Consider the following 1,055,220-nt stretch of genomic DNA (forward strand, 5'->3'; position numbering starts at 1 on the left):
ATTAAACTCAAATTATACCCACCCTGCCAGAGATTGCAACTGCAGAGATACTGCATGCTGATACCCCATCTCTGTCTATGCTACAAGGCATATGTGATATTTGACCACATTTTACATGCAGTGTGTCACACAGAATCCCAGAATCTTTTGAGTTGAAAGGGACCCATAAGGATTGTCAAGCCCAACTCCCTGCTCCTTGCAGGACTACCTGGAAATAAACTATATGACTGAGAGCAATGTCCAGATATTCTCTGAACTCTGACAAGCTTAGTGCCATCACCACTTCTCTGGGAAGCCTGTTCCAGTGACCAAGCACCCTCTCAGTGGAGAACCTTTTCCTAACTGAAGTCCAGTCTGAACTTCCCCTGACACAGCCTCATTCTATTCCATAAGGCACTCCTTTGAAAGTCACTATCACACTGAAAAATGTTTTTCCCATTTTATTAAGTTGTAGCCCTTGGCCTGGGCAAGAGGAAAGGTCAATCTATACAACATATAGAAAAGCATGTGGCTGTCTGACAAAATCTCCAAATCCAGTGTTTTTCTAGAGACTACTGTCCACATACTTCATCTTACTCTGTGAGTAATCACCTATTTAAATTGTAGAGATAATACAAAATTAGTGAAGTTTCATAGGATGTATTTGTACTGTTTTATATCATGTGTGTTGATACCTCAAAACTTACTTGCTTTTACAGAAACAATATTTTTTGCACTGCTGTTAATTTGCCAATAGCTACTCATACATTAAAAGAGTGCATTAAAAGTCACTATAAGGCACGTAGGAAAACCTGAATACAAAAGGGTCACTTCATCCTGAATAGTAATAACAACAAACCATGGGAAATAACTCTGCAGTTTGTAGTCAGTGCTAAAGTATTGCAGAGGATGTAGTTTTCATTGCAGTACCATTAATGCTGCATAGCATATGACAGCTTTGCTATTTATGAAGTCACGTCTGCGCTGCTTCTGTAGCCTGACAGCCTATCTTCCTACCCCACACTGTCCTCTCATCACTGGGGGTATCCAAGTGCCAGTACTCTGAGCATATGATAACCTGACATCATCCCCATCTTTAAATCTTAGCCTGCAGCACCTGTTGGTCCATTTATAGTCACATCCCCCAAAATTAGCATAATTACAATATACTTTGAGACCTACTTGCTGTCTCGTGTATTAACACCTGAATATCATCAACAAAGTAAGAAAACAACCAGCTTCTCTCAGACAGATCTTCTCCCTCCTTCAACTCTGTTACCAAAGTGACATTTAGTCTGGAATGCATTCAGGCTGCTAGCAAACCTGTTAGGGAATTAATTATTGAACATCGCTCTTGTCCTAAATAACACTATAGGCTATGACATACACTTGGATTTTTGTTGCAGTGGCAAAGATAGCACATCAGTGAGCTCATCATCTTTCCAAGTTCTCTTCACCCCACACCCCACAGTAAAACACCAGCAGCATCCTGGTGAGATTAAATTCCAGCTGTACTCCTTGCCTTCCTCTGTTTTGCAGCCCCACAACTCACTCCCATGTTAAACACCATCACCACGCAGCGGAATCTGCTGATGCATCCTTCTACCCTTCATATTTTCTTGTTGTACCTTGAGTCATGCCAGGCTTGAGGGAACATTAGCTTTCAAACAGCTCTGCAGAAAGTCTCAGATTCCTTCTCTGTGGCCTAAAGCACCTTACAGAATACCTGAATAAAAAACTATTTTGTCTATTCAAGTTCTAAAATTTAGCCCATAATTTGGCACTTGTGAAGTAATCCTCCAGCAGATATGTACAACTCCAAGTTCCCTACTTTTAATTGATTTTATATTACTGCAGGCTAATAATCTCCATAGAACCTCTGAAAAACTCAAGTGAGGTTTTCATTTGAGCACTTTGTAAAAGTACTCGAGCAAGTACTTTTTGGGCTGTAGTGCTGATCCTGTCCAGCTCCATTCTTGTTCAGTTTATTCCCACTGCCTGTCAGCAGCACTGACACAGCCACACATGGCTGGTCAGACCTGGGGAAAATAACTGAGCAAAAATAAAAAGTTTTATCAGGATTAATTCTCTGAGCCAGTTCATTCTGCGTTCACACAACAGAAGGAGCTACTCCATCCACCACTGTTGCAGAGAGAAATGCTTGTGAGCTACAGTGTACACTCAAAGCAATCACAAATATGTTTTTCTGTTTGGCTAATGTAGTACTGAGAGTGATAGAAAATGTGAGAAACTATATTGTCCTTTTGCTCTGTAATCACAGTCCTCCTAAAGGATTTATGAGTCAAGATATAACTACAGACCAACAATTTTCAGACAGTTCTTCTTGCCCTGGGCATACAGCAGAAGAAATACGTATGCAGAGTGCCAGCAGGACAAGTTTATTGCATGTTTTTTAAGAGTTTGTTCAAAGATTCCCTCACCCAGTAGATTTTAAAGAGTACATTTTCAAATCATTGAATGATTTATATATTGCATGCATACTTATACATAGTGTGGGTCTGTGTATTTATTAAGCTATATGTGGGGTGTGTGTGCTTATTTTTATTTAAAGTTCTCCAAAATACAGTTACTCTCCCATAGTACTAAAATAAGCTTGTACAGAAGAGAGCATTGGGTAGGGTCCTCTAGAGAATTTCTTTACAAGAGCCGAATTACATATTTTGTATGCTGAGTTAAATTCAAGCACAGTATGGGTATGAGCTTTTTTTTTTACAAAATCATGGTGTAGTGACTTTTATGAAAACATTATTTTTGCCTTTATAAAGAAGCAGCAGCTTATATAATTATTTCGTGTGAGTTTGCGTGACTATATATATGAAACAAAAACATAGGTTAATTACTGTTGGAGGGCCTCTTTATCTTATCATTTTATTTTGCAGTGCCTCTTCAGTTTATCATTTTATTTTGCAGTTTATATTTTATTTCCTTAAGAGGGGCATTGAAGTTTGTGCCCCAAATAAATTCTTTATTTTAAAACTGATGAAATATTTAAGTGGCTGCTTAATATAATACAAGAACTAATAAGTGAAAGTGTTATGAACTGAAAAAATTATTATGGATAATCTGAAATATACACAAACTAAATCATTATCTTAGTTATCTTCCCTTGTTAGATGCATCACTGCATGCACAAAGTCATGTAGCTCAAATCAATGTGTTGACTTAAGCTATGCTCTGGGAAAAAATGGGAGTTTTGACTACATAGAAATATAATAAGAATTCCACAATGTGACCTATAGTTTTTACTGAAATAAATTAATGGATGGCATACAGATGCCAAGATTAAACAGAGTAATAACAAAACATTAGTAAGCACTTTTAGCATAATTAAATTTTTGATGTATTACAAATTTTAGTGCGTAATTATTTTTGAAGGAACTGGAGAGTAATACTGGATCACACCCTTACTCAATCTAGTTACTAAAGAATAAAGTGTGGTGATACTTTTAAATTCTATTGCAGAATAATGGTGTATTGTCCATCACAGATAATGATGGCAAGGTTTTTCTCATCTGATAATCACTCATAGTGATTACCTAATAAAAGGACAATCCTTGGTACTGCAAGAACCCCTGGTCAGTCCAGAATGTAAGCAAGCATTAAGATGTGCTATATAAAGCATCTCAGCTTGCAAGTGACCTTGAATCTGCTTCCTTATTGCTGGAGGTTGGGATTGTTCCATGGCTATGTTCCCAGTCTGCATCAAGAGGCTGCTCATAACATCAATCTTATACACGAGTCTTTAAAACTATTTTTGATGTTGGCCTTGAACAAGTCTAATAATTTCACTTAATCACCTCTGTTTCTACACAAAAACTGGAATCTAGGCTGACTTCTAATTTTTCATTCTTGTGAAATCCAGCCACTGGTTTTCTGTCTGCCATCAAATATCTGGAATCACAATTAGCTAAAATATGTCAGATGCCCTGTGACTCCCAGCCATCTTTATTGTATAGAAGTTCACTTTCAGCTGAGAGTAGAATAAATTTTGTTCGAGTGAGAGGTCAGTCCTTGGGAAGAAAAATGGGAAGTGTGTTCATTCGCATATTCACACATGCAAATTGAATGCATCCAATTTGCGTTATTTGTCTCCTAATGAGAATGACCTTTCCTGCTGATGGGAAAAAGCAATTGAAATTAGGCATGTGAAAGTCATGGAAAATACGAAATTCCAACTCTAACAAAACAGGTCATCTGCTTGATCCTGGAAGTTAAAAAATAGTCAATGTCATATCGAACCCCAAATCTGGGTGCTCTCTCATCTTTAGGACACCCAGATTAGGCTCAGTATCTGAATTTTGCTACTTAGATGTATCTCTAATAACACTTCTTGCCTAGCACAACTTCCTCTTCACCACCCTTTATGAAGAACATCTCAACTGTTCTGCCACCACTAATGTGGCTCAAGTTAACACCACAACATCTTTATAATTAATTTGCATAACAAAATATGAAGCTTTAAAATTCAAAGATCAAGTGACCTGCCCAAGGCTACAACGAGGATGTTACTACATCAGGACTGAAACTCAGTTACATCTGGTCTTTGGTCCTGTGTAGATCAAGTTTCTTTCAATACCAAAGTTGAAACAGAAAGAAGCCACGATCAATTTACCAAGAAAAGGAACATTAAGATCACATAGCCGGTGTTGTTCTCCTTCTGTGAATGCTGGAGAAGAAAACAAGTCTTGCATATGGGCAGCTCATCTGTAGACAGATATCATCATCACTACTAGTGCCTTGCATTAATATGCATTAACACTATTTTCTCCCCGAGAAAAAACAAAAGGGAAAAAATTACATATGGTCAAATTTCTGATATGCTTCTCTTCCTTTCAAGCTTCCTCTTTCATCTGCAGAGCTCAAAACCAGGCAGTAGTGTCACCACATAGGTAACAGGTCTTAGAATTGGAACCACTCATGTGCAGGACTCAGGACTAATTAAAGAGCTCAGAATTCAAACCAACATCTTGACATGCCTTAGAAGCATGGGCACAGTTATTTATTCTTGTTATTGTTGTTTCTTCTTCATTATGGTCCTGCCGGAGTCCCCCATCGGGGGGGATTTAAACACTAAATGAAAATATCACACCTGTAGTTAAGAATTTACAACTGCAATTATAAGATGAAGAATAAAACTGTCTCTTCAGTTGATTTCTGTAATCATAAAATTCTAAATGATACTAACATGTGCCTCATTTTAAGTGTGCGTTTTCCCATGATTTCTTAGAGGAATAGGATGCAGTAAGCTTAACACTGCCATTCTGGAAGTGCATCCAGACAAATGTGGGTTGTCCTAAAAAGAGATTTCTTACCTTTGCCACCAGTAAACAAGGAGGAAATTTCCACTGAAGAAAAAAAATTCAAGCTGTACAGACTCAGCCAGCTCCCTAAGCACACACATACAGTTGTGTAGGCTTTATTCTTAACATTAACTTACTTGTTAGCATGCTTTGCTTTTTAGAAAATTATTCAGGAGAGCGAAGAAGACAAGCCCTTTCATGACAAACAATGTAGTTACACAAAAAGGGGTTTTGTAATTGTTCCTGTTTTCACCCGTGTTTCAAAACCTTTTTCAGACTGGGCAACAGAAGGGCCAGCTGTAGCTGTTGAATAATGAATTTTCCTTTAAAACAGCATGGGAAATAACCCTGACACAGTAATTTCTGTAATCTGCTAATGCTGTAGTTTCATAACTGATTTTGGGTGATCTTGCTCTGCGCTGCAACTGGAAGACGTTCTCTTCCCTTTCCCACAGCTAGCTACCTCTTTGTGTAGTTGAATCAAAATTAAGCCAGTCCAATTTAAAAACTTTTTCGTTTCATTGTGATCAAATCTTGAATTTGATGCATTATGCCATGACTCCTGGTGTTAACATGGGGAAGTGCATTACCCGGACAAATTCGTGGCAGATTGACCTAAAGTAGCTGCAAAACGGCAGGTTTGAAAGATGGCAATCACTTGAAAGGGAAGTCATGAAGTGAAGGACTAGATTAGGGCGGTATCCAGTGTCAGATACTGCCAGACACAAACTGTGTAAACACTAGGTCACTTAAGGTCATTTGAGTATGGTTTTGTTTTGCTGCCATGACCTTTGCATGAGTCACCTAATGAGGTATCTCCAAGGCCATTGCCTGCAGCTAAGCCAGTCATGGACGGCAGCCTTTTCACCTTGGGTTAAGGGAGTCTAAGGCACTGATCATCTTGTCCTGAAGCAGAAGCCTAAGATGAATTAGATGAGGTTTTTTTCTCTAACAGTCATTATTTCTCTCTGTTTGACTATAAACAGAAATCAAGGTGACTGGCTCAGCTGTAGATGTCTGTCTAAACTGAGGGAGAAGAACCCTATGGTCTGTCAGGCTTAGATCAGTGTGGCTATTTCAAAGTACTTTGAGAGAAGGGTCAGTAACTAGAGACGGGGCGGGCACAGTCCACTGCTGCACTGCTGCACTCCGCTTATGGTCATGTAAGCAGAGCTCCAGATCAGGAACTGTACCTTAAATCAATACTATATTATACATAATAACATCATGCTTTATAAGAACAGGGATTAAAATATAGAATGGCAGCCCATGTGTATGAATTGATATCATTGTTTCAGTACAAGGTTGCTGACACCCTGGAGAGGCCTCCAAATGCTTCGTTTTATTTGGCTCAGACACACATCATATTTTGCATGTTTAGCAAAAGCCTCAGAAAAAATGCAGTAAGAATTTTGTTAACAGCTAGGAGCACCCCACTGAGCTAAAAAAGCAGCTGGAGATTGTCCCTGGAAATGATCACTTTACACCATGTACCAAAGAGACAGTGCCAGCAGGGGGATGAACAGCAGCACTGCACACTGCTACTGCTGCAACTGCTCCTGTGTCAGGGCCACATGTACTCTTGCCACTGTCCTCACTTTTATAAATAAATAAACGGGTAAAAAATGTTAAGTTTAAGGAATTTGTTTGTTGAATTCAAGCCTTCCCAAGTACTTATTCTGGAGTACTCCTAAGTATTCTTTTTCTAAAGTTTCCTTGTCAGTATTAAAGAAATAGCTGATAAAGACTGATCTTCTGGGAACAGAATTACAATTGGTATGTTAAAGCTAAGTAATTAACAACAAAGGAGAAAGAACAGAGAGAAAAGGATCCCTTGGTATGTATTTACAGGTTTTTGATGAAAACTGCCTTCTAAATGACAACACAAGTGTTCATTAGATAAGGTTGGTGTTTAGCACAAAGTCTCCCATAGAGACAATTCTTGGCACAGAAGCTTTGATTATATAAATTTTGTATGAAAAATGCAAAGTGCCATAATGTGGGACATTGACCAATGGTGTTATTCTGATTTACAACTGGGGTTTTTTTAAACTATGATGTGCACAAAACACTAATTTAAAATCTCATTTTAGTTGCAATTTACCTATTCCTTTTAATAGCAAAAAGTAATCTGATTGCATTTTTTCAGTCAACCTTGTGCCATGTATTAGATAATCTCCCTGTAGTTTAAAACTAAAAATGCTAATGGATTGGGGAAATGGATTTCTGCTTTCACTCACCATATCCGTCTTTTTTATGCTTGTCTTTCAGATCATTTATCTAAATAATAACCTTTACTACCCACTCCTTCCTTCCAATGAACTAAAAGATATTGATGATCAAAATCAGTGAATACGCATCTTCTCCCTACTCAAGTTTTGCCAGCTGAGGTTTCCACTTTTAGCTGCTGCTTTTTTGGAGGGGAGGGGGAGAACTACAGACATCCCCGTATGAAATACTCATGGTTACTTTCTAATTTGTCTCAATCAAGCAGCTTAAATTAGCTTAAAATAATGGTAGATCTCTTTTAAGGAGCATCACCAGTGAGCACTGACTGAAATGACATTGATTTCAGGGACTAAAAGACAGCAATTACATGAAAAACTCAGCAAACAGCTTTTGGTCAGCAAATCTGTTGGGGCAGCCACAGAGAAGAAGCAGGAATTACCCCTCAAGGGGAGGTGCTGTGGGTGAGAATGTCCTCAGCAGACAAACCTAGAGATACAGGAGGATATACTTGTGTGGCTTTAGTCTCAGAATGATGGAAAGAGACTCATTTTGTACAAAGGCAGCAGAGAGAAGATAAATGACCAGCCCAAGGTCAGGTACAAAGATGATGGAAATGTGGGAGAAAGTGCCAGAACAGATATTTTTCTAGATTCTTTGTGTAGTCAGTTTTCAGCATGCCTGGCTAAGCTGTCTACAGACCAAGAGTGCAGGAATTACTTAGCACATACACCCTGGGAAAAAAAAAAAAAAAACACCAAAACAAAAACAAACAAAGAACCCAAAACCAAGCAAACAAAAAAACCAACGAACCAACAACCAAAAAAGATTCTGAGCATCAGGGATGTATCTTTAAAACACCAAGGAAACCACTTTCTTCACCTGCCAATACCTTCTTCAATAGGTAGGGCTGAAACACATCTTAAGAGCCAGCAACTTTGTACTGCCTTGAGACTCTGGAAAATGTTTTCCAGAAGAAAATTGTCCTTCTGCAGACAATCTTTCCCAGCAGACCAAATTTCAGTTCTGCTGATCCCAGTGGTGACAGTATGACATGGGGAGAAGCAGTACCTCCAGTAGATGGATGCTGTGCTGGGTACTCATAGCAGAGCAACTTGCACTGTTCTGAGGCTCTCAGTGCTTGGAATAAATTCATTCTGGCAAGAAGCTTTTAGTCTGTAGAGTCAAAAAAGGCTTTGTATTTAAAGCCATGTTCTTACATTAATCGGGCTGTTTTCTCCATTGATGAGAACAAAGAGCAACCCTTTTGAGCTCAGTCTAAAAGTCTTTCTGGTGCTGCTTTGATATTTCCTGTAGTGATAAATATTCTCAATAGCTGCAAATTACAAAAGAGCCAGAATATACCTATGTGCATTATGTAGTCACAAAGGCACATTTTCATGGCATGTGGGAGGTGATCAGGAGACAATAGCAGAGAAGCAGCTAAAGGAATTGTATTCTGCTCATTCTGCTAAGGGTTGGGAAATAATAATCCATGAAAATAAAGTAATAGGAAAGGAAATCTGTTAACAAAGATTATCTCAGCAGGAAGGAACAATTCTATATGAACTTTCATTTCCAGTGAATCATGCCATTATGCTCAATTTCATTGCAAATGTGAAGCCTACCCTCATGGCTTGTTCTCTGATGTGGGATCACTGTCAAAACAAAGGACAATTACGAAATGTACCCTCAATTCCGAATTCCTGTTTGATAAGTAATGCTCACATGATGCAGAGATCTAAATGTGAAATCTGAGAAATGGAAACTGGATTTCCTCCCTTTTCTGGTATTTAGACAACACAGGAATGTTGGAAGAGACCTTGGCAGGAGTTTCTAATTTATTCACATTTTAGATCTTAAGAAGACTGTATTTACCAGGTACTTGAAGCCAAATTGATAAATGTAAAATAATAAGCCACAATATTCTGGGATAGGATCTGAAATATTTCTTGTAATGTATTTCTTTTGATATGGCATCACCAGATTTCAATGCTAGATTAGTCTATTAAGCAGATTGATATTTCTTTAAATATTACATTTTCTTGACTGTGATATTCATGTTTTGTCTGAAATATTGTTTTAATTCTTTGAAAGTATTTTTACTTCAAAACCAGGTAATAATATTTCTATCCATATATTTTTTGCAAAAGTAGCATGCCCATTTTCACCCAGTTTGAGATTATGGGGTTCAACAAAATACATGCTCTTCACATTTTGCTTTGTGACATGAATAATTGAAGAAGGCAAATATCAGCATTTTCTCTCTTTGAAGATACATGAAATTTCCCATTATTGGAAAGCTCTCTTGCCCTGAATAACAAATTACATGATGAGACACAAGGAAGATGCAAATCTTAAAGAGTTCTAAAAGCACCTAATATTTTCTTAAATTATATTCAGCTGTATTTAGCTTACATTCTGACATGCTGCTGGATTACTATTATCAATAAATCTTTAAATAGGATGCAAAATGCATGTGAGCTGTCTGTGCATGAATAAAGAGTGGCCCGGCAATAAATTACAACATAATATATAGTTTAAAATGTAGCAAAGCAATGCCTTGACAAATCAATGCAACATATTTTGTCAGTGAGGATGAAAGATTCATTATGCATCAGCCTAGAGAAAGCTGAATTTCTGAGGCATGGGTCATCTAGGACATATGATGTAATCAGAGAATATGGAAACATGCATAGAAAGACAAAAATAATCTTCTGGGTAATAAAGCCATATTAAATTTTCAGGTAAAATGTAAGTCCTATGCAGTACTTCATTGTCCAAAAGAGGTCAGGAGTACCATGACAAACAAACAGAAACCTGACTGTCGGGGTCCCTTCCCCCTGCCATGTAGCCCTGGGAGAGGGGCCCTGGGGGGACAGACACGGGGTTTCCCTGGTCCTGCTCAGCCTCGTTCCCCACTGGTTGTTTTGTGTTCCCCTGCCCAGCAAGGACCCTCGGGTCCCCTGATTGAGCAGTTCCTCGGCAGAGCCCCGGCCATGCGGCTGGAGAAATAAACATCTCTGAAACATCTACCAAGAATCCGTCCATAGATATTTCTTTTCCACGGGTCTCCTTGTCTGATACACGTGTTGCAGTATCCCCACTGTAACACCTGACTTCCTCTGGATTTGGTCCCCACAGCAGGTTCAAGACCAACCCTTTTTCTGAAACTGGGTCATGTGTCCTGGCTTTCATTTGTTTTTCTCATGTCTGCTAAGGCCTAAGCTCATCTTGAGGCTCTTTGTTCAGCCAAGAAATTCTTTCCTCCACCCAGTTTTCAATGAACCTTGGGAAAATTCAGTGTTTTGGGGAACTCCAGGCATCTGCCAGACAAGACTGGCACACACCCAGCAGGCTCCATAAGCCTAGAGCACAGCAGAGACTAAAAATAAGACTAACCGATTGGTTTTCCTGCTGACAGCAGCAAACTGCCATGGGACAATTAATTTCCCCTGATCACATAGATGACAGACAAGCTGTCACCAGCTGTGCAGAGCCAGGAAGATGTGTGCCTGTGGTAGGTACACAGATCCCAGCAGTGGCATCAACCTTGCCCTGCACACTGCTGAGGGTGGAAATGCCCCAAGAGAAGCTGGCAGCTGTCACAGAATCCCAGAATGGGTCGGGTTGGAAGAGACCTCAGTGGGTCATCTGGTCCAATCTTCCTGCTCAAGCAGGGTCATCCCAGAGTACATGGCACAGGATTGCATCCAGATGGTTCTGAAATACCTCCAGTAATGCAGACTCCACATCTTCTCCAGGCAATCTGCTCCAGTGCATGGTCACCCACACAACAAAGTTCTTCGTCATGTTTAGGTGGAGTTTCTGTGCATCAGTTTCTACCCACTGCCTCGTGTGCTAATGTTTGGTACCACTGAGAAGAGCCTGGTTCATCCTCTTGGCACCCTGCCATAGATATTTATTTACATTAATGATGTCCCCTCTCAGTCTTCTCTTCTAGAGGCTGAACAGGCCCTGCTCCCTCAGCCTGTTCTCATAAAACAGATGCTCCAGTCCCTCAATCCTCTTTGTACCCTCCACTGGACTTGCCCCAGGAGCTCCATGTCTCTCTTGTACTGAGGAGCCCAGAACTGCACACAGCACTCCAGCTGTGCGTCACAAAGGCTGAATAGAGAGGCAGGATCACCTCCCTGACCTGCTGGCAATGCTCTTCCGAATGCATTCAAGGATCCCAAGGCCTTCTTGGCCACAAGGACACACTGCTGACTCAGGGACTGCTTGTCATCCATCAGCACCCCCAAGTTCCTCTACAGAAGGACATGGCCGTGGATGTTGGCGCTGGCACACTCAGGAAGAGACACCTGAGCTTGGCAGGGTTGGAAGGGGCTTAAAATGCGGGTCTTGGCAGGTGGAGGAGAGGCCAGGGGCTGGTGTCCCTCGGCTCCTCAAGAGGCATCAGCAAGAGCCTCATGCCCCATGGGAGCCTTGTGATCACAGCCAGGGTGTGAAGGACAAATTGTTCCAGTCCCTGGCATAAGAAGACAGACAAGCCTTGCATTTTCTTTCTGGAGCATGTCCAGAAAGGGACAATGGAGGTGCTGAAGAGTCCGTAGCATGTCTTATAAGCAACAGATGAGGAAAACGGTGTTGTTTAGCCTGGAGGAGGCTCAGGGGAGACCTTACCACCCTCTACAACCTCCTGAAAGGAGGGTGTAGCCAGGTGGGGGTCGGGCTCTTCTCCCAGGTAGCAAGTGACAGGATGAGAGGACGCAGCCTCAAACTGCACCAGAGGATGTTCAGATTGGACATTAGGAGAAATTTCTTCACAGAAAGGGTGACTGGAATGGGCTGCCCAGGGAGGTGGTGGAATCCCGGTCCCTGGAGGTGTTTAAGAAAGGACTGTACGTGGCACTTAATGCCACGGTCTAGTTGCCGTGATGGTGTTCGGTCATAGGTTGGACTCCATGATTTAAGAGGTCTTTTCCAACCTAATTCATTCCGTTATTCCGTGATTCTAAAATACATACGCACAAACGACGGCATCTCTACGGACAGAGAGCCTTTGGCGCGGCGCTCAAGAACCCCGCCCCCTCAGAGCTGGAGCCGCCAGCGCCCAGCAGGGGGCGCTGTGCCCGCCATGGCGGCAGCGCGGCGGAAGCGGCCGCCCGGCCCCTCTCCAAGATGGCGGCGCCCAGGCGCGGTGTGGCCGCGGGCGGGATGAAGCGGGGGGCGGCCGCCCGCGCCCGCCGCGGTGGGAAACTGGATCGGCTGCGGCAGGCGGTGCAGGACTATGTGCAGGCGGCCGGAGGCCAGCCGCCGCTCGCCCTGCTGAAAGACTCGGGGAGGCAGAGCCGCAGGAGCCGCCGGGACGCCAGGAAGGAGAAGCGCAGGCTCAAGCGGAGCCGCCGCCGCCGACTCCAACGCGGGGAGCTGGTGGAGGTTCCCAGCGCCCCGGCCAAGCCCGCTCCGGCCAAGCCCGCTCCGGCCAAGCCCACCCCGGCCAAGCCCACCCCGGCCAAGCCCACCCCGGCCAAGCCCGCCCCGGCCAAGCCCGCTCCGGCCAAGCCCGCTCCCGCCGCTCGCCTCGGAGCCCCGGCTTCGCCCGCCGCTGGGAAGCAGCGGCCCAGGCCGGTGTCGGCACAGACATCGGCAGCCCTCGAGGCCCCCTCGGCCGCCGCAGCCACCTCGGCGCGGAAACGGGCCCTGCTGGAGGCCAACGAGGAGGAGGAGAAGGAGATCCGGCGGCTGGAGCGGCAGCTGGGGCTCGGGAAGCGGCGCAAGAATCAGGAAGGTTCCGCGGCCGAGCGGGTGCCGCAGAGCTTCCTGCGGGACGGGTTGGGATACGTGCTGGGAGCGCTGGGCACACGGGCCGGGCTCAGCCAGCTGTGCGAGAGCAGCGACGAGGAGGAGCAGGAGGAGACCCAGCCGGGGCCGCGGGAGCGCCCGCCAAGGAAGAAGGAGGATGGTGAGGACGAGGAGGATGGTGAGGACGAGGAGGATGGTGAGGACGAGGAGGATGATGAGGACGAGGAGGATGGTGAGGACGAGGAAGCTCAGGAAGACGCCTCGGACCCCTCCGAGGCGGATGACGTGGAAGGACATTGGGAGAGCGAGAGCTCGTCCCCCGAGGACGGCGGGGTGCCAGAGGCCAGCGAGCCCTCGAGCGAGGAGGAGGAGGAGGCAGAGGTAGGATGTTCTCCTCAGATAGCACAGACCTGCTTCCCAAAGCACGTCCCGCAACCTGAAGATAAAGCAGAGTTGCATCGCCGCTGTTAAGCCCGGGTGTTTGCTGTCCATTTGGGCCATGTGGAGTGTTGTCCTGGTTCAAAACAGCCGGGCCCAGCGACGGTGTTGACTTGAGGGGTCTGCCAGGTCCTAGGGACACTTGTTAGGCATAGAGGGGAGAGTTCCCGAGTCTTGCTGGTGGCAGGTAATACCCTCCAACACAAGGCGTGTGGGAGCTCTATATGTGTGAAATCTGCAAAAAAAAAGGAATTGCCCTGGCGTTTTGAGTGCAAGAATACGATTAACCCTTCCGTAAAGAGAGCTTGTGTTGAAATTAGCAGCGGTTACACACTGAAATGTTACTTTCTGAACGATCTCAGAGGTTCTGCCAGTATTAGGTCTTGTTGAATGGGTGGAGGAGAGGATGTCATACAGGTCATTTAGCCCTCATGGGCCTAAACTTAAAGTGTCGCTGATAAAACTTGAGTAAACCCAGGACCTAAGATGTCAGATTTTAATGACCATAACTTAAAGAAAATTTCATGTATAGGGAAGAGGGGCTTTGCTGCTGTCAAGTTTGTTTTAAAGGGTTACCTTTTTTGCCTGCTTCTTTTCTGCATGTTGTTCCTTTGACATTGATTATTACATGGTAAGATATATCCTTAACTAAAAGTTTGGTATTTTAATCTTAAATAGAGATGTATATTTGTGTTCAAGTATTTAAGATACTGGTCTCATCTGATACCTTGTTTCCTTCTTTTTCTGGTAAGAGTGATAATCACAGTGTTACAAAGTATGTTCCTCCTCAAATAAGGAAAGCTCAGGAGACAGTAGATGACAAGAAAAGAGAAGAATTGGGAAGACTGAAGAAAATGGTCAATGGCCTCATTAATAGGTAATGTAATAAGGAAAGTCATTAATCTTTCTAGATCAATGTGACAATGCTCATCATTCAAGCCCAGGTGGCAAAGATGTGACTTTTCTCTTCACAAGCTGATTTTAAGTTGGCAATCATGTCTACTATTGTTAAGAATAATTATCTTTATTGGTATAAATTCTTCAAAGTTAGTCATTATAGTGTTGAAAAATCTAGAAAATAAATTTAAGATTGGGCTGAATTCCACACAGCAGTTGCCTGCAAGTGCTAGTTATAATTACTAAGTGTCAGTTGGAGTATGCTTATAAAAAACCTCACAAGAAAACAAGTTTTGGGTTGTCTAAGGTTTTTTTGAATTAAATTTTTCCAACACTACAACTGAGAAGGAGCAACCCTTCATATATTGAAGTACTGAAGAATAGAAAAAGTAATTAACATTCATTTCAATTTTAGAGTGGTTTTTAAATAAGAAATCTATTGGCAATTTTCATCCATTACCTGTAAAACGCAGACTAGAGTTTGTTCAGTCAGAAATTTGATATACCGTATGGTTAAAGTATGAATTACTTTCATACTTAATTTCTTCAAAGACTGCGATGTGCCATAGTTAAAACTGCTAAAACCAGTCTGTTTTCTTGAGAAATTTGTTCAGTGTGACAGTAAGCAGATTGACAGTGCTTTGTAAATACTGCTGCTAATGTGTTTTTACAAGTAGTGGGTTTTTTTGTAAAAAATTACTTTTGTAATTAAATGCACTGTACTTTTTTAGTTTAGTAAACACAGGAAAAATACAAAAGGTCCCTTACAGTCATCTTGTCAATCTTCAATCTTTTCTTCTGAAGTCAAACTAGTTTCTCTAAAAAGAATAGTTGTTTGTTAGGTGAACTCAAAACTGTGTAAGGAGAAGAAAGAGTGAACACTGGAATTTGTTTCTCCATAGGCTGAGTGAACCAAATTTGTCCTCCATCAGTGGACAGATGGAAGAGCTCTACATGGCCAACAGCAGAAAGGACATGAATGACACTCTGACAGACATTCTCATAAATGCCTGTGTTACTGCAGTTGCCATGCCTGCAAGACTGATGATGGAGCACGTCCTTCTGGTTAGCATCCTTCATCATAATGTAGGAATTGAGGTAATTCTTGTGCTTGGGACAAACTTTGTATAATAATAGATACTGTAGAGTGTTTTCCTTGTTTTTTTGAATTGCCTTGTGATTTTTAATTGTGTGTCACTAACAAGCATCTTTAGTTGAGTTTCATCAGTGTTTTGTGGCTTATTTGCAAGGCTTCCACAGGTGAAAGGGTCTAAATCTGTTGCTTTATCTGATTTTATTTCCTCCATGAGTTACCACTGGTCAGTTATAAAACCATCATTTTTTCATCAAAATCTTTCTGCCCCCAGTAATCAAAAATTTTTAACCTTCAGCTTCTCTTCCCTTTAGTTGCACTAATCCATTTCTGTTCTCATGGATACATGAGGGTATTGTTTGAATCATGTGTATCCAGATAAGAAAAGTGTTACAATTACAGAAATCCTTTTACAGATTTTCTAAGCAAATCATGCAAATCATCAGTGGAATTAAGTAGTTATAACATGGAATAATAAAAACTTTAAAAAGCATGGCAATTTTTTGAGGAGATTTTGTGTTGTGTTTTTAAGCCTGATGAGTGAGATAAAATCTCTCACTTAAGCTGATGCTGAAGCTACTGATGTCAAAGGGAAGATTTTAGCTAATTTCAGTGAAATGTCTGTCAGGAAACAGTTTTTTCAGCAGTATGTTCCTGTTAGATTACTCTTTTTTTCCCCCCGCCACGTCTCAGTGCAAAAGATGTATTAATGCAAGTTTTTCAGTTTGTCATACAGTGGCCTGAATGCTGGCTCTGAAACCATATTAAATATCAGATGGATGCAATTACAGCAGCTTTCTCCGTGTAGCCTTGGCATTAAATGTTTTTTTTGTCCCTCTTTGTGCTTGAAAGGCAGTTCTGACTGCAAATATAATGTTTCTGTAAAATAAATATACAATGTGCATTACATGAACGAGTGATAGTACAGCTGCACTGAAGATTAGGTTGAGCAATGCAGGAGTTGGGCTCTGTTTATAAATTTGTGCAGCCACTGGATAGTTAACACTTAAGATGGTCAAGGCCTGTAAAGCAAGTCAGTACTGCTGCTGGGACTTCTGGTTTCCTTAAGAACAGCATATTTTAGCACAGTAATAATGGGTGAGAGGTTTATTTAGCAGCAGTGTATTCATTGTCTCCCTGTATTTTGGTAGGCTTTCTAATCCCAGCCTTTAGCATCAGTTCTCTCTTCAGAAGTAAATATATTCCAAAATTTCTTTTCCCAGCTGTACCACTGACAAACATTTAAGAATTATCCCCATTTCAAAAGCAGCTTAAGCTCATGCTCAACAACTGTGAAAACTTGGTATTTTGGGGATTTTTTTCACAATATTATTTTTTTATCCTCCTGTCAAGGATTTTGTTCTGGGGTGCCAAACTCAGCAATGATTTTGGTTTTTGACATGCTGCTTTTCCTGGATGAATGACTAGCAGTAACAGCATGCTAGCCTGACAGCTGGAAAGATGCTAATATGTGTCCATGAAAATTATGTAAATGTGTACTGTAGGTTCATAATGCTTGTTTTTCTTGCACAGGCTTTAAAAGGCAACTGGATGTCATATATGAGGTGTAAATGACATAGACTTCTACAAAAACGTCACACCTCTTAAATATTTGTGTATGTAAATGTCGAACATCCATATTGGTTAAGAGAAGCAACAGTATTTCTTTAAAATTAATAGTGGCAGAGACCCAAAAATGAATGTTTTACAGACATCTGTAAAATCTACTTACAGTTAATGGCTGGATTTTTTTTTTCTTTTTTTTTTCCCCTTAATGGAATTGTTGCCAGGTCGGTGCTCACTTTTTGGAAGCCGTGGTGAAGAAATTTGATGAACTCTGTAAAAGTGATGCTGAAGGGAAAGAATGTGAAAATCTGCTTGCCTTGATTGCTCATCTGTACAACTTCCATGTGGTTCATTGCCTGCTGATCTTTGATATTCTGAAAAAGCTTGTTAGTACTTTCACTGAAAAAGAGATTGAGCTGATTTTGTTTCTTCTGAAAAATGTGGGCTTTTCCTTAAGAAAAGATGATGCATTGGCTTTGAAGGAACTGATCACTGAAGCTCAGAGGAAAGCAAGCACAGCAGAGAAGAAATTCCAGGATCAGACTAGGGTATGTGTTTGTTTTAAAGATTTTATATTCTCAACAGACTGTAATAAGTACTTGGATACATAGTTTAATTTACAGAAACATTTTCTGCTACATTCTGTTTAGCTTATAAATTACTATTAGTGTGATATTGAGTTACTTGCATTCTTCTTGTTTGTCTTTCTCCGTTAGTTCTTAGTACACAGAGACCAAAATGCTTCTGATGGGTGAGACAGGACTGGTTTGTATCTTATGCAATGGACAGATTTTCTGTTTCATGATACTTTGTGCCCTTCAAAAAATGGTCACTGAGGCATGGTGTTTAGCAGATGAAGCTTGTACACAAATTAGTATAAAAGGGGTTAAAGTAAACTTGAACACAAATTAATATAATAGGGGTTAAAGTAAACATGTTGTATTTAAATTTTGATGTATATAGCCAGCTGAGCTGCTTATTCTCACAGAATAGTAATTTCAAGGTACGCTCTTCTACTTTATATAATAAACCCACAGCACATAATCTACAGAACTCTTTCTTTTCCCAATAGGTTCGTTTTATGCTGGAGACTATGCTGGCACTTAGGAACAATGACATGCGTAAGATTCCTGGTTATGATCCCGAACCAGTGGAAAGACTCCGCAAATTGCAGAGAGCGCTGGTGAGAACTTTCTTGGCAGGTGTAGCCTTGTTCTTCTTAATGCAGGAGTAATTATTTGTATTGGATGTCAGCTTTCCTGGGGGTTTTTTGTTTTCTTTGTTTTTTTTTTTTTTTTGACAGAGAGGGCGGTTTGTCTAGAACAACCCAGTATAAAAGGGGTGAAAGTAATTTATCAGTGCAGGATGTGCATATCAGAATAAGCTAGATAACCTAGTTCTGTAGGATTTCCTCTCTTAAATTTTTGTAGTCCTCCTGGTACACTTCTAGACTCTTTTGTTGAAAGTTTGTTCTTTGTTCACAGGGTTTAAAATTTTTATTTGAACTGTACAATACATAAGGCAGTTTGTTATCTTTGTATGTAATCACAAGTGTTCAAAAGGAAAATCATGACCAGATTGTAAGATGCTGCAATGTCAGCATCATCTGAATTCTAATCAAACTTCGTGATTGGAGGATGTCTACTTTTTAGATTTTTATCTCTTTTTTCAAATAAAAAACCCAAGAGCTTCTACATGTAGATTTATGCAACTTTATGCATTTAAAAAATTACAGCATGTGGAAAATTGAAAATTCTTTTTAGGTTGCTGATTGAAACAAAGGTTGGGGAGGAAACATGGGAAGACCTTTATGGAGATACGAACTTGTATGTTTAAAGTTTTTGTTTAAAAATCATTTTTAATAACTAAAGTATTTGTTGTTTTCTGTAAGAAAAGAAAAAAAGTTTCAAGTAAAAGCTTTTGTGTTGGTTTTTACTTTTGTTTTGTTATTCAAGATTCACAGCAGTGGTTCAGGAAAAGACACTCAGCTCCGTGTGTCCCTGGAGTCTCTCCTCAGTGCTGACCAGGTTGGTCGCTGGTGGATCGTAGGGTCATCCTGGAGTGGAGCACCAATGATCAGTGATACAAAAAGCCAGGCTCAGCAAAAGCTGCACGTAGGAAAGGTAAATCCAAATTTTAAGTCTAAGTGTTTGTGATCTGAAGATATTTGATACATGTCATTAAGTTCATTTCAGAGCCCACCAAAAAAACCTTCATGTGCCCTTGTAAGACCAAGATTTTGGACTTTAAGTTCTGCTCTTAGGTTTTTTTAAAACATTGTACTCATCTCCTTCAAAAGAGCTATTACTACAAATATGGCATAGCTTGTTTTTTCTTATCCTGTGGCATTGCTAAGGTGAAAGAAGAGACTTAACAATGGATTTGCTAGTAGGAATTCTGACAGGTTGTGGTGTCTGTCTGTGGCATATATCCAAGCTGATTCCAAAAGTAATGTGGTGAGATAGTCATGGTGAATTACTTACAATAGAAAAGCACATCTTAAAATTAATTGGCACAATTAAAGTAGATTAAAATGTATTTCCATAGTTGAAAAAGCTCCCGATGATGTCTGTGCCTCTGGACAAAAGCTCAGGACCTTTGGATTGGTGATTCATGGTTTACTGGAGAGCTTCATTGATGGTGTTATTTAAGGTATAGAAATAGCTTTTGTAAGGCAAACATAAATAAAATAGCATATAACTTTATTTTCAGGTGAGTTCAAAAATAATGGAACTTGCTCGTAAGCTGAGAATAAACACTGATATCAGGAGAAGTATTTTTTGTGTCTTGATGACAAGTGAAGACTTCATGGATGCCTTTGAAAAACTTCTGAAGTAAGTACAGACTAGCACAAAAGACATCCCAGAACTAAAAATATCATTAAATGGGTTTAAATACAGCATTTCTGGTCTGAGCTTAAATGCATTTAGTTGATAATACAATTAAAAGAAGTACATAGCCAGGAATCCACATAGAGTAAAAGAGTTGGAGAAGGGAACCAGAAACCTGGTATAAGGATTAATGTGGGCAGGCAGAACTGACTGGCAGTCAGAGAAAGGAGTAGCCCCTGTTCCTGTCACTCCTGGCTATAACTGTGATTTGCAGCATCTTTTGATGTAAGGAGCCTGTGTCTTTTTGCATTGCATCTGTGTATCCCAGCAGAGTGGATGAAAGGCTGCTGCAGGCTTGTTTCCTTACAGGGGCAGAGCAGAAGCCCCTCTAGAACATCTCGTGGTTTTGTTGCTGGATTGCTGTGATTTCTGTACTACTGCCACTTCTTTGACTTCTTGCCACCTTGTTAAGCCATCTCTGCCCATACTTTCATGACCTGGTAGTGTTCTAGTACCTCCCCTTCTCTCTTGCATAATTTATTAGCTTTGGGTTTGCTTCCCATTAAGACCAGTTTCCTTACCCCTTGACAAGCAGCTCTTCTGAAGAAGATGTGATCAGGAAAAAGCTCAAACTGAGGTATTCCTTGTGTTTGTCAGAATATTCATTGTAAGTCTGTAGTAACTGGGAGGGGAGAGATCAGGTCTGAACTTTTCTGTCACAGCCTTGTAGCTCAAGGGTATTGTCTTACCAGGATGGCATGCAATTATTTAATTTGCTTACCAAACCAAAACAGACTTTGTAATAAAGTCAACTAATATTTGATTAAATGCCACTTCTGCAAAACACAGCTTGGATTTAAGACTGTGATGGAGTCATTCCAATATCTTAATATGGCCTGTTCAATTAAAAGAAATTAGCTGCTGCTGCAGCTCTTGCCAAGACCTGGTAGCTCAATTTGCAAATTGGACTTGACTCTCATCTGTGCTATTTAAGCTGGTACACAAATCAGAATACATACAGGCTTGGCAGAAAATCTCTCTTCAGGCTCCCTGGTGTGTGTTGGTGCTGATGTTTATATGGCAAACTCAGGGAGAGGAATTCTTAAATCTGCCCACATCTGGCAGAGTATAATGGAAAGTACACAGAATTGTCAGTGAAGGAATTAACTTCAGTGTGAACATGTGTTCCTGAGTTTATAGGAATTTGTATTCATGTGTTTGATGTCAGTCTCATGAGGAAGAGCATATAAAGAAATATTTTAACTGCTCTTGTTGATTCATCTGCTGCTAGTTCTGTGGCAGAGTTGAGATGTGGTTAAAGGATAATTTAAACTATTTAAAATCCAGACTGCTGTATTTCTTCTAGTTCCTTTCCTCCTTACTGCAGATGAAAGTAATTAGTTTGAGGCCAGAGCAGCTCCCTGAAGTGGCTCAGTGATTGCAGAGGTGTCAGTGAAGAGACAAGGTGACAAAGAGGAGGGAGTGCAACTGGATCCTCTTCATCAGCTGAAAGGCCACACCTTCACAAACCAGTTTCACTCAGGAGAGAGAATGAATCCTGCTTAAGTTTGATGGAGAGGCAATTTTTGAAGTTATCTTGTAGAGATAAAGAATTTGAGAAACTTTCCATCTCAGAAAATACTGAGACACTCATAAAAGGCTCAGCTATCCTACTGGAGTGAGATGTATAACTAAGGATAACAAGTGTCTACCAAAGTGATTGTATCTACTAATATAATTTGTACTGACTTTTAAAAGGGGATTCAACAGTTGCTATTTTTAATCTAAAGGCAGTGGTAATCCTGGGCTTCAGCTGATGATAACTAACCTACTTGGAGGCAGGCTTCTGCTGGTGATAAATAACCTACTTCAGAGGCAGTTATCCCATTTACAGCAGGATCATGATACACAAGTCCATGGGAATACTGTAACTCATGAATAATTGAATCAGTGAGGTGGTTGCACATTCTTTATCAAAGAATATCAGGCTTATGAAATCTATACAGTTTTGTGGTGAAGCTCAGCAGTGAAAGATAGTCCAGACTGTTAAATTTTAGATGTTTAGGAATTCTAGTTCTGCGAAGAACAAATATATGTATATATATGTATTTATATCCAAGTGTTGTCACTTGGTTACGACTCTGGCAACATGAGTATTTCCTAAATAAGCAAGTCATGATAGGCGTGATGATCAACAAGTAAAAGGAGAGTGTGCTAAACTAGTGATTGCAGCGTAACTTCCCAAGTCATCTATTAAATGCAAATCTGATGGCTGAAAACCTATGTACTTGTGAAAAAACCTTTTGTTGCTCTGAAATCAGATGGAACTTGGCTGATGGGAGAGCAGATGGATTATGACACAGACACAGCACTTATAGTACTGACCCCTTTGGAAGTGCAGACTTCTGAATTTTCACTGCTCGTTAGCAATCAGCCTAGAAATCATCCCAGATTTTCCTACTGTAAAATTTTAAATTCTGGGGAGTTTGGGCTGAACAGCAGTGTTTTCTCTGTTCACCTGTTGTGTCTGTGGTCACATGCAATGCAGATGTCTGGAGGTGTGTACAAAGGAGGGATATTGGCATCAGGTGATGGCCAGCTACCCTACCGACAGTAGGGCAAGTTCCAATGGAGTCAGACTTGGTTAGAAAGTACTCTTGAGTTGTACTAATGCCCTGTGAAACTTGAACTTGAAGCAATGAGAAGAATTTTGTTTGATATTTTTCAGATTCTAATATGATGCATTTTTCATTTTAATTGGTTTTAATGCTGCCAAACACTTGGCAGCATTAGGAAGTTAAGTCATACTACCCACAGACAGGTACACTGTGAGTTAGTTACTGCTCCCTGCCAGAGTGTCTCAGCCCTCTTTTAGACTGGTCAGCTAGACTGGTTGGAGTGGGAAAGCTGCTCAGTCCTTGGCCTTCATACTGGGGCCTCCAACATAAGTACTTGTAGATCTTGTTTTCTTCAGGCTTTTTTAAGATGCTGTGAAATCACTGACTGTACTCTCTTAGGCTACTATCAAACAAAAATGAATTTCAAGTATCACGTAGCGTGGATTTGACCCAGAGATTAAAAAATTCATATCACCAAGTAAGAAAAACATCTTAGAATATTTTCTTATCTGTACTAAGTACCACACAAGTGAAGGGTCCTGGAAATGTTTCTCCAGAATAGGCTTACACTGATCCAAAGGCTGGATTTCCTCCCATGACCATAAGTACAAGCATGAGATAATCACAATGGGACCCTACAGTTCTTGTTTCACTTTTTAGCCTTTGTTTCACTGTTTAACCCTGGTAGTGGTAACCATGGGTGCAGTTCTACTGCTGGTACCTCTGTGCCCTCTCTTCTGTCCATGGAGAGCTACAAACATGGAGTGGGATACCTTTCCTTCCCTGGGCAATAATACTTTTATCATTCCACTTCTGTCTCTTTAGGTCTTGCCTTTGCATCTACTCCTTTAACATCCATAATGCTTCAGCATTTCCACAGTGCCATACCAGGATACTCATTTAGCCAACACTCTTAAAGGTTGGACACTACAAGTTTTAAAGACTTCATAGGTACTTTGTAACAAGTAAAATCTAATGTGATGTTTGGAGGGGTTTTAAAGTACTGCTCTCAGATGTTGACTGTAGCTCTTACTTTGTGTCACTAAGTTTTTCCTTACAAAATTATTCTCATTTTCTTGCTACATTTTAGGCTTGGACTGAAAGATCAGCAGGAGAGAGAAATAGTTCATGTCATCCTTTACTGCTGCTTACAGGAAAAGACATTCAACCCCTTCTATGCATTTTTGGCTAACAAGTTTTGTGGATATGAGAGACGATTTCAGGTAAAAACAATTCTGTTGCTTCATTGGTTTAGTGTCATAATTGTGGTTAGGAAGACATTACTGAATACCTGAGAATGGGTGCAGGCCTGTTAAGGTCTTGATCCCAGGAAAAATTCTGCTGGTATAGCTAAGCATTCAGTAAGGCATACTCATGGTCAGATCTGAATAGGAAATGAAATAACTACTGCTGAAGGTTTTCCTTCTTCTGTTTTATGCATTTTAAAATAATTGGAACAGTCTGATCAAGCATTTCTGTTAATTAACAGAGGGCTTATAAAGAATAGAAGGTCAAAAGGTTTGCTATATTGTTATTCATTTAAACAGGCACTTGATTTGCAGGATTATTTTTTTGCCTTTGACCCCCAGGTGACATTTCAGTTTAGTATTTGGGACAAAATCAGAGGTTTAGAAAACCTGTCAGCTGCTGCCATCTCCAACTTGGTGTCACTGCTGGCTCACTTAATAAGGACGAAATCACTGCCACTTTCAGTTCTCAAGGTAGGTGTGTTTTCTTTTCAAATCCTTCTGTTTTTCCTGCATTTGCTAGTTCTATGGAAGGTGTATTTTCTGTGTTACCTATCCGGTACTTTAGCTGATTATGCTAAGACAAACGTGTTTTAAAATTATGAAATTGTTCCAATTGATTATGTTTATGCTATCATTTTGGGAAAGGGGAATGTGCAGTGACCCAGGCATAGAGAAAGTCTACATTTCTTTATCTAGAGCAGTTGTAAGATTATTTCCTTTAGTGTATCCAGAGTTGGAACTGAGGCCCCTTTATTAACAGGCTTTGCCAGTGGATTTTGTGCTATGGTTTTTAGTTGATGTTGTTTTTATTAGACAAGAAAGTGCTGAGTAGATTTCTTGGATTTCAGAATGGGGAGTCCATATAATTCTATTAGAAGAATAACTGAATTATATTAAACAGGCAATTAAATGGATTGTCCCAGGTACTTACAAAGTATTTATCTAATTGAGAAATTACGTCTGGTATTCTGGTACAAGTAGATTTCTATTCCTTAGAAGGCTTTTTGCTTTCCTTATTGATTGGCTTTTGCAGGCAGCATTCTCAGGTAATTATTCTGTGCTAAACTCAAAGCTCAGTAGATGCAGAGGCCAGTTGGTGTGCTAAAAACTCTTCATTTAGGAGAAAAGACCGGCTGTTTGAAATACTTGAATTAATCTAATTCTCATTCTCTGTCTGCCAGGTAATTGAATTCAGTGAACTGGACAAACCCAAAGTCCGTTTCTTGCGACAGGTATTAAGCACACTGTTAACCAAAGCAGATGAGGAAGAACTTACTGACGTTTTTATGAGGTAAGTGATCACTGACACCTCCACAGAACCCTTGTTGAGTAGTAATTAACATAAGAAGTTTGCCAATTTTGTTTGGAATTACACTGTGCCTTTTCCACACATTAGCCCTCCATCCCTTAAAATGTGAGCTCTCCTGGCTGAGTGGGGGAAGTGTGTCATTTGTGTGTTGGTACAGGCTCTGACAGAGATGCAACTGTAAGAGGTGTTACACAAAATAAGGCTTCCAGATATTCAGTGTATCATTTTGGTCATAGGAGTTTCATGAGCCGAGTTCTGTAATTGCCTGTTTCCCTTATTGCTGTATTACCCGTGTGCAGTGGGATTTGCTCTGCCAGCAGTCATTGCTCAGAGGTATCATAAGAAGGAAAAATAAAGTGATACTAATGAGGCAAAGGTTTGGGGTATTTTTATAGGGGTTTTTTTCAACATTCTCTGAAAAATCCTTTTTTTGATATGGAACAGAGTTGTCTGGACAGTCTGGGAAATCTCCATCCTTAGAGACGCTTAGGACTTGAGTGGATAAGACTTGCAATGTCACATAAAGTTAGAAAAAATTAGTTGGTGATGTTTCAGCTGTCATGCAGCAACAAAAGGAAGCTTGAACACGGTGTTTGCTTTGGTTTTTGCTGTAATGTAATTGTTTACATAAAGTAAGTCTGAGGCTGCACTATTCCATTTTGTTGTTGAGGGCCAGTTGTATGTCAAGTGTTTGGGCAGTTTGCCAAACCAAGGTAGACTTGGTAATTTGAAAGCTTCTTCAATAAAACTTCTTTTATAGGTTGGCTTTTTTCTACAGCCCTTTTTGAAGAAGATGATAAAATTAATCAACTTCTGAAACGGCAGCAGACTAAATAATATTTTTGATCTGTATCTTTACAGGGTATCTGACAACCCCAAACTGGGAATGCTGCGGGAAGGGTTGAAACTCTTCCTTACCCACTTCTTACTGAAACATGCACAAGCCCAAAAGAGTGCTGAAGAAGCTAGCTTGTTAAAAGAGAGAGTGGAACTAGCAACCAAGGCTTTGGAGGCAAAAGAACCCAAACTGAAACTATAGTTCTGTTTTTTCTAATAAAACATACAGAAAAACCAAGCTGGGGTCTTTCAGACCTAAATAATTGAGAGTGAGGAGAGCTGTGTTACTCTAAAGGATCCATTTTTTAATATAAGCAGTTACTGTGCTCTACATGCTAGTTAGAGGTTTAAATTAAGGAGATACAAGGCCTTTTTGAAGAAAGGGAAAATGTAGTTTTGTCAAGTCCCTTTTTAGTACAAGTGCTTCATGCTGATGGTTGGTATCTGGAGAAGACAGTGGATTTCTCTTCTATGATACTCTGTCAGCAGCGGTGTTTTGCATTGCATATTCTAGCCTTTCATTTAAAATAATAAAAGAAACTGCCTTAGCTAAAGGCTTTTAATGAGGGATCATGGTACTCACCTGAAGAAAGGGGCCACTAGATGGCACAAGCACTGGTGAGTCGGTTTTGGGAAGAAATCAACTTTTTTCTTAAAGTGTTAGAAGTTATTCACTAATTCTGTGAATTGTTTCCCTGACTGTGGGTCAGGAAAAGATCTTCAGTTGGATTCAAAGCTGTAGCAAAGCAACTTGAAGATCTGTCTTTGCCCAATTATGTAGGGTTTAGAGATCACAGCATAGTTTTATGGCTTTTTTAGCCTGTTTTTCACAGCTTTAGAATTGGAGTTGCCGAATCACTTGTGTTAATCAGATTTTTCTAGACATAAACAATATCATCAATATGAGTCTTTTAAGGTGAGAATACCTCCCTTAAGAGTTTGCTCACATTTTTCATTTGGATGCTTAAAAAAAAATAGGCACATTTCTTTCTGTGACGCTCTTTTAATGGTTTGTTTCTTTTGTCGCCTCACCACTACACATTAAACTGCTGTTTTTCTAAATGCTTTGGTGTTTGTGTTAGCTTTACTCTGGCTGGCCTGGCAGGAAGGGAATGACCTTAAACTGGGTGGAGGGGGGAAGTGCTTTCTCATCTGCAATGTGCATCTGTGATCTACCTGTGTTGGAGTTGTCAGCCTTATTTCTGTAGCCAGGCTTGCTGTCTTAGGTTACAATGTAAGATGTAACCAAAAGTATGTATTCCATCACCATCTGTTGAAACCAGGTGGGGCAGTGTTCTTTGTCTCTTCCATGACACATCCCTGATAACTCCCTCTGGGGGATATCTTCTGTTAATGGGCCATCCAGCCTCACTGCATGACTTACAGAATTACATCATCCCACTGTGAGATGCCCCGCCCAGGGGGAGGAGCCGAGCATTCCTACCTGGCTATAATCTGAGGTTTGGAACACCACAGTCAGCCCTTACCTACTGGATTCCCAGAGGACAAGAACTACATAACCACGGCTGGACCTTCAGAGGAAGACCAGACCCTTCTACAGGATCCCTGCTTCAACAGAACCACATCTGTCACCCCAAGAGGAGTGCAGCCACCCCTTGATGGGACTGGTGCCACCACCCTGCCTGACAGGGTGTCAGGTTGTATCCTGACTCTGGCAGGTTAAGGCAGTGTTTCTGTATTATTGCCTTGTTATATATACTAGTAAAGAACTGTTATTCCTATTTCTCATATAATTGCCTGAAAGCCCCTTAATTTCAAAATTAGAATAATTCAGAGGGAAGGGGGTTACATTTTCCATTCCACGGGAGGCTCCTGCCTTCCTTAGCAGACACCTGTCTCCCAAACCAAGGCACTTGCATCTGATGTCCAATAGGCCATTTACTTATGGTGCCTCCCAGCTGCATTTGGTACCAATGGATCTGTCCTTGTTGGGAAAGTTTATTCTTTAATCAAATTGTTAAATGTAGTATACTCTGTTTGATCAGGTGTAGTGTTTTCAGGGGGAGAAGTGCTTCTCCCAGAAGCCAGGGAGCTGTTTTTTCTCACCTTTCCTCTGAGAGGATAGGGCAAGTTTTAGGGAAGAAGGTGTCCTGGGAGCAGAGAGACCCACTTTCAAAATCCTGGGTTATACTAGCAAGGTAACAACAGAAGAGATTACAATCAAAAGAGCAAAGCAAGATGCTTTTTTCATACCATTGGCATCTTTTAAGTGTACAAAACTGGAAAAAAATTATTATATTTTCTAAAATTCATACCAATTAAGAGAAGTGTGGGCAGCAGCAGAATTGATGCTATCTTGGCTACAAAAGTCACAGCTGCAGGGTGTGTGTGTAAACATCTTCCTTAACAACCAACCTTGCCAAACCTTGTTATTTAAGGTTTGGAGAAGGAGAAGATGTGTGCAAGCCCCTAGAAAGTGGCTACTGTGGAACACATGGGACTCAGTAAAAATTGCTCTCCTTGCACTGCAGCAGCCACTTAATTAGTTACCTTTTTTGCAGGAGCTTAGGTAGACCCAGCATGTCAATGTGTTGGTGGTTTAATAACACATAAATGGAAACACATTGCTCTAGCAGGGAGCCTGGGGCAACTTTGCTGCTGGAGATAAATTTTGAATCATCTTCCTTAGCCCAAGGTGCCCGGTTGCCTGTCCCTGCCTGGGGTGAGTGCTTAGCTTGGTGATGGGAGCAGACCAGCTTTGCTGCCGTGGCAGGATTGCCAAGTGTTTGATGGGTGTGAGTATTCACTTGCTGCAGCTGCCTGAGGTGGTGCAATGCAGGTGTTGCTGTGCAATTAGAGGGGATGGTTTTAACCTTACAGTCAAAAATTACAAGGTTTTTTTTTTTTTACACTGAGACTTGCATTAATTATTATTTCTCAGAAAGAACTTGTATGTTCTGTTCAAAATTAGTGTTATCAGAGCCATTGTTTCGTTTCTGAAGAAAACTGATTTTACCTGCCAGGGGCTTTTACATTCAGCAGATTTATGTATTTTAAAATTTTAAATTTTAAATTTAAATTTTAAAAAACAACCAAAAAAACCCTACTTTTCAAGGAAAGCAGCAGAAATACACTGCCAGCCCACAGTGCTGTAGTCATGTCAAGGATAGGTTTTGTGGTGATTCTGCACAAGTCCCATCCTGTCACTGTGATTTAGTGAGGAAATAACTGTCTGACAGAAATTTGACAATTCCAAGATAAATGTGAATTCCTGAGTTGTGGATCTTGCCCTATTTAACAACTTTTTCCATGGTCCTACTGGCCAGACTGCCACAGCTTGAGAGAGGTGGAAGGCCTGGCAGAGTCTGCTGTCAATGTACATATGCATCTGCAAGCTGTTGCTTCTGTGGTCTTTACATTCCAAGGCTATAAAGCACGTGTGAAAAGGAAAGCAGAGAGGATTTTGTACTTATTTATATGCGTATTTATACTAAAATTTATATGCATAATGTGTTTTATAGGTATTCTACAGGTATGCTTCTGTGTCTAAGCATATATTATACACGATGCATAATTTTTGCATGTATCACACTTTTAACCCTGGAGAAAAAACTTGTCCTAGCAGAGCTAGTCTCTCCTCCTTCTAGCAGGGCTGTAAGGTCTCTGTAAGAGCAGCAAGACCAAGTGCTGGCAGTCGCCTTCCTGCAGGACTGCACACTAAGCACTGCCTGCCAGCAGAGGTTGCTGGGGAACTTACACCTGGCTGGGACACATTTTGCTTTGTCTGCCTCGAGTAAGTGTTCAATAATATACACAAAATACAGCTCGTTGAGATTTCTTCCTGTTGAGTATTAGTCTGGCAACCTACGTTAAGCCCCTGTGAGAAATGGTCCCTGATCATTCTAATAACAGAGATGCCACTTAAAATGTCCCAAATTCTTCCATAAAGCAGATTTGGGAGAGTTGCTATTTAGTGAGAAGAAAAGGACTTTGGATTGGTAAAAATACAATATGCCAGAAAGCCAAGTGGCTGCGGTTGCACCACTGATCCTTACTCCCGCCAGGCCACTGGAAAACACCGTGTGATTTGCTTTAGATGCATTTAACAAAAAGCCGGATGTTTGATTTTTAGCTGTGTAGCAGAAAATTTCAATTCCCCCTTTAAACAGCATGATCCACTCCTAGCTATTATGGCAGCTTCAATTTTTGTTTTCTTTCAAGCTGGACAGCAATGTTTTAAACTTTCTCTGTTTTCTGTATCAAAATTAACAGGGCAGTGAAGTCTGGTTTTTAGCTTTGGCCAGAGTGTTATGCTGATAAATCATACAAAAGTCCTTTTGGCAGGGTTTTAACACCACACCTGAACGAGCCAAGTATCTGCAGGGCTTTTTTAACTTGACATTTTTCCATTGTCCTCCACACCGGGGATGAGGGGCTGATGTCAGGCGTGCTCCGAAGGTGCAGACGCAGCAGGGCTGCCCTGCCTGGTGCTAGCAAAGGTGTGCAACCCAATACTGTGCTCAGAGCACATCTGGGATCGTTTGGTTCCCATTGTTCTGCGGGTGAACTTTGCACATGAAAAGTTACAGCCCGGGAGCAGCTGGTGCATGACAGTGATTTCAGCTTAATAAATATGTGAGTGGCAACTCTAACACTCCAATTTTTGTTGCATTGATCGTAATTGCAGCTTAGTGCCCAGCTACATCCCATGTGTGTGAGTCAATATGTGATTTTTTTCCTGCAGTTGATAAAGCAATTTTGTTTTCAGGAGACAATTTGATCCGTAGGGTCGCGTTTAAAAGGCTGAGTGTACATTTTACCCAAGACTTTTTGGGTTGGACTGATTTCAGGGATTGTAGGTAGAGATATGACTCTTTTACCATATGACACTTTTTGTGATTTCATCTCCTGGAGGAACTTTCCTTCACCCTCCAGTAAAGCTTAGTTTAGCATGAGGCTTGCAGGCATAGACAGCACAGCTGCCCATATGAAACAGCTGTGCTATCCCCAAATTCTGGTGTGACCTCCAACCTTGCTTTAAAGCTAATTACAGTAGCCTTCCCCTAATTTAGATGCATGCACAATTCCCAATCGGATACCACGTGGTTTCCCTAATAACACTTTAAGGAAATGAATGAGCATCTATCAAAGATAAGCTTAGGAAGAGCCAGCTGGCACCAAAAATTCCTTAAAACTTGTGTCCTAGGACAAAACAGTTAACACACCAAAATTAGCTGACCTCATGTGAATGGAGTGGAATTCACTTCAAAGTGAACTAAAAATGACTGAGTAATGTAACTAGAATGAGAGGTACAGTGCAAAATTAAAACAGAGACCATTTTTGAATTGTTCCTTAATAGTCTTTTGTCAGTTACAATGAAATCGTTGTTTCATTTTCATAAGTGAAAGATTTCCAGGCATTGCACATTTTTCATTAGAAACTCCATTATGGACCTTTTATGGTTCAGATGGTAAGAGTACCCTGAAATCTCTCTTGGGTGCACAGGCCCACACAGCTCTGGTGTGGAATAGCAGGGAGTATTGTTGGGGGCACTGAAGCCACTGGGGAGCAACCAATGGTTACAGCCAGGGGACAGAACAATATGTTTTTCTAGTATAGAGACAATAACCCAAGAAATGCTTGGTGTCACCTTGGGGAAAAATGAGTCACCTTGATTGCATTTTCTAGGCTTGCATCTTTACAAAATTATCTTTCCTCCTCACCCAAGGCCTTAGATTCTGGATAGGATTTATTTTTCCGCACTCCATAGTTCAAATCACCCATAAAATATTGGCCAGATGGTATTTACTTTCCAAATTTCCTTACCTAAATGGTTTGAAACTATGTGTTGCTGCCTTGGGGATATTTGTTATGCCAGGGATAATGCAGGTACTGTGTGGGAGGGATGAGGAAGCAGTGCAGAATGGCAGGGACAGCACCTGGGTATCCTAAACCGTTCTTGTGACGATAAAAGCTGTGGAGGGACGCTCAAGGGAGCTCTTCACCAGCACTTCAGAGCTTGAGCAGAAGGCAATAGATCAGTTCAAAAGCTGCTTTGGGTTTTGAATCAGTACAAATCTGTTATCTCTGGTCTGAAATCTGTGTAAGAATCAGATCTGGAGACACCCTAGACCCATCTGTGCTTCTGGGCCACCCTGTTTTTGGGAAGCCTCATAACAGGTTTGTGAGTTTAAGGAGCCTTCAGACTGCTAAGAACTGGAGAAACAAACCTTTATTCCTGGCCAGGTTTTTGACACCCTCACATCAAGCTGAGAAACACTTTCCCTGAAATGGCCTCCTCCAGGGAGGAGCCTGGGCTACCCAAGGATGACGTGGAGCTGTCGGAGGCACAGGAGTAACAGGTTTTGCAGAAGAGCACAGAGACTTTTCAACATTACCCCATTATCATCTGCTACCAAAATCGACCCTCAAATCTAACCTGTAGATGTAATTATCAGTCCTAGAGATGAAGATTTGGAGAGATAAAGGACTGGGAGGTTTAGGTATCTTGCTGTCCGTAGCTGATGAAAGAGACTTCTTCCTCCATCCCCAAAGCCAGAGGAACCCATGAGGTTTTGGGTTACTGCAAGAGTGGCACATTTCAGAGGCACAGATAGGGCATCTCTCCTCTGCTAAAACCTCCATCATGGGCTCTCCATCACTTTGAAACCTGTGTTACACTGAGTGGAGTCTGATCATAGGCTGAGGAGTGAAAATGTGGATAAAATTTATAAGTTTTATTGCAACAAACCACACACTTAGATAGCTGTTATTCCATCTCCTCCACAGTCATTGACTGACTCATCAGAGGTTTCCAAGACACACAAAAAGGCAAAACAAGGTGTTAAGACCAGCCACTCATGAGGTGGAGGCTGAAGAAAGGTGAAGTAGCTTGCACACATTGTCTAAGCAAGTTATCTGCAGAGCAGAGCTGAATGTCCTGATGCTCTGAGCAGGAGCATAGAGGCAGCAGATCACTGCCTCACATCACCCAAATCTGCCTCTCCCAGCACCCCCAGCTCACCCTCACAATACCATGTGAATTGCTATTAAACAGCTTAAAAATCCTCAGGCTGTGGTGAACTAGGCCCTTCAGAAAAGCTGGGGGGCCAAGAGCATGGGAGGAATGAAGGGAGTGAAGAGATCCCTGAAGGAGAGTGAGAGCTGCAGCAGGAGCTGGGAGGGGAGAAGACAGCACAGACAGCAGGAACCACTAGCTGATGCTGCTGAAGTGTCATCTTAATTATCCCTGGCAAAAGAACAGTAATTAACATCGATGACTGTGGACAACCTTTATGTAATTACTCATTAACATTTCTAAAATTGCACCTAGCTGCTACAGCAATACTTGCTTTATAGATTCATCATGTTGAAGTCCAGAAAGAATCATTAGATGGTCTGTGCAGCCCCCAGCACACTGCCAGCCACTATTACACTGCAGAAATCAGCACCAGAGGCAGCTTGGCAGCTTCTGCTTGGTTCCCACATCCTTTCCAGAAAGGCCATCCAGGGATACCAAGCAATGGACAATCTGCCCCATCCCTTGAGGTGTTGTTCTAAATTGAGATCAGTCCCCTGCCTCAGCCTTACATCAAAATCCATGCTGGCTGCTCTTTTTTTTATTATAATTATTTATGGAAATGGTACCCAGAGCCAAGCAGGGCTGGATGGGGACAGGAATTCTCCGTCCCCATCTCCTCTGTGCGGGAAGAGAGGAGGCAGCCGAATCAGGAACTTCTGCATTGTGCAACCGTGCTCCCTCTTCAGACATGAGTCCCACCTGCCAAAAGGTACCATTGGCCAAGAACATTAACAGAAGTCCTATGAATAATAATTTAAAATAGTGGATTAATTAGAGGAAATTGTGATCTGCTTGCAAATATCCTGCAGGCAGTAAAATGGAGCTAAGCCTTGCAGATACAAAATTCATTGCAAGCCACTGCCTCTGCTGAGGTTTTACTAAAGGAAAAGGGCATTGTTCTTCTCCTTTACTCGTTTTAGAGACCAGTCCCTGTTAGACTAACTCAGCAAAATGTGGGTTTTTTCCAAAAGGAACCTGAAAACCAAATTTTTGTAGAAGCTTGTGATCAGAGAAAAAATACTCTGACCTCCTACATATTGCAGGTGATCCCATTTCCATGCAGGAACTTGCATTTCCACCTAGGACTTAATTAAGTAAAGTTCTTCTGTCCTCAGAGTAGGCAGAAGACAGTAAATATCCCCTGGGTCCACTGCCCTTGTAGAGAACTGTTTGGAAGAGATATTACACAACCCTCAAGGCAAGAAAAATGAAGCAAGAAGTCCCAGAAAAGACAAAGCCACCTTTTCTAATGCAGGACAACCCCAATCCACTGTTGCTATGATTCTGATGGCATGAGTATTGGTGAAAAATAAAAAATCTGTGTCACAGTGCTGAGTAATTCTCAGAGTAATGTGCAGTTGGTATTTAACTCTGGCCAGACCATTTTTTGGTCTGAACCGTTTTTGGGGGGCAGAAAGATTGTAATTTGGTCACTACACAACACCCAAGGGAGACTAAGGAGTTTGGGAGCTTCATCCCTTCTCATACTTGTCCTGGGTGTTATTCCTGGGATTCAAACAGCCTACCAAGAAGCTCCCTGCACATGACAGGAACAATGGCATGTTCCTGCTGAAGCACGGTGTGGTTATCCCGACACCCACAGCACACAAGGGGAAATTCGGGAAAGCAAGAAGAGAGTCTACGCTAGGACTCACTGTCCTGAGGCATCTCTGGTGTCACCTGGGAAGCCTTAGCGTAGCTCCCCTCGGCAGAGGAATCAGCAGTGTGCAGGAATCAGTCTAGAAGGATCCATGGGAGCGAGGTGGCTGCCGGCACTCACACGGGAGCAGCAGGCACACGGTGTGCAGCCCTCCCACGCATGTCCAGCCCCGCAGGCACGAGAAGGAGTGTGAGAGGAGGAGGAAGAACCGTGGGATGGGGTCTTACTGAGAGCCAGAGAAATCACTGAGAAATAGAACATCAATCTCTTGGTTTTGGATGAGTGTAACAGTTTGGACTTCAGCAATAATCAAAAGTCTTTCTGCTAGTGGAATATTTCATTCCGAGCAGTTTCACGGAGAGTTTGAGGAAGATTATATATTTATGGTTTCCCATTTGAAAGACTTTTAGCAGGTTTACCTCGAACATATGGATCCTGTTTTGGTTCTTTTGTCTTAGCACTTAATGCTTGTGAAATTGCCAGTTAATGACATCCATCCCTAAACCATGTTGCTTTTTAAAGTAAAATGTCTACCAAAGGTCCGTGTTCATACTTACCACTTCTCGAATACAGCAATGAAAATTTTAAGAGGTTTGTTACCTACTGTGTCTGGGGGAGGGAATCGGCCGAATAATGAAATTACAAACAGGGGGTTAGATTAAAGCCCTGCCTGTGCTGGGTCTTGAGGCAACGCAACCCCATCAACACCAGTGGGGCACCCCGGGGCTGGGTGTTGGGGGCACGCTGGGAGCGGGTGCAGGGAGGCCCCACACTCGCAGGAAGGTTGGTGTGGGGGGAGGTAGGCTGGGATCATGAGGCCCCTGGGGCAGGGTGAGGGGTGCCGGGGTCAGGGGGATCAGGCTGGATGCGGGGACACCCCGGAACTGCTGCGGGGGGACGCTGGTGCGGGCTCAGACCGAGAGCGCGTCCCCTCGGCCCCCAGCCGCTGGCCGAGCTGGCACGTGGGTGATAACGGGGCCCCTTTGATACCTCCCGGCTGGGCCCCCCCCGGCAGGGACCTCCCCCGCCCGGGGCGCTCGGGCAGCGGGCGCGGAGCCTCCCCGGGCCGGGCGCGGAGCGAAGCGCGGAGTGTGTGGCACACGTTACCGGCTCCGCTAATCACCCTGAGCCTTTGATTGCCCTGCACGTGGGGACGAGCCTCCGCACTTCAAAAGAGCGTGGGAAATCCTGATTAAAAGGCTTTTCTCCCCCGTTGGGACCGACACCTTCTTTGAAGCCCTTCCAAGCGACCATGCAAACGCACCCAGCGCCAAAGGACCGTATCTATATTTTTAAGTGACTTTCATTTCTCTTCCCCCCTCTTGCTCTCTTTCCCCCTCCTCTCCTTTCAGTTTTGGAAACACCTGGTAAGTTGTAAAATGATTTACGAAGTGAAAGTGTTAAATGAGGCCACCAGCTGTAAGACTGACAGAGCTTTATGAGTTTTATTAGGTGCCCTATTATGGAAAATAAACTTTAATCCGTCCATAAAAACAGAATCTGAAAAACATATTTGCCCTTGTAGTCTGGAACACTGAAGGTATTCTTGTGAGATGCTGGGCTTTAAAGAGATTAATTTTATTGAGACAGACACAATACACCGGTAGGACTTTGATACCGAGTCCGTGAATAGCTGCCTGTACCCGCTAGGCTGGTTTTCATGGGGCTGAGACGAGTTTGGACACACACCTCTTGGGCATACAGGATATTTCTGGCCCGGTGGGGCACGTCTGCCATCTTAATTAGTGGGTATTTAATTGGAAATTAATGACAGAAGGAGGATCTTTGGCGGGGGGGGGGGGGGGTGTTTCAGGTGTCTCTTAAATTATTGTTATTGTTATTAATGTTGTTGTTGTATACAGCATGCATTATATTTCATTTATTGGTAATTTTTTTAAGATAATGTGTCCTCCAGACTGATACGGTTTAGACATTTTAACGTCTAAAGAGGTAAATCCTGGTGACAGTGAGTAACTCGGACGTGTCTCCGGGATTAGGACAGAGGAGCCACTGCGGCCCTAGGCGGGTTTTGCGCGCTCCTGCACTGCCGTTCACCCACGAAGGTGCAGCCTCAGTCACAGAGATACTCATGCCTTTATTTTTCTATCGCCTTGAACTCTCCACAGCCTGTGCCCAAGAGAAAAATCGTTTACAAATTTAAATCAAAGCCCCCGATGCGATTGTTTCCGTGCAAGGGGGTAGGTATCGGTCAAATCCAAATCGAGATTATCCCAATCAAGTTTTTTGACATATGGGATCTGTTCAGATTGAGGACATATCGTGTTTTTTGGTGTGTCACCCCGGGGCAGTGGGTGTGCGGAGACGGTGAGCTAGTAATTACCCGCGTTATGCCTGGCTGCCGCCTCCGGCCGCCCCACCTGAAGCTCTTCGTGAGGCATAACATTTTCCTTCGTGAATCTCATCCCATAATCTCATGCATCCACCAGCCTGTGGTTCACGGGCAGATTTTTACAGAAGCTGTTAAGAGGGGCCACGCTGTGGCCTCATAGGAAAGGTTAAAGTAGAGTTTGTAGAAAATATCTTTACTAAAGTTATTATTATTATATTTTTATTTTTAAAGTGCACGGGAGCGGAAAAGCTCTGTGTTTCAGAGGTCCTCATCCTCCGGGGCTATGAGGGGGAGCGGTGCCCCACGAGCCAGTGACACTCGAGGTGCGGAGCGGCCCCGTAATTCATCCGCGGGGATGAATTGCCAGACGTTGCCCCGAGCTGGTGGGGATGAGCCAGTGATTATATTTAAATTCGCTATAATTGATTTGGGGAAGAGCTGCCGTGACAGGGATTAATTGATCTGCAAATTTATTGGTGAGATAAATCCCGCAGTTATCGGAAGCCCCGCGCTCCACTGCCGGAGGAGGAGGGAGCGGGGGGTCCTGTCCTCGGTACCGGGGAGGGCAGGGGAGTCGCTCGCTCCTTTGGAAGGCGAGCCGCCCCTGGAAAACGGCCCTGCTCCCTCCTTTCCTAGGCCCCAGCCCCGCGGGAGGGGATGGCCCCCGCCAGTCCCCGAGCTCCCGAAAGCTTCGCACGGCGGGAGTCGCCGCTGCCTCCCCGAAACGCGCCTGGGACACGCAGCTCTGGTGCCGGGGGCGGATTCTCCCCTGTGCTGAGGCTCTCCTCTCGGGAAGACACCGCGCCGGTATCAGACAGTACACGGCCGTGGCGGCACTGGGCTAAATTCGGGTCGGAAGTGGTTCCCCCCTTTCTCTCCCGAGCGCTTCCGCGCCTCCCAGAGCACCGGGAGGCCCCGAGCCCGGGAGCGGCGAGCATCCTCCCCTCACAGAGCGCTCATACACCTCCAGTAAAAAACGCCGTTTATTTTCCACCCCATCGCACGGGCCGGAGGACCTGGGGAATAATTTAGCATGCATAAGTAGAGGTAATTTTTTTTTTTATAAATACGATATACAAAAATAAAGACAGTATTGAGATTTCCAGCAGTTTTAACGTTCATGACATAAACAGTTTTCCCGATATATAAGTAAGAACAAAACATTTCCAATACTCAGCGAAAGGGACGCGCTTCCAGAGGGCAGGGATGGGGGGTGGGGGAGCTCAAGTTTTGTCTGTTTTTCAGTCAATAATAACACTGTATTCACGATAAATCCTCTTCCCCGCCCGGCATGCGGAGAATCCTCTTCTCCATCCCTCTCCAAGCAGGGAGAAATCAGAGCAAGGCGGGAGCGGGACCGGTGCCAACCAGGAGCGGCGGGACTCCCCCGCGGTGGGACAGCTGGAGGGAGCGGGGCGTGCGGGGGGGCTCACTGGGGCTGCGCCGGGGCTCCGTGCCGGCCCCGGGGCTGCGTGTCCTCCTCGTCCGCCTCGGAGCAGTCGGAGGAGTGGTACGGGCAGCATCTCCCGGCTGCCGCCGCCGCCTCCTCTTCCTCCTCCTCCTCTTCCTCGTCCTCAGGTTCGCTATCGGGCAGATCCCGCATCCTCCTCCCGCCGCTCTTCTCGGGGGCGGGCAGCAGCAGGTCCTCATCCCCCTTGTCGTCGCCGCCGCCCCCTTTCTGCTTCTCGGCCTCCTGTGCCGCCTGTTCCTTCGCCTTCTTGCTGCGCTTCCACTTCATGCGCCGGTTCTGGAACCAGATCTTCACCTGGGGGAGACGGGACACAAACACATCCCCTCATCCACCGCCCGCCAGGACAGCCACCGCCGCCCCCCCTCGCCGCGGGGCCGGGGCACTCACCTGTGTCTCGGTCAGCATGAGCGACGTGGCCACCTCGAAGCGCTTGGGCCGGGAGAGGTACTTGTTGAGCTTGAACTGGTGCTCCAGCTCCAGCAGCTGCTGGCTGGTGAAGGCCGTGCGGGGCCGGCGACACTTCCCCAGGAGGTTGGACTGGGCCTGGGCTAGGAAAGGAGAAGGGGGAGCGCGGAGGTGAGCGCGGAGCCGCCCTGCCGCGGCCGTGCGTCCGCAGGGAGGGCGGTGAGAAGCGGGGAGGCAGGAAAAGACTCTGCGTGTGAGACTGAAGCAAGGATGGACCATTATCCACCGGAGCACGGACCGAGGCAGGGATCTCCTCCAGCCTCCAGGCCCTCTGGCTCCGGGGTTTCTCTGCTTCCACAGTGTCAGGGGATCGCCCATGGGAAAAAAAAAAAAAAAAAAAAAAAAAAAAAAAAAAAAATTAAATCTCTTAAATAAAGGAAAATATGTCTCTTGATTTCCCAAGAGCCTAACAAACGCGAGACAATAAACCGAAGCCAGGGATCGCGGCGAAGGGGCACGGGGCTCTCCAGGGAGCAGCAATTTGCCCCATTTAATGTTTTAGTTAAACCTGCCGCTCTCCCAGCCCGCCCATATCCGTTTAATTAGCGGGATTGCAGGCGGGCACACCTCCGGCGGGCCGGAACCAGGACCGGGACCGAGACTGGGGCCCGCTCCGCGCTCTGCGAGCGCCGGGCACCAGCCGCTCCTCGATGAGTAAATCAGCAGCGAGGACTAGAAAACGGTCTTGGAAACGGGGGGGAAAAAAGGCGTGTTTTCCTCATTCAAAACATAATAATTACAACTAAGGATTTATTAGAGAGGGAAAAAAACTCCACCAAAACAAACCAAAAAAGACTCAGCCACGAGCAAGCGGGAACTGAGCCCCTTCGAAGGCCTCGATATCCCTGAGCATGCGATCCAGCAGCGGTACTGCCCATTTCTCAAAGTATTTTGATACTTTGACTTATTTGGTTTCGAAAATGATAAAAAAAAAAATCTGGGAAAGGGCGGCTCCTGCTCCCCGGCCGCGGTTGGAGACAGCTCGCTAAAGCAGCAGAAAGAAAGGGACAGTGTCCGCTCCCGGCCGCAGCGCCCGGGAGATTTTCTCACTGCGGTGTGATTTTCTGAGGCTCGTTTCGCTCGGTTATTTATTCCCCTCTGCCCCTTGTTTGAGAGGCAGGGCTCTGACAGCTCTCCTAATTATTTTTTCTTCCTGAATGTTCCAGTCTAAACAACCCCAATTCGAGGGAAAACAATGGACTTTTTTGTCTGCGAATGTGTGTGTAGAGCAGGAGAAGGGGAAAAAAAAAAAAAATCCCAATTCTTTTCCTGGCATGATTTTCGTAAAACTACACCTCCGGTATTGTTAAACCGGCCATTCCCACCGAGAGCTCACACCTCCGAAAATGATCTTTGCTTAAACCAGATGCACGCAAGTTCCCCATCGCCGCGAGGCCTAGAGCTCGGCACCGCGGTTTGCTGGGACTCCGGGGTTGCCTGGTTCCATTCAGCACTCCCAGCCTTTCCTGGGCCAAATATAAACCCTTCCGACTGTACTTCTTTCCTGCTCATTATCCCCCGGGGAACGCAGAACCCCAAGTTTTTGGCAGATCCCAGATCCTCCCTACATCCCTTTGCCTAGGAGACCTGACATCATTGTTATATGCCTATTCCCGATGCAGGAGAAATAAAATTAAGATCGGTGAGTGAGTGATGCGACCTGCCCCCTCGCTTTAGGAGGGTTACACTGAGACTGGGATTTTGGAGATTCCTGCCCCTGCTCTGTCCCCACCAACCCCCACGGCCCCTCCCCGGCCGGCTTTTGCCCTCCAGGAACGGCGAGAAAAGGCATTTGCAAAGGCAGGGAGCAATTTGTCACCTCCCCGTTTAACCTGCCGTGAGAGGCCGGACTGTCCGGGGCCCCTCAAGGGTCGGGAATGGAGAGGTGACCGCACATCCCCGTTTCCTATCGCGGAGCGCTGTTTATTTCTTTTAACATAATTTTTCAAAAAATAAAAGCGTCGCTTCCAGTTTAAGTCCGCAGCTTGTTTAGGCGGGGGCAGGAGGGGACTTCTACCCTCTCGGAAGGAAGCAGCTCCCGGTAGGCCCCTGCAGCGGGACAGGGGATGGAGGGGACGCGGCTGCCGTGAGGAGGGAGGCAAATACTCACAGTTGAAGTCGGGCATCTTGGGCAGGATCATGCCCGCCGTGGAGGCCCGCAGCCACTGGTCCAGCTGGAAGGTGCCGGCGCTGAGCTTGATGGGGTCGGCGGCGGGGTGGGAGGGGTGTGCTCCCTGCACCTGCGAGTAGGGGTAGGAGAGCGCCGGGTGCTGCCCACCCAGCGCCGAGTACCCGTACACCGGGTGCCCGTAGAGGGCCGCCTGCGCCGGCATGCCCGGCCCGCCGGGCGCCGCGGGGTGCAGTCCCAGGGCCATGCCGGCCGCGGAGGCGTGGTGGTGCGGGTGGGCGCCGGTGCCCGTCCCGGGCAGGAAGCCGGGCTTGGGGACCAGGGCGCAGTGGGCGGCCAGGAGGCGCGGCGGAGAGGGGCTGTCGGTGCGCAGGCAGTCGGCGGGGCCGCCGGCGGGGTGCTCGGAGGAGGATGAAGAGGACGAGGAAGAGGAGGATGAGGACGGAGGGCTGCCGCTCCCGCTGCTGCTACTACCGCTGCCACCCAGCGAGGTGACCAGGGCCAGCGGCGCGCTCTGCCCCGCCGCCGCCTTGGGGGGGTCGACAGCCAGCAGCGCGTCGATGCGGAAATTTTTGGATTTTTCCATGGGAGCGCCGGCGGGAGGCGGCTGGGGGCGGGGGACCGTGCGGCTGCCCCGGGCCGGCCGCGTCTCCCGGCGGCGGCGGGCGGCAGTGCGGCCGCGCTCCGCGGCGCGCCCCTTCAAGGGCCGCAGGCGGCTCCCATTGGCCCCGCGCCGCTGCGGCCTCGCCCGCCATTGGCCGCGCCGCCCACCCGTCACCGCCGAGCGCCCGCCCCCTCCTCACACCCGCGCTGCGGGCGGCGGCCCCGGGGGACAGCCCGGGACACCTGTGGGGACAGCCCGGGGGCGACCGGCTGCTCCCCGCGGATACAGCCCGCTCATCCGTGCGAGTGTGCGGCTCTCCGCCGGCCGCGCCGTGTGCCCAGTGACAGTTTTCCACCATTCCCGCACCCGGCAAATATTTGCCTTAAACGCGCCGCCGGCCGCTTTTTAACGAGTCGGAAAGAATAAACACCTGCGGGTCAGGGAGTCACCCTGCCACCAAATCCCGGGTCTGTCAACAGCGTTATTACACCTGCTTATCTAAGGCAAACAGCTTCGGACAGAAAAGGGAAAGAGCGGGGTGAGAGGTCCCTCCTTACCAGGGTCCCGTTTCTCCGGAGAGGCCATGGGGACCCCCGCCCCGGCCGTGTGAGCGAAAGGTCAGGCTGCGGCACGAAGCGCTGCCAAGGCAAACACATTCTCCTTTCAAAAGTTCTCCCCCGGGCAGAAGGGTCTCGGCTGCGGGAAATGCCCAAGTCGCGGCTCCGTCGCCCTGAGCCCCCCAGGAGGGGCCGCTCCGCACCCGGGGGGCGGCGGAGCTGTGCCCCAGGGGCGGCCGGGGCCACCACAACAAGGGTGCGCTGTGCCTCCCGGCCCATACCCCTGGGGTGGGAAACGTAAAAGCAACGAAAAGAGGAGAGGAAAAGGGGAAAAGAACGGCAGAAGGGAAAAAATGGAGAAGAGAAACGGATTCCAACACAGCCAACAAAATATCTGACAACTTTGGCCTTGTCTCCTTGCCGCTACTCCGTGGGAGGAAGGCCCACACCTCTGCGGGGTGTGCACACAGGCACGCATACGGACACGCACCCTTTGCTCAGTGCCCTCGTAATTCTCCTTTTCTTCTGCAGTTTTTCCCTCCCCTTGACCTCACTGGAGCTTCCGGACACACTCGCACGACAGACACACAGACACAAGCAGGACAGATATGTAGACACAATTCCAGCAGGCACACAGACGCATCTGTGCATAGGCCTGGCACGATGCACACGCGTGGCACAGCAGAGCCACACGCACACACACAGCACCCGCACACGGGCACCGGAGAGCGGATGCTCCCAAACAGCCGCTCCCGCCCGGGGAACCCCAACACGCACCGGGCACAGCCCGCACACGCCGCGGGGGCCGGGGTCGAGCCTCGCAGCCGCACAAGACCCCAGAGCCCCCTGCTTCCCGGGATGAAGAGGGGGACACCGAGTCGCAGGATCGTTTTCATGAGCCGCTTCGGTTTTGCCGGGGCTCCGAGGGGCTGGGGAGGCCCCAGGGAAACAACCCGGGATCGCGGCAGCCGCCCCGGGCATCCCAGTCAGCCCCACGTTTCCCATTGACCGTCACTTTTTGCCCCACGCACGGGCAGTCCCAGAGCAGCGAGTGGCCGGACCAGGGGCTTGTCCCTGTGACCGATCCCGGAGGAGGAGGAGGGTAGTGCACCCGCACCCGCCTCCTTCCCTGCGTCCCGGCCCCGCCAGGGATGAGGGCCACCCCCCTGCAATGTGTGGTGTCCAGCCCGCTGGACACGGGGACGCGGCTGTCACCGGCCGGGCGCCCCGGGCAAAGTCGGTGCCAGCTCCCGATGCCCGGGCCGGCGGCGCCGGGGCTGCGCGGGCGCGGGGCGGCTGCGGATTGTCCCGTACACAGGGGGACTGCTTTGGGTACAGCGTGCGGCCCCTTCTCGGGGCAGTTTTGGGAAGGAGGGACCGAGTCAGCAGGGAGCCATGGACGCAGGGCTGCGCTCAGGACACTGGTGGGGACGCGTGTCCGCTGTCGGAGGGATGCGCGGTTCGCAGCGGCCGGCGGTGGAGGGTGACCGGTGCCGTGAGCGCTTCTCCAGGTGGCGATGGTGCAGAAGGCGCGGGCGGCCGGTGGGGGACAAGGACCGGGGGCGGGGGACCAGGCGACTCCCGTCCATCACCGACCCCGGGGCGGGCTCAGGCCGGCCGCCCCGTCTGGACACCCCGCGCCTTAGCCCGGGTGCCGCATCTTTTGGCTGATGGATATTTAGTGCTTGGAGATTTCGATTTTCAGACTTTTCCCCTTTCTTCTCCTTTTTTTTTTTTTTTTTTTTAAACGAATACCATTTTAAAAAGTCTTTTCTTTTCTTTTCTTTTCTTTTCTTTTCTTTTCTTTTCTTTTCTTTTCTTTTCTTTTCTTTTCTTTTCTTTTCTTTTCTTTTCTTTTCTTTTCTTTTCTTTTCATCTCCCCGCTCTCTGTTTCCTTTTTTTCTTGTCTTTTTCTTTTTTGTTGTCATTTTTAAAGCCTTTTTTTCCTTCCCCCGCACCGTTCCGTCCCGTGTGTTTGTCCCCACAGGTGCCGCAGGGCATCCGGGCCTGCTGAACTCCCCGCGGCTCCCGCACCTGTGTTGATCCAGTATATTGCCCGGGAGCCAACAATGCGCGGTTATCTCGGCGGAGATAGCGCAAGGAGCGCGCTCCCCCGACACCTCCGGGTGGTCCCTTTCAGCAGAGACCCCGCTGCCCCGGCCGTGGGCAAACAGATGCCTATCTCGCCTTTTGAAAAGCCGGGGCGGTGCACGCAGTGGGCGGTGTGGGACACTGGGGTAAATCCCGGTGGGAACAGCGGAGCGCCCGGAGCCCTGCGATGGGGGTGTCCCTCATTTTTCCCAATTAACTCCCCCGGTAACCCCAAAGCCGTTGCAAACCGCAGGCGCGGGGCCAGCGTTATTGCCAAAAACACATATTACACTGCGACATTCTGTAAATGAGATAATGATACATAAACCTCCCTGATAAATGTGACATCCTCGGGATGTCTCCTCTAAATTAGTCGCTTGCATTGACTGCTAATAATGGTGAGTTTATGAAAGCAATTTCAGTGCAAAAAGCACAGGGTCTTCTCGGTCTAATCAGCTGCCTCTCCTAATGGATGAGGGGGTCAGGCGGAGAATTATTGACACTCTGCTGCCCTTAACCTGTTTCCCAATAAAGCTGATTAGTTTTTGTCAATTCATCAGCTAACCACTCTCGCCGGGACTGCATCAAAGCCTTATTTGCTCAGGGGAAATCAACAAGTCACAGATCAGATCCATTACGGAGCAGCCCCGGCTGCCGGCGGCTCCCGCGCCGGGGCCGTTCCTGGGCCGGGGGGCTGCCCCAGGCCATTCTGGGGGGAAATGAGCCCCGCCGGGTCCTCGGGCTGGGACGAACACCCTCAGGCACTTAGAAAATGCCTCTGCGTTATCAAACTTTTTCCTATTGCCTGGAAAATGAGTTGGGGATCCTGGGAGGGCTCTGGGCAGGTCCCAAAGGCGGCTGGGTCTCCACAAGCACCTTGCCCCTCCTGGGGTCTCGGAGGTGACCGCCTCCTCCCATCCCTCCAGGGGAAAGGGCTTTTCATGCACCCTAAGATGTCTGAGCTGGAGAGAGGGGCCGGTCTGCCAAAACCCTGCCTTCACCTCAGACCCCACATCTGGACAAAAAGCTGGCCCTGCGTTAGGCGGCCGGGATATTTTTTCTAGATGTTATTTGGTTGTTTTCTTTTTTTCTTCCCCACAAGCCATCTCCCAAAGTTTTGCCTGGATTGCTTTAGACTTTTTTTTTCAGATAATGTCAAACAAATATTTTAAATTTATTCCTGCTAGTGCTGCAATTCCTGCACCCGTCGCGGTTTGTCTGGAATAACAGACGCTGGACAGTTTTTGCTCATCCACAAGAAAACAACAAAAAGCCCACCCAGTGTGTGCTGTCCCTTTAAGCCCGACCGACAGCCTCTCAGTCCACCCCCCTTCAATTTAATTTCATTAAAACAGAGCATGAATATTTCTATTAAACCTAAAATGAAATATGAAGCCATTTAGACTCTGCCTGCACCAATCACCCAGATTTATGACTTTTATTCATCACATCAAGAGCTGGGAAAAATGAATTTTCTTCACCCAGGAAGGAAATAAAAACCCTGCCTTGGTCATTTCCAGAAAGCTGTTAATTTGCCCGTGTGGTAATTACTTTCACAATTAACTAAAATACAAATCAACCTGACAAATTGGGTTAGTTTATATATTAATTAGCCAGCTTAAATTTATTCATTATGAAAAGACAATTTAAGAGGACCTCGGGTGTCTGTTTTATCGCAATAAATTATTGTTAGGAAATGGGGGCTAATAAAACATCACCGCATTTGAGGGCACCGCGCGGGGCTTCCGCGGGCCGGAGCGCGGCTCTGCGCGGGAGCGGCGATGGGAGCGGCGGCCCGGAGGAGAGAGAGAGAGGGAGAGGGAGAGGGAGAGGGAGGGGGAGAGGGGCCGGGGCCGTGCCCCGCCTCCAGCTGTGCTGATTTAACACTCCGTCGATAGGATCATTCGATGCCTTTTAGCTTGTGATCTTTATAAATGTCCCGCTATTAAATTAGAAAATGATTCTCTCCTCGTTTAATTGTATTCTTTCGTTTCTTATTTCCAATTAATTAGTCCTATCGACGTTGCAATATTTTAAGTGACTGGAGTCCGTTTACAGTTTAAAATATATGGGTCAGCGCGTGCGATTTTAGACTAGGCAGAACTATATAATGTGGGTTTTAACTACTCTTCTCTCATACGTCTTAAACATCTGGCTGAATGCATCACTGGGAAACACCGCGCGTGTTTTACGCGCTGGGGAGCGGCCGCCCCGCGGCCCCTCCGCGCTCCGCATGCAGCCGCGGTGGCTGCGCCCAGCGCGAGTCTCTGAAAATCGCTTGCGCTGCTCCTTCCGCCGGCGCTGCGGGCAACCCGGGCCGTTCGGGGGGAAAGCTGAGGATTTGCTTTGTTTTGTTTTGTTTTCCAGTGCAGCTCCGGGGGCTGCAAAACGCCTTTGGGGCTCCCCCCGGCCCCCCTTCCCTGGCATCCCCCCCAGTGCTGGCAGCACAGGGGAAAGGGTTGAGGGGCTGCGCAGGGACGCCTCTTTTCCCTGCTGCCTGTCCCGTGCAGGAGACTGGGTTGCAAGCTAGAGAGGCCATTAAATATATATCAAATATATGTAGTGAGGTATTAAATAACCAGCCCTCTCCTGGCCGGGGTGATCTGCAGGGTCCCCCAAAGCACCGCCCAAGGGATGGAGGGGGATGTGTGTCCCCACTGTGTTGGAAGCAGATGGGCGGACCTGGTGCTCTTTCTCCTTCTCTGCTCCCCTCTCCTGTGTAGGAAGGACCCATGAGAGCTGCCCTAAAAGACAATCCAGGTTGGGCAGCATGTGTGATCTTGTTTAAGTCCTCTCGGGGGTCATCCTACCCCTGGCGCAGGCTCCCCGCCCTGAGCAGCCACAGACTATGCAGTCCCACCTTCTCCATGAGCTGGGCTGGCTCGGACCCTATGCTGTGAGACCTGGGGGGACCCCACGAGCCCATGGGGGCACCTGAAAATAGATAAAGCTGGTGAAGGAGCCCCCCAGGAGTAGGATGGCTCCAGGAAGGCGGCTGCCAGAATCACTGAGCAGGCAGGTGAGCATGGCTGGGCCGTGACAATGTGGGACTGTGGAGGACACACTTTGTTTCCTGCTCCCCTGTCCCCGTGGGGATCCCCCTTAGTGCACGTGGACATGAACACCCCTGGTCTCCTACTGCTACATCCCTCAGCTGATGCCTCCTCCCTGGTCCAGCCCATCCCGTCCTACCCTCCAGCACCTGAGGGCTTGGGGGCCACAGTGAGGCCTGTGTGTCTCTGACACCTTGTCTGTGTACAGTTACTGGGACATCCTGGGGCTTTCTGGGTGGTCCTTCAGTGATTTGTGCTTAAACTCCCATCACAGAGAAGTTGCTCCTCCACCCACATCTGGGGTGATGCCTGACCTCTCCCCGATAGCCTGGGCAACGAAAACCTGGGCACAGAGTCACACCTGTAGCAGGCAGAGCTGCACCTTGCTGTCCCCAGCTCTCCTCATGTCCCTGGTCCCTCAAGCAGGAATGTGCCAGGGTCCAGAGATCTTGGAGGCTGCCTTGAGTTTCCACATTCAGAGGGTTCCAGCCTCCATCTCCAGCCCTGCCTCCATGGGACCTTCTCTCCAACCAGGCAAATCTTCTTGTAATTATTTTAGAGGAATTATTTGGAGAAATAAGAGATCCATGTGGATGGAGGCTGGGATACCTGTCACCTCTCCAGGATACACACAAAGCCTTTCTTCACCTTCAGGCTGCTCAGCTCTGGGACTGTTTGGGCCTCCAGTGTGCATGTCAGAGGAACAACATAAATGCCAGGAAGGATAAAAGATGAATCATAAGGGCAGATTAATAATGTGACAAATACTATTGTTTCCTGGCCAGCGCTCCAAAGGTCCCACCCATTCACGGTGGGCTCAGAAAAGCACCCAATGTGGTAAAACCTAAATGTGAACTGCTCTCACTATTGATTGCATCAAATGTCATTGTAGTAACATCAATCACAGCAAGTTCCTCCTGCGATTTAGGAGATTGTAATATGTGGTTCCATAAGACTCTCATTGTGATTTAGCATTGATTAATGTTCGTTCATAAAATGATATAAAACTTACTTCTCTTCCATTGTAGAGCCCCAAACCGCATTCCAGCCAATATTTCAAAACCTTGTTAACGTAACTGCTAATTTCAGAGGGTGATGGGGATGGTTATGGTGTACATGGGCTTGTGCTGAGGGGTCTGCAGTGGGGGCAGGAAGAGGTTAGAGAAATTATTTCCAAAGCAGAAGATTGCTGTCCGGTTTAAATTATTTTAGGTGTTACATGGTCATTCTGCTGTGCCTTCAGATTCACATCAGAGCTCCTGAGGATTTAATTAGCACTTTGAAATGCCTGACTCTAAATGCTAAAATTATTTTGGTGATAAACCCCACAGTATTTTTACTGGTTTCTTCTTTTCTGCACAGCATTTGACCACCTTCCGCTCCCAGTGAACTGGCTGCTCTGAAGATATTCATAGATGCAGTTTGCTTTCACTGTATTTTCTGGAGGTAGGAGGCACTTCTTGGCACAGGGCCTAGTACAAAATAGCTCATGCTTTTTATTTCCTTTTCTCTTCATTTTTTTAAGACACATACCAGGGATTGTGATGGGCATGCATAATGGTGTGTGGCCCAGGAACCAGGCTCTTGCAAAAAAATAATCGAATTAGTGGAGTGGGGAGGAGACCGAGTGACTAGCAAAATGTTTAGAGAATTAAAAAAAAAAAAAAGCTGAACACTGACATCTGGATGAAAACCAATATGTAATAGGACGTTGAACATTTGGTGCGTTAATATAAATAATTTAGTTATAGATAATAGACAATAGAGAGTTCACAGGATTACTTGATGGGAAATATATTGATAATACAGTTTTTCTTTGCAAAATGTATGCAATGATTGCAGTTTTGGTTTGATAATAAAAGTAACTTTGAAGAATAATTTGATTCAAACCTCTGCTTTTTCTAATGGCATTCAGAATTATTAATATCTGTCTAGCCAGCTAAAGAGGTTTTTAAAAGAGTATGCTGGGGTGTTCTGCAATTAGAGTAGCCATCTGCCCTTTATTAAAACTCCATTAACCTTTACATTAAAATACATTTAAAATGCAGACACACTGAAAATATCAAACACAAATAAAATAGATAAATCTAAGTGGTTTCTTTTCTTAAGTGGCTTATTTGTGCAGAACCTGGCAACTTGTTGTGGTACCTATAATTTTCTGGGGATGGATAACAACCTAGAATAAATTTTCTCATGTTAAGGATAGGAAATAATTACAAGAAGGTAATGGAATTAATAACATCCCTGATGAAAATTTCTAGAGCATGATCTTGTTTATAGGAGGCTAGAAAATAGTTTAAAGTTCATATTATTAACTTCAAAATAAAATGCTTAATTTTAAGAGCAGAATTAAACTGCTTTGCTCACACAGCTGAGTACAGCGGAGCTATTTTTGTGGTAGAATGACTCATGCAAATAAAATTATTGAAAAATTTCTGAAACTATTCAGAGATATTGTCAGTGTGAAATCCAACAGAGCTCCTGTGGATGCTGTTGCATTGTTCATTGAGCCTCATACTGGTGTCTCTCTAAGGAGTGAGAGCGATGCTGTCTTTTCCCTGCCTGGATTATTATTACCATTAGCAGAGCTGCCGACTTCGTCTGTAAATACACATGCCTAAAATACCCCTTCCAAGACCTTCTTTGCAGTTGCTTCTGTTTTCACACACTTGATCAATGTGGGCTGAAATTCCTGAATATCTGAAATACCTGCCTACATTTTTTGAATTTTTTTTAAACAAAAAAATGTGTCAGCCATTTCTGAGACCCAGGTTAAGAAATAATCTCCTTGTTTCGGCCGGCTTAAAGTCTTCCCAGTGAGGGTGTTTGCACACCCGCTGAGCCCCGATTTACAGCCACGGCTGGCCGGGATCAGGCCCTCCTGGCACAGGGCACACCTCCTGTCATTGATCCCACAAACCCAGCCTTTGGCCAAATCATAAAACTTTCCAAAGTGGCTCCTCCGTGAGCTGCACATGCTGCTTAGCTGCATTTCCCAGGGACTGCCTTCACTCCTGGTCAGGGTCTGAGCAGGATTTCCCTCCCTGCCGCTGGTTCTTCTGCCTCCCATAGGCTGCAGCAGCCGGTGCAGGGGAATGAGGCGTCAGCGAGGGAAGGAGCCGGGGACGGCAGCAGCCGGGTGAGGGATGCTCCGAGCACTGTGGGTACCGCACCTGCAGGGCTGGCAGGGAAGTTCAGAGCTGGGTGTGCTGGGAGCGGGTGGGAGGACACCAGAGACAGAGATGCTGGGAGAAGAGAGGCTGGTGGGAGGTGAGGAGGGACGGGGAGGATGAGGATGGGGAAGGGTAGCGGGCAGTGAGAGGGAGCGCCTGCAGAGCACCAGGCAAAGAGGATATCAGCAAGAGGGAGAGGTCAGCGGTGGTCAGCGGTGGTCAGCGGTGGTCAGCGGTGGTCAGTGGTGGTCAGTGCCCTGTGCAATTGGCCACTGCTGCGCTCAGCAGCTGCTCACGGAGAAATTTCTGACAGTCCTGGGATTAAATAACCTCATTTTCATTGCAGAATCAACTTTGCAAAAATTTAATGTGGCAAACCATTTCAATCCACACGACAAGAAAATGCTTTTACTTGGCTTGACAGCGTATTCTCAAAGGTCTGTTTTCTCAGAAAGCTGTACAACATTTGCAGTTCATTTTTATTCAGAACAAACACAAATGTCAAAATTATAGAATTTCCCAAGAACCATAAATGCTGCTTCCTTTAAGGCTCTGGTCTTACTGATCCCTGGGTATCAGATGGTACAATTTAAGTTCAGATCCCAGTAATGCCCTTCTGATGAGAAAACAGTTGAGGAATTAAATAATATATTTTCATGGACTATCATGCTATTTTCTTAATGGTATTTTCAATCCACATCTCCCTGGATTGAAGAATCATCTTGGAAAAAAAAGCTCAGTTTTCAAACAGGTTTGTAGTTTTCTTAGCTGGGTTTATATGTAGTCCTTTTATTGACAGTACTTTCTGATTGATATTGTGTATAACATTCCTTAATGCATCAGTTGAATTAAGTATGCAGAAACATTTGGCCACCTGGACGTACTATTGACGAAATGACATTTTATTGACAAAATGACAATTTAATACTGAGCTCTCCTAAAGCTCTCTGCTGAACAGATTGGTTTGGCAAGTAGAAGAGGGGTCGTGGGCAACTTGGAAAATCCTTTTGTTCTCCCCAAAGTTTCTCAGTGGGCTATGAATACCTCAGGATTGCTACTGGAAGTTAGTACTGGGCTACTTTGTGCCCTCAAGCCCAGGTTGGATGGGGCCCTGGGCAACCTGATCTAGTGGGAGGAATCTCTGCCAACAGCGAGGGGGGGTGGAACTGGATGATCTTTAAGGTCCCTTCCAACCCAAAACAGTTCAATGATTCTGTGATTCCATGACTCTGACAATGGATAATACAAAGAAGAGAAGTTTCATCCACAGCTTCTGCTGGCTGAGCTCAATGTGGTTTTCTGAAATGCACCTGTGGGTCATGGCCCTGACATCTCCTTTTGGCAGGGGTCCTGCTCTGGCTTTGGACAGTTCAAATTATTTTGGTAAATGAGTGGAACTGTGGCCAGGTGACAAACATGGCTGTTAAGGGGAAAAAAGAGCTGCCTCCACCTGCATGGCTTGCAAAGAGCCTGGGTTTGCTGCCCTACCCACACCGAGAGAGAGTGCTCAAAATTTTCCCTTCTCACCACTCTGTGGACAGTATGATCTTGTTGTGTGGTCTCAAATGAGCTTTTGTTTAGCTTTTGCCATGTCTTTGAACCCCAGACTTTAAAAACCAAGACACACTTCAAAATGATAGATTTAAACTGGGATTTTCAAAAGCTTACAAGTGACTTTGGAACAGGAGTCCTATGAAATTGCTGTGGTCTTCCATCACTTGGGCACCTTTTAAAAAAAAAAAATCATGTTCTTTATTGGGACCTTAGTTTAACTTTCTTAAACAATTTGAGTGTAGAGGTGGTCCTGATGATGGAGAATAATATTGACTTTCTGTAGCTGATAGCAGAAACGTGAGTGGGCTGGGAGTTTTCCAGCCAGATGTTTTTCTTTTGGAAAATGCTGATTTATTAAAACTGAAACTTTTCATGGGAACATATCAGTACTGATTAAATTTTGTTGAGAGAGATTGCTAGGGCCTGAGCCAGGATCTCTGACTGTAACAAAAAATGAAATCCTTGAGTAGGGAACGGCCAGCAGGTCAGGGCAGCCATCTGGAGCCTGTCTAGGTCAGGTAGAGGAGCTGAAGGGCTGTGAAGGGCTTCCACATAACTGACAAAGCCCTTGGGCTATTGCTTACTCCAAGGATCATCTACTGTTTTTTCATAAAGCAAACTTAAAAACCTCTCCAGCTTATTGTTATATGGAACAGGAAGAGTATTTCTTACCCAGGTTGTTGTGAGAATTAAACGCTTGCAGTGTCTTTGAAAATCTGATCTATCACATTATTTGTATTGCATTATTAATACTAATTTAGAGAGGAAAGTGCACTGCAGGGTATGATCACCAGGAACACTTTGAAGAGATGGGTAAACGTCAAGTCCAAAGACTTAATCCTCTGGAAGCAAATTACTGGTAACTGCATTATGGTGAGTTAATATCAGTAAATGTTATTAGTGTGAGGATTTGTTCCCATGTCAAAATGATGTTAATACAATATTAGTGATGCAGGTCTTTGGTGTCAACATAAGAATATCAAATGCAAGTGGAGGAAAATTGCATTGGATTGTGAAGATGATGGCAAATCAATGACACAGAAAATCTATGGAGAGCAGTTCACAGTGACACAAGAAAGCAGTGTCTTCATAAATCAGTGCAGGCCAATTGGACACTGAAAGGAAATTTCCATGCAAGATTAAGTGGGCATAGTTTTCATGTCAGGACTACATGAAATAAGTGCTGAAAAATGAGGATGATACCGTGATACTGACATTTAGACCAACCAATGTCAACAGAAATTGCTCTCATGAACAGAAACCAGCAGGCTCCTCCAGTACAAACTCCGACAGCAGCAGGAGCAGCTACTGGGCTCCATCAGGCCTGGGAGCTCCTATAGTGGATCAATCCCTGCAGCATTTGGTGCTGAGCAAGCACAGACCTGCACAACCCCTCCTGGCCCAGAAAGCTGACACAGAGGTGGACAGCAGATGTCTGTAAAGGGGATGTGGCAAGGAGAGGCCAAAGAACTGAGGAAAGTGGGGGCAGCCTCTGCTTTGCTGAATTTTCTGTGTGCAAAGGAGAGAGGCGAAGGATGAGGAGGGTGATGCTCTGGGGACTCATAGGGTCACGGAGAAGAAGGGGAGGGGAAGGAGAACTGAAGGAGAACTAGAGTGGGAGTTGGAAAGCTGATGTAGATGGGAAGGAAAAGCTGATAGTGGAGTCACCCAACATCTTTTCTAACTAGATGTGTGTTTAAGAAGGTAATCAATGTGTTTGAGGGGGATGAGTTGATACGTCCCATAATCTTACCTCCTTGCAGTGTGAAATATTCTTGACTGTGTCCTGATGCAGCTGTCCATCCAACACTGCAGCCCAGCTGAGTAGCTCTGTCATGGGTCCACTCAGTCCAGCCCTAAGCCCAGCAAGGCATCACAATATGTGGAACTGGATAACAGGACCCACAGTTATCTACGAGGCAGCTCACACCTGACACGGGTACTGCAGGCACCTACCCTGGGAAGGGCAGGAACAAACCCTGCTCCAAACATTGCAGTTGTGTAAACACCTCATCGACATCGCAGGCTCAGCCCAGCTCATGCATGGTCCCAACTCCTAGCAGGCTCCCTGTGTTATCTTGGAGCTCTCTGCTGTGGGTGGAAGAGAGTCTGCAGTTTCTACATTTAGTGCACATTTACTGTACATTTACTGTACATTTATTACACATTTATTACACGTTTGTTTAGTTGAAGCCCAGTGAGCTGGGTCTCAGGGAATTCAGTGGGAATTTTGCCACCAGTTTGACAGCAAATAGGACCAGGCCCTGTGTCTGCAGAGCAGTGTAAGTGTCCTAATGTGCTTAAAGTGTTTATAAAATTACTTAAGTCAGACACATTTTTCAGTTCAGCCCATTAGCCTTTCACACGTGTTTGTGCAGAGCACAGTGCCCAGGCAGACTGGCGGCTTGTAAATGTTAAATCAGCATAAATATCACAGCCTCCACAAGGGCTATTCATGTGGCAACTCACAGCATGATTAACATAATGCAGGGAAAGAAAATATTGACATTTTATAAATCTGTATCTCTGTAATGCTGCATGAAAAGTGATATCTGCGATACTAATGGACACCTAATTAATGTTATTACAATACTTACAGCTCACTGAGAAGCTGGTGAAAGAGCCTGTAAAGGAGATAAGATTAAAAGAGGGAAGAGTAGTAGTAATTTCAGCCACATTTCTGGCAGCAAGCTCTAGTGCAGCTCTTGCTTTAACTCCTGCTACAGTCACTGCTGGCATTTATGGCTTTGTTGCTTCAGGGGCTGCTCCTGCCAGGATGTTGGGTGGTAAAGAGGAGTAGAGGGTGCTGAGCAAGAAAAGTCAGATTTGGGAATGAATCAGAGAGTTTTTGTTGCCCGTGACATTAGTGGTTGCTGCTCAGAGCTGTCTTGACAAAGCAGAGGGAGATGGAGAGGAATTCAATGACAGCGACTGTGACAGCAATGATACAGGAGGAAAAGGCAGAGTTCCTTCCTGGCATGGTCTGTTGCCAATGTGAGGTTCACAAGGTTTGGTGAGGTGTTTCGTAGTTAAATTTCTTAGCTGGCTTCCCAGACCTTGCCATTAACCAGGAGATTTGGTTCAACCACAGTGATAACAAACAGGTATTGGCTTAGCCTCATGCTGATCTAGGTGAGGAGCTGCTGAGTAGCATTTGAAGAAGCATTCCTGTAACTTGGAAATGTGTCACTCCCTGCCATCCTCAGGGGCTGAGCAGGGGCACCTTGGCGGGTCAGAAAGGCCCCAGCTGTGTGAACCTGGGCTCTGGGCAGGCAGGGAGGAGCTGGGGCTGGCACACCCCATCCACAGAGGAAATACTGTGGACTTACCAACATCGCAGGGCATTGTGGTGTGGTGAAGAGGAAACTGGAAAGATAACATTAAAAGCCATCCTTGGGCTAAACCACTGGCAGCAGTCAGAAAATGAAAGCTCAAGATGATGCTTTCCTCTAACAGGGCTGCTGGATTTGTAGTGACATTGGTTTGTCTCTGGGACATACAAACTTGCCTTCTTTTTTCTCTGCTGCTTGAAGGATGCAAATATTTCCTGGAAGCATAGCAGGTACGTTGATACTGACTGTATTCCAAAGAGGGTCTCCTTCCTCCAGCCTCTGGAAATGGGGGGCACTGGTTGAAATGCTGACCTTGCTGGAAAGCTCTGTCCTCCTGTGGTGAGGCTCTCGCTGCATTTTCCTGCCTGCACACACCAGCCAGAGTGCCACTGTCAAAAAGGACTCTGCCAGGCCATTGCAGGGGAATGCAAATAACATACAGCAATGCCAGAACTGCATCATGTCATTAAAGGCAAATCCTCAAGTGAAGTTACCTTGAGTGCACCAGGAATTCTTAGGAGGTAAGGAGTGATGTGTGATTTGTAGATACCTGCAGACACTAATCCCTCACTGCTTGCTTATCTCCAGCTCCAGGGGTGTTGATTTAGCTTCCACCACATTTGAGCAATTACTTTTAGTGGCTAGGACATCATTTGCATGTTGAATAGCCTAAACTCTTTAATACAAGACTGTTTGCCTTCAGAGGCATTTAGAATTTTCCTAAAAGATGGCAAAGAGCCACTATGCTATCTTGAATCACAGTCTAGTTCCAGAACAATCAACTCTAAGTTGTTTAAGAAGGCTGGGTACACTAAAGTGGCTGTAAATCAGCATAATGAAAACAACAGTAGATACAGAAATTCATTACATATCTGATACGCTGGGGGGTTATTTTTTTATTTGGTTCATTTTGCTCTATGATTGTTTTGCAGCATAAAATTCAGCCGATGGATGTGAACTTACAAACTGCTGCCACCTCTCTCACAGTAAACAGAAAGCATTAAAATAAATAAATAAATAAAATAAACACCTAAATGTTTTATTATAATAAAGTTACTTGAGGCCAAGAGTTCAATAAGGAGAATTTATAAACATATCATTTCAGATCTTGGAAGGATTTCAACATAATTTTCTTGTGGTATGGTAAGTGAGGTGAAATCCATCTACAAGTCTCTCTGGAGTAATAAATATATGGAAGTGTCTCTTTATATTTGCTATGAATTTACTGTAGCACAAAAATGCTCTAGACTATCCAAATCAAATATGCATGACTTTCGGGCAAGGAAGAAATTCTTGATGCACTATATTCTCATGTAAGTTAAATTCTATTTCTCCACAAAACACAAACCTTATTCTCTCTTAACTATTTTGGCTCCAGTGGTGCTACTCAGAGGGTAAGGTTTTGAAGAATCAGGCCCCAGGGCCCCAGCTTTCAGCAATATTTTTGAATATGTTTTCATCTAAGTTGACAGTGTAAATAAATTATAATAATTGAGACTTCATTTTATGTCCATTTGTAAATGAACATAGATTTTTCAATTTATCTAAGTAATTAACCTTTATCAGCACTGCTGGCTGTAATGCAATGACAATTTTATACACAAATAGACACAGGTGATTATCTGTGCATATTTTGGGCTTGGTAACCAAGCCTACTTTTGGGCAAATTCTCTGTTGTGTAGGTGAGTAAGGCTGAAGAGTCACCAACTGCAAAACTCCCCATCACTGTCAGCAGTTGCCTCTGCAGTGAGAGATGGGGCTGCTGAAGGGAACAACCTTGCTAGAGCAGGACAGTTTTTCATTCAGTGGCACTGCTGAGATTTTCACCTTTGCTGCCATTCACCACTGGAATTGAATTAACCTGTTTAACCAAACACAGGAGTTTGAAACCTTGCACAAGGAGTAGGAAAAAAAAAAAAAAAAAGGATTGCCATTCAAAGCTTCTGGTGAAGTTTTATTTAGCAGAGCTGTTAGTTAGTAGATGTTCTATATCCCTTGTCCCACTCCAACAGAAATACTGCCTCCTTTCCAGATATCTGGCTTTAGGCTCATTTCCTAGGGCCTCATTGTTCACTCCAAACAAATTTCCTCACTCGGGACAGACAGACAGTGCCTCTCCAGTCTCTGCTATATAATCTTTTTCTATCCCACCCATATGAAAAAAAGGGTCCAGAAAGGTATGAATTACCAAGGCCAGCCCTTTTCTTAAACCTGTAGTCAGAACTTTTTTAGCTGGCCCCTGAGAAGGGGATTTGCTTGCTGACATTCAGAATGGGAGCAAAACAAGCCCCACTTCCGATCTGCAGTTTTGAAATGACCTGGAGGCTTAACCAGGAGTTTGGATATCTTGTCTTTGAAAAGTTTAATGATTTGTTGCCTGTATGGTCTTTCAGATTCAACAAAACCACCTGCTCTGATTTAAAAAAAAAGTTTGGAAAAAGTTTAAATAACATTTAAGAGTAGCTCTAGTCTTTATACATCCAGAACCCTCCAGTACCAATACTGAACCATAGGGGAAACACAAATACATAGCATCAGATATATGTAGTTCTGGGATTTACACTTTTATTGAATGAAACCAAAGTCTTAAGAATAAACCTTCCACACACGGTATGCAGTAAAGTTGGAAGTGAAGGTGATTGACAGGTTCAAACTCTGATCATGGATGGGGCTGTGTAAGGAAAGTCAGTTCTCCTGCATGAGCAGCCTATAAAATGTGAAGGGATATATCCAGAAGCAGGGGGAGCTTGAAGTCTAATGCAGAAAAATAATTTTTAGTAGATCAGGCTAACAAAAGATCAATCAGAGATCAAGTAGATATTTTTGATCACACCCTGGGGGCTGAATCAAGGGCTTCTCAAGGTCTTTGACAATCCTATTTTCTAAGATCTGACAGCAGTTCCAGGCTGAACTGCTGAAAATCTGCTATGTAATATAATTGATTTTAAAATGTATATGAGTTATTCTGGCCAATCCAAGAGAGAGAAAATGTCCCTTCTGTCCTCCTGGCTTACAAATCATAAGCTCGACAATAAAATACAGATCATGACAGAATTGCTTTTCCCTATGTTTTAGAAATGAATGACTTTAAAACATTGGCAATCTTCTCTTGCCTACAAACTCTCAAAGCCATGTTTAAGCACATTAGGTTCTTTCCATTGTGCAAGGCAAGGTAAGCACTTAAATGTTTTGGGTTTTGGCAAGCAGGGGGAAAAAATCATCAAACCCTACTATTGAGAATGCAAGCAACACAGTCAGCAAATGTTGCAGTGAAAAGGAACTACTCCTCAAGAGGAGAAGCTGTGGCAGAAGAGCATCATTGAACTTACTCTGGGACCACAGGGATCAAGACAGTGGCTCTCTGCCAAACCCTTAAAAAGGCAGGAGCTGGAGAAGCTCTGATGTCCCATCAGGCCTTGAAATGAGAAGGATGGAAAGAAAGAGAAGGAAAAGTTGGCAATGACTGAAAGCACGCATGAAAGAAAAAAACTGTGAAAGCTTTGAAATCAAATACCTGGAGGATGATGGTTGCACAGGCCTGTTCACCAAGTCTAAAGGATGAAGTGAAAAAGCTCCAGTTGGTTGTGATTAACAGTGGAAGTTGCTGCTGTCAATGAGGAAAAGGAACCAGAGAACCTTTTTCTGGATCTCTGATCTCAACAACCAAACTTTTAATTTGCTCTTCAGGGACAGGATGGTGTGTGGCTTGTGTCTGTGGAGGAAGCCTGTTTTCTGCCCTTGTTCCCAGTCACCACACAATGGTCAACTTTTGCCAGTGGGAAACATCATTTTCTTTACCAAAAATTGCCTTTCCTGTGAATCATTACACTTCTCCTGCTCAAAGTTTTCACCCTGACTATCTATCAGCCATGTGGTACATGTCAGAGAGAGGAAATACTCCATGAAAAATTGCTTTATAATTTGTAAACATGAGCTGGAACTGCTGACCCAACTATGCAATGACAGCTCCCAGGTAATTTCTGAATGATCTTGCAAAAGAGTAAAACAGGAAACTAAATTTTTTCAGCAAGAGACTGCCTACAAATTCTTATTTCCCGTCTGCAGAAATACCCTCTGTAAGCACAGTGAATGTTACCTGTGACTGGGACTGTGGCAGGCAAATCTCATGGCTGCTCTGTGTCTCACTTGCCCTATCTGCAGATCAACAGCAACTTCATCATTTGAAGTGACTTGGATTAACTTTCATGCTTCAGTGTGTTTGGATGGAATCCCATTAATTTAACATGCCTAATTGTCCTCATGCTACCTCAGGAGACATTGCAGTTGCTTTACCAGGGATCTATGAACAGCAGTTGCCTCAGATATAAACACCAAGTCTTCTTCACAGACCTTGTCAACCAAACCCAGCAGCTGCCAGCACTTGCTTGGGTGAGAGACCTGGACCCTTTCACTTGTGGCAGGTGAGGCCTGAAATAGTTTTTTTGTTCCTCTTTCAGGCCAGAAATTCCAACCAGAAGTGAGGAAACATTTCTTCTAAACTGATGTGTTTCTGCCAAAAACTTTGCTAGCTGGAAAGGATTTAATTGAAAAATTCCGGTTTGTTCTGGCACATCCTGACACCAAACCCTCAGCAAGAATTGGGGCATGCACAGACCCAAACCAGAAGGTTACAGACTGGTGCAGTCCCAATGAATATAACCAATTCCCTTATATATTATATCCCTTTAGCTAGATAGTTAAATTCAGTTAACTGAGTATAGCTTAATCAGAGTCATTGAGCAAAAGCAGCAACATAACCTGTGCAAGAGTCAGGCGTTGTTCTTTTGTTCTGCTCACACTGCCTGGGGTAAAGCAGCCCTTTAGTCTTCCTGACAGGGTTAGAAATTAATATAAAGTGAAGACATATGGATTCATTCTCCTCCCAACTATTGTCAAGCAACCTGGGAGCAATTCCACTAAAAACAGTTGTTATGGTCTAAAGGTCAAAAGCTCAGGATTTTTATAAAATTTCTGGCAAAGAAAGTAATTCTTTTGTTCCTGGCTGCTTCTGATTTGCTGGTTGTCACTGTGGTGCCTACTCCAGTATCAGTGAATGGGTTTCTCTCTAGACATTTTCTCCATAAATTTCAGAATATCCTTGCTGGTTTATGTTTTTAATGTGAGCTGAATGTTTGGTAGCTGGAAAAAAAAAGTATCTGCTGCAGAAGAACGGTGAACAATTGCAACGGGAACATAAAATGGCCAGCTTGTGATTAAGGAAGTACCCATGTTCAACACTGGGAAATATCTGACTCTCACTGAGTTTTAATAAAAATCAGTCAGTCAAAAATGGTGACATCTGCAGGTGATCAGTGACTCCCATATCCCTGATGTAATCAAGTCCATGGCCTTTCTCTAGTGAGGAAATGGGGGTAACCATTGGACTTGGAAGTGTATTTGTGGATCTTAAAAGTTATGTAGAGGAGTGGTCACTGCTGCTTCTGAAGAGAAGTTATCCAAACCCTCCCACACAAAGGCCTTGATTCAAAGCCCAGTGAGTTGGACTGGGGATGTTTCTGTAGATTTCACTGGACTTGGCCCAGAGCTCAGAGCAGGCAGGATGTGCCCTTCTTTGGGCTCTGTTTCTGAAGTGCCCACCCATGGAAACTTCTTGGCACAGAGCTGAAATGGGCCTTTCCAAATGCTACCTGACCCTCTGGCTCACTCCAGGCCCTGTGCTCATCGTGGGCACTCCTACCCATCACCCTTCTGCTGGCTTCGGGGCACAAGTGGGAGAGGCAGAGGAGTGACGTGGATGGACGTTCCCCGTGTGAGCACCAGCCTTTGATCCCCGTTGTTTCACATGGAGATTCATTCACCTGCTGTTACATCTGTGTGTGAACAGGGACACTGCTTCCATGCTTCTTCTCCAGTCCTGGTGAAGTTCTCATAGGGTTTCTGGAAAAGCTAACAGCGAGAGGAAATGTTTCACTGCCCGAGCCTTATTCCTGTTTGTTAAAAACAGAGCCCAGGACTCCCTGCAGGGAAGAGAGCAAGCTTGCCTGGTGCCTAAGCTTTGGCCTGGACATTTGGCTAGGAAGAGCAAAAATGTTACAGCCCACCTGGCCAGCATCTATCCCAGGCTTGATTCTGTCAGAATTCAGTAAAGACAGTTACTAAGGCCAAGCCCAGGTGCATAGAAATATCTCTTAATGCTCTCAGACCTGGTCTTTACTTCAGGATACAGACACAGCTGTACTCCTGGGGACATCGTTCTGTGGGGTCTGGTTCAGTCCTGACATTAGGATGCCAAAAAATGAAACCCATGAGGTTTGCCCTCACCCTTCCAGTGTGATTTAGAGAAGTCAGGTGAACCTTGTTTCAACCTTGTTCTTGGGTTCTAAGTGGTTGTTTCATTTAGGACATTTGACTAAAAGCCCTTTTCATGGAACCAGTTTCTGCAGGAAAGATGCCAGCAATTAATGAAAGATGATAAAATAATAAAAGAAGTAATACATTAACTATATTATCCTTGCACATTTGGGCAGTCTTTTTCATTATATCCTCTTTATGGACATCCTCCAGCAACAATTGAAGAGCTTCTTTATTGCTGTTCTGTGACTGTTTTGGTTTCTAGACATTAAAAAGTTATTTAAATGCAAAAGTTCTCTTTTGCTCATCCATTTCCTACCAGTAGATTTGATTCAAATAACAGAAAACCCCTGCAATATGTTGCATTTATACAATTTCTGTGTCTGTAGGAATACTCATATCAAAAGGAATTTGGATCTTTGACTTTATTCTTTTTCTCTCTCCTTCCTCCAAACACAAAGAGATGCAAATATTCCTTATATACAGGTGTATACTCTTCTGGTTGAGTAGTACTGTGTAGCCACTTTGTTTTGATTACTGAGACAGGATTTTCTGAGCAGAGAAACCAGAGTGAGCCCACCAGCCCACAGGGCAGTGATTTCCCAGTACCTTGAAACAGCAACCTCTATCCCTCCTGGGCTAGGTGGGAATCACACTGGCAGTTCTAGGCAGATTCCTCTCACACAAATTCCAAGGTCCTGTAACTCATTTGGTGCTAATTCTTCCAACACCAACACAAACACTGGTTTGGAGGCACCATTCAAAGCTTGACTCTGCTTTTGTACAGAACAGAAATAGCTCTCCAGACAATTTTGACTGCTGGCATCAAAACAGGGCATCTGGTGGGAATGGCTGGTTTTGGAGCCCAGATTTAACAGGCAGGCTGGATTATTTTGAAACAAGAAAGGTAGGTATGGTGAAGCCCAATGAGAAAGCTGAAGGGGGATTGCCTGTTACTTTGTTCACTCATTCCACTTCCCCCAGATGCCTTCTGACAACTCCTTAAGAAAGGCAACAGCAGAACCAGGTCTGGCACGAGGTGATTCCTAGGCTGCCTATGAACCACAGCTCTGTTTGCTGCAGAGTAGGTTTATGTCTTACATAAAAATCAAATGCTGTATTTTTTTATTCTGCAATAACCCTGTGGCTACAGAGGCTGACAGAAACTGCCAAGGTTCTCAATGTTATTTTTATTTAGCCTATTTTTACCCACCTGCATTTCTTCCAAAGGACTTGTTGTTCTAGATCCATATATATATATTTAAATTCTCAACTATTAAATAGTAGTTTGCCATCCTGGAAAAAGAATGTCAATGAATTGTCAATTCTTTACGTTGAGTAATTGATAATTTGGCACATTTATCTCTAAATCAGCAGCAATAAATTCTATAATTTTTAATCGTGACCTAAAAGTACTAAACCACTTCTAAGTGCCACTGTTGCTGCTGTAAAATGACCGATTAAACTGCATTCATATCATAATCTTTGTTGCTCCTGAAAAGTCTAATTGAAGTCACATCAGTGACTCGGTGCCAAGAAAGGAAAGGACATTGCTTTTGCTTTCTCTCAGGAATTACTTGGATGGGAACACCTGACATTTCCCCCTGTCTGTACTGGACACTGGCCTCCAATTTTAATTATTGCTGCAATGCTATTTATTGTCTGCACTGAGTCTCAATGTCCTGGGTGTTTTACAAACCCAAGACAGGACAGTTCTAAGCCCAAGAGCTGAAGAAGGATATGGAGAAGTAGGAAAGCACAAAATGATGATGAAGCACCACAAGAAACACCAGTTCCAGAGTACCAGAACTTTTGCAAAGTTTTCATCAGGCATCAAAGCAAATGGGAGTTGTGAGGAGACATTTAATTTTATTTTGCAATTTATGCAATTATTTTCTAGCAATTCAACATCACAAGGACTCTAGGAGTCAGCTTTAGCCTGACCTTTGTATACATTCCTAGGAAAAGGGATAGAGCCTAAAATCCCACCATTATGGTGGATCATAAATCCTGGGGGCCACGGGCAGCTGGGATTAATGAACAGTTGAGTGGCCCAAGGATTAGGGTGACCGTGTCCAGTTTTCCTTTGTTCTCATGCCTTCTCCATGCTGAACACAGCTCAGCCTGACTGGCTAATCCAGCCCTCTTGTGCTATCATCATGTACAAACAGGATTTGTGAAGTGGTACTTTAACCTTGTGAAAACCAGAGTTTTCTGACAAAGAAGCAGAGCAGACCATCAGGATCCAGACAAGCTTTCTTTGAAGCTGGGGGAACTGGAGATGTTTTCTGACAGACAAAATACCTCCACCCTTCCTGTGTGAGTTATGCAAACTGCTGAGAAACCTGAGTGGCAACTTCAAGTTGTAAAAACCAAAAAAAAAGAAAGGAAAGGAACTAAAAAGAAGTAAAAATAATAAAGGACCCAAATCCTGCAGGATTAAGCTGAGGCCCAACTGCCCAACTTCTAAACTTTTGGGAACTAAGTCAGCATAAAACCCATCTAACAAAGTTACAATGCCTTCCATCCCAGATTCTTGGATTCTTGTTCTGGTTTATTCATTATCAGCCCAAGTTCTGTAGCTGCAGCTTTATTATCATTCTAATTCCACATATAGTTTGCAGGTGAAAAAATTTTGAAACTGTACCAGATGTGATCTGAGAGAAATAGAAAAAAAGAAGCCCAGACCACCATAATTCTGTAACTATTAATTTAGATTTTATAAACCTTAGCCTGCTTATTGCATTTGACAGCATTACATTGTAAGGGGCTCTATTGCCTCAAAGAGAGTCTCCAAACCTGAGAACCCCTATTTTATAAAAAAATTGGTTAAAGGAATCAAAAACAAATAGAAGAACACAAAACTTATCAGGACCCAGCATGAGCAACATCCTTTTGCCTCCTTACACCTTCCCATGATCCCAAGGACAACACAGGGAGCAGCTGAGTTCTGCAGGATTTTGGAGAGAGGTACTGGCGAGGCAGAATGAAATAGGGAGAGGAAGGCCACAGCTCTTAGCACAGGTTTCTCTCAGTAAATACAGGGAAAAAGCCCACGGGTGAAGATTAGCCATAGGTGCTTTTAAATAGAGGGGAGTGAGAATGCAGGGGATGGGGACATGAAGGACAGAGGGTTTCTCATCTCATGGACATCTGAGGTCTGAAAGGACAGAACACCTCCTCCCCATGCTGGGAAAAGCCCCACATTTTGCTGCTTCATGGTGTGGGTACTGAGTGGAACAAGTGGACAGGTGCAGTTTTGCTCCTGTGGGTGAGCACCGCAGAGGCAGAGGGCTGTGGGTGAACACTGGCATTCACTGCTGCTTTTCTATGGTTTTGAATCAGGGAGGAACACATTTAACACTGTTAAAAATTATTTTAGGTTTTGGGGGTTTTCTTAGGAAAGGGTTTTGGGGGGTTTCTCCTATATCAGCTTTGGTTGATTTTGCAGGGAATTTCCCAGCTATAATGCTAGTAAATGGTGGGCAATGACCGAGTGAATGGGGCAATGAGCTTAAGAGGAAATAGGGCAGTGAAGCCAGCCAATTTAATCTCCTCCATGTAAAATCTTGTAGATGAGAAGGAAACTCGGGCTGATGGCCATCTTTCATCAGACATTTCTGTCACTTGAAGTTTCCTCTATGAGGATTAGAAAGCATAAATGTAAGGAGTATTAATCACAACTGATTTGATTGTTAAAATGACTTCTGTAATTTCTTTAGGGCTTTCTCTGCTTTCAGAACACCCAATTACTCCATCTTGTGCTTTAAAAGCAACATGAGAATTTCTTTTAAGAACAGCTGAAGAGCACTGAGAGAATTTGTCTTGTTTCTTAAATAAAAGGTTTTTTCTACTTCATTATTGCCTTTAAATTAGCAGAGATTTTGTGCCTTAGTAATTTCTGTTTTTTCTAGATGGGGCTGGGTAGTTTGGAAAGTGTGTGCTGTGATTTCTCTGATCACAGGTGCCAGGGTGGGAGTAGTCTGTCTCCAAGAGAGAGAGCTGATGTTTTATATACCAAACACCAGCAACTGCAATGAAAGAATTGTGAAAACCAAACCCACCAGTCCCTGAAACCATCTGAGAGATCATCTCCACAGCTGCCAGCCTCTTATCTCTTTGTGATGTCCTGACTAACCAGCTGCAAGGCACCACGGATTGTTGACCCAGTCAGGAGATGGCTGAAGTAGTCTAAAAAAAAAAAGAAAGCATACCCCAAAAACATTTCTCATGAAGCCCAGACTGCATAAATGCCTCAGATTTCCTTCCTTGTCATGAAAAAGGGAAAAAAAGTATACAAGTTCAGTTTAAAAGAGAAAATTTCAGGAAATCTTCGTGTAAAGGGATAATTCCTGGCCCTTACTGAGACTGTTTCATCCCATTTCCTCTTTTTTTTCTCCATGTATGCCAGGTAATACATGATGTAATGCTCACAAGAGTGTTTTGTACAATAGTCAGATATCAAATACAGCTAAAATAGCTTAACTGGAACAAGCTACAATGGGACTATGTGAATATTTGGCACCAGCCCCTCTTCACTGTGGAGTGATTGTTCATGGGGAGAAGTGGGATTCCTGGTGGATTTTCTCAGATTTATTTACATGGAGTCAGATCCATTTCTCATGCTGCTTTGGCCTTCAAACCTGTGGCCGAGCACCTTCTCCGCAGCCCCAGAGATGCTTGATGAGGTTGGTGCATTGAAGTAGCAATGATGGGTTCAAAACCCTGTGGGAGAATCCCCCCCTGCACAGGAATGGAGGAAGATATTCCTCTGAGTCACTCAGAAAGATCTCTTGAAAGACCTTGCATGGCTTAAAAATTATAACAAAATCCATAAATGGTTGAGAGCTTCTGATTGCTAGAAAATGACCATGCTTGGTTGATTTGAATTTCAAGTTTTCTCTAGAGCCATGGGAGCTGTAATTTTCAAACCTGGGAATCATACAGAGCTACTTGCTCTAGGACAGGGCAGGGAGAGACAAAAAGGGCAAGTTTGAGACTCAGACTGCAGTGATAAGGCTGCAGCAGAGGGGCTTCTTTGGCCAAGAGTCTAAAACCCAGTGAAATGCTGAATCACTCAACTGGCAAAGTTGAAGTTACTCCTCTGATACAATCTGTTATCTCTGCTGCTCTCTGTGTGACTTGTCCTGGAAGAATACAGTTCATAGCTTATTCTTCACAAGTAATGAACACAAAACCAATTGTATGATGCAGTATTTGCCATGACAAAAACTTTATTACAAACTAATTTGGAAAGTAATTTGTTACAGATACATTTTGGGAAGCATTATATGGCAAGCTCTGGAATGTGAAACTGTGGTGACTCTATAAAAGCCAAAATGCACACATTAGTAAATCTTAAAATAGTTCCTGTCCTAGATTTTAGAATAACCTACAAATGGATCATTTTTCAACCTACAGACTTCAAAAATTACTTTTAGACAGATCCAAAGAAGAATTTTATTTGCCAATAAAATTTTCCAAAGGAGCTGCTTTAAAAATGGCTAGAACATAAAGTAATGGCTTCATCTAACATTTTCATCTAATGGTTTAGGTTTTCCTATGACTAAGAGTTTGGGACAGAGACATCTTATTATTCATATATTAGAAAACAATTTCATTCCTATTTTAAAAACAAATGTCCATATAAACCCAAGTGCTGGGCTGCCTTTTAAATATTTGTCATCAAATCCATTAATCCTCCAAACCCTGAGTCCATTTGTGATTAGATTGATCTGTCACATTAGACGGCATCCTTTCTAAAATGGTAATCAGTGGAACATTAAGTGACAACATCCACATGATGACCCGCAGATTGCAGAGGCAAGGCCCAGAAAGATATTAGTGAATGAACTTTCAATCTTTCTCCAAATTTATAAGATTTTTAAACTGCCAAAATTTAAAAATAGCATACTGCCATTGCCATGAACATAATTAAAAAGGAACAATAAATCCATGGAATTTGAGATGTTACATTAGCAGATTTGCACTACCAGAATGTACCTTCAGTCTTTGTTTTGCTACAGTCCAGTAGCCAGATTTCACAGTAGTAAATCTCTGAAATGTATTTTTGTACCTTTAACAGTCCTTTTCATAAGGAGGCCTCAGTACAGGGTAAACATGAACAAACCCTCATTTAAAAAAAATATTTTATTGACAAAACCATCTAAAGAAAAGAAAAATAAAAATAATAAGAAAATCCAAAAAAAAGAAAAAAAAGAAAAAAAGAAAGAAAAATAATGAAATCCCCAGAAGAAAATGTTGATTTTCTTATAGAAGCTGTTAGATAAATGCATTTGTAAATATTCAGCAAACTTACTGTAGGCAACCGCAGCTTTCTGTAGCACAAAAATAACTAAATTCCTGGTTTATGTGCACATATCAATGCAACCATCAATAGAGAAACATCTTGGTGGTTTCACATTAAATACTGATTCCAAAACTCCATTTGTAATCTTATCATAGAAAACAATTGTACAAGACAAATAATATGACAAGTCTTTGAATTTTTTTTCAGCACAAGAAGGCTATCAACTGTAAAGGAATGAAATTTGAATAGCTAAGTGAATTCATCCAGTTTTAATGTTAAATATTGAAGATGAACATTGTAGTTCTTTTGGACGATGAAAAATTGCACCATTTGCCAGCTCTGGTCTGATATCAGGAGGGGTCAATGTTCATAACTGCTATGAAATAATTTTATCTTAGTACTATCATCACTACAGAGGCAACAGAGTTTATTTTCCTGTAGGTTTTTTTTTCAGTTAACTTGAGTTATTCTGTGAGCTAACTTTCAAATTGTGTCCACATTGCTCTGCATTTATTCATTTGTCTGACAAAGACAAGTTTTATATTTCATGGCAGTGGTAAAAGTTTACCTGTTGAGCAACTTCATTCCTAGTGAACATGGAACCACTTTTCTTTTTGGACTCCTGGAGGATTTGTGAGAAGGCCCTGGCTGAACAGAGCTGGTCTGGGCTCACACTACCTTGTGACTGTGTAAGTACTGAGTGTGGACCAGGCTACTTCAGCCTCTTTACCCCAGTAGCTTCATCTACCTGAGTTCAAGACATTATCTCTCTAAATCAAAAGTTTCTGTGTGTGGATTTGACTATGACTAGAAACTACATTTCAATGATGACATCACCTAGCTTTGCTGTAAATACCAGCCACCTGTCTATTTTCATTTAATTCCAAAAGTGTTTGTCACTTGGTTGCCTGGATACCAATAATCAGAGCTTTTTTGAAGCCCTTTTTTCATTGGAAAACAATGAAATGCGAATTTCAGGAAGTCTCTAGATGATCTACAACAACCAAAATAACTTGAATTCTTGACATTTCTCCCTCTTGCCTTGTTTTTTCTTACCTCACACATTGCATGTTTCTACAGCCATACTTTTTGTTTCCATATAGCAGCATTTGCTCCTGCCCATTGTAGCAGTGCTGGTCACGGGTGAGCATTTCCTGATGACCCTCTGCACTTTGCTACAGTGATCTGCCCATCATATTTCATTATCAACTGCAGGGTGAAATACATTATATAGGCATTGTCTGCAGGAGACTCGCAAGGTTAATGCAAGTACAGCAATAACTGCTCTTTGAATATAATTAAACTTTGTATTCACTCAGCTATTTTTTTTCCTAGAGACCAGGGTTATGCTATGGAAAATGTTACTTGCCATCAGGCCTTGTTATTGGACTTCTTGAGATTAATGTTCTTAAAATCAAAATACAACCTACAGAAGATGTCATGTCTTGGAAAATTGTTGCCAGAGGTACTTTATTTAGTAAATCAGCAATCAGCAGTGACACATTGCTGTAGCATATCAAACACAGCAAAAGACTGCTCTGCAAAACTGTCATTTGAGCAGGAACAGTCTGAAACTAAGCCAAAAGTTTTTCTTGAGTTCAAAAGTTAAACATATCAATAAAATTTGGTTCCCTTGTCAGTTTTGCATACTAGATAGATAGTGTACAGTGCAGGGCCAAGAAATGCATATCGAAGGCTGTATAACTTTTTGCATCCCAGGCTGTTTTGTTTGCTTCTATGGCTCCTGAAGGAAGGAGCTTTACCTAGGAATTATGTCAGTTTGGTGCAGAGTTAGGAAGAAAAATCATCATGGCAGTTTCTAAAAATAACTTAATTACAGCTAACAACTAGCTAATATTCAAGATCTCAGTATTCTACCGCTGCAGTCAGGTAAGGAAATATCTGAAGATTATCTGTGGTGCAGTACCTGGTGACTCCCAACCACGTTAAACATACCATGTCACTGTAACTTAAGAATAAATAAAGTAGAGACAGGGGATTCAGCTGGCTGCCAAACAAATAGCAGTAAATAGCACACTCACCTGAAAATTATTAACACCAGTTGTAAGCAATAAGGAGATCTGATGCATGGACCAGTCTCCTTTTGCAACAAATTCATGACCTTTTATTCTCTGAAAGTTAACTTTTAAATATACTTTTCCCAGGAAGCCTTCCAAAGACAATCTACCCTGGAAACAAATCCAATTTAAAAAAGCTTCGCACAAACAAATGAAAACAGCAAGAGGAGTACAGTAATAGACTGCATTTAGCATGTATATTTTTACTTTATTTTTTTTTTTCTTTTTTTTTTTTTTTTTCAACTTTCTCTCTTGTTTAGGCTTTACGGTACTTTGGATGGTGAGAAAAAAAATCAAGGCCAAGTTGTCTGACACAGTCTGTCTGCTTTGCAACATTACATTTTCCTCAAGATCACTGTAATCAGAGTCTAGTGAAGAAAAACTTCAGTCAAGCAGAAATTATCTAAGCCAAGGGATTACCTGAGGTGTCCTCTAGCACCTGTCCAGTCTGGGGCTTGTCTTGTACAATATTTCTATCAATGATTGTGACACACAAATCAGGAATTTGCCAAAAGTAAAAAGTTGAGAGGTACTGTTGATACTGAAAGGAATCTGAATATCCAGGACAAAGAAAGTACTAAATAATCGAAAGTGCTGCAATACAAAAATTAGTCCAAATTTCATTGTGCAAAAGTTCTTGAAATTCTGCTTAAGGGGAGCCATCAGAGGGATTTCTGCTGTAAATTGAACTCACCAGCTGAGAATGTCTGAGGAAAAGGAAGATCAGGATATATCAGTGAATACCAGGACTATTAGGAGACAACAGTGTTATGCAGAGATGAGAAAAGTAAATGGAAACATTCACAGAAGTACTTCAAAGAGCAAAAGGAAAGTTTCATTTTGATAAGGGAGACCTGCAGTTTGTCACCCAGATCTGGCCAGATGTCTGACAAAAAGTGTGAAGAAGGGTTAGTGAGATGATGCCAGGAGTGGGGAGCTGGTCTTACAAGAAGACACAGTGTTTTAGAGGTGGCCTGAACAAGCCCAATTTTGACCACCTGCCAAACTGATCCTGCTCCCTAAACCCGCAGAAAACTCTTTGTATTTTCTGCTGGGTTATTTTATTGATTTAATCACCTATTTTATTTATATTGATTTAATCACCTAAATTGAAAGGGCATACAAGAGCCAGAACCAGTTGCACAGGAAATATACACATGGACAGGACAGAGAGGAGGAGGAGAAGGAGAAGAAAATCAGGGATCATCCTTTTTAATGGCAAGAGGCTGATAGATTGACTCAGCCTGTTTCTGGCAACCTCACCTAACTCAGCAGAGCAAAGCTCGCTCAGCCTAGAAAAACTTGATGGGGCAGAAAGAAGATTTTGTCTATCAACACCCAACCAGATAAGACAGAAGCCAACACTGTTGCAAGAATAAATGGATATAAACTGGCCATGAACAGAGCTGCAAGTTAGAAGAGTGGTTTTAGGCTCCATACCAGCTAGATCCTGCAGTTTCTAATGGAATTAGTCAGGAAAATGTGAAAGCCATAAACACTGAGGGACACCTAGTAAACACTCAAGTAAAAAACTTAGAACAGAGGGCATTACTTTTTCACCCACAGAGCATTTATAAGCATGCAGCAATAGGATTCTGCTGTTGCAGGATGTTAGAGCGGCCACAAGGATAAATTGGCTCAAACAGGGATTGGCCAAACTCCTGAAGAGAAAACCCATCGGTCTCTGCTTCAAACAGTCTAAGTGTTCCTAGGATGGAGCTCCATAAATTTGTGCAAAGGATTATATGTATGGAACATGTGGTAGCAGAGGACCAGAGTGCATGGTGCAGGATGCCTTTTCAAGTCCTAGATCCAAAGTGTATGGATCAGTGAAGAGGCAAATGAACCAAATTCCACGTCCTGTATTCCACAAAAGACCAAATGACCATTCTTATCTGGCCAAAATATTTCCTTGCTTAAGACTAGGGTACCAGATAGTGCCAAACAAGCACAGGTTGTAGGCAAGTTTTCCATTTCTCAGTTAAAAATATTTCACTTTTATTCTCCACTATCAATCACTTTGCTGTTATTGATTTCAAATGCTGTAGAGGCTAATTGGTAAGCATAGAAAATTGAATGGATGAAAGTGAGTATTTAATTAATACAAAATCCAGTTTTGTAGATCTTATATCCATTATTTAATTCAAATAACTTAATTTTCATATTACAGGTTTGTGTTCCAGAGATGCATAATACACAAGATTTAGCAAATGCTCATACCTCCGTTACAAAGTTCCACAAAATATTTTACTGTCAAGCCAAAATATTGAAAAAATATGAATGAGACCCCAATAATCAGGATACATAATTTAAAATATATTTTTAAAGGAATCAAGAAAATTCTGACTGCATTAAAGTCAATGACAAGCCTTTTGTAAAGTCAATGACGAAATCCATATGGGATTAGTTTTAATTGCCTTTTGTTTTTTATGAGCCTTCAGGACTCACCTACTTGCCATTTCCAGTCTCTGTAATCAGAAAATTAATTTTCCTCTTTAACTGACTGATGGAGTTTTCCCATAGTCTAATAAGTCCAGGAGTTGAGGCAATAAGAGAAAGACAAGTTACCATAAGGTTTGTGCTCTAATTAAGTGTCTCCAGTCAACTGGAGAACAAATTTTTCTTTTAAACTCATCCTGCAGGAAAAGCGTAGTGTCTCAAAGGGAGATTTGATGAATTGGACAGGAGGGCCCTGGAATTAAGGGCTGGAAGTGTGGTCCAGACAACCCTGAGAAGGTGGAAGGACCAAGCTGGGAGAGAGTGGGATGTAGATCCCAGCTGAGCTGTCCTTGCCTTTGCTCCTCAGGGGACAGGGGGGTTGAAGCAATGATGTCTACTTTTGGGACTGTCCACCTCCTTCCTTGTTGCTGCCACTTCTTCTGCCCTGCAGAGGCCAGAGCTGCTGGTCTTGTTCTGCAGATGGCACAGGCAGGGGTGCAGTGGGAGCAAAGCTGTCAGATTGTGATTGCATCTGTGCCTGGTGTCACTCCTGCCTGCTGGGTTGCACATGGGACAGAGGGAAGCAGAGGACTACCCTTGGAAAATGTTTAAGTTGAGGCCACTTACGCTCAGTTCAAGCTTGACACCTCAGACAATGGCAGTGGATTGATGTCATTTTACAGAAGATGGATTTATCTTCTGCTGATGTTCACTGACTTTATCTTTCAGCCTTGACTAACTTCATTCCTGGGAGCTGCTTCATACAGGAACATTGATAGTGGAGCAGTTGAACATCTTTCTTGAGGCTGGAAAAAAAGCATGGAAAATAGCTGGAAATATCTGCTTGGAAGATAAGAGCTTAGCCTAAGAAGAGAAAAAAAGACAAATCTGCAAGAAACAGAAATGACAGGAGGGGGCCAAGAGGAACAGAAATGTTTTAAACTAAAAATAAACCTCATTTCTGAAACTTAAATATATAAAGCTGTCTATTAAAAATACTACCAGATTACATCTCTACAGTGCCAAATAATTAATAACTTTTAATAACCCTAATAAATTTGGATTTCATCAAAATCTTGTTGCATATCATTGACTGTTTCAAGCAAGGACTATGAGTTCTTTAGGCAGACCAGCATCTGTGTTAAAATGTACACTGCTGACATCTTTCCCAGGTACATCAATTATAATTAAAGTGTAATAAGAATGCCAGGATGGACTTCTCAGGCACTTTCATGCAGGAGCCCTAGCATTTAAAATTAAATCCATTAATTGTAACTACTGTACGTTTGTGATCTCTCAGCGTACAAACTAATTCATTGCTTTTGCAGTCATGCCAGTCTTTGTTAATTAAGGTTTGTGATTTATTTAATTTGAGCAGGGATGTATCAGAGTGCCCCAAACTGGACTGATAAAAGTTCATTAGTTTGTACTGTTTAAGACAATTTGGAATCTGATAATGAAAAATGTTTCTAGGAGCCGGACAAAAATTGATTAGCAAAATGCTCTCTAATTGTTTAAAGGAAAGGTCTATATTTTCTTCAACACACCCATCTGAAAGTTCATATGTTAAGCTCTTCTCACTCTGAAGTGGCTCTGAAATATATTTGAAGATAAAAGCCTGATTTAAAATTATTGTTGGCATTGCTTAGGGGAGGAGGGAGCCACTGTACTGTCATCATCTGGAAGACTTTATTTCTTTCTTCTCTTTCCATACATAGCAGCCAACATCACAGTCTCAGAGCGAGAGTCAAATATTAACAAAAGTATTCCTCCAGAAAAGTATTAAGGTAGGAGTATCTCTGCGATGCAAATGTGGAAGAGAGCTGAAGAGTGTGGGACTGATATGACCAAGTCATGGCTTAGAGGAGACACTCCTTTGTCATCAGAAAGATCTCAGCAATAGAGCAATAATGCTGACCACAATAATCCTGATGAGACTGGTGAGTCTCATCGTGAAGTTGGGACTGGAAGAGTCACAACAGTGATCCCAGAAGGAACCCAGAGCAACCACATCAGGTGTCAGCAACCACACCATAGCCATTGGTTTGGTGAGCTGAGTCACAGAGTCAGAGAAGAGCTGAGGCTGGAAGGGACCTGTAGACAAAGCAGGACAACAGATTGCTGAGCACACTGTGCAGGGCAGGTTTGAATGTCCCCAAGGATGGGGGTTTCACAAGGCATCATTTCTCTGGGTCCCATCCAGAGTGTTTGACCACCACCAGCATGAAAAGTTTGTTCCTAATATCTAGTTGAAAATAATCTAATTTCCCTTGTTGCCACTTGTCTCGAAAGCTTCTTGATTGCAACCTATGTCCTCAAGAGGAGCTTGGTTCCATTAGACGGTGATAAACTGCAGGGAGGTCTTTCCCTTGGCTTCTGCTCTCAAGGCTGAACAAACCAAATTCTTTCAGCCTCTCTTTGTATCATACAGTCCCTCATTGTGTTGTTGGTCCTCTGATGGATTTCCTCCAGTATTTCAAAGTCTTTCCTGCCCTGAGGAGCCCAGAACTGCATGCAGCTCTCCAGATGCACTCTCAGAGGGAAGAGTCATTTCCATCAAGCTGCTGGCTATGCTCTAGTTAATACAACCTGGTACACTGTTGGGGTCCCTCCCCTGCCATGGAGCCCTGGGAGAGGGGCCCTGGGGGGGAGGCACGGGGTTTCCCTGCCCCTGGTCAGTCCCATTTCCCATTGGTTGGTTTGTGTTCCCCTGTGTGGCCAAGGACCCTCGGGTCCCGTGACCGGCGAGTTCCTGAGCTGAGCCCCGGCCATGCGGCTGGAGAAATAAACATCTCTGAAACATCTACCACGAATCTGTCCATATCTACTTCGGTTTCCACGGGACTCCTGGTTTGAAATATGCTTGTTGCAGTAATCCCCGCTGCAACAAACTGGTGGACGAATGCGGGCAGGATACCGATCCCTGAGGAAGATTCGTGAGTAAAATAACCACTCTAGACCTCTCTCTTCTCATCTTGGTTTGGATATTCTCTCTGGACTATGGAAGAATCGTGGGAAATGGGGCTCTCTGAGCCACAGAGAAAAATGTATCTAGAAGTAAAAGGAATCCTTGAACAACAAAACAAAAAAGTAATGCAACTGGGAGATCTAGAACACTTTTTCATCTGGCTTTTCAAAAGGTTCCCCTGTATTTCTCGAGACTTACTTTTTAATATCGAACCTCCTGTATCTTGTGAGGGGTGTTTCTGGGATGAGATCTGGGATAAAGTATGGGATCAAAGAGAAGCTTGCCGTGCATACCTTATAATCAGGGAAGCTCTTGAGGAGCATTTGAACGGTCCCATTACCCCTAAAGCAGAGGATCCTACTTATCCCATGGCTGAGGCCGCGCGGCCGCCATCCCGGGAGCACACGACTGCAGCCGTGCCGGCGGAGGTGCCTGCGCTGGATGCACCCGGCCCCCTCGGGAGCGCGCTCCTTATCACGGACCCCATCCCTGCCTCGGGGTCCCCGGCCACGCGGCCGCGAGTGAGGGAGCGATGCCGCAGGCGCCGCGGGTGCCGTGGGCCACGAGCAGCCAGGAACCGGCATCGGCGTGGCAGCCCGCTCTGAGCACACGGCTCGGAGAGCCCTGCGGAGGGAGAAGCGGCGCTTTCCACAGCGACACGAGAAGCCGCGCAGCGCAGCGCCGAGCCGGAACGGGGCCGCACCCAAAGCAGCGTGGAGTTGGCCGAGCAGAACCGCTCACAGGGCACGGAGCCAGCGGCGATGGCAACGCGGGGCCGTGCAGAGCCCAGACACGCGCCGGAGCAGCCACAGCATGGGGGCCCGGCCGAGACGTCGGAGCCGGCGAGGCAGCGGCCACGCGGGACCAGCAGCCACGACGAACACACAAGCACGTGATAGGAGGAGTTATAGCCACGAAAGTCACAGGAACTGTGAAATGGTACAATGTAAAAAACAACTATGGATTTATAACACGAGATGATACAGGCGAAGATTTATTCATCCACAGAACTGCCATTAAAAGGAATAACCCTAAAAATTACCTGCAAAGTGTAGGAGATGGGGAAGTTGTACAGTTTGATATAGTGCAAGGAAAGAAGGGTTTACAAGCAGCAAATGTTACTGGGCCTGGAGGTATTCCAGTCAAAGGCAGCCGTTATGCACAGAATTATAAACAATATCCATCCCAGCAATTTCCCTACCCACAGCCTACTTCCCCCTTTTACCCTATACCCAATATGAACCCCTTCCTAAGTTTGCCCTATCCCCAGTTTATTCCTAATCCGTTTTTCACCCCATGGCTTCCCTATACAATTCCATTTCCCTACAATTCCTCTCCGCTACCGAGGGGGGGATGAAAAGGGGGAGGCAAGAAATTAAACCCTCTCCTGCCTCAGTTTCCCCACAAAGCATGCCCAGAGAGTTCTGTCTCCCTTCTGTCAGCCCTAAGATGTTCCAGAGAATCTGTTTGGACATTTAAAGACTCAGGAGGGTGGCTTGTTTTGTCTTGAAACTGTTCTTGTTATGTTTATCCAGTTGTTTTCATTCTCCTTTTATTAAAATAAAACGGGTGAGATGTTGGGGTCCCTCCCCTGCCATGGAGCCCTGGGAGAGGGGCCCTGGGGGGGAGGCACGGGGTTTCCCTGCCCCTGGTCAGTCCCATTTCCCATTGGTTGGTTTGTGTTCCCCTGTGTGGCCAAGGACCCTCGGGTCCCGTGACCGGCGAGTTCCTGAGCTGAGCCCCGGCCATGCGGCTGGAGAAATAAACATCTCTGAAACATCTACCACGAATCTGTCCATATCTACTTCGGTTTCCACGGGACTCCTGGTTTGAAATATGCTTGTTGCAGTAATCCCCGCTGCAACAGTACACAGCTGGTTTTCTTTGCTGCAAGGGTACACTGGCCACTCATGTTCAACTTCTTGCCTAGGTGGAGCCCAGGCCTGTCTGTGCACAGCTGGCTTACTTAATTATTATACAGCAAGTTGATGGAAATGCTTGGCATTTAAACTACATCTCCCGAATCCTGGATGTGGCACCTTCATCTCTTCCTAATGGCATTCTGAAAATCAAAATTTACTGCAAGAGATCAAAAGAAAAATGTCATTTCTGTGTCTCTTTCTAGAGTAGATGTTAACTACAGTCTTTAGAATTGATAAAATGGGAATTATTCAACCGTCTCTGACACTTTTCTCAACATCCTTCTGTGACACTAATAATAATCATGAATAATTTTATTCCTCATTTGTCATTTAGGTCTTAAAATCTGTTTAGAAGTGTCTAAGCATCATTGCTCCTACTTTAAGGATGAAGGATCATTGTTTTCTTTATTGTTTTATTTTCTTTATTTGTCTTTATTTCTTTATTTTCTTTACTGGCTTTTCCTCAATCACATGGAGAGTGAATTCATCCCAGCTAACTTCAGCCTTGCACATGGCAAGTGCCCAAACTCATAATGAACTTTCAGTCAATCAGCACATCCAGTGACCTGAACCCATTATAAGGGAGGAGTTTAGAAGAGGAAGGAAGTGACTGTGTGGAGAGGTCTAGATGAAGAGGTTAGACCAGATGCCTAATATTTAGACAGCTAAAATTAGATTACACTGGTGTCACTTATAAAAAAATATAGGAGTAGGTAGGAGTAAAATTCAGGAACTTTATTCTGAGGCAGCATAAACTGTCTTTACTCCTACTGAATGCTGTGTAACCATGCCCATTTTTATCAATGGCAAATCTAAATGAATGGATCTGAGGATGCAAAATCTAAAATTAGAGAAGAACTTCTACAGCTCATATAGGACTAAACTAAAACACCCATGCAGAAAATTAATCTGAATAACTTGAATGATACACAGATGTAAAGCAGAACAACTTCTCAGGATCCCATGGCTAGCTGTAGTAAATTCTCCAAAGTAATTTTAAATATCAGAATACTTTTTGTTTCCTCTTAGTTATCTAAACTGATTTCTGTGGGTTTTTTCTTGCTTTCTCTTAACTATTTTCCACCAGATCATAATTTGTGTCCCTTAAATACTTTTCGAATGAGTCTTCAGAATATGAATTTACTGGCTGCCTTTAATTTCAATCTGCTTCCAGATTTTTAATCTGCTTCCAGATGACAGCCACTTCCACCTCATAAGAGCTGGTCAGTGAAAGCTTACTTTCTGAATGAGCAAGGTATTGACATGCATTTTCTTTTTTTTTTGCACCGTTACAAGAGCCCAGGCCTTGTACAACAAACAACCCATCTGAGTGTTCATATTTAATAAGCATAGTTTGGGGGTGTGCTGGGATCTTTGTAAGATGTTCAAGACTGTTAACATTTGTAATTATGAGTAATTTGTTATGAAGGACCTCTTTAAATTCTTTTGTGGATTCCTGCATGAAAACACATCCGTATACCCTTGTATCAGTACAAACACATCTAAGTATGCACGTGTGCATGTGCTTTTCTGGATCACAGGGAGCTCAGGTAACCTAATTCAAGGAAATAATCTGGTCTGTTTTTTCTCAAACCATGTGAAAGATTTGGCTTCAACATGGTTCTTGTTTACATGGGCACCAAGGGAGGGTGAAAATATTCCAACCAATTTAAATAGGAAATTAAACGGAACATGTTTTAACAACAGCTAGATGTGTACTGGCCCATAGCACACATGTTTCTCTCAAGATAAAATCAGCATGTTGGAATTTGCTTGGAATGGCAATTTTTATAATGCTTATGTTTAGGGAAAGCTTCCAGGTGTATCAAAGGTGACCCAAAGATAGCAAGGTAAATATGAAGTTATATTTGTGTTCACTTGAGGGTAATTATTCTTTAAAATTGGGCTTTCAATGACATGTAAGAATCCTGAATGCTCCATTCCTATTAAAATAAATAGTTCAGTTTTTAGGCAGACTTGAAAGAGATGGTTCTAATCCTTACTGTTTAGCTGAACATCTTTGCAGCAATAGAATTTGAATTAAGTATGTTTATATTTTTAAACTCCAGAATACAAAATAGGATTTATGGTTAACTAACATTTGCCAAATAACATAATCATGTCTCACAACTATAGCTATAAAACTATAGTAATCCCTTACCCCTAATGCTCCTCAGAAGACTGGATTCCAAAAATAAATCATCTTGCTCCATCAGAAGCTGTGAATCAAAAATCTAGGCACCTCTAGGGGGGAAATTTTGCTATGTAGATATTATAAAGGAGCTGAGACCATAGACTAATAACTTTTTCATCTTAGAAACTGTGGACATAACGTTCCTCATCTCTTCTGCTCAACATGCCTTTAGAGGAATAAGGTGTCAATACTGAGAAAGGTACCACTTGTCTGACTTTTGCATCCTTAAGAGCAGGGACGGCAGGCAACCAATAAATATTTGTAGATTTCTAATGGAAATCCCCAAAATCTCACTGAACCAAGCCAGCAAAACATGGAATGATGGCCCCAGATTGGAATCCAAATGCATCACTGTAGTTTGCTGATGTGATTTGCTCTGTAGTACAGGATGGAGTCTGTCCATTTTTCAAAACTGGGCCAAAGCCTTGAACAGTTGTTTAGGTAATGTAGATGAGGCTTTAGGTCTTAATAGTTCCTACAATTACTGCTGAATCTGGCCTTGGCTCAGGAATAAACTCCTTGTATTGAAAAGATTTACTACCCTAACTATATCTGTATCTCAATTTAATGAAAATGTTAAGGATAATTTGATGGTCTCTTGCCAGTGTAATTTTAAATAAAATGTCTTCATTCCTTGGCACTGTCTATTGGCACTCAGGTTTAACTAAAGGAAGTGCTTAAGTGAAGTGCTTTTTGCATTACAGTCTTGCCAGTATCTTCTCTGATAGAATAGATTTAATTTTCAGTGTTTTACCCAGAGTAAATAAATTAAAAAAAAAAAAAAAATTACCTCCCACCATCAGTCCATATGGTAGCAAACCTTACTAAAAGCATTACTAAAAATCAGATATTGGCCTATCACAGCATTTGGACTAATCTCAAGCCTCATCTCCTGTAAATTAAAGCATTTCTAACTTATTTACTGCTCATTTTTTATGCACTCTTGTAAAAAATCTTTTTGTACCTTGGGAAATAATGTAGTGCATAATGAGGCGCTGTCAGTGCATCTTAGATTTTCATCTAGTTCAGCAAGTCAGCAAAAAAGTTTAGGACACTTTATTATAATTGCATAGGGAATGGAAAGTAATGGTAAGGCGGTGACAATTTGGCCATCATACCCCACAGAACCGAGCAATTGCCAAATACAGTCTTGATTGCTTACCCTGTCTAAATCAGGAACGTGTGTACAGAATGAGGCCAGAAAGACAATGCATCAGAACTTAAATTGTTTGAGGATAGACTGAGAATAAAGATTGTAGATACAAAAACAGTGCTCATTCAAAGGGTAAAACACTGGTAATATTTATTTTCTTTCTAAAATTTAAGTGCCATTGATTTGTTTTAATATGTAGAAAGAGTATTTACAGAAATAAAAAAATCTGCCTGACAGAGGCAGAGTGTGCTGCTACTTACATTAAGGTACCAGTAGCTCATAACTTTAACAGTTCATAAGTCACCTCAGTAATGCTATCCTTGGCACCCAGCACAACAACTCAAGATCTTTGTCACTGTTGGGAAGGAATTATTCTTCTTGTTATTATTGCCCACCAAATCCTCATTCCTCTTTTTCTTCTGCTCAACAAGAAATATTCAGAAGTGTCAGCAAGAGACTTTTAGAAGATGGCTTTGCTCCGAGCCACTCACAGTGAGAAAGGAATATCTTACAGTGGCTATATGAGCACCATGGATTTTTTCCTATCGTTTGGTACCTAGAGGCAAGCACTGGAGACACTCTGTAGATAAGTTTCTCTGTAATGTGGATTGAATCACATATTTTCTACAACTGTGACTATCTTTGTGTTGCTGTTTTAATTTCTATGGCATGCATTTACAAGAAAAAGATGGTATTTGCACCCACTTGGAAAATTTGATTTCAGGGAGTGAAGAAAATGTGGAGTGATGACATCTTTTTAAGAGACTGCATCTGATAAACAACTGGACTTCTGCAGGCCACCTGTACCTGGGAGCAATGTGTACACATGCAAGCAGAGGCAAAAAAGTACAATCACAGGGCAGAGAACTGTGATTAGGATGATGCCTTAGGTTTTAACTTTTATATTTTTTAAATCCTGTACTGCTTAGTGTGTAATTCTGAAGTTTCTTGTAGCCTGTTAATTTCTGCTCTCTTGTGCTAGGTAGACATAACAAAGCTTCTCCGGGCCTGCTCTTCAAGGACACCCAGACCGTCCTAGGCCCAAAAAGTATAAACCAAAAGCCTTTGAGAGGGGGAAAAACTGAGGGGAATTACATCATTAAACTGAAGCTTTAATTGGAGAATTAACCCTGATGTGCAAATGAACCAAACCTATAAAAGTGTGAAGAACTCGTGAGCTGTCGTCCATCTCGGGATCCATCTTGGCAATGGCCTCTGGCCCTCAGGGGGTACCTTTGAAGACCTTTCAAATAAATACCTGCCTTATTCCCTTACTCCTGTCTAGTCTCTGTTTCTAGGAGGCCTCTCAAGGCATCAAGGAGAACACAAGAAGTCTTGTGGAATGTGTAATAAAGAGATGAGGAAGATGGGGAAGATTGCAGCTGGTGAGGCAGGTGGGTTAATATACATACAAAAGCAGTACTCCGACATCCTTGAGTTTGTCAGGGCCCAGGATTGCCCCGAACAGCTTCATCCGTGGCCCCCACTCACTCACCCCACTGCTCATTGGTCCATCTAAGCTCAGGTGTACCTGTCTCCAGCCCTGTCTCCTGGATGGAGCGTGGACGTACATCATAGCTCTATCTGCCCTCTGTGGACTCATCCCCTCACCCTGCCTGGGGCTGTCAGTGAATCCTGTGTAACCACTGCCAGGCTCTGCCCCTTCTCTCTGGATCCTGTGGGATTATGTTCTGACCTGCGAGGCCATGGCCTGTGCTGGGGTCATGCTGGGGGAATCCACTTTGCTTCCTTCATGGAACAACCTGTTCTTGCTGCTCCCTGAGAATATTAAACTAGTCATGGCCTTGAAGGGCACATGCAAATCATAGAACTACAGAACAGCTTGGATTGGAAGGGACCTTAAAGATCATCAACTTCCAACCCCCCTGCCATGGATAGAACACCTCCCACTAGACCAAGTTGCTCAGAGTCCCATCCAACCTGTCCCTGAACACTTCCAGGGATGGGGCATCCACAATTTCTCTGGGCAATCTGTTCCAGTGCCTCACCACTCTCACTGTAAATAATTTTTTTCTAGTATCTGATCTGAACCTACTCTCTTTTGGTTTAAAGCTATCTCCCTTTGTCCTGTTACTGCATTGCATTGTAAAAACTTTCTTTCCATCTTTCTTGCAGGTACTTCAGGTACTGGAAGGCCACAACGAAGTCACTCCAAAGCTTTCTCTTCTCCAGGCTGAACAACCCCAATTCTCCCAACCTTTCCTCATAGGAGAGGAGCTGCATCCCTCTAATCATCTTGGTGGCCTCCTCTGGACTCAATCCAACAGGCTGATGTCCTTCCTGTGCTGGGGACCCCAGAGATCACCAAGACTTCTCAGACATTCATTAGCTGGGCCTGTGTCATTTACCAACTACTTCTGCAGAAGGTAACAGCCAGGGTCAGCAGAAGAGCTTGTGTCCTGACACTGGAGCTAGAACATGTCAAATGTGTTTCAGTCAAAACCCTACTTCATAGAAACTCTGCTCTCTGTAGTTTCATGTTTCTTTAGCCTCTTACATGACGAGGGATTGCATTCCGAAGTTGTCTTTGCTACTGATAAAACATGGCACAAACTCAAGGCCTAATAGGTTGCTTCTGTGATAATGAAAACTAATTAATTAACCACCAGGGGCACCTAGACTAGTCCTTTTTTGTATGAGACTTAAAAAGTTTACCAAGGCTTAAGTCAAATTGAAATTAGTCTTGTCATATTTGAAGAAACTTAACTATCATTGCAATACAGAGTGGTGGGATATTTCATCAGCAATGCAATGTGTTGAAACTATGAACAAACATTTGATGTGGTATTTCACAATACCCTAAACCTCATCTGCATTTGTAAACAGTATTTAAGGAGACCAGGCTTGCTTATACTGAGACTATGTTATCTGGGGAAATGCCAGGCTAATGCTCACTCTTGCCAAGCACTCATTCCCTTATGAAAAGTCTGAAATTTTAAAATTTAGACTCTTCTGAATCATCCAAATCCAATGAAATCTCAACAAATATTTCATTTGCCAGTCAGCTTGACAACAGTTAAAGAGCATTGTGCTCTTGGTATGAACAGCTGCAAAGCTCATACGTCCTCTCCTGACGTGGGTGTTGGCCAGTTGTTTGTTGTCATAGGCTGATGTGAGAATTCACGAGTTAGAGCTCGTGAAATCAAATTTCCACTGAAGGGAATGAAAGCTGGATTTGGCCACCTATATTTATTTAACACTTTGAGCTGCAGACTGAAGAACTGCTTTTTGTTATTGCTGTTGTTTGTGCCACCTCTGTATCTGGAGGGATGCAGACACCGCACTGAAAAATGGAGAATGAGTTAAGAAACGTAAAGAGGCCTCAGGTGTCATTTCACCATTCGGGTCTGCTGCTTTTACATTACAGCCTTTTTCTCTTTGCTGCTTTTACATTACAGCCTTTTTCTCTTTTCACTCCTCATCAGCTGTTGGGGCCGCGTTCCTGTGCCAGCCCACCTCTATCATGGACCTTCTCGAGTGTATTTTCATGGCTGTGTGTCTTATCACGGCTACACTGAAGCCTGTACTGGTGTGTTCAGTCTTCTTCCTGACGAGGTCTTTGCAATGGAGCAATGTGCATCACATGTCCATCTCTTCCTGGAGAAGAGGAGGCTCAGGGATGACCTTACCGCTCCCTACATCTCGGTGAAAAGAGGGTGTAGCCAGGTGCGGGTCGGTTTCTTCTCCCAGTGACAGGACGAGAGGAACTGGCCTGAAGTTACACCAGAGGATGTTCAGGTTGACAACAGGAGGAATTTCTTCACAGGACAAGGCGAGTAAACATTGGAATAGGCTTCCCAGGGAGGTGGAGTCACCGTTCCTAGAGTTAAGTCGATGTTGCACTTAGTTGACGGAGGTGTTAGGTCTAAAGTTTGACTCTGTGATCTCAGAGGTCTTTTTCAGCCTAGTTTATTCTGTGATATGTTTATCCTGCTAAAAGTACGAATTATCTATATGTGTGTGTGTGTGTGCGCGCGTGTAACAAGTGTGTTCCCATAGTCCACTAACGCTGAGGAGGGCAGCCCTGTGCCAAAGCCCGGCTGGACCCTCAGCTCGGTTCTCGCCCTCAGCGCAGCCCGCCTGGGCAGGATGCGGCACCACAGCGCAGTCCAGCTCCGGCCGCCCCTGCACACCCGCAGGCAGCTCCCGGGGAGAGCGGAGCGGGAAAGTTTCCCGTGGAACACCCACAACCAGGACAGCCGGCGCCCCTGAGGGCCGGCGCGGCCCGGGGGCGGGGCGGCGGGCGCGGCCGTGTGTCGGGAGCGCGCCCGGCGGGCGGCGGGCGGACGCCATCTTCTCTGCGCGGCCGGCGGGAGCGCTCCCAGTGCCCCCTCCTCCGCTCCCTCCTCCTCTTTCTCCCTCCTCCCACTACGCTCCGCCGTCGCAGCCGGTCAGGAAGGGGGCGACCGGGATAGCGAAGGCCGCGGGGAAGGCGGGGGACGGGGGAGCAGCCTCGCGGGGGCGGGCGGGCCGCGGGGCGCCAGCCCGGGAGGTTCGTGCGGCCCCTCCGCTCGCCCTGCCGGCCGGCCGGGCCCCGCTCCCCATGGGATAAGCTGTAAACATGTTCAGCTTTGAAGGGGATTTCAAAACAAGGCCCAAGGTGTCCCTCGGAGGAGCGAGTAGGAAGGTAAGGAGCGGCGCCCGCCCGTCCCTGTGTCTGTGTCGGTTCCGCCGCCCCCCGCCCTGTTATCGGTGCTTTTACCGTCGGGCCTTCAGAAATGGGAGCAGCGATGACTAAGGTTTAACAGAGGGGGAAAACCCTCCCCTCCTGATGATGTGTTTATCTCCTCTCTCCCTGCCTCTCTCTTATTATTATTTTTGTATAATCAGGCCACACCATCCCAGGCTTGTAGTGTAGTAAGGATTGTGGGAAGCGAGGAAATATCTCCTTGGCTCGTCCCTCCCGCAGGCGATCGATCGATCCCGGGTGTCGTGGCTGGTGGCACCTCCCGAGCAGTCGCTCTCCAGATCTTCCAAGGGGGAAGGACTCGGAGACCTGCTGTCATTTCCCTCCAGAGGGAATGTCTGGCGTGGACCTGCTTCGCCGGAGGGATGTGGGACACACACAGCCTCACACAACCCGAATTGCTGGGGGAGGTTCATCCATGTGAGCCGGGACTGCCGGGTTGGTCTCTGTCAAGTTTAGGTTCAGTCAATTTGTGCGCAGGGTGAGTAGCAGTTAATAGTCAGCTGTACCAGACTATTTGATCTCCTTGAGTTTATTGATGGGAAAGAAGCAGAATGATTTATTCAGATCTTGCTGATTGGACAGGGTAAGCAAATGTTTAGTGGAGCACTGAAGGGCACAGGACTTCGGAAGAACGACAGAAAGGACTAAGTGCTTTTAGAAGTGGCCTGATCTGTAGGAGTTACTTTAATTCACCGTGAAAATACTGAGTCTCCCTGTTGTCATTGGAGATGGCTGTGTGGGAAGCTAATGAGTGTTTCCATTAGTATTTTTGAATTTTAATTGAGTAAAAAAAAAAAAAAGTCTTAAGTTTTTATTACTGTACACTAAAAGCAAGTTTGGTTCTTGGAAACTTTTAAGGTTTGGCAGTACAGTGAAGAAATGAGCAAAAATGCTGCAGTTTGTGATATTAAAAGCACAGTGAAGTTTGCATTTTGACGTATTGACTTAATATGAAGAGATTGTGTTCAGAACTGTGTTTAGATTATGCAGCTTTTCCTCTGAGTCATCTTCTGTTTATCTTACTACATTTCTATTCATTAGGCTACATAAACTGGCATTACATGAGTCAAAATGCCATAAATACTCCCCAGCTTAAGTAGGAATTGGCAGAACATGCCCTGGTCCTGAGCTGTACACTTCAGGTACTTAGCAACTTTTGACCCTGACTTGGTCATAGTGCTTCTTGCTGAACATGTTGCCTTCTACAGAAGTAAACAACTGTCATAACATATTCTTTTACACTTAGCAAATAATGAAAATGTATCAGAATTATGTCTATTTTAATTATATGGGACAAATTTATTAATGTTATGCAGGCATAAATTTCCAAGGGCAAATACTAGCATACAAAGGGCCGGAAGCTGAAATTGATGCATAACCTTCACTCTGTGCAGTAGAGGTTGTGTTTCATGATGAGATTGATACTGACTGGTGCACAGATTTCATGATTTTACCAAAGTGCTTGTGCTGCATCAGTGCAAATCAGTTACATGCAGCTTTGGGCATCACAGTTATATAGACATCCTAGAGTGTCCTTGAAATAGCTGCATATTTTCAGAAACTGTGTGTGGTACTGACGAAAGAATTTATTTAAACAGTACTAAAAATTACTTCTAAATGCAGTTTACCTGAACTTCTGTGGAAACATACAACAGAGATTGGTGTGGGAAATGTTTATGTGGGTTCCCTGAGTTTCTCATTATTTCACATCATAGGCTCCTTGGGATCATGTTTCTCATACCTATAGGCTTCATTTTTACAGAAGACTGAATTGTAAATCATTTCCTTTCAGCTTTTGGTACACATACTAAAAAACCTCATTTTTTGACAAATGCTCTTCCCCTTCCAAATGGTGTATTAATTTTAGAAAGATCCAGTGCTGTATCTCTGCCATGCTTGATGCCTTAGGATTTTATCTTTTATATTTTTCATATCCTGTAATGCTTTAGTGTGTAACTCTAAGAATCCATATAGCCTGTTAGTTACTGTTCTCCCATTCTGGTCAGACAAAACAAATCCTCTCTAGGCCTGAACTTCAAGGACACCTTACTGTCCCAGGCCCTGAAATATGTAAACAAAGCCTCTAAAGGGGGCAGCAGACTTGGGGTAATGACTTCATTACCTGAAATCGTAACTGGAGAATTAACCCTGATATGCAAATGGACCAAACTTGTAAAAGTATGAAAACCCTTGATCCAGTCGTCCATTTTGGGTATAGCCTTTCTGAAGGTTTTTGACTGCCCAAAGTGTACCTTGGAGGCCCTTCAATAAATACCTGCTTTTATCCTCTTAATTTTGTCTAGCCTCTGTTTTCAGGTAGCCCCATCAAGGCATCAGCTAGCTGTATACTTAGTGCTGCCTGCTGTAATTCCTTTGGTGGAAGAAGGCACAACTCAGAAATACTGGGGCTATGCAGGCTGCGTAGTGCTAAGGATAGCTCTGTACCCACTTTGGGGAAGTTCCCCAAACGTGGTTGCACCACTGCAGAACAATGGCAAAACCTCCCCGTATGGACACGGGGATGCCTGTTGGAGGAGCCATCCAGTGTTCAAGGTGCCAGCGGAGCCTGATGTGAGTACAGCTACACCAAAATAGTGATCAGCAGCACTGTTAGAAGTGTGGTTTTGCTGGTGGAGCTGCAGCTGCAAACAGTAAGTGTGTTGGTCATGGCTCACATGACACCTGTCTGGCACCGCGATGTGTGTCTGTAGTGTTCCGCTAGGCCTCACAAGGGGCTGATTTCATTAAGTTCTATCAGTAGAAGCACAATGATAGAAGTATAATTGGGGACTTGCGTAATTGTGGCAGTTAGGTACTGAATCTAGTGTGCCTTCTCGTCACTAGCTTGTATGGCATTTTTGAGTTACAAAAACAGAGAGCTTCAGGTCTGTTTTTGCATGGTTTGCATCTTATATTCAGGTGTGTTATGGTCTGAATTCTGGATGCTCTGGAGAGGCACTTCAATCCACCTGTATCTTTTGACAAAAAAAAAGTAGTTTTTAAGTATCACTTGTTTTTGTTCTAGTCCTGGGTTGCAATTTAATGTTCTCAAAATTACTGCCTCAGTGACTGATCCTTTCAGAATATTACTGTAATATTATAATATTGCATTGTACATAAGTGTAAAAATGTAGGTGGTACTGTCAGTGTCTGGACTTTTCTTTCCATACCTACTTTCAAGAATCTGCTGATTCATCTGGACTGTTTGAACTGTTGTGTATGTGTTTGAGGGTGTAGATACAGGGTTTTATTTACAATGTGATAAGCAAATTTTAGCGGGTTTTATTTATTTTTATTTTCAGGGTAGCTTATCGTCTCCTTTAAAACATGGTTCCTTACTTCATGAGGCTCTTAAAAAGAAATTCTCAAATTTAGTTTAATTGTAACTGGCAAACCATATTTTTGTGCTTCTGAAGTAAAGTAGCCTCCAAAAATGAATGCTGTTATTGGAGTTCAATACAGGAACGTCTTGAATTACTCATGGACATTTTGTACAGGGCAGTAATTGTTGTCTGAAAGGCTGGGGCTGCAGAGAGTCTGGTGTGTTAGACAGGAAATGCAGAGCTGTGCAGGAAGAGTTGGCTTGGGGTGCAGCTCAGATTGGCCTCACCCAACCCAACTGTGCAGGGGACTGAAGCAGATGGTCCTTCACCTGGGTGCTTCCCTGTGTCCCGTGCAGTGAACATATTTCTGCTAGGTGGAGTGTCACCAAGCCTTCTGGGGGCAGCTGGCAGCTTTCACTGATTTTAGCATGAAGTTGAACACAGCACAAAATTGGTTTAACCATGTCAGCCTGATTTGGGACAGTCAGGCATACTGTTACTTCATTAAATTCATTAGTATTAAGAAAAATCGGAGGTAGCAATGATTTAGTACATCCATGCAGGGGATCCCCAGGCCAGTGCTGAGAGGTACAAGGGGCTCTGTAGCTCCACATCGTTTAATTATGAATGAAGCCTTGGAAGTCTTAACAGGTAAAATAGTTAAAAGAATATTAAGTCAAATGTACAGTATCACTTGAGATATCTAAACTGTGCTTTTATAAATCCCAACAAAATAGAGTATTTTAAAATTATAACCTATTATGAGATGATTTTAAAAACCCGCTCCTTTTTCAGAATTTGTAGTAAAGATGGGTTAGCACTGTCATGAAAGTGAAAGTGAGAACAGCTTCATTGAGTTTGGGGTTCTTTTTGATCTTTAGCTTTTTTTGTGGAAGACATGAAAGCTTACTAATGAGCAAATACTGATGACTCCATCTGTATTTTAAAATGTCTCAGTAATTTAGTATGGACATTTTTAATAATCAGAGATCTTCAATTTACGAAGTTTGTTTATATTTTAATTAAGTAGTTACTGATGTACTTTCTTAAATTAGTAGCATGACATTAAACATCAGATTCTTGGATATATTTACCCCTGCTTTCAGCTGAAGTGCAGAGGTAGAACTCCAGAAGCACCTTGTTTGCTCTTTGTTGTCTGTGTTTTACACATGAAATAACTTCTTGTGGAATAAAAGTTATAGAAGCTGTAAGAAACTGTAAGATTGCCAGTGTATGGAGAGATCTGCCAAGGCTATCTTGACAGATGTCCGTAGAATATAAACATTGATGGGACAGTTTAAAAATGGTTTTGTTTCTCTCTTACTGATTGATTGAGGAAAATAGGTAAAAATTTTAGGAAGGAATAATTTCTCTGTTATTACAACTTATTTGAACCTACACCATGTGACAATGCAAGTGAAATGTTACTAAGGATTTATAGTACAGGTTTTCTAGATTAGAATTCTAAATTCAGTGTTTATTTTTGAATGGTGGGACGACATTGCAGTGCTTTGCTCCGTAAGACCTTTGTCCCATAAGGCACATGGCGTAGATCTGTGTGCAGGTACCTTCCTCATTCTGAGTCAGAGCTGTGTTTTAATCAGAATCTTGCAGTGTCACAGCCTGTCTTGAAATACTCTTGGAATTTCAGATCTGTGGCATGGAAGTATGAGGAGACCATCATGTTGTAAAATAATGACTGCCTGTTGGTAGGAAACTACATGGTTGATGCATACTAGATTCTTGGGCATTTTTTTCCTATTTCTGTAACATTTGAAATTCTCCTCATTTGAAAGCTAGCTGCAAAAGATGGAGTTGTAGTTAGCTGACAGCAGCAGTGATTATTCTGTTATTTTCACTTATGTGCTATTTTTTCAGATTCAGAACAAAAACTTCTGCTTTTATAAATACATTTTCCCCGCTCGTTCCTGAGAAAATGATGAATCATGGAATGGTTCGGGTTGGAAGGGATGTTAAAGATTACCTCCTTCTAACTGCCTTGCTGTGGGCAGGGATGCCTTCCCCTAGAAATCGCTCAACTACAGCTTTGTGTACAGTAAACCTCTTAAAAATCATAATAGGGGCAAACTAAGCATAAATGTAAAAGCAACTTTCTTGCATTTCATTTGGCCTCTAGAGCCTCTGATCAAATCCTTGTTCCACTGTGTGTAGCTTTATGGTACCGTGATAGAAGAGGTTCCAGATCCTCCCTACCTCCCACGGTAAATTTCGGCTAAAATGCTGAGGTGTTTTCTAGCAAGCACTGTGGCATTGGCTTTGGTGAGGCCAGGCTTTCCTGGGCCAAATGCCTCCTCCTGGGCATAGTTCAAACTACCTTCTGCAAGATGGTCTGCTCTACTTGTAAACATACTTCTGATTATTTGCATCATTATAAGGAAGAGTCACAAACTGGTTAAAAGCAGAATATTTCAAGCTGCTGAACATACTCAGACATGTTCAATGGAATTTAAGTTGTTGAGGTTCAGTTCAAGACATTGTAAGCCTTTAAAAATGCAAATTTCTTTTACTATTCATATTAAAAAAACCCGGTTAGAGTTCATCTTGTCTAAAATAATGTTGGAAAATAGAAACATTGTTGAGAAGGTGGGGGGCATCTCCCAGTGTTCACATTTGTTCTATAAAAATTCATGTTAGAAAATTTTCCATTTATTTGCTGGAGTTACTGAATACTTGTGTTGAAAGGAATTTTATTCTATAAATTGCTTAGGTCACTTCATTTGTTTTAGGAGTTGTTACTGATTTTTATGTGGTTCAAGTTAAATTCAGCTGTAAAGTCATGTTCCTCATTTTGAGGAAAGAAAAAAAGATTCAAGTTCCTGGATTTTATAGATGAACGCCATACAAGTTTTTATTATTGTCCACAAAAATTGAAAAGATCAAGTGCTGACTTGTTTTTTAAAGAAAATTTCATAAAAAGTCGTGCCTTGTACTTGGCATGACCTCTTGTAATGTGAAATACAAAGCATTCTCAGCTACTAGCCAAAATAAACCCTCTTTCTTTATAAATAAGCATCAAACATTTATTAATAATATTAATTTTTTGGCTTCAGTGTGTTATTATTAATTTTTAAAAAAACTGTAATCAGTGTTTAGCTAGTACCTGAAAATAATTATTCCATTTCATCTTTGCATCTGGCATATTCAGGTTTTAAATTTATTTGCTATAAGATGGCTTGATTAACATAGCTGTCCAGGAGTGTTCAATTTCAAATTTTAAGAGTCAACAGATATTAGAAGTGTTGAAAAGGATTTAGTTATGTATACATTTTGCTTTTCTGTATTTGCATTTTGAGCCAAGAGGGCTGAAAGTTTATTTCTCTGAAGACGAAGTGTTCAAATGCGGAAGGAAAAGAATAATAATTTCTACATTTGTGTACCTTATTCAGTCTTTGTCTAGGATATGTGAAAGCTAGGAGTTCTGCAAACATACTTTTGGAAGCAGAAAGTTTATTGCAACAAAACAAGGATAAGAAAACAATTTTAATTCAATTTTTTTTCATTATGGATTGAACTGGTGTTTTTGAAGCAGTGGCGTTGACATTATTCCACTGTCAGATGTGGCTGCTCTCATCAGCTGCTCCCTTACAGCAGTGGTGCCACTTGGAACTTTGCTGTGATGAATAGTACAGTACCTAGCAGTTTTATGCCCATGTACAAATTAGCATTTCAAATGTTACTCAACATTTCTTTGGTGGCAGTCACAAGTTTTCCTTTCTGTATGCTGTCCTCCATCTGTTTCCCTGTTTTCACCTCTTTCCTCCTTCTGTCTTACCCTTTGAGTCATCGTCTGTAATGTTGCATTGTGTTTTGCTGTCATACAAGCTTTCTCTGCTTTCTTGTTTCTTTGTGCAGTGCCTCACAGAAAACTTCTTAAGTTGGGTTTTGATGGTGCTGCAGCTCGCATGCTAGAGCAGGAGGTTGGTTGTGGTTTCTCTGTTGGAGAAAGCATGAGGCAGGAAGGGACTGCCAGATGTGTCCTATGTGGCATGAAAACTCACAGACAGTGTATTCCCTGTTCTGCACTTGGGAGGGCAAGCTCCTGAAGGAGGAAGACTACATCATAAAAAGTCTGAACTGTGTGATTCAGGGAATGGCTTTTCACTCCTTTTGAGTTAGGGTGGACAGAGCCATGTTCATGCTTCCGTCCCCCTACCTTGTCTGCCTGCCTACCTTGAGAGGCAGACTCGATACCTGATGTGTGCCTGTCTGGCAGGTGAAAAAAGACGGTGGCATGATCCCCACAGGATCAAGGCAAGGTGGGGAGTAGGAGTGAGCCAGGTGTGATCTTTGGGAGCTCCTGTCGGGCCGTCTACTGTGAGGAGCTCTGGCTGTCGGCAGCAGGAAGAGGTGCTGGAACAGTGGCTGTCGCTGGCAGCAGTCAGGAGAGTCTGGGTGGGAGTTGTCAAATGTGTGTTCCTTGAGTAACGCTGTTGTCATTCACAGCCAGCCACAGAACACTGAGTTTGGCTTCTTTTCACAGTGCTGGCTGTTAAGGGGCAATTCAGGGAGGATTTCAGAGGTGACTGCTGTTACGTCTCTTTAAGAAATGATTTTGTTAGAATGCCCTTTGTAGGTGAAGGTTATTTCATGGTTCTTTTCATCTCTTTCTTACTGCATGTTTGTTTTATTTTGCACATGTACTGTTACTTTTTAATTTCTGAAGAGACAGTATATTCCAGCTTGGTTTAATAATTCTTAAGGTGATTTTTTTTTTTTTTGAATTTAATTTAAATATGTTCTTTAGTCATAGTTATGATCTGTGTATATCTTGTGAACGTGAGTAACAGTATTATTTTTCCCATAATAATTCTTTAAAGGTGGGGTGTACTTACCTGAATATTTTATTGCCTTAGGACAGTTCTTCTGTTTTGTTTAATTTATACTTTAACAAGTTGGCGTTTTTCTTTACAAGTACTCAAAGCAAGTATGTGGCTGACTAAAAACCTAACTTTTGTTAAAGAGTGGATTGGTTTAAAGAGTGCTTGCCACAAAGAGACCCAGTTCCTCATCAGTGAAAAGCTGGTGATACACTAAGTGAGGATCCACTGCCCTGATGTATCTCCCGCTCTCTTCAAATGATTTTAAATGGTTTGTTTTTGATAAACCCTCTGGCCACTTACTTTGCTTTATCTACTGATCATTTGTATTTACGGTGTTTGTGGTTTTTCATACCATTCTCTTCTCTCACATAGCAATGTGTTTTTCCTTTTCTATATGTTCTGCTTTTTCTTTCAATTCTTTCGGAAGTGTAACAACAAATTAAAAAGCGTTGTTTCTAAGCAGAAATGCACTTTACATAGTGCTGCCTGCAGAATGATCACTTCTAAATAGGGACATTTCACCAGCTTCTTTAATGCATTAGGTATCAGCTGTTGAAAAAGTCCTGAAACTTTAAGCCATTTGTTGGTTATTAATTTAGTATCTTGTTTTGTCTTTGTGTGCGCATTTCTGTACTGCTTGAGTTGAGATATATCATCTGTATGTATGGATTTCCTTACTTTTGTTTATACTGTGTTTAACACATGGAACAAACCCTGTCTTTAGAGGGCAGTAGCTGTAGTTAGTGGTGTCTTTGGCCGTAAATGCTGTCTTTAGAGGAAAGATGGTTAACCTTCTTGTGGGATTTTTTTTATTTTTCACTCTCTTGGTGGTCTGTGTTAGAGTATTTTCTGTCCTAAAGAAACTAAGAGAATCATGACTTTGATTCCTCTGTATCATCAAAAAAGAAATGCAGAAGAGTTTTGCTCTCATTTTTTGTATCTGCTGATAGACATTGAAAGTATTCCAGCACAGTTGTTTCAGCTGTAGTTAAATATTCTATAAACATTTGTTTGCCAACTTTAAATTGATTTTTCTGTATCAAAATACAATAAATTTTTAGTTTGAGTGTTTTTTAATTTCTTAACTTCTCTAGGCTAATGGGGGGCATAGGAAAAAAATGAAGTTGTCATATGTGTTGTAGTGTCAGAAAATGAAAATAGTTTCCTTAAATCTGCTGTGTGTTTTAGGCTGAATTTGGGAAGGTGCCAGGGTGCTTTCATCTCCTGTTGCCTACAGTGGAAACTGAATACTGTGCATCAAATTTGAGTTATTTTGTATATTTCCTTGGAAATTGCCCAGAACCACCCAGTAAGAGACTCTTGCACATAGAGCTTTGTTTATATATTGTAGTCTATGAATACTCATATAAGATTGTGGTTTAAAAGCTAATGCATGGTTTTTCTGGTGTAATAATATTGGGTTTTGAGGCCTCATGAGTACTTCAGTATTCTTTTTTTTTTCCTCTATTGGTGAGATCACTGTCCTGAAAGTTTTGGTGTGTAGCCTTAATTTGGGTGAAGAGTTCAAAATTTCAAAAGAAAAAATTCCTGCCATTTATGCTATGTCTCTCTTGACATCTTTCCTGTACAAGTTTTGAGAAAAAGGATAAGTAAATATAAGAGCTTAATGCTTTTTTGTAAGTTAGACAAAAGCATGGGGCTTTGGAACAGGATGTGATTGCTCTGAATGTGCCACAGCTTGCTGTATGCACCTGGGCCAGGGATTTATGTACCCTGTAGGCAAGGAAAACACTCAGACTTCTGGTATGATCTGGTGTCTGGGACCTTATTGTGCTCCAGCTCTGCCATTTGTAAATGGGTGATGTTTGCTAGGGTAACTGGGATGCTGAGAACACAAACATGGACAGAGATCAGTAGAGTTTGCTGCTCTTTGCCTGTCTCTTTTCGTAGGGACGTAACTTCCTTCCATCACTGTTCTTTTGGGAGGGCTGCAAGTCCTGTGTTTGTGAATTCAGAAAATGATTAGCAGCTACTTTTCTCTGTTTTACATGTTATGCGTTCCAAGAAATCCCTAAAGTGAAGTCTGCATTAAATATCCTGAACACAGTTGAAGCACGTTTGAATGAAAATGCAGTAGTATCTTTATTTGTGTCTTGTAGGAAGAAAAGGCTTCTCTCCTTCATCGTACTCAGGAAGAAAGGAGAAAACGAGAGGTAAAGTAGCCTGTAAGCGTTTGCCTGCCCTCTGGATTTTTCTTTGGTCTAACATTTACAGTGTAAAGTACTTCTGCTGCAGTTGTACTTAGTTCTTTCAGTTTCAGTTTTTTCTTTAGTTTTCTTTCAGTTTGCAAGTTCTGTATAAAGTATGTTTTAATTGGCAAAACAGTTTGAGTGCTTTAAGATGTTTCTTACGAGTGCTTTTAATCTCAAAAGAAGATAAGCATGCACTGGGTGCAAAGGGAATTTTCCCTTTTATTTTGGTGTTTATTGGATCTAGTCTGAGAAAAGATAGGGATTTGGCTAGTAAATTGCAAATTTTACCTTGTCCGTAGTCTATTACTATGGGTTGGTCTCAGCAAACTTTTTTTTGCTCCTGGTTCTGCTATGGTTTCTTGGCTGACCTTTAGTACTTCACCTCCCCAGTGTGTGCCTCAGTTCTGTGAACATAAAATCAGAACAGTGATTCTTGAATGCTTTGAAAGGTGCTCAAGTGCTTTGAAATCACCTGATAATTAAGGAGCAGTGAGAAGCTGATGTGTGAAGCTTTAAGCAACCTTAATACTGGTTTATGATGAAGGCTTACTGCTCTGGATAATTCAGTCTGGAATAATGCAAAGGTGGAATAGGCATTGAAAGGAATTTGAGTGAATATGTTAATTTTGTCATTTTTCCCCCACCCGTCTGATACAAGTTGAAAACATTTTGGTGTTAAATACTGTTTAAAAAGTATAACTATTCAGGTTTCATGCTCAGGAAGAAAACAGCTCTTTGGCCCTTAAAGGTGTGTTTGACCCATGCTAGATTAAGCACAAGTTCTGCAGTGGCTCTTCTGTTTCTGTGGACAGTTACTGCTTTTTTTTCTTTCCAACCTGGGTGTGTAGTTATGGACCAGGTTCAAGTATGAAAGCACCAGGATTTCACCCATTAGTTCAGAAATCCCCGTTATGAATCAGATTTATGATCAGTGAGTATTGAGCAACATATGTAAAAATTCTTCTTTGTGGTTCATAAACTCACTCAGTTGCTTGGCTCTGTCCTTTGCAAAGCTGACGCAGAGCCATACACTCATCCCAGTGCATGTACACATGTGCACACAATGATTTGCTGTGGCATTGAGCACATTTTCACAAAATGAATGGCTCCTCTGAGAATAAAATCAGCTATGGCTTTTAAAAAACTGACTGTAGCAGAGTCTTAGCAGTGACCTCAGACTTAAAACCTTTGCAGTTACGGGTCTCTAATTGACAATTATGTGTTCTGAGATAAAACCAGTACCTAAAGAGAAGGAGAACTTATCTGTGTTTTAGTTGAGCCTTACATTATGCTGATGAGGAGACACCACCTCTCTGAAACTCTATCCTGATTGCACTTGTACTGTCGATACTTTGGAGAGAAAAATACCCTTTGGCCTATCAAAATTTTGATTTTGGTCCATCCTTTAGAGGTAATTAGAGTCTTCAAGAATCTGCTTATTCAGAGAAGTTGCTTTAAGAACCAGGGTTTTCCAAGAAAAATAAAATAGGCCTTGAATAGCAGTTTTGTCTGGTGATCTCTCTGGTTAGTTCAGGTTGTGAGGTTGTGTTTTTAAATTGGATGTGTCTTTATAGGACAATAAATTAGAAATCAAGATTTTGTGAATTGAAAGTTTATGTGAACTTTCCTATAAGTATTTAAATTAAATTAATGAAAACATTAGGTGTTTTGTTTTGCTTGGTGACTCTCAGAATTATAGTTTTGTTGTAGTTTAAGGATTGATTAGGTTGAAATTTCTCTTTTTAAAGCAGGCTTCTTGATCCTTGTACTTTTCCGTCAATCACTGCTCTGCAGCTCTAGGTTCATGCACAACTCTTTATTTCCCTCTTTTATTCCCTAAGAAACCATATGGACATTGTTAGAAACATAACTACAGTAGCTACTTCCCGTAGATATTTATTGTAATGGGATATGCTGAGGGTTTTGTCAGGGAACCCTCCAAGAGCTCTTTCCATAGCATCTCAAGCAAGCTGGTGTTCAGTTCTTCAGAGCCATTGTAAAGGATCTACCTACTGAGGAAGATGTCATAAAAGGACTCACTAGATATGTCTGGTTTGGAGAAGAGACTAAGAATTTTTATTAATTTCCATGTTGTGCTCCTGGGCCACAAAGAGCTTTAAGCCTAATTTTCCTTTTGACAGAAGTACTGTCTCCAAATAACTGATTTTTAAAAATTGTTGTCCCAAAATCTAAACTGTGGCAGCATCATAATGCTTTTGTATTATTTGAATGAAAACAAATAAGTGGGTCCTCAGTGTTTGCTGCTGTATGCAGAAAGAGGAATGATGTAATTGAATTTGGTGAATGCTTCAGCATTTTTCAACATAGTATTAAAACTTTGTCTAATAAAATGCATTAATAATAAAGTGATGCAAAGTAATAATGTTTATGTTGATTTCTGTAGTATTATATACTCACTGAGTATTAAAGATCCTTTTGCAATATCTGATCATAAATTTGTGCTTAAAACCAAAAAGCATTCTCACTGATTTATGTGTATTGGATTCAAGCATTAAAGTAATTTATTTTACTAATGATTATTGCTTAATTTTCATTAAAAACACATAAATTCATTAAAAACCCATAAAATTTTGAATACGAATACATTTAATAAAATGGTGGAAATTAAAGTCAGTCCTATGATGCTGATTTCAATTTTCTTGCTTTGTTTTACAGGAAGAAAGGCGGAGGCTGAAAAATGCAATAATAATCCAGTCGTTTGTAAGAGGGTACAGAGACAGAAAACACCAAGTCAGTACCTGTTTATTTAGTTAGAAAGATGCTAAACAATTTTGCAGAAAATGAGACTTTCTAGTCATAAATAATTTCATTGAAAAATCATTTTGAGTATTTAAGAAAGTGGAAGTTCTTTTTTCCCTCTTGGCATTTTCATTTCAAACTCAGTATTTTAGTAAACAGATCTATGTTCTGCAAAGCAGTGAGGTGACTGGACCTCAGTGGGATCACACAGTGGTTTTTTTAGCTGAAAAATTGTTTAAAAACCATTAGGTATTAAAAACTTTGACACACCAGTGGAGCTTTTAATTTTTTTTACAGTATGGCTAAGGTGGTAGTTTGAGTCAAAAAGTTGTTCTAAGTTGCTGTTGGGTAGATTCTTCTAAGAAAGAGCTTTGTTTAAATTTGTTAATTTGAGTAAACTAGACTAAAATGTTTGATGTGATATTCTTGATAAGCAACAGATTTGTTGAAACTGTACTTTCTGAGGTACAGAATGGAGTTACAGCTTCAACTATGATATCATGTGTATATTTTGATCTCTTGACAAATATATGTTGTATCTGTTTTACTACTTTGCAACCTTGCTGGATGAAAACTGAAATTTTGCACCTCTGTTTTAAATCATAACCATTACTGATATATTGATGCATGTTTTATTTTTAAGTACTCTATCCAAAGAAGTGAATTTGATCACTGTGCTAATTTGGCCCAGTCTGGAGGAACCTTCTCCACTGCTAATGGAGCAAATTTGACTCTTCTAGTTCGCCAGTTACTCTTCTTCTATAGACAGAATGAGGATTCAAAGCGTTTGGTGAGTACTGTTACTTACTTTGATCCATAGCACTTGCATTTCATGCACTTATAAAGTAGTCTTTCACTTGAAAGTGCACTTTTCAGTGTACTCTGCTGTTTTTCATTTAGTCACAATAACTAAAAATTAGATTTTACAAGTACGTGTGCCCACACACATACATAGTATGTGAAAGGAAGCCCTGAAAAATCCTACGTGTATTATTCACAGTAACATTCATAAAATAATACACTTCTATTAGAATTTTAATTTTTAGACAATATTTCTACTTGGCCTCCTGGTCATTCCCAAGGTGTTTGGGTGGTATTTTTTTTCTCACTGTTCAATATTGCTGGCATATCAATTGCAAAGTCACTGCCAGTTTCCCAAATGTGTGAGTAAGTGTGATTCATAGTGGCTGTTAATAATGGATGTTAAAGAATTATGGCTATTTAAAAACAAAAAATTACCAGATGGTGTAACTCTGTCTTAACTTTGAAAGTTTAGTACTAGTGCTTGTGTAGTTTATGTAGTGTGACAATTTTTTTTTTCTCAACTGAACATGATTCAGTCTGAGTTTGTGTTTTGTAAGTCCTCCAAAGGTTTCCACAGCAGCACTGAAATATTACTGAGTTGCCATAGATGATAGAACTTCTCATTATAACCTGTAAACTTTTGTGTATCTTGTTGCAGGTATGGATGTGTCAGAATTTAATTAAACAGAGTTCTCAGTTTGTCAAGCAATTGGATGGTCCAGACAGACTTACTTGCTTATTCCAAATAAAAAGACTGTTGGGGCTGTGTTGCAGGTAAGTTCTTTTTTTCTATGTAAAAAGTATTCAGAAATTATGTTGAGCACTTGTTTGTTTCTTTTTGCAGCAAGGGAAGTATTAAAAGTACATTTATTTTATGTAGAGGACTATTTATATTAAATATATGTAGGCTATGGTATAGGATACCTCTTCCTATGTACAACAGTGGAACGTTCTTAAGATCTGTTGACTTTCAAGTTCAACATGTGCTTAAGGGATGCTCTCCAGGATAGGCCTGAGTATGTTCTTAACTGGTTTTGTATAGTGACATCATTCGTAATATTTGTGGAAACCAGGTTTTCTTGGGAATTGATAGTGTTTAGATGTTGTTATCTGAAGTAGACTAATGTTCCAAGGATATGTTTTGGATAGATGTTGTTTCAAAACTAATATAATTTATTATGCCCTTCCTCACTCTTTATTTTGAATTTAAAGCATATTTAGCAGTTGCATTATTGGCTTCAGCATTAAATTTATTATTCGTAGTGGGAGGATCACAGGAAGGTAAATCTGTTAAGGTGACTTGAATATCTGGCAGCTATTGTTATTCTATTATTAGAAAACTTACTTGTTCTTATCAATAATAAGGATTTGTGACCCTCTGCAGAGCTTTAAAGCCAGATACTAGAGAGGACTTGAGTGGTGGGCTTTAAAGTCCTTGTGTGCAGTGGGACACAGCTGTGGTGTCGCTGCATTGAATTGTACATTCTCACTACAGTGGAAATTGTCTTTTTGTAAATGCAGCTCTTAATATGGATGGGGAAGAAAGCACATTGTTAGGGCAGGTCAGCCCGTACACATCTAGCACTAAAAAAATACTTTAAATTCTAAGCAGGCTCTTAATCATCATAATTTCTGTGGTTACTGGTAGCTGTTATATAAACAACTTGTTAAAATGATGGGAATGGTTGTATTTTTAATATTTCAGTTTGTAAATGAAGACATACTGTGTTAGTTATGCATATGGTGTTCCCTAGCACCTGTTCCCAGCCCATGTTGCTCTGGGGCTTTCATGGCTTCATTTTTAATATAGTTAGTGGTGCATGTTGGGAAAACATGTATTATTCTTTGCTTCTCTTCCAGTTTATGCAGTAGACCTCCAAATTTTCAAATCACTCAGAGCAAGAATTTAGTAGGAATTAAAGGTACAATGTCATATTCATAGATAACCCTAAAATCAGGAATTATTGTTACAAAGATGCCGTCAAAAAGATGTAGCTAAACCAGTGAGAGCACCTGGCAACCAAATAGATAGAAATAAGTTACTTTAAGGTGAATGTGTGGTGAAATAAGAGAAATATCATGTTAAGTAATTTTAATTTCATTTATAGGCTACTGCAGAATTGCAATGATGACAGTCTGAATGTTGCACTTCCTATGAGAATGCTTGAGGTATTTTCATCTGAGAATACGTATTTGCCTGTTTTACAAGATGTCAGCTATGTGACATCATTAATTGAACAAATTTTGCACTACATGGTTCAAAAAGGTGAGTAGCTAGGAACCATAAATTCTGGGAAATAATCAAAAAATTAAACAGCTGAAGCCCATATTGTTTAATCAGATTTTTGTCTTTACCACAGATGAATAAACTGCTGCATACACTAACCTATACATTAGATGGATATTGTGCTTGTAATGAGGTCATGGCTGGAGAAATTACTGCTTGATTTCTTTGGAAAATCTGTTATAAATTGAATATTCTACTAAATTACTGATACAGACTTGTAGCAGAGATTTTGAGAGTAGATGGATATTGCCTAACAAAAGTTGTATTCCAGTACCTGTTTGACACTCTCACGTGGACACACACACTGTGACAGATCTAAGCTTCAGTTGTGTAAAAGTTGGTCATTGTGTTGCAGTACTGTTCTCTGTAAATGTTAATATTCAGTATTATTCTAGATTGGCATTACCTTTTCATCCTGCCAACACTCAGACACCTTAGCAGAGATGGTGGCCTGGCTTTTATTTCTCTCCTCCTGTCATCAGCAAAACTGTTTGCTAAACTGCAGTCAGTGACACCTGTGCAAACATACCAAAAGTTAATGAATTGGGTAGTTAGCACCAAGATGATGTTTTGTTGCAAAGAAACTTCATTATTCTGGGAATGTCCAAAATAAATTATTTTGGCTTGTTGATATGGTGGCTTGAGTTAGCAAATCTTGCGGATCATGAGGAAAGACAAAACCATTTTGAAATAAATCTCTTGGATCCATCCTCTTTGGTATAAAATGCAGAAAGAGCATCTTCCAATCATTAGTTATTGGACTATTTCTATATATTTCTAATATATTCTAATATTTGAAGTACATTCAGTGGACTTGACTACCTAATCCTGTTTCTAAGGATTTGTTTTAACTACTGTATGTTGAAGTCACTATCAGAAAAAAATTTATTGTAGCACATTTATTTTACTTGCCTTGGCATAACAGAAACTGTATGTTTGTCTCATTGGTTTTTATATAATACATATGTCTTCCAAAATGCATGTTTTTGTTCTTTTATTATAGTATTCTGTCCTCAAAACTGATATATGAAAGTTTGAGATCATAGAATCATTAATTTTTTACTAAAATATAGCTTTCTGATTACTTATAATGAGAACAAAAAGAAGTGGTTTTGTGCAACTGCAAATGTTCTGTGTCCTAATAACTTTTGATGCTTAACTTGTAAAGAATCTCTTACCAGTTGCCATTAGTGTATGTTTTTGGATATAATTTGCCTTCCATTTGTGTCTGGTCAGCATTGCTAAGTCATTCCTTTATGGGGACTTCCACTGTGACAAGTTAGGTGGTCCCTGAGAAGGGTTCTTAGACTGGGATCTCAGTGATGTGACACTGTTTATGCATTTACAGTGTTCCTGTAATTGTGGAACTTGTGTCTTAGTTGGGAGTTCATTGAGCATGAAGGAAGTTGGTTAAGAATGAAATCACATGGTTCCATTTGTACTTCAGTGAGACATAAATAAATTACTTTCTATACATGTCTTTATGGCATGGGTGATAGTGCATTTTATTACTGTCTGGGAGAGCCCTGTTCTGGAAATAGTGATTGTATTCTTCAGCCTGCTAAGGCAAGATGGTCACAGAATTGGGACATTCTGCTGGCAGGACTCTTACCTGTATGATGCAGTCATATTTTGGAGTAGAGTGGAAAATTCTTCCTTTCTGGAAGAGTGAAAAGGACAACATGACTAGAGTCACTTAAAGGAAAACATGTTTTTCATAAGCCATTATTTAAAGAAATCAAATTATTCACTTCATCAGCAAGAGTTGATTGGTCTTTGAAAATCAAACTGACTCTGAATATGGTTATCTGTGAATGATTTTATAATGTGGTGTTTCCAAAGAGATTGCTGATAGCCTGCTAATTATGTGAATGTGACTTGAACTACTGTAAAATGTCTTCCTATGTCAAGCTTCATGTAATGAATTGTAAAGTATTTTTCAACTTAATTTAAATTGTTTTATATGGAAAAGAAAAAAAATACTGTGTTTAAAAGTGATTTTCTTCTTTTACTTGCAGGCTACTACAAGTCGCTTTATTTGTTAATTAACAATAAGCTTCCCTCGAGTATTGAGTATTCTGATGTTTCTCGTGTTCCTATTGCAAAAATACTTCTGGAGAATGTTCTGAAGCCATTGCACTTTACATATAGCTCCTGTCCAGAAGGTGCAAGGTAAATAAAGATAACTTAAAACATTTGAGTACTCATTTGCTGTAGTCAGAGGTGCAGTTTGTTGTTGTCTAGTGTCCAGCCATTCTTTCAGTGTAGTTCATTGATTTATTTGCAATAGTAATGATTTTTTGGTAACACTGTACATCACTGAAACAATGTAGTTTCAGGTGTCTTTAAGAAAAAGGCAATAAAATGCTGAATGCTGCAATAAACAGAGTACAGAGAATAGCAGGTGCCACAATACATAGGAATGAGGGTGTGGAAAATTTAGATGAGAGCAGAGATGTGGCTAAGGGTAGATGAAAAGAATTTTAGAGTTCAAAAGAACTTTGTGACAGATGAGCTGAGGTTTATGGAGAGAAATTACTAAGGCAGCTTACAAGCAGAAAGAGTCAGATATGTAGACAGAGGGAACATAAATCAAATTCTGGTTGTATCACATGCAGTAGTGTTTTGTGTTAAAATAGGGATTTGTGTAAAAAGACTAATTGAGTTTGTTAGATGTATTTTGTTCTTTGATATTATAAACAATGTATTTAACTTCAGAATAGTTTCCTCTGATTTAATGAAAAGTTTAAAGGATAAAATTGCATGTAAGATCATCAGGAAGAGGATTTAGTGTGAGAAGTTAATTTTTGAGAAGTCTGAGAAATTTGATGTACTAGGACAGGATTAATGGAGCATATCTTTGCAGTCCTCTTGATGGATGTATTCATACTTGCAAAATGATCTATTATTCCATTGGTATGATTGTGGGAAATTTTGCCTGTGTTCTCTATAGCAACAATTTTTCTTCATTTCAGGCAGCAGATTTTTGCCGCCTTCACAGAGGAGTTTCTGGCAGCACCTTTTACAGATCAGATATTCCATTTCATCATTCCAGCGCTTGCTGATGGGCAGACCATTTTCCCGTACGAACTCTTTCTGAATGCACTATTACTAGCAGAAAGTGGATGTTCAAGAAGAAGTGATCAAGCCCCATGCCTTTTCTACTTTGTGTTAACAGTAGGAGAAACATATTTGGGTGAGCAAGCTAAGTGGCCAATTCATTGTTTTTTTCATGTTGGAATTAATATGTTGAGTATTTCCACAGCATGGTTCATTGCCAAGTAAAAAGGACAGTTTGTGCATGCAAGTGTTGGAGAGATCTGTTTTATTACCTGTTCCTACCCTTAACATTATAAAAATGTGCTAATTTGATAAGATTTGGCGTAACTTGTTTTGGTCGGGTATTTCTGGTAAGATATATTTTATAGCACAGTGTGATCTTGCTGATGATCTTTTTGTTTCAATGTATGTGCTCTAGGATCCCTTTCAGAGGAAGGACTTCTTGTGTATTTGAGGGTACTCCAAACTTTTCTCTCTCAGCTGCCTGTGTCTGCTGCTGGTACAAATTGTCAAGATGCAAACAGTGATTCTGAAGATGAGGATGAAGAGATCAGTAAAATGACAACTACACCAGTAAGCAGTGCAGAATTTCTATGAATGGATTTGTATTATAGCAGCAGCAGCAAAGATAGGCAAAAACATGATCACTCCAAGTCCCATATTTTTCCGTAGATGTAGAAGGCAGCCTGTTTGCTTCTTGAAAGTAGGTGACTGTTCACTGCAAGCAAGTGGAACTGGTTGCTTAACATTAAAAACAAAGCCCTTACTATAATAAGAGATCCTAAACTACAGATAGCGTGTCTGTGTAAGGATAAAGCTTTTATTTTAAAAAAAAAGGCTTAAAATTACCTTTTTACATTTGTATTTTACTGAGACTTTATTACTCTCTCTATTCTGTAGGTCCATAGTTATGCTAGGAGATCGTGAAACATACTAGTACTCCAACTTAGTATTTTCATTTTTTTTTTGTCATGGAAATACTACAAGTTCAACAAGAGTCTCTACCCTGCAGAGTAGCTCTGTATATATCCACTAACTCAAAAGCCCTCAGAGTGAAACACCTGCTTTCTGTAATAATGTGTAGAGTGTTATAAATAGAACTTTTCACTATAGTTTAAACTTAGAATAAATCTGTGCTAACTCTAGCCTGTTGCTACACATATCAAGGCTTTGACTAACCAAAGTTGGACAGATATAAATTCAGCAGTTTCTTACTGGCCTTTATGTATCTTTCAGAAGACACAGCCATTCAAACGACTTAGTGTGCATGCTTTCCTTGTAGAATGTGTGAAATTTCATCATCTTTAGGGTTCATTTAAAAAAACCAAACTTGGGGCCATGCTGCCAGGGAGTACTTGGAGCATTTTACTTGCGTGTTTTTAGATGCTGTGTGTTACTGTCACACCAAAATCTTTACCAGGATAGTGTGAATAAAATACTTAATTTGCCAGACACACACGGTGTGCAATGTAAATATTGGCAGTTTCTACTTGTGGCTTAGAGATTGGTGTTACTTAAGAGGTGATTAGGTAAAAACAAAGCAGAAATTTCTGTTCACAGATAACTTAACTTACACTAATTCATAAACTAGAAAAAAAAACTGCTCTGAGGAGGCTTTATATAAATAATACTATTTATTGCGACACGCTTTTTTGTGTGTTTCTCCTATGATTTTTTTAATGTATGCCATATTTTCATGCGTGCCTGTCTTAAAAAAAAAAAAAGGTCAGTGGGTGGGGAAACCCCTCTTTCTTAAAAATTTGTAATTGGTTAACTTGTGTCCTTCAGTGAGCCTGACAGCTTTGCTCAGTTGGCGACAAAATAAAGATAGGAAATTAGGAAAAAAAAAGGTTGAGGTGGAGTCAGTTGTATGCTGAGGGAAAGTATTCCTCTTCACACACTGCTGGTACTACCCAGACGTGAACTGACCACCCTGAACTGTGTGGTCATTTGTTAACTCAAGAATTATGAATCTGAAAATACTGCTTGTAAAGGAATTTAGAGTCGACATTCATTTCTGGGTTTCATGTCCAATGCTGACTGATGTCAGTGGAGAAGAGATGATTATTCACATGTTTTATGCCAATAAGTGATTTTGTCTGTTGTATCCACGTGTTGCAGAACATGCTTACGTTAAAGGGAGTATTTCCACTGGCCTCAGTGAAGGATGGATACCACAGCCCAACAGTTACCTGCCTGGGGCTTTAAGTTGGCTCTTGGGTCTGATACTTTTAAGACTCGGATATGCATATGTGCTTCCATTTTATTTATTGTACAAGAGAACTTTATGTTCTAATTAAATATGGAAGTAATACAAAAAGGGATACTTAATCATTATAAATAATTAAAAGTAAACTTGCCTTTGATATGTTTGTAGGGTGATGGGAGAATATCAGTTCAGTACATAACTGAGGAGTGCCTAAAGAAATTGGACACAAAGCAGCAGACAAACACTCTACTGAACATGGTTTGGAGAGATTCAGCAAGTGAAGAGGTCTTTACCCTGATGGCATCAATCTGCCACACGCTAATGGTACAACACCGAATGATGGTGCCAAAAGTCAGGCAAGTAGAAATAATAGTCATCTTGAACTGTAGTACATCTAAAATTGTTAGATAGACCTGTTTTAAATACCATATGGAGTTTTTTCTGTGTTTTCTTTTACAATTGGCTGAAATAAATTAGATTTTCAGAATTTAAACAGTAATTCCAGGCAAACCAGAGTGGATTCTTTGTGTCTAGTTTTTCTTGTTCACTATGGCCTTCCAAGATTCGTGGAAGCATTTTTTCTTTTCCTTTGCTCAGAGGCAGTGTTGAGTGCCATTCCAGCACAAATTGGACTGCCTTGTTTTTGAAACAGTCAGTGCTATGGATTCCACAGTCTCTCTGGCTAGCTGAGCACTGAAACCAACTTGTTCACACCCTTCTTTAATATATGCCAAAATCTCATGCTACAAATCAAAATAATTCCTAACTATTGAAGATCGCTATTGTTTGGGGAGGGTTTGGCACCTGAGATGAAGATAAAGGACGTTTTCATTTGTGCAGAATTCTTTTGCAAACATTGCAAACCACAAATGTCAGAACAATGGGAGAAGATTTTTGACCTTTTTATTACCAGACTGAGACCCATAAGTATTAACGCTGTTCTGGTGCAAGTACCTATGTAGTTGCTGGTAGTAAAGTAGGTATTTAGGGAATGTTGTAAACATAATTCAAACTGCATTGTAAACAGTGATACAGAAAACTAATTAGGTGCTATCTTAGCCCAATGGTGTTTATAGCTGCTGGAGGAAGTAAGATGTCAGTGAAACTGTGATTGCTCGATTAGGGTAATTAGTTCTTTGTAGACTAATTGCATTAGAGCAGGATGTGAGACCTGAAGATCATAGCAGCAGTTGAATTAGTGTGCCAGCTTTATTGTTGCACGTAGTACATTGCCTTGGATAGTAATTACTGAGCTTAAATGCATCACTGCTTTGACTGGAGGTTTGCTGGTGAACTGCGTGGAAAAGGGTGTTTAATGAGTAAAGAAGTCACCGAACTTTAATTGTATGAGTATGGCATCTATTTCCTCTGAGAAGCTGTATTGGGTCTTTGCAATTATTTGTGATAACAACCTATTTACACACTGGATAAATTCAGGAGTTAAGGAAGTTCTACTCAGCATCTTCTATAGAAATTGTAACTTTTGAATAGCTCCAAAACAGCTGAATTTTAGAAGTAAGTAGTAGATACTAAGATTTCTGTCAGTGGTACCAGTGCAATTACTTTCATGGTCAAAATAAACTTAATTCACACAAATATTTGGTAAACTAAAGTAGGCGTTTAATTACTATTTCTGACTTAGAAGTCATCTGTAAGTGCTGAGTTTGCCAGGGATCATAATTTCAGCAGGTGTCAAATCTTTTGTCCTATTCTCAGTGCATTTTAGACCTGGCTTAGGTTACCAAGCAGCTGTTCTAAACATTATTTTTGAGTGTTTTTTGAAGGACAGATGATGCTTATTCATGGAATTTATAAAGAAAATGAAAAGACTTTTTGTCATTAAGTGTCATATTTTAAAATTGTCTGGTGACTTTTTTTAAAGCTCAAATAATTTTACCAAATTTAATGATAGTCTTTCGAAAATGCTAACACTTGCTTTGAAACTAACTTTTAAATTACTTAATATCCAGAGTGAAGCATATCTACTTAATTAAACTATGTAGAAATAGGTAAGCAGAAATAATTTATCTCAAATTATTTTTAATGTATTCTAAGAGCTTAATAGTGCTCTTTTATTTAGTGTTTGAAATCATACTTAGTCAAATGGTTTAAAAAGGAGTTGTTAAAAAGCTTAGTTTATTTAACAGCATATACAACTGTAATATAAAATAATGATAAATAAAAACATAGAAGCTTCAAATCTGAAAAATGGGATGCTAAATAGAGTAATAATGGAAAACAGATTTTCAATAACTGAAGAAAATTAGACCAAGATTAACACAGGCTTTAGAAGGGAGCAAATGACAAATATCTCAGTATTGTTGTAATAGTTCTGAGGTTTTTTTCCTTCTTGAACAAACATGAGAATTTCAGAATATAGAGTTGTATCACTGTCAAAGCTGAAAGTTTTTTTTTTTTCTTGAGGCTTCTCAGTACTTTTATAATTTGACTGATGATGATGATATTTTGTGGTGTTAGGAACATTGATGTTGCTGAATTAACTCAGTATTTTCTTTGGTTTTGCAACAAGACACCAAGGCCAAAGAACAAGATACCCAAAGTACAATATAATTTTGAAAGAAGCAAGCCTGTAAAGTTATTTTCTGATGCTCTGGACAGGATGGTGGGATCCAGACGTGGATAACTGAAAAAACAAATTGCTTTGGGTTAGTTATTAGGAATTTTGATGAACTCTGAATAATTCTGGAAGTATGCAGTCAAACCCAATTAAAGAAAATGGTCACAATACAAGAAAAACCTAACTGTAGCTTGTGTTCAGTAACAAGTATGACCGGATTAGAGGTGTAAAATAAAATCCTGATTGTAAAGAAGCCATTGGGAATTCCACTTGTTTTCAAAAGGAGGGGACTTTAATATTTTCACTATAAAGTTGATACATAATTATTGAATACAGTTGCTAAAAACAAAGAGGGAACTTGTCCCTTGGACTGTAGTTGTCATTATAGAGACTTGCAAGACTTTTTTTCATCAAAATGATACTTTGAATAAATAATAAGTTCTGTTTCTGTAAAATATTTCAGGGTGTAACTTAATACCTTAGACTTCATCTTTATGACAGCTGAATATTAAATACTGATGGAAGCTGTGCTTGTGCTGGGACGTCAGTCGCTGTCAGCCATCTGATCGGCGCCCCCGAGTTCACTCGTCTTGGGTTAACAGCTCCACAGTCACTGTTCATCACTGCTGTTTAATTACTGTAACACTGCTCATCTCAGCCTGTAGTTCAGAATGTTTGGCAAATGACAATCCAGTGTAATCTGAGCAGCCTGTCTTCATATGTGTGCTGAGATACCAGGCTTTACATGGGGCTGTTGGGGTAATTCTTCAGGGAGCATTCTAGCACTGCTGTGTTTCTCTTAAAACCAGAATCATTGTATTTGCAGTTTTAACCTTCTTTTTTTAAGCTTTGGTTCACATTCTTGGTCCAATACAAACAGAGGCAGAAGGATAAGGCAGCCTAAAGAGCAGGATAGTTCATTTACCAATGGCTCTGCTGCTGTCTCGTACCTGTGACACCTCACAGTTCTGAAGTGACAGAATTTGCTGCCCTGGCAGCAGTGACCTGTCTCAGGCTGTATGAGCTCCTCTCATTCTGCTGTATTCTCTTCATTAACTTAAATGGTCTCAGTGGGAAACTGGGCCCAATTTATGACCTCGACTGAAAATCTTGCCTTTAACTAATTAACTTGTAGTGGTGCCTCAGCTAAATTAAGCTTAATGGGTCATTTAATCTGTCCCATTGCACAGGAGGAATTTGACACTTTTTTTAAACCAGAGGTGCCCAAAATGCTGTTCTGTCAAGTAGACATAAATCATGTGGCCTTTGTGGACAATTAGATACCTAGAGAGAGAAACAAGGTCCTAAATAAATGATCGTTATGTACTTACTTTTGGGAACAGATAATTTAATTTGGTATGATTAAAATTGATACTTAACAGGAATCACTGAAGTGAATTTAACTCTTTCACAGCCTGCGGCTGAGGCAGTGTGTGTTGTTCCAGTTGAAAGGAGTTTATCCTTTCTGATGGCAGCGAAATGTTTTTCTTCCAAATGACTGTGCTAAATCTTAGTATTGGACTTTACAGAAAATCTGTTAATGAATCCATTACATAAAACATGTATAATGATCTCATAATAAAGAAGTTGGTGGCTTTCAGTGAGATTTTCAAGAAAATGCAAAACCTCCAGATAGGAGTTTAAACTTTACTGCTTGGTTTGTTTTTAGAGTAGTACAAATCTTGAAACCCCTGGGTTAGATTTTACAAGTTTACATAACAATCAAAATGTCTGATCTTTTTTATTTCTAGCTTTTTTTTGTGTGGATTTTTTTTTTTCTTTAAAGGAAAAAGTGGTCAAGACTGTATGGACACTGGAGCTTTATATTAGCTGATCTCTAAACTTTGTGGATTCTTAAGGCTTTTTCTTCAGGATGTGTAAGCCGTCCCTGTACTCTACTGCAGTTGATCAGGAATTCTTGTGCTGTGTCATTTTAATGTAGCTCTACCTGGAAAGGCTGTTTTTAAGCAGATGCACATCTTTTCTCTGCCAAGGAAAAAGACCAAATAAGGTAGATTTCGACCTATTTTAATTCTCAGACGGTTTTTTTTCCCTTAATTTTTTTTTTTTTTTGCTTTTTCACAGTCCTTTTTTCTGTCAATGTGAAGCCAAAAAGTTTGAAATTTTATTATGGCAAATTTTGTGTAGATACAACTTTTCAAAGCCATCCTTGCATTTTGTGGTGGGTTTCTTTTTTTGTATTTTTTGGTTACAGTTGTTACCTTCAGCTTTTAAAGCCAATTTCTGTCCTTGGAGTGGGAAGTTAGCAGGTTTTTTCTGCCGTCTTTACTTTTGCAATGGATTAAATTTCAGATGAATCTAATGATAAAAATCTCTTTTAATGCAAGGCCCAATTCACCATTCTGTGTTCACTTTGCAGTTCCATGTTTGTTTTCTGGTCACAGTATGGAAACTTTAGAATGGAAGCTTTAGAACTGACAAATTAATCTGCTTCATATTTACAGATATTTCATGTTAATGAAACAGGTTGTTGGTACCATCTTCTACCAAATGTGCATTTTTGTACTTAACCAGATTTTCAGGAAAGGGAAATGTGAAAGTTGAATGCATTCAGCATTTCTGGAACTGGGCCATGAAACAGACCACTTGCTACAATTGACTGCCTGAATCACGGATATGGAATAAAAATGGCTAAAACTTAGACAAAGGTTATTATTATAAGCTCTTAAGATTGGTCCTTTTTTCCCCCTTCACTATTGCTGAATATTGCTAGAGTGAAAAAATTAATTACATTATGATAGGTTCATTGTCCATAATGTTTGTTCATTTCTGTTCAAACTGTTACATAATTTCCAGGGATGATTGTAAAATTAACAAGTTTTTACTTGGAAGCTGCATGAGACCTGATGGCCCTGTGCCAAATTACTTTTCATTTTAAATATGAGGCTGAAAACTGAAGGTCACTGAGGAAATTTCTCAGTGTGGAAACCAAGACATCTGAGCTATCATTCAGATATTTAAACATTAAAATACAAATCCTTATTCTAAATTAGCTAGGTATAATAAGCCCTTCCTTACATGTTAATGTGTACTTTTTGCCAAATGTCAGAATAATGTGACTTTAGAAGGGAATAGAATTCTCATGTATCAAATTCAGGTTGAATTCTTTCAAAAAATACACATAATTAAATTAGAACTTAACGTAACGGTGAAGCTTATCTTGAACTGGCATTAGCTTCAGTTGCTTCAAATTTGACTTGAACTTGGTGATGTCCTCAACATGCAATTTCTTTGAAATAAATGAAACTCCCAACTCTTTTTAAAGGTACTGATCTATGCATTTAAAGTTCAAGGAGATGCTGCGAACTAGAGGTGGCATGTGTTTCATTTCCCGTTTTTCTGCATTTTTCTACTCTATTTCCAAAACTCCCATACCTGTGAAATGATCCTTTGTGCTTAGTGAGGAGTTCTGCCCTTCTCATGCTCTTTTATCCTGGCACAGATCCTTGGCTGTGCAGCTGGATCTGGTGGATGCAGGTGAGCTGGGAGCCCAAGGAAGGGACCAGCTGTGGGGTGAGGAGAGAGGCTGTGCTTGTGGGAAGGCAGCAGGAGGGGCAGTCAGTGAGCCAGGACCCAGGGGCTGTGGCCCTGTGCGCTGGTCTGTGGGATCCTGTGTAGTGTGGGAGTTTTTGTCTTTCAGTGAATCGCCACTTAAGCCATTCTCCAGTATTTTTAAGTCTTTATTGATATTTTACTTTTTTCCCTTAATGAAATGTGTGTTTCCTTTTGCCATGTGGCCAATTTTAATTTAACCATGTGGTCCACAGTAAATACTTTGTTTTCAGGCAGCAGCTAGTCTCCTCTCCCTGGTCCCATTTCCCAGCCTCCTATCTCTTGTATGCCTGGTCTTAGAGAATTTTGATGTTGCAAATATATTGACCACTGAGAGGTGTCGATCTCAGTATTTGTTTTACTTACTTCCTAACAGGAATTAGGAGACCTAGGAAAGTAGCATCTAAAAAAATTACCCAAATACTGTTCTTCAATACTTGAAAAATGTCTGTTCAGTCAGTGAAATCCTGTTTGGTTCCTAGAAGACATTGTTTCAAATGATTTTGTCTCATATGTTGTTTCTTGCAAGGGGAAGAAAATACACTGGGGGTGACTTTTTAGTTTCAAGAAGCTTTTTGTTTCTCATTTCTGTAGAATTTCTGAAAGACGCTGTAACCATGTCTGATATAATGTGGTTAAAGTCAGTCCTGTGTATAACTGACTTGTGAAATTACTTGAAATGACTTGTGAAATTACTTTCATAAATTAGTAAGAAATTTTCAAACAATAAACAATTTTCTGTCAGCAGATGGGTTAGTGTACATGTAGCTGTTCTGACATTGTTCCATTGATGTTGTTCTATTTCTCTCTGCCAAGCTGAGTATACCAGTAAAATTGGTATAGTTCTGACATATATAAAGGTATTTTAATCTACCTTTTGCAAAAAATTGCTATGTTTGTTACTGTCAGAAGAACCACAGAAGTGACCTGTTAACTAGTTTGGTATGATTTTCTATGTAGAATTTAAAAAGTCCCAGATGATTAGTTCAATGTCATGTTATTTTTATTAATATATGTTGAATTCTGAGAAAGACTGGAAATGTGGGTTTATATTGTATGGTTTGTTGTTGATTTAATGAAAACTGTAGTTTTTGGTGTTAGGTTTTAGTATGATTGGTTTTCACCTTTTGGGGCTTTCCCCAGAGTTGATCAGAATAAGACCTTTCATCTTGAAAAAGTAAATTTAAATTGTTAATTTCTGAGAAATGCTTGACAGAAAAGTTCTTACAGAAACACTTGTGTTTTGTGAATACAGTATTTTAGAAGCCACAATTTATTTGAACTTCTTCTTGCAGGCTTCTCTATAGTTTAGCCTTTAATGCCAGATTCCTGAGGCATCTTTGGTATTTGATATCTTCAATGACTACACGAATGATTACAGGGTATGTATTGTAGCATTTCTGGAACCGATTCTTTGTTAAAACAGAGCATATCTAGTGAAAACGGAATGGGACAGTTAGAGATATGGTTATTTACCTCCTATGATTTCATAAAACCGAGCAAAATCTTGGAAATTGGACAGTTGTAAATAAAGAAAATATTTACTTAAAATGAGTTGAATGTTTTGTAGTTCTTGGAGTGCTTACAAGAATCAGTGTAGCAAACACTGAAGCCCTAAGTTGTTCACCCCAAGTGTGTGTTTTATCTCACATACTTTAGCTAGTCCAGAAATAGGTGGTGGCAGAACCACTTTCCTGTGAGGAAAGGAGCTGAGGCACTGGACCTACAAATGTGTTCAGTGCTGACATGCAGAGAATTATTCTTTCTCCTTCGTGTCTCCAAAGTATCTGCAGTCCGGATTAGTTAATGCCCAAGTTTATTTGTCATGGAGCTACCTGTGACAAGAACTTGTGAAGAGTAACCTTATTTTGCAATAATTGGAATTAATAGTTATTTAACTGAAAACACCATTGTTACATTGCTGTTGGAACTATTACAGTATTGTTTTGCTAGAATGCTGAAGGTGGTACTTTTTCAAAGTATTTTATTAACCCTCTCTTTTACGTTGCATTTTATATTTTAAGGTCTATGGTGCCACTCCTTCAAGTGATTTCAAGAGGCTCTCCAATGTCTTTAGAGGACTCTAGCCGAATTATCCCTCTCTTCTACCTTTTCAGTTCTTTGTTTAGTCACTCACTTATTTCTATTCATGATAATGAATTCTTTGGTGACCCAATAGAAGGTGAGTTTGGAGCATACTAAATAGCAGTGCCTATTAAAATGTTTTTGTGTGAGGCTGGAGAGCTCCCTGGGCCATGATTTGCTGACATCTGGGAGGCAGGATCTTTGGGGCTGGCTTGCTGATGGTCCCCTGAGCACTCAGCTGTCAGCTGGCTCTTTTATGGTGATTACACTTAGAAAAAAGAGAGCAAAATGAATGGTCTTCACCTTGGGAACCCTAGCTTTACATAGGGTCTGATATGGAAGTTCTTAATCATGATAATTTTTGATGAGTTAGTGAACAGAGCAAACTTCTGGACTGAACCAGTAGTTTAATGTATAAATTTAACATAGCAGGAATCACAAAAGAGAACAAGAAGATACTGCAATTAAAATGTGACTGCAAACAATCCCGGGATTTGATCTCCTTCATGCATGTTTACTCATTCTCTTTTTAGGTTTTTTTTCTCTGCCTTTAGATTTTTTGTGTGAATATTAAAGTTTAATTAAATAAGTAGTTTCTTTAAATAATAAAATAATTAAGAAAAAGTAATTTAAGGAAACTTGTGTTTTGTGTAGTTGTAGGTCAAAGACAATCATCTATGATGCCTTTTACACTAGAAGAGCTTGTAATACTCTCACGCTGCCTTCGAGATGCATGTCTAGGAATCATAAAGTTGGCTTACCCAGAAACAAAACCAGAGGTTCGTGAGGAATATATTGCAGCATTTAGAAGTGTTGGAGTGACAAAAAACACAGAAATGCAGCAATGTATACAGACAGAACAGAAAAGGTGGATTCAGTTATTCAAGGTAAATTGTGTCAATTTTCAGAACATAGTTGAATAAAATTTTCGGGCTTCTGCTGAAGAGATGAGATTAGATACTTCCTTTCTCTAATTTTTTTTGCTGTTGCAACAAGGAATATGGATTTGAGAAGATTGTTGTTTGGCATATATGCTAAGCTTCACGTAACTAAGTTCTGATAACACTTTCTTTCCCTTCTGTCAACTCTTAATTTTCTTGCTTGTTTTGTTTGTAAGACAGTTGCTGTATAAAAACGGGGTTTAACTTGGACTCCCATTCAGCAAGGTGCTTAAGCATGTTGTCATAACTTTGTATAGGTGTGAAATTATAACAAAATCGAGTGATTACTCAGGTACTTCTGTATTAGAGACTTCACTATATTGGTACCATGCTGCATTGGTTTTGTTGGTATTCTCCTAAAATCTGTTGGTACTCCTCATTTTGGGTTTGCTGGAATACTAAAGGGAAAGTGACTCTGGCTTAGCAAATGTGAACTCAGTGTATGTTCTTTCTGGTTATCTACCAGTGTTTCTCTTCTGGTTTTATCCATGGCATCCTAGCTAAGACATGAGTTAAAAGAAGCTGAAAACGTTGGCAGGAAAAAAACCCTAATATAACTGTTGCTGAAAAAAAGGAGTGCTTGACTTGTCATGAAAATTCTGCAGCAAACACATCTAGTCAGCTAAAATTGCTCATTAAAGAAGTGGGAGCAGAAGAAATGCATTTTCCAAATTGAATGCTAGATTTACAGTCTGTTTAATACTGGCGACCTCTCGCACACTAATGTTCAGTTCGAGTCATCAGCTGTCCCTTCAGGTCTTTTATCACTGCTTTTGTCAAGCTATCTATTTAATTGAAAGAAGTTAATTGAATGAAAATGATCAACTAAGCTTGTATTAATATTGCTAATGGAACTTTCTTCTTGGCTATGTTTGGAGAAAGATGTCATGCTAGACTTTAGGAAAGGCCCATTAAGGCTTGCACTTAACCTGATGGGCTAATTAAGGAATGCTTATTCATTCTACAAGTCTAAGGTAGCCTTTATCCAGCCTATTCTGCATGGTTTTACAACACATTTCACTTATGAGCATAAGCATTAATAGCAGTGAGAGTAACTGATAATGTTTTGATTGCATTGAATACAGTCCTAATGCACCACTGAATTTGTAATTTGCACAGATTGATCTAATATATGTTTGCACAATGTAATTTAATTACTTGTCTTTAAATTGCCAAATAAACTTTTGATTTGAAGGTCACAAATGAAAACCCCAATATGTTTATTTTTCTAAGAGAGATGTCAGACCCAGGGATATTTTTATGTATGCAGTTCATATCATTCCGCTTCCTATTTGTTTGCTTTAGTTCGTTGTTCTTAATCAATCTTTGTGTAAGTTGGTGGATTTCAGGTGAATTTGATCATATTTTGCTGTCATTCAGAAAGTTGTGAAATCCCGAGTTACTGTGTCCCACTTCGACAGTCAGGAATTGAGCTTGTAGTGGGACTGCCTGAACTTGGTGTACTCCTATTTCCAGGAGCCAGGGTTGTCTTTCATTAGCTGAATTACAAATGTAAGTCTTGAGGGTATCTGGAAGGCTCTGGTTCTACCCAAGAAAGAATATAATAGCAAAGCTTCCCTTGTTTAATTCTTCAGAAACATGTTTCCATTGTTAGGGATAAAAATCGAACATGGCTAAAGTTAATGTCATCGAGAAGACTCCTGCGCGTAGCACTGAGTCTTTGCTGAGGGCAGCTTGACAATAGCTTCCTGCCAGTAAGCAGGCATCAGTACCTTCTTCCAAATCATTACAAAAAAGCTAAATTAGTTAATATAAAGTAAAGTAGAAAATGCTTTTTCTTTCCTTTGCACTACGTCAAATACATTTATCAAATATATGGGATTTATCTTTGCTAAAGCTTTTGCAAGCTACCTGCAGAAAAAAAGGCACATTCCTTCCTTATTATCTGTGCTTTTAATTTCTCTTTTTCCTTTCTTCTTTTAACTCCTCATTTTTTTTGTGTGTTTTCCCTGCCTTTAGTATCTAGTGAAATACGTATCTGTATATATGAAATGAGTGAAATACATACACACCCACGCAAATACAGGCTTCACTTCTGCAAGGTAATGGTAAATTTGGTAACAGTGAGGCTACTGACAACGATGTGCAGATTTGCTAACAGATTGGAGGTCTTTGGTAACATTTACATGTACAAATATTTTCATTCAACAGAATCCCCCATTTTTGGCTTGATAGAATGATGAGTAGTGTAGTCAACTGTTATAGATTCCATAGAAAATCTTAAGTTAAAAGTACTTGAAAATGGATTTTGTTAAACAGAATTACTTCACTATCTTGAGTTAATCCTATGAAATCAAGTTTCTAATTTTGCTGAATTTTAGTTTTAAATGCTGGTTGCACTGCACATTATTGGAAGGAAATCACCATTTTAATATTATTTATTGTAGTGCATCTTCCCTTTCGGTAGAATACATAGGAAAATTTTTACAAAGGAATGCTGAGTTGAGGTGTCAAGTGTTCTCAGTACCCATGCATTCTGTAGGAGAAACTCGAATTTCACCTAATCTGATTCAGCTTCCTTTAAGGTTTCTTTAGCTGCTTGTAAAATACTGTATTTACATAGTCTTCATGTGGATAGTCTTTTCTGATTTTATTTTCCTTTTTAAGAACATTTGCCTCACTTACAGTGGTAATGGGACCACAGAGCTTTAGTGACTCATGTAACCTGCACTGAATTTTATAAGGGAAAGGTGATGAAAATTCCTGTGTAATCAGACAGTTCCCTTAATAGCATTCTTTGTTCTGTCTTGAATAGAGACATTACCTTAAAAACTGGATGTTAAAAGCTCTTTTGTGTAGCATCTAGACACAGAATCCTTTACAAGGCCCATTAAACTTTGTTACTCCTGACACCTGTCTGTTAAGACTGTCTTTTAGCAAGATTATTTCAGAGGAGCTCTTGGTTTTCATTTTTTTCTTACTCATTTTTCAAGTGCTGTACTATTAAGTTGCAAAACAGATGGGTGTTCATTGTAGCAGTGATAATGTCTTTTTAGCCTAGTAATTTACTATTCTATTGATTCCACTTAATTATGTTTTGTGTAGTGGTGGGCAAACTTGATTCAGCTTTGGACAGAAGGCATGCAACCCAGTATGGCAGTTCTGCTTGAGGTGGAGAACTTGTTTGCTTGGTTTCTCTACTTATTTTTTTTCTGGATTGGAGGAAATTGCCAAGAAAAACACTAAAATTGCAAAGATACCCTAGTGACCGTGGTAACTATTTTTCTCAGCCTCTCAGTTTTGCTAGGAAGATAAAAGAACATTGTATACTTACAGAGTATACATTGTGTCTATACTTGGTTAGGTGTTATTTTCTTTAAATAAGTAGTTTAATGTTGATGATTTGTTTGGGTTACCTTGAAGTGGCATGCAGCACTTTAGGTGTGCGGTACTATTAAGTCCTGTGTAGTCCTGGTTCCTAGGTTTTGGATGGAGACTTTAATAATCCAGGTTTTTTGATGTCTTGCAAGTGAACCATGATTACTTAATTTCATTCTAAGGTATTTAAGTCTAATAGCAAGTTTTTGTGAGTTAAAAATAAACTTTAAGAAAGCTTTTGCTTTGTGAATTATGTAATTTCATTCACAGTGCTAAATGCATATTGAATGTATGTGTTTCTAACACCTAGGTCATCACAAACCTAGTGAAAATGTTGAAATCTAGAGATACAAGGAGAAATTTCTGCCCACCAAATCACTGGCTCTCAGAACAAGAAAACATTAAAGCAGATAAGGTAAGAGTCATGTTCTTTTCCATAAAGCCTTACAAGTGCCAAATTTTCAACGGTAAAGTTTTTGATTCCTGACAGTAGTAATGATGTTGATGTTGCACAGATTGTGTAGTTTAAAACTGGAATAATGTTGCTTTTCTCTGATGTAAAAGTCTTGCATCTGTTAAGAAACTTGTGTGTTAAACCACATCTCCAATCCATAAAGTCGAACTTGCTCTACAGTACAAGAGTGTAAATCATTGGCATTTATAGAAGAGGAGAATTGGAAATCTGTTAGCATTTAGTTGCATCTTCTCAAAGTAAAAATGCTGAATAAAAGAATTGCTCTATAGTAGGGAAAATTCTCTTCCAAAATAAAAGAAAATTCAGCAGCATTTTCTGTACTTACCTCACCTAGAAATTACTTTTTTTTCTAAGAGCTTTTGAAAAAATGACATTGATCTTAAAAAGTGTGTATGTGTGCGCAAAAGAAAAAGCTAATACGTACTGTGGACTAGATTTCTTTGACTCATGACACATGCTCAATACAAAATAAACAGAATACTTGACATCTCAAAATTCAAAGTCGGCTTCTGCAGTGTCCCAAATACCAGAACTGAATGTAACATTGTGTGGTATTTTTAAATGATACATGGGATTTGTATGGTATTGCTGTTAATTGTGCAGCTCTCCTGTAAGGCACAAGTGTAAGGAGGGATCATCAGAAATGAAGGCAAGGCATTCAGACACACTCCTGCATGTGACCTCTATATGTATTTGCTATGTAGTACTGAATTGTATGTGTAATTAGGTCCTGTTTAACTGTAAAATCCTGTTTATTTGTGAGGTCACACAGCTGTATGTGCCATCTGCCAGACACGTCTGGAGAGTCAGGAGGATGGGGAGAATAGGACCACTGCAATCTACTTTGGATGGTAAGACACTGACTATGCCATTTCAGCTTTGCTAAGTGAAAATAAGAGTTTGCCTTAATGGAAAGAAAATCTGTCTTTTCTACAACTCAGTTGAGTATTTTGTATTAAAGTCATGGTAGCCAAAAGCATGACAATCTTTCATAATTTTATTTCAGATATTTAAAAAATTGTGTACTTGTATGCATGTGTGTATATCTTTAAAATATTTAATGTTATTTAATTTAATAATTTCTTTGCCCAAGCTTCTGCTGGCATTGATGAGGGGAAATGATGAGGTGGAGAAATTATATGTTTTAAAAATAATGTATAAAAGGCAGTTGCGTAAGATAGAAAATGAATACAGTTGCAGAAGATGTAAAGCGTGATTTTGCTTTTACTGTATACTATAAAGAAACATTTTCATTATCTATTAAACTGTAACAAACAGGCTTTCCATTGATGCCTTGAGAGGCCTCCTAGAAACAGAGACTGGACAGGAGTAAGGGAATAAGGCAGGTATTTATTTGAAAGGCCTTCAAAGGTACCCCCTGAGGGCCAGAGGCCATTGCCAAGATGGATCCCGAGATGGACGACAGCTCACGAGTTCTTCACACTTTTATAGGTTTGGTTCATTTGCATATCAGGGTTAATTCTCCAATTAAAGCTTCAGTTTAATGATGTAATTCCCCTCAGTTTTTCCCCCTCTCCAAGGCTTTTGGTTTATACTTTTTGGGCCTAGGACAGTCTGGGTGTCCTTGAAGAGCAGGCCCGGAGAAGCTTTGTTATGTCTACCTAGCACGAGAGAGCAGAAATTAACAGGCTGCAAGAAACTTCAGAGTTACACACTAAGCAGTACAGGATTTGAAAAATATAAAAGTTAAAACCTAAGGCATCACCATGATAAATATTAATTCCTGTTTATAAATATTGTCTCTAATTAGATAAGGCAGAAACTTAAACCCCTGAATTACTCAAAATATCAGGATTTTATGGAACTTGCCGAGAAAGATTAGAGAATTGGACAAACTTAGCAATCAGGGTAAATTTACACTAGATTAGTTGTGCCAATATGCTTTCTCATGTAGGCAGTCTGCTTCTTCCAGCTTTTCATACCTTCTTAGCTTCACTATTCTTGAATTTTACCTTGCTGTGATCGGGTAGAATAATCATTAAATCAGTGACACTTGTGCAGAATTAATAATGAATTAAAAATGGGGCCTTTAAGTGGAAAAATGAATTTGTCTACAAGAGTCCATACTCTCTTTCAAGATGGTGCAGTCTGCTGGAGTTAGTTTAGCCAGATACAGTAGATCATATAGAGATTGTAGCCTTTGACTGCTGCTATAGAGTTGTACAGAATTCAGAGCTTTGTCTAGGGTTGAAACCTAAAGACTTCTAGTGATAACTTTTATTTGAGTAGCTATGATGGTAAAAGTTTATTTTGATTACCTTATAAGTGTAGTTGCCAGATAATAACTAGTTGGCCCAGTGTAAGTACTGCTGAGAATTTTTAATTATATATTTTCTCAGTTTAGTTTCTTTCTTTGGAAGTCACCTATTCTCCACATCAGCAATCCTTTTTTCTTCCTCTGACCTACATGACTCTCCACTGCTGTTTATGCTGTCTGGATGTTCTCCACTGTCAAACCTATTCCACATTTATCACTTCCACATTCTCCTGCTGCTGGTCTCCTTGCCCTCATACCTACAGTACCTTGAGCTCTCTGCCTGGTCTTCCTTTCCAAAATGCTCCCAGTTATATCCATTTCATTACTCCCCTGGTGTGGGCAGTTGGGGGATAAGGAATGCCTGTGCTGTGCTGTGGTGTGCTGATGTGAGCAGTTGTGTGCTCTCCTTCTCCTGGCTGGCTTCAGGTGAGCTGGCACACTGAGCACAGCTCTCCTGGCTGTTCCTGTATTCAGGTCACTAAAGGAATTTCTCCTCTCTGTCCAGTTGAAAATGTTCACAATACTTGGTGTTTTTGAATCTCCTCTTCTCTGTCAAAGTTAAAGTTCAGCTGATGAACTCAAGAGATGTGTTGGAGGTGAGATGGTGAGGAAAGATGACACAGTTGTGTTCACATAAACCTCGTTTTCATATGAAATCAGGATAAAATGAAAGTGCAGTCAACATGAATGTGTGAAAACAAGCAGGTAACCTTGTGCACATGACTTGTTTAATCCCTCTTTACTCCGTATGGGTTAAAGCCAATTAGCATGAAAGTACTGCTGAATCACATATGGTCATGTTTATTTGTGCTTTTTCATTTACTTAAATGGCAGACTTGTGAGTTCTAAATGCCCTCTATATTGATGACTCCATCCCATATTTCTCTTTAAAGAAAGAGGCTGTGATGGAGAAATGCAGATAAAATTGACTAATTGACTGAAATAATTGAACTGTCGAAGTCATGTAATAGTTTACCTTTGCTGTACATGCACTTTTTATTTAAAATGCTTTTAACTGTTAGCTTAATAGGCTTCATACATTGACTTTAATTAAAAACGTTTACTAAGTAAACTAAAGGTAATCACAAATAAGCATTTTGTCAGAAATTCCAAAAGCTTGCAATGTTGAAACCTGCCCCCAATGAATATATATCAAGAATAGTGATGTTTAGGGTCATATCCTATTAAATTGGTGCTTAAAATATTCCTACTTAAAGTGCTTTGAGGATTTAAAAAACAATCGAAAAAGACCATTGAAGTGTTCAGTCCAGCAAGATGCTTGTCACCATGGGTAGAAGCCAAAGAAAAAACCTTGAAACTGTCAGCAAAAACTTCCAGAGAGGGTATGACATGAAGCACTTACTTATTTTGTAATACATTCTATGAATAGTCCAGACTCTGCAGTCTTTTTTCAGAGAGGTGGTTATTTCATAAAATGGAACAGCCAAGGAACTGGAGATGTTGTTTCCTTGGTAGACTGAAGCCAGGTGGACCTTTGGCCGCAATGTCTCATCAGTGAGCAATGCTGCAATTAATTAATTTACAGTCAGATAGGTGCTCACCAGCTGAGTTTCCTCCCATGAAATTAGAGCAGGATTGTCATTTCTACTGTGCATCACCGAAAGTTGAGTTGTTTCCTAAAAATACCTTCTGTAGGTTCAAAGGAGCTGCACAGTAGTTTGGGAACTGTGTGAATGAGCCTCTCTGCTGTGGCTTCTTGAATTCTTCTCCAGTATTTTTGTCTTGAGTACATTATACAGGTTCTTGATGATGTTTTCACTGTTCCTGCAGTGACTGGGATTTAATGTGGTCACTGTGACTTTGCTGTTAGGAGAGAAAACTCATTGAAATGAATATTATCTTTCTGTTGGTTTCCTTAGATTTGGTTTCATTCTTAAGGTTTTTACCTAAAATGACTTGATTGAAGGTAGATGATGCAGTTGGAAGCACAATAACTGTATACTATTTTGATCATCAGGGGAATTCCTGTTAGGAATATTGTATATTCCTGCAGTGAAAGTTCTAAATTATCACAATTACTAATTGTCTTCTATCATGCATTTTTTCCTGATTCATAAGCTAAAATGTCAATAGGAAGATTTCTTTTCTGAATAAAATAGAGGTAAAAAAGTATGTATTTTCTAATGCATTCTGTTTTCGGTGTGTTTTCACTACTTAAATTTCAGTTTGCCTGTAAACTAATGTTTAAAGAAAGGTAAGGCTTTGAGTAAATATGTAGTAAATAAAACTATTTTAATGTATGTATTTCTATACAAAGTGAATTGAGTCACTTGATACAAAATAAACTGTTTAAAAAAAATGTTTTTTCCAAAATTTTTAAAATTATTATTTCTATTTTAAGTGGGTTTGGAACCAGCACCTCTTTCTGTATCTGAAGAACGACAACTTGCAATTCTGACAGAGCTACCTTTTGTAGTTCCTTTTGAAGAAAGAGTAAAGGTACCTACTTTCTAATTTAATATGCAATTGGTTTTTTAACCTTTTTGTTTTGAGTAAGCGTAAAAGGAACACTTATTGAAGTAGAAACTGGATCAATTCCCTGCAGAAGGATGTGGCAGTCTGCACTGTTTTTCTTCAGTACTCACGCAGCAACTGAACATTTGAAGTTAATGACTTCTCTCTTATTTTCCTGCTTATATTGCCCTTTATAATAATTGCATTAGAGTTAGAAACATTTATTCCGAGACAGATGAGAGCAGTTTGCAGACCTGGCTCAGTGATGGCTCTACATGATTGCACCCTCTTGTGGTGGCACAGCACCGGCCGGTTGTGTTCTGTACCTGAGTACAGGGTCACAGCTGGGGACTTGGGTGCACTGGGTGGATTTGCTCCAAATGAGATGATGGATGCCCATTTTGGGAAAATATCACTTAGAGATTAAGTTCCTGCTGAGTAGCTGAACTTTAATAGAGTGTGTAGCTTAAAACTTGTAAGACTCTTGTACTTGATTGGATTTGCTTTTTAATTTTTAAAAATTCTATAAATGTACTTGTTAATTCTGTTACCTATTTCAGTTTGCATCATAAATATTCTTAAAGTTTTTTTTCTGTTAAGCACGTGTTTTTTTAACTGGTTTAGTTTTCAACAGTACCAATTATTTAAAAACTGCTCCCTAAATTGTCTTGGAAATGTTAAGTTTTGAGACACCATCAAGGGAATGAAGAGTAATTCCATACGGAGAGTCAGTCTTTATTTGTCAGAACAGACAGGGACAGCTTTGGTAGAAAATGCATGTTTTTTTCTCAGGTTTCTGTGAAACAGTTGCTCCAACAAAACATCTTATTACTGTATGGCAATACCACACTAGGATTACAGGGAAATGATAAGAATTGACCTCAAGCAGGGATCTCTATGTCATGACTTAGTCACTGCTTTCCAACCTCTGGACTTCTTAAAGCTGTGTTGAGATACATAAATGTTATGTTTTTGGAATTCATAAAGCCTTGTTTGGTGCAGTTGGAATTCATAGAACCTTGTGTGCTTTTATCACAAAAACTGAAGTAACAATTGCATGAAAACTGGAGATAAGGATAAAGCTACAGACTGAACTCCTTTAGTTCAAAGAGGAGATCCTGTTACACTGTGTTTTGGAACAAGTGTGTATGGTCCTTTTTGTGTAATAGTGGGAGTCAGCATTCCTTTGGAGTCTCCCACTGCCTCTACAGAGCAACTTGCAATAAGGGAAGAAAATACCACAACCATAATAAGGTTTTTTTTTTTTTTCCTTTTGGTCAGTTGCTGTCTACTGCTCTGTAATTTAATATGGTAATGCAGCTCAGAGCTGCTTGTGCGTGTGGGTTGTTCCATATGCCCTTTCATTTTCTGACTTCCTCATGACATTTTTACCTTGAATTACCAGATAACAGGTACTCTTACAAGAAATTGAAGAGTCCAGTTCCATGGTAGGCTCATCAGCTTTCTGGCCCCAGGGATTGTTTTCCCCTTCAACCTTAAGGCACTTGGGGTGCACCTTTCAGTCTGTGGGAGGTAATGAATCCAGTTTGTAGGAAGTGCCTTGGTTTTCACCTCCTTAGGCCATACGTGGGGCAGCTTGCCTATGGTGGGTGATGCTGCTTCCCATGGTGTGTGCTTCAGTCAGCACTGCTTGTTTTTCTGTGTGTTAGTCTGAAGTCATTACAAACGCTTCAGCTGTGCATTAAGGTTCTCATTTTCAGGACTAACATGTACATGAACATTGGCTTATGCAGGGAGTCAGTAGCAAAAAGAGTTTTGCTATGAGATGTAATACCAGGTGCTTCTTTCCATCTGGAGTTGGGCAACAGTAATTAATAAACTGTATCTAGTCCTTTGTCAGGAAGGAGAGTGGTGGTGAACATATTCTCATGCTCTGTACATAAAAAAAAGGTGCCTGTGGCTACCTGTCGTGATGTTATGAAACTGTAGAAAAACTAAGGCCAGAAGGGACCTCTGGAGGTACTATAGTCCACATCTGTCCTCATAGAAGAATAACTTCAGACTTGGGCAGCATGCACAAGGACTTGTCCAGATGAGTTTTGACTATCTCCAAAGATGGAGATTTCACAAACTCTCATGTAACCTTTTCCAATACTTAATCACTCCTATTATGAACTTTTTTCTTTATGTCCATTCCTTGTTTCTCTTTCTGCAGCTTAGGACTGTTTTCTCTTCTTTTCCTCCTGTGTACCTTAGGAAAGATTCCTGCTTTGTCTATACTGTAATCTTCCTGGTTGGAAAGCATCTTCTCCACTAGGAACATTTGCCCATAAAAGCAGTAGATTTGAGACCTTACTCTAGCTTTGTCTGCTGTGGTCAGATTTCCTCTTCCGTGGTAAATTTGTTGTTTTTTAAAATTCCTGCAGACTCTTACTTAAAAACATGGTCTGACATATTTCTGGGAGATTATATCCCTTGGAAAATGTACTCGACTATTTATTAAATATGGGAATGGTGGCAAGAGAGAATATAGTAAACATACACTCCCTGGATTGAGGGAATTATTGTACATGAGGCAACCCGCTCCCATGCTACTTATCGGCATAGAAACACAGGTAGCTACAGTTGCTCTTCAGGTGAACAGGTTCCTCTTGTGAAGACTTGAAAAGGGATAATGAGAAGTTCAATTTGTACTTCACCTGGCAAATGTTTTTTTAATTGGTATGATGCTCTTTTTTTTAATATGGCAGTAATATCCATGATTTTATTTTATCTGACTTATTTGTTCACTTGTGCAAGGGGAACTGGTACCTCTTTTCTTATTAGTGAGAATGTTCCTGACCATTGCAAACAGCAACAAAAAATTATTTACCAGTATTGAGGATAACCTCTGTGTGTGCAAAATACTCACGGGACTTTTTTCCTTTATTTTTGAATACTTTGCATTTCAGAACTCTGAAAGTTAGGGAGAGGAAACTGGAATCACTGGCACAATGTCTGTAGATGTGCCTCTTTATGTAGAAAGAACTGTGGATGATACCTTAGCACAGAAAAGTTCTTTGTATTTCTGTCCCCCTCCTCCCCTTGCCTGGGTCATGGCTCTGTATTAAGTTTCTGCAGCTCTGTGAGAGAGAAGACAGATTACTTGAAAGTGAGTGCCAGAAGCAGCTCAAAGGACAGTAACAGTAGTGAATAACCATCTCTCATTGAATATTTAGATCTGCACAGTGACATGATTGCTCTTCTCACTCATTTTAACAGATTTTTCAAAGACTGATCTATGCTGATAAACAAGAAGTTCAAGGAGATGGGCCATTTTTGGATGGAATTAATGTCACTATCAGAAGAAATTATATTTATGAAGACGCTTATGATAAACTTTCTCCCGAGAATGGTAGGTTTACAGTTAAGCTGTCAGCTTGTTATAACACTTTTTTCTTACCATGGAGTTACATATTTGCTTATTTGACTGGTATGCTGTAGGTGTATCAGCTCGGAGATGTCAAAGTTCTTAGAAGTTAAATTTCCTTGTTTTTACGGAAGTAATTATCACCCATATTCTTTCTGATTATTGCAGTCTAAATAATCTCTTTACAACCTACTTTTACAGGGCTTTTCTTCCCATTTACTCATCTAAATAATTGTAATTTGTTTATTTTTCGATGTAGTTCATTAGATATTATCTGCTTTGGTAATCTTTGCCAACAAATACATATGGACTGAACAGGATTTGCTGAGTACAATGTGTCTGATAATAGTGCAGGGCTCTTTTTAATGATTGGATGTAGTACTGTAAATTTCGCTGCATTGAATTAAATCACATGTTTGTGTGAATCTGTGTGAATCTTGCACTCACAGTATTTTATATAAGCAATTTTCAAGTTATTCTTGGGTCTCTTTTAAATATTTTGTAGGATTTTTTTTCTTCCCCTACCTTTGATCTTTTCCACTCCTTTTTTTGATGACTCTTAAAACAAGACCTTTTCTACAAAGTGAATGTTTCACAAACTGAATATTCCAAAATTCAAGCCAGTCATAAGAGTTTTGCTACTGTTTACTAGGTCAATTTTTTTCTAGCATATATATAGTTTTGTGTGTAGGTACATGTGGTTTTATCCATACAAAACTGATGCAGACAGTTGCATTTGAGTTTGTCTCTCTCCTTTCTCTGCAGAGCCTGACCTAAAAAAGCGCATTCGTGTTCACTTGCTTAATGCACACGGTCTTGATGAAGCTGGTATTGATGGTGGTGGAATTTTCAGAGAATTTCTGAATGAACTTCTCAAATCAGGATTTAACCCTAACCAGGGGTTTTTTAAGACCACCAATGAGGGACTGCTTTACCCTAACCCTGCTGCACAGATGCTCGTTGGAGACTCATATGCACGACATTACTACTTCCTTGGAAGAATGCTTGGAAAGGTAAAAACAGTGTTGGGTAATAGAAAGCTATAGCAGTACTAAAATTATTCAGTTATGTTTTTTTCTAATTAGGAGGGGTTTTTCTAGGCTTAAGAGAAATAGCTTTCAGATGTTGGGTCTGAATGTTATTACTACAGATCAGCTAAATTTCTGGTTGATTTTAATAAATTGTACACTTGGGAAGTACAGGAAATTTTGCGATATCCTGACTGACAGTTGAGCAAAGTTTGCATGCTTGGTTCTGTGTATATCCTCGTGCTTAAGGTTAAGTTGGTTGAAGCCACTAGACCTGCTCTGCTTATTGTGATTTTCAACCTGGAGCTTTTTTGGAATATGACTGCAGTTAAATTTCCATCATTTGGAATACATGAAATGGATGTTTTAAACAGTTTCTAGTTGTAGGAGGTATACAATTCTGGCCAGCATGTAAAATTTACCATCAGCATTTACCATACTTAAGAGCCACGTGCAAATTAATTTTCACGTATTCTGTTTGGGGTTTTGTACATTTTACATATTTCTTGAGTTTTAGTGCTTGATAATTTGGTGATATGAATGTTCAAAGGCTAATAGATGCTTGTTGAGCTAGATGAAAAATGAAGGGGGAAGAAAAAAGAGAGAAACCATTACAAACATTAATTACATTCAATTTTCTTTTATGGTCAGGTTTAATACGGAGGCTATTTCATTCTGAGCGCTTGAAATAATTTTTATAAAGCTAATAATTGTGAAACAAAGTTTGGAATACAAATTCAATTTCAGAAAAAGAAAGTATTAATTGCTACGGAGCTGTCTAATACTGAAGGTATTTAAGATATAAAAGTCTCATTTAAGTGCCTGAAGTATTTTGGAGGCTAAAATCCTGCTGCCTTGCAGTGAGATTTGAAGTGCGGTTGGATGTCTTTGTAGTGTAGCTGGAAGTGGTTTCAAGGGATGTTGTTGGCAAACTTGAATTGTTGAAACAGTGCTGTGCTTGGGAGTTGCCAGTCAACTGATTTAGATAAAACTGCCTCATTGTAAGCAAATCTCCTGCTAATGGATCCTGGCTACTGCCATATCCAAACTTCTTAGGGAACGGAAATTACAAATCAGCCATTGCAATAAATAATCTTTGAGTGATGTTCTCACACTGAGTGGAGATGGATTCAGTACTAATACAATAGTTTGTAATTGTGTCTGATACTACATATCCAAGCTTCATTTTCTTTCTGCATGTATAGATTTTTGGAGTGGGAAAACAAATACTTGTGGTATTGTTAAGGAAGTTACTGCACCACAAAAATGTTTTGTGTATATCTTGGAAGGAGGCAGGGCTCAACTGTCAGGGGAAGTTTGAAACATTATTAAAAAAAAAGATTGTAATTTGGAGTCTTTAGTTTCCTCTGTCAAAACAACACATTGCCTTCTGTAATTGAATTTCAAATCTTAGCGTAGAAACAGAAGTTGCAAAATGTGTTCTATCTCACAGAGAGCTACAAGTGGAGTTTTACTTTTGTCTTTTTAAAATCAGAGAATTTACTATTTAACATTTTGAAAGCATAAAGTGTTTTTGTATTTGCAGTATGTTTAGATAAGGTAAGAATTGACGGTGCTACTTAATAATTACCCTTGCCCAGGTGCACAGACACATTTTTAGTAGCGTATTTAGAGACTTGATGAATTAAATAGAAAGATAAGGCACGACCATACTGTTCAAAACCTGCCAGTATTGTGATCTTGGTTAGGTTATTGAATACCCACTCATCCGTTTTCAAAAATGTGTCCATTTTATGCTTTGCACAGGGCTATTTGAGAGCAATAGTGGATTATTAAAAGCCCCTTTGCAAACAAAATAGATATAATGCAAAGGAAGCAATCACGCATCCACAGCAATTTCTTATTTGTGGAAACCAGTATGTAAAGAGTGCTGCCACCAAAAACTCTCACGTAAGAAGCTTCAATGTTATCAGAAAACAAATACATTAAAATATAATAATTTATAGAAATTCTCTGTCTCTTGGTAACCACTTCGTACTAATACCAAATGCATTTAACTTTCAGCACCATAAAGTTACACCTAATTCAGTTTTTCTTCTCATTAGGAAGTTTCTAACAGCTTGGCATCTTCTTTATTAATTGGTCAGTTCAGAACCAGAAACATCTGAAAATTTAAAGCTTATCTTGAAAAATGGTGTATCTGAAAATGTAAATAATTTTAATCCTGGATAAATTACTGACTTTCGGGTGTATTTTTCTAGTTAATGAAGAAATGAAAATGTGTACAAAATGCATAGCTTGTTCATTCAAGTTTTGTAGTCACTGGATGAGCAAAAGGTCTTGTAGAAATAATATTGTGTGATCATGTAATTGCATGTGTTGTCTGAAATCATCCTTTTAAAAAAAAGCAGAAATCAGTTTGCTTAAACAGCAGCTACTCAAACACTTCCAAAGTTTACATTTCTCAGCTGTCAGTGACTTTACTCCGAAATGTAAATATTACCTTAGCACTGGTGCCTTTTAAGCATTTTCCTTTCTCTTCCTTAGAAGTTAAAGCTCAGCTTGCCGGGCACACCCTTGGTAAGAGTTTGCCATTGCCGGAGGGGTTGGAAACTTGAACCTCTCGGTGTTGCCCACTGCATGCACGGCTGGGGTTCTCTGAGTCCCAGGCCTTGCTTGAGAGCCAGGGGTGTCCTGGGCTGTCAGGAACATTCAGGTAGAGGAGCTCTAACCCCAAATCCTCTTTGTTGTCCTCTCTGGAAAGTAAAGTCTTCTTGTCTCATGTGGTGTCCCGGAAGGATGGATGGTCTGGATGCTGTGATCTTTTGCTCTCTCAGTAGGTGGTTTTGGGCTGTGGGCAGGCACCTGGTTTGGTTCCACTTCCTTTCCACATGCAGTAATTGTTGTTCTGGCTGCACTAAAAGTCTCCCCACGTGCAGACTCTCCTGCTGCAGGTTTGGCAGTGTAGTGGAATTGACCCAGGAAAACACAAAAGGTACTTTTTTGACAGACTGCCAAGAAGCAACAAAGCAAGGAAATTTGGAAGCAACACCTGAGCATATTAAATGAGGATTTTCTCCATGCTGATTCTTGAGTGGTCTGCTCCAAACCTGAAAAGAGGGAAACACTGGTTAACCATTTCAGCAGAAACAGTGCTTGGTAGAACAGTGATGGAGAATTAAAATCTGAACTTCACCATGTTCTGGCCTAAACTCGGTCTAGTATATGCCGTATTTCTCCATTTCCCGTTTACATTTGCATTTATTCAATGATCTTACTGTGACAGATGTTGTGGGAAAGGACATTATTTGCATTTAGAATTCTTTGACATCAAGCTGCTAATTCTTAGGATAATTTACTTAAATTCCATGAAGTATCAGCATTAGTTTAAGAATATGGCAGGAAATCCATAGATAGATTAGTATGATAATTTTTATGGTTTCCTCTTCCCTTTTGACATAAACCTGCTAGTTCTTGCATTTATTTTGTTTTGCAGTGACTGTCTTTGCATGTTAAACAGAGTGACTCTGCCACTAGAGATTTTTGTATAGTACACTGTGTCTTTGAATTTACTGAGTTCTACCATCTCCACCTCTCTTATTCCAGAATATTAAATAGAACTTTGAGTCACACGTTCATGTTGCTGAAGAACATGTATTTTTGAAATATAGTATTAAGTCCCCTTTTCTAAGCAATAGAACCTGCAGTTCTTGGAAGACCCTAAGTTTTTCTGAAAAAAAGATTTAGATTTGTTTTGCCAAAAGCCAATTTTTGTCTTAAATGATTGGGAAAGCAATATGGAGAACAAAATGTCTTTTGAGATGTTTTGAACTGAGTCCTTCCTTTGTGGAACCAAATAAAGAACTTTGATAGAAGAAGCAGCAAGAATTGAGAAAAACTAATGTGTTCATTTTAAATTTTAGCATTATTTTAGTGGTGGATACAATCTAGGTTTAGTTCTTTGCTCGTTAATATTTAGTGGTATATAGGAGGTCAGTAATTTGCCTGGACTTGTGGATATGACACTGATGAAAGTCAAAGTTGTTTATTTTCTTATGAGTTTTTGTAGTTTACTGATTTAAGATCGAACAGACTGTTCTTTGCACATACCTAAATGTTGTTAAATATATATAATTGAAAAAAGTTATAAAATAAGTTCTTGTGTAAAAAGAATCTCTAGAAGAGTAATAGTAGATCAAATACAGATTTTATTACACTGCAAGTAAATGTGGGACCTAATTATTGATTAGGTTATTTTTCTGTATCTTAGAGAGTAGTGTGCCTTATGGTTACTGTTTGTAACTTTGAACAGAGCTGTGAGAGATCATTTTTTATGTGGGATATTGTGCCTGTCTGGAAGGTGCAATTCTGAGATGAGCAGTGTCTGTAGAATCCATTCTGCAGAAAAACTAAAGTAGTTCTTAATCATCCTTGGGCTTTATCTAAGAAGTATGGAATTAGGGGAGTCCTTTCACAGCAAGATCTGCATCAGATCCTAAACTCTTAAATTATAAACTAGCAGCACATATGGAGTTAAAACATTCAAGGAAATGTTTCTGATAAGATACGTGAGTGTCGTTTGTGCACCAAAAGCTTGTAGAGAGCAAACAAAGCAAGAGAACTGTACAATGAGAACGGAGTTTCATATACTTGATTATTTGGAAGGATGGTGTGTCAAGCATTGCCTTGCCACTCTGACTGTTGAAGGGTGGGGGTTTTATCCTTCTGATTTTTAGGCTGCCCTTTCCCTTTTCTTATTGGCCACTTAATTAGATCCGCTGTAGCTTGGATAAGTCAGTACACCCTTAATTGATTTGTGCTGCAGCCACAAATCTGATGATTTGATACTGCTAGTACCTGGAAAGGTAGGAATGGGATTGGTGGTACTGATGCAAAGAGGAGGTGATTGGTATAAGCTCTTTGTTCGGTTAATTTCAGTTACCTTCCACATGATTTTGTAGATTCAGCATTTTGCTTAAAAGCAAATTAGCTGATGATCATTTGTCTCAGAAAATCCTGAATCATCTGATATGGAATCAAAACAGGAATTTACCATGGAAAGTGGCATGGTCCTTTAATTATACACTTACAGTGCGGAAACACAATCCTAAGAGAGCAGAATTGATACCTTATGGAAGTTATTTCATGATTTATGAATGCAGATGTAAACTAATCTGAATCTATTTTCTGACAAAGTTATTCAGCTTGACAATTCCTTTGTGTACTGGTGCATTTAACAAAACCAATTATCTTTTGATTACAAATAGCTATGTTAGTAGTAGCCTTGTAAATATATGTCTAGCGCTAAAGACTACTGAAACTTGGTATTTTAACTCTAAATCTTTAGGAAGGAAAAGTGTTTATTGATGGATTGTGATATTTATTGGGTCATAATGTATTTAAATTTTCTTTAATGCATATGTTAGTGATTGTTTACCGTGATAAAGTGCATAGAGGTCTCTGCAAGGAGTTCTGCATGGAAAGAATTACCTCATGTCAGTGGTCACTCTCAATTAAAAGTTCCATTAGCAGATGATTCCTGCTTCTGGTTTGTGTACTGATTGCATTTTATTGCCTCTAAATCAGGTTCCTAGACAGGGAATAAATAAACAGTTAAGAGTGTGTGGTAATGGTATCCTGATCTTTTTTCACAGTTGGGAACACCTACATCCATTTCAATCAATTAGGTTTGGAATATTTACTGAAATTCTTAATTCTCTTTGAACTTTAAAAATTACTAGTTTCACTGCTATTAAAATACAGATTTATCTTAGAAGCATATCCAGAGGTTAGTTATATAGTAGTAAGTGTTTATTTTATGTCAGAAGAGTAAACTTTAATAAGGAGGAGAAGTTTTCCTTTTATCTTCAGTTCTTCCTAAATTATGTTTAAATTTGAGACAAGAAAAATCTATTAAGCCTTTACTGGAACTTCAGTAATGAATGATAACTCTCAGTTACTCAGTGCTATAGATACACAGGTATAGTGCTTCCTCTCTCATCCCTCAAAACCCTCCAAATTACATTGATAGCAATTTGTGTCATATTTATGGCATAAGTTACTGAGATAACTGTTCCTATTAAATGAGAAAGAAACTATCAAACTGATGAAATGGTAGTTTTCTGCAAGTGCTGGCAATTCTGAAGCACTCTGTTTTGGTAATAAACATAATTGTAATTAAACTAAATACATTCTTAATTCTTAGAATAAAAATACTATCATGACTTTCCATTTTTAAATGAAAAATTAACTCAAGGTCATTACACTTGATATGATCCAATGAAGTCTTTGGGAATGGATCCTTACATTTTTCTGGTCCTGTGTTCATGAGTTAGGAGTTTGGTCTGTGCTGCCAAACCCCTGTGATCCATGTCAGGGATTTGCACTGGCTGCAGCACCTGTGACAGGCAGGTCCTTCATGCCTGAGTCTTGCCGCCCCAAATCTCTGAAACTTCTATAAACTTGTACTTACTGACCTTCAAATTCCCACTGAGTGGGAAATCTGAAGTAAAACCAATTTACAAAAGGCTTTTTCTAAAAAAAAAAATATAATAAAAATAATTTAAAAATCTGACTGTATTAGGAAGGGCTATTAATAAAGCTCGCAGAAGCCTAATTACAGGCATCAAGCTGAATTTTGGACTCCTGTTCTTTAAAAAGACAGAACAAAGGCGAGATACGAATTTTCACAGTAATACAGGGAAGATAATGCACCAGATTCTCCATTACTGTGGTGATACAAATGCGTCTAGACATCTACTGCTGCTCAGAGGCTTGGAAACAGTGGCTTAGTGATCCCAGGTAACAGGACACATTGCATTCTGACACACACCTGAGAGAATTTTATTTTATTTTATTTTACTTTACTATATTGGTGTTAGAAGCAATATCATTTGGGATTCACTCACTTTAAAGCACATTATTGAGCGTATCTTTAAGAAATTATTTTATCTAGAGATTACTAAATGTTAGCTCTAAAAATGTTTCAAAAATGCAAGTACATGCTAATTTTAATTTAACTTAAATTTTTAGTTTAATCTTTTTCATTAGGGTTGAAAAGGCTTTGCTGCCCCCAAAGGCTTTGTGAGTGTGATGAGATATTTCTAGGATATAAATAACAAGGTAGAAGGAAGTTCTAATGGTTTTGGTATTTTTCGATCATTTTTATTAATGGTTCTGTACAGCTTTGAAGATCTATTGCACTCTGTAAGTGCTAAGTATTATTTAATAGTAACTGTATAAAATTACTGAAATAGAAAGGGTTATGGTCTTGGGGGCTGATTATGGAAATAACTGAATTTAAGCCCAGTCATTTAGTGCCTTATCCCAAAAGCTGTGCATCTTTCTAGGGATATGACTTTAGCATTGTTTATGATTTAAAATACACTTCTGGGCTGTAAAGGATTAATGGAAAGTAGAAGCAAGGACGGATTATTTTTCTTAAGAGAGATTTTAGTCGAAATAATAAATTAGAGAGTTGTAGACCTGAAAGTGTAAGTAAAGGCACTAAAGCTGCCTCGCAGTGAGAGAGGCTTAATTAGTTCATCTGTGAATTTGTTTACACAGTTTGAACCTAATTCAGCACGCTGTAGTGTAACCTCTACTGTGTACAGCTAATTTGGCTGAAATTACTCTAATATCTTTCATTTTGTCCAAATTTAAAATATGGTGTGAAATCTGTTCTCGCTGAAGAGCAATTCCGTAAATCTTGGGATCATACCTGAGCAATACCTTGTGTGACTATGTAGTACTTAAATGGTATCGTGATGTTTACCATCTATAGTCCCTGTCAGGCATTATTCCTATTTTGTTGAAAGAAGAAAAGTCCTCCTTGTCCAGAGAACTGTCATCCTTCTGCCATTGTCACTGTGTACAGCTGTCCTTCCAGCCCAGATCCTTCTTCCATACTACATTACCTCTACCAATTGTATGCCTAAGGTGCTTGCCTTAAAAAACTATTTCTTCTTCCTCCACATCACAGATGTTTAGTGAGTGTGTTCAGTATATTTGTGTCTGAACATCATATTTTTCATCACTTCAAATGCCTGCATTGTGATCTGTGTCACTGAACTGAGTAAAGGCCAGTCCCAGTTGCAATCAGTTACAGTGGAACTATACTGTAATCACAGGTAGCTGAGATTACTTAAAAGAGGAACCACAGACTTTAGACTGCATGTGAAGTGCAAACCTATTAACCACAGTAGGCTCCTGTTATTTTGGTTGTTTTTAATATTCTGATGTGTTCTGGAGGCATTCACATGCAAAGAGGGAGAGAGGTGTGTGAAGTTCCTTTTACTGAATACTACTTTTTCCATAGTGAAATAATTGTTCTTGGCCTTTTAACCAGAAAAAAAACTATATTTTAACCATCTCTTCAGAAAATAGAAAAGGCTTGACATAATTCGGAGAACGTTGGGTTGGGGAGTATTAAAAATAATTTGTTACTGAAATAGAAAATTTTTTTAGTCATTTCAGAAGCATTTAAGTTACTTTTTTTGATATCTAGAGATGTCAACTTGACCTAAAGAGAATCCCTAACCTACAAGAGTTTGAAATAGTGCTGGGAAATCCAGGTTGGCCTTTTCAGCAGACATAGCCTTTTAGCTACTTGGGAATGTGTTACCCTGTGAGCGTTACAGTGCTTGTGGGATTGCCCTTGATGTGAACATCACTGTCTCTGCTTCAGACCAGCTTCTTGCCCCATGCTTGTACCTGCAAATTGCACTTCTGTCCAACTGGAGGGTTAATATCCCAGCCTTTCAAGAAGGCAGAGCTATGTAGGCTCTGTTGAGGTTGTTTATTTTGTCCCCTACATCTGTACATTGGAAACTAGAAGTCTGATGCCATATGTGACCACCAATCCCTCCTTTCATGCCTTCCCATCTGGATTTTTTGCCTTATGTAGGCCTGCTGCAGTTCATGGACTGCAGGGTAGAGACAATGGAGTCAGGAGCTCAGACAGGAAAGCTGGGAATGGGAACTGTCAGAACTCATTGTAGAAAGGGATCGGTCCCATCAGTGATTACTGCAGAGTTAAAGGGAACTCGCCAAAGGGTGAGAGTACTTGAAGTTTGAGAAGAGATTAGTTTTAAAATGTATATTGGTTAAACTTGCTGGCTTTGATCTCCTGAACCAGTGTATGAACAGGAAGCTCTGATTTAGCCAAACAGAAGTAGACATCTCTCTCCAAGAGCAAGCCAGTTTCTTCCATCAATGTTGTTGCTCATTGGCTGTGAGAGGAAGAAAGAGGACAAGTTCTGTGTGAGAGCATGACCTTATATTGTATTAAAGTACATACATAAGTACACTCTAATGATGCAGCTTCATACTGCAGCTGATGAATCTGACAGCTGGTTTCCTCTGTAAGAGGTGGTCATCGTTCCCTTGCCTGTCACTGATGCTGGGCTCCTGCCTCCCTTACGTTGCAGAAAGCCAGTTCAGAGAGTTCAAACAGGCAAAAAACGAAGCTTGAAATAGGGTAACTTAGAGCTCCCCAAGGCAGTTTAGTATGGAAAAAGAAGGAATGAGTGAAGTCTCCCTCTTGGCCATTAGATAAGCTTTAGTCAGAAAAATCCCCATCAGGGTGGGCTTCCATGGGCTGCTGGCAGCTCAAAAGTTGTGCTCCTGGTGAAACAAACGGTGCTCCTATTCCCACCCAGTTTCAGCCATGGCTGTGAGCTGGATCTTACTCTGATTTGAAAGAGACTTCACTGTCCATGCTGTGGCCACCAACACTCACCCACCCTACAAACCCCAAATCCAACAGCCCAAACAAAGCACAACACAAATAATCTGCAAATTTTGAACCTTATTCAGGTTGTAATGACCCTGTACGCCTCTACTATACAATTGCTTTACCTGCAAGCAAACTCAAGGGAATCAGCAGGTGATTGGGTCCATCTCCCTGGCAGGAATGTGTGGAATCAGAGTTTTCAGCAACAACAGGTAGTTTGATCAGTTTATGCTGACTGAGAAACAGAAAAGTTAGATGGAATCCAGAAAATAAAGTTTCAATTTATTTAATCATGTTGTACACAGCATTTCACTGCATCTCTGCACAGTGCTGGGGCTGTAATGGTGGAATTCACCTCTTTGAAACAAACCCAAAGTTTATAATGACTTTATTCACCAGAGTTTTAGTGCATTCTTTATTAAACTTTATTAGGATAGCTTGACTTTCAAACTAATTAAAGCACTACTGTTTGTCTTCTTTCCAAAAATACTTTGTTTTAAATATTGCAATCACTTAGCTAAGAGAGGGAGTAATTAAAGTTATTCTCAAGTTGCACAATTTAGTTTATTTAAAAATGCTTTATATAGTTTTTAGATGAAGTTATAAATGTTCACTTTGGAACTACCTGAAGATTAATAGTGATGCATTTGAAATGCATTATTTTTTTATTGATTCTTAATGTAGTAAATTACTGAAGTTATTTGGCAGCAAACAGAAATAGCCAGTGATGTTGTTCACATTTATTTTCCTGATAGCATCGCAATTTGCATTAATTGCATTGCAGCTGCACTCACTTATATTAAAAAGCTTCTACCATAATTAATCCTTTTTATTTCAAATCATTTTGGCACAATTTCTAGCAATAAACACTCATAAAAGACAGACACTTGAAAAATAACATACAAGTTTCTTCAATATACCTATTGCTGTTTTTTCCTGACAAGGAATTATTGATAGGCTTCTAGGATCAAGTGTTGCAAGTGGTGAAGACTTAAGACCAGTTTGAAAAATGCTAAGTGGATTATTTTGCATAAAAAATAGACAGGTTTTGAATTTGTGTAATTAACCTGTGTTTAGAAAATACCTTGATTTATGTCTACATTTGTATTTCAGTTGCATACATTATGGAAATTTAATTTATAATCCATTTAGCTGATGTGATCATAGTTTTTAGTGCTATCATTTATTAGTCCTTGTATATTAAATGCTCTAAAGGCTTAAACCTGCCTTGTGTAAAAAATTACACCTCTGCATTTACATTTTATGAGTCATAGATGGAATTCCATTTTAAATTCGGGTAGCTTTGATATATTTAAGGAATTACAATGGCTTTATTGTTACTAATGCAGGAACAGCAAACACTGACCTTACACATTGCAAATTAATGATTTATCCCTCTAGTTTGCTTTTAAAGTCAACTATACAAATGAGGATTTTGACTTCTACACCTTGAATAAATCATATGGCTCTAAATATAATGCACCCTTTGGCTTTGAACTCGTTATTCTCAGGTTTTTTTGCAAGGTCTAACTCACCTCATAGAACAATGTTCTTTCAAAAGTTTAAGGAATTGTGTATATTTTTCTTAACGTCTTTGTTGGAATATCATTGAGTGATTAGACCTACCTTTATTCTTCTTTTTTCCGTTTATTTTTTCCCCCTCAGTGTTATTCCTTTTCTAAGTTTCCAGCAGATTCTGGAGGAATTAAGTAATGTCAAAATACTGCTCTTGGAGAGTTAAAAGGAAACAAAGATGTTTCAATGATGTTATGTTGGTGATGCCTTTCCTGATGAGCCTGGCAGTGATACTGATGATCTGTAAAGATTTGCTTGTCACTAGTAGAGAGATGGTGATGTGGCAGACAGAGTGGACAATGAGAAAGGCAGCATGTGCTAGGAATGGGTCTTTTTAAAGCAGGGGTCCTTTATTCAGAATAGCTCTGAAGTTACCATAAGTACTTTTTTCTTCCAGTCAAGAAGTTGTTACTGACTTTGTGAAAAGTAATGCAGAGATATTTTGCACTTTGTGGAAATGTGCTCATACAGTAGATCAATGTAGAATGGTATTGCTCGAGTTTGAAAATTCTTGAGGATAATTTGAGTTTGCAGTCAAAATACATCTTTCATGAGTGCTGCAAATTTGGGTCAGGTACATGTTTGGTTCAGTAATTTTTTGACATCTGTAGCAGTGTCAGGCATAGAAAGGATTGGACCTGTAATACAGTCAGACCTGGTAAACTCTTGGCTTGGAAATGATGTTTTGCCTGTGGCATTAGAGCAGTAGAATTCAGCCAAAATGTGCAGCAATGAATCTGTAACATGCAGGAGATAGTTTTTATTAGTTTAAAATGTACTGGTTTTACAGAGTTATTTTTAAGGGGATGAGGGGGATGACAGTTCTATGTGTAGTGGTGGATATGAGTGGAATGACATTGCTTGTGATGGTGCTAATGGAAGTAGAGATGTTAACTTTTTTTAAAGACATTCTTGGTGCAGTTGCATTGTCCTTTAGCAAACCTTGCTTTTCCTGAAAATCTATGCAGTTTGGGTAAGAAGAGTAATGACAGATAAGCAATGACCTTACATTTTAAATCACAACATAACTAATTTGTGAGATTTGGGACCTTGGTATTTCACAAGAATATTCACATTTCAAATTTTAGATGAATATTCTTAAATTTATGCAATATCTGAGCTATTTCCATGACAGAAGAACCTACTCAGGCACCAAATTGAAATGGAATTACTCAAAAGTTGAGAAATAGACAATAGCCTTCAGAATTCCTGCATGTGCAACAGTAAAATCTAATGTACTTTTTAATTGCTTTATTTTTCAGGCTCTTTATGAAAATATGCTGGTGGAGCTGCCATTTGCTAGTTTTTTCCTCTCAAAATTATTAGGGACAAGTGCTGATGTTGACATTCATCATTTAGCTTCACTAGATCCAGAAATGTACAAAAATTTGCTTTTTCTCAAGAGCTATGAAGGGGATGTGGAAGAACTTGGACTAAACTTCACCGTGGTAAATAATGACCTTGGGGAAGCGCAGGTAAGAATGGCTTTGAAATTTTTTTTCTTTTATCTATGACTGGTGAATCATTACTATCTCTACTAATTAATTTTTTAATTTAAGTGTGATAGTAAACAACTGTTAAAGGTGCTGTGAGCCATTAGTTGGGTTTCTGACTCAATATTTGGAGCAGAGAGCAACTGTTGTACTTAAAAAAATAACTTTTGATGATTACCTGAATGTTTGGTCTTTTAAGTAGTAAACTGCAGTGATTATTTTTCAACAGTCATACATAAAAAGGTCTATTGCCTGAGAATGTCTCTTGAACAAAAATACGTTGTTTCTTCAATTGCACTTGTAATAATTGCAGAATTTAGATGATGTGTAAACTCTAGAAGTACTGCCTGGCTTTAGAATTGCAGGTAGCAGTCAGAGAGGTTTTAAATACCAATGATAGTAAAGACCCTTTATTGTGGGACAAGCATTGTCTCTGTAACTGCAATTTTCAAAGTAGAGAGCCTGAAGTCTGCCCGACACAAATTTCTTTTTTTTTTTTTTTGTATACCCACCTCTTTTTTTTTTTTTTGAGACACCAGATTAGTCAGCGGGGATAAATGGTGTTCAGTGCTTCTATAAAGCAGTTACTTAGGTCCTTAAATCTGAGTTTTTAACACAGTTGCATCATATAATTTGATTATAGCTTTTATTTGCTCTGTTGTGTGGACTAAAGATCGCTCATAGTAGAAAATAAATGTCACTAGAGCTTTAAAAGCCTGCCTTAGTGTGCTAATGCAGGTAGCCTCCTAGGTAAAGTCTTTTGTTGGGTTTCCCCTTTCATTTTTGAGGATTTAAAATTGAGGATTGAAAACTTACACTGGGTTATGGCATATAATTGGATGAAAAAAGTAGACCTGCCCACATTGTGACGAGCAGCAGCATCTGAATTCAACCTCCTCTCGTGGGGAAGAAACAGAGACTCTAGAAGAGGGTGAGCAGTTCTCTGGGGTTTGCTGCTCAGGGAAGCTGGGACTTTGCATGTCTCCAACACAGCAGCACCACTGGGATGCAGTAACCTGTTCTGGAAATTGGTAGCTTGAATTCTCTGCTGCTGCTTAAGTCATAGCAAGTTTGCTGGCCAAGACTTCTGCTTGAACAGCATCAGGCTTGGATTTTATCTTACTCCTCTGTCATCCATTCCCTGTCATTTTGGAAGATCCTAAAATCTGGATTGCATTAAGTTTAAAATAATACCCTCAGATTTGGGGTTCTTAAAGCATACTAAAGGAGAGAGGCAAGAGTTGCCTGATATAAGTAGCATTTAATATTAACCATGTGCCGTATGTCGTTCTCCTCCCTGGATTACACTCCCTGTGTGAAACCATCTGACCTGCACTGTCTTTAGAAAAACACTCAAAGACTTGAGATAAAGACGTGATACAGTGTCGCTGTTGTACCAAGAACGGCGTAAAGAACCACACAAGTCCAAGTGCAGGAATAAAATGGTCCCATTTAATGGATTATAAATCTGTTTATATAACTTGGTTTGCAAGAGTGGTGTAATGCTATTGGTCACTTGACCATCCACCCCTCAGAGTGATTGGCGAATGCTATGACACCCACTTCAAAATAGTTTCTTCAGTGTACCACCACAAGACTGTGCATAACAAGTTTGCACCTGTGAGGTAAAGTCTTGGTTTACAAAAACCTCTACACTGTTTTCAGCTAGCTTGCATGAGAAAAGAAAACTTCACAGGATGCTGCAGAAGCTGGAAAATTCCTCTGCTTCTAACTTTTTAGTATCCACAATACAGATGTACCCAAAAGCGCATTCTTAGAGTGGCTGCTGTGTGGTACCGTGTGCTCTGCCTGGCTGGCACTGAACTGAGGTCTGTAGCACCCAGAGGTTGGTGCAAAGCACACAAAATGGCAGTTTCCAGTATTATGTGGGATCTACAGCGATGGGGGAGAAAGTCTGAATTCTAAAACCATTTATTTAACTGCACTTAAAGTAATAGTTTTGTTGGTCACAGCTAACACAAACCCAGTTTAGTATCTAACTAAAATGAGGGCTGTGGCTGCTGTTTTCAAGATGTCTCATTTGTAATTGTTTGGCATAACTTCTGAACGAATATTTAATATTTTAGTGAGTTACTGAGTAACTAGATGAAGTGTAAGTTGAAATAAATATTCTGATGCTGGTTTGCTCTTTTTATACTTGAAGAGAGAACATTTTACCCATGAAGTATCAGCCACCTTTTTATGAGGCTCACTGCATGTTAGTGTAGTTCAACAGAACCCATTGGTTCTTGTCACTGTCTTCTGCCTTTCAAGGCAACAAGTCTCTTTTTATGCTTCATTTCATTACCTTAATAAACATCATATGGATAAATACATTTTGTCTACTATTTGACTTGTAACCATTGCATGCTAATTGATTGTGGCAAGGTAAAGCTAATTCACTTTGGGAAAGAGCTTAATTTGCACTCCTTATGTTCAATGTACATTATATGTAGTTTTCAGCTAAACAGCCACTTTAGTGTTTAATAAATTAGTGCCCAATAAATGCATCATAAATCTATCATTGTAAATAGCTGTCCTCATGGCAGCGTCCATCCACCAACTGTGGCACAAAAGCATTATCTGCAATGAAAAACACATTCAAAAGGGGCTCTATTGCCTCTGTCAGTAATAGAAGGTAGAAATTCTATTATCAGTGTATTGATTCCAATCCTGTAATGTGCTTTTAGACCCCATTAAACTATTGTCAAAGTGCATTCACCAGAAGTTGAAAAAGGTACTTAATAATTTGCACATTAGACCTGCTAATTAGGGGAGCTATGCCATCAACCTTATCTTCCAACCCCAAATAGCTTTTGATAAAGATCTATCTAATGCAGTGATACCAGCCTACATTTCAACTGTTGGGTCTCCTGCAGAAAACGGTGGCCAGTAGCAAAGTCTCTAAGGAGGTCAGCCTATAGTTACAGACAGGTACCTTCAAGCAGCTGTGTAGATTGATTTAAGTTTTCCTCTTATCTTTTGGATGAGATGGTTATGAAAGATCTGTAAGAATAACAAATTCAAGAAGACACCTTTCCTATTCAGACCTTTGTCCGATGCTTTTTTCAGTGAGGAAGGCGAGTTTTGTGGCTGTCCAGGGGCAGAGGGAAATGCAAATAAACATTTCCTCTTCCTTCAGAAATGTTGGATACTGTACTCCAGAAACTCTGTTTGAAAGTATCAGTCTCAAACACTGATACTTGAGAGTACATAGATCAGAAGTTGAGTGTGATCAGAAGATTCCATAAATAAAAGTGTAAAAGCACAAACCCACAGAGAAGCACTATAATATATATGGCAGCAGTTTCTATGAAACCCATCTAGTGTAGAACTTGGTGTTGGGACACCTTCTTGGGCTTTTGAAACAGGTGTGAATGCCATTGCTGTCGCTGAAAATATGCTGACTCACCAAAGGGGAGTTCTTTGCCTTGAAATTTCTTCGGGGGAAAATTTTAAAGCCTTAAAAATAGTTTTGAAAGTTTCCATCTTGACAACCTCTTTACTGGGTTACAGTGGCTTAGATGAATGATTTTAGAGGTTTTTCAGCAGCTAAGTAGTTAAGCTGAGGCTGAGCCTTCTCAGGCAGACTCATAACAGTTACAGAAAATGCATTCTTAGGCATTCATATGCAGCCTCCTACTTGAACTCCTGCCTGAACATCTGGAAGGCAGGTGACAGGGAAAGAAAGGAAAAAAAAACTTCATCGACTTATTTTCAAAATGGGGAAAAACTGTAGAGGTGATGTGACCAAAAGTGATCAGAGCCCAAGACAAAAGATTTTCATCTTGTAGGAGTTCTTGGATATCTATAAGAGCTTTGTGAAATTGTGCTGGAGGTTCTGTGGTTCTGTGAAGAGATGCATGTCTTATGTCTTCATACGGGACTTCTCTGTCCCGTTTTGGTATTTCCCCTTCATTTTGAAGATGCACTTTGTGAGTAGGGAATCAAATTTGTCTGAGTGATCTGAGTACTTATTTAAATTACATCTATGGTTTGATTGCCTTTTAGTACATGCGATTTTGATTAAGAACCAAGTTAAAATGCTTTTTGTTTGTTTGTTTCAACTTAGATCTACAAAATAGAAGCTGAGGTGATGACACAGGGAGGGCTGTAGTTTCCTCGTGTGGCCTGTCCCGGGTTACCTGGTTTGTTGTCTTGCCCCATCTAGTGGCCAGAACTGGATGGACAAAAGTAAAAATGAAGCTTATAAAGTGTTTAAGATGTATTAAGTTGCGCTATGTTTCCTTTTTTTGAAAAGGAACTCTTGAACAATAATTCCTGACTTTTTAGAATTAAATGGGAATTCTAGAATAGTTCCTTTAATGCCATGAAAACATTGAATGACTGAAAAGTGGCCTGCATCTACCTTTACTTTAGTTTTATGCTTACCAAGTGTTACTGTTTTCTGTCTCCTGTTTTACATCCTTCTTAGCCTTTTTGGCATAATATATTTATTATTTGTGCTCTGTTATCCCTTTTGTTTTGGTGTTGGATGATACTTTGACAAAACAATGGTAAAATTAACCTCACACTGACAAACTCCGAAAAGGGATAGTTAGGTTTCTAGAAAACCCCAGGAAATGCAGTTAACAGAATGCTCTACCCTAGCTATGGCAATGCAGGGCTCTGGGGAAGAAGGGGAGCTACAGAAACATTGCTGGATCAGAAATCAAGATTTGCTACTTAAAAATATAAAAATAAAAGGAATAATAGGATTTAAAACCAAAATAACTGTCCTGTTTTCTAAAAATAGTGGTCAGGAGGAGAACAACACCTTTTTTCCTTTGTTTTGCAGGAAGAACTTTATGGGGAGAGAATAGCTTTTTATTATAGAATGAATACAGCTTTCCTGACATCCCTCGAGCACTGTGGAGCCAGTGCTATTACAATGCAAGTGTAAATTAATCTGTGTTCTGATTTCTGTTTTCTGGCATGCAGGGAAGGTCAGACATTTTATTTCACCTAGTGCTGGGATGATCTTAAATCCAGCAGTTTTGTAGAACACCCTGCCAGTAGTTTCCCTTGGCTATTTTAGGAAGGAGATCAGTTCAAGCATGTTTTAGTGTAAATACTGAGCTTACAGAAATTACTGTGTGCACATAGAGGGATATCTATTAGGGTGTTGCTGGTGTCCATATTGTTAAGAGAGGCTTGATGAGTTAGGTAATACAAATATGCTTTAATATGGCCTAATTCAGTGTGTCCATACCTCAGAGAGAGGGATTATATTAAATGGTATCAAAACCCCACAGAATTCTGCAGTTCTGCAAACAAGTAGAGAAAGTTTGTAAGGTAGTAAAATATTAGTAATACTGAGGTCACAACACTGATCTGTTTGTGTGCAACATCACTGGTTGCTCTGATCTTGTAAAGCTACAGAGGACAAGAATTTAAGAAGTAAGAGAAAGCTTTCTGATCTTGTTAGGCTTTGTAAAAGGTATGTTATAGGAGGAAATAAAAAAACCCTGTCTTTAGTTCCATGTAAAAGTCTCTGGGAAGATTAATGAAGTTGCTGCCCATAAGTAATAGATCATGGATATATTTGAAGAGGAAGGAAAGAGTTGTTTAAGCTCTTCAACACTGAAATAAGGACAATGGGTATGAACAAACTTTACGATTGAATTTGAAGTGAAAATGAGAACGTTTCTTGTCAATAATTGGATTAATCTGATGATTAACTTTCCAGCGACAGTAGTAAAATTACTGCAGTGGGATGAAACACAGAGGAGAGAGCTCAGCAGTGCAGGGCCCCCTTCTCATCAGCTGTTTCCACTGTGGTATGGAACATGTCCCTTACTTCTATTAATACTCCTTGTGGACTTCACCAGTAAAAATACCCTCACCCTTAGGGCAGTCAGTGGCCCCAGGCACAGTCATGTACCCTCTGGAAATGGCCCTTGGCTGTGTCCCATGCCAGGCTCTGAGATGGGTGATCTCAGAGAGAGCCCTCCTGGGTCTTGTGACCCTGGTTCTTGTCGAAGGGGCCTTGCCCAAAGGGAGCAAGATAATGTGTACAGGGTGTGAAATGGTGTCACCTACACTGACACCTTCCTCTTGCTTAATTCTTGCAGGAGAGGGTGTAAGCATAATCAGTACCTGCATACAGACGTGGAGTATTGATGAGTTTTTTTACTGTAGGCGCTAACAAAAGCCAGAAACTTGGAGCTGAAACATTAAAATGGGAAGGAAGACTTATTTTTAACACCTATTGTAATTCAGGTTGTGGTAGCTTATCAAAGTGGTAGATACTCCATCACAGGATTGCATATCTCTGAAAAATGTGCACTAACTCATCTGTGGATTTATTGAGTTAAATACAGGAATCTCTAGACAGAATCCTCTGGCCTGTGTTATCTGGGAGGTCAGAATTCATAGATCTTAATGGTTTCTTTTGCCTTAAATATCAAGAAAAACTCTGAATGCTCAAAAGCACTGTGAATTTTTAATCATACCATTTTGCACATTTTGCTTAGTACAAGAACAGCTCACATTATTAGGTAGCATGTTAGAAAAGAAACTATTAATGTGTTTAATTCTCTGTGCTCTAAAGATGTCATCATTACTACATACTGAAGTGCACAGTTGGTTTAAATGAAGAAATTGGTGACTCCTGAGTGTAGGAAAAAAAAAGAAACAAGAGTTCTGAAGAGTTCTGGAAGGTGACAGTATCTCAGCTTTTCAGGTTTCTTTACTTCTTCTCTTAAGTACTCTAGTAATACCTTCCAGTTGGGTTGCTGCTTAACAAAATTAACCTCATGTAGTAAAGAGTAGAATATGTGAGGGCCTCTCCTGTTTTAGTAACAACTATCTTTGATCCTTGTTTATTTCTTAATGCAATTACAGTATCTTTAGTTTTGGGGTTTTTCTTTAAAAATTCTTCCACAATGAGGTACCTTGGTGTACCTGAAGGACAAAAGTTAAGCTTCCCAGTAGAAAAACAACCCTTAGGCTTGATTTGTTTGGTTGGTTTTTTTACTTGCGTTGAATGTACTGAGCGTATACAACAGTACATTTTCAACAGTATGAATTGTGAATGCTGAGCATTCTGCAAATCAGGCTTGTGTCATACTCTGAATTTTGACTCAGTGGATGTTGCTTTTACCATAATGTGACCCTGCAGAATTCACCAGCAGCAGACAGTTATTAGGGAAGAGCCCATCCAGGTAAGCACAGCTTCCCTAATCCAGCTGCAGGGAGAGTGTTCTGTGTGAGCTCTGTGCTTTTACAGGCTACTCTCTTCCAGGGTACTTAGCAGTGAAGCTGGGGCAAGCTTGCCGAGGAAGGTATTTTCACCTCAGTTCTTGTCTGACTTACGTTGGTGAATTTGGTGTTACAGACGGCTCCTCTAAGAGAGCTCTGACTGTGCTGAGTCTGCTTTCTGGTGATAACCCATGGGACTGTGTGATGAGCTGCATTGGCAGCTGGAGCTTTGGGTGCACAGAATGTGCTCTTACACGTAACCAGAAAAAACACCTATCTTTGTAACTCCTCATAATCTTCTATCTTAGTTTGAGGTGACTATTCCTGAGTGTATTCTGTCAACTTCAAATGGATACATCACTTCCTAGAATGTTTTGCAGCCCCATGTCACGGTTGGAGCAGAGCAGTTTATCAGGGTGATGGGAATTGCTGTGTTTGTAGGTGGTTGAGCTGAAGCCCGGTGGAAAGGACATTCCCGTCACCAGCGCTAACCGGATTGCGTACATCCATCTGGTGGCCGACTACAGGCTGAACAAACAGATCCGGCAGCACTGCCTGGCTTTCCGTCAGGGGCTGGCCAACGTGGTGAACCTCGAGTGGCTTCGAATGTTTGATCAGCAGGAAATACAGGTACTTCTCCTTAAAGCTGCAGAAAACAATGGCTCTAAACAGAAATAATTGCTGATTTTTGCCTGTAATGTAATGGTCTCATTTCCTTTGCCATTAGGTTCTGACTTCCGGTGCACAAGTTCCTATTAGTTTGGATGACCTTAAATCTTTCACAAACTATTCAGGTAAGCATATTTTGCTTAAGTAAAAAAATCTGTTATAACTGACTTGGGAATAAATGAACTTGCTTTTTATCTTGCCTTTTAAGAAAAAGTTGCAGGGCCATTCTTGTTACTTTTGCCCAAATTTGGTAGATGGGACTAAATTTCAGAACATTGACTAAAATTCCAACACAGTTTTATAAATGCTGGGAAACTGAGATAGGCAGTTTATTTTATTCACACAATTAAATGCAAGTTTATAGCCAGATAATTCAAGGGTGTTTCTTTTCTAAATTAAGTTAGTTGATGACTGTGTCTGGTTGATCTGAAAACAAGTCTGCAGATGACTTTGGGGATAGCAGTTTGTACCACCACATTCAGATATGTACTATTTCTCAGATAGTCTGAAGAGAAAGATCATAGTTTTAGCTTGTAAGAATTTTTTCCCTGCATTTATCATGAATGTAATCAAAATGTAGCTACCAAGTCATCAGTTGACATCTGGGCTTACTTCAGGGTAAGTGGATTCATTCAGTAACATCCTGGGTCTTGCAGATTTTGTGCGTTCTTGGAGTGAAAAGGCAATAATCCGAAGTTACTAGCTAAATGCTAAACTAAATAAAATTAATTTAAAATACGATTCAGTGAAGAAAACTGCATTTAAGAAGCTGAGGGATATAGTAGCCATAGGTAAGCAATGAAGCTGAAATTGCAGGGATCAGAGACTTGTAGGTACTGGGAGTTAGCAATACAAGCCTGCTGGTTATAATATTTTCCCCAGACTTTTCAAGATTGATGCTAGGTTTTCTGAAGAATTTATTTCTTACATAAAAATATTCTAGCTGTAAATCATTTAAATCTCATTGTAGGTGGCTACACAGCAGACCATCCTGTAATTAAAATATTCTGGAGAGTTGTAGAAAGCTTCACTGATGAAGAGAAACGTAAACTACTCAAATTTGTAACGAGCTGCTCTCGACCACCTCTTCTGGGGTTTAAGGTATGTCTTCTGGCATCCTGGCAAGCTTTTAGAAATGCTGCAGATGTTGATCCAAGTTTTTCTTGTCTAGGAATCTACAATTTGAGAATACTCATCCGTGACTACAGAAATAGCTTCAATGTTTGCATTTGCATGTATAATAAGTACAGTTTTAAAATATGTAATGAAGTGTTCTGCTGCTTTCCATTTTAACTGCGAAATTTGATCAGCTTACAGACCCATTGATGAGAGCACTTGCTGCATGTGATGGAAGGTCCTTGCTGCCATTTCATGTTACTGTGCCGAAGCAGAATTGCTACCAGTTTGAAGCAAAAGATTGAGTTAAGCATAGTGCCTTCTAAGTCAGGCAAAAGAGAATTTAGGATATAAAAGCAGCTATTAAATTTGATCCTTTTAAATTAACCATTTGAAGCAGGACATACATTGTCTTCTTTTCTAATTCCCATTTATCTGCTTATAGGTCACAGCTCATTATTAGTAGCAAAATGTTTAGCTGCTGTCTCCAGATTGCTATTTACAGGGAAGCTTAAGTATGAAGAAAAATTTTCTGTACTGCTGATGAAACTAAAGAGAGACCAAGGCAAGGTGAAGACATTTTGAACCTAAGTTGTGGGGATATTCTACCCATGAATTTCACTGGACTGCAAAATTTTGGCTAAGAACCAGACATCATGTCATTTCCCCTAAAATGTGGGAACATTGAGTGCTGTGGAGTGGTGTTGCCATGTGGATAGGCAACATCCTTCATCTTCAACATCTGTAATCTGTAGCTCAGTTACACTCCTTTTATAGACACCCGGGATTGGAACTGGCACTTTCAGTTGGTAACTGGTCTGACTGTTCTGTGTGTCAACTTCAGGATGAAATGAGTCATTTCTTAGACTCCCAAAAACATGCTAAGTAGATCCCCTTTAACAGTAAAGACTGTCCATAGATTTGATATGGAGACAGTGGAGATGGCTTTTGAAACACATGAATCCTGTCTAGGGTATTTGTTGATTGATTTATGTGATTCCTTATTTAAAAGTCTGCAGGCATTTCTCCTAAACTCCCCAGGTCTGTGTGATTCTCACTGTACAGTATTCTAGCAATGAATGGGATTTTACAGGACAGCAGGAAGAGCAATTGGAAAACTCTGGGATGAGACCAAGATAAAACAGTGCACGTCAGTCACGTGAGGAAGGGAGAATTGGGAAACAACTGGGGAAACCATTTAAGCAGAAGTTCCCATTTGTTGTCATCCCCTTTTAATTACAAGGGGAGGGGAGGAAGTGCAGATGTAGGTACCCAGCTTTGAGGTAGCCAGTGTGACATTTGAAGAGATGGAGGAAGTGAATCGAAAGTCTAAAGATATTAAGGCTGAGAGTGACACATTTGAAAGAAGCTAAATGTGGAAAGCTGAAGTTTGTGCATTCTCTTGGGAGATGGGCCACAAACTGACTGTAACATATGTGGCTAGGAAAAAATGGAAGCAAATTAGGCACCAAATTTTCAGCATGAAAGCAGTAAGTTAAAAGATTAATTCACTGAACGAGGGGCTTGCATGCTCAGCCACATGCAGCAGTGTTGGCAGAGGAAAGCAGCTGAAAGGGTGTTAGAGCTGCTCTGCTGGGCAGTACCGCAGGGTGGCTGCAGCAAAACCTGTTTCCAGGGATTTACCTCCAAACCAGGGGCTTGCCAGGAAGTGTCTGCCAAAAAGGGCAGCGTGTGACTGGTATTGTCATCATCAGGAATGCCTTCATAGCCCATGACAGTGTGGTGTTTGGAGCTTTGAAGGTGCAGACTGTGAAGCCACAGGAGTGCTGAGTATTACCAGCTAAGTAACTGTGGGAACATTTTTTTGTTGATGTGAGACATGAGCACAAACCATCTTCAAAATGTGTTTGCAGTTTCAGTGTGTGTGTATTTTTCTGAGAGAAACACAGTTTCTGGTTCTCACTCTGAAATTTTCTGTGTAGGCTTTATATTGTGGGACCAGCATGTTTTCTTCAAGTTAGTGCACGTTGATTTAAGATTAGGAAATACCTTGATGATCGCAGTTCATAAATAACATAGTCTAGCTTTGCATCATTTAAAAATTTTAAACTTTCATTGCCAGAGTCAGGTTCAGAATAACACTTACTAAAGCTAATTAAAGTTTAATAAGTTTAATAAATGTGATTGTTACAGACAAAAAAAAAAAAATCATTAAAGTGTGGTTGAAAATTGTTAAGTTCCAATCAGGTCACATAATAAATCGATGATACTTTTCCCTTCCAAACCATTGCAGTTTCCCGCTGTACAGTATTTAATTATGCAACAAATGGTGCCCTTGGCATGGCATTTCAATTTAGAATTCCATTTTTAAAGCTAGAGTAGGGGAATTCAATTAACATTTTGAAAGGAACACTAAAAATGCAACATTTTAGCCGTGAAATACTTTTAAGGCCTCCATTTGAACAATAATTTAGCTTAGAATCTCACTGACCTTTTGCCTTTGGAACTGGAATTTTTTTCCAGTTTCTAAAATCAGAACTTTTTAACCTCAGGCAGTCATTTGATAAATGAATACTGTCTTGCCAGCAAAAGCGGTGCTTTGGAGGTAACAAATAAATATATTTTCCACTATACTCTTTCTTGGAAGAAGATAAATGGGATACATTTAAAAAATTAAATATTGCGTACAAAATGTCTTTAAAGTGTGTCCTTCAGATCAGTAGTTAACACATCAGAAGAATAATCAGGGTTTGACAAGTCTATGTCATTACAGACTCACTATGCACATTGATTGTATGTTTTTGTAGCATTGTAAATTTGTACGCTAGACTGTATGAACAATAACAAATCATTATATTTTCCTTAGAATCACAAAAATTGCTTTGTGTGTTGCAAATTAGTGGATCTTGTTGGGACAAGGCAGAGGGAGACACTATGCAGTTCAAGAGTGGTTTTGGTGCTATGAGGAATGAAAGAAATGCCATTTGAGTGTCATTGTGACAGGTTTTCATCTAGTGGTTTACTTCATAGAAATGTGTGCCAGCTGCTACAGGGTAGATTTTGGCTTGTATACCTTTTTTTGATACGTGGTTGTTTTTTGTTTCGGTTGCATTTTCCAGGAGTTATATCCTGCATTTTGCATTCACAATGGAGGATCTGATTTAGACAGGCTGCCTACTGCCAGTACCTGCATGAACTTGCTGAAGCTTCCCGAGTTCTACGACGAGAATCTGATGCGAAGCAAGCTCCTCTATGCCATTGAATGTGCTGCTGGATTTGAACTCAGCTGAGCCCAACTGATGCTGATTTGGATGATCTGCAGAGGAACGAACCAGTGCCTACTCTATAAGCAGCACCCATACCCAAGCAGTTTTAAGGGAGTTCTGTCTACATTTCTGCAGTTCTTGTGTTTTACCAAATGCCCTCAGATAGGTTTCATTTCTAAACATGATTTCTTAGTTAGCTTTCATTACTGAATATTGCATTGACATTGCTTTATGACTCAAAACAATGAATGCTGTGTGCAGCGTGGCTGATTTCTGTGTTTATGTGAAGAAAGAGCACATTTAAAGAACAGTGACATCTCAGTGAAATTAACCAAAGATGAAGCTTTGGCTTTGTGCTGTTCAAACATAAATAATTTTGCAAACTGGCAATAAAGTTGTGTACTCTGCGGTGCATTGGGATGAGACAGGGCTAACATCCTGTAATTAGTCTTTTAGATGGAAGGCAAGCAGATGTTTGCAGATATCCCAGAACTCAGAGGATGAAAATGCTCATTACTGACAACCTAACAACTTACGCTGTAGAGTTGTTTACTCCATCATCATAGAGAGATGGGCAATCACCAACCATATGAAGTTTAACAAAGGGCAAGTGCAGGATTCTGCACCTGTGATGGGGCAGCCCTGGATGTACTGACAGACTGGGGAATGAGAGGCTGGAGAGCAGCTGTGGAAAGGGACCTGGGGGCCCTGGTTGATGGCAAGTTGAATGTGAGCCAGCAGTGCCCTGGCAGGCAGGAGGGCCAAGCGTGTCCTGGGGGCATCAGGCCCAGCATGGCCAGCTGGGCAATGGAGGGGATTGTCCTGCTCTGCTCTGGGCTGGGGCGGCCTCACCTGAAGTCCTCGGGGCAGCTTTGGGTGTCAGAATATAAAGAAGACATGAAGCCATTAGAGAGCATCCGGAGGAGGCCATGAGGGTGGTGAAGGGCCTGGAGGGGAAGCCGTGTGAGGAGAGTCTGAGGTCATTTGGTCTGTTCAGCCTGGAGAAGAGGAGACTCGATGCAGTTACAGCTCCTTATGAGGGGAAGAGGAAAGGCAGGCACTGATCTCTGTGGTGACCAGTGACAGGCCCTGAGAAACCAGCATGGTGCACTGGATTGGGGAAGGTTTAGGTTAGGTATCACGAAATGGCTTCTCACCCAGAGGGTGGTTGGGCACTGGAACAGGCTCTCCAGGGAAATGGTCACAGCCCCAAGGCTGACAGAGCTCAAGGAGCATTTGGACAATGCTCTCCGGCACTTGTTGTGACTCTTGGGGTGTCCTGTGCAGGACCAGGAGTTGGACTGGATGATCCTGATCGATCCCTTCCAACTCAGCATAGTCTGTGATTCTGTTTTTGAACTGATTTTGTTTTATACTATCTTCCCTCAAGATGGTAGGCACTGAGATAAAATGGGTGTAATATTGCATTTGTGCTTTCTGAAACACCTTGAAGAAATAGAATTTGCATTATTTTAAGTTCAACCTTTGCTGCATCCTTATCACGTGGACACTGTTCTGAATGGATGTGACTTCCCAGGTTTTTCTCTGTTCTGTTTCTGTCTTTTGTGCCAGCTTGGTTGGTTGATTTTAAATGAATCAGTCTCCTATTGCATACACAGTACATAGAGAAATCATCACTTTGGAAAAATATATATGTAATAATTATTAAAATTATTTGAACCAAAGTTATCAGGCTTTATCTTTTATATTTGAAGCCTGTGGTGGTCACATTCCTTTTCCCTATCATTTCTTTCCATCTTAAATACCATATCTGTGCCGTAGACACTAATCAAATTAACTTTTTTTTGTGATTAAGCAGCTTTTATATCCATTTCCCTGCAGTATTTCTGCTGAGAAAAGTAAGTTGGGAATATGCTGCTTAATATAATTTGATATCTAGAGAAAAAATTGCTTTCATATGGAAGGAGCTGATCCTCTAGTAGTAGGCACATTGTAGGGTTTCATATGCAAACTGCAGTGAGTTTAAAAAAGAAATTACAGTTCAGACTGTAAGATTCGTAAGTCCATCCCTCTGAACTTTGCTTTTATATTTTAAATCATCGAAAATTACAATCAAGTTTGTATTCATCTCTTATGCAAAAAAATATTTTGCTGTTACTGGAAACTCTGCTGGATTTCCTATTTAATAAGCAGTAACCAGCAATATCCTTTTAAATGTGGGGGAACTGAGTGGTTTTAAGATGTTTACTAGTAACCATATAAAAATGTATAATTTCTTAATTTGGGTAATAAATGAAGTGTTAAAATACTATTTGTAGTCTTGATGTACAGAAATAAAATGATTGGTTTTCTTTTTGGTTTTGCTTTAGGCTTTTTATTTATGTTAAATGTTACATACCCAACCTATTCTTTATCCCAAATTCTTTTTTGTATATTTTTCTACATAAATTATGGAACTTGTAAAAAAGTTGAAAAAGAGATTGGTGATAGTGAAACTGCCTCCCCCTAATTGCAAAACCTGAACACTTCTTTTAGATGGCATTATTTATTTTAGAACCTAATGCTTTAAATATTTTGAGATTATTTTTCAATTCCATTATTTTGCTACATTGGGTAGTGTTGTATCTGTATTTTGTAAAATTAAATTAAATTTTTCTATTAAATATTTGTATTTCGAAGATTGTGTTGGAGTCATGCCAAGTACTGGTGACTGGTAATGTCCACTTTGTGCTTTTGAAAAGGAACCAGTGCCCACTAGTGCTGTCTGTGGCCAGGAAAGCAGCAGGTGCCACAGGGCTGGGGGAAGGGTGACTTGCACAGAGCTGTAATTGCAGGAATCACCGAGCTGCAGAAACCTTCAGGAGAGAACTTGAGTTTGCTGAAAATACTCTGATGTTTTATTTCTTCGGTGTGCAGCACTCGGTGCTCTTGTTTGTGTATCCTGTACATGAGGTGTGACACTCTGGCACAGGCAGGGCATCAGAGCAGTTGTAGCCCACATTTCACTGTGTGCAGGCTGGAGCTCTGTGCAGCTTCACCACCTTCAGAATCCAGACTGCAGTGAGAGGAGAGTGGGGCTTTTCTTTGGCAACCAGTGCTTCCAGCTCTGCCAGCTGTTTTCAGAGAGGCAGGACGAAGCATGAGTTCCTGCTTTTCAATGATCTATTGCTGGATACTTTAAGGAACGGGAGATAAAGGTGTGAGAGGTAACATAGGCATGTCCTGAGGAGCTGGGGAGTCGAAATGATCTCTTGTAGCACTTATGTAGCAAGAATTGTTTCTGTATGAAACTGGATTTTGTGGATTTTAAAAGAAGAGTGAACTGTCTCCCTGTTGTGATGCTCCCAGAATTTAGGTAGGCAGAGGCAAGAGGACTCTGCATGCAAGCAACCTGAAATACCATTGTAGATTTGATCATCATAACTACAGCAGTAATAATTATGAGTTTGGGGTTGGTTTCTGTACAAGACAACCCTTCCTTAAAGTAAGTTTCTGTACTACAGTGTTTCATCCTCCTAGTTCAGTACTTGCTTTTTGAAAAAGCAAGCATTTTCTGATTGGATTTTGTTTTCAAGTAAGTTTGGGTTTGTAATTTTGTAACCTGTTCTAAAAACAGTTTTGTCAAGGTCTATATGATGGAAGAGTTCACAAATTTTTCATCTCTACAAAGTTCAAAGGCGTTAAAAGTTGAATAAAGAAATAAAATTAGCACTTGGTCTCTTTATTTCAATGAGGTTTCTTTCCAGATGGGGGCTTAGTCCTATTACGTGGATTAAAAAAAATAAAGCACAGCAAACCAAACCAGGAATAATGAGCCTTGTCCTTTATCTCTGTTGTCTTCCGTCATGGTCCTGAAAGCCAGACTTGTATAAATTCCACAAAACTGATTTCTAGGGAACATTTATGTATCTGCAGAAGATGAAGGATTTTCCTCCAGTTTCATGTGTAAACACTGAGCTGACAGAAGTTTGATTTGAATAAGGAGGATATCTTCAGGTATTTTTTGGGGAGGTGCTCCATGATAATAATATAAAAGAGCTTCCTGATGCTATTAGTAGCAATGTTGACATTTTTTTGGCATCACTTGAGTAATATAGCACAAACATACCTAATTTAATCCTATAAGGGGGTTTGGAATTCAGAGAAAACACTTTTGAGTGCAGTGAGCTCATACATTTCAGTTTCTACCAAAATCTATTAGTTAAATGCCAGTGAGACAGCACATACTCTTATCACCTAAAAAATACTTACTAAAAATAGTACAGCACAGAAAAAAGAAAAAAAAAGAGGAATGCTTTGTTGGACCTGTAATATTTGCTCATATACATGAATCTGTGATAGTAATGGTTTGTGATGTAAATGCTTGTTACTTTTTTTTATGATGCTTTTGCCTGTCAGTGGAGAGAAGAAATGAACATGGTCTGTAAAACTGATCAGGATATCTATATTTTTATTGACTTATGCTTTTGTGAATAAAATAATTTGAGTTTTCTTGAAACTCTGCAGAAACACTTTTCATTTTTTGCAGCAAATTGGGCATTCTCTTGTTAAAGATTGATAGTACTGACTAGGTTCTAAAAGAATCTAATATTAACTGCTTGTTGGTCTTGAAGTTAGTACTGTTGGAACTGGCTGCCCATGCCAGTGGTGGGGTCACTATCTCTGGAGGGATTTAAAATCCCTGGAGATGTGGCACTGAGGGACATGGCTCTGGTGGGCTGGGCAGTGCTGGGTTAATGGTTGGACTCAATCACCACTGAGGTCTTTTCCAACCTAAACATTGCTATCTATGGTTCTACTGCTTTGGGATGGTTCATATCTTCAGCTTTCGAGCTGTGATTTCCCACTCTGCCAAGGAAGGTGCAGCTGTGAGTTTTACCTTTGTTTAAGGGTGTCTTTCAAACAATGCACTTGCTCTGCTTTGTAAAAACTTCTTCAGAATCTTTGGAAAGAATAAAACTGCCAAAGTCTGAGAAGCTGTGATTCATAGTGAAGAATGCTACTCTGTCTGCAAACACATACAAAAATGTCTCTTTCAGCTTCTGGAATTTTAGCACATGTGGGCCCCTTTGAAGGTGCAATTTAATTTTTATCTCCTTTGATAATTAGGCTTATCTGCTTCCCTTTGCTTATTTATTATTGTCATTGCTAAATAGACTTTTAGTTCCACTTTAGTATTTATAAAGTTAGTATTGTTCATATTTGGTTTTGAATACTTAGAGCATATATGCTTCAGCTTACCTGCTACTAAAAACGTAGTAAACGTAAAATTACAGAAAACTCTTGTAGGGCATTTCATAATTTGTAACATTAATAAAAACACAAATGCCCAGATATCTGGCCTGTTTTTCAGTATGTATCTGGTAGTCTGGAAAGGGCATTAAATTTCTCTTGTTTGTAGAGAGACAACACAAGGCAAAAAGTGATGATGAAGTTACACCAATTTAATCCATTACAGAGAACACAATGGCTGAAGTCAGGAGGAATGTCTGGAGATCACCTACTCCACCCCCCAGCTCAAAGCAGGGTCACCTACAGCAGGTTGCTCAAGACCTTCACCTGTTGAGTTCTGAATGTCTTCTTGAATGGAGAATCCACAGGATCTCTGGGCAACCTGTTTTCAGTCTTCAATTAACTTCACAATAAAACATTTTTTATCAGGTTTAAACACATTTCTTGTATTCCAGTTTGTGCCCATTGCCTCTTTTCCTGTCACTGGGCAATACTAAGGATTCTGAGGCTTCTCCAGGCTGAACAACTTCAGCTCTCAGCCTTTCCTCATATGACACAGCCTTCTGCCCTGCTTGTTAGTGAACCCAGCAGCATCTTCAAAATACCTTTTGTGGACTTTGACATGACTGGGGACCAAGCAGATAGCACTAAATCTCTTCCTTGTCAGATCCTGTGGTTGTTAATCAGTGGCACTTACCAGGTAGGGTTGGATTTAAGACTTTTATAAGTTTCCCTGTCCACAGCTCTGCAGAATCATACATTCTGTTTGCAAAGTTGTTTCATGTATTTATAGGAGCAGCATGCTCAAATTTCCTACTATATTTAACGTCATTCTTTTCTGCATTCCCAGAGCAGCTGTTTGTTCATTCTGTGCAACATTTAACTGAAAGTAGTTTTGCATTATTTCTATTTTATTCTTTGTTTATAGTTACACATAGTTCTTGACTGCTGAAGAAAGAAACAAGCATTCACCAGATGGTGTTATTTCAGAACCTCCTGCTACTGCTGCTTGCCCAAATGTTAGACCTGGGAAAAGCATCTCTCCTCAGTTGCTATGTAGTTTTGCTGTATGTTGTCAAACAAACCTGAAGGAATTGTTTCCTTCTAGCCCTTGTTTCTTTACTTGAGAATAATCGTTTTCCTTACAGCTCTGTTTTTCCCCTCTTTCAGGCAAACAGCAGCAGAGCTCAAAGTTCTGCAGAGATATTTTAGGTATAATTATCTGGTAGATCTATCTGGCTATTGATAAAAAATGACATAGAATTAACTAATATTTGGCATTGTCACATGGACAGAAAAGCATACCCCTGATCAAGTTAATGAATATAAATGCTGATCAAGCTGTCCTTGCAAAGGATAAGCACTTGGCGTAAGCTGTGAGATCATCTGACTGCCCCCAATAGTTCCTGGGTTGTTGTGTGAAGACCCAAAATAATCAGCAGAATACATATGATATTTCCAGGGGAATTGGCAAAAACATCAACTATCCTGAAGCAGTTTAACCACTTTCAAAAGCACCCACTTGGCTCAGGCTTTTGCTCACAAAGGAGTCCAGATAAACCTGCAGCCTGTAGATTACCTAAGACACACTGTATCAATGAAAATTGAGGTTCTGCTTGGCAGGAAAACACTAGAGAATGCAAGTGAAAATGGGTTATTTTGTGCCTTTAGTGCTTCTACTGAAAGTTTTAAACACTAGGTGTATTGCCCATATTTCAAGTCTAATTGTTTCTGATAAGCTATCAGCAAAAAATTAATGCTTACATTTAATTAAGTGGCACTTTCCAGAATTACTTTGCCAACAATACTATAATTAGATGACATGAGAACAGTCTTTGATACATATGCTCATATTCTTTGTTAACACCAAAAATAGAATCTGTAAATCTGTAAATAGGAAAACTGGATGCATTAAGCAGCAGGGCAGAGCAGCAGGCCGGGAAGGCTACAGCCATTACCACATCAGGAGGACTAATATTAATGTCTCTCTAATGCAGCATTTTTAAGCATTTCTTGTGTTCTGATGGGCTTTATATAATTGACCTCCATAAATCATAAAACATGGTTTAAAAAAAGAATCTGGGAACTATGTGAATTGCTAATACCTCCTGGAATGCTGCCACGTTATTTCCATCATTAGGTTATAGCTACCAGTTAGGCCTGAATTCATCTCACTTAAGGCATCTGTGAGGTGGCTGTCGAGGCACTTGTGGAGAAAAGGCAGCCTCGGGACAGAGCTCTGGTGGGCGGTTCCTTCTTTACTGAAACACATCTCCAAAGAGGGTGGAATGAACTGTGCCCTGGAGGTGCCCACTCCTCCTCTCTCTTCACAGTCAATGGCCTTAAACTGGATGTTTAACTTTGAAACAGCTGGTTAGCTGAAGTGACCAGACGTTTTCCTCATGCTCCCAAGGGAGAGTTGAAAGTTCTTAAACAATTAAGATTCTTTGATAGCAGCATTTATTCTGACTCAATGACTCAGCACTTGGATATCAGCCTGAATCTTTGATATCAGCTTTAACAGACCCACCAGACCTTCTTTTGTTACTGGAATGTTGATGCTCTGCCAGCAACATCAGATTTAATGCCCCTTAACACAGTACTCCAGGCTTCTGCTGCAAGCAGCTAGCCATAAAAACATAGGGCACTTTGACTTCACACTTTTGCAAATACCTTTGAAGGTTTTCTGAATCTAAAAGCTTTTCAGTTTTATTAGTCCTATAAATAGATCTAATTAAACATGTTAATGAGACAGTTATGTAATCCTTTTGGATTTCAGTAAAACCTTGGATACTGTCTCTCCCAGGATCCTTCTGGACAAAATGTCCAGCACACAGCTGGATAAACACATCATGTGAAGGGCGAGCGATGGCTCACAGGTCGGCACAAAGGGTTACAGTGAATGGGGTTACACCAGGCTGGTGACCTGTCACTACTGGGCTTCCACAGGGCTCCAGCCTCAGCCCTGTGCTCTTCAACATCCTCATAAATGACTTGGAAGCAGGACTGGAAGGGAAACTTAAGTAAGTTTGCCAAGGACACTAAATTGGGAGGAATTGCTGACTCCCTTGAGGGAAGAGAGGCCTTGCAGAGACCCAGACAAATCAGAGGGCTGGGCATTCACCAACCATATGAAGTTTAACAAAGGGCAAGTGCAGGATTCTGCACCTGTGATGGGGCAGCCCTGGATGTACTGACAGACTGGGGAATGAGAGGCTGGAGAGCAGCTGTGGAAAGGGACTTGGGGGCCCTGGTTGATGGCAAGTTGAATGTGAGCCAGCAGTGCCCTGGCAGGCAGGAGGGCCAAGCGTGTCCTGGGGACATCAGGCCCAGCATGGCCAGCTGGGCAATGGAGGGGATTGTCCTGCTCTGCTCTGGGCTGGGGCAGCCTCACCTTGAGTGCTGGGGGCAGTTTTAGGCACCACAATATAAGGATCCAGAGAGAGTGATCACAGGAAGGCTACAGAGATGGTGGAGGTTGTAGAGGAGAAGCCCTGTGAGGAGCAGCTGAGGTCACTTGGTCTGTTCAGCCTGGAGAAGACTGAAGGGAGACCTCATTGCAGTCTAGAACTTCCTCATGAGGGGAAGAAGAAGGGCAGACACTGATCTCTTCAAGATTATTCATGTCAAGATGATTTCCGGTGGAATGCTTGGTCATTTACCAAGGTCATTTACCACCACCAAGGGGAGCCTGAACCACAGGTGGGAGGTAGAAACTTCTTCCTTTGGTAGGAGCAGTCTGATGGATGCTGGCTTAGAGGCAACCTCAGCCTGGAGTCTCTGGAATTACTTCCCCCCAGTCCTAAAACTGAAATATAAATAGGAGTTTTTTAGCTGTTACCTCTGTCCCGTTGTTTCCTAGTGTCACCAAACCTATGGAGGTTCTGTGGCACTCTCTGCCAGCCCGAGCTGCCTCCTGCAGTGATGGTGAGATTGGCTTCTGCAGGGTGCAGTACCAGAGCTGAGCAAACCTGGTGCTCACAAGTGTGAGGGGGAAAATCTCAGAACAGGGGCACTGGGGAGATTCACGCAAGTGGCTCTGCAGAAGCTGGCTCAGGTCACATGGGGACCCTGTAACAGAGATCAGAAAATTAAGTAACATGTGCAATACAAGCAAACTTCCAAAAGTAAATAATTCTTGTTACTGTTCAGTGTTAGAAATAATTGGAGCTATCAAAGATCATAAGTTGAAAAAAAAGAGGTGCCCTAATAAATGGTATTTGTAATTGGTGGCTCTGCAAACTGCCCATTCTGCAAAGTCTTGGGAAATGTCTTCAAGACAAGCATAAACCAATTGAAATATGTTCTGAATTGAAAAAAACCCCAAAACTACACAATCTTTTGTTTCCATCTATAACTTTGTTAGGAAACATTTATTTACATTCTTGGTGTTTTGCTGTAGAAAATGCCAAACTGCATCTTGTGCAGCTCACCCTGCCCTCAGCTGTGAGCAGGCACTTCACCTTCTCATACCTTCCTTTCTTCAAATGCAAAATTGGTCTCTACGCCTTCCCAAATACCATTCCTATATCTGAAGGATGCTAAAGCAGAGCTATGCTGTCTAGAGTCAGAACAGTGTTAGAAAAGCTACGGGCAAATTAACGTAATGATAACTCTTGTGTTAAAGAAGCCATGGTCCTGGTTGCATTGATGCAAGCAGTGTTTTGATTCCAGCGCTGTAGTTCCACATGGAATCACGCTTCTTTGCTTGCTTGGATAAACAGAAAGTTTTATGGTTGGCATCCATCATACCTTAACTGTAATATAAAATCTGCTCTTTAAACTACTAAAGCAAAGAAATTGCCTCATGAAAATTCTGTCTTGTTTACTGCAGCTCAGGTTTTAGGACTCTTCATACTTTTTTTCTCCCTGTAATCGGTTATGAAAGGTTGGGGAAAAACCTTTATTTCCACATGAAAAAATGTTTAAAGAATTAAATCAAAATTTTATATGGTCTCCTCCCACATCACACAGTACTGACCTGCCTTTGCACTTGCCAGGCCGTGAATCCTTTGAGGTCTGAACCTTACCCATTAGGAAGAGCCAGTCTAACCTACTAATCCTTTGGGTCTTTTCTTTCGAAGTGGATCAACAACTTGGACTTCACAGCTACTTGCTGATGAGAAACTAGTAATGGAGTGAGGTGTCTCTTTGATCTAATTTTGAAGAATTGTTTCCACAACTTAGCATCAATAATCAACAATATTTCTTTTGAACCTTGTGTTTCCCCGAAGCACCAAGCCTGTACTTAGGGTTGTCCTACTACTTGTCCTGCTGTTTTGTTTTACGTTTTCCTCTGCATTATTCCAAGCTGGCTTTTGTCTTTTTGAACTGACCCCACTCCCACACAAACACTTCCTAAATAATGAGTAGCCTTTTAATTGACTTTATTTGGGAAGCACACATTTTAGGCGTTGAAACTCTCTAACTTCACTTTGGTGATCTATAAATTAATGCCTCCACTTTTTAGATAAGGGGCAATAATTTTACAGCAATTTAAAGCATGGATAAAGTCCACATTTTAAAAATAGAATAATAACTTTGCTGCCCTATACTTTGCTCTCAGCCATGGCACTCAGAAAACCACATACTCGAATATAACCCAAAGGATACTCCAATACATTCACCCAGCAATGTGACTCTGTTCAGGTGCTACACGGAGAGAGAGGAATCCGGCCTCAAAGGAATTGTGTGCCAGAGTTACGATTTTTGAGACTACAATTAAACATGCAACGGGGAAGAAATTTTGTCATCTCACCTCTACCAGCCAAACTCATCTATTCAGAGTGTTTCTTAAAATTATTAGTTGTTTTTTCACCTTTTCCTACACCACCACACCCAGGCATCACTTTCTGCATTTCCCCTCACAGAATCCCAGAATGGGTCGGGTTGGAAGGGACCACAGTGGGTCATCTGGTCCAACCTCCCTGCTCAAGCAGGGTCATCTCAGAGCACACGGCACAGGATTGTGTCCAGATGATTCTGGAATATCTCCAGTGAGGGAGACTCCACAGTGTCTCTGCACAATCTGTTTCAGTGCACGGTCACCTGCACAGGAAAGAAGTTCTTCCTCACGTTCAGGTGGAACTTCTGTGCAGCAGTTTCTGCCCATTGCCTCATCTCCCGTTGCTGGGCACGACTGAGCAGAGCCTGGTCCATCCTCTTGGCACCCCCAATTTCCGAGAGTAAAATAAGACACAAAAGGGGAAGAAATTTTGTCATCTCACTTCTAGCAGCCAAACTCACCTATTCAAAGAGTGTTTCTTAAAATTTTTCGGTTTTTTTCTTCTCCTTTCCCCTCAGCTGCACTCCTGGCCATTGCTTCACAGAATCACATCGTCAATCAGGTTGGAAAAAAACCTCTAAGATCATTGAGTCCAACCTCTAGCTGAACACCACCATGTCCACTAGACATCCTATGATCCTGTGGAGCAGGAAGCGGACGCCACTCAATTGGGATGTGCGGATCCCCACACGCGCGGCGACCCCGCCCCGCCCGCAGCCCCCTCCCCTCACGAGGCCCCGCCCCCCACGGAGCCCCGCCCCCCAGGGAGCCCCGCCCCGCCGCAGCGCCACCGGCCGCCGGCAGGGGGCGCCCTCCACTCACACGGGACGCCCGGCGGGGCCGTTCGAGAAACTTCCGGAAGCGGCGGGGCGGAAGTGACGGCGCGCGCTGGCGGCGCTTCCTGTTTGCGGCCGCTGCCGTTTGTCCCGGCGGGAGCCGTGAGAAGGGACGGGCGGGAGCGGCGGCCGCGGAGCGGAGCCACCGGCGGGTGAGTGCGGGGCAGGCGGGCCCGGGGCCGGCCGCGGCCGTGCGGGCGGCAGGGGGAGCGGGCGCTTGGCCACGCCGCCGTGCTCGGCAGCGGCGTCCCTGGTACCGGGGCCTCGCGGCGCGGCCGGCGCAGGCCCCGCAGTGCTGGAACGGCCCCGGGCGCCGTGCGGGCTCTGCCTGGCCTTGGCGGGGCTCGGCAGCTCGGGGAGGGAGCGGCTGCCCGGGGCTCTCCCTGGGATTCGGAGCGGGGCAAATCCCGGGACGTTCGTTCACAGCTCTCAGTCCCGCCTGTTCGCCGCAAGGGAAAAAAAAAAAAAAAATCCGTATTTCCATTCATTGCTCGCAGTGGTTTCAGTTTCCAGAGGGTGAGGGCGAGCCTCGTTTCGTTACACAGATCTTCTCCTTAAAGCGCTTTTCGTCGCAGGGCACTGCTTTGGCGGCTTGAGAGCCTTATTGTGTCCTGTTTTCCGTTCTCTACAACTCCCTGAAAGAAGGTTGTAATGAGGGGGGGGCGGACTCTTTTGCCGTGCCTACCGTGAAAGGACCAGAGGAAATGGCCTTAAGATGAGACGGGGAGATTCAGGTTAAATAATATAAAAAATATTTCACATTTAGGACGATCAGACTAGGATCTGGAATAGGTCGCCGAGGGAGGCGGTGGAGTCACCATCCTTGGAGATGTTTAAGAAGCGTCTGGATGTGGCGCTGGGTGTTGTAGTTTAGTGGTTTAAGGGGTACAGTGGCAGTGTTGAGGGGATGGTTGGACTGGATGATCTCAGGAGCATTTTTCACCCTTGATGACTCTAAACCAAACGCGCTGTTTTTCTCCCCTGATGGAAGCAGTTTAGTTACGTTCTGTTCAGTGTTTCTTACTCGGGATAGGGGCAGGCGGGAGGTTTGTTGTGGGCGAGGTCGGCAGAGGTCGGGTGGTTTGAACTCGCTGTTGTCAGGTTCCGAGCCGAGTTGAAAATTGACACTGCCAGGTAAGGAACACTGTTTGTCGTCAGTATTTGCTGCACTTCAGAGGGGGCAGTGGGCTGGGTTTATGACCAGCATTCCTGTTTGCACCAACACTTTACGTTGTGTTGCTCTCAGAGCTCTCCTTGGCTGCTGAAAACTTGTGCTGCAGGCTTAAGCCATGCTAACAAAGGTGTTAGAAATGATTTAAAATAGGAACAAATCTGTTTTAAATTCTGGTAATAATAAACAGCTACTTATTCAGACACAGTAACATGAAAGCTACGTTTATAACAGCGTTATGTGCAAATGGTCCGGCTTGTGACATTGGATAGTCAGTGATCAAATCCAGGAGTTTTTGGGGTATAAAGTGTCAAAAAGCGATAAGAACAAGGTGTTGACACAAAGGGAACAACTGGAATGAAGCAAGGCTCTGCCTTTCCGGTCCTGCAGCAGAGGTTGCAGTCACTGCTGCCTGCTGACCTTAATTTCTCTTTACTCTTCAGAGATCCTTGTACTCCAGGTAGGAATTTTATGTTCAGCTGGTGATCAAGAGCCTGGTAGTTAAAATACCATTTAGTTTGATGGATTATGTTGTCAAAGAAGATTTGTTTGGACCAATGAGTAAATGTATTTACAAATCTTGTCTCTGTGACTAGTTTTGGGTTTTTTTGGGTTTTTTTTTGTTTTTTTTTGGTTTTTTTTGTTTTTTTTTTTTTTAATTTCAAACGACCAAAATTTTAACTATAGCATAACACTGGTCTAACTTTATTTACTCTTCTTGGCTCCTGTGCTGACTTCTCAGTGGAAAATAAGAGTGTGTTGGAAATGGAAGTTAAATTAGTGTTAAATTTTCTTAGATAGTCTCTACTGGAGGAGAAATTTAAATTGCTACTTTTACTGGCAGCACTGTTTAGACTGTAATACTACTAATAATATATCTATCTGTAAACTGCAGAGTTCCCCTTGTTCTTCATCAGACTTGTCTTTTTAGTAGTTTTGAAAGCTTGTGCTTTCAAACTACAGCAGGTTCTTACCCAGATAGCTTCTCTCTCTGGTGTTTTCTTTGTCCTTCCCAGATTGAGGCAGTTTGCTGATTTATTTTGGCTGGGCTTGGGGAGAAGGCATGCAGGGCTTTACTTTAGTGTAACACTGAAGTTTTAGTTAGAGGGCTAATGTGTTTTGCTTCTGATTTTTTAAAATAGATAAATACATTTTTTTACCTACTATATTCTTTCTTTCATCCACTAGAAGTTTTGGAATGTATGTGGGGAGAGGGAACAACTTATGTTAAATCATCATCATCATCATCTTATGTAGGATGTAGGAGTTCCTAACAGTACGTGGACTGTCCTGAGGAAATAAATACCAGGTTTTTGGTTTGTTTTGCATCTGTGCCGACCCCATTGGTGCAGTGAGGTGTGTGAGCTGAGCTTGCGTGGGACGAGGGCGGTGATTGCGTTGTACCCCGTCCGGAGGCGTCGCAGTTGTGGCCTGGAATCGACTGAAATGTCAGCGCGGGTTGGGCGCCGGGCGCAGCCACCCGTGTGAGCCGGAGCTGCCCTTGTGCCGCCGGCTGTGGAGGAGGTGCAGCTCGGCCGAGCCAGTGCACTGAACTTCCAGACCTCCAGGAGCACATCTGCTGCTTGTTAACCGTGGAGTGATGCTTTGAAGGGAATTCATTGCTGTAATTTTCAACTTGGCTGTGTGAGGTTTATGTTAAAGCATTGTGCTCCTTAAGTAGGAAGTGCTCCATTTCTCTAATAGCATTTGTACAGAACCTCGTCAGCTGTGTCCTGAAAACATTTTCTGTCAACAGCTTTTCCTTTGTCTTATTCAGGCAATGGAAGGATTAGTGAGAAATTACTTAGCTTTGTCAAAACTTGTTGGATCTTGCATATGATGATTGTTTATTTCAAGGTAGATTTGAAATAAAACTGTAGTTGAGGGTATTAGTAGGTTTAAATTGTATTTTCTTTTGAATGTAATACATTTGAATGGATGTTTGATTTTTCTTACTTCAGACTTAATGAAATCATTCTGCTTTATTTATTTAACTGCTAGGGAAGAAATAATTCATGCATATGTATTTCACTCCTACAGTTACTAGTTGTAGGTTTTTTGCTTTCTATTTGTTCTGAATAAATACAGAAATCCCACTGATATTAGTGAGGGCCCAGTACTTAAGGATCTTAAAGGCCATATAATGAGTCTGAAGCCATTCATAGCTACATTGCAGCCAGTTTTAATAAAAACTTTAAAGAAATTTTCTTTCTGTCTTAAAATGTAGTCTGAATCTATGACAGCCTGTCAACACTGAAAAAGAACTTGCTCTTTGCTTTAATGAAGCTCTTTTTTTTTTTTTCTTTTTTTGTTTGCCTTAAATAAAGTTATCATGACTCCAAAAACACTTCAGGGGAAATGTGTAGAAACTTTAAACTATTTTCTTTCCTCTAAAACATCATCTGATTGCATGTGATTATTTCCTGAAACTTTCTGGCCCTTATCTTTCATGTGAGGCTTCCATTGTTTTTAATTGCTTAATCATACACAGTTCATATATTTTTTAAAATAAGATAGGAATTTTACTTCGTATAAAATAGCCTTTTATGGTTAGTTTTAGGAGAGTGACAGTGTTCCAGATATTTGTGACACAATTCCAAATTTGGACACCTGAGTTGCCGTGTTTTGGAAAAATGCTCCTTTGCTTTAAGGAAAGATCATGAATAAGTGCCCCTTTATCAGAGATCAGATGGATAAGCAGGCAAGTCTCAGCCAAGGGAGTCCGGGTGGCCTGTTCACTGATCAGCATCCTTTCCTGGTTTTTGTTAGCCAGTTTACATTTCTTTCACAGATGAAGATTTTGGATTTCTTCTGTTTCCATTTTTGGTTGGTTCCCTCTTTTTTAATGGTTTCTTACTTGTTGCCCTCTACCGGCTTTCCATGTGCCAGGCAGCATTACAGACTAAGTCCTGTAGTTCTTGCCAGAGTTGTGTCTTGCTGCCATTGGGGAGGAGAGGAGTGGACAGGGTTCTTTGTAACTTCTTGCCTTAAGGGGTGAGGGTGTCTTTTGCAGGTGTCTCTTGTTTGGCTGTGGTGGAGTTTTGTTGTTTCTTTTCTACAATGGACCATGAACTGCAAGGTAAAGCAGCCCAGCTGCCTTCTCCCTGTATGGAACTGCATGCTGGTATAATAATAACTGTATCCAAATCCACTCTGCTGTCTGACATACAAGCAGGATGTTTGCTGTAAACATGAGATTAGACTAAGCTTTTTGGAATGTTCATTTTATTAAATTCATCTCCTGGGGATGCTGAGGGAGTATTAAAATAATGAGTATAAACATGGCTATTTAAGTACATTTTATTAATTTTAATTATACGGTAAATTAACATTTTTCCATGAAACAATAAATTTCTGGACCCTGTGAAGTTAAACTGTGACAGCTTTTCTAAGCTTAGGTAAGTAGAAGTTAAAAGTATTGGAGTCTTTAATATGTCTTAGTCTGCACTGCACTGTGCATGTTTAAGGAGGAGGAAAAAAATTAATGCTGATGCCTTGTTTGAATGTATTTGTCAGGTTTGTTAATCACAAAAGTTATACAGGTGTCTTTGCACTACTAAGTAACTTAATTTGTTCCTTAGCATTATTACTCTTAGAAAAATTTGCTGGTAAACTGTGGGAGTTTTTGTGTTAGCCCCTGTACAGCTCTAGCACAGTGGATCTTTGTGAGTTCAGTCAAAGTGAACTGGGATTCAGAGCAGGGTATCTGTTCCTCTGGAGTTGCCAGCAGGATGCAATCCTTTAGATAAGTCCATGGAAAGCAGGCTGGTGCTAGGAACTGGATGGCTGTGGGACTTGCAGAGGATGTTGATGACTGCCTGCTTCTGTAAACGGCATGAATCAGGAGTTTGGAACTCCATCCTGCTCTCCAGGTGACTGCTGTAGTCACTAGGCTCGAGCTATTCTGGCATCTTTCAGGACTCTCCGTGCTGCCCGTTGCTTCATGGCCAGAAATAGATAACTTTTTCTGACTAAGCTGACTGCAAAGGTCGCATGCCCCTTGCTGTCTGAATTCCCTCTTGGCTGCTCTAAGAATTTCTTGTTTGGATACTTTCCTCCCTTCCGTATTTAGTTAGGGGTGCTGTGTTTTCTTCCCTGCTGGTTGTTTGATTACTTGCTTTTGTCTGTCATCTGATCCTGTAAAAGTGTAGAGCTCTCTGCATATCTATTTACTGTAATGCTTCTCATGCTTTTTATGTAGCTGAGGACTGTGCTGTAAAGAGAGCTTATGAGCCAGGTTTTGGGATAACTCTGGCTGAGTGCTGGGCTGAGCTGTGTGAGGAGGGCCCGAGCCTTGAGTCAGTAGTTCAGGGTCACTGTTCTGTAAGCCAGAGCAAAGCTGCCTTCTCCTATGATGATTGAAAAAATCTATAAACTGTGGAAACTTTTGGTTCACATAAACATCTGCCTGTTTGATTTTCATGCCCCAAAGAAGGAGTTGGAGTAGCTGATAGCACACTGTAAACATAATGCAGTTCCCAGCACAAGAAACTACAGATTTTCATGAGCAAACACAAAGGCCATGAAACATCTTTCAGCTGGGTTTTTTTTTTTGCACGTCTCTTCTGAAATTTTGAACATTTTCTGTGGATGAAGACAGGAAATCTGCTAATTTCCTGGTGGGCTGGCTTCCTCCTGGCTTAAGAAAAAAACTCTCAAGTGCCTAATTAATGAGCGTGGCTTGTATATTTGGAGACAAACTGACAGATTGGGTGTTTGGAGAAGATTTTTGTCATGTCATTTTGGTTAGGACAGTTAAGTAGTTTCTTGCAGGGAAGTACATGGTTTGTATCTTTGAAACATCTCGGCATTTTCACCATGCAGACTCCTACTAGCCTGAAAAATACTGATTTATTCTTTTTTTAAATTTGCCATCTATTTTCTAAGTCAGTGGTCATACATATTCTGTTTTATTATAAGCTGATGGTGGCTGTTTCCTTGAGTGCATATTTTAAATAATTCTGTTCTGAAAAGATTGCAGATAGAGGTCTTTTCTAGTTTGTGAATGTTGGGTTTTTGAGGGGGGAGGAGGGTTTTGTGTGCATGTGTGGGGTTTTTTTGATCAGTCTTACTGGCTGTGGAGGGGCTAAATATTAGCTGACTTTTTTTTTTTAAGCTGGACAAAAAAAAGCTGCAGATGAATTTTCTTCTTGTAAATATTTTTAAAACCTTTTTACATACAAGAAAAAAGTTCCTGTGATAACTAAAATTTCAGCAGTACAGTTTATGCTTTATGATAACTAGCAGATAGACATAACAGTATATCAGAGGTGAATTCTTGCTGTCACCTACTTTGACACTTTGATTAGGAGAAGGAGAATATTAACAATTTCATTTTTTTAGAAATCTTCTGGCTTGTTTTAATTCCAGACTCTTAGTGGCAGGTAGAAACTGAGCAATAGCACTCACACCTAAAGAGAGAATATGCAATACCCAGACATTTCTTTGAAACAAATAATTCTTCTGTCTTAAAGGAGTTGCTTTTTAGGCTCAGAGTCATCTGTTAAAAGGTGGTCTTGGTGCCTCAGCATGGTTTTTTTTTGTCCCAACTTCAGGCTTGTGTTATCTAGAATATATTTTGTTTGTATTGAGTCTGAACTTAACAGCTCTGCAGCATTGTTTTTAAACAAACAGCAAAGTGTTTAAAGAAATGTGTTGAAATCAATATGACTACCTGCGTGCACAAAGTTCTGTAGGAAAAATGTGATTTATTTTTTGCATCTAAGTTGCTTTTCCTACATGCTTTTACTAGTTAGAAGCTCGAAGTTTAAATTTTCCCTCTAAGATAGGTACCTGAATTGAGAGGAGTGCTGATCTAAGTCTTGTATTTAAGAAAAGGAGAATGTGGAAAGAACACTTAATGATATGTGCTCCTGGCCTGTGGCTTCCTGCCATTTGCTTACTAGTTTTAGGCTGGTATCTGTCAGGAGGGACTCTGACCTCTAGCCTTTAGCTTGATTCATACTAGATTCCCCCCTTCTGATTTCTTTCTGTAAACTTTACATTCCGTATATGCTATTGCTCATAAGGTTGGCTATGGGATCCCATTCTGACCTTGCTCCTTACCTCTGTGTTCACAGAGCTGTTCTAATTGTTGTGTGGGAAACAGCAAAACTAGACAAGCCAGTTGATAGCAAATATCCTGGGCTATTTTTGGTGATCTGTATGTTTACATGTTGGATCCTGCCATTAGCATATTATTATTGGCATTCTTAATGTTAATTTTAATGCATGTCCCCCAACTTCCTTTGGTGTTGGTCACAGTATTAACTATACCCTCACTGGTTTTTTTGATGTGGAGATTTCTTCAAAGGGCAAAGGGCTATTTACCTGCTACACTTTAATTTTGTGTTTGTGGGACTGTATGGTTAAAGTAGATTGCTAAAACCACCCAAGTTTTAAACACATGGGATCTCCAATACATTTGCTTCTGTAAGTAGTTTGGAGAGGAGAGGAAGCATGGCAGGGTATCTCTCAAACTGGTTTTGCCATTTGAGGAAATGTGTATGTAACCACAGTCCATAATTAAAGTTAATTAAGCTTTAACCTACAGCAGGAACATATTTTGAAAATGTACCAATTTATTTTAAAAAGAAAGCTTTCTTTAATGTTTATATCCCAGGATATTGAAAGATATGTGTAAAAGTAGTACAATAAATTAATTTCAGACTACTGCACTAGGCTACATTATGCTAAATACTTTCAGCATTTATGTGAAAGAAAAGGAAACTGAGACTGCCTGGGCTAGAACAAAAAACACTGAAAGGCTTAAAGGGGGGGAAAGGTTATTTCAATGAATTTTTGTTCTTGATGCACGAGATAAGAAAATGTGACTAATACATTGCTGTATTGTTGTGTTCTGAGTGTATTTGGCTAACTTTTCCCTGAAACAAGTTGATAACTCCTGGAAAAGGTCACTGTTTCCTTGTTCATAAAACTTGAAACAAACTAGCAGTGGTAGGATGGAAAGGGGATTGGAAGTTTTGCCAGAATAGAGACTTGTTACAGTGGTGGAGAGAAGGCAGCTTTTCATGAAGATACAAAACATTCTTGAAACTTCTTAGGAAGGTTCTTTCATCTTAATGGTCATTTAGTTGGAGTAATGGTCAGTGTAACTGTTCCTTATAATTATTCTCTAAAGTTGACAAGAAACTGTCAGTATTTAAATTGCTTTTTTAACTTGCAGGTTTCTCAGGACTCCTGTGGAAACTATAATTTTATACTAAGAAACACTAAGTGCCTGTGCACTTGAGTTGGTTGGTTACCTTGCAGTCGGAGCAATCTTGCCTGGCTATGTGATTCTCTTCGTAAACATAAAGGAAGCAAATGGTATTCAGTAGCTTTGGCAACATGTGCATTTTTTTTGTCAAAGTCTGAATACAAGAAAGGCTTGTTGGGCTCAGTAGGTGCAGTTCTAGATTTCTAAGACCTGCACATACATTGCTTTTCTGAAGGGAGCATCTCAGTGGAAGTAATGTTCTGAAGAACAGATATGAAAGATGGGTCCCTTTGTTTATGCCCATATGTGCTTAAGACATGACAGGTGTCACAGATAACATTAGGTGAACTTTTTCATTCAGAGTTATTAATATCTACATCAAAACTGTGATCCAGATGCCCTTCTTAAAATACTGATTAAATTTAGCTTATCAGTCTAATCTGTTTCAGGAGCCGCTGTTTATGTATGTGTTTGTGTACTGTGTTTCAGTGGGATCAAAGAACATAAAAATCCAAATTAAAGTAATTGTTTGATCTGTTGACCTAAAATAAAGTGGGTTTATTTTTTGTGATTTGAAACACAAATCACAAATCTTCGATCAGGTTTGATACTAAGCAATACCAGGCTTCTACCTGCCTTCTGTGAAGTAGCAGTACTGGACAAACGTCACTTACAAGTTGTTGTTGTTGCAGGACTTGAAAGACTCAGCTGTTGTTACTGAGACGACTCCTGAAACATGGTGGATTACTATGAAGTTCTGGGAGTGCAGAAGCATGCCTCAGCAGAGGATATCAAAAAAGCGTGAGTGTCACTGATATATATGTGTATATATATATATATATATATAAAAAATGGATTTTAAGGAACAGATAAAATGACATGGTTTCTGGAGTCACACTCTTGTCCTCCCATGTTCTTTTGCAAATTCCTGCACGTGCTACTTTTATCAACTCAAATGTTTGAACTGTGGTCTTGGATGATTGCAAAACACATCAACCTAAGTGCAAGCTTAGCTTTGCCTCTCTAAATAAGTAGTTATGAATACTTTGCCTAAAATGTTTCATTTGAGGATAGGAATTGTGTGCAGGTGTAGCTGTCAAAGAAGGCATTAATATTAGCATGTCACAGTCAGTTTATTCTTGGAGCTTTATGAACCTTGAACGTACCAGATCCTTCTTGATGCTTCCCATGATTGGTTGGAGTACCGAATAATTATAGAGCTCTAAGGAGAAGCCCACAGCAGAGATCTTTTGGAATGTTTTGCTTAGGTCTAGCAGATGTTGATCATCAGAAATGCACAGGAATAATTTCAGAGTAAGTAAAGAACACCAAACCTACTTTCTTCTTTAAAGCATATCTGAGTAGGTGGTTCTTTGTGTACCTGCAGAATCTGTTGATACCAGACTAGATGCAAGATACAAAGCACCAGGAATTTCTAAGTACTTCCATCCCTGACAGCTTGTTTGAAACATTGTGTTTATCTGTATAGCATATTGCATTATTTCAGAGTAAAATATATTTCGTTTTCCTTCCCCTCAGGTACCGTAAATTGGCACTAAAATGGCACCCTGATAAAAATCCAGACAATAAAGATGAGGCAGAACAGCAATTTAAGCAAGTAGCCGAAGCCTATGAAGTTTTGTCAGATGGTAGGTATTTTAAAAGGGCTCTTGAACTGCCTGTCTCTATTCTGGGTATCAGACTGAAAATGTTGATATATGATGCTTTGAAGGGATATTGTAATTTTGGTTCACCATCCAACTTGACTACTTCCTTTTCAAATGAAAGAGAAAGAAGCTTGCGGATCAGACAGAATAAGCAGAAATTTTGAAACAAAAATTTCAGGATCTCCCTAGATGAGTAACCAAACTACTAGAAGTTGAAATTTAGTGTCTGCCAGAAATTTCTGTAGAGACATCTGTGAATACCAAGATTAATTTTATCTTATCAGGTGAGGCCAGTGTTACTATCAGTATAGGGGTATTATTGTGTTTATCCTATAAAAGTTAGGCTAGACCAACTCTAAAGTATGCACTGTTGGGCCTACTGCTTCTAGTTTTTGTAACAGTAAGCTAGTCTTGACAAAGCCCAAGCATACTGTAAACCTTGCTGAAAATTTGGATTTCATTTGGGTGAGTTCTGTAAATTCAGTCAACTGTGATACTAAAGATAGTGTTTATTTTGAATTGTTCTGAATGAGGTGTTTAGCCTGACCCATGTAATGCAGGAATGCAGTTTACAGTTCACCCATGTCTTTTTGCTTGCAGAGTATCATTAACTTCTGCCAGTGTTCTGACAAAAGCAGCCTGAATCATAACAAAGTGATTTAAGCTACTTTGATAATTTTCCTCTGTAATTGACTGCAGCTGTCTATATGCTATTTCTGAAGTGTCCTTGATTTCACCTGAGACAGCGAGCATGGGAAAGCTATATTTAAAGCACTAGTGGCATCTAGATTACCTCTCAGAGTTCAGCCTGATTTATCGAGCTGCAGTCTTGCAGACTGTGTTTCTTTGCTTGGTTTTGATACTTAATGGACAGGGGAGAAACAGAACTTAATTTATCATTAGTTCATTGTATACTTGTCTTTTAGAGTACTTTATCCTTCTTAAACTAATTTTTTTGAGCAGGATAAAAATAGGATACTGGTCTGGTTGTTATACAGATCTCTTAAGTTCTTTGGAAACAGTACACTGCTGGAATTTTAGAACATCTTCTAAAAGTGCTGCCAGTTTTTGGATCTAGACCAAATCCTAAGTTACTGGTGTCTTAACAATCATTTGTGCAGCAGGGATACCAGAATCCTGAGCCCAGTGGTTGAGAGGCAGTCAAACGTTCTGCAAACTTAATGAAATTTTCTGACACCATTACAGGCTTGAATGATGACAGATTTTTGGCAGAAGAATAATTTTGTAAGGGATTACATAAGCAAAGAATACTGAAATTGGGTGATCATTGAACATGCTTCCCTGGTGGGAAACCTTGTGGTTTCAAAAATGTAACATTTTTCAAGATGAATTTTCGGCTTACAAAGGTCATCGTTGCTGTTTGCTGCTTGTGACAGTTTATCTGCCTTGCTGCTTTGTTCTTAATTTGATGAGTAGGTTAACCTCCTTTCTTTAAAAACTGCTTTCTAGAAAGGCAGTACAGATAGTGTATCAAGCTTTGGGGATTTGTCTGCTTGTGAACCTATTGCAAGCTCCTATTATTAGAGATGATAACCATTATATAAAATTTTAATTCCTGTTGGTCAGAAGTATTTTAGTTTCCAGCATCTGTTTGAGGTAACTGCGTGTTCTTTCTGTTTAAATTTTAAAAACTTCTTTCACTGAAGAGATTCCAGTGGGAAAAGCGTGATAGTATTTAGAGACTAAAATCAAATGCCCTGACTGGTTTTTGACTGGTACTTCCACACCAGTGCAAGCAAAGTAAGCTGACTGTCTGCTTCTTTTAGCCCTTCAGGTTTCCTTCCAGTACCAAAGTGCCATCTGAATTTGTGCAGTAATGTAGAGTTCATTTTTCTCCTCTTTCTCATGAATACTGTAAAGCTGGTCTGCAGTGAAATTAATAGTCATTCCATGCCTTCTAAAATAATAGAGAGCAAGCAGTTTGAGTCACATCCTTCCATGGCATTTTGTAACATCACTTCAATTGTCCATTATTAAGTTAGAAGTAGTGGTTGTAATTAATTTTAGGGGTTTTGCAGTCACTCCTATAAACACTGTTCTTTCGTTCTCATAACTCTCCCACAATGGGCTCGGTCTTATGCAATAAAAGGAAAGGAGGCAATGGTCAAGGTTTGCAAGTGGGACAGAAGGAAGGGAATGCTTGAGCACTGAACTGTTCTCCAGAGAGACTGTAGAATCTTCTCTTGGAAATTGATACCATCAGGGTTTTATTCAGGCAAGATGTGACCAGCTTCATGATTAGACTTGTGTGGAGGAGCAGGTTGAAGTCCAGAGGTCCTTCGCAGCCTTTAAGCTTTTCATGGTACCTGTGCAAAGAAGAAAACTGCCATATTCTTCTGCCATTCTCTTCTTAAAGGCAGCCTTCCGTGTGAAGTTTGTCCTTGCACCAAACTTTTTCTGATAGAACCACAGCTTCTTAACTCAATGGCAGTAAGTCTGAAATTTAGTACCTGTTCTTTCTGAATTTAATTTGCTTTGACAATCCTTTGAAAAAATGTTCAGCAGTGACATGCCAGAACTTTCTTAAATAAACTAGCTTTGAGAAGATGTTTAACTGAGGATACCAGTTAACTGTTTTTATTTTTCCACAAAACCAACGAACCTGTTTACTGACATGATGTACAACTTCTCCTTGTAGCTAAAAAACGTGACATCTATGACAGATACGGAAAAGAAGGCCTAATAAATGGAGGTGGAGGTATGTTGACAGCCAGCAGTTCCCTGCTTTCTCTATTTTCTACAGCTTTCTTTTCAAGACAGCAATCTGGAAATGCCTGTACCAAGGCCTAAAATTCAGTCTTTTGAAAATTGAAATTACAATTGTTTTACAGTTTTTCTAGTTATTATAAAAGATATTACTGTTATCTGAAAACAGGGAATTATAAAAAGTAATGAAGTAATGTGTGTACTTAACTTGTATGATACCTGAAAGAGAAATTTTGGAAATTGTTCATATTTGTAGACTATTCAAGTACCCTATAGGCCTGAACTTTCATGTTAGTAAGAATGTGTGAAGGTAACTGAAACGGAACCTTTTTTTTGTAGGTGGAAATCATCATGATAATCCGTTTGATTTTGGATTTACATTCCGCAACCCAGATGATGTCTTTAGGGAGTTTTTTGGTGGAAGGGATCCCTTTTCATTTGACTTCTTCGGTAAGTGATCCACTGGTTTTAGTTACGTGTATCTAAGGTGTGGCTAAAACTTTATTCTTACAAAACAAATGTAGCTAATGTAGTTGTATTAGAAATAGCTCTGAAAATGAGGCAAACAACTGGTATTTTGTATTATATTTGAAATGTTTGTTTCATACGTGTTTCTTGGTTAACTTTATAGTACAGGACAGATATGGCTTGCCAATTCAGATTTGGTTTGCCAAAGCATAAAATGATGACTGCAGTGTCTCTAAGTTGGAAGGAAGTAGTATTCAACAGAAAAAGTGCATACTGGAATTTCCTCTCGAGAATTTGAGCAGGTTAACTTTGTTGGATTTCTCTTTTTTGATCTGTAAATAAATTCAAAGATAAGACTTTGAGAGCTTCTGAACTGGACAGGTTAACTATAACTGTTAGACCTTAACTCTCAGTGTGAACTTGTGTCATAGCAGGACTGATTTTCTTCTGTCGGAATAAGAGCAGTTACGTACATAATCTAGACACTCTCCCAAATTCTGTCACTTGTTTGCTTGGGGTGTAGAGCCCCTAAAGACTCAGATGAAATATTTCTTGAGGCCTGGATTCTTCATTTAGGAAGCATTCATTAAAGGAAGCAATATGGGATAAAAGTTGTCAAAGTAATCTTTTTACCCTCATGCTGAAGGTCTTCTGACTTGTGACGTTGCTTGTTCTAGTGAAGGTCTTTTCAGAGGTGCTGGAATTCTTACACAATCTCTCTGTGTATGTTCTGCTCAGCAAAATGCTGACCTATAAAGCAGAACAGATCCTGTGTTCAGTATTTACTGTGAGAAAGTTCCATGCTGAAAACTGCAAGAAGTGTACTTGAAAAACAAAGCTTTCTTCCTGTTCAGTATGTAGATATTGATTAATCTCTATAATAATGTATGTAAATGTTTCAATATTTTTAAAAGTAATTTATTATCCTTGGCAGCATTAAGGGATAATTCAACTCAGATTTTAATTATATCTTTCTCTGGTTTGCTATTTCAGGATCATCAGCTGCTAGATGACTAATGAAGGATTAGAAAAGGGGTTGAAGGGCTAGAGGTTGAATGCAACAGAATGCTAGTTGATGAATTAGATGAGTATCTAGAAGAAGAATTTGGTAGAAGATAAGCAAGTGAATTTGGACAATTGGATCCAGTGGGAAACAGCAGGAAGTAGGAAAGTGCAGATTGGAGGAGGCATCTAGTAAAGTACTGATGAGTGAAATGGGGTCTGAAGTGGGTAGATGCAACTTCTTCGCTGCCTGCAGTGGAATAAGGATTTTAAGAAGTACTAGACAAGGGTTTCAGTTTGGATGAGTGATCTCAGAATTGGTTAGGACACATCTGGAGTACTGAGTCCACTTCTGGGCTCCCCAGTAAACGAAACAGAGCTACTGGATAGAGTCCAGTGAAAGGCCACTAAGATAATTACAGGACTGGAGCTTCTCTGACCTGAAGAACAGGTTGAAAGAATTGCTGGAATTGTTCAGTACAGAGGAAGCTCAGGGTGAGAGTCTCATCAGGGGATTGGGAAGGGAGTGCGAGATGAGAGGCAGTAACCACAAATGGAAGCACAGGAGACTCTGAACCTAAGGTAGCTCAGCTGTACTGTGAGGGTAACAATGTTGGAGCAGGTTGTCCAGAGAGGTTGTGGAATCTCCACGTTTGGAGATAGTCAGAAGGCATCTGGAGTGGTCCTGGAAATCCCACTGTAGCTGATCCTGTTTGAGCAGGGGATTGGACCAGATGAACTCTAGAGGTCCCTGTTAAACTCAGTTGTTTTGATTTGAGTGGTAGAAAACCTGGAAATATCTGAGCAAAATGTTCAGTAGGAAGCTGGTGTGGAGGAGCTGAGAGTGTTCAGTTCTTTTGTTTATTTTTTCATTTAAAATAAAATCCAAATAGTTGATTCTAAATCAAATATCTCTGTAGTAAATTGCATAGATGAGACATGTTCTAGCTACCAGTGGGACACTGACATAGGCTCTGTTTGGTTTTGATTGTATTTACTTCATCAGCACTAGCAGAAGCCTTAACTTGCTGTCTCTGAAAATGTCAGTATTCACGATTAACCTTAAAGCCATGAAATTTAGTTCTGCTGTTAAATAAATGATGGGCTTAAAGAAAGCTGAGGCCTTACCTTTTGGCTTCCTTAGAAGGGAGGCTGTACAGCACAGTGCACAGAGCTATCCAGCTTATCAAGTGGAGGTACCACTGCTGCCAGTGTTTTCATGGGATACTGCAACTGCAGTAGCCCCTCCTCTAGAGGCAGTGATATGTCTTGCCTTGGGGCATCAGTGGACTTAACATTCCTCTGCAGTCTCCCCCTGCTTAACACCCAGATTTATTTATTTATTCAAAAGCAGGTTATCTACTTCATGTATTGATGACTCTTATTGTCGGCTTTAAGATAAGAGTACTGAGCACTGGCTCTGCTTCTTGCCACGGTTCTGGCAGTGTCAGCAGTGTTACATGCACTCTGATTAATGAAAACTAATCGTTCCTAAGCTGCCTCTCTACTTTATGTGGATGGTTGCAGTGTCAGTGACCAGAGTCCTAAAACCCTCTATTAAGCTTTGGATTTTGAGCATAAGCTCTTGACATTTTTCTAGTCAGAAGGCTTCAAAGTGAGCACTTTTTTTTTTCCTCAAGATGCTTAAGACATTCTCTAACATGGGTAATTGTGGCTCCAAACGATTTTTTTGGACAGATTTTTATGAAAAGTATTTGCAGTGGTCTTTGCACATACGTTAATGTTTAAGATAGTGCAACGTAAAAATGTGTGCTTTGAGCTGAATGTAGTGCATTTTATAATGCCAAAAGCAAGCATGTATAGCATGGATATTTGTATTGGTGAACTAGAGCCCTTGTAGATTTTGCTGTGTTGAAACACTAGTGGAACAGTTCTGTCCTGAATAATAAGCTAAATTATCTTCTAAAAATGAGGAGTTTTCAACTTGGTGATGAGTTTTCTGTAGAACTAGTAACTTCTTAAGGAGCTACTCAGGTTATAATTGATATTCTAAGCAACTAAATAAGGACTGAGGTCATGTTTTCTAAAAATGTGCACTGGTGGAATCAAAGATGAAATTGAATAAATACTTTAAAACATTTGTACTTTTTATACAGTTTGAAGTGGCACATAGTGAAGCCCACAGAATGCAGGTGGGACTCTCTATATCCTGATTGTCATTGAGTATGTAAAGAGCAGCATTCATATGCATAATTCCTGTAAATTTATGGATGTGAAGAATTTCTAAAATTGTGCTATGAATCGAGTATGTTCAACGCCACTGAGCTATACTGCACTGTTATTGCAGTTACAGAAAGTTTTCTTTATAAACAGAGGCATCTTTATTCATCTGTAGAAAATGACAGAATGTATGAAGACCTCTGTGGTGATTTTAAACTGCTGAGTCCCCTCGGACTTTTCCAGTGAAAATCTGTAATACTGTTGGAGACAGCTCTGAAAACTTCAAAATGGAGCAAAGTTAATGTTACATGCTGCGTGTTGCACTGGAGACAGTCACAGTTTTTTTGCTGTTTTTTTCAGGCAAATCCTTTGTATTAGTAGGGGTACATGAAGGCAAGTGCTTTTAAAAGCTTGATCTGATACTATGACAGATGGTTAATTCTTACTCTTTGAGAGTTGTGGCCTTGCTTTTTGTGACATGGTTACAGCTGAGTGTGTACTCCTGGTGAGCTCTCCTAGGATTAGTTTTTAGCCTCTGACCTACAACTGGGTGGTGATTCTTACGACAGGAAGAGAAGTTGGTGCTTCCTAGGCAGCACTGCACTTCGCATTGCGAAGTAGTGCCTTGGTATAGCAGTGTCTGGTGACCTGGTGTTCAGTCTGTCCCATACACTTCTGGCTCTCTGACTGTTCTTTGACATTGTAACTCACTGTTTGCTCTTAATGTAGGGATTGGTTTCTCATTTCAGTATACTGAAACTTTTATACTTAAATTATATCCTACTCAATTTATATATAGTGCTTGCCTTCATTTGGTTTATTTGTGTTCCATGTAGTGTTTTTGTTTGTATTTTACTTGTAAACTTTTCAAAGACCTTCTTCTGTACTTTAACAGTTCACAGGAGGGAAGGATTCCAGTGTTACCACTGGTAGTGGAGGTGTATTGATGAAAGACTGCTGCTTCAGGCTGAGGAACAGAAATTGATGTGTTTTGGTGTAGGCTGGGCTCTGTTTCTGGGCAGTTAAAGAATTGACTTGGTTTTGTTTTAGAGGCTTTTCAGAGTCTCACTTCAAGAGTGGGTTCTGTGTTGGAAGGTGTTACCAGTGAGGAGTTACTTTGAAAGATGGAGTTGGTATAACAAGATCCTAGCATTACCCAACAAAAACTCCTTAGGGAGTTGTCTTGGGCTGATGTTATGGAGCCGCTTTGTCCCTTACCCGTCCGCTCAGTGCCCGAGGACGCTGTGCCTTTAAGACGGGCCCGGGGCGGGGCCGGAGCCGGGACCCGCGGGGGCGTTGAGCGGCTCAGCCCGGGGCTCCCGGCTCTGGGCAGGGCTGGGAAGGGATCGCGCCGGGAGCGCTGGGCTGCTTTTTGGTTTCCTTTGTGTTCCAGCTAGCTGGGAAAAGGTTCTGTTGGGTTTGTGGTTTTTTCTTGTTCTTTTTTCCCTTTCTTTCCCCTTGCCTCACTGCCTCCCTTCCCTCCTCGCCGGTCCGGGGAGCCTGCGGGGGTGGCCCCGGCTGGCCCAAGCCCACGTGTCTGTTCCCTCTCTGGGAATTCGTTGTATTTTGAGGGGTTTTTTAAAATCCTGTTCTACCCTGTTTTGTTCATGTGTTAATAAACAGTTTGATTTCTTTTTCCCACTTTCACTCCTTGTGACCCATTTGTCTCACTGACTGAGGAAGAGGGGAGGAACACTCATTCCGGAGTGTTTCCTCCTGAAGTTTTGTCTCAAAAACCGAGACAGGAGTTAATTCGTTTTTTTGTAGACTTGAAGCTGCATACACACCCTAAATCATCTCAGCTGTCACCAGGTGTATCTATGATGCCTGAGTAATTTGTGTGTGGGCTAGAAAATACAACTTGGGGCCTAGAGCAGACCAGGATTGTCCAGCAGCAGTGTCTACAAGCTTGACAGGATGTTTCAGGGCATTTCAAACTGTTTTAAGTGCCTGTATGTCTAGTTAAATGAATCCCACAAGGAATCAGGCTTTTCCCTCTGGTAGAATGTGTTACTAATGTGACATGATAAATTGCTCCTGGTGAATGCCCTCTCTAGACTTTGATGTCCAAGAGAAGTCTGTCTGTGGAGTATCCTTAAACATTGTAGTCTTGACAGTTTAGCTGTGGTTCCTAAACATTTTAGTTTTGTCAACATACATTTGGAGATGGTAATATATAAATGACTTAAATGTTTTTCTCAGATTGTCAAGTAGAATTCATGATGTAGTTTAATCTAAATTTAATACCAGATAATGCATATTAACCCATATGCATTCTATGGAGTTTTTCCTTGAGAATTCTGGTTACCTGGTTTATGTGATATTTAAAAATCTGTACTCTTGGAAATGAAAGGTAAAATTAAACAACACTTTTATACAGCTAGTTAGATATAAATATTTGTCACAGAGAATGTCAACTAGCTAGTTATCTGGTATGTAGCTCGGTTCCATCAAAGGACAGATTTACTTTAGATTGACTACTGTAATATTGATTACATAAAAAGAATCAGGACTCTTCTGGAAAAGTACAGTGAGTTGCTTCTAGTATCCAGGCAAAACAGACTTAACCTGACAAGGAAGAGGAAATTTTATGTGCAGTAATCATTGCAAACTCCACATGATACGTGTTTTAGAACGTTTTTCCTGAATGGGGCAGCTTCATTACTTGTCTCAAGGACAGAAAGTTGTCTTGCTGTGGCAAAAGATTCACATAAGAATCAGATCATGCTTTTAATTCACATGCTATCCCATTTCTGATAATTGATTGTTTAAATGTTCTAATGCAGAATGTATTTGTTAGTAAAATGGGTTATTAAAACTGAAAATGGAGGTGGCTTTCAGTTAAAGCTGTCTTGAGCAGCAGTGTTGTCTTGGTAATTAATCTTTTTGTTGACGTAAATTTGCAGCTTTTGGTGCAATTTATGAAGTGCTCACAGATTTGCATGTGCATTCATTGCTTTGGTATGAAGGTACAGTTTTATTTCACCACCAGTCTTAGATCAGAATTATCCACCGAATGGTCCAAATCTCACTAGGAATTTTTCAGAAATAACTTGATAGGTTCAAAGAGGGATTTTTGAAACACAGGAATTGTTTCACCCAGACAGCATTACACACAGGAGTAGGTAGTGCTGTGGCTCCATGGCCAAACTAATACATAGTTTCTCCTGCTGAAAGGGAGGAGGCCTTGCTCCAAATTTCATGCTTATCTTAAAACTTTAATGTATGTCTAATGTCCCATTAGATAGATTGAGAAACTGTTTGATAGCACACTAACCAAAGTCTGTCTTGAGAATCCCAAGCCAGTTCAGGTTATTAGCCCCCAAGAAAATGGTTTGATTTGGTTTTCTTGGACAGCTAGCTGATTAAATTGGTCAGAGGACAAATGCTGAACATAGCCCAAGGAGAGCAGGTCATACAGAGGTAATGGAAGTTACCTGCATTTTTAAGGTGTGCCTGAACATTTGAGCATTCATTTAATAAATATGAAGTGCTGATTACTGTATTCCAGCATCTTTGTAATTACCATATAGATGGTGTTCAAAGGTGATATTTTAAGTCTTCTTTTCTAGAAAATAATTAATCCCAAGATCTCTGCTGTATACCATTAGAAGGAATTCCAAATGCTTCTTGTGCTGGTAATTTATTAAATAAGTGAGGCATATATCTGTTTGACATCTAATTTATGAAAGTGAGCAATTACAAAGACTGTGCTGAAACATTAGGCAGGTGGAGTAACAGTGCTTGCAACAACATCTTAGTGTCCCTTCTGAGTAAGGGGCATCAACATTGTGCTTATTTTGTAAGAAAGAAAGTATTTCCATGCAAAAGTCCTTACAGGTTTCTGTGGTCCATCCAGTTCTGTATGTTTTTTAGTGCCTGAGTGTTCTCCAGCTGTAGCATGAGGTTGTGTTTACTGCAAATTTGCATCTTTGAAACTTTTTTTTTTTTGAATAGGAGACAAGATAAAAAACAGCTACTCCAAGAATTCTGTTGTATTGTAGGTATCATATTTGTAGCCCTTTGCATAAACGCGTTTTTCAGACCTGCATTTGAGACTCTCTTCTGGCAGGATGTATAAAGTCATTACAGGATGCTTTTGATATAAAGAAAGGATGGGGCAGGCAGCCTTTGCTTACTGTAGCAATGCTCGATGCCACTGGGTGTGGCCGTGCCCTTCTGCAGGGGCTGAACAGCATCCTTTATCCTTTCTCCATTACCCTGTGCCGCCCTCCTGTGCCGCCCCCCTGCATCCGTAATGCGAGTAGTCGGCTCAGGTGTCCTGTTTTGGTAGAGGCAGTAGTGAGGCCCTGGTGGCAGAGAATAAAGGAAAGAAGGGTCACTGGTTGGGGAGGTGGTCCCAGCCAGTGGGGCCTGAGCAGTGATCCTGCTTGGACAGGGTAATTCCCGTTGCACACTATCCCTAAAAGATTATCAACATCTCTGACTGTGACAGTGCATGGCAGAGCATTTGCTGACAGCTCACCATTTATCTCAACACCTCTGATTTTTGGAGGTGAATGATGGCATTGCTGTGGAACGTGCTCAACACTCAGTCAGCAAAAACATTGTTCTGTGACTGAAAGCATCTTCCTGTGCTGCCTTTGACTCTTGGGCACTTTGGCTGCTGCCTGCCTTGTAACCAGCACAGTTGCTTTTACAGCCACATGGGAAACTGTAGCAAAGAATTGATGTGGCTGAACTTTCTTTTGTCTGGAGATGCTCTTTTCAGCATATCAATTCCTGATCTAGTTCCCCAAGCAAAGGCCAGGATACAAGGGTCTTGGTAGAAGTGACTGCCGTAGGAAATGTGTCACTTGTAGATTATCATGTATTGTGATTTCAGCTAATGCCTTAGATTGCTATAATGAATTTCATTAATTTAAACTGCATTATGGTACACTTCAAATTGTGGGGTTTGCCTCCTTTTCCTCCTTCCCCGTTGTATGGTGCTTTTCTGGCCATTTTTTTTCAGAAACACCAGTCTTGCCAGTGCTGAATCAGATTGGCTCATGGGTGCAACAGAAAGCAACAACTCAGTGTTCTTTTGGATCAGTGAATTAGTGCAACTTGCTATTTGGTTCCATGATCACAAGGCAGGAAAGGAAAACAATCACATCTTTTAAGTAGTATTCTGCCATGAGCTGAAAGAGAGAAAATCCTGTTTCTGTGTTGCAGCTGGGGACTCCTCAGAGTGAAGAGATCATGGCCTGCCTTATTTTGAACTGCAGGGAGATATTTATTACAGTAGTTGTTGTTATTTGACCTGTTTAGAGGTGAAATTCTTTTCCTGTGACTACAGAAAAGCAAGGTAATATTCCATGGTTTGCAGGGAGCAGGTTTAATGTTTTGCCCAGAGGAAGAAGACAGCTGTTACATTTGAATTAGCAAAGATTTTTCTAAAGAAAGTAAATTTTCTTGGAAACATTACCTCTAATGCAATTATTTTCAGACAGGTTTGTTAGTGTACAGTCTTTTGTATTGCTGGGGGTTTTGTGTTCCAATCTCCACATTGGCTTTTTGGCTTCTGTAACTTCAGTCTTCCTACCTAGTAACAGCAAGAGTCCTGAAGATCTTCATTTTGTCTGGTGTTTTGGTAATGGGCAAAGAACATGTGTTCTTTGCTTAAGCATTTGCCTTTTTCCAAAAAGTTTCATGTCATCTGCTGTTGTTGATAGATAAGTCTGTCTCACTGGCTTTCTTGATGTTTGTCACCTTTTGTTTTTCCTCATCTGCTGTTTTGACAGCACCGCAAATTCTGCATTAGGAGTGTAGTGCAACATTTTTCTTGAAACTGAATCTAATACTCTGTCCTCCTATAAGCTTCTGGTAATACCTAAATTATAATATACAGAGTTTTATCTCCAAACAGTATTTACTAATACTCTTAAGTATCACTGGTTTAGCATTTTGGTTATCTGAAGCTTGGAAGTTGTATTCACATTTTTGAATTTTTTTTTCTTTTCTTTTTGCTGCTTAGTTTTCTTAATCTGATATGCTGCTCATATTCAGTAAAAAATGGACTGGAAATACCAAAATGACTATAATAAGAGGAATCATTAAAAAAAACCCCAACACCCTGCATTTTAACTGTTTGGAAAAGGCTTTCTTTGTGAAAAGGTTATTGGGGATGGAAGGATTCTGCTAAAATAGACTTACAGGGCTGAAATGTTATTATTTTGCTGAGTTGTGCTATTAATCATCCTGATTTAGGGGGTAAAAGCATAAACAGGGTCTGAGTAGCTGTGAGGTTGCTATATTAATGTGTATTTAGTGGTAGATACAAAAAATTATAGTGCAGCAGCCTCCTGCTGCCTTCTCTCAATGTTTTTTGGTATTTTTTTTTTCTTCTGCCTGCTGTACTTGGCTGTCAAAATATTAAAGGAATAGTTTCTCTGAAAAATCCTTCCCCTTTTTCTGTCTCTGCATAATTCATCTTGCTGAGCATTCTGCAGTGCAGTGCGGAAGAGTGGTTGGTCTGTCTTACTTGAGAGAATTACAGGAAGAGCACTGGAGGATTGTCCCCAGGGCTGCTGACAGCAATCACCTGACGTTTGAACACGTGCTGATACCAAGTGCTGACCTCTTCCTTTGCTGTGCAGGTTGATAAGGCATGGCAAGTCTTGATTAGATTTTGGTGTGGCAATAATCCACTGAGAAGCTGGGTTGAAAGCAGGGATCTCTAGGAGAGTCTATGATCTTCCCTTAAATAACTTTGTTTCTGCAGCTGTTGTGCTGGGGAGGAGAGATTGACTTGCAGAACAGACTGATATGCTGTGGGAGATTAAAAACTCAAAGCTTACATGATAGGTTGTTTTGTTTTTATTCAAACTCCAGGTAACAAGAAAATTTGGATTATAAATAGAAAGCTTAACACTGGGAGTAATATAATATAGATCATTTGTACACGTGAGTGAATGACCTTCATAACTAACCTATGAGTCATTCCTGTGAGAATAAATTGGACTACAAAACAATTAACTGCAGTGGTTGTACTTGCTGGTTGATATGCTAGACTGACAAAACTGGCCTTTTTTTAAATGGACATAGTGCTTGTTTTGGAAATTACAATAATTCTCATATTTCCATGCTCAAGTGTTGGTTAAACAGGTCATCTTTATATTGCGGAAAACCTGCTTTACATGGAAAGAAAAGAAGCTGCAAAGCAAAAAGTGTGGGAGATAGAAAAAATCTTATCACTTGCTTGCCTATTGTATGTAAGATAAAAGTTTGGTCCTGTGTCTACTCACTAACTATGGAGGTTAGGAGAGGGGTAGGGTTATTTTTTAGCAGCTGCCCTCGTTCAGCATAAATACATTGTGACGTTTCACATTTAAGTAATTGCACAAAAACCAGGTGGTAGCTTATATCTTTTTATTATCATATTGATTACTTAATGGTGCATAATGCATATTGCATTAACTTGGTGATTTATCATAAATCAGCTGGGATTTTTGTGGAGGTACCAGAGGTGGAACAAACACTGCATTTCTGACCTTCTCTTTTTCAGTGGTAATTCTGAACAGTCAGGCAGTCACAAGTCTCTCCTTGCTTTATACCTCTATTGCTGCTATCACCAGGTTCTGCATTTTTCACTAAAAGCTTATTCTGAGCAGTGTTTCAGACTGGTACCTTTCAATATTGAGTTTCTGTTTGCAAAACTTGGTAAAATCATTGGTGTACTCTACAACACTCACTCTGGGAGAGTTGTGATTGATGAAGAGAGTAGTTGTAGTTCCTAAACTTTTCTGGTTTTAATGCAGGTATTATGTTTTATGATTACAATTGTTTTCTGTTACTCTTTGTCTCAAGCGAATTAGAAAAAAGCATTTTTCTGGTAATTCTAGTAAATAAAGATTGCTTGTGTAGGTGCTGGTGTTGTACTCCATGGCCCATTGTCCCCCCAGCCACCCCTGTTTTCTTTTTGGAAAGAGACTATTGTCTTCCTGGTGGGAATGGAACAATAGCTGTTCTGAATGACACAACAGTGGAACTTGAATTTGAAATAGCATTTTATCCATGACCCCCTTTCTCTGTTTTTGCCCTCTTCCTCCTGCTTGGTACAGACCAAATGCCTCTTTGGGACAGTGTGTAAAGCTCCATACTTTTCTGCTAAATGTGCATCAGAATACATGTTTGGAGTATCTAATGTGGCAAGTGCTAAATTAAACACTTGGAACACTTTAGGATTATGAGTCATCAATCCCTGGCTTCTGTTCTTAGATTTCAATAATTAATACAACCTATCTGGAAGTTACTTTTCAGATCATGGTGATCCACAATAAATCTTGAATAGAAATAAGCTAGAAAGTTCAGGTACCTGTATGCAATATTTTCCATTAGGTTTACTAGTTTATAATGCTAAACAGATAAAATAAAGAAATCAACTACTTTTTACGAATAAAATTAATTTTAATTTTAGGTCCAGCAGCAAGCAGAATTTAGACCAGGAGGAGCATAGGAATTACCTTTGGAGGAGTCTTAGTTCAGTAGCCTCAAATATTTCAAAGGAAAAATCTTACCTGTAACAAAAAATGTTTTGTTTTGGTTTTTTTTTTTTACATAAAGAATCCCTAATGATTAAATACAGAATCACTCAATAATATTGACCTCTCAAATGTTGTGTTCTGTTTTGTAGAAGACCCTTTTGAGGACTTCTTCGGGGGCAGGCGGGGTCCAAGGGGAAGCAGAAACAGAGGTGGTGGATCATTTTTCTCTGCCTTTGGTGGATTCCCTGCTTTTGGAAGTGGTTTTTCTCCATTTGACACAGGTAAATACCACAACATTTAAGAATGCAATTTTGGCTCACAAAGGACTGCAGTATAATAAGATGGCTTCTCCATTCAGGAAATTTTGGGACTGTTTGTATTTTTTTAAATTGAGCTGCTCTCTGTAAGGTGTAAATGTAAATAAAGCTATAGTTACAGTATTTGGGCTACCTGAAAGTTCATATAAAGTGAACAGATCTCTAAGAAGTAGAACTTTGTTTTCTTTATTTTGGTGCTGCAGTTTCTTTGTAGCTTTAGAATTCTTTTGTTCTGTTTGCTTTTAGGGGTGCGATGGCTTTTATTACAGGTCTTGAAAAACATGTGCCTTAACTCCATGGTGCTTCTTAGTCAGTTTGAGTGCTGATGTGTATCCTGGAGGCTGCTGGGAGTTGCTGGCAGAGTGCTGGGATTCTGGGTATTGGTTGGGATGTTACTGATGCAGGACTTGTTCTGTCTGCCAGCTCTGGGCATCCCAACATCTGCACTAAAGCTGGTGATCAGATTCGTTAGAGTTGCTGGCTTTCCCCTGAGTGCAGAGGGTGGATAAAGGTTGAGTTCAGCTGACAGGCTTGAATGCCTTTTCAGGGGAGGAGTTGACAAATGGTTTTTGGGCAGTGTTGTGCATTTGGAACTTGAACTGTGGGTCCATATGTGAGAAATGGATGGGGCTGGAGCCATGGTTTTATTCTCACGCTGGTGTTCAGTGCCATTTAGTCACTGATGCTGTGTGATGCAACCAGCTGAGGGCTTCCTGAAAGTAGGATGTAGTCTGAATGGATGATAAATTTGGATTCCACAGTCATGCAGAATTATATTTGTAGTCAAATGCCTTCTTTTTCAATAGGTTTTACTTCGTTCAGCTCACTGGGACATGGAGGCCTTACTTCATCGTTCTCTTCTACGTCATTTGGTGGCAGTGGGATGGGAAACTTCAAATCAGTATCAACCTCAACTAAAATAGTTAATGGCAGAAGAATTACTACAAAGAAGTAAGTGATATAAATATATTTATATGAAACTATATGTAGAGACTTACATACCTATAATTACATGCATATAAATGTACTACATCTTTGTACACATACATACAGTGATACATGTAGGTACATTTTTTTTACTTTTGTTGTTGTGTTCATCATATTACTTGGATTTCTCAGAATGCTTGAACACATTTTGAAGTATTTTATTGGGTTCTGTGTCTCTTCTTGGCATTATTGAGTTAATTAGTGCTGTAGCTGAAGCTTTTTTAGGCATCAGAACCTCCTATGTAGGGCTGCACCTCTTATTACGGTCCTTGACTACTGTCTGCCCAGTCAGCTTGAACTTCTGGAAGGAAAGTGCTTGGTGTCTACTGATTGTGAAGCTTTTAACTGGGAATTGGGAAGACTTTTAGTTTTGCAGACATAATGAAAGAATTTTACCTAATGTCTGCTTAGTGTGCTTTCCTAGGCAGTGTTTGAGTGAAGTCTTTCTAGTAATTTTCTTCTGTCTGTTAAGTGAAATAAGCAACTGAAGCCTGCTTTGGAGAAAAATGTGGCTGTTTGTTGGAAAGTGAATTTTCAAGTCCTGTACACAGTGTACCCTCTCTCCATTTCATACTTACAATCATTGCATTTGGGAAACCCGAGTCTTAGTTAGCTATAGAATAACCTACATGGAATGTTATGATCAATATAGGAGTACTGAACAAGTAGTTAAATGTAATTTCAATACTTAATAAAAAATTATGGAAAAGCAAGGGAGGATGAATTATTTTGTTAACTTGCGTCCCATACTTTTAAGTGTAAGGTTCTTCTGTGATCTGTTGTACTGGAGAGCTCCTATCATCTTGACCACTTAAACACAGTCTCTGGTGTGGTCAGATTTCAGAAAAATCATGTCACATGCTAGTTAGTGTGGTCAGATTTCAGAATAATCTGAAAACTCAAAAGCTCTTTAATCTCTTTTCAGTCAGGGATACTTGAATTTTGTAACATACATGCTGGTCATAAAGTTGGTGTATAGTAGGTCCACAAATTACTTGCTCTGATCAAATTTCAAGTGGATTAAAGACTGTCTCGTGTGCCTTACATCATGAGAAACTGTGATTGGATCTAAAATATCAAACATTTAACAAATGGGTAGGGACTAAATGCAATGTCAAGATTGTGCAGTTGATCTGTCAAGGCATTTAGGCCTAGGTAACAGTGTGTAGTGTGAGCACAACTGTGACAATGTATGAGGTGGCAGCTGTTAACTGTGAACTCTACATCCTGGAGGATTCCAGCTTCCAGAAGGCAATGTTCCTGAGTAAGCAGTGGGGAAATGCAGATGGTTACTGGTGACAGCTCTGGCGCTGGTAAATACCAAAGCTTGCCAAGTACAGTTGCATTAAGCAGGTGGTGCTCCCTTACAGTTCGTTATCTAAGCCGAGGTCTGGTGTGTGTTTAAAACTGCCTGCAGTGCTCTAAAATGGCTCGTGGTGTTTTTATCCTACAGGATTATTGAGAATGGACAAGAGAGAGTAGAAGTTGAAGAAGATGGCCAGTTAAGGTCGCTAACAATAAATGGTAAGGAGCAGCTGCTACGCTTGGATAACAAGTAATTCAACGCACGCATTTAACAGAAATTTTAAGCTATAACAGCCACCATTTGAGGATTGACAGGAACATTTTTTGAAGATTTCAAATGAATTCAACTTTCTGTATATCCGTACTCAATCTTAAGTAGTATAAGTAGCTCACAGAAGCTCATATTTGTCATAGACTTTTGAGTTAATTGTTGGGACCACATCAATTGGACCATTTTTTGTCCTTAAAATTGTTGTAAACTTCTGTATGCACTTTTCTTTTCTTATCTGTGATCAAGGTGAACCATGATCCTTCAGTAGTGCTAGGGCGAGATGTACACTAACACTAGCATGAATCTTGCTTTTTCCAGTTTGAAATGTGAGCCAATTAGTAGTTTAAGTCTGCTGTGAAGTTAACAGTTCCAGGATAACCTTTTTAATAATTTCAACTTTTTTTTTTTTTTTTTAATGTTTAGTAGTGAACAATGTTAATACATTTCTGGTAATGCATTTCTGGTTTAAATAAATTAAGGATGTTTTCTAGTTGTGCATGAATGCAGACAACTTTAGTAAGTTTTGACAAATGTTTAAATGTGTAATGTAAGCAAAAGATAAACAAAAGTGAAGCCAGTGAGCTGAGTCTTTTGTCATTTGCTAAAAAAAAATTCAAAATGAATAAATGCTGATGTTTGTGGTGCATTCTTTCATGAATGGCATTTGTAACCTTCCTGTGTCTGTGTGTGATTTGGGCAACTTGGGAAAACGGTGCTTTTTTTTTTTTTTTTTTTTCTCCTTACCATCTTTTTCTTCGATCTTAAGGATGAGGGCCTTTTTTTCTTTGCAGATGTTTTCTTCAGTATGACTGAAAACATGATTTTTAATTTCATTTCTAAACCGGTATTTGAAGTACCTATTTTTAAGGAGCATTCAGAGGCTGACTCTCTAACTCCATCTTTTGCCCTAATATGTAATTATTTTAGGTCTAGGCCTGAAGCAACTCTATTTTAAAAAGTTTCCTAAAGTTTTAAATTCTGAGATTGAGATTTGCTTCAAAAAATAATCTGTAGTAAATATAAATATACATTTAATAAATTTATTTATTTAACATTTAATAATTACAAAAAGACTTATTTTCAGTCCTCAAACAAAAATTGAAAGATGGATTAATGCCCTTTGCTAAATTAATGGAGTGAAGTAAAGTGTTCATTTGTAGCTAAGACCAGATTTTCAAAGTTTAGGGAAAAGATGAGTTGGTTTTGGTGTGTCACAGAGAAAGCATGCAGGTAATTAATGGTGTATGTTAACACCTGCCAGGTTCTGGCTAGTTCCATGCATAAATCATGGATCTGCAGTTTTCATCTGTGCACCAGCTTTGAACATCTGGCCTTCACAAAACTCTTCAGAGTGGCTTAGTGTTTAAAAAAAAAAAAAAAAAAAAAGCATGGTGTTTTCGAATGATCACCTAATGCCTTCTTGCTGAACACCATCTGCTTTGTACTAACAAATGTGTTGATTATTAAATACATTGAAAAGATATGCTCTTGTTTTTCATGCAGGAAAACCATTTCAACTTAAGCCAAACCAAGCTAACAAACTGCTACAACAGAATTTGTATTTGCAGTAAAGTTAGTATATTGTACTTTTGTCCCTCTACCATTAATGCTAATTTGATAGAACTGAAAAAAATAACATGTAGAAGAAAAAATAAATACATACTTTGGTTTTGGGACTAAAACAGTTATGTACCTTTTCAAGTTCTTTGCAGAGCTCCTGTCACTTCAGTGTTGTGTTTTTGATGTAGAAGCACAAACTTAGTTTAGAACTAAACAGTGTTTTCTTGTTAATGCTGTTTTTCCCCCTCCCCATGTATGTTACTTCTTGATGCAGATAACTAAACAAGAAATTTATTTCAAAATTTGGCTTTGTTGTGATGTCTTGAGTTATTAAAAATGTTAATTTATATTTATAGGATGCACTGTGCTCCTTTAAATTATGTAAATTGTAAAAAGTGCTTTAAAATTGATTAACCAAGTCAAATAAAATTAGGACAATCTGGAGTTGAGTTTGAATGCCTTCCTGTGGATACCCATAGGTTTTATATTAAAATGCCAAACTTCGCCTTTTAGTTTTATTCCAGGTCATCATCTTCAATATTTAAATTACCTTGCATAGGTTAAGAACACAATTAAGGTGGCAAATCTGTACCAGCATGCTTATCTTCTTACCTAGAAAAGTGTGGTCCTTCTCACAGTGTTACACACAAACAAGTCACTCCAGGGTTCTATGGTGAAATTTTTTAACACTAAATGTGCTCAAGATCCAGTGTTTTGGATAGTTTCTGTTCTGCCTTCAGGTCCCTCAAGCTGCTTGTCAGAGTTGGCCAAAATGCAGCATTAAAATGGCAGTGCTGCACTTCCTTGGTAGAAAGAGAAACTGGCAAAACACAAGGAAGGAGTCAGCAGAAGGCCGAATTTGGCAGTAGATTCCTGCAGGAGTGACATACCCACACACCCGTGTTTCCATAGGCTGGTGGTTGAACTGGATATGTGGTCTTGGTCCATCTATATCATTGGATTGGCAGTTCCAGATGTAAAACACTGTCATCATTTACTTGACCTAAACCTAATAGTCTCAATCTCGTTCAGTGTGTTTTTTTGAAATAACACCACATCCAACATTTTTTTGGGATGCAACTTCTTGCATCCAGCTTCATTTTTAAAACACAAAATAAATTCACATTCCATGTTACATTCAGAATTTCTTCTGCTGAATTTAGTTATTTTCTCCTGAAAACCTACTTGTTAGGTTGCTTTGAAAAAAAAAACTTTATGTTGTTCCTTTCTAATATATAATTTTCATGGATGTACATGACCTGTTCACTAGAAGTGATAGATCATCAAGGGCAGCAGGTTTCCTTAAACTTCAATTTTGGCCAAAACAGTACAAAATAATAACAGAAAAGATTCTTGATAGCAAATGCTAGGCATCAAATGTACACTGGGATGAGGCAACTTTCAAAACCAGGTGCTGTTGGATTAAAAGTGCTATCTTTTCATACATGAGGGATTAATTTTCAATGTTTAGGGACACCATCCCATTTAAATTAAGCTTCCCCAGTGGTTTGGAAAAACTGAGATGGAGTTTTTGAACCTGCTAAGTCATTTACTCTTTCATGCTCTGCTTCAAAGTTCATTGGTGGATACAAGAACTTTGTAATGCTTTCTCCTGGTGCAACCTCTTTCTGGTCCCTTGTGCATGGCAGTAATTCCAGTGCAGCACACTAACTCTGGTTTCTCTATAGATTGCATGGCACCCCTTCCACTCAGCTTTACTGAAGGAGTTTGGTATTTTGTGTCAGAATGCTTCACATTGTAAAATGGCTGCACTCCTGCAGTTCTCAGTTCTCACAATACCTTCTCTGCTGAGAATGAGAGGGGTTGGTTTGTGGTGTAGGTGACAAAGCTGCTCTGCAGACAATGTGTACATAGCATTTGTAAGGTGGCTCCTGTATCAGCTTGTGATTAATTGATGAGCTGAGTTAGAATGCTGAAAACAAGATTGTAAAAGATTTAAAACCCCATCATCTCTAAGCCCAAGGCTTTTGTGTCTCTTCTCAGTGTTTGTGGTTGGTTATCCTGTTTCCTTGAGTCCTTCAGTGTTTTGGCATTAGGTGTAACTGGAAGTTTGTCTTTTGTATTTAGTTGTGCTGTGTTTCAGACCATCTGTGGGATGGTCCAGCGATAATGGTAGATTTTATTTTTTTAATTTTGGAAGTGTGAGTTCCTGAGTCTGCTTCTGTTCTGTTTGAGAAGTGAGCTTAATACCTCCTTTGCCTGAGTTTAATCTGTGGCTGTAACAGGATAGTGCTTCTGAAGATAGTTGTGTTGCAGAATGAATGCTACAGCTCTTTGAGGCTTGTGGTCAGACAACCTTCGAAAAGTGCTCAGTACTTAGTATTAGAACACTTGTTAACTTTTTTGTGGAAGTGTTTCTTAGTATTTTTGGAAAATCTGCCTTTTTGGTTGTGATTTTTGGATGTCTCGGTATTTAGGCTTATTTTTAAGTCATGGTATTCTCATGGGCTAGTGGCAATATGGACATCAGTAATCTGCCAGTCAGTAACCAAACTTTGAAACTTTCCTTTTTTAACTTAAGCTTGTTTGCACTGTCTGCTCCCTCGGGGCTTGTTTACTTTAGGATTGAATTGTGACCATAGACTTGGTTTGCATAGTACTCAACACAGACAGTTTGGGTTTTCTTGTTACTGTTTGTCTTCAAGAGGTTGTAGGTACAGAACTTATCTTCCACCTGAAATGCTGAAATGGTCCTTATGTTGCCACAGTGCTGGAATGAAGAATGTTTACATTGTTAGTATTACAAACTGTACCTTTGAATTTATAATTCTAGTGGGTTTCCTACTTCGTTTTGAAAAGAATACCTTGGCTAGAGTTGGTTGTTGAGTGAAATGCACTCCTGAAAGGTTAGAGCTGAAGGTGGTTGGTTTATACTCTGCTATATAGGTCATACATTCACAAAATAATAAACCTCATGATTGAGATGCTGCTGTGAGATTAAAAAAAAATGAAAGAATTAAAATCCTGTGATGATCAGAGCTGTAACCCTGAACTTGTGCAAGTTGACTGCTGATTGAAACTCATTGAAACTTGTCTGAAAACTCTATTCTGGACGACTCAGCACTGCATTAGGTGTTATCTCACTTACAACAGCTGGTAGAAAGTTAATCAAAACCCCACATGAGTACTCTATGCTCTTGTCATGCTGCTGTGGCCGAAAGATATGAAGGAGTTTGGAGGAGATAGTACCCAGGCCTGAAAGCTGGGCTGTCCTGGTGTGAGGTAGATTATTGCACTGATAGCCTGGCTGCTAATTACCTGCTGGATACTTTCAGATGATGTCAGCTTCCAATGTCGTGGTGGGGATTAAAGTATGTTTAATTGAGAAGATAAAACATTTTGCCAGAAGGACACTGTTAAATAGAATTGTCTCTTTAGTTCTCTGGCTTTTACAATAAAGTTAACTTTGCAGCATATTGAGTTAATTTTAAACTCACTAAAAATAGGTAGTTTTTGAACCTGACTTAAAACTGACAGTCAAGAAAATATATTTTTAGAGGCTTCTAGTAATAACTCTTAAAACTTGGCTTTGGCCTATAGCTTATCCTTACCTCTGAATCTCAAATGAGAGCTCTTCTAGCTCTTCTTTTCAATGCAACCAACTTCAAGTGAATTTCATAAAAATAGAAAAAAAAATCCTGTAGATGCTAGTTTACCAGCAGTGAAAATAAAGATGAGTCCTTTCGTACACCTGAATGTTCAACAGATTAAATAGTAACACCTAGTTTGTAAAAACTCAAGTAGGATGCTGGTCTGTTATGTGATAGAACAGATTACATGTTGCATTGAGAAGGCTTCAGTTCCTCCTTTTTTTGGCTGTTAAAAGTAAAATTTGAGGGTTTTTGTTATTGTTTCTTATTTATAAATTTATTTGAGTTACTAGAATGGGAGAGGAATCCAGCCTGGGTGATTGATCGTAGAATTCATGTTGTGGAACACACATTCCTGATGGCCAGAAAAGAGAATTATTTGGCTGTGTCTGTAATGGAGTTGCTTGGAGGTGTACTAAACCAGCTGAAAATGCAAAGCAGTAGTTCTGGAATCTTCTGTCTTGGTTGCAGTCACAAGCTTGACTGAATTGTGGTGCAGGAGGGGAGTTTACCTCCCAATAATGAAAAAAGTCATGAGGCTGCAGAGGCTTTGAGACATCTGGTAGAGAAGCTGGGCAGCCTCATCCATCTTTCGGTTTCCCTCCAGAAATACATGTCAAGTCTGTGTTAAATCTTTGTAATGGATATACAGAGTAAGATTAACTTGCTCATTTATCACACATTTGCATAACTGTCACCATAGCCACCTCTGGCAAAGTTTTTTTCCTAGACATGAAGTTGGAGGCTGTCTTTTACCCTCTACAGAAACGAAATCTGAATTTGTCATCCTGTTGTGATATTTGTCATACTCTGCAACAGAAGTACCGTGCTTTGCTTTTGTGAAAGAGCATTCTGTAGTATCAGTCTCTGTCATTCTCCTTCCAGCAGGAGCTAGACTGTAGATGTTTAAAAAATTGTTTTGAACTTCTCTGTGAAAGTATTTCTGAAGGAAAATGGAGAAAACGTATATGGCCAAGGCTTGGCCTTTTCTGCAGCTTTTCTTAGCCAGAGTCAGAGGACTAGGCCTTCTGTCTTCTGAGGTGTTTGGCCAGGCTTTCTGCAATAACACTGCCTCTCATCTGAAGGCACTTTGGTGCTTTGACTTAATTGGCCATCTCCTGTTAATTAGTCACTCAGACACCCCTGAGAATTACTCTGCTAATCTCAGTGTATACATTTCTTACTGCTGGGCGCCTATGGAAATACGGTCAGGTCTTTATCACCAAATGTACTGCACTTCAATAATGAAAGGACATTATTCATCTGTTCTACACAAAGTGGGAGCTGGGTGTCCAGGAGAGCAGTAGATAGCTAGAAATTCACTTAGAGCTGTTTTGGGTGTATCTGGTATTGCCTGCAAGCAGGAGTAGGGTTCACAAGCATCCTGCCCTCAGATTTTGACTGAGCTCCTGAGTAACTGCAAAAGAGGTGGAAGATTTTCTTCTCAGGGACATTCACCTTGAGAGTTAGGACTACCACCAAAATGTTTCTTTTATTAAACACTTCTAGTGCTACTTCTGTCTTTTCTGGGATTGGATGGTTTAGTCCTGAGAAGAACAGCAAATCTTAAGGTCCTTGAAACCAGTAAGGAAGAAGCAGGAAAACAATGCAGCTTGTTTTGTGCTGTTGACATAAATTTCAAGGACTTTTTCTCGTCATTTGGCTTTTGCTTTCCTCATCAGGAAAACATGATCACGAGTTATCACAGTGAATGCAGAAGTGGTGGGTGTTTGTCTGTGTCTCCTCCTCACCCTGCCTGTTCCCTGGCTGCCCAGGCTCAGGGCTGCTCTGGAGGCTGTTTCCCTTCCAGCACAAGCAAGGGAGGTGCTTCTACAGCCTGAGAATGGTGTGCCAAGTTCCACTTTGATTCTAAAAAATGTGTACACCAGTTTGAAAAAACTGTGCCTATCAAAGGTCACCTTGTTTGGAAGAAGAGTATAAATATTTGTATCAGACTAGACAAATTAAAATGAGAAGATAAACATACATTTTTAACACATGGATGATTAACTGTTGGAAGAAGCTGCCAAGAGCAGTTTCTGTGGCTTTCAGTGTCTTAAAGATTAGCTTTCTGAAAAATAACCTCCTAGTGAGAAGGGAGTGTTTGGGCTTTACAGAGAAGTAGTGGAAGCTCTGGGAGCCTGGGGTGTAGAGCAAGATGCACCATAGAGCACAGTGTTCCTTCAGGCCTTCCTCCATGGTCTGTATCTTGGCTTCTTCCCTCCTGATGTGTTGACATTAATGCACAGGTCATATTCCCTTACTGTGGTTTTGAGACTGGGGGATGCTTTTGTGTTGTGGGGGCTGCTTTGCCTCTCGGGAGGTACCGAGGAAGCAGGGGAACTGGGAAGAGAGGAGCCAACACCACATGCATCTGGGGCAGCCTGATGACTATTGCCCTAAAGCATCCAGTTTGGGATGTGTAGGTGCCAAGAGTGGACTTCATGTGGGACGACATTCTGGATCTGTTCAGGTAAGTTGCTTTATTGTAATGAATGAATTGGATGTTAAGTGAGGAGGAGGAAGAGGAGGAACCAGGGCAAGGTTCATGATGACTGTGCCAGGGAATTAGATTTGGAATTTGCATTACAGTGAGCCCTTGTGTATGTCCTGTCTTCTCATCAACTACTGACTTCACACCTTGAGGCAGCCTAATTCCAACTCCTGAGGTGAAGACTAGAAGGTCTCTTGTTAATCAGTGTAATGATAAAGCAAAGATTCACATTCTGGAGTGAACTGTTCATTTTGTTGAATGTGGACAATGTCTTAATCATCTAAAGTTTTTTTTTTTTTTGGTGTGTGTTAAATCTCATGTGGATAGCAATACATGTATTTTGAATTTTAAGTGACTAAGATGAAAAGAGCTGGCTTTTTGTTAATGGAATCACCCCTTGGTAGTGTACCGAATGCCTAAGACTGCATTATGTCAGATAAATAGTTCTACAGGGAATAGCCAGAGAAGTGTCCTACAGGGCTTAAGTGTGTGGAAAAACTCTCAGGTTTTTTGGGTTTTGTTTATACCCAGAACTGTGTTTGTTAGGTTTATTTTTAAGAGAAACTTGAGGAAAGGCAACTTCCTAGAATTATAAGTCAGCAGCATTTGGGTCATACAAGCAACAAACACTGTAATAAAACTGAAATGTAAGCTGTTGTGTGGTAAAATCATGGTATCTCTTAGGGTCCTTCCAAATTGTCTGGGAAAGGTATCCTGCTTGAAGAGTGCTGGAGCTCCAGAACATTAGTCTTCAATGGTCAAATTAACCATATTTTGAGATCTAAGTATTCAGCCCTGAAAATAGCCTTTGTGCAGTCTCCTTTCTGAGCAAGTAATAAAAACAGTAAGGCCAGTCACCAGCATGGACAGAGCCAGCTGTAGTGACACAAGGAATCTTGTTAATGGAAAAGCAAACAAGTGTACATGCTGTACTGCTCTGCCCTTTTCTGGCCTAAAAGAAGGCTGGGACAGAAATATTTCTGTAGTTTGCAAAGTGTGTAGCCAGTGTACACCTTGTATGTGGCGACTCTTCGTTAGCAGTAAACTGCTTCAAGACTAACTAGTTTTAAGTGTACCAGAGCTGGAACTTGTGTCAAAGCAAAACAATTCTGTCAATTTTATCCATATTTTCTAAGGACCTTCAAAGATTTGAGTTGCATTCTGTGTGGAACCTATTTCAGAGGCGGAAAATGCAGTTTTGTTTGCTGTACAGCTCAAGTCCCCTCTTAATCACTGGCAGAGACATTGCCAGGCATCCATAGACAAAACACTGTTTTCTTTTGAGAAGCAGGTGGAAAATGACAAGTAGATGATTGGTTTTACCACTGTTAAGTAAAAAGAAAATGATGTGTACTTTACTATGCATATTCATATTATAGAGATGTTATATATCAATGTCAGTTACTACTATAGAGTATATAAATTGCGGGATCTATTGTAAGGGGGGGGTGTCTAATTTCAAAAGTACTTTTGAAACATTGCTATTGCCCTACTTTTGATCTATATTGAAAGTATTTGCCTGAAAGAATTGGAAGAAGGTCCTTTTGGTTAAAGGCTAAAAGAAAGTAAATTTGTCCTGAGGCCTTCTCATAGCAGTTTTGTAGCCGTTAATAATTTATTAATAGCTATAACTCTGTCTTGAAAAGTGTCATAGAACAGAAAGTGACTTTTAAGTGGCTTTCTAATGCAGTGACTAATTGAGAAGATGCTTCTTGTAATCACTCCTAAACACAAGAAGTTCAACTCGGGGAAATAAAACATTTTTCTGAGAAGACACAGGTGTTTAAACCTCCCTGCTTTTCTTGATGAACCAAATTGAGAACATAAGATTAATTGATTACTCTTACGTGGTTTCCACTCCTCCCTCTCCTCTAGCACTTGCTCTGAGATCACATGTGTGCTTTGCTCCCGAAATGTTTATAGAAGATGATGACTACATCCCTGGTAACCCTTTTCTTGGAATAAATCACGAAGCCAAGTGCCTCTCCGTGCTGCTCTGTTGCAGAGGAGGTGCTTGTTGCCCGGGACAGAATAGTTTCCAATAGTGGAAAGTTCTTTTATGAGAGCTCTTTGCAGGGGGTAGTTTTGCCTTGCGCCTCGCAGCTCCTCCTGACACCAAAAGCCAACCCTTGGTTCAAGCTGGCCTCTAGATTCAGCTCGCTGTTGTGTTTTCTGGGTGTGGTAGCAAAATTACCCAAATTGTCGGTGTCTCTGGTGTTAAATTTGGGCCTGTAAGTGGCACAGAGCCAAGCTATCAGTTTAGAGTGAAGCTTTCATGTAGGTTAGATGATAGATTGTTAACAGAGGTCAAAGCCTCTTGGGTTTTCAATTTTCATGACAATTCTGGCTAATCTTTCCTTAAAATACAGGTCCTCCCAGATTTTCAGTTGAAACTGGCCTAGAGGTGGACACTCTGAGGTCCTAGCTGAACTGTCATCAGTGTCTATTTACTGCTGATACAACAGCATGGGTTTTTTTATTGATTTCTCAGTTGAATTCTGTGCTTTGAAGGCTTCTGCAAACAGATTCCATCTCCTGGGAGGTGATTGTTACTGCCCTTTTTGCTCCCATTCTGCTTCCAGTCCACTGTTCAGTCTTGACTAAGCAACTTTTTCCTTAGAAAAGCAGTTCATGATTCTTTTATTTAGTATTTTTAAATATTACTGTAAAAGGAGATTGTTTCTGTAGAGATACAACAGTTCAAGCAAGGTCAGAATTTTAATTGGAAAGTGATGAAAGGTTCTCAAATGTGCAAAGTTGGGACTATTTCTGTCAGTCACCGACTTGCATGATAACAAATGTAGGTGAACGTCAGCCTTACCTGTTGTGCATCTGTTCCAGGTTTCCTTTCTCTGGCACAGTGCTGGCTGCAGGACAATTCCAACCCTGCAAAGGGAGCAACAATGATTCCCAAGGCTGAGGAGAAATGCTTTTGTGTAAATGAAGTTTGACACCTTCACACTTACTAAAACTCTTGGCAAATGTTTCTGAGAAGATTCTGAGTTTGCTGGTGTTCAAGGGGGAGGTGGAGTAGCTCTGCTGTATGCTGCACTTTGGGCTGCCAGTAGTACAAAATTGTAGTTACAGAGCTCAAACCTCTGCAGTTTTGATGATTTGTTTTTATAGCTTTTTTAAATATTTATACCATAATTTAGTGAGTCCACTGACAACTAGTCTCTTAAACATTTTGAAAAGCTTTCACTGCCATTACAGAATCACAGGAGATGAGGGTACATCTTTATGCTGGCTGATTTTGAGCACAAGCTGATTATGGCAACTTCAGGTGTCGAGTTGTTCAGTTGTGAAGTTTTGGTGGGTGTAGCCCTCCCCAGGGCACATCCACCTCTCCACAGAGAGCCAGTGGGCATTCCAGTTCTTTCCACCCTTCTGGAATGCAGAGCACTCCAGCTTCTCTGCCTCTTATGGTAGTTCTTAAATACTGGTCCCCCCTTTTTTGCTTTGGCCCCAGAGATTGTGGTTGGAAATGGTTGTTACTGTCCTTGGTGCTTCATCCCACAGATCTTAAAGGTGAAAGAGGAGAAGGTGGGATGATGCCACTGCAGCAACACAGGATGGGAGCAGCCATCGCTCCCAGTGTGGGCAACTCTGGGGTGGCCTTCCTGGGAGATACATGGCCTTCCTGGGTGCACCAAGAGGTACTAATGTCACTATTCAAACTCTCCTTCTCTTTCCAAAACTCACAAAACTCTCTTGGTAAAATCTTCCCTGCTCCCACTGGATCTCTGCAGAAGGAGTGTATAAACTAACTGATGATACTGTTCCCAGGCACAAAAGAGAATTGTAAGTATTGTTAGTGTTGGATGGTAGTCATGTTCCTGGTTTGGTGTTCGGGGTTTTTTCAATTGAGAAAATGTTCATTTCTGTGCTCTCTTCATTGGCTCTTTGGGGCAGAAGTTCAACTGGAGCAGCATACATGGAACGATTTCTGTCTGTTTAAATACATGCACTTATATGTGTGCATACATTTGCATTTATAAATACTGTTATTGATAGGATTTGAAAAATTAGTTGTTGCATTTCTAAACTGTGGTGGGTTTTAAGGCACAGCTCTTGACTATGGGTGGGAAAGAAAGAACGTTTGGAAACTTGGAGAGTTCTCTGATGGATTGGAGATGCCAAACAACAAAAAGTGGTGCAGCTTGGGAGTTCTGTCTCCTCTAAGGCCAACTGTACAGGTTTCATAATTAAATATAGTATTTAAATTAAATATAGTATTTAGTCAAAAATAGCACTGAATGTCAACTTGAAACACTATTTTTTAAAGATTCAGGCTTGTCATTTTAGTGTCAAAAACTGAACAGCAGCTAATGGTTTAGTGCTCCTGTCATTTAGAATATGTCAGAAACAGGATTGGGTTTTGTGGTGAAGGTTCACGAAACACTTTGAAACCTACTGAGCCATCAGAAGAGATGTCACTGTGAGCATGTGATGTTTTCAGGGTCATTTAAAAGATGATGGTCTCTGGAGCTCTGTAAATCAGGGATGTGTGCACACACTGGAAGATGGGATTTGCTTGCTGTAGTCTTAGTAACAGAGGGATAGATGGATGAGGATTAAATTGCATGTTGGGGGGTATAATTGGAGAGGGCAGGTATCTCTTCTTTTTTTTTGAAATTAATTTGTGAAACCCTTAATGTCAGAGCCTTAGTGTCATATTTAAGCCTCAGGGTAGAAGGGAGAATATTTTTCAAATGATTAACCTGAAATGATGAGACTGTGCAAACTGAGCGTGGACAGTGCAATGTGAAACATGGAGCTTGCACTTACTGGCTCATGTCTGTGAGATTTCAACAGCACTAATAGCCATTTGATGAAAGTATAAACTTAGTGATTTTGTGCTTTTGCCAAATTACTATGGAAGTGTTGACAAAACAGCTGGGGAAGTCATTCATCACATTTTTCTGAAGTCACTCATGAGATTCTTTTCTTTTTAAATTTAACTGCATGGCTTTTTCTTGATGTATCTTTTTTTCTTTTACGGTAATCTGGGTTTGCTGTGCATTAAGGTTTTGAAGACTGGTTTAAAGCTAATAATCAATGGAAAAATATGTAACACAGCTGTATAATTTGCAAATTAGGGCTTGCTCAGAACTGTTCTGGAGATGCTCTGTTAGTGCGGGCCACTAATGGGAATATAAGATGACATCTTGATACTTCAACTCCTCAGTTTTTAAAAGTTATAAAGAGCCATTTGTTGCAAAAGTAGAAGAGCACTTTTCCTCTGCTTTTGCTGTCTGAAGAGCTTTTTAATTAGAAGCCAATTTTGCTTGACCTGGTGGTGGTAACTCCTAGAAGGGCTGAAGGCAAGAAGCAAAGTTTTGTCTTTGAGAGCAGTGGCTGGCACTGGGAGGTTCTGGAGAACAACTGTGAGAGATGTGAAGGTCCATGGGGCTCTGCTCAGGTACAAGAAGAGAGGAAACACTGGTGGGAGGCACCTCATGTCTGGAGGACCTGGCAGGGCTGCATGTAGTTGCACTGTGGAATTTTTATTTCTTTGTTTTCTTCTAGTAGTGAGTATTAAATTTCATGATAAGGGCTGGTTTCTTTTTTTTTTTTTCTCAGTAGGATTTTGGTTTGCACTTCAAATACAATTTCAAAGTGAAACTTGGGCTGAGAGGCTTCTTCATGGTAGAGATGAAACCCACGGAGATTTCTGTCTGAGGCTGAAATATAGTTGAGATGAAAAACCCCTCTTTGTTTCAGGACAATTTGAGTTGGAAGGGACCTTAAAGTTCAGCCAGTTCCAATGCCCCAGCCACGAGCAGGGACGCCTTCAACTAGACTGGGTTGCTTCAAGCCCCATCCAACCTGGCCTTGAATACTTCCAGGGATGGGGCAGCCACAGCTTCTCTGGCCAGTCTGTGCCAGGGCCTCACCACCCCCACAGTAAAGATTTCTTCCAAATATTTAATCTAAACCTCCCCCCTTTCAATGTTTTAAAGCCATTCCCCGTTGTCCTATCACAACCTGCCCTTGTAAGTATCAAACCAAATCAAGTAATTTGATGTCAGTGATACCATTTTGGGAGGAAGAGGAGCCATCCAAGAGACAGAGATGGGTACAGTGCTCTGAGCTCCATCTCAGCTACATGTTGTGTGAGGTGTGTTGGAGAGAGAAGCCCCAAGAGTAAGAGCCCCTGGTACAGATTGTTGGGGGGGGTCTGGTCACTTCAATGTAGAGCTGTGCAATGAGACTTACAGGAAACTGGGGTAGACCTCTGACATGACCCTGAAAAGTGTAGAAAATATCATCTTTCAAGTAATCTTGATTGCTGTTTAAAAATCAAATCCATTTGGTCAAACTTTGAGCTTGAAATCTTGCTAATTTATATTTATATATGTCAAGCTGTGAAGCTCATTCCTCATTCTTTGCTTCCTTTTAAAATTCATGCAGAAATGAATAAAAGGCCCTTGCTAGATAAAGTCTTTTAAAAATAAAATTCACTTTGAGCTGCAGCATGCAAATTGGGTCATCTCTCTGCTTGCTGGAAACGTGAGGATTCATGTTACCTCCTGCCATTTGCATTTCCAACATCCCAGATCTTTAAGATAAGAGCAACTGGCATAATCCATGTGGATGCCCTGGTGTGCTTTAACAGAAGGAAAATAGCTGCAGAAACCTGGATGTGCTCAGCCTGTGGCTTCTCTCTTGCTTCACATATAATGTAGGACCATTCATTGGACTTTAGGAGGTTCTGATGAGGAAGTTTTGGCAGGGAGGAGGTAACTCCAGGCTCTCCCAGCAGCTCCCTCTCTGTAGGCCAGGCTCCAGAGCTTGATCTGGTCCACCAGGAGTGGCCGTGGCCATTGATCCCTGATTGCTGCCATGGGGAACAGCATGATCACATTTCCCTTCAAAGCAGTGCCATTATGGTTAGTGTGTGTTGAAAACTCACTTTATTTTACCAATTTGTTCCAGACTGGGGGATCTTTGTGGTGAAATGATGCCTTGAGTAGCTTGTGATGTGCTGGGAATGCAGGATTCATGTTGATAAATGCTGGGCTGAACGCAGGATATAATGGGGTTCTTGGGCGTGGATGGGGGTGGTAGGTAAAATCCACCTAAAAAAAATTGAAAATCAAAAATTTGAACTTTCTAAGAGAGCTGCTGCAGGGCAAGGAGGGTGAGCAAACCCAGCATGGGGCTTTCCCTGCTCTGGTCTGCGCTGCAGGGGTACAGCTGGGCAGGAACAGAGTGAGCTGGCACTGGAGCAGATGAATACGAGGGCAAAAATAAAAGGAGCCAGAAGGGCAGAGGGTTGCTCTGTGCATTGAGCAGAAAGCATTGAGCCCTGCCCTTTCCCGGACACTGGGCGTGCTGCAGCCAGGCCTCTCCAGGGACAGAAATAGCACTGCAAGGAGTGTTCCATCAGTCTGTCCTTTTTCCCAAATCCCACAGCCTTGTTTTTTCCATCACTTCCCAGGACTTTGCCACCACCTCCCCTGCCATCTCCTGCCACTTCTGGATTTTTCTTCCCCCCCCTGCAGGAAATGCCTGGCTCGCATGGCAGGCAAGACAGTAGTTCTGGCCCTGGCCTGGGAAAGCCCACCCCAAATCCCCTAATTACAAACTTAATATGAGTTTTTGGGTTGAAGCAGGGAGACATAACACACACCGAGTGCAGTGCCATTGGTGCTGACAGAGCTGAGCTGTCAGGGCCAGTGCAGGACGTGAGATGGGGAGAGGAGGGGGTGGGACATGGGAGCAGGTTTCTCCAGGGCATGGATTGGGAGCTGCTGGCATCTTCAGTTTCTACCCAGCTGGGCACTACAGGCACCACTTTGGATAAATATTTCCTTGAATTTTGTAGGACAGGAGTCTCAGACAGAGACCAGGAAACCCTGAATCACCTTGTGTTCTCCATAACACCAAGTGCATTTGCTCTGGAAGGAATTATTGCCAATAATTGGTGAAAGACAGTGATCTGTATGAGCTGACTCAAAACCTCATTGTTTGTCCTGTGCTTTGGCTGATAAACGTCACTGTTGAAATAAACTCCCTTTACAGTTTACAAAAGCCACAGTGCAGATGGGGCAGCTGCTCCAGCATTCCCTGGATAGTTTCTGAGTGATTTCAGGCTCTTTCAGCTTTCAAAACTATGTGCATCTTTTTAACCAGAGGATTTTAAAATGGCTGCTTTTTCTTGTAAGCATCACATCAACTAGAAAGAGAGATTTTTAAGGGCTGTCACTGTCAAACTCAGAGACATTTTCCAAAGAGGACTTGATGCAAATTTTGGTTTCTATTGAGTCTGACAAACCCAAGAGAGCACAGGCTTTCTGAAAGAGGGTTTTGTAACTCCTGCTCTTAAGCGTCACAGTGTTAGTGTTTCCTGGCATTTAGAAACAAGTTTAAGAACAATTAATCAGAAGAACTTGCTCAACATAGCCTCTAGTAATAGTGAGGGAGTATTTTCTTGGCTGAGCATGTTGTCTACAGTTTCAGGAGAGGTGAGGGGTGTGTACGTGCACGTGGTTTTGGAAAATACCCTGGGCTGGGTGTTTTATAATGAGCATCCATCATTTCCAACAGGAATTAAAAGAAACTGATGATTTGGCAACTTTCTGAAAACAACTTTTAAGGTGTGGTCCCCCAAATTAGACGACTTCTGTATTTATTAGTAGAGTCACTTGGTCTCCTGATGTTTTCTCTGTGCTATAATGCATTAGATATGAAGCTTTCGTGACAAGAAACGAAAGATTTAGTTAACCTCTGGGAATTTTCCAGCCCAGGGTAATCTGGGCCTGTAGACAGATCTGTTAGATGAGTTCTCAGATTGAACTGGTTCCTGTAAAGTGTAAGATTTCCCAGCAACTGTTGGACTTCACACTAGGAAGAACTCTGGGAACTTCTGCTAAGGTAAATATTAATACCAGAGGTGCTGTAACAATTGAAAAGTTTATCAGTAGAAAAAATCTTATCAACAGGTTACAAAGATCATAGTGCAATCAATTCCAGATAAATGTATTTAAATGGGGATTTTTTTTTCTTTCACTTTTGATTGCTCCTTGCGCTGCAGTTCAGCTCTCCACAGCAGCAGCAGATGTAGTTGAGTCATCAGAAACTCCAGTGCCCTCCATAGTCACAGAGTAAATTCCAAACCCTTGTAATAAGAGGGGGGAAAAAATCAAGAAAAGCTTTTTTTCCCACTTTCTGCACTCTTTGTGTTGTCAGTGTGCATCAGGGAACGCCTTAGGTGAACCTTGGACTTCCAGGTGAAGCAGCAATATGATGCCCTGCTCTGAGTTTACACTGCCCCTTAATTTTAGTCTTGAAGTATCAGAAAGACGCTTTGCAGGCCATCCTCCAAGGAAGATTTGAATGGAGGAAGCTTCCTGCAAGCCGTCTTTGAATAACTGGGTGGCAGAAGCTTAGCCCGGAGCTGTCGTGGCATTAGATACAGCCAGATGTCCCTCACCAGGTGCATCTCCCGATGCTGGTTACGGGACCAGGGGCTCTGTTGTGTTTGTGGCCTTCGGGGAAGTGTTCCTTTGGACTGAACAAACTGGTGCACCTGCTTTTTATTTCCTAATACAGGGGAATCCCCCGATTCTACGTATGTAAACTCTAGGTGTGTAGGAATACAGCAGGCAGCAGTAGGGCTGCCGTGCGGGAAATGAGCTGGTAAATGCAAATCAGCGGCTCCACATCCTCAGGATGTTTACCCTGGTTTGCTCGGCATAGTTCTGTCATTACCGTCTTGCCATTAATTACTGCTGATTCCTGGTAGGATTTCAGTTAAATTCCTGGACATAAACGGATATTACTTAGATGTAACACTAAATAATAATGCTAGCCCGTGCAGGACTGCTTTGGTGTGAAGTGCTCCGTGACTTACCTGTCCCAGCTCACCTGGAATGTCTCTGCCGGTGTTTTTATTCCCAGGAGCACGCACAGACTCTTTGCGGTAGCTGGTGGCTCCCCTAAGCCCGCACTTAGTCCAAGTTGGCGAGAGCCGTGTAAAATCGCCGTGTTACCGCCCCAGCCCGGGCCGGCAGCGGCTGCTCCGCTAGCGATACCTCGCGACAGGCAATATTGCCCTCTACTGGTTTGCTACAACTCCAAGGATCCCTGTTTTCCACTTCCACGCAGCACCGCTTCTCCATGAGAAGTTATTTTCCAGCCCTTCTTGCTTGGAGCAGAAGGCAGCTTTTAGCCCCAATACAGTTTTTTAGGATGCTACAGCTCGTGTTTGATTTTTTTTTCTTCCCCGGAAGCTTCTGTTCATTTCGGAGAACCTGGTGCACCAGAAAACCAAATCTTAATTACTGTTTTTAAATGTTACTAGTAATGCCATAATTTTCAGAACTAACCCTTAGAAACATAACTTCTCCAAACTGGTTCTGCAAGTGAAATAACTGCAAGGTTTTTAATTATTATTTGCACTAGTAGAATAAGATCTTTCGCTTAACACCGTAACCTGGATGCTGATTCCAGCTGCCCTCCGTAATTTCCCCCTTCTCTGCCCCAGCTGGGGTGGCTGCACTATGAGCTGGCTCCAGGCCCCGAGCTGGGTTAAAAATAAGCTGGCAAAAAGAGTTATTTTTAACCCAGGTCAGTCCCTGCTTGGAGTCACAGCACGGCTGCCCAGGCTCTCATGTGGGTGTGCTGGTGTGGAGGCGCAGGGGAGGGCAAGAAGGAGGTGTTGGGGAAACTGAGGTCTGTTTAAAGCCTGAGCACTCCTGGAAGGTGCTTCTTGGGTGGATGTTCGTGCTCAGAACTCAGGTATTCCACACCCACCCCCCCACCCCCAATACCAGCTGTCTTCCTAAAAGCCATTTCTAGGGCAAACATCACAGCTGACAAAGCTCTAGCAGAATTTAAGCACTTTTTGGTGGAGATGTCCTTTGTGGCTGACTTCTCCCAGAGTAAATTCTATTCAAGTTTTCTATTTGCAGTGGTATAATCTGGCTCGAATGTTTCAAATAGGTAGAGCAGGAGAGAATAGTTCATGCAAATCACACTTTGGTTTTACTGTGCCAGGTGTGCTAAAGGTGGATGATCAGAGGAAGATCTGACAGCTCATGCCATGCATAACACTGGAGTCAATTCAGTACTTAAATCACAGCTGACTTGATGTTACACCATTTAACTAATTTGTGGTGCCATCCTGCTCTCCCACAACTCATAAGGGGGAAATGTTTGGACAATATTTTGGGGTCCATTTGTTGAACTAAAATTTGTCTCTGCTTTGGGGAGATAGAAGAATGAAAGACTCTGTTGTGTGATCCAGATGGATTTAATCCTTTCAAATACTTAAAGGGAGCTAATAAGAAAGATAGAGACAGACCTTTTAGTAGGGCCTGTAGGGGTAAGGGTTTTAAACTGAAGGAGGGTTGACTTCAATACAACGATGAAAGGTCGACAGTGAGGGTGGTGAAACACTGGCACAGGTTGCCCAGGGAGTTGGTAGGTGCCTCATCCCTGGAAACATTCAAGGTCAGGTTGGATGGGGCCCTGAGCAGCCTGATCTATTTGAAGATGTCCCTGCTCATTACAGGAGGGTTGGGCTAGATGAGCTTTAAAGGTTCCTTCCAGCTGCAGTGTTCTATGATTCCAAAGGCGTGCCCGTTCCCTGAGCCCAGTTCTGAGGAGTTGTGTGAGTGTGCCTGGTTGGGATGTCTCTGTATGCACAAACACACTCAGAGCTTCAAAAATGGCCTCAGCATGTTTTCCGTTCCTGCATCTATTTGCAAATATAAATTTCAAACATACATTAAGCAAGACTTCACACATGAAAAAGAAGTCTTTGTGCACTTTGTGCACTTTGTGCACTGTGGGAGAGGAGGGATCTCTTATTTCTGGTGCACTGTAATTTGTTAGGAAGTGAACTCTCTTGACTGGTTATGTGGTTTTTTTTCTTAGTCTTGACACTTTATAGGCTTACCTTCATAGACCTGGTATTATCAGCCTGATACATGCTTCAGTGCTGTTTGTATAGTGTGTAAAATCCTGTAGCCTCTTATTGGTAATGATACCAATTCTGCATCTGGCATTCCCTGAGCTTTTCCTTGCCCTCCTCTTGTAGCTGAAGTGTTGGTGCCCCATGTGAGGGGAAGAAAGCTGTCCTGCCAGCCCTCTCCTACTGCAAGGAGAACCATACACCCAGGGTTTTACACTGGTGTGATGCAGGCAGGCAGAGACTAAATGCAGAAATCCTTGTCTTACCATCACTCGTGTTTTTGTGGTGTTTGCTTGTGCCTTTGGAAGTGTGGGGGACTCCAGGGTACAAAGGCAGGAGCATTGAGGTGGGGATGGGCATTTAACCACTTGGGAAGGAGCGTCCTCTGCTAACACCCAAGCACAGCCCGTCGGGTGCTCAGGCAGATGATGTGAGGCACATCCTGGAGTTGTCCTCTGCTGCAGGGCCTCGAGTGCTGCACTGCACTGTGAAATGACTTTTTAAACATACCTTGCCTCCTTTTCCTCATGCTCTCAGAAGCATCTCCCTGTGTATGATTACAAGGTAAAGACAACGCAGCCCATTGTGTTTGGAAGTGGTGATGTGGGGCACACACAAAGTGGGGATTCCTGCTCTGTCCTGTGTTGTGTACATGGTGCCTTTTTCATCTTCAAAGCATTTTCCAGCCATGAACTAAGAGCACACGCATTAGCTGAGAGCACACACCCCTCCCTGAGCAGCTGATGCCGGGCACATCCCAGGAAAAACTTCCAGAATGTGACACACCACTTTTGATGAAAATAAAATGATGCCATATTTCATCAGCTCTATTAAAAGTACTTAAGTAATTGAACTAATGAAACTTTAAAAAGCCTTTAAGAGACGAATGTGGTACACACCTTTATTCCCACTCTTTTCCTCCTGCCCCCCTTATTTTCCCTGTTGAACATCTTTTGCTGACTTTTTGGGATCTGTTTGTTTTTCAGTGTGTGGTTTTGTGGAGTTTTTTGTGTGTTATGGTAGTTGATTTCTCTGCTTTGCAGCACTGGTACTGTTACAGTTTCTGCAGCAAAGGAAAGGGTCATCTGCAAAACAGCATGAGTGTGACGGGACTACCTCATCTTTCATACCAGTTTTTGCAAACACTGGGTCTTATTTCCATTGTATTCATTGGTCTGTGCTGTGTGTGCCTGCCTTGCCTCTGGACTGTGTTTACCTCTCGCAGCTTCAACACGATTTCTCGTGTTCATGTGGTCCATCACACATCTCCACCATCCTTCCAGCTGTGTTATCCAACATCCGTCCCCTCTGAACTCATGTTGGCTTAATTCTTTTCCCATCAGCCCTGTAGCCAGCTTGGGTATTTATCTCTCCTTTCCCTTTAACTTTCCCTTGAGCAGGACAATCCAGGTGAGGTGGAATGTGATGATATGCTCTGCACAGGACAGAAATCCTGTCCAGGGCCATGTGCTCAGCTCCCTCACCCTGCCTTTTGGGAAAAAGGGTACAGTGGCCCCTGAGTCATCACATCTAGTGGACTTTTTTGGGTGGCTTCAGTGTTGTGACAGGCCACTGATGGAGCTCTCTGCTCCAGACACTCCCCAATCCGTGGATACACAGGACTGTCTGTGGCCAGCCACAGCCAAGACACCAGTTTTGTGACCCCTAATGTCCAGCCCATTTCTGAGGGCTTTTTTTCCAGGCTAAATTTATGCATTTTGGGTGCAGCTTACTTTTCTTGCATTTTTTTTTGCTTTTTGCAGGGCAGGCAGATGAAGAAGCCTTTGCCGAGGAGTGCAGACGGAGAGGACAACACGCGCTGCCTTCCCAGCCCACCAACCTTCGCCTGCTGAAGCCTCACAAGTCTGCCAGCTCCCCCCGCCTTGCCTGCCATTACAGTAGTGATGAGGTGGAAGAACAAGATAGAAGCCGGGTTACGAGCAGCTTCGAGGCCCCTTTTTATTTATCAGGTGTGCACAAGCATGTTGATGAGAAATGTGCAGAGAAGGACCCATCACATAGTCAAAAGCCAAACCCAAAAAGCCAAGCAAAAAGTTGGTGCTGTGTGTTGACTTAATGTTAGTTCCCTGGTAGATAATAAACAGCAGCTTGCTTGCCTTCATCCTGCTTTAGCTCTGATCTTCCATTTAGCCTAGATTCACTAATGCCCTGGGATATTTAAGGATCCAGGGCAAATACTCTTGTGCTGCTGAAGTGCCTCTGCTCTTTGTTGTTAAAAGTGAAGGCATTTTAGAGGTTAACTCCTCACAATACTTTGCACATTCATTTACTTAAATTGTGCTTGGTTTCCTTGTCCAAGGAGAAGTTCAGCAAGCTGATGCTATTTCTGGAAGCTGCAATTTTAGGCAACTAAATCCTAATAGAGGAGGCTGAGACTGTTCAGGCAAACGTGGCAATTGTTTGGGTTATTTTGGGAAGTAATTAGTCCTTTGATATATTTCCAGTCTGTAATTTTTGGCAATGTAGTCCAGAGGCTATCTTGGACAACAAAGTCCTCATAACTACTTGATTTAATTGCAACCTGTGGTCAAAGATCATCCAGGACTGTGAGGACAGGTTTTTCTGATACATGAAAGATGCCTTTCTACTTGGATGCCCAAACCAAGGACTCTTCTAAGTAGTGTGAAATCAGATGAAGTGCTGGCATGTGTGAGTCTATGAGGCTTCTCAGGGTAAACACAGCACCTGAAAAATATGCACTGTACCCCAAAACAGGTGCTCATGTATTCCCAGTGCTGTACCAACTTCCACCATGTTTATGAGCCTTTAAACCTAACACTGTCTTTTGTATGGAAGACCTAAAGATATTATGAGGGATGACAGATTGAAAAAATAGAATAATTTAGATTAACATCTTCCTCATCAGTTGCTGGAAGCTTTGTGTCTTAAAGGTGACCAAGTTGATCTTTTCTTTAAAAAAAAAAAAAAGAAAAAAGTTACAGAGATATACAGAATATAACCTCTGAGCTGATGTCCTGAAGCTTCCCATGCAAGAGCTACAGGTTTGGTCTCCCATGTCTGTGGCTGGCAAAACAAAATCTTGTCTCTACCTTTGGAGCATGAGGGTCTCTGCAATCACAATATTTTGCAATGGATTCCAAGGAGCAGCTGAGTTTGACACACACTGTGCAATTTTTAAGATTACTTAGGACTTTTTGCTGTGAATTTATTTATGCTCCAAGATGCACAAGTTTGTAATTAAAATTAATTTCCAGAAGTATTAGTGCAATCACAAAATGCTCTCTTCTACCAGTAGATTGTGAGTTGCCAAAAAAAGACTCAGGGTGAAAACTTGATTGCAGTAAGACTAAGATTTTACTGTTGCTTTAAATATTTTGCCTACTGTTCCTCTGATGGACAGGGCTGCTGAAGGATTGGTCGAGTCAGTCATAAAAACCTACGTGAGTGTCTTAATCCCTCCCTGGGAAGTTTGTGCACGAGCCCTGGCCAGTAATGCCATTCCCCTTCGTGGGTGTTCACCTCTGCTGACTGCCTTGCCCAGCAAGAAGCTTCACCAGCACAGCTCTGTAATTACAGAGACCACTTTACTTGCTTGGCTTCTCATCGATCACTGCCGTGCTTACACGGGCCGGCGTTGGGAGACAATAGCATCATTTCTGCCTTGCTCCAAAGCCCTCTCAACTCACTGGGAAATAGTTAAGTTCAATGGCCTCAAACCAGGTGCAGTTCCACCTTGAATCAGACATTTTTGCCACCACCAGTGTGGAGCCCTTGGCAGTGGGACCACACAGCTGTTTTAGATGTTGTCCCAGTTGGACCATCTCAAGCAAACCCTCAGTCATTAATGATTCACCTGCAGTGAGGTGGTTTTCTTTTCCCAGCTCTAAGATTGGGAATGTTTGAATTTTGATTTGTAAGTCCATAGGAAATTTAAATGAAGGCGAAGGGGATAGGTTTCATCTTGACTATGTGCCTCTGGAAGTGGCATCTCTCTAGTGCCAAGAGGAAAGGCTGGCCAACTCCTTTAGACTGGCAATATCCAGAGGTGAGATGAATCCTCTCCTTAGTCGGGATTGCCAATCATCACAGTGGGTATTTAACAAAAAAATGACAGTTCAATTTAATTCTCCATCTTCTGGACACTTTGTGTTGTAGTGGAAATTTCTCTGGAAACTGTTCCTGGTTTCATAATGGACTTTTAGGATAGAAGTTCACCTCTTGTGCTCTGAAATCACTGCATATCTCAAACAGTTCTCTAGCTCCAAAGAAGGAATTTTTGAAATAAAAATTCAGATACTGCAAGTGAATGCTCCCTGATAGTGTGATACATGACTGACTGGTGGGATCTGAGCTGTGTCAAAGTGGTGTTAATGGCAGCAGAGACCTGGGGATGGCAGTTGTTAATGCCAGAGGTAGTGGTAACTATCCCTTAAAAACTACTGCATTGGATTTCAGAGTTTTGACCTTTATCCAGCAAGAATGATTGAAATGTTTAATTGTTAAAATAGTGAAAAAATATGATATAAATTTCATTATTTGGAAGATAATATTGCAAGGTTTGCTCTTCCTTTTCAAAGAAATAGCTTGCATTAACCTACAACTTACAAGATTAATAATTCATTTTTTGCTGCATTTTCATCTGCTGGCATTTGTGAAGAGGAAGCCACTTTAAAAGAACTAGCTTAACTAATCTTGATCCTTTACTGGCATGGATTCCTCTGCTGGAAAGTTGAGCTGTTTGTACTTCATTTTGTCTTTAATTCAGTCTCTGTTCTTTTTACCAACATGCGGTTTCCTGAGTTACACTTTACTAACTAGTAACAGTGATGTGCTTTGTTATTCCAACTAATTACTTTATAATTCCATCACAAACTTTGTTTTGCACATGTAATGGAAAGAGAAAGGAAAGCAAAGCCACTGTTTTTTGTGGAAATTTAATACATGAGGAATGCTGGAGGTGTGAAAATGGAGTTCCCCATCCCTTTGCTCCACGTCCCCTGGCTGTAACTGTGCAAGTGGGATGGGGTAAGAGCTGTACCCTTCTGGGGCAGGGGCTGAGAGGGCTGGCTGGTGGATTTGGAGACCGGCTGGCTGCTCCCAGGCTTAGCCCAGAGCTGCCTTCACGCATGGTGTTTTGGCTGCTGGTATGAAATCATCCTGTTACCCATCAGAGACAGCTGGGCTGTGTGTGGAAGGGCTTCCATGGCTGCACAGCCTTGCAAGCTTTTGCTTGCCATTGGGAGTGAAACCTTGGAAATCTATTCAGTGCTGGTGTGACCCTAATTAACAGCAGGCAAACAGTTGTATCTGGCTTGGTATATTCTTGTGGCAATTCTAGGCAGAATTGGTAATGAAACCAGCATGGTGAGCAAGCATGAAGGAAGGCCCCTGCAAGTTGCTAAAGCTTTTCAGTCCCCTAAAACATCAAAGTTGGGATTCCATCACTGGGTCAGCCAGTGAAACTGGAGAACTCACCCTTTGGATTTAACAGTGTGGACAATTAAATAGTGGAACAGCATACATAGATGGGGTGGGATGTTTTGTCACCCCAGCTCTTGACTAAAGGCTCCCTCTCCACAATGCTCCATGGGACAGGCAGGAGCTGTGGATGAGGAGAGGGAATTAGTAGGTCAGGTTGTGCTATGTGCTGGGCAGTGGCTCAGGCTGAAAGGAGGAGATGTGAAAGTGTAAAGTTGTAATTGCAAATTGAGTCACACATGAAATTATACTGAAGCTGTGATCTGGGGTGAATTTTTACAATGGTATATGTGAATGTGGTCAGTCTAAAATAACAGAGGGTGGCTGCGACTCAGAAGTAAGATAGCTGCCTTTGAAATAGCAGTTTATTGTTTTGACTAGAGAGACATTTCTAAGAGCAGAAAATTAGAAAGAGTACTACAGAACCCAGCTTGAAAGTGCCTCACTGCCCTTTTAAAGCTCTGTGTGGGTGTTGGAGCCATGGCTGCTTCCATACTTTGAAGGAGGACCACAGTCTTAGCAAAAAGTTGGTAGATCTTGGAGAACATTTTCTCTGAGACTTGAGCAAAAAGTGTGAATCCCTCCCACCTCCAACCTCAATGTTTTACTCTGAAAGTAGAAGGAGGCTTCTCCAAGTCTTCACCTTAGCAGATTTTTATAAAAATCATGGCCTTTATTGCTCATTGATGTGGGTCAAGCAGCAGCAATGTCATGTGTTAATTGTCAGCTGTGACTGAACACCTTGTTTCCTTCTGCTGACTCCTATGCTCCTCTGTGCTGGCAGAAGGAAGGTGGAGCAGACCTGTGGCTGCTCTCTGCATCCTGGTAGAGCAGGCAGATATCAGGCAGGACAGGAAAAAGTAGGATATCAGGAATGTGTTGGAGAGGAGTGTCTTCCCCAGGACACCTGTGCCTTTGGATCAGCTGCCCGATGTGCACACCCTCCCTTGCAGTTGCCACCCAAGAATGTGACGAGTTTCACAGTCAGTGACTGAACAAACTTGTGACTTTGGGAGGTGCAGATGGCAGGGAAGTAGAAAGCCAGAAGGAAAGTCAGTCTGGGATATGGCAGAGAACCTTCTCAGTTTGTTTGGGTCCTTGCTGAGTGATGGTTGAAGGAGTTGCACCTGAGTGTTTTTGGAAGTTGTTTTCAGCCTTCAACAGCTTTATGAAAGCTGGAGTAGTGTCTGTGCTCTTTATGGCTCTTCTAGAAGTAGAAGAGAAGGGGATGAAATGGAAAGAGTGGGTTAGCTGATGCAGTTTGTTTAAGACAAGAATTATCCATGTAGTAAAGCAGGTGTAATTACAAATGATGTGGATTCTTGCCTCACCCATGTCTGCTCCTGGCAGCTGACAAAAGCAAGAAATACCAAGTTAGGGAGATTTCTATCTGCATTTCAGTGAATCTGTTTTCCAAACGTCACAGCTTGGGGAAGCTCTTGGCACCCTGTTGTCCCTCTGCCCCATGAGGCATTTCTAGAGTTTGGGTGGCTAAAGATTGCTGCTAAGGGTGGAAATTTGAACAGCCCTTCTCCAAGGCCAGCACTGTTTGGCTGAAGCCAGTTCAGCCTGGCACTTACTATGGGAAGTTTCTATGGACACTTTGGGATGTTGGCAACTCGCCAGGACACAGGCTCACTGCAGAGTGATCAGTCATGGGGCTGCTGCTTTCTAATTCAGATTTTGTTGTCTCATGACTTTGGGGCTAGTCTTGTAACAAAGGCAGCTAAATATACTTTTAATTAGTGCTGGTTGAAGTATTTGACTGAAATACGCACTGAAGGGTTACATCTTTAGTGTGCAATTCTTATTTATGTTAGGAGCTGCTTCACTTGCTTGGATCAGGTTTTTGGCTGTTATCACCCAGCATAGCGTCGCTGAAGCAACAAACTGGCAAAGTTTGACCTATCCTTTCTTCTTAGGTGGGGGTAGAAAAGGAAATGGCAGACAGTGAAATTATTTATCACAGCAGGCTCAAAACAGAAAAGACCTGGCAGTTTTCTCTTGAGGAATACTCTGTGTTTGTGTGTTATCTCCTACTTTGGGCAATCTCTTTCTGTGTGTCACTGATAACGCTTGAAAGATTTCCACTTTTCAGCCTTATCATTCCAGAGGCTGGTAGGAGACCACGTTGTCAAATGCCTAAATATCTTCATACCACAATATTTTAACATTTGAGTTGTTTCATTTATAAGACAATGAATTATGTGGCATTCACTTGAAGTCATAATTTACATTGACTCAGTATTTTTAAGGAACAGTTGCTAGAATTGCTTTCAAAATCTCAAGCATTTGAAGAAAATGGACTATTGCAAAAAAAAAAAAATTACAATATAAAATAGCACAATCAAATGCTATCATGCCTGGACGTGGAAACCTTTTAGAAATACTGACACTGTTTTGAGAATAAAAAATTTAAAAAATTATGAAGTTAATACCTGCTAGGGTTTAATGATCCTTTCCCAAATATCTGTGTTATTGTTTCATAGTTATTACATGAACTAGTTCTGATCAGCTGATATGATGCTGTTTTTCCCTCCCATAAAGGGAGGAATTCTTTGAATAACACCCTCCAGACGACTGATTCTCAGGACTCAGCACGTCTCTTCTGCCTCCATTGACCTCTGTGAGAAAGCAGGGAGATGCTTGAGCCCTTCAGGGATGGGTGCCTTACTCAGTGACTTGAATGCAAAGGGATCCTATTTTTGGTGATGTATAGGTGACCTGGAAGGAAACTTCCTGGATGGAGTTCTCAGTGAGGAGATGTTCATACAGTGACTCCAGGGACAGGAGTGTAGCTCAGGGGGTCACAGAGTGCAGGGAAAACCCAGCGTCATCTGCAATTCTGCTAAGCACTGCCAGTTTCTCTCTTCCTTGAACAGGAAAATGGTTTCCACTCTAACTTTGTGCAGGCTGATCATTCATGGCAGAGTTTCTAAATAAATATCCTGCCTCTTGACTCAGATGATTGCAAAAGATGATGTCATGCTGTGGATACAGCACAGGAGCTACAGTGATAACCTAGAGCAGTTTCCCTTTGCTACAAGGGAGTGTATTTCCTCTAAGCTTTTGATAAAGTCTCAAATGGTTTTAGCTGAAAGACTTACCTCGTGGTTCTCCCCAAGTAAACTGAAGAACTGCAGCTCTGCTGTGGGCACATCTCTAGCTGTGCTTGGTAGGAGCTCTGGTGAGGAGCAAACTGCAGCCACAGTGTGGCTTTGTACTCCCCCGGCCTCCCGTCACTTCCTTTTCCCATCTTAATTTTGCTATTGATACTGAATTGGTGGAGAACCAGGTGCACTGGTGAAACTGCTTCCTTGGGGCTATCCCTGCCTGCCTGCTGACAGAACAGGGGAAAAAAAGAGATTTCCATACAGGCAGAGCTGTGCCTTTCAAGGGCCATTCCTCTGACTCCCAGCCCTGCCTCTCAGCTGGATTGCCGGGGCTGCTCTGCTCTGTGCTGGCCCTGGTCACTGGACTGTGTTGATTCCCAGTGACAGAGCACCACTGAGCTAAAAGATCCCTCCAGCTGTCTCAAAACATCACAGAATGATTGTCTGAGGGAAATGTTTACTGGCTCTCAGTTTAGATTTATGAATGCACCTGGGTAGATGTGGTGGTTCACACAGTTCACTGCCCTTGCAAGTCTGCCAGCAAGTTGGATTTTACTGCAAGTTTGGATGGAAAGGAGGGATGCAGAGCAAGAACTGTTTTTCACACATCTCTGTGGGGATAATAAACCATTGGAATGATGATCACATGGCTGGAAGCTTGTGCCTACTGAACCTGTAGCAAATAATTGTTGCTTGAACTCAATGCTTTCATGCACCATTGGGGCTGCAGCCGAATATAACCTGTGGTGCATAGTTAAGCTTGAGCAGGCTGATGACCAGCATATAAAATATATATTGGTAAACACTGAGCACCTTCTTATTTACTCAGGATTCTTGGCATTCCCTAGCCTTAAAATGGAAATGCAAATATCATGGTAACTCTGACTACTGTGAGCAGGAAATGCCAGTACTTAAATTGCTCCTGCTGTATAAGTCTTATTTATTGCTTCCGTTTTGAAAATTATTCCAGTTTTGCATGTGCTCTAATTTTGAAGCTTTTCCTGAATGGCTTTGAAGTATTTTGAAAGTTCTCCAGATCTTTTCAAACTTCAAAGATTGGTAGTATTTTCTTTCTATGTAAGGGATGTAGTAGAATGGGGGATATGTAGAAATGGCAATTTAAAAAAAACCCAACACATTAGGAAGCCAGACCTTTTTTATAATAGTCTTTAAACCATTCAGAGAACATGTGCTTTTGCTAGAGAGAAAAGTCCATGAATGCTGTGAAAAGTGTTTTACAAGCCATGTTTCCTCAGGATACAAAGAAGGCAGCAAGAGGAGGAAGCAGAAGCAGAGAGAGGAACTGAAGAAGAAGAAGTCAACCAAAGGGAGTTACTAAAATGGACTTCTCTGCTATGCCAATACCTTTATAATAATGACAACTTCATGTTACCTTTGAGCACAACTCTTTTGTGTATATTTTTTGGTTGTTCACACTGCTACCGAGGAAGTGACTCATGTTTAAAACTGTACTAAAATTGCACTATGTTATTCCTTTTAGTTTCACGGAGTGGCTTTCTTGCCCGTTCAGGTTAGGGAATTCGGACGAGGCTGGTTGTGGTTAGGAGTGTGTTACATTTGAAGATTGGAAAGCGTTACAGAATTTCTTACCTCTTCCTTCCCTGGGACTTAAACGACTCCAGTCTAGTGTTTGTTATTTGTCTTGTAGGATATAAAAGGCAAATGCCTGTTTGTTTGATCACTGGCATCAACATCAGGCCCGTTGAAAGAAGAGTCTGTTCACTCATGTCATTGGGAATGGGATGGAGACATGAGCTCTTATAGGGTAATTTATGCAAGATTAATAAGTGACTTTTATGGTTGGGGTTTTTTTGTGGGTTTTTTTGTGTTTTTTTTTTCTTTTCCTTCTTTTTTTAATTTTTTTTTTCCCCAGAGTGGGCAGTTCTGCCCCTGCTATTAAAATGTTCCCTCATATTAAATTGTATCTTGAAGTTATTTCCTCTGATTTTAAGAAATGTAGTGTAATTATGGTCTCCTGTAAGCACTCCTACTGATTTCTTTAGGCTTAGTTGACTCCTGATGAATCATTTAGTGAAATCATTCCTTATTTTAAAAGTTTATTTCAGAACCTAGAGACAAATGATCCACATGCTACTTTAAAACTGCTCTTTGTTTCTGCTGAGTAGCTTTTAGATTACAAACATTTTTTCAGCATTGTTTTAGATTTTATCAACTTGTTTCTGCGAAGAACTTATACCTTTATGTATGAAAACATTTTGTGTCCGTTTTATTGCAGGACTAATTTTTTTTTTTTAGCTTGAAAAGATGTCTTAGATTTAAAAGAAATACATATTTTCTGGCAAGATGACTTCCTTGCTTCCCATACTTGTCTCATGTGCATGATACATTGCTTCTCTTAACCTTTTAGTGTGTACAGAGCCCCTCTGTTGCCTTAAGCATCTACCTGCATGTTTCTTGTCAGTGTGTTGTCTCCTTTTTTTAACCTCTAGGTAGGAGTTAGCAGCTTATGGTTTTGTTTTGTTCCTTTTGTTTTCTTCTTCCCAATATGTTGTTGATGTAACAACCTTAAACCTGGCAATATTGAAAGTCCACAGTTCCTGGAGAAACTCACTCATCCTAATGTTTCAAAGATGTAGGAATGCACTTAATGGTGTAAGAGAGGAGCTAAACAGAGAAGCCAAGTCTGCATTCTAGCATGGTTTGATATAACAAATTCTGGTGTCTCTGGTATCTGAATGGTTTAGCTTCAATTACCCAATGTAACCCTCTGCAAGCACATAACCATTTATGAACTCTGTTAGGGTCTGTAAATTACGGTTAAGATCAAATAAGGACTGAGTACCGGTTTTCTGTCACTTAAGTACCACTTTTTTTTTTTTGTGCAGTGTTACTAATATTTAAAAATAAAGAAAATCTGCCTTTATACTTTGTCCTCTTGCACTGTACTGTAGACTGGCATCAGTTGTCTGTGGTTCAGTTCCATTAAAGTTCAGGCTGTACACGCAGCGGGGAGAGTCCTCATTCACACAACGCCCACAAGCATTCCAGGTAATTCCTTTTGTTAAATCCATGAGCAAGTCAATACAGTCCCTGTGTCAAATGGCTGATACTGGAAAATGAGGGTTCTTTCTGGCTGGAAACATCACTGTGAGGAGAGTATACTTCAAGCAGAGCTTGCACATTTGCCATGCAAGGAATATTCATCTTGGATAATGCACGACATTGAACTGCATCCCGGTTAGGTCGCTTTCCATACTCTAGGAGGAATGCCCCCCATACATATGTCAGTTTAAAGCTGTTACTGCTTATTATTTGCTGGGGACTTAGTGCATGCTTTGGAAAAGCAGCAGAGGTGGAGGAGGGGAGTGGTGACACCAGCACAGGGCTGGTCTCCCCAGGGCTGTCCCTGTGCTGTGAGCAGCCTCAAGTAATGGGACAGAGTGGCTCCAGATCAGGAATGTGCCTTGAAGAGTTAGAGCAGACAGGGATTTGGTACATAAATATCTCCTTGACTCAATCCCTGTGTTAGGCTTGATGGAGGTGGGTAGAGCATTAATTAGGAGAGCTGCAGGCAGGCTCTAAATTAGTGAGGAAAAGCCTGTCTCAACAAAGGCATCCTTATCCCACTAGGAAGGGTGCTGCCATGCTTGCAGGTGGTCTCCTACACCTGGTGCCTTCCACTGGGAGAATCTCCTGGGAAACAGAGTCCCCAGAGGAGGGAACCATGAGCGTCATCTCTCCCGTAACTACCTAAAATCTGTCTGAGCTTGCCCAGAAATTAAGAGATGTGAGCTCATGGCCATTGAGCCTAATTCCTTCTTTCTCAGCCTAATTATTTCTGGATTTTAGCTGAAGGGGAACTGCTTAAGTGTAGCATGGCTGTAGCACTGTGTTTACGTGGCTGTGCTGCTTCCAGGACAGCCTGGACCTGGTGCTGTGTGCTGTAGGAGCAAGCACATTGTTCTGTATCCCAGTGCATCCATCTGCCACAGGCAAAGGCTGCCTGATGATGTGGGCACTTAAATATGTGTTGGGGTAGGAAAAAATGCAGGTGGGTGTGAGACACCACAACTGATAACAAATTATGCTGGCCCAAGAGTGGCTGTGAATAAATGTATTGTGAAAGTTGGGAAATGATTCCTGCCCATCCCACAATACTCCTGTGGAAGAGCTGAGAACAGAAACAGAACTAGTTTAAGTATGGGGCCTGATGTGATTCATAAAATGTATTGCAAAATGATTCTTTATTGAGCAGATACCTGGGCTCCAAGACCCAAAATGTATCCCATAAGAAAATAAATTTACTAGGGTAGATAACAGTTGAGTAACAGGAAGGATACACTGAAAGGTATCCCTTAAAAAGATACATTGAAAAACCCCAATTTTAAGATAGAGGGGACGCAATTGCAAACAAACACAATGCTGACAGATGAGTGTTCTGGCTCCTAACTTGGAAGCTACCACTATGAAAATGGTTTAAATTCGGTTATTTTTCCACACCTTTCAGCGATGTGCATGGTCTGCTCTTCAAACCAAGATTTGGCAAGGCTTTGATCTGAAATAAATGATCTCAGAGTGTGTAGGTGTCACAATGATAAAAAAGTATTTTTCAAGTTTTTGCCCAGTCTCTGCTCCGTGCTGGTGACACCTTCATGGGCAGCTTGCAGACCTGTACATCCTGCTCCTAGAGGTAACACAAAGCTCTGTTTTCTTCTGTCAGCTTGGCTGCCTTTACAGATACTTCCTTTTCCCCAAACTTTCAAATTATCTCAGGAGCCTTTGTATATATTTCCTGAAATAACACACAGAAAAATGCTTCTTTTGATGAGTCAAATATCTAGAAATTGTGCAGTAATCATTAGGGAAGCACTAAGCTGCCTGTTTTCCCAGCCACATCTGAAATGTGTGACTCATGCCCACTTGTTCTTTAGGAATGTTCCCAGCCATGTGCCACCAAACTGGTGCCTATCAAGTGGTGGGATTAGCCTGTTACTATATCAAATGTCATTGCTTTATTTTACCTGTAAAGAATTCTATTAATTTCCATATTTCCCCTTTTGTTTTGTGTGCCAGTTGCACAAGATTCCCTGGATGCACAGGTTAGTCCTTCCTGCATTTCAGATCTTGGTTATCTTTCTTTTGTGCAGTTCTGCTCCTTTATGCCCAAACAGAGTTCACATTTTAGTGCTCTCTCACCTTTCCTTGCCCAGGGAGCACCTTGGTGCCCTGTAACTCACATACTGATTGGAGGGTGGGGTGGTACATTTGCCCTGATTAGCTATATTTAATTCTTTTCTTTCCAAGTGGGAAGCTGGTCTTAAGAGACTTTTTATCACTCTTTGCAACACTTTTCTCATTGCTACCTGTTGGACCAAAAACTCTAGGCAAGGCAATTTTCCTCCCCATTGATGAGAATTAAAGGAGGGCATTTAAAACCACATACAGATCTCAGTAAATGTTCATATTTGGAACTACGATCGATTCACCTGCCTTGTGTCAGCACACTTTGTCTCTTCACAAGCTCTTCTAGCCAAAAAGGATTAGGTGGGGTGTTAGGAAGTGTCAGATTTGTTAAGTACCTTGTTGGTGCTCTCTTAGCCACCAGCTGTTAACTCCTGACAGCGGGAGAAGCACTTACAAAGTGGCTGAGCTGATGCGAGATGACATTTCCAAGCATGGGGTAGGTTACCTCACTGCTCTCATCATGACAAGACAAGACTGACCATGTCATTTGGCATATCTTGAACTACAGTCTCAAGTACTCCAGACTTTCCTCCTGCCTCTTTGTCACTGCAAAACCAGACCAAGAAGTAAGAAGTGAGTGTGAGAGGGAGATGAAAACACTTATGCTGATAATGAGTCTGAATGCTTTGATTTCAGGGAAACGCCTCAATATCTGCCTGGAAGCGATCACGGATTTTCTAGGATGTCTTCAAGGAGGGAATGGGACCTCACTGCACTGGCTGGATGTCTAATTGCATCTCTTCAGTGTCTGTTTCCATTGGCACGCACATGCACCTTTCTACTGAAATAGCAGATGTCATTTTTTCCATCCCTTGTTTGGGAAGTGCTCATCCTTTGGTCAATGCAGAGCAGTTTTCTTGTTCTTTAGGCTGCTGGTGGTTGAAATTTAATGAAGTCTTATGTGGCAGGTGTTATTTTTACATTATTTCGATGTTAGAGACTGCAGCTGGGAAAATTTCTTCTCTAACTTAAAAAACAAAACTTATTTCCAGACTTTTAAGAAGAAAGCCGAGATGGCAAAATCATGAATCACACCAAAGCTTTTATGCACATACACCCCTTAAATGTCTTAGGGCTAAACCTATAAATTATGTGTTTCTGCTTGATTTTTTGAGTCCAGATGTGTGGCATTTTTGGATGGTTTAATATGTTAAGCTGAGCAGTGCTATTGCATATTGCTATGTCAGACCAGGAGATGGTTTGCAGCCTCTTTAACAGACTGCACACTCAGAGCCAAGGAAGGGAAGGAGCACTAAACAAACACTTCCCACGGTACCTGGAAGGGACATTCACCACAGGTGGTTGACTTGATCTTAGCAGCAGACACAAGCTGCAACCTGCCATACTGGTACGCTGTGACAGCACGGGTTTCACAGCTGCGGGATCCGAGGGAGGAGGTACCCGCACTGGAGCCTTCCCTGGGCTGTGAGTCACGCTTTGTACCCATGAAAAGGATTTGTCAGCTGCCTGGCCCACTGTCCTGTCTTTGATAGTGACTAATGGTGGCTGCCTAGGGGAAAGCACACGAACAGGCTAAGCGTGTTATACCTCACCAAAGTGTTTTCCCAGCTGTGGCACTTTGGGGGTCAGAGGCTCCTGGATCCAGCAATGGCCTTTTTGTTATCCAGTATTTTTTTCCCATTGACTTGTTAACCTAGAAAGCTGCTCAATACCTATTGTCATATGACAAGGCATCCCTCATGTGACTCCACTGGGTAATGAGATAGGTGCTGTACTTTAAAACTCCCTCCTACACCTTTCTTTGGTTTCCTCCCCTCTTCCATCACAGCATTGAAAGAGACACTGCCCACCATGTCCTCACTCACCTTTTCCATGGCATTCATGCCAGAGTTTGATTAACCCCTTTATGGCTCAAGAGGTTCAGCACATTGAGTCGTTCCTCGCAGAAAAACCTTTCCTACCTTTGGTCACCCTCTCAGATTGGGAAAGATGATTAAACAGTGGCTCAGCTCCATAAATTGTGCTGACCACCTGGACAAGCATGAGAAGCATGCTATCAGCTTGCTAATACTCCACTGACAGGAAGAGAAGCGAGCCATGCCTGGGACATGGGAAGGGCAGACCTGGGGCCTGGCTCTGCTGCCCTCAGTCTCACCGGGCTCTCACAGGCTCTGGGGTGCGAACGCATGAGCTCACGGCAGTGATGGTATCTCCAGAGCGTGGTCCCACACACCTTCCCTCCCCCTCAGCCGAAATCACGTCATGGGACATTCAGCATTTGGGATGTGCTCCTCCTGACTCAGGCTCAGCTCCTGCCGCCACTCGTTGCTCCTCCAAGCATTCGCTGTCTGTGCTCCTGCTCGGCTGGCAGCACCCAGGCTGGGAGTGTGTGGCCACTGCCCGCTCCCACAGAAAGCTGGCACTGGCTGAAAGGTCCCTGCCAGCCAGGGACATGGGTCCAGTAACCTTGGGAAGGCACCGTGCTCCTGGTGGGACACATCCCTGCAGGCAATGCCTGGAGATGGGGGCAGTGTCACTCCACGTGTCCCCGATTTCTGCAGCACCGCCCGTGGCAGCGCAACAGCTTTTCCACTGCCAACCCCTTCTTGTTCAATATGCAGAAGATATTTCCCATCTGTAGCAATCTGGGCTGTGACTCCCTATTCCCCTCAGTATCTTTTGTGCAGGGACAGCTGAATGCAAGCGTTCACTTACTGGGTTTTTGGGTCATCCGCGTCATCTGGGAAATCTTAAATGTCTGGGGAAATAGTTATGAGGAAACGTCAGTGATGGGAGGATCCAGAGAGATGGGAGGGTGCAGGACAGCAAACAGTGATTCCTTAAGTGCAAAGTCAAAACCAGCTCATTGATCTGAGCCCCCAAAAGGTTGTGTCAGGGCCTGTCAAAGCTCAGAGTGTGTCTGGCTCTGCAGTTCTGGGTCAGATCCAGCTCCACTGTAAATGCGATTTTGCCCAATATGTTCTTGCCCTGAGTGCAGACACAGACTTGGGTGATGGGTAACCCCTGCCTGCTGTGCCTCTCCTCCAGCAGACAGCCCTGCTGGGGTGTACAGGGAGGAGGTGTTTGGGTGCATCTGAGCCCCTTTTTTTTCTCAGCAGGATTCAGGTTTGGTGGTGGCATTTTCTTTAATCAACAAAATTACTTCCCTTGGAACCACAGATTTTTCTATCATGATTTCTTAGGAAAATATTATTCAGCTCATGTAATGCAAGTCTGAGGTTGCATTATGAGCTGGATGTGATAGAACATGGTGGTAATGAGTCACCTCATATCATGTTTTATTGTGATGTGTCAGCTGAGAAACTAGAGAACTATAGGTGTTTCCACCAGCCCAATCATGAAACAACCACTGGTTCATGTGAGATTAGTAAGTTTTTCCTAGGTTAAGTTAGCAGATAGGTTTAGGTCTGTCATTTAACAATGTTTTTTTTTAAGTTCCTAACAATGAGCTGCCTCAGAATGTATTTTCCACCCAGAAAAGTCATCAGTCTCTTGCTTGCAAGGGTTAAACTTGCTCAGAAACTCCAGTCATCAGGACGAGACTGTCTCTCTTGGCAGAGGGGAAAGGTTCTGAGACGGCCTTTATTTTAGGACTACCTTTTGCTGGCATTGACTAGAAGTGGGTGATGATGCCACCACCTGTTGCTGCTGAGAACTGAGACGATGAAGGTATGATTTGGAAAGCCAAGAGGTTACAGAACAGACCAGACAGCACAGGCCTTGTTCTTCTCAGTTTAATCCAGACAGTGACAGCTGCCTGCTCACAGGCAGAAGTTTTCAAGGTAGGCTTTGTATTTCTGTCCCTGCTGGCTCTGATGCTGGTGGTCATTCACAAGGACATTCCTTCGGGACACTGCAGAAGCTTGAGTATGAAATCATGTCTGTGGGATGTGGATGATGGAAGTGGTGGAAACCAATGGGTCTCGGTCCTTCTCCACCACTGGTCTGGTGAGACCTTCAGCCAGGTCCTTTGCTTCCTGCTGAAATGCCCATGGATTTGCCAAGGCTGCACAAGCCTCTCAGCTGGGCAGTCTGGAAGTATCTGGTGGTAGTGGAAAAGTTTTTTTTGTAGAAGTTTAGGTAAATGTTGAGAATAAGGATGTGTATGTTCAGCTCTTCTTCTTGTGCTATTTATTTTGACTACTAGTGGACTCAGTGGAGGGGGTCTGTAGTTTCCAGCCCGTCATACAGGGGACAGATTTGTGGTAAGCAGAGGTGCATCCTCTCCCACAGCCCTGTGCCTTCTCCTGACCACAGCTCTTCTGCAGTCCCCATCCCTTTAGCCCTGCATCCTTCTGCAGAAGAAAACGTCAATTCAGTGAAATGCTCTGGGTCTTTTGCTGTGTCAATAAACAGAGGCCAGGGCAGGACCTTTGCCTTCATTTTTGTACAATGGTTTGAACTGCCCTTCTCAAAGTGTTGGTCTCACACCATTAACCCCTTGCAGCCCTGGCTTGAGGAGAAGGGGCTGTAAACGCTTCAGAGGAGACATCCAGGGAGGGAAGCTGAATAATGGAAATGTTAACAGACCTTTCATTACACACCCAATAGATCATTACTTAATTTCTTTGCTTTTGTCTCCTGTTTTTATGGTCTTTTTTTTCCTTGATCAATAGCATTCTTCCTTCTCAGTGAACAATCTTGATACTGTTTTTATGGCGTGAAAATTACTGTTGCTTTGACTGGCTCCTATTACCAGGTGACACTGCTTGGCAGAAAACTATGAATCTTCCTATTATTTGGAAAATAAATGTGATTTATGGGAGCAGCAATTGATAGTGGTCTGTGTTTTGCCATCAGCATGCTTGCTTTCCTGAAATAAGCCTTTTACCTTTGGAGCATGAAGGCTGTTTGCCTAGTACTGCAGACCAATTTATTATATATATTTTTTTAACCTCAGCTTTCATTAGGAATTTATAAAAAGATGTTGATAAGGAAAGCATCTGTTGTTGTTTTAAGGGTTTGGTGCCTACACAGGAAGCAGTGGTGTAGGTGTGAAGTTAAGCAGGCTGGCAGGGAAGGACACGTTGTGGGTGCTGGAGATGGTGGAAGGAGGAGGAGAAAGGGTAAAGCTGACCTGAGCACCTGCTCTCGCTTCCCTTCACTCATGGTAAAGTTGATGGTCACCACTGAGGATTTACTATTAAAATCCCACAATATTGGTAACAAAAAAATGGACCAATGTAGCTGCAGGGAAGCAGAACCTCTTCCCCTGAGAGCTGTGCAAGACATTACCCAGAGATGTCTGGGGAGGCCCGTGAGGCTGTTCCTGTTTTTCTTTCATTTTTGCTCTTTTGCAGCAACCTCTGCTGACAGCTTCTTGGCCTTGGCTGTCCTGGGCCAGCTCTCCCACAGCCAGAACAGAAGTGGCCCCGCTCCCACTAATGCCCATGCTGAAAATGTCTTGTGCTTCTTGAAGACCAAATAAATAAAGGTCTCACCTTTTTAGGAACACTTCTTTTTTTGCCTTTCTTAGGGCAAAGGAACTAAGAAATCCCCTGCATTGCTTTGGATTTTTTAAAAACTTATAAATAGACATGCTGTGGTGGGTTGACCCTGGCTGGATGCCAGGCACCCACAAAAGCCACCCAATTCCCTCCACAGCTGGACAGGGGAGAGAAAATATAAGGAAGGGTTCATGAGTTGAGATAAGGACAGGGAGAGATCACACACAGATTAGCAGCCAGGCAAAACAGGCTTGACTTGAGGATGTTAATTGAATTTACCAATCAGAATCAGAGCAGGATAATGAGAAGTAAACCAAATCTTAAAAACACCTGCCCCCTTCCTCCTTTAACCCACCCCTCTGCCCCTGCTCCTTCTTCCTGGGCTCTCTCTCCCCCTGCTAGCTCTCGGGAGATGGGGAATGGGGGTTACAGTCACTTCATCCACATTGTTTCTGCTGCTCCTCAGGGAGAGGGGTCCTTCCCCTGCTCCAGCGTGGGGTCCCTCCCATGGGAGGCAGTTTTCCATTAACTGCTCCAATGTGGGTCACTCTTCCATGGGGTCAGTCCTTCAGGCACAGCCTGCACCAGTGTGGGTCCCCCACAAGGTCACAAGTCCTACCAGGAAACCTCTCCAGCATGGGCTCCTCTCTGCACAGGTCTGCAGGTCCCTGCCATGAGCCTGCTCCAGCACAGGCTTTCCATGGGTTCCACAGCCTTCTTTTCAGGCATGGGGACCTCCTCCTGGATCTCTACACCCCCACAGAGCTCCATGGGCTGCAGGGGCACAGCTGCCTCACCATGGCTGCAGAGGAACCTCAGCTTCAGCTCCTGGAGCACCTCCTGCCCCTCCTTCTCCACTGACCTTGGTGTCTGCAGAGTTGTTCTTCTTAAATATTCTCACCCTGCTCTCCCCTGGCCATTATTGCATCTGCCCAATAACTTTTGTTTCCTTCTAAAATATGTTATCCCAGAGGTATTACTGTCATTCCTGATTGGCCCAGCCCTGGCCAGTGGCATGTCCATTCTGGAACCATCTGCCATTGGCTCTGCTGGACACAGGGGAAGCTTCCAGCAGCTTCTTACAGAAGCCCTCCCTGTAGGGTGGGAATTTTCAGCTCTTAGGAATCAACTGATCAGTCAACAAGTTCTGTCCTACAGTGCACTGCATAAGGGGCCACATTTTTTTTGCAAAATTACTGGTAAGAAAGCTCCACATCCAAAGAGGTTCATCTGCACATTTTCCCAGGAAAGGCTGAACACTGAACATATGCCTATTACTGCTGCACAAAGGACCAGTGACACAGGAACCAAATTATTTCCCTGTACAGAACTGAGCTGCTCAGAAAAACAGTTAATCAAGATATTATCATTAAGGTATTTTGACAAAGATGAATGTTCCCTGAGGAAGCAGGTACATCAGACAGGAAGAATTTGACCATTAATTTTAAAAAGTCAATTTTCTGTCAGGTAAAGTTGTATTTTGAAGCTTTTGTTACTCCTTCCTGCCAGGCTGCTTGCTCTGCTTTGGGGCTAATTTCTGGTCAAGCTGAAGTGAATACCTGAAAGTATTTTTCAGAAAGTATTTCACAGAAATAAATATTCAAGCATACACATCCAAATGTATATGGACATTAAGCATCTTTTGGGATCTTTTTACCTACTTTTATTAGGCCAAGAGGATGGATACTGTCCTAGCAGCTAAGAAGCTGAAGCAAACTGGAACTGCCTTTATCAGTCTTAAAGCAATGGAATCAGCAGTTTCCTGAATATCTTTGGGCAGAGCCTTTATTTTTCAGACCTCTGAGTTTATGTTCAGGCAGTGCCAGACACTGGAGTGATCTAAACCTGATTTGGGATTCCTCAGTGGAACTCCTTTGTTTTATGGTCAAGAGGAGAATATTATGAAAATCTGATCTGCTACATTACATGGGACCATATAATTTCACTTGATGCCTGCATTGAAGTTATGATCTCATGGCAAGCCCAGAGTGTACTTCACAGAGAAACACCCATCCACAGCTGGAATACTTACCTCTTTTAAACATCATCCCATACAGAAGGTTGATGCCATGATGATTTTTTGCCTTTTTTTATAGATACCTTTTATATACCCTTTAATATAGCTTTTATGTATCCCCAGTGCTTTTAGCATGTAATTCCTTAAGTCTGATAACTTAGCTTAGACCCAATGTTCTGTTAAGCCAGGAGACCAAACATCCTGGAGGCCTCGCAGCTGGAGGCCAGAAAGCCCTACGCTATCCTGAGAAACCAAGGTCTTCCCTACAACATCCTGTAAACTAAGGCCCATCCAGGGGGGGATTCCTCGGGATGGGGGGCTTAATTTGACCTTCTCATTGGGGAATATTTGATAGATATGCTAATTTGCAAGGCCTATGTATGGTATATGTGATCTACTGTGGGTGTGCCTTCCAGGGTGCATTTTGGGGTGCATTTCGGCACATTCCACCTGGACGAAGTGGAGCACCTTGAGGATCCTTACATAAATACCAAGGTAAAACCCCCCTTTCCCCTTAACCATGTATGGTTCTTGATTTTAAAACCAGGGAGAGGCAACAAGGTACTTCAGCTCCTCAAACAGCAGCTTCTTCTACATAGCTGCCTGTCTGGCTGCAGGGTCTTTGCACAGGTAGGAGCATCTCTGGCCAGGACTAAACACAGGGTTTGTCCTGAGTTAGCTAAAATGAATGGGTTTTAGTGGGGAAATGGCATAAATACAGCTGCCAGGGTAGCTATAATTACACAGACTTTGATAAATATAATTACACTGTTGTTAAGGGGATTTTGGTGTATTTTATTTCTTCCACTTGCAAGAGCTGGATAAGAGATAGAGAGCTGTCAAAGGGAGTGCACAGTTTTGTTTCCTTATCTGAAATTAGAGCCCCAGGACACAGCTGTATTCTTACACTTTGAAGATTAATTTAAAATAAATACCATGCTTTTTATATCAGACCCTTGCCTTCTGTCTGGGATTTCTGTCACGTGGATGCATTTAATAAAGGTGCAGCTTTTCCCATTTTGCTGCCCCTCTTTGGAGGGGGTGTATTTGTGTGTGCTCACCTGGTGCAGGACTCAGCACTGAGTGTTTTAGCCCTGCATTTCTAGTGATAAATACCTTTACTGGAATAACGATGTGAACTTAAAGAGGTATTAAACATTAATTATACCAACACAGATTCTGGAATTATTTAAGGCTTCATGTGTGTAACATAAAAGTATTGTTATGTGCAGCATTACTCAGAATCTCACTAATAAAGGATATTTTATTTTGATCAGAAAACACAGAAGCCAAATAACAGAAGTACCATGTTGCAATCTCAGAATCCAGTCATAAGTTGATGACATTATCAGGATGTTTCCTCTATAAAAGATCCCCAAAAGGTCTTCCTATTTAAATTAAACCTTGTGGAGTGCACAATGCTTTTCTGAATGGAGCTAACCATTCCTTAATTTAGCCCTGGCAGCTGCTGTGCTATTTGCACTAATATATGCTCATATTCAGTGAATTAAATCTTGATGCATCCTTCCAAGTGCACTGGGGAAGAAATCCCATCAAGGCACTTTACCCTAAAGCAGCCTTCACCAACTGATTTGAATCGCTCCAAATGTGGAGCACTTTGCTGTGATGAGTGAACTCCAACACCCACAGTAAACCCCCAAATCCTGGTGCCATTTATGAGCCCATAAGGAGCTTTGCTCCACAAAGCTTAACGTGCTCCAGTCAGGGTCCTGACTTTATAAATAAAGCAGAGGTCTGCCTTCCCCCTGGGAAGAGGCTGCTGTGTTCCTGACTCTTGTCAAACAGAAACCAATACTGAAACAGCTTTTTGGCATCAGCCAAGTGCTTTCTGCTTTGTAAGCTACTACCTCATCCTCATTTTTGATACAGCTGAATTTCCTAACATATTAGCCTGATTTATCAGCTTTGTAAAAAACCACTTACTATTTCTTTAGAGTCCTTCTGGTTTTCTGCAATACCTGAGCATTTGGAGTTGCTGAACACATAAATCTGGAAGAACCATTTTTTTTTCTGGACAGACATGAAAATCAAAGTTGGAAATTTGCTCGAGTGAGGGTGGGCTGGAGGCAGAAAGTGGCTTGATGTGTGATGCACGGCCACATTACAGACATAACTTTGTCCTTGAGAAGGTGGGATTCATGGTTAAGAGACTGGAACTCAGATGATTTTCATGCAGTTCCTGACTCTGCTCTGATTTCTTGAGCCAATCTTAGAATGGTTACCAGTCAGCTTCTCCATTCCCCCTGTATATCTCCTGCACTTCATTCAGTGCATTTAGCTCATTAATTTTTCAGACCAGGAAACCAAAAATGCTGTTTCACAAGGCAAACAGGCAGGGAAACAATGTGGAATAATGCAGAATAAACAGCCTTGTAGCTTATAAAGATGAAATTAAACCCTACAGAATATTTCTCCTTAGTGCCAACACTGAGACAGCACATTTCTCCCTATCCCTGAAATCTAGACACACCAGAGATGGAGATGGGTGAGGTCTGCTAAGTGCCCTGCTCCACCCTTTGCCCATGGCTCTCCTTGCATCCCCTCTCATTCTGAGTAATTGTATTTGCACTGCAAGCATTTGTACAATCACATTCATGTCCGAGGGCTTTCCCAGAGATAAGGGGTTCTATTTCACTTCCATCCACAGCTATCTGCAATATAAGGTAATTAGTTTATCCCTTGTTTGTCAGGAGAAAACAAAACTGAGCAGCTGAAATGGTATTTGGAGGAACAGCGCATTCCTGCCCTTTGGCATAATTCAGCCTATAACTCTTTGTTCAGCTGTTCCTGGGCCATGATGTCCACCACTCTGGGATGTGACACAGAGCAGGGCTATAGGAGGATACCATCTTGATTTATAGGAAAATTTCAGCACATCCATTACAGATAAAGTTATTGAACTCCTTCAGTTATTTATGTTCTGTATTTGTGACCTGCCCTTTTGTAGGCATACGCATTTTGGGGGCATGGGTTAGTGCAAAGGCAAAGTACCCTGTTCTCTTCTGGCTCTCCCTCAGCTCTGCCCCAGCACACTGGATGTGAGTCCCACTGGAGCGGAACAGACCCTGGGACTGCTCTCTCTGAAGGGTCCTAATACATTTTCCTGCTTGTTAGACAAACGTAATGGAACTCTAACTATCCAAACCAACTAGTGTGGTAAAAAGATGCTGTAAAATCTCAAGGATCCAGAGCAAAAGGAAGACTGTTTAAAAAGACCCTCAAAGCAGCTATCTTTAATGGAATTAGATACCTTAGCTAAATAAATAAGAAGTTATTGCTTGTAAAAAAAAAAACCTCAGTGATTTCCTATGAGGTAAAATCAGTAGAGCAAAAGAAGGCAAAAAAAAGGACTGAAAAAAAATCCCTCACCATAAACCCCAAAGAGACTTGTCAGCTCTACAGCAGAAATTGGAGAGACCACTCAAGCAAGAAGAGGATTAGGCTATCTCCTATCAAAGCACCCAAGGACTGGATTTTTACAGCAACTTAAACAGAAAGTGGTGAAGTTTTGGGTTTGGATTTTTTAAATCATTTCCAGCTGTGGCAAAGACTGGAAGAAGAAAATATACACAATATTACCCCTAAAGTGATGTCTTTCCAGCAGGACCAGTGCCTGTGTCTGGAGCGGTTTTCAGCTACTTGTGTCCTTCTAGGTCCATCAACTTTAACCATTTTAAAAGTGCTTTGCTTTCCACAGTGACCAAAGGCAGTGTAAAACACTTACACCTTTGGGTAAATCTCTGAAGACCCATGTCCCACGCTGCTGGGCATGAGAGTGAGCTGGCCTGGCCGTGAGAAGGACAGGACACAGCTCGTGACGAAGGGTCCCGGATGCTGCCTGCTGCAGGAGAGCTGCAGGCAGCCACACCACCACGAATCCTTCCTCCTAATCCTCTCTGACCTGGGCTTCTGATCCCAGACACATCAGCACTCAGCTATTTGAGTCTGCTCAGGCTTCCAAAAATACCAGGCATGCCCCGAGCAGACTCCCACTAGCACAGCTCTGCCGGGAGAACGCGTCATGAGCTGGTTTGCTCCGTGCAGGAGCCCCACGCTCGCCCACCGTGCACCTCCCTGCCCCACAGACAGTGTCACTGCATTTACAAGTAGCAGAAATCGGGCAAATTATCACTGCAGTGTGAATAAATTATTCCTTATTAAAACTCAACACCTTTTCACTAAGCCCTCGAGTTTTGAGACTGTGCCTTTGCTCACGTGTGTCCTCGAGTCCAAGCACTGAGGGGAGGGCATTGGTTACATTACTGCTGTAGAGTCCTCAGCTCTGGCACGAGTTCCCTCGCTGCTGTGGTCCTCTACAAGGTGCTTCTGGGTACCATCTCCTCTAGGTTCAGCCCAGCTACAGCCCTTTCTTCTTCACTTCTGCAGCTTCTCAGGTCGGACTGGTGGCAGCTTCCAGGGACACAGAGAAGTTGGTGCATCCCTTGTCTTACTGTATGGCTTCTGCTGTCATTTGACAGTAAACTATGCCAGGGCTGCATAACCGGGCATCTTCACCTGCCCATCTTCAGACCTGTGTGTTCAGTGACTGGTCCTGCACTGTCCCTCTGTGGTTCAGTCCCGCTCCCACCATCTGCTTTGTATCTTTAACCAGTTTTCCCCCAAACAGACAACCAATAGGGTTTTAATTTGTAGTCTACTTCTGGGCTTTCAACTTGCTCTTCTAAAAGTTATTAATTCCAGGACAAACACAATTTTGTCTCTCTTTTTCAGCCTCAGATTCTGGCGCTGTTGAGGTAATGTGTCTCTGTCTGTCTAGCTTTATATAACTGCCTCCCTTCCTCTTTTTTTTTTTTTTAATTTTCTTTGCCACTTTATCAACAACTGGAGAAAAACTCTTATCTCCTTCCTACGGGCAGGGCACAAAGAGATAAAAAAGCAATTCCAAAGCCAAAGCCCAAAGTCTACCCGCCTAGCCTTCAGCCACCAACCTTCCTTGGCTAAATCTGACAGTGTCCTAAGCCTGGGGCCTCACCAGGTTCTTCTTGGAGATTTTCTTAAACACCCCTACATGTTCTGCATTTGGAGACACATAGCCACCAAGTCTGTGCAGCCACCTGTGCTCCTGCTGGGGGTCACTATTGAGGTGCTCTGTGCCCATTCCCACCTTCAGAGCTGGCCCTGAAAAGCCCATGTGTGTAAAGGTGGTCTCGATTTATGCTCAGGGGATAAAACCTCCTGCTGGGATGGAGTAGCTGCAAGTTCACCTCCCTCAGCTGCCGGAAGGCTTCACAGCATTATCTGCTGCCCACAAGGCTCTGCAGCTGTAGGGAGGAGAGTAACTGGGCATATCCCAAACATCAATTCCAGGATTTCATAAATGTGGGAAAGCTTGACCTTAACATCTGCCATCAGTGGAGTCCTCTCCATAGGAGAGCTTCGTATGGAAGTATTTTTTAGCCCCTTCCCCTATTTTGTGACTTTGTGCGGTCAGTTTACCTTATCTTGATGCCATTCCTTAAGGTGTCTGACTTGCAACAGTGCTCTTTTTAGGTACTGGAGTGCTCAAGTTCTGCTTATAAATCTAAGTAACTCACATAAGTTAAAATAGGAATTTATTTTGAAGCTATCAATCCAGTTTAAATTCACATCACTTCTTTTTAACCTCAAGACTTCTAAAAACAGTTGCCTCAGTATATGAATGGTATGTTATCGAATAATTTTCAAGGATGCTATTGGCCTTTATAGGGCTGTATCAAGGCAAATGGTATCAAAGAATCCATTGCTCATTGCTCAGTGTGTGATTACAATGGATTCTGTATCTTTACAAGTTTACATGTTTAGCTCCAGGCATTTTGTTATGACTGGCACTAATGATAACCTTTCAAAATAAGCATATGTGTATTGTTCTATATTATTAATAAAGTGACTCTAACCCCTACTCCCCTTAGTTTTCCTGTTTTAAAAAGTCTTCTGACTGGGATTTAGAAGACCAGTACTGCCATCCTTGAATTATTTCAGATTAATAATTTTGATGCCAGGGAAATATTTTGCTGATAACTCCCTCACTCCCTGGAAAACCCATTCATATTTTAAAATCTTAGAAGGAAACCAGGAATTTGCCAGTTCCCAACTGTCATTTGCTCATTATAGCCTACTTTTGGAGCATTGCCAGAAGCTCTCATCAGTCTGCTAGTGATGTATATGTGGCTCTTTCAGCATCACGTATGGCTGGGGACAAGAAATAGGCACACCGAAACAACAGCTGCTGATTTCACTTTGAAAATGCTCTTTGACCTTGACCCCTGCCTGGAAACCACAATATTATTAATTCAAGTCTCACGTTGTGTCTTCTCTTTACTTGTAATCTCTGTAGGTTTTATTACTAAGTACAATTTACAGATTTTACAAACTCAGAATAAAATCGCTCTGTTAGCAGGACACCCCCAATGCCAGTCTGTCTGCCAGGGTTCTCATGGGAGCTAGTTACTCTTTGCACAGCCTCAGAACCTTCCTACTGACCCAGCACAGGAGCAGAACTAATAGTAGAAAGCCCTAAATTCACTGTTAGTGTAGAATAATCGTATTTAAAACCATTAACCTAAATCCCTACTGAATTCATTTGGCAAAACATGAGCCCTTGGAGTAGCACAGATACCATTTTTTTTGTGTGCGTGTGATAGCACATATTCTTGCTTAGGAAGATTTATCTGATATAATGACATAGCTGCATTTAGATTGTGTGAAGCAGTACGTGTCATAAACTGCTTGAACACTCGTTAAACCTGATGAATGAAATAACCCTCCTGGGCTGGAGAGAGATGTTGCTGTTATAGATTATGATACATCATATATCACATCTGGTTGTTATTGTTCTACCCAGGTTATTTTATGTGTAAAAGGGATAGCACCAGCAGGAACAAGTCCTGCTTGTTTTGGAAGAAACAGATGCTCTGCAAACAGGAGACAGAGCAAAAAGCCAGGAAATTGGGAAATCTGCTGGAAATCTCTCTGACAGTCAGAGGAAGTGCTGGAGGACTTGACTATATGGAGAAAGAGCCTGAAAAATATTATTATAGATAAGTTATTATATTGTGGGTTGTTTCTTTTTCTACAGTAAACCAACTTGTATTCTGATTTTAATTCTTTTCATTCTGAGTGCTTTCCCTTTGGAAATGTTGCCACAGGGGCTGCTTATCCCTTACTTGGGTCTCTCAGGTTGGAGTCTGGTACTCAATGATACTGATACGTGTCTTTTCTTCTGTCCCCAGGGTGCACCAGACTGGGGCCCAGATCTGCATTTCAGTGGCTCTCTAAACTGTCTAAGTCTTGGGGAAAGGTAAATCCTCCTAAAATTGCAGGCCAAGCATTGTTCACTTTGGGTAATCTGTATAAAACTCGTATTTTTTTATTTACTGGTAGTACAATACCTCCAGTTCTCAGGTTTCCAATTTTGGTTGGCCATGTATCTGTTGGCAGGCAGGGAGCAGCTTCTATCAGCCGGAGCCAATTCCCAATGGAGTCAACAGGTTCTGAGCCAGGCCAGCTGCCCTTGGCTGTGAACTGTAAAATAAATATTTCTCTTAAACATGGAGCATCTTGACTATTCCAAGAACGTCTCAAAAGCCAATCTAGGCTATGTCAGCTCTTCTTCATATGCAAAGGGGAAAAATCCCTTCAGAACTGAGGCATGGGAAGTATGTAATGCTGAGATGTGTCATTGTCTAAACTCTGGGCAGGGTGGGATATTAGGGAAGGTTTCCAGGGAACCAGAAAAACTTTCACAAACTTACTGGCTGACAACCAAGGCAAATGTCATTCCAGATATGGCAGAGAATTAAGCAGCTCTAGAGCAAAGTAAAAGCACATCCAAAAATAAAGATAATAACACTTATTTTAATGTTAAATGCTAAAAAATCAAGTGCTGTAAAAGTCAGTGAACATAGGGAAGAGGCTTACAATCCCTGGTAGTATTTAAATGAGCAATTTTCTGTGATTATGATTAAAAACAAGTTAAGTCTTTAGATGCATTCAAATGTGTGAATTGTTTCCTGGCTTTCAGAGGGACCAGTTTTTAAGTTGCATGCAATGTGCTTTGCTAAGCTGTGGTCAAAATTTCTCTCACCTGGACAGCAATGGGTCGTGCTGTGATACAAAAACAGTGTCTCTGGCTTAAGGTGTCTGTTCTAAATCTAATAAATAGATAAACAAAGCATGCAAACAAACAAAAGATGCTTTTCAAATAAGTCCACCTAGGAGTGAAAAATTTCTCACTGAGGCTACATAAAATTTTAGAACTAAACATCGTCCCTTACTGATTCTCCTGTTTTACATCCATTTGTTTCTTTCTCATCTCTCTTTCCAAGCCTCTCTGGGGCATCACTGGTTTTGATCCCAGTATTCTCTCAATGCTGACAATGTCTGGATTGCTGGGTTCCTTGGGTGGAAAGCACCCACAAGGAGATGTGTCCATGGAGCTACTGCCTAAGCACCTACAGCAGACAGTGGAGCTCTAGTCAGTGCAATCCAATGACCCTCAGGAATATTGGAGATCTTTCTAAAGTACTGACCTGCCTTTGGCCACATGACTCCCCCTCTGGGGTCCAGAGCTCACACTGACAGCAACTGTAACAGGGCCCTACACACAGCCACCCTGGCAGATCCTTCAGATTCTGCGTCCTAAGCAGGATCCGGGTCCTACCTTTGCTGTCCAGACTAAAATCCTGGCACATCTTTGTGATTGGTCAGTTGCTTTTAGTTCAGTTTTAAATCTTTCTTCACAATGTTTCTTCCTTTCCACATCCTTTCCTAATCATGGCAGGTGATAAGGCTGTTCTGCCTGTCACTCAGGCTCCCAGCCTGGCCATTGTTTGAGCTGGGATTTGGCTGAGCTGTGATTACTGAAATCTCAATGATTCTTGATTTCCGACTTCTCTAGCAGCAACCCTTCCCAGCAATGCCCACAGGTAAAATTCTCCTCCGGGCACCCCATTTTCACACTTAGATCCTTGGAGGTTTCTTTCTGTTACGCCTGAGAAAATCAATCCTATCCTGCTCTTACCCACAGGCTGCAAAAGGTCATTCTCCAGCCTGGATTGCCTCTCACCTTTCTTTTTCCATGCTGACACCTTTCTCTCAGATACTGAACACCAGCCTCTTGCCTTGGCTCTCTGGGCACAGCCTGGCCAGCTCCCAACCTTCTGCCTCAGCTTCCACTGCCTGTCAAGGCAGTTCTCCCTGCCAGGGTGCCATCATTCCTGGTTGACTTTTCCAACAAGAACCTGCACACTTTCTTCCACAGGCCCTAGTGCTTAGAAGATACATCTTACAAACAGCCACAAAACGACATCACAACCTGCCTTCAGAGTTCTTATTTTAATTCTACTTTGGCATAAGGCTTAAGGAAAAAACCCCAACCTTTGACATAGTACATTATACAAATACTTTATTATACAGAATAATGTAGTTGTTAATGATTTATTTCCTGTATATTTTTTATTTTTGATTATAAGCTCCTTGGGGTAAGAACTGCATTCAGGAGTTTTTTATTAGAGAAAACATAAGTACAACATTAGGATAAATTAAAGTGGGTAATAGCTTTTTTGCTCAAGAGAAGGACAGGCCTAAATTTCCTGTTAGTTGGATGTTGTGAACTCCCTTACGAGCTGTGAAAGTTGACATCAGTTTTCCTAATTCATTCGCTTTTTTTCTAGGGTAACAGGGCATGGGGTTAGCTTTGGGAGATGTGAGAGCACCTTATTTCAGTCAGTCTTATTTCAGTATAAAACCCCAGCTGCTTCTTCAACGCTGCACTTTTTGGAGAAGCCACTGGAGGGAAACCTCCACTACAAAACCAAAGCCAGCTGCAACCTGCTCCAGCACTTCCAGCCTCGTCCCTCCTGCTCCCTCTCGGATGGAAGACTCCAAACACGGTTGTTATTTTTCAGGTTGCAGATTACTTCAGGTTTAAAATCAAAGAACTAACATGACATAAAGTTATTTGTTCTATAGACACAGGAGGAAAGGAAAGAAAGAAAGAAAGAAAGAAAGAAAGAAAGAAAGAAAGAAAGAAAGAAAGAAAGAAAGAAAGAAAGAAAGAAAGAAAGAAAGAAAGAAAGAAAGAAAGAAAGAAAGAAAGAGAAAGAAAGAAAGAAAGAAAGAAAGAAAGAAAGAAAGAAAGAAAGAAAGAAAGAAAGAAAGAAAGAAAGAAAGAAAGAAAAATGCTTGTGTCACTCTGGATCCGTGTTAAAGCTCACAACTTTAACACTGGGGAAACAATGTTGGAATTCCTGCTCTGGCAAAGCCCGGCTTGCAGGCCACCTGTGCTGACACAAGAAAAGATTCCAAGACTGAGTGGGGAACAGCAGTAGCTCCAGTCTGCAGCCACCAAACGTGTTAAGACAACCAAATCCTCTCTGATGGCCAGGCTGTTCGTCCTGCTGCTGAGGGTTTTGTGAGTGATGGCCATAGCAAAGGTGAAGTAATCTCATTCTGGATCCCTGCAAGCTGCAGAATTTCCCTTTTCCACACCAGGTCTACTCCTGTTACTGCAATCACAGTTTCTCTAATCTAAATGAAGTAGTATTTATGGCTATCCGCTACTTTTCCAGAAAAAAATAATAGTCACCAAGAAAGTGGCAATCTGGGGAAAATATGCCAAATGTGTCTAAAACATATCTCTGTGCTAATATGATTCTATTTTAGTCTGAAACAGAAGGCAGGAAGCATTTATGTTACTGAGTACCTAAATTTATCTTCAAAAGAATATTTATTAAAGTCACCATAGAAACAGAAATTTAGAAGTATTAGACTTATTCCAGTTGTTGCAATTACTATTTCCTCCACAGCAGGATCTGTTATATAGGAAATAATGAATAGCTCAAGTTATGTTATAATCTTATTCTAGAGATTTTTGATCTTTAATGGAAAAAACCCCAACTTTTGTTGCATGAAAAGCTGCCCTTTCACATTCCTGCTTTAATTCACTGATCAAAAAGAGAAAAAGCCCTTGAACTATTTACTTGGAAATAAAGATATAAGGAAGAAGTTTGCATGTGCAGTGCACAATTTTTGGGCAGTATCCAGGAGTGTTTGTCAGATTTTAAAATGCTGTTTTATTTGCTGATTGATAAACAAGGTCCATGACTGACTGTACAAAGTTAACAAAGGATCTGCTCAGCCTGGTGGTCCAGTGGTCACTCTAAATTGTGTCCTCAGTTGTCACAGCTGCTGCTTGCAAAGCCATTTTAAAGATGACCCTATTGCTGGCTTGCAAAGACCATTTTTGTAGCTTGACTTCTTTAACCACAGCATCCCCCGGCTGACCCAGCTGTGAGCTGCAGCCCACGCTCTGGCCATGCCTGGGACGTTCCCTCTGGTTTCCCAAGGGGATTACACACCCCATGTTCCTGCTGGATTGCCTCATGCTGACCACAGCTAAGCCAATGTGCTCCACTCTGGAACTATTTATAAAGAAGCATACTGCAAATGCCAAACTTTGGAACACCTAGCTCTGTGTGCTAAAAACCAACTTAAACCATGAAAAATATTAAGTACAAAGCAGTCTCTTCTCCCATCCTTACTTTGTCCAGCCTTTCACACCAGCTCTTCAGTGCAGTGGCTACTCCAGAGTTCCATCATTTCCAGTATGGATGATGCAAATGTCCTGTCATAAAAGCTTCACCTTTTCTCACTGGATGTATTTTCTAAAAGCGACAATGTAATCCTGTATGCACAGGTTATATTTATCACAGCTGGCTTAGGCAGTGACAGAATTAATTAGGAAGTGTCTCAAATGTCAGATCATCAAATGAAATTGTAAAAAGGTAAATTGTAGTCTTCAGCAAGCAGAGATCTCAGAAAATGATCCTTGAAACAAATTGCAATTGCTGTAAAATATTCATTTCTTCTTTACAATAGGGACAGTGTGTATGGTTCCACATAAACACTATAACTTTCTAATTTGATGTGAAGGTCAGTATAGAGGTCGTGATGAAGAATTTCTTTTAGTCTCTGAGGAATGACTAAACACCGAACAAATATTTAATTTGCATTTTACATTACTATTGAATAGACTTTTCGTCTTCAAAAAATCCCTGTAGAGCTTATTTCAGTTCCTGTCAAAAATTTACAGGATTAAAATGGAAAAAAACCCAAGATATACAACAGCTAACAGTTGATAAATTCTTCCATTTTTACTATTTGAATAACAAAAAAGGTACTATAATAGTCAAAAATGGGAAAATGCAGCATATTTCTCTCTTTTCATCCTAACATGCAAAATTTTCTAGCCTGAAATCAATATTTAGACTTTGTAGTAGAAATACATTTTAAATGGAAAAACTCTTGTAATATAGTTTTAAAATCATGGATGTGAGGTCTGTTATTTAATGCACTCTTTGATTCCAGGGACTAACAGGAGATTTCTGTACCAGAATGCCAATTCTCACTCACATTGCAAGAGGTAGCAAATTACGACAGAAAACAGCATGGGGGGAAAACACATTATTTTCCTCCGTTCTTCCTCTTCTCTCCCTGAGTCAATCTGTTTGGACTGTGTCAGCTGGGGTGTCAGAGCAGCGTGTTATGGAAAGGCATGCTTTGAAGTGGTTTCCATCCATTTGCCAGAGTATTTTGTAGGCCATTCGGGGCACATACAGACCCTGTTCCTTACTCACTTTGCAGGGCTGACATGATGCAGAACGTGGCAGGGTCCGCATGCAAACACAGGCAGGTGAGCAAGCCCTTCTCCTGCAAGACCTGCCTCACAGAGCTGTAGTGAGGGGGAAAATTGCATTGGAAATAAGTACATGCTTTCTTCCCATTGGTTCAAGCATTCTGAGGATATATCAGCTCCAGGGGCAAAGAACATGAGTGGATAGCAGCAGTTGGTTTGTCAGCACTGAGCTGAGATTGTACTATACTAAACACAGCTACTGTAAACCAGGGGCCTGAAATATGGAAGGATTTATTTAAAGGGTCTTGTTTCTTCTTAAGATTACCCCCACATCCCCAACTTCTGTGTGGGCACCCATCTGCCTGGCCTCATGGTGTTAAAATCTGTGGCTCTTACACCTCCCACACTTATAAGAGGGTCTTGAGATTGGCCACCATCACAGGAACCCTTCACTGGAATTTCAACTCAGTTGTATGATTGCAGAGATGGTCTCTACCCCCTCTCCTCTGCAGAACAGTTTGGACAACCTGTTCCTGAACTTAGTGAGTGCTGGGAAAGTGAAGCCACTTAAGTGGAAGGTGTCCAGTATTCTTTCCCTATAAAACATTTTTGACAGCAATGTTGCTGATCCCTCCTACAGTTCCAGAAGACTTTGGGAGAAGGGACTTCTCAGTAGAAAAGTGAACATAGATACCTGTGTTGCTGTCCCAGTCTCCTCTGCACAGTGCTGGAGAGGGGAGCTCTGTCCCATCTGTTTTCCCAGCCCTAAATTCAGTAAGAGAGAGGTGATTGTGGCTTGGAGCAGAGATGTGCCTCTCCACATCACTCCCTGGGACTGTGCTGGAGATGGGAAGGGACAAAAGCAGACAGTGGTGACACTTGCAGATATGAAGCTGGGTAACTTTGAAATTCAGGTTTCAACACTGACCTTGTGACTCATCTTTGTTAAACTGTGTCAGCACATGGACCTGCTGGAGCAAGTCCAGAAGAGGGTGACGAACGTGATCAGAGGGCTAGAGCACTTTTGCCATGGATACAGGCTGAGAGAGCTGGGGTTGTTCAGTCTGGAGAAAAGAAGGCTCCAGAGAGTCCTTAGAGCACCTTCCAGTACCTTAAGAGACTACAAGAGAGCTGGAGAGGGACTTCTGACAAGGACATGAAGTGATAGGACAAAGAGGAACAGGTTCAAACCAAGAGAGGACAAAGAGGAACAGGTTCAAACCAAGAGAGTAGGTTTAAATTAGCTATTAGGAAGAAATTCTTTACTGTGATGGTGGTGAGGCACTGGCACAGGTTGCCCAGGAAAGCTGTGGATTACCCATCTCTGGAAGTACTCGAGGCTGGGTTGTATGGGGCTCTGAGCAACCTGGTCTGAGTGGAAGATGTCCCTGCCCATGGCAAGGGCTTCAGAACTAGGTGGTGTTTATGGTCCCCTCCAACTCAAACCATTCTATGCTCCTATGATATTGGTACCCACAGACATGTATGGCACTTTCACCTAAGGTGTGATATGTTGACAACCTGCTGTAACAGAGAAAGTGTTCCCACCTAGAACTTGGCAATTCTCCACTGCACCACCAGACTCACAGTGCTCAGTGAGACGGACAGAATACGACAGCCAAAATGCTGGTGTCCTTAAAGGAACCCAAAAGTGACTGACCATCAGTTTCTAATCCTGTACCAGTCCTGCAGAATTGTTATCATTCAATCTTCTTTGTGCTCTTACCTGGTATCACATGGACTCCTTCATGTTTGCTCCTCCTATTGAAAGCCCAGGTTTTGGTCACCTGTTAGGAGGGCACAGTGAATGTTACATGAGTGAATTGTTGTTTCTTTTTCTTTCTGAACTGTTGAAGTTGCTTCTGGAGGACATAAATGCCTTTTCTCACTGTCTCCACTCCTTTGTCTTCATTTTTGATGCTGAGGGCATTCAAGAAGTACCAGTCATGTTGCATGGGATGTAGGAAGCTTAATGCACAAATCACAAACCTTCTGCTTCATTCATAAAGAAGTAACAGGAGATTTTGTTTTCTCTTAAATGAATCTTTTGATTAACAGGTTGATGCTGGGCACTTTTTTAAAAGGAGACAGCAATAATAATAAAAAGGTCTGTTTGCTTTTTGTTTCATAATATACAAGGATTTGCCCGAAAGAAGTATCAATTATATTTGTATAAGAACATTTCTCCTCACTGGTTTTAGCCCTGTGTGTTGCACTGATTAAGGGGAATTGATCTTTGCTGCCACACAGAAATAGGAAAACAAACATGAGCTCAGTGGTTGTATAAGATGCGCTCGAGGGCCATAATTTGAGCCAAGAGGAACACTTTGTGGCTTAGACCATGCAGACAAGTCTATCAAAGGTACAACATGTCATATACAGATTTCTGTTTAGTGGACCTTTCTGTCCCAGCCTCCACATTTATCACTGTCTCCCTGACAGGAGCTCTGCCCTGTTATCCTGACTTGTATGTCATTTATCAGTGTTAAGTACAACAAAAGAGTATCTCTTTAAACCCCCTTTACCCTTTCACATGCTTCTACCCTTGAATAATGATATCTGTCTCTGCAGCCACAAATATTCCATTTCATCCTTTCCTTTGTATTACATTAGTTGCTCAAAAATGATTAAAATGGCATTAGTGCACTTTAAAATGAAAATTATTATATTATTGTTGGAGTTGCGTAGGAGAAGAGATAAAAGCATTTGGGTGCTTTTGCCCCCTTTTTAGACCTGTCAAGGCAAAAGAATTTGTATATATATGTATACACAAAAAAACCCATCCACAAAATCAAAATTTGCAATGCCAGCTCAGCCCAAATGACACAGCCCCAAGCCCAAAGCTGGATTTTCAGCTGTGGGTATAAATAACTGTGTTCAAAGGAAGAAGTGTAAATTATGACATAAACACAGACATTAAAATAACATTAATGGTCTTTGAACATACTTTCACATATGACTATTGCATTTATTTTATTCAAGAACAAAGAGGAAAGAGGTGAAAACAAGCCTCAGAAACCTTACAAAGGTTACACAAAAAGTATAGTAACACTGAAAACAGTTGCTAGAAGAGATGTTTTCAAGCAACATTTCAGGGCCATGCCTGCTGCCATGTTTTATAACAACAGACTGCCTTTACAGGAAGTTGGTAACATGCTGGGAATCATAAGCTTCACAAAATTTATGTTTAGCTACTGCCTTGCTAGACATTTTATAGAGATGTGTTAGCAACTCTGTATAACAGGTATGGTCCAGGCTTGGGTTATTAATTATAGCTTGGAGATTCAATTTAAAATCAATAAAAACCCAAATGAATTGCCAGTTTGAAACTTTGCTTCTCGTTTTCTCATGTGTACATATGCATAAATCATCCCGTTCTCACACCTCCTTCTCTGTTTTCCAGACCTATTTCCCAGTTCTCTTTCTGAAAGGCAGAAAACACCTCATCCTTCACGTTTTTCCCAGCCTCCACATGCTCCTGAACTGGTTGGATGCATTCCCTGGCACTCCTCATCACTATGCTGGATCCTTTCAGACACCACTTACAGGATACTGGGACCTGCAATCTTGGGTACAACAGTGAAGCAGTATCTGCAGAGGGAGAGAGCACTGCATGGCACAGCTACTGCAAAGTGATGGCATGGGAAAGGATGAAAGGATCCCTCTCACTACTCCAGACTTGGATCCTGAGACAGACATAATTTGTGCAACACGTGTCAAAGCCTCTGGGACAAAGACGGGTAAGCTGCTGCATGGTGAAAATACCTGATGCTGCAGGAATGCCCAGGAAAGGATTATTGGATAAAAACAGGTCACCTGGTCCTGAAGCTGGTACAACACCAGGAATACAAGGATACATGGAAATGGGGGAGAAATTTGGAAGGTAGGGTGTCTCCAGGAGCTCATGATTTCCAGATCTGGTAGCTGAAAAGGCTCTTGGGGTGTTTAGGAGCTGGAGGATAGTTGCTATCCCTGAGCAGATTTGTCTTTTGTATTTGTATCCTTGTTACCATTTGCTTTCAATGTGGTAATTAAGAGCCCGGCCATATATTCTGCTAATTGCCTTCTCTTGTTTTGCCATTGAGTTTACTTGATCCCCTGCGTACCCTGGTCTTAAATACACTTAGCTGAAAATCACTAGATTTTGACTGAGTAGAGAAGGCAGGTTCTGGACAAGGTTTTCAGCTGAGTGCAAAAAACCTCTAATAGGCTTACAAAAAAGACCATATAATGGTGTTTGCAGCACTTGTGTGATGGCATGGCAGACTCTGTGGAGTCTGCTTCTCATTGACCAGTTGCTATCACAGACTGGAGATCTGGGATCAAGCCTCTCACAGAGGCTGCCAACTGGCACAATACATTTTCCAATTGGCAAGCAAGTCCCAACCCCTGACTGTCCCAGGAGCATCTCTGGAGGGCAGTGAGGCAGTCTGAACCTCCTTTTTCTGGTTGCTCTACAAAGACACCACCAAAACACCCATCCTGGTGTGACCATCACATGTATGCAATGCTTTGGATGAGCTCCTCTCAGACAAAGCCTTACACAAAGCCACTACAGCAGTAGGTTTCCCAAAATGGGATAAACTGACCTAACAGCCACTTCACAGTAGAATCAGTGCCTACTCCTTTCCCTTTTCTCCATCTCTGCTCTCTGCTACATACTCTTGTCATTAACCACGTGGTAGGTATGTGTCTGAATCCCCCTGCAAATGGATGCAGCCCATTCACTCAGAAAAACCCTATTTTTTGTTCCTTGGTTACCAAAAATTGCAGGAGACTGGACTGAGAGGCAGCAGAAGACCATGAGAAGGGATGAGGAAAATAGAGATGGCGCACAGGAGATAGTGGGAGCCATGTCTGAGTGTAGGAAAAGGGCAGAAGACTCATGTCTGTTTTTAGGGCAGCAGTGAGCCATTAGACCAGCCCAGTAGATCATGACACTTACCTTGATGCATCCTTAGCTCTCCTAGGAATATCACTCCTGGTACAGCTGAAGGCAGACTTCTCACAAGTGCCCCGGGACTGGTGGCTCACAGCTGCCATACAATCAGCTCATGACCTTTCAGTCATTTCCAACGATGAGCTCTCATTTTATGGGAGGTATTTTTTGGGTGTTATTTCCAAATGCATCAGTTAATATTTTGCACCTTGAATGAATTTTACCCTGTTTCCATTATTCCAGTCCGAAGCACCATGCAATCCCTCCTGTACCACATACCAATTCTTCTCTGCTGGGAACATCTCCCAGCTTTGTGCCATCAACACACACCATCACATGCTCCTGACATTTGTGCCAATTTAGGCTACATTTTCAACAAACCACAAGCTATTTCACATACCCTGATGGAGCATGGCTTAGCCCCACATTGCCACTTAGTTCAGAGTTTGATGTTAAAAAACCTCCTGGCAAGATTGCTATAACTCCCACTGAAATCACAAGGGGTCTTGGCAGGCATGAGACTGTGTCAGGCCACTGTGCAGAACAGGCTGGAAAGTTTAGGACCTAAGTCTAAGTTGTGAAGAAAATGGTTTGAATCTTCCAGTGTTTTTTTAAGGTAAATTTTCTAGCTTTTTATTGATCAATACAATGGAAAAAAGCCCCCACCCTGTGTTTAAACAAAATTACAGTGAATTGCTCAAAGGCAAAACAAAATTCTCTGCTCAGCTGTTTGGCTCACATTCATCTCCCTTTACTCCTATAGAAGTGACGTTTTAATTAACTGTGTCAGGTGGATGTGTAACATCTCTGCTGAAAAGCCTGTATCTGCTCAGCTGTGTGTCATAGTTTCTATACCACTAGGATCTACTAGAGGTCATGCTTTTGTGGCAGAAGTATCCAAATTCTAAACAAATACTTCCTAATACATAATCTGTCAAAGCTTTTCTTCTACTTGCACAAATGTATGGAAACTAGTGATTTACATACACAATTTTTTCTAAAAGCAAGCAAAAAATTTTCTATAGCAGGACCAAAAATCAGTTCTTTGTGGGTAATAAACAGTTCTGCATGGGACTGGCTGGCTAAATGGTAGTGATTTTGTTCCTCGAGTGAGTGCTTTTAGCTATGAATACCTAAGTGTGCAAATGTAAACCGCTGCTTCTGCAAATATATGTGCAGCTCTGAGGTTCACTTTCTGTGAATGTTAATGGACACAGAATTCAATCACATGAATATTCAAAGAAAGTGAACACAAAAGCAGCACAAGGGTGGTTGAAGCAAACAGATGTAAAAATGTAAGCCCAGAATCACGGCTTCCCCCCCCCCCCCCCCCCCCCCCCCCGTCAGTGTGAGTGCCTTCAACTTTGAGAGCTTTACAGTATTAACCAGATTCTGAATTTTTCAGGTAAATATAATGCAGTACAAGCTGTGACACTTCACAGAGTCTTGTGAGGAACATATCGGTTGTGTCAGGAAGTTTGATTTGGATCTGAAGCTTTCCTAGTCAACTGTCAGCTTAGACCTACATGGGAACGCCGTGGTGCAGGAAATACTTCTGCTGGGATGACAAGGATATGGCCAAAGAAGATGAACACTTGCTTTATGAGAGTCCCTTGTCAACCAGGAATGAGGGAAATGATGTTTGTGAAATTCTTTGAAAGAGAAGGGATGAAGGTGAGCAATATTTTCATTATTTTACAACATAACAATGTATGGTGGGGTTTAAATTGCAAGTGTGTGATTTTAACATCAGTGAAAAGGAGGAAGAAACAAAGGAGGAATGGAAATCTGTAGGTACACTTATATGTGTACTTGAACATATATTCTCAATCTGTCACCTTTAGATGTGCCCACTTAGCTGCAGCTGTGAGTGGGGACCTCTGAAAGAATCACAGAAGCAGGAGTGGGCATACAAATAGAGTAAAACTCCAGGTGGCTGGAGTGCTGCATTTTGTAATTCAGGAACTTTCCTGATGCATTTTAATTTTACCCATAAAGAAATCACACATGGACGCAATCTACAGGGAAAGAACACTGGAGGTTATGAACAAAACCAGTTAAAATTAAAGAGAGGCAATTCAGACCTTTGGAAAAGCTAATGGCATTTTCCCAACCACATCATGAGCACACAGTCAGCGGGAGCTCACCACACATCAGTAATGTGAGTAAATGGTAACTCCCCTAGCGCAACTAAGGGGAAACTGAGGCATGTAGGGTACTCACTGGAACTCTGATTCTGCAAAGCACTTCAGTATACGTTTCAAACATGGGCCATCCTCACTCATGGCAAATGCTGTTTTCCTGAACTTTGTAACTGTTTGTCTCAAATCCTTCTCCCTAAAAGAGAGATGATGTGATGGCTGTGCACAGAATTATTCTGTGGTTAGAAGTATGCATCTGTTTAGTTCGGTGAGAAAAAAGCTACACATATGGCTGAAGGCCAGAGCAGGACAGGGTCAAAGATGGGCTTGAGACAGAAGTATTGTTGAGAACATCAGGCACAACTATCACTGGTGTGATGGCAGAAGGAAGTGAAGAAGAGCAAGAATTGAGACTGGAGGTGACAAACAAAAAAAAAAATGTAGGAAGCCTCATGAAGATGCACTATTGAATCTGCATTGCTCTTTCAATGGAAATTAAAAGTAGCATGCTTACTGACCATGCAGAGTACACAGGAACCAGCTTGGAGCTTCCTAGATAGCCTTATACTGCATCAGCAGAAGTGAGGGGTACTGTGGAAAGGCTCCTGTCCCCTCATTCACTTGGTAAGATGAGCAAGACATGGCAGGGCAGAAATCAGCACATTTCTTTTCAGTATATTCCCTTTTAATCCTCTTTTTAAAAACTAAGGCAAATCTGTGCAGTGATTTGTGCAAGCTCCATGCTCCGAATCTTCATTTCTTCATGACGCCTTCATTTCTGTCACACAGCAACTTGTTTCTTTAATAGCTATGGAGGAATATGGATTATATTTATTTATTTAGCTAACAGGAAGGGTTTGGGTTATGTAGTCAAGCCAGTAGGTCTTGAAGCCTGTTCTAGCAGCTTAACAGCTGATGACAGACCCTCAATAATCAAATCTAAATGTGTTTTCTAGGAAATTAAATACTACCTTTCATTATACTTTCTTATTGGCACTATGTCAACTGCTATTTTACTGATACTCCTCCAGAAAAACGAGATCTGATAAAAATTTGCATTTCAGTTACATTATTTATCAGAACTTTAATTTAGACTTCATAAATGTCTCATAATGATAATAACTGCAACTCTCTGCACAGTTGCATTAAGACCTACCAAAATTGTAGCACACAGCATCACTTATTCTCTGTGTGGTTTCAACATAGAATAACTCCCTCTCTATTCCACCCGGTGTCAACACCTCCTGCCTCTTCTGGAAATGCCACCAAATGAGTTGGAGATGGTATAAACATGACTGAAATCAATTTACTTAAAAGGATTGTGAACATTGATATATGGGGAGATCCACTGTGGTAACTTATGGAAAATTGTTGGGGAAAGGCTGGTACTGCCTGAGTGCTTTTCCTTTTTTCTTCAATGAGATGATCTGGTGAAAAAGCAGAATTTGAGCAATTTCAACTCCCCTCACTGGAGTCATTTAGGAAGCAGGCACATAGTCTACACCAGCCACGTGGGGTCCCTCTACATTCAGTGAAGAAGAGAGACACCTTCATCCCTCTTATTGTGGCCTCTCAGAGCTTATGCTGAGGGCCACTGTGATTTTGGGCAATCCTTCCTCTGGAAGACCTGATTTTCTTGGCTGGGGTTTGCCAAAAATGCTGCCTTGAAAGAAAAACCTCTTTGAGTATATTTTTCACAAAATCCTGTGTTCTTTGAAAATTTTCTGATCCTTCACTTTGAACAGTATCCAAACTGAAATAAAACCTAAACAATATCTAGTTGCTAGTTTTCTTTTTCCATATTCCAATACTCTCTGCCTTCTCTCCATTTTTATTTTCCTTTGCTTTTCCAATGGAGGGAAAACAGAACAGAAAACACAGAGAGTGTGAGGATGATTAAGCCTATTTAACTACCCTGTTAAAGGTTTTCTAAACATACAGCCAGGGATCTGCTCAGGACTCTCAGGGTAAGTATGGCTTCACCACAGGATATTCTCTGCAGAGCTGTATGGGATTAAGTGAGCAGGGTTACCTCTTCACTTTCTCTTCAGCCATTAGCCCGCAGCAATCTGCTCTCCACACTCAGGCTACTCAGAGTTGAAGTGACATGAGAGAATTTACAGTAATGGCTCATTTCTGCCAGGCCTGTGCCCTGGTAGCAGATAGTCCCTCCTTCCATCAACCTGGTGGCTCAAAGCAGGCAGGATGCTGCCAGTCAAACAGAGCAGCCTGGTTGATTATTCTGCAAATATTTTGCTTTTTCAAATTTGCTTACACACCAAAATATGGGTTTAGCTGATAAAAGCCAATAGCTCCATCAGAGTCCATTACAATCTATCAGGAAAATACTCAGTAATTTCCAAATTAGTCCATGGACTACAATACATTCAAGTCATCTTCATAATCTGTCTTGTAAAAAAGCCTCACCGTAATAAGAATTACCTAAACATGGATTTACCAGACAGATAGCTTGCAATGTAAATGACTTGTGTTTGGATAGGTAGAATGCATATCAAAATGCATGCTAAAATGAGAGACCATATTGACTCGCTCTGAGTTGTTATGGTCTATTAGATAAATATTATCTTGGTTCAGGATTGTGGTAGTTTTCTATATGCACAGTTTTCTGATAAGCCATATGGACTCTCAGATAAAATTGTGCCTTCAGATTTCAAAAGTGATATGGCTGAATAGCTGTAATGAATATGAGGAAGCTCCTGTTAACCAATTAATCAGAATGTGTCACTGAATGCCCCCTCCCTGTTTTCTGTTAGGACGTGCTACAATACCCACCCAGCAAACATGCACTGCTCAGTGGTATTTTGGCAAAAAACACATGCCAGGGGCACGGCAACCAATCCCTGTACAAGAGTGGTGGCTGTATTAGTACCCCTACACTTTTGTGATTCCAGTCATCTTTTGATTATTTTTCACCCTGTTCACACAGTGCACACAGACTTACAATCACTGCTCACCAATATTAACAGAAAGAACTTTAATGGTGTCAAAGACATGGATTTCCATCATGCATTGCTTTTTCTCACTTAATAATAATGTACTAAACACATTTTTCAATCATCAGTGGCAAAAACTCAGTGGATTTACATTTCATCTGCATGGAATGTGAGCTCCAGGGATGTCTGCATAACCTGTACAGTGTTCACATGAACTAAGCAAGGCTGGGACTCAAAAAATCACTTGCTGAAGCCAAGTCCGAGCTTTGAAGGTGACACATCAAGCAACTACTCCATCCTTAATAAACATGGGGGTTTCTCCAGGGCATTTGTACACCACACTGATGTGGAAAATTATGTGGTGAATTCTAGTTTATTTCAAGTGACTGTGTTTCTTAGAGCCAACTTTTTTTCTTTCTGGCTAAACCTTGCAAAAGAGGTCTCTTGCTACCACATAAAACCCTGTGACTTCAAGAGGACAAAAAAGGACATTATTTCTGGATAAATCAAATTTTGTTCACCTTTTCCTCATCATTATGGAGTAAATTTTCTCCTGAAGAGCAACACAAAGATGTTCCTACACAGCACGGTTTAGCATTATGCAGAGATAACTGAGGCACCTTAGGGTACCACAGGCCTTATAAATGACCTCTGAGTGCTTTCCCGTAACTGTTCCTCAGAATGGGCAGTGTATCAATGCATAAGTACTTGTAAAAAGTTTTTTTAACAGATGTAAAATGGTCTCCCAGCAGAAAAAGTGCCACATGGCTGTCGTGTAGGATGCTCCCAGATGCTGCAGAGGGTGAGTCTCACTTTGGGAAAGAGATGGTCCAGATACAGGCAAGGCCATGAGCACCATGATATTATTCCTCACAAATGGGTTAAGCAACTTTGTTTCAGCTTATTTTACCTGCAGAACTTAGAAGCTAAGGCAGCATAGAGCATATTATAAAAGTAATTTTAACAGGTCAGAAATGTAACTTCATTTGGTCGTCTGTACCATGACTTCCTTGTTATCTTAATATTATTTAAAAGCATCTCTGCACTGAATGGCTAACTTCATTCTCTGAAGCATGCTGCTGAAATGTAAACATCATACAACTTTGATTTCCTGTGAATAGAGAACACATGCTGTTACTGAAAAGAGCATACAAGATTGCCACGCTTTTAGAAATCAAATGTTAATTATAAGTGGGGATTGGAGGACATAATAAGCTTTTGCCCATTCATTGCGGCCAAAGATAATTTCCAAACCTCTACAAAAATTGTATTTTGCAGGTCTGTTTGGACTCATATTTTATTAGGAGAGCAGTGCTTCCAACCCCTAGGTCTGGCAGAGGAGGCTGTGGCTGCAGGCACTGTCTAATGCTCTTGCTACCTTTGCAAAGAGGACATCAGCATCTTGCCTGTGCTCATGTTCACAGCCATCCTCCATGAAGGCATGTTAAGATTTTCAGCTTTAAACAGCTCTGCCATGCTGTGATTGTGCTGTTGAAGCTTTTATAGGCCAAGTTACACAATGATGTTTTTCTTTCTGTGTATATTAGTCTGTATGTCAAAATTCCAATGTGAAAACAACACCATTGTAAGCCTGAAGCATTAAGAGGTGTCAAAAGAAAACCAACTGCAATCAATTGCTTTATCTTCCCAAAAATTTGACCACAGGCATATGAAGATGTGGCCTGAGTTTCCACTAAAACATACAACTTATTAAACCAAAGTTACACAGTTTGTAGAAGTTTTGGATTCCCTTTGCTTTTCCAGGCTTTAATAGTTTATGCAGCTTCTTTTAACAATGAAAACAAAAGTGGGAAAGAGCTGAATATTGATAATAATATTTCAAAATTCTCCTAAAAACTACTGTGACTAGAAATGTTCACCTGCAAAACTCTATGGAACATCCCCCTGTTCCAACATGTAACTTATCTGGGAGGAACTGGAGTGCTGGCAGGAAGTAATGCACAATTGATTCTTGCTGCCACAATGCATGTTATGACAGGAACTCTGTTTGCTATTCTTAAATAACTGCTTTGGAGAAAGACTCTGCTTCTGCACCCTGTGTTTCAGTGTACCTTTGGCACTGCCAGACTCTAAAGCCAGCAGACCACTCTGTGGCCAGCTCTTCTGAAGGCAGTCATCCCTTCCATTCTCTAAGGAACGCTGCTCTCAGGAGATTTCCAGCACAGCCCAGGCTCTGTTCAAAAGGCTCAGATAGGCTTGAATAAACATCTGACCTTCACAAGGAAGAAAATGTAAACTTTTCTCCCCTCCGACCCAAACTGGGATTCTTTTGAGGTTCTTTTCTACTATTTGTCTTTATTTATCAAGCAAACAAAATATATTTGACCCTATATAATAGCAGAAGATTTTCACACTTAAAGAAGTTTTCAGCTATAACGGAAACGAGTGAAGAGTTCAAAATTGTGAATAAATAAAAAGTTTGTTGGAAGAAGTTTTAAGGTTTTTTATATTGGAAGAGTAAAATGAATAAATAAACCCCCAGGTACACAGCATATGATGAGCCCCGTTCCCAGCTCAGGGTGAAAACTGTACTTGTTTTGTGGAAAAAGTGCAAAACTGTGTGGCTTGATCAGCCAGGATTTCATGTTTTTATTTTACTAGAGCATTGCTACTTTCAGTGAATTTTAATGTGTGCCATCAAAACCCAAAAGTAACTTAAGCAGATATTGGTTTTCTTTTTTATTAAATGCATACCTTTTCACTTGCCTTTTTCACTGAGCACTTCATGTCCTCCTCCAAATTGTTCTAGGTTCACCCTCCAAGAGAGTAGCGAGGGAAAATCAGGCCATTTAAAAATAAAATAGATTACTTCTGCACAGCTTTCTTTAATCAAAACCATTATAACTGAAGGCTCAGAGCCTTGATTACACCTCTTCAGAGGGCACCCCTTGATTTTTGCACGACATCCCTGATTATTTTATTTACTTATTTATTTATTTATCAGCTTTTACTTCTGGCATTGATTTCTAGGTCACCGAGTTGAGGATTTTTCTTGCTTTAAATGGATTTGCTTGTTTCTCAGTGGCAGGTTATTTTTCTTACAGGGGCTATGAAGCAAACATGCCTCTTTTTCAGAAGACGACAGAAATTCCCGTGATCACATATTCCTGGAGTTCTTTCTCTTTTTCCTTCCCCTAGCCCCTGTGGTGAGCAAGATTGGACCAAGAGTCATTCTTCCCGACCTTTCCCGAGCCCCTGCAGAGCTAAGGGCCAAAAGGTCATTTTCTCAGGTTCCCTCAGGAGGGAGAATCCAAAGGTCATTCCCTCCCTCCCCAGCTTACCCCAAGTGCATCTGAGAGACATTTAAAACTCCTTTGAAGAGGGAGGGCAGAGACTGAGTCCATGTGCTCATGGACTGCCCCTCAACAGTCACGAGATGTGAACCAGGGCTGCGCGCGAAATGTTTATCATAGAATTTCAGAATTATTTAGGTTGGAAAAGACCCTTTACAGCATCAAGTCCAACCATTTGCCCAGCACTGCCAAGTCCACCATTAAACCATGTCCTTAAGTGCCACATCTAGAAGTCTTGTAAGTACCTACAGGGATGATGACTCCATCACTTCCCTGGGCAGCCTGTGCCAATGCTTGATAACCCTTTCATTGAAGAAACTTTTTCCTAATATCCGGTCTAAACTTCCCCTGGCACAACTTGACGCCATTTCCTCTTGTCCTACCACTTTTTACTTGGGAGAGAGACCAACCCCATCTGGCTACAACCTCTCCTGTGGTAAAGAGTGATAAGGCTCCCATGAGCCTCCTTTTCTTCAAGCTGAACGCCCCCAGGTGCTCCTCATAGGACCTTGATGCTCAAACCTACCCAGGCCTGGCCTTGGGTTCAAACTTGGGCACTGTGAACCTCAGCATGGATGGGCAGAGATTGATCACACAGCTGTGACATGGGCCTAAACATTTCTGCTTTCTTTCCCCCAAATCAGCCTTTTCTTTTTCACAGTCCCCAGAATCCTTCTTGTCCTCCCAGATCTGGGTTTCACTAGGAATTAACCAGATGCCACTGGGGAGTTGTGTTAAACAGCTCTGAACATCCTGATGTTCCTGGTTCTTGGGAATGGGGCCACAGGGATCATTTTATGAGTCCCCTTAGAAAACAACCCCCGATAGACTCCCACAGTCTCACCCAGAGCTCCTGCTGCTGCTGCCTGCTGCCCTGTCATCCGTGAACCCTGTGGACCAGTTTTGGATTTCCCAAGGCAGAAGTAAATAGTTAAGGCTAGCTCCTCTACACTTCCTCCTCATCCCTTTCAAGGAAAAAGTCTCTGCATTGCTTGCTCTTTGAATGATGAAGTAAAAGCAAGCAAGCGATTTCTCATCGTTAAATTCTTTGAGCTGCCTGAGGAAGGAAGGAAGAGAAGAGCAACACTTATTTCACAAGGTCCCCTGCAGAAGGGGGGCACCAAGGGTCACTTCCTCCCAATCTGTCCCCTCCGAAGGAGAGCAGTCAGGCTGTGTCAATGCCACGGTCCCTTTGTGGCGGGTAGGCAGCCGGAGGTCATCCTGTGCCCCAGCCCCGCTCTCGCTGGGACGCACACACGCTGCTGAGCCCCGGCTTTCCCTTGCACACGGGGGGCAGGGGAGATTAGTTCTTTTTTCCTCTCTCTGCTTTGTGTAGAGGGAACTCACAAGTCATTACCTGGGCCCCTCTTGGAAAGAGACAATAGCAAAAGGGCAGTCCCTAGGGGCTTTTCTCTGGGGATTTTCCAGGCTGCTGGGACATGGTAGAATTAGCTGAGCAAAGCTTTAAAATCTAAATAAAAGTGAAGTGCTGAAGTACAGATTTTGAGCCACTTGGAGGTTTTGGTGACACTGCCAGTGCAGTTGCAAATCCACAGCAAATCCACAGACTTCTCCCTACACATCAACCTGAAATTTCAGGAAAACACTGAGCTTCCATGAAGCACTTTAAGAAAGCAAGGATCATGTGAAATACATGGGAAAATTCAGGTTCTGTGTTGTCAGACAGGAAACACCGGAAAAATAAAACCACCTATCCTACCTGTTGTTTGCAGTATGAATTGTTGCAGATGACACCTTTTGGGTCTGATCTGAATCTTTTGAAACAGCTCAGGTGTTCTGGCTGAATTTCATGGGCTTTAGGTCAGGCCGTGACTGGGCTTCAGTCCTTACATTAGTCTCTGGGCAGATCTTTAAAGGCTAATGTGGAATTTAGAGTCAAGGGCTACCTTTTCATAGATATCTTCTGTTCTTTCAAGTCTTTCGGTCAAATGTTGTTCAAATAGGGTTTTGCAGTTCTCACTGAACTCAATGAGCAAGACTTTTCTGCCTCCAAAGCAGACCCCAGGGAAATAAGCATTGTTTAGCTGCTTACTTTGGAACAAGAATTTGGACCTAAGATGTAACTAGTAAACACTTTTACCTTGTTAAGGCATCCTACAATTTCAACCTTCACTATTTTAAATGACATGAAGAGCAAACTGCTCAAAAGAGATGTGCAGACTCTCAACTTATAAGACAAGAGTAGAGAAAATAATACTCTACTCGCTGAGTAGAGAAACTAATTCAGCAGCATAAATTAACATATGCCCAGAACCTTAATGTGAACTCCTTGGCAAGATTCAAAGCTCCTTTTGAAATATTCTGTGACCACTTAAAGGAGAACAAATTGCCCTTCCTTCCTTCCTTCCTTCCGCCCACCCTCTCCTCCCTCCCCTCCCTCCCCTCCCTCCCCTCCCTCCCTTCCCCTCCCTCTCCTTCCTCCCTCCCCTTCCTCCCCTTCCTCCCTCCCCTTCCTCTCCTCCCTCTCCTTCCTCCCTTCTCTTCCTCTTCCTCTTCCTCTTCCTCTTCCTCTTCCTCTTCCTCAGCAAAGTCAGAATGACATCTCTTAAGGCATTGCTGGCCCTGTGACTGCAGTCTGCACTGAAATAATTCAGGATTTTCCCTCACAGCTCTTGAGATTACACACAGTTTCTATAGAAGTAACACTTAAATGTGAAACAACACAGTTTTTATGGCCTAGGTGAAATATCTCTGTGATGCTCTGAGGCTTGAGCAGTAAATGGTCACAAAATGCTTTGAGATCCCTGTCTAAGTGTGCAATACTGTTACTCTACAGCATCTCACCACTGTGAAGCTCAGGACTGCTGCTGTCCATCAGTGCATCAGAAAACCTCCCTCGCAAATGAAGATTTTAGCCTTCGCACAGGGAAGTGACAGATTATTCCACACACTGTGTTGCAGTGACACAGGTGGGGGTCCTCTGCCCAGGACTGAGCCTTCCTCCCCACACACGGAGTCATTCAAGGATGTGAGGGGCAACAGGGTCCTCTCTCCTGCACAGACTCACTTGACTCATTCAAGCGTGACCTCCTATTTCCACCTGTGCCTGTGGATGCATGTCTTTGCCTTGGAGCATTCCACACTTCAAATGGAGCATGTGAGGATTCTTTATTAATTGTGATGGTTTCATTATTGCCACACAGTGCTGTTTGTTAAGAAGAATACAATGAATTTCACCCATTGCAGTATCCTTTCAGCCTCTCCCTCCCCAAATGCAAGTACAAATCCACTTAAAAAGCGGAGATCTTTTGACTTCTAACAGAAACTTTTATCCACATAAGAGGATAAGAAATTCATTAGCTTAAGTTGTGTGATTGCAACAGCTCATTAGAGAGGACTGTGCCTTTCACAGTGAGTATGCCTCCAGTCCTACATGGGATCTGCCAAAGTTAAAGTTATGGGACAACTTCACCATCTTGGAAGGCAATTTCTGATTTTTAAGTATGCAGACCACAGAGTTCATTAAATTATTTTAATGAACAGTCACAGGCCTGATGTTAAAATCTTCATTTGTGTCTAATTGCAAGCAAAATATGAAATTGCTAAATTGATCGTTCTTGACAAGAAAAAAATATGGTCATTAATTATGTTTTCCGACTAATTGTTGTTGGGGTTTTTTTAAGGTAAATTAAATATTTTGATCTCAGGTTTGTCTGCTGCAAAATACTGCTGTGAAAATCCTAACACAGCTTCTCTTCAAACAAGGGGGAAACTGCCACTTCTAAACAGAAAACATAGTAATTAGTCGTACTAATTTGTTGAAAGACAGGAAAGATAAAGAAGAGTTCTCAGCCATTTATCAGATCAAAAAAGATAGTGATGCAATATTTTTTCTCTGTGGAATCTTAAGGCATGGCCTTGAAAAGGCAGGTAGTTTGCAAAATTTTATAAAATATATGAGGGGAGATTGGAATGCGTTTTTCAATCTTCCCCTGGCAGTTTTCATGGCTTTATTCAATTTATGCATCATTTCTTGAAGTTCAATATGGGGCACTGGGTCCCAAAATGTACTTTGAAGGATCCATAGCAAATCTTCTGGTCTTTGCTCTTACTATCTCAGCAACATATGCATTAGAGTGGAATTTGGGATCAGCTTTTAGGTTGAGGGGTGAAGCACTTAGATAACCTACAGTATTCCAGCTTCAAGTGCAATGTTCAGGTTTGGATAAATCATTGCTTTTCATTTTCCCCGAAGATAAAAGATACAGTTTTATACTAGGATTTATAGACTTCTGTACTCACATGGACATCAAGTATTTATTTTAAAATGTATGTTAAATACTAATATTTCAAAAGCAAGTATTTCCTTATGCCGTTCTGAGAAAAATGATACTTTACGGAACATGATCGTGTGCTTTTAGTGATCAATGAGCTTTTCATTGCTCTTGTTTAAACAAAGCTCAATCCCTTTCCTCCCCCTCAAAGAAAGGAAATTACACATTTTTGTGTGTGTAGCAGTACTACAAAAAGAGTTAACAAAACTCCACAAAAGAAGTGCATGTGATGAGGCTCAACGCTTTCAGCACTTTTTGTTTCCAAGTACAGCTTCTACTACAGCAAATTTTTGGGTTGTTTCTGCCACTATTCTGCCACTTGCATTTCTGCTTTGTTCTCCAGTATGTCACCCAAGAGCAATGACTGTGTCCTGTGAGGTAAGACAAGCCACGGGCTTGGAAGGGCAAAGCCACAATGCAATGATTATTGCTGGAGGGTGCAAAGGAGAAAAAAAAAATCTGATTTTTAAACTGATCCTTGGAAGTGATATGTCATTTATAGAGTAGTACCGTGAGCTGTTGAGGAGCATCTGTGGTTCATAAAGACCGAATATAAAATCCCAAATTACACAGCTACTTGCATTTAATAATCTTTGTTAGAAAAAAAAAAAAAAAAAAAAAAAAAAAAAAAAAAAAAAAAGAAGGGAGAAATTTACAGAGCTTTTATGCTAGGTGCATACACGGCATTTTTCCGCAGAGAAATCCTCCTCAAGGTGAAGGTGCTTTAAAATACACTAAAAAGAAAAAAAAGCAAACCATAAAAATAAATAAATAAATAAATAAATAAATAATCCACTTCCTACTGATCAAACCCCTCAAGTTTCTCTCAGTTTCACACCACACTCACAGCTAACGATTGTACGGACACACTTCCCAAACCATACAACTCCCTCAGAACCCGCCCCGCCGCCCACCCTCCCTTTGTGTCGCGCCCCCTGATTGGCCGGGCGGCGGCTGGGAGGCGTGCGCGGATTGGCCGGGCGGCGCGCGCTGTTGCCATGGCTCTGTTGCTAGGGGGGCTCTGCCGTCTCCAGGCCCGGCAGGAAACATGTAATGAATTATGGATGCTTGGTTTGCTCAAAGAGGGCCTGATCTGTAATGCAGATGAGCTGCCAGGCCTCTCCCCACACCCCACCTCCCCCGTCCCCCTTTTCTTCTAGGTTCTTAAAAAAATATAGTAAAAAAAAAAAAAAAAAAAAATCGGGGGGAAAAAAAGAGATCAGTTTTAAATCAGAATCTGCCGTTTGCGCGTCCCCCGCTGCAGCAATGGCTCCTCAAGCTGATGGCAATTCTCATGCAAAGGCAGGGCCATAGGTCACTATCTGTTATTTGTTCAGGAAAAGCTTGTAGGATTTTTCACTGAACTCTGTGACCTGCTGGTGTATTTCCCCCCCCCCCCCCTCTTTGGTTCGGAGACAAAATAGGATACAAACACCAGAAGTGATATTTTCTAACAGTTGGAGAGGAAATTGTCCCGTGGTGCCTGAGGAATGCAGCAGCCAGGCTGGCTTTTCTTGCCTCCTAAAAGATATCTTTGCCCAGACATGACCCAAGACCTTCCATCAGTGCAGTTGATGTGGCTCAGGCCTCTGGAAACGGTGTCAGAAGCCTTTGGCTGTGGAGATGTTCCTTGCGAGTGCCACAGCTGTAACGTAGCCGCTTCACTTCTCTGCAAAACTGGATCTTGTTCCCCACAGATCACTCCCCAGCTGGAGCCCCCCCGCTGGAACCATGCTTCTGGTGCTTCATACCTGAATACCCAGGTTGCTACAATTCATTCAATTCCCCTGATCTTCTTCAAATAAGAACTACAGTGGATGTTATACTACAGAAATTATATTTTCCTATACCTAATGAACAATGATGTCAGAAGAGACACCTCTCTTGAGCTTATGCAGAGTTTAGTTTTGGTTGTGTTTTTTTTTCATACTAGTGACAAATTATTTCAATCCTTTCTGTGTTGAGCCTCCATGGACAAAAGTTACTCAAAAAAGTCTCTTAATTCTAGCAAAAATAATGAAGTTGATCCTTGTTTTGAATCAGATGGTGTAATTTTGGCCAGACTCAGCTGAGAGTGGGCATCCTTAGCATTGACCTTGGTAGAGGTCTCTTTGTACCTTGAAGGTTCATCACTGATGTGATGAGATAGACCCACTCCTCCTCAACGTCCTGTTTTCCAGACCATTACATGCTAAACAATTTACTCAGTAAAGAAATGACTGAGCAATTTGATAAATTTCTACATATTTTGTATTGTGGAATTTATGCCTTTTGCATCTCAAATCCTGACTGGTTCATGGTTTTTCCTCTGGGAGAAGTAAATAGTTGAGTAAGAGCTCTGAGATGAAGACGAAATATATCCGACCCTCCTGTGATTCAGAGTAGAATGATACCTTGTTTCTAGGACTGTTAAACAAAATGTAATTGTAAAAATGTAAAAACCAATGAGCACTTAAAAAAAGAGAAAGTCTGTGAAACACTGCATACAGGAGCAGAAGATACTTGTGGTGAGCTCTGGCCATCAGGCAGTCCCTAAGAGCTTCAGCTGCAATGGTCCTTATGTTTTATTATTTTCTATTATTAAAATGTTTTCTAGTGAAGAAAATGGTTAAGGCAAAACTGTACTGTCTATCCCATCCATTTTTGAAAGAGCTTTCATCAAACTCCATAAAAAAAACCAACCCAGGCTACAGATGTATCATTAGAGACCCCATGATGCTTAAAGCTGAGAAACGTGTGAGATATGTTTAGCTGAAAATGGGGTACTAAAATTTGTACATACGGATGTGTTAAATTTGTTGATTTTTTTTTTTTTTGTGACAGTGGTTCTGTGCAACGTACATTAAAACAAAAGATCTGTTAACAATTTGCACTTGCAGGAAATGTAGGTCGTGTTTTTGTGAAGCAAATACTTGTGGTTTACACTTTTCATTTATTGAACTTCATTTTTGTATACAATACTTTATGTCTAACACACTGGAAGATGATTATTTCCACACCTGTACAAATACATGCTGCATGCACCACGAAATTTGGGATAGTTTAAGTAGTCAGCAGACAGGCAGCAAATGACTTCTTAAGCACTTAAGTGATTTAAACAAATGCATCTTTCTGGTGCTTTAAATGGCCTTAGCATCTCTCCCCTGGTTTCTATTGAGGAATCACAAGAAATTCAAACAGCAGCAGCCAAGCTCTTTCTGTAAGTCTGCTGTCAGGTTGTGAAAGGCTCTTGTAATGATGTCTGCAGCACAGCTTTTGCCTTCAAGCATTGGTCCAAACTTCACCAAAATAGTGCTTGAACCTTCAGGGCAGAGGAACCTCAACTCCAGCAAGCCTTGCATCTCCCCCAGGACATTTTGTAGGCAGCTCCTCATGAGGAACCTTGCTGAGTTCTCCTGATTAAGATTTTATAATTCCCTTTGCTGTGTTTGTGCGCTGAGGGGGCGAAGGAGGGGTTGGAGGCCTTTGGGGTATGGACCTAACAACCTGACTCAAATGGATACAATACATACTGGACAATAGTTCAAGTCTGAGAAGGTCTGGAGTCACCAAAAGGGAGAAAAATGATGCAGGAAGCTTTCACAAAAGAAGCATCTATTAAGGAAAGAGCTGAATGAGGAAAGGGAACATTTCAGTGCATGATGAGCGGGAGGTTGGTGTGTGGCCAGGGCAGAGTAGGAGGGAATCTTCAGAAAGCAGGACCAGCTAGGAGAAACAAAGGAAAAGTAGTAAATTGTATTTTTTTTCCTTCATATCTGTGGCATCTGATTGAAAAAAAATCAATTCTATTTCCACGGAAAATAACAAAGTTACATTCCCCCCCCCCCCCCCAATTTTTAATTTTATTGTTTCAGTGGAAGTTTCTTTCTTTTAGAAACAAAGGGCTTCTTTCAATTTACTTAAAAAAACCTCAAACATTCTAATGCTCCTTCCTATTAAGGACTGTATAAACAAAAAAAGCTTTGCATTTTTAACAATAATTGTTTTAAAATAGTGCTTTAGCACAAACATATTCTTCACAAAGATCCTTCTGTAATTTAAAACATTTTTTTTGTTGAAGTAATTTCAACTGGTTTATGCTACCAGTAATCTTCATAGAGTTTACATTAATCCACAAACATTGTACAGTGTGATGAAGTTGATGAGAATAAACAAAGGATAAAGTAGAGTATTGCAGCCCAGATAAAGAAACCCTCTGTTTAATGCCAGCTGCTCAGGAAATGTCAAAAGTAAAGTGAGTTTCAGGTCAAGGGCACTGGGAACAGTCTGTTAGCAAACCCTAAGACAGGCAGCTCTTGTTATTAATAAGAACAAGGATATGGTGAGTTCTTTTTAATCTATCCCTGGGCCTCCTTCTGGCTTCCCAGACATGAATTCATCCCATTTGGGCTCACCTCTGTGGGATTGCTGGGAGTTTTTCAAAACATACCCTCTTTGCTCTCTCTAATGTTCCCCATCAGGTTCGCTAAAGGCCAGGATTTCAGTGAAAATCCTGCTCCTAGGAGACATGTGAGCTCACTGCTAGACCTTGAAAGTACACAAAATTGTGGGCAACTGCTCTTTTTTTTCACTTGTCTTGACAGAAAGGATTTTCCTCACCCTTTGTTTTTTTGCCATGTACCTGTGAGTGTACCTTGTTTATCATCACTTAAGGGAGTTTTACCTCTTGATACAACACTAAGTTGACAGGTGAAACGTCTGAGGAAATAGGACCAGTGGGCAGGGTAATAACTGAATGAACTTCTCTATTGGTAGCCATTTCATGAAGGATGGGGCACACTTTCACGTGACTAGAAAGCAGATGATCTGATTTGGGAGAATGAACATGGTGTGTGCTGATACTGCTTGACAAAATGTCCCCAGCAAGGTGCTGCCAAACAAGAAGACTGGTGACATCCAGTCTGGAATGAACAGCAAACCAGCTTGGCTCTGTATCTTCAGGACCATAATAGGCACTTTGCTGCAGATGTCCCATAGATGTGCACCAAAAATACAAGGAATTTTGCAATGATTGTTCAGAATGTTGCAGATTTACAGCATGATATGACTCTTTTCTTACTGATGTTCTTTAATCTCTTTGAATTTCAGGGATCCCTTAAATTCATATTTAGTTCTTGAATGCTGTGTTTTGTACCAGAGGAAAAATCCTAGTACAAAACTCTGCAATGTATTTTGTAACATGCAAACTGTCAGCATGCTGTGGGATATGACTTGTGCATCTTTATGATGGAGCACTAGGTGAAAAATTTCTTCAGTACAAACTCTGTAAGCTCAGCCAGGGCATTAGTCAAACTGATGAGGCCTACTCATTTAGAAATTGCCATAATATGCAAATATGTTCTCACATTTTATTGTTTAAAGAGTGGATATTGGGAGATATAGATTGGGAAGAAACTGATGAGTGACTCAGATGCTGCTGGTGCCACAAAACTTTACAGTTATTAGAGCCAGACAGTCTTTCAGATTTGGTTCTGTTTGCAGAATAATTGTCCTGTGAAAAAGAACAGCCAATATGATGCAATCTACTATGGATCCAAACCTTCCTCTCCACAGTGACAGCATTTATTTCATCATATGTTAGCTATTTAGAGAGGAGATATTTACAGCAGATCTAGTGAGCCCAGGCATTGGAGATAAGCATTATTTGGCACATAATTTGCTTGATCTATTTAGTTCTGTCTTCCTTAGATTGAGACAAGCCCATGTCCTGGAAGTAGGTGTTCTGGGATCACAAGGCTGAAATGAATATTCTGTCACAGTGTGTTTTGGTGACTCAGGCCCTTCAGAAAACTCACTTTCTATCTGCTTCAAAAGATCTCTGTACAGAGCAGCCAGGGGATCAGGCCCAGCCAGTAGGGGTTTATGAAATGCAGGTCTTGATTGAACAAGCTCATCTCCTCCTATGACAAGGTTACCTAAATGGGTGAGGGAAATGCTGTAGATGTTCACCTGGACTATAGTAAAGCCTTTGACACCATTTCCCACAGCATTCTTCTCCAGAAACTGGCTGCTCGTGGCTTGAACAGGTGCTCTGTTTACTGGATAAAAACTGGCTGGATGGCCGGGCCCAGAGAGTGGAGGAGAATGGAGTTACATCCAGCTGGTGGCCAGTTACAAGTGTGTTCCCCAGGGCTTAGTACTGGAGCCAGTTCCGCTTAATATCTTTATCAGTGATCTGGATGAGGGGATTGAGTGCACCCTCAGTCAGTTTGCAGATGACATTAAGTTGGGTGGGAGTGTTGATCTGCTGGAGGGCAGGGGGGGCTTGCAGAGGGATCTGGTCAAGCTGAACTGATGGGCCAAGGCCAATGGTATGAGGTTCCACAAGGCCGAGTGCTGGGTCCTGCATTTAGGTCGCAACAATCCCAGGCAGTGCTAGAGGCTGGGGACAGAGTGGCTGGAAATTGGCCCTGCAGGAAAGGACCTGGGGATGCTGGTTGACAGCAGCTGAACACTAGCCATGTGTGCCCAGGTGGCCAGGAAGGTAGGCCAATGACATCCTGGCCTGTATCAGCAATAATGTGGCTAGGAGGACCAGGGCAGTGATTGTCCCCCTGTACTGGGCACTGGTGAGGTTGCACTTCTAATCCTGGATTCTGTTTTGGGCCCCTTACTACAAGAAAGACACTGATGTGTTGGAGAGTATCCAGAGAAGGGAAATGAAGCTGGTGAAGGGTCAGAAGCACAAATCTTATGAGTAGTGGCTTAGGGAACTGAGGTTTTTTAGCCTGGATGAAAGGAAGGTCAGGGAAGACCTTATCACTTCCTACAACTGCCTGAAAGAAGGGTGTAGCCACGTGGGGGTTAGTCTCTCCTCCCAAGGAATAAGCAACAGGACAAGAGGGCACAGCCTTAACTTGCACCAGGGGAGGATTTGACTGGATATTAAGAAGAATGTTTTCTCTGCAAGGGTTGTCAAGCACTAGAACAGGCTGCCCAGGGAAGTGGTGGAATCAACATCCCTAGAGGTATTTAGAAGATGTGGAGATGTGGCACTTAGGGATTGGTTTAGTGGTGGACTTGGCAGTGCTGGGTTAATGGTTGGGCTCAATGATCTTAAAGGATTTTTCCAGTCTAAAAGATTCTGTGAAACATCTCAGTCATGCTACTCTTTGCTGTCTGCCACACAATCCTCTTTCACACAAAATGTGTTTGCAAGCCCGGAAAGAGCCTTTTTCTGAATGAGCCAGGAACAGTTACTCCAAAGCAACTGGTTACTGGCCTTCCCTTCCCACTCTTTGTGTAGCAGCTGTTGGTAGGATCACTGCAAGTGCAGCCACAGAATCTGCTTTAACAGCAGCTTGGTAGCTGCTTCAGCTTTCCAAGACAGCTGGCAGCTGAGTTGTGAAACTGAAGCCAGCCGGCAGTGAGATGTCTAATACATCTCCAGAAATCACTGTGTATTTGCCATGATTACCATAGTGGCACGTCCCACTGTTTTGTCCATGCTCTGTGATCAAATAGAATCAGTCAAGATGTTGCCATTTATCCAAAACTGAGATAAAACAGTGACATAAGAGGAATAACAGCACTTTGGATGAGGCTCCCACATGCCATAATTCTACTAGATTACAAATAGCTTCTGTTATGTATGGCCTAGGAGGAAAAGGTACCATGATGGATAGGTTCCTTCTGGAGGAAGGACTATGATACCAGAATTATGGATGTTTCATAGGGAATAAATGCCTGTGTTGCAGAGATGTTGATATGGTTGCAGGTTGTGTGCATAAAAGCAGCATAGATAATTGGAGTGTAATAGTTAAAATGTTACTCAGTTTATTTGCAAGCAAAAGCTCCAATCTACCTTCAGCAATCCCTGTGTAACACAGTTGGCTGCTGCACTGTGCATTGTTTGAGCTTTTCAAGCAGGTCTTGAACTCACAGCTATTGGCAAAGGTGGCAGGTTTGAATATCCCTGTGCATATATAGGAAATTTGTTGTCATTGGTATCAAAACCCATATTGTGATAAAGGAAAACAGCACTGATCCTTGATTTCTTAAGAGTAATTCCTTCTAAGGTAGGAAAGTGCCATAAGATCATCTAGTTTGATCTCAAGTATAATATGGTCTGTTCAATTTTAGTTGATTCACAAATATTTTTAGCATGATGGTTTTAGTTAGGTTAGAGAATTTAAATCTTCAGGGGTAGCAGTTGCATGCCACAGGCACAACACAGAAAGAACAAGCTATGTGCCAAGTATGTGGGAGGCCTCAGTGATGATGGAGAGTTTATTAAAGGGGACATTCCTAATTGATCACAATTAGTAAAAGTAGTGCTTTCTCCCATCTTTTAACTTTTTTTTTTTCCAATTTGACCTGAGAAATTCTTTCCAACCTTTAATCAATACGGTTCTGTGCATTTAAGCCAGACAGATACTGCATCCATAGTATCTAGGAACATTTGTCTCTGTCTGGTTAGAAGCCAGATCTAGTTTGTTTGGTGCCTTTTTGTCAGTTATTGCAAGTCTGTAATTTTGAAAAAAACCCCTAATCCTCAAACAGTCAAATAAATAAAAAATCCCAACTGCAAATGCCCAGTCATCTTCATCTGTCCAGTTGGGCATGAGAGGGAGAGGGGATCCTTCCTGTCCAGCCTAGCTCTGAGGTTGTATTGAAACCACATCTTTTAGGAAGGTACGTGGTATTGCCTTGCAACCTCCAGCCAGTAGTGAGACCCTCCTTTACTGATAATATTTTAGTGTTTAATTACCCTGTCTGCCAGAAAGTTATATCTCGTTTCAAGGTTGAATTTGTCTAACTTCCAGCTATTCAATCTTGTTCAAGCTTTTGTCAACAAGATTGAAAGCCCTTTATTGGGTATCTTTTCCAGCAGGGAATACCTATATAAACTGATAGAGTCATTCTATAACTTACCTGACATTCTGCCCCTAAAAATCACTTCCCAGCTCTTGCTTTCCCCACATCTTCCTGCCAGAGATTTCTTTATGGGCTCCATGGTGAGAAACCAACACTGTCTTCTAACAAGAGATGGGGAAAGATGAAATTATCTAAGAAAGAAAGAGGAGAGGTTCAAAAGGAATTGCTTGGAAGAGGTGTTTTGATTTCAACTCATTTCTGCAATACTGATAAGCAGTGCCACGTCCTAGACCACACCTGGCATAAACCAGCCAACCTCTGGTGGGGTCACCTTCTATCAGTGGAGCTGTTGCTCTTTATAGGATTTGAGGATGTAGAAAGTGCTTTACAGAGAAACATATGGATGTTAAGGAATTTTGCTTGCTCAAACTAATATAAACACAAAGGAACACTGGCTAAAGCAGGGATAACCTGTAGCATCCTGTGTGGTGCTCTGCAGAGTCATGATGAAATCACAGAAAACCCCAACCACTTAACTTAGCAAGTCATATTAAACACAAAGGAACAGTAACAATTTCACTACCAATTTGCTGTCAAGTAGTCGTTTGTCACCCTACCCCTCCAGTTATTAATTTATATAATCAGCACTTACCTTTTACATTATGAAAACATTAAGACAGACCTGCTACTGTAGGACATTTCTAGATGAGGACAAAGATGTAACGCAGTCCCCATCCCACCAAACTGTTGATCTGCAATATTAGCTATTTATAGCTGACCAGGTCTAAGCATTTAGTGTAAAAGAAGAGAGGAATCCAAAATAAGAAGGAGAGTACAGCTGTCCCCCAAGGAGGAACCATGATCAGAGTTCAACCTTTGCTGGTGGTGTAGTTTTTGTGTGTACCCTACAGGAGTAAGTTCTGCAGTGGTGGTTTATTTCAAACATCTTCATTTTTCCTCTCAGGATGAAGCAAATGTTTTAAATTACAGCTACAGCATGGAAGAGAGAATTCTACTGAAGCACAGATATGAGTCATGAAAGTGTTTGTGCCTTATTTTCAGGGTAATCACTAAACACCTGCTAAATTACATTTTAAAAAATTACCCAGTATTTCACAGTGAGTTTTATCCCCTTGTTTATTATTTTCTCTCTTAAGCTCCACTCTCAATCCTTGATCTGTGTGGGAAGATTGTCTCATCCATGCAGAGCTCCCAAAACTCAGCAGAGCTCTGTGTGTACCAATGCTCTGCCTATGTGGAGCTGATTACAGGAGAAGGACTGAGGTTTGTGCTGCAGAGACAGACCTCGGGGCCTTGAGGCAGAGTCCTGGCACAGCATTGGCTGCACCAACACAGCATGAGAGAGGAAATCATTACCCAGAAAAAAGCCATAGTCTTTTTTTTGAAAGCTAGTGCAGTAGAAACAAAAAAAATGAAAGTGACTCATCCACGTTGATTCTGTAAAAACTTTACTTTCCCACATGTTGCTGTTTTCTTCTGTTAGCAACTTTAGTGTTGTAAAAGTGCCTCATGGAGGAGAAGAATGTTGTAGATGGGCACTATCCTCCCTGAGACGTGGAGCATATACACAGTTAGTGAGCCTCTTGGGAGCGTGGTGGAGGGCACATGCTCAGTTGTCTGTTTTGCTTTTTATGTTTTCTTTAGTTGTTTTTCAGTCTGGCACTGAGTGGGCAGACAAGACTCTTGAACAATCTGTAATTACATAGTGTCACAGTTGATGAGGTTACAAAGGAGTAAATATGTAGTTGGTTTTAGAGAGGATATTTTTAACAATACTCACTCTACATCTAATAGAGTGCATCTGTGTCCTCTGTGGGCACTTTGCCTTAGATAATATAAAAGGAGAGCAATGGGGAAAAGAGCAGCGTAATTATATCTGCATAGTCTTCAGCAGAATCAGTTTCTGCAAATACACACTTGACATTTCAACTCTTTCATACCATTTCTGCTCCTATTGATGCCAGTGGCATCTCTGCCCTTGAATAGGGTTGAATTCTGACTGTTGAATCTCTTATGACAAGAGAGGTGGAAGTTTCCTAGCATGACCTGATTGCCATAGGGAAAGACAAAAGTTTTATTAGGCCATCATGTCAGTAATTCTTGAAATGGGGTCGTGACTGTGTCCCGACAACTTTCCCTTCTTTTGGCTCACAAGGAGACACCAGCAATCCAATAAATTTTTCTGTTGTAACATGGGTCACAGAACAGAATAAAATAGCTCCATCAGCCTGCCTGTGCTGGGTCGTTACCTGCTGTGTTTCCACTTTTGCTAGCCAAGTGTTGGCATCTCAGTGATGCAGAGTAGCCTGCTCTGGACAGTATCACATGTCTAAAGTCATATGAAATCATATTGCATTTATACCACTCCAAGCTGAGGGAAAAAAAAGCCTTTTAAAGAGTCAAGGGACCCTTTCACTTTATAATGACAATGTGGAAAGATTTATTTAAAAGGCTTTTGGATACTGATGCTTGAGGTTCTTTGATGAAGCAGTTGCTGGACACACTCCTGGTCATATTTATTAATTATTTATGCTCCAACAGCATCTACTAATGCACATGTCTGGTCCAAACATACAGAGTAATGTTGCTTGAAAGTCCATCATTTCGAGCTTTCAGGGCAGGTGTGGGAACAACCAGATTGACTTCCATGAAAGAGCATTAGCTCACTTCAGCTGTTGCTCTGCTTTTGCAACCTGAGGTTGAGACTCAGGCTATTGGGAACATCCCCTGCCTCTCAGGTTCAGCATTCAAGGTTTTGCAAGTATATTGATCTTGAGCAACAACAGACTTCCCTCTGCACATTATGATGAAATGGCAGAACTCCCCTGTATGGAGGGATATTATTCCTGGTTTATAGTGCAGGAAAAAGAACTGTTAAAAATACCTTTAGGAAAATAAGACAAAATTGAGAAAAGGCAATAGTACGCTTAGTTTGCCAAAACCTGGACATAAGTGCAGACCCATTTTCTAGAGTCCCTTGCTGGATTTTTGAAGAGATTACTAATAATTTGGTTTTGTTTTCCTAGCCCTACTCTGTCTCTTTCTTCCTTTCAGCATCTGACAATATCACCACCTACGCAATACAGCAGAAATGCTCAAGAAATCAGGGGAGTGGTTGGGTGATCTTCCTCTTGAGCAGCCTGCTGAAAACCATCTTCTGAATGAGAAAATTCAGAAGCAGTGTAGGAGAAATACATCAGAACTTGCTTGCTTTTTTCTCCTCTTTCCTCTAGCCACAGGAGACCAAAGCAATCTCTATCCCCTGGGCCTGTTGTCCTATGGAGGGATTATCCCTTCCTTCAGCATGAAGGTCTTTTCATCTACCATTTACTCTATTTTCCCTGTCTTGAGGTTTTCCCCTCTCTTATTTAAAGTGTTGCTCTGGTTTTGGCAGCGAGGAGTGCAGGACACAACAGAGCCAGGCCTGCCTTCACCTGAAAGGCAGAAAAAAACCAGTCCTTTTCCTTCTGGCTTTAGCATACTTTGTGAAATCTCTGCCTAATCCTCACCATTCTCTTTCTCTGCCTCTGATCCTCCATTGGGCTGCCCACTCAAACACTCCTCTTGCTACTCTTCCCCCTCCTTGTGATGTAAAACCTCAACATCCAAGTAATGAATGCTGTCTCACCTCTTTCTCTTCACTCATATGTCTGCAAGGTGAAAGAACGCCCTCACAATAGAAGGAGGAGATAAGAAATTCCCCATGGAAATAGCACAGCTACTTAAAATAATTTGGAGCAAAAATTCCTGCAGGTTTATTGAAAACACCCCCTGCGACACAGAGATTTATTTATCTGCTTTACTGCATTTTGCTTACGTCAAGAGCTGGACTGCTCGTGTACAGCCCCCTCACCAGGCAGATAATTGCTACATATTCTTTTGTACTGCTGCCACCACCTCCACCGTTGGGCGTTTTCCCAAACAATCGCCTGCGCAGCCTCGGAGCAATCCATCTCCCTGCCAACACTGGGATAACAGTGCTTTGGTATTAGGGGTCTCCCAGGAGCAGGTGAGAGTCTTGCCTCTTTTCTTGAAAATCAAATGAAGCAAATGCGGTGCATTTCTCCTTCCTTTTCCAAATAATTAGCAAAGATGTTAAATAAAGCCAGGGTAGCTCTCTGACAGCTCCAGCCTCTCCTCGATGGTATCTCGTTGGCCGTCACTTCCATGCAGACACACCGACCTGATGTAGTGTCATTTATCATTACCTTTTGTTTACAGCCACTCAGCCAGTTGTCACTCTGTGTGACACTGCCTGTATTCAAGCCAATATGAATTTATTTTTCAAGAAAGACTTTCTGAGAGCAAAGCTTATGCCTCACTAAGGATCCAACCAAACTGCATTGCTGGCAAGACCTTTTCCTTCACCATCATCTATTATATTTCTGATTAAATGATAGCGTAACCTGGCCTTTCTCTTTTTGTTATTTCCTGCTCAGGGTTTCTTCCACATGCTGATATTTATCTTTTCAGCAGAATAGTCATTAAATTCTATTGCTATGCATTTTAGCAATAATGATTTTTATGTGTTTTTTGATTTCCTTCACCTGTCTCCAGCTCCTCAAGATTGGTTTCCTTCTCAGCTCCCTGGACTTGGGACTGTCAGACTCCATAGGCTGCAGGCAGCTGGAGACCCCAACAGTGCCAGGACTAACCATGGACCCATGTTTTTGTTAGGAGAAGGATGCCTCTGACAAATGTGACATCAGTGTGTGTGAGGCAGGAGACGAACAGCTTTTTCTATGTTGCTGTAGCTGCAGCAGTGGGTCTTGGTTTTGAACTTCTTTCGTTTCTTCCCTTCGCCTTTCCCCGGCTGCTCAGTGAAGGTGGGAGGAGAAGAGCTGGATGCAGGGGCAGCATCCCAGGCAGAGCTGGGCCACACCTGTTTATCCTCCCCCTGCCTGCACTTGTGTGGCAGTGTGCAGGTAGCAGCCTCTTTGCCACAGCCTTGGACAGAGGCAGGAGGATATACTCACCTGCTGGGTTTCCTGCATTGTTTCCTTCTGAACAAAGGCAAAGCTGGATGGAGACAAAGTGCAGGGACTTGTTGGCCATGGTGCCTATTAGAAGCAGGTTCAGCAAAAGAGTTTACTACACTGTGGACAAATAATGACTCTCCTTTCCCTTTTTACTGTTAATATTTTCATTGCCAAAATAATATTTCATTTCCCAGTACTACTGCAGCTCAAGAACCAAGAACATGTGTATTCCCTTCCCTAATGTCTCTTACCCCAACAGCACATAATATATAATTGCACAAAAAAAGCTAGAGGACCAAGGACATACCTTAAACTGCTTCCAGTCTGTCTACAACTTCAAAAACAGTAACATGGCCCAAATACACAACTGGATGAACTATTTTATGCAAAACTTCTGATGAACCAAGAAGTTTCCATGATACTAAATATTTACTTGTAAAAAAAAATTATCTCACTGTCAACTTTGCTTTCTAATTTCATAGGAAGCATGCTTCTTTGTGATACTGTCAGGGTGGTATATCTGTTTTTTTTTTTTTTTATTGGAAAGTACATTTTAGCTAGGAATGACATGAAAATTTATTCCAAAAAAATTGTAAATTCTTAACAGGAGATGAAAAATAAATTATTTTGGTACATGAAGCATTTTGTTTTACCTGATACAATGATTTAAAAATATTTTTCTGTTTGCAGATAACTAACAAAGTAGCTTGAAATGAGACAGGCATTTCAACAACATTTTTTCAGAGCCACTAGTGAGATAAAAAATCCATTATCTGTAAAGCTCAGAGTAGAGCATCTAAGTAATGAAATTTATATTAAAAGCATCTTGTGATCTTTAGATGGTAGGTGCTGGGCACATATGCATAGTATATATTTGTGTACGTGCATTTATGCATGCACCTATATGAAAGCATGAGCGCATATTTGTAAACAACAAGGACATTGTGCCGTAGGGGTTTGCCTTCAGATGCAGTGACTCACTATAGCTCATGGAGAGGCATGCAGTCAGCATTATTATGGATATTATTTCTTTACAGCTTTGGCCCCAGGCCAAGACTTAAGCACACACTTAAATTTCAGTATACCAGTACTTGCACTGAGCTTTGCTGGAAAGTTTTCCCTAAGTCTTTCCCAAAAATTTCCCATGAATACACTGTGTGGGATTTTGTTAGTAACCCTTGTAATAGTCCCCCCAAGTCCCTCATTGTGTTCTGTTTTGAAAACCACCATGATTTAATCCATGTGTGTGCTGGCGGTGTTATATAAGATGCTGAGGGCAGTAGTTACACAGCTCTTGGAGAAGGTGTTCTTGTTGCCATCCCCAGCAATGTCAGGATAGGTAAATTCAGTTCCAAGCCTTCTTGTGGTGGGCATGGATCCAGCAACCTGGCCCTGATCCTTCACCCCGAGGCTGTATCTCAGTTTTGCCTGCCTCCTGAGTCAGTTTGAGCTGCCTTTGCCTTTATCTATACACAGTGTGTTGAGCAAGAGGTGCAGCAGGAGCAGCACAACCTGCTCAGCGATGCTGAACGTGAGCACTGTTGGGGCGCAGGTGCCACCTCCTGCTGTAGGTGAAAGGAAAGCCAGGGAAAACAAGCAGCTCAGCCTTTGGCTGCACAAAGCTGCAGATCAGGTCCCCAGTGCCCCGCTCCCTGCTGATGGACAGCAGCGTGTTGTGGAGGCAGTGTAGCATAGCTTGTTTAATGCTGCATTATGGTAATGAATACTGGGAGCCATTAACACGGGAATCTCAGATTTCAAATATAACAAACCACACACTTCAATGTTTTGTAGCAGTGTGTTCTTTGGAGCTGTAAGCAGATGATTTTTTTTAATAAACTTTCAGCCAAAACGAAATTTTCCCAGCTAAGTACCTTTTTAATCAATCTATTCACAAATATATATTTTTGTTTTTAATAAAATTTGGTAGTATTTGCCAGAAACATAATGACACTTATTTTTACCCATGGTATGTTCTTTACCTATTAAATGTTATACAACCTTTCTAAAACCAAATTAAGCAAAAACATTAGCATCAATCCATTGAATTCAGCTGCTATTAAAATAAAGTATATGTTTTCAAACACTAGAATGAATGGAAAAATATTACCTTGACTGTCAGATTGCATTTCTTTCCCGTTGAAGCTAAGTGGGTTAAATTAAGTGATTAATTAACTATGCATCTGCACAATTAGATGGGCATTTTTATTTTGTTTAACTTATATATTTATTTCCAACTTGGGAAAAAAGGAACTGTAACAAGACAAAGGGAAGGCATTCCCCATAGCACCACTGTAGTGTGGTTTCTACTATCATTTCCATTGTAGTGTTGTTAATTGGGCTTATAGCTCAGGCATAAAAATTTGCTCAATAGTGAAATTTCTTGGAGAAGATTTTGCTAGGTTTTATTAACTGTTGTTTTTAGATTAGAAAAGCTGAAACAACATCTATCAACAATAACCACCTTTGCTGCCGGTGTTCTGAGTTTCTCCTTGTCATGAACTGACTTGGTCCAGTCTGGCATTGGGTTGCCATTTCCAAAACCATCTCTGGAGCTGCTGTCTGGACCTTTGCCTATGGTTTGCATGAGGGCAAGGCAGGTGCTGCTTTGCAGCTGAGGAATTACCCGGGTGCCCAAGCCAGTTTGGATCAAAAGCAGCAATATCAATTTCAGTTTCTACAGTTCCACTTCCAAAGTGCATGTGGAGGTTCATAAACCTCCTGCAAACATTCAGTGGAAGAAGGGCACCCAAGGCTTCTCCACTCAGAATAAAACTTTCCATCCCTTACACTGATCCCACAAAACTGCATCTGGCTGCAGTGTTGTGCTGGATTTCTCATTGAGTTTCCTCTTGCATGGCAAATCCGGAAGTGCTTTCAGTGTTGCCATTCGCCAAACCTCCTTTCTAAGATGGTTTTTATCTTGGTTCTTGCCAGAATCCCAGTCACTGGATGGTGCAAATGCTGTAAATGGACTAATGTGGGCCCAGCCAGCGCTGGGACTGCTGCTTTGAGCTGAGCTTTTGAAAATAATGAGCTGGATTGTCAGAGCTCTTGGTCAGCAAGGCGAGAGAATGAGAACCCTGCTGCTCCCCTGCTCAGTTTGCAACTCCAGCTGCCAGCAGTGGCAACTATTCAAGTGAAATTCCCTCCAGTGAGAAAGGTCTTTGGCAAGATAGAAATGTTGGCATTTTTTTTCCCTCCTCTGTAATTTTTGTGGGTTTTTTGGCATCAGCTGCCTTGTGTCTTCATACAAAAGTTCTTTACTTATTCTTTTTTCCTTTATTTTAAGCTGACATTTTGATTCTGCCTTAATTAAACCACTTTGGAAGCAGCATGACTCTGTTTTCAAATGAGTTGCACTGGTACAAGTTTTGTGCAGAGGCATCTCTGTTTCAGAGTGACTACATCCCTTCTGACAGTCCTCCCACAGCTACCCCACCTTGCCTTGCTTCAGGCCTCCATCAGGATGGCTTTTTTTTTTTTACCTGCATGAATCCTACTGCTCCACAAGCATCCTGACCAGATGTCACAGGGCACTTTTCATGCTGAGAGAAAACCGCTTTTGCTCCTTTGCTTTTCTGCTTGCCTGACAGCCCTCTTGCTCCTTTTCCCCCTCCTCCCCTCTTCCATTCAATTACTGACCCAGTGTGGAAGTCATGCCCCAGGATTTCTCAGGGCTTTTTTCTCTCCCAGAAAAAGAGCATGTCCAGTCCTCACTGGACCAAGTCTTTGCTGTGACCTCCCAGTGTCTGGGGCAGAGCGTGCAGGAGGAAAGCGCTTGTGGGGTCAAGGGCCAGCACCCTACTATATCCAAGGAACCCTTGTGGCTTTACTGCACTACAAGGTGCTCTCTCGCTGCTCCCTCTAGCTAAAGTTTTGCACATGATTTTGCAAAGTTTTGAATAGGTATAAGTAGTGGTCGTTAAAAGATCAGTGATTCTTTATTTGCTGTTGCCCTTCAAACCCACCCTCCTCCTGCCCTGCTCATATGGTGCTCCTGCAGCTTTATACTTTTAACTGCTTTGTTTTGTTCAAAGTGTCTAATTTTGCAAGAACTGACTAAATATCACACCTCTTCCTCATGCCCATGTGTTTCATCTTTCTCTGTCTTGCCTCTTCATGGAGCACTGTAGACATTCAAGTATCAATATTTTGCTTACCAAGGTAAAAAACCCAAACTGGTTCAGAAAAGCCATGAGTGAACGGCCTCTTAGTTTTTTTAACTGTATTTATAGTAGAGGAGATAAATTGCCAAAATTAAATCATCACAACATGACAAAAATCCACGGAGGTGATAAGGCAGAAATTCCCAGACATCAGCTCTTGGAACTTCACTTCCAAGACCATGATCTCATTCCCCACCAGTATTTCCTGCTTGGAATTCATTTCTCAGTCTGGAAAGTACCTTCATAAGGAATTATTAGTTATTTTTAGTAAAATCCTTGGAGATTTTAACAATTCAGATTCAAATCTGTTATTATAAAGTCTAGTTATTTGGAAGTGCACTTTTATGATCAAAAACCATATGGGAGAGGATTTAAAAAAAGAAAATTAGTGCTCAGTTTCAGGGCTGGGCTATGGAATAATGGATAGCCTCTTCATGGAGCTGTGTTGATTTGCTGTTTCCTTCATACCCCAGCAAGGCCTTTCTGACTTTCAGCCTGGTGCTTGAACATTACTGCATTTTCCAAGTTTATACATCCTTTTAAAACAATATCCATTTCTATTTTGCAGCTCAACATTTCAAGAAAGCATCCACTTACAGAAAAGAAATGCGTGGAGGTTAAGAAATAATTACAAATCAACTATTAGAATTACAAATATTTTACCCTGTGCTGTTGCTTAGTGGATTGAAAATTGAGCCCACTTGGACGAATTAAATGAAATGTGGGAAGAAGACTATTGGGAAGTGATTAGCTGGTCCCTGTGTCCTGGAAGTCTGGTAGGTCACTACTAGGAAACTAATAGCACTCCTAAAGCCAAACAACCAAATACTGGAATCACAGGATATCTTCCTAAGACCTGCACAGATACTTTGAAAAAATCCAGCTGTACAATAAATGTGAAAATGCTCTTAAACTGGCATTAAAAATATCACTGAATGTGTTTAATAAAAATCTTCTCTTAGATGCATTCTCTTAGGGATGGGACAGAACTGCATAAGGAGATGTCAGGCAGAACTAGGTAATTTCTGGAATTCTGGCTCTGTGATCCCTCTCTTGAAAGAGAGACAACAGAAGCAGTTTAATTCTAGGAAAAGAAGCCGAGCAAATGTTTCTCCTTTGAGCAAGTAGAGAAGAGGGAAACTGTGATCATTCCCTGTTCTGCCTGGGCTGCAGGGCAGCTCCAAGCTGTCTCCTGTGCAGGGCAGACAGTTGAATTACAGCCAGCATGGTCCAGTGGGCTGCTACCAGCTATGTTGGGTATTTTCAGTAGCAGGATTTTGTCTTGTAATCCACATCACAGCACCTGACTGGCAGATGTCTGGGTACACAGGGAGGCTGGGAGGAATCAGTAGCTTGGGAGTGCTGGAGTTTTTTTGGACGTGACTATTTTGATCATATTGTCTTTATTCCAAAAGTGAATTTCTAACTACACCCACAGTTCTGGGTGAGTAAAAAGCCAGACCTCGCATAAAACCAATCAATTTTCTAAAGTTGTTGAAATGGTAAGATCTTTAAAAATCTGTCAGTTCATTAACCTATGCCAGCTTGCCCTGAGATAATTTAGTAGATGAGATCTCATTTTGCTGATAACTAAATGAGTTTTAGAACATCCAAGATTTTATTTTTAAATCTTGTTTTCATTTACAATTGCTTGTAACTGTTTATATCCATTTAATGACTAAAAAAGCACGTCCACAATCTGTCCCTGGCTGAATTCCTCTGAACAGTTCACTTGTTCAGAGCAGTATTGGCTTAGTGCGTTGGTTCAGTGACCAGCGTGATTTTCGAATCAATGTAACACAGGAGAGGGTTTACATTACTGCTGCCACAAAATGTAATCAACTGCCTAGCATACTTGTCTGAAGAATTATTAAAGCATAGAATGCAAAGTGGCAGGAATAGAAGTATAATTCTAGTAAAATCATCAAAGGATGCAATAACCGAGTTAGAAAATGCAGTGACAGATCTAATTAACGAATTTAGTCCAATTCAGTCCAAAAATAATTGTCATTAGAAGTAAAATCACATTTCTGTCTGAAGCGTCTCAGCATGTTTGCCATAGTGATTGCTAAAACTAGAAAGAAACCCACTCTCATTATTTTTTTAATGCAATTATTACACACAAAAATCAGTCATGAAATCGAATATGCCAGTTTAGCAAACGATTCTCAGCTAAGAGCCTTCCCTCTCACACCACAAGGTACAGATTTAGGCTGGGGCTGCTGGCTTACAGCACTTTCTGTTTGTGCTCTTGTTGGAGTCAACATTATTTTTGGACTGACTCCTTCCTCCCAAAGACCTCTTTGTATTCTGAATTAAAACAACAGACCATTTAATTTTAATATTGACCTAACTGCACATCTGAATCCATTGGAAGTTGTCTAACAAAACAAAAATACTAATAGGACATGTGCCAACTGCAGTTTAAGTTGGGCTGCTTTTAATACAAGCTGAAGAGCTTTTGTATTAAGCTCTAACAATAGCTAATACAGCTGCTGAGCTGATTACTTAAGCAACTTCTGGATATATTCACACATCAAATTTGAATTCCAAGTATTTTGCATACTGTTTCCACCTATATAATTGTCCGCTGGCCCTTATCATTATTTATTATGCAAAACTGATTTTTTTTTTTGAAGCGTGAAGAATGAAGTAATTTAGTATGCAAACAGTTAAAACTCTCATGTGGATTCTGATTTCGTATGTGTTGATAAATTCACTTACGATGACTGACAGTGTGAGATTTTTGGGGTCATAGCGGTCACTCTTTCCATGACACTGATGAAAATGATAAACTAAATGCCAGAAGTGTCCCTGGCGCATCATAGGATGAAATGTGTAAAATGTCAGTGTCTAGCCTGTGTCTATTAATAACTAAATATGATTGTGTGTAATGAGCAGAGATTTTCATGTTGATTGAAGTATGATTTCTTTTGATCTTCCAGATGTTGCTGCTTAGAAATTCATATTGCTCTTTTGCTGCTAAATGCATAATGACCTTTTAAAACCCTTTAACTGTTAAAACCCCTATTATTTTCAACAACATAGTCAAGTTTCCATCTTTTTTTATGTTGATTGGAAGTTTCTCTCTCTCCCCATCCTCACCTTCCCTTTTTGCTTTCTCTGGTCTCCTCTTCCTCTCTCTTTTTTACACCCTTCTTTTCCTCTAACACAGTTCTCTAGCAAAGTTCCTGACATCACATGGACTCCTGTGCTCAGAGGGGCAGATGGCATAAGAGGGCAGGACCCTGTCGCCACTCGTGTCACATCTACCTCCTAAAAGTTCCAGGCTGTTACCCGGCATTGCTGGAAAATTAGTCCTGAGCAACCATTTCAGGCAAACACCCAGGTCACCTCACTTCTGAGGTAGAAAAGGAACAAAGGCAGGTGTCAGAAATGAAGAATCATGTAGCTGACGTTGATAGTGGAGTGATCTGCTCTGAAGAAAGGAATTGTGGAGCATTGTAAGCTTTCTGCATGAATAATGCATTTGTGTCGCTCATTTTTGGGCTTAGTCACACCCTGCCTTCCACATTTGGCCCCTTTATGGTTGCACCTGTGCATGAATGGTGACTGCCTGAGAGCCTGCAAGATTAAACAAGTCCCGGAGTAAAGGCAGCAGCAGCAGCAGTGTAAACATCTCTTCATTATCCAGCTTTTGTGCCAATCCCACGTTGGCGGAAGGCTGTCTCTGGCCTGTGTGACTCAGCCATGTAAATGCAGGAGCTGCTTCTGCACCCTGAAGGTGTTTCAAGCTCTTGACTGATTCGGTCAGCAAAGAAAGGAATCTCTACTCCTTGCACTTTTGCCAGTATAAGCTTTAGGATGCTTCAAGAGCTCTGAAGGGGCTTAACAGTGCTCAGATTTCCTCCTTGTCCCTGCACCACTCCAGCCTGAAAGGGCTGAAAGGGCCTTGGGAGACCACCTAGTGCAAACTCCCATTTCAAGCAGGGCCAGCTCTGGCTTGAGACCTATTTCACTCAACCCATTTCAAGTGTTTAGAAGGGGTCTGGAAGGAGAGCTGCATCTGGCTTGTTATGTTTGGAATAATATATATTTAATGGGTCAAGGGCCAAATACTATTTATAGTCTCATTCCAAGGAAATGCAATGTCTTCAAGCAGGACTCCTGTAAATTAGCATGAGGATGAATCCACTTGAAACACTTTGACCAATCCACTGTAAAAGAACTGCTCTATCTAGCTACTTCCAAACCCTCCTTTGGGCCCACTGCCATCCAGCTTAGGAGCTGGTTCAGCTCTTATTACCTGGATGCTGGCACAGGGCAATCCCTCAGGTGTTTTTGTGCCCTCTGAAATGGGGACATGGCTCATGGATCTATTTACGCTGTCATGTAACAGCAGGAAAACCACTTCTGCTTGGGCAGTACATAGAGGGAAAGGATAATAAAGACAATAAAGCAAAGTAAAACACCTAGCAAAATAAATCCCATTTCACCAAGTTATTTACACCTAGATCTGTACCTGGAAATATTCAACATGGAAAACAAGTTATTCTGGTTTTAATTGCAGATTCTGTGGCAAATATGATGCAAAGAGCCAAGCCCAAGAAGATCCTAGACCCTTGGAGGGCCAGACTGAGTCTACCATGACAGGTGAAGAGTGTCTGTACTGGATGATTATTTAGTGATTAAAAACACTGTGTATCATGTGGCATCTTTGCAATGTCCTTGCGAAAATAGATGCATCTTTTACTGGGGTCCCTGTGGTTTTGTTTGCCCCTAATGCAATAATGACAGTCCTGGGGCCCTATTGCTCTCAGCTACCTCTGGTTCCTGTGCAGTGTACTGTGTCCTTCATTAGATATTCTGGTCCCATCTGGTCTGACAAGCCTTCTTCATCCTCAGAAGAGATTACAAATAATAATGATGACAAAACCCAGAGAATTTTTGCTTTATTTTGAAAATTATTGTTTTGTGTTGCATGGTGGCTCTTCCTGCCTCTCTCCAGGGTCACCTGTAACAATTTGCTAGCCTCCTGCCATCAGATCCATATCGAGCAAGGGCATCTGGCAGCTCATTTGCGATGGGAACGGCTCTGTTTCACCACCTCTGCTGGCCTTCCGTGGGCAGAGGTGAGGTTACTGTGCATGTAGTGGATTCATGACCATTACTCTGATAGAGGCTATTTTAGCATACTGTAGCAGTTTCATTTGTGTGTTGCCAAAATATTAAAAGAAAAGCTGGTGATAATGCAGTATCAACCACCAACACTGCATAATTAAGCATGCATTATTTGCAGTTGATGTTTGTCTGTTTAATAGAATTAAGGATAATTAAGAGGAAACAGTGAGAAGATATCTCTGCACAATATAGCAATCTACCAAAGCAAGTGAAACAGGGAAAGCAATGTCTCTGAGTAGGATTGTTCACCCATTGTGGTGTTTGCTCCTTTGTTTCTTCAATGGGTCACTTATTATATATTAAAATGATATATTTGTATATGTACATACATACATACATGGCTTAAGTGAAAAGGTGAGAGATCATGGATAGGGCACATTAAGATTTTGTAAGACCTGTTTAAAGGGCACACTCAAATTTTGAGAGAGTAGAAGCATTTGCCATGTAGGGCTAAGATGGACACATCCCAGCTTTCTCTCATCCAGCATCCTTTCCTCTTGTTTACACCGAGATGCCCTGTTGCTGTTCCTGTCTGGTCACATTCCCCACTCTCCTCACCCTGAAGCTAACATCTCTGGACTGGCTGGAGTAAGTCCCAAGGTTGTTAAACACTGGTTTGGATACTGGGTTTTGCTACAGGACTGAAAGTGGATGAATGCTTTGTGCCAATCCATACCTTGGTAAGAGCACCTTCTTCTGACGTCCCACTTTTGGGCTAAGCCTCCTCCCTGGCTGTGGTGTTACAGGTATAAATCACCTTTCTGTAGCTGGATAACCCTTTGCTTTAAGGGTCTGTTCCTTTAATCAAAAGCAGTAGGGACAGCAGAGGGAGTGTGGCTAAAGATATATTTACTTGAAACGTCCAGAGCTCTGAATATATCATCAGCATGGGCCAGAATGGCCTGGGGAACATCTGTGCTTCACCTTTGCTCAATGAAGACAAATATGTCTCACTCAGTGCTTTGTTCTTATATAAGTTTCCATATTGCTAGAAATAATTCAATGTATCTTGGTAATTCTGTTAAGGCAGGCTCACCAGTTCCCCCACTTCAGATTCAATAGTAATTGCGTTGATATTACCTGCAGGTATCTTTGTAAGATAATGCTGTTAATGTCACTACTCCAGAAGCTTTATCAACACACTAATTGGTGCAGGAAAGTTGACAGCCTGCCCTTACAAGTGCCTGGCTTTGAGCAACCTGAAATCGAAATGATTATTTGAAATTATTTTCATTTTTGAGGATAGTGTTCTGCAGAGGGACAGCAAGAAGCAGCATTCTTAGATGGCACCCAGGTTTGATAAATGAGTAAATAATGCAATCACTATTTTTGTTTGTTCCTGTAGTGAAGGCACACCCAAGGCCTTTGGTGAGGATCAGGGTCTCTGTGCTCAGTACAATGTTACAAACAGCTTGCAATCAAATTTGGATTCATAAATAAGAAAATAAAACTATTCCCTTTCAGAAAAATTGAATTCCTTTCCTAACAGGTTGATAAGTGACCTCAGACAGTGGTGGTTGAAAAGAAGAGACAGCTGCCATGGTGTGCAGCAGAGCTTCCTGGCAAGGATTTTATACCTCTACAAGACTACAGCAAGATGAGTCCCTTCACTAATACAGAGCTTTGGGCAAAAAATGTGTTCCAAGAGAGAAACTTACACCTCTGTCTTCGTTCTTCCTTGCCTTTGCAGACAGGCAGAGTTGGTGGTTCCCTGTGGCAGCAGTGGCTGGCAGACTGCCTTGCTTGGACAAGGCACGTGGCAAAGCCCTCCCCAGTCCCCAGTCTCTGGTCCCCAGTCCCTGTCTGGCCAGTCTCTATCTGCACAGATGCTGGCAGATACTTTAGGAGACAATGATTACTAATCAGTTTCTTCCTCCTCAGCAACAACTAAGGAAACAAGTGTAGTTCTCCTTCCCAGGCTTGTCCCTTCTCCCTCTCACGTGATCCTGGCCTGTTCCCACTCACAAAATGTTCAGGTAGATAGCCCAGAGACAACTTGGAAAAGCAATCTTCCCCCATACTGGCGTCTCCCAGCTTTTCCGACAGTTTTCCTCTAAATATTTTTTTTTGTTTTTGCAGAATTGAATTTTACCTGTAGTAAGGATCAGCCTTGAGTTGACTTGCACTGTTAAGCTCTGCTGAGAGCTGATCCTGAATTGCAGATTTTGCCTGGATTTTGCAGAGTTCTCTGAGGTCTAGACCTCCTGACACTGCACAAAAAGCCCTGATGAGATACCACAAAGGGGTAATGAGCACTACTGCTTGGAGAGGTGGTAGAGGCCCCATCCCTGGAAATGGGGATGTTGGTGGAGCTCTGAGCAATCTGGTTTAGTGGAAGATATCTTAGATCTCATTCCAAGGGGGTTGGACTAGATGAACTTTAAAGGTTCCTTCTAACCCAAACTATTCTATGATTCTATGAATCTGTGAAAGTGGCCTGAATCCAACTGGCCTAGTTTGCATGTATGGTTGAAATTTTAGGAGCCTGGGCAGAAGGAAAAAGAGGGATGCAGGTACCTAAATCCTTTTGCCAGTCAATGCAAAGGTATAAGCAATGATAAAGACTTCCAGAGGTTGCTTCTGTCTCCGTTATTTGTGATGCGTGAGAAAGGAAGAGGTGACTCACTGGAAATGTTAGTTGTCTTCATGCCTTTGAAATCTGCTCCATCACCTCCTTCTAAAGGCAGGATTCTAGTACAGGATGGTGCCATTTTTTATGTTATGAACTATGTGGCAGAACTTAGAGCACTGATTTAAGATGGGGAATATCTATCTCTCAGCTTTCCTCTGTTGCAGGAAGAAATTTTCTCCCATTTCCCATATCTCCAGAGTGCCCTGATTTGCTGTATCCTGGACGAGAGTAATCACCAACCCTTCTTTTCAAGCCAAGGCATGGTACAGCCAAGCTGTTAAGAGTCACATGGAAGAGACAGCAAACAGGAGGGAACCATGCATGGTCAGTCATCAGGCATGCACAAGTTTTGCTACGGTTTTCTCCTGGTTTTTATGCAGTCATGCTGAACTCTACCAGCAGATCTGCTCCAGCATGGTGCAGCCAAAACAGCAACAGGGAAATGGCTGCACCACCCTGTTGGTGTCAGAAGTCCTGGCTCATCTGGAAGAGGGAGGGTGCAGGTGCTTGTTGGTCTGTGCTTGGGTTTCTTTAGGATCAGTAGCCCTGATCATGCTGCCTGCGCCAGCCACTGCAGCAAAGAATGTGGGCAAAATTCAGGCTAAGCCTGTGTGGATTTAGCTGTCAGCATCCAAATATGAGACTGTTGAAAAGGAGCAGTTTTGACAAACTGGACCAGTGTCTGATATTTGTAAACCAGCGTGTGTCTGTGTTCATATTTATTCACACCATTCTTCAATGTTTCAGTTCCTAGATTGGTGTGAGGATAGTTCCTTGGAAATTAATAACTGTTAGAGCTTTGTGGCTCAGTGAGTTGTTTACTTCCTTACATCATTAATACTATCCTTGTAGGGAGGAGGAGTGTTGAAAATAATAAACACTCTTTCCTTCATTAACATGCTGAAGGCTATGGGAGCAAAGGCAAGACATGACTGCTAGTTACTGTGGGGCCTCAAAATACACAGCTCCCAGCTGGTGCTTCAGTCCACGCTCAGGTCTTTTCTCCTTGCTGCAATAAAAAAGTGGCATAATCACACAAGCCCAAGTTTCTATCTTTTTTGGAATATTGACTCTTCTGCTGTCTGTCTATCTGTATCTGTATTGTATATACATCACCTAGAAAACATGCTGGATTTTACATACTGGGTGTGGGTATCGCTCATTACAGGAATTCACCCTGAGCACTGGTCCTTGGTAGGGTGCTGGTTCAGTAGGTGGCACTATTTCCTCTGGATTTAGGACCAAATCTGAGTCCTAGCACCATGTGTGGGGACTTTAAGGCCCAGTTTGAATCAGTTATCAGGGTTGGTTGCTTCTGTGCAGGACATGAAGCAGCATTTCTGGCCATGGAAGGGGGGTGGGGGGGTGGGGCGCCCCTTGGCATCGTAGTCAAAATTAATTTCTGTAATTTCATTCTGATTCTATAAATCTCTTTTGCACATTCAGCTGGGAATTGCATCAGTTTTTTACTTTACAGTCTAAAAATTGCTCTCTGGTATCGAATGTGTTGTAGTAACTCTCTTAAACTAGTTATTACTATCTACCCCAGAGATGGCTGCATTCCTACTGTAGAAAAGAAATGTGTCCCTATACATTCCTTCCCTCATAATATTGAATCTTAATTAATTGCTGCTTATAAAGTGCTTTCAGATCCCCAGAGGAAGAAAAAATTCTATGGAAGTGCAAAGTATTGTTAATTGTTATTTTAGCACTTTAAAAGCATGAACCTGGCCCTGAAAACTAGCCACAAAATAATGCACTAATTCCAAATTCTGCATGAGAAAACTTGAGGCCACAAGGGAATTTGAAAGGATCCTAATTAGGCAGAACTCACAAGGCAGACAAAAACTGGAAGACAAAGGTTAAACAATAGAGGCAAAAATATATTTCATAGGAATCCTAAACACAAGTAGAGAAATGCAGTGATGGACAGATACTCGGTGTGGACCAGAGGCCAGGTCCAGATCCACTCGGGGAGATGCTTGCACATTAGCATACATCACTCTGCTAAATGTGCTGGGCAAACCCCAGCCTGAAGTATCTCAAGCAACTTCCTTGGAGTGACACCAGGGATTTGCTTGGCCCCTTTTGTTTCACTGGTATCACAGGAGTGGAGACAGGGAATTAGACTGACATTGATAATGGCCTGCTATGCAGTCAGGGCAGAGAGTGATCATTTGTGTGCTGTTGGCTCTGCCCTGTAGGGTTTTTGGATTTTGTGGTTTTTCCACCCATTTTATTTTTCTTACTATTTTTAGAAAATTCTATAGAGAAAGAAGAAGTTGTTAAAAATACTAACTTAAAATAAAAAAAAAGTGAGGAACAGCCTTCGGGCCAGATTTACAAGGACAGCTCAGGATACTAACAGCCATTTTGTGCTCTAAGTCCAAATGTAAATTTTTTAACTCTCTCCTCTTACCTTTAATTAAATTTATTTAAACAGGAAATGTTTAATTCCCTAAATACAAAAGTTTCCTCTGATCAATTTTGCCAAGTGCCATGGAACTGGGCTTGCACAGAAAGACGTTCACCTTCAATTTGATGACTCTGAGGTGCTTGACATCTGTTTCACCGACAAATTTTCTCTCTTTTCCAGAGCAGCAGATCCTGAAGCCATCCTTTCCCTCCATATCCTTCATCCTCTCACAAAACACAGCCAAACACTCCTTCCTGCTACACACCCAAACCCCAGTTCTTTTGAGAATCCATGAGACCAAATCCCTGCTTTGTCTGTTTTGGGACAGAAACTCGCAGCCAGATCTCCCCTCTATATGGAAACTTCCTGCCAGTGGGGTACTGACTGAGATGGGATGTAGCTGTCTTGGTCAATCCCATAAATTATTCCCAGTGCAACAGAAGCCCTTTCCTTTGCATTTGCAATTCAGTATGCACAGACTAAGGGAGCCAACCCTGCCTCTCCTCTAGTGCATGTAAGGATCCAACCCTCAAGGCTGCAGAATCAACTCTTTATGCCTTCTTGTTCCCTGTGACTTAATGAATATGTATGGTTTTATTGCAGCATGGAATAGCTCAGGTCCCATGAGCACAGCAAGCAGGGAAATGTTTGATTTGTGAGCCTGAGATAGGGAGCAGCAGTAGTTGAAATTCAGGTGCCACAGGGATTTCTGTACAGGAGGAGAGCCACGATATCTATATAATTTAGGTACCAAGGAGGTCTGGAAGATGGCTGGTTTGGAAGTCAGCACATAGAGCAGCAGTTAGACACCTCCAGCACCCCAGAGAATCAAGTTCCAGAGGCTTCAGCACAGTATGCAATCCATATTCACATATTTTCATTATTCAAAAAGGTTTTTACCTTGCCTGGAAATTAAGCACGAAGGGCCTAATTCTGGATGCTGCATGGATATAACCCTTGGCAACTATCACTAAAGTTGATCAGCAGAACAGTGTTCCACTTTTGCCTCTTTGAGAATGGGATTTGTTCCATACCTAACCAGAGAGTTGTCATCAGACTGATCCATACACCTGCATAAGAAAGTGTCTCTTGTTTTACCATTGCCACAGCATTTCTTCTTTAGACATTCATTGCATGTCTAAAGGCTCCACAAATAATAAAGAACTGCGCTTTCCTTGCTAGTCCTTTACTGATGTTACCTGTGCTCAGGATGCAAAAATCAGTGTTCATTTCCCATTCCTGGAAGTGTTTCAGGCCATGTTGGATGAAGATCTGAGCAACCAGCTCTAGTGAAAGATGTCCCAGCCCACAGCAGGGGGTTGGAACTAGATGGTCTTTAAGGTCCCTCCCAAACCAGGCCATCCTATGATTCTTGATGATTCTATGCTTTTCTTGACATAAGATATGGCATATAAGTGTAGCACCCTTAAGAGAACGCCATAAATACTTTGTGGATAGGTACAACATCTCTCTTTTGGGCTGATCTTTGCTTAGTACATGCACGTTTTTAAGGCTAAATATTCCCAAGAAGAGGTTAAGATCAGAGTCTGTTTTCATTTGCTTTCCCCCAGTCAGTCACAGCCCAGGTACTTAGAACAAGGTTTTGTGAGGCAGCTCTGTCATCATCTCACAGTCTGCAAACATGTTATGTCCTCCCTACAGATCCTGTGGTCTAACTGCTGCCCTTGCATTCACTCTGATCTCTGGACCTTGTAGCAACCAGTCTCTATCACTATAGAGAAAACAACATTAACATACAGGAAGAAAAGCAGAAATGGAAGTTCAGGGTCCTAGCTGAGCCAGTGTGAGGGACACGATGGGCCAGCACTGCCACCAGCAGTGCATGTTCAGGGATAGGGGCTGTACTCCAGAGAAGTGAGCTGTGAGCTTTCCCTCTCTGCCTGTGAAACTTCCCACTTAGAACAAGTGTCATTCCTCTGTAAGATCCACCCCACAAGCCTTCCAGCACAGCTCCCTATCTTCATGCAGGCATGCAACAAACTAGACCCAAATGCTTTAATTAGAGCATGCTACCATTACACAAACCACACAACAATCTGGGAGGGGGGTGGGAGAGAGGACCTAAGAAGTGATACTATCTGTGACAGGAGAAAATGGATTGCTTTCCTTCTGTCTTTCAGCCTAATTATTGTACTGAGAATCTGTCTTCACTGTGTCTTAGAGCTTTAGGGCTCAGTGCTGAAAGCAGAGTAAGTGCCAGTAGCCAGGGAATGGGGTAGTTGGTACAAAACAACAAAAATATCTTCATGAAGGCAGTGACCTGCAGGACTCTAATTAGCTCTGGTAGCAGCAGGGCCCAGCTGTGATGCTGAAAAGAGATCTGAAGCTTGAAGAGACTGGCCAGCCACAAGCAGACTCCATAGCTGTGCCAGAAGAGAAGGGAACAGAGGAAAATTCTGCCACAGCGACATGAAAGAATGCTCAGAAGGTGTCTAGGGCTCCTGTGCCAGCTGGCTGAGTGGCTGCAGAGCCTATGTATAAAGACCACTTTCTGGGAAATGGAAAGACATCTATGTTTAATATTAGAGCTTGTGACTTGTTTTCTCTATTTGCTACTCCAACTGCATAACCAAACAGAGTCTCCAATCTTCCTTCCTATGACCTTCAATCATCTGTTGGAAAGACACGTCACTTGGATGAAATGGAGAGAATTTATTCAGAAATTTCACTAACTGAGACAAAGCAACCTCCATTCTGCATTTGCCCATCTTTCCTTGAAGCCCAAAGATAATGTGGGTCACACAAAAGGCAGATTTTTCCATCAGTCTGACCTCACAGTACAGTCTCCATATTTTGTTAAATGCAGGAAGCTGATAACCTTATCCTTGTCATGTTTTCACAGATCTGTGCCTCTTTGCATCATATTCCTCCTGGAAATTCCATGTCTATTTTGTACTTAACCTCATAGTTTTGATTTGCATAGCAGGTTGCCTATTCCTTTGCTTTTGCACATTGCTTTTATTTAAGAAAGAATCCCATCCTAATCCCTTGAATTTACCCATGATTCTGCCATTAATCCCTCAAAAGATAAAGAAAAGCTACAAAATATACAGAATGTCTCAGAACCCAGAGAAAAGAGTATTCCAAAGAACATCAGTGTTAAATACTGTTGTTTACCCATGCACTCCAAATGCATTAATAGGTTAGAAAATGGAGATGAGTCTAGGTTAAACAGACAGCTTTGTCACTTTGCAGATGACAGGCCTTTAGACTAACATGATAAATAAGACAATTCAAGCATGGCTTTACCACTCAACATACTTCTCCTCATGTTCTTACAAAAGCTTATTCAATTGTGTATTGATGTAAAAGGCACTTTCCCGCCTGTGATTATTTACGCAATCAGTAAGAAAAAATTCATGATGAACTAAACTCTGTGGGTCAGCCTCTGATCATTCTAATTTGAATGTTAGATCAAGAAAAAATGTCACGGGCAGCCAATATCCTGGAAAAGAGAAGATCTGTAGGGTCACTGACAGGAGACTGGCAGTGAGTTGTCACAGTAGACTTTGCTGGTTATTTGCTGTCTTTCTGTGAATCATCTGATCTTCTGCTCCTTGATCACAGGTTTAGGCTCCCCTCAATGCAAGACAGATGCCTCATTTGTGGGTACCAACAGGAGTTATGTCTAAGATGAATGTTGAACTGCCCAGATGTGTTGAAACTGAGAAACTTCTGGGCACAGCTGAAAACACAACATGAGTTGCCTCAGGAACACTGGTGCTTGAGGCTGTGATGCCTGCAGATTTTTAGGTGCCCCTTGATTTCATGAAGAAATGGGGAGAAATCAGAGGCTTGATGTCTGGCTGATAGCAAGCAGTGAACAGAGTGCTGGGCTCTCATGAAATCCCATCTATGCTTTTTGTGTCTGGTTTGGACTCCAGCTGAAGAAGGAGAGGAAGAAACTGCAGCAGGTGTAATGGAGGACTACCAAAATGGCATGAGGTTAGGAGCTCATGGCTAACAAGAAGAGGCCAAGGGAGTTGGGTCTGTCCTGCCTTTCTGGAGACAAGGCTAAGGGACAAACTTGTAACTAAAAGGATTTGATGGGCAGCTACAAAGACAAAAGACCCAGACCTTTCTTGGTAGTGCCAGGCACTACAAGATGCGCTAAGACCACAGAATGAGGTTTGGGGTTTCAGTCTGAACATTAAGAAAAGATTTCAGCAGGGGGCACAGCAGTGGAAGAGCTCACCAGAAATATTTAACTTCCATGTTTTGAAGTTTGCACATCTCAGCTACAAAAAGCCACAGACCTGGTCCCTTGTGGGTGATAGTCCAGGTGAGTAGGATGATGGAAATAAGAGATCTCTGGTGTCTGTTGCAACCAGCATTTCTGTGATTCTGTGATTCAGAAGATTTTTAGCATATTTTGAGTTCCAGGCTTCTCAAATGACACTAAGCCAGAGCAGGAGACTAGAACACATAGAAATGAGAGCAAAAGTTTTGCTCTAAAAACCAATGCACCAGAGAACTGAAAGAATTGTATGCATATGCTATTGTAAGCTGAAGAACTGCGTGTTTGCCATTACATTGAATGAGCTGACCGTGAGTTTCTCATCATGGTGTGAAGAGTTAAGGGTAACTTCAGAAGGAGCCTGCTGGAAGGAAACTGTGCTTGCTGGAGTGGTGAAAAGCTGCCTCTCAGCTGACAGCAGAACAAAGTCTTTCTATGCTCTAAAATGATTCTCCCAGAGACTGAGGAGCGAGTGTGTGTGTGGGCCCCCATCTATCTCTTGACAGTGGTTGTGCTCTGGATTAAAATGTTGGGGAGAGAGAAGGAAATACCTTGGGGAGAGAAGTCAGCATTAATTTTATTGTTACTGTGTTTAGGAGCAAGCAATACTGAAGTGAAGTCTTAGGCTTGCAGACATCCATATGGTGATAGCCCTCAATTTAGTCTGGAACAAAGAACTCTGCTGTCCACACACACACACACACACACACACATCTACATCTTTCAAATACCCTCTAGCATCACTCACCACATACCTCCTATGTGATTAGCACATTCCTGTTGTGTGGGCAAAAGTAACATTTCCAGTTTTTGCTGTACTCCAAGTCTTTGACTGTCTGGGCTGGCAGCTGCATGGAGAGCACAGAGTGCACTGCCATGTCACCTAATCCCATTTTTCAAACTAAAGAAGGAGATTGCAGCTATGGCAGGCACACAGCGGTGTGCATGGGTATGAAACCTAAAAAAGAAATAAATCTGTAGATCTCTGTGGATCTATTTAAATACAATGTTTTATTCCATTCTGTGTAGCTTTTTGTACAGTTCTTATCACCATAGCAACAGAGGTCCAGCTCTTCAAATGGTATTTAGGTATCCTTCAGCACCCAAATCTATCAGCTGGGTGCTACTGCAGTCACAAAAGGATTATTAAGCTTCCACATACTTCTGTGTTTATCCAAAGTTCCTGGATACAGATGCTGCCCATAGCTGAGAATATGTTAAGTGTTCCAGCTCAAGCTGAAACAGGACTTAAAGATCCTCAAATGCAGTATTTCCCCACTTCACCATCCAGTACCTTTGAAACCCTGGGAAGGTGGTTAAAGGAGCTATGGTTCACCCAGTGGACAGCCTAGGGACAAATATGGCCCCATATTCATCTTTACCTCTGCCAGTCTTGCCACCCTGGCAGCCCCCTCCAGCTTGGCGGTTAAAGAACTGATGTGTGACAGGCAGGTTCAAATTTTACTCTGAATCATTTGATGCAGAGAAATGTGACTCCTCTCCCACATCCTACTATAACCCTACTGCCAGCACTCCCTGTTTGAATGAACATGCTCAAACAAAAAAATTTCCTCTGCAGAACACCTTCCCCTCAGGGGAATGGTTTGAATTTTGCCTCAAATGAAGCAAAACCAGGGAACTGAGCTGGAGTTTCCTGCAGCGCAAGATTAACAATCATCTGTCATGGTTTGGTTCCATTATCTTTTTGTAAGGGGAGATATGTACGCAGGGGAATTTTAAAAATATACATATTTCCGTGCATATAAATTGTGTCCCTCTTTGCATTCTTCTACTTGGATGAATAGTGTGTGTATACTTAGCAGCATTGTACAGATTTTGCATGCATAAATATTGTTGTGTACATTTTTTATTCCCCCTCTCTAAATAGCTCGGTATATGTTGAATGCAGTGACATTTGTGTTCAGACAGGGCGCAAGGCTGTGCATGGATGTGCCCTGTGTGATGGGGGAAGGGAATCTCCTTGACACAATACTTATTAGTATCATCAATCACTGGAGATGTCATTTCCAAATTCCCTTTCCCTTACCTAATTTGCTAAACCTAATTCTTTATCACACTACAAAACCCAGCATGAGAGATGGAAGTGATAATAAGAGGTGGCTTGCTCTACTGTACAGAGGCAACGTCAGGCTGGCATCTTCTAGAGGGATTTCCCATTTTCTCTCTCTTTCCATGTAGGGCGCTCTGTATCTGCTCAACCCAGAGCAACTAGCAGCCCATTGCATCCCGATTTTACTGTGGTTTTATTTACTTCTGGCTCCTCAGTGAGCTCTTTTGTTGCTGTAGTCCCTAAGTCAAACATTTTGCATGATTTGTCTGCTGGTGCTTTCTTGGCTTATTTGCTAATGCATCCAGTTCAGGACACCTCCAAAATGCACTTCATTAATCTCAACAACCTAAGGCTATATATTCTTTTTCCAGGTCTGGTACTAAATTAGCAAAAGACCTTTATCAAAAACTTGCCTTATTGAATTTGCCAGTCTTGTCCTACTTGTGCAAATAATTGCATGTCCGTAAAACTTGGAGGGAGGAAAACAGCAAGCCATGTATGGAATCTAAACTACTGACTCAAAACTCCCATCCCTGACATGGACAGTGCCAGGATCTCATCCTATATGTGCTGTCACTTTGATTCCATATGCAAGTCCTCTTCCTGTCAACAAATTTAACTTACCAGAAATCATTGATTTCCCTGGGTTTGTTCAGAGGATTGTCCTACACACGGAGTCCTAATGGAATTAATGGATCTGCATCCTGCCCACATGGATTATAGCACTGGATTTGGGCTCAATTATTTATGGACGTGACTTTGTTTCACCAGCAGACCTTAAAAATACACAGCGTCTACTCTCAGTTGTTATAAAGAGGATGCCAGAGAAAGAGAACAGAAACATATGAAAACAATAATAATAAGGCAGGTCAGAAGCCTTAGGAGGAGATGACCTTCAAAATTCCATGCACATTAAGGGAAAAAAACCCAAACAAGCTCTATTCTTCAAAAAACAGTGAAAGTGCCTCCATTGTGTAAAGCTTTTAACATCAGCATAAAGAATCAGTGAAGCCTGACTCTTATATTTGATGAGAAACCAGAAAGACTCAGAATACAAAGTTGTCACCAATTAGCAGCATCTCAGCTAAAAGTGTGAATATTTTTAGAAAACTGAAAGGATTCAAGACTTATTTTTAAACAAAGAAGAGGTTTTAATCAGATGAAGAGATGGATATTATGAGGGATGCTTTACAAAAGTCCTTTGGGAATTTGGTTGCTTAGTGCCAGGAGGAATGATACTTAACTAATTTTTTTTCTTTTTTTTTTTCACTTTGAACATCTGTAATTCCCCCAGTGAGAACACAGTGCCTCAAGCTAAACCATTGGGACTCCCTGTTCAGATGCTGTCATGATGACATCAGTCTTTGTGGGAGCACAGGAAATAACATTGAGGATCAAGGCACACCATACTGAAGATTCACTAAAACCACGGTACTTATACAAGTCCAGTAAAACTCACCACATTTGGCAGGACCTACTCAAAAGATGAAAAATCACCAACTCAGGCCGAGAGCAGTTAGGATTTACAAGAAAATTGGGAGAGAATGTTTCTGACACAGAAGTTGAAATAACAGGAGATGTGCAGTGAAGGGTCTGCTTTGATACCTGGACTTGTGGTGCTGCACCTCACTCACCCTGTGTGCCTCCTCAGGCAGTCAGGCACTGAAAGCTTTGTTACTTGAATGCCCCAGGCGCAGCAGCAAGAATTCCAACCATGAACTCTGCTATTTGCCCAGAGGTTCTGAGACCCCCAAAACTGCTTTTCCTTTACAGAGGAGGCACCTGTTTGCTCAGCTTCCTCACTGAAAGCCATGTTCAAACAGCAACAGCTGAAAAAAAAGGCTTAAACAATGGTATTTGAGACTGCAAAGGCTCTACTGAGCAGGGATTGACTACTACACTTACCCAGTGCTCTCTACTCAGTTCTTGGTTAGCTTTTAGGCATCTCTGTAAAATTTATTCTCCGAGGAAAATATAAAATCTTTAAAGGTTAAAAAATGTCAGTATTTCTATGTGAAGTATCTAACATAAGAAGAATCTCTGCTTGCTACAGCCCAGATATTTGTGGTAGATGTGCTCTGATCTGGTGATTTCACACCAAAATGGATCATGCCACTGCCAAATGTCAAGGAAAGGCACCATAAAGCACCTTGTGTCCCATTGCATGCCCATAAATGAACCTAACAGATTAAGTCCTCTTTTCTGGACCTTTAAGTACCTAATGGAAACACCTTTTCACACAGGGAGGCTACAAGGAATGCAGCAAAACTTTGGCACTGAAACTGCAAGTTGCTTGACAATGGCTGTTTGCCTTCCCAGAGCCAGAACTACAACTCCTCCCTAGAGTAAATGCTCCAATATTCTGATTGTCTGAGGAGTATGGGTATTGTTTTAGCCTTTTGTAGAAGATCTAAAGAGAAAAAAATTTAAATAAATTGTAAGTGTAAAATTATATGTGATTAGACAGATAGTAAACCTCAATCCCTGCATATTCTGTGAAGGCCAAGAGAAATCTTTTTTTGCATAAAATCTGCTATGAGAAAACATTTAAAAACATTTCACTAACTAATGTGGCCATATCTGCCAGAGGCAAAGGAGCAAACTCTATACAGATGATGAATTTGAGAGCTAATTATCTTAGCTAGACCACATAGCAACCAACTGCAAAGATGGACAAACCTCTTACCCCCAGTAGCTGGGTTTCCACTCCTCCAGAGCAGGTGGAATTTAGCAAGGTCTCTGGCTTTTTTTAGTCTGTAGAATATTAAAGAAGATGCCAAATTATTGCAAAGATACAACTTTCTTGCATACTTTGAAATTAAAAAATATTATACTCCATGACAGAGAAATTTATGACAGTTAAGTATCTTATTATTCACATTTGGCCTTCATCAATCACTTTAAAAGTCAGGTAAGGCTATTTAACACTGTGTCTGGTAAATTTTTCTCAACAAATCTGAAAGATTTGTTGTATTTGGTTGCCCTGTATTAAGAAAAATACTGCTTTTGTAAATCCACCAAGTAATGTACTGAGGTACCATTCAAGCTAGGAAGGTTATGAAGGCAGTTGTCTCAGTCTTCCTGCTCCTGAAACGGCTGTATAATAATTTTGGCCCAGGAGCCAGCTGTAGGCTTAGTTAAAATATCAGCAACTTTCACCTTGGTGTAAGGTTTAGTGCAACTCATTGTTTTTAATTTGCAGCTTTGAGAAGTGTAACCATCTATGTTTTATAGATTATTCTTTTCCTATGAGGAAAGTCATCAACTTTGATGTCTGTAACTATTGATTCTCTGCATTAAGGGATTGGTAAAACAGATTAACCACAATAGCATGTTAATTAAGACCATGTTTCAGCTTTCCAAAATTACTTTCTCTTTTGCAAAAAGCTGATGAATTGACTGGCATTAGAGACCATCCAGCCCAAAGAGCCAGAAGGTGCAGATCACAGGGGAAATCATGCACATACCCAAGAGAAGGTTTGGAGACAGTGCAATCCCATTTTCACAATGTCCTGTGTGGGTCTGTGGTATCCGAATCTTTAGTGGTGCTAACAGGATACTCTGCATATGCAGAGCCTGTCAGATCTTCAGCCAGGCTGAGACAGGATTTGCCATGCATGAAAATTCCAGGATAAGGAGTCAACAGGACCTTTTCCCACAGAAGGATGTTCTGCCAGACAAACCCAGTCTATCAGCCCAGGAACCTCTTCAGGTTTTCTATATTACCTTCAAGTAATTGAGAGAGCTGGGGTTGTTTAGCCTGGAGAAGAGAGAGCTTCAGGGAGACCTTGGAGCTCCTTTCAGTACCTAAGAGGGCTTATAAGAAAGATAAGAACTTGAGATGAAGGCCTGCAGTGATAGGACAAGAGGCAATGATTTAAAAAAATGAGGATAGATTTAGACCAGATAAAAGGAAGAATTTTTTGTGGTAAGTGTGGAGAAACACTGGCACAGGTTGCCCAGAGATGTGGTAGATGCCCCATGCCTGGAACCATTAAAGGTCAGGTTGTACAGGCTTTCTGAGCAACCTGATCTAGTGGAAGTTATCTCTGCTTATTGCACTGGGGATGAGCTTTTGAAGGCTCTTTTCAACCCAGACTGTTCCATGAGTCAATGATTCTGATGCAGGCTGGTACTAAGTGCTGCTATTCATTCGAGTTTCACTTGCATTGAAGTGCTAGTTCTGCAAATGCCCAGTGCTCTTCTGAAGTATTTAGTCAGAAAAAATGATGAGAGTTTGCTTTCTATGCAATGATGTGGATTGCTTTTTTACCTATTCTGTTCAGGAGCAAGAAAAAATGAATCAATGTCCAAGGGGTGTCTCTGGTGGTAGATCAGGTTGGTCTGATCCACTGCCAGAAAGACACAGTACCATGTGGGCTGAGAGTCACCTCCAGCAGCAAAACCCCCTCTCCATTTCTTCACCACCCTTCTTACCTAGTGCAAGGCTATCCAGCAGACTTGTCCCTCTTAACATCATGCAAGCTGGAATGGTTTTTTGTCCAAAAAGAAATATTGTAAGCACACCTCTTCAAGGTCATGTACCTTGTTGCACTCAGTTAATTTCATTTTCATTTGGTGTGTAAAAAAATTGAGGAACATGAACTATACAGCTTTGGAATATTGTTTAAAAACACATCTTTCCTGGGTACATGGGAATATGTTAAATGTGTGTATCTTTTAGAAGAAGCCTCAATTTTATTATTGCTATGATTTCCCACTTTCACCATTTTCTGGAAGGAACAGGGTTATTTCGTTCAGAGATTATTTTACCTGGTTCTATCCATTTTTCTGAACTGAATTCTTCCCCCATCCCCAGAAAGCCTTCTTTTAATAACAGCTGTTATTTCTTTCCAACTAAGAGGAGTCCAATAATCCCCTCCTTGGTTTCCTTCCAGAAATAAAAAAAAACATTTCAGCTGTCATTCAGGCCTGCCTTTTCATTAATTCTATTTCAATGTATTTTATATGACCGTGTGCCGGCCTTTGCAACAGCAAGGAATCTCAGTGGGATGGAGCAGCTTAATCGATCAGCAATCCTGGTCACCCAGAAAGAGTGTTAATTGGCCTTGGTACTTGAAGCATGTGACACTGCCTGACCTAATCATCAGAACTGGAGAAGTCAATAAATTAGAGGAGAAATGCAGATAGATAAAATAAAGACCCAGCTCTATACAACATGCTGTGAACATTGTTCCTGAAACAAATAGTACTGTATGGAAAAGCCAAGTCAAGCATTTTCTGGATAAGGCCCAGGGAAGGTAAGAGCAAGAATAATTTCATGTTTTCAGAGTTTCACCTTTTAGTCTTCCACCACATACACTTGATATGTCTCAGCAATTTGTCTGAAATCTCCTAACTGAACCTGTGAAAATTATTCATTCTCCCACTCTAATAACCAGCAGTGTAGCTTGCCTCGCTCCTGTGCTCCCTGGGGATGGACTGAGGCTGGCCAAGCCAACATGACCTGGTCAGGGGTTTGGCAGGGACATGCCCAGGCTCACCTCCCTCTGAGAGAGGAGCAGTGTTCCCACAAAATTTGATGTCTGGGTTAAATTCTGCAGGTGAGATCTCAGCTTCCTCTGCCACCATGGGAGCAGGTTTGCTTTGTCATGGGGTCCAGTGTTTAACTACTGATGAGCAAATAATTTCAGGCTGCTAATTTAGACCTGTAATTTAGACCCATGAAGAAGCTGGTGTGAACACCTCCCACAGTGCAGCCAGTGAAGGAGGGTGGGTTGCCCTTGGAGACAGGGCAGTCCACTGTCAGGGCACTGTCCTGTAAGCTTTATTAAAAGTGCTCCCTTCCCTGTGCTGCAGGCAAAGGACTTCGGTCCCTGGAGCTGGCAGGGGTGATTTTCCAGCTTCCTTTGCAGTCAACACTGCAAAGGAAGTAGCATCTACAAGCCTAGGCTGTCCCAGTGAGCACTGAAAGGACTGGTCTAGTGACTGGAGCATGTGGGATGTAGGCAGAAGCTGGTGGGACAGAAGAGTCCAGTGTCCCCAACCTGACCTCTTATGTGGAATGGCTGTGTAGGGATAAAGCCCTTAACACCCCTTCTGTGGGACTAGGCAGTGTCAGGATTGGATGTGGAATAATAAAGGTCTTCATCCTGCCTGCTCCAAAAGCAGTGAGTACTGTAGTGAGACCCAAACCTTCTCTTAAATGCTTAGAAAAAAAAAGAAATAAATATAAATGCCCAGTAAATGCATCTGTCAGACAATGAATTAAGGGGAGGATGGTGTAAAGTGGATCTCTGTGTTGGTTTTGTCTGGGATAAAGTTACTTTTCTTCACAGTTTCTCATATGGGGCCATGTTTTCGATTTGTGCTGAAAACAGCTTTGATAATGTAGAGATGTTTTTGTCGTTGCTGAGCAGGGCCAAGCACAGAGCCAAGGCCTTTTCTGCTTCTCATACCACCCTGCCAGCAAAGGGGGCTGGAGGTGCACAAGATATTGGAAGGAAAGACAGCCGGGACAGCTGGCCCCAGCTGGGCCAAGGAGCATCCCACACCATATGGCATCATGCTCAGTATATAACGTGGGGGGAAGAAGCAGGGAGTGGGGAACATTTGGAGTGATGGTGTTTGTCTTCTCAAGTCACTGCTATGTATGATGGAGCCCTGCTTTCCTGGGAATGGCTGAACACCTGCCTGACCATGGGAAGTGGTAAATTAATTCCTTGATTTGTTTGCAAATGGTGTGGCTTTTGCTTTACCTGTGAAAATGTCTTCATCTCAACCCACACTTTTCCATCTTTTACCCTTCTATCAGATTTGCATTTTCCTACCAGTTAGAACCACCTTGTGTTGGTGGAGTCACTGGAGGGGACTGGTGGGAGAGGCACTGCTGCCAACCAGGTGCAGGGATTCTAGCAGACACAGAATGACTCCAAGGAGAGCCAATATGCTGGTGAAGGGATTGGACGTCTCCTACATCAAAAATTATAGATGTCCAACCATGAGTAAGTGAACATGTGCCTGGTAGGAGTACTGCGATGCTATTTTATCCAGCACAAATGTCTGGAGGGACATTTATCCATCTGTTGGCTGTCCACATAGCTGTGCTCTTATTTCTACTTTTTTTTTGCTGTTGTTTATTTATGTACAGATCTGTGAGAGATATGTATGTCTCTAAAACAGCTCCAGAGATAGTTGGACAGGTAAAAACCTGTTGCAAGGTATGGTCCACAGAGGGAAAACACTGTGTTACCAGAGAAACCAACACAAACTTGCAGTCAAAAGTCACAGGCACAGTTCTATTAGTTGCAACTGGTCAACAGAATGCATTTTCAAAAATGAGCAAAGCTTAGGGAAAAAAATTATCAGAAAGAAAGTTAGCAAGGCACTACAAATTCATTTGGTTGCCCTTCAAGTGCCAGAACATGTTCAGAGACAGCAGAGCTTCTGATGTTAAGTCAAATATGAAAGGAAAGTTAGACTGGATTATAGTAGCCTGGCAGCAGGAAGGAATTTAAGGAATAGGAGCAGTAAAGTCTCCAGACCAGCCAGGTGAAAAGTGCAAACCTGTCTTGTCCCCTCCTGTCCATAGCTCACGTCTTCCCAGAGACATCAAAAATTATCTGTACCACATCCTTTACCTGCTGGCCTTTCAGTGGGGAAGACAGGGTTTTAAAATAATGATAATAAAGCTTTCCATTTGTATTTTAATAAGGAAACACTTATTTTTATCAGATTACCAGGCCTGTCATGATTCACCTCTGAGCTCTTTGCTTGGCTAATGAATTTATGCCCCTCTCTCTAGGGGAAGAAGATCATGTCATTCACAAAATGATGCCATTATCAGCATATCTCATGCTGAGATGAAGCAGGGAAAGAAATCCCTGCTCAGTTTCCTTGGTGCTGGTCTCTCCTTCCTCCTGTGTTTGGTTCTGTAAGGGGGCAGACCATTGTTTGGCTCCAACACTGTTCTGCTCAAGGGCTGCTCTCTTGTCTCAGAGCCTTTGAGGTCAGAAGAAACCTCAGTGTGCAATGGAAAACCCCACACCTTTGTCCCTTCTCAGACCAGGAGCTGCTTACCCTGTTACAGCACTAAAGCTCCTTCACTGACTCACCTTGGGCACAAAGTGAGTGGAATAGGCTCCCCCACCCTTCACTAAAAGGTTGAATAAGGGTGAATTTTTGGCTGAAACATGGTGAAAAGAAGGCTGGACTGTGGGCCAGGAGGTTATTCTGCATCTCTGGCATGGATAAGGTGCTAACCCATATGGCCACAAAATCCCCCAGATGGCTTTGAACTTTGCTAAAGACAGTTTGCCTTCCACCCCCATCTATTCCTGAGCCACTTCACACCAGGCCAGGGCAGCTTCTCAGCTCTGGTTCAGGATCCCAGAGCTGCTGCCTACCACCTTCACCCTCATCATGGGTAAGTGTCAAATTTAAGTGTGAAGATGGCTGAAGAGCAAACCTCTGTCACAGCACAAGGGGCAGCCCTAAGAGCTGGAACACCATCTGGTATTGGTTTTAGAGTCTCTAGCTAAAAAAAGAAAAATAAATGTCTTCTTTTTCCCCATGTAACTTCAAAGTGCCAGTTATTCATAATCCTCACACAAATCTGGCCTATGCAGGGGCAATCCTCACTCAGCTCTGTGCTGCTGTCCTCCTGGCAGTGGAGGATTTGTGGGATCTGGGTCTAGCAGCTGCCTGTTGGCAGTGCAGCATTCCCATAGGAGATGCAGTGGCCCTGATCAGAGCCCTGAACACACTGGGGAATGGCAACTTTCAGGGGAGACCTAAAGCCTGTGGCCAGGGGGGAGTCCTTCCACATCTCATGGTGCTTTCCTTCTGCAAGGGAGGCTATTTCAGTAATGTCCTGCCTGCGTCATGCCCAGTCTGTATTTTCCACTGGGAATAGTATTTTTCTGCTCTTAGCCCACAGATAATTCTGGGCTAAGTAACTTACCACTGTTTCTCTCTCTCTGCTGATTTGGAAGGAAGCTGAAAGGATTATCTGGGACTACCACTTAATTTTAGCTCTTTGGATTAGAGGAAGCAAATCCCACCTTCTACACCTACATTGCTTACTGGAGGGTAGGGGAGCAGATGGGATGGGGAGAGGAAAGTGTGCGTGTGTGTAAGTGAATACTTATTAGAGGGTTTAGAAAAATATCTGTTAGTGAGCACTGCTGTGCTCTTACCTCTTGTCTCCTGGAAGGTCTAACCTGCCAGTGCATTCCCTGACCCTGGATATGGGCAGGAGAAGTTCATCAAGTTTATCCTGATGCTTCCCTTCCTTCTTGCCCAACCCTCTATATCTCACTGTGCATTAAAGGGAAACTCAGACAAGTAATTAAATTACTTTTCTCTGACTTAAAATACTTAATAATATTAAATGAGCTTTCACAGAAGCTGAAAGTAAAAGCTATAATGGTATTTTCAGCCAGCATTAAATTGTTAATTAATTGACATACATTATAAATAGTGTAACTCATGCAGCATCAGCCATCTATTCTGAAGAAACATTTAAAATGTGATGGTCTCAGAGACTCACACTGGTCAGATGCAGCTAGACTTGTATATATAGCTACAGGAGTCTGCTTTAGAAGGGTGGACCACCATTTGTTATGTATGGCAGGGCTGCTTGTGTCTGCCATTTACATAAGTCCTGCTTTTACAGGAATGGAAATCACCAAGGAAAATTGAAAAAGCTTTTTTCAAGCCAGCATTCTTCTAAAAAAAGAACTTTTATGGACATTTATGTGGTTCTGTGCACGTTAGATGTTGGGTTGGCAACTTACAGAAAAGCAAGTTAGATGCAGAAAAAGATCTGTGAAGATCTCCCAGGGTAAATACCTACAACTCTGACAAAAAATGTGTTATTTTTTTTACTGAGAAGAGATGTTGTGGTGAACCATGGCCAAAGCCAGGGTCAGCCGGATCAAGTGGACCCGAAGGTCCATTGGTTTGATGCTGCCCAAGGCCAAAAGCCCTGAGCATTCAAAAGGCTGTGAAAAATACACAAATCCATGCCTTACCATTGGCTGCAGCCCTCCCCTCCCCTTATTTGTCATATTTGGTTGTATTTCCAAAGAGTTCTTCAGTTGTTAATTGGTCCCTGTTATTCCTCCCCGCCTACCCCTTCTCCGGTTTGCTGTAATCCTTTCTCCCCGCCTTGGTAACATCCCCTGGCTGATGTTCCATTGGTTACTGTGTGTTTGCCATGCTCAGACCGTGGAATTACAAGACTCCCTGCAAGCCACGGGGCTTCGGCTTTTCTCTGTGGATTTTGCTCCCTAATAAGCCTCTTCCCCCACGGAGAAGTCCCTCCGCCTGTTTGCTACCCCCTTCTCGCACCTTTGCCACCCGCGGGCAAGGCAAACCCGACCCAAAGCTTCGCCTGCCCTCCTGCACCGCGGTCGGCTCCGTCCAGCCCTGTTCGGAGCAGGCAGAAGATTGCCCGGTGCCCAGGACAGCGTGCTAGCTGGCACGGCATCGTGGCAAAGAACAAGATTATTAGAGACTGGAACTTGCTCAGCAATGAGATGACAGCTCTGGCAGATCATTACAAAGATGTCCATCCAGTCCATTCCTTGGTGAATGTGATGATATGGGAACCTCTGCTGTAACCTCTCTGCTGCAGAGCTAGCACCCACATCTTTCCTGCAAGGTTTCTATTCTTGTGCCTCAAACCTCCCTGTCAGAGGGGGGACCAGCCTACAAAGTGCATCCATCTCCATTTGGCCTCTTAGCTGTGGAGGATAAAGGAGGTGTAAATCAAGCAGGGTAGCAATTTGGCACAATTTAGAATCCAAGAAAGAGACTTGTTCAGCAAACAGACCCGTACCAAAATCTTCCAGAACAAAATACCTGGATGTGTATGAGCCAGTAGTGCATTAAGAAGTGTTTTATTCCCAAGTCATCTCATTAGCTCATCATGTTGTTACAGCGTCTTTATTCTCCGAACTGCAGAGAAAATATGAAGAAGGTAATTTAACATAACAAACATAATCGAAGTGTTTCTTCAAAAAGCTCAGCATTTAGTGCTATAACTGGAAGGAAAGCCAAATCCTACCTAACTGCTCAGGAACAAAGTTTGGCTTGGTTGCCTGTTTTGAGGATCTTTCCAATGGAAATATATGGCATGGGCAGAAGGGTAATTCATTTCACATTAACCCTAACAGATCCCAGCTTGTAACTCCAGTTTCTATATTACCATATTTAAATAAAATATAATAAAAATGCAGCTTCTTCTTAGAATGAAGAGTAGAACAGGTAAGAAAGTCAATGCTGAAAACTTTCTGTTCTGCAAGGAGCACTTCACTGAGTCAAGTCACTTACCCAGCTCTTTCAACCATGCACGGCTAGACACACCAGATGTTTAATCAATCTCCCTTTTCAAAAGGCAATGTGTCTTCCTGCTTATGGAAAGCAATTGTTTAAAGAATCAAAAGGTTATTCTAGAAAAAGTGGAAGTTTGCTTTTCCCCTTCAGCCTCTTACCAGAGCTCTGGCTTCCTTTCAGCCTTGGCAATGCTTTTATCAGGATCACAAAGCTGTGGGTCCACTTTGGCCTCTGCCCAACAGCTCAGGTGTAGCATCAGGAACACCTCAAGAACTGCTTGTGCTGATGCTCTCTATTGTAATATCCACCTTCAGGAACAAACATTTCTAACTTGGACAACACAATGAAACCTGCTGGAAAACGGAGCAGACTTCCTGCATGAAGGAAATGGATGCCACATTTAGAAACAAGTGCTACTGGAACACTGCTGTACACTAGGTTTTATTTTATGTGAACTCATGCTTTTGGCCAATTTTCCCTTTTTTGCCCTCTTGTGCTGGAAAGCAGCAGTGCCTCTGGCCCCACACAAAGCTGTCACTGGCTGTGAGGTACACAAAGCCATTTAGTGCTACCCAGCACAAAGGCTGCTCTCCAGCTGTGCCCTGCTGTGGTCATTGCAGCACCTCGTGCCTGGGCTCGGCACACTCTCAGGCAACACTGCTGAAGTCACAGCTCTGCCCTGAATCCAGCTCTGATGGCAAAACGAGGGTTTCCAGAAGCTGCTGCCTCTTTTGGAGTGGTGGGTTATCTGGGAAGCTGCTGTCCTGTGAAATTCCCTCCCATACCTTCAATTTTGGTAGAAGCTACAGAATCCAGCTAGTAGACACACGATGTGGGATTCAGATCACTGAATTTGGGCATTCAACATCATTTGAGGCACTTCAGGAGATTTAAGCCACCAACACAGGGCTGGCAAACAACCACAAGACCTCAGACTCAGCTGTTTGGCAGGAGTGCTGCAGGCTGGGCAGGGGACCCACAGCATCAGCAGTGACATCAACCCCTCACCAGCAAGCACTGAATCCTGCCCAGAGGGTGGAATTCAGCTCATGGATTAAGAACTTAAATACAAATTCTTCCATGTGTGCTACGTGCCTGAGTGTGCTCTACAGTAAATGACAACCTTGGTGATGGAACCTAGAGAGGGATTTGCATGCACAAGGCATCTCCTTTTGAGGAGCTGGTTGGCAATCAGCATCAAGGGAAATTTTAACGAGGTCTTCAAAAGATATTTTTCACAGAGAGGACCCAGAGGAGTCTGCATCTCTGGAGATACTCAGAACATGCCTGGGAATGACCCTGATCTATGTGCTCCAAGTGCTGTGTTGAGTGGGGGTTGCACTAGCTGAACTCCACAGCTCCATTTTTAGCCCATCCAGTAGCTCTCCACTGACTCCAAAAGGATATCAAAGCTATTTTACTGTGTCCTACTGTGTAAGCTGCATCCACACTCCTGTGTCTAGATCCTGCATAACTGATGGTATAAAGAGAAGGGAGAAGCAACATGGCTTTTGCAGGGGGAAAGTTGTGTCACAAAAGCCTGCTAAGAGACTTTGAAGGAATCAGGGAGTTCGATGACTGTGCCTGATTTTTTTGTATTTGGCTTTCCTAAAAGCATTTGGCAAAAGCTGTCTCATGAAAGATTCTTACAGAAACTGAGTTGCCATTGCATTAGGGGGAAGCTTTTTGTCGGTTAATGAGTGATTAAAAGTTAAGAAACACGTGAAGAAAGGGACAATTTTTGTAGTGATGGTGATTCCCCAATTAAAAACAATAGGGAAAAGAAGGAGGTGATAGTGAGGTGGCAGAGTGTGAATGACACATTATTACCTACTGTCATAAAAACAAAAGTAGCTGTGAAGTGCCATGGAGAGACCTTGTGATAATGTAGGACTGTGAAGATGGCAGATGAAATCACTGGTAATAAAGTAATGCATATCACAAAATACATCTCCTTAACAACAAAGATATAAAGATGACCTGAAGAAAAGGGTTCGGCATTGCTGCGAATGAGTGTCTGTGAGCACCACCTCCACCACCACCTCAGGAGAAGGACAACAAAAGATTAGACATTCCAAAGAAGAGGAAAAAATATAAAATATCTAAAAACATCACTGTGTGACACTGGACCACAGCTTGGGCCCTGTGTACCTCTGAGTAGAAACAGAATTGAACAAGCTAAGGTGAAGGGCAGCAAAGGTGATCAAAGGCACAGTAAGAGGGGAAATGAGTCATCTGTGTGGAAGAGGAGAAACTAAGGAGGAATAGGATAAGGATGTCTGTAAATTCAAGGTCTGTAAAATGAGAAATCACTTCCCTTTTTCTCACAAGTGATCCAAGGCAGTTTTGAGGGAATTGGTTTTCAATATAAAAAGGAAATGCTTTTTTACTTAGCACATAGTTGAATTTTGATGCTCCCTGTTTCAGGGCATGGGGTGGATAGGATGAATCACCTCACGGTGAAGTGGAAGCCAAACCAGGTAATTCACACTCTAAAAATGCTCTATTTTCCTTATTGGCTACAAAGGAAGCTTATGACAAGTTGTTAATTTGTAGAAGTCCATTAGAAGCTGCTCAGAGGCTGGTTAGGATTAATCCCACCTGTACTATATTCTGGAAATGATAGGAGTAACATATTCCTGGATCTTTGAGAAGTGTGACCGAAGCTCCTGCAGGAAAAATCTGGTGGAGGGCAGTACATCAGCCATAGAGCCCAAACCTTACTCAAGGCTGACTCTCCTAGACTGGTCATCCACATTGAGTCCTTTGTATTGCTGATTTACCTGCATGTAGGGGGTTAACTGGTGCACTCTCAAGGGGAGAAATTAATTTTTGACCTAAGAAGAATTTCCCGAAGGACTCAGTTGTTTCAAGCACACAGTGCTTGGAAGGTCCTATGTGAAAGCCAAGACTAAACCCAGCCTACTTGTTCCCCCTCCCTGTGGGTGCACAGTTCTTTGCTCAGCATCCAAAACAGGAATACCAATCCCATCAGCACTTGCTTTTACAGCTGTGTGCACCTGTGCAGTGTGAGGCCAGAGCAGCACTACCTGCATGAATGAATGGTGCACCTAGAAGATTCACAATGCTCCAGTAGTTATACAGTTAAATGCATTTCTCTCTTTGTCCTCCATCTGATGTTTCCAGAGTTTTCAGAAGGCTGTCTTGGAGATGAAAGACCTCCTAAATTACACCAACAGGAAAACAGCTGTAATGGTGCATATATTTTGCTTCCAAGATGAAAGTCACCTTCTTACACTGAGAAAGGCACAGATATTAAAACATGCAACTACATAACCAAGGTTGTTAAAGAATGTAAAATGTGATTCTTCTGATGGAAAGGAAGGGTGCTGGACCAAGATGGTTTTATATTTCTGTTTACATTTTTCTAGTGATTTCTAGGTAAGTGGCAAACACATTTTAAGTCTTCTTCAAAAACACAAGTAAAATTTTAACACAGGACCATGAAAACTGCCATGCCAGGGCTGTCTAAACCCAAAGACTGCTCTGACAGCTAACAGTAGGTATTTCATGGGAAGATCCAAACCTTCATATAATGGACAGTGCTTATGGGAAAATGACTTCCTATCCCCCAGGAATCCCCCCCAATACTTTTTTGTATTCTGTGCTTGTGTGGTAACCTTATACTTTATTTCTCTTAACCTTATTTAATATAGTGAGAACTTTCCGTTACCTGTTCAAATATTTCTGTGAACTTCTACTATTTTAAAACTATAAATCCTTGGCCCTTTTGTGATGGTCTTATCCACCAGCCTTTCCTTCCGAAAAATATTTTCCTGTCTTTAATTTTCCTGAAAACAGGTACCATTTAGTCTGCTTGTTAACTTGTACACTCTGTGACACAGGCTCCAGGTGATTTTTTCCACTTCCTGGCAGTACAAGGAGGGTCCCTGTAACTTAGTAATTCTTTTGCTTGCTTCACTTTTGGCCTGAACACAGGAATCTGTCTCAATCAAAACCCTGTAAAGGTGCAATATTTACAGGCCACACTCCTGAGCCTGAGCTGGCTGAAATCTCTCTCAGAGCAGATTAAATGTGCATATCCAAGCCATCAACAAGGCATTTCTGCCCCTACCTGTGAGCCTCCTGTTCCCACCTTGGGTAGGCAGACCCCACCCCTCCAGCAAGAGACATCAGCACAGCTCCCACCCCCCAAATAAAAGCAAAGCACCAGCTGTTAATGCTGTATTCACAATACCATACTCCACAGACAGTGTGACTTTATTCACAAGTATGATTTTTACAGAGGTAGAACAAAATACTTTGTATATTTTTTTTAACTATATACATATAAAGAATATAATAGAATGACAAGAAAGAAAAAGTTGTAAACAAAACAATATTATGCCATCAAATACGGTACAAACAGCATGCATGAACAGCTTCAAATGAAATCTTGCTGGTGTAACTTTATTTTTTTTCTCATGTGGTAAATGAAGAGTAGTAAAGAGTCATGCTCGAATTGGATTGAGTATGCCACAGCTCTGCAATTTTGTTTTAATTATTTTTTTTTCTTTTACAATAAACCAACAGGATCACTTTCTTTTCACTGTGGTGGGGAATGCTTTCGTAATGCCCAATGTAATATTAACAGAAAAATAGAATAATCAAATCTACAAAGTGTACTCTCATTTAAAAAGCAAAACCATAGAAACTGTACAGTTTTAAAAAGCGAATTATCTCAAATGCTTCTTAAGAGAATTTTCTAAAGAAAGAAAAAATATGCAGAATAAAAATGAGGAGAGCTATTGTTCTGTAACAAAGCTAATCAAATACTTGTTTTCTGTTCCAATAAACAGTTTTTTTAATTAATGACTATTCTGGAAATTATGAAGTGGGCCAGGTTTTATTAATGTTCCACTTGACTAATAAAGCATGAACTCCTTACAGGTACTATAGCTGTCATTCCCCTGGGGATGGATGGGGATTGGTTCTGCATGCATGCTGGAGACAGGGACAAGGTTTAGTCATGGGTGTAGATTCTAAAAATATTTTGAAATGTGTTAAACATTTAGTAGCTTCTATAAAAATAATCTGGCTTGTTTTGCTACTGGATTGAGATTTGGATTTGTGATTTTCTGCTGAAATTCGTTCCTGGCCAAGGATTTCCACTGGGCTGGGAGTTACCTGGGCTGCAGCAGGTCCCATGGCAGTGGCTAACAACAATGGTTATAGCTCACACCTGAAACACCTGAAGCCAACAGCAAACCCCACACTGTTGTTCAGCCCTATGCCTCAGGCTGAACCTCAGGGATCTAGGATTTGGGGAATGGTGCTGTCCTGCCCCTCCATCCCTCTAATTCCCAGCCCATATTATGTGAAGGGCAAAGGCTGGAGAGAGCAACTGTGCTTTTACTCCTGTGAACTATCAACTCTGGTGACAACCACCTTTCTGTCCCTCCTATCTGGACACACTAACTGCGTCAGCAGGGGGTCTGCCCTGGTCCCTGCCCTGCCCAGGGACAGCAGCTGCGTGTGCTGCCTGTGGGAAAACAGGGCTTTCTCTCTCTGATCAGGGAGGAAGGAAACTTTGAGCAGTGGGGTTAAATTTCCCTCCTGCAGGTCACCCCCTAAAATGTCATTTGAAGATTCAACCACACAAACAGAACCTGTACACTCCATTTGCCTTTATCAAGAACGTGAGGATGGTTAATATTAAACACACGCTGTTTGTGGACACACGTCAGGCACCAGCCCCAGCTTCAATTGCAATGAGTTTACTAAAGATCAGCAGAGAATTGAACAGAGAAGGATGGTGGGTCTCATTTGACTTTGAGCTCTCAGGTGATCCTGGTCTTCAGGCAGAAGCTCAACTCAACCTGATAGTGAACATGGGGTGCATCCCGTGTCCCGTGCAAATGACATGGGGTTGGCCTAAATAACATCCTTTGCCAGACCACAAGGATTAAGTTAACTGCAGTGAAAAGAAATACCTGCCCTGCATGGCAAATCCATCTCTGTGGCTTCATCCATGGCTTTGGCATCTTCCTGGGAAATGGACAGTCAGACCCCTTTAGATCGCCCTGGTGCAACAGAAACCTGTGTTTCACTAATTGACCCTGCAGTAAATTATCACCCCCAGAAACAGGGCTTTATTGAGGGGTGTGAACAGTGTGCTATGCACAGATGAAATATTCTGTGTGGTTGTTTACAGTCAACAGAATAAGCCTTGCACCTCTTTGTGGAAGAACTGTACAAAACATGGCTGAAATAACAGGATTGTCGATGACAGTCAGTGGGGGATACTCTAACCCTCTGAGTAAGACTGCATCTTTCTGTTGTGTAAACTGGTCTACAAGGATGAATAAAACAACACATTCCTGCCCCATTAGCCTTGGGGAAGATTAATGCCCTCTAATCTACGCTAAATAAACTCTGAAGCATGAAGTCCCACACTTAGCTGCTTGTGAATTAATAGGGATCACCCTGAAATTGCTATTACGAAATGCAAATATTTGCAAAAGAACAATTAAAAAATATTCCTGAAGTGCAACGAAAGGCTCGTCAGTCATGTTTGTGGTATGCACAGGGACAGTCAGGAGGCAAACACTAATGAATCCCAGGGCAGAAATCTGTGGTAAAACCCCATTAGCCCATTGGCAGTGGGTGATGGCACAGCATCTCACACTGGGAAATAATTCCACCCATTAATCAGAGGGCTTGGCTTAGGATGCCCCAATTTTGATTCTTTGGACAGTTTGTTTGCACACAACTACCTGTATTTTCAGAAAGCTGCAATACATGGCTCACAGTAAATCTACTTCAAACACTTGCGGATACGGCTCAAACTGATCTCATCTGCCCTGATCTCCAATTTTGTGTTAGCTAAAGTAATAAAAGAATCCTGTTAAACCTAAATTATCAAATGAAAAAGGCAATTTTCTCATTTATACTCCATTAGTTTTTTTAGTTATTGCTAGGAAAGCTCTAAAATGCTTAGGCCATAAAATAAACATGTGGCTTAATGTACAGTATGTGTACTTAAGAGGATGATGGCATCTGCAGTAACTGCTCTGCACTGCTATAGTAATGGGATGCACAAATTAAGCAACAGCATATATCAAGTAAAGCATACAAAAATGTATGGCAAAAAGTAACAAGCCTTCTGCTTTTTTTTGTTTTGTTTTTTTTTAGTAACTCTTTAATTGCTAAAAAGAAGAAATCACCAATATCCACACCTACAACACAAAATTGCAACATGGTTGATTTTGATTGATGCTCATCACATCTGTGCCAGCAAAACTCTGTGATACTGTTATTTTTAACATTTCACTGATTAGAAGTTTATAAAAGCTCCCCTTCCCAAATTAAATTCAATTATATATTTTCAAGTGCTGAAGTTAAACAATTAGCCTAACATGGTTTCAAGCACACAACACTCATAAGATTTTGGGAAAGAAGCACCCCAGATTCTTAAGCCACAGAGATGTAAGATAGCATATGAAAAAGCATCCAAGTATTCACTTTTGAAAATGAAATTAAGAGCCTAGATCACTTAGGTACCTTCAGTAATTTTACTCTCTGGCCCTTCATTCAGACATATCAGAGTACTTTCTATCAATAATGTAAATTCCTTTAGAAGAGTACCACAACAAAACCTGTGAATTCACAGAAGCAAGATTGCATATCCAAACCATTTACAGACATATTTTAGCATTACTTTGCAACAGTAGGCATTAGGATTTTGAGAATACATGAATCTCTGAAATTCAACATTTGTGCTGCTATACCCCTTCATGCTCAGTTCAAATAGGTGTCTTTCAGAAAAATGAGTGAGCAGAGCCTCTGCAGAAAGCTGCAACAAATGCCTGGATCAGACAAACTCGATGAGAGTCATAAAATGCAGATTGGAGAGTTCTTCTTCAGCCAGGCTTTTACAGAAATACACTTTCCTGGCTAAAAAGGATGGCACAGCAGAGCTTTACAGAGGGAAATGCAAAAACATAAAGAGGAGAATCCCATTTTCTTCCTCAGTAATCCCATAAAACCAACAATCTCTTTCTATAACAGCTCTGGACAGTTACCTGACTGCTGACAGGACCTTTCCCATCACCTGAGGGGAGTCTGTGCTCTCCTTTTCTGTGCTGTCAGTGCCAGGTACATGGTCAGAGTGGTGCTCATTATGCCCTGGCTTCCCATTAATGTGACCAACTTGTTTTCTCCCCAGTTGTAACAACCGTGCAAGCCTGTTTTACTTATAGTTCAGATTTTCTTCCTCTCATGGCACAAAGCTGAAAAGTAAACAACAGTTAAGAAAACATTTGCTTGCCAAAGCCTGGCATGAGAAGGTGCAAGCTCTCCTTGCCAGAGCCTGGACCTGTGTTTGCTCACACCCACAGCACTGTTTCATGCTCTAGCTTGGCACTGTATGGGAACAATCACCATCCTCTTCAGGCCCTCACGCTTATTCAGCCTTTGAGAAGTTACAAAATATAACAGAACACTGTTTTCTGAGACTATATTGACTGCACTAATTACCCACAATATTGTATATTTGCTATTAAGAACATGAATGTGTGCTTTCAAAGTGTGACATTCAGGGCTTCGAGGATGTGGGAGGAATTACATGGATTGTTCTGTCACTTAATCCGAGGCTTTGATGTACTTTTAAAAAATTGTTTAAAACCCCAAAAAACAGAATACACATTTTAACTGTTGAACTTTCACCAGCTAAAGGAGTTGGTAAGAACCCTATCACTATGTGGTTACAACAGAAGATACACAGTTAAGGTCAGGTCACGGTTTCCAAGAACATTCACAGGGACTGAGGATGAGGAAAACGAGGGATGGATTCTGCAGGAACCTTCAGGAGACTGAGCTGCTCACTGGGGAAGGGCCTTGAGTATTGCATTCACTTCCTCTGCAACTGCTGTCAGAGCAAACTCAAACTGCTCCTGTGGAGAGAACAAACACACACCCTGAATAATAAAACAAAACACTTTCCAGAAGCAGCTGAATGTCCTCAAGACATTGTTAAAAATATGAATATGCAGGATGAACTGTACAGTGCCATGGAAAGGAACAAAATGTTCTGGGATTATTGATGTCATATAACATGTTTGACAGCATCTCGAAGCCAGAGTAATTTTAATGGAGAAAAATGTTAGTAGCAGAACCCAAGCTATTGGGACACAATGATGTATTGCTGCTGCATGGTCAGAAGGGTTTGGGAGTAGCTGATCACCAGCCATTTCCTTCTGACACAGAGATGGGAACTCAGTAACATAATTGAAATATGAAGAAAGTGAGATGCTGTAAAGCAGAGACTGGTTTTTCTCAGGACTGTTTCTAGTTGAAAGAATCTAGAATAAATATCTCCTCCCCTGATATCTATTTTATAGAACAATATCTGCTTTATTGGCTTACCTGTCATTGATCTTTTTAAGCCTCTCCTTTTAATGTCCTTTCCACACCCACAAATTACTCAATTTTGTTAAGACCACTCCTAAATAAGAAATGCTTGGGAAGGCTTTTCTCTGCTATTAATGTACGGTAACCTCAACATCAAAATGCTTAACATGCTTCTGTGCTGGGTTGGCAGAGGTGTGAAGGACACAGCCACAAACGGCGACTTCTTCTAAGTGCAAACCTAACACACTCCTGAACTGTGTAGTCCTACAGAAGGGCAAAGGAGTTTTAAATCCTCAAGGTTAACAGGTGTTATATTTTCCAAGCAAGTAATTTTTTCTTAGTAATTTAGCTTACTGAAATGTCTGACAGGGTGATTTGGAGTTGGAGACTTTTCAGTGGAAAGTTTTCTCAAAATACAGGTAAATCAAAGACACCAGAACTGTGGAGAAATTTCTGGATTTTCTGGAAGTATTCCAAGAGTGTAAGCCAGCTGGGGTCAAGAGCTGCTGAGGAATTGACTCCTAGGATGCAGGTTTGAGATGTACCCTGCAAAGCATTCCAAGATCACTGCTGGGATACTATCTGTGTCTCCCATTAGAAAATAGGTGGTCTGCACCTCCAGCCCCTCAGTTAGGGCTACCAGGGGCTGTGTGGGATGGCTACAGAATACAGCCACCCCCAAAAGTAATCACTGGGCCAATAGCATTAATGTTCCGCAGTGTTTCACTTTACTGAAGAAATCTACAGGAAGGATGAAAGAACAAACTACAGATGTACAGCTCATAGTTCAGAAAGGCAGCTGACTCTTAATTCCTGCAATCCAGTGCCAGTCTTCTCTGCCTTGTCTTATGCAGTCATCTCCCATGTGGAGATGCTTCAGAGAAGCAGTGATGGGCGCAGTGCCAGAGCAGAAAAAGCAGAACAAAACTCAGAATAATTTCTCAGCGACACTGCCATTCAAGAATTTTGCTGTCTGCTTGGTGCTGTCAAAGTGGCATCCATATACACTTGCTGGACTGCAGCCAACAGCTTTTAATCAATTCACCCTAAAGAGCAGGACTCATCATCAGTAGGCACTGAAAATGGTGTACATGACTGCCTATGGCTCCCTGCATTGTCTAAGGTCTCTGCAATTAAAGGAAATCCTGGGAATGCTGGGGGCCATCCAGGAGCATCAGTTGTATTTTAACTGGGGCACAATGAGTGTGTGAGAGAAGCTGGAGAGCAGCAGGGTCAGAGAGGGCATATACTGGACATGCTGGGGAGAACCCAACTGGGTGCTTGTACCAGCTCAAAAAGCCTAAGGAAGAGTGTCTGCCTCGCCCAAGGACTCAGCAACAGGAGGTGTGACCTTAATGACTGAGGCAAAACAATTCACAAAGTGTAATCTGCACAGCCAGAGCTCAAAACTGACTGCAGTAAAGGGGACAGTAGAGCAGACATGAGATGTGTGGGCACATGGCCTGTCAAGGATGGTGCAGCTGAGCTCTTCCCCCTCCATCCTTCTGCCTAGCACACCCAGGTGAAAGGCAGGGAGTACAGCTTCCATTGATGTGCATCACTACCCTCCCAGGAAAAGCCTTTCCACACCTTCCATACTTCTCCATGAGGACAGCTGCAGTTAGAGACAATTAATGTCATTAATTTTTAAAGGAGCTCGGTTTGTTGTTTTGTACAGCTACACTGCCATTCACATATTCTATTTGCAGATACAAGACTCTCTGGAGATGAATTTTAACATCCAGCTTTGCCTAGAAAACAGAGCTGGACAGACATTCTGTGGTGTCAGTTCACCTATAATGCAGAGGTGACAAGAATATACTTAATAAAACATAGCTATGTTTCATTAAGTCTACAGATAAAAATTCCCAGGAAAACAAAGTGAGTCCACATAGCATATATAACACAGTAAGGAATCTATCTAATATCACAGATTGTGAGAGGATATAGGAGAGAGGAAAAAAAGGAAATACATATTTTTCCCATCACAGAGAATACACTTCCTCCTTCATTACTTTTTCCTCTCACATGTGGCATATCAATTCTATTTTATGATTCCCCTGCAAAAAAAACAACAAACCCACAAACCCTCAATTATGCTTCTCAGAACTGCAGAATGTCGTTATGATAATTTCATTACAATTTATTATATACAGTGCTTTTGAATTAAAGATCCCTTCCAGAAGACAAAATGCTGCAAACAAATCCTTCCTATGCCTATTGGAAAGGTGGAGCGCTGCCTGCTGGAAACACAATAACATTGCTGAAGGAAGTTAGTGTTTATTTTGCCTAGGGATATCCTGTAATTGGCATTTCTAACCTGACTTTTAATCCATCGTTTTAAATTACTCCAAGAGTCTAATACTCCTCATTTGTATTCAGTTGGGAAAGCACAGGGGTTTGTTTAAATCCATCAGAAAAATTCTCTGGGGATCGTGCATTGCTAGCATGTAACCAGATATTTATAATTTGCAAGACATTAGCTTGAATAAGTGATTTGGGTGGTTTTGAGAAAATGACAATGATGGAAGAAGGAGCAAGAGGAGAGATAAGCAATATCCTGAGAAAATTTTTCATCCTGGATGAAAACACAGGATACATTTGTTTTCTGGAGCTCTTCCAGACAAATGTTTGGAGGGAAAAAACATGTCTTGAGGGAGATTTTCATGGAACTCAGGTAACTATTGCTGAGCTAAGTAGGAGAAATTGTTCACATAACCTCATTCTTTGGTTCTGGAGTGATGTTTTTTCTTCTGTTGAAGGCAACAAGCCATAATTCCTCTGCCTTGAGAAGGAAACTGGAACGGGAGCTCTATGGTGCCACAGAGCTGCTACATATTTTGAATGCACTTGCAGAGTAGTCCAGGACTTGCATCTTACCTCAGAGTAAATATATATAACACTGGATACTGTGTGCTATTTGCCTTTTTTCCCAGTCTGAATAATCAAAGCAGAAGAAAGACTTGTGCAATTTTATGTCTTACTTGCAGATAAAGATTAGTTAGTTTTGACTGGCTCATCTTTGTTTTTCATGCACTTACTTAATTGGCAAATAATAATTAACATTCCCCAAGCTGTTCTTCAGCAGTATTTTCCGTAGTATTAGTGGGAAATAACATGATTGGGAAGAGATTCAGGAAAAGTTATGAACCAATGACTCCTGCAGCACACATTTATTTCACCTTTGCCCCTCAGCAATTTCAACTCCCTAAACACTGCAGAATTTCCTATCAGTTTCAGCCCAGCCAAGATACAGTGCTGTCACATTGCTCTTGTTACTCAGTTTGGGACTATGACTATCATTTGATATCTTATGAGACCATAAACAGATTTATTTTGTCTCCATGGCATGAAAGTGTTTCTTAATTGTCATATTTGCAGCTCTTAATTTGCAGCAAATATCCCAGAATATCATTCCATACATCACTGGAATTGTTAATCATAGAAACTTTCATTTCTAATTTAAGGGACTACAATTGCACCATCAGCTACTATGTTTAAAAGTTTTGCATTGTGGAAAAATGTCAAAACTATTACAACTTACACAAATTAGAGAGTAAGGAATTCATCTCACCAAAGGGTAAAAATATAGTTATCATGTTATATCCATAAAGGACAAGGCATGATGCAAGCTCTTCTGTTCAAAGAAACTAAAATTTACTTGATTCCCTGCAAAACTTTATTTCTTTTAACCCCAAACTTTTGGGTTCTTTTTTCCAGAAAAAAAAAATCAAATGCAGCAGTTATATTCTCTTTAATGAGTGGAAGCTTTAAAAAAAAAAAAAAATTACATGCACTGTTAAGCACAGATACTCTAAGAAAATAATCCATAGCTCAGGATGAAAGCAAGAACATTCTTTCAAATGCACATTTTCCTTAGCAGGCTATAGATTGTTGTCTTGACTGTCCTTCATATATGGTAATCAAGATAGATGCTGGAGATGTTACAAGAAAGAACAGTAAACACCAAAGAAAGTAACCTAGATAAATCTTCAGCATAAATAAACCTCAGTTGGTAGGGAGCCAAACAGAGTAATCAGCAAGCGACCTGCGTTAAATTAGGTCATACCCTCTCTCTTCTGTCATGAAAATAACTACTGTGAAAGACCTTTAATGTATTTAAAATCCCAGTGGATTTATTGACAGTACCTTTGTCTGGACCATGCCCGGTCTCTGGTCCCTCAAGTGCTCCAGGGTAGCAGCAATATCAATCTCTTTAGCACCTGCAACAAACCACAAATTGGGCTGAGTTCAGAGCACAAGATAATCCATGCTGCATCTGTCAATCTCTTGCTATCAGGTTCCCTTTGGGCTAACAGTCCAATTGAAAATTATTACATCCATCTCTCAGCAGACTTGGCAGGCAGCTGCAATTTTTGTCTTCATATAGAAAAATAAGAGGTTTGGGTGCCTTTTACTAACATTAATTCAAGAGAAGCCAGAGAAAAACAAATTCTTAAAAATGTCTCTGCACCTAAAGCAGAATATATTTTGTGGAACTTAAGGGTCTGTCATGGCAATGCCACTGAGTGTCCCTTTGTCACTTCTAAGAGTATGCACTGAATTAAGGGCCTGAACCACATAAAGATTAATGCTGTAAAAACAAGATTTAGGTGACCTTTTGTCATCTGCAGCTGACATCCAGAAAACCTGTCTGTGGCTTCCTAGTTCAGGACCTGTCAGGCCAGCTTTGTGTGTGGTCTCTGTTTCACCTGGCCAGTCTATGGCATTTTCTTTTGGTTCTACTCCAGGTGTCAGGACACGGCTGCCCTGTAGCCATCGGCAGCACCAGGACATGAGAAATAGGCACAGCCAGCCTGACTGCTGTGGGACTGGCTCCCTGCCCCATGCACATGGAGGAGCTTTCTTTTAGTACATGAACTATGGACATCAAAGCAAGTCCTTGCCCCTCACCCCTTTCTCATAATCCACAAAGACTAGAGAACTGAAGGGGACAGGGAGATGCTGATTTCCTCCTCAGTTTCCTCCAGTGAAAGATATTTCAAGACCACCCTCCTCTTTTTCCTTAAGTGCTGAATATGATGTTTTATGAAGGGATCAAGGGGACATCAGGATTTTGGTCCTTTCTGCATGAGCTTCAAGAGTAGAAGCCTGGCTGGAAATACTTTGAGGTGAAAAGTTCACCCTCAGAATTTGGCTCTCTTGTATCTGCTCCCTTCTGCATCTTGCAAGAACATCTCATGGTACCAAAGCACCAGGCAGATGGGCAGAGGGTCATCCTAACCCAAGTTTAACTACCCCATCTCTGCTCCACTATGCCCTACTGCCCTGGTTGGCTGTTCATTCTCCTAGGGCTGATGTGGGCCCATAGCTTCAGGAGCTTGGAAAGGTGTTGACCTCAGGTCTCTCCTCTTTTGTGCATTCACTTTCATCACTGGATGGTTTATCAAGGGCATGGATTGGCTACAATTCTGGACTCTGCTCTATTTTAAAGGATACTCTGTGGTGTGCTCTGGAAAAGATTTGACAACCACTTCCCATTGCCTGGTCCTACGAATTTCCTGTGCCAGCCTGTGCCAATTTGGGACTTCCTTCTGGAGGCATTTAAATATCCCCAAATATTCACAGGGCTCTCAGTGGCCAGCTTGTGGGCCATGCACCTAAAGCATTGCTGCTGCAATGTAGCTTGTACACACCTAGAATATATACTAGTTCAGTTCCCAGGACTGAATTTGGAGACTTGTACTCAACACTTACCACTCTTCCTACAACTCTTGTAATTTGAGGGCTTGTCTACCTGTAGTTAGATTCCTATCAATGTAAACATCATGCACCTCATATACCCAACTCAACTTTATAGCTCAGCACCATCTTTTAAAAAATTCAGAAAAGGAACAAACAGTGAATGATTTCATCTGGTTTTCTTGATAAAAGATATGAAATTTTATTTAAAAATAACATCAGCCCTACAAGAATAATTGATTTGGAATATGTTCCTCAAATCAATGAAAATAATGTTCTTCAGCTGTATCAGAAATGGAATGAATTCATTCAGTAAATATAACAGTGACCACTTAGAAATGGTGTCTGACAGATAGTTTTGCTAATTACCATGGGTTGGGGCATCGTATGGCTTTTGCTCCCCACCCCTCCCTAGGATTTACAGGGATGAGCTTTGAAAAAAAATAGAAGGTTTTATTTTAAAATGAAAACCCCCCAAATCTCCTTACAACAGAGCAGAGCAATAAATACTTACGTATGCTGTAAAGTCTGATAACAGTGACAGTAATTATACCTTAGATCTGTTGCAGGTTTTGCAGTGGCAATTCATCTGGAAAGCATCAGTAAAGGTACCCTCTTCACAAACCCTGACACTGGTGTAACACAGTAGCTCTCATCAGTGTTTAATCTCACACATACATGTGCAATTAGGTGTGATTTTCCTGTTCCACCACAGCTGTGGATGGAAGCAGAGCTACGTGAGTACTGCACATGCTTTACAGGCTCACTCGTAGCCTCATTCGATAACCAGGAAATAAACGTAGCATATTCCAGTAGCATCTTGGTTCAAAGTAAGAGGAATTTTCCTTTCAGAAATTAAGATATGAGAAATATTTAAGGCACTGCCATCCATGGACAAGGTTAACCACAGTCCTGAGCTTCCAAGGTGTATGCTGCAAGGATGAACCCAGAGATCCTCCCACTGCATTGCAGGCTCAAGTACCCATGACTGTGAACATGTATGTCCCCCCACCAGTGAGGGACGATCTTTATTTGAAAATTCTATTGAAAATTTATTTCTATTGAAATTTATTTGAAAGTACTCTAGCCTCAGGACAAAAAGAGAAAAGGTTCACAAAAAGACCAGGTTACACTCTTTAATGGCTAGACAGGCTTCTGAATTTACCTTTGAAAGAGTTAATTCCTCCATTTTTGTGATACAGATTGCAGGCATTTACTAGTGAACTGATGTTTGCTTTTTTGACATGACTAATAGTATGAACAACACTTGATTAAAAATCCTAATTTAGCAAAACACCAAAGCATATGCATGCACTGGAACATAAGAACAGTACTAGTGGGCTAGTATGCTTAATGGGAAGCTTGTTCTGAAGTGTTTAGTCAGTAAAGTCCCTAAAACATCTGTTTTTACTGACTAGTGTCCCCAGCCCATGGGTTGTGATCAGCACGTCACCCAAAAGCATTTCTGATGTCCTCAGCAATAGGTAATTTTAAGGAAAAGTAGAGCAGATCAAGTCTTGTTGAGGTGCCATTGGGTTAGAGACAATCCAAAGCAGAGATGTGGATTGGTTTGCTACACCCTTTTTTCCACCTCTGAATGCTGTGGATACTACAGTGATGGGAAGGACATAAGTGCCTAGAGAGACAGATCAGTGAAACTTAGTGCTGCAAAGACAGGACACTGTTTCAGAAGAAAAACATCTAGAAACAAGAAAATTTACAGGACAAGAGATTAAATCAGTGGCATAGGAAAAAGCCAGCATGACTTGTTCTCTTGCTACATGAGTAAGCCTCTCTTCCTCCTCTGCCTCTACATGTTCTGCATCTATTCCCTTATTGTAACTAAAATAAATGGGTTTAAATATATATTGCTAGTCCCCTATTAAATCTCATTTTGTGATGAGGGCTTTTTTCTATTCAAGCTTAGGCTACTCTGCTTCTGTATTATGTAAATTCAGCTCACTACCACTGGCATGTGCAATAGTCTGCGGAAAGTTTTCTGGTGACAGTCACAGACAAAGAAAGAGTCTTTCAAGGCACAAAGGGAGGTAACCCAATCTGCCTTCACAGGTGAGAGGAGCTCAGTGTTTAAGTGCAGCGTAGACTTTCAACTCTCTGGAATTATTTTGTTGAAATCTGACACAAATTCAACACTTTCCTTGCCATGCTGAGCTTTCTCTTTAATCTGGGAGTATGACAGTATGGCATAACATTCTACAGTGCCCAATAACATTTTATTTATGCTTTTGAGCCTTTTCAGGTGGCAAAAAATACAGCATATGCTACATGACGTGGGGAGAGAGGGATATTGCATCTAAGGACATTAAGGTCAAACCATGCTCTTACTGAGATGGCTGCAAAATATCCACACACAGCTAAGGCATTTTAAATATTGCTTATCTGGAAAGCCCACATACAAGCTAAATTTGATGCAGTGGTTTAGAGCAAAAGCTGGAAGAGCTTGATCCACTGATTCCAAGGATATCCCATTATTGGAAGTGTTTTGCTTAGGCTACTGAACTATTAAGTCCAGTAATGGATGCAGACGTTACTTTATTGTCATACAACTAAGAATCTAGAGGAAGGGTTAAAAATACTAGGCTGAAGAGCAAGTGACATTTGGAAAAGAAAACAAAATATGTCAAAAAGGCAATATTTTCTATCTTTTCTTCCCACCAAAATATATCTGTCTGCTACTGGTTTCAGAAGCTAAAGAGAGGGATAAAAGAAGAAGCATTTAAACAATAAAGAACTGTCTTTTCACCTTTTGACTGTATTTTACTCTGCAGGGAATAAATTTGGGTTGTGTTTGTGACAGGCTTTTTCACAATGGATTTCATTGCTTGTTTTAAATGAACATAGGAATGTAACTTAGTGTGAGACTGAGCTAATATTGTACCAGCAGTATTGTGAGAAATGACTGTGCAATGTGCTATTTTTTTTTAAACAGAACATGCATTTGCAGTAATTCACTGTGAGCCAGATACTGCTAGCCTTCCCCTGCCCCTAGCAGCTCAGTGAGCTGGCTGAGTAAATACCTCTGAAAGCACTTCCACACCAGTGCAAGCCAGATTTTAACTTCAGTAATTAACTATCATCTTCCTAAAGGCTTGAAGCATTCACAGTGAGTGCACGGCAACCCACATCAGGAACATTAACTGGATAAACTAAAAGAAAACAAGAGAAGATGCAAGCTGAATGATATTTTGCCCCCAAGGAGAGAAGCGGTTTCTGAAGTTTAGGGTCATATCCTTCGCAACCCTCTCTCTCCCCGCAGGCATGAATGCAGGATGCACGCTGGCACTTAACAGCTGGTGCTCCTGATTAGCAGATCTCAAGGGGTTAAAATGTTTGCCCTTGGACAGTCGTGTAAGTGGAGTATCCAGCATGTCATAAAAACATGGGTAAATTCCCCCTTTTTCCTGCAATAAATAACGACCCAGCCTAATTCTGCTGCAATAGGCTCCAGGAGGTGACCAGCAGCTCACAATATTGAAAATCACTGCGAATTACCTAATGTTAGCTTTATGTCCATAATAATGAAGGCCTCCCTCTCTTCTCATTCTCCCAGACATGGCAGGGGACCTATTTTGCTAAACACAAGACACACGAGAAACACTCCGTGGAGGATGATCCCTTCCACATTGTAGCAGTACTGCTGTCACTGTGATGGCACAGAAATATGACAATGTTTGTCAAGAGGGGTAACTTCTGTAAATGTATCAGCTGGGAAGAAAAAATGAAGGCATATCATTAAAAAGTTTTTTTCAGGTTCAGCAAACTACAGAGTTTGTGCATCTGAAAATGTGCTGGGTTGGTTTTTTTTCAGTTATATGAACAATCAGCATTTGTTATATAAATGCATGAGAAGTTTTAGCTTAATTAAGGTAATCTTTGAGATTTTTATGTAATGGGCTTGAACATACACTGAAAGCAAAGTCAAAAGTTCTGTTTTATTCAGTACTAATGAAAAGTGCAGTGTAGATTCTGTGAGACTGATAGAATTTTATATTAAAGCTCTGTCTTAAAAGGAATATTTTAGATTCTAGATGCTCTGAATTTTCTGTGTATTTATAAAAATAAAATGATGCTTAAATACTTCATCAAAGCAGTTATTTGTGGGGGGTTTCTTTTTAACCCAAACTGAAGAGTTTTCTTTGTGAATGTTTCACAAATACATTTCGCTCATAAATATTAAATTAAAAAGGAGTTTTCTAGTTGGGAGCAACGTTCAGATCTACTGGTACATATCCTCAAAAAGACATGATTATAACTCTGCAGAATGGCTATAAATTTGTTACATCCTAAAGGATGGCTTAGTCATTAGGGGGCTATGTTTAGATAGATTTCAGTTCTCTTCCAGACTGAGACTTTGACTTCCTGCACCACTTTGGCTAAATCATTAAATTCACTCTATGCTTCACACCATCATTTATAAAATGAACCATTTTTTTTCCTACCTAATGAGTTGTTATGAAAGCAAGTCCACTAATGATTATAGGGTACTTGGACGCTGGAGAGGTGAAGACCTACATAGATCCTCTTATTTTTCTTCCAATGCCCTTTGCACCTTTCTCAGCCCTCTTTCTGTTCTCCTTGATCATAAAGTGATCGCAATACTGAATATATGAGGTAGGAGTCATACTGAGCAGTTGTTAAGGGGGGGTCCTTAGCACCTTCACCATTTCTCCTTAAGGGAATGATGATGATCTGTGTGGGAATAAGCATTTATCCCAACAGAAAAAAATGGAGTACTAGGGGAATACAGAAATGACCTGTCAAATGCCTTTCTTTTTGTAGCAGAATGTATTCAGCTTCATTCTAGTCAGATATTACCTGCCTAATGCATCTTTTTTAATTTATTATATTGTATAGATTTTGAATTAGGCCTTGAAGGGCAAAGAGACTTCTTAGCTCAGATTAAAAACTGGCTTGCTAAAATCTTGAAGGAAGAGTCCCCAATACAGTTCTTTATGCTGCTGTTGCTAGAAGCTGAAAAAGATCCAATTAATATTTGCAGGATGCTGCTGATCAGCAGCCTTTAGCCTGGGATCATGCATGGCTCAGTATTCCCAGGCAGCCAGGAGCGCAATGGAAGATTCATTTGCAATATTGTGAAACAGCAAAAATACACCTGAGAAAGAAAATAAGGGGAAACAACACAGTCCCAACGAGGACACCGAGCTGTCTCATCACAGTGTGTCTGTGTTTAGGAAGAATACAAGTGTTTGTCATGTTTGGGTGATGGCTGCATGACTCATGTCTAAAACTGATGCGTCATGGTCAAAGCAAACGCGTGTGCAGCGGCTTTTCACTGCCTTTCTTCCCTCCCCATGTGAAGACTGACAAAGAGGCTTTCTTGGGTTTACTACTGGATTTTCTGGCCCTTTTCTGCATTCAGCTTTGCCACAGCAAGGGAATAGACAGTGAACTATGGAGATCAAAGGACAGACAGTAAATAGATCCAGGTCTGTCAGGAGCCTAATACACAAACATACCCATCTATACTTCTGTCTGTCATAGTGTATAGAGACAGAAGTGGGCTCTCTGGGGAGTTAGGAGGGTAAATCAGCACTCATGGACTATTACACTGTCACAGCCATGCTGTTTCCAATGTCTAATGTAGCTGGACATAGCACAGATATGCTGTAGATTTGCACATCTCCTAAAGCCCTACACGCCTCCAGCTTCCCACTGACAGCTTCTAAAGGAAGGCTTGTGTAGCTGCCCCAGCGAGCGTTTGCCCCATTGAGTACTTAATGTCGCAGCAAAACATTTAATCACACCATATGAGGGGCAAACTCAATCTGATTAAAGAGAAAAGGGTCATAACTAGGGGGAGTGTAACACCACTTCTTCACTGACCATTAGTTTTAATGGCAAAATGGTAATATTTACTAACTAGCTTAGTCTCAAAGGCCCAACCTCATCTCATCTACTCCAGCCATCCTTGAAGTTCAAATTGGAGTTAGTCATCTCCTCTCCCAACAGCTAAGAGAGAGAGGGTAAGCTCTGATGGGCAATTCATTTGCCTGAGAATTATCCTCCAGAGGTGTGTATCATTCTCCTTGATGACTGAGGAGACCCAGACAACTAGGTTAGGTGAGATGCTTAACACTAGATGTTTTATATGTCTAAAGTTAGCTGGAATGAACCTGGGCTGAAAAGAGCTGAGTTTCTGCTCTTCACTTCTGGGCTCACAAATGCTAGAATCTGCTAAATCTTACAGTGTTTGAGATCTGTTTTGTGTCTGTAGCCTTCCCTATTTGCCTCACCTCCACATTTGGTGATTTTGAGGGAAATCACAAAAGAAAGGCAACATGGAATCACAGTGAAAAGATAAACCAGCAGTATAGTGTAGTGATGGCCATGGAAGTGAAAAATGTGTCGTATGAGTAACTGCTTTTTGTAAAGAAACAAGAGTATTTTCTTCCTTCAACTTTCATTGTCTAAGTGTCCACTAAATTACAAACACTTGTTAAGTATCAGAGATAAAAAAGGGAGCTGACCATCAGATAGAAACTACAAAAATAAAAGAAATTTCCATTTGTAGTTATCCAGATTGCTGCTGCTGGACGTCTGCTCTTGGGCAGGAGGATCTTTTGATGCTTTTCATGGAAAGAGAAAAGCTTTTAAAGAAAACAAAAAAGATTAATGTATTCAGGTTGGCATTTTCATTATAAGCTTATTCAGTCTTTGAGATGAACAAAATCTGTGTGCATGTGTGTGTAGTTAGGGATGGATCCAGCCTACACCTGAGTCAGTGAACTGTCTGTAATTTCAGACAAAATACGTAAGTGCTTCTGCGCACCTAACAACAACCCAAATTAAAATGTCATTACCTTTATTAAAAAGAAAACCAAACAAAACCAACTTCAACAGAAGTACCCAGTGGGCAAAGCAAGCATGTAAGTGGAGAAGGGAGTGCTTCAAGCAATAAAAGTGAAGTAATTAAAATTATTGTGACGGTCATGCACACACAGAGTATACATTACATATATGCATTACATAATGTGTTATTGTTTACACATTTTATATTAATACTTGAAGACTGCATGTAATAAATGTACAAATGTGATATGGCTTTGTCAGTACACAATCCAAAGGAAGGTGACACTGAAGATGAAAGACCTAGGCACAGCCTAATATTTTAAAAAATGATATAGGAAAATAATGCTTCTAAGTTTTACACTGATTTTAACAGCCTTGCAGGAATAGAAATTCACTGCCGACATGTCAGTTTTTAAGTTAATATCCTTGGTCAATGCAGAAAAAACTATGCAGAAACCATTCACTGTAACTGAATGTAAATGGATGCTAATTTGAGGACCAATCCTTCCTCACTTCCACTGCATGTGAGTATTGTCACATCACATTCTAAACACTATAGGAATTGTTTCTCTTTTACAATTAGATTTCCTCCACCCTCCCCAGAAGTTAAAAGTAAAATGAATATGCCTAAATTACTACAGAAGAATTGCTAAAGAAATGGAAGGTAATGAGTTCTATTCCATATGGGGTAAAATATCCCATAATCACCTACTGTCACTCTAGAAAATACCAGTGCATACATCTAGATTCAACTTACACACGCATGTGCAGACACACACACACACATACAAAGCACATACAGAGCAAGCATTATGCATGTGCTGTTACTTCCTACTAATAGGTGTTCCTCAGGATCAGCTCCCATAGAGTTTTACACAATTTGCTTCTTTTATTATCTCTTTCAGAAACTCTTGGTAAAATACCTGAAAGGCAGTTATCTCCATGTGATGAATCAAACACGAACAAACTTAGGATGTGCAAAGTTAAGATGTGCAAAAATGACATTTATGAAAACACACCTCAGTTGGCCTTAAAAAAAAATCTTGAAGTCCCCTTTGGAAAATACGCATTATCTTTCCAGGAGACACAGAAGTAGCTTGCCTACATGAATCTATTAAATTGTAAGAACTACATTTTACATTACTTTCATTTTACATTGCATGTAGGTGGTAAAGCTCTCACAAGACAGTACATGGAGTGACCTGAATAAAAGATGCAACTGTTAAGGATTCATTCTTTAACAGAGTTTTTCCTTAAAAGTGACTAAACTGGCCCAGCTATAGAAACTGTGGAATAACTACACTTCAGCTACCAAATTGTACCCTTTACAGCCAAAAAGACTACCACTGGTCAATTGAACACTTTGCTGCATGAGATTAGCTACTGAAAAAGAAACGGTTTTACTCTCTGTATATAAACTTCCTTTTGCAAACATGTGCCTAGCTGCTTTCAAACTGGTAGCATAGTACTTCTGTGACCCAGCTTTTTCACTTTTCCATATCCTAACCTACCCATTGTGTGAAAAAATGCCGCTCGAATTCCTTATCTGCTTGTCTCCTCCTTAGTTTCAGTCAATGACCTCTTGTTTTCAAATTAGTCACTATCTCAAGCTGCTTATTGACATCAATACATTTCTTTCAGGGTCTTCTAGCGCTCTGTGGGGACCCCCCTCGTGCCCCCTCTCCCAAGGAACAGCCCATGTCCGATCAGTCTTTCTTCACAATTCATTTCCCCAAACCCTGGATAATTAGGATTGCTTTCTACCATACTTCCCTACTCCCAATTTGCTTCCAATAAAATCCTCAGAATAGCAAACAACTCAAGAAATATGGCTCTTTTATGGTAATCCCTGGCCACTAAATTAAGTAAAAAAGAAAAAAAGATAAAGAAATTTTATCAATAACATGTTTGCTTTTTGCTTGAAATCTTTACATGCCATAAAGGAAACCATCTAAAAATGCAGACCATACAGCATACAGTGGGAAACATCAACCAAGAACAACTTCCCCAAGGTCATTAATCCATTTCAGAACAGAAGCTTGTAGAACATGCTACATTTTTATGTTCTTCTTATGAACTATTAATTGATGACTCCATACTGGCAATAACATGTGAAAAGCTTTAAAGTATCATATGTGTTTTTCAAAGGAAATAAACACTGTTTTAAACAGCTTTTTCTGAATAGTGAGAGTTCTCTGCTCATCTCAGGCTGGACCATGAAAAACTATCCTATACATTCCCTATACACTTCTGCATGTAGCTGGGGGCCCAGCTCTCATTGTGATTAATTATCTGCTGGGAAAGGCTGCAAGAACGAGCACTATTTGCCTAATTGTGTTTCCAGGGTAACTCATTACATAAAAGTTACAATACATAAATGCAGCTCATTTGAAAAACTGGCCTTATAACATACAATATGTTTACATGGGCACGAGGAACTTCCTTTGGAAATTGAAATAGCAGCATTTCAGATTTACATGGTCGGCATTACTGCTGTTGAGAACTGAGGCAGTCTTGTGGCTAGCACAGCAGTAAACAAAGCAAACCTCAATATTTTGGCTCTACATTTTTTTTCTGTGTTCCTAGAGATAATAATATGTCTCACTCAAATCTCAAAGACCAGCCGTGTGATTAATTCAAACTTAGACCCTGAAAACAACTATACTTTTTAGTCCTGAATTTTTCTGCTGTAAATTTTTCTCCAGAATACCATCTGTTCCTAATCCCACTTTTTGACCCTCTTACCATTAACTACCTCTAAAAAAAAAGAAAAAAGAAATCTCCCATTTACATTATACATTCTCTCAACCTCTGTATGAAATGTAGTATGTTAAATTTTATTTTCATTGGAGAAGCTGGATCCTAGGCTGAGGAAATATTCCCTCATTCACCAAAAAGCATGTCAGAAATAGTCACCTCTAGACTTGTATCAGCACAAACGAACAGTAGAATTTTCTCAGACTTTGCATAAGGACTCAAAAATAAGCAGATTGAATCCATTTTAACATGAATATGGGCAAGCATTTCCTTTCATAAAATCCTTTCAGAGAGGAGCTAACCCCACAACTTCATTATGATTGTTAAATCCACACAGCAGATAAGCAAAACCTCAGCAAGGGTTCAGATTAGCCCAAATCATTTGATCACGATGAGTCAGAAGGCGAATTAAGGAATCTTTTGTTTTGCCTTAAAATGTCACGGTATAAACTGCATCTGCTCAGGAGCTGACTCACAAGACCCTCAGACAATAGGGTAGCAGGGGCAAGGAAAGGACTTGGGGAGATAACCTCCACAGCCAGCCCAGGCCAGAGTGTGTGTGCTCATCAATTATAATCCAAGCTTTTGAATGCAAGAGAATAAACCGTTGGTTCGGCTTTGCTAAATCGAATCTTTTTTGCTGGGTTTTAGAATTTGGAAATCAATACTTTAAAAGGATTTTAAAATTCATATTTGCCTTCCCTTTGACTCATCTTGTTTCAGCTAGTTCAAACACAAGAAAATGAATGGTCAGCAAACCCTAAGCAGCTGCTGGCTGGATTAATATCTAAAAATCAAACTATTATCTACACTATCCAAGCCTCTCAGTTCAGAAAAATGAAAGTGGGAAGACTCATAATCTCATTTTTTTCTTTTTTTTTTTTTTAATTTTTTTTTTTTTTTTTTTTTTTTGGGGTGTGTGTGTGACAAGAACACTCAATAAAAATGTCTTGCAATATATCACACTTTTAGTCACTACAAGAAGCCTGCGGGAAAGACATGAAATGAGAAAATTCTCAATTTTTCTCTAGATTGCACAAAAAGAAAAAAAACTGATCAGCTGAGCATTATTGTGAGTTTAGGGTGAGGAAAGAATATCAAGGAAATGAAATCTAAATCATCTTATCTTCCCTAGTAACAAAGGATAAAACTTGTAAATACATCAAGAATGTTGAGATTCTCAGCAGAAGTCAGCCTCAGAAAAACAGTCCCTATCAAAAATCCAGCAAGCATTGTTATCTACAAAAACAATCCATTATAATTTTCTGTATCTATTTAAATAATGAAAATGCACGTGGGCTGAACTAAATCACTTCTCAGCTTCTAACTCAAAACTAAATCTTGTCCTAAGCTGGCTGTCATGGAAATGAGAGGTAATTTGGTGACTGTCTTAAAACTGTAACACCCATGTACAAATAGTTATCATAGTCAAATAGGTATCATAGTTAAAACATGTTAAATAGTATTTAAATATGTTACTGTAAGGCCAGATTTAACACTGTTTAGTTTTCCTTATTGCTTTGATGGGTATAGGATCAGGGCCTCTACATATCACAGAATCATAGAACACCAGGTTGGAATGGGACCTCAAGGATCAACTGGTCCAAACCTTCTAGGCAACAGCATAGGAAGCTAGGAAGAAAAAAAATTACAGTAATAAACTACACGATAAATAGCTACATTAATTGTTGGAACAACAACACAAAAGGATATACTTTGCATTGAAAACTTGCTGCTGACATGACACAGGAATTATAGCACTGGATAGACACTGCTGCTCTCTGACTATTCCAGTATCTCAGATTATTTAATGTGGCTGTTTGGAGTAGGTGCACAGATGCAGTAATTTCATGTACCGCAAGGACACTGAAATTCATTAAGAACCACCCCCAAGAGCAAATCCATCCCAGTGCCCCTGTGAGCTCCTGCACATCTTTCTACCAACTCAATTCACGCCCCAAGTACACCATGGGAGCATTTCTGCCCTTGGTACCAACTTTTACTGTCCTGCAAGTGCCCTGAGCCAAGATGCTTTGCTTCTTTAAATTTTCTTTCCTTAAAATTCCCTTCATCAAAGGGGTTGGGACTGTCAAACTGATGTGGCAGATGTCAAGCACAAAATCCTCCCCAGCTTGATTTCCTTTCCCCTGCTTTAGGCTTTAGAAACAGGTCCCTTGTTGGTGGTTTTCAGCATCTAAAATAATGTGAGGGTTGGCAACAGCAGGATAGTAGAAGATATGAATTTATAACGTGTTTAATAGACTAAGTGTTACCACTAATTTAATGAGCAGTGGAAGAAATTGTAAATGACAAAGGCATTTACAGTTAACTGTCTAAGAGAATGCAGGGAAGTAAATCGTTACATGAAAAAGGAGCTCCTTTGCCCAACCTACCCTATTAAAGACCCCACTAAAGAGCCAAGGCATTTATTGATTGCTTTTTACTTTCCCACTGCTGAAACTAAGTACTCCTCTATTTACTTTGATTTAAAAATGCATTATTGTCTACTTTCTAATAAACCAGACCATGGAACAAGAAACTCAAATTATTCTAAGTTTATTCTTAAAAGTCCGTGGTGGTTTTTTTTTAGCTGTAGGGTTTTTTTTTTTTTTTTTTTGAAAGACTGAAGGCCTTAATCCTTAAAGGCCTTTTTGAAAGAAGGGTTCCTCGATGCTGGCCCTGCAGCTGGGCCCAGATTGAAAGTGCACTTACATTTTTATGTTCAGCGCTGAAGGACTCTGAAGTTAGCCCTCGCACTGCACATAAAAGCTTTGGAAAGGGCATTCTTTGCCACTCGTGCAATTCATTCTCTAAGAAAAGGAAATGGAAAGAAAGATTTCATGTCCAGGGCTTCAGGCCTTTGATCATTTGATGAACATTGGATCCTCAACCTGGGCCTCCAGCTTCTCAGGCCAGACAAAGAGGGCCCCGGCCGCACAGGCTGGGCCGCGGCTCCCGCCCGAACAAAACCTTTGGCGGCCGCACAGTGTGACAGCCTGGGAAAGGCCCACCTCAGCAGGGCTGAGATGCCCGCTCTGCCCTTTGATCTTTCATTTAAACTCCAGCCAAAGCACCAGGTCAGGGGATTTCGCGTTGCACACCCCCACGGGCAGAGGGGAGCAGGTCAAGAACAAAATGGGGGTGACCGATCTCCAAAAAGCCCTGTGACGCCTTTCTCTGGCCAGTTTCACATGACTTGTCGGGCATTGTGAAGCTCTAAGCCCACACTTAAAATGGAATTTGACATTACATGGTACAATGGAGTCAATAAATGGCATTCTTCAGTGCTTTTACAACAAAGTCAACCCTCCCTTAAGTGGCTGAAAGCCCCGAGCTAGAAAATACTTCTCATTTACTTCCTTATGCCAATAAATTGCATATACTTTAAATCTAGTTTTCATTATGGCTTCTTACTGCTGATGGCCGAAGTGAGTGAACAAACACTTAACAAAGGTCTACATTAATTTTATGATGTACCATTGCTTCTATTTTTAAAGTCTAGGTTGTCATGTGGCAAGTAACAAGCATTGGAAATATCTCCATATCCCTTCACAGAGCAAAAACCTATTTTCCAATGAGCATGAAAAACTAATCTCATCCCACTGAAAAATTTATTTTCAGTACAGCGCAAAGGAGAAGGCAAACATACAACTTCTTTTAGCATCAGTGGCAATTTCCACATGATGCTTGCGGGCAGAAAATTCAGTCCATGTTTGATGAGACACGTTAACAGAATCTGGAGAGAAAAAAGAAAAAAGCTAAAATCTTCTTTCTAAAGGGACCGGATGCCACCATGTCCCAGAGGACTGGAATATTCAGGATGCAACAGCAGATGACTGCAAAGCATGGAGAGTATTTTTAAACTACACATAAAAATATGTCTATGTTAGAAGAACTTCAACAAAAACTGTAAAGTGATTAGAATTCAACGAACTAAATATTGTTTCTCTCTATAAATTAGTATGTTTTTACAACTAATCCTTTTTCATTAAATACACATGTGTGCATAATGCCAGATGTAGCTTAAGAACTCAGGTTAAGAGTCAATAAAGGCAAATTTCTTTTTGTTTATTTGGTCAGGTTTACATGCCCACTCTCACCCTCCTTCCTTCTGAAGACAGTATCAGCGTTAAAAATTCATTTAGTTCTAACAAAGATTATTTCAGGGTATTTCAAGTGCTTCCCACCATGAACAATTTACCAAGCAAGAAAAAATAAAGGAATGGTCCCACTCTCTAGAGAATCTATAGATTGTTCATTTTAAACAAACAAAAGTTTATGTTTAGTTGACAGATTATTTCCCACGTCATAAAATTACGTATCACAGATGAGACTTCTAAAAAACAGAAAAGTTAAATACATTGTTCAATATCAGATAGTGCCAGAACTGGGAATGGAGACTTATTTTCAGTCCTCTGTTCTGTTCACTACAGTCCTTTTCCTTCTAAGAAACAAATCTGTGCCAGACATGAGGCCCTGTCTGGCATCACCACCTCTACACACTTTGGTGGCAATGGGCAGCTCCAGAAAGGAAAATAATCACATCTGACCATCGTGGCGGGGTGACAAGGGGACCAGGCAACAGCCACGGCACAGCCTGGGACCCAGGTCCTGTAACCACTAAATTATGGTTTTGCAGCCCCAAGGCATCTCTTCTGAAAGCTGAAGTAACTATTTAAAATGATAAATTTAAAAATTCAAATACTTCTCAACAGCACAAACACACTTCTCATTCAAAAAGCATTTGTGTTAGGTATGAAAATAAACTACAGAACATTCAGGAAAGAGTACCATTTGCCTCTAATTTATTCTCAGATTTTCTGTGAATATTGCTCCCCCACTGTTGTCATGGCAACACAAGCACATCTTTCAGTACCGAGGAAGTAACAAGCCTTTCGATTCTCACCTTTGGCCATTTTATTGAGAACCATGTCAATTAGAATGTAGGTTCCACTTCTTCCCGCACCATCGCTGCCAACAGAAAAGGAAAAAGAAAAAATAAAACCTATCAATGTGCATCTAGACTCAACATGAAGGTACCTGCCCTTACTGTTATAGTGTACACATGGTGGGAGAGGAGAGAATGAGGGGTTAAAGGAGGGTACTGAGAGGAGAGAAAGCTTAAGAGAGAAAGAATAAACACAAGCTGGTCGTGGAAGATTAACTACTACCCTGCATGGATAACAGGGCTTTGTTTTGATTTTTTAAGCCAAGTTTTGTTTATGCAAGAAAAAACATTTTAAACAACAGTGGAAAACCCTAAACCAGGATACCATTTCTGTCCAAAAAGTGTACATACAGTGATCTTACTGTCACTCATATATAAGATCAAGAACTCAGAGTAACTTTGACTAGAACATTATCCAGAACAGTCAAAAATGCCATAGATTGCATTTGAACACAGTGGTCAGAAGGAATGCAGAGACCTGTTCAAGAATATTTGACTTCTGAGGACTACACTTTCTTCACTATATGAGTGGTTTGTTTTTTCTCTGTACCTTTTCCTTTACTTCTTCCCTAGTAGCAATGACCAGAAAAAATATTATCTTGTAAGTCCTAAGAAATAGCTTTAACTTTTGTTTATCAGTAACCATTCCTCAGAGATGTGAGACCAAGCCTCGGGAGAAGAAAAGCTCCCTAATCTGAATGCAGCTTGTGTCCCTTTCAGAGAGCAACGTGTAATTGCCAGCGTGATGCTCTTTTAGAGCTGCTGTTAGCAAACATAATTAAGACTTTAAGTAAAAGCTTTTTTTCTTTCCCTCCCCAAAATTTTTACAAAGGTGCATGTGTGACCCATTAGACTGGTATGTAGCTTTATTAATTAAACCATTATTTTTATTGATAGCTCAATTTGGGTACAAGAATTAACGGAAGGAAAAATAATAGAACAGCACGAAGCGCGTTATTGCATTCTGTTTACAGGCAGACTATGAAACAATTTCTGTAGACAGAGATGTTTTTCTTTCAGTCACTAGATCGCTGTTTAGAGAAAAGGAGCTAGTGGTAATAAGTTTTTTTTTCTCTGTCTAGGGAGGGAACAAAGACACAATCTTATTAGTTAAGCTGAATAATGAGAGACAAGACAGCAATCAGGCTCAATAAAAACAAAAACTGCTGAGCTCATGGTAGATATTTGCATCCATCACAGTAAGGAAAGAGCGAGAAACTTGAAGGCTCTTCATTGTGCATCAAATCGTTTTTTTTTCAGGTTTCCTGAAGGCAATGCAGACAAGCCCCCCCTTGGAGCATTCAGCTCCTTGCATCCTCACTTGGCTGAGCCACACGTGAGAAACATGTCCCCTCCCTCCTCCCTCCCATCCAAAGTGAAGTGCCACATGGCAAACATCCTGCCTCTTAGCAGGGCTGTTTTGCTGTCTTCATTATCTACAAGGATATTTTTGATAAATAAGAGCAACATTTTCCTTATAAGTCAGAACCTCCAATGGCAAAACCCAACATTACTGTTATTATGGTAAACTTTTCCACTGAACTGCCTGACTGCTTTTGTGTGCATCTATCACATTGTCAGGCCTAAAAATACTCTTAAAGGATTACTCAATCTCTGGACAGGTATCTACTCCCTGACATTGCTCTCTTCTTACCATAATCTCTAAAAACAAGCAAAGAAGAAATAAAACATAATTGAGTGCAACTAAAATAAAGCAGACTAAATTGGGAGGGCATGCAAAGAACATCTATAATTTTGAAGGAGATGTATGAAATCGAAGTGCTACTTATACCAGAAAGTGTGGCCAGACATTGTTAAGTCATGGCTCAACGTCTACAAAATCAGTTGAAAGGATAATTTTATTATGAAAACAGATCCTAAGTATTAAATAGCATTAAAACTCAGTTGAATTATACTTAACACTTTTAGTCTACCTCACTGTTTAGTGATTCAAGTAAAGCTTTAATTTGCCCACTTTGTTTATATCTATGTTAAATTCTTACACATACAGATCTCTCTAAAGCTATTTTAAAAATTGTACTTGCCTGCAATGAACAACTACTGGACAAGAGCGACCCCTGTAGCACTTGTTTACTTTTCTGAAATAAAACAGACACAAAAAATTAATTAAGCATATTATACACTATTTCTTTAGCCAACTGTCAAAAATAAACAGTAAGAAAACACAAATATTGCTGTCTTTAAAGAAATACTCAGGTTGATAGTTTCCTAATATAACAAGCTGTTTGGTAGGTAATCTTGTTTAAAGTTTGATTCTGCTTTGCTGCCATAGAAATCCCAGAAAACATTCCGTTATTACTGGTGTCTGGGCAAAATAAATGAGCTATTTTCTCAAATGGTTCATGTCTTAGCTCCAAAATGAAGATTATCTTGAGATGCTTTAATTTTGAAACAAACTTTGAGTTCGTGAGCTTGCTCAAAGAAATATCAAGGGGCATCAAACTGAATACAAAATTAAAAAGGCTATCCCACTACACTTTGTACAATGTGTGCTGATTTGTAACACCACTTCTTCCCAGAAAGGCAAATGCCAAATCTCCTGAAACGCTTCTTAAAAATTCTAAAATGTAATCTTATCATAGTAAAAGTAACTAAACCCATCAGTAAGCTTTGGGTCTACTGCTTTGGTTCAACTGCAAAAGGGTTATATATTTAATATTTACACCTTGTTGTCTTCAACAGCTTCCTGGTTAAACATTCTCAGTGGCAAGAGAATATATGTGAAATCAATCAATAAAAGTATAGCCACAGAACAGGTCAGCTGATATGTAAACTCAATGAAGGAATTAACTAGTGCTGAAGCAAACCAAGATACTCAGTCTAAGAATAGAGCCCACAAAATTGGTTTAAATCTATTTAAATTGCCTCAGAAAAACCAAAATCCCAAGCCCTGTCTTTTGCTCTAGGATATATTTTGCATGTCAAGTACGTTACAGGCCAAAAACCCATAAAATATGCACACATATGTTAACAAGGCAAGATGAATAAAGGCTAAAATGGGAAAGCATTGCTTCAAGAAATCAAAACCTTTCATTCAAATTATTTGATGAGATGTTTGAGTTTACTGGAGCTAGAAGGTGTCCTATAAAATCATTTCATAGGGCAGCCTCCAAGGGGTGCCCAGACCCTCTAATAGGCCTCAGCTCAGTGTAAGTGCTACACAGGATCCTGATCACTAAACTGAAGGGAGCTGCTGAAATTTGACAACAGTGGTGTGATGTTATTATGAATTTTAAAGCATAACTAACCTACTGAATCATTTAGTTCTTGGCTGTTCATCTATTCACTAACATCTGTGCTGTGAAAACATGCACATATCTTTAAACACTGCTTACAGTATAGCCTGAAGATGCCTAAACTTCTGACAGGGTGTTGGGATACCTGGAACTCAACCCAAACAGGCTATGGAGGTATTGGTGATATCCTATGAAACCATGTTTTCACATTCTTCTTTTTGTTACTTATGATTCTAACCAAACTTGACAACAATATTAAGTTCTTGTAGGGATTCCCTTTAAACATTTGAATTCAGGAACTTCTCACCATTCTTACTCTCTTGCTTACCTATGTAAATCATACTTGCAGAGACATTCTGTCTCTATTTGTATTCCCTAGATGTAAGTAATTAATGCAGTAGAACAATGTTCTTATTAAATGAGTGGTAAGCCATTGAGAAGCACATGACTTCAGAAGTTAAATGGACCATTTATATGTCCATAAATACATCTATATGCAGGTAGTACGAAGCAAAACTTCAATGACTTGGGCTGCAGCAGAGTTTTCACATGAATGAACCATTAAATTCTTGATAGTCAGATCTTGAGGATCAGCTCCTTCTATATGATATAAAGCCTGGTATTGATTTTTTTTTTTGTATTGTATAGTAAATTATATTTGAAATGTCTGTACCAACACCTGATACAGTCAGCCTGCATTCCCCAACTTGCATCTGGTCACTCTCCCCCCACCCCTATCATGTGCATTAGTAAAGAGTTGTTTTTCCATTTATAGTATAAAATAAAAGCTAATCACAGCAGAGGGGTATTTACCGTTTCTCTTTCTGCTTGTGTGGTTCCTTTGTTCCTAGTGTGGCACCACTAATATGATATCTGCATGTTGTGACTAGCCATCTACCAAAGTCCTAATATAATTTCAATGACAAACTCAATCTAAATCTATCAGACCTCTCAGTAAATCAGACAGCCAGAGACACGTTACGGAAAGACACCTTATGTTTGTCAGTTTTATTGAAGGCGTTTCAAACATTTTCATTATCACACATTTCAGAAAACACATTAAAACAAAGGATTTCAATCCAGCTGGTTCATAGCTTTGTCTATATATAGCTTATGAAAATATTTAGAAGTGCAGCAACATCTCATTTCATTCTTAGTTCTGGCTAATGAGAGTGAGCTGAAAATTCATCAGTAAGCAAGGTTCTTGAATGTTGAAGAAAATATATATTATATATATATACAAATACAGGAAGAATTAACTTAGAAAGAATGATTAGTAATACAAACCAACCCTTGGCTCATTGAGTGAAAAAGAAATCATCATGCAAACCATCAGCAAGCAAAGGTCAGAGGTCGTTAGAGGCTCAGAAAAGGGGTTTCCCACATTGTCCCTGCAGCAGAGTCACAGTTTCCAATGATCACTTTTGTGACTATGCAACTGGGCTCATATTACTAGCTGCAACATCACAAAAATGACACTGGCAACCGCTAATTAGCTGGCAAAATAAGAATTTGTCCATTTTTAAAGTGAGCAGTGTTAGTAAATGCCATTGCACACAGCGAGAAGTGATAGCATAATAGATATATATTTTAAGCAAAGCCCTCACATGTGATACTAATTATCTTTTAGCTTAGCAGTCCCTCTTTAAAGTGTAAATGTGCTCCCTCTGGGCTCAAGAAATATTTAATGACACATATCAGTGCATGACTAACAAGCTAGTCCAGAGCAATAATGATTGGTCTATTGTTCAAAATGAAATTAGGACTCCAGAAGCATTTAAAACTGACCAGTGGTTTCCGTAGTAGCCTCACCTCTCAGGGACTGTCTTTTGTACAGATTTGTAAAGTGTATATAGAATAATCTCTTTTTGGCAATTTATTCCTACATTATGAAAGTATGATAGATTATTCAACAAGGTTTAATGTATCTGCTAGATGCAAAATCATCTAAATCACTGTTTGATACATAGTAAGAGAAATGTAAGCTTTCAGTTTTCAAAGAGACTTGCAAAATTTACTTCAATAAAAATTTTAAGGTCCATATTTCCACAGACTCTGGGCAAGGTAATTTTGGGAATCCAATTTTTCTTGGTGATGAATTATAAAAAATAGAGGGTTGGTTATGTATATGCTTAATTTCATATATGTATGTGAATATATAAATATACACACATATCCATATATATATACAAACACACTGAATGCACATAAAAACATAGATAAGATTAAAAGAAATGAGAGCAGCCCCTTCCTAGCACTACCCTACTAAGAGTATGCTAGCACTGTCAGACATTTTTCTGGGGGCTTTATGACTCAGCTGTCGTAATCCAGCAGAGTTTGTACTTTAAATAGAAAGCTTCAGGTGCAAAACATGTATTGTATAAATGAATTCCAAATACATTATTTTAGCAATAGTGCATTAGGTTTTTTGTCATTAAAAGAGAACAAAAAAAAAAAAAAAAAAAAAAAAAAAAAAAAGAAAAAAAAAAGGAAGATCAGATGACCAAGAAAACTGAGATTCATAGACCAGCTATTGTGCATGCCAAAATTCCTTTTCAGGCGGAATTTTACTATGCATTCAGTACTATGAGTTCATTGTACAAAATCTGCACGTAGCAAATGATTACAGTACCCTACACTGGACTGTGAATACATGTGAAATGAACACTCAGAATTCAATTAAATCTTAACAGGTTCATTCCCATACTGGCTTAAAATACAAAGAATGGCAGCTCCACTACTTTTCTCAGCTAGTTATCATTTTTCTTTTTCAAAGTATTGCACAACACTTCTTCAACACGGCTATTTAACCCTTACACAATGTCACTCTAAGAAGCACTTTCTTGGCGATGTGAACTGTGACTTACTGTAGATCTAATCCTGCAGCTCACGCAGGGACCTCAATCCTTACTGAAACTAGTCAGAGGCGAGGTGCTCTGAACTTCAGATGTCCTGGCTGTACAGGCTCATTTATGCTCTAGTTAGAATTGCTAACAGATTTCCCACTAACTTTGAAAAGAGCAAAGCCGGACGCTGCACTGGCTCTGTGCTGCAGCCTCACACAGCTTAATGGAACCGATTCACAATTCTCACTACAGAAATTCACTACAGGCAACTTCCTCAGTACCACAAGCAAAAGGAAATCAACCTACAAAAATCATATTAAAGTTGAACCCAGAGAAGAAAACCTTGAAAATTCAATTACAATTTCAACTCCATCCTATGGCTGCGCTTCCTTGCTCCACTACCGCTTTTGTGTTGTGACTCTGTAGTGTATCCTTACATCCTCACCTAGCCGTAGCTCCAAGTGACTCAGAGCAGCTGCACTCCATTACCTGACCTGCACCGTGTGAGATGTCTCTCTGCTTTGAAAAGCCTTGCAATACGTACAAGAATACTGAGCGGATGAAGGGTGGCATTTAGTCCTAAGTTTTTAAGGGTAAAATTTTGTCAACAGACAACTGTGCAACCAGCTCCTGTTGGCTGTATGCCAGCTTCTCCCCTCGGGTGCAGATGCACAGCTTCGACTGGCATCAGTCAGAGCTCCCAGCACTCATTGAAAGAAACAAGTTTGGACCTTTTGAGCACTGAGCCCCTTATAATCACTTTGGGGGGTTGTAGATAATACTGTAGAGCAGAGAGAAGAACACGCGATCCCACAGGCCGCTGGCGGATTGAGCACCAACTCCCCAAACCTCCTGAAGATTCTTTTCATTAGTCATAAGCGCATCGCTGTGGATTAGCTGGTGCACGCTAACACCTACACGTGATGCACTGGGCACGGTTTGCAATCAAATGAAGATTATTTCGCTCCAGTATTTATCATGCATGGCTTTAATTTTCAAATTAAAATTTAGATAGGCGCAGCAAACATTAGAGAAGGTGGCAAGGACTTTCACAGCTTTTGCCTTTGTATATTTGTATTTTAAAGCCACACTGACTTTCTTTAAAGTTCCAAAGGGTACACTTTGTCAACATTTTCATCTGCTTTCTCAGACTTCCACCTTCCTGCAGCCAAAGGTCTACAGACCTCACTGTTGGATCCTTATGAGCAAATGGTCCCATGGGAATGACGCTATTGCCATATGACTCCATTGTGATTCTTTTTTTCAAGCATGCTCATTCTTCCTAATTTATTTGTGAGAGTCCTGAAATAAGGATCTTAGCGGAGCCACAAAAAAAGCCTGGAAGTTGCAGAATGGATAAATACTTGAAAAACAAAGAAATACAGAAGCACTGAAGATTATACAAAGGGAGGAAAGATGTTGATCTCTAAATGGGAAATGAAGATGTCTTAAACCCAGGCAACATCTCTGTGTGAGGAAAACACTAAACATCAACCTGCTGAAGATACTTCTGTTAGTTTAGCATTGTGGCATCACAGGCTGAGGAGCCCCCTTTCAACCCAAAAATCTTCAAAGGAGAAATAAAAGCACTAGTCTAGTTCCTCAGATCTGTATCGTTTTAAATGAACTGCCATACTTTGTGCTTTACCTGCGGAAATCCAGAAGTGATCTGGTGGAAGCAGGAACCCTCTGATCGTTCCAGCTGAGGAAGTGGAACTGCGTCACTGTGCGGGTCTCGTTCGTCTGAAGGTTCTTCAGGTAGAAGCTCCTCACGAGGAAATCCTCGCACCAGATGTGCTCAGAGACAAGATTGACCTACACCCACAGGAAGGAACAAATGGAGATCAGCAATTCTGGTTGCAAGTCACGTCTTCAGGATTGCAGGTGTAAGATTTCTGGGATGAAGGAACTGCATGAAAATTTTATTTTTATTAGCAAATTGGCCAGTATGGGGAAAAAAAGAAAAAATTGATTTAGCAATCAGTGTAGCTGTCAGGAAGGGGTTAGCTGCCATTGCTATTGAAAAGATAAGAAAAATCTTGACAACTTTAATGCAAAGTGAAATTTCATTAAATTTAATATTTATAACATTATGTGAATACAAAAGATATTTTGTATTGAAAATGTGTTAGACTGGCAGTTGCTTTCTTTTCATAAATGCCCACAAATGCATCAGCCAAGCCACTCTCAGAGGTCTTAAAAATCTGAGTTGAATTCACATGAGAAGTGAAAATTCAGTTTCTTTTGCTATGAAGGAAGATAAGCATTAAAAAATGCAGCTTATTTGCAGAGCTCATCTTTTCAGAAAATGACTTTATTCCCATTTTAGTTTAAATAACAGTATTTCTTCACAAGTTCTCCACATTTCTTCATATTTGGCATTGTGGTATTATTTTCTTCCTCTACACAGCTTGACCACTGGAAAAATCTGACAGTCATTGTCAATGTTGAATTGCAACAAAACTCATGATATGATATTTTGGGCTAGAAATGCAAAGCAGAAAATAAAAATATATATTTGTTGTTGTGACTGAGGCAAGAGATAAAAATAGATAGGATTAATTACTACAGCAATATAGAGGTTTTTCTACAAGGATTTACATATGGCTATCTGAAGGCAAAATTCACTAGTACCAAAAATACTATTTTCCTGTAAAATATAAATACAAATACATGCTTTCAGATGTCAACCAGTTGCAAAAACATTCGAAATGCAAAAATTATTGTCCCTTTTACTATTGCAATATTTCACTCCTTATTTACTGTATTTTATTCAGTGGAAACTACCTTGCTGTTAAAGCTGCGCTCCAATTTTTTTGCAAATGTGAAACTACTCGAAGGCACACCAAGTGTATTTCAGAGTCCTCCACTCGACCTCCAGGTTAGATTGCCCCCAACACCATTCTGCCCCGCATGGAATCAGCCCCTGCACTTACTGTCACGTTTGCAACCAGATATTTTGTGTAGGTACCTCGTAGATGTGGTAGAGGTTTGACCCTTCGTCTGGCCAATAGTGGTAGCACTGTTTGACTCCGTTTTCCACGAGGGGTGTCAGCATGACAATAACGACACAGCCGTTCTCCCAGACCATCTGCAGACAAAGAAAGACACCGTGGCCACATTGTGACTGCCTAATTACTGCGTGACATGTATAATTACTGCACTCAGACACACAATCAAAATTTATTCCATTCACAGAAAATTTATTTCATTTTCATTAGACACTTTTACTCTGCAGCTGCTTTCAAATCCCTGAATAAACTGGCACCATATTTTGCAGGCATCCATGAAATATTAAAGAATTTCCTGTGATTTCAATTCAGGTCACCCACAAAAACTCTCCTTGCTCCTGATACCGTGTTCAACTGCTTTTCTGTCAAACTTTTAGATCCACTAAAGGAACACTGAATGGTGCTTGCAGAACACCCATCTATTTAAGATTTGATATTTAACACTAAAGCAGCACAGACTTAGTAAAGTCACATGTTCTGAAACCCGTTTGTGTTCTCAACCCCACGTCTTTTTTCAGTTTGCCAAGTAGCAAAAGCCATTAAAATGCTGCACTGCTGGAACAATCATAAAAGTTGCATCTGAACAACAATAATGAAGAAAAGGCAAGAAAAATTCAAAGCAAATCTGTTTTTCCAGGAACATTTTGGGTGGAAAAATCATCCCTCCAAATGCACATTTGTAAAAGATTCGTTGCAAATGTGCATTACTTTCTTTTTCCTTCTTTCTTTCCTTCCATTTTTGCTATGTTTTCTTTCTTCCTTTTTCCTTTCTTCTTTTTCATTTTCTGTTCCTTTTAATTTTCCTTTCTCTTTCCCTCTTTTCTACTTTATTTTTCTTTCATTATTTATTTTTTTTCTCTCCCCTCCTCCTTTATTTTTTCTAGTTCTGTTTTCCTCTTTTACTTTCTTTTTTTTTTTTTTTTCTGGAGGTAGAAGGAAAGCCCAACTTGTGCTGCAGACAGTGCACTCACAGAGCACAGGTACAGCAGGAACAGAGGAAAAGAGAGTAACTTCACTGCCAGCATGATCACTTAATAATTTAGACCAGCCACAGAATAGGATACAAGAATCAAGCACATCCTCAACTAAAGGATTTGTGGATGTCTCTCAGAAACAGCAAACAAGCAGAGTTGCTCTGGTCTGGCATATCTCTGTTCCAAACACAGCCCATGGCTGAACAAAAAGGCTCCTATGAATTAATACCAAGCAGCAAATCACTAAAAACTGTTATTATTATGCTGTACATTGATGTTATATTTGCATACAACATTCATTGTCTTTTTGCTAGCATATAAAATTACTAAATGAAGAGTAAACTGCTCTTTTTGTGAAGGGTTATGTTTATTTCACAGAAATATTTATAAGCAACTGTATTGACATGTAAATTTTGTCAACAAAAAAGGCCTTTGTCTAAACTGTGCAAAGATGAGATGATACATTCAATTCAAGGATTATTTTTTTAAATTACATATCAAATAAAAAGGTTTCCCATTCATGGATAATGATGTTGTCTTCTCTTTTAAGAATAGCTTGCATATAGAGAAACAAATAACATTTTTCTTCCCTTTTTTCATTTTGCGACATAATTAAAACAACTTTTAAAACTGGCTTAGAATTATTTAGAGAAATGAATCTAGGATTTACACAGAATAGAGTTATTTATCATTTTGAAAAGAAGGGGGGTAAAAAAAATACAGTGGAATTTAAAAAGAATCTTTTTTTTTATTTTAACCCCTTAAAAAGGTTTTTAAAATAAAAATGTCTGTAATTTCCTCGTCCTCATGTTAAAACCTCACAATGCCACAAAACCATTTAAACATACTTTAAAATTATAGACACTTTACAGACAGATGTATATTTATTGTTTTTATCTTTTTTGTACTGCATTTGTTCCAGGCCACAGCTGGAAACCTTCTTTATATGTAAGGAAGATGATACAGATTTCATTCATTCTAATGTAGTTTCACCTTTTTCAGCCAGCAATCAGACTAAGATAAGAATTCAAAACATGCATCTTACTTTAAAACTAGCCCCACTAAATCAGTACTTTCATCACATAACGATTTAATGTGCCTCTAGAAGGTATAGAAGCTCATTGAAGCCATTACGAAAATGAGGAGAAACACAGTTTTTATGAGTGTAATAAAAATACAATGATCTAGACCATAAACTAATCATCGAGCACTCTGCTTGTGCCACCCAAGTGTAACATTATAAAAGCCCACTCATTTAGAGAGGAATCCTTACAGTTTGGCAACCCTGTTCATTGGTTCAAAGACAGAGCATTTCATTAGAGAGGGGCTGTCTGCATCTCTGAAGATTTCATTAAGCATAAATCCAAATGAAAGTTAATTTAAACAAACAATTTCAAAGTTACTCTGGGGTATAATATTTCTTTTAGGTCATTGTGTGAAAAGTAGAAGTCAAATCTACTAAATCAAGAAGGCAATACAATCTAGTGCCTTCATTCCTGTTACAAGCAAATGTCCCTGAATCTCCTGTGTGTACCACTGAGATGGGATTTTCACTAAGGCTCACAGCCTGTGACTGGAGGACTACAGCATTTTCTTTGTTTCCTTGCTAACTTAAATATTGGAACATCAGGCTGGTATCTGTATTTCATTCTAAATAACGCAGAAGCAGGATGAGTCAAAGGCAGTTCACAGAGTTTTACGCTGTCATCTGTTCACCTCCCCATCTTTAAGCAGTTGATGGGACTTTCAGAATCTGCATCTCCCAGCACTTCACACTTGGCTGTGTTCAGTGTCCAGACATGTCCACAAACAAGAAAGTGGCCCCAAGAATGTGTCTTGGTAAAGAAAGAACAGGTAGCCCAGATCTGGTCTGCACAATTGCAGCACAGCCTCTGGAGAAGCGCCTGTGGTTACCAAAGAGACATTTCAGCTGGACTTGGAGGAAAAAGTGCAGTTCCAAATATGAAGTAATTCACATATTTCTGAACTTTGCATGCTTGCACAATGTGATAGAAGAATAAAGAGAACATCAGGTCCTCAGGGCAGAAGCTTTTCTTTTTACGTAGAGCCCAGCAAAATTAAGCCTTAGACTCCAAGTGCCTACAAAAACTAAATATATTTCTATATATACATTATATAATATACACATGTACATATTTGCAATATATAAAACTAAACTTATTTAAATCACTTAGCACAGGCAGGTTCCTGCTTGTAATTTATGGTAATACTGTCAGTAGAAGAAGAAATGTTGAATGGAGTGCTGTGAATGGGAATGATAAAGCCCGAGTTCTGTACAGGAGCTCACTGCAGAGCCTGCAGTGTATTCTTTGCTGAAAAGGGAGGACACTGCACAATTTTATGTGACATGTCCACCTTCAGCCTGTAGGCCTAGAGAGTAACATAGTAATAATCTTTAATGAGGTTCTGCTATATGTATCATTCTAAGAACACTTCTTGGACAAGAAAAACACCATCCTATTTCATTTTCTTCAAATTAAAGGCTGAATCCCACAACCCAAAGATGAGCAGAGCATTCAAGATCCTCAGAATTCCCTGTTGATGAAATCCACCAAGTGTAGAGACCTCATGCTGTGGTTATCCAGCACTGCCAGCCCCATACAAAGGGCTTCCACATTGGGATGAATTATATTTAGTAAGAATTACTTGAAAAGGAGCACAGAATTGGTTTTTCATGTAATGAGAAAAACAAAGTCACAAATAGCAGAATCAGTGTTACAACACTGCCATAAATCTGTTAAAACATCACTTTTTGATAGCTTATACTTTAAAATGTCCTTGTTTACTAGCTTGTAAATAAAATGGTTAATATGAACCCCCTTTTTTTCCAGACACTTCATCAATTTGAAGCTTCTTTTTATAATAAATGATTCTCCCCAAACTTCTTTTTTCAGTCATTTTTGTCATTTTAGTGATGGGGAAATGATAAGATATGAGCTTTGCCCAGACACTCTTCATTTAATGGAGACTAGTGGAGAAATTTCTAAAATGCAATGACTTAAAAGTAGAAAATAGATGGGATAATAATTTAAATCCAGCCAGTTCACTAAATATAACATGCTAATCACACCACCTGCTTTCTGGGAGAGACCTCCAGCAAACTACAGAATTTACCTTTTCAGTCTTTTAGGCTTGCCATACAATTGGTATAATTGGTAAATGCAAGGACTTGGAAAAGCAGATGAACCACCAAACAGAACCCAAATAATTTCTAATGATCAAAACTCAACATGAATAAACACAAGTCCTAAAGAAACAACAAAGCAAGGCAATAACCCTTGTTGCATCAGATAACATTAATCCCATTACATATTGTGAAAATAATTAACTCAGCTGCGACATCACAAGCTTTAAAAAAAATGGGGATCTTTTAACTGAAGAAAAAAAATTGGGTTAAATTTAGATTTTTGTTATCAACTAGAACTTCACAACGTATGCCAGTCAAAAAGTCATACAAACTGTTTTTGCAAAATATTTGTTTGTAAATGACATAATTTTAATATGAAATGAGTCAAATCTGGCAAGGTCAGAATTGTCATTTGCAAGATCATAACTGTGCCTGACACTTAAGGAAAGATGAATGGTCAACAATCTGTACCTAATTTAAAAAGTATCTGACTGCAGATGGAAAAATGTCTTCAGAGAGGACCATATATAAATACACTGTATAAATGTATAAATACATTGTATTTATATATGGTATTATGTCCCCTGCTGTTGCAGCAACACTTGTTTGGAAGCCAGCGGGAAAGGCAAACTCAAGATGACTGTATGTGTTGCAATAATTTCTGCTTTCTCAGAGAGACATAAACTGCTCTTATTCTTCTCAGTAGACTCCTAACTCAAGCCTTATTATTAAATAATTTAAATATGAGCTCTGTTTAGAGTTGCACTGCTGACAAAGCCACATTAAGGAGCAAAAGTCCACCAAAATCATCAGAAATTAGCTTTTCCTTTAGTATTGAAAATGTGGAAACTAAACAATAAAGGGATACAAATTTTAAGGGACCATTTCTAACTACCTTCTCCAACCAGAACCATAATTAGAAGTGAGCGTGGTAAAAGCAGACTCCTTCACTGAACGCTTATGGAATTACTAATGCTATATTTATTTCTCATGGCTTGACAAGTTACTAGAACTCTAGGGGCTACTGTTCTGTGCCTATGTCTCCCTCGCTGTTTTTCCTTTATTAAATTAAAATATGCATATTTTACACATTGAATTGCTTTCTGTTGGTTTTCATCTGCTCTTCTTTCTGAAGGTGAGAACTGATTAGACATGCAGGAAGTCCCATTCCAGGCAAAGAAAATAAAACTTGGGAATCAAAACTGCTTGAAAGCACTGTGTCTGCACAGAACAAAATGCAGAAGAATAATTTAGTCTGTAAATTAATTTCAGCACTCACAAAACGTGCTGAACTGGGAGTACAGAAACCAGCAATTAGAACTGAGGAGGGTTTGGTACAGTTGTTCCTACTCAGCCCATGGGCTTGGAACACTGATTTTGCTGGAAGACTCATTCAGCTATGGGGACATGGTCTCCTGCTATGTGATTTGCCCTTGGAGACTACTGATGACTAATCCTTTTTACAGAGGAAACAATCAACTGACAGTATTTTGTATTTCTTTTGTTGAATTCCAAAACGGGAAGAGAGAAGCAAGTGTTGCTGATTAGACATGCAAAGATTTATCACGTCCTCAAGACTGCGACTCAGGAATCAGTTCTTAATATGCTGTTGTGATCTGGGAGAAAACCAATAGTCAGTTTTTTGGACTGATGCTGATAATTTACTCCTGAACAGGGAGAAAAGTAAAAATAGTTTTAGAATAAGAAAGGCAGGGCTGAGGCAGCGAAAAGCAAATGGCAGTTGAACTCCCTGGCTCATATTAGGGCAATGGACTTTACTCTTGGGACACCTTCTGCACTTTACATTTAACAGTCTTGCAATAAAAGTACAAAAATAATCAAGGGAACAGAGATGAGGTTTCCCCAGTCACTATAGCGACAACAATGCAAACCTCCACTCCAGTGTGGTCTCTTTTTGTTTGTCAGCAAGAGATGTGCAGCTCTAACAAGGAGGGCAAAGAGCATTTCCAGTTTCAAGATTATTTCATGTACTGACAAATAATGGCGGAAAGATGGGGTAAGGAAAAGCATGGGTTTGATTCAGAACATGTAGGATGATGAAGGTTTTCCCTGATTCCTAGAGGAGCATCCTAACCACAAAGGGGCAGCACTTGAAGTCTGCCTTCCTGCTCCTGTGTCTGACTCGGTGCTGTTCATGAGCGGTGTCTGCTCAGTCGTCCTTGCCAAACTGGAGCCCTTCAGGGACTCAGGCACTGGGGGATCTATTTAGCCTGAGCTACAGATCTATCTAGCCAAAACCCATGGAATTTTCTGGTCTAAACTACAACTATAGACTAAATTTAATTTACTCTCATGACTTACTGTTATAGGTGCTCTGTATTTTACTCAGCATTTGCAAAATGAGGAAAATCACATTTCTCTACTCCTTCTGTAGAATTTCTGCAATGTTCAGATAATGATTAATTATGTTTGTCATGGAGGGAGGATGTCACAGGGACACAACAAATGCTTATAAAAATACATATACCACATATGAGTTCATTTTGTAAGGCAACTAAAACATGGCAGGAAGTGCTTGTTCCCTCCCCCTATTTCACTTGATGTGGTAAAATAAAAAAATGCGAAAATGCACTTCCCTCCAAAAAGAAGGAGGGAAAAGAAGGACAAACGTGGGTAGATTTATGAAAGAAAGACATGATATGGGGTATTTTCCAGAGGGAGAAATTAAGGCTTCCTACAGAAATCTCCATTTGGAGATGACAAACCTTAGCAGACATGCAATTTATAAAACCAGCATAATTAAGAACAATTTTTCAGTGCAAGGACAGTTGGTTCTAAGTATCCTAACTCTTAGAAACAGCTTCTTGCATATTATCATCCCTTGCTTCTTAGAATACTTTGCAAGTTAAGACATGTACTTCATGTCAAATATTTCATGGAATTATAACCCAGCGCATACAGAAAATAATAAAATTTTATGCCTCCAGAATTATTCACAACATGGAACTCCTGCTGCGAAAACTTGTTATAGATCAGAAATGTTCTACATCCTCTTTCTTTTGAATTATGTTCAAAGAGATGTTGAATTTTAATAGCGCTATGTGAAAGAGCTGAGTGAAATCTCACTGAAGCTGCTGGACAAAATCATCACCTTTCATTCAAGATAAATGTAAGAAACAAGCAAACTCTTTTATGAAGCCTGATAACTGAAATTACAGAAGTTATCATCAAAAACAAGAGAAACATGAAGCATATGGACCCATGAGTTTCTCTAGAAACTGATATGCTTAATGCAGAGAGAGAGCATTAATCAAGGCAAGATGATTAATCCCGATAAGCAGCATAAATGTGTAAAAGGAATAAAGAAACCATGAGCACAGCTCAACAAACTAGCATTGTGATCCTGGTAGAAGAAAAGCTGAAAGAGAGGTTGGGGGTAAAACACTGGGTGAATGAGGTCTGGAAAAAAGAAGTTATTGACTGTTATTTGATTCTGTCTTTGTTCAAGGAAATAAAACTCTGTTCTTTCTTTGTAAATAAAATGGAACTCTATCAAAGCAAAACCCTGTCCCAAGGATGAATTTTCTTTCCAGCTGAGAAGAAAACAACACAGAGACCTGACAAATTGTTTAAGCACTCAGGTAAAAAGGGATTAATACCATGTGAGGACAGTCATCCAGTTTTTGAGAAAGGGAATCTTAAGGTGGAATTCCCACTGATCAAAAATAGAATCAATGAAGGATGTATTTCTCAGAAATAGTAATTGGTAAAAAGAGATGAAAACAAGACAAGATAAAATTAAAAGAAGACTTAAATCAGCTGGAGGCTTTTCAAAATTAATTAAAGTAGTGGCTGGAAAATTTCCAGAGTGGTCCAAGAGATGACAAGCAGGCAGAGATGAAATCTCTGCTTGAGCCGCCAACACAGAGCATCCAGATAGATTAGGAAGCCCTGTGGAAAAACAGATCAATGAGATGACTGACATCACAACTCCTGCAGGCTAGAAAGTTTTCAAAGAAATAGGTAAGCCAGGAAAGTTGGAACTAACTTGACACTTGCTGGCTTAGAGAAGCTATGCCAAGAATCTAAGGAGCTGGAGAAGTAAACTGGAGGGACACAGATAACCATGGAGATCTTTTGCCATTTGAAAAGCCAGTGTGAGACTATTGCCTTTTTTATTATTATTTTTCTTACCACATACACAAATTTCAACACCATTTGCAAATGACCAATATCCAGGCATTTGGACCATCTCCAACCCAAACATTGTGCCTTCGAAAGACAAAAGACAAACTTCATCAAGCTGGTCTCTCAGGTCAACATGGAAACCAAATGAACAGAAAGTTGTACAGAAAATTCTGAGACTAATGGCCAACTCTAGTGGCTCAAGTTAGGTGGCACTGAAGAATGATACCTGCTCCTCTCCATCCTACCCAAAAGACCTAATCTTCCAAGAAGTGGTCTCTAGTGAGATCAATGGAACTGGTGCCTCTTCAGCCCCATAGTGGTACTAGGCTTGGACCTGCTCACCTGAACTAAGAATGCTAAACTATGTGTGCCTGGACCAAGCATCATCAATGTTGTATGAAAAAGCCCTGCCTAGAAAGCAAAGGCACTGAGCTATGATCTTGGTTTGGATCTGGGCGACTCGAATACAGTAAATGGGAATTTGATCGCTGAGTGTCTAACAGTACTTGCACTAAAATACTGGGCATGGGATCAACATAACAGGTTTTAGAGGGGCCTGCCAGTAAAACTAGAAAAAAAAAAAGATTACCTAAAACTAAATTATCTGTTTAGTAAAACCTACAAAGTATTGTGACATTCCACAAATCCATTCATAGTGGGCCAGACTGCTTGCTACTGTAGATGTAGTCACTGATTGGTGGGAGAATATAATGAAAGTTAAGAGAAAGCAGGTTTAGAAACTATATCTGGAATGTGAGTATGAAGTGTAGACAGTCAGGACAGATCAGAAGCAGTTTGGATTTCATTGTGGGTATCAGCTGTGTTGTAAATGCCAAGAAAGTTGCCTTACACTTTCAAGTAAAACAAATGCTCTGTAGACAAAAATTTTCTAAAAGTCAGCTTGAAATGCCTACAGGAGAGGAAGCAATAACAACAGGTTCTTGCTGGGGCAGCCTTTCAGCCAAGACACAACGAAGTGGCTGATGTCCACTGTGTACCTTGGCTCTCGGGAATTTTAGCAGCTAAATCTCTGCAAAAATAAGAAGCAATACATCCAGTAAATATTGCCATGGAAAGTGATGCCAAGCTCCAGGAGTTTCTGTTGGACTTGCTAAAGCATGACATTGTGCATTTAGACAAGGAACAGCAGAATAGTCCCAGATCTTTCTGGAGTCAAGTCACTCTTCTCACTATCAGCTAGAAAACTGCTTCACTGAGCACGAAAAGGGGAAAACAGCAACACAACTCTGCAACAGCTGGCATTAAGTGGAGGAGGGAGAGGGAGGAGAACCACTGAGAAGATGTATCAGGAATGAATAATTGAATCTTTAAACAATCCCTGGTGGCAGCATCATGGAAGCACCATAAACTACAGAAAACTGTATCCAAGTAAATATCAATGGATTGTGCCCTGACAGGAGTGAAGACTCTTTTCCACAGCAAATTCAGGTTTCCTATTCTTTACATTAAAATAGGCACTATTAGTTGAAAAACAGAACTGAACTTTTCTCCTGCAACTGGACATAAACTGCAATATCTTCAAGCCATGGCTTTTGACTGGTACACTGGATCTCCTTCATGTCAGTGGTTGTGGATGCAGTGTTCGGTGAGGAGCTCATCTCTCTGGGCCTGTTTATTACATCTGGTCGATACCCTGGGCTGTGTAAAAGGCTTGGGACAGGAACTGGCACATTGAAATGTGATCTGTAGGAAGTTTAAGATAAGTGGGTATTGGACCAATCTGGCATAGGCAGATTGTTATGTTGAAGTGACAGACATCATCAAAATAAGTGTCAGGAAACACCTTTTCTATGGAACCTAACAGAAGAAATAGTAAAAGAGCATCACATCAAAAATGGACACAGCCACACCCGAACTGAAGCTGAACCATAGCTACCAAATGGTTTCTGAGGAGATGTTTATGGCAAATCTGGTGGGGAGCTGGAGTGAACTTTCACTGATGGATTACTGGGAAGAGAACCAGCAAAAAGAGCAGAAAATAGCAAAATAGCACACAAAATAGCATGAGGAAAGGAAGCAGAGAAAGAGATCTTTTGAGTATGAGGTTGGAATGGAGAAGATTGGATCACAGAACAAAGAAACAACATTTCAGTTGTAGTCTTTGTGACCATGTAGGCAGGTTGCCTAACTGTTCAAACTGGTGGGGGGGAAGAACAAAAGATATCCTTCATATTATGCTTGTATGATTAATTCTGATTTCTGCAATGCTTATACAAAGTGGGCTTTTTAAATGCCTCATTTAAAAATGAGAACATATATTTTTCAACATGTAAAGGGACATTTACAGGTCAAAGTACACAAAATGTAGATATACAAATATGCAAAAATAAACAATTAAAAACCTAGGCCCTAGGAATCATAAAATGTCATTAAAGAATAGCTAATAAACTATTTTACTTTCCATGTGTAACTTGTGTAACTTAACAAATACATCCTCAAGTATCATGCCTCTTATAAAGAATCCACGTGCCAAGTAAAAAAGATCAGTCTTCTCAATTCTAGCTAACTACCAAATAGGGAAGACAAAAATCACAAGTTACTTGCAAATTTAATCCAGACCAAAAGCTCACTTGACTTCAAGCAGAGAGCATTTGCTCTGCCCTTCTAGAAACCAGTCCCAAAATATCTTGGACTGAGCAGTTCAATATCCACACCCCCAAAATTCAATGATTTTTTCAAAAATGTCCTGATTTCTCATCAGAAAAAGTAGGAAATCGTGACATAGGGATCACTTAATACTTTCTAATGATAGGTCAGGTGATGCAGATGAAGAGATTATTTCAACTGATGCAAGCTCTTAAAATACAATGATACTTCTGAAATTGTCACACAGACATTTTCTATCTTCAGAACAAAAACCTCTAAATTCATAATGCAAAACAAAAAATAAAAACATATGTTCATGTTGATAATAAGCCCCAGCTGGCCTCCTCCCCAGACAGCTTCTGTAAACTTTCAGACACGCTTCTGTACTTCCAAAGGAGTATCTAACACATATATCCATCACACCATCAGACACATCTACCCTGGCAACATGTGTAGGTCCAAAACTGAGAGCTGCACCAGCACTAGAACACCTGTATGCCACGTAAACTCCGAATTGTGCATCAATAACTACTCCATTTAGCCCCAATACTGCAAAAAATTCTGCCCCTACTTAAATTCATGAAGCTGGGTCCTGACTGCCTATGGTAGGGAAAAGGTAAGGATTTAAGCATACTGGGGAACTGCGACATGTGAGGAATAGGTTTCAATGGGAAAATTCATGGCACTCAGTGTTCGGTCCTTTCTGATCTGGAGAGTGACAATGAATTGTGGCTACACTCTTCAGAAGGTCAGGCCCTCTGAAAATCACTGAATCCTTGGCAGTAATTTAATTACAGAGACCTGGCACTAAAATATGAATACTTTGGCCTGAGGTTTTCAGTCTAGTTTTCAGATCAACTATTCCTTAGCAGGGCTTGTCTTATATATAAATGGCTTGAATATCCATGTACTAGATTTTAAAAAGATGTTTGAATTGAGGTTATTCCACCTATAATGACTCAAGCACAACATATTTTTATACAAATTACATTTCAAGAAGCACAGGAAAACTTGTGACATAAATTCAGTTTTCAAAGAGATGTTTAACTTACCTGCCAGAAGTCAGCAACAGTAGCAGGGAGAGGGCCCTGGGTGGCAATATATGCAGGGTTTCGGGGGTCATGGTCCATCTGGAATAAGGAGGAAGAACAGAGACTGGATTTATTTAAAGGAAATCCCTTGCAATGTTAGAAAGTATGCGAGGGCAGAACAAGGGATTCCTAAAAGACTATCGTGTCCCTCCATCCTCTACTGGCAAGCAAAGTATTTTATTTCTGTTTGTATGCTCAGAGGAGAAGTCTTCCCCCAAAAGACTGATGACATCAGATGAATATCAGCACACATGATGAGCAGAGTCCCATGCCCTCAACATGCAGAGTAAGATCATTTATGGTGGCTGACAAAGGCATTTATTTGAGATCAGTACTCGTGGTTTCATAGCAACCCAGGAGCCATTTGAAACATTTTTCTACACTGAATGTTAAGAATGCTCCACACAGCTAAATATGTTCTCCATTTCCACCATGCCAGTCAAGGGCACATATAACTAAAAACCGGCAAAAATGGAGAACAAATTCAGTTTCTGGCTTTTTCTGGTTAGCTGATTTATCTAAATGCATGGATTTGGCCTCAATGGAGGAAGTTCTGCTTAAAGACCTTAATTATTACATTTAATTCAAGGAGCAGAAAATTCACTGAGCAGAAAAAATAAAGAATCTAAGAAACAAAGCCATCAGGAGTAAATAGGATTAGTGTGTTACAATGAATGTTTTTGAACTGATGGGTGGTTTTCTTGGTTCTAAATCTTAGGACCCATCCTGCTGAAAAAGAAGATCTGCTGATAGGATTAAAAAACAAACAAACTCATTCTAACCCTGAACTGGGCAAGACAAAACTTTGAACATAAAGAAAAGAGACCCATTTCAGCTCTGAGATGTGTGGGTGTGACTCAGTGACACTGAAGTCGGTGAGAGTTAACTTATACCCATGTAGCTGAAGGCAGAATTTGTCTCAATACACAGTTCTGTTCTATAAGTAAGGATCTGAATAAGAATGAATGTGAGTCACATTTGCATTAACAGGCATCTCCTGAATTTATTCATAGCCTATCAAAATTTTCAGTGATGGTACATGTCAGCGTAAAAGAAGGCACCTCATAATTATGTGCAACATAAAAGAGGGAAGAACCATAAAAGAACAGATGTAAGTTATTCTAACAGGACAACAATATGATGAATGTTGCAAAAAGGAAGAGATCACTTTTATGTTTCTAATTTTCTGATGTATAATTAAGCTGGACTTAATATTAAAATTCTCCATGACAAAACAACACAGGTAAAAAGTCACTGAATCCATTTAGACTAAAAGCTTGCTTCTGATTCACCACCCATTGTTAGAAAAAACCTTGACCAGGATGTCTATAATACCATCATTTTATTCCAAGTTTCATTGGGATGCTTCTCTTATCAGCAAATAAATCTTCCCAACAAGCAATTGCTCACAAGGAACTTCAACCTTGCTTTCTTTGCCTTTTGACAAAAGCAATTCTGATAGCAGAACATTTACTGCTGTGGGTATTTTGAGATCAGGGAAAACTAGCTTTATTCAGAAATCAGTATGAACAAAAAAACCCTTAGGAAACATTTCAGAAGGGGCAACTTTTTTTGTTTGCTCTTGGGTTCGTTTTTGTTTTGTAAGAATTGAGACACTGAACTAAACACAGCTGAAAACAACAGCAAATGTGATCAAGCAAAGTCAAGCTTAAAAATGGGGGACTTTGTATTCTCTATTACACTTGAAATGATTTGTTGTTGTTTTGTTTTGAATCCCAAAGATCTACAGGATTTAAATGTGCAGTGAAACCTTAGAAAAACTGATCTACACCAAGGAGGATGTGCTACTCCCAGTGGAAATTGTTGTGGGCTGCATCCACTTGAAAATGATGTCACTTCTCCAACAGGCAAGAGCTTGGCTTGGAGATGTAACCAACAATAAATATATCAAACTTTAGAAAAATAATAATTTATTTTGAAATCTTCTAAAATTAACTTTTTTTTTTAATGTAGATGTTCCAGAAAACAAAGGCAGAAGAAATCAAGGATGATGCAAATAGTGTTGTCATGGAGGAAATACTTCTCAACATTCAGCTGATAAATCAGGAATAGGCCAATCTTGGCATTTCAGCATTAATCAACCTCTGTCACAAAGGTGCTGTTGGAACGTGGCAAACATTACAATAAGCACAGACTAGTGAAGTATATCAGCAGATTAACAATAATTCAAAAGACAATTACAATTATTACATTCCAAGCACATTGTGTTGAACAAAAAACAATTATGAGCAGAAACTCTTCTTGCTCGGAGCAAATAGAAAATGGCAGAAAATGCTATCACACTATTAAATGATCTTTAACTGAACAAAAATAAGAGCAAAGTTTAAACTAATTAAATGAAATTCCTGGTTTCATCAATTTTGTATTACATGCACTGTTTAAAAGACCACGTATTTCAAGAAAAGTGTGAAAAATCCCTAGTCTGGTCACATTCAATTTAATGTGAGTAGGTGGTGGCAAGGGACAGTTCTTGAATGTTTTTGCTATATTCTTTTTTATTCTCTCAAGGTCATCAAGAACACCAAGGGCATCTTAATCTATCAAAGTTAACAGAAGTTTGAATAAAAAAATAAAGTCAGTAATGGGCTTTAAACTAACTAATCAAGGATCAAGTAAAAGGCCTTTTTTTTAATGTCAGTAGTCATTATCGTCTTTCAAGGATTTCAGATTCCTCACTTCATGAAAATAAAATAGAAAATGTATTCTCCAGAGAAGAATGGAGAACTCCAGACCCCATACAATCAAGTATTAAAACAAAAATTGATTGTTTGCTAACATTTTACAACAGAACAACCTTCAGAAATCACCCTAATAGTAATTGTTCAAAAAGAACAGGATTTTTCCCTCTATTTCCCCATCAAAGCACCAAGTTCACAAGGCTTACATCAGAATGGGATCGAATAGCCATTGTTGGAAAGAAAAAGCTGCAATTATTACAACTGTTCTACTGTGGTAGAATTCTCATTTTCTGCTGCAGTACAGCAAAGGCAAGTCTGGTGATAATGTTTCAATCTATTTTTCCATGATTTTATATTAGGGATCAAGGATTACTATAACTGGCCCTGCAATTGATTGTGCTGATTTCTGTCACTACCAGTATCAAAAGCAAATGAAAAGATAAAGGACGAGCACTGAGATTTCTTGTTGGAAAAGAAAAAGTAGAAAAAACTTTAATGGCACAACTTCTGTTTTCCTACAGGGCTTTGTAGGATATGTTGACTTACAGTACCTTAGAGTAGGAAGATATATGAAGAACATTATCATAACTGGTCGCATCTTGTTAATATCAGACAAGGATTCCACCTTTGCTTTACTACAGAATAAAAGCTACACTGTTGTTTTTTCCTTCAAGAGTTCTATTATCCAGCTGCCTTATTCTAAGACTTTGCAAGGATTCCCTGAAGAATGCTGAATTTTGTTGAGTTTTTAGATAGAGATTGTGCTGCTGCACGATTTCACTGATAATGCTGACAAAATACAGAAAAATCAATACGTTGTGGGAGCAAATCCTTGACAGTGGTACATGTAGATTCTTGTTAAGCAGTCTTGTAAAACTGCAAACTGAAGTTAAAGTGTCAATAGGCATCAATGACCATTTTGAAATATCATGTAAAGGATAACAGTGATTCATTCTTTCCTTTTACCTTCCCTCTCAGCTTGTCAGATTTTACTTTCCACTTAGAAAGATGCTGGGTGAGATGTGGTCTCAGTCACACCATATTTACCTTCATCTAAATCCTCTGAGTCCATCTGAAATATTCCTGAATGATGAGATCAGAATGAAATCCAGTGTAGAACAAATGTGACAGAAAGGAAGTTGAAATCTGATTAATGCCTTGAAAAATTTGTATGGATGCAAGCTTCTGTGTGGTTTCCAGACTTAATGTGTCTACAACACCAACAAAATCTACTTCCATGTATGTATTTATTACACAAAGTATAGACAGTCTCTAAAAGAAGAAAAAGTGTATTTGTTTTTGCAAAAGAAAGCATATCCAGCAAATGCAGATGAACTTTGTAATCACATTCATCTAAGCATTAAAATTAAAAAGGTAGACTAGTCCTCATCTTCATGTTTGAATTAAAATTTAAAACAATTTTTTAAATCTTTCCTTTCAAGCCTCTAATGGAATGAAAGAAGCAAATCTGGTTGCCTATGCCATTATGAATTTCAGAGTCTATTCTTGGTGATGAAATTTGTATGCTGTATTTGAACAAACTGTCATGCTAATGACATTCCTCAGTCTGGTGTCTTCAATAATAAGCAAACTGAGTTTTAAAATGTAGTTGATGGGATTTTTTCTCTCTCACACACCCTATGAGGAAAAACAGAATTTCCCATTTACTTTCATGACCTCTGATTTAAAAGCAAAGATTGCACATTATTTACTACTGGATGATTTTCCTGAAATTTAATGAGGACTAAGTACAAATATGACAGAAGTAATTATCACAGTTTTATTCTGCACAGTCAGAGTCTCCTTGTGCTGTAATTGCAAGCCTTTCATTCAGCTGCCGATACCAGAGTTATTATCATAGTACTTTATGTTATTTCAGAGAGGAGGGAAACAGATTTCTACCTCACTTTTACCGTGCAAATTTATCCTAAGGACTCATTTAGCCTGGCCTCATGCTACAGCAAAATTAAAGACAAATGGGAAGAACTTGGACTAAATCTCTCCTGATTCTCTTCACCCATTCCCAGTTGCAGTGAAGCCATCAATGTAACCCCAGTTTTCACATCATATTGTGAAGTATTGAGGTGTTGAGGGGGAGAAGCATTATTTAAAAGGAAGAAACATGTGGGCAGGTGGCCAGCTCATTGTCTAGCATGGGGATTTTTTTATGGTGTGCTGCTGCACTCATTTAGGCTTCAGTGAAGGTTGAGTGAGCCCCAGCTGGAGACTGGACCACTGACCCAGAAGCTGGAGATACCCAGCGACATGTACAGGACTGGCAGCCTCCCTCTCCGAAGCTCAAATATAATTACTTCATTTTATACTCTTCCTGCACCAGACAGCTCCCACACACAGGGAGGAAAAAGCTTCTTCCAGTCAGTTCATCCCATACTGATCCTGTGCTATCAATGCTCATCTCACAGCAGTGCTCACTCCTCACCCAGGCACTGCAAGGAGAAAATGCACCAGGAGCATCACTGTATTGACAGGATAATTACTGAGGTTATTTAAGTTGAAACAGTCTGAAGGAAAGAAACGGTAGGATTTTTGCAAGAGTGAGTGAAAGCAGTTGTACTGATATTCCACATCTACTGTGTGCTTACAAAGACACTGACTAAATGTGTGCCTGCTACCCGAAAAGATCTCAGGTAAAAAGCAGTAGAAATAACACATATGTCCAACTCTGTATAACCACAGTAAATATTGCAGAATCAAATGCCCAATACAATATTGCAGTAGGCATTTGAAGTGGGGAGAACAGAGACTGGATATCTCTGCCACTCCTATATTCTACCTCATTACACAAAAACTACACCAGATTAACAAATATGTTTATGCTAATCTGAGGATATTTAATTTGGTTTGAAATTCAACAGTTTGCAGGGAATCTTTCCAGACCATGGGCTTGCAAAGCAGGGATTTCCTCCTATCAACCTCCCACTGCATCACCTTCAGGGAACACTTTGATCTATTGCTTTCAAAATATCAAAATGATTACTGGCTTAGTGGAACAAACTCATGTAACTAAATAGAGCATCTCTTTCCTTGGAATAGCAGGTCTACACAAATGTCAGCTGTGGCACTTCTCTCCTCACTGTAGGGTCTCTCTCCTACCATGAAGAAGAGGAACTTGAAGACTTTTCTTGGCAGTTTTTCTTGGCTATGAAATTTAGTGGGCACTTGTCCCAATCTAATGCAACACTTGTGAACCCACTTATTTCTGGGCATAGAAGTATTTCTGTAAGAGATATAAAGACAACCATAAGAATTTTTGCTTCATGAGTGTGACTTGTATTGAACAAAACTCTTGAGTCTGGGAAAACTACAAAGATAAATACCTTCTAACCCTGCAGAAGGACCCTTATTAAGAGCTAGATGGAAAGGGAAGATTGCAACCCTTTGTAAAAAAAAAGAGTTAAAGCTGAGGAAGCAGAGACCCTCTGCTTACATTAGCTGTGGGCATCCTGATAAAGCAAACCTCTTCCCAGTTCTGTCAATGGGATAGCTTAGTCCTGTTTCTTCACTTCCAACACTACTTACTCTAATACTTTTCTCTTCAGTGTAATTAAAGAAACAGTTACACTATAATCCAGAACTACAATTGCAACAGATATATACACACATGCAAGATTTTATGCTTTCTCCAGCCAAATTTGTGTACTAAAACTAGTTAAGCTGCATCTACACAGACTTTTGGGCAGGTTGCAGAAGCCCAGTTTTTCAGTAAAAACCCAGCATTTGTACTGCTGTCAACACTGAACCTGGCTTAGCACTGTCTACAGATGCTGTAGTTCCACTTTGATACCATGTCGTTGCCATGTGAATTACAACCAAGCTCTCACAAGAATACAATATCTCACTTCCAGTTATCACCTCCCACTCCTGTCCTTCCCACAAAAACTCTCAGTTTCTACTATCAGATGAAGGCTTGACCAAACATAACTCACCAGATGGGTCCTGAAGACAAAAACAGAGCACTGAAGCCCTGGAGCTGGACCTCTGGGTATGATTTTACAAGCAGGCTACATATTCTTTGGAATACCAACTTACTGTGATCCCCTGATCCCGGTGCCAGATAGAGCTTGGTCTAGTCAGAGACATACCTAAAAGTAGTCTAAAAACTCTAATCTGTGCCTATCTACCCTTGTCCTCTGAAATGGAAACTGGCAATGCCTCAACATGCAGGTGCTTTGGTTTCCCCTCTACCCTAAGCCAAAGACAAAAATATCCCAAAGGTGTTTTTTTGGCTTCTGTGTGTTTTTTAACTCCTTGAATAAAGTGCTTTTATGTGTTGAAGGAAATGAAGCTTTTGAACTCTGTTGAAACAAAGATCAGGGAACAGTTTCTATGTAGCTGTGGGGTTTTTTTAAGAAAAAGAAGCATTGTCAACAAGATTGGAAGGAATCAGCCTGTAATTTCATGCTGTTGCAAATTGTCAGCTGCCTTGCCCACACAAAGTCATTTAACTGGGGGAGTGATACTCTCCAGAAAAATGAGCCAGTAATGGCCTATACAGCCCACTGCAGTGAGATCTAATTCTCCATCCTAAGTTCTTTCTCACAGTTGCCCTATAATAACTTTTTAGTGCCTAATTAATGTGAATAAAAAGCATGAGAAAAAGTGACTGCAATACCAGCAGTCCCACGGAGGTCAAGGACACAGTGGTTTTTTCCCCCTTCACGTGGATATCCTGACACTTCCATTGAGATGCTAGGACAGGGCAATGCTTCAGGCATTACCATACCTATTTGGTGTCTACAGAGACCTTTTCTCCCTATCACCTTTCATGGAGAAGAAAGGATTCACATTCAGCTCACATAGTCATGGGAAATGGCAGCTGGAGTATCTGGACACAAAAATTGGACTAACCTACTTTGCAGTTGGAATGAATACACAGGGGCTAGGGGATCCTGTTCTTGCTTCCAAAACAGCAAGCTCAGAAAAGAACCAGGAGAGCTACAGCACCACCAGACTATGTATCACTAGTTCAACAGAGGAAGAAAGGTAATGGGAAATGTCACTTCCTAATGCAGAAGAAGCTCAGAAGTCTGTGGAGCTCAACTCTCCATGCCTATAGAAACCATTCCTCCTACTGTAGCTAGCAGGACAATGCCAAAAAGAACAAACTATTTTTACCTCTCAGAGAAGGAAAAGCTCCACTAAAGTAAAGCATTGAATTTTATAATCTCTAAATTAATATCTAATATCAAGTACAGAAAAACTGACAGTATTACAAGGTAGAATGAGGGTTATCTAGTGACTGTTTCTTAGTACATAAACTTCAAGGGTATTACATGCACATATATTTCTCTTCAATTTGAAAGGACAGGCTGAAACATCGGTGTTGTGAGGTGCTCACAACCTGAGATTAGCAGTGAGGTGCCCACAGTGAGCCTATTTTGACAACAAGGAATGACAAGGATCAACTATCTGGAATACTTCTCATAGGTTACCGTACTTACAATTGGACTGGCATTGATGTAATCTGAATTGTCGTGGCTACTTTCACCTTTCAGACATATCCTGGAATGGTCATCTGCAAAGGAGAAAATAAGAGAAGAAAATTTCTATACCAGTATTCTACCCATTTAAAGTTATTATTAAATTAATGTGCTTTTCAAGACAGGTAAATATCAGAAAGGATATGTCCTTCTGACTCCCAACCTAGCCATAGGGTGGATACAGACACAGAATCATAGCCTGACCCAGGAATGAAGCAATGGGATATTCCAGAGGCTCAGTGTCAGAAATTCTGTCTTCATGAGATGCACTGTGATGTGCTGCAACCTCTCAAGGAAAAAGGAGAACCTCTTCTGTTTAAGGAGTTTAAGATTTAAACTAGTCAAATCACTAAAACCCCCCAGTAATACAGTAAATATTCCTGTGCTTGCAGGGTCATGGAAGAGGGAAGCTGATGGGACTTTGTCCACCTGACTTCTCTATAAAATGAACAACAGGAACATGGAAATATAGCTGAGAGCTGGACACTAAGTTAATCTGTCCTCTCAAAGACCAGTGCTGTGTGGTGTTCCACTAGTGACATGGGGAGACAATATGACTTGGAGATGATCATGGGAGAGAAAAAATGCCAACAATTTCACTTAAAGTACAACTGGAGCACACATAGACATCTTACACTGCTGTTACTGTAGCTAGTTCAGACACCAGTAAAGAAAACAGCAGTTCTGGACATAGGAGACATACTCACTTTGTTGCCCATCATCAAGATTATTTTATCACTTTTTAACTTGTAATTTTACTGGTGCTAGCTCAATCATATTTATTCGTACACCCCAAAACTCTAGCCTTTTTAAAAATAATTATTTCTACATCAGAACACATACAATGGATGGGTTTTATTTGTCTATACTAAGGCAGTGACAATGCAGATGTCTGCATCTCTTCCAGTCATCCAGACTCAATTTCTATTATGAGAAATGTTTCGATGTGATGAATCATTTAATCCTGATTTAGCTGTCGCAAAAAGGCCAAATTGTGCTCAAGAAATGCATTTTCTTTCACTGACTAAAGAAAGAAAGCCCAGACCACACTCAGACAATTTATGTGAGAGATGTCTTAAGTCCACATACGAATCTCAAACAACTTGTACTTGATACATAACCAGCACAATTTATACTTCTCAGGAAACCTACCCTGCACAGTATATGGTGGAAAGGGGATGGGAGCTGTCCTTTCTGTGACCCTCTACAGCTGAATATGGATACTAATGTTTTGAGGGGATCAAGGATCTTTCCACTCATTTTTCAAATAGACAAAATAAAAGTACCTTGTCTAGTGGGTTGTGACACCACCCAACACCAGGATTCCAAGTTGGCTGTTAGGTACCAATCATTATTTTAATAATGAGGAATAAAAAATGAATTATCAAACATTGCAAGTACCATACACAAAGGTAGAAACAGAGAGTTTGGGCTCTGCTTTGGTTTATTCAATGGTAATGCCATGGCAGTTCAATACATGAGCAAGACAAAGGGATGCTTGCAAGAGGGTTGTTTATAGTCACTCAATCTCACCCAACAGTGTTAGCAATCTTCCTCTGGAATAAGATTAATGATGAACAAGTCACATCAAATAACTGAAGAGATATTCTTTACTATTCACATAAAATTACTTTCCCTGCTAATGTTTCAACACAATAGGAGGAGGAAGAGGACAAGAAAGGGAAGATGTTCATGAACATTATTCATTTCCACCTCACTTTGACAACACTGCACTAAAAAATCCAAAACATAAATATGAACTTTTGACACCTGAGATCTTGGGCTACTCAATATTTTTATAGGAGGCTTTGCAATGAGCATTGTCACAGAGTGCTTGAAGAATTGCAACTCTGAAACCTTCTGGCTTTGCAGAAGTTACACAGGTTGCATGCAGTAAATGTGGTCGCTCACACACCTTAAGCTAAGCAAGCACTCAGGATAAGCCCTGTTCATTGAACAGCAAAAGTGTTTGAACTAATCACCAAAGGAAATGTGTGAAATGTTTTCAAATGGATAAAGGAGAAAGAGCAGACAGTGATTCATCAGTATTTAGCAAACAGATGTCAGGGTGACTCTCCAATAAGAATAAAGTGTGAGATCAGTAACTTCAGGATCTTTTTTTTTAAAACATAGTGTTTTATCCAGACCCTCTGATTTAGTGTGCCATGTCATTATCTTGCTGTCTTGGAGAGTTTATCAGGGGGTGAGACATGTTAAGGCTTTGGTGGTGAAAAGGTGGTGAGCCTTTGTATTTGCACTTAGAAAAAAGAAGTGTGCAAAAAAGGTCGTACGTGTTTTTCTGCATACATCAGGAGTTTGCACCCATGTGTGCTTCAGTTGCAGCATCAAACATTCATATTGACAATGAACAGATTGAGCTTGTCTATGCCTGTTATCACCTCAAAGCTTCTAGGAGCTAGCATAATAGCTCTTCAGAAACAGGCAGGGGAAGAAGAAAAGAAAAAAAAAAAACCAACAGAATACCATGGACACCAGATTGTTATGTTAACAATGAGCAACTATGGGGAAAATGCTGAATGTACAGCATTTTTTTATTTTGGCAAACTGCATATTGATTATGTGAGAAGCAGGAAATAAAAGTAAGGAAGGTATGTCAGAAAAGAAAGATACGTAAGATCAATCTAACAAACAAGAAAGAAAGATGAATGAAGAAATAGGAGAGGAGAGGGGTTGTAATAAGGAAGTGAGAGAAAAGACAAATGCTGTTACTAGCTACTGCAATCTGGCCAAGCTACAGCTCATCATCATTTTAAGTATCTACAATAGCTGCTGCTGAATGCTGAACTGCTTTGCATTTGCTATTGCTCCAGCCAAGCCAGAGCTGAAAGAAAAGCAAAATGTATAGATGGATACAAGTGGCAGAGGAGGCTTCCTAAATAAGAAAGTTTATATTAACCTGTAGCTCAGGAGAAACACAGCACAGTGTTGTATTTTATATACACATAAAATATAAATTATAAAATGTAGAGGATAGAGCATAAAGGACATGATATAAGCTAACACACAAGAGTCTGCAGTATATAAATCTTAATTTACAGACTGAAAAAGCTAAGTTTTGGTGTCTACACATAAATATCTTCATGTGAAGTTAATGGAGCTTGATTTAGCCAACTAAATACGAACATGGACTGTTTGAGAAACTGTAGCGTAGATGAGACGTTGCACAAGGATAACAGAGAGGACACAAGACCCAAAGACTTGTACCCTATCAGACCAGCATCTGAAGCTCACATAGGATACACAGTGGCATCCTAAAGCTATTCATGTCACTGTAAATATGAATACCAACTTTTGGCCATTGCACAGCTCTCCATGTCACTGCACTGACTGGCTTCTCACTGGCTGTATCAGGGGCTTTGACACCCGGCTCACACAGAGGCAGCTACATGGAGACACTTAAATTGAGGCATCCTAATCTACAATTTCACACATTCATGCCCAGAAAACTTGGTTTCAACACCTCAGCGTAGGTTTCTACTGATATTTGAGTGTCCTAAGAACACTCGGGCTAGCAGGCAGGAGCATCCCGCAGAGCTTGTGTTATACCTGCTAGTTCTGCCTAGATACCTTGAGTACTTACAGCATCTCAAACACTGGATTCCTGTGTTTAAATGACTGAGTTGAGCATAACATATCATTACTATCTGGATTATTTAAACAGTGACCAATACTACAGTAGTATGTCATCTCAATTTTCTACTTCTCTCACAGTGGCACCGCAACTTGATGGAAATATATTATTTTTGTTGTTAGATGGCGATTGAAAGCTTGACAAAGTAAGACTCACATCTTTCCTCTGTCTTTTGTTTCCTATTAATCAGATACTTCTGAAGGAATAGAACCAACAAACAAGGCTGCAAACAAGGAATGTGGGCAACTTTGGGTTGTCCAAATCCAGGCCTCACAGAACAGGGCAAATCTTACAGCAATCAACCTGGCACATTCTGCCTGGATCATAATTCTCTTCCTTCTAGATTTAGACTGATCTATTTTTTTTTTCCCCATACAAAGCACTACACAGAACTCCACTGAATTAAGAAAGTGAAGAACTACTGAGGAAAAGTGGAGCAATCTGAAGACTATGAAAAATCATAATCTGCTGATTATCATTATTTTGCCTACAGATGATCTGCAGAAAGTGGAACTTTTCTTTGCTCTGAACTGCTCAAGTTCATTCATTTCAGAGCACAATTTGTACATGCACCCATAATATGGGTAATGCACACAACCCTCTGCTCAGGTGTTCCCATTTTTGGTGCACAACCCCTGGCTGTGCTCTAAAGGCAAGCCAGCCTCAGATCTGGGTGCATGTTTTGCCTGTAACTGCTTTGCTTTCCTTTAGAGGAAAGCCAAAGCACAGAGATAAGCAGGTTGCTTTAATGTATACCATGACCCATGGACACGGCTATGGTGGACAGCTTTTGATAGATGTTCACTGCAAAAAGTTGTTTGCCAAATGTTTTAAATACCATGTATATATTCATGGTATACATAAATAAAAACATACAGTATTGCCTCTATTGAGATGGGTTTATTTTTCAGAGATGCAAAAAGAGAATAAAAATTTGGAAAGTTTTTCTTGAGCTGCTCATGTATTCATACATAAAATAGGCATCACTAAATTATAGCACTAAATATAAACACCATGTGCCCTACATTATAGCAATCTGCTTGTTGATTGGATAAAAGGATACAGTTTTGTTAGGTCCAGGTAACTTGAATTGTTAGTATTTTTTAAACTTGTAATTAGTTAAGTGCAGTGTCAAGGTGTTCTGCTATCAAGTATTTTAAAAGCTGTTTGTAAATAGAAAAGTTAGGTGTAAGAGTAGTCTATGATAAAATTGTGATAATAATTAAATCAGTTATATAATCAGTAAAAATAATACTGTATTACTTCAAGACTGGTTCAGAAAGAAAAATGCAAAGCAAATACAACACGATATTAAAGCTTCTTTGAAGCCTTTCTAAGATGAAATCTTCTACGTGAATTGGCAACCTTGTTCTACCTTGTCAAGGTGATTATGAATATGAAAGGAGTAAGGAAACACTAATAAGGCATTACTCTGTGAGAATGCACTGAATACGGCATCATAACTTTGTAGAATATCAAAAGCATATCAGGTTTGCTTCTTCATACATTATGAAGCAAATCTATGGCTTTTTTTGCTATAGTTTTCATGCCTAACACAGTTAAAAAAAAAAATGTGGGCAAACTGGACTTTCTCATCTCAGTCTAATCTTAGAGTCTAAAATAACCACTGCCTCACCAAAATTTAATATTGTTTAAACTCTATGCCATACTTTCCACCCATCAACAAAGTAGCAAGTAGTTTAAACATATATAACATGACAGCTGTTTACCAGTGCACAGCAACTTCAGAAAGTGAAGGCAGGTAATTTTGTGCAATTCAGTCAAAAAGGAAAATTCCCAATGCACTAATATTTGTAATAGAAGTTTCCACATTGAAGAAAAAAAGCAAATATAGCATTTTACCCTTTTAAATGTACTAGAATATTTTTTGTTAAAACTTCAGATAAATTGCAGTCACCCTATCCATGTCCAAATTCCTTCACAGGCAGCATTGATTCAGTCTAGACCCAGGTATGGGAAAAACAGGCATAAAAACATGCCATGGAAGAAGCAATGGAAGAGCAACAAAGGCTGGCTGATACATCCACATGGTACAGTATGATGAAAAGAGAATCTGTCACCATCCCTGAGGGTATTTAAAAGACATGTACACGTGGTACTCAGGGATGTGGTTTAGTGGTGGCTTGGCAGTGCTGGGTTAATGACTGAATTGATGATCTTAGAGGTCTTTCCCAACCCAAATGATTCTGTGACACCCAAGCTAAAAATCTCTGCTCTTTAGCACTGTCAGAGCCATGATACTTCTGGATTCAGAGGTAGAAAAGTCTACTCTGAAGGTTTCTATCTTATAGCTCACTGTACAATGAAGACACTTAAAGCTTCATTGTATCATGAAGTTTCTATGTAAGTCGAATAACCAGCACCAATTTCTGGCAACATCTGTAGCTCCTACGCTGTGTCTGTGGCAGCAACAAAAACCAGCCTCATTTACGAGCAGGAACTTGAAATATCTTAAGATGGTCTGACTGTAGGTCCATATTGATAGAACACTTTACACAGGAAGATTAACTTGGATCGATACATATTTGCATGGAAAATTTTCTCTTCCTATCATGTCAGTTAAGTGCTGGTTTTTTCAGGATGCAAAAGGGCACAGAAAGCTTGCACTACTTTAACTTTCATGGTGACTACTTCAGAACTTCTCAACAGGCCTGATCCCAAAACACATAGAAGTTAGCAAACTGCTGTTGTTGCCCCAAAAGGCTTTTGACCAGCACCATATTTACTTGGGAGAATTAATACTGCCAAGTTGCTCTAATCCACTCCTGAGCAGCAAAGTATTGCAGAAACAGCCACTACATAAACAAAAGAGACAAAGCCTGCTGAAGCAAATATGCAAGGACTGATGGGCTCAGTGAAATTATCATGTCCTTCCAAAGAATCTTCACTCTAAATCTGTCTATGACATTTACTTAACGTGTTACCTGTCATTTCCACATTTCTAAAGGAGGAAAAGTACTTACCCAAGGCTCTCTTAGGGAAAATTAAGGTTTTCAGGGCACTTTAAAAATTAAACCAGCTATATATGTTTGCCAAGCTATCCAGCTGGATTGTGGGCACACTGATTGAGAGAATTTTGGTTGCTGTGGACTGTGCATATATTCTCAGTTTCATTTTTGTTTCATTGGTTGCTTAATGAAATATGTGTCCATACATTACTAATGTAATCTATGAGATATATATATGTCTGCATAGGAAAAGTATGTTACTTTTATTTCAAGCTCAAAAGGTGGCTGCTTACAGGAAAGAGCAGATTCTAGGAATATAAGCATCGGTTCCTTTTTTTAATCACTATTTTTATTTTTCTCTTTTTATCCTAAGCCTTGCAGAGAGAAGCCAGTTTGCAGACTTATCCACTGAAGCCTAAAGGGGCTCCTTCAGTACAGCTGAGTATCTGATAAACAGATCTAGCTCTGTCTATAGACTGCTGTCTCTTGGATGGACAAGAGACCAACTTTTCTTGGTCAGAAGAAGAGACTTCTATTGAATAACTACAGATGCCACTCTTGTACAGAAGTTATATTCCAGCACTGATATATGGAATTTTGTGAGACAGCACAGCTGCAGCACCGGTGTTATGTGGCACAGTTATGCATTTTTGTAGCACATAAGCAACTTACAAGGAGATAAAGAGGGTCTGATATGACAACAGGACACACACCCAGCCCACAGTTGTAGCCACAGCTTTCTAGTACATCTAAAAAACACTCCACATTGTTTGCCTGCCATCTGCAGCTTTCACACCACTGTGCAAAGGATATTGGGGAACGTATCAAGAACTTAAAACACCACGATGCAAAGGGAGGTGTACATACAAGGGACTACAGCCGGTGAGCGGTTCTTCTGGACATTCTCCTCCTGCTGTGCAACAGCGCTGTCGTTGGGCTCAGCCTGGTAGGCACACAGAGCTTCCCACTCCTTCTCCAGACGATTCTTGTTTTTCAGGTGATCTTCCATGTAGGACTGGAATTAAAAGGATACTGCATTAAGCATTGACTTAGCTAGGCTGAAAGCTAAGCTAAAAGGATGTTTCTCAAAGCATGGGAATTCTGAGATTTGGGGGGAAAAAAGGCTCAGTTTTAAGGTTAATTTATTTACTTAAGAGACTTAACTTCAAGCTTATTTGTGCTATAAAAAATGAGAACGATAAAATATTCCTTACAGAGGAAATGCATGAAACCTCTGGTTACTGAGCTTTAGGAAAAAATTATTTCTTCTTCAGTACCTAGAAAACATAAGTCCAAATGTCTCTTTCATTAGGCAATGGAAAAGAAACAAAGTTCCATTGACAAAAATTACTAAAAACAACAACTCCTCTCAAAACAAAGGCTTTTACAGCTAAAGTTCAAGCACATATGCACATCACAACAGTGATAAAGATGTTGAAAATAATGTAAAAATTGCCAGGCTGAACTGTCACAGCTCAAGGACTGGGTCATCAGAAACTCATCTTGCAGACAAACTGGCAAGGAGCGAGCCTTGAACTGAGGAGGTGTTGTTAATTAACATTAACATATGTTGTTAAAGATTGTACATTACATTCATTTAACAGTACTAGGAAAAGCATCACCAAAGAAAACTGTCTGTGGCAAGAATGATGGCCCATCAAAGTATATTGGTGCAGGTCTTAAGCTTTTGCAGATCTCCCAAGGCTAGAGATCCAGTCCAGCAGTGGATCGGGAATTCAGTTCCTTTTTTTTTTTGAGAAAAGTGAACCAAAACCCTTTTCCTTCACCCCATGGATCAGAAAATAAACCAAGTATGTAAGGAAAAGAAAGCAGGAAAGAGGAAGGGTGGGGGAACCCAGAAATCTTCCCCTCCCTTTAACACAAAATTAAGAAAGTGACCACCTGGTACTGTAAAGTGACCAACTGGTACTACTTACACAGCCTCATTACCTTGCAGAGCCTGCAATCTGCTCCTACAACAAGCAAGAGAACCATCTCACATTACACCCCTGTCCATATTTGTAAATTAGACTCCATACTGCCTTGACTAGGTAGGTTGAAATTAACATTCTTAAACACATTTAAAAACGGACAGACTGTTTAGGAGACAGGCTCAGGGCTGGGGTCAATAGCAAAGCTTCTGGCCCAAACATCAATCACAGTGGTTATTGCTGGAACCTTCACTAGTACAGCCCAATCTGTAGCAAACCTTGTCTAGAAAAAGCTCCCAGAAAGGATTCACTGTAAAGTATAAAAAGCACTTTAATTGCTTAGAAAACCTTTTCTGTAGACAATCTCTGTGATGTTGAATTGTTCTTCCTGAATGTGCTTTAAAGAAGAAAGGCTCTCATGCCCTCTTAACAGGTTTAACAGAAGGTGTAAAAAGCTTGCAGCTTGTCCTCTGCCAAACAGGAGCTCTGCAAAGCTGTTGTGCCACTGTGTTTCCCACCTGGCTGGCAGGGCAGGATACTGCTCCCTCTTGCAGCTTGAACAGTTTTTTGATGACAAAAGAGCACCTGACACACAGCTTTGTTTGGTGCAGGGCTTGTCGGGCACCCGTGTCCTTACACAAGGTTTGTAAATCAAACCTGGTACTGAAAAACCAATTCAAGAAGTGACGCTTCCAGAAGGGATGTCTTTAAGGACACAGAAAGATATTGCATTAGAAGAAAGATTTCTAAAGAAGGTAAAAAATAATGGAATTGGCCTAGATACAATCAAAACACCTACTGTGTGATTGCTTTTTTCTACAACGAAGGAAGAAGCACTGCAGTGGACAGAGCTGTGACCTGACGGACGCAGAGCTGGGAGAGCGCCGTGGCCCCGCTGTGTGTCAGGGTGTGGGTCAGGTAACATGTTCCCAGCATTAACTTGCAAGTTAACAGGAGGAAACCATCCTCAAATAGTTTGTTTGTCCTTGTCAAAAGGCTGTTGCTACTGGGGAAAGGAGGGAGGCTAAAGATCCTGTTCTTTTCTCCTAGCAAATCTGTGCCTGGATATGTACACTGAACATCAAAAAAAAAAAAAAAAAAAAAAAAAAAAAAAAAAAAAATTTAATCCCTCCAGAGCAGAGCAGAGACTTGCTGGTACATAAGAATTTTTATGAGGCAAAGCAAAAAAATAGCAAAATCTTCCAATACCACAGAGCCAAGACTGCTGGCTTCAGAGTAGCTGTTTAGCATGCAGCAGAGATCAGGCAGTCAAGGACCAGCCCGTAGCATCTTCCCATTTTAAACCACATTTTTATAATCTGATTCATTTTGACATGCCCATCACCAATGTCCCACAGACTTCAGGGACATTTTTTGCAGATATACAGATCTGCCAACACTGAATCTCTCCAAAATACTGGTATGTCCACAAAGCTATAGGAAAGGGCCATGAACATTTGATTCCAAAGGCAGGGCTGAATGTAGTAAGGAGCTTTTTGTTGACTCCAACTTGCCTCTTTGAAGATTTCAAGGATTGTATTTTAAAAATAAATTTAATTTCCTTTTTAAATCATCAAATCTGACACGGTTAAGTTTAGAGTTAAGGTAAATTGACTGCTTTTACTGCACATGAACTTTTAAATAACTCACTGCTCCTCAGAAGCTTTTACTTTCACCTTCATTTTTCAGATAATCTTGAGTGTAAAGATAAATGAATTTTCAAATGAAAACATTGAAATCTTTACTTTAACCAACCATTTTTTGTGTGGTTTCCATTCCTGGATCACATGGATCAGATTCACAGGGCACTTCCTGACAGACCTTGTAGAGGGTTTGACTATTTGAATGCATCCATGGAAGGCTCTCCACAATATGAACGTCTGCTTTACACACATTTTTAAAAGCTACTGAGAAAGAAGCTGCTTTAAAACATTCAGGAGCCAGACAATTCCCTCAGTGTTAAGTAATCTTTCATTTACAGTCCTTCAGAGCCCCTATGCTCATCCCCATTTTGCTAAACAGAAGCTTAGTGATTTTGAAACACTCTCTTGGGAGCTCCTGGATGCATTAAATTGAGTGGAACTTCTGATATTTTAGAGATTGTACGTCTACTCAAATCCACTCCTTAATTAGGATGTTTTGATGAGACATTCTGCAGTGTTTGCCTGGTACAAAAGAAATTCATTACCAACATGTCAAACATGCACATGATTGTCCTTGTCCCAGAGCAGCAGGTAAAATAAATAGAGGTTGTCACCACTGTTATTGCAATGCTCCTCAAGCCTGCTGAAAAAAGCAGAGGTCTAGTTTCACCAGTATGTGCATGAGGCAAGTCCTGTAATCCCAAGTATATGCTATTATTCAAACAAACTCCATCTGCTTGCACAGGTCTTCTGATGCACCTTAAATTCCATTAATCCTATTTTCCTTCCACAGGGCCTCACCTGCAACGACAACTGGTAGCCCAGTTCATGCTTTCTCTTGTTTAGACAGAGGAGATACTCTTGCTACCAAACATGCTGTGGGGATAAGGAGGATGTGCTGACATTATGTGGACAGAGTGGATATGCTATAAATCTATTGTTACTGTGAGACATGCGAGTTGTAAGGCAAAAGAGGTGCTTTCAGCCAGAGGATGAGAAGCTGTCCCAGGGACAATGAATGGCCAAAAGAGATGGTGCCAGTGGCACATATTAAGACAGATTCCATGTGCCTGCACACAGGCACAAAGACAGAGTACAGTAGCCTGGCTTAGCTATGGTAGAACATGTCTTTGTTAGAGCTTCAAATCACTTTGGGTTTGTTGTTGGTGGTGGTTTTTTTTATTCTTTTTGTTTTTCAGGAGGGGTGTCCAGTCCATGCTCTATGACTAAATAAGGTTAAAAATATAACCATTAAATTCTAATTGACTGGTCAAGCTCTAAATCATAGAATTATGGAATAATTTATCTTGGAAAAGTTTCTCAGATCATTGAGTCCAACTGGTAACGCAGCACTGCCAAGTCCACCACTAAGCCATGTTCCTCAGTACCAAATCTATATGTCTTTTAAATAACTCCAGAGATGGTGGTGAGTCCATCACTGCCCTGGGCAGCCTGTTCCAGTGCCTGACAGCCCTTTCAGCGAAGAAATTTTCCCTAATACCCAATCTAAACCTCCCCTGGCACAACTTGAGGTGATTCCCTCTTCTCCTATCACTTGTTACTGGGGTGAAGAGACAAAATACTTTCTTCAGAGATAATATGGTTTGCATCTGTCACAATATTTGTTTTAAAAATGCCTATTTTATTAGCTGATGTTCAGTTACCACAATTATTTTTGACAACATACTTCCAATATGGTACTTGAGTAGAAACCCTTTTCATGACTGAGGATGCATCTTTCGGTGAAAGGATGTGCAGCTCTCAAATTGACAGACCTTGACAGGTCTAATTGAATTTCAAATGTCAGCTGAAGACACGGATGTGAAATTATCTTAATCCTTGTGAACAGTGACCGCTCAAACCCACAGTGTTCACCCAACAGTGTGGGAGCCACTGCTTTCAAACTGCTGCTGCTTTTGCCAGGGACGCAGAGGGCCAGGCAGTGCTGTCATGCTTCCCTGGGTTCCTCAGAAGGAATGTGCAGAGGAGAGAATTTGTCTTTCCCATCATATAGCAAATTGTGCAGTAAAAGACTGTACTTGAAAAAGTTTGGTTTGTATTCTCTCCAATTAATTTAAGCAACGGCTTTTTTCGCTTTTGTTCCTTGCTGACTCATGGGTTGCATGTTCTGGCCCAGGATGCCCTAGAATTCTTGCTACTCTGTTTCAACTTCTTTGTGTTCTTTAGTACACATTGCATTGACTACGTATAAGAGGAACACTTTTCTGCATAAACCCAATTTGCTTTCAACACCACATATGGTTTTGTCCTTCCTTTTTCTGGCTTAATACCTTATCATTAGTGGCTTCACAGTAAATTTCTCTGTTCCCACTCATATTACTCACAGAGCTATAGAATTCAGAGACAGAAGAAGCCTATCTGATTACCTGCTTCCAGGCCTTCAAATAATGTCATTTCTTGTACTACACTAAAATCTTTCTAACATTTGGCTGTTCTGTATCTAAAACAGAAGCCTAAAGCACAGCTCATTATTACTTCTTGGGACTCTAACTGTTCTGAATTATACACTGTATACCTGGAAATATATAAATATTTTCAGTAAGGAATACTAGTTCTCATTTGAGATGGTTTCTTCAAAGATGTCAACAATATTGCTTTTCTATTTCAAACTTAATTTGTAACTCATTTTCACCAAGCCATTTATTTTAACTTTAGTCTGCTTGCTCATAATATTGCTGTTCTCCATAATTCCTGCTTGTATATATTCCAGTGTCTTCACAGATCATGAATTAATGGATCTATGCGAATTATAGGTATGTCTTCTTGTGACTCTTCAAAGATAATTTATTTGTTGCATGTGTTTTCAGGTTTAACATTTTCAGACTTTTGAATTACTCCTCTGTTATCACATCTGTGCAGAACTTTAGACTGTGATAAAAGTCATTGTCACTTGCACTCACTTCCACATCATTATTTAAAAAGTTAAATATAACTGGATCTAAGAGCAATTCCTATACTCTGCCAGACACTCCTAGACACAGCTTTCGATCATTACTTTTCGTATATCACCCTTTTGCTCCATTTCAATCCACATAATTATCCTCTAAAAAATTGACAGCAATTTTTCAATTAACTATTCATGAGACAGTGTCAAGACTTTATTAAAATCTTTATGTATTACATCTGTTGTTTTCACTTCATCTACTTGGTTTTGTAGTTTTACTTAAATAAAAAGCAATCAGGTTTGTCCAGGCAAGATTTGCTCTTTATAAAATTATGCATATTCTTACTCATTGTTTAGCTATCCAATGGAAAGGGTGAAAGAGATTAGCAGACACACAAAGGTAGGACTCCAGCCTTCCCCATCCTCTTAAATGACACCCTTACATCTTTTTTCCTTTTATGCCCTTGAAAAATCTCTCTCCAGATAATCAGCAACTCCTTTTTCAATATGTGCTCCATTATTTTCTAGGGCTGGAGTCTGGACTTGGGGAATAGCAACAGAAAGGTTCATTTCTCTTCTATTTTCCTTCTCCCCACTCCTCTTTTATAAAATGATCACTTTATTCTTCTATTTTGGTGCACCCAAACTTGTCCAGACCTGATCAGATAAAGCTCCCTGAGATCAGTGTCACTATTAGAACCTTGAGCCATATTCAGATCCTGCAGAGCATCATAATGTTTTTCCCACATTTTCTAAGCATTTCTCACTTCCCAGCATGGTTTCATAGTAACACTGAAGTTACTTTGGAGTCTTGTTTGCAGAAGATCTGACTTTGTCCCTGAGCTGCCCTGGTGTTCTTGCACAGACAGAAGGCTGGGAGTTCACCACACGTGTTTGCATGAAGAGACTTTCAGTGGTGCTGAAACATGGGAGCAGAGCCAAACTATGCCCATGCTTTCCTGCCTTTCTTCCTAGCAAAGCAAACCTTAAATAAATAGAGGATGCACTATCTCGGCCAATTTCAGTCTTTCCATCGACTAGCATGTTAAGAACATCAGTTTTCTCCAATAGTTGTTCCATGGAAGCCCCACAGTTGTTTCTGATGTTCTAATCCAACCAACCCACAATAATGCAGAGCCTGTAAATCTTGCCAAGAAAGCTCCATCTCTGAAGCATCAATCCATAACTGTCAGAAACACGAGCTTTAGTCTAGAATATCAAGTTTTCAATATTAACTGCAAAGAAATGTGACTTTATTGGGGTAGTTATATTCGGCTTATATAGACATATAAAATGAAAAATTCTGTTGTGGTAGCTCATTGTCAGTATCTCACAGAACTTGTATCTGGAAGAAATCTCAGTGAATTACTATCTGGCTATAAAGTCTCACATGCTTTCAATCCTGGGGAGTGCTCTGCATCCACTGCTTTACTGCAACCAGGATTTCATCACCTGATTAGTCAGTCATTTCAGGCTGAAGGCTCCTTTCTTTTTTCTGTCGTGTCCTGTGCCATCTCAGATCTCCTGCTTACAATAACCACAAATGAAAAAAAAATAGGAAATAAAAAAGTGGGAATTTGTATTTTCTCTTTGTAAAAGACCCTGAGAAATTATTTTTCCTCCTCCATGTTTGCAGCCATATTACTACCATGATATGTTTTGATTTAATATTTCTCATATTCCTCAGAACATGATTACACCAGTGAAAAAAATATTTTTGAGGCTTTTCAGTTATGTACTGAAAAATACCATGGAGCTCTACTTGTAATTTGGCATAAAACACTACTAATATCATATATAATATGGTAGGTGATGAAGGAAAACTAAAAAAAAAAGACAGAAGGAGGCATTTCACTGACAAAGCAACTATTCAGTGTGGTTGAGAATAATATCCCTAGATTGCTTCAAATAGGTTGCATTATTAGGAAATAATTTAACTTCCATGGTGATACCAGCCAACAATAAAAATGACATTCCATAGTTTCAGTTTCATATTTTTAGATGTAAAGCTCATTGTAAACACCTAAATGTGGTCTTAGAGAGCAGTTGTGCTTTCAGCATGTCATCTAAAATAATGTTAAATTACTGTTCCTGGTTTGCTAGAGAAGTATCACCTTTGCACAAGGAGTGCAAGGCATTATCTACCAGACTGGACCAGTGAACAACTTTTGCAAGAATGGCTGTAATTCACAAGTATATTAGATGGCCACCTATCTTCTGTTTACCTAAATTAATATAGCCTTGATGCAGTGCATATCACCATCTCTCCCTCTCTTAATGCTCTGATAATAGAGTTTTGTAACCTGTAAAAGGATTACTTCAATCCAATCAGCAGGTGCTGGGATCAGTGTGTGTCACACAAACACTTGCTAATCCCTTTTCTTACAGCTCCCAGCTGCCAAAGGTGTTCAATGAAATCCCAGTGAAATGGATGGATACAACCTGGTGTGGACTGACACAGGTTGTCATCTCTGGAGGAAATCTTGGAAAATACAAGTGATGTTAAGCATTGCTTAAAACTGAATGGTGCAGGCAAGTATACTTTTAAAAAGAAATTCAGCTAAGAAGTTAAACATTAAAAAAATGGAATGCTTAATTATGAAGTATTTACTCTACCTGGCTCTCTAAATATAGCAGAAGATAAAGAAATTCATTCTACAAGGAATCCCTTCTCAAGGAATATCAGCTACTTAATGGTGTCTTCTAGGTCTTAAAATAAAACCACCCTCATCTCCTCCTCCTTACCCCCTTTCTTGAAATCTAAATTATGCCTATGAAGTTTCACCCCTGCAATTACTTTGCTTTAAATAAACCTCAACAAAAAAGAGAAGATGATTGCCATAAAAGGAATATAATTTGCTCCCTTACAATCCCTGTATTTCTATAGCACGTTCTTGTCCAACTGCCTGAAAGTGCTCACATTACTTCTGCAGGGGAGGCAAGTATCACTGCTGCTTCACAGATGGGGGATGAAAGGGCAGAAACACCAAAATGAATTTCCCAGGGTCACAGAATATGCTCCTAAAACACTAATTTTTGCAGGAATATTCTTGACAGATGTTTTTTCCTTACCCCATGATCATGTTTATAGAGATGGCTAAAGGTCAGGCAACATTAATGAATCCACATCTGATAACATTTTTGTAATCACAAGTATACCAAATATTCTGAATGTGATGGAATTAGTACAGGTTTTTGGTTGGGGGTTTTGTTTAGAAGTACATGGTTTAAGTGGCTGGTGAGTAGATGAATTTATGCACATGTTGAATGCTGTTTATATGAATACATGCTAAGGTAAATAATATATATGTAAAAGGTGAATTATCCAGAATCAGTTTCTAAAATTTCTGTACTTCTTATAGTAGATTTCACTACAGAAATCTTAAATAATAAACAGCCTTTAAAAGAAGACTATTCAAAAATTAAGGTCTAAACCTCTTAGCCAAATACTGTTATTTCACAGCACGGGATATGTTGTGACATTTCTTAAAGCCAAAAATAAATCCAAAACAAGGAAAGACTCAGCCCAAACCTCCCCATTAAAGACAGCTCTGCAGTACAGGAACTGGTGCCAAGGAGAGTGTCAGCTGAATTCGTCAGCTGAGACATTTTGGGAAGCATTTCTGGTAGCTTTGCTAAAATGTAAAAGCACAAGCTACACAGTTGAATAAAAACTAGCTGGAAAACTGAACAAAAATATACATATCAGGTCCTTTGACTCTTTTTGATAAATATTGACACCCAACACCATTCTCACAGGAAACTGCTATTTTCTTCTAACACATTAAATCAATTTTTCAGATGATCCTTTCTCACTTCATTTTCTTACTAATGTTTTGAACACCATACCACAATCCAAGACATATCTATGATTCATTTATATGTCTGTTGTGTGTCTGAAATGAAAACTTAAAAAATTTATTACTGCACACTAATTACCTGGCTGAAAACACAAAACCAAATTTCCTGGCTTCTTCTTCTCGTAGCCCTGCTAACTCAATTAAGCATCTAAATTTGGGTTCTCTGTTGGGTTCTGTATTTTCAAATTTAAATTTTAATGAATTGAAGTCTGTGTTTCTTTTCAGAGTGCTTGTATAGTCATCTTCATTTACTATATATTACCAAGAGATAAATAAAGAATTCGGAAAATGTCATGTTTAAAAATAATCTCTTCAAGTGTAGTCAAGTTCTTCAGAGGTAATGAAACCAGTAAAACCCAAGCAACCATGACCAAGTATATCCAAATGATACAGAACATGATGTGATTTATAGATAGTCTGGAAAAATAAGACTGTGTTAAACACTGGCCATCTTGAGGGCAGAAAGGAAAATATTACTTTTACAGACATAATACCCCTACTAGAGCAAAGGGATAAGTACTTACTTACTGCTACTCTTAAACCTGTGAATAAAAGTGAAAAGGTGCTTCTCCAGGAAAAAAATAATAACTCATAAAGGAAAACCCCTCTGCTTTTCAGTGTGGGTTTGGGGTTTTTTTGGGTGGTGAGGCAAGGTAAGATATCAAATTGATAGAGTTTGTGCCTAAACACACAAGAGGTTGTAGAAAATTGAGAACATGCAATATGAAATCCAAGAAGTCTTGCAACTCATGCTATACCCACAGCCCACAGGCAGACTATGCATATAAGAACAAGTGACCATATGGTCACCTCTGAGAAAAAGCAGGGAAAGAACAGACTGGATAATCAGCCTTTTCCTTAGAAAACTCCTGTAACAGAGACAGGACACTTCAAACTCCACAAACACCTTCAATGATCAAATCCTTGCTCTCAGGACCATTTTGGAACCATGTCCACTACCTAGGAAGTTCCATGTTTGCACACAGCAAACCACAGAGAAGCAACCCAGTTAGTGAACTGCCAGATCCATGGATGCAGAGCAAACTCAGTGCAATAGTAAAAACCAAGAGCTTGACTATAAAAGACAGCTCAGAATGCAGGTTGGATGAAACATTGGTTTTTTGATGGTTAGACTTGATATTGGAGGTCTCTTCCAACCTAAATGATTTTATGATTCTGTGACAGTAAGCCATGAAGAAACTCTTTTTTCACAGAAGCCCTTCCAGGACTTAGAAGAGCCTGCGGGAGAAGACACTTCTGCCCTACCCCTTCCATGTCACACTCACAGCCACGTTGAAACAACATGCAGTAGGAGAATAAGCAACACTGGCTGTGAGAAAGATGCAGCTGGCATCTACCCAGCTCCCAAATCTAGAGGAAGTGTCCCATTTTTCAGGTAACCTTTTATCTATGCACCATGGGATTTTCAACTGAGGTTGGCCTAGCTCAGAGATTCTCAAATATTTTTCTCATGAAAGCATTCAAAAGGGATTGTGAAGTGATGGTAGAAAAGCTTTAGAAGTGCATAAGCTGAAGACATTCTGCCTACTCCTGGGACTCTTGGGTTTCCATGGAAGCCAGTAAAGGATAACACTTTAAAGAAGTTTGAGGAACACTGGTCTAATCCACAGATGAAAATATTTGAAGTGACAGAGGGCAAAATAAGAACAAGGAAAAAACAATGTGAAAGAGGACAGAAGAAGAAGAAGCCAAGAACAGACTGTAGAGGTCAACAAAGAAGTGAAATGATGAAAGAAGACACTATACTGCAAAGGAAGAAAGTCAGAAAAACAAAAACTGGAACACGGCTAAATAAGAAAATGCTATGGGAAGAAGTAAATTTTGGTCATAGCTGATAACTCTCAACATTTCCTTGCATGCTGTTTCTTTCCCTTGGAACCCTTTCTTTCAAATGCTGAACAAGGAGAATACATTGAGGGAGTGAGAGTAGTAGCTTTGAGTAGACAGTAAAAGTACAGCTGACTGTTAAACAGAAAGAAAAAGAACCTAAAATTTGGTGCATGTGCATGATTGCTAAGGATTTAGCAGATTGGGCATATATTCTTGAAGAAAACTTTTATCAATTCAGAAGAGACTCAAAAAATGTGTGGAAGGCACCCTTTTCCATCACAGAGGTTATTTACTATAGACTGCACATCCTCAGTTTGGTTTTCTCAAGTTTTTCCAATATGTATTTAATATCTTTCAGTCAGCTCTCCAAATATGGAATATTTTGCTCTTAGATAATGAGGTGAAAACCAAACTCACAGAATGAAATCTGGCAAATCCAAGTCCAGAATTCCTTTATACTTTCATGTCTTAAAAAAGAGTAATGAGTGACAAAAAAGGGCAAAAATACTACCCTTCAATACAATCCTTTTTCTGTTAAAGCCAACATGATGAGTTGTGAGAGCGCAGCACTGGGACACCAGTGAATGGGGGTCTACTTCTGGCTCTGTTTCCAACCTTAAGGTTTGTCTTGGTCAAGATGCTTCCCTGTCTGTGCCTGAGTTTCCTGGACTAAAAAGACAGGATAATGATATCAACCTTTAAAAAGAGCTTTGAATCCACTGATCAAAAGTAGTGTATAAGCATTGGCCTATTATTATTTTGGTTACTGCAGTGAGTTGAAAGGATACTGGTGACTTTAATCAAAATTTCTTTTATCAGGCCCCAGAATCCTACCTGAAGGACAAAGTTTCTCAAAATTCAGTTGTAAGGACACCATATGGTAAGTTGAAGGCTGGTGCATACCAGAGTTTTCCTGACTACAACAGAACTACAAATGACACAAAAGTAATTTCTGGACTTCCAGAAGAAATAGTGTACTAGGCACCATTAGTAAATTTACTATAGCAACTAAACACTATCATGATGTTTTTAATTAAACTGGTCTAATGCAAACAAAGACACCAAAAGGTGAAAGGAGGCAATGAGGAATGAAGAAAGCACTTTTCTCAGGCAGGTATTACACACACACAACCAGCAGAAGGACACCCCTCTGCTGGGAGCCAGCACTGCCCTGGGCACCTTAGGTTGCTGTGGTTAATAAACCCAATGTTTCCAGGTGCCTTCCCCAGCAGCAGATAAAGCAGTAGATAAATAGCTGCATCAGAAATACTCCTTCACTTAGAAAGCCTTGGGTTTGGGTTCTGCATTAGCTCCATCCTTGAAAAATTCCATCTCTTAAGTCCACCCCAGCCTACCACACTGGCATGGTGACTGTCTCTTATTGTCATGGTCTACATAGTTTGCTATGATTCTTACAGATTAAGAAGAACCCCTGATGCCTTTGACCTAACACATAATTATAATACATACAAAACATGATTTATGATGAAAGTGCTTCTCTGGGTATCATTACTGCATGCTATTTACCAACTGCTATGCTTAAGCTGAAGTTCCTTTGGTATTGTCTGATGCAAGAAGTGAATGTACACTCTAGGACACTTCCTGCTCCAATAGCACTCCATCTGCAATACTGTTCCAAGGAACATTGTAGGACTACAGATAAAAGGTCAGTTCTGCAACCCGCAGTTTTCGGAGTGAGCCCAGTGAAGTTCCATGTGGTCCACACAGAGGTAAAGCTTGGAGTAATCTCATGGTAGAGCAGGTACATGAGGGTTTGTTGTGTTGATGGTACTTCTATACATAGTCCACTCATGCAAATAATGCCTTAAAGCATTTAAATGATCTCTATCTATTCCACTGGTAAAATTTGTCACTGGCAAAGACATGTGACATCTTTTCCATTAGCTTTTTTCTGTAATGTGACACAGGCAAATTAAAAAGGTTCTTTAATATACATCTCCTTCAGTACTGATGTGGCTGAGACCACCGCAAATTAAATTTTATAAATTATCACTGCTGTGCTTTTCGCCATTTATGTCACTATATATTCACAATTTCCTCATCCCAAGGAGCACAAATAGCCTTGTCAGCTTCATTTGTACACTCCTGTAAGAGACAAAAATTGCAAATATTGCAATGAAAGGTTTTAAAATTTAAAATGCCAAACAGTTTTTCATTAAAGCAGAGAAGTTGTATATATTATATCTCTGCTCCAAAATATTTATCTATACCTATAGAGGACACCATTGCTCTACATGGTATTTGTACACAAGCATGCATGTGGGTATAAAGCACCCACCACTGAACAGTCATGTCAAGGCACATGATCCTAATAAAAATATACAAAACCCGAAAATATACTGATATTTAAAGGAATAAGAAGGCCTAAATAAACATGAAGTAACACTGTGTCATAAAAATATCATCAAGATCTAGGGCCTGATTCTGCGTGGGCTCCCACCCGCTAATCACTTGTCTGCAGACACAGCCGTGGGTGCAATTTCAGCTCTCAGATTTTCCTGCTGTAGCTTTTTTCCCCTTGTTATCTCAGTAGACATCTTCACTTTGGTGAGATGGATATTGAACTACCATCCTGCTACACGTTCTAGGAATATGCACACAGCAAGCAGCTCGGCATCAGCTCACACATGAACAGCCTTAGCTCCCATAAAATATTCATTCATTTAAAAAATATTTGCACCCTGCTGTCAAACTTAGACAAATTCATACTGAGCCTCAGAAAATAGCTGTTTTAATGGTAAATGATGTTCCAGAAACCTCTTTCAGGCTAAACACTCTCGTCAAAATTATTTTAATAAGAAAGATTAACAATTTCAACATTAGCTGCTAATCCCCTTTCATTTGAAACTGTGCTGATAAAATTCTTTGCTTGTCATTCAAATAGTAAGTAATAATTATAGATTTGGGGCCTCCATCTCTTGCTTCATTAATAGTAAATTGCATGGAAGTCTGAAGCATAAAGTCAGCTTTGATACATCTCAAAATGCAATTTCCATAGCTTTCCTTAGCTATGTACAATTAATTACAGAGTTAATAAGGGGAATATGTTAATGAAAGGGAAATTATTCACTCAGACCACCTGGTCTTATCAAATTTCTTTAATATGTTTCCTTCTTTCTGTGAATTTGCATGACAGCAAGAACACAAATCATGGTGTGCGTTGTGCCTTTAGTGTTTTTATTTGCAACCAGCTAAAGTCCACTTAAATGAAATACAGAAAGAATGAAAGAAGTAGTCAGTAGTACACAACTGACTGCACTTGTTTTCTCAAGTTTAGTACCTTTTAAATTTTAAAATAAAAATGCTTAAACGGCTTTATAATTACTAGACTCTCTTCAGTGCTGAAGTACAAATATAATGCAACCAAAGAGGAGACATTGTCACCTTTTATTTTCTTTAAAGAAATGTGCTGCATGTGCACATATTTAATAAAAGATGTACAGAAACATGCTTCAATTTACTGCACTCCGACAGCTACTAGAACTTAGTTGCTATGTGCAGTAGGGTTTTTGGATATTCATGGGAATATTCTAGTTGGTACAAACAGCCCAGTCAGAAGGTGGTGAACCTTCACATAAATCATCTTAAAAATAACACAGTTGTGATGCATAGTCGGAGAAATATATTTTACAGATGGGTCAAATTCAGAAACCAACCATCTTCAACAAACCTTAATGGATTTACTACTGACCAGACAGAGGACAAAAACATTTTAGGATCTGGACACCAGCCCTCTTAGTCATTCCAGAAAGAAATAGACCAGAGAATAATTCCTAGAGCAATGGCAGGTCATGCTTGGAGGAGGTGATGCTTGTGAGCAGTTTATCACCCCTCCCTTCTATTCTCAGTTCAATGCAAAGGTCCAACACACAGCCAGCAACAAGAGGGAACTCATAATTCTCCCTTGCTATGAATAGGGTTTTCTTGGCCAGCTTGGCAACCTAAAGCAGCATTAGCTCATGAGTTTAGGAAAAGAGGATAAGAGAGACATGACAGCATTGAGGGAGAGCTGCCAACTAGAAAAAAGTAAGATATTACTCTGGTCTGAAACAAAAGGACAGTTACATAAAGGAGACAAACTCATAGTAAAGTTATGTCTTTTAAAAAGACATACTGGGGTAGGGATGTAATATTTCAGGGTAGAATACTTTACCTGGTTTTGACCAAAAAAGTAAAACAGTCCTCTTTCATTGAACAGCAAATACTATGTCATCCACAAGCAAACTTCACAGATTATTTTAATGTTTATCTCCTCATTTAAAAATGTTTCCACAGCTGCGTCGTGGGTGCACATGCAAAATTTTATCACCACAGGAGCATTTTGTCTGTGTCCTACACATCAAATTTTCCAAATACCACCCAAATTCTGTTACCTTACTCAGAAGACACTGCCAAATTATGGTCTAATCTCAGAAGGAGTTGCCAAAAGCAAAGTATAAGTTTTTTTAAATCTTGCCCTGAAGATGAGCGTAACCAGACTTTTTTGAATCAGCAGTGGGATTGAACTGTCTTCATTACAAATAACCAGCCCATGTCCAGTAACTTCTGCTGGCATGGCCCACACAAAGAGAAAGAGCTCTCCAAAATACTGATGGAGATCTCCTGGGCATCCTAAACTGCAACTGGCACAGCAGTGCAAAAACACAGTACCAATATTATGTCTCTTCTTTAGAAGTATCATGAAGCAAGTCCTGGTTTCACCCTGAACTCTTACATGTTTTGAGAATCTCTGGAGCTGTAGTCCCATTTACCACACGTCAGCAGTGCACCATGTCTAGCAATCCACGTGAGTCATTTCTTTCCCCCACAGTGAGTCAAAACTCACCACCTTCTCATATCTGAACTCTGCCACCAGCTCAGAAACACTCTGTAACATATATAATCATCTTGGGTCTCCTGCCTGAGAAGTCTTCCTGAACCACACTTTCTCATATCGTTCTCCTTGTAAACAGGCATTTCCATCTGTTAGATCCAAAATATGATTAACTGCTGTATCTCCTACAAAGAGTTATCAAGGATTTAATGCATGATGTGAGCATGCACAGTGGAACAAGTACAGCAAGAGCACTTCATCACTGAGGATGCATTTGGAGCCAAAAGACAAGATCTCCTGGATGAATGTCCATCTTCATGAGACTCCATGGTTCATGAGACTCCCAGAAGCAGCGGAGTATCCAGTACCATTCCTTGCCTTCAACCTGAAGTATCAAAACTCAGATCTTTTTCATTAAATTACCATCTCTTGCTACTTGCTACAGCTGATACTTGTCTTGCCTTGACATTACCTGGATGTCCTCTAGGAATGCAGGAAAGCTGGGTGAAACTGAAAAAAGTCCAGATAGCCACCAAGATTTGTTTCAGCCAAGAAAATGATCCTCTCTTTTTACTTGGTGCACACAGTTGCATAACCTAGTTTTGTGTCACATATTTCTCCCAATGTAATGCTTTTTAAATTAGTACTCTAGAACACTAAGAGAAATGTTTTCTTCATCTTTCTACAAAAAGCCTTAGGGAATTATATAAGTGGCTAAAAGTGTTCAACCAAAGCAGCTTAAACAAAGCTGGAATGAACACAGTCAAATGACAGAGCAAGATGTAGTCACAGAAATTTGGTGAGTTGTTTCTAATCATACATACATTAGGGGAAAACAACTGAAAAGGAAGAATTTAGGGAAAAAAAGATTGTGAAATCAATTTCATACCATGTTCAAGAGGAATGTTTTTCTCAATTTAATACTGACTCTGCAATTGTCATTATTTCCTAAGGCCCATTCAACAAAATTAATATAGAAAATGGAGGGCAACTTATTATGAAACAAATAAAAATGGAAGAATTAAAGGGTAACATGTTCATGAATATTTTTTCTGAGTTTTATTGATGAAATCTATGTAGTACATACATCCATTTATTAGATTTGTGACTCTATTAGTAGAGCTGTTTCCATATGCCACAAGAATTTTTTCACTTTTCTTTGCAGCTTTTCTTTGCTTCTATATGTCAAGTCTCAGCTTTAAACAAACACAGGCAAATGTTTCAAAATAACTTAAACATTTATGGAGGGAAAAAAAGATGTAAAATGAAAAGATAAACACCATTTCATCAGCAGAAGATCTTTCAGGAGGCAGCCAGCTCTGCTTGTCCCTAAAAGCATGACAACTCAGGGAGAGATGGGTAAAGATTTTCCCATCCACAGTGTTTATGTCTTTTTGGGGTATTGGCTATCCTGTCACTGAGTAACACAACACACGACAGCCCTTTCCCTTGTGACTCCTCTTGTCCAACTGTTCATGATGAAATGGCCTTTAGGGCCAAAGCCTTCTTGGGACTTAATTTGGTGAGACTTCTACAACTATTTATCCTGGCACAGCTGAAAGATAACTTGGGGTTTAGATCCACTTAGCACATGTGTAAGGAGTTTACCCTTTTAGCTAAACTTCGCCACTGACTTGTTTCCCTTCCCATGTGAGGATTTTTTTCTTCATTTTCTCAGTCACAAGCTTTTTTTAAACAGGGTATTTATATTCTTGAGATGCATGAAGAGGTATTAATGCTGGTAGAAGATGGTGGGAAAACGAAAAAAATATTAGGAGCCATTTAATAATCAAAAAAATAATTGTGACAAAGACCTTGTTTTCCATACCTGCGCTCCTCACCTTTGTCCCTGCCAGCATTAATCACCTCTGCAGCATCTGGGTCCCCAGGCAGTGCACTGCACTCATGCCCTGCGTGCTGCTTTGCTCAGGAAATGTTTAGCATGTACACGGATTAAGGTCAAGGTGGAAAGTACACCTGCTTCTTAGCACAGTGCTATTCATCCTTACATGCTGGAGCTTCTCTCTTTATTTAGACAAGTGTGTTTAGATGCCTTCTGCTCCCAATTTTATTGCAGCTTTAAGAATAAAATCAAGGAATTTCAGCAAGATGTAGTACAGGATCTAGCAAATACCTTCTCTTGTTGAAATGTGTCTTCAGTCACTCAGTTCTACACTCTTCCATATTCAATTAAAGGAAAATCTATAGCTGCTATCCTATAGAACTCATTTTAAAAAGAGTTCATTTTAAAAAATGAGAGTGAGGGTAAATTGCTTAGAAACCATCAAAAAGTTACTATTCAGAGAGTACAGGATATCAATGTTATCAAAACCCCACAGGTTCTATCTTGGAAACTATTCCCTCCTTGTTACCCTTCCCAGTCCTACAGCAATCCTGCCAGTGATTCAGTATCAAAACTGAAGTGGATGCAAAATTCAGCACCTGGGGTTTGCTGGGTTTGGCAGCACCAGGCACCCACCCCATGTCCCCAGCTGAGGTTGTGTCACCTTCTGGGACACAACCTGTCCCAGAACTTTGACAGCAAGTTCTCACAGGGGGCCATCCTTTACTCCTCTGTGGTGAACGTCCTTCTGGTTTTATAGGCATATTGCCAGAGACAAGCAGACTTATATCTCCTAAATAAAGATTAAGCAGACTTATATCTCCTAGATAAAAGGCCCTAGATTTCAGGCTCTAGGTCATTTGTTCCCACTCATTCAGCCCAGGTGTGAAACTTTCTTCTCCTTCTGAAAAGTACATCATCACAAACAATCACAGATTATTATTATTTCCAATACATAAAGCAGTTTCATACCCTCACTCAGGGAGAAAAAATACTGAAAAAGATCTTTTGTAAATTCACTTTCCAAAATTCTAATTTATGTATAATGCTCCAAATTTTGCACGTCTGTCTTTACAAGGAAAAAACCTGCAAAACACAGAAAATCACTTATGCTACTGCAAATTTCCTCTCTTATATGGTATTCAGATAACAATCTCATACTGTTATCATCAGGAGCATACATTCCCTTCTTGCAGTACTGTTCTTGATTTAAAACCTCATTAAAAAATTATAATTATTTTAACCAAAAAAGCATGGTAATACATGAAGCAGATGTAGAATCCAATCCACCTTGGTGCTGAACTTGTGCTACAGTACAAACGAAAGAGACTTCTTCGTATAAGCTGCAAATATCAACTGGATTGTACAGGCACAAAGGAGGTGTCTCAAGAGAAATCCACTCTCTGCCTGATTCTCTGGAGACCTTCATAGCCACCCACTCACTTCATCAACTAGAAGGGGAATTTATGGACTAAAGTCAACACCAACACTTCATTAAGTGCCTAAAATATTGAACCCAAGTTAGGGAGCCTAAATCTCTCCTGATCACTTTTAAACCCCTTCTGGTTTTCTTGCTGGACTGCAAATGGAATTGTTGCCCTTTATTAGAACTCTTGTAAGCTGAAATATAGATGTACACATGAGAATAAAGTGGGTAGAAATTTAGTTCTAAGTTCCTATCCTTGTTGTGACCTTCCGAAAAACGTTTTCTTGCAAAACCAGTGGTGACTGAAATGAGGGCACACATCCTCAGTTGTTGCTCATGCTGAAGCCAGCCAGTCAGTGCCACAACCATGACGGCATTAAACATGCTCCTCTGATTACACTTTCCAAAGTGCTTGGATTTTTTAGAAAGACAGAAGCAAAATGCGCCATATGCGCCACTCTCCTGTTAGAAATGTGATGAAAACGACAGTGAAAAGGAAAAAAAAAAATCTCTGAATGTTGTTATCGCTGTCCTTCTGGGCCTCCTGAGCCCTCCCTGCTTCCTCCTGCCAACAGCTCAAACCACCTCACAGTGCTGTCAGCAGTGCAGAGGCATTGCCTTTGCTGCACAGGGAAGTGGCAGAAATGCAGGATTTTTCCTTTTGGAGGCTGGTTTCAGTCTAAGTGAGTAGACTGCCCCACAGCCACAGGGCTTGAAAGAGTCCTGGTTTCTCCATACCTCGAGCACTATAAACAATGGGCTAACAAAAAGTGGCAAGCCCTCCAAGAGAACAGTACCTGTGGCCAACCCAAGATCCAACAAACCCTAAGCTGAGGTGACTTAGATATGACTGCAGGTATGACTGATAGCATTTTCCAGCAAATGAAACAGCTTTACAGAAATATTTCTGGCCAATGGTACCTCTGAATACGATTACACAGAGTCATTCAGCAGTCACACACTTCTAAGCTATTTTCATTAAAGTTTTTTTCTGTTTATGAATCAAAATTAATTATTTCCTGCTGCCACTTTACACAGTAATCAATTGTTTTATTTTCTCTAGGGAGATCCTGGCACCTATGAGCAATAAGGACTGAGGAGCCTTAGCTCAGCTAACTACCCCTTCGCTGCAAATGGTAGAACTCAAAAACACATTTACAAACCTGTAAGTGCACTTACCCTGTGAAGCAGAGAGTATTTGCATTCTTACTAGGCCCCTTGCTAATATTTCTCATTGCTTTTTTAGGCACTGAGATATTTTTCAAAGCAAATATGTACAAAATTTAAAAGGCAAAAGGATGGTGGCAGCGGGAAATGAGAAGAACTGAGAAATGTTTTGTGTTGAATGGTATAAAAGTTGTGAAGTGGCCCCTCACTCCCCTCCACTTGTATCTGCAAGGCAAAGGGAGGAAGAGTTCACCTCTGGTGAGCTGCTTCTGTTGCTAAGGTCCAACAAGCCACATCATCCCCAGAAGGAGAGAAATTCAGGTAAATAAGGTATTACAGATATGTGCATTTATTTTTGAGCAGAACATGAACTGGGTCAGCTCTCCAGTTTCATTGTGACCCACAGTGACACAAAACATGAGCATTTATGATCAAGTCCAATCATCTGCTTCTGTGCTGTAGCTGAGAGATGCTGATCCTTCTATGTAAACCTAACCCAGCTTCGCCTTCGGCAAATCTTGTATTTATGGTTTAACTACTTCCTTAAGTAAACATCCCACTGCCTGCCTGACCCTCCTATTAGGCTTGCCCTGATAGCAAAGCTAAATGCATCCTTTCGATACTAACACATATTTTCTTCCTAATTGTATCATCTGAGTCCATTAAGAACAATTTTTCCCCATCCTGTATGCTGCAGCACATAGGCAGACTCCCCTGAATCACTGATTTTTGTTTGTTCAGGTTAGACTCAACAAATTAGCTGTTTTTACTCTCTCTGTGTGGTTTACACTCTCAAAACACTACAGCATTTCTTCACCCGTCTTTGAACCCTTACTATCCAAGATACAACATCTGCTGTTAGATAGTTAACACATGTATGAGTTCATCCAGAGTTAAACAGGACTGACTGAATTATGAACACTGAACACCGAAATAGTGATCTTGACCAACCTGACTATTTTTTAAAGTTTATTTATTGCCATATGAAGACAATTCTTTCCGGCAATTTTGCAGAAATTTGCAGAGCCAGAATAAGTGGTTCCCATATGCAACTTTCTCTCCTTTAAGCATGATTTTGAGATTATTTTTTTATGTTTCCCAATAATGTCACTGAAAACAATTTTGCTCAATTTGAAGTAGTTGAAACTGTTTGCAAATGTTAAATGCATATTTCCATCGACATGGGAAATTTTGCTCTTATTTCCATATGAATATATTGCCTCAGAACTTTTTGAACCTTGTCTAAGAACTTGTACTTATTTTGAGGTTGGGCAACTGGAGATGTTTGGAGGTCTCCCCCCTTCCTCCCCGCCTCAAGTATTTTGCTTAACTATGAAAGGAAATCAAGTGAATTTTAATTATGGTCAGGCAAAAGTGGAGCAGTCAAAACTGTAACAAATGATTTTGTCGTGGGAGCAACCCTTCCAAACTGTACTTGTCTACTAGATATTAACACAATAATCAATTAATTACTTTTGGGAGGGGGATGGCAGAGATGTATTTACTCAGGATGATACACTCTGAGGAAGCATCTGGTTTAAAATCCTGCCCTGCTTTTGCTCAGTTTTATAGCTGACTCGATCAAGGCTGAAGAAGGTCAGTAATCTGGCTGAGGTCAAATTAGGTCTTTGGGTTTTGCCTGCCTTCATTCCTTTCTCCATGATGTGAGGTTGGCTTGTAAGAACTTGAAAAATACCTCAGAAGACAGTACTTTCAAATATAAGTCCAGAAAAAGAAAGAAGTCAAACAATTACGGCCCAAAACTATGACATGATGGAGACAAGTTCCCAAAAGCATGGCAAACAATCAACTGGAAAAGGTGCTTACTTTAGGTAAAAGCAGAAGTCAAATATATAAAGCAAAATAACACAATTTTAGGTGAACTTCTTCACCATCACCTAACTTCTACTCAGCTAATGTCAATGTACTCTAGAAAGACAGTAAATATTTAAAGAAGGATGAAAATAAGGCACAAGAAATGAAGGATTACTCTACAGCTCTCCCAGCAGGACAGAAACAAGCTCCAGCAGTCCCAGCCACTGGACTCTGACTCTTACACCCAAAACCTCTTCATGTGTCCATCCTCTACACTGATACTGGTTTCAAACTGTGGAAGAAACCCAAGTTTTCCCACATAGACTCCATCAGCAGAATATATTTGGATTATTTCAAACAGGAGAAATCCAGCTTGGAAGAAATTCATCCAAGGACCAAAAAAAAATAATCCAGGCAAGGCTCAAAAGTCAGATTCCTTTCCTAAGGCTGACAGAAACAAATTGCTCCATATCACTAGTCTTCTGTTGCCTTCTCTGCTCACATGCCTCCACACACTGAAGACACAAGAGAAAAAGCAGTGAGCTGATCAGAAATTTGGCAGCTTTCTTCAGTTGTCCAAGCTGAGGTAAACATAAATTGATAGGACAAGAGGACACCACAGGGCTTATCTTTTTCAAAGCTGGCACGCGTATGTCCAAGATAAAAGAATGTTCCCCAGAGAAGAAAAAAAAGATACAATGAGAAAGAAATGGAGATAAAAATCCCTTTAGTTTTAATTACACACAGTTAAGATTACCAGTGAAGCTCAGGAATATTTCCTACCTGTGAAAAACATCCTTGTCTTTAAAAGCTCTTTCCAAAGGCTGCACGGGTGCCTAAATTCTGACGCCATTTCTCATGCCATGAAGACAAAAGTGCCTTACCAGGATCATGTGACCGGTGGAGATGTCCATGTTGGACTGGACCGGCTCCTCACACCAGGACGATGTGCTGCTGCGGGCTGAGGGGCTGGGGATGGGCCCATCGCTGAACTGGGAGGAAACGCTGTTTATTCGGGAAGAGTGCAGGGGCTCCGGGCGATCAGAGGTTTTCACTGCCATGCGCTGGCGGCATAGCTCCTAGAGAGAGAGAGAGAGAGAGGAGGAAACAACCTACGGTTAAGAGTAATTACAGGAGAGAGCCTACTAAAGACATATGATTTACAGTATGTTTCCAGGCCTGGAAGTGTTTTCCCCCTCACTGCAGTAATTTTTGGGCGGCTGTCTGTTCTGTGAAGCAAAGCTACAAAGAGATGCTCAATGAAATTACTACACGACGACTACCCTAACCTTTCAAAAGTGCAATTATGACTGCACACACATCTCCATATAGATAACCAAAAATCATATTTTGAAGCTTGACTCCTCTAACAGATATATATTTTTTTTCTCCCCCTAATATTGCCCCATGTTCTGCAAAGCCACTTTTGAACCACACAACCTCTCGAAGTTAATGGGGTTGCACGGGAGTAATTGAGAGCACTGCTTGGCCCTGGATATGCAAACTCAGCAAGCTCAAGGCAACTGAATTGATGTGCTCTCCAGTGTAAATCCTAGTTGATAGATGCCTCATTTCTCTTCATTAAAATAGCAAACTCGCAACACTTCCTCCCTGATGTGGGGCAGAGAGGATGAAGAATGACATTAACGAAGAATAAAAGCAGAAATCTGTCATTGTATTGTTTAAGCAGCTTTGGCGAAGAAAGAAAATTCAAGCTATCACACACACTAATGCAAGTCATGTTGAAACACCAAAATAGATATCACTGGGAATATGTATTTTCAGTTGCTCTCATGCATAGAATTCGTGCAAAAATACAGAATTCTGGTTAGGTAACAGAAAATCCTGCTGGTAAAACCAACTCCTGATAGTATAAAATTCTGATTCTAACAGGATGAGCAGACCCACGGTTACATTGTCGTGTTGTAATGCTGGTAGAATCAGCTGTGGTGGTGAGATCACAGACATTGTGATGAAATTATCATTTTTTAACATATGACTATTGTCCATGAGCGATACTTGGCTGCCTATGTCACGCAGTGAGACCAGTGAGCCTATAGGATGTGGCCATATTGCACACGCGGCGTGGGTACACATTTGTCTCAGATTACTCATTCTGCACAGACGAGTACTAAGAGCACAGTCTCTTGCCTCAGGCTAACAAAATAATACAGGCTGAAGAATTCATACCATTGAAATGCCATGGCTTCTGTTTTCTTGTTCATTGATAATTTAGTTGCAGCCCAAGTGCCATCATTAGGGTGATCTGAAAACCATTATTTATCAACTGCAATAAAATAATACAATCTCCTTTTCAGACAGGAGCTGGAAATATAACTTAAGACTATGTCTGGGGCTTTTTTGAAGCTTGCAAACTTTAGGACACTGAAGATGGATCCTAATCCATGCAACAGCAAGCATTCAAACAAACTCCCTGAAACCATTATATTGAGTCTCCTCTTGTCACCACATGACAATGATTAAAGGCCCCTCCAAATATTCTTTTCTACCAAAACTTCTGTCTTACTTGCCATTAGAGATGCTTATGTGGTTTTACTATCTGGTGGTGTTTAATACAGTGTGTGTATACGTATATATATATAATATATATATACGCATGCATGCAAGTACAAATTAAGATATACTGAGATGAAATTAATATCATTTATAAACAGGATCTATTTCACTGTCTATTACAAAAATACAGTCAATAGAATCTTGAGAAGGAGAGATTACTACTTGTACGTGACGTCAGTTGTTGGAACAACTGTACAGAAGACTGTCCCAAGTGAAACTGCTACCTGACTCCATCACTGCGTTTTGTATATTAATTTCTCTATGCCATGAAAGAATTTTTCTAATTTTTACCAAAAATAGGGGTTTTCTACACTTGAGTAGTATGTATTCTGTCACTTGGTACCTTTGTAGCTTCCTACTAACCTTAACATGAAAAACACTAGAAAAATAAATTAAACTTCAAAAATATGTTGAATTGAGTCACATATATTGGTGTTAGATAGGTCAGTTGAACTATCAGAATTAAACCCAGGACTTTTTAAAAAAGGAAAAAACGTCATCGTATCTCTTATTTTTAAATATAGGGACAAAGAAAAAACGTCTTTTTCTCGTTTTCTCTGGAGGATCACACACTTCTTAAGAAAAGATAGCAATAGTCCACAATGACTATTACTAACCTCAGAATGACCTTGCAGTAGTGTAATTTCAAATCCCTGCTTTTAGCAGATTTTGGGAAAAGTATAGCAGAGCAGAAACATTTTAGACAGAAAAATAAATCTACAGAAAACCAAAAAGCTGCTCAGATGTTTAGATATCAGCCATTCCCAGAGGGAATGGTTTATTGGAATAAGCAAAACTGTAATAAGTAAAGGTATGAAAATAAGAGGTCTATCACATAACTGCTAGAAGGATGTGTCTTCTGGCTAGCATGCCATGTGGCAGTGATATGAATTTATTATATTCTAATAGACATCCTGCCACTTGACTCACCCCAACTCTGTGCTAACAATAGCATTTGTACTCAAACAGGATCTTTGTTTTTAAGTTGATCTGTTCCTGCTGTTCATATCCTGCCTCAAGTCATAATCCTCTGCTTTTACAAGTGGTTGCTGTGGAAAGGATTATAGACCTCTGCTAACAAAAAAGAATTGAGATCAAGTGATCTCTAAGAAATTATTGTACCATTTTTACATGAATTATAATGACAAAAGAAACAATATTATAGACAACTGGTTCTGGAATAGATTAGTCTCTAATCAAAAAAATCTTTTTCAACATGAAGGATTTAATATGTTACTAAGAAATGTTGTTTTAAAATTATTTAACATGTTCATGGTCCTCATGGAAGGTGAAGTTGAGAAACACAACAAATTTAAAAATTTAAATATGTCAAAAAAAAATATAACTGATCCTAAATATTAACATATTTCTTTCCTGACATATATAGAACCAAAACAATTATTCCCAGAATTGCTGTAGCTGTCAAATACCTCAAACAAAGCAACCACGTCACTGTATTCTGCTGTAAAAAATGTTTAATGTAAACAGGAAGGTCAAATCATAGCTGAAGCAAAAACACCACTGAATTTCTTGATTGGAGTTTTAAATCTCCATGACAATGGGTTTTCCCCTGCCTGTAAACAGAAGTTTTTGGTTTGAATTTATTTCCAGATTAGTCTGACAGACCTCGACAGCTTCTCCTTCCCCCCTTCCCAGCCAGCCCAGCCTGGGTGAGGAACCTGCCCCACCCCACACACATCAGCGATCTCAGGACAACTACAGCTTCTGCTCCTCCAAAGCCACCTCTCTGTTAGCCTACCCATTCCAGCTCCCACAGTTTCTAGCCTGGCACTGCAGGGATAACATGGTTAAGACCACCACATATAAAAGCTTTGATGCATGGGGTGTTTTGGGGAGCCATATGGGCTCCTCCAGGACATATGGACAAGGGACACCCAGCTCAAAGCAGGGAAATGCCTAAATGTGATTTTGCCTTGAGATGGTCATCAACGTACCCTTCCAACAAATGCATTGGGAATAGCAGGGTCTCAGGGTGTGGGGTATTTCACACCATCCCTGGGCACTTACTGAGCTGGCATCTCTTCACAAATGCACAAAGCCCTAGATGGCTCAGACCCTCTTAATACGGTATTTGTTAGCAGTGCACTTCTCTGCATGCTCAGGTATGCCCTGCCTTCCTCTCCAAAATCTTTACTCTCACAAGCACTTTGCAAATCAGCCATTTACTAAACCACAACTAGAATTCAAACTTGACTAAAATGTCAAATCTTCATACTGTGAGAATGACATGAACTGTATCTCTGTATTGTCTCAGCCATTAAAAACATTTTCTAAGAATGAATTCAATTTACTGCTGCATTTCTATATTTAGCAGAGTGGCTGGGGCTATTTCTGCCATGCTGCGACTCAGTAATGTCTAGCCATTGTTTGTGTATACTTCGAGTGCCATTCTTCATTTAAAAACATCATTTACACCTAAAAAAGCAACCATAATGCATACAGTGAAAGATGAAGAAATGATCCTCCTGACCTTCAGGCTATGATCTAATGGATGGGTTGGACATAAACATTTATTTAAAAGGTAATTTGAAGTTTATGACATTATTTCCCATCACATGGGAATTGCTATCATACTGAGGCACTTACTCTGTTTTTTATTTCCCAACATTTATTATCAAACTTATGTGGTGGTCACATGCAGTATATAATGGAGAAGTAATATCACTGTATGACAAAAACTGCCATAACCAAGATAAATATTCTGTAAATAATGTTGAGTTAAATGAGTTCAAAGTACAGCACCATGATCATCTGTAGTGAGCTTCTCATTTGACACACAATTGATAACCTTAAACAAACCATAAACTGTATTCTTGGAAAACCCCCGGACCTCTTCAAAATGCGGTTCTAAAATGTCCCTAATATTTGGTTGTCCACACAGAGACAGAGAGAAGCATGAAGTGCAACTAATTCCTCAGGTACAACAAATAGATTTTCAAATCCATACATTCTACTTGTGAATGAACCACTCTGCAGCATAAATGTAGTTTATCCACATTTAAAGAAGGGCATTAAGAGACTTGCTGTACCTCCTAGACAGCAACTGGGAGCCAGTCTTACCACCACGTTTTGTTAGGTGGGTCTCTGAACCTGAAGAGGTGAGAATGTCTCCTCTGAAATAAGGAGGCATCAAGTCTGTTCAGAAATGGAGCCCACAGATACCTGTCCAGGCCTGGTTTGGAGATGTGACTTGCTCACCAGCAGAAATGCTAGGCCACACCACCAGCCAGTGACAGGAGCTGTGTTTTCTGCCACACAGCTCTGTGATGCACAGCAGCCATTGCTGTCACAGGAGGGCAAGATGGCAAAAGATAACTCAGAGAAATTTTTATCTGCCATCTACTGGAAAATCCACCTAAGGAAATTGGAAAATCCATTAAAGTCACACAGTTCACTAAAACTGTTTTGGTTTCAGAGAGATATTGAGGTATATGTCCTGGTAAGGATTAAGAGTATAAGCAACCACAGAACTAAAACTAGATGTAACTGAGGCTTGAATGGGCAATACTGAATCTTTTCCCTTGCTTTATTTGCAAAACCGGAATTTGAGAGCCTCAGGGTGACACAGGACAGGCAGGAGACCTGACTGAAGCATCCCAGTTAAGAGATGGCAAACATTCACCTCAGCTTTGCAGTCGTTGATGATGAGCAATTCCACCTCAAAGCTGCCTCCAGAGGATGCTGCATACTTAATGCAAATTCTCTAAACAATATATTCAGGTATTCCAGGTCCAGCCAGTGACCATGGCACATGAATCATTCTCCTCTAGCTGGTACCAGGTGCATGGTAAATGTTCAGTCCAAAGCAAACAAAAATAGCTTCATATCTACAACGCTGTTCTTCTTCCCCAGCCACTGTCACCTCAGATCTGACTAACAGGAGATCTGGGATCTGAGGGAAATGTCAACTTTTCAGTTTATTTAGAAAAGAAATATAATTTCATTATTGCATATTAATGAAAATAATCTATTTTGTAACTAATCCCAAAATACGCACAAAACCAAAAACTAAGTCCAGGAAATAGGACTAACATTTCCATGATTAAAAAATTTTTTTGTTTAGCAAATGAAAATAGAAATCATTTGAGTTAGTCCAGAAACAAGTATGGCACAATTATTTTCAGAGTTAGTGAAATACAAGAGAGAATAAACCTTTCTATGAATAATTATTAAGAAAATGCAGAGACACTAAACAAAGAAATTACTGTTTATTAAAAGTGATAGCTGAGTGTACACCAAACCCTTCCAACCTGACCTGCCTAATATTCTATCAATCAAGAAACAAATCTGCTTAAGCAGGCATGATCACAAGAACACTGTGTTCATTTTACACGTGAAACAAACATATTTTGCAGAAATTTTAAATTAAAAATGCTGACACAATTCTAAATTATTTAAGGCTACACCTTTTAACAAAATGTATAATGAAGATTAAGAATATATGTAATCTATAAGCTAAGTATAGAGGAATAAGACCTTTAAAATGCCTTTTTTTTTTTTGTGCCCCCTCAGCTTTAATACATTTAATTTAACAGCAGTCTCATTTTCCTTCTCAGGAGGCATTATTCACAGGATGAGTTGGGGTCTGCATGTACAGCCTGGATTTCACTGTTCTGCAATGGATGCAGTCATAAGACAATGAGATTTAAAAAATGAAAAAATAAGGTAAACTTTTTTTTTTAACAAACGAATCCAGGACTATAAACATCATTATTCTCTAACTAAATTTGCTTAGTGTTACTACAGGGTGAAGCTAAAGTCATTTGGCTGCCTTTGTTTTGCTTTTGCATACTTAATATGCTTGCAGGTGTTATAAATTTAACTTATTTACTGTATTTGTAGCTTTGGGGATAATTACAGCTTTATTAACATTTATTTTTGAGTTATTGAAACATACTTTCAATCTTTAGCTTAATTTTAGCATACTTTTCGTCCAGGAGTAAAAGAGCTGTTTACATACATGCAATAATTGTATGTATATTTTCTATCCTTGTCAGAAAAGACAACTACTGATACTGGTGTCCCTTCAGGAAAGGGAAAAAAGGATATGTTGGAAAAATGTTTGAGAATAATATTTTGAAAGACACAGCATCAAATGTATCATTGCACATCCATACTCTGGACAATTCATATTTATCTAGACTTTTATGTGATAGATCTTGGGAGGAACAAACAAAAAAAGAAAGAGAAAAAGAAGAAAGTAAAATATAGTTCTTTGATTGTCAGTGCAGCCTTCTTCTGTCTAGTTCAGTTCACTGTCTGCCCTCTTGTACCACACTCCATATATCTGAATATAACTCTGAGTCTTGGGCCGGGGGGGGACTGCTTTGGTTGATTTTTAAATGATCTAAAAATCAGGGCTGCTGTTTCTTTTTGAGAGCATCGCAGCCAAATACAGGCTTGAGAATCATTCTCCTAACAAAACCCCAACGTTGATTGTGGTCTGTGAAATTAAAAATTTCAATTATTTTAGCATTGTGTGTGTTTCCTGGTGATGACTCATGTAATTATGATTCTCCTTTCCTCATGTATACAAAGAAGGTAGAGGCCATGAGGCAAAGAGAACATGGCTAACTTTATATGGAAAAATGACTTCTTCTTCTTTTTTTTTTTTTTAATTTTTTTGTTTTATTCCCTCTCTTTAAATTCAAACATTTACACAGTCTTATTCTACCAAACAAAAAACCGAGAAGCCCTCATGGTCTTGTACACACCTCCAGGTGTTCAGCAGACATGAAAATTTCTGGCTTGCACAGAACCAAAGGTGCTGTCTACCCAATACATCTTGAGAAAATAATTTTACTTTCATTCTTTCAGTAGCCTCTCATCAATGAGGAAGTAATCTGAATAGTCCACAAGCTCCTAAAGGAGACAGACATCTCTGACATGGCTCTCATTACCAAGGAAGACATGACAGCAGAGGTCTAATGATATTTCTCTGAAATAATGATAATATTGCCCTCCAATCCATGCCAGGAAAGCACAGGTATCTTCAAAGGATAATACTGCTTTCTAGAGGGTCAGTGAAATTTGAAGACCATGTTTAGGTTACTCAGCTGGGGAATGTTTTCCTGTACAAAAATACAGAAGACTGCTGACTGGAGCTGCATATGACAGTTTAGAGCCTTTATTTCTAAAAGAGGACTTTTGTGAAACAGATGCCTGACTAAACAGGACTGCAGCACCCTGGACTTCACAAACAGGGGATACACAAAGGAAGGTCGTGCGTGATTCTTTAGACTGACTTGAAAGAGTATCTTCCCTGCATGATGACATCATGGTGGCTTCCCTAAGGATTTAAAGAGACTACCTGGATGATTCCAAGGAAATCGGGGTCTGTTTCTAATAGGAAACATCTGCAAACTGTGGACCTGAAGTCACCTGAGATCTACTGGTGTAAAAGCACCCATTTTTTTTTCCTCAGGGTGTTCCTGACAATGTCTGAGCTTTACTGGCCTTACAGTTCAGACAACTGTAATTCTGGAAGTGGGGGTACATCAGATTGACCTACCTGCCACAAAAAAAAAAAAGTGGTTTCAACCAATGCTGGTTTCTAAATTGCATTTCCCCCATTTCAGCTGTGCCTGCATGTAATGTTTCACAAGTATATGAGTATATGGCAAGTATGAAGCTGGAAGGGAAAGATTTCTTAAAGGAGTAACCAGAGAGATAAAAAATAACATGTAAAATGAACTTCACCTTTTCCATGTTTTGTTCATCTTAACTAACTCCAATACATGCTCATGAGGGCACAGCTGCTCCTTAAAATGAATTTGCACAGAAAATTCACCACTAGCACAGCAAGAGCCACACAGCACAGTATGGGTTACAAATAAACCATAGCAACAATTAATTAACCTGAAAGGCCACGCAGAACCACGTGAAAATCCATCGTGTATTTTGACTTTGTCTAACCTACCCAAAGCCCGACCAGCTTCCAGCAGATGCCAGTGCTCTTAAAGATAACTGCCACAAATGTTTCCTTTTTCACTCCCAGCGTTTATAGCTGCTTGGGGCCCAAAGTAGGCAAAAAATGCAGTCCCAAGACAGCTGTAGTTTCTCAGGAAAGCTATACATTAAGGCTGTGTAGTCCACTATTTTATTGCCCTGCAGGACTGAAAATGGGAGATCATTTCTGCTAGAAATAAGAATTCCCAGCAGCCAGCAGGACTCAGCATGCACTTCCAGCCTGAAGAGAAACAAAACAGCCCACTAGTTTATGTCTAAAAATGTTATTTTACCCCATTGCAAAGTTTAGTATTGCTTCTCCCTAAGTCTGTGTAACTGCATTCATGGAAACAGAGTTTCTAAAAGCAGTCAGAGAAATACAAAAAGAAGTCCTAAAAACTTCCAAAATCTCAAATACATTTTTTTTCCATAGAAGGCAGCCATATACCAGAGGTGATGCAAGGATAAAGGAAGTATTTATCAAGGCTGGCCATCGGCAACAAACTTTTTTTATAACATTATCTATCATGACAGTCAAAATTGCCAGTCATTACCCCATCCTGATCTGAAAACTAAATTAAATGCTTTTCACCCATTCTCCACTAGAAAAAAAAAAAAATCCCTCTTCAACTCTGCAAGGAAGAACGAATGCAAATGTAGTGAACAAGTGTTAAAAAAGGATCTGTAAAGAACAAAGTTGCTACTAAGTTACACTAGGTTATTATGAGCCAAATCTTTGGTAATACAGAGAAACTCTACTAAACTATGGCAAAAAATAGTATGAGTTTCCTCAAGTCTCTGAGTACAGACATTCTTTCTATCACACACCAAAAAAGCCTTCAAGGATTAAAAAATGGTCAATATTTCTACACTTTCACTGTATTGGTGTCATAGGAGATACAGGAAAAAATAACAGGGATTTAATACTTGGTACTGATGGTCAGAGATACAGAGAGACCTCATATTTTGGAGAAGACAGCAACAACAGCAAAAATGCACAATTTCTCTTGGGCTCTCCCGTGTCTTTCTGTACAACCGTGCTCTCAGCTGGATCAGGGTTGTACCCTGACTGTTCCTGGCTAGAAGAGAGCTGCAGCCCTCTCCACTGTCCCTGACCTGCCCCATGGCACCAGTTCCAATAAATCCCCTGCAGCAACAGCAAGGGGCTAGTGCATGTGTTTGCATTCAAAGAAAAGGACTTCCCTGGCCATTACTGAGGTTCCTGCATTTTCTTTTCCCAATTCATACAAGCACAGGGGTCACTACTCTCCCTTGGACCTCTCCACCAGGCACCAGTTTGTCTGCAAGAAGCACCATGGGAACAGCACAAGAGAACACATTCAAGGTAGGCACATGCCAAAAATGGGCACACTTTATATTTGGATTATTTTAAGACCTGGGGCATGAAGCTACAGGCATCTTCTAAAACATTATTAGCTGTTTTATCACATAGAATATTTTTTCTCCTGTGCTCCTTTGGTTTTTAAGATTCCTGCTAACAACTTGTGCCTCAACAACATTCTGCAGAAAGTGTTGCTTGTTGCAGCTGTATTCTGCTGATAGCTTTTCTTCTATTTGGCTTTTACTTTATGTATTTAATATAGCTGAAAATCTTTGCCCTGGTGCTTGGTCGAAGACAGAATAAAAGTTTTACACTCTCTTCAGTTTCTCAATTTATATATATATTTTTTTCTTTTCTATACTGCCACTCATTACTGTTTTAGAAGAAATAATCTGTCTTTTCAATCTCTCTTCATATGAGTTTTCCATGCCCTTAATCATTCTTGTCACCTTTTCCTTGCTCCCTCTATTTCTGTGTTGTCCCTTTGGCAATGGAGTGACCAGCACTCACAGAAGCCTCCAGCATTGATTTATACCTAATTAACTTCTAAAGCCCCCAAAGAAGCAAACAAAATTCTTAGTTAACAATGCCTGCAGACCCATTGGGTTGACCCAGACCTCCAAAAAGAAGCTGAAATTTGGAACAGCTTTCTAGGCAATCCTTATGTACGTTTTAACTTCACACCCAAGTGCTTTGCATTGAGGCTAATTAGGAATTGCAGTTATTTTGTTCTTGGGGGTGGCAATACACAGATTTTACATGCTCAAATTCCCATGTTACTACACATATCATTACCACACAGTGTATACAGAGGGAGATGTATGACATAATTTCCCTATATAAGATAAATTTACATGTATACATTGTTTTGCTCCCCAAAATACAGTCAACTCCATCACATTTCTCCTCCGATCTGATGTGAATAGCCAGCCACTGGCACCTTCTGCTGTGAGCCACTGCAGCAAAACCTCTTCCAGCAAATCACACCATTTCACTCCAATCGAGGCATTTTTCTTCCCCAGAAAGCCAGAATGAACTCCAGTTGAGAAGCTGAAAAAAGGTAAAATCCAAGTTTCTTTTCCCTGTGCTGTCAGAAAAGCACCAGCATAGTGAATTTTACCTTTTCATGTTTCCCTCATTCTTTTCTTAGTAGTTAGTGGGAAAGATCAGTATGTCTCCAACATGTGAATATTCTCCCTGATACACTTGTGAAGATCAGGGGGATGTTCAGACCAGCAGTAGCAGAAAATGGGTGGTGTTGGTGCTTAGGGCTCTACTGCAGCCCGTTTCAAACCGGGCACCTCTGTTGTTGTCAGTGTGACCAAGGACAAGCCTTCCAACATGCATGGAGTGCATGGATCCCCAAGTCAGGCAACACTTGATGAGGGGAGAATGAGTGATTTTAATCAGCCAAGGTAAGCATGCAATCCCTATACCAAAAGTGAGTTTGATCAGGATAATTTTGATCTGTTCTCACTTTGGAGAGCAAGATCAGCCATTTCTGAGATCTCTTGAGATGCTGCCAGAACGTGGTTCTGCAAAACAACAGCCGTCCTATGTAAAAGGAAAAAGCTGGAATCATCAAGAAGACTGCAATTATGTCAGCTAGACAAGAAAACAGAAAAATAAAAACGGCACTGAAATTCAACAGGGTTTTATCAGTATGAAAGATTAAAACTTTTAAAAAAACTATTGCCCTGGTCAAAATCTGTGCTTGTTCAGAAAGCAGTCATCCCAAACAACCATCAATAAAACATCACTCATTTGTCTTTAGCAAAAAGTACAGAAACTGTCCAACAAAGCTAGAGAAAAGCTCATGGATTTTCTACTCTGGATAAGCCACTTACACTAAATTTGATTTTCTCCTATTCAAAAGCTATTCTCTCTCACACTCCAAATTAATTTTGTTTCTTTGAGGGATTTACTTTTAGGAACATCCTTTTACAGTCTCCCTTCTTCAGTCCTGGTTTGGTTGTTTGCTAAGAATACAAGTGATGAAACCCATATTTGCATACTGAAAGCTGAGAACCTGAACTGGAATGGGAAGAGCTGTGGGAATGCCCCAGCTGAATTACAGTACAGCGACAGACACTGATGCTGTGAGAGCTTAGAACCTGTCACAACAAAAACCACAGAACAAAGTCAGGTGAGCTCTCTCAGTCCTTTATCATGCCTTGCTGGAGTGCATTAAATCACTCAGATTGTCTTTTACTGTTCTTTAATTGCTAGAAAGCATTTAGGTCTCCGTTGTGCATGAAACATGAGAAAGAAAATATCTTAGATTGGAGGTCCCCATCCCTGGAGCCAGAGCTTTCTCTCTGTTGAGAGAAATTAAATTGGGCCTCTTGTCCAGCCAACACAAATCACATCCTCAATGTCTAACTCGTTGTAGTTCAGCATAGAGACCTTCCATGGCTCTTCCTGCCCTCACGTGTCACACACACACCCATGAGGCCGTTCAGGATGGCATCTCTCACTTGTGCCTTTAGGAAGATTGGAGCAGCTGAGCAGCACGGTCCCAGGAGAGCTCCAGCCTGCTCTACCCAAACTTGTCTTATAGCTTATACCACAATAAAACAAGCAAAAATATCAGAGTCTCCTCTGAATATTCCACTTGGCAACATCCCTACAAGAGTCCCTAGAGGGCTTTAGGCAGAGGAAAGTTGAGGATTTAAGACTCACTTCTGTTCATCTGTCCCCCAAAGCAGCCAGGTCCGTATGGGTTTGCCAGGGTAAAACCTTAGGTGGCTGTGGTCAGCCTCAAACCCTTCCCAAAGGTGAAGCACAAACACACAGTGCAGGAAGGACAAAGACCCTTGGAGGTAAAATCTTGCTGGTTTGGGCAGGACACAGAGCTGTTCCACCTGTACAGCCAAGCACAGCACGGCCTCCCTGCACGCGCGGAGAAGGAGAAAGGAAGAGACACAGCATTCCCTGTTCCTCTTCCCTTTGACAGCCCACTATGGGAGACTGGTGTGCAGGAGGACAGAAAGCAGTAGAAGAATGTTTTTATATACCTTACAGACTTCAGAGAATAAACTGCAAACTGTTTCTGCTCACAGGCAAAATGGTCCTACAAGAACTGACAAACATCATCTACCACAGTTCTTTATGTACACAAAATTATTTCTACTCCCTTTCAGAGGCCCTGGAATAAGAGTTATCCTGGAAAAAAAAACCAACAAAACAACAAAACTTTCCAGTTAAAAACTTTAAAAAAATGTATTTTTTTTCTTCTAGTGCAGCAGTCTGGAGGAGTATGAAAGGATCAGCAAGGCAGATTGCAGTGTTAGCTGCTGAGCACTCAGAGAATATACAATAGAAGAATGTGTCAAATCTGAAACATGATAACAGAGTTGCTGCAAAAGAAAAAGGAAAATCCTAAACAGAAAAAAGGGTAGAAGTGTGTAGGAAAGACAGGCCTGATTATCCTCTACATTACATGGGAAAAAAGCAGCCACAGAAGACAGTATAGTTATTCCAGAAAGAAATCGGGACACTTGAGATGATGTATGGCCTGGGACTGCAAATCAAATACTCTCCAGCCCATTAGGCAAGGCTGTGGTTATCTTTGGCTTCTTTATAATGTACAGGCACTGGGACATAATCAATTTACCAGGGGGAGACAATCCATTGTACTTATCCAGAACCAGCCCATGCTCAGCTGGCAAACAGCCTGTGGCACCGCAGGGATGGGTGAAAGGAGCTCTGAAGCGGGAGCAGAGTGCTTGGGAGCCGGATCCTCGGGAGCAGGAGCCCGGACCTTGGTGGTCCAGGACAGGGAGTTAGGGCAGATAAAGCAATAGGAATTCTCACCCTGTAAAACCAGGTGGCTACAGCCAAATTATTAATAAAACTGGCTGTTGAGTGAATTTATTTCTTTTTCTTTGCCTGTGTTAACTTTGCTAAGAAACTGTGAGAAAGCTGGGTGGCCTGACCTGAAATGGTGCCAGGACCATTTGAACTATTTAACGGTTTAATTTACCAGGCGAGATGCAGCCTGCAAGTCCAGAGTACCTCTAGCACATTTTCTGAGAAATGCCTGTTTGGGTAAGGACTCTGGATTCCCCAGTAATTAAAAATGAGTCACTAACTTAATTTTACCTCCTACTATTTTTACTTAGCATTTTCTTACATCCTAAATACACCAAAATTATACTGCAAGATGCTTGGGGCATGTTTGTCCTTGTTTCACAAGACATCAAGCTCAAACACCGTACTCTTGAAAAACAAACAAAGTTGGCTAAGAGGGGAGGGTCAACATCACCTTTTCTCTCTGCTGCTTTGCACTAGTCCTATGCAGAAAAACAGACAACTACTTGAAAAAGATGGTTTTTTAATGAAAATCTAGACCCACATGGCACCTTCTCATCCAAGCACTCCAAGACTTGCAGGTATGCTCATTTTCCTTCCACACCTACAAAAAACCTTTTTCTCACCTGCCCACTCTAATGTAAAGCGTATTTTACTCCTAAGTGTTGCTGCACTGCCACTGCAGCAGCAGCCCAGGATCTCGGCTGTGAAGGTTAAACCTTCTCTGGTAAGGGCTAGTCCATTTCTCCAACACCAAGTAATTCACAGAAGCTGATAGATCATGTAGGTAGGAGAAGGCTGGAGGAGAGCCATCAGTAATAAGCCAAGTAAGTCCCTCTCCCATGCCCTGCATGGTTCCCCCAGGGCTGCCCCTGGGCCAGGCCATGTGTGCTGGAGCAAAGGGCCAGAGGAGGGACAGGAGGTGACAGGAAAGCCCTGCTTCCGGAGACACACACCACAAGCTCAAATAAAGACTTCCAGAAGCGCCCTCTGAAATCTCTGCCATCAAGCTCCAGCACTTAAAATGGGCATTTCTCATTGAACAGGATTTTGAAGTTAATTTTAAATGCTGTGTTAGCAAATACACCCCTATTTATTTGCTGACCAAGCAAGTTTGATAAATTTCTGCTGATTTATAAATTCATACAGTATTTTGGAATGCTATTTTGAACACTGCTACCATTTAACTCAATTTTATGCCTACCACAGGAAGCAAGGTTAGGGAAAAAGAGTCCACTGCCCCACAGGAATAGTGGATAGCTCTAATCAGATAAAAAATTGACTTAAATCCAGATTTGTACACACCCTTTTTGCCTCATTCTGCTTTGGCCATCCACTGTCTGACTTAAAGGTAAGTGTTTAAACATGAGGTAAACTCTTCTTCTAACCACCTTGAAACACTCCCCCTTTCTCCTCTCCCAGAATTGCTATGTGTGACTACTGTGAATTCTGTGTAGTCACACACATTTTGTACACTGTGAAAACTATCTCACCTTAAAGGACAGTGGTTTATATAACAACTGTTCGTAAAAAGTATCTGCAGGTTCCTGAGAATTTATTCTAAGACAAAATGCTAATCAAAGAGAGACAAAATTGTTCACATAATACACAGTAAGCAGACTTAAATGGACAACAAAAACTCTAATTCATATACCACTCCGAGTATGCTTTATCACAAACAATTACAGTTTTTTCTGTAGCTTTATCTAGTCATGAGATGATCTCTTTTTGCCTCTTTAAATAAGGACACAGGAAAAGAAAAGATTAAAAATGCATTATGCCCTTTGTTTTCCCAGAAGAAAACACAAGCAAGCCCTTCACAGCATTCCGCCTTAAGGCAAAATTTTCATCTATCCAAAATCCTTACAAAATGTATTCCTTCTGAAATGTTTACTAAATAGTCATGTACTGAGTAACCTCATCCTCAGTGATATCTTTTGTGCTTAAGTGTAGGAGGGTCCTTGAAAATTAAATTTTATAAAGATAGAAGGTAATACTTTATGGTACGGATTATCCCCAGTTTACCAGCTTTCCTTGGTACTAAGGCTGATGTTAATTGGAATATTACTGAGAACTCGATAAAGAAGAACAGCAAAATTTTCCTTCCCCCACCCCCCCCCATTTCACCTAGTCCACAAAATTCCATTTTCTAAGGAGTTGATATGCAGAATTACTATAAAATTAAAGTCTAATATTATAATAACTAGTTTGCTTTTGAAATTCAGTCTAGAGTGTAAAATATTAAGCCATATTAGAGGTAATGAATTATCTGTATTTAAACACACAAACCATGCCTGATGGTTAAGTAGAGGGTTTGTTTCCATCAGATCCTTTCAGTTGGAGACTTTTAAAATATTTGCAGCAAAATATTTATAGTAATTGTTGCAAATAGTGTGTTCTTAACATCTCTAATAAAAAATACCAGCAGGATCAAATCTGTAAGAGCACAGAGAAGTTCTTAGGGGCTTTGAATCCAGCAGGATCATGTAATTAATAAGACTGTATTTGATAAAGGAATATATAATTTATATATAATACAATACATGTAATAATGTAGAATTTAACATATAATTTACCATTATATGCCTGCCAAATCAAGTTATTTGGACAAGTTTTTAAAACAGCTGATGATGTAATCCATCTGCACATAACCTTGAATACTTCAGGCAGTTTAAGAAGAAACTTCATTGTGAACTATTTGGTCTTTTCCCCCTTGCTTTTTAAAGGAAGTTCTTTTGGCTGAGATGAAGGAAAATTAAAAAGAATGCTATTGACATAAAATATTAAAAGGCAAGTTTGCTGAAGCCAGCTTCAGAGCATTTTAACTTTTGCCTTTGAATTCCATTATGGACAACGTTTTGCCGAGCATTATCAGTGATGCAGAAGACTGTGCTCATAGGAAAGTTCTGCAATGCAAAGTATAAAATATGCTGATGATTTAACAGGCACACCCCAGCGTACCCCACACAGGGGTCAAAAGCCAGAGTTCAGCTTGACTCACAAATATATCACCCTGAATCAAACAGAGCATCCCTAAATAGTAGCAGTCACTAACACACACTCATTACATTAATAAATTGCTCGCTAATGGGAGCGGTGACAAGTAAGATGTGCACTTAGTGGCCCTGTTTGCCACCCGCTCCTGATGCCTGAATGCCCGCTTTTCTCTGGGTTATGTTCTAAAGTCTTCAAAGTGCATGAAGAAAATCTGCTCAGTGTTGTGAAATAAATCAAAGAGTGTCTGCTGAAAATTCCTAAATAGCTTCTGCCCTAATCTCCTGGACCAGAGAGTGGGCTCACAGAATGCTAAACTTGCTTTTCAAAGAAGATCAAAGCAACGCCAGCAACAATTAAAAACAGGGGTACAGGTGCGCGCATGCGCGGGGGCTCCGCAGAGGCACCAAGAGCCTCCTTTTAGTCATCCCTGAATGCTAACGCTGACTTATCTAATCATTACACGTGTGGTTTGAAAGGACAGAAGATGTGTTTGGGAGGCACACAAAAACTGTCCGCCTTTATGTATAGAATGTAACATTTTACGAGACACATTTTTTCTATTAATTTTGAAAAGCTCCTCAGTTACTGTCTAATTAAACGACCCTGTAATTTTGTTGTTTAGTGCCTCAAAGATAAATGAACTTGCAATTGTGTATCTATCCTTCCTCCTGTTACTTAGTATTTCAGTAGGTTTCCCACACCCTACTTCAACACTTCGAGGGCCAGCTGCTTGCCTTACCCAACACCTGAAGAACCAGGTTTGGAAGCTTATCAGGACCACTGCAGTGATTTAAACTGCCTGCTTCAACTTTTATACAGCACTGGTTGTCCTGCCTAAGACAGGTCCCTTCTTCATGCAGTTACACAAGAAACACTTGTGTTAGTAGCTAAGTGTAAGGAGTGCTCGTGCCTGAGGAAGGGTGATGTTGCATGACAAGTGCTACGCCTCCAGTATGGGGGGAGACTTAGCAGCCAACCTGCTATTCCCCTGATAATCTGGCTTGTCTGTTTTCCCCTTCTCAAGCTGGCATTTCACTGCACAAACCAGAAGGAGAAGAAAAAACCCCTCAACCCCCCCCAAAAACAGCCATGGGAAAAAACTCTCCAAAGTTCACAGGATGAGTAAGGAAGGAGTAAAACCCTGAATGAACTCTCCTGGCCAAACTGGGTTACGATGAAAAACGCTTCTGCTAAATGCTGAAGATTTAGGTCAGTCTTGTTTATGTGAAGATATAAACCACTGACATTTTGAGAAGCATGTGAATCGAAGTGATATTTCAGTGTTCTCTCTGAATCACATTGGGCCACCAGGCCTTTTTATACTGACCAATTTCTCCCCCTTCAAATAAAAAAAAAATCTGAATTGTCACGTCTGCTGTAAGCAGCAACACATGGGAGTACCATGCTCTAAAGCCTAGTGGCAGCAGTCCCTGAAATATTTCATATTTTTAAAAAACATTGAGTTAACTGAGTAGCTACTTGGGAAACATATAACAGAAGAGAACCAAGTAGGTACAATTTTGAAAGCTGCCTGCTTCTTTCCTTCCCCCATACAGGTTACATTATTCTCCTACAAGTATCGGAGAAGATAAGGAAAAAGATAGTGGATGCCTTTCTGAGACCTAATTGATGTTATCCAAAACATGCATCACACCAGATATCCATTACATTTAACACAGCTCTACGTAAAGTGATTCCGACAATGCCAATAGGGCTCAATCCTATTTCTCTTCAAATCCATGTGAATAGTTTATTATATACAGATCCAGACTCAGTAATTCATTTTGATAAAATGCTACTTAGAAGCATCAAAACTGCCTGAGCATTTAGTCTGCCTATACCAGGGCTTCCTACTGCTGCCATTGAAACAAATGGCAGAATTCCCATGTACTTCCATGGAGGAGAGCCAAGCTCTTAGAAACCTTTGTATTTAAGGAAAAACATTTTTCCTCCCACTCATGACTACAGTTCCCCTGAAAACCCAATGGAAATGTTTAAGAAGTCAGATGGTTAGGACTGGGCCCAGAGGTCAGGAACAAAGAATATTAATACAGTCTTGCTATTGAAAAACTGAGCAGCAACCTCGAAGCATTGTTGTTGTTTTTAAACAGAAAATGTCACTCTCAGATCTAAATATGAAGATTTAAAAATATATATAAATCTGTGAAGAAAAAATGAAGCACATATTTCATTTGGTGTCTGGATTACAGATTCTTATTAAACAAACTGAGCTCATTATAAAATCAATATCAACCACGACACTCCCAGGAGAAATGGCAAAAAAGGTCACTCCAAGAAATTCAAACAATTTTCCTGCTGGAAGGGCACGATTTTAATTACAGATACTATTAATTAGAGCTGTCAGTAGGAAGATTGTCCTGTTAATTATCACAAATTCAGTTTCAAGTGTGGTTTTGGAACCTGGAGGGCTTTTTTTAAAAAAATTAAGAATTCTTATATTCACAATTAATGGGAGAAAAGCCTACCTATTGCTTCTTCATTTTAAATAAGCCAACAGCAACTTACCTATTAAAATCAAAGAAAAACATTTATGGCCACACTCTCACTGGCCAACAAAACTGATAAACTGCTGTTTCGTTCACACTTTATCCCAGAGAACACTCCATTTTTTTATCTACTCTGCCTTGCTTTGGAAGTCATTAAATGCAAAGATGTAATTTAATGATTTTTTAAAAAGTAAACATTACTTCTAAAGTGAAAACCAAAACCATTCCTGAAGATACTGATTGTTACAGAAACATTCTTATTTATTATTCTGTTCTTAATTCTCTCTAGACCCAGCCTGTGGAGATATACTTAATACATTACATCTTTAACATATAAGAGGTACAGACAGACCCAAACTTTATCAGGAAATATGAGTTTATTCCCATATGACTCTCAGCTGCCAATTTGAATCTATCTCAGCTCCAGGATACAGAAAGGCCAGAATGTCTGATCCTAAGCAGAACAAGAAAGTAAAATAAAACTTGACAGGAAAGTGCCATTAGCAAGGCCCTATGGGTGCACAACAGACAGGGATGCTACAGAGACAATGTTTACACATTCTCAGATTGTTTTTCCTGGTCACACTCCAAATACTTTCGGATAGCAGACCAGGGCTGTGTGGTATATGACCATAACACATGCATTACCACACCAACAGCACACCAAGAAATAAGTGCCATATGATCTAAAACAAACTTCAGGAAGATGTAGTGTCTCTCCACCCAACACTTTTGAAACTGAAAGAGAAAGCTTGAGATTTCTGATTTATTTCAGAGAAGCCGAGTGCAGTCCTCCAGCATTACTGGGTACACATCTGCTATCATTGTTCTCCTAGAACCAGTCCTGGTTTACCTCCCATCTATCAGCATTAGATTTCATTTTATCTGAATAATGGCAGAAGGTGGCAACAGATCGGGTCAAAGGCTCTTTTCATATCAGACCCTGAAGAAGTCGATTACTCAAAAAGAGAGACATCTTCAGATAACCGTGCAATCCATTCCTCATAAATGTTAAAGATTTTTCGTTATTAATAGTGGCAGGAGTGACAGATTATGGATATTAATGCTATTTTTCTGAGAATTTCAATGGCAAGGGCTGCTTTTCTTTTTTCTTTCTTTTTTTTTTTTTTTTTTTTTAATGTTTCTAATTAGGCACGAATTTACAGCAGCTACCAGAATAGCCAAGATTGATACCCAGTAGTAAAAAGCTGCTACCCGAATCCGCGGGACTATGACTGGAACGGGGGCGGGGGGGAAGCGTCGGAAACAAATCCACCCCCGCGACTCCCAACGCGAGAAGGGCCCCCCTCGGGGGTCTGCCGGACACCGGGGCCGGGCCGGAGCAAGCGAGCTTGGTCCTTACCTGGTAAGCAGCGGGCGCGTCGGAGCCGGCGTCAGCCCCCAGGGCTGAGAGCTTCTCCTTCAGGCGGTGGTGGGCGCGGTGGCGGAGGCAGTAGGCGACCCCCGACGCTGCCAGGACCCCGGCGATGCAGGCGAGGGAGAGGAGGGTGAGGAGAAGGAATTTCGCGGACTCGGCCTCTTCCCCGCGCTGCGCGAGCGGCGGGACGTTGCTTTTCTGCAGGGGAGGAGAGAGAGGCAGCGCCTCAGTTGCGCGGTCGCGGAGCAGCGCGGAGGGGGGATCCCGTCGGGGGGAACACCCGGCGGCGCTAACTTTGGGCCTGGGAAGGGAGGCAAACAGAGGGGCAGGACCGCTGCCGGGCCTCGCTCCGTGCCCTCCCCTCCGGCGGCTCGCACTTAACTACCGAGAGGCGGAGGCGGACGCGCTGGATGAGCGCGAGCACCGCGGAGCGCCCCGCGGCTCCGAGCCCCCCTCGCACCGCATCGAGGGCCAAGGGCTGCGAGGGGCGCAGCAAGGGAAAATCCGGTATTGTTTTTTTTTCTTAGTGAAAAATAAAACACAGGGGGGAAAAAAAAAAAAAAAGTAGGTGGCGATCCTTCCTTTTGTCTGTTGTAGAGGGAAGCGGCTTAAAAAACCCCCGATAGTTCCAAACTCCTCCAGATTACTATTATTTTTGCAGCACTAGGACAGAATCCTTCTAGTGCATTTCACTTGTCTCCATGTGCTAAAAAGTTGTACAATAATTTCCCCTCATTAGCTTCATTATAAGCTATATTAGCAACAATTAAAAACGCAACATGAAAATGAAAAGACCAGGCGCGCAAATTGCAGCAAGACTCATTTGGCCTGCATTCCCCCTTTCACAATTACCAGGGAAATGAATTGAAAAGCACGCCCCTGCCTCAGTCCTGGTTGCTACAAGATGAGAACAATTAGCAAACTCCTTTCCACCACCTAATTTCTCGTGGTAACAAAATGGATTTTTCCCCATGAATGCCTAGCCGGCCTATTCATTATCTCTCCTCTATTAGTAATTTTCTGCTCCGTATTCAGCTAGCCAGCTCTTAATTTCCTCCTGTCTTGCAGTGTACACAGTGGCTCTTATGTCAGGCCCGGTCCATTTTTATCTTGTAATCATAAAGGCCACCAAAGCAATTATCGCTGGTCTTGACTGTAAAAGCTTGTCATTAATTAGCCTCCTTGCCTTCAGTGCTGCGGATTAGCCGGGGCTGAGTCTGAGTTAATGGAAATGCAGGTTCAGTCAGACTCCCGGATTTTCTTGCCTGGATGCGCCGCGCGGAGGAGGATTGCCGGTCCGTGCGCCCCGGCGGGGCGGCGGGGGGCGGGCACAGGGCTGGCCGCGGCCACCGGCCATGTGCCGCCCGCCTCCGCGTCCGCGCAGCCACCGCCGCGCCCGCCGCCTCTCCTCCCCTGCACGGCAGCCGGCCCCTCCTCCAAATCCCAACAGCCACCAGGAGGAGGGGGCTGCACCCCCACCCCGCCCCGGCCGCGGGGGGCTCCGGGGCCGCCTCCTCGCCACCGCCCCCGCGGCCCCAGCCGGGCACCTGCCCCGGCTGCCCCGGGGGGAGCGCGCCCTCGGCCCGCACCGGGCGGGGGACACCGGGAGGGGCAGCACCGACGGCAGCCGCCGCGGTCTCGCTGCTCCCGCCGCCTCGGTCCCGGGGGGGTAAAGGGCTGCTGAGCTCTGCCATTAGCATCTCCCTGAAAGGCCCCGTCCCCTCGGGGCCAGGGGTCGCAATCTGCATCTCAATAGGCGGCTCCCGCCGAAGTGCCGGCGCCCCCTCCCCGAGCGCTGCGCCCCGGGACGTTAATCCTTCTCGCCGCGGTGTTTGGCCCCCCATCAGTCAGGCAGGGACAAGCCCCCCGGACTCCCCCGCGGGCCGGCCCCGCTCATGGGGAGGCTCGGGCCGCCTCGGCCCCCGGGTGGGCGCAGGGGCACCGACGGGAGGAAAGAGGCTGGCGGGCAGTTTCGGGTACTGGTCCTAAGCCTTACTTCTCTGCTTTCACTACCACGGTTTTAAACGATTTTCTTTCTCCGGATGCTGTGTGACGGAGCCGCACCAAGCACCCGGGAAAAGGGCTATGAGAGAGAAACGATGACAATGATGGGAGCAAACTGCTGTCAAAAGCTCCGAGTAAACGTGCAGAAGAAAAAGGGTGGCAGGGCTCTTTCTCCCACTGGAGTTAGAGCGATTTTAGATGTTGTTTCCGACTTTGCCAGGCAGTTTTTCCCGCAAAGCTGGGGCTGCCGTCCCCGGAGTTGGCTGCCCTTGACAAAAGAATTGTTCGACGAGCCCCCCCTACATACTCTCAGCGTACAGCTGCACTCGGGAGCCTGAAACACGGGGAAGAGTTAGAAACCTTCCGCGGAGCGTTCGGCATTGCTTACACCTCGGTAAGCGTCTGCCCTGGGGGAGTCAGCGTAGCCGTGTCCCTTGTGACAGGCTTCGGGTAGGCGAGGGCTTGCACAGCCCCTGCACATCCAGGGGGAGCGGCGCCCACGCCTGCCCCGACGCCCCGTGCCCTGGGAGGAGATGGAGGCCCCACGGCGGGAGGGCAGGGGCGAAGGGCCAAGGGGCACGGCCTCTCCCCGCTGCCCGGCGGCGCCCACCACGTCGGAACAGCCGAAAGGGAAGGGAGAGGGGCAGAGCCGCCGACCCTTCTCCCACTCCTTTCCTCCCTCCCGCCTCACGGGGAGCAGGTCCAGAGCCACTGCCGTCGGGGCCCGGAAGACTCCCCTCTCCCCTCCCTGCCTGCGGGGGCTGGTGCTTCGGGCCACCTCGGCCAGCCCCCAGGCCGCCCCCGGGGAACTCCGCGGGACCAGCGGCTGATGCCCCCTTCGCCGTCCCGCAGGAACGGCCGGGTGCGGCCGATGACAAAGTCCCACGGCCCGGCTCCGGCTCCGGCTCCAGCTCTGGGCCGCGCATCGGCGGCGTCCCCGGGCCCCAGCTGGGGATACCAGGAACCGCAGAGGGTAGCCGGGCCCGGTCCCCCCAGGTACGCCCCATCAGGACACAGCCCCCACTGTCCCCAAGGCAGTTGGAGAACCCGCTGCCCTTTCATCCTGCTCGATGCCTGACCAAACATCACATTATGAAACGAGTAAAAATTAATCCGAACTGTTAGTTACCAGCTCCCTCCCTCCTCCCACCTCTCCCCCCAGCCGCCCCCGCTGCCTCTAGCCAGGAGCACAGATTTCCCCACCTCGCCTAACCCCCTGATTCTTCCCTGCAATAAGGCCCCAGCCTGAAACGGAGTCCAGGGTTAATTAGAGGCGTCCTGTCAGCCTTGACTTGAAATTGAAAGAAAAGTGTTTAAATATTTATGAATTTGACATTTACAGTCGGATGTCTTTTAAAGCAGAACACCTCTCCCTGTGCTGGTTGGGGCTGCCATGGTGCGTGTGCCATGGTGCGTGTGCCTGGGGTGGAAGGGGAACAATAGCTGTTGCATAACAAGAAAAACAAATTACCTCCCCACCCAAGGCTTAACAAATAAATAGACCACATAAATTACACGCAATTAAATATTAAACTCAGCTACGTGTAACTATGCATTTTTTAAACTTCATATAACAGAATATATTGACATTCCTCTGAATGATTTTCTCCTTCGAAAAGTGTGGAGTATCACAGGGTCCCAATGAAGGAAAAACAACTAATTTCTAAATGAATGGCTTAGAAAGTGAATCTGAATGAAGAGGCTTTGGAGGTGTTCATCCAGTCTTTACTTGCTTTGAAACAGCCTGACCTAGCTTAAATGCTAGAAGGCAGAGAACAACAGTGCACCTAACACACACACAGTGTTTACTTGAAGTACACTGTTTCTATGAGGGTCTGTGGATTTTTAAGAGGAAAGAAAAAAATACTTAGGGTCTGATCTCATGTAGGCTTTCCCGGTCCCTCGACAGAACACATTTGATATACACCCAAAAGTGACTCATTAACTAGAGCAGCCATAACACTGGAGTCACAAATCACTGTTCTAATCAAAGAGCAGCATCCCGTTCCGCGGTGTCATCCCATGATGCAGCAGAACAGTCGACATTTCAAACGAATTCCAGGCAAATGTCAGTAAATATTTAATGTACGCTTTCATGTAAATAAGTTCTCACACCTATGCTGGAAGTGTGGCAGAAAGTCTTTGTAAGAGCAGAGGAGCTCCCCATGCAGTGATGTGGAAGCTCACCATCCAGAAGCCCCAGCAGAATTACACTTCATTATTTACTTTAGGACACAGGGCATGATTCTGGTCCTTGCAAAACTCTAACTGAAGTTGACGGTTTGTTTTGCTTCATAAATTTAAAAAGATTTAAAACGCAATTTGCCAGTTACTGCACCTGACCACTCTTGCAGTTAGCAATGAAAAAATCACTACAATTCATTTTAAACAACTCAACATTATAATTTTTTGCAATTTTTGCATGCTTCGATTTTTACATTTATATAACAGTTTTGTTTCTCAACAATAATAAAAAAATAAGATTTCTTAGTAAATATGGGCAAAAAGAGGAACTTCAGAACATGATTTGTTTCAAAATATTAGAATGTTAAGAAACTCAAGAGGTGCTATTTTTAATTTGGAATTCACTATAGAATCTAATAAATGAGAGAAGTGAGGCGGAAATAATCATGTATTAATTCTGTGCATTACAAAATCTTTTCAGAAGCTATTATCAGAGCAAGAGGCATTGTGGTTTGGATTCAGGGTGGGAGAAATCCTTTGTGCAACTGAAAGCTATTGTTCCTCTGTGCAGATGAAATTGTACTTGCAAATATGCCATTCAAGGAGGGAAAAAAGTACCTAGGCAGAAAAAAAGAATTCTACAAGAAAACCATTAGTCTTAAAAATAAACTTCACTAAAATAAGTTTTGGTTCATTGTTTGTTTGTTTTCTAAGGAATATCCTGTGTTAACAGTTGCAGCCACTGACATTAAAAGAAAACATAAAGGATATGCGTATTATTTCCTTATATAGAAAGCATGAGGAAAGGGATGTGTGGGATCTGTGTACGTATCTATACATAGATATATGTATAATGTGTGTGTGTGTATGTGTTCATATATATATACACACATCAGTGTATATCTGCTCATTTATATAAATCTAAACTTAAATTCACATCTAGTAATTTCCCTCTCTCAGAGGTTATCTGAGACATAGGTTGATACACTCTGCTGGTTAAGTTTTGATAGGTTACTAGAAAACCAGAGAAACACTTTACGTCAGGAGGAGCCTGGCTACCGCAATCTGTCCCAGGAAAGCTACAGAGAAGATATTCTACCTTTCATAAAGTAAGAAAACAAAACAGAAGGAAGGGAAAGCAGCATCTCCCTCAGTTTTGGTTGCTGCGTCTCCTCCCCTACTGTGCTCCCAGCCAGGTTAGGCTGGGGCAGCAGGGCCTGGGGATGTTCACCTTTTGTGCATGTAACACTCCTTGTGTTCAGCACTGCACTCCGAAGCTGTTTGGTCCAGACTACTTGTTGGTGTTTTAAGGTACAATCTTTAGAGTTACTAAGAGATTTCTGGGGCCACTACCTTCTGACTCCCTGCTCACACCTGCTCCTTCTCTCCCCAGAAAGCTCGCCTGATGCCAGGATCACTTTCAGCAAAATGTCAGTTCATCACCTGAAACGAGGTCAATTTAACGCTCTTACTCGAGAGGATGAAATCGGATGGGAAGGTACTTTTTGCTTCTTTTAGGGGTTGGAAAGATTAGACAAATCGACAAACACAAAAGGCAGATGGATTTCTGGGAACTGCAGCTTATTCAAATCACTGAGAAAGGTCACTGCAAGAGCCACAGATCTATTCATCTGTAAGGGTACAATGATCTTTCCACAACCTTCAACACCACAAAGCACTCTGGATCGTCTCTATACCTTTTAGTAGGATTAATACCATGAACAATGACTGAATACAATCAAGAATTCACTGAGTTCAAAGATCCCTTGATCAATGGCAGATATTTTCTTCTGGCTTCCTAAAGGCAAACAGAAGTGAAGTTTCTGGTTAGAGTTACAAGAAATTAGAGCTATTATTCTGAATCCCACTACAAGGTGATGCTGAAATGCCAGAACATCCAAGCACCCCAAAGAAGTTTGTGGCATGGAAAGAATAAGGTTGTGAAAGAGGAAATTCAATGAGCTTCAAGATTTTCTTGAGGATCTGGGTATGTTTTGAAGTCGGCAATCAGATAAAGAATAAAGCACAAAAGCCTACAGCATCACTGAGACACTGTAGGGATAACACACAACTCAGGAAACCGGACAGCCACATCCATGCCTGTGGAAGAGGTAGGTGAGTCGGAGACGGAGGAGCGTGGCCCATTCTGTCCGAAGCCGCACAGTGCACCTCTGAGGTGGCAGCAAGAAAAGGAGGGCGCGGAGACGGTGAAGAAACCACGGTGAAGAAACTTTGATTCCCGTCTCTAAGGACTCGGGGGCAGTTAGAGCAAAACAGCAGAGTGGGTGCACCAGGAAGCAGGTTTCCTCCGCAGCCCCAGGCTTTGTTAGCCAGAGTAAAACCGTGAAAGAGCGGGACTCAGCAGGTCTAAGTCACAGTGTCACAGCCCGAGCCAAGGGGACGGTCAGCGATAGCCGAGCTTAATCAAGTATCTTCAGCTAGCAAGAGAAACACGAGCCGCAGCGCCAGCGCTGATCTAATGCTGATGCTGAAGGCACATAATTCAGGGATTAGATAAGGCGCCCTTACAGCCGAGTGCCAGCAAGCGAGCCGGCTCTCGGTAATGCTGGCAAGCGCTGGCGGATCCGTCGGTGGAGCAGCCGCCCCGTCTCGCAGGGAGCCGGGCCGGGCCCCGCGGCCGTCCCCGCCCGGGGATGGGGCTCCGCGGCCGCACGCCCGCACCCGCCGCGGGGTCCCGTCCTCGGGCCCCGAGCCGGGAACACGTCCTCGACCCTCCGGGCCCGCTGCCCCCTCCGCCCCGCGCCTGTCCGACGGCCCCGCATCAGGGGCATCCCCGGGGCTTCGGCGGCCGCGCGGAGGCGAAGCGATCCCTCCGTCCGCCCGCGCTGCTCCGCGGAGACCCGGCCCGGCCCCGACCGGCGGCGGACGGCGGCAGCGGCTGCCCTCATCCCGGCCGCCCCCGCACCCCACGCCGCGCACAAGGCTCTCCCGAGTCCCGGCCGGGCCGCCTCGAGAGACGCGGGAGCTCCCCCCACCCCGTCCACCGCCGCATGTACCTGCTGCCGCCGTACCGGGACGGGCCCCTCTCTGCGAGGGCTCGGCGCACCTCGGCGGGCTCCAGCAATCCTCCTCCGGTGCCAAAACTTCCCCCTCTCCCCCCCCGCCCCTCCTCAGCGCAGACAAAGGCGGCGGCCAGCACAGTCGCCCCTCGCAGTCCGCAGCCGCCTCCCGGCGCGGTGCGGTGGGGGCAGGCGGCGGCCCCGGGCGGCCCGGTGGTCCCCGCGGGGCGCGGGCGGAGGATGCCGGCGCGCCCCGGCGCTGCCCTCCTTATATCGGGCCGCTCGCAGCCCCTGCCGGCTGCCGCACATGGCCCATCCACCGGTTGCTATAGCGATGCCTCCCCTCCACATGTTGCTGGCAGCAATTGGCTAAGGAGGTCTGGGCTGTGCAGAAACCCTTCGCCGGAGTGCGGCGATGAATGGACACGGGCTGTGTCACTCATTTGGAAAAGCTGTTTGGGGTTTCTGTTGTGGATGTGCGGGTTTCTGTGGTTTTTTTCCTTTTTTTTTCTTTTGGTTGATTTTTTTTTACGCGCACCCTCCCCCATCTTTTTTTTATTTTCCTTTTTTTTTTTTTTTTTTTTTTTTTTGTGTCTCTCTTGCAAGATGGAATTGGAGGGTAGAAGAACAATGACGGAAAGCCAAAAATAAAATCAAACAAGGACAGCAAGGAAAAGCTATAAATCATTTGCATCACAATATGGCAAAAGAGCTCACAATGCTTCTTCCTGAAAAGACTTTCCACCTTAAAAAAAAATCCACACATTGCCAAGCAAAGGAGACCCAAACTTTCTCTCCTCTCATCCTCGTTCTCCAAATGACACACGAAATTAGGAAGGAGGAGTGTGCTCCGACCAGCCCCGGGACAGTGACGAAGTCCACTTGGATAAATCGCGGCAGACACTGCTCAGAGCCGGTGCGGGCGAGCGGGGCCGTGCGGTGCCCGGCGCCGCGCACCCGTAACTCCCAGTCAAAGCCACGCTCCCGCGCAGGTGCCCGGGGCAGCACCGACCCTTACAACGAAACGGACCCCGCAGCCTTCCCCACCTCCCTCAAATTCCCGCATGCCGCCGACAAACACGCTGCTGGGCACCCCCACAGCATCTGCCCACGAAGTGCCCCGGCTGAGAGAGCGGGACAAGAGCGGGCGGGGAACGGCAGGGGGGCTGCCGGCCGCGGGTGGCAGGACCCTTCGCTCCCCCTTCCCCCGCCGATGAAGAGCCCTCCCGCTTCCCTGTCCCCATTGTTTCCCGTTGTCACTGCGTCTGGGGATGGCAGGCAGGGCAGAGCTGGCTCTCCTCTGTCCGTGGAGGCGGGTAGTCCTTTCCCTTTCTCCTTCCTCTTGCCTTTCCCCTTTCCCTTCCCCTTCTCCTCCCAAGGCGTCCCGCCCCCACGCCGCCGCGGCCGCTGTGCCCCGGCCTGCCCCGGCCCGAGCGGCGGCAGCGCCGGCGGCTGCTCCCGGGCAGAACTGTCCTGAGCCGGGGCAGCTGCACACACCTCCCCTCGGAATGCGACCCCCAGCCCCGCCCACCCCTTCCCCAGCCGCGGAGCGGCCCCGGCGGTGGGACGGTGCGGAGGAAGCAGTGTGCGGGATGGGATGGGATGGGATGGGATGGGATGGGATGGGATGGGATGGGATGGGATGGGATGGGATGGGATGGACAGGCCAGGCCGCCCTCTCCCCACACCCCTGCTATCCCGGCAGCCGTCGGGGGCTCGGCCACTGCCGCCTGCCCGGCCCCGGCGGGCTTTGCCTTCCTGGCTGGAGCGGGCGGCCCTGGCTCCCCGCGGCCGCCCCGGGGACACCGGAGCAGCGCCGTGTAGCAATTCCTTTTCCCACTTTCCCCCCCGACAGCGTTCATCCTTCCAGCGCCCCTCAGCAGCCGGCACCTGGGTAAGGCATATGCACCTGTGCGGGGAGCCAAGGAAGGGCAAGGGCCGCATGAGCTCCCAGAGCATCCCCGCCCCGCCCCAGAGCGACACTTCACTTAAACTTGTAGGACAGCACCGAAATGTCATCACCATCCCCTGTACAGGGCCGTTCTGCCGTGTCCAGAAAGTGCAGAGTGGTTGTGCCGTGGGCTCACCCCCACTAACATCTCACCCACACTCAGCTCACCCACCCATTCCAGGGTAAGGAAGACGCTCTTTACATCACCACCATTTCTGACAAGAAGGTTTCCAGGCAGGAGAGGAACTCCTCACCTGGCTTCTGCTCATGAAAATGCTTAATGTTCTCATAGATTAACACAACTTTGGCTTCTCTAAACATTTCCTCAGCCACGTTTGTAGTGCATGGTCTAAACGTACTGCTTTGTCAGTCTGTCAGCCTGAGAGGACCCCCTCCGCCTGATATTCTCCTGCCCCCAGAAGAGCCAGAGCATACATAATTTGCTCACTAACCTGCATTGTTTAAGTTGAAAGATAAATGAACCCGCCAGGAGATTTCATTAAAAGGACACGTGTGTTTGCATATTGATCCTTCTAATGAACTGTCTGAAACTGATAAATACTTCCATTAGCTTTGTAGTTTGTATTTCGTATTTAAAAATATATTCATTAACATTTCTTGGGGAGATATTGAATCTTTTCAGAACTGTCAGTTCTGAATGGGTTGAACATGAATTTGATTGCCCAAGTGTCAAGAGACAGCAAAATACTAGTTAAAACACATATTTTTTTAAACAGTGAGATTTTGAGAAATTTGTGGTGAAATTTAAAATAATTTTCATGTTTACCTAATTTTCATTACTTTTATCACATTCTAAATATGACCTTTGAAGCAATGGCAAATACTTGTGAGGGTTATGTTACAGGGAGAAATTATTTAAACATAGATTGTTTAACGCGTTATTCATTAAAAATGTAGAAGGTGTTTAGAGACAGAAGAAATAATTTTGAATTGTTTACTAATTTTGAATTCAAAATCAGTTTTTAAAGTATCTATAGAACTGCTGCTCACATAATTGTGAATTGACTTACTGATAAATTTTCTCATACGATTTAATTAATTTAAATTTGGGAAAACAAAAAAACCCTGACATCAGCAGCACTTCATTAAAATTTTTGTAGAAAGTTTCATGTATTTTTCTCAGAAAAAAGTTGACATTGAAAGTCTAAATGACTTTGAGACAGTTTCTTTGGGTTTAGCGCATCTAAAAATACCGGTATTTTGAAGATTCACATTAACATTCATCCAAATTCAAGAGCTGTATTTGAACTATGCCTAAACTCAAAATATTCTAAATCTTGCAATTTCAGTGAGAATGATGCTGAAACGTATTTCCATTTTGCACAGAACAAAACTCTTGCCTGAGAACCACCAATGTTTGTCAGGACTCCCTAAAAATCTCTTCTTCATAGCTGGGCACTGAAAACCACACTGACCATTTTGACTTGATTTCTGACTACAGATCTGTCTGCACTTCTAAGTGTAGCCACTTCTTTTGGCAAATGCATGTACAATGTACAGCATGAAATAGATTTTCATTCTTTTAAAGCATGTATGATAAAGCTAAAATACCATTTAATCTCATTTCTTGTTTTGTTTATCAGTTATCCTTTGGAGCCTTGCTCATTAAATACAGATCCGAATATGTCGTAGAGGATTTTCCACAGGTTTTCTGTTCATGTGGATCTTAAAATCAAAGTTGAATTTCCTTCACTCCTATGAACAAAACATCTTTTTCAAATATTAACTTCCTATACCACATGCATTTAAATTACTTTAGGAATACAAGTATTAAGAAAGAGTCAGAACTCCCATGTCTTGAAAACACCACACCTTTCTTATAAATAAAACCAATGCCTAGGACCATAATTTAAAAGTAGAGTTAGCAGGATTTTAACCACTAGACTCCATTGAGTTTTTATGTCTTATCTTCTCATGCTCATCTGTGACGATCAACAACAGACACATTCTACTTCCAAGTAAATTCTAGAGCTCTTAGCTTTATTAAGAAAATTATTTCTTTCTGGCTAAGATTTGAATCTAATTAATCTGTCTTGCAGTTTAAAAATGATAACTAAATTCAAGCTGCATACTATTCTTCAGAGACAGCTTAAAATATTAATTAAGTAAAGAGCACATTTTCCATTTATTTTAATTACATTAATACAGTTTCAATAAATAAAGTAGTTCTATGCTTCATCAAAACAAACTCGGATGCAAATTTTCCTCTGTTCACATTGGCCCTCTTCACTGTTTATTTTTAAATAGGAAAGAGATGCAGAAATGTTTGGGGGTTCCCATTAGTGAAATGAGGTCCAATAGTCTGAAAAGGTCAGTTCAGTCTTCCAGGAGACTGATGTAGCCCTGTAAAAGTGGCATTCTGATAATGTATTGCTTATAAAGGTAATCAGTGAGATAAAACTGGATGCATTTATAGACATTTTTAAACAAATGAAGATTTTACTTTATTACATTTTCCCAGGTAACTTAGAAAAACCCAAAGCTATTAGATCTCTCTGATCCACTTGCCTGTGATGCTTACTGATCCACAGACAAAATATTACAAGACCAGTAGATGAATTGCATTTTTAATATTCAATTTAATTAAAGCTGACATGTTCTAGATTTGCAGGTGCACCCATTTCTTGAGATAAAGCACAGGACAAGACAGAAGAGTCTTGTTAGTAGCTATGTCAAAAAAGAAAAAGTGTCATTCTACCTAATTCAGTAATAATTCTATCCTTCAAATATTTGAGCAGCAGCATCAGCTGAAGGAAAACTAAATATTGAAGATAAAGTTTCAAAATACCTTAGGAGTCACAGCAGGTGTTTTGAAACATGTCCTTCACACAGAATGTTTTGAGTGTCTTTCTAGGGCTCAATTCTGCTCCCTCCATTCTAGGAAATCAAATATAAATCAACAGAACCAATCTGAATAGCACCTGGAACAGCAAATGTTTTCAGAGTGAGGCTTTATGTAGATTGGTATTCCACAAAAAATAATAAAATTGCACTACTGAAACTTTAATTCTATTGTGATTAGGTTTATATCCATAGAATAGAGATAAAATATTAATCTAACTTTTAACATGAGACTAAATACTATTATTATGAAAGCCTGGTTAAGAAGCTTCTATAAAAATGCCAACTTAAAACATGTTTAATGGCAAAACATGATGAGAATTGCATGATTTTACACTGTGATCCTGTTGTAACAAAATGTGGCTATCACTGAAATGCTGGACTCCTTTTATGCATCTGTGCTGTATGTGCCAGGAATTCAGAGAACTGTGAGGTACCAGTTTTCTCTACTGTAACATCAGCAGATTAGTTTTAAAGGGCTATTTTGGAAAGGGTGTTTGTTTCTTCTTTCCCGAGATGAAAATAAACTAGTACAGTTTAACTATGAAAAAGTATTTTCAGAATAGTAGCTAGTACTGCAAATCTGAAGGAGATCTGAAATCAAGATGTGTTTTTTCTGCCTTTGACACAGGTATTGTTCTTTCTATCTTATCTCCTAATACTGGTAGCCTCAGGACAAACATAGATTATGTTAGAAAATTGTCCTTCATTATATTGATCGAAATTCACTTCCATCTTACCTCAATCTGTTGTTAGAACATTTTTATTAGCTTTAAATTGTTTGCATTATAAATTTAAATTAATAAAATGCTTTTATAAATAGTTTAAAGTTCTGAAGCAGACAGTTTACAAAGTTCTTGTGTGCTTCATACAGGCCCAGTGAGTTTCTTTTGGCACCAGTCTTCCATTTCTGACTGCAGAGAATGACCATCTCTGTGGAACACTCAGCAATGCCTTCGACGAAGACGGATGGATACAGCATTTATACTCATACACAAAGTTTTGTGGAAAGTCAGAATTGCAGAGCACTGTCTGGCCAACTGAAGTTCATGTACTGGTAGTACTCCACTTTATTTTAGATTTCCAGGTGCTGCTACCATTGCTTTAGTGTCCCTGATAAGAGCCTTGCTTTTATGTTGTGACACACAGAAGCAGTGGAAGCCTGAGCAGCGTTAGGAATATTACCAGGAATACTGGTCCTGGAGCTGGGCTTCAATGGATAACTTGGCAAAGATGGAAGACATCCAGTAAAATCCTAAATGTACTTTCACTGTATCTAATAAAGACACCACCTCCACTCACACCCCACTTCCCTATTTTAGAAAGCAATTTACCAGGGTTTTCCTCTTTTTCTCCTCCTACTGAAGAAATGACAAAATGTCCCTTCTTCATTGGAAGCAGGCCCTTAGCCAGTAAAGCAAGTGGGCACTATGTCTGTGGCATTTGTAATATAACTAGAATCCTGAAAATATGAACACTTACCAAAAAGAGAAGGAAGACCCTGACACTTATAGGAAGGAGGATAGAGACTAGGTAACTTTCAGAAAGTCCCTTTCTTCTCTGAGTCATACAAGCATTTGAGAACATTGAAAAATGTTGCCTTTTCTGGCTACAGAGAAAAAGGTGACTGCAACAGTTTAAGCAAACACAAGCTATAAAATCTAGATAAATAATAATGTGTGATATCATGCTAATGATAGTGTGATAGCATGAATGTGTCACACACTCATTTTAAAAATATGTGCTTTAAATATGTATCATCAGATTACATACAAAATCAGAAAAGTTGTTAAAAAAGCACCTATTCTATGTTTTCCACTTAGTGTGGCATGCACACACCTTCCCAGCAGATTTTTTCAACTGATTTCAAAACAGAATTCAGATTTAGAATTCCAGTTAAACCAGTAAGACTTTAGAGTCACTGACACAGGTATGTCAATCCCCAGTAGATGTAGGTATGGTCCCTGAGCTTTACCTGGACTCAGACACTTGGTGCTTGAAGTGATTATCATGAAGTCTCATTCTTTTAAATGGAAGAAGAAGAATGATGGTGCTGATTCATATGAGCAGAAGCTTTCATCCTCAGAAGTGGTCTTACAAGTGACACCAAGAGTTCCATCACTGTATTCCCCTAACTTTGTCAGAGTTTCAGGAGGGCAAAGAGTGGAGGGGTCATGTCAGAGCTTGATAAGACATGCACTGACAAGCCTCTCATGAAAAGCTAATTGCAGGGGGAAAGCCAGAGCTTCTGAGAAGATGTTCTGTTTATCACTTTTTTTGGTCATCTGCTCAGTCTTTTGAAGGAAAGACCTCACCTCTTCCCTCCTTTTAATCACTCTGTGTATGATAACTTTGTACAAAATTTTTTTCAATAAATCTTAAATATTTCACTTAATTCCATATCAATGTATAAATTGTCAGTAATACATATGATGCAGCCCTTTCAGACATGGAGCTCAGGAAAATTTAGGGGTTTACACCCAAAAACAATGTATAGGATTTAGTTTTCCACAGTGAATTAGACATTTTCCAACACAGCTGCTTCTAAGTTTTATCTGTTACGTTTCCTTGTGAATTCAAGGAAATTAATGGGGAACAGTACTTATGGAAAATTTTCCTCTGGAAGTCCTTCCAGCCTCCTTCTGGTCCTGGCCTCAGAGGTCCCGGAGGTACCATGGGGATCTCAGGATAGATTTTAAATATACTCAGGGAATACAGGCTTGGTGCCTGGATCAATTGTTTGGTGCATGAAAATGTAACTCTCCCAGAGGCACCTCAGAGGCCAGGAAATGTGTGCCACGATCAAAGCTTGCACCTTTTCCAGCCACCTAGCCCTGCTTGTAGGAAAAAAGCACACTAGGGTCTGACTTCACAGGTAAAAGGAAACTGTGCCTGAAAGTATTTCACTGTTTTAAAACATGCATGTACAGGAAGTTTTAAGAGTTGTAACTGTGATTAATAAAAACATTCTGCTGTTCAGCTCTTCGAGGGAATTGAGAAGATGCTTTTGAGGAAAGGATGCATGAAAATATTCTTTAAGGCCTTCATGTTCCTATGTCATTAACTCTAATTGACTGGTCTTAATAGTTTTGTTTCTTTAGCTAAGTAAACCTTTGAGATTGATTATCCTGCCTTCACTAAACCAAACATTTGAATGGGCACTACTGGGGACTACTTGGCTGTAACCTCACTATCTATGTTCCCCAAAATATGCTTGTGCCTCTCACCGTGCCCCCTTGCCTCCAAAACCCCAAGTCAAGTCCATGGACCACAGAAAGTTGGGTGCTTAAGTGAGGTGCAACTGCTACCTTGGTCTCCTCTTGGTCTGAAAGGGCTCATAACAAATATGATTTCTTTTCTTTTATGTTCAATATTTTAGTTACTCTACTGTTGATCACAATTAAAAATCAAATTAAAAAATATCATCCCCTTAGAAAAGTTACCATAGAAACAACACCAGAGAATTCCCTTCAAAAATGTCAAGATTTCCCCCACATTTAAATAGACTCCCAGGCATTACTCATGCCCCATTAAAAATTGCAACACATCCAGTGAATCATTAGTTTAAAAATAAATCTACAAACATACACTCTTTTAGGATAGAGGTGTTTTTGTCTCAGTAAATGTATATCATGACATGATCCAACTTTTGATTTTATCTTGTTCTACCTTACATCCCCAGAGAAAACTTGAACACTGTCACCTCTTGTTCAAACACCTGATTGTGGAAGGAGAGAACAAAAATGAAGAGTGACAAAATACACAGAATGTAAGAAATGCCAGCAAAAGCTACTTGGAAAGGAAGAAGAACTTTGAAAACATATTTACATGGTAGTAGACAAGATGAATGGGAAGAAAATTGTCTGAAATGAGACACAGTGCAGACATTCTCCACACACAAAGAGAATTTTAATGTTGCACCTTAAAGTAAGAAAATTTTAAATTGAGAAATGTCCTAATTTAATGTAACCCAGGCCATGGTACTGGGCTTTATAATTTAATTTTCATTTCTTTGTACCAATCTGTAGCGTAACATTAATCTCACATATGATGCTGCTCCATCCTCCTTCCAAGGCATAGCTGGCAAACTCTGACATATTTTGGCAGAGCAGAAGAAGGTCCTTCTGCATTAGACACTTTGATCATATGGAAGTAGAAGAAAATAAGCTGTAGTCAAAGTGGAAGGTGCTTCACAAGTAATAATAATGTAAATTTAAAGAAAATTCAGAGCTGGTCACAAAGAAAGCTGATAAATAGTTTATTCATAAATTCTTGCATATTTAGAGGAGATAATAATATAAAGGCATTGTGCCTTCCCTTTGCATTACTGGGTCTGCTGTAGATAAACAGCATGGCTGAATGGGACCAGATTAATGATAATAATGACAGCTTTCTCATTTTCTTTGCAGCAGAGCCAACCTGAAAATGAGGAAAAACAACAAAATTGAACTATTTTTTTGTTCTTCAGGCTCTTATAGAAATGTTTCATTTCTTTCATTTTCTTAATGCAGGGAGTCTTAGAAATTTGCGTCTGAATTTTTAGTAGGAAAAGTCCTCCTATTTTTGCTTAGCCCTATTTCATCCTTTTTTTTCCTACCTCTTTCTCCATTTCCCCCTCCTTTACTAAAAGAGAGGAAAAAAAACCCATCAGAGAGCAGCTATAAGGAAAACAAAAAACCCAGTTAAAAAAAAGCACCAAACAAAATTATTTTTCTTTCTTTCAATATTTAGCTTCTGCTGAGCACTTAGCTTTGTCAAAAATGCTGCAAACATTTTCCATATTAAAGAGAATTTTCAAATACATTGTTTTATGAGTGTTTTTTGTTGGTTTTTTTTACACAGAATCACAACATGGGGAAGGTTGGAAGGGACCAATAGAGGTCATTTAGTCCAGCCTTCTGCTCAGGCAGGTTATGCTAGAGCATATTACTCAGGATTATGTTCAGACAGCTTTTGAACACCTCCACAGAAGGAGCCTCTACAACCTCTCTGGGCAACCTCTGCCAGTGCTCAGTCACCCTCACAGTAAAGCTCTTCCTCATGCTCAGGTGGAACTTGCCACTACCCACTTGTTTATATAATCATCATTCTCTGATAGTTAAAATATAGTTTTAGGTTTTCTGCTATCAGAATTGGGTTTTGTGTTCCCACTTCAACTCTATGATATGGAAAAAGAGAATAAACCCAAGGAATTAACTGAGATTATGTGAAGGTGAGGAGCAGTATTTTATCAGGATAGATGTATGTAGAATACACCATCAGAGAAACATATTCTGGAAGTGATCCCATGCTTTAAATTAACTTAAAGATTTTGATTATAAATTTCCTGCCACTCAGAAAGATAAATGTAGTATTTTCATCCTAAAACCAGGAAGGGCAGTGCATAGTACAGCTATAACTGAGGTATCCTTGGTATCTTGCTTCTGATTTAATTTATTCCTATTTCTAAAATGAAAGAACAGGTTTTGGAAATATTTAGATATCATTTATATACATAGATAAGATTTTTCACCAGCACCAGTCTCATGAATATTCTGAATACTCAGGTCATATTCTGAATTTTACCCCAAATTGTAGCCTAGCCACACTGATAACAGGCTTTGCTCATTAGGCATTAGTAAGAGGCAGAAACATGCCACTGCCAGCATGGACTGAAGGGAAAGGTTTAGTTATGAAACACAAGCATATTGTGGCAAGTTTTCAGCTGGAAGTTGATTTGAAATCTTTGGTAATTATGCTTCTATTCAGTGCCACAGAAGGAGTTTCATATAGCAATAGATCTGTTTGTTTCAAAACGCAGTTGTTCAACATTGTCTGGATCAGCAAAACACAATTTTTGGTTTATAGACTCAGTGCCATAACATTCTATGAGAGCTGTACTTTGTATCTGGATATCAAAGGTAGGTGATTAACATGCTGAAGCTGCCCTGGCAGAGAGCTCCCCACTGACCACACACCTGAGCATAGGCTATTTTTATACAAAGTGAGAAATTTGCCAAAGGGTGGTGCTGGTTTCTTCAGTAGCCCTCTGTTTCTTCAGAGGGATGTATTTCATTTCTCTATTGTGAGAATTTCTCTGTGTTTACCTCATCATTCATCTGTCTGTAGATAAGAAAAGATACAAAATGGGACTAACTCAAAGGCCTGAGCTTCAGCCCTGAAGCTCCTTCTGCGTGGTCCTGTAGCTTTGCCACATATGAGTAACACACCTTGCCCTAAAATCATGACGAAAATCTCTATGCCACCTCTCCTGTCTCCTCTCTGAGAGACAAGTCTCTGGAGCTGTAACAGTTTACACTGGGGAAGGTCTGTCCTCATCTATTTTTATTCACACTTGTATGAATCACACTTCCATGCACCACAGCTAGAAATAAAACAGTAGTCCACCTCAATGCTTTAAATTACTTAGGGCTTAATTAAGATGATGATAGAACAGATATGAAATTTAAGACGCAGTCGAGTGGGTAAATTAATGTAGACACAAATTTATGTGTCCGCTGCATACCTCACTCTGGTAGTTTCATACAGAACAAATTTCCTCCTCTTTTTTCCCCCTAGACATAACACAGTGTAACAGCCATGACTACCATCATACAATTACACAATTTTGAAATTGCAGGGTTTGGAAACATGACTATCGTATGGACGACAAAGAAAAATGGTATCTTTCTGCATCAGTTTATCTCATCCATGAATGAGTGTTGGATCTTGGCCCACTCCAGTTGCTTTGTGACACTGCAGTTTTCAACCAACTGCAGGGCTGGCGTAGGCAGGTCCTCGAGGATTCCCTTGCATCAGAGAGGCAGAAGAGTGGCTGTGTATTGATTCCTCCTAGCCTCTATGGAAAGGCCACTCTTTTGGGATAGGAATATGACATGAGTACATTAAAACATCAAACTTCTTTAGAGATCCCCTTTTTCACTTTAAATGGTCCCTCAAAATGGGAAATCTCTCAGGAAAAAGACCTAAGTTCTCCTGTCTTATCCATGAATCCATACCTATGAATCCTGCATACTTTTCATGAGTTTGAGTATTCATTCACATGGAAACAAGAGGTGGGGTAAGGCTGCAAATGACTTCTCATCCCAGCCATTTCATCTGGCACTTTTTTCAATAGGACTCCTTGTTATAATTGGGTTCTTTTGCAAGAAATTTCCCCACTGCACTTGGTTACTTGCAATAAATTCAGATCTGGGCTAAAATACAGCATATTACCCAGTTTCCTTGGTAGGACTTTGGTTCTGCCAAAACATTTACTCCGAAGCCCAGGTTACTTCAGCTGATGGAGCAGTAGAGGGGAGATGCTTAGGAACAAACTCTTGACTTTTTGCCCCATCCGACACCTTCTAATAGAATATCAGACCAGTTTCTAACTTCTCTTGGCAGTTCCCATTCTGTTTCACCACTTATATCTTTGAAACAACCTCTTCATACCACTTTAGATTTTAAAAGGCAATTCATCTGGCTGAAGGATAATGAGCAGAAAACCTAACAAATAGATCATCAAGGTCATTATTTATTTTTAAGTTGCTATCCTTCTGTGGGTTTCCTACAGAGCCCTGACTTTTGCTTTGTGTTGTGCAAAACAGAATTTAAGGAGAAGACTATGGATCCAAGACTATGAAGGCTCTGTTGCTTTATACCTTATTACAACACTAGATTAAGAGATCCAAAAGTTAGGCTTTAGTCCTGTTTTTGTGTCAGCAATGACATGTGCTAAGGAAAGGAAGAGAATTTCTCAAGAGTGTATTAATAAAATACAGGTTTGAATGCAATTTGTTAACACATTTATCAAAATGGATGTTAAACAAAATAAACTCTACATTTGGCCAGAGAGCTGGACCTCATTGTAATCAAGAGCTACAAAACAAGAACGTTACAAATTGCTTTCCAGTGGCTAAGAAAGGGAATAAATCCAAAGTGCTTTTTAAGGGAGAAGAAATCAGACAACCGTACCATCTCACAGTTACAGTGTGTGGTTTAGAGATACAATTACAAATCATAATTTTCAAGGGTAAACTCCCTGAATGGCGAATACAGGCTGAGCTACTGCATCTCTCAGGTGCATGCTGAGGCAACCTATACTGCCAGCATTGGTCCATCAGCTGCTGTGGCTGCACCACCAGGTTGCTTCTAATTGCAGGGCTGCAGAGCGGTGCTGCAGCTCCTCTCCTGCTGCTCAGAGCTGGGGGGCATTCCTTCCTTCCCGCTCCCTCAGGTGTTTCCTTGGGGGAGGGCTCCTTAGCTACTGGAGCTGTGCCCTTTTTCAGGAGAGAGAGAAGGTTGTTAGGAGCAGACATGATGCTGCTTGGAGGGAGGGGAGTCACGACTTCCAGGAACTCGCACACCCGAGATCAACACGGCGCTGAGCAGCAGGGCAGAAGGCAGGGTCTGCAGCCTCCAGCCCAATCCTGCTCCCAGCACACCAAGGCACTTAGAGCAAAGGATCACCTTGGAGCCATCCTCTGTGCCTCTAAAAGCTGCTCTCAGCCCATGCTCAGACCCAGATCTGACTTTTTGTCACATGCTGAGACTCATGCATCGGAAAAGCCAGTAAGGGTGGAGTGGGGAGAGCTCGTGCCTTAGCACATCTCTGAGCTCTCACACGGAGAAGTGGCTGTGCCCGAGTGCTGGAGCCCATCACCACCTCTGAGCAGAAACATTGTGTGGCCATCATGGGACAAACTGGCCGGCCAGGCTCACTTGCAGAGAGACCTGATGTGGATAACACAAATAATTGTAAATGCAGTTTAAAAAGTTGATATTTTGTTATAAATGAACAGATTCAGAGTGCTCTTGGATGCTGCAGACAAGCTTTCCCAAAGGCACTGGGCTGCCCTCACCAGGCACTGTCTGCATGTGACCACTGAAGAAATCAAACACAAATGCTACAAGACCTTCATAATGTCTTCGTTAGAACTTCTGAGATGTGTATAATGACAGGCAATCATTGAAGGAGAGAGAAGTGAGGGCAGCTGGACTACAGTTTTGGACGTAGGCTCCTAAATCCTGCACTGAATTCAGCCCCAGGTTTCAGGGGCAGCAGCTGCATTATGCATTTTCCTCAGAGTGTCAGCTCTCAAGCTTCTCAGAGCAGGGACATTCATCATCTACTGAACTGCTGGATTATTTATCATTGAGAAAAATCAAGGACTCTTAGATATACATTAATTTAAAATACTAATAACAATCTATTTGCCAGTAAAACTCTCTAAATGGTTATGAAGTATGTGTGGTGCAAAAGATTTTACTTAGAGGAACACCAAACCATTCCTTAATATCTCTTATGCTGGAGTTCAGCCTTAAACCTTGTGACTAAGATGTGCTATGACTTTAACACCTCTCCAGTGGCTTGCTGCTTCTCTTTATTAAAAAGGATCCCAGCAGAGAATTTTTTCTTGCTATAGATCACTTTCGCCCCTCACAGTAGAAAATGTGTGCTCACACTAATTTCTATACAGCAGATTATTATTATTTTTTTGTGATGATCAGATCTGAACAACTTGTCCTGGCAGAATGATTTATGCACCTCATTTCAATAAGAATAGGCCTCCATTTGATTTTAAAGAAAAGGCAGGATATTTTTTTTTTTAACAACTGAAGTTAAAGAGGATTACAGAGACCTCTGGAAAAATAAAAGATGCAAACATTTTATTTATTTCCTTACATGTGCCTAATAATATCATCAGCACAACAACAACAACAGGTTTATTTTAAAGCCTGGAGGATTTTAACATAGTTGGTATCATAGGCTTTTATTGGTAGGTATAGGCTAAAGCTGCTAGCTGGGGGGATTTAGGGAGATAGGAGGGGAACTGTGCATTTCATGGGCTCATTGGGACACTAGAAGGAGAAACAAGATGCCTGTCTGGGGTCAGGACAAGGCACCTTCATGGAGAGCCCTGTTCATCCTCTTGCAGCCTGGCTACACAAGGAGAATCACACTGGCATAAAACCATTGCACAGCTGGACCAATAAATCCACTGCTGGGTTGGTATCAGTGCACCTACTCCAGATGAGGGGGACAATCAAAACCTTCCTTAACTACAGGGTTTACCAGCCCTTTCTGAGTCCTTCAAGGCGCTCATCCCCTCATTAAAATATTTAATTTCATACATTATCCTCTCCTTTTCAAACGAAAGTATTTTGTTGGCACACAGTGGAGATGAAAGGATGAATGGGAAGAGGACAGGCTGATTTCCATCTTCAGATTCAAGCCAGATCTCATCAGTGCAGCATAAAAAGCCCTCCAGAGCCAGCAGTGACAGCAAAGCATTTTGTTCTACAGATTTCCATATGTTTTTGGACCTTGGGAAGGTGAAGTAAATAAGTGGGCATTGAGTTTCTAGTTTTCTTCCCATGTCTGCCCATGACACTTGGTATAATCTTTCTCAAGTTATTACATTTATCAGTTCCTCACTTTTCTTATTTGTAAAATGGACATAGCAGAACTTCAATCCCTCACAAGGCTGTTGTAGAGTTCAATTCATTAAAATTTATAAAATGCATTCAAGTTTTTAGCCAAAAGTTACCATATAAATTGTGAAGATTGTAACATCTGTTTCCCTACACAGATGAATACAAACCAGAAGAAGAAAAAAATAACATATACAAGTTTTCTTGTGCTACCATAGCCATTTTCTACATTTTTCTTTGTGGCCCAAGCTGAAAAGTTATAGGTGGGTATTCAAAAGTGGCACATCCTTTTCGAAGAAAGTGTGACTCCCCTTTGGGACCACCAAAAGAGACCTGCCTCCGGACTGCGTGGATTTCTAGCTAACAGAAGTAACATGAACTCACTGAATGTAGGGTCACATCTCCAAGCTTACTGCAAGACTTTGATAGCATACTACTAACAAAAATTTGAAAATAAGACTAGGCACAGAAAAAATAAAATTAAATTAAGCAAGATATCCAAGTATTTTCCAAGTATTTTTAACCTGGATGAACAATAAGAAAGAGGGACACAATGCAGTTAATTTAAATATCACAGCTGATAGACAGACGTTGAGATAGATTCCTGTAACAAGTGCCATAAAGCAGTAACAAACAAAGGTGGCTTTGTGAAGTATACCAAAACCGAAACAGTAAGGGACAAAAATGAATTTTTTTTTTTGGTGGGGGGTGTTTGTTGTGTGTGTGAGGGTTCTAACAGATCTTCAGGATGGCTGAATGGTTACTTGTATCATTGCAGTGCCAACACTGCAATTTCATCATCTTCCTCAGATCTTATAATATGTCATGGATATGCAGAGTCAACTCCACCCATAAGATGAAAAATCTAGCCTTTAATGAGATGGCTGCTAAGGGATGGTTAGTTTCATTAAAAAATGACAGAAAGAACCTTCTGTTTCAATGCAGTCTTGGGGAGAAAGAGAAAACAATAAAGACATAATAATTGCTTGGCAAAGCCCAAACATATGAATATCTGAACAATGAATTTGCTACCTGCAGGCTGGTCAGAGGGATGAACTGCTTGGTCTAGCTAGGAAAGCCTGGTATCTAATGACTCTTACATTCCAGTAGCATGACAAAAACCACAGCCCCAAAACAGAGGAGACATTGGATACAATCAGTAGCAAATTTAAGTTGGGATCAGAACTCTCAGGCTGTATTTCAAGCTCTTGACTTCTCCTGGGAATGAAATTTAACCTCCCAGTGAAAGATCTTTCATAAGCACCTGAGGGATTCAGAAGTGCAACTCTCATTAATTTTTATTAGACTTGTGGAACCCTCGCCACGTGAGCACTTTGAAAGTCTCCCTCCCTGTGTTTTTTAGTTGACTCCCCTGTTAAATAGGGATAATAATTACAACTGATCAACCTGTTTAAATAATACAGTTTTAATATCACTGTTATTTTCATAGGTTATACTCAGCACTGAAATAAATGCATCATAATAAATAATGCAGAACTTTAACATCTGTTCTGGTTAGTAAATAATTCACAAGTCAATAATTAATTTTCTAGCTGTTCATTTATAATTCATAAATATTTTCCAAATATTCAGAATCTGAAAATTTTTATCTGAACTATTATACCAACTTTTCCTTTTAATTATTACATACTCACAATTTGTGTCATTTAGTTGGGCACTTAATTAGCACAGTGTTATGCTCCTCATCCTGACTGAATGAGGGAAATTTGTCAAAGGTTGGAAAGAAAGTCACTGTCAACACCAAATCATGAATATTCACTTAGCATGACTTTTCAGTGCCCACAAAAACTCACAATGCTTTGAGGACTTACCAGCATTTCCATGAACAGAATGATTTATGGAGTCATCTCGATGCAGTTACCCATGTTAGGTACACTCATGCTATGAGACTTCATCAGCCAACTCTCCTACTTCCCAGTTGTTGCATTAGCCAGTTCTCCAGTTTACTCCCAGTGCTTACCTACTCAACTATTTAATAGCTGCATGATAATTTGGAGCTTGAGAATCAAAATATAGGTGGACTTCTTTTTTTTTAAACACTAACAGTTTTTACAGAAAAAGCAAGCCCCTTTAAAATATTCATTTAATATTTCCCCCAGAGCTTAAATGCCTCTTCTACACTGTCACATTAGGAAATGGGACAAAAGCATCTTTGGCATATCAGACTGTGACTGTTTTAACAAAAAACAAAGGACCCCAAAGCTATTTTTATTCTGCAAAACATGCAGTGCTAAATACTGCAGATAATCATTACCATCAGTGTGCATTTGCAATGGAGCTCAGCAGCAAAAGACTTGAAAGACTGAGATTATCCAACCTGAGGCACCTTTCCTGGCTGGTTAAATTGGGTAACTAATTTCTGTAGGCTACTTGGGCTATTGAAAATAATGAGTCTGCCCTGGCTGTGGGCTGAAGTGTTTTGAGGAGACACATCTTGTTCTTTCTCCAGTGGCTCCACACAGGGCCAGAGTAACTTTGCTCTTTAATTGATTCACGGAGGAACCGAGCCCTTAACTGCTGACTGAAGAAGTTCTTGTCGTTTCAAAAGCAGGACAAATAAATATTCACTGATTACTTTCCCCTTGAAAGGGATCTCTGCATTCACCAAATGGTCCTGATTAGGCCACTGAAATATTCTAGAATCAAAATCCCAGTTTTTGTCTGGTTCTCTAGAGGATGCAAACCATGAAACTATTTTACATCTGGATTTAAATGCTTGTTCAGAATAGCATTCTGCATGCAGCTTGTGCCTGTGTGGGTGCATGGATAAAGGTACGGGGGTTAAAAATGTGTCTGGAAGACAGGCTCAGGGCACAGCCTTCTGTCTGCAGCACCAGCGGCTGCACTTCTTTCACTAATTAGACCTTGATCAGATTAATCATGTATGCAGTCCTACTGAATGCAATGGGACTACTGCTGGGGACAAAAGTAAAAAACAAGTTTAAGTGCTGCAGGTGGTTAGATCATCAATAACCAGAGCCAGAACCTTTCATATAGCAGCTCAAGTAGGGAGAAGCTATCTTCTACCCAGCATTTCCATACCTATTACTTCACCAGAACCATTAGGATTGTCATACAGTGAATATCCTTGAAACAGCAAAGTATCATTATAATGGATTTTTTTGTTAAGGGTTCATAGCATCCATAAGCCTATTCACACAGCAATGGGCAGCCACAAAGCTTTGAAGAGTGAGGTTTAGAGAGCAGAAAAGTAGCACAAAGGTAATTCAATAAGATGTTGGTCTCACAAACAGTATCAAAAGACTAACTTTTACATAGATAGTGACATTTACTTTTAAAGCTAAGAAGATTTTTTCTTATTCATATTATTTTCATTAGGAAGCTACACTTGTTAATGGATTTTTTCCCACTCGGGCACAGATGAATGACACAAAAAGCCATATATTTAAAACATTAATATAATGGCCCAATACCCTGTAAATAAAGCTTCGTTGATTATCCATTTGCTTTAAGTGTCTCTTTTGTTAAACCACCAGTTTTTAGGTCATCTCTGCAGTTTAATCCAAAGTAGCTGTAACAGGTACTAGCCCTTGAACACAAGCATCACTTACAGATGTAGGAAGCAGATGGCAGGTGTGTTCATTGCACTCTGCCAGGAGGATCTTTGCAACTTTTAAAAGGGATTTGGTGACACCCAGGATAGGGTTCATGTCACTGTTGCACCAAGAACGGCGAAGAACGACGCAAGTCCAGGATTGGGTTCAATGGCCAAAAATGGCTATATTTAATTATATAAATCAGCTTATATAGCTTTGTTTGCAAGAGTGGCATAACACCTTTGGGTGCTTGACCATCTGACTCCCAGAGTGATTGGCTGAACGGTATAACACCCATTTCCAAAATATTTTTCCCAATGTGGGAAACAGACGCAAACAGCTTGCACCTGTGGAATAGCTTACAAAACCTCAAACCCTTTTCCCAGCTAGTTTGCGTGAGAAAGGAGGCTTTCACAGGCGGCTGCAGAAAGCTAGAAAAATCTATCTTCTAGCTTTTTAGTATCCACAGGTTTACATTGTAATCCATGCTAAAATGAATTTTGAAATAACAAAAATACTCAGGGAGATGCCACTATAAAGGCTGTCAAAGGCACTGCTGCAGTTTCCTTCTACCTTATCTTGTTTTAGCCATATGTATACTTGTTTAGCAATGGGCACATATGGATTGGGGGGTGGAGTCTCTCTCCTATGAGGATAGGCTGAGAGAGTTGGGGTTTTTAGCCTGGAGAATAGAAAGCTTTGGGAAGATCTTACTGTGGCCTTTTATTACTTGAAGGGGGCATTTTAAAAAGATGAAAAAAAGGTCTAGCAATAGGAAAGGGGGTAGCAGTTTTAAAATAAAAAGGTTTGGATTTAGACACAATATAAGAAAGAAATTATTTATGATGAGGGTGGTGAGACACTGGAATGGGTTGCCCAGAGAAGCTGTGGATGGCCCATCCCTGGAAGTGTTGCAGGTCAGGTTGGATGGGGCTTTGAGCAACCTGCTCTAGTGGAAGGTGTCCCTCTGTGCCTGCCTATGGCAGGAGGGTTGGAACTAGGTGATTTTAAAGATACCTTCTGACCCAAATCAGCCCATGAATATATGATTTCATGATGTTGGCCCCTTCTAGCCCAACAATCGTTTAATTACGCCATGTACAATGCAACAACTTCAACAGGACAGCTTGAAAGAAAGCATCTGAGAACATGCTGGTGAGTTACAACAACTTCCAGGAGACCAGACATGTCAGTATATTTCTCAAAGCATGGAAATTGAATCTGGTTGTCCGATGTCCTTGGTGATCTACAGGTCAGAAGATAAGGCATTGTTCATGGACAATGTCTCCAACTACTATTGTTTTCTTTTTCTTGAAATCTGTCCGGTGGATAAAAATCTACAAGTAAAATAAGCTTCAAGGTTTTAATTCCCATCTTGATCTCCTGATTTTCTGTGTTTCCTTAAAGATATGTGACTTAATCCTCTTTGGCTTCCTTAGGCAGTTCCTGGTCAGTTTTAAGGGTCATTTACTGTATCTGCAAATCCTACTCACTGAGTGAGTAACCTGCATGGTGAATTTCTCACATGTAGGCTTGGTTAATAAACTAGTTGTCATTACTGAGAGTTTTTAAACTTATTACACATAGAAGAAAGTTACTTTCAGAAACAGTGCTTATGAATTGTGTCCCCATTATTCTGACCATATCTGTGAGAAATTAAATCTGCATTGTATCTAAAGGAATGCTCTAAGTCACAAAGAGGTAATTTACTCCAGTACCTCAAGCATCAGGAGTTTTGTTGAAAAATTGACAGATCCTGAAAGTAGGCAAACTTTGACAGAGAAGCCTATTTCAGGAAAAAGTATAGGCAGGCTGACTGGGAGTGGAGGAATCCACGATAGTTTGCCCAACCTTTTCCTCTTGTTTCTTAAATAATGTGTGATTTGAAGTGAGAGCAAGTCAACATCTCATTACATGCTGGGCCCTCCTCTCACAAGTCACATCAGCATGCAGATTCCCAAAGTGCTGATTCTCAAAGGTGCAGCAGACTTGTCCAAGCTGTTATGAGCATCAAGATGCATTTTATACAACATGCTATTGGAAATAACTTTACCCAAAATGTCAAGTTTATCCTAAGCATATTTGAGGACAAATGTTCCTAATAAATTGTAAGACTAGAGAAGCCCAAAGAAAAGGAAGCTTTGTAAGTCCTTTGTTGTAAAGGGACTAGCTTTTAATTTTTTTTTTTTCCTGAAGTTACAACATTTTGCCTTTGGATGATTTTCTTGGCAAATACTATGGACCAGTGTCAGAAGGAGAAATAGAGCGACTGTACAATATTTTCTATTATATGCATCACACAGTGCCTTTTGGTTCAGTAGACATAAACAGCTTTAAATTTTAAGGCTAATTCAAATTGGATTTTAGAAACACAAAGTCTTAAAATATTTGCACCAAACTAAGGGATTATACTCTTATCTTATCCTTATAAAAGCTTTTGAAAAATATATGGTATCTCAGATTTTAAATTGGGTCTTCAAAACCCTCTTGTCTGTGGCTGTGTCATCTGCTTGGTTGCCTATTGTCAAAAGGTAAAATGTTGTATAGAGAAAAGGATTTGCATAAATTGCTATCACCTGCTGGCCATCCAGGTTAATGAAAGTGAGGGAAAAAAACCAAGGCAGGAAGCCTTTGAGCCTAATCTTTCTTGACTGTTTCTGTGCCAAAACAGATGAGCAAAATATTACCGTGGTGCTCTTCTTAACCCGCATTTACAACCTGGGCCTGGCCTTTCCTATTGCTATCACTGAAATCTTTATCTCCACCTACTGAAGTCAGTCATCAGAAGGTGGAGGAACCTTTTGATTGCACAGATGCTTTTAGCCTTGTGTTCCCCACAGACACCAGAAAAGATGTAGTACAAAAAACTGCAGGAACAAGCTGTAGAGAAAATTCCCCTTAGTGGCTTGAGCAGAGCATACACAGCAATTGAACAGCCAGGCCAGAAACAACAACATGAATGAAAAGCACATTAGAGAAATGCTTGTACTCTTAAATTAATTGAACACTTGGTAAAGATGGGTTAAAAGGGCAATCTATAGCACCCTGCAGCCACCTAAGGGTTAATTAAAGAGGAGGCAAAGCCAAAATTTTGCAGCAGTGGTAGATGACATATGAGGACAGTGGTTACCAGCTGCAGCCTGGGAGATTAGGATAGCCCAAAAAAGGCTGTGGAACTTCCACCCTTGGCGTTTTCAAGACTTAGGAGGACCAAACACCTGAGAATGTGCTGGCGGTAGCTGCAGTTTGAACTGAAGTTTGGCCTAGACCTGCTCATGTCCCTTCCAATCACCATTTCTGTGACCCCGAATAATGTTAAGTGAAAGTTAACATGGTGAATATAACTATTTATACAAAAGATAATAAAAAGTATAGCAATTGCGAAAGCAGTAATTTTGTTCTGAGGGAGAAAGAATGGTTCTGACAAATTACCACAGCATAAGGAATTTTACCAGTCATGTCAAATGAATTGGTTTTTATAGAGTCTGTTCTTTCCTGTTTAGACAACTCTCAAGAAACCACCATTTATATTCATGGCGATTTTATATTTACATCAGAAGAACAGATAACAAAATAATAGACAACACTCACCTACAGGTGAGTCTCATTTCCAAAGGAGTCTCCACACTGCACTCTATTGTCTAACATAGTTTGCCACATATGACTTTTTAAAGGATACTCTTTTTTGGGGGGTGCAGCAGAAGAAAGGGAAAGTTGGCATATTGCTGAGGATTTTTAAACAGCTGGTGAGATTGACTGAAGAGTAGCCTGGAAATCTGAGAGAAAAAGTAACTGCACATGTGGCAGGCTATTCTGGTTTATGTGCTATAACAAATACATTACCAGACATATTAAAACACATTTAACTAGGAATGATTATAATAGTGAAGGCCTGGATTATGCCCTGTAAGATGATCTATACATGGAAAAGGTGTTTGAGGTACATCCACATTATTGTTCACTGGCAGATCAACTGTGCTGTGCTGGGACTGCTGCTCAGTTTATCTCAGCTGCACCCAGCTCACTGCACAGGCCGTGCAATGCAAGACTTGGATTTCTTTCAGGGAAATCTCTGATTGATCTGCAGGGGACTTACACCTGACTATATGAACGAGTACAAAAAGCAGTGCAAGGGATGCCAACAGGAGGTTAATCCTTTCTCAGAAGTTGCTAAGTAACAGTACCTGGAGCTCAGGATTACTCATTACTAGACAGTTCATCCCCAAAGACTTTGACTTGTGGTTTTTTTGGCTGAAAACCACTATTTCTTGGTAGTCTGTTTCGGCAGTATATGTTGAGGGGGGAAAGAGAAAGCCCTGAGTTGATTTAGATCAGTGGAGAATCTGACTTATCTCACAATTGTGAAGTCTGAACTAGCATCTCTGTAAAACCTCCCTAGTCATGAGAAAACACAGTGACTTCTGGACTGGTATATGCTAATATACCAAATGTTACTCACTCTGGCTATGATAGCACTATCTTTTTAGAATGCAGAAAAAATCATTAGAAGGCAGGTGAAGTAAATTTGGTTTTGTCAAGCTATCATGTGAGTGCAGTATTCATACAGAATGGAGCACACTTATGTTTTACATATCCTAAATACATAATTTCTGTTTGCTGGAGGTTCTTTTCTGTCTGCCAGGGATTTTTCCTCCACCTTTTTAAAGAAATAATCAATCAAGTCCCCTCCCAGCACACAGGTAAATAAACACGTACCAGCAACTGGATTAAGGTCAAAAACATAACCAATGTTCTGTAAATACCCAAGATTAAAAAAATGTATTTTTATCATTTCTGTTAGAAATCTCTCCAATATTTGAATGCTGTGACATTTGAACAATAATAATCTTTTGGGCTCTCACTGACATGTGCATTTTTGTCAGCAAATACTGTAATACATGGCTTTCAGATTCAAAATAAAGTTTTAGCAAACCTTTACATAGATTAAGAACAAGACCAAAGCCAAAGAATCTACATTTGGTTTACAACTGCCATTCTAATATTAGTGAGTAATGATGTACGAAATAGAATATTAGCTAAAGCTTATTCAATGTAAACAAAATGGCTATTTCAAAAGCATTTAAAAACAATATAAAAGACATCAATTCACATCAAACATAATGAACATGCAATTCCTTGTAGTGAAAAACATATTTTACAGGGCTTCAGCAGACAGCGTGTGTGTGTAACAGAAATAAAATCAATATAATTTGTTGTATAATTTAGACATAGCTTTATCCTCTTCTATTCAAATTAATATATGGTTAGCAATTTATATGCCAAGTCTCAGTTCTCAGGGATTAAACAGCTGAGATATACTGCAATACTGAGGTTTATGATGTGAAAATGCTGACAGACTTGAATAAAATGGCACTGCTACTACGTCAGGTTGGAAACCTGATCCATGAACTATTGCTGGTTGGGTGTAAATGCCTGAATCCCCAGCTTCAGTCTAAAGGGTTCACATTTGCCCAGAGGATGTTGCCTAGCCTATATCACTTTGTTTACAACACTCTTCAAAGTGATATTGTACAGTAAGTGAGCTTCAAATCAGCTACTTGTGGAAATATGCTGTAGTGGATCACCGGCACAAGGCTTGCTTGACAGCTGAGCCTGCTTAACACCTTAAAGAAGGGATTAACAGATGTATTTTCTCAAGTACTGTGAGTGAGCCTCTTCCTTCTCCTATCCTTCTGTCTCTGGGTTTGCAGCACTGTGATCCCTGTCCTGCTCTGATACCCCAGTGCCCAGCACACCTGGTTACTGCAACCAGCTTTCCAATTCAAAAGTATCCCAGTGGAAAAGGACATTCTTTCTAAATATATTTTTTTGCTGTGGCCTTATCCTGAAGCTGAATGCCTAGATTATGCAGAAGCTCACACCTAGACCTCAGGCTAATCCCTCTGGATGAGGGGATGTTGTGGCTTTCACTCGTAAAGCTTTTTGTCAAAGTCATTTCACAGTGCAGCATGTCCCTCTCACTGAGGAGCACTTCTCATGAGTCCTGGCCATCCTGGGCAGTTATAAAGGAAACCTCAGCCTCACTCACTGCATTTGATCCCCACAGAGATCATTATGTTTTTCTGGTTCCTCAGCACATGGCTAAACAGGGCTCGCGGTGCCTTGTGAGTATAAAGATGCATTTTTCTTTCAAGGAACATCTCTGCTCTGCTTTCTACAATACTTCTCCAAAGTACAAAAAAACTAGCGAAATAAAAATGAAATAGCGGGAAGTAGACCCTGAATGCTGTACTAAGCATGAAATTCCCTGAGGTGCGAGGTAATTGTAGCACCTAGCTGTCATGGTAACAGGCACGACTGCAATTAATACAATTTAAAGTGCACTATATGTGGAAGATGCTAGGTACAACCTCCACGAGCCTGTTTGTTTATAGCTACTGCAACCTTCCTGCTTATCCTTTCTGAAAACTTTCCTGATGCATCTCGGCTGGGCATCAGATTTCCTTCAGGGATTTCAAGCCTTTGCGCAAAGCTGTTGCCAGCCGCTCATAAACAGAATGATACTTAATAACAGAATGACAGAAAAATTTCTCTGCCCTGAGGAATAACACCAAACACTTATAATTTGGAGAACTGAGCCTTTGGTTTTCCATAATGTGTGCTCTTGAATACCAGGAACTAATCTAATATTGCGTAAACCTCCTTTCAGCGCTCAGCTCGGCAGCCATCACATCAGCATGGCTCTCTAGCCAATGTCATGCTGCCCTGAATTGCAAAAATCAATGAAGGTTAAAATCACACACATGAAGGCATTGTGTTGATCTGCACTGCCATTAATTTAAACCATTTGGGGAGGCTAAAAAAGCAACCCAATTATTTTCTATTTGCAATTCTAGTGTAGGGCTAATACACAGAGCAATACCTAGTATATAAGGAATGTAAACCTGTCAGTTTGCTGCTAAGTGACCCAGCTTATATAGATGTAATTAGAAAGTTGTTAAACCAGAGTCCCTTTAGCCATGGCTTCAGCTGAACAGCTCTGCTACTAATACTATCCATTAAATTGCATCCATTTATAGCTGGAGCACTCACTTTTAATAGCACTACTCCTAACAATCAACCAGCATATGCTGCTTTAATCATTAATCCTCGCATGCCATTGACTACTTATAAATACAATATACATTAAAATTAAAAGAACTGTAGTAGCACTACCCTTGCAGGTTGTGATTAGGAGGTACTCCTTCTCTTTGAGGTGTGCAGGTGCCAAGGACCAGACCTTATTTCTCCTGGTCAGAGAAGAAGAGGCCAGAGGAGCTACATCGTGTCCCTGGCTGTGGAAGCTCACCTGGGGTGATGGCCCACCTGGGCACAGGACTGTGCTGTGTCACCTGCAAGTGAGCTGCTGAGCACCTTGCCAGCTTGGTGGTACCACTGAGGCCTTTTCATGATGCTTTCACACCTCCTTTAAAGAGTCTGTGACCAAGAGAAGGCAAAGTTTAGCAGAAATCAGACAGGTAAGACGTACATCAAGGTCCAGCTGATTTTTTTTTTGGGAGAATTTTTGCCCCATACCCATCCCTTCTGAGAACAGCCCATGAGATCACAGAGGAACCTGATTCCAAGTGCTAGTTAAATATGGGGATTTGTGGCATGTAATCAGATACCAGGTCTCCTCTGTTTAGTCCTTGAGAAAGGTTGAATCATATCCACAGGAAAGATACTCTCATTCCACTGAGCCCTGTGGACATTTCTGAAATCCACACCTCTACACAGGTCTGTACAAGAGTTCATTAGATTCACAGAAAAAAATCTTCAAAATAGGTTCAATGGGAATGCAAATAAAGGCCCGTGGCAAGAAGACAAATTTTCTCTTTTTGAGTTGACCTTTTATATTTCCATCCATACTGACTGATCTGTATTAGCATGAGAAACAGGATAATTTCAGCTGCAGCACTTTTTGAAATCAGGTATTTTCCGAACTCCCTGCTCTATCAGCGGGAAGGTACATTTACTAGAGATTGAATCTAGAAGCATCCAGGCTTCTGAGGTTGTACTGTGTGAAATAGTTTAATTAGGTAATGGTACATCAGTATTTTTAGGAGAACTTTCATTTATTACATGGAAGTGATCATAAAAGTTGAATGAGTTCTGGAAATAACTTGTTCTTTTCTGAGACTATTCAAAACCTCATCTTTATTTTTAGATTTAAAATCTGTCTTAATTTTAAACTGTATAGATATAGTGTACTTAGAACATATATAATTAGAAAGGAGAAGTCTAGATTGCTCTAGATCAGGAGCAGTAAAATTTTCCTTAAGCCTCATAGTGGCATTGAGTGTGGTTTAGCATTGGAGACAAAATATTTCTTTATCATAAAACGACTTGCTTCTCAAATTCTTTCAGGTATAATCATCTGTCAGCTGGGTCTGCTGGATCTAACCTCAATTCTACAGATATCAAGACTAACAGAAAAGGAGGAATTCTCACCCTTTAATAGGCTCTTTGTAGTCTTTTCTCTCCATCTTCTCTCCTGCATAGGGTGTGATATTGAACTCTAAGCCCAAAGGTTACATCAACAGACAGTACCCACAGGTCCAAGGCACTGACAGTCCCACACTTCCCGTGCATCTGTGGGACTTCTTTCACTTTGCTAGAGACTGTGGGAATTGTGTTTCTGATCAGGTAGCTTTCTATATGGATTCCATCTGAAAGCTTCCTCATTTTGAACAAGGCATCTTTAAAAGGAGAGCATTCAGCTACTACACCCCAAAAGTATGAAACTCTAAGGGGCAAAAAGAGAGCCTGGGCTTCAAGCATTTCTAAGAAAGACCCTGAGTTCCAGCAGGTAAGGCTACCTGGTATTAGACAGTGGAAGATCTTAGAAGTAACAAATCAAAGAAGCTATGCAGTGCTAAAATACTAATAATTGCACCAGAACCATAGGCTTTGCAGCACTAAGAAGTATATGTGCACTTCTCCATCAGAAACATGTGTGTACTGAAAATATTAGTGTGGAAAGGATCAGTACAGACAAACCTCAGCATACTGGAGTAGGCTGTCTTTAACAGTGGAGAGGAACAATCCTTAATCACAGGTGAGCAATCTTAACTCCCCTAATCTTTGAAATAACAGGAAACTACAGCACAGAGCACAATATGGCATGATTTAAGACAAGCTGCATAAAATGCTTGCACTGTTGATTCACCAGTACATGCTCTACATGAGGCACATATCACAAAAGAAAATTTTCCTAGGAGAAAAGTCTCTTTTCCAATTTCTATTTGTTGAACAGTTATTGTATCAGCACTGAAGATGCTATGTTTCCTGCTGAATTAGATGTTCTATGGTTCCTCATTATAGCAGTTGACTACATATATCTATATGTTTCATAAGTAAAGGCCACAAAGGGCTCTATCCAAAGAGAACTCCTCAGCCTGCAAATCACCCCATTATAATCCATATAACAAGGCCTGACCCAGTGTGGCAGCTTGCTGATATACTGCTGTAACAACTACGTATACACATGGTAATACAGTTCAGGCTATTACCAATAAAAGTCAGTTATTTGGCCTCTGACATTTACACAAGCCATAAATATCCAGAAATAAGAAAGCTAGATCCTGCTTTCCTACTTCTTGTGATCCTAACGACGCAGTTTTTTTTCAAACTTGTTAACAACCCTGTGTCCAAGAGCTGTTCAGCTCTATGCAGTCATTGTGCACATTTCCATTTGCCTAAATAAATGCAAAACTTTCACTGAAGCTCTTTAACAACGATTTTTCCCTCTGTGCTTTTGACACCTCAGTTATATTCTCTCTAGCCTGTAAAATGAAAAATCTTAGATCCTCTGAAAAATAGTCCAGTTGTGATGTTTGTATTGTGATGTGCTTCCCTCCCAGGAATCATTTATAATATAAAGCCAAAGCCGGTGGATCAGACCAAAATTCTTTTTTTTAATACACTGAAGTGAAATAAAAAATAAATGTAAAACAAAAATACATTTGTTTAAATTTTGCAAAGTAGAAACACACGACTTTTTCTAAAAAACCCAAATGTCCTCTGCACCAGGCACACTTGGACATATTCCATTTTACATCAACTTCAGCCACTGCAACTGTCTTCTACCAGGCATCTATGAAAATTTTAAATACTTCCACTCAGCTCCTATATGCACTTAGATGGTTTAATACCTTTACTAAAACATCTTAAGTCACTTGTTTCAGATAAAACCTGTGTAAACAGAGAGAACCCTCATGCTATACTCAAACAGTCCAATCTCAGCAGTCTGATCTTAGCACCAAAACCCACTCAAATGTGCCTGATTTCTGATTTAAGGAGCTGGTGGGACCACACAACTCATCTAACTTTAGACATGGGGTAATGAGTACTTGGAGAACTGTGCCTATTTTAACACTTAAATACAAACCTTGCTGCCCAACCTGATTGCCACAGTTACAAATGTGGGCTTGTAGCTGTAAACCCCACTGACCAGGCCTGAAAAAGACACAGCCCCAAAGTCAAAACTGCACTCCAGATCAATAGGAACTTGACTTAAGCCTGAAGACTGTGTGTAGGGATGGTGAGCAACAACCTATAGCCCAACTGGGGCTGCCCTACCTTTCCAGGTGGCCAGTCACTCTACCAAGTTAGGTAGGGTGCATGTCACCCAAGCACAATCCTAAGACAAACACAAAACAAGTATCCATGTGACAATCACCCTAAGAATTGTGTCCCGGTTTGAAACCTGAAAAGGTCTTGACTGCCAGCTTCAGACCTTAATATGTTTTTACTGCACTGCCAGCATTTTCGTCCAGGCTTTCTCCTATCTTGCTGGTGGTATCTGAACTACTCACCTCATACCACACTCCTGCCTTGCCCTTGTTTGGCTCTTTCATGACTTCTCCATTTCTTCATCTTGTTTGTCAACATTTGTCTTCTTTCACTCTGATTCAGCTGAGTTTAACCAACAGGCAGGACCACCCGTGCCCCAGTCAACACAAACTGAATCAGACAACAGCTTGATTTCCACCAAGTTTGAGACTCCTGGCTACTGTAAACATATAATAAAAGAAACTTGTTGAGACTGGGAGACTTTACACTCCGCTCAGTGGCATTTTTTTTTTAAATTGAATGTAACATGATGAATTTTGGGAATGGCACATCTGCTCTCCTCCACAATTTCAATGGGAATGCTGGAGGTGAGTTGAAGGGAGAAAAAAAATGTATCAAAGGCTATTAAACACAAAGATACCATCTCTGATGCAGGAAGTCCCCGCACCACAAATTACCGGAAGGTGGGGAAATACATCAGCAAAGTGTCACTCGCCCTACTCCATCCTGCTGTTGCTTGCTGTTGGACACAGACTTCCGTGGTCCAAGAAAGACATTTTTATGTGCTCAGGTAGCCAGGGGGAAAATTATCATCAATATAATCAACTGCATTTTTTGCTGGAGTGGGGTTGGGGTGTGTGGAGGGGAAGAAATTGGGAGAACGGAAGGTGGGAGTCCTACCATCTGCTTCATAGAACCACTGCTTCAGGTACCCCTGCAACTGCCTAAATGCCAAAGAACTGATCGATGGCACCAGTAGACATCTTCTAGAACAGCACTATCCCTGTATGGGTGTCTCCCCATAAATTTTAAGGTAGTGCCTTTCCAAATGACCTACCACCTAGCCAGACAGAAGATGGTCATGGTGGGAAGAGGGGGAAACCCCAAGCACTCTGTCAGAGGGAAGGCGACAGGAGATCTACAGAGCCCACTGAACTAACTGAATGGGGGAGAAAAGGGGACAAATTGGAACACCACCTCCCTCCCAGCCAATAGAATACATGTCCTGGGTCAGAGGCACCACAGACCAAACAGTGTCCCAGGCACAGAGGGAAAGCTGAACTTTTAAGGCCTCTCTTAGCAGAGAAGACCTGAAAGAACTCAGCTGGGCCGTGAGTTTGGATGGCAGATGCCCCAACAGAGAGGAGCTTCCTGACAGAGGTTATATGCAGGGTATATATATATATATCCCTACTGTCAGGTGATGTCACTCCTTGAAGGCCCCCTAACTGGCTGTGCAGAGTTAAATAATATGTGGAAAATTGCTAAAAGGCTAAATAAGATCGCTCCATTTCTGAACAACCTGCTTCTGAACAAAATACAGGGCTGGACTGTGCACTGACAGAGCAGGGGAGCTTGTTTCAGCTTGTCACAAAAAAGGACAGGATCAGCCAGCATTTGAGCTGGGGTAGCACAAACCCTGAGCCCTAACACTGTTGTTTCTGAAAGCAGATGTGTTTCTTTTATGCCCTGAATGTGCTTGCCCCTCATCTCGGACCCCAAGTGCCAAGGAAAGGAGGGTGCCACCAGGCTCAGACGTGTGGGCAGGAGGTGCCCGAGGCAGGTGCGGAGACACCACAGCGCAGGCGGCTGACACGTACCATAGCCCAGAGCTGCCTGGGGATAACCTGAGCATCTGGCAAGTCTATCTGCTGCAATGTTCTACACCATTTGTCCAAGATATTCTCTTCTCTCCCTCTGTGTGACTCTGTGCAGTGACCTGGTGGACCCCTAGGAAGAGTCCAGCTCCAATGCAATTAGCACAAACATCAGAAAACGTCTCCCTGCCGCACAACTCCATACAGCCAGGGCACAGCTTGAACATGTTTATTCTGTGCAAAGCTTATGAAGAATTTGCATTAGAAAACAGAGACAAATGGAAATTTTGGCTTTCGCTGCTGTTTTTAAAGGAAGTGCCACCCAAAGAGCTATTTACCTATTATCTAGATTCTGTTGTTGATAGTGCTAGTTTTTCAATATGAATTTTAAAAATTTATTTAAAGCAATATTAGGAAATGCATTTTACACCATGTAATTATATTAATAAAGAAATTTGTTTGATGTTAAATATTTATTCTTCTCTCCCTGTAATCATACTTCCGATGCTGCATACATTTAAAATGAAAAAATGCAATTTCAAATGTCTTCAACCTAGTTTTATGATTGTTTGTCAATCACAATCTATTAAAGCCTTTGGGTTCTGAGTGGAGGGTTTGGGTTTTGGTGTTTTTGTTTCTTGGTGTTTTGTTTGTTTTTTTTTTAATAGCCTGTTTTGCTTTGGTTGGCACAGTGAAAAAAGTAATTTGGGTTTAGCATGTAGAATTTAACTAAGCTTTATTTATTTTATTGTCAAAAGTAATAATAGGGAGTAATTTAAGTATTTTGAAGATGTGAATTTAGTGGTCATTGTAACATAATCCCATTAAGGTTAATAATGAATTACATCTGAGAAAGACTATGTCCTTTAATGCTAATGTCTTTTGAAAGGTGGATAAACCACTCAATTTAACAGCAAAGACAAATGTGCCGAGGAGCTGTAGTTGCACTGGTTTATTTGATGTTGGGAGGGTCTAATTTTGGTTTTTGTTTTTTTGTTTTGTTTTTGTGTAGTAATGACTCCTGGTCATTGAAAACATTGAGGTGTCTCAGGCCCAGCATCACCAGCCAGGCAAGGGAGGGGATTGTCCCGCTCTGCTCTGGGCTGGGGTGGCCTCATCTCCAGTCCTGGGGGCAGTTTTGGGCACCTCAATATACGACAGATATAAAGGTGTTCAATATCACCCAAAGGAGAGACATAAAGATGCTGAAGGGTCTAAAGGGGAAGCCATGTGAGGAGTAGCTGAGATGTCTTGACTTGTTCATCCTGGAGAAGAGGGGACTGAGGGGAGACCTCACTGCAGTCTTCAGCCTCCTCATGAGGAGAAGCAGAAGGGCAGGCAGTGATCTATTCTCTGTGACGAACACTAACAGAACCTGAAGGAATGGCCTGAAGTTGTGTCAGGGGAGATTTAGGTCAGATACTGGGTTTTTCACCCGAGGGTGGTTGGGCACTGGAACAGGCTCCCCAGGGAAGTGGTCACAGCACCAAGGCTGACAGAGCTCAAGGAGCACACAGTGTGGCTCCGGGGTTGTCCTGTGCAGGGCCAGGAGTTGGACTGGATGATCCTTGTTGGTCCTTTCCAACTCAGGAAATTCTGTGACTCTGTGATTTGCATAAAGTCATTCCCAGAGGTGACCAGCTCCTTCAAATAATCACCATCCATGTGCCATGACTGCAAACCTCACTGGAAGAGTTTCACCAGAGATTTCCCAGCAGGTCTTGGTCATGGTGTGCACAGGAAGCTTGAAGCAGCCAAGATGGGCTGAAGAGCTAAACAATTCAGAGAATGTAGCAGCCCTAGTTCTAATTTGGCTCAGTAAACTGTGTTCCTAAGCAACCCATGGGGTCTTTTACAGACACCTGCATCCAGGACCCCAACTTCAAACTTCACTCAGAGGTGCTGCAGTGCCCCAGAGGAGAGAGATTCCGCTTCTTTGCCAGCAGTGGCAACATTTTTTGTGACGTGCAATAGCTATGAAGTAAAAGGTAGATCACTCTTAAGTGTGATTTGGCTCTTTTAAGAGCAAAAGGCATGCACCCAAGGACTGAAACAGAGTCCACAAAGGAAAGCCCTAAGTTATGGCTCACACCAGCCTGAGGAAGAAGTAATTTCCCTTTGGAGTCTTTTCAGATCCTTGTAGCAGAGACCTGGTGGGACAGCTCTCCATTCCCACTCAGGGAGGACAAACATTACTGGCAGGACACCAGGCAGAAGCTCCTCCTGTGTCCTGCCATTATATTTGTGTCAGTCAGCTAAGTCTTCATCCTGTTTAATTTATAAGAGCTAAGGAGGTCACATTACACAGTGGTACAACCACAAAATCAGTGCTGCTTTGCCCAGCAAATAATGGTAGACGTTGCTTCTGATTACAATTGGTTCAAGGGGGCAACAAACCTCACAGTATGTGCAGCCTTCAAAGCACCTATTAAAAATACATTTTTATGTTGTAATTGCTTACTAAAAATGATGCATCGATTTCTTTCCCTCACATCTGAGAAGCAATTGCACAGACGTATTCAGAAGAATGCACGTAATATACTTGAAAAACTAAGCATGAAAAATCAGTTTAGATTTCACTGAGTGTGAATTTGGGGAGAAAAATTATCCCTCCACCTTCTCACTACTAATGCAGTAGGGTTTATTTTTGAATGAGGCAATATGAGCTTAAATTAAATGTCAAATATAATTTAACATTAAAGCATGAAGTGGCTGAGCATGTGCGTGTCAAAGCTAGCAGCTCTTCTGAGTGGTTAATTGCTATCTACAAAATAATAACCTATAAAAAGATCTCTCATTTTCAGTAGTGAGGCTTAAATTTACTGTACTGGAATAATTCTAACAAAATAGAGCTTAGAAGCCTTTTTAGTCACCCATGCCACATGAAGACACACAATGACAAATAAAAACATGTGCAATCTGGCTGCCTACTTCTCCGGGAGATGTCTAGACTCCTTTTATAATCAGCAGTGAGAAATAGACACTTCTAGGCTGTAGTTCATCTTGTCCTAAACTAGATATCTAAAATAGGCCAGAAGAAACACATCTGAAAAATGCCCGTTTGTCTCCACTGACTGTAAAGGGAGCCAGCAGTGATTAATTCAGAGGTAGAAAGCTACAAGGCAATGTGTAGTTTTGATTATTTTCTGCTAACATGATCAACTGACCAATTCTGCAATTACATTTTTTTTTTCACTGACAACTGATAGGTAACTATTATTAGTGTTAGAAAGCGACTATTTTATGCAACATGCTGCCCACTTTAGGAAGTAGTGAAATCCTTGCCAAAAGAAACTCGCAGTCTGAGACTGTAGCTCTGGGGCAGAACTCCAGAAAGACATTACAACAGCCAAAACAGCTAAAACTGTCCCAAGGGACCTAAGCTTCCATGCAGTTGCTTAATCCTAGCTACACAAATAGGACAGATAAAGACGACTTTTTAAATGAATTGCTGGCTACCAGTGGGCAGAGTTCTGTGTGCTGTAGTACAATGGACTGGCTAGAAACCACCACTAAACCAGCTGAGTTCTACTTAAAGGAAGGGGCAGTTGCAGTAGGGGAGAAAAAACAGAGGGGAGCACATGCTTTTTATATTGGTATACTCCTGTCTCAAGATTAAGTTATGAACTAAGCTTCCCTTTTATTTTGTTTGTGGTATTCCTAAATATGTAAAATAAATAACACAGAAAATCAGACTCAAATGCACTAGGAACAGCTAGACAAAATTCTGAGGTGTGAAGTTAACAGCAAAGCTGTCACTGACTTCAATTGATTCACAACTTCAATCCTTCAGTGCTTAGAACAACTAAAAATCTAAGATTTTTTCCAGAATATGAAATAACTATATGTCACTGTAATTTCTCTATGCAACTATTTCTGCAAGAAGGAGGAGGAAGAAATTTGAGATAAGGAAAACAAGAAATGATTTTTGTAAAGGCGTTATCACTGGGGACAATGAATATGAAAACAATAAACTATAATTTTCATCATGATTTCTTGTTTGTTTCCAAAGTGTTATATCCACCAATACAGAAGTTTTGATATAAAAGTTGACAAGGGTCATGCAAGTTACATGATGGAGAGTGTTGGGAAGTTAAATTAACAGAGGAACCTGAACACTAAATACACCTTAAGTAGCAAGAATTACTATAAAATCATAAAACACTGAGGCTTCTAAATGCTAGACATAATAAGGAGTGAGTAATATGGATGAAAGAAATGGAGGGTAAGCAGGAATCACAGGGGAATGAGTACAAAATTCCTGTCCAAGACTTTCTACCAAAACAATGCCTCTAAGTGCTATGGTGCTGCCTTTTTATTTTATGATTAATAACTTTGAAACCTAAGCAAGGCCTAAGTCTCACTGAAAATTACTGTGTTGTTTGCTCTCCAGTGTCCAAAGTCAGCACAGACAGCAGGCAGGAGCCCAACACGGGACAAGGCCAAGGCAGCTCGTGCCCTGGTGCCACAGCCACACTCTGCACAGCCACTGCCAAATCTGCAAATCTGCGGGAGGCTTTCACACAGTGGCATGAGCCCTGGGCATGCTGCTGACATCCTCCACCGCTGCCAGCTTGGCCACCGCTTGCCCTCCCCATGGGCGGTCGGGTGCCAGCCATGAGCTCCACCTGCCTGCTGGGCCACATTGGCAGCAGCGTCTGAGCACGGTCAGGGCAGCCCTGACCCGCCCCACCTGCAGCAGCCGGAGCACAGGCCTTGGTCTGCCAAAGCAACGGGGGCTCTGTGTAGCTGGGGAGGCACAGCAGCCATGGGGGCGAGTCCTCATCCCTGTGATCTCTGGCTGATAAAGACACTGGAGGTCCAGAGCATTATTTCCAGCCCTGGCACAGTGTGCACAGGACAATCCTCCTCTGCTGCCATCCCTCCCCTTGACATACCATGAACAAGCACAGAGGGGCTCAGGGTTATTTCATGCTCCCAGCTAAGATCTAAGTTGGTGAAGGGCCTAGAGGGGAAGCCGTATGAAGAGTGGCTGAGAACACTTGGTCTCTTCAGCCTGGAGGAGACTGAAGCGAGACCCATTGCAGTTACAACTTCCTTGTAAGGGGAAGAGGAGGGACAAACACTGATCTCTGTGGTGGCCAGTGACAGGGCCTGAGCCTGAAATTGTGTCAGGAGAGGTTTAGGTTGGATATTAGAAAAAAGCTCTAGACTCAAAGAGTGGTTGGGCTCTGGAACAGGCTCCCCAGGGAAGTGGTCAAAGCACCAAGCCCGACAGAGTACAAGAAGTGTTTGGACAATGCTCTTGGGCATGCGATGTAACCCTTGGGGATGGTCCTGTGGAGGGCCAGGAGTTGGACTCGATGACTCTCGTGGGTCCCTTCTAACTCAGCTTATTCTATAATTTTTTGCATTCATGATTTCCAGTTTGATGACTGCTAGGAGCTTGCTGATGTGGCTCCTCCTCCACATGTAGCTTGTGTTAAGCTGTTAATAACGCCAGTGCCTTTCCTGCACTGTGACTTCTGCCAACTCTCTGCTGTATGGGCTCACAAAGGGACATAAGGACTATCTTCCCTGGTAATAGGCACAGGTCCACACCACAGAAAGCAGAAGGCTGTGATAATCATATCTTCCTCATTTCAGAGCTTTCCTGTATTTTGATACCTTTTGCCAGCCCAGGACAGGGGAAAAAAAAAGAAAGACTGGCACTTTACTGAGTAGAAAAAACACCTACTCAGTTTACTGAAAAAGACAGTGTAACATCCAAGGGATGCTTTACTCTGTGGAGTGACTTGCATTGAACTTGCATTTCAAGAACATCCCTGTGCAGTGACTCAATGGTGAGAACTGAAAGTGGGTCAGAAGAAAAGGCCTGTGTGGAAACAATGGCAGTAAAACTCTGGCAGGGCAAATGTTACTTTACCTGGTGTCAGGTCTGCTGACAGCAGTTAGGCAGGGATTATTATCTATTTAAATGTTTGGAATTTGGAACTGGTGCAGTGTGATGTAGAGTAATCACTAATTTATGTCATCTGGTTTCTCCTTTTTAGCTTTGATTCTTAGGCTACTCTACAGACCTAGAGATCTCTACACATGCTACCTGAAGTCTGGTAAGCTGCTCCCATCAGTGCCATGATGCTTCATCAACATAATTCACCAGCAACTCTGTCTTCTGTATACTTGAGGTCATAATGAATGTTTTAAAATAAGAAGTAATTACTTTGCCCGCAAAAGAAGATCTGAATACTTTACTGGTCATCATATTAAAAACCTACCTGCAGTATTTGTTGTATGGTCTCCTAGTCTTCCACAAGTTAAACTCCACCATAAATAATTAAGAACTTTGAAATCTCAAGGTATGCTGATTTAACAGTAAAGATGTGCTGTAGCAAATGAACTCCAGCAAATTTTGCTGAGGTGGTTTAGATGTTACTGCTCTCAGTTATTTTTTCTGTCTTTCTGCCAAAGTTACCGCCCCTGGACAGAAGGAAAGACTAAAACCTGGGCCCATATCTCAGACAGCCCTTTCAAACTGCTGAGATATCAGTCTGCAAAGGGACATCCTTGAAGTACAGGTGTCCAGTCTTTTTCTGTTGACCTTGACACAGGGCAGAGTTTAAATAAATATCTCCATCTTAATGACAAAAATATATAACCCCAAAAATATATAAAAACTACCTCAGTTTTCTCTCCCACTTGTTCTCAATGAATTCAAGTCACAGCCTTGTATCTCTACAACTGTCCTGTCTCTGCTAGCTGCTAATTTTAGCCACGGTACTCCATTATAGGGCAAGATGAAAAGCAAGTTATGAAAGGATGTGAGGCATAGCTTTCCTAAACCCTTTATATTTTTAAGTTCCTCACTCAGCTCCCAAATACCTTTTCTCACAATTCTAGCATGCAGAATGGAAACACAAAGTGCCAAACAGATGCAGCTATTTGTAAGAAAAAGCCAAAACCTTCTGTCCTCTCAGTGATCTCTGACTTTCAGAATCTTGCCTTAACATTCATCAAATATTCCCTTTGTCTGCTGTCATCCCTCTTAAATACATAAAGAGCTCATTCATGAATGTATAAACTTTTGTCAGTCTCTAAAGTAAATGGAGTTTTCTTTTAAAATGCTTTAAATCAAACTCACTCAGTGCATGGTGCTCGGTACTGTTATCCTCCTTCCTTCAGAGACTGTGTCTGCTTTTGATCCTTTATTCCTGACTTCTCCCTAGCACTGATTTCTCTGTCAATTTGGGAGCTGTGCCCTGTGTTAATGTTTAGGCAGAGTATTTTGATGTTTTTCCTGTCTCACTTTTAAAAAAATTCTCTCTTAAAATTGGTGCTGATAAAGGTTAAAGATACTCAAAGATAATGTAATTGAGACTTTTGTTCTCCCCCACATCAGCACTCCATTATATGAAGAAATAGTCAAGCAAATGTTGAAGGACCAGAGATTCCCTCTGAGATACATCAAGCTCTGCATCTGCACTGGCAACAAACTTTGGTTCATCCCACTACAGTATTAGGGCCCAAACTCACAAAGGACCAAAGACCACACAGTCCAGGAAAAAGTTCCTCTTCAGGAAGCAGTACTCAATTTCTAAATTTCCTACTTGAACCTATTGCATGCTAAGGGAAATATGATCTTGCCTTGCTAAGCCATTTCTGTCATGCTGTGCAAGGAAACCACCACTTTGGATTCAGGAGGCCATCTCTTCCCAAAAATCATTCAATATTCTTTGGACACTGCTTCATTATTCCTTTCTCTAATGGTTAAATCATCTTTACTCTTCCAGTGAGAAGACTGGCAACAAAGCAGCAGACACTGAGTCAACTTTAAGACAGAACATAGCTGAAAGAGCAAAGAAATCCTTCTTTGGTGTATGTGTGCGTATATATATATATAAACACATTAATTTTTGTATAAACTTTAGTATTACGCTCACTTGCAGAGATAGAGACGTCTCTGTTAAGAAGCAATGGAGAACTCTGAGATAGAGTAATTGGAAACATGTCCTTCTGCAGCTCCTATTCACTGCTGGTGTTCAGCAATAAAAAGAGAATTGCAACCATGAATCACAAACACTACTGTGCTGTCTTAATACTGCCTTTCAAGAACTGAAAAGACAAATACCACTTAGTCAAGGAGAAAACCTCATATATCTGATACACCTCCAAACACTCTGTGATTAATCTTTTTTCTTAAAACCAAACAAAACCAAACAAACAGTGATTGAACAAAAAAAATCCCACATCCGACAATCTAGATTTCTAAAGCTTTGATGGAATGAGGCCACTGGTGAGCAACAGTAGAACTTTACATAGGAAAAAAACCCCAAACACTTCAATAAAGGTATCAAAAGAGCTATTCTTTTAGGTAGTTTTGGAGTAAATAAAACAACACTTACTCCTTTAAGTGATTTGTTTGCATTAAATGATTCATTTGCATTTATTTGTCTAATCCCAGAGAGGTTATTGTGTGGCAGCATACTCACACATTCAATTGGGCTATTCTTTAAAGCCAAGTGGTGTGGCTTCTAAAGAGGGAGTGTGGATGCTGGATTGCAGCAGAGTTGGAATCCCCTACATGAATTGAAAGAGTTGGCTATTCGGTATTGTCCGTATCACGCTTGCTTGTTGAAAGAACATCAACCTTTCAGCAGTGGGAATTGGGTGGCCTGGCGAGCAGGAGGGATTCCTGAGGCACCGTGTGACCCTTTGGGAATCCCTGTGAGATGTGCTTGCAAAAGCTCTGGTGGCTGCCTCTGTTCTTGCTGTGAACGCATTTTGAACAACTTCCACAAGCCTCTTCAGGATTATAATCTCATAGTGCTCAACTGGAAGGCAATGAGAGTGTGCACTGCAGATCCTTCCACAATGTCATGAACACCCCTCATGCTTCAAGGTGGGATGGGAAGGTTTTGGTTAGGCTAGCTGCCACTGTCATTTTTTCCTACATGCTCTTACTGCTTCTCTTGCCCTGGCACCGGCCCTCATCTTGATCAGGGAGCTGAACTAAGAGACTATAAAGAATATGAAGTCCTCAGATTTTTCTCCATATAGCATCCTGGACTGGTTCACCATGACTGATCATGGGTTTAATTTAAGAAAGAAAATAGATGCAGATAGCTGGGATAGGGCAGAAGAAAGTTTTTACAGTGGTTTAACTATATTCTTAAACCATACCCTCAAGTCTGTGTATCTATCTATCTATCTATCTATCTATCTATCTATCTATCTATCTATCCTCCCCAATGTGCCAGGATGTAGGAGCTGTGGTTGAAAAAGACACTTACGTAAGTGCTAATGCAATCAGAATAAATGGTGACATTTAGGCAGGGGCAATGTGGGGGTGAGACAGCCATTACATAATGTAATTGGAGATTTATCCACCAAAGCTTTACACTCGGAGTGGCACAAACTGGATGTCCCAGAAACCAGCAGTTAAACAAACACTGAATTTGTAAACCCATTCAGAATTTGTAAAAAGTATTGTTGTTTTATTACTGTTATTTATCTTGATCGCGTTTGTTCTGCTTAGAAGAAATAAAACACAGGCACTCTTTGCCTTAATTGCTGGGCCTATTCTTTAGCAAACAATGAAAAGTGATTAGAGATGTTTTTTGGCATGCACAGTCCAAAACCACCTAGTGAGAGTTCAAAGAACAAAGCAAATGCTTATTGAAAGAAATTACTCAGCTAACTAAACTTGTATATCTTAGAGTCAGACATTTTTTCGGCATCTTTACCCCATTTATCAATGCACAATTACTGTCACTATTGTGTTGTGTCATTAGGCGTAAGGTTACAAGTGCCAGTCGGAATAAAAAAATTGCAGTAATGTTGGCATAATTTTTCATTATCATCTTCATTAACCACAGCTAGTGGGAGTAAGAGTTTATCCTTGCTGTTGTCATTGTCATGACAACGCCTCCAAAGCTTGTCTGCCGAGAGTTCACCAGATACAAAAAACTGAATGTCCTCATTATTCCACTTCTCACACTCTCACCCATGCCAAGGGTGATCCGAGATGCACAGGGCCCTTGATTTATCCCCTGTGATTTCTCTTGACAGCCTGGTATGGTGTCTCAGCTTAAGGCAATTGGTCTGATTTCACAGTTTAATTACTGCTAATCTGAAGGAGCGTGGCCAATGCTAATGAGCCAGCAGCAATCAAAGCAGTAATGGCTAAACTCATCCTGTTTCATTCTTCTTCTTTTTTTATTAAAACACCCCTGCCCTGAAATAAGCAAGTAATTTCTCCTTCTCTGCACAACTGCAGTGAAAGAACAGATGAGCTTCATGTACAATTTGGTGTTATTTCAGATGCAGACCATAAGATTCCTTTATATTTTTCACTTAAACCTCTGCTTAATGTTAGTTTCCAAACAGCTTTGAGTCAAGAAAAGAATCAATAATTAGAAAAGACTCATTAGCGGATCACTAGCTCAACTGCAGAACATCCATGCTGGCACACTGGGGCCAAATTTTGGATGGAGGTCTCCTTGATTTTTGCAGCTGGGCATCACTGAATTATGCAGAGAATAAAAATACCCACAATGGCACTGCAAAAGAGAACCTAGAATATTCAGAAAGGGCTTTATTGTAACAGAAATTAATTACAAAACTGGGTAACAATCTACCCTGCAAAATGACCCACACCTTTGGTTAACACCATCCAATAGCAGCAACTTGCACACTTCCTTTTCTTGAGCTGAAATAGATGAAGAAAAGCATGGAAAAAATCTTCAGATCTGATTTTTGTCAATCATGCCAGTCAAATACCTGGAATAACTGTAGGGAAAAAAAAAAATGAATTGGCCTTGTATCTGCTTTTCTCTACATCCATCAGCTGTGTTACAAATTTCTTCAGAAATTTTTCTTGGTCTTTTTCTCCCTCAGTAGAACCTTGATTTTAAATATTTACCAAATTTCACTGTGACAATTCTATTAACATACAAAACCTTTCACTCTTTAATGATTCTCCAAACAGAAAGTAACTAATCAGACGCAAGAGCCACAACATCAGTGCAAATCCTGGCTACTTCAGCCACCTTCATACAGATATTCCATGTTTACTCTGGTGAGCCATATGTAGACTCTTGCTCTTTGGAACTGAGAAGAAAAGCTGTGTTTTGGTGCTACTGTGTGTGATTTATGATACATTAATAGAAGGTTAGGCAATATTTTGCATGTTAAATGACATGGAAGGAAGATGTATAGAGAAATCCTCCATAAAGAAAATAGTTTAGAGCAAATTTTGAAGAATATGAACTTCTTGGTTTGTGCTTGTCTCGTGCTTGTCTCAAGCTTATCTGCCATTACTTTAAATTCGGTGTTGCTCAGTTAATCTGAAAGAAAATAGTTTTTTCACAATTTTGTGGCACCTAGGAATACCTGACCAGTGCAAAAAATCACATCTTCCTTGCAGAAAAAGGTGTTTAATAAAACGGTAAATATTAGGACGTATGATTTGCTTTTTACAGCAGCAGCATTTAAACGTGTAAAATAGAAGGACAGTGGCCCTTTGTAAGATTAAGTCTATTATAAATAATTTTATCTCATCCCTCCACTAAAAAGCTGTTCCATCAATGATTGGTTCACACTCACAGTGTTTTGTATTCAAAAATACAAAAGTCCAGATTGTAATGCTACAGAGATCTGTTATTTTGCACTATTTTAAGAAGTATTTAACTTATTTTTTCCTTTTTTCTTAAACTCTGTCTCAGCACAAGGAAAATAATGCTATGGGTACTCACAAAATATGGCTATTTCTGTAAGACATATGAAAGAAAGAGAGTGTCACAAGAGGGGAACATCATTCTAATAATATTTTGTACTTCATCATAGCACTGTCAGAAGATGCCAATGGAGACTCTAAGTCATTTTAAAGAACCACTTCATTTACAGGGAAGGAGTTCACTCCTAATTAAGTTGGAAAGCCTCCAGGGCTTTCTCCAGCCTTTGCAATTCTGATTTCCTTGGAGAACTCTTGGTAAATCTAAGAGATCCAGAGATTTCAGTGTGATTAAGACCCTATTGACACAGACATTAAAATGGCACTAGTCAAACTATGCCATAAACCTCACACACAAAAAACCCAACCTGTCCACAACAGCTCAGGTAAACTGAACTAGAAATCTGTTGGAATGACAATAATACAGCATAACTATGAGGAACAAGTGGCGAAAAAGAAAAGAAGGAAAAAGATCTAGGTTCAAACCACTTGTCCCCCTTAGTAAAGCTCCTTGATACTCATCTGCCTTAGATGGCTGAGGAACTGGGAAACCTTGACATAAAGCAAAAAAAAAATAAAGCAAGGAGTACGTTTCAAACAGTGTATGAAGGAGTTAAAATTCTTTTATCTTCTCACTTAGAATGGTTCTATATGGCAAGAATTTAATCAGGTGCCACCAAACTGATGTTGTATAGCTACATGAAAGATCTGAAGCCCTGTAAATAAAACTGACATTTCCATATAAGAATAAATTCTCTGGTTTGTTTCACTGAGAAACTCCCCAAATCTATCAGTACAACAGGCAGAAGAAATGTGGCACAATATTATTATAATTTTAATTTTAACTTTAATTTTAATAATAATAATAGTAATGATAATAATAATAATAATAATATACAACTATAAGATGAGAATCAACCTGATTTCCACTTACACCCCTATTACCTCATTCTGAACTAAACTGATTATGTCTAACATAGCAGTGGACTGTCCATATATATCCACCCTGACACACAAGGCAAGGAAATATGCATTCTTATTTGTAGTTTGTCCTTTTTTATTGAATATCCTTCAGAAGGTCTAAGTTGATAAGAAGTTGTCAGTCAAGAGTAAGTAGCAAACACAGGGACTTGGGCAAAATTGAGGCCTTGTAAATTTGGGTCAAAGAGAGCAAGCTGCACTGAAAAGAAGTAATTTTATGTCATTCTGAATAATGGAAAGTACCACAGCCATTGAATTATCCTTCTCTTCCCATAAATAGGAATTACTAGCAGAAGTGGAAAGCCTTTTTGTTACAAAAATGATAGAAGCATCAAGTTAGAGATGTCATTAACAAATGTAGGGTATTTTAGTGAAGTGTGGTGTGATGGACCCTCTGACAAAGGAAACACAATGATGAGAAAAGACTTCTAAAAAATGATGCAGGGACACATTAGTCACATGGAGGCAATGAAATCCAAAGAACAGACTGTCAAGAAATCTCAGTTGATTTCCTTCCGGATGTCGTGACCTGGGAGGTCAGCCGTTTCAGTCAGCTGTGGACTGGCATCCTGGTACTCTCCCCCAAAAGGGAACTGCTCAGACAATAATCTACCACAGAGGCCAGACACAGAGCTGCTGAGACTACCCTTCTTGCACACTTAGAACTGGCTCAATTTTTAAGTTACAATAAAGCAACTACCTTCTATTATTCTAAAATAATGTTACTGCTGAGGTTTTTTTTATTGCAAGACAGGAGTGAGACTGCAGTATCAGGTCACTGCTGTGGAAAAGAAGGGATCTGAGGAATCACAAAGAAGAGTCGGGAGAGGGGGCATTTTAAGTGAACACAAAGGAAGAAAATCAAAATGAATAGAGTGATCTTCAAACAGAAACAAACGTCAGAGGCAAAGGAAAATAAAAGAAAGCAAACTTGGTTTGTTTAGCCACCAAGACTAATTCCCCTTCCTGTTAGAAAAGACCTTCATAGATCAAAGTATTAGAGCATTCTGAATTTCACTTTGGCTACCAGTGATATCCTGATTAGATTTGTATTTAAACAGAATTCTCATACATTTCAATTATCAGAATCATTGGAGCCAAATGCTCTTTCAAGTTAGACCTAAATTATCCATTCTCTAACAGAAAGTGAAAAGGCATACAATATTGATACCCAACATTGTTCTGCAGAGCCATATATACTTTTAGCAGTCATGAGCCTAAAGAGAAGTATTCTGTATTCATACAGTTCCCCTGGCAAACTTAACACTTGCCACAGCAAACAAAAGCAAGCTCATTCTTGGTTTTAATTTTTTTAATATCCAAAGGCTAGGCTTTCATCCTAGTTTTCAAAATTTTTCTTCATAATAATTCCTCCTGTGTGCCCAAAATGATAAAAGAAAATAATTAAAAGATACTACAGAAGGTACAGATTTTCATGTATTTGGGCTAGGCACCTTCTAAAAACAAGTGGCCTTGATGGCGTGCCATTGGAGGGGTAAAACCAGATGTACCCCAAACCAGGAGTCTCTTCAAACAGTGATGTGTGATCTAGGGAGTTGCACATTTCCACATTGCTAGCAGTGAACAGGAATCTAAATACCTATTGGTACAGCCCTGAAAGATAAGCATATTCACTGCTACCGAGAAACACCTTAATACCATCCAAGCACAACAAAGAGAAATGAAAAGTGTCTCTATGACAGGTCTGGGCATCAATGGGAATTGTACCTGTTCTTAAATGCATATGGACATATATAAGGTGAGAACATTCATTATTCACTCAAAACTCATCAAACTATGATTTTTGTAAATACATGCTTTTCTGACTTAACACCTGCATTTTGACTCTAGGATTTTTAAATTACAAAGATTTTTTTGTTTTTTCACATTCCATATTGCCTCAACTTTTACTTGCTGCTGTTCAGTAGACCCTAGGGGTCATACTGTTACTGTGTCTTGTGCTGTCTGTAAAATCATGAAGAGCATGCAGGATAATAGGGAGAATTCATCAACACAGTTTTTCAGCACATAATCTTCCAGATTATACCATCCTCCTACCTTCCAGAATTTTACTGCTCAAAGATGACTCTGAATCACAGTCAGCAAGACAAATTTCATCAGCGCTTGATGCCATTGTGGACCTTTGACCGTTTTGTGGCTGCTCCCATCCTCCCTGCTCTGCTGCTGAATGTAGCCTCTTTGCACTCGCTGTGTTTTCTCACAAATTCCTTCCACAGTATCTACACAAGACCCTACTTCTATTCCCAGACACTTTCCTTGTTATAGCAATTTTCTCTAAAGGATGATGCTGTCTACCTCATCTGCAAGACACAGGAGAAAGCAAAGATGCTTAAAAATGTCACGGTCATCCAGATATATCCTTCACATGTATCTCCTGATCAATGTCATCTGTAAGTCCCAATTTCTGCGTGGTACTACATGCAGTTACCTGAGACTGAGATCAGCTATTTCCCCATCTCACAAGATGTATCTTTGAAACCCTAATAATAATAATGCACAATAATAGAAATTGAATACCAAAGACTGTTTGCAACTTTTCCCTTATTCTGATGAAATTACAAGTGAAACAAATCTTCTATATATATTTCTAACACCACACCACCAACATATCTGAATTATGGTTTTCTTTTGTTAGATAGTTTAAATAATTTTAGAAAAATGTTAGGTGAAATGTTAGGTGCACACCTGCTGTTTCTACTGAATACTTTGTCTGTAAGGTAGGATAACCCTACTCACAATTCACTGTTCTCTTGCACAGAAAAAACCCAGAAATTATAGTGTGAATTTACCGGCCAGGTTCAGGTCTTATTTCAAGTAGGTAAAATGTCTGGGCTGGAAAATTCAGATGTAATTCATATGTACAGTGTCTCCTCTTGGGATTTTATAGGGTGTAAATGTCCATTACCCAGTTCTACCTCACCAGGTGAAATTCTGGAGTCAGAACCTCACTTCGCTTCTCATCAGTGAGAAGGAAAAACATCAAAGGACCTTCCATTGCTAGAGAGAAACAAGGTCATCATCATTATCAGTAGTAACAGCTCTAAATGGATGTACAAAACTTTTGTAGAGTTGGAAATGTGGCACAAACAAGCTCAGATGCAAACTGTTTTGTATTATCCAAAGCCTCTGTGCACAGCATTTTTCCTTTTTAACCCTTCTGTAGCAAACAGCAGCTCTTTAAAAGGATGCCAGCAGTTTCCCTGCCATTTTTGTGGCAATATTTAGTATTCACAGAGGCACATTTCAAGGTGTCAGTAGCTGCAGCTGTCCTTATTTGTGTGGTCCCAAAAATCAGGTTCGAATAGGACTTCTTATATGCCCTGGTGAGTCTGTCAGCCTGCAGCCCCCAAATTTAGCAGATGGCCGTGTTTAGTCAGTGAGCCACAGGAATGACAAAGAGCAGGAACCCTCTCTCCTTACACCACTCAGAAGGCCCTGAAGCACAATTCTGAGTAGGGGCTCCAGGATATTTATATATATAAAGGGAAAATAATTAAAAAAAAAAATTCTTAATTCTAAACTGTTTAATCACTTCAGTTGAGATGATGAGCTAAGTCAGGCCATTCTACCTGCTCCTACTATTTAGTTGTCTCACATGGCAGCCAGTGTCATCCTCTACAATAATCTCTGTAGGACAGAAAGAAAACCAAACACACACCTTCCATTTCAAATTATTTCTACTAAGTTGTATGAGTCATCTTTGTCAATATAATCCAGAGGATAATGAAAGCCTTCAGAAAAGCTAACTCAGGTTACTCTTTCCATCAGACCATTAAGCATGTCTAGAATTCTTTAAATCTTTTTTTTTTTTTGCAAATGTTGTTAAGCTTTGTAGCCATGTTCCTCAAATAAGAAGAGATCTGATTTTTCTTACATATGCTACTTGCAATCAGGAAAAATAAAAAATGTGCATGAGTTATCTTTAGGCTCCCTGTTTGGTATCTTCATTTGATTCAGTACATAGCAAGAGATGCAACACATATGTTTAGAAATAGCTTAATTGCTACCAAGGACTTCTTTTTGTACTATTTTTGTATTATCTTGTATTTGCCTCCTTCCCAGCCACTGAAACAACAGCAGTGGATGGTAGCAGGCAGTGTCATAAACATTTTATACTGTATGTATAAAATAATATGTATTAATATCTCTACTTCTCTCCTTTTAAATCTTCTTTAGCAGTAAAAGAGGCAATATCATCCTAGCTGGACATCGAGTAACTCATCAGTGCAATGAAGGCAGTCTGCTTCCCTCTTGTTTAAGATCATCTTCTGACTCAGACATCATCTTGTTGGTTTACACTTAACTTACCCCATTATCTTTTCAAGCATAAGAAGATGATACCTTCTTTGCTACTTAAATAGAAACTCTGGACATAACCAAACACTCCACACAGACCAAAAAAAAAAAAAAAATCTCCTGGTTAAGATTTTTTTAGTCTGTCTTTGCCTGTGAAAACCACAAAAAAATCCAGACCACACTGTAAGGTTATTTCTCATTTCTCCTTTGCCTTAGGCCAAAGGCACCTGGGCTACTGAGCAAGTAAATTTTCCCTCACCGATGACCAATTTTAGAGCTGTACCCCTTCGTGGTTGTTACTTGAGCCAGTTTAATTGCTCTTTAGCTCTTGCCTGAGGATATGCCTGTTCCTTCCTCCAGTCCTCTTCCAAGAATCCTCACCTTAACATAAAGAAGGCAAGGGAATGTGATGCACAAAAAAAGAGACCAAAAGATCTCTCTGGGAAGCCAGAAAGATGGGGAAAGGGAGAACAACTTTGTGTTTCCTCAGGTTTACCATCAGAGCACACACTGAAGCAGGGTGGGATGGGAATTTCTCCTCTTCAGAATAATATTAATGGTACTAAAATAATAGTAATACCATTTTCCAGGCTTGAGTCTCAGTGGTCCATTCTCATGAAAAAAAGCACGTAAAATATCCAGAGAACTGAAGAAAGCTGAAAAAATGATTCTTTTACTAATCTGTCCTAATTTAGCCCAAAGCTGCCAGATTATGTTCCCCAACATAAACTTCTAGCTTCTGTCAGTTAAAAATTTTGTGTTTTCCTGAGCTGGAAGTTGTAACCAGACCATTGTATTTAACAACCTTTGCTGCATCTTTCTGTCTTGGATTTGTCCAATCTTTTCTTAAAGCTCTTTAAACATGTGATATCTAAAATATCCTGCACCAACTAAATCCTCAATTTATTTTGCATTAGGAATTAAAAGTGCTTTCCTGCTGCCTAGCAATTTCATGGTGCCCCTACTTCTTATTCTGTGGTAGCAGGGCATGATCAACTCTTTTCTGCATCCTCTAGATCATTTATAATCTTGTACATCCCTTTACATCTTTGCTCTTCACACCATTATGCACATCATGAGACTCCTTTTTCCACAGGATGAAGAGATTTGGTGCATTCAGTCTCTGCCTGTACAGAAGCTGCTCAATTCCCCTGTTCAGGCTGGCACCTTCTCTGCAGCTCCTCCAGTTCCATCACATCCAGCTGGAGACAGGGTAACAAAAGCTGCACATAGCTTATGAAGCACAGGAACATCACAAGTTAGAGCTGGAAGGTATTTTCTTTTCTGTTCTGTTCCTTTTCTGGTAACTCCTTTTTGTTTGATGAAGTTGCATTTTTACAAGCTTCTGGGCTGAGTGCCAGCATGATGCGAGATGCCTTGATGTTTTAGTGTTATTCTTCTAAACTCTGACTTCTCAGCAGTCATGTGTCCTGTGGGATAGCTTCCCGGGAAAGAAACGAATTGGCCATGACTGAACTGTCACTGCTACCTGTGTACCAGCCACCTCTGCTATAGATATCATCTCAAAGCAAGTGTTGCTACTTTGGAAAGGTCCCTGTGGGAGAAGGCAGGTCCACACCATGGCTGAGCAGCTGCATTAGACACCACAGTATTCTAATGTAATTAGAAAACAGCTGGGAAGGAACAGTCAATTGTTTTTTGGCAGTCACGGCCAATTTTGCACCAATGCAAATGATGAATCAAATCCTGCAAGTTTACAATATCTGCTGAGAGCATAATGGCAGAAGCCATGCTAATGATTTTAAATCTTGTTTATGCCATTTTTGGCTGATGGAGTAGTCCCCTGTCCCCTAGAAGCCTCCAGTGTGAAGGAATTCCCATACATTGCACCATAACACCTATTGGGCAGGGGAGAGGAGAGCCAATCTGTAAGGTATGGAAATCAGGCAGCCACCTTTCAGCCACAGACTAAACATAGTATGTTCTTCCTTTCTGGAGCAAAACCCATGCTGTTGACCCATGCATTACTCAGCCACAGCAAATAAACATAAAATTTTCAAGAGAGAATAACATGAAGTACCCCATTACTACCAGGCTGCTCCTCCCTGACTATCAAGCCCAGCCTACCCACTACATAGTAATGCATCAGAAATATTCATCCAGGAGAACAGTGTTATTCCTTTAAACATGTTCCTCATACTAGTTCTTTTAACAAATATCTAGCCCTCTTAAGACTATCGAATATAGCCTGTAAACTATCATCTGCTCCTAAAATGTGTGCAACTTTACTGTCTCAACGATGATGATAATCTCTAGGGCCACATTCTCTTGCTGAGGCCCCCCACATGATCTTTCAAAATTATTGCATGTGTCAGCTGGGATTGAAAATGTTTCATAGGAGGATAACTGCTAAAAAACATATTTTTGCCTTTGTAGTAGTTCCTGTTAACATGAACAAATGGAATCCACTTAGCAATGTTTGCATAAGTGCAAACTTTGAGATAAAGACATTAGAAACAATATCTCAAAATGGCCCTTTGCCCTTCTTGTTCTGGCCCAAAAATAGCTGCATATAAGTCTTGAGAAGGCAGTACTTTCGGCCAGATAGTCAATAATTTTTATAGAATTAGCATGGGACAGAAATGCCATCCAAAAATGGATTCATGTTTAATCTGGTAATCTGATCCCATATGACACTTTAAAGAGTGGGAGGAATTAGTGTTTGCTGCTTAAAGAAATTACCCAGAAAATGACTGCTGAAGACAGACCAAATAGTACCTCATCAGCATTCAGTGTGAAAAAGGCAAACAACACAGGAACAAGAGAAGCTAAAAGGTGAGCCAGCAAAGAAAGCCAAAATTTGTTCCTGCATGGCTGGGAAAGGGATAACAATCAGATGATAAAGGCAATCTCACAAAGTACTGGATATAAATAAAGAGGAATTAGAATATATTGCACAGGAGGGTAGAAGGCAGTTTAAAAGCCAAAGCTAACAATAAGCCAAGCTCCATCCTTAAATGCCCATTCACCTTCTCTGCAGTTCTGAGAAGGTGTTCAGAATGCACACTTTTGTCTGATAGTTATCCCTAATCATCCTAATAAGGGAAGCAAAGGTCTGGGGCACAAGGATCATAATGACAAACTTGGTTCTGGCACTCCACTGTGCTTCATGTCACAGTTTCAGGACACATTTCTGGGAGGCAAAACAGGCCAATGTGGCTCTTTCTGCCTTCATCTCTCAGTACTGCAGATGTTTGTCTGTGTGACCTTGTGGTGAACTACACTGAGAAACTGAACTTACAACTAATCCTGTTAAAGAAGTACAAGAAAGGACTGAGCATAGTTTTAAAATAGCTGAGGTCAACCAGTTCATCTATAGCCCTGCAAAAAGTGGCAATGGCACAACTGAGGAGCCACCCCTGGAGTGAACAGTTGGAGCTAAATGGAATAAACAGATGGAGTTGAAGAGGAGAAAAGCGGGAACAGCTCACGCTGCCTTTGATGCCAAGAGCGACGTCTGCAGAAACACAGCCTCAGCTCCCAGTTTGTGCTGTCTCTGGAAGTGTGTTAATATCTGCATAAACACAGTAAATATGGCCTTTGTGCTAAAAAAGAATTGTAATGGCCAGAGAGAATAAAAATAGCTGAGGGATGAAATGTGATGAACATCCAAAACACTTCAGATTCAGGCAGGCAGCACAATAATGTCATGATGCCTTTTCTGTTCTTCGTCTCTCAGCTAGGCTGACCTGCCCCATGCTGGCAAACCTCCTCTCATGACACTGACCTTTCACTTGGCCCATCCCCAAAAATCCTACGAGATATGAGGAGCCTTTTTTAACTGAAATTATGGAAACTGAAAGGCACCAAAACAACAGCTAGTGAAGTTGCAGCTAAACCAGTGCATGGTTTGTGGCTTGCAAATGTATTTGGTGTTTCTATACCTTGACATAGACATGTAGCATAGGTTAAAAACCAAAGAAAAGCTATTTTGACCCTTCATACCTCTCTGGAAAAGAAAGCATTTAGCAGAACAAAAAGGCTGTTGTAAAATGAAATAAGATGTGACTGTTCCCACACAGGGATTACACAAAATACACCCCTAAAGAATTATTTTGTTGCTTACTTCTGGGGTAAGAATACAGGATTTATCTGTAAAACCAGCTCAGACCAGGGCAGTGCAGTGGCTAATGAAACCCATGCCAATATATGTCCAAATCCTTTCCTTTGTGTCACCAGTTCAAGCACACCAATTTGTGACAGAGCTACGAAATGAAAAATCACAGCCCAGTGCACAGAGATAATATAGACAATAACTAAGCTTTTGCTGTGTGCTTATGCACACATGCAACACCCAGCATTCAGCCCAGGCAGAGCTTGTCTGGCTCACCAAAGCCAACAGCCCTGAGATAAAGAGTCCAAATTGGGGGCAGAAAAAAAAAGTCTCTTAGGTGCAAGCTACAAATACAAAACCCCACAATACTTTTCAACTTTTATCCTGTGGTTCTGAACAGGCACAGGCTCTGGGTTCTGTACCAATGTCCAATGGCTATGGTATTACATCCTTAATGGATATAATTTTCTATTTATATATATTCTCTCTTTCGATAATATTTTCTTTATATATATATTTTCTCTTTTCTCTTTATTTTATAAAGTCAATAATTTGCAGAGTAAAACATTTTTTGTTTTGTTTATGTGGCGATTGAGTCAGAGAGAGGACAATACACCTTTTTCTCTAAAAAAATTAAAAATTCTTGTGAGATTCCCTAACATTAACTATAACTTAAGTGCCCATAGCAACTTAAGTGTGCTCACTTAATCATCTGGGTTTTCACAGTCCATGGCTAGTCCGGGTGTCAGAGCAGCTATCAGCTCTGCACATTTTCAAAACTTCTTTGACAAATGAAAATAACCCCCTGCCACATTTATGAGAACAGTATTTACTCACCAAGGGGGTAAATCAATGCAGGTGTCTGTGCATGTTTGGCCTTGCCTACCCTTTCATACAATTTTCTATCTGTGAGATGAAAAGCTGCAACACACTCTTGGTGTCCCTTTCACTAAGGACTGGACACTTCTGGCAGCTCCCCCAGTCTCATGCCACATCAGACACATTTACATTGTTTTATGTGGATATAGATTGAGACTGGAAAGGTTATGATTTGCTGGACAGAACCGGGCTGGATAGAGCCAGGCTAGAGGCCTTCCCTAATTAAAAGCACCCAGGTTTCACCAGAGATGCCTTCCAGGCCGTACTTGATTTCCCATCTTCCATTTCCCCTTTCCCACCTCTAAAGGTCTTGTTTAACTCTTTGCAGAAAAATAACAAATAGGTGAACTGACCTGACAAAAAAGCCATTTTCCTACACTCGCCTTCTTTGTGCTCAGTTCAGCCAAGATTTCCTTATTTCACCCATGAGAAAGGCAAAACCCACGTTCCTAAGCCCAGCATTTTATTTGCCTAGCAGTCTACCAGAACATGTCACTATCAGTACATCCAGCTCACTAACAGCACAGTGGTCACTTTCCATCAGCTTTTACAATAAAGTGTTGACTGACAGGTCAGAAAGGAAAAATGGCAGATTGAATAAACCAGAGCAACTGTAACCGTAATCCTTTGCTAAACGTATCCCAGAAGTGTCCTTCAGATTCTGGAGTGTGACTAAGATGAGAATGTCAATAAATTATGGTTTTTATTCCAGGATTTGGCTAAAATAAGGATATCCTGCCTTTTTGACTGCAGTATTATTTTTTATGGTCTTTAGATTGTGTCCCTTGTTTGTGTTCTTTCCAGTTCAGGAGTTCAAGTTCCAGTGACTTTCTGCATTTCAGATAGAAATATCACCACTTTGCATCCCTGAAAGGAATCACATTTAGAAATCAAAAGGTTAAACTCTATTATCTGGAAAAACCAAGTTCCCCTTGTATCTCTGCAAGTCGATGGCTTTTATGCAAGTTCAGATTATTACTTAGTATGAAAAGCACAGGCTGGAAATAGGACAGAAGATGTGCAAGACGTGTCATGAAAAAAGTTGGAATTAATGGATGGGTCTCATCAATCTCATCTTGTATTTGTGATGAAGACAGTGCAAAGTGAATATACACCTTTAATAAGAAAGAGAATGTCAAAAACATGACAGTTATAAAACCAAGGTCAACTGTAGCCTTCAAAGAGTTTTCTTAAGCAGTTGTGATGGATTCCCAAGTTGCTGGAAGTTTTACATAAAACAGCTTAACACTATATTACCACATGTTTCACAGCATAAGAATTCCAAGGCTTTCAGCACACACTTCTGAAGGAGATTATAGAACTGTGGCCTTGTTCTTGGTCCCCATGTTAGTTAAGCCATGAAGGCATTCCCTAGTCAAACAGGAATGCTATATTTTGCCAAGCAATGGCCATAATTTTCTTCTTTTGACTATTTATAAAAAACAGCTTAGTCTAAGCCAAAGCCCACAAAACTCTTGACAACAGTACCACCAACTTTCAGAGAAAACCCATAACGTCCTTTTCATCTTGGAGGCTGTGTAAGCATTCCACACCTTCATCCACTGGTGAAGTTCAGCAGCTTTCAGGCTAGTATAGAGCAACTATTTGACCATTTAGAGCAAACCTATACAATTCTTTAAAAGAAAATGTGAAGTCTACTCTAAAACAGCATTTCCAGGGTTATTTTAGGTAGGTACAATGTAATCACTTTCACAGTTTAACAGCATATGTTTTGCCTTCAATCTCTATATAGTCCCTCTGAGAACATAATCTTACATAACTTTTCTTAAAATTATTTTAAAGATAATCCCTGAAAAAGCTTTACCTTGTTCTTCCACAGCACTCTCAGTGAATCCCAAAGTCCCTAAAATCCATGTAAAGTCTCCAGCCTCCAGGGAATGACACAGCAGTTTGGAATAGGTTTCCCAGAAAAGACAGCATCTTCAGGCTGCTGGCATTAAGCACTGCCTTTTGCTTCAGTTCCTGTAACTTCCTCCCAATTTCATCTTCCTCCCCAAATCTGCCATCATTATCTCTACACTGCAGCTCATTAGTTGCAGTAGTGGGCAACCTAGCTCTGTATTTTTCTCCTTGCACCGGCTTTCCATTATTCTCTGCCCATCCAAGTATGTCTGTTCATTTCTAGCTCTTCTACAGTAGTGCATTCATGCCAAATCAGAGGACAGATGTTAGATACCAGTGCAGACAGACACACAGATGCATTTATATATGGGATTCCTCCCAATCTCCTTTATGAGAAATAATTTTTTCCCAGCATATATTGGGAACAAAACCAGGAAAGCAAAAATACAAACAAATATTAATTCTGCAGAATTACCAGAACAGAGCATTTACACTTGTACTGTGGCTCATACTGGCATCAGTTATGAAATAGCACATCCAAGAACTGCAGCATGTGTCATGGTCTTATTTCTAGCCACAAATTCCAAATTTTAGATCTAGTCTGAAAGACAATTTTCGTGGGCAACCCATCTCCTACTTGAAGGAGCACAACTTTTGGTGCAGTCTGTTTTCAGGGGACCTGATCCTTCACTGCCTTGCCTCGATATCGATACTTGAGCACAAAAGGTATAATGTGCTACATTTCCTGCTGTAGCACTGACTCTGCTCTCCTCTCCTGCTGAGCAGGTGAAAATGAACAAAGAAGCTGCAAGGCTGCAGCAGTATAAATCCTTACACTTGCATTTCCAAATCTTTTCTATCAGAAACATAGCATTTAAAAGTCCTAGCAGAGAAGACGTTATTTTTAAAGACAGAGAAATTAAAATTTTCTGTCAACACTTCAAAAATTCAAAGGGTCCTGTATATTTTTAATACTACTTTACATTTGATGAAATTCTGAAAATAATAGTTACACCTTTGATAAAACCCAAAGCTTTAATAAAGTTTTTTTAATGTTTCCTTTCTTGGAAACATATTTAGAGTTTTGGTTGAAAGAAGAAAAAATTATCCCTTCCTAGTTTGACTTCTCTCTTGAATGAATTTGATCCTCATTCCAACCACTGTCTCCCCTTTTCTTCTCCCTGAAGCTCCTAAATGAGCTCTGGGGTGATCATGGGAAGGGGCTGCCAGGTAATGGCAGCCAGAGGCAGCAGGGGGGGCTCACACATAGGGTTACTTTGCTGGCCTTGCATATTTTCATCTTCATTTTCACTCTTTACTGATGGTAATGGCAGAAGACAGAATTTCTACAGCAGTATTAAACTTTGGAACCTAAATTTTCTGATAATTTTCCTTGGAATTTCTGTACATGAATGCTTTTGATGATAATTTATATCTATTTCTTGCATCGAGACGTTCATCAGTAAATCTCAAAGCACTTTAGAAAGGAGATCAATGTCATTATCATCATTTTGAAATTAGCTTACCAAGAGATTATTATTTCTGGTACAACGTGATTGCTGTATAAAAGCAGTATGAGTGCAATGGCATTTGCCTTTGTGCCATAATCTTAACACTGCTATCTAAAGATTTCTTCAGCCAAATCAGGATAAGACTGCCTTAGTCTTTTCTGCTATCTTGAAAAAAACCCCCACAAAAACAACAAAGGAAGGATTGAAAGAAATATGAGTCTTTTGACAAAATGAAGAAATTCAAGTTAACATTACTATATATTTTACTTAAATCCAGACATGTAATTCCAAAAAGACTTGACACACATCAAAAAGAACCACGTTCACTAAAGGAAAGCTTTCCTGCTTGAAGGCTTGCTGAGCCCTGTCCTTCACAGAAAGGACTTCACTGATATGTTGTGGAAACACTGGCCCAATCTTGAATAACTCTGTTCTTTCTCTCTCTAAAAAGAGAAAAACCAGAGGCCTTCAGAGAATTTAATGCTAAAATGTCATATAGAAAATTGTTTGCTGTTTGCCATTCTGCTGCAATGCATCCTTGACAAGGCTTAAATGTTACCCTCACAGTGCAATGCAAAACTCAGGCAAGCCCCAAGAACTCCTTGAAGAGAGGAAAGTGGAAAGGAAAACATTACAAATAAGTAACAGAAGCCAAAGGATCTATGAGCAGTACATTCTTTCATGAACACCCTTCGTACAGCACAGATCTACACTGAATTTTGGCTTTTTTTTTTTTTTTTTTTGCAGTAAGTGCATAAGAAAAAATATTACTTAGAGAAAGAGAAACCTGTAATGGTTAGTCAGAAATCATAATTTTTGCACTGCCAAAAGAAAAAAACGTGGACAAATATGTGTTTTGAAATGAAGATATATGTATTGCAAATAAAAATGAAAGGTGTGGGGTTTAATAACTTGACTGTTTCTACCATTCAAGCATCAGCCTCAAAACGAAAAGCACACAGAGCAAGAGAAAGTCCTGTAACTTTTTCAGTATTCTTCATTAGACTCCACCACTCACAGCCCCCAGAGTGAACTGCATCATCAAATCAATTGCACCAAAGCCTCCTCTGATTTATGAAAGGCCTCACCATGGAGTTTTCATATAGTAGTTATTTAAGTACTGAAAAGTCTTACCTATAGATTCTCAAGTAATTACACACCGAGAAAGCTCATGCAGAGCAGACTTTCAGCAAAGGGAGGCCACTGTGGGAACAAGAGCCATTTTACAGCTGAAATCAGGCATGTATTACAGGTTTGTGTTTTTATAGGGCTGCCTTAAGAGCTGAGCCCCAAGACTAGCACAAAATGAGAGCAAAGGGACCTTTCTAGTGATAAATCTGAGGAGATATAAAGGCATTTCCAGGACCATCACTATGATAAAAGCCAGGTACAGGTTTTTCCTTTTCAACTCTCTGTTTCAACAATCATTTGGTGACCTGTGATGGTGCACATACATATGCATATAGTAGGTGCTACAAATATCACCTTTCTACAGTTCAGTTTGGATTTTTATTTTTAATGTTCTCATCACCTTCATTTCCCACCCCCCACCAGCACAGTTAAAAAGAACAGCCAAGTTTCTGCCTACAGGAGTAGGATCTGCTGCACTCCTGCTTATGGGATTTGGGCAGTGGACTTCCAGGGGAGGTTCCCAGCCTCCACAGTCATGGACCACTGTGTCCTACTGGTCTGGGTAAAAAGAATGCTCACCCCTTTTCTCTGAAACCTGCTCTTCAAACACAGCAGAAATGGAGCTTTACCCACTCTGAAATACAGTAAAAACAGCAAAAGCAGCATCAGCATCCTCCTCTTCACCAGTGGAAACTATTTTCCTGCTTTCCTTCCCCCTGTCCAAAGTTTCTCTAAAAAATGAATTGGGTAAGTGAATCAGCCCTAACCCCTTCAGAGAAAGGAAAAAAGACCATGTTTATATGCTTTATCCCCTTACAAAAAAATTTATACACAGTTTATAAGCATTGACACATGTTCATGCTCGTTTAGGAGGGTGGGTAAACAGAAATTTGCAGGATCTTTGCACCAAACTCAAACAAACATAACCCCTCTGGTCAGCTTCAATCAATTCAGATGGCAGCTGTACATTCACCGATATTTTGGAAAAATCACTGCATTTTGTGGCTCCAAACGAAATCTACACCCCCTCAACAGGAACAGCTAAATTGATCTTCTCTGCTTCAGAGGTAGTGGAAAAATAGTTACACATCATCAAGTTATATAGAAATACATTTTATATATGTTAAATCTCTACCAAAATGCAAATGTAATTCAATTACAGAAAACTGAGCTATTGCATCTCTGTGATGCACCTCATGGGGGCAACTCATGTGAGCACAGTCACAAGGCATTATGAAGGCACTGGTTTAGTTCTTACTCTGATGTATTAAGTTACCATTTCACTGATATCCCAGGACCTACAGCTATTTATAAGTGTCCTATTGTTTACAATTTTTTCCAAGTAATTAAATATCACAGACTGTGTCAAAGAGGTATCTTTGGTTAAAATCTGCCAAAACAAAGCCCCTCAGCTGCTGCATCCTAACCATTATCAAATAAAATCTTAACCTAGGCCCCATTTGTTTAGAAAGCACATACTCGTGCTTTATGGGGAGATTAGAAAGAAGATGAGATACTCAACAGAAAAAAAAAGCTAAAAGATCTAAAACTGCTTAATCTAAAACTGCTAGATCTAAAACGTGGGCTTAATAAGACATCCTTGAGTTATAGCCTGCTTCAAGGCTAAGAACCAGCATGCAGCCAACTTGAGTGTAGTTAGCAGAACACTTTTATTTTAAAATATTTTTTGAACCTAATAAAACAATTTGAATGAGATTTTTTAGTCAAAAGTTAGAGAAAGCCAGAATAAATATTGCTATTCTGAACACAACCCCTTCCTACAAACTGAAAAGGACAGGTATCTTAAAATGGTAAACCACATTAATTTGTACTGTACTTATGCTTACACAGACCACTTTCTTCTCCTGGGTCACCTAGCAAATGCTCTGAATGCTTATGAACATATTGTCCTTTGGAATCTGAAATCTCATGTAGTTTTAGGATAGAATTTTCAAGAGATTGAATCTCTAACTCCATTTAGGATCTTTCCCATAAACCCTAATCCTAATTGCTTGATGGGGCTTTTCACTGGATACTGTATCTTTACTATTTTTGAACTATAAAGGCAGCAGAGCCGAGGTTTGGGCTCACCTAATAGAACTCAGAATAAAAATACAGCATCTGGTGACCAAGATTTTGCTCTCAAAAGTGACTGATGTTTCTGATTTGTCATTGATCGATGTGCAATTTATCTTCCTTTGGGAAATAAGAATGACACGGTATTTCCAATAGGTGTGACTCACTCACTGCTTTCTTTCAGTGAACTTTCAGTGGCAAAATCATCATCTGGTTTGGCACCGGGTATACTGGCTTTCCTACAGCTGCTATTCCTGCAGTGTTAATGACTTGTGCTCGTGTTGGATCACACTGAATGGCTGTGCCACGAGGTTCCCTGTGTCTCGAGGGATGCTGTAGCTCTCCAGCAGCACATCTATTACCTGATGTCAGACAGCACTTTCTCCTAGAGCAGCAGCATCCATCAGCTGCCATGAGCTAGGAAAAAAAGCAGCTGTTTCCAAATCTTTTTGATATGATGTGCAATACACTCAAGTGAACATCCCTTCCTCTCCCCTGGGATATATTATAAATATTATGAATTTGTATTATTAATACTGTATGAGTGTTGGAATATTTACTGTAAGTGTGAGGCCTTAACATTTGTACAACTCAAGTGTGTCTAGGGAATCTCTCACTAAGTACTGATATGCAACTGCTTCTAGATAAGTGTAAATATCACAGGACAAGAACTGCACAACAGTTTAAGACAGAAAGTAAAAAAATGTCATATTATCCTACAGGGCTGATGCTGGAAAGTATGCAGCTGTATGACAGGCAGCTGAGGGTGAATTCTGACAGGGTATTAGGCAGCCAGTGTAGCAAAAGTGTAATAAGATCACTAATGAACAAGAGATCAATAGCCTTTTAATTTCTACACCCAAAATACTGTAAAATGCTCCCAATAACATGAGGTTTTTCAGGAAAGGATGTCAACTACTCACTAATCAAAGCTACTTTCTGCAGCAGTGCTGCGCCTCACAAACCGCCCTTTAAGAAAGTGTTCCTGATTTACTTGTGAATCAAATTGCTCTCACAGTCCAATGTGGGATTGCTGTAATAGGAGAAAGCAACAAGGGAGGACACCTACTGATACATTACTTTTCTATTTTATTAGCAGGAACCATGTTAAAGCCAATTAAATTTCACAGAACTGAGATCAGTTGTGCTCTTCTGGAGATTCCTGTGAAGGTTTAAAGCTAAAATGAAGAGTCTCCCACAGAAACTGTTAATTATAATTGTTCTTAATAAAGAGGGAGCACAAATGCAACCAGAATTTGAAACTAGTGCTGCTGATTTGGCAGGTCTGCTAGTGAAGTTTGGTTTGTAAAATCTGTTCTCCAAACTGACTTTAATAGTGCAGTTAATATCAATGCTGTTCATGACAAGCAAGATTATTTTCTGATTTCAGTGCACATAAATGCACATTTTTAGTTAACGAAAAATTTCTGTCAAAATTGGTATTTCATATTTTCAGCTACCAGGATCAGGAAGTGGCCATTGAAATGCATTTTTCTCTTTTTGATGCAAAGCACAGACTGTTCCGCTGGACCTTTCATAATCACTTCTTAAACAGGTATATTCTCAATTGTTTGTAGTTTAAAGTGTTCAAGAAAACTAACCTAGAAGAGGGAACCTAACTTTCTAAGTATATAGTTCATTCTTTTGGAAATGACAACCTTCTTGGTTTTATTTATAATTAAACACCCCCCTTATACCAAGATTCCCCCCTGCCCCCCAGAAAATGAAAAATTGCATTTTTCAATATTTTGAATGACATTGTTGAGAAAATGTGATCAGGTGATGCTCCAGGAAAGAGCAGCCATCCCTGTCAAGCTGCAAGTGTTTCATGGCTGACTCTAAATGATGCTGAGAAGAAGGAAAAGCCAGACTACCCCAATATATTATCACCAAGTTGCCTGCAGTCTCAACATCTGCAAAATTCTTTCTGACCTCGGCAAGCTCCAGCTTTTCAGCTTTTGGGAGCTGCCACCCACCTTCTCACACATGCCATGTCATCACTTCGAACAAACTCTCCTGTAGTTTCAAAAAAATCAGTCTAGAAAACCCTCTCATTAAAAAAATTCTGCAGAAATTTGCATCTACTACCATCAGTGTCTGCCTCTCTTCCCCTGTTTATTTCCCAGTTTGTTCTGATAATTTTTGATCACCAGGCATATTTCTGCCCTGTGGCACAAGTTCTATAGCCTTACACTGGAGCCTTTCAACCCAAACCTAACAGCCACATCAGCCTCCTCTTTGGATTTCAGCCACTTAGACCTACCCCACTCTGCTTTGTCTTGGTTTCCCATCTCTTCCCACTGCAGAGGCTTTTGGCTTTCTTCAGTTATATTTGTGTGTGTGTGTGTATACATAAAAAATAAATAGAAAATAAATATAAATCAATATCTTAAATATTCTGATTTTTATTTTCTCGTGGAAAAAAACATTCATACCATTAGAAGTGTTCAGAACAAGATTCTGAAGCAACTCCCAGTTCAAACATGTGAGTGCTGGTGAGTAGGGGGGTAGTTTCCCCTTTCTGCTGTGTCATAATCTTATTTCCCCTACACAAAGGGTTCACACTGTAGTAGTCTGAATGTACCATGTAGTAGTATGAGCTCCCCAGCTGCCACCTTCTGGAAGAACAGGTGCAACAAACTGCTTTAAAATTGGTTTCTGTTTATTCATGCATTTGGCACTTTAAAGCTGTGATATATAATTTAATACAAAAATATAAAATCAATACTGATTCAGTTCCAACTATAAAGCAAGTTGAGCACAGATCAATTTTCATAACATGCTTATAATCATTTAAACGCCAACTGATGGCTGATAAAAAAATTGGAGAAGCATTTTGCTGGTTGCTGACTTATGGAAATAGATGAATGCTGTGAGATAAGGACTCTGCATTCAGTAAAACAGAGCCTTCACTCTACAATCGTCTTCCTCCCCAACACTGCTCTGTTACGGTCACTGTACAAGAAGCACTGCATTAGGACTTCGCAAAGAACTATTATACTTCAGCATGTCATGCAGGATTAGCAATTTTCAGTCCCACAAGCTTCCATAGAGCTGTGGACCTAAAGTTACATAATCTCAAAAAGGCTGGACTGGGCAGGCCATACAAGCTTTACTTTTTAGGGCTGCCCAGTGCTATGGCAGTGATAATATGGGTCAGCCTCTGCAAGCACTGCCAAGATTTGGTGACTGCAGGCCTTGCACTGCTGAGCATGAATTGCTAAAAAGGAGACAACTGGGCTGCTTTCTGGGCAAAAGGACCCATTTTCACGGGGTTCTCAGTCGGTTCTTGCAAAAAAAAAAATAATCTGAGCATTAACAGAAATGCATTCCATTACACTTGAGAAAGCCTTGTGAGATTTAAGTTCGGAGTCAGTTCCAGTGTGGACTAGCTTGTTCTCAAACACATCATCAGCCTCTAACTTGCTGTATCTGCTCCTCCTACAACAGAGTCCTGGGCTTCTGTGACATCCCTGTGCCCTTCTGGGCTGGAGCATCCCTCCAGCTGACCTAGGACTTGCAACCAGAATCAAATCCACAAGGCAATATGTGAATGAAGCTGCCAAGAGGTAGCTCATCACCTCTCACTGCAAAAAAAAAAAAAAGACTGTTGCACTTCTGAGCTAGGTGGCTTACACTTAAAATTCACCCTGAAGGTGAATGTGATGGATGCCTGGGCACCCAGAGCCTTGTGAGGAAAGGCTGTTCACCAAGATGAGCAGATACAGAAAAAGGTTCCAATTCTTCAAGACAGCACAAAATACTAACCCCAAATGCAGTAACTACTCATCATTATAGTGAAAACTCAGCAATGGTGAGACTAAGATTTTTGGAAAGGGTGACTTTCAGGGCTTTACTGGGTCAACCCAGCCCCGACACACAGCTCTGGATACATGGGAAAGTCTCTATAGGCTCAGTGTCCCTGCAGCAGGCAGGTCTCCTCTTCCCAAGCATCTCTCCTTCTCCACCCTTGCAGTGTAGACCTCTGTTTGCAGGCCCTGACCTCTGCCTCACCTGCAGTCCCTGACACCTGAGATCTGGTGTCCTGATTTCTGCCAGTGGAAGGGCAAACAGCCTTTTTGGAGAGATCAGAGCCAAGACAAAGACCTCCAGCTTGTCATTCATCACTTTAGTAAAGCATACAACACAACACAGATAGCCTGCAAACAAATAAACCAGCTAATTATACCTTTGCGAGAGTGAGACAAATTTCAGATCCTTTCTTCAGTAGTGTTTCATTTTGAGCTAATATAATACAGGATTAGTTGCCAGAGGAGCTGCTATTCAGTTTTGGGTAAACTTGGATAAGTGACAGCTAACTGAAGTCTACAGCTGCCTCAGACATTATGATATACAATTAATCAGACATCCTGATAAAGAGTCTTCCATTTCAGACCAAACTGACAAGCTCAGATCAGGGAAAGGCAGGCTTTTGCATAAGCAAAGTCTTTGCTGGAAATCAGCATTCCTCTGTGAAGAGGTGTAAGCTGTATGGAATGGAGCAGCCTACGATCCTCTTCTCCCAGTCTTTCCTGAAGCTTTAAGTGCGACTCCCTATACTTTAATTAAAAAATTGGCAAAGCTCCCAGTACCATCAAATCCATGATATTCATCTTTCCCTAGTAAACTGTGTTTTGATTTACTCTGGGGACAGCAACACGATCAACAGTAGCAATCATTTCCCTATTGCATTTTTTTATTTTTTTCTTATTTCAGATTAAAAACAGGAACACCTTTTTAAACCAAGAATTCCAGTAAAGAGATGTCACTGTTGCAGTGATATCTAGTGACATGGATGTTTCTTTACATAGAATTGTGTTTATAGACCAAAAATTATTATCTCAGTAACGCATAGCTGTCCTAAAGAGGGAGATCAGCAAATTATTTTGTTAGTGCTGACAATTTACAAGTTCCTCGTATTAACACATGAAATTGTGTGGGATTGTGTGAAAGCATTTTTTAGGATCTATTCTGCTTATCTGCAGAATAAAGCTCACTTTTATATATTTCCTGTTATCTAAAAGATGTCAAAGTCCCTCACAACTTAAACTAATGTTTCAGCTGGAGAGACAAAGACTAATTCCTCAATGAAAGTCAGCATCAGTTTAACAACACACAACACTAAATAGGAAATCATCTCATACCTGCTTCTGTAAAATGTAATAAACCACTAATGAATGGAAAAAGATGAGTTTGTTAGAGTGCAAGGGAAGCAGTTAAGATAGTCTGTTGAAAATATGAAATAAATTGAGACGTCAACGCTAGCAGAATTAAAATATCACCATCATTGATGACTTACCAGAATTTACATCCCCTTCTAAGAGTCATATTTTTCCAGCTTTGATGGAAAATACATGAAACTTCAACCTTTTTTGGGATATATTCTCCCACTGATATTGGGATACCCCAATATGCCTGTAACGAGTTGCACTTGGAAAAAGGGTGGCAGCCCTAGAGACCTTTCCAAAGTGAAGACAGCTGGGGGTAAAGAGGGTGAATCAAAGCAAAGCAAAGCCTGGCCTGGCAGAGGGATATGATATATTTTTCTCTTTCAAAGATCAAAATGGGAATTGACCTTTCCTGGGGTTTACAAACAAAGGACAATCAAGGACCCAGATTTGTATCTGAGACCCTGTTCCTCATGGTCTGCAGGATGTGTGTTCCCAGGCCCAGAGTTTTCAGTTCAAGTCCTGTTTTTTCCATCCTTTTGGAATAATTTCTGGGCTATGTAATTCTTTTCTCTAAATTTGAACAGACCTGCAGTCTTTGTTGAGAGTGCATTTAGAATGTAGGTTTTTTTTAATAGAAGCATCAATTTCCCAGAGGGTGACTATTTGATACAGCAAGCTAGATAATTCTTGTTAACACTTGCATATTTTAAACATTTTCATCCTGAGATAGTTATTTAGAAATACATTTTGTTCTTTATTGACTTTCCTCTTTTCAATTACATTCAAAAATATTAAAATCGGGGTTTTTTTCAATGTTTCTTGCCCTTTTGCAAAATTAAAGTTTTGGAAAACTAAGAAAAAGCAAGCTCTCAAAACTTTGTTTTAAAAGTATTAAAACCATACCAATGACACTGAGGACACTTGATTAATGCCATAATCATTCTCAGAATGTCTATGTTTCACTTAAAGTGCACCACACAGAATTTAAACATTTAAATGCAGAGCAAATATTGTCATACAATTTCATTTCCTAAGCATCAGTGTGACATTCTTCACCTCTAAATAATACAAATGAATCCAGGAACAATCTGCTTATAAATAAGCATGAACCTCTGGAAGCCCTGAATGATGAGCTACAACTACAGGCAGTGGATGTGTTTTCACTCACAACACTAGGGGCCTGACCCAGACCTTTGATGAGTATTGTAATTCCCTGTGTACACAAAACAAAACAGAAGAAGAGTTAGTGACTGGAATCAAGTTCTCTGTCATAGGTTGTCTTAGGAAATGGCATTTTTCAGCTCCTTCTCTTTTTGGGTGTTCAAGCCATACCTCTCTTTCCTTGTTCCTTTAACTCCCTCTGGAACTGTGTTTCAGAATCAGAAATGTTTTGCTCAGTCTCTTTGAAAAAGAGTTGTCTTCCACAGCTACAAATCCACATTTGACCTTCACACTGCATTTCAGTACAGCGCTGCTTCATTTTTCACACATAATCTGATTTCGTTATACAGCTCAGAATTACTCATAATGAAAAGCTGAACTAATAACAAGGGGCACCATTGATGCCTCTTGTCTCCTCATTAAAGCACAAGACTTTAGTTTGTGATAAATGGAACCATAACTAAATATACATGCATAGGTAACACTAGAGATTTAAGCTTTTTGCTCTTTTTTTTCTTTTTTTTTTTTCTTTTTGTATTCTTATTTTCTGAATAGAAAGTAATCAAGTTGGTTTATTTAGTTTTATTTAGATTGGAAAGAATTCTATTTATCTGTTTGGGTAAGATGTTCCGCTCACAATACAACAGCAGCAGCACATTTTTTAATGCACAGCTCTGCATGAAAATAGAACACAAATCCCCAGCTCTCCACCCACTGTGCAGTGGAATCTGTGGGTGACAAAGTGCAGTCAGAAAAGCACATTTGCAGCCTGTAACAAAACAAATGTTATGATGGAGAAGAGAGGAAAAAAGGAAGCGATTTTTAGAAAGGGTTTAAACCATCATTTACCCTAGCGGGAGGATGTGACTGACTTGCCACTTTAGGGCTTTATTGATTAATAAGATTTGAGGATACAGAATAGTAAGAAAAGTTTCCTTCTTTTTAAAAATAAAAATAACTTCAAAAGATGGTACGCAGCTATTCAAAGTTGCTCATATTTACTTTGGGGTTGAAATGAAGCCTTTGAGCATCAGGAATCCATTCCACAGGGAATGAATGATGTATTTTGATTTTTAGACTTGCTATTGTACTTTTAACACATCTTTTGGCAACAATTCAAGTTCTTATTAGTTTAAATTGGAATGACTTGCTTATCTGTGGTTGAACAGACCAAAGCCGACGAGCCAGTGTTCCTATATGCTACTGTGGAAAATGGGATGCTTACTGTTTTGAAAACACAAAACAAGGCTCCAGACCTGCAGTTGACTCCAAGCCTGGAGCCAGCAGACATTGCCAAGTCAGTCCCATGATCAGAGGTTACATACTATTTAAAAGCTATGGTTTTTTATTAACCTGAAAAGAAAAAGTAATTGTAAATGTGGGTAAATCGTAAATTATTTTCACATGAAACCCCCGATCTTTTTTGGGTCCAGTCAGTGTACATTTTTGTCTGAGAGAAATCTTGATTGGCAAAACTAAGACCTCAGTCTCTAATAAATCACTCTAGAAGAAAAAAAAAAATTAATAGGTATAGAAGAAAAATGTGTAGTTTAATTCTATACCAGTTGAAGAAACAAGTGTTTTCACAAATGGATTTAGGAAAAGCAAATTCTAATGTGACTGCCACTGCCCAGGCTAAGCTAGAGACTTGCCCTGATGGAAAGTTGAAGCCAGAGAAATCTAAGACCAAGAGAGTTTTCATTTCTTCCAGCTATTTTCTGTTTCACTTATTATTTCTTTTATGTCATGTACTAGAAAGGACTCCTTTTTTTCCCACAACACTTTCATTAAAAGAGAAATAAAAAACCCCAACCCAACAACAGTAATTCAAAGCTCAGACAAAAAATAAAGGATGCCAGATATCAAGAATGAAAGAATTTTTTCCTTCTTTCCCTCTTAAAATGTCTTGGTTAAGAGTTTAAAGCCATTTTTTTTTCCTTATAGGCTAAGATGGAATAAAATGCCATGCCCAAGATTTGAAGTACAATTTTGAAAGTACATGTAGAGTTCTAATTGGCAACAGCAGGAGAAACTACATACCTAAGAAAAATACCACTTTTCTTCAGAGTCACTAGCCTTTACAATTTTCATTCTTTAAAGAATGTGGATCAGAATTTAAACTACAATAACTAAGCTGCATCTTCCAGCCATTTAATTTAAAGACACTGACCTAGATCTATTGTTTTCACCAAGGATGCAGCCACATGCAGCTGCATCCTTGTCATGTAGTCACAAGCAGGCCAGCAACAGAGCTGGGAAGTGAATGAAATCCTGTACCCCAAAATAGAGCATGGCACTCATTAGGCAGGACAGCATTCCCATTTGTAAGCAGACCCTTGTGATGCTTCCAATGTTGCATAAGAAATGGAGGGCAACCAATATATCTAAAAAATTTGAAGACTCTCCCTGCATTGAAATGAAAATGGAAGAAATAACAAAATGCTGTCAAAGAATAACTACTGACGAGCAGAATTTTCTTTGAATTAAACCGAGATGACATAAACCTGTCATGATGGCTGTCTCTCTGCTATAGCATTTCACTTCCAAAACCGATCACTTTATATAGAAGTTGATATTTTCTCTCTGACATTTACAAGTCCTTCCCCAGCCTCTTATTAAGGGTCTACACTATTTTTTGAATCATAATACTTACAAGTTCCAGAAGAAAGGGGCACATTCTAAATGTAGGAATCTCTTAAGTGCAGATCTGTGGTACCTATGTTGTTTGCTGCACTACGGACTTTACAAGGGCCATTATTTGTAAAAGCCCCCTATGGCCAGCATTCAAATTTCAGCTATTGATCAGTATTGAGTCCTTGGGGAAACATAATAAACAGCAGAGTTAAATAGAGGTTTTTAAGAGCCTGGGATTTGGGTTATGCCCTAATTATGAAGTTTGTATTTGTTTCTATGTCTGGCTGTGAAAACAAAGCCCCATGCAGGCTATACTATTACGATCCCCACCAGCAGCAGAATGAGCAATCTGCACATTTGCTGTGACTTTGTGAGTGTTGCATCACTTCATAAGATGCCTGTCATTTCTCAAAAGATACAAGAGCATCCTACAAGAAATCTCCACTGCTCTAATTCAGATTTTTTTCTCCTCTGGAATGTACTAGAGCCTTATGTATTCCTGTACACAGACAAGCTTTGGGTGACAACATACATTCAAGAATGGTTACTGTTTGCATCCCCAGCTTGGGGGTCAGTGATTCAAAACCATTTATACATTCAAAAAAGAACTGTTTGCATGGTAAATGCTCGTGAGCAGCCCAGTATGAAGGACTGCTCCTAAAGATCTTAATAACCTCTCTTATTTGTGGAGTTTGTTTTCCTCCTCTGGATATTCTGTCTGTTGTGCTATTAGCTTTCTATTAATACACGAAGTAAATTGCTGTTGTGCATTAAAGCAACCAAATTTGGATATTTGAATGCTAAAATGACCAGCAGTTTCTGCTTATTTCATAGCTGATTAGAAATCTGCCTTTTGCACCGAAGCAGTATTTACAGGGTATTCATGTAGCAGACATACAGTGTAATCTTCTTTCTCTGCAGCTGACAGCACACAGAGATGTTCAATGTAAAACTCAATGATGTACAAAGAATTTGACTGCTATGAGATAACTGGTCCTTTTCTTAACCCTCTCCTGATGGATTGTGGGAGGCAGACAAAATAGGGATCTGCTACCAGGCTGATAAGTCATTTCTGTTCTCAAATAGGAAAGCAGGGCCATATTAAAGGTGAAACCATTTATAAATATAGTCCTGTGGAGAAGGGGACAGACAAAAGGTTGTGTGTGATGTTTGAGTACCTATTAAAAGAAGCAGGAACACAAAAACTGAGCAGATCAAAATATGCCTGTTTGCACATGCCTATTAATTCTGAGACAAACTTTTGAAGAATACTAGCCAATATATTCCAGCCTGAGTAACAGAATTGGGCTAAGTTCACAGCAAAGCACTTAAATAAATCACTTGATTTTCAGAGGATATTTGAAACTCAAATACGAAATGTAATTGCCTACCTTTAGGCACAGAATAATGAAACTGCTGACAAAATTACTAAGTCACAGCAGCCATGAGTTCAAGGAAGCTCAAAGACTGAAACCAAACATTAATACACAGGTAATAATATTTTTTTTTCTTTTTTTCCCCCCATTTTCTATATGATGTCACATGTGATCCAAACTTTTATAAATGCATAATATTTCCTTAGGCACAGCAATACCTGACACTCAGTGAATCTGATGGAAAAGTTCACTGTAATTGGCTACCGTGTCTGTCCTTAATCCTTCTTTTGCTGGAGGTTGTCACAATACTATAAATTTTCTCCTTTAGGTAAATTTGCAACACTGGCATGTGTTCATCTCTCCAGGATTTAAGAGCAGTAATGAGATGGTGTCTTCCCAGGAGGCTTTATACACGTATTTACACTCACGTGTGTGCACTCAAAAGCACATGTACATGGGAAACTTCTAATATATTTTATAAGATTTTGCCTTGAAATAGTCCTTGCTTAAAAACATTTAATGCTCTGAAAAAGCCCTTGCAATGTTTATTTCAACACTACAAACCAATGACATAACAGGAAGTTGATCGTGGGTGCTCTGTTTGGAGACCCACCTCTAGAAATTATTGCCTATTTTTCATTAATCTCTTTTCTACAGTTTTACAGAGGAATGGAGATGATGAAAGTGCCGTAACAACCACAGAAACTAGGGCAGGCCCTGTTTCTAAGTAAAAACATAATAAAATTGTTTAACAACAAAATATTTTTGTAAGAATACTTTTAAAATAGTCATTTGGGTATGTGTTGTGATTCTGCATTTCTCTTATCTTCAGTTAAACAGTTAACCTAGCATGTTTTTTTTTTTTAGTCAGATCTAAGCCATCCTGGCCCCCTGACTCCTTACTGCTCTGTCCAGGATGGTAGCATTAAGAGAGAGACCTTGAAAATATTATTTTTCAATGTAAATCTTATTAAAAAAATGCAGAAACATTGCTCTGTCTTGAATTTTTATAGAAGCCTGTTCTGACAAAACCTTTATATTTTAGATCTAACACTTTTTCTTAGGTGCTCTGATTAAAAAGGACAAACTTCCTCAACACATTTTCTTCTCCACAGGAGCCAGGGTTTGTTTTGGTTTCAAACTTCACTTGAAGCATCAGACATCAAACCTTTGCCCTAGAAATTACAGGCTGCACAGACAGTTTCTGAAGGATGTGCAGGAATTTTATTTGCATGGTTTTTTGTGTTCTAGTACTTTGCCTTTACTACAACCAAAATAAGCAGTCTGCAGAGAATGTGGAAGCCTAAATAAAGGGAGCTGGAGTGATTAGGATCTGAGATGATATTTATTGTATATTTAAAGTCATTCAGTCTATTAATTAAAATAAATCTGGTGACAGCCACCCCAAATTTTCTTTTTAAATGTTTTAGGTAGTCCCTTTCAATTCTGATTTCTGAATTCTTAACATCACCTACATCTGTAAGATAACTTGTATGAGAGTGGGAAGAGAGACCAAGTTCTTTCTGTGAGTTGGATCATGGGGTAAAAAAATCCATAAAACTCTTCCCTCTGCCTTCCATCAGGAAGGACAGTCCTCATGGACTGACTTCTTTCTTAGAGAGACAAAAAGGCAGATTTGGTTGTTACTTGGTGCCCAAAAGCCAGGTAGGCTCTTAGAAGCAGTAGGTTTGGGAGCCAGTCATGCTTCTATTGCCCACACTGACTGACACGCTACACACGCAGAAGAAATGTTCTAAATATTAACATTACAGTGACAAGTGCTCAAAAATTAGGAAACACCAAAACCCATCTAGCTCATAAATATGTATTTTGCTCCTGTTGTTAATTATATGATCACAGACCCCTTTTTCACAAAGTCCTCAGCTGGTGCTCTCTGAATGAGCAACTGCTGAATATTTTATCTTTACTATGTAGTTTTTGCACTAAGCCTTGGGCATAAAGTGAGAGAAGGTAACCTGCATTACCCATTGTCATGGGTTAGCAAGCATAGTCCCGGACGGGATGTTCTTACAAAGAGGTACTTACAGCTTCCTCTATGACCTGACAGAACCTATCAACAGCCTAGTTTGAATACAGACAAGTTTTTAAGCCACTTAGAATTTTGACTGCCTCTGTGGTCCACATTTAAGAATGGACAAACCCTGGGAAGCTCTCTCTTGCTTCTGGCCGGGGAACAGGTAACTGGGCTGGGTCTGTACAGGGCCCAGCAGGCCCTGCCAGGCCTGGGCCGTGACCTGCTCAGGCCGGGCCCAGGCCGGGCCACGGCCATCCTGGAGCTGATGTGCCCTGTTCCACCCATGGCCCCCCAGCCCTGCTCTGTGCAGATGGAGCAGCTCGGCTCCCCCTCTCCAGCGCGGCCGAAGATTCAGCTGAAGCTGCCCCGCTGCCCAGCAAAGATCATGTGACCAACAGCGATAAGCGAACTCCAGCTGCGGGGCCGGGTGAGATCAACCCTTTTAGTGCTGTAAGTGCTGCAGACATTAAGTAAAGAAAGAAGAGCTGAAATCCTGAGGGAGGAGAAAGAGGAGATGCTTAAAGCTGAAAATCTGTTGTAAAGCTATGGTGGTGATGGACTATGATATATCAGAGTACCCGTTGTAATTTCATGAAAGCATGGGGGGTGGAGCATTCAAACTGCACTTGTGAGCAAAAGCACCTGTGCTGGAATAAGCAAATGCTGAAGCAGCCGTAATTTGATGAGAAATTTGAACAGGGAGAGATGGAAGTGATGAAGACTCTTGCTCCAACTTGGAAGGAGATAGACCTCAGCTCCGAGAGATGCTCCCAGATATGGTCCTAGAGATGAAGATGATGAGGACCCTTGTCTCCCAGGAAAAGGGGAGGGCCTCTGTTCTTAGAGATGAAATGCTCCCAGAGATGGGTGAAGAGAACTTTTGTTTCTGAACAGCTCAACCTTAAAATGGTACCCCAGTAGCTCAAGATTGGACCCTCAAAAGCAGTTGTGGGGAAAGCTGTAAGTCGGGGGAAGGGACTCTCACATGCGAGCAGAGAACCAACCTGGGCGGCTGTCTCGTTGTGATACTGAAGCCATGAGAGAATTTCTTGTGGAGATGTCTCCATAGCATGAGCAAGAGAGACTCCTCTCCCTAAGTGAACTGAACAAGGTTATTATGGAAGTGGTAAACAGACCGAAAAATCTCAAGGGTTGTCTTTTTACAGTGGGAGAAGGGGGAAAGGTGGAGGGAGGAGAAGAGTTCTGAAGGTGTGGTATGATTTAGGTTTTATTCCCTTATTTTAGGTCTGTTAATAATCTTCTTTATATTCTTTCAAGTTTTGTGCCTGCTTTGCCTTCTCCTAATTCTTATCTCACAGAATGTAAATAGTAATGAGTATTTTGGACCAAACCACTACACTCTAAATGGTGTTTCACTCGAACTTAACCCGCTACACCCATGAAGTCAAAATGCTTGAGGAAGTTACTGCTGTGAAGGAACTGAGCATGCTTTTGGTTTGCTCGGTTGTGGTAACTCTTCTGTAACCTACCCAATAAATTGCATTCTTGGACAGTATCAGCCAGTCCCAAAAAGGATCTCCTAGGATTGATACTAGGCCCCATGCTGTTCAACATCTTCCTAAGTAAACTGGATGACAGGATTGAAAGCACCAGTTTTGCTGGTGACACAAACCCAGGTGGTGAGATGAACACAGCAAAAGGGTGACCTACCTTATAGACAGCCCTGGACAGGGCTGGGAGAATGGGTGAGGGAGAACAACATGAAATTTAACAAAGACACGTGCAAAGTCTTGCACTTGGGATGACATAACTGATAAGCCCAGCACAGACCAGGTTCTGGGGCTGGGGAGCAGCCCAAGAAGGGGGCTGGAGATCCTGGTGGATCACACCCCGACCAGGAGTCAGCAGGGCACCTCTGCAGCAACAAAGGCAAAGCAGATCCTGAACTGCATCCACAGGGCAATACTAACAGAGACAGAACTGTGATCACCCCACCCTGCTCAGTGCTGGACAGGCTGGAGCACAGCCCAGCTGGCGTCTCTACAATTCAAGAAAGACACAGGCAGACTGGAGACAGCCTAAAGGAGGGCCACAAAGGTGATCAAAGAGGTGGAGAACCTGCCCTATGTGGAAAGATTTAAGGAGATAGTTCTTTTGTCCCTGGAGAAGGTGCTCAGGGAGCACCTTGTTACAGTATTCCAGTACTTATGGGGCAGACAGAAAGAGGATGGAGTCTCCCTTCACAAGGGGCCACATGGAGAAGACAAATGGCAATGGGTACAAGTTCCAGGGGAAAGGTTTCATGTCAATATAAGAAAGAATTTTTTTACAATAAGAACAATCATTAACTGAACAACCTCCCCAGGGGCATGGTGGAGTCTCCACCGCTGGACGTATTTAGCATGTGATTGGTCAGGGGGTCAGATAATGTCATCTAGGTTCCCTTCCCTTTCCCACAGAAGGATAGACCAGATGATCTTTATAGGTCCCTTCCAATCTGGGCTACTCTATGATTTTGTGATCACCCAAATAGATTCATTAACCATTAATGAAATTCAGCCTGAAAAATTCTTTGCAGGGAAGAATTTAGGTTAAAGAAGTTAAGGATTGTTTGCTTATAGAAAAACTGTGAAGATTATGTTATTTGGCAAGTTTTAGGCAACCGCAATGGTAGACAGTGCTGCCATTTCTCCCTATGCATTAAATTTCTTGAATATTTTGGCTTTATTTATTCCCTAAAATTAAATCCAAGTGGTACAATAAAGACAGAGACCTATATAGAGGCAGGTAAATTAAATTAATTTGGGGGGAAAGAGTAATTAATGAATCTAGTTTAATCTGAAAACCTTAGACTTTTCAAATGAAAACATATTGCTCTTCAGTGTTCAATGAACACAGAAAGGAGTTTTCACTGGGAGAGATAATTGTACAAAAGTAATTCAAAAGCAAAAGATAAAATTGAAACAGCTTCAAACTAGTAAACACAGAATGCCAGTTTTTGAAGACAGACCTGTCTTTATGAATACAAAAGAGTTATCTATATATAATTGAGATTATTACTGCTGAACTAAGCATAAGATATTGATTGCGACAATGCCTCACTGGCCTGGTTAGTTGTGGTGAAATACTACTCCCATTGAAGTTGTTAGAAAGTTACAGGTTTCACTGCAGAGTTACTGAATTTCTAAAGAAAATTTAGGAGCAGGGTAACTCACATGGTGTTCAGGCTTGATTCGCAGAGAAGATGCCATTAGTGAGAAAGAAGATAGAGCCCTAAATTGCTTTAACTCTTTTCAGTACTTGATTCATCACTATATGACACACAAAACAGCACAACTGAGCTGGAAACAGTCTTTTTTGCCTGGTGAAAAATTAAGGGGTTTCAAAAATCAAATTGTATTTATTAACTCAAACACAATGATCTGCATTTTGCCCTACAGAAAATTTTAATAAATTATTTGAATCACAGAAAACACTTCATTTAAATAAGGTACAATGATTCATTGCTGTTTTGGCAATTTTAAAGTTCTAAATTGGACTTATTTTAAAATTTCATATAGAAGTATGCATCTCCAAAGCTTATTTTTTAAAAAAATCTTGAATTCAAATAATTCTTTGAAACTGTCTTCCATTAGAAAAGTTTTAAAACCATTTTTTAAAACAATTAAAAAGGAAAATGTTTGACTAGTCCCCTAAAGTGTACCACATGTGGTGCATAAACCTAAGTATTAACTCTAGGTTTTTTTACTAAGCTTGGAAAGTGAAATTCTGACTGTTTTATGACTGCATTTATTTTATTTTTTATTAGCATTTGGTTTGGGTAATACATCCAGAAGTGCCTGGCTGGGACCTCAGCTCACTTCCCAACACACCAGGCTGCCATGCACTTGTTCTACAGTAAATATCCACATGCGTGTCCTGCATTCCTGGCAAGCTGGAAGTCACATGAAGAACACCTGACTGTTCATCACCCCTACAAGAATCTTAGTTGCCAGCAGAAGCACTCCTTGCAATAAGATCTGGTGGTTTCCTAATCTGCCATGAGCCTTCCTAGTGCTCAATTCTCAGCTTTCTGGTGATTTTTTCTCAGGGCTTGTGGCAAAATTAAGCTGAACAGATCTTGAAGAATAACTTCTGTTGCTCACATCATTGAAGTGGTAAGATCTTCATTCTGCATGTAGCTCTGTTATAGTCCAACTGAAGCACAAGGAAATATATCCAATTTGGGAAAACTATTGAAATGCAGAGAAATTGTTCTCCCACCATGAATAAACATTAGAAGATTTTAGCTACTCTGAGTTTTCATTAATAAGGGTTAGCAGATTTAGGATGTATTGCAACTCACAATTTTAGACATTGCACTATTTATTGCCACTCTCTTTCTTCTTATTTTTAATTGCAATGCTAGAGTTAAGGTAATGAACAAGAGCATTTTCATCCCAAGGACAATGACAGGGGACATCCCCTGTGGCTGTGCCCCTGCAGCCTCCAGCTAATCTCCTGCCAGCACCAACTGTCCAGACAATGCCAGCTCCCTCTCACACACAAACACTTCACAACCTGTTGATATTCAACAGAGGAAGTAGAGCAGACCACTTTCATTTGTAGCTGTAAATCAGTGCTAGGGAAGCAATTAGAAGTGCCCTAAAGTCTGATTTAGTTAAGACCATAGGAATACCCAAGAGCCAAAAAAATCAGCTTGATTAGCACAGATCTGTTCCAACAGAGCCCTCCAGTAAGCATGGATTCATCACCGCTTTTAGCAAGAGGACTTGCAAACCCAGTGTGGAGTGTCACATATTGCTTTTGTTTGCAAATAATCCTGTGTGCAATATCTGAACCGTGCTAGCCCAGCACACACAACCCCCCCAAAAAAACCAACAGAAATAACTTCATACTGTAGCACTGCAGCTTTGGATGCAGTCTTAGCTTAATTAATAATCAACGCTTCCACCTTTGAGGGCCACGTCTCAGTGCTGTCACACATTTCCTTCAGCACGCTTGCTTGCTTTTGGAGAAATAGATGCAAGATTGACAAGTGCATGAAACAAAATTACCCCCCTCAAACCAGAAAGAAGGTGTCCTCTCAAGGTCATGCTCAGACAAATGGCATGAGCGGTGTGCTAAATCTCCAGCAATTTACCTGGGCTCCGGGTAAACAGAATCCTTCAGCATCCTGTGAAGCTCTAATGACAACTCCTCCTCTTTATCCCCCTCCGTCTCCCATATCAAATTCATTCTGAAGTTTCAAGGGGGAAAAGTACTCACAAAGGTTATTCTAAAGCTCAAATCTAAATGCATTTTTAAACACTGCTGAACTCACTGCAGATGCCACACACTAGACAAAGAGCTGCAGAAGGCCCACAATAATACACTAATTCCATTGCTAGAAGAAAGGCAGAAGACTTCAATCAATCTTGAAATTAACTTCGCATTTAAAAATGTAACAGCCTCTGCACTGCGTAGAGTGTCAATTCTTTTATCATGATTACTTGTTATGTGTCAAACCGTTTAGTCTCACCTCCTATTGTGCTGTGATTGAGTTCATGGCAGCAAACATACTGGCCATAAAAACAATGGAAGCTTGAATGCTGTCTGAAATATTTGTTTCATCGAAGCTGAATAATCAAATGCACATTATGATTTTTTGTCAACAACTTTAATTTAGTTCTGTTTAATTGATTGCCTATGCCTTACCCATTTTTTTCTCCATAAAGGAGGCCTGTAGGACAAACAAGAAGCAAAATTGCTACCTAAAGCTCATATTCTGTAAGTAAAGAAATGGCTGAGAGCATTTTTATGTATTTGTTTCACAAATCCTCCTCTTTTGTTCTAGTATCCCTTTTGTCCATTTAAGGCTTCTTTATCCAACTGGTGGCTTCAAACTTTTTGACCTGGATGCCTAAAACATTTCTGGTGAGCTACAAACCTTTTGGAGTTTCAAAGACTTGGATTTCTTATAACATCCATGAACTTACTCCTTCTAGACATATTTGGTGGTCCAAAGTCTGAAAATGTCTGGACTTGCTGGAGCTTACTACTCCGTGAGCATGCAGGATGTGTGGGATAGGCAAATGGAGCCCTCAAAGGGACTTGAGCAAAAATGGAGGCAAAGCTCCGCTCATCTGCTGTGCTAATGAGCACTGATGAGCGTGGCAGAGAGGATGTCAAAGCCAGAGGGTCACTGTGCTGCCTGGGGACAGAGCTTGTGAGCATCTCAGTGCTTCTGTCATCTGCTGTAGGATTGTCCCAGTCCCACTCTGCACCTCTGTGCATGCAGAAGGTGTAAAACCACATAACAGACAGAGAGGAAAGTTTGTAAGTGCAGTGGCCAAGGAGGCAAAGGCAACATCTTCCAGCACACCCGACCATGTTGTTGGTCTTCTGATAATTAGTGTTGGCCACAGCAGCAGCAGACATGCAATCCTATGAACTAAAGTTATCTTGGGCTTATTTGTTTGTTCTACTCTTTTAAAACATTTCTTTTTAAGATGTGGAAAGCTCTGAAATTCGTACTGCAACCTTTTCATGAAATCCCTTTACTTGAAGTCTTGTGTGAAAAACATTAAAATTTTGATTTCTCTAACAACTAAAGAAAGGCCATGTCCTGTAGCATACTTTTTATCAAATTCCAGTTTGATAAGAAATGTTTTATTCCTTTGAAGTTAGGTGCAAATCTTACCTTCCCTGTTTGTTGCAAAGACATTTTCACCTAGAAAATGAAAATGATACTTTAGCTTTGTGGTCCCAGTGTGAATATTTGAATACAGTCCCACAACTAGATGAAGAAATACACCAAGGTGAATACGTATAGAGGAAAAAACAAAGAAGAGTGGGCTATTTTGGCTGTGGTTAAGAGCAGAAATCAGGGGGTAACACAATGATGGAAGTCCTGCATTGTTATTCACTGTGAATTTTGCAGATCATTTTCTCTGCTTCACAACCTTTAAGTGTTAGTCCACTTTTTAACCTGCTCCATAGATCTGAGAGCACTGCAGATCTGCCCACAATACTACTTTATTAACTGCAGATAATGAGGTATGCAGCACTTCAAATAACAATACATCAGTCAGCAGAACAGGGAGCCAAAATGCCTGGCTTGGTTTGGCTTGCTGTTTACCTTTGCTCCAGCAATTATAATGGCTTGAGGGTGAGGCTGGAAAAATAAGAGAGATGGTACAATCTATCTTCTTTTTTTTCCCCAAGAAAACCTTTGTAAGAAAGAAAGGTAATGTTATTTTAAAGTTGAATTCACGTTTCTTATTTATCCTTTACGTGAGTACATTTTTGTCCTACAGGCAAAGCCAGCTATGTCAACCACTGCCAGAGATAATAGTTTTGGTTCTTCTGCCCACTTTGACCATGGCACAGCACTGGCCATCCAGGCTCAGAAGGGGGAAATTTAGGATGTGACTCCTTCTGAGGTGAAGGCTGGAGTACTATTTCCACTGTGTCCAGATCTGCTCCTCATATCTCAGCAGGAAGGGCTTCATCCTCTTTCTCCATCCCCTCTGCCATGCCTGGCCTGTCCCCTGGATGCTGGATCAGCAAAATTAAATTTTTAATTTTTAAAAATCTTTGAAAATTTTTGACTAAATGGTGGCTCCATTTTCTATGTATTAACCTCTGAAGGATAGGATGGAAGGAACTCGACCACCTAATTTTCCCAGTAAGACAATCAGGCCCCTAACTTGCTCTGAGAGAATAAAAAGTGAGAAATAGTGGGAAGATGAGTTTAAGAATAGAGAACAATTACATCAAACATTTTTCTACTTCAAAAAACTATAATTAAAAAATATTTTTATGTGTTTAGTGGTTCATTTTTGAAAATAGATATTAAGCTAATTTAAAACTGTCCCCACTCGTACTGTCGAAAACTGAAATATTCACACAACAGTCAATCCAAAAATACAGTATTAATTATATATGGATATTTCTAAGCTCTCAGAAACAATGTAAACAAACAACTGTTCTTCAGATCATGCCATATTCCTGATGAAGACTGAGAATATGCTCAGCAAAAGGAAAACTACAGTTACTTGAGATTTCATTTATTTTTGTGACATTGATGTTTTCTGTCCATCTACATTTATGAATATATTGGACCACACTCAGACATTATGTAAGTGAGGGGATTATTTTAATACATTCACAATTTAGTAACAAGACTCACCTTAAATTGCTTCACTGAAGAAAACAATTTCCCATCTCTAAAAGGGAAAATGAAAAAAACCCAACACCCCGCCCAGTCTATGGGAAGTTTTCTCTGGTTTTGTCCACATTTTCTGTCTTACTCACAAAACCCATGATTAGTGAGAAAAGAATCCTCTGTGTTCCTGTGATTTTCCATTCAGAAATCATGGCATAATCTGGATCATGTTTGTTTTATGAGCACATATTGATGAGTGAAAACGGTTCCAAAACTGGGACCATTTCAGGGGGAAAACTGAGGATAAGCTGGAAGTGCTCATTACATTATTGGGATTAGTTACAGAACCAGAGAGCTGTTTACCCACAAGTAAGACATGCTGGTATTCCTCCACAGAGGGGCTGGAAAGTGGCAGTGGATCCCTGTAGGTGATGTGGGATGCTGGTGTCATCCTCACATGAGAGTACCAATGCCTGAGTCACTGATCCCGTTAATGATTACAGAACAGGTCTTTCAACATCCTGGACGCAAAACCCCACAATTAGAAGGGCATAACCTCCCTCTTAAGGAAGTTTCAACTCTTGATTCTGCAAATCTAGTCTCAGAGGTCAGATGTGCACCATGTAGGGCAGGAGTGCTGGGATTCCCTCCTTACTCCTCTGGTTGCAGCCATGTCTTGATATCAGAAACACATCAGTGAAAGAATTCCCAATGTCAAAACCACACCCGTTACAAAAAAATGTGGTTCAAAAGTAGAAGCCCAGCCTAATGTGCCAACTTGTCAATGCTTCTACAAGTAGCACACTTTATAAGCCAGTCTGAGAGGCCAGAGAATGTCTGAGAGCTGTCTGTTTAGCATAATCTTCATATTAATCTAATACTTACCCAGTGGTCACTAGCTAAGATTGACAGTTTGGTGATAGAGGTGTAGTAGTTTTAGATTCCAAATCAATTTAAATAGCAACCACAGAAAGCCTGTCTGGAAACTACATAAGGAATGGTTTGTAGCATCAAGGTTTGAGGCTAAAAAAAGTTACTTTCTGCCTGTATTGAAATGGAAAAATCCTGTTGTATTGATATGGAAAACTCCTCCTGAGCACCTAAAAGCGGCTAGGGAGTGAACAACTAGATTGCAAACACCAAAATCAATGGCAAATGAAACATACAAAAGGGTATAAAAAGGTAAAAAGGGACAGTTACATCTCCTTTAGAAGTACACTGAGCTTGGCCTAATTTCCATTGAATTGGCTATTGTGTTTTGAATTCAGACCAGGGAATTACAACTGTCTTTTTTGGCCTTCCTACCTCTGTTTCAGTTTCACAGCTGGAGCTCAAATCCAGAGAATGACCTCCTGGCTCAAAAGGGTGCTGCAGAGCAAGAGAGGAGATATCCAGACACCTACCTGACACTAGCAATCCTCCCCAGCCATGAACTGGCAAAATAATGTCTCTTTTGAAAAAGAAGGAATGCCATGGAGATTTTGGACTTCAAAGATGTTTTGTGATTAAATATGTGGGAAACTAACTTTGCATGGAGCTTTGTCCCAGTTAACTTCAAGACTATGAGACCTGAGGGCAAGGTATTTCCAAATGTGTGTATAAATTTAGGAATTTAAATAGTTATCTGAGTTTTAGTTTCTAGATAGCTGTTATTCTCTTTCACTAATTATTGCCATTTACTGAAGTATTTTAAATTAAAACAGGTGAATTTGAAAACACTTGCCTAAGCACTTAGCAAAATTTGGTCTCACAAACTTATGTCCATAGGAAGGAGTATTCATTGTGAGTTAATAATGATAAAAGGAAGGGCTAAGACCTGCTTTCCTCCTATAAGTGCATTACTGTGCTGTGCTGCATCAAACCAGCTGCTGGTGACATTTCCAATAAGCTGCTGCAAAACTCAAACTAATTATGGAGACAGAGAATACTGACTGAGAAAAACGACAGGTAAGAAAGAAAACACCGAGTAAACTTCTCACAAAATCTATATTTTGCATCATCAAGACCTTTCTTGAAAAGCTCAATCTCTGCTCTTTATATACATAGAAAATTAGCATATCATTTGTAATGACCTATCAAAACCTATGCTTTGATTACAAGCAGCTGCTTTTGATTACAATCAATGAATCGCTAATTTGTGCTCAACCACAGAACAGTTGGACTCCATCTATTATTCATTCTTGAAGTGGAGATCCTATTTAGAACTGGATTCCGAATTTGACTAGAGCTTTTACCCTCTTGGCTATTAATAATTTTGTTTTCAAGTTAGGTTTCTAAGGTTTCATGACAGCCTCTTTTATTGTGATTTAACTCTGGAATAATAAGCTCAGCTGTTGCCCAGATCTATATACCTTTCTCCCTAACTGTATGTGTGGAATGGGCTTATTTAAGTCTTCTAACAATCACAATACTCTTTTGATTTTCATAATCTCTGGCTTTTATGTCCAGTATAGACCGAGCCACACTCACAAGGGACTGATAGGATATTTATAGTCACTGGTTGTACGACACGAGATCTGTAGATCTCTGGATTTCTTTACAACAAACATATATATATGACGATAAGATATACAAATGTAACATGGCTTCTCAATTCAAAATATTTAGCCTGAAGTCTTGGGATATAATCCACCTTTGTAATTATAATTCTGTGTGCATTAACAACCACATTCTTCAGATAATCCCAAACTTTTCAAGCTCCCAGATGTCATGTTCAACGGCTTTGATTATATTACTGCTAGTTCAAGGTAAGGAACAGTATGTTTTTTTCTTAGATTACCAATGAGATTGTTCATAAGAGTGTGTGAATAACTTCTACTGTGGAAAAAAACCTCTCTGGTGTAAGCTGCTTCCAGAGCAAAACTGTTTTGCTCACAAGTCTGTGTGACTCCATCAACCAACACAAAGTGACACCTCATTTGATAAATGAATGATGATTAGACTCAAAATGAAACTAATGCTCAATGTGTGCTGATTTTCTATCAACCTCAAAAAAAAAAATAATACACCATCAAGCAAGTCAATTAATTTACGAGCCCAAAATGTCAAAAAACGCCTTGTCATTCTGTTTGGGTGGTGGGACTGATAGATGGATGCCTGTAATTTAAAAGGATCTATTCTAAAAACTGTTAAACATGTTCAATCTGTGCAGAAGCACTTCATAAAGCAGCTCATACCTCAGAGCCTGAGTACTGCCCTTAGTCTAAATCTGAAGAAGGCCACTCAGGATTGGGGCTCAGCCTTGAAGAACATCACCAGCACTTGGTGGGGTGATCCCAGTCTTACTTCTCAGTCATGGGTTCTCTTACTCCTCAGACCCTTTATGAGATGTGGCAGAAACTGTGACCCTGAAATGCAACTGAAAAACAGTTCCAAGTACCCCTGGGATGACTTCCCAAATGTAAACATGAGGAAAGAAAATATTAATATCTTGCTTGTACTGGGGTAGTACGGAGAACAAAATCAGTTTTTGCAAGAGACTCTGCTTGCAAGACAATATTCTTTCTTAGATTTACTCTTAAATTGCACTCTATTTCTGTGTGTGAGTTACCACCCATGAGAAAAAGCTGAGTGAATGTCATACACCTTTTCAGTTCAAAATGGTGGGCACAAATAGTTGCAAGGGTAAAGTGGCATCCACAAAACCAAAGACGCCATTTAAAAATAACACCTCAAGCTTGACAAACACAGGCTCCCAGGGACCCCAGTGTAGTCCATGTTTCTAATGAGTGCTTCCTGCTCCTCCAGCCTCTGCCCATTGACTTCAGTATGAATCGTGCCTTGTGATTTTTTAAGTAGTCAACAGAATGCTGTAATCTGTAACTCTTACTCATGTTAATAAGCACTTAATCATCTCAACAGGATCTGGATACACATTGGGACTGCTCCTGAGAATAAATTACTTCCCATTGAACATAAGGACTCAGGCCCATTTTTATTTACACATTGTATATGAGATTCACAAAAAGCCAGTGAAAATTCAGCCCGAGGTGTCATTGCAAGAGTTGCTGGGAGCTAAGTGCCTCTGAATAGCTGGCACATAGCACCAAACAGCTGACAATCAGTCAATCCAGGAGACAAATTTTGCCCTCAGATGTATGTTGCTTCCACTGAAGTCAGCAAGTTACACATATTCACCAGGGAATTTGATCATAAAATAGCTGCTAAAGCAGACTGGCATTTTAGAGTTCATTTTAAAGTAAGGTGGTTCATTAGAAAAGTTGCCATGTAACTAAATGTTTCACCACAACCACATAGATTTGAAATGTCAGAGAGGAGTAAGTGCTTGCAAGCCTTTTTATTTCTCAGGGAAAGCTACATAACTCACTAGACCCTTTACAAACCAACAAACAAACAAAAAAAAAAAAAAAAAAGGAAAAGAAATGGCTTCATGCTCAAGAAAAACCACTGGGAAAGAGAATGGCTGAGTGCAGCCACACAGCAATTCAGCTACAATGGCCAGTAGCTTCAAACAACACAAAGCCTGCATAAATGTCATATTTCCATTACTGGCAGACTGAAGTCTTCGCAACAGAGTTGTTTCTATTAAGACTCAACATCACCATATGCTCTGATTACCGTTACAATGCAGTTTATCATGTCTGAAATCTTTTAATTTATAAACACATCCACAGCCCAGGACACAGGTAGCTACACAGTGGCAGCACACACTGAAAAATGAAGGAGGAAAAAAATCCTCACCCAAGTGGCAGAGTTTCGGTGCTCAATGCCCTTTGTGTGGGACAAGACCCTTGGCAAAATCACAGCCTATGCTTTGTAAGATATCCCCTAGAAAGTAAAGCTGAATCTCTGTGGCCCATTGCACAGATCTAGGCTGAGGGAGTCAAGTTAATGACATCTTTTTGTTGAAAACAAAATGCTCTTCTAAATGTTTTCTGGTTTAGCTGAATTTTCCTGAATGCAAGTGGAAACCAACTTGAGACCCTGCAAAACTGAACTCAAGGATTATTGAGTGGCTCACTCTGTTTCAAACATATAAAATATAGAAGATTTTATATCTTGGTGTGACTATAAAGCTACTTTCCTATGTAGACGAAACCTCAGGTGAGCAAAGTTTTCATTGATGTGAGAGAAGCACTATGAATTATCATTATTTGCTATAGATTATATATATATATACTCAATGCTAGAAAAAAAATATATACTACATCTATATACTCAATAGTGTGTGTATATATATATATATACACAATACCAGAAAATTGGTAACCCCATCAGCCAAGATCAAGTGAATTCATTTGAAACCAGCTTTGTTTCTGCTTTGCAGGGGCACTAAAGACCTCTGGTAGGTTGTGGAGTTCTGCTATCAAAATGTGCTCCCAAATGATGTAGTACAGAAAACACATTTGCTGGAAGAAATGTATTTCATTATTAGGATTTTGGATTATGGTGAATCATACCCTAAATTTCTAGAAGCCTGGTGTTAGTGAGATGTGGCTGTCTCTTGAAATTTCTTTTTGTTCATTTACAATTCAGTTTCTTTAAATGAAAGCCAGACATGGAAATATCTACACACAAGCTCCATGTCATCTTTCATTCAAAGTTTATTTTTTTCTCCTAGTTTTCATGAGCATAAGGAAAGAACTTAAAGACAGTGAAGAAATAACAAAATAAAGTAATTAAAAATTCAATAATTACTAAGTTTTGAGTGCTCCTTTAGAACATGAGTGGGGTGATATTTTAATGCAACTATTAATGAAATAAGTCCTATAAGTAGGATGAATATGATATGCAGCACTGAAAGACAGATATTTTCCAGCAGTAGCAATTATCTTGCATGAGATTTAAAAAACACCAGTGAAACATATGTGACTTGACTTTCACATGAGAGGTAATTGCACCTTCTCTGTGATTCCTCGTGTTCTGGCGCTTTCCTCTGAAAATTGACTTCATCAAAGTAACGATATGAAAGACAGAACCTTTTATTTAATAGCTTTCCATTAACTATCATTTTGTCATCTTTGGTAACATGTCTGACCAATTTGCCATGGGAATAAGAAATCGTGAATTGGGAGAGGCTACTGAGAGGAGCAAATAAGTTTCAGAACCTACAGGTACCTCCACAAGATATTCCCCAGTCTTCCAAGAAACTTCATCCCTTTGTTTCTCTTATGTTGTTACTTCTATTTAGAGCTTCCTTCTAACACTGCTGAAGATCTCGGGGTAAACCAAGCTGTGTGTATCATCAGATATTTCATAAGAATGAAAAAGAGGACAGGATAAATGCTGTATACAACAAATGGCATAAAAGAACAAAGCAAAATGCCAAAATTTTTAATTCAGAAAACAGAATTATTCCCAGAAAAGCACTTTCCTGAGCCTTAGTAAACATTAGTCTTTCTGCCATCCTGCAGCCTAGTGCTGGCTGGTTTTCCTGGTGGTGTATTTCTGGAGGCTTCTGAAGGAGAGGCAGTGTCATAGAACAACTATGATACAATTCTGATTTTAAAAAACCCCAAAACTATTGTTCCCTGATATCCAGCTGGATTAGACTGATTGTGAGTGCAAAGGATATAAATAAAAGGTAAATTTTTAAATACTAAACTTGCAATGATCTGAAAAGCTGGACAGCAGGTACCATCAAAATGGGCAGACATAACCTGTTCAGGGGTACCGTTCCCAGGAAAGGCATGTTGCTCTTCCTGCTGATTTGCATGTCTGGGAGCACTTTAAAAACCTGATTGAGAGTTCTTGCTAGAACCTGTCAATATTCACTGCCTACTGCCCAGGGAGCAAAGTGAGTGTAGCTGCATGGGCAAAAAACTGGTTGTAACCTTCATTCTCCAAAGTTTAAACCTGCAAAGAAACAGTCACAATTTTGTTTCACCTTTGTGGAAGCATAGATCAGAGACTGCCTTTCAAATCCAGCTATGGTAAAAGTTGAATTAAAAGAAGGTCAGCGTTTCATATTGCCTTTCCTTTAAAAAATAAGATGCACCAACAAGGAATCTTGAATAAGCTGATAGATTTTTCAAATCAGCTTGTATCCTGATCTTGAACTGGTCTCAGAACCACCTCCCTTTTATTACAATTTTCTTTCACTGAGGGAAAGGAGAAGCATAAGGCATGGATTTTGAGAGAAAAACAAAGAGCAGAGACTAAAGTTAGGTCTGTGTATTCCACCTGTGATGCCAAAACAAGCTATCAGATTACTGCATAAAGGAAACTAAAGGCATGACCTATAAATTTATTTTTCTTCAACAAAACCACTGTTCTGTTGGTTTTTATTGCAAGAATTAATTAAAATTAATAGCAAGTCAGACTGGCTTCAGATTGTTTGGAAACACTACAGAACAAATGGATTGCATCTCCACCTACTGTTAGTATTCAGCTTGAGAGGGGTGTAACTATGGCATTTTAAAGCACAGGCACAAAAGATGCTCTGGGATACAAGCTGGGAAGGTCATGAGCAAGAAAATAGCAGACTGAAATAATAGAGAAAGTTGAGTTTTGGCTAAACCCCATATTTTATTATTACTGTAAAAGGGCTGCAACTGGGAGCTTTGAGCTTCTTCTGTCTACTGTTTCCTTTCTTGTGTCAAAATCAGGTGCATTCATGCAAAAGAAGCAAACAGCCTTTCCTCTTATTTCCATATATTACTTTGGAGATTTTCTCCTCCTTTGTATCTATGGGAAAGTTTCTTGTGAAGCCAGGGCTCACAGAAGCACCAGGATGCTTTGAAGTGCATAGTTTAAACACACTTCAGAAAAGGTTTTTCAGGAGCAACTTTGTATTTTACATTAATGAAAAACTTTCCTCTGAGATTACGCAGATTTCTCTGCAGATGCTACTTAACAACATGTGGACTACATCTTGCCATCCCTAAATATCATTTTTATCCCCTTGGGCTAAAGTAGCCCAAGTGAATTCGATAATGTCACTGCAACAAAATGTCACAGCCCTAGATACCGGGCTGCCAAGGGCCTTCCCCAACTCTGAATTAGGCATTTTGGGGTAAGAAAAAAGGCCAGACCGGAGGGTTCACAGCTACCACCTCAATGGATCTGCCCAGCCTGGCCAGTAGAGGATGGATATGACTTCAGCCCTCCTCATTCAGGGCCTTTTAGCTGCACTTAGCTGCATTCAGGGCTCAGATAGGTAAATCCATTCTTCATCTAAGCAAAGGAGGTCTGGTCTTCTCAAAGGACAAGATGATAGTGCCCTTTTTCATCCAGTAGCTCCGTATTTAAAGCATCTGTCCATATGATGTGGGCCGCGCCTTCATCAAACATCTCCCCCACCTCAGGGATCCCTCCTGGCAGAGAGCTGAAGCCACCAGAGCTGGAGAGTCCCACTGAGGCCCCTTGGTCCATTCTGATGGAACTCTTCCCCTTTGCATGGCCCAATTAAACATTCACTGGGCCAGAGAGTAGTGAGCATCCCACTGTAGCTTAGTGGCTGTTTCAGCCCCCTGGGAGAGAGTCCCATCTCTGCTCACATGGATATTGAAGTATTTTCTATAAAGGACTTACCAAAACAAAGACACGTTCAGGTCAGCACACACCCAGTGGGGCCAAGCATATGGGTCATGTGCTGTGATGGGGATGGGAATCTGGGCTTTGCATCCTGGATCTGAGGTGCAGGTGGAATCAGTCTGTGTACCCAAGGAATGAGGGTTTTTTTTTTAGATTTACCTGCTGCTCTCACTTGGACCATAGAATCCTGGGGAAGCTTGTCTTTAATTACTGGACCAAGTTTAGAAAATCAATCACTTAGTATAAGGAAAATTCAGGATTATGGTTGTCCAATCAACTCTATCTTGCCCTCTACATGTATTTTGAAACGGTGTTTTATAAGGACTCCCCTTCGCTCAGGGCATAGTGGCCAGTATTTTTTGTGCCTTTGCATTTGGCCATCCGTCTTATTTACCTCACATTACAAAAAGCCCTTTGTGATGGCAGATGTCAACTCTAAGATAGATTAATAATTTTCAACATTTTCATTTCCTCCTTTGGTACTAATTTTCCAAGTATACAAACACTACAAATTTTTAATGAATTTCATATCCTGCCTGGACAAGAGTGGGTATTATTATCTCTGTAAAAAGTGGATTTGAAGCACAGAGAGACTTATGTCAAAAGGTATTCATTAATTTTGGGTACAGCTTGAGCCATCTCTATATGTTTTAGTATTTCATACATTCACATACACTCTTTAGTTCATACATTTGTCATGTGAGTGCTCACCAAACCCATGGGTCAAGCCCTGCATGGAAGGTCTTGTACATCTAGAAAATGAGTCAGAATTGGCAAAACTGGTAAAAGAAAATTGCCTACTGTCATAAAAGACTCTTTGGAAAAATCAAAATAAATTTTGCTGTTTTAACCAAGAGACTATCCTGTCTCATTCACTCTATACTTTCTGACTTATTAACAAATGAGATGGGGGACTCTTAATCATTTGCTTTACTGCAAAGTCCTGGTTCACTGCCAGATCTGACTCTTTCTGCATATGAATGAAGCATGATTCTGTAATTAAACATGCTAGCTTAATATACATGGAAAAATGAGACAAATTAAGGATGTACAAAAAATTTAAGCCAGGCATTCAATTTTGAGTGCTTAACTTTGCTTTTTTTTTCAAGAAAATATTCTTTTCAGAATAAAAAATTATATCCACGAGATTTTGATTCTGAGGAAAAAGTAATCTCCCTTTGTAGTTTGAATGTTTGTGTTCATACCGACACCAATATAGCTTGTCACATGACTTAATATCCATCATCCAGACATATGTCATTTAGGCTACTGGAATAAAGTACAGAATCCAAGAAGCATAGAATCCTTTAGGTTGGAAAATACTTCGAAGATCATCGAGTCCAGCACTGCCAAATCCAATACTAAAACGTGTCCCTGAGTTCCACTTCTACACACCTTTTAAATACCTCCAAGATGGTGACCCCAGCATTTCCCTGAAAGAGAGTCACTGTATTATCATTGATTCCACATCTGTCTGGTGATGCAGAGAGTCTCAAACAAATACCGGTAACTTCAGAACACACTGTGAAGGAAGGTACTCTATGTAATGTCTTCCAAATTTGAACCCAACTTTCTCCCAGACCCTTGAACCTTCTTGACTGCTGTGTCCTGTGGAACTGCTGATGCAGCAGGGAGGTTAAGGTCCCCTTTATTAATCAGGTCCCCTTTATTAACCAGTTTCTGTGTTACAGAAACTTCCTTGATTTATTTAGAAAAGATCTCTTCTATTTCTCACCCTGATCATGCAGTGTCTAACAAACTCTCTGGATCATGGTCCACAAGCTCTCAACAAGATTTTTTGCCCCCCTGACCAGTGATGGAATATATTCCCTGGTGAATTCAGATGCTAAAATGCCACAAACGTCTTCAAGGCATGTGCAAACCATAGATATACACAGATTTATAACTACTTTGGAGAAGATTTCCTGGATTTCCATAAAAAAAGGGCAAAAGATAAGTCCTTGCCACATGGCTTCCCCTTCCCATCAGCATCAAACAAAGGTAAAAGGGATGAATCACTGGGAAAGGTGAAAGAAAACAGCGCCATAACTTTTTCACACTGGCTTAGGTTCCGTTTTCAACAGTGTAATTTGAGAAATGAACGAGTTGTTTTTGTCATAATTTTCCTAAGAAAATTCAGCCAGAGGCAGAGACTATGTTAGATATTTTCAAATTATTAAAGTTTTCAGCTGAAATTTCTAAGAAGTGCCAAGAAATGGCACTTAATGGATGGTAGTGTTGTCCAACCTGCTTCTAGGTACAAGCCATTAGCAAAATAACTAAGAAAGAAATTTCAATATGCTTGTATGTGGCATCTTTTCACCATATCCTGAAAGTTACCATGAATGGAGACAGTCTGTACCTCCATCAAAAGTGCCTTTTATCTTCCAGAGAAAATGCACAGCATACAAATGTATCCTCTGTTCTGCTTCCAAAAGCAGAAAAACTTAAAAAACAGCTTAAAAAAAAATAAAAGGAGAAAATACTCAATAGAATTGCACAAGCTACAGTTTTGAGTTCATGTGCTGCACTGTTTCAGATTCAAGTGAATTCATTTAGCAAATGCAGTTGTCAATTTTCTGTTAAGCTCTCAGGACTGGTGGGGACAGACATCTTAATGAAGACTAGAGCACGTGTAAACACCAACCTGTACTTCTGTCAGTCCCAAAATGAAAAAGAAAACTTCCTGAATTTTGTGGAGCCCTCGTATCAGCCTGGTCTTTAGTATAAATGTGGTAATGGATTTAGGATTTTCATTCAAAATGGGTGCACACCTTGTTTTCTATTTATTGGTAATGCTTTCTGGGTTACGTCTTTTAAATTAAGTCTGTGATTAACTTTGATGTGTCTATCAACACTAGATCATAGGCTTACTTATCCAGTACTGCTGGGTAGCTGAAATATTTTAATGACAATCTAGAAATAAGAAAAAAACATTAGGGAAAAAAAATTACTAAGGCTCCAAGAAGGTAACATTACATAAAAGCCTACTTCTGAGATGTCCATGTACAACTCAAACACTCATTCAAAGACAGAGGTCAGCTTTAAACTTTAGTGTTGCTAGGTAGTCTGTCAGCTATTGACTATCATTTATATGATGAAAACAATGTGAATTGAATGACTAATACTCAAAAAATTGGATCTTTTCTACAATATTACCAGATCACTACAGATTTAGTCAATTATGAAGGTGCAACCCAACTGTCACATCACTTACATTTTCAGATCTCATCTGAGCAACAATCTATAACTTTAAACAATTTTTTGTGAGAAATTCAAAGAAGTTGAATGGATCTACTGAAGTGCCCTGGAACATGTATTCCTGATTGACTGGAGCAAAACATGAACTATTGTCACAAAGACTTATTTTAATAATCCCAGGAGTCAGTTTTATCTGTATAGAACTATAAAAGAAAACTAAAAAAGCTAATGATAGTAGGAATATGTATTTTGTACCTCAAAAGTGATGCAAAGATGATTATGTAATTATAATTTAATAGGGGTTTTTTGCTTTGTTTTGAATTTCTACTGTATCTTTTAATTTCAGCATTTGGTATTTCCCAATGTGTCAGGCAGGACTTCCTCCTCATGCCGCCTTCTGCTCCAAAGCTGATTCAGAGGTATGTGCTGCAGCCAGGAGACTGCTGGAAATGCAAGTCCTTAAGAAAATTAGCCTTGCTCTCAGGAAAAAAGCTCTGACTTAAAAGAGCCCCTCCCCTGATATTGTAATTGTAATTTCAAATGTGTATGGGATATCTCCTTTTATGTTTTCCACTGATTGTGCTGATAGTGCAAGATAAAGAAGAATGTTGTGTTATTGCAAACAACTATAATTTTGATGTATATAATTCATTTTTAATAAGGACAACTTATTAAAATTTCCCCACATATTTCTCCTTAGAAATGTATTTAAAAGAGCCTGCAATAAACTACATTCTACAAAGCAAGGCTATTTATAGGCAAAAAACCAAAAACCCAAGTATGCTGGTTTCAAAGAAATTGCTTAAGCAGGTGCATACTAAAAAGCTGAGCTTGTTTGTGCACAAAAGCTCAAACAAAGACTTTTACTGGTAATTCAGAAACTTGGTGTGCATGTAGGTGGGCTAAAAAATAGCAAGTATATAGTATTTCCATATCAAACAAATTTTGATATCAAAGATTGCTCCTGCAAAATGTAAAAAAGCAACAACTTTCCCTATAAATAGAGATCCTGTCTTCAGGAACAAGTTTTCAGGATTATTTTATTGGAAATGGAGGTAGGGGACAAAGGATCTCAAATGAGATGCCCAGCTAGAGCAGCTTAGTGTGGCATTTCAGTCCTGCCCCTTTGAAAGCTGCCCCTGTGTTCTCCAAATCTGAATCCCTCTGCTTTCCTCTCCAGAGTACATGATGACAACTGTGTTTCTCATGTTCACAGCTTCCACAGAGGATGTAGAATAAGTGTTTTATGCCATGCAATGATGTCCTTCCATTCTGACTGATACTATCAATAAACTCTCTTTACTGATACCTGAACAATTGGGGGTTTAGGTTTGGATGCTGACACAGACAGAAATCAGGTGTTGCTGTACATCTGCCTTAGGTCCTGCCCATCCACTCCCCTGCTCCTTAGCACTGGTTAGGATTTCATCCTCTGATGAGTGTGAAAAATGGAGGAAATCCATCGAGGAAAACCAGCTGTTTTCAGCAAACCCATACAGCCTGGGCTGGGATGACTTCTTCAGTGGTCTGTTTCTTGCAACAAACGAACATTGCAGCAAAGAGAGAAGGGAGAATATTGCAAGAGCAAGGAGGGTGTATAGTTTGCCCCTTCTCATGATTGAAGAAGCGAGAAATGTCATACTGGCATTCTAATTCTGAGATCCCCATTATAACAACTTTATAATATTCTCCAGGACTGCCTGCTCTCTGTGTCCTAACGCCTGGACTTGGCCCACTGCATGCCATGCTTGTATGCAATTCATGGACAGGAGGTCAGTATGTGATACACAGAGCCAGCCAGAAAAAATACGAGTTCCTTGAATGCTTCAAGGAAGAGAAATGAGTGAGACATCCATTGTGGCCTTCAGCATCCATTTAAAGTGGGATGATATCAAGAATAACAGAATAATAGAAATTTAAGAGTGAATGAAGGATGACTCATATGAGTTAAACTCAACATTTAAAAAATACATACTTGACATATCTGGTCTGTAGCCTGCTGTGCATTTTTACATTGTGTTTTCAGAAATAAGAGGATTTTTTTAGGTTGATCAGAGGCAGCTGTACTTTTTGAAATGGCTTATACTATATCTGTACTTTACATTACACTAATGGACTTCTCTGATGCAGCAATCCTAATCCATTTGGGTTGCTATGGATGGCTACATTTCTGTAAACCGGAGATAGTTTTGTTCCCAATTTCAACATGGATTTGAATGGACATTACTGATGGGCAAACTGAAATTCTGGAGCTGCAGTTCAGTTTGAAAAGGACCAACATATTTGTTTATCCAAACTTCCTGGGTTTACACAACGCGCAACTGCAAATGACCTCAGGAAGAGAAAAGCCTCTCGAGACACTTTCAGCACTTCATGTATTCAGTGAAAACTAAACCCACAGATGCAGGAAGTGCAAGACGATGAAAACACATAGTCCAAATGACTCTTTTGTTAAAGTTTTGTTAAAGTTTTTGGCTACACCAGTCTGCCCAAACTGGAATTGTTACCGGTTCATTTATTCATACTTCTATTAAAGTGTGAAGGCTGGAGGCTACCAGAAAGTGTGCTGACAGTATTTTCATGCTGCTTGGCTGTACTTTCTAGTTTCAAGGGTGTGCTATATCGCTCTGAAACCAACACAACTTCTGAAACTTGAAGCATTCTCTCATTTTCGCAGCACTAAACACTTTCAGCACAGCACAATTATAACAGAATCATAGAATATTCTGAGTTGGAAGGGAACCACAAGGATCATTGAGTCCAATGCTTAGGCTTGCATAGGACACCCCAAGAGTCCCACCGTGTGCCTGAGAGCATTGTCCAAATGCTTCTTGAGCTCTGTCAGCCTTGGTGCTGTGACCACTTCCCTGGAGAGCCTGTTCCAGTGCCCAGCCACCCTCTGGGTGAAGAACTTTTTTCTAATATCCAACCTAAACTTCCCCTGACACAACTTCAGGCCATTCCCTCAGTCCTGTCACTGGTCACCACAGAGAAGAGATCAGTGCCTGTCTCTCCTCTTCCCCTCACAAGGATTTGTACCTGCAAATATACATAACACTACAATGATATATAAAATTACAAATAATATAGGAATATATAAATATACAATATTCAACATATAAATACATTATATTTATTGATGGATTTGTTTATTGAGTTTTGGTGTTTTTTCAATTTTTATTTGGAGACGGTCCATGATACCCAGGAACATATCTCCACGCAGTGCTGTGAATTTTTAAGAGGGATCAGCATTTGATTCTATAATACTTGATTTGAATCCTAACATGCTATAAATAAAGTAGATCTATTGACTTCTAAACACCTTAATCTACAAATGGAGGCAAGAGTTCTTCTCAGGGTGCCAGAAGAGAAAGAAGGCTAGCCTGTAGGCACTGTCTTCATACAGAGAAAGCATGTATATGTCATGGGCTCAGCCTTCAGACAATGACAATTTGGACATTTGTGGAAAGAAGAAACAGAATTAAAAAAAAAAGGATTTCTAAACGAGTTTTGGGAAAAAATGTTGAGTGTGTTTTCAAGAGAATCCTTTTTGCCTTGTCACCAATAAAAACTTCATATAAGAGCAAGCCTAAATTACGGCACTTTTTTTCCCCTGTGCCTTTCCTCCAAATATTTTTTTTTTTCCTTCAAAAACAGCAACCAAGTAACTTTTGTCAAAGAGAAAGAACCAGAAATCTCTATGCTGCTAATTCTTGGTTTTCAAGTTAGGTACAACATTTGGTCCTACCTCACTGCCATACACTGTATGTATCACCTTTTATGAATGGCTGAAAGCAGAAGTGTGCAATTCAAAAAAACAAACCAGCCATTAGAAGGAAATATTTATGCTTTGATTATTGAGTTTGACACAGCCTAGAGAGCAGACAGATGTGGCATAAATACACATTCATCTTTTTAGGTAATCGAAAATATTTCAAACCATTTATATTGGTTATTAAATACAAAAGATGAGTGTAACAGACAGATTTATGCCTAAAAATACTTCTAAAAAGATCAAAGATAACTACACCCGGTTAGTGAAGTACTGAAGGTACTATCAGTTGTAACTAAGGTTAGATTGCAACCTCTGCACACTTCTACTCTGTTTCTGACCTTGTCAGGCAACAATCAGTACCCTGGAATCTTCTGTTTTCTAACCTGGCAGAGTTGGCTGCTGCCTTCTGTATTATTCAATACAAAGTGGGACCAAATGAAATCGATTTAAAAGATCTCTTAAAAATGAAAACCATGACAGAAAAATAAAGGTTAATCAGAGAACTTATTTTTTTTCCTATAATTCATTTAAAAATTGCCGTTTTCACAGAGCTGGAGGTGCTCTTACTTGTTATTACAGGAACATCTTCAATTTTGCACATTTCTCAGTGCTGACTTGCTGTCCACAGCGTGTTTGTAGAACAGCGTATGGTGCACTCTGGACAATTTTTCCCCCTACTTGAGAACCACAGTACAGCTTTGGCAAGCAAGCCTTTTAAGGATCAACAGGAAAGTTAGCAGTTTATTTTCTGTGTTGGTCCAATTAGAGTTACCCTGCAACTCCCAACGTCTTTCTATTCTCTCACCTGCCATAGCTGTCAGGAATTTGGAAGTGCGTACTCATTTAAATCGATACCAGACTGCCTTAAAACCACTCACACAATATGCTCTAGACTGTATTATTCTCTTCACGAAGGTCTATGAGTCAGTTCCCTGTTTCCTTTACATAAGGGTCTTCCTCAATTAAATTCCATTTAGGCATCTTGTCCGATGTTGATTATTAAATGTAATTGGTTTTACACTACAAAGGTGATGCAGAATATGTATATGAATCCTATGCAAATATTTGATAAATCAAGCACACAAATACATACAGAGAAAGAAACACATACCAAGATGAACATTTGTCCATGTATGTGCCATATGGAAAGTAAACCTCATTTTTAGCATCTGGTTTTGTATTTCTGTGGTTTGTGCAATATTCTCATCTATAAATCCCCCCAAACACCTCCAGGATCTTCACCTAATGTGTATAGGCATTAGCATATTGCCACTGCAGCTGATAGGAGTCTTATTTGCTGAAAGTCAAATGTGTATTGAAAAAGTTGAGACTTCTCAGCATCTGAAGGATGCAAGCTACAAGATAATTGGGATGCAGTCTAACTGGGATTTGGAAATTCAGGTCTATTCAAACTTGTACTCCCACTGATCAATTTTTTTCCCCTGAGTCTTTGAGAGCCTTGTGCTTGTGTATCTGATTTATGATGTATGGGAGGCTACTTTTAAAAATGTATTCACAGAGCCAGAGAACTCTGTACAAGAAATTAGACTAATATAATTGAGGACCAGCTGGCAATACATGTTGGGCAAAAAAGGAAGATGTGACAACTTCAGCTAAACCAACAGACAGAATCACTTGATTTGGTCTCTGCACATCTTTAAAATCATGCTCTGTGAACATTGTTATGACAGGGAAAAAACAAGATTTTTTTCCCTGTAAAATTAAATGTCACTCTTGATAGCATAATATCTGAAACATCATCCTTCCAAGTCCATAGCAATACTTTACACAGAAAATTAAACTCTCTCTCTGTTTATTGAGTGGATAATGCTGTCTTCGAATGTGTGAGAACCCCTGCTAGGTGAGAAATTAAAAAAGAAGCACTATAAAGTCTAATGGTATGTATGAAATACAAAAAAGAGAGAAAAAGGTAACTTAATTGGTAATCAGAAGAAATCATAAAACTAATCATGCAATTAATGTCTTTAAAAGCCAGCATATGAGGTGTGTATAATTACCAGAAAACAATGCAGTGATGGTTTCAAGGATTAGTGAATTAATAATTGTTGGGGGAAGGAGGATTTGATCTGCAATTTTAGATGTTAGCTTTAAATCCATGCTTAAACTATTACTTTACTTCATTTACAGGAAATGCCCTCACCTTACACATAGAATTTATCTCTGAAATTAATACTTTTTAAATATTCCATTGGAAACGTTTTCCTTGCGAAAGATGCAGATGTGTTTTCCTTTCCTTGATACAGCTCCCCATCGTCCCCTCTTGTTCATGAAAATTGAGGACTCTTGGCAAGAAGAAGAGTTTGGGCAGCACATACATCAACATGACACAAAGCCTAGAGAAATTCACCAATTGCAGGTGCCAGAATAAATTAAAAAATATCTTGACATATATAAATATTTTAATTTTCTCTTTAAAATGTAAAGTGCTACACCACATATTATCAATTGTCCTTTGTTTTGTACACACATTAAAAATAAATTTGTGTTCTGGTGCTGATTGCTAATTTACTGATGATCTTATATATCAAGATGTTAATTTGTTGATAAAATGAGGTGATAGAAAATTACAAATGATTTAAGACTGCTGTACATCAAAACACAAGCAGTCCTTTGATTTAGTTGCCAACTACAAAGATTTCAAACCATGGTACGTAAACATTGGTCTTTGTTCCTTTTTTTTCCTGTCATGTGGTTCGAATGTGTGCATCTGCTGCCAGACGTGATAGCAATGCATGACGGATGGAGGGTGATGAAAGGATTGCTTTTTTTATGAGAACAGAGCCCCAGAATTCAAAAACTTTCAAGGAAGGGCTGAGAGGATGGTCCAGAGAAGAGGATGCTGGCTTAGGACAGAGGATACCAAATGCATTCCTAGGGCCAATAGCCCATCCCTGACTTGACTCCCCATTTGTAACTGAAGGACACATATTACTTCCCTACCTTCACGGACTTTTAGAAAAGTAAATGCCTTCAAGGCTGCCAGGTAGATGGAACTCTGCTATAGCAAGAGCAGAAAGGTGAAGAGTGCAGGAAGAAGCTTTAAAATTTGCATGGCTAAAAGGGTAGAAAATTGTAAACTAAAAAATGGGTGAATCCTTGTAAAATGTGCCAGTGTTAGAAGTGTAAGCCCTTTCTATGAGAAGTTTTGCGGAGGCTGGGTTCCCGCAAGGTCTGTGGTGCTCCAGGACTTGAGCTGCTCATGGGTAGTTCAGGTCTCAGCACAACTCCTCTCTTCCCCTCCAGATAATGCTCTCAGCTGGGGAAAGGAGTAAAGGAAAGAAAAATAACAAGACAGAACAAAGCGAAGAAGATACGGAAATGAGACTGAGAAGATATCAAGTGAATTCTCAAGTCTGTTGCTGCCTTTCCTTTCCTCAAGTCTGCTGGGTTATGGACACTCACAGTTCATTTCTACACTTCAGCTCCCAGCTGTAGCCGTGGTTATAATACTTGGCTGCACCCCAGAGGGGTTCCATCACCCCTCCTTTAATGGCTGGAGCAGTCATTCTGTGGCAGTGATGGTGCCTTTGAGACAGGTAGAATAAATATCACAGGTGAAAATGGTGTTTGCACATACAGTGTTTGTATGTGAAGGACTGGGGTGAGGCTGGGCAACAAAGGCCACTTCGTATTGAACAGCCACTTACATCTAATGATCTCTGAAGTCCCTAAATCCAGACTGATCCAGCCACTGGTTGATGCAGCCTCATTCTCATGTGCCTACAGGGAGGCATCAGAGGGAATAGGATCATCACTTCTAGGTGTTGAGGCCTCAGGGCTGTCAGCTGCCCCAGAGAGAATCCATATTTTTTTCAAAATAAGTGTGATTATTTTTTTTTCAGTGCATTTTCTTCCTTCAGTGAGTTTGGAACAGGCTTTGGTTGAAGCTAGAGGGTCTTACAATGGTTTCAGTATTTCTAGATCACTAATTTTCTATTTTGCTGTTGCTGGAGCTCTGTGACCTGCTGTGTGAGACACTGACTGTCACAGTGAAGTTAGTGGCACAAGGCTGCTGGGATGGCTGGACAGGATCATATTTTGATTTGGCAGAGTAATGACTTCACTAAACCTCACTACTGAGAGCAAACATACGCCTTGTCTGATTTTGCATAGAGCTGGATTTCTGCTGTCCTTTGAAATCACAGTTTGCATTGTGTAAATAAGATTTATTGTTGCTCTTTCTTCTGGACACAGAGGAGATATTTGGAGACAAAAAAAGACAGTCTAAATCATACAAATCACCATCAGTTTTCTATTTTGCATTCTGCAAGATAAGCCTTGTCTTTTCTATTTTTGCACAAATAATATAAACACCCATCTATTATAATTGGATCTGATCAGCAACAGAAACTATTCTTTTCTTAATAGCTGGAGAAAACTTGAGATGTGAATTTCTCAGTCTTTAAAAAAATAGGAGTGATCCAACCAAGTTAGACCAAAAATGCACATATTCAACATTCTTCTTGTGGCAACAGCCACTGGTGGGTGCTTGGAGAAGAGTAAGAACAGCTGGAGAAGCAAGTCAGGACACTTGCACTCAGCACTGGCCATGGGATGATTCTTTCCCAGTCTCCATTCTGTAATATGGCGGGATTTAATTTGGAGGTTTAAGGATCTTAAGCTCTTCTGTAGATACCACCTGATCTGAAACGTGGTCTGACATCCTGTGATGCGAGTGCCTCTATGCCTGCCTCTAAGCAGAGAGGAGAGGAAGGGTATTGCTGAATCTCACACTGTGGAGGCATCCCATTTAAATTGCCCTCCTATACGGAAGTTTTGGAATCTCTTGGCTAGTCAGAACCACCCTAACTCTTTCCAAGCTTAAGATGTTAAGAAGATTTAAAGCGAGTTCTAATGCATTTGCCTTTATCTTGCCTCATAAAATGGCCAGGGAGATCTGAATTTTTTACTGATGGGAATCTGGTTGCTATGCTTTATCAAGGGGAGCTTAAATTCAGTATTTAACCACCAAGCATAATTGTGCATTTCCCTGAGATGAGAAATCAGGGTAAGGAAAGGCTGAACCAATAAAGCAATGGCTCCTGCAGTTCTGCAGTCTGTCTCTTTATCCGTATCCTGCAATATGGCACAAAGGTACCCAAGAACTTTGATAGAGTTCTGCTTTGCTCTGTCAAACCACAAAGTCAACAAAAATTAACTCCCCCACCTTGATGAATTTCCCTTAACATATATCCATCATCAAGAAAACTCTACTTATAGCACCAGAAGAAAATTTCTCAGTACAAGTCTTTTCTAGGCATCAAAGCCACTGACAACACTAAGTCAGATGGATTAATGTTCCTTTTAGTAAAAGTTATTAAAGTCTCAAAATTTCTAATTGCATATTTTATAATCAGAAATGTTAGCGCTTTGTCTTGATGTAACTTAAAAAAAAATTCAGACCAATTTAAGTTAAGTCATTCTTAAAAGTTGAACATGAAAATACATGTTTTGATTAATATGACTAGGTAATGCATGAGTTAGAAAAATAAATTACTGGAATTTCTACCCTAAACCCACAGTTTACTGTATAAAAAAAATTATGCTGCAAAGTTCCAAAAATAAAGCCTCATTTTCAAAACTGCCTGGCATTTTGGATCTCATCTGATGCAAATTCTAGCCTTGAGTATTCACTAGCTTTGAAAATCAAATGACAGTGACACATACTAAACACTGAGCCCTGAAACTAAATAATTCAAAATTAAAAAGTACTTTTGAAACTCTAGTAAGAGGCTTGATAAGAAGTGAAATAAAGTTTTCAGCGCAGTGCAAAAGAACTTCCGTGTCTTCTAACTAGAAATATTCAATCATGTCCACAAGACTGCTCTTACCCCCCCAGTCATGATCTGCTTTAGTATATGCTAATTTCTTTCACCCGAGCTGTTCCTTAAACCCATCTTTCCTGATTGTTTTTTTTTTTACAAAGCACTTCAGCATTATTTAATCTTACATGACACTCAGACAGTGACTTAATAATTAATATGCCAAGTAAAGCAGGTAAACTAAATCACCTCTTAAATTAAGAAACCAGATCCTTTCTATTAGAGCATAAACATAATTTAAAACATTGGTCTTAATAACTCATGCACTATTAAGGAAAGAGCAGGTGGCTTAGCGTTGCTAATGCTGAATTGATATTACAGAAAAATATGAGAATCTTAGGTTGGTGCATTATGTACTTCAGTTGCTTTCTAGCTGTACCATCAGCATTTAAATCATGAAATTAGATTCCTATTCATGAGAAACACTCTTCTGAATTTTAACATGCGTATTATAATTATTTTTAGAAATTAAGGGATAATGTTTATTCCCGGTGGATACTATTTATTTATTTTATTTTATTATTAAAATAGCATGTTTTTAAACATTAACTACCAAACTGCAGGAAGCAGGGCAGGTATCTCCCTGACAATCAGTAATCAAACATGCTCTTTCCATTAGCAGGATGGGTGAAAACAGAGGCTGAGCTGGAGTCAGTGTACACTGAGTGCCCCAGCATTAGAAGATCAGGAAGGGTCACTGCTGGGACTGCAGGCAGTTTTGTTTAGCTGTTTTGCAATGGCCATTTAAAGTCATTATTTTGATTTTTTTTTTTTTTTTATGCTCACAGACCTGCACCATAAAGCTCCTGTGCACAGTTTACAGTTGTTCAGCATCCTTTCCAGGCAGAAACAGAGAAGTTTGTCTCCTGCCTGCTCCCCAGACCAGAATTCACCCTTAGTTTCTGCACAGTAATATCGTACATCCTACACTGAAAGCCAGTAGCTTCCACCCTGATACATTCAAGGAGCTGAAAACAGGGACACACTGTCTCCTGCTGCACTGTGTGCCAATTTTGCAGTGGTTTTTTGCACTTTGATGCTGAAGATGTAGATTTAAATATATATACTGTAGAGCAAGGCTGAAAGCAGATGCCTAAATGGTGGTACATAGAATCCACTATCACATCTTCATATATTATGAAGGTAAATTTGTCACAATGGTCACTTACTCATAGAAGTTTCCTGATTACCCCTTGTATATTTTTAACCTTTGGGTATTGATTCATCTTCCTCCTAGTCAAACAAAACCTTTCTTAAAATACTGGTAGTATTTGCATCTAGATCTCTTTTTCACATTGGGCACATTTAAATGATGGATTTAGTTACACAACAACAGAATGAAAATAGCAGGGAAAATAAATGCCACAGGAGGAAAAATCTTTACACTGTGACCTGCAAAACAAGATTATTCATTTAGATAAGTGTAGTTTAAAATGCCTTACTGTAAGATCTGCAAGGACCCTGTAAGAAATAAACTCCAGATCTGGATGCAAACTCGGTCATCTTTTATGTCAACAGAAATACCAGTTCAGGCCAAAGTTTACTCTTTTAGAATAAAATAAGAAGAAAGAAAAAGTAGAAAGCAGGGCTGTTCCCAGTAGGAATCCTCTAGTTGATAAGTTAATGGTATGGTCCAGGGCTGTCTTCTGACTCATCATCACCTGTGAGAAGATGAAGCAGTTTTACCACTGTAAGAGTTCCATTAAATGCCATTGTTGATATTGAGGGTTGACAGAAATTGTTATGAATTTAACACTAGGATGGAGGCAGAGTTAGTGATCTCACTGATAATTTATCTTGTGACAAGTCCTTTCACAGAGAATACAATTTTCAAAAGGAGACCACAAAGAGTTAATGAGTGCATGTGAAGGGTAGGTGTCAGGGGCAGGTGCTGCCCACACCTGCCAGACAGGCATTTGTGTCAGAGCACACAACACAGACTTAAACCACTTGCTATTTAGCTGGAATTTGTATCTAGGATGGTTCGGGTTTTGGAGGGATTTGGATATATAGGCTCTATTCTTAAAATTATTCACTTAGGTGCTGTAAAACAGGTGTGTAAAAGAAGGGACTGAAACCTACTGTTACCCAATGCCAATGGATGCAGAAGCTCTCAGTTCAAAGCTTTTGTTGAGTGTGAAATGTGGCAATAAAAGAGGATTAAACATGCAGTAAAATACTCTTCTGGGAGCTAAAAAACCCTTAGTGCAGTCAGTGTTAAATAATATGCTCACATCAAATTGAAAAACAATGTGACCAGTGCCAGAAGAGCCATGCATGTAACGTTGTCACTTAACTAACAAGAGAGTGCTCCTCCAGCACACGGCCCAGGGTTGTGTGCACTCTCCTGAGGATGACAGGGAGGCTCCATTCGAAATGTCATTAGCAACTCCAAATCTGCCTGCTAGGATTTGAACACCACTTATTTGAAAAGAATAAACACGGATATCTGAACATGGCAATGAGAGACAGGAGTCTTCGGTGCCAGTTTTGGTCTTATTAGCTTAATTTAACAAATAATTTCCCGTATCTTCATGCTGCTGCTTGAAAGCTGCTTTTGATGAAACCAGAAGCAAAACACCTCCCTGTACTTTCAAGCACGGCTCACATCCAACACAGTCAGTTAAAAAGCTAATGAGGCAGGGATGTAGCAACAGCTCTTTTCACTAGACTGATCAACCACTTTACAAATGAACATGGTGCTTCTTTAAGAGAGACCCTAACATGCTGAAATGGTCCTTCAGTCAATCTCCAGCTACATTTGCCCCTCAAAACACAAAGAAAGAGATGAATGATTTAAAGTTGCTGTGGAGATGACTGAGAGAAAGAGCCAGACACATGAAAAATGCTGCTTTTGTGGAGAACGGCAGCTGCCATGGTGTAGCACCACTTTGTGGTCTGGGGTTGCTGTTTAATAAATGACAGCACAAATCCTGCTGCAATCCTTTAGGAAAACTTCTGCAAGACAAAACATCCTGTATACATGCAGCGATAACCACACATTAGAGAATGAAGCATAAATGGATTGTATGGCAAAAGCCATCTGTTGTACCTGCAGTTTATATTTAGTACTGTATGATAAAATATCTCCAAAGCCACATAAATCATTGTGATATTCTAACCCAACCTCTATGATCTCTATTCAGAAATCACAGCAGCTGTCTTTAAAATGGCCCTTCCCAACAGTAACAAAATTTGACCCTATTAATGAGATCAAAGCTTTAAATTACTAGATACTAGGCAATTACTGTTCTCTTACAATTAACAAAATTCAACCCTTGCACCCATAAAACACTTCAAATTTTATTAAGCTACAAAAGTATTGGGTTTTAGTTAACACTAAGCTATCAATAGGAATTGGGCTTATGTGATGCAGATACATGCAGTCCATGGAATAGGATTTACAGTAGGAGCATAAAATTTATATAAAACTTGTAATGTATTTTTGTATTTTGTTCCCAGTAGAAATTAATTTATTTTGTACATTTATATCTTTGTGAATTCTCATTGTCCTTATAACCATTAGCAGCAGATTTAAGTCACACTAAAAGAGTCAAACAGAACAAAGCTCTGTCTGCTCTTCCCTGTGCTTGTAAGAATAACTTGGTCTGTGAGATACCAACCGCAACTTGCTGTAGCTTTAAGAAAGTCCTGAACCTGAATCAAGTTATATGAAACCTGGTCTGTGCTTTTAAGACTGGCGAAGGCTGTGTGGTGCATGTTTGAAACTCAGACTAAGGTTATATTCAAAGAGTCCACACCAACAAAATCCATGGGAGAATCCCTGAAGAGACCATGGCAATGCAATGGGCAGCTACACCACTGCCTTCAAAGGCGATAGCTCTTCTTAGTAGGGCATGGGCAAGCAAGGTTGTGCTCTTCCTTTTGGGATATTTGCCAAGTGGTGCTTATGACAGGGAATAAGACCAAGAAAGTGAACCCAAGGGAGCGAGCAACTACAGAAACTTTCTTTGTCTTTCCCTTTTATGCAGGAAAAGTTCGGGGTAGTAGAATTTCTACTATCTGTGCTTTATCGTCCATCCTAATGATTCTAATGTATTCATTTGAGACCTAAATCAAAGCAATTCTTCCATTTTTTCCTCAGCATTTTCAGTCAGCACTGTTGTAGGCATATGGTCCTGAGCTCCTTCAGAGCTGGAAGCAGGCACAGAGTGTTGAGCTTTTGATGGGTGTCATGGGTTAGCAAGCATAGTGCCAGAAGTGATGTTCTTGCTAAGGGGTGCTTACAGCTTCCTCTGTGACCTGACAGAACCTATCAGCTGGCCAGTTTGAATATGGACAATTCTCTAAGCCACTTAAAGTTGTGACCGCCTCTGTGATCCACATTTAAGAATAGAAACTCGGAGGCAGAGCCTCTCTGTCTCGTTTCCGGCGCTGGGACAGGTGGCTGCAGGCCCTGTATGGGGGCCAGCGGGCCCAGCCCAGGCCCTGCTTGGGCCAGACCAGGCTGGGCCACAGCCATCCTGGAGCCAATGGGCCCTGTTCCACCCATGGACCACACCCTCCCCCCCCTCCCCATCCCTGCTGTGGGCAGCCAGAGCAGCCCGGCTCCCCCCCTTTCCAAGATTTCAGCTAAAGCTGCCCCCCGGCAGAGCTCATGTGACCAACAGTGATAAACCACATTACAGCTGCAAGGCCTGGGTGAGATCAACCCTTTTAATGCTGTCAAGAGCTGAAAACCTGAGGGAAGAGAAAGAGGAGATGCTTAAAGCTGAAATTCTGTTGTGAAGCTGTGATATGTCAGAGTACCCACTGTAATTTCATGCAGGCGGGGGGGGGGGGGGGGGGGGCGGAGCATTCAACTTGTGAGCAAAAGCACCTGCACTGAGATAGGCAGATGCTGACACAGCTGTAATTTCATGAGAAGTTTGAACAGGGAGAGATGGAAGCGATGAGGACTTCTGCTCCAAATGGGAAAGGAGAAAACCTCAGTTCCTAGAGATGCTCCCAGAGATTTCTTAGAGATGAAATACTCCCAGAGATGGCTAAAGAGAACCTTTGTTTCTGAACGGCTCAACCTTAAAATTGTACCCCAAAAAACTTCAAGAGTGGACCCTCAAAAGCAGTTGTGGGAAAGCTGCAAGTTGGGCGGACTCACATGCAAGCAGAGAGACTCCTCTTCCTAAATGGACTGAACAAAGTTATTTGGAAGTGGGCGGCTGTCTCGTTGTGATAAGGTGTTCATAGCATGGGCAAGAGAGACTCCTCTCCCTAAGTGAACTGAACAAGGTTATTATGGAAGTGGTAAACAGACTGAACATCTTAAGGGTTGTCTTTTTACATTGGCACTTGGAGAAGGGAGAAAGATGGGGGGAGGAGAAGAGTTCTGAAGGTGTGGTATGATTTTTTTTTCTCTTCTTTTAGGTCTGTTAATAAACTTCTTTATATTCCTTCAAGATTGGTGCCTGCTTTGCATTTCTCCTAATTCTTATCTCACAGAAGATAAACAGTAATGAGTATTTTGGGCCAAACCACTACACTAAATTGGTGTTTCTGCCCGGTTACAAACCCAGCCCGCTACAACAGGGTACCCTTCCTTCTTGGACCAGGGTAAAAGAGCAGAGGAGGCTGCTGTTCTGTTAAGTTCTTTATTTCATAGTCACATAGCTTTCTTGAAGGCAGAGTTCCAAGGGGGTTACATGATCAAGCCAAGCAGCAACAGCAACAGCAGGCAAAACCAGCTTCTTCTATATGTTCTATATGCTCCAATATTTTTTCTTACAGAAGTGTGGATTATATTTGTTAATTGACCAATAAGATTAACAACACACGATTCTAGTTTTTCTTTTCTTAACCTATCCTGGTCTAATTCTAACAGTCGTAAGCCTTACACAAGTGTTACATAGGTATTACACAGATTTGCATATACAGTTTCTATCAGTTCCTATTGTTTATGTGAACACTCTATCTAAAATATGTGAGCAGTACAGTTCTATTATATTTTGTCTAAAGTAAAGAATTCTGTGGAAAGGTAACACTACTGTAGCAAGAACTGTGTTTAAGGTCTCTGCTACAGCTTTTTAATATTTAAGGCACTTAGCATATATTTCTACTAAAAGTTAAAAAATCTGTATTTCTATTTCACTTTGGTGTGGCTTCATGTATCTCAGCTTGTCCAAAGGTTTTAATTCAACCCCTGTGCTTTGACTTCCCTCTGGGCCTGAGTCCAGAGGAGCTTTCACTCCAACAGCAGAGGAATAAGCTCTGTCACTGACTGTCCAGAAATTTTCCAGTCAATTCTAAAAGTTTCTCTAGGACCACTGCACAGTCATCCAAAGCCCCTGGTGCTACACAGAGGGAAAATAGTTGCAGGGAATTTTAAGTTTGTTTGTCAAGCTAGTTCACACCAGCCAGTCCACAAGGTATAGAGAAAGCCATGAAAATTATGGCATTCCTCACCCTGCACAGGCCTGGTAGGACTGGGAAAGAAGGTTCTACATGATTATGGGCGATCATCACCTGAAAGACATCTGTGGCAGATACATTTATTACATGCAGTGTTTGATGCATGGCTTTGAGCATGTGAAGAAAGACAAAGAGAACTTGTCATTATTTATCATGTGCCAGATGGCAGGAATGCCAGGATCAGGCTGGTTCTCCTAGGGACACACCAAGATCTCCACCAGTCAGCAAAAGACTAAGAGCATAGAAAACAAATCCTTGGAAAAGGCATGAGACCAGATTGCACAAACAAGTTAGTAGCATCCAAAGGATGATATTTCCTTACAGCTACGGTAGTAATTCCAGCCTTTTCCTTCTGCCTTCAAAAATTTGTCCTCATTTTCTAATGCTGGAGCTCCAAGTGCCAGTACAGAAAGGAAATGTGATACACTGCTGGCAACCACCCTGTTTGGAGCAGGAGATGAGACAAATGGATCGAGGGTCCCTTCAGACAACGTTTTCATGACTTTGCTGTTACTTCTCAAGATGCTTCTAGAAGCAAACAGTCTTCGAAATATAACAGCAATATGAGGAAACTTGACCATAAAGCCAGAAACAACTTTATAGTGAGCATGGAAGGGCATTGCAGTCATGGTCATTTGGGCCGCAGGAAGAATAAAGCGCAGCTGACAGCTCACCTCTGTCTCTCTTTGGAGCTACAGACTTCATACAGAACTGAATGCTGCACACCTGAAGGATGGCTGGCTCACCTGGACAGTGCAAACATGTGCTTTTCCTGCCAATCTAGAGAGTGCACTCTTCCCAATCTCATAAATAACCATACAGAAGAGAGGGAGGATTTAGAGGATTTTTAGATATTCTATGAAAAACATGCTCAGGGCTAACTGATCTTTGCAAAAAAAAAAAAAAAGACTTACCGTAAAAAAAAGGGGGGAAAAAAAATGGCATGGTTTTAGTAGAAAGTTACAAGGTTAAAAAAAAAAAGGGTAAAAAAGTACCCCAAGGAAAAATACCATGTGAAGGGTTGTAACAGAACACTCAAGCACTCTGAAGGCTTGAGCTAAGTGTGTGGCAGTCAACTCACACTTAACACCGTGTTGTAAAACTTGAAATAGTGGGTCATGAATGCACCCGTATGATACTGCTGCATCTGAAAGGTCTTTCCTCTTGCCCAGTCCTAGTATGACATGGGAGATGCAAACAGTCAGTTCATCATGCAATTCGCAGGTAACATTTAAATAATAAAAAGTCACAGAAAATTGCACAGATATCTTTTTGACACTTCATAATTTTCCCTTGGTAATGTGCTTAAGTTGTAACAATCATCTGAAAGACATAAAATATGATGGGGAAGGTGGAGGGAAGGAAGCACTTAGTGCTAACTCTATACTGGCAAGATAAGCGCCAGCCATAATCTGACCTGATATTAATTTCTGTATGAGAAGGGGTTTTCAGAAGAAATCAAATGCTAAATACATCTATGTAATTGTAAAGAAAGTAACCTGTGAAGTCATGGGCCATTAACTAATCACTATACTTCAACTAACGGCAGCATACAGTTGCTAGGTAACCCCTGATAAGACGTGTGCATTGGCTGGCTAAGAATTGCTGGAGAAAAGTGATTCCCTCTGCCAGCACCACCACCACCCAAACCATCACTGAGTCAAACTGATTACAAAGGAGTTTCTGTTTTGACTGATTTTATAGGAGATAAATGGTGACTACATTGTGTTTAGACAGAAATCTGCACACTGGTTGATAAAATCTAAAAAAATGCAATCAATGAAGTGCATTTGTTGCTTTTTCAATGGGTTCATTTACCCTTGACATCATAATGCTGCATGCTGCAATCCTGAGTTCTACAGCTGATTTATTTTTATATATTGCACTATATTTCATAAGATGTAAAGAGTCAGATGACTGGAAGCTGACTCTGAAAATCAATGAGGAACAGATACCTACTGGCATATATGAGCAGTGCTTCCCCTCTACAATTTTTTAATACTTTTTACTCTCTATTTCACACTATCACATTTATGTGTTTGATATAAACCTGAAATTCAATTCTATCTGAGCATTTTTTTTCCTTTATTTTCATTCACCAAGTTAATATTAAATAAAAATGAATGCTAAGTCAATTCAGTAAACAGCTTTTGAGAAAATATTATATTGATTCATTCTGAATAGAATAAAAACCAAATCAAGTCTAAACCAGAACAGAGAAGACATCCCCAATATCAAGAACTACATGGAAACTACTGGCAGAAAGGAATAGGTTTAATTTTTTTACCCAACTGCCTAGTATTCAATAATCCATAATCTGTAAACTATTTTAGCAAAAAGATTTGCTGATCTCTAACAATGACTTGTAACATTTTCCTCTCATACACTCTCAATTATTTAAAAGCAATCAAAGGTATTTCACCCTTCTAAATTTCTGAATTTTACAGTGTGTGAGAGTTGTCTCCCTCTTCTGGATGATCCAGACAACCTGAGGGAACTACAGCTGCTCAAACACAAGAAGCCCCAGGTTTGGGGTGGGCACAACCAAGAGACAGCTGCTTTCATGTATATGAGCTCATATGGACATTTTCTTCATGGTCAGACCTCCTTATCATCCCCTAGAAGGGGTGAGCAGCGGAATGAAAGGACAAAAATAAAAGATGACAACATTATTATCTTTTTCTTCTGAGTTAGCTTTGAGGTTTGGGCACACACCCGGGGTTTCAACACTACTAGAAGAGAAACACAGTTGTTTGCATCCACTTTGAGTGGCATTACTATTTTTGTATCCCCATCACACATCCCCTGTGCTGGCATCAGCCAGGGCTCTTTCCATGGAATACATTGCTCACAGCTTGATGCAACAAACTGCCCAACAACTATATTGAGAAACAGCTTGTTTTGTTTTTCTAATTTGGAAAACAAAGGCACACTGCAAGCTGCGCTGGCTGGGAAGTCATACATCTTTAACTCAAAGTAAAAAGGAATAGAAAAGAAGGAAATATCCTTTAGATACACCAAACGCCTTCCTCTTCCCTTGCAAAGTGCTCTGTCAGCATGGCTGACCCCATACCACTTCTCAACATCAGCCAAAAAAGAATGAACTATTTATTCTCTTTATGTTCAAAAGTTAATATTAGGGAACTCTCCTGTAAAGAGAGGGTTTAAGGCTACTTGAAAAGACTCTTGATCAGCTATGAAACTAATGGAGACTACAGACTATTCACTGCTTAGGCCAGCAGCTGTCAGAGGATTGCCCTGGAAGGTAAATCACCCACTGGGCCATCAATGCATGGGCTACATGAAGTGGAGGACAGAATAAAAGAGTTCTTGTATGGACTCCTAGAAGTGCACAAGGGTTGGGAGACCTGCTAGACTTTGACTATCTGACTGCTCAAGCTCAGTGCCTTCACAAGCTCCACGGGCACAGCCTCAGTGCTCTGTCAAAGACGGCCACAAATGGTTGAAGATCAATCAGGAATTCCCAGGACAGGCTTTTCAGACTGATATGGAGTTCAGTGAACATTATTTGCACCATTTGCATCTTCAGCCAATACTAAAAACTGTAATATCCTAGTTTACCTAGTTATTTATATGACAGAATCATCTTGATACCTCAGACGTAATGGAGATCCAGCCTATTCAATCTTAGCTTTTAAACTGAATGCCATTTAACTATGCAGCCCCAGCTTTTGGCTTTCCCTCTAATCAGTGGTGGGAAATAAAAGGCAGTTCCAATCATAGCTGGACTCTGACTACACTCCTATCACAGATGATTCAGTTAAGTGTCTGTACAACTAAGTTTGGGGTGGATAATGCCAACTACGAATAGACTTTTCTAATCAGTAGGCTCATATCTCACTGGAGGGTAAGGGTGCAGGAAGTCTTGGAAACTGTGAGCCAGTCTTTCAAAGCCCTGGAAAAAGCCAGAGCCAGTCTTATGGACTGAGATCCTGGAAACCATGGATCTGCCTTTGCCCACTCCTCCAGTGTCCCATGAAACAAGAGCTTGGGTAAAATTTCTGTAAATGAGCAGGATTGCACCCAAGAAATAACTTGCATGTATCATTTATCTTAGGAAATGATCCAGCAAACCCCTCAGCATCTGCTAATCTGTCAGGTATTTAGCATGAGGGAATGCAGCCCGGTGGTTCCCTGTACCTGCTACATCATGGTAATTAATAATAAGCATATTAGAGACCTGGCATGAAGTGAGGAAGAGAAAGCTGTACATCCTGAATGGGCTGGGTAGGAGTACTGAGTTCAAATCCTGCAAATAAGTCATTTTGCAACAGAGGAATTCTGTGGTTCCCTTTCTCCTGAGCCAGAAAAGCCACAGTTGACACAATTTTTCAGTCTGCTCTCCTGACTTGTGGTCTGATGGCAGATTTTTTAGACTATGTTTTAAATTAAAGGCAGGTGCCAATACAATATATTGTTGTGACATACACATGTAAAATAGAGATAGCTTCCTTCTTCTGTTTCTTTGGGGTTATTTGCATTCTTAATCAGAGACAGAATTTGGCTGAGAATTTGGGAGTCCCCAGGATGAAGCAGAAAATTCAGCAGAAATTTAATTGCTCAAAATGTATCAAGTTGCCATATTTTGTTTATTTCCTGAGATTCAATTACGAAAATTCCCAGTCTGCAACTCCAAATTGCATGACAACTGTTGAACTTACAGGCTCACAAGGATAATCACCCCAGAGCACAACGACACACACATTGCTCCACTGCCATCAATTAATATAAGCTACCAGTAATTAGAAAGAGCAGAATAAACTCCACACCTCCTTTATTCCCTGACTGGTATAATGAGGATGTCATTCTATTGTCTCCTGGGTGGGATCTTTTGGCACCTCTGTTGTTACTGTTTTTTCCTAGACACGTTGGGTACAAATATGGTTTCACTTCACAAAACGTCTCAGTGCCCTCACCAGTCTGTTCATCCTTGTCAAATCAGGATTTCACACATTGTTTTCTGCACATTCCCTAATCTTAGCAAAAGTTCCATTTCCCCAGCCCATTGCCACTGGCTATTAGTCTGGCACAAAACTCAAGCTCAAAATGAAAAAGATAAAACAGAGAAAAGACAGCAGACACAGCCACTATTGCTCTGTTTTGTCTTGTCTCACCTTACAAACTATGGTTAATAGCACCACTGTGTTACTGGTGAGCCAGAGGGACAACCAGGTGTGTCTTGTCATGCCCTGTTAACATTACCTATTCCTGAAATATTCTGTATCTGCCCATTAGTATTTCCAAAGTTCACCCTGTCAATAGATGGAGGAACATTTTATTGTCTAATGGATAAAAACCATCAATAAAAACATGGTATTAGCCACTGTGGATGTTACTGACCAACAGGGTCACAGACAATACCTGGATCTACTCCAAATTTTGACTGTTGAAACCAAAATAGTAAAGTATTAAAATGGCAATTTAAAATTTCACACATTTTTTTTTTTTTTTTAATATTATGGCATCCTGATATGATCTTATCTATCTGACAGAATTTTAGCATTTCTGCCTACTTGGTAGCAGCAAAGTAAAGAAATTGAACTTGTTTATAAAGAAGACATTATTTTAATTTAATATATTTATTATATGTTTTAAAATGTAATGAAATACAGTCAGTTTGTTAAAAAAAATTATCTGCAGATTCTGGCTTATCTGGGTGAAAAACTCTCTGGTTCAGAAAAGAATGATTTTCCTTTTAGCATTCAAATTTGCATGCCAATATACTTTGCATATAATTTACATAACACACAGTACCACAACCACTTTGCCTCTTATTGTAAAACCCAGGATCAGCTCCTAGCATTTCATAGCTAGGATTATTAAAACATTTTGTTAAGTCAATTCTGAAGATAAGCTTCCATCCTGATGCTTCTGGAATTGCACACTAATGGGCAGGAAAGGTGAGTGTCTGGTTCTGACACTGGACAGGACTTTGGGTCCAGACAAAAATTTCTCATGGACTTGTTTTTAAATCTGGATAATTTCATTTAATATCTTTATAGCTTGTATACTTAATTTTAAAAAGAGAAAGGTGATAATTTTTATTCCCTTTCTTTCCTAATCTTGTCTTTTTCAGTGATTATCTTAATCACTCAAAGACACAGCTTTCCTGTCACTTTATGTGTGGGCAGGTACCAGTGAGATCCCAATCCTGTCTAGAAAGCATTACTGTAATGCTCCTGTTAATCAAAACTACTCAGCCTTTTTTCAATTAAATGATTTATGCAAAGAAATATCAATTTGCTGCAGAATGATTTTTTTAATAGAGCCACATAAGTTTTAGGGAAATTTTGAATAGGGGATTTCTTTTCATGTCAAAAGCATGATCTTTTGTTAATGTTCAGTTGACAGAAAGCTTTACCACCATCTATAGTTTAGTGTCAGAACATTCCTATGGGAAACCAAAGTCCAAGCCTTTACCCTTTTGACTCAGAACCAGAATCTTGGTATGAACCAGGAGCAATGATGAATACCTACATGTCCCAGGGTCTTATAAGCTATCTGGGATATTAAAATAGCTTTAAAAAGAGAAACAATTACAGGAGACTAATGCTCAGTGTAGCTAATGAGGTTCAGCCCACATAAAAGAGCCTTGCAGAAAATCAGGCTGTCCTTCCTTCTGCATGAGGACCTACACCTCCCCTCAAGTCTGGGTCTCTGTTGTGCTTCTGTCATGAAAAAACAGGAAGACACTTGATTTCATCCAAATGGGAAAGCAGCAATGCTCCAATGGTTCCTTCCAACCCAAAGCATTAAATAATTCTGTGATTCTATGATTGATGCTTCTCTAATCATAATCTCTCTACTTAAATCAGCATTTCAGTAGAAGCTACTAAAACTGATTTGGTCATTTTTCTCACATATCCATCTATTTCAGCCGAAGCTGCTTATTACATATGAAGGATTACCAATTTTCTCCATGAAGAAACAATTATGAATTATGCTAAAATTAACAGTAAAACATATAAGGTGAAGTTAATAAAGAAGAACTTGGTTCAAATGATGCTGCCTAACCTCAGTGCAGGCTGCTACTGCTCTGCTGCAGAAAATGATGAACTTCAGAGCCAATTTAGTGTCTTGGGAGAAGGCAAAGAGAAAAAAGGCAGCTCTCTAAGAACCACTTTGATCAAATGGGAAAGAGTTAAGAGGGGCCATTAATACTCCTAGGTGTACATCTTGCTGGTGCAGGTAGCACTATAAGACTGGGAAACTCTTTCTTTTAGGAACAAGTAATGGCATTTCCCAGAAAATATCTAACTACCTTACAATATCTGGCACCTGCACAGCAGACACCTGTACAGCTGAACATCCATCTGCTATATATGCTACATGCATTTCTGTTCTTTTTTTTTAAGCTTGGCAAAGGAGTTGATTAGGAAGATAAAGTCTCTGAAAAACATTTTGGACAAAGATGCCAGCACAGATTGTACAGTTAAAGATATCAGGTCTGCCAATACATGCACACCACACTCTGCAGGCTGCTTATACTTGCCTCACAACAATTTATTGCACAAATTACTGGAATTCTGAAACAAGCCATATTCCTATTTAGTATAGATTTCATAAGGAAAGGATGCAATCCCCTCAACAAGCAATATTTGTATTCTAACTATTCTCTTTTCTTGGTCAGTAGGAATATTCTTTCTTTCAGAGCAGGCTCTGCCTATCTTTCTGCTCTCTCCTGCTACAGGCAATTTAGCTGAATGTTGCTGATATATTTTTTGCCCAGTTCCAAATCTAAAAAAAGATGCTTTTTGTATGGCAATTTCTCCAGGAATTAAATAAATTCAGTGAGGCATTTTGAGTTTTAAGAGGACTGAGTCACACATTGCTGGTGTTTGCACAACAATCAGGAGCTGAATGGAACTGTCCATTGTCCAGTAGCACTCACAGGTCTGTCAGGTAGGTCTCAGAAAACACAAAACCCCTTCCACAAAAGGATGTCCTTCTTTATACACACACATATATATGTGGGTATGTGTATATATGTATCTATATGGGGTTATTTGTAGGATCAGGATCTTAATGACGTGTCTAATTTTTTTAAAAAGGTCATAAAACCCCTGGGAAGTACAATGAAGAACAAGATACTATGTTCAACTACTGAGTTTAATACTACTACTACTAATAGTAGTAGTATTAGTAGTAATAATAATAGTAGTAATAATAATAATAATAGTAAAGTATGTCAAGGCAAACATTTCTTTTAGGACAAACCAGATTTTCATACCAATAAAACTAATAAAAAAAAGCATGAAGAAATGTTTTAAACTGAGTGTTTTAACATGCAAGTATATTAGATGAACAAATTAACTGATAGAGAAAACATACTAATCTCACTTTTGCGTAAATTATGATACATTTTATTCACATGGTATGTTTTTTTATATGTTGTCCAGTCAGTAACTGCCTGACTCTCCTGTTCAGTGAACAGCACACAAAATACAAGTTAGTTCTTCAGGTTGTGCATGTGCACGCACAGATACAGAGATACACACACAAAATCCTAAAGCAGCAAACTGCACTGATCTTCTTCCCATTTTTATATCATACATATTTCATTAAGCTTCATGCAGAGTGTCTTCTGATTTATGGTAATTGTCAACAAAAGCAAAAAATGCCGACAATTTTAACCCTGCAGTACTGAGGATTTAACTGGGATAAAATTAAAATGTTTGGGGGGGGGAAACCCCCACAACACCCTAAGCCACTGGGAGCTTGACCCTTGAGATGTTGTCAATTTTTTATTTTATTTTATTGTGTTTGTTGCCTGTAGAAGCAGATGCCAGCAGCAACATCTGATGTACCGGACACCTCCAGTGTTATCCCAGCATGCTCATGGCCTGGAGGACTTGGAGTAAGACTAATTTCCATATCAAACCCAATTTAGATGAAACATCTTGGTTAAAAAAAAAAAAAAAAAAAAAAAGCCAGTGCATCAATAGCCCCTTGATTAGATTTTCATCTCCTGAGCAGACAAATATGAATATTTATTACCATGAATGCAGATTTCCCCCTTTCCATTGCTCTGATCTTGAATATTACCCACTGCTAATTTTTATGAAAATTTGGGCAACATAATGTTTTCACATAAACTGACAGTTCTTGAGATAATCCCGTTATTGTTTGGTGGGAAATGACAGTTTCCGCTTATTCATGTGTTAACGAGGGATTAAATATTGTTTTTCATCACCATAATCTAAGATGGAATGGAAATTAAAATTCAAACATTGTGCATTAGCGGAGCTTTGAGGACCAGAATTTGTTTGCATTCACTTAGTAAAGATCTGTAAATTAACAGTTTAACAATCAAGTGAAATCCATATCATAAAACCAGCGCTGACATTTGTAAAATGAAGCCATTACTCTACCTACTAAAGGTAAAGAACCAGAGGGACAAACAGTTTGCAAAATGAAATCCCTTTGCGAGAGCAGAGTGCACCGTGAACTGTTGTCAGCCGCGGTGGTCCCTGGGCACTAATGGACTAGGTCACTTTGCTGTGGCACAGAGTCACGTCCCTTCTCCTAGTCACAGGTTCTGATACTCACATACTCGATATGCTCAGCTCACATTGAAAAATCCCTCTATGACAGATCCACAGCACTAAAAGCTGTCACACTGACCCAGGAGCTGTTTCCAGGCACGTGCTGTGCTCACGCCCTCCCCAGGTTTCAGCGTGCAGTACATAGACACATATAATTTACTGGAATGGGTATTTTGCTGGAGCTGCACTGTATCTACCAGTTCTCTCCTTCTCTATCAGTTATCTCCTCAATCCTTGTGCCTAATGTCCAGCAATGCAAATCAGAGATACCTGTAGGTTCCAAAGGGAACACAGAGACCTACTGGGGACATTCTGCAGCTCAGGAGCCACTTCGTTGTTGTTTCTACAGAAAATTTGAATTAGTAATTCAGCGAAGTATGTTTGCATTCTTATTAAAAAAGCCCCAACTTTTCCCTTTGATACCAGTCAAAGCACACACAGAACTAAAACTATGCTTAAGTCAAAGCAACTCAAACATCTGCCTTAAATAGATCTTAAAAACTACCTCATCAGGATAAATCTGATTAATGCAAAAAAGAAACAAAACTGAGCTCCAACAAACTAATTAATTAGGAGTCCTCATGTTTAGATTTAGAAACTTGTTAAAATCTTTTTGAAAAAAATATGCTATAATATGTATAACAGATAAAGCCTTGCATTCTGAAGGATGTTGAAGTGATGGACACTACAGCCATGTTGCCTTTAAGGGTGAAAACTTAGTGATGTACAAGTGCAAAATAGTTCTGAGAAGGATAAATAAGAATGTACTATCAGGCCCTCCCAGAAAGCAAAGATCGTAAGTTTTACTAAAGTACTTTAACCTTAGTACTAAAAAAACTAAAATAAATGACACAACAATTCTTTTAACCCACAGCTGAAGTTTTAATTCTATTAATCTTTAAATTAAACACGCCTTTACACCCGTGCTCCAAAGGTGACCACACTGAAACTGTCTGTTATGAATGGTCCCTGGCCTGGATCTTGCTTAGATGGAGAAGCAAACAGCCTGAAGAATCCTAACTGGCACAGGACACAATGCGAGTGACTGACAACAACTTAACAGTACAGAAAAATGTGGGACCATGACAGGCTCTGGGCCCTGCTCCTGTTTGTTTTACCAGCTCTGATGCAGCTATAGGGTCCCTGGTGTCAAGGATTCCTACAGGAAGGTTGGGTGTCTCACAGTTTGAATCTTAGAACCAGACCCTTATTTTCCTACGCTCACAGGCCCAGAGCAGAGGTCCTTCCATGTTGACCTGCATAGGAACATTTGCTGCCCAGGGTCTGCTAGAGAGAGGGCTGAGAGACTGGGATCTGCCACTTCTGCCTCTTCTTAAATAGTTAAATCTGTGTTTGAGACTGCTTGAAATCCACATGTTCCTGCCAGGATCAAGCTCCTGTTTGTGGAGATGGAAGAATCTGCCTTCTTTACGATTTCTGACCATCTCCATCCCTCAAACTTCAGACAGTTTAAGAGAATTTAATCTTAATCTGCTGCTTTCCCAGCTGACCCATTACACTACACAAGATTTTGTTTTCCTTTGAGTCATAATAACGTGGCTGCTGGTAGAAGGAGGCTGCTGAATTTCATGAATCAGTAAGATATCTAGCACAAACAATCATGTTCTCCTATTTAAAGATTCTTTATGAATACATTGAGTGCAGGCTGCCAAATCGTAGTTAGAGTGGATAATAACACTGATTCTTAAACAGAATTACCCTGCAGTTTGCTCTGTGTAGCCAGTGCTAGTATCTAAACCTCTTTTCTCTGCAGATTTATAATGGTTTGTAAAGGAAACTCTGCTTTAAAAACAATGGCATGACACAGCCTAAACCCAAGATAAATCCTTAAAACAAACACATGCTACTTTATAACCAGCACAGTGTTAAAAAAGACAAAAAGGAACAACACTGGTAAGATGCATAAGTTCCTGAAGCCACAAGGCAAACCGTATCTTGTTTCATTTTACATGATACTGAATAAAAATTGAATTGCTGTAGTTGCCATGGCAACTACCACATCACTTGGCACTTCTGCTCCTTTAAATCACACTGTGCTACTGTAAAGGAATTCATGAACCAATGTGACACTTGAATACTTGTGCTTTATATACTGTTTCAGGAGGAAAACATAAATCAACATAGACTGATAGTTGTCTCTGAAAATCAGGTTTGCTGTATTTTTCTTTACATTATAATCTCCTCATTTCCTTGTCGTGTTCTTTAAAAATTTGTAAAGAAGATGGAGGGCGTTGTCACAATCAGAGCACAAGAAAAGAAATTACTACTGACACATGATTTCCAAACTGAAGCTGTGACCTGTCATTCAGATGTCACAATACCTCTGCTGTGCAATATTCAAATCAAATACAGGGGATAAACATTGGAACTTTGCCCCTCCACAACCAGAGACGGTGTGATATGTGACAGAAGACAGTCTCAGGAGCATCCAGGCATCTCTTTAACTCTAAACTTAGCTGGAGCTTAAAAGGAATGTCTAACTATGTACTTAAAGCTAAGCATATTCTAAATGTTTGTAGATTTGGGGCCATGACTTATATTGTTTTAGTATGCTGTGTATATAACATGCAGTAACAGAAGATAGTTGACATAATAATGGGATAAAATGATACATGTTTCTGCTGCATATTTTTTGTTTTTAAACATTTAACACTTTTATTAACACACTGGATGCAATTTATTTGAAAAGCAGCCCTCTAGTGGGCTATGTACTGTAATGAATAGTTAATAAATAGCATTAACATTATCTCTAAATATTAGCTAAAATGCATTTTTCAAAAGCATACAAGGTCTTAAATAAATGAGCCATAGATCTTCATCATTGTCTTTGTGGAAATTTAATGTTCTGTTTAGCATTCCTCAAATTTCTTAAAGTGTTACTTCTAAATGCTACTGTGTGGCTAACTTCTGACTAGCATAACTTTAGTATTCATGTATACTTACAAACTGTAATAGTGAGATATTATTAACTGTTAGTAAAATTTCACATAAATAGTATGTTACTGGTAGAATTCTATGTATAATATAATCTATTAATTTTTAAGAGTTACAGCTTTAGAATGTGTAATTTGTGTGTGTGGGATAAGGTAAGTCTTTCTTATTATGCCTTCACCAAGAATATTTCTAGGATTGTACTCCTAAAATTTTTTTATTTAATGTTATTGCTCTTATTTCTATATACAGACTTAAAGTTACATGCCTTAAAGCAAAGAACTCCCCTGTGACCTGGTCCATGCCTTGCTCACAACAATGCATGTGGCTCCAAACACTGCCCCTCCTGGAAATGTTTGACTGCTCATCAACACAGCCACAGTGATCAGCAAAAGCCAACAGCAGGAGTGGTCTGTGGGAACTCCAATCCCAGATCTCACATAACAGGAAAAAATAAACTAGTTCATCTCTAACCCATGGGGTTTGTAAGAAAAATGCTGAAGTCAGGCACTGGGAAAAGCCCTCCCTGGTGTCCCCTGGTCTAAGAACACTTACCCTGCAGTGCAGAGGTGTCTGCCACCACATGTACCTGTGCCTGGCTTCAGCCTAATTAGTTCTGGTAAAAGAAGGGTGGGTTTCAGTGGAAGTTGAAAAATTTAGCTGTGTCTTGGGCTAAAACTTGAGTATTCGTACATGCACAGCTGCAGTTCCTACACCGTAGTCAGTCTCAGATCTATCTTACCTAAATGTTCTTGGGTACAGCATCCCTTCCAATCCTGGTACCCCTGGGCAATACCTGCTCCAGATCAGGAGCATTTGGATTGCCGATGTCACTGCAGCAGAGACAGCTGGAGTAGATCCCAGGCTAATCTGGTCTTTACAAGCCAAAAGCTAGCACTTAGCATTTTACCTAGTAGTCAAAAATCAGAAAAAAGGTTTACACCTTATTCTTCAACAGCTGAAAATTATTTTTTAAGTTCCACGCTCCAATTTTTTATGGATTTCCAATCCAATATCATTCTAGGTAAAATCTGGATATATAGACGTAAGTGACAAAATTTGGCAACATTAAGGAAGGTAGGAAGATAGAAACCTGACTCCTGCCTCAGAAGCTTGCACGTCACTGGAAAGTCTGTCCTCTAGCTTCACTAGAATTTTTAAATGCAGATTTCTTTATTGTAGTAACATCTCTTTATGCAGCATCAACATAATTCTACACCTATCAAAATATCTATAAATGAGAATATCCTGAAACATGTCAAAATACCACTGCTCTATTTTAGAACATCTAGAGGTATGGTGAAGCATTCATTTTGCATATATTTTGGGTTATTTCCATTTGTTTTAGAAAACGGCTCTAATTTTTATGTCTGCCATATGAGAGCCATGATTCAAATCTTAAAAATGAAGTTATGATTCCAGTGATGACTTTCTTCTCTGCATTCCTACTGGGAAATCGAAAGAGTTAATTTAATACAACTTATCCTGAAGTGAGTGCTGTTTTGTCAGTTCAAGACAGGAACAGTGCCACCCCCTCGGCTTGTTACAGGCCTTATTCATCGATTATTCAAATCACAGACTCATACTCCAAAACCTGATTACACTTTCTTGGGCCACTGGAGAGCCTGACTTGTTATTCTGAAACTGTGGTTGAAAACAAATTTCAGCCAAAAGCTGAATAAACATTTATCCATGTCACAGTAATTCTGGTCACAGTCAAACTCAGTATGGAATTGAACTTAAAAATACTGTGCTCCTATATTAATTCAAAAGTGCTTATGTGAAGAGATAGAAGTAGTTAAGTTCCTAAAGGATGCTGAAGGGATACCTGACATGGTGACTGCTGTGCAGGGCTGTGGCTCATGGTGTCTGCTGAGCTCCCTTGGGCTGGAGAGAAGCTCCTGGGTATGAGTCCAGTTGGAATAATGTTTGTGTGGGACTGGGGCTTTCACCCTTGCTAAATCCTGAACTCAGGAGGAGTCAGGTGGAGCCATGCAGCTGCTAAGGAGGCTTTCCCTCCACCTGAGACAAAATGCTGTCCCCAAGATCTTGCAGGAGTGCTCAGCCATGCAGAGCAACAAGTTCAACTCAAGTAGTGGTTAACATCAAGCTGGGACAGAGGAGAACAGAGTTCTGGGTCCTGTTTAAATGCTTTTTAGCTCTTTAATTTTTTATATGAGTATTGTGTCTTTCATGTTATTATGCAAATAGACATCTAAATAACACAACACATGCATTCATTCCCTCATAGACACTCAGCTATAGGAAGTCCTTGAACACCTGAAGATGACCTCAGGACTTCAGAGATTTATTTCATGTGTAGGAGATCAAAAGAAAATACCTCAAAGCTTCATTGTATCTGAATAAACAAGAAGGTGTGAAACGCTCTTGATGGATTTGTGTGGCACAAACATACATGACAACGAGGCCAACAAATCTCACATGGATACTATAGAGGAGTTCTACAACTTTTTTTAGTTTTAGTTTTTTCCAGCTCCTGCTGTAGGTGCTGGAAAACTGCAAATAAAAAGAAAGATCTTGGCAAATATAATTCCAGAGATAGTCAGCACTACAGCAATGCACAGATCCTCAAGATTACAAACTCTGCACTGGTTCTATCTACAGCAGAGTTATTCTGGTTTTCTGATATAAAAGCCTTCTTGCAAACAAGATAAGTGTCAAAATAATTCTCATTTTAAGAGTGATACACATCATATCAAACTCTTATCTAACTCTCTGGATCATTTTACTGTTGAATAATCTGTTGCAAATGTTAGACATGGAGGTGGATGTACTGTGGAAGTACCAGGAAAGGTCTGTTCTACAATGGCCTGAAAGAAGCTCTGCTTGCCCACAGTCCAGACAGGGCTTTGCACGTTATCATCCAAACCTTCCCATGAAACGTACAGAACTTTTAAGCCAACACCCTGAAACATGAGCAGCTTCTGAAGTTGCAGCTTAAGAACTCATTTTTAATCCTGCTAAAGCAGAGCCTACCCTACGCTGACACAATGCAGCTAACCTCAGGCCTAGCTGAAAGAATCACAAGCTGTGGAAATCTTTTACGTGACATAAAAATGATGAACTGCATTGCAGCTGTGGTAGACTCCAGACCCATGTTGTTAATGACTATACAGCACATGTTTATGCAGTGACATAAAAGCAATTCATCAGCCCTCCCTGGACTTGACTGAATGGCTCAGTAAGCTTGGTGTGAATTTTATAATCTGTTGTTGCTCTTGAAATGTTTTTCTTGAGATAGAGGAAAGAAAGAGAGAGATTGAGGAGCTCTGAGAAGCATTTCTCATCTCCACAGAGGAAGGGACAGATTCTTTCTAGCACACCCAAGGCCTGGAAAGTCACTAGTGTCCACACATTCCTTCCTGAGGCACAAATGCTGCTATCATAGATCGACACCTAAAACAGATTCCACTGTCCAGAGCCACATACGAATTATTGCTGAGCTTAGGAGAGCTCCTGCATTTGTTTAAACAGCAGCTCCATATGCCACTAGCATCTAGGCTATATTTCTCTTGAGGTATTTCAGATATGAAAATTGCCTTGCAAAATCAATCCTTTTTATTTTACAGGCCTTCAAGTGAAGATTATATATCCATTAACTTTGTCATGCATCTCACCTGCTGTCCAAACAAAAAGGTCATTTCTCATTTTCTACTAAAGTTTTTCTAAGTACTTTTGATTTGAGCATCTTGACTTTGATTTACTGTTACCATTACATAAAATTCCATTCCTAATTCCAGTGTGAAGTAAAAGGAATCGTTATTCATCAAGAAGCTCCTTCATTATCTTTAAATACGTTCTTTCTATTATTTCAATAATAATTATTCACCAGGTTGAATAAAACATAGACTGCAAAACAAGATTATCATAGTTAAACTTAACCTGAAATAGCCTGAATCTGATACTGTAACAACAGAGAAACAGCTTGGTTACAGCACCCCTTTATTTTATGTGTATGTGAGACTACAGAAATGTATTCATTATGTACACAATCGTATCTGATAAGACTTAGAAAGGGGAATGTACACAGCTGGGAGAATTCACATCCAACAAAATATATAAGCATCTGAATAAATGTTCTTCCATTACCTTACTGGTCCAAACCACTTGGTTCTTTCTCTGCTGATCACCCTCTTTCAGATACAACCTGGAATATATTTAGGCCAAAATGTCTGGTTCCCTTGGGTTAACCAGTTTTTACTTTTTGCCTTTTAATAATACATATCTGGTAGAGTGTAAAGCACAAACTTCTGTCAAAGTCTTCATTAACCCAAGTAGTATCAGTAGTTTTTTTATAAAAAGTTATGATAGCCTAAATATATGGAAGGTGAGTTCTGCAGTGACTTTTCCTAAACCAAACACATGAATCAGACTGGTGAGGTCTCTAGTCTAAGAACTCTTCAATTTTTCCAGCTCTGTTAGCTGGTCTTAGAATCCAGGAAGTCCTTGAGGTTACAGCTCAAGCATATCCTTAGACAACCATGGTTACAGCAACCCTATTGCTACAATGTGGATTTATGATACTTTAGCAGGTGAAAACTTCCTGCATTTCAACTATCCAAAAGGGAATTCTTTCTCCATTGACCACATATAATACAAAACTTAATTTAGCAGTAAGCATCTGAAGTGGGCTTTTATTCTTTAGCTGACTTTGAAGCAGACTGGAATCCATTCAATGACTGGAACTGGACAAAATACATGGAGGTATTTCATCAGCATGGATGAGTCCCATTGGGTAAAATTATACTGAGTCTGGCTGCCATAGCCTGTACCCCAATCCTGGTTCTGTTATTTAACAGAAACCAGGGGCTGCAGATAGCACAACCACAAACTTCAGCCTGGCCTGAGGTCAGGACACAGCCTGAGGTGCACACACATGCCCCAGGATACACTTCCCACTTTCTGAGGTTATGTACCAGTAAGAAACATTCCTAGATAAATCAGTCACGGAGAGATGACGGCTTTCATTTTCTTATGATTTCACCTCTGTTTGTTTCCAAGTTCTTTCATGTTTGGCCCTAAGCATCACAGCAAGCCTCAGTGTTACTACCTCTTTGGGACAAAGCCTTTCAATAATGTGAACGAAGTTGCACAGTGAACCTCAGAAAATTTGTCAAGTTAATTCTTAGGCATGAACTGATAAAAATCAAAAATAAAAACCCCAAAAATCAGTAAAGAAAGAAAACAACCTATTCCTTCAGTATATTAGAAGTTAGTAATTCATTATTTTAAATACTGAGAATAATGCAATCATGAAAAAAAGGCATTTTCCTAGCCCTGCGAGCATTCACCACTAGCAAAATTACTTAAATGAAAAGGAAAAAAGAGATAACTGTGTACACAAAATTAGTACGAGAATTAGCAATCAACTGTAGTTCATACAAGGTTCTTAGCAGATAGCATCATGTTTATTAATAAATGATGAACTGCTTAGTGGAGTTTTCGCTTAGCGATATCACTATAATAACAGACACATGTTTTATTTATGTTTCAAGTTACATCCAAAATAAGCGAGACATTCACTGTCAGATTCTCTCTAATATCTGAAGACTCTTTACCCCAAATTTAAACTTCCACTGATCTAGATGAGAGAGCACTCCATCAAAATCAAGGGGAATAACATGACGACTTCAGTTGCTGTGCTCATCTTTGGGGATTTTTTTCCTGTGATACAACAAAGCAAAAAACTGCATTTCTTAAAGCTGGCTGCACTTTCTCATACGGATGGTATTTTTTTTTTCTCTATGGGATACAGTGCTATTTGTGCAGCAGATTGTATTTTGACAGATGCAACTGTATCCTAAAAAGGCCCTTAGCACTATCAGACTGGTAGCTCACAAACCTTCATGAGCTCCAGAATTTCTTAAAAAAATCCCAACAATTAAAATGTTTTTGAGAATGTAAAATGCCTGAAAACCACTTACCTCCCCCACACCAGTCTGCAGAATTTTCAGTCCAGTTGTTTTTTCAAGCTTCTCTTTGTTTATGGCTGTAAAGAAGAATTAAGATTGAGTTAAAGGAAAGCTGGAAAATGTATGATTTTACAGCATTTGCAACCAACCTTCTTTCCTTCATCAATACATTCATGACAGTTCCCACCTATTCCATCTATGGAGTATCTTTCCCTGAGAGCAACTCTGCTAGTCATTTTTTCGAATGCATATTTATGCTATTAATTGCTCATTATTGTGCGAAAAAGAAAGCCAAGCTAATTCTATTTTACACAGTATTAAACACATTTAACATAGATACACAATTTGTTTGGAAAGTTCTCTTCTGTGGGTACTTCCTTGCATTGAAGAGCAGAGCAGTACTTTACCATTTGAACAGCAATGCCACTGTGTAGGACTTTTCACAACAGATACAGACTCTTATCTCACAGGTAAAATAAAGAGTTTATTTCACACCACCAGGATGCAATGCAAAATTTTATTATTTTTTTAAGTTAGTTTTTTCTTATTTACCAGCATCTATATCACTAAAAGCATTAAAACCTGAAATAAAGCAACCCAGCATAAAACTTTTAAATAAAGGTAATAATAACTAAGACTACAACCGTACTTGCAACCCAAACATGCCCAGGGCATGAGCTTGAGCACAGTTGTACAATTGCCCATGCTCTTAAACCTATGGTCTGATCTGATTTTGGCCTGTGACTGTTAGAAGCCTCAATGAAACAGTGCTCAACCACGATTATGGGAACAGCACAAGGATGAGATTATTCCTAGCTGGGTGTATGGGTAACGCCATCCCAAATGGGATGGGAAGACTTTAACCTTCTAGATGCAAACTGTGTCAGTTGGACTCGTGGCCAAAACCCAGACACCTGGCTTGATTTATTTATGAGGAGAAATGAAGCTCTGCATCCTTGTTAACCTCTCCTTCCCTTAGCTGCCTGTTTGCTGTGTAATCCAAGTGAATCATCTGGGTTCTCTCTGCTGTCCTTGGAAAGGGATGCACATTTAATATGGTGAGTCATCCCACACATCTTACACATATCTGCAGGCACCTACCTCTTTGATTACAGACAAAATTTGATAGATGCAGCTTCTCAATTTTGGTTGCCTAAAGCAAACCTTCCAATCAGAAAGTTCAAGAAGTGCTAGGACATACTGCACACTGTAAATTTACATGAAAATACTTAAAGGAATTAACATTTTTTTTTTATTTGTGAAAAATACTCTTTAATTGTTGCTATTTGAAACATTCAAAACAGTTGAGACTGCAGCAGACACTTCTCAGAAGATTATTGTGAACTGATATTGAGTTTGTCCAAAGTACAACACAAATGACTCACATTTATTCCAGAGGTAACATCAGATCATTAGGCTCCATCTCACCTCTTATGAAAAGATTTTTGTGAGAGTTTTTACATGCAAGGACTCAAGAAGTTATACCTCTAGCAATTCTAATACAGAAAAATTTTTCTGATTGCCTTCAGCAAGGGGTGAATATTGCCCTCAATTTAAACGAAGAAGAAAGCTCTGTACAGCTTTTAGACCCAGACACCTTCACTTTTGCATCTCTTTAATATGCCACTGATACAGAGAGGAACATGGAGTCCCAAGCTAAGAAAGCTGAAATGCATGTTTTGCTGGATGACAACCTAAAACCTGCACGCCACACTCACATACTTAACACCTGTGCCATGCTTTACACATTCACAAGCATATTTATTCCACCCAGAGCCAAAGGGACCATGTGAAGGAGAGTTGATTGAAACATGAGATTTGAGACAACGCTTTGCAGTGCTGTACATCTTGTGCAGTGAATCTTTTCAAAGATATGCCATACTACCACACTGACCACCTCCTACCCAACAAACACATTAAAAGTAGACTTCTATGAAGTGCAAAAATGTAGATTTATAAAATGAAAAAGTTCCACAGCCTCCTTCAAAGAAACTGAATGGTCCAACAAATGATTCTTTAGCAGCTCAGGATAAAGAAAACTGCACAGCAGAGTAGCTGCAAAATAAATGGCTATAAGTAAACAACAAAGCTCAAATCCCACTGTGTAATTTCTTACCACATGAACAGTTAATAGAAAATATTTGGTCTGCTGAATTGCTGAATTTTATAATTACTATTACTTATTTGACCTCCTTTTCATAGGTTTCCTGCAGACATTAATTATTGAAGCTCTGATATTAAAAAACAACAACAAAAAAGGTTTACGTAATACCTCTGCTTTCCCCCTTGATATTGGCTAAAACAAAAAGGACAGGTCTGACAGCCATGCTAACACAAACCCTGCCAAAATTAGGAGGCATGAAGGCACGAGGTGTTATTGATTAAATCATAACCAGAAAATGGTCAAGCCCAGGCACTGTCAGATTGTGGAGAGAGACACAGCCGACAGTCTCCAGCGTGCTCACTCCCAGCATGTACAGGAGAGTATTTTAGCTAACCTTGAACTCCACAAGCTGCTCAGGAAGGTCAAGAAATTCTGTCAAAAATGGTGCTGCAGCTGAAGCTGCAACTACATATCAAGCAACTGCTTCAAGCTGTGGAATGGTGAATACAACCACTTAACCTTTTCTATGCAGAACTATAATGAAGAATCTAAACCAATATGACACAGTCAATATAGATAGATGGAAGAAGTGGTGGGAAAATATATTCAGATATTAAGAACATTAAGAACATTAATTCTCTGAAAACTGGCCCAAAATTTTGAAAGTCTTTTAGTGTACTACCTGCTCACTTTCATTCAAATACAAGTAGACAGAAGCTGATGTTCTGTTGCAAATTTTATGAAAGTGGAAATTGCATGGTATATTGCATATTTCATCAAAGGTCTTTTTTTTACAGTTTAAAGTCCTCTATTACTACTGTTTGATGACAAACTCAACAGCAAAGAGGCATAATAAAAACAGCTATTAAAAAAGAAGGGAAAAATACCCCAACAAAATCCCCCTCAAACCAGTTAGCAACATATAAATCCATTTTCTAATCTTCCATTGAAACAAAAACAGCTTCCAAACACACAAAAAGGGAGGCCTTTAAATTAAATTCACTAGATGAAGGATATGCAAATTACCTGAAGAAGCGGAGACCTATAATGTTCTCAAAATTCTGCAATAGCCTATTTAATTAGTATTTTAATTTATCAGAATAATTCTTTGCACTTGACAATTTATGCAGTATTCCAGATAATTAAGCACGTAGCTACAGTGGAATAATTTTGCCTACTCTCTGTATACCAGTTATTTTAACCTGAAAGAATATGTGGAAGTCTCTTCTGTCATCTAAATTACAATGGGGACAACTTAATGGCTTTGCTCTATTAGAGAGCATGATGAGAGTGCTACTGAGTGTTTAAGGGTAGAGATTGTCACTGCTCAGTCTTCACTAACCTGAGGGAGGTCTGATGTGTTTTCTGAGGGCAAATGTTTATTTCCTTTAGCAAAGTCATCTGTCAGTGGCCCAGTCAGGAATTGGAGTGTGTAGGTTTGACAGGTTTAACCTCAGAGTCCATCAGTTATTAGACGAAGCAAGTTATGGAGGGCTCTGAGCAGACCTTCAGTCTCATTACTGCTCTTCTGGAAGAAGGTTTCCTGCCAAGCACAACTGTACCCTCTGGCTGACTCATGGGAGCACACACTGGCACGAATGAGGCAAAGGGAAATGGGGAGAGGGTTTCAGCAGGAGGCCTCAGTTTGTCTCTCAGGCTGCTGCAGGATTTACCTGCCCCAAAGAAGAAACCATCCTTAAATATGCAAAGATTTTCTGGGATGATAGCATCATTCACAAGGAAACCTTGGGGTTTTGCTGTGTATCTGACTTAGTGTGTGTTGTATTTAATTAAATGTAAGGAAAAAAGTACTTATAGGCTTATGATTCTCCTGAGCTCTATTACCTGCCCATTTTAGAATGAGCCAGTCATGCTCTAGACTTGCTCTATTTATTGACCTCCAGTCAATAAATTGAGGGCAACTAATTCAGATTTACTGTAGTCTGTCAGATGAATCCTACAACCATTGTTTTTTTCCCATCAGCTTGTTGCAAAGCTCCTTTCAAAGACCAACATTTAGAATAATTTCATTTATTTTCCTCCCTGAGGAAAGAAAAGAGAAAAGGAGGAAGGGAACTCCAGAGAGATGGTGCTTATTACAGTTTTTAGCTTTTTAACAAGTATCTCTAAGACAAGCAGAAGTTACATCTCTTTACATCAAGTTAAACTTTTCTTTCTCCTCCCCTACAAAGGACCCCCTCAAGATTTGGAAAGCTTCTTCATAGCATGGTTTAGAAAGAATGCCTTTCTCTTTGGCAGGGCCGTGCACTGTGCCATGCATATACACAGCAAGTCAAAGGCACAACATGGAATATTCAAAACACATCAGCTCAGAACAAAAACGACCAACTCAAGTGGCCAGATAAAGTGGGAAGAAGGGTGCCTGCACTAAAGTTTAAAATGCAATTAGTGAGGAACAAGTACAGAAGCTGCAGGCAGAAGGTATTTTGTCCTCCAATCTTTACAGAGTGATGGCATGAGATAGGTGCTTCATGTGTAATTTCTACGTAACTGGCAGCCAGGCTTGGAATGGAAATGATTGCAGAGAAGTCAAAGCCACATTGCTGTGCTAGCAACAGCCTGCTAAATACTATGTCATATTCAATTTTCAAGTCATTTTTCAAATGATTTTAATTAGATATTGTTTCAATCTCCTGTGCATTAATTTAATTTCAGATATCAACATTTCAGCTTTCAATCTGTTCAGATGCAGTACCTTGCTGCCTGGAGTAATTTAAAATATTGTTTGCATCTCCAGCAATTTTGAGAGCACACATTCTTTACAACCTGCTCTAGCCAATAAAACCAGCAGATGGAAATTCAGACCATGCTCACCACTCCCTGTGCACCTTTGCGTTCTCACAGATTTTGGTACGAGGCAGCTAAACCTCCATGCGCACAATCAAGGAATTTTCCACCTATGTTTGTCTATAATTCTGTTCAAAAAATATACGCAAAATGCCTTTTTCTGGGAAATAGCAACACGGCATGTTCCTGTAAGAGGGAAACTGGGCCATGCTTGAATAACTGTTAAGAGCTGCATATTTTTTAAACTTACTCACTGAAACAATGTCACTCTTTCCACTCTAAACCATCTACCTCTTAAACCCATGCCCAGGTAATATTCAAGGATAGAGCAGCAATGACTTTATAAAGCAGGACCTCAGGTACTTCTGTCTTTGCATATATTAAACACATTCTGTCTGCATGACTGCTTGCATTGATTTATTTCCATTTATTCAATAAATAACTGCTCAATTTTATGTCTTCCTCTAACTTTCCTTTAAAATGAGCACACTACTATTCTAAAATCTGGTATTTAAATTGTGGTAAAGGAGTTTGGGATATATGAAATGACATTTTTTTATTTCTCTGAAGCTTTTTTGCTTCATGGTGGGATCTATCTCTACAAACTTTGCTGTCTCAACTAAGAAATCAGTAAAATTCCCTGCCTTGTCAAGAGAAGTAACAGATATCACCAGAGATTTACTTATCCCATCCTGAGATCAGTATAGTTTATTTATGGCATATATATATAAAAATAGGCCTGGAAAGACCTGCTGTATCAACCAATCCTATTTTTTTTCCCTACAGGCATTCCCTTGTAAGAAACACATGTACACAAGTTCTAAAATACTTCAGCAGCAAAACATTTCAATAGACAATGCTATGGCTACAGAGAGGGATTTCTGAGGTGTGGTGTGAGGATGATTCTGTTTCTGAAGTATGAACAAACCCAGTCTACATGAATTAGAACTATAGAAATGAAAAACCTTTATTCTAAGTAATTATTTTTGGCAGAGCTTCAGGAACCCATTATGAAAAATATTCTCTTAAATAATATGATCAGATTGGTGTCCATCAAAAAAAGAGTTTTGAGGAATAGCAAAAATAACCATGCTCTGGATATGCATACTTTGTTGTAAGTTGTATGTATGTATACATGTGTGTATATACGTGTATATATGTATATATATGTTGTTATATGTTGTATATGCTTTAGAAACACAAAATATATTTCAATGAATGCTTAACAGAGACAATTTTTAACATTATTGACCATTTTAACATTGACAATTCAATGCTGCACGTTACTTGACAGAGTGCAGTGCAAGTATGTATAACAACTTGCTTGCATACTTAAAACACTTATCCATTATTTATAGCAAAAGTTGTACCAATTCAGCCAGTGTTAGCAGAAAATGAAAAAAAGAAGAAGTGTCATTCCACTTTTCACATCATAATTTGTTCACATAAATATTCCTTGACAAGTTTCAGCTCTGAACAGAAAATTCAGATGAAACAACCTGCAGGATGTCAAGCTGAAACTGGAGCAGAGCACAGTCAGGTAGACCAAGGTGCTGTGACTACCAGTGCAGTGCTTCTCTGCAGAGTTATTTCTGGGATGATTGCTAATGTCTACATCAACTATTAATTGTCCTTTTTGAAGTCCCCCTTAGCTTAACATTAAAGTTCACCATCATATGTCCAACCTTCAAGATTTAAAAGTCAGAAAGATTCGTGGTCCCAGGGCATGGGTGGGCAAGAAAGACCACCTGGACCTTTCTCAGCTCTTCCCATGCAGGTCACTTTTGGCCTCCTCACCTTCACCACACAGTGAAAAGCAACAGTCCATAAGCTTAAGGCTACAGCTTCTTTCCTTTTAAACAGACAAGTTTTTGGAATAACAGTATAAAAGAACAGGTTTTCTGCCTTGTTTTATTTGTAGTCAAGAATTCAACAGATTGCTTTAATTTTCTTGGGCAGAAAATACTACCAAAAAAAAAAAATTAAAAAAAAAATCAAACAGATAATAGCAGTATCTCAGCTTTTCAAGAGTAGCTAATATTCTAGTTTTGTATCTCCTTTTTCCTTCTATTTGAATAGTCCCTCCCTCCATATAACTAATTTTGATCTCTCAGGATATCCATTGCATTTTCTCATTGTGTTTAATTATTTTTAAATAAGCAGAAAGAACCACCAAAACATGCAGAGGTTGTCACTTATGGTTGTAGCTTTGTAGAAATTCAGAAAACTCTGTTATCTGGAACTTAACTGATCTTGTGTGGTTTCTTTAGAATAGATGATGTGCTACTGGGGCAAGTGAAAGGACTAAACCATCTTTCCAGAAGTCTACAAGATACTTTTTCTAGAGTTTCCATTATTTTTTAACACAAAGAAATGGGAGGACTCAGGAAAAGAAATCCAAGAATAGTTGTTTCACTTTTAAAGAAGCAATCCACTCCTCCCTAGGGTGTCCCTGGAAAGTACACCGACCCTCTTTCATACTATAATACATAATATTTAAAATACCCATAGTAGCATCTAATTATTAATCCTCATCTTTGTTATGCTCTACTTTTTCGGCATTCTCCTCCTTGCCCCATTTTGAGTCTCAGCCTGAAACAGTACGAAACTTATGAGTTATTCTTCCACTTATTTAAAATCTGTCAAAATCTTTGGATGGACACTGCAGTGTATTTGCACTGGTTTATGAAAAATTTAACAGACACTACCACTAATTCTCAGCATGCCAAATTTTATTTTTAATAAATACAAATTCAAGAACTGTCATTTTTTTTCCCAGTCATTTCCTCAGTTAATAAAACAGCACCCTGTAGGTTCATTTCTTTAATGATCCAAAACACAACTTCGAGACATGTTATTTGTTATTCATCTACGACTACACTTAATGTCATCCTCGTGGCACAAATGTAACAAGACTGAGTCACAAAAACATTAGCAATATTTCAACTGACTGGCTCACTAAATCATGAATAGCACAGCTAATGCACAAGGTCACTCACTAACAAAATCTATTTGCTGTGCCTCAGAATAAAATGAAAATATTTATTACCAAGGGTGCCACTAGTAACAAGAGTCACAATAAAGCTTTCAGGTGAGAGTGAATAGGAACAATGTTAACTTGCCCATCATTTCTCACAACAGTTTTTCATAATTCTGCTTTAATGAACATTCTGAAGGCTACTTGACTAGCTTTAAAAAAATTTCTTGAAAATCAGCAAGAATGGAAGAACCCTTAATATTTCAGAAATACAGGCCAAATATTAAGACTATAAACTTTAATCATGTAATAAAAACCCATTATGTTTATCCTTGGATGGGTGAAGTGCAAAATAAGGAAGATAAATGCTTGCCTACAGAGATAACTGTGTCCTAAATGCATTTACAGGATTTGAATCTGTGTCTGCAGGTATGCACATTCAATGGGAAGGAGGAGAAGGATGTAGTAGGAAAGATCTGAGTGTGTGAAGGATGGCAACTTTGCGGTACTCAAAATATTATGATTATTACAACCTCACCTACAAACACTTTTCATGGCCAGAATCACTGTGCCAAAGGCACTATGCAAACCTAAAAGATGGTTCCTGTGCAAAAGAGCTTATATCTACCAAATGAGTGGAGACAGTAGTAGGCTACAGAGGGGTAGAGATAACAAGGAATGGATATTAGGCAAGAGAACAGCAGAATGCCAAAGCTGCATCCATCCACACAACATTCTTTCTCTTATTTTTTGGCATGGGAAGTGATGCATTCAGCTAAGCCTTATAAATCCTTTAAAAGCTGCAGTACTTTCACCATTTCACTGTTGGGGGACAGAAGAGACTTACTGGCATGGGTTTAAAATAAGGAGAAATGGCAGGAAAGGACACTGATCAGTCTCCCAGAAGTTCTGGAAGCAAAGGCAAAGCTTTCCCTTTCTGTGAATGGTGTGATGGAGAGGTCTCTCCTATGTGGTAGATTTCACCGAGTGCTCATCGGCACGAGTTTCTGCTGGCACCATCCCTCCTCTAACAATGCTATGGAAACATTTTTTAGGACATCCCTTCAAAGTGTAGAAAAGGCTATCTGAGCTGTGCCACTCAAACGTGGTGACAGTTCCATCTGAGCAGGTTATAAATCTGATTATAAATCTCTCATTGGGCAAAATGCTGTTCTGTGTCCCAGATCTCTGTGTGCTTTGCGTGAGAAACCTACATCCCAAAAGAAAAGTGTTTTGTCATGCTGTGTTTTTAAAAAGAAATCATAAGGAAACTGCAGAAATATTCAAACTAAAGAAGACAGATGAATTGACAAGGAGAGGCTATGGACCAACGCTGTGAATCAGGAGTCTGCACCACTGGTAAAAGTGTTCACTGTCCATCAAAATGCCAGCTTCACCCTCTTGTGAGTAGCCCCTTATCCTTTGTACTTTCAAAATGCGCATCATTAGCAAAAAATCTGCTATTTAAACTAGTTAAGCCTACTTGGTAAACTTTGACTGACATGGTTTAGAGTGACCACAGGAGCAGTTCCACCAGCAGCCACACGACAGCAGTAACCTCTCTCAAGGGTATGATAAGGTCTTTCATTGGCACTGATACATTGAAGAGAGGACATTGGCCCACAGCCTTTATGAGGCTGTCACACTTGTATGGATTATGCAATTTAACACATAGGAATCATTACTGCATACAGTTTTCGAGAAATGTAAATGAAATGCCTATCTGCTTTATGCATACATGGGCACAGGTCACTATTAGAGTGCCAGCAATTTCAAGTAATTTCTGCATGCTATTTTCAGAAAAAATTAGCACAATAGTGTCCTGATGGGGTGCAAATCTATAGGAGAGTTAAAAGCTCAGTGAAACATTTTCTGACTTCTGTCTGACTGCTGTGTTTGTCAGGCAGACACTCTCCTACCAAGACAGGCTGTAAAGTACTCCTAAGACTGTGAATAAAGCCATGCTCTCCCCTCCCTGACACTGTGGCCATAGCACAGGTTTGTTTCCAGGGTTTCCCCTTCATGGAAATACATGGAATCTAGCCTTAAAAGAAATATTTGCTACTAAAAAAGAAAGGTGGCTATTGCGAGCACAGTATAGCTAATGACTTCCTCAGGAAATAATTTTGTGAGAAAGTGGTTTGCATATTTCCTGACCCTCTTGCTTTTGTAGACTGCTGGATCCGTGACTGATTTCTAAAGGAGAGGATGCAGTTGTGAAGGTCTTTTAAAGTTCCTTTATATATCTAGATCACCTATATCTATATTATACCCCAGACCCTTTATAAATACCTACAATAATTTACAGATACACACATAACATGCATGTGTCAATATAAGATGCCTGCATATAGTTTATTCCACACTCTACTCTTCAAAAAGGAATACGGAACAGTAGCATAAACATAAATTAAGTATGAGGTATACATCTCCGCCAATCAAGATTAATGTATATTATTATGCCTTGACCCCTTCTTAATGTTCCATTTTACCATGTTTCTAAAATATTTATACCATACAGGGTGTTAAATTATAGCAATTAAGACCATAGTATGGTTTTATTAATATTTCATCAAGAATGTTTCATAATTTGAATTTCCCTGGTGCCCTTCTGTTGCTTTGCTGAACACTGGGGATGAAGGGCATTTCTGTCTTGTTCTTCTTCATCATTGCAGAACTTTACCAGCATTCTGCTTTATTTAGCCAGATGCAGAGTTTTGCAGCTACTGCCTTTTTACCTGGTGACTGACTCATGTAACAGTTTAAGGTTCATCATGGCCAGTTCTGCATCTCCAACAAAATAAAGGCATCAGCAAACCAGAGATGGTCCCTAGAAGGGCCACTAAAGGGACTGGAACATGAATTCAAGGAGTAGCTGAGACTGATGGGTTTGTTCAGCCAGGGGAAGAGAAGTCTAAATGGTAATTTAACTGCTGCTGGCAGTTAAATTTCTTCACAAGAAACTGTATGGTTTCATCCAACATTTCTGAAGTATTGAGAAACCCTTCCTTGAAACAGGTACTACATGTTTTTTATGAGGAAAGGCTGCTGTCCTCAAAAGTACCATCATGTGTCAGATCTGGGATCAGCAAAGCACTTTTATTTCTGGATCAGTTTGTTCTTATGCAGCCAAGCACTTTAAGACATGTTCAGCTGATGAATCACAACCCAAAAGCACTGGACTGAAGAAGAGAAAGTGAAAAATTTGGGAAAGCTCAAAACCAACTAATATTTGGGGCATGCAAATCTTCATGGTCATCACAGCAGACATGAACTAGGTTATGGCAGCAAAACTGGAGACATTGCAAGGATTAAAAATTGGAACATTATGTGAATAGTGAAAAAAATAAAAGGAAAGTTGTTTTAGAGAAAAGGAAGGTCTCTTCTTGAAGCAGTGTAATATCACTGCCTAAACAGCAGGTGGTAAAAGGACACCAATGTGTGTCTGCCAATGTATAAGGCAGACAGAGACCAAAGGAGAGAAGAGAGAGAGATGGACCCATGGAAACAGAGTGGGATCAGGGTAAAGACAAACCAACTCAGGACATCAGATTAGGTTTGGCTACTTCCTACATTTTACAGTCTGTAACTCATAGGTGGTTTCCTAATGCAGTTTTAGATATCTGAAAATCAGGCATTTACTTAAAGTTTCTTTTGTTCTTCCCTTATGGCTGATAGAGAGACGCACTTCCCGAGAGCACTTCATCCTCTCTGAGAAAGACATAATTCACATACAATGTCACCATCCATTTGATGTGCAACCACAATACCCCAAAAGCAGCTGGGGGTTGAAGCAAAGACTCCAGGAACTGATTTTCATGATATAGAAGTAGGTAGGTAGGAAGGGGGATATCAAATTAATGAGTAGAAAATCAACATGGAAAGAAGGGGAAGTCCCTGTTAACCACAGGCTTAGTCACCCAGACTATAAAAAAAATGGTAACATTTCAGAGTGGCGTTTTCCTATGATTCTGAAAGTGCAGTTTCAAATGCAAAAGTGATTTTGGATTTTCTCCTAAAAATAAATCAGTATCTTTTCCTCCATTCTTATTTTTTTAGAATTTTATACGATCTAGAATATAACATGGTAGTGAGTAATACCAATATAGAGCAATAAAATTGACCTAGAAAAATTCAAAGTGAGAGAACAGAAGACTTAAAATGACAGTTGTAAAATATTTCATTAATTTTAAAATATCGAGAATGGTTTTTACTAAGTACAGACTACAGCATATTATTTTTGTTTTCTGAATTATTAAATTACTTTTTAGTACTGAAATTATGTTACAAAATACTTTAATATATGGATTATTTCATCTAGTACTCTCAGCCTGTTTTCAAACTAATTGAATGTTAAAGTTTTTTGTATTTCTACCAGGGATTAAAAAAAAAAAAAAAAAAAGGCAGCATTATGTGTATTACAAGAATCAATTTTGATTGGTAAGATGTACAAAAAAACTTCCTACCCCATAAAATTTGCTGAACAGACAAAGTTGACAAATTATCGGGAGGAACAAATTCCTCCAGGGTTATCCTGAAAGGATTTGCTTGTTGTGGGAATCATATAAATGGAGGCCCCAGCAAAAGAGCAGTTCTCTATATTAAATTGTCACATAGAAGGAAGGCTGGATGCTCCTTCAGGTAACATTGTGCCAAATATAAAAAATGAGCAATTTCAAGCAATTAGTTGCACCAAAGGTTGAATGAGAAGCTGAATGTCCTGCTACAAGTGGGGCTAGGAAGGAGAAAGGAGGGTTGTTTTTTCAGGTGTAGGATGGGTGAGGAGATGAAGGCAAGATAATTAACAGGTTGCTGAATCTCTTGTTTTTGGTGGCTAACTTAATTAGATGTTCTGTAATTTTATATCTGGATAATTCCTTGGGTCAAGTTAGAAAAGCAAATCCTACAAAAACTCATCTTTAATGGATAAAACCACCAAGGTCCTGTAAATACAGATAAATGCAGGATGGAATTATATGTAAGGTGTATGTGTTTTGTGTGTATGATGTATGGTGCTGCAATAGGACTTGCATATATTTGAATATTCATTAGATCTTCAATATCTTGTGAAACAAAATGCAATAAAGGAAGAAAGAGAAACAGAGATAACAGGGAGAAGATGCATCTCTTTCATTTCCCTAATTTCACAGTGTATAATGATCTACCCATTTATTTGCTTATTTAAAAGTATCAACAAGCTGTTTGGTATTATAAATTACATTAAATAATAAACATTAATAATGCATTATATTCTTGAATCAATTACCATCTTTAAATGAAATCCAAATATAATAATACTTAAATAATTATTAATATAAAATTAACTTTTAAATATAGCACTGTATTACTTGGTGGGAATTATATTAATAGTTAGACTACTTTAAGGACATAAGCCTATCTAATTAAATTAAAGGCACTGCTGACAATTCATTAAAAGGAATCAGAATACACCATCTATTTGGTAATTGCAACATATAAATATAATTCCATTATTATATAGATCATACTACAGCATCTACCTCATTATTTTAAACTGCCACACTATTACATGTGCAATTTTACTCTGTACTTAAAATACACTGTGCTACACTTTAAAATTATTTCAACAGCATTAGTGCTAAAGGAAAACAGCAGTTTTATAAAGCCTTATGCATCGGAAGGGGAAAGCACTCAGCATATCTAAATATGTTTTCTATGCACAGTTTGAACTCCAGTTGTTCAAAGTGAAGTGTTGCCTTTGGTGTGGAACACGAACTACTTGGGAAAGAAGAGCAGAGTGGCATCAAAGGAGGCCCCACCATCTGATGCCACAGAATGCATGTATTGATTTCATATTTTGAAAAGGCCTCCTTTACCTTGAATACTTAGCAGATCCAATGAAAGTCTGAACTGATCCCAACAAATTTAAATCTTGCTCTAACTCAAATGTAGCTTTTGAGAAGGACATACAAGTTATTCTATTATTAGGCTTGTTATCAGCAAGCACAGTAGTAATTCAGAAACAAATATATGACACATTGGGCTTTTGGACCAGAGAGATAACAAAAACTCCAAATATTACTGTATTTACAATTGTCAGTAGACTGTGAAGAAGAAACTACTTCAAAATATCTTTTATAAGGTAGGGCAGAGGTTTCTTCTTTAACATCAAGTTTAAAATACTTAAATAGCCTATTTTTCTGACCAGTTAATATTACAAAACATGTTTTCAGCCTCCAACAAGACACAAGGCAATTAAATTGACTTATGGATTTGACTGGCATTAGCTATTTTTCCCATTTGCAGGAATTAATTTTATACACAGTTTAAGTATTAATTAATATTGACTTTATAAAGGACCATGATAATTTTTTCACTTGTAGCAGAATCAAGAGATTCTTGTCATATTCAAGATGCTTTTCCCATTTTAAACCTGGGTGCTAGATAAGAGCACATGTGAAAATGCTCCCAGTATGGGAGGGAACATTGCACACATGTGAGACAAATTTTTTTTTGAGAACCAGAGGAAGTGGTTTTATGAATGTGAAAACAAAGTAAGTACATAACTATCTTTTACTTCCATTATTAGGTTTTGCTTCAAATTCATTTTAAAATACCTGTTTCTAATGAACACAATTCTTGCCACTGTTCACATAATCAGCATCTGACCCACAGTCAAGCTCCCTGGCATGGTCTAGAGCACATACTTGAGGGAACCTAGGATGTTGCTAATAAAAGTTGCAGCTGGTACTCCTCTCACAAAAATTACTACTCTAGAGCAAAATCCGTGTTTGTGTCTGGGCTGCCAAGGTGGAACGCTGCATTTGGCACGCTCTGCCCTCCCTGGGCCTGGCAGTGACAAGGGACATCTGGACACATGCCCCAGTCTGTTGAGCTGCCATGGCAATGATAGCCCTTGGCAAAATGAACGAGTAGGAGCCATACATAACATTTCCCATTTTGCAGCTAAAGCTATCAGAGCATGTCTGACTCAGTCCCATAGCTGAAGCCATCCCTGTGCATCCCTGCATCTAAATACAGCCCAATTAATCTCACTGTATCAAGAATTCCACTCTGAAAAAAGTGTATTTTCCATACTAACTTGCATTTTTTCCAGTTTTGCAGTTTTGTTTGAGTACTCATCAACTAGGCACAGTGTTGGTTACTTGGCTGATGATAGCAAAGGTTTCTGAAAAACTTTCTGGTTATAGTCATAGTATAAAGCAGTAATAGTATAAAATACATAAATACGAATTCATACAGAATTCTTTTATGTGCTTGCAAGTTGTCTCCAACAGCTTGATCTTATGGCTTTGTCAGACTTAGTCTGAAGAACAGTTTTCTGTGCATAACTCTTAGGTCATAATTCAGAAGTTAACCCAGGGCTGAAACTTGGGGTGAGCTTGTAACTGCCTCACTGATTTCACTGCCGTGCTCCATATAGGTGCTGTCAAGAGGGAACCACACCCTGTTGATTTTATAGGGTCACATTTTCATGGGCAGTCAGTTCGACTCCCTCAAAACATAACTGTTGTCCATCAATTTCAGTTAGACATAACAGCCATATCAAGCTGCTTCTGCTTTGTGATTGGAAAAAGATTGCATAATATAGAAACATCCCCTTTATACACTAATATCTGCATCAGTAAAAGTCTTTGTCTTCCATATAAGAGAGGAAAGTTGTGAAAGAGTGAGATAAATGTGATTTGTGTTAAGTCACCAAGCAGCCTACTGACAAAACCAGAACCCCTCAGTGTCCTGGCAGCTGTGAAAAAATACAATATTTCTCATAATACTCATAGCTTAATGTGTCCACTCTAGCACAGAACCTGTAATCAAACACTACCAGGGGTACTGGATAAAAAGAAATAAGTGAAAGTAAAATAAAATTATCAAGCTAAACAAATCAGCTGGGCTAAATACTTTTTCTCTTTTTTACCCTCAGCTTTTTTCCAAAGAAAGGCAAGGAAATTTTGTCTGGGAAAAAGAGAAACCACCTTTGGGAAAACAGCAGCAATCAGTGCACAATAAAATAACAGAATAACTGAAAGATTCTTTATTATAAATACATCTAACAATTCATTGTACTTGATACTTTGGGCCCATTTAAAAATAAGCTGATAAAGCAACATCATTTCTTAGACTGATAACCAGCTTATTGGATTTCAGGGAGGTCAGAGGCTTCCTTGTTTATTTAGCTGAAGTAGTCTTTTAGCTCTCTGATCTCCTCAGTCTGTCGTTATTATTAGTCTTCCTTGAGTTCTGCTTTTCAAATACCTTGTCTCCAGCTCACTTTGCATTTCCTATTCAGCAATTTAACCCTACAGACAGTTTATAAAACAAGATAAAAATCCATAAATTAGGCGTCCATGGGTGCCTGTGCCCTATATCTTTGTCAAGGATGATCACAATCAAACGCTTGTTTCTCGAGACAGCCTGTCAGCGAGCACAATTACAGGTTTTCAACTTGCCCTGCCATAGCACAAGGCAGGAGACTCATGTAGCAAGGGAAATAGCTTCATATCATTCTTCACCTGTCTCCTTTCTGTCTCTTTTCTTATTTCTACTTATTTTATTTACAGATTGGCATTAACCCTTTTTTGAGAAAGTAAGACTTTATTAACTATGTAATATTATTTATTTATATTTCTACATGGGCACAGGTATTTCAGAGACACTGTAAAAACATGGAGGTTTTAACCCAGGGAGTTTGGAAGCTCTGCCATGTCACCACAACAATGTGGGGAGGCCAATGAGAGGCACGGGTCCAAGGTGCCACAGCTAAACCGTGAGCATCACCCGCAGTAGTGTAAACCCTTTGAAACACTGACATCCTCAGGATCCTTTCTTTCTAGAGCTGAAGGGAAAATCCCCACACCATAGTGTAAAGCCAAAATTTTGCCATGGACGTCACTGAAATAGAACCCTACAAAACCTAATTGTGTGGGGGATTTTTTTCTTTTTTTTTGGTCTTTTTTTCTTTACAGTTAAGGAAGATACGCTAAGGACTGAGAATGTGACTTACAACTATGACTCCTGGCCCTTGGACAGTAGAAATAGTGTCTTCAGAAACATCTTTCCTGTGAGTAGTGGCAATTTTTGGATTAATGCTGTGGACTACACATCATCTGAAACGAGATGATGAGTTTTATTACAACAAACTCCAAATTGTGCTTTGTTGAGCAAGGAAAGATGACAATGATGTATTAAAAGCCTGTATACCTGTCATGGTTTTGGAACACCTCAGTTTAGTGCTCCCACAGAAACTGTGCTGCTACTTGCTTGCTCCTCCCCTTCCCTTCCCTCTGCCCCCTGCCAAGATATTTACAGCTTTTTACCGGCTAGGCTCGTAGTTCAATGCCTCAGAAAGCCTCGGGCAGCCTAGCGAGGTAGCATGGGCAATCTAGCATTTCAGTAGCTCTAGAAGCAGCAAATAGTAGCTGCAAAGCTGATACCACCAGTAGAAGCAAAGAGGCAGAAATATAGTCTTCAGCTTGCCTAATTCCCACAATTAGAAGCTTTCAAACAGAAACAGAAACACACAGAAGTTCGCAGGAGTCCAAAGCCAAAGAGGGCAGGCCTCCTCTCGGGCCCTTCTTTTATTGGGAGAAGGGGAAAGGGGAGGACTGGGGGTGGACCCGGGGTGACCGGGCAATCAGACACTGCTCAAGAGTTTGAGTTCCATTTGGTTTTGCCCGCGCTTGGAATACAGGAGTTCAGAACACATGGCAGAGGCAAGTGTCTTGGGGAGGGGGAAAGGAAGCTTGGAACAGGCAGCAACAGCCCCCTGCAGTGGGATGGAGAGGAGAATTGGAGGCACAAAAGGTAAAGATCATGGGTTGAGATTAGAACAATTTACTGCAAACAGCAATGACATAAGAAAAAAAAACCAATCAGTAACAGCAACAATACTAATAACAAAAGTCATGAGGCGGGGGGGGGATGTGTACATGTGTGTACATACAAAAATTAACCCTGCCCTGGCCAGAACCAGGACAACACCACACGTCATTATGATGGAGTTGAGTGGCAGGAGAGAAAATTTTTAGATTTCTGAGAGAAAATGGATACATATTCAAAAGGTTCGTCCTGAAGTGAGCCTTAGTACATTGTTATAAGGAAAACCAGGATGATGCTGTACTAGTTTTGTGTCTTTTCCTTTCAAGTTCCTCAAGGAATCATGAAATATTAGGAAATTCTGCCGTGGTCTGAGGGCTTCCCTATGCCTCAGAGCCTCCTCCAGGATGGTTCTGTCTCATATGAGCACTACCAGGAGTACCCGCACCACATCATACTTCGCTCCTATCCCTGATGTGTCTGTCTCATCACCCTCACCCTAATATGGTCCCCGAGGAACACTCACTGGCCGGGCTTGACAGTCTCCCATCACAGTCACCATGCCAAGAATCTCTAGGTTCATCTGCGTATTTAAGACCCCTTAACTTCTCTCTCTGCATGCAGCAAAGAACGCAACATTGCAGCATGTCTCCCATCTCCATTTTCTTTTTCTTTCCTAAAGGAAGCAGATCTGTTATCTCAAATATGAGCAAGCATCTAGGCAGACAGGCAGTGCACTGACACAGTGGTACATCTCAGCCACAAATTCCAATGCCATCTCCTGGCTGTCACATTTTCTGCTTTTCTAGCAAATATTGCCACTTACACAAATGTTATTCCAGTCTTAACGGGCCTCCAGGCAGATTACAAACATTAATTAGTTCCCTTTGATTCCAACAGTTCAGGCAGTTTTTCACCTTTGTACACCCATTGAGACTGAAACGTCTGAACTTAAATTCATGGATGCTACAGGAGATCACGTCAAAAGTCTTGTTTAGGTCAAAGCAGATAACAGCCACTCTTTTCTGGCTATCCATAGAGCTTGTCATTTGCTTGGGGAAGGCAATGAGGTTGGTCAGACATGGTTAGCCTGTGATTAATTCATGCCATCTAGTCCCAGTCATCATCCTGTCCTTCATGTGCCCAGTAATAGCTTCCAGGAGAACACACTCCATAATTTTCTCAGGGATCAAAGTGAAGCTGACCAGCCTCTGTTTTCCTGGAGTGTTCCTTATTGCTTTTTCTGAAGATATGTGCAACACAGGCTTTTCTGCAGCCTTAAACCCCAGTTTGCACAATTTTCAAAGATAGGGTGGCCTTTCTGTGACATCGGCTACCTTTTCGAGCTTCATTGTATGCATCTGTCTTGACCCACGGACTTTGCTGTGTCAAGATTTCTTAGATCTTTGACTCAATTGCCTTCTGTTATTGCAGTTGGCAGTTCCTCTCCTTAAAAACTCTGTGCATATAGGCTTGGGAGACCTTTATTTTTGCTGCAGGTCACAAAGACAACACTGAGCAGTTCTGCCTATTCTGCATTTGCCTATCTGTACCACCTGCTCCATTCAGAAGTGGGCCCTTGTTTTCCTCCTTTTTTTTTCCTGTTAGCTCTAATGCAGCGGTAGAAGCTCTTCTTGTTAGCCTGTCCTAAGTGTACACACCCTTTTTGCACTGGAACTCAGTCCTTCCCAAGCCAGTTTCCTGGTACATCTCATTTTCCAGAGTACCAGGAAAGATCATTGTGGTGCTTTCTGTCCTTAGATACCTGCCATCTCTCCTGAGCAGTTTTTTCCTTTAGAGTTGCCTCTGACAGGATCTTGCCTACTATTTTCCTAAAAAGCCAAAGCCTGATTTCCTGAATTCTAGGGCCTGGTATATATTTTCCTCATTCCCCTCAAAATCTTGAACTCCCTTATTTCATGGTTACTATTAGCATAAGTTTATTACAATTATATATGTTGAAATGAGTATGAAATGCAGAAACACAATTTTACTAATTTTATAAGGATTTCCATTTTTCTTTGTAGATTCAAATTGTGTTTGAACTGGATTCAGGAAATCCTGTCCCTAGGAAGGACCATGAGGCTTAGGCATCACGTTCCCCATGTAACTTATCTACATTGTACAAGGGTACTGGACTGGGATAGCCTCCTCTTGCCTTAAAAACACCCTGCTCATGAACATATTCCTTAACTCTGACTGCACTCCCTCTTTGATTCAAAGTTTTGGCTCATTCATTGCAGTAGTCCACACCACTTGGTGTCATTTACTGTTTCTGCAAGGTATTTGCCCTTAAATCATACCAGCTGCGCAGCTATAAATTAATTAGATGTGAGGCAGGAGAGGATCAAACACAATGCTATCATGACTGGTGGTGTCTACATTTCAGAAAGTCTTTTTTTTTCCTGGTGTGGCTTAATCCATCCAGAATTGCTCACTGTTTCACTGCTTCACAGCAATTTTCCTTCTTACCTTTCTAAAGAGCTTTAAGTAAATTTCTGTAGTTCACCATAGTTGGGGTATCACAGACTTTATTCTCCTTAACTTAAAGTTATCCCTCGTCAGGATTTTAAGATTTTTAAGTTCAGCATCCTCTAAATTAATCCAGGCAAATGACGCAAAGAAAGCAAAGGCAACAATATCTGAGGCCTCAGAGCTCTTGTGGTTTTACAGCATTGTATCATCTCACAGCATTTCCAAGTCTTCAAACAAGTATTCAGTCCAACTGAAAAATCAGTTGGTTTTCAGGAACCAAAGCTCCAGGGTGTTTCATCTCAAATCTTTAAATCCTTAATCTTAAAGGCTTTAGATTTGGCAACTCCTTCTCTTTTGATGGACCTTATTACTAGAACACGCAGGGTCAGAATCTGACATGATTTTTTCTCATTTTGAATAACTTTATCTGCTTATTTATTTATTACAACGACTAATTTCTTTTTGGTTCTGAGGACATCAAGGAACTGCAAAAGTATTACTCCTTTGGTCTTTCATTACTTGAAGCTTGCCAAGAGGTCATTAAAGCATTTCAAATAAATAAATGTATCATTACAGTTATCAGCATGTGACCCTTGATGCACTAGCAGTTCCTGTAGCCTTTTCATCAGACAGGAATAAATACTTTGAGAACTGTTGTAAAATGAGCTGCTCAAAAAAGACGGGTAAATGACCTTTAAGACAAGCTAATTTTTTTTTTTTTAATTAAAGAATTAAAACCTGTAAAATAAACAGGTAGGAATTCCAATCTCCAGAATGTAAAGCATTGAGGATGGAAAATATATGAACTTCTCCCTATGGATTAAGCAGGAATTTGTTCCATGTTGATCTTCTGCTTTGCCTTTGCTGTATAAACACCAATCCCCTTCAGAGCTTGCTTCCATCCCGCAGTGCTCCTGACTGATGGATCTGTTCCTGACTGGATGAGCCAGAGGGGGAAGAAGCAAAAGGCACAATTTCAAGCTGCAGATGAAGGACCATGAGGTTGGTTTGGGAAAAGAGAACCCTTGCTAGTGATCTGAATGATACGAGTAAGTATAAAGAGAAATTATACAAAGAAATCTGTAGAGATTTCTATACAGTCTTGGGGTGGAATTTGGATAAGAAGCATTAAGTTAAAAAAAAAAATTCTAAAAGTGAGATCTACCAGATTGTGAAACAGTCTCCTGCTAAAAGTAGTGAAAGCAGAATGGTTTGAGTTATATCATTCAAATGCTTCACATGGTATCATATTTACACTGTCAACAAGAAAGCATTTCCATTAAAAAAATTGCTGCTATATATGCATAGCAAGCACTCTACATCTGGAAAGGCAAAAGACAATATTCAGTTTTTCACTTGTCCTATGTTTCTTGTTATTATTTTCTTACTATTGGGAAGAGTTTTATTGGTTTTTGGTTGTTTATTGGTTTTGTTTTTGTGCAGGTGCCAAAGAGAATAGGAAAATGCAAGTGTTTATAATGTGGAGTTTTGGAGGTGGTTTTTTGATCCTTCAGAGAGTAAAGATCAGAAAGAAATTGTCTTCAGCAATTTGAATGTTTTATTTTTCCTGAACGAAAGAACACCTGAAGTGCTGAGGTCTAATTTGGTGCAGAATGTGCACTGTTACATTGTCAGGAATGTATTTCTCAAGGACCTATTCTCCTCTTATAGCAGATAGAAGGATGCTAATGACAACAGAAATTACACATCTGCCACAGGAAACTGATGGTGGTTCTCACCCTGATATGGCCATTTTGCTACAGTGGTATTTCAAACATTCTGTATCTTTTATTAAGCACAGGACATTTCATAAACACGACTTTTACTCACCAAAAATATACACATATGGAAACACAGATATTTAAAATTGTTGCATACCAATGCCTAGACTTTAGTAGCATAACTCCTAAGGAAAAAAAATGCATATACAAAAACATACTCCATATAAAATTGGACTGAAAATCAACAGGCCCTTCAAAGCATTTATCTGTTTGATCAGGGATGTATCATTCCCAGTATGCAGCCCCTGGGCAGCTGAAAGGCCATCGGTGAACCAAAAGTGTTCCAGAGACAAAAAACCCAGTGTAGCTCAGCTCCCGTGCCAGCCTGGCTCCCGTGGCTGCTCAAGGGCTCCGGCAGAACTTTGGTGGTATCTGGTAGCCCAGATGATTTCTCATAGCAAATTTGGCAGCAGAGATATGTGAGGTATCTTTTAACAGGCTACATTTTGTAGCCGAACCACTTAACCTGGCACTTTGCCTGGGCTAATTAGACCTGCAGAGAAGATGGGCAACTCAGTTCATAACACCATAATGTTACCAAGCTGCTTCTTGAACCTGAGCTGGCTCATGAAACACCACCTCAGGTTTCTGTTCAGGGTGCAGCAACCATGGGATATTACTTAGTGATGTATCCAAAGTCATCAGCCTACAGATGAGGGGGCAAATGAAATGAGCTAATGGGAATGTACAAAAAGAAGTAAAAAACTAATTTTCTATTGTGTTTAGCCTCAAAAATATCATTCTGTTTAAGTAGATATCTCTTGAGAGGACAGCCCTATTTTCAAATCTTAGGGTTATATGAAGGCGAAGTAGTGCAAGAAGTTCTATGAATACATAACATGGTCATGTAAATTATTTATCCCAGAAAAATCACTAGAGCTATTTCAAAAATATCCATAGGTTATATATTTTCAGGTACATGACTCTTGCCTTAGCACCAGTGCTAGCTTTTCCTGGCTTATAATGCTGCATTTTCCAAATTCACACAGAAAGCTGGCCAGCAAATGTAGAAAAATATTGTAGAAATTGAATAACAATCAGAAATCTCTTTTAGCTAATTCACTTTCTATTGATGGAATACAATTGTATTATAAGAAAATAGGCTGAACATAAATGATTTTGAAATCACAGTGAAGTAAATGATGAATACAGAACAGAGAAAATATCACTTTAAAGTTAAAATACAGTTAATAATGTAAATACTAACCTTAGTTCTAAAATCACAGAAGGGAAGAGGCACTAAAAGTGTACTCCTAGGACATAAATTTAGCTTTACAAAATGCAAGCATCCTATGTGATACTGCTGGGAGAGAAACACGGAGATAGCTGTAAATAGTAAAGTTGTCCTGCTCTGATCTTATGTCATCTTATTCCAGTTATTCTTTGCTTTCCTTCTGCATTTACTGTAATAACTATTTATTCCTTCAAAAAAAGGGCTGGACTTTGTAAGATTCTTTTGTTTAACTTAATGTTTGATTCATAGTCATAGAAAATATCAACTTAGAATGCTGGGTTGCTCAGCAATTTGTAAGAACAAGGTGACTCTCTGCATGACAAAATTATTATTTCTTATTGGTTATTTTAGTATCTGTTCATTATTTTAAAAACCCAAATACTCTGCTAATTTGTCCACGTTTTTTAGCTGTTGGATGAAACATGTCTTGCACAGATCATCTAACACTTCCTAAATGCTTTCGTGGTTTTACTGCCGCTACTTCAACTCAAAATGCAACAAATTGCTTGGAACATTATTAAATCTGTTCACAGTCTTTAAATCTTTGCTTCAAAGAATGTTCTTGTATCAAAAGATAAATGCTATGGATCTCTAAAGGCTCCCCCAAAGACAAGGTTTTACACCTCAAACAATAAGGTCTCATACTTTTCCTTACTAGCACTACCACGCATGCACTTATGAGTACCAATGTGTTGTGCTTTCCAAACTCAGAAGAAGATGCAAATGCCAAGAAAACTTTGGCATATCAGAGATTAGGGCTTTTTATGGATCACCTTTGACTCAAGCTTTTGCATGAGTTATGTTTGGCACTACCCTGGCCGTGAGCAGAGGAAGTGTGGAGTGGCAGAAGGAGAAACCTTGCAGTGATCAAGGCAAGCACATTTATGTCCTGATTGCCAAGGAGTGGGACATAAAGAGACCACATGTGAAAACTGGCCCTAACTAATAATTATGGCTGACATTTTAAACTTAGTTGTTTTCTACTGTTTCATTCCTTTCTTAGAGAAAAGATACTGCCACCACTGTCTATTTCTATTGCATTCAGATCCAATGTCCTGCTGTGCCAAGTTATGCAAAGACAAAAAAAAAAAAAAAGATCTCTAACTATAAAAGCTGAATCATGGATTCACAATAAATCACAGTTCAAAAGATGGATGTTCAAGCCCACACATTATCATCCATGTAAAGACATATGTAGATCTAGAAGGAAAAGCTCTGAAATATCCTGGATACCTATCAAAAAATAAAACAAACAGAGGTATCTACCTCTCTGTACAAACTACAAGGGTATATAAAGTGACTAACTCTGATTTACATGTCTAACTTTTGATGTGTAGATTAGGGCAGATAAATGCCCTCCATACTGTGAAAGAAAAAAGTGACTTAGAAGAATGGAGCAGAGTACAATCAAATATATGCATCATTATTTTTTATTACTAAGAAGAATTGTAAACACCATCTATATTCATCTGTCCCCAACCTGCCCACTGGTAAGTGATTTATGTTGACACATATTATGAGACAAGATTTGTAAAAGAAGGCAACAGCTTTAATTCAATAGATCACATAGTTGGGGTTTTTGCATTTATAAGAGTGGGCCCAAGAAAAGTATTTTCATCATTAGAACCCTTCCTCCTCTCACCTCCCTAAGGATCAGAACTATAGGAATATTACCACACAAAGAAGATGTATGATGGCAGGAAAGTCATTTGAAGAAGAAAATACTGGCTAGCGGGTCAGTTCTAGGAGACCCAAGTCTCAGGCTAGCCAAAGAAAAGTGTTATTATTTTTATAAAAAAGTAGAAAATTATAAGATCAGAGCCATTAGAAAATAACAGGTCAGGATAAACACTGATTATACAACATTGTGAGATGATTTGCATTCTAGCACATGCACACAGTAAATTAGAGATTGGGGTGCTATCAAACACAAACTCCTAAGAGGAATCATTGCATTTCCTGGTCCTCATCAAGTATTCAATCAGTGCAGAGTTCAAACCAAGCCAAGTCTTAACACAAAAATATATTGTTAGTCCATTACAGAAACGGCTTGAGCGAAGGTTGACCTTCTGGGAGTTGCACCTCCAGTCATCGTGGCAACCTCAGCTGGAATCGGAGTTAACCAGACAAATCATAACATCCACTCTGAATAGTCATGCACCACTTCCCTATCTCTGCAATCAACGGAGCAATCCCTTCTGTATTCCTTCCTATGGGACACGTGAAAAAAATGCACTTCTGCATGCCCTTGTAACAACCTGCATTTGTTAGAACTGCAGAGTCCAATAAGCTTCAGTGCAGATAAAAAAGCCAATAAAAATACTGATTAAAGTGAAAGAAATGGCTTTGCCAGTAAAGCACACACGAGAACCAGCACTTCAGTCCTTGTGTGCTGATTGCCACATGTCTGAGAGACTCGTGCTTCATCACTGGCTTCTTTACTGTAAAACCATAGGGAAAGGATAAGAGAAAACAGCTGGGACTTTGGTAAGAAATCTAATATGTAAGAAAAATTGGAGCACAAAATCAAAAATAGTGACATCCAGAAAAAACTCTCTGAACCTGCTTTAAAGGGGAAGGTACTGGGTTGTGGGGTTTTTGGCTCCCAGTGTAAGCTGAAAAGAAGAGGATAAATTCATTTGTTTTAGAACAGAAAGATGTTCGTGAAAAATGGAGATGACAATAAAAAGGTCCTTCAGCATTTCCTGGAGAAGGAGTGTATTGGGTTTGCATGGTCAGGTGTTGGTAGACGGGGGCTACCGGGGTGACTTCTTGAGAGCCTGCTGGAAGCTTCCTCCATGTCCAACAGAGTCAATCCCAGCTGGCTCTAGGATGGACACACCACAGGCAAACGCTGGGCCAATCAGAAATTGTGGTAATACCACTGTGATAACACATTTAAGAGGGAAAAAAAATTATTTCTTGCACAGATGTAATTGCAGCCAGAGAAGAGCAGAGTGAGAACATATGAGAACAACTCTGCAGACAACAAGGTCACTGGAGAAGGAGGGGCAGGAGGTGCTCCAGGTACCAGAGCTGCGGTTCTTCTGCAGCCTGTGGTGAAGACCATGGTGAGGCAGCTGTTCCCCTGCAGTCCATGGACGTCCACAGGGGTGCAGAGATCCACCTGCAGCCCATGGAGGAGACCATGGAGAGGAGGCTGCGACCCTGTAGAAGGCCTGTGCCGGAGCAGGGACCTGCAGACCTGTGGAGAGAGGAGCCCATGCTGGTGTAATGGTAGGACTTGTGACCCTGTGGAGGACCCATGCCAGAGCAGGCAATGCCTGAAGAACTGCATCCCATGGAAGAGTGACCCACGTTGGAGAAGTTCATGGAGAACTGTCTCCTGTGGGAGGGTCCCCACACTGGAGCAGCGGCAGAAACAACGTGCGATGAACTGACTGTAACCCCATTCCCCATCTCCGGAGCATTTGCAGGGGGAACAGAGAGCCTGGGAACAAGGGAGGGGTGGGGGGAACGTGTTTTTAAGATTTATTTTACTTCTCATTATCCTGCTCTGATTTTGTTAGCAACAAATTCAAGTAATATCCCTAAGTTGAGTCTGTTTTTCCTGTGATGGTACATGGTGAGTGATGTCTCCCAGTCCTTACCTCAACCCATGGACCCTTTGTTATACTTTCTCTCCCCTGTCCAGCTGCAGAGGGGAATGACAGAGTGGCTTTGGTGGGTGCCTGGCAAAGTCAGGAACCTGGAAGAGCAGTGACAAGTGATGGTGTGGGAATCACTTACAGGGACCAGAAGAGCAGTGGTGGCTGTGCTCTGCTGGCTGTTGGTGGCCCATGGGACATCTCCATCACCAACACCTGAATGCCATGTACCTGTTTTTCAGTGACTTGCACTAGTGGTGCTGAGGAACAGCACTTTCTGCACTCTCCAATGAGTTATACAATTTTATGCTTCATCCCCCTACCTCACATCCCAGGGATGACATCCCCCAGAGAACACAAAAGCAGATAAACTTGAAAAAGTTACTCTATGAGGTTTGGGAGAAGAGTTTTTTCCACTAGTGTCAAGTTAAAAGAGGTTCCAGGTGAGAGGAAGCCAGCTGCTGCTGCCAGGATAAAAAGGCAGCTATTTGAACCTAATTTGATATTTTAATTCCAGCAGCCTAAAAAGATTTCAGTTAACTAAAGGCCAAGTGATTCTCAGCAGAAGAAAATTAAAAAAAAAAACCTGTACAGAGAGAAGGACGCTTTTTAGTCCCTCTAAAGTGAAATGCTGTGAACCATACAATTCCAATTTCAACCTCCCACTTAAGTATTCATGTGGATATCCTTTGCACTGCAGTGGGAGTAAAGGCACTCCCAAAGTCACAGTAATACAGCTCTTTTTCATGGCAATATACTTCAAAGGAATAGGTTTACAGATCTACTTACTGGTGCTTAGGATCGATTTGAAAACGTGTGAAGCATCAAGACTCATCTGACCTCACAGATTAAACATGATATGTCATTTCTACAATAACTTGCAAAACCTTCCCATGGATGCTCTCCTCCCCATAAATCTTGGGGTTAGCTAACCAAAGAGTGAATAGGAACTTCTGTTTCCACGTGTCTCTATAGCATATTTGATTGTCAGAGGACTCAGTCACTCTGAAAAGTTTTTCACAAAACCATTACAACAACAGCCAGCAAAGCAAAAGAAGAAGGAAACAAATATGGAAACCCGAACTGTGGAAGCACTGTTTTGGTTTGTTGGGTTTTTTTTTTAATTTTATGCAATCTGATCTATTAAAAATATCTATTTGTGATCCAAGACAATGAGTTTGGGAAAGATGGATAGAATAGCAAAGAAAGGTTCAGAATTAGCAACATTGCAGTGTTATGTTCTACAGTTTATGACATTATTTCTCACAGGTAAGTAGAAGGCAAAAATGTTTACACAATCTTGAATTTAAAATTACTTCAAATATTTACTTTAACAGTATGAAAAGTATTACTCTGTGACTTCAATAGTCCTCTTGAAACATGTTTTTAGGCATATGAAAGAGAAGGAGGACATGGAACAGTCAAGAGGAATTAATCAAAATTAAAGCATGCCTGACCAACCTCACTGCCTCCTACAATAAAATAAATGGATTTATGTATGAGCAAAAATGTGTTTCTCACTTTTAAGTGCAGCATCACCAATAAAGAGAACACACTTAGAAATAATAGGTATCTTCAAATTGTTGGACATGATTTACCTTCACATTTCAGCATCTGTGAGATACTGTAGCAGGAAGCTCTGCTTCATGGCACCCATGTAGCAATCCAAAACTTTAATATAAGTCACCACTGTGATACTATTGCACAAAAGTACATTTCATTCTGAAACACAAAATCCTGTTTATATTTTTCCTTTCATGAACACTAATATTAAGGAACTCTGATGGTTGGACTGGATGATCTTGAAGGTCTCTTCCAGTGTCGATGATTCCATGATTCTATGATTCTATGAATGTGAGTGGCTCTGCTCTCCACTTAAGTCAGGCCCTCCTTTTCCCTGGGCAGTGCAAAACTTCAGGTGTTACCACATCACTCTCCAAAATGTGATTTTGGATTGTATGAGACATATTAATAAATCATTTATAGCCTTCAAGGATTGTCACTTCATCCTAGACAAGGTATTAATCATATATACGAGCCATTTGTGTTAGTCACCTCTTGGCTTGGCTATTGTGATTTACCTGCTCTGAAACAGAACACGAACACACGACATAGCTCTTTGAGAATTAAAAAGGTATTCAACCACACATCAGCTTACATGATATTATTTTAAATATAGAGCAATTATGGGATAAAAAAGCAGTAATTGAAGGAATAGAATGGAATCACCAAGAAATGCTGATTGTTTTGCTCTGTAAGAGTGAAGCAAAGCATCCACCATTTAAACACGGTTGTCTTCTGCAGAACAATATGGTGCAGGAGCCTTGAAAGAAACACAAGTGTTTAATTTACATAAATGTTAATTTATCCAGTGTAGATAGTAATTTTTTTTAGAGACATACAAGATAATAAAAATTAAGCAAAACATTTTTTATTCTACATTTCTCAAAATTCCTCACAATTATTGCATCACGTGCTGACCTTGTAAAGACTGAAAACTGTGAAGAGTTGCTTTGCTGAAGTACCAAGAGCTACAATATTGTGAAAATTAATTGAATGGAAGGTAAAAAAAAAAGTCTCAAACCATCAGCATGAGAATACATTATTTCTGGTGATAAGGAAAATAAAATTTAAAGGAACAAATAACTCAGACTTCCTGTCACTATTAATGAAATTTCATTTACCTTTTCTATTTAGCAGCCATCAGTCTTCATATATCAAATTTAATTTTGCACAGTTATACATTATTTTTCAGTTGTATCAAGAAATTAACCTCATGGATTGTAAAGCCAGATGGGACCACTATGAGCATCTAATCTGACCTTATAAACCGAAGAACATTTTTCTTGATTAAGTTCAAGCTGAGAGTTTGTGTGTGTACGCACACATATACATATATGCATATTTTTAAAATTGTCTGCAATTATAACAACTCAAATTTCTAACCTAAACCCAAGTCTGCTTAAACCACTGGCTTATGGATTAGACCCTTAAGGCTGACACTACAAAAAAATAAAAATGTGTTTTCCTTTTCTTTTCAGTTATTTTGATTGCAAGATTGGAAAGATGGTGCCACTTGCTTTTTAGCATACAGCAAATGTATTTCAGTGCGAGAAAGAATCAACATTTCAAAATTAAAATTCATCGTTACCTTTTACTTACAGCACCTGAATAATTGTTAAAAACAACTAATTACCTGCATAGCAGAAAGCACATTTAATTAGCTGCTCATAAACAGAATACATTTCGAAAGCCCTCCAGGGGGATAGGTGCAGAAATTCCATTAACCAAAGTTGTGTGTGAATTTGAGCACTTCGAAAAGATACTCAGGAGACCACTTTTATGCATATTAGTTTTTCTCTTCAAAGTACTCTCTTCCATATATGCATGAATGAGAAGTTCTGTCCACCTACAGGGGTAGGGGGTTTTATGAATGAAGGAACAGTGGAGCTTTTGCCTTTTGTAACTGAGGGAGACAACACCGATGTCAAGGTTTTTTTCTTTTATAGACTCAGGGAAAAGTTACAAAAATTACATCAAGCGAAAATGGGAAATCTATATGCAAGGAATGAGTTTCATTCACGGAGGGGCAGAGCTGGCAATCACTGGGTGTCTGGCTTTGCCAGGCAGCTCTGTCATGGAGCATGAGTCATTCAGAATCTTCTCCCCTGTTCTGCTGCAATATTAAGACAATAGGAGGATAGTGGAAAAACACACCACCCCCTCTAGCCCTAACAATATCACAGCCGCTGGGAGACACACACAGACACACACCCCCGCACTGTCTCTCACATGCATTCACTCCATCCAATTTTCTCTCCTCTCCAGCCCAAAACGAAGCTGCAGCCAACTTATTGAAGCAAACAAATGCATGGTCTCTTTCTCTTTTTAAATGGAACAAGTTATCTGGGTTCCCTCTTGATGAAGTAATGTCAATCCTTGTCTAACTTATTTCTTTACTGCAGAAATTGTCACCTTCAAAATTAATGGTCCTTTTAAGAGAAGAGTGCCTATCGCAAAGCATTTATCTGATAGAGCCAGCAACATTTTTCCCAAGAACCATTCTCCATCAGGAAACATTTTTTCATTGAAATTGAAAGTTTTAAGTGAACATGTTGATTTTTATTGCATTTGACAGAAAAATTTTAATGCTTCAAATAAAAACGGAACACTGAGCTTTCTTACTTGATTTTGTTGTGATGGTACAGTCTTGTTCTATTTCTATTTGCACTTGTTTTAGAACTTAATTTCTAAATAATGTTATATTGTTTCCCATAATTCAGTATTATATTCTAATGTTCTGAGATTGCCAGGCTGAACTGTTTTGACACTGCTGAAATGAAAGTTTTAGTAACAGTTATATAGATGTCTAGAAATATGTTTACTTCAAAGTTTCTTCTTGCTTCTTCAGTTGCAGTGGTTTTATTCAGTATTAAAATATTGATATTTCACTGAAGAAGAAATTAATTTTTTGATCAAATGTCTAATAACTATGTAAGTAGGTGAGTGCATGCAGACAGTTTTATACATAGTGGGGTTTTCTTCTCCCTGTCGGCGCAGGAAGTTCAGTGTCTTCTGAAATACATACAATACATTGGAAACTTTCTCATTCACGTGTTCAGATATGAATTACCTGAAGGCTATACACATTACTGGTTTTCTTCCTTAAAGAAGAATTTTGAAGTAAATCTATTTGTACTGCTCATAGCTAATTGTTTAAATCTATAAATAATATAAATCTATGGTACATATATTTGCATTTGTGTGTATATCTCTGTATATGTATTCACACTCACATCAGAGGGGTTTTCATTATACATTTATTTACTTCGGTAAATATTTCCCTCACAGTTTTATACGTCATGTAATGACTTGTGAACTGTGATGACTTAGGAAAACTTTAGGCAAATCCCATGTAGAAAGTCTTGCAGTTTGACTTTCCAAATGATATTTCAGAAGCTGATTCCAAATTTCTTCCAGTGTTATTGACCTGCTGAAGCCAAAAGCTGCTGCACCTACAGGATCACGTAGGTCGTTTGTCTCTTGTGATTTCTGCATTAATACACAATTTTATGGTAGTCTTAGACACTGCTTATATTGCAATAACAGTGTCAAATAGCCTAATTATAATGTGATTGATTCCCTGGTCAGAAGAGGTGAAAAGTTGTTGAGTAGGCAAGATGATGAAGGGATGAGACCTCACCATGTGCCTGGAAATACTAAATTCCTCAGCACACTCCTTTTTTATCCTAGGTAGCAAATGGTGATAACATTTACAGAAAGCAATGCATTTAATGCATGATTTTGCCAAGTTTCAGACACCCAGTGATCATGCTGTGGCCCAGTCTCCCAGTTGGTACAATGTAAACAGAGACAGCTCTCTTGCCTCCTTCACTGCCTTTGAAACATTAAGCTCTACGCATATTAAGCCAAACCCTCCCATCCTTCAGAGGAGTGATTTTTTTTTCTGCCTTTATTGTGCCAATATTCATGCATGTTCCTCATCCTCAGGAATAAAAACTTAGAGAAAAAGTAAAAAAAAAAAAAAAAAAAAAAAAAAAAAAGAAGGACGGGTCAGCCCAAATATGTCTCTGGCCATGAATTGGAAAGCTTTACTGTTTCTTTTTGCACAAAAGACAAAATACTGTAGAACACAGAAAAAAAAAATCTTGACATTTTTGAGCATATATAGTAAGGAATAATGAGCTTTTCTTTTGTATTTTTAAAAGTGCTTTGAAATTATGAAAATAATTTCTACTATCTGGTATTTCTTTGACAGCATTGGTCATGATGAAATCATTTAGAGCAAACAAGGAGTTCCTTATGAATACCTTCATGGTATTTCCACCATTTCCACAGTATTTCAGCATTAAGTGACTGTAAAGTATCAGAATTTTTAGCATCAGCTGAGAGACAGTACATCTCACATCTGCATTAAGACACAAGGATTAAAAAAAAAAAAGGTGTTTCATCATTGTAAGAAAGCCTATGGTAAAACAGCAAGGCTTTTCTTGCCTCAGGCTACAACAGCTACTAGTTTAACTCAATGGTCAAAGCACTCCCTGGAGAAACAAAAAGCCTTAATTCTATTGCTGGCAGTAGCTTTCCCTTTGTTAGTGGCACATGTACAAAATTATTTTTAAAATTACACCACATGTATTAAACACTCCCTCCAAGATGACTTACAAAAACAATGTTCCATATGTGCAAACGAGATTTTGGCAAGCACAAAATTATATGCAGAAATTACATTTGGGTACGGAAAAGACTCTTTTCACTAACCCAGATAGATATTTAATTTCTATGGGATAAATTGCATGCTACCTATTCACTAACATAATTTTGCCACTGATGATTGACATTTAGATATCAAAGAGGAAAAAAGATAACATAACATCAGATTGCACATCTCGGAGGAGTAAAAGGTATTCATTAGACTAGGTATGCCAGCAAATGGCATGCTAAAATCTTGACAAAAATCATGTCAAAAGTCATGTCAATCTTTTTTTTTTGCTACTTCAAAAGCACATCTGCATGTGGATGACAATCACTCATTCTGGCACCTGAAATATAACAAATAATATCCACACTTAAAAAGATGAAAGCCGGAATCAATGTGCGATACCTGGCATTGTTGACCAGTATTCAAGGACATGAAAATGCAAATAGAGAGGGCTTGCTATTCCCACAGGAAGGTGTGCAGCTGAGGGGCAGTGTGAAAAGAAGGAAACCATAGCAAAGAAACTCAGGCCTTTACAGGCTGTTTAAATCTCCAGAGGGGGTGTGATGCACAAACAGGAGCAAAGCCCTGGAGTAGGGGGCAATTGGCACTCCTTCCTCCACAGGGCATCTTTCAAACTGTTCAGAAACTGTGTATCCTGGCTCCAGAAATAACCCCAGCCAGTGCCTGAAGCTAAAAAGAAGATGGTGTCTCTGATGAAACACAATATTTGTGTAAGGGTTAAATCAGAGGGGAAAATGAGGAATAATTTTTTAGACTTTTTACAGGGATGGAAAAAAAAAAAATCAGACTTCTCCCAGTGAGAGAAAGCCAGGACCTGCATTGAGAAAATAAAAAGAGAACTGCATTGAAGAGTAACTTTACAAAAATTAGTTTCTCCCACCAGACTGAACTATTCAGAGGAGATGCACTACACATGAGAATGTGTACCCTGCATTTGCATCTAGTTTTGCTTCCCCTGAAAAGAATAATGCTAACAACATAACAATAGCAAAATAAGGGAAGGAGGAAGATTTGCATTATCTGTGTTCATTAACCTAAACTATAATGCTTCTCTTAAATATTAAATACCTTTCTGTGATTAGAAGTACATGTGGAAGGCTAAAGTAATATATGGCTGATTTTTTAAAGAATGTTTCTCTACGAGACAATGAGAAAAGCAACACAGCTCCTTTAATCCTGTAATCTCTCTGGTAGCAATCAGCTTGGGGTACATTTCAGTTTGTTCACTTGTCATCTACATTAAGAGTCCTTCAATGAGCTTTTCTTTTAAAGTAAATACAGAATGACACATTTATAATTAGATCTCCCTGACCATTCCTTTCTAGGTTTGAAGGATATGAGATGTGGACATGTCATGCAGACCCTGCTCCTGATCAGTGTGCTAAGGAGCTTAGACTTTCATTGTTGATTAGTGAATTGTAAAACAACCAACAAAATACACTATGGGTACTGTTGGTTCAGATATTGTAGCCTCAGTTATTCCCTGCATTCAGGAACAGTCAGACACTCAAGAAATGTTTTGAACCACACTGAAAAATAAAAGGAGTTCAAACCATTCCTGAATTTCAAGCAAAGATTATTCAGTCATTTAAGAACATAAGACCCTGTGAACACAGCAGCAAGTAAACCCCCTGTTTCTGTTGAGCCTAAGAGCAATAAATATGTTTTAAGATTATTAGGAATACAGTATAGTGTTAGAGGTTAGTGTTTGTAACTCCCCTTGATATTCAAATCATTTCTTAACCTTCATGGCCAATCAAAATGTCCATAATATTATGTCTCACTAAGGGATAAAATGAGATTTTCTTGTTTGTTCCCTCTAGTTCAGATTTGTTTTTAATCATTCATGGCTTTGGTATCTATGAGAAAAATTTTCAACAACTTACTGTATAATTTTCTTTCTAGGAAAGACCTAATGAAGATGAATTTTCATTAGCTTTTCAAAATAAGAACTGTGTTCCAATATAGGGATCTATGTTTGCCTGCTTTCTTTCTTAATATATAGGACAAAGAGGTTTTTTTTCACAGCCTTAGAAGAAAAAACAGAGATAATTGCCCCACATATGTTCCTGGGTTGTATGTATTTGCTGATTAGAGGAAAATACAAGAATCACTCCTCAGTACTTCAGCTGTACAACACTAACTTTACTAAAGGAAGACAACTTTGGGGATTTAGTGAATCAGCAATGTTCTTGAGTGTTCTGATTTTTAACATGACTATTCAGCACTACTGTGGACCTCCTGGGGCTCCAACTCTTTCCCTTCAATCATGACTATAATGTTAAAAGAGACAACATTTGCCATTGATCTGATCTCCCTCATTGTACCAGGAAAAAGTTATATAATTTCCCACCTTTTTCTTCACAAAGTAAAGATTTCCATCCCAGTGTTCTACAGTTAGTTAATAAAATCTCCTTTGCCTTTTTTATTTTGTTCTGCTGTGTATAATTAATCATGTTTGTACATTAAGTGAATCACTTTACCAAATCCCCACCTTAGTATCACCTAGCATTTAAACATCAATGTTCTGTTTGTAACTCAAACTGACTATTTACTACCTCTTGTCCATCAAACCTCTTTTCAAACAATAATACTCTTACAAATTCTAAGAACCCTAATCCTTCCATTCTCGTAACTATGGCTACTCCAACAGTACTAAATAAAACATGGCCAATGACTGAACTCTAGACTTGAGGCCCTACTTATATCTCCTCCACACTTGGCCATGGGCCTCCTTTTGGCCACTGCACTACTCTGTGACCATAAGATATAACTGTTTAATATTTTTAGGGTGGGTTTTGAGACATCTGGAAAAAGGACTGTGTTGTAGCTCACCAAAGCTTTAGCTGAAATATCTTAGTTGGCATCAATTCTCTTTCACACTAACTAGACCCTGGAAAGAATGATTACACCATCATAATGTAGTTTATATGTCATCTGATGTTTGGGATTCTGAGAATGCTGCAGTCAAATCACTGGTTACAACACATATTGTCAAACAATCCTTAATCTGGCATTATGTTGCAAAATTAATTCTCAAGCAATTAAATTTTACCACAATGAAATATTTTAGTTCTAATTCACAAGAAGCAAGAGAAAATTGTTCACCTGTCTTGTGTAGTATTGATTTCCTTGGGCATTATAAGTACACAGTTCCTCAGAAGAAAAAGATTTTGTTAGATGTGGATCTAAATATGGATGTGGGAGCTTGATTTCGGGCATTTAGATTTACAGTAAGAAGACTAGAATTCTTACCTGGAAGATTAAAAGTAAAAAAGTAAGAACCATTGTCAGGAAAGTTGTAGGGGATATAATATGACATGAGAGAGAAAATACAGTTAGGTAAAGGAAAGAGAAGATCAAGAATTATAATTGTGTAATGGAACAAAGAAAGTCTGTAGAGATATTTAAAGAGAAGAGTGAAATGGTCAAATCACAAGCTACAAAAATAAACCTAACAGGAACACTTGGTAAATGGAGTTATGTTGGAGTTATGTCTGAGAGCAGATGCAAAGAGAAAATGTTGGAGAGTCAGCAAAACTTATGCACAGCCTATAGATGAAAAAAAGAACAAGGGAAAAGAAAGGAAAATGACTCCCAAGTCGATGGGGAAGATGTTGTTGTCATCAGCAATATGCCTTAGCTACGTACTTATATCAACTCCCTGGAAGTTACAGGCTATCATCCAAGAGAAGAAGTTCAATACACTTTAACTTTGCTGTTAAGTTTTATCTCCACTCTGGGGTACAATCTGCATAAATTAAATACAGTGACTGAGCCAGAAGATTTCCAGCAAATACTGAGGAGTCATTCCATGGGAAAAGTGTATTTAATAGTTCAAGGGAAATCTAAGACCACACCACTTGTCAGTAGGACACAGTCTGATTACACCAGGCAAGGCTCTGTGTTAGCAAATCTGATAGTTCTTTCCAAAACAAAGCAGCAATCAACATTAAAATACAAGAATCAGAAAACAGAAAATGAAAGAGTTCAGTGAAAATATATGGCATGTAAAAGAAAGCAGCTATTTTCTCTTCACTGTCTTATTACTAGTAAAAACAGTAATAAAGTTCAAAGAACACTGATTTTCTGAATTAATGGAATTACAGATGAGAAAAAAATTGGACTTTATTTTACCTTCATAGCATTTAATATGGGATCAGAACATCTCATACTGTTATAGCTCCATTGGTTTCAATTATTTTAACTTTCTGGCTAACTATAAATCAGAGACCAGAATCAGGACTAATTATCCTCAATGAACACAAGTATTGCAGGGAGCCAGAAAACTCTCAGGATTACTTGTAAGGAAAAAGCTTTCAATCTAGGGAATATTTCATGTGTCTCAGTGGAAGTCACCAAGCAGTCAGTGTAATCTTTGCATGGATTTTTATAAGACCATGTACTAGGAAAGAAACCCACCTTAATTGAGCTAATTTAGAAATGTTCTCTCTGATCAATGTATTGATTTAGTTATAATTTGATTCCTAGCCTGGTGATCATCTTTATGTAGCTCTGTAAGTGTATTGTGAATTTGAAATAGACACAAATATGTAATGAAATCCATTAACTAATAAAACAATGATCAGTCAATTAATGAGAAATGGTGCAGATTTTTAAGATGAATGGCTAGTTTTACACAAATATTGCATAATCTGTTGTTTCAGCATTGTCTTGTTTAATAATGAGAGAATGGCAGCATTGCAAAGGAAATTAATTTTGTATTTACTCCTACTTTCGGAGGAAAATATGGCAGCAGGGGATTCCTGTCAAAGCCAAAAGGAGAGCTGAATTTCCTCTTTTGTACTAAATTCTAAGTACTCACCAAAATACTCTATTTTTAAATATATATTCTCTCTACACTGGACCTTTCATCAAAAAAGTGTTGTTTTGAAGCACTGATTCTATATTCTGACCCACTCATGATTGCTTAAATGCCTGTGAATCTGGTTCAAAATCTTAAAGCATGGTCTTCTTCATGGGACAGTATCTGTATAAGATGTGCCACAGAAATCCTGTTCTTAGAATGAATAAAGTTACTCAACTGATATTTAAAGGATGAAAACTAACAAATACCCTGTGGATGTATTCTGATCTCTTACATCACTGTAATTCAGATCCCTCACAGTCTTTGGAATGAATTCAATTTAAATTAGATTATATTGCTGGCCAAGTGTTCCTGATTTATTTCTGCATGGTGGACAACCAAACGATGTCCTGAGATCACCACGGTGACTGCAGTTCTTTCCTCTCTTGGGAACACCGAACAAAATTTACAAACAACCAATTTTCTGTGACACATCAGAAGCAGAAGTACTTCCCTTTTTTTTTTAATAAACTTCTTAAGTATTGTAACAAACAGTAGAATTCACTGTAACTAAACAACTTCAAACTTCCTGCACTGCTTTCCAAAATCTTAGTTCAACTTGAACTGGAGGTAAAGTTAGGTTTTGACCTTAGATTTTAACTTGGCCTCATTTTTGAAACACTTATTATTTCCTTGCTGGCATGTGTTTGCCTATTGTCAGTTAGAATCTCCACGTTTTTCCATTTATAAAGAAAAGTTAAACAATTCAACTAAACCCATAAACTTTTTTTTTTTCCTAGGGACCAAAGTGGCAGCTTTCTCATTACATATCAATTTACAGCTCAAAATCAGGAATAGATCAATCCAGACCATCTGCACCTTGCAAGTTTTAGCATATCTCCTTTTCATCACTCTGAGTAAAACAGAGGAAGTTATGCAGAGCATGTGGTCTGCTTTCACAAATAATTTCTATGGAAAACAGCAGTCAGACAGTAATACAGGCCCAAGGTGACCTCATTACTGAAATTTGTTCTAGTTGTCATTAGACATATCACACTGTGTCACTCAAATCGGGAAAGGAATAAGAGATACTGACACGCAGCACCAGTGATTAGAGATGAAAAATACTGTTACACCATAAGAATCCCCTGGTGGAAAAGAAATATGTAGTGTTTAAGATTCATTCACCCCCCTGATCTGTCACTACTACCTTCATGGCTTTATTCTTTTTCTACTTGTTAGTTCTCCTTCACAAGGGACAACACCTTTTCTTGAAGGACATTTCAGAGGCCAGTGCTCACTGGCTGGAAACCTTGCATAAAATATCGCTGAATTTTCGGTAGTGACGCCCTCATGTTGTGTAAGGATATTTGCTGCAGTTGCAGGAGGACAACTTGGACAGCTCCTTTTCGTGGTATCCGCGCAGACTCTTGTCCCTGCCTAACTGCAGTCATGGCCTCATTCCTCACAGCTGCATGTTATGGTTAGACCAGGCCAAGTTTGGGCATGATCCTACGTAAGTAGATAAGCTACAAGGAATGATACCAGCGACTCAGAAGATGGTATCTCCCTGGCCAGAAGCCAAGTATGGTTGGCAAAGACCCTACTGCTCCTACAGAGTTCCTACTTCCAGCTTTCCCACTTGGTAACCAAAGATCTCAGTCAGTCTAGCATTTGGGTCTTCCTGCCCAAAGGATGCACTTCCACCCTGGATAAATATTCTACTGCTGTGAGTCCCCACAGGGACAATATCCCTTGGGAGTTTCAGGACACCTCTTGAAGCACAATAGTTTGGGTAAGATTAGAGCCACATGCTAAAGTTTAGCCAAATTACCTTGACCAAAAAAAAGGTCCCGAAAGTCAAATCCTCACCATCTATCATTATCAAAGATCTCAAGTGCTTGCAACAGCATCCCAGAATAAGTGAAAAATTATTTGACAGCATTACAAATATTAGGGCCAAATTGCAGTTTGGCTAACTGCAGTCTGCTTACCAAAATATTCCCTGTTAAGCAAAAGCTTCTCTTTTTGGCCTGGACTTTTGCACAGTTTTTACTGTGCACTTCAATCCTGCAGGTTTCCACCTGAGAGCTGGTGAGTCAAATGACATCTTAGAACCATAGCATCAGAGAACAGTTTATTTTACTACAAAAAGATTTGAGGAGTCTGAAGGATGAAAGGTATTACATGAAAACAAGAAATTACTGTTCTTTTTTTTCCTTTACAGAATTGAAGCTGTTTTGCTGCTGAAGATTATTAATTTTTACACTGGCCTAGATGAGGGATGAGGAAGAGGGGATCTTTAAAGAATTTTGTGAACTGATCAAAATGTACATGTGACCAATCAGAGAAAAAAATCACCTCAATTACTCCAATATGAAGCTCAATTTAAAAAGTTTGATCTTCCATGCCCCAAATATATATATTTCTTTTGTATCATGTTTCCCATTTATGTCCTGTTAAATTCTTAATTTCTTTCCAATACACTTTGCATTTTGATAAATCTATAGTGAAGAAGAACACTGAGCGTGAGTCATGTATTTCCTTACAGTAATTAAAATACTTATTTCTTCATTCTCTCTTGAAAAAATTTCTTTTGCCATTCAGACATCTGCCACAGATGCATGTTTTCTTGAAACAAATGGATTTATGGTTAACCCCTTCTCTCTGAAGCTAACGTTTTAATCACTGTTTAATCACAACTGTTTAATAACTTAAAACTGAAGTTTTAGTTACCGTCTTCAGAAGGACCACAATTAGATTTTTAGTCAAATATAAAAACAATCTCTCTTAAGTTTGCCATATTGTAGAAGTTTCCCCTTTCACTAAAATTCCTTTCAGTGCTAACAGCACTTACTTCTGAGTGTGAAAATATGTAATTGCATTCAACCACAATGTTGAGAGGTCATTTTTTTTCTCAAGATGTATACTTTTTACCCACATACTTTTAGATTGTTGCCTACAACATTTATTAGTCCTTTCTGGAATAGTGGGAGTCCTATTCTACTATTAACTTTACCAATGAAAGAAATAGGACATTCTGAAAATGAGAAGTCCAGCCTGTGACAGCTCATCATACATTATAAACCAGCCTCAGCACATCTGTGGGTAAATTGTCTCTTGTGAACTGTTCTACAGCTGTTAGGCTTCATGTTGTTCCCTTATAAACCAGAAATAGGAATTTTTATTACCTCTGGCCATAATTTAAATTACATGAGCCCAACTCCATGATGCAGATTAGAGTACTGCCCTACAGTTCAGCTTCTATTTTGGCACACAACAATGCAGCTCACACATGAACTCTACCGTCAGTGGACATGTGATAGGAACGAAAGGATAAACACACACAGTATTAAAAATGCTAGAACAAAACCTTAGGTCTATAAAGAATTATTACTGTACTTGCACTGATTCTCAGAGGTTATATTCTTGGCAGCTTTACATCACCAGAGTGAACGGTTTGAGTACTTCACTCGTACTCGACAAACACTCTAAAGGTCAGTGCTGTCACCCTTTCACTAAACATCACCAAAAATAGCTACATAGCTGTTCCAGGAGCTCTTACTTTATTTATTAAATAAAATTTGTGCTATTAGGTTTTTTCCCAGGCCTTACACTGCAAAAAACAAAACCAGTTTTTTTTAATAATTATTAAAAGATAGTATTTTTGAGTAATCTGTCCAAATAAGAAATGTATTCCACCACAATATTTTAAAAAATAAATTTACTTTGCAAATTTAAAATATATCACATCAGGACCAAGAATTGCTTCGCTTGTCATAAAAAATATCACACACTCCCCCTCCTCCCTACATATATTTCTTTAACTAGGAAAACAGGTATTTTAAGAAATATGAAGGGGTCACAAAAGAAATAAAAAAATACACACCCCAAAATGCAGAGTTAGAAGAGAAAAAAAATTGAAAACCATTTCATAAACTCCAGAAAGAAGCTGAAGCTGTCCCTGACTAGATTTAACCAGAACCCCATACTTTCCCACTAAGTTGCAAAAAGAAACATTTATTTGGCACATGTAGACTTAATGGAAGAAATACATATGTCATAATCTGAATTTTTCCTTAACAAGTCATATTCATTGAATTCTTCTAAGTCTTTCACTTTGATATACCTTAGAGTGAGCTGCAGTTTATAAACTGCCAGGAGCCAAAAGAACGTGAATGTTACTCTAAGCCTGTTCCAGTGACTTGCTTTAGAAAGTCTTAAACATTATGGCTAATTAACAACTTAATGGAATGCTGAGAATGAAGGTCTTGCTTCTCTGTGCACTTCTGGGCTTGCCTTTAATTGGTAAGAAATTTCCAGGGCTACAAACAGAACATGATATCTTAAGCAACACTCAAAATTTACTTCTGGCTTTTCATTTCAAATAAAAATAATAATTATAATTAGCTTTCTGATTAATTTTCATAAATCATCATGGCTTGAATAGAGAGTTGCTCAAACCCAAGACTTGGATTAAGGATTTTTGCATGTCTCATCTTTAATGTCATTCAGTTTGTCACTGTAGGATACAATGTCTCTAAATAAGTAATTAATCTTTCATTTTGATTGCAGCACAAAATGTATCAGAGAATCATGGTATCATATCAAGGAGCTGTGATGGTTAATATGTGGACTCCTGAGAAGCTCTCAAGAGTGTCCTTTCCTGCTGTGCCCCAGATTGAACCACATAACCTTGAGCTAACAGCTCAGTATCTCTACCTGCAACAGGCATTTCCATCCTTAGTCTCTTGACACCACCAGCTCAAGAAAAGTCGTGGTGGTGGCATCAAGCCTGGATTTGCATAGAGCTCTGGACAGCGCAGCATATTACTGATTTTACTAAACCATTCCTTATGCTCATCCTCACTCTGAATAGTGAATTAATTCAAAAACTTAGTCCACGAGAAACATTTCCCACTGTTTTCTAATCTTTCAAGACATGTGGCATACAAGAGAAATAAGCTGTGATTACTTTTGGGACTGAATAAACAGGAATATTGCTCCAAACAATCAAAGGAATTCTTCCAAGGTTTGAAAATAAAACACTCTTTTTCATTTTGGTTTGGGGGTTTTTGTTGGGTTTGTTTGTTTGTTTGTTTCCACACAAAGAGGAACACAACTAGCTATTCCAGATGTGAGCTTCCCCAATAGTTGTTTATTAAGTGTGAGGCCTTGCTCCAGCAATTAAAACCTCTGGGACTGTATGCAAACCAGAACATTTGCATTTGGCCTTGAGCAATATACCTTCTGCATGACAGTGTGCTCCCCACAGTTTTGAATATGCTGACAGACTAAAGTAACCAAACCACCAGAGAGCCAAGGACTAGAACCTGCAATAATCCAACCAGAAGGATTACAGGCTTTATAAATAATAACATGGTAAACTAGCACAAAGCCTGTGGAACGATCAGGCTCTGAGGTGACCATTACTGTAAAGTTGGAAAGGTTTTGCTATGGATACCAGCCAGCCAAAGGTAGAAGATTAAAAACAGGGGAAGACTCACTACTTTGAAGCTGATGAGTGTGATTTCCGTGATTGACCTTTCAGGGCCAGATTCTGATCTTGAGGGAATAGGCTGGGTGTTATCTACTGCATGGGCTCATGGAGATCTAATGATAACATGCCCCCATGACCTGTCTGGCCAGCTACCATCCCTAGTCTTGTATTTTATAATCTCTTGAAATTAAAATAAATTAAATATCTTTAGAAATAATTTAAATACTTTCTAAACAAAGTCGCTTGCATCACCCTGTGCAGAATCATAACAATAGTTTTCATTTAAATACAAATAAAAATATGCAAAACTTCAAATCTGTAGTTATTCTAACCTTTATTTATTTACATGTTAGAAAAATTGCTTTATTTTCCTTTCTTTTTTGCAATTTGTGGACCTTAGATGAATAAACTCTATTCCTAGATAAAATTAATTTTATTCCTGCAAAATCAATCAGAACATCATCTTCATCTTTTTACAGCATCTTCAAAATAGGATTTGAGTGGACACAAGTGCTGGGGACTGTGCCAGGGGCTTATTCTCATATCTGTGTAAACTACATCCCTGGGGGACAGAATTAATTTATATGCAAACCATTCATTTTCCTCATGATTTACCAAGAATTTTATAGTACATATCCTAAAGTGAAATTAAAAGAAAAATAAATCTTATTAGACCAGAATGAAGCCCTAAAAGATGTTTGAAGCTATGATCTTTTTTAAAGTTTACAATAAATTTTTGCTAATTTTCTAAGAATTATGTATCTGGATTACAAACAAAGAAACAGGTGTCAAAAGCACAGCAGAAATCAAGATCAGTGTGGCTTTAATAAATTGGGATAAACTCTGTTTTAAAAAGCCAGTAAGGTTATTAAGAGTTACTAGAAAATGTAAAGAAATCCTCTTTGCAAGTGAGCTGCAGCTGCAGTATGGAGAAACCTGGGTAACTTTGAGGGAAAATAAACAATATGCAAACAAGCCATAGCTTCTTTTGCAATCTGACATGCACTAATAGCTAACAAATGAGAGGCTCTTTCAAATGAGCTGGTCCTGCACAGCTGAATTATGATAGGCAAATGGGATAGGAATGAATTAAAGAGCAACGCTCCCTGTCACAATATGCCTTTGCAAAAGCTACTTCCCTTCAGAAGTTATCAGCACCTGCCAAAGCCACAGGGATTACCCTTCCAGGATATAGCAGGAAAGGAAATTTTGGCTCCTGACCAAGATGCCTAAAACTGAAAAATGTCCTAACAAGTGAAGTGAGAAAGCTAAGCAAAAATTCTTTAGGAAAGTAATAGATTTATCCCTGCCCAACCCTGACTCCTCATTGACATTTAGCCTCCTCACTAGAGCATTAGAACTGCTCACAGAGGACTAAAGAAAATGGCAAACAAATCTGGGTCTAACAGGTGATGCTTCATTACCCAGCCATGATTCACTGAAAAACAGCAAATGCATAGGGGAAATTTGACCCACCAATACACTCTGTCCCACCGGGAAAAAACTGGCGCTGTATATGTCCTGTGGCCCAGAAAGCCAAGAGCCAAAGCCCAGAAGGAGGCCCTGTTCCACGGGGAGTGCAGGCTTGCAGTGGGCTGCTGCAGATTTCACCTGAAACTGCTGCCTTGAGCTGAACCAAATACACTGACACAGCCTGGGACATGCATCCAAGGAACATCTCTGATTTGCTGGTCAAGAAATAGAGACCCTGGCTCCCTCTGGCAAGAATAATGGTGGGAATCCCCACCTGGCTGCCCAACTCCATTTACACTCCTCTACATTCCAGCCTCCTGAAGATTGTGAACAACCTTGAAGCTCTTCAGCTCCATTCAGTGCTCTTCCTAGTGTCCAAATATGGTTATTACTCTAGATAGGGCACTTAGACCCTCTCTCTTTTTACCACCTCTTTTAATTTGCTAACAAATAAATACACACAGCCACAGAAAAATATTCTGAAGTGTGTGATGGCAAAAAACCAGTGAATATGGGACAGAACATGTGCAAGACGAAGGGACAAATGTACACAAAGAGAGAAAGAGAGCCTAGACATACAGGAACTGATGGGTCTGCCCTGTGTATGTACACCAAGGTCCTCTCTAGACATGTATATGATGGTAGAGATCTAGTACTTAATGGGGTTTTTTGTGAAAATAAGGCGAACTTCATTTTTACTCTAGTGATTGATTCTCATAAAAGTTAAGTATCTATCTATGAATAATGTTTATTTTAAGACCTCAGGCACTAGTTGTCTCTACTATAAAGATGAAGATAAAAATTCTGATCATCTAAGCTCAAGGTCAGTATTGTTCATCATAGTAGAAATTCAGTTTTACCATTTCTTTTCAAAGTATTGGAAACAATTACTGAAGCCCCCATTCAAATTCAAGTATTCAAGAGGTGGGAAATGCCAGATTCAAACTGCTTATAGAACTCAGATTGGACCTCTTGAACATATCTGCTATGAAACCATCTTCTATTATGTGATTACAGACTACTTTTCCATGGCATAGCTGCAGTGCTTTTTGTGTGCACTGTGCATGGTATTCTGAGAAATGGTATTTGGGGAATGAATCAGGTTTATCTAGTGAATGAGGCTTTCATTTCTCTCTGCCTCATTTGTTTCAGGAACTGGAAGGTATATAATGAACCAGCAAGGGACTGCAGAATGAGAAAATAAGATTTAATGGTTAAGGCAGCTGCCACCGAAGGAGTGAATTCCATTTCTGGATCTGCCACAGAGCTCCTATGTGATGTTGGACAAATTACTTCACATTTCCCAGAGATGACCATTAATTTGATGTTCCTCATTTTCTGGTGTCTATACAAGGCAACCGAGCTGAGCTATTGAACACTTATAGCTGCAATTGATGTAGATTAAAACTGTATTCACATACCCATAAAGATTGATTAAAAATATAGAGACTATGAAAGAAATGTTATTTAGAAATTAGCTGATACATTGTCAACTCTTTTCCTCTGCCACCTGTAGGGATAAAAACCCATGAATGGCCAGGGTATTATGCAGGTAATTTCATTACTGTGTGTGAAGCATTCAGGTATGATAGCTGGGAGAACAATGAAGCAACCAATAATTTTATATTCAGTGCAGGTTTTGAATGATGTGGTGGTAAGTAAAGCCCTGGGGCCACATCCTACATGAAGAGGATGGAAAGAAACACAAACTAACTGCTGATGAAGCAGGGTCATGTGGAAAAAAAAGGTATTAATTTTTAAAAGTATGTCAGAGTGCCTGCACTCCAAGGGGCCAAGGTCAGTTTCACAAGAGCAACCTTACGCCTGGTAGCACGTAGTTTCTGCATGGACTTGATTTTGTTCTTTTCATGTATATTTGTAGTTGTGTTGTTGAATATATATTAAAGGGTTAATATGAGAAGAATCCAGGCACCTGCCCCCTCTGTCATTTCTAACCTAGGCTACAGACAAAAGGCAGCTTGCATCTAAATCCACATCTCAAAGAGGTGTGGAAGAAGTGATAAATGTGATAAACGTCTTGAATTTGGGAATGAACCTCCAGATTGACATGGCTTGAAATGAATACGCAGGTGGATGTGGTCCCACTGTCTGAAAAGGCTGCACCCAAGCTTGTCCTCAGAAACAGGCCTGACTGCCAAAACAAGATGTTCCTGCAGGGAGAGAACACCCACTTGTTATCTGGACAGGAGCCCATTGTCTCAGCCCTTTCATTCAGGAAGAGCACTCAGGCTGAGCAGCAATGCCTGAGGCCACCAGTGGACATTCCCTGCTCAGTTCATGACTCAGAGGATGCTAAACCTTAGCTGGTCCATGGGAGATGGAGATGGGCTGGGCAGGCTGAGGTGTGCTCTGGAGCTTGGCTTTTACCTCACTGCTTGTCTGAGCTGGGCAACTCTACCACTGTGTCTGCCAGTCTGGGACAGGACATGTGGCCTGGTGAACCTGAGGTGTGACCTGGCTGACTTTTGTACCTGCACTGAGGCTGCCCACCCACCTGTACTTGTACAGATTGAAAATGGGGAGAATTGTTCTTTCCAATTAATACAAACAGATTCTGCTGGAGGAAGAAAGGAACTGGAGATACTTTGGCAATTCACTAAAACTTGGAGTTATGATAAGGAAATCACAGTGCAGGGAAGTTCTATCTTGTTACCAACTTCCCTATTATATGAAAGGCATGAAAGAAATGTATATTGTGACAGGGTCATGACTTTGCTTATAAAACCTGCATATTAAGTGGTGGAAAAGATTACTGCCAAATGCCTTGTTTTACTGTTCCCCCTCTCTTGCAGTCTCCTATTTTCTGACACCTGCTATAGCTGACACTCACTTTGCCAAAATATATTACAGGCCACATGGAAGATCATATATCAGCAAATAATGGAATCAAGTTAAAATATAAGTTTCCTATAATGAGCTGAGCCAGCCCATTTCAGCATTACGTTCAGGTGTTACACTGGGAGAGAAGATAGGCTTTAAGGTACATTTTAAATTTGATTGCCTGTGAGAAAGCAAATATGCAACTTCAAAATTTCACAACAACATGCCTGCTTTTTAAAGCTTAAAGCAGTTTCATTCATGAGGTTTATAATTTGTCAAAGTATTTTCACTAGATTTGCATGCAAATTATGAAATACAAAACCAATTCAGTACTGCAAAGAAAATTATTTCAATCACTAAGGGAAATAAAAGTAACTTTTACTTAGAGCATGAGAAGAAAAGAAAGGCAAACAAGAGATTAAAAGTATCGTCTCTTGACGAATTCCATTGCTTGGCCTAGAGAAGATTAGCCAGAAGAGTAAAAATATTTAAGAATTTATTCATAAATATTACCAACCCTAAATCCACATTCTGAATAAATTAAACATTTCTAATCTTTCACATCTTCATTCTAAGCTTTCCTGATCAGAGCAGAACAGAAATTATGACCTGGACCTTAGGAAAAAGCAGGGGTGAAATTTCCCCATTCCAAACTCCTGATGGCATAAATTGTCATGGACTCATTGAGGTTATTTCAATTCTGGTAGTTTCCACTGTGTTAAGATTCAGCTACACATTATTTGCCTCTAAAAAGTAGTTTATGAACACTTATTTTGGATCTCACCAAACCAATATATATAAGTTAAAAAAGCACTGAATAAACATAGCCATGATACTCATAGATTATCAGGAAGACGTTACATAAAGCAATTCAGTATCGAGGGGGGGAAAAAAAGAGTTCAGTGGATCTATATCTGGTCACCTGTATCCAAGCCAATGAAGCCCTTTGGTGTTTATGCCTCGATTAGAACAGCATTTTAATACTGAGGCTGTAGGACACCAAAAGGTGAACAGTGTAACATTTAACTGCAATCCTTCACCCAAGTATGTATCTCAACATACAATGTAAGCATCTCACCTGGTAAGCAATGTAAGTGTATCACCTCATTGACAGTACGAAGAAAACCCAATCCCCACTTTAAAAGTAGATCTTAGAATCACAGAATATCCTGAGTTGGAGGGGGTCCACAAGGATCATCTAGTCCAACTCCTGGCCCTGCACTCACAGGACACCCCAAAAATGACATGATGTGCCTGAGAGTATTGTCCAAACACTTCTTGAACTCTGTCAGGCTTGGGGCTGTGACCGCTTCCCTGGGCAGCCTGTTCAGTGCCCAGCCACCCTCTGGGTGTTTCCAATGCACAAACACCTACATGACAACTCTGAGCACAGCAGAACCTGGTGAGGGAGCTGAAGCACAACTAGGCACCTCCTATCTTAGAGTCCTAGTGAGATATTTTGGAAACAAGTACTTTCAGATATTCAATAAGATATTTCCTAAAGGAACTACACAGTTAAAAATATTTTGATAAATAAAGACTTACAAGAGCCTTCTCTCTCATTTCTACTTGAGTATCAGGAAATTAGAAATACATGGGCTATTTTTGCTAATTTGGCTGATCACCTTGCAAGCAATGAATGATCCATGAACATGAGGGATAGTTCCTTCAAGGATTCAAACTAGTTATTTTTCCACTGACAGAATCAGATCCAGATAAATAGATTTCTTTGATTTTTGATAATCTTTCATCCAAGAAAATTTGTCTGAGGATAGAACAAACCAATTTCAAGCTCTTGGACAGAGCATAAATATATTCAGATATAAATTTCTAATACCCGGGGTTTTTTTCTTCCAATAGACCAAAAAGACCCACTTTACTTAACTGAATCCTTTTTCATCTTCTATTACATGTTTGTGACTACAGTCCCCAATGAGCATTATGATTACATTCTGGTATCTGCCATAGGAATACAGAAAACCTCAAGATTTCTTTGCACAATACTGTCAGGATTCTTCCTGATGCACCCAATACAGTAGAAGAAGTATGATGATGATTATGATAATGATGATGATGATGATTTGGCAAACATCTTACAAAACAGAAGAACACAACAAGAAAATTTTAAGAGAATGAGAAAATCAAAAAAAGTAGAGGGCAATCTGAGAAAACTATACAATTACATATGGCAGTAAATGTACAGCAAGAGCAGATTTAAGGCAAATGAAGTTTTGTACGGATCGAACTCAAATACAGTGAAACGAAAAACGTTGTCTTCTACCACAAAATGCTTTGGGGAGCAAGAGTAGAATTTGATGCAGATAAGACCCACACCCCTGTGCTGAATTTATTCTAAAAAGGAGAGAGCATTTCCATACAACTCCAGAGAGCCACTGGAGTGGTGCACAGGTGTTTATGTGGCACATCAACATGGCACAGCACTGCAGAACCCTGATCCCTGTGCACAACTGCAACATGAGCTGGTTCCAGAGGAACTACTTACTCTTGGGGAGGGAGAAGGGAAAATTATGCTTCCCCCAAAAGTGAGAAGGGCAGAAAAACCTCACACCTACCTCTGACTTTGATTTTACCAACAATAGGGCAAAGAACATTTGGGAAGCTTCCCTTCCAGTCAACAAGGTAGGAGGTGGTACTTGCAATGAACAAATGTTAACTTTCTGGCATATGCACACCAGTCTTAAGAAAGATGTACTGTGCCCCAGTCCTTTAGGCAGCATCTTGTGAAATCATGCAGAGGGACTTGTGGTCACAGCAAGCCATCAACCCATCTCAGCAAAGCAGATAATTTTTGTTTTCACCAAAGCAGTTTCTTAAGATATGCTTCCTAGAATAGTGCTATCATCTGATAAATGTCTGGAATGATAAATAGAAAGTCCTGATGTGCAAGTGTTCAAGCTCCTTAACACAAACTGTCACATTGTTTTGGATCCACATGAAGAGAAAACACTGCACTGGAGACATGTGTCTTCATTTGATAAAGCCCTGATATTCACCATCTCTCAAAGATACCTCCAAGTCTAGGGTAGGAAAGCCACCAAATTGTTTCAGAAAACAGCTATCATACATTCAGGCTACAACTCAGATCTGAAAAACTGGGGATAGGAGCAACCTGCACTACCTACTTTGAAGTCTTGACCAAGCCTCTGTATAACTCTGCTTTCTAGGAGTAGAGTGAGGACATTTTTTGTTGTTTGTTTTTCTGCCCACTTCTTGATTCTCATTTCTAGTTAAGACACAAAAGCTCCTGAATTCAAGGACTATGATCATCCCATATACCTGCACCTCTCAGCCCCATCATGCTGCAGCCTTGGACTGCTGGAATACAAAAAGCAGTGTTGTGTATTAAAGTGGAGGGGTACACAGCATCACGAGGATCTCAATATGCATATAGTCCTACAACACGAGCAAGCACAGTTATTTCATGCATTAATTAAGCCTGCATGGCAATAAGAAAGTTCAGTTCTTCACTGCTTTTAATACTAATGCTGATATTCAGTGCAAAATGACAGCAGTTTTCCTTTTTCATGTGAAGTTTACATAGGAACGTTTAGCAGCAATTCTTAATGTGGTGTACGGTGTGGATGTATTGAAATATTTCTAAATGCTCATTATTGCAAAGTGGAATTGAAGGGAGAATTTTTTATTTACTGTTTTGCAGTAACTTTTGTGTACTTTTCATCATGAGTATTTAACCAAACTGTTTGCTAATAGGGCTATACTTCCCTGAGATGTATTAGGCCAAGCCATTTACCTACAGTTAAAGTGGTAAAATATTACGAAAAAAATAGCAATTCCTACTATGGAACTTTAATATAACTGCAGAATGACTTAATTTGCAATTTATCTTAAATGTGCAGTAACTTCTAGAACTACAAAATTAACACCAAGGTGAGCAGTTTACTTCCCTCTAAGCAGAAACTGAAAATAGATTTCTTCAGGCAAGAAGGTGCTGAAGTGGGCTTGAGTGGTATAACTTAAAGAAAACCATGAAATGTTGCCAAAAATAACAGATAACTGTCCCTGAAGTCAACGCCTCAGGAAATTCTAATGAAGAGTACATCAGTGGAAGTACCATTTTTCATACAAGATATAAAATTATCTGATCATTGTGTAGATATGAATGACCCTGGGTATTTTTTGCTAATACTGGAGACCTTGGCCCCTGAATTTGTGCTGAACCAACTTGATTTAATTGCATTCTGCACACCTAATTCCTCCCACAAACTTCTAAACTATTCTGGAGGCTAACCTTTTCTTTCTAAATACCTACTACCCTCCACTCTAGGAATTTTTGAAATTCTCTCCCTGTATTTCTGGGTTTGATTTAGTATATTTCCTATATTTTGAGGGGGGAGGGTTCTTTTGAAAAAACAGTTTTCAGAATGTCAGCTTTTAAGAAAAGAACTGTGAGACTATCAAACTAAATACAAACAGAGGAGTCTCATAACACAATATGTGTGTAAGGATTTTTAATTCAAGAATTTGTTTAACTTTCTTCTTTTGTGTTGGTTGTTACTTAAAAAGCAAACAGTACCATCTGTGTAGACCATCTAAACTGAACGGACCCTGAACAGGAACATGAACAGAATGAATCTACAGATAATCCACTGCACCTTTTTATGCCTGAGGATAGCTAAATTATTTCCAGAAAATATGGACAGGCAATTATTACCAGAAAATTTTAATGAACAAAAAAATTGAGAAGAATTATTTTAATTTTGCAAGCATTACTTTCCACAGAAGTTTGCTCAGTGGCATAGTTTTCAGCAGTTCCAAATTATAAAGAAACGAGTCAACAGGGCTGGTTTTGAAACCAGCATCTGTTTTCCTACTGCTGTCAAAACCATTTACCTTTATTTAGTGTGAAGTTTGGCTTCTACGTTAGCAGACCCTCCGGTGCAGGGTATCAGTACACGCCTGCGAGAATTGTGTGTGCTGCTCAGCAGCTCTGGTGTGCTGCCTGTCCAGTCCCACATATGCTGCTGCTTCCACATATGCTACCAACAGCAGCAAATAACAATCAAAGAGTGGCAGATGAAGAATAATTGCATTTAAGGAACGAAGCAAGAGACTGAAGAAAATCAGAACACATTGGGATGTCCTCGAGGAGATATTGGCTTCCCAACCTTACTTTCGTTCCTGCTTGGTCCTCAACAGCTCCATTCCCAGCTACCCTCTTCCAGCACCCTGCCTTTGGGCACTGGCCCCACCAGAACTGGAAACACAATGGGAATCACTGGTATGACTCGACATCCTAATTTGCTCCAAGTGCTCAGCTGCTGCTGCAAGACCAGCCCGTACATTTCTGGAGCTTGCCTCCCCCACAGGGAAGTCAGGATAACTCGATTTGCTGCTGTCAAGGAAAAGGGTGCCAAGCCAAGAGATCTGCTTCTGCTGAGCCCTTGGCACTGAAATCAAGCCTGTGGTTCTGTCATGCCCTTTTTTTTTGCTTGGATTCACGAGGAACTGCTTCCTCTCCCTGCACAGCTAAACTGTACCATCGTGGGAGGCTTGAACTGTGTTTTTAAACAGACTCCCTGCTGTTCTGTGTCACGTTCTTTCTTCTTCTCTTTCCACTTCAATTTCATATATATTACATTCTAAAACAGAGGGCAAACTCCAGAAACGAGCATCCTGCACACAATTTTCCAACGTTCATGGCCAATTTGCTGCATTCTGCTGTGAATTTCATGACAAGGAATTCAGAAACTATTAGTATTGCATTTGATCCTTCCTCCTTTTTCCCTTGTACCCACTGATGCTTGTGCATTCACAGTATGTGAAACAAAGAGGGGGGATCTTCAAATTCCAAAATCTTCCTACTTACTCATTTTTACATAATTTAAATTAACCCTGACCTCTTGATAATGCTGACTTCAAGAAAAAAAATCACAATCTGAGGATATAACTGATAGCACTAAAATGGAAACACTAAGTAATGTATTTAGTCATATCCAGGGATTGGTCTAATGAGGAATTCAGGTTTATTTATGTTACATTCCTGTTTTTACTTTTCAATCATTTCGGTAAAGTAAAATGAATGATGTATTAGATTAGCTTCTTGGATTACCCTAAGTATTACCATGTATTTTCTTATAGGGAAGTGTTCTGCAAGAAGCACTAATGATAATCATCAAAGGTAGGAAAATGTTAAAATTCAAAGGAATCTCTCTGTCATTCTTTGCCAAATGCACACATACCTTTATATATATATATATATATATATATATATATGTATATAAAAATCAGAGGCAGTGAAATAAAGAATGTCTTTGATTTTATTTCAAGAAAAATGTCAAATGCAGAGATGCATCCACTATCCTTTCCTAGATATCAAAGCTATTTTCAACAGAAGGGTCTCTGCTCAGCCCAAAATATAGTCTGTTTCCATACTGCAGATGAAGTCTGCAAAAGCTGAGAGAAAAGAGGGGGGAAAAAAATCAGTTTTCATGGCCATGTACCAATTTCTACAGGATGAAAGATGAAAGCATTTTTGGTTGAATCAGTCAGTATCTTTTAATTAGAAGAAGCATTTCCAAAAGTGTCTAGTTGTCTCTAGGAGCACAAGTCTTGGTCACTGACTTCAATTTTGCAACAAAAATTATACTATGACTTAGTGACATCTTTCATAAAAATGGATCGATTTTTCTTTCATAAAAAATGCAAGAAAACCTGACTTTCAAGTCATTTGGCCTTTTATTATAATATATTACAACCCATGCACTGTCTTGATGACATTTACTGTTTCCTATGCAGGATCCCACAGTATGTATGAGTTGTCCGAAGTTCAAAGAGGGCAATCATTAAAATTTGACATTTATGTCAATGTGTGCACAGGGAGTTTACCTTTTCATTAGCTGCATATATATATATATTATTTTTTTTCTGGTGGAAAAAGCTGATTATGAAGTCATGAAAGTCTTGGGGTGATTTTGTGTGATCCCAGTTGAGACTAATGGGTAATTCTTTATGATCACAACTGAGATTATTGGGTAAAGGAATTGATTAAAAAGAGGGGTTTTTGTTGTTATTTGCTGAGTTGTCAGGTGGTGTTGAGTCATGCTGTGAGAAGTTCGAGTGCTGAATCTTCTGCTGTCATATACAGAAATGTCATGTTACATTACACAGCATGCTGAACTAAGTTAAAAAAAGTTCTTTGTACCTCATACAGTAGTTTGGTAAAGAAAACCTATCAACTTCACAAATCAGGTTCCCCATCCAACTCTATCTTATTTTTCATGCCTGATAGGCTCAGTTTTTTTTAGTGCCAAAGTCCCAACACTTGTCTTTCTCCAGATGAACAAACTGATTTGAATACTGTAAGGATATGACTGCTGACAGCCATGCTGCAATAGGTCTTTCTTTTGGTGCAGAAGTGTTTATTAAACTCCTCCTGACAACAAATTTCATCTGTTGCATCTTTTCCCTGGTTAACCAAGGTACAACAGTCCAGCAAACTTCTGCCTCTCAACTCATCTCAAAATACTTTTTGTAATTGCATTGTGAACTTAGTGATGTGATATCCAGAATCAGCTAACAGACTCAGGGGAGTTCTACGCCTGGTCATGGCATGAAGTCAACATGAGGAGGAATGAATGAATGTTGGTGGTGAGTTTTAATTTTAACCAGTTTAGCTGTGTTGCAGAGACCCACCCTGCAGGTGGGTCTTGGCTGGCATACAGCTGTGGTCCCATACACTTGGGAGAGAAAAGGAGAGACACTCTGAGAAATACAACTGCCTGTGGTTCATATGTCTGTGGAGGCTGAGGGTAACTCCCCAGGGGCTGTGTGGAGACATCTTCTGGAAGAAGACATCCTGACCACTTCCCCACCAAATCCCAGCTCAAAGGAAACCGAGGACAGATGAGGACAAGGCCATCAACTTTCCACTTATGAAGTCTTCCTGCAGGGTTACAGAAGTAACAGGCAGTGAGACCATCAATATCAAGCCAAAATTTTTGCTTTAGTTCTTATTTGGTCTCACTATGATCTTGTTGCTCTTTAATCCTGTGATTAAAAGACAGGCTAGACTCTCCAGGCCTTTAGGAGGAGTTTTCCAGAATTATGTCTATACTCAGGGGGGGCAGTGAGCATTAAACTTGTGGTACTTTCTCAGCACTGCAAGTGCCACCAGCTATCCCACGTTCCTTTAAAAGCAAGACCACACCATGCAAGAAGTAGCCACACATATGAGGAGTAGGACATTCAGTGCTCTCAATTCCTGTCCAGGAGCCTGCATTTAGTAGCTCTTATTCAGGCTCATTTAAGTCAAATTTGCAATAGAAAAGTGGACCTAAAGATCTTTGCAGACAGCATGAGAATTAAAGCTGTACAAGTGTCTTCTAGATCTCCATTCTGAATTTCTATTTTTGTTAATCATTTGGGTGCTTAGTTAAAACAAAAAAGACTTTTTTTCTCTAGATTTTTATTGACCTAATTTACCTCAGCAATGAGAGTTCCTTGATAAGACTATTTCATTCTACAATGCAATGTCATTAAGGTATCATTAGTGCCAGCACATCACACCCTTATGTGTTTTCCCATCTATCTTTTTAGAAATATACAATGGAATTTTAGTTATGATATTTAACTAAAGATTTCTATTGCATCTGTAGTTGAAGATATTCTGAATAATCTTTTATACAGTATTTACACATAATTATTTCAGTAAATATTTTAAAAGCTTCCCAAAACAGGGGAGGAGTTTTTAAAGGTTTTTGACGGCAGGTGAAGGTTTTGCTTTGTTCAGCTTCCCACTGCCCTTTTTACTAACCAAGCCTGCAGCTTCTAACGCACTGCTGACAGCCACCTTTCAGATTTCTATACATCTAGTAAAGACAATTACTGAATTTACTCAATAAGCCACACTAGGAACATCCTAAGAGGTGTGTGAAAGGCTAACAAGCTGGAAGCCTCTGAGGTGGTGTCAGCGTCTCCCATCCCTTGATGTCAGTGAGCAGATAAAATTGTTACTAGTTCAAGAAGGCACGCACCCATGGTTTCTCCTTTCAGTCATTCCCTTCAACCAAGGCTAGATAGTTTTGTATCTCAGATGTGGTAAGTGGGCTGAAATGCCAGAATTCACTTCTCAGGAACTTCACAAACAAGGGAGTTTGTGTTACAAGGACTGAGCTGTTAACAGAGGGAGAAGCGGTCTCATTTCCAACTCACCTATTTATTATTATAACTATTTTCAATAAAGGGAATGCCATCTTTAGCCCTCTTTGTACCCATAACCTGAGCAAGATGTTGATGAAAAGATAAGGCTTCTTTAAAGATTATTCCTTCTTGGAACCACCAAGCACGATGCAGCTGTTACAGTCATGTATGGTCTGACAAAGTTCAGCTGTGAGCAGAGATACACACTCCTTGTTCAGCCCAAAACTGCTCAAGACTGGGGAAAAATTTCACGATTTAACTTCTCAGAGCTCACAGCCTCTTAGCACTGAGTGGAGTCAGCCATTCTCAATCCCCACCAAGCTGAACCATACCTAGGCTGAATGGGATGATTTCAGCTACAGGTAACACTCAGTGTGAGTCCAAACAGCAGAACTCACCCAGAGCTCCCATTAGTAATCATTAAAGCAGTAATAATAAACTCACCAACTTTTATGTTCAGTAAAACCATGTGTGTACCCATTATCACAAAAGAAGTAATGCAATAATGAATATCACCAGCACTACAAGCCATTAAGAGTTCAGGAGAACACAGCATTACAGTGTAGTAATCTAGGACAGCACGTAGAGATTAAATAGTTGAGTCTAAAAGTATCATTTGCATAGAGGCTGCCTACTGAAATTGAGTGTAAACAAAGATATCGGTCCAGGTGTCTGTATAGAAAACAACTTGCACTGTGTAAGTCTGGTTGCAGATGGATGCAGAGCAAAGAGTGCCACCTGCAGAACTGCTGGGAACAGTTACTTCAATGCCTTAGGTCCCCTTTCCATTTGCAGACCATCCATGATGATATTTAGTTAGCACGTCTGGTGAGATTAAATCCAAGCTGCAGTGCTCTCAGAGCCAATAAATTAACTGAAAAGAGAAGCAATGTAAGAGCAAAGCTGATAAACAAAAGGGATGTTTGAAAAATTTGCTAATACTGCAGCTATAAGAAATTGTCTTGCCAGCTCAGAACAAGCTTGCTTTGAATGTACACTTCCCACGTGTTTGAATCCTAATACGGTTCATTTAAATCTTACACCAAATCCATATTACACAAGAAAACCTCAGAAATGCTACTGCCGCCATTTTACTTTCACAAGGGTGCCCTCCATGAAAAAAAGCACAGAAGTTAAAATCTGTGCATTTCTTCCTAATTTGCCTCCATTAGTCAAAGTCCAGGAACGTGCTGCTTGCTGGGGTTAACGGGATGGCAGCTTCCTTGGTAACTAGGGGCTAGTTGGCAACTCGGAAACAGATGGCAGGTTAAACAGTCTCAGCTGGTAGGAGTTCTTGCTTTGGCCTTTTCCACCTCCCCTTTAGACTAACACATGACCATATTGTGACGGAAGATTTTAGGTGGTGGTCAAAAAGTACAACAGACATTCCTTACCCACATGCAAACATTTCCCTATTTAGCCTATAAACTGCTGTAATGCATTTAATGATGACCATACAGTTGACTATAATAATATGGCTGGACTGTGAACTCCAAATTCTATTAAGGAATATGCTTGTTCTGGGAGTGTTAACACTCAGGTATTGAGTAAAAAATGAAAGGAGGCTGCTGTGGTAGTGGAGAGAGAAAATTTTTTTTCCCTTTCGCACCTGATATTTGTAAAAAGTTTTTAAACCCTTGGGTTTTGTGTGTCAGACAGCTCGAATATCCTGAAAAATCAGACTATTTGGGGCTGAACCTGGTCAGTCTGCTCAGCTCCTGTGTGTCTGCCAAGGTTTGAGCCAATAACATATTGCAAGAGCCAGTGCAGTAATTATACAATCTGATCTCTGCATGCTACCAAAATAAACTCATAGCTAATGATGGCAGTGCTACCACCATTTAGCAGGCTGAAGAAGTGTGCCATATTTAATGCTTCCTCGTGAGATTGCTCTCCTAATCTGACAGAGATTTAAGACACTTAGAAACGTGCAGCTTCTCCTTTCTGCTGTTTTCCAACCGCTCCTGGTCACATTGGGCCTCTCTGCTCTATCCCTCAAATAAACAGAAAAGCTGCTTTCACAGCTCATCTCCAGATATGAAATTACTTTCACGGTGGCTGAGTGCTCTCTGCTATCCAAATTTCTCACAAAAAACATTGCTTTCATTTTCTTGTGCTACTGAGCTGAACAAAGATAAAAGAAGTCAAATAAAGATTATTGATTTACTGTTATCATTTCTCGTCCCTTCTCCTCCTTAGGAGCATCATTGTGTATTTTATACCAACATAGCAGCAGCAGCAGCAATGCCACGAACGAGTCAGCTTTGTGACTCTTTGCAAGCTTGAGTTATCAGCAGCCACCTGTGCCATACGCTGTACTGAGGAATTAGTGATTTGGAAAATTATCCAAGCCATACTATCAAATCAAGGGAAAGATCTCTTGTTTGCAATTACTCCCTCAGAGCTTGCTGCTGCTCCTTCCTGCATTTGATAAAATTCAGATAGTGGAACTACAGCGCTGGACTTTTACAGTGACAGTTCAGCAGGCTTTATAAGTATAGTCTCAAAGCCACAAAAGATGATAGAATTATTACTAGAGGGTAATTATATAGATTTTTTTTTTCCTCTCAGGTTGAAGGTAGGTTGTATAACTGGGAAGTTACAGTTAAATTCCCATTCCCACCATGCATACAGCCCAAAAGCAAGGAAAGTTTGAAATTCAATGTAGCAGAAGCTAACACCCTCTGCCATGGCAATAACTACATAATAGCAGCTTTCTCACATCTCCTGTAGACATATCATGAGTAAACTTCTCCAGAACCAGAACATGAGCAGACATGAGGCCTTACAGATGCCTTTCCAAAAGAGCTATTAATGTGGATCCATTAAATATTTCCAGGAAGCACAGATAAATTAGACCCAGTTCCCAGCTCAAATTTCTATTTTTTTTTTTTTTTCATTTTAGACACAGGAACTTGAAAAAGGTGAAAGGCATAGCTGATGGGTCAGCATTTAAAATCTGCAATTCAAAACAAACCCCAACCAACCAACCAACCAACCAAAAAAATGCCACAAAATTATCACATAGTAACAAGACTTTGAGAGAACCCCAACCAGTAAAAGGCACCAGCTGTACTTCATGAATGCAGAATACCTATCAGTATCTTGGAAACAACTGGATGCACTCGTTTTCAGAACAACAAAGTTTACATTACTGTAACTAAGTACACAACTTATCCTGCAGGATGTCTTTTATGACAGATTGGGAATAGAAACAGGCTAACACAGTCCCCCGGTTAGGACAGACACCTCAGGCTGTGGTAAAACATGACCTTTACAGATATCTAGCAGAAAAACATTTAAGAAACAGATATAACATCATGACCTTTTTAGATACATAGCATAAAACATCTAAGTGAAAGTCCTGCCCCTCTTCCCTTCTGCCATCGAAGCCAAGGACACAGCAGGAGCTGCCCAAGGGCCAGCGGTGGCACTGGGAGCTGCAGGTTTTACTGAATCCTGCAATGACAGTAATGGTGGGACTGATTACACTGAACTTTGCCACCTACGTGCCTGTTATTTTGGCTCTCCCTACAGCTGCTGGAGGGCAGGCAGGCAGCTCCAGAAGTGGGGTTTAAAATAAATATCTCATGCAGACTATAGGAAATCTAAAACATACTTTATGAATTCTTCTTTGGGGGTACTTCCATTGCTTTGACTACAAAGGGGCTAGTAATTCCTAATGAGAGTTCACTTGGATGAATGGCACCTCAAGGGATGACACTTATTCACCCTCAGGGGTGACAAGGGATTGCTTATGTGGCTCCAGCACACAGAGAAGATCACATTTTAGTGGAATTAGTGTAGGATACAGGATTTCCTCTATCAAACAGAAGCCAAGGCTTAGCACTATTGTGCTGCACTTTTACTTCTTAATGGCAAATAATCTTGTAAAACTGGAATTACTTCTCTGAAAGACTTTTGTTTTTCTCACAGGAAAATAAACCAACATAAAAAGCAAAGAGTTTATTTTATTAAGCCTGAGCAATTAAAGACGTAGCACTGCTAATGCCAGTGTTTTGCTGCTCCTAGAGTCCTACCACAGGCAATCCCATTCCAGATACAGTCTGTAGGGTATTTTTAGCAAAACAACCATGTTAGTGAACTTTCAAAGAAGGAATTTTGAAAGAATGATAGCCCAAAGGCTAATCAGAACTGGAAAAACAGAAATTAAATAAAATCGCCAGGAAGGAACCAAGTGCATGATGAAGAAATCAGGAAGAAAAGAATAGTTTTGTAATGGCAAGATTTAAGACTTCAGTTAAGTTAGATGCAAGTTAATTAAACTCTGGAACAAAAGTGTAGAGCCCCAGTGGAAGTCAAGAGCCACAGCCAACACTCTAAAAGAGAAAAATCGGAGAGTCTAAAACTATCTTACAGTGAAAATGAAGTAAGAGATACTCGAAGGACACTGAAATGAGGAGACTGAGAACAATTTGCTGAAGACTATCACAGGTTAATGAAGCAGTTAAGGAAGAGAAAGGTCCATCTGAGAAGGCAAACGATCCTTTGTCTCAGTGAAACAGGAGACCCTTGCTCTTTTCTACTAATTGAGAATAAATTCTATCAAAAGAGAGGTGCCAGGCATTCTGGAACAAATATCAAGCTTCTGACAAAGCATCTAAAAGTTTTCTGAAGTGTGTATAAAGTACACTCTCTCTTCTCTGATGTGTGCAGCACAGTGCAGCTGTATTTAAAATCAGCACAGAGATACAGAATCACTCTGGGGGATTACTGACCAGTGAATGTAAATGGCAGCTCAAATCAGAAAAACAAAACACTTGGAAGATGATGATAATAAAGGGGCTAATCAGTGCTGGTTTTCTGAAGAAACACTGTATCTTTTCTCAAGACCACAGGTCTATGTGTTATTTTCTAGAAAAGCCATCTTAAATGCCCCCAAACCACCATTTCCATCCCCCTCACATATATTCTAATGTTCTTACCAATAGCTGTTCCACTGTAATTGCTGGAGAACCTCAATTAGAGTACAATAAATGTCTTTAAAAAACATAATATATATTTAATAAAAAAACCCCTGTATAGCCCAGCTTCCAATAGTGTTTACTATGGAGGAGGCAGCAACAGGGGCACAACAGAAAAAACAAGATCTTCAAGTTTGGTTTAGTGCTGAAGAAAACATGTCTTAGAGTTACAACCTCAGAAGCCTTGAGATATCTTGATAAAATGGTGAAGAAAGAAGAAACTTTTGACAACCTTATTTGAATTCCCAAAATAATTTTTTTAAGGTCTGTTACAATAGATGAGTATAGGTAAGGAATTAGAAAGTAAAGAGGAAAATGCTGCCCCAGAGAACAAATGACCAGAGGAGAAGAAAGCAAGGATATGATTAAATGGTGCATTTTTATCATGGTGAAAGGCTAATGACAGGGCATCCTGTGGTTACTTTCTAGGTCACTGGCTATTTAATAGATTCATTAATAATCTAGGAAGGGATGGTGTGTATGTAGGCAGCAAAACAGGAACACTGTAATTTTTCAGGTTATCAGGACAGAGAGGACTGAGAAGTGAGTTCATAGTTTTGCCAGAATATAGATTTGCCTTTTTTTGACTATTTTTTTCTTAAGTTATCACCAGCTAATACAGTATTAAAACCACAGGCCTGCTCCATATAGAACACAACAATTTTATCACCCCTTTACTCTTTATAAGCCAGACATTATTTTTATTTTACCAGATAAGCCACAAGTTACACATATTTTTGATTTCCTGTTCTTGTTTTTTCTTTTAGAAAATCACCCAGAGAAGAATGTGGAGTTTAGCAGTAAGGCTAGTAAAATATCAAGGAACTCCAGAAATCAAGCTTAATCCAGGAATGTAAATTCATCAATACTGAGCTCAGACTTATTTTTTATATACCAATTCTCCTCATCTGGCCTATCTTTCTCTCAATGGAAGGGAAAGAAAATAATATATTGTTTAAATTAAGTTTTATTCTTTAAAAAAATACAGTAAAAAGCAATAATCCTACCTTTAAATAAACACAAAAAATGAAGCTTTTATTCTTAATATCACCTAGAAGTTGATTTTTTAAAGAAATATTCACACAAAATTATTTTTACAGTATAAGATTTGAGAGAATCACCATCATTCTATTTTGTGCAAATGCACAGGTACTAAAATACACCTAATTTCTTTGTCCCTCACAGCCCTAAGAAGAGAAAAATTGTCAAGTTCTTGAAATCCACACAGCAGCCGTACCCTGTATACAAGTGTGGAATCATAAGACTGCTTCTTAAGGTCAGTGCAGCTTATGGTAATGAATATGGAAAGGTTACTATTGTTGTCTTTTGTTGATTTCTCCTCAAAAAATGCAAAGAACAAAAAGGTCACTAAGCAATGTTTCTAAGCTACTTTGGAATTTACTAATCTATCACTGAAGAAAATAAAAAAAAGGGTTAATAAAATATACTCTAGACACAGAAAAGCAGATTAGAAGTGGCATTTAACTGTGAAACCGTCTTTAGACAGAGAAAAAATAACCCCAAAATCAGAAAGGAAAGCTACTTTCAGACTTTGATCACTAAATAAATATTTACAAACTGAATAAAGCTTTCTAAAGTACAAGGCTGGAGCACCATAACACATCACTGAGGAATACATCTGTGACAGTGGAGCTGACATCTATCGCTGTAATGAGTGCCAGATGCAACAGTTCTACGAAAACTGTACTTGTCCAGACCAGTGACAGAAATTACTGTGATTGAGTTTTGCAGACCAAGCCTATACTGGAAGTGATTGAAAAAGCAAACGGGGTGACAGTGCCATGGTGAGAAGAGACCCCAGCATGGTGTACTGAATTACCACATTGTGAGATAGCCAGGGGGGATACAAACCTGCATTTTCAAGCTTGGATAGTGAAGTGTTTGAACTAGGGGAGCTTAGAGATGAGAGGAGAAGCCCTGTCAAAGGCAGTCTGGCAAAGGGATACAGGAACAAGGACTCTGCAAAGTGTGTCCAAAGGCACTGCTCAGTCTTGGGTCCAGGCTGGGGAAACTTAGATGCAACATAAATTTAAAACAATGTCTCTTTCCTCTGACATGCTTTGGTCCTAAACAATTTATAAATGGGTTTCAAGTCATTATTTGGTCACCACCAGTGTCTCCCAGAGGAGGGTTTGCAAGTCAAACTCATTGTGGAAACCTCTGGTTGTAACTAGGAGCTGTAGGGTCAGGAGATTACCTCTCAATAGACAGAGCTGGGATAGAGAACCAGAAATGCACTCTGAGATGTACATCTGAAACAGCATGAATAAAAGGTAAATTTTTTTCTAGGAAAAATTAGTAAGAAATTAATGTTGTTTCTATACGGATATTCCAATACATATGTCAACAGAATACACATCATAGATTCTGAATTATTGCATATATTTGTATTTCTGTGGTTTTCTCATGTTGTGTGGCCCTTTAGCTTGGCAGTAACTTGTCTACAGTGTTTGTGCAGTGTGATGACAGAGTGGAAGAAGCAGCATAATCTTGACATTTTGGCATTACTCTTCATCTATCTTGCCTTTGTGGAGGTTACTATATTATTTAAAATGCCAAATGCTCAGAACAATATAGATAAGCCAAATTCTATGAATTTTAATGGCATATTTTATACTTTAAATTCAAAATAGGCTTCTTGTTTGAGAGGAGGATCAGCTTTGAAGATAAGTGTGCAAACAGTGACATCGTCACATTGAGCTGTTTGGTAGAGTAAGTTTTGAATGAAGAGGAACATGTAAGAAGTATTTTCATGAAACAGCCCTTTCACTGATAGGGGATAGGTTAATCTATTTTAGAAATTTTGAAGTCACAAAGCAATGGATGTTTCCTATGTAATGGATGGAGCTGCTGGGCTTACGTGATCATTTGTTCATACTTTTATAAAAGTAGAGATTATGGAATTAAGGGACATAATTACACATGTTGCAGAGGAAATAAGCACCACTAATTTATCCATTTTCTATTACAGAGAATGACATCTTTAACAAAAGGAAATTTAAATAGAATTTTAAAACGGTAGGACCATTTTCTCATGCTGAGCATATTCTTTTGTGTGTGTACATACATAGGCAAAGGCTTGAGTCTGAATTTGCTTCTCAAGCAAATTTTACGTTGAAACCACACATGATGTTATGCCCAGATGGAATACAGAGAGAAGAAAAAAAATTCAGATTTCATCTGCATTTTCATTTCAGTGTATATGTCAAATGCTTTGCCTTCTTTAAATAAAGGTCAAGAAAACACAAAGATTTTCTTTTTATCTTAAGAGATTCTGTAAAACAAGGAAGATGTGGGTGGAATGATTTGGAAATTAGTTCTTTTTGAAATTCTCTACTGCAGTCAACTGAAGTCCTAAAAAGACAGTTTAATTGCTGTAAAGTTAAGCACACAATTAAGAATAAGATTTTGAAGAATTTTAGCCCTGCATATCATTAAATAGTATCCAAAAATATGGGAATTATTTATTTAATACTTCACAAGGCATTGTTTTTGGCAAAATAAAAGGTATTTTAAAAAATTTGGGTAAGCTAATAGAAGACTGACATGTAAGAACACAGCTGAAGGTCAGATACATTCTGAAGACAGATTCTCTTCAGTTTAACTTCTTCATCTCTCTGAAATTACAACAGGGCATCTCATGTTTTCCTGAAACAAATACAAGGTTGATACCTGTGGTTGTGGTTACTCCAAGGGTGCTGTAATGATTGGAGCCTTGCACAGAAAGGCACAACACCCATGCATTAGCTGGACAAAAATCAGTAAAGCACTCGAGAATTGATGATGGTAATAACTCAACAATGATTCACTACCACCATAGTTATCAACGTAGCAAGGAATGAACAAACTACTCTGTTTGAACAAACTACTCTGAATGAACAAACTACTCTGAAAAAACAATGTCTTTTTACTCAATATGGGTAAAACAAAATTTAAAAAAAACAACAAAAAAAAGAACAAAAAAAACCCAAAAAACCCAGTTATTTTGGGTCTTCTCTGCAAAAAAACCTCCACAGTATATAAAACATAGAAAAAGACCTAATCCATTTTTACAGATTTTTTTTTTTGTCTCTATAGATAAACTGGATTGAAAGCCTCTACAGAAAGGTTAAACTAATGAGATTTCTAGAAATAATTATCACCACCCAAAGTGAATAACAAATCAAACAGATGACTCAGTTTCAATGACAGTGAACATAAACAAGAAAATTGTTCAAATTCTTTCCACACTTTAAAATAGGAGAGGCAATTTCTAGAACAGACAATTCAGGTAGACTAGAAACAGATTTTTTCTCTCCCTTCCCAGGTATTATAGAATTCTATTAAAACCCTCAACTACTGGAAGAGTGAAATCAATTGTGTCAACAACTACATGCTCAAGAATAAGAATACATGACAAATTTGACACAAATTCTTCCATAGAAATGTTTCTTTACTTTTACATCAGATACTTAAAAGGCAAAAAAAGGACTTTGAATTTTGAAAAATGGCACTTTTTTTCTTATGAGCCTGAAAACTGAAAATGCTTGGAATGCTTTGTAAAAGTGATCTTAATAAAATACTTTATATCAAATGAAAGAGTTAATGATGTTTCCATTCTGATTAACTTTATTTATCTTCTATAAGAACACAAGACTGGAAATTTCAGTGCATCTTGATGGAGGTATCCTTATATTTAAAAAATGGTTCAACTGTGGTCTGGTCAATTAACACCAGCAGGAATAGTTACAGTAATAAAGACATGGTACACACATATTTCAGAATCAGATACGAAGGAAATATTTTTTTACTAAGACATACTGTACACTTTTGCAAACTGTAAAAAGCATTAGTACTCACATATATCTTTTTTTTCATTCAGGGGAAAAAACTCAGCTTTCCATTTCTCCACCCTTATCTCTTTTAAAGTGCAAATACATTTCCTGTAACCATGCTTTTCAAGCAGAAAACAGCCAATGGATTGTTTCTTTAAAAAAGGAGTTTTTCCAGAGCCAACCCTAACTGAAAGAAATGGGATAATTTAGAACTTTGTCCTTCTGCACTGAAGATTTTCAATTGACTTCACTTGCATTGGGATTGGGGCTCTAAAGGAAATGTAGAAATTAGCTTTGAACAGCTTACTAAGTAAGTAGCCCTAACTGCACTCCTTACTGAGATACAAAGCTGATCATTAATAACTTGGTAATTTAGGGGGAAAAATCAGGGTTCTCAAGCACCTTTCAGAAGCAGACTGGAGGACTGCATTCAAGGAATAATGACAGAAATGAAAGAATAAAATTGCTACCGTCTTTCTTCCACTTAAAAAAAATAAAAATCAATTTCTGGATAAGCCCAGGGTCTTGGATACACTTCACACAGCAGAACAGAAAGCACTGTCATTATTTTTTTAAACATATATGAAGATAAGTGCCTTAATTGGTGAAAGAGAAGCACATGAAGGTGATTTGAAGATTTTTGGTTCTGTGAACGTAAGTCAGCTCTTGTAAAGAAATTCAGCAAAACTTCAAAGAGATAAAAAACCCCAAACCAGTCTAGCCTTTACTTTATGCATTTTTCTATCTCATCAAGAGAAAAATCAAACTCCTGCACAAAAATACCTGTTTTGTTCCAATAATGTACAGCAGCTCCCTTCCTGAAGCCCTTGCACAAACAAACAGCTCGGAATTGCCTCCACGGCTAAGTTAGCTCACGGCTCTGCTCGACTGGAGCAGCTGCAGCCAACAGCTTAAATCAAATTCATAAAACACAGGGACTGATATTTTCAAAAGAAAATAACAGCTAATATAGATGAAAATAAAAGAAGGCTTGATATTAATCTCCAAGTTATTTAATTTTTAAAGATCAAAGCTTGGAATAGGGAGAGGGTCAAGCCTAGAAACGAAGCATTCTGAGGACAAGGAAATTTGATGCCACACTCAATGACCAAATTTTGGCAAAGGATCGGAGGGGAATGACATGGAGCAATGGAAAGCTCCTTTCTGAAAACGTTTAAAAAGAAATTCTCTGTACTAACTCACTTTGAAGATCTGACATACACATGACTGCAGCTCAGCAAAAGAAACACCTGATATCCTAGCATGGAGACTGGTTTTATCCCTTTTCCCCACAAAGGTGGTGTTGCAGCCCTGTGGTAGAGGTGCAGCAGGAGACTGGTGTCTGCAGGACCATAGTTTTAGTCTAGTGTTGCTTGGTGAGATTTGCAGATGTCACAACCTCACCACTAGGAAGGTTTGCAGGTCTGTGGTGTTTCCTCTGTGTCCTAAGCTCTGACAGTAATAACAAAAGAACAGAGATCACAATAATGGAGATGTAGCCCCAGTGTGCTAATTATCTTATTTCTTCATTAATGACCAGGATCAAAACTTTGAAATCAAAGATTTTGAAGTGAGGAAATCCAACTTCAAACATCCTGGCAGGCAAAATAATTCAGATAGTTCCCTAATTTAATAGCAGTTACCTTTGAGCCTCTTCTATACATTTTCCTCTGCCTCGAGATCTTCCCTTCATTCTTTTTGATGGTTTTCACCATTCAGTCATTGAATGTAGGTGGACGAAGGTAGCTAAATCACTTCCGAATTTTCAATATTTCTTGCCTGTTTTCATCTACTATGTCCCTTAACTTTCCTTTTGATTGTGTCTTAGATCCTCAGGTGTTGCTCTGTTGGATCTCTCTACCTTTGGAGCCTCCCTATGCCCCTTGGGAATTCTGGGGTTGTTCTGCAGACCACTCACAGGGAAGAAGGACAAGTACGGCAACAGATTTATCTCTTCTTGTCTGGGCAAAAGCAAAAACCTCAAGGGCTGGCAGTGGCCCGAGGCAGCAGCCAGCCCATCTCCTGCATTTCCAGCTCTCCCACAAGCTCCACACCAGGCATCCCCCACACCCAGGAGGCAGGAGATTCACAAACCTCATAATGCTCCTCCAGCACCTTCCCATTTACCTCAAAGCTGAGGATTTTTACTAGGTTAATGCTTAAGTCCTAAAAGTTGAAATTATACCTGGTGGAGGTTGATATGAACAATCTGCACAAGGCTGAGGTGCCATTTGGTCTGTAGGATTTGAAAACAAGCCCACAATCATTCTCTGTATGACTCTGACAGCTCCTGTATTAATTGGCTATCGTACAGCACCCATGCATGCAGTGCTGGTAATTAAGGCAGAGTCAACACCCCCAGATTTAAAGAAAGATTGCTTGGTTAATTAGGATGCAATTTGTTTTTGTACGCTTCTAGAAATTGCTCCAATAATAAGTTTGTGCATTATTATTAAAAAAATTAAAAACTGTCAGCAAAGCTGCTATAATTAATGTCTCTGACTTAAAGGCATAAGTCTTGAATTTTGAGAATTACCTTTTCTAATAGTGGGAGAAAAAATATTGCTTAGGTTTAAAAAATTGAGTTTAAATCTGTTTGTTTATCAGGAGGGTGAGTATCACATTTCCCCCTATTCTCCCAGGATAACACATCCTATTAAATTTATCTTTTATAACGTTTTTTTTTAGAATCACTGCTATTTTAAAGTAACCCATTATTAGAGATAGAAAAGTGACAAATTCCCTCAGGTCAGCAATACAATAATTTCCAGCTTAAAGACCTCACCCTAAAAACTTTACATCCTGTATCTGACACACGGTATCTGCTACCAAATCTATGCATCCAAGTACAGCAAATTGTCATTTTTGGGGCAACACATAACAGGGAACAACAATAACAAAGGGAAAAAAAAAACCCCAACCCACCTGACAACAGTATAAGCTACAATAATAAGAGTTTAGGATGTAATCACTTAGCTGCTGTCTCTGACCACAGTGGTAGAATACTACTTTCCAGCTGAGTTTAGGCTCTGAAGGTCATTAGAGATGTGTACCAATAAACATACACTCTGCTATCAGATTAGCAGACAAAACAGTTTCCATGGCAACCCTTGGACCAGAGAGCTCGCCTGCATTCAGCATTCATTTAAAATATTTTTTTTTCCTCCCTCAGTCTCCTTGGAGTCAGTCCTGTGAAACACAAGTGCTTGCAAGCTCTCTAATCTGCGGCTGCCTTTGAAAACCCATCCAATGGGTGTTGAAGCTGAGCCAATTAACAGGACGAGAATTGGGTGAATTGCAGAGAATCTGGCAAGGCTGTGTTTACCAATTAGGGTTTTTTTTATGATGCAAATGTTGCACACCATGCAGCAGGAATAAAAGCCAGCTATGCTGAATATGAAACTGTTAATTGCATTTTTCAGAGACACGGCTACAAGGTGAAACTAATCATACAAATGATAACTGGGTTTTACCACCTACAGTGCTTTGGTATTGCACTTGCACTAATCTGTATTAAAATAGCCCATAAATTTTTACAGCGAAAGAAAAAGCAGGCCTTAGTATACCCTCCTGAATTTTGGGGGACATAAGGAATCAGGGAAATTAGACATAGGAAACAAGGAAAGCAAACAAATTATTGCTAACTAATATCAAACAGCAACTTTTTAAAAGAAAATATGCATTTGCTACAAAACAAAGAGAAGTATAATCTATTCAGCTCAAATGAAAATCTTCCTGGTAAAAGAGACTGGTAAAGATACCAATGACTAGGAAGGTTTCTGAGGGAATCAACCCAAGGGAAAATTAGGGATGAGGATGGAAAATGCTTGAATCAAAAGTCCTGAAGCAAAATGGATAGAATATATTTATGGAAAGGTTTATTAGATACTTTATAAACAGCAGGAGAGTCCAGTATGTAAGACCCCAGATTGCTGACAGGATTTGCAAATACTCTAGTCTTAATAGGGACTTATGAAGAGGACATCATATCTAACTGGTCCAAGTTTAAATACAATAATTCAGTATAGGAAAGAGCAGGCAAATTAATTTTTTCATCTAGGATTCCCCATAAGTTAAGCCTTATTTCTCCAAGGGTAAAACTCACCCCAGTTATGGGAGCCCTCCAAAGTGGAATACTTAGAAAAGTAGTTAAATTAAATCCATCAATAAAATTTTTGATGGTACAGTAGGATCTGGAAAAAGTGAAATTTGATTTTATCCTCCAGGATTTCTCAGTATGGAAAAATAAACCAAACAGATTTTCTACCATTTTCTCCTGCAAATGAGATGCTGAAATTTTATCATTAGATAAAATTATGAGATGACATTTCCGATATGCACCTGGTGAATATTTAGACAGAAAATCTTGCCATTAATACCACTAAACCACAAACACTGCCACTACCATTATCTTATCCAATTAGAAGTACAAGGTACCTCAAGCATACTTGGCTAATTTTTTCCTGAGACAAATTAAATTAAACAGCGATGAGAAATAAAACAAGGTCCTAATGACATCTGAAATAAGTATGTTCAACGTCTTCAGGTAGGATAAGGACCACAATAATTTTGGGATTCAGAGTCCCACAATGCTCTAGAAACTTTAATCAGTTCTTCACTGAATCTTTATGAGAAAAATAAAAATAATTATGATCTTTCCCATTACTTAGATAATTTCTGTGCCAGTCACACAGAGTCAGAAAGAGACACAAAATCTCCTGTCATCAATTTGTTTGTCATAAAATCATCTCTATGACTGTACCTTCACCTCTTAGAAGACAAACCAAGCAGCACAGCAAACATTTGGAGAGCACAAATATTTGCTAAACTAATGTATTTTGTGGTCAGTAATCACATGTACATGACACTTAGATAAAGAAGAAAAGCATCAGGCAGAGAGGAGAGGGTTTTCAAATGTTGCATTTGAAGAAGAGGATCAAAGTAAATGCTGCAAAGAATAACCACAACTAGAGTAATACACTAGACAACTTCAATTGAAAGTGGCATGGCTTAAAGTAACAAGATAATAGGGTTGAATAATGCAAATGACCATATCCCATGTGGGTTTGCACTACAAGAGATCCTAAAACCACAGAAAATTAGGAAAAAGGCATTGAAGAGCAGATTCTTGAAGAGATTTTCCTAAAAGAATAGAGAAAATGAGGACAGCTGGGAACCTTGAATGCACAGCAGGATGAAGGGAAAGGGAATGATTTGCTCTGTAATAAGAACTGAGGGAAACAGTGACAATTGTAGAAAGTGCATTAAGAAAACTAGCCAGGAATGAATGGCCCATGTGTTTCTGAACTGCACTGGCAATCAATCATCTGTTTTCCAGCAAAAGACAAAATAGAAATTTGAATCGCAACTGCTGCCAGGGTGTGCTTAGCCCACATCAGTCCAGCATTAAGACAGCAAGAGAAACTCTGTCAGACATGATAAAATGGTTATTAGAAGGGACGAGTTTTCATGAGCTCCAGAAGACAGATGGGTCATGTCAGAAATGAACTGCATCTAAATGACATGCTTCTCTCCATTCCTTTGTGTATTTATTTACCTGAGCTTCCCATATTCATGGGTTGATTCACAGGATGCTAAAGAGATCCAATACTACTGGAATATACACATCTGATAGCTGAACATCTGAATCCTCTTCAGAAGTTTCCTCTAACCAGGAATTTACTGCAGGTCTGTTCACTCCCACTGGCCATAATGTTAAATGACACAGATTTGTAAAATTTGTTTTGCAAGAATTTAACAGCTATTTGAATGTGGCCAGAAATCATTTTGATTTCAATCGTTGCAAAGTATAAATTCAAAGACCTTGGATCTTGGGATTAAAGAAAAAGAGAAAAAAATTAAGTAATTGAGATAATGATCAAAGGATAACCAAGCACAATTGTTACTGAAGATTATAAAGCACTGAAAAATCTGACTGATTATGTCTGCAAACAAGCTATCAGATTGCTGGAAATTGTTGGAAGTGTGGAAGCTATTAGGAAAAAAAGACAGCTTTGCAATGAATGAAAAAATTAGGATCTGCCTTGTATCCCTGAAGTTGTAGATGGATGAGCAACAAATCCTCTGATTCCTGGGAAAGAAACATCACCTTAAAATTACTCCATGAAGAGCAGTTCAGTACCACTGTAGAAGGAAACTCATCATTTTTGAATAAAACTACCTGACCATAGAAGGCAACTGCGAGGGTTAGAGCACAGAGCAAGTACTTCAAGTGATGGTTTTAGAGTTATAATAAGTGAGATGTAGGACAGTTCCCAAGGCTTAATTGACCAGCTGGGAATACTTTATATGCTCAGGTTAATAAACTCAAGGAAACGATTTAGGACAGAAGATTACAGAGATTAAAACTGGAATCTTTCAAATCGATCCTTTTTTTTTCAGGCAGGACTTTTGCTAGTTTTCTTTCCTTTCTTTTGTTTTTTTTTTAGTTTTGCAAATAGGAAAATTCTGCTTTTGACATTTAAAATCCTGTCTTTTAAAGCTATAATGTAGAAATAAACAGTTGCTACCACATTCAGAACACATGTGCTTAAAAAATATTCTCTTCCCTGAGGACTGTTTGATATTATAAAGACAAGAGAAGACAAGAGATGAGGGAAAGGGTGAGAATGAAACATGAAAATCACTAAAATGGTAACTGGACAAGGTTTTTTGACACTCTTGCCTATCCGTGAACATATTTGGCCTATCCACCTGCCGGGGGATATAAGGCTCCTAGTTCTTGCTATGAGTTAGAGGGGCTTTTTACAGAAAGGATCCAAAACCAGTAAATAATTCACTTTAGTGACCTAACTTAGGAAGAGATGTTCCTCCTCCTAAAAAAGTCTGAGAAAGGTGTGGCTACAGTAACATCTGTGACATGGATAAATCAAATAGCAGTAGTATTTTCTGTTGCTGGAACTCTGACACTTCCTCTTGCTCCAGGTTTGCAATCCCATCATAATGAAGTAGGTATATACACAACAGGTATGCATTCTGAGTATACTGGAAATCGGATTTTTTATTATTTTCTTCTCAATATTGCTACTTGTAAGATACGATATCACGGATGACAATCTTTACTGTGTTAACAGGCAACTTCTCCAAGTTGGTATCGTACAGAAATGTTTTCTCCCTCCCAGGCACCATGGTTACTGCAGCACTAAAAATAAGCACTGTCTAAAGAGAGATGAATGAAAATCTGAGCGTGGCATCCTGCAAGCCACAGCCAATAAAATCACTGAAATTTGGATTAAAATTATGTGGGAAGAATACTCACTGTCATTTTTCCAACAAGCACTTGATATGCAAGTATCACAGAGCTGGAGCCACAGCAGCATGAGTCAGGAGTATCCTACCTGTCCTTCAACCAACTGGGACAGTTTCAATGGACTTCTACACACAGTTGACCTAACTGTGCTTGACTCAGTCCAAATGCTGTGGTAGCCCTAGGGGTTGTAGTATCCTAAGGTTACAGGGTTTAGCACAATATAATCACAATAAACCTGATAAGTAAAACACCTAGACACACCACTGGCCCAAGGTGAGCCCCACTGCCATGCTGCATCTGCTTCTCCTGAATTCTGATTGACCTGAAGAAAAATTTGCATTTTCTGAATTACAATATTATGTCCAAGATGTGCTAGAGTAATTAATCTGATGAATTACATAACTCCAAACAACTACTGGATATCAAATTGTAAAGAAAAGCTGAAGACTGTATATCTTGAGGGACTTTTTTTAATCAAGAAGTGTTTGGATTTTTAATCTGACCCATGTTATTGTGTATATGTGTTTACTACTTGTTTCTTTAAAAAGTTTTCACAATCCCAATGTGAAAAGGAACAGTTCTTCCTCTGTGGATCATTGGGACTCCAGGGAGAGTAAAATCAAAGTCCAGGATAAGTCTGAATAGTATAATTTACAATAAGAAAGCAGTAAAGTATTTATTAGATTTCCAAAATAATCTTCTATACCAATGTAAATCAATAGAGGAAAATAAAGCCCTGGTTTATTCTTGCAAGGTTTCCACAAGTAGAGTTTACCACATTCACCCCCAATAGATAGAATGCCTTTATTTCTCTCGGAAAAGAGAAAAAAAAATCCTTTATGGGTTAAAAGTAAATGAAAAGGAGGGATGCAAGAGCTTCCTTTAGTCTGTGTGCCTAGTCCTGCATTAATATCATGCCTTTCATTCCTCCAAATGATGTGGTTGCCAGGTCAAAATTAAGCTGGTGTGCACATGATACCTGAAGACCATGACATTTATCAAGAGTCAAAGGCAAAAAACTTTTCAGAGTGACATTATTTCCCATTCTAGGTATACAAAACTTTATACAAAGTGATGTAGTGCTGACTTGCAGTTTTGGAGTGATTGGGGGGAGAGGGGCAGCCAGCACAGACATCCCTGTGAATGTGAAGATTTAGGAGCAAACCAACTCTGAGCAGGAAAGGACAAACCAAGCCCAGCCTGAGGGTCACTACAGGGATCTGCCAGCACATGCGACAAGCCTGGTGATTTGGTTGTGTGAATTCACTGTGAACAAATTAATTCATTGAATTGAGACCATCAGGTGAGATGACAAAGACAAAATAAACCAGGCTTTACAATAGGGAACATAAGTAAACTCAGTAATTAAGTTGGAAATATATTTTTTCAGGTGTCGGTATTGAAGATTTACATTTGCATTGAAAAGCTTTGAACTAATTTTAGAGTCTATAGATACTTTAATCTATTTTATAATAGATTCAGTTAAAATACATTGTTTAAATATAATTGTAGCTATTGAACCTGCACATAACTTATATAACATCATGTAACACCTTTTAGACTTAGCAAAATGTATGACATATAAATAGGGAATTTTTAGTGTAGATTTCTCTAGTTAGCAATCTGTAATGTTAATTATACAAATAAACACCACAACTTCATTTCAGTCTTCCCAAAGATACCAATGGAAAGATAAAAGAATGAAAATGCACAATGTTTAAATAGCAAACTGAAAACAGTCATAGAAACTAAGAAGAAAGCCAAAAAGGCTAACAATTCCCTGTGACCATTTTCTTTCCTTTCTTTTAATTCTTTTAAAAAATATCTTCTCAAATAACAGCAGAGTGTACAGTCATGATTGCTAGAGTGGTTGCTCAAAAGTTGCAAAAGTATTTTCCAGCAATGGTCATGAGATTTTGAAAGTAAAAACAAGAAGAGATGTACAGTACATTTCATGTATTGATTGACCTTTGTATGTGACAGAAAAGTACCTTCACTTTGTGAGCACAAATTACAAGAAGAAAGTTTAAGGCAGCATTTCTACCTTTGTACTAACAGACCTCAATTTTCTTTTCAAGACTATAATAAAGTCCAACCTGCAGTTCTACTACCCTAGTGTAAGCACAAATTGGCTGAAGTTTCGTGTTTCCTACGGCTTCCCAGATTTTGGGAAGAAATGCATACTGACAAACGTGTTATCACCTTCCACATGTTCCACTATATCCCAGCCTGGGTAGAAGTGGGGATCACAGCCCTCCACAGTGAAATAAGAGCAGAAGAAATTTGTATGTTCCCAGAGCACTGGAGCTGCGCACTGGCTGTGGCCAAAGTTGAAAGATGAAACTTGGCCTCTTCAAGACATAGAAGAGGATACTTTCTGAATAGGCAGGGCAGGTTTTTTGAAATCTGGATCACAGAAAACAAGTTGTTCTAATTCACAAGTTTGTAGCTGGAACATGAGGTTATGTAAAAAACATGTCTTATAAAAGTAGAGAAATATCACAGGATCAGAGAATCATAGAATGGTTTGTGTTGGAAAGGACCTTAAAGACCATCTAGTTCCATCTCGTGCCATGGGCAGGGAAACCTCCCACTAGTCCCACTAGCCCAAAGCCCCATCCAGCCTGGTCTTGAACACTTCCAAAGATGGGGCATCCACAACTTCTCTGGTCAGTGTCTCGCCACTTGTAACAGTTGAGTGGTTCTTTAAGGAATCAGGATGTCTTAAAAAGGAGGAAGCAGACCTATTTCACCTTTTACAAAGCTTCTATCCAGGAATATTCCCCCCCCCCCAGTAATATAACTATTGTATTTTGCCAGAGGAAACATTTTCTGGCTCATTCTGTCCCCCATATACATTTTCAGCCCTGGCTGAAATAATCATAATCACATATCATAAGCATAACCATATATTAGGAAATCCTCATCAATCCCTGAATTTCAGACAGAGCTAATATTTTGATTGCAGCATCTTGTAAGACATGTCACCAGTCATTACATTTTATTTCCCTGTTTTCATTTCTAGTACTGCATACAATAATTCAAATTTCCTCATATTTCCAGGAATGCAGTCAGGTAAAGGAATGGATCTGTAACTATATCTTTAATGATTGGCTCAAAATCAAATTGTTGCTGTAGATATGGATATTTCCTCAATATATTGCTAAAAAGGGAAGGGGGAAAAAAAAGCAAACTAAAACCTGGGACCAAAATAATTCCAGAGATCAAGTCCACTTATTTCTAGAAGGGATGCAGTATGTTGTGAAAAAAAAACCCCTTTATATAGCGACAGAGGTAAAGACCAGAAAGAAATGCAAATAAATAGAGAAGCATACATTAATTACCAAAGTTAAGCTTTCTGGATTAGTGAAACAGAAACCCCCCTACGGATCCAGAATAAAAATTTCCTTTCAGTTTATTTTCTGTTGTATAGGTTACTTTTCCATTTCAGTGACTTCTGTAACAGAGGCAATTGGTTGTTATTGACCATTTGTATGGGGTTTCATTGGCAGTAGCATTTTGAGGGGAAAAGTGCCTTTCCAAAAGATCCTATGTTGCTTTAAAGCATGTAACAGTTTCAGTATGCCAAATGCACGTCGTGCTGTGAGCCATCACAGCAGTACACAGATATTGATTTAGATAGAGACTAGAGAGCTGGGGAAGATAGAAAGGGCACAGTGTGCTTTCTGATGCGTATGCATTATTTAGCTTTTACAGTTTCATCTGAAGTTAGTGCCTATTTAGATAAAATTATAGAATCGGTATCACTGCATTCAATACAGGTACATCAGATTACCTCTGAACCAAAGAGATACAGATGATATGGCTTATTTCTCCTTGGAGCTACTACAAAAATGGCTTTTAGTCATGATCCATTTTTTTTTCAGCTTGAAAAATACACCTGGAAAAAGTACCATGTTGTGACAAACAAAGAAAAATAGCATCTTACCTGCTTGGTTCCCAGAGAGTTACACTAGAGAAATCTATCATGCAAATTCCACTGATTCTAATACCTATGAATGATTGACTTGAGACAACTAATTGGGAAATTCTCCAATATTGAAACATGCTAATTTTCACAGAGCAAGGAAGACGAAGGCAAAAGAAGAATGCAAGGAAGATGTATTCCACTAACAAATGTAGAAAAGAATGGAAAGGCCACAAGAGATCACAACACTTATATTAGTAGCTTGGCTTAAAGTCCCAATGTTTTATTTTTACTTCCATACTCTCCTAACATCTCTTAAACTGAAGACAGAAAAAGATCAGACTCAAGTCACCATAAATTGTAATTTTGGGGGGCCAGATCTTGTACTTGAAAATGAAATTACAATAATTTGTGCAACATTTTCCACATGGAGAAATAATCATGAGAAAAAGCTGAGACCCACATATGCTACTGAGAAATATTTAAAATAGAGTTTGCTGTTCAGAGTTTTATATTTTGCAATTCTTATCAAACTTTTGTACCATAATAGGGCCATGTGGAAATGACCGACAAATTCTAAAGTTTCAGAAGACAGCCTTTATCCTTATCTGCTCATTCTGATCCTGACCTACCAGCCATTTGCACAGGAACATCCTTAATTAGCAGTAATAGTATCAAAAGGATTATTGCGTGAATAAGCACTTGCAGACCAAACTGAAACACGCGCAGTCTCTGATAACAAGCTGACAAATAAATATATTCACACAGAAACACTTATTTGACTTAGCAGTGCAGAAACATCAACTTCCAGTCAAACACACACAAGCAGATGATTCTTAAACAGGAACCTCCGAGAGCTGAAACCTTCTAACAACATTGAGCCATTTTCTAATAAACAAATTAAATGTTTCCTATTGTATTTTTCTACCAAAACATCAGATATATAGTCAATTTAAAAATTAGCTTATGCTTCACCGGACAAGTGAGTTCTTATTTTAAGGAAAAATAACCCAACTACATCAGTCACAAACATCATCAATATATTGCACATATTTTTAGTAGAAGGTTAAAAACCCCAAAATACTAATTCAACCAAAAGTGTATGTAATCGCAGGTGGTTTTTTCACTAACAATGTTTTATTTGTAAAAATGATAACAATAGGAATTATTACAGTTTTCTGAATACAAAACCCCAATTATATATGGCATAAGGAGCCTCATTTAATCAAAAAATAAAATTTTCCAATTATAATTAATACTGGCCATTACATTTTAAAATGTAGATGATACCTTAGAAACATGATATGGTTTGAAGTTTCTTCTTTAAAGTTACTATTCTATATTTACTAGAGGTGGTTCTGACACAGAAGTGCTCAGACAGAAAGATTACACTTTGCTGTGGAACTACATGCAAAATATGTTGCTATAGTAGCTTCTTTTCTATTTTCCATCACTTAATTTAAAAATCCCTTGAAGACTTGGTTAATTCATTAATTTATATAAAGCAAAATTTCAAAATGGCATTTAAAATATGAAATAAGCTGTATTTTATTATTTCAACGTGGGTTAAATCCCATTTTGTCTAAAAGGATACCACCAAACAAACCTCCTGTGTGCCACACACAAATAACCCCACGCCAGATCGTAGCAAAAATTTGTTGGAAAACCATTTTTGATAGCAAACCAAAGTCCTGAACATAGTGCTCTAAATAAAAACTAAGGAGATGCACAAGTCAGGAGCGGAAGAGCACTTCTTCCCATCTTTAGATCTTGGAGAAACTACTACAAGAGACAGTTCAGCAGTGTCATTATTTGGGGCCCAGGTCCTGCTGGTCTTTTCTGCACCCTTTTCCTGCTGAAAACATCACAAGGACAGCTGCTTTCACAGGATTTTTCATGGAGTCTCAGGAGATCTTCTTGTTATGTTACCGCAGTACTTTGAATGACAGTCAGACAGCAAAAACAACAAGAACAAGATCCAAAGAGAGGAAAGAGTGGGGATAGGGATTGTAAAAAGACAGGGAAGTACAAAGAAAGATAAGGAAAAATGGATTATGAAAAGGGAAGGATCAGAAAATATCAGCAAAAAGAGGGAGCTGGGGAACCAGAAAACTAGACAAAAATAGAAATTAAGTGAAAAGTAAAGAAGTTTTTAGGATAATAGAAAGGAAAATAAAGCATCCATCATGAATGCAGAATATAGGAGGGAGGGAGGTAGGGAAGGAAAGGAGGGAGGAAGGGAGGAAGGGAGGAAGGGAGGAAGGGAGGAAGGGAGGAAGGGAGGAAGGGAGGAAGGGAGGAAGGGAGGAAGGGAGGAAGGGAGGAAGGAAGGGCGAGCCTTAACACAGAAGAATTAAAATAGATGGTTTGAGTAAGGCCTGACTGCAACTTGCAGTAAGAGGCAAGAGATGAATACAACCCAGATGCTGTGTAATTAGGAAGACAGAATAGGAAAATTGTGACTAATTGGCATTTACAAAGCAAACCCAGCTTAGAATATGTGTTATTTTATTTTCCATTAGTAATAGAAATATGTGTTGAGTTTGTAGTATCCATTTATAACTTCCCTAAAACCTTGCAGGAGCAGGTAGGACTAATGAGAGCTTGCCTGACACAAGTCTGACAAACAATGATTGATTTTTCTGTATTCACACATTGTATTTTGGTATGTGTTTCTTCCCTTCTTTGCAATAATGTTGACATCAAGCTAAAAACCACTCTCTACATGTACAAACAAACACAGCTTTTTTGCACAACTGAAAATATTCATATTATATGAATTGTGCCTATGGGAGCCTGTTTCTCCAATGAGACTGCATTCGAAATTTGATTCTCTCCTTTCCAGGCACTGGGGATTCTGCTATTTACGTGTGAAGTGACCACAATGGTGGATATTCAGATAGGAGAGGGAAAAGATGAGTCATGATTTGAAAAGAGGACTTAAAAAGGAATTAAAGGTAGCAGCAATCATTGTGTGCTTTAAGCCTGAACTGGGGGCTAGGGATGTCAAAAGGAATGCTTTCATTAGCTTCAGTGCCCTCTGACTCAAGTTCTTTTACATTCTAGAGGGCAGGGAGGATTATGTTTTGGAAGGATGTGAGATTGAAATCATACACAGGCATTAAAAATGCCTCTTCTCTGCCTCAAGTGTGGCACAGTAACAATTGTGTGATGGGGGCCTGAAATAAGACTGGCAACTCACACTCATGAGAGCACACTCGCATTCATATCACTTACCAGAGTCGAAAAACATTATTATGTTTTTTCCTCAAGTTAACTCGCTACCTATTTTCCCTCTTATTTTCATTTTTAGGGATTAAGCACATCAAAAAAAAATAGTAAAATGCCTAGTACTGTGATATTTCTATAAAACAATCCCTCCACGTAGACTCTTACAGTTAAGTAATGTTAACTACAAGGCAGTATTTAGACAAATCGGCAAAATGACATTTTCTTCATATTGCATTCTTCCTTTTTCTCTCAAAATTGCAGGAGAAGAAATACACGATTTTAATAGATAAAACTTCTTAAGTCTCCACAGACAAAAATAGCTTAATAAGATGCAAAATGTTATAGTTCTTCTAGTGCACATCTCTTCTGTTTCTTCTCATGTCAAGTCCCCAAAATACATGTGAAAAAAGTTAGTGACAACATGAACAAAATAGTATGACTACAAATATGCAGATGTGTAATTTTCACACTTTTTTTTTCTCATGTAGTTTTCTAGAATTAGCTTTCTAAAAGAAAAAAAGAAGATGCATCATAACTTCTAAATCTCCCTTTTCCATCTTAAAATAATAAAATATTGCTAGTACATGAACTGAGAGGGTTATGTCTATTTTTACTTTAGAGAACATAGATAAAAGGCAGGCAAAGATTTTTTTTCCTGGACTGCTTCACATGCACATACACCCCTTTTCAGTGTTGTTTTAATCTCAACTGGAGGTGACTACTCATTTGTAAAAGAAAAGAGGTTAAGAGGCACTAAATAAAGATGACAGATAGCTTCATAAAATAATTTAAATTACTCTGAAAAGGAACTGGGTAGAAAACAAAGATGACGCTGTTTACAGTAACAATATTTAAAATGTATTAATTAAACCCAAAGCAGAACTACAAAAGGGAGAGGTGCTTTGAAGATGGAAAGCTCAGAATGCCACAGAAAGCTTTGAAGTTTCTCATTTTCCTTTGTTTCTCACTCATAATACATGAGGACACTCTGCACTAGCTAAGCTTTAACTTTCAAGGGACCTTTTTCTGTTTGTTCCACCATTAATGAGAAAAAAAAAGAATCATACCCTGCTCTTGCTATTTGTCTTTAGAATTCATGGCAGAGAGATCCACTGCTGCTGTGAGAGTTTCTGGTTCCTATTGGGGAAGGCTGATTTAATCTGCTGAAGGTTACACTGCCATCAGTTGTGCCAAATCTGTGCCAGGCTTTAGCACAAATTAATCAAAGCAGTCACTTAGCACAACTTCCGTTACACAGCAGAGGCAAAGGCAGCAGAGCCACACTTTCAAACCTGCTCTTAAAACTGAATCTGAAAGTTTTAGTTTCATATTCTACTGCTTGATTTTCTCTCCGTTCCTCTCCATAATGTTTTCTCTGACAGCAATTTTAGCAGAAAGTTAGATCAATTGAAGCCATGAAGATTTTTGCCTTTTCTTTTATACCCCTGTTATACCTTTTTACAACTTCTGTATTCTTAGTGCTTTTTGCCTACGTTCTTGGACTTTGTTAAGCTGAGAGACTAAACATTTTAGAAGCTTCATAGCTAGGGATCAGTGTGCCCCAGACCCCAAGGTTCTCTCCAGAACACATTCTGTAAACTGAGATAGAACCATCCAGGGGAAGGTTCCTTGGGGAGGGGGGCTCACTTGAGCCTCTCATTGGGGAATCTTTGATAGACATGCTAATTAGCAAAACCTATAATGCTATACCCAATGTTGGGGGGGACAGAGACAGACACAGAGACAGACACAGAGACACAGAGAGAGACAGAGAGATAGACTCGACGGGGTGCATCTCGATGCATATGACCTGGACGTGGACACCTAAGGATCCTTAAAATAAATACCAAGGTAAAATCCCTTTTCCCCTTCTAACCGTGTATGACTCTTGATTTTAAGACCAGGAAAAGGCATCACAATCGTAGGAAAAAATTTCTTCTGGTACCTTCCTCATGAGTGAGGATATAAAAATCAAGGAAAGAGTTTGAGGAGTTTTTCCACTTCCTGATGGTGTCCCTGGAAGCGTTCCTTGAGTCCGATATTTGAATACATTGAATCAAAAAGGATAATTCACACACATCTATAGGTTTCTAGACCTTCCAAGAGGAAAAAATAACTTAATTTCTTGCCCATGATTCCTGCAGCAACAAAGGTGATCTCCCCTCCCCTTCCTTCACCCCACTTTATAGATGTAGGTACAGCAGTTCCACTATGTATATTACATGCATTATCTCCAGAGATAACATGATCACATTGTCATGCAAACATGCAAATCTCCCCTTCTAGTTGCCATGGTTTCAAACTGAAACGCTGGCATCCTTTTATCATGGCCCAGCATAACTTACTGTAAAAAAAAAAAAGGCAGCAAGGCAGCATCTACAGGCCCAGCCTGCATTACACCAGAGGAATTCAGATAGCTCTAACCCACCTACTATTTAGAGGAATAAATCCTAGGTATATTTTTTTTAATGCCTCTAGAACTTCTGATGCTGCATCAGTTAATTAAAACATTTTTACATGAACTGGCTCACATCGCCTCTAATTTAAAACTAAATGAAAGGAATGAACGTCAGGTTCCCAGCCACAATACAATACCACTGGGAATGTGCAGCCTTCCAGTTTTAGCACTCAGAAAATACAGCATTAATGTGGTCAGAGCAGATTTACGCTAAAAAGGAAATTAAAAAAAACAGTTTTACAAGTCTGTTCATGGATGGCTTTTACAAAGGCTTAGGAATGGAATACCACAGAAGAGGTGAAGTCCAAGGAGGGGCAGCACAAAATCTGTGTCGCCCTGCTTGAGGTGTTCCTGTAACCCACATGTATGAGCCAGAAACAGCACTCTGAGGTTCACTGCTCTAACTTGTGCCAGCCCTGTAAGAATGGTTGGAGAGATGTGAACACATCTGTCGGAAACAATATGAAGACCTCAAATTTCCTGTATAAAATTAGCCAGCAGCTGCTAAAAGTGTTGTGTCTATTAGCAAAAAAAATGTTCAAAAGAAGAAAGTAACAACTGCCTCATGTCTCACCAACCTGCATTTCACTGCTGAACAGCTCATTAATTGATTAATTAGATTAATTTATTAATCTAACTTGTGATGCCTTTATGAGAAGGTTAAATTTCCAAAGACCCCTGCAAGAGAATGGAGAGACAGAACCTCCTACACAGGGTGAGTCAGAGCTGCATCTTAACTTAGATGCTCTGAATTGTCCTCTGGGGAATCTTCCCTCAGCCTGAGATCTGTATAAGGTGATTGTGCTTCTAATTTAGCCAGAGGAACTACTTGGCCTGAATTCTGGGGTCATCAACACCTTCCCAAAAGCTCACTAATCCATGTCTTGCCAGGAACCAACATACAAAATCAGCCAACAGAGAACTAAAATAGGAAGGCCAGGTCAGACAAGACAAACCTGCTTGTGGTAAACTTCAAGAATGAAACCTGAGAGCCCTGGTTGTCCCCTTCTCGGAATAAGGGAGCCTGGATTTTATCTTCTGAATTAGTGAGCATGGAGGAGCTGTTGTTACTTGCATGGATGTGACTGTGGAGGGATGATGCCTTGTTCCTGCTGTCTGTCCCAGAGCAATGTTTTCTACAGGTATGTGCCTCGAACTCCTAAAGTGTAGGAGTTGCTGTTTGTTTGTATTTCACCCAAGATAAGAAAAAATATCAGCCAGGTGAAAGTAAATAAACCCCATATGTTCTAGATTTAAAAACAGAAAGTAAGCTAAGATTTAAAGTATTTGCTACACAAGAATGTTTACTGTTATCTTCTCTCCCCAAAATTAATATTTATCATATTTAATTAAACTCTCCTTTACTTCCATGTATACTCCACTTCAAGCCTGAATACTAAATATTACTAGTAATTATGGCTAGTACACTCATGCAAACACAAGTCACATATCTCTACAGTTTAGAAAGGTAGTCAGTTTTCATGATGGGAAGTCCCAAGACATGAGCTCTTGCTCTCCAGATTTCATGGAAGTTTCCTGTGTGTTTTGTGACTTCTTTCAGTAAGTTAAAATAAAATGTATCTTCACACCACTTTGAAGCCTCTGTAGCTTATCTGCAGTAGCTTTAAGGTAACCTTTCCACTGCCTGTGGCACCCTCATGTCAGTGCCAAAGAATGTTTGTTGCTGTTGTTTTATTTTGTGATTTTCAGAGAAATGTGGTCTCTTTGTACACCATTCAGACCACAGAGCATAGTCCAGAAGTGAGTATTCCACCAGTTATTTCACGAAAAACAATTTTCTTCCAGTGTAAGATGGCCTCCAGAGGTCTTTCTATACTTTTAAAATTAGGAAAGATACTAGAAAAAAATGCTTTTCCATCCATACTCTCTCATTCATAGCTAGCTGTATGCCTCAAACAAGAATTGTGACACTTTAAAAACAGCCTATATCTAGTGCTAATCTTAACAAAATCTATAACATAACATAATCTGTAGCTCAGAAAGTTATAAATCTATTAAAAATATAATTATTATTTTCAAATAAAATTGCATCAATTAATATTCATGGATGTGAAATCACAGAACCCCGGCTACACCCTGGGGCTTTCTATTACTCCCTTTGACTAGTATCCAGTTGGTTTCAGTTGTCATCTCTCTCCTCTGTAAATGCCTTGGTTGATAGTCAGATTAAACCAAACACTTCATGGGGCCCAAAATAAATTCTGATTTATGGAGGCTGAGCCTGGTGCATTCAAGAAGCCTCATCATACTTTTAAAGAAGAGTTAATGAAATTTTCACACTCAGGAAACACACATGTAAAACCCATATATCCAAATACTAATTTATTCTACTTTTACTTCAACATATGATACTTTCCCTGGGGAAAGAAAAAAAAAAAGGTAGCATATGATTTGTCTTAAGTAGGAAAAGCAGCATAATTTTAATGTCTATTTTTGTATTAAGTCTCCTAAGACAAATGTTCTGCCCCATCTGCCAGCATAAACTGAAAGGCTCCAAAGTCCCTTCCTCTCCATTTCTCACTGATGTTTATCCTCCTATGTGTTCTCTGCACCTACTTTTTCCCTGCAAATTGTGCAGGTCCGATGATTTGGAAATATGTAACTGCCTTGTGGCTACTTTGTTTGAAGTAGCTTTGACATTCTCTGTAACATCTTAGTCTTTGAAATCAATGGAGGAAAAAATATCTTAGAGGAGACTTTATTACCATTGTTACTTCATTGATTTCAGATAAATTCAAATAGAAATAAATCTGGACCAAGCATCCAAGACAGCACTATTCTGTTAGGAGCACTTAAGAATGTAGTAATTAGTCTAAATTGTTATTATGATATCAAGCTGCAAATGCAAACGTCCCTTAAATACAGACACCCAAAAGCAGGAAGAATACTGAAAGTCTGCCACCTGGCAAAATAAGTGATGTCATAAATAATTTGCTTAAAACCCCATCCCCAACAATGACTGATCCTAAATACTGAGGGAAGCCTATGCAGAAACGGGGCCTAGTAGAAATAATTTCCAGAACAGGGCTGCAAAATAAGTCAGGAAATTTCTGAGCCTGAGGTGGTGTTTTGCCTTTTAGCAATTAATGTCTTTTTCTTACACTAACTTGTGCATTAGGGTTTTTTAATCAACATGAACTTTAGTGTTCAGAAAAAACTTTGGCAAGGTCTTTGCTTGATAGTGCACTGTTTGCAAAGCCCCTTCTTTCTGCTTGTAGACAGCTTGGTTGTCAATGAGGACACTGTATATACAATGTTAGGGCTGTTTACTACATAAAACATAACAAAATTGATGGTCCTTAGTTCCTGTTCTGAAGACAGAAGAAATATTGAAACCCTGCACAATGACTCCATGCCAGTCATGATTTTCCAGGCCTCTATCATATCTTTTCATCAGTCATATGACTTTAAGCAGACTCCTATTCTATTAAATCTTCCCTTGCACACCAGATGTTCCATACCTTTGATCTTCCTTGTCATGCCTCCCTATATCTTTTCCCATAATAATATATTTTTTGGAGGGGAGTGGAACAGAACTTCATGCATTTAGGAACTCAGGCACAGCATGGTTTTGTATGATCTTTTCTCTTTTTTCTCTCTTTCCTTCCCTAACATTGAATTTGCTTTCATTGCTGCTACTGAGCGCTGAACTGGCATTTTCACAGAACTATACATTAAAAGCAGAAATGTCGTTCTCAAGTATTTATAGTTAGCTCACTGTCCATCACCATATATGCAAAGTTAGGACTGAGTGGTTTTTTACCCCTAAGTATCCTATAAGGTTTATAAAAATTGAATTTATTTGCTAATTTATTGCCCAGTCACTCATATGTCCTTCTTCAGTGTTGCACAGTCAGCCCTTTTCTTGAATATCTCAAAAATCTCAACATCCTCTGCAAGTTATTCTGTCCTTTTTACAGATCATTTATGAATCTGTTGAAGAGCACAAACCTCTGTGGAATTCAGCCGGTGACACCTCTGCATTGTGAAAATGGAACATTTATTCTTACCGTCATCTGCCTCTCTTTTTACTAACTATTTATCCATGTGAAGACCTCCCTATTATCCCAGAGCAACTTAGCTGCTTTGTTGAGTGATATTGCTGGAAGCCTTTGGAATTCTATAGGAGCCATTATCAATAGTATCTGCCTCCAACACAATTGTTACTGAATTCAAAGGCCTAAAGCTGGGAGGCAGGACTTCCCTTTTCAAAAGCTGAGCCATTTCTAATGTGCCATACACACCCACGTGTACACTGATTTAATTTTGGAATAATTTATACTAATTTATCAAATACAGATATTTGGTTTAGTGATTTGTCATTTCTGTCAATCTTCTCTGTGACGTTTTCTACAAACTATTTTTATATTTACTATGTTCCAGGCTGTAAGGACGAGGCCTTCCCATGACACCTACTGACTCAGTTATTTCATTCTGGAGAGTTTGAATTATTTTGAGCAACTATAATCTGGCAATGATGATCTATTATTCTTAATTTTGTCTATTTGTTCCATAGATTCAATTTCAGACATTGTCTGATGAGTTTCCCATAAAGAAGAATTCTTTTCTAGAATCCTTGCGAAATACTTAAATAGTGAGTATAGCCTTATCAAAATGACTTTTTTTTCCATTTTTCTTGGAGCTATTTGATCCTATGGACTCTGTGAAAGACTTCCTGTCCCCAATGAGTTTGAAAATGATTTAGTATTGGTTTCTAAGAATTTTCAAGTTGTGTGCTTGATCTTTTTTGCCTGCTTTAATACATTTTTTACTTGTCATTACCATCCTTTCTAATTTTTCTCCTGAACATACCTCAGATTTCTTGACTTATCTTCAATTAACTTCCATTTTCATTCTGTTTTACCATGTTGTCTGGATTTTGTCTTCTTGAAGTATTTTTACTACATAGTAAGAATTTTGCTGGAGTTCCTAATATGATGTCTTTAAATAATCTCCATAGAACTGGAACCAATCTAATATTTTTCACAGCGCCTTTTGCATATTTTTAGCTATATTTAGATATATATATATATGTATATATACTATTTCTACTTAGTGGGTTTTCTTTTTCTGAAATAGCAGATTTTTTTTTTTTTTTTTTTTTTTTTTTGCATTTGCATTTGCTGGCATGTTGAATCTGAGTAAACCATGGTTTCTCTTACAGAGCAGTTCATTGAGAGAAACATTATCAATCAAGCCTTTCACCAGTGCTCAGGACCAAGCTGAATTGCTCACAGATTCTCTGCCTACTTCCATCAAACAGTCATTAATGGGGTCAAAAAACCACAGATGTGGCAATTACTCCGGACAGGACAGAGAATTTATAATCTCATTCAGTAAATCACTGTATTCATTGTAATTCTATCGTATTCCCCCTATTATATTTCTTATTTTATTTCTTGTTTATGTATTTTAATTTTTATTTTTATTCTGTCTCCTAGATTCATTTTCATACATAGAACTGGTATTTCAGTCGTAACTCACTGACCAGCCGTTTCATGATGTGCTGCAGATTTGATTATCAGCTTCCTTTAATGTAAAAACTTCAAACTAGAACTCCACAAAACTCAAAAAGGGTTGAACTGTCCTTTGCACATTTGGCATACTAGAATCTTAGAATAATGGAATTCTTTTAACTAGATTGATGCCTTAGGTTTTAACTTTTATATTTTTCAAATCTGGTACTGCCTGGTGTGTAACTCTGAAGTTTCATGTGGCCTGTTAACTACTGTTCTCTCATGTTGGTTAGACATAACAAACCTCTCTAGGTTTGCTCTTCAAGGACATCAGGCCCCAAAATGTGTAAACTAAAGCCTCTAAAGGGGGGGAAAACTTGAGGTAATTACATCATTAATTGAGGGTATACTGGAGAATTAACCCTGATATGCAAATGGACCAAACTTATAAAAGTGTGAAGAACCCGTGACCCAGGGTCCATCTTGGGTGGAGCCTTTTGACTGCCCAGGATGTACCTTTGAAGGCCCTTCAAATCAATACCTACTTTTATTCTCTTGTTCTTGTCTACCCTCTGTGTTTTAGGTGGCCACCTCAAGGCATCAAGATCACGCTGCTCAGGACCTCATCCAGCTCGGCCTTGAACACCTCCAGGCAAGAGGCATCCACAACTTCTCTGAGCAACCTGTACCAGTATCTCATCAACCACACAGTAAAGAATTTCTTCCTGATATCTAATCTAAACCTTCCCTCTCTCAGTTTAAAATCCTTGTCCTATTACTATATGCCTGTATAAAAAGTTCCTGTCCCTCATTTTTATTAGCTCCCTTAAGGTACTGAAAGGCTGCAATGAAGTGTCCCCAACACCTTCTCTTCTCCAGGCAGAACAACCTCAGCTCTCTCAGCCTGTCTCCCTAGGAGATGTGCTCCAGCCCTCTGATCATGCCAATGATCAGTGCCATTTATCTAGACACAATCCACCAATAGAAACATTTTAAATACTATTTACAGTTCAGAAAACTATAGCATGACACAGAGATTTTAATAAGATTTCAGTCAGGCAACAAATATGCAGAAGCTGAAGCAGGGGTGTTGAATTTAAAAGAAGCCTGAGCAATTTTGTGCTATTACCATGCTGTGGAAATCTCAGTAAGATTCAAATGGTAAAATATATTTTCCATACATTATACATGCACACACAATGTGCAATTTTCCAAAACTTGAGCATCCACACTTTTCAAGGGAAAAAAAATGCACACATGTTCTGGCTTTACCTATGGTGAAGCAGATCCAGACTATTCACCACAATATATTAAATCGTGCAGCAAACCTTCCCCGCACTTTGTGGCTTGCAGAGGAAGTGTTTCCTTTCCTGCCACCTAAGAAGGCTGACACACAGCATTCAGGGGCACCACACAGACTCCTGTGAGTAAAGAAATGTAACTATTTACTAATGCTGTTCTCAGATGGTGAGGAATAGGAAATAAAAGCCAGTTACTGGGGGATATTAAGCATCTGGGCAATGAGAGGTATGTTTTTCATCATCCTATGTTACAGTTTCTGCTTCAGAACTCCTCTCCTCTGTGGACTGCACAGTTCTTTGCAAACTTTACTATGGCTCAGAAAACCTTCTCTCTATGTTAGGCCTTCTGTTATTTTTCCCACTTAAGATATAGGGGACTTTTCTAAGGTCACACAAATGACACTGGTTAAATTAAAGGTGTTGGTGGCAAACTGATTGAGTTTAATAGGTGGAAGACTGTGGCAACCACCAAACATTTACTGTCTTCTCAGCTTCTCTGTCCTCAGCCAAAAAGCAAAGGGAGCTACTGCAAACAAAATAATAGTGTCTACAGCAAAATCCACATCAGCTTAACTAGGTAACTTTTGAAATACTTCATCTTAATGATTTCAACCAATTACTTCCTTATTTTATATTTCAAATAGTCTGTTACTTTCCTGACACATGTATTGGTAAAGAGTAAATTAAGGCAACAGCTATAAAATTAAAATTATATATGATCAGCACAACATATTAGTGTTATTATCAGCACTGGAGTTCTCCAAACCAATAAAGCATAAATGTACCAACCCTCTTCCTCCTATCTTAGCAGTATACAAGGAAAAGCTCTTCTTAACACCTCTCTAATTATAACTGGGTCATTAATACAAAGGCTGCATACACATTCACCTGAACTGTATATATATTAAAGTCTGATCCAACATGCACATAAACAAATTACTTACCATAATGAATGTAAGACTGAATGTGGGAGGAACTACAAGTACATTCAAATGTTTGGTAGTTAAGACACCCAACAGTAAAGAAAAAGCATTCCATTCTCCAAGGGTGTCTATACATCGTTATGCTACATCATCACCGAGAGGTACAAATCCAGTACACACAATAATCAAATTTCTGAATCCTTTCCTGTTCCACTTCGACAGCCCCAACCACAAGGCCAGTGTCTGACTGTGTCAGGTTGGGTACTTCTGGAGCCAGTGCTGCTCAGCTCCCACATGTGTGGAGCAGGTTTTACAGCAAGGACAGAAAAGATGGTTTCCCTTCCCCTTTTTTCACCTGTAAATGCCCAGTAATCTGCTCTCCAGAGTCAACTTCAAGGCTGGGAAACTGTGGTTTCCAGTCTCCCCAAAGTGTGATACGTGTGGACTCTTGAGGAACTCACCTCTTGAGGAAGAATCATCATGTTTTCTTCCATTTATCCTCAGAAAGAGCTCTGTTCCCAGGATTCTCAGTAAACCTAATTTTCAGCTCCATCCAGGTAGCTAAACTCTACTGAGGTAAGAAAAACTGACATAGCCTGTTTATTCATTTTCCCCCACTGGCTAGCACTGGTGGCTTCCAGCTCATTATTTAAAAGTTTTGCATAATTTTCACTGCTTCCCTACTCTTGGACTAAATTCAGATAAAAGACTTCCTTCTCCTTCCAAGGTAAATTCCTTAATTTGGAGATTCTGTGGCTTTACCTAGGTCTGTAATTGTCTGTTTCTTGTGCAGTCAAATCTAAGTAAAATATTAGAAACTAAGATTATTTTCAGCAAAGGCCAGAAATGAGTAGTTGAATCAGTCAAGGAATTGAAGTGTGCTAAACTTATTCGTATGTTGTGTTATGCTAGAAATCATGTAAGTATTATGATCCACAAAAGAGAAATTAGAATGAGAAAGAGTCTGATGTAATTACCAAAGAATAGATCCGGAGGCACATTTTTTAAAAATTTGATAAAGACTATCAGCTTTAAAACTTTAATTACCAGGGAAATTCAGGAACATGAACAGAAGAGGAATGGAAGAGTATTGTAGGCTTATACATGTGGATATGTAGTAGCTGGTTTACACTGGCACAGCTTGCTTTTGCTTGAAAGTGAGCCACTGGCACCCGAAAAAGTCAGAGCTGCTTATAAAAATATATATTAAAAAAACTGATATTCAAAATGCTTGAGCAAATCCCTAGGGCAGACAGAGCTAAAGTCTAAATGTCAGTGCTCTTTTGGAGACAAGATCAACCTATAACCTTATCAGAACACAAATTATGTCAGCGAACAACATCCAAAACCTGCAGAGGCATTTGAGAGATTTTTGGCATTCTAATTTATGGATTTCAGTTGTTGTTTCCTAACTTTCAGGCGGCTCAGAAAAAGACAGTTTTTTTCTTTAGTTCATTTTTTTTTTAATTGGTTACAAAAGTCCTGGAAATCTATCACTTTTATCCTTGTGCATTTTGATGATGCATAATACTGATTAGGAAGTGTCTCAGCTGGTAATAAGCTCCCTTCATAATTTTTTTTTTTCAAATGCTGTTTTTATGCAGTTCATACAGGAATCCAATTAGCATATCATTGTGACTGATTAAATATGCCTCATGTAAATTTACATGTCAAAATACATACTGTACTTAAACAAACAGACAAGGATGCCAGTCTTCTGTAAACAGCTTTGCATTCATAAGCTAACTCAGGAACACAAAAGCTTATATTTAAATTCTCAATGACTACCTGAATAGAGTGAAAGGGAGATAGAAAGGTAATGTTACTCATGCATGAAGTGAGAGAATGAATATAGACATTTGTTTCTCTTTGTCTCTGAAGAAAACTATTGACAAGAGATTCCCCATCTGCATATGAGGCTGTCACGTCAGATTAGCTCATCAGGTAATGGAAATTTGGCCTCTGATCCAGAAAAGGTCCCTATGCACTAAGAATCAAGACTGTTTCAAAGAGATTGTATTATCTTAGACAGCAGGATTAAATTAATATGGGAATGACTTCTACTGGAGGAAATTTTTTGTTAAACGTGTTAATGTTTATTATGCAGAGCATCCACTTCTCATAAGTGATCTTTCTTGACATTTATTCATTACTTTTTGACCTTCCCTGCAACTGAAAAACAAACAGGTAAGTGGACCCCCTCCGAAGCATGGAGCCAAGACCTCTAAAGATGCATTCATGCTAGCACAACCTACGAAACAGTGGAAGAAACTATGCTGTTGTCAGATATGATCCCCCAAAAATGGAAAAATTCTTGGGGTCATTCAGTAAGGACTGAACTCACAGGTGGATGTTGTAGCTACTCTCCTTAACCAGCAAAGAGAAGAATTCAGTTTCAATTCTTTTCTCAATGAATAGTTCATTAATTTACATTAAATATATGACAAAAGGAAGAACTTGGAGATGATTCAGATGACTCATCAGACTGCTACAGTGCAGTGTTCCCTTTGCTCTCCCGTGCTTCAGGTCAGTGAATGTTCAATTATTCCATGCAAAGCCTAACAGCTGCTGCAGGAAGGGTTGAAAATCTCCTCCCAGGACTTTACTAGCATTGTGATTAAAGGTATAGGTTCAAACCTGCAAAGGCACAGCAAAACAGTCAATTCATATATTCATCCTGACCAAGTGTATTTCTGATAACAGACTGAGATTTCATCCATAGAAATGAATCAGGAAGAACTGATTATATAGATTTGCATCGTTGTTTGTAGTACAGCCCAGAGGGAATAAACACACCAGGAAGAGTATCAAGTAGTTGTAGAGCAAAGGTATGTGTGTATGACTAGATATATTCAACAAACAATTCAAGTGGAAGTCCAGTGTTTTTGATGGAAATCAGATGAGGCTACCACTGAGCATGGCAGGAAAAAAAAGGCCACCTTAGCCCTGACTTTAATGATGTCTCACATGTAAATAAAATGTAGTTAATTTGATCCCTCTATCTCCTTCTGATTTCACACAAACCAGAACAGGGAAGGGAAGAACAAAGCATAGCATGGAGATATTTTCTGCACAGCAATGGTGTGTCTCCTAGGGGTGAGATAATCTATCCAACTGCATGTACTTATTACTTCATCTTATGTGTATTGTAGCACAGAGAGATGAACTACATAAATCACATGAGACTCTGAAATAAGAAATGTAATTGAGAGGCATTTCAAAATAAATGTAGGAGGTTGAAATAGTGAAATAATAGAAATATCTGGACAATAAAATGACATCTTGATATTGAAATTACAAAAAGCACAGGTCTCATACAGTACAAAATTATTTATATGTGTCTGTGGTTGTTATTGATTCCATATACTGTTTCTGTTAGTTCATTTAATATATATTTTAAAATTAGAACAGATTTCTGCATTTTCCAGTATCTAAAATCAGCAATTTAGAAAGTTTCTTTGACATATTTAATATTGAAATAATTAAATTCTGTTTATTTTTTAACCCAAATGTGCTAAAATGTTTTTAACAATTTTCAATCTACATCACAAGCTTCAGTCTATACTAATAAGAATCTGAATTGTGAATCTACTAAAACAAGTTGAAAACAGAAATTGTTTAGCTCTAACCGCTGTAGAAGGGATAATGTTATAACACTAATAGTAATAACTGAAGTAAAATTTTCAAATACTATGGCAAGAAGAAAACTGTTATTTTAGTAGACTCAAATCAGCTACTTATCCATTTATTTCATCTTTGCTGGCAACCAGGTACAGATGCTGAATAAAAGTACAAACCATTATTACTGGAAAATCACAGGGAAAAAAAATCACCTGAAGAAAATTTTTTGCCTTTTTAACTTCCTAAAATTTAAGGATATTCCTTTATGAAACTTCATCACTATTTAACATCAAGCAACTATCAATGTTTTCATTATTGACAGAAAGCCATAAATGAGCTCTTATTGAGATAATTATTTTCATTCTCTCAGCCTTGTTTAAGACTAACTTGCAATCTGAAATGTGTCTCTCACAGTTTGTGCAGAAAAGTCAAGGAACACTAATACACATAATAAACACTAAATAAACACTTAATAAACACAGCCAGCATTTTTGGTGCTTATAACTGAGAAGCATTAAAGTGCCAGGGCATCAGATTCAGAGGAAGGTATGGGTGGAATTCAGTTCTGAAATTAAGACATCTAAACCTAAATGTCTGCAGAGACATGCTGATATATCAGCTGGTTGCATAAGCTCCCAATGTAGTTAATAAAGGCCAGAAAAATGATGGAATATATCAGTAAATATCCTTAATCAAAACAGATTTTGTTTTTGTTTATTGAGGGAAAAATTCCACTATTACGTATACATGCTGTGAAAAAGAAGCATAAATAGACAATTTTCTAGAGGGGTTTACTCTTTCACAATAGTGTGCAATTGCACAACATATGGATAAAAGATATGTCATTTCAGTTTATCTACAATCATGATTTAGCTTACTGTCTGTAAAAGAGAAATTTAAAAAAACCCACTTCATTGGAGAAAAACATCTTTCACTTGTTAATAAAGCTGTATAAGTTGTATAAGATTTAACTCAGTGCCATAAGAGTCATACTATGTACTTTTCAGAGAACATATAAATTTTTCAGCTGGTGACTTTCAGACTCCATTTGCCTGTAATAGGGAGATGATTCAGTCACAATTCAACCAACAATGCATGTAATATTGTCTGTATTAAAGCTGAGAAAAAGCACAAGAAAATACTAAAAAATTGAAAATCACATTGAGTAAAAGCAACAAATATCACATCTGCGATTTAGTAGCATATGGCTTTTTCCTAATTTTTAAAGGCAATGACATTTAAAGCTGCTAATTAAGATATGTCAAAAATGGGATTCCTTGAAATTTTTATTCACAACACAACTAAAATTTAGATTATTCTTAAAATAATGAAAAATATTGTTTAATAACACAGTAGATATTTTAGGAAGTGGCACAAATACAAAGGACAAGATGTTGCATACTCGATGAGGCTGATGGCCTAAGTTTAACAGCTGATAGAATTACACTGAAATATTTGCTCTCTTCAAGTAGAACATCACTTTCCCTCACTCTCCAAATTTAATTTTGTTGTGTTTTGGGGTTTTTTTTAAACCAAGCACAGACCAGAAAGTCTCACAGAAGGTCTGCTAACCTCCAAAGGTTTCCCTAATAGAGGCTGATCTAGACACACTCCGCCAACAGATTTGCAATGATGGAAGAATAGTTTTCCTTGGCAGCCTGCTTTGTATCCAAATTTTCTTCAATATCCAGGAAAGGGGATAGATAAACCAAAGTTTCTCCTAAAAGGACAAACAAACACAATGGGAAGACCCTGGCGTGATGATGAGCAGAGACTTAAGTTACAGTCTAATTAATCCCTGAAGGGATCTCCTTGCCTTTATTGCTATAAATACTGTCAGGAAATAACAAAGTAAGGATTATTTATCTTTTAAAATCACAAGAGCCTTTTCCAAGAGTCAGGAGCAAGTTGAGAAGAGAATTTTAGAATGTATGCATTTTTGATTTCAAGTTTCACTGTTGTGTTTTGTTCTTGTCAGCAATTTAGACAGAGATTTGCTTATACATATGCAGTTTGTGCAGCAAACAGCACTATTTATCTGTATCAGATAATTTTGTAGAATCAGATGCTCCTAGAAGAACACTCAGAGATGCTCCAGGCCACAATAATGCAAAGCACTTCTGCAGATGTGGAAGGAAAACAGGCTGGGGGAGAAAGGTAAGAATAAGTGACAGTTTGTATCAAACCAAGGTAGCTTTAAAAGATATCAATTTAAATATCAGTTGCAACCTACCAGAAAACATCTTTCAAAAAGACCTGCTGTTTCCACACACTGATGTGCAAACTGATGACATTACGTCCATCACAAACCTCACTTGCCAAAAAATGGCAGCCTGCTTGGAGAGGAGTCAAAGCCAACAACTGCTGCAGAACTGAAACTGCTACAGTCATTTCTGTAAGAGGGTTATTAAGTGCACTACTTAATTTTTTTAAAGTGAATGGAGTTTGCTCTTAGCAGAAGCTAGATGTGTACTGAAGTAGAATAAAACATTTGAAAATTCCTTCTAAAAGCCACCAGCAACAAAATATTTCCCTTTGCCCTTTTCCCCCACTTATTTATTCTGTTGCCTAAACACAGCCACACATGCCCTTTGAGGTGACCCAAGCATCTACGATATCAGTTTGGGGTGGGCAGAGGTGACTGAGGGCCATGAGAAAACACCACTTCTCTGAAAGAGCTTCTGGCAGCCAAAGACTGAAGCTCAGTGCCCAAACTGCTACTAGACCACATCGGGTTTAGTGAGGTACAACCTGTCCTTTTTGCATAAGAGGAGGTGAAAATACCTTGCTCCAAACAATGCTGCCCTTCCTTGGCAGCAGATTTCCATGCCCATATTAATTCTGAAATGTGCTCTAAGGGTGCTTGAAAGAGATCTGAGGGATTTATTTTCACTGGAAGATGTTGTTTAGTTCGAAATCTAAGCAAGATTTCTGTTGTAGTTATGGAGAATAACAGGATCCCCAGGGGGATGATATATACTTGACCTGTCTTAGACACCAATCATAAGTGTGATAGACATGTATGAGATAGATGAGATATAGGAGTTCCAGATGAGACAGACACCTCTCATGGGATGAAATGTATTACCCTCTGGAAGCACTTATTACACTGCACTGATTGTAACAGGAGCCAAGGTTGACTGGCTTATACTTAAAGCAGCTAAAACGAAAGACACCTGAGTTAGAGGAGACAAAATCACTCTTACATTTAAATTTGATTACAAAGAATTGAGTTAGCTGACACAATACTGACCATGACTGATTGGGTCCATGCTCAGAAGGACAAGTCCAATTCAACACTGAGCTGCAAGGCAGCCACTGTAATTAGTTGGCACGATGCTAAACACACTTGTTTTTTTCCAAGGCATTCAGTCAACTCATTTTTAACAGGAGCAGAATCATTTACCAGTCAAAGGATGCAGTCATAGAAATATGGGACAGTTAAGAATGATGCACCTGAGGTATGTATGGAAAAAAACATCACCATTCTATTCTGAACGCTTCAAAATACACAATGGCAATGAAGAGAAAATATTAATTCCCATTTTAAAATAGGAAATTACATATGTTCTGATGAACCTATGAATTAGTTTGAAATAAATATTAGAATTCTGCATTGCTAAACTGAAAGCTTTTTTTAAAAAGCAGAAGTGTATGAATGAAAAAAATCAACACATTCTGCCAAGGTAAACTGACATAATTTGAAAGTGTTTTCTTTAAGATAAAATGTGAAATTAGCCTGTATACTGTCGTAAGTTGTGTGAAGCCATCTTGATTTAAACCACCAAAATTTATGTTGCCGTAAGGACAGACAAGGGAGTTTATGCATGTATTGAAACTTTTAAGTTCCAGTAGCACTTATACATATGAAGATATTTATGTAAAGTAACAGGCATATAATTATAAAGAGAAACAAGTGACAGCAATAATGCATGAATGGTATTTTATATTTTGCTAAAGATGACTAATGAACTGAATTTCTATGGAAATATAGTGTGCCTGACATGCTCATACCTACACATTGAGTTCATAATGATTACTGCTATTACAATGAATACAAAATTAATGAATAATAAATTAAATCCTCACACTAAATTGATATTAGGAGCCTCTTTAAGTCATTTTTTGTAACAGTCAAGTCACAATCCATAACCTTCTGAGAATAACAAGTTATGGATTTAATTACAGATAAAAAGAAATATCTTCTATTAAAATGTGGGAAATTATGCCCTAAAAATTTAAAAATGGAGCAGATTTTGGAAAGCAGCAAAGAATGTTCATAAATTAAAAAAATACTAATGAAAAAGGAAATTAGAATGTCATGTTTTTACTTGTAATGTTTTCAAAAGAAACATGCCAGAGTTAGGATAAAAGATGAACTAGCCAAGCAATACTTATGAAAAGTTTGACAGATTTATGACATGTAATTGTAAAGGAACTCTTTCATTTCTGTACACAAAAATCCTGTAAGAAAAATTTAGCTAACAATCAAAATAAGTGTCATGTCTAAATTTGGCAATCATCACTCAGAATTCATCAGAAAACTAAAACATTGAAGGGGATTTTTGTTCCTATAATCTTTCCAAAAATCCTCTGGTGAAAAAATAATTGTAATTTCCACAGATATACAGATATACATTTTGAAAGTTTAAAGATCCTTGGAAATAAAACATGGAAGATATTTTAAGGGGGCACGACCTTCCTCTGTGTCCTACCACATTTAGTGTTAGAGGTTCTGTATGACAATACTTCATGAATCTGGACATCTTTCAGAATTAAAAATAACTATTTCACCATCAATTATAAACACTTTGATTTATCAGGATAAATACCAGCATCTAAAAAGTGATTCTGAAAAAGTCACTGCAGTAGCTTAGGCTCCCCTGCACGCTGCTGGAGACCTGCGACTCCCATCTCCCTTGGCACAAGGGCAGAACCCGTCTGCGCATTTTGGAATGCGTTCAAGAACTCTTTAAGATCTCCACAAATAGAAGATGCACTCAAGTGCATTTCTATCAGGTACAACAGTTCCTGAACAGAATGGTGAAGAATGGAATTTCCTTGTATAACTGAAGTTTCAGACGTGAAAGAAAGAATTCAAGAACTACACAGTACATTTAAAATCTGTAAAAAGTGATTTTGCCCTGGAGTTGGTTTTTATATGAATGGCCGTATCTGGTTCCTTTAGCCATGTATCATATCTCCAGCAGTGCTCTGAAGGAGGAGTATGGAAATCAAATACAACTGGTTTCACCTTTTTTTAAAAATACATACACTGACTTCCAGGAATTCTCTCATTAATGCGATAAAGATGTCAAAAGAATGCAGAGTATCTTTAAATATAAAGGGTATAAATGTACTATCTAACCTTAGCACGTATAAGCATCAACACAATCTCTCCCACATAATTGCTTGGGTGAGGGTAGGGCTTGACCAGCAGTAGACTTCATATTCCTGCATGGATCTACCCCAAACTCAGTTTTACCTCTCATGATACCACTGTTCATGAAACAGTGGTTTCGTGACCATGTGTGAATTGCAAGTGTTTATCCAGAATAGGGACTGGGAGCACGAAGGACGTTCACCAGTGGCACCAATGATAACCTAACAGCAATTACTAGATGCACACTAAAAGCCACATTGAAGCTTGTTCCTAGGGGTGTCAGAACTTGAAGGTATCCACATGATAGTGAAAACATGCTGTGGACTGTCTGCTGTGTTACTGACCGTGCTGTTGTAATAGTTTCTATTTCTGTTTATCCTAAGAGAAGAAATCTGAGATGTAAGATTCCATTCTTTTGGAATGAGGAGTCTTAGATGCTTACTGCCTTCTGTCTAAAGCAAAGATTTATTTAACTGTATGGCAATATTCCACTAAGTTTGTTTAAAACTCTTGAGGGCAAGTTATAATTCATTTTTGGTACATACGCCTCTACACATAAATATCTGCCAACTAGCATTTATGGTTGTTTGCTGCATAACAGATATCAGTATATAATGGATATCAGTTTAACAGTTTTACAGAAGACACCAAATTAGAGCTCTTAAACTCTCTGATGCTCCTTACCTACAACGAACACAGCAAGAAACCAATATAATGTGAGAGATGGATGCACTTACTCACACTGGCAAAGAGTATCAGAGAAGTAGAAGCAATATGTACAAAACCATGTGATAAATATGCAAACACTGCCTCATCACCAGTTTAATAACCAGAGAAGAGAATCAGCTTCCTTGTCCATACTGCCACTTCTGCAAACATCTACCCGTACCGCCTTTTCTAGGCTTACCACATCTCCCAGCTTTCAGCTCTTTTTTGCCCCCACTGCTGATTTCAGATATTCAGTTATTCTGTGATAGCTTTGCTGCCAGTAGGAAAAGAGCCGTGGATAGAACGAGAAGAAAAGGGACCCGACAAAAAAGCAGAGTTGCAGGAGGACTGAGAAAACCATTGCAAATGTTTGGATCTATCCATGTTTACACCAGAAAACCTGAGAGGGGCATCTGACTCTTCACCATGAAGTTAAAAAGATATTAACTTACCATCAAATAATAATCATTAACATATTTTCCTAAACCGTACAGAAAGTAGAGTATTGGGAGCTGCCAAGTGAAAGACAGCTTACTTGCCTATAATGTCACCTAACTTTGAAAACATTATGTTGCAACATAAAATAACAAGTTCTATAGCAGGTGGATTTCTCAGTTTGAAACACATTAAAAAATAATGTTAAAATACTTCTAATTTAATATAAAATAATGTAATAACCTCTCTGACTTGCCAGTTCTCAAGTGGAAATAATTCCTATTTGAATGTGCAAATCCATTTTACAGCCAAGGGTTGTAACTACACCCAGTGTGGTTGATTTTAGCTGCACATTTTCCATTAATGTTAATGTGAGTTTCACAGCTATATTGCTGCACATGGATGCAGAATATACCCTCAAGTTGTTAAATGAATTAAGAGAATGAATACATGGTGATTCCCATGAAGAGGAAAAATGCCAAGGAGAGAAATGTCAGAAAGAATAATACACAAAATCCATTCAGAGAAGGAAGGGTGGGGAGGGAAAAAAAAAGGAAGCATTTTCTGATCTCTTTCCAAAATGAGTTGTGTTCTGGATTCCCTGCAATGATGTAACAGTTGAAAAAGGCTCGGTCATGAAATTCAGAAGAAAAAATTAATCTTCCTCTCAATTAAAGTCTATGTTTCAGATTGACATACTGCTCTTTAGTCCTAGATTTAAAGCTTTATCTCTTTTTGCTCTGGATTATATGTAGAGTCAAAAATTATAAGAGGAATGTTTTCGTCAGTGCTGCAGTCCCATGGCTCTTCACTGGTAATAGTTCAACAGTTTTTCTGGCAGAGCTGATCAACGTTAAAAATTCCTCAGCAAAAAAACCAGTATGTTTTGAGTGCTACCAATGAAATCCTAGTCCAGCTCCGACTGCAAGCAGATTTGGCCATCAAATCCTGACCTCCATTTCCACAGTACACACCAATCAGTCCCAAACCATTACTTTTTGAAGGTCTGCATTCTTTCTCCATGCACAGTAGGAATTTCATGGTCACCAAATACCTATATTGGGTATTTTAGTTCACAAAACAAAATCAGAGGGAATGAACACTGAATTGTGTGTGAAATCACTGTAGACTTGAGGAGCTGTCCGGAGTTTAGGAGCACTGCTGAACACTTTGAGCTCCTCTGAAACATTCTCTGCTTATCTCTTTATATATATATATATATCTCCACATACACACACTTTCAATAGCACAAAGAACACCACAACAAGCAAGAAGAATCACTTTTACTTTAGTCTGATAAAAACATGAATATAGTACCATGTAAAGAAAATCAACATTATAAAAAAAAAAGACATATATTATAAAAATCTTCATTCTCTTCATAATTGTGTTAATACACTTATTTGGTTTGGGTTTTTTTTCTTTCTTATTTTCTCATATCTTGCTAAAGTACTTTAGCAGTTTAAAAGCCCTCTGGATTAAACAAATCCATTCACAGAGTAGTGCTGGATGAAGTGATAACTCCCACAAGAAAAATGGGAATATTTTGCATGCATTGAATTTTTATATGTGAATTTCCAGCAATTTTTTTTAATTTCCTGCACCTTTATTGAGTACAATAAGAGCATTCTTTTATTTTCTTTTTTATTTTCTTTTTTTCTTTTCTTTTACTTTCCTTCTCTTTTCTTTTCTTCTCTTTTATTTTTCTTTTCTCTTATCTCTCTTTTCTTTTTCTTCTTTTATTTTCTTTTTTCTTTTAATTAATATTTTTCAATGTAAATTAAAAGTATTATCATTATTTATCTTTGTGTACATGTGAAGCCAAACAAACACATACATAATAAACATGTATGATGCATTTGTGTGTCTATATATAACACTACACATACAAATATATGCACACAAATATACATTTAGTCTGTACCACAGATTTCCCATATTTCTCCAATTTCACATTGGATGTTTACTCCTAAGCACCCATTTAGCTAATTTTGTGAACTATGATAAATGAAATTACTCTGTATTATTAGTTCACTTATGCTCAGTGCAAAACTACAGTGAAAACTGGGTTCCACAACTTCTAATTACAAAACATTAGCTACCTGAGTCTTCTCCAGCTGAGCAGATTAGCATAGATCTTCTCTGCTGACAGCTTTGACCTTCACTCCAGTAAACACTTGTCAAAATGCCAAAAGTAATTACCTGGCTGTTTAGGAAGGAGTAATGGGGTGTAGCTACCTACCTTTTCTTGTTACTGATCTAAAATGTCTATAAAACTTTGCCAAGAGGCACCCTCTGGATTTTGGCATATACATTTTTTTCTCATCTGTCTTTTTTTGTCTTTTTTTTTCAACAGGCTATCAAATATTTGCTGTATGATCTCCTGCCAGCCAATCCCATCACAATTCTGGGGGACAGGTTAAATAACCCACTAGATGGATCTTTCAACCAAAACTGTTTTATGACTGCTGTCATCCTGATTTTGTTGCACTGATGCAACCAGGAAAAAAATACTAAAAATCAGCAGAAGCAGCACAGGGAAAAATGAGCATAATTATCCTATGGTGATGGTACTGTCTATCCTCTGAATTAACTTACACATTATAGCTTAATTTTTTTTCATAAAAAGCCTTTTCCTGTTCATATTTCAGATTTACAATTAAGAAAAAGGAGGTGCAGAGAATTTGCAGGCACTACTTGAAAAATCTATGGCTAGATAAAATCAAGGGATATCTTTTGACTTCGGCCAACATAAAGTCATACAATTGCTCTTAATCTGGCAGGTTCAAATTTATGGAAAATAACAAAGGGATTTAACATTTTCCTGAGGACTAGGTAATACTAGAAAGATTTTAGTATTTGCAGATTATTACAATGGTTATTAATCTCTAAATCCTGCAAACAACTTTTGTCAGACAATGGAAAACATCATCTCCAAATAGGAACAAGATCAAACGTGAAAAATCTGACTTGATCTTATCTTGCATGTCAGAATGGATATGTGGAGTTCAGAAAGCTCAGGGGGGCAAAACTCCCTTCTTTGGCCACAGATAGTCCAGAAGACAAACAATTCATGAAAATCAAGTCCCTTACCTTGTAGTCCAAACATTCCCTAACAACTGTGCACAGTATCAGGTAGGAGCAGCAGCTGCTGAAGTAGCCTTCAGTCCACAGGAGAAAGACTGCTTAAAATGAAGGCAATGTTAACACACAGGTCGAACACTGCTGACAAGTGTGCCCTTGTGAGCACTGCCAGCAAACTTTTCTTATCTTTAAAAACTCTCCCAAAGCTCTCAAATAATTCCTAGTCCCACTATCAGGAGCTCATTACTTTCCTTCTCAGATACATCCCGGCACGAGCTATCAGCAGCAGAAGGTCATGCAAGTGCCTATTTTCAAGACGGATGATACGTGAATCCCCTGGACCTCCTAACTAAGCCTTTTTCAGCCAGAAACCCTCCACCTGCCCTTTCATGCAGGGTCACATTTGTGTCTCCTTCCCAAGATCCTGTAAATCGTGTTCTACCGAGAGAACAAATTGCTCCCACGTTCAGGTCAGCTGTCCTTACACACTGTTACCAAAACACCACGCTTCTGGAGAAGGGCCTTTTCATGCTATTGCTTTTCTCCAGGTAAAAGGGACAACAGCCTGATTCTAAGATGAGTATATTGATTTTCTGTGGTTTTTTTCTTGTACTTTAAATAACAACTATGTTTCATAGACCCCTGAAGTAGCACCACTCTCAGTCACAATTTTTATTCTTTGGCTGATATGAAAGCTATCAGCTAAAATCACAAGACTGCTAATCATCCGATTTCATATATTAAAAATAGGATATTTACATCAGATAGAGACTATTTTCCTGTTTGTACTGACTAAAATAGAACACTATCTGTTCTACCTTATCCCTGTTCCACATGGTGCCTAGTGTTTATTTGCATGCACAGTTTAAAATCGTTAGGTTAATCTTGTTGTTCCACATTTTGAGAAGTTATAATCAATCTGTCTAATAGGTGGAAAAAAAAGAAGTACTGACTGTTCTTTTCAGGGAAAGATGAGGTTACAATGCTATCTGACCTAAATTAGGGTTTCTTCAATTCCCTTCTCTATGCTTACCTAGAAAGTTACATAATCATCAAAAAATATTACACAGCCAATCTATTCTTGACATAAAAGCTGCCTGTTATGTACTTGCACTACCAGATTTCTTCTGTTGCATTCCTAAATAATTTGTTTTAATATGCTTAGGATCTGCTGTAAACAGAGATAGTGTCTTAAGTACACCGCACAAAAATGCATAAAACTTTATTAAAGGACTATAACATTTAGAGATGTCTGGAATTGTAATTATTATTGTTGTATATATCATATTGCACATGTATTTCAATTTTCCTGGAAAATGTGTTGCTTCTCATAAAAATGCTAAATAGAAGCAATTTTGCTAAATAATATGGCAAAATACAACATTAAGCAATTGTCTTGGGTTTGGGGATTTCTGCGTGCTTTAAGTCAGAAATAAAATTAGTTCTCGAATATTTTAGTATAGGGACTTTTTGATACTATGTCCACAGTGGGAGCCCCAGTACTGCTGCTATACAAAAAATAAAAGTGTTTTGTTTCAGTCACACATTCTCAGCGCCATGGATTTTAGAGCAGCTATTTGTTGATTTGCACCAGCTGAAAACTGTCCTACACATAAAATGTACGGGTCAGTTTCAAAAATCTGTGCATGGAAATCAGTAGCAAATTTAAATGGAAAAAGACTTTTCACTTCCATAGCCAAAAATCTATTGGGAGGTATCTTTGGCTTAAAAGAAAACCACTTTGCACTCCAACTACCGGGCAGTTTCATCCTGCATTATCAGCTGTGTACGTGTGAAGAAGCTGACTGCAGGAATTTGGTTATTTAATAGTATCACACAGGGTAATATTTATCAAAATTTAAATTTTTGTATTTTTACTTTATCTTAAATTAATTTTGAATTCTTAAAGAGCTTTGAATATGTTAGTAAAGGACAATGTGAATGAAGGAGACTTACATAGAAGAAATCAGGATTTGCACCAGAAGATTTTAAGGGATCTATCAATAGAAAAAAAATTTTTGAGTACGTTACTGAGCAGCAATTACAGGAAGAAGCTTTGTACCATCCCAATTTCCACCAATCTCCCTGGATTTACATTCCAGAACTGTGTATGCCAGTCCTATCATCAACAATGTCTCAGTGATTCTGTGGATATTAGCAATGATTTCTCTCCAAAACTTTTAGCCATCTCTGATAAATGTCAGTTTATAATACCTATCTTTTCTCTTTGAACAGAGGCAATCTAGGCAACTGGTTTTGAATAAATGCCTAACATTTAGACAGCTGCAACTGATTTAGATGAATTCTACCCACACTATTAAAATGCATTTAGGTATATTACCAGAGGGCTCTTTTAAAAATTCAGCTTTAAAATCTCTATTAACCTCTAAACCATGATATAAATTACTTAAATAGAAGACTTATTTTTACCAGTCTCCATAGACCTGCTTACAGATTTCAGAAAAAACACCTAACAGAAATACATGAGTTTCAATCTAAGCATCAATTCTGCCTTTCCTATTGAACCCTTGGTATAACTGTGTGGTTCAGGTATTAATTGTTGTATCCCAAAATATTCTAATATCTACACTACACCAATGGTGTGTTTCTCTTTATTTTAGTTTAATACCAATCTGATAGTTTTCTATGAATGGGTGTAAATAAGAGACATGAAAATGCAATGACATAAACCATCATTGCTTTAAATTAAAGAATATTAACTACATAATGCTACTTAGCTCTTTTTTGTTTTCCTCCCCAATACTATGAAATTACTAGCTAGCTTTACAATTCCCAATAGTTAAGCAGCTGGATTTAGGGGTTTATGTTGGAATAGATGACATCACTTTATAAGTTGAACAGAAGGAAGTTCTATAATTTTCTGTTAAAAGAGAAAGTGGTTTTAAAGATGAGAAATATTTTGCTCTAAAATTAGATACCTCACAGTTATTCTTAGAGGAGAGGGGTGTATGTTAAAATGAATTCCATCCTTACTAATTACAGCAATGAATATCTTAATTAGAAGGAAATCTACGGAGAAGAGTCATAACCAAAGGTACTTGTTATTCTTCAGGACTGAGGCGCATTTACTGAATGGTCGCACTCCTCACTTGTTCTATTTTTCAACAGAAGAAAAGGGTGGGAAAGAAATGCCATCTTGAAAACTCATTAATCATTGTATCAGACATTTGGTACTGAAAGAGACAGTTCAGTTTCTGAATAATCTTCAAAACCATAATGACATCCTTTATTCAGCAACAGAAGGATTTGAGGAAAATAATTCAGATAGATTTGATGATACAGTGAAGGAAATCGATCCACTACAGAGGGCTCAGGAGGTAAAAAAGGACAATGTGAACTAAGGAGGCTTGAGTAGGAGAATTCAGCACTTGCACCAAAATACTTAGGAGAGGTAGGAACAGAAAAAGACCTGTCAAACCTTTACTTTTCATAATACAGACCAAAGAATGGTAACCCTACTTAAACCAGTGACATGGCACATGAAATCAGATAAACCTCACAGCCTCCTGGCTACATTGTTCAAAGTTTCTGACAGAGAAGCTGTCAGTTCTCTTCAAAGATGATGATGAACTTCAAATTATTCACACACACATTCTTTGTTACCCTCTCAGAGAGCAAGATATCTAATTGCATGGTCTGCAAAAATCTAGATAGAGGGAAGGAATTCACCTGAAGACTTTCAACTTGTTCTGTTCACTTCATCACAGCTGAATTATGATCTGACAAGTGACTGACCAATGAATACGTTCAAAACAACCATCACTGCTCACAGTTGTGGGGTAGGAAAAGGAACAAAGACACTCTGCCAGCATGGACAGGTTGGTACCTGAAGGAAGAGAGTTCATCTTGTTGAGACTTCTCACAAGACCTGCAAAGCATATGCCAAAAGTCAACAAGACAACCAGGCCTGCTTATAATGATTTTGAAAGAACTTTTTAGAGAAAAAGAAGACTTTTTTTGCCCAGAAATAGGAGTTTCTTCCTTTTGAGGACACAGAATGTGTATCTCCTGCACTGTCACCATGAAAAAGAAGGTGGATGTTGTTATTAGCAAACCAGCACAAAAAAAATTGTCAAATTTCATTATGTCAGCAAGAGAAGCAGTACCAAGAATAATAAATTTCCAGATTACATTTATTTAATTGAAATGTATAATGGAAAGAACTTTTAACAATTAACCAACACTGATCGAAAAAGCATCAAAAGACAGACAGTATTTAATCACAAACTGAAATAACCAGAGAAAGAAAATCAGAGTATGGTGAAATCACTTCATTAAATGATATTTCCCAGCTTCTGTTCAAATTCCTCTGTGAAACTGAGGAAACCTAAAGTTTTTCAGACATGCATCAGTAATATCTATTCTAAATATGCTTCTAACGAAATAAATGTATAACTAAATAAAACTTCGCAGTCTTACTCTTGCAGTTGATGGTTCATTCCTCATTGTACTGTGGCTCCTTCTCCCAGCCTCTCTTCTCTACGTTTACACATTCTTTACATGCAGATATTACATGTAGCTTTATTACATGGAGATCCAAAGTTATATTTTATGAAGATAAATCTGAAGACAGTTCTCTCTCTCTTGTTCTCCTGAGAACCTCCTAGAAAAATTTTCTTGCTAATAATGGATAACAATACTTATTATGTTTCTGTCAGCAATGCTGGTAAGGTCAATACTTATTGGCAGAGAGAAGAGTGGCTCTGCAGCGTTCCTAGAAATGAACAGTGAATTTAAGTTGAGAACCAGATCCTCATCAGTTGACTTTCTGATGATGAGTAAATTATTTTCCCTCTGTGCCTTGTTTTGCCAAATTTCTGATTATGAAATTAAGAGGTGTGCATTTTTACAGAGATATTCCATGAATGTGCTTTTTATTGTACTTCTGTCATGCTGCATACTGGAAAGATAACCCTCTTTGACCAATAAGAAGAGGTCACTACATGACTAGAACGAATACAAGAAAACAGTCACGTACATAATTTGCAATATTTTGGACTTACATCTTATTTGCTAAAAGTTGAAGTGTATGTTTCAATTATACCAAAGGGTAATAAAAATAATTGCTGCTAACAGCTCCAAAATGCATTTAAGCACTGTAACTTTAACTGATAAACAACTTTAATACACATTTATAATGCATATTTGTAGCCCCGAATTTAGAAAAAAAAAAAATCAAAATATGCTGATGTCAGAGCTCCAGCCCCTTTTAGCAGGGCCCAGATTGGACGTGTGTCAAAATCTTGATTTTGCCAAATGCGCTTAAGAAATGGGAGCAATTCACAGATTTCTGCAGTGGTTGCATAAGGCAGGGTCCTCATGAGTATTTTCAAGCTAAAGAAAAACCTGGAACCATTTTTTTAATGTGGGTGGATTGTTTCCATGTCTGACACCGCTTTGAAGTTAAATTTCATGGTTATCAGAAAATTCTGGATTCCATCATGATAACTATCCAAGGTCACTAAAGGCTTGTAGGGTGTGATGGGAACTAAGAGCCTTTGAAATTAAACCAATTACCTAGATACCTAATCCCACATATTTAGAAGAGTAAGTTTTGATGCCTGTAAATACAGTTCAGGTCTGCTAAGCAAAAAATAACATATTAGAGGCAGAATAAGGCATAAATACTTTCTTCACCAGCTGGATCCAGGCTTATGAAGAGATCAGCCATTTAGTCATCCTAATTAGGAGCAGAATTTGACATCTAGGACCACTCCAAACCAATAAGACATCAGCTGAAAACACTACACAGGGTAAGTTAACTCTAAGGGGTTTGAAGTATTTTTATCTCAAAAGGACTGTTTAATGCTAAAAGCTAAGGATGATGTTTTGTCTGTTTAGAGCTGTCAACTTCAACAAAAATATTCACTTTCAATGTCAAAAAGTTCTATTGCATATTTTTTGCCATGGATATTTCAGCTCAGCTGGGACATGACCAAAATTTGTAATGTTCAGTCTCGAAATCTGTAAGATCATAGATTTAATCATTTTCAGTCATTTAAAACTGCTGAGAAATTCTATATGTTTTTAAATCTATTCCAATAACTCTGAGGCAGTGTCTTTATTCAAATTAGCTTGTTATATTGTATAACAAAGTAAAATTTGACTAAAAATATATTATTTTTGCATTTGTCTGTTTCAGCAGAAGTAATTTTGCAATTTTTTTTTTTTTCAGAATTAATTTTTTTGCAGAGAAATGATTTTTAGACAAGTTCATATGACTCAACAACCTACTCTGTAAGTCAGGATAATAGTCCCTTTCATGCACAGAGTGAAAATGTGAGTTTTACCAACAGGGCAACAGAAAAGTAAAAAAAAGCCCTAACAAACAAAAAGCAAACCCCCAAACCATCGAAACCAATGGATTAGTTAAAAGTTACAGAAAATTTTTAAAAAATTGAAAATTTTTCTTGATGTTCCCATATATACATTAAATAAATCAAAATATCTGACTTTCCATGCTGGTGGTATCGCAACAAGGCATCTTAGACACAAGAACCTACACACAAGACCTGTTAATTCCCTAACACCTGGTTATGCATTGCCTTTTGTTGTGCTACCTATCCCCATCACTACCATGCCTACATTATGCATGCAGCCCTTTGCTTTTAAGTCTTCAGTTTTTGTAACACCTAAAATGTTGCACTTCAGCACAATACAAAAAGAAATGTAAGCATGACTCTAGCACTAAGAGGTTGCAGCTACATACAAGCAAATATTGTTATTTCAATTCAGCAGTGCTGAGTGTCTGTGCCCAAAACTTCTCTCCCACATCTCTTTTTCATGTGTTCAGTATATATGACCATTACAGGCACCTGATGCCAAAATTATTTGCTTGGAAACTTCAGAAAAACTTCAGACTTATTATCACTGTCTTTGCATAAATGGTAGGATTCTGGACTACATATAAAGCAACTTCTTTTCTCATTTCTATACCAAATATATTACAATTTTACATAGAGTTATCTTACTGATAATTGTTCTTTGCTAGATTTCTCCTGACCTTTAAACTGAAGAGAAAAGAAATAAACATTTGTTTGCCTAAATGATGTCATGCCAACTGTAATTACTCCTAGAGCAGGTCACCTATGTCTCGAGAAAGTTTATTTCTTCAAAACATTGAGATGAAATTACACTGCATCATTGAACCTGACTTATGAAACAGAAATAGGCCAGAGGACAGCTACTTGATGAAAGACGTATTCTGTCGTTTGAACGTCAAAGTGTGTGAAGCTGGCAAAATGTTGGGTATCCTGCTCTGGTCTCAAAGAACAACTAAAGGTATTGCTAATGTGAGAAAGCAAGCTATTCACAATTTTAAATTACTCTGTTGTCAGCTTCTCCATATAATCATGTATCCCTAGAAACTGAAAAAAAAAAAAGCAATCAAAACATTTACACAGAATTGGAACTGTGAATTACTGGGAAAAAAAAAAGTTTTATAAGCAAGAAGGTCTCTAAAGGATTGTAGAGAGCTTATTTTGCCTTAAGAAAGGTCATGTGTGCACCAAGAAGAACGAACCTCAAACTCCAAGACAATAGAGGAAACCATTTTTATTATTGTAGTTCCGTATCTCTAGTTTTTAGTGGATATTTTAAGTCATTCACCTCTTTGCATAGTTGCTAAATAATCCCATGTCTTCTCTAACCTGCACATTTTTCGAACCCCACAGAGGAGGATGGAAAACTTCAAATATAGTTCCCTATATTTAAACCTTAAATAGTGCAAGGAAAATATGAAGTGTATCCATTTTGGTTACAGAAATATATGCTACATGAATAATAAGACCAAAGTGCTGCACAGAAACTGTTCCTGTGGCTATCAGTGAGACTTGCACGTACATAACATCTGCACAAATAGATTCCTTTTCGCAAATCTGAATAATTTACATTCCTATAATTATTATGGCATCTGATTACCTCAATTTCCAAATTCTTTTCATTTCTAAGGATGTGACAGACTGTGAAATTCTTCTGTCCATTTGTTCTATTCATTTTCTGCAAACAAGATCTGCTTTCCGAGCTCCTGGAGGGATGTCAAGTTACCTAATAGCAGTACAGCATGGAATTATGCACCTACCTGTGCCTACTTTGGAAGTATGTATTGATTTATTCTCCTGTGGCTTCCCTTGGTAAATAAAGTACTTGGAATGCTTTTCTTCAAGACACTGTTGACTTTAAAAATTTTTAATTACAACTAGAGCCTGAAAAAGCTTCTTATGTAAGTATATATTGCTGTTATTTTTTAAGGGAATTTATTTTTGGCTTTAGAGATCTGGAAGCAAGAAGTTTGCTTAAAATAAATGAACTGATTAGTGAGTACATTGACAAGCCCTGCAACTTCATGAGTTAGAAAGGAAAAATAAGATACTTTTAAAATTTAAAATATTTGACGCACGGGTAGAACTGTGAGCGCTTTTCTTTAGTAAAGGGCAAACACAAGGTTTAGTTCTGACAACACTATAGCCACACTGAAATACCACGAGAAGCTTATGAAAAAGTCATAAAAACCTCTTTCTGCAGCCATCAAAACCTGAAACTCTTAACTCACTAAGCAAATGGAAGTTAGAAAATGCCTGGGATATTAATGTAATAATCATTAGATTAAATTACTATGTAAAATATGAATTTTAATTGGTGAACCTGCAGAAATTCATGGAATCATAAAACATTATGGTTGGAAAAGACCTCCATGATCATCAAGTCCAACCTTAACTAAATACCACCATGCCCACTGAACCGTATCCCAAAGCTCCACGTCTGCTCGTTTCTGAGCACTTCCAGGGATAGTGACTCCCTCACTTCCCTGGGCAGCCTGTTCCAGTCCTCAACCACCTTTTCAGTGACATTTTTCCTAATATTCAACCTGAACCTCCTTTAGCACAGCTTGAGGCCATTTCCCCTTGTCCTGTCATTTGCCTTGGAGAAGAGCTCAACCCCCACCTGGCTACAGCCTCCTTTCAGGTGGTTGTAGGGAGTGATAAGGTCTCCCCTGAGCCTCCTTTTCTCCAGGCTAAACACCTCCAGCTCTCTCAGCCACTCCTCACAGGGTTTCTGTTCCAGATCCTTCACCACTTTGTTGCCCTTTCTCTGGGGTGGCATTATTTTGTCCCCAGAACCTCTGTACTTTGTCAGCAGCATTTAAGGAAGTTGAAAACAACTACTTTGATTCCAGTGGTAACAAAAACCATAATGTTATATCTTGAATTTTGCTTAAATAAACAAGTCACAGCATTTTTAGTTTTCGAGTAGTTTGTTAGGAACAGGCCAAGGCACATCAGGAACCTCCTGGACTTCTTAACAATGTTTCCACAGTCTTGCTAAATTTCAGTGGATGTCAATTCCATTAATTTCCTCATGTGTAAATTTTTGAACACATGTAAGCCTGATTATCCACAACTGGAAAAATGATAAACTGCATTCTGATTTATTTTAAACTTGCCTTCTGCCAGATTCATCTGTTCTTGCATTGCAAAAGCAATTATACAGTCCTGTCCACATTCACTGCGCAACTCTAGAGTTCATACCATACTTGTCTTTTTTATTTTTTTCCAAAATAAAGTTTCCTGCCTTACTGCACCACTTGTTATATGGAAGATACTCCATACTTACAGTCATGCCTTCTGCCTTTCCCTGAATCTTTCCACTTAAACCAGAATTTCCAACCTCTCTGAGGTATGAGAAGCAGTACTATATGTGGTATTTAAACACAGGCAAAGGATAGATTTATGCAAGAACAAATGATATTGTTCTGTTTTCTACTCCTTTCCAAATAATTCTTAAAAACACTTTCCTTGTTCAGCTGATAATGGAGACTGAACTGTCATTTTCATCAAATTACCTATTACTACACTAACTACATTACTACTTAGACCCACAACTTTGCATGCAAAGCTATTTTTTCTCCATATGAAATTTTTTTACAGTAATTTACAATGAAATTCATCTGCCATTTTGAGTTCATTCACTCAGCTTTATACATTGCTAAGATCAACTTTCACCTTTAACACTGTGAATAATTCAGTATTAGCAGGATTTCTCACCATCCTGCTCACTCTCTTTTCTAATTCACTTATAACTATGTTGAATGTTATAGTCCCAGCAGAGATCCTTCCACCTTTTTTGCTATCTTACCCTTGTAGAAAACTAATACTTTATTCCTAATCTCTCTTTCTTGCCTCCTAATCAATTAGTGATTCACCGTTTTTCTGTTCCATATTTCACATTCTAAGAAACCATTTGTTTCCTTAGAAACTTCTGGGAAGACCTTGTCAAAAGCCTCTGGCAATCCAGGCAGGCTCTACCAACAGCATCACATTTGCTGATCCTTTCAGAGAGATTCAACAAGTTTACAAGACAGGAGAGGGCACTGTTATAAAAAAGCCATATTAATTTTTCCCCGGAAAAATTAATGAGTCACATAATTCAATATTTACTGTAATTTCTGAGTTCTGATAGTACACATCTAGGGCTTTTTGACATGATAAACCCTTGCCAGTCTTTAACCACCAGTTAACCACACCTTTCTCCAATGCAAAGGGTCCTGCAAAGGAAAGTTCTGGCATATGAACTACCCCATTTCTTTTTATAATTAAATTCATCCATGGTAAAGCAAAAAGAGAAGTTAATGGACAGTTTGGAGCTCCCAGTGTTTATTTACATGAACTTTTCTTGTTTCTGTTGACAAGCAATATTGCAATTGTTTACTTCTGATTTTTAAAGCCTATCAATTGAGTAATTTGGAAGCAAATCAGTTATCAATCCAGATACCTTGCAGAAATATTTCTTGCCATCAACAACTCCATAATACAATTAATAGCCAAGCTCAAAAGGAGCCAATAGAAGTCTTTAGAACAGTTGTACTTATTCAGAAGCAGCTTAATTCTAGAAATACAACCTTTACTTCCAAGATTATTAACTTGTCATTGTTGGTGTTTAAACAGTACATCAACAAAGGCATATTTCTACCATTTTTTGTTCCAGAAATTAAGGCTAAGATGTAATAACATTTTTGTTGCCTGAAAAAAAGTATCAGAACAGTGAAAGTATTACATTCTCTTTTACAAATGACTAATGTGGTTTTTTATGAGTTTTTGACAACACTGAGGAGTTTTTCACCATGCTGGAACTTGACTACAAGTCTCTATTTAATTTTCTTGACAAACAAGGAAGTCTCAAACAGTTTTAATGGACTCAAAGATGTTAAACTGCAATTTTTCATCCTCCACTCACCTCTCAACTGTCTCTCCCTTTAAATGTCAGTCTTCTGGGAGAACAGGATGTGTCTGTGCTGCCAGCATTGGTACTGACTGCTAAACAGATGTGGGTGGGCACAGTTTAGGAAAGGAGGACAAGGACTTACCTGCTTCTTTGGCAACATCTGCAGTTGAAATGTTTTGGAGGTTTGAGTGCACTCGGAAGGTCACAGCTGGTCCCAGCACACTGAAAGAGATTATTAAAAAAATGTAAGATTCATAATCAAGAGACATGGCATAATATTCCTTATCAAAATAGGTTTTTAAAGAGAACCTATTAAGACACCTATATACTATTCTTATTATGAAATTGGCAAAATGGAGGCACTGAAACTGTTATTAACTCAAGAACAGCATAGATCATCACTGGAATTCAGCATCCAAAGAAGATTGCATATATTTTCACATTTTACATGCCTATCATCAACAGAACTTTAGTTCCTGTTGTCACAACTGCAAGTCAGAGGGACAACACTGAAATTCAGAATATTTATCTTTATCGTATTCTAGAAGAATATGTGTGGAGAAAAGATTCTGGGCATATCTGATCCAATAGCTGGTTTTGACCAGAAACATACCACAATGTATTTATCACTTAACAACAGAAGTAATCACCTCCTGGAACAATTTTTGAGGGGAAATTATTTGACTCTGTGGGGACCTTTCTGGGTGTAGCCTGATGTTCCTTTATGGCACTAAAATCTGTAAGACATTTACAGAGGAAGGTACTGATTAGCCAGATGTAAAATGGTGATGTACTCAGGGTTTCACAAAAATCATTGTGCAATTTTAAAGAAAAACAAATCTGTATAAGTAATGTTGCATTCATTCTCCATCCATCCCAATAAATATCCTACATGCACATCTGATGAAAGGAAAGAAGAAATTTCCGGTGTGATGTCCTTAAAACTATATGTCAATACTTATCTACAAAAGACAAAAGAAAAATACACATAACCATATAGTGAATGTATTTTAAAAAAAATAAATTCTGGGAAACAAGAGACTATATAAATTATAATGCAAGAATTTACAGAGGAGAAGACCATAGGGTCTCAAGAAGAACAAAAATTGTTACTATTTTATAAAAGTTTACCTACATATTATGTATTATGCAACTTCCTAAGGTTATTTTAATTCATATTATCAGTGAAAAGAATTTATACTATGCATATTTATACATATGCTATTTATACTATGAAGAACAACCCTGCTTAAAAGGTGAAGTGCACAGTCTGGAACTGTACATGGAACAGCTTTTGACTTCCTATGGCCATGGCTGAGGAGAAAATCAAATCTAAAAAATTGCTGCCTAAAAGAAATAAATTTAAAAATATTTTGTTGCAGGATTTGAAATTAAGTATTAAGTTATTTTTTCAGTAACATGTTCATCTCTTACAATCATAGAATGGAGAGCACTTAATGAAGTGTGCTTAATTGCATCACATATATCCTAGACAAAAAGACCTTTAAATTTTTTCCATTTCAGGCAGAAAAAACCTATTATTAACAGTAAGACTTTGCTTTGAGGTTACAAAGGGAATCAAAGTAAGAATAAGAATAAGAAATATCCTTTCATCTTTTACTAGCAAAGCAGGCACTGCACACATTTTATTCTGGAGTTAACAGCAACTGCCATTAATCAATCATTTTTCTCTAGGTACTCTTAGGGGAAGGGGAGAAAAGAAAACAGAGATTTTATTGTTAAAGGACACTCTAAAAGTCTGGTCACTAGTGGTCAAGAAAAACTTTTAATAATGCCAGGAAACTGTAAAACTTTTGTCAACATTGTAATAATATTGAAGATTAAAAAACACAACAACTGCAAAACACTTTTTATTTGAGATAACTGCTTTACAAAAACCCAGACTATTCCCCGATTCTGTCACTAACCCTGAGATAACCAACCATAAAATGCACCTGTTTCAGGATACCAAACACTGACTCTACCTAATCTTGCACTGTCCTTCTTTCTGTGTTGCCAGCCTAAGAGAAAGGCTGATTCCTCTCTGGCTGCTCAGATATTTACAGTTCCATTAGCAGTCTGCTTTGAATAAAAGCGGGCATCACCCCAGTATGCAGCTCTTGCACGACCAAGATAGAGGAGAAAGAAAAATCAGTTTCAGATATCCCCCAAATCTTCACTGCATAGTCCATTATAGCTGAGAATCTGGAACCAACACCAAATTTCAACCACGATGTAGCTACGCTTTGGCTCCATCAGCAAAGACAAAAAGTTTCCTGCCCTCCTTCCCTTACCCGAATGTTTTACTTTTATCTCTCAGCCACTCCCCACTTCCTCCCACTTGTCCTGCCCTGCCCCACCCCCTGCAGCCCTGCACTTCCTGGCGTCATATAGATGAAAACTGGATCATTTTGGTGACCCAGCCCAGGCAGTGAGAGACAGGGATTTCCAAGGAGTGAAGCCTGTCAGCAACCATCCCACTATTCTCTACTGACTCCACCTGGATAATCCAAGAACACGGGAAGATCTGAGTCATGCCCACACCAGTGTTGCCACAAGTACTGTCATTTCTCCTCATTGCTCAGGGAAAACAAGAACAAAAAACAGGTGAGGAAAAAAATTCCTTTTGCAAGTGGGATGATACTGGGTTAACACCATTCTTTTGCAGGAAGGAATAAATCTCAGAATCATTTAAAACACCCACTCATTTGTTGCTCTGTGAGATATTGTCTTCCTCTACTGTAGCAATTGAATTCTTGTATGTAAGAAATCACCTGAGCACCACATCAGCATGGTTTCACTAGGAATATTTGCAAAATACAGAAAATAAAGCAGCTTTTGTCACAACTTTTTGCACATTGGATTCTGTTTATTTAAAAGCAAACAAAAGACCTTGAGATTACTTGGTCAAAATTGCATTTCTGCTTGATGTTTTGGGAACTGACTGCTTCAGGAGCTCATAAAATGAGTTTTTTCTCATGGGGGGCTTCTGGCAAAAGCACTCAATAAATAAACATTTCAATAACAAAAGATGCCCTTTAGGGAATTCCTCACTGTTCATTATGTGTTGGACGAGAACATTTAAACAAAACCAGTAATTATTTGACTGCAAAATATTTTTTAAAGACTTTTTAACAAGAGGTCAACCAGCCTGAGAAAAGGTTCCAAGATGTCTAAAATGCACCCCTGATAGTTCCTAACCAGGAACTTTAAGTCGAGTAGATGAGACTGCTTTCTGCTGTCAGACCCTCTGAAGCCTGGCTAACACTAATGGCAATTGTCTTCATATTGCTCTAAACACAGGGGCTCTCTAAAGTGCACACATTTGCTTAGAAGCTGATGAAGTGCAAACAAACCATTCCTACAGACAAGGGAGGTGCTGGGGAAGCAGAGGAATCACTCCTGGCTGGCACCTTACCCCAGCCAGCACTCACCCAGCTGGGCAGGGGAAAACACTCAGACATGGGAACCACAATGTCCAGGCTGAAACCTCGCCCATATCTGCTGCGACTGAGGTTAAAAATGTTAGACAGTATTTTTTGTCTATCCCTCCCCTGAGCTGCATGCTACTACAATTACCCTCAGGTAATTTCTAGTCGTTTTTTCTGACACAAATTAACTTATACTCACTTAAGTAAGAGAAGATTTTGAATTTTAGAAAGCATCTGGACTATACAATGTAATTGCACTTATCACTTTTTTCTTATACTTTTCTACTTTTTTTTTTAATAAAGGTAAGCAGTTCTGGCTTCAAGGCTAATAAATAGTGACTTCTCCCCACACAAAAGGTAGTGTCTGTTGCAATGACCTGCTAAATTTATTACTCGAACTTTACCAACTAATTACCCCCCCTGTTGGCTGTCACAACTTTTGCCTTTTTTTTTTTTTTTAAACTTTCAGTAATACTGCCTTCAGTCATAGTAAGGGGGTTTTTTTAACAAAGACATTCAAAGCATATTGCAAATTGTCACCCTTATGTGCTGTTGTCTTTTATTCTGTTTACTAGAGATGAAATAATTACAGTGTTTATACCAAAATGACTTGAAGGTTGATTGCTGATTTAATAATATCCCCTCCTCTTGGGTTTGTATTTCCCATCTGAAGGTGGGAGGGTGCACAACACACACAGAATCAAAGAATATTCTTTGTGTAAAATAGAAGTATTTTCTTTCCTTAATTGTTTTACGACTAACAGCATTCTTCTTACATTTTCCCTGTCAACAAATGAATCATCTGAATAAACAGAGCTGGAGCATGATCAATATGGCAAGGTCCATATCACTTTCATGCCGTAGGTTATAATTATATTTATGAATGACAGGATTTAAATCTCCATAAATTATGTACCAAGCTTTGCATGCCTGTTCCTCTCCCTCGTGTGCATGTACTTCAGCATTACAGTATCACACCACATGTTCACTGTGAGATGCAGTCACAGTCTATCATACCCCCTAGTGGAAAAGGATTTGAGAAACAAGTGCCAACATGGGTCTGTGTACTCTTGAAGATGAGACATAGAGCTGATGCCAGATGGAAATGATTTGAGGTGGCATCTCATTTTTAAGATACAGGCAGAGCGCAATTTCTCAAGACTGGAGGAAGATGAAGAGATTAGGATTGGCTATTTCCAACATGAAACATTCCCTTAATGACCCTATTTTATAAAACAGAGCTTGCCTTAATAATGCTTAGATTTGAAATTAAAGTCACTACTTGTCTATATGTTCATTTCAAAATCCTTTAATCTCTGGAGGTTAAGAAAAGCAATTAGTAACGCTCCAGAGGACTGTGCAAAGCAAATTTTATAGCAGTGAAGGTAATTGTCTCAGGAAACGTTTGGTGAGCTTGAACTAATGACTTGCAATGTGTACACATTTCTGTGCTTTCTATGTTTAGGAATTTGAAGCTTATGTCCATTGTTTGTATTGCACTGAAGCCTCCTTTTCACCTTCTCAATTTTTCCAAAATTGAGATGCTCATGCTGCTGTAAATGTTTTATATATTATATTCAGAGGTATATAAACATACTTACGTCAAATCTCATTAATGGGGAAAAGCACATACTTAGCAGAGGCATTTTTGTACTATGGTATGTTTCTACAACATCATTTACAGAGAAAAGCAAAGGCAGAAAATTGCAGCTGGACACTGACACATAATACATGAATGGATTAAGAAGTATACCCTGGTTATCCTGTTCTCCTTGCAATACTCAGAGTAGCTGTAAATAAGTTGACCACTTGATTCAAGTTTCACCAACATTTTTGACCAGAACTGTTGACCAGAATTTATTTTGTGAAGCATTGCATCATACTGTATTTACATTACACAAGCAGGTACCTGACTGAGCTTCAAAGATTCAGGAGAGCTTGCAAAGGATGTGTTGTGCTGACCTGCTACAAAATAACATCCCTGAACTGTTGAGTAGAGAATTATTGATCATCACTCAGACTTAATACTAAACAGGCACACATCTCTCACTCTTTAATATCTTTACTGTTCAAGGATTTGCTTCACTTTGCACCTGGAGTGCAGAAATATCAATGTGGAGCTGTATGAATTCTCACATTCCTATTGACAGGTATGTACGCACAGCCAGTGATCAATTAAAAAAATCTTTTTCTGTTTTAGCAAAATGAGCTTTTTGAGCCCTTCTCAGGAAACTCTCAACATGCTCCTTAAAGTGCAGAATGATGCACAATGTTCCAGAATACCCTGCAATACAGCAAATAATATATTATCTATTTATATTTATATCCTTCATATATGCTAAGTATGAACAGTTTGCAGCATTCTCTAAAGAAGTGTTCCTGCACTAAACACAGCATGGAGACAGAAAGTTAAAGACTTGCTGTACTGCCATTACACCTGGTGTCTGGCAATGACCAGGTAAAGATGGAAAAGCAAAATCCCTGCTAAGGGAAAGACACTTATTGCAGTTCTCACCAGGTAGTGGTTGATTTCCTATCACCACTTGAATTTCATTAGAGGGGTTTTCACCAGCTGGGAGGTATAGCAGGTAGACCACAAAGATTAGAAAGGTTGACAGTTTCAGAGCAATCACATCTTGCAAATGTAACTACATGGAAACAGAACCTTGGTCTGGATTTGATGGTTGCAGCCCAGACTTACTTCTGCAAGTTACATTCTTCATAAATCAGGTAAGGCCTTGGACACCTTGTCGTGCCTTCTTCTCTCCCCCTGACATGACAAGCGCTGAGCAGTGACTTCATGGAGCATCATTCCAGGGGCAGAGAAGAGGCCACGACAAGGTGTTCAAATAAGGAAATGCATTCTGCCTGACACACTTCTGCCATTAGAATAATTTCCAGAGTGAAGTCACAGAAAAGGGATGACTGCTCCAGAAAGGGATGCTTTCCAATAACAGCGGCCCATGTCTGGTGGGTCTCTGATACCCATACTGAAAGATGGAGTTCTAATTATTTTACATTAATCATTAATTTTGTATTAATCATTTAATCTATATGCATCAAAATTGTGCTAAGTACACTGATCCTAATTTACATTGCAAAAGATGATGAAAGAGTATTTTAAAGATTTTACAACTTGCTTCATCTGAGGTGAAGATTATTTTGCTAAGCCTACAATTTAAATGATTTAAAAAAGAGACAACGCTTAATTTAGAGATTGATGCTACACTCAGTTTGTCCTATTTTTATTCTTCACGAAATGCAACTTTTGATGATTACTCAATATCTATGAATAATTTGCAGAGTTTTAAAATAATTTTTCTATTAATCTGTCACAAGCCATGAAACTTGACATTTTCACCACACTGAGTACATGAAAGTTGCCAGCTTTGCCTGCCATGCAAATAAGGTTCTTAATTACAGTATTTAAAAGAACAAACCATACAAGTGCTATAATTTCTTATGGTGAAAAATAAGTGTTTGGACTCTGCGAGGGTGGGAAAATGGTCTCAAAAAGCTTCTTAAATGTACAATGATTTTTCTTTCACTCCCCAAGGATTAAGCTAAAGGATAAAATTTATGTCATAAAAACAGAAAAAAAAAGTATTCTATTTATGTTTCCATTCTCCTTCTTTATACCTTTATATCTACAAACAGCAGACATTTCTAATTTTCACCTAGTAAGCCTTCAATGCATTTTACCAGCTTCAGCCCTACTCACCCTCTGCACACCTGTGCTGTTAAGGGAGCTGCTCAAAAGCACATGTAAAATTTGTCTGCTGGGATGACAGTCACCTTTTGCTCCGCTTGCACAAGTGACTTTTAATCCTTAACGAGGAGCATGACTCACATGTTAGGACTGTTACAGAGGTCCAGGTTCAGAATGCTCAGAGCTTTGATAGGATCCATGTAGGACACAAATTTCTTGCATCAGTATTAGGCAGCACAACCAAAGACAAAAAACCCCAAACTTTATTTTAAAAGTTTTTAAGTCTTAGTTCAAAAGGCTACCAAATTCTGAGTGCTACAGCCAGAACTCTCTGGCTCGTCCTCTTAAGGACCTGTTGGCATCTCCTTTAGCTCTGAGAACACCAACGAGAAGATTTGTTCTTGAGGCTCCCCTGCCACCTGTGAGGCAGAAATATTTCCTTGGCAAAGGAGGCACTGCAAGTGGAACTTACTGGGCTTTTTCAGTTGCACCTACAGATGTGTATTTGCTCTGACTGTCTTCATGGCTCATAAGGAATTCAAAGCCTTCCACAGACAGGTTGTGATGCAACCTATTGACCTGTTTATGTAATATTTACTGGCTAGGCTGTAAAAAAAATGCAAAATAATCCTTTATCTTTTTCAGCTGGGTCAGCAGGTCTGTAATGCTCATGAAATCCAACCATCCAGGTTACAAAAAGAGAGAAAAAATGTGTGTTTGTACTTCTAGGTGAATCAGGTAGCCAAGGGCAGGAGGATCAAGACAGACTTAGACATAAAATAATTTTTATATTTCTTCTAAGGGGTTATTCTTTTAAAGAAATCCCTACATAAAAAACCTTTTTTCATTTCTAATATTAGTGATTCTATTTGTGGATGAAGCTTTAGCTCAAGAGCAAGAATCACAGTTCTCTGTTTCTATTCTCATATCTGTCACCAAGTTCTGTACCATTTTAGGGAAATTAAAGCCAACTGCCTTGGGTTTCAATTTACCCATCTACAGAATGGAAATTATTACCTGTTAATAAGATGTGAAATGTTATATAAATTAAGTGCAATGGCACACACTCAATGACTTACTTGAAAGAAAGGAGTATATCCTGCCTACCCTACAATGTTATGAACTTGATTTTATTAAAAAAGGAATATGATGGCATTCTCAGTCACACAGAGAGATGAGTAGGAGAGAAATATGAAGTTAAAAAAACATAGATAAACTTCAGAAGTTCACTTATCTGTAAAAACCTTCTCTTGAGCAGGGACCTATGAGTTCATGGAAATGTATCAATATTAGTGGATTCATTCTGCTTTTGATTACAAAGGTGCAAATCCTCTGTTTTAATGAGACGAAATGTTGTAATGGAAAGCCAAGCATGATACATATTATTTGTAAGACTCTCCTTAGATTTTTATAGTCTTTCTCTTTTGTCACCTAGAATTCATAAAATGCTTCAGGCCAAAATCCGTCCTGTTACTTTAACGATTTTTATATTTTTCTAGCAGGAAAGTTACGGTGGAGAAGGCAAAATTATCTTGGTTATATGCACATTCATTTAAGAAAGAAACACAAAATGTATTGTACCTCAGGGGAAAAAGCCACAAGACTACTGTAATGCTAAGGTTGTGAAATCACTCATTTTTAAGTAAGGAAATGCGTAGTTCAAATTTTCACCTTATTTTTTTTTTTCCTTATCATCATTCCTTTAAAAAGTGATGTATCTTTATATTATAAATTAGTTGTCAAATAAGACAATATGTACCAGAAAACACAATGTAATTTCTTATAAATGCCTGCATGCAATGAGTTATAGCAATACATTTTTCAGATAATTTGTTTCTCAGACTCATTAAACCTGTGGGAGAAGTCAAGTTTGAATAAAAAGGTTCCATTATTTCTGAGTTATGCTTTTATAACACTTTAAACAAGATTATGTCAAGTAACCATGGTTATTTGTTTGCTATTTAAAATCAGAGAGCAGATGACAAACACTGCTCAACTTTCTCAAAAGGTGTATCTTTCTATTGAGACTAAGCATGGTACAGTTCAAATTGAAATACAAATCTTGCTTAATTTCTGGACAATAAATGGAATGGAAATAAAAATTTTATCTATTTCTAGTTTATATTACAGCATCTTAAGGAGAGCAGGATGAGCTATAGAACATTCCTCTCAGTAAATCTAAATGACACAGACAACAGAATCCAGAATGTGCCAATCTGCAAAAAAAACTCTGCAAGAATATTAATCCACAGATGTTCAACATACAACACAAGAAAAGATTAATCACACCAAATCAAGGAGAATGGAATCATGGAGACTCTGCACAATGGAGGGAACTTTTCAAATACAAACTTAACAAGACCCTGTGCTACCTGTCCCACCACTGCTCAGTGGTTAAATAATCCCCCCTCACACTATCCCACCTCTCAATAATTTCCTGAGTTGCTCACATTTAGAGCATACATACACCACATGTCATAACCCATCAGCATGGTGGCGTGAAAATACCAAGTATTGTTCCAGTGTTTAGGCTCTGGATGACTGAATATGATTAACTGGTTGATTGAATTTTTCAGGTGTTATAAAAATAACATGACAAACAATGAACAAAACCTATAGTGAATTATTAGGGCACCACAGCCAATGCACATGTTTATAATAGGTGAGGCTGGGAGCTCCACTCACCAGTCTGCCTGCCCAACACTTCCAATTTGAACGTGTTTTAAGCTTCTCCAAACTTCCACTACTTGGCTCGATTTTCAGGTATCTTCCTCAGTTCAAATTCTTTTCACTGGGATGGTTGGCTGGCTTTTCAAATTGTATTTATTCCAGTCCAACCATTCCAGCTCTTCCTGAGAGCAGGGATAATGATAGGTAATGTTTGGTCGTGTAAGGCTTGTTCTTTGAAAAGGAGGTGCAAAATGTCTCTAACCCCACTACTTGGAAACAAGAGATTTGAAGTATGAAAAGAATGTGCGTGTAACTGTCCTTATGACAAGCCTTCAAAATTCAAGCTTTTGTTAGAATCACTGTTTACACAAAACTATTAAAAAGGATATACTAAGTATAGGGACATACTACAGTATAATAGGAAAAATCAATATTAAATTACTTCAAATACAGACATGCAGACTTCTTTTTAGAAGCGTTTTTTCAGTAGGATCCTTGAAATCCAAAGATGAATGGTGTCAAGTAGTAGAAAAGGCCAATATTTTCTGGGGCCTTAATTTGAAGTTTATCAGACTTCAGGAAGTATGTTGCAAATGAGAAATGGAATAACAAAGATTTAAAGGTCCTACTGTTACTTTAAACTCTGCTGGAATCATCTACTTCAGACTCAGTTCATTTGAGGAAAAATAATTTCAGAAATTTATTTATTTATTTTATAGGCCAAATAGCATTGTCTAAATGGAGCTGACTTCGGGGACTGCTGAATGCTCAGGTAATTGAATGCTCAGCAGATTGAAGCCAATGGGATCTCTGTCTCAGTCAGTGAAGTTCTTTTCAGGAAAGGCTGAGTAAGCTATGCAGTGAGACATCACACTGGACACCTTGTAGTGATAAATGCTTTGACACTAATCTTTTCATGCATAACTTTGGATCTGGATAGTCCTAATAAAACCCCATACCTCATATGAGTTAAATATATCAACTCATGTTTGTCAAGCATTTTCATAGTGTAGTGAAGAGCACCATCAGAAGAAAAAATCCAAACCAAAACAGAAGGAAATGGGGTTTCTGACCTCAATGCAGAATTTGAATAAAGTGCAACAAATAAAACCTCAAGTCACACACTGAACAATGAAAAAAAAATGAAACATTGAAGAGCTACTCATTAACTGAGGATTTCTTTTCTTTTTAAGAAATAAAACAGATGGCTGTAGAAAAAAAAAATATATATTATTCAATATTTCAGAAGTCTATCATAATTAGTGTTATTCAAAAGATTGGTCACCTGAACAGAACAAAACAAAAAAGTGGCTTGAGTTCAGTCCAAAGTCAATTTTTTGTTTATTCTTAACACCAAAATAAAAGCATTTTCCTTATAAGCCAAGCTTAGTTAGATTTTGAAACTAGTCATTACTTTGAATTTATAGTATTTTTTTTTTCAAAATGTCAAATCACATTGCTGTGTTTGCTACAAAATTTGAAAGGTATTTTTCAGCTGAAGCCATCATACGGTTTCCTTGTATACCTTTGGTTAACCTGAATTTTTCATTTTTCATATAATAAACTATTCAAGTAAACACTGAATTCACCTGTAGTCTGGGCAGGGAGCACTGTGAGGTGAAAGCTGAACAACCAACCTGAATCCTGGGTGTTGGAGCTTTAGACTCTGAAAGATGAGTGATTTGGTCTTTTAACTTAGCTTTGGATGCACAATATAGATGCAATCAACAATTCATGATAGGGGAATACTGGTTAAATGTCATGGCTTTGTAATCCAGGATGTTATATTAGATAACCAGAATCAGCCTTTTCAACTTAAAAAATCTATTTATATTAGCATTTGAAATTTAGCCTAAGCATCCTGTTCACTCTCAGCATTATATATATAGATTATACAGTTATATAGTGAATTGTTGCACTTCAAGACAACAGCAGCAGATTGAAATTAATGTGATTTTAGGGAATGAAAATAGACTGCTCTGCCACAGGTCTTCCACTGAAAAATTGTATATGAAAATGGAAATGCTGGTCAAGTTAGCGCATCTCCTGAAAGTTCAGTTCTTTGAGTACTGAGTTTAGGTATATTAGAAGGCAAAAATGAGAAAACTGCCATTAAGATAAATGGGTGGAGGAAGATAAAGCAGAACAAAATGGGGGGAAAAAGAGACACCTAGAGCGAAAGATCTTCAATGGCAATTGGGAAAATCATATCAGTCTAGAGAGAATGTAATATTCAGCTGAAAATCTCACTCTTAACTGAAGGCTGAGAATGGTAGGATATAAGGCCTGAAATACTATGAAATCAGAATAATCTGTTTTCTTTCCATACAAAGGTATTCACTTGGGGTCAAAGCTGAAACTTCCCCCTTACAATGTTGTCAGCAAATACCCCAAATATGAGAACATTAAATAAAAATTCAAAAATTATTTGTATTCTCATCAGAAACCAGGTAAGTCATCTATGCTCTAATCAATGACTGACTGTTAATTTTGAGTTCTTTCCACTATCTTCAAAGTTGAGCTTAGAGATTTTGGTATTTTTGTTACATTTGGATGTTTCTTGATAGTGTGTCATGTTGTGAATAACTCGATTATATGAAGAAGGCCAATACTGCAGATTGAAAAGTCGTATTTTTTAAAAAAATAGATACAAACCCTCCTAAACATTACTACCCATCTGACTTCAGTCCCTGATACCAGTCCAACAATCAATCACCAGGGGCATTGGACACCCATAATTAGATTATAAAATCATAACTATAGTCATTTTACGTCTGCTTGCATAATTACATCAGCATGCTAATATCCTTTTAATGGTCTCTAATGATGTAACAAGAAATAATGGAATTTATTTGACAGCTACATAACCATTAACAAAACATATTAAGCATAACTATTCCATAAAGATTCAGGCTATATCCAAAAGTGACAACTAACATGTTGGATCTTTTTTTCAGCGCTGAAATATTTCTAATTATGAATTCCCTAAATCTATTCCCACTCATCTGCTTCACAGGGCGAGCAAAGTTTATGTCAATGCAAACTCGACAACAAATCAGCTGTAGAAATGGACTGAACGCTCTGGAAGCCAAGCCTGGGGATATCCTGTGAACTGAAGCCTATCGGTTAAAGTTGGCAGGATTGTGAACAACAAAAGATAAAATAAGCTGATTACTACCATATCCCAGCTAATCAAGACACAGGGTGTCAGTAGGAATCCATGGCAAAAGCAATTCTTCACTTACCTAACTCCAAAGCACAGGGAAAAAATTAAAATGTAGGGAAGAGTGAAAGATATTTGTAGACAAAACTAACTAGAGACAGTAATTTATTAGTGAAGCAGTCCCTTTAAATATTCCTTTGTTTTTTTCAGAGAAAAGGACAATAAACTCATAACTGAGAATTTAAAGAACTTTTCTTAAAAGAACTCACCACTTGTCCTCTCTTCTCAGTTCTTACACTATTCTCCTCAGTTCTTACACTATTCCTATTTGATGTGATGACTTTGTCTATACTCAAATTAACCCCGTGATTCTCATTAACATGTTATTACCCTGAAATCTTTGCAATGATCTAAAAAATCCAAGTCTACACTGTTACTTTCTAACCATTTGGAATTCTTCCAGGGGGAAAGGGAGAACTGAGAATTTTAGACCAAGAAAGTACTCAGATCAGAGTTAAAGCAGGTTAGTATGAGAAATTCCCACACCTTTTATAAATCTCTTACTCCAGGCTGACTGATAGTTTTTTTCTACATCCCCGTTTTTACAAAAAAAATGAACCTTTAAGAAAAAGAACAGTTTTAGTTGCCCGTGAAATAAAGTAATATAAATCACTCATGATGCCTTAGCCCAAGTAAAAAGCATATTTCCTGAGAAATATTCTCACACTTTGATATGTCAGTGGTGGCTATGACATGACATCAGGTTTTTCCTGAAACCCCTCTCCATGAAGCCAGTGAGAAGCTAGCCAGAGTACTCAAATTCATACTGTTTTCCACTGATAGTGGAACAATGGCAAGAAAATAACAAATCCAAAAAGTGTTACCTCTTTTCTTGGCAAGGCCATTGTCTAAAGCCTCCACTACTGCTTTATCTACTGCTCAGCTCCACCTTCCTTTAGTACTTTATGGGTTTAACCTGAGTCAAAGCATCTCATTCTCTTGAACAAAGAAAATTTATTACGGATGAATTCTTCACTAATTTGCGATTTAGGATAACCCTTCACAGATTTATAGATCTATAGGCAAAGACTGATAAAAACACTGTATGGATAGAAATAATGCTCAGTCCTGTTTGGAGTTCCTGTAATTCATAACACACTTTTAAGGTACTGACCATTCAAGTATTTTCATTACAGTCATGTGAATGTATATAATAGATGCAAAATAACCAGCTAATTCTGCACATTAAAAGAAAGGTCCATCATATCTGGCTACACCACTGGAGGGATATTTTTCATTAGAGAATGAATCTACAGCCTATCAACTGCAATGTGTTGTGATTTATCAAATGATAAAAAATAACCAAAAGGCTTTATACTAACAATTAGAAATGTAGGTGAAAGTGCTCTTGTACTGTAAATGAATGAAGTTAATGAAGCCAAACCCACTGATTCCAGCAGAGAAATTGTTCCATGGGATTTGCTCTTTAAATGCGCAGTAGACTTTATCTGCTAGTGTTCAAAGTCAAGGAAGCAAATTCTCTTTACAAGAAAGGTAATAGAGTATCATATATTTTTTTTCAATTTAAAACTTGGTATTCATAAAAAATGTATTTCATTAAATACAACCAAAAGACATTGATCAAAACAAACAAAATATTGGAATATTTTCCTTCTCAATAACTAAAGCCAATATGCCTGGTACTTTCCAGGTTTCTGAAAGGATTTTCTCACCAGAATTCCATTTCTCCATACATACACAGTAACATAGGGGGTAGAATTTTTGTTTTACAATCAAGAATAAACACTTCCACTAAAGATGAAACATCATCAGACTATGACTTAAAACATAGTATTAAACAACGAATTACATTCTGTAAATGAAGATTAAACAGTAGCTGATGGAAGCACAGGTGAGGCTGAGAAAGATGGTGCATTTCAGCGACCCAACTCATGGGCCAAGGCAAGTGGCCCCTAACCTTCCGAAACACAGGAGCTGAATCCTACCCAGATATCAGTTTCTTTCTGTGTGCCCAAGATGTGACTTCTTTCCTCAAAACCCTCCCACATCTAACCCTTCTTTTCAATTACTTTCATATCAAAATACTTCTGTTTCATAAAGAGAGGATGAAGTTTTGTGAAGTAAATGTTTCTTCTAAAATACCTTCAGAAAATCCTTAATCTTTACTGGACAAGGTAGCTCATAACCTCCTAGTTCATGAGATTACATGCAGAGCATTCATCAGTATGAATCATAGGAGGAACACCAGTCCTCAGCATAGCTGAACTCCCTGTGATTTGTTAAATAAGTAGCTGACCAAGAAGCATGACCTAGTGTGCCATGTGCCAGACCCAAAGCCAGGCACCCAAATTCTTATCCACTGATGTCATTTTTCCTCCGTCAATGCTGGGTACAATGACCCTTCAGAAGACTTTCCTTACATATAAACTGTTAAATAAGATTGGTAATATTTGTATAGCACTTGGAACAGATTGTTTTTCCCTATGGAAGCAGAAAACGATTTTATTCTTTACAATTTTTTTGAAATAATTTGCTTTTGTGTGTAGGTAATGTTACAAAGATCATCACAATATTCCTTTTTCCCTCTTGCCGACTCTCTTTTTTAATTTTGACATTAAAGAGCAGATATTTCCTTGTAAGACAAACTATTCAAAAATAATGAGACATCCAATAAAATAAAAAAGGGGAAAATCCCATGTACATACTTGACATCATCGAAGACACTCATCTGCAGCTTCAGGAGATCTGCCACTTCCTTTATTAACTCCAAGCCCTTTTCCACACTCAGGGGGCTGTTGAAAGGGAGCAAGAAAACAGAGCTTAAAAAAAATGGAACTCATCAATACTTGAGAGGCTAAAGGTCCCAGAAGAGTTATCACCTTGGCCTCTTTGAGTCTGAAAGCCACCACTAACTGTATTCCTGTCACATAGTGATCGTGATATCAAGGGAATTGGGATCAGGTGCTTCTTCAGGCATGATGAATCACCTGAATTTTCCAGCAATAAGACAAACAATAAGGTGCAAATGGAATTGTTAGGAAGTGTAATGGGCCCATGATGCAGCAACCAGTTCATCTCAGTCCTCAATAAAAAATGTAATAAAGTAAAAGGACAGAAAGAAAGAAAAGGATTGACGAGACAAGGAGGGAAACAAACAATGAAAGTCAAATTGAAGGCTCGGTATCAAATGGACAAGTGAAAAGCATATTTTTAAATTCATTAGATTTTAAAATGAATCTTTGCCCAGTGAAAGGATACAAAATTATTATGGATTTGAAAGTAAACAATGGAGCAAGGCACACAGTCCAGAGGACACTGATTAGATACATAGGATTTAGCTTGGTGTGTGCATACACTGCTGACAGAACCCCCTTTAAATCTTTTTAACCTTTGTCAATGCCACATTTACATTTTTTAATTTAGAAAACAGGTTGCAATCAAGCCTAACACAAGACGACTGCTATCATTTTAAAAAGCACTTATCTAGATGCAAAATTTATATTTGCAAAAATTTCAGGTTATTAGAGTTGGTACAACTCTAAAGATGTATTAAGAACATTCCATCCCTAATATACAGATCATACCTTGCTTAGTTAATAGCATTAAGAAAGTAAAAAGATGCGGAAATTATATAAGTGTCCAGTGAAAACAACAGAGACAACATTCTTAGTCTAAATTGTGATCACAGATTTATTCTCAACATTGTTAAAGCCCCGAAGACCATAAAATTATACCATACAAGTTTATCTAACTTATGCCACAGTAAAGCAGAAACAACTTTGCTGAGATTAACCCAGGGAAAAAAAAGGTTCTGTATTTTTTCCTTCAAGGATTTATAAGTAGGAGAAGAAGGTGTCCAAAAAAATCATGTAGTATTAGACACAATCTTTTCAATTGAACTAAGGGAAAAAGATTTTTTTCAAAGTTTTTTTTGAAGGTCACTCTGCCTCACAGATAAGATTTTAATCTAATTTTACATCTAATTTTACATCATGGTAATCACTGCCACCATTTTATTTATTGTCTGCAATGAACACTGGGGGTTTTGGGTTTTGTTTTTGCTTGGTTCTTTTTTTTTTTTTTTTTTGCACTGGGTTCTGCATGCGCTGCCCTAAGGGCACCTCTATTTAAATAATGGGATATCTCATGTGGATCTTGGTTAGGATGGAATTGCTCAGCCTCCCTTCATGCTGCTAGCCCAAAATGCTCAAGAGACCTCCTGTCACACAACCAGAGGTAGCCCCTCAAGGCACCAGATAAATATAGAGTTTTTCTAGATGTCTAAGACTGAAATGTTCTTGTGTGAAAGTAACAAAGGAATCTGATTGATTGTGTAAGGAAAAAAACGTACTATAGATTATACATAAAACTGTTATATTTCAAGGACTGACAGTGGAGAGCGACGTGATTATTCCCATCACTATGAAAGCAGATTGTCATAGTTACTCTGGGGTTTAGGTGTTAATTAAATCTTTTCTCCCAAAGATGTTGGCTTAAATTTTATGGAAATGATTGGTGTCAGCAAGTGGGCTTTTAATGTAATAGCAAGTCTGATGCAGGCAAAGGCTGCTGTGTACATTGGTGCTGCTTTTTTATCAAGGGAGCCTCACTTGTAAAGCTCAACCTCCTGCTCCTGGCTTACCCCTCCCTACTCCCCTGAAAAAGCGTTCACCACCTTCAAAAACAAGATATGCTGCAACAAGCCAATGCAGCAGCAGTAAATGGGGGGTGTAATCAGAGCATTTGAATGCTACAAACCAGCAATAATGCTGGAGGGGAAATGGGAGAGAAAATGGTGCAGGAAGGCCATTGTTTTGCAAGCCTGAGCATGCAAGAGTAGTCTTAGCAACTACTCTCATATCAATATCAAACTCAAACACAGAGGTTCACAAACTCACAAACAGTTTGATAGGCTAAGAAATTGTCATTTGTAATAGCACAGAAAAGCTGCAGGACGAGTATTCTTTGGTACCAGTGCTGTTACTGATCCCACAGTCATGTTTGAGGATTCCCATTAGAATTATTACAATCACGGTATTTTCCAATGCAATTTTCCCAACTTCTCAACACTGAGACAATCTACTGCAGGAGAGTAGAATATTTAAAACCTTTCTCTAAGAATGCCAGGCCATGATTTTCCACACTCAATTAATGCTTTGCTTTTGTTTAGTGTTTAATTTTGCTCAGTGTTGCATGGTTTGTACAGTGATTGCCTTTAGCTTTGTTTACGTGGAGAGAAGCACGCCATTTCCACCAGCACTGTGCTACACAAACTGACCTTCCTTGCAACAGCACCCTTCACCCACATCAACCATCTGATTTCAGGCTTTTACAAGGAGAATGCAGAAGACAATCTTTCAAATATCACCTATTCTCCTGCCCATGGCTCTCCCACTCACCCTCAGTGCAAGCATTCAATACTTGTAGAACAGATTATATTTGTGATCTTTCACATACTATGCTTAGTTTTCAGCCTGCTTGATTCGGTTTCTGTATTAGGGAGTGGGGTTTTTCTCATAAATATGTTTCCTCTGTTGATTGTGAGGGTTCAAGAACTACGGAATTAATTCAACGAGAAGTTTTAGATAAACCAAGTAAGACAAAAAATAAGTGTTCAGATAAGGAACAAATAGTGAGATACTTCAGACAGAAGTTGTAACAGTAGACAGTAGACTCTTTAGACAACCCTGACAACTGAACTGTTTTATCAAGGCCAAAGACTGGGAGAAAAGTTCTGGACAGGGCTCACACCACTTCATCTGAACTGTCAAGATGGTCATTTCAGTTCCCAGCAGGGGAACTGGGAACTCCTTTGGTGCTGAGCCTTGCTGGCACTCTGAGCAGCACAGCACAGAGTCCCTGGGCTGTGGCCCCTCACATTCCAGCACCAACACAGGGCCAACTCATATGCTTTTTCTTCCAGGAGTCTGTGATAAGGCATTTCAGTACACCAGTAGCAGTGAATCCTTAAAAGAGAAATCACAGTTTACATAGGCCTCAGAGATATAAAACATGAGCTGGAAAAAAATAACGCAGCAAAAGGCCCTCCCATGGATGCTATTTATGTTTTCCAAATTCTCTTGAGGCTGGCTAACCCTTTCTATGTCAAAGAAAACTAATGGTTTCTGCAGTGCCTTTAAGAGCCCTGCTTGATGGGCACTAGAACAGGCTCCCCAGGGAAGTGGTCACAGCACTCTCGGCAGAGTTCAAGAAGTGTTTGGACAATACATTTGGGCACGTGGTGTGATTTTTAGGGTGTTCTGTGCAGGGGCAGGAGATGGACTTCAGTGATCCCTATGGGTCCCTTCTCACTCAGGATATTCTATGATTCTATGATTTTACCACTACTTTGTTTGATTGCCTCGAAGGTTTCTGATCACCTTTGATCTAGATTTTGGCCTTAGGAAGAGTCAGCTGCTGGACAGCAGAGCACATTTTGCAGATGTTATAGATGTTGCCAGCTGAGATCCTGAGACAGTGCTTATTTTTGGTTTCCTACCTTTGCTCTCATTCCATTTGCTGTAGATTGCTCTTTTGCACCTTCTTTCAAGGTAACTGTAGCTAAATAGCAGCTAAAAGAAAATGTGATACATCTCCCTGTTTAAAATAACTCTTTTGAGGTCTTTTTAAGGTTTCCATCTCCAGTTCTCTTGGAAGATGAAAAGAGAATCAGAAAGTACATAAAATTCATGTATAATGAACTTCCTTCCATTGCTTTATCTTCTAATGCCATCTCTATCCGTGAATGCTACCCTAATTACTATTTTTTTAGTTGACAGATTCAGACCCTACTGAACCAGTAGCAGAACTCTGTCTCACTCAGATGCCAATCTTTATCTCATATTATTGGTAGAATATACTTTGACACATTAATGACAATGAATAAATAAATGGGGAATGAAATATAAGTACCTCCTCTGGGATTTATAAAGATAGATATAGTTTTAAAGTCTGTCAGAGTGTCATCGGCAAAATATTTCACTACTGCTTTCATTTGAACTCACTTTTCAGGGTATGGCTCTTGCACTGTTATATCTCCTAGAGAATATGGCTTATATCCCTGCTAATAATAACCAATATTATATGGTAGTACTATATTATCCCTTCTGATGAAATGACTCCCCAGCTCAGTGCAAGACTCTGATGTCATGATTTAACATCATGGCATAACCATGAAAACTTCTGTATCCAGTTTAATCATGTCAAAAATAAATCATCCAGTTCAGATCTACTTGTTTGACCTAAAATAATCCTGAGCCAATCAGCTCCCTACAACTTCATCAGTTTTGTCTAACACAAAAAAAATACACAAAAATCAAAAAAGGCAGGATCTATGCCATAAAGCTGTTTTATTTAGAGGCAAATCTGAAATGAAAGCACAGGAATAAGTATCTCTTAACTTTAATGTGAGCTGTTGAGCACTTCTGAAAATTAGTGCAATCCATTTAAATGCTCAAGAGTGGATGTGGAAGCCCAACCTTATGTAATTGTCAAAGTGTTTCCACAAAGTGTACTGGACATTGAATACAAGAAAATTAGATTGTCTGGTGAAAATAAGATTTTGTATCTTCCAATGTCTAGGTCCCTCCCAGTGAGGAAGCTGAAAACAGAAATATTTTAAGGAACAATCCACTTACAGAAGTAATTTAAATAATAGAGCACTGAATGATAATCTTCCTCTGCTACTGGCTATTAAGATTTAACTTTTCAATTTGTAAGAAAAATGCAGTGATGAGAAGTCATTTCTAAAATCTGCTCCCAGAAAGTTGGCATAACTTAGAACAATCCCATTAAGTGAATTTCTCCTTAGCTCCTGCTACAAAATATGCAGTAATGCTAGCCATTTTTTTAAATCTGTCTATACAATCCCACTATCTTCAGTGGTTTTATACACAAGTGAGAGAATATCTGTAGCTGAACAAATTATTAATGAGGAACATAATATGTCTTCATCTGGGAGAGGTCTATGAAGTTACCCTGGTCAAGACATCTTCCTGACCCCCAATTCCACACTCCATCGAATGAAGGCAATAACCCCAACTTTCCTTGTCAGGTGCCTGGTACTGTTATATAAGAGACTGTTCTTATTTGACTTTCATCCATTCTGGATCTAAGACAAGAAAGACCAGCACTATTGGCTCTATATATCACTCCCTACTAAATATGGAGATGTTGTAGTAGCAAATACTATGCAGCCTGAAAATTAACTTCTAGTAAAAACTTTGCTCATTCCCCTATCAAAAATTTTGTTCCGAACTATCAGCACAGGGGCTCTGACTGGTTTTAGAGCACATCTTTCTGATTTTAGAGCATATTTGGAGCACCCTGATCCAGGTGAAGTTAACTTCTGCCTCACTGCTGACTTAGGAGTCTTGCTAAAGGCCTGCTGTGGGCAAATAGAGTAGGAAGCCACAGAGCCTTATGCACCAGACTTGCTTCATGAATGGCCAGTTAGACCACTTCAACACAAGAGTAGTGCTGAATATTGGATGCTGATCTCCAGACCAGTTCAGCTTCATGCTACAGTCATCTGAACAATATTACAAATGGATTCCACGTTTTCAAGAAATTCCCAGGATAAACTACAAATCTGATGAGTGAGAACAAACATTTTGAATAATGGCCTATTTTTTGACCTGGACCTAATGATTTATGCATTCAAGGCTCAAAGTTTCCCCTTCTGGTTAAAGAACAAAAAGGAAACATGTAAATGAAGGCACAGGGGGAGTTCTGTGGGGAGCGACACTGGCAACATGGCCAGCTCTGCATGCTGAGCTAAATGGAGCTCAAACTCTAATATGAGCCAGTGGGCAATGTCAAAGGGAACAACAGGAAAAACAGAAGTAAACAATGATGAAAACTATATGTTCTGTATTTCCCAACATGCCTGTCAAAACAATCCCATAAATTGAACCATTTTGGTAGCAAGAAATCTGATGCAGTTATACAGATGGCTTGATTGCTGGTGTTTGCCAAGCCTGCTCTCAGCCCAAGGAGAACAACATGCAGTTCAATGTTATGCTGAGGTTATGTCAGTCTCACAAGCAGTTTCTCTCACTTGCTTTTCCTCCTCCCAAGTGCCTTTGGTAACCCACTTACTGAACTCTGAAATGCTCCCTTAGTGCCATCATTCAAATTATGTATTGTCTTTACTAGACTGTACCTAGTGCCCTTCCAATACTCTGTTTAGCAATTGTAATGCAGCACTATAATGGACATCCAGTCAGCCCTGTCAGATTAGTTCAATTGAATCATTTTCTGCAAAAATGAAGAATAATATACAGTACAGAAATGGGCCTGACATTGGGAATTGCACTCTTTAAACCTAAATGTCAGTCTAATCCCCAGTAAAATCTTAAGTAAGGTAGGGTTCAATCCACCTAGAATTTGCTTAGATCAGAACCCACGCAGTGAAGGCCAGTTTGCCCATTTTCAAGAGTGATGAGCACTACAATAAAATTGCAAGGCATTTCTCTGCAGAATGAAAGTTGCCTGAATGCTTAACTACAGTATCCTCCCAGCAGTATCAGTAAGTGTATTTTCTGGGGAGGAAAATACCACTCACACCCAGCCTCTTTTGCTGTCCAAACTCAAGCACGGTGGCATCGCCACTCTGTTTATCTCCCCTGGAGAATGTTCAAAAGTTTGGCTACACTTGAGCTCAGCTTGAATAGTATTTAATACACATCTAAATCAGAGAATGAAGCAGGGCTTAAACACAGCATCCATAACTTTTGGGGAGGAGACATTATATTCAGACTTATGTTTACTTTAAAACCACTCTCAATGCACACACACTCAAAAAACTAAGTTTGGACCAGCAGTCTTCCTTATTCCTGAGTGCTGCAAGTTAAAAGTCAGGTTGTCTTCTGTGCATTATTTATCTTTCTTTGTTGCTTTTAGGCCTGAAGATGAATCACTGGGCCATCAAGAGGATGATAGGCAGTGTTCTCTCTCATGTCTGGTACATAGAGCACTCTTTCAGGATGTGGGAGCTAAAACTACTCAGACCAACTTCAGTAAGGTCTCTTCCATCTCCTGCTTCACTTTCCAAGCCCCACAGTAATAAGCAGGAGCCAGACAGAAGATCCTAGACACAGTGCCTGTCAGAGAGCACTAGACACACTGGATCCCCGAACATCCTACTTGTTTGGCATGTCTCAGTGAAACAGGGAGATGTTTTGCAGCCTGGGCTGTCTTCTGAAGTCTTCAAAGGTCCCTTCTAATCAGTGGAGGAAAGAAGGTGTCTAACCTCTGTGTGTGGGTCACCTGTCTCTCAAGGAGCTCAGTGATGTGAAATGAAGTGGATGATATCCTTGGGGAACCTGTGCAGCATCCAAAATGCCTAAATGAGGCACTCTGGCTTTCACTCTAAATTCTGAAATAACAACATTTCAGCTTTACACCTAAAAATGTGCCTTAAAGGGAAAAGATATTAAACACATGGGTAACAAGACACATATCCTAAGCTCTTGAAAACAGAACCTGAACAGATGAAACCTGTTGAAGAATTTAATTTCAGTAATCAACTTTTATTAAACAATGGGAGCTACACACAGATTATGCCCTGCAGGCCATAGTGTTGGGTTAGAATTGTAAGATTCTTTTTCATTTGGTTCCCTATCCTACAGATTCACATGTTGGCAAAAAAAAAAGTCTACCACAAGACCTGCCTGGATGGGTTCACCAAAGATCCATGGCTTCTTGTGGTGGTACTTTACTTTAGGAGCTAATCTGAGTTTTGATCTGAAAAACATAATTTTGTTGGTCCTGCCTGCCACTATATTTATTCCAAGTGTTTATATTTAAGATTTTTTAACAGTCATTCTCTTTGTGGACACAAATAGAAACTTCTTTTACAGTGAAGATTTTTTTTTCAGTACTGATCTGAGAACTGAAATTCTTTTTTTTCCCTCTAGTCTTTTTAAATACTGAATTTTAAGAAAGATTAATTCCATAGTTTCAAATAATTATTTATGGAAGTTCCACCTGGCCATCTCTCAGGAATATCTTTGTTTTGATTGACATAAAATCAGCTTCCTGTCACTAGCAGAGCAACAGTCTATAACAGTATCACTTTCTTAGTATGCAGCACAGTCTCCTTAGTACTGAACATAAAAAGCTAAACCTAAAAAAAGAAAAATCAAAGTTCAGAAATATGAGTCTGGAATACCATATGGAATGCATTAGAGAGTCAAATAAGGAGTCTGTCTTTAGGATGAATAATGTTGAGGATTAGTTTTCTCTGGCTGCTAACACCATTTGGCAGCAGTATGGACATTGACTGGTGCAGGCAAAATCCCTGCTGGCAGGAAGCTGGGAGGAGCAGCCTGGCCAGCTCCAGCCAAGCTGCCATCCTCCCTCCATGCCTGGAAAAAGAGCAGGAATGTCTGTCACAGGGCTCAAGCTGAGTGACGAGACTCTGAGGTGTGTGCAGGTGTTTCAGAGCTTCTGTAAAATAACTTAGAGATGTGCTGGGAACTGCCTATTTGCTTATTACTTGCTCTAATGAATACAAAATATTAAATCCAGTAGAGGGGGACTGTTGGAACAGGTGACAGTGGCTACAGCATTTTTAACCATCCACCTTAATGGGCCAGTGTCAGGCTTGGTTTCTTTCCCATCCTATCTCCTCTCTCAGCGCACTGGTTGGCAAGGAGAAGCGGAGGAGCTGGAATGCCAGGACTTGGGCATTGCCTCTCCATGGGCAAGGGGCTGGTGAACACCAGCTATGAGTGCTTTGCCTGCTAAAAGCAGTCAAGAGAAAAGGATAAAGAGCAGTAAAGCAATTTCCACTTTCTGCTGCTGGGATCAAGAAGGAGTGAGAAGAGCAATGCTGAAGGAAGCAGATTCCCAGCAGTACATGCTAACCCCAGACCCTGAGTCAGTCCTCAGCAGCAGCCACCAGCACAAGACTGGAGGTTATTTTAGACCTCCTTGGACATTCTACTGCTTGATTTTCTAAAACTAGCACTAAATACAATATAGCCCTTAGATAAGTGCTAAGAAATAAAGTCCAAGATAATTCTGGAAAAATTCTGAGGGAGGGCAAGAGAAGTGGTCAGCTGGGATCTCCCTCTCTAAGGACCACCTAAGGATCCATCTGTCCTGGGAAAAACAATGCTTTGACAAACAAAAATCATTAGTTCTCTTCTTTTTTTTTTTTTTTTTTTCTTTTTTTACTTGGACACTGTTGTGTTTATGCTGCTAATAATCAAGAAAGACAGAGGAAAAGACATTGAAAGAGTTATTCGGTAACAGTATTCAAAAAATAGTATTTCCAGAATTACCTGAGGGAAAACTTGAAAGATGAAGGGGTGTCTATTAAATTGCCATTATTCAGGCAATTGCCTAAAACCCGGACAAAAAGTACCAAAACACACATATTCTATCCCAGGAGTGCTAGGAACACCTGACCAAATAAATGAGAATATTATACATGAAAAAAAACAATCTAACTGATTCATCCTCTGGCTCCAGAGGTCATGAATGGCTCTGTGTTTTCCTTACATGAATCTCATGAAACACATGAACCTTGTGTTTAATAATAATATCAGCCAAGCGCTTTCCATGTGCCACACGTGCACTATAGCCTAGGCCAAGAACAGACAGACACCAGAAGTGAGTTCCTCTTGCCTTATACCCTGCAGTAAGCGTATTCCTTCTAAAATAAAATAAGATTATGGTTATAATTCTACAAACAATTAGTTAATGTGATTATGTATATGCTTAACAATTAGAAAAATCTTAAAAAAAAAAAAAATCTCCTCCTGAACTCTTGACCTCAATGATAGGCATTAGACTAGTTTGTGTTTTAGGAATGTTGGGAAATTGGCCACTGCCTTCAGGATTTGCATGCTTTCTTTTAAATTTTCAAGTCTGAAAATATGTGCCACCATATGAAGGGCAGGATTCTTGTATACAGATATTGCAAATCTTTTTTTCAAATTTTCCACAGCCTCAGAGCACAGACTACAAGGAGTTCAAAGAATACCGTTTCTTTTTTCTTTTTTCTTTTCCCCAAAAGTACTATTTTTGTTAATGTCTATTATTCTGTCACACTTATTCTAGCTGAATTTCATCTTCCATTGTACTCCTTAATCCCTCAATGTATTTAAATCCATCTGGAATTTTTCTAAATCCTCCATAGTTCTTCCTAACAGAGACAATTTGCCGATGGGGTACCACTAATCTCTCTACACACTGAGGAGCAGCAGTTCATGATAAATCTTTCTCTCCTATCTCATAACCAGCTCTTAATCCGCAGTGACACCCTGCCCCTTGCTCTGTGACTCACTCTCCTTAAAGTCAGTATGAAGAGCATACCATTTATCTCCTGTTGATTTGAAGGGTAGGTACAACTTGTGGTTTTGCTGTGACAGCAGCTTTTCTCCCAGGAGAGTCTGATGCATCTCAGCAAAAGGTGCTGCAGACCTGAGGGTCTTCCAAGTGTGGTGCTGCCACAAAGGAGAAGAGAGGGTCCCTGGCACTGCCTCCTGGGGGCCCAGGCTCAGTGGCCCTCAGATATAAATAGCCAGGACTTAAAATGTGTAGCTTAAAGTAGTAGCTTATCATCGATATGGTCTCAGAGTCAGTGATCACAGCAATTCTTCATCTCAGAGAAGCTGTAAACAATACTAGGAAAGCTTTTATTTTAAGGACATGGTTTAATTCTTCTGGATTTCTCTATTTTTTTTCTTTTTAAATTTTTTTTCTGCTAAGATTAGTAAATATTTTAACAAGCAACATAATGGGAAACTCAGCTACTGATGTATGAAATAGATTGATGTGAAACTCACTGTGTACAAATTTCAGTAGTAACTGAGGTATGGGAGAGCTGCTTGGTACTGCAATAAACAAATACAGCTTTACCAAGGTTCCGCCAGAGATTTTCATTCCTCTCTTCCCACTGACTCCTGTCTCCTGGGAATTTGCTTCATGGCACTTTTTAGCACACCAACACCACTGTTCTGTGATGTGAAAAGTCATTTACCAAGCCTGGCTCATGTAGCTGCTACTGCCAACATCTGAGCCACACACCTCAAAATCCAAAGGAAAGATGCTGCATGTACCTGAGGAGGGAATAAATGGAGAATTTTGTCATTTACCCCTCCCCCATGGATGGGGCGGGTGCTCCTGCCACCCCAGTAGCACACAGCCTGTCAGAGAAGACACGGCGTGAATCTGACATTCTCATCAGGTTGGCAACCACCAAAAAAATAGTATAAAACTATTGAATCTAGCCTTCTTCAACTCCTACTCCTCTTTTTCTAGACACAAAGGAAGTCTCAGTCCTCACAAGAACAATACATATTATCCATACAATGGAGAAGAAACGGAGACATTAGAAGGGTTTGCAGGTCATAGAGGAGGTAAGTGCCATGGCAAGGACTACTGGGAACATTTTTAATACCAAATTTATAGTGTTGCCATTAAATTCTTTCTGAGCCTACCAAGCCTTAAAAAAAAAAAACATTTAGACACTGCAATTGTATTTATTTCTCTTGTCTGGAAGTGCCCCTGAGAGTAACTCATCTGATAATCTGTAATGACAGTCCTGGGCACTGATGCTTTAAGTCCATGGTGTTAGAACAGCCTGTCTCGTCTGTCTGAGTCTGAGTCTTTTTTCTATGCTTCAGTGTAGCTTCATGCATCTTGAAGCACACATCTCCAGCAAAGACTTTGTGAAGGACTGTATTTCATGGATTTATTTTGGTTTGAACACAGTCTGTGTCTTACATTAAGTTAAATAATGATTAATTTTGTAAATGGTTCACATTTATCCAGAATTTGTGAGAGCAACCAAATAACTTCCAAGCACAGAGCTATTCACTGGATTGTTTGAGAGCTGCCTGACTTCACAGCACTGTTATTGTAATCATTTTAAGGACACTGCAATTTTATTGCATTGGGCTGCACTTTCATTTTTCCATGCTTGTTTCCTCAAAGGCTTTATTAGCCATAAAGCCTTTTTAAGCTTACTTCTGTTTTGACAGCTCAGCAAATCCCCACTTTCTGTAATTTTTCCCCTCTTTTCCCACCACCAGTAAGTGTGAATCTAAACCTCTTAATACAGAGAGATTCAAGTCCAGACCAATTTGTAACACAAATGACACTTGCTAAAAATCAATGGCAGTGGCTGGGCTATGAAGGTCAGAGGAGATAACAGCATCCTGGAAACAGGAGAGTGAGAGAGAAGTTGAGAAGGATCAACTCTCTGGAGTTAAAATCAAAGTGCGACACTGTGCCAGCCTGTGCTTGCATTACTTCAAACATTCAGTACCTCCAGCTGTGTTAATAGTAACAAATTCATACAGATGCTTTGTCGCCTGCAGAAGCACAGAAATAATGGCAATAATCTGTGCCATGATTGTGTTGCCCTCCCTTCTGAGGCTGAAATGGACCCCACCAAAGTACTCCCTAATGCATTTTGAGCTGAATGCCGGAAACAGCTACAGGGTTCATGCACCCTGAATCTCTGATGCAAAAAATGCCTTGAAAATGCAAACCTGTTCTTTCATATCAAAGTACTTCTTCATACAAGTAATTAGAAAATGAGATTGAGGACAAATGATGATGCACATTTTAATGCACTTCTGACTTATTCATTCTTTCCCGTCCTTCATATCTTCCATCTTCCTTCAAGGTAGCATAAAGCCCAGACCAATGTATAATGTAAAATGACAAAGAATATCCAACAATACAGTGTTTAAGAAAAGGAGTTGAAGAAACACAAATACTAATTCATAGAGGGACCAGAGCACCCCCCCTATGAAGACAGACTGAGAAGGTTGGGATTGTCCAGCCTGGAGAAGGCTTCTGCAGTCTGAAGGGGGCCTACAGGGAAATCAGAGGGGGGCTCTTCATCAGGAACTGTAGTGACAGGACAAGGGGGAGTGGCTTCAAACTGAAAGAGAGTAGGTTTAGGTTAGATGTTAGGAGGAGGTTCTTGACTGAGATGCTGGCACAGGTTGCCCAGAGAAGCTCTGTTCAAATTTATTCACTGATTTTCTACTTGTGAAATTACTTAATTCTAATTTTTAGTGGTCAAGTATTTCCATTTTGTACACATAATGTGAGCTAAGAAATTAAAAAAAAAAAAAAAAAAAAGGCATGAAAATTAAATGATGGGATTTTTATATCTGAGCTTCCCAGGACTGGGCAGAACAGCACTGATGAAAAAGTACTGTCAGATAATAGACTGCATTATGATTCAGTATGCTGCATTACCAGGAATCCTGATCTTTGGCTTTCTTGCTCTCACTCATTTCAAAACTTTAAAATTCATTACTGTTTCATAATGACCTGAATGGTAATTACCCGAAAAGCACTGTGATATCCTAGCAGTACTGACCATATGGTATGGTGAGATATTGCAGCATCTCAGGGTTTTAACAACTCCCACTATTTATAAAAACAAAGCACAGCCCCATCCTTAGTTTGGGCACGTTTAATGTGCAGTTCTACAGCCTGGAGTCAGCACAGTGACCTGAACCTGCCCAATGAGACGTTGTGGAGTACCTGCACCAGCTGCTCTTCCAAAGACCTGGCGTGTGAGACCCAAACATAGGATGGCAAAGCAGCACAGAGGCATGGAAAGAGGAATGGGAGTGCCTGGGAATGTCTGGTCTGGGAAACTAGGCCAGTAGTCATTCCTGTTCAGCTATGTGGAGTAAAAGAGATCTGAGGGAGTCCTTGTGGTGCTACTGAGGACTCCAGGCACACTCACAGATTTGCCCATTGCGTCAGGACCAGAGTGAATCCTTGCCATTACTGTCATTAGGGCAGCAGATTGGCTGGTGACCAGCTACATCAACTAGAAAATTTTCTCTCTATGTTCCTCTAGAGGTAAAAATGCAGAGCTGGTCCCAAAAGAGAGGAAAACATCTGGGAAAGCAAAGCCCTTTGAGGAGGGGAACATGGACACTGTGAAAGACTCTTCTCTTGTAAAGTGATCTACATCAGCAGGTGAGAATCGTTCTCTCACAATGTATTTCAACAGATTTTGAAAGCACAAAAGCTAAGGGCAGCTGAAGTAGAACAATTATCATATTATCTCTGCACATATAACAGATAATAAAAATATACAAAGATGAACACTCACGTCAAAAATAAAAGGCAGTATTTATTGCTCTCTGTGACAAAGCCACATTAACTACTGCTTTTCTGTTATTTTCTTGTGGATGAATAGGAAGCATGAAGTATCATTTTCCTATGGGAATATATAATATCAAAATTGAGGCAGTGAAGCAGTAATATGGGGGATATGATCTCTGTCACTTTCTAAGTATCACAAGAAAACTGAAGAATTATAGATGGAAAGAAGATTTTATGTCTAGAAAACTCTAGGGATCATGAATAATTTTGTGTGAAGAGTTGGCAACAGAAAATTCTAGAATTATGCCTCTCTACAAATTCTGGTGCTGAAACACAAAGACCAAATTGTGCCTACTGGGTAATTTCACAGGAAAGGATTTTCCATGTGTATTATTCAGATAGGGGGTCAAGCTATGTTGTCACAAGCAAAACCTTTGGCTTTAAAATCAATGATGGACATTTACTGAACTTATTTATATAAGGGAAGAGTTATACAAGGGAAGTAAAAAATCAGAGATAAAAATTTTACATTTAACGTCTTTTCTAATGTCAGCAATCCTGTCCTTTGGTGATTTTAACAGACTTCAGTAGCAACAGATTTTCTGGTTTATGTGTGTTTATAACTTCTCTTAGTTTTTAAAGCTAGTTGTAGAAATTAAGTGAAGAATATGCACAAATCCCTTTCCCTTGATAAAGTGCACTTGTAAGTAGAATAATGATTTCAAAAAGGACAGTGAGATATTCAGAGAAGGTCAAATCAGTGTTTCTTTTTGAATATATGTATCAAAAGACAAGAACATTCTGTTATTATTTTCTACAAAGAGCTGAAAATCCTCATGGAATATAAATGCTTAGCTTCTAAGAAACACCAAAATCTTCTAATAACTAAGAATGATAAAACTTATCGGCCCTGTTTCATTGCTGTAGATATTGTGATTCATTTGTCCTATTTATTTTAAATTTAATTTTTAAATGCAATTAAAATGTTTCCACCTGGTAGGGAAAAAAATAATGAAGATCATAAAAATACAATTCTTTAATGACCTGCCAAGGAAAACAGAAAACTTGAGGAATAAACTAAGACTTCTGCACAACCCAGCTTCAGGGTCCTAACCCAAATGCCATCCTGAGGAAAGTAATCATTATATGCAAAGTAGTATCATTTATCACATTTGTAAAGGTGGAGAAATAATATCAAGCACTTGCAATTAACCCAACCCTTCAGCATGTTTAATGGGTCAGACTAATCATATTCCATAGCAATTTTACACTATGAACACAGGATCTGTTTTTTCCCAGCACCTGAGCAGAATAGCAGCTACCTCCAATGAAAGGCAGAGCCACGCACGGAGGATCCAGCTCGGTTAACGTGTTGTGAACAGATTTACAGCCTATACAATTTTACATAGACCGTCTGGAATTGAGAGCTAACATATGACAAAACATGAACTATCCAGGAACTGCCTAATACAGCAATGCCAGAAGTTGCCTCACAAGCTAAGAGAGCTGCCATGGGCTGTCTGTGATCTAGTATTTGTAAGAAAACCTTCAAGCACAAGCCTTCTGAAAAATCATAAAACAGGACAGGTTGCTTTGCATTAGGTGTCCAAGCATGGCTTCAGGCAAGCATGACTTGATTTTGAAGCTTGAAGGACTGTGATAAGCACTGGAAAGAGATGAACTTTCAAACTAGGATTCAACTAGGATTTTTCTTACTGCGTTTAAGTCTATCTACTCAATCTCCTGTTTGAGAAATTGCATGCCAGCTTGGCTATTTAAACTGCTGAGCAGCAGCTTACATTTAGATTTACTGGAGGTGGTAAGAACTACATATTCTGGAAAGTCAGGCTTTGGGTTTCCTCATGAGACACTCAGGAGACTAAACACTATGTAAATGTTTTGATTGTGGCATCTAGGCCCTCATTTTAGAGAAAATACTGCCAAACAAATGGGAGCATTGGCATGCTTTTAAACACAAAAAAAAGTTTCCCAAATGCGAAGAACTAGAATTTCAGAAACTAGAAAGAGTCCGAAGGCAAAACTTCTCTGATTTGAGAGCTCACACTGATGTATAAAAACTATAACAGAAAGGTATTTTATAACTATGGTAAAAGTAGAATACAAATGAAAATAACATCCTGTAGATTACTTTATAAAAATACGATTACTTTAGAATTTCAGAGTTAAAATTAATGAAACAGTTCAAAGCAATTACACTGAGAAAGAAAAAAATCTTATACAAGTACTCCAGTGGTAGAATAGCAATTTTTTGAAAGAGAGTAAACAAAATAAATCACCAATTTGATTGGTTTTTCAGAATAATAAACTGCTGAAGCAGCACAGTGGAGGATTTGCTGGACAATTTTCTACATTGAAACTGTCAATTCATTCCAAACCTTAGCACTGATGGATAATATGGATTGGTATGGATTGCAATGCTGCAACCATCTGAAAGGTCACTTGACAAACACAGCAGGAGTGACCTACTGTTCTTGCCGTTGACAATCAGACTGCCATTTTGACAAATCTGTAAAGTATCACAAATCTCTCCTTCAACTATTAGATGGAAATGTTTATCTTTGGTTTGTGGCACAATTAAATGCTGGCATCTTAGATTTCATGGACTTCATTGCAGCAGTATTAACACCTCCTTGGATCATACTTGCAAAACCTCAGAAGCTAATAGGGAACTGGTCTCCCCATAAATGTCAGCTATAGCACCAACTAGAATCATAGGATCATAGAATTATTTAGCTTGGAAAAGACTTCTAAGATCATTGAGTCCAACTGTTAGCCCAGCACTGCCAAGTCCACCACTAAATCATGTTCCTAAGTGACACACATACACACCTTTTAAATACCTCCAGGGATGGTGACTTCCCAGGGCAGCCTGTTCCAATGCTTGACAACCCTTTCTGTGAAGTTTGTCCTAATATGCAATTTGAACATGACCTGGTGCAAGTTGAGGCTTTTCCCTCTGCAGAGCCTCCCTGCCCTCCAGAAGACCTACACTCCCTCCTAACTTGGTTTCCACCTGAAAACTGACTGAGGACACACTTGATCCCTTCATCCAGATCATCAATAAAGATATTAAACAGAACTGGCCTCAGTATTGAGCCCTGTGGAATGCACTTGTGACCACCCAGAGTTACAACCATGGATGTAACTCCATTCCCCACCACCCTCTGGGCTTGAACATCCAGCCAGTTTTCATCCAGTGAACAGAGCACCAGTCCAAGCCATGAGCAGCCAGACTCTGAGGGAGAATGCTGTAGGAAATGGTGCCAAAGGCTTTACTAAAGTCTGCATAGACACATCCACAGCCTTTCTCTCACCCACTAAGTGTGTCACACTATCAACAGAAGGAGATCAGGTTGGTCAAGCAGGACCTGACTTTCACAAACCCATGTTGGCTGAGCTTGGTCCCCTGGTTGTCTTGTACATGCAGGATGATGGCACTAAAGATGATCAGCTCCATGACCTTCCCAGGCACCAAGATCAGGCTGACAGGCCTGTAGTTCTCTAGATCCTCCTTTCAATCCTTCTAGTGGATGGGGTTACATTTGCTGACCTCCAGCCCCCAGGGACCTCCCTGGTTAGCCAGGACTGCCAGTAAATGATACAAAGCGGTTCTGTGAGCACTTCTGCCAGCTCCCTCAGAACACTTGGGTGGATCCCTTCCAGCCACAGAGGATTATGTGTGTCTAAGAGATGTAGCAGTTTGCTGACCATTTCCTCTTGGATTATGGGGGCTTCATTCTGCTCCCCATTCCCGTCTTCCAGCACAGGGGGCTGGGTATCTGAAGAACAACCAGCCTTACTGTTAAAGGCTGAGGCAAAGAAGGCATTTAGTACCTCAGCCTTCTTCTCATCCTTTGTCCTATGTTTTCGCCCACATCCAGTAAAAGATGGAACTTCTTTCTCTTTAGCTATCTAAGAGCATCTTGTCCACAGTTAATAAAGTTGCAATAATCCAGTATATAAGAAAAGTACTTGTTGTTTTTCTGGTATTAAAAATGGTAAAGAAGGTAGATTATATTTGTGTATATGGATTCCTCTAGAACCAAGAATCTTTGGACAAATGATCTTCAGCAAGTTTCACAGAATAATAATAGACATAATTCAGGGAAAACCCATCAGTGAGAGACTATTAGGAAGAAAACTTGGTAAGATGATACAGTGAAGAATCTCCAGGTTGGAGATTCAGAATGTCTTCCATTTCACAGAGCTCTGACAGTTCTAAGCTTTACAGCATTTATGAGCCAAATAAGTCTGGATAGTCAAAGGAGATGGTGTCATTAAGATACTCTGGAATAAATGAGTCCTTCAGACTGATGTGAGTTAAAAGAGCTGGGGGAAGTAGGAAAGTAGTGCTGAGCTGGGGAAAAACCATCTTCTACTGCTTCACATAGCATTCCTAGGCAGGAACAAAGAGGAGCAGTTAAAGGGTATTCCATCAAGTTCTGGTCTGTTTCTAATATGCAGCCACATGCACTTCAATGCAACCCAGTATAGTAAAAACAAGAATCCTTCACAATCCCATTGCCTTCAATCCCATTAATAAGTTTAAGACAGTCAAAAGAATCAATACATGCTAAAGAAATTTCTGTCTCAGTTTCTCTGTGATGCTGGGCAGTGATTTGTAAGCTCATCCTAGAAATTCCCAGTTTCTCACAGAAGAGGAGTCAGGATCGCTAATCAAATATAACATTGTTCTACAGAGGGAAGAAGGATGTAAAAGTGCCTACATGGTTTTAAAATCCCAAATGTTCCTTTAATGAACTTTGTATCATTAGGGGGCTCAAGTTGTCTTTTTGAAGGTATAGTATTAAATGTCAAATTCATTAGTGGCATGACCAGAAATCATTAGGTCTTTCTTTCTAAACTAGCTGTATATGGGATGTTTGGATTCCTATATGTGTTATTTTCAGATCAAAATGAAACCAGAGAAAACACTGTGCTTTATTATTGTGTGTCGTTTTTTGTGAAAGAATGACTCAGGCATTGATATTTAGACTACTTTCAAGTCAAATATTTAAAGCTCGCATCCTAACCATAAGCACACTTACTGACATATTGGAAGGTCACTAGAACATGAGAAGATAGAGAGAGGTCTAAGCAAAAGACCTACAAATTTAATGTCTCTCGCAAGGGAGAAAAGGCAACTGTAAGAAAACTGAACTGTTTGCTTGTATTTTCATCAAAGTACTGAACAGGTTCCAAACAGTTTCAGATGAATTAAAAATCAGGCCTGTGGCATTTTCCTCTTGTACATTCATATTTCATCAGGTACAACGACTTTATCTTTTCCCCAGTTAAAAATGCCATTCAAATTGGCTGCTGTACTTACTCTTTCACTGTGACAATATAGCCGTACTCTTTCTCCTCAGAAGACTTCACTTCAAGTTGTAAGCCTTGTCCTGTGTTTTTCTGAGGCTTTTCATAGGAGTTTCCATCCTGCATTAAAGCATTCTTAATCCAGTAGCTGGTCTGGCTCAGGTCTTTGGAGTCAGATTCACTGCTCTTTGCAGTTGTCAGTTCCCGTGAGAAAGTCTCACTTTTTACATTTTCCACACCAGCATTTGTTTCTTCTGAGGAAGAAGAGTCAGTTTCTTCAGATTTCTTGGTTTCTGTTTTTGTAGATTCTTCAGGAATAAGGTTTTTATGCATATTTTCAGGTAATGCATTCTCATTCAAGAATCTAATTAGTTTTGCGGTGTTCTCCTGTATTAAAAGAATAATATTATTTTTAAAACTAAGCACAGGAAGTTATACTCACCAAACCTGGATATAATTTTTCAAACTCTTATTGATATGGAGTCTACTCATACAACTGTTACATGGTCATTTTCTTAATTTCTGTAAGTTGCTAGACTATGTTAAGAACAGGATGTTTATTCAGTAATAATAAAAGAGCATTAAATTATGCCACCATATTTTTCCAATCCTTTCCATGTGTCTGTGTGCTTAAATATTGATGAAAATAAAACTTTGTTATCAGGTAAGTTAACGAAAAGGAGAAAAAATATAAATGTCCATCAATACGCCTAAGCTGGGCCTGGAAACTTGCATTCCTCTTGGGTCTCAAAGTTATAACACAGGAAAGGGAACAGGAAATATGACCAATTCTATTTCCCTTCTTCATCTCTAGAAATGGTGACAAATTGTATGCGAGTGATCAACAAGCTAAACACATGATCACAGAACACAAAAATCTGCCTAATAAATCAAAACAATAAGCAAATGAGCCAAAGTCCAAACAGGTATCTGGAAAAACTCATTAGCTGGTTTCATTACATAACTTTATTGCAGCCAAGCATTTGGGAGGAAATGATGGCTAATGGGCACTTTGTGCTCCGTGTCACAATAAATTTTATTCAAATACCCCCTATTCAAATGGTCACTAAGAAATCTATACATGGGATCCTCTGTAAGTCTATTGTGACTACAGCACTTCATTCCTTGAAGATTTTCATGTGGGTGTTTAAAGCTCCTGCCGCATTGTCCATGTTTGTGTTTTCCTTGCTTGGTAGAAGGGCTGAAGAGATTCTACTGTGAACACAAGAGGATTTGCCTGTCTATGAGTCTTGCAGTATTAGCTTTTGATAGAGTATATAGTAGGAGAAGTTTCACACAGTTTTTAAAAATGTTCCTTTGACATTTTTCTGCTCCACGAAACCAAGAAAAAGAAAGATGAATATACCTCAGAAATGGCTAAATATTGGACAGCAGTCCATAGGATATGATTCAAAGCTCAGGAAGAATATTGTATAAGTAATCTGGATTAAAATGCTAATTTTGATGTTACTAGCTAGGGTACGAAATGTAATGCCTAGAGCTTTTGAAATACCTCTGATGTTCAATGAATTACTGGTAATGCATAAAATTGAATGGCAGATCCCATGCAAGGAAAGAGAATTTTGAAACACAGCTACACCCCTGCCCCACACATAACTTCAGAGGAAGTATGTTTACTCATTCACTTACTTCTGAAAACCAGTGATATTAACTGAGCAAGGGTTCGTATGTTCCTCAGAACTAAGAGCCAAAGGACAGGGAAAAAAATAATTTTCAAGGACTCAATCTCAACACTCAGAATTTACTGATTTGAGGAAAATCCTAAATTTGTCCTAACTTTGCGAATCTATTACGAATTCTGTCTATTTACAAATTAAAGAAAGGGGGGAAAAGGACTTGATTTTGCTTTTGAACACCAAAACTCATTTTCGTTAAGTTTTAAATAAATGCTCATTTAATATTTCAGTATCTATGTGTGGTATTGAATCATAGCCACATAAAACACAGAACAAGTCTTATATTTCCGAAGTGTTTGACTTTCGCTGCACAGAAACCTGATATTCTGAGATGGAACACTTGTTTTGTTAAAATTCTGGTACTCTACCTCTTTATCAGTTCTCTCACTGGCTTCATGCACCCCAATGTCTGTAGGATAAGAAAAGCACAAATACATAGTTATGAAGGGCAAACATCATATACAAAACAAAGATTTCTCATAGGCTGCTTTTTAGTGGTGGCCTTTTTATGCGATTTAAACATTGAGACATCAAAGCGGAAAGGGCAGAGTAAGGAGCACTGTATAATTTGTTATTGTTATTCTAACCCCACTTTGACAGCAAATTAATGCAAGATCAATAGACAGAGTACTTCAAGAGCCAATGTAATAGTGTTATTTTGCTAATTAAGTGTCAAATCATCATATCAGTTTACCAATATCTGAGAGAAAAACCAGAATAAAATGGCTCTAGCTTGCTGAATGGACATTTACAGTAAAGGAAAAGGAAACATATATTTCCCTCATATGTATTTTGGTGGTAAAAAACCGACATATTTCAATAGATATCCTTCACCAAAATCATGTTACAGTTTAACTATAGTGATAATATCCAGTCACATCCTTAACCTCCATCAAGTAACACTGGCTTTTTGCTTTATGAACTGAGTGTTATTCATATTTCTCAGCATGATTCAAGATAAATCCTCAAGTTTGCTCCTTTTAATCTACAACAAAATCTGGCAATCACAATAACCAGAATATCCCTAACTAGTAAGGATTTCAGTATATCATGAAAACAGACAGTTAAAATCATTTTTTATGACTTAAAGTATACATTTCTGGTGTACCAGATGTTATAACATTTCTAAAATAGAAAATGGATGAGCAGTAACTTATGTTCCACTGTGGTATCCACTCATCAGTGGCAATTACTGTGACTCCTGAATCTGCATCACCAGGAAAATGTGTGTGCAGACAGAAACAAATAACCATACCTCTACTTATTCCCTAAGCAGGAAAGGGAACGAGTGGGTTTGTACCTGTACTTGTCACAGATTTTCTTCTGCAAGTAACTGTGGCATGTTAAAGAATGATTTTCCGTAAAACAGATCTTTTTCTCTGCATATTTTGAAATATATCTTGCAATATAATAATTTCCATTATCATTTTGCTCAAACATCTCATTTTCAAGAACAGTAAATTAGACCACACAGCATAAAGCAATTCTTATTTCAATATAATTGGGTGTGTAGGTTTATCTTGTTTGTGAAGCTTGAAGACCAAGTGTTCCCAAACAGGGGGGTTTTTTGTAAATAAAGAACCTGCTGTAAAAAGAAAACAACATTTTAAAAGTCTGCAGCCTTTTGGGAAACACAGAAACTTTCCATCCAATCTTCTTTAAAACTGATTTTTTGACGTATAGCACTAATGTGAAGCAATGGAGGAAAATCAGGGTTGCTGTCTTTTGCTGTACTTCTAAAATTAATACCTGGTATATTAACACTGTTTTCCATTAATCCAGTCTGAATATCTGCCCTTCCTTGAGCATCTCCTTCCTTCATCTGTGCTTCTGTTTTGTCTTCTTTCGTTTTTCCAGCATTTTTTTCTGTTTCTTCCTGAATGTCAACGCTTTGAATTGCAGTGGCGATTGTATCAGCAATCTCATCCAATTCTGTTGAGCTGAGATTCTCCACATTCACTTGGTGTTTCTCTAGGTCCTTCAATACATTTTTAATCAGTGTCTCTGGATCACAAAACAACATAAGCACATGATTTAGCTGCATACATGAAAACACATGTGATTATACCTTTAATTTTTCCTAAAAGATAGCTTTCCCTTCATGGAGAGCATCTGCTTTTTGAAGGAAGACATACACATTGGTGCTCCATTCCTTACAGAAAACACAGTATTCTTAATTGATGTTAAAGTTTATGACAAGGTGAATCTGTTCCAGGACAGGGGGATGTATGCCATTATAACTCAGCAAGCTCTCCTAGAGAGAGGGCATGAAATTATCACTTTTTCTTTACAAGAAGAACATTGTTTCCTAGTCTAAATTTACTCAAAATACTTAAGACAAGTGTTAAAGTAGCTTAACTTTTTTTTTAGCTGCAAAAGAGTACAAACAGCATTACTGTTTCCTAGAGATCAGTTTGCTGATATGCTTTCACAACATAAATAGCTATACAGATTTCTGGAAAAAAATGAGAGTCAGATATTGTGTCTTGCAATCAAAAATCTCCTCGTCACTTAGAAGTGGATATAAATATAGGTCCATTATATACATGGATATGTAAAGGACAAAAGTTCTAAATCGTATTGATTTCTCTTGGAACATACATAATTTGGCAAATATATATTTATAGATATAGATGATACAGATATATATATATAGCTACATATAGATATAAACTAACAGATATAGAACTTGTTTTGGTTTGCCAGCTATGAATGTTTTACCAGTCACATTGAGAAAAAACAACAAAACAAAACAGCAAAATACCTTTGATGTGGCAAAAGTTTTGAACATAAGGAAATTCAAGGGCAATTGATATTAAAGGTGAGTCAGAAGATGAAGCATAACAGCTCCCCATGGAAGGCACTTTTCTGACTTTATATATGGTATCTATACTTCACTATCAGTCTGTGGAACTGTGCAAAACTAAGCCTAATGTCCCTGGAGTATGAAACACTGAATGTAGTGCTTACTGTAGCACACCAAAACCATTTCCAATCATGCCTCTGTTCTGCTTACTCATGTCGATAAGAAATTTAACATACCTATGCATATGCATGCAAGCAAGGAAACTCTTCCACATAGTATTGTGTAGGAAGAGGAAAATAAGGGCTGCTTTTAAATCTCTGTTGAATGTATGAATTTACATATAAGCAGTCTGAAGGCAGGTTCCAACCTTTTTTCTCAATAGCAACACTCTCCATGTAAAGCCCAGTGGTTGGACATGTTCATCGTCTGTAAGCAAGACTTTTGGGACCATGCTGTCAGCTTTCAGGCTCACATAGAAATAAATCAAAAAGTAGGAAAACAGGGAAAAACAATGTCATAAGAAGGGCTAAAAATAAGGATGTTTTTTTTCCTCACAGCAGAGGAAGAAGTGCATAGAGACTAGGAAAGAAGTAAAAGTAGTTAACAGATCTGTGATTTTACAGGGAGACAAGCATCAAGGATTATTTTTCATTGGGAATAAGAGGCCAAGACCTTGGACACATTTGTCATTTTTCAGACCCCTCAGTTTTAACGGAAGAGTTCACCATCAGCATCTCACCATCAGCTTCTCAACACTATCTCAAGGCAGACTAATTTCCCCTGACATGACCCATCATTCACCAACTAAACTAATGCCATTTTCCCTGACCTAATTAGTCCATATAAAGCAAAAGAACTTAAGCAGCTTAAGTAGCAGGTTTACTGTGAGTCAAAGAGGGTGTTGACATATGGGGAAGGTGGTTCTTTGTTGTACCTTCTTTTCCAGGTAAAAAGGAAACATCTTTCCAATAATCCACCATGATGTTACTACAAAATTCTACTAATTTAATTACAAAATTCAGCTAAGCTGGTAAGATGTGAACTTTTGAAATTTACTTTAAAAAAGCATAGTTTTAAGTACACTTAATTGTGACTATCAATTAAAAAAAGACAGGTTATATCTGTGATGTTACTTCAAACTGTGACAGCCAACAAAGATTTTGGTACCATACTGGAATAGCAGAGTGCTTTGTGCAGGAAAGCAAGTGTTCAGAAATATGAATCAAAGATGTAAACTCAATCTGTGCCAAAATCTCTGGGCCAAGATACGTGGAGGCAGCAAAATTAATATTGAAGTTTGATGGAAGCTTAGCAAAACTTCAGAGAAAACTTTGAAAACTTTCCTTTCATTTTGTTGCACCCATTCCCTGTTACGAATTTAATAATATAGTAAAAACATAGTGACCAAATCCTTTAGTTTAGGAAGGTAATCTACAGAAGCAGATTAATCCAAACTGCAACAAAATTTTTCAATACACTTGATCAACCTGAGTTCAAGCCACTTTTTAAAGAAGCACAAGAGCTACCTGGGAGATGGCCACTTGGAGAGGATGTTACACATAGCAGCAATGCAGAAAACTAAGCTGTAGGAAAAAAACCAGCACTCTTGGATTACCACAGGAGCCCTGTGTCTGCTTAGGCATCATTTCTGTTCTTACCTTCTATAGAACTATCGGACAATATCTTGACAGAAAAGCCTAAATTATTGAAGTAGAGCTAATAATGTCAGCAATGAAAAGACAGAATATATGTCACATCCAAATCAAAACTAAAACTTTACGAATAAAACATCATTTGAAGACAAATCTTAAAAGAGGATTGTATTTCAGGACATATATAATTTAAAGAGTTATATTAATGTAACACTACTAGATTTTTGTTTATTTCATTTGACTCACAGGTAGCTGTCAAGACCAACTACTGAGCTACTCAACAACATGCAGGCAATGTAGCCTTGTCATTTCCCTTCCATTTTTTCCAAAATCACTTTTCTCTGTACCTATAGTTTTAGCCAAGTCTCATCTGTCCAGTCCATCTTCAGACTCATCTTTAATATCCATTGTCAACAAAAAAGCAGTCTTAATCTCAAACAAATGGGAATGGGGGAACAGGGCAAGGAATAACATGAAAAAAGAATGGCCACAGGCCCTATTCCAGATAATACTGACAGGCTCACTGCAGGTTCTTCTGGTTCACTAAAACCTCAGTATTATATAGAGGAGCCTCCTGTTCCTCTAATGGTGGCATTCCTGCCTTGCTCATTGCCACCTGGGCACAGTTCATCAAACAGACTCCTAGATACTGCATTGACATGAGTAAAACTTTGGCATTATATCTACTTTTATTGAACAACTGCAATGTGACTTAAAATGTCAAGGACCAAAGGCAATAACCAAAGCCAGTAAGTATGAGGAACGACATATTTTTAGTACCCTAGGAGGGACAGCCACCAAAGAAACAGTCTGTAACAGCCTGGTGAAATGCAGGTCTACATAAAAAGTCTTGCTAACTTCACGAGGCTACTGATACAATATTAATCCTTGTCCATGTAAATATGGATATTTACACTTGTTATGGCACTGGTCCATGTTTGCAATAATTTGTAAATTATTGGATAACGCTGGTAAACAGATAAATACCATTGCATCTGTTTACTGACACCTTTGGGTAATATGATGAATTTATTAAAATCAGAAAATATTGTTGGAGAAGGACCAAAAAGCAGATGGATACTGCAATGGCACAGCACTTAAGCAGCACATGTACTTGAACATGCATTTACCTGTGCACAGCTTTTATAGTCTCCCACTGACTCCCTTCCAAGTAGACTCAGCAATGCTCAGTCCTGTTTCACAGGGCTTGTACTGCAAACCAGATTCCTCCCTTAGCTCCAGCTATCCAACAGATGAATGCCAACTGCTGTTCATAGTTACCCTGGAACCATGATGGCAGCAAAGGCATATGTCCCAGGTGATGTAATTTTTAATATAAGCTCCACAAATAGAATAGTAGGTAACAATAGCACCTTATCCAGGGAAAACAGCTTTTTACTGTACAGCATATAAATCATGCCTCATACTCTGCTGGCACAAGAGCCAAAGCCAACTTGCCTGACAACCACATGGTATGGCAGCAGTAACTTTGCAAGAAGTTCCATAGGGTGGTCTGTCTTCTTCAACCCCATCAGCCTACTGACCACATGTTAGCTGCCTCAGCAGCTGAGCACCATATGGAATGGTGATCCCAGCTTTGCAAGAGAGAGGACATATAAAAAATATTTTTGCTCCATAAACATGGAAGTTGGCTATTTTCTTAAGACATCTGAATTACTAATTCTGTGACCTTTTCAAAGGAACAGAGAGACATATTCTGTAATATTTAACACACAAAAAACCAGTAGACTAGAACAAACCACATCAAACTGAGCCAAATTCTAAATATGGCTGGTGAAGAGGAGAGATTAACAATTCCAGTATTGCACAGCGACTACAAAGGCAGTACCCACACACATCATGCTACTCCTAGAGGTAACAGCTTCCAAATCTGATAGAAAAATAACTCCACATTTCCCTCTCTTGTATTTCTCCCTCAGGATGCCTTGTTAGAGAATTTACCTGCCACTGTTTTGCAGCAATTCTCAGCACTAATCTGCTCAGTACCTTCTGGATTGTTCTCCCAGTCCAGTGCTTTTGCCTAATCCTCTGTCAGATGGATCAGAGATCTGAGCACCCCAAGCTTTGCAGTTTTTTACAGTTCTATAGTTTACAGAGTGTGAGACACAAACAACCCACAAGCTTACAATAATCCATAAGTACAAGAGAGACTGGAGAAAGGTTAAAAGCAGAAAGAGGTGGTGTGGTCAGCCTGGGAAATCTGAATCTAAACCACCTTCATTGCAATGGACAGCATTTTAAGCAATAAATATACTGGGGTCTGTCCTCACCACTTTCTTGTGAGATTAAGTGGCTCAAAAATACAATGGAAACCATATTATTTCCTATTCAAACAGTTCATAATGTCTTGTCTATGCAACATTTAAAAGCAAGTGCAATGGCAGAAGTTCCTACAGGGCATATTATGTATGAGAAGTCAAAGTAGTACAACCCAATGAATTGTGAAACATGTTATTCCCTGTAAGTGTTAAGCATTTTTTTCCCAGTTGGCTCCTACCAGGAAAGGTGAAGTGGAACAGCTGGAGGATAATGAAACCAGCATGTGCCTAGTTTGTTTTGAGTCTAGCAACAAAATTGTCTAACCTGTGCAAGAGACTTACAGTGCCACCTGGATTTGATTTTACATTATAGTTCATTCCTTGAAACCTATTATCTCTGGGCACCATACCAAGAATGCTTTCACTTCTGAGCATCCTTTAGATTGCAAGCATTATCTTTCCTCTGCTGCAACTCTGACATTTCTGTGTGTTTGTGTGTGTTCTGGTTTTGGGGGATTTTTAAAAAAGCCAACAAAACAAATCAAAGAACACTACACTTTATGGATGATAATAACTACAAGAGGGATTCAAAGGAACTCTCTTACATATCACCAAAATCCATTGGGATAGTGGTGACTGCAGTGTAACAGATCTAAGTGTTTGACAATGGTTGAGGATCAACTCTTTAATTTTTCAGGCATTCTGAACCACTGGAATAACATTGATAGTTAGATTAGTTTAAAGAAACAACAAAATGAATCAGAGTTATAAAGTCTACCTGATCCCCAAGACTCATCTTACAAAGCAGTGCTTAAAGTGTATCACAGCAAGGGGATGTTACCCTCCATTTTCATTTAAATATTTGTTGAACTATCATGTACAGAGGAAACTGGGATTCAATCACTGTTAGACAGCATTATCAAAAAAACAAAAGAAAATCCAGGAAATGGGTTCGTTGTTACAGAATGTCCAGACAAAACTAGATGCAACCCCACCTTCCTGTCCACCTATCCATGGAACTGACAGACTCCTCCCTTCTCTGTGTTCTGTGCCAGAATTCATCTCACTTATTAAATTCTGTACTTAACTTTGAATTTTACCCATGGTCCTTGAATTTCTAGTTAAATAAAGAGATGTGGAACAAAACCAAGCATTCCTATATTATCTATATATATAGTGTGGGATGACTGCATAAAAACAGATTTGATAGCAAAGATATACCCATAATTATGCGCTGTTTGTAAAATGCTTTGAAAATATAATAAATTACATAAATGCTATGTCTTACTAAGTGCCATATATTTCTGCACGCATATGGAAGGTGGGCTGAAGAATGTGGGTAGACGTTTGCAGGGAAAGAGTAGTTGGAATGGTGAACATTATTACTGTGTTATGGTAGATATAAATATGCCAATAGTAGGAGATATATCAAATGTCTAATTTTATTTTCTTTTTCTCAAAAATGCTCAGTAAACATGAGGGAAAGTTCAGATAAGAAAAAATAAGTAAACATCAACTTTACCATCCACAATGCTCAGAGGGTCCTTTGGATTATCCTGGGAAGCAGATTTATGACTCAGCATCTCAGGGGTTGCCCTCAGCACTCCAGGCACAGGCCTTGGCTGGAGCAGCTTCTTCACTTTGAAATCTTCTGCTTTTCCTTTGGCAAAAGTTCCATCAAAAGGACTGACCTGTGTAGAATACAATCTCTCAGCATAAGCCTGAGACCCTTTAGTCCTGCTGTGAGGGCTTTTATCACTGCTCTGTGCCGACAGGTTCTGGGTGATGTAGGAGTGCAGTGCAGCCATCAGGCTCTTTTGGCCGAGCCCCATTCCCGACTCTGGCAAGAGCTGGTCTGGCTGGCGCTGGCTGAGGGTCCTCCCGTGGGGATTCTCAGAGAATTCCTGATGGAATTTGGATGCCTGTGCCAAAGGAAGCGATCGCTCTTTGGGGTTTTGCCTCATGTAGTACCTCATAGGATCATTGTAGATGTAGCTCTAGAGAGAGCAGAAGGTGGAAAAAAGGAAATGGATCAGTATTGCTTTGTAATTATTGTTGTGCTGGGATCTGAGGCTTAACCCTTAGTGCTTTACCAACCCAGAAAGCAATAATTGGAACCCATAATGCAAATGTCGACTGCAAACCTCAAACTGTTAAGCATGCTTCAAAGAGGCACTACCACTTCTGTGCAAAAACCCAGTTTATTAAATTATTGAAAAGCAAGAGAAGATTAGATAGAGAATAATACAACTCAATGTTAACTATGTATGCACTATTTGTATTTAGTGAGACAAAGAAAATTTGTTAAATACACTTTCCCTTTGGTTTTTACTTAACCTTTGAGAATAACTATTCTTCAGATTACTTACCAAAAACTAGCATGTCAAATTAAAAATGTCATTTTTAAAAGAACATCAAGTAAGTAAAACAATTTTTGCATACATTAAATTCTTTGTTCTATTTTAAATGAAAACATTTTTTTCCACTAAATTAAATCTCTAATCAATATATCATCTGACACTATGAAAAAAAGTATAAACAACCTTTAAATTTTTTTAAATAAATTATTATTTTATGGAAAAACAACAGAGCAAATTAAACAAGAATGTGGAAAACATGCCAGTAAAGCGAAACCCACATTTTTATTGAAAAAGTGCTGGGGAATAAAAAGTGGAAAGGTGGTCTTGCAGTCCAGTTTTCTATTTTCAGTTTCATATCTTCCTGGACACACCAGATGGACATTCTTTTTACTATGATTTAATCCTAGAGACATTTTGCTATGATCACAACCTGCAGGCAGGACTTCTTGGTTTTTTAAAAACCCACTTCCATCCTCCTTAATAATTTCAAAAATAATTTTCCTTTACTTCTCGCTAAATACAACTGTGAACTGAGAGGTTTACTTATATCCAGAATCATGCCAATTAGACTCTTTGTTTATAATTGTCTCAGGACACTTTGCTGAAGTTGTATCCCATGCTGTATGTGTGTTGCAGGACAGGTCCTGCTGCTCCAGCTGTGCTTTCTTGGTTAAACTGTCCCACAAACTACATACAATGTGGCAAACTTAGGACAGAGACTATTTCAGCTCTCACTGCTATAAATTATAGTGAATCACTGGTGTCCCTGTGCACTGATGACATAATGATTTAGGACAGACAGAACTGCAAAACACAGAGGGCGTGAAGAGACTATACACTCCAGAGGAGAGCAATTAGAAGGATTCAGACAGAAAAACCATTTTTTATGTATTTGCTAATGTACTTTGTAAAAACAAAATAAGTAAGATTGATAAACTCCTCCAGAGATGAAGAAATAATTTTAAATTTTATCTAGGTCTTAATTTTTGGAAAATAATTTTGCTGTCCATCTGAATAATTCTATTTCTTCTGATATCAGTCAGTGGATTTTACAATACATATTTATATACCTTTCTCTCCAAGAGGGTTTTCCTCCCCTTATGAAATGATTGAACAGGTTAGTTCTATGGTTCCACGTCATGATTTAAATAGAATTATGCTATAGGCAATTTTATTACAGAGACAAAAGGCACTTTGGCCACTTTGGCTTGTGATCTACCAATGCAAGGCTTTGGATTTCTGCAGCTGGACTTTAACATAGAAATGTGCCTTGTGAAAGACAAGAAACTGGGCTACAGTAAGGCAGTGTCAAAGAATGTAGAGCTAGAGATCAAGCAGCTTTGTGTATGAAATATTTTAGTGTCCCCTGGGAACTGTTTCAAACAGCAGCAGTGCAGCTCTGGTTCAGTGCTCCAGCTGCAGGGTAGGCACTGCTCTGATCAGCTCCAAGGGGGAGCCAGTTGTCAAAATGCAAGCTGAACACTGCTTACATGCTTAATAGCAAAGCCTAAATGTGAAAAACTTCCAGCCAGATGCATTTATCTACCTATCTCAACAGGTCTTTGCCTGGGGTAATTAACTCTCTAATGATACACCAGAGTGAGGAGGAACTGCAGAGGATGACACAAAGCAACCCAGGACATCCCAAGCAGCTCACTGAGCATTCACATAAGCTGCCATCTGTCTTTCCCACTCCTGTTCTCTCTGCCTTGTTGCCTTCCAGGAGACCTTTTCAGCTCAAGGGAAGGAAGAACAGGGAGCTGTGAAAGGGAGAAACATGACAGGGGGAAGAGGACATTCCCCATTCAGTCATGGAAAGACATGAAATTGCTCAATCCAGCTTGGGTAAATGCACCCAAATTTGGATCTATGTCCCATATCCAGCTCTCTCTTTTGCCTCTTAAGCTTTACCAGTAAGTGTTAGAGGGGAAGAAACTGCCGGACAGTCTCAAACCATGTGAAAGATTAGGGTCAGGAGATGTGGGCTGGCTTTTGATGAGCTATTTAACAAGTCCAAATAACCTTTAATATTAACAGGCCAGTGACTTTCTGTTCTTGCAGACAACGAGCACATCAACAAAGAAAAGACCACTAACCCACCAAGTGACTGTGCACAAATTGGATATAAGTGTGTGCCAGTCCTGGGCTCAGAGCTGCACCTCTATCAGGAAGGGGCAGCCTCTCAGCAGCTTGACAGGTCACACTTTGGGCAGTTAGGGCTGAAATACTAAAAGTTCTAATTAAAGCAGAGCACTGACAGTTCAGCTGTCTTCATTCAGATAGCAGCCCATCTGATGTAGCTTACTCTGACTTAATTAAAGGGGTCTCACAGCTGTATGGCAATCCTGCACTAGCAGGAGAAAAGAAATCCCCTTCCTTGCTGCCCCCATTTCAAACAAAACACCCAAAGTATATGTGCCACCTGACATATACAAGGAGAAATCCAAGTAAAATTGCAGCACAGATAAATACAATCCTAAACTATGGGTTTGCCTAAGTGGTATGGGAAAAAAAAAATCTAATTTTTACAGAAAAATACAGGACAAAAATATCAGTAATATGTAATTTAGAATCCAGTGACAATTTACATCTCAAGTTATTAATAACAGTTGCAGAGCACTTTGATTATCTTATCTGAAGTGGGTTTTGCAAGCTAAATTCCTGAACACAGACATTGCTGGTTTGATTAATGTCAAAGTTAAATGGCATAATCCATGGTTATTGAAAAGAATGTAACTTCCCATGTTGGTGCCTTTGGAGAATTTGAACATTATGAAGAAGCAGAGGGAAACATGGAGCTGGAAATTTTTAAAAGAAAATACATTTCTGGATTGATTACACTGGATTCATATGAAGTACTGCCAGTAGTAGAACAAAAAACTCCAGCCCAAACAAACATTAATTGAAATGGGAAAAAATAAAGAATGCTCTAGTTACCATATAGATGGTTTACATTGAGTAGGCTTGAAACAAAAGCCTCTGTTACTATCAGGAACATTTCATTTTTTAATCAGTAAAATATTGTTCAATTATCTCATGTCACTGATACAAAGCCTTTGAAAAGCACTCTGAACTGCTAAAACCCTCAGTTTTAAAAAAATCTCATTTCTCCATCTGCACAGGATTTTCCTCTCCTTCACCACCTTTCAAATAAGCTATCTCAATAATTCACACATTACAAAAAATCCACACACACTAACCTTTCTGAAGATGGAATTGTTAGGGCAATGTCTTGTATGGTTTTGGTATGTAACTAACTGACATTTTCTGCATGAAAGTTCACAGAAGGGCACATTAAATTACACTCTGCAGACACAGTATGCAAAAGTCTATGGACTACATGTATTATTGAAAAAACCCAACAAATTAAAAGAGAGGTGCAGGATTAGATACTTACAACACAATGCTGTTCAGTTTATCCACTAAAGGGTAGATTGACTTGAATATTTTGCCCAAGTGCAGAAAGAATGGAATCCAATTTATGACAAAATACTTCCTTTCTTGCACATACATTTGCTAAACCTTGAAGGCATATAGAGCTAACAAAAAAATCCCTTAGAAATGTATAAAGAAGAAATCTTCTACCCTCAATTTCATTTATGTTTTTCTGTTTGATGCATTTGCAGATATTAATCCATGTTTGCTACCACCTAAATTTGGTTGGAGCATGATTCCACCTACAACCCTTAATTTACTGTGCCTATTTGAGGTATTGACATTATGGTCTCTGAAATTAGAAAATAAAACCACAACAAACACTGGAAAGCCCATCATTACACATGGTGGGATAAAATAACATTTTCCAAAGACTCACAGAAATGAAATTACCTCATACCTTAACTCACTGTGTGGAGTGAAAGAAATTTAGCTTTTGTACTAGACACAGTCTAGATGCTCTGTGACTCACACAGACTTGCCCCATGCAAACTCCCTACATGGGAGATACATGAACTCATGTGAACCCCCAAAACAAACACCAGCACAAGTGGCACTGCCTGATTGCTAAATCAAAGGGCAGACTGTGAATTTGTATGGCTTGGTTTAACTTTAAATTGAGAGAAATCCACCCAACAATGAAACCTGTGGGCCAAATGGGTGTCATGGAGTGGATGACAGCATGAAATCCCTGGGATGGGACTGAGAAAGCAGCACAGCTCTGTCCTCAGAGCATCACAGGTAAAGTAGCAAGTCCTATAACAAAGAAGCCTTAATTCTTTCAGCTGGTGAGCTGCTGTGCCCACACAGTGCTGTCCTGTCAGGATATCTCAACAGGCTTCCAGCCAGGTTCAAGCTGAAAGGGGGGAATTCCCTTGACAAGCTCTGTGTGCTGTAGACAGGACCTTACATGCTCTGCACCAAACTCAGTGTTAGCTTTGTCTGAAAATAACAACTACATCCAATGAAAGTTTTCAATTTTCTGAGTAATCATGGAGCAAAAGCTTTTTCTATGAGCTGATAATGACCTTTCCACTAACTATAATGATATTACATCACGCACAAACCCCAAGAATTTGGAAGACTAATTCAGAATCCAGAAGACGGTAAAGAGGCCAAACCAGTGCTTCGTGCAATGATGGGATAGCATCAGGCCATGGCCTATCCACAGATTCACAGGCTGAAGGCAACAGGCACCATTTCAGTCATCTCACCTGACCTGCTATTTCATTAATAATTTTCTGCAACTGTCTTCTATTTTCTTTCTGCAAAATACAGTAGCTTTGAAACCATTTAAGAGCTAAATCAGAGAAGGTGGCAGAGATTGTTAATCAACATCCTGTAGTTTGCAGTGTCAAAAACTTGATCAAACAAAAGGAGACTTCAGAGTCTGCTTTGATCAAAACTTTGATGACTTTCTTCCCTAATCCTTGTTGTGGAACCACAGTGCAACAGGACTGTCCAGGCTCTGACTCTACAGCATTCAATAAACTCTACTGCTGTAATTTCAGTTGATTTCAGAGATTTGGCTTCCACTCTTAAACAAAACAACCCTCAAAAAAGAAAAAAGGAAAAAAGAAAAAGAGAGGACAAATAGGCTGACTTCTTTCATGTATAAGTTACTATTTTAAAAAATCACTTTTATGTCTCAAGTGTTCCCAGCCATTCTTGACCTTCTTTGGAATGATCATATCTGCTTGCCTACCCTTCAACTATCTACAACAGACTCTCCCACATGGATAATTTTTATTGTCAGTTGATGTAACTTATTATCTTTAGTTTTCATAACTAACTGCTGTTTTTTCTCTTTGTTACTGACACATTTCCATTCTATGGGTCAAAACAACATTTCCTTTGGTGCAAAAGGAGTTCTGGGTGGTCCTTCCTCAGCATTCAACATTAGCTCATCATAAACAAAAAAGGTCAGTTTTACACATTGGGATATATGATAACCTGGCTTTTCTCCACGCATAAAGGATAAAACACATGGAGAAAAATGAAAGGTGGATGACCCCAAATAACCTGATCAATGCCAAGGGGCCCCTCCCCTGGCTCCATCCAGGGCCATCACAGTGAGCCATCAGCCATCATGTCCCGGAGTGTCACCCACCAGATGGTTGATGGGAGAAGCTCTCTGGATCACCCTGCAGATTGAAAGGGGTTCATGTCTGCAGGGGTGTGGGACTCCTTATGGGATGCAGGACTCCTTATGGGTGCCATCTTGTCATTGTCCAAGGCATACTATGGGATGTTTAGGAAAAAGGAGTAGTAGGGACTGGTAGCATGTAAGCAGACTGACCAATACACTTGTCTGACCATGTCTTGTGTCTGTCCTGTCTACTCAACAAACTCAATTTCTAATGAATCTCCGGGGTGGGAAGCTCTGTTCTGTACCTTGTGTCCTGTGGTGCCTACTGGCAGTACCTGCTCCACTTGGCTGCTGCCTAGACATGGGGACACAAGATTTGGGGCATCTTTACCACTGTCAGAAGCTCCTTGATGTTACCAGCAGGAACAAAAGAGTGACAGTCAACCTCCAGTGATGGCAGAAATTGTGCAGCAGGGTGATCAGTGCTGATAGATCTACCAGGGTGTATCAGCTTCCCTTGCCTGAGAACATTTTGCTCATATGCCAATAAGTCTGTTACTCGAGGTTTCAGTGAATGATGTTTAAACACATTTTCTGTAGGCATATGCTGGTATATAAAGCTATCTCATTATCTAAAGATGATTTTCATAGAAACATGATGATCTTCATCTGCCAAAAGTTGAGCACATTAGCACCAATTCAATATATTTATAACTCCAACACACGAATCTAGAAAATACTTTTAACTAAGAAATGCAAGTGAATAGAGATCTGCGGGATTGATGTCCACAACATTGCTTTACAATCCCATTGAAAGCAACTTTCCATTTGCTGGACAACTGCTTGAGGTCAGCTGAGGTCTTTTCCCTCCATTAAAAAAAAAAAAAAAATTGTTATTCCACTGTCCTGAAATGTCTACACCAATACACTCACACAAAGGTAGACAAAGTAAGTTTAAATTTCTATGAGCCCTACTCTCTCATTTGATAAGTATGATGGAAAAATAAAAATGGAATGCACTTTAAAATTTGTATCAGCCCCATCATCTTTTATTTACTGATTGCAGTGAACTGAAGTTCTGGGAGTAAATATTTGGAAGACAAACAGCAAACTTGCAGGAAAAATTACAGAAATGAATTCCAAACACATGGTATTTGGAAAAGAGAGTTGATTTTGAAGGGAAGGATCTGAAAAAGAACCAAATCTTATTATACAGTCAGTATGTGAGATTTTAAAAATATCAATCTATGTTTCATCTGGGAATTACTAGAAATTAATTAACTGCCCTTTTAAATAAGACTCCAGACTTTGACACAGATCATTTATAATAACATTTCCATGGCACTTGTATCTTCTAATAATTGAAAAAATAATTAATCCTTACAAGACACCTGTGTGATAAGGGAAATGATGGTTTCTATGTTAGATGTTGAAATTCTGTCATTACATCCTGCATAAACTGATGGGTTGTAGGTAAAAGCAGGAGTTAGGTCTAAGACTTGAGCATGATACTAGCACTAGAATGCTCCTTTGCCAAATTATTAGTTCAAAAAATAAATCACAAGTCATGTTAGATCACCAGACTCTGTATTTATGCCACAAACAACATGACTGCAATTTTACTTGGCTTTGTAGCCATGATTCTGTTAGAGCTTTAAATGAGTAGGTACCAGTCCTTCCAGAAAAAATTGCAATCTGCAGCAGACTCCTGCAGAATGGCCAAGAGGATGGAAAATACAGGCTCTCATTTTATATACTTTAATTAGAATAGATGGATCACAACCTGAAAATTCTCTTTTTCCCTCCATTGATCATGGAATCAGTTTAGGCCAACACGCACCAATACAGACAACTATTTCTGCTCCAGCGCTTATGGGGGTTTGTTTGTTGGGTTTTGGGGCTGTTTTAGTTTGGTTTTGGAGTTTTGGAGTTTTTTTGTCTGTTTCTTTGGAGGGGAGGGGTTGTGTTTATGTGTGTTTGTTAGCTTTTTTTAAGGAGGATTTAATGTTTCTATTCTGCTATAAAGAGCTGTGGAGAGGAGAATGATCTGAAAGATGAAATACTTTTCTGGGATTTGAGGCTTAACTTTTAGTCTACACTTTACCAAAAAACTATTGCATGGCCTCAGAAAATCTGTCTAATCTGTCTGTGAAGTAGGGGCATTAGTTCTTCCCTACTTTGTAATGGCTTTAGGTAAATGAATACACCAATGCTTGGGAAATTCAGATATCACTGCTTAAGCATGCCAATAGAGATTATTGGCAATTCTGTAGCTTCAAGGAGACATTCCTTTATCAATTATTTCAGAAGTATTTTTATGAAAGTGTTCAAGCACAGCTGAATTACATTTATTATACATAATCCCTTATATATGAAATACTAAATTTTACATTTATATAAATAGAGTTTAAATGTATACACTGCAGGATGTTTTTTCACTTTTCATCAACATTCTGATGAACTTCATTCAGTCCTGTATTTAAATCAGAGATAGATAAATAAGGGTGCTGCTTTTTTGAATTAAAGCTCCAGGTTAAAATGTGCAATGACTAAGTAATTTCTTACTAGTTAATCACAGTAATTATTATTTGCAGATAAGCTCAGAGTACATCTTTGAGCACTCATGCACTCAGATTCTCTAAAATAAATAATAATCCTTTTAAATAACTATCACACACATTAGTTCTTTTGGTGATCAAAGATTCAAACAATTGATTTTTTAGGCCAGAAAATATATGAATTTTTATTTTATATAATTTACATGAGTTTTTACTTGCAACTTCTCCCCTTTCAGCAGCACTGCACTGCTGAGCCACAACTCTCTGGCACTAACCAGTCACTTTATTTGTTTCTTTTCCCTTTCATGATTCTGAAAATGCCTTTATTAGCCAGTTCTTTGATGTAAAGATCCTGGGTTTTTTTCCCCAGAAATCTTTGCTTTAAAATTCATAAGAATACCTAAGACATGGAGATTTCTGTAATTACAATATCTATACAAGTTTCCCATGAAAATGAATGTAACTAAAACACAAAGAAACAGAAACAACAGAAAATTCAGGAAATTTCGTAATGTATCTGACATAATTTTCTCTTTCCCCAGTCTTACCTACCAGGGCCTAAAAGGCACATTGGCCTGGGAAAGACCTCAGCAGCAGGTAGGACCCACTCTGTCTGAAGCCCTAAGAGGCCAGGTCAGGGGAAAGGAGAAAAAGTAATTCCATGAATCTTCTGGCCATAAACCCCAAACCACAGAACAGAGACCTCTGCAAGAAGAAATACAGCCACAGCACAAGTGTGATGGCAACTTCCTTATTCCTGCAGCCTGTCCAGCAGGAAGTACACTTGGGTCAGGTTTCAAATAAGCTCTCTTTCTGTGAAGATTAAAAATTTTTCTCGGTCAGATGAAAGCAGCACAATTGAAATCTCTCGAATACAGGCATACAGACCAGCAGCAAAGCCAGCAAGTTCTCCTTTACAGCCTCTGAGCTTAAGCAATACCAGCTACCTGCTAATCATTCAAACCCAACAAAACCCTGAGCCTCAGTTTCTGTAGGAATGTCAGCCATGTAGTGGGTTTCTCAGGGGTTTGGGTGTTTTGATATGAGAGGCATTTGTTCCAGCTGGAGGGGAGAAGGGCAGGGCAATTCACACATGATTTGAAGCCTCTGCATTTCTTGCCTCTGTAGCTAAGACAAACCAATTCTCATTACAATATGTGCCTGGCTATGTTTTATTTTCCATACTGTCATGGTTTAACATAGTTTGGGTTTTGTGGTGGCTGATGGAGCCCTTCTTAACGAAAAACCCAAACTGTGCTAAACCATGACACATACTACATCCAGGTTTGGTAGAAAGGGATCACAAAGCCTGATAATTCAGCATTTTGTGAATGGTAAAACTTTCATAAAGCCCAAGTGTGTGGGGGGGAGAAGACCAAGAAAACCAAACTCAAAATCCCACTAGCTAATGCTTAAGTAACAAATGCCACCAAGTGCCCATTTCCTGAACAACTCTTTTCAGCTGAAGTAAAGTGAAATGTTCTTTACAACTGTAATCCTCGGGAAACAGACCTACCAAACTTCTGATTTGCTGCTATTTATTCCCTGGCAGAGTCATTATCAGCTGGCTAGATTACAGCCTGCAGTAGATACTGCCTAAATACTGAGAAATAATTTTAAGTTTGTGATGAACTTCAAGTGATTCAAAAATCACTCAAAGAAGCTCTTGCAGTAAATGGTAAACATCATAGGAATTTAGGTCAATCACATGATTTAAGTTTACTTAAATTATTCCTGTTACTGTTGGATCAAGCCTCAAGCTGACAGTTGTTTGAATGAGGGAAATAGGAAAAGAGTTACCTGCTTTAAGTTCTGTGATGTTTTATTTTACAACTTTCTGCATAACTATATGTGTGATGTCTTTACAGTAGTTTTGAAGCTCTGTACAGTTTTATTCTGATAATACAAGTGGAAGACTGTAGGGCAACTGAAGACTGAAATTCTGCAAAATATATTAATGTTAAGATACAAAATAACATTTTCAGAGTATAAGGAATATTTTAAAAACTCTTTGCCTTTTATCTTCCTTTGTTTTACATTTGGCCAGAGACCTCTGATGTTGGGCTTGGAATCTGAATCTACTCAGGAAGTCTGTCAAGAAGCACTAAATTTCTGCAGGATTCACTTGAAGCTACACTTCATGGCACGTAAGGTATCAAAGCAACCAGAGCAGTGCTATGTCTCCTATTCCCCAACAGCAGGAATGAAGTGACAGAGGTAAATGTATACTTGAAAGAAAATTATTTTTAAGAAGGACAAATGCTCAAAAGCTGCAGTTCTAAGTAGGGTAAACTACCTCTGTCTTGTGCTTATTTTTAATCAGAAAAGGACAAAAAAGCTTAAAAGATTAGATCTTGCTACAATTATATAATGTAGGTTTTTAATTTATCTATATATTAAGTACAAAAATAAGGTACCAATATTTTGTTGAAGCCTGCAATTAAAGTGCATAAGGTAGCCATCTCCAATTTCAAGTGGTACAACCTTATCAAAAGTAGCTCATTAAGTTACTTTACCACCTTCTCTTTTCAAATTGTTAAATTTTATGAGGTTTTTTTCTGCTGCTTGGAGCAGCAAAAATCCTGTTTTCTCTCTTGTTTAAATGTTATGTCACTAATAAAACAATGGATCAAGATAAAAATACCATGTCCCTCTTGCTTTTTCAAGAAGAGTAGTTGCATTTTAGTTTTTAAAATAATTTTCCTTTCCTTTTCTTCATTTTTTTAATTTTAAATTAGAGGTAACACATCTGACTCAATGTCTGTTGTTTTTAAATGCTCCTTAGTAAATAGAAGTGTACAGTTTGCTCCTAAACGTGCTTCATTTCCAGATTTTCTCCTCTTTATCCCACTCCCCCCAGGCTTCAGAGTACCCATCTCCATGGCAACACTCGATAAGGTTGGTGGGTGGTGTTATCACAGCAGGCTTCCCCACAGAAGGTCTCAGCCATATGGATTATTTATGAACTTGCATGACAACACCAGACCCACTGAAATACTTCTTGAGCAAGTTTTTCTTGAAAGCCAGTGATTCAAAACAGAGCATCCTCACTGCAGCCAGCACCCATGAGGAGAGAGTAGATGAAAAACAGCACCAAGGTGGTCCCTGATCCCTCTTCAGAGCTGCCTTGCTGCTGCCTGAAAGCTTCTCTTGGTCCTATGAGGCAAGATGATGAGCACCTAATGACACGTGCCATAAATCGTAAGTGCTGTATAAATGTCAGTCAGAAGCTGGAAGGTTGTGCTTCTCACAATAACAACCACACTAAATGGTTGCTACAACTGGTGCTGTCACCAGGAGTTGCTGTTGCAGATACATGACAGCAGTTTGGTATCTCTGAGTTAGTTCCTGAACTAATCCAGCAGTTTGGCTTTGACACTATAGTCTCTTCACCTGATTCTTTTCCTAAAACTTCAGCATATTTTTTGGCAAATTTTGCATTTATACTGTATGCATTGAAATAGCACATACAATGTCTTGTAAAGGACTGCTGTAATAGCAGCCTAGTTCTTTAAAATCAAAGAGTGCACATCTTTTGAGCAAAAGATGCAAGGGCATATGGGCCTGTTGTATGGAACCCTTCCATCCAATAATTTTAATAAATTTATCAAGTTGCATCTTAGAGTGAGACAGATTTTCTCTAGGAAGGGAAAAAAATTATTTAGTTCTCAAATAGGCATGTTTCTGGTTTTTGACATAGTCAATACTCAAGATTTAATGGTTATGATTTATCTTCCTAGCTATCTGTACATTTATAATGTATAACATATGACCTTTATGATCAATAAGATGTAGGAAATATTGAGGCACCATTTATCAGACCCATTATTAAAATCTGCTTAAAGATTATATTAATTTTACCCTAAGCAGCATAAACACCAGCAAGAGGTCACACGGTAGTTCAGCCAGCGTTTTGGAGAGGAGTGGTTCCGATGCAGTAAGAGGAGTTTCAGATCAGCCAGTGAATATGTTAACACTTTTATCCCACTCTTCCTTCTTCATCACATGCAATCCATCCCTAATTAGGGTAAAATGCTCCAGATTTGATGAGCTGAAGCATTTACAATGCTGAAGGTGATTAATGTTGAGAAAACTTTGCGCACTTATGATAATCAATTGGAGTGGACAGTAAAAAACAATGTCTGGTCTTGAGACAAGGGAAATTTCAAAAATTAGAACTCAGAGAAGAAGGAAGGCAAAATCACAAAATGTAGGAACCACATCAAAAATACTACCTTGACAGAAGTTTTGTCACTTGTCTTCCTTGGATACAAATTTTTAGATGCAGACTGGGAGAGAATTCTGAGATATTTAAGGTATTGCTGAAGAGACTTGGCCAAGTTCACGTCATTTTCCACATCATAATTTCTTTCGTTATCTGCATTCTGTCCCAAAGTCCTGCATAGCAAAAGCAAGGAAAAGAAAGTTACCAGCCTGTCCAGTGTAAAAAGTGGCCAACTAAAAAGGCACTGAAAGCCACTGTAGTTCAATACGTAACAGAAAAGTCACTCAAAAGCTTAGAAACCACAAACATGTAGAAAATTCAATGTTTCAGCAAAAGCAGTCAAAAAATCTTGCACTATTAACAGTTTATTTCATGAATCAAAGTTAATGATTCTAGAGTAAATCAAATAAAATGCCACATCAAGGCAAAGCCATATTCAGAAGAAAAGAAAATGCTTGTAAAAAGAAAATGCACATGATTAAATTGCACCCCAAAGCAACACGGGATAGTTCTAAGATTTAAAAAACTTTCTGGATGATGACGAGATTCAGTACCAATTTGGCCCTGCACCAATGTAATGAATAGAAGGAAGAGCAAGTAAACTCCAGCGAAAGGCTTGAAAAGGGAATAATGAAATGGAACAAGTATCTCCTCTGATCTTCTCATGTGCCTGGGATTCACAGAATAGTGGTGTTTCCTGAGTGGTTTAGACAGATTTTGGTGACATTTGCAAAGAAAAGCTGGAAATGTGATTAAACGATGGCAGTGTGGAGGTGTTTATATAGGATTCAGAGTGCTGTGTGCAATGAATCTGAATTATTACCAGCTGTCCTCATGTATCTCAACAACACATAAATGGTGATGATAATTTAAATGTCAGCATTGGTTACTATTTCATTCCTTGTGCAAGAAAAGAAAGTTCCCAGCCCTCTTCCTTCCCTGTGAGTGATGCACTGTTTTGAGGGAAATCACCTTTTGGTGTCACCATTTCCTACTCACATGCCCACACACTTCTCCAGTGAAGAATTCCAGGTGGAAGAGCTTTCCAGCTCAGTGAATGAATTTGACTTTCAACATCTCTGTGCCACTGTAAATAAAATTTTATTCTACCAGCCCACATCTTGGTGCTAATGTAGAGGAACAGCCTGAGAGTGCACCATTATATCATTTTCCAAAGCTAGGGTTTAATTATATTGCTTTAATCAAAAAGTAACAGACTTCCTTCCATGCTCACAGTTGTATCAAATGTGTGTCCCTACTAATTTACTACTAATGGATGTAATTAATAATCTAATTTACTGTGGTGGCATTGCAACCAACAGTGCTCACAGGTTTGCTCACTTTGAAATACCAGAAAAATCCTCCACTCCTCCCCAGGGTGAAACAGCAGGTTCCCATCAGGGACACAAACCCTAGGAAAAAGAAGGGTTACTGCACAGAGCACTGTAGCAAACCTGATATAATTTACCATCAGTCTTCCTTCCTTCTCATGCTGTTTGCATTTTTCTCTTATTCCAGAGCTTTAAATTCTGCCTTCTGATGGAGCGTGGACATGCAGGTAACATTATCCACCTCCTTTTCATCTTAAAGCCAGACCAAAACTACTCTGCAGTTTTAGAAAAACCTGGGCACTGTGCTTTCTGCTTCAGTAGAGATGAACTAATCCAAACAGGCTCTCTTCATAGGAAGGATCCCAGTTGCCAACACTCATCTTTCATTCATTGATTAATTCCAACACCTATCTTCTGCTTTCTTCACTAATTTTAAAAGGAAGGGAAAATGAAAAAAACCAGACCGAATTCTGCCCCAAGGATTTCCACTGGAGGTAATGGGAACTGAATGCACAGACAAAAGACAGTTTTTATGTTGGCTTTTCAAACCATTATTTACAGTATACAGTCACTGTCACTGGTGGTAGAAGCAAAATCTGGGGTCTAAGATTTCTCATTTTTCATATGGAGACAGTAATTGCGCTCACATTTACATTCCACATTAGATGTAATATTTTATGCTATAAACATTTAAACAATTAAAAGGTAAAACTACAAAGCTTTACGTTTCATTTGATGACAACTTTAACAAGATACCATGAATACATAAGAAAGATTTTTAAAAAATTTTGTAGTTCACCCGTATATCACCTTGTTAACTCAGGAATGAAAATGCATTAACTGACCTATTACTGCAACTAAATTAAAATATTTCTTTTAAATTTGACAACGTGATACTGGGAAATGGATGAAAGGCAAATATATAAAAGCACTTAGTGAGTAGGAGAAATGATCATCAGATGAGTTCTTTCTGTACACTTATTTGGAAGTATTTTCAGTTTTAATTTGCTCTGAAAAATGACTTTGCATACAATGAACTCAGGAGTATAAAGACAATAGCATATATAATTATTTATCTACAGAAATAATTATGTAGTTCCTACAAAATCTAGCATTTCAGAAGCTTTTTTTGTGGAAATATCTAAATCACTGCACCTCTGCTATTTCTGGAATGTTCACAATTAAGAGATAGCACACATTTTAAAATAAATTTTTCCCTTTTAAAAGCTGAGAGAATCTTATTACTGACTTAATGATGGTTGTATTATAGAAATAATACTATACCCCATTTCATTCATTGAAGTTTGCTGGAAACGTTTGTGGTTTTGCCTAATTGCACCAATGAACACAACTGACATTTATTCCCTCTGTGCAGAATGGACTTTTTTCCTTTATCTTGAATCCTCTTTCAAGAGAGGGTTTTTTGAAATTTAATAAGGACTCAGGAAATACCACGTACACTCCAGTTAGCCAACAAAGAAAGAACTTTCATCTCGAAATCAAACTCCCAGTTTCAGCTTTTTTTTTTTTTTTTTGAGATTAAATCCATGTCTTCTGTTTCATCAGATTTCATATGCACTAATTTAGCCTAAGTCAATTTACCTTTCAAGTGTCTGACTATTTTCTTGCTCTCACCAGCTCTGTGGGGATTAATGACTCATTAGTATGACTTCATATTGTCTTATTACACACGTTACCCTTAATAAAAGGTCTTCCTGCCATAATGTTTCTTTGATAATTAGATACCTACACTAAGTTGCTTTTTAAATTATTTAATTATTATCTGATAAGATTTTATAAGCACACTGAGCACACTGAGCATATAACACACTTGATCAGAATCTACAAGACACCAGATTTCCTACTGTTCTCTGACCTACAGAACACGTTGCAAATGGACAACCAGAAAAATCAATTAATGCTTTAAACTGTTGGCACATAAGATAATGCTTTCAGAAGCACAGCTTGGTGACTGCAGAAAATCTATCCACAATAGGAACTGCTTTATGTGAACACATTTGAAATTCTGATGTTCCTGAAGTATCAATATACAAAATGTTGTGGGTTTTTCCCTAACACATAGTTCTAGTTAAAAATGCAAAACATCTCAAACTTGATCACAACAGGAAGTCCTAAAAGTGAGCAATTGTTTTCAATCTAAACCTTAAATAATTTCTTATGTCTTCTTTTTTTCTTTTTTTCTTTTTTTTTTAATATAACTGCAAATCTGGAACACTGCAGAATACGGCCTTGATCTCGTGGAAATCTGGCCTATTTTGTCTTACTCTCATGAATAAAAATTTTAGGTACTCTCAAAAAAAAAAAATCCCCAGAAGATATTGAAGATCATTTCTGATACCATCTACTGAGAGTAATCCATTCAATAATGACATTTTGTGTATCTAAGCAGTGAAAACATGTTTATGGATTCAACCACATGTTGTTATCACCTTTATGGTAATCTTTAGATCACAATCTTCTTTAGAAGTTAAGTTTCTACCTTACTGCACTTCGGAAATGGTGCTGTGATTTTAAGAAATGCTTTTGAATCAGCAAACATGTGAAATACATGGTCAAAGTCTCTGAATTAAATCAAAAGAAACTGAGGCAAACACTGCTGAAGACACTGGGCAGTATCAATTACACAGCATTTTATTTCCAGAAAAAAGCAATCTAGGAAAGAAATGGTTCTGCAGTATATACAAACCACATACTGCAGTACATGAAGATCTGAATTCCAACATTCAATATTTTGCCCATCAAGGCTTGAAGCTCAAATTTATCCCACTATGATGAAAGTTTTTTTAACAAAAAGCCCTTTCTTTCAATTTCATTGTGTTTGAGAATGTACTTAAAATCATGTAAGAGAAATAAAAATTTGCCATTTTTAATTGTTCCTAAAATTTCGTTCTGGGGTTTGTGTGGCTGGATTGCACTTAAAAGCCTGTAGGACAGAACAGACCAGGTGAAAGAGTCTCTTTATATGTGTAACTGTATATGAAGATGATATAATTGCAGGTTCTACAACCGTATCACTCCACAGAATTACAGATGTGTCTCTTGCAACCAATTACTGCAAAGTCACCCCTCAATACCTTTCAAGCCACGCCCCAACATCATTTTCTGTCATGGGAACTTGCACGAATCTCTCCTTCCTGGACAAATTTTGCAAGTACCACTGGGAATCTATGGACTTCAATTAAAGGTATATTTTGACTTTGAAAATATAATTAGTTGCTCAGAATGTCATGCAATGCTTAGTCCAGAATAAAATGTCTCCTGTGGTTGAGCAAGTATAAGATTCCCTTTTAAGCCAGTCATAGGTAGGGATGGCTGAACTGACACTAGACAGTGCATGAACAGAATCAAAGGCCTGATGTTTTGAATTCTGACACCTTAATTAACAACAGAAAGTGTATTTCTTTAACTTGATGATAAACAGAAGAACAAGGTCTTCTTCATCATATAGGTAGTGGCTTTTGTGATTTTTAAAATTCTGTTTCTAATTCTGTTTTTTAATTTTTAAAATTCTGTTTTAAAATTTCTGTTTTTAAAATTCTGTGCCAACCTCTTTCTTATCATTTGCAAACCCTTTGAAAAACCAGGCAAAAACACCACAGAAGACTTACCTTCCTGTGTCAGATCCTTCAGATGTGAATGCATCAGGATGTCTGCTGTGGATTTTGTGAATGGCTGAGAGCTCCTGACCAATAACATGCTGTGTGTAATCATCTCGCCAGGTAAAACCTGATAAATAATGAAACAAACAAAACCAGAATAAAACAAATTCACTATTTAATAAATTTTAAGTTTAGCAAAAATGTGTCCTATATAAACATTAAAAAAAAAAAGAAAAAAGAAGCCTCATTTGGTGGGAACCCAAGAGTGAACTACAGATCCTTCTCTTCTGTATGAAATTCTGTTAATGAAATTTTGCTAACAAAACTTGCAAAAGAATTAAGACAGTAAATCATGCAAGGACATTTTGAAAGCCTTTGGTCTTAGCAGAATCTTAGCTAGTTGCAAACCACTTTTAATAGATAAAAAAGGGTTATTTTGGACAGCTATGGAAATTATCCCACTAGCTGGTGTCTGTTGAAGTGTTGTTTCACTTCTTCCTCATTCACAGCACATTGTCCCCTTTCTGTTTTCCCCATGAAACACTAAGATTTAGAACATTAAGGAGCTAGTACTGCCGTTTTAGAAAACACACGTGGAGGTCAATGTAAGTTATATTTATATGTTGTGACAAAGAATTTTTGGAAGTGGAACTATGTAGGCAAATTACAGTGATTACTTGTTAATATGTGCACTGCCAATCTTATGGTAATTATACTTGAAATAATGATATAATCCCAAACATAATTGTTACCTGATTTGGAGATTTTTACATGTTATAGTAACACTTCAAATCATTGAACTTGCCCATGCAATTATCTGCAGATATTTAATAAATAAATATCACATAACTCAAGAGATTTTCTGCTTTTATGCCATGTGCAGCCAAACACCACAAGTCTCTCCAATGAATATTGATAAAAGTTACAGATATGGTTATCCTGATAATATCTTCCTGTAAGAAAGCACCTAAATAAAAACCTTCTCTAGCACCAGATGAAGCAGTCGGATCTGGTTGTTAGAACCAGGAAGGGAAGTTGCTAGAACTTGGGAGGGGGATTTTCTGGTTCAGTCCCTATTTCACATACACATTATAAACTTCATCACACTCTGGAGTCAACACAAGGTTTGTTGGTATAGGCAGACTCTTAGGATGCAGATAAAGCACCCTCAGCCTCAGGAGAACTCAGAACTTGGCCACCTCATTACTTGGGTGGATGCTTTAACCATTGGGCTCTTCAGATTTTTCCACTGTATTGAAGTTACAGGAGAAAGGCTCACGGAGGCTGTCTGCACTTCAGGCGGCTCTCTTGAAAGCTGTTTATTGCATAGGCGAAGTTACAGCATTTCAGGGAGTGGGTATCCAGAGCCAGCCCTACAGCTGCCAGCTCCAGCTGTAGGCATACCTGAAGCCTCTTTCTGTTCACGTTACAAAGCATTTTATACTTTTCTTTGCAGAGTATCTTAACACATAACAACCAATAAGCACCATACACAATACTTTTACATTTGCCTATAGCCTATCATAGCTACTACCATCACCATATTATGGTCATTATTATCCAATCACAAGAGTAAGTTACAAGTTAAGCGTACAATGGAAAATTCTCAGACATCTCTTCTTCTTGCTACATCGACACTTCTTGTTTGCCTGCAATATCTCTCTTTTTGGTAAAGACATGTTTTTTATTTACTTATGCTCTTCTTGAGACTTATTTACTTGGTGAAAAACATGTCTTTGTTTGTAGTCACATACCTTTGTCCTAATCATAAAAATCTCCTTCCAACTCATCTCCAACCTTTGCCTTCTCAGTTACTCATCGATCACTGTTTCAGCAAAACATCTTTTACTCTATATCAAAACTTGCTTTCATTTCTCTCTCATCCTCAGTTTCTACATTCAGAGATCTTTCTGCCAAGCCTACATATCTGTGAAACTTTCTTACCAAACTTTAATCCTCTCCAACAGAAGTGGAATTATTTATCTGTTTACTAAATTCTAGAATTAGAAAAGAAGTCTAAATAGGACATTTCTCCTTTCTGACAAAGGAGAAAATTCTGAGCATGCAGAAATAAAAATTACTTTAATATTTATCAAATTTTCATCCTAGGGAGGAGATACTTTTTTAAGTTCAGTGTAAGTTTAGACAGGGCTAGGAAGCATTAAAACTATGCTGTTGTCTGGGATTTAGACAAGATTTGGGGGGGAAAAGAAAAGGCCCCATTTGGGCAAGATTTAGGTGGACTGCATCCCAAACTTTTTTTTTTTTTCATTAGTAAAAATAATAATAATAAAAAATCTGAACAATGTAAGTATGCATGAAGGCTCTAACAAGCAAAAAAAAAAGCTTTCTAACATTCCACTTGTGATCCTTCTTTCTCCTTTTCTTAAATAAAAATGTTTATTGAAGAAACACTTCACCTGAAGCCATATTAGATGTTAATGGCTACAGTAAATGACTCCAGACACTTGGGAGGGGGAAGAATATGTGTCTCTATCTAATCTGGTTTTATTTCTGATTCATCCTTTTCAAATGCAAATATCACCTTTTCAAAGATGCCATGTAAGAAGATGTATTCAAATAGTTTCAAAAATCTAAATCTAAGGCTGCTCAGAGAATGTTTTTATGTGAACACATAAAAATGAGTCACCATGCACCTAAGATTACTTTGGTGTAGCGTAATTAAAATTATTTTTAAAACAAAGTTGAGATATATTCCATATTTATTTATTTATATACATGTATGTATGTATATTCAAGTTCTCTGTTGTCTAGCACTACACATTTCTATTTGTTTTATAATCTCATGAAGGAGAAAAAAAACTAAGATAACTTTCAAGTTTAGGAGAATGTGCAACATAAAAAGTTTGGGTAAAATACATATATATTAAAATCAGTAACATAGCCTAAAAACTACTAATTTATGAACTATGAGTCCAAAATCACTACAGTTTCACTTTCTACCTCTACGCCAATACCAACCCTACTAAAGGCTGAAGACTACACAATAAATAACATAAACTTTGAAGAAAAATACATTGAATTATTCTGAAGAGCTTTTTTTTCAAATTAAAGCAAGAAGAGTTCATCCATGGTACCTGCATACAGATAAGAAATTAATCTCTTTGAATCCTGAGTAATACAGATTTTTGTGCCACTAAAACCCAGTGTTTTCAGTAAAAGAACATATGAAACCACTGTGATGCCAGTTCTCACTGGTGAAGAGAATGGTATAGCTGTTATTATCTTCAATATATCTTTTTTCTCCTGCTGCACTATTTTAACATTTTTTCCTAATGCATTTCATACCAGTAAATATGCACTATCATCCTTAATGCTGTAAAAAATATAACTATGGCAACTAAAAAAGAGTAAGTAGGTGAGACAAAAACAGAATACTTGTTATAGAGCTAGAAGGAAACTAGAGTTAAGGGAATATCCTCTCTCAGCTGTACCTCCAGCACTTCTTACTCACATCAGAGTTAGAACAAAACATGGATGAAAACCACAAATTTTAACTAACTCAAAAATCCCCTTGTCAGTAATTTAATATTGCTGTGTCTTATGCAACCATCTCAGGAACTGCAGAGTGCCTGAAGCTAACCTCACGCCAATCATTTTCCAGCATTGTTTCAGTTTCAAAAAAAATATCTCCCACACACTGAGCTGAATAAAACAGCACATTCAAGAGCCATAATGCCATGCTGACAGCTGCAATCAAAATTAAGGCTGAGAAGGAGCATATGACGCCATGTGGCGATTTCCTGTTCCCTTTGTCTGTGCCATCCCACCTTGCGCCAGCCCCAGCCTCGCCACCCAATTATTACAATTTGTCTCCAGTGGCTGAGCAGGATCACAGCAGAGCTCTTGTGCACACATTACTTCCATGTCACTAACGGGGAGCGGCACAGGGGGACTCCCAGCCCCGATGAACCATCCCCCCTGCGGCAGCAAGGCCCAGGCCCTGCGTCTCCCAGCCCCGAATTCCCACAGAGGGACAATGCCAAGGGAAGGGAAGGAGGCTGGCAGACACTGAAATGACGCAGGTACAGTGACAGCAGCAGCAGCGGACACAGAACTGCTCTCATTTGAAGGTCACTGATAGTACTGAGACCCCACGAAAAACAGTCACGGGTAGACGTTTTCCCTACAAAAGTAGCACTTTTTCACTGGTGTCAGCCCAACGTTTAATTTTTTTTTTTAAAATTTATTTGGACCTCCATAACCTAAATGCATGTGAAAAGAGAATGCCAGTATAAAGACAGTGAAGACAAGACATTAATACCTTTATTAAACTCAACTGGTCAAATCTAATGGAGGTTTTCCAGATACGACACAGTCTTTCCCTATTATCATCAGGTATCTCCCCAGATCTTTTATTTCCACAGCACAGTCCTTTATTATTATTACACACACCTACAAAAATAATAATAAAATTGTACAGATCCCCATTATATTCAACACTTAGCAATAACTATGTCAGCAGAGAGTACTCTTCTAAGAATTCTTTTATTAGCTGAAATCAAATCAAAAGCAAGTACTGTAAATCGCAAAGAAAGCAGTTTCAGAGATTCACAGTGGTAAAGATGTTAGCTTGTCTCCAAAATTAAAAATTATTTTCAAATGCAACATAATATTGCACTTAACCTCCTTAATTGGCTTTGCTGCTATAGCAATTACAGAGAATTACTGAAAAATAATCAAAATTCAAATATGTATTTCCTTCTCTCAGCTGATCAATTTTTCTAAGCAATGGCATTCTTTTGTGCGGTTTTGAATCTGTTTTCCATCTTAGAGGAACTTGATGTCTCTTCAAATATACCTGACCACATCTTCAATGCATGTAAATTATAACACCAACTTCTGAAAACATTTATCTGCTACTTCTCTGTCTCAACTTAATCTAGTTCTGACTTATTCATACAAATAAATTTCCCTCCCTTTGAAGGCCTAAGCAGGAAAAACAACAGCTTTTTAACACTTCAGAGGAGTTCTGGTGTAAATCAGAAGAGCTCAATTTAAGTCCTTTAAAGAAACAACAGTTCTCACTGCCCAAAGATGTGGCTGTACAAATGTTGCTGCTGCTGTTCCCAACCCTTTTCCCAACCAGCATGGCTGAGGCTGAACAGGGGCTCTGCAGGGAAGTCCAGCAGAACCTTTGTCTGACAGAATGAGCCATGAGACTCTTCCAGCTCTTGGGCCAATCAAAATCTAAAATTATTAGTTCTGCATCAATATATTACCAACAAAATTATTTTTATATACCAAGTTCATTGAAAATGACAGGAGATTATTCTATATTGGCAGAAACCTATATACGAAAACTTGATCCTTCTTTGTCAGGAAAATCCCCTTAATAAAGGCTCAAACCCCTCAAAATTATTCAGAATTAAAGCCAGAACAGGCACTATTTTTGAGTCATGACGTTATTTCTTCTCTTTTTGGTAATGTTATGCATTTTGTCCCTATATGGTGGATTAAAAAATAATTTTTTTCTCTGAGCTACCTTCAACTGCTCTGTCATTTCAGCCAGGAAACTCTCAGCTGCAGAGCTCAGAGACTTTCATCCCCCATGCCATGTGTTGCAAACTGTTAATGCCTACTTTAGCTGTCAGAATGTCTGCAGAATTGGGGATGATTTGCTTTCTTCCCTATTTTCACAACAGACAGGTCAATGTAATGTATAGACATGCTTTTCTGCAGGCTGCCTCTCCACATTCTCCAGAGGAGCTGCACTCATTCCAGACCTCCCTTTTCAGAGCTCAAGGACGTGCCCAATAATGTTCACGTATTTCAGCTCCGGCTAAGTCAAAATTGCACCTTTAATGCTTTTGTTGAGGTACAACAAAATTAAGTCTTTCAATTGCTATTGCTGTATTTCCTACCTAAGATTGCAGCCAAAAGATAAAATCCTGGTGTTTCTTCTTAAAATAGAACTTCATCCAAAAGCAATTTTGCAATAAAACTTGCAATGACAAGTCAATGGCAAAAATAGAAATAGAGAAGATAAACCCATGTCCTAAACCCCAACCTTTTAATTCCCCCCCCCATTTCTTTGTATTGGAATATTTATTTTTAGTGAAAATTTTGACTAAGATGTTTTCTACAAAGTTGGAAGAAAGTCTGCCAAGGCACTTTGTATTACACTTTCACAAAAACTTACTTTAATTGAATTTTTTTGTTCTGGTCTAACTTTGTGTTTGCCTTCTAGATGACAAGAAAATCTCGTTCAGAATTTATCTGAAGAAATGACTGGGGGTTATAAGCAGTCATCACCACTCTTGTCCAATCCATTTCAGCCAGAGCTGTGGTCATCCTCTCCTGAAAGTCCTCAGGAGCTTTTTTTGTTTCATTCCCTTTTCCACTGCCGGGTACCAGGTTTGCATTGGTGACTTTGTTGCCTTCTTTTGGCGTTTCTAGTGAGACCTTTCTAATATGAAGAATTTCATTTGCTGCATTCAGCAGCGATTCACTCACAGGCAAAGAGCTTCTGTTTGAATGAACAGATGAAAGGGCTGCCTAAGGATTACAGCTTCAAATTTTCATATATTGTTTTATTATACATAAAAGTGATAATCTCCATAGAATTAAATTACAACCATGATCTGCTTACAGTCCTGATTTTAATTTACTCCAAGTAACTATCCCAGAAGGTAGAGGGAAGGCTTTTCTCTTCAGTTTTTTTTAAATTTTTCTATTATTTGAAAAAGCCAAATGAGTGCTTCATTTGCCAAGGAGATTATAAAATGCTCTCACAGGACTCAGGATGTAATGTTTCCTTACCTTTATTTCAGCTTTTGTAGAGAGCTACAAATAATTGGGTTTCTACAAGAGAAAGTTTCTAAGTGTTACATAAGACTGTTCTGCCACTGGAGCTGATAGTAATAAAAGAATAATATGATAATGCAAAATATATCTCCTGACTTTCACACAGAACAGGTTACTTTCCAAAGACTATAGCAGAATGGATACATGATACCCAAATCCTTGAGATGAATCCCATGCTTCACCACGTCACATAAACCTTCCCACAAATTATTGACCCTCAACCCAAAAGCAGATCACTTCATTCACAGAAATGCTTTTCAGCAAGGGAGGTTGTCTTGCATCGTTACAACTTTATATTGATGTTCAACTTTAATTTAACTCATGGCCAATCCCATCTTCAACTTGATGGGATATCTTTCTACCCTGTCTAGGCTGTGACATATTTATTAAAAAAACAATCAACTCTAATACATGGTGAGTAAAGGTGCACCTCCTATTCCTCCGTTTCCTTCTGACCCTGGACTATGCACAGACATTTGCTCAGTGCTGTCAGCCCAAGGAGTTTTCATAAACATGAGGAAATATTCACATGCACTCAAAATAGTGACACTAAAATAAAGATGAGACTACTTTGCTTGTTTCACTGAGCTTTGAACCCAACTGCAGTAGCTGACAATCACATCAAGATGCATGTAACTATTCCAAATTTAACCCAAAAAGGTCTGATGTTAGTTCCACACTGCAAAACAGCTCTTTAATACATTAATCCTCTGCAATGTCCTTTTAGAATAAGAAGTTATGGTCTTTTGTTTTCTGTCAAAATTACTTACATTCTTCCGTTCCTTTCTCTTTCTTTTCCTATCTTATTATTCCCTTCCAAGATGTCTTACACCACTCTACACTTTCATTCATTTTTCTCAAACACAGGATCTCTTTAAGTATGCAGAAATTGGTTGTAATGCTAGACTGTAAAATGCTAAGAATGGAGATTTTGTCCAAACAGTAGTTAACAATGCATTTAAAATCTGCAGGTTTTCCTTCTCATTTTATTTTATCCAATTCATTTCATGCTATCAGTAGGATGACAGCCTTATTGTCACAAAAAATACAGTTCCTGGGAAAGGACTTTTGAAGTGTCTTCAGTCTGGGAATTAAAACATCACCTGTAATAAGGTAGAATTGGTTGGAAATGTGCGGGAACTTAAATCAGTACAGAAAATTAAGTGGATTTACAGGTTACACTTTGGCAAATTCATCTCAGACCTACGGTTCTTCATGTATTTTTAAATGCTCATGAGCAGAACTGTTCTTTCAGCTTCACATAGTGGTTCTCACTCCCATTTTATGTAACTGTTGGACTCTCATTGATGTTTGTGAAAAATTGGCTGTCAGAGCAGAGCTCTCAGCTGCACATGCAAAGCCAATACCCAGGGGTGCCACCCCGGGCTGGACATGAGGGCTGCAGCTGCAAGGGCACCTCCACCTTTGGTTCTGAACAAAATTCCCTCTGACCAAAGTACAGACCATGCACCAGCAGCGTGGAGGGAGGGTTACAATAAGCCACAGCAAAGGCTTCTCCAGGACACTCCCAGTCTATTCCATCAGGAAACCCAATATTCCTGAAACATTTGCCCTAGGAAGGTCTTTAGGTCTGCTACTCACCATGCTCTGACTCACATTATGACAAATACAAATTAAAGCAGATAAAAGGTGATTTGTTTATTCTAAAGGATTGGAAGAAACTCTATTCACAGTTTGTGCTGAACCATATCTTCCATTTTCCACTTTTAAGCCATTTCTCTGGGACTGTAAATTCCTCCTGGGAGAGGCCATATATTGCATGCATTTGCAGAGGCTCTTTCTACAGCAATAACAATAACAATAATTGTTATTGTTGCTATTATTATTAATAAAAGCCCAGCAGTTGCAGAAGAGAGGGTTCCCTTAGGAACCTTGTAAGGCTCTTGGTGGCTGAAAGCTGGGAGTTTTCCAGGGAACTGCATTAGCCAAGTCAGTTTGCCTGAAGCAAAGATGAACAATCTGCAGGTCATGCTGTTTCCCCAAAATCTGATTAGAGCTCCTCAGGTTTCATTTTGAATTCACCCCATGCAGAGAAAATACACACACTGAATTTGTGCAACCCTGAAAGGCATTTTCACCCAGAGAAGTATTTGAATTATCTTCTTTTTTATTTTCTTGTGCACATAAATTTTTGGATATTGACCCTCCAACCAACTGCAAGGGAGGATGCAATTACTGTACATTGAATGACAGATAATTTTTTAATTAATGCCTTTTTAGTCTTTGCATCTCAGGGCTCTGATTTACAATTCAATTCCAATTAAAAAATTACTGTACCACTTGTAAGCCAAAGTCCAGTGTCTGCCCATCCATTTAGCTGGTGTCTATGGGTAAAAATTATATCATTTGACTTATTTTAGCCAACAATGAAAGGGATTTCGTGAGGGAATCTCTGACTGACATGATTTCCAACATGGTGTTCCTTTTCCCTTCCTTTTTTCATGTAGTTAATACCTCAGTAAGCTTTAATAACATTTTTGGACAATTCATATAGTGCTGATTCATGGATTCTCACCGATGCTTTGACAACTGCACACACTATTGTTTCTTTACTGCTTTCTGGAGCTGATCTCTTTGAACACTTAAAATATGCCACGACAGAGCTGTGACTCAGTTTTACCAAAGTATACCACAGTACTATGAAAAAGTGGGGTTTCTTTGAACCTCTGAATTAGTTTTTGAAAATTACTATCAATGAATTAAAATATATTCACTAAAAGAGCTGGAACAAGTTCATCAGATATGAACTTAAAGCCTCTAAAATATGAGTCTTTAGGAGCACAGTTCCTGTTGGCGTCTATTCATAACACATCATTCAAAAAGCTTCATCATTTTGTTGCTCATAACTCTAAAGGGCAGCTAGGTTTAAATGTAATTTACTGGAAACTCCGATATTAACAAAATGCCTCCAAAAAATGAACAATGACATAACACTGAAATAAAACATACAGAGGCAACATAAAATTCCTATTAGTCCTGGGAGAAATTTTATCTTTGTGAGTTCTATGCTCAGCTAGAATCCAAATATTCTAAAAAAAGCTCCACTAATTTCATGCCACTAAGGTCTAACACTAATTGCACAGACCTGCTCTTCCCAGTGTGGTCACTATGAACTCAGAGAACAAACCATGGCTGGAGGTGTAGCCTGGATCTGCAGGCTGAGCCACGGAGTGGGGAGCACCAGGAGGGGGGACCAGAAGCACCCATGCCTTCTTTTGGATCCGCCCTTTAGCTTGTAATGTGACACCAGTCCGTGGTTCGTTTCTCTATCTGCATCACAGATACAACAAAACACAATTTCAGGGATTAAAGTTGTACTGCATCTCATGAGGCATTTAAATATTGTAGAACTGGGCTGGCATAAACAAGGAACAGTGGCAAAACCAGAGTTCACCAGGAGCTGTTGCAACGTGGCATGAAGTAAGTGGCAGGTACTTGGGTTTTTTCTTAACTTCAGTGTATTTTTACAATTTAAGGACTAGCAACTAATATCAAGGAATAAATTTTCAAAAACACCATTCATTCCAGGAATTTGTCCGTCAGCAGCTCTGAATGCCCTACAAAGCAGCAAACCTCCTTTAAAGCAAACAGAGGTGAAGCAGCAAGGATGTTAGAGCATTACAAAAACACTGGTGGCTTAGCTCTTATGTCTCACTGTTAGTATTGTTACAGAGGAAAAGTCTTCTGATCAGTGGCTCCCAGCTTTATGAAATAATGATATATTTCTAGATAATCGACTGCTACCTATTACCATACTTTTGATGTGGTGGAACAGTCACGTGCCTTATTTTCCACATCCTCAGGGTATCCTGGTTAAATGTCACATGCATTTTTCTCCCATGTTAAGAAAACAAAACCTGCATATTAATTCTTTTTAAGGGAGGCATAAAATGCAATAAGAAAGGAACACTGATTATTCTATTCATCTATAAACCACTCCAATAGACATATAAATAATACTGGTAAATGTAATGTAGCTTTAATTAACAGCAGTGCTCCCTGCATGTTACAACAGTCTTGATAGATGAAACCTTCAACAATCAATCTGATTGCTCTGAGAGCGGTTTAAGCTAATTCACAACAAAAGACATAAAGTTAAAAAGCCAGAACATCGCACAATTTTTACAAGTATTTTTTATTTAAATTAAGATCTCTGTGTCACTGACCAGGTTTCTTACTAGAGAAATTTTAAGCAACTCTCACTGTAAATGTAACAAAGAGCTGAGGTGTCCAAGAGTTCCATACATTCCTCCATGGCTGTTCCAAATATCAGAATAAAATTAGAAAGAACTTCCCTCTTCTAACTCCAAAATGCTTATGGTCCAGTTGTCCAAATCTGTAGCTCAGCAAGGCAATCTACCTACAGAATGCTTGCTATTCTGGCCCAAAAAGGCACAAATCTAAGAAAGGAAAGAGGAATGAGGGAATTTCACACAGCATTAGCAGTTTCAAATGGAAAAAATTACTTTATCTAGAGAAACAATCAGTTTATTTTACACTTTAGGATTATTTGTTGAAAGGAGGAAACTAGAATCTAAGATTAATTTGTTTTATTTAGTATGACATAAAAGAGAAACACAGGGTATTGCAAATTCAATGATTTGTTGCTGATTTGCTATTCCTACTTGCCATTTATTTCTATGTCTATATATAAAGATAAACTGTATTTTTAGATTTTACTTTACATGCATTATATGACACTAAAGAAAATATTTCCTTCTCTCGATTACTTATCAGCCAAATGCCAAAGGTTCAAACATATAAACTGAACATGTCTGTCTTGACAGCCAGATAAGACTGAGCTTTTGTACTTTACATTATATTTAGCACTGAGTCAGGCTTGGTTCATTTTGCTCTATGCAGTACCAATCTATGCCCTTAAATCTATGACATTTTTAGAAGCCAAATATAACCAGTGTTACTCAGAAAGATAATTTTTGATCAACCTGTTTGGTTAAAGTACATTAGAATTGGTCAAGATTTCCAAGATTACAGAAAATATATTCTTATTCACGTTGATACGTCATAAAAAAGACAATTGTCTTTTTCACATCTATTCTGTATTTAGGAAAAAAATCTCTTCAGTTGACTGTGATGTTTATATACTTTGTGGGTGTAATGTTGGGGGGGGGCGGTGTGTGATCCCCATTTTGGCCAAGGCTAAATAAGATCGTCCAACCACACCAGATTTCAACTGTCCAGGCACCACCACTGCAAGGCATGATGCACTCCTCAGGTGTCCCTGTTCCTAGAGCTCCTCGCCAGCTGTCACACTCAGGTGTCACCCAGGATTCCCCCAGCAGTACCTGGCACAGAAGCAGGGCCATTTATTTCTCATGGCTCTCCTAGAGACTGAGCAGGTTATGCTGTGTGGATAAACATGCTCCAAAAAACCTTTCTCTCCATCACTACTGAAGTTTAGCTGGAAATGTTTCCCAGGACAGGTCTTGCCCTAGTTTTTGTGTAGCCTTGGATGATGTGGGGCTTTGCAGGAAGTGGTTGGATGAACGGGTACAAGAAAACACACCTGTATGGGAACTTGTGTAAATATTGCACCAAAAAAGCTAAAATAGACCCTTTCCCACTCTCCCCATATTATGGCCTTACACTGATAACAGGAATAGGAAACAGCAAGTGATTTTTTATTATTCCTGTTATCACTCACATTAATGCCATTTCAACAGATCTGGTAGTCCAAACAATGATCATAATGGTTGTAAATCCTGTTTACTTTTACTGCAAGCTCTTCAAACTCCCTTGAAGAATACAAGGCATTTTTCATAAAACAGAAGTCAGGCCCAGGAAAGAATAGCTTCTAGTCAGGTGTTTAGGATTCAGTTATCCCTAGCTATCATACCAAACACCCTCATGTATACGGCCTGGATATATCCCTTCTCCTTCTATTGTTTTTGTTGGCCAGGGAAAGTTTCCTTGACATAGTTTTGACAATCCCATAATTAATTTGTCTTCATTTCATTGTGTCCTTAATAACACTACGTAGGCAATAGATTTCAAGTCTTTCCAAGTGGAATGAAGCAGAAGTGAGCTCACATCCCTAATAAATTGTTTATTGAATATTTATTTTTACTTGGATGACATAGTGCTTGTGAATCCGCTGGTAGTAAAGCCCATGCTTACACGCTACAGCACAACATTTATTGAAGCAGCTATTCTTGCCAAATCTATATTGCATTTATAAATCTTCAAAACAAGCCCTGGTAAATGTCACTTCTTAAATGCTTGGCAGAATCAATGACAAGTGATGCTGCCTTTGCCCTTGAAGAATTCGTGTGTTTGCGTCAGAGTCCAAATTCTAAAAACCTGTTCAGAAACACACAACACAAACGCACATGCAGTGCACCAGAGGCACTGAGGAAAGAAAGGAAAAGTTACTCTAAATGCAAAAGTTCAGTACAAACAGGAAAGCTTGTTTTGGCTTTTTAAGACTTTCATTGTAAAGCACATTTACTACTGTAAAGCCCATTACCTTCCTTCAGTTCTGCAGTGGAATATTTTGCAGTGGTCATTCATACACTACCCAAAAGCAATCAGCTCATTTTGATATGGTTTTACTATCACATTAGGCACCTTTTGAAATAAGTATAAATATAAAATAAACTAAAAATATCAGCTTATAATACCTAATTCTCAAAAAAAAGTAGAAATTTTTCTGGCATAACATCAGGCAATACTATGGACTGCATATTGGTGTTTCCTAAGTATGTATCCTTCATTTTCTGAATGATAATTCTGATTTTTTTTAACTGTATCTCCAACTTCCAAGAGAAACAAAATGCAAAACCTGAGCAACACAGTAAAAAAATCTTATATGTTCTTTAACTTCTTGCATGCTGCCAGTGAATTGTGGAACAGTCTGCTCAGTGTCAGTGGGATGCCCATCTCCAACGAGTGGAGCTGCTCTGTTAGCAGCACAGTCCAGATTTGCTGTTGTGCCTGACATGACACAACCCAAATGCTTTTCCAAGGAAAGCACTGCAGCGTTCTCGTTTTCCATCTGGTTTTGTAACAGTCAAGATTTAAAAGAGTATGGGTAGTCTAGTCAGGGCTCTGAATTATACAGCAAATAGTATTCTTCAAGAGCATGTCAGCTGGCTTAGACTAATGACATGTTTCTGTGGCAGAGCTGCAACTATATCATCTTTTTGCCCACGGTGGATTTCTCAGACTTAGGGGAATTTCCCTGAGGAGAAATGCTGTCAGCACAGGGCAAAGAAAGGGACCAGATAAAGAGAATCCATGGAGATCCTGCAGTGAAAAGTCTCTCTCCTTCGGAGGTATAATCCTCACAGCACCTTATACCCTCCAGCCACACAGAGTCTCCCTCCTTTCACAAGAATCTTTTCTTCTGGGGAAAAACTGGATATCTGATTCTCCTGACTTGACCCACAGCTATCTTCAGGGCACCACTGTCACTAGCCAGAACCAGCATCTCTTTTCTTTTTAGCAAAACCCACATTTTTTTCACTCCCAAATGGTGCTGAACATATTAATTAAACAGAAAATAATTGGCAGAGCTTGTCACAGAAATGACACTGCAATGATAGATGAGATCTTGGGGCAATATTAATTGATAAAATACAAAGTGAAATGGAAAAAAAGATTGATTCAAATCAAGACTTTCTGCTTACTGGTAGAAGTCATCATAGTTAAAAAAAAAAAGTCTCCATCTTTTGGTGGCTGTCAGGTTGCTAATTGCCTCAGAATGGAAAACTGGTTTTGAAATGGGAGTAGTTCAATAGGAAACAAAAAACCCACAGCCTAGATGGTGATGATTAGAAAAAATGACTTCTCCAGCACACATCCAGGAAAATGATTATGAGATACCCTGCTACTTTTTATTTCCAAGTTAAACAAAGCACATTCCCCCCCCTTCCCCACTGCCCCCTGTGGGGAAACACAAAAGGTGGAAAGCTCTTAGGAGTGAGAAATAAAAGCAGGTTTCAGAAAATAAGGCAGAAAAAAAGTTAGGATTCAGCTTTGCCTGTGAAAACTAGAAGATACAATTATATAGCAGCAACCATTTAAAACAATGGTTAGTGTTTCTAGGTTTGGCCTAGATAGATTTTGAAGTTGCAAAAAATATGCTTAGCAAGACAGATAAGTTTAAGCCTTGTAATGGAATATTGTGTATCGTTATGTCAAGGCGTAGGAAGCTCGCTTTGCGTTCAATGGTTGTAGTGCACTGTTGGGGGTTGGTTAAGACAGCTGTCTGTAACTTCTGGAAGCATGCTGATTGGCCAAGAAGCTTTTAAGAATGCTCTGTAAATGGGAAGTTTTTGCATGCCCTTGGCGGTGTGAGCTCTGTACCAACTCTGTCTTGACTCTGTGAGACTGATAATGGAATAAAATAATAAACTGCTCCTGGAGCGCCTGTCCAGGCTCCCCGTCCCATTTGTCACCAAAAACGCTGACACCCCCACCAAATAAAAGGATAAATAACTTGCCAGCAATTTTACCCTATTCAGTAACATCCCTGGGGATGGTATGCTGCAGTAGGTATGAAAAGGTTTCTTGGGCTCCATGAGTCTTCAGAAAATGTGATTATTACACTAATGCATTGTTTTATTCTAAATAAAAGATAAAACCACCACTTTTACAATTTAGATTTTTGTTTGATGTCTGAACACAGTGATTTGTAAAGCTTATAAAAAATGCTTAAGCACATACCACGTCTTTGTTTCTAATTCCTGTATGCTTTGTTAAACAGTTGTCTTAATGCAACAACAGCAGGATATTTTGGATCTTAACAGGAGAGATGGATTACAGGCAGCCACTAAATATTGGCAAAAGCATCACACGTTGTACAAAGTTTTCAAATGTGTAATGCTGTTGCGGTGAGCCATGGCTCTTGCCAGGGTGTCCTGGGCCCCACTGGACAAAAGGTCCAGTGAGTTTAATTCTCATGAGGCATAAGAGTCTTTCATTTCATTCACCAACCCTGAAGATATCTCAACTGATAAAAAGAAATATTCCAGCTCCCTGTTTGAAAATTACTGAAAGCCAGGTGTCAAGATGCTGGAAAGCTGCCCTTTCATCAACTCTCTTTGGCTATGTGACAGTGAAGTGAGAACCTGTTAGGAGGAGGAAATGATTCTCTGTAAGTTCCTTCCCATTCTGTGGTGTTGACTCCATACAACTGCCTTGACAGCCTTGACTTGGAATAATTTGGGGAAATATTTAATGTTCCCTAAGTGGAATGAATTAAGGGGTTAGAATAAAGCATGAGGGAAGAAACACAACCTGTTCATGGTATGGATTGCAATGAAATCTAAATCTGATACAATTTCCTATTACATAAGAATGTGTTTACTCATCTCATATTCTTCACTGTGCTCCATGTCCCTAAAAAATGTTTAGGGTTGTGTGACAGCAATGAAGTGTGACAGGTTCCTAATCTGAAAAACAACTGAAAAATGATCTTTTTTACAGAGGCAATCCCACATTTGCCTGCTGCCTGATTTAGAGTTTCCATCTGGGCAGTTGGCAGTCATTCCCTACAGTTCAGGCTACCTCGAAACACAGCACAGAGGCTCTGGGCAAACTGAGTTAGATACTCAGTAAGGGAAGAACAGTTTCTCCCTAAAATCACTTCCATTTTCAGATATTTCAACCAAATGAACAGCAGTTTCATTTCCATTATTCCAAAAACAGAAATGTAGAAAATCACTTGAAAGCTGAAATTATCATCATCAGAAGTTTGTTGTGTCCTAAATCTCTAGATACAATTTGAAATAGACAGGTTTAGTCCATTCATTTCTCCTCTATCCTTTCTTCATCTAGGAACAGATTTTATTAGGAGAGCTGAAAAAAAGAAAATAAAAAGTCTGTGTAATGAAGAGGAAAAGCCATTATTTCTAGATACATTATTTCATTAGGGGCATTCTCTGAACATCACTATTCTCTGCACTACACACACACAAAAAAAAAAGCAACTGCAGTTGCCTTCTCCTCTTCCTCCTTCTGTTACCATGTTGTTAATTCCAACTGCAAAGCCACTGACCCTTGAAATTATTTTCAACTGCCTGGAAAACAGATGTGGCTTTCTCTTACCTTTATGTTTCTAGAATTGTTCCTTCAAAATTTAGTGTGCCCCCTAGAAAATATTAACTCACATAGATGAATTAACGATTACCAAAACTTGGTCTTAGTTTTAGCCTTAGAGACCTAAAACCCCTAATGATGGAATTCTGAGTTCAGCTTGCATTATTCTTCTCTAGAAACATAAAACCAGATTCAGCACATGTAACACTGCTGCAGCTTAAGCACAGCAAGATATACCCTGAACTTTCAAATCCCTTCTTCTTATTTGTACAAGCCAGGCTATGAAAACAGACACCTCTAATGAATTCACTGAGAAATCCTTAGTAGAAGTAGCAACAGCAGACTTAGAGCTATAATATTTAAAGCAACTGCAAAATTGTGCTTTCATCAGGAAAGGAACAAAAGCTTTGTTAGTTTTGAAGCTTACATTTATATTCAGCATAATAATTCAAAGTATCATTGCATGCCACTATTAGGACACAGAGGTCAAATATGGCAAGTAAAAAAAAAATTACATTCACAAGCTATACAAAAGAGAAAATAGGCTCAAATTGTATGAAGTGCAGTGACATTATTTAAATGTCTTTGTTAATCAGGGTCCTGACATAAGAGATGGTGCTGAGAAGAATTTGCTCTTCAGACTCTTCTCAGCATGGGTCAAATCTGCTTAATATTCCAAACGCTGAGTCTAGCTCAACTGCGTTACCCCTTTATGATCTCTCATCTATTTTTTTTTTCTCCTTTGAATTCAAGATGCACTGGTATTTTCAGTTTTCATCACTGCTAAAGGGCAGGCAAGCTATAGTATAAACAGTGAAGTTCCTTTCATGCCTTGTTTATAATGATTTATACATTATATAGCTGTTAGACCTGCAGAAATTTTTGTAGAAATTCAGAACACACACAAAAAAAGAAGTTTGGGAATGTTTACATTCAACCTTATGCTTTTTTTTTTTTTCAGTTTCTACATGAGGGACAAAGAATAGGACTATCTGCTGACTCACACATGAGAAAATAAGCGTAATCTAGTTTCCATCCTATAGAGCCACAAGAAGGTAAAGCCCATGCACAGCAAAGAACAACGGGGCCCACAGAGCATTTCATGTAGATATGCTACTGTGTACTTATCTACACCAACATCCCACCTGAAGTACACCCATGAGGGCTATGAAGGATGTTTCAGTTAGTCAACTTCTACTTTTACATGGAAGAATAGAAAATAAATAAAAAGATCAAAGTCAAGCAAGTGGTACATCTTAGTAAATTGGTCTCCCCATTCACCAGCACTGTTTATGGAGAGCAAAAAAGGATTCCTTAAAATAAAAGTTATCTCTGGCCCTCCTGTTGGCCCCATACTAGAGAGGATGTGCTCTGCAATCACAGGATCAAGACTTGTGTTCTTCTATCATTCCTTCTTCCCTCAGCACTCATGTAGCTCCCCCAGCCATCTACAAGCTTTATCCCTGCCAGCTGCTTTCCCATCACCCAGGCTTGCTACCTGAGGGCTCTGGAGGCTTTTTGTGTCCCTGCCAAAATAGTCAATCCATAAAAGACTTTCTCCCATTTCAAACAAGACATACAGGGCACTGAGGGGACATGAAAGAGCAGCTGGCCAGTTTATTTTGATTTATTGGAAACATTATGGGATTGCCCAAAGGCCTTGGTCAGAGTCCAGTTGTGCTCAGAGCTGTTCCAGCCTGTCTGCAGCAGTGCAAAGCAGGAAGATAGATGAGGCTGCTCGAGACAAGATGAGATCCAGCCCACCGAGGACAACTGTTTTCACAGTGGGGATTTAGGAAGGGCATATCACTACAAAGATCAACTGCTGAAGAATTCGACAGCCTGATCTAACTGCAAGATTTGAGAAAGTGCAATGACACAAATCAGACTGTCTGATATGACCCTTTCAGGCGTTCAGATAAATGAACCAAGTTTTCACACTACTGACCAACATTTGTTAAAAGTGAGTTTCCAAAGTTTTCCCGTTCAGAATCAAAACCAATTCACTCCTAACTACTCACTTCCCAAAATGCCATATCCTGTACTTATATTTAATGGTTATTTTTTAAATTGCAGAGAGAGTGGGGAATGCCACTTAATTCAGCTTTGAGACAAGTTTCACCAAACCAGAGGAGGTCACACAGGTCTCCATCCATGATGCAGAATGAGGGTGGCATACTGATCAGGTGACTAGGGTTCAACAACAGAATATTTTCCATGTTTTCAATAGGTTTAATATATATTTCATTATTTCTTGTCTGTGGCTCTGATCCCTGCTGTGGACACCAAGCTGCAGTGAAAGCTTAGGGGCTATAATTAGAGCTTTGCAAGTTGGGAGACACCAAAGTGTTGGAAAGGCTGAATATGTTTTAATACCTTCTTCCATGACCAACACAGGTGGCAACAGCCAGGTGCTGTGGCTGAGACACTTCTGGGAAGGAGGAGGGTGCCCGACACAGTCTATATACAACATAATATAAATGCACTGTGTTTTCTGAGAGATGAGATACTTGCACTTCATTTATTTGAAAAGCCCTCAGAAGAACAAAGTAAAATATAAAGAACAGTTCACAAGGAGAAGAGGGAGATAAGAGGAGGAAGGATTTTGAAATAAAGAGGGGAAAGAGGTTTAAACATATTTCTTCCTCTCCTTCTTACAATTTTCTTCATGGTGGTTTTACCTTTTTCAGGACCAGCTTCAGACGGGGAGTATTTAAGTATCAAAAAAGAACTCTTCTCTTCAGAGAACCAGTTTCACTAAATGTAATGTTGACAGGCACTGTACAGCTACGGTGTGTATTTGGGAAGACATAATAAATACGATCTGAAAAGGTCACATCTCACACAGGCACCTTTGACGACTCATGCAGACTCTCAAAATACAGCTCAGAAGTAGATACAGTAACACATTCCTTCCCTCCAGCGTTCACAGTAAGTAGGGTTTCAAAACCACTTAAATTTCCTATTAAAAATCTCAATTCAGGAATATACCCTACTTTGATTTAACACCTTCCTAGAAAGGCAGTTGTGCTCCTGCATTCCATGCAGCAGTCCAAGTTCAACATGGAATTATTTTTCATAACAAAAAATAAAAACTACCCTTTTCAAAGGAAAAAACAAATACGCAGCAACACATTCATGACATCTTACTCCTGCTTGCTCACATCCTTCTTCCATTAAATATTTAAGAGATCAATGACACTTCAAATTACAGATACACAATAGAAGACTGCAATGCTTTTAAATAAAAATCATCTGCGACTTGATTTCTCTTCTTTTTTCACGTTTAGCCATTGGGATTGAAGGGGTTAATTTATTCCCTGAGACAGAAAACCTTAGATAAGCTTGCTGGTTATGTAGGCATGTCTGGGTTGCTAGGAGTTTAAACTATCAGCTTGCAAATGGAGCTATTTCAGATCCCAGGTGATCCAAAGAATAGGTCTCCTCCTGCACTAAACGATGCAGGGATTATGTGGAAAAAAAAATAGCATGTGATCCTATAATCAGACACTGCACTGCAATACATAAGCAGAAATATGCTGAATTAATTAAGGCAGTGCAGGACATGCCAGAATTACATTTGTCTACCTTCTGAATGCTTGATTTGGAGTCTTCAGAAGGTTTTTTTAATATTATTTTTCATGTTCACAACTATTGTGTATAACACACACAAAATATGATACCGTACTGGGTAATAACGACACCTCTGGTGTGCAGCTCCTGCTTGTTAATTGTCCTGGTATTTTTCTTATTCAGACATGGATATTCCAGTGGTTAATAATATAATATCTTCTGTATATCAGCTCACTCATGCATATGACCACTTGATTGCCTCACATACACTGTTTAACCTAATTATCATGAACACTGATGTCTCAAGAATTTTCTGTGCCTCCAAGATCTGCGCTGTGGCAAACAGGCATTAGTCTCTAAGCAATTTCTGAGCTTGGTCACAACACAGTAAACCTGTGCCACTTGGCTAAGTCAGATGCATCCTTGATAAACATTGCTGAACCACTGCCAGCAATGTTCTGTGCCCTGTGATAATTGTTTGCATTAAAGTAGAGGCTAAAACATCTATAGCATAAGAAGAACAGGAGCTTTGGGGGAAAGGGAATTGGTGCTGTGGGTTTTTTCTAATAATTTATACAAGCATGAGAAACACCACAAACTACTTAGTAAGTGAGGGGAAAAAAACGTAGTCTTGAGTTTAGCTGACAATGAAAGTAATCAGAACCTGCCACACAGTATATAAAATATGTTCAAACACATGCTTGACTTTAATTTATTGGTGCTAAAGCTCCCACTGAATTAAACTGGAGTTCAGGGTGCTAAGCACCCCTGTAAATCAGAAGCTTTGTGCACATGTGATTGCAGTCCCGGGGCTGCCTGTTCAACAGGAAATCACTTTTATCATCACAGCGACTCGAGGAGAGAAGCCCATGACCAGAATGCTTTTCTTATCTTCTGAATCTGTGACTCTGTGTAAACTATTTCTACAGGAAATAAATCTGTAAAGGTGGCATCAATTATTACAGTTTCAATTAAGGTATTGAATGGCAGGAGACGCCATGCGTAGCAGAAATGACTAATTTGAAAAGGGAATAATGTACATTTTTTAGATAAAGCTGAAGTAATTTTTTTTTTTTAAATAATTTACCCAGGATATTTATTCCCTTTTCAACAAAGAAGATGACAGTATCCATGCATGATAAAAATCTTCTCTCTTCCTCTTCTAGACAAAGGTAGAGACACAAAGCTGGTTTTCATATTCAGGCCCATCAGTTATTAGTTTTGCTACATTCCCAGTTCTTGCCAAAAGCCTCAGCTTTCCCTTTTCCTTAAAAGTCAATGTAAAAATCCTTAATGTGGGATTCTGAACTGAGAAACCACACAGGGGTTGACTGTATATGTGTGCTTGCATACATGTGTTTAGATCACCAGAAATCAATAGCTTGTGCACCATTATGCTAAAACATCTTCATAATGCCCACGTGATACATGATTGTTGGGTTTTACATGAAGCAAAACAACAGAGTATCTGATTTGGAATGTTCTGGGTTAATACAAGGGTTTGAGGAAAAAAGCAATGATGGCAAAATTAATTTGCAGAAATTACCCAGGAACTGATCTGGTTTCCACTGAATTCAGCAAAACTACTCCATGTGCTACATGAATTCCATTTAACCCACCTCCCAAAATCATCAGCAAAGTGGTCAAGAATGCAGGGCATTCTCTGCAAATGAGTAGTGGAAGGGGTAGTGCTGCTAATAACACAGTGTCCTACATTTATATAGGGCCTGCCACACCCAAGGATGCTGGAATATCTAGACCCCCTGCATAAGGAGTAAAAGTCACAAAAACAGGGCTGTCCAATCATCTCCCTAGCACTGACTTTGGCCCAGGACAGCAGACCACTTCTTTCCAAAACCGGCATGAAATTTTCCACTCAGACAAAAAGAGAATCTCTCTGATCTCTCAAGACATGAAAGAGCAGCCTACATTTAACTTCATACAACTCAGATTCCTCTCATGCTGGAATCTTTTCCCTGCCTATATTTCTCTGCTTTAACTTTTCTTTCCCTCCAGTCAACTGTGAACATATATATGAAGATTAGATTTTTGGGAAGCACCTTCAACTCGATTCACTTCAGTTGAATCTTCAAATGCTCAGCCTCTTTGACTATCAGGCCATAAATATGAGAGAAGTAAATATCTGTACCCTGCAAACTCTCCCCTTCTCTCTTTGTGACAGTGCTGCTCATGGCTCCCCCAGGGACTGATTTATCCACAAGACTGGCATTTTAAATTCAACAATATGCAATTCATTTCACAGTCCTCAAAGATAACAAATACTCAGTTTTAAATTACTGAATCATTCATTTAACTTAGTATGCCTGAAAAATATCATTTTTATGGAAAGTAATAAATTGTAATTGCAAGTAATAAAAATGTAAGTAAAGAGAATGCCTGGACGTGCCACAGAGAAAATACCTCATTCTGTAAGTGAATGTCTTTAATTAATGATGGTTTCTAATTGTAACACATTATTTACAGAATTAACACTTTTTGTATCTCTCTGTTAACCCCAATTTTAAAAGTTATTTCAGCTGTGAATGATGACACTCACTGCTCTGAGTTCAGCCTTCCTAGAAGCAGCAGGAAGCAGTGAGAGGCTCTGGCTGCTCGAGCCCCTCACACAGCACTTTCACATGGGCACATAACCAGCTGTCTGGACTCGTGCAAAGGTTCATGTTCAGACCTTTGACTGTGAGGTGATATAGGGACTCCTGAACCCTGCACATTAAGAAGCAGGCAGCCCAGATTACACCAATGTAATCCAGCTCAGTATCTGGCAAGTGCTGCAGTAACCATTACTGTCCAGTTTGCCTGGATGAGCAGCAGTGTTGGACTCACAGTGGAGCACTGGCCTCCTGTGTTGTAAGAACACAGGCACCTTTCCAGGACAATAAGCACCTTTCCAAACTCTCCCAAGTGGTTACATTCAAAGGCCATATCCTGCTTCAGAGACCAGCAAAGCTCCAGTTGTAGGGAGTAAGCTGTTCACAGCGGTTGTTGCCGCACTGCTTGTACAAAACAATAAAGTATCATATTTATCAATGCTGGTGGCTGCTAGTCTGGTATTATGACTTATTACTGTGAGATTCAAAATTAGAGTCTATATCATCTCAAAATTTACTGGTGATGATATTCTCTCAATGTAGAATAATCCTTTGCACTATTTACTTCCCAAGTTTGGCAATAATGATACTGCCTTATAAAAAAAAAAAAAAAAATAGCATCTTGCCTTTCATTTCTCATGAAGTATTATTCCATGATTAAGGCTACTTTTGGTTTTGTTTATTTTTTTGCTTCTACTTTCCCATTTGAATTTATCTGGATTCATCTTCCAGCCTACTTCAGCCAAATCTTGTCTTTCTCTACTAGATTATAGAGGTAACCAATATTTTCAACACATTAAGGCCCTTCTGAGCTGCAAACAAATTGGCTCTCTTTCCTTAAGAAGAGCAGAACAGATGGAGCTCTAAATTCCTCACTATAAGCATTCTCTCAAAATTATTTTTCTTGCCTATTTTTTTACCTTCTTCGATTTGTCAACATGATTTAAACAAATGTGAACACAAAACTGAAAAAGATATTCTAGTAGTTGCCTAACACAACATATATAGACAAAAATCACTTTCCCCTCCCTAAATCACTGTTTTAATCTATGTATCCATGATCCACATTAGCCTTCTCTGCCCCAGCAACCACAAAGCCCCAGTGAGCTGCTTGCCTGGTTTGACACCTTTCTCCACAGAACAGATCCTCCTTGCAACTGCCAGCCTCCATTCTCCTTATTTTTTTTTTCTTTTTGAATGGCCCAAATTGGCAATGATTCTAAATTCCCTGGTAGAACTCAATTACTATTCACCATTCCAACAGTCTATTAGTCATCTGGAAGTTTCTTTACTGGCAGCTAGAATATGTGTATCTCTGATTTATTGACAAAACTGTGGATGAGAATTGAGCCAGCATCTATCTCTAAAGAATTTCACTAAAAAAATCCTACTTAGGTCTCATTATTTTTATGGGAGTGGAAAGCATCATTCTATCCAAAGAGAAAAAAATCTAAAAAATATTAAAAAAATATGCAAGGCCACTCTTTTCAGGGCATAGCAAACGACAGGCTTAATTATACAGAATTGTAAAGGCTGTGTATAAAAATACCATTTGTGAATCAAAAACTGTCCTTAAAATCAGGAGGTTTTCAGCAAAAATCTTGTGTTTTCCACAATCCAATGTGCATAAGAAGAACGCAAAATAATTCTGTACAAAAAAAACCAAGAAGAATGTATATGTTTCTATTCATTTGGACCCACAAAGACAAGAATCAACAAAAAATTTCAAATAACTGCAATACAGTATGGTAAGCATAGTAGACGGAAATACAATAATGCTTCCATAATAGTGACATTTTATTCAACATGGGCTCTGTCAAGGATATAAATCCTTTCTGCCTGTCTTCAGAGTCTCCAGGCCCCAAACAGCATAAGATTAACTTTCATAACAGACTTTTTATTTTGAGGAGGGGAAAAAGGCAGAAGAAAAAATGCTGTGTCACCGTGACAGAGGAAGTCTGAAAACAGATATAAGCTCATAACAAGAAAAAAAAAATCTACTTTTTTTCAGATTACTAGAACTGCAGAATTCAGGAAAGCACTGAAACATAAAGCCCATTCATTCCTCTGGATGCTGCAAATGCAATTTACAGCAATGCTAAAATATTTCTTGGAGAGAAAAGCTTCTAAGGGGTTCTAATGTTACTCTCCTGACTCCTCCTCAGTTCCTCCTCCTTTGCTCTCTGCTAACCTAGAGAGAGGTGGCCTAGGCAGCACATCTCTGGGTGAAATTTGTAATATAATCAGTAAGATGCCACAAAGCTGAATATTTGATGCTGGCTTATTATTCCCATTGTGCTTCTGCAGGTTGAGTCTCCCTCCCCTCAGCCTGCTCTCTTCCCTCTCTTCCCCCTCCAGAGGCACAAACAATTTTAGCTCAAAAGCTGCATTACCTCTCATTTTATGAAATTTCTGCAAGGAATAACCTTTAACCCATACTTTGCCTCCTCCCCTTCCCTGCCAAAAGCTTTATTCATTCAATCCTTTTTCAACCTCAATTACTTCCCATTTAACAAATGGTTGGTGTAGCAGTGAAGCACTACACTAAGAACAAAGGTTGGTGCTCCATTGCAATCTCTTCAGGGTAGAATTAAAGGCAAATTCTCTATCAGAGAAAGCCACCTCTCCTCGATTTTTCTGTCACCACATTATTATTATACAGCTTGTCTCTGAAAAGAAGGCTCTCAGGGTGTCATGAACTCTCAGAGAATTTCTAGTCTACAATGCCTTTCAGTAAAAAAGAGAATGCTCCAGAGAGAAAATAACCTTTGTGTAAGGAAAGGTTTGTTCTGCAATATTGTCTGAGCATTGGCTTTACAGGGAAGAAATGAGTCTTTGCATTTGCATTACCAGGGTGTAGGAACTGGTCCAAAAGAATATGACTGTGCACAGCCCGAGCTGTGCTGCTCCCTTCCCTCTGTCTGAGGGATGGGGAGGCTTGAGCAGGGTTAGGCAGCACATGCAACCCCTCTTCTATTGATAAATGTCCACAGCAGAAGACACACAGCTGAATTGAAAACAGGAATCCTGTTCACTTCAAATGGTATTCTTAAATCACTCAAAAACACCACGTCACTCACATCTCTTTCCTGATCTCATTTGAAGGATAAGGAATGAATATATTCCTAATTCATTTTCCCTCATTCCTAAATCATTCTCTTACTTTTTCCCCGATTTTAAATACTTTAAATGCAGGCATAAATTCCTGCCTTTTGCAAGCATGTTTACAGCAGCAGTTTGTCATCAACAGGACAGCAGCATCCTCATGGAGACAAATTAGTGATACTCCAAAAGAATCCTAAGGTGTCCTGTCTAGAAAAAATAAAGACAGCTTATAGCAAGTATCATTCATACAAATACAAACACACACAGAAACACACACAGGAAAGAACAGAGCACAGACAGAAGTGAGAGATAATCTTAGAAAAGGGAGGAAATCAGGAGACAGATTCCAAGCTGTGTGGATTGTTAAATGCCCTTTGAAATAAAAGGAACTCTAGTAATTTATTTCAGCTAAAGATCTGGCCCTGAGAAATAAAAACCACTTATCAACCTGCTCGGATCCTACTTTCCTGAGTTATTTTAATTATACAAAAATTAAGGGGGGTTATTATTTTTATTTCATATAATTTTATATATTCCAGTGGTCATTTAAAATAATTTTGGTTTTCTATTTTGTTTTAAAGTGAAAACTTTTCTTCACCCAAATAAGTACAAGAATGTTGAAAGGTAAAAGGAAAGTGAAATGGTTAATAGAGTGACTTATAGATACATAGGAAAATGTAAATAATGGGAAAAGAAAATTAAATTTTGTGGTATTCAGATTCAGGTTCAAGCTCAACAAGAAGCATGATCAAAATGTATCCTCCCACGAGAGTTACAGATTACTGAAGACAGTGGCACTTCATATGCTTTTCTTAATACTGTTTACAAATTACATCCTTCTGGGAGTTGTAGGGGAAAAAAAATATACTTTAAAGACATGCAAGTGGGTTATTAGCAAAAATTAATGGCCACCATTCACACATATCTGAAAGATTATTTTTTCCCCCGAAATAAAAATAAACCAAAGAAAAATGGTATCATGCTTGATGTTCTGCAAACATTTTAATAATACATAAGTCTGAGTCAAAAGAAAAACAACTCAAAACCAAATCAATAAAGTCTGCAAAACTAAAAAATTTCAATTTAGCCTCCAGTTACTCTATGCCAGTGTTTACTGGATGTCGTACAGGCTACTTCACGTACCTGCATGCCTAGGATATTCTTAGTGCTGTAAATCCTTTAGATGTATCCCAAATGCTGAGACAACGCTATTTAAATCTCTGGAATAATAAACAATTTAAAAAAACCCACTACTGCTGTCATTCAGTGATACTTTAAAAATAGCACAGCTAAGCAGCTGGTGTGTAGTGATTGCTGCGCTCACTGTCACTGACTGACTGCAGATTGTGCACACAGCACATCTATGCCAAGATATCCAGTTATTTTTGTTACTCATCTTCTCCCTTCCTACTTATCAACTTTACCTAAATGTGTTTTTCAGCTGTAACAAGCTGAGTTTTAAACTGTAGCCTCCTTAAGGCAGGGATTATCATGCTAAACTTGGCTGCTACCCCATGAATGGGTCTTAGACTGAAAACTAAACTTCCAGTCTATGACATTGGTAATCGCTCCATGGCATCTCTGGAGACAGACTGACCCTTAAGGGTAAATACAAGCAGTAAAGAGTTAAGCATTTTGGTTTCTGAAGTCTTTTTAACAGTCATTAAGTGCTGAAAAAAACAAGGAAACTGGGTTTGGTGTGCAGTGAAAGGAGCAACCTGCAGGTCGTAAAATTTTAGGTTAACCATTTGTTAAATCATCATCTATTTGCAACATTATTTCAAGTTTGAGTGGTATGAAAGATGAAGATAGACATAAATTAAGTGCAGTGCAGTTACCTGCAGTATTTCAAATTCATTTCCAGAATATTTTGGGTCTTGTACTCTATGGCTCTTTTTTATAAATGGTTAGTAGACTTGGCCAGCTCATCATGATAGTACTTCTCCACTATGATGCAGGAGAAATCATAAAAGGCTTTTTAAAAGAAAGAAAAAAGGAAAAAAAAAAAAAAAAGAAAAAAAGAGAAAAGGTTTTCAAAACCATTGTCAAAATGAGGGTCCAGAAATCAATTTGTAATTATCTGCCAACACAAATCTAAAGGCTTTTCTGTGATAAGGGTGGTAATACATAGGGCTGTAATGTGAATTATTTCAAAGAATAAAAGACTGATTGTCTTCATGACCTATATAGCTTTTAGTGAGCTTTAAAACAAAATTACATTTCATACTTCTCATGAATGGCTTTTTCCCTCCTCTTTCTCCCTTTAAAAATGCAGGGGTTTTGTCCCATCTAGTAGGCTTTCAGCTTTAAATAGGACTTGGTTTCTTCCAATGTTGATATATTTCGTTCCACTGAAAGTGAAGGCTCTGGATTTGCAAAAGAGCTGAAGGTTCCCCTGTACAAAGGCAATCCTTTCAAGTGTTTTTCAAAGCAAATTACAAACCATATGATCATGTTATTTTTACACAGATGCTCAGTGCTAAAAATCTTCTTTCTTTCCTAGAAAACTCTTAGTATAAAAATATGATATAATAAATATCTCACAAGGTGCAAAACCATCAGCAAATAGCTCCTCCTGGGTAAAAAAAGGTCAAATGAATACAAGGGAAAAAAATACAGGGTTGAGTATTTGCAACAAATCGAAGAAAAAGACTAAGTGCAACATTTTCAGAGTGTGAGGGCTCTGTTCAGATTGTTGTCCTTAATCACCTCTGCTCCTGCCTGCTGTCAACAGGGTGATTCCAGCTGTAGGACACTCCAAGCCTGGCTTTGGACCAGCAGTACTCAAGGTACAGTGCAATCCTGTAGATCCTGAAAGATTCTGTGTGCAACACCAGTTGCAACTTTCTTATGCAAAGTTGCCTCCACATGGTTTTACTTGTGGCTACCGCCTGCCTGAAAACTGCTTTCCAGGAAGTTTCCATGGTAGTTTCAACGAATCATTATGTTAAGAATATCAAACATCTTACGCAATGCATTTCATACAGGATATATCTCTTTAAATCATTTAATTTTTTGAAAGAGTGTTTGGTTTTGCTCCACTGGCTTATCCAGAGATGCAAAAAAGTCAATTGTTACTTTAGTGTATTGTTGGCATCACTGAGCCAGCAGTTGGGATGGCTGATGGGCCAGAGAGCGCTGAAAAAGCAAAGGCCTGCTGGTGGAAAAACTCAGATGTTTGAAGTATCCTTCTTACCTCTGTAAAGGAAAGGAAAAGCCTCTCCCACCATGCCTCGTGAATGAATGGTAACCTTACACACCCCCAGACCCTGGTGTAAAGGAAACTACATCACCCCTGCCCTGCTCCCCTTCTCCACACCTTCCCTCTGCTCATTGGTTCCCTGCCCTAGTCCCGCCATTGTACCGCCTCCGTGCCCTCAGATCATTGGCTCTGTGACACTATGTAAATCGGATTACAGGCACTCCATGCCTCTTCATCTCCGGCTGCCCTCTGCAGAGGATGGAATAAACCTCGCCCATAGAATTTGCCCTTAGGAGAGCCCTCTGACTCTTTGTGCCTGGTAATACTGAGCTATCTGGCTTGAGTGTGTGTGTAACATCTGCACTTAAACAGCTGTGCAGGGGAGAAGGGAGAAGCTAGCTAGTGGCTGTAAGGCCACACCCAAAGTGAACTCTTGCCCAAGACACTTTAGAGGAAAAGGCAGCGAACTCCCTTCCACCCTAACACCACCACCTCATAAGTGGTCGCCCAAACTTGGACTTTCACAGAAAGAGTCCCTGCAAACGTCCCTTAGGCCTCTGGCCGATAAGGAGTCATTTTGGGTGCTGCTGCTCCCAAAGGAGGAGTTTTAAGTGTTTTTAGATCTGCTTCCAACAGTGGCTGGCACACTTCAAGACCAGGAGGACCAGCCAAACACCAGGGGAGCACTGCGAGTTTTCTTTGACTCTCAAAGCACCAGAGTTGTGTAAGTGCTATTTTGTTTGGGTCCCTTTTTGAACTCTTTTGTTTTACTTTTTCCTCTCAGTGTTGGGAAGAGTTTCTGGGGAAGGATGGGTGGGAAACTAGCCCTTCCCCAAAAGGAGGTATATACCCAAGTTAAGATTTATCTTAAGGTGGGAAAATTCCCTTTTACAAGAGAAACCTGGAAAGTTTTGTCCGGTGGCTGTTTGAATTTTTCCTGGGTGTGTCTAAGGCTTCTGTTCATCTCTGGGGTTCTGGGATAAGGTAGGGGAGAAGCTCACCCTTCTCAGAAAAACTGGAGATACCTCAGTTGCACAGTTTTTCCTTTTCTTAGTTGCTATTTATCAATCAGTTAAAAATTCAGAGACTGAATCAGCAGTGCCCGGGAATCCAGGTCCTTTTGGTGACGGTGCTTCTTTGTTCCTTCCCTCTCCCTGTGTTCCCCCCACCCCTGACCCTCAAGGAACCCCAAAAAGTACAAACCACCACACAGTGCAGGGGAGCCGCCAGCCTCCTCATCTTTTTGGGTCCCCCCTAGCCTCTCCTCAGGTCAGAATCGATCACCCCACCTTGGAGAAACCCCTAATCCTCATCCCGACCCCCCAATACCCCGCTGTGTTGGCTCTAGGTAGCAGCCAAGATGGCGATGATGCCTTTTCCTTGTCTTAAAATCAAGAGTCAAACACGGTTAGAAGGGAAAAAGGGATTTTACCTTGGTACTTATTTTAAGGATCTTTAGGTGCATTACATCCAGGTCAAATGCACCGAAATGCACACCACACCCAGCACACCCCCAAAAGATCTGGTATAACACTATAGGTCTGACTAATTAGCATATCTATCAAAGATTCCCCAATGAGAGGCTCGAATGATCCCCCCTCCCCAAGGAACCTTCCCCTGGATGGTTCTATCTTAGTTTACAGAATGTGTTCTGGGGAGGACCTTGGGGTTTGGGGCACACTAACCCCTACCTACGAAGCTTCTAAAATGTTTAGTCTCTTAGCTGAACAAACAAGTCCAAGAATGTAGGCAAAACGCACTGAGAATACAGAAGTTGTATAAAGGTATAACAGGGGTATAAAAGAAAAGGCAAAAATCTTCATGGCACCAGCGGCGGCCATGTGTTTGCCTCCGCCACATTGCCTTCCTCTTTGAATTTGCCCGCGCTCACGGGAACTCCTGGCCCCTCCCTCACCCCGCCCGCTGCGTCGCAGCGTGCCTTTGCATCGGACCCCTCCCCTGCGGCAGCCCCTCCCCCCATCACCAGGTGTCCCATTCCGGCCGCGGGGCCCTCCCCAGGGCCGCTGGTATCAGTCTGAAAATGTTTTGAATCTTGAGAAATAAGAGCTCCCTGGGATGAATACGCACATCCCACTCTAATTAACAATAAGCCAGATTCTTAACTCAAGTACCTGCTGTTGTGTATGTTGGGGTTCCTTTGCACTAAAAGCTAGGTTCTATTTTGAAATTGTGATTCATTTCTTTACCAATCTAAATTTCTTAAAACTGCCAAAATTCATAATTACAGATTTTTAGGACAACTGTTCCTAACAAAATAAAAAAAAAATTCCATTGCTTGTTATTTTTTCTGCTAATCAACCAACTTTTTATAGTAACTACCAGGAAATATTACAGTATCTTCTCTGCTTTGACTTCAGGCAAGGACTTCAGACGAAGAATTCTTTCCTTTAACGTAATTTTAATCTTTAGGAAAGGGTTTTCTAATCTGTTATGGTGAGATCTTGTCATGACTGTGTCTACTGATTTTTCCTGAGAGGATTTTTTGTAGTATCATTCCTGTTCTATTTTGTAATCTCTTCCTGCTCATAACACAGCACATAATTTGTGCTTTGACCCTGTATGTTCATACACTGCCTTGAATTTTAAGGCCATATTCAGAGGCCCTCCATGAGGCCTTTTAAATAATAAGTAAAAACTACAGTGCCAAGACATCCCTGCCAACTCTTCTGCAATTGGCAGGCACTGCTCATTTAATAACTTTACTTTTCACTAGAGAGTAAACCTGTCCCCATAAGCCATATGTCTTTTTCCAACATTTTTTTCACTTGAACTTAAATTCTAAAGGGACAGTAAACAACATAATGTCACTCCAACTTGCTGATATATTTTCTAATGCTGCAAGCAAGGTTATCCAGTCTGTTCTCAAGCTCCAAAGAGTCTCTATTGGGTCAAAAAGGTGGAAAGAAAGCAAGGAGGAGATTAAAACTGCTTGGTTCCTTCTTATTTCCTACCTTAGTAAATTAATGGTGGGTTAAAAACATAATAAAAGCACAGACTGGACAGTTCATTTCATTGGATGCAAAACTACCTAAGAGACTCTGACAATTTCTCTTTTGTGTTAACAACTCTTCAGGAAATGTTATCTCCTGAACACAAATAGGGACAGCTCCGAGGCTTTTCTAAGCTACACCACAGCAAAGAGAAGATGTATATAATCAGCTGGCACAAACATAAGGACAGAGAATTACCTTCAGCACTTTATCCTTCTCCCTGTTGTTCAATCTGACCATGGCATCTGGTCTTTGAACCAGCCAAATGTGGCTGAAGAGAAAAGTCCACAAAACTTCTTGAACAAACTTTGGAAAGACAGAAGGAAAACTCACTGCACTGTTAATCAGCTCTTATCATTTAGGGGGGGGGGAAATGCAAATGTAACATCATTAAAAAATGAAAACTTTTAATGAAAACAAGAATTACTCATACTGTTCCACAGAGAATAAAAGATCTCTCTTTGGATTCCACTCTAATCTAGTTTCAGGGTAATTGTTAAAATGTTTGAAATACCTTATCTCTCCCTCCTCCCTGTTTATATTCTCAACTTCTTTAACATACAGATTGCTTTTAATTTGGCTGGTCGGGATGTCAGTCCTGTGTTAGGCTCTCATTTAAATTCCAGTTAAATGAGCATTTCTCAAAAAATAACCTTCTGTTCCTTTTTCTTTCCAACACATTCAGCCCAAAGGCCCATCCCAGTTCTCATGTCAAAGGAAATTTTATTGTCTTCTCCTCATCCCATCTTGCAGGTTCCTTCCCATAGATGTGGCAAGGGAGTGGGTGCTGTCCTCAGACCCTGGTTGATCCTCTGCTCATGGTGTGACTCTGTTCAGAAGAGCCATCTGGCTCCAAATCATGGTGTTAGATCCTGGTTTACTTCTCCATTTCCCTGATTCTCAATGACATTTCTGTGCTAAGTAGCTCAGATTTTCTCTTGATAAGGAGTGCTTATCCTGCAGAGTGAATCATATGGCCTTTACGTAATTGCCAAGAACATACACAGTAAACTGCATATACTAAAAGGACTTATCACTATGAAATCTAGTCTATAGTCTTGTTCACTTCAGTTACTTTCCTGAAGTTGTCACCCCTCTGTGCCTTTGAATAGTCCTGTATTTTTGCATTATTTTTCTGACTGCCTTGAACCAGAGATCAGGGGAAATGAAACTTATGTGTCCCAGCAAGACACCAGTGAAAGTTTCTCAACTTATCAACAATTTCCTCTAAGCAGTCACCCCAGTGCATAGGAGAAACAATAAGGGCAGTGTAAACTATTTGAAAACATTCATTCTTTTCTCTGGCTGTATCTACCTCAGTAGGAAATGATCCCAATAATAGAGAACAGAAAAATGTGTTAGGTCTGAGAATGTATCTTGTAGTTTGGGGTCAAAGCCTTTTTGGCTTTCTTTTCCTTCAACGAGATGCTGGGCAGCATGTGGTAGCTCAGCATGCTTGTCACTAACTTCTCACCTCCAACTCTCCAGTTCACATCAAGATCAGAGCTGAGGAACACTAAAGAAGATTCTGTCACATGGATCATGGAGCAAGACCCAGTGTTCATACCCTCTGCATACAAAAAACTTGGTTACTGGCATTATGTTCAGTTTCTCTTCCCTTTTTGTCAGTCCCTGAAGTATTGATTGGTAAAATGGCTACAAAGAAGTTCATCCAGAAACTAAATGGATCACAGAAGAAAACTGCTGATAATCACAAGAGAAGCTGTAATAATTACCAACATTTGACTGAGACTCAAGTATGTAGCAATACTTGAAGAATCTGCTGATTCCAGGGTGTTTGCAAAAAGGTAAACTATCCAACCTCTGCTGCACACTGACAGTACAAAGCAATCCACATTAGTCACAGGAATTATAAACTCACAGTGATTGAACCCACCATAATCCTAATTTTTTCCACTGAACAATTTAAAAGCAGTGTTTCTCTCCAAGTCCAATTTGAAGGTAAGAAGTTTTATCCTGTTTGTTTTTTTTTTTTAATATTGACCCAATCCCAGTCGTCCCCTCTGTAACTCAGTTTCTGTCAGAAATCCAGCCTAGCTCTCCACTGCACTGAAGTCACTATTAGCACACAGCAACAGCTGAGAGGAGTTACAAGATCAGAGGTCCCTCTGTGCTAAGATGATTCCCCGAATCCTTAGAAAGGAGCAAATAGCAAATGCCTTTACTCAAAGTGTCCTCTCACTTTTAGCCTTCATCACCTCTCCCTCTGCATTTAAACAGGTGTCTTTACATATGTATCATTGCTGCCATCACCTAATGATTATTTAAAGCTTTATATTCTTTCTCCAACAATCCTAATAATATGTTTTGACAACTTGAACTCCATGACAATTATTCTTTGGGGAATCAAAAGAACATCCTATTATTAGCTGGGAACATAACCTTGCAAAACTGCAAAACCAGAATTGTCATCAATGTTGGGGTTTTTTTACAAAGTATCTGACTGAGATCTCAAACAGGGACTAACAGGAGGGACACGGCTGTTCACTGAACAGGTGTTGGTGACCTGCTCAGTGTGTCTGACAGCACCACAGAGTATCTGGGCTTTTGGAACATCACTGTTATGATGTCTACCGTGAGTTGTTATGTAGTCTTAGATTCAGTCAGTGGGGGAGAAACAATCTCTCATTATGTATTTGTACCGTGTTTGACACAAGGGGGTCCCACCTTCATGCTAAAATTAACACTATTTACCTTAGCAGCTAAACCACTGACAGAAAAGGGGCTACTGCTTCCTTCATCCTCCAGTAAGCATATCTTATCTTTTTTGCAAAGTTATGATTATCTTCTCCATCTCAGTAGAAAAATTGATCAGACCAGTAAGAATCACTGTAAAACAACAGCTTGATTTTTCAATTTTTTTCATTTTAAGTATCTTAGATTCTGACACAAAACTCTGGAATCACTGTTGCTTCAGTGGGGCTTGTGAAGTCTTTTACTGGTGAAAAATACTACCATAAGATCATAGAATCATAGAATGCTTTGGGCTGCAAAGGACCTTAAAGATTATCTAGTTCCAACCCCCTGCTGTAAGCAGGGACACCTTCCACTAGACCAGGTTGCTCAAAGCCCAATCCAACCTGACGTTGGATACTGCCAGAGATAGGGCTAAAGTGCTAAATTTCAGGGAGATGTCTGAAAATTGTCACAGGATAACAATCCTCCTGTTAATCGACAGCTGAGAGGAACCACAGCGGTTCACAGCACCAACATTACTGCTGTCAGATACTGCCACGAAAGAGTAACTCAGATTATGCAAATAAACCCCAGGGACATGACCCACACTCAGGTCACTGAAAATTTAACTGCACTGCATCAAATTTACCAGAAAATCACAAGGGCAATCACCAGATGATCATTGGCCATTACTAGAGCATGATCATTCTTTCTAATGACATCCCCAAGCCATACAGGATGTTATCTATTTTGGTCAATTGCCAGACAAAATAGTTTAACCAATATTAATGCAATTTAGAGTTTAATGCTCCCTCATCCAAATGCTTTCTCTCTCCACTCCAACAATCAACAATCTCTTCTTTCCATCTCATTTGAAGCAGTGATTTTCTATCACAGAGGTATAACATACCTGGGGTGATTCCTCAGCTCTACTGGAGGATGTTTCAGCTTTAGGTCTGTAGGATGCCTAATGAGACAATTCCATGTACTGAGAAAAAACGTTGGAAAAGCAAAGCACAGAGCTTTATTGTACTGCTCTTGGTTTTGAACAGGTAACAGTGACTACTCAAAAGAAAGCATGATTTGAAAGTTGTATTAGCTTGGAAATTTGCAGAGACAGAGGTTCTGTTTAGAAAAGATTCTGGAAAATACCTCACAGCAACCTGCTTTCCCACCCTTTCACCTAGGAAGAAAAGCTGTACAAGAGGTCCTGGGAGCTCCAGCGGAGAGACAGAAAATCCTGGCAATTCTTCAATCCACAGGAGCTGAAACTCTGAGGACTTCCAAGTAGATGCTGCTTCTCAAGCCTCTGGGAGTTCTAAAATAATGACTTATATACAATTTATTTAGGAATTATCGAAGTTTTGCCCCAAGCATCAATCCATATCCCCCAAGACAATGTCTTTCAGATGTTAGGATTTCTCACAGATTAAAATTTCCAGTATTTGATTAGTTCTACTCTAAATCCATTGTCCTGCAATTTGCTCTGGCTCAATACTGCTACAATGACATTCCTGATTTAATTTATTCCAAGTTAGATAAAAAAATGGCACATTTTTTTCCACAATGCTCAAAATTTAAGGAAACAGACAAACATTCATGGAATTGTAACTTCCTTCCCAATGCATTACACTATAAATGCACAGGTTACTTAAATATGACAGTTGCACAATCCGTTTCAGGGAAAATACTTTCAAAAACAATTTTAAACAATGACTAATGTAAAGCTTAAATCTCTATCAGACTCTTACATTTCTCTGGATTTCCTCTCTTTCATCCCACAGCCATCAAAACTTTGTCTCATTTTAACAAGTCAGCAGGAAACAGAACCACATACACTCATTTCTCCTAGGTAATAATTTATATTCTGGGTTTTTACCCTATCCCCATCTCACATAATGTCAATTCCCTTTGGAATAATGTTTTCTAGGTTTGGCGTTCTAAGATTACTCCCTTTTTCTTTCTTAAAAAGAATTTCGGTACCCTAATTGGCATTTCAAGAGAAAGCCAAATCCCACCATTCCTTTTATATGCACATTTTGCTCTTTGGAATGGCACTAAAAATGAAAGAACGCAATCTGAAAATAGAAAATAAGCCAAAAAATGATCCATCATGCTATCTTGAAAGCAATTTGGTTTTGGATTTGATCCTGCTAGTAATTCTTTGAAAAAAACTGGCATTGAACAGTTCTTTCATCTAACAATGCATCATCTTGCAGAAAAGTCTGTGGAATGTTTCAAAGAACTTGTTTAGATATATTTACTTTATTGCCATGCCCATGGGAGAAGAGAGCTTTTTTTCCCTGACACAGATTTCTATAATTCAGTTTAAGGCACAGAGGCTCCCTCCTGCAAAATGACAAGCAGTTTCTGCTGGGAGTTGATGTTCTCTGCTCAGACTGGAGTTATCCTGTGCCTTGCAGAAACAAGGTCTTGCTCAGTCTCAGTCATCTTAATTGCCCATAACTTTTCAGGTATGGAAATAAATGTCTAGTTCTGAATTAAGACTGTAAAATAGTAAAATTATATATGTGTTCATGCAGTTAAAGACATGATTATGACAGCATATGAACATGACATCCATGCTGGCAGTGCCTGATTGAATGAATGTGACGTTTTGCAGTTAATGTGATGTTGTGGTGCTGTGGTCCTTCCCCTCCCCTTCCTTTCCTGCTTAAGTAATAGCCACCAGTGGTGGTCATGCTGGCTGCATCTGGCTTGAGCTGGACTCTGGGAAGACAGAAAAAACCAAAATAGCTGAAGGCCAAAACTCTTGCTTGACAGCTGAGGGCTAGTTGAGCATGTGCCAGCTGAAATATGTCTGGAATGAGAATATTACTATAAATCAATCATCTTATTCCACAAACAGGGACAGCCCAGGGCCCACTGAGCTCTGCACAGCAGTGGGCTCCATGCCAGGATTTGCCCTTGAGTAGGGACACCTCTGAAGGCTACACATGGAAACTGAGAGAATGCTTATCACATCAGGTACTCAGTAAGTGAATTGGAAATAAGAGTGCTGAGACTTTGAAGTCTTAGCTGGGTGATAAAAAGGATTAATGTGCACATAAAATCCTTTAGAATAAACCATTAACCAAGCCTGGGACTAAGTCTTGAACCAGCCACACCTAAACTCCCCTCAGAAAGGAGTTTAGAACAAAAGGGGGTCCTTCATAAGCCTCATGACTCAATGATAGGGTCTTCCTGGCAGTTTTGTCTGACCCTGTCCTCTGTGCAGTAAATAATCAAGTGTGCTTTGCCATTGAATGTTGTTAAACCACTATAGCATTTACTATCAAACTTTGTTAAATATCTATCAATAAACATTAAGCTACTTCTCCTACAAGTGAAGTGTGTCACTGCATCCATGACAATGTTCATTTGTTACTCTTTTTGTGAGGCCAATCATTTTTACCACAATACTTTTTTTCCCTTAAAATGTATTTATAAATAACTGCGGAGAAATAATATATATTGTACAATCATTTATCTGAGACTACTTCCACAAAATTCACTTGTGTCCCTTAAGGCAGATTAGATGAAATACCATTTAGTGGTATTGATGATGGATGCAGTAAACAGCTTTAAGCCTGAGAATATAATCTATGACTCCTAGAGAACATTAGTGTAGCAAGGAGCTCATTTGCAGCATTTAGACAGAACCAACTATTAGTCTATGTCATGTAAATGGGAGCAAAAAGGTTGTGTTTTGGGATGCAAAACACTGTGAAAAGTAAAAGGGCTGTGACTCTAATCACAGTATCTCCCTGGTGAGCACTTCCAAACCACCATGGGCAGTGCAAAGGCGTGGATCAATTAGATAGCAATAACACTGTAATCCTTGGAGGCCTGGACAGAAGAACAATTATCACTGGCAAAATTTCTTTTGCATCACTCTTAAAAAAACCCAAAACTCATCTTTATATTTTCCTCTCAGTTTAACTTCTCCTAAGTCTACTAGGCAAAATTCCTGCTTGTGCACAGGGTGATACAAGACTAATTCACCCTCGTTTTCCATTTAAAGGGCATCCATGTGGAAGCACCCAACGACAGCCCAATTATTTATAGCTGGAATGGCAAAAAAAGTTGGTTTAGAGGGCATCTAAACATTGAGTTATTATTACAGCTGGTGATGGGGTCCGTGGCTGCGACCCAGGAAGAGATGACCGGTCCAGGGAGATGGTCCCGAAAGGAATCGCCTGCCTGGGGTCCGGTGTCTTCCTCTCAGCTGCTGGCAGAGGAGCCCTTGCAGAAGCTGTCAGCTCTTTAGTGATATCAGCTTGTGATTCCAGCTCAGCTCTGCAGGGCTGCCTCTAGGCCAAACCAGACCGGAGAGAGAGACAAAGGTAGCTTTATTGTGGGTCCCCTCCGGCGAAGGGAAGGCCAGGGACGAGCTCTCCCTCGAGGGGCTCGAGGGAGCTTGCCTTTATAGGGATACAGGGGATCAGCAAGAGAACCAATGGGTTACAGAGGGTCTGGGACAGACCAATGGGTTACAGAACGATCTGCATAGGGTCTCCCAAAGGATTGTGGGTCTACTTTTCCTCACCATGACTCAAAGTAGTCGCCTTTCCAGGGAGTCCTGCTGGGCGATTGCAAAATCTTTTATCTCAGCAGACATCCCTCCAGGGCAGTGGCTGGGCATATCCCACAAATTATCTACTCACTAGAGATGGAAGAGGAGGATTATGTACTTCAACCAAAGCACTGATCCACTAACTTGGAAAACACTGAATTCAACTGTTCATTATTTAGTCCTGGGCTTCATCATGCACCAGCTTCTCTACCAAACCAGCTGCAAAGATTTAGGTAGGCAGGTTTTTGTAACTTGGACAGTCCATATGGAACTGGATGACAAATTTTAAAGCCTACAAAATTGCTAGTAAATAAAATGCAAATAAAACTCTTGTGTGTAAACTCCCTATCACACTAAACAAAAAAAATTCCTTGGAGAAGTACTGGACAAATTATGCATATGGTGCATTTGAAGACAATGGTCAGGATTCATTGTATACAGAATAAATTTTATCATAAGAGGTTAGATTCCCATGGTAAATTAGCAATAAACTCAAAATATTTCCTCTGTGAAAGGAGAAGAAAACTGTGGTAGGGCATATCACCCCTCTCCCACCACAGACGGCCGGTGCAGATAGAAGAGATAACCCAGGCGGGCAAGGCCCAGCGAGTATTGTCTCCTGGTGCCAAAGTCTGCTAGCTTAACAGATGTGGGAAGAGATAAACAAACACAGGTGACCAAAAGGCCTGCTTTTAGAGTATAAAAGCACTACAGTTTATCACAGAGGCAGAAGTCTCTTACACACTCCTCTGGAACGTGCGAGTAGATTTCTCCCCTTAAGTCCAGACACGGGCTTTTGAGGTCACTTTCCCGGGAATTGAGAGAGAGAATTTTTTGATGTGTACTCCATCAAGATTGGATGGTAAGAAACATTGAATCCTAAGTTATGCTATTTCTTAGGTGTAAATTTAATGGTACCTTTAACTCTGCGTGTATAATATTAGTATTGCCTTTTGTCTTATCCCTGTGTATTAATAGTCTGTTTTAAATCTTATGTCTGTTAATTTTGTGTCTATTAATAAATAATTCATTTTATAATAGACCAAATCAGCCATTATTAAAGAACTTGTGAATAAGAGTGGCTCTTGGGGTGCTGGCCACCTCAATACAGCTACTGCCTGCTGCCAGAGGCCTGGGCAAAGGCAAGAGCTGATTTAAAGATACATCATCCATTCATAACAAAAACCAGCAAACTGGATAAGCCTTTCACATTGTAAGGTAGTTTAAAACAGGAAGTCGATACATGTAGGCCTTGTTTAGAAATCTATTTAAGTGATAATACACAACCCACTCTACTCCTAATGATCAATATGATAAAAATCACTACAAGTAAGCAAAGCTTCAGTAAATTAAATAAACATGCTAAGCACACAGCTGATAACCTGAAAAATCTGATAGAAATTTAAGGTAAGGACTTAGCATTTTTAATGCCAAGAGAGTCTAAAATTGACCCTAAATAGCATATCTACTCAACAAATGGACTACCACAAAGAGATACTTAAGTTGGCACTAGCAAAGTTATAATGTGTACAAAACAAAGCACTGTAGATCTTAGCAGGACTAATTAACGCAGTGTCTTGGGGTGACTTTATGATATGTATCCCCTATCACCGCTCTATGCCCCAACATGATTCCTGTGCCTTTCTGTGTCTTTAGGAGAAGAACACTACACTGACAAGTTTGTATTCAATCCCATCCAAGCTATCTTGTTCAGAAGCTAACCAGGATGCAAAGACATAAAAGCACACACTACTTCTCTAACAAAGACAAAAACATCTCGGAAGTTTTAACTAATTATTTTAACATTACAATTTCTACCTGGATTCACTCGAAGTGTCTGAGCATGTTGAAAGATGAACCTGGTGACCTGTTAATAAAAGTATTGATATACTCTTCTCTGTGGCAGTAACGGGAAGGAAAATCAGGGATGAGATGGAGGAGGAGAACAGAGACTTCATTTAGAGTGTTCTCAGCTCATCCCATAAACCTTGCAGCACTACTGCAATCACAGTGAGATTTCATACAGCCCCCTGCTGCTTCTCACCTGGCTCTTCCAAATCTTGTGCAGGTGAGCCTGCCAATTAAACCTAAACAGAGGTTTAATTGAGAAGGGGATCAGGTGCTTTGCAGCTCTCATCATATTTCCCTTTCCTGGTTAAAAGCAGGGTATGACTCTCTTTTCCCTTTATATACCTCTGTCTCCATTCTGCCAGTACCAGACTTGGGCTTGTTTCTTCTCAAAGAACACAACCTTTGCTAGAAGTGCAAAAGGATTTTGTTATAAAATCAACCAATGAGGCCTTGGGAAGAATCTTTGTTCATTAACTCCACTAACAATTATAACTTCTTTGTAGAGCTCCACGATTGCCTCTTTGCCTGCAGTAACCAAGTTAGTGCCCTCAGTGCCCCATCTAAACCAGCACATGTATAATGCAGGCATCTCTCCTTAGACAAGACAGGTTTTGTTCTCTGTTGGATATATGGTTTCTGTAACAGAATATGAAAGGACTTTAAAAGCAAAATCCATGTTGGGGCTGTTCTGTAATATCCATGGTGATAGTGTTAATTTTATTTCTAAAAATTTTTCTAAAAATTATTCTATGTTCAAAATAAAATTCACAGTGGCATTTAAAAATTTTATAAACATGGTTTCCCCCACAATTTTTCCATACAGGAACTTTTACAGACTTTAGCACAGATAGGTTTCTTTCGGAGCAGCACAATGTTCTTTACCACCTCCCTTTGGCAGTGACAGGTCATTTTGAACGCGTGCGCATCCCTGCCTGGATCTGCTGCTCTTGACACCAGACACACACATTTTAACAGAATTTCTATAAGGGCTGTGAAAGACAGGGTAACCTGACGGTAAAAAAATGTTACTAAAAATCTTTCACAGTACTTTCTACATGAAAATCTGTTGTGTAGTCACATCAAAGCTATGCATACTGTTATAACTTCAGTAAAAATGAAAAATGGAAGAGCAAAAAAATAGAAAAATCACTTGGGGGGAAGTTTACAGAAGCCTGGAGGATAATATAACATTTATCTAGGAAAACAATCACATTCTTTGTTATTGAATATGTTATTGCACATAATGTAAAATAGTTTTCAGTGAAAATATTTTGAAATAACAAATATGCTATTTGGTTTCACTTTAGATCTATTTTAGTGTTATGAAAATGAAAGGAATAAAGCAATTTCTATGGATAATGTGGGAATGAAAAATAAGCTGTTAGCCGGACCTTCAAAATATTACTAAATCAAACAGTATTAAGCATAAAATAATTTTTATTACTGTTACCAACAACTTTTAGTATGAATGCACTGGAAAATCATGGCACGCTTTTTTTTTCAGCTGAGATGAATATGTTGCCCTCTGAGGGCTGGAATACAGTGCCTGTCTGATAGCACAAAACAAACCTGAACAGCTGATAAGGGCAACGATTAAATAAATATAATGGATTTTATACGGGTGTGGGAGGAATTCAGTCAAGAAAATTGTCCAAATTAAGTTTGTGTCAGTCACTGAAATTTATGTGCTGCTTCTTGCAAAAGGTGCCTATCATCTTTAAAATCCAGAGGGGATCAAGGCATTATACTCTGCAGTGGCATCTGTGCCTGAAACAGCACACTCCTCTTTAGAGCTATGCAGGATTATTGCTGTAATGTTAAGTAGACTCAGAAAGAAGAAAAAAGATGAAACGGAACAGTAGCAAGACAACTGCTTTGTATATCTTCAGTTTATCACTGATGGTCTCCAAGAGTTGACTGAACTCAGATTCAATAATTAACTCTTGCATTTTGATTGGTCTGACCTATTTAGAATTATATCAAAACTCCAATGCACCAGAACAGTTATATTTCCTTTTCCAAACTGAAAAAAATAATAGCCAGAGCCATTGAATCTCTTCCTATCAGTAGAGGCAATTCTTAATATTCCATACCATTTGGGGATTTCACCTTTCCCCCCTTCATGAAATCATGACACTTTTTGGTTTTGACATATTGCTCAATACTTAATGAGAATCTCACCAGAAAATAAATCCATAGTTGTTTTCATGACAGCAAATTACATGCCATAGTGTGACATTTAAATGTTGAATTTTAATAGCTTGTCAGCAGAAGTGAAATGCATTTAAAAAAATTAATATGTGAGAGAACAATGTGTCTGTCTATAAAATAATTCTGTTCATAGTAGACATGAATGGTAAATACAGTGTCAAATGTATTCTATTTCTCAAAGAACATCTTCATTTAGTGAGAGAGGAGCTATATGAATAGGGGTTAAATTCGCCTCTCCTGCTGCTGCACTGGATCTCTGCTGCAGTGATACAGGTCGGAAAACTCCTACCAATATCCTTTTCCAGGAGGTCTCCACGTGCAGAATAATTTTAGCAGAGGCAGTAAATGCTGAACTGGGCAGCTCTGGAGAGAGAGGGGTGTCCCTCTCAATTGTGACTGCCACACACTTGCTGCCTCTCTTTTTCCTTGGACTGTAAGTGGTGACAACACCGATTTTCAGAGAGTAAATTCAAGAAATGATTGGCCAAAAGTATTCTGATCACATTTAGTCACACGCAAGCATTTCCTCCTTGCTATTTATTTTAAAAATTTCCATCAATAAATTTTTCACTTGCTACCATAAATACTTGTCTTACAGAAAATGTTGATATTTAACTTAAAAATAGCAGTAAGAAGAATTCCATTTTCATCCTGCATTTACAATTATATACATATTGATTCTATTTCAATGCTCTTGCTTTCATATAAGGTCCTTTAGGATCTCTGGATTATTTAATAATGGTCTATGAAGGAGCTGTGACAGGTGGTATGGCCATCTTCACAGGTTAGTATATACCCTGTAATTAAGGAAAATCTGACAACATTGTGAAAAATCAGGTTCTTGATAGCATGTGAGAATCTGAGAAAACAAAGTTAACTGCTGAAAAATTGAAATTTGTATACATTGGACAAAATAATCTATAGCTATACTTTGCTGGGAACAAATTTAATTATCTTCTTTTAGGGGGAAATAAATGGAAAGCTTCACTATGCACAACTGTGGACACTGAAAAATGCTGAGGAGCACAGGAAGGCTGTGACTAGTCCTAAAATATTGAAACATCTGAATTCTCCCACCACAATACTCTGAGTAGTGCTGCCCTGCTTATCCAAAACCAAACAAGGAACAGGTTTGACACCAGACAATGAGAACGGTTAAAGAAACAGAAAAAAGCTGAAGCCTTAACTCCTTAAGGTTCCTATCCCACCTCCATGGAAATACCAACTCCCTCCAAGTATTCTGCTACCTTCTCCTGCAGTTCTGTCCCATTGTCCTTAAGTCACCACAGATCCTACACCAGAATCCACATTTCTTACCTTTATTTACTCTTCTCATTCTTCTAAAATGTTCTTTCTCTTTCAGGTGCTCCCCTGCATCTTGTGGCTGGTTTCAAAATATCTGTATCACCCAGCCAAATACATCAAGGAAACCCTCTGTAGGGGTATTCACTTGGGAGCTCTCCTTGAGCCAGCCACCAATTTCCACAAAGTTCATAGCTACTGAATGTATTTCAGACCTTGCCTTTCTGTCAAAATTCAAAACTTAATGAACGACTGAGCTGAACAAATGCCATGGGCAGGCTATGGTCATCCTCACAATGCTACGTTAAAAAAACCAAACAGGAAAGTCACATCAGTTAAATAAATAATTGAGAGGAATTCACTGATACCTGACTCCTGGATGATTCTGGTAGGAGACTAATGTAAGGTATTTGTTCAAGTAAATACAGAGGTATTCAAGGTTCTATCAAACGGGAACAAAAGACGTGTATATACCATAGGAGACACCTGCCCTGCAGCACTGTTTCAGAGCTAGTTACCACAGGAGGAGGAAAATACCCAAATTATAGAATCTACAGAACCTCCAAAGTCTCCTTCACATATCTTGTACTGACTCTGTCAGAAATTAGGTACAGGCTTAGATGAAACAACAAGGAATAGGAATTTTCCCAGCTCCCTAGACAAGCAAAGTACTTGAAAATGCAAGCAAAGATTTAGGTGAACCAGTACGTTTATCTGATCAATTTGCAACTTGCATTTTTATTCCATGTACAGAATTCCACATACAGAAAGTTTTTTTTCCCCTAGCACTTAAAAAGAGACATTCCTTCTTTCCCAGAAAGATTCATATGACTTCTAACAGACTGTCAACACTAGAGGCTAAAACCTCACCCACAAAACAATCAGTGCAGGGGAAACAGCAAAGCGTAGTTCCTTCAATGCCTTGACAGTATGTCCCCACCTAGGGGCCCATCACTTCAATGCCTGTGCCTGTTCCCCTGCCCTTCATACTTCAGAAGAAAGGCTGGTGTGTCAGAAACTTGTCTGCTTTTTTATCAAGTATCTCAGCTACTACAACAATCATATTGTCCCTTTCTCCAAAGCATACCTCACTCAAAGAGATCTTAACTATAACTTCCTTCATACTGCCCAAATTATATGACGGTAAGTAAATCCAGATCACCTACAGTAAATCTAAGCCTGTTAATCCAGAAATAAGAGTTGCATTCTTACCAGCATCACCCTAACACGTTTGTTCTTCTGATAGATGTTGACACAGATGCTTTATGATGATAACTTCTTTTTAGTTAGTTTCAAGGTGTATTTTTAAAGGAGACAAGCACAAATCTGTTGCATTCTTTAACTTTTATCTTTGTTATTTGTGGGTAATACACTGAAGTTTTGTACTCAGACTGTATAACTCTGTCTCCCTTCAGGTCTACAGGCGTCACTTGCACTGCTGGCATTGATAAGCCAGTTAAAAAAAAGGTGGCACTAAGATCATATCCATTGCATGGCAGTGAAATTAAATGCCTTTAATCAGTCAAGCTTCTTTAGAACAGATGAAATGAGATTTAAATTAGATTTAGGATTTGCAATTAAAAATATTTTGGTCTGTCAATCAAGCCTCACCCAATTAGTTAGCAACATATATATTTTATTTCTAGAAAACATATGCAAACGTTTCAAAACTAGGCGAACCAAAACTCTCTATACTGCCAGTTTTCTAACTGAAAGGGAGACTTTTAAAATCATTCAGAATATCTATACACTGAATTTTCTGAATTTTCAGAAACACTCAGGCTGGAGACCATGTCACACAAGTCACAATGTACACAGATCGCTGGAAAAACCTGGTATTTTAAGAGTACAGCTATTGGGAGGACTATTGAAAGCAACATTGTCTAATTAAGCAGCAGCGATCCGACAGAAATGCCTTTGCTATGGCTTCAGCCCCCCACGTTTAGAGAACCTCACGTGGAATGGTAACATAAATACAGGCAGCTCCACAGCGAGGATGAAGGGTTGTCAATACAGTGACATTAGCATGCACTTTTGATCTTCTCCAGCTAAACACTTAGTTTAATAAATTGAAACCATTTTACTGCTCTAAGTGGTAATATCAAGATATCGGATGAAGGGAATCCATAACAGAACAGTAATGAGGCTGCAGTATTGAATTTTCACCATTAAAATCCCCAGATAAGTTCTCAGTTTTCTGGACTTTTGATGCAAGGAAAAATCAGCCAGAAACCCCAGGTATAACCTACTGATTTCCTTTCACCAATCACTTGGAAAGTACAGAAGTGATCGAACTGAGAAAAATGCCTTTATATGTAGCAGACTTGAGGTATCTAATATTTTTGCCTAAAGCTGTATGTTCAAGTCTTGACAGAGTGAATTGTTCATGCAAAGACATATCACCCTTTCCTCATCCCTGTAGGGCTCCTGCCACAGCATAATCACTGTCCATGCATGGTTCCATGTTGTTCCACAGTTTCCATGTGCTGCACTGATGCTCTTTAGGGTCTGGCCATTGTCTCTGAAGTTGGAGGTTTTCCAGAATCTGTCTGTACTGAGAATATTCTGTAGTAACCAACACAAAGTGTGCCAGAGGAACTTCTAACACTATGAAAATACTGTAGAGTTTGGTTAAAAGAATTAAAATTCTGTTATTTGTAATGTATTAGTTTGATTTTCCACTCACCTTCTTGAACTCAGAGCTCTTATATTTGATGGCAGGCAGCTTTTTCTATAATTTTCCCACTGTTTTTTCTACATTGTTTTTTAAACAGTCTTTCCTTTGCTCTTTCTTTTTGTATTTAACACAGAAAATACTTTTTTTTTCATGCAGGAGAAGAAAATACTCTTACTGTAACAATCAATATAATTATCCTGTTATCCTACACTTTGGTATTTACATTCCTCTCCAGAATTAATTCCAGTAACCTTTGTTGCCAAATCAACAGCTCTTACATCAAAGTGAAAGAAAGAGACCTTACTTACTTATTTTAAAATTAGATCTGTGTTGCCTGGAAGTGAAACTGAAGAACAGAGCAGGATCTTCATCACATTTTGGAAGGTGTTTTGACCTGCATGTTATTGCCAATGCTGTAAGTGTCAGTGCACAGGTGACAAAAATAGCAGCAATATCTTTTTATTGATACTGTATTCACTTTATCCCCCAATGTTAAATTTACAGCTCTCCCTAGAGAACTGGTATCACATTCACATCCCCAGCATTCCAGATGTACAAGGACCCCTCTAGAGCCAATATCAATCACACCATATGTTGGCCTGAAAAGCAGATAGCGCAGACAGGTCACCTTACCCTCTGACCTGGAGAATTAGAGTTTAATTATGAACACAGGCTCCACCTCCTTTGTTTTCAATTGTATGACAGCACAAAAGAGCTTATAAATATTCAGAAATTATCACTTTTACCTACTCTGCTTTCCCCTCACCCACCCCCCTCCAATTCTTCTGATACTGATTCTTTTAGCAGTACAGAGAGATTTTAGTTCTGTCCCAAAGCTGTATCCTCTAGCTTTTGATCCAACAGCAGTGGCCATCTCCCAGAAAGCACTAGGTCACTTGTAAATGCCTTTTTTAAGTCAATTCTGTTTTATAATGCCCAAGGCAAACAGCTATCAAAGCAGCTTTCTCTACCTCTGTCCCATTATGCTAAAACCAGCTTGGTGAGAATGGAAGGCTTAAACTTCACATAATCTCAGCAAGCATACAGCAAAAAGAGATGAACTCAAAGAACACTAACCCCGTGTCACTACTGATTTCCTGTAAAATGTCAGCTAATCACTAAGGTCCGTGAGTAAAAACATATTTAAGCATCTTACATAGGTAGGAGACTTGCTACTGAAATCAATGGAAATATAAATATTTGCATATCTCTGTGAACCTGACCCTTTAGTCCTTCCATGTCCCATCTGTGAAATGAGGATAACATTAATTCTTTATCTCCCAGAGATAGAAAACACAAATACTGAAAATTAAAAGGTGCTCAGATTTTGCTCTAATATAAAAAACCAACCAACCAACCAAACAAACAAAAAACATTTTAAATGGGGGAAAGCCTTAAAATTGGGAAAGAGGGGGGATGGATATGCTCAATGATCTGTTAGCCTTCAGTGCAAACTTTCTAAATACCAAGGAAAGATTCTAACTTCACTTGTGCTTTTATCTTATTGCTGCTTTTCTGGAATATGCTGCCCTGATTCCCCCGCAGAGGCTGGCAGTATATGATACAGCAGATGCTGAACCTCTTAAGTCTTTGACAGTTAAGGTTTTTTCATAAATTGTAACATTAAGCCCAAACACTCTGCTTCATGTTTATGCTGCCTCATTTAGATGAACCTGCTTCTTCAACAGGAACACAGAAGCAAAATAGTCAAACTAATTCAGTTCTGCATTATTTGCCTGGCAACATGTTTTTATGAGATCCTGCAACATTTTTGACATCTCTGAGAATAAGGGAGAGAGACCCTTAATACTCCTCCTCAGCACAAACTGTCTCCCATTCAGATGTGCCGCTCTGCTGTGGACAGCATCAAATTAATTGATGCCACCTTCTCTATCACTTCTCCCAGCAGAGGGGAGGTAGAGCACACCCCCAGCAAGTTCTGTTCAGATGTGGACTCTTCAAAATTTCATTGGGAAAAAAATTGATGAAAACACCTTTGAGAAGAGCACCTGTTACCAATTTATACTTACTACAGGTAGCCAGATTTATAGAGAGTTAGTGGGCAACCAAAAAAGTTTCTCAAAAAGGCATCTTGTGCAAAACCACACCCCTTAGCAATGACCACAAAGAGAATACAGGCAAGGAAGACACAGATCCTGCTAAACCATTGTGGGATAGCATCTGTAGTACACTGGCCCACTTTTTCTGGCAGGTTCACAACACTGCTTTTCTGCTACTGCAATGCTTCCAAAAAATTCATCCTAAACATCAGCCTTGTCACTGATTTCATAAGAAAGAAAAGAATACAGAAAAGGAAAAAAATCCAATTTCTTTGGTGTGGAAAAAAATACATTTTTTTCCTAGAGTAATGAAAATTCACTACAGAACATTAAAAATGAAGCTCAATACCAGAGACAGCAATGGAAAATGGGGCCAACAGCAGTGTTTCAAGGCAGCCAGAATTTGATACTAATTAACAGCAATGTAAGAAATTAAAGGGTAAATGGACCTATTAGATTATCTACTAAGTATACTGTTCATAAAGAAACAGCTTTTCTAACATTCAAATGATGTATCATATGGCATAGTCAGTCTGAATCCCAAAGCTGTCCATCCTTAGAGGCTGTAGTGTTTCTTAGTGAAAAATAAGCCAAGACACAGATTTCAAGGCAGATGGAATGCAGCTTCCAGGAATTTAGTTTGCAAAAGATTAAGGGGCAAATAATTGGGTCCTTTCCACAGCTGGATCACAGTTAACCTTGGGCTGCCAAAACAGGATTTGGAATGGATCCATGGCAGATTCAGTTTTGCTCTTAACTTTCCTGTATTTTTCCTCATCATCATCATTTCAGTGAAATCAGCTCATCTGTTTCCCTGCCCAATCCAGAAGGGGCTGGTGTTTTTCTTTTCCATTAAAAGCACAAACATATGATGTATGAAAAATTCATAATGAGAATCAGTGGTGATACAGCCAAAGGAAGGATCCAGAAGATACAGTGGATATATCTGTGTGATATCCCAAGAAGCGGTGCTGGGACAGTGGCCCAATGGTCTGTTACTGTGAAAACCTAGAGCAAGTCTCCTATGAAACATCTTCCTACTGTGCAAATCGCCCCTTACAAACCTTCAAGAAACCAGTTAGTTTAATTTATTAAGAAAACCAATCTTTACTCCTGATAGGCATAAAAAACCCCCATTAGGATAAAAATACTAGATCCAGGTTTCATTTACGTCATACTGCAGTAATTACAATTAAGGAGAAAGTGTCCTCTGGTGTAGCAGGCGGAGGAGTAGCTCTGCCTGGGCTCTGGCACCAGTGCAATGTTTGTCCTTGGAAATGCAGAACTTTTTCCAGCTGTGACTCTACTTTAGAATAATTCAGGTTCCTTTGAGGAATGTCAAGAGGTTGTTCACAATGAACTTTGGAAGCCCTGGTCAAAAGAGGTAACTACTAACTATTTGAGTAGTTATTTTAATGAAAAACAGAACAGCCATCCCAAAAATGTGCTGTATCATTTTCTTGAGAGGACTCAAGAATCACTATGAATAATAAGGATTTTTTGCTTGAGGAAAGACAGTATTCCAAAAAAATGTTACTAATATTCAGAGACTGAATTTCAGAGACTGATTATCATAGCCCTATAAAGCACTTTTAAGGGAACCCTGTGCTGACAAGATATAATTATTGTTCATCTTTCCTCCTATTTCATCACATCATGGCTTCTTTGCTTTAACAGCAGTTTTTAGTTGCTTCTATGCATTACAAGTAGTTTTTCCTTAATAAAATACAAAAATTGTGAAGTCCTTAAAAAATCTGAGTTTCAGAAGTGATACAAGGGAAAAGCTTATTCTATACTTGCTCAGTGTCTTATACTTCTTCATTCTGTCCCTAAGTATCTGCTACCATTCACTGTCAGAGGAGGATGTTCAGCTGGATGAATCACCTAAGTGAGCTAACACTGCACTTCATCATTTAACAGCCCAGGACAGTGGGTTTTTACACCTATCCAGACTCATTAGCTGGCTAAACCAGACAATTGCTTCTGGACTTTTTATTTCAGTCTGCAGAAATATGTTAGCAGACCTAATGGCTTAACAGGGAAGAGCAGAATAAATGTAAACATTTGTTTACATGTTTACATTTGTTTACAAAACCCTAATGGTATTTTGTTACAATGGGGTAATGTCAATAAAAGCTTGTGGATATAAATATGCTGCTAACAAGAATTTCTCTTGCTTCTTTCCAGTCCCGTGAGATATTTTTCTCTCTCAGGGAAGATATTAGTAGAGTTCTATGAGCTATGAACACCTGCAACATTGCAAACCTTTGTTTATAGTACAGTAGAAAAATATTTTGACAATGGATGTTTTAGGATTTTAGCCAATCACCCCAAGGGGTGGCTTATCCTTTGACCAATTAGACTATAAAGAAGAAAGTCTATAAAAGAGTTGTAAAATAATTAAATAAATCAATCTTGCTGCACAATTCCTGCCTGCTGGATCTCTCTTCCTCTCCCTACCACTGCAGGATACTGCGATATTAGCTTACTTCAGACGAGGCTCATCTGCAACCAAAAAAAAGCCAGCTATGTGATGGGACTGTGCTTTTTGCATCTTCCAGGTATCATCTGACAAAGTCCTTCCCTGACTTGGCCAATACATAAAACCAAGTTGGATTCTTTTCTGAACCCCATAGGGAAGCCAAAGAGAAATGAGTCACTCAAGGAACTCCCTTTGAAGAACCCTACTGCAGGTCAAGTTCACAATGCTCAACATTAGAAATGCTGGATGTAATGCAGAACAATTGAAGGAAACAGCCAAAGTTCAAAGACCATTTGTAACAATGCAAATAGATACAGGGGTTAATGAAAATAATTACTGAGGTTGAGAATGAAATTTTCACAGTCTTAAAGCTACAACTTGCAAACTATTCCTGGCACAAAGAGCCATGTAACCTCAACTGGTGTGGTGTGAGACCAATCCTGATGGAATGAACACACAAAGCTCACTCACTGTGCTGGCCGAACTACAGTAAAACCCCTGATAAAATGTAGCTTCCTCACAACATACAGCAGCCTGCAAACGTACACGCACCCTGCAATGATTGACTTTTATTGCCTAACTAACTCAATAAAACAAAGCTGAGCAATTCTGCAGCCTGGAAATGAAGGATGTACTGTAATTTGATCTGAAGTTCCTTAAATCTCATATTTATACGAGCTGCAGCAGGCATTTCACGAGTTGTAAAGAATGTAAATATCACTTGTGCAAAAACAGGCCGTGCTTAATATGAAAACTAAATCTAGAAATACTGAACTTAAATCCATTAATCAGCCCCCTAGCAAAGCAGGTAAGGAGACACTTGATTATTTTCTATATATCTGTGATTCAACTCCAGATCAGTAATTTTTCTTTCAAAAATTGATGCAGACACCTGATGAATCCTCCACAAATTGAAAGAGCACATGTAAAATGTAAGATTCGTTATTCAGAGTATAGAGTAACACAGCAAGCACCACCAGGAAGGAAATGCTAAGTCCACACTACCATTTATAACAGGGATAATAGCCTCAGGATATTTTTTCTCCATCTCAGAACTGGTGACACTACTCTCAGGGCTCCTGCATTTTGTTTAAATTCTGCTTTGTGGGATTCAAAGTCCTGCAGTGACAAAATCAATACGCATGCTCCACCTGCTGCTTGCTCTTCATTGCACCACTAAAGTTGTAGCATCTATACAGTGAGGGATGTTTTGGAAACTCCTATAAAAGGTTATAAATGCTCTGACCCATATGGAAGGTTTCACTGGGTTTCTGATATCATACCTGATTTTCATATCTGGAATTACCTGTAAAAGCAACTTAACAACTTACCTAAGTACACTGTCATAGGACACAGAGTCAGCTAGCCAGACCTTTTAGTAGATACATTTGGTAAATTATTTATGAAGGAGAAAATTTTGAAAGATAAATTAGTTTTTTTAAAAATATGTAAAAATTGATAAATTAATACCTGTGCAAAATAAATAAAGAAAAGCCATTGCACTTCTACCTTGTCCTTAATGCAAACAGTGTCTACGCCATTAGTCTTTGGAAGCATAATAGTAAAAATCCATATTGACCTGATAATATTTTGCTTTCCAGAAAAAAACATTGTTACACTTCTTCAAGAAGTTTCATATTAAATGAAGAGCTTGTTGGCCTATTGCTCAGCCACCTAGGAAGGAAATGAGAGACTCTTAATTGTGGCTCTTTGATCTCTCAAGCCCTAGGTGGTCATACCATTGCAAAATTTGGGAACAGGCAGTTCACCTAACCCTTCCAATCTCTTAGCACACATCCTCCAGGAAATAAGGACATTTTTTTCAGGCTTGTTTTGATTACAGCATCCTAGACTTGAACTTCTGAGTATTTTTCTTCTATTTTTCTTGACTCCTTGAAAAAGAAAAATTAAGAGGAACATCTTAAAATACTCCTGTATGACAAAAGTAGAAAATCAATGTCATTTCCTTCTCAGTATCACCCACCCTCAGCTGCATCTTGCTCAGTGAAACAGCAGGGAGGTGAGAGCATCTAAAATGGCAGGTTTTATTATAAAAATTGATGCTTTCCATAGCCTTACCAAAGAATGACTAACATAGAAAAAGAGATACATGCTGCATTTTTAAATTAATGAAACAGTACTAAATAAAGACATTCCAGACCCACTTTCTTTTTAAGAGGGAAAATACTGCAGTTTGACTATTACAAGAGATCTGCTTCTACAGCACTTATATGAAAATTATAAAGATAGAATAGCCTTTTCTCCTCATGAAAAATAATATTACACACCATGGTCACTAAAATATAAAAGACATGCAAACAGATATATCTTGTCCCTCGTTCAAAAAAAGTGGTGAAGTACAAAAATAAGTGTTATTACAAGATCACAAGAATGTTCTCAAGGCTAAAAGCAGAAATATCTTCTAGTGGAGATGAGTTCATACCATCAGTTGTGAGGCAAGGACCTGTACCATGATCTGTCCAACTGAAGTTCAAGCCAAAACCAGGATCTATTCTAGCATAAGTTGAACAAAGGAGTTTATGCCAAAATAACACAGCAGGATTAGAAACTGTCTGAGCCCCTGCTATTCAACAAAGGTCAGAATCTGAGCACTGCTTAGTTTATGCTGCTACATGGATAATTGATGAGTGCCCAGAGGATTTCAGAAAAATAATTAAAATGTTGCAAGATCGAGGGCCAGGGCAAACTGCAGCAAAGTTGATTTTTTTTTCAGTGATCCTGGCACTGGGAATTTGAAGTTGTTTCTCAGGTTCTGTTCAGTCTGAATAGGACTATTAAAACTGTACCCGGAAGCTACTTATCCTTCGAGTACAAGTGAATTCCTCTAAACACCTCTCCACAGGGCCTGGAACATGGCTGAACTTAAATACTGCATTCAGTGAGACACAAAGGACCAAATTTACGTGACTAAATGAAAGACAGAGGTAATCAGCCAGGGACTCGCCAGTCAATGGACAGAAAAAGCAATATGGTCAGTGAAATCAAGAATATGATTCATTTCATCCTACAATTGTCTGAATTGACACCTTTTCAGGCACCCTAAAAGCACCTGTTTCTCTACTGTTTATCAAGAGCCCCAGGAGAGAGAGGCTGCAGACGCCTGTCTGTGTGAGCTGAGGCCATCCACACCATGAGAGCTCACAGTTTGGGTTCAGCACCTGCAGAGTCAAGCCAGAGTGGCAAAGTGCTCCAAGAACCATCTTAGAAGTTACTGTCATTAAGAAGGGGATGAGATACGGCAGGGAAAATGGAATGGGATGTGGTGGGGGAAGTGGGATGGGAAGTGAAGACGTGGAAGATAAACAGTTTTCCAAATTTACAACTCCTTAAGTATTTATATTGAGTCAAGCTGGCCCCCATAGAACAAATGTAAGCCTGCTTTCTACAAAGTTGCTAAGAGCAATTGAAAGAACATCTCCATCCATTTAACATCTGCTGGAATTACCAGCATGTAGATCATCTGCCTACACATTGAGCAAGCTGGCATAAGGGAAAAGATCTACTTCCTTAACTGAAAAAGTAGGCTCTGTGCTACAGCTTTCTGCGATGATTAGCTGCTGGCCTAAGAATATGATGGGAATGTCATGTCTTCCCAAAGTTTAAAAAAAAAAATTAGTCACAGGGAACACAGGATGAGGTGAAAGATTACAGAAGAAAAGTAAAGACCAGGCCAACACAGAGAAGGACAAAGCTGCACATCTTTCTCAGTCACCATACCTTGGGGAGAAAAATAGAGTGGATTTTACAAACAATGAACCACTAGCCTTAGAACCAATGTTTGTATGTTGACTTATTTTTATATATTAATTTTCACACTGAAGGAATGTCTTTAAGACACCCCAGTATGATGCCAATAATGCTTTACTGTCAATGGTAGGCTGAGTCTTCAAATAGATTTTTTATCATAATGCAGGAAGGAAATCTGTTGGTTCCTAAAGGAGATGAATGCAGTAGTAAAGACAAAACAATAAAATTATTCAGGAATATTTCAGCAGAACAGGTAAGTGACCAATTTAATCTAAAATCTTATCAAAACATGAAGTGGGATTTCTTATATACTAAGTGCTAAAGTTGAGCACTTAATTAGACTGTCAGATCTGGGAGGACCAGAAGCAGATTAAACTTTGGATACTTACACACAGTGATCAGACACTGCAGTGCAAAGGAAAGATTAGATGATCATAACTAATCTAAATTTTAATTAAAATTTAAAAGCACTTTAAAAACTTTAAAAGGTTTTGCACTGCCCACAAGGGAGGAAAAACTGAGGTACAACAAGATGGGTTCAACTCTATTTTTCTCATTTCTGAATTGAATTTGGTATCCAGTCTTTCTAAGGTTATTCTGAGTTTAAAGAAAATTCTCTCCATTTAAGTAACTACCACTGAGGGCCACATTCCATTTTTATTTTTTGACTGGTGGAATTACCTCACAGGTTAATAAGATGGGTAGTAAGAAGTTTTCCATGTTGATGAACATTTTAATTTTAAATTTAAATTTAGTGTCTTGATTTCTGAGCATTGACTGCCCTCTGCTCAAGCTTGCAGGCAATGCCAGAACAAAGTTCACTTTGATGGAAGAAAAGGGAAAGATATTGTACCATTGTCTCTCCCACATATATGCAAAAACATGCTAATATTCAGTCTTGCAGTTTTCAATAAAGGGTGTTGATGATGCCAGAGCCATCATAACCCAAACACAAGATAATGTATTTTCATTCCTGCGTAGGGCTGATTGACTTATTTATTATGATTTCATTCAGTGGAGAGTTTAACCCTCCTTCTATTTAGAAATTGTTTGCAATTAATTTCTGACTTCTGTAAAAGTATTTACTATCCATAAAATTTTTTAATGGAGTTTTATGGTGAATGATTTTTAACTTAATGAATTTTTTAATCTCTATTTCTTTTTCTGCTGAGAGCAGCCTGGCCTAAGTCACATAGAACTGACCTTACCAAATACTTTCAGTGCATGACAATACTCATTACAGTTAGGATATATAGAGAACTTTTTCTGAAATGAGAATAAATATAATCAGTCTATCAGCTTATAAATTTATGGATGATGAGTATCAAATACATTTGAAGACTCTAAATATGACTAATTAAAGAGGAATCATCCAAACTTTTAAAACTTGCCTTTTACACAGCTGATCAAATGGGAAGCCTGGAATTCTACAGAGAACAGACCTTTTATCACAGAGAGTTGCAAAGAGAAAAGGTATGTGAGTGAACAAAATAACTGACCTTTTGACCATACAGTGTTTTGAATTAGGAGGGTGTTTTACACAGTTTTGGAGTATTGGCTGGTATTAAATCCTTCCAACATCTTGAATGTGACTATAAGCTGGATGCCTGCTAAAACCTAATAACTATAAAAAAAAATGAAAACCTCCATGTTTAACTACAAAATTATCAGAAGTGAACATAGTTCAGTTAGAATTTACCTAGAAAGACTTGAAACTCAGCAGAAATTAGAAAAAGCTGAGCTTGAATGCAGAAGCCTTTTCATTTCATTACTCTCTCTACTGAAGAAGGGATGAAGGGACATCTAAAGACTCAACACAGCTTTCTAGGAATGTATCAAACAACTAGAGGATGCTCAGGCAGGAATTTTAGCTCTTCAGAAGAGCCACATAAAAATAAAAAGAACAAAAACATTAAGTTTCTAAAATACCACAGACTCAGGAGACTTACACTTTCTCTCTCCAGGTCAGAGGTTTTGCATTGTTGAGTAGCTCACAGGTAAAATAAGCAAAAGAAACTCAATTATCTCACCATGTTAAAGAAATGTGAGAATACAGCACATGAGGAACACCTCACAAAGAACACCTCAAACTGGAGTAAAAGAAAAAAACATAGTTTAATAGCTATATGCATGACATATGCCAAGTCAAGCAGGAAGAACATTCAATGCCTTCCTAAAAGATTGGAGATACTTTAGCTAAAAAATGCAGTGCAGTTCTGTGCAATTTTTAATTAGAAACCAGACAACCATAGGAATAAAGACTAAACAAGGAGGAAAGTCCTTTTTTGCCATTTTAAAACTGGGAGAAGCTGCAAAGAAAAACTGAGTAGTGGAAAGTGTTCGAAGTATACTACAATTTTATTATCATGAACTGCTTCATCCTTCCATGACCATACACATAAGTACAGGCAAAACAACACAGAAGGGGAAGCTTGAAATGTAGTGAGTATGTGCTAAGAATCAGCATTAAAAAAGCAAAAGTAGGATTCAAAAGGAGATTTAACATTACTCAGCCTTTTCAGGAACTTGCTGCATTTGTCAGAAGCACTGTGCCACAGCCATGTTGTAAAGAATGCAAACACCTTAAGTGGAACATAAAAAGTCACCAACATATTTTATATATTTACTTTTTTTTTTTTTTTTTTTGAACTTTTTTTTTACAGAGAAGGGAAAAAAAGAACTTTTGTGGGAATTCACACTTATTCACACTTGTTACTAAAACAAAGTAAAGCTACAATCTTATCACAATTTTGTAAGGGACACAATCTACTCACTGAAGTTTTGTATTAATAAATTAAAACCATGAATTTGAGAAATAAGCCTAAAAGTTTCAGAGTTTAGAGTACCTATTAACAAACTGAAAAAATATGTCAAACACTGTCATTAAGAATTGATGTCTTAAAAGAACATGAGGCCACATAGATAGAGATTAGAACTGTAAAGAAATGCAATGCATATAGAAATAGAAAAGGAAAATATTCCCTAGTAATAAACAAGTCATGAAGAAAGCACTGGTAGTGCAATGATAAAAAAACCAGTCTTATGTTGAATATGTAAATGGACTATAATTACAGATTAATGGTACAAAATGGCATAATTAGTTTGGATATGCTATATTGTTATTCACACTTTCCAAAAGTGGTGTTACTAGAGAATAAAGCAGCTAAGGAAGTAATCTCATGCTTGAATTGAGACTTGCTGACATTCCAAGTGTGGGAACAACTGATAATGAACAGCAATTTGATTGATGCATTTTCAAGTGTGTCTTAAAAACATATTATGCACTTATATCACTTCTAGCCTGGTGTTTGCCCGGCCCAATGGTCCTGTGGAAGGGGTTAATTTTTTAAATTACCTAAGAGGATAAGAATGAAGTTCAGAGCTGCCTGTGACATGATTAACAAGGGAACACAGTCATGAACATCCCAAATACAAAGACTTTCAACAGCTAAACTGCTGCTCAATCCAATGCTGAGAACCATCCAGAGGATGCCTGTTGAGCTTGTTCAGGAAAGTCCAGCAGGAAAAAGAAGAGGCATCTGCAGCTTCTTCCACAGAAGGAAGAAACAGAGACAGTCCCCAGTTTTCAAAGACCAGAAAGAGAACAAATTGTGAAAGACATGGAAAAGACAAAACATTAATGCAGAGGTTAAAATCCATGAGGTGCCACACAGATCTTCAAAATTAAGGAATCAAGGCAGGAATTGATCAGCAGCCTTAGTTATTTGCATTATAGTGTAATTAATTTCTAAGTTTCCTTTGGAAGAAGAGCTGTAAAGTTACCTGGACCTCAAAGACTTTAATACATCCTGATCCCAGTTGGCAATGGTCACTGCTAGTTGATAGAAACATGACACAAAGGAGACATGCAGACCTTTTCTCCTTTCTATCAAACATACTGATGTGTTATTTTATCAAAAACACAAGTAAAAGCTGTGATTGAACATTCTTTTTAAACAAGGGGAACCTGGTGCTATCAGGATGACAAACATGTCTTCCAAGAAAAGAAAGATTCAAATGATGCAAAATCAAAAGGCTTTACACAATGGTGTTGTGGATGCAGATAAAACACTACATATATTAAAAAAAATCTGTCCTCTGTACTGTTTAATATCTCTCCCAGGATACATGGAATCTGTTTCACTCCTATAATAATTTTTTTAAATTCCAATGCATTCTTCATAAATACTAATTTCCTGAAAAGAACATTTTTCACAAATATATTATATGGCATCTGAAGAGTAAATGCCATGTCAGATTATGTCTGGTAAGCAGAGAAGCCATATAAAGAACCAAACAGAAAAAAAATAAAATCTGTGGGTTTTGGTTCCGTGCTGTGTAACACATGGGTGCTCAAAACAGGATCTACTGCTCTATACATAAATCTTTTTGCTTTTTCTGAAACAGGTTATTTTCTGAACTTTCATTTATGTCTTTGAAGACCAAAAAATGTCAGTGGCGTTTCAGCACTTAACAAAGGCAGGAATGTTTTGCAACCTTTTCAGTACGTTTTTGTCCACTGAGCCAAAAAGTTAAGGCAGCATGACATTGATACCAGGAGAAGGTGAGTAGGTCCAATCCCAGCTGAGTTCCTCTGGTGTAGCTCATCATGGGACTTATGCTTCAATTGTTGGCTTCTGCAGCCATCTAGGAGAAGAATTTGCTGCACAGACAGATGTCTGGAGCAGGCTGATGCCCAGGAAATTAGATGTAAACACACTGCTCTCTGTCAAAAAAGTTTGCCTTCATTTATATCAATATTTCAATTTAAAGAAAAACCTGCATTCTCCTACCTCTCTGGGTTTCAGTTTCCTGTATTCCTCCATAATGATGTGATAATCACCTCACAAATATGTGCAAGAACTGCATTATTCCTTTTAAGTTTATTTCAAAAATGAGCTTATAAAGGCTTACTTTCAATTCTCACCTTTCTTGGAGTAGAAACTTGTACTTTTTCTTGAAAAATAGTCCTGTCTGAAAGAGATATTTAGCAACCCTTTCATAATTCGCAAGCTATATGTGACAAGTCACATTCATTTCAATTTTCTAGTTAACTGATTGTAAATCATTTCAGTTTTTTAAACAAGTTTGCTGTAAGAGTATAAAATTATTTCTAGCAAAGTTATATTAATCACCTTACACTTAACTGGTTAGAATTAATTTAAGACAGATAATTTTTTCTCCCTGTCAAGAGCTTCTTGGGTTGCAAAGAAAGCAAATAAGAGGGGAAAAGTACTATTTCTTTCAAATAGTCTGTAAATATGTTGCCTATTTCCACAGCCCATTAATCTCTCCAAAATTTCTTGCTGACTTAAGCTACATGAATTTAAAAGCATATCCTACTCTTTTTGGTTCTCTTAATGTTACTGTTGATATCTGAATATCTTAAGCAGGACTTCGTAACTGTGAAATAAACTGCTTTCTTTGAAACTATCATTTCGAACAAGGTGTTATTGCAAAAATTAAGTAGCAGCAAGCACACTGAGGAATTATTTAGAAATTACTCCAGCTCACATAAAAATAATATATATATATATATATATATATATATAAAACTGATCTGTTTTTCAAACAGCCACACTGCACATTTCCTGCAGTAAAGTGAAAATTTAAGTAATTCAGTTACATTTTGAGTAAAACAGAAAACAGAAGCTGAAATACTGATTATTAGTCTAACATACTTTGTTTCTAATACACAGTGTCCTGTCAAGCTGTGCTAGAAACAGTGTCCACAGAGCATACAGCAAACACAAAAACACGACTTCCAGCTCAGGAGAACCACATGACACCAAGGACACAACACTGAGAAGGTACAAACACTGCAAAATGCTTCTCTGTGCTTAGACTCATCTTATATTTTTTTTCCTAAACATGCAGTGCCCTCTCCCAGAAGCAGAATCCTAAGTCGGATGGGCATTTGTTGTGACCCTGAGCAAATCCCCTTGTTCTGATGTTTTTAAGGAAGTGTGTCCTTCACCTTCCACCTTTGAGCTCCTGTCAGGGAATGCTCATTGCTGTGGCAGCTGCATGTTCACAGACTTAGTACCACTTTATCATGGTACTATTCTAATCACTGGTGAGAAATCACTCCATGAAACACATGTAAATGCCTCTTGGAGTATGCAAGTAGAAAAATACTACTGTTCTCCTTTATCATTGCTTCTGGTGCTATTTCAAGTACTATTTATGCTTCATGCTTGAGTTATAATGTCCCATGCTTAGATCTCCTATCTCATTTTCCAGAGCTGTAGTTTACAGGTCAATAATCTATGTGGAACTGTTTCCACAATCTTGTTAAGAGTCTTATTTTAGTGAATACTTTGCCTTTACTTTGCCTGACTATTGTCAGGATAAGAAGAAAACAAAATATTTTATAATTAATTTAATGCACTTAAGTAAAAAAAAAAGTATTTTCTGCATTTTAGCTCAAACCAGGAAATACACATGTCATTTGTCATTCTTGTATACTCCAAAAAGTATCTTCTTCTGAGCTGGACAAGAGGATGCAGAAGACCAACCTCAGCGATGAGTATTTCCCTTTCCTTCAGGCACTACTCATTCACCCCTCTATGCTGAATCTTCCTTTACATCCCTTTTCAACTGATTCAGTCCCATCCATACAGCATCCTTTTGACTGCCCTGTTTATTAGACAATGAGAAATGTTTCAATTCCTCACAAATTATTATAAATTATAATATATAGCACCACCAGCTTCAGAAAGTGATTCGTCATGTTTCAGCAACTGTGGGAAGGGTTTTCCTCATATAGACAGTCCCATTTATAAACACTGGACCTTCAGAAAATCTTCATGAGGGTTTGACTGACTCAAGGACAGAGGGAGTGCAAATGACATGAGCAAGGGTATTTGAATGCTAACAGATCATTTTTTGTAGGGAACTATCTAATATTCCAAGGCATTCATTTCTATCATCAATCTACCAGTAGATAGTGTAGACAAAGATAGACTCAATGTGTAAAGAAGACATAAAAACTGTATCATTATGAAACCTGAATTCAATTTTAGTCAAAGTCCTTTATTAAACAGATTATCATCAGGTGTGTCACTCATCTAAGCCTCTGTTCTATTCTTCCTCATTGTAGTAAACATTTTGAGTTGGCAGAGTCACAAATCCTATTTGCTATTTACTTCACATTGTTCTTTGTTTTATACATCTCACCACACACTCTTCTATTTGGACCATGATTAAAACATAGGCACCACTTACTTACATGCAATCAGCAAATAGGGATGAAAGAGAATGTACATTTGACAAGGTTTTATACAGGTTTGGTTTTTTTTTTAATCCTATGAAAATAAATGTCAACAGACTATTGTCTGGGTTGGGGAGGGAAAGGAAGATCTTATTAATTCTTCAGGGAGACATCAGGAAGGAAACAAAACAGACAAACCAAATCACATTAGGAAAATAAATAAATAAGAACCTAGAAGACCTCTCAAATTAATTGCCCTCAGAATATCTCATCCTTAACTGTATATACATCTAATAAAGCATAGGCATTACTGAAATTTTTACGAATCCTGAGACTTACTATGCAGTCTTTCAAGAGAACACTGTCCTGCTGTTTACAAAAAGAAGAGAATAGATGCTGTCCCCTATCCTTTCCAGGGAAGGTGGGCACCACCAAGGTGAGCTAGACAGAAGTCTTTTGGAGATGACAAGAATGGCGTATCACATAAATAAAGGAAATAAGACCTCTGAAAAAAATTAAACCCTTTCTGATGGTTGCCTGAAATATTTGTGTGGTCTTGACAATGTTTTTCCTATATTTACTGCAGAAATGGTCATCCCATTTTGCACACCGTGTGCAGAAAAACAACATTAACCATGCAAGTGACCACTGCAGCCAGAAAACATGACCCAAGGGCTGGATGTGTTACATCCAATAGCACCAGCAGGCAGCAGAGTCTTGTCTGAGCAACCTTATATTAGTAATCCATCAATATCATAGTATTGATTCTACTCCTTCCGTATTTCTGTCCCCACTAAACAAAATTTGCAAGATACTAAGAGTAAAAAGAAAAAAAAAAGTGATTTTATCACATCAATGATTTGAGCAAGAGCATTCCAGCATTCTGTTATGTTTCATAGATATATTTAAGATTCTCTTTACTGGGATACCTACAGGCCACAAAAACAGTTTGCAAAAGTTTTTTATCAGTTCCAATACACACATTTGTGTATGCACCTGTAAATGTCACTAGGAGAACAGACAAAAGCAAAAGTCCTTTATTTTCCAACATGGTTTCAATCTGTGTGTTCTTCGTCATTTTCTTGCTAAAAAAATGTATGAGACAAGACCAAATTTCAATGTCCAAGTTTTCTTAAAAGAAGCATACTACAGTTTCCTGCAACAAAAAAAGTTAAATCCAAGGAGGTGGGTTGTGGATAAACCCACCTCCTAGGAATGTCCTAGGAAGGGTTGGTTTATTGATCAGAGGAGCACTTAGTAGGGGGAGGTCACAGCAATTCCATTGAACTAACCAAAATCTTGTGGTAAGCAGGGAGATGGAGGCAGGTAAGGATCCTTTGAGATGGCCTGGGGTATCCCATCCCCCTCTGCATGTTCCCTTCAGAAGGACATCAGTTTCCTGCAGGTCTCTTACCTCTGACATCCTCATGGAGAAAGCTTTACATAGGACACCTGACCTATATTCAGGCAATGTAAATGACTGCTGCCTGTCCATGTGTGCATGATCCCTTTAGGTATCAATTTAGGTGACTTAATGTGATGAATGTGTCCCCTCCTGCCTTCCTCACTATATTCAAACAGAGCCCAGATACAAGTTTTTTCACTCATACAATGTTGCCTTGACAACAGAGTATTTTCATAACTTTGCTTGCATTACTTAGCCTCTAGAAAATGACAAGTAAAAGAGCCACAAGTACTATTCACATGTTACTGTTAATCAGCCAGGAGCTACTACAATCAAGTTTTGCTGAGTTTGTCTCACTTGGATGGGCTGCTGGACAGCAAATAAATCCCTGGAAAATTTTTAAATGCTCTAAATGAGTGGTGTCCAAACTAGAAGTCCAGTCTCCAAGTAGAGTCCCAAATTACTGAGAAACCAATTTTTTCTCATGATTAAACTAGCATCATGCTAATACAATATTACTACTTTGCCATCAAGATTGTGACTGGAAAGTATTTAGGTACAAACATCCACACAGATGATGCAAGTGCAAAATTAAACATTCCAGAAATATTCTTGGAACAATTCGGATTACAAATATCTAGGTCCTGTGGCTGTCTACAAGAGATGTTTATTTCATGTATTAGTATCTAAAAGGTTTGTTCACCTTACTGGCTTTCACTTTATCCAAGTTTTGATTTGTTAGTTCAAGTTATGCCATTCAAAAGCTAGAAAATCCTTTCTGGCTTTGGAAAGAGCAGAGAGATTAACATTGGAAAGGTGAACAAAAATTAAAAGAAACAGACCAGCTGCAGCTGGTAATGAAATCAGAGCAGTTTTATTATCTGAATTCACTAGAAAGTTAAGATCTGTTTCCAACTAAATGGAAGTTTTGTGTTTTCTGCCCATGCACCCTAAAACATGCTGTGGTGCAAAAGTACACATGGCAAACTTTTTTCTTTCCTCCTGATTTATTTATGTGACACCAGGATTCATAGATGCTAAAATTTTCTAGTACAGTGTCAGTCACAGGCATATGCTACATGGGGAGGAAGCTCCTCTCCTGGAATTGCTTCCCCAGGTCCTCGTGGCAGATTCAGTGAGTCCAAAGGCTTTTTACTTTATTATAAAGTCTGCACCAGCAGGACTGAAACACAAATATGTTCAAAAATTTCGGGAGGCATCACCTCAGAGAGAGCACAAATAATTGTTACTCCCAGTGCATCTAACCCTACTCTAGAGTTTTGACTGTACCTCTGTGTGAGAGCTGCTCCAGGATGATCCTCAGGTGCTGCAGAACAGGGGCTGAAATGTCATATTTATAGATGTCTATTACTGGCACTCGCTGACATCTCCCAAACAGTCCATCTGCAGGAAAGAGAAAAAAGAAAAGGAAAAATACACATTTCGTTTTCTGAGAGGAAGAACGGCATGATGAGATGCGCATTTCCAATGTATCCTAATTATATACTGAAGGAACCTTTTAAAAGACACTTTAAAAAGCTATCAAAGAACCACTGAAGTCATGAGACAGGATATTTTCTATCAAAATAAATAAATGCTGGGAAGAATATTAGTTGGAGGAATATTCTATTGTATGAGTTAGGCATACAGTTTATTTTCTAAAGTATTTTCAGACTTCTGCTTCCCAAATCTTTAGATGTAACACTTTACTGACAATTCAGTGAGAGAAAACCTTAATGTTCAATGCCTACTATGCTGCAGATGAAAAGTGCAGCATCCAGAAATATAAATATTAATTTGCAGAAACTATGTGGATTTGCTGAAACATTTTTAATGCAGGAGCTGCGTGTTAGGCATTGGTAAATGAGAACTGAATCCATAATGGCTAGTAAAGGCTCATTTCAAGAAGTACCCTCTAATGAATGCAATAAAAGAAAGCTCCTCACAGAACAATGAGATATTAATGTGGCCTAATTTATTTAGCTCCATTCCATTTGTCTGAAATGACAGACTCTTCTCATCAATGTCTTTTCAAATCACACCTTCTAATTAATTTAGCTTCTTATTAGTCTTTATTTAGAGAATTGTTCATTTTGAGGCAAGCTTCCTGTATATGTGTGGGAGGAACAGGGAGTTCAAACATTCAAATTACCTTTCTCCCTTTCATACAAAAGCCTAATTCAGAGTCTAGGTGCTTCACATGCAATCTGACCATCTGCAATTCTGGGTCTCTGAGAAAGAGAGTGGTTTCATTTATTGTTCAAAATAGTTCTCTTCTATATAGTGATCCAAAGGAAGCAATTTAAATGCAACAAGTTTAATTAGCAAAATATTCTACTGCAATCCTAGTTTTAACACAGTAATTACTTCTGCTCTGATATTACATCTATGCTCCAAAAGGAGAACTACATCAGATGAGCAGAAAATAAGGATAAGCATTAATTTGCAAATGTCCATTACTTTCTGTGCTACTTCACAGAGCTAAAAGACTACAAATGGTAACTACTGGCCCAGCTGTTCACTAAACACAAATAATGGCATAAAAGAAAATAAACCAAACCAGGATGTAGAAAAAGGGCATTATTAGTCCTCACTGTTAAACACAAATACCTCATTGAAATTAGCCAACTTTTTCTTTCTTCGCCTTTCCAATCCTCCTGTCACTTAAAACTGCCAAATTAAGTTAATCCAAATTAAAACCCTACATCTGAATCTAATTTTGCTATTGGAAACTAGGTTTAATTTGGAAACTACATAGACAGATATGGTTTGGTTTTTTGACATGTAATGGGAAAAGCAGCCTAACAGCAGATTAAAATATTCATCTCTGTTTAAAAACCTGTTGCAGTTGAAAATAAGTATATAAATATCAGTCAACTTATAAATGGATGGATAACAGGAATAAGGTTTTGATTCTGAAAGGAACAGAAGAACATTTCAGTGTTTAGGAACAAGATTCTTCGAAATGAAACATAACCTGAAACAGCCAGCTCTATTTTGGAATACCACCATTACTGGCTACAAACAATTAGGACAAAATCTATGTTTATATAAACAACTAATATTCCATTACTTTTTTTAGAGATAAAAATAATTCTAATCGTATTTTAGAGTCTAGAAAAGCATACACATTCAGTAAAAATTAACCATTTTTGTATTAAGTATCATTTAAGGATATCTCCATGGATGCAAAAGCTAATTCACTCACAAACTCTAAAAGAGACAAAACCATTTTCCTAAACTCTGAGTTTTCAGAAACCTTTAGCCTACTTCCTTTGAATAGAACAAAACCCATTTAAATTCTAAAATTAACAATTAGCACATGAGCCCGAGCTGCATTATACAATCTATCCAAAAACACTGAGACTGCTTAGGGAGAAACTGCAAGTTACTTTGGCTTTTGTACTTGAAATATGGGCATAATAAGCTTTGGAGAGGCTGTAACCACAAATAGCGCTCGGCTCTGCTAAATGCAGCACGAGGAGAGCGGAGCGAGAGCAGAATGCCCCAAGGAGTGGTTGGCAAATACCAGCTTTAAAATACAGAGGATCTTTGTGCCGGGGATTACTGCTGGACTGGAGTCGTGCAAATAATACATTTCATAGTTCACCTGTTTTTTCTAAAAAAGTAGGAATTTTCCCAGATTTTTCTGTTTGTTTAGGGCTTTCTTTTTTTTTGGTTGGAGTTGATTGGTTTGGTTTTGGGTGTATTTAGGCTTTTTAAATTTTTTTTTCTTTAAAAATAAGGTTTCTGCGGCAAGTTATAAGACCTAAAAAATTTAATTGAGGTTGGGCATTCAATTTTCAGGGTGTCTTTTAAAATAAACTTGCATACAATTACACAGATTTCAAGGGAAGAAAAGGCAAGGGAGAGGAGAGCCATTTTACCATGAAAAAATTGTCAAAGACACCCCTCTTTTTCTTTCAAGAAACCTAAATGGCAGATGTGGGGTCAGAAATGGCTCAGGTCCAGCACAGAGCTCATTTTTACTTAAATTACAGCTAATATTTAAAATGTCCAGCTTAGTCTTCCATGAACTATCCCAGTTACTGTGGTATTTACAGCAAGTCAGTACCTGGTGCATCTTTCACCCTGTCATGCACCCAGTTGGCCTCAAACAGTGAGAGAAATGCCCAAAGCTGGGCATAAAGTAAAAAAGAAAGAGGAAAAGCTCCCAGAATTTTCAGTAAATGTATCAGGGCAGAGGACGTTCAAAGAATGAGTGATATTTTAATAACACCATGCTCTGTATGCCTGTATCTGCTGAGAGTGTGTTCATACTGAACTTGCATTAAAGTTGTGTTAGGAGAGGGAACGTAACATGCAAAGGACATCTGCACTTTACACAAGCCCAGAATGAGAGAAGGTTGAGACTGATCAATATGGACATATGTTTGCTGTTAAAGTGTTATCATTTGCTGTCAGCAAAAAGTAGAAATTTCCATAATAATATCTTAAAAGTTATACTTAGAACTGGAAAAATCTGCATTAACAGCAGGCTCATGTTGGCTTTTAGAAAGCTGCTACATTTGTTTTCAAAGAAGAGATTAAAACAGAAGAATTATACACCCATATACCCAAGGAAATAGTGAAGTGCTTCTTTATCCACTTGGCTATTTTGATGATAGCTTTAATATTTGAGAAGAAACGCAAACACAAACTTCTATAAGCTTTTACTTAAAATCTTGAATTTTGACAAATATTTATATATTAAAAAGTTAGATGCTAAGATTAAAAGACACAAATTTACTGTAACTCAGGTGCACAAAAAGATCTCAAATAGATGCCTTTTATTAGAGACAACGCCCTGGAGCATGGTATATGTATTTACATTGAATATTTATCAACTTTCTAGTGAAAAAATTACAACTGATAGATTAAACCATGAGCAAGTCAAAACACAAGTCCTGGAAGGCTGACTGTTGAGAGAGGTTTAAAAGAAAATGGAAAACACCCATCATTATTCATTATTATTGCCCATTTGTCATGAATTAGTGCATATTTATGACCTCCATTAACTACTGAGGAAGTACGACATTATATTCATGACTGACATCCAGGTACTGAATTGTGTAAAAGGAGACCACAAAAACCTATAGATTGAAATAGTTTTGAAGAGTTGATTGCGCCAGTATGTTCACTTGGTAAAGGAGACAAGCATCAAGTGCTTAAGAGGTACTAAAAAATCTTTGGAAACTTGTGCTAAGTCACAACCTTCACCTTGAAGGCAACATTATTTGTTGGCAGCTAATTCAAGAAATTCTTTTTAGGCAGTGTTTCCTCAAAAAAAAAAAAAAAAAAAAAAAAAAAAAAAAATCTGTGTATAATAAGCTGTCCTTGGTGAAAGAAACATATCCCATCCTGGAATCCCTATGTATGGCTAATCTGGTGACTGAAACTAAGATGTATCCAAGACATGACACAGTTTTAAATAATACCAGCAAAACAAAGAATGAGTTCTTGTTGAGTGTCTTTTGCTACCGAGAAAAGGTGTGAAGACTGATAGAGATACTGAAGTTTGTCTGCAGGCAGCTGAAAGCTTGATATATGTAAATTAAAAGATTGTGCTGTGCAGTAATTAATTATTTAGATCTACATGCAGTGAAATTTTCACATGGCACTGACAAGTGACCTTTGAAAAGGAGCCTTCGAGCAGATGCTTTGAAGCACCTGGGTCTTCTTCTCTTCAAACTTCCTGCAGCAGCCAGAAAGGAAGCAGCTCTCCAGACAGTGTCAGTACTCACATACATGGGCCAACCAATGCTTCAGCTTCCTTGTACTAATTACCTGACAATTGTTAAAAAATTAGAGCTTTGTATAAAACTCTCGTTTTGCCCCATACTGCAGTCATTGTGCTTTGTTCCTCTGTTATGTAAAAAAGAAAGTCCACAGACCCAGTGGTGTGTCAAATGGCAAATTCTGCCACCTTGGATTGCATCATTTGTGCTCTTGCACTTAACCAGAGAACCTACTATAATGTTTCTGCAGAGTTTTCAATGGGCATCATTCTTCAGCGACTTAACCTTGTGTAAGAAAAGAATCCTTTCTTCTCACTGAATATGGACACCACATGCCTCCCACAGACAGCGGTTTAAGGTGCTATAAAGTCTAGGACTAATAAAAAGGTCGGTGCTATAACCCACAATTAGAGCCTGAATTGCCTACTGGAGAGATTAAATCCTTTTCCAATGGTAAGCACAATATTTGCATCTCAAAAGTCTCATGATACTGAACTTCAAGGTCACAGATGTTAAATGTTTAGGAAGTATGAAGGAGATTGTTACAGTATTTTACTCTTCTCTCCCTGCTGTTTCCCATAGTATGGAGTGTGTTTTCAAAACCCCTTTTCAAAAATTAAAAAGAAAGATTAAATGTTACTTTTCATTGAAGAGGACATTAAGTTGTATGCCAGGAGGCTTATTTCAAAAGATACAGTTCACAAATCCACATTCAACATTTACAAGCAAGGTCTTCAGCAAACAACATGTTTTTAATATTCCATCTATTAAAAAAAAATTCATAATTTATACCTACACTTTTATATTCAATTTGCAAGTAGGGTAGAGATCATACAGATAGAGCAGCAGTGGCTTCTGCAGCATCATTTCTCATATGATGTTTTGAAAATGTGAGTCCAATGCTTCCAACAGCAAATCCTGCAGTGGTTGAGCAGAAAAGCTGCTGTTTGCAATCAGGGGGAGCTGCACTGCAGCCCTGCAGTGCTCTGCAGACAGCAGCCTTCTGAGGAGCAACCTCCCCCTGCTCAACTTTTAAAACCTTTTTGTCATTTTATTTTTCTTATCTCCGTAGTCCTTGGTTGTTTTCCTCAGTGGTCCTCGGTTATGTCCATTTCGGAGCAGTAATAGTGGCATCTAGTGGACAGGGATCAGTCCTGGAGCACAGACTGCTCACCACCTGAATTTACTGCTTCCAGATCCATTTGGCTTCATCCCAATACAGAACTATGCAGTTCCAGCCACCCTCAACCCACACTGCCCTTCCCTATCCTAAAGGCTCACAGGCATGGGGAAGATTTTAAGGCAGCTATTTAAAATTAAGAAATACAATTTTAAAATAAAAGGCCACAATATTTGTTTCTAGAAGTAAAGCATTATAAAGACAAGTAAGGAAAGTGCATGTAGACTGTTTAACAAGAGTTTGTGGGGGCATTGTGCTTTTGCTACTCTGTGAGGCACAAAACATTATGCAATAGAAGTAAATCCTCAACTTCAAGTAAAACACAGAGCATATTTTTGTAGGTTTATTTTGTAAACATAATAGAAACACTATAAAATGCAGAAAACAATGAAGTAGGACACTCTAAACACGATTGTTTCTATCCAACCAAAAAAAAAATTGCCATGCAGTGGATGACTAACAGTCCAGTAAATTCACTCTTCCTCAGCTACTAAATAAACTGCTTCTTGGAAGGCAAAGGTAACTTTAAAAAAATTCTGCTGCAATTCAGATCACCTAACAGTCCTATAAAAGAACTCTAACAAGATTTAATGCCTCTTCTCACCTTTCTGGACACAGATATTTAAGGAAAAAGATGGATAGCTGGTCTACTTTAAAAAAAATCCCCAAACCTAACCCCCTCGAATATTTCTGCTGAGAGAATCAGTATTTCCTGAAAGAATCAATGTAGGGTAGGATGTTAGTGATTATGAAAGTGCTCCTATTAAAAGATAAAAGCTAACATTAAGAGCAGCATTGGTTAGCTGTTGTGCAAATACTGTGATAGGGCTGGGATTTGCAAAGCTCCAAATCATTCTGAGGCATGAATAGTTCCTCTGGGTATTACAGTTCCCTTGTCTCAAGGAGTAATTCTGAGAGCAAGTTCTGGAGGACTCAGTCCTTCCTTAAAAAAAAAAAAAAAAAAAAAAAAAAAAAAAAAAAGTATATATATATATATGTATATAATCTTCAACAGAAGGGAAATATAATTTCAGTAACTATTTCTATGCTAACCTGCTAATTTAAGTGGTGGATTGTACGGTCCTAAAGCATTATGCAAACTTGGAGATTTTTTTTCTACGTTACAACAGAAATATGTAAATTGTAGAGAAAGTAACTAAAAAATCCTCAGTACAGCAAAAGGAGGGAAGGAAAGGACTGTGAAAAAGTGAGTTACAGGCTAACAAAGCAAGAGGAGAGCAGGCTTGCCATGAAAGAAGTGCTGCCTGCTTCCAAAAAGCCCCTAAGTTATTCAGCTAAGAGAATGAGAGGTCCAGATTTCAATGCCTACTTTATGTGATTCAGAGCACAAAAATGAAGCTCAGCCTTAACAGGTCATACTTCAGCCTTGCAAACATCGAAATAATGGCCATGCCTTGGGAGGAGAGGGCAGGAGGGACTTAAAGGAAAGGAAAAAGTAGAGATGAAAAGAAAGCAAGTCTTAACATTTTGCTGCTAGAGCTAATGTTCAAATTGAATAATGCTTCAATAACTTGGTACTTCTTAGAGAACCAAACTTGAACTTTCCACAGCTTAGGTAACTACGTGGCATGAAAGTTATGTTTTTGGCTCCATGATGAGGATAATAAAGGATCAGAAAACAGTGACTGAATCAACATCTTCCACATCCGGATAACCACGACAGTCTGTAAGCCACAGGAACCATCGCCTCTAATTTTGATCAGAGGCAAATCCAGAAAATCTCTGAGAAAAAAGCCCAAGAACTTCTAATTGTAATACGTTGAGAAGGCTTTTCTACGCAAAACTATGGCTTCAGTATTAGCTGAGGTGTTTCTAAGAAAAAAGAGCTTGCAATCAAAATCCTCTGAGCAGCAACTCCTTTTCTGGTCAATACTGGTAGTAAAGAGAAAAGGCAGGAAAAATTTAAACATATAAATCCTCCTCCAAGATGATAAATACTTTAAATTCAAGGATAAATCAAGTATTAATAGGCTTACAATAAAGCTGTCTCTTCCATTAACATGTTTAGCCACTGGACTGCAAGGTTAACAGGTAGGTTTATAGCATACATTGCTATCTTAGTACTGAGAAATCTAAGCCATGTGCCACCCTCTATTTAGAAAAAGCTTTTTTTTCCTGGAAAAAAGACAGAATACTGTATCAAATTCTGACCACATCATTACCAGAAAGATATGAATAAACTAGAGAAGTTCAGAGAAAAATGAAAGAAAGGAGGCAGTCACACAGAGCCTTAAGCATGGAATTACCTGATTCTTTACACGAAACACTAAACGTTTATGCAACCTGGTTGATTAATTATTTATGACATTATTGGGAGAAATGGAGTGAAAAGACAAAAATGAACATTCTGAATCAGAACAAGTTTCAAGCAGGGAGAAACCGTTCTGGAGCTGTTCACTTCACTCCTGGAAGAGTAATGGATCATGAGTAATGGATCCTATTGCTTGCACTGTTTAAAATTAAGCCAGAACAACAAGGAATGATGAAACATGAACAATTCCTTTTTTTTACTCAATATGCATTTATGAACAGAGGTTACTGGAGGGACTAAGAATTTATTTATGGAATCAATGAGATGCAAATATACTAATGCTTATTTATGTACACTAATTTTCCAAGTATCACTGAGATGTACTTCAGTCACTTCAAGGATCCCCATTCATTTTTGGTTGGTGCCAAGAACCACTTTGGTGCTGGCAATGTCTTCACTGTGCGATCAGACTGTAGCTGCTCTTGCATCTGTATTCCCAAGGCAAAAATAACTCTGCAAGGAAATATGTTCAGCAAAATGCATTTCTGCATTAATTTTAATTTTGTACTAAAAACAAAGTAGTGAAAGTTTTAACTTATCCTGTGTAAGTGCCAAGAGCTTATATTTGAGTTATTATGTGTTTGCAGGAGAAAATATTCTCATGAAAACATGACTAATGACCATTCCATTCATATTCACCAGCTGCAGTGTCTAATAGAGCAAACTGGGTTTATTTCTGTCCTTTGCCAAACTAGAATCTTTCTAGATCTTTGCAGGACAATATTTATTGAGACAGCAGATTGCTTTTGTAATCTGAGTTACTGAATTTATTCCTAAATGGAACTGACTTCAGACATGCATGGAATTATAGCAATAAAGATCTCCATCTTGTTCCCTAGCTACTATTAAAAAAAATTACAGAAAATTATGTTATGTGAACCTGAAAATATCAGCAGAAAATTTAAATGCAGCTCTTTAGGGAGGGGAGGGGAAAACCTTATAAACATGAATCACTTCAGAGTGCTGCAGCCTGTGGCCTGATTAAAACTGTTCAGAGCTATATGAGAAATCTCTACACCTTGCTCAAGTCTGAACTATGCCTACAGAAGTCACAGCACATCAAACTGCCCCTGGCAGTTTGGGCATGGACACTGGAACAGCCAAGAACCTCACTCAAACTTTAATATCAGGATGCCAAGAGTTTCTGCTGAACAGTTTGAAGAACACAAAAAATCTGACCGTTTTCAAGCAAACTGTGCTTTGAAGTAGCTAAATACGATGTTACATACCTTGGACCACCTATCAGAAGCTGCAGCCAGAAAAGTTATTTCTGCTACAACTAATTAGAGGTCCTGACACAGCTTTCCCCCCACTGTGTGAGAGACCTGGAGCACTGCCTGCAGCTTTGCTAATGGCAACAGGTGAAGGGCAGGAGATGTTACAGTCCTCCTTGCTTGAGTCAAACCCCAGTGTTCAGCCTGAGATGATGTGAGGGCAAAAGCACAAAGAAGGTTTGAGGACATATGAACATAACAGCAGTAAGTGGGAACAAGGAGCTGACATCATTCAGTATGCAGCATTGGTAAGGTCAGTATGGGAATAGAGAGTTCTGGAGTCCAAATCTGAAGATGAATGATAAATTTTGGAAAGGGTATTGAGAGAAGCAAAGGAGATTATTTATGGGCTGGAAAAAGCCCTACAGTGAAGTGCCTTTTCCAGCACAGAAGTCTTCAACACAGCAGATGATCTTTTGTCTCTCTAAGTAAGCCTGCAGACAGATGGAACGATACGGGAACAGAGATCAGAACAGGGCTGGGAGCAGTTTCAGAAGTATTTATTCTCCTCAGTTTTGTGTGCTACTATTCAAAACAACTTTTAAGACCTGCAATATCTGAAATTACGATAAGAATGGATCTGAAAAGCAAGACTTCTTTTGCTTTTGCAATGGGTACAGAGATTCCTCAATATATGTGATATGTACAACCCCAAATTGCTTCCTATTTTACTCCCGGAATACATACAACTCATATAAAATTCTTAACATTTGTACATACTTATAAGTTGTAATGGGCTTTTTAGAATACTGTATACAATTAAAAGCCATTCTTTAACTGGAGTTTGGGGGCTGGATTAAAGCTGCTCACACCCTTAGAATATCCTTCAATTGGATTGGTTAAGTACAGAAGTTGTATACTCAGCACATATACTTAAAAGAAAATAGAATAAATAAAAATCATTTTGAACAAAATATTCATGCTACAAAAGGATGAAATAACCATTCATCAAAGATGCAAAATAAAAAACTTGAAAGCCAGGACTTTAGAATCAGCAAAATAACCCACTGACATAATATTTTACTAATGAGCATCAAACTGTATCTTTCTAAATGTCTTCCTGATACTACATTGCTTATGAAGTGCCATATTCTTGATTGGAATAACAAAACCACACAGAAAATATTAACTCTGTTTGTTGTTGCTTCCTCCACTCCAGCAGAATGCTCTTCCAGCAGAAGCCATCATTGGTTTTTAGTATGTCTTGATAGATCTAACAGAAAGGGGTTGCAGTCCTACGTGAAGGAAAATGCCTCTACCCAAAATCTACTATTCTGAAGCTTCTGCTGCATTATTGACAATAACCACACACATTTAAATAATACTGCTGAACTTATGACACTTATTAGATGGATAACTATTCACCCAGATCTCTGCACACAGATGACTTTGCTTAAGCAGGTCAACTCAGAGTTTCACTCTTTTGCCAGTCCTTTACCATTCCCCACTTATCCAACAACCAGCCCAGCCTACGCTCTTGTTCTGGCCAACAGAGAGGTTTGCAAAGGCAAAGCAGATCCAGGGGGGTGGTGTGGGCATCCTCAAGGTCAAAAACATAAACAGAACTGCAGACTCACTAATGAAAGCAAAGGGATAAGCCAATATTTTTTAAATGGGAAAGAAAAGAGAAACGCAAATCTTGAGGAGGGAAAAGTCACCAGCTTCTCTCACTGGTCATATTTCAGCACTAATTTTCCAGTCAATAAAAATGCTTCTGTCATGAAATGTAATTTTGATATACTGAAACTAGAAAGATTTCCAAGCCATGTACAGACAGAAGCAGATTTCGATGCATCCAGATGATTTTGTTTAATCTACAATAGCATTTTCTCCCAAAGACATCAACCGAAATAGTACATTTTAATTTTTTAATCTGACTTCTGCATACCTAGTAGCTGCAGTAATTTTACTTATGCTCATGTATTAGCTCATGTATTCCTTCAATGTCACTGAGAACTGGAGCAAGAGACAACTGTTACAAATATTTGCTACTATCTTCAGTATTTATGAATGTGCAGTGTAGCAACCGGACATCCCATTTCTCTCACATCTGGAGCACCTTTCAAATAAAAATGTTCATCCCTAAGTCAAGGAACTACAGTCCATAAAACAACCTGCAAAATTTTAATAAATTCAAGATTTTAACGTCAGCACCCAAAGTGTTTTGCACAAATTTCATTTGCCGCAAAGTTCATATTCTGCCTAAACCACTGACTGCTGTCATACTTGGTGCAACTTGTTATGGGTGGAAAGATAAGCAGCAGGGCAGCAAAAAGAGGAGGTTTATCTCTGGCAGCTAATCTCCTCAATCAACAGCACTCAGCTCTGCTTAACAGCCGTTGCCAAGGAACGGGGACCAGCTTTTCTTATCGGCTTCATAATGTTTCATTGACTATTCAGACTAGAATAGAAAGCTGTGACACTCAGGGTTATAAGCAGCACAAAATGAAAATGGCATATTATGTGGTATGAAGAAGAGAAATCTTTTAGCCCTCACCTTATCTGGACAGTGACTGTTACTCAAAAGAAAAAAAAAATCATCTATCATTTTCTGCTCTGCTTATTTTAATATCACAAAACAAACAGAAAAATATATCTACATAAATAAGACTACTTTTTTAATGCTGTTGGCAGGTCTTCAGCTGAGTGAATTCACTGACATTACTGATACCTCTTATACAGAAAGACAAGGGTTGTGTAGATCCCCTATTACATTCCTGAAAAGCAAGTGTTTACTGCTTATTCTAAAGCTACTGCAGCAGCTTCAATGCTTTGAGGGACTTCTCACAGGAGCAGGAATGTTCCTCAAACCTTGATAACCATGACCAGAATAAGACAATCCATGCAAAACCAGCAACATTTCTTTAACAGTATCACTGCTCTTCTCTCCTCTCTTCATCTCTGCACTGATTTTGATTTTTGTACTGAATATTGATACTCTTTATGTACTTGAACAGGAATAAAAAGGCCTTTATTGCATCTCTTCTGATTATGAAGTTTTAGTATAATAACCTTTCCTGAGTATCTGGTTACTAAAATTTAAATCTCAGGCCATCCAGAATCATGATGAATTGTAACTGGCATTGTACTTGCATGTTATTATCAGCATATACAGAATTATATCATTATCCACCACAGGAAAAACTGGTAAATAACTGAAAGAATATGCTTAGAAACATTCACTGCATAAGAATGAATCACCTAATAAAATACATCCAAAATTAGAAAATAAATGTGTTTACCTTTTTTCCATCCCAACAAATGACTAACCATCCTCAGGGCTACATATCCAGCAGGCTATGAGCCCTCATATTTATAGATGTCCAGAAACTGAAAGGAATCTCCTGGAACAAATTTTACAGTCATGGACTTCTCTGCTTTTCATACAAAGTTTAGATATGGGCTTAAGACAGATATTCACAAGCATTTGAGGTTCCAAGTACTTCTGAAGGATGTCATGTTACCCAGTCTCTTTCTGTACAAGCTCTAATGCATCCAGTTACTATTAAAGATATGCCTAATTTTCCATTCATTGCAAGCCTCCCAGGGGCTGCTTGGAATATTTTTATGCTTAAAAATAACTATTTACTTAAGCAATTGTCTTTACTGAAGCCTCAGAGTTGCATGCCTCTCTTGCTTTTCCACAGTTTTAGGAAAAAATGCAAAAAATTACAAGCATTTGCAAAATGCTTCTAGGATCATACCACACCCTTCAGGAAATGTTAAAGCCTTGCTGTAACACAGAGTCTGTGGGATGAAGATGTACTGAGGCAGAAGCACACTTTTTTTTGGCACTGAAGCTTTCTCTGCAGATGTGATGTCAAAGTACTGACCGTGCTTGGGTTGAAGTGTTCTGTGTGGTTATGGTACAGCGGGATAGGGCTCTTACCTCTTACATTTAGACTGGAATTGATGAATTTATTTCACAAAGGCATAATTGTTGTCCTTTCAGTGACAAATAACTTCTGAAATGCCCTCCCAAAGTTCACCACACTCATACTAGTAAAGCCACAGTTTTATCTAGACAATGTCCTTAGATTTTCTGGTGCAGGCTTATCCATTTCTCTACTCCATCTCCTTCCATTTTTTACTATCAGTGAGAACAGAAGAATTTCAAATAAGATAAAGTATTCTTTCTAGTAACAAATAAAGGCAGTGTTTCTTTTCATACTAAATGGCCTGATTTTTAGAAAAAAATGGTTTTAAGTCTGACACATCTTACCAAACCTCATGTATGAAACTGGACAGGTAATTTAGGGGTGTATTTGTGACACATTTACTCCAAAGATACCACAGAGAAAGAGGCACATGCTGTAGGTGATTTGGCTAAATTAAAATCTAAATCAATAAATTGAACAGATACATACCTTGATATGAATAAAAGCATGAGGCTGAGATGACTGGATTAATCATAACAAAAGAACAAACTCAAAAAATTCAATGGATTCAGCCTTAGCTGAGGTGCTTCTATCAGATTTCATCCAGTTTGGCTTTTCAGCTAATGAACACTAAGAGGAGGTGTTACACCTTTTTCAACTTGCTTCACTACAATAATAAAGAGAAGATTCAAGTAGAGAGGTACTGGGTTTTCGTCTATCACTCAAATAAGAAAATTTATAAATTTGAATCTATTGCTTTATCATTAATTTAATATATATGAAGCTATTATTTTTTTAAATCATTTGATTTTATTTATGTTTAGTTTTGGGTGTGAAAACACCAAAGTATGTTTCCAAATATTTTCCTTTAACTACACTTCCATGAAGATATATAAACTGTAGAAACAAAATGGGCACATCATTAATTTTGGTTCTTCAGACTTTTGCTTCTTGCACTAAGCCAGGGAGTGATTGTCAAGATTGGTCATGGAGAGCTTACAAGCTTCATTGGAAGAAAATGATGGTAGAGACTGAAAGGAGCAGGATGTGTTTCATCTCTTTGGCTCAGAAGCAAATGCAGCCTGATAGAAGAGAGGCCTCTTCAGCCATGACCACGCAGTGCCACACAAAAGCTCTGCAGGTGATTGCAAGACTCAAGTTTCAAGTCCCATCAAGAAGGGGTCCCATCTTGGGGCCAAGTGCTGTCATGTAAGGATGGATACATCCCAAAGTTGCTTTCTAAAATATTAATCCCAGAAAAACAACTAATTCTCTAGCTGTTTATAAAGAGTATCATACCTCAAAAATCCATTTAAATTTCTTTGAATAATGTGTAATTGCTCCCTTACTCCTGTAGTGACATTCCATTTGAACATTCACATCAGGATCCCTAAGGGCCAGGTCTTAAAAGCCGAGCACAGATACTTAAGAAGCAAAGGAATAAAAAATATCAGATAAGCACAGACATGGAGATCCACAATTTCATGTGTGCATAAAATCAGTCGTACAGGTTGTGTCACAGGCAAGTAAATACTTACTGCAAATGCAGATACAGGAAGCATTTCCATATTCTACCCATGGAATATGGGAGGACCAAAACCAGTGCAGAGATTACTGCTATTATTTTGACTTCTGTCCAGTAAGGATTCAGTTCCAAAACTGTAATTTTAAAATCCCTGTCATGTTATTTCTGTCCCTTCATGGTTTTGGTATCTGAAGTAGAAAAAAGGGGGAAGGAATTGGCTGACTAGAAACTAATAGTACTAAACAGAGAGCGGAATAAATATTTTGCAAAATAATTTGGAAAAAGTCTTACTTCATCTCGAGTGTAAAATATTATACTCAAACCCAACAGTAATTACAGAGATACACGGTTTTCACACAGATTCATCATTAGACATCATTCAAGCAGAAGCATTAGAAGTGCCCTCTTTTTACCCACAGGCAATGCCTTATGCTAAGCTGCTTCCATACATTTAAGGAATTGATTTTAACAGCACTCTGGGTTTGTGTTTCTGTTTTTCCTTCTTCTTTTTTTTTCTCTTTTTTCTTTTCTTTTTTTTTTTTTTTTTGTGTAAGAAGGCTTCAGAATAATTTCTACAAAACCAACATGGATCATCTTTAATTACTGCATTGCAACCATGGCTATTTAAAAACCCAGTCTCAGCAAAGTAGATGACAAACATTAATGAGCAGTAATGCACACATGGTATTGTAAATGAAAGGATAATGAAAGCAATTTATTTGAAAATTAAAATATGATTAAGAATGGCAGTCTGTACTAGGACCCAGATGCCAACGGAAAGCAACCAATGTGCAAGCAGACTGTCATTAATCTGGGAAACATACAAAATTGCTTTCATTTCTTTGACAGTTTTTAATATGAAGTATCTTAACTAATAGGCAGCACATATACACTGGAAGCCACAAGACCTATGGAGATTTTCAGAAGAAATGAAGAACAGTACAGGAAAAGTCTCCAAGAGGAGACTCTCTAAGAGAGAAAGAGAGAGGAATACATTTGGAAGCTATTTCCAATTTTAGGAAGGATGAATTACACTCTGCAAAAGTGCCTCTCTACATTGGCTGTGGAGAGCCTGTCAGTTCTTAGCTCACACTCAGCAGAGTGCCTGAAGTGAGGTCAGGTGAACCTGGAGCAGATGTCCAAAGCAGGTGCTCACATCAGCACCTAAATAGGAACAGGACAGGGGTAAGCCCAAAAAGCAGGTGCACTCACTTAGGTAAATGCATGCATAGGAGGTCTAGAAACAATTTAACCACAATACTTTTCTCCTTCACATGTGTTAAAAAGCCTTTCTGAGACTATGCATGTATGTTAAGGATCTAAATTGGTTCCATCTGCACAGTGTGGGATTCTAGTTCAAGTGTCTGTCACTTCAAGGCCCTCTGAACTTTTCTCCAAATCAGAGCATAAAATACCTTGAAAACATGAATTATTATTATGTATTAAAGTGAAAATGATCTTTGATTTTTTGAAGTATCTGCTTACCCCAAGTTGATACTGGCAGAACAGCAAACCACACTCAGCAGACTGCTATTAAGTTGTCACATATACTCACATTTAAGCATTTGAGTTTGAAAATTTAAACTTAAATAACTTCCTCAGAGAAAGTATGTCAGAGGGGCTTGAGTTCCATGACCAAGTACTGGACTGTATGTCTCCAAGACCTACAAATATATCAGGATGCATGGAAAAAGTCATTCAGAATGGTTTCTTTTTTTTAAAAAAGTCTGATTAAAGACAAGTTGGAGGTGTGCTGAACAAAGCCAAAGGACTGCTCCATCTTGAGGGTATTGAGCCTACTGGTTTCATTCCAGCTGCAGTAGGTCAGGTATGAAACATTTATCAGTCCCATTTCAGAAGTTAAACATAGTTGTTTGGAAAGCTGTTCTGGGGAAGATCAAGTTCCTGCTAAGACACATCTTCTGTTACAAAAATCCACTTCATAAACGTATTAACCTGGCCCTAACACAGCACAAGCAGCTGCTCAAAACAGATGACTATCCCACTGTGTTCAGTGTTGCTGCAGCCTCACCTGCAGTGCTGTGTGCAGTTCTGGGCCCCACAATTTAAGAAAGACATGAAGGTCCTTGAATGCATCCAAAAGAGGGCAACAAAGCTGGTGAAAGGTCTGGGAGGTGTTTCTTATGAGGAGAAGGTAAGGATTTTGGCTTTGTCTGGGTTGGAGTAAAGGAACCTGAGGGATGACCTTGTTGCTCTCTACAGCTTCCTGAGAAATGGAATTGGAAAGGGATGTGCTGAGCTTCTCTCCCTGGGATCTAGTGGTGGGATGCATGGGAATGGTTCAAAACTGTGCCAGGGAGGTTAGAATGGGCATTAGGAAGCATCTCTTTGCTGAGAGGGTGGCCAAGCACTGGAACAAGCTCCCTAGGGAGGTGGTTGATGCTCCAAGCCTGTCAGTATTCAAGGAGCATTTGGACAATGCCCTTAACAACATGCTTTTACTTGTGATCAGCCCTGAAATGGTCAGAGAGTTGGACTGGATGATCCTTGTAGGTCCCTTCCAGCTGATATATCCTATTCTAAACTTCAAAGCAGAACAGAATACTCTGCTATTATGAATAGGATTTTGTTGTATAACTACTGAAATGCTTGTGCAGAGTTCACAAGATATGTAGACTATGGAAAATCAAGGTAATCAGTCAATAGCTTCTTTCATCATCCTCTTTCTTGAGTAAGATTATATTTTATGTACATAAATCATTTATTCCCCTAAAAAAAGACACCAGAAGAAACCAAATTTCATCAATATGGCTCCCAAGAAATGCTATTTTCCACTCTCTCTAAGGTCTGAGGAGAACCTCTTATGCACAGTAAACACAAATCCTCCTATCAGGGAGGAACACTGCAGACGTATTCCATCCATTTTTGTCCTGGATATTACGTAATGTATGTATTTATTACAACTGTGGAAGTAAATATTTCATTATCTAAAACAAAACTGGCAAAATTTTAGGGATAAGAGCTGTACCCTGGCTGAGCTGCACTGGTATCTTCTCACCACTAACAGCACAGGAAAGACAAAGAAAACAGTTTTATCTGCAGAACTCCTTGTATAAAAGGCTACTCCCTGGCCAGAACAGATTTTCCCCCACACCTCTATTTTTCTTCTTTCTCTACTGTCGCATTGCCTTAGATATTACTAAATTTTACAAAGATTCTTAGAATTTTCAGCTTCTAGTTATTTTTTTCTGTCAGTCAAGCCAATCACTCGTATCTTCTTAAAAACTGCTTCGATCTCTGTTTGAACAATGCCACTTTTGGGTAGGTGACAAGGGCTAATCATCAATGAAAAAATATAAATAGAACCAATGGCTGCTTAAAACTATATTTTAATCCTTAGGAAATCCACTGGGATATTAACAAAAGGTGGTTTTGTCTGCAAAAAGGCATTAACATAGCCATTTATAAAACTAATAGGAAAGCGAGCAGTGCTCCAGTAATAATGAAAGTACACTGCAGAATAACATTATGGAAATAGGATACCAAATTGAAGAATTGACCTTGGGGCCCTGGCTTATCCTGGATGAAGATGACTTGTGAAATGAAAATTTGGCTGTAATTTGCTCTTGCTTTCCCTAGAAGGTTGAAGGCATTTCTATTTCAAATGAATAAAATGACTGTTAATTTCCTAGCATTAAACAGGATATTCTTAAATATAGTTATTTAAGGGTTTTGAAATATATTTTCAAGTCTTATTCGTAGAAAACTTGAACGGGTTTTCTGTGATTTCTACCATAGTCAATTTCTAACAGTTAATTTTTAAATCACTTTAGGGAGAAATGTGTGCTACAGCTGAATCAGTTGGATGCACTAAAGTATCAAGTGTTTATTCTTAACAGGACACATTGGTCTGAGCATTTGATACTATAAGAGAAAATGAAATACAGAACATGAGGATATTCCTTCAAATAATCATATCACTTTCAAATAATGGTAAAAAATTATAATCTGTTATAAAAGAAAACAACAGCTAAAAATATAAGCTCGATAGTTTTAACATGAGACTTACTAAATATTGGGTACCCCATTTCAGGGAATGGGCAAATGTCACAATATGGTGGCTGAAGTCAGAACTGAAGTAATTCAAGACAAAGCAGAAGTTACAGGAGAATAATAATATATGCAAAGTCAAAAAATTGCATACAGTACTGTTTGTGAAGGTAGCAGGCATATACCAAATACCACCAAGAACCAAAGGAGAGGGACATGCTGCAAGACCCCCAAGTCTTAAAGCGTCCCTTTTACCTCAGTAGTTTTAATTATTGGTATCATTGTAGTCCCTAGCATCCCTAATAATTGTTCAGAGAACGTTTAAAATAAAAACGTACAACAGCAAAAAAAAATCTCTATATATTGACACATAACTGTATTTTATATGTGCAAATACATATTTACATATCATATACCCATATGAAATAAAATAACAATCTAAAATACTCTCCCCCAAGGAGTATTTACGGCATTCAGACACAGATACATAAAGTAAGAGCTTGACAATACCAGGCAGAATGGCAAGCAATACTAAACACAGTGCAGTTCCCAGGGCATACTTTGTATGCTCCATGGAGGACAATTTCAAGAAGGAATCTGAAGGACAGCTTTAAGTCAGCTCATGAATGGTTACAAACAGCGTCTGTCAAACACAGTGGGTATGAGGGAGAAAGGGAAAAGGTGCTTTTTTGAAAATGAATGCAAAGAAGATAAATCCTGAAGTAACTGGTAAAACAGAAAAAGTAATTAAAACCTGTATTACTTATTTTTAAAAATTAACCTAATACATTCTTAGTCTGTATTCAATATAAGAAAAAATTCTCAAATTACATGTCTAAACACAAAGAATTTAAATTTGTAGTATTTTGCCAAATCTCAAATTTAAAAAAAAAAAAATATTTATCAAAATAGCAACCTCTTACGAGATCTTGCTATTCAGTATTATTTGCATTTGTTCACTAAAGTGGAATCAAGCAGAAACAGTGAAAACCTTTCATAAAGCCATGATTTCTAGGACAATATTATTCAGTAGCAGCTTACCAAACTCTCTAAATAAATATATTTTTCCTTGTTTCATTCTGCAGCAGATTAATATTTGATCTACTTCATTACACCAGAGATAACATAAAATAATGCAATTTATATTTCATGTCCTCATCAAGCCACAGTCCCAGTTTAAGAGAGAGCCCTGCAGCTCCTTTTGCTGGTAAACTAAACCGTGCTACACAACCTCCCTGAGCACTGGCATTTGGCCTGCATCAACAACATACATTAGAAAGGTCTTTGCCATGGTTTTGTCCCAGCTAATACTCTTCCACAGTAACTATGTGGCTAGTTCATGGGCTACAACATCTCAAGGCACACCTGCAAGAGTCAGTGCACCTCTGGTTGGCTTTGACTGGAGATGGATCACTCTGTGCTGCTCAGATGCAGGGCCAGACAGTGGGTCCCAGTCATTTCTGTAGCCCCTATGGCCACATATTTTTAGGAAGACAGCATAAACAGCAGTGAATATTGATTCTCTCCAGAATGTTTTTATTGAAACATATAAGCATCTCACAAGTAACTGACACCATTAACAGAAGTGCAATTTTGTGTAACAGGCAGCATAGCAACTGAGTTTAAAGGCAAGTATAGGACAAGAGAAACAAATTTCCTGTAATATGTGTGCATATAACACTTTTCCTCTGATATAAATATACCCAGCTTCAACTTCTCACTGTTTTGTTCAAAGCTCCCTTCTGGAAGTTGGCTCCAGAGCCCAAAGACTTGGAAGAATCCTCTAAGTCTGACTCTGAACCTACTCATGAGTCATTAATACCTCTCTGTTCTCATGCTAACGCTGGCCTTAAATGGATCTTTTATCTCCCTGGTCTTTTATCAGTCATGTACTTACAGATATCAGCTACATCATCCTGTAACACCTGCATATCAGGTATCATTTCTCAAGGTGTAATGTGGAAGGCTAACTAGGATGGCCTCCTGTAGTTTCCTTATTGATTAGAGACTTCATTTTCTAATCTTATCATCAGCCTTTTTTTCCCATCCTCCAGCTTCAACTAAACTTTCTTCAATAGACTTAGAAGAAAATGTCCATATGGGTATTACAGGTGATGTTTTGTTAATGTTACACACATTGCTACTTGTTTCTCTCTTCCTCCATGTCCTGGATAGATGCATTCTAAAATTGTTCACGGTTTTTTATAGTAACACCATGGTAAGGATGAAAATTACATACAAGCCCTTCTCCTCCACCATTTCCAACTGGGAATGCTCTAATAATAGTCAAGTTTTTAGTCCCTGGCTGTATCAACTTTCATTCTGAACTATTCATATGAGTTTATCATTCTACTTCTCACAGCTGCACGTTCTTTTCATTGTAATAGTCTTCTTCTTTTATCAAGAAAGAAGCACTGTTTCCAGCCAGTACTATCTTAGTATTTGTCCTGAAGTCAATAGTAAGACTATAAAGAGAAATCTTTCAGAAAATCAAATCTTCAGAAATTCATTTACAAAGCTCAGTCCAAGTACTTCTCTCATTAATACTTCCCATTGACATATTCTATTAAGACATTGTATTCACTTTACAATTCCCTCAATAGACTTTATACTCTGAAATTTAAATAAAAGTTTCTTATATAGACCAACCAATGCTTTACTGACATCCAGCTGATGCCATTGCCTCCATTTCCTGTCTAGAAAGTTAGTTCTCCTTCAAAAATAAAAGAGGACAAAGCAAAGCTTTTCAGGTCATTGGTATGATTCACCTTGGGTAGATTTATACTGTTGCCTTCCCCTTTAGCTCAGATCAGATTCCCAACTTGTGTTTGCCTGCCTCAAACGTAAGCACTACTAACTCTCCTCCACCTGTGCTGCTGCTGTGTTTACAACACCTGCTGCCAGAACCACCATCCTGGAAAGTGGAATGGAGATTATACAGCATCAAGTTCCTTAAATGAGTTTTCCTTTAGTTGGAGTAAGTTCTGGTTTTGCTAGTGTGTATTCATCTCAGTTAACATCAATCTTACTTAAAAAAAAAAAGGCAAAGCATTAATGGAGCCATAATATTGTCTCCTTTGAAAACTTTCATTGGCATGAAAAGTAGTTCAGCTGGCAAATCGGTTGCTGTCTTATCACCTGGAATATTAACTGATATGGGGCAATTGCAGCAACTGCAGCTTTGTATATCTCCTGTCCACTTACAAGGCCTTGTTTGGAATAACTACTTCCAGATGAGTATTTTAGTGACATGGGGTCCAAGCAACCTCAGCCATTAAGTACACAAAAGAAAATATATGGAAAAGTATATATATATTTATTCTGGTAATACACTTCTTGACTAGCATTTAGAGGATTAAACAGGAAAGCACTAAGAAAGAAGAATCAGAAGAGGTCTGATATGCTACCATTGGTGTCTTTCAACAGATTTCACACACTAAAAGAAAAGCCTAATACACAGATGCCCTGAGGAGATTCAGGGCTTCAAACACAGGCTCTTTCTTACTCAATCAGCAAAACCTCTCAGTCTTTTCCAAAATACAGCAACTGAGCTGATGGCAAGAGGAGCTCACAGCTCTGCACACTCACAAGTTGACATCTCCTTTCCAATACTTGCACACCTACTGGTTTTTCAAGAGACCACAATAGCAAAGGTTACTACAATAGTTAACATCATTTCTGAGCCTCTCCTATATGGCTGCACTTATCAATATGTTAATAATTTCTTTAGAAAACAGATGTAACAATTACAAAACAAGGGCATGCTTGGAGAGAGATACAAATACAGGTATTTCTCATATCAGTTTATATAATTCGCTACCAGATAATGGTATTATGTCAAACAGTTCTTAAAGAAACTCTTCAGTTTTGATTCATGCTACTACAGAACATGCAAATTCCTAAATAGGATTAAAGTATATGAAGTCGATTTATCATGTTTCACGATAAAGACCAGCAATGTGTTTATGAAGAAATTTTTGCACTGAAATTAGCATGTGGACTTGCAATTGTATTTGTTGAACCTCAAAGTGCTCCCATTTTATTCTAGCAGGAAGAGAATTGTTAAAGATAAAAGAATACATCCATTTTTCACTGGCTTGCAAGTTCAAAGATAACAAACAAATAAAGAAAAAATCCTGCAGTTTGTTAAAAGTCTAAGATATAGAATATTTCATTTCTACTTCAATGTAATAGCATTTTTTTTACTAGACTTAAGCTGAAAGTCTAACTAAAACAAAAAAAAAAAGAAAAACAACTGACAAAAATAAATTACAAAAAATGCTCTCACTCTCTTCAGTGTTCAGAAAAGTGAATTAACATATTTATTGAATTACATTGGCAATGAAGACAGCAATATATTGAAATTCATTGATTTTTTTTTTCTTGACTTAAAAGCAACACAGATGCTTATTACAAAACAGCGGTTCCTCTTCTCATTTTTATCAACCCTTTTTTAACAGCCACTGACATTGACAGTTTCAAGCTTAATTGTACATTCAGCATGTACTGTTAATGACATTAGATAAATGGATCACATCAGAATGCAGTATCGTCAAAAGAGACCACGTGGCAATCTTACAAATTTAAAATCAAACAAGCTACTCTGTAGACCCTGACTCTTCAAGTTGTTTATCAACTGAGTACTAGAGAATATTTTGAATGTCATTATACATCAAAAGATGAAAGATGTGCCTACCACAGCCCATGTTACATTTATACAATGAAATTTAATTACATGTTGTAACTATGCTGCCTTAGAACTATGGTAATTAAAGGGGTACAGTACATTGGTGTTTTATTCATTGTAAGCCCTTATTTTCAGAGGTCTTAACTCAGCCATGCAAATTTACTCCCTTATCAAAAGGAGGAGTCTGTCATAAACACAGCAATGCTTGCTGCAACTATGCTAAATCAGAGATGAAACTTATTCGCAGCATCATTTAGGATGCTGTGAGAATGAGCCTTAAAAATCTTTTCCATTGCAACCTATAAGGCCTCAGAATAATACCTGTTCAAAACACCAGTTTGTGTTGAGATGGAAGTTTTGTTTGTAGACATGTCTCATCAAATCTCTGAGCAAAATATTCTTGGCCTTATGCAAAATGTTTCTACAAGCCCATTATAAGCACAAGCAGTGAGCTTCCCAACCACTCTGGATGCAAGAAATCTATGTCCTTAAGCAGCAGGATATTTGGATAAAATTTTCACCTGTATAGGCAGTTGCAAATTACAATCCTCTGCATCCACATGGGCATCCAAGCAAGACGGGGTGGCTGAGTGGAGGCAGCTTAATTGGCTGGCCGTGCTCCACAGGAGCAGTGGAGACTGCCTTGGAGAGGTGCTGAATTAACACATCTCACAGATTTCCCAGTCCTCATTCACTGCTCTATAAAACCAGCCCTGCCACCACAAGTCTTCCAGACACCCCAGATTATGCTGGCTGCCTTCGTGTATGTGCAGTAGCATGGAATATCCAGACCTATCTTCCGTGGTGTGTGCAGATACACCATGAAATAAGCACTGTACTTCCTTCCCAGACAAACTCCCTGTTTGTGGTCTCATTTCTTGGATTTCCAGTGAAAATGAAATAAATTCATAATATCAATTTCCCATAAACTATTCAGGACTCATATCACCTTCATTAGCAAAATCTAATATTTCACCTGTTCCTAATGCAAGGATAACGTGAAACGTGTAGGTGAGAAGTTTTCAGGTAGTCTAATCTCACTAGGTTTATTGCTTCCACTCAAGTTATGTAATGTAAGGTGTGTGGCATTTCTTTGTGTACACTGGTCAAATGCTTCTTTCTCCAAACATACATACAAAATATAGAAGCACAAAGTATCAATAAAAATCCTTTTACCCTCAATCCACTGAAGGAGGCATATGATTTCCAATAAGAAGTCATCCAGTGTAGCAAAATCCTGTGACAACCAACAAAAGGGGCAATTTAAGGATGGAGCATTGCCTTGCTTCTGCAGATCTAAGACTTATTTTAAGCTTTTTTTTGTGTGCGATCAAATCAGCATCAACCCAATTATGCCTAAGGTCTATCTTCTTGCTAGATGGCAGGGTCAGTCACAAATGAGCAGCCTCTTGCAATTTTCCATCAAATCAGCTCTGTAATTTGAGAGCTAATGCAGACATCTCATGAAAACAAATCATCAGAGAGTGTCGGTTCTCCCCCTCCTTCCCAAAATGAAGCGTTCAGAGGGATTTGGGTTTCTCTTTAAAAGCCAATTCTCATCTCTGTAAAAGCGAATGCAATCTATAGTAAACAAAAGTCAGTAGTCATTTTTAGATTTCCATTAATATTTCAAACCTTTGTGCACCTCTTCTCCAAAAGCTTTCTCACTTTGTTCAATAAAAGACAAATTATCAACTTTAAGCAAAAAATACACCCTGGAAGTAAAGGTATTTTGCAAGAAATAAGACATTTTCATGAAACTGCAAAATGCAAATCTGTTGTCATAAACTTATTTGCTGAGAGCTCAGGACCATTTAAATAAAAACAGAAAAAAACCTATTTATATTAAGTGCCCTCATAATTCATAAATACCAAAAATCTACAGAAAACCGCGGTTATTTCTAGTGAGGGGAGAAAAAAGCTGTGCATAATGAACTACAGACAAACCCAAACTTGAGCTGTTCCAGTCACCCAGCCTCTGACTTCTTTCTGACAAACTAAGCCACTGACTCTGTACATCTAAACTGCCAAGGTAAACAGTAGGATGATAAGGAAGATCCCTAAATTATTCAAAGTGGTTTCTGGGCTTCAAAAGACTCCTTCACTTTGTTCCTTTATATATCTACAGCTATTTAAGTTTGCCTCTGGCTCTGACACAGACTGCATTGTGCCTGTGATGTTGAAAGAGAGGAGCGATTCTGTAAGTTTGGGCAGACACTTCTCCGCTGGAGTGCAGGAAGAACAAGACGGCCGCTTCGGCAGGCTTTGGGATACAAGGACTGTGAGTCTAAAGAAGTCATTCCCTTCTGTCTGCTTTTTTATTCCAGTTTCTCGCACACTACAGCACTTCTATGTATGCCAGACAGCTCTTGCTATTACCTAAGAATCAAAAAGTAAGGTAGAATCATAGAATTTTTTTAGGCTGGAAAAGACCTCTAAGATCATTGAGCCCATCCAGAAACCCAGCACTGCCAAGCCCAAGGCGTGGCCTCACCAGTGCTGAGTACAGGGGGACAATCTCTGTCCTGATCCTGCTGGCCGCACCATTTCTGATACAAGCCAGGATGCCAATGGCCTTCCTTCCTGGCCACCTGGTCACACCTGGCTCGTGTTCAGCTGCTGTTGACCAGCACCCACAGGTTCCTTTCCACTGGGCCGCTTTCCAGCCGCTCTGTCCCCAGCCTGTAGCACTGCCTGGGGTTGTTGTGATTCAAGTGCAGGACCCGGCATTTCAGTTTGTTGAACTTCATACAATTGTCCTGAGTCCATCAGTCCAGTCTGTCCAGGTCCCTCTGCAGAACCTTTCTGACCCCCAGAAGATAACACATACACTCAACAGAGTATCATTTGCAAACTGACGGAGGGTGTACTCAATCCCCTCATCCAAATCATTGATACTGATAGTAAACAGTACTGATCCTGGGGAACACACTTGTGACCAGCCACCAGCTGGATGTAACTCCATTCCCCACCACCCTCTGGGCCTGGCCATCCAGACAGTTTTTTACCCAGCAAAGAGTACACCCAGTACAGAGCAGCCAGCTTCTGTAGGTGAATGCTGCGGGAAACTGTCAAAGTCTGGATAGACACATCCACAGCCTTTCCCTCATCCACCAAATGGGTCACATTGTCATAGAAGATCAGGTTGGTCAGGCAGGATCTGCCTTTCACAAACTCATGTGAGCTGCTTGCCCCTTCTCTCAAAGGTCATAAACTCTCCTTTTTTTTTTTTTTTCCCCTGAGTTCCAGTAAAAACTCTCTGTTCAGCCAGGCTGGTCTCCCTTACCACCAGATCATCTTATGGCAGGCACACTGGGATGGCCCACTCCTGCAGCTTTAGGAGTTCCTTCCTGGACCCCTCCACCCTTCAGGATAGTCTTCCAAGGGACACTGTCAACTCCTCTCACAAACAGGACAAAGTCAGCCCTCTGGAAGTTCAAAAGGCAGCCATTCTGCTGACTCCCTCCTTACTTTTCTGAGAATCAAAAACTAATCAATGCTATTAACATGTGCTTTGACTGCTTAATAGCATATAGCCTCAGGGGGCCTGAGGCTTCTAAGGAGGAAAAAAAAAAGTATCAGAGTCAACATCCTGCCCTAATTCACAGATCTACTGCTGGTAGAGCCCACAAGTGTTACACTGCTTTTTTGTGCTTCTCTAATGTCAGCAGCCCCATTCTTAACAGCAGAACAATAGGCTGACACTGAGCTTAGGCAGGTTTCTAGCACAGTGCCTCTTGGATAAAGATATCTTTTTATTCTTATATCTGCAGAAAAGGAAATATCCTTCTAAGTCCTTGCCAGCTGCCAGCAAAAGGCTCCAGAGCATACAGCCTTTCATACAGACTCCCACTGAAGTCAATGGGATCACTCACATGAATGCAAAGTTGCTAAACCAGGCACTCCAGAGGAATTGAAAAGCCATCTGCTAATTAACTTAAAAATCTATTTTCATGAGATATGTGAATACACTTCATGTGCTTCTCTGTGTGCTCCTCAGATTTAGATCCCAAAATGCAGAAAAGGACCAGGACCTGAAAACTGACAGTCAGGGTGAGGATTGGGACTTCATACCAAGAAAGAAAAATGTTAATGCAGAAGCTCATAAAAACTTTATTTGCCGGCTAACCACTCACAATGCAATGCCACCAGTGTAGTCTAGTTTAATAAGTTTCCAATTTGACCCTAAATTCATTATGTGCACAGTATTGCTGACACAGGGATAGCAAAAGTGGAACAGCAGCACTGTGGAGAATTTTGATGCCATTGCCCTTGGAAATATCTTGGAAAATCAGTCATGACTCAAGGTCAAATCACAAATACAGTCAAGCAAAGGATACAGCGCCTTGCACAGCAACACACACACACTCCCCTCAATTACCATCTACTCCCAATTTCCAGATCTACAAAAAAAAGGCAAGGGGTAAGAAGAAAAAGAAAAAAAATCTCCCTCATCCCTCTGGAGGATAAGCATTTTATTTTCTTCCAGTTAGAGCCCTTTAAGTCTGTTTTTCAACAGTGGTCCAGCTCTGTCTCTGCTTCCACTAGCAGTAACATCAGTGAGCTAAGACCTTATAAGAAGTGAAGGTTGCTTTCTCAGATAAAAGGGATTTTCTAATGCCTGGCCTTCTGGATGTTTCTTGTGTAGTTGTTTGGCATTCAGAAATACTGTCTGGTTATTTCTGTTCCAGAATCTTTTATACTTTAGCAAAGCTACTTCCATCCACACACTCACTGGATCCCTGTATGCTCTCCCAATAACACTGTGATATATTCAGAATAAAAATATTTCTCTGCAAGCCTTATAAGCAGGCTTGACCTTTCCAACACATCTGCCACAGTAAAGTTCACATGCAACACCTTAGGTAGGTATTAATGTGATATGATATTGTCTATACAAACATACATTATGTATTGCATAATAGCATAGCTAGAAATACTATGTACCTTTACCACAATGCAGGCTAACACTCAAATGACAGCAGTTTTGGAAATACCAGTTCAGCATCAGCAACTACTGGCTATACATAAAAATCAAAAGCTTTTAAATATCAGTTTCTTGGTGGGTCTGCTAAGCTGGACACTGCAGATATCCACCATCCACAGGAGATTTTGACATAAATAGATGACAGATGTCAGGCCTTCATGTTGTTTATTTTTAAACATAGATTTGAGGTGCATTTGAAGATTTTAAAGATTCTGAGTCTGTGACTGTAAAAAGTTTAACTAAATATTTATCATTAATTTCTAATAACTTTAAGGCCCACAATGATAGTGAATTCTTTAGTAACATTTTACAACACACATTTTTCTGAGTTTGTGGTGTTACACATAAGTTAGCAACATCCATTTGTGATGATCTTTCTGTGTGTGTCCCAGAGTTACTCAGTAGCAGCCAAAAGAGGACAAATCACTCAAGTGAAGATGTAGCTGTGGTGCAATTTCCATCATGACTTTATTCATAGGAAAGAGGGGCAGGAGGAGAAAAAAAAGCAGCAGGAGTTGATATAGCATTTACGGCCAGGGCTGCGCCTGTGCCTGCATTAAAAGTCATGTCTCTATTTCTAGTGCCCTGGATTAAAGCAGATACTGTCTGACTTGCCATTTATTTATTCTTACTGGGTTTCAATCTACAGAGTGCAGCAGAAACACAGTACAGGAGGGTTATTTAATGTGGGAGCTGACACGGCTTACAGGGGTAAAAAAAGTTTCCTATTCAGTAACTAAATCAGTAACAAGTTTGCTGAAAATTACCCCAAACACCCTTCTCTTGGGTATTTCCTTTCCATATCAGACATCTGACTTTTCTTTTTACACCCTAAATCTTTGAATCAGATTGTGCTGATAAACTCCTGCATTTCTGCAAAGGCCCTTTAAAACCAACAAAGCATCACAGAGATCCCCACTTGCAAGGGCTGACTCAAGGTTTCCAGTGAGGCCCTGACTAATTCCAAATCGGCGAGCAGCAAACCGTAACTAAGGGCTGACAATGAGGAATATTGCTACGTGGGGCAGGAAATGCCAAGGTCCTGCCACAAAATCCATTTATTGCACACCTCTCGCAGCAAGAGCTGCACCTCAGGAAAACAGACTTTGACCGCATACTGCAAGCCACCAAGTAATTACCATCAAAACAACCTGTGCATTTCATTACACAAATGTGTGAGTTCTCAGCACACAAAGATTTAGAATGAGAAATTATTTGCATTGTCCAAATGACAAAGGTGCAGGACTGAGGCCTTTTGATATTATGTTTGAAATGGGGAGAAATAGTCTCATGAAAATTCGAAGTTCTCACCTAATGAAATGCAGAGTAAATTATTCTTCTCTTGCATGAGAGAAGATGAGGAGAACAAATCTCTAAATATAATAGTCATATATGGGAGCTAGAATACACTCAAGTTATAGGGCAAGGAAATCCAAAATAACAGCAATTACATGCACTACAAAATTATATTTTCAGTTGCTCTGAAAGCACCTTATAGAAAATTTGAGAAGATATGCACTTTATAGCCTATAATGACAACTGAAAGAAAAATAACATGAATCTAGGAAAAAATCCCAACCCTGCCATTGTCAGAGCCACAATACAACTGTAATTCCAGCAGGTTAGGATGAAGATATAATACAAAGCAAAGTACTAATATTATTTGCTTTTTCTCAGATCCTTTTTTCTTCTCAGTGGCTTATGCCACTACAGTTGCAATATCAGTTATTTTCCAATCTTCTGCAAATGGAGAAGGGGGAAGGGGAAATAAAACATCTCTTATTCGCTCATGTTTGGATTTTCAATATTTTTTCCCCTTGATAGCTTCTCCTTTGAGCAGTAGCAGTGTCAATTCCCCAAGGGCAGAATTCAGGTCTCAGAAATATGTACACAGCATACAAATCTTCCATAATGCTCTTTCTCATAGTTTGTTAAACTCTGAGAAATGTTATCTATGGAAATACATATATGCATTTCATAAGCCCAAAGCCAGGTCCTGATGCCATCTGCATTGAGCTATAACAACCATTTATTCGCTTTACAGAAAATGCTCATAGTTTATACAAATAACTAAGTTTGAATGGCTCCTGCCAAGATGAATACAACATCTGTCAACATACAGACTTCTCTGTGCAGTCCCCAGAAACTGTCTTCCAAGTCCACATGGCAGTGTGCATAGGCTGCAACTTTGTGAAATGTTTCAGAAATTACTGGGCAGGCCTGAGTTCAAACTTCCAGCTTTCTACCGAGATGAAGAAAGCCCTTTTTGCACAGCTATCCACCAGCCTGCCTTGAGCATGAATCTATTCCCGGTGTCACTGAAGGGCAGTTCTGCTTCCATAAACTGTGAAGCTCTGAATCATTTTGCCAATTAGGATAAAAGGTTGTGCTGAATTTGTGGTGTGGGGTATGAGAAAAGAGTAGTCACCACAGTGGTCACAAAACACCCAAAACCAGGCAGAACTTCGAAATATTCCTGATTACAGATTAATCTGCTGATGCACAAGCAATAGGTTATTGAGGTCACAAAATTTAACACAGTAGACTTTTACTTAGTACCTGCCAATGTTACACTGTCCAGAGTGAAGATGATTTACTGGGCAGACTGCTATTAAATCAAGTCTGAAGGTTTGCTATACAAAAGCACCCTGCTGACAAGGATTTCACCTGCATGTATTGTTCTCAATTTTCAAAATCACCCACAGATATCTACCATGAGCTAAAACTCAAACATTAAGAAAAATGACAGCATCTACGTTGGTACAATTCCAGCTTACCTCTGAGTAATATTTTAACTCTAAATGTTTTGTTCTTTAAAATTGTATCAACAACCAGCCCAAGGTTTGAATAGCTTTTTTTTTTTTCTCCACATATACTTCTAACAAGCATTGAACTATGCTGCTCCTTCTCAATCTTGCCCCTCTAGTTTATTAGTCTAGTTTGAAGTCACAGCCTGCAAATGAGCAACATGAGTCTTTTATCAAACAAATATTATTCTGGTATTTTCTGAGAGAGGTTTTACAAAGTTGAAACACTTTATTGAAATTATTTAATGGGTATCATTTATCACTAGGAATGAATTTAAAATTTCCATATTCTCATCCTTTATAAGTCATTAGCTAGAAACACCAACACACATGTGTCAATGCCTTTAGCTTTGCTCACCTGCAGGAACAGTCCTTATGAACTACATCTCTAAAAGCATTTTCTTACTGTAGGGTGGAATTCATTTTCAAGGCACTCATTTAGAGCCAGAACTGACAAATTTAATGAAGCAGTTCTCTGTGCAATGCTGTCTCAGAGGGATCTCTGAATACCACCTCACTGCAGAAAAAAAGTTCACAGCATGAATTGGTGTTACGTAGCTGAAACACAAAGCGCAATGCCACTAACAGCAGTAAAAGTTCAAAATAGCCATTAATGCTGTAATTGTAAGCCTGGGTATCTGAAAATACCATATGTATTCAGAAAGTGAACACTTTTTGAATGCCTTCCTCATTCTTGGCCTTTCTATATAACCTTGAATGACAAAACACTTCTTAATTTTCTTAACATATGGTATGCAAAATTGATACAGAGATAGATACCATGGCTGTGGAGCACAATAATTCATCTGATAAAAGTGCAAATTCTATCACCAGTGACTATAAATACCTATAGGATCATTTTATGTTTTTTAATTGGCCACTTTCAGACAAAGCGTAGACAGTGATTGCCAGAGCTACGGCTTAGACTGACATGTGGCAGAAAGTGATCATGGCTATAAGTGCACAGTGAGCAGAACAGCATGTTCCCAGATGTGCTTTCCAATTCAAAGAAGCACTTGAAGTTTTCATGGAAATTTGGTTGAAGCCTAAGAGAACAAATGCTAAAATACTATAAAAGACAACAACTATATTGTTGATTAAAGATCAAAATTTAGAAACAAAGAGAAAGTCTACAGTTATTTTATATTGGTTTTATGAAAATAGCCACACTGAAGGAGTTACTGGAGCCAGCCAGACATACCATAACAACAGGATCAGTTGAGAAACAAAGCTCATCCTGCTGTCAAAACATGCTAGCCTGAGCCATCATGCTAAAAAACACATGATCTAAACTGATGTGCTAAACAAAGCAGGTATTCATTACATACTTTCTAGACATGTTATCTTCCTTTACTTCAATTTTACATACAGTGCTGTCACAAGAAAAAATTGGCCAAGTCACATGGTTTTAATGAAATCAGAGTTGAAGCGGTTTATTGATTTATTAATGGGACGTAATTAACTGGCAATCAGTGAGCTATACATTCAGGATCAATATCGACAAAAGAACAGATAAACCACAATACCAGGCACTTAACAAATGATAGCAAGTGCTCACAATTTTCTAAACAGTCTTCTACTGCTAGCACCCCGAAATTTCTAATGCCTACATTCACACAGTTCCCTGCACACACACAACCTACTCACAGGCAGTGTACAAGGATCTCCCTCTCCTTGGGTACAGATTCCCATTTACAAGCAGCTCCTTCCGGAGATGGGGGAGCTCCAGCTCAGCACAAACCTGTCCTGCTTTATTCAGCTGCATAATTTGCAGGCAGGGAACAGAACCTCCCAGAGCCAGGTGGGAATGCCCAAGGTATGTCCCAGCAGTGCCACAGCCTCCAGCAGGGACTAAGCACCATCCAGGACATCACAGGCTGCAATGCTTGTGGGGCAGCCTCTAGCACTGGCAAACACCATTTTGATGCTGCTGTCCCCACTTCTGTCTCCCTGCTGTAGCAGGTTTTCATGCTTCTATTACACTTCTTTTCAAGCTACACCTCTTTTTTGTTTGTTTGTTTTGAAGCTCCCAAAAGTCTCTACATAACTCCCTAGTTACCATTTAAACCAGCTAATATTCCTGTTAAGCAAACTCTGGGGTTTTTTTAATTTCTGCTTTAGCACTACCAGGTTTTGGGCAAACATCCTCTGAAGCAGTTTTGGGTCTTCCATTCACACACACTGTTTACTCTTGCATTCCTCTTTGCAGTTTTGCAGGCCATGTTACTAAGAGAAGTAGCCATGCCGACTGAGTCCAGGTTACCAATAGGTGATTATACTTAATAAAGCTACTTTTGCTGGGCATAGGACAGGAGATGTGATAAATGAAACATGAGTTTAATGGTTGAGTTCAGCCAGACTGCAGCAATGTTTATGGCTAGACCTGTTAGCCCTGAAAAACAAATAAGAATTAATATGAGAGAAGCCCTGCGGAGAAGGACATGGGAATGTGGGTGGATGAGAAACTCAACATGATCTGGTGAAGTGCACTTATAGCCCAGAAAGCCAAATGTGTGCTGGGCTTCATCAACAGCAGCATGGGCAGCAGGGGAGGAAAAGGATTCTGCCCCTCTGCTCTGGCTCCAGGAGACCCCACCTGCAGTGCTGGGTCCAGCTCTGGGGCCTCCAGCATAAGAAAACCATGGAACTGTTGGAGCGAGTCCAGAGGCCACAAAGATGATGAGAGGGTTGGAGCACCTCTCCTGTGGAGACTGGGAGAGGGGGCTGGGGTTGCTGCGTCTGGAGAAAAGGAGACTCTCGGGAGACCTCGTAACACTTTCTAGTATGCAAAACGGGCTTGGAGGAAAGCTGGAGAGGGACATTTTGCAAGGGCATGTAGTGAAAGAACAAGGGGGAATGGCTTCAAACTGACAGAGGGCAAGTTTAGATTAGCTATTAGGAAGAAATTCTTCACTGTGAGAGTGGTAAGGCTATGGAACTGTTGTCCAGAGAAGCTGTGGATGCCCCATCCCTGGCAGTGTTCAAGGCCAGGTTGGATGGGGCTTGGAAGACAATCTTTAGGGTCTCTTCCATCCTATTACATAATTTTATTAATTCTCAATTCCAAGACATGTTTTTGTGGAAACCCACTCTCATGTAATGTACCCATAACCCTCAGGGATCAAAAAAATTGTGCATGCTCAGCATTGACAGTTTCAGCCTTATTTCCCCCAGTCCTTATTTTCCAATTGGTGAAATATCACTTTTCCCCGTTCAGTAAACTAATTAATCATGTTGAAAAATGTAAATAGTACTGTGTTGATATTGCAATATGAAACAGTAAAATAATAGTTCTGTACTTAGCACAGCGTTTGGATATGCTGTGCAGCATACACAGGCTGATGAGAATAACAATAAATATAGCTATGAAATACAGAATAGGTACTATTTATTGAGCACAGAGAGGCACCCTCAGATGCTTACATTCAAAGAGCTTGATGAGGAGTTGAATAAGCACAGGTCTGGTACCATGAATGAGTACTTTTGGGGACCTGGTCCACTGATTCTCAGCCTCTTCCAAGTATGAAGCCACAGAACAGAAAACTGCAATTCTCTCTCCCATTTATGCCCAAAATAAGTCAATTTAGGATGTTAGATAATAAATATCACTTGTGACATCATCCTAAAGGGTAAGAAGCGATTTATATTTATATGAATAGACATGGAGTACAAATATGACCTATGGGAATATGTTAAATGTCTTCATGTGAAAACCAGAACTCTAATATTAACAGAAAAATTGTCTCTCTGAAAGATATCTTCTTGCATCCCAACCAATATCAACATACACATCTGCTAACATTTGTGTTGAATAACTAGATTCACACACCTGATCATCTTTCAAAAGGGCAAATGCCTTGGTTTCATCAACAATATACAAATACTTGAAAGAAAAAAAAACTACATTTAAGATTATAGATCTGCTAAACTGGTTTGGAAGCCAGCAATATAAAAATTCAATTTCTAAAATGCTCTATGGTTTTGAAACAAAGAAATATCATTGTTGTTACCTATTTAATTTAAATAGACTTTGCAGCTTTATTCATGTTGGCAGGGAAATGGATTCAGACCGTGGCGTATGCCTGGTAAGTAAACATCTCCGAGGAAAAAAACAGGTCACCAGTGCATAAAGTAGATTTGGGAACTGTTTAACTACGTTTCTCGTCTATATTCATTACAGCAAAGCACCCAGGGCATCTATTTGACTTTACATTGTTTATTGCAATTTCCTCTTCTGAGAGTTTTAGACCTTGACAACTGAAGTCACAGCACCAGCCCTCAAACCAAAGTCCCTGACAAAAGAGCAGTGTCCACATTTGATGTGACTGTGGGATCCCAGTGAGTCTCACAATAGTCAGTCCTGAAATGCTTCTGGGTTTTGGTCTTGACACTCAGCAGTCACAGTACCACAGCACACAGAAATCTCTTTGATAGAGACTGACTTTTTCAGTGAGTTTAATAAAGAAATAGTTCTGCTCATGCCAAACTATATCATGTGACGTGATTGACTTTCATGACATTGTTTATGGGTTTGACATAGAATAATTTTGGTAATTCTAAATCTTGTATTTTCATCCATAGAGTATTCAGTTGCAATTTTTTTTTTCTTTTTTCTATTTTGTTTTATTAATGAGTTTGACCTTAATTATCAGAATAAAGCTCTGGTAATTGGGAGACCTCTCTGATGAATAATAATTCTCCTAAATTTAAACCCCTCTTAAGGAAAGGCACAGTAGCTAGGAAAAAATGTCAGTATTGTATCTCAATAGAAACAGATCAAAACACTACTGAAACTCTTTTTCCTGTATATTCCTCATATCACTCAGGAAGGATTTACTACATTGTCAGTGAATGAACTGCTTCACTTTCCACCTGGCAATGTTGGGCAACTGTTCATTTCCAATAATTAAATAATTTCATAACTAGAAACCACAAAACTGCACAGGGTTTTGTAATTGCTCTTTTTCCCCAATGAGCAGAAAGGGCAAGAAAAAGGAAAACGAAGACTAACAGAACAAAAAATTAAAGAGTAAGAAATGGTATACATAGATACTGTAAGATTAATATGCACAAAAGAAATTAAATCTTTCCAACAGGAAGCAGCACTTCTCATCACACCAGCGTAACTAGCTAGAAAAAGGCCAACTCAGGAATCACAAAAAGGATGGAAAAGATAGGTTTCAATGATCTAAAAGCTTTCTAAGGTAGGAAAGAAAATTAAAGTGGTAAGAGAAAAGCTCTGTGCATAAGTTTTATATTTTGACTTTGGCTTTTCTTACCCATGAAGTTACATCATGCTTTTGACTTTACTGGTAGTAAACTGGTGTCATACGATTTTATTCCCCCACACATACCTGAAAATAATCTGCAGTCATAGATATGAACGGTCGCCTGATTTAATCCTCCTGATGCCCTCTGACTATTCTTTAAATTGCTTTTTGGAGAGTGTGTTCAGACTGGGGACTTCTAAGCTATTAATGGTTTCATGGAGCAGCTGGGATAACTCATCTTGTGTTCCTTCAGCCACTCAGGGCAGACAAAATGGAGAAAGCAACCCCATGCAGCCTTTTACCTGCAGAGCATTTCCACAGAGGGAAGACAGAGGAAATGTGAACAGAACTGAGCAGGATATGCTCCTAAAACTCTAAATTTGTATTAAGATTCAGGATGGAAATGAGGATACTGTAACTCTTTCCTCTATAGACGCAACAAAATATTCAGGAAAAATCCTATTGTTTTGAAAAAAAATACAGCTTTGCATCCATGAAATTCCAGCATTAAGTATTCAGTAAGAATTTAGCATACACCTAAATACTGTTGCTGAATAGTTAATAGATTTCCATTCTTTTCCTTCCATTCTCCTCTATCCCAAATAAAATACAACACTCAGTGTAATATTCTTTATTTCACATGTCATAAAAACACTCTATTCTAAGGATACAAGTACAAAATCTACTTTCTTTCTTGCAGAATTTAAATTTGCCGTTCCACAACTTAAATTCAAGCAGGGACATATCTTCGGGCAGATATGAAGGCATCAGCAGTGGAGTAACATAGTTTTTGAATCATAATGGAATTTTTTGACTGTTGGCATTAGAAGGACTTTGGCACAAAAGTACCATATTTTATATTCAAAAAGCAGTAATTAATTCCACACAAAGCCATCAACTCACTAGTGATACAGTTCTCTTTCTCAATTTTCTTCAAAATCTTTATGGTAAGAAAATAAGCTGTTTCATTCAGTAGCTGCAAACATTTTTACACAACTACACAGTGTTAGTCAAACTGACAACAACTGAGTCAAGTATGGCCAGCAATTTGTGACACCTGCTATTCACAGAAGAGAAAAAACTGAAAGCAACAAACCACTGATCGTGGCTGCCTGGGATGCTTTATTTCCAAACATGTCTAAGCTTTACAGGTAAAAGAATCTTCTGAGAGGAAAAAAAAAGAATTAAATAAAACCCCCAAGTCTGCATATTTGTTGTGAATATATATTAAATACCATTAGCAGAAAGAAGGAAATTGATTCTTGTTTAAATTTTACCAGCCAACCATTCTGCTAAAGATTTTCTCTCCCACCTTGCATTTTTTATGTGCTGTACAAGGAGCTAAGTTTGGCATGGCAAAGGTTCCTGTCTTGGGGTGACTTTATGATGCCGTGTCCCCTATCACCTGCTCTATGCCAGAAATGAATCCTGTGCCTTTCTGTGTCTTTAAGGCAGACCTGAGAGACAGCTGGGGGGAGGCAGTGGAATTCCTTTGGTGCTGTGTTCAAAAACATAGATAACTTGTTCACTCGCTTCTCAGCAGGGAAGAGAGTGGCATTCTCTTGCTTTTTAGCCAGCCTCTCGTTCATTAGCTGAGGAAAGAGGTTTTCCTGGGACTTTGGCTTCTTCTTCTTCTCTTCTGGAACTGTTCAGAACACCAGAACATCACCAGGAGTTCCTACACTGCAGCCGCGAGGGGCCCACACCGAACCCCAGCTCTGGAGAGAGAGAGCAGAGCCACGCCTACAAAGGAATTTGAATTTCACCAAGTTCTCTCCACAGCGAGAGGTTTTATTATTTAGCATTATTCCTTTTTCGTGCCTGTGTGCACTCTGCTTGTTAAATAAATAACTTCTTTTTCACTTTCCTCTGAGGAATTCCTTCCTGAACCTGTGGGAAGGGGTGGCTGAAACTGGCCTTCTTTGGAGGAGACATTCCTTCCAGAGCGTTTGCCTTAATTTGTCTCAAACCGGGACAGTACCCTCGTGATCTACACATACAGAAGGAGTGATAGGAAAAATACTGACTTCAAAAGAACTGGCTGCAGCAGAATACTAGTGAATTCACTGCCAAGATAAAGTCGAACCTAACTCGTATTAAAAGTGCCTATAGCTTTTCGTCTAAGTTTCAGACATGTAAGTTCATTAGAAAATGATTTATAATGCTTTCCTCATACCTTGTCAGTTCAATTAATTCCTTGGCTGAAAAATGGAGAACACCAGACTGTAGAACTTTTTAAATTTTTTAAGATATTAAGTAATATGACAGGTCACAAACTTGAGTTGACTTATGAGACATTCCTTCATCCCACCATTAGACCACCCTTCTGGCTATATACTTTATTATATTATCTATTTTTATATCTATTTAATACATACATTATTTATGAAATTATTCCTGTAGATCAAATCAATATACAATACTGAAATGTTCCTGCAAGAATCTGTGCTAGTTTTCTTCCATTTCTTTAGCTGAGGCTTAAGATTAAATACCCATACTACTGAAGATCTGAAAGGCTGACTTGGATTATCATTTGGAATTTCGTTATTAAAAATATTGCAACTTGCACTGATCGACATGAAGAACAGGCTTTCTCCATATGATTACTCTTTCATGTTTACTACTTATTTACAAACATTTCCTGTGTAAAAAGAAGATTAATCATTAACTCAGCTCAAAAATCAAAGGGTAAGAGTCAAAAGATGTGGCTAGTAGGTTTTTTTCTAGCTTTCTGAAGTTTTGTTACTATGTCCAGAACAGAAGACATTGACAATGTTTAGCAAGATCCAAGTTCTGGTAAACTGCTTCCCTTCAGCTGGCTGGGATACCAACATTCCATGAATTTGACACATTTCCTTTGAGTCTGGTCTAAAAGCAAAAAGCACATATGAAATGGGGAAAGACAAAGGCTACAGAAAGGGAGATCAAATTATAATGATTAATTCCATCTACCAGATTTGTATGTGATCTTTTAAGTAGAGCTGTCATTCTAGGGCTAACCTCAGAACTACATCGAATTTAGTCCTAGCTTGATCCAAGTATCCACAATGCACATCTACACTCAGCTCATATCCACTGCAGCTCTGTTCCAACTGGCCAATATGCAAAGGATTCCATGTATTATCCCAAGACTACTGGCACCAGCTACATAACTCAGTCAGCTACTGGAAATCTTGCTTCATCTTCTTCACTACAATTCCTGTTTTCCCCATCAATTCAGTTAACTGCTTCCACCTTAACATGTTCTAGAAACTGTTTCTCTGAGCTGAATTTTAGCTTTTCACCAAGAATTATGATCTTTTGCAGACCTGGATATTAGCACAAGCATCCCTTTGGCAAGAGGCTGCTCTAGGGCTGGACACAAGGAGCACATGGCAGTAACACACCTTCATTGCCTCTCTGGGTATGGAATAGTGTCTTACTAAGGATAACCCATGGTGCTTTGATGGGGTAAAAGAATAGTCTGGAAGTTCTGGAGAATGGCCACAAATGCCCTGTGTCTGCAGTGGACTGAGAACTTCTGTGCAAAGTGACCTATGAGTATTTGTATGAGGAGCCTGTCCCTGCTTCTTGGTGACAGAACTACAGATAAGCACAATCATGCCATCCATCATCACTTACAACAATTTCTTTTTATACTTTTATCTGTAACTTGCTTACCTCGGATTTCTACAGTTCAGTAGATCCTTGTTTTATTAAAGACAGTTCTTTGCATGACTCTCTACCAGATAAATTTCTTCTCCCAATTCAGTGATGCATACCCACAGCATTCCCAGTTACTCTCCTCACTGAGTTCTCAAGGAAACCCAGCACCAAACCTTTCATCATCTGTAAGTTACCAAAACTATTTGCAGCATAACATTTCTGATGAGGTGCTGGAAGATGCAGTGGGGACACAGTTACGTGCAGACTCACGACAATGTTGTGTGCTGCAATCTAATCCATTTATCAGCCCTGAGATCATTGACCTGCATCACCCCAACAACATTAAATGTTAAATTTTAAAAACCCCTCAAACTCAATATAGAGGTTTTCAGACCTGGACAATGAACATGTGGGGCACTCAGTGAATGTAGGTCCACATTAACCTTGCAATGCTGTTGCAGCGGTACCTTGGATCAGCTAGGTTGCTTTTATTTAAAAAGTATATGTGTTTGTTCCATAGCAAAGGTGTCAGTAAAGCCATAGTCTTCATTCTGTATTCTGCTTAGAAATAGAAATATTTGCAGGGTTGTTTTGTTTCTGTTAAAAGTCAAGGCATCAACAACACTCAAAACAGCCAAAAACGCTATGACAAAAATGTCTGAAGTCTTTGAAACAGATCAAAAGTACAGTGATTTGTTTGATCTAATTTGCTTTAAAAGTGAATATTGAAATATTTAACATACTTAGCTCTCACATAAGAAGCTTACTGTGCTATTTCACTCTTTCCTCTCTCTTTAGCTTTTTTTACTGTAAAAACATTACTTCAAATACGGTAATCAACAGGAAGAAACAAAATTACACTTGTGCAGCTATATTCCATTCCACAGTAGCTGAGTTCACTTAACCTCATGATCAAGATGTACAGTACATCTCACTATTTGCTCTCATGTTTGTAGGCAATTAATATTCTAGCTAGGTGCACTGTGTGACTGAATTCACAAATTATGTTATTGACAATAAAATAAATAAATCATGTTTCATACTAAGACACCATGGCTATTTTTTAGACTAAAATTATCCTTGAAAACAGACATAAAACATAATCAAATAGACCAAGAAAAGAATGAAATAAAATCTCAGAAGGGTTTAAGTATTTAAGATAAAAGACATATAAAGCAACTTTGGATGTAGAGGAAAAAAAACCCCACTTGAATAAGAACAGAGAGAAATATTGAACAGGAGCAATACTTTTGTGCTTCAGAGTCTACGTTTCTTCCTTTCAGTGATCCCAGTGAAATCAGTAAGAATTTATACAAATATGTACTGTAAGAGCAACAGCAAAATATGCAATAAATTTAATTGGGAAAAACCCAAAGATTGCAAGTATGCTCACTATGTGATAAGGTATTTCATTAAAGAATATAATATTTTATACTGATATTTTATGAAATTCTGTCAACAGAAATTCTGTAAAGCACTAATTACAGTGGAGAACACAGAATCAATTTTTCTTACTAAAAGTTTACCAATAGGTAAATATTTTCATAAACCACCAAAGAAGTCCTACCATTCATTTTTCATACTATATACTGGAGTATTACTATACTACTATATTCTTTAAAAAACTTTGCCACAGTGTAAGTCCCTTCAGTACTTGTATCTCAGCCATGGAATATGTAGTCACAGTAAAATTCCATTCTACTGCCTAAAAATTTAATTTATGAAATTCTTCTCAGTCACTGGTGGGGTTCTGCAGGGCTCCATTTTAGGGCCAGTGCTCTTCAACATCTTCATAAACAATTTGGATGCAGAACCTGAAGGTATATATAACAAAAAATCAGCCCCACATCTCAGACACTGCCACACCAATGCATTGTCACAATCTTTTCTTAGTGGCCCTAGCTGCCCTCCTTACATAATACCCAAGTTCAACCCAAGACCAACTTCTGCAGGGATGCAACTGCTCAGTGCATGTGTGAAAGGAGATATTTTTTACAAGTGTCCCTCCTTGGGCTGGGATCAGTAGCAATGTCATTTCCACACTGAGGAGAGGAGAACTGGACTGGCCAGTGAAGTCAGCACTTCAGTGGAAATGACAAGTCTTATGATATTGTCCATGAATTGAATTCAGAGCCTGGCAAAGGTATGGAAAAGTATTACCTTTCTCCCTACCCTTCTGAAATAATTTTGCTGGCATTACTCTCAGAGTCAATTATCTGAGTGGGAATCACTGGACAGCTTGCTGGGAAGCTGAGAGCCCACAGCCTGGACAATGCCCAGCACCTAAGCTGGTGCCCTGCCTCTGCTGTTCCCTGTTCAGGAAGAGTTTGGCCTTAGGGCAGAGCAGCATTCCAACACCAAATGTTTCCCTTTGTCTGAATAAAGCTTTAGAAATTCACAAAGCAAATATGTGGGGATTACTTGGGTCATCACATCTCTCCAGGCACTTCATTTTACATGCTTCAGGACTACTCTTAAAAATTTTAGAAAAACATTCTAGCAACAGCAGGGAAAAAATACAAAATCCAAGTTGAAGCTAAATCATCCTTGACAATCAGCCTTTTGAGAAAGAAGCACAAATTAATCCAATAATCAATAGACACTGAAGCAGGTATTTTTCTACAAGTCTCTGCCAGAAAGTTATGGAGAACAGGAAGACTCTCCAGGACTAAAAGCTGTGAACAATGATGAAAGACAGGCTGCACTCAGACTAAGTCATCAGCAACACTTTTCAACTTGGCACAAGAAAAATTAGTGAAGTTTCCTAATTGGCTAAACCACATCTGTCTAACATTTCGACAGAATTAAAAAGAAGTCTGTTGCTGCCACTGTGGCACGTTAATATAGATCTGATAGCTTGCATGATTATAAGTCAGTCATTTTTAGATATGTTTCTATGAGAAGGAGCATTTTATTAAGTCTAAAACTCTAAGGTCCTGAATGACAGCTCCTTCCTGAGTGAATTATAAGCAATGGCTCCACTGATTTCACCAGGATGCTCCTAAGTGAGCTGGGATGACAGAATAGTACCCCACAGATATAAATAAATATTCCTGCATATGATAAACAAACAAAAAACAAACAAACAAAAAAAAAAAAAAAAGGAAAAAGGAAAATGTTCTTTCTGGACCTGTATTTTCCCCTTCAAATGCATATCTAGTCAGTGCAATGCAACATCATGTCAGAGCCAAGCTCAGCCAAACCAGTACATTTATACAGCACCATGCAGGGATATTAACTGAGGTCTCAGAGAGAATATAACCTCGTTAGAGCAACAGTGTGCATGGGCTAATTAGGCCTGCCTCTGAAGCAAGGCTAATTATTCCCAGTACAGCACCATACTGATACCGCTCTGCTGCTTCTGGGTTCTGGAGCTCGATTATTCAGCAGCAGCTCAGGGATCTACACCCCACACTATATTCACAATTATAAACAAATCATGAGAAATGGATGTATCCTTCTGAGATAGCAGCATGATGCACTGCACTGTCTCAATTCATCTATCAAAGACATCAAAATGAAGGATTAACATGTTTGTGCACCAAGATCTTCACTGAAGTGGGAAATTCCACCACGAGACCAACAATTGTAGTACAGAGAAAAGTTGGGAACAAATATCCCAGGACTGGAGTCCGGAGTGGTTCCAGTCATCTCATTAGGCACATGTCACATTCAGTAGGCCCTAAGAAACAAACAAAAATTGGTAAGCAAAGGCTAGAGAGAAGCTCCAAACTTCTGTTTTTCTTGGAAGACCAGCTTTGAGTAAAAGCTATTGCAAAACAAAAGATTTCTTATTCTGGTGGCCCGGTGGGTCTCAAAACTGTACCAGTGCAAACAGAGCTCCTGTGCCGTGGTGGAGCATTGAATACAGTTAACTTGAGGAACTCCAGGACGTCTCACTACAAGTTTCAAGGCTTAGGAGGGTTCGCTTTTGCTGCTTCAGATGCTAAAGCTGAGAGCTAATCTGCATCAACAAGAGACCTCACAGAGCCCAAACTAAAAATGACAAGAGAGCTGGGACCAGAGCCAGCTGCCCTGGAAACACGCCAGGTCCCAAGTCGGGGTGCAGATGCAGATGGGAGTTTGTGCATCAGGTGGATTCAACAGACAGATCTGCATCAAATAGAAGGAAGAAGGAACTGTAACACAGTATAAAAGGAAATTCTAGCCTTTTACATAAAATACACATAGAGGAGTCAGCAAAATTTTTTGCACATAAGATGGAAGTTTTGTTATTTATTCAGCGGAGAAGTTTTCTTTGTACCTTAATTCAGCTATCTTTTTATGAAAAAAAAATCTTTAAAATAAAAAGGCAAGGTGAGGTGTGTCACATCACCACAGAACTGCACACATATTGTTCTCACACATCTCTAAGAAGCAGGCTCAGGAACAAGAATGAAGACTTAATAAACTCCTCCAGGATTTGAGCCCTGCGTTGCTGACACACACTTCTGTGATAAGACTGAATTGCCAAGAGCCTTCTGTTAAAGACAGTGATTTTGTTCAGTTCTTGTTGTGATGCCAGGTAGCAGCAAATCTAGTGTTCAAAAGAAACTCTAATAGGAAATGGGAAATAATAGGAACGTGAGGCCAGTATCAAGATTTGAAAGTACAAGTAATATCTTCAAATGAAAAAGAGAAAAAGAGAAAAAGAGAAAAAGAGAAAAAGAGAAAAAGAGAAAAAGAGAAAAAGAGAAAAAGAGAAAAAGAGAAAAAGAGAAAAAGAGAAAAAGAGAAAAAGAGAAAAAGAGAAAAAGAGAAAAAGAGAAAAAGAGAAAAAGAGAAAAAAAAGAAAAAAGAAAAAGAGAAAAAAAAGAAAAAAAGAAAAAAGAAAAAAGAAAAAAAGAAAAAAAGAAAAAAAAAAAAAAGAAAAAAGAAAAAAGAAAAAAAGAAAAAAAGAAAAAAAGAAAAAAAGAAAAAAAGAAAAAAAGAAAAAAGAAAAAAAGAAAAAAAGAAAAAAGAAAAAAGAAAAAAGAAAAAAGAAAAAAGAAAAAAGAAAAAAGAAAAAAAGAAAAAAGAAAAAAAGAAAAAAAGAAAAAAAGAAAAAAAGAAAAAAGAAAAAAAGAAAAAAAGAAAAAAAGAAAAAAAGAAAAAAAGAAAAAAAGAAAAAAAGAAAAAAAGAAACAGAGCTGCGAACCCAGCTTGGTCTCTAGAATTCCAATAGAATTAAACAATCAGTTTTGATGAGGAGAGCACAGGGACAAGACAGAAAGGAACCATCAATTTAAGGTCAATTTACCTTTGTGGTCATTGGGCTGTAAATGAAGACCTCATCTCTAATAGCATAAGCAAAGAGTTCATTTGGGGTTTTACTTAATACCTGCCTTTTATAAAAGATAGTAGGCGGAAATTTGAAATCTTGGCCAATATGTAATAAAATAAGTCACAGAATATCAGGATTAATTTGGTCCCACCCCCTCCTCCTATTCTACTTGTTCATTGTAAATCTTTTTTCATCTTTTTTTTTTTTTTAACCCATGAATGGAAGACCACGCATCACACCGCCCACATCTGTCATGGCACAGTTTAGCCCCCCTACCAATGCCAAACATAGCATTTCAACTCCAGCAGAAGAGTGGCAAATGCCATTAAGTCCAGTAGGGATTGGACTATTGCAAATTAACACACACAGAGGCATAAAAGAGCATAAAACCTTAGACATCAGGAAACAATGATTTAGGGAACAGAAAGAGGAGAAAACTTGTTAAAAAATAATTAAGTCATAAAGAACATGTTAAAATCCCAGCCTATAGAAAGGTAAATACTGTTAACAACAGAACATTTCATCTTTAACATGCAGATCCATTTTCCCCTCCATTTTCAGCAATGCTGATATCTGTTCTGTACCAGTTGACAAAATGCAAGGGCTTAGTAACTTAGAGCTTATCCCATCCAACCTCTGCACTTATATCCTGTTTAACATGCTAGTGCCTGATTGTTCCTGATAGAAAGATATCCTATAGCTTGCTAGAGCTGGTGATGTGCCAAGTACTCAGTGACACAGTGACAAATCGCCTTCTCGATTCCTGACAAAATACTCCCTCTGCTGTACAACACACACTGTTACATAAAGCCCAATGCACAGCTATACATATTTAAACTATCACCAGGTCCTGGGTGTGCATAGAATTCATAAGCCAGAGAAACAATTCACTCTTCCAGAATGGTCTTGTGAAAATAGAAATAACATTTGTATCCATAGAAATGGAACTTTATTTGTGGCTTAGTTCAAATGAAGAGGATGAATAATACTACAGTATAAACTATATGGGGGCCTAGCTCTTAAAGACTATAGCATTCCTAAATTACTTGGTTTTTCAGTGAATGTTAGAAAATAAAAGATCAGATGTCCTGTTCAGACATGCATAGGTCAAAATACAAATATCTAAATATAAGGAATGCAGAATGAAGGATTCAGATGAATTCAGCCAGTTTTGTTTTGCTTTCCTTGTATTTTACTGCTTATATTATATACCCAGAATTTGCCCTGATTCAAAACTGCTCTGTGTCTATAGTTTCATTGTGCTTCTATATGAAAGAGTAAGGTGGCAAACAAGACTGGAAAGCTTAACAATTCTTATGGGCTGGAAGAAACATTTTGAGATAAATTTTCCATTCAGAAATGATGTGGCATAAAAAGACTTGAAAAACCCAAGGCTTTCAGGACACCACAGCTGGAATCAGCTGTGTCAAGGGAACCCCAGTGAAGTATGTGTCAAGCAAAACCAGACCAACCTACAGAATTCCTGGAGTGGCATCCATGTGCCATCCATGTCATGGAGTCTCTGTGCCAAAGAGCATGGAATGACCTCTCCAAGTTTATATCACAGATCTGTTTTAATATTTAACAGGCACAATCTCTCCTCTCCCCCAGGGAGCTGAACATTTCTAGGAGAGCACTACAGTACCTGCATAGCCACAGAATAAAACATCATTACCCATAAACAGAGGTATAATTTTCAGCTTTTAAACAAGTCAAAATTAGTTTTTAAGGGTAGAGATTAGGGGTTTTTTGCATTCAGGTAATGCACTTATCTCCGTCAATTTATCATAGCAGTCCTGAAAAACACTTTCTCTCTGCTCCAGGCTCTACCACTCATACAATTTCAACTCCTAGAAATGTATTTAAGAACAGTAATTGAGGAACAAAATCATCTACATCTCATGTTTTCATTATGTATGTTTTGGGCTTATTACACAGAGGAGTTAAGAAATTTAAGTTCTGAGGTCTAACTTAAGCCATATTGTCATTAAAAATTCAAATTTTTATCTGTCATGAAGACAACTTAAAGAAATTAACCATTCCAGAGTAGAAAGATTAAAACACTTCAATAAAAAGAATGCTGGTTTATCTGGGAATGTAAAACCAAAGAGAATTTCTTTCCAGAAGTTCCATTAAAAGGATTCTTTTTAAAGTAAAAGCTAAAGAGAAAATACTTTTAAGTGTATTAAGTAGAACTCAATTGTATGAGTTTTTTTTAATTTTAACATTAATAGTTAATATAATTCCTTTTTACTTCAGAAATGCATCAAGTATATAGAATTATCCAAAGAGCTGTATTCAGAAGAAATTCATGTCACATTTTCCTCATAGGAAGCAAAATAAACATCATCATTTTCTCACAAACAAGTAATAACTGCAGCTAGCTGCAGTCTGTGCTAAATTGCATATACAAGGGGGAAGAATCTATATGGCTGAAGCCACAACTTTGAGTACACGTGTCATATGGATATACAGCAGGAATAACAACTCCATTGAAAAGAAGTTCCAGGTTGTGATTCATTACAGAATCACTCCATAGTCCCTGTTTAAGCAAGCCAGGACAGGCCCTTTGCAGTGTATCAGGATTGCCACGGGATGGCAGAAAGAACACCTGATAATTGACTGCTTTTGTGAATTCCCAAGATGCTGCTGAAAACCGATAACCAGCTGAATCCTCTGCTGCCCGTGTTCTGTTGCACTGCAGAACAAGCGCCCATTTCATGCAGGGTCTCACTGGCAGAAGCTCATGCAACAGTGTGAAAAGCTTGAAACACTGTAAAAATTATGAGTGGTTTTAGTGCTACTCATTTCCATCTTATAAGTACTTCAGAGCTACAAAAACCTAGTTGCAATTTGTACCTTGTTAGGAAAGAAGAACCAGCTGAATTTTTAAGCATTATTAGTCAGTTAGTGCCAAGTTGGACACCCAGTCTTGCAGCAAAATTACCCTGTGATGCACAAAAAATTACCCTCTGAGCACACACTCCTACAGATGGAGAACTCTGTCAGGTAAATCTTCGGGCCTCCTATTCAAGGGATGTGTTGTGTGTACACAATACAAAGGAAAAACAGGATGCTATGGAAAACAAACCACAGAAAGTCATCTCAGGAGGTATTTTATTTTTCCTTTTCTTTTCAAGCAGTTTACTACCACTAAAAGGTATTCAAGAGATGCAAAGTAACTTGAAGACGGTCACTTGATAAGAGCCTGAACTAAGGGGACATGTGTCCTAAAAGAAGAGTTGGCTTACAGGGGACATCTTTGCTCCCACAGTTTGGACGTTCTCTCTGTGGTCACAAGATTTGCAACAGCCTAGCGATGAGCAGAAGTGGCTCTTTCCCCTGCTCTTTACTTACAGCACTGGGATAGGGGGCCTCCAGGATGTTGCAGCATGTGTCTCCATCCACAGCAACCTGATGCTCTACAAGGGAAAGTTTGGGGAAAAAAACCTGTAGGAAACGTCTAAAGTTCAGAAAAAGTAACCACAACTTTGGTTTTTAAGCAGAGATTATTGGATCATACTTTCATCTTTTCAGTGTAGCAAGCCAAGGAGAGAAAATTTTCATCACAGACCCTGTGGGAGATTTTAGACAGTTTTTTCCCCTTGGAAAGGAATATTACAAGATTTCATCTCAGTGCTTTTGATCCTCACTGAAATTATGAAGGGATTTTTTTTAGGATGGATAAAGTTTGTTGAAACAAGAGTTGAGACACTTCTTTCTTGCTGCACTATGTATTAGCTTGTATTTCATTTAATTTCTATCTTTTCCCCTTGTTCTCTATGTACAAAATCGAAGACTTTTCACATTTAAATTGCTATATCTCTTTTCTTCTGAAACAAAAAGACAAGGAAGTAACTGATATTGCAAACAATATCTCTGCTTTGGCTGAGAAGAAAACTTCTGCTTGCTGAAAGAAAGAAATTATATTAGTTTCAGAATACTGATAAGAACAAAGAATAGCTTTCTCCTAGGTTTTGGACAAGGATTCAGCAAGTTCAGTCAAATGAACAATTCTTGCATTTTAGCAAATCCAAAGGAATCAAAGGGCTGTTACTACTACTGAACTTGAAAAAAATGTTAACCATAGCCCAGTCCAGTCCTTCCTGCAGTATTTGAAGTGTTACGTATTTCCAGTTGTTTTGCAACAGACTTGCTAGATATGTTTGGCTGGTACTAAGAATCTTTTTCCCCTGCAGAAAATCCATTTCTGGATTTAACCAGATGGAATTAATGAAAGCCTCCAGAGCAGCTTTTATTTTTCCAGACTCTACTTGTTTCCTCTTGCTTCTTCCTTGGAAAGTACTGCACTCTGCTCTCTGCTTTAATAAAGGCACTGACTTAACCAACGTGAAGCAACCCAAGAGCAGTCTGAAATTAATTCCAGTGTCATCCATCCCCTCCCCTGACATATGAAGATGACACCTCATGGCAGGTTCTCCTTTAGCAATGTCTTTTAAGAGTGATACATGATTGCAATTTCCTTCTATTTTCTGGGACTGCCGGTATAACAGCAAGCCTGGGGACTTTTTGGGTTTGCTGATACTTTTGATGATAACAGATTTACACCTTTAACACTTATGGTAATATTGGACAGCGTGGTAGGAAAGTACCCGATTTTTACTTGTTCTGCAATTCTGTCTAGAACTGTGTCTTTGTTTTAGGCAGCACCACTGGGAAAGCTACTGATTTTTTCGTCATTGCAAGCCCTAGTTTTGTTATTTAACTAGGCTTGAAAGTTGCTACATTTGGTTAAACACAGCCTGGATTCCAGCTGGCCCTTTGGGATCTGCAGCTACACAGTAACATGCAGACCTTTGACGGCACAGCCATTTCTACAACGCGAACCATGTGGGATATTCATTTCTCCCTCTTCTTTTTTTTATTTTTCTTAATTCAATATTCAGTAAAAGAGGGTGCATTTCACTTGACTTTTTTTAAAAAAAATCTGTTTTGATTTGCTGGATCAGGGGGGCACACAAATGGGCAGTGCGAACTACTTTTTCCTTCTTTCCTTCAGCGAAACTTTGAAATTGCAGATTGCCCTAAAAACAGCAGTAGAGTCAATACACTGGCTCTGGAAACAGTATCTTTGCTAACTGCTTTTTAACCATGTTATTCATAATTCAGTGAGGGTTTAGATTTGCATTTGAGCAGTCTCACATGCTTCCTAATGCTTTCACAATCAAAATGTCTTGCTTTTCTGTTACCTGCCATTGATTGCTTCAAGGGGGTTTAATTTATTTAGTAACTATGAAGACAGCCCATAATATTAAATAAGTTCTCATGTTCAGCCCAACATAAATTTGTGCTAAAAAGAAACATGAAAGGAAAAGCATCACAAGAGTACATCATACACTGGAGCAGCTCTGTTAAAATTATAACTGTATTGTGAGCACAGATGAATCAAGAACAATTGTAACACCTCTCCACTGAGCGTGTCACATACACTTTTTTTTTGCCCTCATACATGAATCAAGAATAATTCAGTCCTTACATCGTGACAGGTGGAGAAAAATATCACTCTGAAGTGAATTTCCAAATATCACTTACAGTTTCATTTCAGAAAGATAGGTGGTAGATATTTCAGCAAGTCAGTGTTTAACTCACTCTGTCAAGAGACTGGGACTGTTGTAAAGAAGCACAAGGCAAATCAATTCTGACATCTGAAAAATACCCAAAACCTTCCTGTTCACATCAACTTTCAAGTCTTGCTCTAGCTTTTCGTCTGTATGAGACACTGAAAACTTTTCTAAGCATTTTCTCTGATGTTAGCACTTTTCAGAATGTAACTCACTTCATGCTATAAATTAAAGATTATTCTCAGCACTTTTACCACCAAAAGGTAGTAGATACATATCTGCTGGATTCTAACATTTCAGGCCTCATTATGAATTCCCCCTGACCCTCAAAGCCCTGAAATATCCTAATTTAACAACCTACAAGTAAACATGAGATAACCTTTGCATTTGCTCATTCAACTTTTCACACAAGAAAATATCACAGAAGAAAAACGGAGCCTAAAACTAGAAGCACGTCTAAAACAATAAAATAAAATAAAACAGACCCACCTTAGTGAAATTTAAATATGAAATTGAATTTTCACTTTTCATTTTAAAGTTTTTGAAGACAATTTCATGGAGCAAGTTGGAAGAGGTGGTCCAAAACCACATTCTTTAATATTATATACTGCATACCTCACACTTTGATTAACTCCAAATAAGAACTTTACAAGAAAAATACTGGTAGTAATCTCACATAAATATACCCAAAAAATGAACTTTCAGTATTAAATTCAACAGTCTGCTGCAAAGTTCTTCACATCAGTTGTCTTTTCAATGACCAGCAATGAGTTTCAGAATAAACATCCTTCAAAGATTATTGGGATCACATTGTTTTAAGCAAACCAATTACTATGTATGAGTTTATCTACTATCTGCTTGTTACAGTAAATACTGCTGCATTTATCCTCACTGTGTTCACAATTTAAAACCCATTTTCATAACTACAGTGGTTGAGAGAGAGAAATCATGGTAATGGAAATTTTGATTTCAGAACACAAGATGGCAGCCTCCAAAAGGGAATAGGAAGTCATCCCAAATAATTTCCAATAATTATGGACTACAGTGACTGCAAGAGCCAAAGCTTTGTCATCCCCTTCAGATGCACTCAATACTGAAATCATTAAAAAAAGCCAGGAAATAAATATGGAGCTAAGATAAGAGAAAGGCATATTAAAAGTAGCTTATGGGAAATATTTTGCACATTTCCATCTTTGACTTCTCAAAAGGCTTTTCTTCCAAAGGCAAAAATGCATATCAGTATTCCACAACCAAAACTGACTGATAAAATTTACTAATACAAGCATGTAAGATCATCCAAGAATGAATCCCAGATTTGCCATGTAAAAAAATAGTCCAATAAATGCTTCTTCCCGTAAACAGTCCAATTTTATAAGTGTATGACTAAATCATGATTTACACGGAAGCAGCTAAAAGCCAGATTTCAGTTACAAAGCTGGATAAAACTAATCCCCAATAAACTTCATTGACATTGCTGATTACCTGAGACTATGCTCAGGTATGCTACAAATTAGCACAGTTTACTTTCCTCCTTAAACCCTATGTAAAATATTTGTACGTAAACTCCATGGATGGGCTTCATCTTCTGTAACTTCTACCTACCAAAGTCAGACAAGTTTTTTCAGACCCTCGTGTTCCAGAGAAGATTAAATTACAAGTGTTATAAGGAAACTTGGGGAAAAGAGAACCTAAAAAGCTAATTTTTTAACTTAACCTCCATCCAGCTTATTTACTTAGTCTCATAGTTTGTATATATGATCTCACAACAAAGTATAAGAAACTGTTAATGATGTTATTATTACTGTGATATGAATGTAAATTTAATGACATAATTATGTCCTAATAAGTTAAAATACCTTTAATATCTATGACTAAGTCATAGAAAAATTATATTATGGAAGCTTCTCAGCTGTTTTTCATCTTCTTAAGAGATGCATATTCCAACACTAACAAACTATATGGCACAAAATTAATTACCCCAATGGCTAATTAATAAAGAATAGACACTTTCCACATCAAAGACAAGCAACACTTCTGCATTCTTTTGTAATTAAAGCTTTTACTCCCCTCTCTTTCCAGATGTAAAGTCCTTTCCTTCAAAATTAACCACTAAATCGTTGTCCAAAGGCACCTACTGCCATCCACTGCCTGAAGGAGAAACTTAGAGCTGTTTAGGCTAAATACCTAAGCCTCAGAGTTGCTAAAACTAAGAAATATAATCCCATAATCAAAGCTAGAGCACCCAACTGGATAGGTCCTGTGGTGACAATACAGAACACAAATGTCAGTGACTAGAAAAATAGTTTTACTGTACTCACTTGAGACATCAGTTTAGAATACACAAGGAAGACATTTCAACAGCAACAGGAATCCTACAAGAACCACTTTATCTGGAAGGTTTCAATACTTCCCCCACAAGCCATGTGATATCTCAAATGAATTGCAGTGTGAAAGACCAAAGCAACAGAAAACTTTCTCATGAAGTTTAAAGACAATTTAAAGCTCAAGGCTGGGATACAAGAGGAGTGTGTAGGCAGGCAAACCCTTTGCAAGAGCAAGGCCTGCAGGATGCTGCAGTGAGACTTGTCACTAATGTGACAGATGGCAGAGCACAGTGCACACTTGTGTTCTGGCACACTGCAGGCGCTGCCTATCATTTGGTCGCACCTGTGTCTTTCTCTACTCAAAGATTAAAGTCCTGGGAAGCTGAACATATTTTGCTTCCATTTTTTGTCTCTTCCACACAGTTCCTCTGGCTCTTGATTCTCCGAGGTCTCCACCCAGGCCAGCTGGCAGCTCAGGAAAAATAGGATGTGCATTCAGACCTCGTGAGAGCAGACAGCCCATCACCCACCTCCAGGCAGATGCAAAAATCCCTAATCCATTCCTATACCCTATGTCTCACTATTTATATACTCATTGTCTCAAGCTATGGACATTTATCCTGGTGCTTCCTCTTGATATCCCGTGATGAAGCTTAAACTACAAGATTTTGTTCTCACTATAGGGAGGCCTCTTTTCTTCCCTCTCAGGCTTTTCTTTTTCATATCACTGATTCTTTCACTGGTGTGTCTTCACATCATTTCTACATTGCTCAAGCAGATCCCTTCCAGCACCAAAACAGCATTGCTCCAGAATAAGCCTCCCTAAAGTGCTGACTGAAGTAGAAGGATTCTCTCCCATACATTCACCATAACATTCCCTGCTAAACATACCTTTGGGATGTTTAGTATTTGTGCAACAGGACAAGAGGACCGACTCCTGCAATGCACTTTACATCCCAGAGTGTTTCCCCCTTCTTCATTACTCTCACCCCTTGCCCTGCTGAATGTCTGAATATTTTCTAAGTAATTTTGGATTTCAAGTGTGTCCTCTCACATGTTGACAGGCCCTCCTGTACCTCATCAGCAAATTCCATAAGCACGCTCTCAGGTGTATCGTGCAAATCATTACAAAAATGTTGAAAAGCACCAGGTAAATGTTTCCCACCAAGCAGAAGTTGCTGGTCTGTGACTACCCCCAGGAAGACATTTACTCAAGTCACAGTGTGAAAGGACTCAGTGCACAAAAAACCAGGTGATCCTGCTGCCCATGGGGTCTCCACCAGTAGCAGGTCCCCTCCTGGAGTGGTTTTGCACCGTTAAAGATGCACACACCAGGTTAAGGACTTTCACACAGACAGTATCTGTACAACTTCCTTGTAAGAATCTAAGTCTCAAAAACCTCAAACCCATGATTTAATCATGTTTAAATATGTTTAGCCCAGTCAAAGGATAAAATTAGGTCATATGAAATCCTTTTGGAGATTTTTTTTTGACAAATCCTTCTTATCCACTTGTTACTCACCTACCTTTTTTCTTTTTTTTTTAACCAGGTAGAGAATTAAGAAGTACCCATACTTCAGCTTTTTTCCCAGAAATTTAGATTATTTTTTTCTGGAGCCTTTCTATGACTTCTCCAAAATTGCTGCTCTAAGACTGTATTGAATAAATTTCACTGCAAAGCACCTAGAAATAAAGTGGGGCACTCTCAAATTATCTCACTCAAATAGTTTCTGGCTTTTGCTGCTACCCAGTTCCAGCAGTGTTGTTACTCCTCTGCTGCTTGCATCAACTATGCAGAGCTAATCTTTTTTTGCAGACATAGTATTGAAGGAGGGAGAGCAAACAATTTTGTCTTCACAATAAACTTCCATTTTTATCTCTCCACTGGGTAGCAAAACAACTTTGCATTAGTCCATGCAGCAACGTATGAAGTAAGTAGTAAATATTCTCATTTCATCTCAATTTTTTCAGCTATTCATAATTTTATTGCATTGAAAGGTTTTATTTGTTTGTTTAGCTTTGCTTTTATTCCTAATGAGAAAGATTACCCTTAAATAGGTTGGAAAAAAATAGATAGAAAAGCTCTGGATGATCTACCAGAATCTCACGTCCCTGCTACTGCAGAGGCTGCACAGGCTGTTCACAACAGAAGATAAAGGTTAAAGTGAAATCAGGTTGATGTAAAAACCTGCAGAAAGAAAACAGGCACAAACAGAAGCTGAAGACAGTGTTCTGGAAAGCATCTCAGTTCTGATTGTGGGAAACAATCAATAACCCTGAGAAGGAGCAATACTGCTGAAAAATATAACAGTAACAACAACAACAACAAACCATCTCAGAAGCTGAGGAGTGCAGCAGTGACTGCCAATAACTTGGTTTTGAAAGCACCTCTGCATTTGTTCTGTTTCAGAGGATATTGTCAGCATTTCTCCCTATGTCAGCATGATTAAAAAAAAATACCCAAATTAACAAACTAAAGTTCACCTCCTTTTCTACAAAATGGTCATACAATCGTTTATATATTTCAGGGTTTGGTAAAAATTTCAGTAACAGAAGATGGTGTTAGTAGAGCACTGCCATCTTCACTGCTTTTCTCTCCAGGAAAATCCTTTGATTTCATACAAGGAAACATATTTCAGACAAAACCTAAGTCTGGATGGGGTTTCCATAAAAAAAATCACATTTCAAACACAATCTTTGGCATGAAGACTTAGAAATATGGAAGGAGGAAAGTGTATTTACAGTACTGTTTTATTTCATAAGACATGTTTTTGCAGCAAATCACTGCTTCACCCTCACTGAACACTTTGGTTTCCACAGAGGAGTGCACACATTCATCTTTGTCTTGGAAATAAGCACTAGTGGCTTTCAAGTCCCAGCATTGGACCAGAGGTCTTCCAAGAGAAAGCACCTCCTGAAATCTGTGCAAGCCGGGATGTCAGGTTTGCAAATCAAGTGTTTTGCTTGGTAGATCTGCTCCAATTGCACCACATTATGTGCAAACATAAACACAGCCAGGATCTAGCTGCGAAACATTTTCTCTTCCTTCAAAATCTATAATCACATTCACACAGTCTCTTTCTCTTTCCTTTGCAAGAAAACATTCTGTCATACCAAATGTTCCCACACTATTGATATTTACTCGTTTTGTGAGTTTTGTTCTCTCCAGAATGGTAAAGTTCCTCGCTAATTAGGATCTCCTCATACAAAATACTTTCTTTCTTAGATTCAATCACACTTTCTGTCTCCCTCTTGTGGGAGATGGACTGAGGTTATACAGGAGAGTGCAGTACAATATTAGAACCTAAAGCCCCTTTTCACACTGTCTGGTTCGAGTGCAGTAATCCTGTTTGTTCACATTTCAGCACAGGAACTATCAACAGTGTGAGCACTAAGATGTAGCACACACAGCTCTGTCCCACACCAGGCCCCCAGGCTAAGGTCAAGGAACACGTAGGATAAATGGAAGAACAACCCAGCACGACTGTTACAAACACACTGCTTCCACAACAGTCACTCCAGCCTGCACAGACATATCCTCGGGGGCTGTGGCACAGACCAGATGGCTTTCCATTCACATTTCCTGCTGTTCTTATCACATGGCTATCCTTACCAAGATTTATTGCAGAGTAACAAATGCACCTATTTTCCTGAATAAACTCACAAAGATGTTTTAATATTTCTGCTAAACACAGCCCTACATTACAAATATAAGGCTTCATTCTTTGCAAAGAAACAGAGAGTAAGAGGTGAAAGTGAAAATAACAACGTATTAGAGAGATGCTAAGAGATTTCCTTCCATCAGTGCAAACTGTGGATGACAACAGGGATGGAACTACTCTTGACCTACTTTTGTCAGAAAATAAGAATGAAATTCTGTCACATACTTTGCTGTACAGAGATGAGGTGCTGGAACAAACACGTAGGATGAGAAGCAATAAGGCATAAGCCTGGTAACATCATCATCAGAACCAGGATTCAAAAAGACAATTATGCTTGAGGTGTCACAGGCAGGCATGATAGGGTGAGAGAGACAGCAGGTGATATTTTGACTTTGCTGAAATCAGTAGGATTTATGCATCAATGTGATTCAAGGTGGTATGCTTCAGCATTTCCACTGAGTAAATCTCATGGACTAAAATGTATTGTTTGCTATTTTTATGACAGATCACCAACGCAACTTAGCATAGGAGACTTATATACTTTGTATTATAAAGCTTCTGTGCTACTACTCAAAAGCTTATTTTGCAAACAAATTGAGGTCGAGCCCCTACAAACCATAAAATGTTCTACATGCTAAAACCTGAATATCATAGCATCTCCTATGTGATACATACGCCTTGTAAAGTGAATTACAAATATTTTCAGAAATTACACATCTGCTCTAAAAATGCCAGGTCTTGCTGACACTAGGAAAAGCACATGAAGAGTTATGGGAGCAGTATGCCACAGATGAAAATTCTCCAATGGGTACGTTTTGATTAATGCTGCTGCTGCTGCATTCACTAATGAATGACAGGCAAGGTCACAAGTAATTTCACTAGTCCTGCATACCACAACCTGTGTACAAAGCAAGCCCCATACTTTCAGGAGCTTTTCCCTGAGATTTACTAAAATACTTCAGAAACCAATAATATCCATAAAGCTGCAGAATTTACCTCAGATACCTGGTTACACAAAGTTATAAGGAATCATACCTCATATTTTCATATGAAAGATCAAGATACCCTAAAAGTCTCAAAGTTATTAAACTAATTTTTCTTTCTACAGTACATTGTCTTACTTGCAAAATCTTAAGAGCTAAAGTGAAATGTTCAGCTTTAAACCAATGAAGCAAAAGAGTCTGAGGATAGGGACTACCTGGCAAAGCTGGACCATTATGTTACTTTGCCTACTGAGACAAGCCTCATTAAAATGTGTCTGCAAAAACTCTCAACTACTTTTATTTGAAAAGTAAATTATAAAACACCAGAAATCCATAAGTTACTTGTACCTTCCTGCCACTCAGACAATCCCCACTTATACGAGGCTTAACCCTGCATATTTAGGTAAATGAGCAGCGAGTTTTATCTACATTTCACAAGGTTAAATCCTCATAAAGGAATACCAATTTCATACTGTAGCTTTACCAAGTCCACAACAGCATGGTTAACTATTTGAACTCCCTACATATTCTTCACTCTCATGCTAAAATTCACCTCAATTCATTAACTGCTGAGAATTATTTCTGTCACATTAGCTCTGAACCCCTCCAGTTTGTTTGTAGCAGATGTTATTACCAGCTAAAGAAGAGCTCTACCTCCAAACTGCCCTCTCCCAGCAGTCAGCATGAAACACACAATGAATAAATATTCTCTTTAGCCAACAGTTTCATTTACCACTATTCTAAGCAGCTTAAGAATGCCCAAAGTTGCTTACTTTTCAGACATATTCAATGCCACCTGATTTTATTGGGGTCTATATCAGCTGCAAGTCCTGCTTTTAATCTCAACCACTCCTATTTGCATAGCTAAACAGAAACAGACTGCTGCAGAAGAGGGAAGGAGGAAATAATGCATTTTATGCATTTAATACCTGGCCATCTGGTACCTCAGAAATGTGTTCAACTTCAAAACAGCAAGAAAAATAAAATGAGGGAGCCAAAACAGGCTTTGCTGAAGCAAAGATGCATTTATTTATATAAATGGCAATTGGCAGCTGATGCAGAGGATACATACATAAATCCAATTGCTCATGCACAGGGATTGTATGAATAGAAATACCATAGGTAAGCAGTAGCAATGGAAATTAGAAGAAAGTCTCTGTCCATGCCATCCCTATCTAAATGATTTTTTATCCCAATTTTCTCTTCTGTGTGTCACTGGAAGAGGGGGAAGAAAACTGAATCCTTAAGGTGCTTCCCTTCACCTAGAGAAGAAGAGACAAGAAATGCAGTCACGTTAAGCAGCTTCAGTGTTCTCAACATTTGGCTGATGTCTCAGGAGAAACAACTGAGAGTAGGTGAAATTTCTCATTAGCAGACTACATGACTGCAGTACTGAAGAGAGAGGGAGTCATTCTACTTTGGCCAAAAGCCATAAGTCAGGTACAGATAAATGGGTTTATCTGGAAAGAAAGGTGGTGATTGCATCATAGAAAAAACTGACTGGAGAAGGCCGTTTACAGCTTTCAGCAAACTCCTGAAGTTCTCTGAAGCCCTCTCTTTTTTGTCCCCTGAAGGATGCACGGGAGAAAAAAGCACCAAGCTGTGTTTGATATGAAGCCCCAAGTTTCATGATAGCTGCAAGGAAGCTATAATTATCCAATTTCCCAATATTAATGACTTTTAAATAAAAATAGCTTTGAATTTTTTTTATCTGTCATCTGCACTAGTCAACAACTCAGGTTCTGTGATTCTTGCCACACAAAAAAAACAGTAACAGATGTCAAAATGGCAAAAACAGAGTGGTGCTAATATACCTGGTTGGAGCAGTAATTATGAAGTAGTACAGGGTAAATCTGGAGATAAAGGTAAAATTTGTAGAATGTAATTTAGATTAGTTACTGGTTTTAGTAAAAGAATACTATTTGTTACGTGAGTTCACCCAGATTAGGAAGCCTTTTGAAACTTATAATTTTTACCAGACATGCCAAAATATTTTGCTGCTTTCAAACCCAAGTCCTGTAACATTTCAATATGAGAATCTCAGTTTTTACTGCCAAGTAAGTTCATACCTTACTCAGCTGTTTAGAAATTGTATTGAAAATGAAGACTCTCAGAGGAAGGCAAAGCATCAGCATACAACCTTTTCTACCATAAAACATTTTATTAAAGACATTGCCTTAGTGTTTAACTCTTTAAGATCCTTGCAAATGATAAAACTTGACTAGACATAATGAACATATACAGTCTTCAAGTAACACCATTAGTGCTGTGAAGCAGTACTAACCTTTGCCAACGTTGAATGCAAACCAAAGCTAAATCAACATTCTCCTTGAAGTTCATTTGCACTTTGTAGGTATCCACATTTCTCTAGGCATATATTTGTATGTATACATAGACTACTGAACGGCATTTTATAGGTTTCTAATGCTTTATAATCAATTATACCAAAAAAGGGGGAAAAAGTCAAGAACACTAAATACAAAGTAAAAGAACTACCACCTCCTCGCTGTAAGTAGAATGCAGCAGGACACTTTGGGCTGTTTATTTCTCTAAAAGCATGCAACATCAATAAAGAAATACCCTCAGCAGCCTGTTCTGGAAGAAAATAACAGCTTTTCAAGACCTGTCAAAGGAGCTATGGGTGCAAAAGATGGCAAAATGGCAAAGGTCCTGATTTCTTCCTAAGAGAAATCCAGTGAAGACTGGATTCTGGAAAGACTAATTTCATTGTGCCTAGAGATCTGGTGGGTAGATAAGTCACAGGGTCTTCAAAATAAATCACTTTATAAGCCAGCTTAGTAAGTAGGAATATAAAAATAGCAAGAATACAATGGGACAAAAGTCGGGAAGATGAAATGTAGCATATAACATAAAGGAACAGATAAAAAGGACATGCTATAAAGACACAGAAATAGTATGAAAACAGTCATGAAAAAGATGGTTCAATCCTTCCCAGTTTCTCTTTCTATGGTTGCTAGATCACCTAGAGCTCCCTCAGAAGACATATATAACATATATATTACATATATAACAGTAATGAAAAGTGACAAGGGTTAAGGGTTCTAAACTAAAAGAGGGTAGATTTAGACTAAGTATAAGATAGATATTTTTTACAATGAGAGTGGTGAAACACTGGCACAGGTTGCCCAGAGAGGTTCTGGATGCTGCATCCCTGAAACATTCAAGGTCAGGTTGGACAGGGCTCTGAGCAACCTGATCTGGTTGAAGATGTCTCTGCTCATTGCAGGGCGGTTGGACAAGATGAGCTTTAAAGGTCCCTTCCAACCCAAACCATTATATGATGAAAATTACCCATGTAGACTTTGAAAATATTTGTACGATTTTCTGTGTGGAAAAAATGGAAAAATATAAAAAATAAAATCCTGCTGTTGGTTCACAAAGAAGAGCCATCATAGTTAAACCACATGAAAAATACCAGGATTGTTTTTAAATTAGGCAATGCATGGATTTCTCTGGGACTTTTTTTATAAAAATAGGTACATTGAAAATAAGAATTACATGTTACTCAGGAGAATTACAAATAGATGACCATGAGAAAACACTCAAACTACTTCAGCTTTATTTTTCATTAGAAAGAGAACTGGGATCAGGTAATTAATCACTACACACTACAAAAAAAAAGAAGAAAATGGAAGCTAAAATGAAGTGGGCATTTAACCAAATTCTACATTTTCAAATCACAGGCCTGATGAAATTAATTTTTAGAAAGCACACAAGAGGAAATTTAGGGCACTTAATACTTAAGAGGACTTGTGGGAAAGAAATGTAGTTCAAGGAGGTTGGAAAAAGCAAATCAAAATACTTCTCTTCCGAATGAGAAAAAATTGAAAGTTCTGGGAAATATGAACTAGTAGGTTTAAGCTGAAGTCTCAGAAAAACACTGGAGCAAATAAAAAGCACCCAGAAGACAGGACAAGTTATATAAGTATTGTCAACATAGATTTTTAAATAACAGATTGCTGAATCAAGCTGATTTTCTCCATGACAGATAAGAGCCCTTGTGTGAAGTCAGTAGATGTCTTATTTTCACCTTAGCAGGGCTTTTGGTACCATCTCACATGACACTCTCATCAGCAAGTCTAAATGAACCCTTTAAAATTGGTAAAATTATTTTGAAAAACATATTTAGACCTAGCAATGAATAAATGTCAAAACAGGATGGCAGAAATGCTGAATCAGGGAAGTTTGTGATGTGGGACTGTCCTGGGTCTAGTAGTACTTATTGAGTGATTTCGTTAATCATTTAGACGATGGAACCTAGTGAATGCTTATCAAATGCAATGTTCCTCTGCACACAACACAGGGCCTGCAGCTTCTTTCAAGCCCCTAGAAAAGAGGATTAAGATCAAAATAATCCTGTCAAATTAAAGAAATGGCATAATAGAAAGGACGTGATTCAGTAGGGACAAATTTGAGATGCTATGCCTGTACCTGGGTAGAAATGATCAGCTGTACAAGATACAGAATATTGAATCTTGAATCTTCCTGATGAGAAATTTAGGAATTTTAATGGACTACCTACATGACCCATCATTATCAAGCCTTTACAAAGCACAAGGTTTAGTAAAATAGTACTTTTCTTAAATACAACTCTTGTACCAAGTCCTAATGTATTTCAATTTGTAAAATATTTTAAAATCCTTGGATGGAAAATAAACTGCAAGTTTATAATAATTTTATACATTCTTTGTGAAAGACTTTTTTCTTCCACAACACAAAAATATCAGGTTCATGTGAGGCAGAGAATCATGTAATTATGTAAAACTATCAGTCAGGGATGAATCATCACCAAAACAAGGTCTGACAATCTCTTTTCACAAGTAGATAGAGAAGCAGCTAGTAGCCATCTGGAAGCAGCAATTTCAGATGCTCACTTGATAACTCAAATCAAGTACAAGACTTACTTTCCCACCTTTGGAGCAGCAATGCCATCCTCAGATCCATATTACAAACGGAGCATGAGCATACTTGCTTATCACAAGAAATGCTTCCAGTTGGATAGCTGTAGCTTTAAAAATTTGAGTAAAACTCAAGAGATCAAAGATTTAATAACCTTCTTCATAACAAAGGAAGCAGAAGTGGATCCCTTCTGTTGTTACAACTATCATGCTTATAAATAAATATCTGTGGCTTTCATGAGAGGTCCCTTACCTGACTTATTTTTTCTACAGTGATTTTTTATTCTGTTAAGTAGCTAATGATTATAATTTTACACAGATACCTGTGAATTAACAGTTTGGTTTTTACTTAGGATTGACCAAAGAGAGTGGCAAAAGTGACAAAACTAGTCCTCCTCATATCTTTAATTTCTACAGCCAGTGTTCCTTCCAGCTGCCTATCTATAAAATTACAACTCCCAGGATTCTTTAAGAGAGAAAGATTTTTGCAGAGAAAATATTAAGTCCTGGGGATAAAAGATGACAAAATCTTTATAAATGTGCTAAATTTTTTATCACACCAAAATAACAAATGCAAGCTTATATCTAGAATTTTTAAAACTCCTTTTGGTTATTTAATGATCATACATATATAGGACATTTCTAACCCTTTTCTCATTTCCAGCCTTTGCTGACTTTTAATCACATACACAGATATATTAGTACACACACACAGAGCAACCTGAAGCAAAGGCAAATGATAGATGAGCTGTGAGGCTATATTGATTCCCTCTGCTGTAATGCAAGTCAGGAGTGAAGTACAGCATCCTTATTAGAGATGCTGTCCATTAACTTTTCCTTGCTCTACAAGTCCTTAATTATAACATATTAGCAGTGTATGCCTGAGTGAGCACTGCTCTAATTTGAAACTGAAACAATGCTTGCATCCCACTGCGAGCAATATTAATTAACATCTTTCTTCTGTTTTCCCTGAACTCCCCTCCTGACATTTCCAGGTAAAGTTAAAAAAAAATGTATGTCAATAAGTAAAAGCCGGCTATCAGCAAATACACCATGTAACTAAAGTACTGGATGTTGAACGTCAATTAAAATAGTTTCCCTTTGGAAACTGTGTGTGTTTATCCCTAATATATCATATTATGGTCTTTGTTAATGACAGTGATCATAGCAGGCAGTCTTTGCACATTTGACAAGTTGATAATATCACAAAAGATATATGCATGCTTCCTGGGATCTTAAGTAAGGTAAGAACTCATTTGTCCATTTATTGATCTACCAGCTAAGGCAAAAAAAGAAATACATAATCAAAAAATTGCAAATTGAAGTGGCCTATTACTGTTCTGATGACAACTAGATTAAGCAAAGTCCAACTAGGAGATGCAAAATTCAAAGTATGTCAAATTAAATGTTTTCTAGAAGTGCCCCATATTTGAGAGTATACATTGGTGGGCCTTGAAGTTTTTTGTTCTTTTGTAAGAATTTTCTTTTTTTTCAGCTACCTGGATAAAAGATCTCAAAAATATAAAAAGGCCATACTGAACCACCTTCTAAAAACATTTTTTCCATCAGAAGTATTATATTCCTATGCAGCATATAACAAATACAAGCATATCAATCATCAGCAGAGGTCACTTCTGGCTTCTTTTTTTTCTGCTGTCTGAAAACCAAGTCAGTAGGATTTTTAATGAAGCACCCTTCTATAGAAAACAGGTTGTTTGTAACATAATTATCTAGTTGAAAATATGGGGGGAGTGCCAGAAAATAAGTTCTGATCACCTTTAACAAGAGGAACTCAATTTGTAATTTAACTGCCCCCAGTGTAACTTAATATGACTTGGCAATACATTTTCAATTAACATGTAAGTACATTAAGCTCATGTAAAATTCAAAGAGCAAGAAACTGAATTAATACATAAATATAGTGCAAGATCTTGGAGACATTCACACAGCATGCAGAAACAGAGCCTTGTATGCTACCTGCTATTGAGCACATATTCCTTACTTCAATTCCTTACTATAATTTAGTAAACGAACAGATTTTCCTCATTTCTGGTGTAAGATATCTGCAAAAGGATGCAAATTTATTACAGCCAGTCACACACACTGGCTCATCACTCCCAGCTGCAGGCTGTCACACAACCAGCTCCCAGTTCCAGTGTTGGCTAAGATGACATCACCAAACTGCAGGTGGCTGAATTTCCATTGATCTTCCATCATCAGGTGAGTATCACCCAAGACTACTTAAACTCACCTTCTTAAGGGGCAAAGGGATATGATCGCCTGCAATCCCTGAGATACAAGAGATGATCCTATCTTATCCAGGCACAGTTCCAGCTTTTGTGGCTTCACCTGTCCTCAAAACTCAAGTCCCAAGTGTAAGACTGTGGTTTCGTGTCCAGTGGCTTCAAAGAAGCCACATCCTCAGGTGGTTTACAAGTCAAACCATTATCAACTACAGCAAATGAAAGAAGAAATGCAATGCCTAAATATTGACTGAAGGTGATTTTTTAAAAACAGGATGTGGCAGAGACTTCTGAGCAGATCCCGGTACAGTGCCAACCAAATTTTAATGGAACAGTTCCAGTGAGACTTTGGGTTTTTCTCACTGTGAGGGCTATTTCTGTTTTACTTTCTATTACAAAGGCAAGACAATTCTTGTGTTTATGTGACAGATAAGCAGATTCTTGGTAGAAGACAAGTGGCAGAGCTCACTTTTCTTCTACTTGGACTTAGCCCTGAAAGCTTGGGGGACTTGTAGGGGAGGGGCTACAGGGATTTGGACCTTCATGTAACAGTGTCTTAGGTGTTTTCTGACCACTGGTGGAAGAGCACTGCTAATGTACAAAGTACTGTGAAAAAAACAAACTGAAACTCAAGTCACACCTTATAATACAAAGTAGACCTTGTTCATTTAAATGATAAACCAAGAACTTAACGGAGTCTGACATTCTATTAATTAGTGGTGGCGAGACAAAGGGAAATGTCTTGTAAAGTAGCATTCTTTGAACTACAGCAACAGGATTATTAAAAAAAAAAAAAAGCTGGAGAAAGGGTGTGAGAATGTAGTTGAATAAAAAAGGAAAGCATTAAAAATAAACAGAATCTGGTTAATACTGTGCTGAACACCTATGGAGAGTTATGACAGCAGCAAGTTCTACAGATAATTGCTGCAATATTTAAGGTTAAATCTAGCCACCTTCAAAGCATAAAATGATTCAGGCTACCCAGAAATGTCAAACGGCTTTGCACAAAATACTTCAGTATTTGCACAACAAATTTTCAACAAACCCACTTACAAGTAGGTGCAATTCCCACAATACTGATGTCAATGTATTTAGTATAAAGCCCAAGGATTCATAAACAAATGTGCTACTAGGTGTCTTAATTGCTGCCCTTTAACTAAAACTAAGAAAATACTTTTGAATCAGATATAAACATTCACTAAAACCCAAATCAGTCAACTGTGCAATCCCAAAATAAGGTACTGCTCTATTCAGGAATAAATTTCAACATGGTATGTGGAACAGAGCTCCTTGCACCATCCTCAAATGTCCTCAGACTTACTCACTTTTTTAAAAATCATCTGGGAAAGAGTCAAACATCAAACTTGTTGTGTTTTGCCACTAAAAGGAAAATATATTTCTTTTTCCAACTTTACACGGCTATGTAAAGAATATCACCCACTGCACCGTGTACTTGTGTGTGAGCAGGACAAAAAATAGCAGGAAAAAAATCTAACTGTACTTATGTTAAAACATAAAATGCGCTGAAAAAGATATTGACAGCATCAGTATAAAAGCCCAGAACCACACAGTCCAAGCCATTCATTCTTACATAGACTATTTACTTTTTTAATTGTTCCAACCTGTATTCAGTACAAAAAGCAGTATTACAAATCAGACTATCATTTTATTTACAATATTCTCATTATAGATCTGACATCATGCCCTCCAGTCCAAATCTGTGATATAAAAGCAAACCTTTTGAAAGACTGCAGAACGCTTAACATCCGAAAATATAACAGTGACTTGCAGTGTACCAGCAGTGTCCAAACCAGTCACACCCCATGGGCATGCTCAGAAAAAGGCATCAAATTCCTTTTCTGTATCTTGTCAGGGCAGGAATCACAGCATCCCCCAGTGGGAATAACCAGACAATTAAAACCACAACATACATTTTTACGGAGATGCAGCACAAGAATGACCCTCACTGACCTGAAGACTCTATGAGCGCTGCATGCCTGTGTAAATCCCAGGTATGAAACCACTGGGAGAGAGTGTGCAACTGGAAGTTCAGCCAATGCCCAAAAAACACCAGAAAAGACATATCTTTTTCTTCATTGCAAAAATATGATCCCCACTGCCATTATTCTTGGTAAGAAACTGGAACTGCTGCTGAACAAGCCAGGAGTCCAGTTCATTGAGTGTGCTGAGAGCACCAACTGGACCCAAATGCAGAAAGGAAGGGTATTCTCAGTATCTTTCTTAAAAGCAGCTCTTGGCTGGTAGGAACTGTGAGGCAGTTACACTTAGGCATATATATATATACACACACACATATATATATTTATATGTATATATATTTATATATATATTTATATCCTGCTGACTAGCACTTGTGCTCAGGGAATAAGAAATCTACATTCTTCAGTCTGAAGGGGGTTCACTCCCTGATCTGCCATATCACAGGATAGTCCCAGGCTATTAGACTTCAAGAGGGGTTGGCACAAATCTCCTTTTTGCTGAAGCCACACCAATGAATAGAAAAGCTTCATGGAGCCAGAAAGACAGCAAAAGGAAAAGTATGACTCTGCACCCTAATAGGATATTCAGCCGGAGAGAATGCAATTATAATTTCCAGCTTCTTCCCCCAGGACTGTTAATGTATTGTACATTGAGTAGCTATTCAGTGAAAATTTGACGTAATCTTGGGAACAGGACTCAATCACAGCATAACCACAAGGGTACAATCCTGTTCCCTTGTCTTCTTTTTCCAGCTCTGAAAATCTTGTCTTTTCTATACAATGGCTTTAGCAAAAGGCACAGTCTGTCTTCGCTCTGTGCAGGCTGTAGCTTAGTAATTATTGTGCTGCCCCTAGGAGTTAACAAGATCTTAGGCTGTATTTGTGGGTGTTCCTGCTGACACTTTTTAAACTGCTGGCACGTCTAATCAACCATGGTTTGAGAGGGGAAGGGTGCAATGCAACAGCTCCCAGTGCCAGCAAAGGTCTGTCCTCCCTGTTTGCGTGTGGTGTCAGATTCCGTGGCCAAGGTTACGCTGTGTTTTCCTGTTCACTTGCCCAACATGACTGGTACATGCTTTACCTAATTAGGGCAAGTTTCCTTCACAGGGGGTAGGTTTTCCATTTCCCTTTCAGACAATCAAAGGAAGGAGACAGGAGTTATCCTGGGGAGTGCTGACTGTATTAGGTACTTTGTACCTGCCAGATCTTTTGTTTTGCCTGCCAGTACCAGGAACTGGCCATTATCCAAGACAGCATAGATGGGATTCACAAGGTTAAAAACAGGCCTCATGTACAGAGCAGACCCAGTCATCCTATCCACTGTGTTTGCAGAGCTGCAGTCAAGGGAACAATTTATCTTCTCTTACTGAAAAGACCTAAAGCATGTTAGATCAGCTATCACCTAAAAACTGCCTATTTTACTCTCAACTATATGGCAACATCTGGGCAACCAGCTTAGAGACTGACATCCAAACTGCAAATATCTAAGGTTAAGGCTGATGAATCCCCATCCACATGTATCCTTCTCTGACTTTATCCTTTCTCCTCCTATATGCTGACACGAACATACTAACCACAATCCTTCTTTGGGCCAAAGCAGAAGACGAACCAGTCCCTGAAATACACTGGATTATTTCACAGCACTTTGGGTAGATTGCAGCTTCAATAAGTATTGGACCAAATCTTATAAACTTAGAGGTTCTCTTCCAGTACCTCACTCCCTACTCAGCTCTCACTAATCTAAATAGCAAATTGAAGTAACTCTCATCATCAGAAAGTCCAAGTACTCATCACAAATTTGCAGTGCAACCATAAACTTAAATCTGTATGTTGCACCCAAAGGAAAAAAGAGAGCACAGTTCACCCATTAGATCTAATGAAAAATTTCAAAAGCCCATCACTAGTTTTGCAAAGGAAATTAAACATACATACCTACTTTGTTAATTGTTGAAGATGTTTTTCAAACTGGAATGTCAGATTGCACCTTGCCTATACCATCGATGTTCTGGAAGAACATCCTGTGCAGTGGCAATTTCCTTTCAGGGAGAAGTATAATTGAATGGACTAGGCTAGGAATGGCTATCATATACAACACAGACTTTTTAACATGGTAAGAGTGCTGAACGAAACCCATAAATTATTCTGAGACAAAATTTATGTGGAAAAGATTAATTAAGAAACCTGACTAGAATGCGTCCAAAAGTGAGGCACTAGACTTGGCCAGGAAAAAGAAGTTTTCTACAAAGCAAGCAGCGAACAAAGAATTAACTTAGAAAGTGACCCAGGACTGAAATCTCCTAGTCTTTCCCAAACCTTCTCTGCTCAGGGTATTTTAATGAAAATCCTCCCCCACCCTCATTATTATAAAGTGCAGCTCTGCTGTTAATGGCAAGGCCATGATTAATGCAACAGCTCTGCTCTAGGAATTGGGTTATTTAGCTCTGAGGTGGTCAGATATTATTAGGGCCATGTTAAAAATGACAGTGATGGCTCAAACTCCATCATAACAAGCCATGTCACCCACAGTAGTATGCAGTTCAGAAACAGGCCAGAAACAGTGCAGAACATGATTTGTCTTGTTCCAAATTTATATTCCAAATGTTCTTTAGTGCAGTTACAGAAACCTTTATTCCTGAATTGCAGTCTGTGTGCTCCTATGGACTGATACAGCAAGTAACCCAAACTGCTCCTTTGCTTTGTGAAAACTGAACTGCCAGAGTTCAGGTCAGAAGAGATGATTTGGCCATTTAACCAAACTGCTTATGCCTCTCAGACTCCAGCTTCATTCCTCTCTTCTTATCAACTGCCCAAAATTGCAGAAAACACACATTCAACTCAAATACATTAAAAATATATATATAAAAAGACAAAACAGTAAGACTTATTTGAAGACAAGTGATAAATAATCTATTTACCTATTCTCAGCCTTTGCCCGCCAGTTGATATTTAGATTCCTCTTGCTTTGAAGAGATACTGATGTGTCATATCTGCTGAGCTTTAAAATACTATCACACAACAATCATGCAATCCTACAATATTCTTTGACAAAATGAACAAACTGAATTTTACGTACTTTATTGTTTTCTCCAGCTTAAAATCATTTCAGCTACTCGTCTGTCTCCATTCCAACTTTTGACAATAATTTAAAATGATGGCATCCCATGACAGTTTTATGCAGCATTCTCAAAGCGGCCTTACCATTAGACTTGATGAAAGTCAAATCAAAGCCAGTCTCCAAGTCCCCAAGTTACTCTCTGATCTCACATCATGAATTATGTTAAACTTTTTTTCCCACAATACCAGAGTAAAAGCAGGTGTCCTCACCTGCTTTGCAGTGTGAACTTCCCCCTTCAAGAAGTACCTCTTCACATTTGGGGGCTTGGAAGCACAAAAGCAGCCATGGCCTCATCAAAATCCATTCTGACCATTCCTCGGGTCATTCACATTTGTTTTTAGGAAAGTAATTATGTATTTTTTTCCTAATCATTTGCAAAACAGAATAAAGCTTAACCCTACCTTAAAATCCATTTAATGACTAGTTTGACACTGGTCAACTCTAGCTCAGAACAAGGTCAAACCAACCAAGCAATATTCCTACTTTTTTTTTTTTTTTTTGCTAGTGCCTACTTCAAAATATTTTGACTTTGTTGCATTGTTTAAAAAACAGGTATCTATCTGTTAAATGAGCTATACCATGGTTATATTTTTTCCCCAATATTTATACTGGATTCATGTCCCTAAATCTCTTAGGGAATTTTTATTCCCTTAATAATAATAACAGTGACATTACAGGTGGGTTTTCTTTACTTCACAAGAGATCTTGGAAGGCAAGAGAAAGCACAGAACATGAAAAGATAATTACATTCTGCATTTTTCTGGAAAAATGGATTTAAATTCATTAATATATTTTTAAATATAATTGATATTTTAATTTAATTAATATATTTTAAAGTATTAAAGGAGCAGAAATTAAGAAAAATCAACAAAAGCTTCTGGCTTTAACAGTTGTATTCTCAGAGTATATTAGATTATTACTGCTTAGTTTTGTTCATACTTTCCACATCCTCACATTCCCTGTCTTCTTTTGTTTTCTACGTCCAGTGGAAGGAGGAAAGGAAGCTCCTTTCCCTCCTGCATGTATTGCATTTATGACATGACTGGAGCTCCCTGCTACTGGAGCTGTACAAATAGTGGAAACATGGAAATGTGCAAGATGTGTGTATGTTGATTATTCATTTACATAAACACATAGCATACCTGCAAACTCACGTGTTTACAATTGCTTACTATTGAATTTTTAAAAAAACCAAACAACAAACCACAAATCTCCAAGTCCAGCTCTGTCTTCACTACAATCTCTGTTGCAATGACAGATCTAGTAAGCTTCCTAATTTGCTTTCTGAGAACTTAAACTATTGCTTAACTTAAATTTAGGTGCCAATTTCATTGCAGATGTTCAGCTTGCTGCTTGGTTAAAGGATTTGCAATTACATTCTGTAGATTTGTTCTTAACTGTCAGCTCTGTTATCAATAAAGCAGAACTAAGTTCTGGTTCAGTTTAATCTCTGTCTTCTTGACTTATGCATGAACCTGAGCTTTTTGTCTGGTTGGGGAGAAAAACAGCTGCAATATGGGAGCTTAATTTATTGAAAATGAAAGAACAAATTAAGAAGTTAAGGAGGTTTGTTTTTTTTTTTAATTTGAGCTTCCATGCCTTAATAACAATTTCTTCACTTTTATATCAACTTTATGTGTTTATATGTGTATTTGTTGGGGGATTTTTAGGTGTTTGGGTTTTTTTTGCTTGCAACACCTGGTCATTCAATATTCAAAGCTTGCTAAATTAAATTATGATACTGTACACCTGCACTTCTTTCTGTTGCCAGAAAGCCTCCCACCCTGAAAAAAAAAAAAAAAATAAATAAAATAAAGGAGAGAAAAAGCTGATCTTTCACTCCAGACGGTTTATGCTTTGGCATGGCTGCCCCTTGCATTACCAGCAAGATTTTTTTAATGTATTAAATTATTAAAGGTTTAATTTCTGAAAAACACAAATAATTCCAAAGAAGACTAATAATAACCAGCTCTCAAATACGTGTAAAGACTCAAGATTTAATTTTTGGCACTATTATGAAGCAATCCAGAGCCTACCAAATGCATCAGGAGTTAAAGGCACTTGCCACATTGGGACGCCTGGACATTGGGGTTTTCATCATATCATTGTATTGGGGCTTAACAACCTTTAACATTAAGACTACTGGTTTATAGAAAAGTGATCTGATGAGTCCTGTCCAACCTTTAGGGGACAGAAACAATCTCCCCTACATATGACATGTAAAAATCCCAGCTAGAGTTCTGGGTAGCAGTGAGATCAGCAAATGCCTGGACAAAGACTGATTCATCTTTTCATTACCAGAAGGAGGCCCACAGCTGAACCCAACCCTAAGTAGCCTGAATCCTTTCTGAAAAGCTGTCCCCAAAACTTTCTTCAAAATTCAAATGCAACCATAACATCCAGTTTAAAAATATATATTTACCTATTCCAACACTACTGAAGTTTCACTGAAGTTTGGCCAAAGTTTCAGGCCCATTTTATTGTCCAAACTCCGGACAGGTTGTGATCCACAGGAGTTCCAACTATGAACTAGACTTACATCTTTACAAGCCTTATTCACTGCAAGATAAAAGTAGTCAGCTAAGTAGCTGCATCCTCCTACACCACACACCTTACAGTGAGTCAAGCACACCAAAATGGTTATGTAATTTAATTACACCCTTGGATACTCCCTTTAAAAGCAGGTTGCACTTTCAGAGATTGGAAGCCACATAAAGCCTTCAAAGAAGTGCCACAAGTCCAACACTCATTGCACAGAGAGCACACATTGGTTCTATCTTCTGCTAGGACCAAGCTGACCTGGGAGGTGTAGAATTTCAGAAAAATTTCAGTTATCTCCCATTTTCCATACTTAACCCCAAATTTAAACAACAACAACAAAATCTATTTCTAGCAAATATTAAACCTCCACATATTCTCAAAGCAGAGGAAGTTTAATACAGTACCTTGTTTGTAAACAAAAAAAGCTCAACTCTTGCATAGAGGTTCCAGTTTATTTTTAGGCAAGCTGTTTCCATTTTAGAAAAATGCTCCTCTTACTGGGAATCACTAGACTTTTTTAATAGTACAACTATTTATTCCCTAATGATATCATTAAAAGGACACATTTACTCTGTGAAGAATGCAGTCCAGCCAAAATATGTTGTTATTACAGACAATGGTGAGCTTTTCCACATGTTCCCAACTGTGTTTTAGTTTGCTGACTCAAACATGTTTAGTAGGAGATAGTGAAGACTTGATTTATTGCTCAAGTCTCTCTTAATTACCTTCTCTGAAAAAACCCGAGAATTAATTTGATTTCGATCTTCTATTCATTTATACTATTTAGTTTCTAATGTGGAAAAATTGAGCATTTCAAACCCCACACTTCCCGTAGCAGTGCATGAACTGCAATGCAGACGACAAGTTCATTAAACTCCATTACTTCAAATCAGGTTCCAGAACAGTAGGAGCAGAGGCCATGGCTCAGACCTCTGCAGTGAGACCCAAACTGAAATGCCCATAAAGCATGGAAAAATAATTCTAGTTCTGGAGCTGAACTAATGAGGAAGCTGCTCAGCCTCACAGGTAAGGCAAAATTGCTGGCAGCAAGCACAGTGGCTCCCTGTTCCCCAAAGAGGCTTTTATGGATGCCTGTCACCGTCCCTCACATAATTCTGCAGGCATGGTCCTTATCCACCAGACAAACTTACCAAATCCCAAAGGGCTCTAAAACCAGAGAAAACAGATCTGGCCCAAGGAGACCACCACATGCTCATGGCTGGGGAGGAAGACAAGACAGGAATCACCCCAGTGGTGAATTGCACCCTAAAATTCACTCTGAGGAGAGCTACTTATGGCAAGTACAACACAATGACACCATGCAGCTGCACAGGATCCAGTTTCAAGACCTGTATGATCACCTTCATTTTGCTAGAAAACAAATAATAACAAAACTTTTTGTGTGTTGCCAACATAATTGGTGTGCTTATTTTGCAAAGGTAAATAGTAAATTTAAAGGAAAGTCTGAAATTAGTGAATGTAGCACAGTATTCACAGAATTCTGGCAAAGTGCTTAATTTTGTGACATTTCTTTCACAAAAGACTTTCCCCCTCAGACTGCACTGTGCATTGTTTCCTCAGCTCAATTTTTGTGGCATTTACAAAGTAAAATGGACAGGGAATTAATAATTTACATGCTTATGTGGAAATTAGTACTCTACATTTCCTGTTAAGAAAAAAACCCCCTCAAAACAAATGAACATCTGAATTTGTCACAAAAGTAACTGCATGTTCGGCACAATTGATTTTCTCATTTTAAATTAAAATGAATGGTTTCAGATGGATTGATTCAAGATATTTATTTCAAGGTATTTACCAAACTTCATAAAGGTACATTATACATGCTAAAAGTACAACCCACTTCCTCACTTCTGCTCTGTAGTTTTCTTCTTCCTATGCAATACAATAATCCTATGCCTGAGAACTTGGAAGGTGGAAACAACCCCTGTAAGTCTTTTACATTTAGTTCAAATGTCTTACTTGCTAACAGAGCAAGCATTGCAAAGTAACGCATTTACTACATAGATGGTAATATGACTGCTGTTGCTTTTCAAAGTATCTCTCAGAGACACCCATTGCAACTAAAGATTCTACAGGGTATGTCAAACACTTTAAAAAGAATAAAACTTATATAGGTTATACTTCTTAAGCCAGTCTTTTGTACCTACATGTTATGACAGTATTTTATCCCTCTAGAACTATTTCTCCATTCAGTTTTAGGCATCTCGATGTAGCTGTAAGAGGGTGTGAGCTGATTTCTTGCTGAATAAAACTTTTGTGAATCCAAAAGTAGTATTTCCTTGTGGATTTCCACTGCAGCATCTAAGATAAAGTGCAGGATACAGCCATAAATGAGCATGTATAAGCAGGGGGTGTGATTCCAATAGCCTTGGCAGTAAATACTCTCCTGTGTAGTTTGAGTCGGGTCTCTAATGGTTATTACACACTCTCAATTTCTGCTGATTTATATGACACACGCTTGGTACAACTTTGTTGTGACACACACCTAACCAAATTTTTGATAACCACATACTGGCACTGCAGAAACCTCTCCCATTACACACTTGTGCTAGTATGAATTAAACTACTCATTTCTGTATTCTGTTTGTGCTCTCCTAGCACCTGACTGCTAGCTAACGAGCTGCATTTTGACCTCTAGCATTTTACACTGTCAACAAAAATGCACCAACTTGAATCCTCACCTCAAAACCTGAAAACCCAGTTACCACATCAGGGCATCAAGACCCTTCCCCACTCACACCCCTGGCTTTCCCAAACACAGTTCAATAAAGACAAAAGGAAAGTAGTGGTAAAAAAGGGCAAATCCAAAATGACTCCTTAGCCTTTTGAATCCAGTCCTCCTTTTGCACTTGTGACTGATGGGGTGTTAATTAACAGCTTCCTCACAGCATTACAAGTCAGTCAGAGCTCACTGTCAGTTTTCCAACTCTTTTGGCAAGGCAGACCCTTGCCTGAAAGCCAGTGCCTTCTGCAGGATTTGCTGCTCCTGAGGAAAGGTGCTGCACAGCCACTATGCCTGGGCTGCTCTCCAGTCAGCTGATCCAGAGATGCTCACAGTGAGCTCATTGTGCCCAAGCCTCTCAGCCTAACGTTTACTTTTCAGTCTCGCTGCCTCTCTCTGGCACAGGTACAAAATGTTTTCCATACCATCTGCTCATCTATGATATAAGCAGGGTCAGCAAAATGCTACATCAAAGTAATTTACACCTATTCGTGCTGACTTACCAATAAGTAACACATCAGTGCTGAGATGAAGCTATCTACAGACTTCCTAAGGTGGACAAGCCTTTCTGAGAGGCTTCCCTTGCTGCACAGGTAACTGCCAACCACACACTATAAAAAGATTTACCAGGTACCATTTGCTACCATTGAATACTTAAGGCCAGTTATGCTGCTCTTATGCTGTAACAATCCTAAGAACTCAGCTCCACAGCCTTCTAATAGGTTGCTTTTCTATTAAAAACAAAACCAAAACCCAAACAAATGAACAAAAAGCCACCAAAACCCCACCCCGTCCCTCTTCCCCCCAAACAACAGAAGTTATCAAGTCTTACTTAAATAACCAAACCAAGATGGGTTTTGGGGAGAGGTGGTTGGTTTACTGTGTTTTAAAAACTTGAGTTTCAAAATTCCCTTTCCTTGTGCAATTCCAGGATCTACCACAATGTCCCAGACTATGAATTCTGCCATTGAATCAGCCCTACCCATGACACCCTTCAATGACATTCACAGGGCATGTGTGGATCCTGAGCTGTGGCTCCTGCATTCTCTCTCCTGAGTCTTGCACTCACTTCTTCTGAGGGATGCCTGCCTCAGCAGGGTGTAAGAGGGAGAGGCTGATCAGGAGCCAAGAGACAGAACTGCATTAATGCAGAAAGTAAAAGGTCAGTACTCAAGAAGGGGCTAATGAAAGGGAACAGGAGGAGAGAACAGTTCATTCTGGGGGAGAACATACTGTTTGCTATTTTAAATTTCATGAAAAGAATTTTCTCTTAAAATAAACAATTGGGGTTTTTTTCAAGACAACAGTACTGCTACACAAATGCCTTTTCAGTAAAAATAGTCCTCTTATAATGAAAAACTATGAAATAAAACCCCACTAAATAATTATAATGCTAAACACAACATTTTGCTGAGACATTTCATTTCATTTACCAGTACCCAGAAAAATACTAAAACTGTAAAATTATTGATGTATTTCAGCAGTTTTCAGTTTTCCCTACTTTTATTTGCAACTATTTCTCATATAAAATAGCAAATAAAACATAAAATTTTGATCATATAAGGTTTTATTCTGCCTATTACTGACCAAGGATGAGCAGCTACTTAAAATACAGTTTGCATATATTCATAACACCTTGAAAAGAAAACATAACACCTTTACAGACCTTTAACAACAACAGCCCCCCTAAATACCTCTCATATAAATTCATCTGTTTAATAAGAATGTCCTCGAATAAGCAGGTCAGAGAACTACAAAGCAAACAGGGCAGCTCTGCTGCTGCTACTGCTCCCCAGACAATACTCTCATCTCCTTCAAGATGACCATTATACTATATACACAATTATTAGAAAATAAGTCATTTTAGATGTACATTTTCTGGATACTGAACACCGATGTATTTTCTCGTTTAGAAATCAATTAGTCTGTTGAAGCCATACTCTTGGACGTGAGCACTGCATCTCCCTGGACTCTCTGACAATGGATTCTTGATTCTGCAACTGTGATTATTATAGCAAAATAAACCTCTGTGTGTATGGGAGAAGGGAGGAAGAGTCAGAACTGTCCCCCAAAAGATACACAATTATTGACTGACTATCAACAGGTAGAGTTATAGTCCAAAATATACTCCCAAAGTACCTTCAGCAAAAGTCTTTTTTATGGTTTTCAGTTTGGTGTTGGAAAACAAATATATATGAAAAGTACCATTTCTGCTCTGTTCTTAACATGGCTACAATGGCACATCTCCAGCCACAGAAGGATTTTCCAAAGCCACATCACCAGCCTGGCAGGGATCACCTGCAGCTGGGAGATGCCTCCGACCAGCAGCACAGCAACAGGCACAATCCAGAGGAACTTCACTAGCCAATTCTATGCCGCCACGACCCCCAACACAAATTGTGGCCCACCTGGCAATCATATTCCCATAGCCAGTGATGGGCTGTGAATCTGGGTCTCTGTTGGATCAGGAGAGGAGAGGAACCTTCCCTAGAGCAAGAATGGGATTTGTGCTTCTGTTTGTGGATTTTCTGATCATCTAGATCATCATTGGGTATGGAGTTGTGTGAAGGGCAGGACACACTCTTTAAGGTGGGTTTAAATCCCTGTATCACCTTAGCTCTCTGCTCAGGTGTTTCTGAGGTCAGCACATGGGACTTCACAACAGCAGACCCCTGGCTGACAACTTTCAATTGGCACAAAGATCACGTGCAAGCTACATACGGACCTATTAACCTGCCTCCGGTCAAGCAGAAGACACAACCCAGCTTAACAATCAATCCTATTCCACTTTTTTCCATGAAAACCAAAGCCTGAAAGCTTGGGGGAATATCCTGTTCCCTCATGCATCTGTTTGGAGTGGTGTGACAATCTCTAACCCACATTGTTACCCCACTGTTCCTTGCCTTCAGCCCGGGCCACCCCCTCGGGTCCTCCCTAGTGGTTTCTGTACCCCAACTCCGCCCACATACCGCCCCTGAGCCCCTGCTCTGCCTCTGAGGGTAGGCGGGTCAAGATGTAGCTATTAAAAAGTCTTAAACCCTCATGGGGAGACCCTTCTCGCCTCCTTTGCCATCACTGGTTGTAGGGTTGATAGCTGCCAGAGCAAAACCGCAGGGACGTCTGAAATGGACTACGGGATAGCGACAGGGTCGCACTGCCCTAAGCAGCTCCACTGAGCTCTCGGGAAAGCTGCAGCTTGCTAAACTAAACCTAGCGACTACAACAGAGTGGCAGAGGGGGACTCAGTTTCTGGCATATACCCAGATGATCCTGAATGCACCAAGGAGATTTCTTCAGTAGGACCCAAGGTATTCCTGGGATGAAAACAAGAGGCACACGCCAGTGGCCAGATAGGTTTTCATGTGGTGTATCAAGTCCAGCAGGCAACCGTCTTCTAATGCCCACTGGACTGCACAGCCCACACAGGACATGACCCTTATAGGACACAAGAGAAAGGTGACCCCAAATCCTGCCTGCCAGCACCAGTCATGGACACTGAGATGGACAATCCAGCCACAACAGTCAGGGAACAGAAAAAAGCAAGTGCTGCTGTCACATTAGCAGTATTTCTGACCAGAGAAAGGGAAAAAACAAAAGGCAGAGATTCATGAGACCAGCCAGGCTGCCTTCTCTTGTTCATGAAGATGCCAGGGACGATGAGGAAGGATCATCTGGAGGTTGGAGAGAGCAGCCAGGAGTCTGAAACAAAGCTCAGGATTTAGAAGGGGCATCCTGGCCACAACAGCACAAATAAGGTGGACTTGAGAGAATTGTACTGCTGAGGCCATGCCCAAAACCACAATATCTTGCTCAGGTAACAAGTTCTTTTAAACACAAGAGTTTTCAGAACCAGTAATAACTATATCACAGATGTGGATAACACAAACATAACAGTAATTTCTCTTTTGGGTAATCAGAGCACATCTCAATGCCAACTTTCTTCTAGACTTTTTGCCCATCACATTTGTCCATGTTTATTTTGCTTACAGGTACACATAAACATTATTGTAAGACTGGCAGTGTAACACACACACACACAAAAAATTGCATTTCAACAAGTTATTTCTAAGACATTAGAAAACGTATACATTTTTCCTGAGGTACCAGTGACCTTACACCTTACAAAGAGAACCCAAATACTTTTGAACAAACAATGAAGTATCAGTCACTGCTGCCCCTTGCAGCTGATGCTCAATCATTCTAAACAGCAAAGATTTGCAAAGTTGCAAGTGTCCACACAAATATTGTAGAACTTTGCCATCTTGAATTGCCTTTCTGAGTCTTGGTGATTTTGTCCTTTCTTCTCTTTGTTATCTGCCAGCTCTGTCAAATTCTCTGAATATTCTGCAGCTATGAAACTCTTTGCTACTTCTACTGCCTATTACCAAAACCACACCTGAATCCATCAGATTTCCATATTCCATTATGTTGTTATTCCTTGCTATTGCACACCAATTTCACCGATTCTCTGCCATTCTCTGACAACTAATTTTAACAGGAAAGGTACATGGCTGAATATACGACAAATTAACCAGCATTTCCAGCTCTCTCAGGCTAATCTTAAGCAAGGAAATTTCTTTTGATTTCCTTTCTATCACACATAATGCCACTACATCTGATAATACTATTATGTCACAGGAACAAAAAGAGAACATATATCAACTATTAGAAATTCAGTACTAAAAGATACTTTTGAAGCCATATTATTGTTACTCAAGCTCACCTTAGAGAACGCAAGTATTCCAAAGAGTCTAAAACCTGTTAGAGTAGTGAATTCTCCTCTGCAACTTTCTTTCTTACCAGTTCCACATTGTCTGCCACTGAAATAATGACGGACATGCCAAGAAGGCCATTAGGTAGTTCTGGAGCAGATCTTGGCATCTGGCTGTATCCATTCATCCAGAATTTCCCATAATATCAATGGAGCTGCCTTTATGGCACCCATCCACCACTCCACATTGGCACCAACCCCTGACAGAATACATTGCTACTTAAGTAATGGGTTTTTTTCTGCAGAATCACATCTTATGTTGCTCCAGTTCTGCTTCTCTTTGCAGTAGTTTTTGTCATGACCCTGACATTGTGGGGCTGTCGCTCGAGCTTCTCCTGCTACCAGTTCTACCCTGCTGGCACCCTCCAGCCTAGCGTAGCAACCCAACAAAGGCATCAGGCAAAGAGACACTAATGGGATTGAGAGATTACCTAACTCATCCAGTTGCTGTTGAACCACTCCTGGTTAGGGCAAGACAATGAGAACAGACTAAACCTGTCTGAACAGGAGCAGTGATTGATAGAGGCAGACAGAAAATGGACCTGCTGTGCCTGCTGCTGCCTTTACCCATCGCTGGTGAAGGACTCTCAACTGCCCACAAATCAGGTGAAAGTTATTAAAATACAATCACGTTAGCCCATCACATAATTTTTCCTTTGTTGACTGACTAGGAAAAACCAACAAGCAAAAAACCAAACTGACCTCCCACAACACCTACAGGACAACAGGGATGTCCATACAAGTGCTGGATGTTACAGCCTTTTCTAACATGTTCTTGCATAAGCTCTCACTTTAGACAAAATTTTAATTTGCTGTTTTTTCATATTTCTTATTCTCTCAGAATAAGACTTCAAAAGGATATGAAAGATTCAGGAAAAGAAACTTCCTTCTCATTATGGGTCTATCTTGGATTATCATCCAGTCCTCTGGCACTGAAGCTCATTCACTTCTCCCAAGACTTCCTTACACAAGCACCCTTGATCTAAATGAGCAAACAGTAGCTCATGGAATAAATTAGGGACCAACTCTATAAATTATTTTTCCCACATGCTTTGTACTTTTCCCCCATAAAATACAAGTTTCCTGTTTTAAAAGTAAACATTATTGTAAAAAGATGAAAATAAAATACTTGGCACAGTTTAAAATGATAATAAATTATGGAATTGATTCAAACATAAAATAAGATTTGAAGGCTGTTTACAGAAAAGATCATATACATCTTATTTCTGAATATATATAACAACCCTCATTAGGTACTATTTTTTTACTGCTTTTTCTTGAAAATTGCTGGTGAGGTAGAGTTGTACCAAACATTATATATCCTTCAGGTCCATATAAGCTTTTAGAAGTGCCTAAGCTACTCATATACCCTGACACTTGACTCAAAAGTCAAGACCTAATACAGTAAGATCTGTGGAGGATTCCTTTGAACTTAAAGAACGAATATCTGAAATTAATATTCATTTGGGTAAACCCAAATTAATAATGATTAACCCCCCAGATTTGGGGATGGAAGCAGAGGTATAAGGGAGTGTCAGCAAAAACAGTGTCCAAAGTTTACCTGTAGAGATCTGGTAGGTCAAACAATTTCTGTGCTTTTGACCCACCTGGCTGCTGCAGAAAACAGCAGGTAAATTAATCTGAGAGCCCAACAGACTTCTTAATGCTAGTCTAGATGAAGCAAAAATAAAAGTTACTTACACTAGTTTCACCCCCCACACACACACCCCATAGGTGTCCTTTTCATGTGTTCTCCTCACCCAACTTTGAAGCTCCTTTCAGTGCTTCAGAGTTCCTCAGCTGCGGAGGCAAAACTAAATTTCACTTTTGCTGACATCCAGGGAAAGGTGAGGATGTGCATGGGAAGGAGGCATGGGATGGAGGAAGCCAGGGTTTCCCCAGCCTTTTATTACCTTTGGGATTCCCTCACCTCTTCCTCCATCCTGTGCATGCCTCCAGGCTCCCTCCACAGTCCTAAAAAAAGCACTTTTCCCCCATTCAGGATCTTTTCAGCATCCCCACACTTGACTTGCAAAATAAATCGGCTTCTCTTCCCTCAAGGAGCAAGTGCTGCTCACAGAGAGGATCCCAGGCTCTGGCAAGGAGAAAAGGTGTCAGGTCACAGTCAGACTCTGCTCTGATAAGGCAAGGGCAGCATTGTCAAATGGAGAACAATGCTGAGCTGAGAAGCTCTGGAGAACAGAGCTCACTGTGGCCCAGGTGAAAGAAGAGCAAACCACAACTTCTGCTGCCCCTGTCCCCAGTGCCAAATCTGCTGCAAGGACAACTGAAGTCAGAACATGTCATCATCCTCTTCTCAGCCTTGAGAGAAAGAGCTGCATTCCTCAGTTGAAGTTGATTCGGATATTATCAACAGCAAAAAATTTAAGTATGAGGTGTTAAAGCCTCCCTCAGATTCTCTTTCACCTTCCATAAAAATGGCCACTAATGAATATTTTCAGAGTTACTTCAAGTGCAGCAGTGTAAGATGGGGGAGAGTTGGCTCTGGGCACACAAAGCTCAGACCTGTGCAGAGCACAGACCCAGCCCCACAGACAGCACGGCTCACGGGCACAGGCAGTAAACAAGTAAAAATAAATCAGTCTGTTCCCCCATAAAATTGCTGCCACTTGAAATGCAGTATCTCACACACTGATACTGTATATAATTCGGTTTCATCTTGATTATGACCTGTATTAACACCCAAAGCAATAAAATCTTTCACATTCTCATTTTACTGAAGCCAAAGGACAGACCTTCTGTGCAGTGACATATGGCTCTGCTCCTCTGCAAGTATGTTAGACTGCTTACAAAATCTCCTTGTCTAGCAAAGGATAATGCTTTTTAAAATAAATTACCTGCATTAATTTGTATTTTCCACCAGGAAAACCTCACATATCATCATAATCGTCTATCTATACAGATATATGAGTTTCTCACATTGATTGCACTTTTTTTCTCCTTTAATGGGGTGATTTTAGACTATGTCATTGATTATATAGCTGTAACATGCAATTTTTTCCAGCACAAGAGTCAGCTTGGGGCTCACAGACTGCAGAGCAATTCCTGCATAGTGCAGACAACGTAAAGAACAGTCTAGGGGACATGAATTTAGGATGAGACTAAGTTTAGCAGAACTTTGAAAATGAGGTATTTCATAGCCGATTACTTGAGTACAATTTTCAACCTCGGGGGATTTGGTATTACATACAGTTTTCTTTTTTTAAATCCAAAAGCTTTCTCTGTAGTGTGTGTATTGATATACTGTTACATAAACTTTGATTAAAGTTTATTTAAGTTTATTTAAAGATTAATTCACTTTGATTAAACACTCTTTTGATCTTTTCCTGGCTGCGCAATTCCTCTCCATGCCCCTGCAAGACGACCAGATGCCATGGGGAGAGCAGAGATTATTCCAGATCACTGTTCTAGGAGCAAGAACTAACATTTCCACCTCTGTGAGACAGAGAGAGAGACACAAAACCATGGTCCCCAATGTCCTGCAGGAGACCTCCATAAATGGCTCCTTGTAAGCTTTCATTGTGGCCATGGAAGAGATTTTACTTTAGTGTGATTAGAAAGCATTTCTCTGCTTGAAGAGGCAGGGTTAGATTAAAAAAAAAAAAAATAGGCAAGAAAAGGTGAGAATAAAACTATTTATCCCTCTGCTTGTTTCTCCATCTAAAAACTATACTTCTGAAAACAGCCAATTTCAGATGAAGAAAACTCTGTTTATTCATTGTTTTTAATGAAATATCTTCTACCTGTGCCAATAACTTTTAAATAGCAAACAGGATGTGACCTGCATGACATACAGGAGCAGATTTTGTTTAGCAAATGCTTAATGTCATTGTCATGGTTCCTAAGAAGGCAGCTTGCAGTGGCACTGAAATTTGCAATTACTGCAGCTTAATTAACAAAAGCCCATTTCCCATTTACATCTACTATGGAGACATTCCAGTTTAAAAAAGGGAAATATTTATTCCTGTACTACTGCACATGAATGAAATGCATGACAAAACCCTTAGCCCTAGAATTTTGAACTGTCATTTCCTTCGGTCTGTGATGAACTAATGAAGTCATTCTGCCCATTACTGGGGAGAAATCATAAGGCATTATTTGAGCCAGCTGACCTGCATCATTTGTGGGAATCATGTCTTAGCAAAGCAGGTAGGAACCACAACATAACTTCACAAGCCACTGCAGCCCTGTGAAACCAGGTCATGTTTTACCCCAGCCAGCATCTAAGCACCACACAGCTGCTTTTCACTGCCCCCCCCAGCAAGATGGGAGGGAAGAGAATCAGAAGGATAAAAGCAAGAATACTCCTGATTTGAGATAAGACATTTTAATAACTAAAATAAAATAATAATAAATTGTAATGAAAAGAAAAAGAACAAAACCAAAGGAATTAAACCTAAGAAAGACAAATTATGCAGATGGAAACAGTCAACCAACCAACTGATGTCCAGCCAGACCCTGAGCAGCAGCTCCCAGGTTATGACATCGTGGGGTGTGGGACATGCCTCTGGCCAGCTGGGGTCAGCCCTGCCAGACTCCAGAGGTCTCTCAGAGTCTATTGCTCCCCAGACTCCTCGCTGTGGGGTTGTACAAGGAACAGAAGAGGCCTTCATACTGTGCAAGCCCTGCTCACCAGCAGTGAGAACATCCCTAAATCACCAACACTGATTCCACCACAAATCCAAAACAGCCCCATACCAGCTACTATGAAGAAATTAAACTCTAAACCAACATACTATGGCATCTTCAGAATTCAAGAATCAGTTAATGTGTTGGTCAAGAGATGCCTGGGAATAGAAGAAGGATTCGTTCAGGTAGACCAATTCTTTCCACAGATTTTTGAGACAAAATAGCATTTTTGAAGCTCCAGCTTTCTTGCCTTCTAAAATATGCCATTAACCTCTATGCCAGTCATAACTTATTTTCAATTACCATGCCAACAAAATACACTGAAACAAGAAAATCTTTTCTGGCATCATATGTGAAGGGCAATATTTCATGGAATAACAAAGTAATTTTAATCAATGACCTTATTCCTGGGAGGGGAACAACCAACATTTTGGGGCTACTATAAATCTCTTGAGATATTTGAAATAAAGCCCAGCAAGAATGCCTGACTTCTAATTGTGAATGCAGTGGATCCAGAGATACGAAATGGGCACTAACTACCTGATTGCCTTTTTAGTGAACACAGATTTATAATTTGTACTGCAACATTAGGCACATCCATCAACCCTTTACCACTGAGAAAAATAGTGCTGAAAGAGGGATCCTTTTCTGCCCAGCTCTCCATTTCTTCAGTTATAATAATTTCTGGCTCAGGTGTTTGGTGGGGAAGCTCTTAACTGGAGGAGCACAAAGACAATGGAGAAGAGAAACTAGTATTAGACTGAACTTCAAACATTTGTAACAAAAACATTGCATGGAAGTTTGACATCTAAAATTAGATTTACCATAACAAAACTGAAATTAATTAAAAATAATTCGAGACATGGAACAGGACCAGTATTTCTTAACTGTATATTGATCCATTTTTGTCCAACTATTTTTCACAGAAATTTTTAAGTAAGAAAAAAAATAAGTGAAAGAGTTTAAAAGTCAAATATTTCAAAAGCAATCATTCATCAAAGACATCAATCAAAATTACAGGTAAAAATTGAGAGGAAACTTTTCTAACAGCTACTGTCAGTGAAAGAACAGTTTGTTCCACTAAATTACTCAGCATAAGCCATCACCGAAATTCCACTAATATGAAGGCAGGCTGTCAGAAAAGTAGGAAGTCTTAATTATTGTAGAAATCTAGTAAATCTACATATCTCTAACTTGGAAGTCAAACAACATCCTAGAAAGAAAGATTAAATCAGAAGACTAACAGGAAAGTTATAATTTGGAAAGATTTGGGGTTTTTTTAAGTCACAGTAAACAAGAAGCAGTCAAGTTTACTACTTAAAGCTAGAAAATTATTTAAAATTTGAAAACAAAACACTACCACCTTGAAAGCTACTCCTCCTCCAAAGAAAACAAACTGATTTAATTTTGGAAATCCACAAGCCATTTAAACTGCTTCCACTGTGACTGTGTATTGCAGATTGCTTTCTATAAGTGTTCAATAAACTATGAAATTATTAGCATTCTTGCCATCCAAAAGTCCATTCATCAAATTGTCCCCTAATACCTTTTCTATCTAAACCTCACAGAAACAGAGATACAGCAGCATAATGTGGAGTAAAGAGAGAGGACTACAGGGCAAAGAAAAAAATCTGAACGAAGGTCTCAGTAGTTTTCAACTCCCCTCAATTTATTTTTCTCCACCAGCACATTATAGTTTCTGGTTGGGCAATGCACCTCTTTCTCATCTACTATAGAGTTTATGATAGAGAAATCATCAATTGCAGCTCAGTAACAGATAGAGAGAGACAAAAATAGACGTTTTTGCCATTGAAAAATCACACAGTGTGCAGCTGGTCACAATCATACCTGTATTTTTACTTCCAGGAAAAAGCTATGATGATATAATCTAAACTCTGGAAGACTCGAGATAATGCAGTTGAAAGACTAAATACAATCTTAAAAGTGTTAACATTAAATAGAATAAATTAGGTACACATTTTCAACCTTATCATAATATTGCAAATTCATTACTAACACAAATGCTTACTGCATTACATTACAAACAACAGCATTTTCCATTTGACAGATGCTGCTCCTTGCAGAGTTAAGAGTCCAAACATTAAATGTTGTAATCCCTTACTCACCTCAACATCCACTGCAGTTATCAGCCTTAAATCACACTGAACCTACCACAGGGCACTAGAGGAACATGCTGACATAGCAGCAAAAGCTACCAACTTACTCAACTTATGCAGAGCAGCAGCCAAACCTATTTTAGTAAAGACCAAATTACAATAAATAGTTTGGGACCATAAAATATATTTATTGTTCTGTCTACCTCTAAAGCAACTTTTGTTGCTGTTGCCATGGAGGTTGGAGGGAATGAAAGGAAACTCTTTTTAAATTAAAGGCTTGGAATGGCATATAATGCAGGATGACTTTTCATTAACAGGTCTTACCTGTTAATCAACAGCACTATAATTAGTTCATTTTCAGATTGTTCTTGTTTATTAAATGAGGACATAAAACAATAAAAGCCTCTCACAGTTCTATTACAAAGCATTTGTTCTAAGCACTAGAAGAAAGAGGTTTATCTTTTCCAGTTCACTTTGGATGAACATCAAAATCAATCCAAATCAAGGACTCTGAGTAGCAGGTACACAGCTTAGGAAAAAACTTCTACATTCTTTATTTAATTTTTTTTTTTTAAAAAAAGCAAGTGTTGAATCTCTTTAGTACATGTATTCGAAACAACAGTGGTAATTAAAAAGCACTTTTATATATTATATATTTATGTTTTTCATGTGCATATAAGCTTGCATCTCCTTTAGAACATTATAAAGGAATACCCTCCCCTCCTCCTTGGTTTCTTACTTGACACAATGAATGTCAATAATTACTGTATGTATTTTTCACACCCAAGCTATCTTGAGACAAAACATGCAAAGACTGTACCACTTTTGCTCTGCTGCAGTAGATACACTTTCAGGTGATCCATGTTGTAAGGTTTTCTACTCATTTCTCCTATTATTCTCTGAGAAGCTACTTAGCCAGGACCACAACATCCTCCCCCTGAAAGCCATAAATCTTTTTTTCCCTATTATGTTTACTGTCTAAAGGTAGATTGAGAGTCAAATGACTATTAGTGCTTGTCAAACACTATGAAGTCAGAAACAAAATGGTGTTCACTAAATGATTATTGTAATGCAATAGCAGTCAGGGGATGCAGTTTGGGCAGCAAACAGGCAGAAGGATTTTAAAAGAACATTTGAAGAAAAAAAGACAGAAAAACAGGGAAAAAATACATGGCATCTTCTGCACAGAAAACTTGTAGCTGTAAAGAATCATCCAAAAGAATGTTATTCAGAATATGTTTAAGAAATCTACAGCTTTGCCTCCTACACACTCAAGAAAATGCAGAGTGAATAGTCAAGTCATTCATTAAAGTCCTTGCAAAATTGGTACATTTTGAAAATATATTTGATTCATGACCTCATATCTTAAGCTTATGTACTATTAAGACAGGATTACTGAAGTTTCCAGAAAGAAAGATACAAGCAGCATGAATATTTTAAAAAGCACAGTTTTCCCAGGCAGGGTTTAAAGTTTTCTAGTCTGTCTTCTTTTAGACATTCCCATCAATGCCTCAGTTAATTATCAAAGCATCTCAGTAATAAATCTGATTGACCAACTAACTACTGCTACACTGAGACAATAGTCACTGATATTCAGGGGGACAAAGGCAAACACCAGTTTCCTTTCTGACAGAGAATAGATGAAGCCCAAAATAAGCAAGTAGTTGTTAAGCGCTTCATTTTTGGAATTACACATTTTTAAACAATCTAAATCCTAAGCAGAAAAGATACCCTTTAAGCCCAGGAAAAAAGGACACCTCTCATTCAAATCTGGAGCCACTCAATAATCACAATACAGCTGTGTAGCTGTCACTGCCAACTCACCAATTTCACATCTCCTCTCTTCTGACAATTTTTATTACTACTTTTTGTTCATAAATTTTTTATGCTTTTTTTTTTTTTAATTGGTGTTTTGGTTTGTTTTTTCTTAGTAAAGGTGAATGGTTAAAGAAAAAAACTGCCTATTATTCTATTTTTTCAAAAGCTATAACTCAAAAATCTTAATCATGAAGTAAACCATGCTCATGAATGTCCCTTGACACAAGAAGAGGACAAACTATGATGGATTTAGAGCAGAGGCTCACTGCTGCAGTGTCACTCCAAACCAGGATTCATTTGCTTTCCACCTCATTGCCAGAACATTATCCCTTGGTGTTCTCTTCTTCTCTCCAGACCACACTGTCCTTTTCAGGCTCTCATGTTTCATCATTCATCAGGCTTAAACCCTACTGAGAATCCCTAATGCCTTTATCAAACAGGCTGTACTTTTCCATGGCCTCTCAAATGTTAAAATTCTGGGGTTTTTCTTAAATGTAACACAATAGTGAAATAGGGAACATCTCTGAACATGCCCAATAAAAGTGCTGCTTACCCAAAGACAGTAAACAAAGAAGTCCACCACACACTGATAACATACATGATAAAAACAGTATCTCTATTACACAAATATACTTTCATGAAACATTTAGCATGTTAGCATAACATACATGTTCAGTGACCCTAAACTGTATATATAAAGCCTATTACGTGTTCCTAAAAAACGGCAGAAAAGTAAGATTTGGTTTGATTTTTTTAATAAATACATCTCGTAAGGCTGAAGATTTCATATCATCTCAAATATTTCAGGGAGAAATACTGAATCTAAAGAAAAGAAAAGGCAACTCCAAAAATTTCAGAATTTTAATCCTACTTAATATCAGATCATTACATTGTATTTTAGAGACTCATCCACCTTATCACCACAAATGCATAATTTGAATAGAGAGAGATACCAAATAACTATGGTTATTCTCTGGTGATGTCATACCTTCCCACACACAGCCCCCACATTCCCCCAGTCTGCTGGTGGAGAGGTGAAATCTTGTAATCAAACTTCTTGAATTGAACACTAAAATGCCCCCAAAATCACTCAAAACCACACTGGTCAAACAATTTTCTTACAATGGTTCTGTGAAAGCCAATGCTTTCATATTTGGAGCAAGAAAATACACTACCACAAGTTACAACATTAAGATAGAACTAAAGCTTCCTTGTGACAACACAGCAGAGTTCTTGCCTGAGCTCTGAGCAAAAGGAGGTCGGTCCACATGAAATAACACTGTGCAGCACTCAGCAGCTCCAAGACTTATTTACTAGCACAGGACATGAGAATGTAAAGGATTATCTATGGCTGATGGGAGATTTATGGCTGCCTCTCATACGTGGTGCTGAACAGCACACTGCCAGTGAAGTCTGAGTGATGCTTTTCTGCCCTGCAGGAGCTGCACCTTGAGATTCTGCACAAAAAGAACCTCCCACAAAAAAGTTTTTATTGGCAGCTGGGACAGTGGATAACCACAGTTGCATTATCATGCTAAACATCTTTTCCTAAGAGGAGTGTAACTTCACTGTAACTTTGATCACTATTCCATTTCTAATGCCAGTTGTGCTGGGTGTTTCTATCCCACCATCACACAGGCAGCTATTTTAAAGCCACATTGAGACAAAGACAAGACACAAATACATAGTTTGGAAGATAGATGGGCCTTTTTTCAATGAGGAAAAAAAACCCCACCACACTGTTTCAAAGTAAAGGAGATGAAGTCATCACTGCACTGACATTTTAACCTTCTGTTAAGACTTTAAAATGTTAATATTTCACCTCCAATATCTCAAATAGCTCAGAGGAAGTGAGAGCTAACAAAGAAGTACAGAGACTGATGGGAAATTGGAGTCTTCCTCCCAAACAAACTTCATTTATGTACTTGCTCCTATTACATAACTGCCATATAGCCTAATGAAGAACAAGTGTGGGAAGCAAAAAAAATGAGCCAATTTCAATCTTGGTGTTTATTTCCACAGACTTGTTTCAAATGGTGTGCGTATTTCCTTAAGAAATGTAAAATATTCCTAATAAGACACCATCCTCATAACCACAGATTCTCAGGAATATTTAGGTGTTAACTCACCCTTGATTTCAGTTGAATGAAGTGTGTAAATACTTCTAAAGACACAGATTTTCAGAATACCATTATACAATGGCAGATTTTAAGCTTTACTCATTGAATACCACACAAGATTGTGACTTCTTCTGACATTACTTATTCAAAGCATATTTCAAAAAATTAAGTGTCCGACAGAAAAGTCCCATTATTTCTTTGAAGTGGTATGGAAGAATCACTGGAAGTAAATCCCAATATTTAAATAATTGGTCAGGTTTTTAATGCAAACATCCATGCACTCCCATTTACTTCAGAATTCAGATAGAAATTACATCAGGTGGTATTAGAACTTCAGTTATTTCTGAAGAATCCCCACATCTTTGAAAAGCACAGAAATTCTCTACGAACAATAAAGCAAGTGCATGCAGAGGTACCACTTAATGTTACTCCTCAGAAGTCTGAATTTAGTTATAACAAGCACTGATGCTTACTGAAGGGGCTCAGAAAGCTTAGGCCCAGATTTATAGTGTCATTTGACAAAAATTCAATAGCTTTTGGAGAGCAGTGCCTTGCAAATGCAGATGTTGCTGCAGACATCTGTTAGCTAAACAATGCCAAGGTGCATCTCCCTCTGCAACCCCATCCTACAAGGCAATGGTCTGGAAAACCTCAAAGCATAACACATTAAGTTCAAGAAACTATTTCAGGGATCCTGACTTCTCTCCCTTATCATCTGCAGCACATGTTTACCGTTTATGGCTCATCACCAGCACATGCAATCACTTACATTCCAAATGTTCAAGGAGCTCTGTAGCTGAAAAAGAAAATGTGTTAATATTCTGAACTACCTGCAGAGATCCAGACTTGGAAAGGTTCATGACTTTGTACTGCAATGCCTGGGTGCCTCTGACACATTGTGCTAACCTAAGTCCCTCCTAACAAGTGCAGCTTGCATACATAAAGCAATATTGATTCAGCTGTGCAGGGCTGTTTGCCCAGCTTTTTAGAAGCACAGCTTCCTCAAACACTGCTGCAGACATCAGACCGTGTCTTCCGAGGAGAAGGTTGGTGTTTGTCAGTGAGGCTTGACTTAACGATGCGCTCTGCGCCAACTCTGCATTTAATTAACTTTTCTTGGTTGGCCTCACAGAGTTGTTTTCTACTATCTGATCTTGTCTGCATGAACCCCATTATGATTTCATGCAGGAAGGAGGCTTGCAGCCACAACCTCTTTCATAAATAAAACTGCCCTGATTTATAAAGGATCTGTTGATAGGAGCAAAGATATCAGGGTATCCCTGCCCACATAAAACACAGCACAAAGCTGCTTTCTGAAGCAAAATATCTGGAAAGGAAAGGAAAGAATGCCACCCTTCTAAATGAGGAGTTCAAGCAGTTTAATAGAGGGACTAAAGAGGCCAATAAGGGATGGTTATTTTGCAATGAACACTTATCTGTACCACACAGTGTCTTTCCCAGTGGCACTGCTAGAATTCAGTAGCATGATTTCATGAGAAAGAATAAGAACTTGTCTTTGTTTTGCTGCTTTCAGGAGCCAGTTTGTTTAAACCTTCCAACAAGGAAGATATACGAGCTGATGTTTTACATAAACTGCTTTATCTATCACTTAAAATGCAAAACAAAACATGACATATTCCCACTTATCCAGCTGTACTAAATTTAGTATATAAATACAAGGACTGTTCAAGGGTAAGCAAAGGATTTCTGTCTCAGAGATCCTTTAAAAATTCCCTCTTGATGCTTTTTTCCTTCCTTTTCATACAAACACATTCTAGGCAGAACTGTTATGGAAAAAATACAGACATGGGCAAATTCTTTTACTTTAACTTCTAACCCAGACAGCAAAATGTACATGAACGTGTGGAAGCCATATCCCTCTTTACCCCCTGCTATGTCACTACACATATCCTCACTGCAAATACTATTCCTCATATTATTCTTTTCCTTCTATATATCTTGTTTAATTAAGATGTTATTTGCTTCCTGTTGCATCTGTAACAGCTTCTCAACATTTATTGGGGGACAAGCATTTCCAAGCTTGTAGTATGCCAGGTTACTTCCTACTAGAGTCTGCAGCTCACAGACTCTAGTTACTCACCTTTCCTATCAAGTCTTTTTAGCTGCAGGCTTTCAAGCTTCAAGCCTTTTAGATAGGTAAAAATATCAGCTCCTCCAACTCTAAGAAAGCGGTAATGATGTACCAGAAGATAAATAAATGACATCTAAGTCAGTTTACCTCTCAAAGTTCTGGCTTTGCAAAGGAAGAGTCCAGGAAAACTAACTCAGTCTTTTTGCCTGGCTTAATCTTATGCCATTAAAATAAACATGAAACAATATGTTCCTTTTTAACCACTTGATGAGTCAGTGCAGCTCAGAAAACTGATAAAAGGTTTGTGGAAATAAATTAATATTGCATGAATGCTGCTGGAGCTATTAAACAAACATAAGTGCGAACCCATCACTGAAGCCAAAAGAGACCTTTATACGATGAGGGAAAGTGGCAGAAAAGTCAACAATCATTATTACAGCAGGTCCTTTGCCCTGCAAAAATGGCATGTGACCTAAACAGATGTAAGCAGGGCTTATCTTAGTTATGGTGCTTATATGAGATCTTAGAACTCTATTACATTGCTTTTAACAATAAAGAAAACATTCTTTCAACACCAATTTTTTCCTCACGCAAAGGAACATTTATCAAAATCTTTCAGTCAAAATCTCTCTTCAGAAGAAATGAGAAGGAAAGAAGAATAGGGGTTTTTTTTAAGCTAAGAAATAGCTCCGTTGTTGGTGTTTTGGTTATGCTTTTACCAGTCTGATGCATGAAATGCACTTGAAGTCTACAGTTGATGACAATGTGAGATAGCAAATACTGTGATTTATGTCTTCAGTAGGCAAAACCTAGTTTTATTTCTGAAGATGTGGTCAGTTCAGTTGCCTCCACTGGAGGCAGAGAAAAAGATCAAAAATTATCAGCCTTCCTGCAGGAGTCAAAAGCAGCTCTGCAGATCACAGGTGCATCAAAGATGCTACGGAAAAGTAGCTGCTGTTTCTTACCCACTTTCATACTGTCCTTCAGAAATACCTACTCGTGTGACAAGAAAGGAGGCAAAGCTTTTCATTGACCTTGAAATACACAAAGTAAGCTCTGCTTCTGAGCACAGTGACCTCCACAAACTTCAGTTCCTGAGCTCTCAACCCAGCAAAGTGCTCACATTTTAATATAGCAGGATATATTAAATATTTCAGCAGCAGTTTGGGCAGGAAAAAATGTAAAGGATTGCTCAAATGCAAGAGGCCCACTTCCTTTCTGGTACATATAAAAAAAAGTAAATTCTGATAGATTTTTAGTACTTTAATGTATGATCTTCCAAAGATCCTGTTTATTTTCTCAAGAATGGTGTATCTTCACTTGTATCAAGAATAGCATTTAAAGTACACTCTAAACAACATTTGCCCAGTTGGGGCAAAAAAAGAGAATTAAATACTTTGCAGTTACCTTAAACATGTTGACAGAATCTCTGCAAGTATTTTTTTTTTTTTTAAACAAGATCAGCCATTAGGAAATATTATTGAGCAACTGGCTTATTCATTACTGACATTTCTTTAAGTGAGTTTTGCCAAAATATGAGTAGATCTACAGAAAAGGTCCATTCAAATTCAAAAATAAAACTTCCATAATTTAATTTTGCATGCTAATGAGTGTCACATGGAGATTTTAGAAACTACATCTTCATTTAAGAAAATAGGTAGAGCAAGAAGTTAGGAAGTTACATTTATAGGAAGAGCAAAGTCTTCACAAGAGAGAGACCTTAAGTTACAGACATTACTATCCTCTGTTGCATAAATTCCCCATTATGCATTGTCTGCCACATGTAACAGTGGCCGATGATTAAACCTGATTAAATCTGCTTGTACTGGGGAAGACTCCAGCTGAGGCACTGAAAAATACTGACAGTTAGCAAAATGCACCACTGTAGAAATCTGTCACTACCCTTGCTGGTGTCAATCATGGGAATTGTCAACACAGTATTCTTACAAATTCACATTTGTCTGATGTTAAACAGTACTGGAAATTTAATCTCATTTACTCGTAAATGTTCATTAGATAAAGTTTATTAATATCTTAATTTATTAGTAGACCCATATTACTGTTTCTGTGTTTGATGGAAAACAAAACTCCTTTATGATACAAATTCACAAACAAAAATTTCATATACAATACTTAATTTAAAAAATTAAACCCCCTAATTACAGATCTACATATTTCCATATATTCCATGTCAAAAGACACTATTAAAATGACTCCCTTCCTCCTTTCATCACGTATACACATTTTACAACAGTTATTGTTTCAAAGATCTCTCTCTAAACATCCTTTGTCCTTCATCAGGAATTAAATGATTTCATATAGCACATTAAAAATCTTCAACTATTATTAGAAAATGTCTTTCCTACTTTTCCATTAGCCCCATTCATATGTTGTGTTGGCTTTTTTGACTTACTGAAAATAAATTGTGAAGGACAGCAGAAGAAAGCCATTTCTGCATAATTCAAGTAAAATCACAGAAAAAGGAAGCAGTATAATGAACAACTGCAGTGTTCCTTTGAGACCTTCTTTCTTATTATAATATATAACAATCTTCTGAAGAAGAGGAAACTGATAATTACTCAACATCATCCTCTAAAAAGAACAACAACCCGAAGGTAACAAAACAGTTATTTTCACACATATTAAGACAAACTAAATGTTAGCATATTTCAGTGTGTTTAATTAAATTACAATCTATTTCATATAAAAGATGTTTCTGCTCAGGGTTGAAAGAATATTTATTTATAAATCTATTAAATTTCCCCTAACTGCTGACCAGAATAGTCATACCTGGTACTTTTCCTTTTCTCCTTCTTTTCACTCACATATGTATTTTGTTTATTGAATCAAGCATATAGCAATTACAGAGTGGAGGACAGACCAATCATCAAAGAAAACATTGAAGACTCACCATTTACACAGACTTCAAAAGACTTGCAAAGGTCATCCTCAAACAGGCAGCCTAAAAACCCAAAAGAAAGGTAATAATTAATACAGATTTCAGACTGTGGATAATTAGTGCATATTGAAGACCTGTTAAATGCTCAGCAAGAGTCAGAGATTTGATTGGCCTTGGGAGTTCAAACTGGGCAGTAGAGAAAGTCCAGAACAGGTCCTATTAGACAGCACATCTTACTGACTGGCTATGTCCAGAATAACCTTTGATGTTTTTCCTTCCCTCATTCCTCTACTGAGGGTTCAGTTTTTTCCATGCATGTCTCTCTCATTTAGTAATTGGAGGGACTTTATGTTCTCTTAATTTTGAGTACATTATTATACCACAGCACAGCTATGCTGCAATACCCTACAAGAATATACATCAAGAAACCAACAGCATCCTAACAATATTAGTACTACAATGAGAAGCCTATAAATCAGCCTATAAATTGCACAAATTAAGTTTGGATTTAGTAAATGCAACCACTGACCATGCCTAAGACTTCAGGAGCACTAACTCCCTGGAGAAAGGCTTATAAATTAAGCCATCCCTACCAACACCCTAATACCTCACAGAGAGCTGACAAATCAGTATAGGTCTATGAAAAATATCCTTGGATTTTTTCCATTTAAAATAGGAAATTTGTTCCCAAACTTGCTGCTTGATGAGCCCCTGGTACACCAGCTCCATACTTCACCCTAGAAACTTCATCCAGGTTGGCAATCCCAGCTCTTTCACTTGTACACATCTTTATGGATACTGTTCCCCTGTCACCAAACTGTTCTGTCCCCTTGGTGTCACCCAACCAGACATTGAGACAACAGCAATTACTCCCTTTGTCCTCAAATGAATTGAGCCCACACTGATATTTGCCAAGGCAGCACGGAAATGGGCAAGATGTGCCTCTGCTCTGGTCATTCCACACTGGGGCACAGAGACAGGGATCAAGTTCAAAAGCACTGTGAAATATCCTGCTACTGTTAAGGGCACTCACTTTGTTAACACAAACAGTTGTTTCTTTATTTTCTGACAAAGATAAAGAGCTAGGACTGGAGAAAATCTGAAGAATGAAGCTGTATTTTGGACACAAAAACTGCCCTTTAGAACACATTTTCACAATTAAGCCTTTTAATTTTCCTGGGAAATACCCTGTTTATAAATGGATATATGGAGTTATTAAACACTCTAAAACTCTTCCACACCTTGCATCAAGAAACCAACCAGGCACTACACCAGATCCAAACACATCAGCAAATCCTCTCTCCCCAGCCATGCCTATCTCCATGAAAGCACAGAGTACAGCACCTCTATTTACCAGAGAGTCCAGTGGATTATGTAAGCTGTCCTTATAAAAAGAACTGAAAGGCTCAAAACCCTCTGGCCATGAATTACCTGGCTCCTAACCCTACTAAAAGAAAAGTTTAGGTGGGCTAGAGTGACTTGGGAATTTCTGCAAAGCTTTTCATCAGGTAACTGTATTAGCACATCATTCAGCCTGAATATGCTGTGTCTCAGCAGGATTTAGCTAGGTAAGCCCAGCTATGTGAATTCAAGACATGTTGGAGAACCAAGAGTCTTTTACATCCATCCCACACCTGCCTGCAAAGACCACATACACAAAACCTTAAGCAAATTTAAAATATGCACACCAATAAAAGAGTTCTCTCATCCTTTTATCCATACCCCAGTAAACTGTGGATATGCATTTGGTACCTTTTGAAAGGGAAGTTTCAGAACAGGAAAGCTTCTTTATGCAGAGTATGGAAGAATGGCATGTGCCTACACAGTACACAAACTGTGATTTGTAACATGTTCTTGAGATGTGGATGATTTTGCTCCAGAGAAGTCTGCTGTAACAACCACTTGGCCTGAAAAAGTGTCTGGAAACTCACTGAAGATACCTGATTGCAGCCCTGGTACTGACCCAGCCAAGCAGGAGGATGCCTGAACTGTACACTGACTCATAAAAAACATCAGACAAGAATGACAGGCACTGACCAAAACACATCCGCACAGAGTTCCCAGCACAAGAAGAATCTAATTAAAAGAATAACAATGATCACTTTAGAAAGGAATTCTTGCAGAAAAAAAAAAGAAAAAACCCCAAATAATAAAGACTTTAAGCGCCAATATAAACTAGACATGGAAAGGTATACTTCAGTGTTCCTGTTTCCAGAAATCTGAAGTTATCTCTTCTAAAAAAGTGTTTTATGGCTAGGAAAAATCTTTCTTCCTTGTTTTCCTGCAAGATTACAAAATAATTAAAACCAGAATCCTGAAAATCTGTGTCCAAAGTGCTGCAGAAGTTGTCCTGTGATGGAGGGAAGACAGGCAGTTTCGTAGTTATTTCCCCATCCTGAAGTGCTGTAGATCCAAAAGGTGTCAGATAAGAAGTTTCAGCCAGGAATATTTCCAATGGAATGGCACATTAAAACAGTGACTGGTTCACTTAGACTCCACTGATTTTGAAGCACCTGGGAGCTGGGATTACAGCCACCTGCTGTCTGTAGCCACCTGCCAGAGGTAGGCCATCCTATAATAATATACTGAGACTCTCAAATGCAGAAAAATACAAGATGAACAAAATGAGCCTGCTTAAGTACAAAAAAAACAGCAGCCAAGCTACCTCTATACAGAACTCTGATTTTGCTTTATTGACTAATATATTTTCCTTGAAAAGCACAAAAGAAAACTGGCAGCATCATGTTTTAGTTTCTTTTAATAACTCTTGTTTATTTGATGCTCACTGCAGCAAGGAATCTGATGTGACTAGACTTGTAAACCTATGTCTTGGAGAGCAAATTAATAAAGTCAATGCATAGTAAACTATATCCATGTATGATTGCTCTAAAATAGACAAGGACCTCCAAACTGCCTTGAAAAATATTTTGTTTCAAGTTATTTATTGCTGGAGTTGATTTTTATGCATATTTCACTGAACCAGTCAATATGCTAATTTAGCTACTAATTTATCTCCTGCTATTTGCTGGAACATTAGGAAGCATCATATTTCATTTTAAATATCATCTACCTACGATTGGTAATGGTAATAAGTCAACACTGAAGAGTGAAGTGGTATCATCTCCAAAATATATTTAATTCAGTTCATGCCTTATGGGAACAAAATTACATTGCATTTTCCATCAAAAAAAGAAATCTCCCTATCACAAATAATCTCCCAGTACACATAAGCTGTTGGTATAATACTTTCAAACACCAAACCCAAAGTCCCATTCTCACTTCACACAGAAGCCCTGAAATAACAAATTCTCCATGGAATTGTCCAACATACGTTGCTTAGCTAAATGTAGAATTAAAAGTGGTAACTTGCATTGAAATTCAACTCTTTATTAACACTTGCCCGGTCCCCACCTCTCAGTAGTGACAAATCAGGTGAATATATTGTATATAATGTATACTACAGTGCATTTACATGGTGCATTATTAAATAGCCACAAAAAGAGATTCCATAGGGCCTTGGAAATTCTCCTGCCTCCCTTTCCTCCCCCTCTGTATCTCCAGGGCTGTTTCTCAGACAGGCATCACAACATAATCACAAACTACTGCTGAAAGTACAGGACCTAAAAGTTTAAATTTTTTTCAAGTTATTCTTCTCATGAGACACTAATAAAACTATTTCTTTCTCTCCATCATACAGCAGCTCTGCTTTCCTAAAGGAACAAATAGTAAAGTTTAAATTGCACTAGAATGTATTGTTTGTTTTGACTTGTAAGAGGAGATCTGAAGGTTAGGACAGTAAAGGCAGCAGATGAAATCACTTGAACTTCATCTAGAAAAAACTGTACAAATTCACTTATCAGGAAAACATTTTTTAAAAAGTGTCATTGGCTGATGATTCAAATAGTTTATATTATGTTTACTTCTCTGTCCTTTCCCCCTGTTAACCAACTCATGATGATCTTAAACTAAACATCTCTTCCAAGAATGCCATAAATCCTGTAAGCATTTTTCTAAATTAAAATTTAAAAGTAGGTCATAGACCCTGTTTATCAAAAATTGTCTTATAATCATCAAAACAAAAAGCCAAACAATAGGCAAGAACAGCTACATTTCTTCTGAAACTGGAAAAGTAAAAATATTCTAAATCCTTTGTGTTGTTGATGGTTCCCTACCTTTTACTCTCTTACTACAACTTCCATGTAAGCACTCAACAACTCCTCACATTTGCAGACTGTAACAACCCCTCCCCGTGACAAAATTTTAGCCACTACATGCTCCCTTAACCAAAATCTTTAACATTTTAATAGTTCAGAATGAACATTCACCCCACATTTACCTGTTTCTTTCACATTTGGCTGTGAGGTAAAGCCAGGAGACCTTGAAGGGTGAGTACAGCTCATCACTGCTGTGAGGGTAAGAAACAAGGAAACACCTGGGAAGGTCAGTGCCTCCTTGAGTCTTTAGCCCCAGCTTTGGATGACTCTAAATAGTGAGTCACATGTTTAGTTTCCCATAGTAGGGTTAATAAATAGGGTCCAATAATTACATTTTAGAAGTGCTCAACTCACACAGCTGGGATAGGTTTAACTGTAAAAACCAAGATGGTGCCCAACAATAATGAATGATAATCTGGACACACTGGTAGCAAGAATCAAACAAGGTTTCCTGCAGAAAACTGATGGGAGAAATCATGTGTTTGAGAGAGAGATATGCTTCTCACTAATAGAGGTGAGAGATAAATTTGCTCAGTCTGCTAAAGCTGTGATCTATCCAACACATCCTCATCTGCCTGCCATACATGTGTGCTTAGCAAGTCTAGAATTACATAAAATTGCAAGAATGTCTGGGGAAAATGTACTTCAGGCTGATCACAGGCTTTAAGCAGAGTTCATCTCAGTTTCCCAAACCCTGGTGTTATATAGGTGAGTACGTGCACATGCAATGTAAGTATACATTCATTACTCAAAACTCATTAATTGCCTGGGAAAAACCAACTGCTTTCCTTACTTTAGTTTAATTTTAGCATTCACTTTGATAAAAAACCTGGATATTCCCTGGCCCTATCTTTTAAATTTTCATTCTTATCCCCTTTCTCCCTTGCTCTTTTTTCTGTTCCAAACTCCTCCATTCTCTTACTGAGAAGTGTTTTCTTTTAACTCCTACTCTCCAAGAAAACATTGTCCCACCACCAGAATGCAGCTGCCCCTTCCTGACCCTCCCAAACATGTGCATGCCATTCCCTGGCACTGCCCCTCCTACACAGTGCCCTCTCCTTTCACTCCTGCAGGTGAACAGCTCTGTCACCTTATCAGTATTGCTTGATGGCAATTTCTGGCAGTCCAGTCCACCCATTTCCAGAGGTGCCCTCCACTTCCCTTCTTCTAGCACAACCAGGATATCCAGAATGTTCTACCCTGAAAAAGGTATTTTATGAAGCCCTCAGAACATGTGGTGGTTTATCAACAACTTGCTTGTTTAATGATGAAAGAACACTAAATCAATGTGGTCAAGAATTGTATTAAAGTGGCACGTAATACTAAAGGGGGTCTTTCTCACAACAGAGAAAGTGAGAAAAACGTATGCCAGCATAAAAGGTACTGAGCTTTGATCTTCTTCCTTTACTCCACCTTTTATGTTTTTTGGATGTAATAGGTGCCTGATGTTTTTGTAACACTGCAAACTCTTGAGAGAAGGGTTTTTTTCCTTTCTTTTTTAACTATGTGCATGTACAAAGCCTCATACAACAGAGCACTCATCCCTGGTGAAGAATCCAGTCTTTAATCCAAATTAACAGTCATAAAGATGACAAAAGAAATCCCTGCAGTGGTTAACTGCAGGACTGTGCAATCTTTTACATGAAAAGTTTCCAAAGTAAAGTAAGGAAAGATTTCCTGTGTTACCATATGGTGCTAACACTTCCTCATCTCAGAATTACCCCTTCTTTCAATCATTTTTCATACACACTAATTTGTATATTGAAATATGACTCTAGCCAGAATAATTCATCATGGAATAGAGTTTTTATTCCTTAGGAAAAATTTCAGTACTAAACTTACAGCCAAGATTTGCCCCCGAAGCCTCAATGATATTATATAGCAGTACTTCAGTTACCTTCTTTGTATCACTTGCCCTTCCACATGTATGGATTGGTGCATTAAATAGGCAGCATAGTACAGAAATGCTGTCATGTATATTATTATTTCTCACTATGTAAATCTTTACTTTGTCCTTTCTGCATTTAGAGGGAAAAAAATAGATATTTTCCTTTGCACTGTAAGTAGTCTGAGCATGTTCACCACTAAAGAAAGGAATTGCTTTGTGGTGAAAATACTATTAGCTTATCTGATTACTAATGCCATGATTGCAATGATGTAGGGCTTTTCTTCTGGGGAGCACTGAGAAAAGGTCACTACTAAGAATAATTGAAGATGTGAGCAGTAATAACAGGTCATGAAGACAGGAGATACTGAAAGTCCATCACTAAGAAAGCTTTGGAACAGCATTTGCATTTGCCCAGGGCTCAGAAAGCGGCTCATACTTTTGAGCTGCCATTTTGTCACTTTTTCACAGTAAACATTAAAAGAACTTGCATTATCTCCTCTGAAAAATTACAGTAAACTCTCTCACTGCTACATTTTCTAACTCTGTTTCTTTAGCAAGACCACCATTCACTCAAAGGCAAATGGGGAGCACAGATTAACCTGCCAAACAAGTAGCTCCACTAATACTTAATTATTCTGAACATTAACATGCTCTCTATTTATATTAAAAATTAGGAGATTAATCCATTATTGGAGAATAAGTAGAAGATAATTTTAAAACATTACAATTACTGCCTCTTAGGATCAAGACTGAAATCTTTTACCTTTAACTGTGGCAGAAGGGGTCAAATGTGATTTACTCAAGTAACACAGCCCCAAACGAAAGATCTTAGCCATTCTAGTGTCCCATATTAGGAAAAAAAATAACATCCTTACAATATAAAATGTAGGATCTCTTCCTTCAAAATTACAAATTGTTAATTGGAGTACTCACAAACTGTAGACAAAATGTCATAAAGGTCCAGAGCAGGCCTTCAATAACTGTGATTCAATATCTTCTGGTCATCAGTTGCTAAAATTAAATTACTTACTGGGCAGGAACTGAAATCACCCAGTGCCCACTGTAACTAAGCAAAACTTTCTTTTATGTTTAGCAGAGATTTTGAAGGCTGAACACCATTGAGTCTAAGTCCCACTTCACTCTTTAAATACATCAACAAGCAGCCTGGTATTTTTACCTGCCATTGCCTGTACCATATCCTTCCCCACAAAATCTGTTGGCAGCAAAACCTTCTGGTATTATCCATAGCCATAAGATATAACATTGAAGCTCACATTACCAGCAATGCCTTCCTCAATATCATTGCACACAGGCCAGCAAGCATTGCACTGCAGAGGCCTCTGTGATACTTATTCTGTGAAAGAACTGCTGTCATCATTATATCTGCCAGCCTCATTTTGCCCATCACTAACTGCCAGTCTATTCCAGCATACTTGTTTTACAAAATTGCAGTACGGGAGTGAATTCTAAATCCTAATTATAACATAATTCTAGATGTCTTCCACAGTGAGGGTTAAGACAAGCTGGGTCAAAGAAGTAATGAACCATTAGCTAGAGGAAACAGGAACTCTGTCTGGGGGTTATATGCTTTGGAAGATAGATCTTTCAGATAAAATATCCAAAACACAGGGTAAAGAAACTTATGTCCCATCCTCTGAAACTATTCGGTCTTCAAGAGCCAGATTCAGTGACAGGGATTTTTTTAAAATGTTTCTTTAAAGTTGTGACTTCTGTTTTGGGAAAACTCACATTATTTCCATAATCAAAGGAAGGAAAAGAGACATGTTTATAATTTCCCTCTAACAAGTACCAAAATTTTCTTTTCATTATTTGGCAGACATTCTTAATGAGTATCTCCTTGGTGCTTAAGAAAATGTAAGTGGAATTTAAAGCAATTCTCATCCACTTATATTGCCTCTAAAACTAAGCAATTACCCAATATTTAGGGGTAATATTCCTCTCCCAAAAATATCTTAAGCAGACTTCAAAGGCAGAAACCATTTTTTGCAGAGGACCTCTCTGCTATTATTGCCTTCTCTGTTCTGTTTTACTTAGAAAACGGCACAGCATCTTTTAACCAATGATGCCTGTACCAAGAGCTGCAGGATGACCAAGTGCCTGCCACATAGGGTCCCCCTTCCTCAGACTTTTTTAAAAATCCCTCTCATTTTTGCTTCATCTCTGTTTCACAGTTAATTTGAGCTGGGTAAATTATCAAGTGGACTTGGCAAAAACAAGTTGCAAGGAAAAAAGAATCCTATAACTCAAGAGAAGTCTGAAGTGCAAGGTGCTAGTTCAGAGTCATTTATTGCAGGGAAGTAATTCTAATCTGAAAAACAGCACACATGGGTTTGGGAGCTACACTTACAGAAGAGCTCCAAAGAGGAAGGCAGGACCCAAACACTGGTCTAAATCTGTCTGTATATCCATACTGAGGTCTGAAGATGTAGAAAAGAGGAAAAACAGCTTCACACCCTTATCATGCATTCTGAATCACATTGTAATGTTAATTTAGAGTGCTGAAATCACCTGTGTTCATCTAATGGAAGAGACAGTATTATATACACTCGGTAATTTCTTTAATAAAGAGTTTAAACAGTCCAGAGTAATCCACATTAATTATTCATGTACTGGAGAAACATAATGAAAGTCAATGAACAAAGTCATAGTCTCTTGGAGTTCTTGAAGGAAAAAGAATAATATTAGGTAAAATTCAATGGACTGTGACATCAAGATTTATCTAAACAATTTACCCTGGAAATATGAATTGCGAATGAAGCCGCAGCATCCTCTAGGATGGGACAGAGTTATGAGAAACAGGTCAAGGATACTGGTAGCACATCAAAGTTAGCTGTACTTACTGAAGATGCCCAAAACCTTTCCCTTTCCACAGAAAAAAAATCAAAAAATGGTAAAAGTGTTTATCTACTAAATTTTTTTTTAAAGCTATCAAGAACTCAGCTGCCCCCATCAATACAAATTATCTCTTGACAAACAATTCATGTGCAGCAGCACCTTGTTGCTTTGTTCACGTCCTGTTGGGCTTGTAGTGTTTGTAACCACCTACATGGGCATCATGATGACAAGGGACAGAATTAGGACAATACTTTGCTATGCTGGCAAATTAAATCTACCCTGTATTGATTCAAAAGTCATTTCAGAAAGATGTTTATATTTATTACAGAGTAAAATGATCTGCTTCTACTTACTTTTGTGAAATTACATATATTTGAAAGAACTGAGAGTGAATGGTCTTGATTTTGACCAGTAATTGAGTTCTAATTACTCCTGACTCACCCTGATGTTTCTGAGGCTGGCAGTAGAGCCAGCTGTCCTAGAATCCATTCTGCTGTTGTGTCTGTGAAGCAGCTCTGCCTACTCTGTGAGACCAGTGAGATGTTTTTTTCCCTAGGCTAGTTGTTGAGAGGCAGCCACCATAATGACACACATCAGAGACGTAGTTAAGAAAAAGCCTAATGATTAAAGCAATCTGGGGAGGCAGCCAGGAAAATTAGAGGTAATTCTGAAATATGACAAATACGATGCTGAGTAGCACCAGAATTCATCATCTGGTTCCTTCCTAAAAAGTACACAAAAGACTATTTTTCTCTTTCTAGAAAAAAAGAAAAAGATCATGAGAAGACTAAACCATTCAGATTCTAGAAGTTCATCTGTTACACTCCTTTAAACAACAAGGAGAAACTGCACTTAAGAAAATCCATTTATGAAGGAAACAAAACCCTGAAGGATGGATGATGTCAGGAGTTTATATAGGTGCTTTTCCCCATTAAGAGTAAACAAAAGCCTTTGCTATACTGTAGCCATAGAGACACCAGCTCTCATTAACTTAGCCTCCAACGTCTGTTGATTTTGATGGAATTGAAGTATCTGAGCAGGGAATTTGGGTTCAAATGTCTACCTTTTTTCTGTTTTTTTTTTCTTTGCTGTTTTTCCTTTGTAATCTTTATTTCCATATTACAGATTCCTCTGTGCTCATTCTCTAACATCTCCTAGATATTCTTTGCTACTGAGAGTTTCCAGGTAGGAGGGACATAATGGAAAAGAGAAAGGAATGGGGATTTTCACATCCCTATTCACCAATCAGGCGAATTCCTCCCAGCTTCCTCCACTGCTACACCAAGCTGCTCTGAACTCCAGAGCTGGCTCTGTCTGCTGAATCCAGCCTCTCCCTAGTAACAATAATTAGCCTAGAACATACACAATGAAAAAAGAATGGAACATACTAATTCATAAAGGAATTACCAGAATTTTCTTCAGAGGTTTCTTCTATATTTTTTTCTGTTTGGAAATACAGATAATCAAGGGGGTTGAGGAAACTTAGAAAATTTGAAACAGTAAAAGGTACAGAAGAAAACACTGGAAGGAGAACCACAGTTTTCCAGAGGTAATAGTGAACACTTCACTATGCAACACCTGAAGAAGAAAAATGTACAAGAAAAGAGGAAATGGGAAAAAATAAGAGGGTCTGAGAAAGGAAGTGCAGGAGAATAACCTCCACAGAAATGTCTGTAGTGCATGATGTGTTAAAAGCGATAAAAAGTCCAAGGTACAGAGATAAGCCAGTGGCAGAGATAAGAACAGCCCTGCATTTCCCTGTTAGCCTGTTACACTGACTTTACAGGATGCTGTCTCGGGATTTCTGAGTTTAGAAGAAGAGGGCTCTCTCATTTCTTGGAGGCATCCTGAGAACAGTAGCTGTTCTACAATAGTCCCATTGATAGATTTGCAAGTTGATTCCAAAGATTCATTAATTAAAGACTGGGTTTTATTTTTTTTCCTCCAAAAAATGCTTGATGCTAATATTTCATGAAGTTCCACACATGAGTCTTCAGTCTGCAGTTGACCAGCATTTGCATAATTCTGTGAGACATGATATTCAGTGAGGTTTAGAATCAGTCTGGCACCTCATATGGGAGCCCTCTTAAAAATTCTTAAATTATTCTAATGAACCAGTATTATTCAAAAAATATTTTTTTCCTTCAGGATTTGAACTTCTGCCAAAACATTAAAACATAATGTTTAAAACTGTACTTGGAGACTTTCTATTTGATGAATATATTACAAATCTAATTTTGTGTTGTTTCTGAATGCAATACTCTGCAGAAAGCAATGAACAATGTGTATGCAATGCTTTCTACATCAATGCAGTGTTTACAAAAAATCCTAAGACTTTAAAAAAACACACAAAAAAGCAACAAATAAATCACCCTAAAAATCCAAACCTTTATTTAGTGTAGTGGTTTGGTCCAAAATACTCATTACTGTTTATCTGCTGTGAGATAAGAATTAGGAGAAATGCAAAGCAGGCACCAAACTTGAAAGAATATAAAGTTTATTAACAGACCTAAAAGAAGGAAAAGAAAAAAAAAAATTATACCACCTTCAGAACTCTCCTCCTCCCCCCACCTTCCTCCCTTCTCCCACTGACAATGTGAAAAAACAACCCTTAAGATGTTCAGTCTGTTTACCACTGCCATAATAACCTTGTTTAGTCCATTTAGAAAGAGAAGTCTCTTCTTGCTCATGCTATGAATGAAAACAGTATCACAACGAGACAGCCGCCCACTTCCAAATATCGTTCAGTCCATTTAGGACGAGGTCTCTCTGCTCGCATGTGAGTCCCTTCCCCCAACTTGCAGCTTCTCCCGCAACTGCTTTCGAGGGTCCACTCTTGAAGGTTTTTGGGGTACAATTTTAAGGTTGAGCCGTTCAGAAACAAAAACAGAGGCCCTTCTCCTTCCCTGGGAGCAAAGGGTCTTCATCATCTTCATCGTTAGGACTATCTCTGGGAGCATCTCTAGGGACTGAGGTTTTCTCCTTTCCCATTTGGAGCAAAAGTCCTCATCGCTTCCATCTCTCCCTGTTCAAACTTCTCATGAAATTACAGCTGTGTCAGCATCTGCCTATCTCAGCGCAGGTGCTTTTGCTTACGAGTTGAACACTCCACCCCCCATATCTTCATGAAATTACAACAGGATACTCTGATATATCATAGCTTCACAACAGAATTTCAGCTTTAAGCATCTCCTCTCTCTTCCCTCAGGTTTTCAGCTCTTCAAGCAGTAAAAGGGTTAATCTCACCTCGGCCTTGCAGCTTTGCAGCTGGAATGTTGAATTTTCCTTATCGCAGTGGAGAGGGGGGAGAGCCGAGCCGCTCCGGCTGCCCACGGCAAGGCAGTGGGGGGGGTTCCATGGCTGGAACAGGTCCATGGCTCCAGGATGGCCGTGGCCCGGCCCAGCCTGGCCCAAGCAGGGCCTGGCTGGTCCCGCTGGCCCCCACACGGGGCCCGCAGCCACCTGTGCCAGCACCGGAAACGAGAGAGAGCTTGGGGGGGAGTTTGCCTATTCTTAAATGTGGATCACAGAGGTGTTCACAACTTTAAGTGGCTTAGAGAATTGTCCATATTCAAACTGGCCAGCTGAAAGGTTCTATCAGTTCCCAGAGGAAACTGTAAGCACCCCTTAGCAAGGACATCCCTTCCGGGACTATGCTTGCTAACCTATGACAATTTTCTATTCTACAAACTGTCTATCATGCATCAGAAGTAAAGGCACAAGAATACTAAAATTATGCTCAGATGAGTAAATGAATTATTATTTTTTACAATGCAACCTCATTTGAAGTATTCTTTCAAACCAACATGAGACTGTGACAAGAATGCCTGAAAGATATGAAGTAGTTTCATTAATGCTACGTCAAAAAAAGCAAAATGTGATGCGCTATTACACACTACTCTGTACAAGGAAATAATACTCCGCTGCTTCTTTTAGCTTTGTTAAGAATAAAACTTAACTATCAGATTCACATCAAGCACTGGCCTTTTTTGAGAAGGTGGCTTCAGTTTCCTGCAGGCAGTTGGAGAGTATCAGGTCAAGGACCAGAACAACAATCTCTGTATCTGCAGTTCTCTTCCTTTTGTATAACTTCCTGGAACATTTTTACTGAGGGGTACATGGGGGAAAAATGGTGCTCATGGAATATGAGCTGTATTGTTATTCTGCTGTTGAAAAACATGCACTGGCAGACTCTTGGCTAAAACTTGGTTTAGAAGAGACTCAGGATTTTTACAGCTAAGAGGTTTTTTCTTATCAATTCAACTTCCCTTTAGCTATTAATATGATGGCAGAACAGCTAAATAAAAAAACACTTTGTGCCACTTCCTGAGTAATTGCCATAACAATTTTTAGCAATTTTACGTAACTAAAAACATTAAGTTAACGTGGTTTTTTTAATGAAAAAACAGTCCTCAAGTGCCCTAAGTCTGCGGGAGTACTACATCTGAGTAACTCAGCTATTCAACTTCTCAATTTCAACAAAATATGAGGACACGGAGCCACTGTGAGGAAGGGGGAGAAAGCTGCTCATGGCTGACAGTGTGGGGACAATACCTGTATCCTCCCTACCTCTCAGAAAATCCTCATTTTCCTTATACTCAGCAGCTCTGCCCATTGACATCTGATGATGTAATAACACGCAATTTATGTAATTCTGGGTTAAAGGTAGAACACATATAAAAGATAATTACTGCTCAGTTAGTCTGCTTTTACTTGTAATACTTTAATTTCATAATGGATGTGAAAGTGTCCACATGCTCTCAAATGACAACTGGGTACTGGAGCCAGAACTTCCAAGAACTTCCAGAACTTCCAAGCCTTTACCTGCATTGTTGGTAAGACGTTCTCTAAGGATGCAATTCCTTTGTTGTCATTCTTTGACAACACTTCAACTTTTCTCTAACCTGTTCTCTATTTCCATCATGCCTTCCTAAGCCCAGACCCTACAGTTACTAAAAAGGTCCTTATGGGCAGGACAGTGACCTTAGGCCATGGATTATCCCCCTAGCCCCTGCCTTTCCAGATATGTGAACACCTTTATTGCTACTACTGATAGTCTAGTTTAGAGCTACAGAATCCTAACAGCCAACCACAGAAAAGATTACTCAGTCTTTTTTCCTCTTGCAATCCACATAGCTCACTTCACAACATTTGCATTCCCAGATGGATAACTGATTCTTTACCCTGAAGAAGTTAAAAAGAAACATTAAAAAAAGCAACTGAAATATGTCACAAGGAAAAACTTACGAGTTCATTACTTCATAGAAGACTTTTTAATATATTTTTTACTAAAATATCCTAAGAGATTTAGGGTGACTCACAAACGCCTAAAAATATGGAAACTATTTTCCTCCTGTGTTCTTTTTTCCTTTATGATGAAGGGAAGCTAAAAGTACTTTGCTTTTGTTTCTTGTTATTTTTTGCTTGGTTTCTCCCTCCCCTTTCTATGAGAATAACAAAGCACATTATGTTTTCACTTGCAAAGCTCCTGAGTGTGCAGTGCCTGCCCCAGCAGGAGGCACGACACACAAAAGCACGAACCACACAGCTGCAATTACAGATCAAAGAGGATTGCTAATCTCACTAACTGCTACACCTGAGTTCTCCCACCTTCAGTCAGTGCCAAGCACTCTGCAAAACTCAGTATCAGTGTTTGTCTTTGAAAACTACAGGGATATGTATCTGTATTATACCTGCATGGATACAAATATATTAAGCATGTCTATATGATACATGCATTAAAAACATATTCATTATTATTGTTATTACTGCTATTATTGTAATAAAATGGGGTTGAAATTTGTTGCCAAAACATTGTATTCTACTGCCATCTGAGATACCACAGACTAAAATACACAGAACTGTGACATTTGGTGGGAGATTCAGTCCTTTCTGGAGTGTCAGGACACTAGGTAGAATACGCACAGCACCTGAAACAACTCAAGGTGCCCTTTGTCAGGCAACTGAACCCAGACTTCTTTTCTAAAATAATCTAAGTGAGCCTTGCTATAAAATTCCTATTTTTGTCAACTGGTCTTGCAGGTTTCTCATAATAAGCTTAAATGTCAACTGCCCAGATACTACAGTGACCTGAGATGAGACCTCTCTACTGTGTTCCTTAACATGACAGAAAACCAAAAGTCTACCTCTTCAAAACTGGTAATTTTGTCAAGACTCAATCATTTGAATGCGTTTGAAAAATCCAGATTCAGACAATACAAGGACTCAAGAAGAAGAAAGAACTAAAAAAGGAGGCCCTGTACATTGTATTTAACTGCTTCATGAGGTTTCAAGGTTTGCTGAATGTCTCTGCTTGATACTAGTCCTGTTGGTATTGTAACCTTGGCTTGCCTGCTCCTCTATGCCTCGTTTTCCAGTGTTGCAGGTGGTCATATTTCCACAATATAGAGTGAAACAGTCTCCAAGGGAGTATCTTGTTCCTGGTATAGGCACTGACAGGCCTTCACTGATTTTTGAAATAAGGAGTTTGGATCCTAAATGTTCAGGACAGGAACAGGAATTAAAGCAGACTGGGAAAATGCTTCTGCTGCATTATAGAAGAGATGCTGTTCCTCAACTAAATTAGGACTATAAAAGTGAATTAACCTCTCTTTCTACTTGAAAAAGGAGAAATATGCTTCCCCTTCCTTATATTTGCTCTAGTCACACCAAATGCCTTCTGTTATTAAATGAGCAACTCTGTGAATCAGAAGCAACTCCAGGCTGGAAAGCACACAGTTTATGCTGGAAGTAATATGGTAGAGATAGGGGCCTAGGACAAGAGAGAGTAGCCCCATATGAGCTTTTAAAGGACAAGGTAGAAAACAGCTAAATAACTTTGCATTATATTTTTAGGATTCATTCCTAAAAATACTTGACATTACCTACATATTGTTGGATACTTTTACCAAAAAAAGAATTCTAAAATATGAAGATTTTCCATGGAGACCTAAGGCTCAGAGATGCAGTCACCATGCCAGGTCACTGGCACATGGTGAAAGACAAGTTTGTGTGATAAAAACAAATCTAATGGGTTTATTTTTAAATACAAGCATTTCATAATGAATATTCAGCAAGACAGCTGCAGCCTAAAAATCATCCTGGATACAGACAAGAATGGTTTCAAATAATCATTGCGCACATGAAAAAATCCAGAACATTCCTCACAGGTTTACCTCTATTAGCCTAGGCACTTGGGATTATATTTTTTGTTATGTGTGATATCTATACCTAAACAGTATTTGAAGGCAGTTTAGAAAAATAAGAAAATAACACATCAGGAAGCAGTAAGACTGTTGATTCCAGTTCCAGAAATAATCATCTGCCACTTAAAATGATCATCTGTGGAAGTAAGGTGATGATTTAGAACCCTTAGTTTGGGGGTTTTTCTCTTTTCAACTCAATGGGAAGGTAGAATCTCATTCTGTACTTGTGCAGTCAATATTAGAACCAAATTATTTTGATGGTGTTTACCCTACCTACGCTGGCCTCTTAAAGAACAGGAGAACAAAGGAAATTAACATTACAATCTTCCTTGCATTACTACTTAGTCATTGTAAAATCATGGGGTAATAAACCAGTCTGTGGAGAAGGCTGTCATCAAGCACACACACAAACACACATACAGAGATACAAAAGGAAAAGTAATTAAACTGCAAAATTCAAGCAGGACAGCACCCACCACCCCCAAATCAGGATGGATGGCTTCATAATTGTGTATGATAAGGCACTGATGTTCAATATTTCTCCCATCTATAAAGTTGTTTTAACTGTACGCAGAGCAATGAAATTCAGCCACCTTAAAATTAATGGCAAACTCCTACTTGTTACAACTGGCACCAAGAATGTTATTTTGCAGATTTATACTGCTGATCAGAACATGAAATTTCTTTGCTGGCTATAGTGAATAGGTATGATATAGTGAAAATTAGCATACTTTTAAACCATCATCTATGCTGGTAGCAATCAGGCTTAAAAATGACAAAGATCTCATTCATAGAAAAATTCCAGACCTTCCTCTTTTCAAATTATAAACTTGGGTATCACTTATTGAATTATTCATTCTGCACTTTCTGTGCAACACAAAAAGTAGGTATGGAACTGGGGATTCTAGTCAGCTAAAGCCATCTTAGTTCAGAAGGTTAATTTTCATTTCAACAAGTGAGAGATTCATTCTCTATTTCTGTGCCCCACTGCATCTGAATCCCTGAATGATCCCTACAGAAAAAGTGTAAAGGAGCAAAACTGTAAGGCTATTTCAAGTACTGTAGGAGTTTGACAGTATTTCATTTTTCAACATATGCTAAAACACCGTGGGATGACTTTTAGCTTCTGCAGCTTCATGCAGATAAATATGGCTAGATGGGATCTGGATGTTTCCTGCAGTCAGAGAGATGTAAGCACAGCACCAGCAGGTTCCTTTCTGCAGTGAGGTCCTAATAGAGAACAGCCACACAGGAGCCCTCCATAACCAGTCACAGCAGCTGGAATCCAAGCACAAAGAAACAGAGACCACATCCAGGCTCATTTGCCCTGTTCACAAAGAAAGGCTACACAGGAGCTGAATTATACTTTACTACAGCAGGCTGGTTCACTTGGGGCCAATACCTCAAACACTGGTGGATGACTAATTTATGATGACTAACTGAAGAGGTCTCATTTTTATAAGAAATGGTTCAAAGCCAGAAGAAATAATCAGAGAGGGGGAAAAAAAGAATAAATTCCTGTTATGTGACCCAGTTCAAGCTTAACTCTGTATATTCTATTCCTGCACGGTGAACTTTTTGGTCCCATTTTATTTCCTGTTCTCCTGCTCTGTTGGAGGCAGCGCTGTCAACCATTTCCAGCTGAGACTTTTTCAATTCCAATACTCCAAGGGCACTTTTATATCTCCTCAGCTCAGCAGAAGGAAACAGAGGCAACAGAAGATAGAATGTTTTTCTTACCCTTTTATGACTGTTGCCATTTGGTCAACTGAGGTGGCACTGATGGCGCAATAAAACCACCAGTGTGAAACTTAATGGGTCCCACAGCAGCATGCAAATTTTAAGAACATCAGGCTGGCCATTTCAACAGGAGAGGTCTGTCCGGACCTGGATTCTGGCTATGAAAGTGGCCATAGCAGATGTTCAGGGAGAGAGCATCAGAAAACTGTTCCAGTGAGAGGCAAGACACTGTTTAAAAACCTAGAGTTAGAGGCTGCATCTGGACTGTGATGTCTGAAAAGTATCAATTCCCCTCCAGGGCTCACTTATTCCTTTGGTTTCCATGAGACTCTTCAAAGCCCTAGTGACAGGCAGGTAAATAAATATTATCTGCTTTTAACAGGCAGAAGAAAGTGTGTTATATAATGTGTGCCAGATGTTGTGAAAACTAAGCAATTAACAGACCTAGCAGTGGTCTATGTGCCACTTGTGTATCTCATTTTGCCTTAAAGATCTTACAGTCTAGACAGATGGCACAAAATACTCCAGCAGAACAGAAAAGTGTCTAGCCTGACACTTGGAAAAGTTTTTGGCTTTTTGGGTTTTTTTTTTAATACAGGAGTACTGACTTCTTTTTTCTTCTATTTTAATGCATTAGGCCTTCTGGTTCCCAATATCTGATACAACCCTATTACATAAAAATGCTTCCCTTTTTTTCTCTTACTTTCTCAGTATATTACCTTTCTACCATAAAACAGTCAGACTTTTTTTTAAGCCATGAGCAGATTAACTATTTTAAAGACCAGAAACCATTACCATCTTCACTACAGTCCAATTACTTCATCAGTAAAATGAATATATTATTTTCTTATTCTTCAGTCCTAAGTAAGTTCTAAGGTGTGAAAGAGCCAAATACTAGAATTTTGGCTAGGCTGGAAACCAGGTTTCTAGTTTTGAACAGCAATTTTTGCTTTCAGTTAATTCAAAGGCAGACTTCTGGGATCTACATGCCAAGGATATTTAGGTAGGGTAGGGTATTTTGCACTCAAATGAGGAAAGTAATACAAACATGTAGAGGTTATAGCCAACACAGGAGTATTTTTCATGCTAATGAAAATTTCTTACTTCATGCACAAACAATATTTTCAAGTTGAGTATGAAAAAAAAAAAAAAAGAAACCCACGAAGTTTTACTGTTCTTTGAATGGTTGTAAAATTTCTGACTTTTCCTGTCCCGTGGGCAAACATAACATACTTCTAATTTAAACATTTGAAAGAATTTGCCACAATTTTTCCAAGCAGATGAATCTTCTTGAAAGAACAAAACTTTAAGCTTAAGCTCTAGAGATGAAACTTTTGGAAATGTATTAGCATGTGATAAAAGAGATCAAGAGCACACCTTTTATACTCCCACATAACCTGTGTCATCTGCTCTCCCATGAAAGTGCTCAGTTTCCTTCTGCATTGCTTCACAAGTTTTAGATGAGTAGAATCCTTTCAATACACCTGAGGATTAATTAATACTGCCAGTATAGGATAACTTCTAATGTTTATAACATAAAGCATAATATCTAGTGTTTATAATTGTGCACTACAGGTCTACCACTTTCTGAAAAGACAATTTATCCTATCAAAGAGCACAGTGCACCCAACTGTAGCAGTACTGATGAAAAATGTCAAGGCCTATGAGAGTTGCCTGCAGTTGCTTGTATTCAGCTTTTCATGTGACAACTAATAGCAACCATAACTGTAAACCTCATTGCAAAAATAACTACTACTTAAATATGGATTGAGAAAAAAAAAAGTATCTGAATGTGTATTTTCAGCTAAGCAACAAAATACTGACTGGCATCTTCATTACACCTGTATTTTCTATAAAGATTTCAGAATTTCAAATTCAAGCAAAACCTATTATATTCAGTTAAACAAGGAAGAAAGTCTCCCACTTTGGAAAGGGAAAAAAGATATTCATCACATGCCCTTCACAACACTCACAACAGCCTCCCTCAGTAGAAGCCTCTCACCCATGGCAGAACAATAACTGTAGATAACATTTAAACTGTATATTAAATAACTGTATATTCGGTAACTGTAGATTGACATGCTTGTGCCTTCCCTGTTTCAACTCACAAGAAGTTTCCATTCTACAGAGGACGACTTTAAGAAAATGATACATTAGTTCCTTCATTTTGTGACCAGTAGTGGTCATTCTGTCACCTGATTAGAATTACATTTGAGAACCCTGGATAAGAGGCATAACATTTTATTACCAGCAAACGTCACCTGCTTGAACTCCACCTATTTTTAGCCACCTGTGCTATTAATCAGCAGCACAGATCCCCACCAGGGTAAGAAGCCCAAGCTCCTGGCACTCACCAAACAAGAAATGGAACAGAAAGCACAGCATGAGCAAACTGAAGGTGACAGCCATAGTACAGGAAACAAAACAGACCGCGAGAGAACCCTGCTTTACAGGACAAGCAGGACTCCAACCCTTCACGTTTGTTTACCTTCCCTGTAATAACTGTGCACAAGTGATCAAAAGCCAAAGCAGAAAAACTTGTACAAAAGTAAAAATTAGCCAATCCAAAAAGAGTAGCCTGAAGGAGTGCTAAATTAAAGCAAGAGTATTATTCAGTTCTTTGGGAGAAAGGATAAGCACCCAGGAATCTGAAACCAAGAATCAAACTGTCAATCTGTAAGAAGCCTAAGTGCTACAACAGATTTTATGATTTTTAAGAAATGCTTAAAAAGTTACTTTGGTTTTACTTCTTAGTGAATGAAAAAAAATATTCAAAACTTATTTTACTATCAGGTAAAAAACTTCATTGAAGATCTTATCTCCATCTTGCAGCTGTATTACTTCCAGATTTTCCTGCACACTGGATGCATTTCATGGCACACATCATCTGCGCAAACTGAGATAAACACACAACAGAAAAATGGAAGATTTTTACCTGAACTCTTATTTCTAGTAATTCTTTTCTTCATTAATACATAACCAAAATGCAAGAAATTTTGTATTGGCATTGCTTGCCTTGTAATTTTCCTCATGAAATTCTAAAATGAAAATTAAAGAGATTTTCATTGCCTTGTACATTTTTCTCCTAACTAGTCCTCCCAGACAGTATACTACTTGAATGAAACAAAGCCACATGCTAAGAATAGCAGAAACAGAACACTGAGGATGATAAATAATACACATAGTATGAGCACAAGTCAGGAAGAGTCTTACCATAGGCTTCCATCTGAATTACACTATACATTTTCCAGTCACCTTGGCATGAAAGGAGACTTCAAAAAGAAAAAATTCCAGGGTAAACTTTTTTGTAAACAAAATGTTTAAAGCTCATCTTGATTTAATTAATCCATATAGTTTTCTAGTGTGCAAGAAGTTAGGTACCATAGACTCAACTACTTTTTCATGCCAAGAGGAAAAATTACTATATAAATAAATAAAGAGGTAAGTTCTCTGCTCTGCCAGAGAAAGAAACACTTAATGAATCCAAGGCTGTTTAAAATATTTACACCCTAAGTAAAACTTCACCAGTCACCCTAGTAAGTTCTTAAATTGCCAGGTGGCAATGCCTCTGGCTGCACACATCTTTTCCTCTAGAAGAAACAGGATGTAGAGGGCATGTTTGCCATCTTAATTTGCTAGAAATCTCTTTATGGGTTCTTTGATGCTAGATTGTGTGCTGGAATTCTGATAAATTACCCCAACTTGTGCACTTTGTTAGCATGTAGGTGTACTGCTCCCAAATCCCAAGCTGGGCAGCAATATCTGCATTTGATTCTAAGTTTTTATCCATAAGAAGGAGAGTCAACATGTCATCTGAAAGAGATAACAGGGTATCTAAGACTGAGAGACCTTCTGAGCCTGTGGCTGCTGTATTACTGAGCACCAGTCTGGGAAAGCCAGAGAGGTAATTTGCACTGAATTATCAGCAGTGCAGGTAACTGCAATAGCTTCAGTTCTCCTACTGTTCTCACAGCCTGGCTGAAGTCAGCACTGGACTGAAGACCAGATGGCTAATCCCAAAGCCAGAAAAGACAAAGGAAGTATTGTGAAGAACGTGTCATAATTTCCTTTAATGTGTAGAAATTCCAGTATAAAGAAGGACACAGTAATAGTGAGCCCCTTTCTAGCATATGTCTCAGAGAATATAGATATTAATTATACATTAGCATTCCTATAAATTTAATTTCCAGGTATTCATTAAATCAAACTTCTAAAAGCTAGAGCAGTAGATGTGACCATGTAATCTTAAATAAAGTCTTATTCACTGAAGAGATGCTGAGAGAGAGATCGATGGGAAAATGGTCTTAAAGTAAGTAATTAAAAAACTATCCCAGTGTACGTGTCAAAGGGAGCGATTTAAAAATAGGTGTTTTCCATCTAGAAGTGCCAAAGGCTGCCATGAAAGACTTGGTTCATATCACAAAGAAGGATAATATTTTCCTGTGCTACATGTGAGGAGAGTTGCCAGTAGTTTCAAGGGATGATCCTTCCCCTCTACTCAGCACTGGTAAGACCACACCCAGACTCCTGCACATGGACATATGGGAGCCCAGTGAAGGATCACAAGGCTGAGCAAGAGACTGGAGAATCTCTCCTGTGAGGAAAACTGAGACAGCTGGGACTGGTAAGCCTGGAGAAGGCTTGGGGGAGATCTTATGCATCAATATCTGAAGGGAGGGTGCAAGGATGGAGCCAGGCTCTTCTCTGTGGTGCCCAGTGACGGGACCAGAGGCAAAGTGGACAAACAAACACAGGAGGTTCCCTCTAAACATCAGGAAACACTTTCACCATGAAGATGGCAGCACTGTCACAGGTGGCCCAGAGAGATTGTGGCATCTCCTCTGTTAGAGGCCCTCCAAAGCCAACTGGACACAGTCCTGGGCTTGAGGAGGCCCTCTTTGAGCTTCTCAGTTGGACATGAGGACCTCCAGAGCTCATTGCCAACCTCAACCATACTGTGAAAAAAAAGCTAAGTCACCAGTTAAGCTGAACTCAAAGAACATCACTTTACTTCTGAGTGCCCACACAGAGTGTGGGTGTGTAACAAATGTGGCACAACAAATCCTCTTTAAATTCACACTTTTAATAATCCAGGTTATCTTGTTTATGTAGGCACATGCAGAAAAAACCCTAAGCAGCAATATTTTCGTATTTGGGGGATGTGTTTTCTTTACTCTTTTTTTTTTTTTTAAGGAAAAAAATCAATCTGCAACTGTAGCAGATCCTGAGCATCAGTAGCTGAAGAGGCCCTTGCCACTTAACCTATAGGACTGTACCCTTTGCTAAGAGCAGTAGAAGATTGAGAGCCTGGCACTGCTTCAAGCTGACCTTGAGCTGGGAATTAATTTTCAGGAGTCCATTCTTTCCTCTCACTGTACTTTAACGAGCGTTAGGCTTTCCTTCTGCAAGGACTGTTATTTCTGCAAAGCTGGTGTGCAGTTACACTTGGGTGGTTCATTGTATTATTCCAGTTTGGAGATAAAAGTGCAAAGAATACTTTCCGAACAAAGCTTCTGTCTAAAAGTTTAACTAGTTTTCTAACTACATCAGAATAATTATTCCACAAATTGGGAGAGCAGAGCAGTCTTGTACTTTATATCAATTAATATAAATTCTCCTAACTCACTTTCAGTAATGAGAAGGCAAATGTACATAACTAAAAGCCTGTCACTATTTAAATTTAAGACTGCTCATGGAGAAGGGACATCACACTTACGGGGATTCAAAGTTGTCAGCAGTGCCTTCTTTTCACAGCTAGGTCCTTGCTAAGCCATTTAAAGGCAAGCTTGCTATTTTGCACATCACTAACACCCACCCATCCTTTACATCTCCCTCCACTACTGCCCTTTTGTATTATACATCAAAGCACAGACCTCTTAAGTAGCACGATGGGAAAAAAAAAGGGACACTAATGTTACTTACATTCCATCACACTGTTACTCCTTGCTTTTGCTTGTCATTCCCTTTGAATCCCCTATTGATGTGACACATTGGGACGCGGATTTACTACAGATGCAGCATGATTCATATGGCTCCACTTTCAGCACAGAAATGTTTTTAGGCGATACCAAAGTTCATTGACTCAGTATTTCTCACTAGGAGGCTGTTTTACAATGGTTTTCTTGGCTTTCTCATGCCATTTTCCCTGCATCCCTGCTCTGAAGTCAGGGACTGTGTTCTTAAAGAGCTGTGAGCACTGGGCTGAAGTAATGCATGCTGGATTGTTCCCTTCATTCTGCCTTCAAGTACCCTGAGTTGGAAGGGACCCACAAGGATCACTGAAGTCCAGTTCCTGGCCCTTCAGAGGACAGCCCCATTAATCACACTGTGTGCCTGAGAACATTGTCCAAATAACTGAAAACAACCTTCTAGGTGTGAGAATAAAGCAGTAACAAGAGATAAAAGGACAGAGGGCAAAACAAAAATAATCCTAATAGTTTTAGACAATAATAATGTGTAATTAAGGATTTTAAAAACACACTGTTGGCAGAAAATATTTAGAGCTGGTGGAAATTGTGACTAGATCTGATGACCTCTTGAACTCCTGACACCTGACAAATTAATTGAGTCATTTGTGCCCCATCACCAGCTTCAGCTACTTTCATTTTCTAAGAAAAAATACCTGTCCTGGATCAAATCTTTCTATGACACAAGAATATAGTAGCTCCTTGATGATGAGTAGCCTTGAGGAGCTAATACTGTGGCTCTGTCTCAGGAAGAAAGAGGACATAATTATCTGCAGACACAAAGAGAAGAAAAGAAACACTGGAAAATAACAACTCCATGAGCATGGCATGATTACAGCCCTGACTGTTCATTACTTTCTCCTTCACCTCTGGCTAGCTTTAGCTGGGCTTAGTTCTCCCAGCCTGCAGAGGACAGGGCTGGACAAGGACAGCACAGCAGCAGAACTGATTGCCAGCTCAGGAGAAGGCAGATCCATCAGGCAGCTTCTTTGGCATCAGGGGAATTTTTTGCTACCTTAAAATAATGTGCATGAAACTACACTGTTAATACTTTTATGTTGCCAGAACTGAAGAGTACTGTTTTGTTCTGTAGTCCATTTCCTATAAAACCTTGGAATTCTGCAGGATGAGTATTCAGATGTATTATTCCAAGTACTTGACTGCAGGTTGTGGCCAAACTAAAAGTGAAGCCCAACTATATTCCTTGCAAATTGCCATCTCTACTGAAAGCCCTGTGGCTTCCTGCTGCTTTGCATTTTCATTGCTCTGTGTAGTTCTGTCAAGTTTGCTACTGCATATAAAGAATATAGGCTTTCATGGTAAAGCAAACATACATATACTCTGCAAAGTGATATGAATTTTGCTGTTTCAAATAGCTGAGGACAAATTTGGCTCCCAGTTTCTTAAAAAAGTTTGTCTAGAACTCCCTGAAAGCTCCCTGGCTCAAACAGTAACCTGTTGAAAGTTTCACAGTTGAAAAGTTTTTGAGAGATTAAAAATATTTTTTTAGGCAAAACTCAGGGTTATCCAAGGAGGCTTTGAGACAAACAAGAAGTTGGAAAGACTTTTAACAAGGACATGTAGTGACAGGACAAGGGGGAAAGGTTTCAAACTGAAAGGGCAGGTTTAGACTAGATATTACAGAGAAATTCTGTACTGTGCAGGTGGTGAGACACAGGATTAGGTTGCCCAGAGGAGCTGAGGATGCCCCATCCCTGGAAGCGTTCAAGGTCAGGCTGGATGGGGCTTTGAGCAAGCTAGACAAGTTAAAGATGTTCCTCCCCATGGCAGGGGGGCTGGAACTAGATGATCCTTAAGGTCTCCTCCAATCCAAACCATTCCACAATTCTAGGATAATAACTAGTGCAGCCAACCCATCAAAATTCATTGCCAGAAATGAAATATGACGTCACGTAAAATAACACAGCATCAGTTTCCAACAATAAGCTTCCACTGCTCAAAACTATGGAAGAAATCTGTAAAACATGATTTAGATTAGATTAAAAAATGGATCCTGACTTAGGAAGCATCTCATAATATTTCCAATTTTTTGCAATACTGAGGCAATACTATTTGCAATCCTGTTTAAATATTTTAAGATGATACCTTATTTCTACTTTTGTATTTATTAGAATGAAATTTCTGAATTCCTAACATTTCAGGGCATGTCTCTGTCCCATTTCTGTTTGAAAATTATGATTAAAAATTATTTCATGGAAAAGTAGGTTATAATGTAAAGAATGTATTTGAATAGCATTCTAAAATGTAAAAACTAAAAGTTGTATGAACAATGGGAAAAGTAGCTGGACATTGAATAACTACAGCAACACAAAAAGAATTCAAGATTAGAGGAACAAGCATTGAATGAAACAGAATGACAGAATGAATTACAGCCTAGGCCTCAATTTTTACTAAAACGCTAAATTAAATTTTAAAATTGTCCCACAGTTTTTGTCAAAATTAAACACTATTCCAGTTCTAGAAACCTGAGCCAACAAGTGAGAATGGCAGTATTAGCACATTTATAAACCTCAAAAATTCCAGGGTGCAGACAGAAGAAATTACTTTTTGTCCCCTCTGATTCACCTCAGTACGAGTCCAGAGCAGTTTGCTTTAAGAGCTGTTCAGTAACAAAATGTGACAGTCCCAAACTGCAAGATGACTGATAACTGCTTCCTACAGGTCAGTGGTTCAACTCATCCCTGTATTTCCATTAAATTCAACAGTTAAATATCACCATCCACAGGAAAAATTTAAAGGAAAGGGAAACACGTCACTTGATTTGAGACACAGCCAAACAGAAGACAGAGGTGGCTTAAAGCTGTGATTCGGAGATACTAAATAGCACTGTGTCATAATACCTTTAGTAAATGATAATACAAGACACAGAAGGTATGTTCAGAGAATGAAGAATACATTTTTCTCCTGGGATGCTTGTAAATATTTCAAGTTAGAGAAAAGACACAGTAATTTATTGGTGATTGTCAGAGGAACAGAGGAGGAAATTTTCTCACCAGTAAATCACTGCTCTTTCTGCCAAGAAGTAATCAGTTATTCCACACTGCTACATCTCAGCTGCTCTCACTTGTCACTGTGATGTATCTCCACTTTGAAAAAAGTTTCTAAATACAAAATTTATAATACTTTGCAATTAGTGCAGTTAAATCCTTAAGCTCTCATGCAGAGTTACTACTGTACCTAGTGGAAACAAATATAATTGGCCAAATTCTATCCCAACATACTTTATGCAGAATGCAAATCAAAGTAGTCACTCAGGCCCTGTGATGATAAAAGGGAACAGTGCAAACCAGAAAACTGAATCCCTTGGGATAGGACAGGTAAGGAGGACTGAGAGCATCTGGTAGATGCTCTCTGGGGTGACAGAACTTCATCCAGAGCTCAAAATGAGATGTGAGAAATCCCAGATGACCTCACTTCAGAAGCAACTGGTATATATCATCTTAGTTAAAACCTCTGTTTTCAAAGCTGGCAGCTCTGCTCCAGGCTATATGCAAAAATGAGCTACTTAGGGGGGAAAAATAAAACAAAACAAAACCATGAATTAAACCTAACATGCTATCATGGAAAGAGAAGCAAAATATTCTGGCAAAGCAATCAAAAAGAAAGAATTTACAATCATGGTCTGAAACTTTTCTAGATTTTTGTACATTTTAAAGTCGAAAAATAAAATTATAATCGAGTTTCACTTAATGAAAATTTCTTATTCATATTAATAAATCTAATCATAAGCATAACAAAACAAAACAATTATCATCTTCAAAGGAAAATTTCCCTTCAAGATGATAGCATTTCTTTACACTTGAAACCCCAGATTTCTTATGTTCAAACTTTTGCCAGAGCTATATTCCAACTCACTTCTATTCAAAAACCTCACAGATTATATAAGCCTTTTTTACCTCAACCGTTTTGTCTGTATCAGGCTTTTCCAACCTACAGCAATTAATATAATTCTACTCAAATAGCACACACCTACTGTTTCCTACTTTTTCCAGTTATCACCAAATTTGGAGATTTAGAACCACACTAGTTCAGGGCAGAGCATCATCTCATTAATTTATAATTTAATCTTTCAAAGTATGTCCCATTCATCACTTTTTAGTTAGCATTAGTATCTCATGAAAAACATCTTTTTCTATTACTATAATGCAGTAATTAAACAAAAAAACCCCACAGACAAACATGCTCAATTTGTGTAAATGGTCTTAAAAAGTCTTCCTAGTGTTGAAATTAGTTGAAATTTTCCGCTTGTCTTGATGCCTATAAAATTGGATTTGGGTAGAACTGCCCTCCAAACTCAGGGAGTTAATCAATGTCCTCTGCCCCACAGCACTATTTATTTTAGAGCTGATTTACTTAAACATTATAAACTAGATAATAAAGAAGCTTCAATGCAGGACTTTTCATAGGAATCACATCTGTTTCCCGTTGATTTAGAAAACTTTTGTTACCCTTTATTTTCTTCTTGTCAGAAAAGGTAGAATTACAAAATATTTCTCAATATTAGTAAAGTCCAAAAGGTAAAATTACCACTATTGTGAAAAATTGTTTTTATTAACATGCTTCTTATGATGTTTATTTGATGTAAGATCAAATAAGATCGCAAGCTAAGATTAGAATAACAAAATTTAGGCTGTAAATGGTATTTGCCAACAGAGAGGTTAGATGAACAGGAATTCACCTCTCCTTCTAGATATTATGACTAGGGAATAAAATCTTAGACTTATGCTGCTAGGTTCCAAAAAACATGTTATGGTCAAATAAGTAAATCCAGAAAAAACAGTGAAATGATTCAGCTTGTTTGCCAGCTGGAGGAGGGGAGTGTGTAAGACAGAAGGCTTAAAAATTCTTTAGCATGGAAAACATAAACATGAAGAACTAAGTTCACCATCCTGTCAACACACAAGAACACTTTTTTAAAGAATGACTCATAAAATTCTAGAAATTAGTACCCAAGAATGTGATATAATCTTTGATTTAGCACTCCCTGAGCTGAAAATTTCTTAAGGCTGGAAAAATAAACTAGAGGAATGTGACTGTGTACTTGCCCTATTCTTTTGTACTCTTTTAAGTAAATGCTAAATGCAAGAGAGAATATAGGGGCTGTGTGGGTCCTGAGTGTGGCCTAGAACTGCTCCTATCAGGTTCATTGGCAAGTACTGATGTTCCACACTTAAAAATAGGACCAAGGTTAAACTGAAGAAAATATAAGCCAAAAATAGACATAGGAGTTCCATGGGATATTCAGTTCCAAGTTCTATTTCTATAGAGCACATGGGTATGGATGATCAGCTGGCTACAGATCTTGTAGTGGAGGGATTTATATTTTAATTAGAAGAAATACTCAGTAGGGTAACCAAAGTATTTTGGAAATAATTCTAAATCCTTTGCTTAAAATGCAAACATTGCTAATTTTCCTGTGATGAGTTTGACTAAAAAAGGCATATTCTCACAAAGAATGGAGCAGCTGTGAAGGGTGACCAGCAGACACAGTAGACACAGAAGTCAATAGCTATTCACTTCACTCTAAGTTAACTCCCCACATCAGCTAAAAAGGCCTCTGGCCTTGACAGATCATATTGACTGTAATGGGACCTTAGGTAACTAATTCATTATAGGCACCTACATGGACACATTTAAGCATGGGTGTCATAATCTGAAGCTAAAACCAGCCACACTTAATTCAAATGTGCCTTGACTATTCACATTTAAGTAATGCATATTATAATGCTTTTGTGATTTTATTATCTTCCAGCCAGGCTTGAATTGCTGACCCCATTTAGCTTTCCAGTTAATAGCTGTTTGATGATTTGCCAAAACCAAAATCATGTGTACAGATTGTTCTTTGCTGAATTGATTGATTCAGGACTTATTTTCAAGATCATGTCTGCCCCATTTGCAGATGTTCTGTTCTCCTTAATAAGGACAGGAAAACTGACAAGACTTGCTAGAAAATTTATATCACTTCTCTTCTGTTATTCCAGTCTGCAGCTTGTCTGAAAACTTGCTGCTTCTTTTTTTTTTTTTTTTTTTTTTTTTTTTTTTTTTTTTTGGTCAGAACCAATAAAGCCTACACTTCGTCCAATTTTTATTTTCAGACAGGATTTTCAAAGAGACCTAGGAGATTCTCAGGTCTTATTGGAAGTCCCTGGGAACTGGGCTTTTAACTCTTTGAAACTTCTTGCTCCTGTAAGCTTTCACATTCTGCAGCCCTGAGTCAACACAGACAGCAGGTAATCATTGACATGAAGCAAGGTTTAAAGGACAGGTTTTAAATCAAGGAGCTACTTACCTGACCACAACCAAAGCTGATGCTTGTACCACTACAATCTTGCTATCAAGTCTTATGATTCCTCAATACATAACTTCAAATGTCAAGATAACTCTGGGATGCTGCTACCTGTCCTTTCAGGCTGCTCCTAAAAATAAATGAAATGGGCCAGCAAGAATTCTCTGACTCTGGTATTGATTAGCACAGTATGGCTCACAGGCATTTGGCTGACTTCTCCCACTTTATCTCCTTTCCCTCCAAAACAAAACAGCTGGATCCTACCTCCCTGGATCCTTGGCCCCTAATATATCCCCAGCCTCTGCCTGGGTATTGTTTGTAAAAGTGCTTATTTAACACTCCAAAATGCACCTTGGACATGACCATGCTGGCAGTTCAGGAGTTTGGATGATCATATATCTGTGCTCAGGCCCAAATTGTGTCCAGGATTAGTTTATTAACAAAGAGATAACCTAATGCTCCTAGAGGACGATGCAGTTTGGGTGACAGTTGGATTTTTTTGTTGCCTGGAACTGTAAGGAAAAGTAGACTTCTTGATGGGTGCATTTCAATGAAGATTTTTTTCTCATAAAGCAATTATATTCCTCCCTGGGGAAGTAGCTTTCCCTGACCTTTCTTAGCCTGAAGATGTAATGACATTCTCTGAAAACAGTGAAATCACTCAAAAATTACTGTTGTCTCTTCAGCGTGGACCCTCTCTGCCAAAGATTAGCAGTGTGAGTGCCATAAAACAGCCTTAACAAAGCCCGTAACAAAAATATTTTGAGAAATGTCTATTTCATTCACCATCGTAGTGTAAGTGTCGAAGTTAAAAGGTGAAGGCTTGCAGTCTCAACATGGAAGTTTAACTACAACTTTGAGACAGGTGCCAGATCCAGATGAGAGAGAGTTTAGAGTGCTGCTTCTTCTCAGCACTCAGTTACTGATGTGTATTTCCATTCTTAAGAACTCCATTTCTATCAGGTGCTTAACTTCCTCATTTGGAAATTTCTGTTGCCTAAACCAAAATTGCTTAGCCAAACACTTAATTTATATGCATGTCTGGCACAGGTTGTCCTAATAGTGACCAAGTTCTTTGGGTCTATACCTCAACATTTTTGCTGCCTTTTCTTGCCTAATCCAGATATCACTTTACACTTTTCCTGGGTTAATCTCATTCTCAGCCCCTTCATATTTCTCTGGTTGCAGTTCTCTCATTTTGAAACCATCAGTCATTCCTTAAACAACATGCTGTGTTATCTCAAGTCCTTCCTTTCACCTCTTCTTTCTTCTGCAGCTTTTCTGGGGGAAAGTTGTTCCTTGTCTGTTATCTGTTTTTCCTGCCATACATTAAAAAAAAAAAAAAAAAAAAATCTGTTGCCGTATTATATTCTCATTTTATCCTCCAGTCAATCTTCTCCTAGATATCCAAATCATGCATTTTATATATGAGTTCTTCCCTATGCAAACCACCATTTTACTGTAATACCCTCAGGGCTCTGACTTCTCTCCCCTCCTAGAAGCAGCTTGAGGCCAGTTCACTGCTTTCAGCTGTTATGAAGAAAAAAGCTGGCATTGGAGACTCCCCACTCCATCTCTTGGGAGCTGCTATTAAGCTGAGACCATGTTCCCTGGTCTGAACTGCACTGCAGCACTGGTGCCACCATATCAGTGCCTGGGCATGCCCCCTATTGACCCAGACTCTGACCCAGACCTTCAGATTTAATACCCCAGCCTGACCTCAGACCTCCCTCACCACCATGGGCTTGCTGTGGCCTTGCCACTCAGCTAAACCTGGGTGGGGTTACCAATCTGCCCTGCTTGCCTTGCTCAGGTGGGGGGGGCTGGCTCCTTGTCCATGAGGCTCCTGCCCGTGCCAGCCTTGTTCCCATCCTCAGCCACCGGCTCACTTTCCTTCAGGGAGCAGACTGCCTCTGCAGTTCCCTGGAAGATTCCTTCTGGGCCATTTTTCATTCAGACTTTTACTTCTGCTGAAATAGCACTTGGCTTCTAGCATGTGAGAGACAAATACATTCAAAAAGCTCTTTCTTCTTTTATTATTGCTCTTGATTTAAGTACTTTATTTAGATAGTGTGCATCAACAATGGAAGGTTTGGTTTTTCTCTTTTAGTAATCCTTCATGAAATATGGAGATTATAATCTCTTTCCTTTATTAATAGGTATCTCCTCCAAGTCTAGCAATTTCTTTTTTAGCACTTTCTAGTGCTTTCCTTCTTTCACATGCCTTTCCTAAGGTGGCTTTCCTCTTCAAAGTTACAGTTTCTATTCTTAAATGGAAAACATGCCTTTCTAGTCTTTCCGCAGAATCTTTACTACTACTTACTTGTTTAGTTGTACTGGCTCCCTGGAGGCGAAGAGTTGAACACAAACATAAACTAGGAAAATCCGAGTCTTCTTCAGTTGTCATAAAGTATTTACAACTACTTTAAAGTTATTTTGTGTACATATGCACTCTTATAATTCAAATGTGAAGATTTACTATGAGACCTGGACTTGCTAGGAACTGCTCAGTTATTTAATACTGTTAAAAATAATTTTCTGTGTCTTGGTTTTTACATTTTTTTTCCTATGCTTACCATTTTGATTCTATTTCAACAACTTCTATTCCCTTTAATATCCCTTCAAAAGACTGTATGTTCACCAACTTCCTTTGTTGCAAAAGCCATTTCACTGTCGCATCCTCCTGTTTTTCTTATCTAATTGTTTCATTAAAAAAAAGGAAACATCAGATAATGGAATCACAGAATCACAGAATGGTTTGAGTTGGAAGGGACCTTAAAGATCATCTATTTCCAATCCCCCTGCCATGGGCTGGGACACCTTGCACTAGACTGGGTTGCTTAAAGCCCTGTCAAACCTGGCCTTGAAAGCTTCCAGAGATGGAGCATCCACAGCTTCTCTGGGCAACCTGTGCCAGTCCCTCACCACCCTCACAGTAAAGATTTTCTTCCTAATATTTAATCTAAACCTGGGCTCCTTCATATTAAGGCCATTCCCCCTTGTCCTATCACTCCATACTCTTGAAAAAGTTCCTCTCCAGCTCTCTTGTAGCCCCTTTAGGTACTGGAAGGTGCTATAAACTCACCCCAGAGCCTTCTCCAGGCTTAACAGCCCCAACTCTCCCAGCCTGTCTCCATAGCAGAGGTGCTCCAGCCCTTCAAGGATCTTTGTGGCCTCCTCTGGACTCAGCCCAACAGGTCCATGTCTCTCTTATGTTGGGGGCCCCAGAGCTGGATGCAATATTCCAGGTGGGGTCTCACCAGAGCAGAGCAGAGGGGCCGGATCCCGTCCCTCACCTGCTGCCCACGGTGCTGGTGATGCAGCCCAGGATGTGGTTGGGAATCAGGAATGAGCATCTCATTGTTTACTCCACCTGAAAGCCTCAGTGGTTCTCTAAAGCTTCTCCTGTTTTTTCATGTCCAGGAACACATTATTCTCCCTTCTAAGTTTATTATGGAGAATGCAGAATACTTATGCAAAAAATGAGACTAAATTAGAAAGTACATGTGATTTTAGTTTCTTAAAACAAGTTCTTTGTTTCGCAACACAAAGGTTGCATAAAAAAAGACTGTGTTAATTGGGCCCTTGGAATACATCTTTGTTAAGAACATTTACTGTCAATGATTCAATCTTTTTATGAAAGAATTTATACCGTCATGATCTGCATTTGTGTAGAACCCTTTGCTCTGAGTCATTCAGCTGATGGCTACTTTCCAAAATGCTGAAATTACTCACCACAAATCTACTGCAGTGACAGAAATGTAAGTTTTGAAAAATAGATTTAAGAAGCCTATATTATATTTTGGCTCATAAGCTATATTACCATAAAAGAGACATTAAATATATGTGTGCAGTACAGCAAGCTCCCAAAACTCATCAATAGGGTGACAAATGGCATGAGAAATTTAAGGTTTTGAGTTTCAGAAGTCAGTTGGGATCCAGTTTAGAAAAAGTTAGTCTTACGATCACAGAAATCTAATCTTTAGTACCAGAATTATTATTACATTCAAAGGGGATGTTATTTGAAAGCCTTCATCTACTTTTCAGAGCAATGAATAAACCCACTGACAAATTTGAGGTTTTCTTGATGAGCAAAAGTAAGAGAGGATGCAGTACTTTCTTTTCATTTTCTACCCTTCCTCTGCCTCCTTATTCTGATATTCCAGCCTTCTATCGTGTTCTTCATATTAAATACAGGCCAAAGGAAGGCAAAGGAGGATAGCCCTTAATAACCCCACCCAACAGGTTTCCTCACCTTTCTGAGCTCCAAGCAGGATTTGTATATTGTTTTCTGAATACAACAAGGGGAGAAGGAACTGGAAGAAATTTTGACAGACCAGCTGCAAAATGTTGAGGGTCTCATGTGCAGAAGCAGCCCTGGGGGAGTGGAACAGGTTTACTGTTAATGTTCTTATTGCTTTTGGTGTTCAGAATGCAGCTGGGCATTAGTAGGCAGCACTCCTGAATTTACTTAATTCTGTCAATAATTCACAGCAAAACACAGAGAAATGTTCATCATGAGAATTAGGGGCCTCACCACAATGATGAATCAGCCTCTCCAATGTTTTAATATGGGAGAATTGTACTGATATCGGGGTGGTGGGGGCTGGGGGAAGCACAGAGAGTGGAAAACAAAGCAATAAGTAATTTTTTCCAAAGGTTGAAGAAAACTATGAAACCTATTGTCAATATATTCATCTTTTTAGTAAGTCATAAATAAGTAGCCGTGGACGTCACCTGCAAATCATATGGTGACAATCATGACGAATCATGGCTCTGGCTGCCAACTTCACAGCAGTTTATTTTATTAGCATAATGGTAAATGCATGTTTCTGGCAACATAAGTGGTGAAATATATTCTGAACCAGAACAGTACTGCCAATCTGACCAGTATAATTAGTATTACATCCTATTTTCATTGTGCTTTTTGTCTTTGGGCAGTAAGAAAAGTAGAAACCTCTTATATAGGTAGACTTCCCATTCTAGAATGAGATCTAAACATCCTAGATGTAGTGGGAGAAAGAGGCCCTTCTGCCTGTATTGGGGGTTTGGACACTTTGGTGAAGTTTCCATTGAAACTTTTCAATGAAAAGTCCTTTTCAATCTACATATGCCAATAACAATAAGAAAACATCTGGAATATCATTGGTTTTAAGTCAAAGATTATGATAGAATCAGGGAAAAATCACAAGAATTTTGTAAAAAAAAGATAGGGGTTTGGCAGTTTTTTATTTTAAAAAGTAGTTTCTATCATTTCAAGTCATGAATAGTCTCTCACTATACACTGAAGAGCCTGTCTATGCTGCAAAAATAAGACAAATATAAACCCATTACTCTTTTCTGGCCTTCGGAGGACCTACACATTTGAGAAGTTTTTTAATATAGGCTTACAAGCACTGTCATAAATTATTCAGAGGTTGATTTTATATTGGATTTGTTCCACAATGCAGTGATCAATCTGGGTTACTTTCAGAAATGAGAATGGCAGTTTCTGTGAAACACTGAAGTTAATAAATCCTGTTTTAATTGTCTATAGTGTCTCACTGTGGGTCAGACAATGGGTCAGACATTTGGTTTATTAGCACAGATTCTGATCACTGTGTTTTGCCGCAGTCAAGAATGAGTTTCTGAGTTCACTTCTAGCTTTTCATTTAATGAGATACAGAAGAGACCTTTCATGTGTACTGATGGTTCTATAACTCCACTGGCTTGCAGGTTTTGTACAGGATTTCATCATTAGCAGATAATTACCATCAACACTTTCTGCCATATTGCTCTTCTGTTCTCACTGTAGTCATAGAAAGGCACTTCATTTGACACCTACTTCACTTACACAACTATTTTAATATTAAAAACTTTGCTAATTTTCAGTGGATTAGGAATAATCTACTTTTCTCAAGAAATAGTTTACCTACAGAGCAGTATGGTCAAGGAAAATAAATTACTGTGCGTTCCAGCTAAGAATAGATGGCACCTCATGTATCTGAAGGAAATGTGTCAGTAATACTATTACTGCAAAAATAAGAAAAACTTTTTTCATGACACAATACTTAGACAAAAATAATCCTTATCAATTTTGATGAGATGTGACAGTATACATCAACATTTCTCTCCTTAAATACTTGTAGATTTTCCTGTATGTTTTCCAATATTGTCATAATCTTAATATTTTTTACTAGAATATTATCAATCGTTCTATTTTCCCTCTATCCTCACACTCCTCTTCATACTATTGCTGTTCTGGTCTTGCCCTCTCCCATGATTTCTTCATTAATCCTTTCAAAACCTGCTTTACTTAAAGTTGATTATAACATTCTCAAAATATACATTCAGAAGTGCAGTGGTTTGGTCCAAAATACTCATTACTGTTTACCTTCTGTGAGATAAGAATTAGGAGAAATGCAAAGCAGGCACCAAACTTGAAAGAATATAAAGAAGTTTATTAACAGACCTAAAAGAAGAAAAATATCATACCACACCTTCAGAACTCTTCTCCTCCCCCTACCTTCCTCTCTTCTCCAAGTGACAGTGTAAAAAGACAACCCTTAAGATGTTCAGTCTGTTTACCACTTCCATAATAACCTTGTTCAGTCCATTTAGGAAGAGGAGTCTCTCTTGTCCATGCTATGAAAACATTATCACAATGAGACAGCCAACCAGGTTGGATCTCTGCTCGCATGCAAGTCCCTTCCCCAACTTGCAGCTTTTCCCACAACTGCTTTTGAGGGTCCAATCTTGAGCTACTGTGGTACAATTTTAAGTTTGAGCCGTTCAGAAACAAAAGTTCTCATCACCCATCTCTAAGAACAGAGGCCCTTCTCCTTCCCTGGGAGCAAAGGGTCCTCCTCATCTTCATCTCTAGGACTATCTCTGGGAGCATCTCTCGGAACTGAGGTTTTCTCCTTTCCCATTTGGAGCAAAAGTCCTCATCGCTTCCATCTCTCCCTGTTCAAATTTCTCATGAAATTACAGCTGCTTCAGCATCTGCCTATCTCAGCACAGGTGCTGAGATCACAAGTACAAGTTGAACACTCCACCCCCCAGATCTTCATGAAATTACAGCGGGTACTCTGATACATCATAGCTTCACAACAGAATTTCAGCTTTAAGCATCTCCTCTTTCTCTTCCCTCAGGTTTTCAGCTCTTCACAGCACTAAAAGGGTTAATCTCACCTAGGCCTTGCAGCTGGAATGAAGCTTATTGCTGTTGGTCACCTGATCTTTGCCGGACAGCGGTGCAGCTTCAGCTGAATCTTGGCTGCAGTGGAGAGGGGGAGCCGAGCTGCTCCGTCTGCACAGAGCAGGGCTGTGGGGGGGATTCCGCAGGTGGAACAGGGCCCATCGGCTCCAGGATGGCCGTGGCCTGGCCCAGCCTGGCCTGAGCAGGGCCTGGGCTGGGCCCGCTGGCCCCCGCACGGGGCCTGCAGCCACCTGTGCCAGCGCCAGAAATGAGACAGAGCTGGGGGGGGGGGGTTGTGTATTCGTAAGTGTGGATCACAGAGGTGGTCACAATTTAAGTGGCTTAAAGAATTGTCCATATTCAAACTGGCCAGCTGATAGGTTCTGTTAAGTCACAGAGGAAGCTGTAAGCACCCCTTTGGAAGAACATCACTTCCAGGACTATGCTTGCTAACCCACGACAAGCAGTAAATTAGAATAGAATAGAATAGAATAGAATAGAATAGAATAGAATAGAATAGAATAGAATATTTCAGTTAGAATGGACCAACAAAAATCATCTAGTCCAACTGCCCTGATGACATGCAGAAAGTTGCCAGTTAACCTTCTAAAATCTCTAAATATGGAGATTAAATAAATATCCACATTAAAAACTGCAGGTAAAGACTTCTTTTTTCCTTCACTATAAATTAAACTTTTAATGGAAAAAGGGCAACATAAGAGAACAATATTCTTTTCAGCCTCAGGAAAAAATGGAGCCCATCTGAATGAGGAAGATGCACGTCTGGATGGGTATCACATGGAAGTGGATCACATGGATTTAGCAGAGGATATAGACTCCTTCATCCCATCAAGTAATCTGTACCTGATAGCAATGCCAAAATCCTGAACAGAAAACCAGATGTAATATAAAAGAAACAACAGAAGAAGAGTATGAGGAAAGCAAGCAAAATCTTAAAATAATAAAGTAATATGTCAAAGTTCCTCTGGGAATTGTAGTTAAGGTATTTCTGTGCTTGTACCAGCATAATCCTCATGTACTTTTTTTTTGTGAAGATCTTGGAATTTACCATGTAGCATTTATTGATTTTGAACCTGTGTAAGGTAAAGGGATTTTGTAGAGCTTTGTTCACTGAAGTGGATTGCAACTAATTTAAATAGGATATAAATATATCCCAGAGACTTCTATGGCAGCTGAGTAAAACCAAATGAAACTTTAAACTAGTCCAGTTTTACTGTAGGGGATGGGGCTCATTTTACCCACATTGAACCATGTCTAAGTTAGATCAGCAGTATATGATCTCCCTGAGGTACAGAAGCACTTCAGAGAAATATTCATCAACACAAGTAGCAACAAAATTGTGTTTATGAGCTGTCTTCCATCCAGAATTCACACGTAATCATTTTGCACAAATCATCTCCATGACTTGTGCAACTTTATGGCATATAAAGCTATGAATCTCATATTTTCCCTCAAAGTCTCTAAGCATTCCGGGCTGCCTGGAAAAGGTGTGGGATTCCCAAGATTTTCATATGAGTTTTGCAGGGTTGTTTGGGTTGTGGGGGGTTTTTTTTAAGTGGAAAATTACTGACAAAACCCTCCAGCCACTCACACTTTATTACAGATACAACCTTTACCTGCTTCATCCTCAAATCCTATTTCCTTGAACTATAATAAAAATGTTGACCAAGCTGGTAAATTTTCAAGCTGGTCTGTGGTAAATTTCTCTTTTAGGTATAGTTTTAATTTATTTTTATACAGCCATGCAAACATACTTAAAATTTTCTACCTCTTTTTAAAGTATAAAGATTCAGATGTGGCCCAATCCTCTGCTGTCTTATTCCAAAAGAAGTCAGACCCTCTCAGAAAAAAGAACCTCTCAGAAGAAGGCTGCTGTACTTCTATCTGATGCTCTGGCCTTTTGTTCAAGTCCTGGTATGTAAGATAAGCTTTTCATTAATGCTCCAATTTTCCAGAAAGCTTCCTTATACTCATGAGCCAACAGGACTCCTGTCTTCTGCCTTGGATATCCTCCAAAGTATTAACAATGATTGCTGAAGTTTGCTTAATACCTTAGTAAATAAACAAGTTTTATGTTCTACCTCCCATGGCTGTCAGCCACCGCCTGTGTTCCCAGACACTGCTGAAGCAATGGGCCAGCAATAGGATTTAGCTGCTACCTTGAAAGAAACGGATCTTTGAATATCTCTTCAGAAAAACAGGTAATCAGGGTGTCTTCACTTGCATGGCACTCTTAACACTAATTTTACCCTGGTGTTTCACTCTGTGAACTCTCTATTTCAGAGCAAAAGAGATTATATTAATTCTAATAAATTATTTTATTCTCTTTGTTCTCTTACTAAGCCATATATTAACTCCATGAGTTAATATAAATTAACTCACGAACATCATTTTTTCATATTAGCAGTAGTAGGTAAGAAAGACAAACTGTTTTGGATTCTAAAGGAGAACCACAGGATGATTTATTCACACTGATTAAATTAAACCCTGAATCTTGAGCATCTTTTATAATTAACTATGTGATTTATCCAGACTGGTCTATTGGGTTCTTTGTTTTTACTGCATTCATTTTTTTCACTTGTATACACTTTAGGTCCAACACGACGTACATTTTAACACATCAGACAAGCCTAATGGCTCTATGTAGTTTAGTTTTTCTTTTTCATTTTAAATTGTGTGTTTTTTCCTAGTTGCTATGTGATGTTTGAAAACCGATTCATTAAAATGCACATTTTTCTCAGGCAACTGCTGCTTCATATTTGAGTGGACATATTTGAAGGGCTTTTTCAGCTGAATGGTGCTGTGCTTCCCCAGCAAAGAAGATAGAAATGGTTTCCAGCTTGGAATCACAGACAAGTCATGTATGTCAATGTTGATCTTTTCAACTCATTGCTAATAAAACCCGAAATGAAAAAAACATGTAAAGATAAGAGATGGAAAAACCCACATCTGTGGAAAAATAAACCTTTTCTATCTGCCCAGTCAGATCTGCATCTTCATTACTACTGCATCACTGAAAACAGACATTAAAACATACATTGGCTCTAGTAAGATGCTCAGCACTTTCTGTTCAAAGATGAATGTAACTTCCCAGTAATTTTAGAAAGGGTGGGAATTGTGAGAGTACAATGATCTAGTTGGATGAGGAGAAACAGAGAAGGCTGAAGCAGAGCCAGTAGTCTTGCTATTTTTAATATAATCACTAAGGACATATTTTTCATTGATATCCCCAATAAGGATGGACATTTAACTCACATTCCTTAGAGAACCAGTCCAATCTTACCGTTCTCCTAATCCATTTTACAGGTAATAAAGGAAGACTGACAAATCCCGTATTACAGAGATTATAAACAGTCAGTCTACTACATATTTACTATGGAATAGCAACAAAGGCAGTTGCTGAGTTCATTCAACATCTGCCAACTAGTTAACACTAATCACAGGAGACTTTCTGGGTATTTTGGCCTTTCAAGTGGGAAGCTAAATTCTGTGCAAAGAGGTCTGTCTCACATTGCTTTTGTATTAGGTCTCACACCTCAACAAGCTGTATTTTGCACTTTTTTCTATTCTTAAAAGAAAAAAAAAACATATAAAGCTGTTTCAAAATCCATCTAAAAATTTCCTTCCTTAAGCAAAAAATAATGGATAGTCCAAATTGCCAGTTCTGGCTTTCTATATTTTATCAGTGTCCCTCACTCCAAGATGAAAGGAAATATTTGAATCAAGAGTAAGTTTCCTGTAGGAAGAAGGCAGAGGAAACCACATTGTATATGGCAACTTGCAATTTTACACAAATCAGAGTAATTGACAAGTACACACTGTCTGAACAAAGATATGTACCAGAAAGGAAACATAGCCTGTCTCTGACATTTATAACAACACTTTCAGATGGTCAGAAACACCATGCTCAGTCCTCAGCCAGTAAGGTGTTTCGGGCTACATCTGTCATCTCTTACAAATCACTGAATCAGACTCTGATCAAATCACTGATTCTGCCACATATTAAATTCTTTCAGTATATGTTCATGAATCAGTCAACCCGATATAAGTCCTCCAGCCAGGCTCTGTACATCTATTTGTCTCCTTCATATGTATCTCCTTCTGAGCTGCTTACACTTGGAAAATTGACATCTGTTGGAGCCAGGGAGGGTAAATCACTATTAACATTGCAGCTAAGTATGAGCATAGATTTGCAAGAATAGCAAAATCTTGCTTGGAAGCTAAAATAGCTCTATTTACTGGGGAAAAAATGTATACACTACTTTCATACAATTAAATTTCTGCTTTTTAATATAAACCAAATCTACTTACTAAGTCTTGGACATCACACTCAAATTAGTGTGTCCACACTACCAGCTCATTGAAGAATTGCATGTGTCTGCAGAAATTGGAATTTGTCCTGTAAGGCCACCTAAAATAACCCTTTATTGAGTTACGCCCTTTATCATAAAAAGCTTTGGAAAAAGAAAAAAAAAAAAAAGAAAAAAAAAAATCCCAAAGCTAAGCCTCAGACATTTACTATTCCAGCCTGCAAAATAACTAGATACAGAGTTTTCATCTAAGTATAAAAATCTCATTCAGCTTTTTTCTTACTGTCCTAGAGATCAGCCAGTGGAGCTCAATGTCTGTTTTAATCTTCTCTTTCTTCATCCTGTTCTGCAGGTAGGTTCCTCCTCATTATATAAAATCAAAAATAGTCTGTGAAAAATTGTATTTGACAGCTCATTCCAATCTGTGCCTCTAGGACTGCATAAAGCAGCAATTCTCAAACTTTTTGGCAATGCAGCCCTCCTTGGGTATGATATCTCCTCTCCTTGACAGCTACTTAGGTTTAACCTAATATGCAGCGTGATCCAGGAGTGCCAGATTCCATAATTGTTAGCAGAAGACAGGATCCTCCAGGACTGAAGGGTGAGAAGAAGCTGTAATTACTAGCTACAGGTTTTTCCATTTCCCACGGAGTTGTTAACTATCAGCAATTAAAAATAGGTACTGCTACTACTTTGAAAAATGGAAATCTCTGCCTCTAGTAATGATAGCTGCTTGTAGTTCTCTCTCCTGGAAAAAATGAACTGTTCCTGTCTTACCTGAGTAGTACTCCTATGCCATATTCCTAGAATCTCATCACAGTGCTGCATGGCAGAATTATTGCCCTTATGAAAAGCATGGATTTCTTCCTCAATTTAAAAGTAAAAAAAACCAAAAAAAAAAACCAAACCCAAAAACACAAACAAAAACAAACCAACAAACTCCACCTTGTTTTTAAATACTGGATCTAATGAATTGTTTCACTGAAGATTAATTCACCAAAGATATGATTTCAAACCAAACTCACCTTGAAAACTCATGAGACCAGCTCTAGTTCAGTAATTTCAGAACACTGAATAGTCCCGATGGAGCAATCACAATGTGGTTGGGGTTTTCTGCTATGCTGCACCTTAGAAGTGAGGTCTATCACAGACAATATGAAAATTTTGAGAAAAATATCCTTACAGCCTCATTGAGACAAAAGGCCTGCACCCCAGTTTCCACTGACAACCCAAACCACCAGCTGTTGCACTGGTTAACATCTGGTTATTTCATGCAGACCATAGGAACAGATTCAAGAGGACCAGCTCAGCTTTGAGTAACTTTAGACCTCAGAATGAAATGGACCAGCTGAAGAGTCTGGTAAGAGAAGCAGAAAGCATCTCCATCTTTACTACTTTGGAAATTATGCCTAAAGTCTCTTGATAGTCCAGCTCTTTGTTTCTTTTTTTTTCTTACCTGTAAAATATTTTCATTTTTTCCTCAAAATGCATCTAACAATGCATCTTTAAAAATCAAACAATTTAATTTCAGGATGACATAAATTTGTCACAATTCACTCACCAATAATTTATGTTGTTCTGGCCACGCCACCTTTTACTATGCTTCAGCTAAAGCAATTTTATATCTCAAATTTACAGATTTTACTCTAGCCATGTCCCACCCTCACATCTTACTTTTTATCTCCAGTGATCTCATGTTCTAAATAAAGTGATATAACTTTCAATGCTATTAAGTTACTCAAATTTTGACTACCAGAAGCAGAAATGTGTCCTCTAGAAATAAAAGGCAAGCCTGTCAAGAATGTAGGCTTTCCATCACAGACAGTTGCACCAAAAAGGTAGTTCTGTTCTGGAAGTAGGTGAGCAAGTCTTGTAAGAATTTGAATTAATTGACTACTGTTAACTAAATGTCATGGGTTAGCAAGCATAGTCCCGGAAGTGATGTTATTGCAAAGGGTTGCTTACAGCCTCCTCTGTGACCTAACAGAACCTATCAGCTGGCCAGTTTGAATATGGACAATTCTTTGAGCCACTTAAATTGTGACCACCTCTGTGATCCACACCAAAGAATAGAAACACACCCCCCCACACACACCCCTTGCCCCCAGCTCTGTCTCATTTCTGGCGCTGGCACAGGTGGCTGCAGGCCCCGTGCGGGGGCCAGTGGGCCCAGCCCAGGCCCTGCTCAGGCCAGGCTGGGCCGGGCCACGGCCATCCTGGAGCCGATGGGCCCTGTTCCACCCGCGGAATCCCCCCCACAGCCCTGCTCTGTGCAGATGGAGCAGCTCAGCTCCCCCTCTCCAGTGTGGCCAAGATTCAGCTGAAGCTGCACCGCTGTCCGGCAAAGATCAGGTGACCAACAGCAATAAGCTTCATTCCAGCTGCAAGGCCTAGGTGAGATTAACCCTTTTAGTGCTGTGAAGAGCTGAAAACCTGAGGGAAGAGAAAGAGGAGATGCTTAAAGCTGAAATTCTGTTGTGAAGCTATGATGTATCAGAGTACCCGCTGTAATTTCATGAAGATATGGGGGGTGGAGCATTCAACTTGTACTTGTGAGCAAAAGCACCTGTGCTGAGATAGGCAGATGCTGAAGCAGCTGTAATTTCATGAGAAGTTTGAACAGGGAGAGATGGAAGCGATGAGGACTTTTGCTCCAAATGGGAAAGGAGAAGACCTCAGTTCCGAGAGATGCTCCCAGAGATAGTCCTAGAGATGAAGATGAGGAGGACCCTTTGCTCCCAGGGAAGGAGAAGGGCCTCTGTTCTTAGAGATGAAATGCTCCCAGAGATGGGTGAAGAGAACTTTTGTTTCTGAACGGCTCAACCTTAAAATTGTACCCCAGTAATTTCAAGATTGGACCCTCGAAAGCAGTTGTGGGAAAAGCTGCAAGTTGGGGAAGGGACTTGCATGCGAGCAGAGATCCAACCTGGTTGGCTGTCTCATTGTGATAATGTTTTCATAGCATGGACAAGAGAGACTCCTCTTCCTAAATGGACTGAACAAGGTTATTATGGAAGTGGTAAACAGACTGAACATCTTAAGGGTTGTCTTTTTACATTGTCACTTGGAGAAGGGAGGAAGGTAGGGGGAGGAGAAGAGTTCTGAAGGTGTGGTATGATTTTGATTTTTTTTTTCCCTACACTAAATTGGTGTTTCCACCCAGTTACAAACCCAACCCACTACACTAAACCAGTAGATATGGAAAGTTTTCAATTGTCCATAATTATATAGACAGAACCAGACATACATGCTTTGCAATTCAGGTTTTCTGTAATTCATATTTTTTAAAATATGAATTACGGAAAACATTCTCCTTTTCTCTCTTTTCCTACACCAAACTGCCCTGCATTATGTTTTTAGCCTTCATTTGGTGATCTGTGAGAGTGTGCTCTGTCACAGCAAAAATTTCAGTAAAACTATCCCATGATTCTGAGGGGAAATCTCCCAACTCATGAATCATCTCACTCCTAGCAAGGCAATTCCCACACTCTTTCAGCAACACTCAGATCCAGGATCAACACCTTTCCAGTGAATCTGGCTTCATAAGCCTGTGTTGCACCAAGTACTCTGAGATGTGTGAATAGTTTCTAAAATGTAAGACCTTCTAAAAGTCATGCAATCATTTCTAAATATTGGCATTTCTAATGTTGCTGGTAAAATTTAGTAAAATAAATACTTAAAAATAAACTAAAGAATCAATCTTCCTAGATTTAATAGAAAATCCTTCCCATAAAACAACCAGCAAGTTGTCCGACCAAGAGTAGCAGAGGTAGGTCAGTACTTGGGTGACATGGGGCCATCACCAAGAGCTGTCCTATAAGTCACCAGCCATACAACAGCATTCTGTGCAGCCCCAGTCATGCACTTACAGAAGGCAACAGCCTTCTTTAGTGATGACGGAATATATTCTTTCTTTGCTGCCTTCCCTGTCCAAACATTTTCTGGCTCTCTTTTGTTCCCTGTCATTTGGCAAAACAGCTGTGACACTTTAGCACCATGAGCTCATCCCAGCTGAAGCTGCCCATACATTAAGACTGGGTCTGTGAGGACACATCTTTCTTTAGGACAACGTGCTAGTACAGCACACTGTTTGGAAGCACCCCCTAACTATGACAGCTATCTCTTCAAAATTTTAAAAGGACAGAAATATTTCAGTAGGTTCATTACTTCAACAGCTATAAAATAAAAGTTTCAATAGCTAGAAAAAATATGCGCAAGAATATGGAATAAAAGAAACCTCTGCTGCTTCAAAAATAGCTCAATATATACCTGGTGTATCTTTTGGCATAAGAAAATCATACTATTATTTTTTTACAAGTGAAAGCCAGCAATTTATCTCCTTATTGACATTTTGAGTTACACAAATTTCTACACCATAAAATGGAAGCAAAATATGGTGAAATTATTTTATATCTCCAGTTTTATTATCCAAGCAACAATTTCTCCTGCTCTCAACAAGAAAATTTTAAGTTTAGTGCTACTGAAAAGCATTTAATCTATTCTTGCAAAACACAACATGAGCTGATTGTCAATCAGACCACACCTCCTAATGACTCACATCCCGTTTGACTTTACAGCACCTATATTTTCAAGGAAAATATCTTTAAAAACACATCTTTTTTTTTTGTTTTCTAGGTATGTTTTTGTTGTTACATGTAAGATTGTATTTCAAACAAGCTGAGGACAGGTGGGATCCTTTCATGCTTCTGTGGTCGTGGCTATTTTTTTTACTATTACTGTATTGCCTACCAGTTATTTTTCATGTCATTTGTATGAAACTTAAAGCCAGCAGCAGGGGTTGAGTCATTAGGAGTAATTTTTTAAAATAAGAAAATTTTATTGTCTAATCATAAAAAAATAGCAGAGGACAAAGTAATGTCTGAGTAAACTTTGTGTTCACTTCTGAAAGATGACTGTGTTTCAGCCTCTTCTCGCTCCCTAAAAACCTCTGCAGCAGTTGCAGAATGAGAGCAGACAGAAGCTCAGATACGTTTCTCCCCATGAAATACGTGGAACACCTGCTGGCTTCCTTTTCTTTGATGTAGAGTTTGGCAGTAAGTAAGAAGACTAAAGCTCTACAGGAGGCAGTGATACAGTGCCCACTGGGGCATGATCCTGTACTGACCTGAAGTCACAGGACTCATTCTCTCACTCTCTTTCTTCAGTGAGAAACACAGCAGAGAAAGCTGAAGAAGGCATAGAAAGCTGCACTGCAGCAAAATACCAGGCCAAAACCAATAATGATCCCTTTTCCATCAAAAGAATAAAAATTCATACAGTGCTTTGGGGTCAAAAGTATCATTGCTGTATTTTAATTTCAGATTAGTCAGATTTTTCTCTGTTTAACCTCCCTCCCAGTACCATAAAATCAGCCAGGCTGACTTGGATTGTCTGACCTCAAACACTGCAGAGGAAACCTAAGAAACAAGTGCAGAAAAATCCAGAGGTAGGTTTGATGCTTTGTAATGCTGGTGGTGAATTGCAAGCAGAACTCCGAAGAAGACTTCAGTGCAGAGGTGTCTGTAATGCAGTGAATATCTAAGGACAGTGAGTAGCAGTGAGCACTGCTGAATCAGAACATGAAAGCATGAAAACTCTGGGCTTTGATTTAACATTAATAATATATACATGTATATACACACACATACATGCAAAATTGTCACACGTTGAGGATTTCGCTATCCCAAAATGCATCAACTTAGACTGAGAACTACAACTGACATGTGGTAGAGGGCTACAAGGTGATGCTCATTCATTTTGATTTTCAACACAGAACAACTAGATGCTCTCACTTGAGTACTATCTTGATAGTAAGTAACTCAGACTAGTTTTGTTCTGCTGAAACTCCACTAGAAATGCTGCTACATTACTAAGACAGAACAACAGTGAAAGACTTTAGCAGCCTTATAAAGTTCTGGTGGAGCTGAAAACCACTGTTCTCAGGGGAAAAGCTGACTTTGGAAAAATGAACTCTTCTCCAAGACTTGCCCAGATGAGAAGCAAGAACTAGAAAAATGTCTTATGGCAGTTTATTTAAGAAATAATTTCTCTGGTTTGCTACTCAGGGATTTGATTTTGTTCCTTGAGTACTTCAGTGTTTCACGGGCAAGTCCTCAAAACCAATTTTAAAACAGTACAAAGGGTAAAAAACCATTTTCCACTTAGCTTTCGTTATTACAGAATAGGGACCTCCATCCTTTCCTTCTGCAGTTTGTACAGAAATAATAAGAAACGTTTAGCTATGTTTTCTTACATGACTACAAGCCATAAATGACAAAAGTATGACTACAAAATTACCATACACACCAGCTTCTACGGTCAACCCATTGCAAAATACATTCAATAAAATAATACTTTGCAATCGAATGAGATTTTAACTACAGCTGATAAGCATTTTTGTCTTTGTATGCTGGCAAGATTGGCAAGATTTTCTTAGACCTTACTATTATTTAGAATAATTAAAAATTGCTTTGTTTTAATTATAAAACCACCATAAAATCATTTTACTCCAGAATTATAAGGTACCACCATTCACACTGTGTGAACAGTAGAGGAACAGTGAAGAAGAAAAAATCTGTACAGAATACATTTCACAGTAATGCACTCTGTCGTATGGGAGTGATTGATAGATTTCAAGGTCAGAAAAGACCATGGTGAGCACATGCTATATTAAAAACATCAGAGAATGTCATCAAGTATCATCAGGTGGTCACTGCAATTAGTCCACAAATTATGTTTGAATAAAAGTATTGCATCATATGCCCCATTTGAATCATTTTGATAGCTTACCATCCCAGTGATTAAAAAAATCTCATCTTTTAGCAATAATTGATTGAGTTTCAGGTTTTATTTTCTACCACTCACTATGACTTTTTCTTGACAAATTTAATGAATTTTTTCCTTTACCAGAACTACAAAGCTGTCAAGTAAACTCCCCAAATTCTACTCAGTCCAAATCTTCATGTTTGAAACCCAACTTTCTGCGTAAGTGGAGAAAGGTTTTATTGCACTGGAAATTATAAATATATTTTGGGTCATGGAATCACAGAATCATTGAATGGTTTGGGTGGGAAGGGACCTTAAAATTCATCCAGTTTCAACCTCCCTGCTGTAGGCAGGGATGCCTTTCCCTAAATCAGGTTGCTCAAAGCCCTATCCAGCCTGGCCTTGAACACTTCTGGGGATGGGACATCCACAACTTCTATGGACAACATGATCCTTGTCTCACCATCCTAATAGTAAAGAATTTATTCTTAATATCTAATCTCAACCTACCCTTCTTCAACTTAAGGCCATTCCCTCTTGTGCTGTCACTACATGACCTTGTAAAAAGTCCCTCCCCAGCATCTTTATAGGCCCTGCTTCAGGTACTGGAAGGCTGCTATAAAGTCACCTCAAAGCTGAACACTCCCGACTTTCTCAGCCTTTCCTCATAGGAGAGCTGTTCCAGCCCTCTGATCATCCTGGTTCTCTAGCCTCCCTCCAACAGTTCCACGTCCTTCTTATTTTGGGGACCCCAAAGCTAGATGCAGCACTCCAGATGGGGTCTCACCAGAGTGGAGAAGAGGGACAGAATCCCCTCCCTCCCCTGCTGCCCACAGTACTTTGGATGCAGCCCAGGACATGTCTGGATTTCTGGGCTGTGAGTGCCCATGGCTGGCTCATGTCCAGCCTCTCATCTACCAAAACCCCCAAGTCCTTCTGGGCAGGGCTGCTCTCAATCTGTTCATCCCTCAGACTGTGTTGATAACTGGGGTTGCCCCAAACGAGGTGCAGTACCTTGCACATGATCTTATTAAACCTCATGAGACTCCCATGGGCCACTTCTCGAGCTTGTCCAGGTCCCTCTGGATGGATCCCATCGCTCAAGCACACCACTCAGCTTGGTGTCACCTGTAAACATGCTGAGGGTGCACTCAGTCTCGCTGTCTGTGTCACTGGTGAAGACATCAAATAACACTGGCCCCAGTACAGACCCCTGAAGGTACCACTTGTCACTGGTGTCCATCAGGAGCTCAACCACTGACCATTACCCTCTGGATACAACTACCCAACCACCTCCCTATTCACTGACAGTCCACACATCAAATCCTTCTATCTCCAGTTTAAAGGGAAGGGTGTGGTGAGGTACTGTCATGTCACTGTTTATGGAACTCCATATAAATGACATCTGTAGCCCTTCCCTTGTCCACTGATGGAGTCACCCCATCATAGAAAGCCACTAGATTGGTCAGGCAGGACTTGTCCTTGGCAAAGCCATGCTGGTTATCTCAAATCACCTCCCTGTCCCCCATGTGCCCAAGTAGGAGGATCTGTTCCACGATCTTCCCATGCACAGAGATGAGGCCAACAGGTTGGGAGTTCCCAGGGTCCTCCTTTCTACACTTTTTTAAGATGGGTGCAACATTTCCCTTTTTCCAGTCACCTGGGACTTCACCAGACTGCCATAACTTTTCAAATATCACAGAGAGTGGCTTAGCTGCTACATCACCCAAATCCCTCAGGACTCTGGGATGCATCTCATCAGGTCCCATAAACTTATGTATATTCATATTCCTTAGGTGGTCATGAACTTAGTCTTAACCTACAGTGGGAAGCACTTTGCTTCCCCAGTCATAATCAATAGTAAGTACAATTTTAATAAAAATACAAGTAATATTAATAGCAAATTGTTTACTTACTGCAGAAGAGAGAAACATCAAAATACCAACAGAAAGAAAAACTATTTTCATTTTAATGTACCTAAGCCACCAACTGACTCAACAACCCACAAACTGACTCATTCAGATATAGGTTTTCTCCAGATGTCTCAATCATTTTGCATAAAATGTTAACTTTAGAAAAGATAAGTTTTCTCAAATGTCAATAAAATTATTACCATCTTCAAAAGTGAGCTTAATGGTATATTTATGAGGAACTTTTTGTCATTATGTGTTTTTGGATTGCTGTCATATCCAACTGTTTTCCATTGCACGTCAAGCGACATGACTAATAAGTAACTTTTGGAAGTTTTCTCTCTATTTCTGTCTTTCTGTGTGAATTTCTTTCAGTCTTGCGCATTCAGTTTCCAGCCGTGTTCTTACAAACAAGGGTATAGGCTTTGAGCTTGATCTGTAGGAAACCAGTGTTCAAAACAGAATCCAACTCACCTCTGCCTGTGTTGCAGAATTCACCCAGTGCCTTTTTCTGGATTAGTGACTCTTAATTAGTAACTTTAAACCACAGTGTGTTATCCTACTGAAATCCAGATGAGAGACAGTGGAAGGGTGTAAAATCCAGCTCTCGTTATCATCTACCAGCATGAACCATAGTACTTTAGCCAGCTGGACATGGTAGACAGGAATTCTTAGAGATAATATTGTGTAAGATCATCATGGATATCACAACAATTCTTGAACTTCAAACAGATTCAAGTCTTACAGGTTTTTCATCTCCAAGAAAAGGAATACCTGTGTAAAACCAAGAATTCCCTCCAGAACAATGCAGTTTCTCTGCTGTGCTGTATTTTGCTTTTACAAACTGTACCACTCTGAGCATATATGATGTGGTATGTTCTTATTTGGAAAATAAAATCAATACATGCAAGGATTGCTTCTGCAGCTGGCAATGGTATTGCACATGCTTCTCTTACGTAATGAATGGGGACACTAAATTTAACAGTTAGTGACATGATATAATCTCCTACCTATGTATTTTAAGAAAAATCTTAGGATCATGAAGTACAAAGAGAAGGACACTTCCTTATTAACTATTCAATACGGCTACAGATTAGAAAGAAAATCACCTTGCAGAAACTTGCTTTCCATAAATAAAAAGCTTTGTGTACAGAAATCAAGTTCTGCAGAAATCTTGATTACAGAAAAATATGTTAATGAGTACTACAAAAAATAAGTTCAAGGAAAGTGTGAATCTAATGCTTTTACATCACCATGTTCATTTAAGAATTTTTAAAATTAGTAAATTAAATATCTCATTTACATTGCACCAAGATCAGAGCTGTCACCCCAGCTTGCTACTTGGTATGCAAGCATTATCCACATTTTCAACTCATAAAAACCAGAGAAATGTCATGATTTGCCTAATGTCACATAGCAGGAAACAGGAATCAAATCCTGTTGTATGGCCACTTGACATTCAAAGCCCTTCATAATCTGCTTCCTAATATTTCTCTCTTCTCCCATCACCCCCACCTCTCCAGTCAAACAACTTGAGTACTCCAACTTTATTTTACTCGTTTGCTGTTGCCTTCCATGTTGTTACTACATTTGGAGTTCCCTTTCTGAACCAAGTTACAGCTTCTCCTCTATTTATTAATAGTCAGCTCAGTCCCTCAGGACTGTCATGGGCCACCATAGAAGATGTCCCTCTGTGTGACCAGTTCTCAATCCTTCCTTACCCATATCCATGGATTTTTCAGCCCCTCAGGCCTGGTGCAAATGGGTTGCCAGCACACATTGACTACAATATTGTTCTTTCTTCAATGAACTAAATATTTTTTTCTTACTACACTAGAGAAAAGAATTCACTGTCAAATAAAGTTATTTAGACAGCATATTGTTAACTATCTTTACACTACTCTTAATTTATGCAACCTCTAAATCCTTGCATTAATATATGCCTTACCGGATTTTTCAGCCCCTTCAGGTTTGAAGTGCATCTTTTCAAAGATCTTTAAAATTTCCAACATGTTTGGTGGCAACATAAAATAAATAAGCACTATACAGTTCATTATAGATATTTGAAAAAGATGCAGTATTTTGATAAACAAAGCAGTCTACATCAGATTAAAGACAGGTTTGTTTTCTAATAAGCAGGAGGGAAAGAAAAATCCCTAAAAAGTATCTGAACTTTTCACAGTATCAAGGTAAGTTAGTACTCTGGGAAAAAAAAAATAGCTATGCTGAACAGAAGCAAAGCATCATAAAGCAAATAATCATCAAAAATTACAAAGCTTGTTATACTGTACAACAAGAAGGAAGGAATATATTTTCAGCCAAGTGTGTCTCTGCTAGTGCATTTTCATAATTATATACCATGGCCAAAATTTTTTTGAGATTAGAAACAAACTGGAATTTAACTGCCTCTTTTCAGTTTAAAGTTAGAGATTGCTTAGAATTTACTTGGGAAATTCTTATATTTTCATTGCTTATTTCAAACTAAGAATTAATTTACAAGCAAGAATATTACTTTAAAAAAAAAGTCAAAATAATTGACTTTTCAAAAATATCATTTAATCCCAAATCAGAAGATACTCCATCACTGTAGAGCCAAAATGTGCTTCAAGAGAAGGAAGACAGTGCTATCCTTCTACAGAGGTCCTATTACTGTGGTTCTCTCTGTTTTAAATACTTTGCAGGAGAATATATTTAACTTCTATGTGATATGTTTTTTAGGTGTAACAAAGGCACCACTAAAGATTATAAACTTTAGAACTACAAAGTACTCTTAAGACAGAGGATTTGGAAACTATCCCATTTAAAGTTAAGATGCAGACCTCACGTTTTAAAAACTTCATGGAGATATTTCAGAAAGTTTGGATGGGAGTTCATATTTGTCTACACTCTGCTGTCTCCAACACAGCCTTTGCTCCCATTTAGCTGCTTCTGCTGCTGATGGAAATTAGTCAGTTTGCCAAATGTTCCTGGAGTACCACGCATATCCTCCTGATGCAGATACATAAAATAGGTCAGATCAAATATGTCCCATGAGTCCCTATTTCCCTTCAGTGACTATAAATGGGACACAGAGGGACTGACTCAACTGCAGAGATCTGAAGATGAATCCCACACCCCACAACTGAAAATCCAGCATATTTTCTCAAGAAAAAGTTGAAATGTTTCTTATCAAAAGCAAGTTAAGAAAAAAAAAAAAACCCAGATTATTAAATAGCTAATCTAACACAGTCTAATTCCTGAGAAAGTACTAAATTGTTAGAGGTGAAAAAACACCCTGTACATGTTGCTATTTCCCATGAGGTTTGTCAATAGGTGTAGCTTCCAGTCTGTCTGGGATTAGAAAATAATTGAAAAGTTGTGCAGGACCCATTTTGCTGTAATTCCCACTACAGGACAGATATCTACACATTCTGTGATATTTTGTAAAAGCTGGAGCTTTTGAAAGTACATAAAAACACACATATTTTAGTGAAACCAACATATTCTTCGAAGACAGTTGAGAAACAGGATTTCTTTTCCTGGTATAAAAAAAACCAGACCAGGTGGCAGACACCTCAAGAAGGAGAAGTAAAAACAGAAATACCATTTGCATGAAAATTTCACTCATATTTTGCTCTTGTATAAGAAAAATTAGAATATTGCTTTATTTTGGGTTGTTTGGGGTTTTTGTTAACAAAACCAACTGAACATCCTGATCCTTATATAAGCTAAAGCTGATGGAGAGTGTCAACAGATCTTTGAAATAAAAATGTAGTTTTCAGAAAATGGAGGTTCTACAAGACAGTTCTAATGAAACAAATAATAGAATCTGTCATGGGTTAGCAAGCATAGCTCCGGATTTTCTTGCAAAGAGGTGCTTACAGCTTCCTCTATGACCTAACAGAACCTATCAACTGCCTAGTTTGAATATTGACAATTTTTTAAGCCACTTAAAATTTTGACTGCCTCTGTGGTCCACATTTAAGAATGGACAAACCCCGGGAAAGCTCTCTCTTGCTTCCAGCCTGGGGACAAGTAACTGGGCTGGGCCCGTACAGGGCCCAGTGGACCCTGCTCGGTCCGGGCCGGGCCAGGGCTGGGACACAGCCATCCTGGAGCCCATGGGCCCTGTTCCACCCGCGGCCCCCCACAGCCCTGTTACGTGCAGACAGCGCGGCCCGGCTCCACACCCCCCCTACAGTGAGGCCAAAGATTCAGCTGAAGCTGCCCCTCTGCCCAGCAAAGATCATGTGACCAACAGCAATAAGCAAAATTCCAGCTGCAAGGCCCGGGTGAGATTAACCCTTTTAGTGCCGTAAGTTTCCTCCAGAACACATGGAGCCTGCAGACATTAAGTAAAGAAAGAAGAGCTGAAATCCTGAGGGAGGAGAAAGAGGAGATGCTTAGAAGCTGAAATTCTGTTGTAAAGCTATGGTGGTGATGGACTATGATATATCAGAGTACCTGTTGTAATTTCATGAAAGCATGGGGGGTGGAACGTTCAAACTGTAATTGTGAGCAAAAGCACCTGTGCTGGAATAAGCAAATGCTGAAGCAGCTGTAATTTGATAAGAAGTTTGAACAGGGAGAGATGGAAGCGATGAGGACCCTTTTGCTCCAAACTGGAAAGAGATAGACCTCAGTTCTGAGAGATACTCCCAGAGATAGTCCTAGAGATGAAGATGATGAGGACCCTTTTTCTCCCAGGGAAGGAGAAGGGCCTCTATTCCTGGAGATGAAGATGCTCCCAGAGATGGGTGATGAGAACCTTTGTTTCTGAACAGCTCGACCTTAAAATGGTACCCCAGTAGCTCAAGATTGGACCCTCAAAAGCAGTTGTGGGGAAAGCTGTAAGTCGGGGGAAGGGAGTCTCACATGCGAGCAGAGAACCAACCTGGGCGGCTGTCTCGTTGTGATACTGAAGCCATGAGAGAATTTCTTGTAGAGATGTCTCCATAGCATGAGCAAGAAAGACTCCTCTCCCTAAGTGAACTGAAAAAGGTTATTATGGAAGTGGTAAACTGACTGAAAAATCTCAAGGGTTGTCTTTTTACATTGTCAGTGGGAGAAGGGAGAAAGGTGGAGGGAGGAGAAGTCTGAAGGTGTAGTCTGATTTTTTTTCCTTTCTTTTAGCTCTGTCAATAAACTTCTTTATATTCTCTTAAGTTTTGTGCCTGCTTTGCTTTCTCCTAATTCTTATCTCACAGAAGGTAAATAAGTAATGAGTATTTTTGGACCAAACCACTACAGTAAATTGATGTTTCTGTCTGGTTTCAAACTGAACCCACTACAAATCAAAATATTTAATTTGAGGTAAATTTAACACTTCAATGCATCTGAGCCAGATATGAATAGTGGGACTTCAGACAAAAGAATGAAGTTGGATGGGACTCTGAGCAACCTGATCTGGTTGAAGATGTCCCTGCTCATTGCAGGGGGATTGGACCAGGGGACCTTTAAAAGATCCGTTCCAACCCAAACCATTCTGTGATTCTATTCTGATTTTGTGACTTTGATTTCGGATGTTTCAAGTGCCCCTTCCAGAGCGTGGCCTCCTGTATCAGGTAAACAAGGAAGTCTGGCCCAGGGACAAGACTGGGCCCTCCTGCCCATCATGGACACATGAGATCTGAGGATACAACTTCTAGGATGAGGACTGGAAAATCCTTCACTCTGCCCTCGGGCTGATAAACTTTGCAGTTCAGGCTGAAAAAGTTCAGCAGTAACATAAAAAAATACAAATTTTTAAATATTTCAGTATTTTACCTTCTGCAAAAATATTTTTAAATGGTTTAGTCAATTAATACTTTTTTTTTTGCTTTTTTTTTTGTCCTGGAGCAAAAACAAATGTTGAAATATTATAAGCTCCCATAAAAAAAAATTCCAAATGTTTCACAGATAAAATTAAAACCTCTTCAAGGAACACTATGCTGCAATTAAGGAGTGAAAACAAAAAAACTATACAGACAAAAACATCCCAAAATATTTCCTTGTTCAGTTGGGTCCTGTAAAACATAACTTTAGTATCTGTACTACACTTAAAGAGTTTTAATCTAATGATCACAGAAAACCAGTGGCTCAAGAAGTTAAATACAGCAGCTCCATGGTATCTAATAGCCATACTGCACTTGGGAGCAATTTGAGATCTCTTGCTCTTCAAGCAAAAACTCACAATCATTGCTCAAATAACCTATATACAACAGCCAGAGATTAGAAGAACAACTGCCATTTTCTGTCACTATAGTAATTTTTGGTGAAGAGTTAAATATTTCCTTCATTATTTTAATTTTAAAGAAAGTGATAATCACATTCCTATAGGCTTGTTTTAGGACAAACCTGTTCTGATAGCTTGAAGATTCAAGGAACTGTTCTGTTTTAAACTGCATATTCAAATAACTAGAAGTACTATTAAAAGGAGCAATGCAGTTTAATTTTTTTTAAAATCTTTCACCCTCCTCCTTTAAAGAAGTCTTCAAAAGTTATGCTTCTTTAAAGTCTGTGACTTCAGGGTCACCAAATAGTAACAGATCTCCTTGAATCTGAATTGCCTTTCTCATTAACATTATCATCCTTGGTTTGTTTGTCTCCACGCTTATTTAAGACTGTTCATTTGTGAAAGTAAACCAAGGCAATGAAAAAAATGGGTTCAGCTGTGGTTATAATATCCACCAATTTGATATAAGATCATGATAAATCAGCACACTTACTGTACCTCTTTCTACTTCACTCAATTACCTGTTTTCTGAGTGCACTATTGAGCTATTTTCTCTTAAAATTCAGTGTGCTTGCAATTTAATCTTCCCTCTAACACAGATGTCATGCACAAAGGTGCACTTGTATTATTTCACACCCAAGAAGTAAAACAAATCCTGGTTCTGTTCCTTCCCATCACCTAGAGCACAGAAATTAACTGAAGGCCACACTGAAATCCCACTTGCACTTGCTTACTCCAAAGCATGTTTTCACCAGCTCTCACACGCTGCCATACAGAACTGCCACACAGTCTGAAAGCAAATGCAGAATGATGCAGAGGTGGCCTGGCTTAGCTGGGCAGAATGATCCAGCTCAGCAGACCATAATACTGTGTGTGTTCTGCCTTGATGTAACATTTTTCCATTCACACTTTCTCATCTGGACTGAAATCCAAAGTACAATGCAAATACATGGATTTTTTTCTCCCACCAAAGTTAGTTACACACTTTCCATGACTATGGGAACGCAGTGGGAGCACTCTAATATGGAGACTTCTGGCCAGAACACAGTTATAAAAAACTCATTTAACTACCATATTTTCTGCCCACACTTAGCACTGCATTAGCAGTTCACTAGCAAAAATCCATGGAATTTTGGTTTTTTATGAAATATTACTTATTCAGGGCCTAAAGAGCAAATACTAGCATAATTTTTGATTTGCGATTACTGCGAAGATATCTTTTTGTTTTTCTTCTAAGGAAAGTTTCTGAATACGTGGACCTAGAATCTTTGTCCACATCAGAATTGTTCTATCATTCTTCAGAATACCCTCAGCACTGCAGTCTCCTGGCCCCATCAGTCTGTAGGGGAACCCAAGCATTATTCAAAGCTGCTATTTGTGCTTACTCAGTTTGCTCCTGTCAAAAGGAGCAAACCGTACAAAGAGCTGTATTAGATTAAACCAAAATCATTCTCGAACAGAAACCAGTAGCATTTGCTGAGGCAAAGAAGGTAAGAATGGGGCAAAAGATCATAACACTCCTGTTGGTGTGACCTTCCCATATGCCAGCCATCCATCACTGTGGAATATCCTCAGATCTACCAGGCCCCACACCAGCCTGGAGAGCTGATCCACCAACAGTGTCCCAGCAGATCCATGGAAAAATGGAATAATCACTCTATTAATATTTTAAAGCCTCATCTAGTGGAATGGCAAAATATTACTGTAGGTAAGATTATTTTTAAAAAATCACTATCTGAAATCATCTTTTTGTCTTTGCACCACTTCACCACTTGACTATTTTTCAGTAATTCATCTAACAAATACCATATGTGACTTTGAAAAAAATTCATACTGTGAAATCTGGAAGATTCAGTCAAGAAGGACACTAAAGCTTTTTGTCAAATTTGAAAAATACTACTTTTCTGTTGCTACAGTAACATTTTCCTAACAAGTCCTTTAAATTTAAACACTGTCTTAAGAGAGTTCTAGGTCAAGTTAAAAATCACAGCCAAGCTCTTCAGAGGAATCCAGTTCATATTCAGCATGGGTAAGGATGGAACAGAAAAGGTGAACTAAAGTTTTTACCTATTTCTGTAATGACTTCTCACTTGCTGTGGTCTGTCCTACTTTCTTTGCCCTTAGCCACCCAGTAGTCTCTCTTCTGAGGAGAGAATTCTCAATGGTCTCTAAGGAAAATTCCCTAATAATTTTTTTATCCTAGAGCAACTTATCATCTTCATTAAAAAAAAAAAAAAAAGCTTACATTTGCAAAAAGATATATTTGCAGAAATAAGTTTTCACCTCCTGAGATGAAACCAAGAATAAAAAGCTATTTCCAATTTGTCACATATGGAGAATAACTACACATAGATAATATATGAACTGAGAAATTGCAGAGTGAATACAAAATTCATTCATGAGGCACCTGGGGATTCTGACAGGAATTTGTATTTATTTTTCCTGTAACTATGCAATTATTTCACTGGTCTGTAAGGTAAGGTCCAGAGCTCAAGTCATTCTTCTGGGGAAGTGTTGGCAATATGCCAACTGAGGATCATCTTTGGAAAAGGAAGAATAACCTCTTTCAGATTTCACACAGTTGTAAAGCATTGGTTAGTGGATTTTTGACACCAATCTGGTTTCAGAGAAATATTCAGTTCATCTGCATCTTCCCAAATGGGGGTTTTACAGTCCTGCCCAGATGTCAGCAGACACCTACTCACTGGCGAATGAAAACCAAACCTTCTAGCTCATCTGTATTTGTGCCATATCAATTTTTAAAAAGTAAGTGAAATACACAAAGTACTTTTATTGCACAAGGCACTCCAAACAGCAGATTCAAGGAAATTTTAGGAATTTCTATCTAGTCTCATTTTAGAAACCCTGTTCTAATTATCTTACTTGGAAGTGAAATGAATTCTTTGAGTAACCTTAAACATGACAGCACTATGAAGTCTGAATTACAGGCTTTTCTAGTGTGAAAAATTTTGATGTCATCAAAGTGCTCAATTACCAAAGAAATTAGTGAAATAAAGGTCCAGAATCTACAAAAATTCAAAGAATAATCAAAACTGCTGTGACCCATATTTTTCCATGCTGAAAGCATAAATGGTGAACACTCACATTTACTGAGTGACAACAGCACTTACTTATAGTTGGGCACATGCTTAACTCTTTGCATTGGCAATCAGAACCAAAATTAAACAGACAGATTTAATCACAGCTTTCAGGTAATAAACTACTACAGAAATAGCTCTCCTTTGATTTATGAAGTGAAAAAAATACCATCATAATACCTGACATACATTATTCACAAATGAAATGTGACTAAAAATAAATTATGAATAAATAGAATGTAAAATACCGTGGAATGAAGAAGCAGTAAGAAACTACTGAAATTAATCTATTTCCAACAGAGCTGCCAGTTCAACTTTTACTTACAAAGACTAGGAAAAAGAGCTGTTGCATACTGACTCCAACGTAACGGATAATATTAGAGCACTCTGACTCCCAGCTTAATAACAGGTATTCAGGAAGCATTGTATTGGCAGTCTGTAGATGGTTCAGGGGTTCTTTTTTTTGTTTGGTTTTTTTCTCAAACTGGTATTTACTTGACATCATTACAACTGGGATGGGCTTTCCAAAGGTTTCATGGCAATGAAGAAGCTGGTCAGAGTTCTGTTAGCACAGCTGAGAGGAGTGGGAGAGCTGGAAGATGGGTAGAAGTCCCAGGTATGAATGAGCCCTCTCTCAACAGAAACCTCACAAGAAAGGTAGGTTCTTCATGTAAAGTCAGTATGCATTTTGGAGGATGCGACTTGACCAAAAATAATCTGTCTCTAGGGAATGTAATTAAGCGTTCCAATAATTACTTTACTCTGACAGTCTGGTAAAGATTACAGGTTATGGAATGCTATGTGATCTTTCTCTGCACATATTTCTTTGTTTAATAGTTTTTTTACTGAATGCTGCATGGAGTACTTGCTTTTCATTTGGACATGAACATTGTCTAAGCTTGAGGAGTGACTTAGGTGTGGCTGGCAGAACACTTCTCTCTGTTTTCCAGAGTGACATTCCCAAATAATGTAATACACACATCCCATTCTATGGGATCAGGGTTGTAAAATGGAACACCATCAAACCACCAAAGCCCCTCCTTTGGCAAGAAGAATTCCCCACATTCAGAAGAATTAAGCAGAGTATCTTTGTCAAATAGAAGGAAAACATGGGAGCTCCTGAGCCAAGTCTATCTTCCAGACTGCAACAGACACAATGGAAAACTGACTAGAAAAGAATGGTCAAATATTTATTTGGTAATGCTTTGTCTTAAATAGAGCTAAACATATTCTATAAAATCAGGAAGCCCTGTTTACATATGTGGTGTCTTAAATCACCTAAAATCCAGGAACCCTGGACTAATACCAGTGACATCAAAAGGAACTGAACCTGCAACCCCTCTAATTTACACCAAACACAGAAAAAAATTCAGGAAAACTGGTGAAGATGCTCATTAAAGCTTGTTTTTTATATTCCTCTCTTGATAGCAGAGTCTCTTTGTGCAGGGATGAACTTTCATCTGAAAGCAAGTTAGTATTATTTCAGATGGACAAAAAGAAAGATACTGAATTACAAGAGTGTTAGGTGGCCAAACACATACACATAAATTCAGGCTCTGGCAGTTTCATGCAGAGAATTAGGTGACACTCATCCCCCTTTAATGCACTACTATTTAATTTAGTCTCCAGCATGGGCCTCCCTAAACTTCAAGTTAAGAGAAAGAAACATAACCACACTCCTTTTACAACCTGCGTAGCCACCCCATCAGTGGGCAGCTGATCCTTTCAGAGCTCTTCCCTACCTGCTAAACTGTGGAAATAGTTCCATAATCTGAAGAGGATAACGTATTGTTCTAGAATTCTCTCAAGCAATTCTTCAATTAGGAAATTCAGACAACTGGGCGTGATCAGTTCCTTCATTCAAGGTGAATCAGATCCTCCATCAAAGCTGTGTGTTCCACTTTCTGAAACAGCAGCCATTTAACAGCTGTTTATTCTCAAGCCTGTGTGTTGTGTCCATTTCCTCCTCCCTGCTCAGTTATTTACTTTCAGATATCAAAGTCATTAGAGCAGGTGTTACTCAGAGAAACAAAAGCAAATGGACAGAAAATAACCCGCCCTCATTTGCAGATCTTTGTTGGGCAGCATAAAACCAAGCACATATAGTACTAAAACAACCTTTCCATTCTGTTTTTCAAATGCCACTTGATTACAGCATTATGAATTTTATATTGTCTGAAAGTGTGAGTGATTGCTCCCAAAGAACATGATTGTTTTATTTTTCTGCAGTTCTTATGATTGTTTTATTTTTCTGCAGCTCTTACTATGGAAATTCATCAGATAGCATCAGTTAACTTTGGATTTTCCTTCAAAAGTTCGGTTTTCATTCTTGTTGTGTTTATTCTGAATATGCAATTTTTATAGCTGCTTTTTGTCCTTGGAATTCATCCCCTGCACCTAACATATGTTGGTAAACTTTAATTATGAGCTGACCTAGTTAACTAAAATAAATTTCCAGTTAGGTAGTACTAACAAGAATATTTTAACAACTTTATAATTGATGTGAGACAAATTTGCAGAATCTGACCCCAGATTTCAAGGGTGAAAAAAAAGAGCAAAAAAAACCAAGCACAGCCAAACACACATTTCTTAAATATAGACCAAGCAAAAACCAAAATTTAAGGAATACTCTGCACTGAAGAATTTTTGGGGTGAAGTTATGTCTGTCAACTGTGTCGCCACCTCCAAGGTGAATTCACCTACCCAAATGCTTGATGATATTTGCCTTGGTATCTTGTTTTCATTAATATCCAGCTATCTCCAAACAGTCATGACAGATGACTAACTCCCAAATTCCCTTTTCCCCTCCTTTTTTTCTTCTGTTAGGACATCAAAGTAAGAAGTGGGATAGTCACCAGTGAGTACAGCCATCTCCAACAGATGGAAGGAGCTACATAATCCACAGGGTAATGCCATGAAAATAAGAACCAGTGTTTAGCTGAGAAGCTGGGCTGAGAGGTGTGACCAGGCCACAGAAAAGGCTTGGTGTAAGATTTTGCTAGTTTGAGTAAGGCATTGACTGATTCCATACTGAGCCTACTGAGCTTTGCTGAAATCTAGAACAGGAAGGAAGATTTTGTGAGTAATAGCTCACTGAACATACTTGATAGTTAACATCTATCACATCAGATATCCAATAAAGCTGAAACAGAAATATTTTATATATAAAGTATTCCACACTACAAATTAAAATCATAGCAAACCATTTTGCCAAGAGAAATACACAATAATGTATACATTCTTTAAAAAAATAGAATAGACATTCACATTCTTTGGTAGTGATTTATCCACATTAATCAAGGCCTATAATCTTTGATGCTTTTTTAATTCAGCACTAGAGAGCAAATACAATGTAATGTCTGACTTATAAATCTGCTCTGTAAGAGAGGCCAGGCTAATAAGAGACTATCTTTTATACAGACACAAGTCAAGGTTTCATGCCTTTGAGACCTTAAGAGAAATGGTGTAATAATCTACTCTTACCCCCAAAACCCAACTCCCTGTTGCCAAGTCATGGACACCAGCACTAATACCAACACTGGTTTCACTGCTTGTGAGCAAGGCTGTGGTTTAGGTCAATTTTTTTTTATTTTATCCAAACTAATACCCTTTACAAAAGCAGGACCAACAGCCACTGTCAGGAATACAATAAAATTTTGTTATTGCCATTCTGCACTGCAAAGCTGCAGGCTGGTAGTAGTTGAAAAAAACACAGACAAATTGCTTAACACACAAACTCTTCCTCAGGCCTGAGGATGAGGCATGACCTTCCAGGTGAAGTAAAGTTGTTGCCTGAAACAACTGTTCTGAGTTTAATTGAATTTTATTAACCAACTAAAACAGCTGTAGAGAAAAGACAAAGTCTGCTCTTGAGGCATAGCAGAATAGCAAGAAGAGAAGAGGTTATAATATCTTTACCCCTTTTAGGGCACCAACAGACAGGTAGCGCCAGAAATTCAAAACACCTCATTCAGCACCCAAGACTGATTTTCATAAGGTACTTTGTAGAACATGTTGAGGTTCTCTTGAAAGATCAAAGATTAATTGGGGAAGAGGGAGAAAAAAAGGAGGGGGTTACTGTTACAACATGTAACAGGGTTATTTCCTGAGTTTTGTTGAACTTTGTAAGTTTATTGCAATATGTAGTCTGTGTTTGGTCCCCTCTGCATTGTTTTCTATGAGGACATCTGGAAGTATGGGACATTTTGGGAGGCACATCTCTCTCTGCACATTACCTTGTGCTTCCTGGCTGCGATTTCAAGCTTATGTAACCATCATTGCATGCTGATAAGCTATGACTGAAAGAAGAGACCTTACACCCACTACAACCAGCTGTACTTCCCATAAAACTTCTAGTTACTCATTTTACATGTAAAAACAGCTTGTTTAATCAATGTGTTACTTTGAAGCAAAATAGGTAGGCATTGTAAGCACTAACTCTCTGTCCAGAGAGACTGTGTATCAACAAACTATGTTTAGTGTTTAAGTACCATTTGCTGGAAGAAACTCTAGGGGGAAAAAAAACCTCAGTAAGATGCAGTAATTTACTAAAATTACTCAAAAAATTCCTTCTCAAAAGGACTAAAATCTATAAAGTCCCTCTAATCTTTTCAGGAAAAAAAACCCTCCCTAATTGTTGGATGAGTACAGCTGTTCTGAATGGCAAACTTACTGGGAATGCAATAATGTATTGACACTGTGGAATGGTTGAGATATATATAGATATAGAGCTCTTCCACCACTTCACAAATAAAGGCCCTAAAACTCACATAAGAAAGCTCGTTAATGTATGTACACATTACACATCCATTCCCTTCATGCTTTCACTTAACTGTCCGAAACTCATGTCTCCATGGTCCCCTTCCTTCAGCTCTCCAACACGACTCTCCTACCTCTTTCTCTGTCTTGCCTGCAGACCTCCTGCACGTTGACCTGCTTTTTTCCCTCTGCTTGCTCATTCTGTTACACCCATTTCTTCTCCGTCTCATTTGGAGATCACCTTCATTTGTTTGCAATTACCAGAGGCTGATTTTCTCAGAGAAATTTCTTTCAAGTATTACAAATATCCATCAGCCACCTCACTTCAGTCCCTTATGTGACAAACCTGCTTGACTACTCACAGAACCTCCTTAAACAGCTCACTTGCAAGAGCTATAAATCTCAAAAAGGTTTTGAAGCAATGTAGCAGGTAATCCTCAAGTAACGTAACTTTAGTTTAAGCTACTTCATTAGTCTCACCTCAGTGGGGAAAGACAGGTGAATCACTTTCCAAATGTGTTTAGCTCTCCCTAAGTTTAACCTGAGCATCTGATTTCTGAAGAGCTAAAGTGCAGTGCCTACCATGTAGATATTTACAGACATTTGCCCTAGCCTGGGAAATGTATTAAGATAATACCTAAGTGGAAAGCAATAGCTGCACTCAGGGAGACATTTATCTGACCTGTGTTAGATATGTACAGTTGGGTAAAATTAATTGAAATTTATAAACTAGAAATAGGTTAAAAGGAGCCTAGAGCGATTAGCTCAATTAATTACATTTAGTTAGATGATTCCCAACCCTTACATTAAGATAAATAAAACCTTTCTATTCCCAGAGCAGCTTCTCATAGCGTACATGCATTTCTTGACTCCATTTCTTCGCCACAGCTTTGGCCTGAAATAATGAATTAATAGTTTTATTTAGCAAATCTCTTATCCTTCTAGTCACCTTCCTTCATTTTCTCATGCCTCAAACTGGTCCACTGAACATCTGGTTTGCTGCTGCAATTGACTGTCTCTTCCAAGAGAAAAAGTAACTCCATTCAATCTTAAATTTACGTTTTTACAGATCATATACAACTCACTAATCTCCATTTCTGACCTCCAATTCTGAAGATTTCTCATTCTGTATTTTAAACATCCACACTCCAACATGCCTCTGTCTATTCCTTGGCTTCTCTTCTGCTTGCTTCCCTCCAAACGAGCTTCTTAATCTGCACCTTCACCTGCTTACTATTCATTTGCAAATATAAAACTGTTTGACCAACAACAATATTACTCACTGCCTTCCAAGATTTATTAATAAGGACCACGCTGAGCCCAACCAAATATTCATCCGGCTCAGCACTCCAGTGATGGAAGCTAGCAGTGAACTTTGCCTCTTGGAGACCTTCCATCCTCTGCCAAATTTATGACCAAAACCACACCAATCTTTCCTCCATTTACCGAATGTCCTCCCAAATCTGCCTGTAAACACCAACACAGGTTTTAGCAAGACATTAGATACACTGATTTTGTATGAATAACTGCAGAGATTTTAGCTAAATTTTAGGCTACACTGTCAGTGGCCAAAAATGTATCATTCTCAGGCAGCTGGATTATACACTGCCTTTTGTCTTGCATGGGTCTTATGGATTGAATACATATGAATGATGGTAACCACCTACATCTGCGCTCATGTTCTTATGCTCTCTTTCCAGGCAGTGGAAATCTGATAGACACGGGGACCTCAGCTCTTGCTTCTCAATGAGCTCAGCACCCCAGGGACTGCAGCTGCACTTTCCTCTCCGTGGCAGTCTCACCACACTGCTGTCTATAACCCACACGGTTGTTCACGGTGACAAAGTACACAGGCCACTGCCTGTCTATCAGCAGTGTGTCAACACGACCCGCCTTGGGCTGCTTTAGCAGAACTGCCCAAATGTTCCAGGATCTAACCACTAGGAGGAACGCAATTCCCTCTCAGCAGGCTGACTGACGTCACGGCACAATGATGGTGTGGTGTGGTGTGGTGTGGTGTGGTGTGGTGTGGTGTGGTGTGGTGTGGTGTGGTGTGGTGTGGTGTGGTGTGGTGTGGTGTGGTGTGGTGTGGTGTGGTAAACTTACTGGAACTGGTATTATTTGTTGGTAACAAAAAAAATAAATAAATAAAAAAAAGAGAAGGAAGACAATAGAGATTTCACCAAATACAGAGCAGTGTTGGGGCACGCTCAGGTAGGAAGCAGAGACAAGCTTATCTTACCAAAAACTTCTCTGGTTTTGCTTAGTCAATAAGACAAACAAGAACACAAAGAAATCCCATCCTATGAACAACCTCCAGAGCACCCTGTGATTGCCTCCTTTGACTGACAGAGGAATAATTCACGTCCTGTCCACTTGAAACTTTCAACAAAAACAAGTTAGAGTAAAAAAGATACTGTAGAACATTTTGGCACGATGCCAAAAATATGAATGCATGTTCTTACCTGTAATTCAGTGGAACTGACAGATAGACATGCCTTGATATCAATCTACCTTAGAGCTGCTTTTTAATGTAACCGATAACTTAAGAAACATTTTAGGATATGCAAAAATATTTTTGATGAAGGGAACAATCCAGTTTCCTACACTGAATCCTTCATGTTCTGAGCACACAGCCTTGTCTTAATTAAATAATTTTGCTGTTATTTTTATTTTCTAATATTATATCATAAATTACACTCCTCCGCCATCAATAATTACATCAAATAAATACAGTATTAAAATACCTGAGTGCCTATGAGAAGTTCCAAATTAATGTAACTGGAAAGTCAGGCATTTTTTTTTTACTGAACGGATGGTAACACTCGAATTCTCCTACTTTCTCAGCCAGTCTGCTACAAGCCTCAACCAGAATTTTGATCCAAATGCTACAGAAGTCAATGGGAAGGTTGACATTGACTTCAGCAAGCTTCAGCTCAATTGCTGGAAGCAGCAAAACTTCTGTCCTCATGGATTTTCAAAGCAGTTAATGATGGCTGAGAACAACAGCTATGTTAGTTTTGTTATGGTAACATCCATCCAACAAGAACTAAACCAAGACATACTTCTTTGCTATTCCCCATGAAACACCCACAGACAAAAGCTCTCTGTCACTGCCTCCTTTGGATTGTGTTCAAAACACTGAATGAAATGCAAAAAAATCCTAAATAAATAATATTTTCACCTGTCCTTCTCTTTATTTCACTCTGTTGCAATTTAAGAATCAACATTGGAGAAATGCTTTTCACCAATAGTAACTGAAGTCCCTGCTCTTGCAGTTTCTTAATTCTGATAAACTTTAACCACTTGAAACTCCTAACCCACCTCTAAAATATTTTTTCAGTGGTTAAATATGCACACAGTACTTTGTGAAAGTACTAAAATTAACATGCAACATTTTTAAAGTTTTTTGAGTAAAGTTTCTATCCTCAATTACATTTAAATCCTAGAGGAATGTAAGATACTGTCTTTGCTCACTGTATGTGTCAGGAACTCACAGCTAAAAGTTTAGGAGTATGTTTCATATTTATAGGATGAAATGAGACTTTTCTTTTTGTTAGCAAGTTAAAAACTGAATTCACACTCATATGACAGACAAAAATTCTGCCTGTGATTACTTCAATCCAACTCTGAAGGAACTTTTACACACTGAATGGAACAAATTTACATTGAGTGCGTAACAAATGTTTCCGGAAATTTCCACAGCATATCAATGTACTCATTTAAGAGGAAAATGCATACTGAAAAATGGGATTGCACACAGCACAAAAGATCAAATTATATTGCAAAATTGTATATGCTGAAGGTTATAAGCATCATTTTACACATTAGAGGTCAATGTGAAGGCACTGCAGCAAGCATTACTCTTTTCTGATACATATGAGGACAACTTCTGCTATAAAATACCTGTGTTTTAGTACTAATGAAAGAATGTGATTAAGAATGGTCACAGCTTACTTTGTTACTGAGTTCTCTATCTCACCGAGGCTACCTAAAATGAAAATAAAGTACCACTGCAACTTTCTGAATCAATTAGTCTACTTAAAAAGCTGCACAATGAACATATTTCAGTAGTTGGAGCTGCAGTTTTTACTGAAGGTACTGCTTAGTGTTATGACCATCAAGAATGGAATAACCCAAATCTTTGGAATTGAGCAAACATGATCAGGATGTATTTTTCCACAGATGATTACTTCATAAAACACTTAAAAAGAAGTTCCATAATCTTAAATGAACTGTGTTTTATAAATGAATAAAGATTTCTTTAGGATATTAAACTCCCAGCCCCAGTGTTTCATTAAAGACTAATGAATACTGCCATGTACTCAGTTGGGTTTTTTTTTCTATGGAAAAGATAAGAATCTCTCTCCTGGCCTAGACCTAAGCAAGAAAAAGAGAGAGGGAGAAGACTGTATTTTCCTTATTGGTTCACATTTTAAATGTTACTGTAAATCATCACAGAATGATGAATGATGAAAGGTAAACATCAAGAAATGGAAGAAGATGTGCTTCTGTTGGTAATAGCACGTTATCAAAGCACCTTCCCATAGGAACAATCTACAAAGCGTCATGAATTATAGGGGCAGAAGAAGCAGAAGTACAAATCTTGTATCTTAGTTAACTCCAACTTTAAATCTTCTAATTTCTTAAGCAAGTTTGTAGGTATGTTGCAAAATAAAGGTCAACATTTAAAGATGCTCACTATACTGGAAAGTGCAGGCAAGACTTGACCATAAAAAAGAAGAAAAGAATGAAATTGGATTAATCCATCCTATGAAATGGTAAAGGTCATGAACTTCTACTTCTGAAACAACTTTTAGGAAGCGTTTCTGAAATAACAGGGGGAAAATGCCCAATAAAAATCTGTTTCTATAATTATTTTGCTTTTAAGGCAGTTTTCAGCACACATTCCAGAGGTCTTACAATGGATCTGTCTTCAATTTTCAATTAAAGAAGATGGGACTGTGCACAAGAAGAAACCAAATTAGTGTCTTCCATATATAACCACAAATAATCCCTAAACTCGGATACTTTGTACAATTACAGTGATGTCTCCTAATTGTGTCTAAAAATTATACTCTAAAATTGAACAGAATCTACAGTAATAAATAGTTTGAACTCGAGATTAATGAGATCTGAGACACTGGTCAATAAAAGAAATAAAGGAACTCTAATGGAAGAGACAGCTAAAACTGTTTCACTTCCAGCAATGCAAACATTTGCCTGCATCTTGTCAAACACAATCAATCCTTTCCCATCTTTCACAGAGATCCCTGAAATATCAGTGAGGTCCCTATCCCAGCAAGAAGTAGGGAGGCTCAGCTTGTTTTGCTGCCTTTGAAATGCCTCCAAATTATACCTCCTAGACCAGTGGATTCACTGTGTAAAATCAAGGCTGCTCTTCCCCCACTCCCTTCCACGCAAGGACAGACTTAACTGGCAGGCAAAGATCCTTGCCGAGGCAGGAGCACAGGGAAGCTGCAGGGAAGTAACAAACACACACATTGTTTTTGTGTTTCAGCTACAACAACCTGAAAAAATATTCTGTGACCCAAACTGATTTGCAGTTTGTGTTTAGGGAGAAAGAATCAAAATCTGACTACTTTGAAAGCACGGTGCAGCCTAATGCATTATTAAGAGTAGAAATTACAGCTATTACTTTCAATATTTTTATGCAAGCTTTCTCTTCAGCAGATTAGGAGAAACAGTCTATATCTATAGCAACCAGGAGAGAGGAGGGATGGATAAATCCAGTCCAAACCATTTCTCCTTAAAACCTTGCATCACTACCTTCACTAAAGCAAGCATAATAGCTCATTTTTATTACCACTTGACTGAAGCCTCATTAAAAACATGGTCAGCTGATTTTAATTCCTTTTTAATAAACAGAATGTACATGAGGAAAACTGCAGCAATACTACTCTGGAAAGCCTCCTTTGTTTCTTAAAGGAATTTAAATTTTTTTGTCTTAGAAAAAGATTTCTTAGGGATAGTTTGTTTAGTTTTCCCTCTGTGATCTCCATAACCACCCTAGGTAGGTATTAAAACAGGAAAAAATACAAAATTCTCCTAGTCATGACCTTCTTGACTTAAAGTGAGCTTTGGGAAGATACTGTTAGCGAAATGAGACTGACTCTATTAATAGATATTAATATTAATAGACAATTCAGGTGAGCATACAGTGCTGAGTGCCTCAGTGCAAGGAAAGGACTGCCAGGGAGAGTGTCACAGGAGAATTGCATCGATTTGAAACACACAGAGTTTGTTTTCAGGATCCCTTCATGCCAGTGTTGGTCATTTCACTGGTGGGGATGTTTAGTATAGATGGTACCTTCTAAATGAAGAAGGGGTCTGTCGAGAATGTCTCAACAGAAAGCGGCTGTTTAATGGTCCGCACTGGGCAGCACTGGGCATTTTCTGACAGCTCTGAAAGAGCCTTAACCCGGAGCCGGTGCTGACTTCCACCTCCAGGAGAACGAGTTGGAGGGGGAACTCCACCAAAGGCTGCATCTGGGGGTTTGTGGCCCGGCGATTTCCTGTCTCTTTCAAATACAAGGGCAGTTCAGTGGCTGAATCCAACAAACCGGGAGAAGGGTTAAATATGTGCAAGCTGGAAGCATTTTCAGGGACTCGCCACTGGCGCACCCCGATTTTAGGGGCCTCGTGAGCCCCGGCGGAAGTTTTCAGCAGGTAGGGACAGCGGGTGAGAGCGGCCCCGCAGAGGTGTCCCCCGAGACGGGACAGCCGCCGGGGCAGGGGCTGCGGGCGGAGCGGCGGGGGCAGGAGGTGTGAGGGGCCGGGAGCGGGTCGTGAAGGACCGGGGGACGGGGACAGGCAGCGGGAGGCGGTGCTGAGGCACCGGCGGACGGAGCCGCTTATCCGGAACCGGTGGTGAGGGACCAGAGGACGGGGCTCCGGAGCCGCCGGTGAGGAACGGGCGGACGGGGCCGCTTCTCCGGAGCCGGGGGAAAGGGACGGGCGGACGGGCCCCTCATCGACCGCCGTGCGGGCGCGGCCGCCGGGGCCCTGCCAAGCTGCCTGCGGGGAAGCTCCAGGGCAGCAGCGCGGGTAGCGCTCCCCGCCAGCCCCGCGCCCCCCGCCCCTCGCCCCACTCACCGATCCGCGCCTCGGCGGCGGCCCCCGGCGGCTGGATGCGCGGGGCGGCGGCGAGCACCTGCGGCAGCGGCGGCGGCGGCAGCAGCAGCAGCAGCAGCGGGAGGACGGAGCCGAGCGCGCCCATCATGCCTGGCCCATCGCATGCCCCGCTCCCCTGCCCGCCGCCGCCAGCCCTCACTCCATGCCGCCCGCCCGCCCTGTGCCTCCCGCGGCCGCTCCCCGGCTCCGGCAGCCGCAGCAGATTCAACACCCAGGACAGCGACCAGCGCCGCCCGCCCCCGGCCCCGCCCCGGCCCGCCCGGCAGCCGTGAGGGGGGAGCGGTCCCCGCCGCCCGCTCCGCCCTGCCCGCCCCGCCGGGACCGCGAGGACGCGGCTCTCCCGTGGCCAGGGCAGCGCTGGGGCTCCTCCGGCCCCTGAACCTCACCGGCCGTGGCGGAGGCCGGGATCCTGCCCGCCCCCGCTGGCATCGCCCGTAAAGATGGCTGGGCTTGGGAAGGGAGTAAACGTTCTTGTTCCACACACCTGTACGGGGAAACAATGGAACCGTACGGGGGCAATGGTCATGAACTAAAACATGGGAAGTTTCACCTCAACAAGAGGGAGAACTTCTTTACGTTGAGGGTGGCTGAGCACTGGAACAACTGCCCACGGAGGTCATGGAGTCTCCCTCTCTGGAGACATTCCAAACCCACCGGGACATGTTCCTGTGTCATCTGCTCCAGGTGATGCTGCCTTGGCAGGGAGGTTGGACAAGGTGATCTCTAGATGTCCCTTTGAGCCCTAAAAAGTCTGAGATTCTGTGAAACCAGTTCACCCTATCAAAGTTCTGTCCTGAAATGTGCCAGCTGAGTGGATCCTCCCTGTGGCCTCCTCAGCAATGGTTTGTGTACCAATGCTGTCTCCACAGAAAATTACTGGCTATCCCAAAGGATTTAATGAGACCTCAGGTAAACACCTCTGTGAGTTTACCTGGGAGACATCCACATGGGTGATGTGTTCATCCTCCACCTCCTGTCCCCAAATCACTCCACGCAAGTGGGACCATCAGTCCAGGCTGCCAGGGAGGGATCAGGAGCCTCAAGCCCATGGAGTCCCTGCTGGTTCACAGGCTCTTCTTTTTCTCATGAACTCACTGTAGCAGCCTTTAATGCAGCAGTCACAGACACCAAGGTAACACAGCACAGGTGTCATGTCTCCGTGCAGGGGATGTGTTTTTGGCCAGGACAGCCAGCTCCATGCTACACCAAGTGATGTTGGTCCCAGCCCCCTCTGTCACCCAAACATCTACTTTATTCCTCCCTGAAGTTTCAGATTCCCCCCACCTTCTTCATACTTCAGGTTAACAGCTCTAACTATACCTGATATGCTTCATCTCTGGCTTTAACCAGACTGAGACACACTCAAGGTATTTAAAGAGAGTAAAAATTGTAGTAAAAAGAATAAAAAATGAAGTGGCTTTGCCATGGAACAGAAAAGTAAATAACAAAAGTCCACAGAGAACAGGCTAAGCCTGGGAGAGCAGAGACCTTCCTCCTTGCTCACTTCCAAGACCTGGGGCAGGGGCGCTGGGTGGGAGCTCTCAGGGGGAATAAGAGGCATTTACAGACAGCTGCAGACAACTCTTATCCTCTCAGTTTTGCTCTGTGGGACAAGCATGAACCTCTGTGCTGGAAAAATCATTACTTCTAGAACTGGTGCAAAGTCACCTCCTTTCCTTTGTGGCTAAGGTTGGTGACTCAGATGCAAAAAAGGGCAATACTTGATTCAGAAAACAGAAATTTCGAAAAAAAATGTATTGATACTGGATGGTCTTTTCAAGCATTTCTGCTCTTGAGGTCTGTTACATGACTGTTTATGTCTTGCAGGAGAGTGGTTTCAGTAAGCCAAAAGGTCCCTTTACCTCAGTAAAATCAATTTTGATGACACTGAGAGAAATCTGAGCACTAAAATGGGAGAAACAAAAAAGGAGGGAAAAGCATTCTGTGGAAAGGACAAGATGAGAAATGAAAGTGCTGAAACATAAATTAGTATATTCTCATGGGTTATGCAAACCATCTGGCTTTAAAAGCTAGTAGTGGGAACAAGGAAAAAGGTCATCAGAATTAGCAGAGAAGTGCAAAACAACTGAAGGTAAGAAAGGAGCAAATGGCAGGCACAGCAAGAGAACAAGTTGTACGTCAAAATACAAAATAGCAGTGATATTACTGGAAGTAGTGCAGTTCTGCAAGGAATGATTTGCATAGTTCCTGTGAATTTATGATCAAATACTATGCAGATTTTAAAAGGAAATTAAAATTCTCATAGCCACTCCATGCATAGGATTAGCAAAATAACGACGTTTGTTCAAAAGCATTTGAAGCAATGTGAAAAATTAGGACAGAAAGGGCATTCATGGAAGACAGGAAGAAATCCTTGAATATACAAATTCAGTAAAGACGGGAGTCAGGTGTCAAGCAAAGAGTAAAGAGTGAATCAGTAGGTGAATTAGGCATTTGGAGATAACTCAAGTAGCAATTCTCAGGACTGGGAAGTGCAAGGCATTCCCTACCTGGCTGTATTTTACAGTTTTATAGTAGGCTTCACCTAACAAAGATACACAGATCTGTCTTAAAGCCCCAGGAGCAGACAGATTGAAGGCATGTGTATCAGGTATAATGAATTTTGTTAATGAGGTGTAAAAACTGCAAGACTTGAGTCTGTGTGCAAATTAGATGAAAAATAGTATCACGGTGTAAATAACATGTCACATGCAGCTTCCTTGCTGGTTCACAGTCATTTTATCAAGACAATTATCAGTGCCAAGGTTTTCAATAGTTTGTATAATAAATTAAGCTTTCATGTTTAGGTCTACCAACCTTGTGAGGTTGTTTTGATTGTGTTTTTTCTTATCATGTTTTCAATAAGTTTCTGAACTGTGGAAAAAAAAATCCCAACATGTGCAAGTCATTTGTGAAAATTTCTAGAAAGACTAGAGAAATCACTCTATTCCTGAAGTCAGGGATGTTGTGGGGCTCAAACAGAACTGTAGCACTTGATAGTTTTGAAAAAGGGATATCAGCACATTATTTCTGTAAGGGCATATTTAAATCTTTTTGGTAAGGGATTCTAAAAATATTGAATGGTGGCTGAGAGGGTAGAATATCAGCTCTCCCTTGCTAATGTGTCTGGAGGTGAGTGTGAGGCTTCATGAAAGAATGACTTTGGAAATAATAGAACTGAAAATTTCAGCACAGTGAGGTTTAGCATGTCCTTAATTGCTGGAGTTAAGTCTTTTTATGATACCCATTTAGATGTGAAAAACATGCTAGGCAAAGTAAAGAGAGCTGGATAATCTATATGACTTTATGCATATGAAAGATTTACATCCTTATCCATGGCAACCACAGCTGAACAGGAGTTTTTCAAGGGAACACTTTTCTGTTTGAAAATGCTGTGTTGTCTGACTAAGGTTTTTAATGAGAAATATACATGTTTTAATCAAAAATCCACTAGTAAAGGCTAGAAAAAAGATCCAGAAGGGGCCAGAAATGATCCCAGGATGGGTAATTAGCCCAGTAGCCAGGACACTTGTGTGGCCTGGTATTTTAAATGTTCAAGTTGCTCTGGTTGATTCAAAGACATGAACTAACCACTGGATATTTAGGTCAGCCTCTCTCAATTTCACTGGCCTGTTCAAGATCTTATTAAAAGCAAAAGGCCCTGCTAGAAAAGGCCTTGTAGGTAGTTGTTTAGCATGGAAGAGGCAAGAAGATCATTATAGGATTTATTTTGTTGATTTAATACTGTTTAGAATGAAATATTAGGAGTAGTGAATTAATCAGCTGGGAATTGAATTAATGGTAGAATTTTTTAGAGACGTAAGAACAAAAAGTGCCAAAATTACACAAACCAAACATTGATTGCGTGTAAAAAACAAGCACAGGATTCAGTTAAACATTGTCAGAGAATAAGTTAGGCATAAAGATACACAAAGGGAAAATACCCTTAATACTTAACATTTTATAAATAATTGTGATATGAATAAAACGTAAACAGGATTTAATGAATACAGGATAGTTAGAGGCTCAGTATTAGAACTTACAACCCAAAAGTAACGTCTGAGTTTTACTGGGTACTTAGTTACTGAGGTCATGTTAGAAAGCTTTTGCAGGGTTGTTTTTTAATTACAAATGGGAATTATATTTATAAGCATAGGTACACCTGTGTCATTAGGGACTGAGTCCGGAGAGCTGGCCGGATAAGCAATACACCGATATGATTAAGCATCGTTCTCCCTTTATTGTTCAACTATGCCAACTTATATCTACTTTTGCAAAGATGCACGCCCAGTCCCTCTAGACAGCCTCTAATCAGTGGGGGAGCCGACCACTGCATACCTTGCCATGGACTTTCAGAACTGCCTGCAGCCAGGTGCTTTCCAGGCCTGCCTGCAGCCAGGGGCCTGTTCAGGGGCTTTTCCTCAGCAACCCTGGGTTGTCCAATCTTTCCAGGGGTATCATATGCCCTTGTTCCATAAGGAATCCCTCTACACATCCCCCATTTTCTTTTTTGGGCAACCCAGGCCTGGTTGATAATCTCTCGCAGCCCCGCTTTGACGCAGGAAAAAATGCACCCAAATACTATTAAGCTTAATATAACTACAAATAGCAATCGGCAGCCTTCTACTACCAAGGTACGCAGCCATCCAGTGATACCCAGGCCCTTAAGCCAATCTCCAATAGGGTCGTCTGTCTCCCGAAGGTTGTGCAGGCCTCTCTGGAGGTCAGAGAGGTGCTTGTGAATTGAGACAGAGTGGTCAGAAAGATTCATACAGCACATACCTTGGAAAACTTCACAGCCGTGGCCGTGGGCTAATAGTAGAAAATCAATGGCTGCCCTATTTTGTAATACTGCATGCCAAACACTAGTGACACCTGCGCTTAGCTCGTCAAGCATCTGTGAAGTTATGTTTAGTTCGTCTCTCGCCCAACAAGCAAGTTTGTGTAATGTTGTGTACGCTCTAGCTGCTGAAGCACCAGGTAAAAACATAGATGCTAGCCAGATTGTACCACTACTCCAAAAGACGGGCTCTTCAGTCCCTTCACATTTGAGCTCATGGACTGAATGCCGCACCCTGGTTTCAGTGCAGTGGGTGATATTTAAGAGTTGATGCAGGTTTGGGTGGAACAGGGTGAGTTTCCTTAAGTAGCATGGTCCCCCATGTGGGCTAGCGGGAACCTCATTCCACGCACGGTCCCCGCATATTAAGAACGTACTGACAACAAGGCTTTGTGGGCAAGAGTCTGTGAATACTGATGAATGATGGTGGGCATGGTCAGCTGCACCACCGTCGCTCCAAAAGCCCCACTCCCAGTTAGCATGTCGGCTTGGATCACATACAGTGGGTCTTGCATATCACCTTGGTGTTTGCTAGCTTCTTCATTACTTCATGCATCATCTCAGTGCTTCTCCTCTTCTTGGGTCTGATGCCCGGCAGCTGTGGCTGCAGGCAACAAAGCCATAGAGGCTGCTTCGCAGTCGGATAATGATCCGCTGTCCAGCAGAGGAGGGCAGCGCGCTGCCATTTTCGGCCGGCAGCTAGGACCACTTGCTTCTCCTCTGCTCACCGGCGCCCCACCCCCAGAGTTGGGAGGCTCTGCTTCTGCCTTTGCTTGCAGTTCTCCCTCAGGCTTCTGCGGGGTAACTTCCTTCCCCACTGGGACCAGCAGCTCCCGCAGCGAGCGTACGGGTGCTGCTGTTCCTTTCATCAGTCGACCCGCGGTCAGCCCAAAGAATTGCGCAGCCCTGGACTCTGCCCTGGCCTCCGGCTGCCGCTCTGTGAGACCCCCCTCTCTTTCTTTTCTGGGGCTGTCACCCCCCAGCGCCTCCATGGCTGCCGCAGCCACCTTCCTCTCTGCTTTCATTTCTGCGAGGGTATTAGTTACAGCTCTCCATGTTAATCCAAGAGCTTTAGCTTCTTTACCTTCCTTTCCACCCTCAATTGTGAACTCCCATAGTCTGTTTCCAACTTCCCACCACTCTTCGGTTGAGAACAAAAGCGAAGTGCATTTCAACAACCCTTGTTCCCGAGCCCACGTTATTAGGGCATAGAGATCTCGATCTTTTACAGTCTCGCCTCTCTTAGAGAAGATACTGGCTAGGAGAGGAGTTGCAGCCTCGTACTCCATGGCTGTCTTACCTGCGAGAGCTCGCTCAGCCGCGCGAGCTCCTGTCTCCGGCACCACTCAGCTTTTTGCCAGGACACTCCTGCTCCAGCTTTCCAGGCTCCTCACCACTGGTGCAATGATTCGGAGTCTTGCCGCATTTAGGCAAACCGCATTTAAGCGAAACAAGCCACGTTCAGGCAAGTACGATCACTTGAGTCCCTGCTCGGGTGCCAGGCGTTAGGGACCGAGTCCGGAGAGCTGGCCAGATAAATGACACGTACACCAATATGATTAAGCATCGTTCTCCCTTTATTGTTCAACTATGCCAACTTATATCTACTTTTGCAAAGATTCACGCCCAGTCCCTCTAGACGGCCTCTAATCAGCAGGGGAGCCGGCCAGTTGTACACCTTGCCAAGGACTCTCAGACCTGCCTGCAGCCAAGTGCTTTCCAGGCCTGCCTGCAGCCAGGGGCCTGTTCAGGGGCTTTTCCTCAGCAACCCTGGGTTGTCCAATCTTTCCAGGGGTATCATATGCCCTTGTTCCATAAGGAATCCCTCTACACTATGTGATTGTAGAAACTGTGTATTTGTACCAGGTAGAAGTGCATGTTTCACCTGAGGATCACAGAGCTATTTGTCAGTTTATCCAAGTATAAAGGAGAGCCTGAACAAAAGGTGAGCTCCAGCTATGCTAAATACACTCTACCTGCACAGACAAACAAGCTGTTAGAGAAAAAAGAAGCATTAAAATTACGTTCTTCATTTTCTTTCTTCCTCTCATCTCCCTGTCCCCTGCGCACCCCCCCCCCCCCTTCCAAAATCAAGACTTCTGAGCATGTTAATTGCAGATCATTTGTCCTGCTAATGGGCCCAAAGTCCACAGGGAACAATGCCTATCAGGCAGTTTGTCTCAGATTCAGTAACCTAGATATCTTAGCAGAGCTTTAAGATGTACTGGGAGGTTAAGGGTGAAAGAAGAGAGAAGGGGAGAGAGAGGCGTGTGCTATGTCCGTGCCCCCAAAAGACAGAATTTATACTGTTTTGTCATTACATGTTCTGGCTTGAGAGGATGTAGGTAAAACATTCAAAGCCTGTATTTACAGACACAAAGGGAGATTTTGAAGGCTCTGATGCAAGTGTGACCTTCACCATGCTTTTCTGAGGGCAGAAAGAGCTGCTTGAGCAGCAGTAAGACTCCTGCACCTTGTGTGTGAGTTGAGGACTTCTTTCACAAGACTCTGAAAAGTGAGGCCAGAAAAACCATCTCTAGAGCCACCTCTTGGAGTGCCATGGTTACAAGAGGAGCAGCTCCAATTGCCACTTTGCAGGTTGTTGGTGTGAACAGTCATAAACTCTGCTCTGGCAGCTGCCATGCACTGGACACTCTCCAGGGTGATCTTGCAGAGACACTCAAACTGTGACTGCAGAAATGTTCACACATTCATATCCTGGCATATTTTAGTTACATTTATTCACTATTGTTGATGGAAAGTCTAAAGTCACAAGATTTATATTCAAATTATGTGAGGGGGGTGTTGCAACTGTATTTCAGAGGCTGAAATAGCCCTATAGCCCTTGGTATTAAAAACTATCAGAAAAGTTCAATAGAAATTTTGTACGATACACTTAGCAAGTAGCTTATTTTGCTCATGTATGTTGAAAAAGTACAGGTGCGGTTATATAGCTCTGTGTATTTGATCCCTTTAATAAGAAGAAATGTATAACATTCCATGTACACATTTTTAAAAAATATGGAACTAAAATAGTTAAATCTTTTAAACCAATTGAGAAGGAAGGGCTTTACTTTGCAATAATGATAAGCAATACATCTAAAAAGCCCTCCAGTGCCTGAGACACTAAGAGTGTTTAAAGCATGAGAAGCTGTTCAGAAGCCTGGATTACCGAGAGCGAAAGTCATACCACTCTCTCCATAGCAGTACAAATACTCACTTAGATTTCAATTTGGTGGCTGTATTCTGAATTCAGGGACAAAGTTTTAGGACAAAGGAATAGAAATTTCCTAAAGGGAAAAGTCTTTAACTGGTGTTAAAATGTATAGTCCAAGGTGGTATCAGCAGTGGTTGTCGTCTTTCTTTTTCAACTGTTGAATATTTCATAGTGTAACTAAAAGTACTTGAAAGGATTTTAGCATTTGATACAGAAATTACTGATTTTCAGAATTTTTCATTTAATGTCTATAAAACTAACAGAGCCTTAGAAACTTTTAAATGAATTCATACTGAATTCAGCTTAGCATGAAAATAGGTATTTGTGGGATCTAGAAGACATCAGGCTGCTTGATGAAAAATAGAGGTGTGATTAATTTTATGAATATCATAGCAATTGTGTTGTATCTAAGAATGATGTTGTCTGGCTGTTCTCAGCTATTTTAAAGCTTTTTTTCTTGTTTCCGAAATTGTATTAGAAAATGTCTTTGCTCTGGTGCCCACTAAAAGTTTTGCTCTAGATATTTCAGCATCACTGAGGAACAGGAGTTCAATACAAAGCCAGAAGGAAAAATCCTAGAGAACTGTGCAAGTGCACAACGGATAGAGTTTAAAAAAGGGAAAAAAAAAAAAAGTAGGTTGATTTTAGTTATGTCTGCTAAGCTGTGAGCCAGTCTTTTATTCCCTGTGCTGTAACTGAATGGTAATGGTTTTTATGTGTTTCTGGAAAGGAGCCTAAAGTGGAATGTTCAAGGCCTAAGAGATGACGTGCAGCTAGAGAAAATTACCAGTGAGAATAGCAGGAGATGTGACTTAAATTAACTGAAGACCTAAACATCTCTGTGTATGAGTGCTCAGGGCTGACTTCCAAGGCTGTAGGAAGCCTTGGTACCAGACCAACCACTTCGGTGTGCATGTGTGAGGAAAATTTCCATAATCTCTTCTGCTGGTTTGCTAGGGATGCTGGAAAAAGCAGCTTCTGTCAATGTAGGCATTTGCAGGTCTGGATTCAACCCAAATTCGCTTAAGACTCGTCTAAAATTCTAGCTGACTTTTTCAAATACCACTTATGGTGATACCTACAGGAAACAGGTTGCTGAAGCTGTGTTTGGTGTGAAGTTGTTGGAAGAGAAGGAAAAAGTAAAATGAAGTGAGTAACAATGTGTGGATGTCCAGAACCTGTGAAGAACAGACCCCTGGTGTCTCGAGGCAGGGATACAGTAACTGATGAATCCAGCTCTGAGGCCATCCTGACATCTTTATATCTGGTGTCAAGCTATATAAGAGAATTTGGGCTTCCCTGGGAGAGGGATGGCCTCTGTGAGAACAAGCACAGGTGACTGACGTGCTCTAGAGCACCCTTTTGACTGAGAAAGGCTGTATTTCCTGCTAATACCCACCGTCACCTCAGTTCAACACAGGCTTGCCTGTTTTGTAGTCACTGGAGACAGATTTCAAAACAAAACCACCTGGATTACTGCTGATTTTCATATGCATTTAGAGTCTTCAGGACAGCTCAAAAACTTGCTGTCTGAGCACACCACGATGGGATATCGAGATGAAAGGATTAGACAATTGTAAATGTTTTTTGATAATAGGTTCTTGTTCTTCAAAACCATCTTGAAACCCTTAGGTGTGCAATAAATAATTAGATTTGGTTACCATTGACCAAAATTGATTTGAAATGTCAATAGGGAGACAATTTTTAAAATTAATTAGGTTCTTTTAATGGAAGGGAGTTCAAAAACAGTTTAAAAATTCTATTTTCATCCATCTTTGCTAATCTGTAAGACTTGATACTTGGTGAATGGGTTTTACAACGAGTAACTAATCCCCTGGGATACCCACTCCTCTTGTGCTCAATTAAAGGATGAATGAGATTACTGCACTTTGTCATTCTGAAAGAATTGGCCTGTAGTTGATTGAAGCCACTGGGGAGGCTCTGGTTACATCTCCCTCACTTGCTGTGCCTGACTTGGGAACCTGCAGCCTGGTTCAAGTGCTGAGCACCCACAGCTGGAGATGGGTGCCTTGAGGCACAATCTGACAAACAGAGTTCCCAAAATTCATGGAAATTTTTTACCTTAGTGTCACTGTGCCTTAGTGACACTTAGTGTCATTGTAAGATGATGATAAGTAAACCTACAGGGAGCTGGAAGGAGACATGAATCATTGTGAAATTCTGGGACTGCAGTGAATAGTGCCATAGTAACGCCATTGCAGAAGGAGCTGGGTATGAAGAGCAGGCAGCAGGCTCAGTGTGGAGCTGTGTGGTGAACCACAAGGGGAAAAAAAGCACTGACCATTTGCTGTGTCATCAACAGCAAGGGGTTTGCATGATCCATAGAGCAGGTACAGGGAACAGTTTGTGTGGAATAAGTAACTTCTCTTCATGTAATTAAAAATATTGTGTCATTTGACAGATAATCACAGGAGAGATTAAAGCTAGCACATCTTCTTTTTGGTATCACTTGACTTTTGAGTGCCTGACTTTTCAGCTCTAAAATGTTCTTAAACCATGTTTTTATGTGTTTCAAAGAATCATTGAATCTTTAAGGTTGGAAAAGACCTCCAAGATCATTGAATCCAACTGTTAACCCAGCACCACTGTGTTCGCCAGTAAACCATGTCCCCAAGTGACAGATCCACACATCTTTTGAACACTGTCACAGGGATGGTGATTTCATCCCTTCCCTGGGCAACCTATTCTAATGCTTGACCACCCTTTCAGTGAAGAAATTGATCCTAATATCCAGTCTAAACCTCACCTGGCCATTCCTCTCATCCTGAAAACATATGAGGGAGGATCTGGTTTCACAAAGCACAAAGAATCTTGCATTTTCCAGCCCCTTGCTGTGCTGGTGAGAGGAAGTGTGGAACAACACTGTCAAGAAGCCACCTGTGCTCTTTTCCATTATTTTCTCCAGCATCTCTCTCTCACTTTGGCTGCCTGTTGCTGAGGACAATCTGCTTTGGGAGTAAGCTGATCCTCTATGTTCTATCCAGGAAGTGTTGTCCTGCTTACTGTAAAACACAGAAGCAAACCTGGTCATTGCCCAGAGGTTAGAATATTTGCTATAGCTGCAGTGTGTCTATAAACTTGGAGTATCCTTGAGGATATTTTCCTCCTCGTACACTGTGAGGAAATGTAGAATTGAGCAACTCAGAATGGAGCAAGAGCAACTGAGCTCAGATCCGTTTCACTGCAGTTTTATAAATTAATGCTAACTGACATGGGTTATTTTGAATAGCTAAAAAAAAAATAAAGTAAGCACATAATTTCCGGTAAAAAAATTAGAAAGTCTTGCTCAAGGCATTGATATCTCAGAGTACAAGACTGCTTGGGCCATTGCCTATGATGTGTTTCTTTTAAAGGAAGGTCGCTTTTTGAGGGTATGCTGTGATCAGAAAAAAAGAGATAGGGAAAGTTCATGGTAATGACAGCTGGGAAGAGGAACATTGTTTGGACTACACTGAAATTACATCATGTGTCTCTGCAAGTACAAGATTATGTTGAGAACAGTCATAGGTTTTGAAGAAAGTATTAAAAGTTGAATAATAAAAGAGACAATGCTCTTTTTCTGTTCTGAATCACTACTTTAAAAGCCTTCCTGTTGCTCTCTGTTGTAGTTCAGAGTGTTCCAATGGAACATCAAAAAACAAACAAAACCACCTACTTTATTTCTCAAGGGAATCTCCCTCCTAGGCTGGGCATTTCCCATAAACTCTTCTGTTCTGTATAACAGAGCTTCTGCTGTGTGTGATGAAGAGGCACAGAGACAGATGAACAAGGTTCTTGCTCTAAGCTGCATGATGGATACTTAATACCCTATCATTTCATCTCTGAGATTGCCAATGAAAAAAGGAATGAAAAAATGGTACAGGCACAAGATTCTACTGGCAAGAATTACATTAAACGCAAGAAAAAATACCAAGACAAAAATAAACTTGTCACTGACATTTTCTTTCATTAGCAGATGAATAACATTAGAGATAGAAAAACTGTCCTAAACGAAAACTGCAACAGGAAGGTTGAGACCCAAAAGGACAAAAATGGTCTTCACAACAGGTTTGTGAAAAAAGAATTCTTTGCTTCCCTTTCACTATAATTAAACAAAAAAACAAACAAACCAACAAAAACCCCCAACCAAATAAAATGGTTCCATATTTTTTTTCCACTGTCTATTTACTTCCAGAGACAAAAGCATTGCACCTGTTCAGATGTGCTAATTGCCCAGAAGAGTCTCTCATCAGATAGCACAGAGTGCTTTCTAATATTAGATCACACTGAAACAGGCCTGCTTTTAAGCATTCAATCAATGCATCATGATCCACTGATAAATTAAAAACTGCGGGCTAGGTTCCCTGATCTCTATGTGCTACTCAGGCAGTTTAAGGCTCTGTGATCTCAACTGGGAAGATAAGAATCCCCCAGAGGCTGGCTGACCTGTGATGGATGGCTTAGGAGCTAAAGTTTGCTGTCAATTCCAGTGTAGATCAAATCAGGGAACCAGGAGGCTGTAATCAGATCATTTGATCTTCTTGCATCAAACAGTTCTCAATTTCATTGCAGATGGACTGGTTTTACATCCTTTTTGAGCCCTAGCATAACATTAACTTTTAAAATTCTGACAATAGGAGACACCTACAAAAGGAAAGAAAATCTGATCTGGAAGATGGTAAATCCACCTTTAACTTCTTTCATTTACAAATCAGATTCTTGGGACACAGCGCACCATGCAGTGTCCATCTCAGACATTTTTGCTACTGTCCTTGAGTTTGATTATAGGTTATTGTGGTCACTGCCCATTCACCAGCAGCTCTTGTACACAAGGCAAACTCATCTGCTGTGCCCAGCGACCAGCTCAGGCACTGGCAAACAAGTGTTTTACACATTGTGAGGGGACAGCCCCATGAAAACAACTGTCCTGCAGACCTAGAGACTGGCCCATGAGAGGGAATCTAGGGGTCAGAAGATGAGAGAAAGGAAACTATTTTTGTCAGGAAGGACCATTTTTAAATACAGGACAAGCCTTAGAACTTCTCTTTGTGCAGAACTGAGAGAACACTGAGAGTAAATGCCTTTATCCTGTGTATTGGTAGTGTCCAATAGAGGCTGGTGTAAGAAAGGATGCAGCTTTTGGCAGTATGGTCAGTAAAATGAGTCTATCCAAAGGAGCTTTCCCTTCAATGCAGGACAGTCACACTGTTCTTAAATAGCCAGAACTAGAACAGGAAGCAGGCACTTTTAGTTTTGTTTTGTTTTGCTTTGTTTTGTTTCTAAGTGCTGTCCTAGACTGCTCTAATTGAATTTGTAGGTGCTTACAGATGCTGTATTTTTCCTTTAGATGCTATCCTGAGAAAATGAAGTTGCAAATACCTATTTTTAATAACCATGGCAATATTTCAGAAAGGTCTGTGCACGAAGCCTGAATTTCTCGCTAAGAAGCTGGTGCTCAGGTACCATTTTAGGCAGTGGGTAAGGATGGCTACAGTAGGAGTCAAAGAAAAAAATAGCCAAATCAATATTCTTTATTCAGCTGAAAGTTGAGCTAACACAAACAGGTTATCTAAATTTTTAATAATTAGCCCAAAAGGCAAGAAGCACACACCATTGCACATTGCAAAGAACTCTAAAGGAGGCTGGGCTGGCTCTGTCCTCTACGTGGCCACACAGGATTCATGTACCTTTCCAGCAAGAACTGCTAAAATGTACCTGCTTAAAATGTAAGGCTTTACAGCACAGCATCTGCTACTGCAGCATAATAAAAATGTATTAACCCAAGACAAGGATTTATTGTAGGTGCAGTAAGATGGGTAAGGAACCAACTGAATGGAAGAGGGAACTAGATTAGGCTGAAAAGTAATTACTAATGATGTTTTGGAACAGCATCTCATTTAATATTTTCATTAATGACAGCACAAAAAATAAGCTCAAACTAATGAAGTTTGAACATATATTTGAAACTGGAACAAGTTGACAGTATAAAATAAAATACTAGAATTTTACATAGGAGGAATCTAGTAAAGTGAAGTCTTAGGTAATGTAAGCACCATGAAATAAATAATTGTCAAGTCGTGTTTGACAACAAAGTTATTTTGCTAAGAACAAGGTGGTCCTCTGGTTAAAAAGAATGACACATGAGAAAAAGGTTGGTACAGCTTCTACTTACTAGAGTCATGAGCAGTAAGAAAGTAATAGTAACAGAACTCCTACTGTCACACTGTTTTCAAAAAAAACTGACAGATACAACAGAGAATGAAGTTTCCTCGGTGTTATCATTTCTGCAACTTTGCTAGAACCATGATAACTGGAGAGAGACAAAAGACTCTGATTAGAGAAGACCAAGAACACATCTATGCTGAACACCCTAACCCAATGAAAAACTCCCAATGATTGCTGAGTAAATGAAAGCTAAAGATACACCACTGTTGGAAGCCTGGGGCTGTGCATCAGGTCCTGCTCAGACAAGCAGCTACACAGAGCCCAGGACCAGGAATTCTTATCCAAAGCAGATTAGGCAAGACCTGTGCATATCAGAACCTGAAGAACTGCTGGCCACCCATGAAAAGTTCTGTAGCTGTTCCTGAAAGCTTCCCTTGGCCAGCTGCTTGTCAAGGTGCCAGTACTAAGCCACGTCCTTCTCTCAGAAATGGGCAGCTGCCATGACAGGAGCTCCTGCCACAGGCACAGCTGGACATTGTGCAGTGATCTTGGTTTGCAAGACACTGGAGCAGATCAGCAAAGAATATGGGAAGTTCACTGCTGTGTGTCATGGTTCCACATCAGTTATTATCAGAAGTGTCCTTCACTAGGCATCTTGCAAATGAGGTGAAAAATTTTGTCAAAATTAGTCTCTGATTTCCTTCTGAAAGTCAGAAGACCTCAAAGCACTTGAGAGCAGCAGCACATGGGAGTTTAAATGTAAAGTGAGTTGCAGCTCTCATGGAGTAAACGCAGGTGGCAAGGTGAATTTTTTTAACTTCCTTGGCTAATCTGAAGGTTTGTGTGCTTGGATCCATATCTGAAGACATTTATTTGCTAAGAAATAAGCCTGAGAATTTCTCCTGGTTTTTCCTTAGCTCGGAAGTTGAAGCTGTGATAGATGGCAGATGCTGGGCTTTGTTTCCCATCCAGACAACACAGCAAATGACCACTGTCATCACAAAATGGCCCAAGTCCTTACAAACAACATTGATTACTGAAAATAATTTAGAATTACTGCTTTCTTCAGTCTCATTGATCCTGAATGCATATGCACAAAGGGAAGAGCTCCAGACATGCCACTCACAGGTACAACTGTGACCAGAACATTTATTCTGCAGGTGGCTCTTCATCACCAGCACCTGCCTGTGCCAGTTGCCCAAAGGATTATCACAGACTGGTGTTTTCTTACTCACTTTCCAAGCACTTTTATTAATCAAAGTCAGGTCCAACTTCTTCAAAAAGCTGAAGAGATCTCAAAGGCTCTGTTTTAAGATTACGGGAAGTTTTCAAACATACCCAGAGAACACCTCTTTCCCAACAGCACTTTTGATGAATAACATGAAACAAATCTGCTTCACAGGTTTACAAAAGGTAACAGCTTAAGAAACATCCTATTTATCTTCCAAACAGAAGGAAAATGTAGATTTAAAATTTTGCAAGATTAAAGTTTGCAATGAGAACAGCAAGTGAAACATAAAACTCCTCTGAAACTGTGAAATTTGCCACAAAGGCCTAAGGAGAAAGCGCTAACAAACCCTGGCTCAAGGAATCCCAACTACACCATTATTTTTGTTGCAGAAAGCCAATGTTTTTTCATGGCAGAGTAGTTTAGTAAAGCTGGACTAGAAACTGAGCTGAAATATGTTCACCAGTTGCAGGACTAATAGAAAATGATTTCAAACACTCTTGAGAACCACTTGAGTACCAGCCACCAGGAGGACGGACAAAGGTTTATCTTTAAATTTTTTACCCCTCCTACCAGTATCACGTCTGAGTTCTTCAAAGGAAATCCACATATTTCTGATGTTAATGAAATGACCTTTATTTCTTTAAGGTGCAGGGATATTTCATCTGTACGTGAATTCCATGAAAACTGAAAAAAGCAAAATTATACACTGAGGAAAAAAGGCAGTAAATTTGGATTCTTTTCTAATCTAATGATATGAGCAAATACTGAGAGACTGAGAAGCAGAAAAAAGAAACTTATTTACATATTCATTGAGTAATTTGTATAATCAGAAGATTTAAAAGGTCATTACCGGAACACCTGCCTGTTAACAGATGTAGAAGAACGAAGGCCAAAGAACACAGTTTTTATAAAGATGTTGATAGATAAACAGTTGGCAGATCTACAGCTACCTGCTGGGGCAGCATTAGTTCTTTTAGTGAGGCCACTGTTGTGGATGAGGTAAATCTGGAACTCATGAATCCATGCACACACTGACTATCCTGTTGCAAAGCTTGCCAGTTGTTTATTAAGAACTGCATTGCTCTTAAATGTCAACATTCCAGTTAAGCAGCTTTAACCCAGTTGGGAAGTTTTACATACCGACGTCAAGTACGGGTCTGATGTTTGCACTGACAGAGCAGATAACTTGAAAAAAACCTTACAGTCTCTTACCACAGAAAGAAAACCAGCAGAGTAGATGCCTGTTTAGACAGATGGGAGGTACAGCTTTGCACAAATCTTAATCAAGAATGAAGAGTCTGTCTTAATTTGGCCAAATTGCTTCACTTCAGTGCCAGTGCCCACTCAGTGATACTGGAGACTCAATAGCCATTTGCATAGGCCCACCCTGAGAATCACTTCACTTAATTGTAGATAATCAAGTGCTACATATCCAGGTCCAGGTCTAAGATGGAGGATGAGACTTTGGTCTGTGGCTGAATTTTCTGGAGATTCCTATTAAATCTCTGTTCCACCCCAAGACAATCTCCTAAACCAAAACAAAAACTAAAGCATCAGAAGCTGTGGTTCTGGCTGAGAAAAATTCCTTCACAGCAGCTGGTATGGGACTGTATTTTGGATTTGTGCTGGAGACAGTGCTGATAACACAGGGATGTTTTAGCTATTGCTGAGGAGGGCTTACACAGCATCAAGGCCTCTCTGCTTCTCACCCCACCCCTAAGGAAGCTGGGAGTGCATCAGCAGTGGGGAGGGGACAGAGTTGGGACAGGAGACCCCAAGTGACTAAAGGAATGTCTCACACCATATGGCAGCATGCTCAGCAACAAACTGGAAGGGAGGTTGTGGGGAGGGCACTACTCAGGGACTGGCTGGGTGGTTTTATTTCCCTCTTTTTTCCTCTTTTCCTTACAATTTGAAAAAGTACTATTATTTTTTCTTAATTATTAAACTGATTCTTTTTGACTTTTACTCTTCTAGTCCTTCCCCCATGTCAGAGGGGTGGAGGCAGTGAGGGAGCAGCCTGGCTGCTGGCTGGGCTTGAACCACACCATGAGCTCAGATAGGTAAGCTACAGGTATCTCCATTAAGGCAAAATAACATTGTGCAATCAGCATTCTATTACTCCTAGGAGAGCATCTGGTTGCACAAGAAAAATTAAATAAGTGGTTTAGATGCCTGCATTATCTGCATCATTAGTATTAACTTACCAAAATAGCTATAAATTTTTAAAATAGCTAAATATAAACCAATTTATATATTACTCAAGTCTATGTTGAGTAATATATAAATATATTCATATAAATATATAAATATGTTTAAGGCATTTCCCCCCAGTGTACTGGGTACTGAATCACCTGAATATTCAAATTATGAGGAAGGTCAGGGGAGAATCTGGTCCAGTCCTCAGCAGGGCTAACTCCAAAGCTGTGACATGACGGATGGTCAGAGCCCTCTTTGTCAGCCAAGTTCTGCTCATCTCCAAGGATGGGTATTCCACAGCCTTTCTGAGCAACCTGTTCCAGTTCCATTTCCACTTCAAATTCACTCTCATAATGATTTTCATGTCCAACAAGAAATTCTCTTGCTCAAGTTGTTTCTGTAGCCTCATACTCTCCTCCAAGTGCATCTCTGGGGAAAGTCTTTCCTTTATCCTCCTGCAGGCAGCAAGAAGCCGCCCTCGTGCAGGTGCCTGTGTGGGTGCAGGATTTGTCCATCGGGAGCAGCTCTTTGCTGAACATCAGGAGATGCCCCTTGGTGTCAGCTGTGGCTCCCAGGTGGTGTCATCTGCCATCAGTCTGAGGCTGCTGCTCACCCTGTCACCGACCAGCCCTGGCAGCAGGGCCTGCCCTCAGCAGTGCCACAGCCACAGCTGGCAACCTCACCCTACAGCAGATTATTCTTCCAGTCTGATGGTCCAGCCAGTTTCCCTCTCACCTTCCAAGTCTACCCACCCATCCCATCCCTCTCCAGTCTGGCTGTAAGGATACTGTGTAAGACTGTGTAAAAGTCTTTGCCAAGGACAGGAAACAGGACACTCTGCTCTCTCTTCTTCTACAAAAGGCAGGGGAATCAGGCTGGTTAGGCAGAGTTTGCCCCTGGTAAAGCCACGATGGCTATTCCCGATCACCATTTCATTCCTCACATGTCTCAAAACAAAATTCATTTCCATAACCCCTGGGAATATGCTCTAGGTCCTCCCAAAGACTGAAGTTACATGAGACCTCAGATTATCTATGATAAAATTATTTGTTTTACAAAAACAAAGATACAAAAATACTGCTTTTACACTCCCCCCAAGAAGACATTTTTATACAGAATAACCCCTTTGCACCTGTTACAAAATCTTTACTATTGCATAATTTCTATACACACTTTTATACATTTCCCTTGCTTTAAATGTACAGAGTAACAGAAAGCAATCTTAAACAATTCCCAAGTTTAAAAGATAAGTTCATAAGTTATTTAAAAAGCAAGACATCTTCCTTCAATTTTCACAACAAAAGCTTCTGTGTGGTCAAGGATTCAAAAACTCATCCAAAATCTTCAGAGATGATTCATACAGGAATCTGAAATGACATAAAACAATGCATAACAGAATTAGAAATGCTAAATGCCAAATCAATCCTCAACTATTTGATTCTCAGAGTACAGCTACCACATGATTGCTTTCACCAGTTAGTCCATATTAGTTTATTAAAAATGCCCTTACAAATTACTTTTGAAATAGCGGGATCATTTTTCTTTCAACTTTTCAATTTTTCTGCTGATCACCTCTGTCTCTAGAATAACCAACAGCAAAAGCTAGTTTAAATTACTATGTCAATTGAAGCACATTTTCTAGTATTTCATCATCTAGTTAAAGAACTCACTCGTTTTCTGCACAGCATAGTTACTCTTTTGTTCAAACACAGTGAAATCCTTTATGGATAATTCATTCTAAGACCGCTTTTCATTCTTTTACTTTCTTCATTTCTCCCTCAGTCTTTATAATTTTTCTTCTCACCTGTGGCAACTTTTTTCCAAGCCTGAACTTTCTATCTTATCGTTATTAGCAGCTGCCTCCTCCAGCTGCCCTCACACTCCTCCTAGTCCCATTCTGACTCTAATCTCTAATGGCATGCTACTCTCTACAGTGCTACAGCCTTTAAGCCAGGAGGAAACTCCAGTATCAAAGTAAGGTGGTGTTGTAAGGTACTACAGAATTAGGATAATTAGTTAAGTTCTATGGGTTTAGGCATAATGCTGCTTTGTATAAATTTTATTTTAGTTTTATTCATTTTATTAGTTTAAGGCTAATGATAGATTTGTAATGTGGGACCACTGGCACATTGGGCAACGAGCCATCAATTGGGACAACTGTGCTCCTCCAAAGAGACAAGCTGAAGTCAGTTTTACCAAGTACCTTTCTAGGGAACTTAAAGATGGGTGACAGAGAAATCATACCCACAGTTATATATCAAAACAATTCAAGAGCCATTATTTACAGATGCAATGAGAGTGCAATTAAGAATTTGGGACCTAGGTAAATGACAATACTAAAGAAATATCTTTCAGCACATCCATTAGCTAAATTTGAATTCTGATTTTCATATATCAGAATGCTAATTAAAGTAAATACACAGTATTAAGTAAAAGTTATTATCCTATAGCACATTAGATTTTACAGAACATGAGACATTTTTCTGTAGCCTCCAAATAACTGCACTGACAGCTTTATCTGCATTTTTTTGTTAGGCATAAATATTTGCATTTTATAAACTGAACTAATGTGTGTGCCATTACTCTTGAGGAAATTCTCTCAATATACAGGATGTTGTCCAGAATTTTTAAATGCACTGAACTGAACAGCATTTTTAAAATACAGACCCATAGGACCATCTGACACCACTAACCCAGCTGAAGAGGGAAGAGTAAACTGCAGTGAAAAGTTTTGCTTCTGAATTAGTGCAACAATTCCTTGCATAAGGGCAGCACTTTAATTACCACATCAGACAGCTTTTTTACTTTTACTTTTTCTTTCATTGCTAATGTGTAATAGATTACACCTAAGTCTGAAGTTAAGATGCTGGCACAGAATGCCAAGTCTCTTGGGAAATTAAAGAATGTCACCATTTCCTGGTATACCTGGGTATTAAATAAAATAATCCCTCAAGGAGTTATTAGGAGATAATGCATTCAGAAGCAAAAAATAATATTATTAAGCATGAGTTAAAACCCAGTAATGTATTTTAGCAAGCAGCAGCACAGCAATGTGTGTTAGAGGACCGTCTTCAAATTAATGACCAGAGATCTAGCTTGCAGCATACCATAACTAAAATTTGGTGTTTGGTAAGTGGAGTAGGATGATAAAATAGTTTACAAACAACAGGGCACATTTCAGACCATATATAATCACATTTTAGCTGTACATTAGCACACAAGCAGCAGAGCACTACAAATGGCACATCACAAGCCACCAGAGGCCCAGCCTAGTCTGACATTCTCTCTTAGCTGTGAAACTGCAAACACTTTTAATTTATCATGCAAAATGTAATCACTGCAGAACTTCCTCCAAACCTCCTTCCAGTATCAATTATTTTACCCTTCTGGAGAGGAAAAAATCCCCAACATAACTGTACAAATACAAATCCCCCCCAAATTCTGCAAAGCTGTGTGATAGCTTCTGAACTTTGTTATCATACTACAATTCTGATTCATATAAAAGATCTTTCCATTATCATATTCATATTACTAACCCTTGAATTTTGTCTGCAGCTGTCTCCTGGGTTGGTATTATACAAAGGCAGCCACTCATATATCACGAAATTAAAACACTGTGTAGCATCTTATACTCTTCATCTGCCCCAACATGTCGGTTGATTTGTCCCAGTTCACTGGGCAGAGACGATCATATAGATTCATAAAGCAATTATCTGTGTTCTCACTGAAATTTATAGTCAGTAGTGCTCTCAAGTGGCAGCAATTATTCACTTTAATGTGCCTATTTATTTAATCATGTTAAGATTCACTTTAATTTCACAGCATTTGCTACTGTCTTGATTAAAAGAAGTGCAAACTGAAACACAATACCCTGCCATTCTTTCTTTTCCAGATAATTATTATTGTTGTTAAAAATATTCTAGTAGGACACTTGGCAACCCAATGTTAAATGATTTCATGGGAAAAAGAATGGGCTTTTGTTTATTTGTGTTTGATTTTGTTTCTAAGCTAAGTCCTGACTAAAGGAGAATTTATTGACAGCCAATCAACTCTCCCACTTTCCTGTAGACCTCTTTCAGGTAGTGGAAGGCAGCCCAGGGCACCATCCTCTGGATGGAGTCACAGCTCAGCCACCAAACATCTCTGTCAAGTCACTAAAATGCCAGAGAACAATGTGCCTCAGGCCAGGGATCCACCAGAAGAGCACACTGGGGAAGTGTTCTCAGGTTGGGAGAGCCATGCAAGAAACTATTGAGTAAATGAAGCTGGGCTTTTTGGCTTGTTTGGGAATCTTCAGTTTAGGTTTTTTTTTATTTTAAAGTCTGTCTACTCTACATTCACTGTTTGACTGAATAGTAAGGATCATCAGTTTCAAGAATGAAAGACTGCAAGGGCCTCTGCATGTTCAGGCCACTAGGGTGCATTATGAATTTTCTCAGTAATTTTGGATTAATGTCCATAACCACAGTCTGCTTTCTTCACATTCTGTATTTGTGCTTATAATGTCTCCTTTGCACACTTTCTGATTCCATGGGCAGTTCAGTAACTAGGCAGAAATCAGATGTTCACAAATTTTAAGACTTAAGCAAGCTTGACACACTTAAGGCTAAAGCATTCATCATGATTCTCTATCTTAGGCAGGACTGAGATAAATGATTGCAAATATAATGCAGCCAATCACTTTTAAAGAACTTATCACAAAAGACACACTAGATACAACACTTGAAATCCCCCCCAACGAAAAGAGCAAAATAAAATCACCTGTGGAAAGGTCTCAAAGTCATTGTTATATTCAGTTAATTTTTTACTGTCTGCATAGTTTTGGATTAATATGCCCAATGCCAAAGTGTGGGAGAAAAATCTTCTACTAACAATAGTAACTGGACCGTTTGCTTTGTTCTACCCCTGCTGCAAACAGACCTGGATTTCAGAAGTGAATCCTGCAATATGCAGGATCAAGTGATAACACATTCAAATTAAATGAAAAAACCCCCAAGCTAAATATGTAAAGATTGCAATCACAGCAGATATAAGGGCAGGAAATTTAATACTGTGCTGGGCTCAATACCTCCCCCTTTTCTTCTCCAGTATTTTAAACCTTGCAATCAATCACTCAGAATGCTCTAAAAGTATTATGTAAGTAGAAAACAGAGCCAATTATTGCAGAGAGGGGATAGGAGAGCTTAGTGTTCATTTTCCACAGCACACTCACCTTTCAGTGCTGCTGGATTCTCCTGTGCCAGCATCCTTGCATGTTATCAGTTTCCTTTGAATGGCAGGTGCAATATCCTTTAGAATTAAAGTTTTGTGCTTACCTATTTGAAATAAAGTGAGTTGAAATGTTGGACAAAACCAGTAATTTATCAAAAAACCAACCCCACCCTTCCATATTTTAATAGAACAACTTTAAACATAAAAGATTGCTTAATGGAAGATTAGATATTAAATTGGATTTTCACTGTCCTGGATTAACTACAGTGTATTTCAATGTAGGACATGAAAAGAAGGAAGGAAAAAGGACAAAAATGTTTTGACTGACCTTTAATTATAATCACAATGCAGACAGTAGCTGTTAGACTAAAAATCCCTTCAATTTCTTCAGAGAGAATGCACTCCATTAATTCATTTAAAATTGACCTAAGGAAAAAATAAAGCAAAAAACCACTATAAACCATATTTCCTTCAAAACAGAACCAAACAGAACATGTCTGTAATTATGTTACCCTGCCACCACAGCTTCAAAGACCATGCAGGACAAAGCAGTGGTGATTGGGTAACTGAAGACTGTGTGCTGCCTCTGGAACTGAGAATATCAGAGTTAGCAGAATGGTAAATTGCTTGGGAAGTAAATAAAGAAGTCTGCAAACAGAAAAAGTTGCTGTTAAATGAATGAAGAGCTTGTGGTAGTATTTTAGAAAGTCAATCCATGAAAAAACTACTGGTTCTACTGGAATTTAACTCACAGAATTTGTACTGAAATTTCTAACTTGAATTTCTACCGAAGTTTGAAAAAAAATGTTCTATGACTACATTGGTTTGCTAGTACCTACTCATGCTTAATTAACATTTTGACCTTAAATGTGTTCCTCATAAATATTAAAATAGATGGTTTTACAATTACAACCCAGTGAAGACCATTTTTAACTAAACATGCCCTGGAACACTTCCAAACAACATTTTAGTTATTGAAACTATGGACAGAATAACAGAACCATGACAGCAACTCCTTGTAAAATACTAACTCAATAAGTATCTTAAGAGATTTTGTCACTTCTAGCAAGAAAGTACTACCAGCAAACTCTAGTGGTGTTTTGGGATATATATCAAGTTAAGAAAAATGAAACAAGAGAGTCACAGATGGGGCCCAGCAACCAAACGAAACTGTAGCAGGGAATAAGTCAATACTTATGGAATGGAAAAAGTAACTGGTCATTAGTGTTTGCAGTAAAAAAACCAATTTAACTCAGGAGAAATTCTCAAAATCAGAGACAAATAAAAAAGCAAGAGGGATAAAAAAGGAGATGAAAGAGATCCATAATCCTCATACTCCTCAGAGCACAGAGCTAAATGCTCTGTGAAGAACTAAAGGGGAAACTGAGAGCAGCAATGTTACAGTAACTTTCCCTAATATATATCAAAATACCTTTAGCAATATTATTATCTGTTATGAAAACTGAACATCATGCATAGCCAATTCTGACCTCAATTGTTCTTCAGGCTTTTATTGTGCTAAGATATCAAAATGGAACATGCAGTTGAGTTCAGTAAAAACGCTTTGCAGAAATTCAAATATTGCTTCTAAGAGCTGAGAAAGATGAAAAATCTTTAGCTCTAGAAATAAGCATTATGAAGTTGCTCACGTATTGCATCAGTTTCATTGTATCATTGCAGACTAATGTGACCAAACACTGATTCCATTTCACATTGCTCTTAAATTGCTAACGGACAGTACTGGGATCGGAGCCCTGACTTAATTGTTATCATTGTTTGGGTCACTAAGCACACTCTTAACCTCCATGAGGGAACACTGGAATTTCATTAACCTGTAACAAGACTCACTGCAGCTGCCTTTCCCCACCTCCCTCTGAAAAAGGGTCACATGAGCCTGCAGGCAAAGATAAAATAGAACAGAACAATAAGCTATTTAAAAATACATATAAGGTTCAGAGGTAAGTAATTGGTTCCTATACAGATAGTTCCCTACTAAAGTAAAGGATACTCACACAATTGGACAGATAGTGCCAAGCTTCCCAGTATTATCACTGCTATGGGGATTGAAATTCAGTGCTAGAGACTGACTGGTTAGTACTGAAAATAAAACAGATGCTGCAGAACTGAGATCAAGACAACTGTGAGCTCACAGAGCAGAAGTTCACATCAGATTTCGTAATGTCAAAGGCTTTCATGTTGACATAAAGATTTCTGAAATACTGAATGATTTACTACTGGACTCTGATTATAGCCTATCAATACAGATTTATAAAAGAGCCTTAAAAGTAGTCTCAATTCTGAGGCACCAGTAGAACCAGATGGAAATTATCTCCTGGATCTTTGTCCCAAGAAGATCAATAATAGAAGATAGATACATTTTTTTCCCAAGTACTCAGAAACAATTTGGCCCAAACTTGCAGTTTTCTTCACCAAGAATGGACAAGATTCACCTTGATCATTACAAGAAAAAGTTTCAGAAGAATTAATGGATTTTTTTGCATCTCTTTTGAAAAGAGATTTGTAAAATAATTGTTTCACTAAAAGAGAACACCTTGACAGAGAGCTGCTGCCTCATGGAAGAACAAGATTTGGATTAGTTGGACTGTTGCTGGACTCCCTGGAGTCTTTTGTTTTTCAAGTTCAACTAGAATTAGAGGATTGAGAAGAAAAAAACACCTCACGACAGTAGAGACAGGGCTATTCAGTGCCTGTCAGATGAGGAAGTTAAGAAGAGGAATTAGTTGTGGTAAGTCAGAGAATGATAGGACTCCTAAGACCCTTTATCATTTAAAACAAGTCTAGTGTGTACAGTCATGTAAAGAAAAATTGAATATGAACAAACTAAGCAAAATGAAATTCAGTTGTGAGAATTTTAGAAGATGTTCAGGGCCCCCAATGAATATAGCAAATAACCCTCTCCCTCCCCAGTTTAAGTCTTAAATAACATAAGCTCACTTTTGGAGGCTTTTAGCACTCAGATACTTTCTATTTTGAATGCTGTGACTTTAATACAGCCATAGGTAGATGTCACCTCGTTGCAAATGTTCAACTAAAGGATTAATTGTATTTCTGGCAGATATTTTATCTCATCTTAATATCTCTGTATTGAGGGGACTCAGCTTTATAAGTATCTTATGAAAGAAGCAAGACAAGAAGTATGATTAAAAAACTCATCATGATTAACAGTCTTGTAAATAAGAAGCACTCTTGCTTAAAAAAATGGACTCAACGCCAGCAATCAATACCTACAAGGCAATATGTCAAGAAGGGATTATGAAATAGTCCAGATAAAATTTAGAAAGCAACTAGTTCTTCAAAATGTATTTGAATTTAGAAATTAAAATTTTATTGGCAACATATAAGCTGTTCTATATTAGCAACAACCTTGGACAAATAAATATACAAACATTTACCTGACAACATTAACTGACTTCATAATTACAGCCATTAAACTGCTTGAAAGAGGGGGAAGGTCTGAAATAGTCTTTGGTATAGTCAAGTCTTTTTCACTGGAAGCCTAAAAAAGAATAAATCAACAACTGTTATAGCTCAAGAAAGAATATTGTATTCCAGTAATTACACTAACCAGAACCTCTCCTTAAATAATTAGAACATTCACAAGTATTCTTTGAATAGCTTTAACCCAACTGTGTTGTGTCCAAATAAACAAAACTAATTTAAATCAGAAAGACTGAAATTAAACCAAATGAACAGTATTTGTACCAATGCAAATATTCTCTGCAGTTGTTCTCACCAGAAGTTTCATTTAACTACACCGGTGGTCACTCTTTATAAAGGCACAGCGTATCAAACACAAATGAGTCCCCTCTGTGGCTTCAACTTGAAGCATGCATCTGTGATTTCTAAATACAACTTCAGTGACAGTGATTTTCTGAATACCTGCTTTTTTTGGTACAAAGTACTGAATTGCATGAAAAATACTTAGTTTGAACTGAATTTTGATTTACAATAACCTGGAGGCAGGGAAAATCCCAGCTCAGATGAATGACTGGAATGAACACTCAATCTGTGAGTATGAATCTCCAGTATATTCAAGCCCATAAATGTTTCCTCTGCATCATCTGTAAAGAGCACCTGTCACCCCACAGCCTCTCAGCTGACACATTAATGTCTGCAGGTAAACATCTGGTACTGTTCCAGTGCCTCCTGTAACAGAACCTTGAAAGTCACTCTGTGGTACTTTCTGGCAACTGTTTCTTGCTCTGTTTCTGACACATCCAAAGCCCACAGCAAAAGTACAGCCTCTGCTGAAGAGCCTCTGCTCTTCCTTGTTAGTTCTCAAAGCTTCCAATCTTACCAATCGTCTTTGATCCTAACACTACCTGCATTAGAAAAATGGGGTGGGGAATGTGGCCCTTCTCCTTCAAGGACAGTCATGGTTCCTTGGACTTTCAGAACATGAAACAACCTCTGTCTACACATTCTTTTCAGTATTAGAGGTTCTTTCTTTGCTTTCCAAAGCAACTCAGATATTTGGAAATCCTCTGCACAAAAAGCAAGGGAACTAAAAAAAGATGCAGCACATGAAATGTCTCTGTATCGAAGCAGAGAATGCACAAGTGATCAGTGCCAAGCAGGGCATTAGCCTGCTTTGAAACAGAACCTTATGGGGCCATTCCAAGAATAGGGAATGGGAATCTGTCACACATCAGTGGTTCACTTCCTAAGCTCCCTAATGCTGGGTGAGATGAAGTGAGGTAGGTTCAGAAGAAGCCCCTGCCCTCCTCCTTTCCCTGAGCTCTAATTGCTGAACAGGACATTGTATGGTGTGGAGTAAGCCTTTGACCAGTTTGTGTCCACGGCCTCGGCTGTGTCACCTTCTCAGCCTCTTGCCTACCCACAGCCTTATTTTTTTTGAGTGAGCGTGAAGGGAAGAGGGAAACCTTGACATTCTGCTCAGCAGCAGCCAAAACAAACTGGTGTGTCCTCAACAGTGCTTTGGTCACAAATGCCAACCACAGCAGCACAGGGACTGCGGGGATGAAAGTTGACTCCTTCCCAGCCAGACCCAGTATAAAAACACATAGAGGGAATATCCCGGAATCATGTTGTTAATCTCCAACACTGCCTAACTGCTAAGTTCTCCTGTCAGAGGCAGATACTGAAATAGGTATCAGAACAAGTCTGTTCCTACACAGCTCTAGTCGGAAATCTGAGAGATGAACTCTAATATGAAATTATAGCAAATAAAATTTCCTGCTTGTTCCATGTTAACACACACAAAATCCTCATCTGCGGTACAAAGATCAATTTTCTGAATAAAGCTCTGTCGTTCCAACATAACATTTAAAAAGCAGAAAGTGTTAAATAGAAACAAGAAAATCAGGATTAACTTTACCTTCTGTAGCACACAATTTATCTCTGCTACTATTGCAGCCAAGAGAGTGGAGAGTACACCCTGGTGAACTGTTGGGAACGAGGAATGCCAGCACTGCAGTGCATGGATGAATTCTCCAAGAGACATCTGAATAGAGTGAATCAACTAAAACCAAAAAGAAAAGCGCATATTTTTTTTCAGATTGCTTGAGTATAATAGCTGAAATACATCAGCAAACCTCTCTGTGAAGAAATGCAGACCACACCTTGAAAGCCTTTGAGGTATTCTAGTCACTTGGGATCAGAGGGGGAATCAGCAACATTTGGGAAGTCTACTCACAAATTTGAGAGAAACAAACAAAGCAATGGTTGTCACAAAAAAGAACTGAATGTTTTTCAGAAGTCCTGAAAAGTGGATCATCACATTTCCCATAGTGATCTACCCATTTCACTACTATCTAGGATCTGCTTGAAAAAAAACAAGTCAGTCAACTTTTCTGTGAAGACGTGAGATTTTCAAGAATTTCAGAACATCATACATATTTTGAAGTTCGTATCATTCAGGCTAAAAGAAATAAATAATAAAGACAACTTTTCCCCCTCCAAGATCATTATATATATAAACAAATCCTTTGCTCTGGATTGAGAAAGTTCATCTAATTGCAGGTAAGATTAACAACCTAGAAGTACTAGCACAGTCCAGGATCATTGGCAACAGAATGTTCTGCAATTTACTGGTTCTTCTGTCATGACGAGACCAAAATGGACAAAAAAAATTGGTAACAAGAAAACTTAGAAAATTTAACTGAAAATTTAATCACGTGTCTCTTTAAACAGTCGGTAACAACCTCAAAAAACACATTTGCATAAAAATTACGGATTCCTCTACACATTAGGTAGCAATTTAAACTGTAATATGATACCTGAATCCCTTCTTCCTGTTGTTTCTTGAGTCTATGTGCCACACATTCTAAAATTTTCTGAAAGACGTTCTGTAGACTGTGGAAAAGATTTGTCACTTCATCTGTCTCAGTATTCTGAGTTAAAGAAGCTTCAATAATTTCTTTTAGAACACACAGTAACACTGGAGCACAAAAGCCACCTCTCTCTAGAGAAAGAGATAAATACCATAATATAAAAGCTGTAATATTCATCAGGTACAAGCTTAGAATGAAACTTAGATACAACAAATAGTGATAGTTTACAAGTGTAGACAAGACATTTAGTTTCTGAGCACCCTTAGCTGCAATTTTCACACAGTTCAATTAATATTTTAAGTATGAATCCAGTGTTCCTTCCAATCCCTGAAAGTCAGGGATTAAGACTGCTAATACAAGAAAAGTCAGTTAAGTATAAATGCAGATGTTGCTATTAGTACAAAATATGGTACCTGTTTGCATAATCAGAAGAGCCATTTCTAAAAGGTGTGCTTGAAATGTGAGATTTCCCAAGCCCACCATTATGACATCTTTACATACTGTCAGGTAGGCCTAGAAGAGAGGTGCAAAATTATATGAAACCCAAACTTTACGTAAAGTAACCATTCAGTAAAACTTAATAAACCCATGAACTCTTAGCCAAGGTGCCCTGAGAGCTGGGGTATCTAACTGGAGTTACTCAGTTCACACCTGCTGAAAAGCACAAATTCCAACCAGTCCTCCAAATGCTTCCATTGCCCCTTCTGACAGTAAATGGTTTCTCAAAAGGCACTAAATCCTCTCTTTTTTACTCAGGCTCAGATCAAAGGCATTGATACTTAACATCTGTTGACGCAATATATGACATCTATACCTGCCCTGAATAGCAAAATTAAAATCATGAAACAGAAAGAGCTTTTCCCTACAGAGACACACAGATGTTACATACTAAACAGAAGTCTAGACTTGCAGAGAACTTTGAATCAGTCTGTGTATATGTCAGCTGAGTTGTTCAAGGACACTGACAATGACTACAGTTAGCCAAATCTTCCCTTTCACCAAAATCTGGTGAAAGCTCAGTGCTAAAATCCACCTTGAGTTAAATGGTATGTCAGAGGAATGCAACAGAAAACCATTCAAAACTAGCTAAAACTCCATCCACATTATATTGTCAAATGATTTCTTTGAAGGGCAAATCAAGATCAGGGGTAAGGGACACTGTTAAGTGATGACAAATGCCACTGCAGTTTGTTTGCATACACATTGCTACATACAGCTTTTCATATTGAAAGCAGCTTGATTTATAAGAATCCTCTAACCTGGATAATTAATTCAGAAACATTACTGTGTATTGATATACCATCCTCTTGATCACTTGCTAGTATAAAAGGTACAACTTGACTTTCTATCCAAGCACCTGTCTCGTTCAGAAGTGAAAGGTAATCTTCTCCTTCTTCAGAAAACTGAAAAGAAAAACAAAGGGAAGTTTACCAAATGCCTTTCCAGTTGTTTTGGAATTTCCTTATACTGTCAACTGGAACTCCAGCTTATTTTGGAAAGCTATAACCATACCTTGTGCTGAAGATGAATACTCAACCTGCAAAAGAGGCTGAAAGCTCTTAGGCTAGTTGCTTGATTCCAGCCACCAGAATCTGCTCCTTTCAGAACTGATCCAAGAACCCTCTGAAATATCAAGGTGTACATTTATATTTTTCAGAAAATCCTTTCAAAGGTTTCTTTCCTCTACAGCTTTGAGCAAAAGATTAAAAAAAAACCCCAAACCCATAAAAACAGCAAAGCACCAACCCCAAAAAAGCAACAAGCGTACTTCAATTACTTCCATTTTGCAATGCCATAACTGATTTTCAGACTATTCCTTATTTGTATATTCTGAAAGTCAGGTCCCTTAAAAACACTCACCACTAGATCACAAAAATTTTGAGACACCTAAAACGGAGAAGTTGGTTAAAATCTGCCATCTATAAACAATTCTGAACTACTATACTTCTAGTTTAGAGTATTTGTTTGAAGTACAAATCAAAAGGAAAACCTTTCTACAAAGGGACACGGGATCATGAACTTCATTTATTTGTTCTTGCAGGCCTTTAGTTTGACTCAATCAATATATGGTTATGCACTTATTTCATAAGCACTGTTTATGGTATGGAGAAAACTACCTTTGCAGCACCGAGGATTTTCAAAAGCTTCTTCAGTTTCTTTTTAGGAACAGAAAGGAGGCAACCACGATTGACAGGATGAGTCAATAAATACTCAATGTAATCAACTGCTAAGTCTGGTTTTGATTCATGTGTTACGTGGATACGTACTCGACGTTCACATGTTTTAGTATTCTAAATAAGAAGGAAGCACAAAACCCGTACAACTCTGTTAGTAGCTGACTTTAGAACCAATTTCAAAGCAGAATAATACAGCATTAAAAAGTCTTATTCTGTTAAAAAAAAGCACGATGCCTTAATGCAATCTGGCAATTCCTTAATTCCCTGTTGTATGCATATACACACCTTTGTTGGGGTGAGTGTGTCAGACAGCCAATCACAGGCTAATTCCATAACGTGCCCCACTTGACTCCAGCGACACAGGCAGTCGATCAGGGGAGAATATTTGCTTTTGTCAGCTCCACTGTCAATATTTCTGAGTCTGGAAATCACACCACAGCTTAAAAGAAAACAAACAGACAACAAGATGTATTAACTTTACATCCATAAGTGCAGAAAAATCCAAAGAAAACCAATTAGTACAATACAAACAAAGAATTTACCAATGGCTTAGACAGACGTGAACATCACAAATTTTACTAACTTAACACAGTATTGGCTTAATTTATCCAAATGGGCATTTAATACATCAAGTTGTCAAATATTAACAAATATAGCCAACAAGAAATTTCTTGTCATTCACAGTTTGGATTTCAAAACAGTACCTGAACGTAGGAATAGCAGCAGGGGGCATAAAGGATGCCAGAATAACCAATGGAGTCATGCACCGCTCATCCTAGGATAAAAGAATTACATTCTATGACATAAATGTACAGGCACACACATGCAAGCAAAACCAAAGAGTAGTACTGAAGAAGTATGATTAAATTTTCTCAGATTAAGGATCTGCCTTTTTCACTACAAATGGAACTGAAAGGAGTTCAAAACAATATGTGGCTTGCAATCTGAAATGTCTGATTCCCATTCTTGGAGGTCAATTATTGATTATTGTATCCTTCAGCTTTCTGACAAACTGCCAGAATAACTACCATGAATAGTTATGACTCCATTAGGTTAATAATCATTGCAAAAGAAATAACAGCTCTACCTTACTTTTTTTCCCAGTAGTGACTAATGTTTAATTGCACAACCATGACACCATCGAATTCCTCTCAAGTAACCAGTGCCTTAAATGAATATTCATTCACATCACAAACTTATTAAAGGACTCTAAAGAAAAGGGTTCTTATGTAACAATGGTAATCTTTAATGGACTATTATTCATTACAATATGTCATAATACATGGTCTAGGCCACAACAATCTCACTCAGGTTATATAGAAACCAACCTATGTTAAGAACTCTTCAAAAATCGTTTATTTCTATGTCCAAGCTTCATGAAAATAGCCAAATGAAATTATGACCTACTTAGCAATTCCAAGATCTAAAACCTTTTTTAAAGCTCATATTTTTAAAGGAACATTTAAAATACATTTGTAGCTTTTTTAGGAAAGAGACAGGCTGCTTCTGTATGTTTGTAGCCTTTTAGGAACTAAGCCTCTGATGACAGTTCCTTTTAAATCCAAGCTGCTTACTCGCTATAAGAATATCAAAGTCAAAGAGGTTGCTTGCTAAAGCTGGATCTTGTCTGTTCACCAGACCCTTTCAGAAGGGATGCTACATCCTCTACCAAAATAGATTTGGAATGTCTTTGACAACTTCCAAATGCTTTCAGGGTAGAGACCATTTGGTGTATCTGTGCTGCAGAATATTACAGAGCAATGAACTGCTTTTCACTCCCTGATTATCTAAAGCAAAGTTGCAGTGGAACAGCCACCATAATTCACGGTGCTTCAGCATAAAAGCCATCAACTAAGAAAAAGACATCCAGTAGATAATCCTTCCAAATGCACTCTGGGTGCAGCAGCCACTATTGGCCACTCTGATGATGGCATCCTCCTCAAGAATAACACTAAAACAATTACAGCAAAGAGACTGACAATTTGAAAATGACTGATTTTAATTAATTTAATTAATTGCCTGTATCAAACCAAAGCAATAAGTAAGAGCATCATCAGATCATTGGAGAGTAGATTCAAATTAGCAGAAACCTCAGAATCACAGAATGGTTTGGGCTGGAAGGGACCTTAGAGATGATCTTATTCCAATCACCCTGCCAAGGACAGGGACACCTTGCACTAGACCAGGTTGTTCCAAGCCCCATCTAACCTGGTGTTGAACACTGCCAGGGATGGGGCATCCACAGCTTCTCTGGACAACCTGTGCCATCCACAGCTTCTCTGGACAACCTGTGCCAGTGTCTCACCACCCTCACAATAAAGAATTTCTTCCTAATATTTAATCTAAATATACTTTATTTTAGTTTTAATCCATTCCCCCTTGTCCTGTCACCACGTGCTCTTGTAAAAAGTCCCTCTCTGTCTTTCTTGCAGGCTCCCTTCAGGGACTGGAAGGCTGCAATTAGGTAACCCCAAAGCCTTCTCTTTCCGGGCTGAACAATCCCAATTCTTTTAGCCTTCCCCTTTAGGAGAGGTGCTCCATCCCTCTAATCAGCTTGGTGGCCATCCTTTGGACTCACTCCAGCAGGTCAGCAGGACACATTTGGCTTTCTGGGCTGCAAGTGCATTCTGCCACCTCATATTCAGTGAAAAAGGAGCCTCAGCTGCTTTGGTTGTAGCTGAATCATAAGAAGTGGTGCTGGTGGAAGAGTCTGGGCGACAGTGGGTAGAAAAACCTATGGACTCTAATGGACACTGAGTATTTATTCTACAACAGCACATTTGCATTTACTGTTTTCCCAAAGTTCCAAAACATTCAAAAGAATAAAACCCTAGAAAAACCTTACATGGAGAGCAATTTATTGCATCAGTATTTCTGAGCTGACTATTTAGATAATGGTTCACTTGTCAAACACTGCAGCTGGAAAATAGTTTCTATCCATTTGTGGGATTCCAAGAAATTTGCTGTTGTTTGTGGTTTATAGCAACAATGAAAAAGAATACTTAATGCCATAAAAATAGATAAAAGACATAAAACATGAAAGCATCTGAAGAAAATACAGGAAAATCTAGGCTTTCTTTACCTGAAATACTTTAAAATATTCAGGAAGTACAGAAGCAAACTTCCTGATAGCATAATCTTTGGCATCTTCATTGTGATCTAGTGCTCTGTAGATACTTCTCCAGAGTATTACAGTGATCTCCAACAAACTTGCCATGCTGGCCACATCATTTACTGACAGCACATTATCCAACACCTGAAATACAAACACTTAGATGATATTACCCTTTTCAAATAGAAATTTAAGTTAAAATAAGGCTTAAACCACTGAAAATCCTTCTAGTCATTTTACAAAGGCATTGTGGTTGCTGTAGACCATGAACTCCACAATTCAGTCTTGCTCTCTCTCTAACTTCACATATCTTACAATGGTAATTTAAAAAATAATTTAACTGAAAAACCAAACCACTTTATAATCAGTACTGGAATTAGGCAAGTATTAATTTAAAATATGCTTCATATTCCTTCTATCTTATTCTAGCTACTTGACCAAATTTCTGCTATCGCAAGACATGAAAACCCAATAATGGCAGTTCCCCCCCTTGCAGTACCACAGATGCCCAAGGGCTTTCCTTTAGACTTCTGTCATATCATTCACTGCCTATGTCTCAAGCACCACTGAAAAGAAGTTACCAGAATTTAGCATAAAGTGGACTTTCTTACACTTTTGTTCTCCTTTTCACTTCCATCTTCACCATCATCATCATTCCCACTATCATGAAGACTCTCCTTCCTTGCTTTCTGGATGCAGGCATTCAAGCAGCGCCGAATAGTGAGCATCAATTTAGCTACGTTTAAACAGAAGAGAAATAAATTAGACATTTACTATTTGCTAAGAATTATGCTAATAAATGCTTCTAATTATAATGCTGGAAAGCCAGTATGAAAAAGTAGGCAACAGAACCAGAAAGAGCTAGGAAAGAAAGGAGAAAAATTCCTTGTAAAGGAAATGGAAAAAACATGAACAGATTTTATATCCTCAAGTCTGAAGAAGAAATGGCAACATTACATCAGGTTCTGTAATTTTATTGTTAAAACAGTATACTAAAAAAAAACCCAAAAAAACCACCACCTTATCAAATCAGAATCAGAGTAAGCTCCTAGAACTCCTACATTTAATCTGACTGAACTGTTAACTTAATGAACCACATTCAAGAACACATTCCCTCCTATGTCAACTCCCATTCCCTTCTATGTCAATTTCCATTCTTTGGAAAAGATGTCATAGTCCAACCACTGCACTCCTGAACAAGGAGCTCAGCTCTAGAAAAGGTGAAAGGGTTATGCCCACTCTGGTGGAAGTACAAGGTGATTCCATAACTGTGATTTCATAACTACCTTATCAAGGTGATCAGCTGGGAGGCAACGGTTTGGGCATTTCAACCAAGTCACTCCATGCTGATTACTTGGGTTTTATCAGAACTCCTCTGAAAAAAAATTTTCCTGATTTTACTTGGTTCAATAGCACTTTTCCAAAAAGCAGTGACATTCTGGGCAGTACATGCCCTCTTCACTGAAACTCTGAAACTTTGTGAAGGAGGACTTTTTAGATTTTCTCTGAGCAACTTGAAAATATTGATCCATAAATCCCACATAACCAGATTATCCGATGTAAACATTTTTTCAGTTTCTGCAGAATCTTTCACATGAAGTTCTCAAATCACTTAAGGCACCAGGGTATTTTGCTACCCTATCTCTACATAAGAAATAGGTATCAACTGAGATAGTTTTAAGGTATGTGTGGGGAGAAAGGGGAACAGAGGGACCAGGTACCACCACTGGCTGGAGTGTACAGTACAACATCTAAGAGCAGAAATGAAAAGCTTTGATCTCCTCATTCTTGAAGAAGATGATGACTTTGCCAGCAGTGCTTATTGCTGGTGTCCTGAATTTCAGAAACTACGAACTAGTATTATACTAAGACCAAAAAATCTAGCAAAAAATGTACCACTGTTCCAGGAAAAAGAAAGAAAATCATTTACGTGGTGTGGTATCAGTAATTCCACAAACTCACAAGGTTTTACACTTTACCTATATTGGTGGGGGCAGTAAATTCATAAGCGTATTGATAGAACTTCCTGGCTGCTGCTGGATTCATCTGGATCAGAGTGACACAGCGCTCACACCACACATCCTCGGGCTGGTTAATGGGGAAGAAGGAGTTCATCAGGAGGTTCACGATGCGCCGCGACACAGGCCGAGAATCGGCTTCAAGGCGAGACAGAAGATGCTCCATGGGACAGATATTCCAGAACTTTTTAAAGTGAGAAAAAGATATTAAAAGGAGTTTTTAAAAAATAGAGGAAAAAACCATCACTTTCATCAAGTGATTTCCATGTCAATGGTCTAAACAAGTATAAGGAGCATTTACCAGAAAAACATGAGCATTTTTTATATTTACTGAACACCGACATGTACTGGAGGTCACATTCTGCTGCAATAATGTTATTTTGCTGTTCTGATGTTTCTGGTGTTCTAAATTTCCTCCTATCTCTGACTCACTGGCAAAATTGTGGTTCAAGCAATTTCAGTTCAATACGTATGCAATACTAATGCAATTCCATAGATACAGGGAAGAACTCTAGAAGAATATCACAATAAAATACAATTATTTTTCATTATGTGCCATGTTTCATATTCTCCTTACAGGACAAAGTAGAACCAAACTACTTTCAAGTATTGTATACACCTTAAAAACCTGTATAGATCAACACCCTTTCCAAAACCATGCCAAGCCCTACATTACTAAATACTGAATGCATCCCATTCTTAGCCGAGCTCTAGTTTATTTGTAACACAGAAGTCAAAGGCTATGAAATTCAGAAAGACTACACAGATGTTATGCCAGCAGTAACACTACATTTGTAATTTCTCTGAGAAGATTCTGAATTAATTATGCTAGACAATTTCAAATTAAAACAAAAAATCAAAAATAAAGTATTTTTCAATGCCAAGAAACCTATTTGACTCTTGAGTAGCAATATTTGCAGCAGTTCATTACCCTGCAAATTCAAACTATGGACGCCCCTATTAGAACTGTCATAAAGAGTAAGTTTGAAGTGATCCCAGGACTTAGCAGAGATACATATTACAGTTTTTAAATCAATAGGAAGTTACTGAAAAACATCTAACACTTACTACGATTTTTTTTTCTTTATGTAAACCTGATCCTTCCTTCCCACCAAAAATCCCTGACACTGAGAATTATCTTTCTTCTCTGTCTTTAATGGCAGCGAATTCAGAATAATTCACAAACCAAGTGACCTCAGCCACTCCTTGTATGGCTCCCCCCCCCTAGACCCTTCATCTTCTTCACAGCTTTCCTTTGGATGCTTTCTAATAGCTTTATGTCTTTATTGGGCTTAGCAAGGACAAAAACACAGCTAAATTAAAATATAAAATTGAAATTAAGAAACTATTAACAGTAGAGAGTGGAATAAGAGCTCAAAGGTGCTATAATGTAATGCTTTTGGCTGGAAAGTATCACCCTAAATAAGACTCCACAGCAGAACATAAAATGCATTCAAAATTACTATAAAAAGACACCAAAATCCCGAGGGATGTGCCCACAAAATATGGACATTACAACAACAGGAGAATCAAAGCAAAAAAGCTACTGGGGAAAGGTGTTAAGCATTTAGAAGAGTCCTGCCCTGAGCTGGGCAGCCAAGGGAAGTGTGGTTGTACCACTGCTCTGCCCCACACATCCACAGAGAGAACAAGGGCCCACAGAGTACTCAAGATACCACAAATCTAAGAGTATCACTACAGCAAAGCAGGTATTTCTTTCCTTTTAGGAACACCACAGCAGTCTCAAAATGCACTTTTTTTTTTTAAATAAATGCCTTGATTTTGTCTCCTTGCTACTTATCAAGCATCACTTGTCCTACCTTAGCAGCCTTGGTAGCCTTCACTTTCAGTAGCATATCCACAAAAGCCACCCGCACTTTCTCGGAATTGTCATGAAGACTGTGTTTGGTTGCAGGCAGGAGATGTTCCAGCAGTGGGTGACTTAGCTTGTTCTCCAAAATTATTGGTAGGCACTAAAAAAACCAAAACCAAATACAGAAAGAGCTGAAAAATAGTTGGCTAAAAATTGTTGAAGAGGACCACGACATTTCTCACGTTAAATAAAGCAGGGACAGATACTGTGAATGCTTATTTTTCTTGTAATACTTCAGTAAAAACTGCTTTGATTATTTTAAATTTACAGTGAATTGTGCTCAGTGAACTCACTTCAGCTGAATCAGATCTACACGGAGACCATGGTCTTGCCCTCTACCTGAGGGCACACTGTATAGTATCAGCTCTCTAAAATACACTGATTTCAAATTAAAAACACATCTATTTGTTACCAATTTGTTTTTAAATCAGCACTTTCTGCTTATCCAGTATAGCTCCCCCATGAAGCAGTAGTGGAGCAAGTGAAGATTAACAGGACGACAGCTTCAATTTAAGGTTGAACTGACACAGACACAAAATCTTCAAGTGAAAATGCTGCTTAGGGAGTTCATTTTTCTGTCTGAGCTATCAGTTATTTCTCACATGCCAGAAAGATGTAGATGAACTAATTCTAACATACTGAGCAATGCAGAGGAGGAGGCATCCCCAGACAAACTGTGGAATTACATCCATCCAAACCTCAGACACACAAAGTGGAGTACAAAATCCTAATTGTGCATGTCTCGGGGTGCGTTAAAGCCAGTGACATAGGAACATCCTGGAACCTGTCTATTTATATTTTCAAGCCTAACCATCATTTCTAATAGCTAAAAAAACTAAATTATCGGGTCCAATCTGTGTGTGTACAACTGGAAATTCAAAATGGTTGAGTCAGAAAGCAAATCAGTTACTATTTTAAGAGGCATTTGTGTATTTCAAACGTGGCTTTTATGAAATGTGCAAGACCTTCATGTATTAGGAATTCTACTGCCTAAGACATTTAGTAGAACAAGTAATCTCCTTGATTTAAAGTGGCCTATACTAGAAACCTGTACATCAAATAAAATATAAAAATGACAATTATGATTTTAAATTTAGAAAAACATTTACTTTAAAAACACAGCATCGAACATCAGCAGATGTTATATCACATGCCAGCTCTCCAGTTATCTTTTTTAAAAGATCAGCAAGAATTGTCGGAGGAATCATCTCCCAGTATTTGGATGTTATCTGAGTAACTCCAAGTATCCCTGTAGAGCGGACAACTGGATGAGGATCTTCTAAGAGACTCTAAAACAAACAGAAGAAGAATACTGTGAGCATATGGATTATTGTAGCTCTACTGCTGTTTGACATGAGCCTATCATAAACAAAATGCATTCCATTACATTTTAGTAATTATGAAAATTGTCATACAATAAAAGAACTGTAATATTAATAGTCCCTCAAGGCATTCTATGATAAAGAAACCAAGGAAATTTAAATCAGAAGCAAAATTAAGATAACTATTGACCAACTTTTTAAATTGGGCTTTTGAATTTTTTTTTAAATAAATCAAGTCTTGCATTTGTGACTTAATTAAGAATATTTAGACTTTTACTTATATGAGTCTACACTGATCACTGTTCCTAGGAAATGACAAATAAACTCTGAAATTCATTCAATTATCTGATGTTTACTCAAGAATCCCCAAACATTTTCTTAATGAAAACACTATGTTCGTTCTCACCCATCTAGACTGGTAAGGAGATTTTTAGGTTATCTCCATTATACTTAATTTCAGAAGCATTTAGTAACACAGTACTGAACTTTCATTGAATGCTTCCATAGTAACTATGAAGCTCTCTCCCCCAGTCCAAGGTTAAATAAGGATCAAGATCCATTATTCATGTGTTCAATCTTTCAAAGGCATCTCTCATTCACAGATTAATGAATTACAAACCAAAATATTTTCTTTTGAGAGTTTAAAGTGGTAGATAGCATCTGCAGAAAACATACTACAGAAATTTAAAATATTAATTTATTTTTGTATTTTCTGCACCACAGAACTCTATTTCCCTACAAATACTATCCAGAAGTTCTAAAATTTTAATTGCACCAACATTTAATCTTATTTTTTGAGTTAGCTTTGAAAAAAGTTTCATTTTTAACATTTCAGTTTCATTAAAACTTACAAAAAGTTCTTCAAACTGTTTCTGAATTTCATTGTCCATCTCTTCAACCTTAAAACTGGGATCACGAACAGGAAAAGCATCAACGAACAAAAATGCTGCATTTGCTCGAACTTCTGAGTTTCGGGCCTGTTACAATGGACGAAAAATATTTTTTCCATAAGGACAGACTGTTAATATCCAAAGGTGTGTATCCTGTCAAACACTGTTCTCCAAATATTTTAACAAGTTAAGTGTTTTTAATTAAGTAGATGGAAAAGATGAATTTATAAATGGATAGAAGAACCTAAAGTCACATATGAGTTTTAATGTTTTACCTTATATTTCTGCCCATTCAGTAAAACCTGAGTTATTGTTACAATCGGCTTTCAAAGCATATCAGCTTCAATGGCCCTGAGGAATCACAGTCAGAGTTCTCCTGCTTTCTGTAATGCTGAATAAATTAAAGGCAGCTGGGATTTCTGTTGGTGCCCTTAAAGCTCCTCTTCAGGACAGAAGACTCTTGAATTCAATCAGATTGAATTAATTAACTTACTTGTCAAGAGACGGGTGATTTAATTGAAAAGCTCAAGCCTATTGCTTCAAGAAAATAGTATTTAGTAACTAAGTACCAGAAAGCCTGGAGAGTAACTTATCCAGCAAAAACATACTCATTTCTGCATCTCTGCACATAAGTAATAGCACCATGTTCTGAGGTCCAGGCAACTCATCAAAAATCTATGGGAAGCCTCTCAACCCTCCGAGATTTTACCACATTCAAGTTTTCTACGTACTCCACTATGTATTTTACTGGTTGTAGAACCCCAAATGCAAAAAAAAAAAAAAAAAAAAGAAAAAGGTGCATAATTAGACATTCATTCAGTGAAAGATAATTGACCCAGTGAACTCGTGAACTCTTGAAGGACAGAAAAAGAGAGCAGGCAATAAAAAGATGAAGAAATTCAAGGCATCTGTCTTGGAGTGACTTTATGATGTGTATCCCATATCACTGCCCTATGCCCAGAAATTAATTTTTGTGCCTTTCTATGCCTTTAAACTGAGCCTGAGAAGGGGGAGGAAAACCTGAGCAAAACTTTTTCAAAGCAGTTTGCAGCTTGTTCAAGGTCACACAGAGACAGAGACTTTTTTTCAGCTGCAGCAGGAGAGTGAGAGGGAAGGGAAGCACCCGGATTGCTTTTCTTTCCAGCCAGCAGTTTTTTTTCCTCAGCTCCTTTTCCTCCAGAGAGTTGAACTTTTGTTTTCCTGGGACTTCATTTTTTTCCTTTTCTCTCTGCTGGACTGTTTCAACATCAGAATACATTGGGAGGACTTTCCACTGAGGCCTTGGCCCTGGAGGTGGGCCCACCACCTCGTCCCAGCTCCAAGGAGGGGGAGAGAGAGATCTATGGAAGGACTCTGAATTTTCCCCCAGGTTTCTCTCAACAGAGCAGGAGGTTTTATCATTTAGCATTATTATCCTTTTCCTGTGTGTTTGTTAAATAAATAGTTTTTATCTCTTTCACTTTCCTTCGAGGAAAATTTATTTTTTCCTGAACCTGGTGGGGGAGGGATGGTTGTAGCCTGCCTTCTCTCAGAGGATTTCTAAATTTGGCCAAACCGGAACAGCATCACAAGGAGAAAGCTGAAATCTAACCACCAAACTGCATTTATCAAAGCAGTGCAGTGATTCAGAGCCTCTGCTGACTTCTCTTGGAAAGAAGAGAAGGAAGAATTTTGTCCAGATTTTGGGTCCAATGAAAAAAACCTCTCTCAATACAACTAGCAAAGTAGGCCTAATTTTAACAGCAAGATGAGACAGGTCGGGGAATCTCTTGATTATTCTAATAATCTCATTTTCTTCTTCCCTTGTCATAAAGCACATTGAAATCAAAGGCAGGGAAAAGAAACACGGCAATAACCATGTAATATTTAGATTTGAATAAACTAATGACAAATAAAACCAGAAAAACACAAAAGAAATGAGCAACAATTACTTCATTTACAATCTGGTTTGGGTTTCTCTTCTTGACCAATCCTGATATGGTGGAGTAGAACCAAAACATTCCATATTCTTCAAGTCAACAAAATTAATAGGAATTCTAAACTGAATACTACAAAAGCAAATAAAGCCCATGCATACAGTCGTTAGTTAGGGATTTGTGTTTTCCTTTGCTTATCACGGATCATGCAAACAGTTCAAAGGTGAGAAGATCATAATTCTTAATTCTAAGCTACAAAGCTGAGAAAATCCTTCAACTTTGAGCTTGTCTATATCAAGAATTAACATGTAACAAGATGATATGTGAATTCAGGGTGAAATAGCTCTTCTGCACTAACATTGCATGTGAAAATTAATTCAAATGTAGTTTTGTGCAATAACCTAGACCTTGTCTACCATAGCCATTCCAGAAAGTTAATTTCCATAACTTTTTAAGTACATTACACTGAATTCCATTAAACTCACTTTTAATTCTGAACTGAGTACCCACAGTTCAAATTCCTGCCTTTAATTAACTGGAATTTATCCCAAATGTATTTGCATATTCAGGCTCGTACAATGTCTTCACAGAGGTAGAACCTAAGACTTTAAATTCATGGCCTGTTTTAATCCACACTGATTTTTCCAGGCCAGAGCCTGCAGTTATTTAAATGACTAATATTTCTTTACCATTACGCTTGTACTATTCTGAGGAACTTTCAGAACCTTTTTAAACAATATTTTAATTTTTTCTTCAGTTAATTTTCATGGCTTTCTTTTAAATTTTATCTGGTCTTACAGGTTCTGAAATTCACTTCAAACTATTTAAAACACTGCTTCCCCAGAACATGTTAGCTTAAATGTGTGGGATGTTATAAAAAATTTTAAAAGACAACCAAACACACCACTTTAAAGGAGTCACTTCCTTCAACAGCTTGACTTCCTGGAGGAGTGGTTCTTGACTTTTTCAGCTTGATAAGAAATAGCTTAATCACTACTTACCTCACTCTAAATATCCGCATTTTTATACCCATGTATCTTCTTATACTAACAGCCAATCACTACACATCTCTTTTAAGTTTGCATGACACTTGCTTTTCATAGTAAGAACATGAAAAAAGATGGAGTTACATATGGGCTTATCATTATAAAAACTTAAAAGTTGCATCAAGGCTTATAAACTACATGTTGGTAAAAGCCCCAAAAGAAGTTGTGCAATCTAAGTATTTGCAAAACAAGCAATTTCAGAAGAAACAGAGAACTGTGCATCACAAATGTGCATTCTCAGTTTAAAGATTGCAGAGATGCAATCAAGTGGTTTCAGGATGAACAGTTCTGGAATTTGGTGTATTCTTACAACTGAAGTATTTTTGCTTTCTGCAAGGAGGAGTAAACAGGCCTTGTATGTCCTTTCTGTTTCATAACCAGTGTTCTAGAACAGGATTTGTTCTTCACTATAATAAATTAGGGATATGGCTAAAATAGGAGCATCAAACTGGTTATCTAGAATTAAAGTGACATTTCAAGCTTTGGAGTAGAATCCATACAGTAAGGACAGTTATAAGCTTCCCTTCTTAGTTCAGTATCTTAAACTACTGGTTCAAAATGCCAAATAATTCATGCAGTACTATATGATTTGTTCTAGCAATGGAACCATTAGTGATGTGAAAATCATGAACAGCAGCTGTTAAAAACTTCAACCACTTCTGGAATCAGGAATTCTCCCACTGTCTTGCTGCAGATCAATCATTAACCATTTTTTTCCCACAAGACACATCTTCTGTTATATTTCTCCAAATAAATGTATGCAGATTTAATAAGGTTTGACAGAATCTTCCTCCAAAGTACTCTAGTCCTCCATTTGTGTCCTGGGCCTTGGAAAGTGACTACGACCCTCCACTGACAGACAGCAACTCCCTTAAGAATGGAATACTGTATTTTGTTAACTAACCAAAAATCAATTAAAACCCCTATTCTTTTTAGAGACAGAAGTGTAGAAATTAAAGGAAGCCATGCTTTGTAGCTATTTTTCTCTTGCACTAGGACATACACGTTTCATCCAGAAGGTTCCTTGCTTATATTAATTCTAACGGGATGGGATCCAACCCTTATGTAAGGCCAAACAAGATACTGGGTTAGCAATGACTGTTCATCTTCCCACCTCTATCAGAGGGTTCTGTTGAAACCAAACAGCTCTCAACTCCTTCCTGTAGCTCATAAAATCCATTGTAAAGAACTTTTTAAGTTAATAGTAAATACTTTCAACTTTGAGAATTTCAAATACCTTTCTCATGGCTAGAGAAGATGCAGTATGACTGCCCAATAAATGAAATATGTTTACCAGAATTTCATTTGGCTGTATGTATACACTCTTACAAACAGGGATTTCACAATCTCAGACAAAATAAAAGCTGTTACCTAAGAAGGAAGCTTAGCTCATGTTAATCACAGAGTGTAACTGAGTAGACAAACTGCAATAGGTTGCCATTAGTCTGTGCATTCAATCCATAGGAGGACATACACACACACACCAGAAAAGAAGTAAGAAATTTCATTCTGAGTGCACATCCATACCATGAATGTCTGTACATACAATCAAACTAGAATAAAAGTTTTTCTAAGTTAAAACTCTAATAAATTCATTGAGCTGTATTCTAAGGCTGGTAATTAATCAAAAGGTGAAACTAAAATATCCTCTGAACATTTCTGGCTTTGATCAATAAAACACTGGTAATTCCCTAAAGATCTTGGAAAACAGAATACAAGATTACACAGAATTTTCAAATTGAGAAGGTAAGAATACCAAGTGCAATCCTGGAAAGCACTCTAGGTACCTGTAAACAAAACTGGATTTTACAAATAAATTATATTAAAAAATTAGAATATTATTGTGCATGCTATGCCTAATTACAACTTGCAAAGTTACTCAGCTACATCTGTGATGTCAAACATTCATTTTGGGTTTTGTAGCGATTTCATTTTAAAAGCAAATAATAAAAACAGAAGATGTGGAAGGGACCCAAAATTTAATAGCTGGAGGAAGACAGTCCTATTTTCTGAAAAGGATAATTACCTTCAGTGCTCTCCAGAGGATGGGTTGATACAATCTATAGAGCATTTCTTCAACTCCTTGACGAACTTTACTTTGCTTATGAAAATAACTCAGCATCTAAGAAAAAAAAAAAAAACAGGCCCAAAACATTCAAGAAGTAGTAAGGGGTTGTCTCATTTAATAATTATGTAACATCAGCGTTTTCATACTATGGAAATGATAAAACTAAACATATTAATTGACCCTATATTTTACTGAAAAGTCTCAAAAATAGTAAAATTGATCTAATAAATATAATATTTTATAACTTTATAGAGTCAATAAGTTTATATAAAGATCTACAACTAAGAAATAAACATGGCTAGAGAATTTCACAGCAACAACTCATTTTTCATTACTGTAAAAAACTATTTTTAAAGTAACTGGCAGAAAGAGTTTGAAACCATGAAATTATGAACATCAGATAAATAAGCCTTTTCTCTGTTAAGAACAAATGAACTTATTTGGTAAGTAGAATTATACAAATAAAAATGTACAAACCTAATACATTTTTTATGCATTGATGAAAAGCAAGTATCAGCACTCCTTGGGACTCAAAACTTTGCTTAATTAGCTAAAAATCCTGTTATTTTTGTATCTGAATTATGCAGAAAAGAAAGTGGAAGACCAGAGCAGAATATGAGAAAGGACATCATATAACTTGATACGAAGAATTCCTCCACTCGAAACAGTGGTCAGTTTGAGCTGTGTTCTAAGGTTGGTAATTAATCAGAAAGTGAGACGAGATCATCCTCTGAACATTTCTGGCCTTGATCAATACAGCACTGATAATTCCCAGAAGATCATGGAAAACAGAATACAAGATTACAAAAAATTTGAAAAGAAGCTGACCCTCTAGTGGTCAGTTCAAATTTATTCCAAGACCTACTCTACTTGCAGCTCACAGTCATATTTATTCACTGTCCTCTTTCAAGATCATAAGCCTCTGAGTCTGAAAACATGAAATGCTCTGTCAAAAGCCAGGAATCACAGAACAAGGGAATCCTACAGCTATGAGAAAACAAAACAGAACAAACCTGCTAAAAAACCAACGCCAAAAATAAACAAAAAATACCCAATATAACATTGTACACTCATTATGTATGTCAAGCTATATAGTACACACATTTTACACTCTAGAGTCTGTGTATTTGGAAGGAGGCATGGGAGGGGAAGGGACATGGATCAAATACAAATGTCTTAAAAAGCTCTGTGGACTTCTCACTCTGCTTCAAATGTTCCGCCCATGACTAAAAGCCAGAGGTGGACAACTAGAATCAAGGCTTGTCCCTATAAACATATATAAACCCCCTATATATAATAAAAATTTTAAAAGCCAAGTTTAATTTCAGACCCATCTACTAAGTTTGCCTCGAGAAGGTTGTGACTTTTCATCCCTATGATCATCTATGGAATGGTCAGTTCTGTAGGTAAAGAAAGCATAGCATAGACAACAGACAACAAAACTATTTCTGGCACTCTGGAAAATCCCCTTCTATTTCTACTTTTGAGCAGCAAAGAGAAGTCTGGTGCAAAACTATAAGCAGGTTCCTCCTACTGTTTCTCACAATGTACTATTTTTTAAGTATTTGTGGTGGGTTGGCCCTAGTCACCAGCTAAGCGCCCACAGCCATTCACACACTCCCTACTCAGTGGGGAAGAAAGAGAATTGGAAGACAAAAAGAAGTTCAGGGGTCAAGACAAAGACAGTTTAATAAACGAAGCAAAGATGACCAAAAAAACCCCAAACAAGTGATGCAAATGCAATCACTCACTACCTGCCACAAGCAGACCAATATTCAGGCAGTCTCCAAGCAATGGCTACCTCCCAAGAACCCACTTTCCCTCAGTTTGCTGAGGGAATGATGGTTGTATGGCATGCAATATCCTTCTGGTCAATTTGGGTCAGCTGTCTCAGCTGTGACCTCCTAGCTTCTTGCTCATGCCCAGCCTAGCCCTACGGAACATGGGAGGAGAAAGACTTGAGACCACACAGGCACTGCTCAGCAGCAACCAGAACATTGGTGTGCCACCAGGACACCAAACACAGCCCCATACAGGCTGCTATGAAGGAAAGCATTTCCATTCCAGCCACACCTGGTATAGCATTTTAGTATGAAATGAAAATTTTCCACTGTATAGCAACTGATCTCACTTTGATGCTACTAGCTCATGTCATGCTTTCCAGGAACTTACCTCTCTAACTTTAGAATGAACAGAAGAACTTCTGGGAAGATGAATTCCATGATGCATGAAATCCTGAATGCAGTTACATTCAAGTACCTACAGTACAAACACACACATGCTCCTGTTAACACAATAAAACAACAGTAACTACTGTAGCTGCACAACAACCATATTTTTCCCTAAAACAAGCAACTGAAAATAGTATCTGGTATTATTTCTTACTTGGCTTCTGCTTGGCTCAAACTTTTCTATGCTCAGAGCCTCAGTCTGCCTCAACTGATTTTCAGAATTTCAGAATATACAATTAATCCAATAGTCAGAAGCTAAAGCAGGGTAAATAAGAATATTTGTTATCTAAAATTTTGCTCTAGCATTGTTGTGATGCTGTAATTATGCCTTTAATCACTTCCATGGAAATCCACAAAAACTAGATAAATACTTGAGCTATCAACTATACAGACTTGCACATACTGAATAAAAGCTTCAATAATTAATCTAACTGGTGTGTTTATGAAAAACACTGTGTATATGCATAGTTGTGTGAACCAATATTTCAGCAGCAGAATTAAAGGTGTTTAACTGCAGCTAAGCTGATTTCAGTGGGAAAACATTCAAAGCATGACATATTGGTACTCCTTGACAATGCTGAAGAGGCCCTTTCCTTAGGGAAATAATTCTTTAAGGCTTGTTTAAGGCCCCTCTCTGAGGTGGAAAGTCATGAGTCTTTCCCACCTTGAAACTCAAAACTATCCAAATGAAATTTCAAGCATAGTGTTACCTCTATGAATTCTCCTGACACCTTCTTCCAGGCCCTGAAGTAAACTTCTGAAATGTATTCCATCAAGGATCTGTATTAACATATAGGAAGAAACACTGTCAAGAAAGCATATTAACCATATCTGTGTACAGTTCATAAAGGTGAAACGTGAAGATTTTTACACATACCAATTTTGTTCTTAATTCTGTGCATCACCATGATTTTTAGAAGAAGAAATTCTCTTTTTCAAGTGCACACCCATAACTACCACCTTAAACTCTTAATTAATGAATGCAAGCGCTATTACATGGTACTTGAAATACCTCTTAGGGTGGGAAAGTCAAAACATTCACAGAGATACTTTATCATTTATGTCATGATGAATGCCTTAAATTCTTTATAGAGATGTACAGGTATACATTATTTTACCTGAAAGCATTAGAAAGCCTCTGATTTTAATGCAAAGAATCACTTCTGCAATATTTCACTGAATAATCAAAGTAAAAAAGTCTCCACGTTTTCATCCGTCAGCCAAGTTCTCAGGCTACGATTGATCCTGCAAGTCACCTCTTATTAGAATGTCTGTATATAGAATCCTATCTAATTAATTTAGAGGTTGCTCGTAGGAAAAAACAGAAACAGCCTACAAAAGAAGAAATGGACCCGCAACCCTCACACAAGCACGGCAAATTTCTATCAAAGTCCTTTGCTTTAGCTAATGGCAAATAAACATTTACTACTCCTATAATTGTATGCCCAGGCACATCAGAGCAACTATTAAATGAAGTTGCTGAAACAATGCAGCAGTTATATTCAGAAGATTTGAGGGTTTCTGGATCCTGGTATATTATTTCAATACACAAGGTATTTTTAGAGAGCAAGACAAACAAGATTTTGGACAAGCTCTTCCTAATTAAGTACTCTAACTAGGATGCATACCTTGGAAAGAACTGTAATTGGTTTTTAACAGTTCCATGTATCATTTTAATGAAGTTTACATTCCAGCTGAACAAAAAACTCAGGAATCTTCTTCCCTGTGGGGAGGGGAAAAGAGGAAAAAAACAAAGGGAAATCAAACCTCAGAAGAATACCCAATTTAAGAGGTACCTCAAAAATCAGTCAGTACAAAGGAAACTACATCTTTAATTTTAAAATGCATAGGTGAAACAGAAAAAAAATTTAAGATTCTTAATTATTAAGTAGAATTCAAGCATTACTTTTATTCACACTGTAGAAAAAACACAGAACAAATGAACATGTAATCACATATCTGCCTCCATTCCTTCAGTGTCCATTCTGTTTTGGTGTAACTTGAAGCAGTGTTCCAGAATGGTAACAGACTGTGCAACTCAGCACCCTCATCAAAGCCAGATCACTGAGCTCTGCCAAGTGCAATATCATTCCAAGACAACGCTGGAACGACGGTGAAGGTATAAATAAAACACTACCAGCACTGGACACAGGAACATTTTTAACAAAGCCACAGAGAACAGCTGGGCAACTGAGGAAATTAAATGTTCTGATCAGCAAGGACAATTCCTTTCCTCTTGCCACATGAAAGGTCATATTGCAAACCTCCTGAAGCTCCTTTCATTCATGAAAGTAGAAACATTATTTTTCCCAAATTAGTTTTCTTCCATCATAGCAAGTCAGGAACAATGATGACAAATCTGATGAGCAATAGAATTTTGCAGTAAAAGGCAGTGGAAGGCTGTGGATGAAGGAAATAAGCCAATGCTCTTCCAGAATCAGCAAGATCTGCCCAAGGAATTGGAGCCTTATACAGTATCTGTACAGGCAGCCTCACTCTGACTTAGCTTACAGATGAAGTAGTGGCATCCAGCTTCTAAGACTTAAAAATGTTTGATCATACTTAAGGGTGAGTCAGCCAGTTGTAAGAGTCCTTTGTATCTGTCAGCTTTCTAGCCAAAAATAAATTAGGAAAATTAATAAAGGAAGTGCCATAGTAAAGAACACACTAGCAGAAGTGCAAAAGGGTCACTGAAAAATTAGCAGAGGTTCAGAGGCAATTCCATTGAGAGTTGGACCAAGAGTTGTGTTCGCACCTAAGACAAAGACAAAACAGAGAAAATAGAACACCAGTCACACTTGGAGTTGGAATCTCAGAGTAGGGGAGGGAGAAGGAAGCACATAGTTGGAAACTGCCCTGTAGTGCAATTGATAGCTGAAATGCCTTTGAGTGAAGAAGTAATTCAGAAGCTCATAAAAATCAAGACCTAAAGGCTAAATACAGCATCAAGATTCCTGTCTACAATGGAATCCTTCCTGTTGTCAACGAGAGTTGCCTCTATCTCCAACTTTGGTGGCCTAATAGAAATATCCAGGAGTCCCACTTGGCACGTCACACATCAACATCCCTGACAAAACAAAAGGTCAAGGGAGTCTTAACCTACAGCTCTTCCCTCAACAAGGCAAGGATGAGGAAAAACTTGAACTCACCTCATCTGCTACAACCCCAGAAGACAGATGATAAAAAGCCAAAAAAAAAAAATTCAACCAATTCCTTTTAGCCTTAGGTTTCAAAAGATTGAGCCTACTCCTGAAAATTATAAGTGCCTCTAACTTAATCTGCTGCTTGTGAGTAATGGATGTGAAATAATTACTGGTATCAACATTCTCATTATCATGACAGGTAAACTGGTGATAGGTGAGTAAGACTGTGAACTTGTCATTTTTGGGATTAATGCAGTATCAGAATGCTGGGTGTCTGGTACTCCTGTGCCTGTGGACACAGAGCACGTGGCTTTGTTCTATACACACACAGAAGGTTAGCAAGGAAAGAGAATACAACAGACCTACCACAGTAACATGCTCTGCAGGCTCTGCAGCTGTTGGACTGGAAACCCCATCTGAACAAGAATGTTTTCATAAATCACAAAAGTCAGAGGATCACTTCACTAATGCAGCCTGATAAAAAGCCTCTGAGAAATACTACTCTGTGTTGAATAGCACAGCCTGGGAAGGCAGAAACACTGAACTCCCTGATCTAGCAATGAGGTATAAATGTGCAATTCTCTATCAGTTTAATCTGATTTAGAACTGATACACTGCATTCCTGACCCTTCCCTTCCTTCAGCCTTGCATATGATGAACCACTGCAGACAGTTAATCTGTCTGAAAAACAACCTTACTAGGAAAAAACAGCCACCTCCTTCAATCAACCCATGGTATTACTGCTTGAACCTTATACTTTGGAAAGGAAAAGAGGAATGCTAGCCCATGGCAACACAGGATCATTGGAACCTGGAGTTATAGCAGCTGAAGCTGCTATGATGCTATGCTCTGGGATATGTACTCCAAAAAACTAGGAATACTTTTCTTAGGAACTGTAGGACAAGTCTGCAGGCACTAAAGGGAGTATTAGGCCTGATATACAGAAGCTCAGTTTCGTATCAAAGCAATTCATATAACACGGTGATATTTGGTATTACTACGAGCATTTTAGAAGCAACACAGGATGCAAGAAGAAGGTCCAGCAGAGATACTGGGGGAGTGTTGGTTGGTTTCTTGTTGCTACAATCTACCAATTAGTGAAATGAGCCAGGAAGGGAAATTAGAGAACACACATGAGGTGTGTTATCACTGCAACTGAACTCCCACAGCATGCAAATCCCAAACAAAAGGACTTGCAGCAGAAGTGCAGTGCTTTGCAAAGGAAAATGCTTTGAACACTTTGAATCTCCTGTCTGCAGAGCTAGGAACATCCAAGCTGGTTACCATTCCAGATACGTCCTGGTAAGTCATATATTGAAGCTGGATTTCTGTTCACAAACTGAGACAAGTGAATTTGGATGTTTAAGTCCCTAAAATGCTAACTGTCTGAAGAGTGATGCATGTGATCAGCTGTTTAGTTACTGTTTTATGGAGCTGAATTGTTCTGTTGACTCTGCTGACTAGGGTTAATACAGCACACACCATAAGCACAGCACAATTTTACATGCCCAGATGGTTTTCCAAAGGCAGAGATCTATGACAGTGTTTTACGTGCCAGCCCCACATGGGTGTCTGAGGCAGCTTAGGTCATTTAATGTAGCATGGGTCATTCACTCAAGCAATCAAGTCCTTCCCAGGACCTGTAGTGATTATGCTCCTGCACAGATGTCTAAATTTATTTCAGACACTTAATTTAACTGAACCCTGTCCTGGGATCTTTCCAGAATGGGTTATGGTTCTCCTTTTATTTTGAACTCTTATCCTTCAGGATGTAACATCACTTGTGTATTGGGCTGGCATGGCAAGGTTTTGGTAGTGGAGGCCAGCAGAGGTTGTTTCTGTGAGAAGCTGCCAGAAACTTTCCCCGTGTCCAATAGAGCCGATGCCAGAGGGCTCCAAGGCAGACCCACCACTGGCCAGGGTGAGCCCTTGGGCAACAGCTGGGAGCTGCTACTTTCAGTCAATCCTTCCAGCCAGAAAGTGAAGAATCCAGAATTAAGGATTTAAACCACTAATGATCAGATGACACAGCAGAGAGTGCAGTAAGGTGCTCTCTGTATCTACCTAGAAAGAGACAGACCTATGAAAATGCAAATGGGACAAAATGTCAAGAATCAGAAATCACTGGGAGAGCAAAGAGAAAAATCCTGGGCAGAGAAGCGAATGTGCAAATTTGGCCACACTTCGCACATTCTTGTAGAGCAAAGGGGATGAGTTTTAATATGGCAGGAAAACTATTCATTACCAAGTCTGACTGCCACTGCTTTTTTTCCCTCATATTTAAAAAAATCAAAACAAAAAAAAACAAACAAAAAAAAACCAAAACAAAAACCAACCAAACAAAAACCCACATAACAAAACCACAACTTATATACTGAAGCCTGTGTTTCACTCAAAGATTCTTCCTTTAGAAAAGCTGTGTAGTAATTAACATGTTGTACTAAGTCTCACACAACTTGGAAGAAAAAAATAACTACAAGAATTTGCTTCTGAAACCTAGATAGCAGTTGTATTTTACACATATAATTACCAATTATTTACTGTGCCTATATGAAGACAAAATATTAAAATGATACAGTGGATTTGAATATAACAGAAGAAAAAAACATATAGAATCAAATATAGCTAATGCATTTTAAGTACTAGGACAAAGAACACACACAAGTACACACTTTTTTCAGAGGGCAAAAAATCACCTAAAATGAAATACACCAAGGACACAAAACTAACTGTAAACTCTGTCAATATAGTCTTACCTGTCTTTCCTCTTTCCACCCATATTTTCTCTGTTTCCATTCCCAACTTTCATATTGTCTTAGTACATCCCAATTTTAGTCAAAACTAAAATAGCTTAAAATATGATATGTAAGTAACAAAAAACCCACCAACTTTGTGGCAGGTATCCAAACCCTGCTCTATCAAACATTTCACCTAAGTCCTTTGCTATCTCCTTTTTCAAGATGCCATATCCTCATATTAATGCCATATTAATGCAGCAATCTCAGAGCTCATTTTATGACAGAAGTTCATATATTCCATAGGAAAAGGAATATATCTATTTTAGATGCAGGGAGGAGTCAGAACTTCAGAGACAAAGTCAGGTGGTCTGGTCACTTAACCAGAAAACAGGCTTGGACACCACTATCCTGGTGCACAGGCACAATCTAAAAACAACAAAACAGCAACTGTTCACTAAGAGAAAGATACATAGTTAAATAAAATAATTCTCATTTTTCTGTGAAGTTGGTTTCTTTTTATGCTTTTAAAACAAAACATGGCAATGCAATCTTCTAAATGGAGTCATTTAGAAAGAAAATTATTTTGCTACAGTTACTTGTCTTCAATAAAAGAGAAACTGCTATAAAAGAAGAGAATTACACCATGGAATGATTTTAAGTATCAAGGGAAATGCAATGGAAGCAAAGCACTTGATTCTTATTGCCTCGAGATACAAGAACTGGACAGAAGGTTTAGACATAGACTTTCACACTTCAGGCTGGAATAGAAACAAGTTTTTCCAAATGAAACAGAGAATCAACCATTTATAGCTTGGAGTCAGAGCTGATGTGTCTCATGTTGCTACCCACTGTACTGTAAAACTATTAAAAATGACCAAAGCTCACTGGCACAAAACCACAGTAAGATAAAAGTTGACTTACCTCTTCTTTGTTAATGTATTTTACACTCATAAAACACTGAAGTAACAAGTCTTTGACTTCATTACTCTCCTCTGAATCATAATCAAAACAAAGTAATGTCTGATGTAGATTCCATACACGAACTATATCTGCACCCTGACAGGAAAGAGGAAGCCCAGATTAGAGTGGAGTAGGCATGGTTTTAATACAAAGAGGCATTGAAAGGATTTTAAATAATGAATTTGAAATTAATTGTTACAGACAGATTTTTAGGTTGTGAAATTATGAACATTAATTTCATCACATTACTGGGAAAAAAAATACACATAACTACAGAAATTCTGACTTCCAACAAATGAAGACATGCTCAAGTACAGAAAAAAAGTTGCCATTTCATGCAAAATACATTAAAACCACACCATTCCACTTTTTAAACTCCATACAATACATGCAGTTAACAGGGAAAAACAGAAGAAAAAAATAAGAATATATCTATTTTGTTAGTGCAAAAGATGTGTATCACAATACTACAAGTAGCTCACATATCTTGAAAAAAGAATTTCAGATAAATAGAAAAGAAAAATTATTTGTAGACAAATAAAGAGCAAAGGAAGATGAAGCTTCCCACAAAAGTTGTCTCTATGCATAGCTGAACATAGTACTTCCAATCTGAACTGACAAAAAGAGTTAATTTCTATAAAAACCTTGGCCATTGGACTGGACAAAAGAGTGAAAAGATTAAAAGGAATGCAAAAGAAAAAAATCCAGTTCACTTGTGAAACTGATGCCAAAAATCTTAAAAATTTGTTCTAGAGAAGGCAGTGTTTTATTATAGGGATTATCTTTGTGGAAATATTCAGTATAACCTGAAAGTCAATATAGCCTCAGCATACCGTAGCAGCTTTATTCAGGCTTTTTCTCAGCAGAATGACAAACAGAGGCTTCCCCAGCTGCTCCTTCCTTTCCAGCCCCTTCTCCCACCACATTTCACAAACACGTTGGATAGCATCCTGTAGGATTTTTTCAGATGCAGGTAATGCAGGAAGAATACCTACAAGAGTAATTAAATAATTATTTACTGCAATGAACCAAGTCATTCCTGTGAAACAGTAGTCTGTTAGCACACTAACTATACCTCACAGTGTCAGCTAGCTCCTGCCACATCTACACACCTTCATGACTTATGCTTACTGCAGTATTTAGGCAACTCTAAGGTTTTGCCCAAGTTTTTGGATCAGTAACAATGAAATACTGAGTTTCCCTTAAAAGTAATGTGTCACTGGATAATCAAAGTTATATTCCATTGGGTGAACAGCTAGGAGAAAGAAAACCATTTACATTCCAACTTCTAAATTGTGCAGCTGATTTTTAAGCAAACACTCCCTTAATTTTGTCTCATAAATATGAACTTAAACCAGTACCAACTTTTCTCCTGTGAATTCTGTTTCATAGGCCAGCTGGATTTCAGTCAGATCAAAGAAACAGTCTCTGTAAAATGCTGTGTTCTGTACAGAGAAGTACTCACGATTTAGTATAAAAGCGCATTCTACAAGAGCTTTGTAGTTTACATTTTCATCCACTGCAGGTATGGAAGCAGTAACGACAGCTGCCACTCCTTGGATCACTGCTACAGTTTGTTTCTGAAAGAAAGCAATGTTGAGGAAACACTCCTGCAGTTTATTTTGGACTCAGAAAATAATTCCAACAAGAAATAAACCTTAGCAACAGAGAGCAAAGCTGAATTGTTATTATGCTTCCCCTTTGAAAAAGGAGCATACTGGCACCCAAAACCTACCAAATAAGAGGCAAAAGCATAGATTTTTAAAGTACATCTTTTCAAAAAGTTTGGAAAGAGTTTTCAGCTCCAGCTAGTAGATAAACTCTGTGACTGCACATGTGCATCCATTCCTGCACTAAAATCCTCATCTGCAACAAAGCACCCACTCAAACACACATCCATTTCAGAGCTGAAAAGCCCCTAACTAGCAGGGTCTTGTGCAACTCAGAAATGTTTACATCTGGTGACTTTCCCTCCAAGTGTGTGATTCTACAGGCCTCTGAATGGATGACTGATTTTTCTACAAGCCTCTAGGTTTCTCCAATGATTTCCCCACTGTATTTCTTTTCTGCCTCCAAAATTAAATAACCTTTTCCCCCAGTATTCTCAAGGCCAGAGAAGACAGTATATGAGGGTCTGAGTCAGAAAAACTCGATATATTCTACATTTGTGGAAGGGACAGTCAAATCTAGATTTCAGGATCTTTGTTCAATAAAATGACATCACAAATTAGGTAGTGAATTTCTTATACTGTATGCCAGATACTTCACATCTGCAATATTAACATTCACTTACTGAAATAAAGACATACAAGCAGCCCCTCCAACACCACTGAGCAAACTAACTCACATCTTCCGTAACTAAAATTATCAGCAGATCTAGTCTTTTATAGTACAGACCAATTATAAGTTCAGATTAACCCAAGCATAAATTAAGTCCTTTAAAAAATGGGCAGAAAGGTGATATTTGGAACTGATCTTATTTGATAACTCCTGCATGTTTTCAGCTGTTACCAAAATATTCTATTTTATTTCCCAAAAATCATGAAACATTCATCACCTTTTCATTTTACAAGATTCTTACCGTTTCTGGAGCTATCTCAACTTCCATGTCACCATCACATTTATCATCTCCAGTCCTGTGCCATGTTTCCACAGGGTTCTCCATCAAGCTCTCTCGCAATAGCTGTGTCAGTCTCTGCCATAGCACTTCTTTTTGCTTCCTTGGCAATTCTTGAAGCAGCTCATTCAAGTCAAAATGATCAAATGTATTTTTCTATAAATGGTCAGAAGATACCACATAATTCCACATCAGTGAAGTGGCTTGTATTTCATCATATTTTTTACAATTAATGGGGGCTTTTACATTAGTCATTAACTTACATTCCTCTGCAGTCATAGAGTTAAAATACCTTCTAGAAGTTTTACTTTTTTTAAATAGCATAAGAAATTCCTGCTACTTAACTCTTTATCATGAAGCAAGACTGCTACTTTTAAGACAAAAGTCTTTAGCCCTTGACAGCAGTGAAGACAATTCCATACCCTTAGCTATGAAGCTCAAAACTGTACAGAATTTAAGTCCCTGATCATATCTTTGCTATCTTAAACATCCATTGATGATGGCTGTTGAAAGAAAATCCTTAGGCAAGGACTGGAAATGTAACAGTCAGTACAGCCATAGGGACAGCACTAATCTGGGATATGATCTGCACACACCAGACCTCAGCACACTGCACTGTTTTAAAGCCCCCCATCAAACCCAGCTCCTGAGCATGTTAACCCCACACCTCCTGCTGAAGCCCTGCTAACAGGGAAGCCACCATCAGTTTCCAGTAGAGACTGCACCCCAAGACTGATCTGAATGATTTCCTCAGAAGAACTTGGCTAGAAGAATTTACCTCAGAGACACAGGGAGTCTGTTAGCATCAAAGAAGGGTAGGCAGCCTGCTAGGAAAGGGAATACGCAGAGAGAAGATGAGATAATTTTTGAGATGTAATTTGCAATACTGAAGTGTAGGTTTACTGGATCAAAAGCACTTCAGAGGAAAGAGGGAGAATGTCCACGATCTTGAAATAAATATATTTTTAGTTTGCAGCTACACTGCAAGGCATCGAAAAGAAAAAGTCAAAGAAAAAACCAGAAAAGAATGAAAGAAGCAGCAACAAGTATTAGGAAGTTCCCAGAAGGGTATGAGAAGAAAGATCCTGTTACATATTTATAAGAGAATTTCTATTCTATTCTACAGCTGAAAACAAATACAATAAACCAAAGGCTTCACAGGGAACTCTGCAGCCCTCTGCTTCAAACAAACCCAAAAGACAGGATATTAAGACTGTACTGTTTTGAACAGAAAGAATGAATTCATAATAGGACCAGAGCTTTTGGATCTTTCTTTGGGATGATATGAGATAGAATTATTCCAAAACCTATAAAGGCAAAGGATGACAGTGAATGATAATCATAACTGTGATTCCTATTTTTCTGTCTAAGAAATTACGTCTTTTCTTGAATTGGAATGGGATCTAGTGGAAAAAATTAACAGCACCTGTTGAAGATCTCAATGAACAGCACCACAATATGACATTTTTAAAAGATTATGAAGAAAAAAAATGAAAAGCCCACGAGAAACCTTGAAGGAAAATTAGCAAACCCCTGGAATTTTAGAAGACACAGATGAACCTAAACACTGAGAGGAAGGAAAAGAAAAATTCAAGGGGGAAGTAAGGGGGTGGGGGTGTGTGTAGAAAACAGACACTGAAAGAAACAGCAATGCTAAAACCAGAACTTTCAAAAAAGTTTAAAAGGCAAATTTTAAGGCTAGAGCACCAAATAAGTAGCAAATATAATACAAAAACTAAGGAAAGCAGTGAGGCTTTAATGACAATTTATTTGACCACAGCCTCCTCCAGAAAACCAGTCTAGAATTTTTCAAGGGAGATCCTAAAAGGAGGATCCTCATATTAAGACAAGGTTCACACATCCTCCATCACTGAAGGTTTCAAAAGGAAATTAATAAAATAACTCGAGTCTCTTGGATAGTCTAAAATTCATCTGGATATTCATGTTCCTTTATGCTACAAAGGCATGAAGACAATTTTAACCAGTATACTCATTGTAGCTGGTGACACGGTTTCCAGAGATATTGGCAACAGCTGAAAACTGTTGCACAAGAACTCCTATGCATTGGTGATGAAAAATAAAAGGATGAAAAAACTTTTAATCCAAATAGCCCACGGCAGTTAAAATAAATTATTGAATGCAGATGGCAGAATGAACACAAGCAAATCAACTGAAAAGGAAACACTGCAAGTGAAAACTAAAGTGAATAAATTTTTGTTAAAATGTTTAGATTTAGGTAAAAATGGGAAGGAGACTTTAAGCAGAGGCAATCTGGTAATGAAGTTGTTATCTATAACTACATACAAGAACACAAACGAAAGAAATAGCAAATTTCTTGGGGAAAGATTCAGTGATGTTTGGGAGACAAACTTTCGTAAGCTTATTATACAAAACATGATTGTGGGTTTAATACAGTTGCTACATTAAATCAGTTCATGCCTTTGTGCACCTAGAGGTCAACTGAGGTCAACTTCTTTATCCTGATCCAGGTAACATTAGGAAAATACCCATTAGAAAGCTTAAGAAACTAACTTGACAATACCATTTACAGAGAGCAATCTACCCCTTCTCTAAAGCAGTGACAGAAATAACAATTCAAGTAAAATTAAATGTAGACCAAAGAACAAGTAGACAGGCCAAACTATCAAATGAATGAACACTAGTGAAACACAACTCTGCTATGTTTGTACATCAACTCATATTCATTATATACCAATAAACTTCCTTAAGTTGAAATTAAAAAATACAATACTTCATCAAGTTAGTATTTTATTAGTACTACCACAGTACTAATAATTTATTTTTTTTAAAGTAAGCTGTATGCAGAACAACCAAATGACAAAAAATTAGCTGGTTTATAAATATTCATATTTCAGATTCCACAACATTTTCAGCCTATATTCCTTCAAGTGCCATTTGAACTTATTTTCTACAGCAATTATTCCCACACATCTGCAAGTACCAGACAAATAGTTTCTGTCCCTTTGTCACACTACTGCACCCATAAGAGACTTATGACTCCATAAGTGAGATAGATATATATATACACATTGGCTCACTTACAGCATTCTGAGTGTAATGCAGGAAGTCTTCAATTGACTCTTTAGACACAACTTGCAAAAATGCTTCGTGTTTCATCGTGGAATTGTTTTCCCTAATTTATAGAGAAACCATAACATTAGAGAAGGCACTGTATATCAAAACAAGATCATTTTGGTCTCAGTTGTAGCCATATATCAGCTACATACATAGCATTTATATATATATATATATATATGTTATATATTACATTAGTTATACATGCATTCCACAGCTAAAGAAGTTTTTCCCTCCAACATATTTTACAGTTATCTGAATCAGCATTTAGATTCACAACACCAGTAGGCTACAGGGCTTGATTTCTTTCTAGTTTCTTTTGCAGAATACATTTTTAATGGGTACTTTGATTTTTAAAAAGCACAGTGCATTCTCCAGCACACACCCACTATTTAAGCCGGCCATCATTACCGACAACAGTATTTATTTGCATAAGAAGCACTGAGGGATAGTAAAATCGTGTCTCCTTTTCTCTACTCTCGAGTGAAAACTATGGGAAATGGGCAAGGCCACCAAGGCCATTAGCTCACGTAAACATTCCTCCACCCTAGGTGTCTCCTGACAAGCTTTTCCAGTTGGGAAAGTGACTTACACAGCCTTTCGTGTGTGTGAAGCCACAACACGGAACGGGGCGGGGGCGGCTCTTGGGCCCGTCCCGAGTCACCCGGGGGCTCCCGCCAGGCCCCGGCAGGGCAGGCAGAGGGAAGCCGGACGGGACGCTTACCTTCGGGCTCCCTCAGAGCGGCCGAGCCCTCCTGGATCCGCAGGACGCACTTACAGCACCGCGGCGCCGCCTCAGCGGAGCGGAACGAAGCCGGCAGACTCGCGCGTAGGAGAAGAGCCCGCGGCGCACAGCAGCACCGCCAGAGGAGACACCGACCCCGGGAGCCGCTCGAAAGGGACACCCGGCAACACCTGGGGACAGCCCGGGACACCTGGGGACAGCCCGGGACACCCCAGCCCCGCTCCCAGTCCGTCCCTCACCCGCCACTTTTCGAATCGTCCCGCGGCCGATGTTGAGCGCGCGCCGCGGAACTCCCGTCTCGTCTCGCGAGACCTCGACCACCGCCCCACCCTTTCCCGCGCCCGGCACCGCTGAGGGCGGCGTAGGGGAAAGGCGGCCCCAGAACTCACCGGGAACACGGGACGGTGTTCAAAACTCACAGAATCACAGCGTCAGCAAAGATGGAAAAGGCCTCTAAGATCATCGAGGCCAATCTATGGCCGAACACTACCAGGTCAACTAGACCATGGCACTGAGTGCCACTTCCGGTCTTTGCTGAACACCTTCAGGGACGGTGTGCCTCCATCCCGTCCCTGGGCAGCCCATTCCAATCCCCCTTTCTGTGAAGAAACTCCTCCTGATGTTCGACCTGAACCGCTTCTGGCGCGTGCTGTTGTCCTGTCGCTGGCTACGCGGGAGAAGAGCCCGACTCCCACCTGGCTAAACCCTCCTTTCAGGGACCTGTAGAGAGCGATGAAGCCCCTCTTGAGCCTCTTCCAGGCTGAGCCCCGCCGCTTCCTCAGCCGCTTGTAGGATTTGTGCCCCAGCCCCATCGCTGAGCAGCGCCTGTGCCCGCAGCGCCCGGCCCGACCCCGGCAGCGCCCCGCGGGCGGAGGGGCTGCGCTGCTCCCGGGAGCTTCGGCCGCGCTGAAAGGCTCCTTCCTCCGCTGCCTGCACTAACACAGGCTGGCTGGAGACACGGCTGGTCCCGGAGGAGCATCCCATCAGTTACCCAGAGACAGCTGCCAGGGTTCAAACCCACCCCCCCCTCACTGTTCCCTTTCTGTACCTACCTCAAAAGTGTCAGTGCTTCCAAACGGGGGTTAAGCCATGCTCAGTTAAATTCATGTTCACGCTTAACAACACAGTATTCCTTCTTCCATGGATCTCTGGTAATGTCGACATTTACAAAAACATCACCCATTTGATTACACTGGTGGCTTTTTTCTCCAATAGTGTTATTGTTGCTATTGCTGACCTCTCTGCCTTTACTCACAGTCCTGGTGAACAACATAAGTGTTTTGCACTCTTCATCCAAAGCAATCAAGAGTTAAACAGCCTACGTGCCAGAATGTATAGGAGACTGTGTAAGCCAGATGATATTTAGACTTTGATAACGAAGGATTTTTTTAATATATCAGGAAGTTATGTCTTCTGTTTCTTCTTTGCAGTGTTTGGAATTAGTTAGATCTTGAATTCTGTGATACTCCCCATTCCATTTGTTTGAGCTCTTCTGCAAATCAAAACCAGTCAAAGTGTCTTGTTAAGGGCTTAATTTGTATTTTTCCATTTGGCATTTTCAGTAGCATAATATTTCTCTGTTGGCTGTTCAGAAGAGAGAGGTGCATGACTGAAATAATTTGCTTTCAGTCTGTAGAAGCAGTACAGCATGTGCTGCTTTACCGTGCAAACAAACAGAAAACCAACTGCGATGTCTATGAAAGTTCTCACAACTGGACTTTTCAGGATCGTAATTTAAAAAAAAAAAGACATAATTCAGATTTTATTTAGTATTAAATGTAAAAATTCACTCCTTTTAAAAGTAGCACTTACCTCTTCTGCTGTTTTAATTTTTAACATAGAGTCTTTGTTAATCACCCTGCCTTTCACTGATTTAGATCGTATTAAAAATTAAGGTTTTTCACATTCTCTGCCACATTTATTTGAGATAAGAATCCAGCTTGTTTCAGATCCTGTGGACCTGACTTTATTTCCCAGTTAGGTTTTCAGCTAAGTGCGAGGAGCCTGTGAAACAGTTTGCTTGGAATAAGTCACATCAGCATACCTGTAGAATTGTAAAAGCAAATAAAAATGTGCAACACTTGACATTTATACATTGTACTAATGTCTGCCTATATTGAAAAATTTCTGCATATATTAAAAATCTTTGTCATTTTGGATCCAAACTGATGACTTATCATGACTCTCATAGACTGAATATTTCATTAATACCTTGATTAGTCTTCTAATTAGATGCTACAGTAATCACCTGGTTACTGTTTATTTCATTGGGCACGCATCCATTTAGCAAACAAACTAAAACGTATTTTAGCTTTTAATTTCTGTTGCATAGCAACCACAGAATTATTTTTTTCATAGTATTGAAACTAGAAGTTGACACAGATAACAACAGGCTGAATAACACCAAGTGATTCATTTCAGGGGACCACATAGAGAAACCAGAGAGGCAGAATAATGTTTTCTAGGTTTTTTCAAGAGCTGTGCATGAACTGCAAGCTAGTAATAAACCTGCAATTCTATTTTCAGTTTCTCTAATCTTCTCTCTTTCAAGAGTACCAAATTACATGCCTCTCTTTGACATATCTGTTCATCTGTTCAAAAATAATCTATACCCTGTGATAATAATCTCATATTTATTATCATTTTCCTGTCAAGTTAAGTTAAGGCAAAAATGAAAAATGGGCCTTTCGCACATGGTTGCTGAGCAACAGCAAATAAAGATTTGCTTTTGTGCTACTGCTTCATGAACCAGTCTTTATTCTTGTTGGTGGCCTGCACTAGAGATCTCAGTTACAAATGGCTCACACCAGAATGTCCTTGTTTGGGCTAGAGCAAGCATTCCATTTTAACCTATAAGGGTCAACAATATAAATAGAAAATAAACAAGTAGTTCCCTGAATGCCAGACACTTTCTTAACAATATTTTCTTATATTTACAATGTTATTTTCTAGATAATAATTTCTTATGAGGTTATTGTACACATTATCTACTACCATGTTAGAGTTGTAACTCCTATTTCTTTTTCTTCGAATATGTAATAAAATTTGTTATAGTTAATACAGTATGAACAAAATCTGCTCATCCTCTGAGGCAGGCTATTAATAATTTACATGCATGCATTTCCCTTGATTTTTTTTTTTTTTTTTTTGATCTTCACATACTTTGATAAATAATCCGAACAGCATGGGAGAGAGATGAAGTTTCACACTATTCCACTTCTCCAGATCTCCCCTTGCCTGAAGGTAATCCTGCCAATCATGCCATCCTTTATTCAGAGGCAACTGTCACTTCTCAATGCTGGTGTGATTAGACCGTGAAAAGGCTTATTTCCCTTAAATTATTAATATTAACATGAATCAATTTTAGAGTTTAAGAGATTAAGTAAAAAAAAAAAAATCACTACAGAAGAGAAAAAAATTATCCTTGTTAACTCGTGCAAAAATAAGGAAATAAAATGCGCAGAGGGAATGCAAAAGCTGTTCGGGAGAGCCACTCCCTGGAGCCGCTGCCGACGGTACCGAAGTCCTGAACTGCCGCCCCGCGGGAGCTCCCCGCTACTGCCGGGGACTGCAGGGATCCACACCCAGCTCGCTTTAAGCTGTGAAAACACAGTAACTTTATTTTCTTTGCTTTGTTATGATGCTTTATGACACAAACTTAGTTATTACAGCATGAAGTCGATCACAGGGCTGGAGCATCTCTCCTATGGAGACAGCCTGAGAGAGCTGGGTGTGTTCAGCCTGGAGAACAGAAGGCTCTGGAGAAACTTTTAGAGTACCTTTCAGTGCCTAATGGGCTACAAGTGAGGAGAGGGAATTTTTGTAAGAGCATGGAGAGACAGGACAAGAAGGAATGGCTTTAAACTGACAGAGGGCAGGTTTAGATTAAATATTGGGAAGAAATTCTTTATTGCAAGGGTGGTGAGGCACTGGCACAGGTTGTCCAGAGAAGCTGTGGGTGCTCCATCCCTGGAAGTATTCAAGGCCAGGTTGGCTGGGGCTTTGAGCAACCTGGTCTAGTGCAAAGGTGTCCCTACCCATGGCAGGGGGATTGGAAATAGATGATATTTAGGGTCTCTTCCAACCCAGACCATTCTATGGTCCTATAATTATTATTTGCTGTATTATTATGCTCTTACTGTTACCACTTGTTCCTTATAAGCAGTGTTACAAATCACTGTAATTTTGCTCTGCTCACTATAAGTAGCATGAATATGGAAAGATTTCTGAAATGTTACAAGATGCTCACAAAAAGAAATTACAATAACAATATTTGCATAGCTGAATCCATCCCACTGTAAAAAAAAAAGTGTAATTTTTCATTATAGCTACAGCAAAATTCTTCTAGTATAAAGTCATTGTCATCTTTCAGAATATTATGTATCATTGAGTGAATTTATAATACTAGTTTGTCAGTTAATTTGTTTCAGATATAAAACACTCCAATTACAAATGCCATGTCTATATTACTTTAACCCTATTAAATTGCAGTCTGATATTTACTGCTCTTTTAAGTGTCCTGTTGATGCCTGAGGTTTTAACTTTTATATTTTTTAAATCCTGTACTGCTTAGTGTGTAACTCTGAAGTTTCTTGTAGCCTGTTAATTTCTGCTCTCTTGTGCTAGGTAGACATAACAAAGCTTCTCTGGACCTGCTCTTCAAGGACACCCAGACTGTCCTAGGCCAAAAGTATAAACCAAAAGCCTTTGAGAGGGGGAAAAACTGAGGGGAATTACATCATTAAACTGAAGCTTTAATTGGAGAATTAACCCTGATATGCAAATGAACCAAACCTATAAAAGTGTGAAGAACTCGTGAGCTGTCGTCCATCTCGGGATCCATCTTGGCAATGGCCTCTGGCCCTCAGGGGGTACCTTTGAAGGCCTTTCCAATAAATACCTGCCTTATTCCCTTACTCCTGTCTAGTCTCTGTTTCTAGGAGGCCTCTCAAGGCATCAGTTCTTTGGCACCACCAGAAGGGACAACAAGGCTTCCAAAAATTCTCCGGGACTCAGAAAGATCCAGCTCAGCTTCCCCTGCCTCTGCTGGCACCTGGGGGGGGGGGGGCAGTTGCTACAGTCCAGGAGGCAGAGGAGCTCCAAGAGCCCAGAAAACTCTCCAGATCCAGCACAGAGGCACGTGAGTAACTGAATAAAGGTGGTATTCTGCTGGCACATGTGTTGGGTGTTAAGAGATCTCTTACAGCTTGTTTAGGGACTCGGAAGAGTCCGGGGGGCTTTCATTTGGTGTTTCCTCTTTTTGTTAGCTTGGCAGCTTGTGAGAGCTTGTCAGGGAACTCGTGTGAAAGTCCCAGGGAATTTAATTTTCCCTCTCTTGGTTTGTTGCTAGCTTGTGTCCAGCCACCACACTTGGCGAGCCAGTCACATGGTGCAGTGGCTTGGAGGCTTGGAGGCTTGGAATTAATTCCAGCCACAGTTTAAATCCTTGGGTTGTGGGTTTGAATCCTATGTCCCCTAGTTTCTGTTTTTGCTTTATAGAGTGTTTTAGAGCTCATTGCTTTATTTTTTGTGAATTCTCTGTTTATAAGCATAAAACCTAAGGCATCACTGTGTCCTTGCAGCTCTCATTTTATTTTTTAAGAGAAAGATTGCTTCTAAGGCACAAAACCACTGTTATTATTAATTTTACAAGTGCTCTTAAAGGTTTCATTGTGATAGACATGCATCATTTAGATATGACACCATCTCTGTTCCATCTGTCTAGTACAAAACATGAAAATACTGTATAAATATCAGAATGAACATGATTTGCTCATCTGAATTAGTTTATACATATATAAACACAACAAACTGCTTTACGTTGCTTGGACATTGTATCAGCATTTACTCGTCTCACACCAGTGTTGGCTTTGTCAGCAAGGGTGTTCCCCATGTCCTTGATCCAGGCCAGGAGTCTAACCAAAGCCCATTGGGGTTTTTTACAGGCTGCTCGTCCTGCTTCCTCCACGCAAAACTGACAGTCGTGTAGTATCAGCCTGGGGGTATATGTGGAGTCAGGCACCTGTGGGGGCTTATATATCCACTAAGTTTAGACATACTTGTCCTTTATTCCTGTTTTGGCATCAGTTGTATTATCACAAGGCCTATGTTTTAGCAAACTTTCTGATCATGGCCTTAAACAAAGGAAAATTGATCCTTAAGTTTTTTTTTCTAGGAGAATTTGATCTGTCCCCCCTTTACCTTTGTGTTTATTGTGCATAATGGGTTTCATTGTTAGGTATCCTGAGTTTCTAGCCACATGCTTGAAGCAACAGTAAATACTTAAAGCATAGTGATGTTTCAAATGTGCTGATCAAGGCCCTTTTCCATGTCCTAAACTGTAATTTCACTTCACCTGCTTCTGATTAATTTCAACTTTTTGCACTTAATCTCATAAAAGTTGTGTCTGCAGCTCAAGGGAGTTCTAGAATCAGAGCTAATTTGGTATCTAAGGCATGAAACACCTATGGTGAATTGCTGATAGAGGCATGCTAAATTTCTGGTGAACTGAGAACCTTTATCTTCCAGAAGTTTCATGTTTTCTCACTTCATGGACCATTTTTTAAATTCCCTTTGCCTCATGACTAAATACCTCTACAAAACCATTCTGGCAAATTGAATCCCCCATTATGAAACTCAATTCTTTTAGGCTGTCCGGTGCCTCAGAGGAAAGGGGGACAGCAGAGCACAGTGAGGACCACACCTGTTGTTCACTGCTTTTAAGCCAGTGTGACTTTGAGGCTCCACTCCCAAACATGCCTCTCATCCAGACAAGTTCCTTATTGCACAAGATAGGGTCTGCACCACCATCTAGTGGAATGCAACAGTACCTTCAGGAATAAACACTGGGCACTAATGACTATACATGGAAAAACTAACATCTCATTGTGAGAGACAAGATAAGCAAAACAAAAATGTTTTTATTAAAAAAATTAGAAATTAAGCATTTTTTACAACTCAGATAATCTGAGCTTGAAAAAACATATTAAATAAAAAAATATGGCCTAGAACAAGGTTGCTAAAACTCTGAAGATTGTTATCTCTTTTCAGAAGGTTCACCTTAGTATTTTAAACTTCTGATTCCAACTTACTTTACATGCAAATTAACAATTTACCAAATAAAACAAAGAACCAGCATTGCTACCAATACCATTCATGAGTCATGAACATCCATTTCCATCTTTCATTTTCCATTTCCAACCCACTTTTACCCTTTATTTCACTGTCATCCCCTGGATAAATGACAGGTCTAAAGACAATCCAAGTCCTTTATTTGGAGGCTGCTGTCGATTCATCAAATGTATCCAGTGGGACTCTGAGCTGAAAGTTACAACAGAGCACCCATTCCCTGACTATCACAGTTACTTGAGCTCAGAGAATTTCCTGATTCATGCAAAACCAGATAAACTTTCCTCTAAGTTGTAGGTGGAAAACATTGCAACACAGTAACTTCAGATTAACTCAAGAGACAGTAACAACAATCATACAAAATATGGCAGGGATTTCAGCCTATCAGTTGAAGTATTTCTCCCATGGGAAGTCTGTGAAACTGTCTTGCAAAATATTCTGTATTAAATTATTAATCATTGTGACATGCTTAGTAAGCTCCAGTTGTCAGGCTCTCAGAGTTTGTAGAATAACACACTAGCTTGCAAATTCAACTAGAATAAAAGAATAAAAAAACTTATTTGAAATTTCATGCTGGAAACAACCTCTGTTAAATGTAGGCACCATTTTTGGTTTTAGGGATCTTGTCCCAGTTATCAAGTAGAATTACTAACCTTCATTCAGTACTTAGACAATTACCATTTTACATTGGCATTATCTACATTACAACTCAACTTCTATGCACAGATTAATGTAGTTTTAATTCCTATCAAATCTTTGTATCCTGACTTGCAAAGCTTGCAGCTCCCAGCTGTGTGACTCCTTTTTTCTGCCCAGCTGGAGTTGCTACGTGCCCGTCCCTGAGAGCTTGGGCTTAGGAAGCAAAATACCCAGGAAAACCTATAGCACAGGCCAGGAGTGCACATAGCTCCAGCATATTTACTGTGCTTACCTTAAATGTTTAAAAAATATATATTTGAGAGGCACAGAATTGAGGCTGGAAGGGACCTCACCAGGTCTAGTACAACACCCTGCAGAAAGGAGCTACTCCGCTTAGATAATTAATAAATAAAATTGATCATCAATTAGATCCTTACCGCACAGCTGATGAGTGAATTCACAGGACACAGCTGGGTGCAGGAATATCACAGTTTTCTTACTTTCATGGAGGCTGAGGTGCTTCATGCCCAGCTCTGAGGGTTGGGTTACCAAGTCCTGGCAGGAATGGCCCACGTATCCTCCAGGCCACAAATCCCCCAGGCTGGAACCAGCCCTACCACTGCCTGGGTGGGAAAGGTTGGAATCTTGCCTAGCTTTGGGCTGTCCTTGAACATGTGTCTATATGGATCTTAAAGGGAAGAATGATCACTATTAGGACTTAATTCCCTTGCTATAAAGTTTACAGCTACTGAGGACTCAAAGATTAACATTAAAGACAGGTTGGCTTCACTTTGGTGGTGCCAGAGGAAACAGAGATGCAGGAGCCTGCTCAAATTGGATTATTCCACTGTAGATGACTGGCAAGCAATATTCCCTGCAGACAGTGAGAACAGAGAGTATCACCTCTATCACATGAATACAGATTAGAGAACTTTCCTCCCAGAGCTGCCATCTACGCTGGCTGCTAAATTTACTGCATAACACTGAATGAAATACAAGTGGATTTTTGCATTTCTCATAAAACATATTTCAGAAGGTGCCTGAGAATTTTGTTGAAAGCCTGACTGCCTTAGAAATCAGTAGGAAAGCATACAACAGTTGGACACTTTACGATACACAAAACCACCATTTGGGATTAAATACCCTGACTGCTTCTGCAACCAGCTACAAGCACAAATGGGTCCGGCACCATCTGCAGTTTTGGTTCTTTCTACCAAAGGTACCATCCAACATTCAGAGTTTGGAGGAGAATATAAACAATTAAATTGATTAAAAGAGGTACTTAATAGGAAACAAATTCTGTATTCAGATCTTAGCTGAGAAAATACTGAAAATAGCAACATTGATAACTTTATTGGAAAACCCTGCTCCTAGATGGAAACTGGATAAACTAAAAGCCCAAAACCAGTTTAAACAGTAGAGGAAGTACTAAGAAGAATCCTAGGCTGGGGTGAGCCCATCAAATTAATACCAAAGCCATCTGCAGGAGTGCCTTGCAGAGTTATTTCTGCTCTCTAGTAAGATCTGTGAATACACAGGCAGTGCAGATCCCAGTACCACCTATCTTGCAGGGCTGAATGGAGGGTTTGACTTTGATCCAAGTCAGGAATATGCTGACACCTGATCAGTCCTGGTACTGCCAGGCAGTGTACAATCCAGAACCACCTTGCCATGAGGGAGCTGTGGAGACGGCCATGCTTTTACTTGGCTTTAGCTGCCTTCCCGTTGATTAGAAGAAGCCTTTTATTCTGCTAAAAAAGGGATGTATCTCCTCTAAGAAAAACAAAACCAAACCAAAACAGAACTTTATTTTGTAGTTAGTAACATTAAAAATTATCCAGTGGGGCCCATGCTAAATGGGATAGTGACTGGGTGATGAATTTTTGCAGCTTTTATTTATGGCTGATGAAAACTGACTGGATATTATGAATTCAGTCAAGTTGTAGCTATTTATGGGAAGAGGTATGATAATTAATTATAGAATTATAACTAATTATAAATTAATGTTTATTGCAAAGAGCATACTTTCTATGGCAATTTTTCTGGAATGGATAGAGGATACAACACCCCTTTTCTTATTTATGCAGTACATAATTATATTTTCCATCAATATCTGCCTTACCAAGCACATGAAAGAATAGGAAAGAATGCCACAGGCAGAAATCTGCTGATTCTAAATCTAAGGCAATCAAATACATTTCTAAGTCCTTTTGAAAGCATAGTTAATGACAACTGGTTAGTAAGTACTAGAATGATGACAATTTGTTCAATTGATCAATTTAAGAGAAAAAAAAATTAGACACTGAACAAAGGACCCACTAATTCTTGTGTGCGAATCTATTCCAGAAGAAGCACAGAAATCAAGTATCCTCCACTTCTCAGTCCGCTTTCTCTCATGTAAGACCCAAAAATCTGCCGACAGACCTTACCTCAAGGCTCCCGAGGTTACAGGAGTCTGTAGAGAGGACTGTTTTAAAAATTCACTTCATTGTATTACCAGTTAGAACAGGGATATGCAAAAGAGAGGAGAAGGGCGGCTGTGTAGAGGGAAGCAACACACCGACTTCCATATGAACCATTTATTGAATAAATACATGCATCATAATGTAGAATTACATGAGCAAAAAAGGCAATCTGTACAAAATTGATTACCCTTTGTTCTCATTTCAACTCTCACCATTTGCTGCAGCTCTGATAAAGGATTCAAGACAGAAAATTAAAACTCTTTTAGTCCACCTCCAAGTGATATGCATGCTGATTTGAGTTTGAGTTATACCACTGCTATAGTTAAGAAAGCTGGTTTTCTTGTCAGTGAAGCAGAGTAATTCTAAAAACAGTTTCAATAGTACAGAACATGTGTTGGTACATACAGGTAACAAAGCTTATTTTTAACCATTTCATATGTTCATATTTTAAGGCACAAGGATAAACAAGAACTACATGAAAAGCTATCAGTTGATATTGAATAAATGACTTGATAATGAGGTGCAATTTTTGCCCAGAGGCAAAATTGTCCTTCCTACTTCCAAATAAATGGAACAATTGGAGTTTGGTAATACAAAAGTTGCATCCACTATCCAAAGAATCAATCTCATCTAGGCACTCACAGTCTGATCCAAATTCACTCAGGAGGATGTTTCGGAAGATCTGACATCCCGAACTGATTACAGACTATGGGAATTATAGTTGCTGAATTGCAATGACAGTTAAATCTCTTCATTTCAGATTCCTAAATGGAAAACAGGATCTCTAAGAACCAATCCCCACTTTTAGGTAGTGAGTTATTTTGGAAACCTGCCCTATATTCTTTATTCAATTACTCACTTTGTGCTATGCTTTCACATTTGCCTGAACACGGCATTATTTTCCACCTTGAAACTTTAAAAGACAGAATGGGGTTTTTTTGTTTAAGTGCAGTATTCTGTCCCCAGACTTCACTTAAGTCTTGAAACACCAAATCAGCTTAATACCCTATTTGTTGGCTTCAGATCAAAGTCTGTGCAGTCACTGGCCAAGGTGTAGAGCAAAAATCCTTCCACCTCAGACTGAACCAAGGTAGAAGACAATTATGCTGAACTGCTACTCTCAGACCTCATTTATTCAGACTAGCATTTGGTTTCTGCATTTTCATTGCATTAAGAACAGTTATCTGTCTTTCCATTCTTAACATCTTAATGGAGAACTAGCAAAGGAAATAATTTCATCATATTTTAGATGAATAGATGAGTGAATATATAGCTACTCATACCTTCCAATATACAGTGAAGCCTTCAAATGGAAATGTTTTCTTACAAAGAATCTCTATTGCCCAGCCCAGTAACAGCAGTTACAGTACAATTTACAATGTAAGACTGTTTGATAAAATTGTCTTGTATAAAATGTGGCAATGAGAAGGCCATCACTGTATAGGGGTGTATGGTGCAGGTCACACACATCCATGACAAATGTTCACATTAAATTGAATTTAGACAAACTGAAATTTTTAGACTTGAAAAAGACAAAAAGCTACATGTATGGTAGGCACTTTGGTACATCTAGTAATGTAGGCAAATTCTACATCTAGAGTTAAGGTTCTGTCAGTAGTCTTACAATAAAGCTAATTTCAGGAGTTTATCATTCTGCTTTAAAATTCTTTCTTGGCTGAGACATCATTCTAGAATCTTAGCTAAATAATATACTTTGTCTAATTGCATACTTATCCAAGGATGAGGACATAGGCTCTGCAAGAGCCAAGCTGTCCTCTTGGATTCTTAATGCACATTTTTCTAACAGTCTAACAAAACTTACCAGAAAAAGAAAAATCAGTTCTGAATACAAAAAAAAAAATTCCCATAATTCAGAAAATTAATGACCTCAGCTGTTGGGGCTGATACTCTCCCTTCAGATCCTGCCTGCCTGGATCAGTTTGTGCTAATGGTGTCCCTGCTGCCTCTTGCCCAGCCCATGGCAATGATTCAGGAGAAGGACAGCATTTCTCAAAAATCTTTGTGGACCACTGAAGTGCATTTTGTTCATGCACCAAGCATACCAAGTAGCAATGAAGCAACTGTCAAAGACAGTGAGTTTCATCTCAGTTTTCCACTTACCTACTGGTGTTAATCTGAGGATTACAGAAGGTATCTCATAACATACTATTTTAGCACAGTATTGTGTAATAAAAATAACATATGTCTTGTACATATGCCTACTATATGAACTTAACTTGCAAGCTGATTTGTCGACTTATAAATAAGTGAAACATGGTGGTAAGGACAGTTTAAAGTGGTTAGAGATCTTCTTTATAATACAGAAAAATCCATGTCCTCATACCTTCAAAAGATCACGTCTAGTACTCCAGAGTACAGGAATAAATAACAAAATCCAACTGAACCTGTATAATAAAACTGTACTGTTTGTTATGTTTACTCCATTAAATGAAAACTCAGATTTAGAAACTGTGATTTGTGGACCTCATCCTCTATTTATACAATATTTATAGAATTCTCATTTTTATTTATAATATTCTATAGCATGATTTCCCAATAATACATTTATATATAAATATTAAAATGTTAATGTTTTGTACATTTTAAGCTAGCCCCACTAGGCCAGAAACACAATAAAGTAAAAATGTTTTTCTGCATTTTCTTTTTGCAGAGTATCACAAAATGATTAAGACCATTGTGCTGCAAAGACAAAAGAGATTCATCTGAAGAAATTAACATGCATTTAGAAGAAAATATCTATATCCTTTATCTAATTTTCTTCTGAATTCAAACCAGCATGAAAGAATTATAAAAAAATAGTATATATTTACATGGTACAGTATACCTTGGTGAGATATAAAACAAGGCAGGAAAACAGCAGAAAATGTTCTTTTCACTTTCTAATAGGTACAGCTGTCATAAAGATCAATTTAAACACAAAAGGTTACTTTACTGTACTATTGCACATTACAGTAACACATAGAACTGTTTAGCAAAATAAAATACAAAGTTTAACAATGAGGAAAGCTATGTCTACATAAAATGACCAAGTGTTATAAAATTATTGGGGATGTGTCTAAGAACTAAATCAGTAAAGCTATAAAAATAATATTGGTACATCTGTGAAAACAATGCATTAAAAATATATAAAGGTTGGCAAAATAATGCGTGAGGAATTCCCGCTGTCCATGGGCCTAACTTGCACCATGTGGCCTTGTACCATCTTCTGTCAAATCATACCTGGAAAAGAAAAAACCAAAGGATTGGTTTTTTATGTTTAGCATGTATTATTAAAAGTATTATAAACACAGTAGTTGTTAGTATGTAGTATTATTATTAATAAAGGAAATGTTATACTTACCACTGGGTCCAGCCTTTAGCAAGTTCTTCAGATGCCAGAGGTATTAATACCTGTGGAAAGTTAAATTACCAATCAATGCACTGTGTGTGCCTTTCATTCTATACCTATTAAAGATCAAAGTTGACAATCCTGTAAACTACAGTGTAAGCAATGCCATTAGTAAATGATGTATTTTACATCCTTGTCACAGCTCTCTGCTATCTGCCTGACTTGTAGTGAAGTTTCAAGTTGCTGTTTTTGACCTTAAAATCCACACCCTTCAGTGGTACAGTCCCAGAGCACCTCACAGCATGGCAATGGCAATCAGCAGATGTGTTCCTATTTACAGCCTTCCGGATAAACAGGAAAATCAAGGACACTGTTCACCATGAACTGACCATGATTCTCTATCTCTCATCCTCTTCACAGAGCTCAAGTATGGCAATTTGAAAGGGTGTAGGAATTTCTTATTCCTTTTTCATACTCCAAATCACATGTGTAGGAAATTGGGTGATTTCATGTGTGCCTATAGAACACTGAAGTTACAAACACAACAGCTGGTGTTGGCATTGGGAATCTCTCCAGTAGCAGCTCTTTCTCATGGATTTTACAAACTGGGAATTTAATTACTTGTGTATTTCCCTAAGTACTCATTTGTCTTTCCAGTTTTGTCTGAACATTTTCTGAAATATTGCCTGGTTTCTACTGGTTCTTTCCTTTCTCTGACAGCATGATAGTAAGTCTGACAAGCACATTTCTTTTGTTACTGTGAACGTACCACCCTCTAGAAGAGATTCTGCCTCATCTTTCTAAGTCTGGCTCTGCAGTTTGTTCCTTCCCTTACTGAAGCCTGACATCTAAGGCACCTGTAAGTTTTGAAAGCTTCATACCCGAATCAACTGCGTCAATCAACACTAACTCATGTCAAGAGGCTTTTTATTTTGTATAATATACAAAATATTTTGTATAATAACAAGCTGTATTAACAGAATTTGCTTATTGTCAACTTACTTTGCCAAGCAGCCCTTTATCTTTGGACAAGAATCCACCACTGTTCTTCACTGCTACATCTAGTGTTCTTCTCTGTACTTCAGGCAGGGAAACACTGAAATCAAACCTGACAGGCAAAGAGATGCTTTAGAGGGAATTCTGTACCTGAGGTACAAGTTCAGTTCCTACAGCTAAACAGCCACTCAAATCAAAACCAAACCATCTCCCTCCCCAAATTAAAAAATGAGGTCTGAGACAAATGAAGAAAAAAATCCCAATGTTTTGCCTAAAATTTTTCTTTAATACTATGATCAATATCAACATCAAATGTTTGAGACTTCTGTTACCTTTGGCCTCTAGAGGCCACTGGTAAAACAAAACAAACACATGAACAAGACAAAACAAGGGAAAGGTCAAGCACTGACTCCAGAGAAAAGAGAATGTGGAATGCTCCTGTACTGACAGCTCAGTATCAGTATCCTCCAAAAGGGGAAAGATTGGTCAGTCTTACTGATCCTTGGTACTTGATAACCAGAGCTCCTTTTCTTTCCTGGCATGCTAGGGAAAAGTATCAACTTTTAAGGAAGAATGCATTTTCTTCTCTAGAGCTGAAACTTAGAGAAAGTCAGGGCAAGGTTATACCACAACCTACATCTATTTGTCACTACAGTTCTTATACAGCTTTATTGCTTTGCAAAACATTTTACTTGGAAGGGCATGGTAAAATGAATCTATTACCTGGAATAAACAGGGGAAGAGCTGCACTACCAAGAAAATCTCCTGGAGCCTCTAACTAATGATTTACAGATCTGGCTTGGACAGAAGGGACTGAAGCGTTGTTTTCCCTGAGTTCATCTGCTGTCTGCAGAGAAAGGTCTTTATTGAAAAGTGATGGGTGGGAGAGTAAGGGGCAGACATGTGAGGGAAACTACTATCAAAAGACGAGTTCGAGGATAAGGATTTTTATGCAGTGTAATGTTGCACAAGCTGGTACAACTTCCAACATATGGGCCAGGATATAATCTACAAGGAAATTTCCTGACTCCCCTGGATGCTGAAAAGTGCCACTGAGTGACTGAGCAATGTGACCATGCACAGCCACTGGCTAGCAGCATCAGCCAGGCAATCAGCCAGCCAAGCTTCCTGGCAGGAAGGGAGACCAACAGTACTGGCCAGCTAAAGGCACTCACATTCTCACCATCTGCCAGGAGAGCAAATCCTGCAGCTGAGCTACCAGCACAAGGGGCATGGAACTGGTGCAGGATAAGGCAAGAAAGACAGAAGTGGCTGCTAACAGCAAAAAGGGCTGTAGTGATAACAGGAAATAGAAGCATAGGAAGAAGACTATAGCAGAAGAGAAAGGTATGATCAAGTCTAATGGTGACAACCAGGAACTTCAACAGCTCATCCATTCAGTAAGCACATAAACCTTGATTTGACCGTTTTGTAATTACATGATACAAAACTACTACCCATAGTTTAGAACCTACATTTGATCAAACACTGGGTTTAGTGTCTTCTTTGATACATGTGTTTTTCTTCGTCCTGATCGTCTCTTATCAGGCAGTAAATACATTCGCACATAGGGATCGGATCCTTCTTCGGAAAACGCTATTAGATTTCTGTGAAAGTGATAAACAAGAAAAAACACTTAGAAAATCAACGAGACATTGCTGAATGTGTCTATGCTACTATCACCTAATTTAGTACATGAAGCAGTTCCCCTGCACACAGTATGATGTGCAGTGACTTGTACAAGACCAGATGAGAGCAGAGGTGAGAATACAATGTTTCCTACATTCCAATTTGAAGTTTAGATATGGCTTTTCAAAAATCACGTTTTGGTCATTCCATGAAAAATTCAGTCTCCTAGAGACAGCTTTCAGACACTGCTGATAAAAATTTACATGTCATTTTCATTTAAAATCTGACAGAGGCATAATAGACAAATATAAAATCACAGCAAAATCTTCCACAAAGTTTTTACTGATTCTGAGTACAGCTCTGTATATTTTTGTATTTCCGCATATGTTGTTTTAAAAATAACAAAGATTAACCAATCAACTTAAGAGTAAGTCAGAATATGACAAACTTTATAAAGAATTATGCACAAATAAGAAATTGTGTAGTGTATGCTCACCTGCAGGAATGCACTACCACAATCAGTTTGTTTCTTTGTGAACTGTGACGAATTGTTAGCTGAATCTGTCCTAATGGAGACTGCCCCAGAGTTGTTCCACTGCAGGAAAAAGCAAAACATTAGCTTAGATTTTAAAATGCATACTAAAAGTAAGACTCAACTGAGCAGTCTTCCATAAATCATGTATTATCCATTTAACTTCTCTGAAAGAAGAGAGCACATGTAAGCATGTGAGCATATCCTCATCAGATTCTCATACTTCAGTTCCTTGTCTAACAACTCTGCTCTCCAAAATAGGCCAGGTATTATTGTCAGTTTGAAGGTCAGCTGCTCCTTAGTACTTTGAAAACCATCATGAGTAAAAAACTTGCTTACCCTAAAATAAACATCAAAGTAGTATCTAGGAAATTGGAAAGAATAATAGTGCAAACTGGAATGAAAACCTCAGCCATGGGCCACTCTTACCTAAGGCCAGGAGCCAATTAGAAGATCAGCTCATTCTTTTCTAAATTCTCTTATAAAAATATAGATATTCTTGGGATTAAAATAGTGATAACTTAAATCCACTTGCTGTCATAAAAGCTCAAATCACACTATAAACACAACTACTTTACTTTTCTATAGCTTATACCACAATGAAAATAAGATTAGAATCAATTTACACTTACAAATACAGGTCATGTTTAAATAAAAAGCAAGCACCATGCTTAAGAATTTGTGTTTTACAGAATGGCCAACATTTGCAGAGTTCCCTCATCTCCATAAAATGCTCATTTTAGTTTGTGTGAACGGACTACGAGTATTTCCCATATAACACACGACAGTATGTGCCATATTTGCCATTTCTCAGCCACCTAAAGAGAATCTTATCTTCAAGGGAGAAGAGTGCCTCTTTTGTGACTACCTACTACAAAGTGATTGCTCCATTAAAATTCTTAAATTATTCACTTTATGAATGAAGATTTAACTTCAGTATTTTCTTAGTTAAAATTTAAAAAAATAATAATCAAAGTACCTAAAAACATGGGATTTGCAATAAAAGACCTCCTTACCTGTAGCTTTACCGCTCTTACCAAATGAGAAAGTATGACATTTGTGCATTATATGAGGAATAGTATTTCAATATTTATCACAATTAACAAAGTCTAACTCAGTTTTGGGCCAGGAGAGAGACTGACAAAGTGAAGACAAGTTAGCACAAGACTATGAAGATAAATGGGGGTCTGGAGCACATAAGCAGGTGATGTATTTGTACAAATTGAAGAGACAGCCAACAGCAGACTGAATTGCAGCCCTTCCACTACTTAAAACAGGTATTTTAGAGAAGACCAAGTCAGACTCCTCATGGCTGTACACAGTAAAATAACAAGAGACCATAGTCAAGTTGCAGCAAGATAAATTTCAATAGAAATAAGGAAGAACATTTTAACAGTGGAGAGGTTAAGCACTGGAGTTGCTGAAAAGGTTTATGGCACCTCTATCCTTGGAGATAATCAAAAGTTGTTTTGACAAGGCCCAAGAAACCTGATCTAACTTTGAAGAGGAATTTGCTTTGAGCAGAGCGATGACCAACCAGAGATTCTGTCCAGCCTCTACTACTCAATTGATTCTATGAACTCTGACAGAGAAAAAGACGAACTGGTTCAATCCCTTACAAATAAAAAAAATAAAATCTTTCTACTTAGATTCACAGAGAAGCTCCATGAATAGAGAATGAATAGTTTCCAGTCTCCTATTCAGAGCAGGATGTCTGCTCAGCTATCTGTACTTGGTAATTATAGCTGCCCACTGAAGCAAGTAAAAAAAAATTCAAGAATTTAAGAAAGCATGGATGCAGCAATCTTCACTAACTGCATAGTAACTGACCACCCATTTAGCATTCTTTATTGTCAACTATCCCTCTGAGTTATTTAGAAAGACCAGCTATTTCCAGCTTAATTGGCTTAATTAATGCTAATAAGATTCAGTGGTGAAACAGGCAACTACTGCCATGAAAGTACGAAGTGCAGCTACAAGAAAAAGTGGGACTTTATCTTGCAGATGATCACAACGGTAAAGGTAACTTCTAATTGCAGCATCTGTCTGAGATACCCAGAGGAAGCAGAAATCCCAGTGACTGAACAGTAAAAAATATACTGAAATGTGAACTAGGAACTCCTGCTTTGGTGACATTCTTTGTAAATCAGCTTAGCTGTGCTGCAAAAGCAAGAAGTGCAGGCCATACTTCTCGAGCTGTCGGAGCCTCTGGCGCAGCTCCTGCGTGGCGATGGGCAGGGAGATGTCTGAGGCGATGCTGGGCGTGGGCTCCTTCACTGAGAGGTGGCTTGGAGAGCAGGAGAAGTTGGAGGCATGAAGACTGGAGGAGCTTCGGCTGAGATCTGTTGGCCACTGTGGGCTGGCATTGGGAGGCTGACTCTTATCAGCTGTATCAGTCTTTTTATCACTATCAGTCACTGGGGATGCTGGAACCGGCTTGTTTGGATCAGGTGTTGGTGAGACAGGAACCTGAGGCTTAAAAGATGATTTTCTTGCATCTTTGGAAAGAGATGGCCTTTTTACTTGGGCTGAGTGTTGATGATCTGGAGATCTTGCCTGCTTTTCAAGAGAAAGGACCTAGATACAGGAAAATACACATAATATTACTATTTTGCAGTATAAGAACCAGGAACAAATTTGTTGCTACAAGAGTACTGGTTGGTGACAAGTTGTAAAGTTAAGACACTAAAGCAGGACCAAAAACATTCACACTTACTAACTCTACCTATGAAATGCTTTGCATGACAAAACGCATCACTTTCTTCATGGCAACTGCAGTAACTATCAAACAATGTGAAATTCTCCATTTATTAAGAATTATTCTCCTCATTATTCCCTTCCCATATTCTATGCACTTCTGGTGCAAGTGCTATTTACTTTGCAGCTCTAGCCATCTGGAAAGCTATTGTGTAATTTTTTTCTTCTACTCTTTCAAAATTTAATTTTACATCACATTTTTTTCTCATTAATTGTATTTACTTTCTCTTTTGTTGGTTACTTTAATTTATTAATGACATGTAAGCAACAAAGTGCTTTAGGAAAAAAAAATAACAAGTTTGACGGTGTTTGCGAAGAGATATTGTGTCTTATTAAACCAAATAATTTAGATGGGGAAAAAAGATAAACCAACTTTCAGGTATGCAAGTTTTGTTTTCAAAACTTCAATATGCTTGAAAGCTGGTTTGAATTTTTCCAGTACTATGCAGATACTTCCTCTCCTTATACACTTTATTTTTTAAAACCATCAAAACCTCAGTTCCATTTCTATGTAAAGGTGATTTCTGATTTGTAGCCCACTGGGTTCAAAAGAGATTTGAAGGAATTCAGACTCCAAATGTGATTTCCAGATGTAAAACCACAGGGAACCTTGTTTTTAATTAATGCAGGTGACCACTGTTTCATTTTGAGCACTGCACAGTTTTCAAATGGAGCGTATTTAAATTAGAAGCTATCTTTGCATACTGATAGCACTGCACAACCAAGGACACTTAGCAGGTGACATCAAAGGAAATGTACTGTCTTCTTCGAAAAGCTGGCAGAACAGGAGTCACAACAGCCCTAAATATGCTTACAGATATATACAACAGGAAAAGTTTTAGAATACCCTGAGTGCAATCTTCATGTTTATAGTGCTGTTGGGACCGGAGTTGCTCAGGTGGAACCGCTGATGCATAGTTAAATCTTCACTCTCTAGCAACTGGCTTAGAGGCAGCTTGAAGTTCCCCAAAGAACACTGGTGTTGTTCATCCCTCACCTGCAGGAACACAGAAATTTAGTCACTTTGTGTCATCTGCTTTGTAAGAATTCAAAGAAGGAAATTACATTTTTATTTGAAAACAAAAAATACAAACAATATTGAATGTAGTTTGTTCTTAAACCAGATTTCCCTGATTTCAAGATTACTTTACATTGAAGGAGGTAAAAACAAATATACTCAGTGCCTAGTTTCTTCAACCCTACCTTCCACAGAAAAAGTAAGACAGAAAACTAACCATCACATCTACATCTACCTGACCCATTATCAACATAACTCCATGGTTTCCAAACTGTGTGAAAATGAATTCCCGCAGCTATTAGAGGAAGAGTGACTAAGACAGTCCTCATTTACGCTTCAGTCTCTTTGAACTATGTAAATGGCATGTCGACAGTGTAAAGGGATACAGTATTTGGATAAAGCAAATACTTCCTTGGTATAAGAAAGATTCCTAGTTCCAAACTACTGTACCAAATTTACTTTTGTGGGGTTTTTTTTACATTAGAGAAGACAACCATTAACTATGTTATTCATGTGAGAGCCTGGTTATAGTCTTTTTTTCCTTTTAGTAGTAAAAGGAAATAAACATTTCGTTGCCTGGTCTAAAAAAAAATACTTTAAGTATAATTTTAATGGTGTTCACAACATATTCAGTCTCATTTCATAACTCCCTTTAATGTCTGAATGTCACTACTGCAACATCTTAGAAAAGAAAGGTATCTAAAGAGAGTGAGACACATACCTCAACTTCAAGATCTTGTCTTTTGGGATTGTGTACAAAGAAAGTAAAGTTTTCCTCCCATACTGGTTCATTGGTCTTGTATCTAATCTGAAGAAAAAAGGAAGCACATGAATTACAAAACAGTTTGTTTAATACAGCTGGTGTCAAGAGATGAGAGAATTTTTCATTTCGGCGTTTTATTTGGTGTGTGCAGAGAAGGGCAGCAAGGCTTGGGAAGGGTCTAGAAAACAAGTCTGATGAGGAACAGCTGAGGGAGCTGGGTTTGTTTAGTCTTGAGAAGAGGAAGCTCAAGAGGAACCTCATTGCTCTCTACAACTCCCTGACAGGAAGCTGGAGTGAGGTGTGGGACAGTCTCTTCTGCCATAATTACAGTGAGAGGACCAGGAGAAATGGCCTTCAACTGAGACAGGGGAGATCCAGATTAGGTATCAGAAACATTTTTTCACTTTTAGCATGGTCAGGCATTGGAATAGGTCACCCAGGGAGGTGGTGGAGTCACCACGTTCACGACGTGAACTGGTGCTGGGTTATGTGGTCTAGGGGTTACAGTGGCAGTGCTGGGTTGATGGTTGGATCTTGAAGGTCTCTTCCAAGCGTAATGATTCTATGAAAATTTATGTCTGAAACTTGAAGTATTTAAACAATGGCCAAGTACAATCTACCCACGGCATACATAATATCGCATATAAAATTACACAGACAACATGAACTGATTGCACATTCTCTCCTCTCACACTGCTCTAAAAGAGCTTTCATAACTCAATGAAACTCCTAGAAACTAACAGTTTTCTTTATCTCCAGCTAGCCACATGGATGATTTCACTGCCAAATCTCATAATTTTCAGCAATCCATTAGCGGGGGGACGGGAAAGCAGAGGGGAAGAGAGAAACAAGTCTTCATTAAAAAAGCTATCACCAAGAGCAAAGGACTTGGATTTTTATCTCCATTCTTTATGTCTTAGGTTATGATATAGGATGTAACCAAATGTATGTATTCTATCACCATCTTCATAAGCTGTTAAAACCAGGTGGGGCAGTGTTCTTTGTCTCTTCCATGACACATCCCTGATAACTCCCTCTGGGGAGTATCTTCTGTTAATGGGCCATCCAGCCTCACTGCATGACTTACAGAATTACATCATCCCACTGTGAGATGCCCCGCCCACGGAGGGGGGGGGGGGGGAACAAAGCATTCCTACCTGGATATAATCTGAGGTTTGGAACAGCCACCGTTTAATTGGACTGCTACCACCACCCTGACCAACAGGATGTCAGGCTGTATCCTGACTCTGACAGTTTAAGCCAGTGTTTTCTGCCTTTATTTTTAATTTTCCTACTAAATTGTAGTTCTGACTTGGAATCTCCCACTAGTTTCTTTTCAAACTAGTACACTCTATTAAAACTAAGACGGTATATAATTTTTCCTTAGGCTTAGTGAAAATTTTTGACAGGTTATGAAGAAGCCAAATTAGGTGTTCTCTCCTTTTGGCTCACCGACACTTCTTAAATTCATACCTATATTGCATATATCTACCTATCTAGGAATCATTTCACTGTTATTATTTTATTTTAATGAGCTATTTGAGTGCACATAGGTTAGTTATGGATGACAGGTATGCTGAATACTTTGGGTCGGAAGCAGAGGGATCATCATCAAGATCAATCTCATGACTGGCATCTGTTACAGACCACCTGATTAGAAGTGAGACATGGATGATGTCTCTTTGACAACTCAAAGCTGTCTCAGGTCTGCTGTACAGGGTTCCAATTGAGAGCTTCAACTACACTCCAATGTTTTCTAGGAAAGCACTGTGGAAGGACTCCTACAAATGACTAAAAATCCCATCTCTACTCACAGGTGGTTTGAGTTGCATAAGCCCCCATTCAAGTCTAGGCTGCTCGCTGCCAATTTCAGTTCTGGTGGCAACTTAGCGTTGTGTATATGCTCCACAGTTTGGTAGCCAAATACCAAGCTCACAGACCTACCAAATATGTGAAGACAGAGGCAAGTCTAAAGAGTAGGAACTTACCTTACTTTCCTGTGCCTTGTGTCCAACTGACAGCAAAACAAGTGGGTTGGGATTGCTGTTTATTTTCTTTCCTGACTGGTAAAGAAAAAGCAAAAACTTTGCCTTCAGAATAAAGCAAAACCTCTCCCCTCTGAAACTTAATATTTGCATCTTAAAAATGCAAATCATATGCATTCTACTACATGCCTCTCTATTATTCTCAGTATTTTATTCAGCTGGCTGGAATGGCAGACTGGCGAGTAGCTGGTGAACACATGAAGGCATCCAAACCTGAATATGCTGAAGCAAAATGCTACTAATAAGCAGGAGTTTTAGACTCCTTTCCATTTTCTTTAAATGAAACTGGTAAGATGCAAGTTCTTATCTTTTAATGAGCATTACAATCCCCAAAGCTAATGAAGCATAGTTGAAACTGCAAAATGAATACTGCATGCAGATGGGAGATATGAAGAAAGCACAGACTCAGGAACTTTATATACATTGCTGTAGAACTATTAAATTGGATGTGGTATCAGAACACTGATGTTCCCTACTTTTCAGTTTGAAAGAATATGCAGTATAATGTATGTGAGGGATATTTCTACAGTTTACCAAATACTCTTTATTAGAGAATCAACCATCTGCCATATCTGAGCCTTGCACACCAGTTGTATAGCATTACATCAAACTGTGAAAACAAACATCAGTTTAGAAACAAATCACATATGCAAAGGAACATTCCAACTATATGTTTCTTTCATGAATTTCAATTTAACCTAACAATTTAAGTCAGAAAGAAAATTTAGGCATGAAAGTTAATCATCTCAAGCAGGTGTTAATGCAGTTTTAAAAGCCTAGAAAATGTAGGATACATGGTTACTTTTGAGTTCTACCCTGTAGGAAAACCAGGTATATCAACAGAAAGTTAGTTAAAATCATCTTAATGCATGTAAGGTCACAATTAAAACCAAGTGATTCAAATACTTTATATTTTTAACTTAAGAAAGTGCATCATTTAGATGTATTTTTTCATCTGAACTTACATTTTGGACATCATACTTCCACTAATAATGCTCAATTTTAATGTGACATACTGCTTAGAACCATACTTTCCTTTAGAAATAAAGCTGTTAAGAAAGCACTCCTTTCTTGGATGAACGCCGCATTTTTTTTTTTATGATTTCTGATAAAAATTATCTAGCTCTCAAATAAAAATGAATACAAACGTTTACAGAACAGAAAGCCATATTACACTGCAACTGGTAAGTGTTTTAAAATGGTAGGTGACATATCTTCATTTTTTCTTTGTCCATAAAATGGTGCCTGAGACTTTCTTCATAAAATGATGAAACTACAGGAGTTGGCAAAAGGCCCTGTCACTTATGCTGATGTGTAAATATGAGTAATTTTAATTCACATTAAGTAGGTAGCAATGTCTATACACGTATAATGCACTTCTAACACCAGCTACTGACAGACTGTCCCTTCTCCAAGTTCCTCCAGCTGAGCGTGTGGCTTAGCCCTTCGAAGTTTGCCTACCAAAAAGCTGGCCTAAATTTCTTTAGCAGTTATATAAAAGATGTAAAACCTTCTAAAAACACCTAGCAGAAAGAAGATTATTCCAAAGCAGTCATTCAGAGTTGAATGATAAGGTATCACTCAATATGTAAAAGATGTCTTAGCTTTCATGTCAGCTTTATTCTTTAGTTACTACTAAAAATTAGTTCTCAGCACTTTTGCCCCAGTCTTCTCAAGCAGCCTGTACTCCCCTAATCTGATCTTGAGTTCAGATTACCATAGACCACAGCATTTTAACAACGTCTTGACATTGGCTTCTTGGAATTAAATTCAAGTAAAACAAGATTACACTAAATATGTATCTGGCAATAGAAATTCCACCCAGTGTTGGAAGCAGAGTGTTGCAGGCATTCGTGCATTTCCAATTACTTTTGTGACCTTAAATGGACAACTACATTAATGTTACCTTTAGGGCTTTCTGAACAGCAGCCTTCTTCAAGCCATCAGGGTTAAATTCTAATGGATTATTCTTTTAAGTCAGGAGAGAATGAACATAGGAAGGGTTAATAAGACATGCAATGAAGCAATTTCACTAGGTTAATTAATTATGACACGACAACATAGGACAAAGCAGGGGGAAAAAAAAATCAACCTAAAAAAAACCCCAACATCTTTCAAACAAAACAATGAAAGACCACCACAACAACAACAAAGTCTGACAAAACCTTTTTTTCCCCTCTTCTCCTCTGCATATTTTTATTCTGCTTTAAAACTAATATACCCAATTTCAGTCTGCTTGTATTTCTCTGATCATTGTTTTTTATCCTAATAAAGGTAATTCACAAAATATTTTATTTTTTAGCACTACAATATTTTCAATATGCCTTATGAGCTGCTCTCTGAATGAACCTTTTTAAAATTTGGTTGAGCGTATTTTCACAACCTAGAAGCTTCTCTGATGGTAAGTCAAGTAATTATGCAAAGGAGTCCTTTTATGGGAGAAATTACAACATCTAATTGATAGGGACTTAGATCATTATAAAAGTCAAAGTTCTTAAGCCTCTTCAGAAAAATGATGGAAACACTGCATGCTAACTAGAATGAAGGTCTACTACTTTCTTCAGTAGAATGAAGACATGCAAATACACTAACAGTAGGAATTAGAACTGACTTAGCAGGACAAAACCTTGGCTGTTTTTCATTAAATAAGGAGATTTCTTATTTTAAGACTAATATACTGTTCTTAAGTGACACATGTATAACAATGTCACAGAAAATTTGCACTGAACTCATAAGAAATAATTTCAGGAAGATTTACAAATAAAACAGACTTCAAGTTAGTGTACTTATGGCTGGCTTTTTCTTTAGGGACATTTTTGTTTCAAGGGAGAATTCTGTTTTAGGAGCTGTAAATTGTGGCAATAAAAAATTGCATAATGGTCTTTTAAAACATTCTGGTTTATGAACAGGAACTGGTATTATTAATGCTCTGCCAAAAGAAATGGCTTTCTGAAATGAAAATTAAGTGAAAATTTGAAGAGAGATTTAACCTTTATGCAGAAATATTTTTTTGCAGTTTCTTTTGGGATGTCATATCCTCAAGTTGGCCCATACATTCCAATGATTCCTGGCACTCTGCTTGAAAATTTCTGTTTCAGAATGAACATATAATATCCAGAAAAAAATCACAGAATATTTTGAGTTGGAAGTTATCCACAAGGAAAATCAAGTCCAACTCTTAAACTTGAGAGAATCAGAAATAAGGTTTGGCTACTTTTGTGGGGTATTTTTCTTGAACATTATTTTTCTTAAATATAATTAAGGAATAGTCTGCAGTTATTTATCTGATACATTAGGAACTTAATATTGT

The 1,055,220-nt window shown here is 39.4% G+C and overlaps 7 protein-coding genes and 1 long non-coding RNA gene across 15 annotated transcripts in view; 4 read left to right on the top strand and 4 right to left on the bottom strand.

The window, feature by feature from the left end:
• Nucleotides 1-12,671: 12,671 nt before the first annotated feature.
• NOM1 (nucleolar protein with MIF4G domain 1) lies at nucleotides 12,672-27,743 on the top strand (the record flags this gene model as incomplete). Its single annotated transcript, XM_082281828.1, has 11 exons — nucleotides 12,672-13,676; nucleotides 14,486-14,610; nucleotides 15,533-15,728; nucleotides 17,514-17,837; nucleotides 18,362-18,472; nucleotides 19,245-19,412; nucleotides 20,002-20,123; nucleotides 23,829-23,961; nucleotides 24,328-24,459; nucleotides 25,170-25,279; nucleotides 26,159-27,743. 11 exons carry the CDS (start codon nucleotides 12,672-12,674, stop codon nucleotides 26,334-26,336), a joined length of 2,604 nt encoding a protein of 867 aa, XP_082137954.1. The 3' UTR covers nucleotides 26,337-27,743.
• A 10,873-nt stretch (nucleotides 27,744-38,616) lies between these two features.
• On the bottom strand, nucleotides 38,617-41,837 carry MNX1 (motor neuron and pancreas homeobox 1; the record flags this gene model as incomplete). The annotated part of the gene is made up of 3 exons (XM_082282247.1): nucleotides 38,617-38,952; nucleotides 39,046-39,206; nucleotides 41,234-41,837. The coding sequence occupies 3 exons, from the start codon at nucleotides 41,835-41,837 to the stop codon at nucleotides 38,617-38,619; spliced, it is 1,101 nt and encodes a 366-aa protein (XP_082138373.1).
• Nucleotides 41,838-85,442: 43,605 nt separating this feature from the next.
• On the top strand, nucleotides 85,443-158,860 carry UBE3C (ubiquitin protein ligase E3C). Its single transcript, XM_082285235.1, has 23 exons — nucleotides 85,443-85,639; nucleotides 95,987-96,040; nucleotides 98,756-98,830; nucleotides 99,483-99,629; nucleotides 100,302-100,417; nucleotides 101,752-101,909; nucleotides 103,949-104,102; nucleotides 104,906-105,126; nucleotides 105,409-105,563; nucleotides 107,368-107,555; nucleotides 114,646-114,732; nucleotides 115,375-115,532; nucleotides 116,090-116,322; nucleotides 120,026-120,130; nucleotides 120,954-121,041; nucleotides 124,831-124,928; nucleotides 128,166-128,298; nucleotides 129,079-129,326; nucleotides 141,873-142,085; nucleotides 149,748-149,936; nucleotides 150,034-150,100; nucleotides 150,946-151,076; nucleotides 154,172-158,860. The coding sequence occupies exons 1-23, from the start codon at nucleotides 85,574-85,576 to the stop codon at nucleotides 154,340-154,342; spliced, it is 3,255 nt and encodes a 1,084-aa protein (XP_082141361.1). The 5' UTR covers nucleotides 85,443-85,573; the 3' UTR covers nucleotides 154,343-158,860.
• A 7,291-nt stretch (nucleotides 158,861-166,151) lies between these two features.
• DNAJB6 (DnaJ heat shock protein family (Hsp40) member B6) lies at nucleotides 166,152-225,002 on the top strand. 5 transcript variants are annotated; one of them, XM_082288753.1, is made up of 10 exons: nucleotides 166,152-166,284; nucleotides 175,215-175,323; nucleotides 176,062-176,171; nucleotides 178,849-178,908; nucleotides 179,256-179,366; nucleotides 191,206-191,337; nucleotides 192,180-192,324; nucleotides 193,814-193,884; nucleotides 215,288-215,494; nucleotides 223,354-225,002. In XM_082288753.1, exons 2-10 carry the CDS (start codon nucleotides 175,259-175,261, stop codon nucleotides 223,434-223,436), a joined length of 984 nt encoding a protein of 327 aa, XP_082144879.1. In that variant the 5' UTR covers nucleotides 166,152-166,284; nucleotides 175,215-175,258; the 3' UTR covers nucleotides 223,437-225,002. The 5 variants fall into 5 exon arrangements, with proteins under 5 accessions (XP_082144879.1, XP_082144876.1, XP_082144880.1 ...); XM_082288750.1 differs by lacking the exon at nucleotides 223,354-225,002 and having other exon boundaries at nucleotides 215,288-223,347; XM_082288751.1 differs by lacking the exons at nucleotides 166,152-166,284; nucleotides 223,354-225,002 and adding an exon at nucleotides 167,412-167,763 and having other exon boundaries at nucleotides 215,288-223,347.
• A 25,868-nt stretch (nucleotides 225,003-250,870) lies between these two features.
• On the top strand, nucleotides 250,871-291,486 carry LOC309573208. 3 transcript variants are annotated; one of them, XR_014226412.1, is made up of 6 exons: nucleotides 250,871-251,164; nucleotides 253,769-254,037; nucleotides 283,622-283,829; nucleotides 287,585-287,667; nucleotides 288,023-288,783; nucleotides 289,685-291,486. It is a non-coding gene; the product is annotated as an uncharacterized lncRNA (long non-coding RNA). The 3 variants fall into 3 exon arrangements; XR_014226413.1 differs by having other exon boundaries at nucleotides 288,023-288,146; nucleotides 288,707-291,486; XR_014226411.1 differs by having other exon boundaries at nucleotides 288,023-291,486.
• Nucleotides 291,487-319,716: 28,230 nt separating this feature from the next.
• Nucleotides 319,717-967,548, bottom strand: PTPRN2 (protein tyrosine phosphatase receptor type N2; the record flags this gene model as incomplete). The annotated part of the gene is made up of 23 exons (XM_082298956.1): nucleotides 319,717-319,788; nucleotides 324,395-324,468; nucleotides 340,443-340,507; nucleotides 342,530-342,583; nucleotides 348,236-348,402; nucleotides 349,559-349,678; nucleotides 361,529-361,606; nucleotides 369,729-369,802; nucleotides 377,256-377,403; nucleotides 400,548-400,742; nucleotides 421,232-421,444; nucleotides 554,870-554,934; nucleotides 670,728-670,807; nucleotides 686,285-686,371; nucleotides 706,027-706,400; nucleotides 708,079-708,119; nucleotides 709,460-709,714; nucleotides 715,970-716,444; nucleotides 729,125-729,287; nucleotides 734,075-734,192; nucleotides 800,009-800,122; nucleotides 895,907-895,957; nucleotides 967,422-967,548. 23 exons carry the CDS (start codon nucleotides 967,546-967,548, stop codon nucleotides 319,717-319,719), a joined length of 3,210 nt encoding a protein of 1,069 aa, XP_082155082.1.
• Nucleotides 967,549-985,995: 18,447 nt separating this feature from the next.
• Nucleotides 985,996-1,028,788, bottom strand: NCAPG2 (non-SMC condensin II complex subunit G2). Its single transcript, XM_082285755.1, has 28 exons — nucleotides 1,028,569-1,028,788; nucleotides 1,027,812-1,027,902; nucleotides 1,024,713-1,024,904; nucleotides 1,023,597-1,023,711; nucleotides 1,022,965-1,023,122; nucleotides 1,022,093-1,022,227; nucleotides 1,016,919-1,017,013; nucleotides 1,016,001-1,016,070; nucleotides 1,015,232-1,015,318; nucleotides 1,013,018-1,013,113; nucleotides 1,007,991-1,008,116; nucleotides 1,006,927-1,007,106; nucleotides 1,005,765-1,005,917; nucleotides 1,003,906-1,004,128; nucleotides 1,002,538-1,002,662; nucleotides 1,001,897-1,002,070; nucleotides 999,519-999,589; nucleotides 999,100-999,253; nucleotides 998,755-998,928; nucleotides 998,150-998,260; nucleotides 997,897-998,040; nucleotides 997,051-997,150; nucleotides 996,584-996,768; nucleotides 995,683-995,826; nucleotides 993,737-993,840; nucleotides 990,652-990,749; nucleotides 990,325-990,427; nucleotides 985,996-986,479 (listed from the first exon to the last, which is right to left on the bottom strand). The coding sequence occupies exons 2-28, from the start codon at nucleotides 1,027,884-1,027,886 to the stop codon at nucleotides 986,428-986,430; spliced, it is 3,444 nt and encodes a 1,147-aa protein (XP_082141881.1). The 5' UTR covers nucleotides 1,027,887-1,027,902; nucleotides 1,028,569-1,028,788; the 3' UTR covers nucleotides 985,996-986,427.
• A 10,138-nt stretch (nucleotides 1,028,789-1,038,926) lies between these two features.
• ESYT2 (extended synaptotagmin 2) overlaps nucleotides 1,038,927-1,055,220 on the bottom strand; it is a 93,453-nt gene continuing 77,159 nt past the window's right edge. For both annotated transcript variants that reach the window (XM_082297812.1, XM_082297809.1), the window contains 9 exons: nucleotides 1,051,854-1,051,928; nucleotides 1,049,824-1,049,910; nucleotides 1,048,932-1,049,081; nucleotides 1,047,516-1,047,904; nucleotides 1,045,292-1,045,390; nucleotides 1,044,642-1,044,773; nucleotides 1,043,173-1,043,278; nucleotides 1,042,183-1,042,232; nucleotides 1,038,927-1,042,061 (listed from right to left, as the gene is read on the bottom strand). In XM_082297812.1, coding sequence (XP_082153938.1) covers nucleotides 1,042,016-1,042,061; nucleotides 1,042,183-1,042,232; nucleotides 1,043,173-1,043,278; nucleotides 1,044,642-1,044,773; nucleotides 1,045,292-1,045,390; nucleotides 1,047,516-1,047,904; nucleotides 1,048,932-1,049,081; nucleotides 1,049,824-1,049,910; nucleotides 1,051,854-1,051,928 — 1,134 coding nt within the window. In that variant the 3' untranslated portion in view covers nucleotides 1,038,927-1,042,015. The remainder of the gene's footprint in view (nucleotides 1,042,062-1,042,182; nucleotides 1,042,233-1,043,172; nucleotides 1,043,279-1,044,641; nucleotides 1,044,774-1,045,291; nucleotides 1,045,391-1,047,515; nucleotides 1,047,905-1,048,931; nucleotides 1,049,082-1,049,823; nucleotides 1,049,911-1,051,853; nucleotides 1,051,929-1,055,220) is intronic.

The sequence above is a fragment of the Coloeus monedula genome (genome assembly GCF_965178545.1).
Source record: "Coloeus monedula genome assembly, chromosome: 1".
In the NCBI taxonomy this organism is placed as follows: Eukaryota; Metazoa; Chordata; class Aves; order Passeriformes; family Corvidae; genus Coloeus; species Coloeus monedula.

Coding starts and splice junctions, on each gene's coding strand:
- UBE3C (XM_082285235.1), top strand. CDS start 85,574: ATGTTCAGCTTTGAAGGGGATTTCAAAACAAGGCCCAAGGTGTCCCTC. Junction 96,041..98,755: donor AAGAAAGGAGAAAACGAGAG/GTAAAGTAGCCT, acceptor TTTGTTTTACAG/GAAGAAAGGCGGAGGCTGAA. Junction 120,131..120,953: donor AAAACATTAAAGCAGATAAG/GTAAGAGTCATG, acceptor TTTATTTGTGAG/GTCACACAGCTGTATGTGCC.
- DNAJB6 (XM_082288750.1), top strand. CDS start 175,259: ATGGTGGATTACTATGAAGTTCTGGGAGTGCAGAAGCATGCCTCAGCA. Junction 191,338..192,179: donor TTTTTCTCCATTTGACACAG/GTAAATACCACA, acceptor CTTTTTCAATAG/GTTTTACTTCGTTCAGCTCA. Junction 193,885..215,287: donor AAGGTCGCTAACAATAAATG/GTAAGGAGCAGC, acceptor TGCTTTTTGCAG/GGCAGGCAGATGAAGAAGCC.
- NCAPG2 (XM_082285755.1), bottom strand. CDS start 1,027,886: ATGAAACACGAAGCATTTTTGCAAGTTGTGTCTAAAGAGTCAATTGAA. Junction 1,005,918..1,006,926: donor TTCGATGCTGTGTTTTTAAA/GTAAATGTTTTT, acceptor TGGTTTTTTTAG/TGCCTACCAATAATTTTGGA. Junction 999,590..1,001,896: donor AATATTTTAAAGTATTTCAG/GTAAAGAAAGCC, acceptor CTTTTATCCTAG/GATGAGCGGTGCATGACTCC.